We start from the raw sequence: 1,153,433 nt of genomic DNA on the forward strand, positions 1-1,153,433 counted from the left end.
TAGGGAGATCTCCGCCCTGGTGGTGAAGATGTCTGTATGGTATATTATAGGTAAAATGTAAAAAGTGTATTAAACTTAGTGGTTTAAAATTCCAACATTTTATGCTAAATATTAAAGTAATGAATTCAGAATAATTATTTTAAATATAGAACAAAATAAAATTCCTACAGCCCTAACTTGATTTTGAATTAGAAATTAATTATATTAAATTAAAGGTCCGTTACTTTTGATAAATTTGCATAAAAAGCTACCTCAAGTTAAGAAAACCGCATGTATTTGTTGTATAGAATTAGATTAAAATAATACAATTATATTTTCACTAAAATTATTCTTACATTATTGTTTAATGCCAGCATGATTATTAATATATGTTAAAATAAGATAAAAACAAGCTTTATGTTTAGATATTTTATAACGTTTAAATATTATTTTAAAATATTTTAATCAAATTTAAACAAAAAAAATCTTATGAAAGTTTATCTTAAGTCTCTAACACCTTTATTTTCTATGGGAGGCTGTTGCAGCATCAATGGTGAGCCATATGGTGTGCGCAACTTACTTGTAAATTACTCTGTGTATGCAATTTATGTGAATATCCCCCCAAGTGTTCAACCGTATCCTACTTTTTCCAATATTACACTTCTTTCAATCTAGTAAACAAGCACAGGAATTCAAGATGAGCCAAAAAATCAGAGTGCAACAAATATGGTTAGCAAAAGGTCAAGGAGTCACTTTGGAGCTATTCACCAAGGTAACATACTCTTGTGAGCAGTATCGGCCCGGGGTGGGAGTGCTGCTGGGCGCTGATGTGGGGTGGGGGAGGGGCTGGGTGGGGGATAGTAAACTAGGGATTACTGCCGATTAGAGGTAATTAAACATATAAATAAACTAAACAAATTTCATTCCTTGCGCTGCATCGCATTTGGTAGTGACACAGGGGACCCACGGGGGACGCGTGCAGTGTCTAGACACAGCCGCGAATCACCATTAACTTCTAGGGGGAAAGTCGCCGTTTGAATTTGAAAGATTAAGGATACTTAGAAGAGAACTTAGAACTAGGAGGTTCTAGAGGCAACACCCATGGGAGCACCGGAGTGCTTGAGTTACCTCACCCAGGGAAGCCGGGTGCATAGGTGTCTTCGTGTCGGGGTTCGTCGACGATTTCAATGGCGAGCTGCTGAAAAGTGCAGCAGGCAAATAAGTGCGAAGTGTCAGGGTGGATTCAAGGGTGGATCGGAGATGTGAAGAACATGAAAGCAGAGGGGACAGAGTCTGGGTCACTTGCCAGTGACCAGGAAGATGATAAGAAGAGATGCCTACCGATGTCGGGTGGTTTCAGGTGCAGGAGGTGAAGCTTGACTCTTCAGCCACGAGGACCAGGAGGCATCAATGACAACCAGGGGGACAAAAGGATGTTGAGTGCTGCGGTGTCGGTATCCGGATTGGACCCAACAAGCTTTGGCAACACCAACCCACGCAGAAAGCAAAGATTTGCTTCGGTGCAGACCAGCAAGGTCTGAGGGACGCACCCTTTGAAGGGGAGTCAGGGCACGTCTGGAGCAACCAGAAAAGCCCAAGAAACAGAAGTGTTACGTTTGTGGGGACCCATCAGGCGACAGACCAGGGATCGCGAAGGAGCCTTGAGTGGAAATGCTAGAAGCGGGCCCACGGAACACTCGTGGAGTGTAGGCCCACAATCTTCAGTACAAATGATACTCGGGGCTTGGACTACAAGTATCCCAAAGCACAATTTCAGAAAAGCTCGGGAAGTTAATGCACTTAGCAAATGTGCACGCTGTCAGGAGTTCCAGTTCCATGTCATTTGTTCAGGCTGCGGGTCTCAGCTTTTCTGGAGACTCATGTCAGCCTTAGAGAAGTCTGGAAATCCTCTTCCTGGACTGCAGGTGCTTCAGGGTCTGGCAGGAGCGTCAAAGATGCAGACTGGCAATTGCTTTGTTGGTGCCTGTTTGAACAGGGGAGTCACGAATTTCCAGGCTATATGTTGCAGAGTTTTGTTCAGGTGTAATCTAAAGTCCTAAGGACTGGGGTCCCATACTTATACTAAGTTAGGGGGTTGGACATACTCTGAGGACCTACCTATGGGTGGATCCATTGAGGGGGGTGGTTACACCCCTTTCCCTTTGTCCAGTTTTGCACCAGAGCAGGGGCTGAGTGCCCCTCCAACCGGTTTGAACTGGGGTATGCACAGGGACACCAAGTGTGGCCCCAGCACTGTCTGAAAAGCATTCTATGAATGCACCCACCCAGCCCCAATGCACTGAAGCCTGTCTGGGAGGTGGTTACACCTTCCTGTGACAGGAAACCTATTGTCCAGGCCTCCCCTGCCGGAGTTTCATCCAGCAGCAGGAGGTCAGACCTATGTCTGTGGCATCCATTTTGTGATGCCAGGGCTATTTTAAACTATTACCGGGGTAAGTGTGTACATGTCTTCGACCACTAGAAGGGTAGAGTTCTATCCCCGCTGCCAGAACTGGCTGGGGGGTAGGATTCCAAAGTGTTTGACACCAAACACAACAAGTTTCCATGCAGCCATTCCAAAGTTAGCATGTACCGCAAGGTAATAACACACTTAAGAGTATATGGTCTAGCTGCATCACAGAACAGCCTCAGAGAATATATTCCAAAAGCTACAGAGGGGTCCTGCTCATGCATGGGCACCCTCTCACACAAAACCAAGCACTCTGCATTCAGGATTGATAAGGCCTGCCATAGGAGTGACTTATAGGTTTATATGTGTCAGTGATTAAAGGTAGATATAGGTAACCTATTTCTAGGTAAAGGGTGCATGCACCACCTTACCCAGGCTGCAGTAGCAGACCTGTGGTGCCATTTTGGAAGGCTTCCCAGGGGTGGCATAATACATGCTTCAGCCCCTGGTAGGCCTCTGGGGTACCTTTGCCCTTAATACCTAAGGTACCATATACTAGGGACTCACAAGGGTAACCAGGTAACCAATCTGGAGTGTACCTAAAGTACATGCAATCAATTTAGAGATTAAGCTGTGAGGCTGGGGTCCTGAATAGCAGTGGCTGTGTATTGGGGTATGACTGATGAGGTAGGTGGGGTGTTAGTTATGTAGTGCCTTGAATGTGTGTGAGTAATTTGAAGTGAGCCCTTTTGTGTATCAGGAGCTAGTGGAGCTCCCTTAGTTGTGGTGTGATGTGAATTCTATGTAGGAGGTTAAGGATGAGTCTCAGTGACAACTTCTGGATGACTTTTAGTCTTCAAGTGAGTTGTTTGGTGATACCAGCTCAGAGGTTGTTCTTTTAGGCCAACATGGTAGTGACTAAGGTGTGAGTGATGGTTTTGAGTTTAGCATTACCCTTCCTGTAGTAAATCAGATGTGCCATCCTTTTTTATGAGACCAAGACTCTGATGGTGTTCACATATATTCTGACTCTGGAGAGAAGTCAAATGTATAAAGTAGTGGCAAAGCCATTATCAACAGATATAAAATGTCCAGCCCAAAATGTTGAGTCATGCACCCTTAAGACAGTAACCCTAGCAACCCCCTACCTGTTTAGGTCAAGGTGGGTCACATCTGTGAGGTGTAGCTTGAGTGCAGTGGCATAGTGAGTGCACATACTCATCCCACGTCGGACTTTACAATGAAATGTACTAGTGATGGGTGGACTGCCTGAAAAGTCTCAGCCTTTGGCAATTGCTTGTACCCACATTACAGTCCATCATTTTTTAACCATCATTACTCTGCAAATCAGACTTGGTCCTAGTCTAGTAGGAACAGTCTGACTTTAAGTGCCAGATTGTTTTCTCTTTAGATGAAACACAAGCAACAGCAGACCAATATCAGTCTCACTGGTACTCATTAATGAGGTGGAGCTTGAGGTTTGCATGCAGTGAGCATTGCAATAACACCTAGTCATTCCCATGCTTCTTAGGTTTTCACACTGAAGCATAAAGGTGATGGGTGGAATACTTATAAAAATTTCAGAAGCTTCCAATTGCTTTGGTAACATTCTGGTTGCTTTTTTTTTACCCACTGTGTCACTCCAGTCTGGGACCACTCGTAAGACTTTGTGCTTAATTTTGTGGACTGCTGCTGCTGCTTTTGTGTAAATCTGTTCATTGGGACTCTACTAACAAAGCCCAAATGCATGTGCTCTGACCCCTAAAACATGTTGAAATCGGCTATAGTCCTAATTGGCATAATTAGCCTACCTCTTAGAACCTAGTGGCTTATTTACAAGCCACTTGCGCCACCTGTACATCACTTTTACAATGTTACAAATTACGCAAAAGTAGCACATGCGGCTTGTAAATAAGCCCCCTAGTATATAGTAAAGAGTGTACCCAGGTCCTATATGTTAAATGTAAGCCTGGGCGTAGTGGGGCTCCGCGGAGCTACGCGGAGAGGGCGAGAAGCTACGCCCACTCCCGCACTCCGCGTAGCCCCACTATGCACCTCCCTCCCGCTCTCCCCTACATACTTTATTTAAGCAATTACACTGATTAAAACAATTTTAAAGCACTTACCTTGTCCGGGGCTCGTCCGGGGCTCCCTCTTTGAATAGCGTCCTTTTCCTGGATACCAATGCGCATGCGCGGGCGGACGCGCATGCGCATTTCTCCCGAGAAATGCGCATGCGCGGCCGCCCGCGCATGCGCATTTGTTTCCAGGAAAAGGACGCTATTCAAAGAGGGAGCCCCGGACGAGCCCCGGACAAGGTAAGTGCTTTAAAATTGTTTTAATCAGTGTAATTGCTTAAATAAAGTATCTAGTGGAGGGCGGGAGGGAGGCGGGTGGTGGCCGACTCGGCTACGCTCACGGAGTGGGCGTAGTGTTGCCGGCTACGCTGCCTACGCAAAATGCGTAGAAGGCAACACTACGCCTACTCCGTGGGCGTAGCCGATTCCTCCGCCCAGGGTTAGTTAAATGTCACTAGTAGACTACAGTACACATTGCTACAACACTAAAATGATAGTTCAAAACACGACTGCAGACGTACTACTGTAACCTGTCTTTGCAGTTTTAAAATTGCAGTTTTGAGCTACCAACAACTCCTCTTTTTGACAGGCCTAACCCCTCCTTTTGATTATTAGTCAGTCACCCCTTGGTAGTCCTTATTGCCCAATATGGGAAGATGCCTGATATTAAAAAATAGAGCTTGCAAAGGTTTAATGTAAAACCTGTCCTTACAGTGTCCTGGCCCCAAAAGCTATTTTCACAGTAGCAGGGTTAGCTGCTGGTCTCAGCTTTGCTGGGGACTAACCATTTCGCAAAGTTACTATTGGAGAATTGACTAGGAACAAATTGAAATCTACGTTGTACTTGTACTTGTCCCTGTTTCAGGGAAACAGATGGACGAGGGTTGCTGTGGTCGCATCGACAACATCTACAGGGTCTTATCACAACACCCTGAATACTGCGAGTTACTTTTCCCCAGATCAAGCTAAAGGGAAATAGACACTATACTTTGAATGGTCACACTTTGGCACCCTAGCGATCTGGAATTCTAACTGTCAGATGACAAGTACAATGTAGATTTCAATTTGTTCCTAGTGAATTCTCCAATAGTAACTTTGCGAAATGGTTAAAATTTGAGTTTTACTAACAGTATTACCTAATGAAAGACCTGTTAAGGAGATCATTATTTGACAGTTTTTCAAGTTTTTTCTGCCTATCAAACATTTGGAAATCAAATCTCAGTGCTTAAGACACGACAAGAGAAGAAAGGATCTGGGTAGTGGGGTATCTTACCCCGATTGACACCTACTAGACTTTTGGTGTTCAGTACACCCATGTGACAAGCTATCTAACTATACAGTGTCTGACAATACCTTGTTGAAGTGCGACAGCATATCCACCCCTACCCTGTGTGGCCATCTAACATACAAACTGGTCTGGCGAATCACAAGAACGGAAGTGGCAATTATTATTATTAGGGAGTTTTCCAAAGCGCCTGGTTACACTCAGATGGCGTGTCCCCGCGCTATGGCAAGTGGAAAAGGCAATGCTGGGCCGCATAGTCAGGTGAATTACCGTGTATATAGGTAGGTTTTAAGCTTCTTCCCGAAGCCGAGTTCAGACGGCTCCAGTCGAAGTTCCAAAGGCAGGGCATACCAGCTTTTTGCCGCCAGATAACGAAAAGATCTGCCTACCATGCGAGCCTTTCTTATCCTGGGGACCTTTAGTAGGCCACCATGGGAGGAGCGCAGGGCGCGAGTAGGTGCGTATCGAGTAACCAGACTCAGAAGTGGTACTGGAGCCTTCCCAGTGAGGATGCGGTGGCAAGTGCAGAGGGCCTTAAATTCGACCCTACTCCTCACTGGGAGCCAGTGAAGAGTCTGAAGAGCTACTTTGGAAGCAGATCTCTTGGGGAATTTGAGAATCAGGCGGGCTGCCGCATTCTGCAGCACCTGGAGGCGGTTTATTGCCTTACTGGTGGCTCCCAGGTACAGCAGATTGCCGTAGTCCAGGCGCGATGTAACGAGAGCATGCACCAGTGTCCTACGGGCCGACGTAGGAAGGAGATCTAAAAGCACAAAGGATGGGACCCCCTCAAAAAATTAGTTTTGGCCAAGGAACTTCTGTTGAGGACAGCGGACAGACGAGACTGACGTTTTACGGCCTGAGGACCAAATTTATGAAAAATTTCCGGATAGAGGCATCTATCTCTACCAACGCGCATTCGTCTGACTGCGGCAACGAATAGATAGATTTATACCGCTTCTACTATAGTCTAAGATGTACACCTTACACAGTCCGTCATGCTGACCATTTAGCCTGTCCCTCACGAATTTCCCCACTTGGAAGAAGATTTTTGAGCCGTGTTTTTCATAACTATGGTTCCTTGTATTCGAAATATTATAATCACAAGGCCACGTGATCTGTTTTTTGGCATCTAATGAATCAGGATCCATGAGTTGTCATCTGTTCTATTTGTCCCCTGGTCAAATGGATTGTATCGTCTGTTAGAGGTCCTGAAGAAGGTGGCCTTGAGCCGCCGAAACGCGCGTTGACCCAGTGCGGGGTCTCATGGTTGAGACCGTTCATTTGGCACGACTACTCTGCCATTTTGATTTCAGTTTACCTTTTTCCGTCAATCTTGTAGTGGATGCAGTATGTGTATGATAGTGTGAGTTAGTGTATGATTGAGTGTGTTTTTCCCAGGGGTTTATTTAATGTATTTTGTGCTATCTGTGTGCATTGACACCATTATATAGAATGTTTCCCATTTTTTTTTGTAATTGTACATATCTTTATAATTGTAATTGTAATTATGTAGAAATGATTTTCCATAAAAAATGAAATTATACTGAAAACTATAAAAGTGTTTACAAGATGAAAATAATACAAAATAAAAAAAAAAAATTCTTTGAAGAATAATTAAACAGCCCTTATTTGTGTATCTGTCACCTTTTTCTTTAATTAAATTTGTGATATATACGTGAGTTAAAAGTATATGGCCCATGTGGAACACCCTTTTCTAGGAAGGAGATCTAAAACCTTCCGCAGACTTTTTAGGACACTGAAGCAGATACCCACCACACGGCCTATCTGAGGGCCAAAGGACAGGTCCCTATCGAACCAAACTCCAAGGTTCCTTGCTTCCTGACAGGGAGTTGGAACTTCGCCTAAGCATGAGGGCCACCACGCCGACGACCAAACAGATGGACTCCCCCCCACCACGAGCACCTCGGTCTTGCTGCCGTTTACCTTGAGACAGTTTGTGGACATCCAGGCTGCAAGTTCTTGCATGCAAGCTCTGAAACTGTTCACCGCAGGACCGGGCGCGCGTGAAAGGGAGATAACCAACTGCGTGTCGTCAGCATAGGACACTATGCGTAGACCATGGCTTTCGACAATAGGTGCCACCGGGGAGACATAAAGATTAAATAGGGTGGGGCTCAGGGACGAGCCCTGGGGCACGCCCTGTCCCAACCCGATTTCCCTGGAATAGCATTCTCCCTGGCGAACCTGAAAGCCTCTCCCTGTCAGGAAGGATTGAATCCATTCGAGTGCAGCGCCAGATATCCCGCCACTGTTCAGACACTGTAGCAAGGTGGTATGAGCTACAGTGTCGAACGCTGCACTCAGGTCCAATAGGATGAGGGCCATGGTCTGGCCCTCATCCACCCCCTGGCGTAAGGTCTCCACAGCCAACAGAAGTGCTGATTCGGTTGAGTGGCGGGGCCGGAAACAAAACTGGGTGTCGTTCAGGAGGGCCGCCTCCTCCACGAAGTCCATCAGTTGCATGTTTACCGTTTTTTCCGCCACTTTGGCCAGGTATGGCAGAAGGGAAATGGGTCAAAGGTTCTCCAACTTTTCGAAGCTGATGTTGGGCTTCTTCCTAAGAGGTAGAACCACCGCCTGTTTCCAATCTCTGGGCACTGTCCTAGTAGGAAATGACACGTCCAGCAAGTGTTTGATATAAGGTTCTAGCACTATCAGGCTTTCCGCTAGCCGTTTCGGCGTGGTTGGGTCCCGGGGGGAGCCGGACTTAACGGACCTACAGATCTTTAAAAGGGCCTCCGGGGCCGGGGTGGCAAAGTTAGCCAGTGTGTGTCTATCCCCCCAATCCCTCAGGACTTCCACAAACTCCAATGAATGCTTCCTCTTCAATATGTGCCAAAGACAAGTGTTGACAGCCTTTCGACCAGACTAATTTGTTATGGAGATCATCAGGACAGACAACACAAATATCTGAGAATACAATAGAGAGAATTCATAAAAAATTGAAGGGTACCCTAACCAAGGGGTCTAATTCAATAGTATCCACATAGCACAAGACACGGAACCCAGTGTCATGCATTTATAGCTGATAAACGATGTGCTAGTCAAAGAAAAAACATATTAATCAAGGGGAAACTCAAAATATGAATAAGGAACAAAGAATGATAATAAATCAAACGAATGTGCTCACAGTGTCATGCTTGTTATAAAAACTGTTAGTGGAAAAGAGGATGAAATCTACCAGCTTCTTTAAGCACATCTAGCATACCAAAATTTTCAGAAAGCATTGGCCTTTAATTAAATCCATAAGTATTTCTGAAGGTCTACCGCTTCTTTCCTTTAAAAGGGGTCGCAATATGGATAAACGTTTGGTATGAGCCTCCGTGCCAAAGGTCAATTCCCCTGATTTGGTTTTACTGTGAGGCCTTAGAAAGTGGGCGATTATCGATGCGGTAATTGTATAACGTGTGAGTCTACAGCTAACACTAAACAATTTTTACATGATTGCATAGTGTATAATCTAATGGACGACCTACATTGCAATCCTGAAAAGGTATTTTATTCCCTATGGTGGCCGTGCAAGTTCATCAATGTGGGTGAAACCACTCAAAAAGTAAAAACTCGCCTCTCACAACACAGAAGTCGCATCAGATGCAGCAATGAACATGCCCCTTTAGTATCTCATTTCCTTGAGCTAAATAAAATGGCAGGTGATTAAATTAATATGGAAAGATCTACGTGGTGGCGATATCCAAATGATGCTTAATAAAGCTGAATGCAGCTGGATTTTGAGATGCAATACCATCAATATGGGGCTAAATACTCTGTAGATATTTAGCTCTACAATTTTACACTGATTACATGTTTGTATACAGATTTATAAAGGCTTTTTAAATACTCTTGTCTTTCTACTACATGAACTACATTGCTCTGTCTTTGTATTCTTTTTCACTTCAATGAATTGCATTGCCCTGTATATTTTGTGATGTCTTATGATTATTTTTGTTTCAATTTAAGCAGTCAGATTGCTTTGTAACTGTATTAATTATGAGATGATGCAACTGTGTAATATGTATTGCATTTGATATGCCTATTTCCTTTCTAAGCCATCCACGCATGTATATGCCATCGCTTTAACTTTTCCTGTTAAGCATAGCACGATGCAGTCAGTCAAACACTCAATGGTAATTAAATATTTTTCCTTTGCACTTGGGTTTTCTTTAAGCATATCTTTTATGTTATTTCATCTGATTTTTAATTGGTTTAGGCCTGTGGTACGTTTGAGATTTTTAAAACGAATCCGCTTATATCCAACACTCAGCAGGATCGATTTGGTTGATCTCGGCTGCCCCATGTTGATGAGGTTTAGCTAATGACAGCTCCGTGTTTTTTTCAATGCATTGATCACTATTTGGGATTAGCATTATTATTATCGCACATGCGTGCGTTGTCCATTAGTGGCCTCCCGAGTTATTATAAACTAATTGTTTCTGATTGATCTTTTTTATTATTTTAAGCCAGGAAGTTGCATTCCTACTGTTTCAAACACAGTATGTTATATTTTGTCCATACTTCCAGATACATAGAGAATTGAGTTACTGATTATACAAAGTATTTTTTTGATCTCTAGTTAGGTGAGCAGTGCTTAACCAGATGGTACTCCCATCCCACTTTCATTGCACGGATGGGTTGCGAAGCATATGCATGCTCAATATACCAGGCAGGTAAGACACGGTGATCCCTATAATTAATTTTATTTTTTAAGTCTTTTAAGTTTTGCTTAGGTAACTAAATTGGTTTACGTTATCTTTCCAGATAGTGCTATTAAAAGATTATTTTGAATTTCCATTGGGCCGGTCTCCAAGGTCTCATCGGATCCCATAGGGGGGGCTTGATTTACCCATACGGTCCCTCATTGCTTGATTTACCCATACGGTCCCTCATTACTCTTAAGGCTGGTGAGTTTATTAACTGTCCTATGAGCACTCTGATTGAATCAGTTGTTACTCTGTTGCGGGAATTATTGTTTTTTTATTTATTGGTCAACAGTACCACTGATTTTTGCATTAAATTATCGATCCGGTCTCCTTACTTTGGCCACAGCTGAATACATTCTTCGTTTAGAACGTTTTTGATTCAGAACGTACAAGTAGTATTTCACATGAGTTTGGTGATTCGTTGAACCAGATTTTGTGTATGCTAGATGTGCTGGGGGAGCTGGTGGATTTCACTCACAGTTTTTTATAACATGCATGAAACTGTGATCAGATTCATTTGATTTCTTCTCATTCGTTGTTCGTTATTCGTAATTTGAGTTCCCCCCCTTCGCAGCTGGATCAAGGCCACCAAAGAACTTCTCGTCTACTGTCTCAGTACCACCACTCTGCCAGCGCTTACAGACGCCAATACCGCAGCGCTCAACCTCCACCGATGGATCTCCAACTGCACTGACACCCTGGCACCCCTCAAGAAAAGACCAGGCGGCAAACAACACTCCAAGAAGGCCAACTGGTTCACTCCTGCCGTCCACTAGTCCAGATGCACCTGCAGATGTCTTGAGAAGAGATGGAGCCACAACAATACCCCTGAAACTCAGACAACTATCAAATTGACCGACAACGCACACCACACAGAGGAAAAGGAAATACCCTGGATGTATAGGTTTTGTGCAGGTAGGTGTCCCTTCCAGTACAGCATCAATCAACTCCGCAACACCATGGCGCAAGGGTGCCTGCGTTAGTTAATATCACCTTGTTAGGTCGAGAATATAGGGCTCTGTTATAATTATTGCCGGGGAGAAGCCATTTATCCATGGCATAGCCAGGATCATCCACCCTTCCATAAGTGCAATGGTTGATTGCCGCCAGATGGGAGCCCAATATTATCTTTTGATATCAGGGAGGGAAATGGCCCCGTCGTACCAAGAAAAAGTACGTTTTTGTAGCGCGATACGAGGCCTGCCCTCCCACAACAGGCTCAGCTGCAGATTCTCAATTTCGCGGAAATAACTGGATGGAACTTCCTCCAAGGTGTTTTGCAGCGCATAGAGAAATCTTGGGAGAGTCATCATTTTAAACAGGGCCGCTCTTCTCAACAAGGAAAGAGGAAGTATCTTCCATCTCAATACACTGCTTCTGAGTCGATCAAGAGGAGGAAGAAGGTTTCGAGAATATCTGACCGTGGGCTCTAGGGACACAAAAATCCCAAGGTATTTAAACCCCTCAGCGCTACATTGTATAGGACAGCCTCTAGGCGGCACCGGGGGGTCACCTTTCAGTACAAACAAGACGGACTTCTTCCAATTGATCAAGAGTCCTGAGTTCCTTCCAAAGAAAGCCAGGACGTCAAACACCACAATGAGAGATTTGCGGGGAGAGGCCAAATAGAGCAAAATGTCATCAGCATACAGTGAAATGCGGTCCTCCCAGTCAGGGGACCATCGCAGGCCCCTAATAGATGGTTCGCAACGTATACAAGCTGCAAGGGGCTCTATAGCCAGAGAGAATAGAAGGGGGGATAGCGGGCAACCCTGTCTGGTACCCTGCCCCAATAAAAAGGAAGATGAGACTCTGTTATTTACTACCACTTGAGCGAGCGGCTCCTAATACAGCAGACATATCCAGCCAATAAATCCGGGCCCAAACCCAAACTTAGTCAATACCGCCCATAGGTAAGACCATTCGATCGTGTCAAATGCCATTGTTGCATCTAGTGACCGATTATAGCCGTTTCTTGCAACGTATGAGCCCTAGCCAACACTCCGTGCAGCCTGCGTAAATTTAAGGCTGTATTTCTGTGAGGTATAAAACCCGACTGATCGGGGTGTATAAGGTCACTAATAACTTGAATAAGTCTATTTCCCAATAGTTTGGCCAAGATTTTGGGCTCAGCATTGAGCAAAGAGATAGGTCTGTACGAAGCACAGTCTGCTTTGATCTCACCCTCCTTATGTATGACAACTATTGATGCTACCCTCTGATCTCTTGGGAGGGCCCCCCTATCTCTGGACTCCAGAAACATCTTTTTCAAATAAGGCGCAAGACGGTCTGGCTTAAACTTGTAGAGTTCAATAGGGAGCCCGTTGGGCCCCAATGCCTTGCTGGAATTTAAGGATCGAATAGCGAGAGCAATCTCGTCAGCAGTAATATCACTGTCCATGAACTTCGTATCTTCAAGGGAGAGGCACGGGAGCTGTATGTCACGAAGCCAGAGATGGGAGTCAGCCTCTGAACGAGTAGAAACTGAAGCGTAAACAGTCTGGAAATGTTTAGCAAATGCGTCAACAATATTTTGCGGGTCAGTGTGTCTTTCCCCCTCCACCGTCAGAAGCTCGGGGACCAGACGGCAAACCCAATCCTTTTTATCTAACCATGCTATAAGCTTCCCTGCCTTATCACCCAAATCGTAAAGCATACCCTGCTGTTCCCTACCAAGAGTTTTGGCCCGTTCCGTAACTATCGCTTTGTAGTCATGTTGTTTCAGATGCAATTGGTGAAGTTTACATTGGGTCACCCCTCGCTCCAGCTCTCTCTCCAACTCCTCGATCTCGGTTTCCAACTCTGTCACCTCCTTATGCCTCTTTTTCTTCGAGCCCGCTATCAGCGATAGGGCATACCCCCTGATGACGGTTTTGAAAGCCTCCCATAGGGACCCAGAGGATGAGACATACCATACATTAGTTACAAAATATTCTTCCAACCTGGCAATAAGGTCCCTAAGGATTTTGGGATTGGCAGCTACCATGGGTTTATCGGGGCTACCCTCCCTGCCAAGCCACGGTGCATAACTATATGAATCAACAGAGGAGAGTGATCAGAGATGCCTCTTGCTAAATGATAGACCTCTGCCACATACGCAGCCTGTACTGCCGGGACCAAACAGTAGTCAAGTCGCGATAGACTGTTGTGCGCTTCGGAATGGAAAGTAAATTGCTTACGGTCAGGGTGGAACAGTCTCCAGCAGTCAACAAGGCCCATTCCTTCTATAAAGTCGGTAAGCCATTTCGCCGTCGGTCCCAATTCTCTAGGGGGATGTCTGTCCATTGTCCCGGAAACGACTGCATTGAAGTCTCCTCCCAAGAATAAAAGACCCCCAAGGAGCGAGAGGAGGACCGTTCCCAAGTCAGCAAAAGTTGTGCCCTGCATTCTGGGAGGGACATAAATGGATAGGAAGGTTATGTGGTGACCCTCCCATGTGCCCGTGACTCCAGTATATCTGCCTCTCCCATCTTCCCAAGTAGAAGTAAATGCTAGTGGAAATGTCTTACGAATCAGCACTCCCACTCCCCTGGACACCGAGGTAAACCCTGAGTGTGCGATTAATTTATATCCCATTCTATGTAACGCGTTGCAAGAGTTACCAATTAGATGAGTCTCTTGCAACAGGACAACATCTGGTGCCTGTCTCTTGAGAAACTGAAGAACTACACTCCTTTTGATCTTGTCCCCCAGTCCGTTGACGTTCCAACTCAACACCTTTATTTCACTACCCCCCTTTATATACCCGGTACAGCCAGATTAACCCTACATGTCATCTATAAAACCAATGTATAGTGCTGATGAAACCAACAAAATTATAAACATGAAGAACAAACATTTCGCCCCAGTTCCCCTGCTCCCTGCTGCCCTGCCCATCGGGCTCAAAACTGCCCATTGGAAACTGCAGAGTGCCTGTCGCCCCAAACACTTCAAAGAAAGAAAAACTGGAGGAGGATTCCACTCCACCACCCCCGCCACAGACCCTAAGCACTACAAACTTGCCCCCCGAACCCCCAACCACCTCAACCCCAGAATATCAAAAAGTCTTGCAGTAGCACAGAATACCATGGTCCCCCGTACCAACAAACACCAGACCACTCAAAATTCAAGACAGTTTCATTCACGATCAGGAGCTGCCTTCTCCTGAATCCGGTCCGGCGGCTCCGCTCCTTGGTCAGAAAGAGTGTCAAGCCAATCTGCCACCACTTCTGGATTATCAAAGAACCAGGCCTTCCCACGCACCTCCACCCCCAAACATGCAGGAAACATCACAGCATATTTCAACCCTCGGTCTCTCAATTTCTTCTTCTTTACTGCCAAAAAGTGCCGCCGCTGCTTCTTTACTGCCTGTGTAAAATCCGGAAAAAAGGAAAGGGTGGTGTTCTCAAACTGGATAGGACCTCCTACTCGTGCAGCTTGCAGGATGATGTCTCTGTCCCAAAAGTTTAGGACTCTGGCTATCATAGGGCGGGGCGGGGCCCCGGGCCTCGGCTTCCCCCCGGGGACCCTATGAGCGCGTTCAACAGTAAAAAGTTTGCTGAGGCCTTTAGGCTGGAGTCGTTTGAGGATAAGGTCCTCCACAAATAAGTCAGGGGCGGGACCTTCTGATTTCTCCGGTACACCTAGAATGTGAACGTTGTTTCGCCGGGCCCTGCTTTCAAAGTCATCCAGCTTGCATTCCACCAGCTCCTGCAAGGCCTTGAGCACGCGTACATCTTGCTGAAGTTGAGTCACGTCATCCATCAGGCTAGACGTTTTGATGTCTAGCGACTTGATCTTCTCATTTACTTTTGGTAAGGTCCGCTCGTATGAGGTTTACTTCAATAGACACCATGTCCAATTTGGTATCCAGAGTCGCCATCTGTTGCCCCAGGGAGGTTTTAATGCCCTCTATATTCCCCATGACGTCATGCAGCTTAATGTCCCCTCCCCGATCCGGAGGTGCACTAGAGCTCACAGCAGAGATCCTGCTCCCGCCGGCGAACCGTTAGGCAGGGTATAGCGGTCCAGCTTGTTGGTCTGTACTGGCCTCAGAGCCCTCTGCCCCCTGGAGGACTGCCGCTCTGGGCAAGGGGGCCTCCTTAACAGTAATGTCAGGGCCAGCCCCTGCATTCCTGCCGATCCCCAGATCCAGTAATACCTGCCCCACTGTGAGGACTTGAGAAAAGACGGGGAGGGGATCCCTAGCAATGAAGCCCCCGCCTACACCCACCTCCGATCTTGTTTGAAGCTGCAATCAGGCCACTCCATCGATGCGAAGTGACCCGCGGGATGAAGCACCCTCCAGCACTTCGGCAGGTCGAGGATGATGTAGCAGGGGGGTACAGGTTGCCGAAGGCGGTAATTCCGCCTTTTCGCTCCGCCACCGCCCCAGAAAGTTTGCACGCTCAGCAGATCCAACCGATCACTTCCGGGTTGGACCGCCGTTGTTGATCATCTGGACACCGGAGGCGTGGGTACTCGAGTCCCCGGTTCCGCCGCTTCGTAGGCTCAAATCCGAGATGGGCACAGCTGCGGTCCCAGGCGGTCCCAGGCGGCCCCCGGACCGCGGAATTCGCCGTACGTGCAACGCTTGACCTCTGCCACAAGTTGCCGGGCTCGGGGGTCAGGATAGTAGCCAGGATTGTCGGGCCAGTGGACAGACCCGGCGGAGCCGAGAGTCTACGCGCCATATTGGGTCACCGCGTAGCTCCTCTAGGAGAGACATTCTTACAAAGACTTCAAAAGGAAAAATGGGTATAGGAATTAGAACTAAAACCCCAGACTTTTAGATTATTTCTGGACTAAAAGGACCCTGCCAAGAAGAGGAGCTAAATAGCTGCCTGGAGGACTCCTGCCCCTTTGCTGTGTGTTGCTTTGCTGGGTTGGCCTGCAGTTGCTGCTTCGGTCTGTGGGTAGTGGAAAGGAATGGACCTTTGCCTTGCTGTGGTATCCTGCTTAAGAAGATTCTCCAAGGGCTTAAGTAGAGCTTGCATACTGTTTAGGAGTCTCAGGGACACAAAGACTTTACCTGCAGCATATTTGAACTCCACTGCTGGGAGTTCTGACCTTCCCTGTGGTATCAAATCTAGTTCCTGCTGCAAAGATCTACAAAGAACTGGAGAAACCTACAACGTAGACACTTCACCCTTCTTGCAGCTCCATTTTCCGATGCAGTACTGCTATGCAGGAAAACATCCCAATTCACAGCCCCGTGAGGTCAAAGGAATCGACCCAGCGCCTGCCAGTGGCCCAAGGAATAGAAAGACGCAGAGTTCAGCACACCAGTCTCCGAAGTCCGAGACCACCGCACCAACTCTGATGCAGGACCTGATGTGCGGCTAAAAAAAACAACGCATAGTGGGATCTCGGCGGAAGAAATTGACACAAAGCCACGCATCGATATCCAACGTGGCCGGAATTTCCACGCATCACACCTGTGCACCAAGTTTTCAGAAATAGCACCTGCAGACCAGAACCATCTTGGAATCAATGCATCACTTCCCTCTACAGTCTGGATTCGACGCATCACTTCTTTTGCATGCAGCAGAACTGTTGCATCGCCTCCCCAAGGACTCAACAACTGATGCATTGCTGTGTTTTCTGATGCTTCCCTCCTCTGCAGCTGCTTTGCCGTGTGAATTTTGATGCATTCAAGGTACTTTTGTTGTATGTTGATTTAGATTCCGTATGCATTTCCCGATTAATGCCCTTATATAGGTACATTTCACATTGCCCTTATAAAGGCATAGAAAGCCAGTCCTTATTTAGGCATAGTCCATGCTACCCAAATAGAGGCATGGCTCCTTACATCCATTCATCTACGTCTCGAGTTCTTGGAAAACCAAACTCTTAAGCCCCTTGCTTGAATATTGATTTCTACAAGAAACTCATTATTATGCCTGAACATCTATTTCTTAGGGGTTCATTCATGAAGTTCATCTGCCCGACTCTTACGTCAATACTGGCATTCCTAAACATCTTCAAGGTATAAATATACCTTCACTTGCTCTGGCAAAGCACGGTGTGGTTCGGTGCAGTTTGACTACCTACTTGCACAACGTAGCTTGCCACAGCAAGTCCCGAAGTAAGCCAACTCTCCAGCTGATGCACTGACCAGAAGTTGTCCTTCTCCTGCCGAGAAATCCAGCTCAAGTGTTTCTCACTCCCCTTGCGGGTTGTTGGGAAATCGAGTCCCGAGAAAGAGATACCAACCTCTCTCATTCTAAGGTATGGAACTGATTAGAACCTAGAGAAATCTTTGGTAATTCTTGGCAAAACTAAACTATAGCTAAGACAACATTTACTTCTACCCTCGTACTAGACCTAGGTTAGGTACACTGGGGTAGGCGTATTTTAGAAGCATCAGTTGAGTATTTTAGCCTTTGTTATTTCTGAATGTATTTTTATATATGTCATAGAAACAGACAAAGCTATTACAGTATTATTTCATTATTGCTCCTGAGGCGTGAGCCGGGAGCTAGGGAGGTATCAGTGAATTTTATCCTGTCTTTTAGTTTTATCACGTGTTTTTGTGCAATATTAGGTCCGGTGCGCTGCTCCTAAATAACTGAGGTATTCGTATCATTACCCCGTTTTTAAAAAGTACAGTTTTTATCAATTTACCCCCTTGTTGTAAATACCGATTTCCTGGCAGGAGGGGCAGGCCGATTCACGAGCCCCTAGTCCCTAGCCTAGCTCAAGGGTGGAGACAGGGAGGGGAACTGCGACCGGACGCTCGCCGGACGGCCGCCATCTTGTGGTGGGCCAAGGTCGAGCAGTCTAGTCTTTCTCCTACCCTGTTCCCCTGGTGCCTAAAGGTCGCGATGACGTGACCGCGCGACCTGTATTGCTCCTGAGGCGTGAACCGAGAGCTAGGGAGGTATCAGTGAATTTTATCCTGTCTTTTAGTTTTATCACGTGTTTTTGTGCAATATTAGGTCCGGTGCGCTGCTCCTAAATAACGGAGGTATTCGTATCAACTTACCCCGTTTTTAAAAAGTACTGTTTTTATCAATTTACCCCCTTGTTGTAAATACCAATTTCCTGGCAGGAGGGGCAGGCTGATTCACGAGCCCCTAGTCCCTAGCCTAGCTCAAGGGTGGATACAGGGAGGGGAACTGCGACCGGACGCTCGCTGGACGGCCGCCATCTTGTGGTGGGCCAAGGTCGAGCAGTCTAGTCTTTCTCCTACCCTGTTCCCCTGGTGCATAAAAGTCGCAATGACGCGACCACGCAGCGGACGCGCGCAGCGGGCTCGCCAAAGGCAAGCCCGTCTGCGCCCGTCCGAGCCTGGCCCGGGCCTAGGGCCACGCACTCTGCCGGTTGCACTAGGAGAGATCCACAGAGGGTGACATATAGCCCAGAAACATTGCGAGACTTGATGGGACCAGGGAGAAATCCTAGCTGTGTTGTCCTAAATCTGAATAAGGACCAACCATCAAGCCCACGTGCCTGCTTAGGCTGCACAAGAGCGATCCCTGCGATATTAATGTCCCCCATTAAGGTCTCATCCAGAGTAGATCGAGGAAATCATAGAGCGATGGAATGTACCTTTGAGTGCCTCCTGGTGAATGCTAGATCGTTGGTAAAGCACAGCTTGGAGTGTGCGCTGTTAATACAGGAAGAAAATATTAAAATCGCTTTTGTGACTGAATCGTGGACGGACGCTGCTTCCGGCCCGGACTTAGTCAAAACCACTCCCCCTGGTTACCTTACTTACACGAGGGACCGGCCACTGAGGAAAGGTGGAGGTTTGGCAGTTATCTATCATGACTCTCTTAACGCTCTCTTTCACCCGTTAACTGTGGACGGTTGTGAAGCGGTAGCTTTTAATTTTACCTTAGGCAACCATCAGTCATTTAAGGGATGTTTAGTTTATAGACCCCTTGGTTCTAAAACCATCTTCCTGAGCTCTGTGGGAAGTATTCTGGAGGAGGGACTATGCTCCAAGGACTTTACGGTCATGGGAGATTTCAACTTCCATTTAGAAAACCCCATGGATGCAGACACCTACGCACCTATTGACCTGATGGATGGGGCTGAGCTTAAACAATTGGTTAGTGGTCCCACGCATAACGACGGCCATACCCTAGACGGGATTTTCTCGAACCACCCCACTCTGGGCTTTACTAAATCTCTACCACTCACCTGGTCCGATCACAGGGCGCTGCTATTTGCCATCTCTGTGCCTAAATCCCAAGGTCGGGGGTGTTCATCTAAAACAGCCAGGGTATGCAGGGCCAGGACTAAAATTGAGGGTAGTGCATTGGAAGATTATTTGCTCTCCTCAAAGGAGCCCCTTCCATTAGAGGTGGAAGCGGCGGCGCTTGCCCACACTAGGTGGATTGATAAAGCGTGCAATTTCCTTGCCCCACCCAAATTACGCCTCCTGGCTCGAGCATGGCCTTCAGCACCGTGGTTCTCGGAGGAACTAAGAAATCACAAGCTGGAATGTAAAAAATTGGAAAGGGTCTGGCGGAAGGAATATAGGGAAAGTGACAGAAGTCGTCTGAAACAAAGTCTCCTAACATATAAAAAAAACGTGGGGAAGGCTAAACAAGAATTCTATACCAACCGTATAAACTTGGCCAAGAACTCGGCGAAGGAATTGTTTACGACGGTGGCAGCTTTGGCTGACCCGGCTCCCGAGGCCATTCCCGCAAGTTCTGAATTATGTGAAGATCTTGCCAGATTCTTTCAAAGTAAGGTGGAGATGATTTTCAAAGCCTTCTCTAGTCAGGAGAGGTTGAATAGCCAGGTGGCCTCCTCAGAAATTGTTATGCAGTCATCCTTAGGACATAACCTTGATAGCTTTTTGCCAGTAAATGGCGAAGAAATTAGGCGGCTACTGTTAGCAGCAAAATCAGGTGCTCCGTCAGACCCGTGTCCGGTGGCTGTGATGAAAATGGCCCCAGATCTGATAGTTTCATCGCTGGTGACCGTTTTCAACATAATGCTTGGGACAGGAGGTTTTCCAGCTTGTTGGAAACAGGCATCAATTTGGCCTTACTAAAGCAACCTAACCTGGATATTAGGGACCCAAATAGCTATCGCCCAATAGCAAGGCTCCCATTACCAGCTAAATTAATAGAAAAGGCGCTGAACACCCAACTAAGCTCCTTCCTGGCTGCCACTCAATCCTTGGACCCCTCTCAACATGGTTTTAGACCTTACCATAGCACGGAATCCGCCCTCATTAAAACAACTGAGGAGATCAGAGCGGTGACCGATGCGGGAGGGAGGGCAGCCCTGGTGCTGCTGGACCTCTCCGCGGCCTTCGACACGGTCCATCATGGGATTCTACTTGACCGTTTGAAGGCCCGCGGAGTTCAGGGGAAAGCGCTTGACACACTTAAAGCCTTCCTGTCCGGCAGAGTCCAGAAGGTGGCCTTGGGAGACTATGAGTCAAAACCCTTCATCCTGCCCTGCGGAGTTCCTCAGGGTTCGTCCTTGAGCCCTACGTTGTTCAACGTTTACGTTAGCTCATTGGCACCAGTAATCCGGGCACAAGGGTTTGATCTCACATCTTATGCTGACGACACCCAGATTGTGGTGTCGGTATTACCAGGGAGGGAAGAAGAAGTAGCTAGGAATTTCCAGGAGTGTATGCTGGCGGTTGGGAACTGGATGGCAGTTAACTGCCTTAAATTGAACTCGGCTAAAACCAAAGTTATAGTGTTTGGTTCAAACACCAACTTCTGGAGCCCAAGCCGGTGGCCAGACCAGATGGGCAAGGCCCCCACCCCAGTAGCGAAGGTGAAAAATCTGGGGGTGTTGATCGATGATCAACTTACCTTCTGTCCCCAGGTCAGTGCTCTATCTTCTTCGGCGGCTTACCTGCTTAAATCCATCCGCAAGATCCTTCCATTCATCCCTGACAGTGACAGGAAAACAGTGGTCACAACGCTGGTCATGGCAAAGTTGGATTATTGCAATGGTTTATTTCTTGGTGCCCAAAAGGGGGTACTTAACAAATTGCAGGTACTTCAAAATGCGGCGGCGAGGCTCATTTTGGGGATCCCCAAATTTGTTTCCGTGTCTCAGGAGCTGGTCAGGTTGCACTGGCTTCCAATGCGAAAGAGAATTCTTTTTGAAGCCCTATGCCTAGTATTCAAGTCCTTACAAGGCAAGGGACCTTTGTTCTTTCGGCGGCACTTTTATTGGTACCGTCCGATGAGAAATCTTAGATCAACTGACATGGGGTTGATCGTGATGCCTCGTTTTAAGAGGGCACGGTGGGAAGGCAGAAGCTTTGTGCTGGGCGCAGCCAAAGCTTGGAATGCCTTGCCCCACGCCCTCAGAAAACTGACGGACCTCATGGCCTTTAGAAAAGCATTAAAGACATGGTTGTTTACCATCTGATTCCCTAACTTGTCTCTATCTCAGGAGTAACACTAAGCGCCAGGACACCTACGGGTAACAGAGGGCTGTACAAATGCCAAAAATAAAATAAATAAATAAATATTACTGTTTATCCTGTACGCATTATACTTTGCATCCTGTCTAACGATTGTAGCAGTTCATATCTCTTGCAAGAGAAATAAGACTGTTCAATAAACCCTTTTATTGAAACGTCCTGAGTCTGCTTTGATTGAGCGTTCGAGTCCTTCCCAGACCGCTAGAGAGCACGAGAGAGCACCAGAGAGCTGACCGAGACGCCGGCCAGAACGCCATTCGGTCCGGACACTGGAATAGGTAGCAGCTGAAGCTGCGAGCAAGATGCCATCGCCATCACCATTTCAGCGGTCCCTGCTAAGCTGATCTCTGCTGGAAGAAAACGGCATCCCCTGGTGCGAGCTTCGGCGCTAAGCGGCGCTAAGCCGGGGGGGCCGCGCGGGATCAGCATCGGACAGCTGCGACATTCGGCGGCGAGGTGAGGTTCATAGCATTAGCGTTTTTGGGACGCTCTGCCCTCAGCTCTGCCTCCTGTCTCTTGTGGCTCCTGTGTACGGCCACAACTGGACATAATCCCCTCGCCCGCAAGTGAATGAGGAAGGGGGGGTGAGGGAGCTTCTGAGCGGACGGCGGGCAGTTACCACACCCTGTGCATTATGGACATCCGCAAGCCGACGGGGGCTTGAGTTAACTCTCACCCTACATTGCCCAAAATAATCCCCCGCTGGCGCTTGGCGCTTGGACTTTTGGCTGGACTTCTGACCATTTCACTGAATTCACCAAAACTATCGATCCTTCAAAATTGATGTGTGTTGCTGCCAGTGGCCACTAGAGCGCAGCAGAGAGCAACAAACTGTGAAAACAGTAACAGAGTCTGCAGCAGAGAAAAAAGCCATCAGTAAAAACGAAAAGTCTTGGCAGACCAGACCTGCTTCACTGCCTCACTGCCTCACTACCTCACAGCCTTGCTGCCTGACACGCTCTGCACGCCCCACATCTCCTGCTCACCCGCTTGGTAGAAAAGGAGGCAAGGCGAGGCCGAGACCAAGGCAAGGCAATTGACCGAGCAACACGCTCATACAGCACGCAGTAATCTGGAGGTGGGGGAGAGACGCGAGTGCGGCAGCCGATAGAGGCGGTCGCGAAGTAAGACTGGCTGACAGGTAGTCTGACTAGGTCCGACCGACCAGGGGCCCTCCCGGTGCGCTCCGCTCGCAAGCGAGCCAGGAACCCCCCCAGTGACATCTCCGCAATCTGCAGCCCTCCAACTGATCCACCCGACCCCCCTTTGATCCCATGGAAGCCCCTCCCTTGCACGAACAATAGCTCGAGGGGGCGCAGATAACAGGGGCGTAGAAATAGGGGCAAGGTCCCCGTTCTCGAATTGTTCCATTATTGTCCAATCACCTAACCATCACCAATCATCACCGATCATTCCATCACTTAAGCAAGTGCGGGGAGCCGCGGTGAGAGTCTAAGAGAGTAGAGCGGAATGAGGTCTGGAAAGATCAGGGGCTTACCGGAGTCAATTCCAAGCAAAAAAGCAAAGACGAAAAAGGGGGACAAGAAAACAGACACCGACGGCACAACATCCCCCAGAATGGAGCAGAATCTTCTCTCCTTAACTGAGCCACCATCGGGTCTGGTCAACACTACAGCAAAACAAGGGCACCCAACGGTCCTGCTCCAAGTGTCACCGGCTACTGAGCTACTTACTAGGAAAAAGTTTCATCAACCCAAAATTTACACAAAGTTTGAGTTCCTAAAGGACGCAGGCTCAGCCTTTTTCTCGAGCAACAAGCATCTCCAGGGATTGCAATCCCCGCTGTCACCTTTACTGCTGTTGGGAAAATGTGCACCACTGCGCGACACTATCACAAGCACCACAAGCACCTTGGTCCAGGGAACATCCGCGGCCATGGTAGATCCTCATCAAAGTGGCACACCAAAGCACAGGTCCACAAGTGCAAGTACATCACTCGAGCCCCTAGTGTACTCATCCGTACTAGGAAAGTCCCCTGACTCCATCTGCAAACAGCAGCCACTACCTGCTCACTTAGCCAGCTGCACTCCAAGACCGCCACCGGAGGAGACCATAATTAGCCCAAAGCCCACTTCGGAGACGAAAGAAGTAGACAAACTCAACAACCCGGACCCCCAAGACAGTTGTTCAAGTATGGGGGAAGCAGGGGCTGGTCTACAGCCTCCAACAACGACTAAGATACAAACCACGGCCACTCCCAAGGATACCCAACCAGACCAGGGCGGACACATTAGGAGCCCCAACCATAGCACTCCCATCAAAGCCCACTCGGCTGGCACAGGTGCCTCATCACTCATAGAACTGGGCAACCATGCCTCAGCACCAAGTTTTTGGAACAGCGCCGCATTCTGCGCGGCATTCAGCCAACACAATTCCAGTCAACACAATTCTAGCCGGGAAGCTGAATGTAGAGCTACACCGCTTCACCCGAATGCTCAAGGGCGAGAGGACAGGCTAACAACCAACAATCTAGACCACAAAGACCCGTTTTTCCTAACTCACCTTTGCCTGACAACAACATCACCAAAACTGTCCCAATTGCAAATTCCCAATCTGCAAATGAGAGAGAGCAGGGAAAAGATCACAACACCGGAGCCTGGATCTCCTTTTTAAACACAATTCAGCTAGCCGTAGAAGCCCTACAATATCAATCGGACAAAATGGATCTTCAACTCAACCTCCTTGACACACTGGCAGTCTTCACTGCGGGGATTGACGACAAGCTAGGTAACTTGAACACTCTGATACAAAGAGCACAAACAAATACCTACTTAAGCTGCAATTGCAATCAGGCAGTAGACAAACTAGCTACACTGCCTTCAATGGTAACCGACCTAATAGGGAACATAAAGTCGCTGCACAGAGGCAAAGCCCACAAAGAAATGGGCCCACTAACTTTGCAGAAGGTAAAATCAGCAGCAAACCATCTGACACAAGCTCAACTGGCCAGGAATCCCCTGCAAATGAGGAAACCACCCAGAAGAGATCGGAGTCCCCCAAAAAACTTAACGCAAAACAATGACGACAACAAAAAAGAAAAGGGCGCAAGCAAAATCTGTTGACAACTACAACAAAACTCTTTCCTATATTCTCTGGCACTACAGGAAAACGCATGGAGACCACAAACATGACTAACCCCTCAGAAGGGGAAACTCCAGCAGTTACCAGCCCAACCTAGCCACAAAATACAATCAGTAGCCCGCTGCATCAGGAAGGTCAAGGGCCCCAAGCTCAACCGGCTGCTAACTCTTTTGGACTTTTAGACACACATATAACTACGGCGACAAGTACTAGCCAGGACACACAGTCTGCTGAGTCCTTCGCAAAGCAGGAGCTGGTTACTGAACGCCAAGTGGCATCCCTGATATCATCAAACAGGGAAGCCTCTTATCGAACGGCCACTCCCGCCGAGCGCACTAACCAGGCCCATCTAACCTCAGCAGCAATCAAAAAACCCATCCCACTGATCAGCAAGGAGGGGGCAATTGAAACACCCACAGGCCACACGTCAAGTCAATCGCAAGACGATCAAACTAGGGCCACACTTATGACAACTGTGACTATTCACTCTGCCCACAGCCAATCTGAGCACTCAAAGACAATCTGGCCACGAGAGACGCAAACAACATTTAAGCAACCAACGCCAACCAAAGCACCAACCCACAGTTCCAACACGCCAGGTGAAGGCAGAAATCCAGCAATGCACAAAGCTCCGCCCGATCTTGGCGCAGCAGCCTACGTCCATGCCGCAAATGCAAAACGGAAGGCAGACGGTTGTAAAACACATCTAACTGAGATTCTTGTCTTCCACCCGGAATACACATCGAAAGGGCAGCAGGGCGTGCTGAATAGAGGCAACATTCTCAAACTGACGAAATGCGTCCCTACATTGTGGGGCATAAACTCCAATGATCTACTTTTGGTTGAATTTCTGCCCTCTCCGAACTCAAACAGTCAGGAGGCGACTAGGACAATTTGGTCTTCTAGTGACGTTGTTGACCTAATTATGTCAGAAGCAGCTCAATTCAAGAACTGGGGTATTGAGCTCGTTCCTCTACAAAGACCAGCCTACCCCTCGCCACTCCGCAGAAGAAACAGTTCTGAACCAGCGAGGCAACAGGCTAACCCCAGCAGTGTCCTAAGGGGTGCCCTGGGAAGATCACTGACAAAAAGGGAGAACAGCATCTGGCAGCAACCATTGGATAGGATGTCAATGACAACTGGCTTGGAACCAGTGTTCACAACAGGGAGGCGCAACTCAGCCCCATGGAACCAGCAGCCTCGCACACTTACCACTGCCATCTCCCAGCGAGACAGCCCGCTAAACAAGTACTTACGCACCACGGGAGAATGGGTAGAAGTAAGCACAAGGAAGGCATCTCATTCAAATCACGCACTAGTAAGAGGAACAATATCCAGAACGATTTTCACATGCCCCGAAGAGGTATGACACCTTCCCCGAACGGAAGAACACACCAGAGGAAGGATGCAGGCTTTTGGCATCTGTGCCTGGAACATAAATGGCCTAACCTCCAAAATGGATGACCCGGATTTCATAAAGTATATCTCCCAAATCGATATTGTAATGCTGCAGGAAACCTGGCTCTCAAGCACAAAACACATCCCGGGTTTCACCTGCTTCTCAACAGCGGCGGCCAGAACCAACAAATTTAGTCATCAGTCAGGAGGCTTGGCGACATATGTTTCCACCACTTCAATATCCTCGGCGGTCCAACTGGTCCCACTAACATCCTCAACCCTATCCGTAAAGATTAAGCTACAGCTGGGCACCAAAGAGGAAGAAGTCTGCTTTGTAAACGCATATGTTCAACCCAAAAACAGAGCCAAAGACTCAAGGAACATCTTGAACCAACTGGCGGAGCACGTCACCCAACTGGAGAACCCACTCCTCTTCTTGTCGGGGGACTTCAACCAAAACTTACTTGGCTCGTCATTAGAAGACAAAGCTCTGGCTCTTAATAAAATCTACAGCATACCAGCACAAAGTACTCCTCCAAACTGCAGAAAGCGCCAAAATAACGCTTTTCTCCAAGACTTAGAACACCAAAAAATTCGGGCACTAAACGGCAGATTTCTGACTGTCTCCCCTCCAGTAGCTTCTTTCTACTCTCATAGAGCCAGCTCCATCTTGGATTACACTTTCGCCAGCCTGGCATTATTTCCATACATTCGGGAATTCAGAATGGGGGACCAGGGGGAAAGTGACCATCGCCCTCAGGAAACCCAGCTGACAGCAAAAACGCCAATGGTAATCAGGCCAGACAATACACTGGGGGAGATTTATACAATCAATCAAAGGAAAATCAAATGCTCGCCAACCAACACAACCACCTTGGCTGAAACTGCCCTCCAACTGTACAACATACACACATCAGATGCAGCTGGGCTCATTTCCCACTGGGAGCAATACACAGATTCACTGGTAAACAAACTGGCAAGAAAGACTGCTCCTAAAGGCAACCATAATACTGAGCATAGCAGAATCAGCCTAAAGAAAGGACAAAGAACACTACTACGCTCACAAAAAAGAGCTGCAAACCTATCCCTACGGAGGCTAAGAGCAGCGACCCAAAACGAACAATTACGAGCCACACTGAAAAAACAAAGGGCTGAGCTCAAACACACAAAATGGGTAATAAAAAAAGACGCAGAAAATGAAGGCTGGGCAAAACTTTTATATGACTCCAAAAGCAAAGGATGCCTGGTTTCACCATGGGGTGCCCAGGAGTGGACACTTCACAGGGAAAATAAGGAAGGGTTCCCTTGCGGTATTCGTACAAGCGCCGGGAAACCCATTCAGGGTAGCTGTGCACTATACAAGTACAAAAATCATTTACATTCCAAAGTCTGCACGACAAAAGGGCTAAAACAAGGGTGCGTGCTGGCCCCGACTCTGTTTAACCTGTTTATGGCAGACTTATCAGGCCGACTCGACACATGCAACTCCCACTCTCCGAGGCTGGGAGGAAAAACCCTAAGCAATCTATTATACGCGGATGACGTGGTACTTTTCAGTCACACACATATCGGCCTCCAGAATTTGCTGATCGAAATGCACAGCTACGCAATGGAAAACAACTTAAAAATCAATCTAAGTAAAACGCGTACGATGTCGATCAATACCAGGAACAAACACCAGAAGTCCTGGACTCTGGTCGGCCAAAAAATAGAGTCTTCACGTGAATATAAATACTTGGGACTTATCTTTGACACCGGTGGTTCATTTGTTAGGCAGATGGAGGAAACCAAAAGAAAAGGGGCCTTGATCGCCATCACACTGAAAAATCTAGCAAACCAACTTTCGGGGCCAACCCTGACACCATACCTAAAAGTCATTCAGGCTAAATGGCTCCCCTCAATTTCCTACGGCAGCGAGGCACTACGACAAAGAGACTCCAGGAACCTAGATGGATCACTGACATATTATCGAAAGACACATTATCGAGATACAAAAATATCGACACAAAAATATCGAAATCAAAAATATCGAAGTTATATCTACATAATGGTAAGTACAAAAATATCGAAAAAATAATATTGTTGTACAAAAATATCGAAATAAAAAATATCATTTTTTTAAAATGTATTAATAATAATGTAAACATAATTTAAAAATACATATAATTTTACAAATATTAACGCATGTTTTTACAACGCAGATACTTTTACAACGCATACCATTACAACATAAGTATTGGTAAGTATATAATAATTTTTTATGTAAATTAATTAAAATAAATATAATATAATTTAATTTAATTTAATTTAATTTAATTAATTTAATTTAAATTTAATTTAACTTTAATTTTTACACTGTACCCCTGTACCCCAAAAACCCAAAACTGACCCTGAACCCTAAAAATACCCCTTTACCCAAAAACTAAAAACTGACCCTGAACCCTAAAAATACCCCTTTACCCAAAAACTAAAAACTGACCCTGAACCCTAAAAATACCCCTTTACCCAAAAACTAAAAACTGACCCTGAACCCTAAAAATACCCCTTTACCCAAAAACTAAAAACTGACCCTGAACCCTAAAAATACCCCTTTACCCAAAAACTAAAAACTGACCCTGAGCCCTAAAAATACCCCTTTACCCAAAAACTAAAAACTGACCCTGTGCCCTAAAAATACCCCTTTACCCAAAAACTAAAAACTGACCCTGAACCCTAAAAATACCCCTTTACCCAAAAACTAAAAACTGACCTTGAACCCTAAAAATATCCCTTTACCCAAAAACCCAAAACTGACCCTGAACCCTAAAAATAACCCTTTACCCAAAAACTAAAAACTGACCCTAAAAATACCCCTTTACCCAAAAACTAAAAACTGACCCTGAACCCTAAAAATACCCCTTTACCCAAAAATAAATCTAATTAATGTAATTAACTAATTAACATTAATTAATTACCAATTAATTTTTAATTAACAATAACAATAAATTATATATCTTAGCACATTAAATCTAATTAATTTAATTAACTAATTAATATTAATTAATTACCAATTAATTATTAATTAACAATAACACTAAATTAAATATATTACCACATTAAATCTAATTAATGTAATTAACTAATTAGTTTCAATTAATTACAAATTAATTATTAATTAAAAATTTTTTTTAAATATATATTAATTATTATTAAATTACTTCCCACCCTATTCCCCTATAAACCCACAACCCGCTCTAATACTAAAACGCAAAATGTTAACATAATTACTAATTTTCAAACATACATTTCTAAACATATTTAGCAAACATATAAACAACATAATAAAATACATAACACTAAACAACAAAATGTCGATATTACTAACATACATACCTTAATCTCGATATTCTGTCTGTCGATATTATGGCACATCGATATACTATACCATCGATATTAAAACATCGATATTATTGTATATCGATATTTTGTTTTCGATATTTTGTCTGACTACCAACCTAGATAACATCCAGGTAAAAGCATATAGAACTCTGTTTTCACTCCCGTCTTACACCTCGCCTGCCCAAATAAGGCTGGAGTTCGGCCTAAAAAAATAAGACCTCGGAGCGACTGCACCGGTACGGCCTTCTGCAATCCCCCGAGTGTGAGCGCTGCCACGCACCGGTTGCTGATTTCCTTCACTTGGCGTGGGGTTGTCACAGGATACATGAGTTCTGGGTGGCGGTGATAACGGAGCTAGGTGAGATACTGAACTACGAACTTCCCATTGACCCGGCCTTAGCACTGCTGGGATATTCAAAGGCACTGCCTGTGGCATACAGACGGTTGACAGATGGGCCTATTGTTGGCAAGACGTACAGTAGCACAGTGCTGGATCAGGGGCCCAACACCAACTAAGAAAAGGTGGGCCAGAGATATGGTATACTGCTGCACCCAAACGGAATGCTACAGCGAGCTTCTTCCTCCCACCAGCCGCCCGAAAAACTTCTGGGGCCTATACAACACCTTTAGGAATACTAGAGATGACACAGCGGATACACAGCAGGAGGAGGTGGAGGAAACGCAGTAATTTACGCGTTGGTTAAGGATCCTCTAAGCACACACTGGGGGAGGCGTTGGATGGTGACCTGTGGGGATCAGCTGTGGTCATGTGAAACACAGATACATGGACACACTGCCGTATGATGACAACTGTGGCATCCCTGGGTCGTCTGATTGGGGGTGGTATGGGGACACTCAGGACATTCTGGGGAGTTCACACGCGGGTCAGGGGGACACGGGCACGAAGGCGTAGCGTAGCGAGGCACTTTGCAGCGTGATGGTTAGCGAACCAGTTACCCAGTTGGGGAGGGGAGGGCTTCAGTAGTTTTAGCAGGTAGAGGGTGAGGGGGAGTTTGTCTTGGGGGAGATCTTTTTTCTGCTTATTCTCTTTCCTTTTAGATTCTTTTCTTTCTCCTTAACTTGAAACAAACTTTGGTAAAAAGCACCTTCACTGCTTGCTCCTGAAGAGAAGGCTAACTCAGTACTATAGTACCACTGGCGTGGGTTCCCGCACACTGCTCGGACATGGTTCCAACTGCTCACTGTGGTTATAATATCTTCTGGTAGGAACCCTGGGGCCGCCGTACCCCAGGGTTTTCGGCAAATGGCTGTGTATCAATGTCTGAATAACTGCTGGAACTGTATGAACCGTTGCTTTGCCAGCCCTGGGGGGTTGTAGGCAGCAAGCCGTGTATGTACCTGAATATACAATAAAGGTGTTGAAAAAAAAAAAAAAAAACCAAGACCTTGCAAGACAAGGAGCCTACATAATCTGCTGCCACAAACTCCGCTCTGCCTCGAATGACACCTTAAACGCGACGCTGTGGCAAGATATACAAAGCAGGGATGTATCTCAGGCACGCTCCTACTTGAAGGCAGCATTGGGGGCTGTCAAGGCATCCGCACTTAGGGACACGCAACTGGGGCACAACCTGTTTAAAAAAGTGATTTGGAAGAACGTAAAAACTCTTTCCCTAACAGAGGACAAGGCCGCTTTTGCTAAAAGAAACCATGCGTGGATGACATTAAATACGTATAAATCCCTGACACCACAACTTTATTTCAGCCAGGGCTACCCAAAAATCACTAAACTGAAGTTTTTGAAATATAGATTAGGGATCCTGCCCAGCAGAGAGCATCAACCACCATGGCTCAGGAGCAATGGCCATGAAGCATGTCAGCTCTGCAACCTAGCAACAGGAGACATACTCCACCTGACCTGTCTCTGCGAAGAGCTCCGACAAGCCTGCCGACAGCTACTAAGGGACTAGCTCAAGCAGATAGGGTCCAGCACGCGAAGGCAGGCTGTGCTTGCATGCTTGAATCCTGCGAACACAAAACTTGTAGATATGTCAAGTTTCTGACTACTATAGAGCAAAGACTACCAAATCTACAACTTGCAGCAACCACTGGTTCTGGAACCTAACGGACGAACTTTGGGCTACAAATGCCAAGCCCGCCCCGGCTCAGAGAACACTGCTAGATAACTACCCTCGGTCTCTCACCGTATGGTCTTCGATAAGGACGATCACACAGACTAACCTTTTACCACATTTTAAGAAATTGTTTTAAATGTAACGATTGTACTGGTTTTAATTAACTATAATAATCAAATTTACTTACTTACTTATTTCTATGCAACTTTGTAGAAATGAAGCATGCACAATTGACTGAGTGAAATAGTAACTATTGTTTCCATGACTCTAAAGATATTGTTCCCGTTCTAGGGGAAACAAAGTTGTCATGTTTATCCGGTTGTCAGAGATTAATCCCTTCTTGTTTATTCGAGAAAGTTTCTAGTGACCTCTGAGTTAGCTGGCACACACAATTAAGTATAATATACTCGATAGAGACATACTGACCTCAGTCCTATCTCAAATCTATAGTGTATAATATTTCAATGCGCAGAGCCTATTGGAAATATAGGAACTACACCACACTTTGCTCACAATCACTGCATCCATAGTTTTCTATGGACAGAATTGCGTAAACCTTTATAAAAACTCATATTTTGAGTTGCGTATGTTGGACTTTTGTTGTTTTGGTCTTATTTGGTTTAGATAAAGATACAAAGTAACTGTGGCAACCAGGGAATGGGCATTCATCTGTGCCCTGAGGGCCGCGAGGTGATCAGAGGTGGGAGTACGTCCTCCCGTGTTATATACGGTTCCACAAAAAGTATTCCATGACCTTGTGAACGTTGTTCACAAGTGCCTATAACTAACAATGGAAAGTTAGATAAGGGAAGGTCCTGCATAGAGCAATTCAGTTGTTACCCACTAGGGAGTGGGGAAGGAATTACCTCCTATTGTTTATGTTACACTCACACACCCTAGTGGTGTCATGCTTCATCACCGGGTCACGATGACCCCTATAAGTAAGGGTGGGCTCAACCGTATTCCAGGGAGCTCTTGTTGAAAAATTGCCAGGGGAATTATAGATAAAAAATCTACAAACAGATCCCAGTATCCCTTTATTCGTGGATCTGTAAGGGATATTAAAATACTAAACAGGGGGGTCAATGGGAATTTTATGGTCCTGTGACTCTAGTGCCAACGTGTTTCAGTCGTTGATTGGCCCAAAGGGTCCTGGACTTTCATCAGGGCAAACAAGGGTTGTCCTCCCTGGTTGAAGTAATATGGGATGTCCCTTTTCTTCTTTTCGTGTTTAACCACTTGGCTGCTAAGGGGTGTGCATGTAGGTCCATTGACTTTCCATTGAAATCAATGGGCCCTACATGACGAGTTACCCTTGTCATTAGCACTGAAGGGGTTAAGGGCAGAAGGCTGCTCCTTAAATGGAAACATCAACTATTTTGTCTTTCGTAGTTTATTTACTCCATCTGTAAGTAAAAGAAAGAAGGAGATCATAGTATATCTCCCGAGTATGAAATCAACTCTTCCCATATGTGATGTGCTTATGGTTACACCCATGCTGTCTAAACGGTAGTGTATACGGGTGACATCACTCTACATACCTGAATGGTATGTGTCTCCAGTACCATGTGTCATTGCCACACACAACTCTGTGATTTATATGGTGATGTGGCGAAAACAATTGCATTCTGTCAATATTCACACTTCCGTGGGTGCGTAGTCTCATAAGAAAATCAATCTAATGTCACTCCATTCAAACTACACCATGCTACAATCAATCGCTGTGGTTATTCATTCATGCATTTCATGTAACACATTTTCCCTTACCCCTCTTTAGGACAGTACATCAGTGAGGATTCCAGAATCTGAGGGGTAGCCCTTTAGTCAAACTCTGTTGGTGTTCAAAATTATGCTGCATAGGAGAAAGTGAGTAGCCGGGGGAAAGAGACAAACAAACAAAGGGGCATATAGAATGCCATCACTATATAGCATCATAATGTGGATCAGTTAAGCCATACCTGCAGTTGTAGGTTTGTTCTTGCCTGTTCTCTAGTACTTAAACCATCAAGGGTTTACTGTGAGGCTGGTACTCCTCCACAGATCTACGATACTGGTCGAGCTAGCCTCTCTAGCTCGTAAATCTCCCCTCTAAGGGTTTCAAACGCTCATAATTCTAACCCCTCTAGCACATCTCCCGGCCTGGCCAAAAGAATCGCCCCCAGACTGTTGGTCCCCTCCCCGTTAGCTCCCCACTCTGACCATGAGACTGATATGCCTCCAAAGTCCTAAATCACAGGTTGAGGTAGTCCACCTACCCTATCTCCTTTGTATGCTGACAAAATTGCTCCTGAACCATTTCCCCCCTGCCCTTTGGTGCCCACCTCCTCTCTGTATTTTGAACCTCTGCACTCCAGAGTGGCCAAACTAACTCAGAGCATCCATACCTCCATTCTGGATCTTATGAACCTCCTTCACCTCGCAGAAGTCTCCTTCGCTAACCTGAAGCCCCTCCTGAACTCCACCTTCTGCATATCACCGAGTTCTCCAAACACCCACTGCTGCTTCCTGTGAGACACCTTCTCCCCCGCAAGCATCCATGCCACCTCTCAGAGGAAGAAACCTTAGCTCTCGTTCTCTTCTACAACACTACCCATGTCACCCCTTGTCCGCTTGACATCATTGAAATGGAAATCCTTGCCATCCTCCGGGACTACAATTGTGACACAGCTACCCCCTTCTACCTGACATGAGTACCGAACAAGCCATTGGCACGGTCTCTATCAACCCCAACAGATCACTGACTCCCCGAAACAGAAGTGTGGTCAAAAGCAAACTAGCGACTATTCACTTGTCTTCCCCGACTCCCAACACTCCCTCAGACACCTCTCTGTCTGGTCTCTAAATAAACTGCTGATCGGCAGCGAAGCACGCCTCCAAAATTACCGATCTCATCCTGAACAAAAATCTTGACTTAGCAATCCTAACAGAACCATGGCTCAACGGATCCTCATCTCCATGCCTGGACCTCATAGTCCCTCACAATTATAACATCGCATGGCTGGACAGGCAATCTAGCAAGAAAGTTTGCCCTGATAAAAGTCCAGGACCCTTTGGGCCAATCAAGGACTGAAACATGTTGGCACTAGGGTCATAGGACCATAAAATTCCCATTGACCCACCTTGTTTAGTATTTTAATATCCCTTACAGATCTACGAATAAAGGGATACCGAGATCTGTGTGCAGATATTTCATCTTTAATTCCCCCTGTCAATTTTTCAACAAGAGCTCTCTGGAATATATAGGGTTCAGGGTGACCCAATGATGAAGCATGACACCACTAGGGTGTGTGAGGGTAATATAAACAAAAGGAGGTTATTCCTTCCCCACTCCCTAGTGGGTAACAACTAAATTGCTTTGTGCAGGACCTTCCCTTATCTATCTTTCCAGAGTTGGTTATAGGCACTTGTGAACAACGTTCAGAAGGTCGTGGGATACTTTTGTGGAACATTAGATAAAGATACTTCATTTTTCTAAACTGGTCTAGTGCCCATTTGTAGTGTTTTCACTGTGTTTATGTATGTCTTAGGTACAAATGCTTTACACATTCCTCTGAGATAAGCCTGTCTACTCATGCCAAGCTACCAAGAGGGTGAGCAGGGTTTATCTAGGTGTTTAACTCTCTTATCCTGATTAGAAGGAAGGGTCCCTACTTGGACACGGTGCATACCTCTGCCAACTAGTGACCCCCTTTTCTAACATGAAGTTTCGTCAGGAAGACCACAGAGACCCTCATCATTTGACTCCTCATACATACCTTATGTTTAATCCATGACCACATCTTCAGGATTAAGAAAGGCAATGATTTCGGAAGAAAGATAGCTACACCACACTCCAGGGGGAGTTTGTGAGGTGGCTGGAAGAGTACTGAGGATCAGGGCCTCGAAGTGGAAAAGGGGCCAGGTCAGCACACATCCCAACCATCTGCTGCAGGCAATAGTCCCTAGGAAGGGAGGGTTTCCCTGCCCTGTGTTTTTTTAGAGCCTGGCTCCTACTCTAAATACAGCACAGATAGGGATTAGAGTGACCACTCTATTGCCACAAAATACCAAAGGCTTTGCAGTTAGTCTGAGTATGGAGCTGTACAAGCTTCTCCTTGAATAATATTGGCACACTAATTCAAAACTGCCTTCAGAGCATCCAATGAAGAGATGGGGTTAATAATGTAATTGATCTCCAATTTAAGTTTAGAGGTAAGAGGGTAACGAAGGGACATTAAACATTAAGAATGCTAAAGATAGACCATGTAAAAAAAAATCTTCTTTCATTAGGTCTGCAATATTTTTTTTTTTTATTAGAACCCCTAGTCGTACTTTTTGGATAACAAACGAGGAGCAGTTACCCATTGATGCTTAATATTTCTAAGGGACTTCAAGGCATCTACAAATTTAACTGAGCAGTTTTTCTCCCTACTGAACCTAGTGTGAGTTTTTTCATCACCATAAGAAATTGTAGTTATTCTATGAGATGACCAGATGGTTAATCTAGTAATTAGATATGTTGTCATGTTTCTAAGAAATCTGATCCAACAACAGAAACACAGTCTATACCATGCATGAACATAAACATAGATATGTGAACTTTCAGTTACCAATGCTTGTTAAAACTCAATTACACCTTTGAGTAAATGTCAAAATTGGTGTGTATTTCAATATGTCAGAGAATAAGATACAGTCTCTCCTTGTTTTTAATACCTTTTTGAACTGGTCATAACTGGTCATTTTGACCTGGTCATACAACTCTAAACAAGTCATTTAGAATTTGGCATAAATGTGCATCCTCCATAAAATGTCAGGTAACCACTCTGCCAAACAGCCCCATTAGAGGTGGGGAACCACAGGGTTTTCAACCACGGAACTTCAGCTGGCTCCGAAATCAGAAACCTTTGACTTGATTGCCCATCCGTCACAAGGCTGTCAGATCACAGTGATAGTTATCCACCACATTTTAGGGCAATCAAACCAACACTCTGGTTGAGATAATTAACTTGTCTCTTTCTTAAAGCATATTTCCTAATGCATGGAAAAGAGGAGTGGTAAAACCACCACTAAAAAATAACCTAGATAGAAACAATATTGTGAATTATTGACCTAATATACGGCCACCAACTATAAACTTACAGAGGAGACCTTTCCTTCTTGCATGGGCTCAACAATGGGCCATGTTTTAGAAGAACTAAGGATAATGGTTGGAAAGTGGGATTCTGCTACTCGCTTCCTACTAACTGTGCTGTTTGACATTGTGAATCATGAGATCTTCATATCACATTTGGCTGAGGCAGATATGGCAGATAACATGATTGTTTAGTTTGATTTGTTCTTGTATAACATGGGGCAGGTGATTGCTCTCTATGATTCATCCACAAGATCAAGGATTTGCATGTGGTGCATCCCAGTGCTCATCCTTATCTCCCATGCTTTTCAATATTTGCATTTGGTCGCTGGCTGTTCTCTTATTTCATGGGCAAATAATACCTAGATCATATTTCGCCTAGCTCTGCAACACATTTCTCTAAATATCTTCTTGCCGTTCAAAGCTGGATGGTTCAAAATTTCATACAACCAAATGATAATCAGACCAAACTCTTCTTAGTTGATAGCAAGATGAGAGATGGGACAGGCACACTTCCAGTTGGTCTGCATCCATTAGTACATCTTCCCCCATACTAAAAGCATTTTCCTTGATTGCCATCTTTCCTTTGCATTTCAGTCAAAAATCAGAGGTCTTGACTCGTCTTTTCCACCCAAACTCCTTAAGAATGTGCTTCCTTTCCTTCATCAATAGTCTTGTTGTCATAATTGTGTGGCCTGTATCCTCTCAAGAATTGAAACTGTCAATCTCCCTTTCACAACTTGCTGTTTACCGGCCCAGAGGCCCTTACATCCAACACTCCCCAACGGTCACCCACTCCATGTGACTCAAAGAAGGCCAATTTATAAAGATCCTCATTTAATCCCTACCCCAATTATGGCCAAACCAGTGTGGAAACATGTAGTAGCTCATAAACTGCCCTCCCCAGCCTAAGCCCCTCTTATCCAGAATGCCATGCACAAGATAAATCTCACCCACATTCCCTTCTCACTTTACTCACATAACTCTGCACCCATGACTAATCTAAGGAAATGAATAACTCACATTGAAAATCAACGCAGGACATTAACAATACCTTGATGATCCTCAAATTGTTCCCTGAACTGGACAACTCCCACTTCCTTCTTCTACACTTTTAGACAACCCATTTGACTAAATCCAACCTCTCAGCTGCAGCACAACTCCTCTTGATAGCGGAGCGCACAGACTGAAAAAAGTGACTCCCAAGATGTCTCTAAGAAAAGCAACAGCCTTAGCCAAAACCTTAAACAAAACTTCAACCCAAAACAACCTCACCTCCAAGATACAGTTGATTACTGGAATCGGGACAAACTTTAACCTTCCAAAACATGCCAGAATACCAACCCACTGCATCAAGATCCCTCGGGCCCCACTCTCTCAGATGCCCAACAGTAACAGCAACATCAACTGCGTGCTCATAAACTGCAGATCAACAACTAAACATGCAACAGACCTGGCTGAAGCCATCCTTAACCATGACATTGACATCACATTCATCATAGAAACTTAGCTAAAAGACTTCTCCTATCTGATCCTTGACCTATTAGTCCCTCCTGTCTTCTCCATCATCAAAAAAGACAGGGAGAATCAAGCTGGGAGTGGCATAGCCATTATCCACAAGAACACCGGCCTCATAGCAGAAACAGATACCTTCACCTGTCCAGCATTGGAACACATCAGCATGAACTTAACAATGAAAAATAATAAAACAATGAAATATCATCTCCTTTACCACTGGCCCTGCAATGCACTTACTTTCGTAGAATACCTATAGGAACTGAGAAGTCACTGCTCTCGCTCCAATGACAACAACTTATTCCTAGGTGACTTCATTCTACACTGGAAGGATGAGAAAGACACACATACCCAATTCTTAAATCGGCTTCTACTCAGCAAAAATCATATCCTGCACTGCCAATGTCAAACCCATACCAAAGGAGCAACACTGGATGCCATTATAGCACACAAAGAAGCAGTAAATATTGATAACATCCTTCCGGTCGATTGGTCGAACCACCACATCAATCTTTTCCATATCAACCAAATTGAACTATTTCCTATTCGCATGCAAAAAACAAGCAATGGTACTGCAACATAAGTCAGATTCTCCTGGATGATTTGTAAGACAGAATGATGTCCCTACTTCCAACCCCAGCAGACAACCTCTCAACAGGTGATCTTACGTCCCACTACAACTCAACAATGTATCCATCCTAGACCAAATAGATCCCCGGAAACTTAAAGTAATTAGAGACACTCCCTCAAGAGCCTGGTTCACCAAAGCCTTCACTACAGAAAGAAGAAAACTGACAGCGGCAGAAATACTATGGAGAACAAAACCCTCCTATTCCCACCTTCAACAGCTCAGAATGGAACACAAAAAATATAAAAAACACATTTTAAAAGAAAAAGCCACATTCCTCTGCAAACACGAAAAAGAACGCTCCTCTCAGAATGGAGAGAAGCAACTCAACATCGCATTCGCTGAACTGCCAAAGAAGGACCACCCACTCTGAGCCCTCCGGATCCAATTTAGATCCAGGATCCCCCTCAACTCACAGGAGCTGGAGGATGTTCAACTCACTTACAGAGGTGAACCTCTCAAAGATGATCGTGAATTCCAAACTTGCTACCCACCTAGCAGATCCTTAGCCGGCCTCCCTGGCAAAGAACCTCAACTACACCCTATCACCTCTCTGGATGAAGCCCTGAGCAGTGGGGTGATGCCCAATTGACTCAAACTAGGACAAGTCACTTTGCTGCTAGAGAAACAGACACAGACCCAGATGACCTCAACAATTTCAGGCCCGTCTCCAACTGTCCCTTCCTAGCTAAAATACTTGAGAAATTAATTCTTTCCCAACTCAACCAACACATTGACTACAACAATCCTCTCAGCCCTCTTCAATCAGGCTTTAGAAAAGGTTGTAACACTGAAACAGCCCAGCTGAACATAGCAGACAACATACACAAGCTACTAAAAACTGCTACCCAAGTGATGGTACTGTGTATTGGACTACAGTAACACCACCCTCACCGGCACCACAAAATCACACCTAACTCCCTTAAGAGCAACACTAATTGCAGCAGCATGGATGATCACTGGAGTAACAAGGCACAATCGCATCTCCCACTCCCTGAAGAATCTTAAGTGGCTCCCGATCGAAGGATGCTGCCACTTCAAAATGGCCTGCCTCACTCATAAAGTCATTTGTAAAAAAAAATGATTTATTTTTTTCTTTTAATCTATTTGAGTTTTATATAGCGCTGGCTAGACCCGGAGGTATCAGTGCGCTTTACATAAGGATCCACAAAATTACATCAGTTACAAGTTACATCAGTCCCAAGAACACATTTCAAGAGTGCCGGTAGACAAAGTAAATGGAGCTTAGAAGGGTCAGGGGATGGGATAAAGGAATAGGATGGAGAAAGGATGGATGGAGAGACGAAGGAGAGCCTGCCCAAAGTCCAGCTGGGTAGGTGACAGCCAAGGGGGAAGTCCACAGCCCATCTCCTCTATAGCTATCAGGTAGTTCCACCGGGCATTAGTCAAGCGGCTCGGTCTCAATGAGAAAACAGAGAGCAAGAGGAGGTATAAATGGAGCGTAAAGGAGAAAGTGGGTGGAGTAAAGGGGTAGGAGGGAGAGTATGATGGAGAGATGGAGTAAGGTGTGCCCAATGTCCGGCTGGGTAGGTGACGGCCGAAGGGGTGGTCCACAGCCTATCTCCTCTTTAGCTAACAAGTAGCTCCACCAGGCATCTGCCAAAAAGCTAGGTCTACACGGTCAGAGGTAGGTTCACAGATTCAGTATCCTGAAGGGTAGGACGGATGGGGGATGAGTTTGAGGTCTGGTCGAAGTCCGGTTTTTCTCAGAGGAGTAGCCCGACGTGGTAGAGAACACAGTGGCAGCCATCTTGGGGTCAGGCAGAGGATCAACAGGAAGTAACAGGGAGGGCTCAAAAAGTGTTTGCCAAAAATTCATGGTGACCCCCATACCCCTCACCACAGACCTGGCCTTGGGGAGCATCCACAGAAAAACCAATAGTATGCAGCAGCAGCTCAGCATGTGAAACAGGGACACACTAGAAACATGCAAATTAGATGGGAGTCATCGCTAACCCAAGATCGAATGTGGAAGGTGGGTATGAAGCCCTCCGGGCCCCCTCTGGGCAAAGTCCGATGATCAGGCACGATTAGAATGGTGGTCCCCTTGAGGCAATCTAAAGGTCAGGCAGTGGCTATATGCTCCCGTGTTACAGTGATCCTGTGCTTTCTTCACATCTGCCTACATTACAGGGAGCCTTACTTCAGTCTTCCTTAACTCCAAGGGACTACAGGGAAGCCTCCTGCACTCCTCCTGTGTGAGGGATGGTTGGGGTCAGGTGGGCCAAGATATGTGCTATTCCCTCTTTACTGTGGCCGTGTTATTGTACCCCCTGCACTCAGGAGGAATATGCCCTGTGCTGGTGAGTCCCAGGGCCCTAGAAACCAACTCACCCCACCAGGGTCACTTTTATTCACGGCAGCCGGGCCCTCGCAATGTTCGAGGCTCCGACAGCTCTTCTCCGGTTACCCGCTCCCCTCATGGGCACACCTGGTACCTCTATCCGGGCATGGCTCAAGGCAAGATCCCAAAGCGGCAGTCCTTTAGCGCCGCCGGCTCAGCAAGTCCTTCACATCGGGAAACCAGCTTACCTTGCAAGCAAACTCTCAATGCAGGCCAAACAAGAAATTTAAGAAGCACCAACACTCTTTTTCTCATCTCATCAAAAAGGCACAAACAAAAATCCCTTGCAGGCTCCTTTTCGGGTAATGCCCCCAAAATCTGGAACTCCCTCCCTGTTCATATCAGGGCGAACCCTTCCTTCAAGAGTTTTAAAAGACTTTCTCCTCGTTCGATACCTTAAAGCTCCCGACTCTAATCACATAGCTCACAAGTGAACTCTTTTTCCCCATATTATCTATTTCACTGTGACACGACCCTCAATGTATGCCTCTTTTACACTGCTTCGATTATGTCTGTAAAGCGCTCTGATATACCCGGTTCTTGCTAGCTCAATATATAAAATGTCTAAATAAAGAAATTGAAGAAAAAACAGTATTTTTTGTTCTCTTGTTCTCCCACAATCAGCACTGCCCCAGTTGCAGGCAGTACAGAATTTTACAATCCAACCTGTCTGTGGGCTAAGTCTGAAGTATAAGGTTGTTTTCTATGGTGAGAGAGTCTGCCAAAGACTCTTGCTTCTAGTTCTATAAACCCATTAAAAAGCTATGCTCCAGTGACTCACTTTTGCTGACTTCAAGTGGAATAAAATAACTTTGAGCTGATAATGTCTTATGTCTAGGAGCAAATGATCCAGGCCACACAGTGACAGCTGATATAAGGATTTACATAATAAAAATCAACTGACACATGGATTTCAATTCTACACATTCCATAGATCAATTAAACATTTTGTACTACATATCACTATATCTATACACAAGAGACCTCACACAAAGACACAACATAATGCATGCTACTTGCATCAACTATTACATATTGGTAAAGAGCTGGATGCACAGGAATATGGAGTACATATAATTCAAAACAAATACTATTACATGTATTTGGAAATTGCATGTTCCCCCCTTGGGACATCACAGTGCTAAATAACAGGTGTTTTTGTTACCCAACTCAATAGCACTGACTTTATCGACCTCTGAAGGAGGAAAGAATGAGTGGCCACACCTGAATTTTAACCTGTGTCATGAAGTCTAAAACATGTTTCTGGAGTGGATGAATAAGTCCACTGAGCCACCAAACCCGGCCAGGCGCACCTTATGAAGTGCCACCATCTTGAAATGTATTGTTCCCACATATCTGCTCATGATTCTCAAATCTAGGATGAGCCATAATATACTCCTCTTCATACATTTGGCCAACAAAACCTCCACTTCTTCCAGAAGAAGAAGGCAATGGTATGTGCTGGTTTGGCCTCTCTTAAGTGGTTGGTTTAGCATCAACCTTCTGTGACTTTTAGGAAAATCTACAGTTCTGAGTTTATTTCCACCACTTGTGAGAAACATTCTCATTAATCCCCTTAAAATGTGTTAACTGAGATATCCATAGCCTTATGATTTGATTGTAAAACAGATGCTACCAAATGTCTCTCCCTCTCTATCCTGTACTGAGTCAAAGTCCGCCTGGTGCTCTGCTAATAGTGCTGAAGCGACTACAGTTTTGTAGGCTTGATGTGATTGAAAAGGTTGTTTTTCTTCTTTTGCAGGATGCATGACTGCTTATATTAATAAGGAGGACAACATTGTTGCAGAGAACTCAGACATATATCATGCTCAGTATCCTTGTTAGTCTTTTCTTGTATCGGAGAGCATTAAAGGCCCAAAGAGACTGTCTCCATCAAATGATATACTCAAATAGCATTGTTTGCCTCTGCCCTAAACCCTGAAAAGCATACCCAAGTGTGGCATTAAGGTCGAAGACTAGTATTAATGAGTTGATAAGCTGTATCTGCTGCATATAGTACAAACCAATGCCTGTATTGAACAACACCTTCCCTCCAGTTCTAGCAGCAGTGCTTAATTTCTGTGGTTCTTTGGGATGTGGTTCAGATGTTCATCTATTTCTTTCCTTTGGTGGTAGCCTTATGTGCTGAGTTAAGTTTCTAAATTAGTAATTCAGCAGTGCATAGCTGCTCCTAGATATCTCCTTGTGTCCTGCTACATCCCATCTCTAATCTCATCCGGTGAGGGTCAGCTTCCTGCCTTTTTACCTAGAGCTCTTTCCATGGCAATGAGCCAGGTTAATAAACAGAAAATCACAGCATTTTTTTAGTTCTAAGTTGTGAATTTTAAAAAAGTTGGTAAATTCTGATTAGCTTTTTTGGTTCTAGTGAGTTTTTCAGAAGTAAGGGCTTTTCATTCTCACCCACCTGGACAGCTTCTTCATTGAGAACTGCCATTTGACTAATGATGTGATAAGTTGGAGTTTCATGAGGATGCATTCAAACCCTCATCATCTGTTGACCCGTCATTATATTTAATTCTGGAATCATTCTGTTCTACTTTTACCTGGTTTTCATTCCATTCAGAATTAGCTTGGACTGGTGGCATTGAAGCCGGGGGCTAAAAGCTGGTGTTAGCACCGCCATTGCTATTTGTGTTCATTTCTAAACAATAGGAAAGCTCTGAAATTGCATTCTTTAAATGTGTTTTTCATTTTTTATGCTAGCTGCATAAAAGGTACCTTTTTTTTAGGGTCTGATTATTATGCCACTACTACGGTAGTATTTTGGCCACCATATATCTTACAATGTCTAATATCTACAATTCCTTTATAAGAAGCACCATATCAATATTCTTCTACTCTGATTGTGATCCTCCTCTTGGGTTTGATCAGAGTATGGCGTTGAAGCCTCTTATTGAATACGTTCTTCGAGAGCATGACGCTCCCTCTCAGTGTAAGACAAGTCTTAAATTCAATTGTGCCTTAAGGGTATGTATTTATCTAGAAGTCATAGTTTTTTTTGACGTAAGCTTACACAGTGAAGTTGAAGCTTATTTCAAGGTTGATAATCCTACAAAAGGCAAAACTTGTTTTGAAATTCATTGCCTTTTGCGAATTAGTCCTCATTTCTAGCCCACATTTCTGTGCCTCTATTTGGGCGCTTTGCAGAAGTAAAAGTAATTACGTTCGACATTTGAACCCTCTTGTGTTTGAATAGGACAACGTCTATAATCAAAGATTCCTAGTTCTTCCCCACAGAGTCAACCTTATTTGGTTTGTCCACATCTACTATCATGGATGGCTTACCTCTTGGTGCACCCTATGGTGCCTCCCACCTTCTCTTAAAAGGCTCCTGGGCGCACAGCACTAGAGTCATGTTAACCCATTATCCATTAAAGTGTCTGATGGACATTACCCTAGAGTCATATAATTTTCTTACAGCAAAAGGTTTTACAAACCTTGTAGTTAATCTCAGTCTGCCCCCTTGATAAGCATTGGTTATGCAACTCACGGTTGTCTTCCCAAGGATAGCAGTTGTTATAGAAAGACAATAATTAAAATGTTTTATTATGTTTTACTGATCTCCCACTCTTCCCATCGAGTTATTCTTATATGACTTGGCAACATAGCCTGGAAAGATGATGAGTTATTAAAAAAAATATTTTGTCTGGCAACCATTCACTATAATTAGGCTTATCAACCAGGGCCGTCTTAACAGCATTAGAGGCCCCGGGCAAAGCAGTGTCCTAGACCATGCCAACACAAGCAATCACAACAATAAAAATGTTTAACGGAAAATGTGGTAAGTTTTGGTCTGCCTGGGGCCCAATGCTCGTGGGGCCCCCGGCAACTGCCTAGCGTGCCCATGTGTTAAGATACCACTGTTCTCAACCACTGAATTTGGCTCTGCAGCTACTCTATCCTTCCCAATATTCAGTTTCAAATCTTTACCCTCAGTGTAAAGTATTTTTATGAGTACTGGTAAATAACTGCAAAACCGGTGGTTAAAAAATAAAACCTGAGAAGGAGTCTGTGTTACCATGCAATGGTTACATTTGGGAATGCAATTATGTGTCTTTCATGCACAACAGAAATGAAAACACAGCAAAGAAGGTTGCAGTATTTTGAGCCCAATATTCTATGGCAGGAAAGAGTACAATATCAACATACATATTTCAGATACTCTATTTTTCAAATTATTGATGTCTGACAGTTTAATTCCAATCTTTATAAATTTAGCCTGAAACTGTTTAGGCTAAAAATGGTAGCAGTAGTAATAAACAAAGATACTGTATTAATCACACAGATTACAATAAACACATTATGTCTAAAACAATCATGCAAATGTGTTAAAACAACCTCGATTGTTATGTATATTTCAAAATATTACACAGACTAATCACCTTTTTCCAGCTTGCAATAAGGCAAATGTCCTTAAATTATCAGAAAAAATATGAGATTTTGTTCTACAACAGTAGCTAAAAGCATCCGAGCTTGTTCTAATGGTAATTTCTTTGAAACATGTCCGTAATTTAAATTGTCTTAATGTTATCAGTTTTGGACAGATGCAAACGATATGACTGAGTTTTTCTACGTCATAATCAAAGAAATTGCAAGTGCTCCTCTCTTTAAATTAAGGATTCCATGTTCCCTCAAATTTTATGAAAGCCTCATTACCGATTGTGTTATATTAGTGGATATCTTTCCTGGTGATAATGTGGTTGATCCAGTATAGATTGTTGTCCATTAGCATTCTAGGTTGTCATACTGATTGACAATTTCAATTGATGCATTACCTAATTGCCATGATATTAGTTTGCTATTCCTTCCAAAAGTCAATATTTTATATTTTTATTAGAGTACTGAGATCCTGTTTGCTAGATTTAACTTGTTTAGTTAAGGTAGTTGACATTGTAAGCTTTTTAGAGCTTGTGACAGAATTAACAGATGATCGGTGTAGGTCAGGGGTGTAATCCCTCGACATCCTAGCTTAGCTGGGAGTCATTGTGCGTGATGTCAGTGTTCATGTGAGCAACAGAAGTAACGAGCAACAGTACTTACATATTTATGGCTTTCAGAACATTTCCTCAATTAGCAAACTTTTTGTGCTGCATTTGTGAGACACACAAGTTGCTTGCATATATGGGAGGTTAGCCTATTCTGTGACTTGAGACTCGTGACTGGATTGAAGTGGAACTATTAGGCCTCATTTAGATCTTATGTCACTTTAATGTCTTAAACCACTTCAAATCAGAACTTAGGAAACATAATATTAAACAGATTGTTACATGTTAAATATGATAATCGTTAATAAAGAGAGAAAAGTGATTGGAGTGGAATGTGAAGGTAGCATTAAATACCACAGTAATGGTCACATTGAAAATATAATTCATCAATGTTAAATATTATTAAATCCTTACAGATGGCTAATGTAAGGCATGAAAAGAAAAACAACGTACTGTAAAGGTTCAGAGATAATGGAGAATGCTTCTTGACAAGTAAGGAAGTCTTTAAGTAGTCACCTGAAACAGTGAATATCACCAGTAATACAGAGTAATATTTGTACTGCAACATCACATAATGATTCACTCTTGTACTGTTTTCGTCAACTGTGTACCTCTGAATAATCATTACTGAAAAGCATTGTCATATTTTGAAGAAATATTTATTTAACAACTGAATACATGCCAAAAGTAATAATTTACAGCAGCAAGTTTTATTACATTTTCTCCAGTTTTCTATTTGCCTTGTGAAATGCACTGATAAATAGAGAAATGGAACACATTTGCTCATAGGCTTGTTGATTTGCATACACTTTCTGCATTGATGATGTAAAAACACCACTCTTAACCACATGACTGTGATTACAGTATTTTGTAAAGCTTCATGTCTTAATGTTATCTGGAAAACTCTACAACAGGAGTACCTGCAGACTGCAGTACTTTACATGGTACCTCCTTTGAATTTCAAAAATATTTACATCTATTTTGGCTAATGTTTAGGTAGCAAAATTGAACTATTAAACACATACATTGAAAGTCACTAAATAATGCATAAAAGGGATCTTTATATGTGCATTCACATGCATGTTTTTGTTCTATTTTTTCTACATATGCATTTTCTTTGGACCACAATTATAAATTTCTTTCCAAGCTGTTAGTCATCTATAGGGTCTATAACAGCAGGCTCGTGAGCCAATCCTGATGACTCCGATAGTCCATGCAAATCGAATGGAAGTCTAGCAAAGAAAGTAAAAGTGTTTAAATAACTATTAATAGCTCTATTTCATTTTAAGTAATTAAGTATTCAAATTGCAAAACTTTAGAACAGTAAGTGAAGCAATTCCACCTGGAGTTACCACAGCCGCAATACCGCCACTCGTAATGATGGTAAAAGAGTTGTGCATAAAGCAGAATCATTTATAGGAGTGATTTGTTCAATATTTTATGTTAGCAGAAAACCAGTGCCTCCGCAGTCCACTTTTATATGTTACTTTTTCATAAAAACAGTAAGAACATGATCTATTCTTGAAAGTATTTATCGCACATTGACCTGTAAAAACAAAACATTCACTTATCCATGCAAAAAGTGGGAAGCATGAATGAGATAGCCCAAAGGTGGCCAAAGTGAGTCTCCAATACTCTTCTGCAAAGTCACCGCATGAAGTTTGAAAACACACAGCTCCCAGGAATTTGAATATTGTTACATTTTGTCATGTAAGCTACAGAATAGCAACTTTAATGGCATATGTCATTAAAAGATCAATGTTACTTTCATTTCATTTCATATCTGCAGCTCTTTCTATTTGGCAATTGCAAAATATATGCCCAGAAAATAAATTAGAGCATGTTCTTGCAACCCATATCAATTCTCTAAATATTTAGAAATGAGAACGTGACCACTGTATGGACAGTTTATACCAGTTTCATTCCTGGCAGCAATGGGGATAAATGAAAATGTTAGCCTTCACAGCGGTAATCCTATCTACCCAAATAACTGCAATTAATAGCAATCTACCCTAGCACTGAAATAGAATATCAATGACTAACTCAATTAACTGGAATGCACTTCACAGATGCTCTTTGTAAACTACCAGTGTATCTCAACTGCGTCGTTCAATGCTATACATTTTATTCAACTAGCAATAGTTTCATTGCTTAAAGTATCACAACCCACATTATGAGGGGAAATTATTTTTCCTGCTCCTAGAATTGCAAATACTGTGGGTTTTGATAATTCTGAAATCTGGGAATAACACAGTATTGCGAGTTGGGCAACTAGGTATACTCACAAATGCAATATTTGTATGAGTTTGGGCTTTCAGCACCCGATTCCAGCTGTAACTCATCCATGTATGGACAATTTCCCATTCTGAAATGTCATGCTAGGAGAGTAGTAGTCCCACATCTCTTGTAATTCCTGAATCAGCCTGTAATTACAGCACTCAAAGTACTGTCCAAATGACTGATAATCAAATTTTTTTTTCTCTTCTTTCTGACCTATTTTTTGTTCACAGAAATTAAGGTATTGTTGGTGTATGTGCACTACTCATTATCTATGTAATTGTGGTGTGCAAATTCCCTGAAGCAAGTGCCGTCATGTACACAAAAAAAACCCAAAGTTATTCCCATGAATGTGGCATATTCGAAATACATGCATTTGATAATCCGATTTCATGCACAGGGCGTCTTTAGTTTAGGTTGGGTTACATTGAACACCTTTGACAGTGGGTGTGTATGTTATTATAGGTACAATTACTAACTTGTAGCTGCATGTTCTTTGGAGCTATGGTCATAATCACACAATACCCAATTTGAAACTTTTTACACAGATGTGGGCACAGTATATGCTGTAATAATAATACACAATTCATATGTAAAAGAGCATTAGGGGCCTTCCTCGACTACCCTGTAGCAGGTAATTCCTTTGAAAATAGATGACTGCTTCAAAGAAAACAAAAGAGATCAAAAACAAAGTTATGTAGAAAATGCATAGGTAAGAACCATGTGTTCTTTTATGCATTTATGAGGCAAGAATGAGAAGCCGCCAACATCCACATGGCGTATGTTTCAGTTAAACCACCCCCTTCCTGTGATAAATGTATTTGATATGGGTTAGATGACATAGTACACATAGCAACTGCACTCAATACTAACTAACCTATTGACATTCCTTTTTGTTTGGACTTTCTTAGCATTGGGATATTGAAGCTATTTATGTAAGAATCACTCTGATTTCATAGAGCTCCTTAGGAAGCACCCTGAGCATTTAAATATCAGATCAATTAGTGTTAAACTATTTTCTAAAAATTCTACCAAAGCAATTCTAGATTTACTAAATGTTTCTATGATATTATCAGCTGCTCAAATGTTACCTCTTAGATTTAATAGATGCTCAGGGCATACTCAGATTTTCTGGAGTGGAACTCTTTTCAAATAAGGGCTAACAGACATGCACAATCTTTTACTGACAAATATACTCTGCCCTCTGAGATGATAAGCATCTTTACCAGATTTATTACTAGCCAATGGAAGGATTTTGGAGTCAGGTAGGAAATACAGACTATACTGTTGATTACAAAAAGTAGCTGGACTTATAAGTTTTGACAACAGTAGCACCGCTAATAGCAGTTGTGGCATGCTGGAAACTGCTTTACATGGCTTATGAGGCCCAGAGACAATGCAAACAGCAACTCTAAATTATGTGAACAGGTGAGGCAAACCAGCTTACAATAAATAAATGTCCTGGACCCGCATGAACATTGCATAAGATGGGACACCAGCGTGCAAAAAGAGATAAAGACTAGATGTGTGCTTCTTACATGTGTGTGTGTTACAGGAAATGCTGTGCCGTGTTTATCACAAGATTGTGTGCAATATAAGTATTGGATTTTGGGTGTGTCCAAGACCCACAATGGGTCCACTTCTGCACTGTATTAAACTGCACTAGTTTATATCAGCAATGTATCCACTTGAACAATATTGACTGGTACTGTTTAAAAAAGCAGCAAATGTTAATAGACAGCACCCAATTAACTACTAAGATGATAATCTTAGTAAATCAGGTGTTTTCATTACCTCATCTCCTGTGCTTTTGACGCACACCACAATTTTAATACATACTGTCTAAATAGAGGAGCACACATAACTCTGATGATGGGTGCCTTGGTGTAACTCAACTCATATGTCATTTGGACTCATAAGAATATCAACACCCCTTCATTCATAAGTTGGAAGTGAAAATATATTATGAGAGTCCAGTAGCTGATTGTACCCGCTCACCTAGAAACCAATAAATCTCCACTGCTCCAGACAAGACTCATAATCTCACTGGCTAACATACAAATTTACAACCACCTTTAGTTTGGTTTTAATGTTTGTATGAGTTTTATGCTCTAAGATGAAAGCACACATCATGTGATCCAGAGATTATGTTAAAAGGACAGCTTTGTGCATCAGGCTGAAATTATATTCCTATTAATACAATATGATATTAATATCTTCAACAGGGAAATGCAATGTATGATACCCTGTTTGGAAAACCAAGAACGTACCTCATTCTAAAGTCTACTCACATTTTGTGTTTTGTAAAAGGGATTGTGAAAGAAAATAGATGAAAGTTCTAATAGTTCTGTGTACCCTTGTCCACTTCCCTCATTCTCACTATTCTGCCATAGAATTTAGAAGATGAAATGTTCCAGAGCTTAAAACGTGAGTCAAATGCTCATTGAGTGAGAACTGTGTGCGTGTCATGTGTTTATTAGAATGGGTCTATCCGCACATTTGGACAGATCATGTTTCCGAAATAGGTGCTACCGGTTTATTCACATTACCGAAATATTCTTTTAATTGCCAGAGTCGATGTGGAGGTTAGTGGATATTGTCAGCCTAGATAGAATAATTATACGTTCTACAGTTTCATATTACCAAATAATATGAGATGCTCCGCCTGATTCTGAGCATAGTTTAATATGTAGTTTGTTGTTTTTGCATCTTTCTTACGGCATGTACCTGTAGTGCAGTGATAGATTTTAGGCCAGTCTTTACTGATGACACCACAATTATAAACTTCCACAGCAATGGCTGTGCAACAGCGCAGTAAAGAAGTCTACAATTACAATGCCACCAGGAACACAAGACACGCTATAAGTTGGATGCACATACAAACACCAAAATACATTTATAGTATCTTTCAATTCTCACAATCAGTTACAGTACTGCACAACATATATATATATATTCTATCTAGAGTTTCAGTTTTTAATAATACATCAATAGTTTGCCTGTCAATCCATAAAGTAGAAATTATATTCATGTTTTTTCCGTATTTTTACAGGAAAGATGAAAGTGGAAATGAAATGTTGACCCATTTACAATTGTGCCTTTACTTGTGTGTGCAACAATAACAAAATATACTGCTTAATTCTTTTTGCTAATTTGTTAAGTGAATTATTTACCCTACGCGTGTAAGATGAAATGCAGTGGCACATAAGATATTAGACAACAAAAATATTGGCACACAGTGAGATTCTCTGATATAAGATACAACTAACTTTAAATAAAATATATTGTAATGATTATAATCATTGCATTTCAGTAAGAGTTTCACTCATTTATCTTTGAAGGTGGAAGTGGGAATATGTTTTGAAACCTTCATCAGTCAGCAAAGGTCTAAAAATATTAATTGAAACCAAATTGCCCACTAATTTACTAATGTACGCAAATACTTAAACCTTCGATTGGGGACTGAACATATATCCATCTGTATGCCTCAAAATGGGTCACTCCATGGCTGTTGAAATGCATGGACATCAAAGAGAAGGTATACTGAAATAGAATTTTAAAGAGTTGACAGTTCTGCTTAGAGCACTGTTGAATTAGCTGAACTGTTTGAAAGCTGCAAGAATAGCAAGAGTTGGTTCTACCATGTGTGCAGACCAGTTAAAATCATGGTAGAAGCCAATGTAGGTTGTTTTCAACGTGAATGGAATTCAAAGAAACCCAGAGAATATTCTGAGGGAAGGAGCAAAGAAAACCTTAATTTGCATTTTGTGAGATTTTGTGCAAAAACTAAGTTTATAATTAAATGCATTTTTTTTCATTCTATTGTGCACCTGAATACCCTCTACTTGATATTAAAAGTGGAGGAGATGGTCATGCTCAATGCACCATGTGAAGTCATAGAAAGAAATCTGATGATTAGATCTCATTTCTTTAACCTTCTGGAAAGTTCAACTATACACTATTACACAAAGTAGTTCACCATTGTGCTATGTGATAGAAGATCTTGCTCTTCATTCTTACACAGCTATTTTGTGTTTTCTAAAAAAACAATAATATTCAGGGATAGATTTTCTAAACAATATATGGTAAGCTTCAGTTCACTCTTCCTCGCTGTCTCAAAATATTAAACATGCTATGTTTTTCACAAAAATAGAAATAGAAGCCAATATAGTTACATGTTTCAGGTTAGTGTTACGTGTTTAGCAGACATGGTGTATAATTTTACTTTCAGATAAAGAAAGCATATTAACCTATCCTACCTCAGAAAGAAGATAAGCAGGGCCACTGTAATGCTGCCTTCAAAGAATTCCTCAAAGTGACAAAAAGCAGCATACTACACTTAGAATTTGAAACCAGTAATTGAACTGCACAATATTTGAGAAAAAAAATGTTCAACTTTTAAAGAGGTTAGAGCTTACATTTACTGCATATATTTCTTGGTACTTATAAATTATAGTTTAATAAAATACATCTTTAAATGAATGCTGGAAGATGTCGTCAGTAGTAGATCAGTGAAATCAGCTTGTTTTTTGAAGGACAGATGGATTTCTTCCCTTGTTTGTAGTTTATCTTTCTATGGACCATTCCATCTCCTTCCAGCATTTATACACAAAGAGTTGCTAGACAAAATATATCCATTTATCCAACCAAGTGGCATGGTGTTCCTCAACTTTACAAACACAGTTTTTATATTAGTTCTGAAAAAAGTGGCATTTACTGCAAAGTTTTCTTTGAATGATGTCATGGCAAAAAGGATTCAAAGATGTATCCAACACAATCCAATAAAATATGAACTACAATTCCAAGTTGCACTGTGTCGTCCATCTTTGAGAATAGACTATGTAGCTGTAAGTCTAGTTGGAGATTCGGTTAGGATATTCTTTAGTCAATCCAGGTGGAACCTAATTGAGTACATCACCTTTGTAAACATCCACATAATGCCATGGAAAACGCTCATGAATATTGCATTGTTTCCAGTTTACTGTCTATACAAGTTTCTACTTGAAAGAGGTTTCTAGATGTAATGCAGATCAGACACTTCGTGGTGCCCTCTCAGTTTCATGGGTCCGCCTGTTTCTGCCTTTCTTGTTTTCTTGTATATGTTTCCACTTGTTGGAGTTCACCTGGGAATTGCCAGATTTTTGTCTGCGTTGTTTGCGGTCGCGTTTCCAAACTTGTTCACAGAATTCATCCATTGTGTTCAGGTTAGGGTGGTTGATAAGCTGCATAAAATCTCTGTACCATATCTTTTGATTAGGGGTCATGCTGATAGATGGCTCCTTAGTCTTAGCATTTTCCCCATCTTCTTCCTTGTGTAGAAGTTCTTCGAGGTGCTCGGTGTCAATGACTTGCAAGGTCACTTTGAGCAATGCCTGCATAAACCCATGTTCCACTGCATGACAGTAGTAGATACCGGAGTCTTTCCGCTTCAGAGTTCGGAGAAGAAGCCCCTGTTCTGTCTTTATAAGTCGATCACCCAGTTTTATCTGTCAGGAGATAGGAAATATTTTGTGATTTGATGTTTCACAATGGTTCAAAATAGGATTATCAATTCTGAAATATTAGTGAGATATTAGATTGTTCAACCCAACCGAAAAATGCTTCCTTAATAACTATTCATTTGTACCTATGTTGTGCACATTAGTGATATGATTATAAATGTTTCCTAATCACTTGAATAGTCATCAGTGACATCACTTAATAACTCTAAATACCAAACGCACATAAAAAAGCGGACAAATACTACGAGTACATTTTGATTAGAAAGTCATTATGTCATAAAAATCATAAAGTTATATCATAAGTGAGGAAATTAATCTCTAAACGAAAATTCCAATTTATAAATGCATGCATGACTGGGTATCCACTTTACAATGGGATTGCTTAACCTAAATCGTTGGTGATTTTATGTGAGCGTTTCTAAAGCATGGAAATTACAAAACACCTCAAGCAGAATCAAAAGCAACGCTCAAACTTGTTTATTCCTTGTACTAAAAAAAGACAAAAACATTACAGGACGCATGCTGAAAATAATAAATGTGGTTATTCTTTTGAAACTACATGTTACATAATATGTGTCTTATTATAAAGTACTGTTTTCTACTTCTTTGAAGGCTCTAATAACATATAAAAGAGAGAGCACCAACATTCCCTACTTCCACTTCTACAGCAAATCCAAAGCATTGTTCTTTCGATCTAAATGTTATTTCATTCTCCTTGAGTTCCTGTGGTTGTCGATTCCTATCTCGTTTTTCTCTTTGACTAATAACTAACCACTCACATACATGTGTGCCAGTGTGCCATGGCCTCTTAGTATGATTTACCTTCTGCATCATGTTCAAAGCGTGTTCCTTTCACCCTCTGTGTTAGCAATACATTTCCAAAAATGACAATACTAGCAGAATGTGGTGGGAAAAGTGGATGAACCAAATATCTGTGCCATGCACTTAGAGTAGTAGCTGAATGTAACTTTAGGTATATTACAATTGTGAGGCTAAAGTAGGATGAAAGTGCATGCTAGGCAAACATGTCAAGTAAATTATTGCTTTGGTATGCTATGTGCATGTTTCTATGCTTAGGGAATCGTGTCCTTTTTAACTGAAATAATCAAAATTCATTCACTGACGCCATGGTTCAAAGCTAACCATAAAGACAATATAAACTCTGAAAGAGCCATGGAAGTCTACCTCTCCTAATGCACTAATCATCATTTTTTTTAAACACCAGTCATCTCATGTTACATCATCCCGACAGACAAATATTAGTACTACACACGTATAATCCGACATTAACTACTTCACTAATGACATCACATGCGACAAGACCTCTCCATTATGACAACAATATGGGGATCACATAGATGTTGTTACACATGTGTACCATACTATGAGAAATGGCAAGGAATTTACCCTAATCAAAGTAAAAAAAATTATTTTCATTTGTATTTATATTTTTTTGAGTTTAAAGAGGGAGAAAGTTCATGTTTTCGTTGAATTAAAAGGAAAGCAATGCCCTGTAGCACATAAATGTTTTAATTAGTGGATAGAGCTTTGTTATAATTGTTCATGATATTCTCTTTGCGTACTACCTTATTAAGACAATTGTAGATTTTCAGTAAGATTGATGTTATGTATTATTCAGTGTGATCCATTTAAATATCAGGGTGTATTAAGTTGCAAATGTTTTTCCCCTATAAGCTTTGTTTTATTTAAATTTCACAATCGTCCTAAACCTAATGAAAATTGACAGGTTGTTGTTAAAAACGAAATAACTGAATATAAAAAAGGCCACTAGTGGCATAATTTGAGGTGAAAATACATGCAAAGCTCTACATTTAACAGGACATTTCTCATGCAAAGAATGTTTTTACCACAACCGTTTCTTAATAAAAAGGGTGTGATTATCACTACTGTCTTGCAGCTGAAGTTGGGAAAAGTTAGTCTATATTGGAAAAGTTGATAATTGTTTGCCGTTTCCCATGTTAGCCCAACAAATGAGGATGAATATTGAAACTTTCTTGTATTTGCTGATGTTTTAAAAGATCGACTTCATGATAAGACTGACCCGGAAACCCTGCAAATACCAATCCTAAATGGGATGTGAAGGATTAAAATTTAAAACATTAAATAGAAGGGAACAAATCTAAGCTTCTAACTGTAACTCCGATCAGCTAATATGCATATACGTGTGTGCTACTTTTCTAGGCGAAGGAAAGAATAACTTACCTTTCATACCTCACCGATGGTGCCAACCTTTAAGAATTATACATCCTTTCTCGATATTGAAATGAAATCCTTATGAAAGGCTGTACTTTCAAAAGGCTTCTACACTATCAAAGAATACCATAGAATCATCCCTGTTACATAAAGAAACATGTATAGCAGTCAAAACGGACCAGTGTGCAACCTTAATTCTAACTAATTCTTTTTAAAAAAACAATTACTATGACAGTTTGAGGAAAAAAGGAACTAGTCAAATACTTCAGTGAAATTGTTACATTTGCTACACATGGATTCTGCAGTGCAACTGTGAGAGCCGTCAGGTTCAGTGCGCACTGAGCTATGGTAAATAGGGCAATTTGTGAAGATTTTGCCTCCATGTTTAAATCGCCTGTTTTGTAACATAAATTGCTCTAGATTTAATGGCCCAGTGAATCATTTCAAAGTAAAGGTGACAATGTGCACCTATTTGAACTCTTGCCTTAATTGCCTTGCTTCAATACAGATTTGTCAATTTGACACAGCTATTTTGTTTCTATCCTTTTGACTTTTTAAACATTATTTTAGGATAAACGTTTAGCTTCAGGGTGCTGGGGCCAGCGGTGGGGGGTTAAAGGTCATGTTCTCAAAGAGATGTGGCTGAGTAGACAGCACTGGTGAAATCTCCCTAGTAATCCCTTTACAGCCAAAGGCAAAGGAATGCGGAATAGCATTCTACATGAAGAGGTTTGAAAATACAACAGGCCTATATCACTCACTGAGGACTACCAAGCAATAGGGGAGGTCAGGAATGTTACTGTTCAGTGCACATGACTTTGAAAATCAAAAGCAGTGTGGTGTTTGATGTATGTATGTTGATGTGTATATTTACATTGAGAACCCCTATTATGCCTGCTTAACACCCACACAACATTGTCTTTTGTGCTTCACTGGGTATTTACATAACACCCTTTAACATAATTTAGCACATTACCCGATAAGGCGTTTGTATTTTAGTCGTGTTGAATTTAAAACCGCAATTTATTTACAAACTTTTCACAACATATATTTTGAATCTGCATGACATTCTGACATTGCAGCTGAGCTATACATAGTATTCGGGAAAAAACAATGTTATAAATCAGCTTTTATGGTGTAATGAGATCGCAAAATAATTCCTATAAGATCCTAATATGCATGCATGCTTTCAAACTATTATAAATCTTGGACAAATTGTTTTTTAACATGTTGTCGTCCGTATGATAAACAGGTGAATGTTCTCTTCATTTTAGGATTCACTGCCCATGAAAAAGGGGAGAGCCGAAATGTGTACTGAATGATAAACATGTATGTGCAATTAGCAGCTTATTTGCATGGTGATGCAAAACCTTGCTTTAATGTGAAATCCACACTAAAGGTATTTTTGAGTGTTAGGTGTGCCCTGAAAGGAATTTTGGGCTCTTAATTAATTCAGAAATCGACTGATAGAAGTCTAGTCTCCAAATATATGTTGTTTTTTTGTGTGTAACTTTGCTCAAAATCAACAAACATTTGGTTTCTATGTATACGGAAACCTGAGAATATTAATATATTTTTGAAGGAGTCAGAGTGGCACCTTGCTTATTGTTTATATTAATGTTGGTGCTTCTCCTGAATTAGGGCCGGCTAAGACAATGATCCTAACCCCTGGTCTGAATTGGATGCTGATTTGGAAAAGTATGTCATAGAGTGAAATTCCCCCACCCCCATTTAGGTACATGTATGGAGAATCACATCTTTCCCTTACTGTCATGCCTTGGTGAGGGATGGGAAGAAATAAATGATTAGTAGGGCATTGTGTTAGGTGCAAAGGTTTGACATATGTGTCCAGATGCTAAATTGGCATATTATTCCTGCTAAACAATTTTGCAACACATAAATACCTAAACAATAACATTATGTTCCAGATGGCAAATATACACATTTGAAATAGGTAGGGTGACCAGACGTCCCAGTTTTCCCTAGACAATCCCTGTTTTTCGTGAAGTGTCCCGGTGTCCCGACACTTTCCTCCAAACTGAATAAATGTCCCGGTTTTTGGATAGTGGCTGGGATGAGCACAGAAATGTCACGGTTTTTGAGTAGTGACTAAAAATACACTGGTGTTAAAAAGATGTGTGCATGCTCACTTCTCACTACTGGAGATGTGCTTGTGTGAAGCCACTCCAGATGATGTTGATGTGGGAAGGGAAATCCTTTAAAGAGAGACATTTTCTTTCTGGATTTCCTTTCTTTTTCTACAACGCAGCAAGAATGTCCTTATACCAGACATCGGGGTAACAGCATATCCGAACCGCCAGCATGACCCTGCTCACTGGAGCCAGAGGTCACTTCCTAGCCAACCACCGGTGTAAACTGTATTCCTACTTCTATGTTTATGACCTTTCCCGGTTTTTAGGTCTCGCATGAGCCAGCGCATGCCCTTCTCTCGCGAAACTTTTAGTAAGGGGGCTTGAAAAAGCTGACCACATGCTTTTTGTGTGGCCTAAAGCTTGCGGTTACGTGCACGGTTACACGCACAGGCGCCATCTGGCTTTCCTCTCTCGTCATGGCTCATTAAGCGCATCGCTCACGGGCACTCTTACAGCGCGTTTAGGACGGCAGTGCTTTCGGTCTCGTTTGTGCAGCACGCCCAAATCAACTTATTTAAAAAATATATAATTTTTGGCAGCACACAATGCTGCGCTTTAACTTTATTATCGCCACGCACCTTGCTTTTGTTCTGTGCGGCTTGGTTTACGAGATGCCCCTTATAACACAGCTTTAACTTTAATAATGCTGGCAGTGCACCTTTCTTCAGTTCTGCCTAGCTCGTGTCAGCAGCAGCCACAAATGTGGAGCCAACATTCCCGCTGAGCACCATCCAGAAATCCTATCTGCTCCCACAAAACACCAACAGTTGGCATCTCAGCAAAAGCAGCGTACAGTGGGAATACCACTCCTGTCTCAGTTCTCTCCATTACCCTACTCATCACTTTCTCACACCCACCTCATCTCATTTAATCAAACAAAACAAAAATGTTAAAGGCAAAACAGCAGCAGATTGCTGCTGGACCACTCTTCTGTACTAAAAAACACTACAGATCACTTACCAAGGTTCTTTATTTACTGTTCAAAAATGGCATCTAGCATATTACTACAGTGAATAAAAGTTTAATACTAAATAGCCAATGGGTAATAATGCATGCCTCGGTATCATGTACGCTCATGCGTGTGACATAGGAGTTGCTCAGAATCATAATGCCATTTTCTGCCCACAATTTCATGCCCCAATTCCTCCTGTCCCCACCAATTCCTGTATTTTTGTGCTTAAACCTCAATTTCACTTACTTAGCATCCAACGATGACTTTGATTTCACCCCTATCAAAAACTTTCACTACGTATGGCTTTGCACTCTTATGTATTAGTGGGACCTCAAACACCCATCTCCTCTGCTGTAAGTAAATTGCCATCTAATTTAACAAGCATTGGCATATCCAATAGGTCTCGCCTTTGGGGCCTTAAGTATTTAGTTATGCAGCACAATATCCTTGGTGCAACAACATCAACTGTTGCATGGCTAAACACTTAAAAGGTCTCAAAGGCGAGACCTATTGTCTATGCCAATGCTTGCTTCTTTTGGGAATATGGTCACCCTAGAATTAAGGATACTAAGCTGCTTACTCTTACTTGCAAATTTTTACTATTTGTTTACTGCCTTTCTTCTTTTTCCTCGTATGGTTTGAGGAGCTTGGCCGAACATGCCCTGATGTTTTATGTTATTTTTTCCCATTATAGTGCTGGTATACTATGCTGTTATTTTAGCATGTTTTCTTACGTTTGTTCCTATATTTTCCCACTAGTTGGTAGTCCAGCATAGAATGCATTGGGTCCTCCTAATTGCCCTTCTATAGTTGTGATGCAATTGATGGTCCAGATCCTTCCAGCTTGCTTCTGCGTTCGGTTTATGTGGGCGACCAGCTTTGCCCCTTCCTTCTGGCTGACATGTGTGTCTGGGGGCTAGAAAAGCCCATTGCCAGCTGCCCAAGAAGTCCACTCACTGGGCATGTGGATTGATTCTCATTTCTTAACGTTATCACAAATTAAACACTTATCGGCTAAAGCCATTTCCAGTATTTATACACATAGCTGCTGAAACCATTTAAGCTTAACTATAGGGACTTTATCTTGGTGGCCACTCAAGATTCTCTTTAGCCCTGTTCAAGCTGCTTTTCATTTGGATGCAAAGCTTGATCTGGCACGAGAAAATGTCCATTAATCACCATATGGTTGGCAGACTGGCTTTGAACCACCTGTGATTCTGGGCAAAGCACTTAATCTCTCTGTGCCTAACTAAATTTTGATCCTACCACTAATTGTTTTTCAGGACCAGTCTGTTGCAGATAATTAGTGAAATGACAATTCTGGATATCATTAGGCCACTTCTGAAGAGCCTCTTTTAAACGACATATCCAGTGCAATGATGTTCATCTGTGCTTTATTACCTCTTCTTTTTTATCATCATTTTGCTTCTGAAATTGCCAAAACACAAGCGCACGCTGTGATTTAGGACTGCACTCCAAGAAAGTGCTGCTGTTCTCAACACCATAGATTATCTTCTCCTCCAGCACTTGTCGGTGTGGGTCATCTGCAAGAAGGAGAAAGAAAACAGGTTTAGGCAAAGCATCATTATCAACTGGCCGCCAAATAATTATCATCAGCTGGTGTAGCCATTGAGGATAAAAAGATGAATAACAATGTTAAAGTTGCTGCTTGGATTTGTTTCTGGGATGATACATTTTCCTGACTGTGCCTCATTTCAGTGGGGCAATACCAGACATAAGGTAGAAATTGCCACAGGGGACCCAGGTACGTCAGTAATAAGCTTACAAAAAGCTAGGGGTATGCCACACTCTATTACTCTCCTCGCACATCAGTGGCACGTACCTCAATTCAAGAATTACTTTTGTCTAACTTTTGCCACCACTGCATGAGGGTGTTGTATGTACAAGATAGAACCACAGAGCAGTGTAAGGGCCTGCCCCCAGGCTCATCAGCTGAAACAAAACTCTGGCTGTATTTAAAGTATCTACAGCTATAAGTGCAATTACACAATTACTCACCAAGTATTTAGCATATAAGATCAACTGAGTTTTGTAGATTAATAGTAGGCATTCAGTTAAATCCTGCAACATTTCAAAGATAAACTGTACAAGTTATAAGCAGATGTTTGCAGGACGCATACATTAGATCACAAGAATCTGTGCAAAAATGCATTAACCCATCCAGCTATCTTAATAGCGTATGAAACTATGAACTTAAATTAAATGCCACATTCTTTAGCAGACATATAAATGTTATAAGCTAATTTGTAACGATTCAAAACTGTGACTAGAGGTTACACACAGATCACTGAATGGACTGTCTTAAGCATCTTGACTATCTAGCAGCCTTGGGAGACAGCGTTTACAACGCAGTCATTACATCGCAGTTCCTTTACAATGCGGTTGTTGCAACGACCGTGTTGTGAATGTGATGCCTTTACAACACAAGCCATTAGATCGACTTGCTTTAGGGGGTGCTCTAATAGTATAATTTACTATTCCAACACCTTCCCTACTGTTGCACAGGCTGGAGTTGGAATAGTACATTATACTATTCCTTAGTCCAGCGCGCCCCCTACAGCAAGGTGAACTAATGACTTGATTGTAAAGGTATCACGTTCTAACAACACGGTCATTGTAACGACCGCGTTGTAAAGGAACGCGATGTAATAGCATGCGATGTAACATGCTATATTCGCAGCCTTTAGCCTCAGACTTGCACGATATGTATACATGTTTACAAGAGGTGCCTAAACCTTTTAAAATATTGTTTTTGTGACTAATATAGAAAGTCAGAGAAGCCTACTATCTAATTGCCAACTTCTTTCTAGTAGACTAGAGACCGGCAGACCTAACTGTGCTCCTAATATCTCAACCCTCATGACTATGCCCACCTTCTGCTCCTACCCTCCTTAACCACAGACTACTGGAGTAACTATTTTCCATTGTCAGCACTGCCCACATCCTGTAACGTAATCAAACAGGCAGCCCAGTCATTGTAGCAGATTCTGTGATTTCACTGGTCGTGTTATAACATGGAAACATCCCACAATGCTGTGTGACCTTATCCGAGTCCACTGTTGCAGCCATGGTCGCCCACTCACAAATGATCTGTTTAACACTAAAACATCCATGTCGTTGGAAAAACGTTTTAAACCAACACTCGTCATTTTGAGTAAATTTACCCAAGTGAAGAGACTTCTTTATCTTCATTCTCCAAAAAGATTTTTTCATTTGCTGAATGCGCAATGAGGAAGTTAAACCCCGTCCCATGGCACTCTCGTACAGCTCAAAGCAGCTCATTGGATGTGCTTCTGTCAGTCACTTTGATACAGCGATGCGCGTTAGTAAAGCTCCTGTGTGCCCTGCACAACCTGACATGCTCGTCTTTTGTTAAACATCATTATCAGCTCAAGCTGCAACAGCATGAAAGTACTTAGATGCAAAATACATGAGAGACTCCATTTAGCTTTGCTTTATTTTCCCAGGGATGCTCGTCTCCATTTCTTCAGCTCGTGAAATGTTCAGTTTAACTTGTGAGATGTTTTGTATTCACAATTTCAGAATGCATAATTAAAATCCTCTACATATGGAAATGCTGAGAAAGGTATACTTATTGTTTGTTAAAACAATATGTTTGGCCATTTTGGCTAAAAAGGTTTAACAAACATGGGGGCGTATTAGCAAGGAATAGCGATATTTATCGCAAAATGCGCTTAGCACATTTTGTTTTATCGCTGCCTATCGCTGGATATGTTAGCGAAGAAAACATGCTATTAGCAAAGTTTTTCTCCATTGTGCTACAATATCCAGCGATAGTGGCGAAATGCGTGAATATCGCTGGAAATCCAGCGATGTTCACACATTAACGCCAATGGGGACTTAACCTGAAAATCCACCTCCCATTGGAAAAACATGTAAGTCGTGTTTTTAGCAGGCGTTAGATTATAGCGATAATTGCGCTTTGCACGATTTTTGTTATCGCTATGCCTGCCTTGCTAATAGGTGATAGCTGTGTTAGCGAATGCTTTTAGTCGCTAACAGTTTGGGTACGCCCACTTTGCATGTCATTAGCAATAAATATTGCTGACATGCAAATCGGGCCCCAAACAGGTCGCTATCAAATAAAAAATGTCACTAACTGCTGTTAGCGACAGCTTGCTAATAGGGCGATAAAAATATCACCGCTTTAGCGGCAAAAAGTGCCGCTAAAGCGGTGATATGGCCCTTGCTAATATGCCCCATAGTTTGTTTGCCCACACAAACAATATTTAAAAGCAAAAAGTTCTGTCATGCTCGTCAATCAGTGCTGGAACTGGAAAAAGTTTATGCTGGGATCACATTCATGGGGGGGGGGGTGAGTCAAGGGTTGGCAGTAGAATGGGTGGAGTAAGGAGGGCAGAATCTTAAGGGCCGAACTTGAACTGGTAATTTTCACATTTATTAATTTTTTTTAAATCTCTGCTCAAAACAAATTGACAAAAAATCTACTTTAGTAAATTTGTTCCAGTTTACTTACTTGGTCACAACCAGAATTTATTTTAACATAGCATGTGGATTAAGGCACCCACTGCAGAGATCATAACGCACCCAGCAATTTACAAGTCATTTATTTGCCTTATTTTGTTATTCTAAGGTCTAAAATTATTTCCTTTGGGCATTAATAAAGACGTATTAGTGAGTGCTAAGTATGTGTTTATTATTAGTGTAAGGGCTATCAATTTTCTCTTACTCTTTCTCTGGGCAGTACTCTCGGCATAGTGGTGCCTTGGCAGCAGTGGAAGAAAACTACTGCAGCGGTATAAAAAGAGGATGCTTTCCATACCCTGACTTCTGCAAAACACTTCTCTGCATTAGGCATTGCTATATGCAAGGCAAATCGATCATTCTTTTTACAAATAGACTTTTCCTGGAAGAAGTCTGCTGAGATTGTAGGACAAGCTGCCAGAACTGTTATATTATTTTCTATTTGAATCCCCAGCAAGCAGGGCCAGACTGGGAACCAAAACCGGCCCTGGCAAACATCTCCCATCTCACTGCTGCCACTTTTGTTATGCTTCAAATCCCGGCCCCCCTGGGGTCCAAAACTGGCCCCCACCCTCGCGCCCCACTGGGGAAAGGCCCGGTGCCCACTACGGCCAGTCCGACACTGCCAGCAAGAGAATCTAACATTGAGGACCTCGTCCTTTGTCATTGACTCCCCAGCCTCACCCCTTTTCTACATTGCATTTCCACAATAACACAGCCGAGACACTATGCTCATATCCTTCTTGTGCTCTCTCTTATTATTGTGAAAGCTGACTCAGGAAGAGCACACAACCAGTTAGTATGTTAGGATCTCCCTTGCAACGGTGTTGTTTTGCTCTAATAACCGAAACACTCTCAGGGACTGAGCCACTTGATGGGTCAGTTACGCTGATAGGAACAAGTCGGTGTCTACTTCCTCTCACTTGCAGGGAACTGGATTACTGGTTGAGGGGGGGAAACCCAACTTAAGCAGCATCCACAAATCATGTCAAGGTGAAGTCACAAGTAAACACCAAATTAACCTGTGCTTAACCCTCTGGTAGCTTGCAAAAAAGCATTCAGGCTTTACTTAGAGGTAATGTGTAAAGTACGTATGCAGTACTTCAAACAGTAATAAAGTGAAAACATAAGACAAGAAAAATGCCACTCTAATTTAGAAAAATAGAATAACATTTAATACATTATTTGGCATGACAAAAGTCCAATCATTAGAACAAGCGACATGCAATTTTATAGATATAGGTGAAAACAGTGCTTAGACGCACAAAGCCCCAACTTTGGTTATCTGGTCGAATTGAACCGGGAAAAAGTCATAAGCTCAGGCCGATTGTGATGAGTGCATGCCAGATACAGGGACCAAGTTAGGCCTATTGGGCAAAGTAGTTTAAATCTGGATTGTGCAGTGTTGTGGCTGTGGGTATGTGTTGTGAGGTCCTACGCCCAGATGTGTCATGCAGTGGTGGTTCTGATGTGGAATAAAGTGTGATGTGAGGTCCTGTTTCGAGATGTGTCACGCAACGATGGTTCCAAAGAGCTGCGGAGCTGAGATGTGAGGTGCTGTATCGAAATGCGTCGTGCAGCGGTAGTTCCAAGGAACTGTGGGGCAATGTGTTGCATTGTGTTGAATCTGCGAGGATAACAGCTGGGCTGGCAGAGATCCTTCCGGGCCACTTCAAAGGGTCCAAGATTGGGATGGCACTCTAGGAGGGCAAGCCTCACAGCAGGTAGAGTCCATGTGCTGGGCTCAAGGTGGTTGAAAACTGTTCTGCCCCTGAGACTCTGATCAGGAGGCAAGCCAAATAGCCCTTGCAGTCACTCTGGTGATTCTGGGTTGAAGATGCAGGGCCAGCCCTCACTCAGACAGCAGGGCTGCAGAGTAGAAGTCCTTTGTGTAGGGGATGTTTCTAGTGAATCCTACCCCAGAGGTTCTTGGGATTTCCTGTCTCCTTTCTCTGTCACAAAAGACTAGTGTCAAACTCTTTGTGAGTGTGCTCAGGCAGAAGCTTTGCGATGGTCAATTGTGGAAGGCAACTGCTCCGTCCCCCCATCAAGTCAAAAATGCCCATCCTCCCAACACCTATTCTCCCTTAGTCTAACTGGGAGCAATACACAAAGACCAGCTGCCAGCTACACCTAGTCATGTGACCTAGGGTACTGGCTTCATGCACCACATAGTTAAGACAAAAAAATACCAACTTTCTAAAATTGACATTTTCAGAATTGTGACTTAACATCTAACTTTACCATTAAAGAGTGTTTTAAAGGAGGAATTCTTTCAAAAGCAAATTCGGCATTCCTATTGGCTCACAATTGAAAATTACCACTTATTAAATGTAATAAGGGAACCCAATGTTATCCTATGGGAGAGGTAGGCCTCACAGTAGTGAAAAACGAATTTAGGAGGTTTTCACCATCAGTACATGTAAAACTTAAAAGCACATGTTAACTTTTTGAATACACTGCAACTTGCCCTCGGGGCTGTGTATTGCCTACACTAGAGGTGACCGATATGTATTAAAATGGGAGGTTTGGGCCTGCAAAGACGTCGAAATGGGTGCAATGGGAGGTCTGAGACATGTTTAATAGGCTACAGAAGTGGGAGGTGGCAAAATGAGTGCTGCAGGCCAACTCATAGCATTTGATCTACAGGCTCTGGGTACATGTGGTACCACTTTACTAGGGTATTACAAGTAATTTAAATGTGCCAATTTGGTGTAAGTCAATTTCACCATGTTGAAAGGACAAAGCACAAGCACTTTAGCACTGGCTGGCGGTGGTAAAATGCACAGCGTTCTAATGCCAACAGAAACAAATCCAGTAAAAACAGGAGGAGTAAGGCAAAATATGTAGGTGAAGACTACACTAAGTCTGACAGGTCTAACATCTCTCATCCATATCTCAAAGACCACCAACCCAAGAGGTCATGCTCTGGGCCAGAATAGGTAGTTATCTGTGCCTTCTAGTCCGATGAAAGAAGTGATATGACCAAAGGACACTCAATCATCGTTGTGAGTGCTCAAGTGGAAGAAACGACATCCCATTTCAAATAATTTTTTCCCCATTGCCCATCAGAACATCAGGAATGACTTTTCCTAACATGAATAGTCACTGAAGCAGTCTCTCTTTATTTGTGAGCTTCACAAAGTTGCAACTTACTCAAGTTTGTGAATAGCACACCTCTAATTAAGAGTAGATGTGTGAGACATTCACATAATTTGCCTTTGTGCCAGTAGGTGAAATTTTGGGAAAAATAAACATAAGTATGTGAAATGCAAAGCTGGCATGTAGTGCTATATGCTAGCGTGAAAGGTTTCCTTATGATTATTTTGGGCACAAGGACACATTTCTCTAAAAATAATAGTGCTAAAAACACAAGTGCCATGAACAGCAGCCGCTTTCATTAGTTCTCAAGAAACTTGAGTTATAATTTACACAACGTGGCTTAAATCCGTGATCTGTCATAATTTCGTGGATTTTGTATAGCAAGCGTAATGTGAAACTCCTGAAATGACACAAATTACATTTGTGTCATTCAAATTTTGCCAAGGCCTGGTGAGGACAGATATCGTTGACCTATACAGCTGCCACCATTTGTTTGCCTTGTACACAGAGTTATAAACCCTGAGAAACGATGGCCAACACTTCTTTGATTCACATATCTGCTGCTGGCAAGCACTGGAAGGCAATACCGAGAAGTACAGCACTATGCTTCCTATGCCTTCGCTTTATGGCCTGGTATCGCCGAGCTCTAGCCCTTCCCATGGAGTAACCCGGGATACCCCACCTGCCCTCCAGCATCCCCTGCTGCCACAGACATCACAGAACATCACTTTGGATCTTTTGGGTTAAGGGGTCATAAACCCCTGGCTGTAATTATTATGTTAACAAAACACAAACATTAAAATTGTAATCAAATAATTTCACAGAAATATACACAGAAACACCATAAAGCAGTGACGATTATTTACATTTTAATTCATGGCTAACCTTAACATAGACTCTAGTACATAGCCATTCCTAATCATATGTAACATTGTCCCTGCGTATCCAACGTTAAACCTACTAGTGAGATCATGACTAGTCCACTTCCGAGGCCCGTCCCTAAGGGGAGAGGCCCACCCCCGAGGACTACAGTGAGCAGAAAAATAGATCACTCACCCACTCTGTCCCCCTTTTATGCAGGGAATCCAGTTCAGACTGGATCGGTCCGGACCCGAAGTATTAAACCACTTCCTGGTTGTCTCCCCACCCCCCCCCCCCCCCCTTCACCTCCCGGGGCCTGATCGCTGAGGCAGATATTGCTTGGTCGTGGCATAGCTGCCAAGGTTTCACATTGCCATTGTGATATTTTCGTAATTTCAGTGTAATTATGAGTGACATTTCAAAGACTATGAGTGACACTTTCTCACAAGCAAAATCAAGCAGTGAAGACGAGGGAAACAGTTGCAGAGCACTCTGCTCCCCGTATCTACTTCTACGGGTAACCTCACCAATTCTAAGCCTTCTCAGTCTCACTGTAGTCTGTAGTAAGTTAGAATGGACACAAGCATATCAACCTTCTAGAATTCTCTGCCATGATACGTTACACTCATGCAGATCTCTTTCACAGGTCATATGTCCCACATGGACCGATTCCTAACAGGTTAACTCTAACTCCATGCTGCTCTCTCTGCCCCAGGATATGTTATGTATGTGTGCATATACCAGAGCTTCAACGAGCACAGAAGCAACTACATACCGGAAGCGGATAACAAGGGATGGACAAATCCATTTTATTTTTTAAAGAAAAAAGTTTTCAGTTTTTTATGAACAGCTGTAAGGGAGGATTTATCGCATCCCTCTGACACTTACTTATGAGTGGCGACCCGACTGTGGTCAGTACTGCACTGCTGCTGCCCCCAGCCACGATGTGCACTTTGCCTGTCTTCATCCGGACAAGCCAGGCAGCTGCTGGCCACTTGAGTCGATGACACTCGGGATTCTCCTCGCCCCCGGCAGCACGGCCGCCTGCATTCCAGGTGGGCCTAGCAGAGCTGACTGTCGCCGGCACAGCTGCCACTAGTCAAGGTGCAGCTTGGTGTTTTGCGGGGTGCAGCCGGCCGCCCGCTCCCCGCAATTGATTATTTTCATGCCCCTTCTTGCCGCGCCGCGTCAGGCGGCCATGGGGGCATGAGAGAGAGTTGAGTCTCCTGCCTGAGTGCTGTGCACTCAGATTCCCCCCGCAGCTTCTGCCTACTTCCTCCGAGTCCAGACATGACGGCACTCTACCGCCGGCACATCCAAATTATTATCCCGGTCCCCATGGTGCCACGTCGGTGATTGACAGCAGTATTCGTCTGCTGAGAGGGCAGCCCCTTCCACCCCGCAGTGTGTGATGAGTCTAAGTAAACCCGAACCCAGAGCCACGCCGGCGCCGCGTTTATTGTTTCCAGGGCAACACAGCAGGCAGGGATAGATTGTAGCGCTCTCAGCCACTCCACAGAAGCTGAGAGCAGATCGGTTAACTATTTAGGAACTCGGGTTCAGCAAGCAGCACGTCTCAAGAAGCAGAGAGCTCGGGCACAGGCGCCGCTGGTGGTGCGCCTGGCAGGTGTGGCAAAATGCGTGACAATGCATTTCAGTGCGGTGATGCGGATTACCGCACTGAAATGCGTGAGTGTCACACCTGTTGCGTGACGCTTGGCAGGACTGTGCGGCACCGACATATGCCGCCACCTACAAAACAATGGGCTTGCTCCAGCGTGACCGCCATAGGTGCGGCACACCCAATTTGAGCTCACCTTGCATTCAGGCTTTGAAAATCTGATCATTAACTCTGTAACCATCATGCAAAATATGTGGTTGTGCATTATGTTTCTACAATTTGAGAACACATTATGGTGTTTTGGTGGTTATATTTTTGGAAATACTATGCACAAGAAAGCAGAGCAGAGGTAGACAATAAACTAATGTAATTCTGGTGTGGGTTTTACATTTCATAAACCATGCTTTGCAGTGTTGTATATTATAATGCAATGCACACTAATAAACCGAATCAAATCTTCTTTAAATCTAAAATGTGATCTAACAAATTATTATGCAAAAATCTCAGAAATCAATCCTTTATTTTAGAAATGTATTTGAAAACCTACATTTGAAATATTTAAATCAGTTTTTAAGACTCCTAAAAACTTAACTCATGTAGACAGTTAAAACATTATCTCTATGCATATATGACAACTGCTTTTAATAGTTACTCAGAATTGTATTATCCTAAAAATTGGGTTAACAAAAATGCCCCATGTTTTGCATCTTTGTGAACTCTTTTAACAAAGCACGACTTAAATGATACATCGTTGCAGACAAGACAAAATCGACTTTACCCCTTTTGTCCAGCAGAGGGAACTATAGGCCAACTGTTCAAATTATACGAAGCCCAATTTTTACCTGTGTAGCAGAAGAACATTTTAGCTCGTATTTTAAGGATATCACTGACAAATACACTTGCAAAAACATTATATTAGTGGGGATCACACTCCATAGCTTTACCATGCGTTAAAATGATATGTCACGCTTCGTAAGGCACTTTCTCAACCCTACATGCTCAGTTCCAGGGATTTTTTAAATGGATCGCCCACGCTGAGGTTTTCTGCAGTTGAAATGTTGAAATTGGCAAGACCAGGTTACGAGTTGGGTCCCAGTAAGCTTGACTCACTCATCCTTCCAAGGATGGTACCATGGAACTGAGCAATAGTAAAACCTGTTATGTGCTGCGCCTAGTAACGTGAGAAGTGATTTTCTTGTTAGATGAGATATTTTTGCTTCATTTTGTTCAACCTGAATTACAGGCCTATACATTATTCACCTTCAGAGCCATCTTGCCCAGCACGTTCCTTGATTATGCAGCTGATTATTCATCCATTAAAGATTGTGTTCCACCATTTTACAGGGTCCCCAGTTGTACTGCTGCCCTTGAATTTGAACTTAATTATCCTCACTTTTCTTAGGGACTGTGGAAAAAGTCCGCTATTTAAAGTGGGTTTGGAATTCCACATACCAATCTCTGCTCTGAGTTCGGAAATTGATGGACCTACATACGAGCAACTAACGCAGCGCCACAAGTCATTTTGCTGTGCCGCGTTAGTTTGGCACCAAATTTACAATATGTCGCATTGCTGTGCTTTTCCCTGTGCTGGCACACAAACTGCTGCCATGCGCCGGCGCAGACACCCTTGCACAATGGTGCAAGGATGCCTGCGTAGTGGGGAGATTGTTTTTGTGCAGGAAGGTGCGCGCCTCCTGCACAAAACAATCAATTGAGGTGATTTATTCTTCCAATGTGTGCTGTAGAATGTAGAACGCATTGAAAGAGTAAAAAAAGGAGGAGAAATGAAAACATTTCACACCTGGGGTGGGGTAGCATTCTGACGCATTTCCAGGTTTACCATTGCTCATAAATCTGGAAATGCATCAATTGCCATGGGTGTTGCGTAGGAACACCCACAGCAACACACATGTCACGCCCCTAACACGCAAAGTGTTGCGTGAAAAGGGGTGATATTTACAAGCACATGTAAAGCGCAGGGTGCCTTTACGTGTGCTTGTACATACCATGCACCAGGTTGCGTTGCAGGTGCGTCGCGCAGCGTGGCACACCGGTGGCTCTAGTGGCTTTTAAATAAGCCCCTAAGTTTTTAAGAAAAACATAATTGAGGGTACATAAAGACTTATTCTAAACCTTGTTTGGGTTTTAAGGGGGTTACAGTTTCTATTCACATGCCTAAATATGAAAATTAGCAGACCGGATTGAAAACTGATTTTTGTGCTAGTTTTCCAAAACTTGAATTGGTTAAACTTAATTGGACAGGAATTTATTCGTATGATTCAATCACCCTACCACTACTACAACTATCACCATATAATAATAATAATAGTAATACTAATATTAATAGCAATATTATTTATACTCTAATTGTTCCGATTTTTACTCTTTTTATTATTAGATGAAAAACGATAAAACTAACATAAACAAAGTTGTTGAAGGAAACATAAAAATAAAATATCTTCTCTCAACGTAAACAAAAGCTGCATGTTTGTAGGCATTTGGCTCATGGAACCGGCAGTAATTTCAATAAGCCTGCAACACACGGGTTCTACTGTGTCCACTCGCAGCCTTTTTATCATAGGACTGAATTGGTCCAGCAGAAAAAAAAACAATTCTACAGTATAACTACAATTTACCAACTTACACCCAAAACTCGGGCCATAACACTCAGGGGTCGATTCTGATTTGGGAAAAAAAACGTCCGTACGATTTGTATCCGGAGCCCTCTCCTTACGAATCGTACCCGTCCATCCGAGTCGCGTAGTACGATCCGTATTCCGTGAATCCGTCCGAATCGTCGCGATCCGTACGTATTGCAAGGCTGAAACCGTGAACCGTACGACTTGTACACATGCCGTACAACTTGTACACATGCCGTACGACCCGATGAGTACGATCCAGACCGGGGTATGAGGACGCGATTCGTACGGTCCACGTCAGGTAAGGGCGAGTCGTGCGGAAAAGCACACAAACACATACACACCGTACGGTCCGTACACCCCATGATAGCAGGGGTATGGTGCGTACCCCTGTGATCATGGAGTGTACGAGCCGTACCCCATGTACGATGGGTATACGAGCCGTACCCCATGTACGATGGGTGTACGAGCCATACCCCATGTACGATGGGTGTACGAGCCATACCCCATGTACGATGGGTGTACGAGCCGTACCCCATGTACGATGGGTGTACGATCCGTACCCCATGTACGATGGGTGTACGATCCGTACCCCATGTACGATGGGTGTATGAGCCGTACACCATGTACGATGGGTGTACGAGTCGTACACCATGTACGATGGGTGTACGGCTCACCGTACCCCATGTACGATGGGTGTCCAGCTGCTCAGCCTTGTCATCGCCTTTCCTTTATTGCAAAAGTCCAAGGGTGCAACTTTCAAGAACAAGGATAGGAGATATTGTGGATCAACAGATGAGGTATGTTCCTCAGTGATCACCCGAGAAACACCTGGGTAACAAAATGGCAACCACTTGGTTAGGTCTTCGCCTGGCCCAGCTACTCAGCGTCCTCCTTCAGGTCTTCTGGAAACCGTGCACTGGTGAAGGAGTGTGGCACCTCTAGAAAATATGGGAAAAACTGAAGCTGTCTGTCCTGAATTCTCAGGAGAAGGTTCTTCCTGCAGTTCAGGGCCGCCTTTTTCCTAAATAATAAAATATCACGTTTCTAAATAACCAAGGATAATGTTTAAACATATGCCAAGTGTGCCCACTTTTACCATGCTCTAAAGAGAAAATGAACTGAACAATTTGTGCACAAACAAAAAAGGCCGTAAGAAAGTGGCAAGACACGATACATTACAGAACTGTTAGAGGTTTGCATTAACACCCCCTCTGGGAGCTTTCCTTGTTTGCCTACATTGCTCCTTCCTCCAGAAAAACAACTCTGCATGCATGCAACGGAGGCACCCTTGCATCATAGTGCAAGGATGCTGAAATTAGCGCTAGGCTGCAGAAAGAATAGAAATGCACCATATTACTTAAGTGCTGTGCATTTCTGCCCTTTCTGCGCTTTTCTGCGCAGAAGGTGCTTTGCTGTGCTGCCCTACACCAAAATGCCATAAATGAGGCCACAAGTGAGTTTATAATGAAGTGGGACTCTGGGGGCTGTTGTCTTAGCCGAATAATGCATAGTTTAGCGTTATGTTAGCATGTATAATTCATAAACATTTAGGCACAGACATGCTGGGGCAGCAGAAGTGCCTTGAGAGAGCCCCATCACACATAAGAACATGCAGTGGTGCTGAGCATGACCTCTGATACATGAGAGCCAGCAGTGCCACCATGCTTTTTTCTACCCGACCCCAATATGGCCCGATGTGTGGTCTTTCTTTAACACCTTCCATGCTCAGGACGGCTCCCGGCCATCATGAGCACATGCCTACTGTGACTCATGACGGCCGGGAGCCGGCCTGAGTGCCCGAGCTCCACGCCCAGCCCCGCCCCGCCCCCCCTCGCACCGCGGCGGAATTTGCCACGCACCGAAGGGGCTAAACATTTCCCTGCTTGCATAATATCGCCCATGCCGTCGTAGTGTAAGGTGACCCTGTGCCATGACGTCTCTCCTGAATTGTAAAACTTATTCCAAGCAAGTTGTGACTACGTTTTATTTCTTTTTATTACAGGTTCTCCCTAACAGCAATGGGCTGTAATAAGAAACATAATCCACTACTTGTAACACAAATATCGATATCACTTGGTATTATAGATGCACATAGGCACGAGGGAATAGTTCGACTAATCATTTCAGACTCCATAGGTCTAGATAATGTGTTGGTCAGAGTGAAGCTTACCATGGTGTTGTAAATCTGAACAGTGGGTAAGAGGATCGCCATTACGGATGTCTTGTCTTCTTGTACGTCTGAAAACATCACAACAATAAGGAAAAAAGTTAGACTTTGACATATTTGCGGCCTCTATTCGGCATCTAATATATTTTATGAAACTGTTGTATCATAATAGTGTATTTCATTGGGATCAATATACACAGCTGTTTCATCGATTAAAAATAAGTTCTTTTCACATTCTCATATTCCATTAGAATGGTGAAACTATTGACGATCCGTAAATTAATAACTTGCTCTCATGGCCTAATGATCAATATTAGGTCCTTCATTCGTGTGAATGTATCTGTTTGGTTCAAGCTTTACAGCTATGAGCAGCCATTAAAAAAGGGTTCCAGTCAATCATGCTTTTCTACAAAGCGACCTGGTTAATATCAACGTTAGGGATTTATGGTAAATCATATTCAAATATACTAATTCTGTTGTCACTTTTCATAACACATATTTAAATGTTAATGTAATATGATTTAGTTTTCAATTTTCAGAAAAGCTTTTCACCAAATAAAACATCTATTTTATTTCTCGTAGCTCTCCCATTTTGTGTCATTTCCCTTTTGATTTGTTTTCGTTGATGCTTCTGCTTTGTCAGTTTCCTCTGTGTCAGAGGGCTTACATGAGCCACTGCAGGGACGGGAAGCAAATCCATACTAACGTTGAACAAACACAGATCAAGCTACACGGCAAAGGCACCACTGCGGAAAACTGCTCAGGGTTTAGAGTCAGGATACAGCAGAGAGGATTAAAGCCCCAGAAAAGAGCTGTAAATCCATTTCTAATCGTCTCACTCAGCTTGCTGAGCACAAAAGTCAAGTTATGTTATGTTATGTTATGTTAAAATGGTTCTTGTAGAGCGCGCGGCTACTCAAAAAGAGTGTCCCGGCGCTTTTAATTGAAGAAGGCTGCAGTAAACTAACATAACACATTAAAAGAGAAAAAGACACAGAAAAAAAAGAAACAGCAACCAAAGAGGCCTACTGGATAAACAGCCAGGTTTTAAGGTCCTTTCTAAAAGCTAATAGGCCAGTGGCTCCCCGGAGGGAAAGGGGCAAAGAATTCCATAATTGGGGCGCCAGTAATCCAAAGGAGCGACCTCCCAAGCGCGCTCTCTTCACTCGTGGAACAGTAGCCAGAAATAAAGATTCTGACCTCAGAGAGCGAGCTGGTTGGTAAAAAGTAAGTCTCCTCTGGAGGTACTTAGCTCCCGACGCATGGAGGGCCTTGTATGTCAGAGTCAGAGCCTTAAAGGCGATCCGCTTACGGATTGGGAGCCAGTGCAAAGTCTGGAGCAAGCCCGCAGCACTGGTACGTCTGTTCACTCCGTAGATCGCTCTTGCCGCAGCATTCTGCACAACTTGTAGCCGCTGTAACAGGTACTCTGGCAGGCCCAGGTATAGAACGTTAGAATAATCCAACCTGGAGCCTATCAGGGCCTGTACAGTCAGCTTCCTGTGCTCCTCCGATAACAGGGGAAGAAACCTCCGTAGCATCCTGAGGATGCCGAAACACATGCCCGACACCCCCAGAATCTGGGCCTTCATTGTCAGCCCCGTGTCCATCTTAACACCCAAGTTCTTAGCCATTTGGGATGAACACGTTGGGGGGAACATGTCGATAGGCCACCAAGCCTGCCAGTCTGGCTCCGTATCGCACCCAAAGAAGAGTATCTCGGACTTGTCGGAATTGCACTTGAGGCTGTGCAGTTGGAACCATTGAAACACAGCCCCAAGGCAATCCCGGATACTCTCCCCCTCAAAATCTCCTCCTCTCTTACACGAGAAGATGAGCTGGGTATCGTCGGCATAGGATACGATCTGGGCCCCAAACGACTCCGCCAACGCCGCCAAAGGGGTCATAAAGATATTAAAGAGGGTCGGGCTCAAAATAGAGCCCTGCGGGACCCCGACTCCCAGAGGAGGCATCACGGCGGAATCTGGTGAGGCCCAGACCGTTTGCCGGCGGCCAGCTAGAAAGGAGGAAAACCAGCTGAACACCGTTCCCCGAAGTCCTATCTCATAGAGTCTAGTGAGAAGACCATCATGGGGGACGGTGTCGAAGGCCGCCGACAGATCCAACATCACCAGCATGGCTTTGCCCCCTGAATCCAGGATCTCCTTGATTGTTTCGGAGACCTCGTCTCTGTTGAGCGGGTACTACGTGGCATCAAAGGTGTCTGCTGGCGTTTCAATACAAGGAAAAAAAAACATATGAATCTGATTTTTCAAATGAATTATTAAATAGTTAAGAACATTACAAAAGACAGCAATATCTTACCACAGGGAAATATAACCAGGTGAAATTGTTCAAGTGTACCCAGCACAATAACTACTTCAATGTAGTGGCAGCTGACACAATAAAGAGGTTGTGGGGTGGGGGAGGGCAGGGGGGTAAAAATTAATTTAAGAAAAACCACTTACCTGAAGTTCCTTGTGCCTCTGTGTTCTGCTGTGCTGCTTCCTGGTCAGAAACAGCACGAGGGCAGCATCAGACTCCTTGTGCAATCCCTACACTTCTCTCATTCTATGAGAGCAGAACAGAGATAGGCCAGAGCGGGCTGAAAAGACACCCCGCTCAGGATAGGGAGTCTGTGCTGCTTCTGTAGCCCGGTTGTTCAATACATCCAGGTTGGAGAAACCTAAGTGCTCATATGTGTTTGGCCCGCCTAAGTCGGACGGACAAATATATCCGAGCACTTAGAAGTACACATAGCACCCATCCTCCTCACCCCTCCCTGCACAAGCTGGTTGAGAGCTGGCAAATAAAAATAAAATGATTATGGTATATTGTTGTATTTTTCCCTTGCTGACTCTGAGCCAGTGGGGTGATGTTCCTCCACCATTGCGGAGGAGCCGCCCCTGCTTCAACGTCCAGTGATGGTGCTAGTTGTATTGCCACACAAGACAAAGTGACCTTCCAAGAATGCCCAACCTCTTCTGGTCATCCGCGGTCCGTGCAGGTAACAGTGGTGGGGCGGTGGGGCTGGGTTGGGGTCGATGGATTTTGAGGGACGAGGCCAAGGGAAAATTAAATAAATACATAATTTTCCCTCAGCATTGTCCATCGGAATACACCCCCTCCCGGCCCCACCGCTGTTCCCTGCATAGACAACAGCTACTTCTGGCCATCATGGTCCAGTGATTGGTAGCATTTGCTTTTTGGAGAGGTAGAGAGGTGGACTAATGTCTCCTACCTATGCCTTACAGTATAATACAAACAATTGCAGCATAAATTAACCTACTGTAGAGTAGCATCTTTCAATACCTCACACAAATTCCCCTAAAGTGACCTCAGAAACACCTACAGAATACCTTCCACAGCTCTGTGTTGTGGCACTTGTGTATTAACCAATCTGGCTACAAATATTTTGAAGAGTGTCTAGTTGTAGCTCATAGATGTTTTGCCTGTAGTCAGTCATAGTTTACAAGTACATTACAAACTCAAGTTAGAAAGGGAAAATAACAGAAGTACCCTCAATCAGAAGTCAAGGTCACATGATATCTCATCTTAGAATACAACCAAGGCCAAAGAGAGTGTTGAAATTGGCATTGTATATACACATAAGCGGCGTTCATTTGTGTTCACTGTACCCCTTGTTGTAAGCAGACCGGATATCGCTAAAGCACTGACTGTGTTATCCCGCTAGCATAGACCCATGCACACACGTACACAACAGCCATTTTAGGTATCATGGTCTCCCAGTTTGCGATCGATCACCAGCGCCCCTTCCCTGACCCTGCAAGCTTCCCCCATGTACCCTGACTGCCCCCGCTCTCACACGCACAAGTCATGAGCCCTCCCCTCCCGCATGACTCTGTCTCTGAGAAATCACACCCCGCGCCTGACCAAACCCCTCCTGTCCCTCCATGAATACCCCTCCTTTGATGACCTCTTCCTCTGAACCTAATTGTCTACATGGACCGCAGGTCATCCCTTAGCCTGAGGATACAGTTCATTGCCCACTACTGTATGCACTCGCCTCTCTTGAAAGGAGCCACTATTCATCATGACCACCCCACCCCCTGAGATTCGATCAGGAGCACACATTCCAACGGAATCAACAGCACACTCAGCTGCATGACAGCCCCCTCCTATTGTATGGAGGATAAGGGCCCCTACTGTAGCCACGTGTTGGAATATCTTCGTACTTTACAATGTCTTGATTGTAATGAAGGATGTGTGTGTGTCATAAACCTGTGTATAAAAGACGAAGCCTCAGAGAAACTTGTTAGAGCACCTCCCGAAGACACTATGCGAGTGTCCCAAATGACATGCTCTCCTCATGAGTAATAAACCTTTTTCCTTGTCTTCCTGCTTCCAGTGCCCGTCTCTTTATTTGGTAATTATTCAAGATGGAAACGAAGAGTCGCCCTGCACCAGCAGCCTGGGCATCGGGTGCGATATGGGCTAACTTTTCTACAATTGGCGCCCAACGCGGGGCCCATCAGCGACATAAGGTCCGGTAAGAGAGGTCCAGACGATGAGGTGAACATCTAAATGATTGGAGTATACCTGCCTTGAGAGGGCCCTCGTCCGGCTGCCGATTGAATGAACTTCGCCGATTCCGAACGGACCTCTCTCAAATGACCTATTGTCCTGACTGGAATCCCACAGGACTGCTGCGGTAAAAACATGGAGAAAAGAGAACGATCGGGCGCTGGAAAAAGGAAGGCGAAGAACTGTCCACATGGTCCGGTCCGGGTAAGGTCGTGACACACGACAAATTGCGAAATTGATTGATTGATTGTTTGAAAATACTAGTATTACTTATTGATTGTTTTTGAGAGATTCTCTATTTGCAAACAAGCACAGAGTCGCCATACTCTGTTTAGTCTTTGCAGATAGTGAAGGATAGGTAATGCAGGCTTTTGTCCCCATTGTAATCCGTCATACCTATTTTTCTCCCCATTGATTGATTGATTGAATCGAGCATTGAATTGTTCGAAGTTGGTTCTCTTAAGGATCTTCTCTGTCTGCAAACGGGGAAGAATAGGAATATTCTCTCTCCCTTTGCAGATAGTGAAGGGTAGGTAACGCAAACCTTTAACACGTCGTACCTATTTCATTCCTCATTGATTGATTGTTTGCCCGAACATTGACTGTTTGGAATTGGTTCTTTTTGGAGGTATTCTCTATTTACAAACAAGCACAGAGTCGCCATACTCTGTCTAGTCTTTGCAAGTAGTGAAGGGTAGGTAATGCGGACCTTTGTCCCCCATTGTAATATGTCATGCCTATCTACTCCCCACTGATTGATGCACCAGTCTCACCCGGACCATTTACTAGAGAAAGGTCACCTGGCCCGACCAGAGAGCACCCCTAGTGAAAAGGACATATGCAATAATAACGAAGTGATCACTGTATCCTGTTAACAGAAACTTTAGCATGAAACAACCTGGAAAGAAAGGAATAGGAAAACGAAAATCAGTAGGCCACTGATGAACTTTTTATTAAATAACGAACGAGGAAACGATAACAATACTTAATGATAAAACCTATTAGTGTCCTAGAAACAAGAAACGTTAGAAATAAGCCCGTAATAAGAAACCGGAAAACAGTAAGAGAAACCAAGCGTGGCATTGCAACGGCCACAAGGCAACGATGCTCATCGCCCCTCACTGCCCCAAACGTGTCTGTCCCACCGCCTGCCACGCCCAAATAACGGCAAACTGGGAAAGATACAAGTCAGCAGACATCCGCCCCCATTCTGGAAATTTCCAAAGTGCAACAGGTTTGCGGCTACGCCCAGCCGGAAGCAACACATATAGGGCGGGTCCTGCTGCCAACAGTCGGCCGGAGATCATCACGTAGGGTGTAGCCGGAGGAGAGGCCGAGGCCGAAGGGACCCGGCCAAGGGGACTGCTACGACAACCCTGGAGAGTTGCAAGGGGGGGGAATGTCTATGTCCTCGACCCTCCCCTCTCTCTCCCAGTCATGGCAAGGAGCGTCCGGCCGCCATCAACCAGAGGCCCGGCCCAAAGACGGACGGGGCATTTCTTTTTTCTTCCATAATGGCTGCAACAACACTGGGGGGGGGGGATGTCTTGCACATGCCTCCGACCCCCCCCCCTCGTCCTCATCGCCTGGTCCGGCCATAACAAATGTCAAGCGAGACGCCGTGGAGTGCACTGGGAGGGAGAGGCGGTGCGAACAAGCCTCTCCCGCCCAGCTGCACCCTCAGCGCTCCAGGCGCCCGGAAAAGGGTTCTTCCACTGTGGCGATGCTGCAACGCCTCGCCCGGCAGGGTGGAGCCCGTCCGCTCATTTGACCCCGCGATCGCCGGTAGCTGCCGAACTTTCAAAATGGCGATCGACCTGGCAAGAGCGGGCCCAGCATGAAGGAATGGCCCGGTCACTTGTTGACTCCACCACCATAGTTCTCCACAACCTTGAAGATTCTAGAGGAGCCGCGGGAGTCCCCGACCCCCCGCAGATACCCCCGATAGGGAATGACTGCCATGATTGCCCACGGAACAATGGAAATGTAGCCGCAGGACGTCGGCGCTTCCATGCTGTCGCCAGCCTCAGTTTGAATGACTAAAATCCTGCAGACTACAGTTCGGATCAGTTCCGGTGAAAGCACAGTATGACCCGGTAGGAACATTGTTGCCTCCCTCCCCTTTTTGATTGATGGTTCAGACCACCGATCCTTTCTTTTACCCTTTTACGGAACTTTTGGACTGCCAAAAGAAGCCCTGGGCCAACCACGAGTTAGTAGACATTTAGACTATGCCTGGTCTGCCTGACTGCACCCAAAATGGCGCCGATGCAAATGAAACTTTCAACTCCTTGTTGTACCCGGATTGTTCAGCCCTAGTGTCATGAGATATGTATGAAGGGTTTTTTAACCACATGAATTGATATAGGATGTGTACTGATTACATGTTCGGACAATTAATGGATTCAGGATGTGTACTGTCAGTTCGGGAAATGAATTGATATGGGATGGGTACTGGTTATAGGTTCGGACAATGAATTGATATTGGATGGGTACTGATTATGTGTTCAGGCGGTAAATTGACATCAGATGGGTATTAATTGAACATTCGGACAATGAATTGTTGTTTAAGTTTTGCACATCATGATTATTGAAAGTTGGAAGCCCAACACTTATGACACTCGCTCATACTGAAGTCTCGACATGATTTTATTGCGCTTTTCGCACTTTTATTATGAAATAAACGACCACTGACTCCGCTAAAGTTTTTACTAATAAAGTATCCCCGCATCTACAGTTCCAGCCTGCTCCGTGGCCGGCCCACGGGTTTGTAGGCCCATATTTATGCACCGACATTCTTATTAAAGATTTTTGGAAAAAGCAACGTAGTTGTCACGTGTGAATTGGTAATTTTCGAATAAATGACCACTGTTTAAAGGATTAAAAAGTATAGTACGTAGAAATATTGCAAAAATGAAGGGTCCAAGTTTTCGTTGTGTGCGTTTTTCCTTTTTGGACAGCCAAAAAGCCACCGCTAAAGATCCTGGTGTTTAGCCTATACTTTATGTGCTACCTGTATAAAAGAGTCACACTAACGGTCCACCCGGGCTTGAACGCCCAGTTGGCAGGGACTGCATCCCGTGGAGATAAGCCGAGTATGCAGTAAGTAAAAGCCTTTCTGGGTTTATGCACGCTAATGTATCTATCAATGTAGCCCCTGCCCCCTTCTTTTTCCCTCTCTCTGCAGGTCACATCGGAATATCGATCAATGTATGAAAACGATGATCTAACGACGAAGAGACGGGAAAAAGGGTTTGATTATGGTACCTACCCGCAACTAGCAAACTATGACTATTTTCTCTCCCTGAACTTAGCGCCTGGGAGGGCAGCCTGAAGGGAAAACCACAAAATATAACTTCGCTTGGCACCCCGAATAGTACAACTAAAATGACGTGCGCTAATGAATAAGCATCCTACAATTAATTAAATAGGGAAAGTTTAAGGAATATTTTGAGGTGAGGTACATTTAAAATCTACTGCATCCTTCTTCGCACCCTCCTAGACATGTAACTTCAAGCTGCCCCATTGTTCTACAACTGACACCAACCGTTGTCTCAGCCTGGAAACGCATTTGCTAAAAATGACTCGAATAAACCACCGTGAGCATTAGCCCGACCAGGTTAGTTCATGACCAATTGCCAAAGGCGTAAGTGTGTACAATCAAAACCACCAGTAAGGGCAGCCGATGGTTAAAAGAGAAGAAAAAGGTAAAAAGAGCTTAGGATGCTAAGAATGCACAGCATACAGAAAAAGATAATTTTTTGGCCAATAACTGTTCTATGTTTTGTCTTGGATTTTTGTATATAATACATGTATTGTCTCCCCCGTCTGAGTTTGTGTGTACGTGATGCATGAATCTACGTCATCCCTCTGCTTGTGTTTCCGTGTTACTTAACCCCTGTTGTTCTGTGTTGTGCGCGCACTAAATGGTCCATTATTGTACACGTCTCTCTCTCTCTCTCTCTCTTTCTCTCCCCATGTCATACGTGTACCGAGTGGACCATTTAGGGTGCGGGCTCTCTCTCTCTCTCTCTCTCTCTCTCTCTCTCTCTCTCTCTCTCTCTCTCTCTCTCTCTCTCTCTCTCTCTCTCTCTCTCTCTCTCTCTCTTTCTCTTTCTTTCTCTCTCTCTCTCTCTCTCTTTCTCTTTCCAAAAGCCCCGTTTCCTCTTTTCGTGTGTGATGACGTTGTGCTCTACGGCACAAAACATTATTGGATTTTCCTCGAACGCAAAGGTGTTCAGCAAAATTGACCAAAACCAAAACAATTGTGACTTGCCATATTACTACCTCTCCTTTCTGCAAAACGATAGAACCCGAGTTGGTAATGAAGGAAAGGACAGGTAAGACGATGGATGTCCCCTAATCTGGCTTTTCCTAAGGGAACTATAACGTCAATGGTCTTCTGTTTCTCAGCTCGTTAGAAATACGATCCCCAATGCCCCGATTGTCCCACCCCCCCTGCACTTAAATGTGGATGTCCAGAATACCCCACTGCTCCTGATCGACCCCAGCTCCCTGTCCAAAACGTCCAGTTTCCCCCGATTAACCCCAGCTTCATGTCATCTACCCTCGAAAGCGAAATTGATGACTTTGATTAAATGTTCACTCCCCAAGAAGAGCATGTTTTACGTCCACCCCCTCCCCCTTCTTCATGACGATAACGCCCCACTTACAAGAGTTAGCCGATCCCGAAGGGAGATGTAAGATTGTCGATGCTTGGGTTAAAGGGAAGGGCGAGTCTCTACTTAAGGACTCGACTTTGAGTTTGATATAATACACTGTGTATAAAAGTCCAATTTCTCTCCACGTACGTCACGAATGAGCACCGAACAGAGTTATGAATTCCATAGCAATGCACTCCTACAGACTCCATAAATGACAACTTCTGACTGTGACCGATGAACTTATTCCTCACCTACATAGGATTGGGGACGGAATTGAGAGGTATAAATGTCTTCTCCTGCCAGTTTTTCTAAAACTTGTTTTCTACCCATTCAAAGATCCAATTACCGGAGGAGAGGAGCTGGACGTGATGCACAGCCTGGCCACAGATCATGGAACACGTGTGACCGCAACCAAAGGTGGAGCCGCAGAGCAACGAGACGCGGGACGAGGCATAACTTTCAAACTCAGCAGATGGAGGAATGAAGGGCTGCCTTGAAGCCCTCGACTCGCTGACCCACTTGTGCCTGAAGTCCCCCGTCCCCTTTTGAGTCCGACTGTTGGGCTCGCCTGCTCGTTGTCCTTTGCTCCCTTGGTCCCTTGGTATGTTCAAAGATCTGGCCCCACTCCGCCCTCTCTTCCCTCGATTATTCAACAAACTTTTTCATATAAACTTTGACTATGGACTGGGATTTTGCCACGGAAAAAGAAAGACACGCAGGTGCCCAGCATGAGGCACCCCTAAGAAAATGGGTTAGGAAACAGGACTGTGATCTAACAGCAGAGGACTGATCGCACCCTGCAACGCGTAAGGATGATTCCGAGCTGGACTTATAGCTCCACCGCCGGTGCTCAAAAGCGCCAACGAAAAGAAGAACGGACTAACAGTGTGGTGGCTCGTCGTTGAAAAAGACATTCTCACTAAGACCCCCTTCCTGAACTTTCTCCCTCAATTCTTGTTGCTTTCCAAAATGTTTTTGGTCACTTAAGTCCAAAAGTCTCATATAGCACTTTTTACTATATGTTGATGTCATTGAAAAGAAAGTCAGAACCTGAGTCTACAATATGTCGGAACGTTTTTCCTGATTGCCCTCGACTACGTGTTATGCCGATCTATGAATAACGCAGCGAATGTAAATTCATATGTACCGTATTCCGCCAATTGTATCGACTGCATATGGCTACACGCAATTTGCTAGCATTCGACGAACGTTATTTCATTGGCCACACATGACTATATGTACACTCCATCAGTTGGGGTAAACACAAATGTACTAGCTATGTTTAAAAGCGGCGACTGTTGAAATTGGCATTGTATATACACATAAGCGGCGTTCATTTGTGTTCACTGTACCCCTTGTTGTAAGCAGAACGGATATCGCTAAAGCACTGACTGTGTTATCCCGCTAGCATAGACCCATGCACACACGTACACAACAGCCATTTTAGGTATCATGGTCTCCCAGTTTGCGATCGATCACCAGCGCCCCTTCCCTGACCCTGCAAGCTTCCCCCATGTACCCTGACTGCCCCCGCTCTCAGACGCACAAGTCATGAGCCCTCCCCTCCCTCATGACTCTGTCTCTGAGAAATCGCACCCCGCGCCTGACCAAACCCCTCCTGTCCCTCCATGAATACCCCTCCTTGGATGACCTCTTCCTCTGAACCTAATTGTCTACATGGACCGCTGGTCATCCCTTAGCCTGAGGATACAGTTCATTGCCCACTACTGTATGCACTCGCCTCTCTTGAAAGGAGCCACTATTGATCATGACCACCCCACCCCCTGAGATTCGATCAGGAGCACACATTCCAACGGAATCAACAGCACACTCAGCTGCATGACAGCCCCCTCCTATTGTATGGAGGATAAGGGCCCCTACTGTAGCCACGTGTTGGAATATCTTCGTACTTTACAATGTCTTGATTGTAATGAAGGATGTGTGTGTGTCATAAACCTGTGTATAAAAGACGAAGCCTCAGAGAAACTTGTTAGAGCACCTCCCGAAGACACTATGCGAGTGTCCCAAATGACATGCTCTCCTCATGAGTAATAAACCTTTTTCCTTGTCTTCCTGCTTCCAGTGCCCGTCTCTTTATTTGGTAATTATTCAAGATGGAAACGAAGAGTCGCCCTGCACCAGCAGCCTGGGCATCGGGTGCGATATGGGCTGACTTTCCAACAAGAGTTTCATGACGCTACCATTACACCAGCGATGCTAGCCACACTGTGGGGCATATTATCAAGACAGGCGATAAAATTATCGCCGTTTTAGCGACAAAAAACTGCCACTAAAACAGCGATAATGGGCTTGATAATATGCTCTATGGAATTCCAATTGAAGCCCATGGTAAATGGGAAAGACATCTAACATGGGCTTCAATTGGAATTCCATAGAGCATATTACCAAGCCCATTATTGCCATTTTAGGGGCAGTTTTCTGCCGCTAAAACGGCGATAATTTTATCGCTGGTCTTGATAATATGCCATTGTGTTACGTAGCCACTTGAATACATCCGAATAAGCTGGCATGATTATTTGGAAAACCATCTTAACATCTGTATTGAATGGAACAGTGAACCACCCAATGACGATATCATAAGTAATGCTTCCCACTTGTGATCTAAAAAACCAATGAGTCTAGGAAACGCCTTCACTGTGAACCTCATTCAATCAGTTCAATCTGGTGGCACAAAGCTTGGAAACAAGAGTCAGGAAAATCAGCTAAGCCACCATTAGTAACCTAACAAAGCTTTTTGATAACTTTCCACAACACCTTCTCAAAATACTGTCTGCGGGGCTGGAAATGAAAGGGTTGTCCACCTAAACTGCAGATAAAAGTGTGGTTCAGGCCGGTGCATACTGCGTTCTTCTGCAGCTGTTTAAACCATGAATAATTTTTACGTCAAGTCAAAAAGGCTTTATTTCGATAAAATATTATCATAAAAGCAGGGCAAAAATACACAATGCAACAATTAAAACAATTAAAAACAATTTAAAATTTAAAAGGAAGCATGAGCATTCGATAAGAAAATGAGCTCGTTAGTGGTTTATCAAAACAATACAATAGGTAATCAATATGTTAGAAAGTTTAAACAAACAATAATGGCAATTTTTAGACCATTTTGGTGTTTTGATTTTTCCAATTTACAGGTGGTGGATATTAAAATCGATCAGTCAGTAGGTTAAAAATAGAATTAAACAGACAATTTTAGCCTTTTAGCTCGAATGGACCAAGCCCATGATAAAACTATGGCTATAGCACAAACATAGGATGCACGGCTATCAGAGATTAGTATCCTGATTGCGGCCGCGTGACTCCTGGTGCCCAGCTGCCGGCATAGGTTTTTAAGCCAGATCCTCCTGGGTCTCGCGTATTCGCTGCACTCGAACATAAGATGTGCCAGTGACTCAGGTTTGTCTAGGCATGCAGGGCAAAGCTCTGTAATTTGTGCACGAGATTTCCAGCGTGAAGTAAAAGAATAGAGGGGGAGAGTGCCTGTTCTGAATTTAAAATACAAAGCCCTATCGAAGGGTTTTTCAATGATGTCAAGGTACACTTCCCGTTTAGGTTGATCTTTAAACTTCAAGAAGTCCTCCGTGAGTCTGCCCATAGTGGATCTGGTATTCCTCTGAGATAGGACCCAGTCCCAATAGAGTTTCTTGAGAGCTAGCTTCGGGGGTGAAGTTCTATTTACCCATGCTTCGTTCAAACCCAGATTTACTAGCAGCTGCTTCATGTCTCTAAGCCATTTTATTTTGTGCCACCCTGGTAGTGCCATGATTTCTGCTAGGCCTTGCGCATATCTACTGAGTTCCTCCACACGCCACAGGCGTGCCCAAAGCAGCAGTGGACGAAATTTAGCAAGGTCATCAATTTGGCGACAACCTAGATCCAACATTAAAGGAACTGTGGGGGTGCCTTGCGGGAGAGACATGATCGCTCTACAAAATTTCCTCTCTGATGTAGGCAAGGCGTCGGTGACAGATGACCCCCAAAGTTCAGCCCCATAAAGGGCAGAGCTGACCCCTTTAGCCGAGTAGATCTCAAGAACAGTAGCTATTGGTCTTATAGCACAGGAGCGTTGTTCTTTCAGGAGAGCTCCTGTAACCCTTTTGTGTGATAGCAACATTTTGTCCAGGTGGGGGGTCCAATCCATTTTGTGAGAGAGGCGTATCCCAAGGTAGTCGAACACTTCTACCCTCTCCAAGAGTTCAGCATTTAGGATAGGAGGACGGGCTTGTTTTTTTGGAGGGTTCAACACAAGGTATTTGGTCTTGCTGGTGTTGATTACCAGGCCACGTTTGGTGCAAAAGGATTGGAAGTTGTCAAGGAGCCTTTGGAGTCCTGTGGGGTTTTTAGAAATTAAAAGGGTGTCATCCGCGAAGAGGAGGGTTGGTATGCGCTCACCAGCCAGGGATGGTTCGTCTGAAGGATGTTTCCGAAGATGCTCAACCACCCCGTTGATGTAGAGGGAAAACAGGGTGGGAGCTAAAACGCATCCCTGGCGGACGCCTCTCTCAACCGGGATGCTACTTGTTTTTTCCCCCCCGGGGCCCCACCTAACCTGGGCAAAGTTATCTTGATGCAGCCTCACAAGTAGGGATAGCAAGTAGTGGGGGAACCCCATATCAGCCAGTACGGTCCAAAGGGTCTCCCTGGGTACAAGGTCAAAGGCAGTCTTTAAGTCGATGAACGCGAGATAGAGACTGCCCTTGCCTATGACCACAACTTTCCAGTACACCATCATGAGCCTAAAAGCTTGTTCTACTGTCCCGGTACCCACTCTAAAGCCCGCCTGATGGTCAGAGAGGATTTTGTTTTCCTCAATCCAGTTTAAGATTCTAACCAGCAAGACTTTACCCACTACTTTTTGGGTAGTATCTAACAAACTGATAGGCCTATAATTAGATGGGTCATCTCTGGGGCCTTTTTTATAAATAGGGACCACCTCAGCCCCTTTCCATGAGGAGGGTATGGGGGCGCCCCTACAGATGGCAACAAGCAGGGAGTGGATCAGTTTCCCCCATTTCGTGGTGTCAGATTTCAAAAGGTCACCGGGGATGCCATCCAGGCCAGCCGCCTTTTGGGGGATGATGGTACTTATTGCATAGTCCACTTCCTTAATTGAGAAGTCGATGTCATTAGGCTGGATGGCCCAGGTTAGGGTGGACAACGGTGGAGCCTCCAGCCCTCCATCAGGATCACAAGAGACAGTAGAAGTAATATGGTCATCTTGACGGGTATATAGCTTTGAGAAGTGTTGGACCCACGCTTGACTAGGGATACTGCAAGTTATCAGGTCGCTGTCAGGCCTGTTGCGAGCTCTTATAGTATCCCAGAACCATCTAGAGTCTTTCTTAATGCTGGCTTCTTTGAGAGTAGACCAGTAGGCCTCTTCCCACTCCTTTTTTGCTAGCCCCAGTGTTCTCTTGTGTGCTTTCCTGGCTGTCTGTATAAGGGTTTGGGACTTGCCCTTAACGGCCTCAATTAATCTAGTCTTGGCTTTCCTGCATACTGCAGTGTACCAGTCGTGAGTCCCTTTGGGTTTGTTCTGGGGCATATTCTTCCCCTTGGTGCTCCTTACCCAAAAGACTTCTCCTATAACCTTGACAGCTTCCTCGAAAATGGGTGTAGCCCTATCAGCTACCGTGGCTAAATCAATAGTATTGATCTCTGCTTGTGAAGCTATAAGGACCTCTTCTATAGTAGAAAGTTTGTCAGCGTTGCTGGCAACTTTGCTCCACTTTAGGCGTCTCCCACAAGAGGAGACACTGTCCCTTTGGCTGCATTTAGATGGGACTAAGGGTAATCCGTTAGGCCAAGGGTTCATGATGGTTAAGGAGAGCGAATTGTGGTCACTCTCCACAGTTGGTGTGATTACCATATCATCGACCGATCTCCAGAGCCCCAAGCTTAACAGGATGTAGTCAATCCTCGAGGTATGGCCAACCCTGTTGAACGTTGGGGCACCCATCCGATCAGAAGATGTACGGCCATTGGTGGCTCTTAGCCCAAACTCCAGGGTCAGTGCATTTAACTGGACTGCACTACGGGTCCATCGTTTAATCGGTGGGATGGAGAGTGCAGGGATACCCCATCTGCTGTCTTCCTCGCCTAGGTCAGGAATTCCATCCAGGGGTAGTGGCTCATATGTGCAATTAAAATCGCCTGCTACAATGGTGTGGTCAGCTTCTTTGTAATCCCTAAGTTGCGCTTCGAGGTCAGAAATTACAGACGAAGTGCACCCATTCTTAGTGCCTCTAGCATAAACATTGTAGAGATCTAGGGTCAAACCTCTGCGGTGATTAGACAGAGAAATACCCAAGAGATCTGGGTTATTTGACTGCTTAGGGGTAATCCGGCAATTAAGGGAGACACTTACCCAAATAATCAGCCCCCCCCGAGGGACGCCCCTTCCCTTGCCTGGGTTTTTCTGCTGGAACAAAGTGGGTGACAAACCCAACTCGATAGAGTGGTTCAATGCTCCAGGTCTCCTGGAACACACATATCTTGTGAGCTTCAACCAGATCGCTCCACTCAGGCAGACCTAATTTCCTGTGGATCCCCGCGAGGTTCCAACTAAGAATTTTTATTGTATCCTTAAAGGTCTCTCCTCCAGTACCATGGGTGTCTCTAGGGTTACAGGGAGCTTTACTAACTGCATCTAGAGCTAAGGGCGTTAATATGGTCATACTGGTAGCCATCACAGTTGGAAGGTTGGGGCGTAGGGGGTAGGATGTGACCAAAGGGGCCTCCCCCTCTCCCCTATTAATATCAAGGTGGGTGGAGGGAGCTTCATCGGGATTAAGTCAATCGACTTCATCCAGTGCGCAGAATCTATTCCAGTGGGCAAACTGGGAAACAAAAGGGTCGAACAGAGGAGCTGGACCGTGCCATGGTTGCTGCCACTGGTGAGTAATATGATGCGGGGCGTGCATGTACCCTCTGTTAGATGGGAAGCTAAATCTAGATGGGTTCTGTCTTGGGGGCATAGGTAAAAAGTAGGACAGGGGAAGAGGATTAATTTAGGTAGCAGGTCCACAAGAGGGTGCACTACATATATAGTTCACCGCCCCTGTGTCCCTGAATTTAACAGTAATTACATCCCCTGCTATGGTCTTAGTATTTCTACCCACCCACTCGCCTCTGCGCACCGTGAGAATTTCACCACTCATATGAATGGGTAAAGGTTTGTGCAACTGGAGCCACTGGGCACACTTGTTTCTCAATTCAGTGTAGGTTTCTCTTCTTCCCTCCTTCAGTGGGGGTACGCCCGTCAAGACAACCACAAAGGGGGAGACTTCCGGTGGTAAATTGATTGTTTTAAAACGGGCCGGCCTTGCCCCTGAATCCTGAGACTTATTTGAGGGAGAAGTTGAAGTTGGGTTTGCATTTAGGCCAGTGGGACCCTTTGTTGGCTGATTGCTCACTTTTTTTGGACCGGTTGATGTCTGCGTCTCCGGGGAGGGACCAGTCACACTAAGGGTTGGGGGAGATACCACAGATTTACCCCCTGGTTGGATCGAATGCTGTATTATTCCTCGGTTATCTGATGGAATTTTGGCCTTGGTGGAAGAATCTCTCAGAGGCTTGCTGCCAGATGTGTTAGCCAGAGGCACTTCTTTGGTCTTCCCGTGCGTCTGGATAAGCACATTCCCGCTTGCCATGTTAGCCCATTTTGTGTTAATTAGCGACGTCAGTCTATCAATTTTAGATATAAGAGGCTTGATTTGAGCCGCTATCGTTGCTTCGAGGTCCGATTTCAGATCAATTACCATGTTTTCGACCCAACAAGGTACCCCTATTGCAGAATTAGGGGTAGGTGAAACAAGGTTGTGGTTCCTGGTGTTAGTTTTATTCTTTCCCTTGGTTTTAGAGGCCTTATTGGCAGAGCCAGAATTCCCTGGTTCTAAGGATACAGGAATAGCACCTGGCCTTGATACTTGGGGAAGTTCATCTGCGATTGGCTCTGGCTTTTCAGATGATTGGCAGGCTTCTAGGTCGGGAGTGGCCTCAAGGTAGACATATGACGGGTCAGAATCTGAGTGGGTGACCGATAGGTCGACTGCGTTAGGGACAGTATGCGAGCCCACAGCAGGCGAAGGTAAGGGGAGGGAGAGATTAAATAGGGGCTGCTGAGAAGGTGAGCTTACAGTTGCTAAATGACCCAGAGACGAGCGTTTAGCATTCATAAGGTCCAAAGATACCCGTTTCTCCAATAGAATAATACTGTGGTCAATAGTCTCATTGACCCGGGAGATGAACTGGTCTATAGGCCCAATGACCTGTGCTGCAGCCATTGCTTTTTTGGTGTTACTTCTAGTTCTGCCAGGCATGGTGGACATATTTTAGAAGGCCTGGGTTCTAGAAGTTGACAGTAGCAGCAATTGGAAGAGTTGTGGGTTGAAAATGAAGACCAAGGGGGGTGGCCCGGTCCGGTCACTCCCGGGCACTAACGGGCAACAACGGGCCCGCCCTTTGCCCGCGATGCGCGTTAAAGGCCTTGCTTAAGTTTGTAAAGAGGGAAAGGGGGCGTGGCACTGGGAGGGGGCGCGGCTCACGCGGGAAGAGGAAACAGCTGGTGGTATTGGACGCTGTACCTCGCAGTCCCGGGGCCGCGCCTCTCGCCTCCTCTGCGGCCTCGCAGGTGACTTTCTCCTCCCTTGCAGGCACAAAGAGCTGGGAAACAGTAAGGCTACTCCTGTAGCGCTAGGCAAAGTTCAAACGCTGGAAAACCTCAAGACGAGCGGCTCCCGCGAAGCGGGGGCCGCGAGAGGTTATGAAGACCTTGATGGGGGCGGGCACTGGGAGGGGGCGCGGCTCACGCGGGAAGAGGAAACAGCTGGTGGTATTGGACGCTGTACCTCGCAGTCCCGGGGCCGCGCCTCTCGCCTCCTCTGCGGCCTCGCAGGTGACTTTCTCCTCCCTTGCAGGCACAAAGAGCTGGGAAACAGTAAGGCTACTCCTGTAGCGCTAGGCAAAGTTCAAACGCTGGAAAACCTCAAGACGAGCGGCTCCCGCGAAGCGGGGGCCGCGAGAGGTTATGAAGACCTTGATGGGGGCGGGCACTGGGAGGGGGCGCGGCTCACGCGGGAAGAGGAAACAGCTGGTGGTATTGGACGCTGTAACTCGCAGTCCCGGGGCCGCGCCTCTCGCCTCCTCTGCGGCCTCGCAGGTGACTTTCTCCTCCCTTGCAGGCACAAAGAGCTGGGAAACAGTAAGGCTACTCCTGTAGCGCTAGGCAAAGTTCAAACGCTGGAAAACCTCAAGACGAGCGGCTCCCGCGAAGCGGGGGCCACGAGAGGTTATGAAGACCTTGATGGGGGCGGGCACTGGGAGGGGGCGCGGCTCACGCGGGAAGAGGAAACAGCTGGTGGTATTGGACGCTGTACCTCGCAGTCCCGGGGCCGCGCCTCTCGCCTCCTCTGCGGCCTCGCAGGTGACTTTCTCCTCCCTTGCAGGCACAAAGAGCTGGGAAACAGTAAGGCTACTCCTGTAGCGCTAGGCAAAGTTCAAACGCTGGAAAACCTCAAGACGAGCGGCACCCAGAGGACCTTAAGACGTAGTAAAACGCGACCCGGCCCCGAACCGTCTGACTCCCGACTCCACACCACCACCAATTTTTACGGCAATGCCTTTCTCTGCATTGTCTCACTATCAAGTTTCTGCATTCTGTCCATCAACTGTTGTTTTTGCATGTATATGACTATCAGTACGAGTGATTCGATGAGTCGCAGCTACCATCAGTGTAGCAAGTGCAGTGCACCAGGACCCAGAGTCCTACGGGGTCATCTGAATCCTGATGAATGTAGTATGTTACTGCCCTAACAGCAGTCAAAGGGGCCATTGTGCTTGCTTGCACTAGGGTGCCTGGCATCCAAGCTGCGCTAATGGATTGCTTGTGAGATGGAGTGTTTTATGAGAGTGATTAACGGGAGAGTGAAAGCATATGAGAGTGAGTGCTTGTGGGCAAGAGACAGTGGAAACAAGTGCCTGGGGTGGGTGTCTGAAAACTAAGCTACAGTGAGTGAGCACCTGTGGGTGAGCGGTGGGCTGTGAAGAGCTACCTTGGAGCGTGTGCGCCTATGAGGGTGAGCGCGTGTGGAAGTGACAGGTAATAAGAGGGACCATCTTGAAATCAGTTCATTAAAAATCTATGTTGGACAGCGTGTAAGTGACTGCCTGATATTGTGAGCCTGTGACTGCCCAGTGTCTTTGACAGTTTCTGATTCAGTGCACCCCATATATGCTGATTGTCTGTGAGCACATGCTCACCAGTATAAAGCTTTTCTCTCTTCCCTCGTCTCCTCTCCTGTGCATACTTTGTCTCTCACTTGTATTTTTCAGTTTCCCTCATGTGTGTCCATCATTATTCATTAGAGCAAAACGAAGCAAATGAAGGTATCGCTGTGTGACGGAGAAAAATAAACTCTAAAATGACTAAAAGGACCGGTGGAAATCTGTACAGCTCTCTGTTAGCCTCAATAGGCTGAGTGCAGTCCTCAGGAGCATGTGGGGACAGCTTCTCTCCATCTCGCCAAGTTCACTCTGGTTTTATGGACGGCTGAGGACGTGCCTTCCAACGCTCATCGGTAGCTTTATAATTTCCAAGCTCAAATTTCTTTGCACTGGATAATAGAATTTAGAACATTAAAGGCCAAAGTCCTTTTGATGCGTGTTTCTTATTCTAACTGTATGACACCTTTTGGGAACTATATCCCTCTGGCAGCGGTACAACTTTATAACAAAGGGTGAGGTGTTTCTGACCCGCAGGTAATTATTGGGTAGGATTGCAATATCTACAGGATATATTGTCATGCTTCCTTTATTACCTCGAGTGGAATTTTGATACAACAAAAGCTGTAAGGCACTTATTGTAGCAGCCTGTTCTAGAACATTCCTTTATGGCAGGTGGGGGTTTTCATTCTTTCTAATTGAACATTGTTGGAACCGCCCGCTCTGTGCAAGTGGTTGATCATGTGGTACGGGAGAAAAGCACCTTTTTTCAGTAAACACTTGCTTTTTGCAAAATCACTTGCTTTTATATAGCACTTCACATCAAACCTCTGACCAGGCCCGGTTCTAGCGGGTGGGCCGGGTGGGCCCGGCCCACCCAAAGATGAGCCTGGCCCACCCAAACAGGAGCCTTGGCCCTCGCAGTGAGGGCTTGAAGGCAGGCGTGCAACGCGCACAGGTCGTGTGTGTCAGCCCGGAGAGACAGCTTCCCGGGCGCACACACACACACACAGACACACAGACAGTTTAAGATTATCGCAGCCGCACCAAAGTACTTAACAGGTCTTTAAAAGACCGTTAACATGTTAATTAGGCTTTGTTTACTTTTTTCACCCCTTCATCTCTGCATGGTGAAAGGGGACAAATCCTTTCTTTGACAACGGTAACCTTTGGTAACCTTTGCCTACTGTCCTGCTGCATTGATATTTCTTTTTCTATGCAGCGCAGCGGAAAGTGGTCTGTTTATTCCTAGTCACCCCCTGACCCCTGCAGCTGCTTATCACATAAGGCTGTGACACAAAATATGACTAATGGAGTAGGTAAGAATGTGTTACAAAAAAAAATTCTTTTTAAAATCTGCACAGGCCCAGCAGGACGCATACTTCGTATGTGCTTCATTTAAACAGTTTTTATCATTTCATCATAGCCGATGCTGGTCAACAATAAAACAATACAAAATGGCAATATCCAGATAAAGTTGGTGATTAATGATCCTGCTTTAGAGCAATCGTTTGTCTGTTAGTATTTTTTAGATGCAGACGCACTGTATTTTATGTGGATAGCTCAGTGGGTTACTGCCTTTGTCACAGAGATCCTTGTGTTACTTCAGAAGTTACAATCCTAACAAAAGGCAGTGAACAACGAACTGCCACCAAAGAGCTGCAAACAAACATGAATGGTATAATTAGAACTTCGCTTTTTTTGTTTTGTGATATAGTTAGAACTTCCCTAGTCTTTTCATTATTCTAATGTTGCTAAAATGAGTATGTTTGGGCAGATATACATTTTTATCAGTAAAGCTGACCCCCATGGAATACTCTTTAAATCCTAAGGTTGTGTTTCCCCAGACCAAACCCTCTTAAAATATACTACACCAGAATGGATGACCTATGATTCCTACACCTTGTAATCCTCATTGGCTTATGTGACATTACCTGTAGACTGATTTACATACTTGCATGATTCATTGTCTCTGTAAGTGTGTGCGTGGTGTAAAGTACTGACACACACTACATTGATATGAGCAGCGTTATACAACAAATTAAATGCATATGAGAGAGGGGATACGTAAACATGAGGGGCGCTGGTGGAGGGTGCCAGTGAGGGAATCCGAGGAGGAGGTAGTGGGAGGGGCTATGGAGCGATGAGGGGCACTGTTGGAGGATGACAGTGAGGGAATCCGAGGAAGAGGTCATGGGGTGGAGGGGGAAGCTAGGGAGAGATGAGGGGCACTGGTAGAGGGTGGTAGTGAGGGAGTCTAAGGAGGAGGTCATGAGGGGGATGGGCTACAGAGAGATGAGGGGCGCTGGTGGAGGGTGGCAGTGAGGGAATCCGAAGAGGAGGTCATGGGGTGGAGGAAACTAGGGAGAGATGAGGGGCACCGGTGGATGGTGGTATTGAGGGAGTCTGATGAGGAGGTCATGAAGGGGAGGGGCTACAGAGAGACGAGGGGCACTGGGGGAGGGTGGCAGTGAGGGAATCCGAGGAGGAGGTCATAAAGGGGAGGGGCTATGGGGAATGGGGGGCACTTGTGGCGTGTGGCAGTGAGGGAATCCGAGGAAGAGGTCAATAGGGGGGCATGGACGGATGAGGTAGACTGTTGGAAGGTGGTAGTAAAGGTATTTATGGAGAAAGAGATTTTTGGTGCAGCGCCAAAAAAGACTTTTGCATCAGCGCTGAAGCCGGCCCTGTCATGGCCTTTCTGTTTTTGTTTATTTAATTAGCAGTCGGGCCATAAGGGCCACTGTGGAACATACTTTAAAGTGTGTGCTAATTATATTTATTGCTCTATTCAATGTTTTAAGTATGAAGGTGATTTTACTAATGTTTTTACCGGGAGATGGTGCCTGACATGGGGCGGGGCCCAAGGTCATCTTTGAGATAAGGTGCACTGGAGAGGAATAGTGGCTAATCAAGCTTGTAAGGGAGTGCGTTGCAGAGTCCGGGGTCAGGTGGAGGTAGTAATGAAGAGGGATTCTCCCTGAAGGCTCACACAGAGGGAGCCAGAGAAGTGTCACTTGCCTGATACTCCCACCTCAGAAACCTCCTCATCCCATCAAAGGAACATTACATAGAAAAAACACTTTTTGTGAGTGATAACATTAAAAAGAGAATTGGAAAAGAGTGAGTTTTACTGGGCCTTGTAAGACTAAGAAGAGGTAAAGGAGGGCCCTGAAGCAGGCCTGCCTAGACATATATGCGACAAATCGAGCCCGCAGTGGCCCACCCAAATGCGTCCATGGCCCACCCAATTAAAAATTCCTGGAGCCGGGCCTGCCTCTGACGCTTCCGATAGGCGCAATGAACAGGCGTTTTTTGTACACGTACAGTAGTGCTCAATTATACTGAATACCCCTCAAAAGGACTTCAGTATTTGAACCCCAGCACAATGCATCTGCCAGCAAAGAACGCTCAGCTCACTGAGACACCCTACCTTTTTAACATAACGTATTTAAATCTTCTACGAAAAGCCTGGTTTTGAAAGCAATTTGATCACTCCCCGGCAGCCCTAATGCGCAATTCTTTCTCAATAATATTTCTGATGAAACATGAAACGGTAACTTTAGGCGTGCTCTGCTCAGATCTGCTTATGCTGCGCCTTGTTACAGCATTAGTAAATTCCTCAGACGACTGCGTCGTATTTGAACTGATCTTTTTTTAGAACAAGTGAGGTTATCCAACAAATGTCACATTTTAAAATCATGCCAACACACGGGCTTATGAAACATGACCTACAAAGCGTCCGCATGCGGCTGGGTAAGTGGTAACATTGCAGGCTCTCTCGCCTGTCGCCCGGACTCTTTCAGAAAGATGCGAGCGTGACGAAAGCGAGGGGCGGGGGGCCGCCTTCGGAAATCCCTTTCACAGACACTGGGTTAGCGACGCAGGAAATGAATTTGGGAAAACATCTCTACTATGCATCCCGAAGTGCCGTTCTCAACACTCCTGGAATCTGTGAAAACAAGGCGGCATTACTGGGAAACGCGCACTGATCCGAGTTGTCAGCCATATCACTTTTCGACAAGTGCGTTCGCTTCCTCACCTTTGTCTTCCTGCAGGAAGATTGCTGAATTGCATTACCCTATATTAGCATTTGGTTTAACAGACGCATAATTTCACAAGGCCAACCACTTAGCAGCTAAACAGAATTGCACACATTCCTTCTTCAACTACACATCTTATGGCTCCATTGTCTACTTCCTCATGCAAGTCCAACCCAGGAAAACAAAAGCCAAGTGCCCCTGCAAGGTAAGACATGATACTTGATTGGTTAAAGTGAGAAGCTGAAACAAGGTGGAACCACTGGCAAAACATGTCAGATGTCTGCTGCAATGTGTATTTACACCATTCAAATGTATGCCGAGAGGCCTGTTGTGCTTTTTCTAGACTGCTGTTTAAAAGAACTGCAGTGACATATAGCTTCTGCCCTCAGGAAAGGGCTAGAAAAATGCTTCAAAGTTATTTCCTGTTTAGTTTTTTAAATCTTATTTTTAAATCTTACTTATCGGTGAAGTGAAATGTTTGATAACTTAAGGAGCAAAATATCGTTGTAGAAATGTACTTTGTGCAGAAATGGCTTAAAACTACTTCTGCCACTCATCACACGCTCAGAACTTGAATAGACAACCATGAATGGGAGAGTTCACAACTCTGACTCAGAGGGCAATTGTAAGAAAGTACACACTTTTTGCATGGTTGCCCCATGCAAAATGCTGATGTACTTTGACTGAGCGTGCCTTGGGTTCCAGCCAAACAGGTACCCAGGGCCTATGTTCTTTCCCTAAAACTGCTCTAAAAACGCAGAGTATTGTGCCCGTGGTGTGTCCGACCACTCCCCATTAATGCTAGAGGTGGGTAGGAAGAGGAGGGAGGGGCCCAAGACGCTCAGATTATCGGCATGGGACTTGCAAAACATGACGACCCTGAAGGGACTGAGAGCGGACTTGAAGGTATACCTGGCTGAAAACATAGGCTCGGTGGACTCGCTGGTAGTCCTATGGGAGGCTCTTAAAGTGGTACTCTGAGACAGGGCACAGTGTAGACTGGCGGAAGATAGGAAAAAAGTCCAGGCTGAGATCCAGGATCTGGAAGCACAGATACTGGCGATGGAACGTGAACACCTACTCAACAGGGACCCTGGGAAACTTAGATGCCTCTCTGATCTGCAAGTCCAGTATAAGCAATTAGTGACGGGGGAGGCAAAGTCGCAGGCACTGGCGACGCTGCACCGTATCTATGATGTAGGATACAAATCTGGGAGACTCTTGGCATGGCTCAGCAGGAAAGAGAGAGATGATCGATGGGTGGGGAGGGTACAAGATGGACGCGGTGGGTGGGCCCGCACGGATGACAGGATAGCAGATGCATTCGCTGAATGCTATGAGATCTTCTATGCCGCACGAGACCACGGGTAAAAAGAGGAGGCGCTGCAATATATGGCAAATATTAATCTCCCGAAACTTGAAGAGGCGGATCGAAAAGACCTGGAGACCGATATAACTGAAGAGGAAGTTAGGGTGGCACTGACCAAGCTCTGTGCAGGTAAGGCCGCGGGTCCCAATGGCTTCCCCGCGGAATTCTTTAAAAAAACAGCGGATCTACTGACTCGCCATTTATTAGGCCTCTTCCTGGACGCAGAGGCTGAAGGGCAGTTCCCGCTAGACCTCAGACAAGCCACAATTGTCCCAATCTATAAGCAGGGAAAGCCAGCAGATGACTGCACGTCCTACTGCCCCATTTCCCTCCTAAATGTAGAGGTGAAGCTGTATGCAACAATTCTAGCTCTTCCCCTGAGAAGGGTCATCCCAGGGTTAGTCCACCTAGATCAAATGGGGTTCATCCCAGAAAGGGCTACAAGATATAATTTAAGACGGACTCATAACTGGCTCCAGGAAGTAGGAGGTAGGACAGAACCGCACTGGTTCCTGTCCCTAGACGCAGAAAAGGCGTTTGATGCTGTCCACTGGCCTTTTCTGGAGGAAGTCTTGGAACGCATGGGATTTGGACCCAAGTACAGGCATAAAATTAACCTTCTATACGCCCGCCCTAGTGCTAGGGTTAGGGTTAATGGGGCACTGTCGAGAGCCTTCCCCATACAACGGGGAACCAGCCAGGGATGTCCACTGTCCCCCCTGTTGTTTGCCCTCGCTATCGAAGTGATGGCCTGCGCGGTGAGACAGAACGTAGGGATTTCTGGGTTCCGGATAGGGAGAGCGGAGGACCACGAGGAAAAATTGTCCCTATACGCGGACGATGTCCTGCTCTATATCACGCAACCGGAAACCACCATACCAACACTGTTTACCGAATTGGACCAATATGGAGCCAAATCTGGGTATCAGATAAACTGGCACAAGTCGACACTCTATGACCCCCGGGGAAGGGGCGATTGGCCCATGCTGCCAGAAAGATTGCAGACAACTGGGGAGGGATTTATGTACCTGGGGATCTTTATCACGACGGACGGTAGCCTTTCCTATGAACGAAATATTAACCGCATCCTACGCAACTTTACGGATGATGCCCACAGATGGCAATCGCTCCCTCTGACGATTCTCGGAAGGGCAGCTATGTTTAAGATGATCTCGCTCCCTAGATTCTTATATGCATTTCAAAACGAATATTTCCCCATGAAATGCAAGGTCTTCAGAGACGTCCATGCAGAGTTGCGGTCCTATTTATGGCTGGGTAAGCAACCGAGAGTGGCATTGTCGACCCTACAAAGACACCAATATGACGGGGGGATTTCGCTGCCGGATCTAGAGGCCTACTACTGGGCGGAACACCTGGCCCCCATTAATGAATGGATACACGCACCCGCCACACACCCCACATATGCACTGGAGTGGTACACTATGGGCACCCACACGTGTATACACTACATATATGAAGGAAAAGGGCAGGTCAGGCTACTGAGGGCGACTAGAATAACGCTGGGGGCCTGGAAAAGGGCAACAAAGGCAATTAACTGGGCACACAAACCAACGAAGCAAACACCGCTGTGGGACTGCACAGGGCTAAAGGAGCTTAGCAAGCTGAGAGGGTTCCAGGGATGGGATGCTATAGGTATCTCTACTCTAGGAGATGTAGTTAAAAGTGGGACGCTGAAGTCCTTTTCAACCCTGCAAACAGAATTTGGGCTCCACCACACACAATTTTATAAATATATGCAACTGCGGCATGCATGGAGGGCGGAGAGGACATTGACAGAGCCACTCCCTGAATACGCCCCACTGGAAGGCCGCCTTTAATAGGAACGGATCCCCGAGAAGGCAGTCTCACTAACATATAAAACCGTCATGAACAATAGACCAAACAAACTAGAAGGCCTTAGAGCGAAGTGGGAGCAGGAGGTGGGAGACATGGATGACGTGGACTGGGGCGTAGTACTGATACACCCCAGGGAGGTGGCGATTAAATCGCGTCTCCATTTGATTCAGTTTAAGGTTCTACATAGGTCCTATTTTGACAGAGTGAGGCTATATAAGATGGGGAGGACATCTGACCCCAGTTGTCTATGTTGCGGCCGCGATAGCACACACTTTGGACCTGCCCTTGTATTTAAACTTACTGGGGAGCGATACTGACCGAACTAGGAGAGGTATTAGGGGCGGACATCCCATCGGACCCGAAGTTGATGCTACTGGGGATGACCAATGATGTAGACTTGGCCCGACCATTGCTGATTTTCCTGGTACTAGCCCTGGTAGTGGCCAAAAGGGACGTAGCCAGGAAGTGGGGAGCACCAGAGACACCGCAGATAGAGGAGTGGAGGAGGGGTATGGACCTCTATATGGCAGCCGAAAGGGTCACATACAAATCCAGAGGGTGCCCCAAGAAGTTCCGAAAAGTGTGGGGGAAATGGCGACAGTACCATGGGCTAGATGGAGGGCTCTAAGGGGTCGAAAACATTTGCATATATGATTGCCATAGGAGGTATGGGCCTCGGGGACCAGGAGAAATTCCTGCAGTGGACTTGGAGGACAGTAATGGCTGGACACTTGGGAGAAGGTAGCTGGGATCTGAATCATGAGGGGGTGGGGAGGGTGGGGAGGGAGGAAAGTGGGAGTGTGACTCGATATTGACATGCTTGTTGTATGTTCTTTCTTGCTGTAAACCAATAAAAATGTTTTTAAAAAAAAAGAATTAAAAAAAAACTGCACTGAAAACAAAACCCAATTGGCACTCTTTGGACACAGGTCAATCCCTTGTAAATGGTATCACAGGTACAAAGGGCACTGTGGCCGGGGAAGGCCTCTAAGGGCTGCAGCACTTATTGTAGTACCCTTAGAGGCCCTGTACCTTTACACACACACACACTGCCTTTGCAGGCTGCATTTTTTGGTGCAGAACAAAGAGTTGACACAGCACATATCCTTGTGTGCCATACCTACAACCCACTGCCCTGGCATAGGTCAGCCACCCCTCTAGCTGGGAGCACTATACCAATGGTGAGGGTACAGGTGCATGAGCCCTGTACCCCTACAGTGTCTAAGTCGAATCTAAGACATTGTAAGGGTAATAATGATATTAAGAGAATATGGTGCTGGGAGTTTGTCATTATGAACTCCACAGCCCCATAATGACTTTAACAAAAACTGGTAATTTTTGTTAAAGTTTAATATCAAACCTCTGAGCACATTAAACCTTTAAAGTAGATGTGTGGCTCAATGGTTAGAGTGGCAGACCCTGATGCAGAGGTCTAGCCCAGGACCAGGGTTCAATTCCCCGCCTCGGCAGGTCTTGGGCTCAAAAATTCCACGCACCTGATAATTCTCGCCTCGGTGCCTATTCCAATCATGGAGTCCCACTCTGCACTCCGCAACTCTGGGCAATAGCTTGCTTAATCTCCACAACGGCCCCCACAACGCTAAGGAGGCCTGGCCTCCACCTTGGGGGTGCCCAGGAGTGGACACCTCACAGGGAAAGCCAGGATGGGTTCCACAGCGGTATTCGTACAAGCGCCTTGAGACCCTTGCGGGTGAGTAGTGCGCTATACAAGTATCAATTTACATTAAACCCACACTGATGCCAGTATGGGATTTCATGAAAAATGCACTCAAAGGGCATCTTAGAGATGCCCCCGGAAAAACCGCAACCAGCTGCCACCACCAGACATGTTTCTGGATCCATGGATAGAGAGCCTGCTGCTCCCACCGGTTCTGACCCCCACTTTGGGTGGGAAAATTGACGAGAAAATCAAGTGAGGAAGGGAGGTGTGCCCACCTTTGCCAACCTCACCCCTCTGGTTGGGGAAGCGAGGTGAAGCACAACTCCCAGTCACCGCCATCTTGCAGATGGGGGGACACAGCCAACCAGAGTGAGGCATGTGCCCCCTCCCACTGGAGAGTGGCATAATAGGAGGTGTCCCAACCCCAAGGAAGGCACCTATTGGTCCCAACCTTTACTTACCAATAATGTCTCTAAATTTACAATTTAGGGGCAACCCTGAACCTTGCCTCCTCAGACAAGAACCCACCAGAAGAAAAGAAGAAGAAGGACCAAAGAAGCTGTACTAGAACTAAGAGGAGGAGGGCTCCCATTGACTTGGCCCCAGCCCTACCAGCCTGTCTGCACCTTGAATCTGCTTCAGCAAAATCCCTGTGTGCCTGCGGCTAACAGCCTCAAGAACACGAAGGACCTCCTCTGCCTTCCAAACCAAAGACTTTTTCTCCCATGAGCACCGGATTTGCTTACCAACAGACTCAGACTCCAGCCAAAACCATGAGTTTGCACCACTCTGCACCTGACACCCATGGTCTGAGTTTGAGTGACCCAACACCACGAGGAGGTCTCCTCAGCGATCCTGACCTGGGATCTGGTGATCTCTGACCTGCCTCAAATCTCCAAGCGAAGCCTACAGCCTGTTTCTGGAGGAACCCTCCGACCGCGACCAGAGCTGCACTCGACGTCCAATGGCCTTGGAGATCCCCAGCCATGGTGTCCGAGCATCCCCAGGCATCCCAATGTACCTCTCCAACTGGTAGCCAACTCCAGAAGATCTTCGTCCCAGAGCCTGCAGTCTTTGTTGCAACCGGAGAATGCCATTGAAATCAACAGGGCACCAGATATCAAAACAGCACCCTGCACCCAGCCACCCCTGCACCGCTACGGGTGTCCTTTGGGTGCTAACCTGGATCCCCCTTTGCCCAGAGCCTAACACCAGGAGCTTTGCTCCCACAACCCCGAGGCCTGCTAGTGAGCAGCTACCAACCAGACAGCCTCTATCCCTCATTGGTTAAATTGGGCCTCAGCACTCTGCACCCGGCCACCCTTGTGGTGCCACTGAGAGTGGTTCAATAGTGCATCCTTGGCCCTGGGGGAACCCCGGTTCTAACCCTAGAATATCAACTCCCACAACCAAGTACTTACCTGTTAACCGATAACCACATTTCTCCATAGGAATACATTGACTGTTTTTCCTTGAAAAATTGTTATTTGGAGTTGGTTTTGTATGAGAACTTGAAAACCTACAAATAACTAAAAACTGCTTTACTCACCTTTTCTCTAGGAAATATCCCAGTGTGATATCTAGGCATATCACACTGGGTAGAAAAAGTAATCCCTAAAGTAATCTGTAAAGTAATCAAAAGTAATCTGGCAGTAATTTCCACTGTATTGAAAAGATTTACAAACCTGTAACAAATACATTTTCATTCAGCTTACTTGTATGGTTCAACCTGCATTGAAAACTACAATTTACACTTACCTATGCCAGGCTTGCTTGGTTCTAGAAAATAAATATAGCTAAATCATATTTTGTATGCAAACAAATTAGTTTGAGTTCAGCCTTTGAGTGTGTGACATAATTTGCTGTCTGAGTTTGTACAACAAATGCTTAACAGTACCTTCTGATAAAGCCTTAGTGCTTACCCACGCCACCACAAATAGAGAGTAAGGTGCTATCTACTTTTACCTCTGCTTACTTTGGGGTTCCACTGGACTCTGTGCACACTATACCTCATTTTGGTATAGTATATAGAGAGCCAGCTTCCTACAGCAATGGCTTGCCTCTGTGTCCCAGAAGGAAAAATTGGTGTTCACTGCTGACTACTCAGCAGAGATAGCTATATTAAAGTGGGCAGGAACAGTTGACAGAACAAAGAACAGCTTTACCACTACCTCAATTGACTTGTATATGCAAGGAGGGCTTCTTCTATTCACCCCCAGGACTCTCCTAATAAGTTAAGCTTATGCCACAGTAAGAGGAAACCCATTTTTGACCATGTCAATAAAGGCAAGTATCAAGAAGCTGAAGTCAGGGTTTCCTGGTTGCAACTGGGTCCTGCCACCATGAAAGTGGGGATAATCAGTAATTTTACATTAAGGCAAAGAGGGAGTGCTGCAAAAGAAGATAGGGGGATTGGAATAAAATTGTTCGGATCGAATGGTAGAAATTCTCCAGTTACTTGCTAGCGCACAGCATAAATATGGCACCCCCATCATTATCTCCTTAGAACATTTCTGGACCTGGCAAGACTCCATCTGAAGAAGAAGGCCCTGCTGAAAGATGAATTCTGACTTCTGACATCTGGCCCCTGCTGGAAGAATGTGAGTCACACAACCCATGAATCCTGCGGTCGCTCAGGGACCGGGATTGCTCTTAAGTGTCAAGTGATTGACCTCCTGTTTACATGCTTCACGGACCCAAAAAGCAGAAGGACTTCTGAATCCAAGAGGCTCAACTATCTAAAGAGGATAAGACCATGCAGAAGACTGTACTGCAGAGGCACCTTGGACCCAGAAGCCTGCCCTATGAAGCTAGGGGTTGTAGGAGTTACAAAAAGAAGATTTCTCAGAAGTTGGAAACTAGGGGCTCAATTTATTTCCTGGCGGATGGCCCATTGTCCCACCAGGGCAAAAGAGTACATTACCCCATCACCCTGGTAGAGGTACTTCCCACTAGATTTAAAAATGACTTCTAAAATGGTGCTCATTTATAAAGGCAGGTACCACAGTCATCCTGGTTCTTGTCAATGCATTTTACTGTTTGGTGCAGGGCTCTGTAAAAATGATCTATGGCACACCTGAATCTAAATCAGATGAGTGTGCCATTATCTTGGTGCTAGAGATACTCAGTTTCAATGTCTATACCTCCAAGATATAAATCAGCCTCAAATTCTGAAGCTCAAACTTTTGACCAAAATGAACTGCTTAGTGTATTCGACCGCCACTCGATCCTAGACAGCATGAATTTGTGCCTTTGTCCTGGTCCACCACAATTTATTATTTTTCCATAGTGGTGGAGTTTTTTAGGCACATTTTGCCTTACAAATTTGATCAAACAGATCTCTAACTCCCCTTGATCTATTCTGATGATATTTGTGTCTTTCTGCTCATTATGTGTGTCTCTATTTCAAAATCGGTTTGGGAATGTTATTCAGTTTTGTTCTTTGTTTTAACATTGTTGCTACTGCTTTAACTTAGCAAACTTCTCTGGGGATTGCTTGCTGCTTGTGTCATAGCTACTACGGGTCAAGTAGATATTCTCTTAGAACTATGTTTCTATCTAACCAGAGTGGATTTATTGAGCTGGCAGGGGCAATGTCCTTCCAAAACAATAACCCCCTTCTGACAGCTAGATTTTATGCATTTTGAGGGTAGATCGGTCTTCCTGCCCACTTAAAATCTTTTTGTATAATTACAGCCTCAATAAACCAGCAAAGGCAAAGTCATGGGCCTCATTTATGAGGTTTTGCCGTAGGTAAGCGCAGCAGGCCTTCCTGCTGCACTTCCCTACGGCAAAAGAAAAGGGCAGGAATGCGCCGTATCTATCAGATAAGGCGCATTCCTGTCCTTTTTCCCTGCGCTGGCGCACAATGGCTGCCTGCGCCAATGCAGGCACCTTTGCACCATGGTGCAAGGGTGCCTGCGTTGCAGGGATGATTATTTTTGTACAGGAAGGGAAACTTTTCAGTACAAAAATAATCACAGGAGGCTTTTCCTCATGGAAAAAGGAAAAACAAGGGGAAATACAGATATTTCTCCCCATTGCGCCTCCCTTACGCCTCCCCTGGGGAGACGTAAGATTATGGCACTGCCTCAGATTTACGATTTCTCGTAAATCTAGGGCAGTGTCAAAATGTAATGGATGTTGCTGGGCATTGCACACCCCTTTAACGCAGAACACTGCGTTAAAGGGACTGATATTTATCGGGCAGCATTAAGCCCAAAAAAGTGGCTTAGTGCTGCCTGATAAATATCACGCAGGCTTCTGCGCCACGGAACGTCACAAAAAGTGACGATCCGAAGGCGCAAGGGGCCTCATAAATAAGGCCCAATGAGTCTTGATTTGCCAATGATTTGTAGAGACCACAAATTGCTTTGCTATTGCTGAATGCATTTAACATGCACTCACAAGGATAAATGCCTTTCATACTTTTATGATTGCTGCCACACTGTGTGACAAAATGTGATGTGACATAATGTGGCAGCCAACTGGAAATATGAAACATTATTTTCTATGCTTACAATTTGGCTATTGGCTACCACATGGCATCATGTCACTTTACATTACGTCATTTGCACAACGTGGCTTCCATTTTGAACGATTGAAAACATCTTCTGCATTATCATGATGGGCACTGTAATGCGTCCTTCTACTTTGCATCATGTAACACAGTAGCCATCTTCCAAGTTTAAAAATTCATCTTTTAATGTGGCTGGTCTCCAGTATTGGCTTTGCCAATTCTATTACATTTTAAAAGCAAATGGTACTCGCAAAGCCAATAGTGTAGCCAGCGTTTAGCTGGATAGGGGTAGTAACAGATGAGCAGTGGGAGAAGGATGGTAAAATTAGAGACAGCCAGGGCGAGGGAGAGAGAGAGCTGGATGACCCGAGAAAGGGTAGAGAGTGAGTGCAGCACAAAGATACAGCAGTGCTGCATGTCAAACAATCTGAGGGAAGGTGATAGGAGGGAGTCAGGTTGGTTGAGCGGGAGAGGTAGGGATAGCAAATTTAAGAGTGGCAGTGCACTCCAAACACAAAGACAGCAGCAAAGAGCAAAACATGTGCTCCCATTGAATAATAAATGGGGTGTTGTCAAATATATATATATATTTGAAATGTTCCATAATATTAGCTATGGAAGGATACAATTCAGCTAATCAAAAGCAAGAGTAAATAAAAAATCCTCCATGGGTAGGACAAATATAAGTATGGGCATCCAATAAATAGCATCCAATAAAGAACAAGGACATTTTGTATACATGAAAGCCATTAACCCAACTCTATGGAGTGCTCTTGTGATAACCAGCTATTCAGATTAGGTAGGTCTTGAATTCTTGAACTGCCGTGCATTTTGCCCAAATAGACTTTCTCCAAAACAAATTAAGCTATCAATAGTCACTGATGGGTTGGTATCATCACCTCAACCAAAATAGCAGACATTTGGGCTTAAGGGATAAAAAGACTCGATGTAGAGCATATTATGAGTATTTCATTTGGTATCTTTCAAAGAACATAAAGTATAGCAAGTGTATTACATTAAAATTCACTTCATTCAAAATACAGAAAATATAAATGATCACAAAGTGTTTAGGGTTAAGGTTTAGGTTTAGTTTTCAGGGTAGGATTAGATATTACGGTTAGTGAGTAGGTTTTGGGTTGGATTTAGTTATATTTATGTTGAGGACTGGGGTTAGGCTATAAGAGATAGAATTACCTAGCTCAAATCAATCTGGTGCTTTAAAAATAAATGTTCAAATGATGCTTTTAAAAGTGTATTGCTCTAAAACCATTTTTATAAAACTCACTAACTTCTGATTGTCTGCAGTTAGGGAAGTTTATTTCATTTGTAAAATGGAATTTCTTTCGTAAATCCTGCATAATCAATCTGGGTCTGTGAAACATTTAGATTAGATTCTGCCCTAGCCACAAACGAAAAAGCATGATTTACAAAAAAGAAAAGAAATACTCTTGTGTATTTCGTTCTGGTTGAAGTAAATGTAATTGTTATGAAATTGCTAAAAAAAACCTCTTGTATTGTTCACATTCTTTATGCTCCCACGACATTTTCCCTGGTTAAAGTCATTAACAAACACTTCACGCTGATAACGGTCTCCTGGCGAGGCTGTTCTACTCCACAGCATCTACACCCACATGCCTGTTTTTTGTTGGAATATTATTCCCTGTAACAAATGCCAGTACTATGAGATATGTGGCCAATGCTGGTGGGTGCAAATCAGAAGTTAAGACATCTGCAGCTGAAATGGAACTGATCCATGTTTTCTTGGTTTGTTATGATAGGATTTCTCCATGACCCTTGTCCTTAGTCTTTTTTAATTTTCTTGTTCTACATTGGCTTCTTCTTTACCTCAGCCCTTTGTTGAAGCATGTATTATTAGTATATTTTTCTTTTTTTATCACAGAGAAAATATTTTTTTTCACATTATAAACCTCATCTTCTACATCCCTGTCAATTATATGGGTTGTTTCCTCCCTAAACCCAACTAGGAGATAGACCTACTTACTAGTCTGTTGTTGCTTGCCAACATTCAGAGATACCCCTGCTTGGAACACCCCCTGCCCGCCCCTATGTGCAGATTCACTCACATGTAAAATTAAACCAAAGTGGTATGTAATCATATGTGAGTAAAATCTTTCACAATACTAAATTCTTTTTGCAATTACACAACAAAATGTGGATGTGCAAAATAATACAATTGCACTCCTTGGGCACGGAACAGGCCTTTAAAGTGACGTCATGACCTTAGTCCATATATGATGCAAAATAAATACTAGAATTTAACTAGGTGAATAGACAAAGATGAAGTTTCAGACACGCTCTCTAAATCTCCTATAAGCAAATTCAGGTCTAACCTTTTCTGGCCTCAAGTCAACCAGCTCATGTTGCCCATGGACCTTTGGCCATATTCAAGCACATTGATGAGATGATGTCACAATAATTATGAGTCGTCTTTAGATGCAAAAATTAGATTAAACATTTAAGGATTGACTGGTGATATGCAAGTCTAAATGAACATGCAAATATTTGCTTTTCTGTTTTTGGTGAGTAACTCCCTTATCTAAGCTCTTATCTAAAAGTGGTGACCCAAAATGGGACAATAAATAATATTGTCATTACCATTCAATGTCATCATTTTGATAGGTAGAAACAATGCCCTACTTATAGATGGCATGAGAAAGAGACCTGTTTTAAATAGATAATAACCATAAACGTAATGGCAATGTTGGGCATGGAAACACAAATCTTTAAAACGTGGAGGTGCATGGATTTGAATATCAAAATAGCTACAGGGTCTGTGATAAGCTATGGCCTAGGTCAGACATAATGGCAGTACGTTGCAATGGCTTTTAAGTCTTGGTCACAACTTATTTTTTCTTCCACAAGCAGAACACATTGGAAAGGAACTCCAAGGGGGAGATTGTTGCAACATTCAAGTTTTAGTGTTGCAAATTTACGATGAGGGTTTTACACATTGAAAAGAATATTGAGAAGTACTCTCTGGACACTTAAAATTTAGTGTTGGCAGGAACTGGCTGCAGGGGATTATGAAAGTACAAACCTTAGTTCGTACTACAGGGACAATAAAATTGTATTCACCACATGTCTTAGGTAGGATTTCTAGGTGAAAATATGTCAGAGATGCACTAGCTCTCGGGTCAGTAAATTAGTGAAAATGATAATCTCACTCTTGGCTAGTTTGGGAAAAGGCAGCAGATTGCAGAAACACAGTAATTTATGAAAGTAGAGAGTGAGCCAGAGGTGATGTTAGGAACCCGCTTTGTACAGTAGACAGCAGGGCTCTGAAAAGACATAGGGTTACTGGCCATTTTAGTCAGTAGAGGGCAATAATACGGCATGATCGGCACAGCAAGCACTGGGTGAATGGAGAAGGTGTGTGGCTTGCTTGTCAAGATTGGTAAGGCAGAGCAGTAGAAGGGACTTCCTGTCAGAAGAAGGTGTAAATCCAATAACTAGAAGGAGCTGAGTGGGTGCTTCTGAGGTGACTTAAGAAGTGACAGCAGAGACAAGAAGTTGCCACACAACATCATTGGTTGAAGGTCTCTCTGTAACCATTAGTTCACTCACTGTTGATATTTGACCACACATTTGTTGTACTGCTCTTGCTTCTCTCTGTCACCCCACCCCCAATTAGGACTTTGTTTAATCTCAACTCATTCTCTTGTTGCTGTTTCTTGTTTTTCCTGTATGGCATTTTGCATGTCTGTGGCTACTGCTGTTCCTGAATCTTGGAAGGGTCCTGGACTCTCCGTAGTCATCATTTACCTGTTCACAAGAGCACCAGATACTCTGATAACTGGGCAATGCGATGATATATCTTTAGAAGCATGCGAAGAGAAATGAGTCATTAATATATTTCATATGTTATGCTCTAATAGGTCATATAACACATGACTCCCGTGTCCAATCCAAACCATGAGAGAAGTTTTGGAAGATGTAGTGATATTTGTGTTAAGACTGAGCAAGTAAGACAATATGCAGCCAATGGAGAAGAGGACAAAGAGAAGGAATCTAAGAGCATGAGTGTGTTAGCGTGGAGCTGAATGAGTAATAGGAGATAATGACTGGTCAATTGGCAACAAAGGAGGATTAGCAGAAAAATACTATGTTAGCTAAGCAGAAGGTAACAATTTTGGTTCAATATGTAATGTGATCGTTAGTGGTAAAAGTGACTGTGGGTCCATATTGATATGGATGGAGAAAAAGTGATATGGTAAGTCAACAGAACAAAATCACATACATCAGTGATCACAGATCAAGATCAGTGGATGGCATGGGTAGAGACAACCCATTTGAGAGATTTCAAGAAGAAGGGGAGATGGGAATCAGGCTCATACTTAGAGAAAAGGATGGATTGGTAGGATTTGGACGCTATGGAAATCTATTGGGTCACAGATAAAGATTGTATAGGTAGATGAATGTCAGTGGCTAGATGGTTTGATGATGTACTGACTGAATGTGTCCATCTGCTCTGAAATGGAAATTAGTTTTGTGAAGCTGAAGATGAGGATAGATAATGTGATTATATAAGTGCAGTGAACAAAATTTGGGAACATGACTATATTAGTAATCAGTGTCTTCATGAAGAAATTAGCCCAGTCATCTCCTACAAGGAATGAAGCGCTAATAAGTGGGTGCAAAGGGGACGATAAGTAATAGCTGATGGAAATTGATTTATAGAACACAGACATGTGAAATTCAAAGCACTGTTTGTTAAAATTGAGTTTGAAGTCTCAAATGACAGGTGGTGAGTAGTTGTAGGGAAGTGTCATGGAGAAGGTATAATTACTTATTCAATCTGTTAAATGGTTCTGGTAAGCAATTGAATAAATGCGGATTTGTAGGTTTGTCTTTCTAACCAATAGCAAAAGATGCCAGTAAAGACTTAAACAATATATTTGGAGGCATTATTTAAAATGTAAGAGCCGCATTAAACAGTAGTTTACCTTTTTGCAGTTGGAAAATAGCGAGAGCAGGAAGATCCATCCCAAGCGCAGTAGGGGTCTCTGGCAAGGCAGCACTCAGCACACGCTTTTCCATAGATGTCACAGCGGTACAGTGGAAGCTGTGAAACCCCGATAGGAGAACCAATATACAGTTGTTGCTGTAAAACATATTCATATATATGAAAGTGACAATTTCTGTAGGGCGTTGCTTGTATTTATCAAAAGAGCAGCATACAATTCAACATTTTAGAGCTGCTGGCATTCTAAATGTTCTAGCTTTCAAGCTATATACATGTTGATGCCCAGTAACGACCTTGTGACCCTGTCCTTTAGCATTTTATTATATATTTTGTCATGGCCACTCCAACTACAAAGTGAACCCAACAAGTACCATTGGTTTTATGAAGAACCGCATTATGTCTCCCAAAGACCCCTATGTCAGTCTGAATTTGTTATCCTTTTAAAGACTTCTACTACAGCTGGCAGTAACTGAATTCTATTACACAAAAACACATACTAATGAACTATTCTTTGTTTAAAGATGATGGCTTTAAACTCTCTGCAACTGGGGTGAGGTTAAATGTTCTGATCTACTGTGAGTGGCCTTTCTTCACCCAGGACTTACCAGATATGCCTGTTTCCCGTACTTTAAGCACACTCTTATTACCTACGCATGAAATAGAACAAGGAGACCAGACATAACCAACAACCTTTAGAAAGCCCCGTTTAGTATTCTTAGATGTAATGATCCCCATACCTTATTAATAGTGCCGTGTGAAAGAAATGACTATATTTACTGTGTGACTCAATGACAAAGTTATGCCCAGGCACAAATGAGACTCACATCTGCTTAAAAGAGTACAGTTAAGCTTTAAATCAAATACCTCCACGTTCTTATCCACACACAGATAATTTATATATTGCTTACATTCAATACATGTAAGAGCTGGCAAATGTCTGCAAGCCCCCATTATTGAATACAGGTACATTATACCATGCATACCAAACACATAAGTCACTTGTTTTGCTGTTTTATGCCGATTTAATATTGCACTGTCAACAAACATGTTGATTAAGACAGCCAATTTGTGTGACTATGTTGTACCTATCTAACTTTTGAGATCTACTCAGTTTCGACGTGCCCGAGTGACGTTTTCTTCCTTGGTACACCACACCCAAAATATAGAACATAGTTCGATCAGCAGGCAAGCTTCCTCCTAAGCTTCTTAGTATCAGGACATGTGGCACATTACTCATAAGAAAGCTGAGCACCTGCTTACTGCCACTGTCTAAGTTTCAGTTTCTGTCACATGAATCTTCCTCCTGTTGCTTTTGTGAAGAAAATATATAAAAGGGAAGAAATTTGGAGAGGATCTAGCAATAGATGCTCAAATGTTTGGGGAAGAGAAGCCCTGTCTCCCTGTGCCATGATATCATTATTTTTTCTCATTTTGTGCAATAAATATGTTTAGACTTCAATTAGTTTTGGAGCTACTGCTTTCTTTCACAAAGGTAATGTATGTAACTTATTGATTATGTATTTTACTATTTAATTCCTTCCCCTTGTGAATGAACCGGACAAAATATCTTGATTTTTTACACTAGTCTGTTTCATTCATTTTCATAATGTTCTTCGCATTTCAACTTCTCCGATAATGGTGTAAATAAACGTGAATCTCTTGATGTTACAAATGTTTGAACTCCTGACTTCTCAAAACGTACACTTCTAAAACAATTTACCATAATTAAAGAAAAGTCTAGGTTGAACTCAAAACCTTACTAATTAGGTACCGTAATATATTTTATGTGTACTATGAGTAGGTATGTCAATTGATATACTTTAGGTATATTTTTGTGATACATTAAGACGTTGTTGTTTTCTTTCATGAAGGATCACTTCTTGACTCACTGGAGACACCAATACCAATTGTCTTTGTGCATCTTCTTACCCAAAACATTTTTAATAACAATGGAACTAGACATAAACAAGAGCTCTGATTTCATTAGTCTATAAATTTCTTCTCTTCTTCAGTCAATCCGCTCACCTTCCTGGTGCCAATTCAGAAAGCAGGTCGGGAATCCCAACAGATGAGTTATCATGCATGACTGCCAACTGTTTGCCTTTATTCATAATGAGCCAACTTTCCTAGCTTTCAGAGGTTCCTACATTTCGCTAAACCTACAAGAGGCTGATTGTTTACATACACACAATCCACCCGTTTCGGTTTATGGTTACACTACTCTTTGCAGTTTTATAAAATCTATTTTTTTTCAAACAACAGGTTGTATCACTTTGCTTCAGGCACACCACTGTTAAATATGGGGCTATTCAATGTCTCATCCTACGCTGATAAAACACACTTTCTACATTCTTTTGTAGGCTTTTGGTTGATATATGTTCAGAGTGGGAAAACAGCAGTTGGAAAGGGACCTTTCAGCAGGGTCACTTACAAACCTTTTGCCTTTCTCCTCCCCTTTTTGCAGAATTTGTTTATGCTGGCTTTAGGAGTATAGCCACTTTGCGACTGCATGTGCTCTCTGCTTAAAACATGGTAATATTGGCTCATCCTAAATTGGCATACTTAATTCACTTATAACTCCCTAGTGAAGTGCACTACATGTGCTGAGGGCCTATAATTTGAACGCAACTAGTGGGCCTGCAGCACTGAATGTGCCACACAGTTCAGTAGCCCTTTAAACATGTCTCAGGCCTGCCATTGCAGAGCCTATGTGGGTAGTCTTAAACTGCCATGTCGACCTGGCAAGCTAACCCTCCTTCCAGGCCCAAACCTTCCTTTTTAATACATTTAAGTTACCCTCAGGTAGGCCTTGGACAGCCCAAAGACAGGGTGCAGCGTATTTAAAAACCAGAACATATATATTTATGTTTTACATGTCCTGGTAGTGAAAACATCTTACATTTTATTTCCATAGGATAACATTGGGATTACCTTATTTAATTTTATAAGTATAATTTCCAATTCAGAAGAGATGGGACTCCAAAGTTTGGTGTCTCTGGAATCATAATTTAAAGCCTCAACTTGTGGTGAACTTGGAATTTAAATTGTTATTCTGAAAATGCCTTTTTTTTATAAAGTTGTCATTTTCTTGCTTTAGGCATTTGATGTCTTCTGCCTGTCTCTGAATACAAGTGTGGGGTAGGTGAGAGCTGGGATTTGTGTATTCCCTCCAGACAGCCACAGACAAAGGGATCTTGGGTGTGACTGATGGGCAATCCACAACTTGATGGGCCATCCTGGGCAGGAAGGGAGGGAGGAGCTAACACACCTAAACAGGCGGTGTCGTCTCCCCACTCAAAGGGCTGCATACCCCCCTATAGTTTGTCTGGAGCCAGGGCAGGAAGGGCAGGGACTTTTTGCTCTTCACAGTCATCTCTTTGAAGTCTCCCCCACGTCAATGACACAACTGGGTATCATTACTGAACATCAGACACCATCAACTCAGTACACTTCTGGACCTGTGGATACTCTGACAAGAAGAAGGACTACTGTGCTGCTGAAAGGACTTCCACTCTGCTGGACAGCTACTCTGCTGGACTCCTGCTCTGCTGTGCTGACATGCTGCCTGCTGACCTCCTTGACTGGGAATGAGAAGGACTGGAAGTGCATCTCTCCAACCCAGAACCATAATGACTCCAAGGGCTTGCCTCCTGTTTTGAAGTCTCAGAAATATCACAGACTTCCAACTCACCTGCTATAGCAGCTGGACTCTACCATCTGAGAGTCTTGCCCTGTCAAGTGGTGCCAATCCAGTCCTGGGCCATTGGCGTGGGTATAAATTGCTGCTCCAGAGATAATCCAACCATCATTGCCTTTGCGCCGCACGGTACCAGTGAATCTCCATTAACGCGACACATCACTGCTGCTGCAAGACTTGCGTCCATCTCATCACTGACTGTGTGGCTCATCACCTCCATTCCTGATGCATCTTTGACTTTGCACGGCTTGGAGCAAGCGCATCACCTTCATCCTGCTGTTTGATGATAATGCATCGCCTCTTTGCTTCTTGCATTTTGGCTCAGACTACGACGCATCACCTCTTTGCTTCGCGCATCTAGACATCAACGCAAAGTACTTTGAAGCAGGCCAATGCTAGTCCCTGTATCTGACCCATGCGCTATCTCGGTCAAACTGACTTTTGGATTTCGCCTGGTCTAGCATGACCATATAGCCCTCACAGCACTTCAATTCAGTTTATTCTTTTTAATAAATTCATAACTCCGGTTATACTTATCAGACTTAGTTGTTTTGGTCTTGTTTTTTTCATTAAATTAAGCTTTACTTTCTAACCTGGTGTCGAGCCTTTTGTGGTGTTTTCACTGTGTTACTCTTTGAAGTGTTGCACAAATACTTTACACATTGCCTCTTAAGTTAAGCCTGACTGCTCTGTGCCAAGCTACCAGAGGGTGAGCACAGGATAACAAAGGGTGTGTTGTGAGTTACCCTGACTAGGATTGGGGTTCCTGCATGGACCGGGTGCATACATTTGCCAACCAGAAACCTAATTTCTAACAACAGGAAACCTTTGGTGACTACATGTGAACCTCTGATTTGTTGTTAGTGTTTCAAGCATTTTCCATCAAATACTGTATTCCCTTTACACCTACTTATTCATGCTGAGAAGTTAACATTGAGAAGTGAAAATTGCAGCCAGTTTGGGTGAATTTTACAGCATAGCCCAATATGCATTCTGTGAATCAAGATATCAGTTTAGAGTTTGGACATTACAGTTTTCAAGATTGCATGTGGCACTTACATCTACAAAAATCAATGTGAATCTGGGACAGTTATCTCTGTTGAAATTGCCAACTGGTGCAAATCACTAAAAAGGGAGGAGGGCACCCATCTCCACACAAATAGCATCTGATGAAACACAAGATTAGCACTCATTTCCAGTGCATCCATCAGGGCAAGAAAGACAGTGGCCTTGCAGTGGCACCTAGTGAAGTTGCCAAATTATAACCAAAGGCACGGATAAGAGTTTTTAGATTTATCAGTGTATAAGAGTGCGCCAGCAGGACAAGTACTATTTTACCTAGAATTCTGGAAATCCTTATAGCTGTCCCACTCACCCAGAAGTAAACAAGAAGCACACAACTATGAATTTCTTCAGCTCAATCAAAATGAAATTTGAGTTGCTGAGTAGGACTTCAGGAACACTGAAATTGGTGTTTATGAATTTTAATTTGTCAAAAACTTTACTGCAGCTTTTGTGATTTCATGAATCATTTCTAGGTTGTTGAACCTATTGGAGGAGGAAAATATTTGCAATAGCATTTTTGTGATTTTTTTGTGTTGGTATCAGGCAGTAGCAGCTTCTGGAGGGAGTGCTGCTGGGTGGTGACGCAGGGCAGGGGCAGGGTGGGGGGGGTAGTAAACTCCGGATTATTGCCAACGCAGGTAAGTATACAAAGAAATAAATAAAATGAATTTCGTTTATTTATTTATTTAGATACTTGCCTCCGTTCGGCCATAATCCGGAGTTTACTACCCCCCACCCTGCCCCTCCCGCGCCCTGCGTCACCGCCCAGGAGCAGCTACTGGTATCAGAAGGGTAAACTGATTAAATTACATCCAAATAGTACGTTGTCATGGGAGTGCACAAAATAAATATGTTCTGTCTCTTGCGCGCCCCTATTTATGCCGTCTTACTTCCACCCTATCAATGAATATTACATCCTAGATGTGTGACTGGGTCTTGTAACATGGGGCCAGCTGTGCATGACGAGCACGGCTGAGTACTTTGGATTTGTGCACCTCTAGGCAAATCTGCAATATCCTGTCATTCAACTGCAGACTCGGCTAAGCTTTCTAAAATACATTTCATAATTTTTAATTCTGATTTTTGGGCGTATAACATGCTGCACTATTTTGAAAGTAATCTAAAATATCACGTATTTTTAGATAATATATTTGTTTTAAAAAAAGAAGTAAGTATGTCATATCTAACCCTTTGTTGTTTGTGTATAGTGATATTAACTTCCGTACTAAGTATATTTCCTTATGAAATGTTTGGGAATTGTAAACAAAATTATGTAAATGTAGTATTTACTGACAAAAATGTAAAAAAAGGATGTAGCTACCCATGTGTCTAAAAGGATTATTTTCTTTTAAAATTAGTATTGAGACTACATAATAAGAGCTTCTCTAAACATGTGCTGCATTCCTTAGGAAAGGTGCATTGCTGTATGCTTAGCTGCAATCAATGGGCTTAATAACATTGACTTGTACAAATAATCAAATGGAACGCAATTATTACCATGTGCCAGCATGAATAACGTGCCTCCCCTTTTTAAATATTTAAAACCACAAAAATGAATTCCTCTACAATTGGAAATGTGTGGTACATTGAGTAATACATTCAGCAATTTTGTATCATTTATAAATAATTTTAAACTAGCAATCATAAATATGTATAACGTAGATCACTAATGTCAAGGCAAGAGCTCTGTGTAACAGAAGTACATCTTCATGTATCACTAGGTAGAATGCAGCTGGTTTAATATTTAATCACGTTCAGTTTTCAAGATATTATTGAAATCGCATTTACACTAAATAAAGTAGTTCTTTCAGATAAAGTGCTCACAATTGTGAACACATGTGGTATTTTACATCAACATATGCACAGGGCAAATTTCACGCATATCATCATTCTCCCGCCCTTGTGTGAGTGGAGTGCAGAAGATGCATGTAAGCGAGGAACATTATGCAACAGAGTGTAACACCGACATATTGACGGACAGAATGCATTTATGATATTTATGCCACACACTGGCTGCTGAGAAATGTGTTTAGTCGCACGTTCAACCAACCACAAGAATCAATGCTGACACCTGTTGAGAGTGTAATTGCGGCCTATAATTTAAAAGTAGAAGTTGACCAAACAGCAGAAGTGACAATTTAAGATGGAAATTTTTTGTAAAGTGCACCATTTCGTTATTCTTTTTGATGTTTAAGTATACTATCTATTAAAGAGCACCTGTGTGTATAATAATCATTTCTTATGCAATGCAGTAATTTCAGGCTAATAATCATTTAAAACTCAAAGCAAACTGAGTCGCTCATTTAAGTGAAAGACATAAATTTCAATATTTTTTGATGATCGCTGTTTTTACCTGGAAGACCGTTTCTGATTTACTAATATATGCACTATATACATCAAGTTAACCCCCCCTTCACACCCGCCTGCTCAACCGCAGTTTTCAAGTATGCCTAATGTTCATATTTTTTAAATATTAAGGTAAATTATAAATAACACCAAGTCTACGAGATGGTAGCTATGAAAGAAACACGTGATATATGTTCCCATATAAGAGAGAGACATGTCTAAGTCTATGTCATTAAAAAGGATTCCATTACTAATATGACATTCTACTTGCCTTAAAAGTAAGCCAACATGTTTGTTTTATTTATTAGTAGAGGGACATGTCTTAATAGCAGGAGGAAGGTCAACACAGTTCCTAATCTGTCTTGACAGTTTATACATTTAATTTGAATGAGTTTCTGTGAATATATTTTGGAAGGGAGTAGTCTCAACACATTTCAGAAGCATTTCTCATGGAAACTTCAGCAGGCTAACATGCAAAGCAGTTAAGGTGTCATTTGTTAGGAAACCAATCAGCTATTTCAGTAATTTAACAGTTGTCACTTTCTGCACTGAGACCTGTTGTATACAGTTTACCTTTCCCTTTACCAGTGAGGTAAGTTTTTCCATGTTTCATGATGTCATACAATGAGTTCCCTTAAAAAGTCAAACGTTTTCACTTGTTCCACAAACTGACCCAGAATATTTTTCTCTGACAACCACCTAGACTATGCTGCATCAAACAAACAAACAATAGTAATGAGTCTTACGTACTTGCTTTGTGGATATCTCCATCGCTGAAATTGCTGTTGGTTCCTAGAAAAAAGCAGAACGAATGAGAATTTGAGACATCCCTGATGAAAATATCTGTAAACCTAGTTTGCTTTTTTTCAAACTAAGATTGCTTCAATTTATAATATCTGTTAATTTATGTTGCCATCACTATTAATATGAGCCGCAATATACATTTTCTGTGTGGTTTGAACCAATTCAACAACAGGTGGTTTGCTTCACACTTCTGTCATTACTACTTCCCATCCTTCCGAGTGAGCAATGCCTAAAGATAACTGTAGCTCACACTTCAAGGAAAGCAAACACAATTCTACTATATGATAAGAAATACAGCAAACGCAAAAGACATTATAGGTTCCTACAGATAGAAAATGAAAATGGGAAACTAAAAATATTAACCACATTGTACGTTCAAGACAATAAGGACCTCATTTGGATTTCAGTTGTAAAGTCTCCAACCACAAGTCGGAGTCTTTCCGACCGACATCCAAGATTTCAAATCCAACCACTGTATCACAATGATGGCGTTCAGATTTGAAACCGGCCGGTCAAGAAGCCAATCAGCCATTTGGATACCCATCATAATCCCTTACGAACTATGTTTCAGTCATCGGGATTATGATGTTGGTTTCTGAAAGGCTTTCAATGTCAGACTATCCAACATGGTAAGCCTGTAGAAAGAGACTTTGTGGGCCCCTAGCAGGGCCCCCTTTTCCCTGTGGCCTCCAGTTGGGGACCGAGGGGGCACCTAAAGTACCCCCCTGTAAATCCCTGCACCATGTGGCAGGCACCTTGTAGTGCCTGCCACACGGTGCAGGAATATACCCAAACTTCCATTTTTCTGCTGGAGCTGGTGCTGCGGGTGTTTTTTACCCACGAATATGACACATTAGTTCGCATGCGTTTACAACACATGCAATTATAACGGGGTCATTACAACGACTGTGTAGTTACATCACATACTTTTACAACGCAAGTCGGACCAAACACTTGCTGTAGGGGGGGGCTGGATGCTGGATTGTATAATTTACTATTAAAACTCCAGTCTGTGCAACAGTACCGAAGGTGTTGGATTTTAAATCCAACACCTTCTGCCCCCTACAGCAAGTTGTTGTTCCAACTTGCATTGTAATGGTATGTGATGTAACAACATGGTCGTTGTAACGACCGCATTATAATGGCATGCGATGTATCGCATGCGTGGTAAACAATGTTTACCTTCACCCGTCACATAAGCTTCCATATAGAAATGGGAATTTGCACATCGAAATACAGTGTTCAGAAACATTAACCTATGATTGGTCGCTTCCCACACCAAGATGGTGTCAGTCGGAGGCAACTACAACCGACATCATAATAGGTGCCTATGTCCTTTATGCATCTGTCTTTCTATATCTAACTTCTCACTTAGAAATCTTCAGAAACTTTTTTGTTGAATCACACATTACCTGATCATGTTACCAGTATCATTAATTAAAAGATAGTATAATTGCTGTTGGGATTAATTGCCATCAATGTTAAATAAAACATTGACAAATAGTGGAAATGACCAACTGTTGGGAGCGCAATCAATAAATGCAGTCTTCTGTCCTGTCACTTTTACAACACAGCACAACTCTCACGACTCCTCATTGCAGACAAATACATGAGCCACAAATGATGGTACTGACCATAAGAAAAAAGATAAACCACCTGATGGCCTTGAGAAGAGCCATAAAGATAAGTATGGTGCACTAACTGATTTAAATATTTTGTGTGATCATTAAACACTTGGGTATGAACAAAGACATTTTTTATATAAAAACAATTTCATGCATAATTTGTCAACAGTATTTCCTTACTGGTGAAGTGAGTAATGTTTTGAGAAAGTGGTAATTTTACTAAGTGAAGTATCAGCAGCTGCATTCATAGCTATGGATAATGCCATTTGGGCAGTGTTACTTTTCATTTGAAATTAATCATTTACAATGGACAGTCTTCCCTCTGTAATGAGGACTGCACTGATCTATCATAATGTTTAACGACTTTAACTGATAGCTGAAGAGAGAGTAAAACTGACTTACTTCTTTTTGCTAATACTCATTAGCACATTCAATGAAAAACTGAGATTAGCTCAGCCAATCTGGATGCTTAAAATGCAGGTATTAACTACCGCTTTATGTCTACTTTCTAAACTCAATGAAAGTGGGGTACAGAGACATAAAGATAACTGGGACAGTTGGTACGTGGGACAGATTGTAGAGGGGAAAGTTAAGCTGGTGCATTTTAAAAGCTGTAATACCAACATGCTGTCGGGCAGTAATGAATGTTAATTGTCCTTCAACCTCATTGTGCACCATTGCCTGTAGCTCCCACACATAACTGAGGGTTGGGCAATTAAAAAAGCAAAATGATGATTGCAATAAATTAATCTGCAAATTATTAAACCAAGTATCAACAATATCCAGTAAAGAACAATATGTTCCTCATGATACACATTGTATGCCCTCCAGAAAAAACAAAGTGCTAGAGTATAATTTTGGACAAAAGAGAATAGTGTTTAAATCTGACTTTCCCACTGGAACACGTTTTGTGATCCTGGGTAAATCACTTTCTCTCTCTGTACCTCATTTCCTATTCCTGAGAATTATTGGGAGCAGCTGGAAGCAAGCTGTTATTCAGTATTTTGAACTGCATATAAAACACTGAACAGTTATAATTTTTATGCATGGTCACTACATAAAATATAAGATTACTAGGTGATGATGTTGTACAGGGAAAATATTGAATGTACTTCTATGTCATATTGTTTCAACAATTTTCCAACTTCCATGGCTTAGAAATATATGTAACATAGGGGCAGATGTATCAAAATACCTATTTGCAATTCTCAAATAGTGATTTTTTGAGAATCGCTATTTGAGAATTGCAAAATGGTATGCAAATAAAAAATCGAAATATTTTAGCGATTTCTTAAAATTCCTAATCGCAATTAAGGAATAATTTCCCATTCATTTCTATGGGCCAGGAGGCCCATAGGAATGAATGTGAAGTTATTCTCAATTTGCGATTCGCAATTTGAGAATCGCAAATTGAGAATAATTTCAAGGGTGCAAGGGTGTCATAAGGACACCCTGATGCACCCCTGAAATTTACATGTGAGCGCATATGGCGCACATACATGCCCTAAGGGCATGTATGTGCACCATATGGCATCATCACAAATGCCAAAAAGAGCATTTGTGAAAGAAATCGCAAATTACCACCAACTTGAAGTTGGTGGTAATTTACGATTTCTTAAGGAGAAATCGCAATAATTTAATGCTTGATGCATAGCATTTAAGGAATCGCAATTTGCGATTCCTTAAATGCTTACGCAAAATTAAGGAATCGCAAATTTTGTGATTCCTTAATTTTTCTATGCAAATTCCTTCATATATACCGTTTAGCTAATTTTTAGTCGCAAACGCTGCTTTTTTGTGAATCACAGCGTTTGTGACTAAAAATTGCTTTGATACATCTGCCCCATAGTTACATAACACGCTGATATATTTGGAACAACATTATTGTAAAACTTGTCTTTGTGGATATACATTTAGGGTACTCATTACGTCTCCAATATAATGTCTATCTTGTTACCTTGAATAGGACATGATTTAGCAGGCAGTTCACAGAGACATTTAGTCCACAGGACATTTTATACAAAACATGGTATCAGAATGTGATTTATGTCCTCTTTATATCCTTGTTTATGTTCTCTATACACAACATCTATACAATATTCAGAATATGCTATTTTGTTGATCCAGTCTGACAATCCATATAGCTGGTTCAATTGTCAGAACTTGAACATATATTCTAGTTTGTAAAGTCTATGATGCTCACCAATTTAAACAATGATTGCATAAAAATTGAAGCATCATTTACTTTATGATTGTTTGGGGTATAAAGCATGAAACAAATAGGTACACCTAAATACACCCAAATATGTTAGTAATCAAACTTAAGGTAAAAAAGAAAACAGTGCACACAATGTTGCAAGTATGTTAGTTGTCAGAAAGGAACAACTCATTTTCCTACCCTTAATCAATTAACAAACATATATCACCTGTCAGTTGTCATGCAACATCCAACAAATATACTGCTGCACACAACATCTTCCATGAGTAGACTCTGTTGTAACTTTACCTAGCAGCCTTATTGTATTGGAAGCAGGGAGAGACATGGGAGATATTAAAGAGCAGTTCCTCACTAATGTACGTATTTTAGCCACATGGGGAGAGATTACCTAAACTGAGCATCCATTTCTGTGAATCATTCTACCCTGTTTTGTGGTACTAAACCTTTAATTTGTATTAAGAACAGAACCAGAATCTCTACAAGGCCGAAGCTTAACACATTTCCTTTTTGCTGTGACTGGTTGAACTAGAACTTATTTGCTAGGTAACAATTCATTGACTTTTTCCTTCAGCAGCAAATTAAAGTCTATTCAGAAGCTTATTCTGAGGATGATATATGTCTTCAGGAATTGGTATATAAGTACATATGCTCCTATGTGTACTATTTGCCACATGTGGTTTAAAATTGTACTATTTTTCTAAGTATTACATATAGTTCAAGCACTGCAGAACAGTTTTGTATCAAGGCCTGTCCTTACCCAATTGGCAAGTAATATATGTACCCACTAAGCTGACGGCCAAAAGGACTCTTAATCCAGTCATTAGACCACTGCAAGGCCTTTAAATTATGGTGTGATATTTCTAAGATCAACTAAAGGTTTTTCAGGAAGAATATCAAGAAGATGATAACATGCACTCTACTGAATACTGAAAGACTAACTTAAAAAATCATGGAGGTCTAAATAAACACCACTTCTAAAACCAGAGTATGTTAAGTGTGTTTGTTGCACCTGCCATTCATGCATATTTGATCTCAAAGCATGCTGCAAGTTTGAAATGACCAGGATAGAGCACTCTCTTTTAAGAAGAGTACATTTTAATGCCTCACAATGCATAATGCAGACAGCATTAGTTGTCTGTTGCAGATTTTTTGCTCACAAATTATAATATATACTAGGAATGGAATTTGGGTCAGTCACTTGCTTGTTACTGGTTTGCTTTGTTGTCAGTCTAATGTCCTTGGCCTCGATTCGAAGTCTTTCCTTTCTATTCTTGTGTTTGTCCTACCTAAGAGCTCACAGTGCATATCTTTCCTTGCTCTCTTTTCCAATTGTCCCTTTTAACATCTACATGCCCCAGCGCACTCTCTTTACTCTCCACACCCTAGCCCACTACTCAATGTTCTCCTATCCAATCCCTGTTTTCAATGTATTTAAATTTAAATGTTTTCCCATCCCAGCGCACCCTGTGATCTCTGTTTACTCTCCTCTCACTCACCATTTTCACTTCCTAATGTCCTGTCCGGCTCTCCATCCCCTCTTAGTATTCTTTTTTATATTTGTTATGAATTGTTTTTTTACGAGTGTCCAGCAGCTGCAAAGTGCTACTGGGACCCTTGGCTTCTATTATTATGACAGCCTCTCACTTTTTAAATTGTATTTTACTGCATATATTTACTAAAATGGAACTCAGCCATGCTCGAACCATGACTGAAGGAAATGTCAAAATTGCCTATGTTGCTTGCACGTACATCACCAAACATCTTGGAAGGCATCATACATGTGAAGGCATCCGGATGTGCATGCACACCCACATACATGCATTACAATGTGTACATACGTATTAGTGGCCATCTTGGACTGGCTTTCCTTTAATACATAGAACCCATTCCAAGATGGTCACATATACATCCACATGCATGCCTTTCAATTGTAATGCATTTTCATGCATGCATTATGATGCACAGGTGCCTATTTTAGCATTTGTTGGCGCCAATAAAAAAACAATATTGGTAAAGGAAATAGTCTGGGCTTTTAAACCTGAGATTTGTTTGCGTTGCCAGTGCTTGTTTCTTTTCTCTCAGCACAATTCATTAAGAGGCAACATTTTGCAAGATGTTCCTTAATACCTCTAGTCATTTTGTCAGATTTTGAGTCTTCTTTATCATTTGCATATATGATTCGGCCAATGAGCTTTTGATCTCTTTAATAAATGTTTACTAAATCCCCTAATACTTCCATAAAAAAACAAAAGCATTGCATATATATTTTAAGTCCTTGTAAAGGTTTTAAGAAGGACCTGGCAATACATGTTTGTTAATATATTTTGTTACATTATTTTACTCTTAGCAATAAATATGATTAATGAAATTTAAAAGTAATAACTACTGATCTTATCATAGTTCTTTCGAAACAATTATGGGTAAAGTAGGATAGTATTTGGTTTAGGAGAGCCTCTCAGTCCAGCACTGCTTGGGCTAAGGACTTGATGGGCTGATCCTTCCCCTTCCCTATCTGATGCCTGTTTACACCACTAGACACTGACTAAATTGACCCCTGATGACCTTGGTAAGTTGTTTTTCTGCAGTGTTTGCAGTACCCTCTGATTGTGTCACAAGTAATAGTCCCTGAAGCAATTGTAGAGAGCTTTTTTGTCCAAATATCTTCCAGTCCAGTCAGAGTCTGGTATACCTACTGTTCAAATGTTGCAGGGGCATTTTCTAATCCAGTGTGTCCTGTACAGGGGCCATCCAGTGAAGACAAAAAAAATCCTTTTATCTTGATTGAGGCTTACTGTAGTATTGAGCACCAAAGAAAGAAATGCTAAATAAAGTGCTGGACAGTGCTCAACAGAATGTTATATTTTCAGCAGTAAAGCAAAGTAGCCACAGTAAAGACATGAGCCTATCGATACCTGGAACATATCCCAGAGTGCAGTATTTGAGTTCCCATTAGTAGGGAAGGATTAACATTCTCATCAGGAGGAATTTCCTATGTCCGAAATAACCACCTAAATTTGATATGCATTTGCAAAATGGTATTAGCTTGCATCTAGATAAAAGAAAACCTTTGATGTGCTATACAAAAACACTGAACTAAATTCAGTAAACTTGCCTAATTAAGAGGTTTTCTTTCAGGATTATGGTTACTTTCTGTCATCTAAAAGCTGTTATTAACATTCCAATTATTGTGGCAAAAACTATTCTGTAAGTGAAGCATTGAGGCAAAATTGCTCAGTTACCGTACATTCATCGCTTGGCACCTTATATTATTCTGCAGTTGATAACATGAATGAAACATTCTGACACACAACATGATGAAGCTTGCTGTCTCATGTGTTCCCATTTTCAAAGAGCTTTCAGAATTGGTTTTGAAACATGTCCGGAATCCAACTTTCTCGTTGATCCATATTGCCAAAGTTACTGTGTGAACTTCCTAATATCCCCGAGCTTAACTTTGCACAAATCCTTGTTGATTTCTCTTTATTTAGATGTTGTTTAAATGTTGCCCAGAGATGCTAAAATACTAGCTATTAATCACTCCATCCAAACTGTCAGTGATTTACTTTTAATTCCAGGGGCACAAATCAGATATGTGCTGGGAGTTTGTAAATTCAACAACTTTCCACTTACTTTCAGAATTGGGACCCGATGTTCCTAAATATTGGTCCCAAAAAATTGGCCAAAATTTGTGACAAGTATAGAATTTGTACAAACCAACCTATGCACTAATAGGTCAGTTTGCAAAAAAACACTTATGGGTGGGTCAGAACCTGGCCTACTTCATGAATATTAATGACATAGTTCACAAATTGCGACTCATTCCAATTGTGGAGATCACCAAGATCATGGATGGCTAGGGTCAGCAGGTCACCATGTCTGTGATAGCAGTTAAATAAAGTTTTTTTCTTTTTTATACAACCTGTTTTTATTAATTGGAAGGACGCTGCATTTAAAAATAAAAGATTAACTGGGTTTGAAAAATGTGTTTTAAATTTGCCAGTAGTCATTGGATCACTGGCTACTCCCCCACTAACTTTCTTTTTACAATGACAAAGGTGAAGGGGTGCCTGGGCCTCTCCCTTTTTTGCGAACGGATTGCCACCCCAACTCAAAAATCAGTATGTTTTTAAAGATATGCAACCAGATTTGGGTTCTAAAACATTGATACATTTCATACTGAATCGCTATTTGGAAGGGACATCTACAATACGCCTTTCCAAATAGAGATTCTGTATGGACTCAAAAAGGTTTTTTAGGATACTGTAAAAAACTACTGACACCTAAAATGTTTTTAGTACATCATTAAAAATGATTTTGCAGAACCAAGATGGCGGTGCCTCACTGAAGCTCCGGCGGACACAGGAAGCTTCTTGCACACTGAGACCACTACGAGGCTGGAGGAGACAATGCTGAATCTCTTCCAGAATGCCTGGTGAGTCATCAGTGCTCTTTCATGCTCCATTTCCTCTCATTTTTGCTCTCTGTCAACCCCAGTTCAGTTTGCCTCACAACGTGAGGTTGCGCCCACCATTTTGATCTTTTGCAAGATCCATTTTGATTTCCTCGTCAAATGCTGCTCCATAATTAATTATATCATCAAACTTTGGAAAAAGGAATGTGCTTTTCTTCTACACTCCCATTTTCCTCACAGACGCTTTTTCTTTTTAATTGAAAGTAACCAGTGAACACAATGCAATCTTTCTTATACAATCCAAAAATGTATTTCTCCTCAGACTTTCACTTTCATCTGTTCCACTGGCCTCTGAAACCTTTTCAATGCCAATAATCCTTAGTGTGTGACAATATCAAATGCTCCCATGCTTTCAACATACTTTTCTGAGTTTTTCCATATGTTTCTCAGCCTTTTGGAACACTGACCATGAATAATTCCACCTCATTGTGTGTGTGTGGGGTCCTCACATTCCTTTTGTGCCTACAGTGTGATCTACTTAATGTTCTGCCTCACATGCTTGCAAGAAATAAATCACTGGCTGGAATTGTCCCCTTTTGGTCCACTTTCTCTTATAAGAGGAAAACAAGGAACCTTAAACTCTCTGATACATTATATTCTCAAACTCTGACTAAACCTATAACAACATGGATAAAGCTACTTCATAGAAACCTGAATCCCACTCAGGTACCATTACGAAAACATATTTGTTAGATAGGGTGCAGTGGGGGTCAATTATAAGACCAAATAAAGACCCTCCCCTTATCCAGTAAAATCCTCGCTGGCTTCTATGCATGTGAGTCTTGAGGAAATTTGCACACAACTTCAATAATCACACCTTTCTGAACTAGAGGTTGTCAACTTAAAAAGGTGCTGGATAGGTAATGTGTTTGCTTCCCCTGCTCTGGGGAAGAAGAATGACGTATTGATTCTTTGCCACAAACAGTTACATGTTACAGTTGTTAAACAAGGGTCTGATTCCAAAGGTCAGTGGATCATTCTTAAACCTCTTGTTGATAACAAACCTTTAACAATTTTCTGTTGATAAAACTTTTTGGACCAAAATGTCTGAATAAAATTGCTCTTGTGTGATGATGACTATTATATTTGGTAGTGACTGCAAATAAATTCATGATCCTATGCTAGAGAGAAATTCAACAGTCAAGTTTGTCCTCACTAAAATGTACTCACAATTCAAATCCACCATCCAGCATTAGTCCTTTGTTGATATATGTAGGTTATGCCACCCGGATCTCTGGGAAAGTACTTTTAGTTTGACACTGAATCTTTCACAATCCCGCCTATACTATCGTTTTCTCAGTAAATCACTGGCCAAGTATATCAGTTCATGCATCAGTACACACCAACCTTGACCGTATACCATTTTCACCACATGCAGGTAGATGGTGCTGTAACAATTCATTACTTTTAGATACTAAATTCACATCCCAATTTGAAACCTTTGCCTCTGAATTTGTTGTTAACAAAACACCTCATTCTTTCGCAATGATTTGGGATTCCTTTAAATCTGCAGCAAGAGGTTTTTATAATACATTTTGTCTCCGAAAGAAATAATCAATAGAAGCCCAATCAAACAAATCGAAAACGAAATATCCCTCCAACATCTAATTGCCACCAAACTCACCGCTAACAGATTAACTATGAATGCTGTATTTTCTTCCCTATTGAAGAGCAGTGCATGTTACTATGGGGGTAAATAGAATGGAAAAATTACCTGCAAACAATTAAAAAATCAGAAGAGACAGAACCAGAAAAGAATCCTTCCGGAATAGTATACGGCCTACTCTTTTTAAGGATAAGGATATGTTAAATGAATTTGTTAACTTTTATACAAATTTGTATTCTCCAGAACCATTACAATCAGATGTAACCCAGTACTTTCAATCCATTGCTTCCCCTCCCTCTCATCATATTTATTTCGATCCAGTAGGGGCAGATATTTCGCTCTCAGAAATCACCCATACTACACAGAGGGAAAGCCCCTGGATCTGATGGCTTTACTATTGAATTCTATAGCCATTTTGCAAAGTGTCTCCTTCCCAACCTTTGAGGCTCTCAAAGCACCTTCCAAAATGCCATGATTTGCTTATTTCAAAAGATAATAAAGATCTCTCACAACGTAAGAATTACCATCCCAATTCTTTAGTTAATCGGATTACAAAATGTTCTCAAAAATGTTGACATTACTAGTTGACCCTATTTGGCCCTGAGCAAACCGGTTTCATTAAGGGTCAATTGGCCTCTGGCAATGTTGAGTCTTTTTCAATGTCCTAAGCAAGCCCTTTAATCTAAATAATCCTAATTATGCTATTGATTTTGATGCAGAAAAAGCTTTCAATTGGATCAGTTGGGATTTTAGGTTTTAGGCATAAAAATGATTGGTTTTCCACCCAAATTAATTATTTTAATGTCTGTGTTGTATACTGGCCATACAACTGCAATTCATGTTAAGGGTATGCTCTCAGACCACTTTCCTTTGTTTAGACAGGGTACGCCAAGGTTCTCCACTATCACCTCTTCTCGAAAATCCAACAAGATGCACGCTTTTCAGGTTTGTACATTGGATCTCAAGAGAATAAGATGTCAGTTTATGCTGATGACATTCCTCTATATTGCTCTAGCCCTACAGCTTCCCTTCCTTGAGCAAGTTGCCACTTTTTCCCACTTGTCATGCTATTGGCGTAACAATGATAAATGTGAGGTCTTACCATCAAATGCTCTGTATAATAAGTAACTTTTTCCTTCACAGGATTATGAATAAAGTTTCTGGGACTGCGGTTGTTGCAAACTATTAAAGAACCTTTAAAATTGAACTTTGATTACATTACCCAGACACTAAATGATAATATTGCCCGATGGAACACACTTTTTCTTTCTTGATGAGACAGGATTGACTCTATTAAAAGGATGCTCACTCCTGTCATTTTTAATGTTATTGACATGACTCCAGTTCACATTCCTGGTTACTATTTTAAGAAAATAGTCTCCCTTTTATCAAATTTTATGAGGAAAGGCAAATCACCTCATATAGCTTTATCCTCTTTAAAAAAGGATAAATGTAACGCAGGCCTAAAATTCCTAGATTTAAAAAGTATCATTACATTCACTCTTTAAAACAAGTTGCCCGATCACTTCCTTCAGATCTCTTCTAACACCCTCCATTGTGGCTACAGTTAAAGAAATCTCTTATCACCCCTCTTGATCTTAGAGAAATTCTTGCTTTTGAAACAAATATTTCTCAGGCACGCTCTCCAGCTATTTTCCATTCCTGAAAACTGTTGACTCATCTTCTACCTTCAACATACTTCTCAGTTGTGACCTTTCAACAACAATCCATTTGACATAATAGATCACTATGAATTAGGAATCATTGTACATATTGGAAAAATTGGCGAATCAAGGGTTTGTGTTGGTTATCTCAACCTTTTACCGATGGTCAACTTTTATCCTTTTCTGATCTCCAAATAAAATTCTCTCTATCATCTTCATCGAGGTCACAGTATGAACTTTTATTTACCTCCCTCAACCAATACACTTCCACATTGCCATCTACATCTTCTCTTCCCTCCATATCTGCTACACCTTTTCCATTATTAAGCACTGACCAATGCACATCTTCTATTTATAAATCATTGCATGTGACTTTGGATAGAAGTAAGTCAAAGACTCAGTTAGCTTGGGAAAATAAACTAATGGAGTGTTGGCCTACTGCCTTATGAGATAATTTGTGTCTTAAGCTTCATAAAACTATGTGGGCTACAAAAACTAGGCAAACCGTTTACTTTGTTTATCACCGTTTGTTATTTACTCCCATGACCCTAAAATCCTTATCTTTAACTGCAACCTCATCCTGCTGGTCCTGCTCATGCTCAACTGCTGATATACAACATATATCATTTGTTCATCAGTTTTGGAAAATGGCCTGGCTTCAAATCAACAAACTTTTTAAAGTGGATATTCCTTTCTCCTTAACTCAAATCTTCTTGGGTAGTCAGATGCCCCACGCAACCCCAAGTTATAATTTGATAGACTTATTGTTGGCTGTTGCTTTTAATTCAATAACATTAATAGGAAACAAGCTCAGAATATCACTTGCAGGTCCTTGTGGAATGCCATTTGCTTTCATCATAGACTAGACACCAAGTATGTCTCTCCTATATTTTTAGCCATAAAGGGGGATCTTTTATGGCTTTCACTAACTACCTATTTATTCAAGTCAAGTCAAATGGCTTTATTTCGACAAAAAAATGTCTTAAAAAGCAATACATATGCATACCTATTTATCTCATTCACTTCACCTGTTAATAAAATTATTACCATGTCAGATTAAGTAAGGAAGCCACCTTGAACTTCACTTAACTACTTCTTTAAATTAATAGAAGATTTTTTTTTTCAAGATGGCCGTCGAACAGGAGCTTTGTTATGAAGCTCCCGGTTTGGGGATTACCAATCGGTAGATATCCCTTTTTTACTCCACCATCCACCATCCTAACTCGTACCTTCTCGCTAGCAGGAATCGCCGGTGTCCTCTATTTGAAGGATCGAGGCTGGTTCCTCCCAAGAAGTGCTCAGATTTGTTCCTCCTCTGCTGGCTGCAAGATTCTGTGGCGGGTGAAATGGTGGAACATGGAACAAGTAAGAACTGGAGGAGCGATCATGTGGCATTGCACAGCCAGGAAAGAGCACAAAGTCCTGAATATGAGTGGGTGGCTCTTGGGCTCGGCAAAGCGAGGAACAACCTGACTACCCGCAGTCAGTCGAAGAGAGGCTTGCACTCTGATCTCTATTGGGTGTGGCAGCAGGGCGGTCTGTGCTCTCTCTCTGTGCTTGCGCAGAGCCTCGATCTCTCCAAGAGGATTGCGGACTGAGCTACACCTGACCCATAGCCATAATCTGTTGTGCAAGGCTCACGGACTCACCCAGGGGCCTCCCTTCCTGAGCTCTCAAGTAGCTTCGCTGTCACTACACCTCAGCTTCAGCGGACAAGGGGTCATCTTCTAGACCGCTGCCAGGTTTCCGACACGGGCGGGGAGCGCGGAAGCGCTTGTGTACACCCCTGCATCCTCCCCTCCATGGCACGAGAGGCAATTGAGACCAGGCTATAAATTTGGTTGCTGGGCAGTGAAGGACGTGGAAAAATCTCCCCATGCCGAGTAAGAGTACCGGATCTTCTGTGCCTGCTGCAAAGCAAGATAGTCCCCTTACAGAGCTGACTGGAGACCCTGGCCCCAGGCCCCAGGTTAGATATAAATTCATGAAAATAGTTTGCCACAGGGTCAAAATGGCCAGCTGATAAATGGTCCTAAGCCCTCTAACAAGGAAAGAGAGCATTTAAAATAGAAAGAGGACCAATCCTCCTCGGATACCACAAAGAAAAATAGGCCTTGAATCGACTAGTGCAAAAGAAGCGGCCATATTGGAACATCCTCTAGCAAAGAAAAGAGGGCACTGATAATGGAAAGAGGGCCAACACACCTCAGATAACAGAATTAAAAATAGGACTTGAGTGATTACTTCCCTATAAAGAAGAGCCCATCTTGAAATATCCTTCAACACAGGGTATGGAATGTATTAGAGGCGCAGCTACACTAGCCATAGTAATTATCTCTGATTAATGCAAGCCTTTTCTAACATCATTTCTTTTGAAAATCTGAAATTGCACTCCTGCCAGTCATGGCAGAAATGTGTTTGAATGCAGCAGCATGTAATTCCTCCTTTATACCGTTACTAAAACCTTTAAACACAACCTTCTGAGTAGGTACCCAGAGACTGTCCCCTACTTTAACATGAAAAAGGGCATCATTGTAAATGATCTAATTTTCTTCACAAGGGAAATAGCAACATGGCGAGCCACATAATTAAATTATTGAACATTCTTGAAACAAGAAACATTCAGTATGGCACTAAATTACTTATCGCCCTTTCACAAAGTCAAAGAGCTGATTTAAACATAACAACTTATAAGAATGGCACTGTTCTGATCCAAGCAACCAACGAGGATATAAAAAAATGTATTTCTTCTTTACCATCCTAAAATAGCAGTTCAATGGCAATACTCCCTCAAATCACCCTCATGCACAAACTAACACATGTCGGAACAGTATCCATACCAGATTAGGGTCAGTTCCATTGGGTAGAAGTCCCATGCTTACTGTGGTCAAGTCAGCAGGTACCACCTCATGTTACGTAACTCCTTCCTTCGAAGAAAGGTCTGTCCCTAATCTCCCCATCTCGATGTCCATCCTGCACGGTGATCAAGGCAGCATACCCCCAAGTACAATAGAGCTCTGCTCAGCCCGCCTTCTCTACATCACAACATCTCAGCGCCTGTAACATCATCAGCTGCACAATGCCCCCCCTCCACACCCCTTACGTCAAGCACACAGGACAGTAGAGGTCATCGCTAAAAACCCCAAAAGGTCATTCGGTCACCCCTTTGAGTAGAAAAGGTCCCATGGTCACCCCTTCATTTAAAATATCACATACGAAGAGGTCGAAATCTAGCCTCTCCTCCATCGTCACTGAGCTTAATAGCAATTCTAGCTCATGTCCCTGGGACGCCTCACTGCCTTCTCAGTCAACATTAACGGACCTATACTCACTGAATCACCAAACAGTCAGAATATCTCAGAACATCCATAACATGATTCTCAAAATGAAGAGCATCTTGCACCTCACTGAAAACGTTCTCTCTAAAATCAAGCAAATTCAAAACTCAGTACTCAACCTCCAATGCAAACCTAACCGTCAGCCCATGTCATAGGCAAAAAGGCAATTTCGCCCTCGTAAACAGAATAACTATTTATCAGAGGACGAAACTCTAGCTCTTCTACTATCCTACGAGGCTACTCTCGATCCTGCCAGTCTCCCCAACAAGGAAAATGAAAACAAAACTAGAACTGTCACAATTAACGCAAATAGAATGTCCACAATCAGAAACAGAATGGTAAACATCAATAACCTGAAGACAGTATCTTTAACCACCTCTAGTCACAACACAATTCCAGGGAACTTCTATTAAACTGCCGATTGGCAGTGAAGCATGCCTCTGACATCGCTGAACTCATCCTGAACCAAGAAGCAGATGTGGCGATCTTAACGGAATTGTGGCCCAGCCAAGCTTCAACGCCGTGCATGGATATACTGGTCCCTCCAAACTAGAACATTGTGAGACTAGACAGATAATTGAAAAAAGGGGGAGGTATCACTTGCATTCACTGCTCCGACCTCTCCGTTACTCAACTTCACTAAGATCCTCTTGTTTCCTGCCAATACCTCACACTTACCATGAAGAACGAATCTAACCAACTCCTGGTAAGAATGACCCTTTCATCGACCACCTCTTGGAAGTCATCACTGCATAGGTTTCCCCCCACTCCAACGATATTGTCCTGGGGGATTTGAATCTACATTGGAGCGACCTTAAAGATAATCAGGTTAACATTTTTAAATATTTCCTAGCAGACCAAACACTTTCTAAAGCCTGCACTCTGCCAACTCACACGAAATGCTTTACATTGGATTGGATTATCTCAAATGAAAATGCTATCAGGTTATCTTTGATTGCTCCTTGCGACTGGTCAGACCACCACGTTATTACCTTCTGTATACAGGGCATAATACAGGCTCCCATGTTTTCAGTTTTTACAGATAAATACATGGAGAAATCAATGTGTTTTCTGTCTGCATTTATTTTTTAAGGTGGCTAAATACAGAAAATGGAGCTTCTTTAAGTAAACCTCCATACTGTTTTTCATGAATTAGAGCCCAACTGTTGAACAGCTGGAAAGCATGGGAAATGAAAAAACAGGACACAATTTATTTAAATTATGGCATATGTCAACATACATTTGTGGTATAATGCTAATATTTACCAGTGTATATATTTGTATGTAATATTAGGCACTGTAAATAGCTAAAACATAACAGATATCAAAGTATGAGTGTGCTTTGATCAGTTAAATACAGTTTTGCAACTTTATTTTTTATGCAAACACAAAATAAATATGGATAAATGCAGACAAAATGGGCAAAAAATAAATATGGATAAATACAGATGGAAATGTTAAAGTAATAAATACAATGAAACTGAGAGTACTAGGCATAATCAAGAAATGGCCATTGCAATCAGTGAAACCAAAATATAGGGTCAGGGATACAGAAAGTACATGAGAAACTGGAAGCACAATGCGAAATTGATTTTTCCCCTCCCGCTAAGCTTTCAAATGTCAGCGAACTTACAGAACACTACAACTCAAGAATGTCAGACACAATTCACTCTGTAGCTCTGTTAAAGGTTAAAGACAAGAATCCTTGGTTTAATGGGTCCCTAAACATGGAAAGGAGAAATCTGAGACTAACAGAATGGAAATGGATACAACACCCTTAATCTTCCCAGCTAACACTTCTTAGAAAAACTAGAAAGGAGTACAACAAAAGCATTCTCAATTCAAAAAAATAATTATTTATATTGGAGCTAGAGAACACTAAAAATAGACCTCGCAAGCTCTTTGAAAAGGTAAAACAGCAATCAAACAAAGTGGCCAAATCCTCTAAAGAAACAATATAACCCTAATAAATTATGATGAGTTCTCAGCCAAAATCAATGCTTTGGAAATTGATCTGAAAACTGCCATTATCTACTTGTCTCATACGTCGGTGGCGCAAATCACTGCACCTAAACTTCCTCATCCGAAAGTACCCAAAAATGAACGCACTGGTTTACCTTCAATCCTTATAATGAACAAAACATCTCCAAAATACTGTCATCCATAAACCCGAATAACCACATCAATGACCAGTTCCCCTCTAACTGTCTGTCTTTACCAACCAAGTTATAATACCCATCTGGATCATAATAATTAAAGCATCCTTAATACAAGGTTCCATACCTCTAAAACCTGGTCAAGTGGTCATCCCCATTCTAAAAAAACAACATTGAACCCTTCTGTGCCGGACAATTTCAGACTAGAATCCAATATTCCACTTCTAGCAAAAGTGCTCAAATGCGTGCAACAACAAATTAGCCAACGCATCACGATCTTTAATTGGCTAGATGAATGCCAATAGGGCTTCAGGCCAGATAACAGTACTTAAGCCACAATCCTCCATATACAGGATGATGCTATAAAAGCACTAGACCAAGACAAAACATGTCTCTTAATTATTCTGGACCTATCATCGGTGTTCGACACAGTTAGCCATGAGAAATTACTAGACCGACTGGATTTAGGAGGAACAGTTCTCAAATGGTTTGAATCTTTTTACTGAACCACTCTCAAAGAGTCTTAGTTAATCAAAATCTATCTTCTCCCTCCCCGATTACGATCGGAGTTACGCAAGGCTCAACTCTTTCCCCACCCTTTTTAACCTATATCTGAAACCACTATCTGTAATACTGCGTAGTCCCAACATCTCTTTCCATGTGTATGCAGATGACACACAGATGTACATCAAAATCTCATCTCTCGAGGAGATCAATTCAATGAATGATGCACTAAAGCTGACTGTGCGATGGTTAGCTAGTAATCAGCTTAAACTTGAAGTGCAAAAAAACAAACTCGTACTAATATTCTCTTCTAAAACTTCCATTGACATTTTGGAATGGACCAAGTTAATCACCACGCTGAACTGTACCCCGATCATGGTAGACTCAGCCAAATCACTAGGGATTTATTTATTTATTTTTTAAGCTTATAAAGCGCTCGGCTACCCCCGAAGGGGTGTCCCGGCGCTACAGACTAAAGAGCAACATGGATGTCTAGCATGGCTAGAGGTTGGAAAACAGCCAGGTCTTTAAGTTGCGCCGGAACAAGGATTCAGATTTGGTCAGCTGCAAACATAATGGTAGGCTATTCCAGAGTTTGGCGGTCACAACCACAAATGCTCTGCCCCCCATTCTGGAATGGCGGAAACAGGGAGAGAAAAGACGGAGGTGATTGGATCTGAGAGCTCGGGCAGACTGAACAGGCTTTAGCCTACGTCTCAGATATTCTAGCCCCTGGCCATTTAGAGCCCTGAAAGCCAGGACCAAGGCTTTAAACTGGATACGATAGGGCACAGGCAACCAGTGAAGTTTCATCAGATAAGAGGTTATTGAGTGTCGGTAAGGGATGTTGCATATCAGCCTTGCTGTGGCAAGGCTGGGGATCATGCTGGACAAGAACCTGAACATGCAGTCCCACATCAACCCTCTGGCCAAAAACGTCATGTTTCACCTGAGCTACCTCAGAAAACCTAAACCATTCCTAGATACGTTGGACCTTAAAATGGCAGTGCAGGCACTAGTCATTTCTAGGATAAAATACGGATGTACTACTCTTTCAGGTCTGCCAAAAATCACCCCTGCTCCCCTAAAAGCATGTCTCAACGCAGCCGCAATACTCTTACCAGGTTCTAGAAAATTCACTCACACTTCTACGCACCTGAAGGCACTGAATTGGCTTCCTTACTAAGCCAGAATCCAACTCAAACTGGCCTGTATCACACACAAAGCATTACACACCAAGTCACCTTTGTATCTAGCTGAGAAAATTGTGTTATCCAGAGGAGGCAGGCACTCATGTAGTGCTAGTGATCTTGTGCTGAAACCACCTTCCTTCCGGAAGAAGAAAACCTACACCAGAGCGTTCTGTGGGGCCACACCTAGAGTCTTGAACTCGCTGCCACAAAACATTAGAAGAATCCCAAACACGTCAAGATTTAAGAAGGAAGCTAAGACTTTTCTAATGGGTAAATTCCTTCCATAACACTCTTTCAGAGCAAACACCAAACAGCTGCTTTTCTTACTCAACAGTTCTCCAGGGGGGCATAACCCGCAAGTCTTCATATACGTAACTTAAAGGACTATGTACCCCCTCTCTCCGAGATGCTGACCACAGATCTACCTTGGCTGTTGCTCAATTGTAATTGTAATTTATACTATCGTTTGTGGTGTTTAAGATGTTGCAAAACTTGTACTTCAGTGTAAGGCATTGGTTGAGGTAGGCACATTTTCTTTGCCCCTGCTTTGTCTGATACCATAATAGGTCATCTTCATGCTCTATAAAACACTAAATAAATAAACAAATAAAAATACGATATCAAAAACTTGTATAAATGTTGTACTTTTTCTTTCTTTTTATAATATCTACAGTTTTTACCATTATTATTTTTCTAATTCATACAGTAGTTACATATTGTTTTCCTTTCCCCAGCCACCCTATATTCTTTATGTATTTATTCTGTTTTTTACAGCATAGAATCTACATCTTCTTATATTTGTATATATTTGAGCAATTTTTCCTCCATGAATGGCATTGTATGCTCACTACTTCTGTTCAATTTGCTGTTCTCATTACTATTATTTGAATTGCAGTTTTTTGTTGTTCCTAATAAACTTTTTGCAGTCGCCAACAGCATTTCCCACTGTTACCACCCATTCACATATTTAGTACATCTAGCCCTTTGTGAGTTGAATATGCATTTGTGTGGAAATTGGATGTGACTGGTGAGACCCCAGTACCTCATTTAGACATGTATTGTATTGTATTGAAATTGCATTTATATAGCGCTTCCTACCGCTGATGAGGCGTCAAAGCGCTTTTTTTTGGCAAGTAGCACGTTACTCTGGGACCCATAGAGGATTAGTGTTGAATTAGTACAGTGAAACATGCAAGTGAATTTTAAGTGGTAGATAGGTTAGTCAGTTATTTGGTTTCGAAAGGATAGTAGAAGGATAGAAGAGGAAAAAAAGGTTTGTATTAATATAGCGGTTGTTACCCCTGATGGGGTGTTGAAGCATGCTACTCCGGAAACCCATAAATGATTAGTGGTGAATTAGTATGTTGAAATATGAAAGTAATTTGAGTGGTGGATATTAGTCAGTTATTTGGAGTGAGAAGGATAACGGAAGGATAGAAGGGGAAGAAAGGTTTGCATTCATACAACACCTGTTAACCCTAATGGGTGATGAAGCGCTTTTCTGGCGAGTAGCACACTACTCCGGAACTCTTGAAGGATTAGTGTTGAAAATTAGTATAGTGAAATATGAAGTAATTTGAGTGGTGGATATGTTAGTCAGTTATTCGAATTGAGAAGGGTTGGGGAGGAATAGAAAAAGGAAAAAGGTTTGCATTTATATAGGGCTTGTAACCCTGATGGGGTGTTGAAACGCTTTATTGGCGAGTATCACGCTACTCTGGAACCCATAAAGGATTAGTGGTGAATTAGTGTAGGGGAATATGGGATTTGAGAAGTGAACCTGTTAGTCTGTTAATTTGGTTGAAAAGGATAGTGGAGGGATAGAAGAGTGAAAGATTAGGATTTTGTATTTTTTTATTTTTTGGAGGTCATAGCAGTAGGAGGAGGGTTTTGGATGCGTAAAAAGGGGTTTTGGAGGGGAAGAGTCAGAGGGAAGAGTTTAGAAAGGTTTGTTTTGGGGATCGATATAGTAAAAGAGGTGTCAGATGATGCAAGGAGGGTTAGAGTAGGAGAGAGTCTAGAAAGGGTTATTTTGGGGATCATAGTAGTGGTATGGGGTTTGAGATAAATGAGAGAGTGGGTGTAGAGGTTATATTGATAGATGTATAGGGTGAGAGATAGGATAGTACATTGGAAAGAGTAGTAAAAAGAAGTTTGAGATGAGTCAGAAAGTTGGGCTAGAAGATATATTGAGACAAGTATAGGCTGAGAAATAGGGTAGTGCATTGAAAATGCTAAATTAGAAGAAAGTGATAAATATATAGATTCATAAGTACATTGAAAGTATATAGATGCATAAAGGAGGTAAGTATATGTAGATTTAAGATATTGATAGAGGTACAGGATGAGAAATAGGGTAATGCATGGATATGCTTTTTCAGGAGAAAAGTAAAAGACACACATATCCAAGTACAAGGAAGGTACATAGATGCACAATGGAAGCAAGTACATGTAGACCAAAGTAGATTTTTGTTACTTAACAACAACATTGTGCACCTGGTTTGTAATAGGAGTCTCAAAATGTCCTACTTGAGAGCTGGATGTGGTGCCGCAATTCAGTGGATGTAAAACATGGCAAGATTTGCTTGCTAAGGAGCCAATACATTTATACAGAAAAGCATCAATTACATGTTGAACCTGAAGAAATAATTGCTAATTTATGTGTATTTAGCTGTTGAAAAAATTAGCAAATGTGGGCTTGGGTGTCTGGTCATCTATGGAAGGTGTTCAAGATGTAAGCATTAATGGTGAGTTTTTTTGGACACACGAAAAGAGCTGACAAGGACCAGTGCATTGTGTCTATAAGGTGTATAGTGACCATGTTTCCTCAAGGAGCATTTGTGAAATAAAAATGCGAGCTAAAATGTCAATGTGGAAGGCCTGTGCAATGATTAGGAATTTGAAAAGAAATAGGAAGGGTGGTGCTGATGCGAATTTAATTTTATGACAAATGCTTTCTAGAAAATACAAAATGTTCAGAATTTACATAAATATGAAATATATTTAATGCAAAAAATTGTAGTAGGCAACCATACCTAGAACCTAAAGGCCTGTGATATACTAACAATGCTTGGATTTTATTTTAAGTTGACATGTATAATCACTCCATGTTTTAACGCGAAAGCCTATTAATACTGAAATGTTTTGTCTTCACTTTAACTGTCAATTGTGCAAGTTATTTCTATTCTCTCTGCTGCAGACATTGCATTTCCAGAAGCTACTGGACAGATATTTAGGTGCACACTACAGAACATGTAGGTGACAGGGAGGATGATTCTTGGGAAGACAATATTGCAAACAAGAAAGGATGCGCCTGCTACATTCAAGGACACATAGTTGAAAGACTATTGTGATGAGAAGATGGGGAGGAGACCTGTTCCGAGGAGCGTTTGTATGGTTTGAAAATTCCCCTCCCCGTTGTGAATTTATACATGTTATGTAGTTTGCATATGTGGCTAAATAGACGCCACTTGTATTTGCATTGTGAAACCCGCTGAGTTATCCTAGCAACATGTATGCTCCATTGGCCTATGTGGTTCCATTTTGTGCTTCACAATCACTAGCAGACAGCCTGGATTGAACGTGCACTAGGCCTCATTTTTCCTTTCTTGCTTCAGGTAAATTGTACATCATTATTATTTCTTCTCTTGTTCAAGGTTGGAACTTGACTCGCTAATGAATTGATGCTTTTTCCTTGCATTCCTTTCTGTGTATGTATCTCACTTCCCCCGTTAGGAGACGATGAGACCCGGCACAGTGGCCTTGGAGGTCTGATAGTGCACCCATTTGACAGGTGTTAGCTCATCTCTCTGTACCTCCTTTGTTCATGCCCGGCTCAGGTCAATACTTTTCCATAAGAGACGTGGCTGAGGTCTCCAGAAAGATTTGTCATGTATTAGCGCACCTTAGGGAGGCAGTCCCCTCAGCGTCCATCTTAGGGTGCAGGTCTGACCGGGGCTCTCTCTGTAGAGAACTACTAATAAAGTAAGTGTATATTCTCTACTGAGTGACCGACTCTTCATTTAGGAAGGCATAACAGGTGGTTGTGGAAATAACCCGTGGGACCTTAGAGGGCCACGTCCTTCACGTGCTAAAATCTTATTGGGCATCATGAAGAAGAAACCACATTGATGTTGTAATATATAAAACGTGTTTATATTGATGCGTCTTCCTAGACTAGTTAGGCAGTCTTTTTCTGTAGGGCTCACAACTTGACGGAGTTGGTGTATGACTTTTTCCTGATTCTCTGGGAAGAGATTCTGTACTGAGTTTCTTGGACATATCTTTATGAGAAGATTTAGATTATTTACTGATTTGCTATTATTTGAGCCGAGAATACTTTCCAGCCTACTCTGCTTGAAGCTTTATGATTATGCTCTGTTCTCTCATCAGAACTCTCTATAGGTTTCTGAACTGACACCTACAAACTTTTTCGCATTTATCTCAACACTAGCTTAGAATAGGGACATTTGTTTATGGACCATGCTTTTTACACTCACTTTATTAATGCTTATTTTAGATTACTAAATCAAGTAATCTATTTACTAAACATGGATTATTGGTTGTTAACCATTACTTATGTATCTTGGAGAATAACACTTCAATAAATGAATGAATAGCTAAAATATTTAGCTAAAACAATTTAACTCAACTAAACTCTGAACTGGCACTGAATATTTTTATTGCACAGTTACTTAAAACCATTTGCAGTATAACTTACATCGATAAAATGTTTAAAACAAAAACTAGGATCGCTTAAAAATCCTAACATTAAAAAGAGCTCACCTGCGACTTTAACCAATTTCAATTCTAAAACTATACTATTTACGTTAAAAGGAAAAAGGTTACATATACAGCATTATGACAACATTTGAAGTATCATTTTTAAATGTGCCTTTATTCAAATCAGCAGCAAGTCTGTTTTCTAGAGGCTGACTTGTTGCAGATCGAGACTCCTTCAGTGTTGCCGGGACCATCTTCTTCAATAAGTCTAAAGTGCAACTCGTCCATGTATCTCCCAAATCTAGCCAAGTCTGACTGTAGGTTGCAAGAAAATATAAACAAAGCTGCTTCTTTCACTGTCCGAACTCCTTTGCATAGCCATATCGGTTTTAAAAGCTTCTGACGAGACTGTAAAAGGCCGAGGCAACAGCACACCAAATGTAGCAATGATTCTGTTTTAAAATTGCAGATTCTACATTTGTTTTAAGCTCAAGGGATTTCCACCCAGGATTTAATTCTTTGAATGGGAGGGGCACTAGTCTGGCCCTCTGAATGATTTTTAGGGCATTCCTCCCCAATGCTTGACTAAGGTAAGGCTGGGTTTTATTTAAGGGTGGGCGTAGTGGGCGTAGTGGGGCTTCGTGAAGCTACGCAAAGTGGGCAAAACACTACGCCCACCCACGCACTTCGCGTAGCCCCTCTACGCGCCACCCGCCTCCCTCCCGCCCTCCCTAAATGCTTACAATAATTTATGAAATAATTATAAAACCACTTACCTTGTCCTGCCGCGTCCCCGGGGCTCCCGCTCGTCATTGCGCCGCAGGCGCGCGCGTCCTGGATGCTAGGGCGGCCGCGCATGCGCATTTCTCACGAGAAATGCGCATGCGCGGCCGCCCGGGCATGCGCATTAGCATCCAGGACGCGCGCGCCGGCGGCGCAATGACGAGCGGGAGCCCCGAGGACGCGGCAGGACAAGGTAAGTGGTTTTATAGTTATTTCATAAATTATTGTAAGCATTTAGGGAGGGCGGGAGGGAGGCGGGTGGCGGGCAACTTCGCTACGCCCACAAAGTGGGCGTAGTGTTGCCTGCTTCGCCTACTTTGCAAAGGGCGAAGTAGGCAACACTACGCCCACTTCGTGGGCGTAGCAAAGTTGCCCGCCCACCCTTAGTTTTATTCTCCATGTACGTTGCAATCAGCCAGGATGACCTCCTCCCATTTCATAATCTGCTAAGTCAATTTTACGCGACAGTTGATAGCATTGTTTGTTGATTGCATTTTCGATGGCCAGGTAGTTTATGTCCTCTTGACCCCAATTTTGTATTTCCAGGTCCAGTGTTTGCACTGCTTCCTGCATGCAGAGTTGCCATGGGTTGGTTGTCCCTCTGTAGATCGGTTTTAGCATGCTCTTCAATGACAGAACTAAAGTAAAGCTAATTGGTATGATTTATGTTGAGTTTTAACTTTGACGTTTCAGATGACAAAAAAGATCCATGGACCTGAAATGTATGTGGGGTTCTTAGAGGGAAATGAAGATCAGATCCAGTGCTTCAGCAACATAAACTCCACAAAAGTAAAAGTAATTAATGGATTTACGTCACTTTGTTTATATCTCATATGACCGTAAGTTCATATCCTTGAATTGTTTGTAGGGGTTCCTCTTTACTGAATGTTAACTCCCCCTTCTTATCAGGAAAATGGTATTGCGGCTTTTCATAGAGTGTCTGTAATTCAATGTTGAGTCACAATTTGACACACACATATGTCCCAGGCTTCTCTTGTTTGGAAGATTTTGCAGAACAGCTTTGTATGCAATATTGCCTTCCATTTAAATTAAAAGTTCTGACAATACATTAAGTCTAACATGGCCTTTTTGATGAAGTATCCCTGAATATTGGAAAACTCTTATTTCTTCTCTAATTGAAATTTCAGGTTGCCTTTAATACTACTAATCATATACAGTACCTAGAGTGAAAGTAACCATTGCCTTAACAGCATCATCAATCTTCCTTGGAAATCTGGCACAAAATATTTCATTAGAAAAACTAATATCTGTCACTGAGTCAGTGCTAACCTTGCTAAGCTTGGCAGTCAGCTCAAAGAGATAACAACAGCTTCTTCAAGCAACACTTGCTTGTTTTAAGGAGATAGACAAATGCTAATGCTGCAACTTGAAAGTGATTGTGATTGTGATTCGTTGGGTGAAAAAGAAGCAACACAATTCAACCTAAGAAACAAGAATCACTATTCTGAAAGAAAAATACAAGCAAAAACATTTACTAAAGCTGAGTCATTCAAAAGCAATACTACTCTAGCTGGATATAGAATTAACCTCAGAGACTCTAGAAAAAAGAAGTCAGAAACAGTTCTGTTAAAAATATAGACAAGATAAAAGTAGTCAATGCAAGGTCCAATTTTTGCAGCAAAGAATATTGACTGGATTTGGCCCAAGCAATAGCTTAGTTAGCTTACCATGATGGTTTCACCATATTGAATGTTGGGAGTCCCACACTGAACTGTTTTGCCTTTGCTCATGGTAAATATCATAAACAATAGTCTCTGCTGGGGATCAAGTCTGTTTTGGGTTGGTGAGCTTTTTCTCTGAAATACTTTGAAGATTAATTGTTTTGATGAAATGGACCCACGGGCACTCAATCTTGCAGTTAATTTGCCATTATAATAATGGTTTAATATATACAAATGGGGTGAAGGGAGCTGGCATGTTTTTCCTTTAGTGGAGAGCAGAGATCAATGGACTTACTCTACCAGATTAATTGAATGCCGCTTAATCAGCTCATAATTTCTTTTCACTTTTCTTCCAGATCTTGTCTAAGTTCCGATGTGTATTGGCATTTGAACCACAAACATCTTTGATATTTATCAGGAGAAGGTACCGACCCCTATCCATCTGGCCTGTTGGGGCATCACTCAGTTAAGGAGAGAGCATGCCGACCTCCTGGAAATCACAGTCGTAGCTTCTATGAGTTAGATGTCATGACACACAATTTAACTAAGGGGAAATCATAATTTTGGGCACTGTCTTAAAGACAGCAGTCATAGATTTATCTTTATCAGACACATCATTCTGCCTAACATCAAATAAGTGTCTTTGCAAAGGAGCAAGACAAACTAAATTATAATTTTTCAAGCTTTTTAAATGAACTCTAGTCCTTATAAGAATATCATCAACATAATATTATGATACTTATTGTCAGTAAGAACTGGCATGTGTTCATTTTAAATTGTAAAATGATGTACTTATTATTGTTAGAGAACTGTTTAAAATATTCAGGCAGTGTAAGCAAGCCTTCAGGTGGCAGCAAATACAACGCCCTTAAAGAAGTGTGTATGCAGGAAAGTATTAATCACATTGAAGCAGCACAACACTTAGCTGTGTACTCAGAAGACACAGACAATTAACAACTTACAGACTAGATTAATATATTACTAACAAGTAAAATGCTCAGCACCTTTTAAAAATTAATAAGATGGACTGATTCAGATTTGAAAATGGAGTTTCTTGTTAAGGTCTTGTGACAATAGCAACATTATTCATTGGCTAATTAAAATGCACAGCATACTAGTGAAGACAGCAGAATCCAAGAACACCTGTGTATCTTCCTATGTAAATCAATTTTCCATGATTTCACTAGGGAATTCTATCCAGTTACAAGTCAATATTGATCCACTGTGCATACCTTGTGTAGACTTAAGATACAAATCACTAGTTGAAGGCAAACTAATGCTGTGCAAAACTTTCTGCAAAGATGTGCACCTCACTATTCTAACACATTGGCTGTAAGTTTATTTCTCATTATAGACTCCTCCTTCTTCTTTAAGGGGTTCACACTTAGGTCCTACTATATCCCTGTAAAGCATTCATCACCCATACACTACAGACTTTGATTGTTCTTTTTCTTTGACTCCATCTACTCTGTCTACTCACTTCTCAAAGGGTGCTCTTCACAATGAAGCTAGAAACAATGAATGGGATTGCTATAGTTGTAAGACCTGTCAGTCTTAGGGTGGTCTTCCCCCAAAATCTTTGCTTTCCTCCCCTTATTTTAATGATCTTATGTTTGCATACCTTAGGACTCTGCACACTTTCCCTTTGCTAAGCAGTGCTAAGGTGCACATGCTCGTTGTTAAAACATAGTAACATTGGCTTATCCCCAATTTGCATATTTAATTTACTTTTAAGTTCCTGGCATAGTGGTACTCCATTGTACCCAGGGCCTGTAAATGAAATTCTACTTGTGGGCCTGTAGCACTGATTATGCCACCCATTTAAGTAGCACTGTTGACATGTGTCAGATCTACTATTATAGCTTGTGTGATCAGTTTTAAACTGCCATATCGAATTGGCGAAATAAACCTTTTCCCAGGCCCAAATCTTCCATTTTAATCCATATAATACACCCCGAATGGTAGGCCCTGGGCAGTGTAAGGGCAGGGTGCAGTGTATTTATAATTTGGAATATATACTTGTAAGTTTTACATGTCCTAGTAGTGAAAACCCCTTCAATGCATGTTGTACGACTGCAAGGCCTAATTCTCCCATAAGCTAACTTTGGAGTTTCCTTATTACATTTAATAGGCAAAAATGTCCAAATGGGAGCAGATAACCAGTTCATGCTTGGTGCCTGTGGAATTATATTGTAAATCCTCTCTCATGGCAAATTCCAATATTAAATTACAGTTTTAGAGAGTGTGTACTCAGCAAAATGGGTTTCCCCAACAATTTTAGAGAACCGGGGGTTATAAACCGTATTATAAAAGACAATGGGTGACTATAGATATTGATTCAAGTAAACAAGGAAGGATCTAGTAAAGGCTTCTGCAACCAGATAGTTACTATACCAAGGCAAATGTTTAAGTAGGCACATAAAACAATGTTTTAACTGCATTTAGTTTATTCATTGCATACTCATATGGCAGGATGTTTGAAGTCTAAAAATCAGATAGTATCAAAAAAGATCCAGTAATCACAATTAAGTGAAAAAAAGAATGCATCAATTAACAAAAAATACACAACGCCTGCCTCCTTGGGTTATTATTATACAGTAAAAAAGGAGTCAGTACATAATAGTCGACTTTGTTTCGCCCTCTAAGGATGTGAGATCATCATCGGGACAAAGTGTGTGAGCACCTAATATCTATCTATCTATTAAATAAATCTGAAAAACATTGGGGTCATTGTTTGAATTAGCAATGGCCTACACACATTGTTTATAAGAACGGTGCTGGGATGAGAAGCAGTGTGCTCACACTTCCCTTGTAAATGAAGACTTGCCTGGTGACTAGGTTGGGAATGAATCTAATCGTAACTCATGAAATGTAATTTATTGCCTACGTTGACCCTGTAACCTAGCCTATGTAGGCCAAACTGCATAGAAGATAAAGAGCATGATATCACAACACAAAACAAGATCCGATGCAAAGTCATCACTGCACCTAAGTGATGTCCATGTTGAAATATCCAATGTTCCCGCATCTCATGGGTCACACTGGCTTTCCCCATTATCCACATAATTCTCTCTCTTTAGAGAAGTGTGACTCACCGATTAGAGCGGCAGACCCTGAGGGAGAGGTCTGGCCCGGGACCAGGGTTCAATCCCCATCGCGGCAGGGTCTTGGGCTCAATGTCCTCGGACCCGATAATTTTTGCCTTGGTGCCTACTCTAAATGTAAATGTCAAGGTATTTGTAGAGCGCACTGTCACCAAGCGGTTTCCTGGCGCTATTACTCATACCGCTGTGGAACCCTTCCTGGCTTTCCCTGTGAAGTGTCCACTCCTGGGCACCCCCAGGGTGAAGCCAGGCATCCTAGCGCTGTTGGGGCCGGTGTGGAGGTTAAGCAAGCTATTGCCCAGAGTTGCAGCGTGGGGCCCATGATTAGAATAAGCACCGAGGCAAGAATTGTCATGTCCGAGGAAATTGAGCCCAAGACCCGCCGAGGCGGGAATTGAACCCTGGTCCCGGGCCAGAACTCTGCATCAGGGTCTGCCGCTCTAACCATTGAACCACACTCCTCCACTCTAATCATGGGTTCCACTCTGCAACTCTGGGCAATAGCTTGCTTAATCTCCACACCGGCCCTAACAACGCTAGGATGCCTGGCTTCACCTTGGGGTTGCCCAGGAGTGGACACCTCAAAGGAACAGGCTAGGAAGGGTTCCACAGTGGTATTCGTACAGCGCTTAGACACCCCTGGGTGATAGGCGCTATACAAGTGCAAATTACATTTACATTTACATTTACAGAAACATGTATCTGAATAGTTTCCTTAGCATTTATACAGAAAACAGCAGACTTCAAACTAAGTTCCAAATTCTTCAAGAAAAGTCCAATATTGGAATTCACTGTTTCCGTTTTACTTCCCTCTCTACTCTAAAATCCCCTTAACGTAATGTGACAGGTATACTGCTCTCCTTTGGGGCACAGAATGCTGACAATCAATATTGTATTACTAAATCCTGCAACTAATGTTGTGTCAACATATATTTTGGTGGTGTAGTTATAACAACACAGCAGGGGTTTCGATAGATTACAGGAATCTGGTATACATGAGCCTGGTGAAGAAAACATCAAACGTGTTCAAGCAACTGGCTGAAGTAATGTAGGCACAGAGATCTGTATGCTCTTATTCTTCCACAGCTGAACATGTCTATTTTAAGAAGAAGAGAGATATTAGAACATAATAAGGAATTTTACGTAGGCAGTGTTGAAAGCAGTAAATATGTTAATGTCTTTTTTAAATCCACATTGAAATGTAAAGCGGCCGATATCCTTAACCATAAATGTACAATCGCCTCTTGTAAGAACGCGAAGTCCTACTCTCAAGGGACACGAATTTCTCAATTTCACTTTTGAGTAGGTACCCTTTCACTCTCAATCTTGTCCTTCCCGAAGTATTTTGACATCAAACAAAGCGGTAACCAGGGAAGGCTGGAGAAAGGTTGCCCTCGGTGACTCCTGAGAGCCACAGAAAGCTGTCTCTTGTCCAGGATATAAAGAGCACCGTCGCCTGTGTGACGCTCCCAGACCCGGCCACCCCGCCGAGCAGGAATCCTGAACTTGCTCCGCAGCCCAGGTCTCTCGAGCAATATCCTATTGCACGAGCAGTGAGTTGAGTTATTCCACTGACAGAGAACCAATCAGCCCGAACACTCTTCCAGATGTAGTACCAAATTCCTTTGTTAGCAATTAAAACGAAAGTGTGCATGAAGAGAAAAGCACAATGAGGCCTGTGTAACACTGGTTTATCGTGCCAAAAGGAGAAACATTTTAAATGTACCATCACTGCAGTACTGCGATTTAACTCATCGTGCCCTACTCTCCCCTTGAAAAGTAGTCCACAGCGAGCGATGTCATAAATATGCTGCTGGTTCGTGATTATTTGCTTGATGTTCTTTAACTTCAACCTCTTATAAACATACATATAAAACTTTCAGGACAGTCTTCGGTGACTAACGTGCTATCCTAACTTCACAAGGGGCAGGCTTTACAATGATTATGAGCTATGCTATAAAATGTCAAATTGAATATCTAATCATGCTCGAGGAAGGTTGATGTTTTAGGGGTGTTCGAAGTTTCCATTATTATGCACGGTTTGAGGAAAATTAAGCACAATGACTCGATTATGTGAAATGCAAATCCATCAGTTGGTGATATTTTAGCACAAAATACGTCCTTCCGTCAAATTTATGATGGAAGGGCGTATTTCACACTTAAATAGTGCAAATAGCACACTTGCCACCAACAACAGCCATTTGCGTTCTGGATGCTGACGTTATTGCCATGCTGTAATTTCGTTGCCAAGGGCAGAGTTGTGTGATGCCGTGTTGTATAATTGCATAATTTCCGAACTTTTGTGGTAAAAACATAAGACAAAAATCCCCAAATTATCCAAATTACACCAGCATAATTAAAAATTCACTCAGTCCTAGTTTTCACACGTAAATGAAATGATCAAGAACTGACAGGACGAAAATAAGTTAGCCCTTTCTTTACCTCTCGTTCAGCTTTCATCTGCTCTTTGACATGATGACAAGGGTGTGGAAACAGGATCCAGCACTCAAGGACTGGCTAGTGGTGGTGGCAGACAGATACATTCACTTGTCACTTATTTCACCACGTCAGGCAGTTGTGGGGTCAAAAGCTGAGCAGTCTTTGTAGTGAGCAGTAGCTCAACTCTATATCCACAGGCAATGGTGCCTGATTCATGTTGCGCTTAACTGAAACTGCACCTGTTCAGGCGAATTAGCACATGGCAATCAACATTTGATAGAGGTATTGTGTCATTTAGTAATCGGACCAATAATTACAGATTTAAACGTATTTAGGATGGTGCTTTCAACTTTAGCTACAAAAATTATTAATGGAAGTTTTATATGAAGCACATTACATCTGAATGTTTTTGTTAGAAATATAGACAATCCTTTCGAACTTAAGATGGCTGTTTATGAAAAGACTGTCCAATCCTCTTCTTCTGCAACTGCTCAGCATCTTTTATGAATACAATTTCCTTACGCCAAGAGAGGAACTCTGGTTCCATGTATGCTTATGTTCTGAGTCCTACAGATGAGAATTTTCATTGAATATACTATTGCTGCTGGAAACTTCGATCATATTTTAAGGTGTTTTCCATCCTATGTGATTTTGCCACATTTAGAAGAGCTCTCGTGCTCACTGGCAGAGTGACATATTGAAAAATATTGAAACTGAAATGTATGCAATACATTTTTTAATTAATGTAAGCAGTGCCAGGGGTCCCTGAAACTGGTGGTCATCACTATAGCGTGAGCTAGGTTACAGAGCAGTGGAGGCGCTGAATGAAGATGTGCCCGTGGCGACAGTTCCTAAGGTCAGGAGTTAAATACCATGGAATTCATCCCTGTGTTGTAGAAGAGTCTGCTCTAGTTACATGATCCTGTCAGAGCTGGTGCCTGAGGCACAGAATTGCAGAGAGGAGGTCCTCAAAATGAATTTGTGCTTTGTCTAGGGAGGAAGAATTTTCAAGTGTGTGTGAAACACTGCCACCTTGGTGATCCTGTATGGTGTTGACATTCATCGGTGAGCAAGATCCAGTGAGCGCAATTGTGAGGTGCTTCCACATACATGTGCACATGAGAGATCTTCACAAGTGAGAAGGTTAGTAAGTTATTTTGACATGTCATGGACCAAGAAGAAAAAACTTATGTGCATGTGTTGTTTGGAGCTACTGAATTGTTTGACACTCCTCCATTTCGTTGGTAACTTTGAAAATTAACATTTACTAGGGTAAAAGGGTGTACTGTTGTAAGTTTATACTTTCTTGTAACGTTTACAATTATCTATCATAAAAGCAACATTTTGTTCAGTCCTTTCCTTATCCACAACCCTAAAAGAATTCCTTACTACCCTCTATCCTATCAAGCTCTTACACCTAAAAAATTACTACTGTCTTGTACCATATCTATCCCTTGCACCGAAAACATTTTACTGCTTTCCTTCACCCCTATCTATTTCTCAATGCTAAAAACCTCTTACCATCCCTTTCTCCTACCCATTCACTAAACCTAAAAAGCCCTTAGTACCCTTTGACCCTGCCAACCCCTGAACTATAACACATTTTTAACACAATTTACTCTTACCAATTCCAGACCAACCTACTGTTATCTTCTATAATGAAAGAATGCCAGCAGGTTCTGGAAATATAATATAAAATGAATATAGAAAGTAGTCCGAATGGAAATATTGACTGACATATTTATCACAGCATGTGATTTTGATGAATTATTATAACATTTCTCAGTCTGTCAACAATGTAATTATTTCCTTATCTCACTAGATGACAGCAACCCTTGCCTTGTATGAAACTAAACAATATTTCTTGTAGGTTAGAGTTATAATGTAATATGTGGTGCTTTACACTGTGATTTAACTACATGTAATGTTGGTATCATTTTAATTAATTACCAATAATCACTAATAAATGCTTAATCAATCAATTGATCAATCAATCAATAATGTGTAGTTACTTTTACTTTCTACGAAAAATAGCAGTATCTAGTGTTTTTGATATGATGAGTCAACAATAAAATAAGTAAATGGAGAGATGACTGGTCTGTTCCCTTCAAGATTGGGCTGAGGCAGGGCCTCATCCCATTCCTGACAAGTTTTAATATGTTTATCAATGGTCTGAATGATTATTGAAGAAAAAATGTGGAGATGTTTGTAGTTTGGGGGACATATGCATCTTGGTCCAGTTGATGTAAATGAAGCAGTGTTGCTGGCCCACATAAACATCTCTCTTGGTCCTTCTGCGCGACTTTGCTCAACATTGTAAGAACAGACTAACAAGCAATATGTTGATATCTAAAATAATGGTCTATGAAAAGCTACCATGTGCTCTCAATTTGATTAAGAAAATGTCTGGTACATGGAGAAGATACTAAAACACCTCTGAATGTATTGACTTCAGAATAAGAAAAGACAAATGAAGTTTAAAGTTTGGTTAGCGCTGCATATTAACAAACACAAACATTGATGTTTGTATATGCATTAGCACTTACCCTAAAATGTCAGACTATATTTGGAGATACAAAGTGGTGTCTGCTGTATGGGACTGTAAGGAAAAATCCTTTTCAGCAGCATTCTACAGGGGTGCAAGGGGTCACAACAAAGAAGAAACATCTCATGAGGATATTGATGAGTGGCCCAAAACTACTCCTCTGGAGTCATTAAGACTTGAATCAGGTATTCATACAAATGAAGATTTGTTAAATCATTTTACTTTGATAATATGACATTTGTACAAAGTGGAACAAGCAACTCTGAGAAATCAAATGTGTGAACTGCTGTCACTAAGAAATGCTTGCTTAAGACTCTCAGTCGGTGTGAAATCTGTGGCGAGTACCTTGTTTAATCATAAAACATTTAATTATCAAACAACATCTTTGGACATTTATATACAAAGCACTTAATCTTGATGGCAGAGCTGCTGATTGGGAAGCCCAATAGTATGATTTCTTCTACCTTTGAAATAGACGTGGTTGAGGGTAGAAAACATATGTTGATAAAAACACAGCATGAGCTGTACTAAACAGTGATTTGGGATGTCTCACATTTTGTAAGTGAACATATGACTTGTACTTCATGATTGTTAGCAATACTAAGTGCCTATCTCATTTTAGTTCTGTTGAACAACTAGAGAATTTTAAAAGAGAAAACAATAACAGAACCCTCACTTCGGAGTGAGAAACATGTATACAGCATGTGCTCATTGCCATAAAAACTGGAAATTATTACATCTGATGATGTGTAATATATTAGTATTGTATAGGGGCTAGACGCAAAATACTTTATACACTGAGCTATATTTATATTTTGGTTATTTTAAAGAAACGGAATGTAGTGTTTGGCCTGTAGATATAATGGTGAAAGAAAGGAAAAAAGGAAGATATCATACAACTCCAATTGCCTAATACAAGCCCACAGACAGTGAGAACCAAAGGTTTTCTGGATTAACTGAAAGAGGTATGCTTTGAGAGATATAGCAAGCTGAGAAAAATGACATTATAGCAATTCTACTCACTGTGCTGAAAAGGTCACATCTAGAACATTGGTTCAAGTTATCACATCTCTATAAGTTATCATATAGATCCCGGGTACTAATAGTACTGCCCGCGGGCCGGCAGCGGCCCGGCAAGCCTTCCGTGGTGGCCCGCGGACCATGAGACATCGTACCCGTGTTTTCAAAGAGTGTCTGCAAGCACTCTGCTGCTCTGTGGGGGCCGGGTGATTAATTCCAGCGAGGCCAGAGTGGAGCTGCAGGGGTGCTAAGAGGAGGTGAAATACACCAAAGCCCCATTCTCATGCAAATGGTCTTTTTAAAGACCTGTTTAGTGCTCGTGTGGGGCTGTGGGGCTGTGTGTCTGTTGCGCTGGGGAAGCACGCTGGGGAAGCTGTCTCAGCCCAGGTGACACACAGGCAGGGTGAGATGACAGAGGGTAACAGAGGGAGGTAGAGGGAGGGAAAGGGGGACCGAGAAATGGAGACAGAGAAAGGGAGACAGACAGAGAGAGGAGGGCGACAGAGGGAGGAGGGCGACAAGGGGAGGGAGACGGAGTGAGGGAGACGGAGTGAGGGAAGGGAGTGAGGGAAGGGAGTGAGGGGAGGGAGTGAGGGGAGGGAGTGAGGGGAGGGAGTGATGGAGGGAGTGAGGGAGTGGGGGAAGCGGTATGAGGGGAGGGAGTGAGGGAAGGGGAGTGAGGGGAGGGAGTGAGGGAAGGGAAATGAGGGAAGGGAGTGAGGGAAGGTGAGTGAGGGAAGGGGAGTGAGGAAGGGAGTGAAGAAAGGGGAGTGAGAGAAGGGGAGTGAGGGAAGGGAGTGAGGGAAGGGGAGGGAGTGAGGGAGGGGGTGAGGGAGGGAGTGAGGGAGGGAATGAGGGAGGGAGAGAGGGAAGGGGAGTGAGGGAGGGGGTGAGGGAAGGGAGTGAGGGAGTGAGGGAAGGGGAGTGAGGAAAGGGTAGTGAGGAAAGGAGGGGAGTGAGGGAAGGGTAAGTGAGGGAAGGGGAGTGAGGGAGTGAGGGAAGGGGAGGGAGGTAAGGGAGTGAGGGAAGGGGAGGGAGAGGCAAGGGAGTGAGGGAAGGGGAGGGAGTGAGGAAGGGAGTGAGGGAAGGGAGTGAGGGAGGGGGTGAGGGAGGGGGTGAGGGGAGGGAGTGAGGGAGGGAGTGAGGGAAGGGGAGTGAGGGAGGGAGTGAGGGAAGGGGAGTGAGGGAGTGAGGGAAGGAGAGTGAGAGAAGGGAGTGAGGGAGGGGAGGGAGTGAGGGAGGGGTGAGAGAGGGGTGAGGGAAGTGGAGTGAGGGAGGGAGGGAGTGAGGGAGGGAGTGAGGGATGGGGAGTGAGGGAGGGAGTGAGGGAAGGGGAGTGAGGGAGGGGGTGAGGGAGGGAGTGAGGGAACGGGAGTGAGGGAGGGAGTGAGGGAAGGGGAGTGAGGGAGGGGGTGAGGGAAGGGGAGTGAGGCAGTAACAGAAGGGGAGTGAGGGAAGGGGAGTGAGGGAAGGGGAGGGAGGGAAAGAGGGGAGTGAGGGAGTGAAGGAAGGAAGTGAGGGAGTGGGGGAAGGGGAGTGTGGGAGGGTGAGAGGGAAGGGGAGTGAGGTAGGGAGAGAGGGAATAGGGGGAAGGGAAGGAGAGTGAGGGTGAGGGTGAGGGAGGAAAGGAAGGAGAGGAAAGGAGAGGGAAGGGAGAGGGAATGAGAGGGAGAGGGAGTGAGACAGTCAGAATGAGGGAGAGATAGGGAAATAGAGGGAGTGAGAGGGAGTGAGGCAGTCAGAGTGAGTGAGACAGAGAGAGACCGGGGAGGGAGAGAGGTAGAGAGAGTAATGGAGGGAGGGAGGCAGAGAGAGAGAGATAGAGGGAGGGAGACAGAGAGAGGGAGAGAGAGAGGTGTATGCCGGGTCTGGCAGCTCAGTGGACGAAGGCGTCTGCTGCAGGGACCTGTGTTCAACCTCATGGTCACAGTTTTTTTTGTTGCTCTAACCCCGCCACCTCCCCCACTGACCCCGCCCCCACCGGTGCAGCCCTCGGACATAAACCACACTGTAAATTTGGCCCCCAAGAGAAAGTTTGTGAGTACCCATGATATAGATTGTAGACAGTGTAGAGAGGGGTTACTTCTTAAAACACCATCAGGACATTGTGAAATCCACTTTTTCTATTCTCGTACTACAATTTTGAAGTGTTCAGTAGTCTGAGACATGCTATAAATGGCTTTAGTCGCACATGCACTATGAGCTGGGGTATAAAACTTATCTTACTGACATCCTATTACTGTGAAACTGGCTGCATGTTAGAGACTAAGATTGATAGTGGAGAGTAATAAAATATTAATGACTAGCTGTTAAATCGGGGCCCCTTTGGAGTGGTTTCCCCTGACTTGTTGCCTTCTGACCTCCTGTTTTAGACTGTGTGTTAAACTTTGTATTTGCTGGATTTAGGACTCTGTGCACTTTTTCACTGCTGACCAGTGCTAAACTACATGTGCCCTGTGTCTAAAAAGTAATGGCATTATGTTTCTCCATGATAGGCATATTTGGTTTACTGATGAGTCCTTGGTACAGTGCAGTACATCTGCCCATGGCCTGCAAACCAAATGCTACTATTGGGCCTGTGGTATTGATTGTGCCACCCACATACATAGCCCTTTAAAACCTGTCTCAGGCCTCCCACTGCAGAGCCAATGTGTGCAGTTCTAAACCACCATTTCCACCTAGGAAGTTCACCTACTTGCCAGGCCCACACCTTCCCTTCTATTACATATATGTCACCCCTACGGTAGGCCCTAAGTAGCCCCATGGTCAGGGTGAAGTGTATGTACAAGGATAGCCATGTACTCTTGAGTTTTACATGACCTGGTAGCGAAAAGCTCCTAAATTCGTTTTCACTACATCAAGGCCTATCTCTCCCGTAGGTTAGTAGTGGAGCTGCCTGGTAACACTTTACAAGTGTAACAGGCAATTGGATAAATATAGGAAGAGTACTTTTGATGTCTATGGATTCACATTTTAAAAACACATCATTTAGTGAAGTTGGTGTTTAAATTGCAGGTCTGAAAATGCCACTTTTAGAAAGCTGGCATTTTAATACTTTAACCACTATGTACCTCTGCCTGTCACCCAATCAGTTGGGTGACAGCTGGAATTTGTGTATTCCCTCTAGAAAATCACACACAGATGAAGCTGAGGTGGCCCATTACCAGCCTGATGGGCATCCCTGAGCTAGAGTACGAGGGAGGAGCTGAAACTTGCACCTGAATAGAGCTGTGCCTGTCCTCACACTGAGTTGCCTACCTTTTTAAATTATAGACAAACGGTTCTTTCGGGTGCACTATATTTTTTCACTTATCTCACATTTTACACAATATATTAATTCATTGCAAGATGAGTAAATCAAAACAAAATTACAAAATTACGAATAGAAAGAGGAATCCAAAAACTGACTACCGTGGTATACAGAATACTCTTAATGACTGTGTAATATTGGTCATGCTCCCCCTTTCCTTTTCCTTAGCCCTCCTTGCCACCGGAAATTGACATTGTATATATTGTATATTACACTGGAACAAAATTCCACTGAGCACCAATTGTCACAAATGTTCACCTTGTGCACCACTATATAAATTTGACAGCCTTTTATACCTTCAAAATGAAAGTACTTATAAATGAATACACTTTATAAAGTATCTTGCAAACATCGCAGATGGTTTGGATTACCTCTTTCTATTTGTAATTTTATAATTTTGTTTTGATTTACTCATCTTGCAATGAATGAATATATTGTGTAAAATGTGAGAGAAGTGAAGAAATATAGTGCACCCGAAAGAACCGTTTGTCTATAATTTGCCTTACTGCCCAGGTTCTTAGGGATACTGGGTCACCCCATAGATACTTAACTACCTTTTGTAGTGTGTCTTGAGCCAAGGCAAGGATGGGCATGGTCTTGTGCACTACAAATACCTTTCTTTGAAGTCTCCCTACTTCAAAGGCTAACATAGGTATAAGTCCTGGACCTCCGACACCCTCTACTCAGAAAATATCAGCAACTGAGGACAATCTACCAGAAATAAGAGCTGTAGTGCTGCCAGGAGGGACTTCACTTTGCTGTGTTAACCTGTTGCCTGCTGATTCTTGTCTGGGATTGAGACGACAGGACTTAACTCTCTAACAGCCTGATTCATGGACGGGCCGTTTTGCGTGTCCCTAATAGCGATTAATAGCGACTCGCTATTGAGGAAACGCAAAACGGCATTCATGTACTTTTCGGGAAAAAAATAGCGACTCGCACGCGGGCGCTAAAGCCGTTAGCGACCTACAAAAAACGCAGAAAAATCGCTATTTCCGGCCACCTGCGATCGGGATTGCGACTCGCAATCCCGATCGCACGTGATTGCGACTCGCAATCCCGATCGCACGTGATTGCGACTCGCAATCCCGATCGCACGTGATTGCGACTCGCAATCCCGATCGCACGTGATTGCGACTCGCAATCCCGTGCGATCGGGATTGCGAGTCGCATTCTCGCGGGATCTGGAAAACGGGAAGACGCATTCCGAGCACCGTGATGACATCACAACCAGGAAGCAGCCAAATCCCACCCCCAAACACCACAGTGACGCTATCATTGGAGTGTTGACGACGGAAAGCTGCCGCTAAACCTCCCTTAGCGACTCCCGATTCTGCCGAAATTGCGACCGCCATGTCCGACGAACCTCTCCCTGGCCCCAGCACCAGCGCTGGCCGCAAGCGCAAACTAAAGTTCTCCGAGCAGGAGCTGGAGAACCTAATAGAAGGGGTGGTGGCCAACCACGACCAGCTGTTTGGTGCCAACTCAAGGAGGGTCCCAGAGCAGGAGAAGCGGAGGATCTGGGTGGGGATTGCCTCCAGCGTCAACTCTGTGGGCGTTGCGGACAGGTCGTTGGAGGAGCTGAAAAAGCGGTGGTACGACCTCCGGGGGCGTGCCAAGGAGAGGGTGGCGGAGCGCCTTGGTGAGGCATCAGGCACCGGAGGTGGTGGACCGACTGTCCCACCCAACACCCCCCTGGAGGACCAGGTAGAGGACACCTTGGAGAGGGAGGCGTGTGTTGGCGTGACCCCTCTGGACTCCTCCCGCCCCACCCAAGACACCCAAGGTAAGTGGCATGCGACTGCGACCCTGTCCCCTATGACCGCCCCTGACCAAATAGGCTCACTCATTGGCCCTTAGTCATGCCTATGTTGTGCATCAGGAAATGCCCTGAAGCATTGTGGGAGACGTAGTATGTCCACAATGTAGTAGTACCACAATGCGGCCAGAAAGGTTCCAAAGTGCGCAAATCCACAGCCATCCAGGGAATGACACCCAGCATGCATGTAACATCTGCACGTCTGACAGTCACATGCACCTAATGAGTATCCACTTACCCTCACAGGTGCGGATGATAGCAGTGACAGCGAGAGGCTGCTGATCGATGAGGAGGCCCAGGAGGAGGAATCCCTACCCGATACCCAGCCACCAGCCCCTGCCGCTGCGCAAACACCAGCAGCCAGGCCCCCCACCGTACCTGCTGCAACATCTGCAGGCCCACCGGCTGCCAAGACCAGAGCCCCCACCTTACCTGCTGCAACATCTGCAGGCCCACCGGCTGCCAAGACCAGAGCCCCCACCTTACCTGCTGCAACATCTGCAGGCCCACCGGCTGCCAAGACCAGGCCCCCCACCGTACATGCTGCAACATCTGCAGGCCCACCGGCTGCCAAGACCAGGCCCCCCACCGTACCTGCTGCAACATCTGCAGGCCCACCGGCTGCCAACACCAGAGCCCCCACCAATGTACCTCCAGTGCCTGCCGCACCTGCAACACCAGCTGCTACAACACCTGCAGCACGTCCAACAAGATCTGGGCCAGCCACATCCGCTACACAGCGGCACAACAGCAGGAGGGGCAATGGGCATCTCCATGCCTGCATGAGCGTGGAGCGGCGCATGCTCCGAATACACCAGCGCCAGTCGCAGCAGCAAGGAGCCATCCAGCTCCAGCTGCATAAGATTGGCCGCAATGTGGCGGGAGTCGGCGAGCGGATGGACCGCATGACGGCGGCCATGAACCGCATGACGGCGGCTATGGAGGACAATACTGCAGCGCTGGTGAAGCACCGCAGTGTTGCAAGCAGGCGCCACCACCAGCTGCTGAGCCGCCTGTCCACCTATAGTCGCTCCAATTATGTGTCAGCAAATGCCACCACCCAGCTGGCGCGGCGCTCGTTGACCCAGCAGCACCAACTGGTCCAGTGCTGCGAAGACATTACCCGGGTGCTGGAGCACTTGACCACCGCCGTCACCGCACTGCATGCACCTGTGCTACCGGCCATTGTGGGGGGAGACGATGCGAGTGAGGGTGCCTCGAGTGTCAGCAGCCACTCTGCCACGCAGGCCCCCCCACCTAGGCGCAGCACCAGGGCTACGCCTGGTACAGCTGCCCAGGATGAGGAAGAGCCTCACAGACGCCTGGGAATTGTGCGCCGGAGGCGCCAATGACATTGTGTCAGGGACACAGGCGCAGGCTGAAGCTAAGCCTGCCATGAACCGTCTCATGCAGTATGCAGGAATACTGCATTTTGTAAATAGTTGTTACCATGACCCTTTTTTCTTGTGAATCTAACAAATACATTTATTTTGCTGCACACATTCGCCTTGTGTAATCATTACATTTTGCATGCAATTGTGATATGTGGGGTGGGGGAAGGGGGTGGGCTTGAAATTGTTAGCTGTGATGTGGTTGCGACGTCTGTGGCCTTCAGCTGGGTTCTCCCCGCGTGCATGGTGCGCATGAGCTGGTGGCCGGTCGTCCCCCTCAGATTCACTGCCTGATATGTCAACTGGTATCCGGCGCTTGGTTGCAATGTTATGAAGCATTGCACAGACAGCCACAATGCGGCAGCACGCTGCAGGACTGTAATACATGGCCCCACCTGTCTTGTGCAGTATACGGAACCTGCTCTTGAGCAGGCCAAATGTCCTTTCAATACAGTTCCTTGTCCGGATGTGCGCAACATTGTAGCGGCGTTGCTGAGGTGTGGCAGGGTTGAGGTAAGGGGTCAGGAGGTATTCCCGTAGGGCGTAGCCACTGTCACCTGAATGAGAGGAGCAGATGTTGATTGCCTGTGCAGCGCAGTTACTTCATAGCAATGTGACATTGTCGACAAAGTGTACTTACCAAGTAGGTGTCCTTCCCCAAACTCTCCCCTGATCAGTCGTGTGTGGAGTCCGCTGTGCCTGAAGATGAAGGAGTCATGGGTACTCCCTGGGTACTGGGCCACAATGTCAGTGATGATGGTCTTGGCATTGCAGACCATCTGTATGTTGAGGGAGTGGTAGGACTTCCTGTTGCGGTACATATACTCCGTGCCAGCTGGTGGGCAGATGGCGACGTGGGTACAGTCTATGCAGCCGAGGACATGGGGAAAATGGGCAACATTATAAAATTGTAGTTTTGTCAGGTCCAATTCTTGTTGGCTCGTGGGAAATGTGATGTGCCGGTGGAGCTGGCTGAGCATGGCGTCAACAAAAGTGTGGAGGCAGCGTGACATGGTGGGCTGGGATATCCCCCCAGCAGCGGCTACTATGCCCTGGAAACTGCCGGAGGCCAGGAGGTGCAGGCTGCACAATACCTGCACATGTGTGGGCACAGAATTGTTTCGCCTTGTTGGGTGCTGCATGATGGGGTCGAGTTCTTGTATCAGCCAGGTGATCATTTCCCCATTCAGCCTGTATTTTGCATAAATCTGTTCTCTGGTTTGGCCCAGCAAGGTGACCCGCTGCCGGTAAATCCTTGCCTGCCTCATGCGTCTCCTCCGTGCTGCTCGCTGTAGCCTTCGCCGCCTCACCACCATGTACATCCCAGGCATTGTGGAACGCCTAATGCTGCTGCTGAATGTCCTTATGTGTGATTGGTCAGGCCTGGACCTGTTGGTGATTGGCTAACAGTTTTTCAAATTTTGGTTAATCATGGCTTTTATGGTTACCACCTGCTTTGAGTTGTCCTTAAATTGCGCCGCGCAAACGTGCGATTTTGCGCTTTTTCGCTAATGTATTTCTTTCATGAATGCCGATTGAGACAATATTGCGTTTCGCTATTGATTTCGCAGATTCCGTGGTTGGTCGCTATTTCCGTTTCGCTATTGCTCGACTTCCCGGAGTCTGCGACTATTACAGCGTAATCGCTATTCCGATCGCTATTATTTTTTAGCGATTTCGCTATTTCGTACTTGAATGCCGATTCCGTGTTTTGCACCCGCAATTGCGTTTTCGCAGCCATTGCGGGCGCTATTTCGCTTCATGAATCAGGCTGTATATTCCGCATCTCTAAAGGTTCTCCAAGGGTTGTTTGGGCTTCCCTCCTGTTTCTGAAGTCTCAGGGATATCAAATACTTCACCTGCATCTTGCTACCAGCACCTGGGCACCTCTGCTGTGAGTCCTGCTCTGCCAAGTTACACCAATTTCAGTCCTACATGAATACCTATCAGTAAAGCTGAGGATTCTGGAAAGGATTCTCCTACAATGCTACAACCTTTGTGAAGCAGGATGTGATTTTAAGATGCGAGATAGCCAGTATCCTGATCGGCCCCACACATTATTCTTTTTTAGAGACTTACGTCAAGGCATTTGAAGATTGGCCAATACCATAGTTTGTTACTGACTAATTCACAGGACTGGAGTGAACCTAAATGATTCTGGGGAGATAGTAGAAGTTGTGCATGAGTGTTGGGAGGCAACTACAGCTGATATCAAGGGCACTAGTGTTCCTACATTTGCAGAAAAAATTATCTAAACAAACAACAACTATATTTTGCTATATAAAATTGTTTTGTGATAAATTTGCTTAAAATTTCAACATTTCAAGAAGACTATGGTGAAGCACGAGCATCTATCTAGTCACGGCATGGCTGCATCATCTCACCCCAGTCTTAGTTTTCTTTCTATTTAAACTGTTATGGGTCTTTCTTCATGTTTAGACTGTCCTTAGGAGCCCCTGTTGAGTACAACCTCTCTTTCAGCTTACTGTAATTCCCTGAGCTTCAAACAGCTGACTAATCTCAAATGTGAAAATGTTCCCCAAGACACTTCATTATATCTGGCCAACCCTGCTTGCTTGTTGAACACACCTAGAACCTGTATCCTACTTCTAGAATTTTCAATTAAAGGGCAAGCAATCAATGAGCACTCCCACTTCATCTATCAATCATACTTGGAGCCCTGCTTGAATACAGGTTTTTGGTTAGGCCTACTTGACTTTTCCTTTCTGCAAAAACATTCTCATAGGGAAACGCAGAAATTTGCCTCTGGCCAACTACTAATTTCAATCCTACTGTGAGTATGCAGCTAACCCCTTGTGGACATCTGTCCTGTTTGAACTTTCTGAGAATATCTGAACATCTTTAGTTACTCTTTCACTTTCCATTGACTTGCTACACTTTTCACTTCATTTCTTTGTCTTCAAATGCAACGTTTTTTTCATTTGATTTCAATGGGACATATTTCCTACTTTGAAACGAAGACTACTTATAAAAACAGAGGTCAGATTATGACAGTGAAAATGTGAGACTCTCACAGATATTATCAAAAACATTTGAATGGAAAAGAGAGTAGATGTTTAGTATAACAACCACAATTGGAGGCAGTCAGAGCAAATAATTTAACATTTCCTAGGTGTGAACATACAATATTTGTGAATATGCAATGGTTAACCTCCAAGGCCTGCAAGTAAAATCCAATTGCAGGCCTTTTAGTCAAAGTGGTACCTTCTTGGTGTCATGTTATATTTTTGTATGTGAACTCTACCTTATGCTAAAGATATATAATATAAGTTTAGGTGTTGACTGAATTTTTTGGGTAACTAGATCTATCACATCAGATTCACAAGACTTTAAGAAAAATCGGTCTCAGATAAATGTCAAGTTTTTCCTAATGCTCATTCCTTCTTCACTTTGGCTTTAGGCTTTCTTCCTCTTTAGGTGCCCTATTTGAGTCTCTCTTGTTACTTAATGCAATCTACACATGTATTTCGAAAACACAATAAAAAAATAACATGTTATTTGAGAAACTGAAGGAGGTTGCCTTGATATCTTGATTTGAAACCAAACTTACACTCCAAGCTTCTCATAAACTACAGTTTTGTTATTCAGTTGCATGCATCTCTGTGAGTAACGTCTTTACTCAAAGTCCTTTTGTATACTATCATTTGCTACAGTACTTTTGTGCTTGAAGATCATAAACTCAGTCATCTGCAAGAGTCATGGTATCCACTTCAATAATCTGTTTTATGCCTGACGGTCAAACATTTAATTTCATTGATATAGTGTGGACACTTTCTGTGTCTTTTGTTTCCACATGGATATCCCCTTCATTGCCCTCCTGCCTAGAGTTGTTCTGTTTCTTTAAGATGTTCTCTCCTCGACATCATTCATGCTCGAGTTGCTTATATTTCCTTGCCCATGATTGAGTATGGAGATCTACCAGTAGTCAAAAGTGTATTTTAAATGCAGTAGCGGCAGGTTACAGGAGTTCCGTGGGGTGTAAAGGCGGGGTGGTGAGGGGCAGTAAACACCGGAATATAGATGATCGGAGGTAAGTAAACAATTAAATAAATAAAATGAATTTCGTTGCGCGCTCTGCATCGCAAAATGCGATTCAGTGTGCGGTGCTTACTACCGCCACCCTGCCCCTCTCCCGCTTCGCCTTTCCGCCCCACAGAACTCCTGTAATGGGCCGCTACTGTTCAAATGTTGTTATTCGTGAAAACAGTGGAATTAACAATGTGCTTTGATGCAAATATCTGTAAGAGCTGTAAGTAAAAATGTAGCTATATTTATTTGTCACTGTGGGGGTTAATTTTCAGAAATGGGTTCTCATTGCAAACACTTTTTGAATGCTTGAGAGTAAAGATGCCTCATTCAATAAAGAAGCCATACAAAGTAAACCTCTTCCACATGCAGCATGTTTACTGACATCTATAGAGACGGACAAAAAGTGACATGGTCCCCGATGTGACAATACACTTCATTCACTCACATGCACAAAGGCTTACATTTGTGTGGACCAGGATGTCATTATTAGGTTAAGGGTGTATTTGTCTCTTAGGTTAAGAACACATGTTGATTCTGTACCCAGAATATTACTTATTCTTCAAATAGATCACTTAACACTGCTCATTACATGTGCCCTTCATTAGTTAATTATGCTAGATAATAAGACTAACAATCATTTTCTATTTCATTACTGTGTTCAGAGGATGTAGATAGATTCACTTATGTAATAGTAATGCACGCCTATTCAAATCAAGCATTTACAAAATTCCTCAGTTTGTGCTTGGTGTAAGGGATTGGCATTATCATTATCTGGGCCTTTGTGATTGGTTACTGGTTAAAAGTAAATGGGTTTAGAGCTTGTTTAAAAAAAAATAACCGAATGCAGACTGCCATTAATCAATGGCAGCGCTCAGTGTCTCTCGTTTATCATTATACTGTCAAAAAAAAACTCTTATATCTTTTTCTAACAATATCCCCGTCTCCCTGAATTCAATAGCACAAAAAAAGCATGGTTTATTTTGACTAGTGTCTGGGTCCCCAAATGACAAGTTGATTATAAGTGTATGCAAGACCCATTGTCCACTGTTAGAATGAGTTCAGTCTACGTCCTTCTCAGGAAACACTGCAACTTGCTCCCACACGAAAAGCAATAAAACTCACCCGAAACACTGTCATTTCTTCCAACAAGACTTCCTCCAAATCATGCCACGTCTCCTTGGGAATTGAAACGACTTTCAACACTTTTCCAGCATCTTCATTCATGGAAAAGGGAAAAGAAAGAGATCTGAAAACATGCCACACTTGCCTGCTTATCTTGCCCATAATTAAGCAATGGCAACTACGATTTCCTTTGTGATGAATTAAGTGGTACAGCTAAGACGAATCAAAGATGTCGGCACATTTCACAGCAAAATTCTGGTGGGAAGAGATGGTCAGCTTTTGAAAGAACACTATAGACAAAAGAGTCTACTGTGCACATGCAGATTTATACAGCTGAAAAAAGAGCCATTAGTACAAACTGGCGATGACAAGAAGAATCTACTGACAGCTTTTTAGAGAGGCTTCTGGGACAGTTTGAAGGTGAGATTTAAATGACCCAGTCGGGGTTAAAAGTGCATAGTTACAGAGGCATATGGTGCAATTCACAATGTACATACTGTAGATGTTGTCGGCAGTAGTACCTTTTTAAGCTCGAAATTATACAACAGCTTTTATATATTGTACAAGCAAAGATAGCAAAGGGTGCAAGTTACGAAGGATTTCCACATTAGTAAGTGTGTCTCACTCCTGGAAATTAAAGAGTAAGGGGCATATTATCAAGGGGGTTTATCTCCGCTTTTTTGGCTTTAAAAGCCAAGAAAGCGGAGATAAAATTATCTCCCTATTACCAAGCTGTCGCTAACACCAGTTAGTGACAGCTAATAGGAGATAGCGACCATCTTGGGCCCCGCTTTGCATGTCAGTGATATTTATCACTAATGACATGCAAAGTGGGCGTGCCAAGATGTTAGCGACTGGAAACAGTCGCTAACATCGCTATCTCCTATTACCAACTTTTGGAGATATTCGCGCTAAGCGCGAATATCTCCAAAAGCTAACACCTGCCCTGAGCAGTTCTTCACCATGTTATCCAATGGGAGGTGGATAACAGGGCTAAGAGCATTTGCTCGATAATGCATGAATATCGCTGACTTTTCAGCGATATTCATGCATTGCGGCCGTTTTTTATCGCATTTGCGATAAACCTTGCTAATAGCAAGGTTTATCTGCGATAAAAATCGCCGATGTGCGGCGATAATTTTTGTCTCTAAACAAGTTAGAGACAAAAATTATCGCTAGTTGTTGGTAATATGCCCCTAAGTCACCACTATGTCAGAAAGAAGTACGGTTACTAACAGAAATATGTTTGTGTATACCTTACAAACCGTGAATCACAGAAGACTTCTTTGCGGCTTAGCAGTATGGGCACACAGAATCACAAACACAAATAGGAACAGAAACTGTAGATTAAGAGAGCAGAAACCTCTAAAATAGACTGTATACTTTTTAACAGCATGAGCCACAGGGACATAAATGAGGACAGAGTTTAGGATTGTTTTTAAGGTTAACAAAAATAATTTTAATGCTGTTTTTAACTAAATGTACATGTAATGTAATGTAATATGCCCGTGTATGAAGTATACAATGGACTTTTAATGTATTTTATAAATTATGTCTTTTTTATGAATTTGTTTATAATTTCGAATAAAGATTTACTTGACTTCACTTGAATACAAATCAGTAGAAATGTAGACCACCCTTCTATTGAACTCATTAAATATAAGAATAAGGTTCTATGGAACTTATAAAGCTAATATGTGCATTTATTTAAGACTTTCTTAATGCATAGAGAATGTAAAGTCATTGTAGGCAATATGTAATTTAAGATAGCAGCCAAATGTAGAACACATTATATTTACCTCTCAGTTCAACCCCAATCTGTAGCTTGATTCTAGAGGCAGAATTGTACTGTGTTACAATTATAAATGTTCCGTTTAATATCAGCGATTGGCTACTTTTAAAGCCAATTGGTCTAGCTTTAATGTGCTAATTCGTTTACAAACAGGTTCACAAAATGCTAGATATGCACTGCATGCTCAAATAATGTTCAGCACATTGAAGTCAGACCTACAGTCTTTGCCATTGCTGTGGAAAAAGGAGCAAAAAGGGTTGATTTCTGTATAAAATGTAAAGAGGGTAAAGCAGAATTAAATGTGCCAAACAATGTGACTTGATTACACGTTTTATATATAGACTAGTCCTACATGGACTCCAAAGAAACCACTTCCTAGAATGATACACAAACCAGACAAAAGCTTGATGTGGGGAAGACAAATTCCACTAAGTGTGGGTTTAAGACAACTGTATCTTTTTTTAAAGAATCAGTAACACATTTTTGCAGACAGATGCACGGTTATGCAAGGCTCAAACATAATTATGCATGCTGATTTCAATCGGATAGAAAGCTAGATAGGAACAGATATTCTATCTTCTAACAGCAATTCTGATGTAGAGTCTTTTAAATGGATTTAAATATTTTGTCTCGCCTTTATGCAAATACATTGTCTGCAACAAATGTGTGTGGGGGACAGTAGGGCAGGAGGCGCAGGATACCTGGAAGTTGGCTATTTAAACAATAAGTGAAGCAATACAATGTGTTATTCTGGTAATAAATTAATTGAAAGGAAAGTATCACCATTGTAAGGTAATGGGCAAATATTTGCTTAATAGGTAAATGACAAGTATATTGCTGGGCAAGATAAGACTGGAAAAATAAATATGATACGAGAATTGTAACTTCAATGTAAATATTGTGTTAGATGACCAGTAACATGCCTCGCAGAAATTTAAGTGTGTGCATTCAGAAACATGTTTTTCTAAATGATTCTGCAGCTGAATATCTGCTTGTAGACAAGCATCCAAGACACTGTTCTATAATTAAAAAATATTTTTCTGTATCTCATTGGCTTATTTTAGGTTTTTCAACATCTCTTTACATCAAAAGCCATCACCTCTACAAACTAATTCAAACTGTCTGTTTTGGATTATTTACATTGCGTTTCTTGATTATATGTAATGAATCCGTAATTCCGAGTCTCCAGCTAGTACAAAATGATGTGGGAAACAGACTCACTTAGCATTGGGAAAGTAAAGTGATTCGAATACATGTGACTCATGCGATGATTACAGATAAAATCACTAATTGCCATCTGAGAACCATAAGAGATTTCAGGAACTGGATTTATAGATCAGACCTAAAGAATTTGCTTCCAGCAATGGTTGTATATGAATTTTCTAAGCAGTGCTTTATTCTTAAACCTCGGTTACAAAAGACTTGTACTAAGAACTAAAAGTGAATAACATGCTGTATCTGAACCTCCCCAGGTGTACGAAGACCTCAACAATGAAGTGAGCATAGTAGAGCATTGCCTTAAAAGTCTGGAACTCATCCCAACTATGGTACACATGGTTCCCTCCTTCATTCTGTTCTAATTAGACTAAAGAAACACATAAAAGCTGCCTGCTGATTGAAAGCTCTATCTAATCTCTGGGGTGTCTGCCACAGATTCTACACATGTCTAATCTTCTGATAGCTATGATACTTCTAGAGGGCCTTGCAACCTTTGTGCGTATCTTTCTACGAATATGCCACCATCATGGGTCTGTCCAACGTATGCCTTCAATGTACAGGTCTGGACATAATCATCCTATAAAATGCTTTATTTTCTGGATTTGTTAAAATGGTTTTGACCATTTGTGAATTGCTTTGCCACCCTTTATTTGGGTTTGAGAATGCGTTATACAAAAGTTAAATAAAAATAAAATGAAAGCATGCCCTGTGCTGCTTTGGTGAGGGGGTACATGTAAATGTTAGGAGTGCTGTTCTTTGAGTATCACTGGTCTAAGACGTTAACTAGCTACCCCTATATAATAATTATGCCATATCATAGTTAATCAGTTGCATACTACCACAGAGAAAGCATTCTCCTAGCACTAGAAACTGCAGTAGTTACCCGCCTACTTCTTGCCACAATCTGCCAAACCACACTAAAGTCCGTCTCAAAATCTGGGAGAAAAATTAGAAGCAGCTTAAATAACAGGCAGTGAGATGGCCTTTCCTTTGAGTCTGATAAATTGAGTACCATTATTTCTGGTATTAGTAAAATCTGTTACTTGCAGCACTTACAGATGGTGGAAGTGTGATATGAAGAACCATATTCAACATTAAGGTTTAGTACTGAGGATTGTTACCTTGCAAACCTCATGTGTTTATAGCCAAATTATGGATCCAAGACAGGTTGCTTTGCACCCACACTGATTCAGTATCCAACATGGCAGTCCTTGCTTGCATGCAACTACCTCCTAACTGTCCCGGCGGTAGTGCTCACCATGGCCGTTGGCCGACGGGCGCAATGAAGGGGTTAATTGTCAACACTGGCTCTGCTAACAGTCCACCACATGGTGGCACTGTCTGAAAGATTTTGAGATGAGCGCAGGAACAGTGTTTAATAAGTCAATTTACATTAAAATGTATAATACCTGCCGCTCACACCATTATTATAGCTTTGGTTGCAAAGGACCATTCTGAATTGTCACATGTGTACGAGTTCAAGGGTTAGTAGTTGTGTTAGTACTGGCAGTGCTGGCAGGGTCAATGGGTAGTGCAGGCTGCAGAGGCACCCAAGAAAGGCCCTGTCACTAAGGGCCTCATTTATAATATGTTGCCATAGGGCAGCGCCGCAAGTCTTCCTGCAGTGCTGCCCTATGGGGAAAAAAAATTTATTGAATTGAACTGAAATTAAATTAATAAAGCGCAACTTATGCCCAAAAGCGTCTTGGCGTTAAAAAAGGGCAGGAATATGCTGTATCTATCAGATATGACAAATTCCTGTCCTCTTTCCCTGCGCTGGTGCTCAATTGGTTACCTTGCCCCAATGTGGCACCCTTGCATCATGGGCCAAGTGTGTCTGCTTTGTAGGGCGATTGTTTTTGTTCAGGAAAGAACACCACCATGCACAAAAACAATCAATGTAGGTGATTTCCTCTTCTTATGTGTGTTAGAATGCAGAACACATAGAAAGAGGAAAAACAAGGAGAAATAACGTTATTTCTCCTTGTTGCGCCGTCCCTACGCCACCCCTGGGGAGGCGTAGGCTTTTGACACACTCCCACGTTTACGGCTTGTTTCAAATCTAAGAATGTGTCAAATACCGTGGGTGTTACATGGGAACACCAATCATAAAGCCCAAGGCACACTTCCACAACATAGTGTGTGGCAATGCTGTGCCGTATGTCTACAAGGCCATGAAAAACCACGCAGGGTGGCTTGTAAATGCGTCCCTTATTTTTGTTTTTTTACAAATTAAGCGCTGAGGCATGTCACCCACATGAAACAAACAGCAGTCGAAATGTGGTTCAAAATCATCTGGCTTCAGATATGCAAGGGAGAAGTGACATTATTGAAGCTCCCAAGCGGCTGCCAAAACGATCTAGTCATGAAAAGTGTCATTATGCAGAGACAACTGACTTGGCAGAAAAACAGCCATGTTCATTTTGCACAGTTGTGCAACTGCATTCACTCCCTGATCTGGAGCCTGAGGCACAAACAATCTCAAGTTCTGGTTCTGGATGCATAGGTGATGTGTTCCTTGCACAGTGTAGCTCTACGTTCTATGCGTTGTCCTGCAGAAGGCAAAACATTATTTTCAATGTTTTCAGATCTCAGCTAGCCCCAGGCACACTTCATGTACACGACCCTTTTTATGTGATTATTTTTTCAGGTTTCCCTTTTTTCTGTCTGGCTGAAAACAAGTAAATGCAGATGCTTTTTATTTGCTTTGGCTATGTGAGTGTAGCACATTCCTAATCACATATCTGTGAATTATGTAGTGTAATTTACAAGCTGGCATATCAATTCAACTAGTGTCGCGGCATGTATGACTCGTGAGTGGGGGGGGTTGCAAGGGGGTTTGCACGCGGGGGGAGCTGTTAAAAAAAACGTACCTTTACGGGTCCTGCGGTGCTTTTCAGCAGTAAAAGGATGTATGCATCCTCCCTCCCCTCCCCTAAGCATGCAGCCTACATAGAGAAAATGTAGAGTGCGCATGACTTGTTTGGTTGGCCCCAAAGGGCTGACCAAACAGTCAGGGCCCACAACTGTGGGCAAGCCACTCATCCCTGACCCATCCACCTGCCAGCCCCAACCAGTGCAGCACGAGAAGCAGAAACCTAAAATTTTAAATACCATTTTATGTTATCACTTCTCGCTCAGTGTGAGAAAGCAGTGGGGCGACTCTACTCCACCAAAATGGAGGAGCCGCCCCTGAATTCAACATCACCGCCAATTCATAGTTATGCCCGGGTTACTAATTGATAGTTGCGTGCCTCTTCTGAAACTGCGCAAAATCACCCTGTCATCTTGAGACAGGACAATTTCTGAATGTTTTAACTTCAACTTGGACCTGGAAATGAAATGCAGGACAATTTTCCCAAAAAAGTCATGCATGTCAGTGCAGCAACCAAAGTTTCTGTGCAGTGAAGTGTTAAAAAGAGGTAACAGGATAGTACCATATCTACTAAGATACAGTGCTGAAGCACCCTATGCTGCCTTGCATCCGCACATGCCCTTGCACCACAGTGTAAGGGTGTCTGCATAATGAGTAGCATAGGTTGTTTCTGTATGCTTTAACATCGTTTTCAACTCTTTGCATGTGTGCCCTAGAAAATGAAGCACACTTCCAAAGTTTAAAAAGTTTGGAGAAATTTAAGCAATGCTCCAACATTATACCTTTCTTGTGAAGGCGTAATTTTTGGCACTACTCGCCATGACTGGACAGGCCTTTGTTTCTATCGGGTATTTCCTGGGTCTGTTTTAAAAGGCCAGGGCTGCTGCTGGTGTCTCTGTCACTTTCTCCAGCTCCCCCAGGTTAATTGCAGCAGGCATAGGAGGCGTCAAGAGTGAGCCAGGGAGGAGAGAGGGAGCTAGAGGTAAAGTGATCAGAGAGAGAGAAGAGCATGAGGGGAGAAAGTAGCTCGGTGGAAATAGATTGATTGCTTGAGGAGGCGAAAGGGGGCATGGTGGTTTGGAGCCTTTTTGCCAGAGTTGCTTTAGGTTTACTAGTCCAGCCCTGCAAATCACTGTCTATAAATGTTAGTAGATAGAGATTTGTATTGAAACCAGAGGGTGGTTGTACGGGAACACCCATGGACCACCCATGGGATGCCCCATTTAATATAATGGCTGATATGGGGTGATACCCCAAAAATGGTCCAAGGATGATGGATTCTGGTCCAGGGAGGACCTAGCTTGGCAGTTCGGGCTGAACTGTTTCCATGAGGAGCAGGGTCAAGACTGATTTGCATATGGCTGGGTCTAAACTGAGGTGGCAGGATGAGCAAAAGAATGATGGATGTAACCCAGATCTCTTGATTGGGGTGAATGTTTGAATTGTTCGGCATTTGGTCCCTCATTTGTGTGTTATTTGCTTTCTAGCCCTAAGTGCACTGGGTGTGCCTAGTCATGGGTACCGCGCTCACTGTGCCACTGGATTCATGTAGGAGTGGGCAGTGAACTCCGCTCCCCCGGCGGAGTTCACAGAGCTTTTGCTACTCTGCACTCTGCTTGGAGTTTGCCAAACTCCGCAAACCGCCAGTGGAGCGGAGTTTGCCGGCATGCTCCTCACTAAATAACAAAGAGACGTTTAGGCTAGCACAAGGCGCAATTACACAAACTCATCCCCACTCACCTGTCCCACTGAATCTTGTGGCTAAAACCCTCTCTGTGCAGCCAGCAGATCTGAGCACTCACCATGGGGATGCGCTCACCTCTCATTAGCTGTAGAACCAGCTGCCTTTGGGCTTTTTTCCATTTTGCTCTTCTACTCCTGAGTCAGGGCTCCTCTCTTCTTCCTCCACCCTGGACTGCCTTCAGCTTCTCTCAGCAGTTCCAACAGGCCGCGAATGTAGCCCACTGTGGCCCTTAGTGTCTGTACTTTACGTAGTCTTTGGGGCAACCCTGTCTTGCAGCAATGCGGCATGTGCTGCTGTAGCGCCCGGAAACTCAGGTCTTCTGCACAAGCCACTCACCTTCATTATGTTGAAAGTAGACAAGAGGACCCGAGGGGCCATGGCGACAGCAGAGCAAAGACTGAGAAGTCTGTGGGGTACAACCGGGCATGATTGGCTAATAGTGACAGAAAACGTTGCTGAAAGAAAATGTTGCAATTCACCTATGGCCAACTTAATAATTACCACCTGCTGAAGCTGTTAACGCACCACCGGCCAATCCTAGCGCAGTATTGCCCGTGGCACACTAAACCCCCTTCAGTCATAGTCCAATGTGGTCTCTGTGTATTCACCACACCTGCATGCTGCTCCCATGACATATTCACCATGTAACTCCTGACAGGTGGCAGGAGAGCCCCAAAATGCACAGCACAGCTCAGTCTCTCAGGACTATACTACCTTAGTAAGAGGTACTCTTCGAGGAACAAGAAAGTGCATTGGTAGGATCTAGAAGACTCCCTATGTTTTACAAAGAAATTATAGAGGCACGTGTTTTCAGTCCATGTGTAACCGGGGTAGGTTGTTAGATTTTTATGCTATTTAGTTTTGTATGTTTATCATACAGCGCTTTCCATACCTGTTGCTAGGCCTATCACACATTCTGATTATTGTGTAAGTAGCTACTCGGTATATTACATTTCCATTGCATGATGTGAGTGGCCAGGCTATACTCACGGAACTCTTCGGAATATGGTGGAGTTTTTTGGTCAGTCTGCTGAGTGAAACTCTGCGAGCTCTGCCTGGGCCTGCATTCAAGCTATATTGGACCCCAAAATTGTCCCAGGATGCTAGTTTCTGTTCTAGAGAAGACCTGGCTGGGCAGTCCGGATTGGACTGTTCCCGTGAGGAGCAGAGTCAAGACTGGTTTGCATATGGATAGGTCTAAACTGGGGTGGTATGGTGAGCAAAAGAAAGGTGGATTTACTGGGAGTGAATGTTTGAATTGTTTCACCCTTCCATCATTTATGTGTCTTTTCCTTTTAACACAAGGCGGCACAAAGCAGCACAAAGCACTAATTTACATTACTTAATGGCTACTTTCCACAGCAAACAAGTTTTGTGCCAAAACATAAATCCCAAAAAATAGTTTGTGCCAGTATGCACTTTTTCTTTTAACTTTATAAGCGCAAACTCGACCCGAAGGTTTCAGAATGCTTTATATGAGCGCCAGATGCTTTACAGATGTATACATCTATTTAGTTAGTCACAGGGAAATTAAGTGATTTGCCCACAATCACAAGATGTTGAGCATCCCTGCAGAGACTCGAACCTAGCTGCCCAGTTTTGAGGCCGACCGCTCCAGCCGTTAGGCCACATCCTCTCCCGCTATCCTACATCACTTTGGGTGACAGAGCACCGGCTGAAAAAGTACATATATTAATGCCTTCTTTTCTGTATGAATTTGAACCCAAAATATCAAGATTTTATCAGCCCTTTCCCCACTGAGAGCACCATGGAGCCCTGAAAATGTAGGTAAATGTACAGGATGAAAGAAAGCCACAGACACCATTTCATAGTCTAAACCTCAAAATGTTCTGATATAGGGTCATTTCATATTTACAAAGATATGGTACAGCCAAATGTTATGAAGAAATAACTGATCATCCTTCCACAGGAAGAGGTCAGTTTGGTTGGAGTGGTGGAGGAACATACAATTTCCAGTGATAAAAAGTGTAGATATAGCAAATTCTGAAGACCATTCTTCGGTAACCTTTAAGGTGTATAGTGATACTCAAAGGGTCCAACATAGTAGCCACTGAGTTAGTCTGCCATTGAGGAAGGGCACTAAATGCTTGGTACACCTTTAGCATGGCCTAAAATTCCTCCTACAGATATGTAGCATCTAGAGACATTAAGTTAGAGAAGGAGGAATGCAGTTTATATTGTAGATGTGCTGTACCATGCAAGAGAGTTAGGGAGAAATGTCCAGGCCATTCCCACTTCCACAGTTAAACCTATTTGAGAGAATGCTTTAGGTGATCATATGTTTGGAAAGGATCCAAGGAGGAAAGGTTTGCAGAATAGGAACAGGTTTGGAGGACATGTGAGTGAGCATTGATTATTTCTGAAATGTAACCCCAAGTTTCTGACCATGGGATCTGCAAAAAGATGTGTTCTGGTGTGTGAGTAGGGATAGTGAAGAGAAAGATATCAATCCCTCAATCTCCAAACAATATGATCTCTATTTTGTTTTAGCTTAGTTTAAGAATATTTGATTGTATCCACTCATTGATAGAACTGAAAGAGTGTCTTAGGTCATCTACTGTGTGTAGGAGAGAAGGATCTACTTCCTATGGTTACCCCCACTTTTTGCTGTGTTTCACTGGTTTCTCGACTTCAGTCTGGCTGTGGCCCTGCTAATCAGGACCACAGCCTAGCTGTACTCTCTATAAATTGATTGCATGTACTTTAGGTACATATCAGATTGGTTACTGGGTCACCCTTAAGAGTCCCTAGTATATGGTACCTTAGGTACCAAGGGCATAGGTACCCCAGAGGCCTCCCAGGGGCTGAAGCATTTTTTATGCCACTCCTGGGAAGCCTTACAAAATTACACCAAAGGTCTGCACTTGCAGCCTGGGTAAGGTGGTGTAAGCACCCCTTACTTAGATATAGTATACCTATATCTACCTATATATATAGACACATATTAACCTATAAGTTACTCCTATGGCAGGCCTTGACAATCCTGAAGGCAGAGTGCTTGGTTTTGTGTGAGAGGGTGCCCTAGCATGAGCTGAGCCCCTCTGAAGCTTTCTGAATCGCTTCCTTATGGCTGTTCAATGGTACAGCCATACCATATACTCTTAAGTGCATTATCCTCGCGGTTAATGCTAACTTTGGTTTGGCTTCATCAAAACATGCTGTGTTTGGTGTCAAACACTTTGGAATACTATCCACCCCCCACGCCAGTTCTGGCGGCGGGGGTAGCTTTACATCCTTCTAGAAGGTGAAGACATGTACACACTTAAAAGAGCCTCAGCATCACAAAATGGATGTTGCTGCCACAGACACGAGTCTGACCTCCTGCTGCTGGACGAAACTCCGGCATGGGAGGCCTGGACAATAGGTTTCCTGTCCAGTTAGGTGCCAGCTTTAGTGTATTGGGGCAGGGTGGGTTGCATTCAGTGAATTCTTTTCAGACACTGCCTAGGGCACACAAGGTGCTCCATACATTTCCCAGTTCAAACCGGTTGCTGGGAAACTCAGCCCCAGCTCTGGCATGAAACTGGACAAAGGGGAAGGGATATAACCACCCCCTCCCCAGGTCGTCCCATAGGTGGGACCCTAGTGTTAGTCCAACCTCCAACCTTACAATAAGTATAGGAACCCAGTCACTATGACTTTAGATTACCTTTGACGAAACTCTGAAGAAGAAATCTTGGACCTTCGACATTCCAAATAGACTGAAAAACGTAGGAAATCACCCTTGGGGTCAAGGAATGACTCCCCTGTTCAAACAGGCACCAAAGAAGCATCTTACCGTTCTGCATTTTCTAGGCTCCCGCAGGATCCCGAAGGATCTGCGACACAGGACACAGACTTCCGGACATCTCCAAGGCTGACACGAGTCCCCAACAAAGCTGAGCCCTTTAGTTATCACAAGAGACGTGGGACCGGAACTCCTGGACATCCTGTAAGTTTGCAAGTGCACCTACTTCCTGAAGTTACCCAAAGTTGTGCATTGAGCTATTTGTTGCCCTCGCCCAAGCACCTTTTGCACTGAAGCTTAGAGGCCTACACTCCATGAGTGTTCCGTGGGCCCACTTTCTTCACCGCAGCTTAAGGCTCCTTTGCGATCTCTAGTCCGTTGGCTAGTGGGTCCCCACGAAGGACAATCCTTTGTTTCTTGAGTTTTTCTGGTTGCTTCAGATGTGCCCTGACTCCCCTACAAAGGGTCTGCACCAAAGCCAATCTTTTTTTTTGGGTTTAAATTTTTATTGTCGCATTTGAAGGATCGCAAGGCAAAGAATCTGCATACGGCAGAGCGTCAACATTCCGCTCTGGCCGTCAAATAAGCAACATTTTTGGTATCATGAGACATAGTACCCCTCAATAGAACTCTTGCTTTTAAACCAGCAACACAGAAAAAAAAGGAAAACATTGAAACGCCCCCACCCCCCTCCATAGGTCCATGAAGCAGCAGGCCTCTACCCCTTCCCCTCCAACACCCACCTCCTGGTCTCCCCCTTCCCCTCCCCAGTGGCCCCACCGTCCCCTGAGCGGGAACCGGGCAGTAGAGTACTTATTTACACAATTTACAGTCAGGGCATCTCCACATTCAGACTATCACACATCAGATCCCACCGGCCTCGCGGCACGCCTTCTCACTCTAATCCGTGGTAGTGCCTCCATTTAGTCCACACCCTCCGAAATTTTTTGGGACAGCCCCTGGCTTTGTAGGTCACCCTCTCCGCCGCCATGTACAAGTCCAGCCCTCTTCTCCACTCCTCCAAGTCTGGTTTTTCAGGCACCCCCCATCGTCGTGCGATGTCTCGTTTCGCCACCACCAGTGCTAACACCAAAAAGATACACAGGGGACGGGGTAGGTCTATATCTGTGGTCATACCCAGCAGCGTCAATCTAGGGTCTCGTGGTAGGTGCACCCCCAGTACCTCCCCCAGTTCCAGGAGCACATCCCCCCAGTATTCCTGAATGACTGCACAGCCCCAAATTATATGAAAGAAATCTGCAGTCTGGTGGCGGCATCTAAGGCATGTTGTATCTGGTATTCTGCCCATCCTAAACAGTCTCACCCTGTCGAAATATGACCTGTGTAACACTTTAAATTGAATAAGACGTAATCTCGACTTGATGGCCACCTCCCGTGGGTGCATGAGGGCCAGCTCCCAGTCCAGCTCCTCCATGGAACCCACATCCGCCTCCCATTTAACTCGCAAGCTCCGTAGATCCCCTAGCATATTGTTGGTCAGGGTTTTGTACGTGAGGGACACCGCTCCCCTCCCTATCTGTTCCTGTAGCAGTCTACCCTCAAGCGGTGCATATTCTGGAATATCTGAGAGTGTAATGTGTTGTGCCCTCCATGCGTGTTGCAGTTGGATGTATTTGAAGTATTGGGTGTTGAGGAGGCCAAAATCGTCTTGGAGAGCCTGGAAAGTCTTTAGTTCCCCCCTCGCTATCACGTCTCCCACTGTGGAGATTCCGATGTCGTCCCATCTTCTGAAGCCTTTCAGCTTATGGAGCTCCTCCAGCCATCTACAGCACCACAGTGGCGTCTGTTTAGTAGGCCTTTTGTCCCACCCCGTCCTCCTGGATGCTCTATTCCAAGCTGTGATCGTAATCTTGGTGGCCGGGAGGAAGTGTCGTCCCATCTTCTCCCCGTAGAGATAGTGCAAGATGGTTTTGCCTGACCACTTAGACCTTTCCAAGGCGTACGTGGGGTGATCAGCTGCAGCGTGCAGCAATTCATTGATCGGGGCGAGGTGTTCCGCCCAGTAGTACGCCTCGAGGTTGGGGAGCGATATCCCCCCACTATACTGATGGCGCTGTAGGGTGTCAAGCGCCACTCTAGGCTGCTTCCCCAGCCACAAGAAGGCTCGTAGGTCGGCGTGGATTCTATTCAGGGTGCCATTCGGTAAAGGATAGTATGTATTCTGGAGCGCATAAAGAAACTTAGGGAGGACGACCATTTTATAGAGCGCCGCACGACCCAGCAGTGTGAGCGGGAGCTGTCTCCAGCCATCCATCTCCGCTGTGGCTTCCAGCATTATGAGGGTTAAGTTAGTAGTGAAGGAGCGCGTCCGGTCTAACGTTATAAAGATTCCTAGATATTTGAAACCTTCCGTGGTGTGTATCAATAGCTCTGGTAGGCAGGCTCCCCGTTCCTTGCCCTGCGGATCATATAGGATCGACTTGTGCCAGTTTATCGTGTGCCCTGCTCGCGCCCCAAAGTCGTCGAGTTCCCCAAACAGTGCTGGGATAGTCGTGTCTGGGTCGGTCACGAACAGCAGCACGTCGTCAGCATAGAGTGATATTTTTTCCTGCGTGTCTGCCGAGTCACCCCAGGTAAATCCTCGGATTGCCTGATTTCGTCTGATCCTGATCGCTAGGATCTCGATGGTGAGGGTGAATAGGAGGGGGGACAGCGGGCAGCCCTGTCGTGTGCCACGTCCAATGCGGAATTCGCGGGACAGCCTCCCATTAACCCGCACCCTCGCTCTCGGGCCCGAGTAGAGTAATTGTACCCACTGTAGGTATTTAGGTCCAAATCCAAAACGTTTGAGGGTCTCCATCAGGAAGGGCCAGTGCACAGCGTCGAACGCCTTCTCCGCGTCCAGGGAGAGGAACCAATGGGGTTCACTTCTCTCAGAGACCTCTTGCAGCCAGTTGTGGGTGCGACGGAGATTGAGCTTGGTCGCCCTATCAGGGAGGAAGCCGGACTGGTCCAAGTGGACCAACTCAGCGATGACCTGTCGCAGGCGCCTAGCCAGAACTGTGGCCAGGATTTTCGTCTCTACATTTAACAGGGAAATTGGGCGGTAGGAGGCGCAGTCATCCCTAGGCTTCCCCTCTTTGTAGATAGGCACAATAACGGCCAGTGTCAGGTCGGGAGGGAGGCTCCCCGCCTGGAGGGACCCTGTAAAGAGGGCTCTCATGCGACGTTGCAATAAATCGGCCGTTCGTTTAAAAAACTCAGCCGGGAAGCCGTTGGGACCCGGCGTTTTCCCAGGTTTCAGGGCCGCTATGGCTTCCGAGAGCTCCTCCAGCGTTAAGTCCGCCTCTAAGGCTGCATTAGCTTCGGTGGACAGGTTAGGAACCTCCATGGCCCCCAAATAGTGTTGGGCATCCTCACTGTCGCCCAGTTCCCTGGCCCTGTAGAAGTCCTCGTAGTACGTCGCGAAAGCCTCCGCTATGTCATCCTCCGTGGTCGCCCTCCTGTCCCCCTCCCACTTGATCTGTTCTACCCATCTCGAGGCGCGCTCCTTCCTGCTCAGCCAAGCTAAAAGTTTACCGGACTTGTCGCCCACATCATACAGCCTATGCAGCGTCGCCAATGCCTGAGTGCGTGCCTCGTCTGTGGCCAATTCCCGATATAGTCTCTGTGCGTCAAGCAGTCGTCGAAGGCTCGCCTCCTCCTTCTGTTGGAGGTGATTCGCTTCTAAGGTGAGGACATTCGCCTCAGTGTTCGCTATCGTGCCCTGCAGTGCCCGCCTGGCCTCTCCTAGCCTACTCTGGATGCGGTCCCGGAGGACCGGTTTCATCGCCTCCCACAGAGTGACTCCGGAGTCCACTGATCCCTCATTTTCGGCCAGGTACACCCGTATGTCTGCCCGTATGCCCCCAAGAACTTCCGGCTTTTGGATGTCCCATGCTGACAATCTCCACTGCGCCCGTCTCACTACCTTCTCCCGCCCCAGGTGTACATACAGCGGGGAGTGATCCGAAATCCCTCTCGCCTTGTATTCCGCTAGGTCGCCCACCGTTATCTCTTGCCGGGCCACAAAGACATAGTCGAGCCTGGAGAAGACCTTATGGGCCCCTGAGTAGAATGAATACGTCTCTTGTGTAGGATGAAGCCATCTCCAGATGTCAGTGAGGCCCATGGTCTTCATGAGTCGTGCCAGCGCCGTTGTGTGGTCCCCCATGTGTGACGACCCAGATCTATCGTGGTCGATGGACATCACATCGTTGAAATCCCCACCTACCACTTGTGTTGTGTCCGCCGTGTCTAGCAGGATGGCGGTGATCGCCTTAAGTGTACGTGTTTGTAGCTTGGGGGGAGCGTATACAGACAGAATTGTGTAGCTGCGTCTATTCCACATCCCCTGAACACCCACATATGTGCCCTGTGTATCCAACCAGGTGCGCGTAACCATAAAAGGCAGCGCCTTTTTTATAAGGATCGCGACCCCCCTGGAGTCTGAAGTGTATCCTGCATGCGCCAGTACAGTGTATCTCCCTCTCGCTATGAAGGCGCAGTTATTTCCTCTTAGGTGAGTTTCCTGTAGGAGGATAATGTCAGGTGACAGTCTCTTGAGGTAGGCGCTGACCAGACCCCTCTTAACCCTGGATCCCAGGCCATTTACATTCCAAGTGAGCACGGTGATCCCTGTATCATGTCTGCGTGGAGTATCTAGTGGGCTAGCCATGGGTCAAAACAACGCCTTTTCCGAGCAGGAGCTCGGTATGGGAAAGACCCCCGGTGTGGGTTAGTAGGGCTCTGCTGCTGTGTGACGAACTTCCCCCCCCTCTCCCCAACTCTCTCAACAACCCCAACGTGGGGTAACACTGTAACCAAACCCCATCCCGCACCCCCCTCCCCACCTCCCTCCCCTTCCAGTTGCATCCCAATCCGGGCCTCAACTATCCGCGGGAGAAGGCCTGTCGCCCTCCCACACATCCCACCCTCAATAAACAGTAACCAGTGTTAAGAGCACAAAAAACAGTAGTAGGGACGTGCCGACTTGCTTGCTCCGCATCGCCGAGCCGCCATCTTTTCCCGTTCCCAGTGTACCTTAGTTCACGAGTGTGAGTCTTGTGTGTCCACAAGTCCCTCATGGCCTGTAGAGTCCTGTTCCAATTGCCGGATTTCTTTAGCCAGAGGGTGCAACGAATCATTCCTTGGATCTTCCTCCTCTCCTCCGGACGCGCGGCCTTCCGATTCCTCCACATCTTCTTCCTCAGAGCGGATTCCATTTCTCAGGTTACCAACTCTCGATCCCGCCACTGAGTCGGCACCCGGTGACTCCGATCTGCCCCGTCTCCTGTCCTGCAAGTTCCTTGTCCCGTATGGAGTCACCGGCGTCTTGTTCTGTGTCCTCCTCAGTCTTCGACGCTGCGGCTTCGGCCTCTCCCACGCCGGCTGTTTTCGCAGTGACCGGTCGAGCACTGCCCGGCCCGCCGCCTCCCTACTATTCAGGATAGGGCGCTCCTCGAGCCACTGCCATGCGTCATCTGGGTGTGAAAAGAAGATGGTCTTGCCCTGATAGATGACCTTGAGCTTGGCCGGGAAGAGGAGCATATATTGGATATTGAGGGATCTCAGTTTCGCTTTTACAGCGTCGAAGGAGCGGCGTTGTTTTGAGACCTCCTGACTGTAGTCCGGGAAAATCATTATGGTGGTATTTTCAAAGCGGATCTCGCCCATGCCCCTGGCTTCCCGTAGGATCAGATCTCGATCGGCAAAGTTCAGAAATCGCGCTATGACCGGTCGTGGTCTCGCACCCTCCGGTGGCTTGGCCAGAAGCGCCCTGTGCGCCCTCTCAATGATAAAGCACGAGGAGAATCGCGCCGTCGGGAAGGTCCTTTGGAGCCAGCCGAGGAGGAAGGCGGTCATGCTCCCTTCTTCAATCCCTTCTCTAAAGCCCACAAAGCGTAGGTTGTTCCGCCTTGACCTATTTTCGGCGTCGTCCACCTTCCACAGGAGTTGGCGGTGGGAGGCCTGGAGCTCTGCCATGTCCTTCCTAAGTTCAGAGACCGACTTCTCATTGTCCGTCAACTTTGACTCGGCTACCGTGACTCTGTCTGTCAAGTTTCGAAAGTCCTGGCGTAACAGCGTCACTTCGGACCCAACCTCCCCAATTTTGGTTTCCAGGGCCGCTCGTGAAGCTTGGATGTCCGTCCTAGACGCCTGTATGGCCTCCAGTAACATGTCCGTATCCTTGCGTGTGCCAGAGTGCACGGGTTGTGTTTCAACCATAGGTCGCGGAGCAGCGAAATTGTCCATTGGGCCCTTGCTTCGCGTCTTAGGTATCGTGTCTCCCTTGCCCATGCCTGGGTCGTCCAGATGCCAGGAGCCTCTACGACGGAGCTCCGCTCCTCCGCTCTATCGCTCTACTCGTTCGTGTATCAGGCCTCGCCCTCGCGATGTGGGGCCCACCGTCTCTCCATCCCCGGGGCCGGGCTCTGGTCGTAGATTCACCCCGGCGGTGAAATAGGAGGGGGACGTGGGGTCCAGGGGGTGCTCCTCAGGGGGTGCTCCTCGGCCTGCGCTTCGCGCGTGTCTCCCCGAGATTCTCACCGCCCAGTGCAGTCTTATTGCACACCGGACACCCCCAAGTTCCGCGCTCACTGTTCAGTTGCAGATACGACTCCAGATCAAAGCATTGTAGATGGCGACAGTCATGCCCCCGAGCGGTAAGCTGTAGTCTTCGGAATGCGACTGGACACTTTAGGGACACCCTGGCGGCCGTCTGCTCCACCCCCTCCCCACCACTTGGTCCTGGAGTTCCTGGAATAATCCCGTTGGTGGAATTGCGTGTTATGTTGGTGATGCAATGCTCGGCAGGCAGAAGTCGGTACTTAATCAACCCTTGGAGGACTGAGCGCACAAATGGTCCGTGAACCAACTATAGCAGGCGGGAGCAGCAGCAGGCCGTGACAGTTATTTGGACGGAGTCCCTGCCCGGCTGGCAGACGCGTTTCAGATCAGTGCCGGATCACAAGGCGCAGGCATAAGCAGTGCGGTTCCGGCGGCGGGGGGCTTGCGGTGACATCCAGCCGCTCCCGAACCGGCGCGGGTCACAGGGATTCCAAGGCAGTGGGAGCAAGCCCTCCCCCTCCAGGCAGGCCTCCGTGGTCCTCCGCTGCTCGAGAGCCGTCTCTCCGCGACTCCTCAGTGCGCGGCCGCCATATTGGTAAAGGCGGGCTCCGCCGCCGAGGTCAACCCCAGTGTCAGGTACTGGACAGGTGCGGCCCTCCTCACCTCGGTGTAAGGCTCACCGACGCTCCGTCTCTGCTCCCAGGCCCAGAATCTGCACGGCGGTGGGGCCAATGCGAGGATCTCGCCGTCACTATCACTCCACCACCATGACGGTCGCCATCTTGAGTAGGTGGTCGTCGGTCACCTCCGTCCTGCTCCTGTTGTCCGGCGGAGACGGCGTGTGACCGTCCGCCCGGCGGCCGCGTACCCGGCCAAGCCTCTATCAGCCCGCAACAGCGATTTACGGGAAGTCCGGCTCTCGACGTGCGCCTCTTTCTCCGGACTCGTAGGCCGCCAGGAAGATCTCCGGGGCATAGAGGAGACACCGTCACATACGACGGCCAGGCGGGGTCGTCTCCGTTTCGGGACGGCAGCAGCTCGTGGCAGGTGGGCAGGCGTCAGTTCCTTACTTTTTTGGTGGCGGTTCTGTGTCTTGGGGGATAGTAAATGCCGGATAATTAGCTGGCTCGGCCGGAGCTCTGTCCAGGCACGTCTAGTCGGCCATGTTGCTGGCCACGCCCCCACCAAAGCCAATCTTGTCATCTTGCATGGGTTGCTGTTGCCAAGACTTGTTGGGTCCAATCCGGATACCAACGCTGCAGCACTCGACATCCAATGTGGGACAGCTTGAATCCAGCTCCTGGCTGTCGTCGACACCTCCTGGACCTCGTGGCTGAAGAGTCAAGCTTCACCTACTTCACCTTAAAGCACCCGACATCGGCTGGCATCTTCCTGTCGCCATCCTGGTCACTGGCTAGTGACCCAGACTCTGTCCCCCCTGCTTACAGGTTCTTCTGATCTCCAATCCACCCTTGGATCCATCCGGACACTTTGCTCCTGGTCGCCTGCAGCACTTCTTTGCAGCTCCACATAGGAATCGACGACGAAACCTGACACGAAAAGACACCTATGCACCCCGCTTCCCTGGGTGAGGTAACACGAGTACTTTGGTGCTCCCATGGGTCTTGATTCTTGAAGTGTCCAGTACTGAAGGGGTTCCCTCTTATTCCACTCCTAAGTGTCCTAAATCTTTAACTTTGTAACTTTAACTTTCGCCATAAAAGTCAATGGTGATTCGAGGCTGTGTTTAGACACTACACGTGTCCCCCGTGGGTCTCCTGCATCCCTACTTTGGGTGGTTCCTGGTTGCCCGAGCAGTTCTACAGGCCCTAGGCCTCACCTCTAACTCTCACGTAGTTCTCATACCACTTTCTTAGTATATGGTTTTGAGGCCCCTAGGGCAAAATGTATACTGTGCTAGTTTACTGTGTGCTATTTAAGTTCGTGTATTGCACTTTTGCCTCTAGCCTCATAAATAGACTAGAGGGGTTGTGTTTAGAATACATACATATATTTTTTATATATACCTGGTGTGGTGCTCTTTCATTTGATCATTTATGGACTGGTAAAAACAAGCTGCTTTACATTCCTTCAAGACTTAGCCTGAAGGCTGCTCTCCACATCTACCACTAGGATAGCTTTATATAAAGGTTATCTTGAACCTACCATCAATAAGGGTCCTTTGGACTGGTGTAAGGTGCCCACTAGAATAGTGGACATCATATGCCAGACCAACTTCTCACACTGTGGATTTATGATTATCTCTCATTATTAGTGGAAACTGAATATCATCAACACTGTAATCAGAGAGGAAGACAATTGATATGATTAGTGCTGCTAGAATGTGTATTCATACAATGAACATGAATATTCTTGGAAACATTTCTCAAAGTTCATTCTGTGTACTTCAGAGTCGAAATTCATGAATCAGGAAATTAGACTGATGGGAAATCTCATTTTTAATGAGTTTGTTATTTTATTGAAATCTACCTATCCATACAATGAGACATAGGGGCCGATTCCGATTCGGGAAAAACCACTCCAAATAGCCGTTCGGAGTGTTTTTCCCGTACTAATCGTACCCTGCAACGTCCCCCCTACGTACGACGAAGTACAATTCGTACCAGGAGCCGTACTCCCTATGAGTCGTACAGAGACTGTACGACTCTAATCTCCGTACGATTTTCCCTCGAAACCCGCTGTACGCAACATCTGTACGGTTCGTGGCTGGTTTTTACGACCCAGCAAGTACGATACGTGTCGGGTACGCACCGTACGACCCTTTTTCTACGGGAGCTGAAAACAGCCGTAAAAGCAGAGTTTGTGCCGAAACAGGCACGGAACGGCCCCCCTGGGTACAGTGCGTATCCCCATGATCGCAGGGGTACGCACCGTACCCCTGCGATCATGGGGTGTACGAGCTGTACCCCATGTACGATGGGTGTACAAGCCGTACCCCATGTACGGCTCGTACACCCATCGTACATAGGGTACGGCTCGTACACCCATCGTACATGGGGTATGGCTCGTACACCCATCGTATATGGGGTACGGCTCGTACACCCCATGATCACAGGGGTACGGTGCGTACCCCTGCGATCATGGGGGGTACGGACCGTACGGTGTGTATGTGTTTGTGTGCTTTTCCGTACGACTCGCCCTTACCTGACGTGGACCGTACGAATCGCGTCCTCATACCCCGCTCCAGATCGTACTCGTCGGGTCGTACGGCATGTGTACGAGTCGTACGGCATGTGTACGAGTCGTACGGTTCACGGTTTCAGCCTTGCAATACGTACGGATCGCGACGATTCGGACGGATTCACAGAATACGGATCGTACTACGCGACTCGGACGGACGGGTACGATTCGTACGGAGAGGGCTCCGGATACAAATCGTAAGGATGGTTTTTATCCCGAATCGGAATCGACCCCCAATACGTGTTTTGTAATGCGTACATTCAAGTAAGTTGCTTCTTCAGGGCCAGGGCCATTTCTCACAGGGAGAAATCCATTCTAATGGTAATCGCAGGAGGTGAACCATTACCATGCAGGTTGTTGATGTAACTTGGTTGTTTGATTGAGACATTCCATTTGCAGAAACACAATTATAAAATCAGGAGAAAAAGATTACGCTGATATGTGCCTGTGATCTATGCTGACCCAGCATATGGATATTAGCAGTTAGCATATTGTCCTGATGAAGCTACTTACTTGAACGTACAAGTCACAAAACATGTGTTGTTCTCATTGTATAGTTAGGTAGATTTCAATAAAATAACAAACTTGATAAAAACATTTACAATCAGTCTAATTTGATGATTAATTAATTTCATCTTTGAAACACACTGACTATAGCTCAAACCCAAAGTATTTTCATGAAATATAGCGCTAGGGAACTTAAGCACCATATCTGTTTCGAGAGGTCCGATAGTCTTCTAAGCAGAGCCCCTATCTCCTCCTTTTTTTGTTTGATAAAGAATGAACATGTCATGTAAAAAAGGATAAGTCCTCAGACTTCACTTGTGTAGGCTGAATAACAAAGCAATCAAGCTCACCCTCTGAAGATGCACTAACAGGAAGGAGGGGGAAATGAAAACACTGTTCTCAGTAATCAGTCATTGTGCCATAGGTCCGGTCAATGTTGTGTCTGGCAGTCTTGAAAGAAACAGAGAGGTCCTTTAGATGTCTCCTGTTGGATCCCCATATGAGCAACATAAGTGAACCCATAGACCGTGTTGAGATCTGGGTGAAGTAGAGTATATGAACAACAATATTTGAACTGGTATTATTTACGAGACTAGTAGCTAAGCATGCCCAAAACATTGTAAGAAAGGAAGGTAGGGAGACTAACTGTTAAGTTAAATATGCGAAAGGCATCATATATTGGAATCTTGCATGTGGGGGGCATTTACCATTTTCCCCAAGGAAAATGAGTGAAGGTAACCACAATACGGTGGTATGATCATCGCTGTGACCCAGGTTCCTGTGGTGGACATATTGCTGAGTCATACGTACCACCGACAATAACCCAGTTCTTTCCTGACTCTTAATATAACAGAGAAGAACACGTTTTGTGTTTTGTTGGGTGACAATAAGCCAATTTACTGCATCCCTCTCACTTAGCCTAATCATGTGTGCATCATCAGACACTATTTCTCCATTAATAAATAATGTAGATTAATTTCGTTTATAATAGCATGCTAAACTCTTTTGTAAAACAACATTATACTGGCATTTCAGAATTAATGAAATTTTCCACACAAGAAGAGCTCACAAAGAGACTGCTAGCAAACAAAAAACAGGTTTATGACACTAAGCAGCCATCATGTTTCCCAATAAATACCCCTCAGAAAGCTTGCTGTGTAATTTAAACATAATTACACCATCCTTAAAGTATTCTATAAGCATTATGCCCGATATCTAGTGCAGGAATGTGCACTGCACACCAATCCTTCTTTCAATCAATTCCCGCTCACTTTTGCAAACGCACATGAACAATCAAAATGCTCAGTACCGTTCACATCCATTTACACACAAACAAGACGAAGTATCATTTACTCAGACTCAGTTGTCTGATCTGCTCCCCATGCTGTTCCTAGCCCTAATGAAAGTGTGTCTGCCTTCTTATCTCACTATATCTTTCCGCCTATGTTGGTTTGTCTACATTTATAATCAATGATTCAGAGACTCTGCCAAATGTAACTCTGGAAAAAAATCTTTTTTTATATTTCAAAGATTAAGAAATATTGAGTGCACTTGTATCCACCTTTAGGTAGGACACACAGTACAGGCTTGTGTTTGTTGACAAGCATTTGTGTTTTAATTTTGGCATCTGAGAGCTTTTTCAAAGATGGACAATCAGTATTTTGTTTACATCATTCCTTTGAACACTTTGTTTTAGTTGTTGATCCCTCAGTTTAAAATTACAGCTATTGATTGTGACAATGCCCTGCCATAGGGCACTAGACTCATTCAACTGAATCCTACCCTCCCTGCAGCAGCTCAACTGATTATGGGTGAACACAAATACCACCCTATCACCTCCACTCTCAGAATCCCACACTAGTTTATCCTCCCAGCATGCATCAAATTGTAGTATTCATGGTTCATCTACAAATACACGTGTACAAACCAAACACACTTTGTACACTCTCAGCCACAATCATATAATGGAATTACCCAAAGGGGAAAAAAACAAGAACGATAAGAAGAAAACAATCCTTTGTTTAACCTTCAAGAAATAATTCAAGACCCTTCACTTCTCAGTACAACTCCTATCCATCCCATCGCCTCAGGAAGCAAACATACACTTTTACAGTTCAGTACATCTTGTGATGCCCTGTAACACAAACACCACCCTATTGATTACTTGAGTGTCTATCTGAGCTAATTCCTAAATCTATATAAAGAAATGTCCTGCCTACTTTCCCACCACAAGAGCTGGGATTGCATTCTAAAACTATCACAGAATATATTACAAAAGTAAATAAAGATGATGAAGATTACATAGTGTGGCCAATATCTCACTGACACCTGGGAATGGATCAAGGAACTAATTTCACACGTTGCATGCACTTTGTGTCAACAGCTAGTGACCTTCAATCACTTACAGCCAGCGGCAGCTCCTCCTTTATGGCTGAGAATTGCCCAACTGCATGAAAACATAAAATAAAATGATAATATCATTTTATTTTACAATACGGAGCCTGAGCCGAGTCTTGAGGGTGTGGCCATGCTTTGACAGAAGCAGGAGGAGTGGTGGCACTGCAACTGAGCATGACAGTTTGGCCGGATGTCTTAGCACAGCCAACCCAACATGCACACCAAGCTATCTGCATGCTGTTGCATGGAGAGTAGCAGGCACAGGCTCCCAGTCCTTGCTGGAGCATTATCCAGCCCTCTCCTCCCAATCCCAGTGCTTTTCTCATGCTGGGTTATACAGCATGAGAGCAGCATCTTGATTGGTGCAAGGCAGTCGGAGAGCCTGTGTACTAGGAGTTGAGCACTAAGGTGGCAGGTACGTTTCTTTTCTTTTTCTTACTTTTGTCCCCAGCACTGCCTCACCACTTTTCCCTGCTAGCAGCAACCACTGCTTCCAGCCTGAATTGTAACCGGTGACCTAGGGAAGGAAGGCATTTCCAAACCATTGAGCCATCCATTCCTGACAATGTCTAAAGATGAATGATGCTGGCACACTAAGAGCTCCCAGCAGCCTTAGGAATGTTGATGGAGGTTATTAGTGTGTTGACCCTCAGGCTGCAGGGGACGCCTGCACTGCAGACATTCCTCGATTAACTAGACTGTAAAGTGGAAAACATTTTAGCAGTGAAAGGGTTAAGAGTGTGGCATGAGGAGGCAGATCAGGTGACAGGAATCGGAGCTTACATCTGCCTCCTTTGCGCCCCAGCTATCGGCACTCGGAGAGCGGAATGACTGTGAATGTACTTTAGAATATATGTGTATCGTTATTTATGTTTTGATAACGGTAAACAGCAACGTTTCATAGCACTAGCTCTGTGTGCTCATCAGGAAAGGTGTGCTTAAAAAATCGGCCACGTCAGAACCCCTTCAGCGAATAAATGAGCTGCATGACACTTGTCGTGAAAATGGCTCAGAACATTGATATTTTTAAATTAGTTTTTTTAACGTTACAGAGTTGCCACATTAGGACAACTTTTGGCAGTTTTGACTAAAATGTCTTTCTTCCATTGCTGCGATAGTGTTAACTCTTGCACGAAGTTGTGCGTTACGCATCTGCGAGGGCCTTAGTGCAAGCTGTCTGACGCAGATAAAGCCAGGAGGCGAGGCAGACGCAGAATCTGTAACTGCAAACCGCTTCAGTGCCGAGACTAAATTCACATCCTACAAATCATGCACCTTTAGTGCGACCCTCAACTCCACGCAGCCACAGAGTTACTGAAGGTCAGAGGTGGAACGTGTGAAAACTATTTCAGCTTCTGTTTGGTCTCTGATACCAGGTTAAACTTTTTCAAAGTTTTCGTTCAAGTAGGGCAGAGTCCTATTTCAAACAATTTCACACAAATTGAATTAACGCACTCTTGCAAGATCAATAGGCTCTGGTTCAAACCAAAGCTAAGAGATAAGATGACTGGTATTAATTCACTTTACTGACAGATGTACTTCAACTGCGCCCAGCGACACCTCAGGTGATGCATTCAAGATATGCTTAGAATGGATCTTTGACACAATGTTTTTCCTCAGGAAACCTTTCCAGTATAACAAGCCTATCAGGTTTCTACCTGCAAGCCCATGCGCCAGACGCCCTCAGACAGCTCTATGAAAAACTGGAACATAAACAAAATAAAATATCATCAAGGAAAATTACAGGGGCTGTCTCTGCATAACATTTTGAAAAGACCTATTTATGTAACGCAATTAGTGACGCTTATTACAATTTAATGAATCAAAGATGTACAAACAGTTGGTATCTTATCTCCTATTGCTTGGTAAAGCTGTAAGCATTTCTTTTGTGGGCCATGTGTTGTTGTGCATTTATGGTTTAACTATCAGATTTAGGAAACGTTTCACTTGATTGCAAATTAGTGTTCAGCATCCATGTCTCAGGTTTGCATCCCAGTAAAGGCAGCTCGACCGTTTCATGTCCATATAAATGGAATTATTCAAATGGCAAAAATTGCACTTGGTATTTGTAGCAATACACAGAGTCTGACTACTGTCAATAAGCATAACATTAAACTAATCACCAGTGGGAAACAGCCTTTATTTACAACGCATTATTACCACGTATGGCTTTAGAATGAAAATGTAAGTATATATCACATAAGGAAACATATATATATATATATATATATATATATTACCTACTGGCGGTCGCCAGTAGGTATATATAGTTAGGATTTTTTTGAATAGGGATTTCTGAAAATTCTATGTTGAATAACCATGGCGTTGATGGACGGAATTGGCTGAAATGTTCAGGAAAATGGCACATTTTGTTTCTGAGCGTCCCCTGAAAGTTTGGGGGGGTTTCGTCAAGCGGGGGCCGAGAAAAAAGGGGGGTCCCAAAACGTGTTTTTAACATTGAGTTTTCCATAGGGCGGTTGGACTCACTTTTAGCTCGAACGGCTGAATGGATTTCCACAAAACTCGGCAAAATTGTAGGGACTGGTAGCCTGATGTGCCTTTGCTATGTCTCAAGATATATGCTCCATTGGTTTTTACGAAAATTAACTTTGAAAAATATATATTGGGCTACATTGGGCTATATATATGTTAGAGCCCAAATGTAGCCCAATGTAGCCCAATGTAGCCCAATGTAGCCCAAAGATGGCCACCAGAGACAAAAAAAACAAATGTAGCCCAAATATCAGCCAGATGTAGCCCAACTATAGCCCAGTGACAGAATGTCCCAGAGTGTTCTAAAGAACAACTAGAGCGCTAACAGTCTTACTTATCACAAAAGTATGGCACACCTGAAGTCATCTTGATTGGAATAAAGTGTTAACACTTAAAACATTTAATTTGCAAAGGAACAAAATGAGGGGGTTCATTTTGCCATAGAAATTATGATTAGTGCTGAAGAAAGAAAAATTAGGGCACATTTTGAGTGACATCTCAAATCCTCTTATATTTCATTAAAAAAATCTGATATGCAGTCTCCCAAGATGGCCACCAGAGACAAAAGAGCCCAAATGTAGCCCAAATGTCAGCCAGATGTAGCCCAACTATAGCCCAATGACAGAATGTCCCAGAGTGTTCTAAAGAACAACTAGAACGGTAACAGTCTTGCGTATGACAAAAGTATGGCACACCTGAAGTTATCTTGATTGGAATAAAGTGGTAACACTTAATACATTTAATTTGAAAAGGAACAAAATGAGGGGTTTCATTTTGCCATAGAAATGTTATATATATATATATTACCTACTGGCAGTCGCCAGTAGGTATATATAGTTAGGATTTTTTTGAATAGGGATTTCTGAAAATTCTATGTTGAATAACTTTGGCGTTGATGGATGGAATTGGCTGAAATTTTCAGGAAAATGGCACATTTTGTTTCTGAGCGTCCCCTGAAAGTTTGGGGGGGGGTTTCGTCAAGCGGGGGCCGAGAAAAAAGGGGGGTCCCAAAACGTGTTTTTAACACTGAGTTTTCCATAGGGCGGTTGGACTCACTTTAGCTCGAACGGCTGAATGGATTTCCACAAAACTTGGCAAAATTGTAGGGACTGGTAGCCCGATGTGCCTTTGCTATGTCTCAAGATATATGCTCCAGTGGTTTTTATGAAAATTAACTTTGAAAAATATATATTGGGCTACATTGGGCTATATATATGTTAGAGCCCAAATGTAGCCCAATGTAGCCCAATGTAGCCCAATGTAGCCCAATGTAGCCTAAAGATGGCCACCAGAGACAAAAAAAAACCAAATGTAGCCCAAATATCAGCCAGATGTAGCCCAACTATAGCCCAGTGACAGAATGTCCCAGAGTGTTCTAAAGAACAACTAGAGCGCTAACAGTCTTACTTATCACAAAAGTATGGCACACCTGAAGTCATTTTGATTGGAATAAAGTGTTAACACTTAAAACATTTAATTTGCAAAGGAACAAAATGAGGGGGTTCATTTTACCATAGAAATTATGATTAGTGCTGAAGAAAGAAAAATTAGGGCACATTTTGAGTGACTTCTCAAATCCTCTTATATTTCATTAAAAAAATTCTGATATGCAGTCTCCCAAGATGGCCACCAGAGACAAAAGAGCCCAAATGTAGCCCAAATATCAGTCAGATGTAGCCCAACTATAGCCCAATGACAGAATGTCCCAGAGTGTTCTAAAGAACAACTAGAACGCTAACATTCTTACTTATGACAAAAGTATGGCACACCTGAAGTCATCTTGATTGGAATAAAGTGGTAACACTTAATACATTTAATTTGAAAAGGAACAAAATGAGGGGTTTCATTTTGCCATAGAAATGTTATATATATATATATATTACCTACTGGCAGTCGCCAGTAGGTATATATAGTTAGGATTTTTTTGAATAGGGATTTCTGAAAATTCTATGTTGAATAACTTTGGCGTTGATGGATGGAATTGGCGGAAATTTTCAGGAAAATGGCACATTTTGTTTCTGAGCGTCCCCTGAAAGCTTGATTGGAATAAAGTGGTAACACTTAATACATTTAATTTGAAAAGGAACAAAATGAGGGGTTTCATTTTGCCATAGAAATGTTATATATATATATATATATATATATATGTATATATATAAATATATTTATATATATATATATATATTTATATATATATATATATATATATATATATATATATATATATATATATATATATATATATATATATATATATATATATATATATATATATATTACCTACTGGCAGTCGCCAGTAGGTATATATAGTTAGGATTTTTTTTAATAGGGATTTCTGAAAATTCTATGTTGAATAACTTTGGCGTTGATGGACGGAATTGGCTGAAATTCTCAGGAAAATGGCACATTTCGTTTCTGAGCGTCCCCTGAAAGTTTGGGGGGGTTTCGTCAAGCGGGGGCCGAGAAAAAAAGGGGGTTCCAAAACATGTTTTTAACATTGAGTTTTCCATAGGGCGGTTGGACTCACTTTTAGCTCGAACGGCTGAATGGATTTCTATGAAACTTGGCAAAATTGTAGAGACTGTTTGCCCGATGTGCCTTTGCTAGGTCTCAAGATATGTGCTCCAGTGGATTTTGAGAAATTAACGTTAAAAAAAATATATATATCTGTGACAGCGTCCCGGTTAGCGCCCCGGTTCGCGTACCAGACGCGTAACGGAACTTCGCGAGGAGAAGCGGATTGGCTCTCCGGTGACTGTCAACATTCTAAACAGTCCGGAGCGGCCGCCATCTTGTCTCTCGGTAGGGTCGAGAGACAAGAGGTGGAAATAAACGAAGGGGGAAATGAATGAAAGGGGGCAAGGTAGACCCCTCCTGACCCCCTAGGATTGATGTGGGGGCTATTAAAGGGCCTCGCGGTGGAAGCGCTACCCGGTACGCGAACCGGGTAGCTCACCGGTACGCGAACCGGGTAGCTCACCGGTAGCGTAACGGGAGTCCGCCATCTTGTGTTTCGGACGAATTTAGTCACAAGATGGAGGATAAACAATGTTGGGAATGGCTATAAGGGGGCACGGGAGACATATCCTGACCCCCTAGGTTTTCTGAGGGTGGCTGAGGAGGAACCTTTTTTTTCAAATTTTCGCACAGTTAGCGCCCGGTCCGCGCACCGGGTAGCGTTCCGGAAAGCGTAACAAGGGGAAAACCAAGGGAAATATTAAAATATTATTTTAGAGTGCTTTGAGGTAGGGTAGCTTTGAATAGAGCTGTTGTGTTGTGTGGGTGATGTAAGTACCAACATGTAGGTACCAATGAAGAGTCTAAAATTCAATGTACACCGTCTCCTCTGTAGATATTTTGTATGTTCTAATATGGGTTATTTAAATGTAAATGTGTGGAAAAGCACTTCATGCTTTAAAGCAATTGTATTTTTGAACTGATTGTTCTTTCCTTTTAGTCCTCCTCTTTGGTTTTTTTTCCTCACACTCTTCTTCAGCATGATAGTTGATAAATTCGTTCCCTCAAAAAATGGATATACATAAAAAAATTATATTAAATACATATAAAATATATTTTTCCTTTAAAAGAAGAATACATTTTACAGCTTTTGATATTTGCTATTAAAAAACCATTGAAATTCACTGAAAAAACCATAGGTTATAGACCATATATAGTTAGGAATTAGCATTTACAAAACCTTGAAAATTCACTGAAAAAAACATAGGTTATAGACCATATATAGTTAGGAATTAGCATTTACAAAACCTTATTTTACTCACACAAAACCATTGAAATTCGCATATATAGTTAGTTGCACTAACTATATATCGCGCACCCGCAATCCACTGCTGATCATGTCACATATTACATCATGCATGACATGGTCAGTGACATCACTGATGACATCACTGATGACATCTCAAATGACATCACTGATGACATCACTGATGACAACATCCAGTGACTGTATGTTTCTGTAAAGTTAAAATATGTCTTACATATTGAAGAATGAGTGGATGTATAAGTGTCTGGTTGAAGGATTTAGTAGGTGCATGACTGACTGTATGAGTGAGTGATTAAATGTGTCTCACTGAGTGCATGGGTTAGTGACTAAACTGTCTTAATTTGTGCATCGTTATGTCTGTTGTTCTGTAAACTGCTGCATGTGTTGATCAGTAGCTATATGAGTAACTATATGGGTTATTGATTGGTTGCCCAAGTATTTGTATGGGAGACTGAGTGTGTGTGTGGGTGGCTGGGAGGTGTATGACTCTGTGCATAGATGTGTGAGCAGTTGATTCACTAGATGTATGGGTTCAAAAGTGCATGTGGAAACAGCTGTATGGGCGGTTGACTGTGTGCATGAGTGTATTGGTGAGTGAATGGATATCTCAGTGCTACATGTCAAAGTAAGTACATATGTAAAACACAGTACATGTGAGAGTTGACATATATAAATAACTGTGCATAAGAGCCAGTGAATGTGTGAGTGGCTGTATGGATCATTGTGAACTTGTATCAGGGATTGTATAAGAGAGTAAATATGTGTTAGTATATGTTTGAATAAGTAAGGTGTGTATAACTGTATAGTTGAGGAAATGGAGGTGTGATTGATTCTTTGCATGACTGACTAGGTGTGTGAGTAACTCCACGGATGAGTGACAGTCTGTGAGTGTCTGTTTATACTGAGTGTATCTAAGGTTATATTAGAGTCTGAAGAGGTTCATCGTATTATCACATGAATGATGTCATCAGTGATGTGATCAGTAATGTCAAATGAGATGTCATCAGTGATATCATTAGTGATGTCATTTGAGATGTCATCAGTGATGTCATCAGTGATGTCGTTTGAGATGTCATCAGTGATGTCATCAGTGATGTCGTTTGAGATGTCATCAGTGATGTCATCAGTGATGTCATTTGAGATGTCATCAGTGATGTCATCAGTGATGTCATTTGAGATGTCATCAGTGATGTCATCAGTGATGTCATCAGTGATGTCGTTTGAGATGTCATCAGTGATGTCATCAGTGATGTCATTTGAGATGTCATCAGTGATGTCATCAGTGATGTCATCAGTGATGTCACTGACCATGTCATGAATGATGTAATATGTGACATGATCAGCAGTGGATTGCGGGTGCGCGATATATAGTTAGTGCAACTAACTATATATGCGAATTTCAATGGTTTTGTGTGAGTAAACTAAGGTTTTGTAAATGCTAATTCCTAACTATATATGGTCTATAACCTATGGTTTTTTCAGTGAATATATATATATATATATATACACACACACACACACACACATATGTATGACCTACTGGCGGTTGCTAGTAGGTAGTTATAGTTAGGTCCATGTTTCCACAGGAAAAAAGTTTTTGACTTGCCAACATCTTTGGCGCCAGTTGATGAATCTTCACAAAATGTTTGCAAAAAAGTGCCCCAGTGATTCTTGTGCATGGAAAGTTTTGGGGTGATCTGTCAGGTAATGGCCGATAAAAAGCAGGGGGGTCAGGAAAGTGTGTTTCCCTTGTTAATTTTCATAGGAATTTTAGACACAACTACAGCCCGAACCGCTGGACAGAATTACACCAAATTTAGCAGAAAGGTAGCGGTTGGTCCAGAAAGTGAATTAGTGCAAATCCGTTCAGTCCTTTGGGAGATGTTAAAGAAAAAACTAATTTGGATATTTAGGAATGTGAAGGTTCCACGAACCCTCCCAATCTATCGCTGAGACCTTCAACCAGGAAGTGTTGGCAGCCATCTTGGGGCTCCCAGAATTTTTTTTTTTTAAAGACAAGGGGGCAGGGTAGCAATGCCTTGACCCCTTAGCTCTGGTCATGGGTCCTAGTGGGACATTGACAGGGTTAAAAAGTACTTTAAAAAAAAATTCCTGCACAATCAAGTTACATATCCGCTGCAACATTTTTTAAATAAACAAGCAAGGGCTCCCATGCTTGTTTTGAATACAGCCCCCAGGTGGGCCAGGTTCCGGGGCCAATTTTGTTTAAAAAGGACGCATGGGGCCTCCCTCGTGAGGCTCATTGGAAGAGGAAATCACCTCTTGTGATTGTTTTTGTGCGGGAAGGTGTCTCTTCCTGCTCAAAAACAATTATCCCCATGACGCAAGGGTGCCTGCTTCTGTGCATGGCAGTTAATTGTGCACCAGCGCAGGGGAGAGCGAAGGGATCTGTCATATCATTGTAAATATGACACATCCCTTTGCTTTGGAATTAACGCAGCATGGCGCAGCCAAATGGCTTGCAGCAACGTGCTGAGTTAATTCTTTGTAAATAAGGTCCTCAGTTTCAATTTGTGTGATTATAAATTACTGTTGTGCGGTTTCATTTTGTTACACATTCCGTTCTAGAAACTATTAAAACATGTATATTTTTAAGCAGTGTTTTCAAACGAGGCCAGAAAAAAAACACAATTCAAAGAATCCTACATCATACAATCAAATTTAAATTCGAGTGATGATACATAAATGTATGTGCAATTCTATCACCATATGGAATAATTCGTTCAAATTCTTATTCTTAATTTTCTCATGCCCTCGTTTTGAACTAATGCAGGACTTTGCCACACATGTAAAATATTAGTGTACGAGGCTTCAACACAGTGATCATTTTCCTGGTGATTTATGTCAGACATCAGCGTGAGCGGAGCCCAGGGATTTATCGCTGTGGAATCTGAAAACTGACCCTCAGCACCACATGGCAGATTTGTAGTTGGTGCCATTCAGAAATAGTATCACCCTCGGAGAGCAAGAGACATACACAGTCCTCCGCCGTCCGAGCTTGTCAGTACGATTGTGAAGCAGAATAAATCCTCCCTAGCTGGGTGATGTGCACGTGACTAAATGTGGTTGTAAGTCCCATGGCGTATTTACACTCACGTATTACCCCCGATCCTATATCAGCCTCAATCTTGGCTGACGAGCACAATCCCGTTGATGCTCAGATTTAACCCAGGCACAAATTGTGCTCCCGGTGACATTTGCCCCTATATTTCTTGCCATGTAAAACCTGGCGCAAATCATGCAGGCAAATAGCGCACTGTCTGAGCCTGCGCGCCTCGAAAATCTCAATAGCCCATGCTGCAGCACGGTATCCCTCATTCTGAGGAGGGTAAATCGAAACTGAGGGGCAGATTTACAAGCCCCTTGCACCACTTTTGCGTCACTTTTAACATGAGAAAAGTGACGCAAAAGTGGTGCAAGAGGCTTGTAAATCTGCCCCTGAGTGCATACTGGACACCTGGTAACTACTGGAAGCTGCGGTATGGGTATTTAGTGCACTGCGCCATTGGTACCCATAATTGTGTTCAATGTTGAAATAGGGACATTGTGTCCCCTTGAGAAAAGCTGATAGTTTGCAATACGACCTCACCTGTGCCAATAAACATGACGTCATACTGGCCATCTTCAGCGTCCACTCGATCCACAACCAGCTGTGTGAACTGATAGTCCACATCCGTTTTGATGATGATTGGGCGGTTGTTGATGGGGTACACAGCATTGTACATTGCAGGGTGACTCCTGGCAAACATTATAACCTCATCAGGAAGGTCCTTCGTGGAGTCAAAGACTCCGAATGTTTTACTTGGACACTGTAGAAATAAAAGATAATGAAGGTATGATATATTAGACACTTGGTAACTACCTTTCAAAGAAGAGTCTTCCTTATGACCTAGTGCAGTTGTGTATAGCATAGCTCTAGAGCGGCCAGTTCCATGCCCAATTTAATGACAGCCACATAAATTACATTTACATGCAATGAAACTGAAATTATCTGCAGATCCTGAATGAAAATGGACACTCCTTTCCCAACAGATGTTAACACATACAGTGTAGTCTCAAAGGGTGGAAATGACGCACTAGTTAATTATATATATATATATATATATATATATATATATATATATATATATATATATATATATATATATATATATATATATATATATATATATATATATATGTGTCAGAACATTTTGGTTTGGAGTCATATTTCATTGCTGGTAATCATACTGTTTAAAGCAGGGTTAAAAGCCAGCAAAGCCCACCACTTCAGAAAAAAGTATATTTTGTCAAACTAAAAATCCCCCACTCTTTACTGACGAGCCCCAATTCTATAAATGATCTTGGATCCTATAGTTGACATCTGGTCCTAAACACCACTTCATTATGCTACACATATATCCACATTCATAGACTATAAGAGTTGCATACCAGTTGATATTTCTGCCCATTTCATTTTGTTATTTATAACCCTTGTAGAGAGTCATTATCGTGAATAATTCGATTCGAAACTCAGTAAGTCACTTCTGTGACATAGGGACCGTGGGTAATAATCTTATTACCCATTTTTGCTGCATCCCAGGCAGCTACCACTGCACACTCGGAGAGCCTGTTGGAGCAGCACTGGCAAACAAGATTCTCGAGGGAGAGGAGAGGATGGAAGGGAAGGCAGAAAGGGTGTCAGAGGCCTGCTTTTATTTTACTTATCAGATAAGGAGAAGAGGCCATGTCATGTATAACCCCATGAATCTCCTGTGCCTGGGTAGCAACTGAAAGCAGGCACAGAGGAATTTTTGGGGGACCGTACTTCATCTAAAATTATGAATGGATAAAAAGTGAATGATGGATGTTTTTCACCTGAGGGTTCTGACTGACATTATAGACGACTTGAGCTTTTCTCTTGTTGGCCATTTAATGTCACTAAGAACACCTCATTGATAAATATTCCATATATTTTTTGACACCCATCTACAATTATATATGATGTGATAGCTGAAAATAAGCCTGGGAACAAAGACTGCGCTGCAAAATTAAAACGTATCTCAGGGATGTTTGAAGTATTTATGAAACACTCAAAGAGTAATAATGTGAACATACAACACAAGAAAGATCCCAAACCAATTTAGTAAATAGAGCACAGTGTAATAAATTAAATGATACCATAACTAATTGAATCCAAACAGTAGAACCAATGATATTGAATATGAAAGTTTTAGGTACATACGCTCTTAAAAGCACAAAGTGTCACTCACAGTCCTCTGGTCATGCTAGACTGGGGGAAAGTCAATAGTACAGGTCAATCATGATGGAGTATGGGCCAGATGCAGGGACCGGGTTAAATATGCTGAAAAAGTTATGTTCTCAAAGTCTGGCATGAAGAGCTCCATTTGCCGTGGAGGAATCCACGAGGAGTATGGAGAGAGTCATGCATGGTTATTGCTGTATCACGACGAGCAGGCTGGGTGGCATAGTCTGTAGTAATTGTAGCACAAGGAGCTGGAGCCAGTTGCGCATCATAGATGGTTGTTACTGGAGCTTTCTGTTGATGATCATTGGGGGCTGTCGTTGCTGTGGCAGGAAGTTCAGGCCTCAAATTGACGGCCATCGCTGGCAGTCACTGTAGTACAAACAGGTTCATTGGAGTTTAGCACAGGCAGCAGAAAGGACCTATTTGCGGTTGGGAAGAGCCCAAAACTTCAGGATTTCACCTTTCTTCGCAGGAAAAGCTCAACTGATGCCAGCCAAGGGTCCAGGACATACCTCTTGGGAATCAGGAACTCACTCTAGCAGAGGTCAGCAAGACTTAGGCAGGTCCTGTTGTCGGTTCAGGCAGGTACAGTGCAGCAAGCCAACTTAAGCAGTTGCAGGGAGACCTCTGGAGCTTGCTGTTTCCCTGTAATTAAGATAGAAGATGAACCAACTGACCCTTGGAGCCACTCCTGTTAGCCTAGGATGAAGGGTCGAATCTTCCTTCTCAGAGAGCAGGGCTGTACTCCAGCAGCAGACCAGGCCTCTGGTGGGTCAAGGTAGTCCTCAAGCAATAGGGCAGTCCTCTGGCAGCAGCAGGGCAGTCCCCTGGGCATCAAGACAGCCTCTCTTCTTCAATGTCTACAGGCCCAGGCATGTAATGATGAGTGGCTCTGAAGGTCCAATATGTATTCCTAGTGCCAGCCTTTGTGTTTGGGGGACACCCTGTCCTACACCACACCAGTTTCTGGAAAGTTCTTCGCTTCCCCTGTAAAGATTCCAAGAAGTCTGGGATGACAATAGGCTAGTGTCAGGGTCTTTTGTGTGTGCTGGAGGCAAGCCCTTTGAAGAGTAAGTGGGGCAGGAAAAATCTCCCGCCCCCATCCATCCTGCCATTAAGGCTCATTGTGTCCACATTTAGTTCCTTTTGTGTCACTGTCTGGTAGGAATACGCAACCCCCAACAGCAGAGCCATTCACAGTCATGTGAACCAGGCTACTGACAGAAGGCACAAATGGTTAGGATAAGAAAAATGCCAACTTTCTAAAATTGGCGTTTTCAGATTTGTAACTAAAAACCTGACTTTACCATTGAAGAAGGCTTTAAATTACAATGTATGTGAGTGTAAACACCATATCTCTGCTTTCCCCAATCCAAAGTTATCACTTGTTAAATGTAATAAGGTAAATATTGTTACTCAGTGGGACAGATAGGCCTTCTTGTGGTGAAGAATTACTTTAGGAATTTTTCACTACCAGTGCATGTAAAATGTACACACATATGTCCAACTTGTTAAGTAATGCACTTTACCTTATGAGCCATTAGGCCCTACCATAGTGGTGACTTATAAGTATTAAAAGGAAGGTTTAGGTGGAATGGTATTTATCAGGTCAAAATGGCAGTTTAAAAGTGCACTACAGGCTGCAGTTGCAGGTCTGAGACATGTTTTAAAGTGCTACTTGAGTGGGTGAATGCTGCAGACTCACTAGTAGCATTTAATTTACAGGCCATAGATACATGTAGGACCATATACTAGGGACTTATCTAGCTATAGTCATTTCCAAAATAGAATATTGTAATGCTTTATAGATCCCAAACATGTCTCTCTTAGCAAACTATACACACATAGAAATGCCGCAGCTAGAGTACTGTTGAATCTTCCTCTCGTACCTTATGGCCTATCACCGCTAAAAAAGTACTTGTTCCCAGAATAAAAAATCTCACTGAGGAGGAAGAAGTTTTTCCTTTTCCATCTCTAAATGGTGGAATTCTTTACTACATCATCTACGATTCTAACCTAATCTCCTGAAATTCAGATAGGAATTAAAAACATGACTTCTTAACTCTGTAGATTAATCTTATTTCTGCTTTCCATGTTTCTTCTTGTTATTATACTCCATGTCCATTTTCGTCTTCCACTGTGTTTCATTTTCTGGTTCTAATGACACTAGCGCCAAGACGTCATAAGGCATTAGCGTGCTTTACAAACCCATTAACATTAACAACATAACTTCTATGCAAATTAATTGTGCCAATCAGGTTTAGGCCAATGTTAGCATGTGTTGAGGTGAAAGCAGAAGCAATTTAGCACTAGTTAGCAGTAGTGAAGTGCAAAGGGGAGAAGGCAAAATATTTGGGTTAACCCTGCGCAGAGGGTCAAATCTAACAGGTGCTTACTATGGGATTGTTTAATAAATAAATACAAAAATAAAATAAATGAACACATTAACACACAAAATGCTCCTCTGTTAGAATCTTCTGAAGAAAATGTAATATTAAAAATGTTTTGCTAAAAAAATATCGGCTGGGGAGTAGATGAAGATTTTTAAATAAGTTATTAAACTTATGGTACTTTTAAGGTCACAATGAAAATAAATTTAGACACAAACTCATAGTATCTTAGTGTACAAATTTAGGATATCTTGAAATTTTACTGAAAACTCATTGTGGAATGTGGGATTCAGCAAACATTGTTACATTGACTCCTTAGCTCTAATCTCCAAATGAGGAATCAGTGAGTGAGTTTGAATGAACCATCTTTAATGATGGACACATGTACAAAGCCTTCTGAAGGTATCCAGTGATATAAGAAAGTGGTTTATTAGTTGCTGTGGATTGGTGTTCATCACAGGTAATAATATTACTGTCTTGCTAGATACAGTCAAAGGTTTCAGTAATTTAAACCTGAGCACAACCCCTGGTAGCTATGGCACAGAGAAGACAGGTTTAGCGTAGTAAAAGTATGTTATCATTTAGACATGCCAAAACAGGTAAAAACAGAATAAAAAATACATTCCAATTTATTAACATACCAAAAAATGCATTAAGGAAACGGAAGCTAAAAGGACAAAAATCTAATGAGTAAAACTAGAGATATCATTTTTTTAACATATAAGTGAAAATAGCATGAAAAAGCACAAAGCACCATTGATTGCCAATGGTCGTGGTAGAACAGTTTGAGGCTGACCACAATGGAGCATGGCTCAGGCACAAGTTGATTCTAGGGCCTGGATATAGAGAAGTTTGCAAAAGGTTATAAATCTCAATCTGAATAGGGACTTTGCCATTTTCTGAGGAAAAATGATTCTCCATCAAGACAAACCTGAAATTCAAATCATTGCCATGGAACTGCCAGTCGAATACTTTTTGCAAACAGTCCCCGTAAAGCTCTGGAGTAAACATTTGTAAACCAATTCCAATCTTATTTTAGTGTTTTAGTGCCCAAATACCCACATGAGTACACTAAAAAAGACCCCCAAGACCTCAATGGGAGCACTTATAGACTCTCATGGTGCCAGGCATAAGGCAACAGCAAATTCTTCACTGAAATGTCATCTTCTGCCTTTTTATGTAACCTGTAGATTTTTTTGAATTATTTATCAAACAATGACGGTGGGGGCAAGACCAGGTATGCACAAGGGTATATTAAAAAATTATCCACTTGAAAAAAGTATAACTGCCGTGGCACTCTACTTCCTGTGGTCCGCCGTCCAAGACACAAAATTGTCCACAAGTAAATCAAAAGAGAAGGAATGCCCAAATATTGAAAGAAGGTTTTTCCAGTCCAATACTGTAGTCCGTGAATACTTTATTTTCAATATCCAATATTGTCCAACAAATCAAGATGTATCAGATTCAATGTAGAAAGTTCATGATCACAAATCCAATATTTCAAAAAGTTCGAAATGATACAGCCACAGGCAGTGTCATTGGTAAACTGAACACATGAAATCATCCGGACAGTGCCCACAGTGAAAAGGCATCTCTGCTATTCCCACAAAAGTGCCAAAAGTTCAGACCAGCTGTCTCACATAAACGCTGAATTCCAAATCCTGGTTAGATTACAATTCTTTAACTCATACGTGAGTGAAGACAGGCGAAATATTAAATGCAGTTTAATCAAAAATAATGAAAACTCTTTTTTTCACAGGAAGAGACTGTTATGTTTAGCAGCAGGTCGTTTCAGGTTTTAGTAGTGATGTAGGAGAAGGCCCGTCCGCTGGATCTGGATTTCTGTATATGTGGGTTGTGTGCAAGTAGGAGTCCGGACAAGCAGAGGTGTCTGGAAGGTTTGGGAAAGCAGATGTGATTTTTGAGATATGCAGAGGGATGCTTGAGCAGCGTTATGTAGTGCCTTGAAAGTATGGGTAAGGAGTTTGAAATGTGATCTTTTGTGTATGAGAAACCAGTTGAGCTCCTTTTGGTGTGATGTGATGCCCTGCATGGATGTATGACGTTACAACGCAGGCTATTACAACGCCTGCCTTTACAACGCAGTTTTTACATCGCAAACCTTTACATTGCATAGTGCTTTTAGGCGCTGGATAGTGATTTATTTAATTTACTATTCCAACTCCAGTCCCCGTGGATAGTAGGGAAGGTGTTGGATAGTAAATTAAATATATTCCCTATCCTAGAGCGCCCCCCAGCGCAATGCGTTGTAATGGTTTGCGTTGTAATGGTAGTGCGTTGTAAACGTTTCGTTGTAAGTGATGTTTACCGCCCTGCATGTATATTTCAATAATTGTTTAGATATTTAATAAATGCTGAAGGCATTTAGATTTGAAGAAAGGCCAAGTATACAGTATTGGAGAGAGGGGTTTACTTCAATCAACAGTATGGCACGATTTATACCAGCAATGACATAAAACAGAGTGAACTTTCTCACATTCTCCTATATATATAACAAGAAATGTAGATCTATTAAAAATGAATATGTCAGTGCATCAGATGTTGGGCTTCATAAAGCCAGGTTATGAGTAGCTGTTATTTGGTGCTTTGCGCTAATTATGGATAACAGAAGCTACTAACACCAAAATGGGGAATAACATGCAGATCTGAAAATGCTAAGGGTCTTCTGCATGTCAGTGCTCAGTTACATACCCTTTATAGTTACTACACTATTTGCCATCTTTTATAAGCAAGAGGTAAATGGTCAGAAGGGGTGCTGAAGGTCTGGGTCCCGGCAACGCAAGAGGAGCCATATCTTCTCCCATGGTGCTGTAGGAGAGAGCTGAGTAGGGGATGGGCTGCACCTCCACCTGCAGCTTTTGTCACAGAGTCATCTGCAGTTTCACCAGGGGAAGATTTATGCTGTTAGACGAAAACACCACGACACAGCAGTGTCCACCCAGGAGGTAGTGCTGCAGACAGCTCCACGTGAGGTAATTCATATTTGTGATATTGTGCTAGATTTGCCTCTATAAATAATCTACTGCAGCCTCTAGTAGCACTACTTGCATTTTAACTCCTAGTGTAATAAAGTATTTTATGGGCAAATATAATATGTTTCATGATATACCTAGGCTATTAACGATGTAACGTGTCATCTGTCACAAGTGTCTAAGAATTAATATAGCTGTAACCTATCATCCTTTATCACAAAAGGGATCTGGTCAATCTGTTGTTTTTTTAACAGGACTGAAATTACTCACGTCAAACTTTAGGAAAATATAACGAACACCTCAAAAAATATATATCTGAGGTTGATCTTTTCATAGGATGCTTACCAGTGTTTTTTTTCACATGTAACATGCCCCCAGGGAATCAAATCAGTATTTTGTATCTAAAATGCACAACACACTATTTTCAAATACACACACGCATACACGCACACAAGACAACACACACTCACCACACACACACTTTCATATACAAAGCGATTCGTTACATAACGCTAATTTAATCAAGAGATTTTCGTGGATATCTAACAATATTTTTCCATATTCTCAAAGGTTTCATCTGCCTTTTTGCTTTCTAAGCAGGCACAGCATAACTTCAGCCGCAGGAGTCCGACCTAGCAAGTCATGAAACGGAACCAGTTACCATCAATATTCACGAAGTCGATCTTTACCAATGATCACCACAAGGATAAATGCAAAATAGCATCAAATGATAAAACACAGACAACAAAAGCTTTCAAAGTACATCTGAGCCTTTTATAAACACAACATACCTCCAGTTAATATGTCCCCAGGACAAACCTATAAACAGAATCTCAGAACGCAGTACAGAAAACCATCCTCACACACATCAGCACCTATCTGGCCAACAGCACACCATGAAATGGAAAACAGTCCAGATGGAACGAATGCAAAAGAAAGTGCACGCACCAGCAGATGAACACGATGCTCCCTGAAAGCAATTTGACATTTTTTCCAAGAAACCCACAATTCCTTGTTAGGTCAGAGAAGCAATGGGGACTGTACGAAGCTCACTCCTTCCTTCTTATCCACCATTATCACGAGCCAACAAACGGGGGTACCTGCATGAACAACTGAAGAAACTTGCCAACTCTTTATTGGCAAGTTTGTGCTCAAGCACGTATCACAGACAGTATGCTGCATGCATTACATGGTCAAGTATATTGAGGCTTTTCTAATATGCTGCTTTGCGATTGGCCATGGGTAGTTGTCACTGCAATCTCATTAATTCTGCATGCGTGATCATTGGGCGTACAAGAGCTGCATGATTGGCAATGGGTGAGGTTTCACAGTGACTTGTTAAAGAGCAGAGTACCACAGTGCCAGTCTGAGCTCAGTACATTACCATGTATAGAATATAGAGTTTTAAATATCGTACTACAAAAATATTATAGCAAAAATATAAATGATCAAAATATCGACAATGTAAGTATATATTGGTAAGTATACGTTTCATTATTTTTAACTCCATATAAATGTACCTTAAAAAATATATATCTATTATTTTTAACTCCATATAAATGTACCTTAAAAAATATAGATCTACAAAGTACTTTAACGTGGAGTTAACAATAGTAAATCTTAACTAGGGACAGTGGAATTATGCAATTGTGCAGACATGGCAATTTTTGCTTATTTATAGATTTGCATATTTTGTCACATAATCTGATTTTAACAGTTGCCGCGTAGTGTAAGGACCTCTGCAAAGCTGGACTGGTCCCCTTTTTTGTTGCTTATTGATATATTTGAGTGTTAAAATGCAAATAAGGCCCAGACAGTGTTACCAAGTTTAAAAATATTAAATAAGAAAGAAAAAATACTATTACAAAATGTGACACATAATTTGCCTTTTCTTGCCGCATAATTAACTCAACCCTGCTGCATATTTTGGCCCTCTATTGCCATATAACTCCAGTGGCCCTCATCTTACCTCACCGAAATATACTTAGCTGCACAATATTTTAGTTGTAGATATTTTTGTGCTACAATATTCGTGCAGCATGATAATATTGTAGTCGACATTCTGAAATACAACCAGAAAGACTGGATCTGATGGGTGAAGCTAAGCCCCGCCTCCCCAATGATGACCTATCAGTAAGTAATGAGATTCAAAACTGCATTGTTCCTCAGCGTCTACTGCAACAAACAATGAAATGCACCAGTTTCGTAAAGTAATTACAAATTGCTGAATGTAGCATCAACCGTATATGCAAAGTGAAAAGTTCTCATTATTAGTATTCATTTTATGAATAATAATCATGATAATTTTGATAATTATTATTGTTTTGACTACTACTAATAATAACAATACTGCTACTACCATTAGTAATAGTCATCATAGAGTACATGTACAATTTTACAAAATGCACATAATCTACAACAGAACAAAGATAAATATGAGGATTTATGCGTATGCATAGTCTCTGTAGATGATTTAGTACACATTTATACACATTTACCGTTCCAGGCCGAGGATATGGAACTCTTCCTTGGTAGGGTACCCACTGGTAGTTAGGGCCATCTCGGTGTGCATATGGGCCCAGGAACACTCTCCGCACATCGGCCAAGCTATAAATACAGACTGCTGACCCCTTGAAGATATTACTGAATAGGAAGTGAAAGAAACATGCGTGACTTCGAGTGCTAAGACAAATGGGCATTTTTTTTTTTTTTTTTTTAATTCACAGTCTATTATAATTTTAATAGGCACATTCCAGTGGTGAAGTTTTCATATGCACATGGTCTTGTAAAACAGCTGTGAGTCTTCATTCAGACCAATTCCTTCCTACCTTATGAATAAATTACATGTTTCAGTGTACACATGTTGATGCATCACATGCAGCTACATTACAGACTCACACATATTTTTTCTATTTCTATGTATTTCTTTTAGCTGTAAATGTTCTCATTGCACGTGATAGTCCTTTTTCCAGGTCCCTTTTAATATCGAGCAGATTGGTGCACTTTCCAACACTTAATTCACCTTATATTCGTCAACTTTTTAAGTTGTTATGTGTACGGACAAGAGAGACATTCACGGGGTAGAACGCTAATGTATTATACCGGCCACTTCCTTTGTCAGTCAAATAATAGGTACAACTCCGTACAATGTATGGAGAAACAAAATAACCCCTGTTGCTTCCTAGTTTTGTGGAAGGCTGTCCCTTCATTTAGTGATTTTATTAAGCGTTCTAATAGCGTCGAGGCCACTTCAGTGCACTGGATGAAAAATGAAGGCGAAAAAAAATTGCTGAGTGAATTTAAAACAGAAATTAACGTCTAATCCTATTCATAGGAAGAACCTAGAGCAAACACCTTTCGATTTTTACCGTGTACAGTATAGGCATTTGTTCTAATGCTAAGCTGAAAGGTTGTTTTTGTTAGATGGGTTCTAAATTAGAGGCAATGAGACTTCGGGTATTGCAAAGTCTTGGGCCATTATTTAGTTTCTTGAAGAGGCGTTCCTGCATCAACTAAATACATATTCACAAGTACGTTTCTGTAGAGAAATTATAGAAACCCAAAGGAAAGTGGTCAGGAGTTGTATGCAAATTAGGCAACTACTAGGTCAAGTGGTGTTGATGCACAATTTCCAGGAGGGACAGTGAAAGCATATCACCAAACTGTGATCTACATTCTCGAGCACTTAAAGCCTTAGGAGGACCACAACAAAGGTCTCACAGGTACTCTACAAGGGGTTCTCACAAGAGAAGTGAATTCTAGTCTAACATGGTCCCTTTCTAAACTGAAGGCATATAGACTTTAGCTCTGATCCATGTAGTGAAAACAAGGCCCTACTAACTGGATCTGCAATAGTGCTTACCAATCCAGTGTTTTGGGCTGGGGGTTGGTTTTGACGGTCGCATTGAGGAGTATTCAGGGGTGCACCAAATCTTCTTTATTGACACACTCAAAAGAGAGGAGAGGACAAAAGACACATCCAAGGAGACTACTGAGTGAGATTTTTCATCTTTAAATGTGCACCTTGATCTCATGGGAACAGGCACTGTAATGTGACAACTGTTGGACATCTTAATTGGGCACAGAGGACTTCCCCTAAACATGGCCCACATTTCTAGTGGGCATATACAAAGGCTCCCCATATGTAAAAACGCAATTTAAGCAATGACTATTGAAGTATGGAAAAATAGCATTTAATCTGTTGTAGCTAAATAAAACAGTCCGGTACATTAGATCAAACATGGCTGATGTTTACTGTAAATAATACTTTATGAGGGTTGTATGGACTTCCCTTTACATGCTTTACGCAGATAATGTGCCCAAAACGAGCACAAAGCAGAAAAGAACTTCTTTATTTTATAAAACGTGAAAACAACTTTTACAAATCTCATTTTTTCCAAGAAAACAATTATGCTGCAAGCACCAACCAGAAATAGGGTAGTAATCTTACAGCTATCATACCTAGAAGTTGTAAACACTCCATAAATGACTGGATTTTTGGGGTCTTTTGAGTTCATAAGAAAGACATCCTCTGTAACAAAAAATAAATGTAAGCAAACAGTTTGGAATAATAACCATTCATTACATAAGAGTATATTGTGTACTTACGCAGTTCGTCAAAGTGAGTATCAATGCCATTTGGTCCCGGGACAGAGCAAATCAGGCGGGCCTTAAGAAATGTTGTCCATTTGTTAACAAGGCTTCTGTGTCCACCAAAGTCATTCTATGAAGAAATACATGATGTTTAAGGATTACCAATTTTTAAAATGCTTAAATGTCATACTCGTCAGACAAGACCATCATTGGCACAACACCACAAGAACAATGATTTCTATTTGTTACCACTGTATTCGGAAGCTTTCCTACCGAGACATCATCTTATAAGTACTAAGATGCGATCTGTGTCCCGCTCTCATGCCTGCTTTACAAATGACTGTAAATGGACTATGCATCTTACTCACTTATTGTGCCCCCCAGATATCGCCCGTGTACCGTGTTCTGAACATTAGCTTCTCCTGTGACCTGTTTCGTGGGGAATACTTGAAGTTTGGAATTCTTTTTTGAGCAGCAAGAATTTCAGGGCCATATCCTTCATTTCTAGGTGTGCTGCATGTTTACGACACAAGCCTTCCCTTAGACACTCTAGTGGCTTATCATAGATAATTTACATTTGCTTTTATGTATACTTACAAGAATTAAATTTCTTTTCAATATGATTTTACATTTATTGCAAGATTTAAACCCTAGTAGAACCTTCAAAGAGGGTTTAGTATAGGTGCTCAGATAAAGTAGTCTTGTATCAAAAAGTCAATTATTAATTTAAATATGTTTAGGTTAAATCAGCACATATATTCACGAATATTTAGAACTACATTTGCTAAAAGTATGCTTGCACTATCACAAGTGAAAAAATGTCCATTCTTTGAAGTAATATTATATATTTAAAGGAAATTATATTAACAAGATTTAGTGTACATGTTGTCCTAATTCTCAATCTTATGAGGCAGGATACCATCAGGTTTCATGAGGCTCGGAACTGACAGAGTTTAGTCTAGCGAGGGCTGGCATGGAAGGATGACCAACCAGCATAGTTCAGTGTAACATTGGGAGGTGAAAGGTTTGACCGAAATTAAGAAATATTGCTAAATTTGAACCATTGCTTGAGTCCATGTACAGCACCGTCTCAATTTCTAAATTAGACACCCTCTGTGCCACAAGTTTAATGCTTTCGGCCAAAAACCTTTGGTAGTATATCCTTTGTACAATATGAGGGGCACAAATAGTACAAAACGAGTTCAAATCTAACACTGATTTTCATTAACTATCATCATCAAACACGTGGCAATGTTCTGGCACGGTCCTGAGAGATTCTGTGTTTGTGTCTTTCAGCAAAACAATGGCATTTAGCCACTCTAGCACTGGCTTTCAACTAAGTGAAAGCAAGCCAGACTTCAAAGGGCCTGATAGAGAGTGATAACAAAAGCTATGGATATACTTAAAAAGCCACAGAGAAAATTGTAAATGGGTAGGTATCATCAACACCTGGTATGTTTCCACTTAGGGGCTTAAAGTGACATCTTAGAAGAAGCTCATGATTTCTAGGATTTCACTTGGTGGCCAGAGGTCAGAGCATCACAATGATGATCAGTACATATCGAGAGGTTTAAGTTCTGCATTATGCCGGTCTGAGACAGCTCCTCATTGAGCATCGGTGTAAATGGAATAGAGATGAGCAATGGAAGATAAATACAAAACAATACCCCACCAAAAATGACAACGCCACAAGCATTTTTTAATCTCACACCCCTCCCTATACACCTTTAAGTGAGCCAAAGTTAGTGCGCTGTCATATCTAAGTTGAACAGAGATAAAACAAGAAATACCTCAATGTGGGGAACGTTATTGAAAAGCAAACTTTAAGGCAATGTATCCCGGAAAAAAATATGGATATTATACAATGCTAATGATAAAAATATAGAACAGCATATGTCTAGGTATCCATAGTGAGTATGATTTATAAGGAGTTGAAATTAATGCTATACACAAGAAGAGCGAAACTCAAGTTCCCTGCTAATTCAGATAGGATCTTGATTTGGAAAGTACTCCTTTGTGGGTATCCCTTCTATAACCTTATTATGTGTACGTACTCAATATGTATCGTTCTCCTTCCTTGCCTGCAGCTAAAGAATCACACATACTGAATAAAAAAGAGTGAATGAATATGTGACCCACATGCAAACCCAGTCTGATACCATTGCTATCCATCTTTGCACACACATACAAAAGATATGTCACCCAGTGCCGCACTTTCAAGTAAGAATCACAGCAAGGTGACACTATTTCTTTACTGTAGGCTTTGGTTATTAGGGCAAATTAAGATTGTCAAGAGACTATACTGACTTAAGAAACCAACTGGTCAGAGGGTTCTGTAGTATGCCCAGTAAACAACAGGAAGTTCCATTAAGAAACATAAGGTGTTTCCAGTCCACAATGGAAGAAAGGCTTTCCAGGTTTACCACTACCATGGTCCACAATTGTGTCTAAGTCTTGGTATCCTTTTCAATTTTACATGACAATAAGTCTGAGCATCATTGCAGTTTCTGCACCTCTACAGCCCAGTGCTAGTTTACCTCCAATCACATCGGATTCCTGTCTTCCAGAATGTTGCTTGTTAATGTTACATTTTCTTTGTATGCACTTTTCCATTTTGTGATTCTGGTTGGAATGTCTTATGTGTTTAAATCACAAGTGTTTTCTATGCACTTCGACTCTTATATCGTACTAGGGTGCAAGTATACCTTTAATATTTTTTCACTGTTACGCCAGTGGTGTAACAAAACTTGAGGGGGGCACCCTGCAAAGAACATTGAGGGGTCCCCTCCAGAACCACTCAGGAGCTCTTGGACCAGGGTCCTGTGTTGAGGGGGCCCCCTGGAGATCGGGTGTTCCCCTGCACTGCAGGGGCTGCGGGGACCTTTGTTACACCACTGAAAAAGGCCTATTTTATTGGTCCCTTAGCTTAAGCTCCATCTCCGAATTGACTGTCCTAGAATATTGGAGGATTATGGTATGATAGCTGGGGAGAGTAAAAATGATCACTCTTACCCTAACAAGAAGGAAAAAGTAAGGGGACTATGGCTCTCTATTGAAACTAAAGCCTGCTTATGGCAAGGAAAGTGATCTCCCATTCATGGAAAGGATTTTTTTTTTTTTACTATAGAGGGTACTGCCTTATATGGATGAAATAATTGATGAAGGTGGGGAAAAGGTGCTATTGATGACTGTAAGATTGGTTCAAGATCTCCTGCTATGATAGATGGTGACATTATGCTACCCTCTCCCATGGAAGGGGCAATAGTTGTTGCTAGTTGGCTGCCTGGTCTGTTCTTCAACTAGAATGTTTTTTTCTGGCTAGCTTGAGAAATCTTGCTACAAAGAATGTTCAAAGTGTTGTTCTCTCTGAATGTGGGTTATTTGCATAGAAGCAAGATGAAAAGATGAAAAACATTACAGAGCAAAACCAGGCCTTGAGAAAATTGAAAAATCCATGGTATGATCGTCTGCATGTTTCTTAGTTATGATCTACTGTTGCAAGCTTGAGTTTTCAACAGCTCAAAGCATAGAGCCAACTCGTTAGATGAAGGAATCGATGTGAACCCTAAAGCCAACAAGTTACATCTCAAAAAGCCATCGTCTAAATGCTGTCTCACTTCCTGGCCTACATGCCTAGAGTGTTGTTGAGGCGTTTCCCCCATTAGCATTGAGGATTTAGAAAAGGGTACACCTAGGTAAGTCACATTTAGAATCAAGTTTCGCCTAGAGTTAGACTACCTAATAATGTATGGTGGACAGGGCAACTCATGTTGGCGAATTTGCTTCTTTTCACCATACAGCATCATACAGTTTTTAATATTGTACACGTTTTTATCGCCTCATTGATTGATCTATGATGCTTCTGGTTCTGCTTATCAGTGTTTTGATGCTGCGCTTTCAGCACTGAAAATGAGATTTTAAACATTATCCTTTCTGTTTATGAAGTTAATGTGTGATGCTGATTTTTTTAATCACATAAGAAATCGAAATAAAACAATGTAATTAAATTATAAGTAAGGAGGTACAATGACATACACTTCTTTTACAGAGAAAGATGTGGAAAGCGAGCTAAATCAATAAATACTTCTTTGTCCAAGGGAAGACATGTCTTGTGGCAGATATTTTTGTCCTGAATAATTGTGGAGAGTGTATGAATCACAATGTTTGCAAGTGTTATTAAAACATGCTGTGCAACAAACAGAGATTAGCGTGCACTGCCAAAGAGGAATACTATTTCAAAGTATTTGTTTGGGCTTTTTCACATACGGATCAAGTAAAGAATGTGTAGTCATGTTTATGTAACTTGCCAAGAATGTGTAAGCGTTGCAATAAATATCGCATTGCTGAACATGAACAAATATCTGTGGGTTGGCAAATGGAGGCTAAAAACAGTGCAGCAATGCAATTGTTATCTAAAATAAAACAAGTGTAATATCTGAATTAAAATTAAAGAGAATACTTAATTTGAAGTCAGTCTGTTTTTTTCAGGTAGATGTTAGATGAAATCACTAGACTGAGTGGAGAATGTCACATGTGAAGAATGTGGCACCTTTTAGAAAAACATCATGAATGTTACACTACATATATCTGCAGCCACACACGGCCTGTGAAAAAAGAAAAGAAAACACGGGCGGTTCTATTACAAACAAGCTAGCCAAACATTTCCTTTAATGTCCTTGCTGTCCTATATTTCTCTGATGCACTTGCCAACTTTGATGCAATTGTTGTTGCAAGGTTTAGAGGTGTGGATAACTGCCAACTGAACTGATGTTGGAGGCACGGCCTCCGGAAAGAGAGGAGGACCGAATCAGAAAATGCCTCAAACAAATATCAAGAAAAAGCATCACACAGTGTACACTGATCTCTATGTTAGTAAATTTTAATGTGTTTTAAAGATAATGAAGACACATGTGGAATGACTGGCACATATGTCTGCCAATATTTTATTCGCTTTCTCAGAGAGAATGGATAAGACAGACTAATATCGTCATATTAGTTGTCCTCTAAACTAGAGCTCGGATAGAGACAGCATAAGCTTTCTGTTGACCCGATCATTCATTTTCATTTTACGTAAAGTGGGCTTTAGGTCAGCTATTTGTTCATGGTTGGATGTCTTTCTTGTTCATTTTGCTTCCTTGCTCCTGTTCGCTGGTTCCCCAGCATATTCTTATGCTGGCCACACCCAGGAGCATGTCGCCTCACTTTGTTCTGATTGGACGAGCTGTATCCTTCGAAGTGCATACCATTTTTTGTTACCGTGGTCCAAAGGCTATAAATAACTGTCAGGAATTGGAGCATAACCAGTGTTAAACCAATAGTTTGGCATTCCAGGCCGAGACCCACTGGCTTTACCAATGTTTCTTTGTACCATTCTGCCTATGTGGTCTCTAGAGAAATGCTCCATACTCTATGGTAAATCTCACCAATGATTTTTACAATGGAGAGCCAATCCCCTATGCCTTTTCACCTGCCTTCTCTCTCCTTTTGCTCCACAGTGTGTCCTTCCCTTTAGTCTCTACATTGCCTTTTCACTTTATTTCGAAAGTTCAAGATAACTGGAACAGACAACTACACCTGCTGGCCCCTGAATGACAATCTACTGTAACCCCCTACCCCTACACTGCTTCCCATGGCTACCATGCCTTTGATACTTGACCTTGCAAATGGCTGCATTTGAATTGATTTGCCAAGTATTTCACCACTCTTCTGGATCCTTTTAATTTACCTCATTTTTCACTCCTCCCCAGGTATCTATCACAATAAAGATATGAAAGTCACCTGTATTCCCATTACTATCTTCTCACTGTACTTGCAATGCTTCTGATAAAGGGTTTAAAATTGAATACTGCATCTATAACATAGTAAAGAAGTGTGTGAGTAAGAGCTTCATAAAAAAGAAATTAGTATTGTATTGTTTGACTAGTAGAAATTCTATTATTTGTTATTATCAAATTATTGCTACTGTTGCTATCATTACTTATAATTTAAGCAATAATAAAAGCAATGATGATAACATGCATCACACTAATAATAGTAACAAAAGAATAAACACACAATATTGTGTTATACCAATCTGCTGGGAAAATAGTAAGTTTATGTTAATAGCTGGGATACCAAATATGTTATGTTTTCCCAGAAACACATGTATCTCTCTAAATTAGAATAAATGCAACTTCAGCATGGGATCCGCATGTCAGTATTATAGGTGACAGAGAATATCATTCTTGCCATTAATAATGATTTCTTTTTCCAGGCAAAACTTACCTTGCACATTTGTCCTATTCTGGCATGCGTGGCTTTTCCCGTGTGCTCGCCATCAATTGCGTTTTCACGGAAGAAGAAATATATTTTATCATCTTCTGGGTTGTCACTCTCTGGAATCAAATGAGCACTAACAAACCTCGGATCTGTGGAGAAAATTGAAAAATACAATTTTCTACATACATAATAATTTTCCGAACTAAAATTTCTAAGCTCACATTCATTGGACATGCACAGTCTTTGAGTTAGGGAGTGTATATTTTATAGTAACTATAATGAAGCTACTATATTTTTTGTGAACAATGACAAATGCTTTATATTCAGCATTCCTGAAAAAGTGTTGATTAGCTTGATATGCAAAGGAACATTTATTGGCATAGCTAATTTCAGTTGTGGCTCCTGTAGGTAAGCTCCATGACATAGGGACTGGGAGGTAAGACTACAGACGACGGAATAGGGAAAATAAAATGAATAAATAAATCCTATTCCATCATCTGTTGACTTCCCCCCTGCCCCACCAGGCCCCACCGTGCTTACCTGCAGGAGCAGCGACTGCCCAATTTACATACGCAAATGTCTTAATTTAGCGAGCACATATTCACAGTTGTATATTCACAAATTCCATGGGAAAAAGTTTTCTAAAAAGGTCTGGTTCTGAGTGCTATTAGGTTGAGATGCCCTGTATCGATCATGCACACCAACAAACCTGTGAGTCCTTCTCAGTCATTTACCATCCTGGAATCTGTCAGATTTACTCCTCTCGAAGGCATTGTAAATTCATCTTCTTGGGTCAAAATAAACAGGCAACACACCCAAATTGGAGAGGGAACAGCACATAGGTTAAAACAATGGGGACAATATTTTGCTGTGTATACAAAAACAAAAATGGTTTGCATGAACAATAATACAGGTGTAGGAATGTTCAAGTGGAAATGGATTTGTCAAAGAAAATCCAGGATTACTTCTTGGAAAACTGCAGTTGTCACAGAATCCAGGATACCTTTGTGAATTCCCAAAAAAGTTATACATTTAGTCCACATAGAGGAAGCATTAAGGAGTACATTTCTGAAGCTATAGTTGTGTGCTTGAACTTAGGCTTATGAAGGGCAGTGATGGCCCACCAGTGTGGACATTTGAGGTTGTATCTATCCACATGTGGACAAGGGAGGAGAAGGAGACTGACAGGCTGGTCTGCTGCAGATCACCTACTGATACACACTGGAAATATAAGGGTGGGTGACTTCTATTTTTACCCACTTTTGCATTGATGGTGTCCATCTGAGAGGCAGCGATAACATCAGAAAAGACCTTTCAACAGTGCCAGAATTTACAGGGATACTGGTGAGCTATCGAGCAGAGCACATCACTAGCTGTCTAATTCTTTAATTGGCTCCCCTGCGCATGGCCATCCACTGAGAGAAGATGCAGCTGGGCAGGCACATTAAGGGTGATATAGCCACATATCCATGTATGTGTCTCTGCTCTTCATACCCCAATCTGACTCCTCCTTCCCTTTGTGCCTGGACTGATCTTGGATTTTCTAATCTCCTAAAGCATGTAATTTCCTCACTTGTCCCCTGAGACCACTTTAGGGCTCAGTATGCAGAAAGTGAATCTAACACATTTTCAAAGCTCTGAGGAGTTCTCGTGCCACGTGGAATATAAGTCACAGGGCCAATTGCCAAACTGGGTGGAAATTATATTGGCGACATTGAGACAGGATCATCACGTCTACCCACCAGGAAAGTTGGGAGGGGCTGACATGCGGTAATACTGAATGTTTGGGTTCACATGTTCACATCTTAGATTCTGAATGTCTGTGTATCTGTGTCTGTGTGTGTGTATGAGTATGAAGATGAGCTTAGATATGTTTCTTTCTCAATTGTAATGACTTTGCAGATAAGCTAGTGGCATTGAGGATTTGTAATATTTTAACTTTCCACTAGCTTCAAAGAGTGGGGCATTCTTTTCACCATTCTGGCTATGCCTTCTATAAGGTATCACAACTGTGAATTGGTGGGTATTCTTGATAATATTCTGGTTGTCCCTTTAATCATGAGCAACCTAGGGATGGTGTTGAACATAATAAGCTACCACAGCACAGATATAATGATGGCTCATACTTGACATAGTGGATAACATTTTGTCTACACCTGTGATAATGTCACAATAATGGCATATATATATATATATGGCATTCTCTGTAATATTCTGGATACCTCATGCATGGAGGTGGCACACCATTGACACAGAATGAAACAGTCTGACTAACCATGCTTTAATGATAGAAGATCCTTGATATAGCCGAGATTCTTGACTACAGAATATATCACCATTATGTGAGGGCTCCCCCTCATATAATGGTAGTACATCCTTGACATAGTGAATTAATTAATGAAACTTGCAAAGCGTGCTGCTTTCCAAATGGTCATCCTGGCAGAATAAGTCATCTTGAGAATCAATCAAGACAGATTAGAAGTGCTAGAAAAGCCAAACCTTACACTTTTTTCTGAAGGCAGAGAGAACAAATGCTTCATGAATGGTGAGAGCTAAAAAGTTTCATAAATTCCCATCCAGAAAGGAAAAAGAATGGCCATCGTGGGGAATTTTTCTAATCAAATGAGTGTGCAGAGGCAGGGCAGAGGCTGTCCATTAGCTGCAGAAATGAGTGGTGGGCTTAAATCTCCAACTAAGGAAGCGAGGTCAAGTTTCATGATAAGCTTTATAAGAGAGTTATAATGCTTTGAAGAACATGTATATTTTAATAGGAAGACAAAGATCTTTAAAAAAAGTGGTGATCAATTGACAAGTTGGAAGAATAAAAAATAAGCAGACTGTAGCATTCCAAATTAACTGGAACCAGAGCAGCAAGTAAACTTATAGGTCCAGGTAGAGATAATTACCATAGTCCAGTCTCGTTAAATGATTTACCAGTTGAGACTGGTACAAATAAATGGGCTAATTCTTTTGAGTATTCTCAGAATAAGAAAGCAAAAAGAGGCAATGTGTTTAACACGAATCCGTAAAGAGCAGCCAGGATCAAAGTAGATGTCTAAATTTGTTCCTTAATTATATTATATTCTTGTCAGAGTGGGTTATATTGGAGTTGCCCTTGGCATAATAATGGCATACATTTAGCATAATGGGGAACATTTTAACTACCCTTTGGCACATACCTGTCACAATGGGCATCTTGACATCATTATGGAGATCTCTGGAAAAATGCTGTCACATCTTTGGCTAAGTGGTCATTTTTGCCAATATTCTGGCTATTCCTAGTATCATAATGATAGAAATCACAGGTTTCAGTGGAATAACTCTTGTATGTGATAATGATGTTAAATGGGTATAAAAAGGAAAATCGGTCCAGGTGCGACAGCAGCACATATGAGTGCTTGATGAAGTATGCTAAAGTAATTTTCAGTGGCTGGGATTATTTCAAACATTCCTTCTATCACTTTTTTGTATAGCTTAGTATGTCACCTTAAGTTGGACAAGTATGCCCAGTCATGGTTCCTGTGTACACTCTGTCACTAGAACGAGGAAACACTTGGCAAGTGAGCCTAAACTAGGAAGAAACTAGTTGTTGTTTGCTTGTTTTCTGATTCAGGAAGTTCCTGGCCTGGCAGTTCAAGCTGGACTATTCCCACTGCAGCAGGAACAAGACTGAATCACACATGGATGCTAAGCTATTGTCTGATTGTTTGGCTGAGATTAATTCAAGCATTCCATCCATCACTTTTTTGTATACTTTGGTGAAAATGCTACGCTATTGTTTGAGAATCAAACATGTTTAAAAATCTAGCATTAAGGTGAAAATAGAGTATGGTTTTTTTTTTGGTGGGGCATTATTGTGGCAGTTTATCCAAAATGCAACTCTTGTATTTCATGATGAAAGATCTGTATTTTCCAAACTTGGCAATATAATGTATTTTCAGATTTATATTTGAAACCGATATTAAAATGATCATTTATACAGTGATTTGGAGGATTGGTGCTGATATTTGTTATTTGGTATCACAGGAAAACTATTGCTGTTGTGTTTGTTTCATGACTTGGTTGAAGGAATTTCATCATCTTTGCTGGAAAACCTTTCTGACATATCACAGTTGCTGTCTGGGGTGTGTGCATGTAAGATTGACAAACTATTCTGCTGTCTAATTCTATTATTTCAGTCTAATTGTTAAGTAACATTACTGTATGAACCTGTAGAATTAGGCTAGTACTTTAGTCTGTGGCATGTGAGTTTTAGATTTGTATAACTTTCAATTTTAAAACACTGCCCCTTCCATGTACATTCTCAACCGTAACATACAATTAAAAATCAACCCAGACAGGACCGGATGTAAAAATAACGGAAAATAAAGGAAAGACATTGTACATTTTAATAAAATAAATGGCTTGTGAAATTACATAACCTGATCTTTTTATATGCCTGTAATACACATATCATTTTACCCGTTTTCTAGAGAAGCTGTTTGGAAATAAATCTATTATTATCCTATCTTTTTCCAAAGAGTTCTTAGGTTGGTAATTCCAAAACCAGTGGGGAGGATAAGTCTTGCCTGGATTACCAATCATTTCTTGACTATTTCATAACTGTCCCTTCAGAACAGAGTTTAGTCAATTCATGTGAACATTGTGAAATGTAAAATTCATCATGCATTGTGTCCAGATTTGGAGGCCACATCTGGGGTATTTTATCAATATTGGAGACCATCTCTGCGGTATTATGCTCAGTTCAGAAGGAGTTATAAGAAGTGGCTTGCTTAGCTCCAGAGGTTACCACTGTACTGTTGTGTCAAATTCCAACAATTTCCACTCTGAATATTGTGTCATGTTCTGGATGACATTAGTGGCACATTGCTTTGCCTACAGCAGGTAAAACCTTTTTACTCTCAAACTTTATTGAGGAATTCTTTCTACAGAATTAAATTGCATCGTGCATATTTGTTACAATACTTACAAATTGTCTATTATAGCATGGATGTAGCATTTTGTAATACAGGCTAACAGATTTTTCCAACTTATTTTACTAAGACTGCAGGTGGAAAGCTTTTTGATTATTTTCTTTTTCATAGATTATAAATATTATATGTTATTACAGAGTATCATGTTCAATTGCTCCGCTGTTGAAGCCTTCAGATAATGATGTGGACCTTATATAGGTTTAAAAAAGGAAAAGGGCCTAACTATTGTAAACTGTATTAATGTTGTATTTTACAAGAGCAGTCAATTTCTCCTTTGCATACATCAACCAAACTTTGGACCAACATGTTCATGGGGAAGTGGTAGGTTGCATCCATGAATGTGCAAAAGTGGGTTGTAGCTCTAAAAGAATGTAGGTGAGTACATGTTAGTGGTAATATTCTGCATCATCCCGTGTCACTGAATAGTAATGTCAAGGGGTTGAGTTTAACTCACTAACCATTATGGGTATGATTTGTTCTATAATCTCTTTCCAAAATATTTCGACAGATCTACAAGACCAGCAAACATTATTCACTGTTTCCCTTTCATCACATTCTCTCACACATGTGTCTGCAGATCCAAACATGGCATGTAAGTAGGCTCGGGTCAAGTATCATCATAAGATAATGTTTCTGTTCTCTTTGTTGTATTGTGTGCATTTTGAGGACTTTGAAGCTTCTGTCCATATGTTCAACCAAGATACCTCTCAGATCCATATATGTAGTTTTGCATTCTATATGATTCCTTATGATGGTCTAGGAGTTAGTTGCAGGCCCTTTAGCAATTTGTATAGGACTGATATACCTTTTTCTGTGGTATTCTATTAGCAGGAATTGCAGTGCAGTGAAATATTTGATGTCAAAATAACGGTGAGTAACCTGAATAACTAAAATAAATCTCTACGTTCTAATTAGTAACTCGTTATTTTTAGCAGATCTGAACCGTAATAACACTATGCCTATTAAATATATTAAAACTAGGATGTACTGTCATTTTATTTCGTTGCTCCTCTTTATAATGTAACTACAGTATGCTATAATTGCTATGGCAACGGTGCCTAATTATTATCATTGCAAGTTTCAACATCAACATGACCTCCCAGCAGCACTTCATTAATTCTAACATTACCAGTCTGACAATGTTCACAGGATTCTGTTTGTTGAACATTCCTCGCATCTCATAAAGGGTAAAAAAAAGTTTTAATTGTAATATAATTATCAGTTTCCAAGTTCTTTGTTCTTCAAAAAGACAACAATAGTTATGGTTTCTGAGAACGTCTAATTATACACTGATGTACAAGTACCAGAAAAACCAAGATAAATTATAGCATGAACCAGAGAAGAAATTAAAATTGTCACAAAACAATCCTTAGTATCTCTACCTCATCAAATGAGGACAAGGTTATTTTCTCTGTGAAGTACATCAAGACAAAGGTCATTTATTCTGAAGTCTTTATATGTTGCTTACCTGACTACTTTTCATCCTCAAACATGAAAGCTAGCATAGATGAATTCATGTTTTACAACTTCTTCAGCTGCTACTCTATGTTACTAGTGGGAGTGAGAAGCTTTAGACCTGTCTCATTGTGTAAGGAATAGGCTCTAGCCGTCAAGTGGTAAGCAGCACTCAGTGCTTTCGAAGCAAATCTGCCACTCCCTAATGGGAAACATCCATCACAACACAACGTTTATGACGCACTACCATTACAACGCAGGATTTACAATGCAAGTCATTAAAACGACTTGCGCTGGAGGGCGCTGGAGGATAGGGAATAGTTTCATTTACTATCCAAAACCTTCCCTACTATCCACGGGGACTGGAGTTGGAATAGTAAATTAAACTATTCCACTATCCAGCGCCCCCAACGCAAGTCGTTATATGTTGCTTACCTGACTACTTTTCATCCTCAAACATGAAAGCTAGCATAGAAGAATTCATGTTTTACAACTTCTTCAGCAGCTACTCTATGTTACTAGTGGGGAGTGAGAAGCTTTAGACCTGTCTCATTGTGTAAGGAATAGGCTCTAGCTGTCAAGTGGTAAGCAGCACTCAGTGCTTTCGAAGCAAATCTGCCACTCCCTAATGGGAAACATCCATCACAACGCAACTTTTACGGCGCACTACCATTACAACGCAGGATGTACAACACAAGTCATTACAACGACTTGCGCTGGAGGGCACTGGAGGATAGGGAATAGTTTAATTTACTATCCAAAACCTTCCCTACTATCCACGGGGACTGGAGTTGGAATAGTAAATTAAACTATTCCACTATCCAGCTCCCCCAACGCAAGTCGTTTTAACGACTTGCGTTGTAAAACCTGCGTTGTAAAGGCATGCGTAGTAAAAGCATGCTTTGTGATGACATACATCCCTCTCTAATATCATGATAGTATACCGTTCTAGCTACAACTTTTGCAGTTACACTTTTCAACTATGAGGGTGAGTGAATTCATGATGCACTCTTCATTATAATTTATTCAAATAATTCAAAAGGGATGGAACAGGTAAAGTGTGAGGATCATTGTGTGGCAGTGTTACAGAGAGTGTAAACAATTGCCATTACTCTTCATCCCCATGTGGCATATTTGTCCCATGCTTCCACAGGTAATGCCTGAATGCTGGTTTGAGGATAATCAAACACTTGTTTGATTGTCCACAAATGGTAGCTAAGCATTTTTTTTTAAATAAAAAGATAGTTCCTCATCCTCATGCTTGGACTTGCACTATGCCCGAAGAAAAAACAAGAAAGAAACACATCTAGTGCAGAAACCTGGATGAAGCCCTATATGAAGAAGAAAATAACTAGAACACAGTCAGATAATCTTAGGGATGCAGAGATATAGGAAGGAGATGCTTAGAAATATATAAATGAACCGATAACTGTATAAATGAACATATAAATGGGCCTAGGCAAGATAATGATATGTACCATTATTTCTGTTTAGTTCTCTCTTCTTGTGGTTTCACAGCCATTAATGCGACGCGTGCGCAGTTGGGACAGTCCCCGGCCATCCGACGCCCATACCCACCGTGATGTCAAATGGTCAGGGTTCGTCCGACGCATCGGAAAGGCTAAACTAGGCCGGTAGCACCTCCTGATGGGAGTGCTGCGGGCGGTGAGGCGGGCTGGGGAGGTGCAGGGTGGGGTAGTAAACTACGGCATATGGCCGAACAGAGTTAAGTAACTAAATAAATAAATAAATCTAATTACATTGCACGCTCTGCATCGCCATTTGTGATGTTGCGCGCACGCAATTCCTAGCAACAGACATTCTTTGAGGTTATTGAATGCATGTTCTACCTCCTTTGGATGTTCTAGGAAGTGGAGGAGGGAAAGAGAGAAAAAACCTCACTCTTGCTCGACCTCATTTTATTAACCCTGTGGCAGCGCAGGGTCAATAACAGGAGTGGTCAACCAGGTCTTTGTTTTAGATTTTACTGGGGCTTTTGAAAAATGTGCAGGGTTTTCACAAAATACCAATATCGTAATATATTTGAAAATCACACAATTGCAATTTTGTGAGGGTCTGTGTGATAATAATTATTGCTCAGTCTTATATTCCTATGTGTAGTGCAAGTTCTGATGTGAACGCCTTTTTTATCCTATTAAGTCTGCTCTTCGCATATTTGACAAGTATAAACAGTATGTCACATATTGTCACAGTTAATGGCCTTTGCCTTTCTTTACTAAAGTGTTACCAAGCTTAGCTACAACACACAGAACAAGAGGTGCAGAACAACAGTTCTAGCTTCCATCACAGACACTATAAAGCGTGTATATCAGGAACAGTGAATTGAAGCACACACCACAGTTACAATATGGAGAGTGGACAAACACTGCAAGTGGAAATCCGATGAAGATTGTGCCAGTGTTTTATTTTATACTACCTTGCGAGCTGTAATGGATTTAATATCTTTAAACCTTGTTTGCAAACTTAATAGGTATGATCATGCTACACCTAATGACCACTGTAGCCGAGACATCTGAGGCTATCAAAATGCTGTCTTTTGATTGGCTCCCAGCTGTTTGACAGCTACCTAGGAGATTCACAGCCTGTAACTGAGACCAGCTTCATTACAGTATCATACCACACAGCACCATGTCACCATGCCTTTTTTCCATACCAGCTGCTTCTCAAGAGCACAGAGTTCTACGACCCATATAGAGTAGACACCTATGCCACATAATATATCTACAACGGGAGTCAGGCTTCTGGGGGACACAGTTTTAGGAATTGTTAATGCTTATTTACTTAATTTTGCTCCGCTGGAAAGATTTAAGTTTGGTAGGATATATTCCGGTAGCATGGCATCAAGGAGTGCCTCAAAATGCTAGTTTTCTAGTTGTTCATTGGAACTCTGGTGATACTGAAGTAGAACACTGAGAAATAAGCTGAGCACTGCAGCTGTTTGAGTGCATTTTACTCAGCTGCCAGGTTGAGAAAGATATCTGTGAATTCATAGAAATTACGTCCTTAATTTATCTTTCTGGAATACTACCCATAATTCCAATTAGAAAATTGAACTTCTTAGTATGCTCTTTCTCTGCAGTCTCCTTGAAAGAACGTCCTTTCAGTTCTACCACTCCTAGTCCAGAAACCAATCTTCAAGGAATACCTCACTCTTGTTACGAATACAGAATATTAGCATCATAGTTGATTAGAATTCTGTGGTGGAGGTGTAACACAACAGTAGGAAATCAAATAACAGACGGCAACTACTTTGGAGTGCAAAGTTAACTTGGCATGCCTGGATTTATTCTCACAGGCATGATGATTACATTCGAGTATTTAAAGAAATGTATTTTAATTTTAGGATTTTAGAGCACTATCCATAACTTCCATGGCACAACTAGGCTCATTGTTTTGTTCATATACTGCCGTTGCCTTCAAATGAAGTGGTTTAATTTTTAAAGCTCATATTCTAGCAACATGAAATGGTTATTAGAACAATGTGGTGAAGCTGCAGTAGGATACTGGGGAATCACCTTACTGCATGTTGCTGTTGTTGGAAGTATATATTTTACTCAGTATATCAGACCTTTTTATCATGTGGTTGGAAAATATATTTGTGGATTTATAGAACATGTCTCCCTAGTTTATCTTCTGGACGCCTAACCATAATTTCCATGTGAAAAGCATGAAAGAATTCTATTTTCTATCCTACATGGTTCATCAAATCTTAGCAGAGGAGCAGCACTTTCCAGGCGGTAAAATGCCCTTAAACCTCACCACAATCCATAAAATGAATATGGCACCACCAATAAATGATATGCAGTGTGATTAAATAGTCTAGATGTTCCTTTTTGTGACCTCCAAAACGAGGCTTTCACTCCAGTATATTTCAGTCGAACAAAAATGTAATCTTACACCTACCCAGTACTAAGAAAAACACATTTATGAAAACAATTATGTGAAGTTCACCACAATCTCTAAGGGTTATATTTATAATAGAAATGTTAGTCTCAGGTGAGAAGTTTCCCAAGTAGGTATTGACCCCTATCAAAAGCTATCTGGGAGTGCCCTCCTCCTTGGATAACATTACTTCAGTATTTACGCTCTAAACTAAATTAAAGCTAGCCTTGTGCAGGGATCTGCACTATTATGTGAAGAGAAGAGTTTATTAGGTAGCTGAGAATTGATGCTGAATAATTTCCTGCTGATTACATTTATACGTGATGAAGACATTCTTGTGGTTGGAGTAGAGATCACTGGAGTGGTAAATCCTTTGAGGGATAGCTGATTATTTAATTCAGGAGGTTTTCTGGAAAATTTAATTATCTAGGAAAGTTTTTTTTTAATCATTAAGACATTTTGGACACTTAATGCCAATGAGTAGGGCTTTAGGGGGGACTGATTGGTCTATTGTGATATTAATTTTGTTGCTGATTTGGAATTTGCACCATAGTGAGTTAGTTAGTGGTAGATTTGCTGAAACAGTGTGGTACCATGTTGGGTTTGATAGTCAGTGGATAGAGAAGGATGACTCTGTTCTCAACTTTTATAAAAAAGTAAATTAAGCAGGCATACGCATTGCCACCGTAGATAATGATGAGGTGCGTTCCTAGACTATGGTTTTGTAATCGCCTAAATAGAGTGCGTTCTTGCATCTGAAGTTTATTTGCAAATTTGGTCTGTGGTAATTGATGGAAATAAAGAACAGTTACAAGACACAATAATGTTAATGTGACGTTTAGTGGTGGCATCACACAAGGCCACCCTTTAGTGGGTGTCCTTCTTTTTGAGAAATCTGAGTGCTTTTAACTCTGATATGGATGTGCATAACGATGCCATATAGGTACTCCTGATTCAAGTGTGGATGAAGGCAATCACTGATTGCACAACTGAGATGACAGCTTCAGAAGGCAAAATAATCGCTGTCTGGATTGACAGATTGGCCAACCGCACTCTTTTGGGAGAGTGGTCTCTTCAATGATTCAAAATAATTAAATCCAAATTTTTGGCAAATAAACGTCCTTCGAAGGAGTGACCCACCGAGCCACGGAGAAATGTATTTCCCCTGATGAAGTGCTTCCCAGCACGAAATGCATTAGGCATGTGGATGAACTATTTGTTGTGTACATTTTCAAAAGGAGAATCTATGAACTCTTATAAAGTTGTGAGATAACAACGTTGCTTTACAAACTGAACCACAGTAAATAAACATCAATGAATTAATTGAACCACCTTGGAATACTGAGTATACATTTATTTGCCAAAAATGTGGATTTAATTATTTTGAATCATTGAAGAGACCACTCTCCCAAAAGAGTGCGGTTGGCCAATCTGTCAATCCAGACAGCGATTATTTTGCATTTCACTAACTCCCTACAGGGCAGAGGGAGCAGACCGGCCAGCACCTAAAAGACAGACATTTTGAACTTTGAATACCTCACTGAGTGCCACGCCACCCCCTATCTAGCTTCAGAAGGCAAACCTATCCTTTCATGGCCACTGTGACTTCAATCCCACTAAGCAGCATTTGTCTGCACTGTACTTGATGAATGAAAATGTTCAAACAACTCGAGCACCCACAGGAGTTATTTTGTGCAGCAAAGCACTGCCCTGCTGCTGGCAAACTGAAGCAGGACAATATCATTTAGGGTCACCTGTCTAATTTAGATATTTAGTTCTTAGCTTTATGCTGTAGAAAAACGCCCTTTTATGAGTCACGAAATATTTATAAATGCACAAGCAAGCACGACAATTCTCATTCACAAAGAATGAGAGCACTACTTTGATTCTGTTTTGTTAACTGATTGACACTGTCCAGCGTGATTTGGGGCAAAACGGGCAATCTGTTTCAACTTTCCCAGACTTTTGATGGGACCAGTAGATGATCAGCATCATTTTCTTTAAAAGACTGACGATGGCCTTCTTCTTTAAATGTAAAATATTTGATTTCTTTTCCATTAAAAAACAAAAAAGAAAAAAATAACATGTTGTTTTCTCCTACATAATAACAAAATACTTTTTCAAGCCTTCAACAATCTACTCAAGTTGTTCTAAATGTTTATTTTCTATGATAAATCTTGAATTTATTCTCATGTGCCCATAATGAATACAGTTATTTAATTATTTTTTTCATATTAAATGGAAGTTCATGACAATTTCTCATCGTGCATTAAACATTTGTGCAGTTATTCAGAAATATATGTGTACAAGTATTACATTGTTTTGTTTATTTCAAATCTTTGACATGTGGGTTCTTTTTCTGATTAGACAGCCAATCAACATTATCTCTGGGAAGAAATTCGAGCCTGACTCGTCTGCTGGCGAATTACCCAAGCAGAAGTGCCCATCTTCACTATATCAAATTAATTGAGCAGCAGAACGAACACAAAGGCACATTTCGCATGGCACAGTCAAAAGTCCCTGCTTGAGGACAGACGTGGTAGCCTTACATAGCAAGCAACACAATATTTTATTTTCAAATTGGAAGAGGTTAATTCCATTTGAACTACAAACAGTTAGAAATATGAAGTGTAATTCCCAGGGCCTTCTCTGAGCACCATATAATTAAAATTATTTTGCACACTAAACTGGAAAGGCAGCAATGGCCCCTATGGGCATGAAAAACTCTCTAGTCACTGATTTGCCTCACACGCCTGGTTCAGCATTCAGATCACAGTAAATGTGATGTCTTTCTTTCATGCAGAAGCCTTGTCGTCTGCTTAGATGTGCAATTAGACATATTTAAAGTACAAAATGAATTACTTAGGCTTCCATGCGATCTGATTAGAATTCATGAAAATTCATGAGACGACAAAACAGCAAGGGGAATAAGAGAACAACGAGAGACGTGGAATATTCCCAAATACATTATTAACCGTTTTTGTATCATAAGGTTATCAGAATTAGCTTATTTTGCAGTGCATGCATAGCAGGAAATCGTGTAATATGGCTCACAATGCAACCGTAGTTTAAATATGTTTTATATATATATATAAAACTCAATTATTTTTCAGTGTAATTTGAGTAAAAGGATTTTTATAACAATACGTTCAGTTTTGCCAGTCTTCAAATGGAAGGCAGAAGCAAAAGTGTAAGAGAAAATCTTAAAGCGGTGTAGAGTATTCGTCAATTTGACAGAAATGAAACATTAAGAAGCTTGTAAAACTGGTAAATTTACAGATTCACCATGGCATGTGCGGTGTATTTTAAATTTGCTTACAGTAACAGTTTGATGATGTTGCAATGCACATAGAATTAAACTAATTAGCGACACAAGTTGGATCCAAAACATGATCTGCTAAATCCACCGGATTAGGCAGCATTAACAGAAGCTACTGCACTTGAAAGAAGAGAACCCTTGAGCACAGGATTTAGTGAATGGCAGTGTGACTTTACATACAGATCACACTAACCATCACTCTTCCCTTGGCTGCATGCACGCGCTCACATCACTTCCAGGGCAGGGGATCAGTGTTTGGATTCTGCACTGGTGTAAGCACTGTGCTCTATAAATGACAATGAGCATTCTGTTCCAGTGGCGGCTCCTCAGCTAGGGCGGGTTAGCACCACCCCACTGCTCAAAAGGAAGAAAAAAAAATTATAATAACATATCCTTATTGTCATTTTATATTCCCTATTGCAGTCAGTGGTGGGGCGGAGCTGGCCAGAGGAGTGGTGTGCACTCCCTAAGTGTGCATGAACTGTTTGGCCAACCCTCTTGGGCCGACCAAACAATTCATGCGCACTTTGAATGTTCTTACCAGTCTGCATTACACAGCCTCGTCTGGAACATGCACAGGCTCCCTGTTCAAATCTGAGTGCAGATCCATGGTGCTCAGACTAATCACAATGTTGCAATGCAGCGTTGTGATTGGCTATGGGGAACCTGCCTGCCTGGGTGCCTCCTGCTGCCGCTGCTGGGACAGGAAAGTGAGGTGGACGAGGACGAAGGAGAAGCAGCGGCCGGGCATTAAAGGTAAGCCCTTTTTTTTAAATTACATTCCCCTCAACCACTCCTGCCCCACCACCCCTTGCCGGCAGCAGCCACTACTGTCCTATTCTGTGGCAGAGAGGGCATGTTTTATTGGAAGAACGCAGCCAATTTAACAATGTTCCAGATAGATATAAATGCTTTCAGATCCTCATAGATCCCATTCTCTCTGTTTCTGAGAACTTTCTCTACAGTTTCTGGATTTCGTCAGCGAGGTAGTACAATGAAAATGTTTGCATTCACGAAAATAAATAGTACAAGTAAATAATAGACAATTGAATTCTATTAGCCATACTGAAACAAAATCAAAGCTGAGAATCGAAGAACCTCAGTCATTTTACAAGCGCTATTAGTAAATTATTTTATATTTATATTTTTGCAGTTTTATATAGCACAGTCCAAAATAAGATGACTACTGAACAGTGCACTTTTTAAACAAAATAAAAAACTCCAAGCAAACAATATTTTGAGACAACATTGTGTGAAACAGTACACAGTCAATGAACAACATGCAACACGTTTGGAGATAATAGAAATATTTTCCTGTGTACATCGGGTTTTAGCGCTTTCTCATCATATGATTTTTAACATATTTAAATTCAGGACATTGTAGGGCAAATGAGCTGTAATTAAAGAAAGAAAACATCAATTCAACCAAGTATGAGTCCTTCGTGTACACAAAGACTCCTTCCAAACACTGTATTACCACACGAAGCTGGCTGTAGGTGCCCAAACATCAGTCACAATTGCAGGTATCAATAAAACAGCATGCTGGTCTTTCTAAGAAGTTGAACTTCCTTAGTTGATGTTATGCTGACACCAAGACAAAATAGGAGCCGCTCTCTAATCACTCACACATGACACTAACATAGTTCTCTCATAGGCTCACAGCACGTATAGCTCTCTGCCAGCAGGCACTCCCCACAGTGTAGCCTGCTGCCCATTTCCAAAATAAACCTTGGGTCCATCAGTGGCTTAAGAAGCGCTATATAAACACTACTGCTCCTACCATTAATGGAATGGACCAGAAACGTCAAGCTGATATATATTCCGCTCACGGTGTGACGAGAGGGGTGCAAAGAACTAGGGCCATGTTGTAGCATTTCAATGTTTTTCCCTCATTCATATTTGATGTGAGCTCACACCGAGACCGCTTTACAATAGCTGATGTTGAATCGAGAGTATTGTGTCAGTTGTGATTTTGGAGCTCTGGAAGGTGAGGCCAGGCCATTGTCTAGGTATGTATTACTTTTTTGGGGCCCAAATAAAACATTAAAGAAATGACTGAGATATACAGCTCGGACATCTCATCTGTTTGATGTTTCAACCTACTCACATAGTTGTGAATGTAAGCATTACATTTTAAAAACAGAAGGAATCAAGCTAATTGTAGGTCAATCTATAAGCAGGAAAAGTTGGTGCTTCGTTTGTTTGAAACAACATTTTCTTTCATTACAAAATCAGAGTTTAATAAAGCATTGGTGCATTGAGAGACATGGAGCACACAGCCATTGTGTGAGCTGGAATGTCACCAGAAAGGAGTACTTCACTTTATGAAGTGTTCATACTTTTTCTGTCTTCGTTAGTTTGAAATGTGCTCAAAGTTTTAAGACAAAGGGGCAGGAACAAAGGATTCAAATTTCATGACTCTTGCTGACTTTCTCTTAAAACATGCTTAACCTTCTGGAAATTGCATATGAATTTGATAGCATGAATCTTGAACATATTACAGGATTCAGGAACAATATAGTCACAATATTATTGTAGGCTAGCTGTCCAAAAGCAGTGAATGAATGCCAGAGGAGGTATTTCACTGAGGCAAACACGTGCTTGAGATGATGTGGGATTGGCCAGTGGCCTCGACCAACAATGGGATTGTTGGCTAGGAACTCACTCCATCTATTAGAATTTTTTTCCTTTTTATGAACCACATTTTATGGCTTTTGCATTCAGTGTGGCTTTGGTCGTGGCTCCTAAAATGTGCTTAGTCTGGAGAAGAATATTTTATATACGCGCTACTCATTCAGCAAAATAGCTCCCACAAGAACTTTAAACACACGTTCTGTACAGTTAGGCAGCCCACATAGGAAGTGCAAGGACTCCATTACAAGGCCACGCCCACCAGGAACGTGCACACGGGCCTAGAATAACCCTTCTCCCGGTGTGAATGTCAGCCTGTCTTGGCAGTTTGCACCTACTCAAGCAAGTTCACATCGAGGGGCACCAGATCGTAGTGCGACATCAAAATAAACCAACACACCGTAAAGATATTTTTAGAAGTACTGGGATTTGAGAAATAACAGAAGAACATGATTTATTAAGTTAGAAATCAAGTTTATCACTCTCAAAATGTACCCGGCAAAAGTAGAACGGTAAAAATATTAATGTTTAGTTTAAAGTTTCCTTGTAAAAACAGCTGCTTCTATGACACAGAGAACAATATATTATAAGCAGATTTGTGGGGACACTGCAGGAATGTGTTGGCTGTTGGTGGTAGAGGTAAGGTGACCAACTGGCATTTGTAAAAATTCAGGACAAAGGGTCAACATTCAGGACACAAATTCAGGACAGGAGGTCAAAATTCAGGACAAAACTTCAGGGCAATTGGATAAGCTTTACAGACACATCAGAGGTCGAGCAATAGTATATAAGTAAGCCCAGCCATATCCAAACACATTCAACCATTTGCAAACCTATCCATCATGTATCCTTCCATCTATCATTTCACTCATCCATCCCTTCATTCATCCTTTCACTCATCCATCCATTATCCATACATCCACCCTTTCACCCTATCCATCTGTACACTCATCCATCCACTCTTCTACCCATCCATCCATTCACTCATACATCCAGCCATTTACCCTTTCACCCATCCAGCCATCCTTTCACTTACTCATCCATCCACCCAGTCACCCATCCTTCCACCCATCCACCCTTTCAGTCATCCATCCATCCTCCCTTTCTCTCTGATTCAACCCTTTCACCTAGCAATCCTTCCTTCCATTCACCCACCCATCCATTTACTCATCCACTCATGAATCCATCCATTGACCCTATCACTCATCCATCCTTTCTCTCATCCATTTATCCTTTCACTCCTACACTCATCTACTCATCCTTTTGGCCATTAACCCTCCCTTTCACTCACTCATCCATCCTTACATCCACCCTTTCATTCCCTTTCATTCATCCGTCCACCCATTCACCCTTGCACTTATCAATTCATCAATGCATCCATCATTTCACTCATCCATCCACCCACTCACTCACTCATCATCCACCTTTTCACTCATCCATCCTTTCACTCATCCATCCACCCTTTTACCCATCTAGCTACCCTTCCACCCATACATCCAGCTATTTACCTTTTCTCTCTTCCTTCCTTCCACTCACTCATCTATCCATCCATCCTTTCATTATCCATCTATTCAATCTTTCATTCATCCATTCACCCTTTCACTAATTCATCCAGCCATCCACCCATCCCTTCACTTACTCACTCACCCACCATTTGATATTAATTTTGAGCTGAGCTTTTTTGAGAAGAGTCTCATCAAGAACTTCATCCTCGCTGCAGGAGCCATTCCAGGACTGGGACAGAAGCCACCCTGGGCGGAGACATGATCCACCACAGTGGGCGACAGAAGCCATCACAGGCGGGCGGGGGAGGAACAGGAGCCATCACTGGGGGGAAGCAGGAGCCATCACAGGAGGGGGAACAGGATCCACCAGCGTGTGCACAGGGTGGGCATGCAGTATTCTAGTATCATCTGGTCTCTTCCAGTGTGGGGTAGGGCTCCTCACTCCGTCCTGGACAAGACAACGTGAAGACAGGCTCTCTTTCCAAAATGTTAGTTTTGTCATCCCCCACTCTGAGGTACAGTACTTAAAGGAGATACTCCAAGAGTACTGATTTAACTGATTGTCCTCCATACTTTGTTAATCAGTGTGGGTGCCATTGTGCCATTTCTTTATTTTATTACATTATAGACTGCATGTTTGAAGAACCGAGGTTTGTTTACAATTTAGTGACAGTAATTAAGCTCTGTGAAGAGAACCACGTGCTGCCTCGGTGTAATCAGGGCCGGTTCTAGGATGTTTGGGGCCCTGGGCAGAAAGAGAATGTGTGAGGCCCCTCTAAATCGCAGAGACATGACTCATTCAGGGCTGGTTGCATCTAAATAGAGGCCCCTGCTCCTGAAGCTGCAACCCCTCCCGCTCAGTCACCTTCAAGAACCTCTTAACAGGTCATCAAGGGCTTGAGATGAGAGGGTTGCTATCCCGCTGTGCCTCTCCAATGCTGCTGGGTATCTGAGCTTTGGTACTGCATCAGGGTCTGTTACACCGACCTCAACAGCATCGGAGTCAAGAAGGGAGGTGGGTTGAAGCTGTGCCAGCTTTAGGGTGGTGCGACCGGTGCCAGGTTAAAATTACAGACAAATGGCGTCCGTTAAAGAATCCTTCACGGACAACGGACAGACGACCGAAATTACGGACTCTCCGTAAAATTTACGGACGGTTGGTCACTCTAGGTAGAGGCCGCAACTCGTAAACAAACAGTTTTATGTTTAACCCCTTAAGTGCTGCCGTCTGCCGCTGAATGTCGCAAGCACTACCTTCGTAGTGCTGCGCACGTACAACGGCCGACGCAGCACCGCCCGTTTTGCGGAAGTGCCGCACTGCCGCAGAATCGCGGCCGCAGCAAACGGGTTAAATGGTATTGGAACATGCCAGTGGTAGAAGCTGCTGATCACATTTTAATTTATCGGTAGCAAATTGCACTGTTCTTGGTGTTAGCAGCACAAATTAAGCAACAAAATTACTTCTTTATATAATGCGTCACTAGCAATTTATGCAAATTCAAAGCGGTTTAAATTAGAATTGTTACTATTATTCAATTGAATTGCACTCCTTTAAATGACCTCAGATGGATGGAAGGCTGGGCTGACCTTGCTAGGATTCGTGATAAAGAGATCACTGCGCAGCTCAGCTTAAACCTGTTTACTCACTTGGCCATCCTAGCGCCATTTAATGCACATTTCGTTGTTTTCTCTCAGATTTTTGTCATTAACATTTAACACAACATATTAAATTACTGTAGTTTTTCAGCAAGAAAATGCAAATACCGGTGACACAAATCGTGTTCTTCATTGTGAGCAATACCCTGACAAATGTAATTACCACAACACAAATATATTCACATGATAGGTCTCAGGGAAACGTTTTTTCAGCAGGCTCGGTCAGCTTTCCCATGTATGACAAAAAGGTAAAGTCACAAAGCTTTTCTAAATGAGAATTTGATCTGTAAGAGGAAAAGGCCATGAGGTGCACATGCATGAGGCACAAAGCTTGAAGACAAGCGTAAAGCACAAGTACCCAGGATGGAAATTTGCATAGCTAGGCAACACTTTTATGCATTAAGCGCCCCCATAGTGGTAGTAAGCGCTACATAAATACCACAATACGGTACAATATAATACTAAACTGGAACTGTCCAAATCATTTTTTAGCTGTGCTCCAAGCTCACGCAATCACAAAAGTAAAACCGAAAGCAGGATAAAGAGGGGGGTGTTGCCTATGCCTCTTCGTTGAACTGTCTCTCTATGGAAGCTCAATTTTGATTTGTCAGTAGTTGTGTAACGATGTGCAGGGAGGGGTGCACACTTTCTGGTTCGCTTTTGTTTTTCAAGCATTTGTGCCAGGCTTCATCATGAAAAGAGACTATCTAGGGGTTAGGAGACACCATAGAGGGCAAGAAAGACAATGTTGGGACTGCTCTGGGCACTAACAAGTGAGGACATAGAGTTGCTTGTAGTTGTATGAGATGCTAAAGGACAGATGGACAATGCATTGGGGGTGCTACCTTCATCCAATATGCCTTCCACTGTATATAGTGTAATGATACAGTGGAGTAAGAGGGAAGATTTGCGAAAGAGCTACCCCTTTTAGTATAAGTAGATATCTAATAAGCCACAAACATGATTTCCGAGTGGCAATCCATGAGGGGGGGTTCCATAGCAATACAATAGTGTTTGATGATTGGGCCATTACAGATTGTGCACTCCCATCTTGCAGCTAGCCGAGACAAAAGCATGTCGTTTCATAGAACAACAAATAATAATATTGCCCACAACCTGTGGAATATGCTCTGAAATTCCACATTTTATAATCTGAAACACTTATTTGTGTAGTATTTCTCCTTCAGTCTTGGATTGGTGGGAGTATCCTACCATCCAGTACAACTAAACATGTCAGAAATCTATCCATTTCATTATGTTAACTTTCTGCCATTTACTGCAGCAATGAGGCCTTTCCTTGCACTCTAAGCTGTTGAATGACTGCCTCACAGTAGACATTAGTGGTGCACTCTTCAGGTAATAAATGGCTAAATTTCGAGCTCCATTGCATCTGTTCATATTGCCAACAGCAGTCCTGAATCTGGTGAAAAAGGACACCCATGCATGCCGTAAGTACCTTCCATCATCTCTTCAATAGAGGCCCAGCAGAAAAGGACTCATATTTACTAAAACCTTGCACTGGATTTGTGTTACTTTTTAATGCAAACACAGCACAAAGTGTTGTGGTAGCATTTACTTGCCAATGCAAATCAGGATTTGCTTTGGATAGTTGGCCAAAGTAATGAAATACAGGCTATGCACAATTATTTTCTACTTTCCATTAAGTAGGCATTCCATGGGTGGTTCATGGGCATTCCCATGCAGCCATCTGGGGTTTAGATGCAAATCCCTATCTTCTAACGATATGAGAAAGGAAGAGAAATATTTTAATTTCACCACACGTTCCACAGTTTGCATGTATCCTTACTCTGCCTTGGAGAAGCCTAAGGGCCTTACAGCGCAAAAGCATATGTGTCAGCCTGCTGCTTGGCCACACCTGTGCAATGGCTGCGTATGATCGCTAAGAAACGTGCTGCTTCTGGCACAATACTGCCTACTGGCATCCCAATTGGAGATGATCAAATTTTTTGCCAACCTGATCTTTTTCTGTGGATTGACCTATTTCTGCATGGCCAATGTGATCAGATTGCGAACAAATTAATATCATTGGTAGACTTGGAGCTTCATGTACAATTTGTTTGAGTGCTTGATTCAGGTATGAGAGAGAAAAACATAGTTACGGATGTTTGCCCACTCCAGAAGAAAGCAGAGTTCTAGCTAAGAGGTCGAGACACAGAAGAACAAAACATCTGCACTTGATGTTCTTTTCACAAGATGCATTTCATAGTGGCTGCTAATATGGTACGCAACCATATCTACACCCTCTCTGAAAAGAAGCACTGATACAGATAATAATTATTTATTTTGCATAATGAGCTGTTCCAACCCAAACCTGACACACACCACAGGCACCATTTAACTTATCTGTCATGGCCATCTCAAGGATCTCAGTGGTGCAGCAGTACAAACTCCTGTCTCACATAGACTGGGTACTCCATGGGCTTCAGTTTAGGAATACTGCACGTACAGGCACCTGTAGGCATTGGTCTAATCATCAACCTTGCAAGGTCTACCAATACTCACCCCCATGCAATCTACTAATGTTCCCTTTGTTATTTCGTCTGTATTCCTGGGTGGTTTGGCCCCAGTTTGGAATGTCCCACTCCATACTCGTAAGTTTATTGATCTTTGCATTGCTATCGCTTTTCAAATTATAACAACTAATTGGAAAGACACTACAAACGTGGTTTATAATGCTTGGTGGAATTTGCTCTGCCATCATCATAGACTAGATCGTGCATGGGCTTCTTCTATTCCATTGTTGATAAAACGTGATTTACTTTGGTCCCCTTTAACAGACTTTATATCTAAAAGTGCCTCTTGATCACATGTTATTGTTATATTTAGTATTACTGTTATTATTATTACTGTGAACTTCTCCGTATTTCATACCTCTTTACTTCTCTTATCATAACTTTTTCTATTGCTGTTCCCCTTCTATTCCCTCCTTTTTCCCTTTCTTCCCTCTTTCTTTCTCTCCTTCCTCCCCACAAAATGAAAAATTATAAAAGCATTTTTTCCTTTGTATAGCGCTTTCCCCTTTTGGGGGTCTTCCTTGTTTCTTGGCACATTATTCTCCACAATTATTTTATTCCTACTTGCTCTTAATATGTGCTATTGTACTGATGTTTTACATTGTTTTTTCAACTTAATAAAGCTTTTCAAACTTAAAAAAAAAACGGATTCAGGGGAGAGACACACACTCAAGTATGAAGAATAGCAATGCATTCTGCCCATGTCCTTCAGCAACTTGACATTTTATTACTAATCACCAGAAAGTGAGTAAACTATGATAAATCACTGGGTATTGTTTTCTGAATGCTGGATTGCAATGGGCGAGATCCAACAAACAGAATGGGGAGTTCATTACCACTATAATGTATCAATATCACCCTTAAGGATTTGCTTGTACACTGGGTTTATTTGCTGAGAGTCACATCTAGAGTGCTGCCCAATTCTGGAATGGAGTGCTCATCTGAACCTTTTAAATCCACTGCATTGGTTATATGTGTAGTGCATAGATCACACACACAGTAATTAACCAGTATAGATACATACCATACTTACATCAAAATTCACTGCAGGTTGTGCAATATATGCATAAATTAGAGGACAATCTACATGATTATCCCAAATTTTCAGAAATCAGACTCCTGCATAACCATACATTGCATATGAGTCATGACTTCCATATGTACATCTGGGTCTTTGTCAATCTGCCCGAATTGTTAGTTAACTAAATACATTACATGAAACATTTAAAAGAGGTCACTAGCCCAAACCACTCCTTTCACAAAAGGTGAAGCCAGAGCACTTACTGGCCTGACAAAGTGAAAAGTACATTAACTACACCCTTTCCTCCTTTTTAGTATTGACAATGGAGATCCACGTTATAATTATTCGCTTCTTAATACCTGATTTAATTAAGCGTCCAAACCTACTACTTAGCTCCACACTTGCTAACTTTGCGGCTGCAGTCAATCCGCATTGGTTCCTGTGCTACTGACGGGGAACCAGAGTTTCCTTTGTCCTATTCTTTCCTGCCATGGGTTTGTTTGACTTTACTGAAGTGTAGTGCATGGCCTTTCTGCTGAGCAAACTAATCTGCTTGTTTTACCGTTTAACAAACTGTAGGTCAACATTCGAGCCGCTGCCAGAAAGGAATTAATTTGCAACAGGCCTGATCCTCACCAGAGTAGAACTGTTAAGTGTTGTGCTAGAAGAGACAGTCACACTGAGGTGACAAGCATTGTCATTGTATTTACTGTGGATGAGTGTACTGCCATTCAATACACATGAACTCCAGTTCAACAGAAAATACCTAATAAAGACCAGAATGACCTTCTTTGGATGAGAGGATTGGGCAAAAGGAAACTGCAGGTGACCAGACCAACGTAAATTAAATCTATGGCAAACAAGCAAACACAAGAAAGGCTTAGAGATTTATGCGAACCTGAGAAACACGCCAGAGCAACTAACTTCTGTTGGGAGCTCCTATTGTCATATGAGTCAAGGCTATTTGTTCTAAGTTTATACATTTTTTCAGTGTTGAATAAACATAGCAAATTAGTGCAAGAAATTACAAACGCATCACCATATGTCATCTTGTATAGCAGATAAATGTAGTTATAATTCTTTAAAAGGTGTACAATTGGCTAGTTTTTTGTTTTGCCAATAACTTTGGCGCCTAATGATGAAGTTTCAAAAATGTTCTAGACTAACTTGACAGTCACTTCAGCTGCTTTTTCGAACGTTTTAGGGTCCATTAAGCAGGGGCCAAGAAAAATGGGGCCCCCAAAAAGTGTTTTCCCCAAGTTAATTCCCATAGGGATTTTGAATACCACTGCATTCCAAACTACTGGACGGAATTACACCACATTTGAAACAAAGCTAGCTCTTGGTACAGAAAAAGGCCTTTTTATTATTCAGTGTATATCCATTCAGTAGTTTAGAGATACTAACCAAAATCCAAATGTGTATATCTTGGGGTGCGTACCCTCTTCAGATCCACGTTTGAGTACTAGTTTGCCACTAGAGCCTGGGAGGACATGCACAGAATGCAACATGCACCACAAGAAGAGTTTCAAGAGAACTACTTCAACACTCTTGGAGATGGTACAGGATGTACTGTGTTCTCTCAAAGCCAGTCCCCTGAGGACCTCAAAGACAGACAGGGTGAGTGGGACCTGTGGTCACAGAGGGGCCAGCCCAGGAGAAAAATGTGAGGTTAAAAGAACCTTTGAGTATAAAAAGGGTCTTGCTGGCTGGAGTGTTAAGGAGGTGCAATTGACGGCCAAATAGCTCTTAGAGTCTAGCAAAAAAGGTGTGAGCATCACTAGTGTTCAGTGCAGAAGCGTTCATATATTCAGAGACTTGGTGCCTAACTTAAAAGATGAGTTTTATATAGACAGGCTATTTCTAGCATAACAAGTAGCTATAGTGGCACAGAGGTCTCCTAGGAGGCTGGTAGAGGCTCCTTTGCAGTTATATTTGTGATAATGGGAGGGAGAACATATTGGCTTCTAGAGAAGGTGAAGTGGCATATGTCAATAAGTATGAATTAAGTATTAAGTCCAGTGGAGTTCAGGTTGAAATTCAGTTAGGTCAGAAACTGTGTTACCAATGCTATGAGGATTTTGTGGGGAATTGTTTGTTAAAAGTACAGTTGTTTTTCAAGAAGAGGTTTTTAACTGTTTTATACTTTTTCTCTTTTTTCAAATAGGATTGAGAAAAAGCAACTTGAGGAACCTTTTCTTCAGACAATTATCGGAGTACTTTTAGCTTCTTTATTTGATACAGTTCAAAGGCATCCCCACAATCTCTTTTGAACGTGGTAGATAGATAATGTAATGCTCATGTATTTGTTCAGATCTACTTATATCCAAGTTTTCATTGTCCATCTTCCATGTTAGACAATAATTACATCTTTATAGTAAACATTATTGTGTTTAAGATATAATGTAGCTTCACATGACCTTATTTACATCCACTAATTTTTTCCAGATTTTGTTGTTTTTTGTGGGTGCACCATTCACTAGAAGAACAAGTGGTTCTTCCACATCTGACTCTATACCCATAGTTTCAAAATAGTGTTTCACATCTAAGGGAAAATACACAACTATACCTTCAAGCCCTTTCAAAAGCTCAGTGGATGATCCATTTAATGTTAAAGTTTGCTTCTCTAAGGAAGTAATGTAAATGAACCCATCGATATTCTGCACAACTCAGGGGTAGAAACCAAGCTAGTGTTCCTAAATTTCACAACATGTACTTAAGCTCAACAAGATAAACAATACCAGTAGTCATTCATCCCAATATTTACAGAGGTAAAGTAAATAGACCCCAGCACTGCAACTGCATGGGTTGGGTCCTACTGAATCAATTTATTATTGACAATTTATACAAATACTACTGTACTTCTATTCATACACAGGAGCATGTCTACACCTCCCTTGTACCTTTTCACCCATTTCTTTGTCTACATTTCTAGGAACCATCTCTTTTTTGGCAATTGTAATTTCTGTCTTTTGCTTCATAACATTGGCGAGTTGTTAAAGCTGCATACACTAATTCAACCACTTCTCGACTTTCTGTCCCTCGTTTATCATATTAAATACTGTATTAGTCCATTTCTAAACATTCTTATTCATATCTCTTTAAATTATTTCCACCTTTATGTCAAAATATGTTTTTGATAAAAATGTTTACTTTTAACGCTACTTACTCCAACTTTGTTTATCTTTACCCAACTCAGTGAAACTCATTTGAATAACCTTGTAAGTATGAAAAAGATGAGTGAGTGCATTATAACTTGAAGCTGCGACCACAAGGCCAAACATAAGTCCTGTACAAGATGCATTAGTCACCGAGTCACTAGCCCCACAGAGATCCACAAGCAATCCGAGCTACTTGATAAAAATACAGATTTCCATAATAACTTTATAACAACCTACCTGTGCCTAGAAGAGTTCAGTGAGCAGCTAGACTCTTGAAAATCTGAAAACATTTAGGGCCCTTTTACGATGTCGGGCATGTATTCCAGGCGAAATGCATGCTCCCATTGTAAAATAGGAGGCGTAGTTCATCCCTGCACCCGTGTTGGGCACCTCAAGGTGCTTGCCACAGGTGCATGGATCAACAGGCCTCCAACCAGAGGCACCCAAGGGGGCCCTGCTGGGGGCTCCCAAAATTGATTTCCGACAGCCATTTTGTGCCGGAAAGACCGGCACGGAAAGGCTGCCAAAACCCAACATCATGATCCACGGGCGGAAAGAGCTGCCCTTGAAATCAGTAGCCGCATTCAGACTGGTGGTTGGGCTCTCCGAGCCTGTCAAAAGCCAGTCTAAATGACCGTTTGGATTCTTATCTGACTGCCTCCATCGTAATGGGGTGGTCGGAAAGGAGTGTAACCGACAGATCACGATGCGGCTGGATGTGGCTCTGACCGATGGTCGGAGCCATTTCCGACTGCATTATAGTGAGGTCTTTAGTCTCACCGTTGATATGTGGAACTCCAGTGCAGTCTCAGATTACACACCTGAACAAAATGCATATGTGCTCCAAACTTTTTATTCTTTCACCCCATAAAAGACTCACTAAAGGGCCAAAATCAATCATTCATCATGGTCAGAAACATCAATACCACCCAGTTAAAGGTTAACCTTTGAAGCACCGAATGGTCTTAGATTCAAACCTGACCACCCAAAAATAAAAATTTAGTTAATGTTTGCCATCAAACAAGTCAAATCACTGCAGAAATAATCACCAGCTCTTTAACGAAACACTCACCAATTCACTTTGTCTTTAGAGACTTCAATAGCAGGACACTACTACTTAAGAAATGTGTTGTGAAGTCAGAGCCAGAAAAAGACTGTGGCCCTCTACCACCAACCATCAGGAAACAAAGACTCACAACAGCCTGTGGGTGCTCATGAGAAATCCCAAATTTATTACTGCATAAGCCTTCATTAAAAGTGCAGACTGGTCTAATGCACCATTAAACCTCATGGCTGCTACATGCTCACCTATATAAACAACAACGTATTGCATAAGCACCAATTAAGTCTGTAGTCATACGGGTTGCTTCTTAATGTCATGTACAAGGTTAGATAAAGGACGGTACATCTTCTGTACAAGAAATGTAGTTGCGCACATACTGAAAAAATCTGTGGAGGATTGCCACATATATATATAAGGGATTCTGGATATGTTTGCTTTCTTTTTACAGATAAATAGGTTTTGGTTTAGAACATTACTGCACTCCTATCCGGGAGATCTTGAAGGCAATGCACAACTGTGTGTGAAACTCTATAGGACACTTAATACTGAAGCAACGTGTTAGGTTGCCTGTATTTTAGAAAATTAGAGGCTTACTGCAATTATATTGTTGATGTTGCAAGGGGGGGTTTGAGCATATGAGCAGGCAAAATCTGGAGTATTTTCAATGTTCTTGACCATTTTAATTTGGAATGGTATACATAAAACATGTACTCCTACTGTGCAAGTAACAGTTAAAGAACATGTTTACAGCACACAAAAAATATTGAAACTGTGAATGTGATGATTCAGAAACTGGCAGGCCTTTGGCTCACCTATGAAACAAGCATTGGCTAAGCCAATAGGTCTCACCTATATGAGAGCTATTGGCTTTGGCAATGTGCTTCAGCCACGTTGTACACCAGTGGCTGCTGCTCAGCATGGTTAAAACTTTGTGTGGAGTGGGGTGGAGCAGATTGGCATGGGGTAGATTGTGGTACAGTGGAATAGGTAGAGTGTGGTGGGATGGATTGTCGTAGAGTGGAGCATGGGTAGAGTTGAGTTGAGTGCAATTGGCTTGATTGGAATGGATTCGAGACTGTTTGGAGAAGAGTAGCGTGGGGTGGATTAGGTGGTTTAGAAGGGTATATTGAAAGAGTGGGGTAGATTGTGGTGGGGTGGAATGCAATGAAGAGGGGTAGAATAGACTGGAGCTGAGGAGATTGGAGTGGGGTACATTGGGGTGGGGTACTTTGGGGTAGATTGGAGTGTGGTAGATTTGAGTTAGGTGGAGTGGGGTAAATTTGGGTGGAATGTGGTAGAGGGAAGTGGGGTCGAATGGGGTAGATTGCAGTTGAGGGGTAGATTGGAGTAGTCTGGGGTGGGTTATATTGAGGTGGAGTAGACTGGGGTAGATCAGGCAGAGTGGAGTGGAATAAATTGGGATGAAGTGGGATAGGCTGGAATGAAGTGGATAAGGGCAGAGTGGAGTGGATTGGGCTATATTTGAGTGGATTGTGTTAGACTGAAGTGGGGTAGAGTGTGCTAGACTGAGTGGGTCAAATGGAGTGAGGTAGATTGGGGTGGAGTAGAGTGGGGTGGAGTGGGAAATATTAGAGTGGAGAGGAGTTGGTTAGATTGGAGTGGAGTGTGGAAAATTGGACTGGTTCTTATTGAAGTAGAGTGGGGTAGATTTGAGTTGAGTGGGTTGGACTGGAGTAGAGTGGGGTGCATTTCAGTGGAGTGGGGTAGACTGGAGATTGGTACAGTGGGGTGGGTTGATTGGGTAGATTGAATTGTAGTAGGTGAATTAGGATAGATTGGAGTAGTGTGGGGTAGACTGAGTGGGGTATTTCTTTGCAAACTGGGCTGGGGTACATTGGTGTGCGTTGGAGTAGGGTAGATCATGTAGGGGGCCAAAATATTCCAATACTGCTTTTTACGCATTTCGTCATCAACATATATATTTTTATATGATGGCAGACATTGGCATTTAAAAAGCTTGATAGAGTTGGGGAGATCAAAACAGCTGTGTGGTTAACTGCAAAATGGGGCGCAGGGGGCTGCAGGAACACCTGGGACTATATAATTGGCACAACTGTGCCCCTTATCGGATAAACACGTTTTAATAAATGTGAGTGGAAGAACATTACATGCCTCACCTTTATTGGACAATAAGGTAATTTTATTTATTATTCAGTTATTGCAAACACTAAAATACACGCATTCATAATTTGTTTTGCATGAGTCTAAATTAAAAGAAGAAAAAAACAGGGTTTAAATAAGTTACAGATATCAGGCCATAGTATACTACCAGGTACAGTGACAAGTTCCCTCTTACGGGAGCCAAAATGGAGATGAGAGAGCTGTCAGCCGAGTTTGTGAACAAAGGATTCTTGCATTTCAGCTTGGATTGTTGGAAAGGATTGTTGGTTATAGCTGAACACTTTCTCAGACTTTATAGCACTCATCTGTTTATATAACTGTACAGTAAAGATTATAAAGAGCCATGTCTCTAGGAAACTATGTGCGTGCCATTATCCCTGTGCTCTTTACAATGCAAAACACGATTTTAGGTTAGCCTTCAGTTTATAAATTGGCAAAAAGTATACAGCATTTACATTTCTTCCATGCAATGTTATCATTAGGTACATTTTAAGTAGGAAAGAACTGTAACTTTCCACCCAGTCATAAATTGCTAATGGAGAAAAAACATTTCTTAAACTCATCCAAGAGAAAATATAACTTAGAAAACCGAGGGGAATGGAAAACAATACACTGGCAAGAGCGTAAAACCATAGAATGGTAGCAAATTTTAAATAAATATAAACATTTGCGAAGGCAATGGGTCAGCTCTTGGCAATCTAGTGTGACTGCTATTTTTTGCTTGAAGCACATGCTGCACAAATAAAAAGAAGAAAGCTTGCTGCCACCTAAACGTGGCAGCCATACTGCTAACAGTACAAATTTGCAATTGAACTTTATTTTTTATTTAATTTTTATGGTATGAGGCTGGTGACAAAAAAACTTGTTTCAAGGCCAGACCTAAATTGTGGAGACAAAGAGACTGAATTAGTGACAGAGACAGTTAAAAGAATAGAAGGTAAAGGAGACAGACTAGGGTAAGTGTTGGACTTGGCCCAATCTGTAGGGTCATCACTAAACCTTTTGCTTTCTCTCTCCTTTTTTCTGAACCTGTTTTTGTTGGCTTTTAGGATCTGTACACTTTACCACTGCTAAGCCATGCTAAAGTGCTTGGGATATCTTATTTAAACACAGTAAAATTGGCTCACACCCAATTGGCACATTTAATTTACTTGTAATTCCCTGGTAGTGTGGTACTGTAGTGTAGTTCCTATATTCCCAATAGGCTCTGCGCATTGGAATAATATATCCTATAGATTAGACGTAGGAATGAGGTCAACTAGGTCTCTATCGAATATACTAAACTTAATAGTGAGTGCCAGCTAGCTCAAAGGTCACTAGAATCTTTCTCGAATAACAAGAAGGGATTAGTTTCTGACAACCGCATAAACATGACAACTTTGTTTCCCAAGAATACGAAATATATCTCTAGAGTCTCAGAAACAATAGATAAGTATTTCACTCAGTCAATCGTGCATGCTTCGTTTCAACAGAGTTGTAGAGAAATAGAGAGACGGGCGTTTTCAATAAAGAAGGTTTATTGAACTGTCTTTTTTCTCATACAAGAGAAGTGAACTGCTACAATCGTTAAGCAGACGGCAAAGTATAATGTGTACAGCGAGAATAGTGTTATAAAATAATACTGTAACAGCATTGTATGGTTTCTAAGCCATTTAAAATTACATAGATAAACAAAATTGACTAAAATACTCAACTGGTGCTTCTAAATACGCCTACCCCAATTTACCTAACCTAAGTCTAGTACGCGGGAAGAAGTAAGTATTATGTAGCATAGGTTTAGTTGTTTTTGCCAAGAATCTACCAAAGGTTTCTCTAGGTTCTAATCAGCTCCATACCTTGGTTTAGAATGAAGGAGGTCTAGAATCTCTGTCTCAAGACTTGATTTCCCAACACCCAGCAAGGGGAGCTTGGAAACACTGGAGCTGGATTCTCAGCGAGAGAAGGGCAGCCTCTTGATCAGTGCATCAGCTGGAGGGTCGGCTTCCTTCGGCATTTGCTGTAGTGAGCTGCGTCGGGCAAGTAGATAGTCGAACTGCTCCGAACCACCGTAGTTTGCCATAGCAAATGAAGGTATATTTATACCTTGAAGGTGTTTAGGAAAACCATAGATTGACGTAAAGTCGGGCATAAGTCGGGGAAGCTAGCTGCCACCTAAACGTGGCAGCCATATTGCTAATAGTACAAATTTGAAATTGAACTTTACTTTTTATTTAATTTTTATGGTATGAGGCTGGTGACAAAAAAAATTGTTTCAAGGCCAGACCTAACGTGTGGAGACAAAGAGACTGAATTAGTGAAAGAGAAAGCTAAAAGAATGGAGGGCAAGGGAGACAGACCAGGGTAAGTGTTGGACTTGGCCCATTCTGTAGGGTCATCACTAAACCTTTTGCCTTCGCCCTCCTGTTTGGGTTTCTGAACCTGTTTTTGTACGCTTTTAGGATCTGTACACTTTACCACTGCTAAGCCATGAAAAGTGATTGGGATATTTTCTGTAAATACAGTAAAATTGCTACTAGAGGGCCTGTGAACAACAAAGTTGCCAATACTGATAGTTTGTTTTTAACAACAAATGCCCTTGGATGCACAGATTTGAATCAAAGGTACCCTTGCCGATTCTAATCACAAAAGCCTTTATTTTATTTGCATAAAAGCAAACACATCTTTTTTTCTTTTTTTTCACTTAAATATGCATCTCATTTAGAAAAAACACACACAAGGGACATTAATTGAACATCACAAACAACAATTGATAAACCAAACTATTGACAATAACTCAAAATGCAAATTTCTTTAACAGCATTTAGACAAAGACTGAGACAACATACAACAAATAACAATAGACAGTGATTTACAAAGCATCGATACTAAATCATCAAACAGTGTGAATGTTTGAAAATGCCATGTTTCTGCACAGAATAGATCAACTAAATGTTAATCATTTAATATCAGCAGAAACCATAACATAGATGTATAAACACACTTGTTAGATAAAAAAAGAGAGACTGGTCGACGCGTTTCGAACCTCACATAAATCAAATTGGAGGTTCTCTTCAGGACCGAACACTAGTACTAAAGATGAGCCGATCTCGAATATCACTTGGAAAAAGTTGTTTTATTTTTATGTCAAGCAGTCAACATCTCGCTTGTCATGAAGGAAGACTTTATTATTTAAGAAAATCTTTGTATGTGCGTGTGTGAGTGTAACCAAGATGCTCACGACAATTCCCAAAAGTTGTGGAATCTTAATTCAAGATTTAGCGTGTCTGTGACATCTCTCTCCGACTCGTTCGCGATCTGCAGCGGTCTAGAGGGCCTAGAGCACTGATTGTGTGACTCACTAAAGCAGCCATGTAAATGTGACCCAGGTCTGCCTTTGCTGCTTGTTTGTGCAGTTTTATCATAAAAGATAAACTTTTTGCCAGGCCATAAACCTCCTTTTTAATGCACCTGTCACTCCTAAGGCACCATGGTGCAGAGTATTTAAAACATTTGGACATGTACTTTTAGGTTTTACATGTCCTAGTAGTGACAACTCTTAAATAATATTGTGGCTTCTGCAAGTCCTACCTCTCCCACAGAATAACATTGGTTGCCTTACTACATTACATTTAATAAGTGGTACATTTCAATTGGGGGCATCCTCACAAAGGGTTTGACACTGGTCTTTTGTGACCCCAGGCAAGCTGGGAACAGGGCATGGAGATAGAAAATTCCAAGCACTTCTGGGGGGGTCGAAACTTCTAGAAGCTTCTCCTATTTCAAAGTGGCAAACAGGAATAAGTACTGGACATCAGACCCCAAATCTTCAATACACTTCTGGACTTGTGGACTCTGTCCTGCTGCTGAAGAGACTGCCAATCTGCTGAACTGCTGCTCTGAGGGACTGCTGCCCAGCTTTACTGACCTGGTGCCCTGCTGCCCTCTCGCCTGGGTAAGAAGGACTGGACAAGCACCTCTGTACCCAGGGCCCCTTAATAAATCGAAAGGCTGATTGTCTGGCCTCTGGCTCAGTAGCCTGACGGACATAACAGGCATCCAACAACCTGGCACCCAGCACTTGGACTCTGCCATCTGTGAGTCCTGGCCTCCCAAGTGTTACCATCCCAGTCTTGGACCCTTGGAAGTGTTACTGAACATGCTCTGCCAGCCCATCTGTGCATCCAGCAGAACCGCTGCATCGCCTCAGTGGCTCGGTGCATCTCCCACATAATTGCTACATACAACCCCTCTGCAACCAGATGCATCACCTTTGCTGTTCAATGCATCGCCCTTAAAACTGAATCATCGCCTGCTGCACAGACTTCCTCCAAGCAAGGACTTTGCATCACCCATGGCACCCCACCAGAGCTGATGCGTCTCCACCCAAGGACATTGCCTCCTCCATCGGACCGGCCACTGTGTGATATATCTCCATGCAATGTTGTCACCTCGCATTTTGCAGCCCACTGGAACCAGCACTGAGCAACACATCCTCTTGTCCAGACCTTGCATCACCCCTACTGCACAGACCCGGGACTAAGCAACCCTTTGCAATCAGGATTTAAGATACTCTTGTTCAACGGTCCTAACTGGGTCTATGTAGCCGACCTACGTACCATTGTGGTTGGCCTGAACTTGTAACTTTGTCCCGGTCTAGCTTGAACAAATATCCACAGTTGGTGCTTTGCGATATTTGGTACTATTTTCACTTGAATCTTTAAAATTGCATGTCTCTGGTTCTACTCAGAGGATTTTTGTTGCTTTGATCATGATTTAGCTAATAAAGTGTACTTTATTTCTCAAAATTGGCGTGGGAGTTTTCTTGTGTTGTATTGTCACTTTAATAGTATTTGAAGTGCTGCATAAATACTTTACATATTGCCTCTAAGCTTAGCCTGACTGCTCTGAACCAAGCTACTATAGGCTTGAGCACAGGTTCATTTGGGATTTGCTTGTGCATCACCCTGACCAGGATTGTGGTTCCTGTTTGAGTAGGGTTACCCCTCCATCAGTAATCCAATTTCCTTCAGTAAGTGATAGCAACAGTGATAGCAACAGTGTGAAAGACAATGAGCTTTAGATGGCCACAGAGTCATTGACATTTAGAAAGAAATTAGCAAAAGAAAGAGAGTAGTCTTCCACTAATGAAAGAAAACAGAAACTTTAAGAATATATTATGCAAGATTGTAATTGTGCATCTATTCCGGCATAAAATGACAGTTAATTCCCTGTATGATATACACCCTGAAAGAGTAAAACACATCATATTGTGTGCTCTCTTAATCAAAATAACATGTTCAAGTAGGTTTCATGGATTGAAATAATCTATCTCATATACATAAAGTTAGTTATCGTATATCACATACAATTTTTTTTTTGGCAGCATTTCCCTTGCAAATATCAAAACTGTGCTCACGAACAAAAATGTATTATTATTTTTAACCACTTAAAAACTGAAAATGTGTTTCATTCCATGGATTAGTATAGAATGAGTAGTAAAGGCAGATAACTGAACATACATAATTTGTCACACAACAGTTTTCCTTTTATTTAAGAGAGTTTCGAAAAAAAATAACTAACATTGTGAGTGTGTTTCCCTGTGCTTGCGATCAAGTAGGGGCAGCCATGCTCTTATTGGTGAGGGGTGACTGTCAATGGGCAAAGGTACAAAATGGCTTCCAAATAATATCTTTGTAGTGTTTACAATATGCTGCCACAGACCATCAGGAAACACTGAAAATGGCCACTTCCTTATGGCTTATGGGAATTTTTCTTTGTCAAAGCAACCTGCTCCTAACAGTGTCATAATTACATGTGGCTCTTGTCAGGAGGGCTGACAGAAGATGGACATCTTTCTCCACAAGTATGGGCTCTACTTGCAAGTGAAAAGCAGATCCTAGAGGACTTGAAGCACTATCTGTCATCTCAGATATTCAAGTTAGACACGTCATGGAAATGTTGTCCTCTTTCTTGGAGAACTATAACAGTAGAGTGATATCCAATCTTGTGTACCCCCTAGGAGAGCTTGAAAGCTCTCAGGAGGGCACACTTCCTTTCTCGAAGCTCAAAAATAAGGAATTAGTGTGGATAAGCACATCTGGACATGGTGAGGGAATGTTTCAGCATAGATGGATTCGTGCTCCCTGCACTACAAAAATAGAATCTGGAATTAAGGGAAAGAAGGTGATCACTGCCTACACAGCCCATCACTTACAGAGACAACATCTAATCTATTAATATATCCTATCTAACCCAGCTTAAGGGAAAAGAAGCACAGCTGGCAGAAGGGTGAGTTTGAAGAAAGAAAGAGGATCTCTTACTATTTGATGTATGACTTCTGACTACTGTGTATATGTATTCACTCGTAAACCTGTGTGAGCAAATAGGAATACAAATTCATAATTTACAGCTGCTAATGACTTCGATTCAGAAGTCATCTTGATAAAGGCTTCTCTGAAAACTCATCCATTTAGACCCATACACCTGCTCTTCTGTATTAGTTACACATTACCTATTTACAGTAAGGCAGGCACTCACAGAGTACATTTTAAAGGCAATAAGGCTTATGATATACTGGGTAATGACACAAAGGTGGATTTCGTCAAACATAAACTACCAATACTCGATTAACTTGCTCTTTTATTATCAGATAAATGCAGGAAAATGCCTTAAATATTACTTGAAATGCATTATACTGTATTTGTAGGTTAATTTATTAGTATTTTGGTCTGCGTTTTATTTTATTGGTTTAATGGCAATCATCTCTGAAATAACCTTGATTCGACTTGAGATGATTTTCCAAAAAAAGTACATTTAAAAAAAACATAAAAATCAACCAGCTCTATAACATGCAAGAAACCCCCTGCACCACGAGTAAAAAAGGCCGAATTTTGACTTGTGTATGAACTAAAGGCACATAAATATATTTTATTTCAACATTTATATTTTGTTTTATACAAGAACACATTAGCAAATCTGTTACAGGGTTAGCATAGGTTGTCCCAGACGCAGTTTATATATCAGTGTCCTAAGACAGTGTGTCACGTTTGTATATATTTAAATAATCAGGAAGAGGTAGTTTAAGATCTTGAATTACTCCACATGAAAACCTTCTTTTATTCTCAAAATATAATGAATTTTGAAGACTAAACATAATATCTGTCATTTACCTCTGCAGCTGGCTGAGAGACCCACTTTTTACTAATTAAGGTAAAACAATTATAGCTTGTACTTGGTCATTTTAATTCTGATCATGAAATACTTAAATAGATTTATTTAATATCATGTCTTGATCTGGTACCCTTGATGACCATGTCTGTAGAGGTACATGCTATGTTTATAAGATTCATTTGAAGCACCACAATTTAGGCTACATCCATTGGTAGGAATTGTTTTCCATTTCAAAAGACCACACTAGGTGATAAGAGAACACTGACAACACCTGCTGAACCATTTCCACATAGTGACTTGCTGACATTTACATTTAAAGCGTTATTTTAAAAATGGAAACACTTACCATTTAGCCATCTAGAATCATGTTGTTCAGTTCGGATAGGGTGATGATGACCCAGAGTGCGGAAAATTGCAAAATCTCTTCCCATAAAATCTGCTGCTGTTCCAGAATATAATTCGCCGTCTATAGAATAAAGAAAGACCTTGAGTCGCAAAGGTATAGATGTGAAGACATCTAACATTGGCTTCGATTGGAATTCATAGACCATATTATCAAGCCCATTATCGCCGCTTTATCTGCAGTTTCCTGCCGATAAAAGCGGCGATAGTGTAACGCCCTTACTTGATAATATGCCCCAAAATACTTTAATATTTGGTGAATGTTTACTAATGTAGTGATCTCTCTAATTGGGCTATATGACAATATGGCCACTAAGTCAATATTAGGATAATCTCCATTTCTCTTAACGAATATAGTGGAGAGGGAACAGAAGAATGTGGGACACTATATAGACTGGCACCAATACGTAAAAGATAAAAATGTCTGCTTTCATAATTTTATAGTTAAATAGTCAAATGCAGTTGCAGGTTGAATCATTCCACCCAACAGACTTTACCAAAAATTACTTTGAAAAATATAGGATTAGCATGCAGGTTAAATATTCTTCTCTTTCTTTGCATCTATCTAGTTCAATTCGACGAGTACTCCATGCAGTATTGTTTTTATCTAGGCACTTTCAACAATAAGTTAAATGGATTTTTTGGGAGGTACAGTGAAAAAGTATACACATACAGTCATACATACATATCATGAATAAATAAATGAAACAATATTTCATACAAAGAGATACCTCAAATATATTTAAGATGCCGTGTAAAAGCCAGAGAGAGAAGCATAGAAAAATAAACCTCTGACAGGTCTGATTGCCCTAGACACTGTCCTCAATTCCCCTCAGAGCCTCCTTTCCTCACCAAGATTTTCAAATAATATTAAATGCCTTTATATTACCAAATCTCTTTGAAACAGCTTCTTTTGTTCCAAGCCCTTGTTCATTTTCTCGTACCAATCAGCATAACAGGGAACAAGGTCAGACCTCCATCTCTGGAGGACCAATTACCTAGCTACCAACATAACAATATGCAAGAGCTTCTGTGATCTTATTGGTATACCTGGCATTGGGCATAAGACCACCAAACTCATTGCTGGATTTTGCAGTAGATGGATCCCCAAAAATACATCCAAGCACCTATAAAACCTTTCCCAAAAGATTGCAAAAGCAGGCTAGGGGCCAGATGTATGACAGTTTATTGCATTTTTGCTGTCGCAAAGGGTATTTTGGCCCCTTTGAGACCGCAAAATAGGCGAGCCCAATTTACGAACCCTATTTTTTTGATTCGCTATTCAATTAGCGACTCACAAAAGAGGGTTAGCGATTCACTATTAGGAAGGGGCGTGCCAAGGGGGTCCCTTCCTAATAGCAAGTCCATAACCAATGTATGAATGTTTTGCAACCGCAATTGTGGTCGCAAAACACTTACAGTTTATCACCCTTCACAGAAGGGTGGTAAGGCACTCGCAAATGGGAAGGAGTCCCCAGGGGAGCCCTTCCCATTTGGGAATGCATGCACAAATATTTTTTAGCAGGTAGTGGTCCCAGGGATCACTCCCTGCCCTTATAAAATGAAACTGAAAAGTTTAATTTTTATTATTTAAATGCCTCCCATTTTCTTTTAAGGAAAACGGGATGAATTAAAAAAGAAAACTGCTTTATTGACAAAGCAGTCCCAGACATGGTGGTCGCTAACCCCAGCAGGCCACCATCCCTGAGAGTCCCAGCCATTCTTAATGGTGTAGCAAATTGTGCATGCAATTTGCGACCCCGTTGGGAATCACAAACAGTGTCTGAGACACTGTTGTACATTGGATTTGCAAACATTTCTTGCAATTTGCGAGTTGCAAAATCCAGTATTTGTACATCTGGCACTAGGTGAGCCCACCCTACTTCACTCACCCTTCCACATCTAAAACATTGATAAGGGCATCTCTGGTTCAATGTATGCAAAAGTTGGGGAGTCTGATATACCAACCATTTGGCAAAATACTGCATCTTGCAAAAATTGCCCACTCGTCCTTTCAAGGTTAAAAAATTAAGCAGATTCATTTTTAACCAATCAACCTTGGATATTCGCACATTCTCTTCCCTGAGTCACTTCGAGGAAATCTGTGCCTACAAGTCTACTTTCTCACAAGATAGCAAGCATTGTGTCCACAGCCTGATCTTCCTATGGTTTGAATTAACCATCAGGTTCACAACTTTTGGACACCAGGTCTTTAGGATCAATGTTCTGCAATACCCTGAGTAGAGAAATGTAACACCACTGCAGCCAATTTTTGTCATCTGTCATCATCGACTCTACTTCATCCTAAGATTTCCACCTGCAAGAAATCACCCACTTTCACAGATTCATTTCAGCTCCATCTAGCTACAGTAAATGGATCGATCAATAAGGGTACCTCCCTCTTATTTTAAGTAGCTCCAAGGGCTTTCAGAATTCACCTTAGTTATCTCAAACACCTTATAAAACTTTGCTCTTTACTTAAAGAGCCCTTGCAAAGTTTTTGGGGAAACAAGTTTTGGCAAATCTCTAATTTGATATTCTTGCAGCAAGTTATCCACAAATTAATTCGAAAGGTGGGTACATATAGGGATTGCCTTATTGAATGTAAACATATACTGCGCAGAATGTGTAAAATAATCCATATTGAAACAAGGGAGGGCCAAAAGTCCTTATTCCTTCCTCCTTAATCCGTGAACTAGCTTTATTCCGGTAACTTATCTTTGTGAATACTGAAAAGTAGTAAAGTGAGTATTTTGTTCTAAGTTTACCTATGTGAATACCGAAAAGTATTACAGTTGGACTTTTGGTATAGATTTACATTAGTGAATACCAAAAAGTAGTAAACTTACACAAAATTGTAAGTTTACCTTTGTAAACTGGGCCGTTAGTGTAGCATTAAGAAAAATACAATTGACAACATCTTAGAAGATTACAATATTAAAAATGATTCTCTGCAAAGTAACACAAATCCTCCACCCTAGTGGGTGACTCACCATTCGAACACGTTGCAAACCCTCTCCACTCTGGTGAGTGACAGCGTACCTGAATATTCCCAAAGTAGACTGAATGTAGGCCCAGACGTACACAGTACTGGCATAAAACGAATAAGAAAATCCTTTCACCGTTTTTTTCTCTGAATGTTTTTTTTACTTGGTGCCGCAAGATGCAATTATCAGTGAGGCACAATCCATTGAGTTAGGTGAAGGATTAGAGAATCCATTCCAATGTAAGACTCTTTTGTCGAGGATGCTTTAAAATTAGCTCTGTTTAATTACCCAGACCCAAAATTCTCCATCAGCATGCCAATTGACACATGTGCCAATTCAACTACATCATTACGGTGTACCCATCTCGTATTTATGCCGACGTTCTCACTTTCCAACACGCGTTAAGTTCCACTTCCTGATTTCCTTCAGTCGATGCCATGAGTATTCCAGCCTTTGAGCTGTGATATCAATGAGTCACCTGCAATGCGTACATCACACACGCCTGGAATGTACTGACTGCATGTTCTTCAGCAGCCACTTGACCACACACAACACGGCTCCAAGTCACATCAGACCAACAATACATATTCCAGCTCTTTGGCAGTGACATCACAAAGTCAGCCACACACGCATACCATACACATGCCTGAAATCCTTGAAAACAGTGCAAAGATGCTCACAAGTGTGTACCTGACACGTGTCTGGAATTCTTAGGAGCAGAGCATGGCAGCCTTGCAGGCCTTTTCAAAATCTGACACTCCCAAAGGCATGTAATGTCTGGTAAGAGCTAAATGATTCACTCACCTCCTGTAATTAAGACAGTGCTGAAAATAAGACCAAACACAATTTCAATGCTGTGAGTACACTCCCCACCAAGACTGTTGCACAATGCTTCATAAGCCACCAGTTACACATTCATCAGTAAAGATTCAACAGTTCAAAGTTAAGCATGGTCTGCAATTCCTGCCAGTTCACATACCACTGGTAGCCCTTCAGTAATGTCAGTCAGTGTCAATCTGCATACATCAGCAGGTCCAACGCCCTTACACTTCCGTTGACCATAGGCTCGCTGTTCATCCATGTGTAATTAAGTAGACCACCCTCTCAGCTGCGTCTGTCTGGTGAAAAAGACACTGGTGGGTCTTTCAGCTTCTCTCTTTTCTCCTTAAGGCTTCAATCTCTCTTCTCTTTGTTTCTTACGGTATGTTCACTTTATCTTCAATTTCCTTTCATGCATTGCTCTTTTCCAGTTCATCACAAGTATTGTAATTAAGGTAGCCAGCTCATGTAAGTTACAAAATGTAGATTTATTGAAGAAGATATCTCTTAGATTACAGGTTATATATAAATGCCCCACCAGGAGCAGCATCCTCACTGCTCATCCCACTCTCTCCAACTGACACTCTTACAGGCACAGGCACTTATCATCATTCTATTACATCACACACACTGGCTGATCAGCAGGGAGCAGTAGGGAGCTGAGAACCTATGGAGAGGATGTGTTATAACAATATCAGGTTACAACACTGTCCCATCCGAATTAACTTGTCATTCAGATGATCAGCTTAAATAACATTACGTGGTTATGACTGCAATTACACTAGTGGTCAATGACGTGTTATGTAAATTCATAAAGTCATAGCAAAGTTTCAAACTTTAGCTCAGTTTCTTCAATTCTGAAGTATAATGTGCCTGAACCTATTCTATTGCACTGCAGATGTATACGAGGTTGGTAGTAGCTTCAATCTCTAGTGTGGAACTTTCCTGTAGCAGTGTGCCAGCATTACAGATTTGGCACCCTTCCCCTGGAGTGAAAAGACAGATATCAGCTGAGCCACAATGGTAGAGACTTTGAACCATGTAGTCATCATGAAAGTCAGGAAGGGAGTCAGCATGACAGGAAGGCAGGCATGGGCTTGAGAGAATTACAGAGGAGATTGGAAGGCAATGGTCATCTAATACTCAGCAGTTTGAAACCTGGCTGATGGCTCTCTCATTCTTTCAAGAATCTTATTTTGAACCTAGTGACTTTAAGGATGCAATGATGCTAGGTAAATCAAGCTGAAACATGGCAATAAATGGAAGCTGCTTTGTTCATTACTGGATTCAATGAAGGAGAAGGTCACAAGGAGAATTGTTCATAAAAATTATTATAATAAGACATAGATGTTCAAAATAAAAAAAATCTGATCTACTGTTGAAGCCTATTTTATTTCCAAGAGTGGAAGCCTTTATATACATTAAGTAAGTGCTTTTCCTCAGACGACCTCCCATCAGAAAGAATAGACTTCTCATGTGCTGGTACGTGTAGATGAGTTTGATTAAAGACCACCATGGAAGAGGACAAGACAATAAGTATACTTTGCTGAAACACAGAATAATTCAGCATCATTTTGTAATTGCTAAATTGGTCAAACATAAGTGGCTATCACATGATGTCAGTAAAGTCTATGCTTTTAGACATTTTAATGCGTGTATGATCATAGCAAAGTAGACTGCCTGGGGCCATTTCAACTTTCAGGTAGTAGTTACCTTTTTCTCAATTGCAGGTCTCAGGTACTATGATCCAGCATCGCTTAGCTGCAGCGCCATGCATCCATACTTAAAATAGCATACTTGGTCCAACTTGTGCCAGAAAACTCCAAATATTGTTTATGAAAAACCACTTTCATGTATTTGTTTAACCCTTGGTATGGAGAATGTGAGTTAGAAAGCGAAATACACTTTGTTTTAAAAATTATATGGTTTTCAAATTGTATTTTCGAAATGTACCCATAAATAAGCCACCAAAGCACAACATTAAATATATTAATTATGAATGCACTAGAACTCCATAATTGGTTTCACATTACCATATGTTCACCTATGAACTGGTATGTGCCATACCATTGTGTAGCATAGATACAGTTATGTTTGAAGGTGATAATTGTTTATCAAAGTGCACTGGCAGCAAGCACATGGAAAGAAATGATGTTCCTAAGAGAAGTTTTTGCTTCAGTCAGAAAGGTGAGTAATTTCTTGGAGTAAGGTATAATCATTAGGTGCATACTGGGCAGAGATATTGTAAAAATCTCACAAAGCTTTCTACTGTGAATATATCAGTGAACATCAATCCAATCCATAATGTGTGTGCCAGATTTAGCAGATAAAATCATTTTATGCAAGTCTCAAAAAATTCTATTTCATCATTCTTTAGCTCATATTCCATTCCTTCATTCTCGGCAGTCAATGCTCCTCCTTTCTGTAATCCAGCATAGTTTTTTTGGTCTTCACGAGGACACCACTTAGACAGCAGCGAACAACTACAACATACATGTTCTCATAAAACCTTTATTTTGTCTTTTCTCCCCTGCTGAGGAAGAGACAGAAGGTGGTTTAGTGCAATTTCTCACTCACAAATGTTGCGCCTTAACTCCCAACTACTCTCTCACACCCATTAATTCCTCATTCAGACCTCCTTCACTTATTCTCTCAGCTTCTCAGCTCACATTCTCACTGTTTGCCCACTCTTTCCCTATCACCTCTCACTCAATCACACCATCCTAACTCACCATTCCTCACCCAGTTCCTCATTTAGCCACTAAAATAACCCTCACTCCCACTCCTCACCTCCTCTACACCACCAAATCACCTGTAAACACCTCAACAATCTCCTCACTTAGTAGATTTCAGCTTGTACCTTTTTTTGCACTTGAACACCCATCTTTTGAATATCTTAAATCTGTGATAATGGATGCTTGATGACTTTTGACAGATGGGGACAAATGCAAAGGGTGCACTGAGAATGCCCCGGTTACTTACCGGTAATCTTCATTACTCCGAGTATAGTCTTCCTCGCCACATGACTAACAAAGTGAGCTTCAGCTCCACACCAGAATCCTCCAAAGCAAAAAGTCTCCCATGCCTCCCATCCCTTCCCAAGATGGCTGACCCATTACCACCTGACCTCTAAAGAGGCGGGCCGGCCCAACCCAGCAGCCTGAAACTACCAAGCACAAACATGAAGCCGATAGCCATACAGGGAGGGAGGGATGGGAAATCATGTGGCGAGGAAGACTATACTCAGAGTAATGAAGATTACCGGTAAGTAACCGGGGCATTACCTCCTCGTTAGTCTTCCTCACCACATGCCTTACAAAGTGAGCACATACCAAAGCCAAGCGGCTTCATGGAACCACACAAGGAACCAACGGGACAGAAGGGGGATGCCCAGGACGGGGGCAAACCCAGAGAACAGATGAGCGGAAGGACCACCCAAGAGAGAGGCAACCACGAGCAGAAAAAACCAGCCCCCTACTCTGGCAGAACACCACAACGGACCCAACCGCAAGTGACGATCCAGAGACAGAATGCTACGGGCGGAATGACCCTGGACAACCCACGGGAGGGCAGAACACAGGGACGCGTAGGCCAGGAGGAGACCCGCCGCAGCCAGTGACAGAAGAGAACAGACACACTGAAAAAAGGAAGCGCGGGAGCAACACCCCGACCGCACCTCGGACATCCCGGAAGGAGAGGGAGAGACCCACCGCCAGGGAAAAAGAAGGCAAGGGCACCTGAGGAGAGCCAGGGAGGCAATCCGAGGCAGAAAACGGGAACCATGGCGCAGGACCCGCCGACCCACAAGACCGGAGAAGGCAGGCGACCGGAGGAAGGACCCCAGCTCGTCCATGTGGAGGGGGGACCCAGAGGAACCTGCAGGCCCAAGGAGGAGCCAGGGACACAGCCGGAGGCCTCCACAGACAACGGCACTGCAGCAAGCGAGCCACCAAGGAAAACAGCCGGGCCAAAATAGGACAGCCGGGAGACCGCAGAGCAGCTCACCGATCCCCCAGAGCAGAGGGAAGGGACCGCCCTAAAGGGGTGCCGCAACAGGCAAGCCAGCAGAAGGAGCCGGCGCAACACCGCCCCGAGGAGAGGAAACCCCCAACCGGGAACCAACATGAACAGGAGACCCCCAAGCGAAAGACGGAGCCTCCACCCTCCAGCTGAAGTAAGGAAAGCAAGCATCCACATCCACCCAGGCACAAGGGCCAAACCCAACAAACAGAAGGATCACACCCAGACAAGAACACCCGGGGGACTATCCAAAACTAATGGGACAGCCATCTACAGGAGGAGCCAGTGGCAGGAATCATCGACAAGGCAAACATAAACCACCATTGAAGCCAACCCCAACGGAAGACCACTGAAACGCAAGAAAGTGAAACACTCAAACCAGAAGAGGAGAGGAACCTCCTGGCCGCAGCCTCCACCGACCCTCACATGGGGAGACAAAAGCAAAATCAACCAAGGACAGCAAGCAGAACAACGATCCGCAGTCACCCCAGTATAGAGAGCCGGGTCCAAAACCACTGGCAACATACGCACACCAGGGAAGCCAGAGCGGACCCAGAAAAAACACCCCACCAGGAAGCAACTGGCACCTCACCAGAAAAGGAGCGAGGGGGGCTCACGATCAGAAGGATAAAACAGGTCAGAGACCACAGAAGGAGGCGGCAGAAGTTACCACGCACCACAAGCATCCGCGGAGAAATGGCGGCAAGGAGGAGGGCGCAAGGGACGCCTGACGAGCTAAGGGGCAGGAGGAGGACGGGACACCACCGCCGCGGCCCCAGATACCAGGAACAGGAGCCAAAGCCAAAGAGAACACAGAGACCCCCGAAGCAGCCAGAGAGCAAGGACCGCCCCCATCAGCCATGCAGGGGACCATAGGGACGCCACCCCCAAAACCCGGGAGTGAAGCCCGGGAAGGGGAGACATACAACCCCCAGGGCCGATGGCCCAAGAATGCGCGAATAACCAGCACATACATGGCAAAACACATCTCGTCATAAAACGGAACGCTCACAAAGGAGCACGCCAACCCTGAACAGGGGTCATGCAAAACCTGCCTGCAAAGCATCACACAACAGGCATCTATATAAAGCGCTTGGCCACCCGCGGGTGTCCTGGCACCGAACAACAGATGCTCAGTGGAACCCAACCCAGAGATACACAGAGCATCGACCACAGATGGAGGAAGAGCCGAGTGGACCCGCAGGGATCTGAAACTGTGACCATGAGGACCAACACAGGACCTTGCAGTGGCTGCCTCAGACTACTGAGCCACCAGACCCGGCAAGTTGACAGCACTGGCAGACCCCGGACCCGAGATAGGCTGTGGAACCAGAGGCCCAGAACTTACCACTGAGCAACAGACCCCCGGTTGAACATGAAGCACCCTAGGACACTTAGAAAGAAAAAGAATAGAAATGGCAGGACTGAACCCCAGTCCTGTGGAAGCCAGTGTCAACAGAGGTACAAAACACACCACAGAGCCATAGCTCCTCGGCCCGAAGGGCCCAACCCCCGCCAAGCAGCGCACGGCTAAGTGGCCGCAACCCCGGGAACCTGATGAGCATGGACACCCAAAAGGGAAAACGAAAAGAAAAAAACTGAGTGGCGCCAATAGCAGAGCCAGGGAATCCACAGTACCAAAGCCGTCGCCCAACCGGGCACAAACAAGAGCCGACCACGCACAAACACCAGAGAGCAGACGAGAACAGGATTCCACAGGGCGGTAAGGACGCAGGACGAACACAGGCCCCCACCAGTGGAAAGTGGAGAGACGGAAGAGACCCGAAAACAAATCCAATAACAGGGTCGCCTACCCCATCCCATGAGGAAAGAGGAGACAGGGAACCAGGAACTGGGCACACAAACCCCCGAGGGCAGGAGATAAAGACCGTAACATACAGGCCCACGGGCGCCCCGTAGTCGCAAACAAACCCGCGATGCCACGGTGCTGCAAACGCGCCCAGACAGTCAAGAGCGACACATAGCGTGAACCTGACCCGAAGGAGCCAGGGAGCATCACACGAGCAGAGCCCGAAAAACACATGCACGGTGCCCCAGCACAGAGGCCGACTGTCCCAGCCGGAAGGACAAAGTGCCCCCGAGAGCCACAAGAGGCAGAGAACAGGACAAAAAGCACAGCACGAATAGGGCAACCTAAAGACACCCCGAAAGAAGTGGGTTCAGAACCCCGGCCCTGGAGAAGCCCGAGGCAGTAGGATCATAGCAACTTGGCAGACGTTGCGGCCAAGGAAAGGACGGAAGACCAAGTGGACTGCCAATACAGGAGTGTTGCCTACACCAAAATACCAGGAACCAAAAACACTGAAACACCAGGAAATGAACCGCTGGAAAAGAACCTGTGACTTTGAGTGACGGCAAAAATAAATCCGTCAGCGGCCCCGCCTCCAAATAACAGAAGGTGCCCAGAAATACTGACGTCAGGGTCAAATCCAAAAGCCGAGCCTATTTTAGTAAGGTGCACATATACCCTTCGAGGTCTCTAGATACTGAATAACAGATGCTCATTGCTACCCAACGGCACTAGATGAAAGAGTAAGTTGACCCACCGGGAATCGAACCTGTGATCAAGAGGTCAAACACAGGCTACCGCAGTGGACGCATTAGACCACTGTGCCACCAGGACAGACTCAAACTCGTAACTGGCCGAACACCGCAATGACAGCGGCGAGCGTGAAACCGCTACAGCAGACCGAATACTGACAGCCCCAGAGAGTATAAATCTCGAGAGCAAGAGGCCAAGACAATAACCATCAGGCCAAATAAATACCCAAACTACAATTGCCAACTGACACACACAAGGAATTGTACTGGCTGCCCCCCGGCCCAAAATGAAACAGGCAGCCACCCCTACAGAAAGGCTGCCAAATGGCAGCGCCCAAACCCGCAGCCACTCCCACGATGGAAGAACGCTACAGCGGGACCGGGAGCGGGGGGGTTGGCGCGAGGGCCGGAAGGCAGGGCAAACAGGAATGAGCCCGCTAGAGCAGGGCCTCACCCCGGTATCATACAGACTGCGCCCCCTGCCCGTCGAGGCAAGAGAAGCCGCGAAAACCGCAAAGGACAGCAGCCGCCCGCCAGTGCAGTCAAGGGAATGTGGGCGGCGCGAAGGCTCCACGCAGCCTTCACCTGCCTCACTGAGCCTGTGTAACCAAAGCAGGGCCAGGCAGGAACGGAATGTTCTTCGCCAGCCCCTCAGAGCCCGTGAAGCAGGGCGAGGCAGGGACAGAAGTGCCGCCGTGGAAAATGGAGACCGTGAGTAGCACAGGTCTCCTACCGCCTTTACCCCAGCGTGAGCAGGTCACAGTGCACCACCCGCCTGACCCTCGGGACTCAGGGGCGGGCGGCGGCTCGGAAACGTCTTGTCCGCAGGCCTGGATGGGACTTACATCAGCGTTAGCTAAATGCCACTAGGATACCAGGGTGGTTGTCGCTACTCTGACTCGCCGCCCGCCTGCACTGAAAAGAGAAAAGCGGGAGGCGCGAGATACAAAAAAGCCGTCTTAGACAATAGCGCAGTGCCTAGCAGCATGTCCATGCCACCACCCCTGTCCTTCTGAGCCCGTGTTCTTGCAGGGGAAAACGCGAACGCAGTCTCCTACTACCCAAACCGGGACACGCCGTAAAACACCAGCGAAGGGAAAAAATAAACTCGATCGCCACAGTTTCGCAACCTGCGGGAAAACAGCAGGCGGCAGCGACAAGGCACAAAACAGAGGAGGGAAGGCAGCGTCGCCCCCACTGAACACCCCCCCTGGAAATCCCCGGCCCGCTAGAGCAGAGACCAACTGGCTCAACATGGGACCAGGGGAAAGGGGGGGTTGGAAAGTCCAAGACCCTAGGGTCCGCTAGAGCAGGACCTCCAATCCAAGACCCATGTACCTGCTACATCAGGCACCACTTACCTGACGCATCTGAAGAGACTTGCGCAGAACTAAAAAAACAGGCTGCTGGGTTGGGCCGGCCCGCCTCTTATAGAGGTCAGGTGGTAATGGGAAGTGATGGGAGGCATGGGAGGCTGACTTTTTGCTTTGGAGGGTTCTGGTGTGGAGCTGAAGCTCTCTTTGTAAGTCATGTGGAGAGGAAGACTAACGAGGAGGTAATCACAAACTTACTTCAAACTATCTCTTCTTTCATCTATACCATCTGACCTCCTTATATCAAGGAAACTATATCTATTTCAAGTCACTGTACATTTTCTGCTTGCCAAACGAATAGAAGTATTGTGGAATGCTGATGTCTCACATGAGACAGACAACAATATTTATTTTAATGGATCACATTGACTCCGAGGCTTCCTCCATTACAACATCACTTAGTAACAATTGAATCTGAACTTATTTTACCATCTCATTGCAAAGAGTCCTCCAAGGTTAAAGGAGCTGTAATAGTTGCCATATTTACCACAAAGAAAATATGGGTGTGAGATAATGTTAGATTGCTGCCATTTATTACTATTGGTCATGATATGTGACTTACCTACTAGAAGAGAAGCAGTGAGCAGCTTGGGATCATACGGACTCTTCCCTCTACCATTCTCAAAATGTGAATCTTGTAATTTAAAAATGTTTTCCTGCTGAATAAAAAAGAGAAAAATAATTTACCATTTGGGTAATGTTTAGCAAATAATGATCGTGTAAGCTAGTCTCTGATAGAGAATGTTAGCAAAGGCTAACACCTTGCAATTCATTTGTCTATTCAATTTTCATCTGCAATGTTGCTTTTTACATACTTTGTAGCAAAACATTGTAAGAAACAATGTGTGTGTTTGTGTGTGGGGACATGTTTAATCTACACTGTAAGGACTGAGACAGTCCTCACAGTGTTGACAAAACCAGTTAAACACCACCTGTTTGAGGACCAAGGTGCTACGGGGAGTTTTGAGATTCTCTTGAGTGAGTGCATCAAAAAACGAAGAGCACAGTTATATTTGCTTTGGTCTGCTGTACATCCTACACGAGTATCAAGGCAAGCATTGAATTAGAATAGTAAATACATACTTCATTAAGGTCAATGACTGGTCTATATTATATATATATATATATATATGCACAAACCTCTCTCCCGAAAAAAAGAGACAGATTCCCAGGAGGAACAGGTAGGAGACGCTTGTTTATTTGGTATAATTGCGAATGCATTTCGGCAGCTTAACTGCCTTCCTCAGCGTCCAAAGCGTCCCGTGACATAATATTTATATATATATATATATATATATATATATATAACGATATGCCATGCTGTGATATGCCATGCTGAGTGTGTCTTAGTAAAAAAACTGACTTTGTGCATGGCTAGTTCCCAAATTGTGCATATGCAAATTATAGTCCACATACACAGTTATGATGCAAACAGGCAAACTGACCATGTGTAGAGTTGTCCATGAAGGAATGGTGAGGGGTGTTGTGGGTTCAGACATTGATGTATTATTTATTCACAATGGGATGCACATTTAAACCCTCTATCTAATTTAGGGGCAGACAAGAAAACAATCTCAAAGCTGAGGGCAGGCCCTTACAGTCCATCTAGGAAAATGTATCTTCACATCTGCATGAGTGGGAGTCCTGAGGAGCGCTGTTTTCAGCAGGTCTAGGTCCCGGACCTTCTCTCACTTCAATAATGAAAGTAAAATTATACCGTAATAGTGGGTGGACAAATCAAGCTTTAGCATGCAAGGGAATCTGACATACTCAAGGCTATGCCGCACATAATCAGGTAGTGCCATACACATACCAGCATTTTGAGGATCTTTTTAGAAACAGAAATAGGCATATAAGTAATGGCTTTCTCCATTCTAATGTCACCCTTTTTTAGGTTTCGCTTGCACAGCTCTGGCCTTGTGCTTGTGAAATATATTGTATTTAATATACGTCTTAAGGGGCTTACATTGTGCCCTTACTTTTCATCGGTATGTGTGCTTGCCACTTAATTTTCCTCCATTTCTAGTATTGTGCTTCTTTGTCCTCTGCCCTTTACTAATCTCCTCGTGGCTGGGCATATGAAGTATGTTTGTTTTTTTACGTCTCGCCTAGCGACACAGCGCAAGCGCTGCTCATTTGGCGAAGTCTGTTGTTGTCGATTTTCTGCCGAAGGGGGACATGAGATGTGCACGCGCCCGGAGGACAGACGATGTGCATATGTACAGCTAGCATAGTTTGAGCGGACAGGAAATGTGTACCCACCCGGAGGACAGGCGATGTGCATTTGTACGGCTCACGTCATTTGAGCACAACGCACTCATACTGACAACTACATCTGCGCGTCATTTGTGTCATAAGTCGGTGAAATGGGGCAACCCCTTGGATTCAGGGCTTGCCGGAGGCTGTGTTCTACGCTGCTGAGTCTGGGGTATGCTGTGTGTGAGTCAAAAGCTGCTGCCCTCGATTTCTATGTCCTTTCTCGAGTTCTGTAGGCCTGCGTCTTTCTTTACCAGGTGAGTGTGCTTTTTGGCCAGGTTCTGCAGCCGTCTGTACTCGCGGGCCTTCAGCCGCGTTTCTCTTGTGTCGATTCCGGCAGCCAGTGGCTGTGTAAGTCCGCAGAGCCGTGACTCAGTGCTCCTTCCTGGTCCACAGCAACTGTCGTTTTGCGGCTTCGGTCCGTGGTCATTTTGTGTATCAGCCCCCCTCACTAGCTGCTGTTCACCCACCCTGGAGAAGCTCTGCCTCCTACTCTGTGTCCTGCACATGGTATCCCGTTCTTTCCAGGCCCCATTTAAACGTATTCTCTGAGCAGTTTATATGTTCTTCGTGTTGCCTATTTTGTGATACGTTTTTTTTCTGCTTCATAAAACTATGTCCAAACCAGCTTGCCTTCCCAAACTCATATTTTTTACCAGACGCATTGCTAGAGAATGACAGATTGTACTCCTTTGGATACACCCTCACCCAAGACCAGGGCACAAGTCCAATAACAAGCATTTGCAATGCAATAGGTCTCGCATTTACGTGACTTTGAGCTATTGACATTGTAAATGACAACGCCTTTTATTTTTGTTTTCATTATAAAAACATAAATAAAAGGCATTATCATTTACAATGCCAATAGCTTAAACTCGCCTAACTGCAAGACCTATGGCATTGTAACTGCTTGTTCTCTCTCTCCTGACTTCTGGGGATGCTGCCAGTGTTGCAACACATATGAATCTCATTTGGGGATGTGTTCCTACATTTTTGGGTCCGACGATGACTGGATCTAGGTTTGTTCGCTCTTGTCAGTCGATCACCAGGTTGTTGAAAACAGGGAGTTGGCTAATCGTGAAGGCTACCAGGTTAATTAAGTTAAGTGAAGCTTTTGTCGGTAGGTGTGCCGGCTTACTCCACACTGCACTTTAGAGACAGCCCATGCAGCCTGTCCTCTAAAGTACTTCCTGCTACCTGGCTCTTGGGGCAAAACTTCCCTCTTTCCTCCATGAAACTCATGTTGATGAGCAGCCTCATTTTCTTTTATTATGACAGCGCCTTGACGTCTACCACTGAGAACAGCAATTGGTGTGTGTGGGACACTCCAGGCATCTCCTCACCGAAATGCTATTCGCTGCAGACAGTGTGCGCACTTCAACCTTTCCTTTCATTTATCTGCCATAATTTCACGATTTTCACATACTTTTTGGTTATTGTAGGAACCCTTTTACTCTACAGACTGTATTAGTTTCAAACCAAAGTACTTACTGATACTATTTCTTTCTGGTGTTTGCCTTGGTTCATCCCGGTCACTTAATTGCGTGCCTCACTAATGACCGCAATCATTAATATCGCCACATAACTCGGTCAATACATTCTAGTTATTTGGGCTCAGATCACATCATGTGACTGCATACTTTTCTGTTACAAAAAGGCAGCATAATGATTATTCGTTGTCTACATGTTCCCTGAGAACTCAGTGCCTTTGGTTATCATGCTGGCAAATCTGATATTATTTTGATTACATATGCACCTTCTTATTATAATGACCGCTAGTCACTTGAGGGTTAATTTTTTTGTGCGTGGTGATTTTTTTAAGACACATGGCATGCCGATGTCCTGTACACCCAGTCATGCAATTCAATCCCTTGATATCAGCTTCAATATTGTACAGTGCTCCTTGCCCTTTATTTAAGGCATGCGCTTATACTGCGGTTTCATTACCTATTTTTTACCCATTATAGATCTTAACATTGTCGCATACTATACCTCAACAATGCATTTCACACTGCCCTTTACTAAGGCCAGCATGTTGTTAAACCGACATCAGCTTAACTTCATCTGACATGACTTGTATACCCAGCCGTCTAATTGAAGATATTAGATATAATCCCCAGCATCGCTCAGTGCTCCTACCCCTCTTTAAAAGCATGCGTCTGCATCCCAGCGTTCTCATTTAATATCATCCCATGGTAATTGAAGCGCTATGAATAAAACACTGCCTAGTACGCACATTACTGATGTCATTATGCTGTTTGTTTAAGCCGACTTCGGCTTCTCGTCATCTGCATCATTTGTACTATTTATCAGTGGCTGTGACATTCTCGTACTAACACTGCCAGCCTTGAAGACTAGTACCTTTACCCTTGGCAGTCTCAGCTTTGCGTGAACATAGTCTCTTTTCTATTACTAAAATCACTAGACTTCCTAGTACAGCTCAATTCACCACCTTATCTTGAAACGGATCCAATCTCGGATCGCACTTGTATATCACCCGTTTTTCTACCGTGCACATTCACGATGCCTTGTGTGTCATAATCACACCCACTCCCTTGTTTTAAGTGTGCACTCTCAGCACAGCGGCTTGGTGACTTCAGCAACAGGTGCCTGGGTCGGAAATCTTGCCTTTCTGTCGGCACCAAATTATGTGATACTGGGCAGATCATGCTGTTTCCCTGAGCCTTTGCTGTCTGTGACCGCCTCATAGTGATTTAGTTTGCAATGAGCACTTTTAACGAAGATTCATAAAAGTGAACACTCAACTAACAGGAGACACATAGCATAAGAGCAGTTCCAGAAGCACACTGCTGTTAGGTCGCTTTAGTGAATTAATTGCACTGAATTATTTTCGCATTACATTAGAGTAATAAAATGAAGCTGAAGAATGTACTTACATACTTCCTACATTTAAGCTTTATTTGAATATGTTTCTATGGTAGTAAAAGAATCTGCTGTCCTACGGTGTTCTCATTTCTCATGGTGGCATTAAAATTGTGTAGGAGATGCAATTTTATCACAGTTTGAATGTTGGGAATATGGCGATTCCATGAAGACAGTTTGCAAGAAAGCATTTATTTTTATATATCCATCTCTCATCACCTCTATTGCTTCTCCTCTCTCTCCCTTATAACTCTTCCATTACTTAATGTTCTATTTACCCTCCATTCCCCTTGCCTTTCCCCCTCTTCATTCACTCCCTCCCTTCCTCATCCCCCCAGTGCCTCCACTCCATTCTTCTACCCCTTTTTATCTCTGGTTCATCCCCCACCCTTTTCAATGCCATTTTCTTCCTTCCCTTCCTTTGATCTCTCTGTCCTTCATGTCTCCTCCCAGCCCCCATCTAATCCTTTGCGCTCTATTCCCTCTCTTCAATTTCACTCATTTTTTATTCTTCTTCACAATTCCCCCATACAGTGTCCCCTGATGTTCCTGTTCACTGCCCCTCTCGCTCCTTCCTTCCATTGGCTGCCTGCACCTCTCATCTCTCTTCCCATCCCCCTATGGCATATCCCTTCTACTCTCTACTCTCAGCTCACCCTCTCTTCTCATCCCTTACCATCTCACCTTCTCTCCTAGACTCACCGCTTTCATGGTCAGGCTGTGTCTGGTCTCACATCATCGTCTCCTCTAAGAATGCGCATTTCTGCCCATTTCAAAGTTCCTACCATGCCATGTGCCAATCCTTTTCCTGAAGGTTCTCTCCATGCTGCGTAGACGGTGTCTGGAGGTGAACTTCATTCTCTTAATTCAGTCCGGATTGCTCATCACACTAAACATGTTTCAGTGCAAGATGAGCCAAAGATGGATCTTATCTGGGCAGCAGCAGCTAGGTGGCATGACCACTGCGCCTCACTCCCCAGATGTACCTCCCTCACCCTCCCAACTGGCTCCCAGCTCTGACCTTGTGTCTCTCCCAGAGAACATGCAGACATGATGCAATTCTACTCCCTCCCCGTTTTTCCATATAATTGTGTCTTGCCAAATAATGTGCCAACTTTGACATCATTTTCAGATTTTAAACAAACATTTGCAATGCAATAGGTCACTCATTTATGTGAGTTTAAGCTATTAGCATTGTAAATAACGTCTTTTATTTATGTTTTGAAAACGAAAACAAAAATAAAAGGCATTGTCATTTACAATGTCAATAGGTCAAACTCACGTAAATGTGAGATCTGTTGCATTGCAAATGCTAGTTTAAGTGCTTGCCTTACACCACAACAGAACCAAGTATTGCATGAGGTGCTTGCCTCAAGCCCTGCCTGTGACTCTCATCTGAACTTTCTGAGGCTGCGGGGGTCGGGCCGTGGAAGCTGCCAAGGCGGAGCTTGTGCTGTGTTGCTGTTCAGAACACAGAGTGAACTTAATTTGGGGGCAGAGGGAGGCACAAGCGCACATGTGGGGGGCTGCAATTAATTACAAGAGGAAGCGCTGCCGCTAAAGTGAAAGTGGACCGTGTTGCAAATTAATTATATAAACAAGCATGGCCACTAAAGTGAAAGCAGACCGCACTGCAAATTAATAAAAAAATAAACAAGCAAGGCCGCTAAACTGAAAGCGGACCACACTGCATGCAAATTAATTAAGCAAAGAAGCACAGCCGCTAGTGAAAGCAGACCGCACTGCAAATAAAATAAACAAAATAGTGCTCTCAGCCAAATTAAAGCAGACTGTAACATGAAGAGTTAAAGGTCCAGTCCTTATGGGGGTTAACAAATGGAGACAAGGCGCTACCAATGAAGGACCAACAAGCCTATTTACCAATCAGAAGCCAGTATTTAAGAAGGACAGTGACACGAAGCCAATACAAATGTGGATGGAAAGTGGGCGGGGCTTCTAGTGTATTCCCTAATACAGCATGACTTGCAGAGGGAGCAGCGCATGCGCGCTGCCACTAGGCTCGACCTACAAATGGTTTAACATTCGAAAGGATCAAAAGTTACTTAAACAAGCAATGGTAAAGCCAATAGGTTTTGCCTCTTTTTAAGACATGTTGCGCGACATAGCTTAAAGTTTTTACAAAAGCGCTATGATATGGCGAGCTTTGATCAGCAAAGCAGCACGCATGGCTGTCTAAAATATCTAAAAAAAAATCACAAAAGAAATAGATTTTGTAGAGGCGAAACATATTGGCTTTGCCAATGCTTGTTTTACATTTTGTTTACTTATATGAAAGTGGACCCTCATCTGCTTCTGCCATGCATGTCTCTCATGCAATGAGATTCTTTCTTAAGCACTTCCTCGCAACCCCAGTTATGCATTTATTTCTTCAAAAGCCACAAATATCTTACCCCTCCCACCACCGGATGTTAATGAAATTGTACCTAAAAGCAACCTCCCACCTCTGATATGAAAAGTTTTATTATCAAACGGACAGTGGAAAATGGAAAGCTTGTATAAACTCCTATAGGTCATACTCATCAGATTTGCCTAAAAGAGTTAAAAGATGGAATATATGCAATTGAATCTCTCTAAAGTCAAAGGTTTATTATGGTAGCTTTCTCAAATAAAAGTTTAGTGTGTTAATGCTACGACCTGAAAGAGGGAGTGTGCAGCCATACTCTGGAGGAAGCTTATGTGCATCCCAAATTCAAATATCTCTCTTTAGGATTCAGTTCAAGATTACTTTATTTGGTGTCTTGACCATCAAAGTTATGAAACATCCTTATGACACAATACAAACATATAGCATCAATCCACATCCTTCAAACATAAATATGTTAAACACTTTAAAATTCATGAAACTTGTTTGCTACAGGCTTCATGATTAAAAGGAAACTTCTGTTTTCTTTTAATTGTTAAGGGCCACTGAATATACAGGTACTCCCACAAGTCAATAGCATTCAACACAGAACTCAACCATTATTTACCAGCGCAGTGCAAGCAATGTAAAAAAAAACATCTATGCACGGTTCCTAAATTAGATTATTAGGACAATCCCAAGATGCAAAATGTGTAAAACCAGAGCAATTCTTACATGGCCAGGTTGCTGCGTGATCATCTGTACCATATCATAAAATTGCTCAGAGTGCAAAAATGCTATCATAAAAATTGGTCTGATAGTTATTTAAGTTATATACATACACTTCTCTCAGCAAAACAATATCAATTATGATTGTATCCCTTAGTAATAGATAGAGGTAGATAAAACAAAATTCATAGGGCAATGGCGCTTGTAATTTATGGCAATACAAGAGAAGTGTACTCTATATCATACGGGTGCCGATAAAGATTGTTTCAGAATCTTCTCTTGTTTTATCCAGACATTAAACAAAAAACCAACTCAAAGAAAATACAACAGGGCTAGTTGTGTCCGTCATCTAAATTCGCTTCGCCTCCTTGTGGCCAAGGAATTAACAAAGTGTGTTAATGACTCTCTCATCCTGAATGCGGGTTGAAGCAATTATACTTCTGTTTGCATATATATAGGTAAATTATACTTACCTAAAAGCACTTACTTTCTCAAAGTTTTGGGAGCAGGTATATTGGTACACTATATTTGTATATTTGTAGCACCAAACATTGGATGTGATATCCTGAAAGAATACTTTTGGCATACACCAATGGTACATTGTATTACCCTAATGACGCATTATTCGAAAAAGGTATTCCTTCACACCACGAGCATGGAAGAAATACATCTGCTTGAAAAAAAAAAAACATTGTGCTAAAGAAATCCTACTGGAACTCAAGGAGCTGTGCAGTATACTGATGTGCAGTTTGCCTAAACATACACTACCCCAGAACAACATTGTTTTCCCCAATAAAAAATGTTGAGCACTTTTTGTCATCCAGATGAGAGGTGATGGCGCTGTAGATGTGCTCGAACTCCACTCAACCATCCATAATAGTGGGAATATCAAAGGTTTACATTTTAGACATTGAAATTAAAAATAGTTTAATACTCAAATAAAGGTCAATATAATTATCACTCCCACTTGGCAGAAAGAAATATTCTGCAGCGATGAGCTCAGTCTATATGCCTACTCCTGTTTATTTTTGCTTTTTGTGCTGTATCCTCAGGGAAGCACTTGCTGTCATCGCAAAATGCATCTTTAAAATAGTGGGGACTTTTTAACTTCCTACAAAATAGTATTTAATGGGGATCACAAGTTATCCTCCCTGGCATGGGGAATATCCTATCAGCTCACTAATTACTCATGCATTTATTTTATTTACCACCTACCAGGAGACGATGGCAACTATCTGTCAGGAGCCAGTGGGTATTGGAGAGTTGGACAGGGCGGCGAGGAGGGAATCCTAGAGGAGAGTCTGTGTCTTCATTTGAGGAAGCTTTGTCTTCTCCCTTAGTCATGCTGGAGGGACCATGCTCATGAAGGTGCCTCTACCCCTCTCTCCCAGCGATTCTACAAGGTGCAGATTTGCATCTAGTGAATTATAGTCCTATCTGGATACCTGGTATTTAAGGGTCCAGCAAACACAAGGCAATATTTATTTATTTATTTATTTAAAAAGTTTTATATAGCGCTGCTGGACCCGAGAGTATCAGAGCGCTTTACATAGTGATGGCACATGAACATAGCAGGTACATATTAATTAAAATATATAGTTAGAATGGACAAGATACAGTGAGAGAAATGGTCATTAGAGCAGATTAGAGGTGGTGCAGGGGGAGTTGAGGATAACGCTCAGGGAGAGGGTGAGGAAGGGGGAGGGTGAAATGAGAGGGGGAGAATGTAGGGTGACAGAGAGAGAGAGAGATGGGAGATGCGGAAGTTCAAGGTCAGTGAGAATTATGAACCCCAGTATTTATTGAGGAGAAGAGCTTTGAGTCTCTTTTTGAAGAGAGGATAGGAGGGGTTGCATCGAAGGTCTTTGGGTAGTGCATTCCAGATAGTGGGGGCATTACCAGAGAATGAACGAGATTGGGTCTTTTTGCATTTAAGTTTGGGAGGGATAAGGGCTAGGGAGTTAGAACTTCTCAGCGATCTAGAGCTCCCTGCTTTTTGTAGTTTACTTGACAGGTAAGATGGGGTGTCTTGGTGAAGCGCTTTATGGGTGATGCAAGCAATCTTGTAGGTGGAGCGACCTTCGATTGGGAGCCAGTTCAGGTTTTTGAGGACAGGGGAGATGTGGTCGAATTTTCGACAGTCAGAAATGAGTCTGGCGGCTATGTTGAGGACAGATTTAATTGGTGCCAGGTGGACCTTGGGGGTGCCTGCCAGAGTGGCGTTTCCATAGTCGATCTTGGATAGGACAAGAGATTGTACGACAATTTTGAAATCATCAGCTGGAATGAAAGGTTTAACTTTTTTGAGGTGGTGTAGGGTGGAGAGAGCACTTCTTACGGTATTTTTGATGTGGGGGATGAGGGTAAGGTTCTGGTCAATACTGATACCCAGGGATTTTACCGAATTAGAGGTGGAGAGGGAGCAGTTAAGGGCAGTAATGTCTTTAGTCCAGAGTTGAATGGGTATGGAGTTAAGTTTCGGAGAGAAGAGGATAATTTCGGTTTTTTTAGGATTCAGTTTAAGATGATTAAGGTGGAACCAAGCTTGGACTTTTAGCAGAGTGTCATTGAGGTGAAGGATGTCATTGTGGGTTTTGATCTTGTAGTATAATTGGGTGTCATCGGCATATAGGTGGTAACTGATTTTGGCTTGTTTGAGAATGAGAGTGAGGGGTTCCATAAAGAGGTTGAAAAGGGTAGGAGAGAGAATAGAGCCTTGAGGGACTCCCAGAGCGACAGGTTGGGGTTTGGAAAGGCAATGACTGAGTTTAATTTGTTGGTATCAGTTCTGGAGGAAGGAAGTGAACCATTGGAGAACTGTGCCTTTAAGACCGAAGCGAACTTTTAGGGTGTTCAGCAGCGTGGGATGGTGTACGGTATCAAATGCCGCTGAGAGATCCAGGAGGATTAGTAGGGAGGATTCGCCCTTGTCAAGAGAGCGATGAATGTCATCAGTAATATTGAGCATGGCTGTTTCTGTGCTGCATCCTTTTCTAAACCCCGATTGGAAGGTGTCAAGAAGGTTGAAGGAGGAGATATGGTTGTCAAGCTGTGACAGAACACATTTTTCAAGGGCTTTAGATAGGAAGGGAAGGTTGGAGATAGGGCGTAGATTGTTAAGATCATTAGTATCGGCAGTAGGGTTTTTTAGAATAGGGGAGATTTGACCTAGCTGTAGGGAGGCTGGAACGTAGCCAGAAGAAAGTGAGGAGTTGATGATAGTGGTCCAAATTGGGGCAATTATGTATTTGAGTTGTTGGACTAAGTGGGAGGGGAGGGGGTCGTTAGAATGTGAGGATGGCTTGAGTTTGGCAATTATGTTGATGATCGTGGTTTCCGAGGTAGGAATAAATACATTCCATGAAGCGTTATTTTTAGGGATGGAAAATGTGGAGGAAGAGTCAGGCGGGGTGATAGAAGGGAGGGGTAGGGTGGAGTCGGGGTGAATGAGGGAGGAGGAGGTAGGTGATTTGGGAGAGTTGGGGAATGAGATTTTGATGGGGGGAGGTTGATAGGTGAGAGGAGAGAGGGAGGGGGAGGGAGGTAAGTTTGGCCAGTTTGGTAAGGTGGGTTGGATGGAGGGAGGTTGGAGCGAGAGAGGAGGGGAAGAGAAGGATTGTTCAATGGAGTTGACTTTGTTTGAAAAGAAACTGGCAATATCTTCACATCTTTTGACAGAGGCAGCAAGTTTTGGAGGGTCAGAGGAAGTTTGTTTTTTAATAATGTTAAACAGTTCCCGGGGACGGTTTCTGGCCTGGTCAAGTTGAGACCGGATGAAGGTGGCTTTTTCGTTAAAGATATGTTTTTTGTAATGAGCTCTGTTGGATCTCAGTAGGGCCAGGTTTTCAGAAGAGGGATGATTCCTCCAAGAGCGTTCGGATTGTCTGAGGGTCCGTCTTTCGTTATTGAGTTCAACGTTGAACCAGGATTTTGGAGGGATGTTTTTTTGTTTTTTTAACTTAATGGGGGCAATTAAGTCAAGGGCATCAAGGATGGATTTGTTATAGTGATCGGTGAGATCATTGGTGCCAAGAGAGGGGGGGAGGAGTAAGCAAGTTTTAATAGCGGATTCCAGTTTTTCAGGTGGGATGAGGTGAAGGTTACGAGTGGGTTTACTGGGGAAAGTGTTGATAGGGGCGGGATGAGTGGAGGGGCTGTTAAGGGTGAAGAGGATGAGGTGATGATCCGACCAATCAACAGGTGTTATGTTCGAGAGAGAGGCCGAATCCTTGTTCGTCAGGATAGCATCATGGGTGGCGCCTTTGATGTGAGTGGGGGCAAGGCAGAGTTGGGTCAGGTCAGTGATGTCAAGGGTTTCATTAAAAAGGGAGACCGCAGGGTCATCTTTCTTATTCCAGTGGATGTTGTAGTCACCCAGGAAGACATTTTTGGGGTGAGAGATTGAGGCTTGGATAATAAGATCAGTCATCTCTTCTGTGAAGGGGAGGCAATTTCCTGGGGGGTGGTAGATGGTGTGTAGCCGGGTGGTGGGGAAGCCAGGGAAAGAGAGGTCGGCGCAGAGGTATTCAAAAGACAAAGGCTCTTGGGGTAGGACGGGTGAAATGTCGAGATTGTCCTTAAAGATGAGGGCAAGGCCTCCACCTAGTTGTTTGATTCTGTCCTTCCTGATAATAGAGAAGCCAGGAGGGATAAGCAGGTCGAGGATAGGGGTGGAGTGGGTTGTGAGCCAGGTTTCAGTAAGGAAAGCGATGTCAATGTTTTCACTGAGAATGGTTTCAGAAATCTCAGTTGCATGGCGGGAGGCGGATCTGCAGTTTATCAACATGCAGCGAAGGGGAGAGGGGATAGGAGGAGGGGTGGGAGTACAGGGGGGGAGATATCTAAGTAGTTGGGGGCGTCTGGGAGATGTCGTTTGAGGGGGGAGTCTGTTCGAGTTAACAAGAACAGGTATTGTGGATGGGCAGGAGATGGTAGGCGGGGATGGAGAGGGGGAGTCAGGGGAGTAAAGAGAGTTAGTTCCCATGATTAAGTAGCTAGTAACAGGATGTGGAGGAGAGAAAGAGTTACAGTTGCTGGGTGGAGTGCTAAAGGGGTAATCGTTCAGCTTAATTCGGGTAGTGAGTTTACAGGGGAGGAGAGGGGGGTCGGTGATGGTCGATATAAAAGGGGATTTGCTAGGGGGTGGTATGAGGAGAGTGTCAGCTTGCAGCGGGACGGTGCACTCTGATGTCATAGAGGTGTGGTCGGAAGTAGACGGGTGAGTTTTAAGGAGGAGAGAGATATCAGTTCTGAGTGCGGAGAGTTCTGATACGAGGGACGAAAGTAAAAGTTCAACTTTAAGGAGTGATTGGGATGGAATTGAGGCGTAACGTGTATCGGATAAAGAAAAGGGATTGGTGGGGTACAGGTTATTGAGGTGGGGGGAAGCATGGGGCGGAAGGGGGGGAAAGCCAGGAGGGGGAGGGGAATGTAGTGAGGTGGTCGAGTATTAATAGAGGTAAGGGATATATTAGAAGTAGGTGTGCGTGGGGAATTCAATTTGCTATGGTTGTTGATAGAGGAGATGGGTATGTCAGAGGTAGGCAAAGGATGACCAGCTTTTGGAGGACCAATAGGTGGGGGAGGTGGAGAGTCAGTAAGGGATGGTGAGTAAGGAGACACGTGGGAAGAAGGAGGGGACAGAGGAGGGAGCATGGAGGGCGTCGCTGGGGGAGGAGGTAGAGAGGTGAGGGGGGGCTTTGGGGGGATAGGAAATGAGGCGGATCAAAGGGTGAGGGAGAGTGGGAGTATGTTGGAGGGAGGGCATTAAGGGAGAGCGAAATATTAGAAAAGGGGGGATGAAAGAGGGTAGTTAGGTGAGACTGGAGGGGTAGGTGCGGGGTTGGATGGTCTAGAGGATATGGGGGGAATGGTTGAGAGGAGATCGTCAGGCATGGGGGTATTAGGGGATATAGTTAAGCATGGGGGAACAAGGGGTGAGTCGGAGGGAGGGGGTAGGGTAGAGGAGAAATCATTGCTAGCGAAGGGGGGTGAGAAGGGGTCGGTAGTCGACGCTGGGGGTGTGGTAGAGGTGGTGGAGAGAGCGGAGGTAGAGGGTGGAATAATCGGGGAGGGATCGACAGGCGGAGAGTGTATGGTCATGAAATGGCGATTAGTGTGTAGGGAATAGGCCTGAGAGGGTGTGGGGAAATCAGGAGGTAATGGCGATTTAGGGGAGTTCAAGGGTATGGAGGGGGGGTAGAGTTATGGGAGAGGAAGGGATGACAAGAACATTGGAGGGCTGGGAGGCATTCGAAGATAAGGAGAAAGTTGGGTATTGTGCGGTATTTGGGGATTGGGAGATGTTAAGGGATATGGGGACAGGATTGCCGTAGTAGGTAGGTGGTGGTTGAGGGAGGTCGACATGTTTGGGGGCGGGGGAGAGTGTGAAGGAGGGAGGGGATTGAGGCATGAGGGGAGGAGTGGTGTCATTAATTGAGGTATAGAAAGGGGCGCGGGAGGTCAGGAGTTGTTGGGAGGGGTCGATGGGGTAGGGTGTGGGTGAGGGGGATGGCGTATCAAGGGGAGGAGAGAGTGGGGTGGGAGTGAAGATGGGAGAGGAAGGTGTTGAAGGTGGGGTGGGGAGGGGAGATGGGGGGGCCGGAACAGATTGTGAGAGGGATTGTGATAGGGAGTTGAAGTGGAGCTCAAAGATGAGTAGGTGGTTATCAGAGGCTTGGATAAGAATTTTTCCAGAATTAAAGATAGAGATATCGATATCACCCGGAAAGGAGGGAGAGGGAGACGTGGAGAGTATTAAACCATATGGGATATTGCGGGAATTAGTGATAGGAAGGTGGCGGAGAAAAAGGCTTTTCCATTTAGAAGTGTGTTTAGTGTAGAAGATGTAGTTGGTGATGATGGAGGAGTTTAGGGTATTATGATGGTCTGCAAATAGGGTTTCAGGGTGAAGACAGAGAAGTTTGTGCTTGAGGGATTTTTTACCGTGTTTGGAGAGATGAGAAGGGTAGAGGATCGACCAAGAGAACAGGCCGGATTTAGAAATAGGTGAGGGTGAGACAGCAGGGGGGGTGCGCGGGGGCATGATTAAAAGTTTAGGTGTAGGAAGTAGGAGCAGAAAGCATCAGTAATCTGGATTAATCAAATAGAGTTGAGATAAACATGATGATATGAGGAATAACGAGCTAGTCAGATTGAGATAAACGAAGTAGTGTGTAAAATAATCAACAGGGGGAATGCAGTATGATTACAAAAGTCGTACATAATCGACATGTAAATGACATGAGGTGCAAATAACAATTCTAGCAGCAATCGTCAGGTAGATAAAACTGAGATTAAGGAGAAAAATGAGGAATAGAGAGTTAAACAGAAAAATGTAAAGGACAGAGTGTACAAAAATACGAAGTTCAGAATAACATCATGGCTAAGGTCATGGTGAGCTAAATGTCCTGAGGTGCAAATAACCATTAAAGCAGCAGTAATCTGGATTAATCAAATAGAGTTGAGGTAAACTTGATGATATGAGGAATAACGAGCTAGTCAGATTGAGATAAACGAAATAGTGTGTAAAATAATCAACAGGGGGAGTGCAGTATGATTACAAAAGTCATACACAATCGATAGTTAAGGTTTAAAAGGAGCACTCCTATTGCATGAATAGTAACTTGGATAAAGTAAAGGACATGTAAATGACATGAGGTGCAAGTAACAATTCTAGCAGCAATCGTCAGGTAGATAAAACTGAGATTAAGGAGAAAAATGAGGAATAGAGAGTTAATCAGAAAGATATAAAGGACAGAGTGTACAAAATGATCAAAAGAGGAATACAATGTGAATGCAAGAGTCATATGCAATATATAGCGAAAGTTTCGAAAGGAGCACTCCTTTCGTAATGATTGGGGAAGTACACTGAGGGTCACAATTCAAAGATGGGTGCCAGATTAGAGAAGTAGGTCCTATCTCTATGTCAAATCCTCAGCATGGTCGGGGAAAAGTCCTATCTCAATGTCAATTACACAGTGAGGAATAAGGAAGCAACCAAAATACAAAGGAGAAACAACAAAATGGAGGTTCTGAAAGTAGACCTCTTGATTAACGAGGTGAGGGGGGGTTATAGTCATCGGTGGGTGCCATTTTGGGGTCGGGCACCGGAGAGTTTGCGAAGTAGCTTAGTTTTTCTGTGACGAGGTTTCAGCCCACATGTATAGGGATAAATGAATGAGTGGCCAAAGAAAGTCACCCTGGCAAACCCAGCACAGGGGGGGGGGGGCTGCAGCAAGAAGCGCGGAAGTAAATCACCAATTCAGGATACCTAGCAACTCGCAGATCCGGACACTCAAGTCGAGATCTGCGCCTCAGGTATCACTCCGGCTCCGCCCGCGGACGGTACAATAGACAAGTAAAATAAACCTGGCAGGTCCCGCGCTGAGGGGGGGTGGGCGGCGATAGGCTCAGGAATGGGCTACATCTCGGGACTCCCAGTAGTTTCCAGTCCCGGATACTCACGCTGAGCACCGCGCCCCAGGCAATTCCGACGGCCTCGCTCCCAGGCAGATCACGTCACAACAGGCGCCAGCAATATGTTACTGTCCTGAGCGGTGTTCCCCTGTTGGTTTACTGCTCCAGGCAACTGGTAATGGGCGTATGATGCTTGCTCTTTTCTCACAGGTAATTTATACATTCCCTTAATAAGGCACTATTTTACCCATAAAAATAATTATGTTTCAAACCACTGCTACAAAATTCAGGAACAGAGTTAAGTTTGTAAATGTAAAAAAATATCCCATACTCACTTTTGGCCATATTGGCTCAGAGTACTTTTGAGGTTGGGAATTTATGATAATCTTATATTGAAAGAATAATTGCAAAACATTTCTTTATAAATATTTTCCGCTTTGTTTTTCAGTCCAATAATGCCTCACTTACGTTAAGCTTATTTTGCTATGTCTATTATTTTAATTGCTGCACTCCGAAAAGCGCGAGACTGTCTTCCTTTTGAAAAAAACAAGTAACTTGTCACGTAGTGTCATCCTTTGTTGTTTTAATTTCAATTTCTACTTTGATTTAAATGTTATAAGCCTTTGTTTGATATTAATCAAACATTTTCCATTTAGTTCGGAGAAAATAACATATATTCAATTTAGTTCAGTGTAGTTTTACAAAATGTGGGTGATGCCTAGCCATCGGTAATAGGCTTACTTGGGAATCAAACCACAAAAAAGCTTTTTGAGCTGAACACTATTTAAGTTGGATACTAACCAAACCTTTGCATGACATGTCATAGTGTCACATCGATATGACAGTTTTAGTGGGCGGAAAACAAAATATTACTTAATTCAGACTTCCTTCATATGGTGTGTACAAAATGAATCATCAAACATTAATCTGCCACCAGGGTAAACAGAGAAGAGTGAGAGATGTGCATCATGATTCAACACATCACTTCCATTCCAGTCTTGTGCACAAACTTTCCAATAGCATTTTCCAGAATGAAATAAAATCTTAGGTGATTTCTAAAAGTGTACATAATACCTCTTTTCCACAATACTTGGGTCAGTTCTTTATGCACAGTTAATGCGCCTGGTTAAGAATCAGAAAGATGCTATTTTATCTACATCTTAGCACAAACCACTCCTGCAGGTTTCTCTTAGAGTTTTATATATATATATATATATATATATATATATATATCAATCACACAGTTCTTGGCGTGCTCAAGCCGCTTTAGCAGCGGGCTCCCGGCGGGGTCGCCGTCCCCTCAAAATTTCTCACACTCCTGGTGCAGATGGTCAATATTAAATTCGAAAGACCAGAACCGGAGCCCAAATATCGTTCAGTGCTGTATTTATTGGCACACGGATAAACAAACCCTACGCGTTTCGAAGCGTTAAGCTTCTTGCTCACGGGTACATTTGTTAAAGCGGCCATTCTATTTAAAGTGACAGATTTCAAAACATTAGGTGCACGTGATTACACAGACATAGAAGAGTTACTCTGTAGCGACTGCAATTCAAATCATTTTAGCAATGTTGCTTTTCAGAGAATGATATCTGTCTTCCCAGTTGTCACTTTCAAAACAAAAATAAGGCTGACAGCCTTCATTTTGCACAGCTAATGTGACATTTTAGTGATATTACGCCCTAGTGGGCAAACAATACATCAGTTGTCAAAAAGCATAACTAAACAGTTTACATGTCCTGTAATTATTTAACCAATAGTGGTGGTTACATATCCAAATGAATTAGCTGTTTCAGCAAAAAGTTCGATTTTAGTGTTGTTGAACCCAAGTGGGTTATTATAATTCAACTGTAGATTTTCTCTCCATCTGAAAAAATAAAAAACAGAGTACACAATATTTAACTATGTCAATGAAGTTGCTGTGAGTGTAAAAACATTAAAATATATACAGAATGGAAATATTTTAGAAAATTAGGCAGTTAATTAACCATTACATTACATTTACAAATGAACTGAAAGTTCTTCCCCCATGTTGTGTCCCTCGGGCTGCATTGTGTTGTATCTGATGATGTAACGGGATTCCAATTTGCGGAGTTCCAATAGCCTATTACCCCCCCGTTCTTTCTGTTCTACACAGTCAATTACGTAAAATTTCAAAAGATTGGGGTTCTGTTGGTGTTCAGCTAAAAAATGCCTGGCTACAGGATATTGCGGATTAGCATTTTTGATGGCCCTCAAATGTTCCAATGCCCTTAGTCTGGCTTTCTTGGTGGTCATGCCAATATAAAATTTGTCACAAGGACACTGTAATGCATACACTGCAAATTCAGTGTTACAACCTACCCTTTTGTTGATTTTGTGATCTGCTTGGTCTTTACATAGTTTTACAGTTTTACACTTGTGGCTATTTTTACAGGCCTTGCATTTAGTACAAGGGAAAAATCCCGTGATGCTATCAGATTTGCACGGTTCCTTGATTAAGGCATTGCTCAAGTTGTCTTTAAGTGATTTTGCTTTTTTGAAGGTGATGGATGGTTTTTCATTAAGTACCTCTTTGAGGTCGTCATCCAAACGGAGAATATCCCAATGTTTGTTCAGACTCCTCCTTAGTTGCCACGATTGGTTATCAAAGCCTGTAATGAATCTGATTTGTTCAGAATTCTCACGTTTTTTAGGTACTAACAGATCTTTTCGTTGCATTTGATCAACTTTAGCTTTGGCTTGATCAATTACAGACTTGCTATAACCTCTTTCCTCAAATCTGTGACACATAATGTTTTTCTCTTTGTCATAACGTTTTTGTCAAAGAGAAAAACATTATGTTAAAGTTGATCAAATGCAACGAAAAGATCTGTTAGTACCTAAAAAACGTGAGAATTCTGAACCAATCAGATTCATTACAGGCTTTGATAACCAATCGTGGCAACTAAGGAGGAGTCTGAACAAACATTGGGATATTCTCCGTTTGGATGACGACCTCAAAGAGGTACTTAATGAAAAACCATCCATCACCTTCAAAAAAGCAAAATCACTTAAAGACAACTTGAGCAATGCCTTAATCAAGGAACCGTGCAAATCTGATAGCATCACGGGATTTTTCCCTTGTACTAAATGCAAGGCCTGTAAAAATAGCCACAAGTGTAAAACTGTAAAACTATGTAAAGACCAAGCAGATCACAAAATCAACAAAAGGGTAGGTTGTAACACTGAATTTGCAGTGTATGCATTACAGTGTCCTTGTGACAAATTTTATATTGGCATGACCACCAAGAAAGCCAGACTAAGGGCATTGGAACATTTGAGGGCCATCAAAAATGCTAATCCGCAATATCCTGTAGCCAGGCATTTTTTAGCTGAACACCAACAGAACCCCAATCTTTTGAAATTTTACGTAATTGACTGTGTAGAACAGAAAGAACGGGGGGGTAATAGGCTATTGGAACTCCGCAAATTGGAATCCCGTTACATCATCAGATACAACACAATGCAGCCCGAGGGACACAACATGGGGGAAGAACTTTCAGTTCATTTGTAAATGTAATGTAATGGTTAATTAACTGCCTAATTTTCTAAAATATTTCCATTCTGTATATATTTTAATGTTTTTACACTCACAGCAACTTCATTGACATAGTTAAATATTGTGTACTCTGTTTTTTATTTTTTCAGATGGAGAGAAAATCTACAGTTGAATTATAATAACCCACTTGGGTTCAACAACACTAAAATCGAACTTTTTGCTGAAACAGCTAATTCATTTGGATATGTAACCACCACTATTGGTTAAATAATTACAGGACATGTAAACTGTTTAGTTATGCTTTTTGACAACTGATGTATTGTTTGCCCACTAGGGCGTAATATCACTAAAATGTCACATTAGCTGTGCAAAATGAAGGCTGTCAGCCTTATTTTTGTTTTGAAAGTGACAACTGGGAAGACAGATATCATTCTCTGAAAAGCAACATTGCTAAAATGATTTGAATTGCAGTCGCTACAGAGTAACTCTTCTATGTCTGTGTAATCACGTGCACCTAATGTTTTGAAATCTGTCACTTTAAATAGAATGGCCGCTTTAACAAATGTACCCGTGAGCAAGAAGCTTAACGCTTCGAAACGCGTAGGGTTTGTTTATCCGTGTGCCAATAAACACAGCACTGAACGATATTTGGGCTCCGGTTCTGGTCTTTCAAATTTAATATTGACCATCTGCACCAGGAGTGTGAGAAATATATATACATATATATATATATATATATTACCTACTGGCGGTCGCCAGTAGGTAGTTATAGTTAGGATTGTTTTCCATAGGAAATTCGCAACATTCTATTGGGAATAACTTTGGCGCCGAATGAGGGATCTGCCTGTAATTTTCGTTAACTTTGCCTCGCTGCGCTCCGCTCCTTCCCTTAAAGTTTCGGGGGGATCCGTCAAGCGGGGGCCGAAATAAAAGGGGGGTCCCAAAACGTGTTTTCCCCATGTTAATTTCCATAGGGCGGTTGGACTAATTTTTAGCCCGAACGGCTGAATGGATTTCCACCAAACTTGGCAAAATTGTAGGGACTGGTACCCCGATGTGCCTTTACTATGTCTCAAGATATATGCTCCAGTGGTTTTTACGAAAATTAACTTTGAAAAAATATATATTGGGCTACTTTGGGCTATATATATGTTAGAGCCCAAATGTAGCCCAGCTTAGCCCAATGTAGCCCAAAGATGGCCACCAGAGACAAAAAAAACAAATGTCGCCCAAATATCAGCCAGATGTAGCCCAACTATCGCCCAATGACAGAATGTCCCAGAGTGTTCTAAAGAACAACTAGAGCACTAACAGTCTTACTTATGACAAAAGTATGGCACACCTGAAGTCATCTTGATTGGAATAAAGTGTTAACACTTAAAACATTTAATTTGCAAAGGAACAAAATGAGGGGGTTCATTTTGCCATAGAAATTATTATTAGTGCTGAAGAAAGAAAAATTAGGGCACATTTTGAGTGACTTCTCAAATCCTCTTATATTTCATTAAAAACATTCTGATATGCAGTCTCCCAAGATGGCCACCAGAGACAAAAGAGCCCAAATGTAGCCCAAATATCAGCCAGATGCAGCCCAACTATAGCCCAATGACAGAATGTCCCAGAGTGTTCTAAAGAACAACTAGAACACTAACAGTCTTGCTTATGACAAAAGTATGGCACACCTGAAGTCATCTTGATTGGAATAAAGTGGTAACACTTAATACATTTAATTTGAAAAGGAACAAAATGAGGGGTTTCATTTTGGCATAGAAATTTTATATATATATTCACTTAAATATTTAAACATTACTCGCTAATAAATGTATTCACTAAGATACATTTAATAAGTCAGTTAACCAATCAATTTTACACAAAAAAACATCCATTTAGACATTTATTTACCCATTTATTCTTCCATCAACCTTTAGATATACATATATAAAAAATATTTATTTTTCAGAAAGATACACATTCACTGGATGATGTCATCAGTGATGTCATTTGAGATGTCATCAGTGATGTCATGAGTGATGTCACTGACCATGTCATGAGTGATGTAATATGGGACGTCATCATCAGTGCATTGCACGCGCAAGTTATAGTGAGTCCAACTAACTATAACGTGGGAATTTCAATGGTTTTATGCGAGTAAAATTTCCACCTAACTATAACTGGTGTGAAACCTATGGTTTTTTCAGTGAATATATATATATATATATATATATAAATATATATAAATATATACATATATATATATATATATATATATATGTATATATATATATATATATATATATATATATATAAAAAAATATATATATATATATATATGTCCACATCTCGATTCCGCGAAGAAACCAGAGCCCCTTGCAACGGTGGGCCTTCGCGAGGTCGCTAACCCCAAATCTCCACAACGATCGTTTTCACCATTCACAACAAAACGATGCCAGTGCCACAGAAATCCTTTTACAGCGTGTTTATTTCTTTTTTAAGCCAAGTCACTCGACGCTTTTCGGTGAAAGCCTCCTTGTTCACGAGTACGAGTGCATAGTAAACCAACAGTGTTTATACATTATTAAGTGACACACCTCCTCATCGTGGAAAGTGAAAACGGATTCAAGGGTATTCGTCAGTTTCTCGGAGCTAGAAAACAAAATTGGTTGTCCATTAGGATGGCGGACGGACAAAGTCCGCCCGCCATCCTGTCGGGGGCCGGTACCGTCCGCCACAAGGGTGGAGGAACCGTGCCCCCAATTAGGATGCGTCCGCCACAGTGGCGGGTGCATCCCGCATTTTTTATATTGTGGCGGACGGTGCTTGAAGCACCGGCCACTGCAATGCAAAAAATGCACGTTGTACATTTCAAGCGCAACATGACAGGCACCGCGCGGTGCCTGTCATGGTGTACATTGAAATGCTGGGGGGTACCATAGGTACCCCCCATGTGCACCCCCCACCCCCCCTTCACCCTGGGGGCCCGGGATGGGCCCCCAAAGCAAACACCATATGCCATTGCAAGGCAGCATTGCCGCCACGGAAAGGCATTCCTCACCGGCCATTCTAATATGGCTGGCGGTGTCTGATAGACACCGCCACCATATCAGGCCTTTTCCGCCGCGGTCGCAAGCCGACCGTGGTGGAAAAGCAGAGGACGGTCTTCCCCAGGGTCCCCCCCGCCAGCGTAATATGGCGGGGGGAAGAAAGGTGGCGGACGGGCAGGGATGGCGGACAGATCGCCACCACCTGCATGGCGGTGGCGATCCGTCCGCCATCCTAATAGACCCCTTGATTTGTTACCGTGGTTATTTTATATACATAGCTGTGCTGTCAGATGTACTACATTATTGCATTTACAACATCATGAGATTTATCAAAATAATTCTATTTGGTTGCAATTGCAGACCTGTAAATAAATTAAAACGCGATATTGCAGCATACCATTCTTGTGCTTAGTATGTACTCTGAGCATGTGTTAGCGAGAGTTACAAGACCTCCGCTACTGTTGTGTTTACGCGCTTGCTATTTGCCAAATAACATTTCAGGTGCTCATGCTTAGAGAAGGTGCAGCCCAACTGGGCTTTGTTGCGTATATAAAAAAAACAATATCATTCTAATGACCCGAAAGTACTGCTTATGCGGGGTACGCGTGAGATCTGATTGGCTGTCAGCACTTCATCCAAGAAGTGTTGGCAGCCATCTTGGGACCAATATACATGATAGCACCTCATTAAAAAGCATTGTAGTTAATAGAGGGTTTCAGGACTACTCATTTTAGGAATTGTGCTGTGTTCTAAGGTGATTTTACCATGTGAAAAAGCCTTCTGCTGGGATATCATGAATCATGTTTGAAAGAAAACTATTTTCTCATGCTTTTCCCACAGTGGTTTGGAAGGGGATCTATAAGCTAAACTGAAAGCATATTTTCTGTAAATTCAAATTATCTTTCTCAGTCATGTGAGAATGAAGTCTGACATTCTCAGTAAAACATGTACATCCAACAAAGACAGAGACTGTCAGTTGATTCCTTTGTGTTCTACTGCAGCTTCCCAGAGTGTTCTAAAGAACAACTAGAGCGCTAACAGTCCTACTTATTACAAAGGTATGGCACACCTGAAGCCATCTTGATTGGAATAAAGTGGTAACTCTAAAAACATTTAATTTAAAAGGGAACAAAATGAGGGGGTATATTTTGCCAAAGAAAGTATGATTAGTGCTGCAGAAAGAAAAATTAGGGCACATTTTGAGTGACTTCTCAAATCCTCTTCTATTTCATAAAAAAATTATGACATGCAGTCTCCCAAGATGGCCACCAGAGACAAAAGAGCCCAAATGTAGCCCAAATATCACCCAGATGTAGCCCAAATATAGCCCAATGACAGAATGTCCCAAAGTGTTCTAAAGAACAACTAGAGCGCTAACAGTCTTACTTATGACAAAAATATGGCACACCAGAAGCCATCTTGATTGGAATGAAGTGGTAAGTCTGAAAACATTTAATTTAAAAAGGAACAAAATTAGGGGGATCATTTTGCCATAGACAGTATGATTAGTGCTTCAGAAAGAAAAATTAGGGCACATTTTGAGTGACTTCTCAAATCCTCTTCTATTTCATTAAAAAAATTCTGACATGCAGACTAAAACATGCACTTTGAATACCAGCAGCAGACTTCCCTGGTGAGCAGTAGCTTTACTACAGTGATCTAATGAGCAACTAGAGTGCTAACATTCAGAATTTATGGCAAATGTGTGACACATCTGAATGCCTTCATGATGGAACCAAAGTAAACAAGCATTGAAAATGCAATAGATCTCGCCCTCGTTTAAGTTAAAGCCATTCTGTTTGTAATGAGGTGGCTTTTTAGCTTTGCTTTTATTAGTGTTTTTAAAACTTACATGTAATAACATGCATATGTATGCATATATGTATATGTATGCATGCATTTATATTTGTGTTTATATAGATATGCAGATTATATATGTTTATATATGTATGTGTATATATTACCTACTGGCGGTCGCCAGTAGGTATATATAGTTAGGATTTTTTCTCTATGGGATTTTTGAAAATTCTATGTCTAATAACTTTGGCGTTTGTGGACGGAATTGGCTGGAATTTTCAGGAAAATGGCACATTTTGTTTCTGAGCAGCCCTTGAAAATTTGGGGGGTGTTCGTCAAGGGGGGGCCGAGAAAAAAGGGGGGTCCCAAAACGTGTTTTTAACATTGAGTTTTCCATAGGGCGGTTGGCCTCACTTTTAGCCCGAACGGCTGAATGGATTTGCACGAAACTTGGCAAAATTGTAGGGACTGGTAGCCCGATGTGCCTTTGCTAGGTCTCAATATATGTGCTCCAGTGGATTTTGAGAAATTAACGTTCAAAAAAAGATATATATCTGTAACAGCGGACCGGGCAGCGCTCCGGTTCGCGGACTTTTCGCGGTACGGAGCTTTGTGAAGCGAAGCTGATTGGTTCTCCGGCGTCTGTGAACATTCCAAACAGTCCGTAGCGGCCGCCATCTTGTCTCTCGGTAGGATCGAGAGACAAGAGGAGGCCAAAGCGAAGGGGCAAATGATCATAAGGGGGCATAGTAGATCCTCGCTGACCCCCTAGGTTTGATGTGGAGGTTTTAAAAGGGTCCCGCGGGGCAAAAAAAAAATAATAATAATAATAATCGAACGGCTGAATGGATTTGCACGAAACTTGGTAAAATATTAGGGACTGGTAGCTCGATGTGCCTTTGCTAGGTCTCAATATATGTGCTTCAGTGGATTTTGAGAAATTAACGTTCAAAAAAAGATATATATCTGTAACAGCGCTCCGCTTCGCGTAACGGAGGTTTGCGAAGCTGATTGGTTCCCCGGCGTCTGTAAACATTGCAAACAGTCCGTAGCGGCCGCCATCTTGTCTCTCGATAGGATCGAGAGACAAGAGGAGGCCAAAGCGAAGGGGCAAATGACCATAAGGGGGCATAGTAGATCCTCCTTGACCTCTTAGGTTTGATGTGGAGGTTTTAAAAGGGCCCGCGGGGCAAAAAAAAATAAAAATAATAATAATCGAACGGCTGAATGGATTTGCACGAAACTTGGCAAAATTGTAGGGACTGGTAGCTCGATGTGCCTTTGCTAGGTCTCAATATATGTGCTTCAGTGGATTTTGAGAAATTAACGTTCAAAAACAAGATATATATCTGTAACAGCGCTCCGCTTCGCGGAGATAAAATTATATCTGTATTACCTAGCTGTTGCTAACACCAGTTAGCGACGGCTAGTAGGAGATAGCGACCATCTTGGGCCCCACTTTGCATGTGAGTGATATTTATCACTAATGACATGCAAAGTGGGCATGCCAAGATGTTAGCGACTGGAAACAGTCGCTAACATCGCTATCTCCTATTATCAACTTTTGGAAATATTCGCGATAAGCGCGAATATCTCCAAAAGCTAGCACCTGCCCTGAGCAGTTCTTAGCCATGTTATCCAATGGGAGGTGGATAACATGGCTAAGAGCATTAGCTCGGTAATGCATGAATATCGCTGAGTTTTCAGCGATATTAATGCATTGCGGTCGTTTTTTATCGTATTTGCGATAAACCTTGATAATAGCAAGGTTTATCTGCGATAATTTCTGACGATGCTTAGCGGTAAAAAAATCGTTGCTAAGCATCGTTAGGGATAAATATCGCTTAACTTTGGTAATATGCCCCAACGTCTGTTAACGTTCGATTCGAAGGAAATCAGGAAGTGTTGAAAAACATTGTCTGCGCCATCTTGTCTTTTTTCAAATGCCACACTTTTGTCGTGCACGGCAGTCATTTTAGATGCCTTGACCAGACCCACTCTGTGCACGCTGTCGATCCTTAGCATGGCTCCCCACCCTCGCAAGCATCTCCCCCAGGCAGTGGTCACCCCCGCTCTCTGTCTTATGCATGGGTAATAAACCTCCCCCCATCTGCGCTGCTCTTCCTGAGAATCACACCCTGTGCCCGCCCGACACCTCCCTTTCGCCCTATTCACTACCGCACCCTCTGACACTCCTTTTCCTCTGTGTCCGATTGTCCAGGCCGGTCCTAGGGTATCAGCTAGCCCTGCAGATGTAGTTTATGGCCCCAGCTGTAAAGAATCACCCCTCTTCAAAGGAGTTATAGTAGATCAAGGCCCACACTCGATGAGATCCGTCACAGCAGACGCGTTCCTATTATCTGAAAACCATCCTGTATTGTGATTGGGGAGGGGACCGAGCCTGAAGCGGAAGATTCCAGGGATGACTCTTTGTACATCAAAGTTTTTACAATTATGTGTCACATTAAAAATATATAGCACTCCGACAAAGTAGTAAGATTATAAAACTTTAATAACTTATAAATATATACAAGAAAACAAAAACAGTAATAACATATAAACATTTTTAGGGAAAAACAACGAAGTAGCGGTCGGCTGTGCGAATAGTCCCAACGCAGCACAACGTCCAGATTTCTGGCGTGGGGCGTCGCGGGGGGTGGGTCATCAGTAGCAAACTGTTGTGCGAATAGTTCCAAGGCAGCAGAACGATGGCACCAAGGTGATGTCCAGTAAGTTGCCGCACTGGTTTTGGTATCCTACAATGCTGCTCCGAATAACGGCGTGGGGCGCCCCGGGGGAGGCGGCGTGAACGGGCCTCTCCAGGTGGAGTCTCATCTGTTGTAGTGGGGCGCCCCTTTACCGTTTCAGTTGCCATTCCGTCCATTTTTGGTCCACTGTGTCAAAAGCCGCAATTCAGCTGAGTTGCGCCCACTCTTGCGGTGCAGCGATAGGCGGCTGTCACAGGACTCTCAAAATGGCGGCAGGCTGTTTCCTTTTTGGGCCTGGTCCACTGAAATGGCCCTGGGACACCTTGGAAATCGGACGCTTGTCTGCTAGGTCTTGGACCCCATTCTCGAAAGCGTCCCCTCCGCCTTGAGGATTCATCAAAAGTTTTGGGGGCCCCCGACTCCTGTAGGCTTCTGGTGGGGAGCGGCTGCCATGATTGCTCGCGGAATGACCACGACGGAGCTACGAGATGGTGGTGCTCTCATGCTGACGCCAGCTTCAGTCTGAAACATCCAGAAACAAGGTGGGGCTTTCATCGTTTGGGAAAAAAAAAAGTTTTCATCCAATGAAAAGTGTTGTTTTTAGGTCATATGATCAAGCCTTCCATCATTAGGAAACCAAAAGTAAAATGAACCAATGAAAAGTTTTATAAACAAGTCACATGACCTGTTATGCGGCATAGGGTATAAAATGCGGAGAAAATACGTTGGCACGTGAGGCGGCGTCAGTAGCGGACCGATGTGCGAATAGGCCGAAGGCAACACAACGCGCCAAGATCCGGATGGCACCGAGGTGGTGTCCAGCAAGTTGCAGCACTGGTGTGGCCATCCTACAATGCTGAAAGTCGGCGTGGGGCGCCCCGTTGGCCTGTGAGTTTGCATCAGTAGCGGACCGATGTGCGAATAGGCCGAAGGCAGCACAACGCGCCAAGATCCGGATGGCACCGAGGTGGTGTCTAGTAAGTTGCCGCACTGGTGTGGCCATCCTACAATGTTGAAAGTCGGCGTGGGGCGCCCCGTTGGCCTGTGAGATGGCGTCAGTAGCGGACCGATGTGCGAATGGGGCCAAAGGCAGCGCAACAATATTTTCGGAATAGAAGACACCACAAGGCGCTGGGATGCCAAGATCCGGATGGCACCGAGGTGGTGTCTAGCAAGTTGTGGCACTGGTGTGGCCATCCTACAATGATAAAAGTCGGCGTGGGGCGCCCTGTTGGCCTGTGAGATGGTATCAGTAGCGGACTGATGTGCGAATGGGGCCAAAGGCAGCGCAACAATATTTTCTGACTGACACCACAAGGCGCTGAGATGCCAAGATCCGGATGGCACCGAGGTGATGTCTAGCAAGTTGCTGTACTGGTGTGGCCATCCTACAATGGTAAAAGTCGGCGTGGGGCGCCCTGTTGGCCTGTGAGATGGTGTCAGTTGCGGACCGATGTGCGAATGGGGCCAAAGGCAGCGCAACAATATTTTCTGTATGGAAGATACCACTAGGCGTTGAGATGCCAAGATCCGGATGGCACCGAGGTGATGTCTAGCAAGTTGCTGTACTGGTGTGGTCATCCTACAATGCTGAAACTCGGCGTGGGGCGCCCCATTAGCCTGTGAGATGGCGTCAGTAGCGGACCGATGTGTGAATAGGCCGGAACCAGCACAAGGCGCCAAGATCCGGATGTCACCGTGGTGGTTTCATAGTTGAGAGGCACTTCATCTGCAGTGGGGCGCCGAGATCCGGATGGCACCGAGGTGATGTCTAGCAAGTTGCTGTACTGGTGTGGTCATCCTACAATGCTGAAACTCGGCGTGGGGCGCCCCATTAGCCTGTGAGATGGCGTCAGTAGCGGACCGATGTGCGAATAGGCCGAAGGCAGCACAACGCGCCAAGATCCGGATGTCACCGTGGTGGTTTCATAGTTGAGAGGCACTTCATCTGCAGTGGGGTGCCGAGATCCGGATGGCACCGAGGTGATGTCTAGCAAGTTGCTGTACTGGTGTGGTCATCCTACAATGCTGAAACTCGGCGTGGGGCGCCCCATTAGCCTGTGAGATGGCGTCAGTAGCGGACCGATGTGCGAATGGGGCCAAAGGCAGCGCAACAATGTTTTCTGAATAGAAGACACCACAAGGCGCTGAGATTCGGTTACCACCGAGGCGATGTCTAGCAAGTTGCCGCACTGGTGTGGCCATCCTACAATACTGCTCCGAATAACGGCGTGGGGTGCCCGAAGGGGGGGGGGGGCGGCGTGAACGGGCCTTCCTAGGTGGAGGCTCGTCTGCTGTAGTGGGGCGCCCCTTTACCGTTTCAGTTGCCATTCAGCTGAGTTTCGGCTGCTCTTGATGCTACAGCGACAGGCGGCTGCAACAGGACTCTCAAAATGGCGGCCTGTTCTTTGGATTTGGGCCTGGTCCACTAAAATGGCCCTGGGACACCTTAGAACTCGGACGCTCGATTTTTTTTTCCTTTCCTGTACATGCAAAAAAAGGTAAATGCCCGGTACGTTACACGCTTCATCTGCCACGATGAACTCTCCAGAGGAACCGAAAAAAAATATAGTTATGGTAACTATACCATGCATCGTCATATGGAGAGGTGGCACCAATTAATTATAGTGCTGCATAAAAGAGAGATTTGGAGGAGAACCCCTGACCTGCTAGTACATTCATCAAAGAAGTGGCACTGACAGCATCAGAGGCAAGGGAAACGGTCCCAAATATTTAGAAGAACTTTGGAAAGATTAAAATGACATGTTTAGATTGTGGCAAATTAATTTCATGTGGACAGATGAGTGTTATTCTAATAAATACAGCATATGAACATCATCATAGTCGATGGTTGGTAGAGACATTTTGACTATATCCTGGACCTGCCCGTCCTCGCCCAAAATGGCGCCGGAATAAATGGGACTCGTAACTCCTTGTTGTGTACTGGTTGCAGAACCTTGAAATCACGAGATACGAATGCAGTTTTGAAGCACATGGCGGGCGGGGACGAGAATTGATTGAATATTTCGACATCCCTATTGATATTAAGTTCTGATGTGTTATTGATTACTGTACTATTGAAAGTTCGAATTAACGTCACCCATGGTACTTGCCCGCAAATGTATATCTAGATAATTTTATTGTAACTGGCCCTGTCGTATTTTAATTATAAAATGTACGTCCACCGATTCCGTAACTGTTAGACACCTTAGTTCTTGCAACCTAATGGCCCGCCCGTTACGTTCCTCTACAGTGTAAATGTCTACTCATCATATACGATTACAGTTTGCTCCGTGGCCGGCCCACGTGGTTATAGGCTCGTATTTGTATAATGAAATTTTCACAATAAAGGTTTTTTAAAAGAAAACATGGTAGTAGTATATACATTGGTAAAGTTTTTAATAATAGTCACTGTTTTAGAATCATTAAAAGGCAAGTGAAATAAAGCAGACCAATTACATGAAGGGTAAAAGGTATAATACGAAGGAACGCAGTAAAGATAAATGGTCAAGGGCTGTTGTGTTTTCTATTCCTGCAACATAAAGTGATCGATAAGAATCTCATATTCAGGCGTATCGGCGACTAAGACAGCAGGTCGACCCTCTTTTGCTCAACGGCTCCGTCATGGGACGAAGAAACGCTCTTTTTCTCGAAAAAAGAATATATTTTACTTGCAGGACAGTTGTAAATTTTCCGGGAAAGTACATTAGCCTGGAACATTATAACATATATTTAAGAAAAAATAATGTTCGGAAGTAATAAAAAGCGTAATTTTTAGGTCATATGACCAAGCCTTTCATCATTAGAATAAGAAAAGTAAAATGAACCAATGAAAAGTTTTATTAACAAGTCACATGACTTGTTATGCTTACGTTACGCGCTGCGCGCCCCGGATGACTTCCGGATGCGCTAACGCGGCGCGTCATATGACGCATTACGCGACAACGCAGGTCCAGAATATAGTCAAAATGTCTCCACCAACCAGCGGTCGGAACACAACCCCTTTCAGCAGGCTAAATAGTTCTGTTAAATGACAACAGAGGGGACAGGCAACAAGAACCATTAGTCAAAGAGGGGAGGGCTAGTTCTTCTCTACCGGGTTACATTGGGGCGCTACCGGAACTGATCGAATTGGTAGTCTACAGTGTTTCTGGATGTTTCAGACTGAAGCTGGGGTTAGCATGAGAGCAGCACCATTTCGTAGCTCCGTTGTGGCCATTCCGCAACCAATCATGGCAGCCGCTCTTTATCGTTATTTTGGGCGGGGTGGGTGGCGGAGCCGAGCTGTTTTGCAGCCATCATTGTGTGGAGTTCAGTTCATTTCACTAGTTTTGTATTTGTCATGAGGGGTTGTTCCTAATGTTTCTATTTTAGCGAGGTCAAAAAGAGATCCCATTAGTGGCCTACTGATTTTGCTCGATTCCTTTTCTTTTTTTTTTACACGATTTTTCGTTATCTGCAAAGACTAAACAGAGTATTGCGACTCTGTGTTTGTTTGTAAATAGAGAATGAACCAAAGAGAACCAATTCTAAAACAGTAAATACTTGGATAACAATCAATCAAATGGAGAGAGAAGCAGGCACGACGTATTACAACGGGGGCAAAGGCCTGCGTTAACTACCCTTCACTATGTGCAAAGAGAGAGTACTCCTAATAGAAATGAGGGGAGAAATGAAAATGTTTTCACTTACCACGTACTTGACATTCGACAGCTTATGATATTTGCTATTAAAAAACCATTGAAATTCACTGAAAAAACCATAGGTTATAGACCATATATAGTTAGGAATTAGCATTTACAAAACCTTGAAAATTCACTGAAAAAACCATAGGTTATAGACCATATATAGTTAGGAATTAGCATTTAAAAAACCTTATTTTACTCACACAAAACCATTGAAATTCCATATATAGTTAGTTGCACTAACTATATATCGCGCACCCGCAATCCACTGCTGATGATGTCACATATTACATCATTCATGACATGGTCAGTGACATCACTGATGACATCACTGATGACATCTCAAATGACATCACTGATGACATCAATGATGACATCTCATTTGACATCAATGACCACATCACTGATGATATCATTCATGTGACAATACAATGCATCTCCTCACATTTTAATATAACCTCTGTTTCACCCAGTGTTAAATACAGAGTATAATTTTTGAAACCATTGACACACCAATACTAGTTACTACATACGTACTCACTGATTCCTACGTCTACACACACATTCACTCATTCACCCATACAATCATTCATACATACAATCACTCATCTTTACAGCACTATCATATGCACTCATACACCTATACAGACACTCACACTCTGCCACTCATCCATGGAGTTACTCACACACATAGTCAGTCCTGTAAAGAATCAATCACACTTCCATTTTCTTGTCTATACAGTTAAACATAGAGCACCTTACATTTTCAAACATATACTAACACATACTTACCTTGTTATACAATCATTGATATAAGTACACATTGATCTGCACAGAGTCACACACCTCCCAGCCAGCCACACACACACTCAGTCTCCCATACAAATACTTGGACAATCAATCAGTAACCCATATAGTTAATCATATAGCTACTGATCAACACATGCAGCAGTTTACAGAACAACAGACATAATGATGCACAAATTAAGACACTTTAGTCACTAACCCATGCACTCAGTGAGACACATTTAATCACTCACTCATACATTCAGTCATGCACCTACTAAATCCTTTGTCCAGACACTTATACTTCCACTCATTCTTCAATATGTAAGACACATTTTAACTTTACAGAAACATACAGTCACTGGATGTTGTCATCAGTGATGTCATCAGTGATGTCATTTGAGATGTCATCAGTGATGTCATCAGTGATGTCACTGACCATGTCATGAATGATGTAATATGTGACATCATCAGCAGTGGATTGCGGGTGCGCGATATATAGTTAGTGCAACTAACTATATATGGAATTTCAATGGTTTTGTGTGAGTAAAATAAGGTTTTTTAAATGCTAATTCCTAACTATATATGGTCTATAACCTATGGTTTTTTCAGTGAATATATATATATATATATATATATATACACATACATATATATAAATGCATATGCATATATATGCATATATATATATATATATGTGTATATGTGTGCGTGTAGAGAGAGGTAGAGCGGTAGAGGTGTAGAGGTAGAGAGGTAGAGGTATAGAGGTAGAGGTAGAGAGGTAGAGACTAGTAGAGAGAGAAGTAGATAGAGGTAGAGAGGTAGAGAGTAGAGAGTGAGTAATAGAGAGTAGAGAGTGAGTAGTAGAGAGTAGTAGACAGCAGTAGAGAGAGTAGCAGAGAGTGAGTAGTAGAGAGTAGTAGAGTGAATAGTAGAGTGAGTAGTAGAGAGTAGTAGAGAGTGAGTAGTAGAGAGTGAGTAGTAGAGATTAGTAGAGAGTAAGTAGTAGAGTGAGTAGTAGAGAGCAGTAGAGAGTGAGTAGTAGAGAGTAGTAAAGAGTGAGTAGGAGAGAGTGAGAATAGTAGAGAGTAGTAGAGAGTCCGTAGTAGAGTGAGTAGTAGAGAGTAGTAGAGAGAGAGTAATAGAGAGTTAGTAGTAGAGAGTAGTAGAGAGTGTGTAGTAGAGTGAGTAGTAGAGAGTGAGTAGTAGAGAGTAGTAGAGAAAGAGTAGTAGAGAGTGAGTAGTAGAGAGTAGTAGAGAGTGAGTACTAGAGAGTGAGTAGTAGAGAGTAGTAGAGAGTGATTAGTAAAGAGTGAGTAGTAGAGAGAGAGTAGTAGAGAGTGAGTAGTAGAGAGTAGTAGAGAGTGAGTAGTAGAGAGTAGTAGATAGTGAGTAGTAGGGAGTGAGTAGTAGAGAGAGAGTAGTAGAGAGTAGTAGAGTAGTAGAGAATGAGAAGTAGAGAGTGAGTATTAGAGAGTAATGGAGTAGTAGAGAGTAAGTAGTAGAGAGTAGTGGAGAATATTCCAAAGTTTGGCAGAGCACCACTTGCACAATAAGTCCAATCAAATCATATCACCTAGAGTCTTAATTGAAGCGCTGAATCTTGGTGTATATTCAAATGCTTTTATTTTCCTTAAGTTTATGTACCACAGCCAGCCGACGCGTTTCGTTCTGTACAACAGAACTTCTTCAGGACGTTCTTATTTCCTCCAAGTTATGTCGGTATCCTGTTGTCATATAACTAGATATTTCTTCCAAATGTTAGACGAGACGTAAGTACATTCTTATTCAAAGTGACTAGGTATCGATTTTACCCACACAATTCGGGCAGACTTGAGTAATTTATAGCATCCTCAAAGTCAGTCTTTCAAAAATTCCAAAGTATAGGACATGATAATCCAAATCCAAATGTTTCTCAAGAAAAGTAATTTTCAATCGTTCGGAATATCGGCGTTTGGGCAGATATGACCCAGGGACCTCCAGTATGCAAGGGGAATTAGTCCCCCCTCTGCAAACGCGCCAGTGGCCTGCGTTGCAGAGAGGGGTAAAAAGGGGCATAGCCTCATTACACCTCTATGCAATGCAGCCCCCTGGTGCATACTGGAGGTTCCAGGTGGGCTAGTTGGCCCCCAGGGACCCCCAGTATGCAAGGGGAATTAGTTCCCCCTCTTCAAACATGCACGTGGGCTGCGTTGCAGAGAGGTGTAAAAAAGGGTGTGGCCTCATTGCACCTCTCTGCAATGCAGCCCCCTGACGCATACTGGAGGCTCCTGGTGGGCTAGTTGGCCCACAGGGACCCCCAGTATGCAAAGGGAATTAGTTCCCCCTCTGCAAACGCGCCAGGGGGCTGCGTTGCAGAGAGGTGTAACAAGGGGCATAGCCTCATTACACCTCTGCAATGCAGCCCCCTGGCGCATACTGGAGGTTCCAGGTGGGTTAGCTGGCCCCCAGGGGCCCCCAGTATGCAAGGGGAATTAGTTCCCCCTCTTCAAACATGCACAGGGGCTGCGTTGCAGAGAGGTGTAAAAAGGGGCGTGGCTTCATTACACCTCTCTGCAATGCAGTCCCCTGGCGCATACTGGAGATTCCTGGTGGGCTTTCAGGTCTTATATAGTTAGGAATTAGCATTAAAAAAAAACTTTGAAATTCACTGAAAAAAACATAGGTTTCAGGCCTTATATAGTTAGGAATTAGCATTTACAAAACCTTGCAAATTCACTGAAAAAACCATAGGTTTCAGGCCTTATATAGTTAGGAATTAGCATTTAATAAACCTTTGAAATTCACTGAAAAAACCATAGGTTTCAGGCCTTATATAGTTAGGAATTAGCATTTAAAAAAACCTTTAAAATTCACTCAAAAAACTATAAGTTTTAGGGGTGTTATAGTTAGCTGGACATTTCACTCATACAAAACCATTGAAATTGCTCCTATATAGTTAGTTGTACTAACTATATTTCGCGCACCCGCAATCCACTGCTGATGATGTCACATATTACATCATTCATGACATGGTCAGTGACATCACAGATGACATCTTAAATGACATCACTAATGACATCACTGATGACATCATCCACGTGACAATCACATACACCTTTTCATACACTAGTAAAATCTTTCATCACTCTTTGTAAAATACAGAGTATCATATTTGAATCCATTGTTACAGCAATACAAGTATCTAAAAACCCACTCAGTGATGCATAGATGTATACACACATCTAATCACTTACCTGTAGATTCACTCATACATGCTGTCAATGAACAATAGAACACTATCAAAAATACTTATACACCTAAATCGACATTACACACCAGCACACATCCTATTCACATATGAAGTCATCCTACTCACTAATGCAAACAATGGATCATACTTACATATTTACTTAGCTACACACTTATACAAACACAACTTCATCTATTCATTTAGATAGTAAGTCATACTTAGTGAATTATAAAATCATTATTACAAGTATAAAGTTATCCATACAATCACTCACACAATCATTGAGTCTTATGTATACGTATTTATATACAACAATTGACACATACACTGCCTTTTATTTTTCTAGTTTGTTGGACATGTACCATTGAGAAATATATTTGCTCATCACCACACCCATAAAGATATTCACTCACCCAAACAACTGTTAGAACATGTAGTTTTAACTTCATATATCTAGTGAATCACCTATTCACACATCTTTGGGCAGTCACATCCCCCCTCACCGAACCACACACACATTCGCTATCCCATACAAATACTCAGTTAACTAATCAATAACTAATATAGACTTTCACATAACTAGTAACCAACTGGAGAACCAGTTTACACAACAACTGACAAAGTGATACAGATATTCAAACAGTTTAGTCACTATCCACTATATTTAGTGAGACACTATAAATTGGTCAAGTAAACAGTCCATTACACTGCTACTAAATCCTCCATCCAAATATTTATTTTTATATATCCACTCATTATTCAATGCAAATTGCTATATATATAATGCATATTTAAATAACGAAGCAAACCACATTCACTGGATGATGTAATCAGTGATGTCATCAGTGATGTCATTTGAGATGTCATCAGTGATGTCACTGACCATGTCATGAATGATGTAATATGTGACATCATCAGCAGTGGATTGCGGGTGCGCAAAATATAGTTAGTACAACTAACTATATAGGAGCAATTTCAGTGGTTTTGTATGAGTGAAATGTCCAGCTAACTATAACACCCCTAAAACTTATAGTTTTTTGAGTGAATTTTTAAGGTTTTTTAAATGCTAATTCCTAACTATATAAGGCCTGAAACCTATGGTTTTTTCAGTGAATATATATATATATATAATTCACCAGTAGATAGCTATAGTAAGGACCTGGACCTAGTTTGCATAGCAAGAGCGTTTTTCATTTGCCAATAACTTTGACATCGTTTGACAAAGTCTCGCAGAATTTACAAAAGTAATACAACACTCACTTCAACTGCTGTCTTGAAAGTCTCATATAACAATATGCAATCCCTAAAAATCTTCAGCGAACATCTGTCCCTTATAAACATTCTTGTTACGTAGAATTTGTTTGCAGCACTGTATTACAAATATTTAGCATCAGAATGTGCCCAGATACCAACTGATGGCTAGTCTACTGTCAATAGAAGCTTTGGCCTTTCTAATAGACTGTTGAAACCGGTTTTGACTTTTAAGCCTAAAGCTACTTTCAAACATTCTTCTGCAACCCACTTGAGAAACACTCAACCTTTGCCTTGTTTGACAGGGATTTATACTTACACCCCAAAATGTACTGATTTGTAAACAATGCACCATATAACTTTCAATGTGCATAATCACACTTGCCTCCAGTGCTTGCTCAATTTCCATGTGATGGACCCACAAATGCACACTTAGTAACTCTATGCTGTATATGACTATGGTGTTATCAGTGATGCCATCAATTTAAAAAAAAATAGATTTGAGATGCCATCCATGATGTCATGAATAATCTCATCTAACATGGCATGAGTGATGTAAAACCAAAGGTTAAAGTAATGTTATATTTGGGTGGTGGAACTCTCCAGTTATAACTTAGACAACTAACAACAACTTATACCCATGTCATGCACTGCTTATGACCTCACATATTTTATCACTCATGATGTCTCAAATTTTATGAAGGGGCTTATTTTATGAGTACTGTGCAATGACTGGCCAATTCTTTTATTTTTTTGGGGTGTCCCACACTCCCCATAGAGCCAATGGTGGAGTGAGTATCACGCCTGTGAATCTTAACTTCTTATTCTAAGTCCTGCTGTATTACTGAGGGGCCAAGAAGTACAAAACACATTTAATTTACATGGAAGAGGTAATGTCTTTCACGTTACGGCTGGGGTTTTGCTGTCAGGCCTAAATAACAAACATTTTGCATTACAATTTCTGTGTTTTTTGGGGCCATGATCCAGCGGTACCTAAAAATAGTACTGTGGTCACCGTGGCATGAAGTAAAACCACATTAAAGGGCTGTTGTGACTCTATTTAGGCAATTTGAAGTAGTTCCAGCCCAATTTCCTGCATTAGGGATTTGAATGTTTCTTGGCTCGCAGCTTGGAAATCTGTCTTTGTCTGGACATGAGGATTAGATAAAAAATGACTTAGAGAAAAGAATCAGGAGAAGAGCACCTGAAGACGAATGGACCTCTCCCGAGTCAATTGTATGGGAGTTCTTAAATATACCTCTCAGCAGAAAGCAAAACTGGTCACATGCAAATTGTGCCAGGACGAGTGTGGCAGAAGTACTTTAAAAAAGTACTAATTTGTATTTTCTCATATTTTAAACCATTTAAATGCATGGCATACACAGCAGTTGAATGCTACATAGTGGAAATTACAAGGAAACAAGGGGCTATCTATCAGCCACGGCCTGTGGAGGGAGTTACGGTGGGGCAGGGATGCGAGGAGGGGGAGGGGCGGGGTGGAGGGTGCTAAAAACAGGCATATGGATCATTGCAGGTAAGTACACAATTTAATTAATAAAACGAAATTAGTAGCGCGCACTGCATGGCAAAATGCGATGCTGTGTGCGCTACAAATTTCGTTTTATTAATTAAATTGTGTACTTACCTGCAATTATCCATATGCCGGTTTTTAGCACCCTACACCCTGCCCCTCCCCCTCCCCGCCTCCCTGCCCCACCATAACTCCCTCCACGGGCCGCGGCTGCTATCTATTTCTTCTGTTGTTTTCAGAGTTCACAACAGTTCTTCCACCTTACATTCAACCATAGGCTTGTATTTTATGTGGTGTTCCAAAATATTACACGTGGGAAAACGGAGTGCCAGAGTTCATAACAACCAGGTCGCCTCTCAAGGAACCACCTGCAAAAAAACATTTTTTGTACCCTAGTTTTGATGCCCTGTTTTGTTGCTATTCTTATTCAATCACAAAAAATAAAATAATTCCATCATTTTGTTTTTTAATGTTACTAAAAGAAGAGTATATTATTATGGAACCTTATCCTTAATGTTAGATTGCAATATTTGCACCAATTATTTACAAATCCAGTGATGTTTCGTGAACAGGCACATTTATTAATAGGCTGGTTCATAAAATACTGAATTGTAGTCACTAGCAATCCTACATCCCTCGTGAATATTCATGAGATAGATTACAAATTGTAATATACTACGATTTTCTGTCATTAGAGATGGTGACCTGCTGGGGTCAGGAGACCACCATTTTTATGATCACTTGGCTAAGTTGCATAGTGGGGTTTATCCACAAGGCTGGGTTTTTATCCAGGCCATGCATCTAACTCCCTGGGATGACCACCAGGCCGGGCATCAGGATAGGCTCTGCACTTGGCTCACCATTGTGCTGCCATCATCTTTTAAAATACTAATGGCTTGAAAATAGCTGAACAGATTTACACCAAATAACAAAAACCATACTTTGTTAGTAAAGTTTTTACTTTGTGCAAAATATGGGGTGAATCCATGCAGCTGTGTTATTTTTGTACCTAAAAACAATCTTTCCTATGGGAATTAAAATGTGAAATTACAGTTTTGGGACAACTCCTTTTTCTCTACCCCCATACACCTTTTCTTCGCCCCTCCTTGATGAATCCATGAAGAACCAAAGTGGACGCGTTTTAAAAAAAAAAAAAAGATCTGTACAGATTTCTTAAATGAGACAAAGTTATCAAAAAAAGTATTTCCTATATGCCTAACTGCCCTAACTATAACTACACAGTGGCACCTACAGCGGAGAGGTGTGGTGCAGCGGCCAGGGCAGCTGACTTTGGAGCACAGGGTTCATAGTTGGATCCCCCCGGCTCCAGCGGCAGCTCAGCTCAGCACCATGTGACTCTGGGCAATAGCTCACTTAATTTCCAAAATGGCCCCTAGCCCCTTGAAACTCTTAAGGGTGAGTAGTTTGTGCTTTACAAATACGGATTTACCAATGTGTAATATTGATGTCATATTGTCACATGTAGGTCAGGTTCTGCTCTGTTGTGATTACTGTCTTGGTTGTGTATGTGCAGCATCTATTGAGGTATTCATTCAGGTCTCTCACATACCTGTGTTCCAAGCTGCATGGCTGTTACAGATGTTTAACTCACAATTCTCACTTTGCCTGAGACTGAACTGACATGTTGCAAAAAACATTCACCCTCTACACTCCGTCAAGCTTACTTAGACAACAGATCAATGAAGAAAAGTTTCTGGTAATTTCTACATCAGAGCCAAAGAAAATGTGGACAGCCTCATAAAGTTCAGTGTGAGCGTTAGTCCCATCAACATGAGATAATACCCCCATGTTGAATAACTGATGTAGTTAAAAAATAATGTACACACATATGGGCCCTGGTGCCCTAATTTATGGGGATTTGGCGTAGGGCAGAGCAGCAAGTCAGTTAGCTGCACTGCCCTACGCCAAAGTGAAAGTGCAGGAATGCACAGAATTTATAAAATACAATGCATTCCTGTCACTTTCCCCTGCACTTGTGCTGTTTCGGCAGTCTAGTGCCAATGCAGGTACCCATGCACCATGGTGCAAGGGTGCCTGTGTTGTCAGCAGGCTTGTTTTTGAGCAGGGAGGGGCACTTTCCTGCACAGAACCAATCCAAAGAGGTTTTTTCTATGTATCCTGCACCATGGTAAGAGGTGTAAGATTGTGGTGCTTTTCCAGGTTTACATTGGTGTTGCATTTGAAAACCGGTTTGCGCTGCCTTCCCTTACTCCATATCTATGAGGCCATTTAAAGCCACGCATAGTGGCTTTCAATGGCCTCATAGATATGATTATGGGATTTGCAGCTCCAGAGCATCACAAAAGTGACACTGCGGCAGCGCAGTGTCATTTTTTGTGATGCCCTGGTGCTGAAACATACCTCGTTTTTTAATGCTCTCAACTAATTTATGAAGCAATAGTTTGGATTATGTAAAACTAAGTAAGCATTTTTCTTTTTTCAGATTTGTTTAAGAAACATTTTTGCAGATTGCAAACTTTGCCTGGGTTTTTATTTTTTATGTTGGTTTGCTCTGGATAGATTTGGCTCATCAAATACTACCCTATGCAGAAGCCCCACTGTGCTGTTTTACTATGTCGTGCTCGCAGAGGTGTAAACTCGCCCATATCACCTTGATTTTTATTGGAATGTAGGTCAAGTGTTGGCCTCCGTGTGTGCCTTCATGTTTTTTTTAACCATGCTTGTCATCAAATTGAAACGGGCTTCAAAGGCTTGTTTTCAAATGAACACAAACACAGCTGTGTTTTCGTGGAAAAAAATGTGTTGTTTTAGCTTCTATTTTGTTCTTATCACCTCGTCAATCACACCTCAGTTTGATGCTGGTTTGGGGTTTTTGTGAGATTCCTGGCTAGACATCAATACCAATAAAAAGTCCACATTTGTAAAGCGCACAATTACCCGTAAGGGTCTCTAGGCGCTGGGGGCCGTCGGGAAGATTAAGCGAGCTATTGCCCAGAGTCACATGGTGCTGGGCTAACCTGCCGCCGGAGCCGGGGATCGAACCGTGGTCCCCAGATTCCAGCGTCAGTCGCCCTGGCCGCGGCGCCACACCTCTTCCCTTAATACAAAACCAAAGAAACAGAAACTGTTGACAAACCTTTGATGTCCATTCTAGTTTATTTAGAAAGACACAGGTAATAACAATTGTTGGTTCTACTATCACGTTTAGAAAATATCAACTATGTTTTATTGCTTTTTGAGTAACCGTTTCGTGTTGGTTATTCCTTTCCCAATTGTTCTTTTTTAATTTCAAAATCACTTTCGAAGAACATTTCTGTATGAGCAAATGTAGGCTTACTACTTTGGTTATGATACGATCAGCCCCACCTTCCCCAAAGCCACTGAAAATGACTAACATCCCAAGACCCTAAAGCCATTTCTAGATGCTAAGATGAATTTTAGTGGAAGCAGTAAATAACACGCCTATTGTTTGATTTCTTAAGATAGATCACACAGCATAGCTGTTTTGTTAAGAAAATAGCAACTTAGATATTCTCTCTCACAGCTTTACCCAGGAATGAAAAACAGTGCTAAGCTGAAGGTCACTTTGGCGTACTACTCCCTGCATCACCTCTCACTGAGGCTGGTTGCCACAGCAAACCTGCGCGACCTCTTGCTTAATAGTTATAGTGCAAAGTCCCTCTAACCTATTGTAGCATCTGATTTGTCTGATTTATCTTATGCTTATGAAATGAAACAGCACTTGCAGCCACTACAATCTTAGGGAAACATAGTGATGAATGCATCATCTCGAGCCTCAAATTGTTTATCTGCTCCTATAGCTAAAAATATGTCAGGTAATGTTGTGGGTGCCCTTTATGTTATGGCAGCTTCTATAACTGAAAGGAACAGAATATGTCAGTCTAGATAGTAAGCAGAAATGATGCCTAAAAAATCCACAAAGAGACTCTGAAAGCAAGCATAAGATAAAAACAATAAAGGATTAATTGGTAACTGTTATAGGGTCCGATTCCGATACAGTGTGGAAGGCCTCCTAACAGCATTTGCTTAGTCCAAATTGAATTGGGAACCTGTCTTTCCGACAGAATCTGAAAGGTTTCCGACCAACCAATTACGATGCGAGTTAGGCATTTGGAATATCCTAATCCGAACCCAATAGCATTCGGAAAGACTCATACGTGTCTACAGGCCGCGTTTCCGAGCGAGCGATTACGATGCTGGATTCAGACAGCCTTTCCAATTTGTGCTGTCCGACAGGAATTGGCAGTCGGAATCAGACTTTTGGGGCCTGTAGCGGGCCCCCCAGCACCAGGAGCCTTTCCAATTAGGCCCGTAGGGTACCTATGGGTCCCCCCTTACCAGCGATGCACATTGTGGCAGGTACCAGGGGGTGCCCGCCATATGGTGCCCGATTTTCCCCAGCCACCCCTTTCTTCAATGGGAGCCTATGCATTCGGTCAGAGCATAGGCTCTCATTGAAGTCAATGAGAGTCCGACCCAATCGTATCTGGAAGTATCCGGATGCATCGTATTCGATCGGACGGACTCTCCCGATCCGAGTCAGTCGGAAACCATACCCAAACCAATTTGGTCTGAATGATTTCAAAACCGCATCAGAATCTGGCCCATAGATTTCATAACTGAGACTGAGGCAGGGAGATCCATCTCTTTAGAGAATGAATAGTCAGTATTTTTAGCCTTAAAGAATAGAAGGCCCTATTTTCCAAATCTGTTAAGGGAAAAGTTTGTAATGTTTTTAATGGATGACAGCAAAGGCAAAGCTGTTATAATATTCATTGTTATACAGAGGTACTGAAAGGGGTTAATAGTGTATGATTGGATTATGATGGCATGTACCATTCAGATGCAGCTGTGCTTAATGATTTGATTGACTTCCTAAAGGCATGATGGACACAGGGTGATTTGAACTGGATTTCCTTGCCTGCCGGATAAGAGTGGAGAGAAGGCTGGCAAAAACGTATCTCAAGAGATATATGGAATCAGTGGAACTACAGTGCACAACCTTCCAATTTACACAAGACTGTATAGCTGATAAAATATTTTAGTATGCAGATTTAAAGGAAAAGGCTAACAATAATGGTCTGCTATTCCATAAATATGCTTGTCAGCCCTGAATATTTCTTCAGGAAGCAAAATGCATGTCATAAATTTTCAGACCCGAATTAACCTGGGGCCCATTCATCACTGATTCTACAAAACACAAGTCAGCTTATGAATTGTAATTGTGACAGCAACCGTTCTACATGTTTCACCACAACTGATGTTTAATCAAAATACAGCTAGATACTGTGCTGATGCCAAAAATTCAGGTAAAGTAGAGTTGACAGAAATACATGTCTTCAACACCTTGCCATATTCACTATACATAATATCTAATCAATGGAGCGATACAGCGCTCTAAACAGAATTTGTTTTATTGATTTACTTGTCTACTTACCGTGTCTACTACCCACCACTCTGCCCCTCCCCGCCCCACATCACTGCCCGGTAGCACTCCCACCAGGAGCCGCTACTGAGCATAAGTATGAAGCTAAAAATGATGGAGCTGTTATATTTGACTCAATGCAGTGCAGGAACCAAAGTTGATGTGCTGCGTTGATTTAAAGGGAGAGAGCAAATCAGCATTCCTTTTTTTTTACAGAGTTTTATGTGGTGCGAACTTGACCCAAAGGTATCGGGTATCCGAGAACTTTACACGAGCACCAATTACATTGCATAAGGACACATTCATTTTTGTTAAGCATGGGGAAATTATGTGATTTGCCCAGAATCACAGGAACATAGAGCGCCATTGCCGAAACTCGAACCCGGTTCCCCAAATTTGAGATCGACAGCCCTTGCCCGTTCTGCCACATCCTCCCCCCAAGTAGTCTTCTCTACTACATTTCTCTATCCCCTTTTGCTAACTCACTATATGTAGTCTTGTGCCATGCTCATACCCTTACAAGGGTGTTTGCATGATGTCTAGCATAGATTTTATACTTGAAGGATACCCTTGAAGCATAAAATCCTATGCCGAGACATAGTTTAAACTTTTTCAAGTTTGTGTGTATACAGTACAATTTCAAGCACAGAGCAGTATTTTCCCAACTAAAGTCTTTACAGCAGTTTATGTCACTTTTTGTGACATTACAGCAGCACAAAGGCTTCATAAATCTTGCCCAGAGTATCATCCTAGTCGAGGTAAAAGTATAATGTCTATACTACGTTCAATCTTAAGTAATGTTCTCTTGGGAAGCTGTGCTAAATCTAGGAACATATACTGCAGCTCAAGAACTTATCCAGTTCTAATTACAGCCTCATTAGAACATGTTTTATGAGCGTTTTAGGGAAAAGACAGGCACATTTCAAGTTTAAAAAAAAACCCATACCGATCTGTTCCCCTCATTCCTTTCGAAGCCAGAGCAATCCGAACTGGAGGCACAAAAAATGCAGTGCATCTCTGCACAAAATCTAAAACCCAAGCCAACGAAGCTCTTTGTTTTCTGTTTCTTCTCATCATGAAATAAAATGTCATGACACGGTGGACAAAAGCACGTTCTGTTCATCATTGATGGGAAATCATGTTGTTTTAAACTTTTAGATTGAAATGTGAGCTCGGTTTGAATTCAGATAGTGTGCTTTTAGTTGGTGGGCTGGGGTTGACAGCTGATTCCCCTGGCATTGTTACAACAATGTATGCACAGTTTAACTTGAAAGATGCCAGATCTTAGTCAAATAACCTCTGAAACTTAGGTCTGGCTTTCACTCTGTAACATACATGATATTTTTCCAAACAATAATTGCACTAAAGCAGCGTGTAAGGGGAGGGCAACACGCCAGGTGTTTGAAAGAGCAGTAGTGCTCTGACCTTTGGTGTGGTTTGTCTCCATTCATAGACTCCTTTCAAAGTTCAATACATTTATCCTAGCAACTTTTATAAACAGGGTGAATGAAAAAGCATTCTGCAGGTGCATGTTATTTTTAGAATGACTGCACAATAAGTATTGTATCGAAGAGAGAGGGATTTTCAGACTGCACTAGACATGGACTTTTTGAAACTCGCAGCTTTGAACTCCCCCTTAAGATGAGTATTCGGTCATCTCTACATCCACTCTTCATTCCCGGTTCTTAGCCCCCAAAACGCAGAACAGATTCTCACTGAAAAAGAAATCTCCATTTCTTGTACCTTCTCTCCGCTTCCTTTGGCCATGTGTTTGTTATATATTCAGAATAAAGCTAGTTTATGAGGGTTTTCACATTCCTACTCCCTTTGATTTTTCTTTTCTCAAAACCTTCCACATGACATCACTCATGACATGTTAAATGACTTCATTGATTTATCTCAGCTTAGCCAATCTTTGCTGTTTAATTGACAGTCTATTTGAGAGCTTAACACACATTCAAGTTTGTGATTGCGTCTATGACTTATTGCTAATTTACATTACAGGACTGGCTTAAAAATCTCTCAGGCTAATCTCTGTTTATTTTTTAATCAACATCCTATCCATGAAACTAAATATTCTAAGTACACATATTGATCATTGTAAGGTCTGACTTGCTGCCAGTAGCTTCAACAATCTTTAATTTTTATAGTCAGGATGTATGGGTGTTTCAATAAAAGCAGCCCAGTTTTGTCTTAACCCATGTATTCCTAACTATATAATAATGTTTCTTCGCTTTGCTGCAGACATTGAAACAGTATCGCTCAGTAGTCAGTCAGACAACATAATGTTTATTTAGACCATTGTTCTTTAAACAGCACAAAACACATCAATGTATATACAACTCTAATATCATAAATAATTTCTTAATCCATTATATATATAAAAGAGAAATCCTTATAAATAAGAGCAGGTTTTTCACAATGCTTCATTGCGCATACACCATATGAGATAAAAGTTATAAACACACCACTTCTTTACACCTACTTAATAAAAGTATAAATACTTTTGGAATTACTGTAAAAAGTTACTAAATTCTTCTGCCAGAATCGAGCTAAGATCCTACCCTTTCACATAATTCCTTATTTCCATCATGGCTTTTCATTGTATGTCTCATGTCTCTCATTTTTACTGCAGCAATGTACCTTCCAATAGCTCTTGCAATATCAAGATTACACATATCAACAATAAATTCTACAGCTTGGGTGCAGCACATGATTCCATATTTTACAAAGATGGGATGTAGGAACAATTTCACACCTGACCCAACAATTAGGTAATATAGCCAAATATGGGAACCAGGTTTCCTTCTGCCATCTATTTAACACCACCAACACAGCCGCCACTTCTGTCAGGGGTGACTTCAAGCCCCACAAGCCCAAGCGACAGGAGGTGCTGACACCATCTTTCCAGCGACAGGTGGCGCTTAAAGGCACTTCGCTGCTCCCGCAGCACGGGAGCCACCACCAACACAGATGCCACTTCTGCCAGGGGGGACTTCAAGCCCCACAACCCCAAGCGCCAGAACGCGCCGATGCCGTCTTTCCTGCACCCGGAGGCACTTAAAGGCACTTTGTGGCTCCCACAGCGCAGGACGATCACTGGCATGCCCGGGCAAAGAGCAGGCCCGTGTGCGCCCGTCAGTGACAGGAAGAGGCAGGGCAGGGCCACCTCCCTTTCAAGTTAGAGGTTACATGCACTAAGATTCATGAGGTGTGTGTTTGCTAGACCCAGTCCTTTGGGGTCATCTAAGTGCCTATAACTGCTAAGAATTGACTTTGACTTTACACCATGGGAAAGCGCATTGGTACATCATCTCCACGCCTTATTACTACCAGCATTAATAGCATGCTTGAAAGGAGAGTGGTTAACATTGTATAAGGCGAGATTGAACTGACGGAGCGCCGCCTGTCTCTGGATAGTGAGGGCCATGTTGACTAAGGTCTTAGTCAACTCAGATGGAAGAAGATGAAAGTACCATGTGAGACCCGTGTTCTTGGGAAGCATAGTGTTATTTGGGCCACGCCTTTTAGTTTTGCACATGGGAAAGTTAATCAGTGTATAGGAAAATACAGTTATTTGATACCTCTTTCCTTAAAAAGCTGAAAGACATAACTAATGATCAGATTTGTAACACTCAATTAGATTTGTGTAAGCTTCATATTTTTCATGAGCAGAAGTTTGGTTTTTGTCAAAACTAAGAGAATGCCATATTAGATTCCTATACGTACTCTATTTGAGTGGTCACTGAAGAGCAAATATATATCATACGGATTTGTAACTGTCATACTTACACTTATATAATCATCATAAAAGAATATTAGGAATAGAATGATATACAGTGGCACTTGGGTCCTGGAGTCTGAGATGCCATCTCCACTATGATTATGAATGTATTTTCCTATCCTGCCAACCACCATTAGGGCTTATGACACCCTTGCTACTCCTTAGAAGCAGCCCGACGTTATCACAGAATAATACTAAGGGTTCCGGGTGACATTCAAGCAAGGTTGTGACCCAGGATATTAAAAAGGGAAGTTCTCTCAAATGTTTTGATGTTTATTCTGCATTGGGTAATCCCTATAAGAATACACATTGCATTACTTGACTAGATAGCCACTGACAAATCAGGGTCAATTATTAAGTTTAGAAAGCAGATGCTGTGGAAATGGGAACTTTCCAACGCAGCACTTGTTTTTATAGAAAAATATCATTTTGTTGATATATAAGTCAGCTCTGGGTAAAGGTCTCGTTGAAGAGCAGGCTATGCAAGCCATCGAGATCAAAGGGTGTGATGACAGGACGAAGCTGCAGGCTGTGTGGAAGAAAATGATGTGGTCATGAATCTACGGGTTAAGAAGGTTTTCGTTCCCACTCGCTGCTCATGACAACATAACTATCAGTCACTCATGAGATTCGAGTAGGATAAAGCAAGAGAGAGTGAACAGGTGCATCACTGGTCAACATGAATCTGAGAGAGGTCTACAAATCCCCACATACGCATTAAGGACAAGTTGTCTTCGTGCAGCAAATTAGGGTCTGTGCCCCTACTAAGCGATACATGCTTCCTGGATTGTAGTTTTAATTTTGGGTGCCATTTCAAGCTACATCTGCACCAGTTCCTTTTCTTTTTTTTAAGAACCACATGGACTTTAACAATGTGTAATTCAGACACATATATGTTTGCATTGTGGTAAGTTTAACATTAGTATTATTTAAACTGTGGGGATTGGCTTTCCATCTTTAAAAGACACGGCGCAAGAGATGGTACATAGTATATGGTGAACACTCATGCAGATTTTCAGTGACTTTATGGTGAGTCTCGGAAAAAAAACAGTATTTTAGGAAACTATAGTTAAAACATACGCGAAAAGCAGAATCCAATAAAAGTCATCATGTGTTTTGGGCCCTAGTTCAAGCAAGACACCCCTTTGTTCTTGTGCAATAAGCACATTGTCAGGAAAGGCACCCGCTGTTTGAGGTTCTGCAGGTCTGCCTGCATGCGGAGATTTTGCACATGCGTTCCTTTACAATTCGATGGGTCACTGCAGACAGACTTGCAGGGCCTTGTAGTGGCAGGTTGTTTTTTGAGTACTGGAAGTAACAAGCATGGTTAAAATTGCAAACAGATGACATACACAAGCGCACAGTTTTTGTGTATACATTTCATGTGCCCACGGGGACCAGCTGATTCACAACATTCCTCTCTTATGGTTACCTTTCTGGGCTGGCGACCAAAAGCAAAGTGCTGCAGAGCAGAGTTTTTATTCAGCACCCTTATGACCCCAAATAGCCAAATCAACTTTGTAATGGGAAAATGTACCACTTTACAGAATATACTCTCTGAGACACAGCCTACATTGCCTTTTATCTCCAGGCACAAAGCTCATGTAATGGCGTCTTCTATTAGTTTATGGATTTTCCAATTTTGCACTGTAAAGGGTAAGCTAAATTATCACAAATCTAACATAAGGAAGTACGTGAGTTCTAGAAATCTTTAGTTGAGACAAATAAAGAAACTCCATCCAGCCACCCTTCACACATTATACTGGTTCTACTCAGGGCAAGGCCCAATAAAATGCACTGACCTTTACCCTGATATTCCAACTGAGCCTTGTCCTGCCTCTATCAAAATATCCACATTCTCATCAAGTGTGGAAAACAGTAGAGCACCTGCTATCAGCCTCAATGAATTTCAAATCTAGAGAGAAGGTGGAATTTGTATTTTAGGAACTATTTTTCAAATTGTCTTTACTGTCCACTGGCAAACACAAAACGTAGAGTATTAAGTTGTTAAAACATATTTGACTTATGTGTGGCATTGGAAATAACCAATGACTTGCACCAAGGATGACGTTTTGTATTTATAGAATTGTGTTGCTTAAATAATCGGTTACCCTTTCACTATGGGATGTGTTTTAAATTGTAATCTGAAATTCACCTGTTCTTAATATTATGACATCAATGCACTTTACCCGCCAAAGTCAGACATCCCTTTACAATCAACATTCACAGACATAGGTTGTTTGTTTGAGGCTCGAATATCTAACTAACAATTTACATATTTTACAATTTTTACAGTTTTACATATTTGATATTTTGATGACATGGCTCCAAGGAGCAGTTGAGTTCATTAAAAAATAGTTATCAGAAGTAGCTCAGCATAAGATGCTGTGGACAGAACAGGATTTTGCACCTGGGTTTTGATTGAGACTGAATTGCAGACAACAGGATGTGGTAGACAGGGAGGCAATGTAAATGGGCTAGTAAAAGACAATACTATATGTATAACACTGGGAAATACAATCACTCATAAACGTACACGCAGTTTTTTAATCAGGTGGCAAAGGTTTCAACCGAGCTCAGAACTCTAGGTTCAAAAGTCAGCAGGAAAGTTCGTAAAATGCTTTGCCGCTCACAGTCTTGCCAAGTATCACGCATCACGCATTAGACTAACGCATTTCAGTGTGGTGCTCCGCATTACCGCACTGAAATGCATTATCACGCATATTCTGTGTGTCGGCTGTCACAGAAAGCACTGAATAAAACATAGAGTCTGTGGCTTGCCTGTGACTTGCGTGCGCTGCTCCAGCAGGCTTGAGGCTCTCAGCTGAGCTAAGGCTGCTGGCAGCCTCACTCAACTGTTAATGTGTATCATGTTAGTGATTCCAATACTGTGGTGTGGCTCTCACTGTCAGCCTGATGTCATCTCGGGGGACGTCACATACTGCTACTGGAGCTCGGGGAGTTTGTTAAGACACCTAAAAAAGGTGGCAGGCTAGTTTATCATGGCCGGAGGGAGGGCTGCCTATAATTATGGCCAGAGGGAGAGCAGCATGTAACCATGGCCGGAGCGCTACAAATCACTGTGGCCGGAGCGCGGCTACAAATAATCACGGCCGGAGCGCTACAGATAATCATGGCACCCAGCCGTGACGCTCGCAGCCCTGCCTGCAGCAGCTTGCACCGGCCCAGCTGCTGTTATTGTACCCTCAACCAGCAGCCGAGGGACATGAAGACTGGACGGCCCCACCCGGGACTCACAGGTGTCAGGACAGTACAGCGGCCTGGACTGCTTTCACTGGAGGCGGGCCTGAGGGCCAACTTGAATTGCCACAGCCCGCGGTGACTCAGGCCTGAGCCTGCCTCCAGCCAGCTGTAGACCAGAGACAGTAGCATGGACTGCTTTCACTGGAGGGGGCCTTGGGGCCAACTTCAATTGCCACGGCTCGTGGTGGGTCAGGCCTGATCCTGTCTTAAGCCACCTGTGGACCAGAGTCTACCTGAAATTATAGAGCGCGCAAGGCCCGAATTGGTTTAAGAAGTTATAGGAGCCCGGAACCAATCTGCTGCTTCTGAAGGTGTCCAGGGGACTCTTGAGCAGGCATTTGACATGGATGATGGTAAGATCATTTTTTCTTTAGTTGATATTTTGACGTGGATAGTGAGTGAGATGTGCTAACCTCGAGCTTTGCAAGAGAAAGGTTGGTGTTTTTCCTGAATAGAGGTTCCAAGTACAGTGACTGTTTCTTAAATATGTTTAAGCCAAGATCCGTATTATATTTTATTAGCTCTTCTGCTTTTGCATTCACAGTCCTGAAACACTGTAGCACTGAAAATCGTAACCTGCATTAGAGTAATTTAGCAATATAATTTGAAAGGTAATTCTTGCTAAATACATGCACAAGAAACTATTTAAAACAGTGCACATTATATTTTATTGCCCAGCATCAGTCCACAGACCTGCAGGTACCTGAACTCACTGTTTCTCGAGTGCTGGTCTCTTTGATTTTCTCTCTCTGATTGACGGTCTGGCTGACAGCTTTTACCTGTTTATGTGCTATAGTACATACATGATGAGAGAAATGGGCAACCGAAACTACCTTTGAGGGCTCGCACAAAGTAAGAGGGATGGGTAAATGTGCCTTCAAGGGAGTTATTCAATTGAATGATTAATTTATTTTAAGATAACATTTGGGAGCAAGATGGAAGATATGCTTGCTAATTGATTTCTTTCAGCTCGTCAATTCTTTTAGACAATTTCTTGTAAACGGGTACAACTCCGTTCAAGAGCGAACAGTATATGATATGTTTCCCTCATCTTCATCGTGTGATTTTGCTTGTGAGAAAGTGTCACTCATAGTCATTGAAAAGTCAATCATAATTACACTGAAATTATGAAAATGTCACACATGCCAATCTGGAACCTTGGCAGCTATGCCCGCATCGTGCAGAGAAATTGTTTACATCATAAAGAATACTATAGCACATTTTTATTATGACATCCTAAAAAATGGGTTTGCTTAGAGAATGGATGTATAAAGTAATGGTATACATGTGCCTCTCCTTCTATGCTGTCTGAACTCGTCGAAAAGAAACTTCAACATGGGTACAAATAACTCATCTCTATCATGGTTGAAAATATAAATACATCATTAATCAGTGCTTCTGAAAAAACATTTGAACTGTAATGCAGGTTTCAAAAGGTGTAATATGTTCTCTACTGTTCTGCTTTTGTCAGCTGTGCCAAGTGGTATACGTGCTCCCCTAAAATAGAACACTTAGGCCTCATTTCGAGTTAGCCAAAATTTAGACTGGTGACACCAGGGGCAGCACTGAATTCTGTTCGGTATACATTTTTCAAGTCCGGAGTTTTTTGACTCTATACTTCAGGGTCCAGAGACTCATAATGGCTACTTGCGGTATTTCATCCAGAATTATCACTTTGAGTGAAATACCCCAAATTGCAATGAGGGCCTTTTTTAAAGTTTTTCAGAGGAGGACATCTGGCAATACGTGGTGGATGTCCCCCCTGCTGGACTGATAGTACCAATGACATCAACATTTTCTTAATACAGCAGACAAGACATCTGCCTTTTGTTTGCAGATATCTCTCATCTGCAAAACTCTAAATAAGACCTCCAATTAACATAGTCTGCCACATGATGTATTATATTTTTAATTCAGTCAGATGTAGTCAATTTAATGCATTTTTGTAAAAGTTAAGTGCTTCCTGCACACTTTGGGGCTCATTAGGATGACGGGCGGACTTAGTCCGCCCGCCATCCTATCGGAAATCGGGACTGCCTGCCATAAAGGCGGGGGTCCCTTGGGGGGTATTAGGATGTGCCCGCCACAGTGGTGGGCACATCCTGCATTTTTAGCATTGTGGCGGGCGGTGCTCTCAGCACCGCCCGCCACAATGCTAAAAATACATTACAGCATTTGCATAAACAAAGCGGCAGGCAACCCCCCCTCCTTCACTCTGGGGGCCTACAGGGGGCCCCCAGAGTGAAGACCGCATGCCGAAAGGCATGTCTGAAAACCCATGCTAATATGGCTGGCAGTGTCTAATGGACACCGCAACCATATTAAACATCTTCTGCCCCGGCCGCAAGACGACCGGGGCAGAAAAGCGGCAGACGGTCTTTCCGTCCGCCGCGGTCCCCCCCGCCATTCTAATATGGCGGGGGGGAATTCTGGAGAGGATGTCGGGTGGATTGCCCCCGCCAGGCCGGCGGTGGCTACCGTCAGCCTGGCGGGGGCAATCCGCCCGACATCATAATGGGCCCCTATGACTCCGCCACACTGCCAGTACAGGTTAGCAAATTTGGGGAGCGCCTACTGTATTTCGAACTGGAGAATTCAGTCATTTCACAAAGGTCTTCAAATTCCAAAATTATGCTCACTTTAAATTGTGAAATCAGCAAAAATGTAGAATTAATTGTGGACTAACATGCAGAAACACTGGGGCATATTTACATGGGCATTTCTCCACCCTAGCATCACTTTTTATGAAGCTCAGGTGGCTCAACGCACTGCTCCATATATACAATGTGATGCTAAGCCACTTTGCATGTGTTAACGCCGCGTTGTAAATATCAGACCCTTTAATGCAGGTATCTACATGAAAGGGGCATGCAATGGGTGTTGCTAGGGCTTTCCACAGCAACACCCATTGCTTTCTGATGCTGCCCTAGATTTACAAGGATGTGTAAATGTGAGGCAGGGCCAAAAACAAACACCATTGAAAAGCAGGCATTAGAGTGGCGCAACGAGGAGAAATACTTTTATTTCTTCTTGTTTTTTTGTTCTTTCTTTGTGTGCTGCATTCTGTAGTATACCTAGAAGGAGCAAAATGCCATTAATGTTTATGTGCAGGAATTTGTCCCTTCCCTCACATAAACAATGATCTCTACAATGCAGGCACCCTTGCACCATGGTGCTAGGAAGCTTTTTTACCGTCAGCGCAAGGGGAAACACAGGGGTGCACCATATTCTTGTGAATACGATGCATCCCTGCACTTTTTAAATGACGCTGTACGGTGCTGCTACATTGCGTGTAGTGCTGCGTAATTTCTTTGCTAATATGCTCCGCTATTTCTGCCCGTTTTCCACATTTTCCATAGCACCAGTGTTTGCCGATTGCATGGATTTCCTATTTAAGGAAACTGTACTACTTCATTTATTTATGTAAAAAAAATGATACATACATAGAAATCCAATTTCCTAACATTTAGTATCCATTTTCATACTTCCTACAATCTCTAAATGAGGGCCTAAATTGCTGCTTAATGTGCAAAAGAAGCATTTGCCGTAAAAATGTGCACTCTTTTTATTCAGGACACCCCAGACTTCGATGGATATCAAGCAGGATATGGCACTGCAAATACCTTGTCCATGATGCTCGCAGTCCAGGATGATGCCATGTGCTTTCTTCCCACAGACGTGTGCAAGGGGCGCTCCTATTCCTTCCCCTTTTATATCTGAAGGGCAGTGTTAGCACTTGGAGGTACTGTTTGCTCGCCCTGTTATGGCCTGGTTGCAATGTAGTACAAAAGGAAGCTATTGAAGGCTCTGTGGGAATCTTTGTGAGCGTGTCATCATTCACGTCTAGCCCTTTAGCAGCATGTGGGGGCGAGGTGTGAAAAGGTTAGAATGAGGGTTAACGCGCTCTCCAAACTGAGCAATGCTTTACAATCTATGCCCTTCACTAGCACAACAGGGAGCCTCCCGGTGTGTCTGATCGCTATTGCTTTGATGACGGGTTCTCACAAAATATGCTGAAACAGAATAACTTGTGAAAATCGTCATTCTGACGATTGAAGTACAGGCCACTGTTAGAAATAGCAATTCGAGATCGTAGTATAATCCATAAAATTTCCAAAGTATCGAAAATTGCATGATCTGATAAACCCCACTTCAACTTACATTTCACCAGCTAAAACATGTCTCAGACTTGGATCAAGAAAACATCCTTGAAAGATGCACATTTCGCGGTCAAAGGCCAAATACTACAGAATACGCTATAAAATCACCATCAACTCGTCAATTTGCAATGCAAATTCAGAAAAATCTATGCAAACATGGCATTGTGCAGATAAGTAAGATCTAAAAGACAAACACGAGCCACTCGCTGCCAACAACATGAAAAAACCCAAATGGACCTCCCATTTCATCCAGGCTGAAAACGCTATGGCAGTTTCTGATATCACAATATGGACGTGGAAATACCTTTTATTGTACGAAAAGCATGAGCTACTTTTATGCTTGGTACAAGTAATACGACAAAATATTATCAAGCACATGTAAAACCAGAGGAAACTCGTTTTTGGAACTCAAGTTTGCTAAATCAATCAATCTAAATCATTATTTGTTCTGCCAAACATAGAAGAGCTTTCAACAGTATGCCAACAAAACCATTATCTTTTTTTTATTATTCTCTTTTTATTGAGCAGAATTAATAAAATGGTACAAAATGGATTAAGAAATACAAATTTTGATTCATTGAGCAACACAAGCAAAAAAAAAATACAAAAAAAAACAAGGGACAATATATACAATCAAGTACATAACAATTCAACAGTCAATAAAATATTTCCAAATCCGAACAAATTTCGTAATTGCCCCCTCTCGTTTCGCATAAACTTCTTCAAAAAGCTTCGTATGTTTCATTTTCATATGCCATTTTTCAAACAAAGCTATTTTGAGTGATCTCCAGTTCTGTAGAATTAATGAGCGAGCTACCATCATTGAAATTGCAAGGAAATGACTCTCAGTTTTCGTGAGAATTACCTCCCTACTAGTTATCCCAAACAGAGCAGCTTCTACTATAGGTTTAAATGTTTTTTTTAATTGCACTACTGAAATATACAAATATTTTCTCCCAAAATGTTGTCAACTTAGGACAAAAAAAGAAAATATGGCGCCATCCCCCTTCTAATAAGGTACCACAACGAAAACAGCTATTTTCAACCTCTGGGTAGATTTTATTCAACGCTTCTGGGTTATAATATACCATCCAATGAGCAAGAAATGCCATTCTTTTAAAATTAGCAGCTCTCAGTACCTTATTTACTGTAATTGATATATTTTGCCATTCTTGATAGGAGAAGACACATTGAGTTTGCATTGTAACTTTCTCCAACATTTTTAAAACCAAAGGAGACTCATCTTGGAAGTCTAATAAACGATACCAATTACCGACTCCGGTCAATTTTAAAATAAATAATGCAGTTGCAATTTGACCGGGGGGAGTATTAATAATCAGATTATATCTCTTCAACCAATGAATAATTTTAATAAATTCAAAAAAAGAGGGTTTATTCTTACAAGAACATCTAGCCTGCACTTCTTCCCAGGTAATCATCCTGCCTTGTATGGTAAACTGATTCACCATCCCCAAACTATATGCATTCCATCTTCTCAGCTGGATGGGATGGATATATAAACCTAAATCACTACACTCTTTTAGTTTTAAGGAAAATAAACCCGAAAAATCCTTTTGCTTAAAAACAGTACACAGTCGATATGCGAAATCAACTAGCGCCTTATATCTAGTTTTCTTTGGGAGTTTGGAGGTCTTCAAAAAAGTAGGAACTTGCGTTGCAGCTTCATGAATCATTTTATTAATAAAAAAATTATCGACCTGTTTCTGTTTAGAAAATAAACAAGCTACGTAATCAAAAAATTATGCTTCACAATATAAACGCATATTTGGAAGAGGTAAACCACCTAGATTAATATCTAGTTGTAAAATCAATAACTTAACTCTTGCAGACTTTTTATTCCAAATAAATGACCTGATCATCGGATCGATCCCTTTAAAAAAACTAACGTTCACCTTAATCGGGATGTTAGAAAAAAGAAAAATCAAAAGAGGTAAAATAGACATTTTAATAAGTGCCACTCGGCCTATCAAAGCTAAAGGAAGGCTCGTCCATTTATCAAGTAATTTCTGGATCTTCATGTTGGTGGCATCATAATTCAGTTTAGCTAGCTGACCATATTGGTCCGAGTCATAAATCCCCAGATACCGTATGGGGTCGGATCTTAATGCTTGTGATTTCAAATCAATCCCAGTATTTAATATTAAAATTTCAGTTTTGCTTGGATTTATTTTATAGCCCCCTATTGATTCAAATTAAAAAAATTGTGACAGTGTAGTCTGTAGGTTCGACATTTCTGGAGACAAATACAGAATGGCATCATCAGCAAAAAGTTTTCATTTCGACATTCCATCTATCGGGGCTATAATATTTCTATTGGCACGAAGTTTAATTGCAAGTGGTTCAATAAAAAATTTGAATAATAAGGGTGATAAAGGGCAACCTTGCCTAGTTCCACGATTTATATCAAATAATCCTCTCTGACCCCCATTGACTATTATCTGGGCCTGCGCCTCGTGATAAATATTTCCCAGCATGGCAACCAAAGAAGACGGAATCCCAAACCTAGAAAGTGCAAAAAATAAAGTATCCCAGTTAACTAAATCAAAAGTTTTTTCAGCATCTACCATCATGATGCAAGCTGGTGTTTTATTAATGTTGACGTAATCTAAAGCTTGGACCAATATACGGGTGTTTTTTGACATCATACGACCCGCTTTAAAGCCTGTTTGATCAATATGAATAACTTCCTTTGCTGCAAAGACAAAACGTTGTGCCCAGATCTTCATCAAGATTTATAATCAGCATTCAATAAGCTTATTGGTCGAAATGAATTAAGATTAAAGGGAGGTCTGACTTTTTTTATGAAGCTAATTACAATCGCACTCTTAAATTCTGGAGATACCATCCCCCCGTTTTGATATAATCAAATAGTTTTTTCAAGAAAGGAGTTGACACATTCACAAACGTTTTATAGAATTCCATAGGAATTCCATCCTCACCACAGGCTTTTGCTCCCACCATGGTCTTAATTACTTCTGATATCTCTGTCTCAGTAATCTCCTTTTGAGACTGCATGGCTACACTCTGAGATATAGCTGGTAATTGAAGTAAATCGAAATATTCCTGAATCATATCCAGATTAACGGATTTTTTCACAGAATATACTTGACGAAAATGGGCAACAAAAAATTGTGCAACATCCGTTTTATCATTAACTATAATGTTAGTTTCAGGATCGATTATTTCTATAATAGAAGAGGATTCTTGATGAGCCCTGGTAGACCAAGCTAGCATTTTGCCAACCATTTGGCTTTCTTCATAGACCTTCTGCGTATAAGTCTGGGAGCTATTTATTTCTTCTAAGACAAAAAAGTCTCTAAAAGCCTTCTTAGCCTGTATCAGCTGTCTGCGAGATAGAGAGTCATCAAATTTAGAGGCGTTATCCAATAGCGACTGAAGCTGGGTAATATTATCTAGCCGTATCCTAGTCTTCCTAGCCGAAGCAGCAATCATCTGGCCACGGGCCGCAGCCTTATAAGTGCCCCAAACAGAAAAAATATCGGCTGACCCTTCATTAATATTTAAAAAATCAGTTAACCAAAGCATAAACTGTTCAATCCATAATGGATCTTGAAGAAGCAAACTATCCATCTGCCACTTGGCACTACTCTTTTTTGAACCATCAATTTCTAGTACAATCTGAACACATGAATGATCTGAAAAGCATTTACACCAATGCTAGCAGCCCTGAGAGTTAACGATCGTGAAATCAATAAAAAGACGATTCGGGATGCGGTCTGATATTGACGTGAGGAACAAGTAAATTCCCGATTAAGTAATCGGCATGCATCTATTAACTGTAGGTCTTCTAGAAGAGCATCGAAGACCTTCTTAATCTTGGGTTTCGGTTGTTTTTTTCACCTATTTGAGGTGCCCATTTTTAAATCCTGAATGTAATTAAAATCACCCCCAAACACTATTTTCCCGGAGACGCCAATCTATAGTCTATGAAGAGATTGTAAAGCGAAAACATCATCAGTTATTGGGCCATAATAATTAATAACATTCAGAAGCTGTTCATTTACTTTAACCTGAATCCAGATCCACCTCCCCAGAGGGTCCCGTTGTTCATGAAGAGATACCCAATCAATTTCCCGAGAAAAATATATTGCAACTCCCCTTACAGCAGCACCGGCTGAAGCAAAAAATAACTCTAGAAACATACCAGGTATATAACATTTTGGGGTATTTGTCTTCAAATGGGTTTCCTGGATAAAAAGAATTAGGGGTTTTAAAGTAACTACCCACCAAATGAATCCTCCGTATTTATGTCAATTCAACATTCCATTCACATTAACAAATAGGATCTGGCACCTACTGGATTCATTCATTCTATCAATAACAAAAGAAGGATAGAAATAAAAAAACTAATGACCTTCAATATTGTATGCAATAAATATCCACACATTTTAACATAACCCTGATAACACCTTGTCTTTTCTACTGTTACCCCAAACTGCCCACCCCCTTCCCCACCTATCAAGCCACCCTTGGAAAATGCGGCATACCCTGCTAACTGCATTTTACCCCCCATTCCCCCTCCCCGACAACTAATATTGGTCCCCTGGAAGTGCACCAGAGATGACCTACCTCCCCCCACATAAACAAAAAAAAAAGATGGACATAAAACCAGAGAAACATAATCCACAAGACAAATAAAGAAACAGATGAGGATTTGCAAGCTAAATATTGGTCAATCGGATCAAATTCTTTTCCATTTGAAATAACCTTAAGAAGCTCCTGCGCATCTTCGATGCGTGAAGACAGATGAAACTTGCCCCGCACTAGAACTTTTAGTTTAGATTGTTGCTTAATAGAAGCCTGCGCACCTTGGGCTTTGAAAAGATACAATAATTTTACAAAATCTTTGCGGCGTCTTGCAGCCGTAGCAGTCATATCAGAGAAGATTCTACATTTAGCCCCATTCTCAATCTCAAACTGTCTAAACTGGATTGCCTTGGAGTATATCCTTTCCTTTATGCGATAGTCTACAAAATTTACAAGTAAAGTGCGGGGAAACTTCAAATTGGGAGAAGATGGGTCGGAACCCGATGAGCTCTTGTTACAGTTAAATCACCTGCAAATTCAGGCATCACTACCTTCTTCAAAAAGGACTCAACCCAGTTAAGTGCATCTGTTCCTTCAAGTCGCTCCGGAACCCCTACTATGCGAAGATTGGACCTACGTGAGCATTTTTCGAGTTCTTCAATTTTATTTTCTCACTGGAGATCTGATCTACCTGCTCTACAATCCCATTCATTTGATCCTCAACCACAGAGATTCTTGCCTCTGCCTCCTAAATGCGAATTGGAAGGCTAGTGACTGCTTCCTTTATCTTCCCTAAACGCTGGTGAATGGCAGCAATTTCGGATTGTTGAGATTTCTTCATGTCCCGAATTTCTCCTAGAATCATTGTTTTGATATCCATCTGATATAAAATGGCTTGCTCTTCTTTAAACGCGGAATCACCTTCTTTGGCTCCCTGCTGTGGCTGGTTATTAACTTCGAGCAGCCCCAAATCTAATGAATTAGTCTTCCTGAGGCCCGAAGGTGCCGGTTGCCCTTGAGGATCTGGCTGGCCTTGTCGAGCTTGTGAATCCTGTTGGGCCGACGTAGTGTTTGTTAATTGATTTAGAATATCCTTTCCCAAGGCAGAGAGAGGCATAGGAGGAGATTGTGGAAGTGGAGTCGCAATAGCCAGTGCCACCGTTTCCACAATCGGAGCAGTGTTCTTAGACTGGACTGCATCAGAGTCTGGAAAGATCGTCAACTGATCTTCTATTAATGGTGATGGGCCCTGAAGCGCTGAAGGAGAAGAGGACACAGGCCCTTGAGCACAATCTAACTCAAGCTCAGGCTGTGATACCAATAATGCTGCGGGGGTTGGCTTATCTCCCATTAAGGCTGTGGTGTTCAAGACAGCAGAGTCCTGGCTAAGCTTCTCAGTCTGGGGCGAACTAATGGGAGGTATCACCTTTTTTGCAAAAAGCGGAAAGTCTCTAGAGTTATTCTGTACTTGATTTTTTCGAACTTGAGCATTTCCAGGCGAAAAAGATATATTATTATCCCTTGACAAAGGTCCCTGAGCCTCAATTACATTTAAATCATCAGTTTCTGAGCTGTGAGAGCTAAAGGAAGACTCTCCATGATGCATTATACTACCAGATTTTGTTATGGACTGGCTCAATTTAGCTTTGGCTAATCGCGTTTTAGTTTTTGCTAAAATTGTAGCATCCGCTTTCGCCGCAGCTGCAGCAAGCCTTAATTGTTTCCTCATCATATGCCAGTCAATTCAATGCACAGGAGTAAAAATAAAAAACAGCCCAAGTCTCTGAAAGTTTCTGAAAATCTTACTTTTCAATCAGTAATAGACTCACTAATGTTCCGCCTTACTGCCTCTCTCCTGCCATAGTCCACGCACGAATCTCTTGGTTTCTGTCTTTGAAAGTTTTTCTTATAGCACTTGATTTCTGTCTTTGATAGCTTTTCCTATAGCACACTCTGCTAGTTTTGCAGCCCAGCTTTCATATTTGTGTTGCCCTTCTCATTCTGCCTGTGAAGTACAGTCGCCGGTCCTTCACTCTACAGCTGCCGCTGTCGTCAATCCCCAAAAAAAGAAAGGAGCAGCTCGGCTGCGAAAGACATCAAACACCGGAGCCAACCTCCAAGCCCTGCGCCTTCTTCACGGACCTAGCAAAAATCACCCCCGTGAAGGACCGCACGGGTGCCGGAGAACAGCTGGAACCGTGTGCGGTAAAATTACCAGCCTGTTTTTAGCCAGTTGCAGCCCGCAGCTCCTTGGCGTCTTCTCGTGCAGCAGCGCGCCAAACCAGAAAAGCTGCCATCAAACGAGGGGGAGGAACATCACAGGAACCTATGCGCTAGTGGGAGGCGCCATCGGTGACAAAGCCAGATTCAACAAAACCATTGACAAAAATGTTTTTTTTTAGGTTTTACTTGCCTGGTGCTCCTACCATTCACAGAGAATGTATTGCATTCTATACTTACTTTAAGGGGTTTGGAGTCATCCTCCTTCAGCCGTTTGCTTATTTTGCAATGGAACTTCAAGCTATTGGTTTGAGACATTGTCAAGCACATTTTGGATGAGGCCACGGGAATATTTTAGTCTCACAGTCTTTCTATTGACTGTTTGTATGTGTGTCATTCCAACTCCACAGGAACACATTAGAACTATTTTAAATTTACGATCATTCGGCAAGCAGCCTGGTAGCACTGAGGAGCAAGTACTGACAAACGGATCAGGAAAAACAGATTGTACAGAAACCTTACTTCTGTAACAGGATTATTTTCAGAAACTTTTGTCTGTGCATTCTCCCCAGTATTATTGGACAAATAAGAGATGCCAAAGCCAGTAAGTTTGACATTTTATGATGTGTGCATGCCCAATTAGCAGCCCAAACATAAATCAAAATTATGAATCTTGCCCGTGCTTGTTTTTTAATAGTGTTCTGTTCTCCTCATGAGGCTTCCAGACACCAACTGCCTTCTTGTTATTAGAAGTTTCAATGGCTGACTGTTAGACTCTTTCCTATTATGACACTCATTACTTTAAACAAGAGCTTTTGTAGTTTTGCCAAAACTCATAAAAAAAATAGACAAAGAAATACAGAGAAAATCTATTTATTCAGAAATCAATCTGCTCTAATGTTTTTAACTTTGGTGTAATTTGATTAGCCAGCTCATGAATGAATTCCTCACTTGTAAGCCACCATATACACAGAGCTATTGTTTACTATGTACTATTCGTGTTGCCATTTTAACCTAATATCATCCCAATATTTAAGCAGTGTGTCTAAAACAGCAATCTTATGCCTTACTCTCTCGAAGGGTCACACCCTTGAACTACTGCTTAACAACAGCATTAATGTTATTGCTTCTCAAGTCCTGTTTCACTTCCCTGTATGCCACAAATGGCACCCATGTATGTGACTTACATCCACATCAGAGATAGGAAAACAGTTATCAATCACATATATCCTTTCCACACAGGCTTTACCCCAGCCTACTGGCAGACCCACATCTCAGCAAAGTCTGTTCGCAACATCAACTCTCCATTGTATCCACCCTAGAGAATACTGATACAAAAATCTCCTGGAGAAATTGACTGTGACAGTGTATCACCACTGGTATCCTATAATCACAGCTACACCTTCACTGTGTTAAATAGGCTTGGCATTGGACGTAAAGTCACTCAGAGAACGTATCTGAATAGTTTAAGGTCTTGGAGAGTATGTACTATTGTCAGCCAAGGCGTTAGCATGCATTTGACTGTGTACAAGGTCCATTAATTTGTAAGATATCTACCAAAATGTACTTCATTGACTTTAGTATACAAAAACAGGCCTATGCATGAGAACAACTTAAGAACTTGAAACGCCATATCCATGAAGTAGAAAACTGTCACTGCTTGTGTCAACTACACTAATTTTGTAAATTAGCATCACAGCTTTTCTAGTACTTGTAGAATTAAAAAGATGGTTTTCATGCAAGCTTTTTCAATTATTGTATACTAGCCCGATCTATGTCTTGATATCTGTGCATAATTTCATTAATTATATAGAAGAATCTACAATTTTTTAAGGGGTTAAATTCTGATCCTTGGTGGAAGGGTAGATTGCACAGGGATCAAAAGTTTGCGTTGAGAGATATTTTCTGTCTGGGTTTTACTCCACGCAGTAATTACCAATACCCCCTCATAGTTCTCCGAGATAAATGTCTTCAGAAAAAACAAACAGACGTTATTGAGAGAAAAGGTTGGGAAAAATTAAATACATGCAATGGCTGGTGCAGTTTACATTCTTTTGGTTTGTAATTCCTCAATATTGCCCAGTAAAAATAAGAACAGAGGTATTGCAGATGAAAAAAACACACTCGAAATACTGGAAAGGGAACATTCACTATCAATGTCTTGATGTAGGAAACTGTGACAGTGATTGAATGCAAATTAGTTTTGCCACCACCTAGGTCAGGAGTCCACAACAGAACAGCTTTCAACCCAGGAACAAAAGAGTCAGCTTCCAGAAGCAAAATAACATGAAGATAAAACTGAAGAGTACCTTACCACCTTACCTTCATAGGAGTCCACCACCCCATACATCCCTAAGGACAACGTGCTTTACCACCATAGCATTGTTCTGCAACCACAAAAAAAATTAATGGTCATGACCACTATGGGTATGCAGCAGAATTCCCAATGGCAAACCAAAGACTGTGAAAAGCAGATTATAGGTCACGAAGATAGTTACAGCCAGAGGTAGAAAGCTGGGATTAGGGAAGCAGGCCTCGTTGTAAACAGTGTAATCTCTGCTTTTGAACTTTGGGGACAAGTCTTTGCATTACAATATCCCTTCAGCCATTCGATGGTCAGCAAGCTCCTCAAAAAACTCCTCCTCTTCCATAGTTTCTTTTTGGGGTGTATCTAATACTGCCAGGATACTGCCAGGATGACCCCCTTTTAAGATTCCACAATCTGCAACACAATATTGAGTAATGGTTATATTCCATCCCTAAATGTTTCATATGATGATGGGTGGTCCCACTAATATGGCTTGATATGATCCCAGAAGTCTTCAAGCCCTGCATTTTCCAGTGTGGAAAACAAGATGGGGACAGAAAAAAACAAGGGCACGTAGTTAAGGTATATCTTCAACCTACGTCCACTTTGGTTACAGTGCTGCTCACCTTTGGCAATGTCATCCTTATTGAGGGGTGTGGTACTTATGAGAGCAAAATGCCGCTGCCACATGTTAGTTAATAGAATTAGCCATGCAATTTTCACACACTCTCATCTGGGACACAGATAAACGTCTAAATCTCGAAAACAATATATCTCTAATTTACTTCAGTTCTCTATGTATCTAAGTATACATTGGTTCATTCTGTAGCTGTCCCATGTGAAAGGTTAACATCAACTGTTTTCTCTGTGCCGCCATTGACATTGAGCTATCTTAACACAGATGCTGAATTCAACAGTTCTCAGCAGTCAGTGATAACATCTATTTGGGTAGACAAAAGCAGTCTAAATTGTCCTGATGTAGCCTGACATGTTTGCATAGGCACGAAAGACAAGTTCCAGGGAGCAGGAAATGCACACCGCTTTACTGAGGCATTTCTGAGCTTGCCATCAGAAGTAAATATGGGCCGATTAACCAAGCTGGGTAAAAGCAATGGCTTTTGATTTTCTGACGTTACTGCAGATGATGTATCTGTTGATGCAGGGTGTGTTGTAAACAGCCAGATAATGGCTGTCTTGGTGTACATGTGATGCCTGGTATCGGTCATGCCCATTCAAGCAAGTAACTCAAAACCAGGCCCAGCCTGAATATAGTGTTCCAAGAATGCATCTGAGATTCAGACACAACAGAGCTAAATAATAGGGATATGTTTTAAGACACTGCACAAATGATCGACTTCGCTTGTATTCACAACATTTTGAGACAGAGTTCATGGACCTTGCTCTGCAGAAAAGGAATAAACTCAAAATAATACTACCTCTCTATGGTAACTCACCACAACAACTCCTACACCCAACACCCTCCCCAACAAAATATGACTCAAAAATTCAAGAGACAAGTCCACACCTTGTCATAGGTAACTCATTAATTGTTTTTTTGGGGCTTGTGTCCTGTTCGTGTTGATTAATAATTACAAAGAGGATGCATTTCATAATGAATACTTCTGCATCTATCGTCGGGTCATGCTTTCATATGCTTGGTCTCCTAAGGAAGGTAGTCCCCCTTTTTGCCACTAAACACGCGGAAAACACTTATCCAGGCACTAGTGATAAGCCACCTAGACTATTGCAAGTCCTTGCTGATTTCAGCAAATTAAACATCTTTGAACAGACTGCAAGTAGTTCAGAACACTGTTGCTCGCATGGTGGCTAACCTCCCCTCGAGCTGCCTCTCTTCCTCTTCTGCAACAGCTACATTGGCTGCCAGTGCGATGCGGATTAGGTTTAAGGTCTGTTGCACCGTGCACAAATGTCTGAATGGCAAAGGTCCCAGTTATTTAGCAAAGAAATTTACTAACTACCTGCCGCCCCGGTTTCTCCGATCAGGGTCCACATTTCTACTTGTTGCTCCTCGCTATAAAAAAGAGCACTTGGGGGGGAAAAGCTTTTTCCCTACTTGGCTCCTACCTTCTGGAACACACCCCATGTATACCTGCGTCACTGCTCGGATCATTTACAGTTTAGAAAAATCCTTAAACCCCTACTATTCTAATCCATTTTTATTTATGGCTGGCAGTAGCAACCCAACAGAGCGGAAATACCCCTGGGGGGGGGGGGGGGGGTGGTTCAGGCACTTTACACATAAATAAATAAAATAAAATCCTTAAACTCGTATTTGTCGCCTTAATTTGCCCTAAATGAAGCCATGACATTGCAGCTGTCAATCATTTGTCTTTCAAAATAATATTTTTCTCAGTGCTTCATGGGGGTTATTTACAGCCTACGAGAAGCATTTATATTAAAACAAAATATCACGTGTTAGGTTTACCAAAGGATCTTATGTTTAAAAAGATGGCTACATTGAAAGATAACATTTATTTCTAAGGAAAGCAATGTCATATTTTGGTACTTTGAAGGAGTGTAGTTTAAGAATGGGGGATTTTTATGCATACCTATGAAGCTGCTTATTTATTTTTTGTTGAAGAGGCCTCATTGAGTTGAAAAAAGCCTGTCCTTCCTACTATATGACCACCAGTACAAAAGCAGGAATATCACTTTATTTATAACACTCATAAACCCATACTGTTCACTTTCTCCACAGTCTCTGGAATCCACTTCATTAAATCACAATGAATCAATATTAGACACTGAACACTTACACAAAACACTCCTCAGTTGAGATGTATGAGTCTATGGGTTTATTTCTAACATTTTCCCTTGGGGGTGTATGTTTGGTATCTCTAAGGCTCCGTTCATCACTGCTGCAAAAATTCTACTTCCTCCATGTGCAAATTAGCACTTGGCAAATACTGATTGTGTGTGGTTCATTAGTTATTGTTTGTGCAACGTATGACCCTTTCTGACTTATGCTTGTCGAAATGGGGAATAGAATGCTAATAGTACATGTAATTCCCAATTGAGCAGGTCACAAGCAGTGCATGTTTGTTCTCTGCGACTGATTTGCACCCAGTTCAACATGGCAAAATTGGAAGAACAAAATCTCATATTGTGAACAATTTGCACATGCATTCATTGTAATACTGTGTTTGGTGGAAAAATGCGTGTGCACTTGATGCAGTGTTTGCCAAGCATTTGGAATCAGGGCGTAAATTAGTTTACGACAGAAATGTATATTATTCTTCACTCAATAGAGGTGTTTGAATAATGTTTTGCATTGCTGTCCTGGCCAATTAACTAAACTTGGCTATAATAATACCCGATTTGTGTTAACCATATCCAGTTTTGAGAGTTTACAGTGTTACTTTGACAAGTAGCGTTATTCGGTGTGCTTGTTCTAATTTTGAAAAAAGCATGTTGCAGCAAGGACGATTCCCACTTAAAAATAATATATTCAATGCTCTCATTGGCTCTATTTGCATCTCTTTTTATACCAGTATCCCCTCTCTCTCTCTCTCTCTCTCTCTCTCTCTCTCTCTCTCTCTCTCTCTCTCTCTCTTCGCTTGACAAAATCAGTGGTGAGCAGCACTCAAGATATTATCTGTGAAGACAGCTTTTTTTAAAATATCCCTTTGGAAAAAGGCTTTTTGTAATGATAAAGCAAAGCCTTTCTATGATGTTCTAAGCAAATGAATGGAAGATCCAGCAGCTGTGAAACGCTTCTGGATTGGTGGGCTATGATGCACAATTTGAGATCCAGACATTATTGCAGGTCATAAAAACAATGATATTCACTAAGAATATCAAGGAATCATTTTCTAAGAAGCTGATCCAGCTGATGTTATTGCAAATGTGATCTACCTAGATTATCTAACATCCATCCCTCACTGTCTTACGGAAATATTACATTAAGGCATGATCTGAAAATGAGTAGAAAAGAACTTCCTTATCATTTAAATAGTGTCAAATATTTGGAATCACAAAATCTGCTCTGGTTTTAACAGTTGAGGGAAAGGTGGCCAAGTTTGCTATGGACAGTTTAAACTCCAGCTCCCTAACTGTATCATGTGTACCAGGAAAATAGAACAACCCAGAAACAGTAGTTTGTCCTAATATGGTTCATTTATGTTGAATTTCACATGATTCACAGTTCTAAAATATGCAATCACCCAGTTTTTTAATAGCACCAAAGAGCTTTGATATTTAAATTGAAGATCACATCTCTTTCTCACACACACACACACACACACACACACACACACACACACACACACACGCACACGCAAAAACACAAGGCAACATGGAAAATGTCGGCCTGCAGGTATGTAATGGAACATCGTTTGTTATCATTGCTCTAGGTCTGTCAGTCTCTACAATGAGCTGTAAGCGAGCCTCGCTGACATAGCTATTTCAAATGATTTTTTTTCTTGCTTTTCCAGTGTGATTTTTCTGCACTCAGAACTCGTATTTTCCTTCTGCATGTTAAAGGTTACAGCAATTTGTCGACTTCTTCTATATAAAGCTTAGACTTAGTGGTGTCCTATAGATCAAAGTTGCTTCTGAAACAGATGTTAAATTTTCTTTCAAGAGCTGTAGGTAATGCAAGGGTTCAGTTAATCTTATGATTTTGACAGCATTCAAGAAGAACAGATGAACTCTTGCACACATCAATAAGATCGTGTTGCTGTTTTCATTTTTTTCATAACTAAAGACAAATGTGTATAATCAAAACAATATGAAGAAGACAAGCATGAGGGATGAGGTATCAGTTATGTTGAATATATAGGTAGAGCAAAGGTATGCTTTTGAACTTGAGAAAAGGCATAATAATTGTTAGAAATGGGGGTCTTTAGTTGGCATGGCTTGCACTCTGTCCAAGTAGGGATCCTTCCTTCTAGTCAGGGTAAGGGGATTGCACACCCAAAATAACCCCTGCTCACCCCCTTGGTAGCTTGGCTTGAGCAGTCAGGCTTATCTCAGAGGCAATGTGTAAAGCATTTGTACAAACTCATAGAGTAACACAGTGAAAACAGTAAATGCTTACATAAGTTAAAAAATAACCAATGTTTATCTAAGTAAAACGAGACCAAAATGACAAAAATCCAACATACACAATCAAATATATTACTTTTAAAAGGTTTAAAATAGTTAGTCCATAGAAAGCTGAGGATGCGTCACTTTTAGTGCAAAGTACCTGGGATGCGTTTAAATCAAGGAAGAAAAACAGGCGCCGGGGAGGTGAGGTGTTGAAAAACAAAGCGATGCGTCAGTTCCTTACTCCAGAGGAGGTGATCTGTTGGTTCCTTACTGCCAGTGGAGGTGATGCGTTTGTTCCTTACTGCAGCACAGGGAAATGTGATGGTTTTGTTCCTTACTGTCAGGGGAGGTAATGTGTCTGCTCTTACTCTGAGGGGAAGTGATGTGTCGATTTCTGGAGAAGCGGCCTCAGTTCCTTACTGCTGGTCTGCATTGATGAAGAGCCAGCACAGGACGTGGTGGCAGCGAAACAGCCATTGCGTTGATTTTCCAGCCACGTGGCAGGTGATGCATCGATTTAGGAAGCTGCACAGCAGGTCTTGCGTCAAAGTCAGAGCTGGTGCCAGAGACGTTTGTGACAAGACTCAAGTCTCAGGCTGTGGCGATCTTTTAGCTGCACGGCAGGCGCTGCATTGATTCTTCAGCCAATCTGCAGTGAAGCACTGATTTTTCAGATGCACTGCAGGGCTCCTTTGGCAAAACAGGCATTGAAGAGCGGTGTGTGGAATTCCAGGCTTCGTTGCAGCAAAACCACCTCCAAGGGCCCAAATCTGGAATTGGCACCAGTTGGCAGGGCAGAACTCCCTGCAGAGAAGTTCAGGGGCTGCAGGTGAAGTCTTTGATGGCTCTGGGACTTCTTAACACGAGGCAAGCACAGACAAATCCTTGAGGAGCTTTGGCATTCAGGATATAAAAGTGAAGTCCAGCCCTTCTACTGCCCAAGACAGAAGCAGCAAGCAGCAGGCTCAGCACAGCAAAGTAACAAGCAGAGTGGCAGTTACCCTGCTACAGCTTCTCCAGCTCTTCTCTTGGCAGAATTTCCTCTCGGTCCAGAAGTGTTCTAAATATGTGGGGTCACTGCTCCAGTACTTATACCAGTTTCTGCCTTTGAAGTAGGCAAACTTCAAAGGATAGTCTTTGTAATGCACAAGACCCTGCCTTGCCCTGACCTGGCACCAGACACACTAGAGGGGGATGGAGACAGCATTTTGTGAGGACAGGCACAGCCCTACTCAGGTGTCAGTGACAACTTCTCCCACCACTCTAGCTATGGAATAACCCATCAGCCTGGTGATGGCCATCAGGATATGTGGGAAACACCTCAGCTCCCTTTGTGTGATAATCTAGAGTGAATGCTCAAACCGCCCAACTGTCAGCCTAAACCACACATTTATTCCTCAGGCAAGCAGAGACACTGAATAGTAAAGCAAGAAAATGCCCACTTTCTAAAAGTAAACACAAGGAGATGATGGACAGAGCACTGACACTTTTCAGACACTCATCCCCAGTCACAGATCTTAGTTGAATTCATCATCATTCTTTAGCTCTCTTCGCCACCCCAGTTCAGACACAGCTTTATGCAAATCAGTCTTGACCCTCTAAACTGGAATGGCATTGTGAGCAAAAAAACAATGGATTTAGGCTCAGATCACTGTGCTGGGGTGAATGTATGACATTGTTCTGCATTCTGTCCATCAATTGTTCTTTTTGCATTTGTCACCCCGAGTGGGATGGGTATGCCCAGAAGTGAGTCCAGTGCTCTCCATGCCACTGGAGTCAAGCTATCCTGGCTGATATGGGGTGAAACCCCAAAACCTTTCCTAGGATGCTTGTTTCCAGTCCAGGGAGGACCTGGCCTGGCAGTTCTGGCTGGACTGTTCCCATTGGGCGCTGGGCCAAAACTGATTTGCATATGGCTGGGTCCAAAATGAAATGGCATAGTGAGCAAAAAAACGACGGATTAGGCCCAGATTTCTGCACTGAGGTGAATGTATGACATTGTTCTGCATTCTGTTCATCAATTGTTCTTTTTGCACTCTCTAAAAGTGGTATTTTTAAACACACAAACATCTACACTAAGAGATGTATTTTTAAATTCTCAGTTCAGGTAACTCAAACTCCAAATCTCTATCTTTTTCCAATTGAAAGTTTCACTTGTAAGTTGTTCGAAGCTAGCTCCAATGATAACCTATGGTAGAGATAGTCCTTGCAATAGTGAAAAATGAAACTGCCAGTATTTCACTATCAGGACATGTAAAAACACATGTGCATGTCCTTCCTTTCAAATACACTACACCCTGCCCATGGGGGTACATGTAGAAAAGGGAAGGTTTGCAATTTAAAACTGCATACACAGTCACTGCAGTGGCAGGTCTGAGACTTGGTTACAGGGCACTCGTGTTGGTGGCACAATCAGCTACCATTAGTAGCATTTGAATTAGAGGCACTAGGCACACACAGTTCTCTTTCCTAGGGACTTACCAGTAAATCAAATATGGCAATCATGCATAAAAAATCACAATAAAAATGTAAACAGTGAGTACTTGCACCTTTGCACTTATCAGCAATGGTGAAGTGCCCAGAAATCTAAAGCCAGCAATAAATGAAGCACACAGTCAAAAACAGGAGGTCAGAAGCAAAAAAAAAAACAGGGGAAGAACATGCCAAATAGGCCAGGTCTATTAATAATAATAATAATAATAATAATAATAATAATAATAATAATCATAATAACGATGATAATAATAATAGTTGTAGTTGTTGTTAGGCTTTTTTAAGGTCTAAAGTATGTCCATGTTTTACCTATGATAATAATACTAAGAATGATGATAACAAAAGGTAGTATTTACATCATCAGTAATATTACCTAAACTTATTTTGAACATTTTTATGGAGTTTCTTGAGAAAGTAGTGAAAATGACTAATAGTTCACGTTTTGAGGTCTTGACTGAGTCTCCAGTACACTACAATCAATATCAACCACACTGAACACCTCATCAAGATATTGAGATAATCTAATGCCAATAACTATACCATCACTGTAACTGTATCTTCAAATTGCATCTACATCCTAGCTCCTCACTTGAATGATACCATCAGCCCTCATTATCCATCACCATAGTCTCTCTAATACTCCGTCTGTGGGCCCTCACTTGCCTCTTTAACCCCTGCGATGCTGGCCGTTTTCCGACGCTGTGCGGTAAACAAATGAACAGGGTGGGGCCGTGACAAACCCCAGCCGTCATCCGCACACGAGCACCGCGGAGCGTGACGGCTGGGGTTCGTCACCAGCATGCAAGGGGTTAAAAAATATTACTTTACACAATCATATAAAGCTTCTACTACTCCACTGCAAAGTTTCCCTGGGCATCCAGGTTCTTTGGAAAGACAGAGGTGGTCCCACTGTATTGTTCCTGTAAATCAATGCTTTTCTCAAACCATGTCAGTTTAGGCTCTACCCCAAGCATAATACCAAAACATCCTTTGTAACCATGATGCCCAAATCTGACATCTGACCACATGCATGGCTGTCCTCCTTGACCTATCAGCAGTCTTAAGCATCATCACACAAGACTCTCTTGGACAAGTTCAAAGTGGCCAATGGGGAACCCTGACCCTTTCTTTAGCCAGTGCTCACAACAGGTGAACTATGCCCTTTCAGCTTCAATACAATAAATCTCCAGAGTACATCAAATGTTCCCTTATCTCACCCAACCATTTATTATGCTAATTCCACCAGATTTTCACACTCTAAAGAAAGACAAATCCTCACTTTTCACACGTTTGGCTAGTAAACCTAAATTCATGTTAGAGTGGGGGTCCAAAGAACATCTCTGAAAGAGTGACCAAAGTTCTTAACATTCTTTAAGACACAATACATTTTAGAGATCTGTAACTAAATAGCTCTAAAGTCAAGAGTCTTCCCCGAGGCCCATTTAGCATTTTAAAGCACCACCCACAATTCCCTCTTTCATTAACTAGCTAGTCACATTTTCTCTTCTCACAATGAAAGGAAGGGGTCTCAATTGAAAGTAGTCCCACCCAAGCAGCACCTAAGTGAGCACTGCTATCAGAGTACCAAATGAAACTGCACTAAGGGCCATATGTACCATACATTTTACCGTGTGCAGAATTGGGCCATGTGCGACTTATAAAATGCATTTTGGTATGTATGAATTCCAATTTGCGATTTGGCAACATTATTTGGATTTACGAATAATACTGCATCGCAGCAGTATGCAAGAATATTTGGCAACCAAAATGCGGGCGCCAAAGTTTTGCATTTTACCACTCGCTCTACACCTACAAGGAACCCCATCCCCTTTGGGAATGGTAGCAAAAACGTTTTTATTTTCAGAGCAGGCAGTGGTCCCACAGACCACTGACTGCTCAAAGAAAATGAAAAGTTAAGTTTTCATTTTTCTTTTTTAACGCTACCTGTTTTCTTTTAAGGAAGACGGGCCTCATTGAACAAAAAAATGATTGCTTTATTTAAAAACAATCACGGACATGGTGGTCCACAATATAGGTGTCTGTGACCTGACTTTCTAAATGCTTGTGCCATGCATTTAACCGGTAAGTCTATTCAGGTGAGAACTATTGCTGTGTGTTTCAGCAGGTTGAGAGCAGCACCGCATTGAAAGGTGGTCTTTAGCAGCTCATTGATTCCACTCCCTGAATTCACAAGCTATGAGGAATTCATTAATATTTACTTTATTGTTTCTAATGTATGTGGAATGTTACCACAATCACCCTGCATTACACGAATGCTAAGGTAGAATAGTGCTCATAGCAAGCATTGCAGTCATACCACTATTAAACATATGCTTCTAAAATCTGGGAGCAATTAGAAACTGCTAATTACTATATGAAATAAGAACGTTAAATTGATTCAATCTCAGTTGCTAAATTACACACAAAATATAACTGTTATACTCTTAAAATTCTCTCAACGGCTCACACACATGCATATTACAGCCAGTACCGACACAATTGTCCCAGCTTCCTTTGCCTTTCTGCTACGAAATTGTCCTCGCCTTTACACAAACCTGGTTTGCATCAAGATGGTAAATAAAGGTTTTCTCGCAGCATTGTAGCGTGCTTCTATTAGTCATGTGTCTTTATTTTGTATTCATGAATATCAGCCTGTCCTGACATACGGTGTGCATTGTCTTGGTTTTCACCAACAAGGATTTCTTTATGAACTAAGAACGCAGGTAATTCAAGACTTAATGAACAGTTTAATTTTCCACGGAAGAATGAAAGCACACTTGAACACAGACTAAACATAAAAATGTTATGAATTCTTTTCATGCAGTTTTTGGAAACCAGAGACAGGCAGACAGCATGTCTTCATTGAACAATATCAAACTCCTCTTTTAAAGGAGTAAAATTAAGCTAGTACTTGGAAGCTTGTTTGTGCAGTTTTAGCACAAGGCATGCAAGTCACCACCATCTACCACGGAAAAGAGAAAAAATGAAATGAAATACAATAGTATGAAATATAACTTGTGCCCTCAATTTTTAGACAAAGAACCAATCAATTCTACATTGTAAAGCCTAGGTATAGACACATTATTATTTCGTTTCATTATTTCTCACTTATTATTCAATCAAACTTTGGTCCCTTTGGATTAATTTCTTTATTAGTAACAACTTTGAAGCTTTAAATTAGACCTCACTGTTGCAAAATTCATTTGAGTTATTCAACTAGTACATCAAATGCAAAAACGCACATTGGATGACAAAGAGAAATAATGCTACAGCCAAAAAAGTAAATTTTTGAATGATAAGCAATCGTAAATTATTTGTCAGAAAAGGCTACTAAAATAATAAAATGTGGCATGGTGCAGACTTTTCTCTTTTTTCTTATTTATAATCCCTATTAGAATTTTTTACTCACAAACATTTTATTGACATTTTGAATACTCATATGTTGGATTTTCTTGCATGTTTCTTCTATTAAACTGTATACTACACTTAAATAAATTAAGCTAGTTTCACATTTTTGTTCAGTGCTCCATGTAATACATTTTGCAATTACAGAATACATTGTAACTATTAAATTGCAGGTTTATGAGTACCTTTACCAACATAACTATTCATGGATATGTCTTCAGCTATCTTACCAATATTCAAGGGTTAATCAGTAATCAAGCATTCTCTTTAGAACAACAGAACGTAGAATAAAATTAATGTCATTCACATGATGTTGATAATTACACCATGAAGCAGGCTTTAAATAATATACATATTCCAATCTTTGGCTGCAAGTTTTTACAATTTGCTTGTATTATACTTTTTGGGTCATGGTGGTGCAATATTGTGAGGCAGCTTTCTAACCAATTATTTGTTTTTAAGGGACAACTGGAAGAGATGGTAAATAGAAATTTTAACTCCAGAAGACACAGATAGAATTCCGGTGTTATGACTAATTTCTTGACAAAGGCTGGGGTAAACATTAACACAGGGTATATTGGAAAGGAACTTAGAGTGATGCAAATCTTCTGTAAGTATATTTTAATAGAAATGTTGTTGTTTTTTCTTTAAACTGCATCATCTGACATATTAGTGTTATAATAAATGTCATTGCAAGCAATGCATAAGTAACAATTTTAAAATGACTTTGTAGAAAAATATACAACAGAATACTCATTAAATCTCACAGTACAGCAGTTTTAAGTTACAATGAGAGCAGATTTACAAAACTTGAACCATTTTGTTGAGAATTTCACATCAAATTCATCAAAATCTCTCTGTTTCGTAGTATAAAGACAAATCATATTTTGTATGAGTAATATGGTGTTCCTGATTGAAAATTAGTTGTGAGTCTTATGCTTTTTCATAATCTTTCTTCTTCTTGCCCTTGAAAGTTTGCTCAACATGTGTGATATATATTTACTGAATAGTATGAAACATTTGTGAAATCTAATGGCCAGTCTTCTGGTGGCAATGACAGAGGACCAACGAGGCACACGATAATACAAACAACAAAAGAACTCAAAATAACATCTTCCTGAAAAGAGGCTCAATTTTAGCCTCTTCGTCCTCACTTCAATCTAGAAGAAGAGAGTAGGAGGTTCCTTTAAAATTTGTGACTTGAAAAACATGATGGCAAGATTGCAAGAAAAAATTGAGAATCAATAACGAGCTGCAGGAATTGTTTTCGTTATATTATGCAGGCTAGCATATATTTGTATACATTTGTTGTTACTGAATTGTATCCAAAAGTGTCTGGACTTTGTCTGCTATACTGTTAACTTTTGTGATATGTGATCGAACCGATTCACAAATCTAGGCCCACACATATGTACGATTCAAACTGTATCCTACAATTCTGCCGTTCTTCACCCTCAGGCTCAGATTCACATGCAGCCACGGCCCGTGGAGGGAGTTTCGGTGGGGCGGAGAGGCGGAGCGGGGGAAGGGCAGGGTGGGTGGTGCTAAAGACCGGAGTATGGATAATTGAAGGTAAGTAAACAATTTAATTAATAAAACGAATTTGGTAGCGCATCCTGCATCACATTTTGCGATGCAGGGCGCGCTACGAAATTCGTTTTATTTATTAAATTGTTTACTTACCTTCAAGAATCCATACTCCGGTTTTTGGCACCCCCCACCCTGCCCCTCCCCCACCCCCCCTCTCTGCCCCACCGAAACACCCTCCACGGGCCACGGCTGTTCACATGGCCTTATAAAGTGGGACAGCTGGTCACCAAGCACAGGTACCATGCTTTCATTTGGAGGCGGTGGTCGCAGCGTAAGAAAGCATCAGGGTGTACTCACTCTTCTATTAAACAATGGCTTGCATAAGCTCCATAAGCTTGGTGATGGGGTCTGCAGATGTCACGAGGCTCCCACCTCTGCACTCATGTGCCCCATGGGAGCAGCATTGACACTTGAAGGCCTGGAAGGATTCATACAAGCCAAAGCAAAGATTTACATTTCAAGTTTGATATAGACGTGGGGAGGCAAATCTGTACTTCACCATTCATGAAGTTCGTGAATGTTGGAGAAAGGGACCTCATTGCAGATAGAGGACATTTTGGTCCCCTGTCTGCATTGCACCTTCCCTTTGTGCATTACAGCTCCAGGCCAGAAGTTCCATATCTAAACAAGCATTTACAATGCAATGGTTTCGCCTTTGGAAAAGTTAGAGCAGCGCAGCTATGCAGTTTAAATTCCCTTTATTGGTATGTCCGTGTGCTACATACAGCACCTGGTTACACTAGTGTGCTAGGTCCTTTAACGGTAAAATACACTCAATCTAATCACCCTACAAATGGGGTGCCAAATAGCACAGCTGAACGCCTTGCGCCAATATACTGGGTGATTCTTGACAAAAAAATCACATAATCTCCCTGGGCCTAAAAAACATGCCTCCTCCCCTCTATTATATAATCCAAGGGCTCCAACTGCCGTGGCCAAGTTTGTGCTTCTTAAAACTGCACAAAAGTGCCTTTAGTGTTCAGAGAGGGGCAGTGCGCAGGGGCAGTGGGCAGATTTTAGGCCTCATGCGTGGGCAGTGTGCGGGGAGTGGGGAGTTTTAAGGGTCACTCATAGGAAGTGTTTAGGGGCAGTAAGGCGTTTTTAGGGTCGGCTCAGGGTGGCAGCTAGCTACAGTAAGGTGTTATTAGGGCCCAGGGATGGATAGGGTATGGCTTACCAATGTGTATTTTAGTGTAATTAAACCACAATCATTAAATAACATTTTATTTAGAAAAAAAACGTGCAGACTATGGCTGTCAAATGACAAGCGTTTCCACCGCCTGTTGAAACGCTCTACCGTCACAAAAAACAAACTGTAACTTATTAGATGAGCAAGTGTCATTCCCCTCGCAACAATCGCGTGTCAAAGAAAGGGAAAGCACAAAGTTAGGCAAAATTCTGGAGCTCAATTAAGCTTCCCGTTTCGTAGGGGTGGCAAGTCCTCTTCTGCCTCCCCCGTCCCCCTCGATTCTATTAATTTCATCTAGGACTGAGACAACAGAAGTCTGCAGTGATTTGTCGTGCGGGCAGCATTGGGCTTCCCCCTGCTCGCCAGACTGACTCTCCGCCCCCTCCGTGCATGCTCTGATCACAGCTCAGCCACGACTCTCACTTCGCACATGCCACCCTGTGTGTTTGCTGGAGGCAATGGTCGCGCGCGCATGCCGTCCAGAGAAATCGACGACTTGTCACCAGGGCGAGGAGGGGCAGGCGTAACCCGCAGTTCTCACTTGTACTTGGAGACCCCACGCAGCCTATAAGTCAACAGGAAGGCTTGGTGCATGGGTACCTTGTACTCGAAGACACAGACCAAGACAGAATGGATCAAAAATCACTCAGCATCTGGAGTGGCACTAAGGTACACGAGCAGTATCCTATAACTAGTACTACGCGCCTACCGACCATTACCATCGCCACCAGGCCAACAAAGAATCCGAAAAACCACTCCGTCAACCACTCCACGATGTTATGTCACACATCACTTACCACTACCCTGTCAACTCCTGGCGCTGAACACATATAGTATTCATCCTAACTATAGCGTCACACCAATCATAACCCCAGAAGCACACCTGATCCCCTCCATACTGACTGAACAAACTGTCCAGGAACCATCTACCCAACCTCAATATAATAGCTAATTAATAGACTATCGCGATTTATCGCCACGTTCACCCCGTTATATCGCGATCAATTTTGCATTACAAAAAGCTCAGGGACTCACCCTGGGTGCTGGGCGGATCCGACGCTGCTCGGGCGCCCTGCGGTTGTTGGGCCGGCGGGGAGGGCAGAGGCTGCTGAGGCCCAGCCGGCACGCTGACGTACCGCTCCGGTGGGGGCAGGCAGCGGCGACAGAAGGAGTGTAAACAGGGTAGCAAGCAGGGTCCGCGTGATGTTATATTCTGTTTGCATACTGCGCAGGTATCCAGAAGGTTCAGTGCGGCCCGCTCCAGATTTATGCTGCACCGGCAAAGGCTTCCCCCAGGCAGGGGGAAGCGGCAAACAGCAAGGCTTCCCTTTCCCTCCCCCGGGCTGCGGGTGCGGGACTTCCGGCCGGCCGCGAAGGGATTGGCCGGCCGGCCAGGTACTTCCGGGTCGCCGCGAGCAGCGCGGCGGCCCTCGCTAGGCAGGCAGGCGGGCAGAAATCGCGAGGTGGGCACTCGCTGGGGGCGTGAGAGGACACGGACGGCGGGAGGGGGCGGGAGGGGGCGGGAGAGGACACGAACGGCGGGAGGGGGGCGGGAGAGGACACGGACGGCGGGAGGGGGCGGGAGAGGACACGGACGGCGGGAAACGTGCACAGGACAGCAAGGGGGGCGGAAAGGCACACGGAGGGGGCGGGAATGGACAGCGCATCTGAATTCACTTTCAGTGAAAGGGGAGGGAACGGAAAAAACGTAACTCCGCCCTGGGAAAAAATCTCCGGAACGCCCCCGAATCTGGTCCAGCCTTGATGGACAGATCCGGCACTCAATGGCTAGCCTCCATTTATGGAGCTAACCAATGAGAGCCGGGGGACGTTCCAGGAGTCCTTATTGACGACATAGGATTTCACCTGCGCTGAAGAGCTGCGCAGAGCGCAGCCTTCGGCAGGCGAAACCCAAAAAGAAGGGTACCAGGAGAGCATTTCAGGACATCTGCCTTTGAACGAAAGTCCCTGTGGATTCTGTGCCTGCCACACAACTCATGGAATGCCCTCGAGGCAACACTTGCAAGGTGCAACATGCTTGTACACAAGCATCTTATTTTGCACACACGCAGATTGTATTTGTGAATTTGCCCGTACACAGACCGATTTTCTTCGGCATCACAGATCAGAGAAAAGTTGTGAATCAGTCAGACTTCTCTGTTTTATGTAAATTATCGAGGGGTCAATGTGCTCTACCACAGAATTCAGAATTTCATAAACCAAATATATTCTCTTAGGTAGGAATTATAAACCTTTTGGTCTCTCAGCTCATATTAACTGTCTTAAATGTGGCAGATCATCGAGGAAACTGAAGGCCAGTTTACTATGCCTTCTAATTACCTTCAACTGGAAGCCACCTCATCTGTGGCTGTCTGCTAAAAAACACAAATTATACACTACATAAAATAACTGAATAAACCGAGGAAGGGAAGTAGCCAAATAGACTTATTAATTTCTGACAGCGCCGCACTTTTTAATTTTCTGCATATAAATGCCTGAATTGTGCCTTTCAAAGCTCTGCTCCGACATAATTACTGACTTGTATTTCTGTCACTTAGACATAAATAGATTGCAAATTACTAATGTATAATTATGAAATATGCTAGGGCACAATTAAGTGTGCTTAATGACAGCTGAGCGGCAATGCTGTTCCACTTGCCAGGGAGTGATTAAAACATGACCTTGGCATAAACATTTTTTAGAAAGATGCTTGCCTAATGTGTGATTTCCAAGACTACGTCTGTCGTTGGAAACTACTGCAGGGTGTCAAATGTGTCAATTTCTTTACAGCTTCCTTACAAAGCAGCGATTTAATAACTAGTTTCTTTATGCAAACGCATCTTTTTACTGTAACACATTGTTATTAGGCTCGCAGATTATATTTTAAAGGCAACGCCCCAGTGTGCAGATCTATACGAAATGGTGATTACACATATCATAACAGTGAAATGTAAAGGTCCAAAACTGTAAAATAAGGAAAACGTAAATAATAAGTATTGACATTAACCAATGGTGAGACCCTCGCGATTGAGTAGCCGCTCTTTTTTGACCCTGATTGATAGATTGAATGTATGAGTATGTGCAATTAGTGTATCTATGTTGAAATGATTTAGTGCTGGGATGAACTCACCAGACATGAGCTGCATGCAGATCAGTGGCCAGGTCAAACAAAGGGCATCAACCTTAGGCAATGTTACATAATCCTTGAACAATTTTCAGCAAATGGTTTTGCACTAGTGCAAATGGAGTTTTATCACCTGTCGTAAATGTAAAAATCATAATAAAATAGCACACCACAGGTGAAATATTGCCCACCACGGGTTCCACTTCTTTGTCTTGGCCTCTGTCAGGAAGGGGAACTACATTTGTGGAGGCATCTAGTTGTCTAGGAATGATCGTGCTAATTTGCTACTAGACGTATAAGCAAAAAGTGAAGATAGCAATGAGAGAAGACTGCTATAGATTTCTACTGAAATACTGCTATAAAATATGTTTACAATATATTTTTTATTCATATGTTTGCATTAAACTATTTTATAGGACAAAGCATTTTCAGATTTTAAAAGATCTCTTAATGTATGATTTTTCGCTGGATACATTATAGCTATATAGTAGTCTTATATTACAATCAATTGAAACAAATGAATGGGGAACCGTTCCTCTCAAATGTATTGTGCCTTTTGACCAGAACCTTGGACATGTTCCTCACCACCTATTAATTGCATAATTCTCCACAGGAATACCAGGAGGGTAGGTGAATGTCTCTACAAAGGGAACTTCCGGAGATCTTCTAAAGCCCTGACAAAATCAACCACATTAAAGCAACCAAACAGCAAGTGTTGTAGGAGATTTGTACCAGCACTCGTTCCATAACAACGGATTGATATAGGGCACTGGCGCTGTGAAATGGCCAGACCCCATTAGTCCATGGAATTCTTCATTGCTAATAAGACCCCAGCCACTACCAGTGACAGATGGCGCTTTTCGCACCAGGAGTCTAAACATAGTGACACTTGGGCCTAACATATTAGGGAGAATCCCATCTATCAGAGTTGGGAGACTTCCACAATGGACAAACAGTGTGATGGTATGGTGTTTCTTCAAGTTTGGCTAAGTAGCAAAGGCACAGAATTTTGGATCAAATGGGACTAGTAAACAAAACCTTTTGCAATACCCCACAGGGGACACAACACTCAGCATGTCTTTTATTTCTTGTCAATACTCCGTGTTAGTGTCAGGACACCCCTGAGGGTATTTTTAGTGCTGTATACATATTGTAACATAACACCGTTTATTTTACATACCTTTTGTAAAATATAAAGTAAAGGGCAGACTTTCATGAGTGCTTGTAAAAAGACGAATAATTCTTGAGAATGAATTAATCTGAAGTACTAGTGACAAAGAAATCCATACTCTCTACAACAGTCATAGGGTCGAAACAAGCATCCAAATCCTAGGGCGATAAAGGACAATTCCCAAATCTTTCTGTCAAATTTGATAACAACTGTTCTATTTATAGTTTCACTTTCATCATGTAGTTGATATATTCATTAGCCATTATATTGCCTGAACTTCTCATTTATTTCACTATGGCCCAGATGTAGGTAAAAAATATTTACCGATTCTTAATTACCGAATTTTACCGATTCGGTAATTAAGAATCGGTAAATATGAAGGGTGGACATGTAGGTCCATCCAGATGTGTATTTTACCGATTCGGTAAAAATCGGTATTTACCGAATCTGTAAATACCGACCGGTAATGCTCCATTCATTCCTATGGGCTTTGAAGCCCATAGAAATGAATGGGGCATTACCGGTCGGTATTTACCGAATCGGTAAATACCGATTTTGACAAGGGTGCAGGGGGTGTCACTTTGACACCCTCTAGCACCCCCAAAAAAGGGTCGGGGGCCATATGGCAGGCAGACCTGCCCTAAGGGCAGGTCTGCCTGCCATATGGCACAGGTGTGCATGCACACATGTGCATGCACACCTGAATCGGTATTTCACCATCAAATTGAATTTGATGGTAAAATACCGATTTCTTAGGCCTTGTGGGACTCATAAGAGTCCCACCTACATATCAATTTTACCGATTCTGTAAAAATACCGGTCGGTAAATTTACCGACCGGTATATTTACAGAATCGGTAAAATTACCGATCGGTAAATTTACCGAACGGTAAATTGACCGATTCTTCCCCCTACATGTCAAAATCCTTTTACCGGTCGGTAATGGCCGAATTCGGCCGTTACCGACCGGTAAAACCCTACCTACATCTGGCCCTATGACTGAGTTCCATTGGATTCATCAATAGTGGAAAGTCTTAAGGAATGGGAGCCATTGCATGAATTAATGTAGCTTAAACACATTTACTGGTATCCCCATATGTTCCTACGGCATCCTTACGTAACCTCCCAATCTCTCTCTAATCCTTCACCTACTATCAGCACTAGCGACAAACTCTGTTATAATTTTAATCTACAAAAGAGCAATCATTAATATAAATTTCTATCTGTAACTGCATATCGTAACCTGTGTTTCCTTGAGCTGTTATTTTTATTAGTCGAGGACTAAAAGACACCACATCTGTCTGGTTTTGCAACAACATCTCAGGAATATTCGGAAAGCTGGGGATGCATACACCCATTACTTACCATTGGCTTTGTGGTTTGTAACTCTCATTTGTTTGCTTTCTATTTGCTGGCACTATTAGTTTTAGATTGTCTAGTTTGAGTTTATCGCTGACACAGCCCAAAGCCTATTTAGTGCATTTCTCCACCCGCACTGGATTTCTGTAAACAGGCCTTTCAAATCTTGTTCTTATGTTGTTCCATTTGCTGTGCATTTAAAGACAGAGGTCAAATGTCATGATCTATCTTCAAGGGAGCTTGGTGTTTACATTTCTTTCTCTGACTTCAAGGTGAGAGGATTTCTTTGACCATCATGCTGGCTAATGGGGGCATTGGGGTGCTTGAGGAAGGCTGTACAATGTTTTTTTTTCTATCATACAAGAAAAGTTAAACGTTTGTAAATGAATTGCGCAGATATTTTAGACTATATAAGAATTAAATACAATTTTTTTGGTAAATCTGGAGTGTGGTGAAAACAAATATTTCAATACGATCAAAACAAATCAATACACCAGGTGATGACACTTTGACACATTATCGTTTGTGTGCTATATACATTTATAGGTAAAATTGTATATCTGGGCAAATGTAATGGTCATTTTATTTGAAGATGTGTTGCCTGTAATGACAGTGTGATACCAGACCATGTACACTTTGCTTTACCCTACTCCACACAACTCTGCACCAATCCACATGACTGCACTCTACCCTGCACCACTCCACTCTACACCACTTCATTCTATGCCTCTCTCCTCTACACCACTCTACTCTATGCCAATGCACTCTACAGCACACTACTCTAATATGCACTACTCCACTCTGCGCCACTCCACTCTATGCCACTCTCGTCAACACTGCACTCTTTGCTACTGCACTTTATGGCAATGCACTCTATGCCAATCCACTCTATGTTACTGCACTCTACTCAACGCCATTCAAATCTACTCTGCACTCTATGGCACACTACGCCAAACAATCTACACCACTTTACTTAAAACCAATGCACTCTACACATATCTACTCTGCTCTACACCACTACACTTTATGCCACTGCACTCTACGCAGCATCACTCTACTCTATGCCACTCTATGAAATACACTGTATGCCATTACACTCTACGCCACTATACTCTGCATCACTCCACTCCATGCCACTGCACTCTACCCTGCAAAACTCCACACTACTCTGCACAACTCCACTCTACGGCACTTCACTCTATGCCACTCAACTCTGCAACACTGCACTCTCTGCCCCTGAACTCTATGCTACTATTCTCTGTACTACTGCACTTTATGCCATTGCACTCTACTCTGCACCACTCTTATCTACACCATTCTACTGCATTCTATTTCAATACATTGTATGCCACTACACCGCTCTACTCTGCATCGCTTCACTCTATGCCACTGCACTCTAATCTGAAACAATCTACTCTATTGCCACTCTATTCTTCACCACTGTACTGAACCACACTCAGCACCAATGCACTCTATACCACTTTACTCAAAACCGATACCTCTACGCCACTGCACTTAGCCATTCTACTTTGCACCATTGCACTGTACACCACTATAATCTCCTCTGCAACACTCTAATCTAGCCCACTGCACTCTACCAAATTTTACTCTACACCATTGCACTCTACATCACTTTACTCTGCACCACTTTACACCACTGCAGCCTACACCAATGCACTCTACACCACTCTACCCTCCACCACTGCACTTTCCAACACTCTTATCTGCCAAACTGCACTCTCTGCCACTGAACTCTACATTTATCTACTCTATGACACTGCACTCTATGTCACTGCACTCTACTCTGTGCCACTCTACTGCATTGTGTGCCAAAACACTCCATGACAATGCAATCCATGCCACTCTAATCTACTAATCGACTCTACCCCACTCTACTATGCACTACAGCAACCTTCACCACTGCAATCCACAACCCTTCAGTCTAGGCCACTCAACTCTATGCTGCACTACTCCTCTCTACACCAGCCATCTATATGCCACTCTCATCTTTAACACTGCACTCTATGCCACTGCACTCTATAACATTGAACTCTACTCCATTACTCTATGCTACTGCACTCCACTCTACACCACTGCACTCTATGACACTCTAATCTGCTCTCTGCACCACTCTACTCTATGCCACTGTACTCTACACCACTACTCTATGTCACTGCACTCTACCCTGCACCACTCCACTCGACCCTGCACCACTCAACTCCACGGCACTTCATGTTACTCTGAAACAGAAACAATCTATTCAATGCTACTTCACTCTGTGGCACTGCACTCTACACCACTCTATGACACTACTCCACTCTATGCCACTGCACTTTATGCTGTGCCACTGAGCTCTCCGACACTCTACTCTAAACCACCACACTTTATGCCAAAGTACTCAACACCTCTTTACTTATAACCAACGCACTCTACACCACTGCACACTACTACAGCTATGCTGCAACACTGCACTCTTCACCAGTACGCTCTATCCTGTAGCACTCTCTGCTACTTCCTTCTACTCCACTGCATATTACCCCACTACATGCTATGCAACTTAACACTCGGTGCCACTGCATTTTACCCCACTGCACTCTATGCTACTGCACTCTACGCTAATGCACTCTACACCACTACACTCCATATCACTCCATTCCACTCTACTCTATTCTGCACAACTGCTCTTTACACCACTCTACGTATCTGTATGCCACACCACTCTTATCCACACCACTCTACTCTAACCTGCACCAATCCACTTTACCCTGCATCACTCAACTCTATGCCACAAACTCTACGCCACTCCACTCTATGTCACTTCACTCTGCACCACTGCTCGTTATGCCACTGCAATCTACTCTGCACCACTCAACTGTACACTGCTGTAATCTATGCCACTCTAATCTACATCACTGCTTTCAACGCCAAAGCATTTAATGCCACTTTACTCAAAACCAATACACTCTAAGCCACTGCACTCTACATCAATCTATTCTGCACCACAGTACATTAGTCCACTTCACTTTAGGCCAGTCTACTCCACTCTATGTCACTCCATTCTATGACACTCAACTGTACAATACTGCACTCTATGATACTCCATTCTATGATTCTCTACTCCATTAAACTCTAATCCACTCTATGCAACTCCATTCTACAACACTCTATTCCATTCTACAACACTCTATTCCACTCTAGAACACTACTCCACTTTACGACTCTTTACGCAACTCCCTCTATGCCACTCCATGGCATTCTACTGTACCCCACTCATCTCCAGTACTCCTCTCTATTCGACTCCACTCTATGCAACTCCAATCTACGCCACTACACTCTACAACACTCTACTTCACTTTATGCCATTCCACTCTATGCCACTCCACTCTATGACCATCTACTCCACTCTACTCTACAGCATTCTACTCAATTCTTCTCAACACCCTTTACGCCAAGCCACTCTGCTCTACAACACTCCACTCTATGCCACTTCACTCTACTATACTCTACTCTGACCCCCTTCTACTCAGCTCTACTCCTCTCTACACCCTTCCAGTTTATGACACTCTACTCCTTCCACGACACTCCACAACTCTCTAAACTTCACACCACTCCATGAAACTCCACTTCACTCCACTCCATTCTACATCACTCTATTCCACTCCATGCCACTCCATACCTCTCAACTGTACTCCATTGTACAACACTTCACTCCACACCACTCTCCTTTATCCACTAACTTTTAGCCATGCTGAACAGCAGCCAGGCTGGTGTACAACATGGCTCAAACATATTGGATAAGCTAAAGGCTCTTGCAGAGGTGGCACCTATTGGTGTTGCCAATCCTTGTTTGTTGTTAATTCTGCATGTTTGCATGAAAATGTGCAGAACTTATTAGTTCATGGATGACGTATAATGAAAATTATTCTAGCTCCTCTCCTCATAAGCATAAATTGTGGAGTCCTAAAACTGGTTATACAACATATGATCATAGAAACACCTCTTCCTGCATTGAGAAACAGCTGAAGGGATGTTTTTAACGTGGTATGAACCAGGTATTGTTAATATTTATGTTGTTATTGATTTTATAATTAGGAATTGTAGTATTATCTATAATAATCATTGTCATAATACTTGTTTTATATAGCACTTCATATAGCATAGATACAAATAATAATAATATTAATACTATTACTACTACGCCTACTGCTACTGCTACTAATAATAATAATATTAAGTATAAAAATTGATTAACAGGTATAGTGTCTGAATCACATTCGTTATTTTTTTTTTACAGGAAAGCCTTTAAGATAGTAAACAAAAAAGACACAGTAGTTCAAAACATGGACTCGAAAAAAAGGAAATCAAACTTTTGGATTTCTAAGCACCATTAAATTGCAACTATGTCTGAAGCTGATTAGTGACAGATGGGAGTGAGAGTGTCGTCTAACATTAATCATCACTTCTTTGACTTCATGGCTGATAGTGGCAGCAGAAGCAATTAACATCTGTAAATCTACAAGATGAGATGTTCTTCATCTTCACTAGAAAAATTACGGTTGCAGTGTGAACTAGCACATATATTAGCAGAAAACGTGAAAGTTAACAATCTGTCTCTCACTTATTATTTCGTTATCCATGCTATCAAAACCAAATAACATATAATCATAAAATGCTGCTATCCAGAACGTCGTTTGTGATTCAATCTATCCAAACCACTATATGTTTTGCAAGTTATTAACATTTTACACATTTTTATTTTACAATTGGGCAATGATATTACCATTTAGTTTCATTAAAAGAGGAAAGACATATCTGTACATGCTTTGCTTCCAAGCCAGTATTGACCGTTCTGTGAATTTTGAGGTCCTCCAATCTGCCAACACCTGTGGTGCATTCAACAACTGCAAGGGAAATATCCGCCTTCCTTCTGGTTGAGGAGGCTGGACGTTATTTCTAATTTTCCTTACAGAACCACATCCCCAGTGCAAAGACTCTCACATTGCTGTCGTGGTCCAGGCAAGTCCTGAAGCTCTATGATGACATGTGTGATGGATCGGGAGCTAAGGGCAGCCCTGGAGAATATGTTTGTACAAGTCCCATTCTGTGCAGACTGAGAATATTGAGTCAGTTCAGTTGTCTCCAGAGGAATTGGGAGGTATTTTATGTATGATATGTAACTACGAGAAATTGTGAGCACATCCTCAGGGATGCCCCGGTTACTTACCGGTAATCTTCATTACTCCGAGTTAGTCTCCCTTGCCACATGACTAACGAAGTGAGCCTCAGCTCCACACCAGAGCCCTCCAAAGCAAAAGTTAGCCTCCCATGCCTCCCATCCCTTCCCAATATGGCCGACCCATACACCCCATGACAACTAGACGAGGCGGTCCGGCTCAACCCCAAAGCCTGAAACTACCAAGCCACAACATGAAGCCAATAGCCAGACAGGAAGGGAGGGACGGGAACTCATGTGGCGAGGAAGACTAACGCGGAGTAATGAAGATTACCGGTAAGTAACCGGGGCATTACCTCCTCGTTAGTCTTCCTCGCCACATAACTAACGAAGTGAGCACATACCCAAGCCACATGGCTTCATGGTACACAAGAAACCACCACCAAGGCGGAAACAGGTAACCAAAACAACATTTAATCCATTGTGAAAAGAAACAACAGAATCACAACATAGTCCAAACAAGGGACAAATCAAGGGATGGCAGAACCAGCACTCAGAACAGCTCCCGCAAAATCTCCAGGAGGAGAGCCCCCCAGGACCACCCAATAGTGTTCCATAAACATGTGGGCAGACGACCACGTTGCAGCCCGGCAGATTTCCTCAGTGGACACACCCTTATAAGAGGCTCAAGACACAGAGACGCTCCGGGTGGAAGGACCCTGGACGACCCCACGGAGATCAGAACCCTGGGAATCGTACGCCAGCAGGATAGCTGAGTCGACAAAGAAGGCTTGTGACCAGAACGCACCGGACCAAAGGTCACAAACAAACTGTCACACTGACAAAAAGAGGACGTGCGGGCCAAGTAAATCTCCACCACATGACGGACATCCAGCAAGGACAGGGAGACATCCACCGCCGGGGAGAAGGAAGGCAAGGACACCTCTCGAGAGCAGTTAGCCAGGGAGGGAATCTTAGGCAGAAAACGGGGATCATGGAGCAGGACCAGCCGGTCCGGCAAAACCCTCAAGAAGGGAGGAGACCGAAGGAAGGATCCCAGCTCGCCCATGCGGCCAGCCGAGACAAAGGCAACCAAGAAAACCACCTTGAAGGTGAGGAATTTCGGATCCACCGACTGAAGTGGCTCAAAGGGAAGAACCTGCAGAGCCCGCAGGACCAAGGGAAGATCCCAAGGAGGCGCCATGCACACAGCCCGAGGCCGCCGCAGAGAACAGCTCTGTAGCAAGCGAGCCACCAAGGAATCCAGCCGATCCAGATCCGGACTGCGGAAGACACGCAGGGCAGCCCACTGAGCCCTCAGAGTGGAGGTAGCCAACCCCAGAGAAAAACCCTCCACCAGGAAATCCAGAACCCTTATGGGGTCCACTGACAATGGATCAGAACCCAGCAGGCCGCACCAACGGGAAAAGGAGGCCCAGTGACGGGAATAGGACATCAAGGTTGAAGACCTCCGGGAACCCTGCAACAAAGCAACCACCCCCGGGGAACACCCCTGAGCCAACAAGGTCACCCGCTCAACAGCCAAGCCTGCCGATGGAGCCCCTGGGAGAGGAGGACCCCGCAAGGGGAATGGGTGATCCGGAATAGGGCAACATTCCCAAACCGCCAGCTCGCACAGGATAATCTCACCTACATCGAACATCTCATGGATATTTTATCTACAAATTCTGGACAGCAAAACACCCAAATATTCCTTGGAGACCTCAATCTCCACTGGAATTACCTTAAAAGCCCAGCGGTCAATATCCTCAAAATTTCCCTCTCGGACCTAGACCTCACCCAAATCTGTAACAGCCCCACACGTGACAAAGGCTCAATGCTAGATTTAGTCCTTTCCAGGGCTGATTTTGGTTGGACCACCACATCATCACATTCTTTATCAATGAATCAGTTAAACTATATTCTGCTCAACTCTCAATACCTAAAATATGGAAGAGAAACCTAAAAACTTCGTTGACACTCAGTCACAAATTCCTGCCCCAACTTAATGCTTCCCCCTGAAGGTCTATCCGATGTTCAAGACCTGACTAACCACTACTTTCATTCCATAAACATGGTTTTAGACCAAGTCACTCCCTTACAATTAAAGAGAACCTCCACAAAAGATTCTAAACCATGGCACGACAGGAGACTCAATGAGGACAGAAGATCATGAAGATTAATTTAACGACGATGGAGATCAGCTCCCTCTGCTGACCACCTCAACTCCTAAGATCCTCGAGAAACTTCTATTACAGAAAGATCAGACACTCAAAAGCAGACTTTTTCAGTAATCAATTAGATCAAGCAAAGAACCGTCCAAAAAAACTATTTGAAGTAATCAAAACACAAACTAAGGCTATACCTCACCACCGTCTCAGGCCCACTACTCAATTGCAAAGAATTTGTCTCCTTCCTCATTACAAAGACAGAAAATATAAAGACGGAGCTGCTCAACGACCTAATAACCCATACTGAGACTCTCATGGACACTGCATCTCCCCCTTCACGAGCCTTACCTATATCTGCACCAAAGTTCTACCTCAAAAAATGATGCTCCTGGACTTCCTTCAATACATAGAGTGAAGAAGCTATATTAAAAACTCTCATGTCATTTAATCCCTCAAACCACTTCACAGACTCCCTTCCTGCAACCTACATGAAAATATTTATTCCACTGCTACTTCCTCTATGGACCAAGATTATAAATACCTCTCTCCTGTAAGGAATCATCCCAGAAATCCTTAAATCGTGGCAGGTATCCCCTATCTTAAAGAAGCAAATGCTTGACCCTTCGGACTTAAAGAATTACTGCCCAATATCCAATAGTCCTTCTCTAGCCAAACTCTTGGAAAATGTGTTCACACACAGCTTTGCAACCACATAGACGATTTCAACCTGCTTAACCAATACCAAGCCGGCTTCTGCGTAGGACATCGTACGGAAACAGCCATGACCCACATAATTGATGTTGCACTAAAAATCCTTGACCAAAACTAAGCCTGCTTGCTAATCTTTCTTGAACTTTCCTTGGCCTTTGACAGCGTCAAACTTGACAACCTGCTTGAGCTCCTGAAACACAGAATGGGATTATCAGGATCAACTCTAAACTGGTTCGCCTCTTTCCTTCAAAATAGATCTCAAAGAGTCAAGGTTAATCATTCATTGTCCAAGCCCGTCCCATTCACCTTAGGATGTCCCACAAGTATCATCCCTCTCTCCTACACTTTTCAACCTATTCATGGAACCGCTCATCGAAATCCTTAACTCCTCCAGTATCCTCTATCACATGTACGCAGATGATACTCGACTATATTTAAAAATCCACTCACTAGAGGACATCAAATCCCTTAACATTACGCTACAAAAAACTCAGACCTGGCTAGCTGACAATCACCTGAAACTAAACACCCTCAAAACTGAATTCTACCTAATCACTCCTCCCAACCAATCGACCATCATTCAGGATTGCCTGACACACCTAACAGCACTCAACTGTCAACCTCGTATTATGGACTTGACGAAATAGCTTGGAGTTGCTTTGGATAAAAATCTAAACATGCAAAAACACGTTAGTACCATAACAAAAGGAGCACATTTTCAGATGAACACCTTGAAAGAACTCAAACCCTTACTTCCTGCAAACGACTTCAAAATGGCTGTTGAAGCATTAGTAATCGCAAGAGTGGAATATGGGTATGCCCCTCTCTGCTGTCTCCCCAAATCAACGACATCCGCCCTAAGAGCTTCAATCAACACAGCAGCTAGACTCATCACAGGCTCCAAAAGAAACTGTCACATCTCCCCTGACCTTCAAGTCCTCAACTGGCTACCTTTCGAAGCCAGAATTCATCTAAAAATCTCATGTATGACGCACAAGGCAATACATCACAGCACTCCAAGTTATCTGTCACAGAAATTGGTGCTCTCTTGTGGTAACAGATTCTCCAGGAGCGCCAGTAACCTTCTCCTGAAACCACAACATTTTGCCGAGAAGAAAACTTACAACGGGACCTTCTCGGGTATGGCGCCCAGGATCTGGAATGCTCTGCCCACAGAAACCAGACTGAATCCTTCTACTGTATCTTTCAAAAAAGAAGTGAAATCTATTCTCTTGTCGAAATTCACATGAACTATGTATATTACTTTAAAAAAGTGTAAAATGTAAATCCAGTATTTGTAAAGCGCACAGCTACCCGGAGGCATCCCGGCACTGGGGGCCGTTGGGAATATTAAGCGAGCTATTGCCCAGAGTCACATGGTGCTGGGCTGACCTGCCACTGGTGCTGGGGAGCGAACCGTGAGCCCCAGCGTCCGATGTCAGTCGCCGTGGCCGCAGCACCACACCTCTTTAATACCATTGTTGGTTTGCACTGAACTGTCTTGTTTGTTATATATTACCTTGTAAAGCGCTCTGATACCCGCAAGGGCCTTGTCCTCTATATAAGACCTTCAAAATAAAATAAATTGACGTACATAGGCAAACCTTGTTTCGGTTAGTCCAGTTGATTTGTCCATTTGGCCCAGACCATGTTATATTTGGCTGGAAACCCCCGTGCCTCAAATAGGGGGTTTTCCCCTGCAGCACACCAGTCTACTCCCCATCGCCATCCAGCTATGCTCGGGGGTTTAGCTTGTGACCATGTGGCAGCAATATCCCGCTTGGCTACCGTAATGGCTGCCCCAAGGAATAGCCTATCAGGTCGAGAACCGTCAGGCCGTCCATTACCCCCAGGATGAGACATATGGGATCATGGGGAACCTGCCAGCCCAGGATCTGTGTGAGTTCGGACTCTATTGCTGCCCAGTATCGAGAAAGGTTAGGGCATGTCCAAATCATGTGGTAGAAATTGGCCGGTCAAGGACCGGCCGATCATTTCTAATGAACAACTAGAGAGCTAAAGTTTGATCATTTAATCCAAATTCATTTGATCATCTATCATTTGATCATTTCTAATGAACAACTAGAGAACTAGAGAGCTAAAGTTTTTTTTTATTAAAGAAAAAAGTGAGGCATTCCTGAATATCATTTTGTTGAAATATGAGCTGTTAAATTTAGAGCCTTTCCTGACATGCAGGCTGAAGTAAATAAGATTTGGAATATTAATGCAGGCAGGGGGCTGTACTACTTATACATCCATAAGGATTCATACTTTATCATCTACGAAAATAAAAATCTACCCAGGAGGTTTTGGTGCAGCACAATGGCTTTGAATAAATTTCCTACAGTTATTTAATAACATTATTTTAAATACTGTCCTTCCATAATGGTTTGGGTGAATTGCCATATTTTACTGGATGTAAAGCAGCATAATGCAAGAATGTATGTAGCTGATAACTAAAATTTACAAATGTGCCCATTAGTGGTATCAGAGGGAGTTTCCAGAACTGTTCAATACTATTTTTCTTAGAGGTGCAAAAACACTCCAATTTCCACTATTCATTGAAAGATATGTACAGGCCTATTCTTTGCACATTCTTTTTAGTAGACATGTCTCAATTATATCATATTTTACTTCCTTAATAGAAAATCACAATTTGAATATGTTGTAGCATCTTGCAGAGACTATTGACAGAAAATAGGGTTCTCCAAGGGTTTTACACATGCACTTCAGTACAGTTTAAAAACTTACCTCTGGGTAGTTGCCTACGTCAACATAAGTGCACACAGGATGAAACGCCCCTGTTCCACAGGCATACAAGTGCGTATGATTGTAAACCTTCAAAACCTTGATGAAATTCGCGCATTCTCTCTGTAAAATAAGGAAAGCCATAACTAATTAGTCAAGTAATATTGCAGAATTGCGATAAAAAGATTTTGCAGCAGAATATTAAACTGAAGGTTGCACTCAAATTAGTGTGCTTTAGTCAGCCTAGAACAGGAGGGCAGTTTGATTAGGTTTATTGTTGCTTAGTCTATATATATTGTGGAACAGCTCATCCAACTTTGCAGATTTGCAAGATGTTCTGACCTTTCAATATGTGACTGAAAGGGCCAGCCCCTTATGACACAGTCTTGCTCTTGACCACAATTTGCAAACTTCTGATTATAATCCCCATTGACTGTTTGCCTTATGATGGCTGACTCCTAGACCAATACATAGCGAACAAGGAATCTCAAAAATAATACTAAATAGTTACGCGTTTTAGATTTAAAAAAGAATACAAAATAGTGACAAGGTACCGAACATAAGACATAACTCATTAAAAGGCAAGCATGAATGAGTTGAACTGGAAAGACTGAGAATAAAGTGTGTGGTATGAAAGTACTGCTTACTTTGAGAACAAGAGCCACCTAGGGTTGTTGTTGCTTGCGCAATGATTTGTATGCTGTCAGACTAAAAAGGGGGAACACTTTAAGCTAATCCGTCATACTGTTTTAAATAACACGTAGACGTCGCTCATGCCCGAATTAGCGTCCGAGCAATTTGGCTCAGTTGTATCACAATTCATGGCAAACTATAATGTTTATTTTGGTGAACTGCCCTCCGCTCCTCATGCACATAGGGCTGGCTAAGTAGTTACATTGAGAATTAAGTAGCAAGTGTGTGTCTTGGAAACCCTTCTGGTTGCCTGCCCATTGTGAACACCGGATACGGAGTCTGACTAGCATTTATTGCTCCTTTGGAACAGATGTCAGAGTAGAAACAGAGATTTCTTGCAAGAATATGATATAAAATATGAGTCATAGAAGACAAGAAAAAGAACACTGGAGTTAAGGAATTACACGTGCACTGAACCATAAAGTACAGGTTAACTTCAATGCATGTGACTGTTACCCTTTATGAAAGACTGATGGTTTAATCGAAGCTTTGTTTAGGTTTTATTTAATGGACTCAACCCCACTTTGAGTACTAGTTAGCACCATGGTGGCTTATTGTGCACAAGTAGGATGACCAGATGCCCGGATTTCCCTGGGAGTCCTGGTTTTTATATTCAGTCCCAACAGTTTTAATTACAACTAATTAATGGCCCGGTTTCGGGGAGATGGGGAGAGGGTTTGTGATCGTGCACATTAGATTTAAAATAGACAGCAGGCTCACATTGTCTAGGGCTCTCTCCAGTTACATTACCAAGGGGATAAACGTGAATTGTAATAAAGCTGTTTTAAAGACTCTCCAGGGGGGCATGGCCAAGATGGGGACCTGGTAGGTCGCACTTTCGTGGCTCTCCTCTCCAACCCGGCATATCCCTATAAACCAGAAGAGGAGGAGGGCTTGTGGCGTCCACCGAGCCATACCTGGGGGCTGTGCCGGGGTTAGAGCTGACCTGAGCTGCTGTAGTCCCGGAGCAGAGAGATGCCAAAAAGGTAACGCAAGGCGGCCTGAGGAGCAGAGAGGGCCAGTCAGAAGAGGCCGGAGAAAGCTGGGAGTGGCATTGCGTGCAGCAAACATCTGCGACTCCTCAGCTATACGGCGAGACCGCAGGAGGTCCTGGATCGGTAGGTGGTATCAGCCGCTCGCACCCACCGAGAGGCTGAGCGGTCCGGCTGAGCCAAGGAAGTTGGGCTGTGTGATCCTGCGCGAGGCCCCGGCTGCACAGACACGGGCAGGACCCCGCACACCCGTTGGTGATTCCATTGCCAGCCTGGCTTGCAGGCGACGCTGATCCAGCTGAGGGGGCAAGAAATAGACCCTAGGAGCTTGAAGTAAGACTACCGGGAAGCAAACGCACTGCTCAGCAGATCGGCTGCACTTAAGGCCGGGTCTGCCAGACGCGTCCTAGGGTACAGCGAGGCCTCGGTTCTGAGGACCCGGCTGCAAAGGCCTAGCTAGGCCCGCCTCGTGTATTACAGCCCTGTTGGACGCTTTACTGTTGGAGTGTGCTCTGGTGGCTCTTTGGCCTGAGCCGGGGTCTTCAGTGAAGCAAAGTGGCTGGACACAGAGGCAAGAAAAGACAGCAGCAGAGCACCTTGCGAACTGACCACCCAACGAGTTCACCCTCCCCGTGCTTCATTTAGAGTGCTAGGAAGTGACTGTGGGTACAACAGGCATTGCCCCCACTTCCCATCTGTCCCCTGTCTGGGCTCCGGATGTGGAACGGAGGAGCTACCGAGCTGAGGCCCTGAGGTCAGGATTGACTGCTAGCCGGCCCTGATGGAGGGGCTATCCCCTGCATAGGGACGTGTTGGCATATGTGGTCTGTCGAGGCCTGATTGGATAAGTGGACCATGTGCTAAACTGCCCTAGGTGACAAGAGCTGCACCTGGGCCACAGGACAGCGATGGTCCAGGCCGAGCCCTAAGGGGTGTGAGTACATAGAGTGCAGCGAAGTACAGGTGGGAAGTTGCACCTCAGCTGATGAGGGTGTACGGACTGGGCTGAGAGGCACCCTGGGAGGTGCCCCCCACTTGCAGGATATCCAATTTAGGGTTGAGCCCACCACAGACGATAGCAGCACTGCAGAGTCACGGCTTCCCCCACATGCGGAGAGCCTACCTACAGCGAAGGGTATGGAGGAGGCCGAAGGGGCAGAGGGACCGGAAGCCCCAGTAATCTGATCTTTCCTTGAATCGCTGTTCTCCTCCCTATGGGAAGAACTGTCCGTCATGAAGCGCGATCTCTCGGTGGACTTGCGGGAAGTTCGATGAGATGTAGACTCCCTGGGAGAGAGGGTCAACCCCCTAGAGGTGAATGAAATGGGACGTGAAGAAGAACTCGAGAGCCTCCAGCAAGAAATTCTCAAGTTATTGGAACAGAAGCTCGACATCCAGACCCACACTGAGAACCTGGAGAACAGGTCCCGGAGGAACAACATCCGCATGCGAGGTATGGCTCAGGGAGAGGGGGAAAGAGACATTGAACTCGACCGCACCCATGGGGTGGGCCCCAAAAGACCTGGCCCAGGTCTTCCAGAGGACATTTTGACCTGTGTACACGACTACCAACTCAAAGAACAAATCCTTCATGAAGCCAGAAACAACTTGGATTTCCTCTACAAGGGTCAGAAACCTACATTGTAGCAGGACCTGGCAGCCTCCACTTTAGTCAAACACGAGCTGTTCCACCCAATCTGAACCTTCCTCAGAGACTCTGGCATTAAATATTTCTGGAGACAGCCCTTCCGATAGATCTTCCACTATAAGGGAGAGCCCAGGAAGATCCGCTCTCTCTCCACAGCCTATGAGCTTCTGAACCTTGAGGAACCCACAGAGGAAGAGCCTAAGCGGAACATCTAAAGCCCCAGATGTCGTAGTGGTCATGGCTGGACCTCCATTAAACCACCCAGCCTGTCGACAAGCCCTGACTCAAACACTATCGCTAAAGAGAGACAGGTTGTTCCGGCATCCCTGGCTAGAGCCCCATCCGAATGAACACTGAGGAGTCAAACGAGAGCTAATGGTCAGTTATTTGCGCCTCTGCCCATTGTTGGACATGCTTCAAACACGTGTCTTGGCTGTGCCGGGGGGAGCAGAGAGACCCTGGTCATTGGTACCCTATGCTCTCACTCCAAGGAGCCGTACGCTCTTGACATTGTTGAGCGATGACTCATCATGATACTTTTGTAGTTATGTTGGGGTTTTGTTATTTTCTTTCGAAGTGCTATCTCCCCCCTCACACCTCCTCTGTTCCACACAAACATAGGCGGACTCTGTTAGGCCTGCTTCGGCACATAAGGCCCTATCTACCTTTAGGCACTACAGTTACATATACATGGCCAGCTCCCACAGTTCATCAAATCCCCAGTCAACATACTGATGAGTGTTAAAATCCTGGCCTTAAATGTCAAGGGGCTTAACAACCCTACCAAGTGGTGAGCTATCCTGTCTTACTTAAAGAATTCAGAAGCGCATATATCTTTACCTCCAGAGACCGACCTCCTGCGGTACTAATTTGCAAGGTCTTCCCACAGCAATATTTCTCCTCTCTTCCCACCAAGAAGGCTGGGGTAGCCATCCTCATATCCCGCAAATTTAAAGGGGTGGTGGGAGCACAGGTGTCCGAGATCAGGGGAAGACTCCTGGCCCTCTCCATGACTATTGGGCTGCACACACTCACGCTGGCTACGATTTATGATCCGAATAAGGGCAAGGAGATATTCCTTTGCAGGGCAGCCGCAGATTTAACATCCTCCCTAGACCGACATGTCCTCATAGGAGGAGACCTGAACCTAGTGTTCGACAGTCATTTAGACCGTTCAGCTCAGAGGCATGGTCAGTCTGGGGCCCTGTCCATGGATGGACAACAGTGGCTACACGACCTGAGGCTAGTAGATATCTGGCATCCCTTCCACCCTGGCACAGCTGATTACAGCTTCTACTCCCACGCTCACAAGACATATTACAGGTTGGTCTACTTCCTTGAGTCTCAGTCCTTTCTCTCTTCTGCGCAAGACTTATCCATAAAGCCAAGGGCGTTGCCTGACCATGCAGCAATAACTATATCATTGTCACTTCACCTCACACCTCAGCCATCACACTATTGGAGGCTTAGGGACACTCTCCTACACTGCCCTGAGGTTGTCACACGCTTAACCAAGGCACGCGACGACTTTTTATCTATCAACAACACCCAAGATACCTCTATAGTGTCCTTATGGGAAAAACCTATACTAATGGTAAGGGGAGATCTGATTGCTACATCCCCAGCAGATAACAGGGTGTGCAGGGAGAAGAGAGAAGAGCTGGAACAAGAAGGGATATACAAACGGACTGGAGCTGTGCAATACCAACTAGCTAGAGATTAGACTTGGATAGAGAGGAGTATGCTGCCCTGTGCCTGAAACACCTGTTCTATTTGGGGGGATAAATGCAGCCACCTGCTGGCCCACAAACTGTGTGCCCAATGCCAATCAGCAACACTTCAACAGTTGCGAATGGACGCAAGCAGCAGGTATATCCTGCCCGTTTCAGAGATTTCTATGCAGAACTATACTCAGCGCAGCAAATCCTAGAGCAGAACTCCCAAGCAGGGGATAAAATACTCCCACTTAACAATGGACCAGGCTTCCTCTCTTGAAAGGCCTATCTCGGTCAAAGAGGTCACATAACGGCCATAGCACGGCTAAAGCTCCTTAAATATCCTGGCTCAGACAGGTTCACTGCTATTTTTTTTAAACCATTCGGCTCCACCTTGGCTCCGGTACTGACCCGACTCTTTAATGCTATTGGTGATACCTCTGTGATGCCGCCCACAATGCTCCTAGCATCAGTCATTGTTATCTCCAAGCCCGGTAAGGATAGCCGCTATTGGGCCTCCTACAAGGCTATATTCCTGCTGAACACTGATCTTAAGATATTCACTGGGATCTTGGTGGCCATATTAGGACCGCTAATGCTTGGATTAATCGACCCAGATCAGGCCGATTTTGTGGCATCTAGGCAATGTAGTGACAAACACTAGGAGGCTGCTCCACCTCCTGGACAAGGCACATCACCAATCAGTGGAGCAGGCAGTGCTATCTGTTGATGCTGAAAAGGCATTTGACAGTGTGCACTGGCTCTTCCTGGAGGCCACGCTAGAGCGCTTTGGGGTGGGGAGGTGATCCCGGAGATGGGTATACCAGCAGCTATAGCCTTTCCTCAGCCACAGTCCAGGTCAATGGCTACGCATCTGAGTCTTTCTCGATGAGAGGCACGAGACAGCGCTGTCCTCTCTCCCCATTGCTGTTCGCCCTGTACATGGAGTCATTGGCACAAAAGGTGAGTGACAATCAGCAGATTACGGGGGTTCACTTTGGGGGAGAACGTCACACCATTAGCATGTACGCGGACGATGTAATCGCCATGCTGGAAACACCCACGACATTGGTACTGGCTTTTCTTGCTGAGATGGAGTCATTTGCAGCTGCATCAGGCTTTTGAGTTAATGTGATCAAATCGCAAGCCCTGGGATTATCACTGAGTCCACAATCTGTTACCATTCATAACCAGGCCTGCCCTGTCCGATGGGATCAGAAGTCCGTACCCTATCACAGCATCAAACTGACATTATCCACCTCCAAAATGTTGAACAACACTCACTTGCTGGCTCAAGTTTGTCAAAATCTACATCGCTGGCAGCCGTTTAGCATTTCCTGGTTGGGTCGGGTGGCAGACCTCAAGATGTGCGTACTCCCTAAAATGCTATCTTTATTCCAAACCCTGCCTGTGGAACCTTCCCCCCCCCCCGCCCCCCACCCCCAGGTACATTGAAGCAGCTTCAGAATTAGTTCCTCTCCTTTTTTTGGGTGGACCAAAACCTAGGATGAGCAGGGATTTGAGTTTTCGGCCACCTGGGGAGGGAAGGTTTGGGGATCCCTGATCTGGTTCGCTACTATAGGGTTACCTAGCTGGGTCCACTGTTAGATTGGGCCCAGCACATTTCTTACTTGTTCCAAGGTGATGGGGCCTCTTTTGCTGACTGGTGGCATCCCTTTATAGCCCTGCTATGCTCGGGAATTTCACGAGATAACCTGCCCCAAATACCTGCAACTGCTTCGACTCCCTGCGCTGCAACAAGCCCAGTCCCAACTCTCCACACATTGTTGCATCCCAAGTCATAGGAGTTTCTTATTTTTTTTTCTTTTGAGGCTGACTTGATGGGTGAGGGGGATTTTGGGAGGGGGGAGGTGGGGGAGTGGGTGGTTGGTTGACTGCAAATATATTTGGCCCACTACTAGGCGTAATGTTGCCTTGCATATTGTTCTGTCTTATAAACAATAAAAAGATTTAAACCTAAAGACTCTCCAGCTGTGCTTTAGTATCTCAGTGAAGCACAGCAGGATGTACAGAGAAGCAAATCAGCATTTCACAGGGCCCTCAGTTGACGCCCAATCTTTCCATTTAGCTTCACCACAACTTGCAGGAGAGGGCTTATTTGTACCGTTTTAATTTGAAAGTAAAAGTTTGCAAACTTTATTGCTATATCATGTTTCAAAAAAGTTTCATTATGTTTTCCTATATGTTCCAGATTGTATCAAACACAAATATTATTATGGATCTTGGTGCAGCTCCACCCTTTCTCCAGTCAATGCAATATGATAGTCCTGCTTCTATTTTTGTGGATTGTCCCAGTCCCAGTGTTTTGGTTTTCTGAATCTGGCCAAGTGTTCAATAAAGCTCAATAAATTACACATATAAAAATAAAGGACATATATTCAGTTAGGCACCTCAATTGACTTACTATACTAGATCACTCGCATACTTTGAAGTTGTAATCAGTGCATTCTCAACACAGAGCCATGAAACATTCTAAGGATCTTTATTTTAACAGGTTCCTGCATAAATGTATGTGCAAGGGTCTGCTAAAATCCTCAACTGAATAAATATAGCTGAGACTTATGCCCCTATACATTTAAACCTGTAAAGAGATAGTGTACGTCTATAATATAAGTAATGTGTAACTTTGTGGTGTTTTTCCGTTGTAGAATATTCCTTGTGCTATGCTTCTCCTAAAGAATTTCAAAAGTAATTTTGATGAGAAATTAAGTCTCTTACCTTTAACAGTAATCTTTGCAAAATCTATTCATTAAATGTTCGTGTCTTAGGATCATAATACGAGTTATTTTGTCACATCACCAGTATAAAAATGGCCAATCTCAAATCTGGGGAACCGGGTTTGAGTCTCTGCAATGACGCTCAACATCCTGTGATCCTGGACAAATAACTTAATCTCCCCGTGCCTAATGAAAATGAAAGTGTCCTTGTGTGACATAACTGGTGCTCATGTAAAGCACCCTGATACCTTCGGGTCAAGTTTGTGCTATATACAATTCTGGAGGAAAAAAAATGTGTTCTTGGTTTTCCTTTTATATTGATGGTTTCCTAGTTGAACTAACAAAATCAAATTTCCAATGAATAGTTTGGCTTTAATTTATGCCCAGGTTAATGGATTTTTTAGACCAAAGCCTTGCTTAAGGTCATATGTGGTCTTGCTGTTGAAGATGGTTCTAGTTGTATAATAATAAAGCCAGAAAATGTGGCAAGAAATTACGTTTCAAATGTAATCTAGCATTCTACAGCACGTTTCGCATTTCCACTTGGTCATGGAATTCATTATTTTTTACACTTTAGTAATTTGACTTTCTCAGAATTATATATGTTCAGTTTGGAACTTTTATTCTTATGATTCCTGTGAGAATCGCCAGTTGCACTGTACCCTAACACCATTCCGAACATTGCTGCGGAGCCATTTTCTTATGATTTGTTGATTACATTTTCTATGCGGTTTTTATATAGTATTTCAGTTAGATATTTTTTATCTTCATTGAAAATCATTCCACTATATATCTTATATATTGTAAATTCATTAACAAAACATGACAAACGCTATGCAAGCCTTTCATCGGAAGCATTTAATTTCAGACGCATTTTCAGGGCTGTATATATTTTGTGAATGCACTTGGTTTGGTACATTTTTCCAAACGAGCCAATGTATTCAGTACAAAAGCATTATAAAAGCGTTTTAAGGGCATGAAATGTACAGGGGCTTGCGATGGATGTTGTCTACTAAATATACAGGTTCAGTGACGCACATGACCATTCTTGTACTGATTTTGTAAAATGTACATAACATATGTGAGTTTAACACAGATTTTGTCAGCATGTGTATTGACTAGCGCCTATAAATACATAATTAACTAGATGCATTTTTTTTAGATCTAATGAGGGAAAACATTGCGATATTGAGCGCTGTGTTATTGTTAATGAAATCCAAGGCTGCATCACATAAAGTGGGCAGTCGAAGTGCTAACAACACAGGTCTCTAATACAGGTTTGGACTGACTGATGTTTTGAAGAGTTAAAAATACGGAACAGCAGTATATTTCTGATTCAGACAGTTGTAAACGGTTGTTTGTGTATGGTACTTTAAAGGAATGTGTTACATTTGGCTGTAAATGAAGCAGAATTTCTTGACATTGTAATAACAGAAATTACGGAATACAACAGAATGACATTACAGAAAGCAAAATAACAACACAACAAAAATACAATAGAGTCCACAACTAAAAGCAGTCAACACCAGAGACACCACAATCACAGTACAATAACATATTGCAATAAGCCAGCACAAAAACACACAGAACAAAAAAAGAACATATATGCACAAATAGGGGAAGAGGTGTGGAGCAGTGGCCAAGGCGCCTCCCTCCAGAAAAAAAGGCTCATGGTTTGATCCCGGCACCAGAGGCAGGTTAGCCCAGCACTATGTGACTCTGGGCAATAGTTCGCTTAATCTTCCCAGCACCTTGACACCCTCGGGTAACTGTTCGCGCTTTACAAATGCTGGATTTATTTAATTTCAGATATTCTTGTCCTTATCACTGCCTACTCAAATCTGCTTTCATAATATGGTGGTGAATGGTATTTGCATCAAACATGAACAACATGCAGTACTGCCAGACAAAACAATTTTGTGATCTGGTCTCAGTTTCCAAATTAAGTTGTTTTTTGTGCTCTTTTGCAGTCTGAGAATGAGTGCTTGAGTGAAGTGAGATTGTTGACATGTATGTAGCATGGCCTATAATGGTAGGTTATTGAGTAAACCTTATAGATGTGTAAAGCTGCAAATTGTTACACCACACAACTTGAGAATTTTTTAAAACGTATTTGCCATTTGGTAGCACATTTTAAAAACATGGTAGAAAACAAGGATCCTGTATTGACATGTAAACATTTGTGCTACTGGGCCTGGCTATGACAGTACTGCTTGGAAGTCACTTACTGTTGCTTTCAGAGGTGATGCAAAACTTTCATTTCCCCATAGATAGAATTCCCAGGTTGTGACATCAGACAGTGGAAACTGAAATTATCCATCTGCTGAGTGGCAGCTGTTATACTCTCCTGCTGCCACTCACTGCTAGGCCACCCCTGACAGACAGAGGGCAAACAGTGCTCATCCAGCATGATGTCCAGTCAATGCTGGGTGTGACATCCGGATGCAGGGAACGAGGCAGTTAACGTGAAACTTTGTCACAGGCCAAGGAAGGGAACGTCATTCTTTCTCATAAAGTGTCAACTTATCCAACTTTGCAGGTGTAGTCTTTCATTTCACCCACTCTTTGTTAGCTTGGATATTAAGTGCCATAGACAGTGCTTGCCTTTCCACCCTAAAACACTCAAAATGAGACCTTGATGTACTTCTTTTTTGAAGTTGTATTTAATAATATCAACGCATCCGGTCAGATATGACATTTGGAACAAGTATAGTAATGAAAGGACAGTCACCCAATTATTGTGACATTCCAAAAGTCATATTCCATATTACTACCGCAGTGCAGTTGAATTCATACGAAAAAGCACGGCATGCTGGCTCATAGTTCGCAGGTTACATTGCACGAAAGAAAACAACTGTGCTATTAGTCACAAGTTCTATTCACTCTGAATTTTTCCTGACTATACTGATGTAACCAGTTGTGCTCTGACTTTGGATAAATGCTAAAGCTTACCATTTCTGCAAAAAAAGCACAGAAAAAGAGCATTGTTTAAACTACATATGCAAATATATGGAGTGTAGTATGCCATTTATTACAATTGTTCACCGAGGGAGTGGCACGGTGGCCTACTGAATGTGTTACCTCTCTGAAGGCATCACCGTTCTCCACACTCATCAATGGTAACAGGTAGCATCTGACGCTCCATATCTGAACAATATAATACACGTACACTTGTTGTGTTGCCGCATATTATTTTCCATTCAAAGGCAGAAAGTTATACACCTTTAGTTTTAGATAATGGTGAGTATTGTGTGTTAGTTACCGATTTCATAACTGACTTTGCACAAAATTACTAAAATGAAATCTATTTTAAAATAATTCAACTAGATGCATCCAGAAACGAGCGCAACAGAGGTCAGATATATGCTGTAAAACATATGGCCTGGTCATTTAAACTAATACTGAATTCAACTTTATTTACATTACTTCCTTGGTATCAAAATCTGTTTTTTCAGGTCATATATGATGTTGCTTGCTCAATGACAAACTTAGTTAAGCCTTCACTTTTTCTTAGATGGATTTCCACTGACCTTCAAATCTCCGCAGAGATGCATAAAGCTCTTGAAGACTGTATGAAATCTTCAGGAAAACATTCCAAGTCTCAAGCAAATGAGTTAAACAACTTTGCCAAGACTTTACACAGCTCATTTCCAATAACGACCTTCATGTCTTAGAATGCTGATTCACAGCCTCTCTGGATGCCCAGATGTATTTATTGAGGCAGGACACCAGCTGTGTTCAGGGGGGCAGACTTGCACATTCTGTACCCCTAGTATTAACGGACACCTTACCTAGGTTGATCTGCAATACTCGTTAATGGCAATCAATAACAAGCATGAACATTTTCAAAGTAGGTTCCACACCAGAAGTTAGTGAGAATCCCATTATTTTCATTGTCTGACATTTCTTATAGTAGCTAGAAAACAAGAATATTTATTGTTAAATGTCCTTCTCTATTTGTGTTTCTAACCTTGAGAAGTGGGCTTTGGTGGAGAGGGGTGGAAAGGTGAGCATAGAAAAACAGACCGGAGTGTGGAGTTCTGCAAACTAGATGTTGTATGGGTGCAGGCTTCAGAACGTTTAAAAACAAACACTACTGATGGAACACTGACTGGGCCATTCCGCACTGAATTTTCTTGGACAGTAAGGTAAATAAATTCTATCCATCTGTTCAAACAGCGCTTTCACAGAACACAATTCAAACTCAATTTAGAAGTGATTTGCAAGCTCCCAGCCATTATTTCCACAAGAGACGGCTCAGTGTTTTCATGTTGGATTGGCCTTTGAAGCACTATGAATTGTCTTCATTCTTTTAATTGAAAGAGGACAGCATCAAGGCTAATATTTCAATCGAAGCTATTTATATCCGGAAAACTTGGCTTTTTCAAAAGATAAAATCTTCTACAAAGTTACCAAAGATGAATAGTTCAGAGGTGTGTTTATTTGAAAGGAAGGAGGCGATTCATTAAAGCACTTACAAGTACGGGAAGTAGTACCAGATAATGCTTTTCTTTACTTAGTCATAAACAGGGGTGCAACTAGGCCCACATTTCAGGGGGCCATGGCTAACAATTCCAGCAATGGGGCAGAGCAAGCATTTCCAGAAGTGGGATCAGATCTAACTTCATTGCCAATTTAAGAAAACCACATGGCAATTTAAACTTATTGGACAAACCTGTTATTATAACGAGCATGTTTTGTAAATTTGACATTGTTTCTAGGCTACTCATAGTGATCTTTAAAAAACTGCTCCTTAAGATTTTAATACAAAGCACATGAGACAGGTTTTTGCAAAGTTATTTCAAGACAACATCCTTTTTGTCAATTCACTGATCCTTTCTGTGGCAGGATAATTTGCTTGTGAATTATTTATAATTACAAGTCCAGAAAAATGGTTCCGTCCATTAATGAATGAAGGTACAATTTAATTTATCCAATTGTGAAAATCAGTGCTTCTTTTGTGCCACCAGAATCCGTTTTGGTCATCTAAGAGAAGGTTATGTTCTGCGATGAAAGTAGTCATTTGTTTTGGCACTGATCCTTTAATCTTTTTGTCTGGATATAGTTGGTTTTTGTCCGGAAGTTAGAAAGAGCCCTTGTTTGAAGCCTTCTTTGTTTTAGGGAGTACTTTGGAGAAAACACCTTTATACAAAGAGTTGTTGATACTGCTGGATTAGATGCATCGATATTAATGAGAATATTCTTGCATATATGAGCAGGACATGGGCCTGCCAGTGATCATGCTGGCCTACAAGCTTTTGCAGCCTTGATGAAGTAATTTGTGTTCACGAGGCTAAAGGTGATTAACTCGTTGTTTTCATTATGTGTTTTCTAGTAAACTGCACAGCACTTCTGGAATGGTGATTGTGCAATGATTGAGCAATAAATAGGGAAGCAGGGGCTCTAAATTCGTATGTATTCATTTGCTATTTGATTTTTAAACTTATTTTACGGCGGGATTTTTGATCTATTGCTATGGATCTAGATCCCAACTCAGGTCGACTGAACCGTTGATACCTGTCATAGAGTAAAAGGCAATCCACTACTAGGTCAATCAGTTAAGGACTTACACCACTCTAAAGAACCACTTACTACGAATAAGTTTTAAAAGTTTATTATAAAGCCAAAGTTAACTGGAGATACAAACATCTCAAAATAAGGTTCAAAAGATATACTGGTATCAATACAAACATAAATTTTCTAAATGCTCTTAGTCGGCAGAAGAATATCACCAAAACCAATTCAAAAATCATCAGAGTTGCAAGAATAGACACAAGCTGTAACTTGTGAGTCATTTACAGAAAGGAAGAAAATCCAGATTAGACTGTCCCTACACTAGACTAAGTGACATCCCTACTTAGTAAAATCTTAACCTAAAAAGGTGTCAGCCGTGGTGACTTCCAAAGAAGATCACTCACTTCCCTTAGTCTTCGTTGTGAATCAGTGTCTCGCAGTTATTCTATCTGCCTACCCATCCGCTCTCTTAGGTTCCTCAGACCATCTGCCTTAACTCCACCCAGGGGTGCTGTCCCTAATACAAAAATCACATTTACTAATAGAAACGCCCTTTAGAGACGCCCCTCACGTGGTGTCGGTTCTGGCATTTTCCATGCTGATACTCCTCTGGGCCCATCGTTAGCGTTGACCTTGCTTCTCAGGCTCTTCTACGGCAGGACGGTAACCCCCAGGAAATTCCTGAAGCCTCCTCCAGGCCTGTGCCTGACTCCCTGAACAAAACTCTATTCATCACTCTCTTGATTGGAACCTCCTCGCACCTGCAAACAGACACTTGCACAGTGGGCCCCAAATTCCGGCCTCCACCGTATCTTCTAAGTCGTAAACCTTCGAGCAGGCTCCGCAATTTATGCTTAACATGACCTTCCTCTAACTAACACATGCAGATCAAAAGAAATGACCTTATCTATTCAGGCCTATTAGAATTACATGAAACGGTCCTGTGCACTCTGTAAACCTTTAATTTCTTAGTCTAAACAGTATTCTAACTTATTACACACAATGGTTATAGTGAAACACTTTCTATAAAACATATATTTCAGTTCTATGATCAATAATACTTTGAATTATAACAACATTAAAAATCCATATCATGTGAGAGTGTACCAGCACCTTTCATTCTCTGTGAACTGCCATGTGGCCTACACACTTCTACGTTTAGCAGCATTACATTCTCCTCTACAACAGCCACATAACATGGGATTTCAACATCATTCTAACATCTCTACACACTTCTACATTAGCTTTTCACACTGATATATGCATTCTATTTTAATTAAACACTCTTATGTAATTTCACTCTATAAATTCGACACTCTTATGTAACCTTTACTAAACTGATGCAACGTGCTTGTAAATATGGTGCACTTCTATTTTTTTCTCGATTTGCGCTCTCTCAGTTCCCCCCTTTGATGACTTTTAGTATGTTATGTTATGTTATGGATTATTTGTATAGCGCCTATCACCGCCGGTCTCTAAGCGCTTAACAGAGAAAACATAACACGCTGGTAACCAAGAACCCTCAGTTGTTTCGCCGCCTAAACTGTTATGAAGGCCTTTTTAAATAGATGGGTCTTCAGTTTTTTTCTGAAGGGTAGTAGCTGGAGTTCCTCCTTCAGGGTAGACGGGAGCTCATTCCAGAGTTGCGGGAGAAGCACAGACAGGGCCCTGCCTCCTCTGGTTTTTAGTTTGAACCTAGGTTGAGTCAGATTGGAGGTTGTTCCTGAGCGCAAGGATCTTCCAGGAATGTACCTCTTCAGACGTTGCTTAATGTACTCTGGGGCTTTCCCAAAGAGTGCCTTATGGGCCACACAGAGACATTTAAATTGGACTCGAAGTTTCACTGGAAGCCAGTGCAGCTTTTGAAGCAGGGGGGTTACATGCGAGTTTCTGGGCATGGAGTGGATCAGCCTAGCTGCGTCATTTTGAACCACCTGCAGCTTCCTCAACAGCTTACATGGCAAGCCAAGATATAAGACATTGCCATAGTCGAGTCGCGAGATAACTGTGGCAGATACGATCGATTGCAGGGTGGAGGCAGATAAGATGGGAACTAGCTTTCGCAGTTGCCTCAACACACCTATGCAAGATCCAACGACTGCTGAGACTTGGGGGGCCATTGAGAGATCCGCATCGATCCTTAAACCCAGGCTTTTTACCACAGTACCAGGAGAAGGAGTGGTTCTTAGCTCAGGAGGCCAATACAGGTCATTCCAGGGATCCTCTCTATTGCTGATTACCAGCACCTCCGTTTTATCAGCATTCACTTTCAACAGATTGTTAGTCATCCAGTTGACCGTGAAGCTGAGCAAACTCCTTACTGATTCCTGGGCCTCTCTAGTGTCATCCAGCTGGACCAATAGCTGGGTATCGTCAGCGTAATTGAAAACTTCACAGTTCATACGCATGAGCTCCTCTACCAACGGTTGTAGATAGATATTAAAAAGCAGGGGGGATAGAGCCGACCCCTGGGGCACTCCCCAGGCTACCTCACTGATCCCGGACAGCTGGTTTCCTAGCTGCACTCTCTGGGTGCGACCCGTCAGGAAAGATTCTAGCCACATTAGCAGTCATCACCATCCCAACACCATCCCTGAGGTTTGAACTGAATCAAACAGAACTCGTTGCAGTACTCTCTCGTTTCATCATCTCTAGAGCCCTCAGACTCCTGTACTGATTATCCTGCATCGCAGCTAATCTCCTCTCCTGCTCTCTCATGGATCTCTGCAACCTATTTGATCTATACCATTGGTACAGCCGCACCAATCCCCACAAGGTGAGTATACAAATCACTATTATGATGATAGGTTTCAGTATGTACCAAATGAAACCCTTTCCTAGGTTGGCAAACCAACCTCCAACTTTACCTATTCCATGACCTACTTTTTCCCACACATTTACCTGTGTCAAATCCTCAATCTCATGATGAATTTCAGTGATGTTCCGTATATACTTTTCTAGAGGTTTTGAATTGTCTGGAATGTAAGTACAACATTCCTGGACCTTCAAAGCCTTACAGACTCCTCCCTCTTTGGCTAACAGAACGTCTAGAGCAAGTCGGTTCTGAAGAACCATTGCCCTTATCGATTGCATCTCTCCCTCCACCAGCATTAATGATCTAGCAGTACTTGCGGACAACCTATCTACAACTGTTGCCAATCTTCTAATCTTGACATCATTCAGTACTATCCCTAAAAGAGGAAACATAGCACCAAATACGTCTCCAACTACCTCCTCATAGTTTACATCCCTTCTTCCTCTAGCTTGAGTTCCTCCCTCTATAATTTCTAGATCCTTAGCATGGTATATTTTGTGGAAGACAATTGCTAAATATCATGATCCATACCAATTATCCGGTAGTTTCACGTATGCATTTCTTCCACAAACAAAATATACATTCGGGATCACCTGCATTCCCTTCAAGAAATCCTTTGTATAATATTCTAATTGGAAAGCATGTTCACAATTTACTTCTCCCACAAACACATTCTCATAATAGGTTTTACCCCTATATATACACAGTTTCCCTTTTTGCTCTCGATCTAAAGCTATTGGACCATTACTACCCTTTCTTTTGTGTGACCTTTCTTCCTCGGTCCAATCTGTTTTCCATTAGCCTGAAGCCTTTAAGATCTTCTGTCTCTTATACCGATCATCCACCTGTCCTATAAACCTTTTCTCAATTTCTGACACTTTACAAGTCAAATTATTTCTTCGGGCATGTGAAGTATCCAACGTTTTCCAAGGAATGAAAAATTTCTTTAATCTATCTTCACTCTTGTAATAATCCCACTTGTTCATGTGCTTGTAGTTTGGAACTTCTGGTAAAACAGCATCAAAATTTGAAAAATAATACTCAAAACCATCACGTTCATAAAATATACTAAGCAACAAACTACATGTGATTCCATAAGTCAATGGAAGATGATGATATCTAATACCTTCGTCTAGAGAGGCTGGCAATTGCATGCACACATAGCAATCCTTTGCCTCCATAGCATCAATATATTCATAAAGCAATTTAGCATATGCATTTGATTTGAAATTTCCCTGTGATTCATCCACATGCAACCTACGAGTCTCTGCTGCTAGTAATGCTTTATCTTTCTCTATATTGTCCCCCCTTTGACCAGCAGTAGTAGGTTTCTGTATCGATACAATTTTTGCTTCCTTTGTTGCCTTCTCTTCATTTTCATGTCCCACTACATATGATATAGTAACTACTAAAACTATAAGAAAAATTACTCCCACTAAAAGTGTGCCTACTATGCATTTTGTCTTGCGGTTTGGGTTTCCGGCCTCCATGATCTCAAGACAGTGTAGTTCTGATTTTCTTTCACAACACAAAGTCTCTTTTCTTTGCTTATTCAGCCTTTCCGAACCACACCTGGAAGCTGATAATCCCTTCTGCAAGATCAGTCTTTGAGTTCTATAGCAACAGACAACCCTAGCCCTTCTCCGTCCACTAAATGGGAAGTCCCTAAATTACTTCTTCTTCCACTTGGCGCTAGGTTATCTTTCAATCTGTTTATTTACAAAGTCTTTAGCAATCTGGAATCATACGTGTTCCAGCGGCTCTAATCACGTATTCTAATATTTCTAAACGAAGAATGATCTCCTCGAGTGTTGGCATCGTTGAACAAAAAGTCGGAAATTCTATTCTGTTTAAAACCAGTTCTCTTATCCTGCTCAGATAAGGAGGATTGGGGATAGTGAGTGTCAGCAACCCTTCGACCTCCACTCCTGGTACCAACAACACTACTTCCAATGTTATGATTGGGTCAGTACTGGTCACTGTCACTTCCCTTACCCTCCCGGATCTCTGTGCACTGGACATCTGCTGCTAGGTAGGTCCACTCAGGAGTAGCGTATCTTCTGCAGGGCACTCGCACCCTCCTCGATCTTCTCGGACCTTCCTGTTCCTGTCTTTGTGCACCTTCGTCCAAATCCGAGTCTTCAGATATAGGAGCAAGAGTTCTCTCTGGAGTTGGCTTCAAGCTCGGCCTCTTCTTTCTTTCAGGCCAACTAGCTTCTCCACGCCTTGTTCTCCTATTTCTTGTCCTCACACTCGGTTCTTGATCACTCTTGTCTTGATCTCTGTCTGAGCCGTATTCACAGCAACTTTCTCCTTCGGTGGCAACTTCAGTTTCACTGTCGTCCTGTCTTTCTTCTGCTTGATCTGTAGCACTCCCAGCTTCTTTCGACACCCCCACAGCTTGACTGATCCCCTCTAGTGGTTCGCCATCCACAGCTGGATTTTCATCTGTGAGAGGAGCTGTTTCTTCTAAGGGTGCTGGAACTCTTCGAGTATGGGAAGCATGAATCCAGTTTGGCAGCCCTCCACACTTTACAGCAGTATTCGTTGTCAGGATTATTTGGTAGGGCCCCTTCCAGCGCACGTCTAGGCAGTTCTTCCGGATGTGTTTTTTCACAAGCACCCAATCACCAGGGCACAAGTCGTGACATAGATCTCTTGAAGATGGAACTTCAGCAGCCTGCACCTGAAGAGACACAGAATGAATGACATCAGAAAGTCCCTTGCAGTAATCCAGGATCAGTTCATCTGTAATATTCAACAAAGCTGTAGTTGGAACAGACGGAAGTCTCATTGCCCTCCCCATTAAAACCTCATGTGGAGAGAGACCTGTCCTCCTGTCTGGTGTGCTACGCATACTCATGAGTACCAAGGGCAGAGCATCAGGCCAGCTTAAGGACGTCGATGAACATACTTTGGCTATTCGGGACTTTAGAGTTCCGTTTATCTGCTCCACGATACCTGAAGCCTCTGGTCGATAGCTACAGTGCAACTTCTGATCAATGTTTAATGCAGAGCAAAGCATCTTCACAACTTCACTGTTGAAATGCGTTCCTCTATCTGATTCCAAGGAGGTCGGCACCCCAAAGCGCGGGATCAACTCTCTAAGCAACAACTTTGCTACTGTGAGTGTATCGCACCTGCGTGTAGGGTATGCTTCGACCCATCTGGAAAATATGCATACAACCACCAGAACATACCTGAGGCGGTTGATTTTTGGCATCTCAATAAAATCTAATTGCATTCGGTTGAAAGGCCCCCCAGACCTCCCAATGTGACTCATTGTAACTGGTGTTCTTTTCCCTACGTTCAATTGCTGACATGTGACACATCTTTGACACACTGCTTCTGCTGCAATCCTAAACTTTGGATTATACCAAGTCTGCCTAAATAACCTCAGCATGGCATCTCTTCCTAAGTGTACTGGACCATGTATCTGTCGTGCCATTGGACTCACTAATTCATCAGGTAATACTGCCCTTTCATCTGCTGAAACCCACAAATCCATTTCACTTTTCACACAACCTGCTGTTTCCCATGCCTTTTTCTCAGAATCAGGTGCGTTCTCTTGCATGTCTTTTAAATCCTCCCAAGTATCAACTGTTTCTAGCATCATGTTTAACTCTGTCTTTTCCTGAGTCCCACCTACTTTCTCTTCCGTGAAAGAATATCCTTGCTCCGCACAATATCGAGCAACTTCGTCTGCATATCGATTACCTTGCGAGACAAAATCTGTATTTTTGGTGTGGGCTACACACTTAACGATCGCAATTGCTGCTGGACCTTGTAATGCTTCTAACAACAGTCGCACAAATTCCCCATTTCGAATAGGCGAACCAGAGGAGGTCATGTAACCTCTCTGAGACCACAATTGCCCAAAATCATGAACTACACCGAAACCATATTGGCTATCGGTATAAATGGTGACTCTAATTTTGCTACCTGCTAAACAGGCACGTGTCAATGCAATGATTTCGGCTACCTGAGCGGAGTGTACTCCTTCCAGGCAAGCGGCTTCCACAACTCCAGTAATGGTGCAAACAGCATAAGCTGCTCTCAACCGACCAGTATCGTCTCTTAAACATGAGCCATCAACAAAGAAAATTTCATCAGGGTCAGTCAACGGCTCATCCACAATATCTGGTCTTGGCTTGGTGCATAGTTCAGTCACATCAAGGCAATCGTGATCTTCACATTCTTCGCCTTCTATGTCATTAGGAAGTGGCATCAATGTAGCAGGATTCAAAACAGAGCACCTCTTAAGGGTCACGTTCTCCGCAGCAAGAATAACTTGCTCGTAGCGCGTGAGCCTATTATTGGTTAAGTGCTGTGTCTTGGTCCTGGTCATTAACAGTTCTACAGAATGAGGTACATACACCACTAATTGGTGTCCCATTACTATATTTTCACACCTTTCAATGCTGACACCTGTTGCAGCAACGGATTTGAGACATCCGGGCAACGCTGCGGCTACCGGATCTAAAGTAGCCGAAAAGTATGCAACTGGTCTACGGGCATTTCCATGAGTTTGTACTAAAACTGACAATGCACAACCCTCTCTTTCGCAGCAGTAAAGTGAAAATGGTTTTTCGTAATCAGGCATCCCCAAAGCTGGAGCACGGCACAAGTCCTCTCTCAGTTCTGGAACGACATCAAACAATCCTTGTCCCATGGTACCGGATCACTCACCTCCTTGTGCGTCAGTTTTTGTAAGGGTTTTGCTTTCATGGAAAAGTTAGCTATCCACTGTCGGCAATAACCAACCATTCCTAGGAACATCCTGACTTCTCTCTGTGTCGTAGGCGAGTTCATCTTCATTATCGCCTCTATCCTATCTGGTGACACCTTGCGCTTTCCTTTTTCTATCCGGTGACCCAAGTACTGTACTTCTGTCAGACAGTACTGCAATTTGCTCGGAGATACCTTATGCCCATTTTCAGCTAAATGGTTCAGCAAGGCGATGGTATCTATCTTACAAGCTTCTTCCGTTCCTGACGCAACAAGTAGGTCGTCTATGTACTGGACCAGAACCGAGTTCTGTGGCAGTACTAGACTTTCAAGATTTTTCTTCAATAACTGGTTGAAAATTGATGGGCTTTCTGTATACCCCTGTGGGATATGACACCATGTTAGGACACGATTTTCCAGCTTAAAAGCGAAAAGAAACTGGCTCTCCTTATCTAATGGAATTGAAAAGAAAGCCTGACAAAGATCTATCACTGTGAACCACTCAGCTTGGAATGGTATCTGAAACAATATCACTGATGGATTCGGTACCACTGGACAACATGAAAACACTATGTTATTAATCCTTCGAAGATCTTGTACTATTCTAAATTTCCCACTAGGTTTCTGCAAACCCATAATCGGGGAGTTGCATGGACTACCCACGATTTCCTTCAGTATTCCCTGTTGAATCATAGAGTCAATTACGGGTTTTATTCCTGCAATCGTCTCCGGGGTCAATTTGTATTGAGGCGTTCTTGGATATTCAACATTTGGTTTTACCATGATCTTCACTGGTTCTACTCCTTTGATCAATCCTATCTCTTCTCCAGTATAATCCCATACCTCTGATGACACTGTATCTCGTAAGTCCCAAGGAAGCTCCTCCACAGTCAGGGTAGGATACAGTTCTACGCATACTCTCGAATTTGCAACTTTAAAGGTAGCCTCCTCGTCTGTAGTCTGTACCTCCACTCCCTGAGGTGTGCAGTATATTGTGCAGTTCAGTTTGCCCAATAAGTCTCTTCCTAACAGACACACAGGACTAGAATCACATACTACAAACTGATGTTCATCGGTGTAGTTTCCTATTCTCACTAGCACTGGTTCCGTCAAAGGGTTAGTCATTCTCCTATTTGCGACTCCTACCACTTGAATTGTTTCCCCCGACATTAGTAGATCTGGAACCACTGCCGATCTCAAAGTTGATCGAGTAGCTCCGGTATCCACTAAGAATGTTGTAGGACACCCTGCCACTTCAGTCTCAACAAACGGTCCTCTTTGACCCACCTCTAGAACTGCCCCGAGGGTACAGTCCTCCTCTCTACTTACACGTCGTCCCGTCAATGGATCAACGTAGTAACACTCTTCTTCGTCTATAAAAAGAGGCATTTGTCTATAGATCTTTCCCCCTGTCGTAATCTTTGGTGGCTGCGGGAACTGAGCTCGTGGAGCCGAAGTCCCCCCTTTGGCCACCTTACTCTTTGGCACTGTCACCCCTTGAACTGGAACTTCTTGAACTTCCTCCTCCTCTACTTCTAGGTCTCCGTTTTCAGGGTTATAGGGACACTCGCGTTTCCAATGTCCCACCTGGTGACACTGGTGACACTTTGTCGTTTTTTTCAATGTAGCAACGTCTATTCTAGGTCTCTGGTTTTCCTCTTTGTCCTTATTCTGACTATTTGATTTCCTTCCCATCGTCCCTGTTCCCTGTTGCTGCTGTCCACCCTTTCCAGCCGACTGCATCTGCACCATCATCAGTTTCTCCTTTAGTTTCTTTGCTTTGGAATCTATTTCATCACTGCAATACCTTGCGTATCTCAAAATTTCATCCAATGGTTTGTTTTGCCAACAAATTAAATGTTGCTGAATCATCAAACAAATATCAGGTCTCAACCCCAAAACGAACTTCGATACAAACTGTCCTATATCTTTGGGATCCATTACATCTAATCCACTGTATTGTTTGAACGTTTTCAGCAATCGCTCATAAAATTCATGAACTGTCTCCTTGGGTTCCTGTCTTGTTCGGTCTATTTTTACCCAATCTATATCTTGTGGTGGCACCTTCTCCTTCAGCCATGTCATCACCTTTTCATATTTTAACATTACTCTTTCTGACGGTCCATTAGTACGAGCATCCCTTTCTGGTTCTGCAGTTGGCCATTCGACACTAACCTTGCATGCTATCCACAAGTCTCCTGGGACCACAATGTCGAATAAGGTGTTCAAATCAATCCACAATACTTTTGAAATCTTGACAAACCTCTCTACCTGCTTGTACCTCTCTACGGGACTTTCCCTTAACTTCAGAAATGAGTTGGTAAATGCAGCCAAATCTCCCCTACTCCAGGGCACGTGTACATAACTCCAATTCGCTATTTCTCGCAAAGGGAATGCCTCCATCTGCAGTAGCCTTCCCTCCGGAGACATCACATTGGCGCTCCGCCTAACAGTTCCCTTCTTGGACCACCTCTCTTCCCATTTGTCCAGATCTCCATGCTCTTATTCCTGTGATCAGTTCCCTTATGTGTGTTTTTAATCCAGTTGTCCTCCTCTCTTCTAAGTCCTGATCTGAATAATGCAACCTATGGTTACCCTGCAATGCCTTTGTTCTGGACAAATCTACCATATACTTGTCTGCCAGTTCAGACAGTTTCTCATGAGTTGCTCTTGCCTTTCGAGTAATATCCTTTGCTATAAACAGCAGCTCATCTTGTTCGTACATGTCAATCCTTTCTAAAGGCAACGCACCATCTATTATCTCGTCCAGGTCAGATTTTAAACTGGTCACATCGAGTCTTTTGGCTTTTATCACAGCTTTCAGTATGCTATCTCTAGAGAGTCCATTTACATCTCTCCCATCACAGCTCTGAGTCCTACGTCTGGGCTCAGGCGTGTTATGGGGAGTCCTCCCATGCTCCCATCTCTCCAGGTCCCATGCAGTTCCATCCTCTCTGGGTGTATAGTGAAACACTTCTCTATTTCCCATAGTCCCACATTTCCCATTCTGCCTGGTTTCTCTAGGTGCATGGTAAGACATTCCATTATTCCCCATGCCTTCGCAATTTGCCTGTGATCTCTGATCACTCGACGTATGGCAAAATCCTTCGCGGTTCCCCATGTTCCCACGATTCCAGTGCTGTACGTTATCATCAGGTGCGTGGATAGTGCACTTAAACCTATCCCTGTACTCTTGTGTCCTTTGGTCTCCCTCACTTTGAATGAGACGAGACGTCTCTCCACACTCCGTACTTCTACCTTTTCGCTCCTGCCCATTTCCACCGTCAATATGACGTGTAACTCCTCTACTCTCCTGACTTTTACCGTCCCACTCCTGACTGCTTTAGCTAGCCCCGCAGTGAGATAATGTCCCGTTGCCTCGACTTCCCCATCCAGCTTCTGCTCTTGACCTGTTGCTCGGTGCTTCTGTGGACCTATCCCATTCCTTCAAGTCAGCCCTCAACTCTTTATAGGATTTCGGCCGTGGTCCCCTCAGGTCCATCGGTCCTCTCTGACCCCCCTGTTCTGTTACGGGATCCACTATTGAATCCAATGGGGTGCTCCACGTTATCGGTCCTGGCAATTGCCTCCAGGCATTTGTCGTGTTATTCCTTCTTTCCATCTCAACTCTTTCTCTGTCTAGCCGTACCTGTTCTTCCTCTCTCCCTTTCTCTGGGTGATAAACCGACACTATAGGACCTATGGTAACGGGTACTTGAAGAGCATCTGGCAATCCATAAGACTCAACCCTCTCTGTTGCTGGCATCTTCTGCACCACAACCCTTCCGACTACTCTCTGTACAGGACTATGTTGAGGTGTCTCCTCACCTTTTGTAGGTACCCAATTTGTTATAGGGAGTGGCCTATTCCCTTCTATGTCAACCCTATCTTCCCTTGGGAGCTCAGTACCTTCTATCTCCCTATTGTCCGGAGGCGGTCTATCTATCAACAACCTATTTATTAGGCCATCCTCCGACTCGCTCTCGTCATCCTCTTCTATGGGTCTCTTTTCTCCTGTAACCTCTCTCACTGGGTACAACTTATCCACTTCAATCGTCTGTACCCTCCATTTCTTGGCTTCCACATGCCATTTGGCATCTTGCACTGCCCTTACTGATCACCTTACCCTTTCTTGGCGTCTGTTCTGATTCCTGTTGTGCGCCGCCCTAATCCACGCATTAAGGGCCTCAAACTGTGTTGGTCTAGGCAAAGGTCTCAATGAGGACATAACTGCTTTCAGCTGATGCAACACTTCTAGTCTAAACGTTCCGTATTTCGGAAAAGTCAGTTCCTCATTCCCTTCTGTAATCTTACTCCAAGTATCAAGCCACAGTATAGTATGAAACCCAACATTCGTTGCCATATAGTGAGCTGGTGTACCCTCTGGCGGTGCCTCTTCCCCGTAATAAGACTCTCTTCTTTTTCTCTTAAAAATCGCTCTCAAACATTTAAAACACTTCGGGCCATATGTAGGTGGCCAAATACCGGTCGGTAACGGCCGATTTCGGCCGTTACCAACCGGTATTTTGATTTTCTGATGTAGGTGGCCAAAATATTACCGATTCTGTATATTTACCGAATCGGTAAATTTACCTAATCTGTAAATTACCGATTCGGTAAATGTACAGAATCGGTAATATGGGATGTAGGTAGCACTGGAAACAGTGCCACAGGCCCTTAGGAATTCGTTATTTACCATGAAATATTATGGCATGGTAAATAACGAATTCCTGTGTACATGCACATCTGTGCATGTACACCTGTGCCATGTGGCACACAGACATGCCCTAAGGGCATGTCTGTGTGTCACATGGCATACAAGCCAGAAACAGGGGTGCAACAGGGTGTCAAAGTGACACCCTGTCCCCCTTGTAAAATCGGTAATTTTACCGATTCGGTAATTACCGAATCGGTATTTGCTATTGATTCCTATGGGCTATTTGCTATTGATTCCTATGGGCTTCAAGGCCCATAGGAATCAATGGCAAATACCGAATCGGTAATTACCGATTCGGTAATTACCGATTCTTACCGATTCGGTAATTGTTAAGGAATAATTACCTACATTGCATTTACCGAATTGTAAATACCGAATCGGTAAAATTCGGTATTTACGATTCTGTAAATGCAATTTACCTACATATGGCCCTTCATGTTCAAAATCTACAAAATTTCATTTTTCTCCGCGTTCGTTTACTTCCTGATGACAATCCACCAATCCCAGCGCGGTTCTCGCTAACCGGCCTATCACAGCATGGCTTCACACCAACCGGCCTATCACAGCGCGGCTTCACACCAACCGGCCTATCACAGCGGGGCTTCACACCAACCGGCCTATCACAGCGCGGCTTCACACCAACCGGCCTATCACAGCGCGGCTCTCGCTGACGTCACTCGTCTCCCCTTCGCAGCAGTTCCCCTCCTTTCTCAGCTCGTCTCCCAGTCATGCATGCGTCCCATTTATACTCTGAAAAATGATTACTTCCGACCAAGCGATCACTTTCCTTGACTGTACGCCCACAGTCTAACTGTAATTGTCACCTTAACTGACGAAATGTCTTTCCGTGTACGTCCAGACAATCGCCTTAACTGATAGGTTACTTACACACGGTAACTTTCGACCTGCGTCCGTTACCCACACACTCACTCTTGCGTTCCCCCTATCTCGGTCCTGCGGGCGATCAATGGTACCTCATGACCCCCTTTACTCTGGTCGACAACTACTCTGGATGTTCGATACACCCGAACCACTTAAGCTCTTCTCCGAACTTAAGATTTTCACCAGTTCACCAGTTCACCAGTTCGCCAGGTTGCCAGGTTGCCAGGTTGCGCGCGCTCACAACCCTCTCTCAATCACACTACAGGCATTCAACTCCGCATGACATTACAATACAGATACAACACAAAGCACCGCAATCTGTCAACGCATGACCCGCTGCTCATCTCTCGATCTCTAGGGACCTTGGGGTAATCTTAACCTAGTCTAGATCACCTTCCTCTAGAAGGTAACCATCCTTCTCTGCTACCAACTGTTACGGCGGGATTTTTGATCTATTGCTATGGATCTAGATCCCAACTCAGGTCGACTGAACCGTTGATACCTGTCATAGAGTAAAAGGCAATCCACTACTAGGTCAATCAGTTAAGGACTTACACCACTCTAAAGAACCACTTACTACGAATAAGTTTTAAAAGTTTATTATAAAGCCAAAGTTAACTGGAGATACAAACATCTCAAAATAAGGTTCAAAAGATATACTGGTATCAATACAAACATAAATTTTCTAAATGCTCTTAGTCGGCAGAAGAATATCACCAAAACCAATTCAAAAATCATCAGAGTTGCAAGAATAGACACAAGCTGTAACTTGTGAGTCATTTACAGAAAGGAAGAAAATCCAGATTAGACTGTCCCTACACTAGACTAAGTGACATCCCTACTTAGTAAAATCTTAACCTAAAAAGGTGTCAGCCGTGGTGACTTCCAAAGAAGATCACTCACTTCCCTTAGTCTTCGTTGTGAATCAGTGTCTCGCAGTTATTCTATCTGCCTACCCATCCGCTCTCTTAGGTTCCTCAGACCATCTGCCTTAACTCCACCCAGGGGTGCTGTCCCTAATACAAAAATCACATTTACAAATAGAAACGCCCTTTAGAGACGCCCCTCACGTGGTGTCAGTTCTGGCATTTTCCATGCTGATACTCCTCTGGGCCCATCGTTAGCGTTGACCTTGCTTCTCAGGCTCTTCTCCGGCAGGACGGTACCCCCCAGGAAATTCCTGAAGCCTCCTCCAGGCCTGTGCCTGACTCCCTGAACAAAACTCTATTCATCACTCTCTTGATTGGAACCTCCTCGCACCTGCAAACAGACACTTGCACAGTGGGCCCCAAATTCCGGCCTCCACCGTATCTTCTAAGTCGTAAACCTTCGAGCAGGCTCCGCAATTTATGCTTAACATGACCTTCCTCTAACTAACACATGCAGATCAAAAGAAATTACCTTATCTATTCAGGCCTATTAGAATTACATGAAACGGGCCTGTGCACTCTGTAAACCTTTAATTTCTTAGTCTAAACAGTATTCTAACTTATTACACACAATGGTTATAGTGAAACACTTTCTATAAAACATATATTTCAGTTCTATGATCAATAATACTTTGAATTATAACAACATTAAAAATCCATATCATGTGAGAGTGTACCAGCACCTTTCATTCTCTGTGAACTGCCATGTGGCCTACACATTTCTACGTTTAGCAGCATTACATTCTCCACTACAACAGCCACATAACATGGGATTTCAACATCATTCTAACATCTCTACACACTTCTACATTAGCTTTTCACACTGATATATGCATTCTATTTTAATTAAACACTCTTATGTAATTTCACTCTATAAATTCGACACTCTTATGTAACCTTTACTAAACTGATGCAACGTGCTTGTAAATATGGTGCACTTCTATTTTTTTCTCGATTTGCGCTCTCTCACTTATAAAGCACGCAATTGCCCGAAGGAGTCTTGACGCTGCTGTTTGATGCGCTTCAGGTTATTGCAGAGTTGATATTCTGGCTTAGCTGGGATACAACAACATATTTGAGGCCACTTTCTGCCCCTAAGCGGGGATACAGCCAGGTTTTTACTGCCTTTCTGAAGCCCAGAAGCGACTGGCTACTTTTTATTGTGATAGGAATAAGGTTCCATGAGTTAGCTGTCCTCCACAGAAAGCTTCTCCCTCTCCACCTGGCCTGCTTGAACTTGGGTACATGTAGAAGTTTTGCATGAGTAGATTTTAAACTTCTTGCTGGTACATACCATTTGAGGTGTGTTCTCACAAACTGAGGCCCTGAGCAATGAAGTGCCTTGTATTCCAGACACAAAGACTTAAACACTATCCCTTTGTCCACCGGTAACCAGTGGAGGGCCCTTAGTCTGTGGGAGACTGGTTCAGACCTGGGAATGTCCGGCACTAGCCTTGCTGCTGCGTTCTGGAGGTGCTGAAGTTTAGATAGGTATTGGGCCTGAATCCTGCATATAAAGCATTGCCGTAGTCCAGTCTGGACAGGGCCAGCGCTGTAACCACTGTTTTATGTGAATCATGGGGAATAAAAGTCCATATTCTTCTGATCATCTTTAATAAATATCAAATGGTTGAGGACAGATTATTGATCTGGGCGTTAAAGGTCAATTTCTCATCGAATATGACTCCCAGATTTTTGATTTTGCATACTGGGATTGGGCAGTCACCTATACTGGCAGGCCACCAATTGGGCGACCAGAAATCCGCGTTGGTGCTCAGAAGCATAACCTCTGTTTTATTACCATTCAGCTTTAAACAATTAAGCTGCATCCATTGATTCACCTGCATCATGCAGTCCTTGAGGCAGTCTGTCATTTTGTCGAAGTTGCTAGTTACTGACACCACTATTTGGGTGTTATCGACGTACCAAACAGGCAAGAACCTACATTGTCTGATGATCGAGGCAAGGGGAGCAACATAAATGTTAAAAAGAGTGGGATTTGTAAGATGATTTTCCTACCCATGATTAATTATTAGTATAGGATCATCAACGCAGCTCTATTATACATTTAAAATTGCTTTCCATTTATATTAGCTGCTTTAAGTATGTACAGATAAGTGCTAAAAATACATGCTTTAGGATGGTGATTTTGCTTAGTTTTGACTGGCGGAGATATCAAATTACCAGTTGCCATCAGAAAACCGGTCTGGTGACAACCATATATGCCTAATGTTACTTTTTAGGAAATGCATTCTCCCACTGTAGCCGCAAGATTATTTAACAAATGAAAGGAATAGGCAGAGTGGGGAGGCAGGGGGTACTGAAACCAGTGAAAATACAGAAAGCCTTGTTAGAATGCAAATGGTTTCAGAGTCCTGTGAAATGCTCAGATGAGACTGAGATTAGGTGCCAGCCACTGCCCATACAGCCTACAGTGGGTCAAGCTCTGTGTGTGTGCCCTAAAGCTGCATCAGCCCCAGGCTTACTCACAATGGGAGGGGGCTAAAGCCCTTTTAGCCCCATGGGAGTCATGCACCTGCTCTTAAATGCCTTTATTAATATGCCTCAAAGTCCACCTCCCCATTATTGAAAGTGCATTTGTACAAATTGTATATGAATATACCCAGAATATTCCCATTTTTGATGCCTTGTGACCAGTTGAGAAAGCATTTAAGATTAGGTATAAAAGTATGTGAAAGAGTAGAACAGGTGTACTAATTTACGTACTCCAAAATGTCGTTGTGACTAGGGCCCCCTCACTTTATGCTATGAATGACTATGCCAAATAGCAAACACAAGTGTTGTATAGATTTTTGTGGCTGTTCCTAGTACCCAGAAATGGCAGAAACAATGACAATTCTATGGAATTAGCACAAAATATTTATGTATTTGTAGAAAATAGTTCACGAAATTGTCATCCAATTTTGAAAAATTATTGATCAAGTTGCATTCGATAAAGACAATGAAGTACTTATGAAAGCAAATGAGACAGGTTTAGATTAAAGAATACATTGGATATGATTTGTTTCCTTGATGCATTACACTTATTTTGTCAGTTGGTTTATTTTAAATGTGTGGATGTCCCCAGATTACTTTGTTTTTCGAATAATTACTGTGATACCCTTCATTCACTGAATTTCATGGAAATGTGACACTTAGTTTAGAGCAGCTACAGGAGCTGTCTACATCCCTGGAAATGCCATGGAACATTTGTGAATCATGACTGATAAGCTTAACAATAATTGCCATATGGTACATTGCATAAACACAGACTGTCAGAGTAACATACAACATACACGTGAGAGCCAATGAATATTTACTGATGTTCCAAGCAATCCACAGAATGCCTCCAGTTGCTTCTATTTATTTCTCTATCTATCTATCTATCTATCTATCTATCTATCTATCTATCTATCTATCTATCTATCTATCTATCTATATACATGTATATATATTAACTGAAAAAAACCAAAGGTCACAAGGACGTTATTGATAGAGTGAGAAATTTACATTAAAATGAATTAATTTAAATTATAGATTGCTTTAGGTATTGACATGACACCACACTCTAAAATGTAATGTAGTCGAAATGTGCAAAATGCACCAGACATCAATATATTCACTGGTAGACCACTGATAGATTTTCCCTTTAACAAACAGAAGATATAGAAATTGCTAAACCATGCACAAATGCATTTGATAGCTTGACCTTAATGTGACTTGCTTAGATTTTGTCATCGCTCCAGAATGTTATGAGTTTATGAAAAAGGCATACCTTTCTTAAACTACATATTCTTGATGTACCAAGATTGAAATTCCTAATTATCTCATGTTCATATAATACTGAATAGGGAATCACATATTTTAAAAATAACACATACATGAAAAACTAAACTCATTACTTAACTACAAATCTGCAAGCAAATGTTTTTGTCCTTAGTGTGGTTCATTGTTACTCAATGAAACATTGAATACTTGATAACTGCAATAAACTACTTCACAAACCAAAGTTAGACATTTCTATCTATGCAAATGTTTAGTGATGTCTATTACATATTTAATAATAGACTGTGGACTCCATGTGTTTTCCGTGGGAAAGGAAAAATAAAGCTGCTCACCATTGAAATATGTATTTTCTTTGGATGATGTGATCTAATCTGCAACATTGCTGTCAGCATTTTTCTTGTTTTTTGTATGTTTCTAGTTAGTTTGGGAGACTCACGCTCACTTTCCAATTTACCCAGAGCTTTCTAGGATCTGCGATTTGCTGTAAGCTAATGCTGATGGCAATTATTGTTGCCTGCTACCTTAGATGTAGCGCTACCACTATTCTGATGGGTGTAGCTATGGCTGCATCTGTCTCCCCTGTTTTACTATTAAGGCTTATTTTGTACAGTTTGCTACTGCAACTGTATGCTGAATGCCGATGCTTTTTGGAGATTGAAACTCGGCTGAGTTTCATGAACTGCTCTTTATAGGGAGTTCGACTACTAAATGTGATTTCGAATTTGATGCTCGTTTGATCTCACTCTTTTCCAGTACTCTTTATGGGTTCTATTAGTTTTGATTCCATTAAACATCAACTCTGTCTTTTGTTTTCTCGCCCTAAGTACACCAGGTACGCCCAGACGTGGGTCCCAGGCTCTGGATTCAAGCTATCCTGGCTGCTATGGGGTAACACACCAAAAACCGGTCCTAGGATGCTTGTTTCTGGTCCAGGGAGGACTTGGCAGTTTTGGCTGGACTGTTCCCATGAGGCACAGGGTCAAGACTGATTTGCATATGGCCAGATCTAAACTGGGTGGCATGGTGAGCAAAAGAATGATGGATTTGACACAGATCTCTTGACTTGTTCTGCCATCCGCCCATCAACTACATCAAATACTATTAATAGGCTCAGACACTAAACTACTAAAACTAGCATACACAAAGCTGTGACACATTGGTGACCACAACCTGGAATGGCATCCATAGATCATTGTTGGGCTGTTACAGAGAGACACGTGAAAAACAAAGGTAGCACTGATTAATAAGGACAATACTGAAGGGCAGGAAATCCATGTGTATTTGTCTCAGACTGTCTCCTGTTTCTCATCATATACCTTTATGTACTTTTGTAGCTACCTAATTTTCTTCTCTTAACATCTTCCTATTATCCGTCTTTTGATTTCCCTACCTTATTCTTAAGCTTATTTTCTCAATTTCCAACAATATGTTTTCATTAACTCTCCTGTTTCCCAACCTCACATTCTTAAGCTATTATTCCTGTCTCCCTTTCATCTTCCAGACATCCCCTTGTATACGTATTTGTAGGTCCCAGGCAAATTTCGTTCCAATGAGTCTAATCTATCTCCATAAAAACATGATTATTGGGTTTTTATTTTTTTCCAAATTTCTGGTTTTCTAATGCTTATTCTCTTTGTGTAATTTTTACATGGAGAAGACTTAATTAGAGCAGAAATTGTCTTCCGTAAACTGTTAAGCTAGTTGTCTGCTGATCTCCAATGTGCTGCACTAGCAACATGTAGCACATGATTTAAAAAAATGCATGTGCAATATACTGAGCTGGTATGTTGCGTCCCTTTCGCATGCAAGTACAGTTTTTACATGAATGACTCCACATGTTGTATACGTAAATCTGGAATATTTTGAGTGATGTTCACATATAACTAATTGGAAAAATGAATGTTCTCCCAGGCCTATCTATCTCACACTTCACTCCACTTGTCTGCCTCTTTCTTTCCATTCCAGTACCCAAACCCATCTCCTCCTGCTATTCCCTAAGCATCTTTCATGGTCTCCTCTCCCCAAGTCAAGTAATTTCTCCTTCTCTAATTTGCTAGTCACATTTCCTACCTCTTCTCTCATATATAAGTCCATGGTGTGTCACTTTCTTGGCCCCTGTTCTTCTCCTTTGACCCATTTCCTATACTCTAATCGCCTTTTGGCTCTTTCTAACTTTCTTTCTATGTTGCTCTCCTATAATCCCAGGCCCCATGTAGACGCCCATTCTCACATTACAATGTCCACTCAGACTCATGAGATCCATTTTCCCCTCGCTGAAGAAAACTCTTTTGTTACCATCACCTGATCAAGTCAGTCCCTATTTTGTCACTTACATCTTTACCTTAATGCTGTACTGTTATGCACTTTTTTGGATTGTTCTTACTATTACATACTTGACTGTGCATCCTTCAGATATCCTTGCCGTGTTTTACCTTTTTCACTAAACCCTCCTGTACAGACAATCTTGTTTGATCATGGTGAAAATAAATGGGCTAAAGCAATGAAGAATACCTTATAGGTTCTGCTAGGCACTTTATGAATATGAGCATGTTTAAATATAAGTATAAAAGCATCTCACCATTACATATACAGTCCATCCAAACCAACTTTTATCATGTATAAAACTTGTTATATGTTTTGATAAGATTTCTTATATTTAGAAAATAGATTTGTTCATTAAAACGCCTCATTGCATTTTTTGTGATTTTTCTGAAAAAGTGAATTTGTTCAAGTTAATAAATGTTGATGTTCTAATGTGTCAGAATTCCCCTAGAGGACGTATATTTATTAACACAGACTGAGGATGATTGAAGTGTACAGATCAGGGGTAACTGGAATCCTTTCTGATGCTCAACTCCCTCAGCCAAAAAGAATAGGACTCTCGGTGGAACCAGCGATAGTTAATCTACTCCACCTTGGCATTTGGTCTTTGGCATTTGAGTATCAAGCCATTTGATTTGGCCATCAGTAAGGGGGTAGAGAGCCTGCGAGTGAGAGAGAGAGAGAAAGAAAACATTTATCCTCCAAAGTCCTTCTTTATAGACATTTTATAGAAGGAAATGGATGAGGTTGGGTTTATTTTGGAGCAGTACATTTCTATAGCAGGAGTATTGCTGCAGTGAATTGCAATCTTTCAGGATCAAAGCCTAAGCTATAAGTTATTGCTTGAGCTTCTTCTATGCTACATTCAGGATTTATCAGCAAAATAAGGTAGGAGAGGACACCTCCTACATACAGTAATGGAGTAGCAGATTTAACACTACTGTAGCATATCCCTGTGTCATGAGCCAGATACCTTGTGAAAAGCGTCTGGTGTGTTGTAGATGCCCTTTTAGTGAACAATTGCTAATTTTGTTTTTCACTATTGCTAGAACTAGCTCTCGCATAGGGGAACAAGGGGAATGATTTGAAATAAAGTTTTTTTTTTAAATTGGGTGTTTAAAATAAGACAAACTACATATATGGACTCCAAATGGAGATAGAATTCCTTATTTTCATTAAACATAAGTTAAACCTAAAAAACAAAATACAAACAATGGAGTGGGCAAAGACCATGGAAATCAGCAGATTTCCAGGAATCAGGCATTATTCATTAGGGTGACTTCCAACATAATACATATTGTAAATTACAATGCATAAAAGTATCTCTGCATATTATGAATATATTCACAACTCATGAATGAGAGGAGAAATCCTAAGTATAAGTATTGGACCTCTGACACCCCAAAATCAGAACAAACAGAATGACATTTTTAAAACACTTATGGGCCAAGAGGAGATGCTTCCAGGAAGAAATGCTGAATGTTGTAAGAGGGACTGACACTCTGCTGGTTGTTTCGGTGTGCTTGCCTGATACTTGTTGCTTCTGCCCTGGGAGTGAAAGGACTGGACTTTGCTTTCTATATGTGGCTTCCAGGGTTCTTCAAGGGCTTGTGCGTGCTTGCCTCCTCTTAAGAAGTCTCAGGGCCATCAAACTATTCGCCTACCAATGCCTGGGCTCTTCTGTTGAGAGTTCTGACTTGCCAAGGGGGCTAAATCCAGTTCCTGGGCCCCTAGAAGTAGAATCTGGTGATCTGAAGAAGAAAATCCACACATCTACTCTTAGCGCCTTGTCTTTCTCAATACAACACTGCAGTGCAGCTCAGAAATTGATGCATCCCCACTGTGCAACTGAGAATCTATGCAGAAACTGCAGTGCAGGTAAAAAATCACAGCAGCTAGAGCCCCAACCACTGTGCCACTGACGTCCATGGCACCCGCTCCAACTCCGAAGCAGTCGCTGTTTCGCAGCTGAGGAATCCATGCATTACCTGCTTTGCAGCTGTGAAATCGACGCAACACCTCCTTCACTACCGCCACATCGACACAGCGCGTCTGGATTTTTGATGCATTGTACTTCGACATTACCCATCAGTAAGGAACCGAGGCCGTGTGTCTGGAGATCAACGCATCACCTCCCCTTCCAGTAAGGAACCAACTCATCACCACTCCTGAAAGTAAGGAACCGACATATCACCTCCCTTGGCAGTAAGGCATCGACTCCCCTTGGGAGTAAGGAACAGATGAATCACTTTGTTTTTCCTCTGCCTCACTTCCCCCTGCTCCTGTTTTTGTCTTTGGTTTTGATGCATCCCAGGTACTTTGTGCTAAAAGTAGCGCATCCATAGATTTCTATGGACTGAATAAACCTTTGAAAAGTGATATCTTTACTTGTGTATGTTGGATTTTTGTTGTTTCGGTCTCGTTTTATTCAAATAAATATTGGCTATTTTTCTAAACTGGTATGGGCTAATTTTGTAGTGTTTTGATTGTGCTACTGAGTGTGTATGTACAAATGCTTCCCACATTGCCTCAGAGATAAGCCTGACTGCTCATGACAAGATACAAAGGGGGTGAGCAGGGGTTATCTTATTATTAACTGTGTTACTCCCTTACCCTGTTTAACATCTTCTTATTTTCATGCAGCTGTAATGTATATTAGTGGCATGCTTGTGTTACCTTTTGAGTAGCACCATGGTAATAGAATCCTCAGTACTTGACCTGACTCAAGATAGCTGATGGATGGAACTTTACTTTCTCTGGATTAAACTTATTTATTCTACATCATCCTGTTCAGTGTTTTCTTTATTCAATTTTACACCGTGACTAGAATGAGGGTCCTGCTTTGGACAGGGTACAAACAACTGCCAACTAGAGACCCCATTTATAACATAAAGGGCCTGCGCAGGTGGAGCCTTCCAGAATTAGCCCAGGATGGAGGAAAAAGCCAGAAGGCAAAAAACCTCCTAGGTGACAGCAAAGCTTCTGTAACAGAAGAAACCCAGGGACAGGAGGCTGGACTCCAAGAAGCAGGAGACTTCAGAATATACTGGCTTGGCAGGAGCTGGAACTAAATAACTGAAGCACCAGGTAATCCTGAAACTGATGAGGAGTGAGGAAACACACCAACAGAGAGCAAGAAGTGATGTGACGCAAGGAGAATCAGATCTGTTGGCATTTATCCCCTAAAGACAGGAAATACCTCACAAGAAGAGAGCTCAGTCATATTGGGAATCTTGGAAAGGGCAAAGGGCAGACTATATTCCAGAAATCTTTATTAACCCATTCGGTGCTGATGACGGCTCCCGGCCGTCATGAGTTACGGTGGGCATGTGCTGATGACGAGCGGGAGTCGTCATGACCACGCCCGCGACCGGAATATCCCGCACATGTGCGGAATTCCGGCCGCAGCCGGGGGTTTAAAGAATTCTGGGAAAGAGAAAGTAAAGCAGTATGGAGACACAGAAGGCATCTTCCACAAAAAGCCCACCTTGGGAGAGGAGCAAGACCACTGGTAATCGTACCGGTGGGTCAGCCACAGTGAGGTAAGACTAACAGCCATGAGTGGCATCCCACCGGCAGCAATCTTATACAAAATGGTCTCTGTAAGTCATGTGTTCCACTCATCTGTGATCAAATTGAGAGCTGCCATTGAGCGAACCGCCCTGAGATTCTCATCATTGGTGAAAGTCACCTCAGTGTGTGTTGGGATCTCCCTCCCACTTAGTCTTACCTCTTGCACTGCCTGTTGCAGTGTCAATTGTGTGTCACCTTATATAAATAAAGCTGTCTACTATTGTCCCTGTCAGAGTGAAGTGTGTATGGTCTAAATTGAACTAAAAATGTGTAAGAAACAAGGAAAGGGTAGTTTTGGGGCTAGGAAGGACTGAGACCAGGATATACCAATCTTCAGAATCATCAGATTGGAATATTTTCCCCTGGCTTTACTACCCGCCTGCTGATATCTTCTCAAACTGGTGAGTTAGAAGTCTGCACAGACAGAATTGTTAATCCCTCTTTTTATGAACCAAAGAACAACTAAAAACATTTCTGTTTGTGAAGAAACTCTGAGGAGTTTAAGTCTGTGTTCCTCTGTCGGTGCTTGGATGCCTTCGGGTCGCCATGAGCTATACATATTTCATTAACGTAACAACCTCTCAGCATTTTTGTTCTGGATTTAACCTTTTCAAAGTAAGTGCTTGAAATCATATCACAATATTGCAGGTGCTCCATAAAAGATTGTGCCACCAGAAGTTGGCAGCCAGAAAAAAAGCACCGCATCACCAGCACAATAGCTGCCTGTCTCAAATACTCCTATGCAAATCAATGGCTTTGATCTACCCCATCGAGTGTCTAAGGTATGTGATTGTGAAGATAAATATATTAAATGTATACTTCCTTTCATACTTTTAAAATATTTTAGTAGTAGTAGTGGATATTTATGCAGCAATATTTCTGCACATCAATATGTTTGCTGACGATATTCTGTTGTATATTCTATCAATGATTGATCATTTTCTTTATCATTATGTAGAGCTACACATGTGACAACTTTGCTAATGTATTGTCTGTAAGTCTTTGTGCTAATGTAACAGTGATGATTCGTCACAGTATCTAAATGCAACATAATGACAGTTTGTGAACTTAAATAAAAAAAAGATTAAAAGGCATGGTCTTTCGGTAGACCACTTCAGAAGGAAGAAAAATGCTGAACCAGGCATCCATATGGACGTTTTGATGAATAAATATTTACTTTACAACTTTTTTTACATGTTTTGGAAGAGGTTCAGAGCTATGAGATTCATTGTGAAAGAATACTCTTTCAAGGCTTGGCTTCCATCGACTAAAGTCATAAAAACAGCACAGAGTTGTTTGGCATGACATCTTTAATTACTTTTGGCACACAGTGCCTTCTTGAGTTGAAAGATGTTCATACTTTTGCATAGAGGTGATATTTCTCCCACTGTTGCTTTCAGCTGGTAAACTTTCCATCTCAGATCCGTTTTAACAGGCTCTGTGTCTCTTTCCAAGTGCCTAAGGTACTTTAACAAAAGCCTATTACATCTGTAACAGACAACGAATTTGTCTCAGTTCCAATTTTAAGCAAAAGTTTGGGAATTCCCCAGTTTTACACTGTGCATTTAAGGAAAGCACAATAGGTGCATTAAATTAATGTTCTTGCAGAATTTCTTCATTCCATCTAGGCATATCTCTACCAAGAGTAACTATTTTTTTTAAATGCAATTCTTTCAGTATTGCACAACAGAAATCACTTATGGTAACCATTCCGATTATTGTTATAAGTAAATGTATTTTCTAAAATAATCATAAACCTGCATAGATTTAAGCAGCATGGAATACTCAGGTAACGTTAATACCATAGTCAAATTTTAAATAAGATGTATGAGGTTTGTTGTGCTGTGAGATCTATGAGTAGTTTAAGGATCATGGCTGCAAATCAGAATTAGCCTTTCATCCTACTAGGGACGATAAATGTGGTAACCTTTTTCGTTTACATTGCCTAAAAAAATAGCAAGATTGTTGTTGCAACACTTATAGGAAACGTCAGTATTAGCATCATTTGACTCAAGCAGGCTCAAATTGAAATCACATGAATGCGATCATTCAAAGTAGATGGTGAGTTCATGGTCGAAGAAAGAGCTCATCTTTAGGATGCATCACGAGTCAAAGGATTAATTGCATAGGCTGCAAATAGCATGACATACTACTCCCTCCAAAGAGCAAATAAGCAAGCCATGGATGCTCTATCCTGGATAAATCACTGACTAAAGTGTTGAAGGAAAATTGCAGTCTTTGTGTAAAAAAAAAGGAAGCACAAACGTGTACTCAGAAACAATGTCACTTTCTACGACAGATATAATGCATTATATGTAAACAATTCTATCTGAAGACTCACAGTACCCCTATGTATCTGGCTCTGATGGCCACAAAGCAGAAAAAAGCACCAATTTACGGCTTACTGCAGTTCTGTAGCCCATGAGGTGGAGATAAGCAGTTGCTAAACCATGACAAATGCACAAAATCATCGACATGCACCATAGCGATTCATAATTAACAAAAAACACAATTCCAGCCCCGGTCAGTACAAAAATGCTGTTTTCAGAACATTGACTCAGGCTTGAAATGCTTTTGGATCATGTTCTTGTCATTACAGTTCACCTATATCCTTGATGAGACTGAACACTCTGTAAAGCGAAGAAAATGAGTGCCTGCCAACTTTTTGGATGTGGCAGATATGTGCAAGCAGATGGCCAACCGAGCAGTGGTTTCTGGTCCGGTTGTGTAAACTGATCTGGTTGTTAATGTATGTGGGGCCTAGATTATGTAGTGCTTTGTATGTGTGTGTGTGAGGAGCTTGAAAGGTGCACGATTGTGGACGTAGAGCTAGTGGAGGTCTTTGAGATGTGATTTGAGATTTGTATGTGGGGTACAATTTTGAGTGTGAGTCTGGCTGATTCAAATGGATGACCTGGATTCTCTTGGTAAACTAAGCAGTGATATTCACGGAGTGTATTACCGTCACCGAGTGATGGTTCGGTGTAGAGCAGGAGCCGGTTGAATATTTTTGGTCGGATCTTGAAGGAGTGGGAGCAGAAGGAGGCAACCATGGTAATTGGGCTGGTCATCAAGAGTTTAATGTCCACCACTATCCCTCGTTTCCTACCTTGATTTCAAGGATGTCATTTGGGAGTAGCCAGGGCTCACAGCTATGACCTCTAGCTTGCTCCCTGGTACTCCTGACACTTCCTTTGTGACTCTTGGTCTCAGAGGAGGCAAATGTTTTGCCCCCTCTGAGGCCAAGGGTTGCAAAGGAAGTGCAAGGAGTAGCATGGAGCTTTGAGGTCACAGCTGCAACCCCTGACTACTCACAAATGATGTCCATGCTTGATTGACTGGAATGGCTACTGATCCAAGTTCTGCTGGAAAGAAGTTTGAGAGCCACATTTAGATGTATTTTCTGAAGAGTACCACCGCCGTCTTGTCTGAATTGAGCTTCAGACAGTTAGTTTTCATCCAGCTGCCAACTTTGGATACGTAGGTGGTGAATTTTGTCCTGGTGTTGGGAGTGTCGTCTAAGAGGGAGAGGATGAACTGTGTGTCATTGGCGTACAAGATGATGATGATTCCATGGGTTTGGATGAAGTTGGTGTATGTTGCCATGTAGGCTCACCCAACTGGGTGCATCGGCTGAGAAAGGGGATGATCCACTGGAGAATGGGTCAGCGAATGACAGATTCATGGAGGCATTAGTTGAGTAGTGGGTGGTAGAAGATGTCTAATAGGGCTTAGAGAGGGAGCAGAATAAAAGCTGTGATGTGTCCTCTGTCCATATTCAGGCACATGATGTTGGTGGCAGAGATACGGTTGGTCTCTGTCCTGTGAGTGGGCCTGAAATGGGATTGAGAGGGGTTGGGAAAGTGGTTGTTATTGAGATGGTCAGCCAGTCATTTGTTAATGAATTTTTCCAGGATGTTAGTTCTGTAGGGAAGTAAGGAGATCAGTCGATAGTTTGCCAGAATCATATGATCTGCCATGGGTTTCTCCAGAAGGGGTAGCACAGTGGCATGTTTCCAAGCATCTGTGTAGGTAGATGTGGTGAGGAAGTGCGGGTGTGGTCAAGTTTTCTAGAGAAGATGAAGTGTGACAGCGATTCAACAGGTTCCTGAGTTAATAGAGCGCATGGTCAGTGCAGTTTCCATCGTGGTTGTGGTGGGCCAGCAGGTCATTACGGTTTCCGGGGTGCTCACCTAGTCATGTTGGAAGGCAACGAGGCTGGATGGGTCCTGTTGAGGAGTAAAGTTGTTGTAGATGTTGTTGCTTTTGTCTCTGGTACAGTTGAGGGCATAGGTCCTGTAATGGGGTGCCAGTAATAGAGCTGGCAGAGGTGGAGGAGAAGTCCTTCACTGTGCAAAAAATGCTTCAGCGTTGTTGGAGCTCTCGATGCACACAAAGGCTAAAATCTTTCTGGGGTTGCTTCTGTTTCTGTTCAGAAGAGACAGAGCCTTGTAGTCCGCGTTTAACTATTCCCTTTTGTACAGGACCAAGGCTAACTTGCATAAAGTCATTCTCTGTCGAGAGTGACGGAGTAAGCAAGTAAATAATGAACTGGTTTAGAGCCCAAGGCAGTTTTCAAGACCTTTGCAACCATTCTTCCAATCAACTGTTGCTGCTTTAATATTACTTCCTAACTGTGATAGGCATGTCCAAACATGGGTCAAATGCTTGCTGTACAATAAGATACAAGAACCAGTTCACTCATGAGGCACAAGATGCCTAAAACAGTTTTCTGGTTGTTGTACTTTCATTCAGAGATGACATGGCCTGGAAGTTCTGACTGGATTATTTAAATTGGAGCAGGACAATCACTGATTAATTTTCTTATAGCTGATCCCCATCTGATGAGGTGCAGTAGGAAACAAATCAGTAGACTAGAATGAAAGCCATGCAATTACCAATGGCTGAGAATTTTGCAAGCATTCCTCTCATCTACTTTTTTTGTTCTACTTTACATTCACTACAAACCATGGCTCAGTGATTCTCAGATTGTGCTTGTAGATTCTGGTGTAAAATTAAAAATATAACAGACTAGCAGCACGTCCCGACGTTGTCCGGGTATGAAATAGAATGTGTGGAATGTGTGTATTTGGCAAGGGCAATTTATTTTAAAATCTCGCGGTAGACAACATTTTTTGTTTCATTAGAATAGGGACGGAGAAGGCCAAGCTGCAGCCCTGGTTGATGTTAGCAGGCGCGTGTAATTGGTGTAGTGATCCGCCGCCTGAGCCCGGCTACAGCCCTCGTTGATGTTAGCAGGCGCGTGCAATGTTGTTGAATGAGAGAGTTATCAGCCGCGGGTAAATCCGTTTAATGAGAGAGTTGAGTGACAGCGAGTAGGAGAGGCTGCAGTAATTGTCCCCGCAGACACGCTCATTTGTGTGTTCCCCCGCTTGAGGCCCAGATGCAGGCCTGTTTGATGTTAGCAGGCGCGTGTTCACCCGCTTGAGGCCCAGCTGCAGGCCTGGTTGATGTTATCAGGCGCGTGTAATTAGTGTACTGATCCGCCGCCTGAGCCCGGCTAGAGCCCTGGTTGATGGTAGCAGGCGCGTGTAATTTCGTTGAATGAGAGAGTTCAGTAACAGCGCGCAGGAGAGGCTGCAGTAACGTTACTTACCAGGCCTCCAGGGGAACGCATTTGTCACGCCCCCAGCACACGGCCACAGCAGACGATCTTCTGATTAATGTACGACCCACATGGCATGAAGGGCGGAACGTAGCACACGCCCCCAGCGTGCCCCTCGATGTGGCGCAAATGCGTTTACATGGCATGAAGGCCGGACACACGCCCTCAGCGTTTCTCACGCCCCCAGCGTGTCACACCCCCAGCGTGCCCCTTGATGCTGCACAGCAACATAATTGGCGCTTGTATGTACGACTCACATGGCATGAAGGGCGGACACACGCCCCCAGTGTTTGTCACGACACCAACACACGCCACAGCCCACGATGTGATGGCCGTACCACACGCCCCCAGCGTTAGTCACACCCCCAGCCCATGCCCACAGCACAACACATACACGCCCACAAGGGACTACTTTGCTGGCACGGTTCTTTTACCTTTTAAATGTATAGAGGAGTTGGCCTAACGGCTAAGGCACTCGACCTCGGACCTGGGGTTCTGGGTTCGAGTCTTGGTAACGACGCCAAACATCCTGTGATTCTCGGCAAATCACTTAATCTGCCCGTGCCTAACAAAAATGAATGTGTGTCCTCATGTAACGTAACTGGTGCTATGTAAAGCGCTCTGATACCTGATTCAGTTTGGGTCAAGTTCGCGCTATATAAAACTCTGCAAAAAAAATAAATATATATATATATATATATATATATATATATATATATAAACATATATATATATATGGTGGCCGTCTGCATAGCCTATGTCCTTCTGCTGCAACTGCCCTTTCCAACACTGTATTGGGTATTGTGATTGGTGCTGTGGTTGCTGAGATTACGCGCCTCAAAGGTTTGGGCTTTCTCTTTATAATATTAGTATGGATATAGATACGCTTTTTGTAAATTGACTGTTGACTGTTGTAAATAATTCTAACAGTCCATTTCCATATAACTCATAATAGTGATGTCTTCAGTGAGATTTTCATCTTGAACTTTAATAATTTTATCTTCTTGTTGAATTCCTCGATGTTCAATAACAGACAAATCCTCCTGTGACTTTCTTGACCTCTGGTGTTACAGCAATCCTAACAATCATTCTTCCACTGTTATCTTTAATATCAATGCTGTAGCTATGCACAAAATAATTATTGAGAAATTTGATTCGTAGGATAAGAATTATTCTATTCCTGTAGCATAGATCTATTTAGAGCATTCTGAGCTTTTAGGGAATCTCAACTAGATAACGTTTATTTTATTCAACTGGTCTCCTGGGTGCATGCATCCTCCAGTCATTTTACTGAATAGACGGATAGATCCTGCTACAATGATTGAAAATGCTATACTTAAACATTTAGATTTGGATATAGGTGATTCAGTAAAAACTGTTAATCACAGACGGGCAAATTTAGATCTCTTGCATTTTCCAGTACTGTCTGGGTACTGCATTAGTAAAGTACTAAAATATGATGTGGTTCCTCAATTGCTTTAAAAGTAATCTTAATGCTAACATTTTGTCCAATTTTACAATGACATACCTTCTTCTCAAAGTTGCTAAATAATTTTGTTGACTGTGCTGGAAAAATCAAACACTCCATGTGAAGAATCGGAGTGAGTGAGCTAGTCTGTCTTAACTATTCACAGTGAGGCGATTTTACTTCGATTTGCAGTTCTGACATTAACCAAAGCTTTTTGATTTCACTAAAATTATATGTATAATATAATTATGTGGGCTTTCAGCCAACCATCTTCATCTATCCAAACAGCATGGGACTGTTGGTTAGTCCACTTCAGCAATTGCATAACTGCATTCTGCATTCTGATCTTTAGAAGGAGTACATTCACAACAAAGCTCCTTTGAATTTCAATTTGCAAGAAGTCAGGATCGGTATTGACAATGTAACTACAGTTCAGTACCATTACGGCGATAATGAATTTTCTTTCACTTCGGTTATGGTCTACTCTTTGGACGTGAATGGATATTAATTAACTTTAATAGAGTGAATGGTTGATACACATGTCCGGACAGATCTACTTCAATACCTCCAACTTTCTGGTTTTCTGAAAGTTTCCTAAAACCTGTCTTTTCACTCTCCTTCTGTAGACTTTTTCTTTGACCCTTCTTAGCATTCCAGGCAGCGCCAAGACCCCTAAGGCAAACGTCTCACTTAAAAAAATTAAAATCAAATCAGTAAGTTTAATGATTTGCTTGAGCAGGAGACACTACCCTTGCCTTCTTTCACGATGGTTGAATACCTCATTTGGACAGTGTTTATAACACGTGAATACTTTATATCTGGGCTATTGCCTAATATGAACCTATTTTGGAGTCCTTATATTTTAAGCATTTGTTTAGATTAGTTAATGCTGAAACTGACTTCAAACCAAGAGTGTCTTTATACTTAATTGCACGGTACTAACATGATGTCGATTGCTTGATTCTCAGGTATATCATACCGATGTATTCAGGATTTAATGATTAATTCTAATACTTTAGGTATAATCTGAGTGCATTACAACATGAATTCTATGAGTATTCTGCAACACTGATTGTGGACTCTCGTCTGATCACTTGTTCTTTTTGTTTAACCACCGTTTATTGGTTATTACTTAATTTTGTTCTGCTTTGTGCGTGTCAACATATGGTGTGTCACATAAGGAAATTAATCTCGGGTCGTCACACTTTGAGATTGGACTCTGTATTTCTCAGAGCTTGTCACTATAATAGTGTGTACTTACAGCATGTACTCATCAATTACTTTGTTATAGGGCACTAGCAGTTGCTCTTCTCTGCATACACAGTCTCAGTGTTCTGAGCTTTGGTACATGGTGAAGGTTATTTTATAATACCTCAATATTGATTGCTTAGTAAAGTCTGATGTTTGTTACTGTTTACAGCCCTGAGGAAGTTGATTGGACAATATTTCCAGTGACGAAACACGTGTTGGCTAGCTTGTGGGGGTTTTTCATCAGGAATGTGATAGTTAAATTTGGACATAAAGTATATTGATTAGATTGGAACCTTTGGTGGAGTGCTCAGGGACATCTCTCGAATGAAATTCTCTCTTTGATCTTTAATAATTTATTTCGAGTTTAATATAGCATAAAGGACCCTTCCAGGAGCCAGATCTCTTTACAAGAATAGCAATAGAAGGTATTTTAAAAAACGATGGACAGTATACATAAAATGTACAATTTTAGACACATAAGCAAATGGTACAAAAGCAAACAAATACACATACGGGCATGGATAGAGTCCTCCCGGTGATAGATTTGTGTGTAGATTTGCAGAAAAGAGCCGGAGAAATGACTCGGATCACTGTTGTATATGCAAGGGTGTGGCAAAAAGCAGCCACACACAAGCATGAAAAAGTCATTCATGGGGAGAGGGAGGATTGTCCTCAGTGAGGGAAGAATTTCTTCACAAATAGAGTTTTTACTTCTTTCCTGGAGATGGATGTGGAAGGGTTGCAACTGGTCTCGTGTGGGAGATAGTTCCAGAACTTTATTTGAAGAAGGGTTAAACAGAAGACCACATTTAAATTATTAGAAACATACTTGACAGCTAAGAACCACACTAAAGTCTCCAGCAAATGTCTTTAAAAGCCACTTAGCATCTCAATAAAGTTCATGGTGTTGTTTAAGGATAAGGAAGCCAGATGTTCCATTGGGTCTCTCCTCACAACTGAATAATGAAAATTAACCACCAGCGAGGACAGGATGTTCTTAAAAACCAGCTCAACTGACAATAGGTTATGAGAACCTATATCCACCCGGGCAGAGGTACAAGAGATTTTGAGGGAGACTAAAGTAAGTAAGCCACCCTTTTCTCTACCCGAGGGTGAATGTGAGGTTACTTTATGATAAGAATAAAAGCTGTCTAAGTAAAAAGAGTTTACTGTGTCCCATGTTTCTTGCATAGCCACCATGTGGTTTCCAACTACAGCATTCAGCCACCAAGTATCAACTATTTTAGATCGCAGTTCAGCAATATTCCAGCTCGTAGCTTTTAGAAAGAGCTTCTACCTACCTGCTGGCTGAATTTGGAGATGGGACTTACTCTGTCTCCTCTGGGTGCTGGAGTGGGGGGTAGATCTTACTTGGGGTGAGCCGAGTCAATTGTTTTTATCCAGCCCACATAGAGCTGCGAACTTGTTCTCTAATGGGATTTCCCTATTCTGGTCAACACCCCCAGTCCTGGAATGCAAACTTGATGTTCATATTCTTTTCTCATAATGGTGAGAGGTGGGTGAATATTGCAAAGGAAAGACTCTAATCTCTGAGGATATTTTGTGTGTGTACTATCCTGCCTTGAATCAGGTCTTAAGTAGGCATGGGAGGAATTTGCGTAATCGCGTTACGTAAATCTCTGCAAAATGGTATAAAATCTCCACGAACACACAGAAATTCTGCGAACACGCGGAATTGCTTGTTCGTGATGCTTTTTTACTGTTCGCAATTGCTGTTTGCGTGCTCAAGGGGAAATATCTCACTAACACACATTTGAAAACACGAACAAGCAAACAATTTTGCAAAGTCGCGGAACGCAGAATTTAGGGCAATTTCGCGTTCTCTACGGAACGCGAAATTACTCAAATTCCGCAAGCGGAATGGAATTTACTGCCCAGGCCTAGTCTTAAGTAAATCTAGGGTGCCTTAGGTTCACTACCACACAGCAACCACCAATGCTTTTCTCCTTGCACCCCACCCAATCCACTCTTCCTGCCATAATTATATGAGGGAACATAAGGGAACTATTCACTACTGTGTTATCACACCAATGTTTCACCATGAATATTGAACAAGTTTAGATTCCCTCATGCCAGCTTTATTGGGGGTACACCCATTTAAACCCCTACTAGTAGCGCTGAGTCAGGTGGACGGTGTAGTATGGTGGAATTGCCCACATGTTTTGCCCCATTTCTTGGAATTTGATAAGTGCAGCTCCATGGCCCTACTCTGTGGCTCTGCCCTTTGAGTGGGCAGTATGTTAACGTTTGACACACCAAGTTCCGCCTCCCTGCTCCCCTGCAATGTTGAAAAAGTGTGATTGGACCCTTCTGTCGTCTCCTTTTGACCTACATGAAATTCCCCGCTCCTTGCACCTGTTTCCCACGTCTTCCCTCCTTGCTGAAACTAGATACTTTGTGCAAAATAGGCAGATTCTCTATTATGGCAACACCCCTTGAGTCACTCCTACTTGGTCTTGGGCAATAAGAAAGCTTTGCCTCAATCCCATCCAAATAGGTTAATAGCAGAGTTAGCTACTCTTTTAACAGGTTCTAAAACTTTATGAGGAGCGTGTCCAAAGCCATTCCGATTGAGGGGCATCACCAACCTCCAAATTCTCAACTGCCACCTTACATCTTGTAGCCACCTTTTTACCCCCTCTTCTGTTTTTTTCACCGGAGGTTCAGCGAGCAGAGGAGTTCACATGGGCATAAGCCTCAATGGCTTTAGTCTGTGAGCCAGTTGGTGAGTGAATTGACCCTGGTGATTGCATTTCAGTCGTATTTATATCACCATAAGTAGGAACAACCAAGTCCCCTTTAGTTATTTCAAGTGACAATTTCCTTTCAGTTAATAAAAATATTTTATTTAGATGACCCCTGCCACCCGAATGAGAAAGTGGTATTTGTGTTCACTCTGAGGGCACCCGCCCCAATCTTTTGTTTCCCCATCAGACTCAAACAAGTACTAACCAGGAACAGTTAGCTTACAGGCTAAGAGGGCTGGCTCAGCCTCTTACAGTCGCTGACGGTCAACTGGTGTGGACGGGCCCGCTCTTGGCCCAGTCTTCGCCCTGGCATCCACCCGGGCGCTTCCAGCACAGCTGGAGTGGTGTGCTGGTTTTAAATGCAGCACCTCTGTTCACAGCAGCACAGTGGGCGGTCTCACTGGCCAAGGGCCGCTGGTGATTGTAGTGCCCCCACTGACGCCCGTAAACACCTCACGACTCCTTAACACTCCCGCACTGCGACAGCGGCTTGCTAGTTTTAAATGTAGAGCCTTCGTTCACAGCTGCACAGTGGACGGTCTCACTGGCCATGGGCTGCTGGTGATTTTTGTGCCCCCACTGACGCCCGTAAAAAGACCTTATGGCTCCATAACACTCCTGCACAGTGGGAGCGGCTTGCTGGTTTAAAATGCAGCACCTTTGCTCACAGCTGCAGAGTGGGAGGTCTCGCTGGCCGAAGCCAGCTAGTGATTGAAGTGCACCCACTGACGCCTGTAAACACCTCACAGCTCCTTCATACTGGAGAGAGGGAGGATTGTCTTCAGTGAGAGAGGAATTTGGTCACAAATAGAGTTCATACTTCTATCCTGAAGATGGTTGTGAAAGGGTTGCATCTTATCTCGGGCGGGAGAGTGTTCCAGAACTTTATTTTGTGGAAAGGTTAATCAGAAGACCACATTTAATTTATTGAAACCATACTTGACAATTTAGAACCACACTAGTCTCCAGCAAACTTCTTTAAAAGCTATTTGACAGCTCAGTCAAGTTCTTGTTATTGTTTAAGGATAAAGCTTACAGTTGGCATCCGCCTCTAACAGAAGCATTTTCAATGACAGCTGAAAAAAGAAAACATTTAAAATGCTATAGAAGTGTGTGGCAAAAATGCGTTTTGGAAAAACAATAAAGGTAAATACATAATAAATGGGTTTGTAATGTTTTCTAAAATATTCATAAAGCAATTAAACTATGTTTGTGGTGTTCATCAACACAAGCATTATGTTTTACTTTTTACCATCACAAACCCTCAACATATTTGAAGAGCCTAAAAAGAGACAGAATGTTGGTCCAAAATTAAAGAAAAAGAAAACACTAGGGTAATAGCCAGGAAGGCAAGGAAGCTGGCATGGCTTATTTTTTGGCAGTATTGGGTGAATGTCATGCAGAGCACCTGCTAATATGCCAAGACGATGTCACACGAAGTGAACCGTGAATCATTTGAAAAGTGACTCATGTGGTTGCCTACATACTTGTGGGATGATAGAGTGTATTGTACCGGAGGTGTCTCAACGTAGTCACGGAAAATGCCACTTCAAAGGAGAGACTTGGAATAACATTTTCCTCTCTTTGCACCTGCCTCTCATATAGGCAACACTCCTTGCCACAAATCAATAAAAGGAGGCTGAAAATAGATGTAATAATTTAGCACCAGCAACATAAGTTGCTTTGAATCAATGTTGGTTTAGGCAGGGGCTACATTCTGAGACGGGTATGTGTTGATTCATAGAATGTGCCTCATCGCTCACTCTCATGGGAAGTGCCATATGAACAACTTGTACATTAATCTGTTTTAAAATCTGCTAATGTTTAAATGTAGTCTGTTCTCAAATCTGCTAAATTGAGGTGGCTGGTTTCAACCTGTTTTAGTTCGGTTTTTTTGTTAGGTCTCGCAGACCTAACACTGGAGCACGCATTATTGATTAAGATTTCAGGAGTGGTGTTTAAGCCCTGCCCCTGCATTTCATTGGCTTGTGTCATCATCCATGGTCAATGCTGGTTTTGGATTGTACAGAAGGCTTCTTAGTTCCTCCTAGTTACCGCCCTGTCTAATTTTAGCCCTGCTCATCCGGACTGCACGGTGTAATTGCGCGGTACACTATGGACTTTTTTAGTTGGTGTAGGCACTTTTTAGGTTTTGCCTGGCGAAAAGATGCGCTCTGCGCATCTTTTTCGCGCAGGCGAAATCCTGATGAGAACTGTAGTGTGGCTTTGGGTCGGCCCTCGTCATTCATTGGCTGGCTCCATAAATGGAGCCTAGCCATTGGACGAGGGGCCTGTCCGTCAATGCCGGACCAGATTCGGGGGCGTTCCCGAGATTCTTTGGCTTTTGCCGACGTCACGCGACGTCAGCCGAAAGCCGGGAACGCCCCCGAATCTGGTCCGGCCGGGCCGCAGGCAAGCGGGAAGTCGGCGCCGGTCTTTCTATGCCAGGAGAAAGGAGTGCAGCTGCCAGCGAGGCCCCGGTGCAGGAGAGCCCCGCCCGCGGCACCCGAGAAGAGAGCCCAGGCCCCGGCAGAGGAAGGACACCGCAAGCGCGCCCGCCATCTTGCTCGCCCCTCCTCCTAGCTGCCCGGCTGCCGGTGACCCAGCATCCCCGTGCCTGACCAGCAGCAGGAGAGAGCCCGGGAGCGGAACCCGAGGCACGGCAACATGCAGCTGCCGCCGCCCGGCCACCAGTGATGGACCTGCTCTGCTGTGCCGCCCCGTCGCGCCTGAACATCTCCCCCAGCCGGACCTCGGCTCTTTCCCTGTGCCCCGGCCGCCCGCAGCCTACTGCGGCCTCTTAGTGCAGGGGCGACCCGCCCTCTCCGGGACACAATGCAGCAGCAGCCCGAGGCCCCACCTGAGGTGAGGAAGATGGCGCAGCCGGCGCCCGCAGTGCCCAGGAGGGGCAGCGCCGCGGGAGCCGCCTCGGGTGGCCAGCTGAGCTTGGACGAGCCGCTGCTGGGCCCGCAACCCCCGCAGAGCCTGGGCCTGCAGCCCCCACTTCAGACCACTGGGCCCAAAAAGAAGAGTGGCTTCCAGATCACCAGTGTGACCCCGGCTCAGGCCTCGGCCAGCCTGAGCTCTAACAACAGCATCGCCGAGGACACGGAAAGCTTCAGGCCTTTTTTGATGCATCTGAGTGGAACACAGTGGATCATATGCACATTATCAATGGCTGAGGGTTTGGGCAGCTCATTGGTGAGCAAGGCATGTGGTGAGAAGCTTTTATGTTCTGTGCACCCATCAGAAGAACTGAAAACAAAGGCCACTGATGAAGGCATCAGCCCATTTTTGGTATATCTAAGTGACTCAGCAGTTGGGCATGTTTTTTTCCCCACACAAATGCATCAAATATGGCCCAAAGATGAAAGGGTACGAGGTGCGCTCGATATATCAGAAAGCCACAGTCAAATGTGCATAATTATTATTTGTCAGTTCAGAACCCATGAAATTGCTGAGAAAGTTCATTCGTGTGAGTGTCCACCCATAAACGTTCCATACCTAGGAGAGCTACCAAACTACACTTGTGAAAACCCTATTAAGGGTGGTCCGTTTATTTTTCTAAAGTCTCTGGCTTTGCCTAAGGATCAGAGACGGTCACTGAGGTCCACCATCCACGTGCCTAAGGCAGCGGCAAAATCCTCATTTGACAAAGGCTCCATCGCACAGGTGGCGCAGGCGGTGGCGGCCGCCGCGCTGGGCTCGGCCGTGGGGCAGCAGCCGCAGACTCAGCCCCCTCCCCCCGCAGCTGCCGCCACGGCGGCGGCCACATCACGGTTCCGGGTGGTGAAGCTGGACTCTAGCTCTGAGCCCTTCCGCAAGGGCCGCTGGACTTGCACCGAGTACTACGAGCGGGAGCAGCCTGTGGAGGCCCCTCACAGGGTGGTGGAGAGTGTGAGGCAGGCGGCCGAGGAGAGGGACAGCACCAGCGAGAGCTCGGCCAGCAGCACTCTGAGCCACTATACGGAGAGCGCTGGCAGTGGTGAAGGCACCGGCCTGCAGCAGGGGTACTCGGAGCCCGGGGCTCAGTGTGCCAACTTGCCAGCACAATCGCACCCGCCTGAAGGCGGCTATGGACAGCAAAAGCAGAGCTACCAACCTCCATTGAACCCTTCGGCTGGTCATAGTATGGGGGCCGTGTCTAGCGGGTCCTGGTCAGCTTCTTCCATTGAAGTCGTTACCTCTGGTCGATGGCGAGGATGACAGGTAAGGTCATGTGATGGCCTCTGGTGTACCCCTTCCCTTTCATAATTTGTTTGACTCGGTGATGGAGTGTCCTGTGACTTCGAAAACACTCTCCAGTACTCTCCTTTTGTACCTGCTGTTCTGTGCTTACAGTATTGGGTGGAATTGTGCATCTTGCTATGCATCAGGGTTTAATTTTGTAGATCTGAACCCTAATGTAATACTACTATGTTATAAAAGAATTATACACCGGTGAACTTTGGACAGCACTTTTTGGATGGCCTTAACTCCACTTAAACTGCATTTAGAAACTGTGTGTCTTAAAGCACACGTTTCCGTAACAGCAAAGTACTGCTGTGTGTTTGTGATGCGACACAAACTTTCAGAAGTAAAGTGCAATTTGGAGTTCATGTGTTAGATTGCAGCTCACATTTATTTAATGTATTTCTGTAGCGCAAACTTCAGCACATGGGCACCAGAACACTTTTGAACAATAAAAAAAGGAATGTGTTCACAACTGCAGTAGACGGAGAAAGTAATTTTGATATTCTCGAAGAAAGGTGAAGGCAAAGAAGAGTGGAGACCTGTCATAATTCTTGGTGGTGAATATTCCATGCTCACAAAACAGCTGAAGATGTGGTTTGATTTGATGTTAGTGTGTGTGGGGGCTTGCAGTGTGTTGGGGGCTTGCAGTGTGTTGGGGGGGGCTCGCAGTGTGTGGGGGGGGCTTGCAGTGTGTGGTGGGGGCTTGCAGTGTGTGGGGGGGCTTGCAGTGTGTTGGGGGGCTCGCAGTGTGTGGGGGGGCTCGCAGTGTGTGAGGGCTTGCAGTGTGTTGGGGGGCTTGCAGTGTGTTGGGGGCTTGCAGTGTGTGGGTGTGTGTGTGGGGGGCTCTGTGTGGGTGTGTGTGGGGAGGCCTCTGAGTGTGTATTGGGGGGGCTCTCTGTGGGTGTTTGTGTGTGTCATTTGCGAGAGATCAAGCTAGTGGCATTGTAAATGACAATGCTATTTATTTATGTTAAAAAAACATAAATAAAAATATTTTCAAGAGCAATGCCAATAGCTCAAACTTTAACAAAGGCAAAACCGTTGCATTGTAAATGCTTGTTTCATTAAAGTGACTTTGCTTTCAAGTTCATGCATAGCATACATTTTTGCGACGTTACACTGTTTTCTTTATTATTATTATTGGTTGTAGGCATTTATCATTTAAGTGAAGCTGCTTTCACGTGTTCGTGTTGTGTTGATGCGTGGCGAAGGAAGCACCAAATGTCCTCTGATTGTCTAATATTAAGCCACGGAGAGGTTAGTATGTTCGAGGCAATACGCTGCGTGTTCAATTGTTGCTCTTCTGCTTTCACAGGAGAGGTTAGTGCATTCGGGGCCATACGCTGTGTGTTCAATTGTTGGTCTTCTGCTTTCACGTAAGAGGTTAGTACGTTCAGGGCAATACGCTGTGTGTTCAATTGTTGATTTTCTGATTTCACTGGAGAGGTAAGTACGTTTGGGGCAATACGCTGCGTGCTCAATTTTTGCTTTCCTGCTTTCATGTCATTGTGCATGTTTGTGTTGTGTTGATTTGTGGAGAAGGAAGCGCAAACTGTCCACCAGTTGTTTAATACTAAGAAACAGACAAGTTAGTACTTTCGGGGCAATACGCGGCGTGCTAACTAGAATGGGGCAAGCCATGAGACAAAGAGGGAGGTAGAGGCTCATGGGGAGACAGTGCGAGAGAGACACAGAGTCAGTAAGAGCTTTCACCTGTTCGTGTTTGTGTTGTGTTGATGCGTGGCAAAGGAAGTGCAGAATGTCCACCGAATGTCTAATAATAAGCCACGGAGAGGTTATTACATTTGGGGCAATACGCTGCGTATTCAATTGTTGCTCTTCTGCTTTCACAGGAGAGTTTAGTATGTTCAGGGCAATACGCTGTGTGTTCAATTTTTGCTTTTCTGCTTTCATGTTGCTGTGCATGTTTGTGTTGTGTTGATTTGTGGGGAAGGAAACGCAGACTGACCGCAGCAAAAACAGGCTCGCCCCTGGCCATAGAATCTTCTTCAGAGAGGGACAGGCAGTGAGCGATGACATCGTGCCCCTAGTGTGAGGAGGGGGTCGGAGTACTTGCAGTGTATTCGTCTCGTTTCTCGGGGTGTCAAGTTAAATAAATAATGTAATTCCTTCGACGGCTTGTGTTTGCTTCAGATGGATAATCAACAGATTGCGCGTTTCTGTATCCCATAACAAAGTAAAATGATCACGTCCCCTTCTATTAAGGCAAAGAATACAAGTTCCAAAACAAAACAAAGTAGGATTTTGTTTAGTTTGAAAGCTATGTGACTCTGCGGTCCAGATGTGTGAACAATACAAGCTAGAACAAGCATTTGCAATGCAATAGGGTTCGCATGTATGCGAGTTTGAGCTATTGACATTGCAAATGACATTGCCTTTTATTTTTGTTTTCGTTTTTAAAACAGAACTAAAAGGCAATGTAATTTACAATGCCAATAGCTTAAACTTGTGTAAATGCGAGACCAATTGCATTGCAAATGCTTGTTATGTGTTTTCATCTTTTGCTTTGGCTGTGTCTTTTAATCACACCCTTAGTAATTAAAAGCCGCTACAGTGGGCATGCACATGTGTAAAAGTGATTAGGCCATAAAAGCATTTAGGAAATCAATTTATACCATCCAGTCAGCGGGGGTATTGCCACATTTTCAATAAGTAGTCTCATTAAAGCTGATTCTTATAGTAGATCAGGTGTAGGGTTGCAAAGACCACGACATGACTGTGCTGTCTATAGTGCTTGAGACTGTCACAAGACAACGCCCATAGACAAAAGAGGAGGCTAACTCCATTTTGTTGACTTGCATGCTCGAGACCCGTCTCTGTAATTCCATAGTCCATGATTAAAGATCAGAGGCCCATGCTTCTGTTTTTCCTTCCTTTTTTCAAACACAGGTTTTGCATGGACTTGTGTACGATGCATCAATTACTTGATTAAACAATTGCAATTTAAATTCTTATTATTCAATGTGATATCGGTTGTCTTGCTCAATATGCAGTTTCAGAAAGTCACTGTAAACATTTTTGACAGTTATCGCATTAAATCCGATGCTTAGGACCAAAATATTACCTCGTGAAATAAAAAAAATTAAAAAACAGCACGTGATTCAGCAGCTAAGAAAGACATTTGAGATTTAAGTATTACAATGCCTTATTGAAAATGACTATGGAATATCACAGGATATGATGTTACTTATGTTTTACGGTTCCTAAGATGGTTGTACTGTTTGTGTGTACTTATGATTTGGCTATCAGGTGTCTTGTACAACGGTATGTTCATGAACACTTTACTAGCAATTGCACCAAGGGGCCAATTATGAGATGAATGATTAGAGCGGTATCATCTAGTGGGGATTATGGGGCCTATTAGCAAGAAATAGTGATATTTATCGCTAAACTTGGTTAGCGATTTTTTTTTATCGCTGGATATTTTAGCGGAGAAAACATGCTATTAGCAACGTTTTTCTCCATTGTGATAAAATATCCAGCGATAGCAGCGAAATGCGAGAATATGGCTGGAAATCCAGCGATATTCTCGCATTAACGCCAATGGGGGCTTAATCTGATAATCCATCCCCATTGACTATACAGGTAAGTCAACTTTGTAGCAGGCTAGTTTACAGCGATAATCGCGCAAGGCAATTCTTTTTTTTATTCCCTATCGGGGAGTTGTAAAATAGAAGGGTGTAGTCGGCAAACATTAATGCCACTACCTAACGCTTTGCCTGCCTTGTTAATAGGTGATAGCTGTGTTTGCGACTTTTTTCAGTCGCTAACAGTTTGGGTACACCCACTTTGCATGTCATTAGCTATAAATATCGCTGACATGCAAAGCGGGCCCCAAACCTGTAGCTATGGCCTAAAAGCTGTCGCTAACTGCTGTTAGCGACAGCTTGCTAATAGGGCGATAAAAATATCGCCCCTTTAGCGGGAAAAAGTCCCGCTAATGTGGCGATATTGTCCTTGCTAATATTCCTATGTTTCCATGCACATGGATTTTATGGGTGCCTTTATTGCAGACCCAATTTTACAGGTGAGAAAATCTGGCCAGTATAATTACTTACGACTTGGGCAGCAAGTAGAGTTTAGCTGCGTGCCCCGTCCATGCCCGGTCCCCTCTTACGTGAAGGGTGAACCATGTAAAGCTCATTCCTATCAGCCACTTCGTCTCTCCTACCATTCCTCTCCACCACCCTATACCACTCAATGCCCTCTCCTTGCACCCATTTAACAGCTGCTGAGAAAAAGTGGTAAGTGAGATTTGTAATCAGTATTTGAAATTCTGTGTGGAATTTCACCTATAGCGTCTGCACAGTTATTCCCCATTTCATCTGGATTAACTCACAAACTGGAGGGGTGCTACCATTATGAATTAGTGTTTATGGGTACGGAGTTTCCATCCTTCCTGTACCTTACAACTCATAATCAGGGCATAAAACTTCAAATGTTTCTTGACCATTCATTGATTAAAGCAGTGTAGTGGAAATATAGCTTATTCTTCCTATGAATTCAAATAAAAAAATGGTAGCCCATAAGCAAGAATGCTATATGGGTCAGCACGTTTAATCGAGTTCTTACTTTCTTACGTGGTGTAATCTTATTTTGCATAGAGCATAAATGTACAAATATTAAAATGGCACAATTGAATACAATTTATTTTCTGAAATATTTCCAGTGATGAAACTAACGAAAAAAAACACTAATATGACTTTTGTCAATCACTCTTTATGTTTGTCTCTTCGATGATTTAATTACACAGTCAGTTATTAAACCTGCAAGCTCCAGTCTATCAGAAGGGATCAACTACCTCTGCGAAATTATTAATTCTGCTAGAATAATATGAAACATTTGTTTATTAAACTAGGAAGAAAGAAATATTGCTTAGTCATTGTTCATCATTTTCTGGGAGTTCTTCTTAGGGGGAAAATCCAATATTAATTTAACATTGAAGACATTTCAAAAGCCAAAGGAAAATATCTAAAAAGCTCATAATTGCATGCGAACACAGTGAAGGCAAAAAGGAACGTCAGACCCATTTAGTTGCCAACAGCAACACGCGCAGATTGTAGTTTTTTGACTATCCGTATTTATATAAAGAGCAAAACCGGCATCAAGAAGCAACATATAATTGAGTAGTGAGGGGGTTTATCTCATAGGCAATAAAACAAAAAAATAAAATAAAACAAAGTCGAGCAGTGATATAAAAGTTCCTTTTCGGACTAGTCAAAGGGAAGGTAGTGTAGCAAGTCAGGATTATAGGGACATGCAGCACTGGTCAGTTTAAAATGAGAGAAAATTAATGTCTTCTTTAAAGTTCACTGCATATTTTACAATTTGGTGTAAATTCGTTTTTGTCATTTGTAGTGAAGGAGGGTTTAATTGAAGATGTGGGTTTTCATATGGTTTCTGAAGTCAATGAGGCTAGAAACGATTCTGATTTGCAGGGGCATATCATTCAATATTATGGGGACTGTAATAGGGAATCGCATGTTTCTAGTGATAGATTAACGACATGCCAGTTAAGAATTGTGGAAAGTGAAAGCTTATGTTCCTGGTAAGTGCGAGTTTGTCAACAGCAGTTTCTGTGGCACATCAGATTTTGAACACAATGACTAAATGTAGGTGCAGGCATCGAGTTGATCTTTCATAGGACATTGTGGCTGAGTTTATAGTGTTCCTTTCCTCCCAAAAGTGGATCCTGAAGCTAGATTCATAGCCTATTGTCTAAAAGCAAAACAAGCCCTGGACAACACACTAAAGAAAAACATCTGGTCAATGATAAACACCCTTGGGTCCACATGGTGTGAATTTCTAGCTCATTGCGTTGAGGTACTGGAAACAAAGGAAATATGGTCAGCACTCATACCTATACCAGCGGAAGCAAGACTTTTAACAAAACAGGCGAAGTTGCTGTCGGCCGACAGTGATATGCAAGATATGAAAAACTTAAGTCATGGAAGCTGGGCATCAAAACTTTATAATAGTGGGTCTTTGCCACACTACTTGTCAACCCCCTTAAAACCATTATTGAAAGGCCAATTAATAAAATTGCGGTTCAGTTTGATTCCATTGTTGGCTTACAAATATGAGCGAAGGTACGAAGAAACAGTTGCCACTCAGTGCCGAGCATGCGGAGCAGTAGAGGAATCATTAATCCACTTAGTGTGCATGTGGGAGAATCTCCCCACACTGAGAATATACTGTCTTTGCCCGATTTGGCGCTCTTTAAATATACGGACATGTCAAGCTGCCCTGGCTGAGTGCATGAAAGGCAAATCAGTACAGTTGGTGGCACACGTTGTGAAATACCGGACGGCAGGTAAAGGCAGTTTTGTTTTCAGACTATCATACAAAACTATAACTAATAATGCTGTGCCTAGCTTTTTAAGGTTTTCATGTCTATAGTTGCTTAACTAGTTCCTAAACCCTTTTTCATATTTAAAACAACAAACTGAAATAATTCTTTTTATATGCTCTTTTTTATAATATTTTCAACATGTGTGCATTGTTTTTAGTCGGCCTCATTGCAATGATTTTAATTAATTGTGCAATAAAATATACCTTATCTTTATCTTTAGGATTACAACTGCACAATGAATGGCAGCTTTCAAGGATGTGAAAAAGTATTTGATGAGGTCCAAGAAAAGTAAATTTAATAAGGCATCATATCTCATAGAAGAGGAACTAGAGGAAAACAGACATGCCATTTGGGCTAAGGCTGAGTGAGAACAACTAACATTTTACAGCAAAATTTGAATTCAATGATTCTTTCAATAGCATTTCAAGTGGCACTACATTGGGATTCCTCCATACAACGACTCAGAAGGGGACCTTTGTGTTTTCCGAGCTGTTGCGGGAGGCCTTCACAAAACGTTTTGGTTAAATCAGATAATGTTGCTGTCTTTCTGTGGAAGCTGGCCTGATGGAGGTTACTCTTGACACTGGCAGCTGGTGAATAGCAAACAGATCCTCATATTGTTGATGAAGTGGCAAGCCTCAAATGGACACGTTAAAAGAGGACCATGACCTGAACACTGCCAAGACCCCCAGACGGGCAAATCATGGAAATTTTACAACAGCAACCAACTTCAGCCTTACATCAGCATGCTATGTCCTCAATATAGCTAAAGTTTCATGTTCAGCAGCATCTCTGTATGTAACATTAAGGGATTTAGTAAGTGTCTGGCACTTGCAGGTGAATGAGTGGTCTGAATGTAACAGGTCACACTTTGTTCCACCAACTTGATAGAATGGCCTCTTCACACTGAACACAATGTCTTATAAAATGACCAGCATACACAGCTCAACCAGTCATTTGTATACTCTGGCCAGTATTCAGTGTTTCTCTGTGATATTAGGGTCTGAAAAGATAACACACTGGCTCCTTTTGAAACGCAAGTGGTGCAAATTTCAAATAATCAGATCCCTTAACAATCAGCTAACAACATTGTAGTAGAAGACACACCCTAACATGAAATATGCTCGGCTCTCCAGCTTCAGCGGTCATCGTAAAAACAGCTAAACCAGGCACCCAAGGAGGAAGTAGCTCAGTCATCCAACTTCCTACCTTTGGCAGCCATCTGCAACAAATCAGCAACTGCACAATATAAACCTAGTATGAATGCAGTGATCAGGAAATGAGACAAAACAGCAAAAGTAACAATCTCAATGAATAAGCAATCTTGCAACCACTATATTTGTTTTAGTATTACCTGATGCCACTCTATGTGCTTCCCTTAGTTGCTAAACCTTCCACAAATGACCATCAACTCATATAGAAGGAATAATATCCTACTCCAGGAGTCATTCGATTTTAAACCTCATTCAATTTAACATTTCATTAAAGCTACCTCTGAAAATGATTATTAGTATTTAATGCTACTTTAGCAGGTGTCACTTCACATACGGTCATCCCATCATTCCCTCTTGCTGCTCTAGTAACTCAACAACATTTCTTTGTTTTTAAATTCCAGTTTTCTTTAAGTAACGTTCTTTCATCAGCCTTAAAATAGTAACCCCAGCTCCTATGTAGCAGGCCACTAGACACCTTACAGCTTTTAGTCCAGGCTGCTCCTTTTATTTACAAGCCCTACACCACAAAGTTCCAATACTTACAGCAGATGACATTGAAATGTAATCAAACCTAGAAAATGTATCTCTCATAGTCCCCTCGCAGTTGCACTTGCACGCAATCACACGACTGGGTGCCCCCTCAAAGAATCACTGCAACAGAAGAAACTTGCTGATTCGTAAAGCGCAGTATACAAACCATAGAGAACAAATGGGTTTAGTAGCTCCCTTACTAAAAAAGGTCAGTAAAATGGAAATAAAATCTCACTCTTTCCTAGTGATAATGTTCCCAAAGTATTTTAGAGCACTGAGAGCTGCTGCATTTCAGTGCTTACATTTTCTCTACAACCCGTCAAAATCAAAAGTGTTTTTGCAGTTGCTCCACGTTACAATCGCTAATCTCTTAAATTGAACAAAAATTCACCTAGCAAGTTTTCTTCCACAAGCAACAGCTCCCACTCCCAGTATTATCTCATCCCAGATCTTCTCTTATACCATTCACGGGTAGGCAGAACCATACATGCACTAACGTCTCTACTGCAATGCAACCTGTTCTATCCCATCAATCACAAGTAAATTAGGCCAAGGTGTAATTTAATGTTTGCAGCGTAATTTTCAGTATTTCAGGAATTTCATGTTATGAGAAATTTCCCAAATCACTCCATCAATCCACTTTACATAATAATGTGCCATTTGCGGTAAAACTTTCCTGGAAATGTACAGAGCAACAGAACGCAAGCAGCTGTTGTTTGCGGTGCTTTTCTTTGGCACTATTTTGATAACATGACATGCTGCCACACATCAAAAATTGATGCAATGACAAATAACAGATTTGCTAGTCACCTAATTACTCATTAATTTGCATAGTTTTGCTGAAATTTCATGTAATTATGCAAAAGCAAATTACGCAAATTCTGCACAATCCTAAATAAAATGTGCATTACATACACGCCAGCCTACAAACATCTATCATTCTAACATTTGAGATACTAGTGATGATTCTAATATATAATCGCTTTCCTTACTGAATGTCACTAAACAACAAGCCATGGATGATCTTTGATACGTTAGTACTTCAAGGGTATTCTATGGGAAAAATTCCTTTACAACACGGTGTTTACACCGCGCGACCTTTACGACGCAGCCATCACAACGCAAGTCATTACTACGACTTGCGCTGGAGGTCGCTCTTGCCTAAGGAATAGTTCGATTTTCTATTCCAACACCTTCCCTACTGTTACGTGGGCTGGAGTTGGAATAGAAAATTAAATTATTCCACAATCCAGCGCCCTCCAACGCAAGTCGTTGTAACGACTTGCATTGTAATGGCTGCGTCGTAAAGTACCGCGATCAAAATGATCGCGTTGTACTGACGTACATCCGTATTCTATCATCAGAACATACAGAGGCAAAGGGCTTTGATGAGCTAGATTGATTGATTGATTGAATAAAATTTATAACGCGCAGACAGTAACCCGAAGGCATCAAGGCGCCTAACAATACATATCTTGAATCTATAGACCTGACACCATTACAAGTATGCCTGCACAATAAGATGTGTCTTCAAAGCACTTCTAAATGCCTGGAGGGTTGATAGGGATCTTAGTTCCAATGGGAGGGCATTCCACCACTTGGGCGCCAAGGAGGAAAAAGCCCTGCCACCCCATTTTGCTCTTCTAGAGCGAGGGACGAACAGAAGAGATTTACTAGAGGAACGTAAGTCCCTAGAAGGAAGGTAGCGGGACAGGATAGATCCTATGCCAGTGGAACTGTTTTTTGAAAGAGCCCTGTAGGTCATACATAGGATCTTGAAACGAATACGATCCTCAACAGGGAGCCAGTGTAATAGCTTTCTGGCCGCGGAAACTGAGGCGCGTTTAGGGAGATCCAGCACAAACCTGGCGGCAGCGTTCTGGACTACCTGCAAGCGCCGTAGTAGACTTTTACTCAGTCCAGCATACAGCGCATTGCAGTAGTCCAGACGAGAACCAATGAGGGCAACTGCAAGCTGTTTTCTTGCCTGTAGAGATAGATAATGCCTTATCCTCTTCAGGATATGGATAATGCCCCAGCAGGTAGAGATGGTTCTATTAACCTGTTTACCTAGATTGAGGGCAGGATCAATCATGACCCCAAGATTTTTCGCGGAAGAGGAAGCTAATGTTGTAATCCATCACAGCTCATTTACTTACAATAAAGCCAACACCAATCTCAGCTTTGGAATCTTACAATCAAGTACCATAAACGTATTTGTCATCCTGCAAGCTTAACAAAAATGTCATGGACGAAGTGAATGGCTATATTACCTCCTCCACAAAGCTCTACATAAGGGCTTTAACATTAACTATAGGTATAACAATAACCCATCTGTAGGATAATTTCAGAGAGTGCTAGACTAGATTGAATTTAAGCAGCTCTCAAAATGTCCCACATACATTAAAAGCATAATATACTCAAACATATTGAATGACTAAACTATCAAAGTGGAATATTCTTATTGCTTCGTCTTTCCGTCCAACATTCAACTGACACAATTTCAAACGTTACTCCTCACCACACAAAACCTATCCTGAAATCAGTTCTGACCCAAATACTAGTTGCCAGCCTAGCCCATACTGTACATGTATCATTTACTAATATTAAACAATCTCTAAAGTGAACTACAACATTTGAAAAATATTACACAATGTATTTGAACCTCTGTTTAAAAGATAGCCCCTTTAAAACCAAAGAAAGAATTACAAAGCTTGAAAACCCTTTGATTCACTGATAATAATAATAATAATAATCCACATTTGTATAGCGCACAATCACCCGTTAGGGTCTCTAGGCGCTGGGGGCCGTCGGGAAGATTAAGCAAGCTATTGCCCAGAGTCGCATGGTGCTGGACTAACCTGCCGCCGGAGCCGGGGATCGAACCCTGATCCCCAGATTCCAGCGTCAGTCGCCCTGGCCGCAGCGCCACACCTCTCCCCTTATTGACCAAAACTAAATTTCTCATCAAAATAGAAAGAATAATACATTAAAGTTTGTAGCTGACTTGCTAACGTTATTATTACCTTAAGCAATGCAAATAACTCTATTCTATTTTCTAAGGCTATGTATATTGACAAGGAATTTTCTCCGTGCCTTTAACATGCCTAAAGAAAATTCTAATATCCTAAAGTTTAAAATAAAGTCACTATTGGCACAAATTCCTTCACAAAAATGCCAAGAGTTCTAATTGGGTCTCACTAAAATGTATTTCACGAAGGAAGAGGTAATTTCAACAACTCAGTCCAAACACATGCAAATTCCCCTTTCTGCCCCTCAACAGGAAAGGTATTGAACTAATTAGAGAATAACAAATAAGAAAAATAGTCAAAGAGCGGAAATCATCATTCTATTATGGATATGTTATCTCTGCAGCAATAGTCAAGATCTTTAAAGTATTCTGCAAAGCATGGAGTAAGACTGATGGAAACTTCCCCAAATCTCAAAAGGTGGGCTTAAATTTCCCTTTACTAAAAGTAATACCAGTAAGATTGAAATCAGCTCAACAATTATCAACCTGTTATACATCTATTTGGTAGGGAAATATGATTTAAAATGTGTCTCTGAACACCTTCCTTCCTTCTTTGATAACAATAAACATCAAGTTCCTTACCTATCTTATTTCCCTAAAGGGCAAAGTACTAAAACTGCAATGCAATAACATTTGATGACATACACTGCTTACTTGAGAAAGGGGACACTTGTCTTTTCATCCTTCTAAACCTCTCTGCAGCAATGGATACATTTGATCCCATGCATTCTGGAATTACACATGGGTATCAGGGGTAGTATTGTAGGTCCATTCTTCTAATTCCTAATCAATCATAAGTAATTTGTTAGAGAGAATGATGTTGTTTATTATTCAACCCTGATAACATACGCATTCTCTCATTGGTTAATCCTAGTGTCCACTCTTGTAAATGAAGGCCATGAGAGTCTTAATGTATTATAATAAAACTCAATGTGAAAATGACCTACATTAATGATATTCAGTGTGTTGGACCTGGCCCCTTTTGCAGGGTTATCTCCAAACCTTTAAGACTCTGGGTACTTTATCACTGGTAATCAGTGATAAAGTGCATGTGCTCTCCCCTTTAAACAAGGTATGATTTGTTTTCACCTGGTTGGCATATTTAATTTACTTGTAAGTCCCTTGTAAAGTGGTATCCCATATACCCAGGGTCTTTGAATTAAATTCTACTAGTGTTATGTTATGTTATGTTAAGGCCGTACTTTTAGAGCGCACGGCTACCCAAAGGGGTGTCCCGGCGCTTTGGCAAAGAGACCTGAAACCTAAAAATACAAAGGCAGCAGCGCCGCAGTCACAGTGATTACACGGAGAAGAGCATGGTCTTCAGCTCTTTCCTAAAAGCCAAAAGACTCTTGGCTTTGCGGAGGGAGAGAGGGAGCTCGTTCCAGAAGCGAGCTGCCACAGATTGAAAAGACCGTCCTCCCATCCGGACTCGTTTGGCAGTAGGCACCTCCACTTTGGCCAAATCGGCTGACCGCAACAACCTCCGCGGCACATAGAAAGCAATCCGCTTTCTAATATAGTTAGGACCGACAGAGTGCAGGGCTTTGAAGGCCAGCGTGAGGATTTTAAACCTGATTCTCTTGGAAATAGGCAACCAATGCAACCTATTCAGAAGCAGTTGAGCGCTGGCTCTCCTAGGCAGGCCGAAAATAGCTCTGGCCGCCGAATTTTGGACAATTTTCAGTCTGGCTGCTTGCGCCACCCACAGAAATAGCCTTTCAATCCTGTCTTAGGCCTGCCAATAGAGGACCTGCTTGCGCTATTTATTGCCACATTGACTTTGCATCTAAAGTTACTTGCCAACCCTGAAACCCATCTTTACTACATATAGGTCACCCCTAAGGTAGGCCCTAGGTAGCCGTATGGGCAGGGTGCGGTGTAGGTAAAAGGTATGACATGTGCCTTTATTGTGTGGCATTTCCTAGTAGTGACAAATAGCCTATTTGGTTTCTCACTGCTGTGGGGCTTACTCCTCTCATAGGCTAACATTGGGAATTCCCTTAAAGGTGCTTAAGTTGCACTTCCTGTTCTGACAGGAGTAGCGCTGCCGTGATTGGTATGTTTCGAATTGTGGTGATAAATCCTGGTTATATGTATAAGTGGATTTTCCATTATTATTATAGAAATGGCACACTGTTGAGATTTGTTCCTTTGTTGAAAATTAATATATGTTTATGAAATGTATTTATCATGCTACAGTAGAGCATCCTAAGTATCAATAAATCTAAAATTGTTTGTGAACAAAATACCTTGTAGGTACCTTGACCTGATAACTTTTAGAAAATGGGTATTTCTCTATGCTTATGATCTATGTGGATCGCATCCTGACTCCAATCCACGTCGAGAGCAGAGGGACAGTTAGACTTTGTGTATACTTTCTAGGCAACCGTCACACAGCGAGGTTGGGGTGTAACAGGGTTCCATCTGCATTTTGAATGGACTTCCTGGGATGGACGAGAGCGAAGCAGGATGCACTTACATTGGCATAGGCTATATCGTGCCCTCACACAAAGGGCAGGTTTACCCCCTACTGATGTCTGGAGCTAGGGCTGTGGTTGAAAAGGGGTGCTGTGCACTTATAAAGTTCTTTTGAAGTTACCTCCACATCAAAGCCATTTTGAGTATAAGTATGGGGGCTCTGACACTATGATTTTAGACACTGCGTGGGACTTGTAACCAGAGGTTGCTGGCTCTACATGCTGCACCTAGCCAGGAGTAACCAACACTGGACCTGATTGCTTGTAGTGCTGACCTTCTGAATGCTTTGCTGAAAGAAAGACTTTAATTTGTGCTACAGAGATCCTTATGCTGACACCCTGTGCTCTCCTGGGCCTTGTGGGCATGTCTCCCCTCCCCTTGTACTTGTGTGGGGTTCAGGGGCCCAGGAAGACTCCTGTAACCTTGTCAGCGCTCTGTGTGAATCGTGGAATTCAGCATGCCTTTTTACTTATTCTTTTGCTTCGAAACATTGTGCACTGTATGGTGCCCCTGCACTAGAGGAGAGATCGGGTGAGTTGTACCCTGATTGCTAGGTTCCCACGGGCAACCCTCTACAAAGTGCTGCCTGCTTCACAGCACTGCAGCCTCTCGGACCCGCATGGTTTCAACACTGTCCTGCACCCCCACAAGCAGCTGGTTCTTGGCCTTCCCTTCACGATCTGACCCAAGCGGTCTGGAGAATAGGGCTGCACAACACAGCTGTTTGTTTTTGTTTTGAATGCAGAGTGCACAATTCACTCATTGTATTTGGAGTGTGCCTCAGTTTCCAGTACAGTGAGCAGGGCTTCCCGCTTAGGGAAACCTGACCATTTGGGGCACTTCTACTCCATTATCATGTGCTCCCTGAGGGGATACCCCACAACTTTATCAGCACTGCTGTCCCCCTCACAAATTGCAGTATGTACAAAGGCATATCCCTTGAAAATACAGATGGTATATATCATTCTGCTCAGTATCTGTGCAGAATAATGATGGCTATCTCTAGATTGTTTCACATGGTTTTAATCATTGTGAATTCATTTTGTACAAGATAACCAGGGTTATCCTGGAGTATGTATATGGTCACAGTGTAAATAATACTAGCAGGATTTGTGTACAACAATGATGTTTCGTGATTCGTGTTTCCTCCCCCTAACCTAACTGCTCTCTACCATGCCCTGATATTATGATAGGTGTTGCTTTGCCTTGCATTGTCAGGATAACAGTGATGAGGTTTTCATGATGTGCAACTTATAAGTCTTTATCTGAATGCTCGATGCCAAGCTACTAGAGGGTGAGCACAAATTATCTTTGGTGTGTAACTTACTTGCCTTGCCCTACCTAGCTTAGGTGCATACCCTAGCCAACTAGAACCCCCATTTCTAACAAAGGCGATAATTGAAATCATCATGAAAATGACTTCCATTAAAGATATTCATGTGCTGCGCACTTGCCTTCAAATCCTTTGGAATTGAATGGCAGCTAATGTTCTTAATCTTAACTAGAAAATACTACATTTATTCTCTTGCCCAATAAACCAAATGTAACTTTGACTTAGAATGTCTCACTGCTTCACACCAAATCTCATCACAAATGTAAAATCTCTGGAATTTTGGATTGACCACCATTTCGCTCTGTAAGCTCATATTGATAATTTGCTACCAGAGCTGTAATACAAACCATTCCTAAAATCCAAAGTTATTTCACTATAAGTGCCCTCTCTCTAGTGGTTTTACAACTAGAATATTTAACACAGAACTTATAGGGGTCCCAAAAATGTATTAACACCAGTGAATTCTGTGTTGGCCTCTGTGGTGATACTTTCGTCCACAAAGGAAAAGTTCAAGTACATCAAACCTGTGCTGAAATATCTACACAGGCTTTTGATTGAAACTTGTATGAAATTTAATTTTACATGCATCACCTTCAAGGTAATTCACCTGAAACATCCAAAATACCATATCTCATCCCTGAAGATCTTGGGTAGTATTCCTGTGACATATCTGATTGATTAGAGCCATGACAGTCTGAATACTTATTAATTGTTATGAGCTTCTTAGGACACATAGATCATGACAGGGATTCTTTAGTATGGGCATTCTTTGGGTGGAATATGTAGTTCCCTTGCAAATTAGATTGATTTATTTATTGTGATTTCTTTGAGACAAACATACCATAACATGCTTTCAGTTTAGCCTTAGGGTTATTTGGAAATTTTGTCCTTTATTTGGAAATTTAGTTGGATTCCAAGTAGACTCAGTCTTTGAAGTATAGACAAGCATGGGTAAAATAAATTGGATTGTCTGGTGGTTCCATGCCACTTAATTTTATGATTCTACGAGTCTGAAGTAGGCCATCATCAATTTGACTGAGCAGCAAGCATATCATGATGTAAAGAATGTACCATTATTAAATGGACATATTTGCATTGCACAATGCCAAACACTGAAATATTGAACATCAGTGAAAGTAGAAGAATAAAGAGTCAGGATCAAATATAAAGAATAAACCATTTTAAGGTGACTCTGCAGAAGTATGATACATTTTTAAAAAACTTCAGTTTTAGAGGTAGAACGTTGATAAACAAAATATAGTTGATTATATCTTCTTATTTAACATCCTCTCTTTAATTTATGTTAACAATACTTTAGCAGGCGTTCCAGAGGTTCCTTTAACAAATATAAAATACAAATATAAAATGCACTTTATGAACAATGAATGACAATTGACAGTTACATTTCTACAGAAAAGCTTACATTATTCTATGGAGATTGTACCTAAGTCAACAGTAATTAAGGTGTGACTTTATTACTGTACAAAGAGATAACATATTACAGAAGATGGAAAATGGGCTGGTAAATAATTAAAATCGTACATTACTAAACAAGCAGAGTGTTGGACCTTTCCTCCTTAGGGTGGTCTACCCCAAACGTTCTGCCTGATTACCTCTTCTTTTTGCTGATTCCCTTCGTTGGCCTTAGGACTCTGAGCACTTTACCATAGCTGACCAGTGCTAAAGTGCATGTGCTTCTCCCCTAGACATGGTAACACTGGTGTATACACAATTGACAAATATATTTTACTTGTAAGTCCCTTGTAAAGTGGCATACCATACACACAGGACCTGTAACATAAATGCTACTATTGGGCCTGCAGCACTGATTGTGCCCCCAGCACAAGTAGCCTTTCAAACCTGTCACAGACCTGCCATAGCAGGGCCTGTGTGTGCATTTTACTTGCACTTAGACTTGGCATTTAAACTACTTGCCAAGTCTTAAACTCCCATGTCATTACACATAAGTAACCCCTAAGGTAGGCCCTAGGTAGCCCATAGGGCAGGGTGCTGTGTAAGTAAAAGGTTGGGTATGTACTTTTAGGTTTTGCATGTCCTGGTAGTTACAAACACCCAGATTTGCTTTTTACTACTGCAAGGCCTACTGCTCTCATAGGTAAACATTGGGAGTTCCTTAATACAAAATTAAGCTGTAACTATAGATCAGAAAGTCATAGTGATAGTCATAGGATTTTATTAAGGGCACATATCAAGGTCTCAAAGAGCTAGGCAAAACCCAAGAAGGGATGGAAAGACTACAGCAGGAAAAAAGAATGATCAGAAAAGCCAGGTTTTTAGTTTCTCCAAAACGGACTATGATCAGTAACGATACATAGCTACAGTGGAAGCGAGTTCCACAAAGTTGGGGTGTAATATGGAAAAGATCTATTCCCATTCCTGGTGATGCGAATCTTGTGAGGAGTGAGAAAATATTTGGTTCCTGATCTAAGGGTTCTACCAGGTAGGTAGCAGATGAGTTTTTGGACAAGATAACTTGGCCTGTTCCTGTGAAAGGTTTATGTACAAGACAGATGATCTTGAAACAGATTGGTTTCCTGATGGGGAGCCATTGGAGAGCTCACAGGCTTGGTGCCAATGGGTTCTGTAATTCGGTAGATATAATACCAGTCTGGCTGTAGTGTTCTGAAGCACTTGGAGTTTGGTAATGAGGTTCTGTAATTCGGTAGATATAATACCAGTCTGGCGGTAGTGTTCTGAAGCACTTGGAGTTTGGTAATGAGGTTCTGTAATTCTTGAGTCTGACTCCATTTTGTTCTGTGCCACCATTTTGTGTTGCCCTCACTTAGGCCTGTAAAGGTAACCTGGCGAACAAAGTGGCCTGGCCTTCTTAGTTCATGTATACATTAACTAGGTTTCTTTTTGACTCTGAAATGAACTATAAGAAACTGACCTCTTCACCTGAAACTGACCTCGCAAAGCCAATTTCCCTGATCGATCTTTATCTGAGATTGCCAATTAATGTTCAGGACATTGTTAACTTTTTAGTTTCCTTGCACGTGCTTTTCTTGTTCAGCATCTGTTACTGGTTTTTTTTATGTTTCTTCATTACATGAGTTATGCTTTCAATTATAGGTTTGTCCGGCTTGTGGAGATTGAATTTGGGACATTCCTAATAATTAACGTTTGGGTTGGGATACTGTAAATTGAGTTTTTGCTATGTGATACTTTGTTTGAAAATGTATCTTATTGGCTAGAATTTTGTGCAGTGGGTGTACATTTATAATGTGAATATTGGGTATAAAAGGAGACGTCTCGCCTTAGTAAAATGAGCAGTCTCCTGAGAATTTACAACGTGATGTATTTCTAGGATCACTGTTACTAGCTGCAGCTAATAAACTTGGTCTCTGACGCCATCCAGAAGTATTCCGTGTCTTTGAATAGCAAGACAGGTGAACTCGAAGATCTTAGGCGTGTCCCTGACGCCGCTGGGTTAAACCCCGGTTCTTCAACTGGCGCCTAACGTGGGGCGACTTCAGTGATACTGGTCCAAGCCCGAAGATTGTGAGGACCCCCAAGAGGAAAATCTGGAGGACGGCCGCCACTTCATTGACCCCTGCATGTCGACGTGGACCGAAGGTTTTTCCTGCGAGGCTTCCCCTTTCCGATGGCTGCGAAGGACTGCTGCCCTGACTGTCGCCCTGTCTTGGACCCTCTTGTGATGATTTGTAAGGCGAGACGTTAGACGGTCTTCTGGTGGCGTGACAGATATTTTGGTTAAGTATAAGTGGGTCGCTCCCACGACTTTGTTTTGTTTCTTGGTTTTGATTCGGCCATTGCAATAGTCGAAGCCGAGCGGTTCGTATATTTACGAGTGTATCATTTTTTGATAACCCCTTGAAGTTTGAAGCAAGACTAGCGAGCTAAAGATGCCTGGTTTTGGCAAAATTAGGAAATGGTTTTGTTGTAGTTGTAATAAGGATTCTCGATTGGAGGACTCGTGTCCGATACCTCCGGTTGGAACTCCAACCTATGAGCTCTATTCAAAGCATGGTATGGGTCCCATTACCTTTAATGAAGTATGGGTCCGTTATACAAGGAAAGATGGTGTTTTACGATGGCCCCAACATGGTAGTTTTGAATCAGATGTTTTAGATAACCTAGAAGTCGCGCTATTTAAGAAGAAAGAGCAGCCGGCGATGTTTGACTCTTTCCGCCTTTGGCGTAAGGAAGCCAAACAGCAAGAAATTAAGCAAGCTAAGAGAGATAGGAAGGAAAGGAATATGTCGGTAATGCAAGCTGCTAGGCAGTTTAAGGAAAATGAAGAAGATCATGCGATTGAAGTGTTAGATAGACAACATTGAATGGCTATTGACAAATGTTACCCGGCTTTGCCACCTCCCCTTTCAAATGTGACTGAAGACCCTGAAAAGGATCCTTTGATGTCACATTTACTGAGATTACCACCCCCTTATGTGCAGGGTGCTACTGCACCTCCGTTACCTCCAGTTGTTGCACCCCTTGTTGTCGTTCAACCCCCTGTTGTTGTTCCGCCACCTGTTGCTTCACCTGTGGTTCTTCCTTCCGCGGTTCAGCCCCCTCCAGGGCCGCCAGCTTTGTCACCAGCCTTGCCTCAAACTCCTTTGCCTTACACTCCTTTATCTTCGACTTCTCTTATTTCTGTCCCTACGTCTCTCTTGCCTCAAAACACTTTGTCTCCTGTCCTCATGTCAACTTCTTCTCCTTCAGCTTGGCAACGAATGACTGAGACTGTCACTAGTCTTTTGTCTCCTTTCTTTGGGTCACTAAATATGACCCCTGTTTCTGAACGTAAGCAGAGACGTAGTCAGCTTCCTGGTCCCGAAGAGCGGGCAGTGTTAGATCTCCTTGCTCGTAGATGGGTTTCGAATGCCTCCAAGTATTGTTTGTTTGTATGTTTGTATAGGCATTTATATAGCGCACTACTTACCCGTAGGGTCCCAAGGCGCTTCGACCGCTGCGAAACCCTTCCTGGTTTCCCTGAGAGATGGTCCCTTAATGGGTATCTCCAGGGTGAGACCAGGCATCCCCGGCGGTCTGGTGGGGCCGTTAGTGAAGATGAGGCAAGCTAATGCCCAGAGTTGCCGAGTGTGAACGCTGATCAGAGTGGGCACCGAGGCGAGAGAATTATCGAGTCTGCTGACCCTGGTCCAGAAACCTGCCGCGCCGGGAATCGAACCCTGGTCCCGGGCCGTCCTCTGCTCTCGGGTCTGCCGCCTCTAACCAGTGAGCCACACTACTTCACTTGCCTCAAGTACGGTCCACAAGTGGGTATGGATATCTTCCTACAGTGGGAGGCACCAAAACAAAGGTATGTTTTTGATGTCATGTGTACCTTCCTTCGTCAGGAGTGGAAAGATAATGAGTTGGGTTCAATTCCATTGGAACTGATTAATGTTCAGTCTGAATTTGCCAAAGGAACGATAGTGGGTTCCGATGTTGAGGAAGCGGTAGAGACACTACTCACTTTTAGGTCTAGACTTCCACCCCAGTCATTGTTCGAACCTGACCCTTCTGTTAGGAGAAAAGTGAAGCAGTATCCTATGAGAGAGGTTCCCCCTGTATGGAGAGAAGACGTTTTGGCTGATCCCGCTCATGGTATTGCGGCTGCACCAGCTCATTTTCAGCGGGTGTGGGTGCATGTCCCTTGGAAGAGAGCTGAGGTCCTGGCTCTTAAGCAGACCTTGCCTGACCCCCGTAAAAATCCTGCTGGTTATTACAAGGAGTTGTCTCAGACAGTTGATGCATGTGTTATGAATTTAGCTGACATAGATATGTTGATGGGTAATGTAGTTCCTCAACCCTTGTGGGCGAAGATCCGTCAAGAGGATCATGCGCCAGAGTTAGGAGATACATGGGTTAATATTACTGCTGCAGATGGTCGGCAGGTAGGAGGTGCCAAACCTGAACCCTTAGTTGCAGAACTACCTGGTAGGATTATTAATTTAATGAAAACTATGATGCCTCCTTTGCGGGTGAATTGGGACAAGTTAGCAGCATGCAAACAAAAGAAAGATGAGAGTGTTTCTGATTTCTTCACTAGGTTCGAGGAAACATTCATTGATCTTAGTGGTCAGGACATAAGTACAGAGGGTGGTCAGAGGTTGTTTGTAGATAAGTTTCTTTTTAATTTACTTCCTGAACTTTCTACTAAGTTAAAAGATTCTGAGAGTTCATGGGCTGTTTCTTCTTCAGCCCAGATATTAGCTACTGCACAATACTATGAGAATAGAGATAAAGATGAGAAGTATAAACTAGAGAAGAAGACAAGAGAATTAAAAACGAAAGTTCTTCTGCAGCAGGCTTATCCGCCTCGCCCTAATCAGCGTCAATTTCAGCAACCCCCACAGTTTCAGAAACTGTTGCAGAAGCCTGAGTCTTTTGCTTCGCGACTCCCGCTATGCCCTAATCAGTGTGCTTATTGTAAAGAGGAAGGTCACTTCAAGAATAGTTGCCCGATCTTGCTACAGCGTGCGAATGGTATGTTTGGTCTGAGAGGTCGTGGTGGTTACCAACAAGTACCATGGGGTAGGGGGCGTGGTACGTTTCCCCAGAATGAACGTTCCTTTTCCCCTCAGAATTCTATAAATTATTTTGACAAACAGAATGTTCCGACCATCCAGTCCGCTCAGTACTACACTGATGATTATTATGTTGGAAGTGAGAGTGCTGGTTTTAATGATAGTTAGGACAGCTGTGGACAAAGGGAGGGAGTAGTGTCAGTTCCAGTAGACCAGAGTGGACCTTATGTTGAAGTGATTACATCAGGTGTGGCAGAACCTTTTTCTTTTGGATACTGGTGCAGCAAAGAGTTCTATCATGCACTCTAAACTCCCTGGCGCACCCTTGTCTGGCTTGACTAATGTTTCGGTAGGATTTTCTGGCGCCCCAGTTCGTAACCCGGTTTCTTGTCCTTTGCCCCTTTCTATTGGTCCTTGTGAATTGGAGGCTCCCCTTATTCTAACGACTGGCTGTGGCGAGAATTTGTTGGGTTTGGACTTATTGAAAAGATTGCATGCGACATTACATTGTTCTCCTTTGGGAGTACATCTTACAGTGGGTAAGAAAGTGATTTCCCCGATGTATCTGTCTAAGGTTCACCATCCACTGGAACTTGGTTCTCTCCCTGATACACTTTGGGCTACAGGTCCTAATGATGTTGGTCTCTTGCAGATTCCACCTTACGTTGTTACCCTTAAGTTGAATGCTAAATTACCTCGCATTCCTCAGTACAACATTTCCAGTGATGGCGAAAGAGCTCTTTTAGCGATTATCTATGATTTGGTTGAGAAAGGTGTGGTTGAAGAAACGAGAGGCAATGTGTGTAATAGTCCTGTTCTGCCTGTCCTTAAGCGTATTGACTCTTCTCAGTCACCTGTGTATCGGTTTTTGATTGACCTTCGAGAGGTCAATAAGATTGTTGTGCCACAGTTTCCTGTTGTCCCAAACATTACTGCTTTATTGACTATGATCCCTGCCTCAGCTGCTTGGTTTTCTGTTATTGATCTGAAGAACGCTTTCTTCAGTATTCCGATTGCTGAGGAAAGTAGGGATATTTTTGGCTTCTCTTTAGGAGGCCGCAGTTTCCGGTTTAAACACGCTCCTCAAGGTTATTGTGAGAGTCCCTCCATTTATAGTCAGGCTTTGAAAAACTCAGCTTGATAATTTTTCATTGCCTTCTGGTGCTACTCTTATCCAGTATGTTGATGATCTGTTGGTTGCTGCTGATGATGAAGAGATTTGTAAAGAGGTTACTCTTTCTTTGTTGCGACACCTGTCACCTTCGAAGTTGCAGTATTGCTGACAAGAAGTGACCTACTTAGGTCATCTCTTGTCGAAGGAGGGAAGACGATTGACCCCAGAGCGTATTCAAGCGATTGCCCAAAGGACTGTGCCATGCACACAGAGAGAGGTGCGTGCCTTCTTAGGTATCACCTCGTATTGTAGACAGTGGATTCCAAATTTTTCTTTGCTAGCAAAACCTTTGTTGGCACTTACTCTTAAGGACACACCACACCCTCTTCCTTGGTCTGACGAATGTCAGAAGAGTTTTTCTGAATTGCGTGATGCATTGTGTTCTGCTCCGGTGTTGGGTACCCCCGACTATAGTAAACATTTTACACTTTATGTACATGAGAGAGAAAGTTGTGCGTTGTCAGTGTTGACGCAACAATTTGGAGACAAGCAGCGCCCGTGTGCGCATTTTTCAGTCACTTTAGATCCGGTAGCTAGGGCATTGCCTAGTTGTCTAAGAGCTACAGCGGCAGCGGCTGTTTCTATTCGACAGTCTGCTGGTTTGGTATTGGATAATACATTGAGTGTGATGGTTCCACATGCAGTGGATACCCTATTGAACAGAACAAAGACTCAACATCTTACCAGTGCACGTTTGTCAGGTTATGAGTTGACGCTTTTGGCTAGTCATGTGCACATCAAGCGGTGCAACACATTGAATCCAGCTACATTGTTGCCAATTTTTGTAGAGACAGATGTTCAGGAACAGCATGATTGTTTTCTCCGGAAGGAGGAGGAAACAAAGGGTAGAGTTGATCTGAAAGATACTCCTCTTTCGAATCCTGATGGTACCCTATGGGTGGATGGTTCGTGCTTTAAGCTTCCGAATGGAGAGACGACTGCAGCATATGCTGTCACAACTTTGCACACGATTGTTGAAACAGCACGTATTGCACAGAATTCAGCACAGGCAGCGGAATTGATAGCATAGCATTGACTAGAGCATGTGTGTTGTCAAAAGGAAAGACAGTGAATGTTTTTACTGATAGCCAATATGTATTTGGCGTGGCTCACAGTTTTGGTCGTTTGTGGAAAGAGAGAGGATTTCTTACTTCCCATGGTATGAAAATTCAGCATGGACAATTAGTGAGTGAACTTCTTGAATCACTTACTTTGCCGACCCAAATTGCGATAGTAAAGTGTAGTGCGCATAAGAAGGTTATGGATGATGTGGGTCGAGGGAATGCGATTGCAGATGAAGTAGCGAGAGAAACAGAGAAAGATGTGACGAGTCGGATGTATGTTGCAGGTCCTGCCAGATGGGTTGTGGAAGGAGGAATGTGTGAAGATACAACAGAAAGTGTGAAGATGATTCAGGCGGAAGCTACTGAGAAAGAATTGAGTATGTGGAGAGAGAGTACGGGAATGTTGGATTCAACAGGCTGTTGGGTTGAGTTGTCAGAGCACCGGCGATGGTTGTTGCCGGATGCATATGTGCTCCCGGTGGTTACTATGGCTCATGGGCTGGCTCATATTAGTTCAAAAGGGATATGTAAGTTGTTGGCTCCGGTATGGCAGACTGGTGGAATTCCTATGTGTGCTAAGAATTTGGTTAAACACTGCATGATTTGCTTGATGCATAATCCTGGAAAGGGAACCCCAACTCCAGCGGGTCATTTTGCTCCTCCAACGTATCCGTTCGAGGTGCTGCAGATAGACTACATTCATATGGAAAGATGCAATAACTTGAAGTATGTCCTTGTGGTTGTTTGTGCCTTTTCCTGATGGATAGAGGCCTACCCCCTAAAGGATAATAGTGCCTTGTCTACAGCCAAGGTTTTACTCAAAGAATTTTTTCCCAGATATGGCTTGCCGAGGATGGTATGGAGTGATAATGGAAGTGAATTTGTGGGTCAGATTATGAAGAAAATATGTGCGGGTCTGGATATTAAACAGAAATTTCACGCTGCAAATCACCCCCAGTCAGCAAGCCTGGTCGAGTGCTATAATGGCACTCTGAAGCTGAAGTTGGCCAAGGTGCAAGCGAGCTCTGGTCTTACATGGCCCAATGCCTTACCATTCGCACTTTTGTCCACGAGAACGACAGTACATTCTTGCGTGGGACTTAGCCCATACGAGATTGTTTTTGGATGCCCGGCGAATGTCTGGGGTGTGCTGAGGCCTAAGAAGTACAGTGATATCGAGTACCCTATGTTGGTTAACTACTTACATGATTTGACTGCTAAATTGCGTGTTCTTCACCAACAGGTCCATGACACTTTGCCTTCAGTTTCTGTAGACGCAGGCCAAACGATTCAACCTGGTGACTGGATTCTAACCAGGAATTTCCAGAGGTCAAAGAACTTGGAACCAAGATGGACCGGTCCATACCAAGTGCTGTTATCAACTCGGACTGCTATTAAGGTGTTCGGCAAGAAAAACTGGGTACATGGTACCCATTGCAAGAAGATACCTTTGCCCTTACCGTACGATAAGTGGGTCCAGGAAGGTGTTGCCGATTCCGGGAGTGAAAGGGTTCCGAGATTTGTACCTTTTAGCGATGCACATCTGGAATGGACTCAGTCAGAACGTGCGGATAATGAAGTCTTGCAAGAAGCTGTGCCGCCGTGTTTGAGATTGGATACTACGCATCCAGAGACACTCTTTCAGGATCAAACTGTGCCTGGTAAAGAACGATACAACTTAAGGTCTAAAAAGGACAAATAAAATGTTAATTTTTTTATGAATTACACTCTTTCAGACAAGAGACTACTTTTCTTTTTCTTTTTTGAGCCACCATCCGGGTTCAGCTGCAGGGTTGCGGTATAAGACTTAAGGGGTGGCCCGCGTATTGACGAAAGATCTACGGTTCTAGGTACGTCTAGTATGCCTGGACGCACACTTGAGTGAAGAAGGAAAATTGCCGCGAGCAGCACGTTAGAGGATGGAGTCTGTTGTAACTGAAAGAGATGTTGAGAGAATAGATCTTAAGACAAGATTTTGTACATTGATATGTAGCAAATGTTTTATATTATTGTGCTTTTTGATGTTTTTAAGTATCACATTAGCTTGTGTGGGTTGGATTGTCTATGTTACACAACAGACCTCTGCACCCACCTCTCAACCTATGCTTTCTTTCACTACTGTTTCTTTGCATCAGTTTTATACGTTGCCTGAACATGAACAAACAAGGAGATCAGAATTTGTCAACAACTCGTTCATCCAGTTGTTGCATCAGCATCAGTTAGTAGTAAATACCACTAATTGTTGGGTTTTTGGTCTTATGCCTCATACGACAGATAAAGGTATGCCATATTTGGTTATGCCTTTTTCTTTTAATGGGTCTGTGTGGGCTTTTCAGACCATGTTTATCTATGCAAATGAGGTACGCCCCTTACGTTCCCTTAAAGATAACTCCAGCAATAATGCCTTGATAAGGGGAATAGTAGCTATGATCCGAGATATTGATGCATATAATACTATCCCTAAGGATGAGGTGCAGGCTTATGTTGGATGGAACGTGACTGGATATAGTACCAGCTTGACAGAGAAGGAGAGATGAAAAAGGTCTCCCCCTATTTGGATTGTACCCCACCGAGGCCATTTTTGTCTGCAAGGTACTGGTCGGAATCCGAAAGCTCAGCTAGGTAAGAGTGTGTGTGCTCAAACCTATGTCTGTTCGTCCCGGACTTCTCCACCATTTGTGCCAGCTGAAGGCACATATTTTGTTTGTCATGACAGAGCCTACACATGGTTGCCACCTGATTTTTCAGGAACATGTTATGTGGCGTTTTTGCTTCCCCCTACATACACTACTGCTTCAGAATATCATAGAACGAGATATGGTAGAGGTGTCTTCAATCAGGAAGATACTGCAGCACATGAAGTAGGAGATTTCTTAAAGGGCTTCCTGCCCTTTTGGGGTCCTATGATCAATAGTAGGCATATTCGACAGCTTGTCCGCTTTGTTGAAGCTACTATTAATGAGACAGCAGGTGCTCTTAGTAATGTTACAGCTGAGCTTCAAGCGGACCGCCTTATGACTTTGCAGAACCGTATGGTATTAGACATCATACTTGCAGATCGAGGAGGAGTATGTAAATTGATTGGATCCAGTTGCTGTGTTTACATACCAGATAATGCCCCTACAGTATACCAAGCCATCTCTAGGTTGCATAAGATCTCTGAGTCTATCCATGTAGACGAAGGAGACTGGTCATTGACGGGATGGTTTTGGGGACTGCTGTCTAAGTGGGGATGGAAGATTCTGACATTCCTTGGTATGGTTTTAGCCATCCTTTTCTCTTGTTGTCTTTGCATCCAGTGTGGTCCCGCCATTTGTAGTCTTTGTGCTACTATGTGTGTTCGGAGATCTGTCCCGAGAGAAGTAGAGAATAATAAAATGATGCTACAGCAACACTTTGATGACCTAATGAATATTGATATAGACCTAGATTCAGATTAACATGAGTCTTAGGTTATTGCCTACGTAATGGCAAAAGGAGGGTCTGAGGTTCTGTAATTCTCAAGTCTGACTCCATTTTGTTCTGTGCCACCATTTTGTGTTGCCCTCACGTAGGCCTGTAAAGGTAACCTGGCGAACGAAGTGGCCTGGCCTTCTTAGTTCATGTATACATTAACTAGGTTTCTTTTTGACTCTGAAATGAACTGTAAGAAACTGACCTCTTCACCTGAAACTGATCTTGCAAAGCCAATTTCCCTGATCGCTCTTTATCTGAGATTGCCAATTAATGTTCAGGACATCGTTAACTTTTTAGTTTCCTTGCATGTGCTTATCTTGTTCAGCATCTGTTACTGTTTCTTTTTTATGTTTCTTCATTACATGGGTTATGCTTTCAATTATAGGTTTGTCCGGCTTGTGGAGATTGAATTTGGGACATTCCTAATAATTAACTTTTGGGTTGGGATACTGTAAATTGAGTTTTTGCTATGTGATACTTTGTTTGAAAATGTATCTTATTGGCTAGAATTTTGTGCAGTGGGTGTACATTTATAATGTGAATATTGGGTATTAAAGGAGACGTCTCGCCTTAGTAAAACCAGCAGTCTCCTGAGAATTTACACCATGATGTATTTCTAGGATCACTGTTACTAGCTGCAGCTAATAAACTTGGTCTCTGAAGCCTTTCAGAAGTATTCCGTGTCTTTGAATACCAAGACAGGTGAACTCGAAGATCTTAGGCGTGTCCCTGACGCTGCTGGGTTGAACCCCGGTTCTTCAGTAAGAAGCTCTTCATTGATGAAAGCCATTAGGGTGTTTCCATAATGGAGCAGACTGATGACTAGACCCTGGACCAGTGGCTTCCTTGATTCAACTGGGATCCATTGGAAGATCTTATGTAGGCTTCACATTAGTCCATAGCAGATGCTCGTCACCTAGTTAACATGATCTTTCATGGACAATTTGTTATTGATCTTCACTCCAAGGTTACGGACCACCAGTTTAGACGAAGGATAAGGGACACGATTGGGGGGCTACCAGTCACTGGCTATAGTTGACGAGAAAGGAGTAGGTGCATTGTGTTTTATATCTTTGGAATAGTAATGATAAATCCTTTTTACTGGTAAAGTTGGAATTGACATCACTAATTCAGAAATGCCACTTTTAGAAAGAGGACATTTCCCCAGCTCTTACTGATTGTGTGCCTGCAGCCTGTCTCCAATGCACGTCGTGGGTGGGTGACAGCTACACTTTGTGAATTCCCACTAGAAAGCCACAAACACAGGAGAGTTAGGTGTGTCTGAGTGCTCATCTGCATTCATCTGCATTCTAGTGGCTCATCCTGAGCAGGAAGGGGGGGAGAGCTGACACACCTGAATAGGCAGTGTCCTGTTTCCCACACAAAGGCTGATTACTCTCTACTGATAGTCTGGCACCAGGGCTGGGAAGAAAGAAACTGTGTACACTTCAATGACCTTCCTTTGAAATGACCCCCACTTCAAAGGCGCAACTGGGTATAAGTACTGGGTCTCTGACCCTTCCAAGACAGAACACTACCGGACCTGTGAACAACCCTGTCAGGAAGATGGACAAGGGTGCAGCTACAAGGACTGTCACTCTGCTGGACTGCTGATCTGGAAGAACTTTTTTGCTCTGATGTGCTGCCTATTGGTAGCTGCTTGCTACCCTCTGCCCTGCTGAAGGAAAGGACTGGACCAATCTCACTTGAACCCAGAGTGACTCCAAGGGCTTGCCCCGTTTTCTGAAGTTGCAGGTACATCAAAGACATCCTACAACCCTGCAACACTACCTGGACTCTGTCATCTATGAGTCCAGCCTTGCCAAGTGGTGATCATCCAATCCTGGACAATTTGAAGTGCTTTCTCTGTGCTGACCCAGCAGAACCCACGCTTCGACGACTTTGCGCCAAGTGCAACCGATCCATAGCCCTTCGACACCAGCACAGCTGCTGCCCGACAAAATTGTTTCAACAGACTGAAGGGCTCAACAATGATGGAATGCGCTGCTTGACGACGACTCATCAACTTCATTGCCACGGGGTTCGGTGACGAAGTATTGCTGACAGCACAGATCAGAGCTCATGCATCACCTCCATCCACGGGATCAATAACAACGCTTTGTCTCAACTGTTCCTTGCATCGAGTCTTCAATGCTTGCTCCATCCAAGGTACTTTTTCAGTGGGTCCTGTATGAGTTCTGTAACCAGCCTGCCCTTCATAGCGGTTGGCCTGATTTTTGGATTTACTCTGGTTTAGTGCAACCAGATGTCCCCGGTTAGCACTATATTTTGATATAATCATTAAAAATTCATAATTCCAGTTCTACCTATTGGATTGTTGTCATTTTAGTCTTGTTGTACTCATAACAGTATGATCTATTGTTCTATCAGGTGTGGAGTATGTTTGTGGTGTATTCATTGTGTTACTGTGAGGGTTGCCCAAATACTTCATACATTGCCTCTTTATATAAGCCTGACTGCTTTGTGCTAAGCTACAAAAGGTTGTGCACATGTTATCTTTCAGTGTGTATCTGGCTTACCCTGAGTAGAGTGTTGGTTTTTGCTTGGACAGGGTGCATACCTCTGCCAGCCAAAACCCCATTTCTAACACAGGTGTTTTTTCCCGGAGTTTTATATAGCACACAATTTACCCAATGTTATCAGAGTGCTTTACATGAGCACCAGTTGCATAACAGATGGACACATTCATTTCTTGTTAGGCGCGGTGAGAATAAGTGATTTGCCCAGAATCGCAGGATGTTGAGCATCCCTACTGAGACTTGAATGCGGTTCCCCAGCGTCGAGGTCGACCGCTCTAGTTATAAGACCACATCATCTCCCCAAGGGTTACTCAAAGTTTGTCAAAGGTTAATGAACGATGTACCACAGAAATCTGACAGCATAAGCCTATTGAATTTTCCAAGCAAGTTCTATGGACTTTTGAGTGTGAAGAGAAAGTTGTGAACAGAAAGCAGAATAATATACAGCAGAATAAAAATATGGGTTGTGGTTAAACAGGGACAGCTTTTCAATGGTACCATTGGAGGACAAAAATACAAATCCTAAATAATTAGATTAAAGAACAGAACAACCTACAGTGCTTTCCCAGGTAAAACTTTACAATCCCTCTAGGGTGAGTGGATTACTTAATTGCTTCATGACAACCATGTTTTTTTTTAATTCTCAACAAGGACGTTCTAAGCAATAACAACATAAGAAGTCTTGATAGCCTTACTTGAAGAGATCAACTGTATGATGTAAGTGCAATCCAGATGAAAAATCTTATCTGATTGTCAAAGGTTTAAAACGCAGTGTTGAAATTATTTTGGCAAGTGTTGAGAAAGCACCTAATTAATTGATGAAAATAAGGTTATGGGAAAATGCTAGGAATGTGGTGCTAGCACTGTCTCTGCAATTCCTATTTCTTTCATACGCAGCTAATATTTATTATCAGAACACAGCACATACAACTACTGTCATTTGCAGGTGTTACAAAATCTTTAATTTAAATAGAAAAAGAAAATTGCTAGTTGTTTTGTCTAAACAAAACCCGCAATAAAATATAACTCAATAACAGTTTTTTCTGATAAGTTTCGCAGAGTTCTAAATCGTGAAAATGAATGCGGCTAACTATTATTGACATGGACTTACAGAGATTGCAAGTTAGCTAAATTGATTGAGACTTGCTGCAAAGGTCAGTCGTAACATGCAAGTCGCAAAATTAAATCCTTAACAGGCAAATTCAGTCAGGTTAATCAAGTGTCATTAAAATGAATGACAATAGCACCGGGAGTTTACAGTGGTTAAAAACTACCCACGGGTTGTATTAACCACTCCATATCTAGTTAAAAAGCAGAATACTAGAACACAAAACTCATCAATCAACTATTTAATTGATATTAGACAATGGAGTGCCTCAGGGCAAATAGTGGCTGGAGTAAACCTTCTGAACCCATATTCCACTGTTAGTCTTTCTGTTTCTCACTGTTTATTTGCGAATATTCTACTTTCAGTGGGTGGAATGTTCGAATAGCCTTATAACATTTTGCCTCAGGCTATTCTAGTTCTCCAAGGCTCTTTCACTCACATGCAGCTCAGGTCTATATTTGTGATTCAGGGCCTTTTAACAACTGGTATAGCCCATGGGAGGGGTATACGGCTAATTCGTACTGTGTTGCATGTCACAAATAGAGTTTTTTAACTGCTTGTATTGTTGATAAGAATCTAAAACAAAATACCTAGTGCCCAAAGCTAAATCAGAACACATTTTAAACACAGACGAGGTATGACATTTTGCTTCCTAAACATGAATTGTAGTTCATCTTTGTTTGCCAGTATGTCATAACATTTTTTGTTTTTATTTTTCAGTATGCCATAAAATCAAATGTACATTTGTCTAATTTATAAACAATTACTTTTAAGCACACATCCATGAATAATTCCTTGCTTCTTATTGCAATGTTCTCTTTCTTCCCTTTATATAAAATTCCTTCACCACCTTTTCTTTATTAACCTCATACATTCTCTTCTATGGACTGCTTTCCATCAGCTTCACCTTCTCTAATCTCAGCTACTTAAGCAAATTGGTCTATTTGTCAATAGTCAATATGTGTTTTGCTCCCAAAGATGAAGGTTCAACATGAACTCTTTTGGTTCGCGATAGACGCTGTTGACTTGTGATGTTGGTGTTGGGGTTAATGAAGTGAATGCAGGTTCAGAACGTTGAGTTCTTGCTTACATGTTGAAGAATACAAGGTGTATGCCTCCTCTCCCTGTGTGATGCTGTCTCTGGCAAGTGCCCGGGCTGGGTAGAACTCTACAACTGGTGACAGGAATGAGAGAAGTAGCCCATAGACCGACCTGGCTGTCCCAGAGTGTTTGCCATGGTCCAGCAAACTGCATGTGTGTGCCACATGTGCTGCAATTGAAGAGCAAAATCGCGCTGGCACTGTAGTGATATCCCTTATGGGCCCACTTTGTTTATCCCTTAGTTTTGCGAATTAGATGTTCCGGGTGCTTTGCTTTGCACAGTCACAAATAACACATTTGATTTGCGCTGTTATTTTTGAAATACGCTGTACATCTTGTTTAATTATAGAGTGATTCTTCTTGGGGGTCATTGTACATATTTTGTACAAGGTTGCTTGGAAAATATAACAACATAATGTACTGTTTCCTTTTGCCCTGTCCGCAACAGCTCCTAACATTTTAGACATAAAACGGTAGCCCAGCTGCAGCTTTCCAACACAGTTGTTTTATCATATAAACTGTGTCTTGTCCACTCGGGGGCAGGGAGGAGAATATCCGGCAGAGAGACATGTCCTCAAACTAATGCACGCAGTGCCTGACATGCAGCCTTGCATAAACTGAGTTTACACTCATGATGCGGACCACCTAACCATGTACACCAGGTATGGAGTCCGTCATTAATCTCAGAGATCCATAATAAATCCCTTTTTTACACAGTAAAGATAGGCATAGCCAGATAGATAAATTGTCATGGTGGAGTGGTTCATTGTATACATCCTGCTAGAAATTATGATTAAGTTGTTTAGTTATATTTGCCTACTGCTCGCAGCGCACATGGTTCATAATAGACTATGATAGTTTCAATATATGCATTGTAAACTTTCACTGTGCCTTACCTTTGTTTACTCAGGGCATGCATGAGAGAGAGACAAAAGGTTATGATCTGTTTCCATGGTTCCCATGGAGATTAGAGGGCCATGTTCTAGGTTTCCCAACATCACTTGATACTCTGGGAAGGTTAGGAGTTCAGGTGAGGCACAGTGAGCTAGCCAGGATTTGGGCTGACAGATACTGGTATTGTAAAGAGACTCAGTCCCTACATTCTGACATCCTGTCATTCCAAGGCACAGTTCTGTTTTCCCCGCAGAATCCCTGCAACAGCACCTGTGTAGTCTCAGTGCAATGCCAGCCTGTGCAAAGCTTTCAAGGATAAAGAAAGCCTCATTGAAGATCTACACATCAGGGACCAAGAATCTAATGTAAAGCCCATGTACTGAGGTACTGCAGTACTACGCAAATTAATGATACATGTCATAATGGAGTAATAACGCTGAAAGCGGATGCAACTAGGTTTTGAAAGGCAGCGTATGGTGATGATCCAGTGCAAATTAAGCTGTATAGGCTGATGTGTTATGAAGCAGAGATCAACCAGGTGGTTACTAAGAGACGTTTAAGAGCAAAGTCAATTCAATATCATAACGTTATGTGCTAATCAAACCATTAGAATACAAAAAGTCTTTTCTACTTACCAAAATGACTAAAGAGAGCCATCACACCATGACGTGCTGGGAAGCAGCCCTAGAGAGAGAGAGGGTTGGGTGTTGTTTTTGACAGGTAAGCAACAATCACTAAAGTGATCCAACGGAGAGCAAGGGCGAGGTCCAAGTTCCTCAATCTGTCAATGTTGACCTTGAAGCCAGTATGTCGCAAGGCATTGGAGATGGTTCACATGAACCAGCTCACCAAGTAGCATAAGAAAGATTACTGGTGTTCACCAATGGTCATACTGCTGCTGCAATTTTAAAATCACCATCATCATTTGATATTGCCAAAAAACACAATATTGGTAATAGATGGACTGCTTAGATAGAGACTTTTGAGGATTTCATAAATACAATAGATGAAACGGATGACAAAAAATGATTAAGTATTTGAAGAATACGGCTATTGAAGGTGTAAAAGAAGCCATAAACAAGATCCCACAAGATGGTGAAGTGCCGTACAGTCAAAGCAGAGCAGCCCTGATTGTCAAGTTCAATCAAGTGCCAAATGTAGATTATGAATGATACATCTTGAAACAAGAACACCTGAGATTAACTCATTCAGTAAAGAGCTCATTGGTTAGTTGATTGAGAGACTGGATCATCTCATAAAGCACTGAAAATTCAATGAATGTAAGATGATAAAGCCTCAGAGAGATATATGTATGTCTGTCAGATTTCTTTAGACAATGAATGCTGAAGGAAACTCTGACCTTGGAGCAAGTCCTCACAGTTGCCTGAACTGAGGAGCATGCTTATCGACAAGCGGCTGACATGGAGAATGGAGGTGCCCAGAAAGCATCAATCATGAACATGAAAGGAAGCCAAAGCCTATAACTGGGGGACACAAAACCATGCCTTCACTGAAAAACAAAATGTGTTTCAGATGTGGTATGTCATTTCCACACGATGGTAGATGTCCCGCCATTAGACAGATGGGCAACGACTGTGGCAAAGCAAACCATTTTGTGATGGTTTGCAAGACGAAGGGAAAGGTTAGTGCGTCAATGCATGAAGACAAAATGGCCGACCGGATGCTGCATCAATGATGTTCAAAGCTCTCCCACAAGGCCAAGAGGTCACATCAACTGAGGCAAATCGACACCAAACAATGTCGATCATAATCTAAATCGTCGTCAAAGAGTTCTTCAGTGTCGGTTTCCAGTGAAAGTGACAATTATAAATGTGCAAAGTCAATGTTTACCTTAGAGATTAGTGAGCATGTGGGACTAGTCGAATGTAATTAAAACCAGAGACTGAAGAAAAATCGACACAAAAAAGCACCAAAGACTTACACAACTGTCCAAAGATTACCCTGAAGATAAATAGGTGTTCAATACCTTTTATTATTGATAGCGGTGCATCAATAAACATCATGCCTAAGGAGAAATATTGTTAATTTTCTCCATTACCACAACTCATGCAGTCAATATCAAAAGTGTATACATGGGTTCATCAACAACTATAAAAATTAAGGTTCCTTTGTAGTCATGATGAAGTACGAGAAAACCATGGTACGAGCCCCTATTCATGTACTTCCCAGCACATGTTCAAGTACCTGTTTGCTCAGTTTTAACACCGCTGCTGAAATGGGACTGACATCAGTGGCTACAGTATGAGTGGTCATTATGAAATAGTAAGTCAATTTCCTTCATTATTTCATGGGTTAGGAAAGTTCAAGACTATGAAAGCACAGTTAATTATACATGAGGGTGTTTGTCCTGTTGCCCAAAGACACAGGTGGACTGAGTTTTGGTGTATCTTCTAGTGCAAAACTTTTCCAAGAAATCATAAGATGTATCATACAGTTGTTAATGCCTTCAACTATAGTAATGACATATTGGTTTTCAGAGCTACTCAGAAAAAGCATGACAAAGCTCTCATTCAAGCATGTAATTTGCTAAATGATGCTGGATTGACTTTGAATGCTAACAAATGGGAATTCCAAAAGACAAGTTTGAAATTTCTTGACCATATTGTTTCTGATGGAGGTATGACACCTAATCCAGCTAAACTGCAAACTCTCTCTACTGCCAGTCCCCTACAGGCCATTTCCATGTTATGTTCATTACGTGGGATGACCAGTTACTGTTCTAAATACATACAGGACTTTGCTGTGGTCAGTGCACTGTTACAAGAAATGACGAAAAACAATGTTTTGTTTCATTGGTCACGTGAGTATGAAGAGAGTTTCAAGAGAATCAAGCTTGCCATTGAGCATGCCCCTGAAATGGCCTACTTTGGTTTCAAGCTTTATACCGAGGTTATAGTTGATGCTTGCCCTGTTGGGATAGTGGGATAGGTGCAATACTTGCATAGTACAATGGATAGCCATTGCATATTGTAGCCCACACCAGTAAAAGTTTGTCATAAACTGAACATGCTTATGCACAACCTGAGAAAGAAAGCTTGGCGGTTGTGTGGGCTTGTGAAAATTTCCATGTGTTCTTATAGGGCAAACCTTTCACAGTAGTGACTGATCATGAAGCACTATTGACAATATTTGGCAATCCAAAAGCCAAATTGCCTCCTCAGATTGAATGTTGGGGTCAGAGATTACAGGAAAACAACGACATCATCATTCACTGTCCAAGGAAGGTTCGAAATCCTGCTGAATATTTTTCAAGGGTACCCACACAATGGCCTGGTACCCCATTGAAGACAGCTGAAGCCTACATAAATGTAATCATAAAACTGAGCACACTAGCTTCCATGTCATTAGAGAAAATTGTAACTGCCATGAGTCATGACAAGGACATGTTGAAATTGAAAGACACTATTGCTCACCAATTGTGGAACCTGCCCTCTCAACCTCTCACCAGTAACAGATGAGCTGTCTGTAACCCAGGAAGGACTCATTTTGTGAGGTACACATTTTTTCATTCTGGAGAGTCCACGGCAACAAATAATTGAAGTGGCCCAGGAGAGACACCGAAAAACAGTTGCCACCTAGATAGCTCTACAAGACAGCGTCTGGTTTCCTCATCTTGATGAAAAGGTTGAAGGAAGTTAAAGACCTATCATTTATGCAACTGTCACTCATCCCACATTACTCAGGACCCTTTAACTTAGTCTGAATTGCCTAACCATACTTGGGAGAGAATTGCTGTTGATTTCTTTGGTCCTGTTGAGAACTTACATCACCTAATGGTCATTGTTGAAACCAATCTTAGATCAAAGACTGAGAAAGACATTTGCATAGAGGATTCTGATTACAAATGGAAAATGAAAATCTATGCTGACAAATGACATCACGTGAAAGATATCACTTTCAAGAGAGGAGATCTAGTACTAGTTCAACAATCTAAAAAAGCGAAAATCCGATGTTGCTTTTGAGGCTGAGCCCTTTACTCTTACAACAACCAAAGGACACATGGTGACTGCCCAATGTCCTGGGAAGTCACTTACAAGAGATTCCTCTCAAGTATATCTAGGTAATAGGTTCTGGAGAAATATGGGAGTACTTTAAAAACAAAATTACAAAAATGTTTCGTTTTCAATTAGGCACACTTGGCAACTTAAAGTCAGAGGAGAGTCAAGCCTCTGAGACCCTGGTTTACTTCCACAGACTGTGAACCATCCTCATCCCCATGCTGAACTTCTGGCATTAGCATAATCCAATTTAGAATTGATAACTGTATTGATCATGAGATTTATGTGAGATGGAACAAAACAATGACATTTCTTACGTTTTCTCAATTGGAAGAAACAAACACAGTGATAGCTCCAACAAGCTGTGCTTTATGGAGGACACTTGAATTGTAGTAGAATAATTCTGTGCATTAAATATTATTTGTTAGTCTTAATTGTGCTTCTGCCCTGGGTTTAGCACCAAAATTAAATTACTTGGGGCAGTAGAGCATTTGCGATGGCAGCTGGATCGGGAAGGCATGACTGCCCTAATCTTTCTAGACATTATCGCAGCCTGTGATACTGTGTCTCATCCAGAGATCAATCTTTCTAGGTGTTCTATATGTCTGAGGCCTCTGAAGTTCTGCAATTACCATGAGGGGAACCTCAGGGCTCTTCTCTGAGCCCTACTTTGTCCGATATTTTACGTTTGGCCTCTCTTCGAGATCATAAACTGACATGGCTTAGATCTTTTCTCATGCTGATGGCACACAAATCATAGTGTCTTTACATGAAACTGATGGGTATCGGCATTCCAGTCTTAGCCTCTGTCTCCTGGAAGTAGCCAGATGGATGAACAACAACGTTCTTAAACTGAACAGTAATAGAACAGGGGTTCTGCTGGTGGGAAATCAACCTCACTCATTGGGTACGAGCTGGTGACCTGCTGACTTAGGGTCGATGCCCTTCGCTAGTCAAGTTGTCTGAAATTTAGACTTTTGGCTTGAAGTCAGGCTTACTATGGACTGTCATTGCAACAAAACACTGGTGAGCTGCTTTGGTCTTCTCAAATGCATCAGAACAATTCTCAGGCTCCTTCCTGTTTCTGCACAATGCACTATTGTACTGGCAGTGATTATTTCAATGCTAGGCAATGGTAATGTTTTCTACCATGGAGCCAATAAAAACATTGCTGAATAGGCTTAAGATTGTGCAGAATGCGGCCGCTGGTTTAGACTGTTGCATTTCAAAATCGACTTCAATCTTCAATCCCCTACGTTTTCATCATTAGTTGCCGATTGCCAAGCATATTCAGTTTACACCACTTTGATTTATGCACAAGCCACAACATGGGCTAGGCAAAGTTACTTGAGCTCTTTGGTATATCCTTATGTACCCAACACAGTCTTCACTATAGTAGTCTGCACCTTGCCATGACACCATAGTTCCTTTGATCTAGGCATGGTGGCAGGAATGTTTCCCTTTATTTATGGACCATTTCCCAACACAAAGTTCATCAGTGTACTTCCTTCTCGTTGTTTAATAAGCTTCTTAAAATGTGTCTGTACTAATGCTGTTTTAATGCTGTTTTTACCACCCTGTTCCCTACTTGGTGCTGGGACACCCCAGCCATGCACTCTATAATTGCTCAGATTGAACTGTGTTGTGAGAGGAGCATGGAGAATTATCTGATTTTCAGTTAGGGGCAGTAGCCACGATTCACGTTTGTTTGTCCCAAGATGAGGAACTTTACTACTACAACTTTTATACTCATGGTACATTCTAAGCATATCAGAAAAACATTTCATGGTACCGTGCACATAAACAGACAGTGGACTAGTGGAAGTGATAGCTATTCGATATTAACTGTGACTACATTTAAATTCATTATTGAGTATCAAGTTCATTGAATGCTCAGAGACGTCATTTGAGTGATAGATCCTGTGTGAAAATCCATATATATATAAATTAGTTTACCCAGCTCTGGAAGTCTCCCTTCAAGATAGGAAAACAATGTAGTTCTAGATGTGTTCCCAAACTCATCTTTGCGAAAATGCTTGTAATATCCACCAACTACTCTTATACCTTAACACTTACCCATTGGCCCATGAAGTCAAAATTAGCAATTTGTGTATCCTAAAGACTTGCAAAGTGCAAATATAAGTATATATGTTTTTTTAAAGGATAATTTTAGTGGCCCATTTCAGCAGTAGGAAACCACGGTCCAGGTGCTGCAAAGGGCCATGGAGGATAGCATGTGGTCTGCCATCTCTTGCTGCTGGTCCACACCCACAGATGATGTATGCTCTCTCCAGATGTCCCTATGGGCCAAACCTTTACTACACATCCTCTAGGCTGCCCGCTGCCAGCCTGATACGCACTACTGACTTTACTCCCTCCTGTTCGCTTCCTTCTGCCTGCACCTCAACTTGCTCTGTGATGGATCGCAGCAGCTATCGTCTTGATTTTCTGGTGTAAGATTTCCCTTCCAAAATGCATCATGCTCCAGGAAATATAAAGTGCACTAGAGTAGAGCAGGATTTAGATGGACATGAAAAAGTCTAACGCAATCAGGAAACTTGTGGTCACTTCTGTAAACCAAAGACTTCCAAATATGCTTGATTTTTGAAAGCCCAAGAGGGAATGTTGGGTCATGAATGGACAACAGGGATAGAGGAGAATCCCAATAGAAAGTTAGCATTTTCCTGCCTAAACCAAATGTGCCTTTCTGGCAGTGTCCAGGGTCACATGACTATGAATTGCTTTTCTGAGGTGTGTTGTGTATTCCTTCCAGACATAGGGACAAATGGAGCCTGGGTGTACAGGTAGTGGGGCCCTGCCAGCAGAAAACACAAAGGAACGTGACACCAGGCCTGCTCTTGCCTTTGTCAACCAAGACAGTTTGGAGCCAAATCCAGGGAAAGTGGAAGAACTGACCAGACCCAGTTTGGGTGTAGACCAGGGAGTGCCTCGCATGCAAAGATTGTCACTATGTATGTATAAATGTGCCACTTTCAGAACATTCATCAGAATTCTCCTTGGCCTGTGGAAGATTCAGAAGAAGTATTATGCTGCTGACTGATGAAGGAAGACTACACTGCTTGCCTTAAACCCAGGCTCCCCAAAAATTTATCAAAGGGTCAGTTGGCAGATCTCTTGCTTAAGCTACACTGACACAACAAGTTGTCAAGAGCCTTTCTGAAATATCCCAGCTGACTAGCACCAACTGGAACTGCCAAGGCCTGCGCGAGTCCTTCTGGAGCGAGTCAAGTTCCTCAAAAGGGGTCCTCCCAGGTACTGGAACCGTTGGTGGCATCAAACTATAATCCTCCTGAGCTCCAGGTGAAAATCCTGAAGTTTTGGGCACCTCTGGATCGTGAGCAAACTTTTCTCCATGACGCCTATCAATGTGAAGATCCAGCGAAGACCTGCTCTCTGCATCAACAACGACCATTCGTGATAGGAACAACCACCTACACATTTCATCTAAGTTGATCCAGACTGCTTTTGTGCCAAGGTACCAGAGGGTTAAGCACAGTTTTATTCTGTGACTTCGGTGGTTCACCCTGACGAAGTTTGTGTTTATTATTTGAGTAGTTTTTCCACCCCTCTCAACTAATAACACCATTTTTGTCACAGGGTAGATTATTTTGTGAAATGTCTCTATAATTGGGTAATATCACAAAGTGGTAAAATGCACACCCTGCCAAGATTGGCACAGTGTATTCTGTGATAGGGTACTGTGAACTCAAGAAAATATTTTTTTCCGGAGTTGTTCAAGCATGAAAGTTCAAATAAGAAACGGAAATGAGCAATTATAGCCTCAAAAATAATGAAAATCTTGTTGGTTCTTACTGATTCATGTAGAGATCATCTGGTTATCAGTTTTTAAGTTATCCCACACCCCAGTATTCTTGTTCCCATGACAGGATAACGGAAATTCTGATAGAAATGAATGTGGACGTGGAGTGTCTAAATTGTAATGTAATGACCTAATCTAAGGTATATATAAATAAATACAAATGCAGGCAAATGTATCACCTTTCAGGCCACTAAAAGGCCTCCCTAAATTTCCTTCACCAAAACGTGAAAGTTTTAGCTGTCTATAACCATAGAATACAGACATTGCAGACCAAATCTGAGACGTTTGTGATATTCTCAGCTTTTAGGGTACAAAAACCCCAAATTGACCACACATTGAACAGGACAATCATGCTGACCCAAATTGTACATGGTAATAATGTGTTAAAGCCCATATGTTTTGGAATGTGTAGTATGACACCCAAGAGAGACTTTCTACCTAAAATGATTGTACCGCTCTGAAATATCAGACCTTTGGGGACCATTCACTGTGTATCTTGGCAAATTTTATGAATTCTCTCCATCTCGTCCGGTAACATCCTCACATTCGAAACAATCCTGCCGATCTCCCTTCCACTAAACAGCATGCTATTCATTTATCTAGGGTGAGAAAATCATCCGAGAATAGACACCATATCTTCGCTGTCATTAACATTGGCCCACGTCTCCTATGAAGAATATTTTTCATCCTTTGTCACGCTGTCTTTCAATATAAGTTAATTTGCAGCTGCATTTCATGCACGTTGCTTACGCCACATCTTCAAGCCTCATGCATCTCACATAAAGTCACATAAAGTGTCACATACAGAGCTTACTTTGAACCAGTGGTTGCAAGTGGGAGGCACATGAACTTATTTTTGGGGACTGGCACTTATTTTTCAGCAACAGATATTTACGAAGCGCTAGAGAGGGAAAACACACAGATCAGAAAGAAGGAGGAAGAGAAAGATGACAAAATCGTCACAAAGGGGGAAGGCAGGAACCAACAAGAGCAAGAGAAAGGGGCAGGGAGTCTTTCATAGTGATTATAGAGGCATAAGGTGGATTTAAGGCAACCAGCTTTGGTGTTTGGCATGCCGACATTTCATTGCATCAGTCGTGGGCTTGTTAAAATCTGGTTTGCGATGTCAACATTATCGGCGCCATCTTGTCCCCTTTCAGACTCACGCACACTTACAGCAGCAGCCATTTTTTTGAAAACCATAGTCTCTCTGCCCACTGCCAATAGCCAGCGCGTCTCTCCCCCTCACCCCCCGGCCTCGCAAGCATCCCCCGTGCCCCGACAGCCCCCGGTCTCTCCTGCCTGGGCCACAAACGCACCTCCAGCACGACCCTGCCTCCGAGCCACATCCCGTGCTGCACCCCCTCACTCTTTCATCTCATTCATAGAACAGGCCCTTTTGATAACCTCTTCCTCCCTGCCCGCTTGTCCGGCCTGATCCCAGGCCATCACCTAGCCCAACAGATGCAGTTTATTGCCCCCTACAGTAGGACTTCGCCTCACATCAAAGGAGCGGGGATTAATCAATGCCTTCACACCCCTAGATCCGACCGATCGCCCGCATTCCTGTTCCCAGCGGAATGTCCAGCTGCGCGATAGCCATCATGCTGAGATTTGGGTGGGGACCCCTACTGTAGATATGTGTGAGAACGGGCCTGAACCGGGGATTCCAAAGATGCCTTTTTCATACTTCAAAGCAATATCACGGATGTCATAAATGTAATAAAGCCATAAACTTGTCTATAAGAGGCGAGGCCTCAGAGATGCGGTTAGAGCACCTCGAGAAGATACCCTGTTGTCTGATTTGACGTGTTCTGCTCCGTCGGAATAAACTCCTGTTTCCTGCCTTCCAGTCTCCAGCGCCTGCCTCTTCATTTGGTAACTTTGAGTTGGGTGAGAGGCGGCTATCGCCGGGCAAACCTTGAAAAGGGGTAATCGATCTGACCTGCTTGCCCTTTTTCCACAATTGGCGCCCAACGTAGGGCCAATCAGCGACACGTGGATCCAGTGGGAGAGGTCCCAACGACAGTGTGAACGACTGCAACGATCGGGAAAGAGCTCCTGCCTGATAGACCCTCGTCTGGCAGCCGATCATCCGAACTTCACCGGTTCCGAGCAGACCTCTCTCTCGAGTGATCTACGGTCCTGACTGGGAACCATCAGGAATGCCACAGCAATTACGGAGAATAGAGGACGATCAGGCGCTGGAAGCGGAAGACGAGAAACTGTCCATGCGGTCCGGGTAAGGTCGTGTAACACGACGAATTGCGAATTGATTGTTTGATTGTCTTGGAAAATACTAGTATTACGCATTTGATTGTTTGGTTCTGAGAGATTCTCTGTCTACAAACGGGGAAGGATAGGAGTATTCTCCCTTTGCAGATAGTGAAGGGTAGGTAGCGCAGGCTTTTGCCCCCGTTGTAACCCGTCGCGCCTACTTCCCTCTCCATTGATTGATTGTTTGTTCGAGCATTAACTGTTCGAAATTCGTTCTCTGAAAGGATCTTCTCTGCCTACAAACGGGGAGGAACAGGAATTTCCCTCTCTCTTTGCAGATAGTGAAGGGTAGGTAGCGCAGGCTTTTGCCCCCGTTGTAACCCGTCGCGCCTATTTTATTCCTCATTTGATTGATTGATTGTTTGTCCGAACATTGACTGTTTGGAATTAGTTCTCTCTTTGGGTATTCCCTATTTGCGAATACTGTAGAATAGAAATATTCTGCCTAGTCTTCGCAAAGTAGTGAAGGATAGGTAGTGCAGACTTTTGTCCCCATTGTAACCCGTCATGCCTATCTTCTCCCCATTGTTCAGTAGTTGGTTCAGCCCGGACCGCTTATTAGAGGTGGATCATCCAGCTCCTCTGGAGGGCACCCCTTATAAGGATATGTTTTTAAAGTATGGACTAGTCGCCGTAGCTTATAGTAAGTTATGGCATAAATATACTAAAAAGGATCAGGAAAGTCAGTGGCCACTGATAGGATCCTTTGATGATACTAAAATAAGCGTGCTGGAAACTGCCCTTCATAACCATGAAACAACGCCCACTATGCTTGATAGCTTTGGCATGTGGCGCAAAGAAACAGAACAGCGAAAGAAAAGAAATGAAGTCAGACTAGAAAAAGAATTACGAAAAGCAGCTCATTTAGCCGCGAACAAGTTGAAAGAAGAAATAAAAGAAAGAGAGGAAGCTAAACTAAAACAAGAATCTGAAACATCAAGCCAATGTCCCGTTAGAACGCCCGCCACGCTTTACCCTGAGCTACCTTCGAAGCAGCGAGCGAACGATGATCTACTGCTAGGTCCCCCGATCATCTACATGCCCCCTCCATATGCCCCTTCCCAACCCCTAGTGCAACGCACGCAACCCCTGAGCACAGATGAGAGCGGTACCAGAGCCTCGGTCCTCACGGCCTCCGCGCCGGCAGAGCCCCTTGTACTCAGCACAGCGCAAGCAGCAACAGTAGATGACCCCGACACTGAGAAGAAAGACTCCGCTGGATTAATTCGATTGAGTAAGAATGAACGAGCAGGGATTGATAAAATTGTAAAGACATTAGTGGAACGGAAAGAAAGCGAAGATTACGTAACAGATATATGCAATTCGTATGCCAATAACCACAAACGACACTTTGTTACACGTTTCTGTTACCACACCCTTAATGCTTATGAGGATCGGTACCAAGCCAAAGGTCCTGAAAGCCTAACGACTCTGTATAGAAAAGTCGACATTGGAGACGGAGGTGAGTGTGATGTGACGGACCTCTTCATGCGCACGCTTGAAGTCTCCCGCCACCTCACTGAACAAAGATTAGAAGCTAGCACCACGACCCCTGTAGCGACTGTACCTCAAACCGAGGGAACTAACACCATGATGCCGATAAGAGAAGCAGCTCCTTATTGGGTCCCCTCACGAGGACAGGGAACACACGACGATATTAACCACCAAGATGCGAGGGGGAGGGTAATGTACAACTGGGTCTACCAACCCTGGGATCGGCAAGACATCCTGACTTTTCGAAAGCCCTTGCCTGATCTACGAAAGAACCCCACTGCCTTCTACACAGAATTAGGTACCGCCTTGGGGTCGACGATTATGACCCCAGCGGACATCGACTTGTTTTTCGGGCTATGTCTACCAGCTGATGTGTGGAAGCTAATCCGGAAAGTCGACCACCTTGAGCTGTTCGGACATACCTGGTTACAACTCGATGGCATAGACAAGCAACGAGAGCCTGGACAGAAACCTTTGAAATCAATTCTAGACCTGCCAGACAAAATCGTACAAAAACTCAAAACCATAGTCCCAGAAAAGAAGGTGGACTGGTCGATAGTAACGGCCTGCTGCCAGAAACCCCAGGAAGACGTATCAGAATACTTTTCCAGGTTCGAAACAGTGTTCTCCGATTACAGCGGCCAGGACATGACCTCTGCAACTGGACATCACTTATTCGTCCAGAATTACGTAAAGGGCCTGACTCCAGAAGTCTCGCAGAAACTGCAGACTAGTGAAAGTAGTTGGGCTGCCTCCAAACCCGCGGCTATCCTTCAGATGGCTCAATACTACGAACGACAAAAGAATGAGAACGACAAAGCGACTGAGAGAAAGAAAAAGGACTTGAAAGAACGAGTAATGATCGCTCAACTGCAAGGAGCGACGATAGGTAGGGAACCGTACAAAGGACACTACCAGTCGACTGCCCCTAGAAATCCACCCCCTAAAGACCGTACCCCCGCGCCCTATGCTGGACGGACAGACATTGACGACAAACAGTGTGCATTTTGCAAGGGATTTGGGCATCGGAAGTCCCAGTGTCCGGTCCTGTTAGAAATGTACAAAAATAGAGACACAAAAGACGTAGCGGATGGGCCGAAAATTAGGGGACAGGGACGAGGGCACACAAACGACGCTAGCAATGACAGACCAGGCAGACCGAACACCTTTGACCGCCCCCGACAGGACCAATGCCAGCAGGCTGACTGTGACGATGCCCGCGACTTCGCATAGGACTGCCAAGGGCAAGGGAGGGATCCAGTCGAGCTCTATGTTGACCAACAAGGTCCTTATGTCACCGCTAAGGTCCTAGGTACGAAGTCTCCATTTCTGGTAGACACTGGCGCGACACGTAGTGCGTTATCTAAACGACTGATTCCAAGGGCACCCTTGACTGGCTCACACATAACATCAATAGGTTTTGATGGAACGCCCTCCAGTAATCCCTTGTCCGCACCGATCTCCTTCGACTTGGACAGTAACCCCACTGACACGACGTTTCTGCTTTCCTCCAACACCCCCGATGCCATTATGGGACTTGACTTACTGAAGCATTTCCGAGCTACTATTAGGTGTTCACAGGACGGAGTTCGAGTCATTCTGTACGATAACCCGACTCTGCTCAGACCTTATCCCTTACAACACATGTTCTCCATCTCTGACGCTGACTCATCCTTACTCGACTCTCTACCTCTGTATCTGTGGGCTAAATCTGACGCTGACGTAGGACGCATGATGATCGACCCTGTGCACATAACTGTTCGCCAAGATGCGATACTCCCAAAACTCCCACAGTATCGGATATCGCCCGAAGGTGAGAAGGCATTGGTAAAGATAATTCAGTCCTTGGTAGAGGCAGGAGTGGTGGAGGAAGTAGTCAGCAATGCAACAGCCCTATCCTACCCATTGTAAAAAAGCAGGGTGAGGGAGATGAGAAAGCGTACCGCTTCATCATCGACCTTCGAGAGGTCAACAAAGTGGTTGTACCTCAGTACCCCTTAGTCTCGGATATCACCACCATTCTGATCCTGATTCCTTCCACAGCCACCACCTTTACAAGAATGCATTCTTCTCCATCCCCATCCACCCAGACAGCCGCTACCTTTTCGGCTTCACGTTAAAATCCCGCTCATATAGATTTTGTAGAGCTCCCCAGGGTTACACAGAAAGTCCCAGCATCTATAGCCAGGCCCTCAAGAGACAGCTGGACGCCGTTCAGCTGCCGGATGGAGTGGTGTTGATACAATACGTCGATGATATCCTTTTGGCGGCCGACACCACTCCACTTGCAGTCACTACCACTTTCCAACTCCTGCACTTCCTTGCGGAAAATGGCCACAAGGTCTCCAAGAAGAAGTTGCAATTCTGCCAACCCCAGGTCACCTACCTAGGCCACCTCTTGTCCAAAGACGGGAGAAAGCTTACACCCGATCTAATTCAGGCCATTCTAGAAACCCCTGTCCCAAAGACCCAGAAACAAGTCCGCTCCCTGGTAGGCCTCACCTCCTTCTGCCAGGAGTGGTTGCCAAACTTCAGCCTCATTGTAAAGCCACTGCTTTCTCTACTAGCTAAAGATGTCCCCTTCCCGCTCCCTTGGACCCCCGAATGCCAATCCTCCTTCAAAGAACTTCGAGACGCCCTTTGTTCTGCACCAGTCCTAGGAACCCCCGATTATACCAAACCCTTCTCTCTCTACACTCACGAAAGGGAGGGATGCGCTTTGTCTGTCCTGACTCAAACCATCGGCCCCAAGCAACGACCATGTATTTCTCTGCCACTCTTGACCCCGTAGCGAGAGCCTTGCCTGCCTGCCTTCGAGCCGTAGCTGCCGCTGCTGTCTCTATCCGACAAAGTGAGGGGATCGTACTCTAGAATTCCCTCACGGTATTAGTGCCCCATGCTGTTGACACCCTCCTGAACCAGACTAAGACGCAACACCTGACTAGCGCACGACTGACTGGATACGAACTGACTCTGCTTGCACCCCACATCACGCTGAAAAGACGCACCACGCTGAACCCAGCCACCTTGTTGCCGCTGCCCGAAAATGACCCAAATATCCCCCCTATACATGACTGTGTGACCCTCACGGACGAACAGACTAGGAGTAGAGTTGACCTCCGAGACACTGCCTTCCCAAACCCTGACGGAGAGCTATGGGTAGACGGCTCTTGCATTAAACTCCCCGACGGCACCACCTCAGCTGCCTATGCAGTTACCACAGCCCGAACTGTAGTTGAAACCGCCCGCATCACGCAACGATCCGCACAGGCGGCAGAACTGATTGCCCTCACACGAGCATGTATCCTAGCAAAGGGGACGACAGCAAACATTTACACGGACAGCCAGTATGCCTTCGGGGTGGTTCATCATTTTGGGCTCTTATGGAAGGAGAGGGGATTTCTGACATCTCATGGCACACCCATCCTGCACGGAGATCTAGTCTCCGCTCTGACTGAAGCGGTTCTCCTCCCCAAACGACTTGCCGTAATCAAATGCCAAGCACACAAAAAGGTGACAGACATCATTGGACAGGGAAATGCACTGGCCGACATCACTGCCCGAACCACAGCTGAGAATAGGACAACGACTCACATGTACGTGACTAGGTCACAAGCAGAAAAATGGACGGACGCTAGGGAAACTATTAGGGACATCCAAATGGCCAGCTCGCCACACGAATTGACTGAATGGGCACGGGTGGGATTAAAAGACGATGAAGGCTGCTGGTGGACAAAAGACACAAACAAATGGTTGCTACCCAACTCGTATCTGATCCCCATACTGACTATGGCTCATTCCCCTGCACACATAGGATCTGCCCCTATGACCGAACTTGTCTCCCGAGTTTGGCATAACGATAGAATTGCAGACTCAGCCAAACGATTAGTCCAGCAATGTCTAGTCTGCCTGCAACACAACCCTGGGAAAGGAACTGTCGTACCCCGGGGAGGGTTTGGGGTCCCCAACCATCCATTTGAAGTCCTACAGATGGACTATATCCAGTTAGAGAGATGTCAAGGACTGAAGTATGTACTTGTTGTTTGTATGCGCTTTTAGCAAATGGGTGGAAGCCTACCCGACGCGTGACAACACTGCCATTGTCACTGCAAAAGTACTACTGTAAGAGTTCTTCCCTCGCTACGGCCTTTGTCGTATTTTATGGAGTGACAATGGCCCCCATTTCGTAGCTGAGGTTATCCAGCTTATCCTGAAAGGGCTGGGGGTACGACAGAAATTCCACGCAGTTTTTCACCCCCAATCTGCTGGACTAGTCGAACGACACAACGCCACATTGAAACTAAAACTGGCAAAAATAGTGGCTACCACAGGACTAAAATGGCCAGACGCTCTTCCCCTGGCATTGCTGTCAATGCGTTCCACCCCCACCAAACACCACTTGACCCCTTACGAGGTCGTTTTTGGCCGACCCATGAGTATCTGGTCTGCACCCAAACCGACATCTATTCACGACGTCCCGGACGTCCTAATGTCTGACTATCTGTATAACCTAACTAAAACGCTGTCTGTTATTCATCATCAGGTGCTGCAGGCCATCCCCGATGCTTCCAGGGGCCCCGGGCATACCATCCAGCCTGGAGATTTCGTCCTAATTCGGAACTTCCAGCGGGAGAAGAGTCTGGAACCCCGCTGGACGGGCCCCTGGCAAGTTTTGATCACCACCCGAACAGCTCTTCGAGTGGAGGGAAAGCCCAATTGGCTGCACGCACACCACTGCAAGAAGATCTCGTCGAATCTGACAACAACCGAAGGCGTGACCACGCAAGAAGAGCTCCTGAACAAAGATCGACCATCCCTGAGCTGCTACCCGGAAACAGACGCGCTTGAACTGGCAACATATCCCGACCCCACTGTGCCATCCAGAGAAGGGTACAACCTGCGACGAAAGGAGGGAGCTTCGGCTAAATAGACCACTGACTAAGTTTATATTCTCAGAGCGGTGGCCTAACGCTACTAAGGTCGCCAGGAGAGAAGCCAAACGAAGTTTGTGGTTCTGCCCATTACCGAGCCCCCTTGAAGATGATGGAAGCGCCCGATACGAAGACGATGGAAGCACCCGACTTGAAGATGGTGGAAGCGACCGGATATCCAAAGACCCACTACAGAAACCCAAAGACTGACAAAATGCACAGCTCAAAGACTATTGCCTTCTTTGTTACCCTTCTCTTCTGCCTCCTCCTCATGACCACCCTTTGGATCTTGGAAGAAAGCTCACCAGCACATGAGACACTTCTAGCCACTGTACTACCTGTCACCGTGAAGGAACACCACCTGATCTCTCTCTCGCCTCAACTCCGAGAAAGACGTAAGGAGTACTGGAATAACTCCTTCGTACAACTTTTGCACCAGCACAACCTTGCCGCCAATGCCACCAACTACTGGATCTGCGGGTTGCTTCCGCATGCCACTGGACATTCCATCCCTTTCATCCCCTCACCATTCTCTGTTCATGGCTCCTGCCTCGCCTGGTTGATTCTCCTGCAAGAGAGCTACAGAGATAAGACAATCTCCAGCGAAACCATGTCACACTTTTATCAAGGGGTCTGGCTGAACGAAACAAAAAAATGGCCGCACCCTTTTGCCCACTGACGTCCCACACCTCTGTTCACTTGGACATCCCAGCCAAAGAGCGTGTCGAAATGCAGGTGTTCAACAACCCGGCCAGACCTACCTTCTCCTACCTCCCGAAACGAACAGCAGCCACCCTGACTGTGGCCCTATCTGTTGTCAATGTCTCTGGTCTTGTATGCATCGAAGGCCTCGGGACACAATTTGTAGGTCACAGTGCCTGCAACATCACCAGAACCTTGGACACAACTGACCCACCCTCTTTTGTCACTTCTCCAAACATGTACTTTGTCTGCGGTACGAAAGCCTACACCTGGCTCCCAAAAGGCTGGGGAGGTACCTGCTACATTGCCTTCATCCTTCCTCCGACCTATGTGGCATCTGCAAACCACCACCGACAAAAACGAGAGAGAGACATAGAACAAGCCGACTCTGCCGGAGCACAGTTCCTGGACGCAATGAAGGGACTTGTTCCACTCTGGGGTCCAATGGCAAACAGCCGTGCCATCCGACACTTGACCCAGGCAGTTGAAACAACCATGAACATTACAGCTGGCATCCTCACAAATAACACGGCCGAGCTTCAAGCGGTCCGCTTGGTGGCCCTTCAGAATCGCCTTGTTCTAGATGTGGTTCTAGCAGATCGTGGAGGGGCATGCCGCATCATTGGGTCTAGCTGCTGCACCTATATACCGGACAATTCACCCTCAGTGTACAAAGCCATTGAACATCTCCACAGACTTTCCTCAGAAGTCCACCAGGAACAAGAAGAATGGTCGCTTGGCGGATGGTTCTGGAGTACTGTAAAGAACTGGGGGTGGAGGTTGTTTACAATTATACTGATACCCATTGTTGTGTTATGTGGGTTCTGCCTAGGAATTCAATGCCTGCCGCCTTTGTGCTCACTATGTGCAAACTGTATCTGCCCAAAGACTCTGGACTTTGACAAGGAACGCATGAGAGCATTGTACGACGTCGAGGTTAAGGATTTAATGAAGATCGGCATCGACTAGACAAAATGGCTAGATATGTTGAAAAGGGAGGACTGTTAAAATCTGGTTTGCGATGTCAACATTATCGGCGCCATCTTGTCCCCTTTCAGACTCACGCACACTTACAGCAGCAGCCATTTTTTTGAAAACCATAGTCTCTCTGCCCACTGCCAATAGCCAGCGCGTCTCTCCCCCTCACCCCCCGGCCTCGCAAGCATCCCCCGTGCCCCGACAGCCCCCGGTCTCTCCTGCCTGGGCCACAAATGCACCTCCAGCGCGACCCTGCCTCCGAGCCACATCCCGTGCTGCACCCCCTCACTCTTTCATCTCATTCATAGAACAGGCCCTTTTGATAACCTCTTCCTCCCTGCCCGCTTGTCCGGCCTGATCCCAGGCCATCACCTAGCCCAACAGATGCAGTTTATTGCCCCCTACAGTAGGACTTCGCCTCACATCAAAGGAGCGGGGATTAATCAATGCCTTCACACCCCTAGATCCGACCGATCGCCCGCATTCCTGTTCCCAGCGGAATGTCCAGCTGCGCGATAGCCATCATGCTGAGATTTGGGTGGGGACCCCTACTGTAGATATGTGTGAGAACGGGCCTGAACCGGGGATTCCAAAGATGCCTTTTTCATACTTCAGAGCAATATCACGGATGTCATAAATGTAATAAAGCCATAAACTTGTGTATAAGAGGCCAGGCCTCAGAGATGCGGTTAGAGCACCTCGAGAAGATACCCTGTTGTCTGATTTGGCGTGTTCTGCTCCGTCGGAATAAACTCCTGTTTCCTGCCTTCCAGTCTCCAGCGCCTGCCTCTTCATTTGGTAACTTTGAGTTGGGTGAGAGGCGGCTATCGCCGGGCAAACCTTGAAAAGGGGTAATCGATCTGACCTGCTTGCCCTTTTTCCACAGGCTTCTGAGCAGAACTTTGGTCCCTGGAACTCTTGCAGAAATTAAGCAGTAGTCACACACATATAGGCAACAAGATGCAAACTGAAACACTCCACATCCTTGCTAGGGGCATGAAGTTCTATGTAAACAAAACAAACATACTAAAAGGAAAGGCACTTTGGACATCGTAACAGATAAGAAAATGCTACACAAATACCAATATAATACAATTTCTGCTGGATCACTATGGAGATTTTATCATAGAGAATGAGGCTGACTTATTTTCATTGCAACTTAGACAGCCCTTACTTAGAGTAAATGCAGCTTAATACACAGCTACGCACTTGTACCCAGGTGTGACAGGAGAAACTTTTTCTGTTACTAGACAAAAGTGCTAGCAGCATGCGTCTGATGGGACAACTACTGTGACAAAGGGAGGCACAGAATTATCATACTCAACCATTCACTAAGAAAGCACCAAGATCTATATCCACAGGAGAAATATCCATTAGGATAGGCCACCCTCCTGGTCTAGGAACCCCCAAGCATTCTTAGGGCAAAATTACTACAGTCGCCTGGGAAGGGAAGAAAGCAATGAAGGGTGCATCAGCAGGGACTGAAGTACCGCTATACAAGGCCAACTCTGTCTCACTGTTACATTCAACCATGCATCATCAATTCTGCAAATAAAAACAAGGACTTTTTGTATGATTATCTATAGCACAATTCCAGCTATCAAAAAACAGAGCATTGTACATTGCATGAGGAAATGGGTGGCGGCCTACATTGTTTTGTATATCAAGTGGAAATTACCCAAATACATTTTAAACCCATGACATTTCAATTTCTTTTGGTACAGAGGGAATAAAAGATTTGCACAGAAATACACAATGTAAGAGGACTGCGTTCTAACTTAGATCCTCAGGTTCCAAAGGCAGCAATTATAGCCGCTAGGCCACATATCCACCACTGTCCTATATCTTGGCGGCAGATGTGGTTAAGCAATTGAATATTAGAAGAAAAAGGTTTTGCTTAGATTTATTCAGCTTATAGTTTGCTTAACCATGATTTGGCAGAACATTCCATTTTCAAATAGGAAACTGGCAAATGTGCACCGGAAGACACCTGCTCAAATTAAGCACTCCATGTACATGATAAAATGGACAGCAAGAGCACATAGTAGGCATAGCTTATTTAATTTGGGAAATTACTGTTTCTACGTGCATGTTTATGCTGTTTATTTAGAGTCCGATATGTAAAATCATAGAAACATTGAGAATTAGGACTCAATATTATCATTGGTGACTGCTTCGCTAAATACATTTCTGAAACTTTGAGACTTTCAAAACCTTATAGAGGAATTCAACAGTCATAAAAATAAGCAAAAGATTTTCAGAAAGTGTTCAACATATGCAGCATCTGCAAGAAAAAGAGAGAAGGGCATACACATTTGCTGTGCTCCAGAGATATTTCCGTTCCAGTAAAGGCTGCTGACTTTTCACATTTATAATATCTGTGTGTAATTAATTTGTTTGGTTTTATCCACCACTTCTTGTAAACTGTTATCAATTTCATGAAAGCGCCATGCCTAATTTGGCCAGGCTTGTCATGACTGGTACCCTTTGTTTAGGAATCCAGCAGACTCGAGAAGCATGGAAAGTGCATTTCTCCCACCCTGAGAGAGGTAGCATTTCAGGTCAGGGATGGGGTTAGTGTTGGGGCACGGCTGGTGTCAGAAGCCCATCACAGCTGTTACATTGCACCTGGTATGCGACAAATGGACCCCTGTATTAACGGAACTGACAGTTATTAATGATGCAAAGATGCAAACCTGGCAAGGAACTAGGAAGAAAGGAACAAATTAATGAAACTAAATCTTAGTGAGTTATGTTTGGACCAGTTTTTGTGGGATTCCATTATTGTCACAAGCACAAACAATATTAGTATATTGCTATGAGAATTACATAAAACTTCAAGCTATGTGAGCTAGGCGTTTTTGCTTGTGAATTCATGATATTGTTAGCTTGGATGACATATAATGGATAAAGTCCCCACGGGAGTACATTATAAAGATACTGCAAGTCACTGGGGAGTTCTGTGACGCACAGAGGAACAGGGTTGAAGGCTGAGTTCCTTTATGAGGTAATGGAACTGTGAGTGACTTGCAATATCCTTTTAATGTACAGCCATGGATACCGTATTCCTTACAATACATGGACTTATCACCCTCTTTCATATGTAAGTGATAGGATGTTTGTAGACATGAAGAGTAAAATGTTATTTTCTAGTGCTCAATGAAACACACAATCAGATATTTGTTGCAAAAGTATATTAGCTTTGTTTTAATAGAGCATGTGCAGAAATATGCAGAGATTCGATCTTTCCCTAACATGTGAAAAAAATAAACATGTTACCATAAATACCTACTTTTGCTTATCACTGTCCATGTAGAAAAATAGAGCAGAAGAAGGAAAAGCCCAGTTTCGTTTTTTAAAGTGCAGATTTAATTGTGCTCTTTGATCTGACTTTTCCCATAGCTGCTGGCTCATGTAGTAGACAATGTGAGTTGAAATGAAATAAGTTATTACAGCTAAATGGATGTGTCATTTCTTTTTTTACCGGCGACTATGAATGTCTCAAGCCACACTTAATAAGGAAATTAAAGATGGGCATTTATATAGGGATTCAGGCTCCCATGTATTATACTCCTGTTAACAGAAGAGGCAGAGAAAAGATCACTGTCATTGTATATGTAGCATGATCAAAGCATATTTACCTCTGCACAGAGCTACTCTATTGCATTTTATTATATATTTTAAATAGTTCTTTATAGCCCTGATGAGGCTGAAAAGTGATAGCTATGTAGAGAAATATTGCTCATAGGACCAAGTGGATATTATGACACTAATCAGTAACACACAACATAATATGTGGTGATCACTCTAACTAAAAGAACAGTAACAAATTGTATTGCATTCTGCAACAATGTTTTCTTCAACCTTAGTAGTAAGTAACGTCCTATGTTTATAGTCAGATAAATATGTCAATATAATCTATACTTGTATTGTTTAGGCATATGTCTATGCCGTATAGTTCTGAACAAAATTATTATTCACTTGAAATCAATATTTAGTTGCATGCTGTACAATAGAATAACAACGTAGAATATTTCAATCTTGCATAAGGTTGCCTACTTTTTTAGGAAAAAAACTCCATATTTCCAAGGCTCTGAAGTTCACTATAACAATAAACAAAGTTGTCAACTAAGTCCTTTCTTCACTGATAACATCATATATACTATCAAGCATGACGTCAAAGAATAAAACGATACTCAAATAAGGATTGCTTACTTAGTTGTACGCTTACATTTGATATTTTTATGTATTTTATGTTTCTTCTAGTGCTTAGTTATAATGTGATTTCCGAAGGTAAAACCTTTTGCATAGCCAGTGGTTTTAAAAACATAAGCATAAATCCACTAGTCGTAAGTGTTCTAAATTACTGTGCCATGACGTTGATATGGTACTATGAGATTGTTAGCTTACAATAAAAGTATTAACATTCTTCAAACAATCCCATTACACTTTTATAAAGTATTCATGTTGTATTGGAACAGTAAGATTTTAACTACATTCTAAAGAGAGGGTATTGTGGGAAGAAGGGGTACTTTATGTTGTTTAGATATACAGGGTCACGGAACGTCTTCTCTACAAAACCCTCCACAGGTGCCTGTCATGATACCGCAGTCGAGCATTATGATGGCAAACTCCTGACGGTCCAGCAGCGATCATATCTTGACCTATTTTATGTTCTATTTTAAATGCATTTGGTATATTTAATGGAGAATGGAAACCATACATACAACTTTTAGATAAATAATAGAATGTCATAGGCACAAACACTGTTGAGAATACAGATGTTGTAAAAATCTTTTAAAATATTTATATGATGAGACAATATAAAATATTAATTTCTTTCATGCAGAGAACCTAAGATTTATACTTACAAGGAGGTCTTTTCCAGCCCACTTGCACTCGTCCCTTCGGGTATGAGACACTGGCCAAACAATCTAAAGATAAAACACAAAAGTCAATTTCTACAAGGATGTATTAGAAACTGTATTAGAAACTGCTACTTTATATGTTTCCTTTTTCTTGAAAAATGCACCCCTCTTGTCTGCCATTTACAGCATGCATTTTCATCATTAAATTTCGGTTTGTATTAAAGAGTTTTCCCTCACTCACTAGTCAGAGCTACTTACATTATATACAGAATGTAGAATTTGCCACATTTTCTCCACTGGATTTTACATTCTCAAAAAGTCTGATACATTATCACTAAAAAGTTCATTTCAAAACCATGTAAAAAAATTAAACAAAACACTATTTGTGCCGCCAGATTAACTTGAAACCAGAACAACTCCCTTCTCGTAGACAGAATATTTCAGTTTCAGTAGGGCAACATGGGCTTAAAATAAAGTATCTTTACAAAGTGCTTGAATATTTTTATTGAGGGAGGGGCTGCACATCCCCTTTAAGCAATATTGAGTGGTGAGTTGGACTTTTAATCCACCAGTATACTCACAAAAGAGACTTTTTTCATTTGTTAGTAGTAGTCCCACAAATACATGACCTGTTGCGGCAGATGCATACCCCATAATAAAACAAGGGCTGCTGGCTGCCATCCTCTCTGTGGGAGCAGGAATTATTGGATCAAACCAGTGTGTTCTTCAAGATGTGCTCTGTGTGGGGCTGACAGTAGTGGCAAAGAAAAGTGCCATGGAACCCCCATTGGATCCACTCAGAGGGCTCTACCAAAAGCAGGTAACTAATGGTACTAACGAGTGATTATTCATGTATGATTGCAAAATATGGATAGTGATGTTTAAAATATTTGACTCTATTCTCTTATTTGAATTGGGAAATCGCTGTTATCATTTACTCTGAGTAGTCCACTGAGGGATACTCTAATGAGCAAAGAACAATACCTAGAGATCTGCTTAGTTCCTAAAGTAAAGATATAAGGGAAAATGTGCACCTGTCTTGGCCTAGGCAGAGTTTGCGGAGTTTTACTCCACGAAGTGCAGGAAAAACTCTGCCGCCGTCTGCAGAATTCATCCAGCAGCAGATTCTGTTAAGTGCACTACTCACACTGATTTTTAGCATCGGGGGTTTGTCCTGCACTATAAAATCAGTGCAAACTACACTTCTCATTGAACCAGAGGGTGCTGCTGCTTTCTGCCTAACGAGTAGACAGCGCGAGCAGCATATTTTTCAACGTGTGCGGACTAGGGCGCGTCATGGCGAAGAGGAGCGGCGGTTAAGTGAACATCGCGGGAACGAGCGGCAGCACAGGTAAAGTAAAGGCTTAGGGCGGGAGGGAGTCGGGGTGGGAGGGGGCGGGAGGGAGTCGGGAGGGAGTCGGGGAGGGAGCCGGGGTGGGAGGGGGGAGGGAGCGGGTGTGCACAGAGGGACAGGCTAGGAGGAGTCGGGGCGGGAGGTGGTCGGACCGGGAGTGGGTGTACTGGCCCCAGCCCCTTTCTGCCCCAGGCAACGCTGGGTCGGGCTGCTAGTATTATATAAACGATTTCCCTTGTCTTAATGAGGCACACAGCTTATTTGCAATATAAAGCAGCACATGCATGCATGATTTTGAAAATAAATATTTGTTTCTGATTGATATTCAGCACTTGCCATATTTGCTTAAATGTGGCTTATTTGCTAATATACCCTCAAATAACATATGTGCACTCTGCAGTGCTTAATTTGTGCCAGTGCTTTCCGGTGCCTAGCACCGGCATTATTTGTCAGGGCCGGGTCTATACACGATATAAGCTGCTGCCTGTTCAGAGTTCACTCAGGTCTCCCCGGTGGCAGCGGAGAGCTGATATCGCTCGCGTTACTTTGCTTGACATATTTCAAATTGGGTGTTGTGGACACCCATACTATTATGCAACACACACTGCCAGAAACTGCCTCAGTCCCTGCCTCAGCTTACACCAATACATCACAGTAGTGCTAAAAATGACCGATTGGAAAATGTTAGTACCCAGGCCCCGGCAAATCCTGAAGTATGGGTCCCGACATGGACCAGTGATCACTATTTACGCCCGTGGCCCGCCCCAGCAGCATACTGTGCAGCCTCAGCACTAATCGGGCGCTGAAAGCAGAAGAAGCAAGCTGCCTGTTGCGCAGCAGGCCTTAGGTAATTTAAAACTCCACCCGCGGCGGTAAATTTAAATTAATGATGATCCCCGGCCCGGGCCCCCGGACTGCGGGGACCGCAGCAGCCCACTGCCCAGCTCCGCTCTGAGCTGTGCCTGCTGTGAGTCTGAGTGAGTGGGGAGGGTGGGGGCACGTTTGCCGTTTGAGTGAGAGAAGTTGTGGCCAGACTCTGGGGAGGCGGGCAGTCGGCCCGTAAACCGGAATTCCATGCTCTACTCACAAGTAAGTGTGAGTCCATTGGAGAGTCAGATTTCTTTTAAACCTTGCCTGGGAAAATATGTGAATGTAGCGTATTAAACTGTGCTTCCTCTGCATTTGCGTCTTGACAGTATAGATGCAAGAAACTAATTGCTGAAGTTTCTGGAGCACATTTTAACTGCCTGCACTGAAAGAGAGCTGTTATTATTTGTTTAAATTATGTGGCTGAATGGGGTCAGTCCGCTGCTCCATGTATGCAGCTGCTGGTTTCCCAATTGCTGCACTTTGCAATGGCTAATACTTCACGCTGGTTTTCGTCTTCCGGCTTAAGGTTTTATACTATATTTCATGCTGCCTACACTGTCTATTCAATATTGATACGATGTCAGCATCGTTCCCTAGCTATTCTATGGGTAAATGCTTATTTTCTTATCAAGAAATTCTAGCAAAAGGCGCCTTTTCTCTTTCATTTTACCCTCCCCACAGTCCGAACCAATAGGAGGTCTCACCATTCTCTTTTTTCCTCCTTTCATCCATTATTCATTTATTTCCTCACTCCAGACGAGTACTCCCCTTCCTGTCTGCATTTATTGTTGCCTTCCTTAATGTATTTTTTCCTTCATCCCTTCCTTTCTTTCTTTCAAGCAGCACAGTACAAGCACATTGTCTTTAAGTTGGGAAGCTTCCTCACGTCGTTATAATACCTTTTCTAAAGCTGCATTTTGACCTTTACTCACATTCTGTAATTCAAGTTGACTTATAAGTTGTTGTTATAGACTTTCCGTATTTTATATTATATTATATTGATTTGCATAGCGCACTAATCACCCAAGAGGGTATCCAGGTGCTTGGGCAATGGGCAGGTGTGTAGGTTTGAGGTACTCGAGGTGCTTATGTAAAGAGCCAGGTCTACAGCTTCTTGCTGAACTCTAGAAGTGCGGTGGTGGCTCTGATGTGAGGCTTGTGGATGTGGATGGAGCCAATAAAGGAAGTAGGTGGAGCCATTTGAGGAAGTGGGTGGAGCCAGGAAATTGGGCGTGGCCTCCTAAAAAATGGGAGCACCTGCACTTCATATTTTGCAAATTAAGCACTGGCACTCTGTTCTTTATGTGGCGTACCTGACACAATGTTACATTAAAATGCTCATATTGTCAAGACACAACTTCTTGTCCGTTATACACAATGATCTAAATGATGATATCTGTCGACAAAAATAGATTCCTTAGTGTGTCATTCCACTCACAGTCAATGTTGCCTGTATTCTAAAAGAAATAGGCACCTTTCAGAGACCAACAAACAACAATAAATACATTTAAAAATAATGGCAGATTATCAAGAATGTTTGGGTACAAATAAATAATGTTTTTAGAAAAAAACTATTGTTTTTAGTAAACATAAGTAGTCAGCCAGGAATGTAAACAAGCAGAAAATAATCCCAATACACACAATAAGAAAAAGAAGCATTGTCATAGCCAATAGGTCTTGCCTTTTAGTTCTTTTGGCTTTGCTTTTTTGCTGATGCTGCAGAGCAGCATAGTAAAAAAAATAAGCATGATGACACGACTGCTGTTGCCCGTAGAATAATTTTGTAAGCACGAGTGTGCATCTGCACACAAGGACTATCTTACTTTTTTATTTACCTATCCAAGATGGCTGGCTCCACTTGGATTGGAATTTTTACATTTTTTATATTATAGCACAAAAGCTAAAAATCAAAGAATGTAGGGGGCCGCAGATGAGCAGGCAGTGGGAGAGGGTAGGGTAGGGAAGGAAAAGCACCACTCACACATGGAGGGGAAACACACAATATAGAGACAGGGCCGGCTCTAGGCTCACGGAGGCCCTGAGCAGGGAGTGTAGGTAGGGGGCCCGAGGCCGCCAAATACCTGCCAGGGGCCGCCACGCAAATATGTATCTAAGGATATATATTGGCGTGGCGGCCCCTGGGGTTTGGCGGCCCTGTGCAGGTGCACAGCTTGCACATGCCTTAGGCCGGCCCTGATAGAGAACAACAAGTAGCACAACTGTGTTGGGGAGTTTGGCCGGGGAGAAACAGGCAAGAGAGTGTGAGCTGCACATGTGGGAGTGAGGAACATGGAATGGGGCAGATATTTTGCAGCGAGAAGCACGCTGGAAAACATATGTATTCTCAAGGAGTGTTTAACAAAACAAATAGTTCTCTAAAAGTGAGCAATAAAAGTCAGTCAAACAAGAGTATAGTAAAGAGGCTATGCCCTAGGGGAGAGGCAAAGACAAGAAGAGGAAGGCAGGCCATTGAATAAGAAGCCTGCAAATTGTAGTGGCAATGAAGCCAACCAACTACAAGCAATGGGCAGGTCGTAAGCCCACTGTAAGTTCACAGTAGGTCATTTGCTTTCCATGCTTGTTAGGCAAGACCACAAAATATAGCTATTCATATTGTGCACAGACATGGGAGTGGGAAAACCTGACAAAGGAATGTGTTTCTCAAAAGAACATGAAATCAATTATAAGCATAATATATATTTGTACAGTATAACTTCTCAACAAAATACATGATGTAGGGATTGCAGTAACAGGTTTAGGGTTGTCGCTGGAAAAAATCTATTTAAGACTTGCTTTGCTAACGTATGACCAGACCGTAAATTGTACGCAATTAGCCATATCTGGAAACCTCAGTACAACATTCCTGGAAAACATGCACCCTCAGATAGAGGTTAGCTGGCAAGACAAAATGGAAAGTCAGATCTCTGCTGTTATTCTTGACGTGACAGGCAGATTCTGCCACAACCAGGAGTGCTGATATTCTGGTAGAATTAATAACGTGCGGACTATGGGTTCTTGTGCAGGAGCAAGATAAGTACACTCATATATTGTGATATTTCTTTGGGTTTAGGCTTATTTCCATTGCATTTCGGGCGTGCATCTCATATTTTAGAATACATATGACCCTCTCATAGTCAATTATTCACGCTTGTTGAAAAGCTTTTGGGAATTAGATATAGAATAAAACATGATCCTCAAAAAATTTCAAGCTCTCACTCAAATGGCAGCCTCTGATAATGAACTATGAATGGCAGAAGGCAGGGTTTCAGCCTTGATATTCAATACGTGCTATTTATTTATGGAACTAGAAAAAACATGTTCATAAACACTTGTATGTGTTTAGAAACGTTTACAAAAATGTACGTCCAGAAAGGTGTAGTGACAAAACGTCTTCACATGACACTGTAAGTAATGTACATTTCTTTTGAGAGCATTACCCACGCTCTTTATGTTCCTGCTTGTTGAATTGTACCCCTCACAGCTGTCACAGTTGATTTGTACCATATCCTGTGGACGTTGCCTTCCATTTAAATGGTGTTCCCTTCATATTTACTGAGGAAAGACGAAAAGTAATAGCCTGCCTTCCGTCAAAACGAAGGAGACAGGCTATTTACTTCAGACCCCTTAGGACACATATATAAAATAAATGTCAGAGTTCAGGACCTAGTAAAAGAAATATTGAAACCCAGAAGCAATGCATCTTTCATAAAAAGTTAGTGTCTAGTGAGTGAAAACACACAGGAAAAAGAGAGTGGTTTTAATAGTTTAAAAGCATCATGGAATTTCTTTAAAAAGTGTTGGAGGCTTGTGGAAAGCCATGATGCTGTTAAACTTTACACAGAAAACCTGGTCGGTGTTTAGAGATGAAATAAACATTATTTCCCATGCAAGTCGGTGCTTTCTACCCTTGTTTCAAAACGCTGCTCTTTGCCACATGCCAGAGCGTGCAGCACTGCTTTCTTGCTGAGAGAAATGTGTAGTTGAGACGATAACAAGAGAAAATCTGTCTCTGGATCTACAATTCCAAGCAGTCCAAAACGGATACATTTTTAACCGACTAGATATTAAGACCATGGGGCATATTACCAAGGGCCTTATCGTCGCTTTAGCAGGAATCTTTCCCGCTAAAGCGGCGATAATTTAATCGCCCTTTTACCTAGCTGTCGCTAACACCAGATAGCGACAGCTAGTAGGAGATAGCGAGTTTCTGGGGGCCCACTTTGCATGTCAGCGATATATATCGCTAATGACATGCAAAGTGGGCGTGTCAAGATGTTAGCGACTGGAAACAGTCGCTAACATCGCTAACTCCTATTGCCAACTTTTGGAAATAATCGCGCTAAGCGCGATTATCTCCAAAAGCTAATGCCTGCACAGAGCAGTTCTTAGCCATGTTATCCAATGGTAGGTGGATAACATGGCTAAGAGCACTTGCTCGGTAATGCATGAATATCGCTGACTTTTCAGCGATATTCATGCATTTCGGCCGATTTATATCGCTTAGGAGATAAACCTTGATAATAGCAAGGCTCCTAAGAGATAAAAATAGGCGAAGCACGGCGATATAAATATAGCCGCTAACCAAGCTTAGCGATATTTTTCGCTTAAGCTTGGTAATATGCCCCCATGTTTTTATATATTTTAAGTGAGGTCTAATGTTAACAAACTCTTCACCGCACATGGCTTGAAACCAAGACATAGGCATGTGCACAGCCTGTTTACCCCACACGCACATCACCCATTTGCCAAATGGGTAGCTTGTGGACCGTTTTTTATCTTACACTAGGTTAAAAAAACTTAGAAAATCGGAATTTACTGACAATGTTCTACATATTGGCAGGGAGTTTAAAAAAAATGTCATTTTGATGTTTGGTTAAATACAAAATACTGTGAATTTAATTGAAGGTTTCCAGTTTGTTGCATGGCGGTGTTCGGTTCCGAATTGCTAGATAAAAATATGTGATTATCCCCAAACTAATATTTTAACCTTACAGGTGGGTTGCTTGCTTTGCAATATAATGCCTGTTTGAATTTTGCTAGAAGTTGTATAGTAACCAAACTGGTGAAGTTTCTTTTGCGGGGAAAGTTCACTAATTACATGAAAGTTATTAAAATGTTAGTTGTACCTTAACATACTTTTAGAGTTCATTACATACATCTGAATGTTATTTTTTTCCCCATGGCTCTTTTTTTGGTCCATGGGCAAACTGCGTAGGGACAATTTACTCAGTATTATCGGTAGTTGGTCACAAAATTAAAGATCCACAATATCGACTGTCACTATATGCTCAAAGTAAGCATAGATAGGAAAGTTTAGATTTACTATTTAAACTCCTCATCTACTTACTGCAACAAGATAGCTGTAGCCAATATTGTGAAGGAAATTTAAGTTCAAGCCAATATTAAAACATGGACATAGTGACTCTCCATCTTGTGATAAGTGTTCGTACTTGCTTTCTAGGGGGTGTTTGGAAGTTACTGGTAGATTAGAAGAGAAAATAGACTCTGATCTTTAACTACATCCAAGTACCAAATTTCACTGAACTTGGTTCTCCTTTTGATACATGGAGAGAGTTGAAGGTCTACACTTTTTTATGCTGAGGTGTGTAGCAAACACACATGCTCAATTCACAATTGTTAAGTGATACAGAATGCATCTTCCAAACTAAGACATACTTAAGTATAATAAAACAGCATCATCAAAAACACTAAAAGATTAATAGAGCACTAGAACTATTTGGGATACAAATGGTGATTAGATTTGGGTTCATAAGACAGGGTTGATATATGGATCCATTAACATGTTATGAAGTTACCATGCTCAAAGTTTAGCGTTTTCATTAAAACATTTTAGAAGAGTAGAAATTATGGCACAGATCAGACTGAGAATCAACCTGGGTAGGATACAAATAGAAAAATTACTATTGGACTAGTGTGCAAAATTTATGTAAATGGAGGCTGGGTATAGGCAGTGATGACATTGTGTTATGGTGCCATTGTAGTGGCCCAAACTGGAGCTCTGATTGAAGCATTCTTATTATTATTTTTTTATTTTATTGAAGCCAAGGTTTGTCAACATAAACATATACATAAAATACTATTAAAACAACACAATTAATCTATTCAGAGTACTAAAGTCACCAAAAGTCACAGTCTCTGTTTACATCCTCTACACTTCATAAAAATAGCAGTTCAAGTATAAAAGCATCATATTCCCATAGAAAAAGCCCCCTGCAAACATTTACCCAATAAATAGATACATAGATAAATAAGTAACCAATTGACGAAGTCTTAAATCACATTTCTGCCCGCCACCAAACAAACTAACCACTGCGTCCTTTCCTTCTGTTTTAATCAAATCTCGTACCCCATATTTTATTAAATTTAATAAGTCCCCCATTTCTTGCAGCGAAGGTGTATTCACTTTTCTTAACCCTTCTCATCTTGTGCCCCCATTCCAAAACTGACGGAATTGAGTCGTAGCGCCAATTTTGGAGAGTCAGTGATCTCGCAATCGCCATAGTAAAGAAATCTAACCACTGAATCAACAAACTGGAGGTCCGGATCAAAGCCAAATAGAATTAACCTGTCATTTACTTCCAACTGTAAGTTACATTCTTTTTCGAGATACACAAAAACCTCTGCCCAGAATACATTATTCTTTGGACAGCGGAGCATGATATGTGGCCAATTTGCAGCAGGAAAATTCAGGCATCTAAAACATTGGGAAGACTGATTGGGGTACATTTTGGCCAGGGCAGCTGGGGTTCGATACAGCAACCATTTACTAAAAAATAGCATCATGCACCAGTTTGCCCCTCTTAAGGAGCTAAAATTCAACCTGTTAATAGAGGTCCAGATATGGGTAGACATTTCACAGTTTTCCTGCTCTGACCATTTCCTTAAAGCTTTAGATTCAACATCCACCCCCTTTACCAAAGTCAAATATTTTTTCCAGGCACCAAGTTTACTGTCTGAAACCTTGACTAACAGATCCTCCACCAGCTGATTCTGAGCCAAAAAAGAACTAGTACTGATTTCAGCTAGATATTTAAATAGAGTACTATAGGAATTCATTAAAATAAAATCACTGGTTAATAATTGACACATATCTGCTATAGACAGCCAGTTACCATCCCGTATAAAGTCAGAAATTTTAGCAAATCCTGCTTCCGCCCATTTTACGGCCAGATATCTGGATTGTCTAACACCTATAAGGGGGAGAATCTCTTCTAACAAGGAAGCAGAGTTGATTGCAGGTATAGAATATTTTTGCAAAAAAGCCTGCCTCCTTTTAAAATGCCATTGCAAGCTCTTATAGCTGACCAACTTTGGCTATCTATACATTAACAGAGGAGAATGAATTTGGCTATCCTGACACATAAGAATAATAAAAAAGTTGATAAAAAATTAACTTGTGGTGCGGGCTTAAACCTCGATAAATATTGTGCAAAATACGCATCATAATAGGCTTTAAGATTGGGAAGTGCTAATCCGCCCTGATCGAAGTCTTCATATAAAGTGCTAAGTGCAAGGCGTGGGACTTTCTTTGCCCATATAAAAGTTGTAAACATTGACTCCACCTGAAAAAAGAAGGAATTTGATAAAGTGCACCGAATTGAGGCGAACAAAAAGTTAAATAATCGTAAAACAGACATCTTTAACAGTGCCACTCGTCCCATGATAGATAAGCGAAGTAAATTCCATCGGGAGAACAGCCCTTTAACTTTCTTTATGAGGGGAACAAAATTTAATTATAAAGATCATCAATTAGGTTTGAGAAAAATATTCCTAAATATCTCTTTGGATTAGAGTTAGCAGAGCCTCGAAGATCAGGGTGTAAATTTAGGGCAACACTCCCACACTGAATAATTTCCGTCTTGCCCTTATTAATACGGTACCCCCCTAGAGCTTCAAAGTCTGCAAACAACTCAAAGACCTTGGATTGAACCTCGACTGTGGGCTTAATTAGAAGCATGATGTCATCGGCATACAGCTTTATTTTGGGCATTGCTGTAATTGGAGGGCAGATATCAACACAATTACGAATAGCTGTTGCTAAGGGTTCAATAAAAAACGCGAATAGCACCGGAGACAAAGGGCAACCTTGCCTCGTACCTTGCTTAATTTTAATAGATCCTGCCACTTCCGAATTAATAATTATATTGGCCGTCGCATTCTCATATAGGCTCTGAATTAAAAATATCAATGACCTTGGGATATTAAAAGAATGTAAAATTAAGAATAACGTCTCCCAGACCACAAGGTCAAAGGCCTTTTCGGCATCTAATAATAAGATGAGAGCTGGCATCTTCCGACCCTCAAAATAATCCAGGGCTTCTGCAAGAAAGTGGGTGTTAGTGGCCATTTGTCTTCCGGCTAAAAACCCATTCTGGTCGGGGTGGATTAAATGTGCTGCGAATGTATTGAACCGACAAGATAAAAGTTTTGTTACGATTTTATAGTCCGAGTTCAGCAGCATAATTGGACGATAGGAGCTAGGATCCATCGTATCCTTGCCTTTCCTCGGGAAACTTACAATATTCCCTTGCCTAAAAGATTCCGGGACAGGCCCTCCTTCCAATAAAGAATTAATCAAGACTAAAAGAAAATCTGACAGTGCTCCCAAAAAACGTTAAAAATTCTGCAGGCAATCCGTCTGGGCCGCAGGCCTTGCCATTCGCCAAATTCCTTACAACTTCCTCCAGTTCAGTAAAGAAAAAGGGCTCGCCATAGATTGGTTATCTATTTCAGAGAGGGTTGAAGATGGATTTTCTTGAAGGAATTTGGCAAGCAGTTGGTCATCGACCCTTTGTAGATTGAAGCATTCTTGAAGTGATCAAAAGGAAGAGAGAATACACTACCTGAAGTCAAAGCACTGGTACAGTGAATTGAGTTTCTCTCTGCAATACCTCTCACATTTCTCACAGGTGGAGTTAGAACAACTTTCAGGCCTGTGTATAGTACAGAGGACCGCAGCCTCTCACTAACCAAACTGATGCATGCAGTGAAGAACTTTTAAGAGAAGGATAGTTCTTAAACATAAAAAAGTTATGCTGGAGAACAGAGCCCTTGGACCAGCATAGTGGATTTTCGGGATAGATGATTTTATGAGGAATGATGTCCGTGATTGATCTCACAGAGTTGCACTAATGTTTTGCCACAATATCAGCCTTCTTTATTTAAAAATTGTGGCACTAAGTGGAAAAACTCTGCAAAATACTCATTGTATTGTTAATATGGGAATATGGTTGCCACCACTTTCTGCCCCCTACTGAGTCTCAGTGGCGGTATTCAGCAGTAACTCCTCCTTGCATCTGGAAACATAGCTACAAGAAATTCCAAAGGCTGGTCTTCACAACTTCTATGTCCTTGACTCCCAGTAAGCAAGCAAGACAGACCTCTGTATTGAAGAATAAGATACAAGCATTCCACAACTACAAGAGATAGGTTTGGAGGTGTGGCCAGCAACATGGCTGGGTAGCTGCGTTCCTTGCGGGCTCTGCCGGCCCTGATTTGATCCTGTGTAGTATCCTGACCCTCAACGCCTTCTAATACCACCAGCGAGGATAGAAAGGTGTGTTGCGGAGAAGGTGAGCAGCCACACCAAAGAGCAGATGGAATACGGCGTTTTTCCAACCTTTGTTGTATCATCGCTAAACTGTTGTGCGCCAAGATTGTGTCTTCCCTGACCAGTCCGTGGCGACTCTGTGGGTCTCTGGAGTTAGGTGCGGGAGTGTCTGCCACTGACTCTGGTGCTGGAGACCAGTGGAGCCCTTCTGGATTGCAGCAAAGAAGACTGGAAGTGGTGTGCACACGCTCGGCGAGGGAAGAGACCTGCAGGCCCAAAGGTGAGCCGAGTGCTGGTGCAGTACTGCACGGAGGGTGGAGAGACTCTCCCGCTTCGCCCAGACTGCGGTAGTGCAAAGTGGACCTGCCACTGGAGCCGAACGAGGCGCCCTGGGGTCTGGAGTGGGCCGCTCATGAGTCTGTCTTTCCTGAGGCGGATGCCGGTGATCCATGCGGCGCTCACGTGAGCAGTCCCGTTTGCTGCTGGGCGGACCCAGAGTCTTTTGATACTGCTGCATAGCCCGACAGCCAGAGACTGGGCTACAGGTACAGCGATGTCGCTGCGGGGGTGCTGGCGGGACTGCCGATTAATTCCCTCTCCCTCCCCCCATGCCTGCTGAGTCCAGCAAGGCTGCCGTAGTGGAATGAAACATGTTTGAACTGGAGTGTTCAGTCAGCTGGCCCCAGTGTGTGCCTTCGGTTCTACTCTCTGTTGGGGACAGTATATCGTTATTATGCTACTGTGTGTTGGGCCTCCCACTCCCTGGCACCACCAGCCTCCACATTCCAAGGCCGTCTGACTTCTGCTTCCAGATACTACTCAAAGGGGCCATGGTGGAGCGTGGGGTGGGGCAAAAGGCAGGACAATTCAACTTGTAGGAGTGGGGGAGCCTCGGTGGAGAGGGGAGCCGCGAAGACATCTACCACATGGACCGGTGGCCTGGGCCTAAACTCTGCCCCTTTCCCTACTGACCCCAAGAATATATTGGGACAAGCGAGGAGGAAGTGGCTGGAAGCGGTAGTTGTGTCCCCTCTATGGAACTTGCCTATAAAAGGGGGAAGCTTTTGGGCATATCGTTGGCCCTTGCAGAAAGACAGACATTACTACAGCTGACCTAAGAACTATGAGACACCAAAGCGGGTGAGTCGGTGGGAATCCACCAGTGGTGCTGCGAGGGCCGTGACAGGGGGAGGTAGTGTCCAGTGACATTCCCGCACCAGACGGCCTGCAATGGCGAAAGATAAGGAGCCTAAGACGTTGTGGCAGGAACAATTAGATCACTTTGCTAAAGTGCTCCCTGTGCCCGCGGGATATGATGAAGGTCCAGACAATGCGGCCATACTACAGGCAATCCATGACTCAAAAGACAGCCTGGAAGGGAAGATGGTGGAGATGCGTTCAGAGGTTACATTGATAAGCCACGACCTGCGAAAAGTCTCCAAGCGTATTACTGAAGCAGAATCTCAGAGCTCGAAGGTACCTCCCACTCTAAGCAAAAGGATGTGTCGGGGCTTCTAGCCTCACTGAAAGACGTGGCCGAGAGGGCCGACCATGCTGACAGTAGGGCCCGCAGAAATAACCTTCGATTTATTGGTTTTCCGGAGAATGCGGAACAAACTGACCCGGACCAGTTTCTCCTGCAGTTTCTAAAAGACACCCTTCCCAATACCCATTTATCGTCCTGCTTTGTCATAAAATGAGCACACAGGATGCGTGGTGCGCCTGCCCCTGGGAGCCCCCCTCGACCCTTGATAGCCTACTTTCTGAACTTCCAGGATAGAGACATAATCCTACGCGAGCTGAGGAAGATGGGGGGATCAAATATGAAAATATGCGAGTGATGGTTTTCCTAGACTACTCGCGAGATGTTCAGAAGCAGCGACAAACCTTTGATCCGCTTTGAGCACTCAAGATCCAGTACATGCAACGGTTCCCAGCCAAGCTTAAAGTTATCTTCCAAGGCAACACATTGTTTTTTCAGACTCCGGAAGAGGCATGGTCATGGTCATGGATTGAGGAATGGCTCAGGCATGGATCACCCCAAACATCTGTTTGGCCCACGGAATAGAGACTGGGCTCAGGGCAGGAACAACGCAAAGACAAGCACAGGAGACGAGTGCTGAGTATCCGAGGGGCGGCTGGAGGAACACCAGAGAGATCCTTGCAGCCGAGAGAAAGTAGGTCACAGATATCGGACTCTGAGGACGATGTCCCTCAGGAACGCACCACACACAACTTGCGGAGATTGAGTGACACCATCCACTCCGACTCAGCAGATGCAGCTAGCAAACACCCATTACTGGATAGCATTAAGCGGTTGGAAGCCACGGACCCGATCCTTCTCGCCACAAGCAAACAGCAACAGCATCTGCCCAACAATGGTGAAGAGGACTGAGATGGAGCAGGACAGCTGCCAACAAACAGTAAGATAGCCCTAAGGCCTGGCAGACATTGCAGGACTTTGGCCTGAGATAGGGAAGTGCACTGAATGCTGTTAACGTATTATTGTGCAGTTAATTGAAGTAGAGGGGGAGGGGGGGCTACAGACCTCTTAGGAAACAAAATCAAGCAGGGTCTTGTATCACAATATCTTAAACAAGTTAAACGAGACATAATATTTTTTGCAGGAGACACACCTGATGGGTTCTAATTGTTCTTTCCTGAGAAGAGGGCATTATACTACACTGGCACATGCAGGTTTTACCAAGGGTTCGAGAGGAGTGGCAATCCTCATTAAAATGTTACCACCTTTTCGTGTTACTCAACAGTGGGTGGAATCTGACGGCACCTATGCTACTGTGCAGGGAATTTGGAACCGTAAGACGTTCTTAATTATCAGTGCCTATGCGCCCCTGCAATTTCACCAACGTACGCTGGATAGGCTGACAGAGATCCTACTCCACTCTGGGCCCGCTATACACATCATAGGAGGGGACTTTCATGACGTGATCAAACCCTCCCTCGATCTAACCTGACTAAGACCTGGGTCCCATGGTCCCATAATATTTGCAAAATTCCAGGACGCCCTTGGACTGAATGACGTGTGTAGACAACATCGCCCGACTATGCGTGCCCATTCCTACTTTTCGGGGGCTCATAGAGTATTTTCGAGACTAATACAAATCAACAAAAGAGTGACTGAAAAGGTCAAAAATAGAAAAAGGAACAGGAAAAAGGTAGTGGAATCATAAATTGCAAAGATTACTACCAGCTAGGCCCGAGTAACAGACCCAAAGGGATAGTACTGAAGTGGGTTATACATGCAAAATGTAGAAAAAAGAACCCTCAGGCACCAACTGAAAGTCGGTTGCCAGTTGTCTTCATTGGGTTCTTATTTGGAAAAGTATCTCCAACAGTGGTAAGAAAATGAATTAAAAGGAGTATGGGCTACTCCCCAAACTATTTTAATGAAGGGGTAGCTCTGACTCTGTTAAAAACAGTGATGAAAGGCGGACATGGAAGAGGTTAGTTTGAACCAAAATGTCCTATACAAATAAATATACAAAAAAAGGTCGACATGTTTCTGCTATCTAGAGCCAAAGGTCAGCTCAGCATTCATCAGGACCAAGAAAGACCTCACCTTATCGGTGACGCACGCTAAGGCGTCACTAACAAGAGAAGGCGGGATAATTATAACAATTACAAACTTGTATGTAATCGGTGCATAGGGACTTCTTCATGTATTCCCTGCACTTTGTGAATGACACAGAATCTACAATACACAAAACACAAAGAAAAACTATGAAACATTCCCCAATTAGAGTAAAAAAAATATATATATATATTTTCGAGACTAGACTATCTCTTTGCCCCGGCGGGGAGATCGGACCAGTGGTGATAGAGGGGAATGAAATGCCCTTCTGGTGTGGTCACCGTGGTCACAAGCCACCAAAGCACCTCTTTACTGAGAATAAGGAAGACAGTTATGAGAGATGACAAAAATAACGTTGAAGTGGCACTTTATTCGTTAAGTCATAATCACATCCGAAAATGCATTTATTAAGCCATTAACTGGAACTAGAATCATTTAAAAGGCTGACCTCAATCCATCAGCACTATAATATAAGTACACTTTTATAATGCGCAAGGGCCTAGAAGACAGTCTGGAGTAAAGATCTTTTAAAAGGCACAATTGAAATCAGTTAGAGAATTAAAAATACAGAACACATTCTATAAAATTCTAGTGCTAGAGGCAACCCTTACTAGCGAGAACTAGCCATGCAAGATTTATCATTTTAAGAGACCTTAAATGCAATGAATTGTGTGTGGATGAAATACACCGAGAATAATTAGAGAGATTTAAAAAAGGCAAAAAGTTTATCTAGATTGGGATGTACCACCTGAGAATAGGCCTTGAAGTCCCAAATCAGATAAACGGCCGACCGGAGAACCCAAGCTTATGTAAGACACAGCAGGAGAGCTCTGCCCTATAAGTGGGGTGTTGGACCTATTATACCTGTTCAATGCAGAACTGTTAGACCGCATTGACGTAGGATCTGGTCCAGGTGGTTGACCGCACTTCCTAGGAGACAGAAGTGGTCAGGTGCCTGGGTGGGTGGTTGGCCATGCTTGACCGCAAAATATAAAGAAAGAACATTTGTAGCGTAGATCTCTCTAAAATGCATATGAGAGCGGAACTGATAAAACAGGTGTTACCAACGCAAGACGCTGTCGTGGTTTCATTTGAGCAAGCTTGGACCATTTCAAAATAACAATGAAGCAAACGGTCGAAGATGTGCCAACTGGTCTTGTGTGTGTATGTGTGTGTGCTGGTCTTGCAATTGTGGAAAGTTTCTGTTCTGTGGTTGCCCAAGTTACCTCGTCGTGTTAAGCACAACAGAAATGCACGTTTAAGAACATCGGGGCCTAGTAGATTTTATTATCAAAAAGATGGTAGCATGGAGCAGTGGGCTTTCTGGCTTGTGCCTATTCAGGGGTGACAATAAGGATATGTGGCCTACCACTTATTGATTGTGTATGATAAAAATTGTCAAAATAGCACATTTCCAGATTTTCATCTGGCAGGACCTCTATGGGACCTTCATTCTATATGGTCGAGCAAAATGCTATGTTGGGAAATCATATGGTAAAACGTGAACCTGCATCATTTCCCTCCTCTTGTTAATTTTTTAACACACTTTTTACAGAGTATCTTGGTGACCCTTCCGCTAGTGCGGGGATCAAGGGTGTGTCGTTAACATAGTACTTTAAGCTGCCCTGGGGTTGTTCTCTTTGGTTGGCAAGGATGGAATACGTAGCTAGAGGCATCTCAGACCATTCACCGGTTTTACTGACGGTGTACGGGATGGGCGACCATCAGGCTATGAACTGGAGGCTGAGCCCCTGGTCTTTGAAAGACAAACAGGTAGCTAAAGAGCTTGGGGGAGATTCAGAGCTCTATTTTAAGGAGAATGTAGGTTCAGTACAGTCGGCAGTCACTTTATGGGAAGCATTCAAGACAGTACTAAGAGACAGAGCACAAAATATAATTGCCCATAAAAAGAATCGTGAAACCCAGGAGATAGAGGCCTTAGAATGCAAGCTATTGAGCCTGGAGGGCAGTGGTGCCTCTACAGATACAGATCATACCCTTCGTCAAATTGAAATAATCAAACGGGAATACCAGGCGCTGGCGACCAGAGAGGTGAGGGCTCGGCAACTGGCAGTTCAACATCGACTCAACGAGACAGACGACAGGACAGGGACTCTCCTAGTGTGGCTGGGCAGGAAGGAAATGGAGTTGAGATGCGTAATGTCCATTAGAGACCAAGGTGCCACATATGTAACATCTGCAGATATTGCAGGGACCTTTGCTCGGTTCTACACGTACTTGTATGCAGCTACATCTCAGGTGGATGGGGCGCAAATAACACACTACTTAGATGCAATTGAACTACCCTTGCTCTGTCGGGAAGAGAGGGACAGGCTAGAGGAAGATCTCACTCTCAAGCCTATTAGCCGCCAAAAGTCAGGAAAAACTCCGGGCCCAAATGGACTCCCGGGAGAATGTCAAATAGTAGCTTGCTGGCACCACATTTATTGAAGATGTTCCTGAAGGAGAAAGAACAAGGGATTCTCCCACAAGATCATCGAATGGCCACTGAAGCGGTAATTTATAAGGCAGGGAAACCTCCGGAAGTCTGTGGATCATATTGACCCAAATCTCTGCTCAACATTGAGACCAAAATTCTGGCCACTATCCTCGCGACGAGGCTCCTGACCGTTATTACCCCCTTGATACATCGAAACCAATCTGGTTTTATGCCTAAGCGAGCCACATGCTTCAACCTACTAACTTAGGTAACTGGATGGCCATAGCTCAGAGTCAGAAAAAACCCCATCTGCTCTTTTCGTTAGACCCGAGAAGGGGTTTGATACCATTCACTGGCCCTTCATGAGATTCGCCATGGAAAAGTTTGGCTTTGGCCCAATCTTTAGCGACTGGTTGGCACTCCTGTACAATGCCACTGAGGCCAAAGTCCGAGTTAACATAGCTGTCTCGACAAGTTGGTCGATTCAACGAGGTACCAGGTAGGGTTGTCCCTTATTGTTTTCGCTCATACTAGAACCTTTGACCTGTGTACTTCAAACTCATCACGGACTGGGGGATTTCATAGACGAGTCTCGATTTTTGGTAGAGCGCATTTCGCTGTATGAGGAGGATATTTTACTGTATGTCACTGAACCAGCTGAGACACTTCCCAAACTGTTACGAATCTTTGAGGAATATGGCCGGCATGCCGGATACAGAATTAACTGGGGTAAATCTACCCTGTACCCCATAACTGGAACGGTGGAGCCCCAGAAGTACCTGAGCTGCCTACGATTATCCATGGAGGGGTTTGTTTACTTGGGACTATATATTACCACTGAGGTAGCAACTAACTTGGAGCGTAATATTAGTTGAATTCTCTTGAACTTCTAAGAAGATGCCAACAGGTGGCGGAACCCCCACCCCAATGATCATGGGGAGGGTGGCTATGTACAAGATTATCCCACTCACAATGAATGAATCCATGCTCCAGGAGATTACCCCACCCACAGATTGGATAGGTTACAATTTAGGGAATGTACACAATTACATTTTATCTTCGGAGGGAAAGGATGTACTCGACTCCCACCAGCTATGCAACGCATGCTGGAGGCATGGAAAAGTGCTGAAAAGCTAATGTAATGGGACTGGAGGCCAACAAGGGAGACCCCGCTATGGGAAGGGACCAGATTGACGGAAATGTGAAAATTAAGTGGCTTTTGGCAGTGAGATTTAATAGGGCTCTCAAAAGTAGGGGATGTATTACAGGCAGGCACACTGGCCCCCTTCACTGCACTTCAAGCCACATATCAGCTACACGACACTCAAGCCTATGCCTATCTCAGACTAAAGCATGCCTGGCAGGCGGAGGGACTGGGCGCTGAGACACTGCGGGAATTTGCCCCATTAGAAGTCAGACTTTTACAGTAAGAGATCCCGACTCAGGCCATCTCGCTGACCTACAAAACACTGATTAATAATATGCCTGCCAACCTAGGCCCTCTTCGGACTAAATGGGAGCTTACCACTGGCCCGCTAGAGGATATTGACTGGGAAGCTGCCTTGATGCACCCACGAGAAGTAGAAATTAAACTACGGCTACGGCTCATTCAATATAAAATTCTACATAGGATCTACTTTGACTGAGCACAACTTCATTCTATGGGGAGAGCAGATAACCCAGATTGCCTTAGATGTCACACGCAACGCACTACATTCATACACATCCTGGGGGAGTGCAGTAGGGTTCAAACATATTGGGGCAAGATATTTCAGGAACTAAATAACCTACTTATGAAAGCTCTTCAGTTAGCAAGGTTTTAGTTGTGGGACTCACTCCTGAGGCGGAAAGTCGGGAGTTTAGTAATCTTTTAAGCATTCTGTGTAATACTGTGTTTTTAACTTTGGAAATCACTTAATTTACTCACGGCCATCACCTCTCGTGCTAACTCACCGCCCAGCTGAGTGAAGGCTGAGGCGATCGCGCTGATTGGTTAAAACGCCGCCAAACCCAGCAGCGGACACGCCCACCGCGCTGGCCACGCCCCCTGCCACACCATAAGAGACGCGCTGACTGCGAGCGCGGTGTCTTTAGTTGTGGGACTCACTCCTGAGGCGGAAAGCCGGGAGTTTAGTAATCTTTTAAGCATTCTGTGTAATACTGTGTTTTTAACTTTGGAAATCACTTAATTTACTCACGGCCATCACCTCTCGTGCTAACTCACCGCCCAGCTGAGTGAAGGCTGAGGCGATCGCGCTGATTGGTTAAAACGCCGCCAAACCCAGCAGCGGACACGCCCACCGTGCTGGCCACGCCCCCTGCCACACCATAAGAGACGCGCTGACTACGAGCGCGGTGTCTTTAGTTGTGGGACTCACTCCTGAGGCGGAAAGCCGGGAGTTTAGTAATCTTTTAAGCATTCTGTGTAATACTGTGTTTTTAACTTTGGAAATCACTTAATTTACTCACGGCCATCACCTCTCGTGCTAACTCACCGCCCAGCTGAGTGAAGGCTGAGGCGATCGCGCTGATTGGTTAAAACGCCGCCAAACCCAGCAGCGGACACGCCCACCGCGCTGGCCACGCCCCCTGCCACACCATAAGAGACGCGCTGACTGCGAGCGCGGTGTCTTTAGTTGTGGGACTCACTCCTGAGGCGGAAAGCTGGGAGTTTAGTAATCTTTTAAGCATTCTGTGTAATACTGTCTTTTTAACTTTGGAAATCACTTAATTTACTCACGGCCATCACCTCTCGTGCTAACTCACCGCCCAGCTGAGTGAAGGCTGAGGCGATCGCGCTGATTGGTTAAAACGCCGCCAAACCCAGCAGCGGACACACCCACCGCGCTGGCCACGCCCCCTGTCACGTGTCCCCCAGCCGCCACAAATTATGCTAAGGTACAGGAAGCGCAGCGGACGAGCGCAGCGGGCGCGATGATTGCGCGCCGAAGGCACGCATAAGGCAAGCTCGTCTGCGCTCGTCCGCGCCGAGGCCGGGCCTAGGGCCACCCCCCCCTGCCACAGCGGGCCCCGGCCTCAGCCTCAACACCGCTATACGTACCTACACTTCATCCCAACTCCGCACCCTCAGACATTGGGCAAATGCCCCCCATGCCCTACCTCGTCTTGACTACACCAACCCCAGTATAGGTCCGTACGAATGCCCTCACTGCACAGAGGATACACCCATTACCCCCCCGAACCCCACCCAGCAAGTCCGTGCAGCATTAATAAATGTGAGATCACTCCCCAAACATAAACTGGAAATATCCGAGTTTATTGAACAACACAAACTGGACCTGCTATTCATCACTGAGACGTGGAGCGATGAATCCTCAGGGCCAGATTTCAGTGCTGCTACCCCCACTAATTACTGTGCATGCAGACTCAACAGACCAAAAAAAAAAGGTGGAGGGTTAGCAATCATATACAAGGATCATTTTAAAATTACAACGGTAGAGGCAAAACAACCTGAGTGTGAGGCGCTTTGGTTCACCATTGGTATCTCAGGAAAAACCTCTTTTAAGGGCATCCTCATCTATCGCCCCCCCGGTTCCAGACCAAAGTTTCTCAAGAATCTGGGGAATTTAATCGAGGCCTCGACGGGATCCCCCTACTTCACAATACTGGGCGACTTCAATTATCATCTTGAAGCCCTAAATGATCCTGATACATCACCTCTAATAAATGATTTAGAAGCAGCTGGCCTTATTCAAATGGTAAAAGAACCCACCCATCAAGCGGGTCATACCTTAGATGGAATATTCACCAACAGTCCCTATATCTCTGTCACCCAGGTAATCCCCCTAATCTGGACCGATCATGCAGCGGTGTGCTTCTCAATAAATACTACCTCAAATTTATTGCCAACTATCTCCTCTAGCTCAGTCCAGTATAGGGACTGGAAACATATTAACATCAATTCTCTAGAGGAAATTTTGCTTGGTAGCACCCTGCCAGACACACTAGACACGGAGCTGGCCTCTGCCAATTTCCTCAGCCTGCTAAATACAGCCTGTAACAAACTAGCCCCAGTTAAAATCTCTCATGGAAAGAGAACACACCCTTCAGCACAATGGTTCACGGAACCGCTACGTCTACAGAGGCAATACTGCAGGAATTTGGAGAGGCTATGGCGCCGCAGTTACAGTCCTAACGATAAGACAATTTACAAAAATGCCCTTTCCTACTATAAAAGGCTTATTATATCAGAAAAGAGCTCTTATTACTCATCACAAATAAACCAGGCAAAAAACTCGGTAGGACAACTATTTCAAGTTGTCACCCTCTTGTCTAATCCACCGGCCCCGCGCGTGGAAGGCTCACAGGCTCTCTCAGACACTTTGGCCAACTTTTTTGAGACGAAAGTCAGTTCCATCTTCTCAACCTTCTCTCACAACTCTCCTGCCTCCCCACCCAAAGCACTCCCCACCCCCAAAGTACCAACTTTTACAGCCTTTGAACCAACCACCCAGGAACACATCCAACAACTTGTGGCCTGCACGAAATCGGGCTCCCCTCTGGACCCATGTCCGCCCACGATCCTGAACCGCATCCCGGAAGCCATCTCACCTGCCCTAACTTCAATCTGCAATACAACGTTCCTAACAGGTACCTATCCATCTGTTTGGAAGGAGGCTATTATTAAACCCCTTCTAAAAAAAACATCCTTGGACCCTCTACTCCCTGCCAGCTATAGACCCATTGCCTGCCTCCCTTTCCCGGCCAAGATATTTGAGAAAGTTATGAACACTCAACTTTCTTCATTTATTGAGGACAACAACCTATTGGATGAAACCCAATTTGGGTTCAGGAAAGGCCACGGAACAGAGACAGCGCTGCTTAAAGCTGCGGACGAGATAAGGGCCACAATGGACAAGGGAGGATCAGCAGTTCTAATACTCTTGGATCTCTCCGCGGCCTTTGACACAGTCGATCATGTCACTCTGATCGACCGTGTCTCGGCACTAGGAATTGAAAACAAAGCCAAAGAGCTCCTAACCTCGTTCCTGATAAACCGGCCTCAGACGGTTAAAATGGGCAACTACACTTCCCAAACCTTTTTCCTCCCCTGCGGAGTACCACAGGGCTCCTCGCTAAGTCCAACGCTTTTTAATATCTATGTCGCGGACTTAGCGAGGGTTATAAAAACATATGGAATCGCCCTGACAACCTATGCCGACGATACACAATTGGTGTTATCAGTACATAACAACGGTACTGCGGTGGCAGCTAATTTTCAAGAGGGTATGCTGGCAATAAGCTCCTGGATGTCATCCAACTGTTTGAAATTAAACTCTGACAAAAAACAGAGGTGATGACATTCGGGAACTTATATCCCATCTGGTCCCCGCAGTGGTGGCCAACACAAATGGGTACCCCCCCGTGCCGGTGACTAAGGTACGCAACTTGGGAGTAATCTTCGACAACAAGCTGACTTTCCACCATCACGCCAATTCAGTGGTATCATCAGCCTTCTTTATCCTAAAACGAATAAAGAAACTGCTCCCATACCTACCCCCAACTACGGGGAAAACACTAATGAGTACACTAGTGTTCTCTCGAACAGACTACTGTAACTCACTCCTTCTGAACTCCCAAGAAAAAATACTCAACAGACTACAAACCGTGCAGAACGCCGCAGCCAGAATCCTTTTAAAAGTTCCTAGATTTACCTCGACATCTCAGTATATCAAACAGCTGCACTGGCTACCTATCAGGAGCCGTATCAAGTTTAAAGCTCTATGCATAGCTTATAAAGCCACCAATAAGCAAGGACCACTATACCTACAAAAAGCTTTTTCCCCTCCTGAGTATTCAAGAACTCTACGCTCGGCATCGGCCCATTTGCTGAAAGTCCCACGGACAAGAAGGTCTAACTGGGGCGACAGATGCTTCACTACCTCAACAGCTAGGCTTTGGAACACGTTACCACTCCATATAAAAACTGCCCCTACACTTCTGCAGTTTAGAAAGAAACTTAAAACATGGTTGTTCTCACTATAAGCACCATCTGTCCACCTTTCTGAGAGAGTCCTGCAACACTAGCGCCGAGACACCCGCAAGGGTATTTGTGCGCTCTAAAAATCGAGTAAATAAATAAATAAATAAATAAGGTTGATAGACATCATAAAACGCGTACTTAAGTTACAAAAATGTTAAATTATATTGGACATCCCTAACATTGATAAGTAACTGTTGAAGCTACTAAAATAACCAATATAGTTGCCCTACTCGAATCTTAAGATGATGAAAATGTGAAAATCGGATTGCATCTCAGCAAGAGCTATGCTGTCAGTCATTTCTGTTTTTAGGTAAAATTAATCGAGTGAAATTTGGAATAGTATGTCTTAGAAGTAATTGCATTAATATTTATCACTACTTCTACCGAATCAATTTCTGCATTACTGCCTGTCTGCTTTACCTTGCCCCACAGATGGTTGTGTATATTGTATGTAGGAAAGACATCATGTGTAGTCCTTCCTGCACTAATTAAATGAGATGTATTAATGTAAACATTAATAAATCATGTTTAATTTTTCGCTTTAAATTGAGAATTGTTCATAATCATTATTACTGTGAATTCTATAAACAGTGAAAAGACAAAATAATTCATCCTAAACCATCATAAATATTCCCAGATGGTTTATTTCACACGGATGTTTACTAGGTAAAACATTACCATTATTGGCAGAATGGAAATTAGACTAAAGAGATTGTTGGCATGCCTTCATAACAATACATCTAGAAAAAAACTTGTAATGCTTGGTCCGTAGGCCTGGGTAATTTAGGTATGCTATGTTATTTAAACTGCTTCAGGGAAGTTCTTCCCCTAAAATGATCACAAGTTTAGTTACATGAAGCAGACATCAATTTAAGCACCTGGAAACATATGGAGTGCCTGACAGGTTAACGGTTCTCTCCTTGCATTTTCGGAAATATTAAGGGTGTGCTAGAAACGCATGGGTGGATGTGAAGGTGGAAACCACTTGGCACAAAACTCTAAAGCAGTGGTGTCACTAGGGGGTGCGGGGGTGCGGACCGCACTGGGTGACACCATGACATGGGGTGACACCAAAATGCAAAGTAATGGGACCTCAGCCCCGCCCACGGCCCAGCCTGCACAGGGGAGCCCCGCTCCCGGAGCAGAGGCAGGGACAGCATGGCAGAACTCTGCTGATGCGGCACTCCGCACTGCCCATTTAAGGAACCCCACCTGTGGCTGTGTGCACCCCTAGCATGTTCTCCATCGATGGAATGAGCGTTGTCTACTTCGGAAGAAAGTGCAGGAGGCCGGATGGGGGGTAAGCTGCTCCACCTTTGCTCCCGTCCCCTCCCTTCTCCCACGCTCCTCTGCTGCTGGTGCAGGCTCCGCGCAATGCTGTTTCGTTTATAAGGCGATTATCCAGTTTTCTATGCGACACCAAGTACTTTGCCCAAGGTCATTTAGGGGCCCATGCAACAATGGAAATTGCATTCGCAAATGGTGCGAATCGCAAAATTCGGCCGTTTGCGAATCCAATTCCCATTTTTGGGATGCATTATCATTTTTGTAACTTTCGCAATTTAAGAAATCGCAAAATTGCGATATCTTAAATTGTGATTGCATTTAAGGAATCTCAAATTGAGATTCCTTAAATGCAATGCATCAAACTTTAAAAATGTGCGAATTCGCGATTAAGGGGAGCAAATTACCATGAAGTTGACCTTCATGGTAATTTGCGAAAACTTTGAAAAATGCACTAAAGTGCATTTTTCAAAGTTCCATTGGGGCATGTGAGTGTGCAAAATGTACTTCTAAGCAGATTTCAGGGGTACAACAGGGTGTCCTTTGGACACCCCTGCACCCTTGAAATTGCATTCTTAATTTGCGAATTTCTAATGGTGAATTGCAAATTAAGAATGTCTTTCCATTCATTCCTAGGCCCATAGGAATGGATGGGGAGGTATTCCTTAATTGCGATTCTCAATTAGGATTTTTTTTAGCAATTTCTTGATGCTTCTTACTGCTCCATATTGTTCCATATACTTCATGTCTCATTATATTTTTGTATTTAGTAACTGTACATTTTATATTGCTGGGTTCAAGTTTCTGAATGGATTTCTAAGTATACTTTTTTTCATATTTTTCAGTCATGCTTAAAGTTTACTGCATATCTCCTAAGCTATCTTTAAAAGGAACAAAATACTGGTGATTCAAAAGACATCGTATTTCCAGCTCAATCAATTATCAAACCATATTATAGGAATCCAAATATACATGCCCAGCAACCTGGGTCCAGACGTTGCTGCTGTATTGCACTTGCATTCTATTTCTACTGTTCAACAGATGGACATCAATGGGTAGCCTTGTTTACTGTATGTTATCCCATGCACTGCCCAGCTGTAGGAGAATGATGAGGGGCTAAGTAGGTGACAATAATTCAAATTGTGATGTAATTCGGATGTTTTAAGGGCAACTGACATCGGTTGGTGAATCATCTGCTACTAACTACTGCTAGTACATGCATGTGGATTCTAATACCAAAAATTAATGTTCTATGGTATTATATATACTGTAGTCTGTGCATGCACAGCTGTTATAAAAATATGTATTATTGTTATAATTCATTTTAACTCCATTTAGACAGTGCTTAATTTGTATAGGAATAAGTTTTGAGGCCCAGGTTTTAAACGTCTGTCAATGCTGCTTCTAAGTCTTAGGGTTTGCAAAATACCAAGGCTGTGTAGTCCTGCTTTCATCTCATACTTCGTTTATCTACCAACATACTCTTCCTGCTCCTTTATCTCACTCCTATAGGTTAATTTTCATTGCTGCTTTCTTGCTTTGTCACTGTCTTTCATCTTTCTCTTCCTCCTTCTTTCCCAATTTGCTGTGTTTCTCTCTCTGGTACTGATGATAAATATAGGACCCCTAAAAAAGAGTGCTGATGGGCCCCACCTGTAATCCCCAGCTCAAATTAAGCACCACATTTAGGACCTCGTTCATAATGTATACAAATAGAACAACAACAAACAAATTAATGAAGAATGCTTTCGGCCCGTTTACAAGAAGGGTTAAAAGTGACCAGACTGCTGGGTGAACTTAGCTAACTCGAAGACAAAGAGCCTGCAAAATCTGTCTTTGATAAGAATGGTGATCTGCATAAATGTGCGCAAACATCCGCATACTTGCATTCCAAACATTTCCCCAGAAACCATTATAGAAGTGTGAAGAGGACCGTTCAAGGATGCAACATCCACAACACTTCAGGAAATAAAAAATGCATTCGCACATAAAGATTACCAACATAGGGTAATAAATATTCCCAGGAGTTTCCCATTCAATAATAGCTGAAATATAATGGCGATGCTCGATATTTTATAGATATGTTCTGATTATCCTCATTGATCTAAGTAACCTGGCATCTCTGATCAATGTTACCCCTTGCTGTTTAGCAGCGAAGTGCCAGGGGTAAAGATTGGTGTTCCAAAGAGGGCATTCGATTGGCACCGTCAATAACGAAGAGCTGCAACCTGTTCAAGGCAGTTGCACTTTTGTATTAATACTGCATAAGAGGTCTCTAAGAAATGAAAAGTATATACCCCCCTACAATTCAAACATGTTAAACGACTAAACACTATATTGTTGCGCCTGATGTAAAAGATGTTTAAGAATGGGTGGAGACTGTTGTATTTACTTTATTTGAATGGGCGGGGGCAGAGTGACTTTGTGACTTTGTCGCATTTTTTCTACAGATGTGAATATATAACAATTATAGTACTAAAATGTTGAACACGAATCTTTAATGTATGCAGTATTCCCAGATTACCGATCGCCAAGATAATTTAGCGGCTAGCCATTTTCTCATAAAGTATTTGTTCTTGAAAAAGTATTTCATGAATCTCGCAAACCCCGCTTGCTGGAAAAACTCCCTTAGGTTAAGAAACCACAAGTACAGTAAAATTATCTAATTGGGCTAATATATTTTGGATTCCTGTGGCATGACTAAGTGTGGCATTCTGTGTGTCTTTGTCTCCATGCCTAAGGTGAGGAAGCATTAATCCTTCAGACAGGTGGAAAGTCATACAGTCAGAGATGGCTGCAAATCATCTTTACTGCTGAAGTGCTGTCAGCATCATAAACTGCATGCTTAGCCACTGTGAAACTTTTAAAGCATTCTTCATCTGGGAACACGCTAACACTACACGTGTTGAATCAAAGAAGGTATGTGTTGGTCTATGTCCATAGTGCAAGACCAAAGGAGCAACCAACATGAGATATCATGTGATTATAATTTTTAACTAGATAAATATTAACATTTGCTTCCTCACTAACTATCATTCCTCTCTGAAAAGTCGCTACTAAAGAAAGGTTTAAACTTTTGTCCGAGTTTAAATATGGATATAGCACAAACCAGAATATATTTGTATAAATATGTCCGAAAGATCAAATTGAAACAAATCTTCATTGAAAAAGAAGAGGAAATAAAACACCATAAGAACAAAAAACCACAATCTGAAAGAACCCTGGGTGCATCTTTAATGGCCAAAGACTCAGAAAGCTTTTTGACACCGCTGAATTTGGATGTAGAGACTGAGTCAGAACACATAACCCTAGATGAGGCAAGCACCCAGAAAGGAGCTGGTTTAAGCAAAAAAAGACCGAGATCAAGATTTTATCCGCAAATACCGCCGGGTAATAAAATCAATATATTTCACGATGCAGTGATACAAGATATTTACAAATTGAGAAAACAACATTATGTGGATAATCTAAAACCAGAAGAAAGAAAAGCCCTAACATCTTTGTGCCAAGATGAAACTATTGAAATAAAAATGGCCGATAAGGGTGCAAATGTGGTGATTTGGGACAAAATAGAATATGAAAAAGTGGAGCTTGAACAACTAGAAGACACAGAGTACTACAAAAAATTATCATTGGATCCAACGTTGACAATAAAAGTGGAACTAGACAAAAAACTGAATGAATGGCTTCATTTAGGGCTGATTGACCATGATGAGTTAAAATATCTGACGGTAGAACAACTGGTAACAGCAACAATGTACTTTTTGCCGAAAGTGCACAAAAATTGAACAAGACCCCCGGGACGCCCAATCGTCTCCGCAAAAGGATATTTATTTGAACTCATAGCAAATTACTTGGATTTTTTCCTTCTACCATATGTTTCAAAACTGACTTCATTTATCAAAGATACAACGGACTTGCTGAAACATCTAAATGGCATTCCAAGGATGCCCACGTACAAATTAATAACAATGGATGTCATCTCCTTGTATACAAACATCGACCATGAAATAGGCATTTCAGCTTGAAAATATTTTTTAGAAGAACGTAATCTACAGTACGCAAGACACAATCAAGTGCTAGAAGAAATGATGAGGATGTGCTTGAACCAAAATGTTTTCTATTTTGGAGAATAAATCTTTGCCCAAACAAAAGGTACAGCAATGGGCTTTTCTTTTAGCCCCTGTTTTGCCTGTCTCACCATGGGCTGGTGGGAGCAGAAGATGGCTTGGCAAGCAGAAAATGATGTCCATGTGAACAAAACGATTCTTTGGTTGCGTTTCATCGACGACCTCCTCTTGATATGGGATGGAACAGAAAACGATTTCAAGAATTATTATAAAACAGCACACCAACCAATTTGAAATTCACATATGAAATCAGCAATACCAAAGTAGTATTTCTGGACACTGAGATCTATATAGAAGAAAACCAGATTCACACTACTGTACACAGAAAGACAACAGCTAAAAATTCAACGTTACACGCCAGCAGTTTTTATCAAAAATGCTTATTTGAAAATATCCCCTATGGGGAATTCCTACGAGTCAGAAGAATATGCTCGGAAGAATCACAATGGGAACAACAAAGTGCAATCATGGCAAATAGATTTGTGAGGAGAGGGTATGCAAAAAACCATATAAAAAAAGGATGGGAAAAGGCGCAACAAAAAAACAGGATGGATCTATTGCAATCCAGTAAAAATGAAATCTTGAAAAGCGAACAAGAACCAATCAGATTCATAACAACCCTGTCAAAAGAATCACAACAAATCAAAAACATCCTAAAGAAAACTGGAAGATTCTCAAACTGGACACCACTATAGGACCAATAGTGGGTAATTCTCCAGAGATAACATATCGAAGAGCACCAAATTTTAAAGATCGGCTGACTCATAGTCATTTTAAGAAGGAGAAAAGGAAATCATGGTTGCAAAGCACCGGCTTCAAAAAATGTTATAACTGCAAGGTGTTGTCAAATAGCTAAAAATGTGCAGAGTGTAATCATGGCAAATGGAAAAACATGGGAAATACAAGAACTCATCACTTGCAAAACTCAGTATGCAATATATGTCATCGAGTGTCCATGTCATCTTAAATACGTGGGCAGCACAAAATGTGAATTAAAGAAAAGGATTTTAGAACACGTAAGAGCCACAATCCATCAAGATAGCAGTAATGCTGTGGCCAAACACATGGAAAGTCATCATGACAGCAACTAGAAAAGTTTATCATTCTATGGGATTGATACAGTGAAAAAATCAACCAGAGGACGGGACAGAGTGAAATCTTTACGAAGGAAAGAATCAAGACACATCCTGAACATACGTACAATGAATCCTTATGGGTTGAATCAAAGTGAGGAGATGTACATTCATTTATAAACAGTGTGAACTCATATTAAATTGCAAAGGACAACAGTGGAAACATCGGTTCAAGTCTTGATAAACATCACAATTTTCATATAGGTTCAACTATATTCAATTTATTTTAATTTAATTTAGTGCACAATCGAAATCCTCAAATAACTGTGAAAATAGAGGGGAGTAAAAGGATTTGGTAGTAACAAATTAATGTGGCAAGGACACTGGAACTGAATAAAATGATGCCTAAGAGGACATTACTCAATTACGCCACTGGAGGCGATAATGTTTGAGAACAAAGACCCCTCAGTTAATTTAAAACATAATTTAAAACTGAAGTGTATTAGGGATAACGGTTCATGTTTTGATTTGCAATGCTTATACTTTAGGAGAACATTAATATATGCAGAATGATTTGTTTACACTACATGAACCATAATGCCCCTGTAGCATGTAGTCACATGACATCGTGAATGGTTAAAAACAGGTAGTTCCAAAGGGGCGATACCGTGAACAAGTTCTAAGGTAGAATGAAACACGTTGGTGTTTGTTTGTTTTGGGAATAAAACTTTTGGATATTTACAAAGACTTTGTTGGAGTGCGATCCTTGGCTTTTTTGGAAAAAGAAGTGTGGTGAAATATATATATATATATATACATGTATATATATATATATATATATTCACTGAAAAAACCATAGGTTATAGACCATATATAGTTAGGAATTAGCATTTACAAAACCTTGAAAATTCACTGAAAAAACCATAGGTTATAGACCATATATAGTTAGGAATTAGCATTTAAAAAACCTTATTTTACTCACACAAAACCATTGAAATTCCATATATAGTTAGTTGCACTAACTATATATCGCGCACCCGCAATCCACTGCTGATCATGTCACATATTACATCATTCATGACATGGTCAGTGACATCACTGATGACATCACTGATGACATCTCAAATGACATCACTGATGACATCTCAAATGACATCACTGATGACATCATCTAGTGTCTGTGTGTTTTTGTAAAGTTTAAATATGTTTTACATATTGAAGAATGAGTGGATGTATAAGTGTCTGGATGAAGGATTTAGTAGGTGCGTGACTGACTGTATGAGTGAGTGATTAAATGTGTCTCACTGAATGCATGGGTTAGTGACTAAACTGTCTTAATTTGTGCATCATTATGTCTGTTGTTCTGTAAACTGCTGCATGTGTTGATCATTAGCTATACGAGAGGCTATATGTGTTATTAATTGGTTGCCCAAGTATTTCTATGGGAGATTGAGTTTGTGTAGGGGTGGCTGGAAGGTGTGTGACTCTATGCATAGATGTGTGAGCAGTTTATTCACTAGGTGTATGAGTTCAAGAGTGCATGTGGAAACAGCTACATGGGCAGTTGACTGTGTGCATGAGTGTATTGATGAGTGAATGGATATCTCAATGCTACATGTCATAGTAAGTACATATGTAAAACACAGTACATGTGAGAGTTGGCATATATAAATAACTGTGCATGAGAGCCACTGAATGAGTGAGTAGTTGTATCGATCATTGTGAACTTGTATCAGGGATTGTATAAGAGAGTAAATATGTGTTAGTATATGTTTCAATAAGTAAGGTGTGTTTAACTGTATAGTTAAAGAAATGGAGGTGAGATTGTTTCTTTGCATGACTGACTGGGTGTGTGAGTAACTCCATGGATGAGTGGCAGTGTGTGAGTGTCTGTATACACTGAGTGTATCTAAGGTTATATTAGAGTCTGAAGAGGTTTATCGTATTAGCACAAGAATGATGTCAAATGAGATGTCATCAGTGATGTCATCAGTGATGTCATTTGAGATGTCATCAGTGATGTCATCAGTGATGTCACTGACCATGTCATGAATGATGTAATATGTGACATGATCAGCAGTGGATTGCGGGTGCGCGATATATAGTTAGTGCAACTAACTATATATGGAATTTCAATGGTTTTGTGTGAGTAAAATAAGGTTTTTTAAATGCTAATTCCTAACTATATATGGTCTATAACCTATGGTTTTTTCAGTGAATTTTCAAGGTTTTGTAAATGCTAATTCCTAACTATATATGGTCTATAACCTATGGTTTTTTCAGTGAATTTCAATGGTTTTTTAATAGCAAATATCATAAGCTGTCGAATGTCAAGTACGTGGTAAATGAAAACATTTTCGTGTTTATGCACACTGATCTGCTTTGAATGGTGCCCCCCCCCCTCATTTCTATTAGGAGTACTCTCTCTTTGCAGATAGTGAAGGGTAGTTAACGCAGGCCTTTGCCCCCATAGTAATCATATATATAATTGTGCCTTCAAATGTTAATTAATAATGCTTTTATTTTTTAAATATGATTGTTAAATGTAATAATGAAATAAAATGTACATAAAAAAGGAAAGATGAAGAAGTGAGGTAGTGATGGTCGTAGCACTTCTATTCTACTTTATCTGAAAGTAAAAAAAGCCCAATCATTTAAATAAAGATGACGGGGCAACATTTACATAATGTAAACATAAGGAATGAGTGCTTATGATAAAATTAAAAAAATGTGGTCCAACGCGTAATACCAATGAATGAAAAAAAGATTTTACAACTCACCCATGTAATGATTTAAAAAGACTCAATAAAAATATTTGGAAAACTTGTGCATTTTTCTTTCAAGGATGGTTTGAAGAATTATACATTTAATGAAAGGACACAGTACTCTACGCTAAAGGAGAACAGTCGGCACAATTATGTTAGAATAGAAATTAGAAAAATATTTCTAAATACCTTCACAGTCAACAAACTCGTAAGCAGAGTAGACAGTATAAGTTAAAAACACCCTACCACAACTTGTTTTTTTAAACGCATTGTAAAATAAAGTGCGTTACAAAGTGGCTTTGTACATGGTGAGGGTATCATAAGGTCACATATAAAAAGCAAGCCAATCAACATTAGGCTCAGGAAGCTACAGTTAAGCACACAGCAGTCAATTAAATGTTTTTGAAAATCTGCGCAAGGGAAGGGATTGGTCGGTGGTTTGGGCCTAAATGAGGTGTCCGAACCACTAGGACGGGCCATCACACCACTTGCAATGGGAGCAACTCTAAAATGGCGTAGAGCACGTGCGCCCTGTCTTTTTTGTTTGTAGGGTCACGTGTGTAGTGACGCATGTGCTGGATGGGTGTGGTGTGGGTGTATACTAGGCATGAGGGAGTGTGTGTGTGCCGTTCTGACAACTAGACCTGGAACTATCAGTACAATGGAAACTGGGCAATTTTGCATTTTAGTTTTTTCCTGGAAGCGTAAGCGGAGTGGGCTGGCCTGACGTATGCCAGTGCTGCGCAAGGCTCTGATGATTCTAGAGCTATGGGCGTGGTTCCGTCGTGAGCTATATGAGAAATCAAGTGATTCGGGTGTCCGTCTTGTAGTGCTGATGTCACCCGGGTCTTAAACGCAAATGCGTCATTATATCTATAAAGTTCCACAACATGGCCAACATGGAAGGTACGGGGTATCTATATTCATTCATATGCATACATAAAAGATGGTGGACATGACGCATTTCTGTGATTATGAATGTTTGTTGTACATTCAGTGTAGTGTTGTAGCTGTAGTAATACAGGGCTGTGAAAGGTTTAAGTTGCAGTTTTTGGCACATGAAAGGCAGATAATATATATACGTGTGTGGTCATTCAGATATACTGTTGAACTTGGTGCTGAAAATCAGTGTTCGAGGCTCGGAGTTGCATCTACATCCTGTTATTGTAGAGTAATGACATAATCTATGCATGCCTGAAAATGTACTGTAAATGCGGAGCTCATATAAATTGCTGATATAGTTTTGGGTTGATTTTGCACCATATATATATGGTAAAAACAAATATTTTAAAAAGGAGGAATAGCCCACACTTAGGGGCCTATTATGATTGCGATTTTTCTGCATCCTCCGGGCCGGCGGAAGCCACCGCCGGCCCGGAGGATGCGGAAAAACCGCAGCGGACCCACCAAAGACCCACCGCCACATTAGGATGGCTGGTGGGTCCTGGTTTCCGTCCGCAGCTTTTCCGCCGCGGTTGGCTTACAACCGCGGCGGAAAAGCTCTAATATGGTGGCGGTGTCTCTCAGACACCGTCTGCCATATTAGGAAGGGCTTTAAAAAATGCTTTTCTGTGGCGGGTTTTCCGCCGTGGAAAAGCATGTGTAACTTTACTGTGGGGGCCCTTTGCGGGTCCCCTAGGTGAAGGGGGGTGGGGGTGCACATGGGGGGTACCTATGGTACCCCCTGCATTTGTATGCAGAAATCGGCAGGCACCGCAGGGTGCCTGCCGTTTTCTGCATACAAATGCAATGTGTGCATTTTTACCATTGCGGCGGATGCAGCTTGAAGCCGCACCCGCCGCAATGGTAAAAATAGAGGATGTGACCGCCAGGGTGGCGGTCACATCCTAATTGCACAGGAGGGAACTCCACAGGCAATGCGGAGGTTCCCTCCTGCTCTATGGTGGCGGACAGACTCAGGTCCGTCCGCCATTATAATCGGCCCCTAACTGTCATAGGTAAGATGGTTGTATACACTATTTATATCACAATATAATGTGGTAGGGCGTAGGAGCAGCATTTTACAAACATAATAAATACACAGACACAAATAGATAGTTGAAGTGTGTATGGGCACGTGTTCTCGACTCCATTTTATTACTTTGCTGTTGATAACAAGTAGAATAGTAATCATGATATCATATACAGATATTCAATCGTAAATGGTTTATGCCTTCTGCTGTACAAAGATAGGAGCACTACATGTGAAATAATACACAGAAGATTCTATTGTAAAGGGTTCATGAGTTGTGCTGCACTAAGGTAGGCTCGGTTTGTGTGGAACCTGCGATGATGTGTGTTTCAGGCAGACTGCACTGCTAAGAATGTCTTTTGGCTACTGAATTTTGCCTTAATAAGGCCATGTGGTGATTATTTATGGTGCACTGAGTTAGTGGTACGTCCGGTAGTCAGCATGTTGCCAACTGGACTGCATAATCTGTAATCACAATTGAAATAAAAGATGAAACATGTATAGAATACATTGTCGAAATGTGTATGCTTCAGGGACATTATAGTTCAAGTTGTGACCTCTGCTGTCAACAGTGTAGACTGCCATGGAGGGTGCCTTTGCACTTGCAGCATGAATTTTGTTTTTCAACTAAACCTAGAACTGATATAAAATAAGTTTTTGAAGGAAGGCTACTAAAGGGATATTGTATAGGGTTTGATAGACTTTTTATTTAGTTTGGTACTGCACTCTGCAAATAATGAATGAAGAGTCAGTTGAATTCTGCCTGCATACGGCCAAGTGCCAATGAATTATGGTGCACTGAGTTAGTAGTACCTTTGGGACTGAACGTGTACGTAACCTGCGATGATGCGTGGTCCGGACAGGCCGCACTGGGGGTAATGTTTTTTTACTACTGAATTTTCCCTTAATAAAGCCTTGGGCAATTATTTATGGTGTACTGAGTTAGTGGTACGTCTGGTGTTTAGCGTGTACTCACCCTGTGATGATGCGTAGTCTGAACGGGTTGCACTCAAAGCATTGAATGTTGCATACTGGATTGCATGTACTTTGAGGGGGAAAAAAACTACCATCAATCGTTATCAATTGTTCTGCAAACTAGGTCTACTAATTGCTCCCCAAAACAAATTAAATGGTTGCACTTCACGCAGTGCATTCTAACATTCTCAAAATGGGGACGTATGTTTGGTGGCGATGTTGCAGATTGGGAGCATTTGGTTACCTTAACCGATTACAGTCTCTTACACAATTAGCATCGGTATTAATCTTGAATTGTGAGCCCTACTGTTCGCAGTATAGACTGGAGGCAGTCATCAGGAAGGGCCCACAGCCATGTGACATTGACTTGAGCTGTATAGAGTTAGTGGTAGCTGTGGCTCTCAGCGTCTACGTAGCCAGCGATGATGCGTGGTGTGGGCCAGTTGAACTAGGAGAAATGTTTTTTGCCTAGTGAATTCTGTCTTAATAAGGCCACAGGGAGATGACATGTGATGCAGTGAGTTAGTGGTACCTGAAGAACTCAGCGTGTGCGCACCGTGCGATGATTCATGGTTCGGGCTGGTCGCACTGGTACAATGTCTCTTGCCTACTGGAATGCATTTAAATTAATAAAACGAATTCCGTAGCGTGCCCTGCAGGGCACGGAACAAAATTCATTTTATTAATTTAATTGTTTACTTACCTGCAATCATCGAGATTCCGGTGTTTATCACCCCCCACCCTGCCCCTCCTCCGCCCCTCCTGGCTGCCCCACCGCAACTCCCTCCACGGGCCACGGCTGCCTACGACCACCACAGCCGGATAGCACCAACCAATTGCCATCAGTAGACTAATGCACTCCTTTTTTCATCATATTTTTCTGTATAATAACCCCCCTCTGAGACTTTATAATTTTGGTTACAGAGTAAGATCCAACAGTCATATATCAAACTATCTGTGGAGGTAAGAGCCAAAAATACTGCCCTGTTTCCTTGTAGAAGCAGAGAAGCCTAAGTAAATTATTAAGTTGAACCATCCAAAGCAACGCATGCCGGCATCCAAGAAAATAAGAGCATAATTTGGATAAAGGATCTAATTTTGAGAAATCATTACAATAAAATTGTGACTTTAAAGTTTAAAGAGCACCTCTTCTGATCCCAACTAAACAATAGATAGCTTGCTATAAGATCAAACTTTAGTTTTTATTTCACTAGACAGCATTCCAACTCATCTCAACATAGACATGTGTTTCACTAAACATTCCATGAGAACCTTTAGTAATGTTTCATTATATTTCTCCATAATAGTTATTTGTTGCTGAGAAAAACTTCAATGTTAATGGGTCATTTAGAGAGAGATAGAAGGAGTGCCACAGTCTAAAAGATACCATGGCTAAATGAGATGCCTGCGACTCCCGTAACACCACTGCAAGTTTGCAAAGTGGGGCCATATTTAAAGTTCCCATTCGACAAACATTTTTGTTTAGTGAAAACAAACTCCCAAGTGGAGTTTGCTTTCTCTAAACAAAAAACAAATGGCAATGACGCTTAGTGATTGTTTTCCCTGCATGTGTGGGCAATTTTACATATTCTATGGCCAGTGTATGCAATTCAACGGATGGTGGACACAGTCAGAGAAGGTTATTGATGGTCACCCCATCAAAAATAGGGCAGGATGACAACGCTATGACCTGGTGGCCCTTTGGCAGACAGACCATGAGGAAAAAGATGTATGTCTTTGGAGCCAAAGCACATGTAAGTTACAAACTGGCATTTGAGGTTTGTTTATTTGCAGGAAGGGACACCTTCCTGTACATAAAGAAGCCTCCCTGCTTGCAGACACCCTTGCACTCTGGTGTAAGGGTGCCTGCATTGGCGCTAAGATGTGAAACTTAGCGTCATCGCCATCGCAGGGGGAAATGCAAGGCCCTTTGGCAGACAGACCATGAGGAAAAAGGTTTATATCTTTGGAGCCAAAGGAGGATCTGCAGTGTAAACACAGCACTTTACCCAACTCTGAAAAGATTGCGAGGACTGCAAGTTTGGCAGGTCGGGATCATTGAAGTACTTGCACTCCACCAAACACTAAATGAGGATCTAAGGTTTTATTATTTCGTTTCCATTGGCTGGTTGTTTGTTTGTGATTCTGCTTAATATAGTCTGGCTTTATTATTTTTTTCCCCGGAGATTTACAAAGCACAAACTTGCCCCGAAGGCATCAGGTATCAGAGTGCTTAACATGAGCACCAGTTGCCTTACACTTATTTCTTTTTTTTGTTAGGCACGGGGAGATTAAGTGATTTGCCCAGAATCACAGGATGTTGGGCGTCATTGCTAAGACTCAAACCCGTTTCCCCAGATTTGAGGCTGATCCGTCTTAGCCGTTAGGCCACATCCACTCCTTTTGTCTTAAGTTGCTTTATTATTATTATTATTATTATTATTATTATTATTATTATTATTATTATTATTATTATTATTATTAAAGCAATACAATAATACCATTTTAATAATTTCCCTTGCTGGACTTTCGGCTCTTTCTCTGCTGTGTAAAATACTGTGCGAATTTTTCATTTAGCATCACTTTCAGCATTGTACAATCTTTGAGCTCAGCCACCTAATCAAAATAGTGAACCAGGGATACATTAGGGCGACTTTGTTTATTTTGCCTGCCAGGGAGAAGATCCTGTATAGTGCAATACTCTCACTTACCAACTAAGAAGTCAGTAAATTCCCTACAGCCTTGCCTAAAGTAGAGCAGAGAGTGCCCTTGGTGATTTGGCATGTGGTCTGGAAGATTCTGAACAAATATTTGGAACAAGAAATTGAGGGGCATATTCACAAGCCCCTATCGCCACCATAATGTCACTTTCAGTGACGTTGTGGTGGCGATAGGGGCTTGTGGTGACTGAATTGTTTTTTTTTGCAGAGTTTTATATAGCGCGAACTAGACCCGAACCGAGCGCTTTACATAGCACCAGTTACGTTACATGAGGACGGATACACTTCATTTTAGGCACAGGGAGATTAAGTGATTTGCCCAGAATCACAGGAGGTTTTCGGCGTCGTTACCGAGACTCAAACCCAGATCCCCAGGTCCGAGGTTGAGCGCCCTAGCCGTTAGGCCAACTCCTCTTCCGCATTGATTATGCCTCTCCTCTCCCGAATTGATTTTGTTATTGTTTTTTACATGTTTCACAGCAGTGTAGCTGCTGTGCAGCATGTTTTAATGTTAAAAAAAGGACGGTGACGTGGTCAATACTGTCCGCGTGATAGCTCTTTTTTTTTTTAAACGCTTCAAGCCATATTGTACAGCAGCCACCATCGCTGTGCAACATGTCATAAACAAATATTGTGAAAAACAATAGATTTTGCACAGGCAAAACCTATTGGCTTTGTCAATGCTTGTTGTGATTAGGCATGGCACAATTGGGTGATTTGCCCATGGTCACAAGATGTTGAACTGAGGTCGAGCCTAGGGAGAGGATGTGGTGCCCTCTGGAAAGAGAATGTGGTGTAAGGGCCGGAGTGCCGATTATGGAGCCCTTAACCTGTGTTCTAGTCTCGCATTGGCTCAATAGCCTGTGATTCTGGGCAAATCACTTCATCTCCTTGTACCTACAAAATGAATGTGTTCCCTTTGTAAAGTAACTGGTGGTGATGTAAAGCACTGAAATACCTTTGGGTGGGGTTCGTGCTATATAAAAATGCAATTAAAATAAATAAAATGCTAAAAGCAGGGTCGTGAGGAGGAGATGGTGGGGGGCAAACAACAACAAATGCCGGCAGGCACAGGGAGATTTAGTGATTTGCGCATACTGTTAAGATGTTGAGTTTCCAACTGGAGAGATCCATTAAGTAAGATGTCATTTAATTATAAAAAAGTGCCTCTGCAGGCACGCGGGCTGTAAGGGAGAAGGGTGACAACAAGCTGGGAGGAGAGAAGACTGGCTGCAAATGCACTTGTTTGGAGTGCTCGATAAGAAATGAATTAAAAAGTACCTTTTGTGTGCATAGCCAGTGGAAGGACACTGGCCAGCAGCTGTAATTGGGCCAAGCTCCATGCCACGGCTTCAACAGGCAAGCAAAGCAGGAAGTGAGAAGTGATGACGTGCGGACCAATTAGAAGCATGGAAATTATAGCAATGTTGAAATGAACGAATTGTAAGTTCAGGTATATATTGGGCAGGTTCCAAGCCCATTTTAATATTTGTTTATTTTAATACAAAAGTATTTTGCAATCACAGTGCCAGTGCTGTGCAGGCAAAACCTAAAAATGAGAGACATGGTGACGCAATTTGATAATCATTAGCTGTATTTGAAAGTGAACAAATTGATGAGATAGTGGACATAATGTACAGCTCATGTGGTAATTGTAAAGCTGATATTTATAGATTTTATGATCTGATTATGGACAATGATTCCTTTTCGGGGAACCAAATGAGCAAATACATGCCTATCGAAACGATTATGTAAGTATTGCCCAGGTGGTTATACAATAAAAGTACAGTGTGTTAAAATGCCAATAGCACAGACACATTTACAACATTTTTAGGTTTGACATTATCTCCTTCAAATATATATATCAATACCTTCTGAAACTCTTTGATGTTAGCCATGTTGAAAGAAAATATGTGATCCTTTGCTCCAACGTACAGTCGACTCCTTTCTTCATCCAAGACAAATGTGTGGTAATTGGAGCTGTTTGCCAGGCCACTGAATGTGATCACATTGTTGGATTCCAACATCTCTATGAAATAAAAAAAAGTTTTTTCATATTAACATATTAACACTAAACAAATGTTTACATAAACACCATCCATGAAAATATAATTCATCACATTTCAGATCAAACATCATCACTTCAAAAGGTAATTAAATATTCAGTTTCACACTCGTTTGTGCACATGGCTAGAATGCCTGGATAGCTAGGTGTCGACCTAAAACAGTGCAGAAATTACAGTTCAGTCAATGTAATGCAGAAATTGGACATTAGTGGATACAGTTGTGAAATCACAGTAAAAAGAGGGATGGAATTTGTTTGAGGTTCTCATCCAAAGTCTAGTATCACTTAAGGTTACAACTGAAATATGCTAATAGGCCAGTTTTTTATTCTACATTGTCATTTTCACAAGGCGTGCAATTTCTCATTGACTATTGTTGTTATGTGAAATATAATATGTATACATTCAACTATGTAATATCTAGTAATGTTCCAAGATGGCTGACAGCCCCCCTAGGGCTGGTACGGCTCCTCGGCGGGTGGTCAAACCCGCCGTTCTACAGCGTCCGTCCCAGCCACGAAAACCATTTCTGCCGATCGGAACCTGAGGGGCATCCGATGGTGCTGCACAGCTGCAGCGCTGGAGCCGGTTCCAGGGTGTGACGGAGCCGAGACGACACTCCGGGCGCGGAGACAAGATGGAGGCCGCCATCACCTCCACATGAAGCCCAGGGCCGAGACGCGCCGAGACGGAGGCGCGACCCGTGGCGGCATAGGTGAGACGGGGACCACCACACAGCGAAAGACAGCAACGGCTCCGCACCCGACGGCGGCACTGGGTGGGTGTAACACCGCCGGGGGCCCTGATTGACAGGCGGGCCCCCTGGACTCCTCACCACGCGAACAAGGAAAAGCAGAGACGGGAGGGAGTACTGGACCGCACACGGCCTGGCAGAGGAGGGAGCAGTGCAGTGAGGTGGCTGCGCTACGCCACGGCTCCGACCTTTGCTGTGTAATGGACTGCCGGAGCACCATCAACGCCGAGGCTGCCTGACTTCATCATGGTGCCCGGTACAGACGCAGATTGAGGCCCCCTGAGGAGTGGGACCGGGGTTGAGCAGAGAGCTACGCCAGTGACCACTGGGGCTACTGTGTGGGGACCTTGGCTCTAAATCTGCTTGGCGCCACCAGAGGTAAGGCCCGGGCTCATCGTGAATCGCTGGGGTGCACACGCTGACACCTCCTGGATAACAATCCATGCCGTTTCAACTCACTGCTCGCCTGCCTGACTTTAAAATGATGGCCACCATGTAAAATCGGCGCCCCCTTCTGTTTCACTTGGACTCGAGGCCCCACGCCTACCTCTTACCAGGTGCTGCTCTAGCGAGGATAATAAATTGCTGCTCTCTCTTAATCCTGGTGCGGGTTCACAAAAGTGCCACGATCGTCTTTACCACCATCGTTGCGACCCATGTGTAAGCCCCCTGGCCACAAAATGGCACCCATTCCGCTTCATCACGGATAACTTATGCATGTCCCGGACACCGGCAACACCCCGCACGCAAAGAACCACTCCAACCTGCAAAATGGGGAAATCAAAAATCATGCAGAACCTGACTGTACCTGAGACGGCACCGGAGAATCAGCTGAGTACCCGCACATTGGCTAAGCTGGCAACTATAGCCCACCAGATCCATGAGAACTTTTCACCGGACTACCCTCCCCATACCCCTCCTCGCTCTACTCCTCTCTGCTTTCCTGCTACTGACCTCTGCCTTCACCTGTCCTGGCCCCAGTCCAACCATGCTTATCTCCTCGCTCTACTCCTCTCCACTTTCCTGATAACAACCTCTGCCTTCACCTGTCCTGGAACTTAGCCCCCACCCTGTTTACCTGAGAATTTTCCCTCACCGTCTGAGATCTAGCTATTTTGCCTGAAGTCCGATAGAGCTACCTGGTTTAGCTATAGGGTTAGCTTAGACAGGTCGGGGATCCCCTCCTTGGACGTCACCTACCCAGTCGGTCTTTAGCCAGACTTCCTTTCGTCTCTCCTGTCGCCCCTTACCGCACCCTCCCCCTATTTTTGTCTCTCCTTCTCTCCTCTCTCAATTGGACTGAGACTGAACTATTTTGTCTAATGCCCGATGGAGCTACCTGGTTTAGCTATAGGGGAGATGGGCCGTGGAATCCCTCCTTGGTCGTCACCTACCCAGCCGGCCCTTAGACAGACTTCATTCTGTCTCTCCTTGTTGTCTCTTCCCCTATCCCCCCTTTCTCTACTTCCATTCCCCCTCCCCTCTACCCTCCATCTATTTTGCCCTCCACGTCTCTTTAAATATTTTTCCCACTGAGACCGAGCTATTTGGCCAATGCCCGGTGGAGCTACCAGATAGCTATAGAGGAGATGGGTTTTGGGACTTTCCCTCGACCGTCACCTACCCAGCCGGACCTTGGGCAGACTTTCCTTTCATCTCTCTGCCGCTTCTCCCTCCCACCCCTTTACCCTTACCACTTCCCCTCTACACCTCAATTATCTCGTCTCCTATGCTCTTGTTTTTGTTTGTCTAGCAACTGATGTAAATTGGAACTGATTTAATCTTGTAATGTAATTTTTGTGGAACCTCATGTAAAGCGCTCTGATACCTCCGGGTCTAGCCAGTGCTATATAAAACTCTTGAATAAATAAATAGTATACCTAAAATGAGAATTAAGAGTTGAGTTCTCTTTTTTTGTATTCTCTCTTAAATAGTTTCAGAAATCGCACATTGATTATGTGGCAGGGTAGACTTAAGGCCATCTTTCACACTCTTATAGCACCTCCCAGTCTTGCAGGTATGACTACTATCAGCTGGAAGCAGAAATGAGCACCGTTTTTAAAGCCAGATTGTATTAAACTGGGCCATCTAAGAACAAATATTTTCCCCACCAAAGTATGAGAAAGTGGGGTGGATGGGAATCCACCAAAGTAATAATGGTACTATTTTTGTTAGGTCCTATAAAGGGTTCAGTAATTTAAACCAGACTCAATCCCTAATAGCTTAACTTAAGAAAATTTGTAAAGCATTTAGAAGTAGTAAAATAGTTAAATAGTTTAAAACATAAAATAATAATAATCGAACTCTGATTTATAAAAACATAGAATATTTTAGTGTACAAAATGACACAAATCCCATAAGGGGAAACAGGGATGCATATTTTTAACATTTTTAATAAAAATAGCACCAAAAAGTGCAAAGAACCAACTGTAGACAACTGGTTATGCTAGACTAGGACAAGGGTAAGGATTGAGCCACATCATGATGTAGCACTGGTCAAATACGAGGACCAGGTTAGTCCCGGTCAGAAAGTTACCTCTCACTTAGAAAACTTTCAAGAGGGCAGAGTCCTCAGTGAGGCAAGACTGGATCTGAAGACAGGCTTGGCAAGGATGGGTTGACAAAGGACGAGGTCTCAGTGAAGCTCTTGATGGAGGCAAAAAAAGCTCTGAGTGGGAAGTGCCTGAAGTTCACATCCAAGAAGCTGTAGACATCAATCAGATTCGATGTTATACCGGGTAGAGACTTCTACTTGTGCACTTGAATGGTTTCTAGAAGTTGTATTTCCTCAGCTGTGCAAGGCTATGAGCCAAGAAGATGGTTTGATACAATTGGATGACAATAGGTGCTGAGCCTGCTGAGGCAGATTTCTGTTATGGAGAAAAACATAGCAGGAGCTGCAGTGAAGTCTGGCCCACCGGTAATGCACCCTCAGCAGATCAGCTGGTAGATTGGTCCCGTTCCTAGATTGATTCTACAGGAAAAAGGGTAGAAAACAGTTTCTAAATCACAGGTTTTTCAGTTCAGGCAGGAGGAGTACACCCAGACACCAGCCAAGAGTTCCAGGACCTAAGGTACAGGACTTGGGGGTCTGGAGGCATTCCAACAGAAGCCACCAACAGGGATTGTGGTAGTTCCGGTTGATACTGGTTATCGGTGCTCTTCCAGGAAAGTTGGCGTCTTGCTGTTCTTGTGTCCCTGTTGCTTAATTCAAGGGCAGCTGACTGGCACTTGGAGTCTACGTCTTTGTCCTGGTTACAAATGGGAGCAGGTCCAGCCCCTGGGTTCTCCTCATATGTTTCATCAGAGGGTACAATCCTTCTTCTGTCTTCCACAGGTCCAGTAGTGTTCTTAAGAGAGTGCCAAATGATGCCAAATTTATGACTGGAATTGGCCTGTTGGTGGGGGTGACTCGTGGCCCCTCTCTAATCAATAAGGAAAAAGTGTCTAGGGGTAAAAATACTCACTTTTTCAGCAGTTACTCTCTGCACTAAAACAAACATGGCAGAACCTCTACTCACCGTGCAGAGCTCCTGTGCCCACCGTAGTGGTGTGGTCAAGAAAATGAGCAACCCCCCATCTGCGGTCATTCAAAACTGGTTTTGGGGCAACTCCTCTCCCACCAGGAATGGTACCTAGATGAGTTGTGGCGCAAAATAAGGGGGCAGACCCAAGTGTTAGCTACATCTACCTAGGATATGGTAGCCCTCTCTGAAGTTATTTAAGTTCCTGGGCACAGATTCCCCACACCCAAGGCCTTTGTCTCAACTCTGGGAGCAATTTCACACCTCATCTCTTATGTGATAGTTGGAAGCTCATGCACATGGGCTTCTATAGGTGTTATGCAGGTTGAAGGTGATTTTTTTAAGTACCTTTCATTAAATATTTATTACAAATCCAACTTTCCCAATGAACAATTCCTGTGATGAATATTGTAAAAAGTAATATTGTAAAAAGTACAGCAACGAAGATTTTAGCTGGTTCCTCCTAGGTAGACATACATTATTTAATTATAACATTGCATCATGATGCTTTTCAATGAAACAGCTCACCCTGTGAAAGAGAAAATAGCTTCTGGGCCTTTGTAAATGTGTTTTACATTAGAACTGTATGTGTCCTGTTTTAAAATATCATGAACCCTGCCTCATTGGGCATTAAGGCCTACTTATGAGTGAGTCATGACTATTTTAATAAGGAATCAGGCCTATCAAAATGGGTTATTTTGACAGGTCAAATTTGCAGGGCCACATTACTGGTGAGAGGCCTGAAGTTATGTTATGCAATGTCACTTTAGGCGTGGCACAATATGTGTTGCAATACACTAGTAACATTAAACATAAAGGGCCCGATGTAGGTGGCTCATTACCGGTCGGTAAACCCGAAATTCTGTAAATTTCAGGCTTACTGACCGGTATTGAGCCATTTCCAATGTAGGTGATGATTCGGTAAATACAGAATCGGTATTTACCGAATCATTATTTACCGAATCGGGTATGTAGGAAGCACATTTAAGAGTGCTTATGTGCATTAAGGATTCGTTATTTACCACCAACTACAAGTTGGTGGTAAATAACGAAAACCTCTGAAAAAGCAATTTTGTGCTTTTTCAACAGTGCCATGTGGCAGACATACATGCCTTTAGGGCATTTATGTGTGCCACATGTGCACACATTCACGATTCAGGGGTGCAACAGGGTGTCAATGTGACACCCTGCCACCCTTGAATGTGAACCCCCTATGACTGATTTAGTATTTACCGAATCAGTAATAGTGAATGGCTTCCCATTCATTCCTATGGGCCTCCAGGCCCATAGGAATGAATGGGAATTACCAAATCGGTAAATACCGATTCGGTAATACCGAATATTACCGAATCGGTAATATTTACCGAATTTTTAGCTACATACCATTTAATGATTCTGACATACCGAATCGGTAAAATTCGGTATTTTAGAATCGGTAAATAGTATTTACCTACATATGGCCCAAAGTCACTGGGTACATTTTGTACCATATACTAGGGATTTATAGGTAAGTTAAATCTGCCAATTAGGAGTATAGCCAAGTTCAACATGCTTTAGGGGTCTGAACATATGCACTGGGGCCTGGTTAGCAGAGTCCCAGTGAACAAGGTAAAGAAACAGCATGAGTCCAAAAAATGAGGTGACCAAGCAAAAAAAGACTTTTTCTTACAATACGCTACTTTAGTCCAGACAGACCTGTATGGAAATTATAAATATTTTATTAAAATAAATAAAAAAAATCTTGTGAAATAGAAGTTATGTGCAATTATTCATGCTTATATAATAACATAGTAACAACTTTATCACTCCACCAGCACGCACTCAAACAAATGTAAATTGGGCAAAGCTAGATGTAAATCAATTGATTCATGCTAAAAAGACAGGACAATAAGGTTACCGATCTTTTTAAGAAGTGTTGAGAAGGTGTACTTTATTTGCTGTTTTACAATAAACTCTGTTTCGTGGCACACCTCTAGAGAAGTAAAATACACAATGCTCATCTCAATTACTAGTTTTTCGAGTATATTCAGCCCACCATTATTACGCCTGAGGCTCACAGAGAGCTTTGCTTTTCACCGCCTCTGTCTTGTAACTGGTGTCATTATGGTAATCAGACTATCATCACAAGTATGATTTAAGCACAGTTGCTAAAATTACAGCAATGCCTTGAAGCTCATTTCAAACACAGGCGAGATAAATGTAAACATTTGCCTTGTACAGGCTTTTGAAGCAGTCTATTCTTCACAAAAATGTGCACTAGGGCAACATTCGCAAGCCCTACTGTAGCACAATCTACAGCTACAATGGGCCAATATTTGAGGAGGTTATAAAAAGGAGAATGGATATGCTGACAAGTAGTATTTATTTATGCATTTAGAAGCGGCGCGATGCATGTTATGCTAAGCAAAAATGTTTCAGCATGTAAAGCATTTCCATGAAATTACAAAGTGTGCCGGCATAAAAAGCCTGCACATGTCAGCCCGAATTCCACTTTCCCGTCTTGATGAAAGAGTGGGACACCCCCGCGCCGCACGGCCACCAGCTGATGCGTGTGCCCCTCCGCTGTGCGCTGCCTCGCTGCCTGTTTTGCCTGCATTGTGCTTGATTTCTCTTGTCTTTTCCCTTGTTTTGCGCCACCTGTAATTTGTGCTTGTTTTTTTATCCCCCAGTCTTTTTTGGCCCGTGTTTAGCGTGTTTTGTGAAGAATTTGTGCCTGTTTCGCCGTCCCCTGTCCTGTTTCCCGCCTCCCTCGCCGCCCCCGCTTCCCGCCACCACTTGCGACCCCGCCCCTTTTTTCCTTGTGTTCCCTCCCCGCTCCCGCCTCCCAGCTGACCCGCCCACCCGCGCACTTGGCCTTAAAAGGCGACCGTGCGGTACAGGTAAGTGTGACCCACTTGTGGGACACCCCCGCGCCGCACGGCCACCAGCTGATGCGTGTGCCCCTCCGCTGTGCGCTGCCTCGCTGCCTGTTTTGCCTGCATTGTGCTTGATTTCTCTTGTCTTTTCCCTTGTTTTGCGCCACCTGTAATTTGTGCTTGTTTTTTTATCCCCCAGTCTTTTTTGGCCCGTGTTTAGCGTGTTTTGTGAAGAATTTGTGCCTGTTTCGCCGTCCCCTGTCCTGTTTCCCGCCTCCCTCGCCGCCCCCGCTTCCCGCCACCACTTGCGACCCCGCCCCTTTTTTCCTTGTGTTCCCTCCCCGCTCCCGCCTCCCAGCTGACCCGCCCACCCGCGCACTTGGCCTTAAAAGGCGACCGTGCGGTACAGGTAAGTGTGACCCACTTGTGGGACACCCCCGCGCCGCACGGCCACCAGCTGATGCGTGTGCCCCTCCGCTGTGCGCTGCCTCGCTGCCTGTTTTGCCTGCATTGTGCTTGATTTCTCTTGTCTTTTCCCTTGTTTTGCGCCACCTGTAATTTGTGCTTGTTTTTTTATCCCCCAGTCTTTTTTGGCCCGTGTTTAGCGTGTTTTGTGAAGAATTTGTGCCTGTTTCGCCGTCCCCTGTCCTGTTTCCCGCCTCCCTCGCCGCCCCCGCTTCCCGCCACCACTTGCGACCCCGCCCCTTTTTTCCTTGTGTTCCCTCCCCGCTCCCGCCTCCCAGCTGACCCGCCCACCCGCGCACTTGGCCTTAAAAGGCGACCGTGCGGTACAGGTAAGTGTGACCCACTTGTGGGACACCCCCGCGCCGCACGGCCACCAGCTGATGCGTGTGCCCCTCCGCTGTGCGCTGCCTCGCTGCCTGTTTTGCCTGCATTGTGCTTGATTTCTCTTGTCTTTTCCCTTGTTTTGCGCCACCTGTAATTTGTGCTTGTTTTTTTATCCCCCAGTCTTTTTTGGCCCGTGTTTAGCGTGTTTTGTGAAGAATTTGTGCCTGTTTCGCCGTCCCCTGTCCTGTTTCCCGCCTCCCTCGCCGCCCCCGCTTCCCGCCACCACTTGCGACCCCGCCCCTTTTTTCCTTGTGTTCCCTCCCCGCTCCCGCCTCCCAGCTGACCCGCCCACCCGCGCACTTCGCCTTAAATGGCGACCGTGCGAACGCGCAGCGGTCACGCGCAGCGGGCGCGCCGATTGTGCGCCGAAGGCGCGCCAAAGGTAAGCCCGTCTGCGCCCGTCCGCGACCGGATCGCGACCAGCGCCAGGACCCCTGGCCCCCACCGACGGAAGCCGACCCGACGAACCTACAGCGCCGCCGACCTCATCGCACTCAACACCGGCCGAATCCCAGGATGTCACCGAGCCGCCCCAAAGCACACCCACGGACCCTTCAGCTGCCACGCCTGCAAGTTCACCTGCATCCGGACCTTCCCTGAACCCGCCAAGCCGAACTCCAGCAGCACCCACCTCAAGTGTATCCTGCTCAACACCCGCTCCGTCCACAGACACGCCGTAGAACTCTGGAACCTGCTCGACACCACCACCCCCGACGTTGCCTTCATCACCGAGACCTGGATGAACGCCTCCTCAGCCCCAGACATCGCCATCGCCATCCCAGAGGGCTACAAGATCACCCGGAGGGACCGAAACGCCAACCAGACGGGAGGAGGCATCGCCATCATCCACAGAGACACCATCCGCATCACTACCAACACCGATGACACCCTCACCACCGCTGAACACCTGCACTTCCAGATCCACACCAACCCGAAGACCACCCTCAGAGGCACCCTGATCTACCGACCCCCGGGACCACGCACACGATTCAGCGAGGACATCGCCGACTTCATCAGCCCGCACGCTCTCCCCTCCGCCGACTACATCCTCCTGGGGGACCTCAACTTCCACCTGGAGAACAACAACGACCGCAACACCATCAGCCTGCTCGACAACCTCGACAACCTCGGACTCAAGCAACTGGTGACCACCCCCACCCACCTCGCCGGACACACACTCGACGCCGTCTTCTCATCCAGCAAAGACGTCACCTTCAGCCACGCAACAGGACTCCACTGGACGGACCACAGCTGCGTCCACTTCACCTTCAGAAGAACGACGATCCACCACCACCAGCAACAGGTTGCTCGAAGAAGCTGGAACAAGATCACAGCCGACCAGCTCACTGCTTCCCTGAGCCAGCACCCTCCCGCCAACTCAGCGAACCCCAGCCAGGCCGCCGACAACCTCACGAAATGGATCAACGACTGCGCGGACGAACTCGCCCCTCTGAGAACCCCACCCAGCCGATCCTGCAGCAGAAAAACACCATGGTTCACCGACGAACTCAAGAGCTCCAAGAAGAACTGTCGAGCCCTCGAGAAAGCCTGGAGAAGGGAACCAACGACGGACAACATGAACACCCTCAAGCTCGCCACCCGGAAACACCACCAACTGATCCGCGCCACCAAGAAAAATGCATACAAGGACCGGCTGGACAACAACGCACACAACTGCAAGGAACTCTTCAACATCGTGAAAGAGCTATCCAACCCCAACGCCGGAAACAACGACATCACCCCGTCGCAAGAACTCTGCAACTCCCTCGCGTCCTACTTCCACAACAAGATCACGGACATACACAACAGCTTCAACAACCAACCAACGCAAGCCACAACCGCAACGACGCCACCCACCACCACCCTCCGCACCTGGACCCCGATCAGCACCGAAGACACCATCCGCACCATGAACTCCATCCATTCCGGATCTCCGACTGACCCCTGCCCTCACCACGTCTTCAACAAAGCCGACGCTGTCCTCGCACCCCACCTGCGGGACATCATCAACACCTCCTTCGACTCCGCCACCTTCCCTGAGAGCTGGAAGCACGCCGAACTCAGCGCTCTCCTCAAGAAACCCACAGCAGACCCCACCGACCTCAAGAACTACCGTCCCATCTCGCTCCTCCCGTTCCCGGCCAAAGTCATCGAGAAGACCGTCAACAAACAGCTGGCCGCCTTCCTCGAGTCGAATGGATCCCTCGACCCCTCACAGTCCGGCTTCCGAGCAAACCACAGCACCGAGACCGCCCTCATCGCCGCCACCGACGACCTTCGAACCCTGATGGACAACGGAGAAACAGCGGCCCTCATCCTCCTGGACCTCTCCGCGGCTTTCGACACTGTCTGCCACCGCACCCTAATACAGCGCCTCAGCAACATCGGAATCCAGGAGAAGGCACTGGAATGGATCACCTCCTTCCTCGACGGAAGAACACAAAGAGTCCGCCTACCACCGTACAAATCAGAGGCCACCGAAGTCATCTGCGGCGTCCCTCAAGGATCCTCACTGAGCCCCACCCTCTTCAACGTCTACATGAGCCCCCTCGCGGCCATCGCACGCCAACACAACCTCAACATAATCTCCTACGCCGACGACACCCAGCTGATCCTCTCCCTGACCAACGACCCCGCCACCGCCAGAGCCAACCTGCACGAAGGGATGAGAGACGTGGCCGAATGGATGACGACCAGCCGCCTGAAACTGAACTCAGACAAGACGGAGGTCCTCATCCTGGGCTCCACGCCCTCCGCCTGGGACGACTCCTGGTGGCCCCCCGCCCTGGGCACCGCACCCAAACCGACAGACCACGCACGCAACCTGGGCTTCATCCTGGACTCCTCCCTCTCCATGACCAGACAAGTCAACGCCGTCTCCTCGTCATGCTTCAACATCCTGCGCATGCTACGTAAGATCTTCCAGTGGATCCCCACCGAGACGAGGAAGACGGTCACCCAAGCCCTCGTCACCAGCCGTCTGGACTACGGCAACGCCCTCTACGCCGGAACCACTGCAAAACTCCAGAAGAGACTCCAGCGGATCCAGAACGCCTCGGCGAGACTCATCCTCGACATCCCCCGACGCAGCCACATCTCCGGACACCTGAGAGACCTGCACTGGCTCCCGGTCAACAAGAGAATCACCTTCCGACTCCTCACCCACGCACACAAAGCCCTACACGACCAAGGCCCGAGCTACCTCAACAACCGGATCAACTTCTACACTCCCAAGCGCCTCCTCAGATCAACCAACCACGCCCTCGCCGCCGTCCCCCGCATCCGAAGAGCGACAGCAGGAGGAAGATCCTTCTCCCACCTGGCCGCCAAGACCTGGAACTCACTTCCGACCAACCTGCGCCTGACCCAAGACCACCTCTCCTTCAGGAAGAAGCTCAAGACCTGGCTGTTCGAGCAGTAGCGGCACCCCCCCCCCCCAAGCGCCTTGAGACCCTACGGGTGAGTAGTGCGCTCTACAAATGTCCTGATTGATTGATTGATTGAAAACGTGACTGAATTATACAGAGAGAGCAAGCTCTTTAAAAAGTAGTCAACTGATGTTTTCGTAATTTCAGTGTACAAGGTATTTTTCTAGAACTGTTTGACAAACATAAATGGTTGGGCGCAGAACAATACTGCTTCTAAACAGATCCCCATTGTTTTGTGAGTAAACTGAAGAGATTTTCAGATGTAATTTCAGCTTCATCGTCATTACAACGTTATGCAACATTCTGTACGCCATTTCAGAATGGTCCATAGCAGGGGAAAATGTGCATGTTACAGATGGAATTGTTCAAACAAGTGCAATTTATGCCTGGTCTAAATTTTGGAGTAGCAGGATTCATGAAACTGATTGCTGCATCACACTTGAGCCTCCTTGCATAAAGAAAGAGTGATACGCCTTTATGCCATCACGCACCAGACATGCTGAGTGCAGCTAAGTATTGTTATTCCTCAATCGGACCTCCACACCTGGAGCAGGACACTACTGAACTTTACTTCGGGGTGTTTACAAACATTGTTGGTGAGGAGTGTGCCCTCAGAAATATGTATTTGACATCCCCAATAACAATTCAGAATTGCAAGGCCAATGGTATAATGACCTACACTGCCTACAAATAGTTTGGGGTTATGGGTGAGTGAGTGAGGGAATTTCCGTGAAGGTGGTCTAAAGGGATTCATTCTGCTTAAGGTTGGAGTCACCAAGACTTAAAAGCAGTACTTAACATCTTTACTCTGTTGAAACAAAATAAATAAATCTGTTCCTTATGTTTAGTATATTTGAGGGCAGATCCAAAGGCTATGACGTACAGCTTTGTCAGAGCGTCAGGAGGACGAGCAATTTCCTTACAGAATTAAAAACTATTTAAGTACAATAAGGACAAGAATACATGTGTACTCATATGATTAGAAACATTATTGCGTTTCCTGAATTGCCGGATACCATACCATGAAGAGAGTACAATGGGTGCCAATTTAGAAATTACTATTGAAACTTGACATTTGTATAGCACATTGCTGATACTTGTACAGCCCCGTAGTGCTCAATATTCTCCAGGTTTTATGCGAGTTTGGAAATGTGTGTGTGTGTAGATGTAGTGTGGTTTCAGAGGAAACACTTTGGTTATATATCAGGCCATCCATACTGAAATACTGTCTGACATAAATAATGTATTGTAAACATCATTTGAAAGAATACCATCCAGTGGATGTAAACATTCTATTCGTAACTCAAACAGAGCTTTATTTTTGTAAACTATATTTCAGGCACAATCATTTTTGTCAAACGATATCCTGGCTATCTTAGTTTGGTACCACCGCAGTAGATCAGGGGGTTGTGTGAGACTCAGGGGCAGATTTATGATGGGAATGCGCCACGTTTGGGTCACGCAACTGCGGTGTAAACGTGGCGCATCCCTACGACCCATATACAACATGACGCATCTAGGCAGATGCGTCACGTTGTAAAGCCCTGCGCCACTTGTGGGCGTTCCGGCGCAGGGTGGGCGTTTCGGGGAAGGTGCGCCTCGCAAAACTGGCTGAGTGAAATCTATAAGATTTCACTCAGTCACTTTCAGGCCAATGCTGCGTCAAAAGCCTGCGCCTGCTTGAAGCAGGCGTAGGTCTTGACGCAGCATTGTATAGATGGGGCACCCCGAGCCTTGCTGGAGCTGCGTCGCGCTTGCGACGCAACTCCAGCAATGTGCCACCTTTACGGCACAGATGCGTCACGCATCTGTACCGTTTTTGCCCCATGGTGCGCCGCATTGTAAATGCGGCGCATCATGGGTGGCGGAGCAGCGGCGCAAAATAACTGGCGCATCCCTGGGGATGCGCCAGTTATCATAAATCTGCCCCTCAGTGTGATGCTTTGAATCTTGTGCACAGATGTGATGCATAGGCATTTAGAACATTCCTAAGTACTTTAATCTGGAGCATCAATTTGTTCCTTAATTTACTAGAAACTTCTGCTTCAGAATACTGCCATCAACGCCTTACATATGTGACACTGTTTGAACACAGTTAAGCTTCTGCGAAACTTAAATTAGACAAGCGTAGTTCGAGTAATTTCCGGAACATCATGTTACACTTGTGCGAAATTCACCAAATTGCGCCATGTTTGCCATATCGCATAATTACACCACAGTTCATGGCAAAATTATAGCATGTAGGGGAGCAGGAACAAAATGAACAACCAGAAAGCAAGTTGCTTTTATTCATAGTAGTTCCATTGTACTCAGTTTTTTAGTCTCAAAAATTGGCACAAGGACACATTTTGTGCTAAAATACAGCACTAAATGAATTTACATTTCGCCTAATCACATTGAATTTGCTATCATTTTCCTTTTGTAACTAGCAAATAATCTGAATTTCTCACACCTCTTCAGCTGTCTTCTTAAAGAATGGGATTAATTACAGGAACGATTCGTCAAGCAAATAGGAGAAAATTAATCATGGCAAAAATACAATAATTGCTGAACTGGAGTTGAAAAGTAGAAATTCGACTTTCCTCATTGACAGTCTGGTGTGATTACTAAACAGTATCTATGAGCCTTCCATCCGATGCTCGTCTCAGAGTCGAGATTCAAACATGGCGGCACCTGGCACATCAAACACAATTAAAATGTTATTTGGTTCAAAAGTGTTGATACAACCGCGGTAACAGTCTCAGAACCGTTGGTCTGAGGTTTAAATACTTGTACAACCAAAGCATTGCATTTCACAGGCTTGTGTTGCAATAATGGACACATGCAGTGGGGCACACGGTGCACACGCACATTTCCTTTTCTTTGGTATTGTGCAGTTGTCTGAGCTGGAGATGTGTCTGCGGGTGAGTCTGTCAGCAGTCAGCGCTTCTTTTCTTATTGTAATGCATGTAGTTGGCCGTGAAGTCACACATTGTTGTTCATTGACTCACATCACAATGAGGCAAGACTGTCTGAATTCGAACCAGTTGAACATGACAGGGTCCATTGGCGGCTCCTCCAGGATGTTCGAGTGCGTTGACTTTAACAGATGTGAGAAGATAACATTGACTGGCAACTGCCCACAGGGAATGTGTGATTGTTTTGCAAATCGAATAGCAGCTAAACAGCAATCATCGGGTGGCCGTGTGATTAACAAAGCGCTCCTGGTCTGAGGGCACACAGGCCAGAAACGCACACAAGGCCTCTGGTGACTTGAAATGGGATTAGCAGGCATATTTTACTGAGCAGCTGAAAAAAACCATGGCTGAAACAGAAAGCCTTTTCAGCTCTAAAAGCATGAACAAATGGGCGCTAAAAGTCTTTAACAGGGTGAAGGGGCTGGGACAGGGCAATTACCTCTGTAAACAACTATTTAGTGCTTTGGTGGCCAAGAGGAAGGCATCTTTCACAATATCAACACATCTGTGTGGGCTGTATTTCATTTGCAAGTTCAGCACACACACAGCTGATGGTTTCTGGAGGACAATGTTTAAATTGTTCGAATGTGATACAGATGCTTTCCAAGTGAAAGACCATTTCCGCCTTTAGTTTGAGTGTTCCACTCTGCTCTGTTCCATTCACCATCACAGTGATTAATTGTGGAAGGTTATCTTATCACTTTCCTAAATGCAAACACACTGCTGTGCTTTTCACAGCAGCTTCAGGGGCCTTTGCTCTCATATCGCCAACTGGCTTATCATGATAGATGTCAATCACGGTATGTCACCTTAAACGAAAACAAACCAAAATGTGTTTATTCTTTCAGGGAGAGCAACTATTTTGTTCCAAACGGTCGCATGTTTTAGTTGATGAATATACACAAGCTTATAACTTGTTTTTCTTCCTATATTTCAACATTTAGGTGTACTCGAAGAATGCTCATGTTGAAATACTTACCCAGCTCTTGCTTCCTGTCCTCCCCCCACCATCTCTCCAAGTACACACAGATACACGTACTAAACAGGCCCATGCCCGCTGCTACTGAACCTTTTCCAAAACTGAAAGCCTTCCACTATTCGAAATACTTGAAAGCACGAATGCCATGCTAAGGCTCTACTGCAACCAGAACTCTGGCATAGCAAGCACCCTACTAGGCTCTGCATATGACTTAAAACGGAAGGGGAAAAGATCACACTGGGGGAGAGATATTCAAATGCCCACTTTTTACAACTCTGGAATTGTACATATGGGTATTTGACTACATAACTAATTTAAAAAGTCCTCTGATGAGTACCCTTTCAAAATGTATGTAAACAAACACTACATTCCAAACGTTCTGTATATACAATTGACACAATTGTATTAGGAATATTAAAACATTGGAATGTTGAGAGCTCCATTGATGACAAACCTTTTAAATGTTAAATTTGCATCGTTATTTTAGGGATTCTATCTAGAACATTGGAATGTTGGGAGCTCTATGGAAGACAAACTCCAAACTCAGGCTCAGGGATAATAGTGGCATGTATCTGCCTTCTGATCCAACATTCCAAAGTTTGTCTTTCTACTTTTTTCTTTTTAATTTAGAAGATACTGCCCTCAGTGAGTGGAATGTTCCAATAGCCGTATAGCCCTTTTGCCTCATTCTATACCGGTTGTTAAAGGCCCGCTGCCTTGCTATAGGTCCAAGCCACAATCAGGCCCTTTAACAACTGGTAATGCCAACGCGAGCATTGTGAAGCGCGCACTTAGGGACTGGCCCCCCGGCCCCCGCACCTACCTCGTCTAGTCTTGTGGCGGCCGGTCAGCCCCACAGGGCGACCGGCTGCATAGCACTGCAGAGGCAAGAGGTGACGCACTTCCAGTGGGCAGAGGGCAGGGACTGGGGGACCTATTTAAGTTCCTGGGTCAGGGACCCCGGTCTCTTTTTCCCTCTGCGCCACCGGACCGGTTGGCTCCCAGAAGCGTCTCCCTCTGTCCTGCCTTATTAAGCTTTAACTTGGTTTTTGGCTTAACTACTGTGTTCTGGTCCGGAGCTTTGCGGTCGCTCTGCCTTCACAGCTGCGTGCTGTTCGGCGGTTCCGGTCATCCTGCCTCATCTCCTTGACGTCGCGTTTCCGGGTCGGAGTGATGTCTTTCGCGGTGAGTTTGGGGATGGCCCCTCGGGCCTTTTATTGTGATCGGCACCTTGTTCTTAATGGGGCATGCAGGGCAGAGTTGACTGAGGTGTTTATCGTGTGCAGCATGGTGTCTGTTTGGGTCCCGGGATTGTGGATATTGCGGACCGGCAGCTTCAGGGGACTTTGCTCTCATATCGCCAACTGGCTTATCATGATAGATGTCAATCACGGTATGTCACCTTAAACGAAAACAAACCAAAATGTGTTTATTCTTTCAGGGAGAGCAACTATTTTGTTCCAAACGGTCGCATGTTTTAGTTGATGAATATACACAAGCTTATAACTTGTTTTTCTTCCTATATTTCAACATTTAGGTGTACTCGAAGAATGCTCATGTTCAAATACTTACCCAGCTCCTGCTTCCTGTCCTCCCCCCACCATCTCTCCAAGTACACACAGCCACACGTACTAAACAGGCCCATGCCCGCTGCTACTGAACCTTTTCTAAAACTGAAAGTCTTCCACTATTCGAAATACTTGAAAGCACGAATGCCATGCTAAGGCTCTACTGCAACCAGAACTGTGGCATAGCAAGCACCCTACTAGGCTCTGCATATGACTTAAAACGGAAGGGGAAAAGATCGCACTGTGGGAGAGATATTCAAATGCCCACATTTTACAACTCTGGAATTGTACATATGGGTATTTGACTACATAACTAATTTTAAAAAGTCCTCTGATGAGTACCCTTTCAAAATGTATTTAAACAAACACTACATTCCAAACGTTCTGTATATACAATTCACACAATTGTATTAGGAATATTAAAACATTGGAATGTTGAGAGCTCCATTGATGACAAACCTTTTAAATGTTACATTTGCATCGTTATTTTAGGGATTCTATCTAGAACATTGGAATGTTGGGAGCTCTATGGAAGACAAACTCCAAACTCAGGCTCAGGGATAATAGTGGCTTGTATCTGCCTTCTGATCCAACATTCCAAAGTTTGTCTTTCTACTTTTTTCTTTTTAATTTAGAAGATACTGCCCTCAGTGGGTGGAATGTTCCAATAGCCCTATAGCCCTTTTGCCTCATTCTATACCGGTTGTTAAAGGCCCGCTGCCTTGCTATAGGTCCAAGCCACAATCAGGCCCTTTAACAACTGGTAAAGCCCTTGAGAGCAGACTATAATGTTATAACAACCATCTGAGTGCATTAAACATGTCACCCTGAACACATGTGGGAGAACCTTTAATGTTGAACAAGCACTAATAATGCAGGGACGTTTAAAAACATTACAGTATACTTTCTTGTATTTTCTGTGATTTGTACATGTTGTCAAGATTTGTCATATTGTGACAACTTTCAAGCTACTCTGTACTTCTTCCTGAGTTGTTTTTCTTTCACAGATGGGTACAATTTCTCTCAATCAACTAATTTGTTATAAATGAATTTCTATCATGGCCAATGCTATGATTTATACATAAAATGATAACTAGATGCTACTGTATTCCTTAAAGAAATAACACCTAAAGGTTGATTAGCACCACTTTGTAGGACGGAGCACTCCCCACAAATAGAGAGGTGCAGCAATAATGATCTGGGACCATGATGGTCCTTCCCTGATCCAGTGACATGCTTGCCAATGAAGACTCCCTGTCACCTCACTGCATGAGATGTGGGGTGACAGGAAGTGGTAGTGTCGCCTGAGATGTGCATCACATCAATCTGCCACAATCACTGGGGGGGGGGAGGGGTTTAAATGTTACTTTTCCCTGGCTTCTGACTCTTAAAAGAAGAGCATCACAGAAAGCAGATCTGTGGCAATTTAGAAAGTAGAATTTCTTTGTGCCCCGAGTGCATGATGCTCTGTGTCTTTCGGCCACAACTTTACTCCCGGGCTGAACTCCTTGCTGAGCGCACAACTTTCTTTATCTATCAGCTCACCTCAGTGGGAGCAGAGTCACACAGCGTTTACTGTCGGCGACCTTCGTGCTCTTTTCGTCTACCCCATCACCATTGATCTTGCCGTCCACCAAGGAGGAGCCGACCCCTACGTCCCAAAGGCAACTAACAGGCTACCAGAATGCCACAGGGCAAGCATTGTTTTTGGTGGCCTAATTGCTTTCCAATTTGGATGCCCCTGCAGACAAGTAGCCCCCCCCCCAACTACTCATTGGGCCCTATCCAATGACATTATGGTAGCCGTTGCTGACCTTAAATTACAGACAGACGTCATCAGGAAGACACACCCTGGGCACGATGAGAGCACCCAGCATCAGGGGTCAGGTGACTCCCAACCATCAGTAGAAAAGGAGTTTCCTGGTGCAGAATAAGGTAGAAAAACTAGCCAGGGTGGGGAGAAAGTGGGTTCTGCTTCTACTGCTGTTCATGAGGGACAAGCCATGTTGTTATCAGACCAAGAAAGTTGGACTAACAAGTCCTGGTAGATGTGAAAGAAAAAATCTGGAAAGAGGAATTTGTTGATATATTTTCTTTGATAAGATCCAAAAGAAGGGAGTGTGAACAAAAAGATAAAGAAGGTAAAGATGATATATTTAGAGACAAGAGACCTAGGGTTGAGGAGTCAATAATAAATTGGTTATTTGGATTTAATGTATACATACATCTGTTATGCTAGAGAAGAAGCCAGCCGTCACAACTTCAATGATATTTTATTACAGTAAGATATTGAAAGCACACCATGTGTATGGGTCCACTGCTTGGTTAGTTTATGACTGGGATTTTAGGTGGGCAGAAGTAAAGGATCCAGATATTGGGTGAGACCAGGCGAAAGTCAATGTATGGCTGGAGAGTGTGAATAGCAAGACCCCATTGTACCAGCTTTTTCGTCAGCCACATGCTGGGGATAAGAAGGGTTTGTGTTGGTCCTTCAGTAGGAAGGTATGTACGCGCCCTGCAGGATCCTGTCCATATAAACACTTCTCTTCCAATCGCTGCCTTCCGTCCCATCCAGGGTTCAAATGAGGCAAAAAGTTAATGGATCATGGGAAAGAGGGAGTTAAACCTTCCAGCTCCTTGTGAGTTTCCCATCCCGGTCCAAACTACCAGGCTCATTCCATGGCTGAAATTGTACCCAAGCGAAGACACAGCAAAATTGTAGTATTTAGGCTTTTACTCAGGTTTTAGGATTCCCTCATTTGGCGTTGCTTCAATCCCTCACTGTAACAATTTATTGTCAGCACGTATGCATCAAGATGTGGTGTTCAAGGAAATAAAGAAGGAGGCACTTTGCATAGGATAGACAGCCCCATTTCATTCCCAACCCTTCAGGACTTTGTGTGTTCTCCTCTGGGTGTGATCCCTAAGAAAGAACTGGTTCATTATCTAGATGATTTTCTGGTATTGTGGCCATCAGATTAAGGGGTGTGCTCCTGGGCAATGAATGCATTGAGTTCCCTTTTCATGGAGCTGGGGGTACCAATAGTGCTAGACAATACAGCAGGTCCATCTACATGTATTACCTTCCCTGGTATTCAAATTGACACTGTGGATGAGAAGTGCACTCTTCTTTTTGAGACAATTCAATCCTTCAGGCAGTTGGATGACATGGTGCTGGCCTTCAAGAAGGTAACTATTTCTAGTTGGCCAGTTGAACTTTGCATTACAGCTCAGTCCCATGGCTCACCCCTATTCAGGGTCCATTGCAGGGGAAATGACCGGCCCCACAGAAATACATCACCATACCGGCTGTCAAGCAAGGAAAAGGAAGACTTAAGGATATGGCCCACTTTTTTGCAACAATGTACTGGCTCTGTTATATGACCTTCACGCCCAGTTTCTAATCGCGACTTAGACCTATTCACAGATGCAGCCGTCAGCCCTGTGTTTGGAGCTATATTAGGCACTGAATGGTGTAGAGGGGACTGGCCAGTGGACTGGCATAACAGCAGCATCACTAGGAATGTTTCCTTCTTAGATCTGTTCCCCATTGTGGTAGCAGTGACTACATGGGCGGAGATTCTCAGATATAGGAGTATGGATTTCTGGTCTGACAACATGGCATTAGTAGAATCTATCAACCGGCAGAAACCTCTTGCAAGTTTGTCTTGAGATTGCTGAAACATTTGGTTTTACTTTGCTTGAAGTTTAACATTTTGTTTAGGACTAAGCGTGTGCCTGGTATTGATAATATTGCTGCTGGTGCCTTATCTGGAATGTGTTAAGGTTCCCCCAGAAGTTGTAGGATCTACCAAAGCCAGTTCTGAAGGCTAAAGTGTCATCTTTAAAACCAAGCTATGCTTCAGTGCTCAGATCAATGCAGTGACCTCCGCGGGCTACTATTTGCTTCGGGTTCTGAAAAAAATACTTCTGTTTATTATGACTGAACTTCAGAAGTCCGTAATGTTGGCCCTAGTTGGGTCGAAGTTAGATTATTGTAATACACTCTATCTAGGCATTCCAAAATATTCGATAAAAAAACTGCTGTCTCTCCAAATGCGGTGGCAAGAACGCTCTTGAACATTCCTAAGTTCAAACCTGTGGCGCATCTACTACATGGCCTGCACTGGCTCCCTGTAGAGAGGAGAATTTCATTCAAAGCCTTGTGCCTAATGCATAAGGCACTTCATGGTACTGGGCCCCTTTACATTCAGGAGCTATTTACATGGTACACTCCCAGTACAAGGTTGCGATCCAGCACAGAACACAAGGTTCACACCCCGAGAATTAAGCAAGTAAAATGGGGCAGGAGGACTTTGACTTTTCAGGAGGGAAAGTTATGGAATTCCCTCCTTCTGGCCCTCCGCTCCCAACAAAGCCTGCAGCTGTCCAGGAAGCAGCTGAAGACCTGGCTGTTCCCGCCGACTTAGCCCTAACGCCTGATGACTCACTGTGGCTTTTTACAGCGCCTTTAGGGTGATCAAACTGGTGGTGTCTTCTCGAACTGACTTTGCGGGTGGCCTACAGTAAGGGGATGTTCGGTTAAGCGATGAATGAGTACTGATCTGGTTGAGAAAGTTCAAAACTGAGCAAGAGAGAAAGGAGGTAGCGATCAAACTCAGGGCACCTCAGGGCTCCTATCTGCGTCCATTGGCTCGATTGGAGTCCTACCTAACTTTTCTACCCGACACTGTGACATCCACTCGATTCATTCACCCGAATGGAGATTCCCTTTTATGTTATCAATTTACTATAGTTTTTACTGCTGTCCTTATGTCAGTGGGTGTTAATCCCAAATTTTACTCTTTTCACTCCTTTAGAATAGGAGCAGCCACTGTAGAGGCAGGGGTGGGCATTTCTTCCAGAAATGTACAAAAGATAGGTCGCTGGTCTTCAAAGTCATACTACATTCATGAGGCTGCTCTGGTACACGGTTGTTTACTCTCTCTGTCTATGCTCACACTTATTTTTTTCTGGTTTTTAGTAGGATGCTATCCAAGGTCATGTGGGTTGTTGGTCATTCATTCATCCAGTGGGAAGCCTACAGGTTGCAATTACTATGTAAGCCCAAGCTGGCAGCCTTGTGTGATGTTTCCTTCTGGTAGAGCAGGATCGGAGACCTCCACATTACTCAATTGCAATGGCTGATCAGTTGAACCAGGGGTTGTGAGGGACTCAAGTCCCCAGACCTCATTGTTGTCCAACTTGGAGGTAATGACTTGGTAAAAATGGGTGGCAAGGGCCTCAGGGAGGCAATCCAGAAGGAATGTGCCCAACTGGCTAAGGTATTCTCAGAGGTGGTGATTGCGGGATCCCACATGGTGCCATGCCGGAATTGGGATACAGGCATCCAGTCTAGGCCTATCAACATTTCTATGAGGCATCTGAACTCCAAGATGTCCAAACTGTGCCCCGGCCTGTGTCACCTTTGGTGCATCCACATAAACTGCTGAGGTCTGAAGACATGCTTCATGAGGATGGTACCTCTCGGATGCAGGGACTGATTTGTTCTTCAAGGGCATTTGGGTGTTTGCCCAAGGACTGTTTTATGGCGGGGAGGGTGAAAGACATTGCTTCCCTGGTTCCCCTTGAGGCATGATCTCAAATCCTAAACTCAACCGTAGTTAGCAGATTCCTTAGGATAGCACCAATGGTAGGGTCCAGGAGACCTGAAGCAATCATAGGATGTACACACCCACTTGGGGGGTAAGGTGCATAGATCATGGGGGAGGTCACAGTGGGGCTATAGCTCCTCGCAACCCCTCAGCAGTTTGGTGTTTGGGGGACAGTGCTCGGAAATGAGGACAAGAATACAGTGAGGTGGGACCACCCTTACGAATGCAGGTGGTTACAGCTGTGTGGCCCTATGGTGTTTAGGGCTGCAGAAGGGCAATGGTGTTGTAGATATGCAGGGAACACATGATTCACTGCTTAATCGTGTGATGTTTTTATTTCTCACATGTGCCCAATACTTTGCACATGAGTGTGATTTTGACTTAAGATTGATATTTACACTTGACTGAAATACCATCTGTTCGACCAATGCCACAAATATCTAAGTTCTGGTGGAGCCTCGTTTGGGTCATATTGGGGTGCATGCCAGACTGGGAGTATCCGGGTCCTAACAGCTGAAGATCTGCAGTTGATTTAAAAAGCAAAATTTTTACAAAATAGAAACCTAGAAAAACATGGGAAAAGCAAGTACATGGAATCATTACTGAAGGAAAATGAAAATGAATTTTGAAATAGGGAGGATCGGATGAAGCAAAGTTCCATGACTAAGGCCATCATTATGAGTGACCGGTGATATGGGCACGTATTTTCCTACCCCCAGAGGTATCTATAGTGATGGCGGGAAAAGGAATAACTCTGGGAACCAGGAAAATCTGGGTCCTTATGAGCTGGCCCCTGAAGCCCAACTGAGAAATTAGGAAATAGCTAGGGCATCAGTAAATCCAGGTTTCAGTCTCCGAGTAATTCTCATTTTGTTAAAGACTTTCACCCAGAAATTATGGCTGCTTTCAGAAACTGAAATCTATGGATGACATTAAAAAGATCTGCTATCATACTGTAAATCTCCAAATTCCTAGGGGATTGATCTCATCAAAATTAAGCGGACATTTATAACGAGGGCCTACGTCTATGTCCAAAGCTACAATCTATGTGAAAAATGCATTCTAAGGTTTTGAATCAGGAAGACTGATTTAGGTTTTAATCTAATAACACAAAATGTGCATTTGTAAAGTGGATATTTCCCCCTTTGTGGCATATGGGTGCTGAGTGACAACTGAGTAAAGTATGGGTAAGCCATATTTTGTGGAGTAAAAAGATAAAGTAAAATCTATGTAAATAATACCAAATAAAAACATATTAATACTATTATTAATAATGTAGATGGGATAGAATGACCTAATTGAACAGGGATGGAAAGATGATTGAGGAAGGAATGGATGGTGATTGCAAGTTTATGGGAAGATGATGGAGAAGTAAGCACTAGCAATTAACATCTAGAAAGATATGAAACTCAGCACATATCCTTTATGTTGTAGGCCTGAACAACATTTCAAACATACAGTATGAGTAGAGGAGGGTCAGCCACTGAAAGCTCGAGCTAGGCTTGAGCCTAAAGACTGGCTCTAGCTCAACTCTAGGTCCTGTTGGAACCTCAAGCTAATATTAACGATGTGGTGGTTGACTTTGCTCTATAAGCAAATGTAGAAAAATGCAAAAAAGTATAAACAAGGCCCTAGCATAAGGAAAGACAAATAGATAACAATTTACTGTCTAAATTGTGCAAAGTGACACCAGAAAATCTGGATAAATCGTGGCTTCCCTGCCTAAATTGTGTGATCTCATGCAAATGATCTATTTCACCTAAACTCTTTTCCTTCATTATCACGTATGAAAGTACTTTCAACCATGTGAGTTCAGAATACCAGTTGTATAAAAACATATTATGTTTAATTTAATAGACTATAATGTTGCTGTATAATAATCTGGGCCACTACAGGGTTTACATGACAATTGTCTTGCCTGTTAATGCATTTATGGTTCATGTACAGGCTTATAATGCAACCTTTTGATTCCAAAGCATCTATATGCTAAAGAAATACATTTTTTTATTAAATTTGAAGGACATTATCATATTTTATGTGTTGTTTGTTTTAATTACATAGCAAACATTTTCGGGGATCGGATCGTTCACGAGCTCCAAGACCGAAGCAGATCCTTTGCTCGGTTCTCCCTGTTAATTTGTTGGGTTGCCCATCTCTAAATATGAGGTACTATGACCCAGTTCAGTGATACTCTGTAAAGACACAAGAAATATCTTAAACTCTGAATTCAATTCTACAATGAACATCTCAGCATCATCAGGACTCACCACTCCACTAGCATGTGGAGTGGTGTGGCTCACTGGATAGAGGCGGCAGACCCGGGAGCAGAAATCGGCCCGGGACCAGGGTTCAATTCCCGAAGCGGCAGGGTCGTGGACCTGGGTCAGCGGTTTTGATAATTCTCGCTTCAGTCTCTAATCAGGGGTTCCACTCTGCAACTCTGGGCATTAGCTTGCCTAATCTCCACAACGGCCCCATCAATGCCGGGGATGCCTGGCTCCACCTTGGGGACTCCCAGCAGGGACCATCCCACAGGGAAAGCCAGGACGGGTTCCCCAGCGTTATACAGCGCCAAAAAACCTACGGGTAGCAGTGCGCTATACAAGCTCAAATACATATTCATTTAATTCAAATGGCATAATCGCTGTTCCTCATCAAAAACGCCTTGTGATCGTACAAGCTACCTCACTGTTTGAAATATACCCAAATGACCAAGCTTGTTATATGAGCTGTCACCGCTGAAGTACAAAATATTAATGAAAGTCATGGTCTGCATCTCCACTTCCAAGATGCACCATGTCCAATAAAAGTAAGTAATTCTATCTTCTACAATTCAGAACAGAGGTAATGCCCCATCACTTCTTATTCATCAAGAGTAGGGGACATAGCTCTTCAAAGAACAATTCATTCAACTTCAATATGGGCCTCCCAGTGTAGTCCATTCACTGAGGCTTTATTCAGATGAGATCCCCCACGTTATTTAGACCTTTGGGTACAGCTTCCTTATTGAATTGTACAATACTCTGCCCCCATTTAGCTAGGTTTGCCCTCTGTTAAAACCTACATATATACACACATAGACCAAGTATTTTAGTCTACTTGCCTCATGACTTGATAGTGACCATAGATGTTACAAGAACAGCTAATGTATTATTCCTACTTGGTTTGCTAGACTCGCGTCATTGTTAAGCAGGACACTCACTTATCCCGCCTGTCAGATCTTGCTTCTAGATTCACTGTCGAGGTTAGAAAAAAATATTCGTATCAGTTCAAACTCAGTTGCTCTCTTTCTATTTATAGTCCCATATTCATACAAGAGGGGTCGTGCAATAATCTACAGTTCCTACGTTTTGCAATCCCAGTCCTCACCCCAAGCTTTACTAACCAGAGTTTTTTGTCTTCTGTTTTAAACTTGTGCTGATGATGCCATAGTTCCACAGACATCAAACTGATAATTCCTGTTGTTTGTAGATGCATTGTGACATGCTTTTCATGCATGGACGCAGGACTGCTTGGTATGTGAGCCACAAGGAAAACCTAAATTAGCATCATAAGAGAACAATGCTACATCAAGTCTCTGGTGCTCTGGACTAATATCATGGGTGTTTACCCACCTGCTGATATAGCTGTTGCAGATGTCAGCACAGCAAAATGTCAACAGTACAAAATCCCTTTGCTGAGTTCTCCTCATCTCAGTATTCCCGACTGCCCAGTATACTTTCCCGCAATGTTAATTCTCAATGCAAATCAACTTTTTAGCCACCAGTGGAGAACTCAACTGATTCCTGTCCCTCTTGTCCAGTTCATTGCATGACTAATGCTGGGGGCAACCGATAGATGATCGTGGACTAGAGGCCTTTTTACCTGCACCCAGCGTTGGCTAGGCTGACTATAGGTACTCTATGGAAAATCTCTGTAGTCTTTCAAGATTCCTTTGGATGAGATGTGCACCTGTAGCTTGTTGAGGAGTTCATGGTGCTCTGTGGTACCTCATATTAGTGGCCACCCACTATATGTGTAGCCCAAAGAAGATGGACTGCCATGTTAGAGAGTACCGATTTTGAGATAACTTTCACCCTGCATGCCACTGTACTAGTCTCTCCTTTTCCCCATCCTCGCAAATGCATTTGTAGCCAGGATGTTATGTGATCACTTTGGATAAGCAAATTCCAGTTTAAATAGGAACCATCTTGTGTATTCAGCAAAATAGAAAAAAATAGATTTGGGCGAGTTGCCTGCAGGCCTGCAAAGAAATGCCACCTTGACAAAGGCATGACAATGCTATCATCTCAACAGAGGTGATATGTGGTCTATTTCCACCCATGCTGATAGGATTCCATGGGAAAATAGATGGGATGTATACCATTCAGCATCAAATCAGACATTGAACGTGATTACAGAAACAACAGGATGAAGTCAGGTCAGACCTAGTTTTATGCTGGTCCTCAGCCCACCAATTTTTTGCCTCACGATAGCCCTGAACACAAGAGGTCAGCGCTCCATTCAATCCACTTGCTGTCGCTGTCCTGCCCATTTCCAGTCACTCATAAGGAAGTGCGCAGAGCGGACGCGCAGCGATTACAGAAACAACAGGACGAAGTCAGTTCAGACCTAATTTTAAGCTGGTCTTCAAGCCAGAATTTTAATTTGAATTGCTTTTAGCACGCTGCTCAGCTGATCCACATTGTGCAACCCTGTTTCGCCGCGTCTTCTGCTGTTTGAGCGGAGGGTCAAAGCACCACCATTTTTAGCCTCATGATAGCCCTGAACACAAGAGGTCAGCCCTTTGCTCGATCCACTCGCTGTCGCTGTCCCACCCACTTCTAGTCACTCTTAAGGAAGTGCTCAGAGCGAATGCGTAGCGATTACAGAAACAACAGGATGAAGTCAGGTCAGACCTAGTTTTAAGCTGGTCTTCAAGCCAGAATTTTAATTTGAGTTGCTTTTAGCGCGCAGCTCACCTGATCCATATTGTGCTGCCCTATTCCGCTGTGGCATGTGCCGTTTCAGCAGAGGGTCAAAGCACCACCATTTTTAGCCTCACGATAGCCCTGAACATAGGAAGTCAGCGCTCCACGTGATCCACTCGCTGTCACTGTCCTGCCCTCTACCAGTTACTCATAAGGAAGTGCGCAGAGCGGACACGCAGCGGACTCACGCAGCGGCACGCCAAAAGCAAGCCTGTCTGCGCCCGTCCACGCCTAACCGCCGCCAGCCGCCAACCACTCTGTCTGTTTTACCCGTGACCACCCTCTTCCCGGGCATACCGCCTGCAAAGACCCAGCCTCTCTATGGAGATATTATAGTACACCAGTCAAGAGCTCCACACGCTCAATAAAAGGTCTCCCCCTGTGAAAGGCTTTATCCCCTCTCAAACGACTGAGGGTCTCACAACTCATACAAACCCGTCATATAGTGGCCAACCCTCCGCAACAGTAAGTCTAAGCCTTAGTAATTCCACAAATAGTACCGTAACATCTAACCACAACAACTTAACGGGCTTATACTGCAACGCCTGCTCTCTCCCAAAACACGCCCTGGAAATGTGGTCTCTACTGGACTCAGAGAAACCAGACCTCTGTTTCATTATTGAGACTTAGCTCCATGAGCTTTGCAACCTGCTATCTCCTTAGCCCTCCTCTATGACTATCAGCTGACCAGATTGGACAGAAAGGACAAAAGGGGTGGAGGCATAGCGATATCTTTTAAGACCAATACCAAACTACACACTAACGACACCCTTCAAACAGATTGGGGTGAAATCAGCATTTTTTAAAATAAATAATTCTACCAAGGGGTCCTGGAGAGGCGCACTACTTTATCGACCCCCAGGCAATAAAGCCCACTTTTCCAGCCACCTTAAGGAGGCAATCGCACCACATGTCCTGGCCGCCGATAACTTTCTCCTATTGGGGCACTTTAACTACCATGCAGAACTCCTATATGACCCACATTCAAACGATCTTATTTCCAGCTTAAATACTTTAGGTCTCAATCAACTGGTGACTGATCCCACCCACACATCTGGTCATACCATAGAGCTCTTATTCACCAACTCTCACCAGGTGATGGTCGATCGACCAATCCCTGTCCTATGGTCCGACCACACACACTAAAGACCCCTTGAAGGAACCTATGCTAAGCAGGTCCTGGAATAAAATTAACTTAGACTCTTTTTCTACACATTTTGTTCCCCTTTCCCCATCAGAATTGGATCTCCCTATTGAGGCAGCCAAATCCCTCGAACTAGCTTTTTGCCTGACCGTCGATAAAAATGCCCCAAGAAAAAAAGTCAAACGCCCTCAAAAACTTTCCCCCTAGTTTACTCCAGACCTAAAGATAGACAAACTAGCCATCGAAAAGGCAGAACGTAAGTGGAGACACACAAAAATTACTGTACACAGACAGGACTAAAAAACAACACACCGGCGCTTTATGGACCACATAGCAGCCGCCCAAAAGACCTATTTTAGGTGACTGAATCAGCCAGGCCTCTAACTCCCACAAAGAACTGTACACGATCCTGAAAGAATTCACCAACCCCCCCTCCTGTCAGCCAACTCAGATCACTTTGCAGGAGTGTGTCCACTCCATTTCATCCTTCTTTGTGAACAAAATCAATAATATTCATAGGCTCTTCCCTCAAACAACCGGTAAACCACTAACAGAGAGAAACGCCGATAATAACCTTCCACATTCCAACTTTCTCCGTGAATTTCACGCAGTCACCAAGGAAGAAGTTTCATCCACCCTCATGAGGATTGAATCCAGCTCCCCCACGGACCCTGCCTCCTCCCAGATTATGTCCAAAATTGGACCAGCCTTTCTCCCTAGTTTGACCAAACTCTTCAATCTTTCATTATCCCAATCGACTGTGCCTTTAATCTGGAAAAAGGTCATAGTCAGACCCATCCTAAAGAAGTCCACCGCTGACCCGAAGCAGCACAACAACTACTGACCTATCTCTCTCCTTCCTCTCTTTGGGAAAGTCCTGGAATTGCCGGTCAACAACCAACTATCCCAACACCTAGAAAGCAATAACAAGCTGGACCCTTCTCAATCTGGATTTCGGGCTTTTCACAGCTCTGAAATGGCCCTACTGGAGATAGTTGATAAGGCTTTCTCTTGATGCCAATCTGCCATCTTGGTCCTACTTGACCTGTTGGTGGCTTTCGACACCATCTCCCACCGCATTCTTCTGGAGCACTTATGGGAACTTGGTGTTGAGGGTCCCGCACTGAGCTGGCTCAAGAGTTACTTGACTGACCGTACGTCTAAGGTCCAAATAGACGCCTCTATCTCCTTTAGCCAAGGTTATTAAAGCCTATGGCTTTGAAACTGTGTAGTACGCGGACAACACACAATTGCTAAAAATTACCCTTGGACCAGATCCTACTGATTCTAAACACAGATTCAAGCAATGAATGACGGACATTAATGATTGGATGACAAACAATCATCTTCAACTTAACGCTAGTAAAACAGAAACCATACTCTTTGGAAATATACAAAAGCTGTGGACCAATGACTGGTGGCCTTCCACCCTAGGTACCTGCCATTCACCTAAGATGGAAGCCCGCAATTTTGGAGTGATAATAGACAACAAACTCTCTATGTCCGACCACGTCAATCATGTTGTTCGCATATGCTATGGACTAATGAGCAGCCTCAGAAAAATCTTTAAAGGGATCCCACTGTCCTCTCACATGCTAGTGCAGGGACTAATTATAAGCCACCTGGACTACGGCAATGCCCTACTAGCATCCATAAACTAAGAACATTTAACAAAGCTCCAGGTCCTGCAGAACACAGCTGCTAGACTGGTTCTTAACTTCCCCCCCCTTGTTTGCCCTCATCACCCAGCCTAAAGACCCTTCACTGGCTTGCTATCAGGGAGGGGATCAACTTTAAAATATGTTGTCTGGTACACAAAACCCATAACAGGAAAGGGCCCTATTAACCAGCAAAGAAACTGATAAGACATCAGCCAGCCAGAACCCTTCGATCTGCAAGTAAACGACTTCTAACTGTACCGAAGACCCGCACCATTAAGAACGGCGGCAGATAATTTTCCAAAATTGCCTCTATCATATGGAACACCCTGCCTCTACACCTTCATATGGAAACCGAACTTTAAAAATTCTGCAGATTCCTCAAAACCTGGCTATTCTGAACCTTTCCACCCCAGACGGTTTCCCCCTCTCTTCATTCTCTTGGTTTCTGAGTACAAGTTAGCGCTATGACACCTTAGGGTGATATATGCGCTTAACAAATACCAATACATAACAATACATTACTGTTGGAGTTTTGCTACCAAGAGAATTAACTGTAAATTGAGAAAGTTGTAAATTCGCCTAAAGCTAACTGGAGCCCCACAAACAAATCATTTATGAGTGCTTGGTTTGCTGGCCTTTAGTGTCAATATTTGTGTATATAAGCTGTCCCTTAATGGCGAGACATTGATGTTAATTTTTGACATAGAAAAACCTAATCTGCACACCAGACAGATAAAGTATTTAATCAGGGTCAGAAGGTTTGTCTCAGTTGTATAGAATCAAAACTACAGTGGCATTACTGATGAAAATGATCGGTGTTGCTTTGATTAGCAGGAGAAAGACAAGGACAGCATGGTGTGAAACAGCATTTAATCACGTAAAAAAAAATAAGATCCATCTACTATTGTGGATGATTGGTTCAATTCTTGCCGGAGGAGTTGAAAGAGACTTCCTGACACTGTACATTCCAAACTTCAGGATGACATAGTTGACAACAACTTTCTCCACTTAAAAAGAAATAATAATAATAATGCTAAACCATGTGGTCGCTGCCAAGAGTTCAAGTGCCTCTGGTCCATATCTCTGCTGCTGTGTGGGTTACTCAAAGTGGTCTGCCTACATGAGATCTGCTTCCCCTTTGTATTTGTGCAGCAACATTGAGAGTTTTGGCATCCTGTGATGCTGATCTACTCGACCACAAAGATTCATCATCACCCAGAGACTGCACAACCCCTCCAATTACTATTCTGAATTGTATTGCATCCTAACAACTGGGTACCATATCCATGTGTGTGCTAAGTGTCTGAAACACTTAACTGTGAGCTGTGATTTGCTTTGACATATCTGTCCATGACCAGTGGGGTAGGGAGTGGGATCACCTAGGCCCTAGACTCACAGGTGCACTGGGAACATGAATAAAGAAGCATATTCATCAAAGAGCAGTAAAATGTACAGACATTAATAACTATGGGTTATAGAGATAACATTATTGAAACATTTCATGTCAATAACAGACTTAAACACTTCCTTGACCATTGCCATTATATTTAATGTGTACCACTGCGGTGCTACACATATCTCAGGGCCTACCCTAAATCAGCCTTCAAGAGTAAATATTGACTAATCATCTGCATCTCGCCCTGAGTGTTAATTAGAATGTGCCTTGGTTTTCAGTGAGCGAACTGCATCACCTTATTCTGGAGGTTGAAGAACCAGCTCAAACAATTGCTTACTGCCGAGTTCTCTAGGTCCTAGACAACTTGCTTGACAACTTAGGGTTGCTCATCAGTACTTCTTAACTACCAGCACAACAAATCTCATCTATTGTCTGAATCCACTTCTCTCATATAAGACCACTCCATTGCATCTTTCACCAACTACCAATGCAACAGGGCAGTCACAATGGTGATGCACTCTTGACTCAACAATTAACATAACCTATTAGTTTGCATCATAAGAATTCAGCCGTATATGCATTGTTCTGAAATTCTTGCAAAGATCTGAATAGCCAACTCTGTCAAGTCCAGGCCATTTTCAATTGTCCACAAGAGCATTAACCCTGTCATTCAAACCTCTGATTTTGTCCATTTCTGCAGCTACCTTTCTCTGGCATTTGATGCTGCTGGACACTTCAATATCCCACGATGCCCAAGGACCAGAATGTAGAAAGATGCTGTCCTTAAAGGCTCAAACACTAGAACTGCATCCTAGCCCCTCCAAGTGTAACTCAACATCACCACACACAAATGCCATTAGACCATGGCTGTTTGTCTTATCACCCTCCAACCCAGGAACCTAACCTATGTAATTACAGAACAACAGTGGACCCATCATTGTGACATGTATGCCATATATAATTGCAAAATCCTATACTGCCAGATGTACAAAATATGTGATCCCAAGCACTATTGAAATATAACTGTCTGAATATATCCACTTAAAGTAGGAAATACATTAAAAATATGCACAGAAGTATTAATGAAAGTGAAACGGTATATAGTATGCATGCCCACTTTGTCTCTGATGGCATACACTATTTTGAGCTAAAGGTCACATTTGTGAATCACAATATGCAACCTCAAATGTAAAACTCTTTCTAGCTCTGTGATTTATGTGAATATGAAGAAATGAAGCCAGGAGGACTTCGCTTTTATAATGTGTGGTTGCTTTGATCATTATCTGAGATGCAAATAATTACTGGTGTAAATGAGAAAAGGCTATGAATGGCAATACATTAAAAATTGCAATTTATGTTTGTAGACAACGTATTCCAATGTTCATTTAAAATGATGGCTTGATGCTGCCAAACAAATAGTATATAACAACACGTTTGTATATCACAACAGCCTGTACCCACGTCATTGTGGAACCATCTGACACCTCGCCAATTCAAACAGGTTAATGCCCACATGGCAGATGCTGAGGGACCAAAGCAGTTGGTCTAATGAGCACCACAATGGGCAAGTCACAGAGATAGTAGTCACATTTGTAAAGGAGGGCTTAAACCATATGGGCTGAAATTAAGCTCTGTCATGTGCTGATGGCATGTCTAGACAATCCCCACTGAATACAAGAATGGGTATTTTTTACTTGGGCACTGAAGCATGTGGGGCACAGCCCACGGTTCCTATTAAGCAGGAAAAGGGTACAATGTTTTGGCTAAAATCATATCCTTTTGTCATTCAGGTATGAAAATGGTCAGCAGGACTCTCCCCTTTTATTTGATGCAAAGCACAAATTAGCACTGTACCATTTCCCAAACTGTATTCTAGGCACTTCGAATACGGGTGTCGGCAAATACATTAGTGTATTTTGAGTACTGCTCAGTGATAACTGTTGAATTTGTTGTGTGTACGTGTTTTGGCCCATCGGCGTTCCCATACTGTTACTGCTTTGTTTTCCTGTTAGTGAGCACATGTCAATAAGAACAAACATGTTTGTTCCCTGCTACCAGTGTGAGACTGGTTAGGAGTCACGCCTAAAGAGACTCCAATCGTACTGAGCAGTGCGAGTCAGACCATTGGCGTTTACTAAGTATCTTCCTTCCCTAAATTATTTAGCACTGACAGCTTGGGTTGTGAATATTCATAAGCTGGGAAAGCCATTCTGGCCTCTTCTGTTCTAGGTTTTACTACCAGAGCATCAGAGCACCCACAGCCAGAGCATGTCAAGGCTTCATAACAGTTACCACAAACAAAATACAGTGATTGCAATACCATTCAAGCTTTGGTCACACAGAGGCTGCCTGTCTGGTCCTAAGTGACACTCGAGCAGAAGTAAAATGACTCTGTGGACCAGTTTCGAAAAGGAGATGCTGCCCATTCGCTTCAAGCAGTCGGTAACAAACGAGTGGCTTTTGTCACGCAAACAGTAGCAAGCACACTGCATTTCGTGGTACCGCATTAACCATAAGTGACAGGCCATCCCTCAGAAGGGGTATGTTATTGGGAAACCAATGCTTGTGAAACACAAATGTAAACAGTGATCGGTGATTTGAGGTTGCTGCAGAACTCATCTGGGAACTTTATCATGCCCTCACCTTGCACCAGCGCCAGGATTTAATGTCAGGCATTAAAACATGTTGCAGTATTTTGTCAAATCATAAAACCGTGAAAGTCTATGGTGTTCTGTCACTCTGTTAGGTTAAAAACCACATGCACATAAACCACTAGCTGAGTCTCCCATAACCTCTCTAGAGAATGGAAACTAAGGGGTTGTAAATGAGTTTGAAATAGGATTATTTTTGGAAAGTGCTCTCAAATCAACAGTTGAACGTCTATATGAATCCCCTCAGTGTTTTGGGAAGTAGGCATCTGTAATTATCAATGTATTCATTATTAGTTAAGGATGTTTTTTACAGCACCACATTTGGGTTTTTTTCAATTTCAAGTCTCTAGCGGTATTCTTGTTGCCGTCTTGCATGTGAGTACTATTCCCAGGGTTGGGCTGGCCTTTAGGGCAATCTGGCACTGCCGAAAGGGCCAGTCTGACAGGTTAGTGTGTGGAACGGTGTCGTGGCTGTGCACATTGCTCACACCAAGCAGAAATACCTCCGGTTCTCCACCTCTCAGAGACCACCCAGACAGCATGTCTTAAAATGTCCAGGGCTGCTCGATTTACAAATGTGAGCCAATTTCTTTTTTAACTACCTAGTTATTAAATGTGGGTCACTTTTATTTTAGTGCCTTGGCCTATTTTCCGACTCAACTACTACTCTTTTCCCCATAAATTCATACCTTATGCAAGTTTCATCCATCGGTTACCACCGCTAAATGCAGAGTGGAGACGTTGCTAAGCCTGTTTCACCAACTGGCTCTCTTCACTTTGAGTGTCTGCACAAAGCCTAAGCTTCATCTGCTAAAAAGTCCTTTCTATTCAGTTGTACTTTCTTAAATGTTATTTATTTTTTATATATACTTTAAATATAGGTAACTTATTTTTCATGCACTCATTTTATACGTTTATGTTAGAGGGTATTTAAATGACATTGTAACATAATAACATTATATCTGTCTGCGATTTGAATGCTTTGTTAGTTGGTGATTTATTTGTATCTCCTTTACAAATAATAATAATAAATACTCATAGCCCAACTGAAATGACAGACTTCCTTTTGAAATACACATCACTGGCAAAAGATCTGCATCAGTGAATGTTTTAAATTTATTGCAAGCACAAGATGGACATGTTTGTGTGACAGCATATTTTCATCTTTTTGTTTTATTTTCATAGCATTAATTAATGTTTGTAAAAAAAAATGAATATTTGAACCGCCATGACAAAGTTAGACCTACAGGTATTGCCAACGCTCGCAGGTATTAGAGATTAATAATGCACTTAACATGTAGCCTTTTGGAGATTGTCTGGACCCTGAGGCCCTTGGCGTCCTGTGGGTAGTTCCCCTGAATATTCTCTATTCTTAGAACAGCAAGCTCTGGTTATGCAGTCCCCTCCTGGATCAAAATCAGCACCTCCTTGGTAACTGACTGGAAACTGAGTAGGCTCCAGAATAGGCTAGCTTAGTCTCATGGAAGTCCGTTTTCTTGCTTGTTTGTGGTGCCTATTTAATAGAAGGGATACTGTTTAATCAGAATTTGTAACGGCATGTTTTTATCAAGAGAGCAATTTTTAGGTCTCAGGTACGGTGACTGGGTTTCTTTAATGTGTCCTTATATTCTCTGTGTGCTTTTGTGTTTGAATAATTTCGAGTGTCTGTTTCATGACTAGTTCTGATTGGCTGGACCTTGCTAGGACAGTCTCAGAAGCTATTTGAGGGGTCATTACAACAAAGGACCCATGAATGTTTCATAAGACATTATGATGTAATTTCTCTGCTATACTGCAAGCCTATGTGCTGTTTTCCGTGGACCTTTTTTATTATCTCTTTCTCCTTTAAAGCATAACTTTGAATGCTCTGAAGGTTCATGGTCCCATTCGTGTGTACTGCTTGTTGCAGTATTCGAATCATGGGGGATCAGGACCCCAACTAGACCATAGTGGTGCTCTGAAAGAAGTAACATGATCTTCTTTCTGAGAATGTTTAGCGTTTGTTTACACCTTTCACCACTTCATTGACAAGTGGAATGAAGAGATGCTTGGAGTGGGAAGGAAGACCTTCAGGTTCTTTGTGTTTGAAAGAGCAGTGAGGAAATTCCCAAAGTAATGGCGATCAGCTGAAAGACACTGGGACACTTTGAACAAAATGACCACCATTTTGGAGTCAGTCAGTGAAAAAGACAACCCCGTGTGTTTTTTTATTTAATTGTCAAAAAATGTCATGGTTTTCTGAAGAGTCTTATTTTTGTACCTGCTCACCATAAACACATCAACCATGGAGCTTTTGTATGCCAAGTCGAGAACAACATTTATGTAAGCTAACCAAATGAATTTTAGCTGATGTTTCTCCAAGAACACAATATGTTGGTTAGCTAATTACTTCCATCTTTCCAGAAAAAAAATGTTTTTACTAGAGAGTGATAAATTCGATCTGACTTAGCACGGAAAAACAAAGCATTTTCTAGCTTGATTGCTGGATATAAAGTGGGATGGAGGACACATCTCTGAAGAATTGGCTGGCGATTTTTAGTGGAAATTCACTAAAAACAGAAGCAGGCTGTACTCTTTTGATATTTATTGGAACAATGGCATCTCATATTATCTTGCAGGTGACTTTAATGGAAAATGAGTTATCCTTCAGACAGATCAAAGGAAACAGCAAACGTACTGAGCAAACCACGAATGATGGAGGTCCAACCTTGTAAATTCGATGCAGGTGTTCCACCTGTGTTCTTGAAGACTGAAACAGTTGTGCACATGTGGTACTTCTGAATACTCCTATTTTTGATATCTTAACTGTTAACTGTGTGTTTATTGAAAGCTTGTATAAGATTTTGTGAAAAACAAAATTCGAGTTTTGATTACGAAAAAACGTATGTAGAATTAAAGATCTAAAAAGGACTTAGACATACATAAATTTAACTAATACTATGCACAATACACTGTAACCAAACATGTTAACAATGATTAAAGGGAGGAGGAGCTTCGCGCGCACCCAAGATGGTCGCGTGAGCACAGGGCTCCCGGACCCTCGCCACCTCCATCGACTATCCTGTACTTTATCCTGGTTCAGACGACGGGTGTTTATTGGCACGGTTCTACTGCTCACTTATTTGTTTCAGCGAACTTTTTTGGACTTCGGGGTCCAGAGCTACAGACTGTCGCAGTTTTCTGGCCTGCTCCATGGTGACGCCCCGCGCTATCTTGTCTCGCTTGCCGTCCAGTAAGTGAACAACAACGGACTGCCAGACTTGCGTGGGCTGGCGACCGGTTTCGGTTTCGATTCCTGTCCGGAGCTCAACCTGACTTTGTCGGCTCAGTGGACGGCCGGACGCTCCCACACCCTTGGTCTCTCCGCTCCTACTGCCGATCTGTAGCGGCTTCCAGGTCTGAGACTGGCACCACCTTCGCCCTTTTGATCCTACATTTGCCACCGCAGTCACCATTTTTACCCGTCAACAGGCGACCCGTACGGGTCCAGGATCCAAGATGGCCACCAAGCCTGAGGGTGGGAAACGCGGGCCTAAACCGGGCGTTCGAGGGAGTGCCCTGCAAACGAACATTATGGACCGGTACACTCTAGCTAAGGGATCGCCGGGAGCCGCAGCTAAACCCTCGACGACAATGCCGGAGGACTCATCGATTGAGGAAGAGCCCTCGCTGCGAGATCTCATGGGCGCCATCACCGGTATGAAGGCCTCATTGGGGCAACAATATGAGGCCTTGACTCTCAAGCTGGATACGGTGTCGATTGATGTCAATTTGATCAGGGCGGACTTGGCGAAGACGAATGAAAAGGTCAAATCCCTGGATCTTACGACCTCTAGCCTGGTCACCGACGTCTCTGACTTGCAAGCTGAAGTCGGGAATCTGAGGAAGGCCAATGATTATTACTCTGGTCGCCTAGAGGACTATGAAAGTCGTGCCAGGCGCAATAACATCCGCCTGATTGGGGTCCCGGAATCATCGACTGTTGCCTCGACGGACCTATTGGTGGAAGACCTGGTGCTGAATCACCTGGCGCCCAAGGGTCTCAGCAAGTTTTTCGCTGTTGAACGTGCACATAGGATCCCCGGCGGCACACCTAAATCGGGTGCTAACCCTCGACCCATCATTGCGAGGATCTTTCATTTCCGGGACAGAGACGCTATCCTGCAGGCCTCGTGGCAGTCTGGTCCCATTGCCTTTGAGAACTCTACTGTCAGCTTCTATCCGGACTTTACACAACAGGTCCAGAAACAGAGGCTGGGGTTTCAAGGGGTCAAGAAGAGACTCCGGGAAAGGTCTATGAAGTATGCCATGCTCTTTCCGGCCCGTTTGCGAGTGGTACATAGAGATCGTACTTTTTTCTTCGACCATCCTGGGGTTGTGAGTGACTGGCTCGACACGCTGCCTACGGATCCTGAACCTTTCGAGGACTCTGGCAAGTCGGATCGGGCGGGGGGTGGCCCGACGGAGCACGAGTAACTGTTGACTTTGATCCCGTACCCTTCCCGTTGGCTTTGAACTGTGCTATGCTGTGTTCTTAATGTTTGCAAGTCACAGTCTTTTTGGGGGTGGGTGGGGGGTGAACGGGTCCTTTCTCCTCCTGGGTTTTCTTTTCGTAGATTAGTTGGGTGGTTGGGCGACAGGCACACTGCGAGTTTATGGGGCTCTTTGGTCTTCAGCAGGGGTGCGGGGTGGGGGGTATAGTTGTTTTGATTTTGTTGGGGGAACTGGGTTATTTGTTTGAATTTTATTGTTACTTGCAAGGCGAGGGAAAGGCGCGCTCCTGTTTTTTGCAGTTGCTCTGGGTGTGGGGCGGGGGAGGGGCTGAACATGGGGATGGGGGTAGGGGACTTCGGTTATTGTGTTGGAACGTGAACGGGTTGGGGGATGGGATTAAGAGGAGGGTGGTGTTGCAATTGCTGCAACGTTTGACTCCAGATGTTGTTTTACTGCAGGAGACTCATTTGCTCGGCAACAAGTGCCACGCTTTGAATAGGCGGGGTTATCGCCTTGTGGCGCACTCGGGTTTCACCTCGGGCTCTAGGGGGGCGGGCATTCTGGTTCGGACCTCCCTCCCCTTGGCCATTGATGATGTCATATTGGATGATAAGGGACGATACGCCGCCATTGTGGGGCGCTGGGAGGGGAAGGTTCTTATTCTGATTTCCATGTACGTGCCCCGGGCCTCCAGGCCACCACATTTGCTGATCTGAGTGGACTTATCCTGGGTCTCCCCGAGGATCTGCTTTTGGTGGGGGGTGACCTTAATGCGGTGGTCTCGGGGATGCATGATCGTCACCCTCCCAGGGAACTGCCGAAGGCCCAGACTTGGTTGAGTGACTTCCTGGAGACGCTGGGGCTCACTGATTGCTGGCGGTTGCTTCACCCGGGACAGTTGCAATATACCTATCATTCTGGTGCTCATGGTAGTCTCTCGAGGTTAGATCACGTATTACTGCCCTCGGCCCATGCATCCCTCATACGGGAAGTTAAACATCTGGCACGGGGTATCTCGGACCATTCTCCGCTTTGGCTGGTGGTTGATGCACGGCAGAGTTCGGCGGGCCGAGTGGCTCCGATCAACCCCTGGTATTTGAAGGACCCCAGGGTCAGGGATGGGCTGGTTAAAGCACATGATTGTTACTTTGAGGAAAATGTGGGCTCTGTGTCCTCCCCTAGTTTACTTTGGGAAGCTTACAAGACGGTCATTCGTGGCCAGGCCCTCTCATTGATTGGTAGCGTGAAGTTGGCCAACCGTGCTGAGATGGTTCGACTTGAGGGGGAGGTCACGGCCCTGGAGGAGAGCTTGGAATCTGGGGTTACCGCTGAGGGGTTACATCTACTGGAGTTGAAACAACATGAATACAGGGCTCTAGTCACTGAAGCTGCCAAGGAAATGGGGAGGGAACAGCAGGGACGCCTGTATGATGTGGGTGATAAGGCTGGGAAACTGCTTGCTTGGTTGGACAAGAGGGAGAATGCAAGTCGTGTCGTCCCTGTGATTGTTGCGGAGAATGGTGAGTGTTGTACAGACCCTGTTGATATTGTTGCATGCTTTGCCGAATATTTCCGCGAGGTGTACACCCAGGTGTCTGATCGATCGGAGCAGGACTCCCGCCTGTTATTGCGTGATATTGCACTTCCCCGATTGTCTGACATTGATAGAGATGCTTTGGATGCTCCGCCTACTGTGGACGAGATTGCAGCTGCTGTCCGTTCGGTCCGATCCGGCAAGGCCTCGGGCCCTAATGGGCTCCCCATTGAGCTATATAAACTGCGCCCGGATTCGCTAGCTCCTCATCTGCGCTCTATGTTTCTTGAGTCTTTGGAGGTGGGGTCTCTCCCGCCTGACCAGAGACTGGCCACTATTGTTGTCATCCACAAGGATGGTAAGCCTCGGGATCGCTGCGCCTCTTTTAGACCCATTTCATTGATTAATGCGGAACCTAAAATCTTGGCCAAGCTGCTGGCAACACGTTTGGCGACCGTTATTGGGGACCTGGTTCACCCGGATCAATCCGGCTTTATACCGCATCGTAATACGGCGCTTAACCTCCGACGGTTGCATGGCGTCCTGGCACGGGCCGAGACGCTGCGTGAGCCCGCCGTCTTGGCGTCCTTGGACGCTACGATGGCGTTTGATACAATAGAATGGCCGTATTTGTGGGCGGTTCTTGCTAAGTTTGGGTTCGGTTCGGAATTCGTTCGGTGGGTCAAATTGCTTTACGCCGATCCCGTGGCTCAGGTGGTGGTCAATGGTCGGGTCTCTGCGCCCTTTGCACTGAGCAGAGGGACGCGACAGGGCTGTCCCCTGTCCCCCTTGTTGTTTGCTCTTGCCTTGGAACCGCTGGCGGCCTGGTTGCGGTGGGAACCGTCCCTGAAGGGCATTAGATGGAGTTCGGAGTTTGAGGACCGAGTATCTCTCTACGCTGATGATATTCTGCTTTATCTTACATCACCCGGTAAATCCCTCATTGTGTTGTTTGATGTCTTAACATCCTTCCGCAAAAACTCGGGTCTTGGCATCAACTGGTCGAAGTCCTGTGTATACGTCCTGTCGGGTGCCGCCCCCCTTCTGCCCAGTGGTTGTCCTATCGCGATTGTGGAAGACGGATTTAAATATCTAGGCATCTTTATCACGCTGAGCCCTGCACTCCGGTTCGACCGTAATTTACTGCGCCCTCTTCAGCGCCTTCGGGCAGATGTGGTCGCCTGGGAGAAACTTCCTCTTTCTCCCCTGGGTAGAGCGGCATTGTTTAAGATGATGTCACTGCCCCGCTTCCTCTACGCATTGCAAAACACACTTGACGTTGTCCCGGCTACATATTTCCGTGAGGTTGAGAATTTACAGAGACGACTGGTGTGGGGGGGTAGGCCCCGGATCGCCATTGCTAAATTGTCGCTCCCGTGGTACGACGGTGGAATTGCCTTGCCTGATATCCGTCGCTATTATTGGGCGTCTCAACTGGGGGCAATAAATCATTGCATGTATGGCCCTTTGCCAAATCCGGCCTTTGAGATGGACAAGTGGTTGTTACCGGGGGGCGACTACAATAGAGCCCTCTACTCGAAACTCACCCCTCGCAACGTGACGGGCCCCACCAGGGCGGCCGTCCAGGTGTGGCGACATGCTTCCATGGCGCTTGGGTGGACTAATAAATTGACTCGCGCCACCCCCCTGTATGCGTCTGATAGACTTGGCTCACTTTGGCAGTCCCGGGGGTTTGATAGGTGGGACTTGATTGGTATCAGCAGGATTGATGATGTTTGGACCAAGGGGAGAATGAAGACGTTTGAGGAATTGAAAACCGAGTACGCCTTGGACGATCGCGAAATTTTTCGTTATGTACAGGTCCGACACGCGGTGCTCTCGGTCTTCCCTTCGGGTGAGGAGATTCCGGAGTCGTCCCCGCTTGAGGACAGGGTATTGGACGGACATGTTCCTGACAGTACGATTTCGCTTATCTATAAAAAATTAATCAACTCCAGGTCTGATCTCCTGTTTCGCCTTAGAGAGGTCTGGACTGGTGATGGGCTGGAGTTGGACGATGAGGACTGGCAGGCGGCGATCTCTTCCCCTAAAGAGGTAGCCATCCAGGCGCGCCTTAGATTTGTGCAACTTAAAATCCTGCATAGAGTGTATGTAACTGGTCCCCGTTTGGTACACATGGGCTTTTCTGTGGCTGGTTTGTGTCGGCGTGGCTGCGGTCTTTTGGGCACCTTTTTGCATATCATCTGGGAGTGCCCTGAGATAGTGCGATTCTGGACCCGTGTGCATGAGGTGATGAGTGAGGTTACCGGGGTGCAATTGATGCCGGAAGCAAGGAGATGCCTGCTGAACATATGGGAACCGAATGATTACTCCGTGTCGCAGCTTCGGTGGGTGACCTTGGGCAACATGATTGCCAAAAGAGACATTGCGCAATTGTGGGGCGCTCAGGGCCCGCCCGGAATTCGGAAATGGAAACAAAACATGGACTGGTGCATGTTTAGAGAAAAAACTGTATATGTTTCTCGAGGTACCCCCCGAAAATGGGGGAAGATATGGACTCAGTGGAACACTTACCGTGGCGATATATGTGCCCCTCCTCTTCCTGACCCAGATGTTGCACCTACGTCCCCGTAGCCCGAGGGTTCCTCCACATACTATTGTAAACTGTTTGCAATTTGTTTCTTCTGCCCCCCCCCCTGTGCGACTCTTTCTTGATAGAACAAACGCTCATTGGATTGTCCTTCCCGCTCCAACACCATGTACTGCAATGTTGTGTATACTGATGTCTCTTTTTCTTCACTCCTTGCAAGTTGTTTGTGTTTGTGTTATAAAATCAATAAAAAGTTTTCACAAAAAAAAAACCAATGATTAAAGGGATATTTTGGATCATTACGCAAAACAATACCTATACTTCCCCTAATCGCAACACATGCACAAATATTTCTGTCTGCTTGCAGAGTCTCCTATCAGTGAGAGAGAAGTCCAATACTAGCTATCATCACTTAATCTTAATGAGGTTTGTGTAAAGTATAGTACCTACCATTTAATATAAGCTACTGTCTTATAATATATAATGAGGTCTGTAATGGGGTGTGAGGTATTGAAATAGAAACAGTGATTAATAATATATAAAATGTCATAAGCCAATTAGTTTGTACATTACAGAGAGACAACGATTTATCAATCTACCATCACCCAACTCGCCAAACACAATCACAGTAAACATATGTCTAAAATGCATTTTGAGAAGGAGAACCGAATATATTAAGTTGCATAGCATTTTCTGTAGAGCCTGCAAATCTAGGCACAAGAAAAGTGAAGTATGCGGCAACATGTGCTTCCACTAGTGGGGCTTACAGTCACGCTCAGGCTGAAAAAAATCAGAAGACATTCATTTAAGCACTCACCTAGACCTCAATGGTGGCACCACCACCACCTCTACACAAACAGCACCATCACCCGCCATCCCCAGAGAACTGCCATCTGACATTGCTTCCTAGTAATTACAGGAATTATTAGGTTATGACTGGTGGACAGCAGGGCAGTGGTGGACATCAGCATGGTGGTACAAGAACCATTTTACTTATGTTCTTGTTTTTCTCAGCAGCCCTGGAATAAATGGCACCATTAAGAGGAACAGGGGTTCTGTTGGTTCTGTTGAATCTGTAAGGATTTCTGTGTCAATAGGGCATGGGTGCTCTTTACTAGTCAAGGATTCCCCATGAGTTCTCAGAGCCTGGTGATTCCAGCTAAATCTGGTAATTCCAAGGACTACCCTGCCTGCTTCCAGGCAGTAGGCAGACTATGCAGATGGAGAGCGTCACACCCTAAAAATATATGGGGATCCTCTGTTCACCTGTCCAAATCATTTGCGTTGGCCCTTCCTCAGTGAATTATAGTGAGCCAAGAGATTATGAAAGGGGTACGATGGCAATAAGCAGAGCCAGTCAGGGGGTTGTGAGTGCTCAGGGTGAGAAGGAATTGCCATGAAATAGAAAAGCAGTACAACAAGACGTAGCACTCCTCTGCTTCTTGTCCAAGGGCCGGAGGTGGGTAGCCCTGTCCAGGCTGTGGGATGGGGATAACTGTCCACAATTGGGGGCAGTCAGATGTATTTTCAGTGTGCAAGCCGGCAATGTTGGGTCTGTATTGGGGGCCTCGATGAACATACATAATGGGGGATTTGTCTGTGTCCCAATGTTAGTTCTCACCACCTATACACTGTTACTTTAATAACATATGTATGGCCCACGAAGCCATTTCAAAATTAGGTAACGAGTGCTGCACCTTATCTTGGCATGGCAGGGAGCTGGCACACCATTGGCTGTGGTGGCGGGACCACAAAAGACTGGCTGTTAAGATCCTTGCTTCTGTCTTGATGGACTGAAGACATTGTCTTCCTCTGCTATTGACTCAATCAGGGTAGTATGAGTGATATGCAGCATGGAAAGTTTCTGTTAATACATTGTAACCACTTATAGGCTTTGATCAAGATTTGGATAAAACAAGGACGAAATTGATATCAAAAATACTTTCTTTTCAAAGATTTTCAAAAAAAGAAAATCAGAAGCTGGTGGTGATATTTCTGTAGAAAAAAAGACATACCACAGTCATATCATCATCATCATCATCTTTATTTCGGCAACATGTGCCATAAAAGGTACAAATGACATAAAATCTAATACAGTAAGTGTTAAAATATGTACAACCATTAAAACATATAAAATCAGTGCACAAACACTAGCCACTAGGACTAGCCATTCTATAGGTAAAAATGTCTACATCACAGTTTATCATTTAACAAATTATCATAATTCCCCATCTAAAAAATATCTCCTCTTGTGCCAAACTATCCTCAAATATTTGGCTACGGCGAAGACTATATGCCCTGATAAATCGTTCTTAAGAACCCTATATGCTTGCAGGCAGCGGGAGAAACCCAGGTTTTTGCATAGTGGGACGATCCATTTCTTCCGCGCCTGCACATAAGCACTACAAAAGAACAATATGTGCAGATCAGTTTCCTGTTCAGATTTGCACCCTGGGCAATGAGACGGGGAAAGATCTGCCCATTTACTGGTGTAGGCCCGTAGTGGTAAACTGCCATACCTCCATTGGAGATACAGTTTCCTGATTAATGTTGGGGATATGGTATCTAAAACAGTTTCGAACCTATAGCTGTCCTTTATTATTAAAAATGATGACGTTAGGGTACCAAGGCCGCTTCTTTGCAGGTGAATAGCCATTTTACTTTCCTGGTACTGGGTAATGAGCTGCCTTCGTGTAACCCCGGGACATGATGAAAGCGGGTCAGACCATAAGATGGATAGCCCTAACTTCCCTAGTTCTTTCTTAATATAATTTAGCCAGGGAATTTTCCCGAAGTTTGGGAGGGTAAGAATTTCCTGCAATTCTAGCCTATAGTTCACTAGCTCTGGTACAGACCAAATCCTGCGCCAGAATAATAGGGGCCGCAGGCCCATGTCTTCATCAAGGGGTCTCAAGGCCAGGTCGAGTCTAATGGGCAGCAGCGGGGTGGTTGGAGGAAGTGATGGGAGCGTTCTGATAAATTTATTCTCAGTTACTACCAGATCACGAATACACGTGTGGCCCCAAAGTTCGCTTCCATACGTAATAGCTCCCCTGGCTTGCGCTCTTTAGATCTCTAGAGAGGGACCCACCGGCTTAAAAGAAGACTTGTTCTTAGAGACTAATTTGATGATCCCGCCTGCTATTTGGGCCAACTTTATTTGTGATTTCTCCCCTAGGTGCGCCCATGACATTTTTTCATTTAGGGTGATTCCTAGGTACTCAAAGGTTTGAACCCTCTCTAGTACGTTAGGTCCAATGTACGGATTAGGGCGGGTTCTGGCTGGGGGGTTAAAGACCATGTATTTGGTCTTCAAAGCGTTGATCTCAAGGACATGATCTTTACAAAATGCCTCGAAACCATTGAGAACTCGCTGAATCCCCATGGGGACTTGGAGAGCAGCAGGGTGTCATCCGCAAACATAATTGCGGGCACCCTGCTGCCTCCAAGTTTGGGAGCATCAGTATTCTCAACCCCATTCAGGTGCGCAATTACCCCGTTGACATAAAGGCAGAACAGGGTCGGTGCAAGTACACAGCCCTGCCTAACCTCCCTGTCAACGGGGAACTTGTTGGACAATATCCCCTCCCTACCACATCTGACCTGGGCATAGTTACCAGTGTGTCATCTGATAATCATAGTTAAAAGATGTTGTGGAACCCCTAAGCCAGAGAGGACGGACCAAAGTTTCTTGCGAGGTACCAGGTCGAAAGCTGCTCGTAGGTCAACGAATACAGTATAGAGGCTGCCACCCTCCAACTGTACCATTTTCCAGAATATAATAGCAAGTCGAAAGACTTGGTCTATGGTGGACACTTTGTTCCTGAAACCCGCTTGGTATGGGCTCAAGACTGAAAGGTCTTGCATCCATTCCAATAAACGATCCAGAATCAACCTGGCAAAAATCTTTTGGGGGACGTCTATTAGACTAATAGGCCTGTAGTTGGCTGGGAGCAGAGAAGAACCCTTCTTGAAGATAGGGACAATCTCTGCCCCCAGCCAAGTAGCAGGCACCGGCATCCCCCCCAGAATTTCGTTGAATAAAGCCTGTAGGTATGGAGCCCAAATCATGGGTTCGTTTTTAAATAAGTCACCAGGGAGTTTGTCCAACCCAGGTGCCTTTTCTGAGGCAAGTCTAGCAATAGCTGCCCCTACTTCTGGCAGGGTAAATCTGTCCATATCCGAAGGTGGCGTATGGATCATGCCTGCCATCAAATCATCTTGGACCCGGGTGAAATCTATGTTAGCTGCAGTGTACAGGGATCTAAAATGGCTCACAGTTATATTGTAATAAGCATTTTTTTTTAACTCAGAATGGGACACATACTATGTCATCACTAGCCTACGTGTAATAATTACCGCTAGTCAGTCAGCCACATGATGAAGAAATAGGGTTTACCTAGTTTCATTCATTCAGTCTGTAGGTGGCTGGTCATATTCCAGTTTTGGAAATACAATATCCTTTTTAGAAAAAAAAATCTTATTTTAATTTGTTAGAAAATTCTCACTCAAATCACGGTATGGTAGAAATGTAAAGATATATCTAAGTTCAAGCTGCCAATCTTTCTTAGAGTGGGACAATTCACCAACATTTTCACCAGGTACCATTTATTATGGTGCTTTGTCTACATTCCTTGTTTTCTTTCTAAACTGCAATGGGGTTTGTTCACAATCTACTATTCTTTTCCTGTAAGATGGTGTTGTGTCATTTCCCCAATTATACATTATTTTCTTTTTATGACATGGTACCATTACCTAATTTGATAAACACATCATGAAGGTTTTAAAACAGATCAAGTGTGTGTGTGTAATGATAGAATTATTATGTGTCCAATTTTTATGTTGAACAGGCAATGACTGTTAACGATTGCATCTGGAAAATGCTGCTGCTAAAATGCAGTTCTTCACACTATTTTCGATATAACTGTGTATAAATAAATTGTTATTCACTTTGCACATAATACACTTCATTCCGGAGATGTGCAATTTAACACCGGAATATTTATAATCTTTAAAAAAACTAGAACAGGTTATTTATACATTTATTTGTTTATTTATGTATGGTACTGAAACTGCACCAAATACCATCAAAGCTACAGAGTTAGCAATTCGTGTTTATGTCTGTTGAAATAAATATCAAGGGTGTGTAGAATGTCATAAGGATGTGTTGTCCAACACTCCCTGCTGACTAGAAAATAATCCTTCTGTTCTGAAGAGGTTCATTTCAAAGTCTTCTAATTAAAATTACTTAACCTCTAGGAAATAAAATATCTTTTAAAAACTGTTAAGCGAAAAGAAAAAAAACCAAGATGAATTTGTTCCATATTATCTTAAGCAGATCTTATGTAAATTGTACACAATGTAAACACACATGCCATGCTGAAGCTTTTAGGGTATTTACGAGTGCATACATAATTCGTCTTTTGTGCTTTTCCTGCCTTTTCAAATGTATGTGTTTTCAATTTTCCCCTGCATACTAAGTAAACTAAAGCCCGCCATCTGGATAACACAATGAGGCCGTATTGTTTGTGAAAGTTTGTCATGCCTTTTGCCTTATAAAAAAGAAAGCCACCCTGTCATTGGCTGGGGTATGCAAATGCTGCATACATTTTACACGCATGGCCACAGTTGCTTAAAAAAGGGCAATTTCATAAAAAGTATTAATAAAAAGTACTATGGTTAATAATTTACGAATTACACATTGTCATAGCTTTACTTTTAAACTACCTCATGAACACCTGGCAAAAATGCCCCTCATCTCTCCAAAGAGACTCTCTCACATATTTAACTTGTTTTAAAGCACTGGCTAATAAGAAAGTTTACCTACCCAAACAAACATATTCAGAAACTTTAGGAACAGACACTGAAAGACTGGAGGGGAAAACATAACATCCTAACCTGTTTTATGCAGTTTGCATGCAGCTCTTTGATGACAGTTCATAACAGTCACTGTTCTATATTAGGGTTGTATTTTATGAACTGCAGCGACAAAAGGATTTCTGTGGCACTCAGCTATCCAAATACAGATCTGTGACTTGCACGGTATGAGTTCTTTGCAGCAGGCATATCAAAGCTCTGTGCTACTTTGTGATGCTGCCTTAACCCCCTGGCTGTGGCCGGAATTCCCCGTCTATACGGGACATTCCGATCGCGGGTGTGGTCATGACGGCTCCCGGCCGTCATCAGCACACGCCCACAGTAACTGATGACAACCGGGAGCTGTCATCAGCACCGAAGGGGTTAAAAATGGATGCACAAGTAACTCTGCAGCAGGTGCTCTTAAGTCATAATTTATTGGTAAACACAGTGCCCCCCTGAGTTTAGCGCTCAGGTCAGACCCCAGTGCAGCTGCACCATTCGCATTGCCCTACAGGTGCCCTGAAGGTTGACAACAAAGGGCAATTCTTATTCAAGAAGTTTCACTAATATTTTAGGGTTAAATGGGACATGTGCACCTGTTCTTTGGTTCTGCATCCCCTCCAACACATTATGCAGCTATTCTGCATCTCCCAGGCTCCTGCTCTACCTCGTACAAACTGCGCTGCAGCATGGAGCACCTACGGGGGCCACACACTCATACTTTCTTATTGTAAAAGGCAGGTTCAACTTCTCTATTCAAGCTACATTAATTGTCTTCCTGACAATGAAAATTTCTTTGCCGACTCACGAACCTTCAAATGTCTGCTCAAGGCATATATACTCTAAATGCACTAATTAACTATCACCGCCTGGAGACCCATCCGGGTTCATAGTGCACTATGTCAATGTTCAAAGTCACTCACTCAGGGCATGGAAATATCTCAAACTCGTCCCCTGGAAAAGCCTGTCATCCACCCATATCACAAGTACCACAAATACCCATCTCCACGGGATATCTCTTTTAAAGGGTCCATGTTTCCATGCTGTGTCATGATTAAAAGCAGTCAAAAACTCATCAAATTAGTGAACTTGTTGCCCTAATTCCCAGGTATACAAAGCTACCCAGGATGTCCTGCTTCCTTAAGCTGGACTTGTGTTACACATTTGTGAGAGAAGCATGCATTAACCTGTTTTAGCCACCATAACCAGTCACCATGAAGTCCTAAAAGCAGAGGCCCATATTTATCAAGGTTTTGCGTCTCCCTTGCACCATTAAAGGGGCCACAATGATGATGCAAAACCTAAGTGAGATTTATCAAGTCATGCAAGGTCACCTTGTTTAGCCCTGCATGGCTTGATAAATGTAAATTAAATGCAAGGCAGTGGAATGCTACACCGCCCCAGGGGAGGCGCAAGGAAGGGAAATATCTTTATTTTCTTCCTGTTTTTCCTCTTTCTATGTATAAAAAGAAAAATGTCTCAGGATTTGTTTGTGCAGGAAGATATCCCTTCCTGCTGTTTTTGTGCAGGAAAGTGTCCTGCACCAAACCATTCCTGCCTCCAACGTAGGCACCCTTGTAACATGACACAAGGGTGCCTGTGTTGGTGCTAGGCAGCCAAAAATGCTCCAGCTCTAGGAAAGGACAGGAATAAGCTGTATAATGGTAATTGTGGCACAATCCTTTAATGCAGTGCAGCAAGGTGGCCCTTAATGTGATGGGAAGCCATCCACTCTGCACATGCCCTGGAGATTTATTTTAGTGACGCACAACATTGTGACTGCAGTTATTAGTTGGTTCCCTATTTCTATTGCTCAAGTGAAACTATCCTCCATCAATTTCAGTATATATTTCTTATAAAGCACTATTAAATAAATTAGACATAATATCAGTAACTCACTATTTACGTCTTTGCTTTAGAACACATACTTAGGACAGTCATGTCCATTCATAGGAACTCCCTCAAAACATTTTCAGAGTATGGGCATTTTCCTAAGTTGAATCTAATATTAGGTGAAGCAGCAGACCTACGTGCTGAAAGTCAGGCAAATGATAGAACACTGTTGCTATATAATCGGTCAGGCTGGAGATATTCCTCCTAAATAGGATTCAAAAGTATTGTGTGACTATTGTGGTAAAAATATGGTGAATTTTTTTCTCGAAATGAAGCATGTAATAATGTGTAAGTTTAAAAAGAAGTTTGGCATATATATATTTTTTTAATTCGGTTTTTATTATTTTAAATTATTTTTAAATAAATGGATATTAATATAGAATTCCACTTGTTGGGCTAATCAGGTGGTGGCAGCTCCTGTACCTCACTGGGGGCACTGTGATAGCGAGGGGCAGCATTGACTATAATTGTATTTTTAGCGGATGACATTCGGTGCTCCTGCATGACTTAGATGCAGGCGCTGAACATTTTTTAAATCACTGTTATTTTGCTCATTGAAGCTTCGTTTTAAAACGTATTATTATCCGTGCATTCTTACCTTCCTGTGTGGCCTCCCCTGCCCCGGTCCACCGCGGCTGTTCGTGCCGATTGTGTGGAGGGCGGGCGCCATTTTGGGTGTAGCCTGAAGGACGGTTAGACCGAAGTTAGCGGTCCAGCTGCTCGGGGGTGCACGCCATGAAGCGGCAGTATTCACAGGGCTCGCTGTGGACTAATCAGGTGGTGGCAGCTCCTGTACCTCACTGGGGCACTGTGATAGCGAGGGGCAGCATTGACTATAATTGTATTTTTAGCTGATGACATTCAGTGCTCCTGCATGACTTAGATGCAGGCGCTGAACATTTTTTAAATCACTGTTATTTTGCTCATTGAAGCTTCATTTTAAAACGTATTATTATCTGTGCATTCTTACCTTCCTGTGTGGCCTCCCCTGCCCCGGTCGACCGCGGCTGTTCGTGCCGATTGTGTGGAGGGCGGGCGCCATTTTGGGTGTAGCCTTAAGGACGGTTAGACCGAAGTTAGCGGTCCAGCTGCTCGGGGGTGCACGCCATAAAGCGGCAGTATTCACAGGGCTTGCTGTGGACTAATCAGGTGGTGGCAGCTCCTGTACCTCACTGGGGCACTGTGATAGCGAGGGGCAGCATTGACTATATTAGTATTTTTAGCGGATGACATTCGGTGCTCCTGCATGACTTAGATGCAAGCGCTGAACATTTTTTAAATCACTGTTATTTTGCTCATTGAAGCTTTGTTTTAAAACGTATTATTATCTGTGCATTCTTACCTTCCTGTGTGGCTTCCCCTGCCCCGGTACACCGCGGCTGTTTGTGCCGATTGTGTGGAGGGCGGGTGCCATTTTGGGTGTAGCCTGAAGGACGGTTAGACCGAAATTAGTGGTCCAGCTGCTCGGGGGTGCACGCCATAAAATGCGCATGTGTCCTCGTGTGCGCAGCGGACGAGCGCAGCGGGCGTGCAGCGGACGAGCGCAGCGGGCGCGCCGTTTGCGCACCGAAGGTGCGCCTAAGGTAAGCCCGTCTGCGCCCGTCCGCACCTCAGCAGCGCACAGGGCCAGGCACGCTGGCCGTGACACGGCCAAGGATGTGACAGTAAGGATCTCCTATGACTGGGAGACATTGCTAAAATTAGGTAATGCTTCCTGCTCTGCTAAAGATTGGGAGGTCCTTAATGGTAAGATGAGGATTTGCCCTTCTTGTCACTTCCACTTCCTCATGAACAAGCCTGACCCCCCTTCACAGCCCAGAAATCCAATGTTCGTGCGGCACTCATTAATGCACGGTCTATGGCGAAACACGCTGCGGACGTTCACGAACTGATTGCTGACGAACAATTGGATCTTCTATTTGTCACCGAGACCTGGCTGAACGATTCCTGCTCCCCAGTGGTTGAATTAGCCATCCCTAGGCGGTATAAGATAGTTAGGGTGGACCGTCAGTCTGGCATAGGGGGTGGTGTTGCAATAGTGTTCAGAGAAATATGGACGCTCACTAAGGAATGCACTGGGGTGATCTTGGAGGGTGAAGCGTTGGAATTTTCACTGAACATATCTCCCCAATTCACTTTGGGCGGGGTATTGGTCTATCGATCACCGGGCATGCCAGGTACCTTTCTTAAATCCCTCGATGAGGTTATTGCCTCACGGGCACTCAGGTTCTCCAAGTTTCTACTATTGGGTGACTTGAATATCCATTTGGAGAACCAGCAGGCCCCAGGGACAAGGGACCTGTTAGATCTATGTAACCTCACCCATATGACCCAGCGGGTCCGGGCTGCCACTCACAAATGCGGGCATCTTTTAGATCCAGTCTGCTCCAACTTCGAGCTTAAGATATCAGCTCCTAGGCCTGTCACTTGGTCGGATCACTTTCTGGTCTGTTTCTCATGGAACATCAGCAATTCTATTCTGCTGGCTGGCAAGGCCCCTGGACAGTATCCTAAGAAGATTAACATCCCAGCTCTCTCTAGAGCTTTGGCCCTTACACCTCCAGATAAAGTAGCTGACCTTGATGGAGCAGTGGAAATGTTTTTGAACTGGATCAGCCAGGCCGTCAACTCTCTCCCTCAGGCCTTCACAAAGGGCCTCCCCCGCAGCTCTCCCTCTCAGCCTTGGTTCACCGACTCCCTCAAATCTCTGAAACTAGGATGTAAAAAATTAGAGCGGGGTTGGCGCCTGAAGTATTGCCCCCGTGCGAAGGTGGCACTCCGCGCCGCTCAGAGGGAGTACTACGCTGCTATCAAAGAAGCCAAAGGCAACTTCTTTGCAGATAGAATTTCTAAAGCTAACAACAACAGCAAAGAAATTTTCGCCATTGTTCGCAGCTTTCTATCACCCGCTGCGGAACTCCCCTCCCTTCCTAGTTCATTCCAATGGTGTGATGATTTATCCAACTTTTTCACCGCCAAGATTCAAAAGATACAAGACAGTCTACGGACTACCCCACTAGTGATATCCTCTCTTTTTATACCGCCTGCCCCATGCACCACCATACCCAACCAACTTTTTTCGCATTTTATCTCAGCAGAGGAGAAAGACGTCTTAGCTATCCTTAAATCATTAAAATCTGGTTCGCCTGCAGACCGCTGCCCTGCTAGGGTCTTGAGTGGGGTGGCAGATATAGTCGCTTCAGAGGTTGCGAAGTTGGTCAATAACTCACTTCCATCTGGAAGGGTGCCCATGCAATGGAAACACGCAAAACTCCTCCCTCTCCTTAAAAAACCTTCTGCCAATGCCACACTTCTCTCTAACTACCGCCCCATTTCCCTTCTTCCAGCCTTAGCTAAGGTGTGTGAGAAGGTGGCCTTTAAACAACTGGAGAGATTTGTGGAATCCACGGGAGCTCTCCACCCGGCACAATCCGGATTTAGGACAGCATTTAGTACAGAGACGGCACTAGTGGAAATTGCGGAGGCTATGAGGGAGTGCCTGGATGCAGGCGGCAGGGCGGCTCTGATTTTACTCGACCTCTCTGCCGCCTTCGATACGGTACCCCACCTCCAGCTCCTTTCCTGCCTGTCTGACATCGGTATCACTGGCACGGCCTGGGAATGGGTTAGATCCTTTTTGGACAACCGCTCCCAATAGGTGTGGATGCCCCCCTTATCTTCATCGGACAGTATGGTAGCCACCGGCGTTCCTCAAGGGTCTACATTGAGCCGCCTTTTGTTCAATGTCTACCTTACCCCCCTGATCTATCTGGCGGAGAAGCTGGGTGCCAAAATTAGGGCCTACGCCGATGACACCCAGCTTCTCTTCACATGGAAGGGTGATGATCTTCAGACGGAGGTGGCCCATCAATGCCTTTCATCGGTATTTTCGTGGCTAGCCCAGGCTAGCCTGAAATGTAATGAAGAGAAATCGGAGGTGCTCCTCTATGGTCATTTCCCCCGTGCTTTTAGAGAGTCTCTCTTGCCCCCTGGATTTCCGTGTCCCTCAGGAGATTGCGGTGTGGCTAAAAACCTGGGAATTTGGTTTGGGGGCGACTTAGGCTTCCATGAACAAATCATGCGTCTGTCAGGGGTGTGCTTTGGCACACATAAAGCCCTGAGGAGATTCTTTCCCCAGCTTCCCCGTTCTGCTAGGGAGACGGTGGCCAGGGCGCTTATATTGGCACGCCTGGATTACACCAACGCTCTTTACCTCGGCATTCCAGGGTACCGTCTGGGAAAATTACAGGTTATCCAGAATGCGACAGTCAGGCTTTTATTTAACATCCCAAGATGCCTTAGCGTTCGCAAGCAGCTGAGCAACCTGCATTGGCTACCCGTTGCCCAGCGTGTGCTTTTAAAGCACTAACCATGACACAAAAGGCTCTTCAGGGTTTGGGCCCTGCCTATATCAGTTCCAGGCTCTCCTTCTACACTCCCAGTCGTCCCCTTCGGTCAGCTATGCAATGACGGCTGGTGATCCCCAGATTTCGGAGAGCTCATCTTGGGGGGCAGTCCTTTACGGTCAAGGCTGCCACTCTATGGAATGCGCTCCCAGACGACCTTCGGCATATCAAGGAACTGTCTACTTTCAAAAAGAGGCTAAAAACTCATCTGTTTAAACAATCTACTTAGCCCTTACTGCCTCCCATGTTACTGTTGTTCTCCACGCGCCAGGACACTCTTGAGTAGCAGTGCGCGATACAAATACCTTTATAACATAACATAACTTGTTGGTGATAATAAACATTTTAAAGTTCACCCCGTTCTTTAGTGCTGTTTTGAGTGTGATGTTCAGTTGCAAAAGAAGAGTTGAAGTTCCACTGTGTCCCTGAATTAATCTAGTGGGAGTGATTGTGACCAGAAAGCACTTACACATCTACAACTCAGTGGGTTGTGTACGGGTCACAGTCCAACTGTATTGAATGCCTAATTTGTATGATTGCATTAAAACTCCTATACCAGAGGCACTAGGGTTGAGACAGAAGAGCCAGTGCCACTGTAGTCTGGGGTTACTTTTACACCTGCTTCAATTCAGGCAACAGAGGCAATTGTAGATCATATTTGAAGTTGTCTGAGGCAGTTTTTTGGGAGGGAAGGGGGTTGACTGGATGACATGGGGATCCATAGAAATCCTTCTGATGGTGTAAAGGGTTTCAGGCTGTAGCCACACAGCCAGGTCTGACAGGGTCTGTGATCTTTACAGTTCAGCTGTGTATGTTTTTATTTATACATGTACAATAGTGACTTTCCTCCGAAGTCTTTTTTTTTATAGTTTCAGAAAATAGGAGTTACTGTAAACTGATCTCCATTAGTTACTTTTCATTTTGCCAATAATATTGCTTGCTTCTAGATGTAACTCATATAGGCCCACATGCATCAAGCATTTTTGGAGTCGCAAACGGTGCGATTCCTTTAAATCGGCCGTTTGCGATTCCAAAAGTGCTGTTTGGTATGCATCATGCTATTTTAGAAATTGCAACTATTTTTCCGATTTCTAAAATTGCGATAGCATATAAGAAATCGCAATTTTGCGATTTCTTAAATGCTATGCATCATTTCAAAAATTTTTGCAATTTTTCAAATTGGAAGTGCAAATTACCACGAAGTTCAACCTCGTGGTAATTTGCGAAATTGTTTAAAAATGCACAAAAATGCATTTTTTAAACTGTTAAGTTACAGACACACATGTCCTTAGGACATGTGTGTAGTAACTTATACTGAAAAGTACATTTCATGGGTGCAGGGGGGGGGTCATTTGGACCCCCCTCTCCACCCTTGAAATGCATTGATGAATTGCGATTTCAAAATGCGAATTCGCAATTCCCATTCATTCCTATGGGCTTTTTGGCCCATAGGAATGAATGGGAATTGCGAATTCGCAATTGAAAATTCGCATTTTTAATGCGATTCGGTAAAAATAGCGATTTTTACCGATTTGCAAAAAAAAAGCGAAAATATTCATGCATAGGCTTTTGCGATTTCTAAATTGCGAATCGCTATTTTTCGCAATTTAGAAATCGCAAAAGCCGATATTGATGCATGTGGGCCATAGTTTTAACCCAGCCAAATGTTGATTCCCTAAGAGAAAGTAACTGATTGAAGTGCATTTGCACATTTCTTTCATCACATGTAGTTTATGAGTTGAAAGAAAATAACACTGCTATGGAAGGGTTTGTAGCTCTGTGGCATTAATCTGAACATTTCCGAGTTTGATTTTACTTTGCAATCCATTCTGTACATGTCATGAATATAGTTTGGAAGTTCCAAAGAAAACGGACTCATATTTATCTAAATTAGCAACAATGAATGTGTATTTCCCCCAAATCAAATAAACTCTGCTTGATCTGGGCAGTGTTCAAATTAACTACAGTGAGTGGCCCTCCATACTGAGTCCAACTCCTCAAAGGGATCATTTCAACAGGGTTTTTTGTTTCAAATGAAGCTCACCACACTGCCTTTTATGGGAATCACAATGAATACTTTGCAGAAGGAGATCTTGCTATAATTGACTTTTTTTACTAGGACTGCAGTGAAATGAAAGGCACTTCAACATGTGCATTGTGTCTTGCCTTTATCACTTTGCAAAAGAAATGTAAACATTTAGAGATGAAAGCAATAAACTGCCATTGTGCTCTACCTAGCAGATTTAAAAACATGAAAAAGAGACCCATTTTAACCCAATTGAAAAATTTCCAGGCATCTCTTTGTGGCTTCTAAGCATTTATCTGTACACTTGACGTGCATTCCATTGTGATATATAGAAGAGGTTTGTTTGCCATAGATTGTTAACTTGTAGCGACGTCACAGCACTGAGGAGTGCAGCTAATTTGGAAGTGAAATAGTCTGTGGCTAGTCTGCCTGCTAGATCAGTAAACGAGAGCCAAAATGAATGCAAGGAAGGAGGTTTCGAAGCCTTCAATGAAAAGTTTCATTTTCAAAAGTCTCCCGAGGTGCAAGTGGTTGCATTATTTCTGGCCTCATGTTGACGGAGCTAAATAATTTGAAGTTCTGAAGCCCCATGAATCTACTTACTTCATGACTGTGCCTCTTAAAACTTGGTCAGTTCTTCTGATATGCAATCTCTGAATTTTCTTGTAGTCGACTTTTTGCCTCCTTTGGGTGGGTAGGATAAGATGGGATCTGAAAGTAATTCATGAGTTAACTCTAGCACTTACCACTTGCATATGGCCATATGCTACTGAATGCTGTTCAATTGAGGTCCGCGTAGGGAAGAATAGTTCATGCAGTGGCCTGGACCAATATGTTTTACGCAATACAAAGGTGATTTTCATTTGGATACAAATTCCAGGTCAAGTCAATAAAGAGTGTAGAGGGCTGGTTTCAGGAAATTGTTTTTAATTAAGTCCTGAATCATTCCTTATTCTGCTGTCCGTGCACACTGCCACAAACATCTTTGATGAGCCATGGGTAAGTTACATCACAGGAGTCTGGCGTCGCGTACACGAGCGGCCTTGCCAGCTTCACTCTGTGATCTATTTTAAGAAACACATAATGGAAATTCTCAACACAGGATTAATGTCGGGTGTTGTATCTAATTCAAAAAAGGAAATACTTCAAAGTTTGTTCCCCTCGTAGTATCGGAATCCTAAATTGGATTACAGGCCTGTAAAAACTCCCTGCAGTGATTTTAACCTAGTTTCCTGAGTTCCTTTCTAGTTAAATATACATTTGGATGGTGTTTTGCCTACATTTGTAAGTGCACTCAATGTTCATTCAGCATCCGCGTTAGGGGTTACAAGTAAAAGTTTATTAGCATGGATGATAGGAAGACTTTCACTAGACTAGATAGTAAACATTGCGTCAGGATGATTCCATTGACCCAATAACACAACCCAACCTTTCTTGCTTCAGTTGAGAAGAATCATCTTAGTTTACACAGCAATATTATAAGGTTCACTGTTTTACAGTCCTCTTAGGACTGCCAGGAAAATTAGAGCAAGGTAGTTTTATATCTTTCATAGCCTTGTTGCACAGCTAGTAACCTGAAGGAAATGGCTCGTCACTGAATTTACTTATAGCTGAATTATTACCTCATTTGGTTAGGGCAAAATGGTGATTGGGTCGTAATTTGTAAGTTAACTCTAGCACTTGCTGTTGGGAACCACTGAAAAATATGCATGTACCAAACTTCTAAGCACAAAAATAATAAAATACAGCCCACACCTGCCTAGACATATTGTTATGTCATGTCGTCATGTTTTGTCATGTTGTGCTATGTTAATAGATTTGTTATTGAGAACATTCTTCACTGTTAAGGCTTCTTGATGATGAAGGAAAAAAGAGAGAAATCTAATTGTGCTAGCTTACTTCATTTGCATGCCAAGGTACATAGTCAGGTTTTCATCAGTTTGCAACATGTCAGCACATCTGGCATGGAGAGAGAATTCCACAAGGGGTCAAGAATATAGAAGCTTCTGCCACCTTGTTTTGTTCCATTAACATAGTAGATTTTTCGAAGTTTATGAGCAGAAGATCTCGGAGTCCTGCTGTAGTGAAGAAGGCATCTTCAAATAACCCTAGGTGCTTCAACATGTTATTGTGCTTCATGCAACAATTTGAAAACATCTTGCTCCTATATAAGTAGATTCTGAATCACTTTCCAGGTGGGGGAGAGATTATTTAGGCATACCCAGGTAGAAAACATTGCTGAAATCATCCTGAGAGCCAATAATGGTAAAAATGGCAAAGCACTTAGGGGCTAGATGTAGGTAATTTGGATTTACCGATTCATAAATACCGAATTTTACCGATTCTGTATTAATGAAGCGGTAAATCCAATGTAGGTAAAAATTCGGTAAAAAATACAGAATCTGTAGGATTCGGTATTTACCGAATCGGTAATTACCGATTCGGTAAATACCGAAAAATTCAAGGGTGGCAGGGTGTCACTTTGACACCCTGTTGCACCCCTGATTAGGGCTTCTGTGTCCTACGGGCATGTATGTGTGCCACATGGCACAGGTGTAAAAGCACATATTTGCATTTGCATAGGAATCCGTTATTTACCACCAATTAATATTTTGTGGTAAATAACGAATCCTGAAAGCACTGTAGCACTGTTTACAGTGCTACCTACATATCAAAATGCAGATTCGGTAATGTTACCGATTTGGTAAAATTACAGAATCTGCATTTTTTTATGCCCCTACATTTTAGTATCCAAATACTGGTCGGTAATGGCCGAAAATCGGTATTTTCGGCCGTTACCCACCGGTATTTAGATACCTACATTGGGCCCTTAATCCCCTTGGATATAAAAGGAGGGATTGTCTTGTTCAGAGAAGATGCAACAAAAAGTACAATAAAGATATACAGAGAGCCAAACTAAGATTCCTGTCGAATTTGAAACCTTCATTAATTAGAGACAGGAATGGGTCAATATTGCTCAGACAATCTCACAATCGGCACCTCAGTTTTATCAAATTTGAACTTGGCCCAATGGCCACTCTGCATACACTGATCTCTTCCATGCATAGTGCTAACACCTTTGGTAGACAGTTCAAATGAGAAGCGAGCAGATTTATTTGTGTGATGCCACACCACATTTTGCAGAGATATAAAACCAACACTAGGCTCTATTGTGTATGAAAGCATTCCCTTCACATACAGAATAAATAGAATTCACCTTTTGTAACATGATGTATGGGCATATAAAATAGTGCACAGATCAGTGCAACGATACGTATGATTAAATTCTTTTGTAATGATATTTGGAATGCGTGATTTATTCATGCTATAAAAAGGGATCTTTTTCCAAGAATTGGGATCCATTTTGAAATGATAGACAAATGTAGTAAGCTTAAATACTACATATATAAACTGCCACACAAACTGATTTATTTGAATACTGTTTTGCCCTCCATGCCATGGAATTCAGCCAACACTAAAAGTATGTGAACATAATCCGGAGTGCAACCAAAGGCTCAAAGATTTGAACTTCTGTAAGTGCTATATAGAAGCACAAGTTATTAATGTTGTCACTTAACAAATGCATACAAGCCTAATCCACAATGCACATGAAAACAGGGGTCCATAAATATTTACTTATCTCTTATCTTTGCCTTTTTGTTGCATTGTATGGTCAAAAAAGATTACATTGGGCATAAAGAAGCAAGTATGATATTTCTACCATCATTTATGAAACTGTCTGTCTCTGACACACCTTCCTCCATCCCGAATACAGAATAGAGCTTTATCCCCATGTAACGCCGGCACTGCCTGCTTCCTTTCAAGGAAACCCACCCCCATTATAAACGGGAGCATTCTCTTCAGGGGAAGCGGAAGCCTGTGTTTAAACAGTACCTGTGCACTCAGTCTTATAGAAGGGCAGCTGCAGCTCCTCTCCAGTGTCTAGCCGTAGCAAAAACACCAAAGCATGATTTCACACGAAGAGCCACATTCCTCGTTTTACCAGGCTCACACTATATCCGTAAAAACAGCACTCATTATATCTTCCCAGAAATCAGTGGCCTGACAAGATCAGGATGTGGATAAAGGACTTCAAAGCAAGAAAGTAAACAATGGTGATGGCCTATTAGCTGAAGGAGTGGCACACCGTGTCAACATAAATCACAGCCCTGACCCGATAAATGAGCCAGGAGCTGGCAAGCCTGGTATTCTCTAATGCTTTTCTTTTTCAGTAATTTGGGCTTGAATTCTAAACTTGAGAAGAAATTAAATGATCTAATTGAACAGTCAAGGGCATTGTTAACATATTTTCAGTGTTCCTGAAAATTAACCAACAGTTGTAGAAGTAGGAATACTGATTTGTATTTGAATGTTGAAAATTTTCGAAAATGTGTCCCTATTTTATAATTATAAGGCACGTGCACTGTGCCTAGTGATGGAAAAGTCCATGTGCTCACTTCCATACTGCTGAAAGTCTGCCTGTGAAACAGGGTCCATATTGCACATTGTGGCCCAGTATAAACAAGCAGTTGCAATCCAATAGGTCTCGCATTTACGCAAGTATAAGCTATTTACATTGTAAATGACAATGCCTTTTATGTATGTTTTAAAAACAAAAACAAAAAAAAGGCATTGTTATTTGCAATGTCAATAGCTCAAACTTCCGTAAATGCGAGACCTACTACATTGCAAATGCTAGTGATAGAGAGAGATGGGAGATATGGGGTGTGCGTACAACAGCGACTCTTTGCTTCTTTCCTTTTAAAGGTGTTATGTGGGTTTGCTTTTTCGCTATTAAGAATGTTTGATTTTTGCATTCACCGACTGGGGAAACGCAAAGGCTTGGATGTTTGCTTCTGTTCCTGTGTTGGGTTTTCCTATACAATAATGCCATATCCATGTCCCCGAGGCCTCTGTCATTGTACTTGCCTCACCTTGCCTTTGAAGTGAAAATAAAAGTGAAGATGTTAAAAAGGGGGGTGGTTGCAACGCGTCCATTCAAGATGTTGAACCCTAACCCGACCCCGTAGTAGATGTGATCATCAGGCGTGCTGTTGAGGTCTAAAAAGCTTCTTTTCAAGAGGGAAGGGTGCCTCTTGTCATATATAAGCGCTGAACATACACTTTGAACGCACACACTTCAAACTGCTTATACCCGGTTTATAAGGGATGGACTTTTGTCACTTTTCTCAAACGCGTAATAGTAATCCACCGTTTTTACACTAAAGTGTGACTGGATTTTGGAATAAGACGTGATGTACTTCAGCACTCTTTCCACATTGAGCGCTAAGTAATTTGAGAGCTAGATTTTGAGATATGCATGAGATCTCCAGATTAGTGTAATGGTAGGCTATCCTGGATGTCGATAAAAGGAGTTGAACCAGTGATGCACAATTGTATGCAAATGTTTTATGTGAAGCACTGTGGTAAATTCGATCTACAAATAAGAATTGTGTATTGCCCTCTCTCTCCTTGTGTGCTCTCTGGCGCACTGTGGCCAACGGCAGAAGGTTCCAGATTATTTTCGAGTCCCCGTGCTTGTTTGATGGGAGGAAACCGGGAATGTGCTTCGTGGGTGTCTTGTTATGAAATGGCACGAGACACACAGGTGGTATGATAGCATTGTCTCTTCCACTGCCTTATCTGTGGAGTCCCCTCATCTTGTGCAAGCCCAGGTATAGTTTGCATAAATGCAAACTGCAGCTTGGTTCAAAGACTTAATAAGCCGTGTTCTGAGGCCCTGTATATTTATATTGGCAGCAGCACGACGTCCTTGCCCCGCCCTGGCATTTTTCCTTTTTAGACGGTACCACTTCACCTGTGATCATGTTGGTGACTTGACACGCCCGGGCATGTGCCCTGACCCCCTGGCTCCAAAGTCTCAGCTTGCATCGCACGTTGGGCAGCAAGGGAGCAATTCTGTGACCCTTTTTGTCGGGTTTGGGAGGGGGGAGTTGTCGGCTCGTAAGTGCCAGTATTCACAACTCGCTGTGAAGAGTACGCAAAAACACAGCCTCTCTACCTCAAGTGTGGCATGCTGCTGGTGTGCGGCCACGTATGCCATGAAAGCCAGACCTGCAAAGCGCACTGTACTGACTGCCCGCTACGCCACCAAGCAGTTGTGGGGGCCCTGGCACTAGTCGCTCTTGACGCCCGCGGGAGCGGACAGAGGAGACAAGATGGCTACACACCTAGGACATGTGCGGCCTGGACCAGACAGGAGAAACTGCAGGAGCGTGGCTGGGACAGTGGACGCCACTGGACACCAGTGCAGAAGATCGTGCTCACCTAATTGCCCTCTCCGCATGACTGACACTGCAAGGGGCCTGTGGCGCTGTTGGGAGAGCATCTGGATATTAGGCCCACCACCGGCCGCGCTGACATCTATCTGTAGCCGGGTAAGATTGCTGCGGATGCTAGATCGAGCTGGAGAGGAGAGCGTTTGAGTGCCTATCACTGCGCCCAGCCTCCTACCTATACGGGCATACATTGGTCCTGAGCCCCCCCCTCGCGATCACTGAGGCCCCATCAATATTTATATGCCTGCTTTGTTGGGTCTTAGCTGAGGCTACATTCGAAGTGCTGCGCAGTATAAATTACACTGTAAGAAAGAGGTAACCACCTTTACTCGCTGACTTCCACGCAGCCCTCCATTCTTGGGATAATGAAATGGTAGGGGTCTCAGGCTCTGGCTCGTGATTAGATGGATTGGTGGGTAGATATGTGTCCAGCCCTACGCAGGGACAGGAGATGTGAATGTGTACGGAGTGGACTATACTGCCCCCCCATTTGGCACAGAAAGTGAAAGCGCGCCATGCCCGTGCTGTGTTAAAATGCCAGCCCTACGTGGGGACAGGAGATGTGCACATGCACAGAGTGCACATCTCCTGCCCGTACGCTTGCACATCTCCTGTCCCCCTTCGGCCGAGAAACCGATGACTATAGGCCTCGCCAAGGTGAGCAGTGCATGTCCTGCATCGCTAGGCGAGACCTAAAAAAGGGGTGCTTGCAATCACTATTTGCAGCCCTGCACACTATCGTATTATAGAAAGGGCACGAAGTGATTATGTGGCATCATCTGCTATATGGATCACACTACGCCAATCATCTGCAGGTGCGATCCTTTGGGAGGCACACATATTCAGTTGTCTATACTCAGTGCTCTCCAAAGGCACCCTTTGTGTGAGGGATAGTAAAACCCAGGAACCCCCGGGCATCAACCCACAGGAGGGTGCAGTCAAACGCTGCACCCAATAATGGGGGGATATGTACCCCCACTTGAAAATAATGTCAGGCAGGGGAGGTTCCTCTGCTAAGTCGGAGGAGCTTCACCCTACTGCTCTTTGAGCAGGAAAAATACAATTATTATAACATGGTTATTATCATTTTATTTTTCACAGGTTCGTAGCTCGGTTAGGGTGGAGTGGGCTGGTGGCTCAGGGGGAGGAGTGCTTTGCAGACTCCAAGTGCGCATGACTGCTTGACCAACCATCTCAGGCCGGCCCGTCATGCAGACTTTTCAAATTCCCCACCAGGCTACATTACAACGCCTTGTGGGGAGCATGCCCATGCCATGTGTGCGAACATATCCATATGGACGCATGCCTGTAATTGGGCACTCTCGTTTGGTTCGTCAAAACAAACAACAGACTCCACTGTTTAATGATATTGCTTTCTTAGTCTTTTTATTGTACTCTTGAATATTGTCCTTGCATATTCAATTCAATTGATCGGATCATCATTTGTCTTTTACCGTGTTCATAAGCTTAATAAGCTGCTCCAATGCATTTCGGGCAAAAATTCCCTTTTTCAAGGAGCCCTGAAATGATTGGATAAAGAGCACACATTTGCAAACATAGCCCATCATAATTAAAATAAATAACAATTTATGTTTTCTCATGCAGTGTTATATATCCCAATATGGAAGCCCAGTGTGCTGGGAAAAGGTGTGAGGGACTGTGAAAATCGAGTTCGAAGGGATGGTGGAAAAATGCTATAAAAAATGCTCACATGTCCGACGAAGTCCAGACATTGGGAATTAAGTAACTGAGAACGAAAATGTGACAACATTAAAGGTCTGATCGCAATGAGCTAGGTAAACTCAGTGCGCAAGTTCTCAGCGAGACGTGTCTCGACTTACTTAGAATTGATGACTGCCCCAGGTCTCACGAAGTCGGTTGTTCTGCATCTGACGGTGCGCGTCTAGCAGTGGATTCTAATGTTTACTGGAAGTCTCATATAGACCAACCCTAAGGGTGGAAGCGGATAAGGCGGAGACGTCACGGAGATAAAAAAATAAAAATGAAAGACGGACTGGTGTGGGGTGGTTTGTGAAAAGTGTGTCGGCCATGTTGGGAGTACATGATGGTTCATACATAACATAAAAAAACGTTTTATCCTTGTTGATGAAAACAGCAGCACAATGGGTGCGTATGTCAAAAGAGCCACGAATTGTAATTAAAGGAAACAACTTAATTCAATTCGATCATTCAGTCTAAATGGTTTCTGTGACTGCATGCGATAAATCCATGCAGTTTCACGTTGTAAGAGGGTTTTATTATTGTCCCTGCCCTCCTTCTTTTCGACAATTTCCAAAATCATGAATTTTAGTTGTGCCACATTATGTTTTTGTTCAGCGAAATGTATCGCTATGCTAGACTTCTCATTTTTTGTTCGGATGTTTGATTTATGTTCGTTGAGACAAACTTTTATTTTCCTTTCTGTCTTCCCTATGTAGATTTTCCCACAGGGACATTTGAGTAGGTAAATCAGATTGCTGGAATCACAAGTGGCGTTAACGTTCACTTTAATGTTGTTGCCTTTCATTGGATGATTTATTACGTTGCCTTTGATTATGTTGTTGCAACTGTTGCAGTTAAAGCAAGGTCTTGTGCCCTTATATGTCATTTGTTCAATTGGTTCCTTGGATAGAATTTCTCTGAGATTTTTGGCTTGGGTATAGGCAAAAATGGGAGGGCGTTTGAATAAGTCTTTGAAGTCTGGTTCTGATGATAATATTCGCCAATGGTTTAGTATGATTTTCTTGTATCTCCCACTGAGCGTTGAGTGTTTTGAAACTACCACCATACGTGTGTCTTCTGTTTTTTCAGCTCTGCTGAGTGCCTTTTCCCTTGTGATGTTAGAAGCTCTATTGGTTGCTTCAGTGATTTTGTCTTGTGGATATCCTCTTTCCAAGAACCTAATACTCATTTCTTGCATACGTTTGGTGCATGTCTCTGGATTTGAGGTGATATGTTTAATCCGTAACATCTGACTGTAAGGCAAATGGCGTTTTATTGAGGACAGCCCACCAACATCAAATCCTTTTTCAGAGGAAGGCCGAAACATAACAGAAAACCCAGGAGGGGCAAAGGGAAAAGAAAAAGATGTTCCTTCAACGAGAAGCACAAAGAAGGACAACAAAAAGAAAGTGAATCGTTAGTTATAAATATCTCAGACACACGGTTATCCCCATATGAAATTAAACTTTTACAGAAGGGCACATCCTTCGTTCCTACAACACCAACAAATCTCTTGGAACTAGAGACCAGTACATTCAAACTCACCCAAAAACTTCGTTTACGACACTTTTTTGAAAACGTACTCCCACCTCCAACGGAGGAGAAACAGGATCTACTACTTGGGCTTCGCCCATCTAGTTCTTACATGCCACCTAGCAGTCATAAGAGCATCGATACTTTTGAGACTCTAGTTAAGCAAGATTTGCAAAAAATCAACTATCGGAAAAACAAATCCAACAACATCACTCAAAAAGATAAAGACACTTTGAGGAAAATAGCAGCGAACCAAGCGATAAAATGCATTAACTCCTTCGACGCTCATGACGAGCTCAGCTCGTCATGGAGTTTCCATTGACTTCAATGGAAATTACATTAATATTCACGAGGTGCCTTAGCATCCAAGTGGTTAAAGCAGATATGGATGGCGCACTGGTGATTGTCAACACCAGCATGTACCATACCAAAACAATTGAACACATCTCAGACCTCAATACCTACAGGTTACTTGAAAAAAAAACACAAATGAATACAAAACAGTTTTAATGGACATCATCTCAAAAGCTTTTGATTTAAAAACTATAGATGACCGGACCAGGAAATACCTATTGGTGGAATACCCCAAAAGTCCGACAATAACAATGTTACCCAAAATTCACAAGAATTTAATGGATCCCCCATTTCGGCCGATAGTTTCAACCAGGGGTTCTCTTCATGAACCCGTGGGAAAATTCTTGGACCGATATTTACAGCCTCTGGTCAAAAAACTTAGGAGTTACGTTAAAGATACCACGGAATTTCTCATAAAACTATCAGAAATTACCATCACAGAAGGGGAAAATTTAATCTTATGCACCGCTGATGTTAAGAGTTTGTACACATCAATCCCACATGGCGGAGGGATTGATGCCATTGAGAAGGCAATTTTGAACAGCGACATTCCTGAACCAATGCAAGTGTTCCTCATGGAACTAATGATATTTACACTATATCACAGCTACTTTGTGCATGACAATCAATGGTACCAACAGCTGTCCGGCATGTCCATGGGCAATTGCGCAGCGCCAACGTATGCAAACATGTACATGGCAGAATTTGAGGCCAATAACATCTATGACGACCCAAACTGGATGAACAATTTGAGGATGTATGTAAGATATATCGACGATTTATTTTTCATTTGGAGTGACACGAAAGAAAGCCTGGTTTTGGCCTTGAATGAACTGAACAAAAAAGACAACAGAATTCAACTCACATGGCAATTAAGCGATGAAATGATAACTTATTTGGATGTATGTATAAAATATACCAACACAGGATTGGAAACTGATCTCTTCAGAAAAGAAACTGACCGAAACAACACACTCCACCACTCAAGTTTCCACCAAAATTCATTAAAACGCCATTTGCCCTACAGTCAGATGTTACGGATTAAACGTATCACCTCAAATCCAGAGACATGCACCAAACGTATGCAAGAAATGAGTATTAGGTTCTTGGAAAGAGGATATCCACAAGACACAATCACTGAAGCAACCAATAGAGCTTCTAACATCACAAGGGAAAAGGCACTCAGCAGAGCTGAAAAAACAGAAGACACACGTATGGTGGTAGTTTCAAAACACTCAACGCTCAGTGGGAGATACAAGAAAATCATACTAAACCATTGGCGAATATTATCATCAGAACCAGACTTCAAAGACTTATTCAAACGCCCTCCCATTTTTGCCTATACCTGAGCCAAAAATCTCAGAGAAATTCTATCCAAGGAACCAATTGAACAAATGACATATAAGGGCACAAGACCTTGCTTTAACTGCAACAGTTGCAACAACATAATCAAAGGCAACGTAATAAATCATCCAATGAAAGGCAACAACATTAAAGTGAACGTTAACACCACTTGTGATTCCAGCAATCTGATTTACCTACTCAAATGTCCCTGTGGGAAAATCTACATAGGGAAGACAGATAGGAAAATAAAAGTTCGTCTCAACGAACATAAATCAAACATCCGAACAAAAAATGAGAAATCTAGCATAGCGATACATTTCGCTGAACAAAAACATAATGTGACACAACTAAAATTCATGATTTTGGAAATTGTTGAAAAGAAGGAGGGCAGGGGCAATAATAAAACCCTCTTACAACGTGAAACTGCATGGATTTATCGCATGCAGTCACAGAAACCATTTGGACTGAATGATCGAATTGAATTAAGTTGGTTCCTTTAATTACAATTCGTGGCTCTATTGACATACGCACCCATTCTGCTGCTGTTTTCATCAACAAGGATAAAACGTTTTTTTGTTTTGTATGAACCATCATGTACTCCCAACATGGCCGACACACTTTTCACAAACCACCCCACACCAGTCCGTCTTTCATTTTTATTTTTTTATCTCCGTGACGTCTCCGCCTTATCCGCTTCCACCCTTAGGGTTGGTCTATATGAGACTTCCAGTAAACATTAGAATCCACTGCTAGACGCGCACCGTCAGATGCAGAACAACCGACTTCGTGAGACCTGGGGCAGTCATCAATTCTAAGTAAGTCAAGACAAGTCTCGCTGAGAACTTGCGCACTGAGTTTACCTAGCTCATTGCGATCAGACCTTTAATGTTGTCACATTTTCGTTCTCAGTTACTTAATTCCCAATGTCTGGACTTCGTCGGACATGTGAGCATTTTTTATAGCATTTTTCCACCATCCCTTCGAACTCGATTTTCACAGTCCCTCACACCTTTTCCCAGCACACTGGGCTTCCATATTGGGATATATAACACTGCATAAGAAAACATAAATTGTTATTTATTTTGATTATGATGGGCTATGTTTGCAAATGTGTGCTCTTTATCTAATCATTTCAGGGCTCCTTGAAAAAGAGCATTTTTGCTCGAAATGCATCGGAGCAGCATATTAAGCTTATGAACACGATAAAAGACAAATGATGATCCGATCAATTGAATTGAATATGCAAGGACAATATTCAAGAGTACAATAAAAAGACTTAGAAAGCAATATCATTAAACAGTGGAGTCTGTCGTTTCTTTTGACGAACCAAACGAGAGTGCCCAATTACAGGGATGCGTCCATATGGATATGTTCGCACACATGGTTCATTCAAGTCGGCGTAAATGGTCGGTTACGCCCCCTATTGGAGCACCCAATACCTATTAAAACTAATTAATGAATTAAATTCATATTAAGTTCAAGTTCAATCGTGCTGTGCACCGCACCTACCTTTTCAGTAAGCATGCCCATGCCTCCAGTCCCCATTGCAGCATTGTGATTGGCTATGGGGAGCCTGGGTGCATCCTGGTTCCGGAGCTTGCTGGAGAAGCGGAGGAGAAACATGACCCCACCACACCTCCTCCCTCTGCCCCTCCACCCTCATTCTCTGCCAGCTGCTACTGATGTCTGGTCTGATGGCAATGAAAGAAGGGACCGCGGTTTCAGTTTCAAACTGCTGCACCTTCTTTCACTAATGTGCTGTACAAGGCACAGACTGTCAGAGTTTGCCCCATAACTGGTAACAGCAGATTTCTTTCCATAATAAGGTGCCCTGTCCTGGTCTGTTCTTGGTGCACCCAACTGAGAAGGAATTGTGGTACAAACCCGAACAGGGCACCCGATGCATATTTTTGGAAACAGGCTTCTAATATGCCTCACTTGTATTGATAGAGAACGTAATTCAGCCAGAATGTACTAACCAGTCAGCATTAAATATTCAACTATTGCTAATTTTTGTTGATTTGTTACTAATGCATATAAATCACACAGTAATTAAGGATTTAGCAAGGGCAGTGAGTAGTCTGTTGCTTGAACAAGCAGAGTGCATCATGTGTAGAAACTTTAATTCAACTGTGCTGTTTCTTCTTGTAATGATTACACTTAGCAGCAAGTAAAATTGCACAAAATAACAGGGCAATTTATTTGTAAAATAATAAGTGGTTCGCCGTAGTTTTATAGCTTCAGAATTTTCCTTTACAGCACTGGGACTCAATTCTTTCTGTCAGACATAGCTTCTGAGAAGTGTGCACAACAACGCACAAGTATCTTGTTGAACTAAGCAATTAACTGCACATGTTAGACCTGTTGTTATTTAAACTTGAGCTGTGTGTGGCAGGGTATGTGTTCTAAATTATTAAAGGTGTGCAGGGCCTTGCAAGAACAATGGGACTGGCTTGAAAAACTCCCTTGCAAAGCTTTGAGAATCCACCCAGTCGCGAGCCACATTTGTAACCTGCATTGTAAATCCTCTTGACCACAAATATTAGCAGAATGCTCTTTTGATGAGTGTGTAGAGTGAACTAGATTAATGAATTTCAAGTTCATGGGTTAGTGATGCTGATTCATGCAAGGAGAAGTACTGCATAATACTCTTTCCCTGAGAGCATATCATGAATGATTTCATATTTGTTTCACGCTGGGTGGCAAAGATGGCAAAATATAGAAAATGATTGAATATATTTCTAAGAGTACCCCGTGGATACATCAGTCCTTCTACAGTAATGTGTTAAATTTAGAGCATGTTTAATGATCTCGGCGCACTACAATTCTTTGCAATGCATTTGCTGCCAAGTAGTGTGTCAGATGATGAATGGGGCAAACTCACATATCCTGGAGTTGTGCCTGCCTTCATATTTGACTGCTGCTTCCACAGTGAATGATGGGAGCCCTGAGGCCTCTGTGTCACCAATATATCCACGGTTAAAAATCAGTGGCATGGCTAGATGTACTACCACCCGGGGCGGCCCCTAAGTTTGCCGCCTGGGTTCAGGTAAGAGGGGGGACTGGCAGCCGACGGAAAACTTGTTCAGGAAGAGTAGGTGGTGTCCGACAGACGACTTGTTCTCGGGCCGACACAACACTAGCCGCCCCCAAACACAGTGCTGCCCTGGGCAGACCAACCCTCTTCCCCCCAGCTACGCCACTGCTAAAAGGTCTCTTTTTCAAAGGAATGTGCTGCCGTAAATGCATACAACAGCTATCCAGGTTGCTGCTCTGTGCATCCTTCTGGACCCAGCTGTAAATAAACAATTGCCCTGGTCTGAGTGGTAGAGCGTTTCGAGTCTCCTGCAATTCCGGCTGCTGATTTAATGAGCAGTCCGATGGGCAAAACTAAAGGGCCTGCCATGGGAGTAATGCCTAGGCAATATTGACATATTGGGATACCGCCATTAGAGTGCCCCCCACCTACAAGGGCGAAGGTTGGAAATTCTTTAGTTGACAGATTCAGCTTCGATTGATCGGCTGGCTAATAAGAATTTGTACGCTCTGAATATTTCTTGTCCTAAAGATGACCGCAAAGTTTTCATGCGATTGAAACGCCATTGACACATTTTGTGGCCGCAATTTATAAAGGACACATCATTTTCTGTCCATGTTGTTCCTTTTCTGTATTGATGTTTGTCTGTTAGCCACTAGTTTGGCATGTAAATCATATGTTTTTGTCTTGCCAACTTTTTCTTGAGCGTTACTGTTCTTTTTGTATATTTTTTATGACAGATGTGTATATAATAAATTATAACTGTTTTTTGAGAAATTTGTTAATGTGCACATAGGCTTTTTCTTTTCTTTTCTTTCTTTTCATTTAGTGTCTATTCCTAATGTTTAGTGTTTAATTGTCAAGTGTGATCCCTTCTTCACCTGAACCTTTTGTTAGGTATAATAGTAAATAAAAACCTCGCAGTGGTGTGCCCACAGAGTTCATAAGATCTTCTTTGCTGACCAAGAAAGTACACCATTGAGAATCACAACTGTAGACCACCCTAAAGGTGATCTTCAATGCCGTAGCATGGACTGCAATTGTTAATTCATCATTTGTCATAATACGTAAACCAGAGACTGCAGACCTCTCCCTAGGCAACTCACATTTAGTGGTGCCCAGGAATAGCATGCATATCACTACATTCAGTAATAGAGAAGGCATGAAACCTTCTGTCCTATGTATTCGTGCTGTCCCGCACTGAAGCAGAGAAAAAAGAGCCCCTTGCTAGATACATTTCAATGACAGGGTATTGTGACACAGATCTCTGTGCATTATGTGTCATGTCTCGGTTTCAAACGTATGCTAGCAGGTGCAGTGGTTTCAAGGATGCAGTTTTTTGACAATGTTGCTCATCTAATTTAGTTGAATATACTGAGCGTACTAATGCAGTTATGTGCCAATAGTGACAAGTTCATGTGATTCTAAAAAGCAATAACTATTCAAAGTAAATCTATTCATTCACTCGTGCACCTAAGACTATAACATCTATTGTTTGAAAATACCAGAAGAATCATAAACGTGTACATTCTCAAAAAAGGAAGAATCATAAACGTGTACATTCTCAAAAAGGAATCATTCTGAAAGCAATTTCAGATGATATACCTGGTGGAATATATCAAATCTGAAGTTCAGAAAGTCGAATTTTAAATCCAGCACAACTATCAAGTGTGAACTGTGCATATTTAATCGAGCAAATTATTAGATTGAACACCATTTCATAACACCCCTGTTGCAAACACAATGATTTCTAATCTAAAACATGCACATAATGCTCTCCTGTCTTCATGGCTCATGATAGTCAAATGCTCCTATGCCCCCATTGTTAATAAATGAATGCTCACAGTTTATTGAAGAGCCATTCCCAGGGAAAAGCAACATGGATTGCTAAATTGGGCAGCATTCATAATAGGCAAAATTATATGGTGTAGCTACAGGAGTGCACATCAACATTTGTTTGTAGCATAGAGGCCTGTGAATTGTTGTGTCTCTGGTTTAGGTTTGGCTGCGTCCCTGGCCCCCTGCTCTTCCATCTCCAAAAACAACCTCTATCTCATGTCCTGTCCCACACTGAAAAACATGTTATGCCCAGCGTCCTACCCCACGCCCAAAGCATACCAAATACCTGCTGTCTTGTCACTTGGCATTGTGTCCCAAAAAATATCCTTCCACCTCTTTCTTCAAAATATACCCTAAACCTAGTGGGATTTTGATCCCTCAAAAACAAACATTTATCCCGGTGCCCAGCCCCTTCCCACTCAAAGCAAATCCATGCTACACTCTTCAATTATCTAGTAGATCTGTCTATTTCAGAGAGAAAAAATCAGTCCCTGCTAAATTTGGTTGGCACCAGGAACCTTTAATGCCCAGAGGAGTCTGTTAAACAATTTAGCAGCCGAGCAGCAAGTGGGCCAGAGGCCAACTACGGAAAGCCTTTCTTCTTGGGAACCATTTTTAATCCTGCTCATTTAAAGATATTCTGGTATTCTTCTAATCAGATTAGCATGAATGGTGATGATTTTCAGATCTGAAACTTATATGATTGTATGCCCTCTTGCAATATTTGCACATATCACATTGTATGTCAAACACAGAGAAACTGTTAGAACATATTATTGGTCCTCGTCTTCCAACAATCCACAAAACATGACTGAACTGACCAAAATGTAATTATATTCTATTATTGTCACTGTATATTAATCGCCTTTCATTACATTTTTCCACTGAAACATGTTCTCCTCAACTTAAACAAATCCCAATAAACTGACGTCCCAAGATGCTATCAAAACCCCACCATCAACTCATATTGAAATGGTACAGGTCAGTTGCCCTTGCAGAAATATTAGTCTTGCTGATATTTTCTGGAAGCTACAAATGTATATAAAATAATACAAAACACTGATTTTACAATAACATTGTTCTCCTGTAACTTTGGGGTCCACAACTGAATTCTCAGAAGAATGTTGCTCTTCTTTCACTGATCTTGTTCCCAACAGCATCTGCCCCTGACAGCTAAACAATTGTGCGTCCTTGAATTTATTTGCAAGACATTGCATTTGCCACCTGTCTGGTTCACCCCACGATTGTTGATCTAAACTTAACAGGTTGTTGTACCATTAATTGGGAGACATTTGGCGCACAAATTGCCCATTGTTAAACGTCAGTTTAGACATTGGCGGCCTCAATGCTTACAATTGAAGAGGTCCTCCTTAGATACATGATATCTAGCAATTTCTTGCACTTTCTTTCTGTGTCTTTTTCCCTCTAATCTCAAGACGAAAGTAATATTAGACCAGAGCATGTCTTTATTGAAAGCAAGAGCATGTGGCAGTGTCCACCCTGGGAGTACTATTGAACCTGATGTGGTAGCCTACAGAGGTTGTTGATGGAATCAGTATTAGCACGGTGATTCTGCTTGACCTATTGTTAACCTTCAACACTGTTGACTATCTGACAGGTTATAGTTAGCTGATAGCTATCAATCCCAATGAGTGTTCTAAAATAGCCTTTCTTTGTTGAGTACCTCCCTACATACTCCATGGTCCACTGCTTCATACCATATTTATGTCCTTTTTGGTGAACTATTCCAGCTCCCTTTTGATACCTACACCGGAAGACTATGGAAGATGGAAGGTACTAGGTGAAACCAGGGGCAATTAAAAAACATGCCTTGCTGCAGTTGATGCTTGGCATCGATCCCAAGTAATTAAAGATTAATGATTAACGGCAAAAAAATGAGTGCGTTGTTTCACATCAAAGTGGACAATATTTTCTAGTCTGTCCAGCAAGGGACAGCACCCACACCGATTAAAACTGAAAGTATTGCAGCAGAAAGAAATAACCAATTTTATCACAAATTTGTTTTCAATTCGAACATAAAAATAGATGTAGTGTGGCACAGTGGCAATACCCAGCATTCAGAAAAACAAATAGTGTCTGCCTAATGTTTAAGTGCCAAACATCAGCGCAAGATGTGCACTATCCACAAGACATGATAACGTGCAGCATTTTATTTTAGAAACATTTAAGTGTTCAAAGAAAATATGCCCAATTTTCCATCTTTTTAAGACATAAGTCTGGGTACATGAAAAAACGAAAGCAATTTTGCCCATGTACGCTTGGTTTTGTCTGGAAAATACAATGACCATTGTATGTATTTCTGCTGTACTGAGGAAATGCATATATATAATGCATATACACATTCACATGAATGTGGATGTGGAAAAGTGTGAGAGTGAAAAGAGTGTGCAAGAATGTGCCATGACAATGAGGTAAAAACTCAAAAGAAGCAATTTTAGTGGTACAGAATAGGTTAAATCGCATGCTCCTATCTGTGTAATTTAGTAACATCTAAATAATATATATCAAACTAGTTCAAACATGTGTAAGTGGTGCAGAAACAAAGGGAACGTGCACTCATTTCTACATTTATTATGTTATAGGAAGGGGTCTTGCAGGCAGAATAAATATTTACAGTACAAGAAAACAGTATTATAGGAACATTTAATACATGCTAAATTATGTGCAAGCAGTATTTGGAAAATACAAAATACACACAATATATACGCACGAAATGGAAGGAAATTAATGTGAATACACGAATTGTCGAAGTAAGCACAGTGATGTAATTTATGCACAACGTTGTTAATCATACAAAGTTAGGTCTTATTACGGCAATCTTTCAGCTAATCCTTTATGGAGTCGCCAAAGCAACAGCCCTCTTTCCATGGCTATTTAAGGCATGCTTGCACCTACTGGCTAATGTGATTGGCTTTTACAAGATTCTCCTCCAGAAATGCATGGCCAACCATTTTATCATGCTAAATCTTGGGAATGGATAGCAATACCACCAAAACATTGTTACCTGCCGCCACAATTTTTAGGAGGGACTAACGAAAGTAGCTTATGCCTCAATGAATAATAAGAATGAAGTGCTGAGTTACCATATCAATCCAGTGGCCAACAGTGCTTGGCAATACCCCACATATTTGCAAACAAATCAATACATTTTGAGCCTATTTTCAACCCAACTCCATTCTTCACTGCACAAGTGAATGTGTCAGTCAAAAAAATTCCCACCACCTTCACAAGCTCAGCCAAAGCATAGTCATGCTCAGGCCCTCCATAAGCTGGGTTTGAATGTAGCCTTGAAGGCCTACTGCATCATTGATTACATCAGTAAAATCACACACTATGATTAAGCAAATGGTTGAAGGAGTCAGGGAACATAACAACTACACTCATGTGATTGTAATGACATATAATGGAACAAAGATGTACACTCAAAAGGCTGACCATGACACAAGTACTGAACAAAGTGAATTTCCTTTGCAAACACAATAACAACCTTAGATGTGTTATCTACTACAGGATCAACATTTAGCAAAAAAAAGGCCCTGTAGGTAGAATCCTAGTGGTCTTGGGACTTTAAACATGAAACCTTTTAGTCACATAATTGATAAAGCAGTATAAATATTACAGGTTCAGGAGAGACCTGTAGCGCAATGATTGGTACAACAATATGACTATTACTGGTTCACAAGAGACCCGAAAAACAACCTCTTGTGCCTTTCCTGCTTTACATAATAAACAAAGGCCGGCCAGAGAACTATGGCTGATATAAATATAGGGCCATGTAGAATACTTGTACAATCAAGTTTCCTGCAGAAGAGATGCAAGACAACCCCCCCAGCATGTCCACACCTGATAAACACGAGTTGGATTTCAACGTAAAAAGCAGCTGAAGAACTAAATTAATGTTTCCCCCTTCTCATAGAGGAGATCCATTATTCCCATCTATGCTATTTGTGTCCAATGGGATGGATGGAAATCAGATTGGACTTCATCAAAGATATTGTTGTTCCCAAGAAAATGTGCAAGTTATTTATTAAAAACTTTCTCCATGATCTTATTAGGGAAGCAGAGTAAAGACATTGTCCAGAACGTACTTGAAACAGACAGATAAGCTCACAGTTCTATAACAAACAGACTTAGCGATTTTCCACTCAGCTGGAACAGTTCTCCAAAAAATTTAGATATTTCTAATGTGCTCCAAAGTGCAAAAAATGTAGAAGCAGCAGTCTTCCAGGTTGCAGGATGCAGATGGTCAATGGAGGAGCTTAAGTTAGCATAAGTTGCCATTATGTGAAAATGTTCTGTGGAGGTCGTCAGTTCAAAGCAAGACAATATAAAATAAGTAGATTATATGAGCTTCAGATTACGAACCAATTGAAGAGCTCAAATGCATAGAGGGATCAGTAAATCTTGCCGAGAACTTATGATTTTTTTTCTTGAAAGAAATCGGACAATTTGCTACAAATAGCCTGAGCATGAACAAAGGACTGAGCAACACCCGGGAGGGACAGTAGCGATATAAATCTAGCAAAGGCCTCTTTTGATGAGGTTCGTTTCTTAATAATTTGATCATTTGCTTATAATCACTAAGCCTGAATTTAACAGACATGATATTAATTTCTTGATTATTTTTTCCAAACTCATTTATTCAGTAATTACTATCTACATGTTTTTTATGGGAAACGACCTTTACATTGCGGTCATTACACCACGATGCCATTACAACGCGGTTGTTACAACAACAGCGATGTTTCCACGCAATACCAGTCCTACGCAAGTCATTACATCGACTTGCAGTAGATGGTACGCTAACATAAGGAATAGTAATGTTTACTATTCCAACACCTTCCCTACTGTTGTGTAGGCTGGAGTTGGAATAGTACATTATACATTTCTAATGTGAGTGTGCCATCTACTGCAAGTCAATGTAAGGACTTGCGTGGTAATGCCATTGCATAGTAACAATGCGGTAGTGACCGCGTTGTGAAGGCACGCGATGTAATGACTCGCGTAGTAGTGAGTCTCATTCGGTTTTTTTCCACGTAGGGCTTTGCTAATGCACTGGACTTTATTTCTTCATTTTTCCTTCTTAGGGATTTTAATCACCTTTTCCTTTCAATTCATAATTTTTTTGCAACTATTTTGCATGACAAGGAGCTCTCTCCTTTATGGTTTTGGGCAATGCGCATACTTATTTTTTTGTTATCATTATACCATATATCCCTTATTTCAGAAATTACATACTGGATACTCTGAACTATGCCTTTTTTGTCCTGATGATGACCACACTAACTAATTTTGGTTGAAACGCCATTGACTCTCATCTTTGGCACACATTGAAGAGCTAGCATCTATTGTCAATCCAGTTTTTGCAATTGTCTGCATCAGTTGTCTTTTTGTATATTTTCCTCGGCCACCGTTTTATTATTTACGCTGTCAATTTTTCTTTTTATATTGCCAGTTGGGAACCTGTATGAACACCTGTTTGTTCATTGTTATATTGTAATTTTTCAAACTTTTTGTGTCAAGTAAAAAGAAGCTTTTTTGATAATTTTCTGTTTATGGGTATCATTTGCTATAATAATACTCCATAACATTTTTTCTTTGCATTTTTTCCTTGTATTGCACTTTTTATTTCTGTTTTCTTGTGTAATTTTGCCTTGAACCATTGTTGTTATTATATATATAATCATTAACAGCCCTCCAGCTTAAGCTATTTAATGACTCATAACGCTACTGCCATTTACACTCTGAGTGTTTGCACATGAACCTTGCTTACTTCAGTGAGAATTCGTACTAAGCGACAGATGGAGTTTCCTGTCTGGCGGAGCAAGTAGACCAAGACAGGTAAGACTTAAGAGTATTATTGATCCACTGAACATAGTGTGTGTAGTCTTCCTCTACTACATCAAGAGTAATATTCAGGTTGTCCAAAGACAAAGCCCTGGGTAACATCTCTAGAAGATGCATAGACTTGAGTGGGTGTGTAAATCACTTCCACTAACTTGTCCTATATGTTTTAAAGCAAACACAAAATCAATTAGCATGTACTCAGACCAAACCATCAGAAATGACAGAGAAAAGAGGCATGATTGGGAATTGAAAAAATAAGCTCTAAGGTGTGGCCAGCACGATGAGTAGGACCAGCTGTAAAACTCCTTATACATTAGTAAGTGTCTGGGCTGCAGAGGAAAGTTCTGCATTCCCCCTGAGGTTAAAATCACCCAGTACAATTACTGAGGGATAATTCACCAAAGATGTGTAAAACAGTAGACGAAACCTAAATATGGTCAATGTGGCCTGTTACAAAGAACGCCAGAAAAAGAGCGAACAGGCGAGGTTAAGCTCAAGAACCCCATTCATTCTGTCCCAGAGAGAGGGCCTAGTTTGCCTTGTTTTAGAACTGCACACTTATAGCTCGGCCATCTCCAGCCCCAACTGGGGTGAACTGAGTGCTGGGATGTGATGCAGTGTACTGCCACCTTTTTATTAATGATGTGCAACTTTATAACTTGCTGGAGAGGTAAAGTAAAGTCAGGGCCAAAAGGGTTTTTGACCAAGACTCTGTTAGAAATAACACCTTACATTGCTGGGCCACAAGCAACTCATGGTTTCAGTAGCATGTTTGGCCAATGAACGAGCATTAACGAGTGTACATTTAAATAGAGAACTGGTTTTAAGTTTCATTCGTGACCTGTTATTGGGCTGGTGCTGACTAAAATGTTGATCATTAATAGCAGATTGATGATTCCAAAATGCCAAAATGGAACTTACAGATAGACACATTGTGTCTCCAATCTCCTTTAGCATAGCCACAGAATACACAAAGTACGTAGATGTTTTTGCTGTTAACTCCACAAACATTTTGCATGTAAAACTGGTAGCAAGACCAGAGTTATGTATGACTGCTTAGCAGATGGACGCAGACTGGCTATGATAGCTTGACTTTGGGGCACTGCCGGCTTGCCCACTGCGCATGCCTACTGCACGGATTTGCAGTGGGCCAACCTATGTACCCACATTCCCTCTACACATTCCCAAACACAAGAGTGCTGAACAAAAATGGCTGAGGGTCACGTCTCAGTGGAAAGGGAGAAAAAGGGCAGTTTGGCTGTCCTATAGTCCATGCTTCACCAAAGCAGCAATAGCCCTAAACGTAATTGCTGTGCAAGAGTTGGCCACCCAGGTGAAAGCAAATAAACTTTCCAAACTTCTCTCAGGCGTTTCAGAGCAGTAACTGAATGTGCAAATATGTGATGTGCAGATATGCAAAGTTAAAATGTGCAGCTCTTTATTCACAATAAAGAACTGACAGATAGAAACAGCTTGAGAAACCATTTTAAATAGTCAAATAAGCTGCCACATGCAACAGGTTTGCAATATCTTCAATTATGAGATCTGGCGATCTCCTTCTCGGTAGATGAGTTAATTCTCTGCCCTAAAATGTATGTATTTTCTTAATGCAGTAGAATAAATAGGCACTGACTGATGTGTTTGTCCTTGCACTATTATTAAAAGACACAAAAGGAATTCTTGATTATTGTGTTTGCAGCCTGGAAGGTAAACTGGGGCACACCCTAAACGCATTTGAGACTCAGTTGAGAGGAACTACCCATGTACAGGAATTTGTACAGGAATTTATATAGTGCAAATCACCAAGCGGTTTCTAAGCGCTTGCTTAGGGAACCCGTCCTGGTATTCCCCTGTGAGATAACCCCGGCAGGGTATCCGCAAGTTGAAAGCCAGGCATCCCGCCGCGAGGGGCCGTTGTGGAGATTAAGCAAGCTATTGCCCAGAGTCGCAGAGTGTGAACCCGTGAATCAAGTAGGCACCGGAACGAGAATTGTCGAGTCCATGGACATTTTAGGACTAGTCAAGACCCCGCCGAGCCGGGAATTGAACCTTGGTCCCGGGCTGACCTCTGCTTCCAGGTCTGCCTCCTCTAACCAGTGAGCCACACTTCTCCACATGAATTACCATTCACAAATCATAGCGATAGAATGCACCATCCGGTCCTTTCACAGACAAAATGCACGAGCCCAGGAAACCCGACACCCTGATCACAGTGCATTGGGTTCCAAAGCATATAAAGAGGGACACTACCCTGAATATACCCACAGTGTAGAAAGTACAATGAAAATACTACTTTATAGGCCCCATAAGCTTTCGGAAATAGAACAAACTTATCCATCATAAAGAGTCACCTTCTTTACTATCAATTAAAACTCAAACGTTGTTTACATGATTGGGATGTATGTACATATCAAGTGAAATGTGGGAGTGTGCTTGTAAATGCATAGTGTCAGGCATGACAACACTTTCTTGCTACTAAACTACATTTTACAAACATAACCATCTTTTTACTTTTCTACTTTTTATTCACAGTCTGTACAATGGAATAATTTTCACTTTGTTAATGCTGTTGTTACTTAATCATGAACGATGCATTCAGTTGCTTATATTTTTTTAATTGATCACACAAGGAAAGGCAAGCAGTCGAATAGAGAAGCATGTGATTAAACGGTGCCTCTGCAAACCTTGGTACTCACAACGTTCAGGTTGGAACTTTATCTACCTCTTCCCCTATTCTTTTTTTCAACCTACCTAGTGTCCACCATAACTCTTCGCTGCCCATCAATTACTCGAGTCAACAAAGGTTGTGGAGTGTGCTATATACATGTTCTATTGCTTCCTTATAACCATACAGGCTTAATAACCCTCCCCCTTGCATTTATGCTGGCACCTAATACTGATGGTAATATTAACTATGACCACATATCATACCATGGTACTAAAACCGAATTATGTCTTTTTCAAAGGCAATAATATTGACCCAAATTTCACCTTGTAGCCCTAATTCAAGAAATGTGTCTTTTTCAGTTCTTTTATTAATTATTTTTCAATCACATTTTCCCTTGAAATGTAGAATATCGGATACAATGACAAACTGTTGTCTCAATTCAGTTAATGCAGGGTCAATTGACATTTGCATGTTTTGTTTCAGTAGCACAAATAGCTTCACAAACAAGTGTATACACAAATTTGTTACTGAGAAAATATCAATTTTCACTTGAATATACATGTACTCAAAGTTAATATAAGACCAGTATGGTGTGATTTTATGTATCTGCAAACCTGTTGACAATTTTGGGTTGTGGATAGTATCATGGCTGCTTAAATTGAGAAACACCCACAAATTTGGGAGTTGGTTTCCTTTCCCAAACAATTGACTGACACATTTCTTCCCTGGTTGAGGTCAGAGATTTATTCCGGTCAAGGGCAGGAGAACGTCAATGTTGTGGGTGAGTAGAGAATCTCCCATGATTGGTGGGGGTTTAGACGATTCTTCAAAGGAAATGAATTACATGTGGAGAAAAAAAAAGTTCGCATCTGCTTCTTTAATTATGGTTTATAAGTAAACAAGTGGAATGTGCATCTCTTACTTTTGGATATGTTTAAATACTTATGCCTGTGAGTGTTCCTGGAAAGCTGCAAAAATCACAACTGGACCCTTTGAGAATTTCCGTCTTTTTTATGAGGTAGTTTAACATGGCTGTGTGTAGATTTGTTACTGTAATCTAGGCTGTACATAAAGACAGACATTTACACAATTGTTTGCTGATGTTTTATTTTTATAGTGAATAAAGCAAGGTTATAAAGGTGCTCCATATAAACTACTATTAGAAATGACAAGTAGAATACATTTTTAATTTTTAACTACTTTATAGGGAAAATATAACTGTAAGTGTGAATAGAATCTGCCGAATGGTGTTACATGAGAGATGGCAAACAGGCCCATACGTGAGAGTGATAAATCACAAGTGAATAGAGTGGAAAGCTGAATGTGTCAATGCAAAAGTCAACAGTAGGGCCAGAACAGAAAATGATCGTTCATGTCTGCTAATTCTCTTTCCACAAAGCCAATGACAATTAGACAAACATATTTATCACGCGCATATTTTCAAAGTTGATGTGAACGAGGAACACACTGCATGACTAACTGGGGGCTCGAACAGAGAAAAAACGATTCCGCAAAATTCAGAACATAGCAGGCCGGGTTTGTAATCACTCATGTTTAAAGATACTGAACGTTTGAATGTTGAAAGCGACCATTTCCCAGACATTTGCACAAGATTAATGGTAGAAAGGCAAGACATGTTCTTCCATTAAAATTTAGGTTCCTAAAAATTCACGAGGCGTTTTTGTGTGAAAATTCGACGATTTCTCAAAGCTTGTTGTTAATCTGTGTGTAAATATACTTTTTATTAGCTAAAAGCTTCAACATTGTTCAAAGATTTTCCTTGGGATACTGCGGGCACTCTTCCCATACAACTAATATCCGATGACCTGGTGTTCGTGTTGCAGTTCATCTATGTAAATGTATAGATGGTCAAGAGAAATATATACTTTTTAGAGGCACCTTGCAAACAATGGCTAGCCTTCCTCAGCTGTCACACAGTTTGTGCAGGTGTACAATTCTCTTACTCGCTTTTCAAAGCTGCTGGCAAGGGTGTATGTCTTAAAGTTACTCGTAAATCTTTGTGAGATAAACAAGAGTAATGTTACTCGTATATTCTCTCTATAAACACAAATGAAGGTTTTAGGAGCTAAACACAGTTACAGAAGTTCTACATGGGCGATCGTGACAGACAATAAAACTATTGGGGCATATTATCAAGACAGGCGATACAATTATCGCAGTTTTAGCGGCAGAAAACTGCCGCTGAAACGGCGATAATGGGCTTGATAATATGCTCTATGGAACTCCAATTGAAGCCCATGTTAGATGTCCTTCACATCTAACATGGGCTTCAATTGGAATTCCATAGAGCATATTATGAAGCTCATTATCGCCGTTTTAGCGGCAGTTTTCTGCCGCAGAAACGGCGATAATTGTATCGCCTTTCTTGATAATATGCCCCTGGGTTAGAAATAACTAAAAAGCCGCAGTTCTCCAGCATCACCACTTACACCAAACACCTTTAGAGGGGGTGGGGATAGTAAACGTATCACAGAAATGCATGTTCCCACATACTTTAGTAACAAAAATAGTATGCATAGGTCCATTGAGAAAACATGCTTTACGGGGAAAACCTTTCACCAGTTGAAACTAAAGTTCTTCACAAAAGCCTGTTTTCTCTCTTTCTGAGTTTATGTTAAAGACAAATATAGACTTCTTTTAGACTGTAGTGAGCAGAATGAGGTGAGCTCTGCCTGTACAGGAAAGGAGCATTTTGCAATATGCACCATTTTTTATATTCTCGAATAAACATATAAGTGCCCTATTTAGTGATGTTAAAGCAGACACAAATGGCAGACATATATTGGTACTTGCTTATTTATGTAGGCATTTCCTTAAAGTCGCATGGGAACAATGTCCTGGCAATGGTCATGGTTGCATGTGCCATCTGAAAAAGTAAACTGCCTGACAGCTCCTTGCTTAGAGGCGAACACAGTTTAGCCTACCCAAGCTCTTAAAACTGCAGTTTCACTTCTATTTGTTTTGGTCAGAAAAAATGTGAGCATCCAAGGAAGGGATCCACTTAATGGAGGCGTTTACCCTGAAACAAAACTCAAACAAAACAAAATCTCGCCATACATCTTTCCTACTCGCTGCAAAGAGGCACAAGTACATAGTGAAAAAAACATTGTCAAAGCCAATAATTATGGCATTCATAATCGAGTACAATAAAAAAAACTTGCTGCTGTGTCAAACAATTAAATAAAATACTGATTTGTGAATAACAATCATGGATAAGGTAAAGAATTAAATATGTGATTATAGAACGTATAGTCCAAAAAAGGTGGAAGGATAGAACCATACAACCTATAAAAAGAAGGTGAGAATAAAATACTCCTCTGAACTGATCCAACATGTGCTGAAATTTTCACAAACCAGTGACTGAAGGCCTTGACTGAAGGCCCCTAAGCAAATACATTCTATGTCGGATGGAGGCAAAATGTAATCCAGAGCATGTTCATGATTCAATATGTATGCCATGAATGGGACCAGTGCCATTACATGTCAAACCCAAAAATTTGCATTGGTACTGTTTTAGCAAGAAAGAAAATATGCAGTATCGTGTCAAACATAACATCAGATTTGAGGTGTGGGCAACATTGTACTGCAATATATTATTGCATGGATGTTTTTTGTAATTGTAGCTATGATTGTAGCTGTGTAAATATACGTAGATTTTCGGTGTTATGTACCTTTGAGTATGTGGATGACTGTATGGATGTTAGTCTGTGTCCTTGGCTATATTCAAAGTTATATATGGCTTATGTAATTTTGTGTAGGTATAACTACTAGTCTGTTTATTATTGTCTCCATGGAAATTGGCCTTTCTGCACTGGTGTCGTTATATCTTTTACCTTGTGAACATATGTGCCTGTTCATCTGTTGCTGTATGCATGCATGATTGACGATCTCTGTGTATGACTCACTCTCTGCCTATTGGTCTACTACCGGGTTTAATAATGTGCAGTTCTTAATATATTCCTGAAAAAAATATCAAGAGCCACAAATCTATCAGTGCATTCAGATGTATTACAGGTCTAATTTGTTTACAAATGAAACACTTTCAATTACATAAGCCAGAAACTCCTATTGCCCATCACCATCAGACTTCTGCCGCACTCTTGTTGTAAACAGCTCTCAAGCTTTTTACATATTTTGATACATACAGCCTGTCTCCGTCATGCATGTCTGATGGTAAAACATTGGAATGTTGAGCACTCCATTGAAGACAATGTAGCAGTAGCGGCATATATTAACTGGTATAGGCACGCTGCACTCAACATTTCAAAGTTCTAATAACCAATCTCTGACTTTCTCTTTCCCTGTCTCTCCAAAATAAATGGAGTGGGCAGGGAAAAGCGAAAAGCAGAGGGTGTGGTGCAGGGCACAACAAGTCTCCCCCTCGATCTTCCCTAGCTCAGAGTCATTTGAGCATTGGAAGAGGGAGGGGGTATGCTGCTCAGTTCTTGGATCTCCCTGGCTTGGCCATACTTCATTTCAGTCATGCTGGAGAGAACCGGGGCCTAACTTCACTCCCTTTTCACAGTTCTTGCTCTGAATGTTTAAAATAGTGGTGCTTTGGTGTTCCTGAAACCTATGTTCTCCCAAAGACAAGGGTAATGTCTATGAGATATGTACACACTGCCCCCAAAAAAGACCCACATATAGAACACTATCAAAGGTTACAATATCACCTGTCATGGGCAACTACCAATCCGGGTATGCAGTGTCTGCCATTTAACTAAGGTTACATAAGCAGTTTCCTTCAATAAAAACATGACATGGCAACTGAGAAAATTCACAAATTGTAACACACAACTGGTGGTATACTTAATAACTTGCCCCTGCAATTTGCACTATGTAAGGATGGTGACCCGTAAGATAAAATCAATGATCTACAAACATCGCAGCAACCTGAGATGGGGCCATGCAACTGCAAAAATGTCGACACAGTACATCGAAAAAAGACACACAGCATAGGATTACTGATGGGTGGTTCTGGAACATTTAAATGACCCAGTCCAAACTGTTTGAAAAAGAGCAACGTTGGGTGTTTAGACTCAAAACCCATATAGAGGTCCTAAATGACAATATTCCATGGGGCCAATTTACAACTTCATCTGTCTTCCTTGACAACAAGCCAGACAGACACAGTAGAGAGACTGGCAATGGTTCTAACTCCAGAGGCAATGTAAAACATTAATAACAGTTTGTTTGTTTACTTACTTTATTCGGTTTCAATTTATAGAAAACCATAAAATTTGACCCTTTTTTGTAAATTTTATTTAGAACCGAGAAGAGATATCTTGTTCCAATATTTAAAAGTTTCGGACTATGCCAATGTCGTCCCGCTTTCCTGGTTCTTCAATTTCTTGAGTCTGATTTTGTAGCTCTAAACATAGCCAGGTTTTTAAAATTTTGTATTCGCCACAGAATGAACCTATAACGGAAGTGTGGCGCTTTTAATTTCTTGCTGTGTATTTTAATTCAATTGAATTTTAAGAAATAATTCATTGTTATCTTTTTATTGATAAATGTATTAATATGCTATGTATGCACTTTTATGGTTTTCTATAAATTGAAACAAAATAAAGTAAGTAAACATTAATAACAGAACATTGTTTAGCTTTTTACCGAACTCCCCTCTTCTGGGTGTGCACAGCTTAGAAACATATTTTACCCCTCTCATTTCATCCAAGGGACATCATGTGAAAATATTAATTTTTTTCTCCTCCACCTGTTTTCAGACTGGCTACAATGGAATTAATTATATACCCTTATTTTCCACTTGATAGGCAATATAAAAACATAACTAGTTCTTATTTTTAAATCCTAGCCCTATTGTAAATGTAAATGTAAATGTAAATGTACAGGAATTTATATAGCGCAAATCACCGAGTGGTTTCTAAGCGCTTGATTAGGGAACCCGTCCTGGTATTCCCCTGTGAGATAACCCCGGCAGGGTATCCGCAAGGTGAAAGCCAGGCATCCCGCCGCGAGGGGCCGTTGTGGAGATTAAGCAAGCTATTGCCCAGAGTCGCAGAGTGTGAACCCGTGAATCGAGTAGGCACCGGAGTGAGATTTGTCGAGTCCATGGACATTTACACGATTATGTCACGTTCTTATGAGTGAATATTTTTCTTTTAGTACTTCACTTTTGTAATCCGCACCAATTTTACATGAAAATATTTAAGGAGTTTTCTTATTTAAATACTGGCTTAATTTCATAAGTTGGCCATCTTTTCACGAGTAAACATTGTGTTTTAGTGTGCGGACAGCCCATAATTTTCAAAAGTCGGCACATCGGCTAGTAGCCCATGCACATTTAGGGAACCCGGATGCCATTCTATTATCGGGCACCATTTTAGACTGCAGGTTAAAGTCTGATCTCTCCGAGTAGCGAGGAGGCTACGTCGGCTTGTTTCGCATCTCTGGCATAAAATAACGCTTGGTCACTAACGACGGTAAGATGTGGGCCCCGGGTAGAAATCCTAGGTCATTTTACAAAGGATTAGCCTTGCATAGTAAGTATGGCATAGCTTCTCTGAACTTTGATTGAAAGTTGCATATTCAACAACTTTTTTGACATATTGGGATGTCCCACCTTATTGTTTTCACTTTATAGACTGTGACAACAGCCTTAACTCTCAACCGGAGGACCCATGATAGAAGATTTTGCCCAATATTTATGTACGTGGTGTGTTTTTATATGTATGCTATGCCCTATGTTTGTTTCATCACAAGGCTCACTTGGTGTCACTATTAGTGCTCACCTAAAAGTATGAACTTATTTCTTTTCACTAATTTGGTCATAAGGTGGTATTAACAATGAGATAAGGATATGACGTGCTCACTGTTAAATGGCATATGTAGTGTTTTAAAATGTACACTGCCACATTTCTTGGCAGACTAAGTCTCCCATTATGTAATTACAGATTTACAAGCAGTAATAATACGTTGGTACTGTATATTTGTATATCCTTAGCATGCAGAGTGTGTGCAGCTAACATAGTACAAGAGGAGTGGTATCAGGGAATTAGATCCTTGGTCCTGCAGAAAAACCTTGGGGTACAGTTCGAAACATGTTGACCTTCTAGAAAGGCAGGCACATCATTACCTGTACTTTCTACCTGCCCCCCCTTTTTAACCATGCCGACTAGAGGCCTGAATGCATTTTACCTACTAGGCAGGTATTTTTATTCTCACTTTCCACATAAGACTCCCCCTCGCTTCTATGTTTTCATTATTTGTTTCATCATTTCACATCTGTTAATATAAAGCAATAAGTGCTCCCACATAACACGTAGGTTGCAGCATGCCATGTTGGCCAGCAGAACGGGATGGACCCAATGATGAAGCATGCCACTAAGGGGTAACCCTGGTGGGTGAGAGTTCCATAACAAAACCTAGTGTTTTCTTTTTTCTTGTGGATGGTTAGTCCATACTAACAGTTGGACTCTTTTTGGTTTGATACATTTGTATGAGGACGAGCCCCCCTGATTTGATCTTCTATTTTTCCCCTTTTTGTTTGAAAGGTAGATGGTTTTTGAACTAGCTTCCTTCACCTAAGTTTTCCAAGCTCTCTTTTTAGTTCTGAACCTTGGTATTTTGTGGGATTTTCCAAAAATGACCATGTCTTTTACATCTTTTGTTGTCAGTGCCCATTCTTATGCCAATACTTTTTGCAGGTTTTTGTGGTCAGCGAGCTGGCTGGACTGCATTCATTCCCTCTTGCTGATGCTTAGTGCCCATAGTAGTGGTATATGATAAGTTTCTTTTCAGCACCTACAATCTTTGACTGCATCTGTTTTGACTGACAAGGCATCAATCAGAAGTCATGATTGATTTCATTTAATAAAATCAAGAAAGATGAGCAATCAGAAATGTTATAATGTCCATTGTGCCTGATACTTACTTATAAGAAAAGAAAAAAATAAGTTCTTGTTTAAAAAATAGCAAAAACTTCACATTTACAGTACGATTTGCAAATATTATCAGAAAGAAAAGTACATGTTCTTTTCTTGTAATAGGCAGAGGCATAAACTAACCAGTTTCAGTCACTGTCTAGCTTTATTAGTGCAGCCACATCTCCACTTTTATTGTTGCAACTTTACAATACTCAATCCTTGGTACTTGTGACCACATTTCTTTCCAATCAGAGCCTCTTTTCAATCCACAATTAGGTGGGTCATAACTAACATTTTTATTTAGTATATCACCATATCAAAAGAGGGATTCAAATTAATATTTGCTTTGTCTCAGCCATTCTTTTTCCATCACAATTCTTAAGGCCTTCGGTGCATGTATCATATAGGGGCTGAGTCAGCAAAATGTATGCTTTATTTGCTATGTTACTCCTGTACTTCAGCTGCTCTGGGATCTCTTCATTGGCACCCAGTAGCCAAGATAATTCAGTTCAAATTGCTGTGCATAGTACACAAAGTTTTACATCCCATCAGGCCGCACCCACTTCAACATAAACTATAATGTTGCACTCCACCTAGATCTTTATACTCATCTAATGCTAATCTTCTGAAGGTTCCTAAGTTTAACAAAGTCTGCATTAGTAGAAGAGCTCGTTCTGTACAGGTGGTCAGTCTCTGCAACAGGCTACCAGTCTCTTTCCATTCCATCTGCACCTTTATGCCTTTAGAAAAACCTGGCTTAATAATATCTACGTCTCTGCATGTGTCTGGATCTGGTCTCTGATCGCTACCGCCAGGATGCCTTTTTTGGTAAAATTTCTCACTTTATAAGTATTTTAAGATTAAATATTTTTTAAATAAAAATTCAGTTGATGTATTTTGCCATCAGTTCTTTTTGATTTTTTAGACTGAGTCAACTGCCCACTCATGCCATTTGTTTCAAAGTATTGCAAATATATTCTTTTTAGACCACACTGCTTAGGGCAGCCACAAACAAACTCTGACAGTGGCATACTTAACTTTGTAGGAGAGAGATTTTGAAAAAGAAATTGGAGAGCTAACTTTCCTGATTGTCTTACATTAAGGAGGAGAAGTTTTTAGATAGGAGACACCCAAAATAAAGCCATTTGGGGCTTATAAATAGTGCATCTCCAGCCTAAATCAGGTGTGTTAACACATATGCAGTGGGCTTAAAAATGGTCTCATAATATCCTTTCAACCTGTCCATTAGGCAACTTGTGCAAAACATTCACAAAATACATTGCTTTTTAAATGTTGCTGTCCTCAATCACATATCAAAAACAGCCAAATCTGTCAAATCGGGTAGCACAGTGATATTGTAACATTAGTGGGGCTGGATTTTTAAAACATTTGGAGTATAATTATTACCTTGGGGAAATAACTTGGCTGTAGCTCTTTCTATGAGAAGAGAGCATTTGCTACTGTACTCTCTATGCTACTCTGGCTGGCTATTATCCTTGCAATTCCTGAGCGAGACTATCCTGATTATCTTGCACTTCATCAGCTGGTGACTATGCTCAAGCTGTATCTTTTTGGCTTAAGGGTTAGCTATTTCTGACTTTTGCATGCTGTGAATTAGTATTCTCTGATCTAGGTTTGTTTGAAATTCTAAATTGCAAATCAATATTGAAAAGAAATCTATTTCTTTTGTCTCTCTCTCTCTCCCTCTAACATCTGTTATTGACTTTATGATATATTTGTCATCGACTATGTTTTCCTTATTGTGAATTTACCTATAATGACAAAATAATGAAAATGTGTATTTCTTATGTATTTGTGTATTGATCAATCATATTTGAAATATTTAGAATAAAGTAACTTGATAAGTATTCAGATTTTGTCTTAATTGGTGAGTTATTTGACATATTTCCAATATTGTCACTATAGTTGTTAGTTAGGCTTTTTCTTCATTATAGGTCCTCAAATAGGAAATTGCATCCATCTCTTATTATCGAGTCTCTATTAACTCTACCAAAGATATATCGGAGGACCTGATATATGTAAGTGGTTATTGAGTTTTTAAGGGCCCAAAACTCTTAGTTATCGAAAAGTTCCTGATCATAACAAATTAGAGATAAAGGGAATGATTATCAATTTTACACCATTTCCGCTGGATCACCACACTTGTGTCATATCTTGTTGGTAAATATTGGCAAAGAGGCAGTACAAATAAGTACTCAAACTATGCCCAGTCAAGTAGTCCCAGCAGCACATTGGCTCCCTTTGCCACCCAATAGTGTGATTCCTCCCAGTTTTCCACTGGATCAGAGCAGAAAGCTCGGCAAAGGGTAGAAGGCCTTGCAGGACTTTTATGTGAACATTGGTTGGAACCCAAGATAGAGCCACTTTCATTGCTGGCTCTCAGAGAGACCTATTTATGCCATGTTAGAACATTGCCTAAGATTAGACGAATCACAAACTGACCAATGCCAGTGAGGTTTACTGGCACTGCAGAAATTAAGAGAATGACCTTTCTGGTGGGGATTATTTGCATGGTACTGCCCTAATTGTAAATAGACATCCCTGCCTCGGTGGCATGGATTTCTAGCAACATTTTTCTAGCAGAACACCCTTAATGCAACTGTCAATCATTGTGTAAAGTGTGGCAACTTACAGCTGATGGTACTGTAACACTGTATACAAAGTGAGGGCTAGGTGACAGCAGGAGGATGTTTGGGTCTGCGTCTGTGCATGTTCAAGGTAAGTCTGTACTAGGAAGAAAGAAGGGGTAAAATCTATCAACAATATATTGATGAACATATTTTCTATTATCCTCTAGACATCTCCAAATAAATAATTGTAGAGTCAAGTGACAGGCTACATGTGTCAGCTACTGCCATTCCTTTAGAAGCTTCAAACAGTTCTCTACCACAGACTGCCACGTTCAATCATTGACTGCTTATTGCAGCGTCACAATCATAATCTTAGTTGCGGCTGCTGCCAATGAAAAGTGGTGTCGCACCAAAGGCGTTGGTGGTAGCGGGGTGTAATTACTCATAAGCAAGACTTACCTGATGCTCCTGGCCACCTTACACCTCTGTGCTCCTCTACTCTCATCCCAGCAGTCCCTGGGACACCATCACAGACTCCACATCCAATCCCCAAGCTGCTCTCATGTGATTACGAAGCATGAGAGCAGCGCTGGGACTGGCTTGAGCTGGTTGGTTTAACACTCGCTCAGGCACCGGGAGTCTGTGCCCTACCTCCACCCGGCTGTGGAACACAGCTGTATTGGAGAAACATAACTGTGCATGTATGTTTAGCCGGGCTATGACAGCCGACCAAACTGACCTAAATCCTTAAAAGTTCACTCCACTCCTCCTCCCTGCCATGGTCCAGCCCCCCGCCGCTCCCTGCACACACTTGGATCAGGCAGTTACCAAAAAACATAATGAAAATAAAATATAATTTTATTTTTCAGCTGCTGGTTCTGAGCCAGTGGGGCGATGCTCCTCTGCCATTACAAAGGAGCTGCTGCTGCATAATCTTCTGCGTAACGCTATTGTAGTCCTTCACTATGTTTTCTTCTAAGGACATGGAGTGTCATGCATTTGTCACATGCATTAGAATAAAATGGTTGCTTTCAATTGTTATTTGTCTAAATGTATTTCATTACTGCATACACATAAGATACGCTCCTGGTCACTGTGTTTTTTATTTGAAAGAGTTAAGGAGAAAAATGCAAAAGCATTATGCTAGAACCTACTGCTATTTAACTCTGTGTATGCAGATGAAAGGAAGTTTTCCACAAATTTCACCTGTAATGGTGTAATAGATTATTCCCTGAGAGACAGAACCCCACAGGTGACAGCTTGAATACATATGTTAGGAGATGTGTTTGCATTTTAATCAATCATTTAACCAACACTGCATTGCATTTGTTGAAATTGATGATAATTCAAAAGTAATATTCAAAGCACAGTGCCGAGAGATGCCTTATAGGGTAGATGGGAGCGCTCTATAAATGAACTATGACAAGAGACACGATGCGACCTAATACCACTATCTCAAAGTATTAGTTTTGCCTTAACATCATTATTTAAAAGTCATACAAGTAATGAAAAGGACTTGTAACAGCAATGAGCTGTCAAATGCACACTCCAGCAGATACAGAAAACAAGACTGCTCCCAAATGTATCTCACAGCCTTCAACCCTATCTACTTTATTGTTGGATCCCTGATTCTAGGCAGGAAACGAGAATGCGGTTTCCTGTCAAGATGCTCAAATAATATAGTGAAATGTTACAATGTAATTTAATAATGTATTTCAGAGAGCTTAACTTTGCGGCCAGCAAACAGCCAAATGCTCAGATCAGTGTATTAACTGGAAAGAAGTGGGCTTTACGTCTACACCCATATTTTCTATAAGTCTGTGATCCTTTATTTTGTAAGTTAATGTTGGTACAGAACTTTTAATAAAATAAAAAGGAATTCACTATTCATTACACTGGAAGTGGGTGCTCGTTCAATGGCGTACTTTGACTACCACCTAAAGCTACAAAATACAATTAATTTTTCATGTCAGGCAATCATTGTCATCAAGTGTGACAAACTCGTCCTTTCATCTTTCCAAGGTCAGCAAGTTATGTAACATTTATTTTGATAATAGCAATTATTTTGGTTCACATGGCTTATAAAGAACATAACAAGTGGTAAAAGGTGTTATATGGAAACCGGTTGTGGTTATTATTATTATTATTATTATTATTAATAATAATAATAATAAGAAGAAGAAGAATGTGTTTCACACTAATGCAAAAGCAGGTGATGTAGGTTAGTAGTACGATCTGGGGGGAGTAGTCTAGTGTTTACTTCAACATGTTACCCAAGTGTGTGTCCCATACACTTTGTCCCAGGGGAGGAACAGGGTGAATAACTGGAGGAATACGAGTACAGCAATGATGCATGACTTCAACAGCAACAATTCGTGATCAGACACAGAACTCAGCAATGGTGCCATAAGTTCGGCACACTCGAGGGTTGTGTAGTGGAGATGTGCAACGGCGGGCCTGTACTCACACCAGGCTGCTCCAGGCTGCCCTTCTGCCTCATGGGCATGCCCTCGACTTCTGTAAAGCTTCGAATTCACACCACTGTAAGGAATTGAGATACCTGATGTCCCAGGTGGTTGCCAATGCCTCCAGCCTGCTCCTTGGAACAGGATTTCACTTTAACAAAACACAGGCAGGGAGAGGCATAAAAGGGTTACAAGGATACTGGAACAAATACATTAATTCAAAACGTACACAGCGTGCCTAAAGAACAAGTACCTTGGTTTTGCAAGGAATGTTGCACCTGAACTGGGCCCGGGGAGCAGGAGGTATGTCGAAACATTTCCGCCATAAATCATTTGGCTCAGGTGTGCACTACAGGAACTGCTGCAGTCAGCCAAACTCTTCGGTCACATTTGGGTAATGCTAAAATGTCTGCCCACCAATCAGGCGCTGCTAAAGTCTGCCCGTTTTGAAGGAAGTGCACAAATTCGGAAGAAAGAATGGGGGTGAGATCTCAGGCGAAGCTCTGCTTTTATGTGAAGCCAAGGTGGTGTTCCGTTTAATGAATTGCTTGTCTTCATGCTGTTACAGCTGCCATTCTGTAACATCTACTTAACTCACAGCTGGAAACACAGCTAACAAAGCGATCACCAGGAAGGCGCTATTTACCTAACTCACAATGCAGCGAAAATAAAAGGGACACGTACTCACATCGATAACCCGGCAAGCATTTCCTGTCATTATTAATCACTTTCGGCACTGTTAGCACCTCGCATGTGCTCTTTAAAAAGTGTCAGCCCTCTTTTGTTTTCATGACGAACCTTGATGAATCGCATCCTTGATGTCACCGGGGAGGAAGGAAGGAGGAATTATTGAAAGGGATGTCAACGCGCACATCGGAGGGGGACCATCGCTGCTCAATACTGTCACGATTTGAAGGTTCGCTAAAGCAGCCTTGCAAACCATTCCTGAATTCAGCAGGACCCGGGGAAGCTATTCTAATCAACTGTTTAAAGTGACCAGCGCTGAGAAATGGGTGTCTCTTTGGGCGGGAGAGCGCTTCCCAAGCTTCCTGGACCTTGTTGCAACTCATGGGTAGGAAACTTATCCTTCAGCACACGTTTAAATATAAAGATGAGCCAGGATGTGAAAAATGCAAGTGAGGGTGCCAAATGTTGCAAAACCTAGTCTAACAACACAACAAAACAAACACGAACGGAAGCCCGAAGCATTGCGAAATAGTAAAGGTAAGAAAGCTGGCCCTATATTTGTAAATCAAGAGGCATGCTATAGTCAGACACTGCACTCGAGATTTAAGTGCACATGTTGGTCATTTAAATTAAATGGATTATTTTTAATCACGTATTAATTAACCATGCATTAACCGTCGCGCCTGGAAGCCTGCAACGCTCACGGTTTCAATAGACTTGCCCAGGGAATGGCTGCTCGTGAGCTGCTGGTTCATGTTTTCATGTCTGCTGTGAAGAACGTTTGCACAAGCAGAAGGCTGGGTGCTTCACTCAGATGGCCACAAAAGCACCCGCAAACGGTTAACTTCTAACCCGGGTCAGCAATGAACTAATGGAGTAGCAACCAGCATTATTTTGCACAAAGAGTAGGGTCTTAGGTGGGAGCTTTAAGAGACAGAAGATGCTAAATTGGTGGGAACATTTTGAGTAGAAAACTTACAAACCTGACTGCTTAGTGGGTCTTTCGCAAAAGAAGCATTGCCAAAAATTGATGCAAACTTGATTAAATAATGAAAGGCTATTTCGACAGAATTTCTTAAAATGGAGGTGGTGACGCGTATGGATGCCATTTTTAAGGACATTACTGACATTGGAGCAACAGCACCCTTTAAGGGTTATAGTTTAAATAAGCACTGACACTATGAACTTAAGGGACAAAATGGGATGCCACTGTGGAGTTTATGAAAGATTTAAAGTGGTCCAGTTATCATAATCACTGAAAAAAAGGTTTTATTGCTGTGAATTCGAGGGTGTTTGCTTGCATTGCCAACAAGCTAATTGCACTATCTGGATGATATTGGAGATGTCCTACTGGAAGCCAGGTTTGTTTTCTGTTTTAAAATGTCTGCTGTTTCTCAAGCAGACATACAGTTTTGCCTTATAAACAAAGTCTTGAGAAAATAAGATGGTTACTTACAATGGGAAAATGTGAATTTCATTAGACATGAGGTACACGAGGTTAAATGTAAATGTATACATTTTAACTGATTTACATTGTTGTCAACTCTAATGAAGCGGTGGCTGCATATGAATCTGCAATCATTGACTGAAAGAGTTAACGCTGGCTTGTGCATATTCCGCTTAAACTGTTTTAATGGAAATTTGATGCCATTGAGGCACAGAAACTAATAAGCTCACAAGATGAGCTTGCCTAAAACGGATAGCTAAACATTTTGCAAACTAAAAAGTGGCAAGTCATCTAGGACAAAATCAATAATTTAAATATTTAGCAGGATATGAATAGAATGCAAACTAACATTTGGGGTTGAGTGGGTCAGTGAAAGGCCCTTCTCACAGTGTCTGCACTGATGAAGCTCGTTTTAGAACCTAAGCCTTTCGAAGCCAGCCATTTCATTTCAACCATAGTCCTTTAGCCTTTTGTATCTATGGCTTTGTTCATCTGAGAGTATTCTGCAGCCTTCTTTCCCTATTTATAGATTTAATTTATAGAATATGAGACCATCAATGAATGTGTCCACATTGCATATTATTATGTCTTTCAAGTCTGTGTCCCATTTATTACCCCCAGGTCCCTCCTGACCTCGTCCCTTTCCTTAAAATATGGAGATGACCATCTCCACGACAGAAAAAAAGAAAGGAGCATGCTGGGATACCCTACCTGCTCCCTCCCACTGGGAGTACATAAGCGGTACCAGCCCAGCATGCAGCCTGTTCTTTTTTTCTGTCTCCGACAGAATGGATGTTCGAGTGTGCAGTGTTCTACTTACTGCACCTGCGCCTGCTCCTGCTGGGCTGGGGCGGCGTGCTGGTCCTTCTCTGCTTCCCTTGCCCGGCTGCCTGGCTTCGCGGGCAGGGGTGCTGTTTCCTGGTGATTCATTTGTCTGCCTCCCGGCCTGCCTGGTTTGCTGGGTCGCGGGGCTTCTTCCTGGCTGCTTTCCGGTTTGCCGGCGCTTTGCGGCTGGTGCGCCGCCATCCCGCTGTTCTTCCGGGTCGGAAGGGCGCGTCTCCCCGAGCTTGGCCGGGTGGGAGACGCGCTGCTCCTGTGGCTTGCTGGCATGGTGCTGGTTGGATTCTGGTGCCGGCTGGGTGTGTGGGGGCCTCGTTTCCTGGTGCTGCGGCCCCCACTACGGGTGAGTCCCGCTTTGCGGTGTTTGACTCTTTTCTTGTAGCGTGCTCGCTTTTGCCCTGTTCAGGCTGTGGACCCGGGAACGTGACAGTTTGTTTCCACGAAGGGGAGCCTCATTTCCCTTGCTGGCTGGGCGCAGACTGGTTGCTTCTGCTGGTGTCTGTGTTGAGTGTCTGCTGGGGCCCCTCCTAGTGGTCTGGCCTGCGCCCTCCCGATGGTTGCAGTTGATGTGTCTTCACTGAATGTGCGGTTGGCAGCCACATGCGCTGGCGCCATGTCTCCGTTCCTGGTTCAACCTCGCTATGCCTCTTGTTGGCGGGTCTTTTCCGGGGTGTCCTCACTTGGGGCTGCTGTTTGTCTTCCCTAGATGTGCGTGTGGTGTGGCCTACTCTGCCTGGCACTGATGTCCTGGTGGGCGCCTGGGCAGGTTTCTTGGGGGGCGATGAGCTGTTGGAGCGCTCCTCCTGCCCTCCTGGTGAGTACCGCGTAGCGGTCCCTGTTTCTTTCTTTGTTGTTGTCCGTCTTTCCTGCTGTCTTTCTTTTGCAGGTTCCTCCTGGGCCGGGTCCTTGGCTCCCTGACTGTGGCCGATGTGGCTCTTGCCTTGGCCTCGGCAGGGCGGACTTTTCTGCCCGGCGCTGGTGTTCTGGTGGGCGCCGGGCCAGTCTCTTGAGGGTGGGGGGGAGGGGGAGCTGTTGTCGCCCTCTTCCTGCCTCCCGGGTGGGTGCCGTGTGTCGGCGGTCCCTGTTTCTTTCCTGTTTCTCTGTTTGGTCACATGTCGCTTGGTCTCCTGTGCTGCCTTGGCTCTTCTGTTGCTGCCTTGGTTTGCCTTCCCCATGCCTCCTCGGCTGCTTGTGTTCTGTTGCTTGGGGCGGTGGGCTGGTGGTGCGTTTTTTCTGCCACCTTGGAGTCCTTTTCTCCTCCTCTTGGGTTTCATCTTTGGTGGGGTTCTGGGGTGTTTCTCCTGTGGTTGGGGCCTCCTGCTTCGTGTGTGTTGGCCCCCTCCTTTTGGCTCTCTCAGGCGTTCTCCTGCCTGACTTTTTTGCTGCGGGGGGTCCCCTGTTGCTCGGGCTCCCCTGCTCTGCCCTTGTTGCGCCCCTGGTGGGTGCGCTTGTGCCCTTGGGAGGGTGTGCGTTCCCTCTCGCTTCCTGCCTACGCCCTAGTAACCTGTGTTTCTTTTTTGTGTTCTGGGGACGCATCTGTTTTCCCCTGTGTGCCTTGGGCGTGCCTCTTTGGTTGGCTTGCCCTTGTGCCTTGGTTTGGGCTTTTTCTTCCTGTTCCCCATGCCTGTGTCCTGTTTGGGGGTTCCGGTTGGGCCTTGACGGGTTCCTGTTCTGTCCTTCTCCGGCTGCTGCGGCTCCCTGTGCTTTCTGGTTCCGGGGTTCTTGCTGGCTTTCTTTTCTGTTTCCGTCCGGCCTCTCCCTCTGGTGCTTGCCGCTTGGGGTGGGACGTTTGCCGCTTGTGTTGTGCTCTGCGGCTGTGTTGCCCTGTGGCTGTGGCTTCTGGTCCTCCTGCTGCCTGGCCGTCCCTGGTGGGGTGTCTTCCTGCTGGGCCGTGGCTCGCTTTCTGCGGCCTTCTGCCCTTTGGTTCCTGGCGTTCCTGTGGGTTTGGTCCTGGTGCACGCCTGTCGGGTTCCTGCGGTATCCGCTGCTGGTCGCATCTTGCTTCCTCTCGGGTGCTTTGCTTGAGCCGTGCTCGGGGCTTCTGGTTTTCGGCGGGTTCCTGTGTCCTCCCCTTGTTTTCTTGTTGGGGGAGGGGCGGTTGGGCCCTTCCTCTGTCCTGGTGGTGCCTTCTCCTTGTTCGGCTGTTGGCTCCGGGCCGGGCTGGTTGTGCTCCTCCTTCTTGCCTTCTGCCTGGTGGGGTTTGGTTTCCTGTTGTGGTTTCCTTCCCCCTCTTGTTTCTCTGGATGGTGGGTTGTGTTTTGGGGCTTTGCTTCGCTGGCCGCTGTTGCCTCCGGTGGTGGCTGGGTCGTTGGCTCTGCCTTGGGTGGGCACTTGTTCTTCGGGTGCCTGGCTCCTCTGCCCCTCCCTGTCTGCCGGTCCTGGCTGTGCTGTGCCCTTTCCCTGCTGGTGGGTTTTGGGTGTCGGTCTCCCCGGGTGTGTGGCCTCTCTGCACCTTCCTTTCGCCCCTTGGTTCCTGCCCTTCTGTTGGTTTGTGAGGGGTGGGTGCCTGTCTGGGTGCCGGCCTGCCTGCCTGCGGTTTTCCCTGATGGGCGCTTCTTGCTACCGTCGGGTGCTTTTGCTTGTTCTGTGCATGGAGTGTCTACCTTCTGGTGGTGTCTCCCCCTGGTTTCCAGGGGGGGTGGGTTTGTTGTGCCCTTCCTCATTGCTGGTGAGCCTTGGCCTTTTTGGTGGTGTTGGCTCGGGTTTATTCTCGCCTGCCGCCCTCTTTCCCTCCGGTGGTGGCTGGGTTTTCTTGGTCTTCCTTGGCTTTTGCTTTTGGTGGCCTCTTGTTCTTTGGTTGTTCGGCTCTTGTGCCCTTCCCTGTTGGCCGTGCCTTTTCCCTCCTTGTGGGGTTTGGGTGTCTGCCTCCCCTGGTGTGTGGCCGGGTTTCTGCTTTCTGCCCCTCTCGCTCTGCCTTGGGTTGTGGTTGGCTTTGCATCGGGTCTGGGGCTTTGGGGGCCTGGCGTTGGCCCTGTGCTCCCGAGCTGGCTGTTTTTCGGCCTGTGCCCTTTGCTCTCTCGTTGGTGCTGGGGTGTTCCTTCCCGCTCCCTTGTTGAGTGGTGCGCCTTGGGCTTCTTCGAGCTCCTCTCCTTTGCTTTCGGTGCCAGGATTTTTCCCGTGTGCTCTGGGGGCCGTGGCTCTGCCTCTGTTGGTTTTGCCTTTCTGGTCCCTGTTTTGGCTTCCCCGTTCGCTTTGCGATTGGGTCGCTGGTGCGCCTCTTGGCTTGCTTGTGTTGGGCTTTGTGCTGTGGGGCCGTTCTTTGCTTCGGGTCCTTTTTTTGGTCCCTGCTGGGGTCCTTTCCTGCCTGCTCCTTCTCTTGGGCTTTGTCGCGGTCCTGGATTGGTCTTCGGTCCTTTCTGGGTCGCTCCCTTCGGTTGGCTGTGGAGCTGGGTCCGTTGTGTGGGCTCTGGGCTTCCTCCCTCTGGTTCTCCTTTCTCGGGGGAGTCTGGCTGTGGTTGGCTGTTGTGCCTTTCCTGTGCCCCTTCCTGGTTGGAGGTTCCGTTTTTCCTCTCCTTCGGGGTCCTGGTGGTGCGGTGTTGTGTGCCTCCCGGCTGGCCTGCCTCTTCTGCGGCTGGTTTCGTGGGGTTGGGCTGTGGGCCTTGTTGTTGGCCTTCTGCCTTTGGGGTTTCGCCTTCGGTGGTTCCCTTTTTTCCTCCTGGGGGTCGGTTCCTCCTTTCCGGGTCTGGGGTTTTGGTTTCCCTGGTTCCGTGTGGGCCTTTGTTGTCTTTCTTGGCTTCGCCCTCGTTTTTGCCCCGTTCTTGGTTGTTTTCTGGGGCGCCGGGTTCTTCTCCCGGTTGGTTGGCTTTTTTGGTGCTGCTGCTTCGGGGTCTCTGCGGGGGTTGGCCTTTGTTTGATCCTGCCCTGTGGCCTGGTTCCTCTGTGGATCCCTGTTGCTGCCCTCTTTTCGGTTCTGCTGGGGGCTTCCCCTGCTGTGTTGGGGTCGTCCCTCTGCTTTGTTCCTTCCTGTTCGCCTTCCTGCTTCGCCCTTGGGGGTTTCTCGCTGGTTGTTTGCCCTTTCCTGGCTCCGTTCTCTGTTGAGGCGTGTGCGCTTCTCCTGGGCTTCCTTTGGTCGTGGGGGGAGGGGCCTTGGGTTTTTGACCCTCTGCTTGCTCCCTCGGGGGCTTGGCTCTGCTTCTGTGCCTCCCTTCTGCGTGGCGGTCCCCTTCTGTCCTTGTGGTCTTGGTTCGGGCCTCTGGGGTTCTGTTTTTTGGTCTGGTGCCCTTGTTGTTGGTGGGGTTCCGGAAGGCCGGGTTCTCTGCTTTGGTATTCTCCATATTTTAAGGAATGGGACGAGGTCAGGAGGGACCTGGGGGTAATGTTCTATTACTTACCGGTAATCTTCATTACTCCTGGTCCCGTTGACCTCGTCCCATTCCTTACTTCCCTCCCTCCCTCCCTCCCTTGCGGCCGGCCTTCCTGTTGTTGGCTTGGTATTTCAGGCTGCATGCTGGGCTGGTACCGCTTATGTACTCCCAGTGGGAGGGAGCAGGTAGGGTATCCCAGCATGCTCCTTTCTTTTTTTCTGTCGTGGAGATGGTCATCTCCATATTTTAAGGAATGGGACGAGGTCAACGGGACCAGGAGTAATGAAGATTACCGGTAAGTAATAGGACAATATCCTTTATGCATTACCATATCTTTCTGTTAGGTATCTGGGTATTTTTGCAATGCATGTAGAGTTACCTGTCAATAGCTCTACATGCCAGGTTTTCTGAAGGTTGTGAATTATCAACTGTTTATCAATCTGCATGAGGGTGAGCTGGTGAGAAAGACTGGGGTGACGTATGAGTGGAATGCTTAAAGTTGTGTGAAATGATTGAATGTTGTATGGATGATATTGTCTCAACGAATCAAATAATATCATGTCTGAAGTGCTCATAGAGAAGACCATATATAATTCATCTATATACATATCTTATTCAGTGTCAGTAAGCTACTCATTGCATTTCATATTATATCGCTTGCATAAGGCAAATCCTAGGAACATTTTCCTAAAAGCTGCATGAAACATTGCTATAGCCACAAAACATGAATTAGTGGCATCAGAAGAAAAATAACATGCAGTTTCTTATGCCCAGAGAAGAAAACTAGGGACAACATTTTCAACAATTGCAAATAATTTCTATATCTCTAAAGAGAGACTGAAAATACAATTAGTTATTTATAGGTGTCAAGTATGAAGCAAAGCATGCTGACAATTGAGAAGTACAATAATTTCTGATTTTTAGTCCAGACTGTTTTACTTTCAATGTGCCATCAACCGTAGATTTTTTTTTACGTCTTCATGGATTTTTTTTTGTTTACTAATTTTCAGCCATATTGGAAAGCCAAAGGAGTTCATGGAAACCTAGAGTCATTATAAATAACAACATTACTTCTCTCTGTCTTTTAAATTCAGATGATAGTATAGAATGTATGGAATGTTGTCTCTGGAGAGAATAATAGCTGCTAATTAGTCACTCCTACCTACCTTTTAAGGAACAAATGATTCTGAATCAAATAACTCTACTTCCTGTCTAAGAAGTCAAGTTACTCAAATAAACAAGAACTGGCAGTGCCAATAGTTATGGCTTATGAATGCAGTGTCGTGGCAGACCTAAAAATCAATCTAGGTTAATGACTGCCCTCCTCCCATCTGCGCTGCTTCCAGAGAAAATCACTATAAATTATCTAGTTCTCTAAGACAGTTTAAAAGAATTGAAGTGGCATGTGTGTGTCCCTGGAAGTTCAACCCTAGGCTGCTGGACAAATAAACAAAAATACAACAGCTGTGTGGAGGACAAGCAATGTTTTGGAAATACACAACCTATGCCCAATAGAAACATGTACTCCTGGCTCCCACCATGTGGGCGGAGCTAAAGCTCCTTTCTTGTGATGCTCACATAATTGTATGGGGACGGTTGCGCTGTCAAATCACAATAATAATACTAGAAGGCAAAGGCATATTACTCCAAATTAGTGCAACTAACATTGGCTACCAGTTAAGGAGAACCCAAATGAAAGTGTTGCCTTTTGCCCTAAAAACATAGTTTATGGTTGACTATAATTATAATGTCTACTATCACACCATCCTTGTGTCATCCTGGCAAAAACTTTTTGATCTCAAGTTTGCAGCAACCATAAAACGTTCATGTTTGCTCAGATTTTAAGTAGGTTAATTTGCAGTGAATATATACTGTCATTAGACAAACGAGGGGGATTCTGAAGTTGCCTCTTCTAGCCACTGTGTCTTACCGTAGTCTCTACAATTGGTAGGAATACGGAGTATGGATTATAGTATTGCACAAAATAAATAATATGGATACCCTGCTGAAATTAAAATGGATCATTTGACGATAATAGTAAAAATAATTGACCTGCAGTTAACTTTAAATAAACTTGCATGTAAATAGTCGCAATTTCTTTATTAACTACCTTTTCATATTCTTCATACAATGGAAGGCATCCTGTGTGTGAATTATAATTGTGGGTAATTTTTCATGCCCACTGATGACTAATTTCACCAAGTGATGCCAAATGTTTACATTCACTAGTTTTTAACACATTCATCAACATGAGGAAGAACGGAAAAGGTGGCCTATATACAAGCAGGACCTAGGCGTTGACTGTTTAGCTCTTTGGGCAAGTCACTATTCCCTTTTCCCCTTCTACTTGAGCTTTTGACGGTAGGCATTCTCTTTTACCTCATCTGTTTTTGGAACTCATATACACATTATAGAGTACTATTTAACCAGTGAAGCATGGTCACCCCATAGCCATAATTCTGTCCTCAATTTAAGTATTTAACCTTGCTTTGTTAAGTTTGTCTATCAATTCTAATACATTCATTTTGCAGACACACCACCTCATGAATTAGAGAAGAAGTAGTTGTCAAATATGCAAAAGGTCATAACCTCTCAAATCATCTAACTTCTAATTGATGAATGATCTTGAGATTTGTATCACAGAATACATTGCATTATTTGCCATTACACAGATTTGTGTTTCCTTTTAGCCAAGTTACTTAGGGATGATGATAAAAGGGGAAGCAAGAAAGCACCATGCACATTAGATGAAGGTGTAGGTCAAGACCTGACATTCTTACAGTGAGAGGCAGGAAGAGAAGCCATTGTACAATACTGTGCTATCGCAGTAGTGTCTAATAAACGGTTCTGTTCACAGTTATGATGTCACAGCATTCCACAACATGGACGCTCCGTGTTGCCAACCATTGTTCAAAGTCAGTTCCATTAAAATGTAGAAGTTGTGAAGGAAATTTGTGTATTTAGGTTCTGGTAACGCAATCAGTTATTTTACTATATTGAGTGTGCAATGTTCAAGGACTTTCTTTTAAGCTACCCATGAACTGCTTTTGGAATTTTTCGGCAATAAATAACCTGTATTTTTTTTAACAGGTTGAACCTGATTCCTAACATTCTGCACTATTACCCTTGTCATGAAGATTGAACTCTGAATGGCACGGGTGGACTGACTGCTGCTTTTACTGTTTTGTTGCTGTCCGGTTTGGGAATCCTGCGGGGGTCTCTGTTACCAACGTAGGAGAGGAACACCTCATTACCTCCCTCTCATCCACGGCCCCCTGACTCACACATGTAGATCAGGCGCTGCAGATGGCCAGTCTCACAACACACTTCATTTTTATGACTTCTTTCCAGAGGAGTTCAGCCCACAGAACCAGCACAGCTAGCATGGTTTGGCAAATGTCCACCGAGGGGCAGCAACCTTGATCTTTCAAACCCCTTTCAGGGAGGGGAAACATTTCATTCGAGCAATGCTATAAATATGCAGCTTCTCAGCTGAAGAAAGCCTCCAAGCCGAAGGAGGTCATTTCAAATCTAACAGGAAACCAAAAATGAAAGGATTTGACTTTCAGCGTTTGCACATCTGTCTATAAAATTCAGCATTTAAAAATGAACCAGACCTGAAATTATTTTTAAATAAAACGTTGTTGGTTATAGCTCCAAAGATTCAAAACCAAACACATTGTTTTCATTTCGGATTATGAATGTCCTATTGCTGGATGAAGATTGTACAACTGTAACATGCAAGTACGGCTGTCTTTATCAATTGGTACCTTACTGTGTGCCTCTGTACCACCTAGTCTATATAATACTACATATGAATGTCTCTTACAAACCACTTTAAAAGAGAAGTAGTATTTTCCTTTGTTTAAAATATAGAGCCATTAATAGCACAATGTATTTCTTGTCTTTTTTTAAATATAAATTAGATTTCCACCAAACTTGCTGTCAAGGGATATAAATAACTTTAAACGTTGCCAGTTAGAGTTAATAGAACGGTGTGTGTCATGTTTTTGTCTCAGATCGTTGATGCACTATTGACCACATAGCAGTATTAAAAGGAGAGACTGTCTATGTTATCTACTGACAACGATGCTGGATTCTTTTTCAGAGATGGGATGGAGAGCTGGGTCTCCAAATTCTTCTTCACCCTTTGGGGTTAGCTAGGTAGAGTAATCCAGAAGTACCTCATGGGAGGTTGTGGAGAGGCTGACACTGGGTACGGTATGGCACAGTTACCACAATCACATCACAATAAGGGCAGCAGATCCATCCATGAATGGTAATTTGAAAAGTAACAATATCTTATTAACACCCCATAATTCTAACAGTTTCATACGTATAAAAAGAAGAATCAATTATTCTTTGCAATCACTGTGCTGTTCAAAATCACTGCACTGAAAAGATTCGTTTGCAAAAGCACAGGATCATGATCATCTTATAGTAAAAAATGGACAGTAATATTCATGAGATCAATTCTGTTGCTCATCTACTGAAAGTTATTACTGATCATTAAGTGGGTGTCCACTCTCACTCCCACCATTTGTCTGTCAATTAACAGATGGCATGGCTCTCATTTCATTAAAAATCCCAAAAACGTTGAGGCAGCCCATCTCAGTTAATTTGCACAGATTTAACAAAACAGAACAATTGTAAATTTGTATGAGAGTGTGGCACCATTTAGAAACAGCAGATTTGACCAAAGCAGAAAAATAAACCTAAAGGGTGCATGCCAGGGAGGCATCAGATAATAAATAGGAATAGTGAAGTAATTGTATATGTCACTAAGTTCGACTTAGTGCTGTCTCATAATGGAACTAAATGACAAAAATGCCATACCGCACTAAGTAGCTTAGTATTAAGCATGCACAGTATTTGATATATGAGAATTCATACAAGATTGTAGGATTTTTAATGATGATGTACACTCATGATGCACACTCATTGATGAGAGTCTATATCCCATGCATGACAGATGCAGATGTAAATTAGAGAGGAGAAGAAGGACACAAAGGATTACATAGGTGGAGCCAACATGCTCCGGAATGTGTCACACACCTGTGCAAGTTAAATCACCACATCATCCTTTATGAAATAATAGTCATAGAAAACAATTGTGGACTAAAAGCAACATTAGCATGAAGATACCCCACAGGAGAATTCAGTGTCTAACCTCCATTTGTATTTACTATACTCATGCCATGGGGCAATGAAAATGCCAGGGACTATGTTCCAGCCTGCCATGTTAGGTCGTAGCTACAGATAGCTTTAGCTGTCAGTAGACAGCCTGATAGAAATGTGGTTTCTGGTTAGCTAGGGCATGCACAAAAGCCAGGCAGAACCCACCACTCTAGTCAGGGTAAGGGAGTTACACACAAAAGATAACCCCTTCTCACCCCCTTGGTAGCTTGGCAGAGCAGTCAAGGTTATCCCAGATAAAAAGTGTGAAGCATTTGCACAACGCACACACACACACACACACACACACACACACACACACTTGCACACCAGTGACAGACTAGGCACACCACAAAAAGACACAAGGTTCTATAAAAATATCCTTCGTTTTATACATAGGACCAATAAACACATAAATCACTCTGCCACTAAGCACTTGTCATCAAAATGCATCTAAAACACATAGATAATTTTGCCATAAGGCAATTTTCTTAAAAATAACAGTTAGTGCACTGGTGAAATACTTATAAGCGGCACATGTAATAAAAATAGTGAAAACACCACAGTTAGTGCACCCTCACTATACACATGGTGCAGTTTCTGAGAGGGGTGCTCACCCCCTATCATGGCCAGGTGTAACTGGCATAACCCACAACATTAGGCCATCCAGCTCTTGGTGTTATATATAATGCACATGTGACCCCAAATCACATAACCCAATATTCATCTTCCCATGAGGAAACAACATCACAGTGCACCAAAGTACATACTTCTAGGCAGCACCTGTCCACAACAAGTGCAACCATTATCATGGTGCACATCAGATCACCCAAACATCGTTGAGCACAAATCACCAGGTTGTGCCTTCCAATACGCAGCACCAGCACTTCGACGCTCCTTGTATAAGCTGTATGTGTGACTCATGAGTAATTAGCCCAGGAGCAGGATCGGGACCTCCATCGAGGGTTGCCACCCCGACCTGCTAGCTAAGCCCATCTAGCAAGGGCCCACAGGTATGCCATAAGCAGCTGCCTGCGATTGCACTGATGTGCTGCAGTGTAAGCACCACAAGTCAGAGACCTCTCTCAGTCTTGTGCAGTCCACTGGGGACTGGTCGCACCTAGAATCACCCTACCCCAAGAATGCCCCGACTGTGTAATCACATGGGTAGTCCTCATAGAGCTCCCGGGCTTACCACACTGCTGGCAGACTCCCTTTCTTCTCAGCAGGGATTCTCTTTTGTCAGTGCCTTCCCAGCCCTTCAGCGCCTTCCTTCCGAGACGGGCAGCGCTGGGATTGGAATATCTGCTGGGGCTGAGTCCTGCCCTCGGTAGGAGTCGGCAGAGTCCTCTGCTTTCTTATTCAAGTACTGACCGGGGCTGCACTGGAATCAATTCCTCCACTGCCACGCTACCTCAGGAAGAATTCCACGTGCTGCGGTGCCTACAGAGTGAGTTTCCCCTTAATTCCTATTCCCGCCCGGGAAGGGTGGGCACAGACTTCCTGGCTGACACCGGTTCTACCCTGTACTGGGCAGATTTCCCTCACGGCTTCCTCGTTGCTACTGCACCCTTTAATTACCAACCCTCTGATCACTGGAGAGGACAGCGGCGGGAAGGGCTCAGCTCAAAGATGACTGGAGAGCCTACTGCTCAGGGAAAGCCTGGTTTGGGAAGCTCAGTACACAGGGGCTCTCTGCAATTTAAAGCCCCCTGTACTGTCCAGCAGCGGGAAGTTAACCACAAAATCTCCAGCATAATAAAGTACCAGGAAGTTCAAGTAACCCCTAAAGAATTTCCAGTAAAGAAATTTCCTAAAACAAAAACATTTCAACTAAGTAAGGCACCAAGACGTTTCTATATAATACAGCACCCAGAAGACATTGATGTCCCTGAGTCTCCCAAAACAGGAGGCCATCACACACAAGCCCTTGGAGATTGCTTCCCAAGCAGGATACCACAGCAGGGTATAAAGAGACAGTTCTTTTCGTCCACTACAGACAGAAGCAGCAACTGCAGGCCAACCCACCCCTCACTCAGAAAAGGCAGCTCTCCTTAAACAGTCTTTTCGCTCTTCTCCTTCGCAGGGTCCTCTTGTTCCTGGAAGTAATCAGTTCAATACTTATACCCCATTTTGTCATTGTTATCTTTGGTGTAAAGGTCTCTGAACCCAGTCCAAAACAGTCCTGTCCTCCCTGGTGCAGCATGACCATAGGGGGGGAGACAGCATTGTGAAAAAAGGAGACAACAGCCTATTCAAGTGCAAGTGAAACTCCTCCCACCACTCTAAATGCAGACAAGGTCTAATCAGACCTGCGATGAGTCACCCAGGCAAGGCAGGACATACCTCAACCCCCCTCAGTGACTGTCTAGAGTAAATGCACATCCCCAGCTCCTTTCACTCCAACACCAGACGCTGAATACACAAACAGCCAGAGGCACACAGAATGGTAAAGTAAGAAAATGGCCACTTACTAAAAATGGCATTTTCAAACACAGAATTTAACAACCACCTTTACCAAAAGGTGTATTAATAAATTCTGAGTGCAGAGAGCCTAAACTACATTTTCTATGTTGTCCCTATGGAAAGCTACACATTTAAAAATGTTACAGTGCAACCTCTATGATAAGCCTATGGGACAGATAGCCTTTCAACAATGAAAACCAAAATACACAGTATTTCGCTATCAGGATATGTCACACACACCAGTACATGTCCTACCTTTCACATATACTGCACCCTGCCCATGGGGGTTCCTTGGGCCTACTCTAGGGGGGCCTTACATGGAAGGAAAGGGCAGATTTGGGTGATAACAGGGCAGTTTACAACTGCATGTGCAGACACTACAGTGGTAGGTCTGGGACACATTTGCAGGGCTATTCATGTGGGTGGTACAACGAGTGCTGCAAGCCCACTAGTAGAATTTGATTTACAGGTCTTGACACACACCGTGCACTTCACCAGGGACTTAGCAGTATATCAACTATGCCAATCATGGATAACCAATCATATCACAATTTAGACAGAGAGAATATGCACTTTAGCACTGATCAGCCGTGGTAAAGTGCACAGAATCCATAGCCAACAAAAACAGGGTCAGAAAAATAGGAGGCAAAAGGCAAAAAGTTTGGTTATAAACCTGTCAAAAGGGCCAGGTTTAACACAGACCTATTGCATTCAATGAGCTACATGTAATTAGAGAGGTTTTTAGGTCATCCTCTTGCTAATGATTTGATCTCTTTGTTGTTTATTTCAATTGTCTGCTCTTGAATTAATTACTTTCCGCCCTATTCTTTTTTGTTTGTCCTACTCAGAAGCATTTCAGACTCACAGTGCTCTTATTGGCCACCCATTCCTTACCATTGTTTGGCTTCATTGTCACTCTCATTTGCTTGCTTCTTATTGGTTATCTGCTGTAGGCTCCCTTATTCTTTGAGTGTTTGGTCCTCCCCTCAAGCATAGATGCATTACTAATGTACTTTCACTACTCATTTATTTGTAAGCACTTTACCAGATTACCTAGTGTAACTCTCACCCGTCACCTGCCCTCTCTCCCTCAGTCCTGTTGCTTGTCCCCACTCACTCGCCCTTGCTCTTCTGTGTTGCTTGCCCCATCAGTCCTTCTTCCCATCTTCCATGTTGATACTTGCCTCCCCACCTTGCCTTTTCTGTGGTGTTGTGCTTACCCCCATATGCCCTCCCCCCTCTGAGGTGATGCTGGTTTCGCCTACCAGACCTCCCTCCCTATGTGGTGCTGCTGCTTGTCCCCACTGGCCTGTCCTCTCTCTCTACCTCTGTGGTGTTTCTGACTGCAACCCTTCCTTCCGTGGTGTTGCTGCGTGCCCCCACCCACCCTCTTTCCTTACCTTCTGCCCTACTGCTGCTTGTGGCATCTACCCACCTGCCCTCCTTCAATGCTCTAGCTATTTATCCCCACTCACTCTCCTGGTGTCTGTGCTGTTGCTTGCTACTGTTGTCCCTGCTGCTTCTAATCCATTTGCCCATATTTTTACTTCTTCCCTTTAATTCACCCCCTCTTTTTTGTTACTTCTTCCCACCAACCTGACCTTTTTGAAACTTCCCTCTCACAAGCCCTCTCATTGTTTGTTGCTGTGCCCTCGTCCTTCCTGCCCACCTTCCTCTTGTCTCTCCATCTCTCCCTTCCCATCCTTCCATGGTCTGTATTGTTGCTTCTTCTCTCATCCCGCCTTCCTCCCATTGTCAATGTTTCCCCCCTTATCTTTCATAATACAAAAAAGTGTTAATACCCTGACACCTCTGACCATGTAATAGCACTCCCCCCCATATCCTTCATTGTATGTGTTGAATCCTAGTTGCATCCTCCCTCCGGCTAGCAATAGAAAAACAAGCATAATGACGTGGCCTGCGCTAGCAACGTCATAGTGGTTTTTTTTTTGCCAAGCCGCAGCTACTAGGACTCCTTTTATGATTTTATGGCTAGCTCTCTTAGCAAAATACACATATTCATTAGCAAATGTATTACAGAATGCCCAAAAAGTTATAGTAACACATCTGTATAGCTATTCAGAAATACAAAGATGTACCAATACTTTCATTATTCACCCACCGTTAAGTTCACCACACTCAACCAATGATACTACATTCTACCACATTGACAGTTATATTATTCATTTTCTCTTAAAACAAAAAAGACATCTTGAAGTACTCCTCTTTAACCGTTCTAAACCTTCCTGATAAATTTGAGAACTCTGTTTGGCCAACAAGTCACTGATGGGCGATAAGTTGCTCCATGCAAATGTTCAACACAAACGTTCACCACTTTGTAAGAAAATCTGTAAATAAGGTTTCTTGATCATGCAACATGATAAATACTCACAAATATAACATTAGTAAGATTGCACTGAAGACAACAGTTATGTGGCAAACTCCCTCTAGGGGATACATAAATGGATATCACACAACTGAGTATGCAAAAGTCCAAACCAATTTCCTGATAATATTTCATGATAATATGCAGTGCATCAAGTCTGTCAAAACTCAACCTGTCACACACTGAATGCACACTCCTCTACAGAAAACGATGACAAGTATGCTTTAACTTGACTATTTACCCATGGAGCAAGTGAACCAGGCAACAATTGTCAGCCTCCACAGCACTCATTTTTTTTAATTCCTTAAAATATTCAGTTTAATGAAGCCAGATGCAAGCTACCTATTAAAAATCCATGTCAGTCATGTCCTCCTGTATAAGCGCACATTGGTCTGTGACTGGGCATACAAGTTGATAGCATCTGGCACTTCCTTAATATTGAGCCATTATACATTTTATTCCATAAAACCATTTCCACTTACAATTCCAATTGTTTTATATTTGGATATTTGTGCTGAATCCTATAATAATGACCATTCCTCGTTTTTATAGGCAGTCTCCTCCACTCCTTTTAAGTGTTCTGTTACTGTTTTATGATGAATTCAGCATGCTGCATATGGAAGTGATTCTCTTTCCACCTCTGTCTTGAATATCAAAGAGTCTCCCTTCAAGCTGCACATATATTACCTTTACATTTCACAATTTCTCACAGAGAAGAATGTATCACTTTGCTTTAGGCAACAAACACCAGATAATTATTTATGCAATACATGCTGTACACTTCAACTACTTGAGTTATCTTATATGCCCATCATACAGACTCAACAAAGTAAGATTGTCACAATATTCAATTTATAGTGAAAAAGAAAGTATTTGGCGCAATAAATATTTGTAACATTAATGAACTTGAAAAATAACAATTATTTGTATGACTTCGAACAGAAAAGATAGGAAAGGTGACAGTCTCCAGCCTTATGTTTGTGAACTGTATTTTGTAATATGTTAGGAGTGATACTGTAGTATTACTTTTCAGGAACCAAAATGCAGTTTGCGAATTGGGCTTCTTATGTTTAAGTGATTTACAAAGGATTAACTGTGCAATTACTACACTTTTCAGGTACCTAACCTATACCTGAGTGGAACTGGAGTAGGTATTGGGTAAAGAGTTGAAAAGTTACCTAACACTGTAGTAGGAAGGGCAGACATGCATATGAAAATATTGCTTTAAAAAGAAAAATGCCAAAAGGTTGATTGCATTTAACATTTTTATAAATGGGCAGTGTAATCATGTGTTGAGGTGTAGAAATTGGTATTAGCGTGTATTGTATATAAAACCACATACATTTATGCAGATTACACAATGAATATATTATGAAGATTTGGATACAAACAGGTATAAATCAGTAGAAAAGCTAAAGTTCTGCCCATCCATATGTATTAACTTATACTTCATACAAATTAGATACTTTCACTAAACCTTTAGAAATACCCCTCCATTTTAAACACCTTTTTACAGTATGTAAGTGCTACCAATGTTCATTTCGAAAAAGGCAGACCAAGATAAAGTTGTTAAAAGGAAAAATTATTAAAGACCACGTGTACATTAGAGACCACATACAATCTACATTGTGCTAAAGATGGTGCAGCTAACGATTGTATACCCAGAGATACGTTTTCTGAAGTCAGTGATTGTAGAACTAAGAATTGTATGCCAAGGTAACTTGTATGTGGCGATAATGACCATAACACAATGCCTTGAGCTTGGATCTTTCTTTTCCACCTGTACACAAAATAGGGGTACACGCTCACCCTCACTTATAAAGAGGATCATATATTAATTTGGTGCAACACATATCGAGTTGCATGTAAAATTTCTGATTTAACAACGGAATTAATCACTAAAAACAAAATGAAGCACACAGCACATTATGATGGATTTGAAAGGGCGAGATTTTGATCGATACCTTATATCTATTGATCCAAACCTCGATCTGGTCGACTGAACCTTTATTGCCTGTCTTGGAAGGAAACAGTACACCTATCTGCAAGTTAGTTCACCCAATAAAGGACTCTACTCTTAAAGATCACGGACAACTTCTAGGTTTCAAAAGTTTATTGTAAAGATATAATGAGCTGCAAATACAAGCATCTCAGAATGAGATTCACGAGATACACAGGTCCAATTACATACATGTGCTCTCGAAAAGCCCTCAGACGAGCAACAGAAATCACTAACACAAGTTCTAAAAATAGCAAAGCTATCAGCATAGACGCATATCTCTCCTTCATTTAGGTTGGAGGAAAACAAACACAGGTTAGGCGTCCCTACCCTGTTCTAGATGGTATCCCTACTTAACCAAATCCCAACCTAACAAAGGTGTCAGCAATGAATGACCCCCAAGGGAAGTCACCCACTCTAAGTCTCTTGGTGAAAACCTAAAGTTCTCCAGTCATGACCCCTCACTGCCTACCCATCCGCTCTCTAAAGGGTCCTCAGGTCTCTGCTCTAACTCCACCCAGGGGTGCTGTCCCTAATACAAAACAGTCAACAACATTTGAGACGCCCCTTGCGAAACGCCTCTCACGTGGTGCAACTTCAGGCTTTTTCCATGATGCTTTGTATTGGGCCTCAGACGTTAGAGTTGACCTTGCTTCTCAGTCTCTTCTCCGGCCCGCTGATACCCCTTAAACATTCCAGAACCCTCCTCCATGTCTGGGCCGTCTACTGAACAGACCTCTATTCATTCACTTATAATTGGATCCCCCCTTTCCTGTTGCAGACAGATATCTGCCGCCAAGAACCCAACTCTCATAGACTTCTAAAAAGGCTTGCAACATTTCTCAGCCCAGACATGTACGTGTAAATCACTGCTAAAACATTTCAGGCCTACAATATTTCACATTATGATTATAGCATTCAAATTCTTCATTTAATTAAAGCATGTTAAAACTCTTATTCTATTATTTAGAAAACATTACTCTAAATCATGGCCCATTAATGCAATGACCAAAAACGTTAAACAATCTGTGTCGTGAAAAGAAACACCTTCCCTTTTAGCTCCAGCTCTGGCCCTGAGGCCTACCACGTTCTGCGTTTTACCACAGACCATCTTATATGTTAACAGCTACACGACATAGATTCAAAATAATCACGTCTAATAAAATCATATAATGTCACACATTTCTGTATTAGTTCTACTTCTACTTAAATCTCTATATTAGCTATACATTTAGAATATAATTTCAGATACTATTAGCACTCATGGCATTTCTCATCATGACTTGTGCTTACTATAGGTAAGTGTGATGTACTCATACATTTATATCAGTTTGCGCTCTCTCAGTTCCCCCCTTTGATGACCTCTCGGGGTCATCACTAACATTTAAACTGCAGTTATTGCTGGCATTCTCTGCGCTTCCAGAGCTCTCAGGCTCCTGTACTGATTATCTTGTATGGCAGCCAATCTCTGCAACTGTTCTCTTTGGGCCCTTTCTGACCTTCTTGCTCTGTACCATTTGAATACCCTCACCAATCCCCACAATATTATCCCACAGATCAATATTATGATGATAGGCTTTAGGATATACCAAATAAAGCTTTTGCCTAAGGTGGAAAACCACCCTCCAACTGTACTCATTCCGTGGCCCACCTTTTCCCAGACATTTTCTCTACTCAAGTCTTCGATCTCTTTGTGTATATTAGTTATGTTCTTAATAACTTTCTCAAGGGGTTTTGAAAGGTCTGGAATGTAAGTGCAACATTCCTGAACCTTCAAAGCCTTACAGACTCCGCCCTCTTTTGCTAATAAGACATCTAATGCAAGCCGATTTTGAAGAACCATAGCCCTTATCGATTGCATCTCTCCTTCTACCAGCATTAAGGACTGAGCAGTGCTGGCAGACAACCTGTCGACAACTGTTGCCAGTCGTCTAATTTTAACATCATTAAGGATTATTCCCAAAAGAGGGAACATAGCTCCAAAGACATCTCCAACCATTTCTGCATCGCCTAAATCTCTCCTTCCCCTCGATGATGTCTGGCCCTCAATGATCAATAAGTCTTGTGCATGATATATTTTGGGGAAGACAATTGCCAAGTAACATGATCCATACCAGTTGTCAGGTAGTCTCACGTAAGCATTTCTTCCACATACAAAATACACATTTGGAATTACTTGCATTCCCTTCAGGAAATCCTTAGTGTAGTACTCTAAATTAAAAGCATGTTCACAGTCAACTTCACCCACGTATACATTTTCATAATACGTTTTGGCTCGGTGAAGACATAACTTTCCTCTCTGCGCTTTATCTAAAGCTATTGGACCACTACTACCCTTTCTCTTGTGTGACTTCTCTTCCTCGGTCCAATCTAATTTCCCTTGTCCTGATTTTTTCAAAATCTTTTGTCTCCTGTAACGATCATCCACCTGCCCTATGAACTTTTTCTCGACTTCTGACACCTTGCATGTCAGATTATTTCTACGGGCATGTGAAGTATCTAAGGTAATCCAAGGAATGAAGAACTTGGCCAATCTGTCTTCACTCTTCCAGTAATCCCATTTATTCATCTGCTTATAATTTGGGACTTCTGGCAACACAGAATCATAATTGGAGAAATAGTATTCAAAACTATCTCTCTCATAAAATATACTAAGCAATAAGCTACATGTAATGCCATATGTCAGAGGGAGGTGATGATATCGAATTCCTTCATCTACAGACGCAGGCAACTGCATGCAGACGTAGCAATCCTTAACCTCCATGGCATCCACGTATTCATACAAAAGTTTAGCATAAGCATTTGACCTAAAGTCTCCTTGGGACTCGTCTACATGTAACCTGCGGGCTTCTGCAGCCAATAACGCTTTCTCTTGAGTGTTTTCCCTTTTCTCACCTGCAACAGTGGGTGTAAGTGTTACTACAGAATTCGCATCAGTTACCTTTACCTCTTCCTCATGTCCCTTTACATAAGAAATTGTTACCACTAAAGCTATTAATATTATCACTCCTACTATTAGTGTACCTATTATACATTTAGCTCTGCGGTTCGGGGTGCCGGCCTCCATTTCGTCAGACAATCTAGCTTTCCCTTTCTCTTTGCAAAAAGTTCTTTTCCTCTCGTTCCTTTACAGTCTCTTTCAATCCTTTTTTTGTCTTTAGAATCCACACAGCTGGAGGCTGACAGCCTTTTTCGCAAAAAGTCCTTTCACAGTTCAAAAAGACAACCCTAGCCCTTCTCCATCCACTCAAGGGGTTCCCTAAAATTCTCTGCTTCCTGGGCGCTAGGTAATCTTCTTTTCTTCTGCTTGCTTTATTTACAAAGTCCTTTAACAATCGACTATTAGATTTGTGGTTGCAGCTTCAATAGCATAGTTCAATATTTCCATGCGAAGAGTATGCTCTTCATGTGCTGTTATCGTGGTACCAAAGTCGGGGAATTTCAATTCTGTAAGAAACATGTGTTTTAACTTGCTGAGGCGGGGAGGTCTGGGGAGCACGAATGTTAGTGACCCTTCTTGTTCGACACCGGGTACCAACAGTTGTATTTCCACGGTGATAATGGGCTCAGAACTGGACACCACCACCGCTCGGATCCTCCCTGTCTCCGGTTTCACAGACATTTGTCGCCAGATATGTCCACTCAGGTGTGGAGTATCTTCTGTTAGGCACACGCACTCTTCTTGACCTTCTTCGGTCTGGTGCTTCAGCGCCCTGAGCACCTTCTTCTGGGTCTGAGTCTTCTGATATCGGAGGAAGGGTTGCTTCTGGAGTTGACCTCAGGCTAGAACTTCTTCTTTGCGGCCAATTTGCTTCTCCACGTGCCCTTCTACTCCTTCTCCTTCTGGTCTGTTCTCGCTCTCTTTCAGACCTGTCAGGGTCAGACTCGTACTCCCAGCTGTCTTCTCCTTCTGTAGCGTCTTCTGTTTCGCTGTTGTACTGACCGTCCTCAGCTTGGTCAGACTCGTTCCCTGCTTCCACTGGCACCTCTACAGCTTGGCTAGCCCCCTCTATGGCTTCTTGGTCCTCAGCTGGACGTCCATCCGAGAGAGGAGCTGTTTCCAGAGGTGCTGGAACCCTTTTCGTATGCGACGCGTGTATCCAGTTGGGCAGGCCTCCCACCTTTACAGCTGTACTTGTGATCAGGATAACCTGGTAGGGCCCACGCCAACGAATATCCAAGCAGCTTCTTCTCACATGTTTCTTCACCAGGACCCAGTCCCCAGGATACAGGTCATGGCAAGGGCCCTGGCACGCTGGAACCTCTGCAGCCTGCACCTGAAGGGACACAGAACGCATGGCGTCAGACAGCCCCTTACAATAGTCCAGGATCATATCATCTGTGATATTTAACAGTGCAGTAGCTGGAATAGATGGCAGTCTCATTGCTCTCCCCATTAACACCTCATGTGGTGACAACCCTGTTCTTCTGTCTGGGGTACTACGAAGGCTCATGAGTACCAATGGCAGGGCGTCAGGCCAATTCAGGGTCGTTGAGGAGCAAACTTTCGCTATTCTGGACTTGATCGTGCCATTAATTTGTTCCACAATTCCTGAGGCTTCTGGTCGGTAACTGCAATGGAGCTTTTGGTCGATATTCAGTGCAACACAAATCATCTTCACAAGCTCGCTGTTAAAATGTGTTCCCCTATCTGATTCCAAAAAGGCCGGCACCCCGAACCGAGGGATAAGTTCTCTAAGCAGTAACTTAGCCACTGTGAGGGTGTCGCACCTACGTGTAGGGTATGCCTCAACCCATCTGGAGAACACACAAACAACCACCAGGACATAGCGGAGGCGGTTGCATCTTGGCATTTCAATGAAATCTATCTGCATTCTGTTGAATGGACCTCCAGACCTTCCTATGTGACTTAGTGCAACTGGTGTTCTTTTCCCTACATTCAGCTGCTGGCAGGTCACACAACGCTGGCACACTGCTTCTGCTGCTATTCTAAACTTAGGATTGTACCAAGTCTGTCTAAACACTCTCAGCATAGCATCTCTCCCTAAGTGTACGGGACCATGTATGAGTCTAGCCATTGGACTCACCATCTCATTGGGCAACACTGCTCTGCCGTCTGCTGAGACCCAAAAATGAGTCTCACCCATTACACATCCTGCCTTTTCCCATGTTTCCTTTTCTGAATCAGGAGCATTTTCTTGCATGGTTGACAGTTCATCCCAAGTATCAACAGTTTCCAGTATCATGGCTAATTCAGTTCTTACATTTATTCCACCCACATCCACCTCTGTGAAAGAGTAACCTTGTTCTGCGCAATACCGCGCAACTTCATCAGCATATCTATTGCCTTTCGAAACAAAGTCCTCATTTTTGGTATGTGCGATGCACTTTACAACTGCGATACTTGCTGGACATTGCAATGCTTCTAACAACAAGCGCACAAACTCTCCATTGCGAATGGGAGAGCCTGAAGAAGTCATGAACCCTCTTTGAGACCATAACTGCCCGTAATCATGAACTACCCCAAACCCGTATTGGCTGTCGGTGTAGATGGTGACTCGAATTTGATTGCCTGCTAAGCAAGCACGTGTTAGGGCAATAATCTCGGCTACCTGAGCGGAGTGTACTCCTTCCAGGCACCCAGCTTCCACAACTCCTTCAATTGTACAAACAGCATAAGCTGCTCTCAACTGCCCAACTTCGTCTCTTACACATGAGCCATCGACAAAGAAAACTTCATCTGGGTCCGTCAGTGGCTCATCCACGATGTCGGGTCTGGGTTTGGTGCATAGTTCAGTCACATCGAGACAGTCATGGTCTGTATATTCATCATCATCATCAATATCATTTGGAAGTGGCATTAAGGTAGCAGGGTTCAAAACAGAGCATCTCTTGAGGGTCACGTTCTCTGCAGCAAGAATAACTTGCTCATAGCGCGTGAGCCTGCTATTGGTCAGATGCTGTGTTTTGGTCCTGGTCATCAACAGTTCAACAGAATGTGGCACGCACACCTCTAACGGGTGCCCCATAACGATATTTTCACATCTCTCAATGCTGACACCCGTTGCAGCAACGGATTTGAGACATCCGGGCAACGCTGCGGCTACTGGGTCTAAAGTAGCTGAAAAATAAGCAACTGGTCTACGGGCATTCCCATGGATTTGGACCAACACAGACAACGCACAACCTTCTCTCTCACAACAGTAAAGAAAGAATTGTTTATTGTAATCAGGCATTCCCAATGCCGGAGCACGACACAGGTCCTCTCGCAACTGTAGGAACGCCATCAAACAGTCTTTGTCCCATGGTACCGGATCACTCACCTCTTTGTGCGTCAGTTTTTGCAAGGGCTTTGCTTTCAGTGAAAAGTTCACGATCCACTGTCGGCAATAACCCACCATCCCTAGGAACATCCTGACCTCTCTCTGTGTCTGAGGCGCGTTCATTTTCATGATCGCCTCTATCCTGTCTGGTGACACCTTTCGTTTGCCTTTCTCAATTCTGTGTCCTAAGTACTGTACTTCTGTCAGGCAGTACTGCAATTTTCCCGGGGACACCTTGTGCCCATTGGCAGCTAGGTGATTTAACAAAGCAATGGAATCTTCCCTGCAAGCTTCTTCTGTTTCTGACGCCACAAGGAGGTCGTCTATGTACTGGACCAGAACTGACTTCTGGGGCAGCACTAGACTTTCAAGATTTTTCTTCAGAAGCTGGTTAAAGATCGATGGACTCTCTGTATACCCCTGAGGGATACGACACCATGTTAGGACGCGATTTTCCAGCTTAAATGCGAAAAGAAAATGGCTATCTTCGTCCAAAGGGATCGAAAAGAAAGCCTGACAAAGATCTATCACAGTGAACCACTCTGCTTGGAATGGAATCTGAAACAGTATCACTGATGGATTCGGTACCACTGGACAACATGAAACGACTATGTTATTAATCTTTCGAAGGTCCTGCACTATCCGAAATTTCCCATTTGGTTTCTGCAGACCCATAATCGGGGAGTTACATGGACTACCCACGATTTCTTTCAGTATTCCCTGTTTAATCATGGACTCGATCACGGGTTTTATGCCTGCAATCGTTTCTGGAGTCAATTTATACTGGGGTGTTCTTGGGAACTCAGCATGCGGTTTCACTACAATTTTCACTGGGTCCACCCCTTTGACTAATCCAATCTCTTCCCCAGTGAAATCCCATACCTCTGATGCCACTGTCTCCCTCAAATCCCAGGGAAGCTCGTCTACTGTCAAAGTAGGGTACAGCTCCACACATATTCTTGAGTTTGCAACTTTGAAATCTGCATCATCATCATTAGTCAATACCTCCACTCCCTGGGGTGTACAATATATAGTACAATTCAATTTGCACAACAGGTCTCTTCCTAGCAGACACACAGGGCTTGAATCGCAAACCACAAATTGGTGCTCATCGCTGTACTTCCCTATTTTCACCTGTACCGGTTCTGTCAATTGGCTGGTTATTCTCCTGTTTGCGACCCCTACCACCTGTATGGTCTCTCCAGACATGGGCAGGTCTGGAACTGCAGCTGATCTGATCGTGGATCTAGTGGCTCCTGTGTCCACCAGAAATGTCGTAGGGCACCCTGCTACTTCTGCTTCCACATAGGGTCCCCTCTGATCTACCTCTAAGGCTGCCCCAAGGGTGCAGTCTTCTCTTTCCACTCTCTGTCCGGTTAATGGGTCCACATAATAGCATTCTTCACCTTCCACAAACAGAGGCATTTGTCTATAGGTCTTACCCATACTCCCTACTCGAGGAGGTTGCGGGAACTGGGCTCGGGGAGGAGCCCCCCCCCCTTTGAGCACCTTTCCTTGGTATGGCGTCGCCCCTCTCATAGGTGCGCTCTGGACCTCTTCCTCCTCTATCTCTTGCTCTCCGATCTCTACATTGTAAGGGCACTCGCGTTTCCAATGCCCCAACTCGTTGCACTGGTGGCACCTAGTCGTTTTCTTCAAGGTAGCTATGTCTACTCTGGGTCTGAAGGTAGTACTCTCCTCATTACCCTTGTTCTGACTGTACTGCTTCTTACCTCCTGTACCTGTCCCTTGCTGCTGTTGTTGCTGTCCCCCCTTCCCTGCTGCCTGCAATTGTACCACCATCAGCTTCTCTTTTAGTTTCTTAGCCTTGGAGTCTACCTCATCACAGCAGTACCTGGCATATCTCAGTATTTCATCTAGGGGTCTACTTTGCCAACAAATCGAGTGTTGCTGAATCATTAAACTAATATCCGGTCTCAGTCCCAGGACGAACTTGGACACAAATTGCCCTATGTCCTTTGGATCCATTACATCCAAGCCGCTATACTGTTTAAACGCCTTCAGCAATCTCTCGTAATATTCATGGACTGTCTCTTTGGGTTCCTGTCTCGTTCTGTCTATTCTGACCCAATCTATGTCTTGCATTGGCACTTTTTCTTTCAGCCAAGTCATCACTCTCTCGAATTTTGCCATCACGATCTCGGACGGCCCATTAGTCCTAGCATCTCTCTCTGGCTCCGTTGTGGGCCACTCAGCGCTAACCTTGCATGCTGTCCACAGATCTCCTGGTACTACAATGTCAAACAGCGTGTTCAGATCTATCCATAGGACTTTTGAGATCTTTACAAACCTCTCGACCTGCTTGTACCACTCCACGGGGCTCTCTCGTAACTTGGGGAAAGATGTGGTAAAAGCAGCTAAATCTCCCCTACTCCAAGGGACATGTACATAGCTCCCATTGGCAACTTCACGCAAAGGGTAAGCTTCTATTCCCTGCTGTCCTGGTGTTATACCAATCATGCTTCTTCTGCCGGTCCCTTTCTTGGACCACCTCTCTTCCCATTTATCTAGTGCCCTCCATGTCCTTATTCCAGTAATCAGTTCCCTTATGTGTGTTTTCAGCCCAATCGTTCTCCTCTCATCTAGATCTCGATCTGAGTAATGTAGCCTGTGGTTACCCTGTAATGCTTTGGTTCTTGACAAGTCCACCATATATTTGCCTGCTAGTTCGACTAACTTCTCATGGACTGCTCTCGCCTTTCGTGTGATGTCCTTTGCCATATACAGTATTTCATCCTGTTCATACATTTCCATTCTTTCTAAAGGCAGGGTACCATCTACCATGTCATCCAGATCTGACCTTAAGCTGGAGACATCAAGTCTCTTGGCTTTTATCTCAGCTCGCAATATGTCTTTTGAAGGGGGCTCACTGGTCTCCCTCCCATCCCAACTTCGAGCTCTGCGTTTGGGCTCAGGAGAATTAATGGGTGGCCTCCCTTGCTCCCATCTCTCCAGGTCCCATGCTCGGCCATCCAATCTTGGAAGGTGATGGAACACGGGCCTTTTATCCCTACTCTCTCTCTGCCCACTCTCGTCTTCTTCTCTCCTCTCACCGCACATCTCTCTGTTATTTTCCCTCTGGTCGCTACACTCCCTTTGCCTCGTATCGCTCAGTATCCGATACGATCCTTCCTGGTTCCCCATATTCCCTGGGCTGCGCTCATTTCTGTCATCACAGGGACTATGGTGCGACCTCTCACAACTCCCATTCTGTTCTCTGGTGCCAGGCACACAGTGTGGACACTTAAAGCTGTTCCTGTACTCTTGCGCTCTCCTCTCCCCTTCACTGAGTATTGGGCACGCCACCCCTTCACTCCCGGGGCCCCCGTTTTCCAGGTCTGTTCTACCTCCATTCCGGGCCCAATGGGTGACTCCCCTACTCCCTCTACAGTCCCACTCCGGGCTACTCTCCCCAGCCCCGCAGTGAGTTCGTGCTCTGCTGTCCTGACTTTCCCTTTCTGCTTCTGCAGCATTGATGCACTTTTGAGCCTTCACTGCCTCATCCCACTGCTTCATGTACTCATTTAGCTCTTGAAAGGATTTTCGTCCAGATCCCCTCAGATCCATTGGCCATCTAGGGCCCCCAGGATCTCCTCCTGGGTCCCCTGCTGTGTGCATCGGGGTGCTCCACTCTCTGGGTATCGGTATCTGACTTGGGGAATTAGTGGTATCGTTCCTCCTTGCCTGCTCTGCTCTTTCTCTGTCTTTCCGTTTCCGTTCTTCCCCTTTTGCTCTCTCTTGGTCATATATCGATATTATAGGACCTATGGTAACAGGTACCTGTAGTGCATCTGGTAATGGGTAGGATGTGGCGCTTTCCGTTTCCGGCGCTCTTTGTACCACAAACCTACCGACCACCTGTTGCACCTGACTAGGCTGGAGCAACTCTTTCTTTGGCTCAGGATCCCACTCTGAACTGGGAAGCGGTCTATGCTCTCCTGCATTGCCCCCCTTTTCTCCTTCTGTATTCTCGACCTCTCCCCCTGCTCTATTATACGGGGGTGGCCTGTCTGTCAGTAATCTGTTTATCAGGCTGTCCTCTGTTTCGCTCTCATCATCTTCTTCTAGGGGGCTTTTATTTACTGGCGCCTCTAACACTGGGTACAGTTTATTTATTTCCAAATTATGCACTCTCCATCTTTTAGCATCCGCATCCCACCTGGCATCCTGTACTGCCCTTACCGAGCGTTTCACCCTTTCTTGCCGTCTGTTCATATTCCTTTCATGCGCTGCCCTAAGCCATGCTTCAAGGGCTTCAAACTGGGTTGGTCTAGGCAAGGGTCTCTTTGAGGTCATGACTGATTTCAATCGATGTAACACCTCTAATCTGAACGTCCCGTACTTCGGGAACGTCAGTTCCTCGTTTCCTTCAGTAATCTTACTCCACTCTGATATCCAAAGGATCGTATGCAACCCAACATTTACTGCCATATAACGAGCTGGCGTACCCTCCGGCGGGGCTTCTTCCCCTTCATACGATCCTCGCCTCTCTTTCTTAAACAGCGCTTTCAACCATTTAAAACACTTCATAATTATGCGCACAAAATCCAGCCTCGCTACTCTGTTTACTTCCTGATGACAATCCACCAATCCTGTCGCGGCTTTGCTAGCTTGGCCTATCACAGCGCGGTCTTTCTCCTGTTGGCCAATCACGTCGCGATCCTGTGTGACGTGTTCGCTAGCTGGCCTATCACAGCGCGGTCTTTCTCCGGTCAGCCAATCACTGCGCGACACCACCTGACGTCTCTTTTCTCCGCTTCGCAGCAGCACCCCTCCTTTCTCAACTCGTCTCCCGGTTATGCATGCGTCCCATTCATACACTGAAAAATGACTACTTCCGACCAAGCGGTCACTTCTCTCGACTGTACGTCCACAGTCTATCTGTAATTGTCAACACAACTGACGAGATGTCTATCGTCTTTCTGATAGGTTACTTACACACACAGTAACTTCCGACCAGCGTCCGTTACTCACGCACTCACTCTTACGTTCCCCCTATCTCGGTCTCTCGGGTGATCAATGGTACCTCATGACCCCCTTCACTCTAGTTGACAATTACTCTGGGTGTCCGATACACCCGAACCACTTAAGCTCTCCTTGAACTTAAGATTTCCACCGGTTGCGCGCGCTCACAACCTGTTCCACAGTCACTCTACAGACATTCAACTCCGCCAAACATTACAACATAGATACAATACAAAACACCGCAATCTAACACGCATAACCCTTTATACTCACTCTCTCTGATACTGCTGCTTTTTCTGTCTCACGTCATCCGGATCTTCATCTGCGGGCTGTTCTTCCGATCATCGATTTCTAGGGGCCTTGGGGTAAGCTAACCTGGCCTAGGTCACCGTCCTCAAGAAGGCAACCATCCTCTATAGCTACCAACTGAAAGGGCGAGATTTTGATCGATACCTTATATCTATTGATCCAAACCTCGATCTGGTCGACTGAACCTTTATTGCCTGTCTTGGAAGGAAACAGTACACCTATCTGCAAGTTAGTTCACCCAATAAAGGACTCTACTCTTAAAGATCACGGACAACTTCTAGGTTTCAAAAGTTTATTGTAAAGATATAATGAGCTGCAAATACAAGCATCTCAGAATGAGATTCACGAGATACACAGGTCCAATTACATACATGTGCTCTCGAAAAGCCCTCAGACGAGCAACAGAAATCACTAACACAAGTTCTAAAAATAGCAAAGCTATCAGCATAGACGCATATCTCTCCTTCATTTAGGTTGGAGGAAAACAAACACAGGTTAGGCGTCCCTACCCTGTTCTAGATGGTATCCCTACTTAACCAAATCCCAACCTAACAAAGGTGTCAGCAATGAATGACCCCCAAGGGAAGTCACCCACTCTAAGTCTCTTGGTGAAAACCTAAAGTTCTCCAGTCATGACCCCTCACTGCCTACCCATCCGCTCTCTAAAGGGTCCTCAGGTCTCTGCTCTAACTCCACCCAGGGGTGCTGTCCCTAATACAAAACAGTCAACAACATTTGAGACGCCCCTTGCGAAACGCCTCTCACGTGGTGCAACTTCAGGCTTTTTCCATGATGCTTTGTATTGGGCCTCAGACGTTAGAGTTGACCTTGCTTCTCAGTCTCTTCTCCGGCCCGCTGATACCCCTTAAACATTCCAGAACCCTCCTCCATGTCTGGGCCGTCTACTGAACAGACCTCTATTCATTCACTTATAATTGGATCCCCCCTTTCCTGTTGCAGACAGATATCTGCCGCCAAGAACCCAACTCTCATAGACTTCTAAAAAGGCTTGCAACATTTCTCAGCCCAGACATGTACGTGTAAATCACTGCTAAAACATTTCAGGCCTACAATATTTCACATTATGATTATAGCATTCAAATTCTTCATTTAATTAAAGCATGTTAAAACTCTTATTCTATTATTTAGAAAACATTACTCTAAATCATGGCCCATTAATGCAATGACCAAAAACGTTAAACAATCTGTGTCGTGAAAAGAAACACCTTCCCTTTTAGCTCCAGCTCTGGCCCTGAGGCCTACCACGTTCTGCGTTTTACCACAGACCATCTTATATGTTAACAGCTACACGACATAGATTCAAAATAATCACGTCTAATAAAATCATATAATGTCACACATTTCTGTATTAGTTCTACTTCTACTTAAATCTCTATATTAGCTATACATTTAGAATATAATTTCAGATACTATTAGCACTCATGGCATTTCTCATCATGACTTGTGCTTACTATAGGTAAGTGTGATGTACTCATACATTTATATCAGTTTGCGCTCTCTCAGATTCAACTTGGAACTGTGGTAACACTCCTTTAGCACTCAACAGAACCTGTTCTACTTAGAAATGCCACGTTGCTGCTATATTCTGGAGCGATGCGCTGCATCTCTTGAAGAAAAAATCCCATTCAGCATTTGGCCATGTGAATGAGATGCTGCTATTTAAAGAATCTCTGCATTATGTGGAGTGGTTTCGATGTCACCCTATACCCACGTCATGTGTTCCTGAGCTAAGCGCTATACTTCACCTTGCGATATCATTTACATATGCTGACTGCTCCCACATGTTTGGCAGAATATAAAGTAGGCTGAGCCTGAATTAATGAGGGTCACGCGGACTGAGAAATAATTCAGCTTTTGTCAGCCCAGCCTCCGACATTTGTTCATGCTGTTAGGGCCGCGTTTCAAAGGAGTTTCATCTTCCAGCAGTTTCCTCCAAGCGTCTGTTGTGGTCATTATCACCTCTGAAACCTTTCTTTCCCAGCTCGGACTGTGTCTTTTTACAGTGCTTCACTTGAAAAACATCGAGTCCTGGTGGTTTCCACAATCGAGGGTTTTCATACACATGACACAGATGGCAAGTCTCTGGATTAATGAGGCAGTTTTACTTACACAATGCGAGATTGGCCTAAGAGGCGAGCATTGAGAAAAACATGAAAATCACATCTCTCAGGTCTATTTTGGTTGCTGTTTTTCAGTATTTCTTGGTGTTCTGCTTTTAGGGAAGATCAGGCAACATCAGTTTGCAGGAGTATTCCTAAAACATTCTCGATGGTCGTCCACCTTCAGAATATGACAAAGTAAATGTCGTAAAACAGATTTAAAAGAAAAACTAGCGCCATGTACAATTAATGTGTTAGTAATTCCAAGGATAGAAAACTTTACGGTACACCCAGTAAGCTAAAGCCATGTATGTAGGATCCATGTGCAGGTATGAGCAATAATCAGCCAGGACCCCAATAAGACTTCAGGAAAGGAAGTTAAGGACAAAAGATGCAGCTCGTCTTTATTTGTGAAGGACCCACGACCGCTCTGACCACCAGACAGGCCCTGAGATGACCAGTTAACTGACTGTTTTTTTTCTTCGAGTTTTATATTGTACAAACTCAAACCGAAGTAATCAGAGAGCTTTACATGAGCATCAGTTGCGTTTCAGATGGACACATTATTATTTCTTTTGTTAGGCACAGGGAGATTGAGTGATTTGCCCAGAATCACAGAATGCTGAGCATCCCTGCCAAGACTCAAACCCAGTTCTCCAGCTTTGAGGTCGACCGCTCTAGCCTTAAGGATACATCCTCTCCCCAGCTCAGACTTCAGGCTGAACATTCCAGAACCAGCCGAGCACTCAAACCATTAGGATTCCAGACAAGTCAAATAACAACACAATATCAAGGCACGCAGAACGTAATGTAAACAACCACAGTATTCACAAATATGAACACTACAATACAAAGGGCGAGGCTAGAGGAGCCCGCCTTTAGGGCCCGGCCCCCCGGCCCACGCCACGCCATTGGCCCAAGTGTCTGGCGGGCTGCCCTATGGGCAGCCAGCCTGGGAAGTGCTTCCGGGTCGGGGAGGGGTGACGCACGTCCGGTGGGGGCGTGGGGGCAGAGGCCATGACCTATTTAGGTCTGGATCACGGACAACTCGGCCTCTTTCCCCTCCAGCACCGGACCTGCTCGCCCACTCCCCTCGCCAATTTTAACATTGGTTTAATCTTTGTTTAAATCTCACGGCCCAGTAGCTTCCCCACCCCCGTAGTTTTGTCCCTTCATCGCGCCGGGAATTACAGAGGAGGAACGGAGTGCGGGCGATCAGTGGCGAGCTGAGGCGGAGAGAGCGCCGACCAATTCTCCAGGTGAGGTGCCGGGTGTTTACTGAGGCTGCGGGCGGGCGCGGGTGTCCTGAAACGAGGCTTTTGCTCCCTCTTTTACCGGTGCACGGAGCGGAGGGCGTCGTGGGGGCCCGCGTGCGCTCACAGCTGCCTTGAGCGAGGGTAGTGGGGCTCCGGCACCGTCGCCTGGCGACGTGGTAGGTGGGGGGAGGGGGAGATAGCGCAGACGGCGCGGCAAGTAGGCTTGTCGGAAGCGGCTTTAGCCTTCACCATGCCGGCCAGAGGGCAGAGTCACAAGCGCAAGGACAAGGATCCTGAAATTGCGCAGTTGCTATCCCTTTTGTTGAAAAAATTCAGTAGGGACGATGAGAGCAGCGAGGGGGAGGCCGAGGAGCTTCCTTCAGAGCCTGAGGAAGAGGCTCCGATTATTGTAGAGCGCCCGCGCAGGCAGGGGTTCCCGCCGAAAGCAGCATTCCCACCTTTGCCAAAAAAGCCTAGAGCGCAGAAACCAAGTAAAAAACGCACGCAGAAAAGGAAGGTGGGCAGTGGGGGCGCTGGAGCGAACCATCCACCTAGGGTTCCCTTGGAGCCGGTAATCACAATTGCCCCCCCCCCTTCACCACAGCTGCCTGTAGTACCGCATTGCACACCGTGTACCCCGGTAGTGCCTCCTGCTGCAGATGCGCCTGGGGGGATTTTAGACGAAATTCGGGGGGCCATAGCAGCGCTGGGATCTGCCCCGGTGGCGCCTGGGATGGCGAATGTGACTCCTCCTTTAGTGGTGAGCGCCCCCCCTCCGTTACAACCAGAGGGCGCTTGGTCTGGGGGCGCCTTGAGTGAAATATTAAATGCATTAAAGGCCCTGACGCAGGGGCAGCCCCCTCATGGGGGAGCAGGAGCATTACCGTGTGTAGCGGCCCCCCCGCCCCCCTTAACAGCAGTAGCAACTGCGACAGCGGCAGTCGCGCCATGGGCCCCGGGGAGAGCAGATGAGGGCCCCCTTGGCGAGATTAGGGAGCAACTAGCTTTGTTGGTTAAAGCGCAGTCCTTGAATATTCCGGCTGCGCATCCGGTGGTCGCAGCCCCTGCAAATGCTCCCAGTTCTTCAGGAGGTAAGCCTGAGGGTGTGAATCCGGAGCCCGGAGGGGGGGCGAAGGCTGGAGGGGGCCAGGGATATGTTTTATCTAAACCAGGCCGTCTGGCCACTCACGTATCTCCTGAAATGAGAGAGAAGATTTGGAAGGGCGAATACGTTGATATATTCGCTTTGATCAGACCCAAAAGAGTAGAGGTGGAGAGCAAAGACAAGGAGGGAAAGGACAGCTCCTTTAGGGATAAGAGACCAAGGGTTGAAGAATCTATTACGAATTGGCTCTTTGGCTTCCAGGTGTTTATGACAGTAGTCATTGAGAAAAAGCCAGAGTTAGCAGGGCCTTTGATATACTACATGCATAGGATTTTGAAGGCGCACACGACGCATGGTGGCACAGCTTGGCTGGATTACGATAGGGATTTCAGGTGGGAGAAGGTGCAGGACCCAGACATGGGTTGGGACCAGGTGGAGGTCAATGTGTGGCTTGAAAGTGTGAATGGCAAGTCAGGCGGATCTCAGAACAACAGGCAGCCCTTTTGGACTTCCCAGGGAGGGCCTGGGGAGAAGCGAGGGGCATGCTGGGCATTTAATAAGAAAGTATGCACCTGGTCCACCGAGAAGTGCAGATTCAAGCACGCGTGTTCCTTTTGCGGGCACCCTTCCCATCCCGAATTCAAATGCATCCAAGGAGGGGGCAAAGAGGCCAAGCCCTCTCAGCCATAAGCTGCCCACTCCTGTAGACATCGGGAAACTGATTTTCTGGCTGAATCAGTACCCAGACCGGCCAGCAGCCAAATTGTTGTACTTTGGGTTCTCGGAAGGGTTCCGCATTCCAGCACAGGGTGTCCCCCCGGTCGAGTATTGCAATAACCTATTGTCTGCAAGGACTCAGCCTGCAGTAGTGGAGTTGAAAGTGGAAAAAGAGCGCGGGCTAGGGCGCGTGGCGGATCCTTTTTTGGCCCCTCCACTCCCCGGTTTTGTGTGCTCTCCACTGGGAGTGGTACCTAAGAAGGAGCCGGGGCAATTTAGAATGATTCACAATCTATCATCTCCAAAAGGAGAGTCTGTGAATGACGCTATCGACCCAGCCCTTTGTTCGGTGACTTACTCTTCTTTCGACGTGGCTTTGAATAAAGTGAGGACCCTGGGGCCCAACGCCATCATGGCCAAGACTGACATAGAATCAGCTTTTCGCCTGTTGCCTGTACACCCTGAGGATTATCACTTGTTAGGGTTCCAGCTGAACCAGCAATTTTACTATGATAAGTGTATGCCTATGGGGTGCGCTATTTCTTGCAAGTATTTTGAGACCTTTAGTTGCATGCTCCAATGGTTGTTCTCGCATAGGACAGGGTGCAAGGAGGTTGTCCATTACTTGGACGACTTCATGGTGATGGGACCAGCCGCTTCAACAGCATGTAATCAGGCGTTGGACCAACTGGTGGCCTTGTTCAAAGAGTTTAATATACCATTGGCCCCGGGCAAGACAGTAGGCCCTGCGACATGTATGACTTTCCTTGGAATTGAGATTGACACAGTGGTTGGGGAGTGCAGGTTGCCATCTGACAAGGTGCAGGCCTTTTCCCAGGCCATAGATACGGCCTTGGCCGGACCAAAGGTTACACTGCATCAGTTGCAGGTCTTGGTAGGGCAGTTGAACTTCGCTCTCAGAATCATCCCAATGGGTCGCCCCTTCTCCAGATCAATTGCCAGGGCTATGGTAGGCCTAACTCAGAAGCATCACAGGGTGCGTCTCCGGGCAGAGGTGAGAGAGGACTTGAGGGTTTGGCGCGACTTCTTGGCAAACTTTAATGGCGCTGTTGTTTGGCCTTCCGCCCCGGTGTCTAACTCAGAGTTGGGACTATACACGGACGCAGCTGGCAGCATTGGTTTTGGGGCTATCCTCGGTCCGCAGTGGTGTGGGGCGGAATGGCCAGCAGAGTGGCACAAGAATGGATTGACAAAAAACATAGCCTTTTTGGAGTTGTTTCCTATTCTAGTAGCGGTGTCCGTGTGGGCGGAGCGCTTCAGGAACAGATCAGTGATATTTTGGTCAGACAACATGTCTGTGGTTGAGGCCATTAATCGGCAGGGGGCTACTTGTAAGAATGTGTTGAGATTATTGAAACATCTGGTGTTGGCATGTTTGAAATTGAATTTGATGTTCAAGGCAACACACATACCGGGTGTTGACAATCATGCTGCTGATGCTTTGTCTCGTTCCAAGCTACAGCATTTTCGGAGGTTCCATCCCGGAGCAGAGGACCGGATGACAGTGTTCCCACCATCACTGTGGAAGATTGGAGCGGGGCTGGTAGGTGCCTCATTGAGTGACCGCACTCGGAAAGCATATCAACACAGTTTTTTGTATTACAGGACATTGGTACAAGAGGCTGGTTTCTCATGTTGGCACACTGATCATGCAATGTTTCACTTTCTTCAGCGAATTAGTGATCAGGGCAGGTCACTCTCGTATGCTAGGACCCATGTAACTTCCGTGGGGTTTTTCGCCAGATTAGCAGGCTTGCATGATCCTGGGACGTCTTATGTAGTCAAAAGAGCCTTAATGGGGTGGGCCAGGAGGGAAGGCCCCAAGCGAGATAGTAGACGGCCTTTAGATGTTAGGACCTTAATAGACATGCTAGGCGCCCTCCCTAGATTATGCACCTCTACTTTTGAGGGCACGTTATTTTCGGCAATTTTCTCCCTAGCCTTTTATGGGGCATTCCGCCTGGGGGAGATTGTGGGAACATCTCGCAGCGACCACGGTGGGGGACTGCAGTTTGGGGATACCAAGGTTAGAGCGGGGTCTTTAGAAGTAATCCTGAGAAAATCTAAGACTGATCAGTTGGGGAAAGGGGCAGTGATTCAGTTGTGCCCTGCGCCGGAGGCACCTTTTTGCCCGGTCGCTTGTATGCAGTCATACTTAGCCATCCGCCCTGGGGGGAAGAGTCAAGCCTTGTTCATTCATGAGGGGGGGGACTGTGTCTCGCAGTACCAATTCAAGGCAGTGCTGCGGATGGTCTTGGTAGATCTGGACCTGGGGGACTCTGGTTATTCATCCCATTCATTCAGGATAGGGGCTGCCACTTTAGCAGCAGGAGCGGGTTTGTCATCCAATGCAGTGAAGAAAGTGGGCCGCTGGTCGTCCGACTGCTTTAGGCGATACGTAAGGCCTGAATTACTTTGACTTCATGCAATGCCATGCCCATGCCTGACTTTTCTATTTCTTCTCCGATTACTAGTATGCCAGGGTAGGTGGTGTGGGTATTGGGACACTCGTTCGTTCGGCGAGCAGCGGTGCGATTGCGGCAGCGGCGAGTGCGGAAACCACCTGGGCTGGAAGGGACGGAACTCTTGTGGCACGGTGTGGGAGGAATGCGTATCCGGCACCTGCGGCGGCTTGTGGAGGAAATCAGAGGACGAGAGGGGCAGAAGTCCCCCGCATTGATCATCATCCACTTGGGCGGCAATGATATGGTAGACAGGGGCCGCCTGGCAGTCAAAGAAGCACTGCTCACAGAATTTGCTTGGCTTGGGCAGACCTTCCCCCAGGCCAGGATAACATGGTCTTGCATGTTCCCACGACGATGGTGGGGCGACGGAATCTGGGCAAGGCCGTTAAATGTGTCAGTGAGACGTCTCAACGGGGAACTGGCAAAGTTGTGCTCCGGAAAGGGCCGCTTGCTACATCTCTCACACAAGATGATCTCGGGACCAAATATGTTTCACCATGATGGAGTACATTTATCTGACATTGGTATGGACACATGGATTAAAGGGATTTGGTCATTTGTGCTGAACTTGGCTGCAGGGGGGAAGGGTGACGGACCTTTGGGCCCTAGTCTCCCTTGTGGCGGAAAAGAGACATTTGACCACTGAAAGACTTACCAAATGGATGGGAGTCCGCCTTGCGCACTCCCTATGCCAGCACTGAGGGGAGAGAGGGTAAGCTCTCCGCAGGGGGATGGAGACCACCGGCTGGGGAGGCGAGGGCGACAGGTACGAGCCTCCTAGGCAGCCTGGTGGACGAGAGGTGGGGCCCTGGAAATGGGGGACAAGGACCCGAGGGCTGGGGCCCATCGCTCAGGGGCGCAGGTGGGTTGCACCTTGCGTGGGCATCTCTACCTGGGGGATGCGAACCTGAGGGCCCCTTGGTGCTGGGGGAATCAAGAAGTTATGAGCAAATACAAGATGAATAATGCATAATAAAAGTTGAGAAGATGAGTTAATAATGAATGAGAAATGTTGCTCATAATTTGATAAATGTTTTAATAATCTATATGTCATGTTTATGAATTTGTGATTAAACATGGCCTTTTTTACACCCACCATTTTCTCCAAGTTGGTTGATTGGTGGGTAGGCGGGTGTGGAGCATGCTGGGGGATCCGGGTCCTATACAATACTCATACTTATTTAAATTTCTCAGAGATGTAACTGCTGCCTATAAAATCTCCAGCTGATTTGGTTTTCCTCTGACACAATTTAAAAAAAACACCAGGTTAATCATATTTCAATTGAGCAAATGTAAATATCTATAACTTCCTAGAATGCCCTCCACCTGATTCAGTTGGTCCACCATTCTCTTGCCTGCTGGATCATAAAATTAGTGAGAAGACTGCTCGTGTCATCAACAATAAGGCAGCTTATCAAGTGTTACTATTTGACGGGAATGTCCCCTACATGATAAAAGGCATGTATCCCTGCCCTGCGTGCTGACTGCTTTTGAAACTGCTATCCTGAATTTTTATTTTTGCCCTGGAGTCACATTAATTCTGCCTGTACACAGAGGACTAGGCCTGTCTCTGATAATGTGAACACCATAACTGGTTCTGTGACTTGGAAGGGTGCACTAAGCATTCCCTCAAACCAGTCTTTATCCACCCCCAAGTGCATCACAAAAAGCAGGGGTGGCAGTTTACCAGGTTTTGTGAATCTTTAGTGTAACCTGAACTCCTTCTCTATGCCAAGGAGAGGCAAGCTTGCTCTCTTCTCTCATGTAACAATCCACTGGTGTGTAAAACCCAGACCCTTGTGCTGGCCTTCCATGAACATGTCAAGTGCATGTATGTGCAGTGAGTCTATAGCATATATATGGTAAAATACCTTTTTATTTTGTGTGAGTCTGAGTACTGAAGTTTGTGAGATCTATTCTTGATGTCCCTGGTTTAGCATGGCACAAGATGGAACATGAGGACAGCTTCCCCAAATAGTGGAAATTAGCCACATTTCTGTGGCTGGAGGGTGGAGAACAAGACAATGGAGTGAGAGAGGATGGAGACAGTGATTCAGTTAGAAATTCAATGAGGACCTTGAAAGCAAAGAGCTGCATGTTAGTTTTTAATGAAGACTGCCATTTAGTATTTGGTAGTGTTAGGATGCAGGGTTGGGCTGCAGCTTCTGTTATTCAAGGTACAGAAGTTTCTGGCCAGGGCCTGAACTTTTGTCTGTCCCTGCTTTAGGATGGATGGTGATAGCTTGGTCAGGGATTTTGTGCTTCATTGAACCCATGTTTTGCATACTCCTTCTTGGAGCCAGCATCTGAAGAATAATCAAACAAGCATTGGCAACGCCCATATGTCTCACTTTTCCGAGAGTTAGAGCTATTAGCTTTGTAAATGACAGTCTTTTACCCATGTGCTTATAGAGTGGAGTGGATGTATGTGGAGTGGAATGTAATTATGTGGGTTGGATTAGAATTGCTAGTTGTGGAATTGTCTGGCATGGAACTGTGCGGATTGGAGTTGATTTGTGTAGTGCAATTATTTGACATGGTGTGGAGTAGAATTATGTGGATAGTAATTATGTGGAGTGGGATTGTGTGCCATAGGGCGTAATTATGTGGAAGGGCATTTTCTTTTCTGAAGTGGTATGCGGTGGAGTTTAATTATGTGGAGTGCTGTTGCATTTTGTGGCATGATGTGGAATTCCGTGGTGTGGATTGGATATATGTGTTGTGTTATGTAATTGTGATGTTAAGTTGAATTATGTGGTTTGCTGTTAAATTATGTGGTGTGGAGTGGAAATGTGTGTAGTTGAATTGTGTGGCATGGAACTGTTTGGCGCTGAGTCAAATGATGCTTTTTGGCTGGCTCTGCAGTGCCCTGACACCAACAAATGACAAGGATTAAGTAATGCAATGAAAAGATGGCAATACAAATTCAAACTTTGATTATCACTTTCTGTACTCTTCCTATGTTTCATAAGAATGGATCTAGAGCAACACGTCCTTCATTAATACCGTTTAGTTCTAGGAGTAATGGACATGTTTTTCACCTGTTGATCTGAGTAAGTGTGTGATCGATATTCTGTAATCACTCTTTAACGGAACTATGGCAGAGGCCCTAAAACACAGTGCCAGTTGAGACAGACTCGGTTTTACTAATAACGTAGGTTTCCATAAATGAGAAACTGATGCCATTTTTATTCAAGATACAAGATGCAGTGAACTCGTGGACTTGTGTGAGCCATGCTCAGAAGTTTAAAGTTCAAATGATTTCAAATTAAAACTGCATCCTATCAAAATGCATCGTCAGCCAGGAAGGACAATTGCCAAAGCAGTAAAGCACAAATTATGTTAACAAATGCCCTTGTTCCTTCTGCAATTCAATGCACAACTCAAAAACACCTTTGGTAATTGTCTGCCATCAACAATGGATGTACATCAATAGCAGCCTTTGGTGTTTTTGTAGCAGTGGGCTTCAGTCTTGTGGCAGATCCAGTTCAAGGTTTTATGAAAACTGGTTCATGAGAGGATACCTTCTTTGGGGGCAGCTCCGTTAAAACTAGAGGCTCATATAACCTTGCAGTCTTGATATGTTAAATACTTGTGGAGTGGGCGGGGCTTAAGTGTCAGTGCTTTGCCTAGCATACAAGGCAGATAAATCTACCAACAGCAAACAATTACGCATTTTGCGGGGAGGGTAGTAATAGTGGGGCATAGAGCAGAAGAATGTGCTAATGCAGAACCTCTAGCTAAGGAGCAGAACTTACTGTGAGAACGTACAAGGTGGCAGGCACTGTGCCCACACCTGGTCACCCTCTAAATATCATATTTGGACGACCTTAATTCCAGAGTTCTAACTTTTGTGGCATCCATATTCCCCCTATTCCAAATGTACTCAACACATGAAACAAATATTTTCAGCCTACAGTGTTGAAGACTTTCTCCGTATCTAATGTGCTAACAGATTTTGGATAGTTTGCTGCACTCTCCATTATACAATAAGTTGGTGCATATTCACAGAGCATTACAATTGGCTATAAAAGTGTTTTGGTCTGTGTGTAGGAATTCAGAGCAGGTTGACCAGTGTTTTACATAGTTTACATTTTACATAGTTTATAGTCAGTATTCAAGCAAGTAAGTTGGTGATACAATGGAAACGTAAGCGAGTCTCATCTAAATTTAATTCAAGAGACCACCAGGGCTTCACTCATAGTGGTAGTCAAGACATTTTGTTCAAAATCTTCAGGTTCCCAGTCACTAGAATATTGACAGTATTATTCAGCTGGAAGGCTTTTGGTCTGATGCATTTTGACTTCAGTGAGACTTCGAAGAGCTTCTACGACCTTCTTCTCTAATATAGATAGATCTAATGTCTTCCTACCATCAGAAAATCCAATCTGAGTAAAGTAATCCCTGCAAAAAATTCAAGCACAGCCTCCTCAGTGCATTTATCTATCAAGGTTTGTGTACTAGTCTACATAATACTCTTTATGGTGTTCTCAAGCAAACTGTTGTTTGACTTCTAGAACTTGGAGCTCATGTGGAAGAGGGGAGGGCTGACAGCTGGGAGGAGGTGGAGGAGTCACATCTGTGAGGGGAAGCTTCTGTTGTGTGATCCATAACTAATAAACTTTCTTTGGAGGTTGCCTTCCAGCTTCTTCGTGCATGCAGCATGCCCACTCTTCAGTCAAAGACGATACTCTTGGAATATTTGATAAAAATCTGTTTCGTTTATCATTCTGAGATAGAGTCACCCATGTTTAGACAAAAAAAACAAGTCCTAGTCTTTCCTTCACCAATTCATTGTTTTCAGATTCCTAAGTTCAATTGAAGTGTATACTGAAGCCTAAAGACAGCAAATCCCAGAAGGCAATACCAAGGCATTACAAGTTATGCCTCATTTAGAAACTTCACCTTCCCCCTGTAAAGCTGCCAGTCATGCACTTGCTGCTGGATAAACGGCCACGTTAAATAATAAGCATGGAGAAGCCAATAAGTTTGACTATGAAAAATGTATACATTGCACCTCAGAGGCTCCAGCAGAAAAAAGCAAAGGTGAGCCAGACCCGTGGCTGTGCAAGAAGCCGCCCTGAAGCAACTTGGTGGCTGGCTCCAATGGTTTGTGTGGGAAAACACTACCTGTAATAATTTAAAGAAGTGGTGTGGACAATAAATACCTGACAATGACTTTACATTCTTTTAAAAGGTACATGTGTGAAGCTGGAAATCATGTAACTTGTGATGCACGCTGCAAAAATCTGTCCATGGATTTGGAACCCAAGTCTTCAATCAAACTTTTTTCAGCCATCTGCAACTTCTCTGCGCTCTGGGTTCGTGTCGGTGCCAAGCCCTGGGAGTTTTGTAAAATCCTGGCCCAAATGAGCCGGAGACCCTATGCCTTCTGGAGCAGGGAGTGAAACTGCCCAAACCTCTAGCAGACCGGGACAGCTTGAATAAATCAGCTCACTGGGTTAAAGCACCTGACGCGGTGACCTGTATGTATGGAGTCAAAGGTTCCAATTAGTGGAAAATAAACAGCCTTGCTGCTGAAGTGTGTGTGACTGATAATCTATGTGTTGATATTGCAAGGCACAGGTTACTAATCCGGTCAATTTACTGTGGGACAGTGCCTTCACTAGATCGACATCACTGACACCACAACCTGTAATACAGTGTGGTTGGCTAATATCCCTGCTACAGAAGTATGTGTACAATCAGCTGATTTAAACTCAGCCGATTAGTGTACCCATTTACTAGTTCTGTATATAATAATCAGAAGGTCATGCACTTGTACTCTAATGAGATAACTCCGTTGGCTAATGTTCCTGCAGCAGGAACTGTGTGTGTATGCACACACAAGTAACAAATAGAGACCACCCGCTGACAATTTGCAACCTTGTCTTTTTAAAATAGTGAAATTATTAGAATTCTGCAGGGCTCTAGTATAACCTTGAGTCAATAGGTCTCAAGAAAAGAAGCAGACTAAAATAAATTGCACAGTGCATTAACGTAGAAGCTTTGCAGATGTGGTTGTATTCTCCAGTTGTAAGTTCCAGTCCCAATAAGAGAGCCCAGTGGGGTAATTTGGATGCTATAGAGATGTCCAGCTGGCAAGGCTGCCCCACTGTTCTCTGCACACCTCACATGCCTGCTGCCTAGGTGGGAGTGAACTCTTATATAGCACTCTATAGAGCTGCCATAAATTGTTCAAGAGAACTAAAGCTGCCTATTTTGCTAACGAAAAAAGGCTAGCAATAATCCCTCTAAAGTAATCTTCTCCCTCCTTAACAGTTAAACTAAACCGATTCTTGCCATGGGGCATATGGAAGCCTCCAATGACCATTGCGAGAAGTTGGCAAGGCACTTCATCAGCAAAGTAGAAATCATCTACTCCACTTTCACCCCCAATCCTCCTGACTCTGGCCCAGCCAGTCCAACTGGCATCACCATGCCATGGCCACACTCACTAATTCTGATGAAGCTGTCACAGCTGCATATCCTATGGAAGAAGGTCAAATCTGGCTCTCCTACTGACCCTCTCCGGCCAGACTTGTTAAGGAAACTACAGGACTGCCACTCCACTCCCTGTCTTGAATTGATAAATCTGTCATTGACATCGGCATCTGTACCTAGTCCCTGGAAGCATGCCAAAGACACAACCCTCTTGAAAAAACCTAAGTTGGACGCTTCAAACCCGGAAAATGTCCATCCGATCTCTCTTTTGCCATTTCTTGCAAAAGCATCAGAAACTCATGTCAATGCCATTCTAACTAACTTCCTAGAGGAAAATCACATTCTGGACATTTACCAGAAAGGTTTCCGGTCACAACACAGAACTGAGTCTGCTCTTCTTGCAGTCACTGAACACCTTTGACCCCCAATGATCCAGTGAGTCCATGCGTGCCCCATAAGAGGCCATGACACTAAAAGCAACAAATACCAAAAGGAGAAACAAAAAGAAAAGGTATGCAAATCTGCAACCAGAAGAACACCAGTTCCCTATTCATAACAAGCATTTACAATGCAATGGTCTCGGCAGCATTAAGGTAGAGCTATTGGCATTGCTCTTTTTAAAAAAATCATAAATAAATTGCATTGTCATTCACATTGCCAATAGCTTCAAGTGCATATGCGAGACCTATGGCATTAGCAACCACACACAGTAAGTAGTAGAGTGAGAAGTCGATAGTGAGTAGGAGAGTTATTAGTAAAGAGTATTAGAGCACGCAACAGAGCTGTGTGAATAACAGCTGTGAGCCTGTGCCTGAGGTGCATCATCAGAGCTGTATGAATAACTGCGTCAGCCCCGTGCCCGAGGTGCATCATCAGAGCTGTGTGAATAACTGCGTCAGCCCCGTGCCCGAGGTGCATCATCAGATCTGTGTGAATAACTGAGTCAGCCCCGTGCCGCATCAGAGCTGTGTGAATAACTACGTCAGCCCCGTGCCCGAGGTGCATCATCAGAGCTGTGTGAATAACTGCGTCAGCCCGAGCCGCATCATCAGACCTGTGTGAATAACTAAGTCAGCCCCGTGCCCGAGGTGCATCATCAGAGCTGTGTGAACAACTACATCAGCCCTGTGCTCGAGGTGCATCATCAGCGCTGTGTGAATAACTGGTCAGCCCCCGTGCCCGAGGTGCATCCTCAGAGCTGTGTGAATAACTGCGTCAGCCCCGTGCCCGAGGTGCATCATCAGAGCTGTGTGAATAACTGCATCAGCCCCGTGCCCGAGGTGCATTCTCAGAGCTGTGTGAATAATTGCATCAGCCCTGTGACCTAGGTGCATCAGGGCTGTGTGAATAACTGCGTCTGCCCCATGCCGAGCGACTGCAGCCGAAACTTACACCCAGAAACGTAACTGTGCACCTACCCACACCAAATTATTAACCAACAGTGAAGCCCTGCACTCACACCCCACAAAACAGCATTGCTCATTTAGAAGACAGACACATTGAATTTCGAGCTTCTTCTGCGTTGATGGTAATTTCTATAAATTACTATTGACCTTGTTTTCTACTCCCAGTTTGATAGACCACCATCAATCACGTTGACCAGATCGCTGTCCCCGGATATCACATGTCGTCGCGTCAAGTCCCTATAACTGTGTGTAATTGTATGCTGGAGTAAAATCAAAAAGATCTTGCTAACGCACATCACTAAATCCCTGACACAAGGGATCTAGGGAAGCTACAATCCGGGGAGTTAAATCCGAGAGTAAGGAAAGTCCAATATCGCAGGTGTTAACAATTAACTGGACGTCAAGAGCAGGAGAACCGAGTCCAAGTCAATGGATAAGCGGGAGTTGGGCTATGAAATCAAGCTCATTAACAAGAAGTAAATGTTCCACGGGAGACTTGTTATAAAGCGCATTCTGGTTTTCAGTTTCCTAGGTGTATGGGCGGGGGTGACAAAAAAAAAATGTCTGTTAAAGACGTGTGTTAAGAGAACCTAGAGTGAAACTCACAGGTAGACAACAGTTGAATAAGAAGCACGTCTTTAAATGTTAACACCGGAGTAGGAAGTTAGAGTTTGCGCAAACGCCTACATCGGATCGCCCGGGGCAAGGCAGGACAAATTAAAAAAAAAAAAAACAGGATAGGCTTGTTAATTACCGTGTGCGCACACAGTACATAAGGTCAGTTGAATTGGGCGCTACCCAGTTTGGTAAGCACGCTTCTTCATACTCGTTTGGGGTGATGTGCTTGACCACAACATGGATTTCTCCAGAAGTGATCAGGAACGGGGAGATCACCTGGGGGGTGTCCCTTTACCTCGATGCCAATACAATGTATGAAAACGGGGCATGTTTCCAAAACTGGACTTTTAAACCGCGGGCAGCACTTTGAGCTGAACAAAAGATCTACAGTCATGGGACAATAAACCGGTACAGGCAATTAGACAATGCTCCAGGGAAAAGACTCGTTGCTTCTTTCCGGCTACCAGACTACATGCGGCGCAGAGAATCCTTTGAAAAAATAAAACGCTGCGATGTGGGCACTCGTGTGTCTGTGTGCGTGCGCGTGTGTATGTGTGTGGGGGGGCCTGTATGTGCGTGCATGGGCGCTTGTGTGTGTGTGAGAGAATGCAGCATGGGGGGGCCTGTATGTGCGTGCGTGCGTGCATGGGCGCTTGTGTGTGATTCTGAAAGAATGCAGCTAGCGCGTTCACGTGCGCGTGCTCATTTCGAATCGCCTCCAAGGCGATGCGCGCAGCCAGGAATGTCTCCTGGAAAGGAGATACGGCCACAATAAGTTCTCGGCGGAGACGCGCTTCCGCGCGTTTCAGCCGAGCCCTAAAAATGGGAGAGGCGAGCCACATTGAACCCCACAAAGGCTAATCTGCATTCTTTATCCTGATGGTGGCCCCAAGAAGTGCAGTGTCACCACCAACATGTGTGACCTTGTGATCAGGACCTCAGTAGAGGTTTCTCAGGATTGTAAGCACTCCCAGAGCTGGAGATTTGGCTCTTGGGCTCTGGAATGCAGCTACCCTTGGGGTTTCTCCTATGGCTGCATTTTGTGGCCTGTAGAGTGTAAAGAAAGGCTATGACCCACGTCTTCAATTTAAAAATGCTTTGTTAACAATATCGGTGACAAGTAGTGCAATGTTTACACTTATAAAGAATGCTCTTGAATACTAATATTGTTCCCAATATTTCTAATGGTGTTACATTGACAAAGTGTAACATGTGGCTATTGTTATTAATGTGGTGACACCCTGACGAAGCCAATAGGCTTGCCTTATATATACTAGAGCCTTTTATATTGTGATGTTGCAGCTGGTATAGGTCAGTGATATTGTGATTATAAGGTCAGGACCCACTGGGATGTTATGTGATATAAGGGTGTCACTAAATATTTTCATCTACCTAAATGTATATAATAATAATTTAATGCATAGTATTTAGTAGTGTGTGTGCAATACAATGATTTTCCTTTTTAAAAGAAAAAGCACTAACTGAACAATTATTTATTGAGTATTGTGACATGCCAGCAAATTGGGTTTGCTAGCCCACAAATCCTCCCTTGAGTAGGCCTAAGACTGTGCTGCATTGCTGCGCTGAGAAAGCATCAAGGTTTGAATTCAGATCTGATGTGAGTAATCTGTATTACATTAGACCTCCATCTGTTGTCACCGAGCAAGGCCATCCTGAGTTGGAAGTAGAGGTGTTCCTAGATTATTTTATGAGGAGGGGAACTCTACAGTATCGTTTTGCATGCAAGCGGTATTATGCATCTGAGAGGTCCTGGGAACCTGCATCCTTTTTACATGGCCCCTATCTTGCACCTTGTACAATGACTTCATCAAGGACCTACCTCATGACATCAGAGACTCCTCCTCATATCTTGAGTTCCGCAAGAAGCTGGAGACCTGGTTCTTCACATACACACCTGCCCAAACACCTGAATACCCTCTCAGGTGATTATTGCACTATGCAAATCAACAACCATAACATAACATAATATGTTTAGTCAAAGAGTTACTGGAAAGTCCTCACACTGGGGAGGTGGGACAGGATACTGTCAGAATCTGTCCAAGGATCAGGAGAACAGGGAAACAGAGATAAGTAGATTGGAATATAGCAGGGACCCATTTATGGTGGCTGTGACTATGTAGAAGAGTTGGACCTTTTTACACAGATAGAAAGGGTCCCCAGTGACTGGATAAGTAACAGTCAACCAGAAGGCAGGTTTCTATTTTGCAGCCTGTTTAGGTAGAGGCAGCTGAAAGAGACAGATGCAGCACAACCTTCACTGCTCATAATGACTGGAACCTTTTGGTTTTCCCCTTCCTCCTAGTCCCTGTTTCCTGGCCTGTTCTGTGATTCTTCTGCCTCCTGTCAAATTTGCTTCTCTATGAGCTGCTTCCAACCTTGTTGGCCCGACGCTGCCAGTTAATAGTGATTCTCCCCAAAGTTGGATTCCTGGTACTTTCTAAGTTTCATCATAGGCTAGTACAGTGGAGTATTGGGTGAGAGTGTTTCTAAAAAAGGATTCTGATCTTTCCATAGACTCTCCACTCTTCTCATGTTTCTATAGTTGTTTATTTTGTTGTTTATGTGCATTACAATTAACATTGTGCAGACTGCACTTACTTTTACCAACAACTGTGCATGCATCAGCATTCACAGAGCTAGAACATATGACCCTAAGGATAGGATATCCCAAAAGAAATCAGCATCACTTGAGAAAGCTTATGTGAGATTATATCTACTGAAGTCCCCGAAGGTGGATATGACTCCTGTATTTGTCTCTCTGTTTCATACCCTCTTCCACATTTGACCCTGGGGACATTGCACAGGCCAGAGTAGAACATTCGTGGTCAGTGCCAATCCTGCAGTATGGGGGATTAGCAGACTGGCGTCTTGGTCCATTCTTCAACTCCCACATATTCCAAAACTTGACATGATGTCACCACGAAGCAGGAGCTGATCCCAAAATAGAGGTCACAACTACCTGAAGAAGCACAACTCCTTTGTGAACCTTGCCTCGCTGCTGCAACTACCGAAAGAAGAACAACCACTGTGTGAACCATAGCCAGAGACAACAACTACACAACGAGGACCCACTGGATCTTGGCCAAGAAGCTACATAAGCCTGTATGGGTGCCTCCTGAGCAGTCCTGCCAGGCTGCTCCCTCAATGCAGCCCCAGTCCAAGTTAAACCACCACAGAGGTCATGTGTCAGCCGACACACTGCTGAGAGTACTAGCTAGAAAAGTGCCTGCCAGTGCCGGCTGACTGCGACAACTTCAACAAGTAACAGGACCTCACACAAAACTAAAGCTCTTGCACCCACACTACCTTCCTGAGAAGCCTTTGACAGCTCACTGTTTCTGTCTTGTATTTCAAGTATAGAAGGGTTGTACTTGGTCCAATTTGCAGATCTATAGTACGATGGACCCCAGGCCAATACATCTGGGGTCTCAAAGCTCTAATATTATCTGTGGTTCTCCATTCGGGGTCTGACTGTTACGCGACCAAGTCACAGGCAAGGGCTCATAATGAGGAGGAGTGATTAAAAGCGGTTAATGCCATGCAGGTGTGGAAATAAGACTATTAGCATCCACTAGCAGGAGACCCATGCCACAGGTATGAATCTACCTCGTTGTTCTAGGCTTACAAAACCAGTTAGGCCATTGTGTAGCTCTCATTAGCTAGTTGAAGAAAGCAACTATTTCTAGTCACAAACAGGCGTGAGAGCTCCATCACATCATGCATAAAGACTAAATAAAGTCCAAGGGACTCAGAGCACTACAAAAAAAGATAACCAACTAAGCAGTTTGGTAATTTTACTCTAGTTCTCTCCAGCAGTTGGGCTCCTATTCTTCCAGCTCCCAAGGACAGAAGCCTCAACATTATGGCTATGAGAAGGGACAGTGGTGTTTTCTTACCAGGACGGTAGAAACCCATTGTTGTGTGTGTCAGAGAAGTTGCATTTGTAATTCAACCCAAGTGAGCTGAATTCACCCCTCTTGCCTACCATAATAGCTGGTGAGAGGGGGGAGTGAAACAATGAAGTATGGCCACACTGACAGAACAAAGCAGAGCCCACACAGGAGAGGCAGTGTGCTAGAAGTCCTCAAAAGCCGTCCCCAGGGCAGGTCTGTTGTAGTTCATAGTCTTATCATAAAGGACGTTTTTTGATAGGCTGTTCAGCTCCTAATTTTCTACTAGGGCACTAATATGTATCAACTTCTAGTCCACGCCAGCTCACCAGGATCTCAAGTCCCACAGGGGCACCACATGTTAGGAGGGTTTCACCGAACCTCTTCATCTGCTGAAAGTAGTGAAATATTTGGGCGAAATAGGGAATAACCAAAGGAAGAATCTAGTGAAGTATTTCCCTGGCAACCCACCTTTTCAAAGGGGACTTCGGGGTCTAACACATTCCCCCCCAGAGTTACTAGTGTCTCCAGTATCTATAACTCTGGAGGTGAAGGGGATATCAGGCTGTGTTCTGGCTCTGGAGATGAAGGGAATTTCAAATGTGTTTTGGAAGAGGTGTGGCGCAGTGGCCAGGGAGCCTGACTCAGGACTACAGGATTCACGGTTCGATCCCCGGTGCCGGCGGCAGGTTAGCCCAGCACCATGTGACTCTGGGCAATTGCTTGCTTAATCTTCCCGAGGGCCCCCAGCGCCGGACACCACTTCGGAGGTAGCTGTGCGCTCTACAAATACTGGCATTTAATTTAATTTCCATTCATATTGGCCAACTTGTCATAGGACCTTTGTAATTTTTTCCATTATATTTCCAGGATTATACATGCGAGAATCTAATTTACAGATTGAAGGACATTCTCAACAGACATGGAGAGCTTCAGAATAGGGGTGGGTGGAACTAGCAGACTTTCTCTCCATAGAATTACATGGAGTTACATAATAAATTGGAAAGATTCAGCGGAGTTCCACCAAATGGCAGAAAATGTATATATTGTGCTACTCACGGTGCAGTTTAGCACAAGTAGCATGAACAGCACTGAAAAATCAGCGTGAATGGCACCATGCACTGCACAAGAGCACACGGATATTCAAGCTGATTTTGCTGCCACTTGAGAAATCTACTCGAGCTGCAGCAAATCTACTTGAGAAGCAGCCCTTCGAACATGACTGCTAGCGACTTCCCATGACCATTTATGTTAGAAAATGCAATGGAGGACAACACATCTCGCTCGCATTTTGGAGCCTCGCTGAAAATTCACCACATGGCAGAATTTGGCCAGAACTCTGTGTTACAAGAGTAATGCAGAGTCACCAAAATCCTCTAATTCCACGGGTGGAATGAAACGTTCAACCCACCCGGACTTGAAACTTGGCCACTGATTTGAGTTGTTTTCTGTTTCACAAAAGTAATCCCAACGTGACTGCCCCTTGCATACTTTAATAATACACAGTAAAGTGTCCCATCAATCACATACATACATACATACATACTGTATTTCTACTCATGACTCACACTTTTCAATACTAACTTATTTTTTATTCTTCAGAGGTTGATGAAATCAATGGTATTAAATTGATATAATGGAACTTGTTATTTATGGCTAAAAAACATCAAATCTATGATAGCAACTGCTGTTTAAGGATCAAGTTATTATTATTCTGTTTGTGATACCCACTGACAGAGTATTCAGCTCTCAGGCCCCGATTATGGCTTTTGGCAGTGTGGGTATGGGCGGCCCGCCACCGCTGCACCACACACTGCCAAAAGTCCCTGCTGCCTGCCCTTTGCCAGATTATAAGTAATTTTGTGGTCTGGTTTGCGAGTGGTGTGGCGGTTCCACAGCCAGCGGTGCCTTTAAAAAAGGCACTACGAAGGGAACGTCACACAGGTTCTTGCTAGGGCAAAGTCCATGCTGTGCAGGAACTATGACGCATGCACACAGGGGTTATGCATCCCCAGGCTGAGGGGCCACAGGGTGCCCAATAGGACCCTCTTTGTTTCAGCACAGCCAGCCTTTTCATAGAGGAAAGACTTCTATTAAAATGCTGGCGGACCTGAAACTTGTTATATGCATGGCAGTGCCGCAGCGGAACCGACTGCATCTTACATTGACCCTGACCACCGCACCACCAGCAAGGAACGGTGAAGTCAGCAGTCCAATTACAGTCCAACTGCCCAACTCATAATAGAGTGGTTGGATCACTGGTGCGGCAGTGGCTGGACTGCCACCACTGTGCCACCACGAGTCTGGCAGTCCTCGGACCGCCAGGCACATAATTAGGCTCTTAGTCAATACAGTCACAGATAATAGAGCCCACATTGTGAAAAACTAAATTACACTTTAGTTGCATCCAGAATACTTGAAATGTGAGCGGTATGTGAGACATCTCTGAGTTTAACAAGATTTACTCCATATTTAAGTAGCATTAAACTAGATGCTAAAATCATACAGGAACGCTTTCCACTTTTGCAAAGTATCCCCCTCCTTTCGAGGGTCTTCTTCAAAATTGTCATCATAGTCTCAAGCCTTACATTGGGTTGGCTAGCTTAAGCTGCACTTTAAGAGTTGGGGTATTTTTAAAATGATGTTCCTGTGCTACATTAACTTGCCCCAAAAACCCCTTAGAGGGTATTTTGTCACACTTGTCTTCTGGATCATAATCGTAGCTCCTTACTGCCAAGTAGCAACTAATCCAACTCGAGCAGAGTTTCGCACCTTTTCCTGGCCTCAGGGAGTCAGACCATGCTCAATAAGTTTTTTAAACTGTAACTTCCTCTACTGTTATTTATTCAGATTTGTCTTAAACCAAGTTACATTTGGTTTTGTATCGTTGAGCTTTTGGTATATCCTTGCCGGTTCTCTATGTAACTGTGAAATATTTTTTTCTATGTTTTTGTATAATTCGGAGCGTTCCAGAGCAGAATTATGTAATTTACGGCCTGGTTCCATAGCCTCTGATGTAGAGTGACGCCAATGCAGAGAAAGCAGTCTAACTGTATTAGAGAAGTATCAAAGGAGCAGTGTCACCTGCAGTTTTATTTCTGCTCTTTAGTTGAGTTTCTCTCAAACTCTGTCAAAACTGCAATGAACTGTGGCTCATAGAGTTGAACTCTGTCTCTTCATACACAGGATAAACTCTCTGGGTAAACTTCAAGCATCACCTCTGTAAACTGTGCCTGTCACTCCAGCATAAGTATTACAGTGGAGAGGTAGGGGTTGGATAACGTTTAAAATGAGAAGAGCTCTATCCACTGACCCATCCGAGAAGTCAACTGTTTCACAGTATTCTTCACATTCCTAAACGGTTAGCATTTTACATTCTTTGTTGTCATCACGGACTTTTTATGCCATCAGAGACTGAATTTTTAACAGCATCAATCAGACAGGAACATTTCCTCCATTGAGTCAATATGCAGTAATCCCAAAGAATTCAACATGTTTTTCCGAACAGATATCTGCAGAGAAATAATGCAAGTATTTCATAATTATAGGCTCTCATTTAATTATGGATGTTAAATCAGAGGTGATAATGCTACACGTTAATTATTCCTCACAATCAGGAGATTATGTTTTAATCAGTAAAATGTGATGCATGTCTGATTACCATCCATTTATTACATTTCCGAGTCACAATGGGATAACCATAGTGTGCAAAGAGTCAGAGCTAACTGCAAGTTTTGCCAGACTTAGCCTGTGTACAGTTGCATAGCAGGGAGGGATGGGCTATATTGCAAGCAAGGAAATGTTCCCCCGCTAACTCAGCTGGGTAATAATACACAGCTATGGGTGAGATGCAGAGGGGCATTCACACCACTGGGCCCGAGTGGCATTGCACCTGCTTTACTACTGATAGCTATAGGCCTGGTTTTACTATGCCATGAAGGTAGATCTATTACTTTTAACATATTAATACGCTTTCAATCAAGTCACAGCACAACGGCTATAAATATGCAACTATTTATTTTTTATTTATTTAACAAGTTTACTATAGCGCTTGCCAGACCCGGAGGTATCGGAGCTCTTTACAGCAGGAGGGAGAGAAATCATATACAGGGTAGGAATAGAATAAACGTAATCATAAATGTTCTGAGGAACGTTTGTTAACATTAGGTTTCGAAAGAACACTGCACTCAAATTGTTATGCTGAATAAAATAATGTAAAAAATAGGTGATTGTCATATTACAATACTCCTCTGATTAATCATCAAGGTATTGTCATATTACAATACTCCTCTGATTAATCATCAAGGTATAGTAAGTAATATTGTATCTCACAAATGTCCTTCTAAAATAAATGGAATTTTTTGTAATCTTTGCTGATACAGCTAACAGAAATGCTTGGACTATTCACCTGTATTATTGTTTCCTTTGTGTCTGTCTTCCAAATTCTTTAAACCATGCAACTAAAGAAATATAGTTTGTGGATTATTTTCGGGGGATGGTACATCGTGTATTTAAATAAATAAACCAATTTGGAATTTATAACCAAAAGACTGAGTTATTATAATTATAGTCTACCTTTATCAACTCAATTAGAGCTTTCTAATTGTCTTTCCAATAGCTACCAAAGTAACGTGTTCTGGCTCAGAGCTGGAGTTAGAGTTAATCTTTAGCAACTAGGATTGAATGTCTTTAATTCTTAAATTCTTTTTACTGTGTATACAGAATTTACGACTCTTGCTCAAAATGTGAAATCAGCTTCTAATGTACATTTAAAATACATATGCAGAGAAATACCCAGAGATTACTTGAGGCCTTCAATAGCAACAAAGATTTTAGATGGTTGAAATTGTTTTAGGATTTTACTTTCACAACTCATTTGTTACGCTATATTTTATTTTACACATCTCAATAAAGTTATATATCTTGTGTGTGATTTTGTTTTCCTTTGGATGGCACCTCAAGGAATACCAAAATGATTTCGGAGAGTTGGAGCACTTTACTTATCTTCCTGAGAGCAAAATCAGTCTCAGAAAGGTATTAAAGAAGGAGAAAGGATGTATTGGGAAATGTAGTGGATAGTCCAGGTGAGAGTGAAGAGTATATAAGCAGAGCTTCCCCTCATACTGGAGTCTAAAGCTCGGCAGTTTCTTCAGAACCCAGACTCTCTAAGGGTCTAATAGCCTGTAGCCTGTAATCCAAAGTGCCTTTTGAGACATTCACCAAAGATTCAGCAACATCTAAAGTATATAGGATAGAGAACTGTTTCCTTGCCGCCTTCTTGCCAACTTGAGGTGGTGCAGTGGATAGCATGTCACTGACCTGCTCCAATGTTAGGTGATCCCTGCCTCTAAGATCAAGGCTCACCTATGGCCAGGTAAGGCAAGCATGTTACCCTTGGCAAGAATGGTTTACATACAGTCTCATCCTTTTTACAGAGAGAAATATATTCATGGTAAGCAAAGTCAGAAAAATAACTTTTTGTGAAGAAAAGAAAAATAAAGAGCAGACATCTACTGCTTGTGTTATACCCATAAGGTAAGAACTGGACCGTTCTAGTAATTATAAGAAACCCCACAGCAAGTCCAATTAAATATTAATTTAGGTTACATGTTTACCATTAGAACTATTGTTTGGAAGGTCTAAAGGTAGTTCAGATTGGACGTAAGGAGGACTGCAAATGCTTACATATCAAGTCCGGTGCGAAAGTTGCCAGCAGAGCAGTAGTTGCTATGAGGAGGCCAATAGCAAACGTCCTCTATGGGTCTTGAGAGAACATGCCATAGTCATGGCATTCGAGAAATCCCTCCAGTGCTTCACAGGTCTGACTATGCCAGCTTTTTACAGTAGTGTGGAGGGGACACCTTTTCTGCCAGCATCGATTCTGTTCTGTGAGATTAACAAAATCCACTGCATAAGAGGTCTGGGGTAGATTTTGACTATTCCATTCAAAGTGTGTGACTATCATTCCATGCTGCGAAATTGAGCAACAGCCATAGAGCTCATCCTCTTTCCTCTGTTCTGACTTAGAGGCTCACTGACAGTTTACATCTTTCTCTTAACAAAATGTATTTCTGTGCTTTTTTGTGCCCTGCTACGTGTTCCTATTGGACGTCAGCTAAACAATATACAACCTGCTCTTTTTCACACGAATTTGACCAAAATGCTTTGTTTTTATTGGCTGGCAGTTGCCAATGACCACATGGAAAAAGAGACGAATATGTTTTTTAAGCAGACATTCTGCAGGTGCACGTGAATTTGTGAATTAATTTAAAGTAATTACCGAACTGGTCATTAGATAACGTTTTCTTTGCATGTCATTTGGCTTCATAAAAATTTGGCATCATGACATAGTCAAGCTCTCTTTTAATAATTTGTCTGCATATGTAACGGCAGTCACTAGATATGTATTACCAGTTCTTCCTTGCTTCGTTTTTTTCTGTATGGAAGAGAATTCTAACTGGTATCAGCAGTTTGCAATTGTTATAAAATCAGAAATTGATCAACGTTGTCTACAATCCGTAAAATGCTGATACATGTATGCAGTTATTTCACACATCCTTGGCTACTAGTTAGTACTGAATTGTATTTTTAGGTCCATTTAGTTGGTTTGCTATTAGAGGAGAGCATGGGGTAAGACATGATAGTTGTTGTTATTGCGACAATTTTCCCAATGTCTTAGATGATTGCTGTTTAAATGTAGTGTGAGCTTGCAAGAAGCCTGTTGCTATGACCCAACACATTTCTAATAATAAAGTGAGGGTAAACGTTTGTTCTTCGCTATCATGTTAGGTGTGTATTTTTATGTTAACATAGTGTTATCCAGAATTGTCCTGGCTGTGTATTCCTGGATGTAGGGAAGAGATGGAGTGCCACTACTTAACACTTGTGCAGACTATGACTGACAGTAACAAAGAAAGGGTTTTGTTTTCAGCCTCTGCTTCTATGACACTCATGAAACAATATTAGATATGCTTAATGCAGTGACCGATTCGGATTATTAATTTACCTTTAAATTCAATGCACCAAATGTAGAAGTGCCTTCCCATCACTAGCACAGTAACTTTTTCAAATTGCAAGGAATGCAAATGTAAATTAAAGCTGTCTTAAATCCATACTGAAAAAATAGGCTGACAAATATATCTAAAACACTTCCACATTTCCCAGCTCAGGGTGACTTGACACTTTAATTAACTCCTTTACAACTTGTTACCTTTGAGAACCAGCTTAGGTTGACCTTAACCTGCCCTCGGCGCCATTCAACCGTCAAGAACATCCTCAAACACTGGCGCTGGTCATCTGTATCCAAAAGGTTGAGGCTTAATGCTGAGATCAAAACCGTGTCACAACTCGGGGGCTCATCCTGAATTCAAGATATAATTAATGCTTGAAAAGAGAGCTTCTGGGCCCAAATCCCTACCACCCTCACTGTTGATGCTTCGGAGCATTACTTCAGTAAACTATGATATCCTTAAGAAGGCAGTGACAAGAGGTACGTTTCAGCATCACAGAAGAGAAACTCTGTTCTTTCCTAAAGAAATGAAAAGCCCCCCATTCGATCTGATGGGTTAGTACAAATGTTGGCTTAAGTTTAGCTCTGAATCAGCATTCCCAGGCACTCGTTTAAAGTGGTCTAGTGCACACCGCAAACAAACAGCGCACGGTTTACTTGTCATGCTTTGAGAAACCCAGATCTTATCCAGCTGAAAAACATTATAATTAGTACAATGCTTCTGAAAGCAAAGAGTGCCTTTTTTCTGGGAGGTCAAAGCTTTTGGAAAGTATATTGAAACAAATTTGTTTTAAAAGTTTGTTATATGAATCGCAGCACTCGGAGAAAAAGGCTATTTTTGTTGTTCCTGTCTGAAAGCAACTCACTGTACCTAGGAAACGGGGCATTTTAGAAGAGCATAGACTGATATACTTTTCAAGGAACTAATCAATGAAGTTTCAATTTTAAAGTCAGATAACCCCCCTAGATGCCCACTGCTCAATCATCATGCATTTACATGCCATAAAACTCAACTTTTTGTACTTACTCATAGTTCTGAGATAAAAATTTAGTGGTACTTTGAATATGTCTATGAGACTTGCTTGGTGGATATGCACCACTATCATGCCACATGTTTGACTACTGCTGAGATTACTAATCCTTTCTGTATCTTTATGACATGCTGCAGTGCTTCACAAAACTCCTAAATAAAAAAATAAAACATTGTTCATTTAATACTGTTTTCATGCTTGATCCCCCTGTATGACCATCATGCATTTCCTCCATGTCAGTTCTTAAGGCTTAATTGCTTGGGGCCACCCATGAACATTCCAAAATCTGCATCAATACCACTGTGCTGTATGTTTTAATTCAAGCTCATAGCTGTTCTCCCAGGCATGCTCCTTGAACTGCTCCGGTTGTCTCTTCCATAATTGGTTGAACGTGGTATTGAACACCTGCTGAAGCGCACTCTCCAACACAGCACTTATCCCCGAATGTGCCAAACCCAGCAGAAGCGGAATGACACAAGCAGATTAGTACCATTCACATTTTCTTCTGAAAATGCAGTCTTCTTTGAGGGTCTCATAAAGAATATTTCTTACACAGTCAACTGAGAATTGGGGCAGCATTTACCTTTGTCTCAGTAGTGAGTGTTCCCATGTCCACTGCAGTGTTTTTGGGATGTGGTATGAAAGCAGACAGTTATTATGTGTCACCCTTTCCTAGTCTTGCATGTTCAGGCATTAGTAGCAGTGTAGCAGTGCTTGGTTGATTCTGAGGGCTGGCATGTAGATAATGGGGTGACCAAGTGATATTAACTAAATAGAGCTGTGCTGGAAGACTTTTCTAATAAAAGGAAGCAGAGGAACAAAGTACTTGAACAAATTGAGTAGGGAACATCATTTCCTGTAATTTTCACCCAAATCACCAAAGGAATAATTGATATACATCCAACAATATGATAATGACTTACACATTTACCTTAAAACATTGACAATCAAGAACAAGTCCACTCTACCCACCCCTGAAATACTTTCCACAATTGGATGTCCTCACAATAAAGTAGAGGCTCGATTTACAATTGACTTGCTCTCGTAAATAGGTGTCGTTTTTTCTTAGATAAGTTCCAATATATATTCACAAACTGGTGTAAGTCAGTTAGTTATGTGTGGTTATCTTTCTTAAATCTGGGTAACTTAAGCATTCTTAGATTTCCTCTTAAGTTGAACATGTGCACATCCCGGGGGGAGTGTTAGGAGCATGAGTAGTGAAATACCATACAAATGCCATACAAATGTGGTACGCAGGCAAACAATGAATCTTTGTTCATATCCACAAACTTTTAAAGTGCATTCCTAAAATTATCTGCAAACCTAAATTACAACTGAAGGATCAAGATGTATTTGTTGAAGAAAATGCTGCATTACCCCAATTTTCACATGGGTCAAGAAAGAAGGATGGACATATTAGGAAAAAGTACTTTAAGTGAGAGATGAAAATATTTTTTTAATTAGTTTAAGAATGTTTACATTTCCTAATCCTAAACTGATGTATTTCACATGTATTCATGAAATATACAAATGTACATATATTAAAATAATCATGTGTCTTGTCTCGAGAATCCCATACACTTAGGTATGTTTCTTATGGCAGTCACAAGATACATCTATGTGGTAAAGGAAAATAGAGAATAATCCCAATAGATGTAATTTAAGAAGGGATTATGGGCCTTAGATGTTCAAAATGTATCAGATGCAATAATGTTTGCAATAATTATCACATATTGGAGTTTTAGGGGAATAATGTGGATTTATGTGATTAAGGCACCCAAATCTGCATTCCTGGTAAATACTGAACCTTTTCCCCTTGTTTTATTCCATCAGGTTTGACCTGCTAAAATGTAACAGGCTGCAATCTGAATTGTACTTGGTAATCACTAGCGTGCAACAAAAATGGCACTACTTGTATTTAAAATTCCAGGGCAAAAAAGTGTTTGAAGAGGAATTGCATTTTTTCAGGCCACTTGTAATGAGGCCCTTAGTCTGTAACATAAGAGCGTGATAAGTTACAATTCTTTTAGTGAAGTGGGCACAGAGTTAAAACTCTGCAGCTTAATACGAGTGTAACCTTGACCTTAAAATAATTGACTCACTGAAACTCTGGGGATACTCAGTCACTTTCTTCCATTCTAAAATCCATTGGCTTCACCCCAGACGCACCCCAACTTTTATACCACATATTATCAAGCTGTCAAAATGCAAATGTCTATCCTTACCATGTCAAATAAGTGAAACATCTTACATTTAAAGAGCACCTTAAAAGACAGGGGCATTTTAGCAAGAACCTCATTAAAATTATCGCTGTTTTAGCGGCAGGAAACTGCCGCTAAAATGGCGATAATGGGCTTGCTAATATGCGTTATAGAACTCCAATAGTAGCCCAGGTTAGATGTGCAGGACATCTAACCTGGGCTTCTATTAGAATTCTATAACGCATATTAGCAAGCCCATTCACGCCGTTTTAGCGGCAGTTCCCTGCCGCTAAAACGGCGATAATTTTAACGAGATTCTTGCTAATATGCCCCTCAGTTCAAGCTCATGTTGTCTCCACCTTGACTTGGGGAATGCAATCCTAGCAGTTGACCCTGAAATATAGCTCACTCAGCTCAAGCAGTACTTGAGTCAGAGGCCAAACTGTTAACTACTGCAAGGACATTTTGGCACATCACACCAATAGTTCATGAGCTCTTTGGACTAGAGTGACCACGTGTCTCCAATTTGCCTGGAGAGTCCCAGTTTTTCGCCAGCTGGCCTCGTAGATTTCAACAAATTTGGTTCATAACCCAGTTTTTAGAGAGGGTCGACTGAAAACAGTGGGGGGCACACTTATTCGTTTCAAAGAATGACTAGTTACCAGCTGTTATAGAAAACAATTACATTAACAGGTATTATTCTGTTTAAAATTAGCATTTTACTTTTTCCCTGATTCTTTGTTTTTTGTGTTTCTATTGTGATGAGCACTATCATTATGTGCCCATTGGTTGATGTAAAATTGGAGTCCTTTTTCTTTTTTTGTGAAATGTCATTTTTTCCCTCAAAATCTGGTCACTTTACTCTGGACTACCATTAAACACAGGCAAGAAATTGTAAACAGTGCTTTGTTGCTTACTGTGTTGTTCCAAAAACCAAACACCACTCATCTATCCGAGCTTCTCTCCATCTCTGGCAGACTAAGAAGCCTCGAATGCCAAATCTCCTTAAAACTTGAGGCCACAAGATTCAGACCATCTCTCAGCCAGCAGCTGAGTGCTACACATAATGATGATGTTGGATGACAAGAAATACTTTGAAAAGATACACAGTCTGCTCATTCGAGTAAAAAGAACTATGGAAGGGGATCGGAGGGTCTATTATGTGGAGAGCATGAGAGTTCAACAGGTAAAATAGAAAGACCACTTACGGCTAAAACAGAATGCTAATAGTATGGAGAAAGATGATCTATTCAATATTTTATTTTCATATAGAAAGGAATTACATGAAACAGATCTACCATTCATTCATAAAAGGCTCCTCTTATCACACTTTTAAGACATTTATCATACCTTTTTCTGAAGCTGTTGCTACGATAAATATATGAGACGTGCGGTTAAGGCAAGAAAACTCAAGAAAGGGATAAAAAGGTGGTTCAAAAGGTGCTGGCAAAAAAAGGAAATTCCTTCAGTGTATGCTAACAATGAGCTAATAGGGGCATTTGATCACCAAATACAAGGGGAGAACATTTTCTTTTAAAACACGAAGGAGTGAAATTTTTAATGAACTCTCGCATGCGGGTGGAAAACGCCCCCAGAAAAAGAAAACGGGTCTCTGTTCTAATCTTAAGTGTCCCGTGAGTTTCAAACATTCTGTCATTTACGTTTATAACTACAACACTAAAGTAGTGGGACACATTCTCTCTCATTGGCTGCTTCTACCGAATGAGTGGCCTTTCTTCTCTTGCCAATCATCAACAAACTGACTCCCCTGCTGTTCCTCCAGCTCGTCGCACATCACACAAAATGCTTCTTAACATCACTGGTCACTCAAATTCTACTGAAAAAGACACAAGCTTCTCAGTGCTTCATTTGAGCGGATGGTTGACGGTGGGGGCCACCAGTGCTCAGGTGTTCATTTTTGGGGACCAGCACGTATTTTTCGGACTCAAACAATTACTGAGAGTATGAGAGAGAAAAACAAACAAAGCGAAAAGATGAAGGAAAAGGAAGACGGAAAAAAAGCATTAATGGAGAAAGTAGGAAGAGCTAAGAGTGAGTTAAAGGGGCAGTGAGTGCCTGTTAGTGGATTAAAGAGGCTCAGGTGGATTTAAGACTAGCAGCCTTGGTATTTGGTGCATTGGAAGTTAATGGCTCTGGCCACTGGCTTCTGAACAGAGCTTTAGGTACCAGTACTCAGTCATATACATTAAGCACTGAAGCGTCTTAAATACGTGTTCTCCATACTAAGATGTTGTCGGGGAAATATGACTAAATAATGCACCCACAGGACATTCATGAAGTCATATAATCCATTGTGTGCCATTGTGCCCAAGCACACTATTACTCTGAAGAAGGAAAACAAACATATGCACGTTTTAGAAACTCGCATTCTAAGAAGAAACAGACAAAACGTATTTGTACCCTAGCACAAACAGTACCTATCTGACACATAGGTTCATTCTCAAGTTATATTACGTGCATTTTAAAGTACACTATCACACACGATGTCCCTGATCAGGGGAAGTTCAAAGCATAAACTTAATGGTGCACATTATAAAGCATATATATTTCTAATCCTACTGGGCATAGTGATATATACAGAGCAAAAGAGATGTTGCATGGATTTTGCCTTACGAATTTCTTACAACAGCCCATGTTATGCCGTGGGACATTTATTCACTTTTTCTGTAGCACAAACTACACCTGCCTTCTTTTAAATTAAATAGTAACATGGGATGTATAGACGCAAAAGAAGACACAAGTTCAATCAAGTTTCTTTTTCATATAACACCCTGAATGTAGGTTGCTTTTTGAAACCTTGGCCAACACTGTTCCTCCTATGGCGCAGAAATATGTGTGTGTCCCCTAATGTTGTGAATAAAATCATCTTGGAGATAAATTGTAATACATTTTACATCAAACATTTAGCATTCACCACAATCCAAATTCTATAATGCCAAGATTTTTAACTCTCACACTTAAACAAATTAGTCATTTGCTCCAACCCAAAGACAAAGTTGTGGCATATCAACCACTGATGGACTCCTCTGATTGAGTTTTGAAATTCACTCCTATTTGTCTAGCACTATCACTGCTGACATCAGCACGTCACTCTCCATTCACTGTTTGGGCTACCTACTGTTCTTTTCCCCCCAACTTTGCAAATTCTTTCACGGACAGGAGTGGTCTGGCAGCAACAAAGCATGTTATAATTTCATTGCAATATATGTACAACCTGTTTTTTGTATTCAGAAAGGCACATAAAATGAGGCTGTTTAATTTATAGAGGTCCTCAACACAAATTTAAATTGAAGTTGACAAGTATCATAAATGATAGTGAGATAAATTACTTTGACTTTAAGCTTACCGTTACCAATAATACCATGCTGTATAGGAATGAATTAGCTGATAATGATAGCCCACATTCTAAAAACGTTCACTGTTTAAAGAAAAACATCATCCCGTATGGGAAAATGCTACAAGCAAAGTGCAACATGAACATAATAGGATCATTTGTGTAAGCATGCAAGACCATTGAAGTAAGATTCAAAGCTCAAGGGTGAAGTAATACGATAATGGGGCTCGCTAAAAATAAAGTGATTTTGAAATCCATGGAAGATACCTTATTTGGCATTGAAACTAAAATGATGACTGCACTGGCTAATTGAATTAATTTAGAAAACATTATTTTATCTGTAAGTTTTTAAGCGGATATTGAAATGTCCTCAAGTTAGACCTAGTGACCAAAGGTTAGGAACGGTAGACCTTTGATTACATACCCAAAGGCACTCAGTGATCAATTAGGTTCTTCTTTTATTCTGCTGCAAAAAATATTTTTTTTGATGTGGCTAACACAACCTTTGGGCTTTAGTAGATGCCACAAATGTAAGGACTACTAATTAGGCATCTTGTGTTTGACATAAAACAGTCTTTTAACATCAGGGACTAGGAAAATTACAAACTGTTTGAATTGCAGGACTGGCCTTGCAGTTTGTGTACTGAGTATTTTCACTAGAGGGAACAACGGGGGCTAAAAGATCAGATAGCACAAACCCCCGTATGTATAAAAAAAACACAAGAAGTGCAAGTGGTCTAAGTAATGAAAGGAGGCATAGGCTAAGGCAAGGACAATTATTTTATTTGTGTGCCTGTGAACAGACTGTTCAGTTTAAAGGATGAAGCCCCTGACCCACCCTAAGATGGCTTACTTCATCATAGGGTCCCTCGTCTTGTCACTACCCGCAGAGTATTGATGTGGACTACAGCCCTCCATGGTATGGCCAGGGAGCACCTGGGGTGATGGTTTCATCATTAGGAGACCATATGAGGTTGTCGGTATGGTTTGTGTGTAAAAAGATAAAAAGTCATGAAAAGCAATGTATCATTCAATCGACAATTCATAACATTAACATCAGCTCCATGAATCAGTAAGGAAAACCAAAGTCATAAGTGAATCCTGGTATCCTTGGGTGTAAAAAATGGCTGTGGAGTTGATGCTTTATATCTAAAGTTTTGTTCTATTACCTATCCCCATGAATTTACTTTGTGATTTATACCAATACAATTGATTTCAAACATAACCTTCCCTGCTGTGTGCTTCCTCTCTTCATATTACATTTAAATGTTCTGCTTTGTAAAGAAATCTTTTGATTAATATCTTGAGTAATCCTACGGATACACAGGGTTCGATTGCCTAATGAACCTATGAACAACAGATGCTATATGAAAACCAAATAACTTATGAACGAAATCCCTTGTAGCCACTCTTTACATTAACTATTCACTGCCCAAGCCTACAAGGGTTGATTGGGTTTTCCCACGTTTTTGATATTAAAGAAGTCCAGCATGTTTCTGCTTATCTCGAACCCTATAAGAAGCTATCTGGGCATTCTTCAGGACCATGAAAAAAATCATTCTGCAAACATGATTCATCAAAGAAAAAGAGTATAGGAAAATACAATTACTGGTAACATGAGTGGGGTTCATTCACTGGCAACTGGACCTGTTTTAGATCAAGAGATGAGAAAAGCAGACACACAATGAAGAACATAGTAAACCATGTAGATAGCATCCCTTAGGGGCAGGACAAAACAAAAGTAGGTTCTACATCCTTAAATCGGTATGTGTGGCTGAGACACACACAATACAAAGGCCAAAATATGCCATGGAAATTTAAGATTGGTAGTTTCGCAAATTATGTGACATATGGTGCAAAGTGGAAAGTGACCAAATGTATGTTTAATCCCAGGACCTCATGGGAGGTCAGTAAGCCCATGATGCGGGTGCTGCTCATAGTCCCTTTTGGAGATTATATTGCAGGCAGTGGCCACGGAATATAAATTAGCGTGATTTTATAGCCTGTCTCGGAATATGAAGATAAATTTGAAAACAACACTCCTGGGTAGAGTATCCCCGCAGTGTGTAGGACATAACTTGATCCGTTGCAACCATTCTGTTTTGGTGCCATTCCAGGAACCTGGACACAAAGGGTTTTGCCTGGTGAAACACCCTTAAACAGGGGCACATGGTACTGACATCACTCTGTCGTCACAGCAGTTAGAAATCATGGGAATTGTAGTGTGACTGGTAGGTAGCTTCACACCTGGCACAATCCGTTGTGAGGAAAAAAACCCTGTCGAAATTATGGAAGATTACTAAAGAGAGTTTGATATTCATAGAAAATAAGGTCATATAGTTCCCACCGAGTTGAAAGATAGTGAAATATAATTTGAAGGAGCAACATTTGTTGCAGACGGATATTATTCAGCTTGGCACAATGATGATGAACTTTGCCATAGAAAAGGGTGATATTGCAGAAGTTGAGCATACCTGTGCAGCTCAACATGTTCTGTCTGGTTTAAAATATGTAACAGTAATAAGGAGTGTACATTAGTTTAAGTTATAATTCGGGTATTTGTAAATGTTGTATATACTGTGTATATGCATTGCATTATACATGTGATTATGGTCTATATGTGATAATTATGTATTTGTTTATGTCTTGTATATATTATGTTTAATGTATGAGTATTTGATTTTTTGTACCCAGTCTCGTTACACGACACGTGGTTCCAATAGAATCATACATATTTAGATGTACAAAATATTGTAAGTATCAGGGTAACTGATGATGCCTTGAATCAAAATAAAAAATTGATTGATCCCACCGTACTCTTTACTGTTACAAATCGTAGATGTTCTATGCCCAGGCATAGGAGGGTCATTTGGGCATACCCCTTTAATTACAGTCTGTCTGGTTTAAAAGACAATTTGTGGAATGGGCATATGTAAAGCATTCTCAATGAGATCCCAGGCAAAGTTCCACGAAGGAGGGAGAAAAGAGATTGGTTAGAGTCATGACAATATTACAGCGGTATCACCAGATGAGGTTTATGTATTACGTATGTACATCATCGTCAATACACGTGTGAACTGAATGGACTCAATATGAGAGAAAAACGGTCACTACACCTTGGAGATCCAAGGTGAGTGCAACAATGGTCACTGCTTATCAGTAGTTCTATGTACCTGCAAAGACATAGCAGCACATACTGTAGATTATTATTCACTAAAATTTGACAATTCTTGCTTCCTCTTTAGTTTGTTTTCATTTATGTACTCACGCAACTTTAACGTACATTTTTTATACAGTACTTTCAGGGGTGTTTGTGGATAATTCACTATAAACTGGATATTTCCATTACAATTGATTAATGATGTGATTGAAATAGGATTTTGATTATTTGAGTCACGCTATTTGAGGTATGCGCTAGTGAAGGTAAGATTGTGTTATTTGTGACATGAAGTTACGTGACTTTTGCCCACTGGAACATGACCCTTTCCGCAAACATTGAGATGTTCATTGTATTTCATTTATTAAGATTATGAGTGATTATCTACATTATGGCTTTGCAATAATATCTCTTCGGTGTTCACAATTTTGCTCTTGCACATGATCTATTTAATCAGTATGTATTTTGATTTTTAAGATTGTGTTTGCAAATGAAGTGATTAAGTATTGCTCAAGGCGGTTTAGCAGATATGTGTAGACCTTTCTTGCTGCTGCCAAAGATGGAGAAGTAAACTGCACACTCATATAAATAAGGAGTACTGCATCTTCATTTACTCAGCTGAGGAAGTTCATTATGGAAAATTAATATATATGTATCTGTACTATAACACATTAGCTTTCTAGTACATTAAAATTCAGTCGCAATATAAAGAAACGGGTATTCGTCTACTTGCAGAATTGTATTACTATGGTGCACTAATGAAATAGAAATTTACATGGTTTGCTTAACGGCAATTATCATTTGCGTTAAGGGGAAACTCTTTCAAATTTTGCATAGCCAGACACATGTATCTTAATTTCATACAATTACATTATTTGCTCTTCAGATAGGAAATGTACATTATCGTTACATTAATTTCGATATTACGTAATTTGCACACGGAAGGCTAAACAGCCACTATTTGTATGTCAGCATATGGGGTAGAGGACAGTCAAGCCTATGGAGTGAACTGGTTCCATGAACAGGTTGCACTTCAGAACTTTATTGAGGAGCAGAAGGTTGGGAGACTTCTTATATTGGTGGACCTCTATCTCCATGTCAATTACTTTCCCACTGCCCAAAGCCCAAATAAAAAAGCACAGGCTGCTGTGAGTGGGGGGAGGAATGGGAATGGATGGGGGCAGAAGAAAGAGACATGAGGTTGTGTGGAGACACAGAAGCAGTTAGTGTGGGTGAGTAAGAGCCTTCTCTTTGGGCTTTGGATGTTTAATGCACTTTTTTGTTGATAGAGAGCAGTGGTCGAAGTGCATGAAAAAAAGTATGGGAACCATGATCCTGAGTATAATGGGGGTGGGATCAGTGATTGTGGGGAGGAGAATAGGTGGTACATTTAGTTCAGATATCAGACTTCTTGGAGATGGCACTCATGGAGATACTGACACATCACCTTTTGGCTATTTAAAGCAATGGCCACATTCAAAAGGCAAACATTGTCTTGTCATAAACCTTTTATTAGCTCCAACACAGATTATATTGGATGACGCAGGCTACTGTTAATACCATTGATGTCAGTGGATGGCAAGTTTGGGACACAAGCTCTCAAACCAATCACCACATAACTAAGATCTGATGCAGCTCCCAAAAGCCACTGAAGAGCAGCATTCTTGCCCACACTTCTCTCTGCGCATCCCCAGTAACTTCAACCATTTCAAAAGAAAATTCTCATCAAAGTTTCAACAATTACTTTTACTTAAGGCTGTTCCACACCAACCTTTATACTGATTACTCATCAAAGATGTGAAATGGACCTAAGGTTCTAAACATGTTAGCGGTGACGGGTGACTGGCTTGCTGGGGCTTGTAGCTCACTCCACATTTTGGGACCTTTGAGCTGATTACGTAAGGCTCACTGGAGTGAAACACAGTGTTAAAGAATCACACTAAAAGCGCTAAAAGCCAAAAAAATTAACTATTCAACACCACTTATGGGTGAACTCACAAAAGGTGAAAGTGAACGAGGAATATCAAACCAGAAGCAGCCAGCGGGAGGGGACGGGGAGACAGGGCTTTGGCAGACATGAATTCCACGACTAGGCTTTTGGCATGCCTGTCAATTTCCATTCAGTTTTTTGTGTGCCGTTCTGAAATGTGGACTTATTTTTGTTGCATTGGTTGCATGTGTCCCGCCTTTATTTTGATAGGTGTGCAAAATCCCCCAAAGGAGATACAGCATGTCGAGAAACAGCACATGTGCTCTCCCTAGGCTCGACCTAAGAAACAAGTATAGTGAGTTGTATAGGTTATGCAGCCACTCCAAATTTGTCATTTTTGGTGTGACAAACAATCTTAAAATGTATTTTGGCTTTCACATTTGGACAATGTAGACTTTCCAGAACGATTTTGATGCCTGTGACGAGATTGCCAACATACTTCAAACTATATAGATCCTTTAAAACGTATGTTAAAGAGGCTCCAGTGAAGAACAAATAAAAATGATGGAGGATTCATGCAATCTATCTGAGGTTGAACAGAACCCTATATCCGGTATCCCACTCGCCATATGTTCATTAAGACTCTGTGATGTGCCTGTGACTCTCCTTTTAGGTAACTGGCTTAATCACGCCAGATGTGTTGGGACATAATTCACACAACAAACAGAATTCAACACAGTGAAGAGATGAAAAACATTAGATAAAAAAGAAATAATTAAATTGAAAACATGGATTGGCTAATAAAACAAAAGCAACCCGAATAAAGCTCGTCTAAACCACTTCCACTACTTTTACCGGTTTAGTTCATGGCATTGTATTTAGCAAATATACAGGAACATATTCTCTCCCACTATCAGGCCATTTGATCTATCAGTCTTACTTGAGCTTCCTTCCTGATTTTTCTTGTTAATACCATAAGACATGTAGATACAAAATTGCATGTTTAATTGTTTTCTTCAAAAAATGAATAGAGCACACAGTGTACAGGTTTAGTAAATCACTCCAACAGAATCTGTGTAAGGAAGTTTGGAGAAAATCGTTGAGGCTTGCCCAGTAGTATCAATTGGACTCAGTTCCCAGCTCGTATTTACATCTTTCTTTCCAGGCATTTTACTTTTGGGCAAAGGCCAGCCAGATTCTCAGAAATGATTGCTGAATCTTTGGGAAAGGATTTTGCATCGAATACTGTAACAAATCACTTGATTTTCCAGACACCAAGAATCTTCATTGCAGATTTAGTTTTGATCATTTCACAGTCCATTGCTCAGGTTACAACATTATAGGTGTATTAAGATGTTTATTAATTGAAGCATTTTAGCTTAAAATTAAAAACTCCCAATTAACGAGAGGTCATTTGTTCCAACCATTGATGTTGCATGCACTTTCGTTGTCTTTATTTACAGCCTCTTACTTAGGGCAGAAACAGGATTTTCTAACTAAATCGATTTTTACAAGGTGCATAATAACATCACAAGAAGCAGTACTGCATGTGGTTTTTCCAGGGACAAATTCTCTACTTCAAACCTAGAGTATGTTTTCAGAAAATAACAGCAGAATACACTTTAATCAAATTATTTGCCATTCTAAAAGTAGTCTATTGTGGATAATTTATGTTTCCTGGTTGTTCTGAATTCCAAGTATTACTGACACCACTGATATCATAATATGGACGCATCATATGGCCAAAGTGTCTACCAAACATTAAATGTGTTGTTTTTCCAGCTGGTCCCCATTGGTTGGGTATGCATACAGTGTTTGGTCTTGGCTCTCTTGTTTGATCCTTCAATGTAGTATTGTACGCAGTAACTGCAACACAAACTCATCTTGTTTTGTTTTTTTTAAAGAGTTTGTTTGTCATGTGAGTCATGTGTGTGCCTGTTGAAAATCTATTCTCTTTCCAAGTTCAAAGGCAAAAGGCTAGCAGAATGCACTGAACACTGGCCAACAAATCCTGTGTATTTTAATACAGAAAAAAACACACGTCTGAGCCCAAGACAGCTTTTTTCGTTAAAATATGTTTGGCTAAGCGGGCTTTGTGTTGCTAATTAATGGCTATAAATATGTCCGTAAAAAGAAGAAAACGCTGTTTAATCTGCTCTGGTCTGAAGCCAAGAGGCTGGTGCCCTTGAATGTGCAACAGATCTGATTTCCAATACTGCTGAGTGGAGCAACAACACTCATTCATCCTCGCTTGGGATTTAACAGAACAGGCACTGCCGACTCAAAGGAAACCGTGGCTTGAGATGAGACGCCTTCGTTTTGGAAACCTCACCCTATAAAGTGTATCAGTGCTTGAGCAGAGAGTGTGCAACATTGGTAACAAGGTTTTATAAATTATTAAGGCATAGAGTTCCAATTACAACAGAAAACATGCCTGGGCTCAATTTATGTACCACTTCATCATATCCGTTCTTCTAATTACTTAGAAAGGTCGAATGGACCCACAAACGCCATTTGCAGAAACATCTACAGTGTCTTTGGACTACAAGCCCGCCGTGATCAGCTCCCGGGCTCACCTCAAAGACCCCGGGATTTGTGTGGCATTCTGAAGCAAACCTGAGGCTTGGCAGCATGCTGGAGCATGTCCCCGATGACAACAACAGGGGCCGAATAATCGACTCTGCTATGTGTCTGAGAACCGCAAGAGTGCACAGTTTGAAGGCAAATGTGAAAAGTTGGGAACAATATGAAAATAGAAGAGCTGGCAGAAGCCAGGTGCTGTGATCCCTGCAGATCTAAAGAGCTCAGATTTTTATCCTGGGGTTTATGTATCCTTTCATCCTTAAAAAGGAGGCAATGACGAGCAGCTTGTGTAATTATTAAATAATTATGTGTAATTTGTTCGTGAAACTGTCTGACAAGCTGCAAAGTTAAGTGCCAAGTTATTGCTGTAATTATATTTACAGCACAATGCATAGAGCTCACTGGATCAAAAAGCGTCAGTGCAGTAACAGAGATAAGACATCCTTATGGATGCATTGAACAGATACTGACGGGATGTAGAGCCACCAGCCATCCTGGCTGCTATTGCCCTGCCTGTTGCTTCATTATGCACCCTCCTTACTAGTCCCCTCCTCCATCTTTGCTCCCACACTTTGTTTCACACGCAGTTGCCATCTACGCCTTTTCTGAATTTTGTAAATGTTGTTGAAAGCTAACCCCTTTTTGAGAGGTTGGTGGTTGCTAGTGTGTGAAATAGTCAGTCGGTTGCATGTATTGTGTGGCAGAGAAGATACAATGTCGGCCATGTTGCTGTGGAATGCTCAGTTTTAGTCCTTCCATGGTATGCTTGCTTTTGCACTCTTTCCTCCTGAATGCCCTATTCTAGTCCTCATCCTCTTGGCCTTTTGTTTTTCAAGCATGTTAGAGAAATGCAACATCAAAGTTCTAATTGCTTATGGCCCACGCTGTCTCCTGTGGCTGTCCATATATACCCAGCCCACACCAGTGGTACTTCGAACTCCGTCCTCTCCTCTGGGCCCAATTACCTTTCCTCAGCAGGAACTCGGATGATTTTCACCTTGCATGCGTTGCAGACATGTGCTCTCTATTTATCATTCACAGACACGAGCAGACATGGTGGATGTGGGTGTAACCTGTCACACTTTAAGCACCTCTACCAGTTCTTGTCAGAGAAGTAGCAGTAGTGTTTGTAAGATCATTTCTCAGAAGGAGCAGGTAACCTGGAGTAATGGGTTCCTTCATTCTCCTTCACCCTTGTAGCAGTGACCATTATGATAGCTTTTCTTGGCCCAACAAAAGGGATGTTCAATAGAGACTGTTTCACAAACAAGATGTCTACTTGATGAGGACGAATAGCTGAATAAACCGTGCAAAGCAAAGATATGATAGTACAGAAACAATCAAGACCATAAATGCCCAGAGATGATGTCTTAAATTAGAGTGTCATACTAAACAGAAATAGAGCCTAGAATACACAGAAGTCTTGACTACATTGAATTCCTCTGATAAAACTTTTCAATGAGTTTTCTAGCTGTATGCTTGTCCGAGTCGCCGCAAAATGTATTACTCAACAAAAACTTTGAATCTAAGTACGCTACACAACAGGATAGTACATATTTCTTGTTAGTGAGCATTAAGACAGGTGATGCGTAAGCAAGTCCATCTGGGTGCATTTTTTGGCTCAAATTGTGCACATGTGTTTTGGAGATTTGTCGTGCTCGTGGGTGGTGGTCCACAGTGGATGCCCCTGCCAGAGTCACCCTCGTTTGTCATCTTACTTGCAGGAACTGGAATGTGGTGCTCTAACATGCTTTGTGCAGACTGTGCCTTTAGCGGTGGTGAAGACCTTGGAAACACAATGGTTAAACACTCCCGCCATTACCTGTTCCCCACATCCATGGAAACAACAATCCGCAGACAGGATTCATGGAGCAGACTGAACAGGTATTGTGTGCGAAAGCTCAGCTTCCCGGCGCTGGCTCGCGTCCATGCTCACTGCTCGGAACAATGAGCCTCTCTAACCGTGGGGACCCAGGTTGGGCATTTTTGCATCATGCTATTTTACGAGAGGCACAAAGAAGGCCTGTGTGCGCGGGCTCCACTACAGGGTGACGCTAGTAAAAGCAGAGACGTGCAAACATGTGCCCCCTGCCCCTCTACCCTAAGTCAGCCCAGGGGCTGGCTGATACTCGCAGGCAGAGTGACAGGAGGCCGAGGTAAGGCAAGCATGCCTATTAACTTTCACCAGCCATACCTCCCGCCTGGCAGCCTGAGAAATGGCAGGGCTGGGAGCGAGCCTTTGAAAGCAAGTGACCAGAGGAAATTAGGGCTGGCAGGGATTTAACCCTTCATGAATCACGCGAGAAATTATGTAAGACCTCTTTTCCAACCATGTTTGACATTCAATTAGTAAGGGGGTGGACTGGAAATGCCGATTTTACTTGAGAGTGAAACTGTTGACAACTGGGCCAGCTCTCTGTTCATTGGTTGGAAAGTGTAACAGCTGAATTTTCAGGGCCTGTGCGACTTATGCAATGAAACAGAGTCCATGATTTTTTTCTACTTGTTTCCCCTTTACTTTGCTCATCTTTGTCCACCCTTGCAGTTTATTTTAGCTACTAATCTTGAACTCTGCAGATATAGATCTTTAGGGTGCTGCGGGCTAAAGGAGTCTCTGTGGCCTTAGTGTGTACATTGCTGCCTGTTATTCTTACTGAAAGAGAGACCCATCCTACAGTAGTTCACGTGTGCCTACAGATATGTCCCCCAAGGAACATTTTTTCACATTCCTTTTTTAATCACGTTTATGTTTTGGGTGCTATTTAGATGTTTGCAAATCAGCCTGCTAAGTTATGTATGGCGCGGAGATACTCCTTCGGGAGTCTGATTCTAGCGCGGTATAAACTCATAAATAAATAAATAAATATGTGTCCAAACAACATTACAATGACTTCACTGGCTCCCAGTGGAATGGAAGGTCAAATGCATCCTGCCTGAAGAGCTTTGACAAAACAGGCCAGACTATCCCGGGAGAAAGATCCCCCAAGTGCGCCCATAGAACCTCCCACATGACTGGCTCTACGTTAATTCACTAACACGGCTCCAGGTTCTGTGGTGAACTCATTGCGTCACTGGTGCCACAATCAACCTATCACCTCTTCTGAGTACAGATAAAAATTGAGCTTTCCTTGGAAGGCATGCATGAGCTGGGCCGCAGCAGTGAGAGGCCCCAACCGTCGAACTCTTTCTTACTGAAGGCAAGTCACAGAAAAGGTCTACTGGCCACACTCACGAATATAAGCACACTCCTGACTAACTACCATCTACCGCAGAAGATCTAGGAGCGTTTAACTTTATCCATAACTGTATACATAACCCATAATCAAGAATATTCACTAACTGTACCACAACTTGTATGCACAACAATTCGATAGTGACTACTAGGTAACATAGTAGCAGTAAGAAAATCTAAGAAAAATAACCATAGATGGAATAAAACAAAGAAAAGACAACGACAAGGGAGGGGAGGGGAGAGGAGAGGAGAGGAGAGGAGAGGAGAGGAGAGGAGAGGAGAGGAGAGGAGAGGAGAGGAACTCCACTTTAACAGATCACTAAGATGCTGTGGGGTGTGTTTTTCCTCATTGTTTCCCATCCAAAAAGCTGCCTCCGTGTGCCAAGCACTGTGAAACAGTGTACTATTGAATGCTGGTGCTACAGGAGCAACACATAAAAGCAATTTGCACACTAACTGGAATATTGAGGGTGGGGGTAGCTGATCATGTTCCTCAGACTGTAGTCAGTGGAAGTCAGTCATGGCTCTAGGCCCCATCTGCCACAATAGACAAGTGCCTTTTTAGAAGGAATAACTATATTTTCAATAAAATGTTAAGTATTAACCTATACCCAGGGCCACTGCAATTATGTGACTATGCAGCTGCTGCGTCTTTCACATAATTGTGGATTTGCCACATTTGCCTCAAAATCCATCATCTGCTGCATAATTTGCAGATTTTAACAAAGAAAAGATTCTAGTACAAACAGGCCAAAAGTTACTAAAAGTGTGGCAACAAGCTTCCGACATAGTGGTAAGTCTTTGCAGACTGGTCATTTGTCAACTTCTTATTTCTGTGTTTCTGGGTTAAATTGTTAGTAACCGGGTTAAATCTTTGCCCAGACAGTGTTACCATGAGCAAAAATTACAAACGAAGTAATACTATCACAAAAAGTGTTACATTATTCTGCATAATTTGCCTTTTTTCCCACATAATTTAACCAACCTTGCCACCTAATTTGGCCCTACAGAGCCGCATAATTCCAATGTCCCTGCCTATACCTCCTTAGGAGCGCCCTGAGGTGCGAAGGTAAATAATTGGCTTCATTGACTGACTTTGTGTTTAGTAATTTTAAATTATATGGCTTGCCAAATTTTCCAATCTGAGACACTACAACCCACATTATTGACTAGTTTTCAGCAATATTTCTTCCACTTCTCCTTACTGAATTTTCCCTTGTTTTGGATGCCTCCAGAATTTCCCGTAAAGGGGTGAACGTACGAAAACAACATTTTTTTCCGAAAAGAAGCCCATTTAGCTTTGCTAAAAATGGAATAAACTACAAAACATATTTTTTCGTAAAACTTCCCAAAAGCCAGCAACGCGCGTGTCTTGCACATGAGTGCTTCGCTGTAGCAGTTACTGCATGAATTGCCACAGATATGTAAATGAAAAACAGACCAGGATTAATGCAGAACGCTTTCCCTCTCGGGAAAAGTGTTTGTCAAGAAGATGAGCGCGGAGTGTAAAGCGAAGCCACAACTCGCACGCTTTTCATTTGTGTGCGGTTCGTTCTCTGCACCGAGTGTGAAAATAAAAAAAAAATCATTCTGTCAGCGCAGATGTGTTTTTGACACTTGCGCCATCACCTTTTCTGCAAATATGATAATTTCGAAGCAGGGAAGCAAGTTGAAGAGCGAGCGCCTGAAGGCGGGCGAGCTTGAGGCAAGCAAAGCAGGCTGCCCGTGGAATCCGTGCTGGCGCCGATTCTTACGTGGGAGAAGACTGTAGATTCACGGGCTCCTGCTCTCTTTTCACCTCAAGAGGTAATTCTACTTCATGGGGCCCCTCCTACAGGGGTCCTTTCAACAGCGGCTCCGCTCTATATGGGGCCCCTGCACTGTTCCGGATGGACCCCTTCTATCGGGACTCCTTCAAGGGTCCTTTCCTTAAGGATCCCTTTATTATGGATCACTTCTTAGAAGATCCCTTAAAGAGGGGTACCTTGAATACCCCCCCCCCCCCCCAAATATGCAGAGGTTGCATTGGCCAAACCCAAAACATTGATGGCTTCCTAAGTGTTAATTACGTTCAAGTATTCACACAGACCCTCCAGCTGACCATTCACTAGAGGACTTCCACAGGCCAGATATTTTCACTTCTATTCGTTAAGTGGACGAGCAGGGGGTCCAGCCGTCAATGTCATTTGCCTAATAACAGCTGTCTGTGGGTGCTTAGAAGCGACTGAGCTGCGGTATGTACCGCTAGATAAAGCCTTCACTATATATTATAGGAATGATTCGCTCTACACCATTTAACGTCAAATAAAAAAAAAACACAGGGGCATATTAGCAAGAAGCTCGTTCAAATTATCGCCGTTTTAGCGGCAGGAAACTGCCGCTAAAACTGCGATGATTTCAACGAGCTTCTTGCTAATATGCCCCAAAGTATGTGAGTGGTGCTGAACCATTCCCAGACACTTGAAACACCAACCCGCTGCCGTCAATCACAGAGCCCGGGTGCCCCGCGTCTGTGGACGCCTCTTCCCAGCGCCATTAGTACCTCTGCGCCCCTTTAGTTGACACCGGGCCTGGCATCCCTGTGGGGTTCTCCCAGATCTTCCTCTGTAGTGTGAAGTTTCAATTGTGTTCATACACCGTGCCTCCAGTGACACGGCATGTGTCTGCGAGAATGCTGACCCCGCCCGCCCGCCTCGCGCTCTATTCCCCAGGCGCTATAGCTCGAAGCACTCTGTCGCCTCAGACTAAATACAATATCCCCGTCTGCCCGGGACCTGTTTAGGTTACACGGAGGAGCTAAGAGGGGATTCCTTCCTCGCAGCCTCGGGCTCCTCAGCTGCAAGAGGGGGTGGAGGCAGGGGGCTCCCGTTTACATTACCAGGCTCAAACACACGAAAGGTTCTAGTTTTAAAAAAAAGTCCCTCGTGTGATTAATCCCGCGAGCCGAGGGCTGCTCCCTCCAAACGCCTGGTGGTCAGACTCGTGTCATCCTCTTGGTGGTTGTCATAGTTATGTCAGTACGTTTGGTCGCCCCTCGTTTACAATCGTGTGCGACACCACTGCCTTGTAAAGAGATGCACAGCTGCAAATCACCGGGATGCAGGGATTTCTTTGGGTTTTTGGTGTGGCATTCGTTCTACCCTGTCTCGTATTCGGAGCATTCCTTTGCAGTTGGCACTGTCTACGGGTGGCATCTTACCCAAAAAGACGGCTTCTAAGCCCATAGGGAGGCAAGGGACACACACGTGGACCACCTTCCCAGAAGTGAGCACTCAGCTCCTACCACGCTAGGAGGCAAACCTGTGGTAAACTGAATGTACACGTAAAGTCAATAACCGTACAGTACACAATAGTAAAAGGATTACAACACCAGAAAGGAGAAGACCAAAGGTTAGTAGGGTGCCTTAACTTATCTCAACGTTAGTGCTGCTCTCATTCAGAGGATCACACGTGAGGTCAGTAACACTTAGGACAACTAAAGTGAAGTGTGAAGGAGGCTGCCCCGCAGCAGTCCCAGCATCTCTGCAGCGCTTTAGAAAGAAGTAGGGAAGCGAGGCTCACCTTTGTAGGACAGCTTCAGCCGTGGGACGTTGTTCTTCGCACCCTGACAGCTCCCGTGCCCCGGCAGCAGCGCTCCGAGTCCCAGGACGGCGAGTGCCAGGCTCCGGAGCCAGTCCATCCTGGAGAGGGGTCCGCGGATCTCGGGGCCACGTCGGGTCCTCACAAGTCCAAACCTCTGCAGAGCTGCAGGTAACAGGTGAATCGGGTCAGTCCATGCAGAACACTCAGGCCATTAAGAGCTCAGTGAAACAACAGCATGTCCAAGAGAGTAAGAACGAAATGACAAAAGAAAGGCACCCCAGCCCTTTCGTGCGCTACAAAAGGAGGGGACACGGCCACAGCGCCGGGCCCTGACAGCGCACGTGCGGCAATGGCTGCGGACGGCGCCTAGAGCAGAGCTTCTGGCCGCGCTGCGCTGTGACACTCGCTGGAGGCAAGCACTGATCCTGCGCCCTGACTGCTGCCGGCTGAAAGCACAGCACAGCGCGGGGAGCCGGGGGAGGGGGCGGAGAGGAGAGGAGCAGCAGCGCCGACGCTTCCCTCCACGCAGCAGCACGCTGAGAGATAACAGAGGACAACAGCAGGCAGCAGCAGGTCTCTCCACACTCCCGGCGCTGCCTGACAATGGGGAGCAGGCAGCCACACTGCGCGGCGCCCCCTCCTGCCTCACCCAACACACGCAGCACATGCAGGAAGCGTTTACGGGAGGAGAGGAGGGGACGCTCGCCCGGGGCCATAAATCCACCTTTACAGACACACACTGGGCTGTTTTATAGACATCTTTCAAACGCAGCACATGCTTCTCGGAGCTCGAGCCCTGCTCCCCACATATAAAGATCTCACGTCCTCGCGCAGTCCTGCCAGACGCACCCCTGCTCATAGGAAGGCATGGCTTCATTTGCTTCAAGGCAGCGAGCACCCAAGTTATTATTTTCAAACCTTGCACGAGGTTCCCCCGGTGTGGCACGAGAGTGCACCACCAGTGAACTTCGGCAAAAGGTCCACAGGAGAGTGGGCTCTCAGGGGACTTCAAACATCATTCAAAGGCTTCCATGGGGTTTGCAAACGCACTCAAAAGGTTATTATTATGCACTGTGCTATGCCCGACTCGTGCAGCCTGGCATGCCCACCTAAGCATCTTAGAAAACAGAACCCATAACTTCCAGCAAGGTTGGACTGGGACAGAAAATAAACCCCTGCACCAACATAAAACGGACCCCACGAGCCAATCCTTTTGCAAATAAGGCAGATTTGAACTTGTACGGACACGTTATATAGATGTGTTGCAAAGTACAGCGGACTGCATGCATTTGCGCCTGCTATAGGCAATGTTTATGGTAATCGGTAAATTAACAGTAAAAACGCCCCCAGACAATAAAACAGGCCCACAAACCTCCAATAAACGGCCAACGCACTGACCTAACACACCGGCCCCTCCGGCGCTGTCTGATTTCCTCATAGAGCAGTTCGAGTGGGACAGTAATACTGCTCAGCAAGGCCTCGCACTGAATGTGCCGTTTATAGCAGGCCTGTGAGGGAACAGCAGTTTCTTACCCAGCACATGTAATACATATATTATGTACGTGACTACGTTAGCTTCGCAAATAGAAGTTGATTCAAATCTCATAATTCAGTTACGTGAATTTCAGTTGTTTTCATAAAGCCTAAAACTGGTCTTATTCATTATGACTGTGATATTTCTCCCACTGGGAAGCTTAGAAATTAGTGTAGTATATAATGGCACATAACATCATTCTACAGCACTAACAGTATTCCATTTCCTTTGTAAAAGAATATGTAATTAAAATGCAAACAAAGTTTAACGGGTGTACTAGGATATAACAGGGCCTAAAATAAGACGACCCAGGCTTCTAGTGACATTTACACATACTTCGGCCTTCTATTGTGTTTTATCATTCTGTCGGATTCCCTTCCTAGCCCTTGAGGGGGACAAAACAAACGACTGCCACAAGGTATGTGTTGTTATCTTGTATCATTCTGTTGTGCATTTTAGGGCGATCATATGACTAAAAAAACAAGAGCCGTTCAGTTTGTTTGAAAAAACAAGCGTAAACACGGAGTTGAAGCCACTCTGCAGCGTGTCAGAGATCTGTGCAACAGCGGTTTCTCGAGTTGAAAGGCGGTGGGTTCTAGTTCCAGGCATCGATGCAAATGTGCTGTGGTAAACATAGGAAATCTGCCTCCCTAAACAGGCTGCTCGTCCAGGCAGGAGCGGTGCGTCCCCTCGCAGCCTCTGAAGAGCCCAGGCAGCGCGATGAAAGGGAATCAGGCTTTATCTTCATCACAACGGGCGGTTTTGTTCCACATCCCAGATCTGAACCGACAGACGGATTTGGGGAGCGGCGGAAACTTCTCAATTTATGATAATGCGCACTTCACTGAAGAGGGTCGAGTGCCGTGAAAGCGCGGGCTGCCGCTGCGCCACCGCCGCTTTCAGGGCTTAACCCGAAGGCCCCGCTGGAAGGTGCTGGTTTTGTCCCTCATCAAACTGTTCCGAGCCCGGCGCTTGACCCAGCATTGTGCCGCTGGGTCTGAGGATATTAAACTCGGCATTTGTTCTCACATAAAACCCACCAATAACAAGGATGCCGCACTTCCGAGGCCGGCTGCCCCGGACGCGCGGTGGCTGTGGCGCACCAGGGTCTGGAGGCCTCTCTGCCCGGAGCAGAGGCCGGGGCCGCACCAGCCGGAGACACTTCTCTGCCACCCCGAGGGTGACACGTCCGGGAGGGACTATGTGACATCTGACCGGGAGCCACAGACCCCGGCCGGAAACGCATGGTGGCGGTTTACAGCGCATTAGTCTTAAGCTGCACTCAGTGCGCCAGTTACGTTAACGTTATCTTTTCTAGGGGAGGATGTTGCGGAGTTCTGTAGAAACCGCCTTAAAGTATAATCCGGAGATTTACTGGTAGGTAACGGCTAGCTGTGAATTAGAGGTCCATGCACTTTGAGGGTGAAGAGTGTCGACAGTATGATAAAGTGGCCTACTGCACCTGCTGCACAAATGTTTGTGTCGGCAACAGGTGGTCGGCCACAGGTAAGAATGCCACCAAGACCCTGTCAGAGGCGACATCTCCATGTGTCGAGGACAAGGAGCTCCGAAATACAATCCAGGCATTCTTATTATTCACAGCCTTCCAAACATGAGGCAAACGCAATTCATCTGGAAAAGTATTCAGATGAAGATTTAAATAAGGGGTCTACAACAGTTTAGTCTTACCTACATTTACTGAACACTACACAGGCAGTTGGGCTCGGCGGTGCTTTGAGAAAACAAGCTCAAAATGAGAAAGTGGAAGAATTTGCTGGAGGGAAGTTGTCAGGCGGGTTATGTCAATGCACTACTTTTCGCGTGTGGTCTTCAATATTCAATTATCGACCGTGGTCTTGCTCATAGATTCGTTTCTATTTAAATTGCGCAGCAGCAATTTCCCCTTAAATTGGAAGTATTTCTGTCCTCCAGTTTCTCACCTCGCCTATTGGCCTGTGCATCACTGTCGCTGCAGTAATAGGTATATCGACAATGCACGAACGCGCACAGAACCCAACTTATTTCCTTCTCACGAATGCGATAAAACACCTCAAATAGGTTAGTCTGCTTCTCCAAGGCACAGGCCCATCTCTAGTGTTTTACGACTTAGGTGTGCTGCAGCTGCGTCACGCGCCCTCGCAGATTGACCCAGGCTTGTAACATCTGCCGAGACCACCGCCATTTCCTGTCGGCTTTCACTCAGGGTCACCCACGCGCTTTATGGCAGCGGAGTGAAGTCACCATAACAATGAAAAGTGGATTTCAGAGTCACACCTCTGCACGGCTCAGAGGAGGAGCTTCTTTGCAACTTCAGGCGTTTGAAATTCCGCCTTCCACAAAGTAGGCGCTGCTCTTCTTTACTCCCCCAAACAAATTAAAAGCAATTAAATGTATAACAATGGGAGACGTAGCCGTGTGAGAAAAACAATAGCCACGGCGAGTTAAGACATTACATTGTTAAGTACAGTCTAATTGTAGCAATTAAAACAGTGTTTTTGTCAGTATGTAAGCAGTTCACTTGCAGTTGTTTTGTTTGAGAACTAAAGACAGTATGCAAACACCCCCCATTGTGTCACTTGAGCCGAGTGTCTCAGTGCTCACAGTCTTGTGAACTTATAGCCAATTAACTTTCGAGTGAAAACCCGAAGGGCCAGTGTAATGAACTGTACTGTGAAAACCGCAAGGACCAGGGAAGACCCTTGCGAGCACAATGTTAGCCACAGACAAATTTGAGTTTAAATGCCAAATGCATCTGCACCTTTAAGTCCTCCCCCCCTTTCATAACTTATCAGTGCTTTTTATTGATAAATGTGGCAACATTTAAATCGTGACAAGAGTCATTTCCGCAAAATATCATGGTACTAAAATGTTTTTAGTTAAAAAAAATTAATTTCAGCTGTGGCGTTGGAAAAAAGTTTACCATGGGATGCCATAAATTGGGTGTGGCAGAAGGGGAGGAGGTATAGGGGATGGAGATGAAAGGTGGCATCAGGAGCCAGTGGCTGTCAGCATCGTCTTTATTTTTTAGAAACGCTACCCATAACGAAGTGGGCAACAAGGAAAAATATGATAGTAAACCTTCTTCTGGTTTACTTCATTGGACCCAAAACAGATTGTATTTTAAGATAGCTTAGAGAATTCAGCACGCATCTAAGGTGGCTAAAAATGAGGTTCCTAAAGGGATGGTGATCTACAAAAAGTAACTATGAGTCATTGGTAGGAGGCGTGGCCTCTCTGAATAAGTATGTCTCCTTGTACTTATGGTCCACAGTGGCCTCCTCCTGCTCCTCCATCTGGTCTTCTGCCTTCTACCTTATCTGTCCCATCAGCTACTAGGATTCTTTTGCTACTTCTCAGCAGCGGTTGAGTGCATAACAAAGTATTGGCACTGTGATCCTAAGTGCAATGAGGGTGAGGTCAGTGAGCATGGGGGAAAGCCAGAGACATGGTTCAGAAGAGCAACTTATTCTAAAAATATTTTGTTGGACTTTCACGTTCAGGTAAATGCTCATGACAACTAACACACACCTTAAATGAAAAATAAATGCTAATTAAAATATTCAGTGGGGACTGCACTCCTTTACCTTATGAAAGCTCAATTAATACAATCACTGCAGATTGTCTGTGTGTGTAACCAGTCACAGAACTGAATCTTGATCGGTCCAGTGGGAAATATTGAGTGTATTTATAGCACTACAAGGTCCCAGAATGCAACTGAAAGCACTGTGAATAGGCAAGTCATGCAAGTCATTATTTTACAATTAGTAGTACCCTTACATTACACCTCAAACGTTCTTCTTGTTTATCTCTATGAAAGACCAAACAACTCCACCAATTAAAACTATTGACTGGCTGCCAAGCAACCTTTAGATTTGCTGGTTAACCAGTTGCACAAATGTACATTTATTTAACAAGGTCTGTTTCTTTTTTCACTGTCTACAATTCCACAATAGAGGAGAACCCTGTGGTTGCAGAACCCTGATCCCCAAATCTTAAGACACCCCAACATTTACCTCAGGTGGTTCCGTTTCAACACTCTTGCTCTTGCAATAAGAGTCACCTACCCTGCTCAACGTCTGGCTCAACATAAATGTATCTAGTGACAGCTACTCCGCTATGGAGGAGGAGCATCACTCACCCAAAAATGGCAGGAAGAGAAGAATAAAATGATAATAAACACATTTTAAATTTACTTGCATATTTCACTATACTAATTCAACACTAATCCTCTATGGGTCCCGGAGTAGCATGCTACTCGCCGAAAAAGCGCTTCAACGCCTCATCAGGGGTTGTAAGCGCTATATAAATGCAATTGCAATACAATACAATGTTTAATTTTTCCTTTCCAGCCGAATCTTGGGGGTAAGTGCTGGGGGGTGGGGGTGGGAAAGGCACTGAGGGGAGTGGTAGGTGCAGGTCAGCCAAACCATTATGTGCAGTGAAAGCTCTCTCCAACCCAGGAACGCAGCTCGGTTGAAGAGAGCAGGCACAGGCTCCCAGTCAGTAGTAGAGCGCAAATCAAGGGCACTCAGACCAATCCTCAAGCTGTTTTCATGTGTGAGAGCAGCTTCACGATTAGCTGCAGGGCATTCTGGAAGACTGTGCCACCTGGAGAAGAGGAGCAAAGAGTGCGATGCGGCCTGCAGCAGGTAAGTTTACATATTTTTTTTTCCCACCCACAACCCCTAAGCCCCCCCTTCTCCCAACTCCCGCCCCACCGCTCATCCAGCAAATTTTTTACATAGAGTCTTTGGAGAAAAAAATTAAAGTCTTTAATAAATCGGACAGAGTCCTGGGAAGAACTCAAAAAGTCTCTAAGTTCTAATGTTCAGTATCGCAAAGGAAGCTGACGACATCTCTGGTGGAAAAAATAAAGTTTCAAGTACACGTTCAAGATAGCACAACATTAACCAATTACGAATTAATAAATCAAGAATTCTAAAGCAAAATTACTAACCAGTTTTGTATGCAAGAATCCAACGTTTTAAAACAATTGATGTAAACCGTCACTGTTTTCATCTACCAAACAAGTGTTTTTCAAAGTAGGCATTACTGGAGCTCGGAATCAACAAAATCTTCAATTGTATTTGATTTAGGGCCATATGTATGAAGGCAATTTTGCGATTGCAAACGCCGAAATTCGCCGAATTTCTGCATTTGCGATCGCAAAATTGCTAAGTGGTATCTATGTAAGCAAAACAGCTTCGCAAAATTCGAAATCGCAAATTCGCAATTCCCTATTTTGCGATTGCATTTAAGGAATCACAAACTGCGATTCCTTAAATGCAATGCATGAGGCCCAGAAAAAGTGCAATTTGGCCATGAGGAATCGCAAATTACCACCAACTTCAAGTTGGTGGTAATTTGCGATTTCTTTGAAAAATGCACTTTTTTTCATTTATCAAGGTGCCATGTGGCACATGGAATGAATGGGGGGGGTATTCCTTAATTGCGAATTGCAATTTGCGATTCGCAATTAAGGAATGTGAAGGATTCGCAAAATTATTTGCAAAACCTACATACATAGCTTTTTACGAATCTTAATTAGCGATTCCCTAAAAATCGCTACTTGTGAATCGCAAAATGTAACTTTCATACATATGGTCCTTAATCCCTGAGGTCAGTATGTACACTATTAGGCTTGGGCACTTTTAATAAGCAGAACCTGGGCTTGAGAAATATTTGCATCTAATTGTGTTATGGTTTTTTGTATGTTTTACTTGTACATATTTTCATATTGGTGTTTATTTATTCACCCACACACCCCAAAAACTGTTGTTTATGTTTGTGGATTGTTTGCTGTATAATGTAAAATATTTTTAAATAAGCGAATGTCATTCCCAAAAATGTTTTTTGATAAAAATGAGTAAATAAACAGTGATCTTAGGAATTGATTCACAGATTTGAATGAATGTTAGACGCCGACGAATACACGTGCCAGATGAGGGGTACATCGCACTGTTGCCGGTTTGAGCTCGAGAAATATCTTTGAGCCCTCCGACCGACTTGATCATTATCACGTTATGAAATATAAGTGCGCTTCTTAGAGGTTTGAGAATATATTTGGTCCTATGATCTTATGGAACTGCGTTTTACTTATTGATACCAGCTCTCAAATATTAGTTGGATTGCCCTGACGAAGTCATTGGCCGAAGTGCCAGACGAAACACGTGTTGGCAAAAACTTGTTTTGATCTTTGTTAATACAGAAGAAATTCTTCTAAAGGTTTGTACCCTGTGATTGGACCAAGTGATGAGATGATACAACTGAAATTTATGAAATTGAAAAAATAAAGAGGAGACGGAAACTACAAAGCTGAGAAGGAGTGTTATTGATATGGACATTATGATTTATTAGCGTTGCTCAGGTTGAAGAATCTGTGTTTTTGAATGTTTGAAGTGATATCAGTTTTAGCATTTGTGATGTTTTATGAACTTTCTAAAAGTGGCATTTTCAAACTTGTAACTTAACATCCGACTTACCATTAAAGAGGATATTTAATTAAAACTTCTCAGACACCAAACACGCAAAGTCTACCTTTTCCCAATCAAAAGTTAGCACATATTAAATGTAATAAGACAACCAAATTCATCCTAAGGGAGAGGTAAGCCTCACAGTTGAGGAAAACTATTTTTGGAGTTTTTCACTACCAGGACATGCAAAATTTAAAAGTACACGTCCAATATTTTAATTGCAATATATTCTGCCCTATGGGTACTTAGGACTTACCTTATGGGTGGCTTGTTTGCAATAAAATTGGAGTTCAAGGCTTGGCAATGGAGTTATATTGCCAAATTGAATTACCAGCTTAAAGCTGCATTCAGGCTGCAATGGTAGACTTGGGACATTTTTAAAGTGCTACTTAAGTGGGTGGCACAATGAGTACTGCAGGCCCATAAGTAGCATTTACTTCACAGGCCGAGGGTATATGTAATGCCACTGTACAGGAACTTACAAGTTAATTAAATGTGAAAATAGGATGAAAGCAAATTTTGCCATGTTTAAAGGAGAGAGCACACACACTTTAGCACTGGTTAGCTTTGGTAAAGACGGCAGAGTCTTAAAAGCCAACAAAACGGGTTTGGAAAACAGGAGGGTAAACGGCAAACAATATGGGTATGAACTCGGAGAAAGGGCCAAGTCAAACAATTGATAAACACCTTAATATGCACACATCTAAATCTCTGATTTAAAAAGTTTTAATTCATCATAAACTCATTAATATTCAAAATTAATTATCACCTAAACTTGCACATTAAAAAAAATAACTGTAACAGTCTCCGCCCTTGATAATCTTTATAATGACTAAACCTCACTTAATAATCATTATTCATTTCAAAATCAGTTAGTTCATCAATATTGTCTTAGTCGCTTTTGAGAATTTTGTTTCTGCCATCTTCATCTGTGGGTAAGCATTCTCTTTTAAACATCCCAGTTTCATTTCTATTGATCCATTTCCCCTCTTTAAATTATACACTTCAATTCAATTCAAATCTTTATTCAATCTTAAAAAAGCATAAAATCATAAAAGTACATCAAATTTCATTGGTTAAAATTTGTTCAATAAAAGAAATGATCACAAACAATATATCGTACCGGCTATTACATCCATATATACATCCTTTTTGGCACCAAGTTAAAACAATTGATAAAGATAAAATTAAGTAGGCAATCCCATCAGCTAATTACAGGTCCACTTGTCTCCTTTTTTTCATATATGCCCATAAGAGAGATGCCAAAGCAAAGCATACCAAAGTTTGGAAGTGATTTAAAAAAGTACAATGCTACACGACAAGACCTAAAATGATGTGCTTTACAAATCGGAACAATAAAATTCTGCCTTTCCTGACAATAGAACCCGCCGCAAAATAGAACATGAAGATCACTTTGGGGTGAATGGCTATCACATGGACACGCAGAAAGTTCTGAGGTTTTACATTTCTTGCCAGGGTAACCTAACATCAATGGGATCAAGTTAAGATAGAATCTCAATAAAATTAATTTATGGTGTGGGATAGGAACCTCTGCCAGATAGAGATAACCTCCCTCGTGTACAGATGGAATTAATTCATACACAAGAGCTGACCTTGTTTGCTAATTCCTTTCCCTCCTCTGATAGCGAGCCCGTGAATATAGGTGTCGATCAGTCTATGTCTCAATATGGTCATACAGGTAGGTGGGTCCTTAAAAAGTTAGTTCAAGCCAATATCTGTCAATTCCTTCTCTACATAGTGCAGCCATCTAATCCTGGTATAGTTCCCTGAATTTATGATGTTACTTATAATATTCTGGGTAAGTGGGACAGGGTCTGTCAGCCAGAAAGAGAACCAGAGCAGGAGTGGCACTCGTTTGATAGCATCCAATATGTAGGGTAAGGCAAGTTCTAAGTGTAGGAAGTAGTTGGAGTAGGACTGAGGGAGAGAGGTGAAAGCTTTCAAAAATCTATTTACAATGGACTGGTGGCAGTCACTAGGTGTCAGCCCCCATACCCACACCCCATATGGGGCTACAGCCCTAGTTTTGGTGTGGCAAATCTTTTTAATAGGAATTAGGGGTTTTGCTACCACTCTTTTTGAGAAATATTTTAACACCATTAGGCTACTCTCCATGCCCATTGCTCTTCATTCCACCATACTAGCCAAAAATTGTTTTTTGTTAGAGTACACCCAGATAGGGAAAATACTCCACTACTACAATTTTCGCTGATTTCATAAAGAAAGGTGTTTTTTCCCCCATTTCCCCGCCCTAATTACAATTATGAATGCTTTAGACTGGTTGACCCGTAGGTCCAGTGAGTGCATAAAGGATAAATAAGCCAATATTAAACGCTTGAGCCCCATCCCTGTTTGGGCCATCAAAACAGCGTCATCCGCGGAAGCTAAGATTGGTAATCATACACTTTAAATTAATAAAAAGAAACAGAATTATTACACTAAACATAATTATTGTTAAAGGTGTTAAAATACTAGCCATAGTACCTCCCAGGTCATCTAACCCACCACTAACCCTTACAAAACCTTTTCCTAGACTACTAAACCAGGAACCAACACTTCACATAATCTGGGTTCTCCAAATGAATTAAAGATGTTAGAAATATTAGTTAAATTAGCAGTAGGAGACTTTATAACTCCTCTTTTTTCACGCACATAGGTGCAACAACTGTTTGCCTTAATTACTTTGCAAACTCCTCCTACCTTTACAAAAATGAAGTCTAATGCTAGCCTATTCTGGAAAACCGTAGCCCTATATGCAAGCATATCTTCACTAACCTTTCTAAAAGATTCTGACACATCATCTGCCATTCTATCTGCTAAAGTTGAAAAACATCTAATCTTGACATCATTCATTGCAACACATACTAAAGGAATAGTTCTTGTAAAAAAAGTTCAATCGGGTCGGGGACAATCGATATTTGCCCGGCGGTATTGCCTCTGTGACCCTCTAGTTATTTAAATCAATGAAGAGGCAGGCGCTGGAGACTGGAAAGCAGGAAACAAGGTTTTTTATTCTCTCCGGAGGAGAACACAACGAAACGGACAGAAGGTATCGTTCTGAGGTGCTCTAACTGTATTTCTGAGGCCTGGCCTCTTATACCCACATTTATGACTTTATTGGAGATTACACATACATGTAAAAGCTTTGATGTACGGAAAAGACATTCTCGGAACTCCCCTTTGGGCCCGTTCCCACACACATTTACAGTTGAAGTCCCCACCCTAGTCACAACAGGTGATGAGCATCGCGCAGCTGGATAATCCGCCGATTCACGGAATGTGGGGAGTTTGATCGGATCTCATGGGGTGGGGGCTTTGATCAACCCGGGGATTCTTTGATGGGGGGGAGCTTTCTATTGTACGGGGAGGGGCAAGGATGGTATCGGCAGAGCTGGGTGCCGGCTTGGGAACGGGGAGGACAAAACGGGCACACGGGGAAAAAGGGGGTTTGCATCTAAGGGCCGGAGATCATGAAAGGAAAGCAGGGAGGTGTCGCGCTGGGAACAGGATGAGGGCCTGGGGCAGAGCAGCGCCGAAGAGGGGTTTATGACTCAAGGCAGGTGCAAGCAGGGGGTGGTCAGCGTGCGGGCTTAGCGAAGGCAAAGGGCTATGTCAGGGGCCAGCGGCATGCAAAAGGGTTTGTTCTGGTCGGGGCATCTTAAAATGGCGGGCGCGCACGACAAAAGTGTGGCATCAGGGAAGAGGCAAGATGGCGCAGATAATGTTCACCAAAACGCACTAATTTTCCACAGTCCTCCCTTTAACATATTCAAGACATCTTGCTGGTTCATTTTCTATTCGGTTCTACTGTGGTGAGCATGAGAAAGAAAACGGTAGGAACCCTAGATGAAAAAAGAGTTGTAAACAATACATTTTGAGGTTTCTAGTTTTTTTTTAGGAGGTGCACCTATTTGATAAACTTTGATAAATTTGTTCAGCAGGAAAGTCATAGGAATGAAATACAAAAACGGCGAGCAGCAAGTACATATCATAACGTGAACTGGCAGGTTAATACATATTTCAGATTCGGATTGGAGCAGGATCAATACAATGGCGGCTGGGAGAGAAATGAGGCGTTGCAAAACGGTGGTTGAGGATGTCGAATGTTCGAAGTTTTATGAGTTCTCATTGTTCTTTGTGGTCTTTCATTGGCGCTGTTGAGCACCGGCGGTGGAGCTACAAGTCCAGCTCTGTTCTAAGTTCTGCGTTGCAGGGCACGACCCTTTCCTCGCGTTTCTGGTCGGAAAGGTCCTTTTCGCCCTGTGTCCTTTGAGGTGATTGTCAGAAAGTTCCGATGGAAGAAGAGCGTTCAAAACAGTCCATAGGGTAGGTCAGAGGAAAAAGGGGGATGGAGCAAGGCCAAATTGGGAACAAACTAGGGGAACGAGAGACTTCAAATGGGCGGGCGTGCGACGGAATTCAGAGAGCGGGGACTTGTCGAAAGGCACTGGACGTCGAGCAGGGGCATCAGGTCGCCCCTTTCTTTTCATGCTGTCGAAAACAGTGCCTCGTCCTGCAGCTCCTTTCAGTCGTGGTCTCGCCTTGGCTAATGTCGCAGGTGTCCCTTAGTCTGCAGTCGGGCCTCGTGCTCCCACATCCGGTCCTTCTCTCCTCCAACAGCAGTACCCTTAAACAAGTTTGAAAAGACAGTTTTTAGAAAATTTGCAGATGAAGATAATCAAAAAAGTCTATTTCTCTCCCAGCTCCAGGCAAAGAATGAAAATGTCCGTTATATTTAACGTTCACAACTGGCATATGAATGACCGGTGGCGGACCTGTTGGATTTACTATGACTTTCCTTCATAATCATTTATTACAGGCATGACAGTTCATCTGATGGTAACCCACCTTCGGGAGACAAATCTGGCAAAGATATGCCGTTCTCTAGAGTTTCACATTTACAAAAGGGTACAGTGAGTCGTCACCATGGTACTACACAGGTATTTTGCTGAGAGACGAACATGGCTAAACATTTCCTTTCTATCGGTGCATCCTGTTTTTCAACTACTGCGGGGTTCATTTTGATGATTTCTTTACCTTGGTCTAGTCTGTTAACCTTGTAAAACATCATTCTGGGTCCTACGTAACCTTTTACAGCCCGGTTACTTAACTAGGAAGGACAGGGGTTTTATGGGAAACAACCAGGGACATAGACAGGGGAGGTAACGGGGGTGATCGTTTTTCTGGTTTGGGTATTGCGACGATTCGGGGAGGGGAGGGTCGCGTATTCTGAGGTCCTTGTTTTATACTATAGGAGCCGTTGACATGTAGTTCCCTTATTTCGGGCCAGATTAGGGAACCTCTGTCGTCTTACCTGTCCTTTCCCTTACGGCCCAACCTGGGTTCATTGACTTCTAGCGGAAAAGGAGAGGTAATGACGCGGCCTCAGGGTGATTGTATTAAAGACAAGCGTTTGTGCAAATACTGACGGTATTTGAAGCCAATTAGGTGGTGTGCTAGGGGTGGCAATCTGCCAATTTCGGGGCTAACCACTCGGAAGAGTGGTAGTGCAAAAATAGAGAGAGAGAGAGAGAGAGAGAGAGTGAGAGAGAGAGAGAGAGAGAGAGAGAGAGAGAGAGGGAGAGAGAGAGAGAGAGAGAGAGAGAGAGAGAGAGAGAGTGCAACGGCAGGCTAAATAGTACACGTGCAACAGAGAGGGCGGCAGTGCATTCAGAAAAGGCTATTTAGTGCATTACACAGTAAAGGGTATTCACGAGTCCGCGTTAGAATCTTGTAATCATGTAGTTTGAGCATTAGACAGGGTAGAGGGGACGTGCTTTGAGAAAAGGAAAGAAGAAAAAAGGAGGTACCACTTTGTCGCACTTTCTCGCATTCTCGGTCCTTTGACCAGTTGGGTCAACGCCTCAGTCACACACACACACATTCCCTCACAGTTTCGCATCATACGTGACATGGGTACACCACCCTGCGGCGCTAGTCCGTTTCGTGTATTTAGACATGGCAAGGTCTCAGATCTTCGCCACACCTTGGCTGTAATCTCTGATGTAACCTGCAGAGGGAGGAAAAAAAGGGGGGGGGGGGGTGGGGGAGACAGCATTCGCGCGCATTCAAATACATGGATTCATAAGTCCTTTACTTACCTCTTACTCGTCTTTCCTCCTTGGGGCAGGGTCCCCGGGGATATAGTTTTCGGAGTCGAGGGGGGGGTAGTGTGTTCATGTAGGGCGTGTGCGGGGAAACATAAAAAGGAAACCAGAGGTGCCTAGTGCGAGGTATCTAGTCAAAGGATATATCTCACTATCGGGATCCTTAAACCTCTTTCAACGCCGTGGCGTTCTAAAGTTCTTCGGTTCTTGGGTCCCTGCTACTTTGGAACGTTGTACTTTACAATATTTACATTATTTCATTTCACCCTCCTTTTACATTCCCTCATTTACACCATTCGTTTTACCCATCCTTGGAAGTCACGGTCTTCCTCTACGCGAGAGTTCATGAGTCAGTCGCGTACTTTTAAGACGGAGTGTCGTGTTGTCGATCCGATCCGTCCTCCAGGGCTGGGCAACCATCTTCCTTTAACCTTAAAGAGAGAGCAGAGTAGGGTGCACAGAAAAAGAACTTTCCTACCCATCCCATATTGTTTTAAAATAAAGCATGCAATACCCGTCCATAGTTTCAAAGACTTTATCTTGCAAATTCATTTCAGCATATGGATTAGGAGGGTGTGGTCGTATTTGGTCGGTCGTGGCAATGGCTAAAGTGCGTACAGTGGGGGGTGTCGTTTGCAACAATAAAAACATCGGAAAGTTTTACTCATTCATTTGTAAGAGACTAAAACGTCTATTAATTGGCTGGGGGTTCGGGGGCATATATTTTCATAATTTAGAAACATAATCATAACAGTTGTAATCAGATTTCCTATATGCATACCGTACGTGTGCATCGTAAATGAGGTTTACATCAGTTATAAAAATATAATACATTGTACATTCGTAATCAACATTTGTAACGGGGATCTTTTCACACTATTCGTCGAGTGAGTTCTCTTCGTCTTTTCTAGCCAAGTGTACAAAGGATCATATAAAATCTCAGAACATCAAGTTTATATTAGTGCGAAGGAACACCACGAGGTGTTCGTAAGTTCCGATCGATACCAGCGCCATTTTGGGCGGGGCCGGCACAGTCCGGAAGCAGCATCAGGGGGAAATGTTTCCACTACTGGCAGTTTGGACCAGAGTCCTTTTCGGCAGTTCTAGAATTCACGCTAACAGAAGGTGTGGCAATGTCATGTTTGTTTCGTTGGCGATCAAGGCAGCCGTCCCTTACCGGAAACCTGCAAAGGCCGAAGGTTCCGCCGGGGACCTTTGTATGATCTTCAAGGCTGCGGAGATGCTGTCGGAGATGGGGGCTCGTGCTCCATGGGACAAATGTTCGAGTTGTATGGCTGGCCAAAGTTACTCTAGTGGCCGGGGCCCGCCTTCCAGCGGATCCAGACGCCATTTTGAGGCCCTACAGGGGCCACTCTCGTCGAGTTTGCAAGAATGGAAGAGACCCTTCGGAGTGAAAGGAAGAGGTCCCTGTTTTGTGAGAGCGGGACGTTCAGCTGGGGTGCAGCTGTGATGCCCCCACCTGGGGGGCGAGGGAGACTCGTTCACATCGTCTCCTTCTCCCGGTGCACTCCATGCCGCTCCTTTTCATCGCCCCGCATGAAGGCCTCTCCACATCCGGTGTTCCCCAAGTGCCACCATTGTACGTTCGGTGCTGCGCAAATACTGGGGTGCCACCATTGTACGTTCGGTGCTGCGCAAGTACTGGGGTGCCACCATGGTGTGTCCGGTGCTGTGGAAGTATGGGCACCATCGCCTGACTGGGGGTGTTCGGCGTCGGGCTGGGGGCTGGGAAACCTCCTACCGGTGGAGGTGGGAGAGGCTCGTCCGCGTCGCCTCTCCCTCCCAGCCCAACTTGGACAAATTGTTGTGGAGGTACGTGCAGGACATCCCGCCGTCCAGGACTGCTGCGGCTGTGACGGAAGAGAAAAGGAAGAGGTGCCTCGTTCTCCTCTTGACATGTGGCGGGACTACCTTAGTCTTTCCAGGCCCGTTGCGGCCGGCCAAGGAGACATGTGGCGGGACTACCTGCAAATGCCCAGGCTGCGGGCTCCTGCCTCTCCTCCGGCTCCCCCATACGTTAAGATTTCCTGACCAAGAGTTGGCGGCGGGGCTCGCCTTATATGGGTTGCCGTTGGTTGGGCGTAGCCGTAACCCTGCCCTACTTTGGAAGGTTCCAGAATGGGGGGGGGCGAATGTTCTGTTTGACTTTCATTTTCTACAGTTTATCGTTATTATTCCTTGTTTGTTGTGTTAAATTAAAAGTTCAAGTTTATTAATGGTCTACGGGTTTTGTTTTATCATTTCTTTCTTTCCAGGTTGCTTTTATGCTAAGTTTCTGCTAACAGGGGTCGAGTAATACGGAAACACGTGTAGAGGGATGACGCAGATTTGTACATTACATACACACGAACTCAGACGGGGGACAGTACAAGTACGACATACAAAGACCCAAGACAAATATAAAAACAGTTATTGGTCATAATTATCTCTTTCCGTCTGTGAATTTTAAACGAGGCTGGGTTCCCGTCTTGACATTGCCCGACCTAGGAGAACTTGAGCATGCCGCTGAGATTTTCCTGGCGAAATCTGTGCCATCGGGCATAATCAAACGTGGTGGTTCTGTCTGGTCTGTCTATGTAAGTCGGGTTCTTCTCTGTCTCGCGCCTTTTCTCGTACTGTCGGTCTGTCGTTCTTGTCGGCCCTTTGCCTTTACTCACGCTCAGTAGAGTCGGGCATTGGGCTTTCCAGTGTCCGACATACCTACAAAAAGCGCATTGGTCTGACCCTAAGTCTGGTCGTCCTTTGCATAGTGTCGGGGGATAAGTTGTGGGTAGCGGTGTCCTGGGGTTGTCCTGTCGGTATATTTCCCTACTTGGTTTATCCCCGTCTTTTCTCTGTCGTTTCGTAGCCTCTCTGCGCCACATACCGAGACTGTCGAGCATAATTGGCGTCGTCTTATTATTTCGAAGGGCTATTTCTAACGTTTCTATTTTATCAAGGTCAAAGGATCCTGCCAGTGGCCACTGTTTGTCTTGGCTATCTTCGGTATACCTGTGCCATAATTTATTATAAGCTATGGTGACTAACCCATAGTTTATGAACATGTCCTTATTACGGGTGCCTTCTAGTGGAGCCATATGGTCCACCTCTAACACCCGGTCCGGGCTAAACAGGCTATTTATCAGTGGGGAGAAGACAGACATGACGGCTCGTTACGAGGGACTAAAAAGTCAGCACTGCCTATCTTATCACTAGGTGCAAAGACTAGACAGAATATTTCTATTCTACGTTGTTTGCAGGTAGTGAATACCTCATGGATCAAAAAAAAAAAATATATAAAACCAAACGACCAATAAATAACAATGGGGAGAATGAGTAGGACCGCAAAGATCTGCGTTACCTACCCTTTTCACTATCTGCAAAAAGGGTGGTCTCTTCCCTGCTTGCAGACAGGGAATCTCCAGGAAACAATAGTTTGTGAACAACAGTTCAGTTTCAAGCAATTATTGAGTGGGGGAGAAAAAGAACAAGCACGGCTGCTACCCTACCTATCCTCCACTGCTTGCAAAGGGAGAGGGAGCCTGTTGTTTCTCCGTTTGCAGACAGTGAATCTCTAAATAAAAAAAAACAGAGCAATACTAGTATTTTGAACAATCAAGCAATCAAAACAAATTTCGCAACTTGTCGTGGCAACACGACCTTACCCGGACCATGTGGACAGTTTCTTGTCTTCCGAATCCAGCGCCCGATCGTCCTCTTTTTCTCGTATTTCTCACGGCACTCCTGATGGTTCCCAGTCAGGACCGTAGATCACTCGAGAGAGGTCTGTTCGGAACTAGTGAAGTTCGGATGATCGGCTGCCAGACGAGGGTCTATTGGGCAAGAGCTCTCCCGATCGTTGCAGTCGTTCACTCTGTCGTCGGGACCTCTCCCACTGGATCCACGAGTCGCTGATGGGCCCCACGCTTGGGACGCCAATTGTAAAAAAAGTTCAATCGGGTCGGGGACAATCGATATTTGCCCGGCGGTATTGCCTCTGTGACCCTCTAGTTATTTAAATCAATGAAGAGGCAGGCGCTGGAGACTGGAAAGCAGGAAACAAGGTTTTTTATTCTCTCCGGAGGAGAACACAACGAAACGGACAGAAGGTATCGTTCTGAGGTGCTCTAACTGTATTTCTGAGGCCTGGCCTCTTATACCCACATTTATGACTTTATTGGAGATTACACATACATGTAAAAGCTTTGATGTACGGAAAAGACATTCTCGGAACTCCCCTTTGGGCCCGTTCCCACACACATTTACAGTTGAAGTCCCCACCCTAGTCACAACAGGTGATGAGCATCGCGCAGCTGGATAATCCGCCGATTCACGGAATGTGGGGAGTTTGATCGGATCTCATGGGGTGGGGGCTTTGATCAACCCGGGGATTCTTTGATGGGGGGGAGCTTTCTATTGTACGGGGAGGGGCAAGGATGGTATCGGCAGAGCTGGGTGCCGGCTTGGGAACGGGGAGGACAAAACGGGCACACGGGGAAAAAGGGGGTTTGCATCTAAGGGCCGGAGATCATGAAAGGAAAGCAGGGAGGTGTCGCGCTGGGAACAGGATGAGGGCCTGGGGCAGAGCAGCGCCGAAGAGGGGTTTATGACTCAAGGCAGGTGCAAGCAGGGGGTGGTCAGCGTGCGGGCTTAGCGAAGGCAAAGGGCTATGTCAGGGGCCAGCGGCATGCAAAAGGGTTTGTTCTGGTCGGGGCATCTTAAAATGGCGGGCGCGCACGACAAAAGTGTGGCATCAGGGAAGAGGCAAGATGGCGCAGATAATGTTCACCAAAACGCACTAATTTTCCACAGTCTCTATATATGTAAAACTATGAACAAACATTTCTTTTAGCTCTTCTTTATTCCCATTGTATCAACAATCTCATTCATGTCTTTCTCAATTAATAGGGAGCTACTCAAACTAAACATTAAAATTAACCAAGTAGGATAAAAGTGCATCATACTCATTAAAATAGTTATAAACACATTCCAGGACAGTGCATATTACAACAGAAGTTGCAAGTAGGTTACACTGTTTCCAACAGAAGTATGAAGTAAAGTGCAAGTCGAAAAGATTTCAATCATGGTTATGTCTATATACTCCTTTATCATTGTAGTTTAACTATTCTCTTGAAAACTACTACTACTAAATTCTTTATGTTTAAAACTATTATGTCTCATTCTACCTTGGTTATCTGCCTATTTATTTGTATTTGAAACCTATTCCAGTGAGAAATAGTAAGCATAACAACAGTTCAACTAAAATGAACAATGTTTTCAGCATCATAATCCCTACAATTTCATAACAATTGCTGTACTCCATCTTGTAACTGAAGCAGAAAATTCGAACATAGTACTGAAATTAAAAAAATTGCAATTTTTTATTTAAAACAATAATATTTTGTTCTTTTTCTTCTTATTTTGTTAAAATAATAATCAAATCAAAAGTCAAAAATTAATATTCTTCCAGCTCCAAGATTAAAGCAACATTTCTCAAAAAGTTCATAAGTCTTTGTTCAGTACATTTCTTAATTTACTTAAATTCAGTTTTTGTCTTTTCATCTATTTTCTCAGTTTATTCAAAAGTTTATTTTTCTCATTCGAGGTGGTTCTTCTTCTGACTTTATCTCACTCTCAGACTCCGTTCTGTAATTGTACATCACAGGGTCTGCATTGACTACTTGTGCATCTTTTTGTAAGATTTATGGTGGCTAGATATACCTATTCAGCTGAAGCATAATTTTTATTTGGCACTCTTCTTCTCATTGATCTTTTGGCCAGTGGCCATTCACTACCACTAATCTCTGCCTTGATTTCTCTCTCAAATCTCTCAACGAGTTCTCCGTGTTTTCTCCTGCGGGTTCTCTATCTCAAAATATCTTCCTCAGCATTTGTCTCTTTAGCAACAGTCTTTGCTAGGGTTCCATTATTTTCAAAGCTTTGATTAGTCTGGTCGTTGTCTGTTTAGTTCACTGCAAATCTCTTTCTTCCTCTGGGGTCGTTGTAACTTTGATATTCAACTGCAACTTCTCTTTGATTGGACATCTTCTTGACATCACTAATTCTTTTGACATTTGCAATGCAACAGCTCTTCACTTTGATCCCTGTTTTGAAACTGGACTTCAGAATTTCTAGGGTTTCCATCAGAACGTTTGTTAACATGAAATTCAAGCTTTCTCACTTTACCGCTTTTATTACCTACATATACGTTTACCAGTTTCAACATTGTCACCAACTCTGAACCCACTTTTTTATCTACTGCTTCAGCTGCTTTCACTTTCTATGTGTGAGCAGCGTTGATCCAGTGCGGTACTCCTGTACATCTAACCATAGTGTTAATTTTCAGGATTACCTGGTAGGGTCTTTTCAGGTGTTCTTCCAGGCAACTATTCCTGATGTGTCTTTGGATTACTACCCAATCTCCAGGACTGAGATCATAACACTGGATATCCTTTGGGTCTTCTGTTGCCACGTTCACTTGATGAGTGACAGATCTTATTACATCAGCCACATTCTTACAATAATTCAAAATTATGTAATCTGTTATAGAAGCTAATAAAGATGATAGCACATGTGCAGTTCTCGTAACCCTTACCATCACCATCTCATGAAGGCATAATCCAGTCTGTTTATCTGGAGTACTTAACATGTTCATCAAAACAAGAGCAAAGGCATCAGGCCATTTAAGACCAGTTAAAGAATTGACGGTTTATGTTTAAGATTTCTTTTTGTTCTTTCTACAAGGTACAAGGATGATAACTGCAATGACATTTCTGGTTAATTTTAGGAGCTTCACAAATGATTTGCAAAACATTGTTTTTAAAATGAATTCCATGATATGTTTCAAAAGAAGTTGGAATGATAAAACATTGAATTAACTCCCTCAACAACAACTCAGCATCTCTAAGGCTATCTGATCTCCAAATGGGATATGCTTTCACCCATTTAGAGAGCAAGGATACTATTACCAAGAAATATTTTAATTCGCTGTATTAAGAAATCTCAACAAAATCTGCTTAAAGTCTCATAAATGGGCCTTCTGACTTTCCAATATGACTCGCTGTGGCTGTGGTACCTTTACCCTGAGCCTTCAGTTGAAATGCTAAGCATCTAGAGCAAATGTCTGCCGCAACTCTCCTGATTTTTGCACTTTTCCAGTACTTTATAAACATCTGTGTCAAACTATCCGTAGCTGCATGTGAATTTCGGTGCAAGTAACTAGAGATGGAGAGCAACATACAGTCAGGCAGAATATGTTTGTTTTCAGCATACAAATCCTCATAATTTCTTTTATAACCTAATCGCTCTAATCTTTCTTCTTCATCATCTGGAGCATCATGGCAAGAAGACCCGCAAGCGGAGGCTACAAGACTCCCTCTATGCATTAGACGGGTGAAAACGTCAAAGCATCCCCCCCAGAAAGGGCCTGTACCACCAGTTGTCCCCCACAATCGGATGTTGAATTTATGCACTCACAAATAATGTTAATAGATGCTGAATAAATGTCGTGGACAGGCTTGATAATACTGGTTCTTGCATAGACCAGTGTCCTTCTGAAATAGGGAACAGTGTGTAACTTCAAACCTTTTGATCTTCACTCCTTTCTCTTTAGCACGAGCACCACTTCCCCTTTCCTTTGTGCAACGTTTCATTAATTCTGTGTGGTAATATCGTTACCTGTTAATTCATGTATGTACTTAACTATGAGAAATATATGTAAACAATGAACTTACTCAACTAAAATACGTGGGGGTGCAGTTTATATACATTTATTTATTTATTTATTTATTTATTTATTTTAACGACTTGTAGAGCGCCTGGTGACCCGAAGGCATCCCCGCGCTATAGTGATTATAAAATCCAGATGAGATGGAGGAGAAAGAAGACGAAGGGGGGGGACGTTATTTCGGGAATAGAAGTGTTTTCAGTTTTTTTCTGAAAGTGAGATAGCTGGGTTCCAGTCTGAGGGTACGGGGGAGTGAGTTCCATCCGGTGGAAGCTTTCACTGAGAAGCGTCGGCCTCCAGTGCGTGTCTTTTTAAATTTGGGGATGTTGGCTAGGTGTTCATTCTCGGACCGCAGGGATCTGGGAGCTATATAAGGGGTTACCAGGTCGCTGAGAATAGGAGGGCCAGCTCCATTAATCAGTTTGTAGGCCGTGCACATGGCTTTGAATTCCACCCTTTGGCGGACCGGGAGCCAGTGCAGGGCTTTGATAGCGGGTTTAGCTGACACTCTGGAGGGAAGGTTCATGAGTAGTCGGGCTGCAGCGTTCTGTGTTCGTTGCATTTTAGCCAAGGTGGCCTCTGGGGCTCCCAGGTAAACCATGTTACTGTAGTCCAACCGTGACAGTATTAGCCCTTGGACCAAGAGTTTCCTGGAGGCGGGCGGGAGTAGGGGAAGAATCTTGCGGGTGGTGCGCATAAGCCCAAAACAGGTTCCTGCAGTTTTGGCCGCTTGTGTTTTCATTGAGAGCTCGGGTTCTAGCCAGACTCCTAGGGTTTTAATTTCTTTTTTCGGGGTGGGAATTTCCCCAAACACGTCTGGCCAGGCTGATGGGGGGATGGTCACCCATTGCTTTCCCATGAGCATCACCTTGGTCTTCGACCCGTTTAATTTGAGTGATGATTCACACATCCATCGATAGATTTCCGTAAGGCAGTTTGCCAAGTTGTCTGGGTGGTCGTCTAGTTGGGATAGGGAGACGACCAGCTGTGTGTCATCCGCGTAACTCACTATTTTGATGCCGAAGGGTGTCACCACGTCTTCAAGGGGGGCCATATAAGCATTAAAAAGCGTAGGGCTCAGAGAAGATCCCTGGGGGACCCCGTTCGTGAGGGGGAGGAAGGAGGAGTGGTGATTGCTGTCCCATACCTGGAACGTGCGTCCGGCAAGGAAGGACTCTATCCACCTGAGCGCCATCCCGGTGAGCCCTGCTGCCGCCAGCCGTTGGAGGAGGACACGATGGTTGACTGTGTCGAAGGCTGCACTAAGGTCCAGGAGGATCACCGCCACTGACCCTCCTGAATCCAAAATGCGCCTTGCCTCCTCGATAACGGCCAGAAGGACGGTATCAGTGCCATGACCCGGGCGAAACCCAGTTTGGGATTGCCGTAAGATGTTATTTACCTCGAGAAACTGAGACAATTGTCCGTTGACCAATTTCTCGGCTACCTTGCTAATGCCAGGGAGGAGTGAGATTGGCCGGTAGTTTGCCATGTCTGCTGGGTCTAGCTGGGTTTTTTTTAGGAGTGCTTTCACCACTGCGCTCTTCCAGCTATCGGGGACAGATCCTTGGGCAAGCGAGCTGTTAATAAGCTCTGTGATCGTGGGAACGATGACAGGGGCTACGGTTTTGAGGAACCTAATTGGTGCGGGATCGAGAGGTGATCCGCTTTTCATGTTAGCCAAGGTTGCATCTACCTCGTTGCAGGTTACTGCCCTAAATGTAGCTAGTTGGGGGCGCATGCTGCTCCCTGCTTGGCTGGGGGGTGATTCAATGTCCGTGTGACTAGGGGGACAGGGGGGGGGAAGGGATGCTAAGATTCGGGAAATTTTGTTATTAAAATAGGTGGCAAATTCGTTGCTTCGGTCCACAGGGGGGACGTTGGAGGACGGAGTGGTTGGTACTTTCAGTAGCTCTTTTACGATTAGGAAGGATTCCCTAGCTAAGTTGGTAGATTCTCTTATCCGAGTGTCGTAATGGGAGGCTTTAGAGCGCTTAATGGTGGCTTTGTATACTCTAACTGAGTTCTGATAGGCTTCCTTGCTGGCGTGCTGCCAGTCTTTCCTCCATAGTCGTTCGGATTTCTTGCAATTTTTACGTAGTAATCGAAGTTCTGGGGTATACCACGGGGCGGATCCTGGTTTCCCGTTTTTGTCCTCCCGGGTTCTAAATGGGAGTACGGAGTCCAGGGAGGTAGTAATCCACTCTCTGAATTTACTGTCGGCGATAGCTGGGTCTTCTGCATGGGCAGGGGTAGTTGATTCTAGGGTCCTGGCCCAGTCTTCGGTGGGGAGCTTGGACCAGGCCCTGTCCCTGGTGTAAGTGGGAGGTTTTTGAGATTTCCTAAAAGGTCCTAATAGTTGGAAGGCGACTAAAAAGTGGTCCGCCCAGGGGAGGGGGAGGGACTCGCTGAATTGCATGGTGGGGGTGCTTGTAAACACCGGGTCCAGCAAGTGGCCTTTGTTGTGTGTAGCTCCGGAGTTTAGGAGGTGGAGGTCGAGGGCCGCCAGATCGGTGATCAAGTCTGCTGCCCCAGTATCTAAAGGGTCATCGAAATGAATGTTCAGGTCTCCTAGTATCATGAAGTTGGTGAAGGAGTGAGCCTGTGATGCTACCGTGTCCAGGAGAGCACTAGAGAAAGGACCTGAGTGGCCGGGGGGCCGGTACAGCAGGATGCCTGTGAGGGAGTTAGTAGGGTCTAACTTAATTGTGAACTGTAGGCTTTCAGAGTCAGGAACCTGCGCGTCGTTGTATTTGCAGGGAAGATAGTCCCGGTGAATAATGGCGACCCCCCCACCTCTGCCTGAAGGGCGAGGTAGGGACTGAATGAGGAAGCCCGGAGGGGTGGCTAAAGCCATGTCTGACGCCGAGTGTGGGGAGAGCCACGTTTCTGTCAAAAATAGAACGTCGATCTCATGGTCTTCTATGAGATGGTTAATAAGCGTCGCATGTTTAGGGAGGGAACGACAGTTCAGAGAGGCAAGTTTGAGGGCTGAGGGTTTGTGGGATTGAATAGGGAGTTTGAGTGGGGCTGGGTGACAGTTAGGACAGCTGATAAATGGTCCCTCTAGATCGTGAACATACTCACAGGAGGAGGCGATGGCGGATCTGAGACTTAGGAGGTCCCGACGTGAGTAGGTTACCTTAGGGGCAATTTTATCCGACAGGGGATCTGGCCCTGGGCCCGGTCGTGCGCGGACGGGCGCAGACGGGCTTGCCTTAGGCGCGCCTGTTGGCGCGCAAACGGCGCTCCCTCTGCGCTCGTCCGCTGCGCTGGTATGGCCGGCACATTTGTAGTGAGTGATTGTGGGCGTGGCCTCGCAGTGGGCGTGGCTCCGCCTTGGGCCGGCGCTGGCAGGTGTGGGCGTTTTCCCCTGTATCAGTCGCTGTGTCAGGGGGGGTCTGGGAGGGCTGCTAGCGCGTGAAAGTCGGCGCTTCAGTGCAGGTAGGCTCAATGCTTTTTAGATCAAACACAGAGAAGTGACAGTTTTTTAAAATCAATTGGCTGTTTTAGCGCGTGAGAGTCAGCGCTTCAGTGCAAGAGTGCTCAATGCTTTTAAAATCAAACACAAGAAAATGACAATTTTTCAATTCAATTAGTAAAATGCAGTCCTCCGGCTTCCGCCTCAGAGGATAATCAAAACAATAGTGCGATGCGCTTTCAGTCAGCGTTTTGTAATAGTCCTAGTGGGCGTGGCCTCCAGTGGGCGTGGCTCCGCCTTGGGCCGGCGCTGGCAGGTGTGGGCGTTTTCCCCTGTATCAGCGCTGGAAGTCGCTGTGTCAGGGGGGGTCTGGGAGGGCTGCTAGCGCGTGAAAGTCGGCGCCTCAGTGCAGGTAGGCTCAATGCTTTTTAGATCAAACACAGAGAAGTGACAGTTTTTTAAAATCAATTGGCTGTTTTAGCGCGTGAGAGTCAGCGCTTCAGTGCAAGAGTATATATACATATTTTGCATGGTCTGAGGAATCTATTTCAGGGTGTACATTTATAGCTGTACTTATTAATTCCAATGGTTGACCCTTCTGGCAACCCCAAGATCTATAATTTTTCTAAATCCATTGCTCTTTTCAAGCCAGTCAAGGACCAACCTTTTCATATTATAATTCACTTCATGAATTCGTTCAGAAGCGTTAAGAAGCAGGTATGAGGGAAAGTCCTGTACACTTGAGAGATTGTAAGTAATGGGTTGGCATGCTCCACCAATAACCCTACACCACTGAGTGACCATATCAAATAAAATTAAACCGTGGGAACAACCAAGAGTTTAGTGAGTAGAAGCTACATAGTTTTCAGATGAGTTCTAGACCCAATTAATCATAAATTTAGGGAGTGAGAATGATAGCTTGTGCTAACATACCACCCACTAAGATTCAAGCTTCTGTGACTGTATGAAACCCATATTAAAACATAATGGGAAAAAATGTGTACACCAGAAAAAACAATATCAAGCAGTGGTATTTTTAGGTGATACAATTTACTAACTTGCATAGAACTTATTTAACATTAGGTAGAATATGGGCCTGATTTGGATCTCAGAGGATGTGCCGTAATATAGATTCCATAGGACATAATGGGATTTGTGTTTTTGGCTGAGGGGATGTCCATCACCATTGTGACAGAGTGGCCCGTCCACTAAGACCTAAACCAGCCCTATATAAAACATATGCAGAAAAGTCTGTGATATGCCCTAGATTCAGAGCACCAGTTGCAAATTTCTGGTATCTGGAATGGAAATGTGATCATAGTCAGACATTCTTATCAGAAATAGTGGCAAAACTAAAGGAGATCACAGAGAGTCAAGTGGATCTTACTCCCAAACTATACCTGTTTGGAATAATAGTAAAGAAATATAAGGATATAAGTGGAAACTGAGACATAAAGCAATGCTAGGAACAGTATTAGCACAAAGAAGGATCGCAATGTATTAGTTGCAATCCTACAGTATACCAAGTGGGTTAGGTACATTGAAGAATGGGCTTTGGTAGAGGAGACACAAATTAAACATGCTAGATGGAATGACAGGTCAAACGAAGATCTAATAGACTGGGCTGAATTATTACAAAAGCGGACAGAGCCCCCAATGCTAGACCTTCTTGAAAATAAGCTAAAACACAGAGGAGTAGAACAGAGGATATAGACTTCCGATTTAAAATATAACAGCAAAGAAAAGTTAGGAGAAAGAATTTAGAATAGAAGGTTAGGAGGGGGAAAGATAAGAGGCCCAATCACAAAGGAAATTATAGCAAACAATCAGACTAAGGTAAAATATAAAGAAGGAAAAGAAATGTAAAAAGAAATGAAAGATTTGCAATGTGCTTGGTTATTTTGGGTGTTGATGTCTGTGTAACTGCCACAAATACATCTAGCCTCTTATTTCTTAACTCTTGAATTCTCCTCAGGCACCAATCTGGATCCAGACATTTTTCAGTATTACCACTGCGCCGGGCGACTTCGTCGTTCGGCTCCGTGATGACATTGTCTCTTGATATGACGTCAATTTAGCCATATAAGTCTCTTCCAGCGCGCAGACTTCAGTTTCTTCTTTTTCTGCGCTGCAACATGGATCCTGAGAAGTGAATCTCTGCCCGTTTTTCAGCATGCTGTGACAAACTTATTTAATCTGAAACAGTGTGATCTATACCCTCTGGGTTTAAGTTTTGTGGGTCCTGTGCTCGCAAAAAGTTGGGTACGGACCCACATTCTATCCGTTTGTGGTGCCTGGGTGAGCACCACAATGCTGACGAGTGTGATGCCTTTCAGTGGTTGTAGCTGAAGGCACTGCAGGAGCAGAGCATTAAGATTCTGATGACGCAGTTGTCGTGGACTTCCAACTCACGTTGTCGATCTTCCTCCTAGGCCAGAGGTCATTTCCGGGAGTGCCGCTCTTCACCCCGTGGTCAACGGCAAAGTTCCCAGTCTCTGCCAACATCACAAGGTAAGCGGTACCGCAAGAGGTCGAAGGTCTGGCCATGTATGGTGTCTTTGACTCACGATGTGGATCGCAAAGGTGTCTCTCGCCCTAGTGCTGAGAATCTGACTTGTGCATCACTCCTTGCCTCCCGGTTTTCCCTGGAGCCGGGGGGACCTGGAAGCAGATGCAGGAGTACTACAAAGCTCTCCTTCTGGTCTGTGGGGCCTTGTCTCCCTCTGGAGTGCCTGCAGGCCCCAAGGAGGTGATAGGAACTGTAACTGCGTCATCGCTGGCAGGTTCGCCCTCACAGCAGTTCCAGCCTAGGACTCTGAGGTGCCGGTGCATGGTCCTTCAGGGCTACCAATGGCACAGGTCAACTCTGGCATGGCATCAGTCGCTGTTATGGTGCCTTTTGCTGCGGCGCTGGTAGACTACAAGCTGGAGTTGGTGTGCACTGTAGAGCCAGCTTCGCCGCGACTCCATTTGCAAATGCTGACTGACGTCTCTCCTACTTTCCAGGTGGACGTTGGCACAACGTCACCTTGACGCCTCTTGTTAGAACTGAGGGTGTCTAGTTGGCAGAGGTAGGTACCACTGTCCAAATAGGGACCCTTGCTTCTAGTCAGGGTAAGGAGGGAACCCTCTTACATAACCTCTGCTCACCCTCTGGGTAGCTTGGCACGAGCAGTCAAGGCTTATCGAAGGCAATGTGTAAAGTATTTGTACCAACACTCACAGTAACACAGTGAAAACACCACAAACTGACTCCACAACAGTAAAAAAAAATAAAGGTATTTAATCTAAACTACACAAGACCAAAATGACAAAAATTCAACATACACAGTTCAAGAATATGGTTGCGAAAGAGTTCTTAAAGTTGTGATAAAAATAATCCACAGTTGCGTGAAAAGTTCACAGTTGCATCACGTTTTGACAACAGTACCTTTCAAAATGCGACAAAGTTCCAAAGCAGAAGCTGGTGCAGTGGAAAACAGGCGATGCGTTGCTCCTGAGACCGTGGGGAGGTGTTGGCGACAGCCCCGCTGCAGCAGCGGGTGTGTTGCGACGAATCCGATCTGTATGGGGAGGAAGGCAATGACTTGTATGGATTCCGGTGCGTAGGTTCCGTAGGAAGTTTGTTCTCGCAAAGGCACGATGCAATAATCTGTAGGGGCTGCGACGATCTCCGGGTCGACGATGCGCGATCCAGCGGCGATCTTCCTCTCGCAACTCCTCGATGCGATGGCTCTGCGACGATGTCCGCAGCGACGTGATGCGGTCCGCAAGCAAACGATGCGGCGATCTCACCCAGTGATGACAGGTTCTGCGACGATGCTCGCAGCGATGGTAATCTTCCCGCAAACAAAGGATGCAGCGTCTCCAGCAGCGGCAACAGGCGCTGCGATGATCTCGGCATTCGTAGCGGCGGGAATTTCCTCGCACTGTCGGGGACGCGCTCCGCAAGCGAGCGATGCAATAACATTTCTGTAGCAAAGTCTCTCAAATCTTGGTTTCCAACTTCCCAACATAGGTACAACTTCCAGAGGCACCACAACTGGCCCAAGCACTCTAGGAAGGACAGAGCCCTCTCAGCAGAGCTCAGGGAAGCTGGGGGTGAAGTCCTTTTGTTCCTGGGATTTCAAAACAGGGAGCCAGCTCACAGCAGGCCCTTGGAGATTCCTTCAAGTAAGGGGACAAAGCAACAACAAAGTCCTTCCCCTCTCCTAGGCAGCAAAGCAACTGCAGGTCAGTCCAGCATCACACAGCAGGGCAGTCCTTCTTCTACAGTCTTCCAGCTTTCTCCTTGGCAGGGGTTCCTTCTTGTTTCCAGGATGATCTAATTTTCTGTAGTCAGGGGTCCTGTACTTATACCCCTAAAAGTCTTTGATCCCTTTGTGCAGGAGGGCTCTGAGCCCGGTCTGAACCAGTTCTGGGTGGTCCTTGAGCACTTTGTTTTCCTGGCCTCTCCTTCCCTTTCAGAGAGAGGGGAAGGGTAGTCAGCTGCCCTGCAGGAGGTGGAGCCAGCATTGTGGAAAGCAGGCACAGCTCTATTCAGGCCCAGGTGCTACCCCCTCACACCACTCTAGATGCAGATGGAGATATTCAGCCCAGGGATGGCCCACTCAGATTCAGGGAGCCACCCAGATCCTGTCACTCACAAACCAGACAGTCAATTCACAAACAGGTCAAGGCACACAGAAAGGTCACACAAGAGAACAGCAACTTTCTAAAAGTGCTGTTCTCAAACACAGGATTTAAAAACAATCTTTCCTAAAAGATGTGTTATTAAATTCTGAGTTCAGGGATACCAGACTTTTATGTCCTATCTTGCTCCTATGGGAAGATATGCTGGTCGCCGCACCCAGGACTGGCATCCCTCCCTCCATGTCCCTCAACTACTCGCCCGGAAAGGGCTCCCTCTACAACTCGCCCTGCAGCCAGAACAGCAGCTCCAGTGCAGGGAGCTACCACTGCAACATGCAGGCCATGAGCCTGAACTCGGGAGAGCGCTTCCTGACTTTGATTTCTGAACTATGTACCCCCCGGACTTCTCCTGGCACTCTAATCCATACTCACAGGGCCACCCTCATGGACTTCTTTACGTTTTTTCTTTTGTCCTGGCCGCCATTTTGTAGCTGTCCATGGCCGTTCCCTCGTCCTTTCCCCTTTTCCCTCATTTCCCCCTTGACGATCTTTAAATGTTTCTCCCTTTTTCTGATTTGCCTTTTCTCCATACCCTTATATCCCTCCCACCCTCCCTTGGTGTTGTGACAGCGTCGCCCCTCCGACCCCACTTAATGGAACTCTGCTCTCCTGGTTTTTTGGGTCTTGACCTGAGAAAATCTACTATTTGTATATCTTTGTATATAGAGATAACTCCAATCACTAGAATATGCAGTAGACCTTTGTACTCTCTACCATTCCTATGTGACTCTTAGACTATATCAATTCGTATCCCTTCCCTATGTATATAGAGATAACTCTAATCACTAGTATATGCAGTAGACCTGTGTACTATCTACCATTCCTATGTGACTCTTAGAGTATATCCATTCGTATCCCTTCCCTATGTATATAGAGATAACTCTAATCACTTGTATATGCAGTAGACCTTTGTACTCTCTACCATTCCTATATGCATTCGTATCCCTTCCCTATGTATGTAGAGATAACTCTAATCACTAGTATATGCAGTAGACCTTTGTACTCTCTACCATTCCTATGTGACTCTTAGAGTATATCCATTCGTATCCCTTCCCAATGTATATAGAGATAACTCTAATCACTAGTATATGCAGTAGACCTTTGTACTATTTACCATTCCTATGTGACTCTTAGAGTATATCCATACGTATCCCTTCCTTGAGTGCTCCTTCTTGTGTGACTATAACTTGTACATTTGCAATTTTTTTTCTGTTTGTATCTTTTATGCAACGCACGTAATCCTGAGTCCTTATGTATCGCAACTGGTTCTTATGTAAATCGCTCTGACACCTTCGGGTAATGTTTGCGCTATATAAAATCGCATAAAATAAAATAAAATAAATAAATAGCCAGCATTCCCCATGGGATCACTAAAACAATATCGATGACACAAATATAGAACTACCAAAATATCGAGTAAAAACATATAGAATGCAAAAATATCGACTTCCTATCTCCAAACAGGTAAGTACAAAAATATTGAATCAAAAATATTGTTGATAAAAATATAGTTAGTCAAATTATCGAATTTTTAAAAATGCTTTAAAGTAATTAAAAATTAATGAAATAATAAATATAATTAACTTAAACATACTTAAAATACTTAAATAACCTTAAAATTAATACATAATTAATGTAATAAAAAAACACAAATTCATTTGTTAATACATATATATATATATGAACGTAATATGAATAAAAAATATACAATATATTTACCGTAGGACAGCGGAGAGGGTAAAATGTACTTTTACCACTCCAGTGAGTGCAACAGTAGAGAAAGCGTTGGATCGTGTGGGGGTAAAAATTATTATTCCCACTCCAGTGAGTGCAGCAGTAGGGAAAGGGTTGGATAGCAGGAGGGTAAAAATTACTATTCCCACTCCAGAGAGTGCAACAGTAGGGAAAGCGTTGGATAGCGTAGGGATAAAAATTACTATTCCCACTCCAGATTGTGCAACAGTAGGGAAAGCGTTGTATAGCGTAGGGGTAAAAATTACTATTCCCACTCCAGAGAGTGCAACAGTAGGGAAAGCGTTGGATAGCGGGAGGTTAAAAATTACTATTCCCACTCCAGAGAGTGCAACAGTAGGGAACGCGTTGGATAGCGTAGGGGTAAAAATTACTATTCCCACTCCAGAGAGTGCAACAGTAGGGAAAGCGTTGGATAGCTTAGGGGTAAAAATTACTATTCCCACTCCAGAGAGTACAACAGTAGGAAAAGCATTGGATAGCGGGAGGGTAAAAATTACTATTCCCACTCCAGTGAGTGCAACAGTTGGGAAAGTAAATACTTCATATATTAATTATTTTTTTTTAAATATTAATACCAATTGCAAATTATTTAAAAATAATTACCAATTCAATATAATATAATAATGAATCAATTAAAAACACAAATAAAAATTATTTATTAAAAATCTTTACCTATTAATACAAATTAATTACCATTTACAATTAATTAATTAGTAATTGAAAAATAATTAACAATTAATTAAAAATAAATACCAATAAATAAATTACAAAACTTTAATTAATTGCATTTAAATTACTTCCCACCCTATTCCCCTATAAACCCACAACCCGCTACAGAAAATAAGTTAATAAAATTAACCTAATTATCAATTAATCAATTAATAAAAATTTATTACCAATTATAACTTAATTAATTACCAATTAAAAATTAATGGACAATGAATTCAAGATGAATACCAATAAATAAATTAAAACATTTAATCAATTGTAATTAAATTACCTCCCACCCTATTCCCCTATAAACCCACAACCCGCTACAGAATTAAATTACGCAAAAATGAAATACCATAAAATTCATTACTTAAAATAAATTATGAAATAAATATACACTTTTCACACATATACTAACATAAAACACTTTAAAAAATTCGATATTATTAAAAAATCGATATATTTAACATCTATATTATATACTTCGATATTTTGACTTTATATATTTATGTAAATCGATATTAACTTACTTACCTCAAATTCGATATTTTCGTTGTCTATATTCTGTCCATTCAATATTTTGTCCATTCTATATTTTTAATTCGATATTAATGCAATTCTATATTTTTTACTCGATATTTTGACTGTATACCTTCCCCATGATAGCCTATGGGGCAAGATAGCCTTACAATAGGGAAAAACGAAAATGGCTGTAATTCACTACCAGAGCATGTCACCTGCACAAGTACATGCTCTACCTTTCAAATACACTGCACCTTGCCCAAGGGGGTACCTTGGGCCTTCCATAGGGGTGATCAATGTATACAGAAAAGGAAGGGTTAGGCCTGGTCAGTGGGGACACTGACCAGGAGGACATGGCAGTTCACTGACAGCACACAGGCACTGCGGTGGCAGGCCTGAGACACCGTTTTAGGGCTACTCATGTGGGTGGCACAATCAGTGCTGCAGGCCTACTAGTAGCATTTGTTATCACCAGCCCTGGCACACTCAGTGCACTTTACTAGGGACTTCTTGGTAATACAAATATGCCAATCATGGATAACCAATTACAATAACAATTTACAGAGAGCATAGGCACTTTAGCACTGACCTTCTACAACAGTCAGGGCACCTGTGGCAGGTGTCCTGCACCATTTACCCACCAGTTCAGGGGTTCTATGCTGCAACTGGTATTCCAGGTCAGGGGGACACCCCGGACCTGGCCCTCAAACATAGGCTCCAAAGCTGGCAGGCCAGACAACACCTGAACCTGGCTTCCCCACCCAGGGACCAACCTCTGCGGTGGAACACTTGCCCGGCGCACCAGGACTTCACTCACAGATGTGCCCACACTGGTAGACAGTACCCACTTGGCCAGCACAACGGTGTGACCCAGTCAACCCCCAGGGTGAGACTCCTGGCCCCCTCCCAGGGGAAACCCTGTCCACCAGGACAACCAACCACAGGGGTCACTGACAACTGTCAGTGATGAGAGCCAGGCCTCCTGCCTGCCAGGCTTCTCCAACCTCTGTGGCATCAGAGAGTGGGGGGCAGTAGCCCCAGGCGCCTGGCACCTTCCTTCCACTCTCCCTTTTGCCAAGTCAGGTAGGGCATCCTGACACTGGCCCGCCAGCCCAGGGTCTGTACCCTCAGGCTGACTAGGGGTCACGGGCGAGACTCTCCTCTCCCTACCCTGCTATATGGGTTTCCGCACTCTCCTCCCAGGAGAGGCACCCTCAGACCACAACTCTCCTACCAGTTCACAACCTCCCTCCAGCAACTGGTTTCTCAACACAGGGTTTAACCAATCAGGTTGCACTGGGGTCAGAGGCGAGGGCTCCCTCCCTCTGTACCCCCTTCCAGAGCGCTGCACCCTCCCTAATGGAGGGGTACCTCGGGAAACCAAATTGGTCAGGACACTGGTTACAGATGTCCTTCCCTTCAGGTCAGGCAGATCCTGAACCTGGTCTATCAACCCAGGGACCAATACCTGTGGTTGGGCACTTGCCTGGCATGCCAGGATTTCTGGGGACTCACACAGTACCCCCCTTAGGGTGACACATGACTCATGTGTCCGGTGACAGTCTGCCTGGTGCAGATCTCCCGACCCCTGTCCACCTGACAGTGCGCGAAGATTCCCCAGGACAGAAGTGGTGTCACCATGGTCACTCCTGGGAGACTCAGCCCTTCTGGCTGGCCCCTGACCCACTGGAGTGGCACTGCCAGACACCAGAACTGATGGAGGCCTGGTTACAGGCACACCCCAATCAATAGACACTAGGAGATCCTCCTCAAATGGCCTATTAGCACCTTCTAGGCCCCCAACCTGGTGTTCCATTAAGGACCCCTCCAGGCCCTGAGACTGGGTTTCGGGCACCGTGAGACACACCGTCCCACACTCACTCCCTCTCCACTGAGACCGGACTTGAGCCCCTAAACCCCTCCCACTACACTGGGACCTAACTGGGCTACACTGAACCTCTTCCACCTCACAGGTCTGGAAGATATCTGTGCCAATCCTTTTGGGATCACTCCCCAATGCCTCATCAGACCCTCTGGAATCCACCAATGGGTCTGCCTCCAATGCATGCTCCATGGAATCAGTGAACTCACAATCCACCGGGTGTTGGCATAGCTCTGGAAAACATTCTCTCCAACAAATGAATCACACAGCCCCCACAGTTGTTAACCAAGTGCCTCACCAGTGCCTCACACAAGTACCCCACACCACTCTCCTGAGACTGGCAAGACAGTGGACTACTGTCTCTGTCACACAACCCACACTCTTCTGGCTGGTCTTCACGCTCACACACCAAGGTTTCTACCATGGGGTAACCCCTCTCCCTTCACCTCTCATCTAGAGTCAGTAGAGTGTCCCTCCCACCTCTAAGAATATAGTCCCCTGTTCCAGTCCCCCAATATACTTCGGGGACACTGCACTCCGACCGGAACTACATCATAAACCTGAACCCCTTGGTGTATGTCGACCCCCTCCCTCAAGTCAGGCGCCACATCTCTGGGTGTTTGTACCTTTCTCTCAGCATAATCATGCTGCCACCATCTGAGCTGGATTCCACCTCCAACTCAGCAAAGCTCACTTCCTGAGCTACATGTTTTTCTGCTTTCTGGGCTAAGGCCCACCGGATATCACCCTCCTTGCTTTCCCGGTCTAATTCTCTGCACCTTCGCACAGCAGCAAGGAGCCACTCATCCGTCTCTCCCTCACTGTCAGAGAAGTCTTCCTCCTCAGAATTGTCTGTTAGTGTTGCTTCCCAAATTCTGACCTCATGGGAATACAGGCATGCCTCCAGATCCCCCCTTGTGGAACCTCCCTCCACGGGCAGCCCCCTCTCTTTGCAAAAGGCCTTTATCTACTCCATTGTGTAGATATCCAGGTGGAAAAAGTTGACTTCCATTTTGGCAGGACTTTACAGGTGCAACACTAGTCAGAGTCTCAGTATCCCCAAAAAATACTTCCAGGAGGACACCAGGAAAAACAAACAGTATGTGGTTGCCTAATGGTCTGCACTCACTAGTGATGTACACCAATCACTGTGGGTCTAGTAAAAATACAAGTTCAAATCCCACCGCTGAACAACAATGTCAGAACTGGGGGTCTCTAGTTGGCAGAGGTAGGTACCACTGTCCAAACAGGGACCTTGCTTCTAGTCAGGGTAAGGAGGGAACCCTCTTAGATAACCTCTGCTCACCCTCCTGGTAGCTTGGCATGAGCACCACAACTGACTCCACAATAGTTAAAAAAATAAAGGTATTTAATCTAAACTACACAAGACCAAAATGACAAAAATTCAACATACACAGTTCAAGAATATGGTTGCGAAAGAGTTCTTAAAGTTGCGATAAAAATAATCCACAGTTGCGTGAAAAGTTCACAGTTGCGTCACGTTTTGCCAACAGTACCTTTTAAATGCGACAAAGTTCCAAAGCAGAAGCTGGTGCAGTGGAAAACAAGCGATGCGTTGCTCCTGAGACCATGGGGAGGTGTTGGCGACAGCCCCGCTACAGCAGCGGGTGTGTTGCGACGAATCCGATCTGTATGGGGAGGAAGGCAATGACTTGTATGGATTCCGGTGCGTAGGTTCCGTAGGAAGTTTGTTCTCGCAAAGGCACAATGCGATGATCTGTAGGGGCTGCGATAATCTCCGGGGCGACGACGCGCGATCCATCGGCGATGTCCGCAGCGAAGTGATGCGGTCCGCAAGCAAGCGGTGCGGCGATCTCACGAAGCGATGGCAGGCTCTGCGACGATGGTAATCTTCCCGCAAACTAAGGATGCGACGTCTCCGGCAGCGGCAAGAGGTGCTGCGATGATCTCAGCCTTTGTAGCAGCGGGAATTTCCTCGCACTGTCGGGGATGCGCTCCGCAAGCGAGCGATGCTATAACTTTTCTGTAGCAAAGTCTCTCAAATCTTGGTTTCCAGCTTCCCAACACAGGTACAACTTCCAGAGGCCCCACAACTGGACCAAGCACTTTAGGAAGGACAGAGCTCAGGGAAGCTGGGGGTGAAGTCCTTTAGTTCCTGGGACTTCAAAACAGGGAGCCAGCTCACAACAGGCCCTTGGAGATTCCTTCAAGTAAGGGGACAAAGCAACAACAAAGTCCCTCCCCTCTCCTAGGTAGCAAAGCAACTGCAGGTCAGTCCAGCATCACACAGCAGGGCAGTCCTTCTTCTTCAGTCTTCCAGCTTTCTCCTTGGCAGAGGTTCCTTCTTGTTTCCAGGATGATCTAATTTTCTGTAGTCAGGGGTCCTGTACTTAAACCCCTAAAAGTCTTTGATCCCTTAGTGCAGGAGGGTTCTGAGCCCGGTCTGAACCAGTACTGGGTGTTCCTTGAGCACTTTGTTTTCCTGGCCTCTCCTTTCCTTTCAGAGAGAGGAGCAGGGTCGTCAGCTGCCCCGCAGGAGATGGAGCCAGCATTGTGGAAAGCAGGCACAACCCTATCAGGCCCAGGTGCTACCCCCTCCCGCCACTCTAGATTCAGATGGGGCTATTCAGCCCAGGGATGGCATACTCAGACTCTGGGAGCCACCCAGCCCCTGTCACTCACAAACCAGACAGTCAATTCACAAACAGGCCAAGGCACACAGAAAGGTCAGACAAGAGAACAACAACTTTCTAAAAGTGCTGTTCTCAAACACAGGATTTAAAAACAATCTTTCCTAAAAGATGTGTTATTAAATTCTGAGTTCAGGGATACCATTATGTCCTATCTTGCTCCTATGGGATGATATGCTGGTAGCCACTGTAGCCAGCATTCCCCATGATAGCCTATGGGGCAAGATAGCCTTACAATAGGGAAAAACGAAAATGGCTGTAATTCACTACCAGAGCATGTCACCTGCACAAGTACATGCTCTACCTTTCAAATACACTGCACCCTGCCCAAGGGGGTACCATGGGCCTTCCATAGGGGTGACCAATGTGTACAGAAGTAGAAAGGTTAGGCCTGGCCAGTGGGGACACTGACCAGGAGGACATGGCAGTTCACTGACTGCACACATGCACTGCGGTGGCAGGCCTGAGACACCATTTTAGGGATACTCATGTGGATGGCACAATCAGTGCTGCAGGCCCACTAGTAGCATTTGTTATCATTAGCCCTGGCACACTCAGTGAACTTTACTAGGGACTTCTTGGTAATACAAATATGCCAATCATGGATAACCAATTACAATAACAATGTACACAGAGAGCATAGGCACTTTACCACTGATCAGCAGTGGTTAAGTGCCCAGAGTTCTATTGCCAACAGCCATGGGTCAGGAAAAATAGGGGAGGAAGAAGCAAAAAGTTTGGGGATAACCCTGCAAAAAGGGCCATTTCCAACACCACTCAACATCATTTATTGAGCCGTTTGGGGCACCAGTCATTTCTGTGGTGGATCCACAAGACCTGTTGGGGAAGCTCATGAGGAAATGACACCATTGGAGCAGCCAGTGGCCCCTTCTGGGCTGCACACCCGGATTGCGGAGCTGGCTATTTCAGGAGATTTGCAGATGTCTTGCATCACCTTTTGTCTACCGTTGAAAAGGCTACAGACCCACTTATTGAGGTCCTTCATCCCTGTCATTCGAGGGTTGACCTGTGCTCCCTTTTTGTAAGGCCCTCACTGACATTTTATTGGGGGCATGGGCAAAACCTGAGCCAGGTTTCCCAGAGAACCGCAGTACTGCTCACACATTCCGCCCTGCCCCTGGTGACCCGCTTGCTTTGTTCGACAGCAGACCCATCCACAACTACGTGGTCTAGGCCATTAGGGTGTCCCCTGAGATGGAAACATCCCTCATTCCCCGCTTGATGAATACTCCAGGGAACAGGATTTTTGTGGGAAGTGGATTTTTTCCTCAGCTAGTGAGGTTTTACTCTCCATTAATACGGTTTGCATCCTCAGGTGTTTTCTCTATACCTTGTGGGAGTCTTTGGGCCAACTTTTACCTTTGTTCCCCAAGGCTAACAGAGGTGAGTTGCATCAGTTGATTTCAAATGGCAGTCAAGCAGCCAGACTGCTCATCAAGTGTGGAATGGATTACACTGACTTCATTGGGCAGAACATGGCATCTGCTGTGGTATTGCACCGACATGCATGGCTCCGGGCATCTGGATTTGCGGAAGCTGTCCAATCTGTCTTGATTGACATACCATTTGATGGGGCTCATCTTTTTGGAGTCCAAGCAGATGTGGCCCAATGCAGGTTTCGGGCTAGCCAGGGAGGGTCAGACCTTTAGCCTGTCACCTCCTTCCCTTTTCAATTTGCGTGGATGGAGTTATCCTGTTCTGTGGGCTTCCCTCCTTTGTGCCTGGGTTGACTCAGTCTGTATGATTTTTACACCACCGAATCTATTGGTGGAGCCATGGCCCATTCTGCTGCTCTTTGCAGACATGCTTTGTTGCGGGAGTCGAGGCTCCTCATAAGTAAGTAAGTATTTATTATGCATGATTAATAAAAACTGTTGCATTCATAACATTACAGGCTGATATAAAAAAAAATAGCATTAGATAAAACTGTTAAAAAATAGATACAAGATTAAAAACCTTTGTTTTAGACTATAGAGATGTAACATTAATCCTATTGTGCTAGCACTGCTGGCTCAGGTTTGCAGGCCTGTTTAAAGTTATTAATTAAGCTGTATAATTTGTAACCAATACGAGTGGTCCAGTTCAGTGTCTACTGTAGTCTTTAGTATGTCTCTACTGTGAAGAGAAAGAGTTTTTCAGACTCAGTGCTATCAGATCAAAAAAAATTGTTAGGCGACAGTTTAGCTGCACTAGGGAGAGATTAAAACACAGCATCACTGCCTGCCAGCAGGACCTTACTCCATGCAACTTAAATAGTGCTTTTAACAGCCTTTTCCATATAACATTTAGCTTCTTGCATATGAATATAATATGAATCAAAGTCTCAGTGTCATTCGCACACAAACGGCAAGAGTGACCGGCCCCTCTTCTTTCCCAAGGTGGCATAAACGGGTTGATCGGGCCGACACCCAACCGTAGCCTTAAATATTTTTCTTTGGTCGCCAGCTTGGTTCCAACCTTGAGGTAGGGCTGAGGTTTTAGAATTTCATAGTTGTTAAGCACGATCCAGCCATGAGCTCTCTTGGATACCGATTTCTTGTCCTCAATAGCCGATATGATCTTAGTTGATTTTGTTACTATTTTTTTGAAGACCGGATCGCTTATTGAAGTATTCCAAGCGCCTGCCAGACCGAGGGCCTGCAGGGAGTTCTGAAGGTAGATGTTAGCTGGCAATTTTCCTGTGCGGGACAGCTCTAGCCAAAGTTGATTGTTCAAGACCCTGTCTCACCAGCTCTAATTTTGTGCCAACTCTTTAAGAAAGCTCCCTGTCTTTCTATTTCCTGTTTCTGGATTCCAAATTCCAGCCTTATTTGAGCAGGTGAGACGTATTTTGGGAACTGGAATATCGACCGGTAGGAGGTAGCGATTATGCTCTCAAGAGTGGCAGCATCTCTTCCTGTCATGGATTCGCTCCCGGAGGTGATGACTGGCTATAGTTTTGCTCGTAGGACTTTTAAAAGGGGGTCTAAAGTTAAATCCGGCAGCAGTTTCTTCAGGGGCTTTAATGCCAAGCAGGTCATTTCTCCCTTCCTTCGTAAGGCTTCAAGATGTGGTATAAAAGAACTGTTTTTATCTAAAAGTATGCCCAAATATTTGTAGGAAGTTACTTGGTCCATGCGTTTGCCTTCCATGTACCAGCTCGGATTTGACTTCTTATGGTGGTTTACACTCATAACTTTTGATTTTTTTTAATTTATTTTTAATGCGTTCCGATGAGAGAAATTATGGGTGGCATCTAAAAGGTGCTGAAGTCCTATCGGTGTTCTGCTAATCAGCACTAGTTCGTCAGCGTAAAGTAAGTTTGTCATTACCATGGTGCCTAGCTTCGGGGAGTGTAAGGAGCAGGCATCCAGTTCTGCTGGCAAGTCCGCCAGGAAGATCCTAAAGAGTATAGGGGCCAGGACACATCCTTGCTTTAAGCCCTTTCTTGTGGTAATTTATTTTGAGAGATGTCTTCCAGCGCCTAGTTTGATTCTGACCCATGAGTCCGTTTGGGTCAGTATGACCCTTGATGGTGTTTGTATGACAGCTGTGCAGATTCAGAGTTACAACGCCTCATGGCTGGTTGCTTGTAGAATGGCCTTTCAGGTCTTTTGCTTCCCTTTTATACAGCCTCCGCCGTGGATCTTTAAGTTGGGTAACTGTTTATTTCCTGCCTCTGATGTTGTTGTGCTTTGTGGTGTTGAAGTTTTAAGCACTACTTCTTTCTTACTGAGAGTGTGTTTGCCTCTTGATTTGACTGTTTTCTTTTATTCTACTCTGATGAGGAGCTTAGTCTCAAGAGTTCATACCTTTTATGATATATGTCATACTCTATGTGAAGTATTGTTTTGCTAATGTATAGCTTGTATGTGTACTATTTACGAAGTCTATTTGTTTGCTATTAGATCAGTCCTTCCTGGACTATATTATATGCCCTTTAGGGTCCTTTCTGGTGGGCTCAGAGCCATTATTTTTCTTCGCTGCGACCTTTCATTCTCGTCTGGTTTTTCTTAACCAGGGTATTTGGTGCAGCTTGTTTTTCCTTCGTGAGCAACTGCATATTTGTTTCGTGACTGGGATTTTTGGGGACCCCTGGTCTTGTGTGTGACCCTAGCGCTAATGCTGTAGGGAGGTTCAGCAAACAGCAAGGAAGAAGGTGGTCCAGTGTTTGCAGAAGTCTTTGTTATCATCTGGTTTGGAACAATTCCCATAACGTTAAACTGATCACTACTACGAGGCACCATGTAATTATCAAAGACATTGGTGGGACTGTACAGGTCTGCTATTCTCTGTAATTGTTACATTAATGTAGCTGTGAATACAATTCAGCACCTGTTTGTTAAATTGGGCATTTTATTAAGGCATTCTCTTTTCTGAAGTAAGTGGTTTCCCTTCAATAAACGATAAACGAGTTGTTATTCTACTCTCGTCACTGATGCTTGATAAAATCTGTACATACAGTGGCAGTCACAGGTGGAATCAAGAGCCAAATGTACTCAAAACTCAAACTCCATAATCACATTGTTGAGTCTGAGAAGTGGGTACCAGGTAGCCATGGGTAAGCAGATATTGCCACAGATAGAGGCAGCATACTGCAATCAGGGAGTAATGACGGCGGAACTGACGCTTGTGTGCTGAAATCACCCAGTGTCTCTACTTATCTTAGGCTAAATCAGGTGTATGTTGTAATTAAGGAAATTATATGTGAGGAGCTGAAGTAGTAACTAGTGCAACTTAACACCATTTTGATTACAGAGGAGATTTTACAGAGTATTATCCAAATGTGTTTTTAAAGAAGAGAGACAATTTGACGACTTCCAGAAAATCTGTCTACATCATCAGCATACTTTTATTAATCAACAAGAAACACAATAGTATCTCTGATAAACCGCAATATTCTTAGACATTACTCGTTTGCCAGATAAAATTATTGTTGGTGATGCCGAAAGCTTTTGCTGTTTTGTCTCATTTGATCATTTGTTGCTCGCCACATTCTGTACTAGAGAAACTTTTCCGAAAGAGGCCTTTGGGTCTCCAACAGTTTCCTTAGTCGGATATCAGGTCAGTAACATGCCATGCATGCCCCAGTTCTACAAGAACTCAAATGTTGGACAAATGGAACACTATTGTGACTGACTACCCAATGACAATTTCCTATACCAAGCAGTTTGCGACTAGTGGGGCTGTGTACTAGAAGATGCAATAGAACCTGGTACTTTACTCTTGGGTTGGAAATGAATATGGGAACAGGCATTTCTGGTCCTCTATCATCACCAGCATTTCTAAGCACAGGATCAAGACTTTTGGATTAAACAAAGTTTATCATAGACCAAGTGATTTCTGATTGCTGGTCACTGGAAAAAGTGTATCACCTAAGCAGTGTACTTGTATGGTTTGTCCTGCATTCCCACTTTAGCAATTCAGTAAGATCTCAATGCAGAGTCAGCCATCTTCATAGATACTACAAAATGATTACATTCTGCCACACTAGAAGTCTCTTGTGAGACACCATTTGTATTTATTTTTTCTATATCTTTACAATTACTACAAAAATCACAAATTTTTATGACATAAAATATAAACATCATGACCATACAATTATTTATCAAACCTAGATTCACATCGAAGTATCTATGATTGATGTAGGTACAAAGCTCTATAGGTGCTTTACTGATGTCTTTGTTGGATCCACATGACATCTGCATGTGGTGTTTGGACTTGAGACATGGCACTGCAGAGACCCTCTTTGTTTTCAGGTACGTCTCCTGACAGGAAATTATCTCCAAAATGTTCTTATCACAAAAAAACTCTGAAAAACATTAAGAAAGTGAAATCCTCTTATTTTTCGAACTGTTCTGAGATGTTCGGAGTGTTGACACCAGCCTCTTCCTTGTTGTTGGACTTAATCTTGATGCTGAAAAAGATAAGAGCAAAGCTCCCACTTTTATTTTCTGACCCTTCCAATAGTCTAGGTCTTCAGGTGGGCGATGACAGATTTATTCAGATCAACTGTTATACCCTCAAGGCTACCTCGCATGGGTGAGCTTGGTTCTGTGTACATGGTGATTTAAGAGGCTCTGACATGACTTCTTACAAGACTGTGCCTCCACAGGCATGAGCTCTGGAGCCTAAGAAGTAGTCAAATTTTGCCAAGGCTTCGTATCCCTTACTTTTGGTGTCTTCCTTGGTTCCAACATAGACGCTGACCTCAGAGCAGACTATGGTTCGCTGAGGATATTTGAAGGATGAAAGGGAAAGGTGACAGACTTGTGGCAGAACAACTTGCTATGGCACAGTGAATCGCCAGGATGGAGTAATGTTTAAGTTTTGCATTCATTGCCATTGAAGTGCCAAAAGAGTATTATAGCAACACAGGATGATAAGGCTTATACCCCTGTCCCAATATTATTGATGATGTCTTAAGTCTTGATTTACAAAGTGTAAGTGCCCTGGATATTTCAGCCTAGGGGACATCACTTACGCCCTGTTCTCCATCTGAGTAAATCTCTTCACTACCTCTGTACAAAAAGGAATAGCACCTTTGGAATCAGTGATGGAACCGTTGCTCCCGTTTAATGAAGACCTTTTATAACCTGTAATGACTACATGATAGAAACTCTTTTTGAGCCTGCAGCCCAGGGGCAAATGGCCAGATTACATAGACCTGTGCAAGTGTCCCACAATTCTTGTTATCTAACCCTTTGATGGAAAGTTTGGTAGTCCAAGCTTCTTCATCAAAACTTAACCCAAATGCCTTTTCCATGGCACTACCATATTGAGAGGTGACAAAACTGGACTATCGGGGGAGTAAAGTGTTAATTGCTGGCAGTCTTGCCACTAAACAGTGAACACCATATTGATACGTTCACATCGTGTGGGAAATGGCAAAACTATAGAGTCCTCAACCTACCACACCATATGAAAAATGACGGCTTGAATGTCTGAATTATGTGGATACCGTTGCTCGATCCATGTGTATGGCTGTCCCACTGTTCTGGCATGCCTTGATGTGTTCCACTGGCTTCTCAGGAGATGTCTCAGCAGCCTTCATGTAAATTCTTTTTCTAGGGTGAGCAACTGTTTGGAGAGAAGACCAACTCCTTCCAGGAACTCTGAAAAAACTGTTGACCTACAGTACGCTCTCTGGACCGATCGTCCCCAGCAAGATAATTACACCAGCAGTACAGGAAATGTAAAGGCTATTCCAAGGCATTGCCGTTGCAAAGAGAGAACCTTCCCAGCCTTTCCAGTCACCTTAAACAAAGGTACTGGTCTTTTTGGGACAGCAGTGTGTCTAGTTGACATCCTCATCCGCTGAAATAGCGGAAGATCCATTCTCCGTCATCCTTTGCTTTTTCTGCTGCCATAAGACCTGCTTGACAACCCCTATTCCATCATCTTCTGATGGCAAGAGGGTCTCCCATTTTTACACCAGTTGGCAGATGATCACAGCTGATAGTTAGTCTTACAGGAAATCTACAAAGGCTGTGTCCTACCCTTCTGGTCCCATAAGGCATTTGTCCACCCACCAGGAGATGCTCTCCAACATATGTCTCAATTTTGGAGGATTAAGTACTAGTCCTGCTGACCAAAGGGCTATGAAGTGGGTTCCACTAGAGGAAAGGGCACATGATATTACTTTGATTTTGGTCTCATGATAGACAAAGAGACATTGTGAATCTCTGCCTTTTAAGCTTGCTTACTCTGAAAGACAAGTTCCAGATGCAGTACCTGACCTAAGACTTGCTAGCCCTGAAAGCAGTTGATTGGCGTCCCTGTATTTACAGGATGCCTGATTTCAACTTACAATTCTCCCTGCTTACACATGAAATGAACATTTCAAAAGTGGAGTTACCCAATAATGGTCGTGGACCTGGGTAAAATTTGGTATTAAAGACATTGGTCCTAGACCTGGTTCTGACAGGATTCGAATCAAAAGTTCCTATTTGGCATATCAATACATTTCTGAGTCTCAGAGAACTGATTTATAGGCTCACAGTACTCAATACATTTATTCACAAAATATAGGAAAAAAGTGCAACACAATATAACCTCATCCAACATGCATTTATTTTCATGTCAATTGGCGAGCAGACGTGAAACAATTCTGACAAAATAAGAGCCTCAGTTAAAAAGAGAGGTTGCTCCAGAGGGAACATGCATCGAGGAAGGAAGGATGCTCAAGTGTAAAGGGTGGTGAAAGGAATTCAATTAGGTGACATGGCTTTGTACATTCAGTATTGTGGACTGGTTGTAAATCACCGTTCTACCAGGCCGGGCCACAGTCACAGTAAGTATATTCCGTTTTATAAACAATTCACAGTTACATAAAGTATTATTCTCATGTGGCACGATAGAGGTGTATCTGGGGTCCAAGCCTATTTGTGGTGCATCGACGTTTTGACCCGTCTTATGGCCGTGGGTGTAATTTTAATCCTCGGCCTTGCGGGTCTTCTTCAGGACTGGGGTGGATGAGGGCTGGCAACCTGGGTGGGTGTGTGGTCTGGTCACAACCTATAGGGTAAATGTGGAGGTCAGATAGTTGCACTACTGAAGGGCCACTATTCAAGGTGAGTGATGCCTGTGCATCTAATTATGCTTACCCGCCACGCTGTGTGGGGTGTAGCAGCCTGTATATGGCGATATACTTGAGTCTTCAAAGGGGTTCAGCCTGTTAATGCACCTGAACACGAACTGGAATAAATGTGAGGAAGGGTGGGGTCAGTAATCTAAAATTGGACAGCCGTCCCATGGTGCCACACACGATGTTAACAGGCTTAGTTAATGCTAAATCTACCTTAATCGTGCTCATATGATTTCATTTCCAAGGAGTCAGTAGAGGGAGCGGCCCGCCGTGCTTTCAATCAATTACGGGATGAAATGAGATAAGGAGAGGGGCCCATCAGCTTCCTGAATCAACCGGTGATCAGTGCAAAACATCCTCTAGTGGGTAAGGAATGTTACCTTGAGTCGCGCTGCAACGGCAAACGTCCGTATGCCACCTCTGTGATGGAAGACAGGGAAGTGTGGTGAACACGAGGACGTTAAATAACTTGTTATCGCGTCCGCGTGCGCTGACGTATGTATGGCGTATAGGGTTGCCATGGTTGAAAGACCGGGGAATGTGAATATTCAGAGTAGAGATGTACGGGTGTGGTACTTGAAAACATGAGTATGTCCGGTTGCGCAACAATAAATTGATACATACAATAATACCAACAGTAAACAATACATTTATTTACATACAATAATACCACCAGTAAAAGCGAAATTGTATATTTCCAGCCATGTCTACAGATTTCCAGAACTATAGTAAAGATAAGCTGGTGTGTTAAAACCTGTTATATTTAGGGTGAAGTTAAGAACCAAGGCCTGAATTTGTGACAAGGCCTCCTTCAGGGTGGGCGTATAGATTCACAACGGCCATTATAATTACAGTTGTCACTACATATTGATACGATATAACAAAATACAAACACTTAAAATTAGACAGATACACAGATGTGTAGGCATTAGTTGCGATTAGAGGGAGAACCCAGGGTGTGGCACAGGTGCCCTCACTAAAGATGAATATAGTGGGCCTCGGGTGCTAAAGTATAACATAAGTGTGCTATTATAGTCTAGTCAAGTGGAATATCACTGGAGCCCCAGCCTCCAAGGTGATGTGTACAGGGTTCACTTAGTGGCAATAGCTCACTGAAATGAGACTCACTGTGTGATCCCAGAACTGGTCACAATTTTAATGGTCAACCTGACAACTGTATCACAAGTCTGTACAAAACTGCTTGCGGTTGTAGCTACTTCACTGTGTCATTCAAGAGTTGATGTGTTTCCATTCCTTGCAAAATCGGAGTCCTTAACACATTCAGTGACTCTCCCCAACAATTTTGGCTTTACAATTAGAGCACAAGTGTCTTAACTCATTCCAAAGCAGAGGTTAACCTTCATAGGCGTGGTTCTTGATGTGGTTCTTCTCCTCAGAGGGGTACAGATATTTTGGAGCTGATTTAGAGGTTCCTGACTTAGACACAACTACCATATATGCATCTGTTAAATCTGCTTGGTCTCATGTATCCTGTAGGTACATGGGTACTTGCAATCAAAAGTTTGGTCTGTGATATGGCCGAGAGCCACATTGATGCCAGCACATTGATGCCAGCAGGGTGGCGGTTGGGAGATAAGGGATTTTGAGTGGACGGGGGAAGGTGTTACGGTAGGTGTAGAGTAAGTGAAGAGTAAATATCAAGGGGCTGAATTGCACAATGTGAAACCAGAAAACCTGGGATTAATCCTGGATTCCCGACTTCCAAATTGTGTACAGACCTCCACCTATCAATGCAACATTCCCAGACACACTTCTAGACACGGTTTCAAACCTGATAACGCTACACTCCAACCTATGCATTCTGGGTGACCTCAACATTTGGTTTGACAAACCCAATACGCCCCATTCCAAAACAATCATTGCTGGCCTAGATGCACTAAACCTGCATAAGATTGTCCCACATACATCGTTGAACACGTCCTAGATGTTATTTTGGAAAACACACAACTAGTTAGCTTTCAAATAATGACTCTGGTCTCATGGTCAGACCACTATTTGCTTGCTTTCCAACATAAAATAACACCAAATCACGCACCTAAAACCACCTTACGTGCATCCACCTATTGACCGTGGAACAAACTCAATTTATTTGGAACACTTAGAAACCCAACTAACAACCAGTAAAGATGTAGACACATTAAATTATGTTAAAAAACCAACTATATGAGTGGCTACAGGAAGTTTTTGATATCCTGATACCACTAACAATCACACAGCAGTACGAAAGAAAACAAGCACCTTGGAGAAATACAGAGATAAAACATCAAATTAGAAAGGTGCAAGGTGTCTGGATAAAAACAAACACCAATTAAGGCAAACTTTGCCTACAGAACATTTAACAGATTAAACAAGTCAGCTATCAAAAAAGCTAAGAAAAGATACTATTCAGAAAGAATTCAAAATGTTAAATGTGTAAATAAAGAATTCTATAAAATTCTCAATGAATTTCGTAAACCAAATTGACTAGAAGGAGTTAATCTCATTACTCAAGATTCCACAGACAAACTGGCAAATCATTACACAGCCAAAGCAGACTTGTTGTACTCATACTTAAAACAAACACAAAGCACTACCGCTGACCCTATTCCAAAACAACAATCCAAGAATACTCTAATCCTTCGAACATATTTCATATGATGAATTTACGGACCAGGTCAAAGCAAGCAGGCCTGTCAGCAGCCCTTCTGACCCCTGTCCACCACAAACCTTCAAGGCAATTCTTCTAACAACATCGTCTGCCACTCCAGTAAGAAGAATCATCAACAATTCCTTAACTACCAAAATATTTCCTGAATAACTAAAAAAGTCCTACATATGCCCATTGCTGAAGAAAACAAACTTGGGTCTGCTGAACCCTGACAATTACTGACTGATTACAAATGGACCTTTCCTGGGCAAACTGATAGAAAGAGCAGCGTTCGCCCAATTGTCACAATTCATTAAAGATAATGCCATACTTTCAGACTCCCAAATGGGACTGAATCCAGGAAGAGGCACATAATATGCCCTCCTTGCCATCTGGCATGATCTGAAGCACAAAGTAGACTGCAACGAGTTTGCTGCACTACTTCTCTTGGACCTCTCGGCTACCTATGACACGGTTAACAATGACACATTGACATAAAGACGCTATAAAGTCGGCATAGAGGGGACTGCTCTAGACTGGATCACATCCTATTTTTGCAACAGAACTAATGTTATCCACCCCCCCTTCTTGTCCAAACCATACTTCACAAAAGCAGGGGTCCCTCAAGGCTATATCATTCTGCCCATGCTTTTCAAAACCTACATGAAGTAATTACCGACACTGATCCATCAATCTCACCTCACATGCTATAACTATGCAAATGAAATGCATATACTCCTTTAACTGCAATGTCCCAAAGACATTGGAAACTCCCCAATTTTCAATGAAACGCGTGGAGCCAAGTCAAATTGAATGCTTCCAAAACGGAAATACTCATGTGTGGCGATTGAAAACATTATGACTCACTCGCCGCGTGGCCTGATCTGTGAACACCACCTAAAGTATTTAAGGAAGTAAGAAACCTTGGAATTACCATGGACTCCAAGCTATCGTTGAATGTCCAAGTGAGCAAACTAGCAAGATCAAGCTTTGTTACTATAAAAACTGTGACAAATCTTCCCCCATTTGGGATTTCCACACAAGGTCCAGGCTACCATCTCCCTTGTACTGTCCAAACTTGATTACACCAATAGCCCTTACCAGAGATCATCTTTAACGACCATGAAAAGACTACTACAGATTCAGATCTTGGCTGCCAGACTACCCTTACATATAAAACCGCAAGGCCATATCTCACCCCTGCCCTTCCCTGCCCTCCATTGGTTACCAGTTACCACAAGATCCACGTTCAAGCTGCTTTGTATCACCCACAAAGCGATACATGGAACAGGACAGCTCTTCAACAGGAGTAAAATCACCAAATACATTCAACAAATGAATATCTGCTCTAGAGTGGCACCTCACATCAAAATCCTAACGTACAAGAAAAAAACCATGCGTGGCACATCCTTCTCTTTTCAAGCAGCTGAACTAAGGTACTCTCTACCCCCAACATAAGATCCATGGATAACCACCTTATCTTCAGAAAACTAGTCAAAAATTGGTTCTTCCCTGCATAACCACCATATGTAAACAGAAATATACAGCATATCCCTCTGTATATCAGCATTTATTTGTGCTATAGATGTATACGTATATATTGCTTTGTATAAATGTGTAGGTTAATTATGTTTTAAACAAATATAGATATTCATTAGTTCTACTGAACAAATATACATATTACTGATAGTTACATTATTCTATGTTTTTATCATGTATATAAGTGACTGCATAAATAAGTCAATCTTTTATTGTAACTATTTATCTACAATTGCTTCAGTATTGAATTAGAAAAAATATATATAAATATATAAATAAAATGAATTTAAAGCACAACAACACTTGAAGACGGAGTTTATTTAATGCATCTTTAATCTATATATACTACCTTCCTTTATGCATCTATATACCTTCCATTTACTCATGGATCTATATATTTATTACTTTTCTTCTAATTCAGCATATCCAATGCACTACCCTATTTATAACCCTATACCGCTCTTAATATATCCTATACCTCAACTCTCTGACTCAGCTAAAACATGTTTCTAGTATTCTTTCCAATGCACTACCCTGATTCTCACCCTATACCTCTGTCAATATATCCTCTACCTCCATTCTCTCATTCATCTCAAACCAATACCCCTACTATGATCCCCCAAATAATCACTTTCTGGACTCTTCCCTACTCTACCCCTCCTTACAAGCCTTTCAAAACCCTTCCCTCTGAATCTCACCCTCCCTTTTACTCATCCCAAGCCTCCTCCTTCTGCTATGAGCTCCAAAATATCCAGCCACTATCCTTTTCAATCCAAAAACCAGACTAACATGTCCACCACTCAAATTAATTTCATATTTCACTATACCAATTCACTACTAATCTTTTATGGGTCCCGGAGTAGCATGCTACTTTCCACAAAAGCACTTCAACACCTCACAGGGGTAGCAAGTACAATATAAATGCAAATATTTTTCCCTCCGCTATCCCTCCTCTATCCTTCTCAATCCAAATAACTAACACACCCACCACTCAAATTACTTTCATATTTCACTATATTATTTCACCACTAATCCTTTATGGGTTCCAGAGTAGTGTGCTACTCACCGAAAGAACGCTTTAACACACCATCAGGGGTAGCAAGCGCTATATAAATGCAAACCTTTTTCCCTCGTCTATCCCTCAGCTATCTTTCTCAATCCAAATAACTGACTAACATATCCACCACTCAAATTACTTTCATATTTCACTAAAAATTTTTAAAGTTTTATATAGCCCGAACAAGATCCCGAAGGATATCAGAGCACTTTATAAAAGGATGGAAGGAAGGTAATGAATGCAAAATTGACTTCAAAAAAGCATAATAAACATGAATAATAACAGTACAAAGGGTCAAAGAAGAAAAATACAACAACTAATACATATCGGGCTAAAAAGAGGGCAAATGGTGAGGTAAAGAAGAGTGGCATCAAATAAAGGTATAATGGTTGTAGGATCAGAGACTTTGAGCGGATGATCATAACCCCTTTAAGGTAAGAACTTGTTCAATAGGGATCTATACTAAATCACCACTAACAAAAGCACTATATGCCTCACCACCTCCAGCGAAACCTTCTCTGCTGAACACCTGCACTTCTAGATCCAGACCACCCCCAAAGCGACACTCCGAGAAACCCTCATCTACAGACACCCGGCCCCCGAACACCCTTCGCCACCACCATCACCGCACCCCATGCCATCTCCTCAAGAACTGAAGAAACACCAAGACAACCGAAAACCACACCACCTACAAGGACGGAAGGAATACAAGACGTCGCAGTCTGGATGATCAACAGCTGCCTGAAGCTCAATGCCTAGAAGACAGAAATCCTCGTTCTCGGTACCACCCTTTCTGCATGGGACAGCACCTGGTGGCTGACTCCCCCCGGAAGCCCACCTAGCCCCTCAGACCATGCCAAGAACCTCTGCATCGTACTCGACTCATCACTCACCATGAACCAACAGGTCAAAGCCTTCACCTCCAGCTGCTTCAACACCCTCCGCGTCCTCTGCAAGACCTTCAACTGGAGCGCCCCTGAGTCAAGGAAGATAGTCACCCACTCACTCATAACCAGCAGACTGGACTATGGAAACACACTCTATGCCGGCATCAACAAGTCCCTACTCTGTAAACTCTAGACAATACAGAACACCGCCGCCAGATTAGTCCTCAACATCCCCCGACATGAACACATCAGTCAACACCTACGAAGTCTCCACTGGCTCCCTGTGGAGATAAGAGTCACTTTCAAGTTCCTCGCTCACACCTACAAATGCCTACACAACAACGGACCCAAATACCTCAACAACAGAATCAACTTCCACATACCCAAAAGAAAAATTAGATCCTCCAACCTTCCACTGGCCAAAACTCCAAGCATCCACAGAGCCAGAGCAGGCGGATGATCCTTCTCTCACATTACAGCCAAGACCTGGAACAAGCTACAGGCAGGCAAACATCAGACGCGCCTCCTCCCTGAACACTTTCAGGAAGACCCTCAAGACCTGGCTCTTCAGCTAAACAGATCTGTGGATTCGTCCACCCCCCACCTCCCCCCCTCCGGTGCCTTGAGACCCTCACAGGTGAGTAGAGTACTCACAATTCCCTGATTGATCCTTTATGGGTTCTGGAGTAGCATGCTCAAGCAAGCCCGGCTGAAGACGGCTGTAATGCCAGAAACCGGTCCTGGGAAGCTTGATTCCGGTCCAGGGAAGACATGGCTTGGCAGTTCGGGCTGGACTGTTCCCATGAGGCACAGGGTCAGACTGATTTGCATATGGCCATGTCTGAACTGGGGTGGCGGAGTGAGCTAAAGAACGGTGATGGATTAAACCCAGATCAGTTGACTGGGGGTGAGTGTTTGTATTGTCAACGCTCCGTCCATCATCACCTTTGGTTTTTCTTTGTTCGCCCTAAGTTGGCAGGGTATGCTCAGACGTGAGTCCCTTGCTCACTTTGCCACTGGAGTTAAGCAAGCCCGGCTGAAGACGGCTGTAATGCCAGAAACCGGTAGTGGGAAGCTTGATTCCGGTCCAGGGAAGACATGGCTTGGCAGTTCGGGCTGGACTGTTCCCATGAGGCACAGGGTCAGACTGATATGCATATGGCCATGTCTGAACTGGGGTGGCGGAGTGAGCTAAAGAACGGTGATGGATTAAACCCAGATCAGTTGACTGGGGGTGAGTGTTTGTATTGTCAACGCTCCGTCCATCATCACCTTTGGTTTTTCTTTGTTCGCCCTAAGGTGGCAGGGTATGCTCAGACGTGAGTCCCTTGCTCTCTTTGCCACTGGAGTCAAGCAAGCCCGGCTGAAGACGGCTGTAATGCCAGAAACCGGTCCTGGGAAGCTTGATTCCGGTCCAGGGAAGACATGGCTTGGCAGTTCGGGCTGGACTGTTCCCATGAGGCACAGGGTCAGACTGATTTGCATATGGCCATGTCTGAACTGGGGTGGCGGAGTGAGCTAAAGAACGGTGATGGATTAAACCCAGATCAGTTGACTGGGGTGAGTGTTTGTATTCTCAACGCTCCGTCCATCATCACCTTTGGTTTTTCTTTGTTCGCCCTAAGTTGGCAGGGTATGCTCAGACGTGAGTCCCTTGCTCACTTTGCCACTGGAGTCAAGCAAGCCCGGCTGAAGACGGCTGTAATGCCAGAAACCGGTCCTGGGAAGCTGGATTCCGGTCCAGGGAAGACATGGCTTGGCAGTTCGGGCTGGACTGTTCCCATGAGGCACAGGGTCAGACTGATTTGCATATGGCCATGTCTGAACTGGGGTGGCGGAGTGAGCTAAAGAACGGTGATGGATTAAACCCAGATCAGTTGACTGGGGGTGAGTGTTTGTATTGTCAACGCTCCGTCCATCATCACCTTTGGTTTTTCGTAGCATGCTACTCACCAAAAGAGCGCTTCAACACCCCATATGGGGTAGCGAGCGCTATATAAATGCAAACTTTTTTCCCTCTTCTATCCCTCCACTATCCTTCTCAATCCAAATATCTGACTAACATATACACTACTCAAATAACTTTCATTTTTCTCTATACTAGTTCACACTCATCCTTTATGGGATCTGGTGTAGCGTGCTGCTTGCCAAAAAATGCTTTGATGCCTCAACAGGGGAAGTAAGCGCCATATAAATGCAATTATCACACAATACAATAGAATCTTCCAGAAGATCTCTAAACTCACTCAATGAAGTCTGAATAGAAGTCATAAAGAAAAGGTTATATGTTCATCTGCATTCTGAACTGAATTTATACTTAGATGTTCATCATTCTAATTTTCTCAAACAACTGTCTCATTTTGCCATGCACAACATTTTGACATTTGTTCAGTGTATTTATTGCCAAGTGTGACTACGTCCTTTCCAGTTTGATGGGCAACACACTTGACTGCTGCAATTTATTTTGGTTTTAATATTGCATTCAATAAAACCATAATGTAATAAGCACTGTTGTTTATCGGTGCCCCTGAAGATGTCATGGAATGTTTTTGTGACCTAAATTCATGCACAACCCCAAATCCATATTGGTTGCCTACATAAATTGACACATCCAAATTTTCTGACAAATAACAAGCTCTTGTCAAGGCAACTAATTCTGCAACTTGTACTGAAGTTACTATTGGCAGAGAAGCTACTTCCAATGTTTCAGAGCGGTGCATATTGCGTAGGCAGACTTTATTGCACCATATGTATCCCTCAGAAAAAGAACCATCAACAAATAAAGTCAGATCAGCCACTTCAAAGGGTGCCTCTTTAATGCCTGGTCTTGATTTTGTGCATATTTCTGTCACCTCTGTACAGTTATGTTCAGGCCTCTGAAATTCATCATCATTTTCCTTGCCTTCTCGGTCTAAAATAGGAAGCAGTGATGCAGGATTTAATACATTACAACTCTCAAAAGAGATGTTCTCAGCAGCAAGTATTATCTGCACATAACGAGTCAACCTGCTGCTCGTCACATGCTGTGCTTGTTCTTGTCAAAAGAATTTCAACAGTGTGGAACATAAACAAGTAAATTATGTCCCATCACAATTCCTTCACATTACAATGCCAACACACATGCTGCAACCATTTTCAGAAGACCTGGAAGACTTGCAGCTAATACATCCAACATAACTGGCAAGTAGACCACTGGGCGCATGAGATTTCCATGTTTGTGTGTGAGAAATGACAGGGAACAACTAAATTTATCACGTCAGAAGAGATAAGAAATTAAACTGTAATCTGCTATCCCAACTGTGATTGCACAACACAGAATCCCTCTCAGTTTGCCAACTGCATCATGGCATTGTTCGTCAAATGGTGTCGGATATTGAACATCACTGCAGGTCAACCTTACTAAAGGTTTTGTATCAAGGAAAAGGTTGGTATCCACTGACAACAGTAACCAACAATTCCAAGAAACATACCAACCTCCCTCTGGGTTGTCAGGGGACTCATTTTCAGAATTGCAAAAAATGCATTCTTGAGAGACTTTACTTGCACTTCTTTTTTACATTACCGCTTTTTAAGTCTCGCCTACGCAGCGCGCATGCGCTGCATAGGAGGAGACCTAATGCCACTGATCCCCTTTTTAAGCCAAAACAGTGCACACGTTCCATTGCCTTCAATGGCAACGCGTACACGTCTGGCTATTCCTTTGCGGGCTCGAGCGCTGGCACCATATGTTTGTAATTAAATTGCAAACATATGGTGTCAGCGCTCGTTCCCATAAGGGAAGCAGGCGCAGACCCCCTCCTCTACCCCTCCCCCCTGCTGCCATCACGAGGCACAGCACGCTTGTTTTTTTTTTATGTCAGTTCCCCCGGGGCACCAGCAGGCATCCACTTCTGTCTTTTTGCTGCGATCAGCCGTAATGACAGAAGTGGATGCCTGCTTGTGCCCCGGGGGAACTGCAGGACTTCATACATTATAAAAGGCTATATAATAAATAAGGTAGTGAAACTGATGGAATGCCAGATACCAAGGAGGCCAAACTAGGAATGTGACACTGTGGCTGTGATGAAAAGTTATACCCTTCAAATTCAAATTCCACAGAACTCACTGATCTTCTGGTGCATTTTGTAATCTCTGTGATATATTGCCAACAAAAGTCCCGTCATCTTTCTTTCGTCCAACAACAGCGGCCTCTGCCTAACTAATAAATCACTTACATGTGGAGAGGTGTCGCCCCCATTGAGCTCGTTTCCACCTTCAAAGACAAGCAAAATGCCATCCATTTACATGCCCGGATCACATCCCCTGTAAACATACTTTTCACAAAGATTTTAATAGGACCACCCTCCAAAGGTATGCCTAGGTCGCAACCCTTCACCCAGTCCGCTCACAAAATGTGCTTTTTACTACATATGCACCAAGTAGAATGGAAAGAACTGAATCAGCAGTGCTTGTGTATGTATAGCTTTGCACAATGATTTCATACTATACCGATGGAAGCGGAGACACAACTTAAGTTGCGTTCACATGCTCAGGAGTATCAAATAAGAGAGAGAAGCACAAACACGCACTTGAGGCGATTGTACTGGGCCTGTTATTTGCTTGTGAAACAAGATATGGGAAATTTGCCAGTTTAGGTGTTAATCACACTGTTCCATTGCACAACAGAGTTGAGGACACTGAAGCCGCTGTGTAGCTCATTCAAAGCCCGTCCCTGCCCCCTCCTTCTTCCCGCCAATATATCTGTCAATTTACCAACAAACGTGCATTCATAGGTCGGGTCTGGACAGCATCGCTGCCTGAGCGCGGGTGAGTCACGTTATTAATATTAGCAGAGGCAGCTGAAACATTAAAGAGGAACAACGTAGAAGTGGGAGGAGTTTAAAATTAATGCGTAGCTTGACTGCCCTTGGTCAGTGAACTCCCGCAGATTGCTCTCCACTCCCTCTCTTGATAATTCCCCGTCTCGCCTGCAGTCAGGCTGCTCGCACTCAATTATTGAAATGTGGAGGTTTTATAAAAATGCAACATAGTGCTTAATTTGTGGCAGTAGGAATCACCTGCACTCATTCTTTGGGACCGGCACTTATCAGACATTTACCAAGAGCAAGAGAGTGGAAAACACATAAATGAAGAAAAAGGCGGAAGAGAAAGATGGAAAAAATGTAGCAAAGGGAGAAGTCAGGACCCCCAAGAGTGAGACAAAGAGGCAGGAGTGTCTGGTGGATCATTAGAGAGGCATGGGGTGGATTCAAGACTAGGCATTCAGCAATAACATTTAATAGCCGCAGTGTTCATAGCGCCAGCTCTCATTATTTTACAAAGAAGACACGGGTGCTACTTGTCGCCTTTCTTTTGGGTTCGAGTGCATTTTCAGGACCAAGGTCAAGGACGTACACTCGGCGCTCAATTTGTGCCAACCCTTATTTTTCTTTTTCGCACTTTGACACAAAGCAAGGAAAAGGGAGAAAAAGAGGAAGACAAAGGGAGAAGTCGGATATTAAAAGGACCTGCAAGAATGAGTCCAGTTAAAGAAACCTCCTAGGGTCTAATGTCCTGCTGGCTTTTGCCTGAGATTTAACTGTGGTGGGAGGGTGGGAGGGAGCATAGAAGTGGGCTGGGCATTAAGGACCACCAGGCAAAAGGCAGCAGATGCCCAGAAAAGGATCCGAAAGCAGTAGCCAAAGGACTTCCAGAATCTCCTGTTTCTTTAGCCTTAAAAGGACCCTCGCCATTTTGAGAACAAATAAAAAATACTGCTCATGAAGTTCTCTATCTGCTGAGTACACTTGATCTTGCCAAGATTCTATATTGGCGCCGAGGTCATTTCCTGCCAGCACGTGCTGCAGCTGCTTGCTGCTGTGTTGGTTTACTGACACTGAAATTCGCTTCTCGCCACCATGTCGTCCTCAGATGAAGAAAACCTCAGCTTCAAGAGTGAGGCAATCACTAAGGCTACACTATAAGCACCTTCATCAGCCCTAGCAGCCTCTCCCCTCTTGGGGAATCGCTGCCTCAGCCTGCTCAAAACCAACAAAGTGGGTCTGAGATGGTGCTGATGGACTTTGATAAATGTAATCGCGAAGAAGATATCACTGTTAGATAATTGCCAGCCAGGTGTGATTCAGTCACGTTGGGCAGACTTGCATGGACAAGTCCAGCAAACTTGAAGATATCTTGATCATAGCTAGAGCAATGAGAACTTCTGAAAATAAGGCAGAGGTCATGGATTTTTACAAACTCCAAAACAAGCTGTGAGAAAGTCTACATTTTTATGGAACTTCAGCTCAGTGAAGGTGCCCCCTAGGACCAAGTGCTGGTGCAGTGTTTTTCGCTCTCCGAATTCTAAAATTAGAATAAAAATAGTCTAAAAGTGAAAGTGTGACTATGCGTAATGACGCGCCCACTCTTTCTTCCTTCATATGTGATGGTTAAGAAGGAGTAATTCTAAAAGCAAAGTCCTATCGGATTAAAAGGGCTATCACTCCCGTTGATCGCCCAAATTACTGACATTAACCAATACACTCTCCATAATTGTAACATACTATTACGTAAAAATGTATCAGATAAATCTGTTGTGAAAAAAAAAATGTATCAGATAGAAGCCACGGTCAGGAATTTCTCCACTTTGTAATTTAATTGCGGGTCGTTTGGCTTGAGGCTTGCTATTATTGCTTCTTTTCATAATCGGATGCCTCTGTGATTAAAAGTATTTTTTAAGAACATTGTGCAAGTTAGGGCAGATACAAACTAGATGGTAAGTCCTCATTCTTTGCTATGCAAAATCTGCATTTTGTGGGTCAACTGTAGTGCAAGGTTAGCCAATTAGCCAATGCTGGTATTCTGGTAGATGTTATAAGGCCATAGGTCATTATTATAGTAGAAATTCCCCATCCTCAATCTGCAATCTGTCTCCTGCCATACTCCCTATTGCCCCCAGTCTATAACTGGAATAAAGTCTGGATAACCTTTGAACAAAGTAACTGGGAATGGGCAAATTGCTAGACTTTTATTGATCATCACTGTGTTCCAATGAAGATAGCGTGGCCCTTGTAACAGGAGAGGAACATAAACCGCTATAAACTGTGTTTTTTATGCAGGTATGCTGCTTTCCATATGTGATTACCAGCAATTAGTTAGTCTATAAAAACCCAACACTTCTCATTTTCTGGCTTGCTCCATTAAACCATATATCACAGCTGTGCTGCGTGATAATAGTTCAATATGTGGAGAATTCCGAGTCTTTCCTCCCCTAATAGTCATAATACTGTTTGTGCGGCAAGTTTAGGTGTCTTCCCTCCACAAGTATTGGATTTCCCCAGAGAGCCCCTGGGTGGCTGTAGAATTTGCAAAATGTAGAAAAATCAGAGGAAGGAATCATTTTGGCAGCAGTAATTTTCTCTAGCCAAGACAAACCTACCATATTGCACCTCTGGAGGTCTAACTTTAGAAAGTGCATAATTTCACCATCGTTTTTATATTCTATGTTCTCCAGCGAGGGAAATATTTTAACTCCTTGATAAGGCATATGCTCATCAGTCTATTTTAAAAGAACCTCAATTGTATGAGGACTTTCTGATCTGGAGGGGCAGACAGATTTAGGATCTGAGCCTTCTGCAGATTAATTTTGAACTTCTGAGGCTAGGCCAAACCTCCCTAACTCTTCTAAGAGGGTCAGCAGTGAGAAGGTCTGGTCCACTAAGACAAGCTGCACATAGCCTGCGTACATGAACAATTTGTGTATGTCCTTTTCCACCCATACACCCTTGATTGCTTTCTGAGCTCTCACTCTATTTGCTAGTGGCCACCATGTGTAAAGCAAAGAGATGGGGAGATATAGAGTTACCCTGCCTAGTGCTCCTCCCAATTTGAATAAGGGCAGAGACCACTACTTTGACAGAGAGAGACTCTTGCCAGTAGATCCCTATACCCACTGAGTATCTAGATATGGAACATATCCAAACGCTTCCATAGACTTCATGAGAAATGGCCAATGCACTCTATTGAAGGCTTTCTCAGTATTGACTGATACAACTACCGTAATTGTCCTTCAAACATTGTCTACTACATGGAGAATTTGTTCACTATTCTCTGAGGAGCTCCCCCTGGAATAAATACCACCTGACTCAGACTCAATAAGGCTTTGCATGTGGGGGACTAAACTACTAGCCAGAATTCCAGTGAAGAGCTTCACATCTGTATTTAATAGGGATATTGACCTGAAAGAGGAAAACAAAGTAAAATCTTTTGTTGTTGTTAGGTTATGACCATTGACACCTTCCTCATACAGTCAGCTATTGGGCCTGAATACTGAAATAATCTTTACAGGCAGGTGAAGACTGGAGCTATAAGTGTCAGAAAGTTTTATCAAATATTCTTGTAAATCCATAGGGACCGGGAGCATTATGATGTTGAAATTTGGAAAAGCCAGTTTACACTTTATAGTGATGGGTTTGTCTAATGAGGCAACGTCGACCTTTGGTAAGATGCATTAACACAACGCTTCAGACTCCTCTGCAATCTCTGCATTCCCCTGCTACACTGTGTACAACTCTTTGTGAAAGTCCCTTAAATGCCTGTTTTATTTCTGTATCCTTGTTGGTCAATACTTCTGGCCTAGTTGTAATGCACTCTTTCCCTTGTTAATCCGGTCCTCAGCTTACAGCCAAGCAGCCTCCATGCTTTAGTCCCCCTTTTACAAAAGAATTGTTTTAGTATGAGGAGAGTGTACACAGCTCTGTCAGAGTCTAAGGTTTTTAGCTGGGCACGGGTTCCTTCTAATTGGTGCCAGATTTGTTGTGCTCTGGCCCACTTATGAACTTCCTCTAGTTCACTGACTGGTTCTTTAAGCTCCTCCCATGTTTTCCTATCTCTATTGGACACAACCGACAGGGATATAAACAGCCCTCGAACAAACTCCTTCAAAGCGTTCTAGAGTGTATGTATCTTTGTCCTCTCTGTACCATTCTCTTTAAGGAACTTCGTCAATGCCTCCATGTTTTGGAATGTATTCACATCTCAACATTAGAGGCTATCTCTAAGTCTCTACCTCCCCAGTATTGACCGAGCACTGGACACTTGAACAACCACATAAATCCGAACTTGGTCTGAGATTGTCCTGAGCCAGATTTCCACCATTTCTATAATATCCATTAGGTGGGAGTGAAATCCCAGAAAGTTATCCAGTCCAGCGTATGATTTATGCACCGCTGAGAAGAAGGAAATATCTCTCCTCTCCATATGCACAAATCTCCATATATCCATCAGGCCAATGTCCCCGAGCCCTAGGAAAGCTCATCAACATGTCCTCCTCTCTTGACTGTATGGTCCAGTTTACTGTCCATGACCAGACTGAGGTAACTACCTTTTATTAGATCTTTCTCTAGGGATTGTATGATCTTGGGCAACACTGACCACAGGAACTTTTTGTTGACCCTCTTTATGTTTGTATATGGACGCCACAGTAAGGGGCCCATTATGATCGCGGACGGACTTGAGTCTGTCCGCGACCATAGAGGAGGAGGGAACCTCCACATGGCCTGCGGAGTTCCCTCCTGTCCAATTAGGATGTGACCGCCACCCTGGCGGTCACATCCTCTATTTTTACCATTGCGGCAGGTGCGGCTTCAAGCTGCACCCGCCGCAATCGTAAAAATGCATACATTGCATTTGTATGCAGAAAAAGGCAGGCACCGTGCGGTGCCTGCCGATTTCTGCATACAAATGCAGGGGGGTACCATAGGTACCCCCCATGTGCACCCCCACCCCCCCTTCACCCAGGGGGCCTGCAACGGGCCCCCGCAGTGAAGTTCCACATGCTTTTCCACGGCAGAAAACCTGCCGCGGAAAAGCATTTTTTAAAGCCCATCCTAATATGGCTGGCGGTGTCTGAGAGACACCGCCAGTCATATTAGAGCTTTTCCGCCACGGTTGTAAGCCAACCGCGGCGGAAAAGCTGCGGACGTAAACCAGGACCCACCAGCCATCCTAATGTGGTGGTGGGTCTTTGGTGGGTCCGCTGCGTTTTTTCCGCATCCTCCGGTGGCTTCCGCCGGCCCGGAGGATGTGGAAAAACCGCAATCGTAATAGGCCCCTAAATGCTTAGTGCTCCCAGTTAATTTTAATGGTGAGAGACCTCTCACTAGATTAGGTAACAGTTCTATAACGTCTCCTCTGAAAGCATTAGCTAGCAAGGTGGCCATTCTTCTCTTTTCTTCCAGTAGGAGGATAGGTCTTGTCTTGGGAACCATCTTAAGGGTAAGCGGGCCAGTCCTTAATTAAAAGGGTCTCCTGCAAAAGACAATTGTCACTTTGGAGTCTCTCAAGAATGAGAGAACCACAAGCCTTTTTACTGGCGCATTAAGGACTGCTACATTTAGACTTATTATTTTAAGCAGATACCATTTTTTATAGTCATAAGGATGCAGGATTGTATCAGGTGGGTTACACAAGTGGCCTTAGATATTTACTAAGGTGCTCAAAAAGATGCACTTGGGTATTAATACTAACCTTGGTAATAGATGTCTCCACCCTGCTCCAGATGGAGAGGCAACCCTCCCTCCCTTCCCATCCATTTTTGCAATTGAAAAACAGAAGTAAAATGTAAACTTCTCTTCCTGACCCACCTATCGGGATGAAGTGGGCAGCAGAGGCAACCACTGCCTGATAAAGACAGAAGAAATAACCACAAACCATCCAAATTCCATATGCCATTGTGGTCCCCTTCCCCGGCAAGGTCTAGTGCCTCAGTCCTGCATCATCCCCTGGCTTGACTTGACCTAAGTAAGATACTGAAACTCCTCCCCAAACCTCCTGAGTAAACCCAATGGCCAGTTACCCAGTCTCATGTCCGTCAGACGTCTTAATTTTTCTTGGGATGGCAGCAAGGAACATACCTTTTGAAGCTGCGAAAATACCGTCCTCCTCCGAGATGCCATCAAGTTCGCCGAAGGTGTCTATTTGCTCATATTATGTTGAACTGTATTCCATCTGTGCAGTATAATTCACTGTATTTGGGTAGTGGGGTCGCTGGCAACGGAGAATGAGGCCCATGTATGCAGAATGCTTCGCATCTGTTTGGGGGATCTCACCTGGTGTCAGTTCCTCTCCCAGGTGAATAAAATTCACCAATTTTTGTCCCCCTTATCCTGCAGGTACAGGTGTGAATTTTCGCTGCTTCTGGGGAGTAATTGTTGACATGTCCTGGTAAATACTGATCACATGTCCTTCAAATGTAATGGGACCCATTACTCTTGCCGTCACCATAATGGATTCTATTTGAAGGAAGTGATGAACACATTTCAAAATGTCTTAGTTATTTACATGCAAGACTGGGATCCCACTATGTGTCCTGTCCAAAATGATGCTCCCCTCTGGAAGATCTGGTTGAACAAATGACCTCTATGTCTCCAGCCTTCGCATTCTATTCCGCTTCTCTGTGTCAGATACTTTGTCATCTCAAGTGATTTTTGTGGTCCTCTAAGCGTGATGATTTCCTGTCCTAGGGCTTTTAGCTCATCCTCTTTTGCGTTGAGAGTGACTCTTCTAGGGATTCTACTTTATGATCTTGTGCCATCACGCCTTGCGAGATGTCAAGTAGGTCCTTTGAGACGTCATCCCTCAATCACGCTATGTCCTCTCGAATGCCTTGGCATGGCTTCTCCATAAAGGAGCACATTACAAAGGCCTCAGCTTCCAGGGACCTCCCAGCATGTTCAGTTTCCTCCATGTGGCCAGGTGCACCAGTCTTCGTATACAATTCAGATTTTTGGGGGTCAACCAGAGTGAGCCTCTCTTTCAAAGAGGACTCCTTGCTTTTTTTCCATGCCATAATTGTCGGTGCTACACCCATTTGTCGAGCAACTACTTTGCTAAAGGGTCCCTTTTGTCATCGGATGCCATCCCCGCCTTCCCACCATCTGGTCTGCCTATAGACCTGTTGTCCACCTACAAAAAGGCTTGGACTCAGGCAGGAGGGTGAGTGAAACCCTCACAGCAACTCTCCTGGAGCTTTCAAATGGTACCACCTGTGGTCAGCAGACCAGTTCTAATTTTGCAAAGTGGTTTAACACAGTGCAAAGTGGTGTGTCGCTGGTATGATGCTACCTTGTGCACATTAGAGGCCTCCTTGCTGTTCACCTTCAGCATCCACCAAATCCTTTAAAGTAAGGCACAGAATAAATCCGCTGCTCAGCTGCCCCCCTTACGAAGCACAAGTCAGTCTTCTCTATTCATGGACGTACTACTGCCAATCCCTTAATGACTGTGCTCCTCAAGTGCAAAGAAGGGTCTTGTTTCAAAATGTTTATGGTTCTATATGCACCTCTAGGTACCTGTTCCTCAGCAGCTTGGGCTTGTGTAGTCATCTCTACAGGGCCTTTAAAGGGGCAGCCACTATTTCACCGTCCTGGCCTCATTTAGCCAGCCATGTTCCAGGCCTCCTCTGCTTTTTAAAGGTCCATCTCATGCCCATCACTCCAAAGCAGACCAGACGGTAGGTCTCTCTTAAAGTCGTGGTCCTCTCTCATGGAATTTCCCCATGGGTGAACCACAAGCTCCCGGCACCAATAGATAGGGCCCACACCACATTGTCACATAATTATATGCTACATAATTACACTGCACTCAACGCAACATACACTCTAAATACCACTCAGTGCCACATAATTATTTGCTACATAATTTCACTGCACTCAACGCAACATACACTCCAAATACCACTCAGTGCCATATAATTACATGCCACATAATTACTCTACTGAATACAACATGCACTCCCCATATTAACACTCAGTGCCACATAATTACACGCCTCATAATTACACACTTCTCAATGCAACGTATTTACACTCCACCCAATACCACTCAGTGCCATATAATTACACACATCATACTTACACTCTACTCAATGCAACATAAATACACTCCACATAATACCACACAGTGTCACATGCTTATATGCTACATAATTACACACCACATAATAACACCCTACTGAATGCAACATACACTTAATACAATACCACTCAGTGCCACATAATTATATGCTACATAATTACACTGCACTCAATGCAACATACACTCCACACAATACCACTCAGTGCCACATAATTATATGCTACACAATTACATTGCACATAATGCAAAACACACCCCACACCATGACACATTTTCCCTAAGCATAATTTCACAATAGACCATAGTTCCAGGCCACACAATTCAACTCCACACATTTCCAATACACACCGCAAAATTACACACCAAACAACATATTTCAACTCCAAAACTCCACAATCCACAACGTACCTCCAATCCACACCATATAGTGTCACCACCTGAGCACCAAACATCATTCATCACCACCATTTTGCATCAGTGCACCACCTAATCATCACATCAGTCTGCCCTTGGAATCTGGCATCAGTTGATTCTCCCCTAGTGTCTCTCCGCTGCTCGTGTTCTAATTAAATTACTGTTTTCAAACATCCACTCCCCCGTTTTTATGTCCCGATCCCCCATAACAAAAAAATTATAAGAAACAAGCATGAGATCAGGTAGGAATAAGTTGCCAGCAGTGCAAGCACAAAAGAAGTAGAAGACCATTTTTATGTTAAAATCTTTTTTTAATCAGGTTTTTCAGTTTTATTTATTATTGTCTTTGTTTGTATAAAGGTAACAAAAATGCTTAACACTTTTTATTATAAGTTTTCAATATAATGCACAGCAGCCACAATGCTCTACAACATAGCCAAAAGTTCTGGCTAAACACATAAGGTACCAAAGGCAAGACCTATTGGCTATGCCGATGCTTGTTTGTTTGGTAATCCACTCTCAGTTGAATAGTTAAATAGATCAGTTGTATCTTGTTTACAATCTTGTTTTGTTTTCAATGCAATCAGCAGGTCATCAATATATTGGACCAACAATGAATTGCAAAAAATCTTTCCTCAAGATTTGAGAGAAAAATGAAGGACTTTCAGTATACCCTTGTGGGATTCTACAACACAGAAAAACTTTATTCAAAAATTGAAATGTGAAGAGGAACTGTGGTTCTTATGATGAGGAATAGAGAAGAGTGCTTGGTATAAGTCAATGACTATATACCATTCTGCGTCTGACAGAATCTGGAACAAAATCACTGCTGGATTCAGTACCACTGGACAACATAGAATAGCTATCTTGTTAATCTTGCAGAGATCTTGCATTTTTCTCCACTGCCTGCACATAAACAATCAAAGTCCTTTTGCTGCTTCCATGTGTGCTGCACAACGCAGCACACGTGGAAAGAGCAAACATTAGGAGAAGTTATTTTTTTTTAATTGAGCCTGTTTAAAAGAGCAGGTTTTCACTGGCCTGAATTTTGGCGCTGCCCCGCATTTACGGCGCCCTTGTAAATATGTGGCAGCGTCAAAATCAATGTTTTTTTTTATGGTGGAATACCCACAATAACACCTATTGCTCACTCCTTTTAAACTAAGAATAGCATGAAAGAGGGCCTTATATACAAGGCAGTGTTGGGTGGCTTAGCATTGCCTTGTAAATACGGCAAAGCACATATTGCCACAGGAACGTTACTAAAAGTAATGGTCCTGTGGCGATAGGGGCTTGTCAATATGCCCCTAGTGTCTTGTGGATTAATCTTAATCACAAAATTCTCATCCTGTGTGTCAATTGTAACACTATCCGTTGTGCAATAAATCACAAAATTCATTTTGCACAGCAACTCCCTTCTCAATAAGTTCACAGGATTTAAATCACACAAAATAATTTGTTCTTTGTTCTCCAACTGACGAATTTGAACTAGAACATCTTCTGTAACCTTGTCCACAATTTGCTTATTACTGATCTCTACAAATTGGACTTCTCTTGCCAAGAGGGGTAGGTTTGGGACTTCTACAGAACAAATTGTAGATCCGATAGCCCCATATGAATCAATCAAAAACTAACCAAGATTGCCATTGACTTTTCAGTCAACTTATAAGACTCTTTGGTCTACCATTAGGACCGCTCCATTCATGCAATCCTCAGCCCCCTTAGGCACTGTCATTGTGAACTACTCTCTGGCAATTTATCAATCAGAATTAATGGATCCTGCAGATATCATGCACTGTATGGCATCTTGTTTCTCATGATTTACTGTGGCTGAAGGCATCAGTACTCAAAATGATTTGGAATTCTGTCAATTGTGCTCCAAATTGTGTACATTAGGGATCATCACATTCCTCTGCATTTGTGGAACATCTTCTCCTTAACTTATGTTAGGATTCTGTTAGAACTGGGGGTCTCTAGTTGGCAGAGGTAGGTACCACTGTCCAAATAGGGATCCTTGCTCCTAGTCAGGGTAAGGAGGAAACCCTCTGAGATAACCCCTGCTCACCCCCTTGGTAGCTTGGCACGAGCAGTCAAGGCTATCAAAGGCAATGTGTAAAGTATTTGTACCAAAACTCACAGTAACCCAGTGAAAACACCACAAACTGACTCCATAACAGTTTAGAAAATAAAGGTATTTAATCTAAACTACACAGGACCAAAACGACAAAAATCCAACATACACAGTTCAAGAATATGTTAGCGTTAAAATAATCCACAGTTGTGTGTAAAGTTCACAGTAGTGTCACCTTTAGCCAACAGTACCTTTAAATACGACATAGTTCCAAAACAGAAGCTGTTGCGGTGGAAAACAAGCGATGCGTTACTCCTGAGACCCTGGGGAGGCGTTAGCGACAATTCCACTGGATGTAGCGGCGTGTAGCGACGAATCCGATCTGTATGGGGAGGAACGTGATGACTTGTATGGATTCCGGTGCAGAGGTTCCATAGGAAAATGCTCGCAAAGGCACGATGTGATGATTCTCGGGGCTCTGCGACAATTCCCGCAGCAACGTGATGCGGTGATCTCACCATTGATGACAGGCTCTGCGACGATGTTTGCAGTGGCGGAAATCTTCCCGTTAACGAAGGGTGCGACGTCTTCAGGCAGCGGCGACAGGCGCTGCGATGATCTCGGTCTTTGTAGCGGCGGGAATTTTCTCGCTCGGCCGGGATTGTGCTAAATTTTCTGTAGCAAAGTCTTTAAAAGCTTGGTTTCCAGCTCCTCAACACAGGTACAACTTCCAGAGGCACCACACATGGGCCACGTACTCCAGGAAGGACAGAATTCTCTCAGTAGAGTTCAGGGAAGCTGGGGGTGAAGTCACTTTGTTCCTGGGACTTCATAACAGGGAGCCAGCTCTCTGTCAGGCCCTTGGAGATTCCTTCAAGCAAGGGGCCACAGCACAAAGCAAAGTCCTTCCCCTCTCCTTGGCAGCAAAGCAAAAGCAGGTCAGTTCAGCAAGCAACAGCAGGACAGTCTTCCTTCTTCAGTTTCAGCTTTCTCCTTGGCAGAGGTTCCGTCTTGATTCCAGTATGATCTAATTTTCTGTTGTCAGGGGTCCTGTACTTATACCCCTAAAAGTCTTTGTTCTCTTTCTGCAAGTGTGCCCTGAGCCCGGTCTGAACCAGTTCTGGGTGTTCCTTGAGCACTTTGTTTTCCTGGCTTCTCCTTTCCTTTCAGAGTGAGGGGCAGGGTCATCAGCCGCCCAGCAGGAGGTGGAGCCAGCATTGTGGAAGGCAGGCACAGCCCTATTCAGGCCCAGGTGCTATCTCCTCCTACCACTCAAGTTGCAAATGCAGTCATTCAGCCTAGGGCTGACCTGTCACTCTCAAACCAGACAGTCAATTCACAAACATCCAAGGCACACAGAAAGGTCAGACAAGAGAACAGCTACTTTCTAAAATTGCTGTTCTCAAACACAGGATTTAAAAACAACCTTTCCTAAAAGATGTGTTATTAAATTCTGGGTTCAGGGATACCAGACTTTTATGTCCAATCTTGTTCCTATGGGAAGATATGCTGGTAGCCACTGTGGCCAGAATCCCCCATGATAGCCTATGGAGCAAGATAGCCTTATAGCAGTGAAACATGAAAATGGCTGTAATTCACTACCAGAGCATGTCACCTGCACAAGTACATGCCCTACCTTTCACATACACTGCACCCTGCCCAAGGGGGTACCTTGGGCCTTCCATAGGGGTGACCAATGTGCACAGAAATGGAAGGGTTAGGCCCGGTCAGTGGGGACACTGACCAGGAGGACATGGCAGTTCACAGACTGCACACACGCACTGCGGTGGCAGGCCCGGGACACCATTTTAGGGCTACTCATGTGGGTGGCACAATCAGTGCTGCAGGCCCACTAGTAGCATTTGACATCACCACCCTGGCACACTCAGTGCACTTTACTATGGACGTCTGGGTGATACAAATATGCCAATCAGGTATATCCAATTACAATAACAATTTACACAGGGAGCACTTACACTCTGGCACTGATCAGCAGTGGCAGAGTGTGCAAAGCATCTAAACCAGCAAAAACGAAATCCAGCAGAGCATCAAAAATACAGGAGGTAGAGGCAAACAGATAGGGGAAAACCACGCCAAGGATGCCAGGTCTAACAGATTCTATTGACCTACCCTCTTCCAAAGCCCGAATATTTTGCAGATGTGACAATCTGTGTTCTTTTTCATCATATCATCACTAATATTCATACCAACATTATTAATCATTCCTCCCCCACCACTTTTCTGCATCACTCATCCTCACTGCTTGAGTTTGATTTGTCCCACATTTTACAAAACACGTATTTTTACCCATTTGATTTTGGGACTCTTTCTCAAATTGTTTCGTCTGAGCAATCTTCAACTTTTATTTAAGCTTTTCCTGTTTTGCTTAAAAATAATCACTACTATACTTTGCCACCTACAAGGTCTCATCTATCCTTTTTTACTGCAACACAATTCACTCTGTTGAATGTGATTACTAATATCTGACCTCAATTGCACAATGGCATCTACAAATCCACTGACCTGATCTTTCTTGGGATTTTCCACTACGCTGTGGTTTTTTAAGACTTGCCTGAGTCTCTCATAATAGACATTCACTGACTCCTTTGGCTCTTGTGAGGTTCCTCAAACATTTAATACGTTTATGTCCTTTTATGGAACTTGTTTTTTTAAATATTCAATTGTAGCCTTATACTTGTCCATTACCTCTGCACCGGGAACATTTTGTGGACTAATTCTAGCTAGTTCTTGTGTTTGCCATCCAACTTTGGATTTACACTCTGCCAATAAATCACTGGGAACCACAGTCTCAAACAATGAATTCAAATGAGTCCATAATCCAGGAGAAACATGTGTTAATTTTCCCTGCTCATCTTGCAATTTCGGAAAGTTATCATAAAAGCATACAAATCAGTTCTTGACCACAGCACATGCACTAAATTCCCACCTTGAACTTCTTCTAATGGAAGCTCCAAAATCATTCCTGTCACAGCTTTTGAATCACTAACTACATTCCTTATTTTACTTTCTGTCCCTTTTGATTTCTTTCTAGTTGTCATTCCCTTTTTGCATCTGTCTTGTGTGTTCCTGTATATCACTCCAATCCCTGGTTTTCTCATTCACATTTTTAATTTGGGCTCTCAGTGTTAACAGGTAAGTAAACATAAAAATAAATAAAACAAATTTTGTTGCGCACACTGCATCACCAAATGCGATGCAGTGCGCGCAACGAAATTCGTTTTATTTATTTTTATGGTTCTTACCTGTTAAGGTCCGCATTCCATACATTACTACCCCCCCAATCTGCCCCTCCCCATCCCCACGTCTCCACCCGGCCGGTACTCCCACTACCGGCCGCGGCTGTAGAGCGGGTCTTTAATGGCCGGTATAGCCGATACGGCGGACTATAAAGCTATATCAGAATCACAAAAGAAACAGACAGCATCTCTGGTGGAAACAGGAAAGTCTCTGGCTCACCCCCAAACCAGGGGTTTTATACACATTTGAAGGACACAAAATAATGAAAAATGACTGTCTCAGCACCGGTGCTCCCATGGGCAGTGTGGGATTTTTCTGGACTGTTACAGAGTGTTTACCATGTGAATTCATACTGATATTGAAACAAATACAATGGACTTCTACTGAGGATGCAACCAAAGAAGAGCTGCCGATAGACGCTATTCATTAGAACTTATTGTTTGCCTTGAACGAAAGACACACAGCTCAGAGACTCGCAGACAAGCAGAGAGAGTCAGATGACTTTGGAATTTCTTGCAGACTGTATGCTGGTCTTTCCTACTTGAGCCTCTTTCTGCATGTCCTCTAAAGTGGACCTTTAGATACTTTTTCCCATGTCCTGTCACCTTCCGTAAAGTTTGGCTTAAATCAACACTTTTCCCTTGTCCTATTGAAGACTCTTGACTGACTTTCTGCAATGTTATTGCTATTACTGCTTGTACTCTTTTGCCGGATTCCTATTGTTTCTTGTTAATTTGCACTAGGAGCATTTGTGTGCGTTAAATCTTTATCTGAGAGATTAGATTGCTAATGCCTAGAAAAGACCAAGCTAAATTGTATTTAACGTATCAAATGCTTATGTTTTGTTTTGTATTGCGGCTACAGAGCTGCTGTCATGTCTTATTCTTGTACACCTACGTTTCTTTAGGAGGCTAGGCCTCCCAGCTGCCAAACTGTACCTATATAGTCTGATCTTAGCAGTGATATACCTGAATCTGATTACTAATTTGTAATAAACACCCTTGAATTTGGGTACTGATTCCTAGACCTTATTGTGTAGCCATTTTGGTTGCAGTTTTAATTGATATCGATTGGACAACGATATGTTAGCTCTCTTTCCCCTCGGTGTGCTGGAAAAGGTCCATCGGAGGACCAAGATGGCAAGTAAGTAAGTCGATTTAAATGATCCAGTACAGAAGGTACATCCTCTGGACCAGTTGGGCCCAGATACACAAAGATCAAAACACTGACTCAACCTCAAGTGTCTAACCCTCACTGGTCCTGATCCTCATAGCCCTGGAACTTCGTGGTTCTCCTGGCCCTTTGCATAATGAGCCTGCACCATAAACTGACCCATTGGTCCTGGTGCTCCAGTTGGTTAGTTCTCTTGGTGATCGTAATCTTGGCCTTAGTTTTCCTCCAAAAACTGATCTTGCTCTACATCCTTCAGGGCCTGCTGTTGCCCCTCCCAGTCCTGATTCTCCTATTGCTGATTCCAGAGGGTGGAGTCGTCCTGACAGGATGCTCCTGGCCCTGTTTGCCCTGTTTCCCTTGTCATGGATGTAGTCCGCCTGGCTCTGGATGCCCCTTAGTCTCTCTAGTCCGGGTTATCCTAGTCCTGGCTCTCCTTGTCTCTCCTCTCCTCTTGGTCATGGTCCTCCTTCAGGTGATTGTCCTATTCTCATTCATCTTGTCCTTGGCTCAAAAAATCAGATTTTTTGGTTCGGATCCACCCACTCTTGAAAGCTACTTCAGTGAAGTATAGTATCTGATGTTTACATTCCACGGAAGGATCAGTGAAGCGAAATGCATCGAAAAAACTGCAGATAACTACAAATGGCCTCAATGATAATGATGAGTTATGGGGATTAATAAAAAAGTATTCTGCATCCGGACATAGTGAACTGCTGCACCACTTTGCTATCTATAGCACTGCCTTTGTGCTGTACAGCAGTGGATGTAATTGAATCATTATGAGCCATTGTTTATTGTAAATGTGGCACAATGAGGAATTTCATGACCTGATGATCAATGTATACGAATGTCCTGCTATGCTGTATGTCACAGTGGTTAGAACCTCCGATACACAAATGAGTATATTGTTTTCTCCTTTATTTTGCTACAGAGAATACATTGTAACAAATGATAAGGAATCAGCACCCATCCAAGAAGTGTTTTCTTAGTAATTTCAAATGTCCACATTACATATAAGAGTACACGGTCTTGTAACAAATAAGTCTGGACTTTTGTAAGATTTTCTTTTCAAGATTCTTTATTGTAGTGATGCAAGACAGGAAAAAAATCCAAGAACACATATGGATTTCCTTCTTAGCCGACGCGTTTCGTCTCAAACATTGAGACTTCTTCAGGGCTCAAATATTGAGTAATAGTCAACAGTCAGTACATCTCGGTAAGGTTTCTTGAAAGCAGCAAAATAAACTAATTTCTCTTTAACTTGATGAAATGAGTTCACAGAAAAGTAACTTGTGCAGGTTCAGGAGTCCCTGTCTATTGCCTGCTTGGGCTTGTGCTGCTGTTCTTGCCGTACTCAATCTTGTTATGCAGGAAGAGGCATGGTGGCCAGCAAAAGTAACACATCACAGGTAGGGCAGCATCTCTGCCTTACCTGTGATGTGTTACTTTTGCTGATGCAAAAGGTGTCGTGCGGTCAGGTGTGGAAGACATGGCAGACGCAGACAGTAGCACGGCGCTTAAGAAATTATCTATCAGGTGGCTAAACGATTAGCCCCCCCTCTATGAGTGTGCATCACTAACAACTATAAATCCTTATTTTGAACCATTCCCTTTACTTTGTAGTTTTTGTCCAATGACAGCCGCCAGATCTCCCTTGACTATTCAGCATGACGGACCATCCCGCAATATACATTTCACAGAAGTAATTTGATCAATTATGAATCAGTCATGCAAAGTCTACTTACCACAGTTTAATAGCTTCAAGGTTTAATTAATTGTTGCAAGTCTTTTAATCACTTTGCTATTTATTATTGGTTAATAATTTTAAGTTTCTGATGAACTATATATTCCAAATAGTATGTTGTGTTGTGCCTTTGTAGGCCGTTAGTACGGTGTGTAATAGACAGGGCCACTGGAATTATGTGGCAGGAGAGGACCAATTAAGCAGCAGGGTTCAGTAAATTATGCGACAAGAAAAGGCAAATTATGCAACATAATGCAGTATATTTCGTAATTGTATTTATCATTTTCAAACTTGATTAAACTGTCTGAGCATTGGTTGCACCTCATTATTACCGGTTTAAAACCCAAATAAAGCAATAAGAAACAGTAAGGGGACCGGTCCCAGTTTGTAAAGGAAAGGGCATTCCACTGAACGGCAACTAACTTTTGATCTGTTTAAGCGTGAAACAAAATAGGTTTTTGTTCAGATCTGCATATTCTGGCATATGAATTATGTGGCAAATGCAGCAGATCTATATTATGTAAAAATCACTGCGGCCGCCCAACTGCGTAATTATAGTGGCCCTGATAATGGAGCGTCACCCACAGGTCATAAACCCCATTGTTGTGTAGTGGAATTAAGTATAATGGATAATATTCCCAGTTTTTCGTTTTTACAGATAAATACAGAGAGAAAATTATTTTCTTGTCCGTGTTTACTTTTAATTATTGAGAAAGACAGAAATTCAGTTGCTTTTTGAGTGAGTCAAAATTATGTCAGTCATGATTGTAAGGCCAATAGCTTTGGATATTGACAGGTAAAGCTGTCAAAAAAGCAATAACGTTTCTTACTGAGGCTTAAACAGCTGTAGACATATACATGTTTTCATACCAGTATACTCATTTATCATTTTAAAAAAAAATGTTTTTATTCATGGTTTTACATTTATTCCCCCCCCCCCGATCCACCGTATGATGGACAGTAAGTATACGCACATTAACATCATGAGCATTACATTGTTTTTTCCTTTTTGTTTAACCCATCGATACATAAACCAAGCTTAAAAATAAATAAATCCTATATACATTACAGCCTTGTAGGTACATTAGATTAAATTATGTTTGTGAATCCCGCCATTGTGTAAGAGGGGTCCAGACTTTCATACCCCTTTTGCGCCGCTGATTACCTTTCCGTTGATAAATGGCTGTCTCAATATTATGTACCGCCAGTAGCCTAGCTAGCCACTGCTGGAAAGAGGGTGCTAACGGGTCGAGCCAAGCGGAGGCTAGGCATAACCGTAGGACAGCCATCGCTACAAATATGAACTCTTGGTCACTTTCAATGCTATCTGGTTCATCTGCCCCAAGTACCATTGCCTCTTTTGACAAAGTCACCTCTCTATGAGGAACGGCAGATAAGAACCTCTCTATGTCTTGCTTTAAAGGGATTAATCCGGGGCAAGAAGCAAAAATATGTCTGGAATCGGCTATAGGTAAGTTGCATCTCGGGCAACAGGTCCCTTTGCCGGTTCCCCATTTTGCAATCTTGTCAGGTGTATAATAAAGAAAAAAGCAGGTTTTGTAGAATTGTGCCTGAAGTTTGGTGGAGATCAGAATAGTTTGAGCTAGCTGATAGGTGTGTAGAAAGCCTTTGTTTGAAATCTCAAGTTTGCCTTGCCACTTCAATGATGTTTTCTCTAAGTCGTCCGGGAGTATGGTCAACAGCAGCGCATAAACTCCACCTATAGTATGATTTTTAGAGTGTATGATCATCTCTACTAGAGTAGATTCTTCCCCCAATGCCCTGGCTCCAGGTTTGCGAGTTAAAAAATCCCTAATTTGGAGGTATTTAAAGAAATCCCGCCAGTCTAAGCTGTATTCTTTTTTCAAAGCTTCAAAAGATTTAATCCCCTGTGTTGTAAACATGTCCCCTAATTGTGTAATTCCTATTCTATGCCATTTGGGGACAGTCATGTTGTAAATTATGGTTCCAAACTTAAGGAAGTTGAAAAGGTAGTTTATTCACAAAAAGCACAGGAGCAAGGTAGGGCAAGCCTACAGAGGACTTCTTCCCTCAGTAACTGTCCAGCTAGAATACACAGAAAGGAATCCTCCTAGCCAGGACTCAACAGAAGGTAAACCAATAACAATTCCAGAATGTAAATAACAACATGACACATATATCCCTCTAAAGGAAACAAAAAAAACAAAAATTAAAAAAAATAAAACATAAAATACATAGCAAGGAGAAAAATATTAACAAACAAAATCTTCCAACCATTTAGGTTTACCACAAATACGTTTCTTACGTTGAAGAGCATCTTCTTTAAAAACAGTTTCATTACATGTAACGGCATTGCTGCTTGACTCGGTTTCATTACATGTAACAGCATTGCTGCTAGATTCAATACCATCAGAAAAAACATTACCGTGATTACTTACAGTTACATCATTATCATTGCTAACAGAAGAAGAATTATTAGTTAAATCCAAATCATGAGAAATGACATTTTCTGAAACCACTAAGCCACCATGATCCTCTTTGTGAAAAGGAACAATTTCAGGAATATTTCCAGGTATTTTACAAAATGACTGAGAAGAATTATTCTTTCCCTTATAGATAGCAACCCTTCTCAAGTTCCACACTTTGCCATCACTTAAGAGTACAGCATTTCGTAAAACTTTTTTGATCAGTAAAGGTTCTGAAAATTGAGACTCACCCTTCCTAACTCTGCAAGGCTTTTTAACCTTGACCCACATACCAGCCTTAACATCTACAGAACCAGCACCAAATTTGTTATCAAAACTACGTTTATACTGAAGATGTTTTTCTAAAATATCATTTTTTACCTTATTCATACAAATGTCTAAACATGCATTTTAATGCAACCAATCAGGATTACACTTTGTTCTAGCAACACGACTCCTCATTATTTCAAAAGGTGACATTTTCAAGGCATCATGAATATTAGTTCTATAAGACCAGACAGCCTTATATACATGAGTCTCCCAATCCTCATTTTTCATGCTAGCAATTTGAATGGCATTCTTAAGTACTTTGTTAAACCTTTCACACAAACAATTCCCGCTAGGGTTGTATAAGGATGTGGTTTTGTGAATAATTCCAGTTCTATCAAAATAAGATTTAGCTAATTTTGACATAAACTGAACACCATTATCTCTAATGATTCGATTAGGAAGACCTTCTTCAATGACAACTTTGTCCACAAATTCTAACACATTAGCTGAATCTACTTTATCAACAACAGTAATGCATGGCCATCTTAAAAAAATATCGATTATGGAAATTATGTATTTCTGATTGTCTCCTATAGGTCCCATAATGTCAATAGCAACCGTTTTCCATGGACCCTCCGGAATGATTGGTTCACACATATCAAGCCTCAAAGTGTTAAGTACTTTATCTGAATTTGAACAAATAACACATTCACTAACTAACCTTTCTGCTAAGACATCAATACCTGCCCACCAATACCATTGTTTTACATTTTGTTTAGTTTTAACAATACCACAATGGTCCTTGTGACAAAGTTGTAAATTAGATTTTCTCAAAGACAAAGGAGGAATGGCTTTATCTCCCCGGAAGATAAAATTATCCAAGACAGTCAGCTCGTTCCTTACTTCCCAAAAGGGCTTAAGATCAGAAGAAATTTTACTTTTATCTGGCCAACCCTGATGAAGGAAAGAAATTGCAGAATTTAAGGTGTTATCTTTCAAATACTCCTCCAACCACTTCTTCTTTTCAATACAGAAAGGATTTTCATCATGGATAAGAACAATTTGTAATGAATCCCAATCACTTACATCACACTCTTGCAAATCAGATGGCATGCGAGAAAGAAAGTCAGCAATTACATTGCTTTTGCCAGGAAAATAAACAATTTTAACTAAGAAATCTTGCAAACGCATCGACATTCTTGCTATCCTAGCAGAAGCATTATAGAGTCCTTCCGTAGAACGGAGTTTGGTGAGAGGTTTATGATCAGACCTTACCACACATTCTTTACGCCAACCAAAACTATGAAAATGTTCCAAAGCCCAAACCACAGCCAAAGTTTCTTTCTCAATAACAGAAAATTTGCTCTCAGGATTAGAAAGAGCTCTGGAAGCGTACGCGATAATATGTTCCTTTCGAAAGTCATCAATTTGAGAAAGTACTCCACCTAATCCTTTGTTGATCACATCTACAGTAATGATTGAGCTAGAATCCAAATTAAAAGGACTTAAAATAGGAGTATGAATAATGTCCAATTTAATGCTATTAAATTCATCTTCACATAAGGCACACCACTTGACTTTACTTTTAAGGAGTTGTCTGATGTTGAAAACTTTACTAGAAAACCCTTTAATGAATTTAGCATAAAATTTGACCATTCCTAAAAATGACTGAACATCATCTTTGCTTGAAGGAGGAGGTGCTTCTTTTATAGCATCCACTAATTTTGGTTTAGTAGACACTCCATCAGAACACAATACATGACCTAAATAAGTCACGGACTTAACACCAAAATTACATTTAGAATATTCGATAGTCAAACCTTTGCTTTCCAGAATACTCAAAACTTCCTCCAGAACAGAATTATGCTCAAGTTTATCCTTACCAAAAATGAGAATGTCGTCCTGAAAAAACTTAACTTTAGAGTGCTTACCAAACAGTTGATACATAATACGCTGGAAGATAGCAGCGGCCGAAGCCAAACCAAAAGGCATTCTTTTAAACTGAAAACACCCCATGGGGGTGATGAATGCAGTAAGATGTCTACTATCTTTATCCAGCAAAATCTGTTGGTACGCTGAAGATAAATCAACTGTCAAAAAAATAGCAGCACCATTAACAGACAACAACATTTCAGTATTCTTCGGCAGGGGAAATTTATCCACTACAATATTTTCATTAAGATGACGAAGATCAATACATAAACTGATTTTCCCATTGGCATGCCTAGCAACTACGACAGGCGAAATCCATTCTGAGGATTCTACAGGTTCAATTATGTCCTCCTTAACTAATCTTTCCAATTCTTTTTCAACCTCACTCGTAATCAAAATGGGAATATTTCTAGCCTTAAATGTTTTGGGAACAGCATTACTCTTTAAAACTATATGATGTGAAAATCCTTCAAAACTGCCAATATTACCACTAAAAACCTTAGGAAATTTTTTAAGCATTAAATTACCTATTTCCACACCATCGTTAATAACTAAAACAGGCTCGGGACTGTTAGGGTTCAAAATTATATCCAAGTTGCCTTGGTCTCTCCAACCGAGAACAGACGGCCCATGTTTTGCAATGTATAATTTCCCAAAAGATTCTCTCCCCTTGAATCTGAACTTTAGTGGTCTAAAGCCAGTCATATCAATTTTTCCACTAGAATACCCTACCGGAGAAATATCCGGTGTGTAAAGATCATTCCCTAGAAAACAAACGAAATCCGAGTTCCAGACCTTTTCATGGACGATAGTGTATGGAGAACCTGAATCAGCAGAAATACTGATTGGAACTCCACCTATAAGCATATCACAAATAGGATTTTTAATGATATCCTTGTAATAAGAATCATTGATATTAAAAATATACACTTTCTCCAAAGGTCTTTGTTCACAGACATCCTCAACAGAGCAGTGCATAATTTTCTTTACAACACACTCATCCTCACTGGAAGAAGAGTCACAAATAACCTTCACTTTCTTGCTTTTCTTCCTAATACACGCTCTGGAATAATGTCCAATTAAACCACAATTGGAACACTTTTCCTTTATGGCTGGGCACGATTTATTGTTAGCCAAATGTGAATCACTTCCACAACGAAAACATTTAAGATTGTCAGGATTTTTCGATTCTATAGGTTTAGTTTTAGTTAAAAAAATTGTTTATAGTTGGATTTACTTTGCACTTTAGAAACAGTTGCTCAGTAACTATTTACTCATCCACCTTAATAGCTTTAGCACTACGACCAGAAAGCTCTGCCTTCCTAACAATAGCTAATACATCCCTGAGATCAGAATCACCATTGATCCAAAGTCTATCTTGGATGGCAGGATCTGAAGCATGCATTACTACCTGATCCCTAATAAATTGTTCTTGAAGGTGATCAAATTTGCAATCTTCTGCCATTTTTTTAAGTTCCACGACATAAACATCAATAGTCTCACCTGGAAGCTGTTTCCTGCGAAAAAATGTATATCTTGTTATGCCTATACAAACCTTAGGAGAGAAATGGCTATCAAAATCTTTCAAAATATTGTCAAAAACATTTGAATCACCACCCCCTGATGTTTTAGACATTTCATCGTACATTTTCAAACTACAGGCACCAATAGAATGCAAAAATAACTTTTTTTTCTATCAGGTTTCATCTTTCCTTCCTCATCAACAGTTTCAATAAAGTAAAAAAAATAATCCTTCCATTGTGACCATTTCATACATGGTTCAACACCAGTAGGCCAGAAGGCTTGAGGAGATTGAATGGTGAAGTTTTGAGTAGCCATAGTAATGCAAGATAAAGATTTGTAATAGAAATGTTAGAATGCAATTGTCAGTAAAACAGTATAAAAAAAAACTTTTCCAGATAACACTGAGAAAGAAAAAAACCCCTCTCAAAGTCAAAGTAATTTTGCTGCTAACTACAACTTTCAGTGTAGTTGGTCAATAAATCAAAACTCAAACGAATAAATCCTTCAAAACTGATTGAGAAAGCAAGGAAATCCTTCGAGAGAGTCTCAGTGTGAGATCGATGTTAGGTTGTCATGGAAACGCTGAAAAAATGGCTTCCAGCGTATTACGTCACCACGCAAGTACGTGCGTAGCGTCAAAACGTGCGCAGCGTTTAATGTCACTAAATAAAGAATCCACCAAATGCAGCGTCGAGCGTCGTCATTCACCGAAGAGAGGAATCAGCATCCGGCGTTCCAAACAACCAGTATTCTCTTCACGCTCAGCGGCACCCGCAAAACGGTAAGGACATTCACTTCAAAAAATGCAAATGCTTCAAATAACGTAGGAATCAATGTAAACGCTGCAATTTCCACCCCAAGGTTTCCAATTAAAATGCGAACATCAAACGAACAGTAGGATCTTTTAAAACAGCAACGCATTCAGTTAAAAACAAAAACAAATTACTCACAGTATAAATAGTTATTTTTCATATAAAAAGAATTCTTCCATTCAAAGTAAAATCCATTAAGAGTCCAGAAAAGACCTTCTTTTCCTTTTTAAAGTATAGTTCTTTCAAAAAAAATCCAAAGATCCTTGCGAGGTCTGAAGGTTAAGTAATCTTTTAAAATAAAAAATCTTCTTGAACGGGTTAAGGGGTCCTATTGCTTCAAAGCCATCGTCGCCAATTGTAAAGTATGGTTCCAAACTTAAGGAAGTTGAAAAGGTAGTTTATTCACAAAAAGCACAGGAGCAAGGTCGGGCAAGCCTACACAGGACTTCTTCCCTCAGTAACTGTCCAGCTAGAATACACAGAATGGAGTCCTCCTAGCGAGGACTCAATAGAAGGTTAAACAATATCAATTCCAGAATGTAAATAACAACATGACACATGTCAGTGACCTAGTATGGGTGTATATTTATTGAGTAAATAAGTGTGGCAATACAATCATTTCTTCTTAATTTGTTCACAGTTTCCAAAATAAATATGGATAAATACAGATAAAATGATCTAAGAGTAAATACGGATAGAAACAGATGGAAAAGTCAAAAACATAAATCCCATAAAACCGGGAGCCCTAATTATAGAATATCGGCCCAAATTGCAATTTGAAGATGACCTGCTTTATCAGTGTTATGTATTAAAGCAGTTACTTCACCTCCCCCTCTATTTAAATTCATAGGGAGTCAAATTTGTTGGCTGTATATCATTATATATATTACTTTATCGACCTGGAATGATTGGTATTTGATATGATATACTGTAGAAATATAGTTGATTACACATCATACAATCTATTTATGTTTTTCACTTCTGTAAAAGTATATACACTACCTTGTACTGTCCTGAATAGGCCTACATCTCTTAGCCCGTAGCACATTAACCATCTATCAAATAAGTTCACCCCATGAATTATTTCATAAAATAACAAAAAAATGCAAAGGAAGCTAATAAATTCCAAGATAATATTAAGGTTTAAAGTAAAGCTAAGCAAATGAACAAGTTCAATGTGTTTGCAGCCTCCTTAAAATATGCACTAGGATTGTATGTTTCCCTCAATTACTATGAAAGAAATATCGTTACATATTTTTAATTCACATTATAAGTAAAATAAATGTTTAATGACTTTGATTATTAGATTTGTAATTTTGTTGTTTCAACTATATTCCAGAGAAAAAGTAATATGGACAGTATATTGGAGAGATTGTTTAGAAAATATTTTAACTAAGTACAGTGTGCTAACTTTGTAAGATGCATTTCTGATAACAAGATTTCCATTACTGTAGCTATGAATACTTTTAGGCCTAAATTTTCCATTCAGACAACCATATTTCTTTTTAAAACAGTTGAAAGCAAAGCAAAGCAAACCTCTCAAAATAACTCTTTTTGACAAGCAGGAAACCATTTTTTAAATAATAATAGGTCACCCCTTAGTACACCTTGTTACCCACAAGGTACGGTGACTCATATTTAAAAGTGGAACATGTGGAAATAAAAATTGGCATGCTCCTCCAGTGTCTATCCTCTAAAAGTAATTTTGACCCAAAGGGTAGTCACTGAATCCTTCAAAATGTCAAAGTAAAGATTATAAACGTATTTGAAACAGCTACAAAAGTCATTCAAAGAATATTTTTACATTTATTAAAACTTGAATTGAACGGTAAAGTGAGATTTCTAATAATTGTAGAGCAATTAACTTTTTGCTAGTGTGTCAATGATTGGTCTTAATGACACATTAAAACTACTCCTAGAGCAGAGACAATAGCCTGGGTGTGGAGAGGTGATTTTCTTCCAATTGCAGCAAAACCAGCTAGGGCAGAACCAGGAACTTCAATAACGTATAAAGAGCCATTTTTTCACAAGTAAATGCAAGGTGGGACCTGGGGAAGGCAAACCTGTATCCCCCAAGTTGCTCCGTACCCAGTGGGTGGTAAGATACCACCAGAACCAATTCTGAGTGACCACAAAGGAGAAGGCAACTCATTTCTCGAAGCACATCCCTGGGAGGCAACATAGACTCTGCTTGAGGGTGACAGGGTATACCCATCTTAGATTTTTGGAGGATGGTGCAGTTTGGGATCGTTTGCAGTATCCCAAATAGAAAATTCTCATTTATGGTTACACTAGTTAGACACATTGGAGGAAGCCGTTGTTTGGCTCACATGAGGAGGACCTACTTAGGCAACTTCCAAGTAAGACATTCATCTGCCTCCTGCCTTGCCGAAATACACTTTGGGGTCGAAATATGACACCTTGCTGCACTGCATTGGATGACATAGAGAAGGCAGGCATTCACCATTTTTAACAATATATGCCACATTCTTGTTCTTTTCTTGCACTGGTGCAAAATGTGCTGCCTATCACTCAATGCAGGCACCCTGGCACCATGGTTTTTGTAGTTGAAGGGGAACCTTATTGCCTGAAAACAAACTTATGAAGCTCTTTCCTCTATAGGAACAGAAAAAACAAAATAAAGACATTTCTCCGTGTTACACCACCCCTGGTTAGATGTAGCATTTTGATGCATTCCCATGTCTACCACTCATAGTAAATCTGGAAATGCACAAAAACCTATTTGTGAATACATGGGAACACCCACGCAGCACCCATGGAATGCCTCCCTGTGGCAGAGTAACGCAAGGCAGCGACTTGAGCTGTCTTTAGCTATTCCAGATTTACCAAGCCATGCAGGTACGCACCTACGTGGATTGGTAAATCTCATCTAGGTTTGTGTCACCCTGCGTTACATTGCGTGGCGCAAGGGCAACACATAATGTTGATGAATATGACCCTATGTGCTTTTAATGCCTTGTTTTTCTGATCATTTCATTTCCAGAGTTTTGGCTAATTTTTGGTGGCTCACCATTAAAATGCAAAGTGCGTTGCAACAAGCAGCCACTATCATAGAGAAACGCAATGTACTTTTTAACAGTCAATTTAATGTACATTTTCATGTCAATGGTAAGAAACAAATGTGTGATGTTCCACAAGACTCAAACAACGTTACATTAGTAACAGGATGTGCTACAAAGAGACAGCTATGCCTACCGGAAACAAAATAGAGGTCTATTTAGGAGCATTCTGGTTGTCAATCCAGTGATGTGCACTCCTTTAATATGTCTCATCCCTTCAAATTTCGTCCACAATTTCTTTGTGCAGAGTCACATTCTCTATAGACATGTGCTAGCCTGCTTCAGTCGTCAGAGCTAAAAGGTGGATTTTTTTTGTGTTTGTGTGGGGATAAAATTATCTCTGAAAACAACCTTCTGTTCATTAAAATGTGTCTCCATTGTCATATCTTTAAACGAGATGCTACTCGTCCTTTTAGAATCAAGTATTGCTTTTATGCATTGGACTTAGCTACAGGCACTAAAGAAAGAACAAGAAAATTATATGATACTGCGGCTCAGTAGCATTTTTTATTTTATATGCTCTCAGCCATTACTAATGTTCTCATGTTCCATGTTCATTGTTGGACTGAGGCAAGTAGGCTCAAGATTTAGTAAGCCAAACTTTCTTTATCCATCAAGAGTTCGCAATCTTGATCGTCTCATTATGCAGTCAGTTAGCTCTCCACTAGCATTATTGAGTGCCCAGAAGAACTGTCCATCCAGTGGAAAAATTGGGTTGACTCATTTGAGACATACCTTCATGTCATTTGTGCACTGTCATTCAGGGCTGAAAGGGAAAAACATCTCTTGTTGCTATTGTTGAAATTTGAATAGAGCGTAATCTTCAAACATTTTCGTGTGCTCCCTTTGGATCCTCAAGAACCGCTTGATGAATATCAAGAAGCAGTTAAGAAACTCCAAGGGCATTTTGATGCATTACCCGACATTGTAGTCTGAGACACAAATTTTGCACTTGTATATTTCAGCTCCTCACCTAATTGCGAAGTGCCTGTTTGGTGAGTTTATTGATCAACAGGTTCACAACCTGTTTGAATGTAATTTTTGTACCAAAATTAAGGAGCAAAAACTGCTGTCTGTGAAAAATCCATTCCTGTAAGAAACTATTCACACAGCCAAAATTCAGCCATTTATGGCTGGGATCACAGGGCCAACACAAATTTCCTACCACCCAGCGTTGCCCCTTGATCTCCCAATAAAAATAATACCTCACAATCCAATGCAGAATTGCCTAAAAACATATATAAAAAAAATAGAGCGCTTAGAGCTCGCTGTGCAATCCCCTCAATATCTATGTTTTTGGCCATTCCCAGTCGCAGGCCCTCAACCCACCCACACAAGTGAGGTATCATTTTACTTCGGAGACAAAGGGTAAGGTTGGGTGGTAGGAAATGTGTGCTGGCGTGGTGATCCCAAACATAAGTGGAAGGAAAATGTGATTTTAAATTAGCTATATTTGTGGTTTGCAGAAAATTCTGAGTAAGAAAATATCGAATAAAGCTTGTGACATCCCATTTGTATTGAGAGACCTGGGGGGAATGCTGGGTGGTAGGAAATTTGTTTCGGCCTGGTGATCTCACAATTTTACCATACAAAAATGTGAGGAAAATTAGATTTTTTAAGCTATATTTGAGGTTTGCAGGGGATTCTGAGTAACAAAACATTAGGTGATCCATGCAATCGACACCTCCCTGGACTCCCCCGGTGTCTAGTTTTCAGAAATGTCTGAGTTTGGTAGGTTTCCTTAGATAGCCGTCTAGCCCGGGACTAAAAATGCAGGTGCCCTCTTTCGTAAAAGCAGGTTGCTTTGTCATAGATAGGGGGCACCTGCGTTTTTGGGCCAGGGCTCTGTGCCTATCTAGGGAAACCTACCAAACCCAGACATTTCTGAAGATGAGACAACCAGAGGAGTCTAGTGATGTGTGGCTTGTGTGGATCCCCCAACGTTTTCTTATCCCAAACTTCTGCAAATCTCAAATTTAGATTAAAAAAAAAATGTTCCTCACATTTCTATGGGAAGGTTGCGTTCCCCTTAGTCTTTTGTTAAAAATGATACTTCACTCGTGTGGGTGCCCAAAGCAGTGTCAGCCTAAATACGTGTTAAAATAAAACTGCCCTTCTGGACCCACATTGGTTCCCACTCAATTTTTAATTTGATAAGTTTTTAGTTTCTCTGCTTTGGCCACCCACACAAGTGTGGTATAATTTTTTTCAGGAGACTGAGGGAAACACTAGGTCGTGAGAAATTTGTGCTGGTTCAGTGATCTGACAAATGTTGCACACCAAAACGTGAGGAAAGTGTGAATTGTTAGCTAAATTTGAAGTTTGCAGGAGATTCAGGGTAATAAAACGTTGAAGGATCCACGCAAGCCACACCACCAGGCAAGCGCCATCCATGCATAGCACCAGCCAAGTGACATCCATGCATAACACCAGTCAAGCACAATCCATGCACACCCTCAGCCAAGCACCACCCAAGCACATCGCCAGCCAAGCAACAGTCCCTGCACACCACCAGACATATAACATACATGTAGACCGTTAGCCACAGTCCAGGCACACTGCCAGCCAAGCACTAGTCCACACACACTGCCAGCTAAGCACAAGTCCAAACACACTGCCAGCAAAATGCAGGTTCACACACATCCAGCTAAAAGCCAGTAAACAGAGACCGTCAACGTACTCCAGTTCTGACACACACCCAGAACTTTTCAATAGTGTCTAGTGGTTATCTGCCCTCCTTGGGAGCAGGTGTGCCTAAAAATATTACTGATCTGCCCCAGGGGGGTAGGAGCAGCAAAAATGTGTTCACAAAAAAAGGGGAGCAATCCTTGCCTGTGGGACTGCTCCCTGACATGTCCATAAATATATCTCTGGTGCTTGGTGGGCTTTATGCAGCCCCGGTAGCAGACCAGGGGCTATTGCTATCATCTGCCCTTTCAGGGGGGACAAAAAGACTGTGCACATTTTTGGCAAGGGGTGGGGCATTCTAATGCCCATTTAGGGCAGCCCACCCATCGCTACATTTTCACAAAAACGAATCCCTGGGGTCCAGTGGGCTTTCCGCCCCTGGTGGGCAGATTGGGGGTGAAAACGCCCATCTGACTCCCGGGGGGCAGAATGACTGTCCCTTTTGTGTTGGGGCTGGAGGAATTGGCATGCCCATTGTGGTCAGCACCACCCCTCGTTTATGAAAAAAAATCATCCTTGGGGCTAGTTGTTTTTCTCCCCCCGGGGGGGGGTAAAGGAGAAGATCGGGGGCTATTGTCCTCATATTCACCTCCAGGGGGAGCTGAAAGACTGTGCCACATTAAGGGGTGGGGGCATTATAATGGCCATTTAGGGCTGATCCCCTAAGATAAAATAATAAGAATTCCTAGGGACTAGTGTGCTTTGTGGGGCAGATCAGGGGTGATAACCCACATCTGCCTCCTGGGAGATAGAAAGACCATCCCTTTTGTGTTGTGGTTGGGGGCATTGGCATGCCCATTGTGGGCAGCCCCACCCCTCTTTTATAAAAAAAAAGACCATCCCTGGAGATTAGTGGGCTTTCTGCCCCCTGTGGGGCAGATCGGAGGCTATTTACCCCATCTGCAACCCTATGGGGCAGAAAGACCGTGGCACATTTTTGGGAGGGGTGGAGGCATTATAGTGCCCTTTTAGGGTAGCTCCCACCCCTAAGTATAAAAAAATTCCTGGTGTCCAGTGGGCGATCTGCCCCACTTGGGGGCAGATCAGGGGTATTAACCCCCATCTTCCTCCAGAGAGTGCAAAAAGATTGTCCCTTTTGTATTGGGGTGGGGGCATTGGTAAGCCTATTTTGGGCAGCCCCACTCTGTCATGTGGTCGTAGGGGCATTGTCAACATCTTTAAGTTAGCGTGAGCCTGGTAGCCATGTTGCTGCTTTTGCGCATGTTAGTACATGTCTTCATTTTTGCTCTCTGTTTATGCCTTTCACATGAGACCATCTCGCGGTGCTCATTCTCTGCCCGTTCCTGGAGTTTAGTCTGAACATTGTGAGCAAGATCGATACACATGTCACATGTTATTCTGTTCTGGTCAGGCCCTAGCACCTAGACAAAACGTGCCAGGGCAGCTGTTTTTGCTGGAGACTTGTACTTTGATATTATGGGGATGTATGCTTGGGAGAAACACACTTGGAGAGGGTCCTTTCCAGGGAATAGAGCAACATGCAATGTGATGTAGAAATACGATTTATGGCCTGAGGTATGGGGTCTGCTGACAAAGCCCAGAGATCTTCTATTATATAAGAATACTTATTCTTACCAAGGGTATGGTGCATAGGCACAGTAGTCCTTTCTCCATAGACTTGGTACAATGACGTCTCCTTTCATGACATATGGCTTTACTGCAATCCTAAAGATATTGGTGTATGCATATTTATGGTTGTTGTGGCACGTATACTGCATTTTAGAGCACGTTAGATAAAATAAATATTTTAAACTATCTTTGTGTCTCTGTCAGATCTTATTGTGGACAAGTACGAGAGTGTGAGTGAAAAGGTGTGTCTTGTTGCTGCGATTACTGAGAGATCCGGGATTGTTGTGTTCTGGGGTGTCTAATCGTTGGTTTCTTCACTTATGAGTAGGAGAGCGAGTGAGACAATATAGCTAGTTAGTCCTGGGCTTGTGGACACTAAGGAAGTAGGAAGACATAGCCCCTATACACTGAGGTCCCATAATCCTGCGCATAGTTCTGTGTATGTGCAGAATCCCTGCAACAGGGAGCCCAACGTTTGGTCTGGTACTTATTCGCGAGACCCCTGAGTAGCGCTTGTCCACAATACCCTCTCACCAATTACGGGAGATGTCCGTAGTGCGAGGGATTTACCTCCTATATTTGAGATTATAGGTTTTTCAAGCTTAGATTTTAAAAGGTTTAGGTTTCCATCTCTGATATACAGTGTTGAGCTACCCTTTTCCTTGTTTCCACTCTCTTTAGACAATGGCTATTGATATTGCTGCTCATAATCGTGCAGCACTAACTGCTCATTTGGCTCAACATGGTGTCCCGGTTGCGGGAGCAAATATAATCTTTGTGGTTGAAGAGAAAGCTGCTTTTCGCTTCAAAGTTTTTCACTCCTGGGTAAAGTTTCCGGCAGTGGATGGGAATGATCATTTCTTTCATGAATATGAACTTGCCACTGTTCCCCAGGAATAATAACCTTATCGGTTACTTGATGTTCCGTTGGCTGCTTGGGAGCACAGCATCTGGTTTAATGGCGCCCTACCTCACCCTATTACAATGGTCAGTTTAGGCCATTTATCGGTCGCCGAAGCCACATGGCCCGTTTTGGCGGGATTTACACCAAATTATTGTGGTGTTGCACACACAGAGCTGCGCCCATTGTCTGAATCTCTAGTCCATATTCACAGAAGCGTGATACAATATATGTCTTGCACTGTTCAAGCGGCTCCATCTGGAACCCCTCCACAGCAGCCAGGAGGCTTGGTAATCAGCCCTATCATGATTAATTCAGTGATGGGCAAGCATCCTCAAAATAGTGATTGTATACCGTTCTTGTTGGCAGAGAAATTTGAGCAACTTGAAGCTGTATTTCCCAATACTACTCCCGTGGATAAACACAAGATACTTACAATGAGCTTACCAAAAGGTCTTATTCCCAATTTAACAGACTGCACCGCTTGGAGAAAGGTGTTGGCGGCGGTGTATTCACTATGCTTTAGCACTCCCTCCATGACTGTGCTTTCGACAGTTCTTAAGAAAGTTGAGGATGAACACGGGGCGGAGGTTGCCCTGGAGCTGGGAATGAGATTGGTTGGGGTATTCCCTATTCGTCTCTGGTATCATATTGGCTAACGTCAAGGGAGAAGCAGTTAGTTTGCAGGTGAGTCAGTGCCTTGAGGCAGTAGCTGAGGTAGATAAACAGCACAAACTGCCTACGATTATAGCTAAAGTGTATACATCATTAGGGCGTAATAATTTGGGGGTTAAACCTTTTACTCAACCACAGAATAAACCCCCTTCTGAAAAGGAGGGGTGTCCATTGGTTCCTAAAATGAATTGGAACAAGAATAAACAACAACAACAGCAACAGCAGAAGCTGTTTCACCGACACCTGATGCTTCCAAGCGTAGGAATGATTTAAGTGACCTCTCTAAAATTAAGACACCAGAGAGGTTTCAGGTTCCTGATCATCGCTCTCCTCGTTCCTTACAGGACTTGTCAGTTCAACAATTCGGTGGAGGGGAGAGACACGATTGTAGACAAGGCAAGACCACGCAACAACAACGTGATCTGCCATGCCAGCTTGACATAAAAGCCAAACCGGAGGAACAACTTCCCTATTGTGCACCGTTTCAAAAGAAAAAAGTTCCCGCTTTGACAGCGAAGTATGCCTCAGATGGTGCGCACCCTACTCCTCAATTGGAGATGGGCTGTGACACTCCTCGACAGCATGGTGGAAGTTACCATAGTATAGGAGGTACTCCGTCCTTGTCTGGAGGTGAGAGCAACTGACATTACAGTGGAAACAGCTGATAAAAAAGTTGCACCCCTTGATAAACTTTGTGAGATAGTCCTCCAAATCTAAGGTGATATACAACATACAATCTTTTGGGATAACCTTACATCGTCATACAACATTTTGTTGGTGGAGGCGGATTGGTCTCCTCCATTTGTTTTGGCATCTTTCTGAGGTAAGGACGTGATACTTCCGAGTTTTTTGTGTTACGTATCTGAAGAGGCTAAACAGGTTTTCGCATTGGAATGTACTTTAGCTCTTGCACTGGCTCTATATCCTAATCAGGTGGGCTGGGATAGAGATTCACCGGCACATGAGATCCCTTTGCGATCAATGCCACAGCCACAGGCACAATATCCGATCAAATGGAAGGCGTTAGTGACATTTTGGCCCATTTGTAATATCAGGGTGTATTTGAACCCTGTGTTTCATCCATGAATAATCCTCCTTTTCCGATATCGAAACCGGATGGTTCATATCGCATAGTTTTGGATTACAGAAATTTGAACAGTCATGTTCGTATGTTTGCCATACAGAACACTCACAGCTCTGCATTAATAAATAACATTGTCTGAAAAAAAGTATCAAACCACTTTGGATATTTCCAATGGATTTTACAGTCACAATTTGGCTCTTGAGAGCCATGACTGGACTGCATTTACTGCAGTCGGCAATCAGAAAAGATTTACAGGTTTGCCCATGGCCTATAAGAATAGCCCTGGTGTGTTTGCTGCGTGTGTTGTATCACTTTTACATGACATTGATCCTGATGCTTTCTCTTATGTCAATGACATTTATTTGACGAATGATGAATTGATACCGCATCTGGTGCATGTTGACCACATCATAAAATCATTTGCAGACTTAGGGTACAAATTTAATTTTGTCAAGTCTCAATCAATCAATCAATCAACAAAATATTAAAGCGCACTGCTCACCCGGAAGTGTCTCTTGGCACTGAGGGGGGGGGGAGGGTGCGGGGGATGTGATGAGTTACTGTTCAAAAAGGCATGTCTTGAGGAGTTTTCTGAAGGTCAGGAGGTCCTGGGTCTTGCGTAGTTTGGTGGGGACGGAGTTCCAGGTCTTGGAGGCAAGGTAGGAGAAGGATCTCCCTCTGGAGGTGGTGCGACGGATGCGGGGGACTGTGGTGAGGGCGAGGTCAGCCGAATGGAGGAGATGAATGGATGTGTGGAAGTTCACTCTTTCGTTGAGGTAGACTGGTCCAGTGTTGTGGAGGGATTTTTGAGCATGGATGAGGATTTTGAAGGAGATCCTTTTGCTGATGGGTAGCCAGTGAAGGAGTCTGAGGTGGGTGGAGATATGTTCATGGTGTGGGAGGTTGAGGATGAGCCGGGCCGCTGCGTTCTGGATCCGCTGGAGTTTCTGTTAGAGTTTGACTGTGGTGCCAGTGTATAGGGCGTTTCCGTAGCCTAGTCTGCTGCTGATGAGTGCGCGTGTGACGGTTTTCCTGGCTTCTATGGGGATCCATTTGAAGGTCTTACGCAGCATGTGGAGGGTGTTGAAACATGAGGAAGTTATAGAGTAGATTTGCTGGGTCATGGAGAGAGAAGAGTCTAGGATGATGCAGAGGTTGCGTGCATGGGTGGATGGTGATGGGGTGTTCCTAGGGCGATGGGCTGCCAGGAGTCATCCCATACTGTCCTGTTAGGTCCGAAGATGATGATTTCGGTTTTGTTGGAGTTGAGTTTGAGGTGGCTTGCTGTCATCCAGTTGGCGGTGGCGAGGAGTCTGGGGTGGAGGTTTGTCTTGGCGGTGGTGGGGTTCCTGCTAAGGGAAATGACGAGCTTGGTGTCGTCTGCGTAGGATATGATGGTGATTCCGTGTGGGTGGAGGATGTTGGCGAGTGGGGTCATGTAAATGTTGAAGAGGGTGGGGCAGAGGGAGGATCCTTGGGGGACCCCGCAGATGAGCTTGGTTGCTGGGGACAGGAAAAGGGGAGGTGAACTTTCTGGGTTCTTTCAGCAAGGAAGGTGGTGAGCCAGTCAAGGGCTTTGTGTCGGATACCTGCGTTGAAGAGGCGTGTTCGGAGGATTTGGTGGCAGACAGTGTTGAAGGCTGTGGAGAGGACCAAGAGGATGAGTGCGACGTTCTCGCCCTTGTCAACTCTGGTTCTGATGTTGTCAGTGCAGGCGATAAGGGAGGTCTCAGTGCTGTGGTCCTTGCAGAATCCAGACTGGGAGGTGTCGAGTGCATTGTTTTCCTCGAGGAAGTGAGATAGGTGGGCGTTCACTAGCTTCTCAGCTACCTTTGAGGGGAAAGGGAGTAGAGAAATGGGGCGGTAGTTTGTGATGTCATCCGGGTCTGCTTTGGGTTTTTGAGGAGTGCGGTTACTTCGGCGTGTTTCCAGGAGTCCGGGCAGGTGGCGGTGTCGAAGTAGCTGTTGATAATGGAGCGAAGCTGGGGAGCGATGATTTGACTGGCCCTGTTGAAAACGTGATGGGGCTCGGGTCCGAGGGGGTTCTAGAGTGGATGGAGTTCATGGTTGTTTCAGATTCTTCGTTGTTGGTAGGGGCCCAGGTGTGCAGATGGTTGGAGTGGGGGGGGTGTTGTGTCATAGATCGTGTCGGTGGGGGTGAGAGTGGGTGCCGGTGGTGTGAAGCTGTTGTGTATGTCTAGGATTTTGTGGTGGAAGTGGTTGGAGAGTAAGAGCACCCAGGTCCAAGTGAAGTTCCCTACAATGCTGAAAATAATGTGGCACAACAAAATGCACAACATCAATAACCCAGAGGAGGTGGATACTTTTTTGGCTCAGATAGAGGGATCAGATCAGTAGAGGCTTGCAGGGTTTTGTCTCAGCCCTGTTAAGATGAAATTGCAAAGATGCAGCAAAATAACCTTAATACTTAGTTATGCTTTCGTTTCTCTTTCTTTTTGATTATAATTCAGATTTCCTCTCTTCGCCTGGGGTGTTGTGAAGGGCAGATACTATCTCCCAGGGATAGGAAAGGGGGTTCCTCGAGGTGGGTTGGAGGTGGGGTGCACAGGGTGGTGGGAGCATGGGGAAAAAAAGAAAAATATGTCCTAGTTTTGCCATATGCTTGTTTGGTTATTGTCTTAGTTATTTCAGGATGGCATCAGGCTAGGAGTCTCCATTACTATAGGATGCTGAAGTGTATGGAAGTATAGGGTGGAAATTTGAAGATGAGTAAATCACATCTTGTCCATCTGATTTCTTGGAATGTTAATGGTTTGAGGTGCAGGAAGAAGCTGGCTCGGGTGATTGGATTTCTTAAGAATAGCGAGGCAAATATTATCTTGCTTCAGGAGACTCACTTGGAATGGGAGGAGTGCAGGTCATCCTTTAATAAATTGGGTCTGGTTCAGGAAGTAGTCTGCTCGGACCAGAGAGGCTGCACTAGAGGTGTTGCCTTAACCATTAGAAATAATTCTGGTAGAAAGCTGGCAAAATTGGAATTGAACCTCACAGGAGATGGTTGGTGGCTAACCTGACGATACAGTGGACGTCAGTAGTATATGCTATCTATTAAGGTCCAAACAATGATTCTCCAGAACCCTTAATGAAGTTGGAATTGTGTCTTCTGGAAGCCACCGCCCAGTAATACCTGGTGGGGATTTTAACATAGTCCAAAAATAAGGATGTAGATAGAACCTCAAAAGTTAAAAATGTTAGCCCCCCAAGAACTTCTGCAATTCTGAAAAATAGGATGCTCAAGCTCAATTTGGTTGACATTTGGTGTAGCAAGATTGGGGGGTAAGGGACTTTACTTTCTATAGTAAAAAGTATGGTCACCATTCCTGCATCAACTCTTTTTTGGTAAACCAGAAATTATTAGATGATGTGGAAGAGGTTAAACATGTTCCTGCCATTCTCTCAGATCCTTCAGCAATTCTCCTGTCCCTAAGACACCACCACAAATTTGGTGTGAAAAGGTGGACCCTGGATAGGACCATCCTACTAGATGAGAGGGTGGTATCAAACACAGTGGATAAGGCAGTTGTCTTTTTCATGCTAACAAGGGTTCAGCTAAAGTACAAACTGTGTGGTATGCATTCAAAGCATATCTAAGGACAATAGTCAGTTTGATAATGGTGGGTAAGGGGATTGCCCTGAAGCAGGAGGATGAGGATCGACTCAAAGAGATTAAGGCTAAGGAATGGGATCTTCAGAAGGCATCATTGGAGGGCTCCTGTAGAGTTCCTGCCCTTAGCAAAGAACTAGAGCATTTACAAGCAGATTATCAAGGGCAATTGGATAAAAGACTATTAGACAGGAGGAAAGTAAGTAAGCTGCAAAATATCTCACATGGAGAGTGGTGCAGCTCGCTTTTGGCCTGGAAAGCAAAAATAGATAAGGCCAGGAATTCAATTCGAAACCTAAGAGATTCAGAATCGGGAGCTGTGTTGAACACAAGTATGGAAATATATGCTGAGGCCCGGATATATATGAGTAGTTAATATAGAGAATATATATCTCCCAGGAAAGAGAGCATAGAAGCCTGGTTAGATAAGACAGAGCTACCTCAATTAGCTAACGAGCAAAAAAGGCTCCTAGAGGCAGAGATTACGGAGGAAGAGGTCAAGGCACAAATTAGGAAGATAGCAGGGGGTAAGGCAGCTGGGCCAGATGGCCTTCCAGTCGAGATTTCTTCTCAACTGCATGATAATATAGCCCCAGTCATAAAAGTGCTATTTAATGTAATTTATATAGATGGCGAAATTGTCCCACGGTCGTGGGCTGTGGCCACTGTAATATTAATTTTGAAAATAAATAAAGATCCGTTGAAAGTAGTCTCATATAGGCCAATTTCACTTTTGAATTCTGACTACAAGATATTTTCAGGGATAGTAGCCTCTAGGGTAGTCCAGGTCATTAAGGGAGTTATCCATCAGTACCAAAGAAGTTTTATTACAGGTAGGCAGCTAAATGAGCTTACATTTTGATGCTGGGGGTTATAGATTTGGCGGAAGCCCAGAATTTACCTGTGACAGCAGTAGCTGTAGATGCTGCAAAGGCTTTTGACCAAGTATACTGGGCCTATCTTTGGGATGCTTTAAAGAACTTTGGGTTTCCGCAGAATACTGTGGGGGCTGTCCAACATCTGTACCACCTGCCTAGAGCTAGGATGTTGGTGAATGGGGTGCTGTCAGAGAGGTTTGGCATCACTACAGGCACGAGACAAGGGTGTCCCCTGTCCCGGCTCTTGTTTAATTTGTATATAAAGCTGTTTGCATCCCGGATTAGGGCAGATCCTTCTATCCTTCACTTTAAAACCGCTGGTCTGGTAGCAGTGGCTCTGTATGCTGACTATCGCATCCTCCACTCCACTAACCCAGAGGTGGCAATTCCTAGCTTAGTGGTTGAGGCACAACGCTTTGGGTGATTTCGGGTTAAAAGGTGAATAGTGGAAAAACCGAAACCATGGAATGGAAGCAGGCCAGGCATAGTTTGGGGGCAAAGGCACAAATGGACTATTTGGGTATTCTAATAACGCAGAAGCTGGAAGACGTGCCCAGAACCAACTGGAAAAATGTCAGTCAAGAGGTAGGGTGTCTTTGGTCAGGTGGGCCAATTTAGCCTTAAATATTTATGGCCACGTCAATCTTATTAAGATGATTGTTCTCCCAAAAATCTATTTTCTCTTTAATTCAATCCCTTTAGCTTTTTATAATGAAGATATATAACTAAGCTTCAGGGGAAGAGTGGCAATTTTATTTGGTCTTCGAAGGGGCCCAGGATATCCTGGAAAAAGTTGAGGAGGCTGGATCAGGGGGTGTTGGCTCTTCAGGATCTCCTTGCATATTGTCATGCACTTCATTTCAAGAATTTTCGTATGCTCATCAATGAAGTTGATCGGTCTCCCCTGGGACTACTTTATGGGGCAGTGTTAAGAGAAGTGAGTCAAGGGCAGAGCCATTTCCTTTTCAAATATGGAGACCCAAAATACTTTAAAAAGGTGATACTGAAGATTTTAAAGGGGGTCCAAAGAACTTGGATGTACTTTCGGAAAAAACTAGGATTACCTTACTATTCGTCTTGGGACCCGATCTGGGGTTTGCCAGGCACCCCCGAATGTTTGAGAGATCAGCTTAGTCAGCTACTAAAATTTGCAGGGTTACTGTATTGGGGAGATCTCAAAATGGCATCAAGCTTAGTGGGTTGGGAAGTGCTGAGTAACTGTACTAGGGGGCAATTAACAAGGTTTAATATTATCAAGTCTGCTCTTGGTGGGCTACACAGGCATGGGTAGAGGAGGAAGAGGCCTCCTGGCTGGATCAGGCAATGTGAGCAGGTTCCCTGAATAAGGAAGTCTCCTTGTGGTATTGGACCTTGGTGGAGGCTGATGATAACTCTATTTCGGATATTTCTAAGCTTTGGGTAGAAATATTGAGCAGGTCTGGCTTGACTCTTTCTATATTTTACGGGCTGTGTTGAAAACTGCTGCACTTAAGCGTAACCATCTTTTCACTACTTATAGAGTCTATTGGTCTCTAGCCAAGTTGTCAAGAGCTACAGGAAACCCGTATGAATGCCCAAGTTGTATGCCTACTTCGGCAGACGATATTCATATATTTATGACGTGTCCCAAGATAGTGTGTTACTGGACTGAGATATGTAATTTCCTTGCGGAGGTAACGGGTCGACAAATCAAGGTAAACCCTATACTTATGTTTTTTGGGCTGTATCAAGATGGTCCAGCTCGAATAAATACTTTTAGCTCCAAATGTATCTACTATGCAACTCTCCTTGCGAGATGGGAGACATGTAGACTTTGGCAATCCGGATGTCCACCCTGCTTTTCTGATTGTCTTAAAAGTATAATCTCTACAGGTCACTTGGATATGGCCTGCAACCCTAGTAGTCGGGTGAAAGTATGGATATTGTTGATGGAGTGGAGCCAGCACCACAGTAGATCCGATGATTAAGCCAAAATTGATGTCGGTCCTGGCTCCCTCTGGTTCAGGCCTATTTGAGAAGGGATGGAAGTGGAAACAGCAGTATCCTGGTGTGGTAAAGCTCATCTCCATGTCTTGCAATTGCGATAAGAGTAATTCCAGCAAGAGAGTTGGCAGAATGAGGACAAAAAAAAAGTCTCACATCGATTATTTGGCAGTTCTCATTTTGGGTTACAAACTCAATAATGAAGGGAGGGGCTGAGCCCCGCACTTTCTGGAGAAGTGTGCTCAATTACAGCCTCCTTCTACTCTTAAGAAGTTACAATCTTTGCTGTTTTTTTTTTAAATTTCCGGAGCACTTACATTCCTGATTATGATCAGTATACCCTCTTTGTCGTCTTCCAGCTGGCTTCCGGAACATAGAGAAATTTTCCGGTCTTTGCAGTCTGATCTGCTTGTGACCAACTTCTTAACTTGTGTCAACACGACTAACTTAGTCATATAGATTGTACCTGGTACAGTGGGTTTCACGTACCTGACATTCAATGACGGAGTTTTTCACCCATTGAGGAAATTCCTACAGCAGTACAGATGGCGATCCTGAAGGAACGCTCTCAGGCTCAGGGTAAACAGATTCTTATGGTTTCACCTGTGCCTATTCTAGAAGCGGTCACAAAGGTGAGTGTACCAAATTCCAAGGCTTTACACCCACATTGGATTCAGTGGGCAGGTTCTTTGGCATTGGCTGATGCCACTTTTAACTTTGACCCGTCCTTGCAGACGCAGGAATTTTTACAGTATGAACAAGTTCATCCTGTGCTACAGTTTTTACTTCCTCTTGACCAGTACAAGTGTATTGTTTATACCGACGGATCTGCGCAGCCGGCCGTTGGTGCCAAACATGCTTACTCGGCTGCCTGTGCTATTGTGGCAGGTTCTATGGTTGACGGTGAGTTTAAGTCTTCCTTAGTCCACACACAGTCTCTTGGTGACTGCACAACTCAGTTGGCTGAGCTGCGGGGATTAGTATTAGCTCTGGAATTCACTGATCCAGATGTACCTACTCTTATAGTGTTTGATTCTTTCTATTGTGTACAATCCTTTAATGACAACCCATTCTTCTCGTCCCAAAATGAATATTGGGACTGTAAAGGTAGCGCAATCAGGCATAAGATTCTTTTGGTTCGAGCGGCGGCTCTTAAAGAAAGCTTGCCGCTCATACATGTTATACATGTTGGCCATCAACCTGCTGTTGGTAATTCTTTGGCTAATGAGGCAGCAAACGTGTTCAGTAGCAGTAGTTACAAGGTCCATGACTAAAATTGATAATGAAATTCTGGTAGCTATAGCAGATACGAGGGATGGGACTGCGATCCCACTAGGTTTCCCTTTAGAGTATTCTTATCATTTATCACTGGAGCAAGTTCCCTTGGCTTCCATTCCGTCCGTTGGAGGTCGGCTGAGTCCCAATGAGGACCGCAGGCTTCCTTTGATCATTGCCATGCATGAAGGCATGGCTTCTGCACATGCTGGAGTTTCAGCGACAGTGTCTCTTTTGCAGCAGCATTACTGGTGGCATGGTCTGTATAGACAGACTCGTAATTATGTTCTTTCTTGTGACATTTCTCAACAGTTAAACCATCAACGGTTGTGAATCCACCTCACTCTCAGGTATACATCTCAAATCAACCATTTGGATGTATTTATCTTGATCACTGCTGTCCTTTGACGTCAGACACTCCCTATAAATATATTTTGTTGCAGTGGATTCCTGCACTAGTTTCCTTTCGGTTTGGCCGTAACATAGTGCTGACACTCGAAATGTCATTAGAGATTTACGTGTCTTTATTGGAACATGAAATGAATGAAATGAAATGAAAAAAATGAAATGAAAAAAGATTTATAAAGCGCGGTGGTTACCCTAAGGCGACCCAGCGCTAAAGACAAATGCAAGCTGATGGAAAGAGAAGATTAGTCAGGGTGAGAGAACACCAGAGTTTTTAACTGTTTGCGAAAACAGAGTAGATTAGATTCTGAACGTAAATTGAGGGGGAGGGAATTCCAGAGTTTGGCAGCATTATAAGTAAAAGTGCGGCCTCCACTTCTGTATTTTTTGATCCTGGGGACAGTGACAAGTGAAGAGCAAGATGATCTGAGATGTCTTACAGGGTTGTGAGGGGTAATCAAAGGATGATTTATGAGAGGACCAGTTTTCCAGTAGGCTTGGTGGGAGATGCAGAGGGTCTTAAACTCGATTCTACGCCTTACTGGTAGCCAGTGTAAGGTCCTCAAGCCGGCCTTTATTGAGAGACGCCGGGGGATTTGAAGGAGAGTCCGGGCCGCAGCGTTCTGCACCACCTCAAGAATGTTAAGAGTGAGTTGGGGGGCACCTAGGTACAGGGCAATTCCGAAGTCAAGTCTGGAAAGAATTAAACCCTGAACCATTATTTTTCTTGCGTTGAAAGGTAGTAAGGGAAGGATCTTCCGAATTAGCCTAAGAAGGCCAAAGCAGGTTGCCGAGAGTTTGGTCGTTTGGGCGTTAAAGCTGAGGTTTTTATCGAGCCATATACCCAGACTCTTAATTTTTTCCCTGGGTAAGGGAGGCGTACCCAAAGAGGAGGGCCAGAGTGATTTAAGAGCTAGTGGAGAGGGATTGCCTAAAAACATTAGCTCGGTTTTGTCACCGTTCAATTTCAGGTATGATTGGGTCATCCAGTTTGAAACTTCTTCCAAGCAGGTCCTAGGGTTGTCCGGGTTTGTGTCAAGTTGGTTGAGGGAGACCACCAGCTGGGTGTCGTCCGCGTATGTTATGATTTTAATACAAAATGGACGAATTACCTCAGCTAGTGGCCCCATGTAGACATTAAACAATGTGGGGCTCAAGGATGAGCCCTGAGGGACACCGCAAGGAAGAGATTTGCTTGGAGAGATGGAAGAACCCTCGAACACCTGAAAGGAACGGTCAGTGAGGAACGATTCAAGCCAACATTACCTTGTGGTACCTTCCATTCTGACGAAGGTCCTGTGTTCGCCTCTAAGGCTTACAAGGATGCGATGAGGTCACTGAGGGTGCTATTGCAATTTTCGTCTCCATACAGGCCTGAGGGCAATTCGATAGTGGAGCGAATAAACTGTGACTTAAAGCAATCTTTGACAGCTAGAGTCTTAGGTACTGGCAGAGATTGGCTGACTCATTTATATGGGGTTCAACGTGCACTAAATATTCTCCCAAGAAGGTCTCTGAGTGGGCAGACCCCGTACGAAATGCTCATTGGCATCAAAATGTTTGTCCCAGTCCTTGATGGTCTAGACTTTGTGGCGGCAGCCACAACATTTGACGTAGATAACCATTGTGCTATGTTACAGGATCTACAAAAGACTCAAGACACTCTTGCTAAAGCTGATTTGCACTTGTCTGAAGACACAGCAGTGCTGAACCCTTTCACAGATATAACTGATCCGGGAGAAGATAGAGAACAAAAAAGAGTTTGGTCCCTCCTACCATGCATTAGTCCCAGTTCTTGGATTAAAGGGCACTCAAACTGTGATTTGGCTTCCACTGTCTGGGCGCAAGGAGAATCTCCACATTTCCATTGAACATGTCAAATAGCGCCATTCGGCCGATACTGAATAGTTTGCCTAAAACCGTCCCGCGGATGGATGTTTCACTTCCTATCGCTTGGAGAGGGACCTCTCCAGGGAGAAGAGCAGCACGCACCTGTGACCAAGCTGTCTTGGTGCTTTGCCTGCCCCAAAGAAACAAATTTGGAGCTTGGGCGTTTGGTTGGATTGCAATCTGAACTTCTCTGCCCAAGCATGTGAAGTGGCAGGGACATGTTATGGTCTTCTTAGATGGATACTTAAGGTCCTTCCTCTGCTCCCATTTGATGCAAGGCGGAGGTTGGTCCAGGACCCCGTCCTGTCTCGGTTACATTATGCGAATGCAGTCTACTTGGGGGCGCCACAGGGAACCATTAAGAGATTACAGATTGCCCAGAACTGTGCGGCCCGTCTCCTGCTGAACATCCCTAAACGGAAGTCTGTCAAGTTGGCGCTTGGTCTGTTGCACTGGCTCCCTGTTCAAGAAAGAATTTGGTTTGAAGCCATTTGCATTGTTCATAAGTCCATCTCTGGTAAGGGACCCTCTTTGATTCAGCCCATGGTGCAACTTTATTTCGCCGGGCGACAATTAAGATCTAATGATAAGCGACTGCTTGTAGTCCAGAGGATCAAACAGGTGCGGTCTGGAGGTCAGCTGTTTTCCTAAAATGCAGCTAAGTTTTGAAATCAGCTTCCAGATTTCATTAGTCTTGAACTCGATCATTTTAGATTCAGAAAGCAGTTGAAGACTTTCCTCTTTCCGTAATTAGTGGGGACAGAATGGTGTCACATGAAGCGCTGGGATGCCCTTGGGTAGCCATGCTCTATATAAGTGCGTATTCTATTCTATTCTTCTGATGAAGAAATATGATCTATGGCCTGAGGTATGGAGTCTGCTGACAAAGCCCAGAAATCTTCTGTTATATAATATTGCTTCTTCTTACTAAGGGGAGGGAGCATAGGCACTGTAGTACTTTCTCTATAGTCTTTGTATAATGAGGTCTCCCTTCATGATTTATCGCCTTACTGTGATGCTAACGATATTGGTGTTATGCATCTTTCTGCTTGTTGTGGCACGTATACTGCATTTTAGAGCACATTACTTAAAATACATATTTTAAACTATCTTTTTGTCCCTGTCAGATCTTATTGTGGACAAGTACGAGAGTGTGAGCAAAACGCTGTATCTTGTTACAGCAATTCCTGAGAGATCCTGGAGTGTTGTGTTCTGGAGTGTCTAATCATTGGTTTTCCCATTTGTTTGTAGGAGAGCGAGTGAGGCACTATAGCTAGCCAGTCCTGGGCACATGGGCACTAAGGTGGTAGTAAGGCTTAGCCCCTATACACCGAGGTCCCATAGTCCTGCGCATAGTTCTGTGTATGTGCAGAATGCCTGCAACAACCCTTTTATCATTAAAAACCATCCCTGGTCGCTAGCTGGCTTTCCGCCCGAGGGGCAGATCGGGGCTTTTGTCCCCATCTGCAGAAAGACTTTGGCAAGTAATTTTGGGAGGGGTGGGGGCATTATTGTGCACATTTAGGGCAGCACCTACCCCTAAGTATAAAAATAAAATATTTCCTGGTGTCTAGTGGGTTTTCTGCTCTCACCTTCACGAACAAGGGTACCAGGGTATAAAAGAAGGAACCCTGTAACCAACTCACAGTGCACTTCTGGCCTGTGGGTACTCTGCCAGGATGAAAGACTGCTGTGCTGCTCCAAGGCCTGTAACTCTGCTGGACTGCTGCTCTGGAAGAATTACTACCCTGCTGTGCTGACTTGCTGCCTACTGCCCTCTTGCCTAGGGAAGAAGAACTGGGCCAGCAACTCCATCTTGAGCCCAGGACCCCAGAGTGACTCAAAGGGCTAGTCTTCTGCACGCCTGATATGGCCTCAGGGACATAACAGGCTCCCCAACAGCTCTAGGATCTGTCTTCAGCGAGTTTCTGAGTCCCAAGCAGTGCCTCTCAGGTTCTGGACCCTCGGTGTGGCTGTTGAGCTCCTAAATTTAAGCTTTTGGGCTCTTCACGACCTCAAGCAGGCTTGTTTGCACTGGAGATGAGCCTCTTGCATGGACAATCAGCGCCAGCGGAAAGCCCATCTCTGCGCACAGCAGCCCGCCCATCTAAGATGCCTGGCCTGCTCTTCACACCCCGTCGACTGCCGCCCATGATGCTTTCCTTGGTCCCAGCGATCTCCTACAATGCGAACTGGAATCTTGGCACAAAACTTAAGAAGGTAAGCCTTTAATGGGAGTAATCTGGGACTGTATCTGACCTGTGCTCCATTGCGGTCAGCTCGAGCTTTTATCTTTGAACCGATCCAGCATAATATCCTCAGTCAGCGCTTTATGTTTTATGGCACTTTTTTACTTTGAAAATTCAAATCTCCGGTTAAACTGATTAGATTTTTGTCATTTTGGTGTCAAATAATTTACAAAAATTCCCTTTATTTTTCTGGTGTTGTATTTTAACTTCATTGCTGTTTGTGTGCTGTATAAATACGTTACACATTGCCTCTTGGTTAAGCCTGGCTGGTTTTTGTGACAAGCTACCAAGAGTTAAACATAGGTTAATTTGACTTTTTGTGGTTCACCCTTCAAAGGACTGTGGCTGTTGCTTGAGCAGGATTCACACCCCAGTCAAACTCCAATCCAATTTCTCACGAATAGGAAAACGAATTGACGTGCTAACTATCTTTTCAAGAATGGGACGTGTCCCCAAGAGCAGTCCTAAAGGCAGTGAGACAGAAGTATTGTTGGACACATTTTGTGGTAGTGCACTGAGAGTGAAAAAGGGGACATTGGTGGAATCTTTCAGTCTTGAAAGGGCCCAATTTTCCCTCCATCTCCGAAACCTAAAATGTATTTAGAACGGTGTGTAAGAACGAGATGAAAGATTTAATGTCATGGGTAAATATATTATGCAGAAGTGGACATATTTCCAAAATTCCTATACACTATAGATAGTGTTCATTGTGTTCCTTGTACGTTTTGTTGATTTTACTGCTTGTGCCATAATATAGTATAGGTATGTATATTGTTGGTTTATATTATTTTTGTCAGTCTCTAATCTAGTTGTGTGTCTTCATTTAGCTCTTAAAGGTGTTTCATGCTGTTTTATGTAAATGATTTAGCCTAAGAGAAAAGCTAAATGTAAAAATCTTACACATACTGAGAGCAATGTTTTCTTATTATAGGTAACGCAACATATTCAACCAAAAAGACAGGCATAAGTAAGCATGGTACAAAATGACTCCTACAGATATATTTGACAGGTTCCTCTGGTATATTTATCTTGCCAAATAATTTGCAATTCATCTAATGCTCCAACAATAATTCCAAGCTTCCACACAGTTTGATTTTCTTCAGAAGGATGTCTTTCTGCTTCTTCCAAAAGATAAAGTTGCTTGCGGGACTCAACAAGGTTCGGTTGTTTCCCAACTACTATTGGTATTGGTCGGGGTCCAGCTGGAATCTGTCAGGAAGTTATTAATCTCTTAATCATGATTTATTTTCATTTTATATTTAGTATAGCAGTTTTGTTCATAGTTGGCAAGGTTTTGAGTGTCAAATCGTCTAAATGGAAGCATATTGTCCCAACTGGCCTCTACAATTTTCTCTATGCTCTTTTCCAATCCCTCTGGCCAGAATCCCCTGAAATGCACTCCTGTTATGCTTACTAGTTCCAGAAGCCCTTTCTCAAAGATTGTAGCTTCAGTTTCCTATTACTTTTATGTTTTTCTGTACTAAGGTGTCTTTGTTAACACCGTCTGTTCACACTAACGAGAAAGCAAAGATGATGTTTTATATTGTCATGAACCTCTTCGAACACACATCTGTTTCTACTATTTAACCATCCGGGGGTATGTGTGGCCTTTCCGAATTTCTTCATAAGACAATTGTAGAAATGTGCTTTCACTTGAGACTCCTGGAGTACTTCCTCTATGCTCCGATCTAACTATTCCGAAAGTATTTCTATTTATATCATGCCCTCCTACTACTACTTGAAACACTTTCGAAAATTCTGTGTAATTACATCTAGCTTCAACTACCCTCTCCATCCCTGCCTCAAATGTATTACTACCCTGGCATTTGAAACTGTACCATAGAGAGTAGCTGCGTCCTTGCCTCTTTTGCTTTAGAAGGGATAAGGGCGTTTTCATTATTTGACTTCCATAAGGCTACTTTTACATTGTTCAATGCCTTTGCTGCTCTTGGATTTAATGAATTTCTATAGCGACAGAGCCAAATAGAATTTCCATGAGAACAATCCTTCAGCAAAGGTCTCATGTACACTGTCCACTGCCCATCATGTGCCTGAATTTTTCTAAGGTTTGCAGCATCAGAGAGTAAAATATGCAAAAGAGAAGAGTCTTTGTAAACACGACTAAAGACAACACAATTAGATCCTCAACCTCTCTTATATGTCATTTTATGTGGTTCAAGGGGTTGTTTGTTTGACCCCAGTGTGGTGCCTACATGTTCAGAATGCCAACAGCATACGTTTGTAAATACTTGCTCCTGCAGGAATATCTCCAATAGAACTTGTGAATCCCTACTCAGTTCTTCTCCTTTTGATGAGTCCAAGATGTAGTGACTCTTGAAGTCTTCAGTTTTGGAGAAACATTGGGCCATATTATCAAGAAAGGGCGATACATTATCGCCGCTTTTATTGGCTGGAAACTGCCGCTAAAGCGACGATAATGGGTTTGATAATATGCCCTTGTGAATTCCAATAGAAGCCCAGGTTAACACCAGAACCAAATCAGTCTTGACCCTGCACCTTATGGGAACAGTCCAGCCCAAACTGCCAGGTCAGGTCTTCCCTCGACTGGAAACAAGCATCCTGGGACTAGTTTCGGGGTTACACCCCTCATTAGACAGGCTAGCTTGAATCAAGTGTCAAAGTGAGCAAGGGACCCACGCCTGGGCATACCCTGCCAACTTAGGGCAAACAAAGCAAACACAAGGAGATGATGAACAGAGCGCTGAAACTTTTCAAACACTCACTCCCAGTCACAGATCTGGGTTTGATCCATCATCGTTCTTTAGCTCACTTTGTCACCCCAGTTCAGACCCAGCTATATGCAAATCAGTCTTAACCCTATGCCTCATGGGAACAGCCCAGCCCGAACTGCCAAGCCAGGTCTACCCTGGACCGGAAATAAGCATCCTGGGACCAGTTTTGGGGTAACACCCCTCATCAGCCAGGCTACCTTGAATCCAGTGGCAATGTGAGCAAGGGACCAATGTGTGGTCATACCCTGCCACCGTAGGCCAAACACAAGTAGATGATGGACGAAGCACTAAAACCTTTCAGACACTCACCCCGTCACAGATCTGGATTGAATCCATCATTGTTCTTTAGCTCACTTTGCCACCCTAGTTCAGACCAAGCTATATGCAAATCAGTCTTGACCCTGTGCCTCATGGGAACAGCCCAGCCCAAACTGCCAAGCCAGATCTACCCTGGATCGGAAACAATCATCCTGGGACCATTTTTTGGGTAACAGCCCTCATCATCCAGGCTAGGTTGAATCCTGTGGCAAGGTGAACAAGGGACCCACGTCTGGACATGCCCTGCTAACGTAGAGCAAACAAAGCAAACACAAGGAGATGACGGATGGAGCAGTCACTCATCCCCAGTCAAAGATCTGGGTTGAATCCATCATTGTTCTTTAGCTCTCTCCCCCACCCCAGTTCAGACCCAGCTATATGCAAATCAGTCTTGACCATGTGCCTCATGGGTGTCCAGCCTGTACTGCCAAGTTAGGTCTTCCCTGGACCGGAAACATGCATCCTGGGACCGGTTTCAGGGTAACAGCCCTCATCAGTCAGGCTAGCTTGAATCTAGTGGCAATGTGAGCAAGGGACCAAGGTCTGTGCATACTCTCCCATCTTAGGGGGAACAAAGAAAACACAAGGAGATGATGGATGGAGCACTGGATCTTTTCAGACACTCACCCCCAGTCACAGTTCTGGTTTGAATACATCACCGTTCTTTAGCTCACTACACCATCCCCATTTCAGACCCAGCTATATCCAACTCAGTCTTGAACCCTGTGTCTCATGGGGGTAGTCCAGGCAGAACTGCCAAGGCAGGTCTTACCTGGAACAGAAATAAGCATCCTGGGACTGGTTTCGGGGTAGCACCCCTCATCAGCCAGGCCCAGGCTAGCTTGAATCCAGGGACACACTTCTAAGCATACCCTGCCAACTTAGTTCAAACTGGAATGGCATGGGGAGCAAGAAAACAATGGATTTAGGACCAGATCTCTGTATTGGTGTGAATGTATGGCATTATTCTGCATTCTGTCCATGAATCGTTATTTTTGCATTTGTCACCCCAAGTGGGACGGGTATGCCCAGACGTGGGTCCTGTGTTCTCCATGCCACTGGAGTCAAGCTCTCCTGGGATTACAGTACAGAAGTGACGGTTGTGATGCACTTCCAAAGTCAACGGCCAGTTTGGAGGCAAGTGGAACTGCTGCAAGGAGATGCAGAGTTGCTGTGGCTCAGGGGGGGAGCTCAGGCCCATGCCCCTACCTGAGCCGCCTAGCCGCCCAGCCACCGACCACGATTGCAGCTGCAGCTACACGCTCTTTGCATCACAATGTAGAACGCAGACAGTGCGGGAAGTCGACGCCGCAGCGGGAGTGCAGGTGCATGGAACGATGATGGCTGACGGTGAGGTGGGGGCCGAGCGAGGGAGAGCTTCAGGGACGCTGTAGCTCTCATCTGGACAGACCTGTCCCACAAACTGGACAGTCGGTCCCTCAGGAAGAATTTCCCACTGGATAGGCTGCACATCGTAATTGCTGACACCACGCCTGCCTTGCTAAACACTGCCATTGGCAGTTGGGGCAGCTGTGGCAGGCAGGTCGGCAGTTTTCAGAGGGCCTCAAGAGGAGTGGAAATAGGGGTTGGAAGTAGGGGTTGTTTAGCAGGCAAGGTAACTGTCCCTTTAGTATTTGCAGAACAGATAGAGCTCTGCTCCACGGAGGCAGCCCAGCCAGGTCTGGTGCAGCTTGTGAAGTCGGGAGAGCTCCCAGCCTTGGCCGTCTCGACCCCCCCACACAGCCCTGCAGTCCAATAGCAAGTAACATACTTTTAAGCCATAGTCAACCTATCCTCAGTGGTGCAAAAGAGGAAAGCAAGGAATAAGGCTCCAGCTGCTGCCATGGGGTCCAGTGTTTTAAGGCCCAGCAGGGAAGTAGACATTGATTAGATCTGCATTCTCGTGCCCCTCTTCTTTACCTGCAGTCTGAAGAAGTGTAGCAGTCTATTGGCAAAAATAATTTGATAACTGACCGCCCCCACGTGCAACCCCAGAAAATCCCCGAAACATTAAGGAAAGCAAAAGAGATATTCCCAGTAAGAGGTGCGTAATCTTTGGTGGATTAATAGGATGCCCTCCAGGTGCTTATGCTCTGGTTGTTTAATTGCTCCCTGAGGGGCCCTCACAGAATCGCAAGGATCTCTCCCTAGCTCATCAGCAGTAACCACTAACCACTCCAGTTCTCCAACACTAATAAAAACCATCAGGCGGAAGAAGCCTGGAGCCTGCCTGTTCCACCTGAAATCTCATCCCTCAGTGTTGTCCATGTTCACAAAGGATTTGAGGAATTCAAGGATAAGGAATAAGGAATCAGGGATCAGGGATGGCTCGAGGTGTTGCTGATGTGGACATAGTAAGCATATGTACCGCTCTCCCGGATTCGACAGTTTTGCATCACCTGGAACTGTCCTGTACCAAATCCTCTAATTCAGGCCACTGATGCTTGTATTTTCCCATCAGAAGCTGGAACAACCAGAATTAAAATGGAAATGGATGAATGTGTCTTATTTACAGAAGTCGGTAAGACCGAAATGGAAATGGATATGGACTTGGACAATGACAAGGTACATCATGAGGCAAATGTTGCTGCTGATGTAAAACCATCAACTGAATCTGTGGTTACTATGGAACATACGATCTTGGCTGCTATAATTAGCCCCTTGAAAGTCATAGAGCCACCATTAGGTCCCTGACCAGTTAAAGGGGGCACACGAATGACCCAGATTGATAACTGAAGTTTTGACCATGAGGATTTGGAGGACTTTACATTCCCGGACATTGCTATAAATATGGAAAAAAATAAAGAAATAAAGGCAAAACTAAATATGCAGTGCATGCCAGGTGCTCCAGAGTTGGCTCTGAGACTGTTGCCCGACTATCTTGGTAGCTGCCCTCGCATGACAGACGTGTATAGTAGCACTCCTTTGAGCGTTTCACTGGTACGATCTTTTCGATTATCGAATTTGGAAGCAACCTCAAATGAAAGGGCACAAGATCTCTGGCACACACTGAATGAGGGTGCTAATGAAGATAGGGAAGGGAGGGCAAATTTGGATGTATTTCATGCATTAGAGAGGATTCTTCCATCAATTTTAACCTTGCTTGAGAAATCCACTGCCCATTCTGATCATGTGCTGGGCGTACTATCGCTGATTTTAAAGGCGGCACAGCTGCTTCATTCTGCCAGTTCTTGTCTAGGAAAAGCAGGAAAATGTAATGATGTGAAATCTCAGACTAATACAAAGGGGATTGACATGGGGATCCAGTTGGGGAATTGGGAAGGTTTGGGGGCTACTTCCTCAGTGCAGCCCAGAGATAGCCTTGTGCTTGTTATTTTGTCTTGTAGCAACCCAGAAGATCATGAATCACCGGTTCGACTGCATGTCATCATAGAAGAAAATGTAAATGCATTGGTATCTAAGAATACTCCACCGGTTTAGTCTGTTTTAAAAAAAGGGAACCCCAGGATGTTGTCCCATACAGTTTGAACAACAAATGATCCACAACCCATGGTTGAGCTAGAAGTTGTTCCCCTGGGGAGGGTGTCCCTCAGGCAGATGCTAATGGTCCAAAAACACCAAGGGAGAAGAAGAACAGGACCGGGCGTCTAATAAAACGTAAGCCAAAATTAACTGCGGTTTCCGACTCTATTTGAGGAGCCCATTTATTCCCCCTTGCTGCAGAAAGGTAATGATTCCAAGCCCCACCGGGTTCACGGTTGGTCAGAATCCTTTCCCTTCACCTACTATTATGAAAGATGAACTTGTAGGGAGGGGTTTAGGAACAGAAGAAGGGCATAAGGTGTTGGGGGCAAGGAACAATAGTGGGGGAGATTGTGTTCTAAATGGGAGAATCATAAAATAATGACAGATCAGGATTCTGAGCTTCATAAAATAAAGATATACCCAGACTCGCAGAATAAAGTAGTAAAAGCAAACTGTGCTCTGTCAGAGGTAGGGCAGGTAGGGGATAGCTTCCACTCAAACCCTACTGGTGGGCATACTCTCCCTGTATGGTTAGAGCCCAACAATGGTAGGTTTTGTGAGGGAGCGCCTACCTTTACTTCTCCTTTAGGACCAAATTCAGAGCCAGTGTCTGAGTCAAGGCTGAGAGTTAGGGTATGTGTTGTACAAAGCGATACAAAAGGGGATGATGGACGGAGCGTTTGAACAAATCAAACACTCACCCCCAGTCAACTGATCTAGGTTTAATCCATCACCATTCTTTAGTTCACTCAGCCACCCCAGTTCAGACATGGCTATATGCAAATCAGTCTGACCCTGTGCCTTATGGGAACAGTCCAGCCCGAACTGCCAAGCCATGTCTTCCCTGGACCGGAAACAAGCATCCTGGGACCGGTTTCGGATTCATAATCCTCATCAGCCACGCTATCTTGAATCCAGTGGCCAAGTGAACAAGGGACTCACGTCTGAGTCTACCCTGCCACACTAAGGGCGAACAAAAGGGGATGATGGACGGAGCGTTTGAACAAATCAAACACTCACCCCCAGTCAACTGATCTGGGTTTAATCCATCACCATTCTTTAGTTCACTCAGCCACCCCAGTTCGGTCCCAGGATGCTTGTTTCCGGTCCAGGGAAGACATGGCTTGGCAGTTCGGGCTGGACTGTTCCCATAAGGCACAGGGTCAGACTGATTTACATATAGCCATGTCTGAACTGGGGTGGCTGAGTGAACTAAAGAATGGTGATGGATTAACCCCAGATCAGTTGACTGGGGGTGAGTGTTTGATTTGTTCAAGCGCTCCGTCCATCATCCCCTTTTGTATCGATGTGTTGTACAAAGGCTAGGAAATGTAGTGAACACCTTGGTCTTTGCGTCATTATTTGATAGAGAACTAGGCCCCCTTAATAGAAGTTTTATTTTGCAGCTATTATGTAAAATCGAAGATTTGAGATTGGTAATAAGTAAAGATACTGAGCGGGTATTTTTAGAACTAAGAAGTGAACTCCCACTTGCCTGTGTACCTTTCAATTCTAGAATAATTGCAATGTTAGTATTGGCTACTGAAGATCTTTTTTAGAAAAAATGGGATTGGTGTTTTTCAATTTAAGGAGCCAGTTTTTGTCCCATGTGAGTCCCATTGGAAGGATTTCCAGGACATTGTTGGAGCGTGGGGCTGTGAATCTGAAAGATATTAAAATCTCTGTTGGTAGTACTTCCGGGAAAAGAGTGATTAACATGGAGTGGCATGTGGTTCAATGTATCACGGACCATAGAGGAGGGGAGGAGATGACCAGTGGAGTTGAGTAGCTGGCTCTTTGAATGCTTCTAAAGAAGGAAAAAAATCCCTATGCTGCGGAGATAGGCCTCAGAAAAAGTTTACTCCTGGAACATGGCTGGGTTAGGAAATTCCAGCTCTACGCTAGTTACCCTAATGCAACATGATCCAATGATGATCTGTCTACAGGAAACAAGGTGCGGCGCAGATTTTAATTTTGATTTTATTTTTGTATTCAGCTGTGCAGCAAAAAACTCAGTAAAGGGTCATGCAAGTAGTGGTTTAGCTAATTTAGCTAATTTACTTAGTTGCAGGATAAATTTGAACCCCTGTTTTTTCCCAGCCGTTTAATCTTTCATGGCCATGAAACATAAGCTGTGTAATGGGAGGCTTGGCCAGCAACCGTTCCTTTTACTGGTAATCGTTACATTCCTCCTGAGGGGGTGTCTGAATCTCTGGTTGAATCTATTTTCTCTTATTAGACATAAATTAGTATCTTAGAAGAATGCACAATGATATTGGTAGTGGGAGATTTTAATGCAAAAATCTTGAACTGTTCCTCCCTGGTTTACCGTAACCAGGAGCTGGAGGATGTATGGACCATCCCTGAGCCAATGTTGCCTGACAAAATTAGATCTTGTTGTTTTAAATTTGATATTCCCAGAATGTTCTCCAGCCACCCTTACTTTCCACGCCTCCCGGGGCAGTCACTTATTGAATGTATGGCAATATCTTTCCTGCTTTTTGGTGCCTCCATCCAATTTAAGGTAATGGGGACAAACTTGAGTGACCATAATATTTAATTAGTGGAAGTCAGCTTGGAGCTCAATTCTTTGGAGCCCTGGAATTCTAGAGACTATAGTATTACGTATAATGAAACAAATGGTCCTATAAAAGCATTATATGCTTAGGGAGGATGGTGGAAAATGTGAGCTGTCGTCCTATGTAGGACAATCTTATTTCCTGGTTTGAAAAATACTTTTTCTTATTTAGATCTTACGGAAGGATAAAACGGGCCAGAGGCACTAAGCTACCTGCGATTAGTTTGGGCGGTACAAAAGTTAAATCAGGAGATGAATGCCCTAGTAAGGGAACAATATAAGCAATCTTCTTTGATTAGGCAAGGGGAAATTAGTAGATTAAAGCAGACAAGAAAGATAATGCAGGTGTCCGAACGCAGAAAGGTGGAGGACTCAAACTAAGAGAGGTTGCTCAGTCTGGTGACTTGCGTAAATATTGGGCTCAAGTACCCAAATATTGTGACAGTAGAGTTAAGGCAAAAGCCATTTAATGCTTGATGCAGATTGGACCAAATACCTCTTACATTTATGTATATGCTCTAAATATAATCACTAGGTCCAAGTTAGAGGTATTTAAGGAGATTCACGTGGGGAGTGACTACGGCCCTCCCTTCTTCTTAAAAAATAGAAAGCTGCATTAAAGGGGCACGGTATTCAGGTACGGTGGGCCCTGATGATCTTCCAATAGCTGTAATCAAACAAGATTGCTCTGCAGGGATCAATTCCTGTGACAGGTATTCTCTTATTGCTATAAAAATGGGATTATTCCATCTTCGTGGACAGGAAGTATTGTGGTTCCATTATACAAAAAGGGTCCCAGAACGTCACCTGCCAGTTTTAGGCAAATCGCACTGTTAGATGCGACAGAAAAATTGTTTGCTAATCGCATCCTTCTCCATCCTCAGGATGGGGCTTTTGGAAATAATTTTGTCCCGGCCGAGCAAGCAGGGTTTGGAAAGCATAGCGGCACATTAGATAATATTACCTCCTTGCAAACCCTGACTGAAAAATACCCAATGGGTAAGGAACTGGCCCTGTATACTACCTTTATAGATTTCTCCACAGCTTTCGACCTGGTAGACCGGGGAATGCTGTGGAGGAAATTGGATGCAATGGGGATCCCTAGGCATTTGCTGAGACTCATTATAGCATTGCACTCCTCAACTTGGACCCAGGTTTTGATACGAGTAATCAGGGTCTGCCAAATAAAGTAGAGACTCATAATAGGTTGAAGCAAGGGTGCCAGCTAGCCCTTTGCCTCTTCTCTCTTTATATCAATGACTTGCCAAGTAGGGTGGGGCTGTGTAAAGGGGACCCCCCAAAATTAGGAACAATGAAACTGAGTTGTCTGCTTCATGTGGATGACGGTATCCTGATGGATCTAACCCCGGTAGGACTTCAAAGGCATCTTAATGAGTTGGCACGCTATGTGATGATCATTTAAAAAAAATAAACATAGCAATCATGATTTTTAGATATCGGGGTGTAGAGTTAAGAAAAATATGCACTGGTCCGTGGGGAAAGGCAAAATTGATGCAGTGAAATTGTACCTGTTCCTGGAAGAATTTTTACAAGCAGATGTTTGAGGAGTGATCATATTGACCAATGCCGAAGTAAGGCAATATCTCTGGCCTGCGCATTTGGTAGCTTCTACAAATGTTGCAGACTAAGACACTTTGCACATGTTTTATCAGTACACAAAATTAAAGTCCCACCAGCTTGTGAACTAGAGGACAAATAGCAGTGTTGTTATTTTTTAAGGTTGGGGCGTATTTGGCACCAGATTTGTAATTTGAATAGAGTAGCGCCTATAGCGGCGATCAGGTTTGAATTCAGGCTCCTCTCGTTGTATGTGTCCGCAATGACTGCATGTTTCAGATGGAGTAATGTCTTACAGAAAAGTGCTGAAGACACTTTACGGGTAGCACTAAGGCAGGAAATATTTGCAAGCCTGAAGGGGAAGAGCGTTGCTTTTAAGAATCATGTGAAAGTTGCACTTTTATGTGGCATTGGGGTGAGGAGCGTAGGCTCTTTACCAAAACAAGCTTTGAAAATGCAAATTAAAAAGACCATTAATGAAGTCAGTCCTAAAAGAAATACTGCCTGGTACTTAGGTCATTCTGGTAATGATACAATAGCTGGGAGTAGTATTCATACAATTCAAAAAGCTTTTATTCGATTTGTACATACAAATCATACAAGCAAAAAGATACATAATTAGAATATTTAAAATCACCATATGAACACTTATAAGAAAGGGGGTAGGAAGATGTGCAAAGGCTGGAGTGCAACAATTAAAACTAATCTTGCCATTTTAGGTCAACATACTGTTACAAAAATGCAAGACATTCATAAATAAGCAGACAGGAAATCAGTAGGGTTTACTTAGTAGGCCTTTCCTGGCAGCTGTACATAACAATTTAAATAATCATAATATACTGTGGACATAAACAGATAAAAATAATACCTTAGTTACAAAAATTGATATAAAACTTGGAAACATATATATACAGACAGGAATGTAAAAGGTAATAGCAGCATAATACAATTCCTGGCAGCTGTATAACATAGGTACAGACAGGTAAGTATAAGAAATGTTATAATACAATACTTTTCCTGGCAGCTGTACACTTCAAAATAAAAGTAGCCAGAAAAAAGCAAATCTCCTCATTCTCTAATGAGGATAAAAATATCAGTGCAGTTTCTGTAGTACAAATATTGTACTTAATAAAAATCGGTTTAAGGTATTTTAGCCTAAGAGAATGAAAACATTTACAGAAAAGTAAAAAGTGGCAACTACTCTGGCGAGAAACACTGTCACACGGGCAGGATGTCTCTGAACTGGTTCTTGTGTTTGGAAATGCAACCAGATGGTGGACAATACCCAATCTGACACGTGTTAAAACATACTGATGAGAGGGACGGGTCACGAACACAAGATAGGGTTGGAACCCCGAAGATAAATTCAAATCTTTATAAAATTTCACGGTAATAAGATTACCAGAAATTTTATCTCGCTCTGCCTTTCGAAAATTTAAAAACGTTGTCTTAATTTCTTTTTTTGAGATAGAAACAACCTCTTCAGGCTCACGGAACACATCGATATTAAAAAGGAGGAGATACCAACGGTGAATGTATCTCAACCACTGTATGCGTAAAGAGTGGTCCAAGCCTATACAGTCAAGAATAATATCCTGAGTAAATCGAGTCTCTGGCTTAGCCCAAATAGAACGCCACAATAAGAGTGGCCGGACTGCTGCTAAGTCAGAAATGGACTCGACCCCAACCTCTTCATGGATCAGTTGAACGGAGGCAGAAGGGGGGACGCATAACAACCTCCTTAGAAACTTATTTTCCTCCTTCTGCAGGGATATACCCTCGCTGTGGCCCCATACACCTGCCCCATACAGTGCAGAGGGGACACAACAAACATTGTATATGTTCATCATGTCTAAAATGCTTCGTGAGCCAAGTTTAGAGGCAAAGCGAAAAATACTGCTAGTAGACCGCAGCATTTTTAGTCTGATAGAATCAAATTCCGAGGTCCAGGACCCGCTATTGTTGTACGTAATTCCTAGATAACAAAAGGACTTAACATGAGTCAACTTTTCCTTATCCAGGAAAAAAGTATGCTTTGACTGTTTAGCTGCCCGACCGCATGACATAACATACGTCTTGGTTTTGTTCACGCGGAGTCGCCTAACTTGAATAAACTGCATAAAATTATCAATTAGGCGCTGGAGGCCAATCTGTGTTCGGGATAAAAGAACAGCGTCATCCGCGTAAAGTAACAGCGGGACAGGTTTACCACCAATCAGGGGGGCGTCTGCTGGGATGTCAACCAAGGAACGGTCGACATCATTAATAAAAAGGGAAAATAAAAGCGGGGCCAAAACACATCCCTGGCGTATGCCCCGAGACACTTTGAAAAACGGGGTGCATTCGCCAAGGGTGCCATAGCGGACCTTACAGGAGAGTTTTTCATAAAGTCTAGCTAAGAAATGAACAATTTCCCTCGGAGCCCCTGCATCAAGCAAAACCTCCCAAAGAATGGCATGGTTGACCAAATCAAAAGCGCTGCTCAAATCAGCAAAACATAAAAAGAGGTTGCCATTTTTGGCCACAGTATATTTATTAATTAAAAGGTCCAAATTTACACATTGATCCAATGTGCCCAAACCTTTCCGAAAGCCATATTGGACTCTGGTTAAAATATTAAAATCAGTTGCCCAATCTTCCAGCCTTTTGAGCAAAATCCTACTCATTACCTTTACAGAGGCGTCCAATAATGAAATTGGCCGGTAGTTAGAGGCCTCTGATTTGTTACCTTTCTTATGTAAAGGGATAATAACCGATTGACCCCAGGTAGACGGGAAATTAGTTTCTGCCGCGCAATTAAATATCCTCGCCAGGATGGGAGCCCACAGAACTGGTTCATCTTTGTATAAATCCAGCGGGACCCCATCAGGGCCAGGTGCCTTGCCTCCTTTGCTAATAGAAATTGCTTCATGGCTTTCTTCTAATGTTATTCCCAGCGGGAGGGGTAGCCAAGGGGTAGACTCAGATGACAATGACTCAGGGGATAAACCTTCTGGATTAAAAATTTTTGAAAAGTGACTGACCCAATCACTGCATGCCACATAAGATGTTAGTTCTGGAACATCTTCTTTATTGAGAAAAGGGCTGTTAATTGTTTCCCAATAAAGTTTGCAGTTTTGGTCTCGGCTGCTTCCTTCAACTTATCCCACGCCTCAGACTGTAATACCCTTTTCCTAGTATTAAGTGCTATTTTATATCTAGCCCTGAAATATTGTATATCCTTCTTATCACGTGGTTTGGTACCCAAAGCTTTCTTTAGTTCTCGGAGGGCGACTATACAGGTCTTATCAAACCACCCCTGCTTCGGACCACTATTGGATGACGGGGCCTTAGTAAAAATACCGTCAATAATACTGTTCATGGAGACAAAGTGAGCTAATAAGCAGCCTGAATCACAGTCATTATCTAGACAGGAACTAATTTGGTTCCTACAGCTAGTAAGAACCTCCTTCTGCTTAACCTTAGAATTAAATCCAGTCCATTTAATCCTAAAACCCTTCGGTCTTATAGGTACTAGGTCAGTTGAGCATTTTTCGCCTGAAACTGTCGAGGTACCATGCCCTAGGAGGGTAACACGAATGCTGTTATGGTCACTGAGACTTTCTTCGTTTACATACAAATCAGTAAAGTCTCCACTGCTAGACAGAAGAATATGATCTATAAATGATCCTGCATCTCTGCCTGTAAATGTGGGACATGTTATTGTCTGATTGTTTATGTTACAGTTTAACAGGGTCATATCTAGTGTGACTAGCATGTTGTTTAGTGTAGAACCGTAACTGCAATGTTGGAAGTGAGGAGAATCCTCCCTCACTCCCAAACCCCCCCATTGACTACTCATAGCTGCTCCAAAGCCACAGATGTTCCCGTTAGACAAATGGCAGGGCTGCAAGTTAAAATCCCCTGCCCAGACAACCTCGGCCTTTCTTTTCGAAATACCCAAGGCCTTGGCAATTTCCCTTTCTAGAGGCGGTAGAATATCTCCTCTGGTGGCATCAAAGATATTGTTGTAGAAATTTACTACAACTAAATCAATACTCTTCCTGCACTCCACCCTTATGACTTGACTATGGGTCCCAACTGTCGTGCTGCTTTTGACCATACAATCACACAACTTAGTGGATAAAAGCATCAAAAGGCCCCCCTTAGCCCTGCCCGAGCTAGATTTGGTGGCTTTAAGACAGTAGGATGCGTACCCTTCGATGTTAATGGGGTCCAGACACCACGTTTCCTGCAACAGGATCAGGTCCAATCCCTCCCCCATAAAACTGGTCCAGAAGGGTGTACCTAGTTTGCTGGCAAGGCCAGCAATGTTCCAGGAAACAAGAGAGAGCCCTGCTGGTTTACCCGAATCGCCAACAATAGTCGACTCTGGCTGAATTACACGTGATAGAATGGGACCATCTTCCCGGAGATTGATATCTGGGCTTAATCTGGGAGTAACAGAAGGTGTACATGCATCAAGGCTATCCCTATTTTCTATATGCGAGAGGGGTATTAGCGATGACACCATTGGGAATTCAGGAGGTGCGGGTAAAAGTGTGACTGGAGGAACACTTTCCATATCTAAATAGGACGTAAAGATGTTTAAATCCAAAGCTTCAGCAGAGCTGAGTCAATCTACCTCGTCTAACGCAGCATATCTGTTAGGATGGGCAAATTGTGAGTACAAGGGATCTTGGGAAAGGGGCAAGTCCTGCCAAGTTTGTTGCCACTGGGATTTAGCTGGTTGTAGGGGCTGAAAAGGTTGCTGCCACTGATGGGCATGCTGAAATAAAGGTGGTGGAAAATGGGGAGGTTGTTGCCATTGAGGATTAACATGATGCGGGGGAAAAGATAGAGCATGTAATGGCTGCTGCTGAAAATTAGCATAATGTGAAAAAAAAGAAGAGGGGTGTGGTGGTTGCTGCCAGGGTTTGGTAGCATGATGCGGGGGATACACAGATCCTCTGTTACTTTGAAAAGTGGGACAAGGAGGATTTGGTCTTGATGGCATCGGAAAAAAATAAGACAAGGGAAGTGGATTGATTTGAGTCGCAGGACCACTGTTGGGTGCATTACATATATAACTAGCTGCCCCTATATCCCTAAAATTAACTGGAATTACATCCCCTACTATTGTTTTCTTACTTCTGCCCACCCAGTCCCCTCTACGCACAGTAAGAATTTCACCGTTCATATTGTTAGGTAGAGGTTTATGTAAGTGAAGCCATTGGGCACATTTATTTCTTAGCTCAACAAACGATTCTTTTGCTCCCTCCTTCAACGGGGGAACTGCTGTCAACACGACCACAAAAGGGGAGACTTCTGGTGGTAGATTAATTGACTTAAAACGTGCCTGCTTTGGCTTAGGACCTTCAGTCTTGTTTGTAGGAAGAGGTACTAAAGGGGTATTAGATTTTCCTACAACATCTTTTACTTGAGGAGTAGTGGTTTTGATACCAACAACAGGGTGTTGGTGAGTCGGAATAGAACCCACCACCTCCGGAGTGGATAAAGCTGTGGATTGAACAGAATTATTCCCTGTTTGCGACAGATGAGATAAAACTGGATTCCCGGGGGCTATAGTTACTTGAGCGTTATTTAATACATCTTTAGGGGGCTGGACACAAGATGAGCATTTAGGGGCTACTTCTGTGATCCCTTGTGGCTGATCAGGCCTTTGCCCGTTCGTTTTATGTGGCCATTTCGAGTGTATTAAAGACGTAAGCCTGTCAAGTTTAGAAATTAAAGGCTTAATTTGTGCCGCTATTGTGGCTTCAAGGTCCAATTTTAAATCTGTTACCATGTTTTGCACCCAGCAGGGAATACCTGATGCCAGTTGCGGGGTAGGTGAAATCAGATTATGGTTCCTAACTGCAACTTTTACTTTGTTTTTACTCTTGGATGTAACTTTTGGGGGATTGGTAACCCTTCCCCCAGAGTCTGTAGGTGCAGGAGCTGTTTCCACATCATTAAACCCACTCAGACTCAGCGCCGCTATGCCAGGTGACTGACAGGCTTCTAGATCTGGTGTGACCTCCAGATCGACAAAAGACGGATCTGAGTCTGATAGGGCAACCGATAAATCAACAGCATTCGGTACAGTCAGAGCTCTAGTGGTAGGCATGGTTAAGGGTAGAGAACAATTGTTCAATGACTGCAGGGCGGGTGATTTAGCATTTGCAAGAGAACCCAAGGATGAGCGCTTGGCATTCGCAAGATCCATGGAGACTCTTTTTTCCAATAAAACAATGCTTTGATCAATAGTCTCGTTCACCCGTGAAATGAAAAGGTCTATGGGTCCAGTTACCTGTGCTACCACCGTAGCTTTTTTTGTACAACTTCTAGTTCTATTGCGCATGGCCGACATCTGTAGCGCAGGGACAATAGAAAATGTTGATATAGCAGGAAGGCGGCCGCTGGTGTTGCAATACGCAAATATAGGACTCAATTCCGCCTACCTTAGCAGTTATATGATTGAGGGCCAAAAGGCAGGGGTTCAGGGCCAGGGCCGTCCTCTGCCGTCCTTGAACGGCCTTAAACGGCCCGCTCTTTGCCCGGTCTTCGCCCCGGCCTTTGTCCCGCGCGCGTCCCGCGTGCGCGTTACTGTGGCTGCTTTTCAAGGAGTGAGGGAAGAGGAGGAGGGGGGCGGGAAGAGGACCAGCTGCGGCCGATCAGCGCCGCTGAGCACGCTGGTCCTCGCAGTCCCGCCTCTGTTCCTGGGGTCAGCTGTAGAGTCCCTCGGTGCGCGTTGGTGCCGTGGGGCACGGGTAGAAGCCCAGGAGTTAACACTGGCAAAGTCTCAAGCCTGCGAGCGGCTCCCGCGAAGCGGGGGCCGCGAGGCGTGGCGCAGTGGCCGGACAGGCAAACAGGAAAGCGGGTGATGCAGGAAGGCTGGCGATACACCCTCAGCAGGGTCAGTGGTGAGTCCCAGGAAAGGCTCTCTCCGGGCTGTTTTTGACTGGAGGAGGGGGCGGGAAGAGGACCAGCTGCGGCCGATCAGCGCCGCTGAGCACGCTGGTCCTCGCAGTCCCGCCTCTGTTCCTGGGGTCAGCTGTAGAGTCCCTCGGTGCGCGTTGGTGCCGTGGGGCACGGGTAGAAGCCCAGGAGTTAACACTGGCAAAGTCTCAAGCCTGCGAGCGGCACCCGCGAAGCGGGGGCCGCGAGGCGTGGCGCAGTGGCCGGACAGGCAAACAGGAAAGCGGGTGATGCAGGAAGGCTGGCGATACACCCTCAGCAGGGTCAGTGGTGAGTCTTCATAAACAACCTCAACCATTTGTTGTATGGAATCTCGCTCATGGAGTGCGCAGACCTATCCTGTTGTTAAGGATGAATCTGCTGCCCCTGCGAATTATAACAGGGACATGGGAGGGATTAGCCAGGCAGGACAGACTTTGTCACCTATGTGGAAGCTTGGTACAGGATTTAAACCATGTCTTATTATTTCTGCCCCCTATTTCACTCATTACAACATAGTTTATTTAGGCCATTGTATTTAAAATATAACATCGCCACAGCCGAGGAGGCCTGAGATTATATTTTTTTAAAACACTTTTTAAATATATTTTTGATAAGATTTAATGTGAAGAAGTAGGCTCTGGTATGCTGAAGAGGATCCTTGTTGGCAAATATTCACTGAATATTATAATTTGAATGACAGGGTCCTCGTATTAAATATAGAATCTAATGGTACAATCTGAATTACAACTCCCTAGTTAGTTGGCTCCCTAAGGGATCAAAGGATTAATGGAATTGGTGTATCACTGACGCACCTGTACTTTTGTTATCATGTATGCTGCTGCGTAAACTGCATTGCATAATGAATGCATTTGGCATCTTTTAGGCTACTGCTTGTATTTTTTCCCCTGGGGTCCATCTGTGCTCAATACACTATTTATTTTAAAAGACATTGCTGCAGGATGTTTTTGCGTTTGCACTCTCAATTATCTTGTGAGCACATATAAATCTAGTATGTATAACGAAAACTGTTACCGTTAGGTCTCTGTGTATACCTTGTACTTATATTATATATTGAATTTTAAGATGCTGTATGAAGTTAAAGTTTTTAGATTATTTAAGGGTACAGTTGGACCAAACTGTTTTATCAGTATTCCATTACAATGGTGAAATTGATAAATATCTGCATATTTAGTTGAAGCAAGCTGCTTATATCACATTTTAAATTGCTCGACAAAATTGATGAAATTATGGTTTTGCATGCATTTTAATTTGTTATTGTAATTATAGCTCTGGAAGATTTGTTAAATCAGAGGCTTTTTACATAAGGGGATCGATGATGAAGCGGGTCCCTACTGCAAGGCTTGACTTTGACAGACTGCATGAATCAGAACTGATGCATCAAGCCGTCAATGCTCACTCTACCCAAGGTACTTTTCTTGTTGGTCCTACAGCCGGCCTGCCCTCCAATGCATTCACCCTAAACTTTCAATCTACCCGAGTCTAGTGTGACCTCAGAAAACATTTTACCGCTTTTGACTTCTAAGCACTATTTTTGGATTTCATCTTAAAAATTCATATAACGAGCTCTCTGTATTGGATAATTTTTTTCTTGGTCTTGTCTTACTCAGATAAATATTGTCTAATTTTCTAAACTGGTGAGGAGTATTTTTGTGGTATTTTCGCTATGTTACTGTAATTTAAGTGCTGCACAAATACTTGAAACATTGTGAGCCGACTTTGAGATACCACTAATCATGTGCAGCAGTAATTATTTTAGGAGACTGCAGGCTCCTTCCCAGCATGCGGAATGGCTTATACCTCACTGCCTTTGCTCACTGGCTAATCAATGAAGCTCTGTGGCTAGTGAACACTTGCCATGAGCCACAGCAAATTAGGTATATATTGTTTCAGTGATAATAACCTTTAAATGCATACTTTACTTATTTTGAATATAAAAATTAGAACTTAAAATGAACTGCCGAATAGGTGGCAGTTCCTTTGCCCTGGCTGTAGCATGTGTGGCAGCTATATTTTTGGAGCCACTGTTCACTGGTGGGTGACCATTTCAGATACTCATAACTGGAAATGCCTATGACCCAATGTCAGTTTTGAGACAAAGATAGTGGAAATGACTTGGTGGCGGTTAATAATGGTATCTATGCAGATTTAACTGAAGAGACAAATCATATAATACAGGATCACTAAGGAGTAGGTGGTGCATTGCCACTTTAAGGTCTTTACAAACCAAGGGGAGTGGGCATTTGGTTCTGCACAATGCATTGAGACACATACAAGCCAAAGGGAATGTGAATGATATATTATGCAGATGCCGTGAAGTGCTTGCATACCAAGGGAAGCTGGCCTGAAATGAGTTAAGGCCATTATTTGGCGTCCACAGGCCAAGGGGGGCATAACTGGACACCACCAGTTTGAGTTGTTTTGGTTTTAAGAAGTACTTACAAATGAGGAAGAGATTGTGAGGGTTGCTGTAGTGTCACAGTGAGTGCTATGGGGAGTAAAAATGAGGTAAGAGTTGTGAAGCATTAACCGAAGCCATGCATTGCAGATGGTTGGCTCCTATCTAATACCATGATCACGTGAATGCAGTGGCAGGCGTTCGCCAACCTGGAGGTAGCAGACTTGTGCTATCTAGAAGGAAGGATACGTCTCCAGAGAAGGCAAACAGGGAAACATGCTCAGTGGGATTTCGGTGTGATGTCACACTCCAGCACACTGCAAATATGTAAACGGTAATTATTTTGATCAAAAGACTTGTTTTTGGCGGTAGCAAAAATAAACAAATATGATTTGACATTATGCTGACTATGGAACTGCCAATCTAACAGTGTATAAGAAGTATGAATAGCAAGGACCAGTACTGTATTGACTCCATACTTCCTTTAACCTGGCACACGGGATGATTTGCTATTCTCTAAAGTCTTCAGGTTATTGACCTCTCTAGCACAAAACATTTTTTTTAAAGCAGAGTTCCTCTTTCAGCAACAGTATTTCTTTTTTTCTATCTCCACATATCTCTACCTTCCATCTGTTTTATTGTCCTCTGAACCATCTTTACATTTTCTAACATAGCCGCCCATTTAATTGGAATCATCTGCTCCTCTACTGTAGTCCTGTTTTTAAACTTTGGTCTGCGATTTGCCTTCATCGTTCTCGTTAGTTGGCATTTATGTGACTTGTTCCGAGCTTTTGTCCTATAATTGGAAACATATTGGTCCAAGTGCCTCACTTCAGATCTTGCCCACTTTATCATTTCCAGCTTCTAATTATCCTGATGCTTTACCAGGAAACCTCAAGTATACGATACCCAGGCTCACTGAATCTCTAGCATGGCCTGACCAAAGTGAATTATTAACCGATGACAAGTTACGTCAAGTGGCTTGGTGGTCTTAGTGCTTGTGCATCTTGGCAGCTTTGCAAATTACCAAAAGTCAACATAACAATTTGCGCTAATTAACACAATTGCTTTCTCAAGAGTTCAGAATTGACAAATTCACATCCTATGGCCATACAAGTGCATAAACACAGGCCAGATTACCTGAAGTGCTATACACAATTTTATCAAATCACCTACCGTTTCTAAACCATGAAAAATTAGATATTCAGTGATGGCATGAAAAGTACTGCTGTCTGCCTGGGAGCATATATTACGTATTTGCATTTAAGCGCAATAATAATTTATAGATGCAGGACAACATGGCACAGCTAGGATGAGAATCTAAGGGTTACTTGCTTTACACAAACCAATATTCTTTGTCTTATGGGAAACTCACAAAGCATTAAGCTGGGCGACAGTTGTATGATATTGAGTCATGTTAGCCAAGTAGAACTAATCTAAACTCCCTTGTGCCATCCTTAATACACCTCCATTTTCCTATAAGAGTTTGACGAGTTGCATTTTCTTCTCATTCTCACTGAAATAATAATGAATTATTGAACTAACCCACAGAAGCTTCAACACTTCAGCAAATGTGTCCTTAAAAAAATAGGAATCCTCGACTTGTTTAAGCAATTGGATTAAAACATTGTAAGTGGATTTGTGGTACATGAGTGAACTTTTTGCTGAAAGCTTCAACAAACTTATTTGATGGTGCGAGGTGGTGGAAGTGATGTATTTTTTATAATTGTCTCACAATGCCTCATATCGTTTGACTCTATGGAATTGGCTTGTTGGAACAATATGTTCACAAGCCTCCTAATTTAAGTGTTGTATTCACAGACAAATACAACACATATTATATACAACGCAGGGGAGAATGTATTAAACATTTAGCCATATATTACAGGCAGATTACAGAGAACCTGTACCAGGACTGCTGTGGACTGACTGAAACTGTCCACCATAGTTGGTTGTTTTCAGTCCAAAGAGGTGGATAGCTCTCCTTTCACTCCAGGGGGTTAAATCGACCCCCCACCATGACCACCTATATCCGGTGCATACCAATGACTTACTCCTCTCTCGCTGACAGGTAGTTTCTATTGTGGCCTGCTTTATCAGACAGACAAACAATAAATTGCTGAGATGTAATATCATTCTCTTAAGCTACAGACTAATCAGAGTGCAGAGCTACTGTTACCTACAATCTGTGAAGTCTGAAGGTGGGAAGCATAGCATCGTGCACATTACAGTAGCTATGAATAGATGTAATGGTACAAAAAAATGCCAATGTTCTTTGTACTTAAAACAAGAGGGACGGAAGTGGTCCACTCACGACATACCAAATCGATAACAAGTATTAAGTGTTTATTACTGTTGGAAAGAAAGAGATTGGTCAAAGGAGATGATGATTTTCACAAAGCTCTTTCATTGTCTTAGACAAAGATATGTTCTGTTTATTCCCTTAGATTTCAGTCAGCCAGATTGCATCAAAATGTCTACTTGATCAACACGACGAGTAAGAGAACCAAAGGTTTTTAATGCATGATCTAAATGTGCATGCCATGAGAATGTGCCAGATCACAAATGCAATTGTGCCAGCAATGAAGGTAATCATGGGGAACCCAAAGGAACATCGCATCTTAAAGTGCACTTTTTCTAAAAGACATGGACATAACCTTAGTCTTTGGGAACGTTTTCCAAGAAACTATCAATATCATACCACATAGCACATAGCAGCAGGACCCACTACATCAGTCTAGCTAGAGAGGATCCAATACTTAGGAGAGTTCCCACAAGGACCTACATGACAGTGAGAAATCTATACCCTACATTTTTAAAGTGGAAAGTTTGTTTCACAAAGTTGTGAGAACTACACTTGTAGCAATCTGAGAAAAGATAGGAACGTAGAAATATTTGTATTCGATTTAGCTTCACATTGTCCATATTGTTAGATACATGGAGGAGGCCTCCTGTATTAGACATAGTAAATTTCATTTCATTACATAATATCTGTTAACTTTATTTTGGCTTTTTACCATGGCCGTCAAGTATCTCATTGGGAGACAATCACATTTCTTAATAGTCAACTTGAAAAAAGTCCTAGTAACATAATCACATCTCCAGGTAAATGAATATTTATCATGATTTTAAACTCCTATTTTATCATTTGTCTAATTAATGCTTCGTGGTGGATTCAAATCAATGTGATACACTTACATCATCAGTCTGCTTACTCAAAAAAACATAAAACAAATAATAAAAAAAAATAGAAACAGATATTGATAAAAATTACTAATTCATTACTAGAATCTGACTATATCAAAATGCACTGATTAAACACTAATGACTGTTGTAATACATTTTAAAACACGCAAAGTATAGATAATTAAAATATTTTTAAGTAAGGAGCCATCCGTACAGCATCCTTATTAGCATGGTAACAGTTTTCCTTGATTACGTGCTAAACATACATCCAGCTCTCACAGGTGCAATTTCAACTGTATAACACATAAAAAGATGGGCCATACACATGAATCACAGAGAAAGAACCTGTAGTAATACACACCAATGCTGTCTATGGTTTGGCTCCATTCCTGAGTAAGATGGCTCATTTTCATGCCCTAGATTGAGCCATAGTTTTGACCCTGATGTACTTTGGGTAATGGACATAGGTTCTCTTCATTGCTTAAAATCAGCTTTAGGGTGTTATATTACAGTAACCCTATATTTGTATTCATTTCTCACATGATCAGATGAGGACCTCTGTTAAAAAACATTGAATGTAAAAAATAATTATCAACATTGCCAACTCCTCAAGAAGTTTTCTCTCACATTTTTATCCTACAATTCCAACTCAACTTTTTTAATGACAGCTCTGAACTCAGTAACAATACACATTTGAGTGGAAGCCGTTAGGTGTGTAAGCAATATTAACAAATGTATGTCACATTTATTGTGATGGTACAAATGTTGTTGGTAGTCCAAGCAGGAAGAGGAAATAACTATGGTGGTATATTGAGAAAGCAATTTCCGATCATACGCCATAGTATATTTAAAAGAAAGCTGCTTAGGAAGACTCAGAGATTGACATATAAAATTTAACATCCCTAGTTCAGGACAGATCTTCAGAGACTTTCTACAGTATATCACAACATTTTCTATGGATTGATTGAAGTTCACTTAACTTTTTAATTACTGCACATCATTCCAGTACAGTCATTATACATAGTTGCCAGAGTTATATGAGAAATCTTTAAGACATTTTTTAATACTTTAGCTGTGATCACATTTCTGTTTTAAGTACTATCCTTTGAGGAACCAGTCACAGGGATCAATAAGGCCCAGTCGAAAGCTTACCTTGCAAATAAAATAGTCACCAGTCCAGTGCCATGGTCGATGGGCAAACCGCCATAGGAATCAATGGAGTGGTCCTGATGCAGGATGCTGACAATGCTCAAGGATGGTGAGGATGTTAAACTGGTGTCGGGGTCTTCTTGTGGCCAGGACACTCCTTGGTCCACGAACAGGGAGGGGCAATTTTGACCTCAATGGTCAATGTGCCACAAAGTCCGGGTGAAGTCCAGCACAAAAGGAGTTGTCTCTGGTCCCTGGTTACAGCAAAATCAGTGGCTGTATTTAATTTGCAGTAACTTTAATGCTGGGTGACCAACATGTACTCCGATGACTCTGATGTCTCTTCAGGATTCATCAAACTTGAGTGCTACTTTTGAGGGTCAGAACTCGGTCTGCCATGCCACACCTGGGCATCCAGAGGCGATCAGGCTTCTTGGTTCTGGGCTTTCAAGGGAGGAGGCTTTTTAGCTTCTATGGCCCTGTGGCTGTAACAGGGAGTCAGCTAACTGGCTCTTGAAGTCACATTCTCTGTCTCTAGCTAGATACCACAGGCACAGTCCATTCTTTGAGAGCCTACGATGCAGCAAGCTCAGTCCTGATTTTGGTGCAGTGTCTCGTCTCTTTGTTGGGTCTAGTAAATAGCAGGGCAGACCTTCTTCGGTCCTCTATACAGTACAGACGTGACACATTTTAAGTCCTTGTGAGTGTGGCAACTACTAGCCAATGGTTTATCAGGCCATCTTCCGCCTGATCACAACTTCCTGCATAGTGCGGCATCTGGCTAGCCAATAATGCACTATTCTGCTCAATGCCAAGACCGCAGAACCCTTTTCTTGGTATGTAGAGCTCCATAGCCAATCTCAGAGGTGTGGCTAACTGGATGATTCATGTCCATGGAAAAACAGTTTGACAACAGCTTCTCCCTCTGACCATGATGCAAGCCTGTCTGCTAAAAAAAAAATGCAGTCCCTCTTGTGTGTCTATCATATCCCCATCAAAGGCAGCTTTCCCGTTGATAGATGGCTTTTGGGCTCAAACCTTGTTAGGTCTTTTTCCCGGGACAAGGTCACATCTCTTTCCTCAGAAGGCCATTTGTATTTTACCCTGAAAGTCGTTCACACCTCTACCCAGGAGTGCAGAAGGCTATCTCAAGGACAGCTTCTTGTGTGCAACCATAAACAGTCAATGGAAACTTTGGGCAACAAAGTAGTAACTTTCTAAAGTGCCATTTGTGCAAAAGGTACATTAAATTCAACTTGGGAATAAAGTCAGGTTTACTGGAATGATTTTCTTGATATGTTGAAGTATTATATTTAGAAGTTCCATTAAGAAGTTAACACTACTGAGTAGTCAGCATGTAACTCGGTGGTCGCCTATAGGGGTTAACAGCATTTCTATAATAAAAATGACAATTCAGCATTTTACTATAACCAATTTACCCACCATGATGCTTTCTGAGAAAATGCTCTCTCAGACTTGTGTCTTTTTGGCTGGACAAGAAGAAATGTTATAGAATCACAAAACACGTTTTGGTATTTGTGTAATGACGCACCCATTTTGCCATTCCGATTTAATAAGAGATGGATTCCACTACTCTCTTATTTTATTGAGCAAAAATAATGCATTACATTTGTAACTACACAAATACAACTTGAGTGAACATAGGACCAATCTGTGACCTGTATTATTGGATAACTGAAGCTGTCAGAAAGAAAATTGGAATGCACCTTTATAGTCTCCTACTAGAGCAAACAGTGAGACAAGGGTAACTAAAGCCTGTGTGGAGGTCCACTAGTTAAGCAATCCATGCAGTCATCATGTAGGCTTAAAATATAGTCTCTCCAAAGTATACTAGTCTAGTATCTATGATCTAGCCAGTAGTAATCCCAAGATGATGTACCCTACAATATTTGTTAGGACAAATACAATGTTTAAACAAGCTTGTAATTGGTTGAGTAATGCCTTCCTCTAGTGACCCAAGGGCATGATAAATACAATCTCCATGCAATATAGTATTTGTACTCCATCTGCACAACAGAAAGTTACTAGTAGGCTCTGATTGCTGCTGTTTCTTCAGAGTCAGAAATAGGCTTGAATTATTATGAAGTAGTACTTCGCTACTCTTACATAGCCTTTAAAAATAAAAGCTGGGTGGCCTGGTGTGAGGAGAGGAGCAGTAACCTTATTGTGAAAAGGAAGAGCACGGCTCTTATTGATGCAGCCTGTGTTTAGGCTATCTCGAGGGACAAAAGCACTGTATCTTGGAGCCCAGCTGTTTAAATCCGACCAATGAGTAGCGTCACAACCATTAGTTCCACTACGTGCAGAGAATCCTTTCAGGATGGAAAGGGCAACACGCAGGCATTGTCTCTGATGAACCAACAACATTATTGCTTTTGTGGGAGTGATTACCTTCCACTTTCAAGACACACAGCAACACATAGGCTGTAGGTCAATATCCTGTTGGCTGTGGTTAGACACAATGGGGCATATTATCAAGCACGGGCGAGAAAATTATCGCGGCTTTAGCGGCAGAAAACGACCGCTAAAGCGGCGATAAGCCCTTTATCGCCACTTTAGTGGCAGTTTTCTGCCGCTAAAGTAGCAATAATTTTATCGCCCGTGCTTGATAATATGCCCCAATGTTTTTGGAGCCATCAGTCCTAATGTTCCAGAGATGACATTCTCAGAATTTATTTTTGGACTAGCTCTGACCTCAGTTTTAAATTTTTTGTTTTAATAACTTTGACATTAGTGAGACCCAGTTCCCATTTTGGTGATAGTTTTTTGGGTTACCTTGGTTTTAAGACTTAAAACCACGAGGGGTCAATCCATCAAGGTGTTCAGCCTTGCATCAAGAGTTACGAGAATCTATGGTAGGGGGCACAGTTTTCATAGCCAGCTTTATACCTTGTAGCATCCTGAATGTCACAAACTTGATATTGCTTACAATCTTTCTGACAAACATGGCAAGGTCAATGCAAAGCCACTACAGAACTTAAGAAGCCCGTGAGTATTCCCTGCTCAAAATGTTATCAGCTAACTCTGACAATTGACCAGTTACTGGCTGATTTCACTTCTTTCTGTTAGGGTTAAAATCATTGAAAAGGCTATCAACTATGAGTTGATTGTTTCAGAAAAGGCTCAAGTCTCTTTGACCTGGATCAGTCGACATCCACGGCACACACAGTACAGAATTAATTCAATGTGGGCATTGGATGATCTTGCCAATATGTAAAAATGTCAAAATATTACCAGTTTTCCCTATGTACAATCATTAGATTAAGCAGAGTTTACAATAAAGAAATCATATTGGCACGTCTCTTTGCGTGCATTATAAGTTTTGTTTACAACATGCAATTGCCAATGAAACACAGTATATATCAATTGAGACTGAACACATGCACTAATCACCATTTACAATTTCCACACAAGGCACAGCTTACAATTATGAGTGCTAAATAGTTCCAGGTTAAGTGTAACACTTTGAGCCAGTTTTGAATTTTCGTTTTTAGGTCCATTATTGTAAAAGAACACTGGGTCATCTTTTAGATATGTCCAAAATAAGTCACAATTGATACATTACTATTGAGGTACTGCTTAAATAACTGTGTGTGTGATGAAGTGTATTATTAGTTGAAAAGACTGAGTGGCCTCACTACGTAATATTCTCACCATTATTTATCAGGGCCAGTCAAGTTTCTTTAAATCAAACTTTAGATCAGTCCTGGGTAGCTATGGCACATAGCAGTCATGCATATCCCAGAGGAAAACAAGTGTAAAGCATTTATCAGTACCAAAGCAGTAAAAAGTCAGAAACACGACACACTAAAAATCCTACTCCTATTCATACAAATAGTATAAATTGTTATCTTTAAATAGGCACTAACATGACAAAACCCAGACAAAGGGAACTCGATTAATGATTTCAGCAAGATTTTTATAAATCACTCCAAAACGTTTTAACAAGTTTGTAAATCACTGCTTTTCACTCTTAGCAGTCGTCTATGAGCTTCAAATGTGAGGGCCTGGGGTAAAGTCAAAGCTTCAGGCCTACTGTAATGAAAATCAGTGTACCACGCTTCCTCTGGTTTGGTACTGGTCAAAATGTTACCTTTGCTCTTTCAAACATTTCTGCCTTTTTTAGGTCTCGCCTGTCGATGCGCATGCGCATCGAGCTTGCGAGACTATTGGGGCTTAAACAGTCTTTAACCAACTTGCAAGGAATCGTGGCGATTCCTTGCAGTGCCCGTGAAATTCAAGCTTAATGCGCATGTGCATTGAGCTTAAAAGCGCGTGCACATGCCCCCAGCCGCCTGCTTGCATGTATTTTCCCTCAGCCGCACTCCTCCCACACCCCCGCTCCGCCCCCTCCCCTGCCTGCCGTGTCGCGTTTCTTCAGTTCCCTTAGCCGCACTCCAGGCCCCTGCTGCTTTCACACCCTCATGCCGCTCTCCCCGCTCCGCCCCCTCCCCTGCCCGCCGTGTCGCATTTCTCCTCCCCCCTCCCCACAGCAATGCCCTCCGTCTTGTTTTACCCGTTTCTTCTTTTCTCTATCTGTCCCGCGTCCCTTTCTCTCTTTGCCTCGCAGCGTCTTTTTTTTTGCTTCTGATGCCCGTATGTTTCTTTACAGTATCTCAAGCATGCCAAAAGTTCTTTTGATTTAAACATAAGAAACGACCATGTCTAGAACTTAAAGAGCAAGAGATTAGTGCCTTTCGTTTTTAAACTCTGATTTCCTCAAACAAACATGAGCCCGCGTCCCTTTCTCTCTTTGCCTCGCAGCGTCTTTTTTTTGCTTCTGATGCCCGTATTTTTGTGCAGGCAACCGAGGGGTTCATTCATGGCTGGCCGGTGGCCGGCCGTACTTTCAGTTTCCTGCTTCTCCAGCTCCTTCCTCTCTGCTGGAAACAGACAAAAGGCGCCAGTGGTGCACAACATAGACGGAGCCATCCGGCTTAATGATTGCTTTGGAATTCCATGTGTTAACAGTAAACAGACCAGAGGCGCCAGGAGAGCACAAGCCACACAGAGTTGCACCCCCACCTCCCCCTCTCGCCTTAGTCAAACGAGGTGTTTGTAACCAAGGCTGCGTCTTCTTTGGTGCGTTTATAATGTACATGGGATGTTTGGGTTCATGCTGGGTAGCGCTGCAGCCATTGACTCTCCCCCAGCCCTACCCTCCTTTGGCTTCTATAACGCACTGTTGTAGTACTGTTAAGGTGGGCTAAAATACAGGCACTTTCTTCTAAACTAAACATATGTTTGTCGTAATCTCTTTGTTTTAAAGTGCAAACAATGTTTTAAAATGCTGCCGCTGTTAGTTACACGAGGTGTTTGTAACCGAGGACGCTTCTCCACATGATCGCCTGCCTCTCGCACACATGTGAGTGCGTTTCAACTATGTTTTATTAGTACCGTGCTGTGTGTTGGCTTTTTCATATGTTGTCATGGGTCTATATTTTTATAATAATGGCAGCGCTTTAGGCAACGCCACCTGCAGATAATTACCCGGACGTCTGCTGAGGCAATCAGCAGCGCTGCTCTCGAAGAATAACACGGGGGTCCATAGCAGTGCCACGCAACCGGTCCGGCGCGCTCTCCTCCCTGCTACCGGGGGCCAAGACAGGCAGGGATATCCTTAAATTGCACAGCCACCGAAACTCCAGGGCAAATGTGGTAAGGGGATAAACAAGGGCACGGCGAAAACATGGCAACAGTCACCGCATGCAAAACTCGATTGCTGTTTAATTTCCTACCCCACCACCATACACGCATACAACCACTCACACATACAACCACTCACACATACAACCACTCACACATACAACCACTCACACATACAACCACTCACACATACAACCACTCACACATACAACCACCCACACATACAACCACCCACACATACAACCACCCATACAACCACCCACACAACAACCACTCACACATACAACCACTCAAACAACTACACACACAACCGCACACACAAACACACACATCTGTCGCACACACATCTCACACACGCAACGCCACTCACACACGCAACGCCACTCACACATGCAACGCCACTCACACACGCAACGCCACTCACACACGCAACGCCACTCACACACGCAACGCCACTCACACACGCCACTCATCCACGCAACGCCACTCATCCACGCAATGCCACTCATCCACGCAACGCCACTCATCCACGCAACGCCACTCATCCACGCAACGCCACTCATCCACGCAACGCCACTCATCCACGCAACGCCACTCATCCATTTGAAAAACGAAAAATGTCAAACTCTTCTATTGCGAGACCTATTGCATTTTCAATGCTTGTTTCTCATTGACAGTGAACTTGGTTGAGTCCTCCTCCTCTTGAGGTTGGTGTTGTGCTTGACAATGATGAACAGGCAAAGTGCAGTGGTCTGGTGAAGTCTTGTTTCTCGACTGTGTTCAAACCTACCCACATAGAATCAAGTAGTGGTATTCTACGAGCCTCAGATTCTGTGCCCCAAAATCATAGTCTTTTGTCTGGTAGAGAGACAAAATATCGAAATTAAAATATTGATATACATTAATATCGATGATTTAATTTCGATGGTATAGAATATCGATGTGCAATAATATCGATAGACAGAATATCGATATTAAGGTATGTATGTTACTAATATCGAAATTTTGTTTAGTGTTATGTATTTTATGTTGTTTATATGTTTGTTAAACATGTTTTTAATGTATGTTTAGAAATTAGTAATTTTGTTTACATTTTGCGTTTTAGTATCAGAGCGGGTTGTGGGTTTATAGGGGAATAGGGTGGGAAGTAATTTCATTATAATTAATTATTTACTATATATTTTTAAATATTTTGGATTAATAAATAAGTATTAAATAATAATTAATTGGTAATTAATTATTAGTAATTAGTTAATTAAATTAATTAGAGTTAATGTCGTAATATTCATTACTTTTTGTTATTGTTAATTAATAATTATTTGGTAATTAATTATTATTAAGTGATTAAATGACAATTACATTTTTTATGTGATTTATTTATGTGTAGTGGGTTGTGTGTTTATAGGGGAATAGGGTGTGACATAATTAAATTAAATTAATTAAAGAGATTGTATTTATTTATTGGTATTTATTGTTAATTAATTGTTAATTAATTAATTGGTAAGTAGTTTTTTAATTATTTCATAATATTAATTATTTCATAATTTATTAATAAATGTTGTTTATTCTTATAAATATCTGGTTAATTAATTATTAATTGGTAATTAATATGTGTTAATTAGTTAATTTATAATTACATCAATGTAATAATAATAATTGTTATTAATTGATTAATTGATATTTATATTAATTGTGTTTATTTGTATGTGTAGTGTGTTGTGTGTTAAAGGGGGAGTAGTGTGCGAAGTAATGTTTACCCCCATGCTATACAACGCTTTGCCTACTGTTGCACTCTCTGGAGTGGGAATAGTGATTTTTACCCCTACGCTATCCAACGCTTTCCCTACTGTTGCACTCACTGGAGTGGGAATAGTAATTTGTACCCCTACGCTATTCAACGCTTTTCTTACTGTTGCACACTCTGGAGTGGGAATAGTAAATGTTACTCCTACGCTATCCAACGCTTTCCCTACTGTTGCACCCTTTGGAGTGGGAATAGTAATTTTTACCCCTACGCTATCCAAGTCTTTCCCTACCGTTGCACCCTCTGGAGTGGGAATAGTAATTTTTACCCCTACGGTATCCAACGCTTTCCCTACTGTTGCACTCTTTGGGGTGGAAATAGTAATTTTTAGCCCTACGCTATCCAACGCTTTCACTACTGTTGCACCCTTTGGAGTGGGAATAGTAATTTTTACCCCTACTCTATCCAACACTTTCCCTACTGTTGCACTCACTGGAGTGGGAATAGTAATTTTTCCCCTCCCGCTATCCAATGCCTTCCCTACTGTTGCACCCTCTGGAGTGGGAATAGTAATTTTTACCCCTACGCTATCCAACGCTTTCCCTACTGTTGCACTCTCTCGAGTGGGAATAGTAATTTTTTACCCCTACCCTATCCAACCCTTTCCCTACTGTTGCACTCTCTGGAGTGGGCATAGTAATTTTTACCCTCCCGCTATCCAACGCTTTCCCTACTGTTACACTCTTTGGAGTGGGAATAGTCATTTTTACCCCTACGCTATCCAACGCTTTCCCTTCTGTTGCACTCTCTGGAGTGGGAATAGTAATTTGTACCCCTACGCTATCCAACGGTTTCCCTACTGTTGCACTCTCTTGAGTGGGAATAATAATTTTTACCCCTATGCTATCGAACGCTTTCTCTACTGTTGCCCTCCCTGGAGTGGGAATAGTAATTTTTACCCCTACACTATCCAACGCTTTCCCTACTGTTGCACTCACTGGAGTGGGAATAGTAATTTTTACCCCTACGCTATCCAACGCTTTCCCTACTGTTGCACTCACTGGAGTGGGAATAGTAATTTTTACCCCTACGCTCTCCAACGCTATCTCTACTGTTGCACTCACTGGAGTGGTAATAGTAAATTTTACCCTTTCCGCTATCCTACGGTAAAAATATTGTATAATTTTTATTAATATTACGTTCATATATATATATATGTATTAACAAATCAATTTGTATGTGTTTTATTTTAACTTATAATAATTATTTATTAATTTTAAGGTTATTTAAGTATTTGAAGTATGTTTAAGTTAATTATATTTATTATTTCATTAATTTTTAATTACTTTAAAGCAAAAAAAGAAATTCGATATTTTGGCTAACTATATTTTTTACAACGATATTTTTGATTCAATATTTTTGTACTTACCTGTTTGGAGATAGGAATTCGATATTTTGGCATTCTATAAGTTTTTTACTCGATATTATGGCAGTTCTATATTTTTGTCATCGATATTGTTTCAATGATCCGATTGGGGGGAGGGAATTATCCTCCTCCTCAGACACCTCTCCCCCTTCTGTCTGGTCTTCACCGTGTTCAGAGGGGTGGTCTTTAGCATACTCAGCCAGGAGCTCCTGGAGCCCTAGGGCCTCATTAGGATGACTGGCGGACTTTGTCCGCCCGCCACCCTATCGGTATTCGGGACCGCCCCCCATGCGGGCGGGGGTCCCTTTTAGCATTGTGGTGGGCGGTGTACTCTGCACCGCCCGCCACAATGCTAAAAATGCATTTACGCATTTGCATATACAAAGCGGCAGGCACGGCGCGGTGCCTGCTGCTTTGTATATGCAAATGAAGGGGGGTACCATAGGTACCCCCCCTGTGCACCCCCACCTCGGCCTTCACCAGGGGGGCCCACAGGGCCCCCCAAAGCAAAGACCGCCTGCCTTTCCGTTGTGGCATTGCTGCCGCGGAAAGACACCTATTTGCACGCATCATGATATGGCTGGCGGTGTCCATTGGACACCGCCACCATATTATGCCCTTTCCGCCGCGGTCGCAAGGCAACCGGTGCGGAAAAGCGGTGGACGGTCTTTCCGTCCGCCGCGGGCCCCCCGCCATACTAATATGGCGGGGGGAATTAGGGAAACGGTGTCGGGTGGATTGCCTACGCCAGGCAGGCGGTGGCTACCGCCAGCCTGGCGGAGGCAATCCGCCCGACATTGTTATGGACCCCCTAGCGTGGTTGGATGCAGGCCTAATGGTATATTTTTAAGATTGCATAAGGACCTCAATTCCTTGAAATGCAAGTGTAAGTAAGGTGTGAGGTTGAGCTCCTCAACCACCAGGTCCATGGTGTTATCATCATAATAGCTGGGTTCTGTTGAGGCATTCTAACCTGACATTCTAACCCTCTACCCTGACTATAGTGACTTTTATTTTTCTAAAATTCTAATGGGGCTTAAGCAGGGCCCTACAAGACTTTTAGTATTTTGGAAAAACCAATTTCAGAATTTTTAAAGGCAATTTATGAGTTATGTCGTGTGATCAGATGGTAACCACGTAGTCCAACAAATGCAAGTTTGTATCCCACTGCTGATCCACCAATGTGAGAAAGTGGCTCTATATATACTGGACAATAAGGTAGTACAGTGGGTATAGAGTCCACAAACCCCAAAGGTATGACAGAGGTTAAAGTCAGAACTGACCTTACTCTCCAAAGTGGTAGCTTGGTCGAGCAGTAAGGCAGTACCAGAGGACAGTGTAAAGCATTTGTTGTACACACTCAGTCAGCAAAAGGTTTCACACACTCAAGGACTGAACTCCAGGTCAGTTATTTGTCTATCCACAGATATAGTTGTTTTATTTTTAGAACCAACAGTTATAAAAATATACTTTGCTCGTTATGAGTACTCTCATGTAATTACTTTGCAAAGGAGCAATAAAGTTTGTGCACACCATTAATACAGTATTGACAGTAAGCAACACAATACTAAAACACACTATAGCATTGAGCTCAGTGAGTTTTCCACATGTAAGTACAGTTGATTACTATACAGATTACTTTAGTAGTCCCAGGACCAGATCCTAGATTCAATCCTGGGGTCTAAGCTGAAACCAGATTAGCAAAAACGTTTTAGTTACTGTAGTGAATTTTCATGAATATAAAGCTGTTCTAAAAGTTCACACTTAGAAACTTTTCAATGTAAATCTGACAATGTTATTCAATGGGAGAAAATTCAGGTTGCAGGTAAAGTACGATCGCGTTACTTTTGTAATCCAGCACTGGTCTCCTGTGGCCAGCACTGGGGTCTTAACGTAAAACAGGTAGGTAATTGTGTTTCAGTATTTCGTATGATTTTTAAAGAATATTTCAAGTTTTCAAAAGTAGACAGAAGAAATTTCCTAGAAGAGCAGACAATGGGTTCCTATGGATAAAATACAGATTACTAGTAAACCTGGTACGGATTACTTTTACGGTTCAGTATTGGGCTGAAAGGTACAGTACTGACTTCTCCCCTGAACACAGGTGAGTATTTCGAAATTCGGAATTCAGCGGATTTTATATGAATATTTTAAAGTTTCAAAACTTCACACTTAGAAGATTTTTCGAGTCAAACCAGTCAAGGTTATCCAATGGCAGGAAATTGAGTCATCGGTTTTCAGGTGAGTACTCGACTGGTGAAGTTAAGGTTCTGGGCTTAGACTCAGGGGTCCCCCAGGGTCAGGTAGGTACAGTTAGTACACCCTCAGCGGCACAGGGGCGGACGGGTGCAGAGGTAGTTAGGCCCAAACGTTATCCAATGAGAGGCAGGGGCCCTTCGGTTGGTGGCTGCTGGATAGCAGGCCACGCGGCTGTGGGAGCTAGGCTCCTGGTCACTTGCTCAGGGCAAATGGGGAAGTAGAATAGGATACAGGCTGCACTGCCAGGGGCACTCGGGCGGCTGGGTGCAGGGTGCTTTTGAGCCGTCGGGCGCTCAATGTTATCCAATGAGGATCTTGAAAAGGGAACGAAGGCTGCAGGCTCGGGGATGGTGGATCTTCAGGAGCGACTAACACTTCGAGGGGTAAGTTGGGATCTTGGAGGATAGGTAGGCACCCAGGAGTTGGGCACAGGAGGCTGTGGGGCGCCGGGTGCAGGGGTGTCTTTTGAGGACGGGAAATCTTACACCCTGCTGGTCGCGGTCGGAGGGGTCCTTTGTCCTGAGTCTGCAGGCATCGTCGGGGTCATCGAGGAGGGTCCTTGGGCACTGGATTCAGAGTCAGAATCGCCGGGATGATGTCCTCAGGGTCTTGGTTCACTCCAGCACAGGCCAGGCTTGGCGGGTGCAGAGTGTGAAGGGTTCTGATGCCAGGGCTTGTTACTTGCTTTGAGCAGTACCACTGCTCGTGGGAGACCCAGGTAGTCGGAGTCACAAGGCAGTCAGGTCCTCCGGGGTTTTTGAGGTTGCTGACCACTGGAAACACTAGGGTTTAGCAGGAGCAGGTTCAAGGGTCGACAGGCCGGTAGGGCTGGGGCCAAATCAGTTGGTGTCTTCCTCTTCTGAGCAGCTGCACGGCAGGTCTTCTTGTTTCTTGTTCTTCACTCTTGTTTTGGTATCTGGATCTGAGGAAGGAAGGTTCAGGGAGCCCCTAAATATTAAATTCAGGGGTGTTACAGGTAGTGCAAGGGCAGGGACCAATGGGCCCCTGTCCAGAGGTGAGTACACCCCCTAGCCTGCTCCTCTCCTGTGGGAGGGGGCAGGAGCCTAGCTGGGATTGGGCAGGGCTCCCCATCTACAAGATGGCCGGAGCCCGGGGTCGTGCTTCACCTCGCCTCTTCCACCTGAGGGGTGAAGTTGCCAAAGGATGGCGCACCCCCTTCCTGACGTAGTTTTTCCCACCAGTCTTCCCACCAGAGTGGGGGTAGAACGGGTGGGGGCCAGTTGCTGGGTACAGCAAATGGTCTGGAGAAGCTCTCAGAGGCGGCATGCCTTTGAAGCTTCCCCCTGTCCATCCTGGGGGAGGAGATATAGCACCTCGCCCAGGGTGTGCATTGTTGCAGGCCCAGGAGAGCGGGGGGGTTCTCCACCCAGGGGTCCAGCAACATGTCTGCTGTGTGGCAGCCTCTGCAGCCACTCAGCCCAGACGTGGATTGTAGGTTAGGTTTCAGGGGCCATCTCTAAGATGCCCTATGTAGTGCATTTTATATTAAATCCCACACTGGCATCAGTGTGGGTTTAATGTGCTGAGAAGTTTGATATCAAACTTGTCAGTGTTCAGTGTAGACATTATGGTGCGGTGGAGTTCGTAATGACAACCTCCCAGCACCATATACTGTTAATGGCATTACTGTATTTACAATGCCCAGGAATGGCCCTGGGTACTGTAGGAGCACAGGGCTCATGCACCCGTGCCCACACCACTGGCATAGGGCACCCAGCTAGAGGGGTGGCTGATGTATGCCAGGGTAGTGGGGTTGTGGGCATGGCACATAGGGATGTGTGCCATGTCGACTCTTTGTTTAGTTCTGCACCTAGACACTCAGCCTGCAAAGGCAGTGTGTGGGTCTCAAGGTACAGGGCCCCTAAGGGTGGCACAATAAGTGCTGCAGCCCTTAGGGGTCTTCTCTGGTCACAATGCCCTGGGTACCTAGAGTACCATTTACTAGGGGCTGATATGTGGCCACAGATGACAATTGGGTTTAGGCTTTAGTATAGTTTTTAGGGAAGAAACACAGGCCCTGGGTACCTGATTGGCAGGGACCCAGGGCACACCTAGGAAAAGTGCATCAAGTATAAGGCAAAAAGTGGGGGGTACTGCAACAGGAACTCACTTTCTCACACCCATACTTACAAGAGTAGCGTAAATATGGGGCAGTGCAAAATTAAGACCAGGGAAAATCTGGTCTTAACAGGTCGCAACGATGAGAAATGCTTTATTTCTCCCCATTTTTGTGCATTTATGAGTGCTGCATTGTGCAGCACACTTAAAAACAGCGAAAAGCCATGCCTGATTGTTTATGTACAGGAAGGTGTCCCTTCCTGCACATAAATAATCATTTTAAAAATGATGAGTTGCAACTTCTATGTATGCTGCACAAAGCAGCACACATAGAAGTTACAAATCGCCATTTAAGATTGTTTATGTACAGGAAGGGACACCTTCTTGAAGATAAACAATCATTCCTCAAAATGCAGGCGCCCTTGCACTATGGAGCAAGGGTACGTGCTTTGGCGCTCGGCACCTGTAATTAACGCAAATGCAGGGGAAATGCAGGGCTGCATCATATTGTTGAATATGGTGCTGCCCTGCGTTTCAGAAGTGGCGGAGCGTGGCCATAAGCCAAAAAGGCTATCGCTGTCCTCCATCACTTCTTTGGGAATATGCCCCTATTTTATAAGATGCTAACTACACAGAAATGTTAAGCATATTTACAAAATATAAACACTTCAAAAATATGCCACACATTTTTCAAAAGTCAAACTACTGTTGAGTTCTGCGCTAAAACTCTACAAGCATACTTTTTGACCTCAAAAATATGATGAAGATGTAGAAGCGTAAATCGCTCTTCTGCAATATGCAGCATACATTATTAACACCCCCTGCAGAATGTTAAAGGGATACATTATTTTGCAATTTACCTCCCAATAAATGTTACTTTTCCATGTTCGTTCTTATTTGTCCAACCTCTGAGGTTGCTTGGCAAAAGGCCTTAACTGGTCGTCATTAACTTCAAAGCAGGTTAGTTGAATCGCACTGTCTAGTCACAGTTGAGAAGAGATGTGCCTGTGGTTGTTAAACATTCCTGAGAGACACCCCCTTTGGCTGACAAACCAATGTTCCAAGTAACACTGACTTTAGACAAAGGCATTATCTCGGACATTAGCCCGGGTTCCCCAAAGAAGCCAACACTTTCACATTCAGAACAGTTAGATGTGCTTGATGTCAAATCATATATCACTTGATGAATTCAGAAAGTCATCATTCAGAATTCTTATAGAGGATTTTCACCTCATTACCCATAGTTTGTGTGAATCTTCCAATAAAGGGCAATGCGACCATTTATATACTAGCCAAGCCAATATACAAAGTACGAACTAACAATTACGAACTGAAGTCCTAGAAACAGCATTAACCCGTACAAAACTACTCAAGGTCTCTTTTTCTGAAAAATGAATAAAATGTATGACAATTAACCTTTAATTGAGGAGAAAAGCCATCATTCTTTCTTATTTTCTCCCTTTCTACTCTTTGGAGTGCTAACGAAATTCTGCAGTTAATATAGAGACAGTCTCCTGGTTATCTGGATAACCAATTTACCATATGTCACGATGGACTTTCAAGTATTTGGGGATGTTAGCGAGTGTTTCAAATCCAAGTTGAGCATAGCCAGACGCGTCCCAGGACAAGTCATCTGTGGAGCAGTAAATCTGAGGTGGTGTCAGAATATTTCACCCAGGCATCCTTCGGAATCACATGGAGACCGCATGCAGAGAGGGACAATGAAAGCGGGACTGATATTGCAGATTTAGTTTAAGGAACAGTAGGTGTACTGAACGTACAACAAATAGGTATTAACTTGCATAGCTTCTAAAAATGTACTGATTTAATTAGATTCATAAGTTATCTAGGCAATTTCAATTCCGTTTGAATTTATGGGCTTGTTTTATTTAAATAGGCTCGGGGTTTTTAGAAACCACGTCTGATCTCAAGCCTTCCTTTGAGCAGTCAAAAAAAAGTCAGTGAAGCAATTGTTTTTTTTGGGCCGAAGACACCAACCTTTCAAGGAGACAATTGCTGGTCTTAGTACACACACAAGTTCTGACTTGGAAGGAGTTGAATTGCTTAAGGCACAAATGACTGGGAACTTCATTACTCATTCGCGTGAAATACACCTTCTGTCTGCGTTTGCATGTAACAGAATCCTCTCTTTTTATTCTCACTGGCCAGTCTGATTATTAAACAGTAGCAGAAGAATCTGAGTCCCTTCCAGTCTGTTGCATTTTTACAAAAAGTAAGCTGTACATGAACGTAGAACATAAAGGCAGTCTTGGTAAAGATCCAACACACTAGCGGGCTTCTTCTAAAATGCAGAGTGCTCTTTTTCTTACATAAAGTCGCTTGTGCATATGTCACTGGAAGTATCAGAAATTAAGTAAACAAATAACAAATGGGGAGGCTAAAGATGAGTGAGAAAGAGGTTGAGATGTTACTGTAAAATGTATCTTTGTTCCATATTAGACAGGTCCTCACACTAAATACCCTGACACAACTGATATACATAAATAGCTGAATGTGATTCACTTACTAATTCATGGTGTTTTCATTGTGTTTTAGTTACAGCTCTTTCATTCAATGGTGGTCTTAATTATTTAGTATGCTTTAAATTTTACATGCATTTGATGCACTGCAGAGCACATTGTGCAGGTACTACATTTTAGAGATGTTTGCTAGGAATCTCACAGTACAATGCAGATGGGCTTTAATGGAATTTTAAAATAATAATACCATAAGGATAGCACAAATATTCATGCAAGATGTCAAATTACTGTCCTTTACAATTAAAAGTATTTAATCTGACACAACCTTTGCATCCTGTCAAGAGTGTATATCAACACATAAGGTCTACATACCAGAAATGACCATTGAAAAGTGCCGCATCAGTACATTAATTTAATGATCTTGCCCTGTGCTTGTACTCAAATTATGGCCCATATTTAAAGGGAACTAACACAAGGCATTGCAGCAAGTAAGCTTTATGTGCTGCATTGTGTGAATGGGAGAGAGCAAAACATAGCAATATTTCTTAAGATGGGGCACTGTGAGAAAGCAGTGCAACACCATATCTACAAAAATGTGGTGCTTTCTGCTCTCTTACTGCGTTGACGCACGTTTAGCTGCATCTGCCAATGCAGACACTCTTGCACTAGTGTAAGGGGTCTGCATTGTTGAAATATTGGTTTTGTGCTGGATGGGGTCCCTTCTAGTAGAAAAACTATTCTTTAAGAAGTTCCCTACTTTGTATGTGTGCTGTACAATGTAGCAGGAATACAAAGTGAGAAAAACGCATGCCTTGAGGAGACAGAAAAGGTGTGTGCAAATCCCCGTCTACAATTCCTTAAAGATATGGATTTGAGTCAAAACAATAGATGGTTGCATTGATACATCCACGGACTACACTTGGAACTCTCTCGATAAATAACATAAGGCAACACATTGCACAGCTTTGTTTTACTTTGGGTTATAAGCCGAAACAAATTCCAATTTGTGTTGGATTGTAAATCCCACCACAACTCTTTGCAATGGGTTTGCACAAAAAAGTAATATAAACATGATGCAAAGTGTTTGTAAATCAAGGCCTATATCCATAAACGACTTCAAACACCTCTTCTCCAAAGGCAATATATATTCTTTCTAGCTATTCCTTTTGGCAATTGTTCATTCTTCATACCATATATATATATAATCGCAAAATATTAATATATAATTGCTTTCATATTCCTCCTTTCTCTTCTTCTTCAAATGAAGCTTAAGACAAAAATTATATCAATAGTTTGCGAAACTTGAATTCCAATTCTATGTCTAATGTCACTGCCTATTTAAGAATGACTATGTATTTAATCTCCCTTTTCCATTGCTAGATACTGAATCCTAATTGTTGGTTTATTTTCAGCTAATGTCCTCCATCATTTTATTAGTTTATTTAAGAGTGCCCACTGCACTTCATCAGCCTATTCATTCCTGAACATATTGGCATGGATGGGAATTTATTTAATTGCTGACACAAAGAGCACTTGGGGCCATATTATCAAAAATGGCAATAACATTATCGTCGATTTAGCGGCAGGAAACTGCTGCTAAAGCGACGATAAGGGGCTTGATAATATGTCCAAATATTCCAATAGAAGCCAAGGTTTGATGTCCTTCACATCCAAACCTGGGCTACTATTTGAATTCTCAAAGGCATATTATCAAGCTCCTTATCGCCGCTTTATCAGCAGTTTCCTGCCGCTAAATCGACGATAATGTTATCGTCGTTCTTTATAATATGGCCCTTGAATCTTTACAGATGGGCTCCCCTTACCTATGTAGCATTTTAAAATTACATAACAGATTCACACCTTTGAGTCATATGAGTAAAAGAGCATTACGTTTTTTAAATTAAACCAGAGATCGAAGGTTCCCATTTATATTTGGACGGTAGGCCTGTCATTTGCCAGGGCAATGGAGTAAATAATTCTGTCACTTAGCCGAGGTGCCAACTGTTAAATTGTGAAATGTCTGTTGGCCCAGTGGACATTTCAAGCATTGACAGTAATCACTGCCAAGACTGTTCCTCCCAATGTACAGTAACTTTACTAGACGGCTCCGTCATACATGATAGAGCCATATCGCAAAGTTACAAATTTCTTTAATTTTCAAAAAGAAAATCCCAAAGCAGGATTTTCTTTTTGAAAATAAAAAAAACAATGCACCCCGCCCCCCCACAAACCCCCACATTTATGTTTTCCTCTGTTATGAGGTGAGCATTGAGCACTTTTGAGTGCCCCTTATTGCCAGGTTTTTCTTGGTGGTGAATGGCATTGCAAAACAGCTATATGTCCGCCCATCTAAATTAAGTGGGTGGGCATATAGGCTAATCTCAGATGGACCTACTCCATCAGGCTGTAGGAGAAGTTTGACTATGGTGGAGCTGGGGTAGTTTCCACCATTGTCAAACTATGGTCTGCGTTATTCAAAATCTAGCGGGAGGACCATAATGTTGGTGAGGAAGAAACTCCATGGCTGTTACGACAGAGTTCCCTCTCCACCAATATTTAAATCTGGCCCTATATCTTGTCTGCAAACCTAACCAAGAAAGGATGTTTTGCTTAAATGAGAGCAAATAATTCCACTGGATGTAGAACATCATTTAATTTCACGGATTGCTTTCAAAGGGGGGTCTCCGACAATTCAAAGAACTGTGCTAAACTTTTCGGGATCACTTTTTGTCTCACTCCAATAAACATTTGATGGAAGTTTAAATCCTTTGTCAGTGCTGCATCCACACATGCATCATCTTCATTGAAGAATCAGAAAGTGACTATTCATCCATCATACTCTTCTCTCAAGTAAGTTATATGTTTCTGATCATTTTAAAGCTTTACAATGTACTTTCAGTAGTGAGAAATACCTTTATTGTTGTAACAAGTGCACCACACCTTTAATGATTTACTACTGGAAAAGGAAGCACTAGCATCTAGGGCCTAAATGTATCTGACCATTTTAAAATAAAACTCTTCATATTCACACACTCAATTTTCATATCGAAAAGTAAAAGTGAGTATAATTTGCTAAACAGAATTAAAAAAAAGGAAGTACCATGCCCAATACCTCGAAAAGATGAGGGGAAGAAAATGTTCCTCTCTTCTGTAGTTTAAAAAATCTGCAGTTGAAATTTCATAATTTTTCTGCCTTCAGGTCATACGCTTCCCTTTGTGTGCTTTAATTCTTTTTCATACATTTGTCATTCTCCATGCACAAATTGATGCATATCTGCTGTGTATAATTATAGTTCCATTGTCCTAAATATCAAAAGTAATAATGAATTTAACATTCAAGCATTTTCTTTAACAAATATTCAACGCTATGATGGTGTTAAAGATCAAGTGTGTCATGGGTAAAAAAGTAAAGCTGAATTTCATCTTCACATTGGTGGATTTCCAGTAACTCAATCAAAGGCTTGTGACAGATTTGATAACTGGGATGCAAAACAACAAACTTACAAATATAAATTGACTTTGAGGTTCCAGTCTGAATTAAATGACATGTTTACCATAAGATTGGGATAAACCAACCCAGCATATTAACTTTGCTTCCCATTTGAGTGGAAAGTAGAGTCCCAAAACCTACCACATTAACTGCTGGTCAGGTGTCCCCAGTAATTATGTGTCACGGTTGTCAGTGATAGTCTATACCATATGGGGAAGGTAAACAGTCGTCATCTCAGTTCTGTGGTTTGAATCATGATTTACCTGAGAATAATAGATAATGTAAAAAAATAAAAAAAAATAACGAGGAAGTGAGAAACCACCTCAAATAATGATCAAATTCCTTGTCAGTGTGAACCACTAAAATTACTAAATAACCCTATGCTTAACCCTCTGGGGAAGTGGCACAAAACAGTCAAGATTAACCTAGTGTGTAAAGTATTTATGCTGTACTCAAATAGTAATGGCCTCATTATGGCTGACCGCTTTGGAGAAGGAAGTAGGTACAGAGGACCATATATCTCCTTGACAAGCTTTTGATTGCTGGGGTTTCTACTCTCCAACCAGACCATTCAGTCATAGAATATCAAAGTTAGGGTTCCTGAATTGAACTCTTGTAAAGGTATGAAAATTCCTTTCACTACGTGTGACTGAACAAGCAAGGTATCCTCTTTATGCCCTGACAAATGCCCCTGACCAGCTCTAGTGCACCTGTGCAGAAAGAAACATATCACCTTTCTAGAGGATGAAAGGGCTATTGTACCCAAAGTCATGTAATTTTAACCACACTTGGGGTACTTACAAATACATGTATTTCCTTTAGTTTTACCTCAAAGTAGTCTTACAATCATCTGGATCCCAACTTTATCCAGTATAAACTTAATGAAGAACTCCCTCTCAGTGAGGATGAGGTTGCAGAGTGAGGCATGCTGCAAAATTTGGGTGAGGCTTCCTCATCCAAAAACATTAGCTCACCAGCAGTTCCTAGGGTTTAGGCAAGGACCCAAATTGGACTTTTCTTCTACAAGCATCATACCTTTAGTAGTTTCTTATTTTTCTCTAAAGTCACTTCTGTGATTTTTATAGAGACTGTTGCTTCTTCAAAAAAAGTTACTGTTTGGAAATATATCAAGAAGAGCAGGCAGCTGTTGTCTGGGCTGCCTCCTTCTCTCTCTCCAATGTCGCTCAACAGGAGACACAAAGTATCCTATTATTTTCTGACTCAGTTACCTCCTCCATTGTGGAGTTGGCAACTGAGCAATAGCTTGTGACCACAATTGCAGTCACACACCGTTGATACATACCATTGCAAAACTGAGTGAGGAGAGGCCATCCCTTTCATGCATTTTGGAATGGAACAAAAAACCATTTTGCATTTGCAAACTCTGTAATTTTGAGAATTCAATGTTTCGTATATCATACCCTTAGTTTCCAAATAAATACATAGATAAGAAGTTAAGCAAAATTATGATCATTGAGAAACTTATTATGAGATGCTCGAAAATGAACCTGACAATTCTTCCTCCCAGAGATACTGTTTATTTATTTATTTTATTTATTTGCAGAGTATTATATTGCGCTGGCTAGATCCGGAGGTATCAGAGCGCTTATTATGAGGATCCGTGAGATACAAGTTACAAAAGTTAAATCAGTTACAGGAGCCAAGTATAACATAGGGGAAAACTGTGATTACACAATAACATGAGTTATAAGCGCATAACATAGTTAAGACACACGCCCAATGGGGCATGAAAGGTAGAGGGGAAAGGTAAAAAGGGGGTAAGGAATGTAGATCGGGTAAGGCAGACCGTAAGGGGGAAAGTACTTCAGGGGACAAAACAACCCAACTGGGGGCCAACAATCCAAACATTCAATGTATCGGTGAAAGAATAATATGGGAGGGGTGTAGGAGACCTAAGGGGGGGGGGGTTACCGGTCAGAATGGTACCTCGTGGCACTGAAAAATACAGCTCACTCTGATTTGTACCCTGCGGGTTCATTTAGGAATCATTAAAAATGCACAGAATTAAATGTAACACATTTGATCCCCAGATTATTCTCGATAATCTGTTGCATTTTGGTGCAGAGCATTTGGCTGCTCTGAGCAACTTGAAAGAGTTTGCTGTTTTTTTGCATTATTTGTATCTACATAGGCCACATAACTCCTGAGATTATATATTACTCACAATAAGAACATTAGGCCCAGACTACGACTGTGCTGGAAAACTCTATACCATACGCAAACTGATGTTTGCATAGGGGTTAGAATTATGAGTTGTGCAAACTTTATCGTACCCTGTATTTCATGGGTGCAATAAATCTATCATGGGAAAAATGCATAACATTTACCAGGACATGCAGCTTTTGATACGGTAAACTCCAAACCTCACAGGTTATTGCCATGATTAGGGAAAAATCAGGATCGGTGCTATTTATCACTCCGCATTAATTCTGAATTCTGGTTTTGATCAAGTGCAACAAGTATTCATTTCCTCCCCAGGACACTAATAATCAGAGACTAAAAGTTCTTTTGGGGTGGATAAATTGTATTTAATATCCAGAAAGTGATTTTGTATGCATTTAAAACATTTTTTCTAAAGTGGTAATACCACATCAATATGTTTATTAATACCACCTCAATGCACGTAAAATCCATGATCATTAGCATTGTCAACTTGCTGCTGCTAACTGTGCAACAGTTAATGGGGAAGCCCAAATAGAAGACTTTATTCATCGTGTTTTCTAAATTTACAGTAATGTCATAATGATCTGTTACTGTAATGCAATTACCAAAGTCTTGGCATTATTGCAAGTCACCCGGCATAGTCTAAATGCAGTGTTTAATGTGCTATAAGCCAAACTTCAGAATCAGTTTTTAGGTCTCGACTAGCGTAGGCTGTGCACATGCGCAGTCTCGCTGGCGAGATTTAATGACTCTGAGTAGCGAGGTTAAGCCCTGCCCCTCTTCTCTATTGGCTGGCCTCCTAAACGGCGGCCAGCCATTGGAGAAGAGGTCCCAGTGTCGACATTCTTTTGACCTAAGCCTCGTTCTTTTCGGATTGGGGGGCGTTTTTTTTTTACATTCTTTCTAGGCTGTACACAACAGTCAAAAACACGCCCCCCAGTCTGAAAAGGACGAGGCTTAGAGACAAATGGCGAGAGCTTGTTTGATAGTATGCAGTCTTGTTTTTGGGAGGTCAAAAGTCTTGGTGGATTATTGCCTCCTGTGTGATTGAGGTTTCCGAGTTTGCCCGTGCCAAGGTGCACTTTTGTGTCCCGATTCCAGTGTTGAGTAGTTCAGTTTACTTGGTACCAATAAAGAGCTCTTTGTGGGGGCATGTCCAAGATGGTGCACCGGAAAGTAAATCAGCGGCTCCCAGGGGAGCGGCAACTGCAAATCAGCAGCCTCAGGTACGGAATGTGTGTGGCTCTGCCCTGAGGCATCTGCTGAATTCTATGGCGCCTGCCGCGGCAGTGTCGACTGCTTGTGGACGGAGGGCGGCCGGCCGGCCGGCAGCTGTACTAAATTGCGCCGGAGTGAAGGCTACAGTGCTGTGCCGAAATAAGAAGCTGCATTGGGGAACGGGTACCCCAGGTTGCCGGCACTGCTCTCAGAAGGAATGTGGAGCTGCCCAGACGCGCCCTTACAATTTGGTGGCGCCTCCCGCTGCTGCACCGAGTGCTCGTGATCAGGGCGCACCCGGCTGCCTGAGAAAGAAGCAGCCCAGGTGTACTTAAAGTTCCCCACACTGACTACCGCAGCTGCGCCGAGTGTTGCAGATGGAATGAGGCCGGCTGGCAGTGAGGCAAGATGGCAACAGAGAGGAAATAGCGGCGCTATGTTGCAGGGAGCAACTGCTTCAGTGGAGAATGCTGGCGGCAGTGCAATAAAGCGGCCCTCGTCCCACCACATCAGCTACGTCCAAAACTTGCACGACAGGAAATGGGACGTGCCTCAGGTGCAAAGTCCGGCGTGCGAGTCCTATACTTTCCTCTTCCCACTTTTCATAAAATAAATTCCTATTTCAGTTTTGTTTCTTAATATTAATAGTTTAATTAAGGGTCCTCGCTACACAAAGCGCTTTGAGTGGAAGCGCTATACAAACAGTCAATGAATAGCTCAGCGAGCCGCAGTGTCTTTATCCATTAAGAATGTGCCCGAAGAATAGGACTAATGTCTGTTCCACACGGAAGCAGTTTAGGTGCAAGTGAGCTCCTTTTTCATTTTATCTCCTCGAAAGAATGAAAGTCGGAGTCGCCATTGTCGGAATTCGGTACGGCGGCTTCGAATTGCCCATAAGTCTCTGACATAACCAATCAATTGGAAACTACAAAGAAAGAAAATATGTTTTTTAAACTGCAGGTCAATTGTCTCAACTCGATTCATGATTAATTGCCAATTTGATCCCCGTTGTGGCCTTCTACTACTACGACTACGACAGAGGTGCTTTTATTTTGACAATATTACTTGAATTACCTTGCCCCCATTTTTCTTCTGCTCTTATGGGGTAGTGCCTGCCCTGCAGGTCTGCTTCTAGGCACACATTAAGTATAGAGGAGTCTCTCTCTATCTCGGTCAGTTCGAGCATGAAAACACAGACGACTTTCCGATGCAGCTCGGTGGGCTAATGCGCGTTTAGCAGGATCACATCTCTGTCTTAACTTTTTACTTTTCTTAGGTCGATAAAAACGGTATATTTGGGTGGTTAGTATCAACTTACGTCTAAGTCAGATAGCCTCATTTTGTGGCTGTGCTCTATACACGCAGACTAATCAATATATCTGCATATATTACACAAGGACACATTCATATTTATTTTTGGGTAGGCACGGGGAGATTAAGTGATTTTTCCAGAATCACAGGATGTTGAGCCAACTCGGAGGCTCGAACCTTGTTCCCCACCTCCAAGGCCAGCAGTTATGGCTAATAGGCCACATGCTTGCCTTACCCGAGCACATCTTCTAGGCATTTGTTTTCTCAAGAGGCATTCACTGTGGTGTGGAATTGTTGATGTGGGAGGTTTTTTTAGGAGCATATTTTCGTGCCCCTTGTTATGAGCGACGTCGAATGATTACCTCTTCCAAGCAAGTATCCCCGCTTGCCATGAAGGCAGCGAGCGTGTCCACAGCATTATACCACTGCTTAATTTGTAGGGGTGGGTGCAGATGGCAGCCACCGGCACTTGTTGGTTACACATCTGTTTTTTATTATCTGACTTTAAACCCAGTGCAATTGAGCGAAAAGTTAAAGGGGGTGGGAGATGAACAAGAGATCGCTAGGAAAACAGTGATAAAAAGAGAAGGCAAGGAGGATCGAACTCACAATAAAGAATACGATAATGGAATGGTAAAGAAATGGGGTGAAAGAAATGTGTATAGTTAGGACAAGGCAGCCTTGGCATTCGTGAATCCGGCGTCCGTCAGCCCCTGGAGGCAGGCTTCTAAGAACAATTTTGGGACCGCACACTTGTTTTTTCTGCTTCTTTCCCCACAACAGTCCTGCATGTTTATTTGCTGTCACAACTCCACAACTCCAACGATGGAATATTTTAGTGTTCAAAATCTCATTGCCGCGGGATGCGGGATGAGAGTATCACAGGTGACAAAACAAATTACAGGAATACAAATTATAATTTACCACTAAATTTTTACTGCTTCCATGAGCCATTTACCTCGTGTCTAAACACTTACATAGACAGTCGATGACTTGACTGATTTATTGGCAGTGCTGCACATGACTGTGAGGAATGCGCTGGCCCAGTATGTTTTGGGCTCTGCTTACAGCATTATGGCTTGTCAGAAACATTTGTGGGGGGCAAATATGTGTGAGAGGGCCTCTCACGTTTTCTCGTAGCACAAGCACCTCAAAACAGAAGCAATGTCTGACGAAACATTTGGAGCATACGGCGCAACCTAGTGGCAGTTGCCTTTACTTCTCTCATGAAAATATCGCTAAAATTGGCAGCTGTCTTAACTTGTCTAATACTATACCACAAAAACACGTGAAGCCCACATTTGGATTAAATACCTAGATTTGACAGTAGCAGTCTGTGGCTGTGTAAAGTGCTGTGCCTGGGGCAAACAGCCCTGGCAGTCCCCTACCTCTCTTTGTAACAGCCCTGATATATATGGTAGAGATTTAAAAAAACGTGGCCCACCTACAACTACTACAACATTTAACAGCAAGACTTCTGTCTGGGTTGGATCATGTTTCAAACACTCTCAGTACACTACACTTGTTGCCAAAAAACACAAACATTAGTAAAGTCAATAAGTCTGGTATTGTTGGCTGCTAACTTTTGGCTTTGCCAATGTTTGTGATTTTTTGTTGTAAATTTGTTTAAATTAAATACTACCTCTCACCCCCTAACAACCCCTCACCCTCACACACCCTCAAACCCTCACCCTCACCCTCACACCCCCTCAACATCACACACAACTCACCCCTCACACTCCCTCACCCTCACACCCTCACCATCACCCCCTTCACCCTCACATCCCCTCACCCTCACACCATCACACCCCCTCACCCTCACACATCTTCACTAACCCTCAGACCTTCACCCTCACACCCCCTCACCCTCACCCTCACACACCCTCACCCTCACATCCCCTCACCATCACACCCACTGCTCTGTGTGTGTGGCGCTGTGTGTGTGGCACTGTGTGTGTGTGTGGCGCTCTATGTGTGTGTGTGGCGCTCTGTGTGTGGCTCTGTGTGTGTGTGGCTCTGTGTGTGTGTGTGGCTGTGTGTGTGTGGCTGTGTGTGTGTGGCTGTGTGTGTGGCTGTGTGTGTGGCTCTGTGTGTGTCTGTGTGTGTGTGTGTGTGTCTCTGTGTGTGTGGGGCTGTGTGTGTGTGTGTGGGGCCCTGTGTGTGTGTGGGGGTGTAAATGCAATAGGTCTCGCATCTGCAAGAGATTAAGCTGTTTGCATTGTAAATGACAATGCCATTTATTTATCTGTTTTCAAAACCAACTCATAAATAACAATTTTGTCATTTACAATGCCAATAGCTCTAACTTTTGCAAAGGCGAGACCGTTGCATTGTAAATGCTTGTTTCACTTAGAGTTAGCTTATTGTTAAATGTTTAGTTTTGTTTAATTTTCTTTCATTTTGCTTACAGACTAGTATGTTGATAATATTTTGTATCCTGATTTCAAACTAGATATGAACATCAAAAGGATAAACTTCACTGAGAAGTCCTTACTTATTAGCAAACGCTTAATTGTTCTTTGAAAAATATTTTTAGAGGAATACATCAATCTGGTTTTAGGATATTCACTTATACATGACATGTTCAGCGCCAGGACACCCTCCGGGGAATAGTGCGCTTTACAAATACACATAACATAACAAGCGAAATCAGAGCAGCTCAATTTGGAGGACAACACGATAAAGGGCAGCTTTGGTGCTAACTCGCATATTGCTAGGCGCACCTTAACATCTGTGTGGTGTTTACAATTCTCTTGTGCTTATCTTTCTTTTCCCAGCTCTCATTTTTTTGAACAACCCGAGCTTTTCGGTGCCCACCCCTGAACAAACAAAGGTTTATTTTTCTCAGCTTTAACCATAGCTAGCGTGTTTGAAGCAGAAATACATTAGTAGATTCTACGTTAAATTTTCAGGTTTTCTCTTTTCGATGCTTTCCTGAATCAGAGGACAACCCGATTCTGTGAGCCAGTGTTGTGGTAATGCAAGTTCTCTGGCAAAGCGGTAACACCGTCAATAATCCGAGCTTCCTAAACTGCTAAGGCACATTTTTCTGATGAGAGAAGTGCCTCGTGTAAGGGGGCACACGAGGATGTGAGAGGAGCCTCACATGAACCTTCCTTGCCCCCTGCTGCCCGAGTCTGTACGCCTGTCACCACCTGGTTACCAGATGGCCATATATCACCCGCAGAATTCACCACAGAGATGGAGTGATAATGGGTCTGGGGATCAAGGGCAGAACTCAGAAATGAACCATACAAGTGATAATGTTCAGAAGCATAGCAAGGGAGCAAGCAGAAGAAGAATGTGCATGTGTTACCACGAGAGAAGCCTACCGAACCTCAGGAAAGAGATAGAGCTTTGAATTGTCAGATTCACGAAAACCCATATATCTTTACTAGACATATTACCCATAATAGTAACTAGAGCAGAATTATTTTTCTCCTTCTTCCTAAAGCCACCTTTACTGCTACTGCTAATAATGAATACACATGCTTTTAAATAGGGCAGCATGCCATATGAAAAGTTTATCCGGTACATCCCTGCCATATTTACCTTTATGCTTGTTGTTTACCAGCTACATTACCTTTTTTGCTCAGTTTAAGGGATAACTGCAATTGCTAATCTAGTTCAGTGAACTATAAAACAGAGGCAATATTAGATATTTTCCCCATTGTGTAGTCTTGAGGAAGTAGAGCATCCCTCCTTATTATTACTGGAGGATCCTTGTGAGTGGAAGAATGCCATTCACCACACTTACAACGTTTCTAAGCAGTACTAATGGCAGGTATTACTGTAAGTCATTTTTAGATATATGATCTGTTAGATCTTTAGGGTCCAAACAATACAGGGGCTGTGAGCAAATATTTTCCACATCAGCCCATGTGAACATCTAACTAGAATCATATGGATAGTGTCAACTGGAAGAAACGTATGAAGTGCAAAACCAACAAGGTAACCATCAATATGTTTCAGTTTGAGCTTGTTGCTCCAGTATAACTAAAGCAAATTGTGTTGACCTAACCCAAGCACAGTTGATACGTTCACAAATGACATGTAATGGATTCAGGTTCCCTTTTAGAAAAATGGGGGCCATATTATCAAGAAAGGGCGATATATTATCGCCGCTTTTAACGGCAGGAAACTGCCGCTAAAGCGGCGATAATGGGCTTGATAATATGCCCTTGTGAATTCCTATAGAAGCCCAGGTTCTGGGGTTAACCTGGGCGAGTAGTGCGCTATACAAATGATTTGATTGATTGAGATGTTCAATTTTAAAGATTTAGGTAAAAAAGTGTGCTTAAACAAAGCACCAACTGTGGTTATATGGGTTGCCGGTCAGGGACAAAGTCACAAGTACAGCTGAGATGTAGTGCAGGCTGGATACAGTGACCAACTTAGGTCTGCTGAAAAAAGTACAATACATTCAGAGCATTGTTAGGTCCTGTGTCGAGGATGCAACGCACACAGGTAATTCTGAGGAGCTGCGGGCTGCAAAGCGAGGTTCTGTGTCAAGGATATGTCATGCAGTGGTGGTTCCAAGGAGCTGCATTGCTGCAATGTGAGGTCCTGTATTGAGGATGCATTGCGCAGCAGCAGTTCTGAGGAGCTGTGGGGCTGCGATGCAAGGCCCTGTGTTGAGGATGCATTGCGCAGTGGCAGTTCTGAGAAGCTGGATGGTACACATCAGCGGTTCCAATGGAGAGCTGCAAGATGGTGTGACACACTGTGTAGGCTTTGTTTGGGCCACAGCTGGGCTGGCTGAGCACCTTCACACCCAATTCCAAGGGTCCAGGACTAAGGTGGCACAATTTTGGGGGTAGAATTTACAGAAGGCAGAGTCCAGGTGCAGAGGTAAACGTAGTTGGAGCCTTTTCTGTCCCTGGAGCTCTGATCAGGAGGCCAGCCAATTAGCCCTTGGAGTCACTCTGGTGTTCCTGATTTCAAAATGCAGGTCCAGGCCTTCTCTCTCAGGTAGCAGGGCAGTAGATTATCAGTGTGGCAGAGTATCAGTCTAGCCCTTCTTCTAAGCCTATTATATGTCCCGATGTATACTAAAGAGTTAGGTCTAAGGGTCCAATATTTATACTTGGTGCCCACTTTGAAGTTTAGGAATGTTCTTGAGCCCTATCCCCACAGATGTATCTGGAATTCCCATCCTGGGCCCAGCTTGTCTGGGGGGCACGAAAGGCTTGTGTGAAACACTTTGTGAGTGTGCTGAAGAAGAGTCTTTGTGATATGCAATTGTGGTAGGTGACAACTCCATCACCATCAAGTCAGAGATCATCCATCCTACGAACATCCATTCCCCCTTTCTTTCACTGTCTGAGAGCAATACACAAAGACTAACTGCCACCTATGCCTAGTCAGGTGACCCGGGCTACAGGCTGCAGGTACCAAATGGCTGGGACAAGAAAATGCCAACTTTCTAATAGTAGCATTTTCAGGATTGTGACTCAAAATACAACAACCATTAAAGAAGGTTTTAAATTACAATTCTGTAGCGACCAAACTTGACATTCACCCTTGCTCTGAATTGAAAGATATCACTTATTAAAGATAAAAAGGTAGCCCCATGTTCATGTTATGTTCTGGGAGAGGTAAGCCTTACAGCAGTGAAAAACAAATTTAGGAGTTGTAAAACATAAAAGTACATGTCCACCTTTTTAAATACACTGCACCCTGCCCTATGGGCTGTTTAAGGACTACTATATGAGTGTATTTGTATGTATAGAAAAGGAAGGTTTAGGCCTGGAAAAAAAGGTTTATTTTGCAAGGTTGTCCCCAGCCACCCCTTACTTCAATGGGAGCCTGTGTTCTCCTTTGGGGCACCAGCTCCCATTGAAGTCAATGGGAGTCTGACCGAATCGTATCCGGAAGCATCCAGATACATCCAAATTGCTCGTTCAGACTCACAAGATCCAAGTCGTCTTGAAAGCATTCTGGGAACGATTCAGTAAGATCGTAGTAGTGATCGTAATCAGCCCCTACGTGTCAATGTACTCTTGTACTGGCCTTAAGTCATTAGACAGTGCTATAGGCCTAATCTTTCTGAGGTGACATAGTCAGAAGAAGGCTTTCTTAGGTAGAATGGCAATTTGAAATTCAGAATGTTGTCATAAAGCTGTAGCAAATCCAGAAGATGCTGTCTTGGTAAACAATGTTGGGATGAATGCAGGTAGTAAAGTTTAGCATTTCTTTGACATTTGTTTTAGGTTTGCTAGAGATAAAAGTAAACTCTTTGATCTGATTGGGTATAAACATAGGTGACAAAAGGCTCAACCAGTATTCAAGCATCATGATATTCAGATTTTGAAATTAATAACGAGACAATATGCTGGGGTAAGACGTATTTATACTGCATAATTGAAAATAGCTATTCCAGTCTTTGGTAAACAGTTCTGAGTGTCTCCACAGGGAGTGGGCAGGTGATAGAAGTGATCTACACCTTAAATCACACATAATGCCTTGGGACCTGGTGGTTTTAATTTGAGGAGAAACAACTCAGTATATTCATGCTTATTCACAAACAAGTGGCAAGAATGTGACTTCTAAAACACCCAGATTACAGTCTGTTGGTTTGCCATAACACCATTAGCCAGAAACTTCACCGTTAACATCCATATTACTGCTACATGATACTGAAGTCCTCATTCAAACTTCAAACTTGCTGTTTTACAGACAATATTTTCCTGAAGATAGTCAGGTGATGGTCCTCCAAGCCAATTATAGTAGCTGAATTCTCAGATTTCTGTACTGTATCAATGTTTTCTTTATGTGAATGGTTTGACAGATTGATCGGGAAGCGTCATCTATCATTTCTCTGCGTTGGTTATTGTGACTTAGTCTTTATGGTGTAGTTTTAGCGAGGTCTGCAGCATGGCAAAATCTGATTATAGATATTCTCACTTCTCTATCATTAGCTGCATTAGCCTAAGTAGGTGCTACATACCAAAATGAGATGACAATGTTACTCTTTCTTAACAAGACAGCGAGAGTGGTGTAGCAAGATCAGTGTTTGCATTCAACCACATTGCTAATTCTCAAATTACATGAATTGGAGACTTCTGCTACGCACTTCAAATATTATGGATGCAGTTTGCTATCGTTTTATTGTTGCTATTTCACATTTGTGCTTTCAATAGGGCGTGCCTTATATTTGGTTATACACTGAAAGACAGATGGCAGTGGCTATGAACATATTGTATTAAGACTTCCAAAACTATCTAATGCACAAATCATAATGACGCTCCATCGCTGGAGCAGCTGTGCGCCTAATAAAAAATGCATAACATAACATAACATAACATAACATAATTATTTGATGAATTCTGCAATTGTCGTGACCCTGGTGGTACGTGTTCTAAAGTCATTGTTATTATATTCAGAAGAAGGTGGCATGGCCATGATAGAATGTCCCTTTGAAGGCTTTGATCGCCAACCATCTCCCTACATGTACTGGAAAATCAATACCAAATGAGAAATCTGCATAAAGTATCACTTGTACAGTGGCACACTTGTTTACATCAGCAATTTATTATAAAGAAGGCACCCCCCAAATAAAATATTGCATAACCTATATATTCTAATTAGAGCTGGGTACAGATAGTGTTAGCTGTCTGGAAGACATCAGTTCATCAATTCTGCAAAGAAGAACACGAAGTTCAGAAAGGGATAGTGGGTTTTGTTTCAGCTGCCTTCAGCGCTTGGAATGTATGTGCTTCTCAATATCATAAAATCACTGGTGGATTACCAGCCAATGAAAACCAATGAAATGACGATACAAAAATTGAACAATCATCGACAAAGTACAAACCTGGACAAACTAACATGGTACACGGAGGAGTTAAAAACCCAATGAAAACAAAATAAACAAACTGTTAAAACAGTGTTATAAGTGTGAGCAAATGGTAAATAGTTTAACCTTAAAACATTTAGCACATAAATATAAAGTAAACTGTTGGGAAGCTAAATCCGCATTTGAGGCCGAGACAGGTTACAATATCAACAAATAGGCCCATACCAGGGACAATAAGGCATTCAGAATGCTAATCCGTAAACTAGAATCATCCCAAACCTCAATAAACAATGTAGACGTAATGTCAAGGTAGAAACGCCTATTACATCTTTGCTATGTTCAATCTTCACCCAAGGACTCAGAAACCCCTTTCAGCAGCTCGATTTTTACTGTGATCTATGAGCAAACCTCATGAGTTATCGAAATAAAAGGCACTGGCTGAAGGAGGAGCAGACATTGAAAACTGATTCACCTCTAGTGATCTCAAATTCCGACATATCCAAAACAGTATTAGCCCTAAGAAGCGTCGGCACTCCCGGTCAGAACTAGATACCTATGTCAGTTTCTAAACAAGATCTGAACACCTGGAAAATCCATTTGTTAACTCTTTGGAAAGGCATCTTAGCCATGACCACCATAGCAGACAATTGGTGGGGCTCCATACTGAACCCCATCCAAAAGAAATGGGCAAAACATAATCATCAAAACTACAGAACAGTAGCTCTTTTGGATGTTGAAGAAAAGGATTTATGTTAGAATTCTGTTGGCTGAACTGAAAGACCGGGCAGCTAGTTGGAACATTACTCCAACCTTTCATTTAGGCTTCATAAAAGGTTGTGAAACTCTGGACAATATTACAGCCATTCATTTGTTAGACAACAAGGTACTAACCGAATTCCACAACGGACATATACTTCCTAGATTACAGCATAGCATCCGATAAAGTCAATCGGAATACCATGTGGAGACAGTTGAAGGGCTTGGAAGTACTGGAGCCACTTTTAAGGCGATCCGACTTCTAAATACCAAAAGATGAGTCCAAATAAAATTGGCCAATGGGACATCAGTTTCTAGGAAAATCCAAACTATGAAATAATGTTGCTTGTTGGAGCTAGCACTTTTCAATGTATACACTACTGATTTCTTACCACCATTGGCCAACCTACAAATCCTTCCTCCAAAAACAAGTGGCGCACCATGTGCCCTATTACAGTTTACAGATGATACAGCATTGCTAGCCCAAACCGCAATCGGCCTCCAAAGGACGCTAAATGGCTTCTAGCAATATACCCAAATAAACAAACTAAGATGAAATATTGAAATTTGGTAATTCAAAATGCAAGGTCTAATGGTGGATAGTAGACCAAAGACTATTAATACATATCTAAATCTTGGAATATAGATAGATTCCAAAATTCTGTACAAAAATCAGTTAAAAACAATTTCCACTCGAGCCAGCTACCTGCAAAATCAATTAAGGAACATACATAAAGATGTAAATAGCCCCAAACTATCTCCCTCCAAGAAGTTTGCAGAGCTAAATTAGTACCAGCTCTTCTGTCTGGGTCTCCGACCTGGTGCGCAAAGCTTCCTAATGAATTCGAGAAAATAATATATTCAGGTGCAATCAGGTCTATGTTTGGTCTACCAAAAAGTACGCCAGTTTGTCAACTATAGCAAGAGTTTGGCATAGACGATTTAACAACCCTTGCTGACTTACAATTGCTTAATTTGTGCTTAAGACTGAGGAAAACACTTGTGCTGTCACTAAAAATTCTGATTTGGAAAGAACTTGTCGAATCCTTCAATATCCAATATCCTCCAATCTACATCAGACAACATTCTAAAAGAGTTACAGCTAGAGGAGCACGGGCAGAACAAGAATGATTATAATTATTTTAAAGTGGTACGTTGTCAAGAGCACAGCTACTTTTAAAATCATACTCCTCACTGTCCCTACAACCATATCTTCTTTTAAACATGAAACAAACAACAAGACTGAGGTTCATGTTGGTGCCTCTCAAAACATTAGAATCATGGAACAGTAGAGCAGCGTGTGCTTGCTGCAGAGGGCGAGGACACCTCTTGGAATCAATAGCACAGGTCATCCATGCTGATGTCCGCTCCTATTGCCTCTCAGAAGGAAGCTCCTACGACCATGCTACTTTTGACTTGGTGTAAGGTCAATTACGGCTGCAATCAAAGAGTGCCTGCAAGGGGCAAGTCTACAGCTCATGAGCTGATTACTGAAGTTTCTGGATTGAGCTACATCTGAGGTGCAGAAAGCAAAAGTGGCCCTCCACGCCGTGTCATGCCCTCAGCATTAATGGATCCGCTGACTCTGGGTTGTGCCTATCCTGTCCAACTGGCACTACATTGGTGACATGCATAATGTTTTAGCCTGAGGCAAATGGGGAAGTACCAAATTGAACCTGCCCATAGCACGTTATGTTAATTCATATATCAGGTGGCCAGTTCAGGGTCTCAAGACTTTTCTTATTCATGCTATAGAGACTTTAAAACTCAATGATTTACATGTCACTCTTCTTTATTGGTATGCTTCCCCTTCCCCAGTGAAACTAAATGGTCCATAAAAGGCCATGGACTTAAATCTACAGCCAATTGCAATTGTTTGCTTTGTATATCAGTAAAATTGCAAATTGCCTGCTGGAGGTTATTGTTGAATAGGCAAAGAGGACATTGTAATCCTGCATTACTTATGTTAAAGACAGAAAGACAACGGCTGCGCCAGGGTTCCACCTGGGTAGCACGATTGTGCATTTTCCTCTCTTTTTCTCTGTTCGATGTTAGGATTTTTAATGAATGCATGTTTTAAGTTTTGTATCCATATATTTTTTTTATTTATTGTAACAGTTTTTATTAACCCAACAATTAGTGGATTGGATTGATTGGTAATAAAAATAAAAATTATATATCCTAAACCATTTTCATTTTGAAACTGGTTGGGCACAAAACCATTTTCACCAGAATTATCCTTTTTGTTAATTAAGGACATCCATGTAAATACGAGTTATTGTTTCGTTTACATAAAAATATGCAATTAAATTAAAAATATTTATAAAGTACGAAAACTATAGCTTAGTAACATACATTTGAAACTCTGAACAAACTCTCATGATATCAATTACATTTCCATTGCACACCTGCAATTGTAACATAAATCATAATTTTTACACTCACATAGATTAAATCTCCAAAAACGAATCATATTGAAACATATCATATTGATCAACAATAGTAACAAATAAACATTGGCTCTAGTTCAAGACATATTTAGGAGCATTGCGAAGTGGGTTATTTATTTGGGAAGAGATAGCCCTTACCAATTTAATAAACACACCCTGGTTGGGTTTTGGGTCAGTTAAACTATACTCAATCTCTGGTAACTATAGCACAAATAGCACGCAATTTTGGGAGAGATGATAATTAGGTTTGAGCAGGTTGAACCATTTTAAAGTCAGTACATGAACACAATAAATGAAGAAAAGGTTTAAGGCAAATGTAATTAGCAAAACCACAAAGATATTTATAATTGGAAAAAGGGAACATAAGATATGATTTTAGTTAAAATAAAAACTAGAAAATTTAGCTAAAGCTTAAAATCTATATCTTTATGGTTTACAGGAATCCAGGCATGATTTCAAACCAATGGTGATTTGGCAGAGGTCATCCTGGTTACAGTTTATACCTTCTGACTTAATCTACTTTTTAGAAGTCAGAATCCTTCGGCTTTCAAGATTTAAGGCTCAAAACTGGTCAGGAGACCTTAAAGTCAGACATGTCATCACTGAGCTCCTGCTGCAGCCTTTGATTATGGGGCAAAAAGCACAGAGCATGACAAAGTTGGATTTCCTAACCTTCTAGACGACTTTGCTGCTGGGATAGATTTGCCAATTTCCCCTGTCAAAGAAGTTAACTTCACACTTAGATCTCAAAATCTTCCGCAAGGGCAATTAGGGGCATTACAGCCAAACAATGACCCCAGATACATTAACTATGAGGTCACACTGAACCCATTTTTAGAACAGCAAAAAGCTCTAAATATGGCTTTCATATCTGCCTACGGTATGATCTCCCTGGCTGTAAAAAATACCTAAGATCCACTGTTCTCCAACTGTTGGATAAGGTCGTCTTGGTCAGTCCTGAAGCCCCCACCAGGCACTCAGCGAAGGTTTCTAAGCCTCAGGCATCTCTCCCACCGGGGCACCTTCAGAGTCAGTCCTCTGTGGTCATCTGGCCCCTCTTGGAGTCAGGAGATCTTCACATTTTTCTGTTCCTGAAGAAGGCAAACAAGATGTCCTTTACCTAACACTTGGAGAGCAGTTCTGTGCCTTGAGTGGTAACAGGATTCACAGTCCTTACATCTTCTTTTTCTTCTTTTTAGAGTTTTGTATAGCGCAAACTAGACCCGAAGATATCAGGTATCAGAGCGCTGTACATGAGCACCAGTTGCGTTACAGACGGACACATGCATTTTTGTTGGGCACAGGGAGATTAACTGATTTGCCCAGAATCACAGGATGATGAGAGTCATTGCCGAGACTTGAACCCGGTTCCTCAGCTTCAAAGTTAACCACTCTAGCAGTAAGGCTACATCCTCTCCTTGCTTCCAGCACAGCCTTTGCCTTTAGATGTAGTTTTCCCAAGTCCTATACTATTCTCAGCAGGTGGAAGTGAGGTGATAGTCTCATTTTGTGCACTAGTCAGTGACGGATATTCTATTCCATCCCATCTTCTCTATTACCTCAACTTATGTGCATCTTCTGTTGCAGCACTTCCTTTTCAATTTACAGTAAAACTTCTTAGAGGTTCTACATCAAAAATTACTATCAGCAGGGCCTTTGGTTCTTCCTAAATGACTCACCTATATAGTTAAGGATCATCTACATATGCCAGAGCCAAGAACTATCTTTTTCCCCTGCTGGTACTGGAACTAGAGACTGTAAGAGAATACTGGGAATGACTGGAGCAGAGCTTGTCAGTGCCTTTTGGCATCTCCAAGTCAAAGAGGTAGCACAATGGTTGTCCATTGTTCTGCCGACTGTTCCTGTCCACCAACAAATCTATTTAAAATTCCTCCTAAAAGCAGCATTAATTAAATGGCTTAAGCAGGTAAGTGATAAACCTGTATATCTTTCAAGTTTATGTGAGGAAGCCCATCCAGACCTTTTGTTACTTATAGAGATTAAAATACCTGAAATCCTGTTTGATCTCTGTTCATCAGTCTAGGCAATATTGAATCGAGTCATGCATCCTGTCTTCCAACTCTAGAAAGAAGTGTGGGCAATATGAGGAAGGAGTCGAATCCTTAATCTCTTTCTGAACTCAGAGATCAAAGCTATGTTTAATTGCCCCATTGCACCGATCAAAACAACATGAAAACCTTTAGCAAGAAGATGAAAAAGGTTTAGTTGTATTCTTATAAAAAATAAACTCCGAACCAATTGTGATGCACAATTAAAAGTTTACATATGAATTATGGGAAAAGCTTATACAAACAACATGAAAATTGGTATTAGGTGAAGGGTAATCTCAAAGGTTTTGAACAATGACTTTGAGATATTTTTTTCTGTATTTAGAATAGTAGTTACCCAAACTACAGGTTTTTTATTTCTGTGATGTCTCCAGAAATAAACAACACCAACCACAACCCTGATTAAGAGGAATTGCAATTTCTTGTGATTGTATGAATGATGTATGGTGGAATCACTTGTACACTGTGGAAACTTTAACAGAAAACGAGTGCTAAGGAGTATTTATCTATTCTGTAGCTTTGCCGAACTAGAAGAGGAAAGTGGTTCTCTTCTCCTTGTAGCACCGTAACCTATCATAAAAGACCTGTCAAGAAATTCTAGTAAGGTGAACTTTCCCTTGTGGCGCCGGAACCTAGTCTAATACCACTAGCCAAATTGATAAAAGGTTGGGAGTTCCATAGTTTAGCTGCTGCTACCGAAAGGAGCGACCATTCCATCTAGTCCTACGAAATCTTGGGGTCCTAAGTTTTTTTACAAGAGGAAGATGTCAGTTTACTCCCTGGAATGTACCATTGAACAAGCAAATTCAAATGGAAGGGGCCCTTATGATGCAGGTACTTAAAGATCATGCACAAAACTTTGAAGATAATGCATTTTCTAACAGGAAGCAAATGCAGGGAACATTCAGAATTAGACGAGCCGCCGCTTCTGTACCACCTGCAATTTGTTATGGGAGGTACAGTTAATGTTCATGTACAAAGCGTTGCAGTAATCCAGATGAGATGTGCCAGGGCAATGATGACTGGCTGGTGCAGCTCAGATTGAATATAAAGAATGACCTTTTTCAGAATCCTCAAGACGTAAATGCATGTGCTGGCGGTGCAACTGACCTGAGCATCAAAGCTCAAAGAGTCATCAAAGATGACCACCAGGTTTTTAGCTGACCTAATGGGGGAGGGGAGGGGTCCACAGGCTTCTGGCCACCACGTGCTTGATCAGATGGAGTTTTGAGAACCAACCACAACCACTTCAGTCTGCATTAATCTTCAGTAAGTTGTAATTCATCTAGCAAATAATGCTGGACATACACTGATTGAACCTCCCTGCTACCCACTGCATGATAATTTGCATATCGTCAGCTTATGACAACACTTGCAAACCAAATAAATGCACCTGGTCTGCCAAAGGGGCAACATAGAAATTGAAAGGGGTTGGACTCAGAGATGAGCCCTGTGGCATGACACAGGGAAGACTAACGGCCTTAGCCTTGAAACCTCCTCAACTGGCAAATTTGAGCCCTGTACAACAAAAAAGAGTGGAGAAGCTGCAAGGCTGTCCCAGTGAACCCCTCTTGCTGCACTCTCTGAACCATACTTGTCGGGAGCTGTATTAAATTTAGGACTGATGAGGGTTTTTAAGGTCAAAGTCTAGGAAAATCAGACTTGACCCAGCACCCTTTTAGAACAGTGAAGTCGGAACTGCCAGGCCAGGTCCTCCCTGGATTGGAAGCAAGCAGCCTGGACTGGTTTCAGGGTTTCACCCCTCTTCAGCCAGGCTAGCTCGACTCTAGTGGCATGGGGAGCACGGGGCCCATTTCTGGGCATACCCGTCTCACTTGGGGTGACAAATACAAAAAGAACAATTGATGGACAGAATGTTGAACAATGTCACCCATTCACCCAGTACAGAGATCTGGGCCTAAATCCATCATTATTTTGCCCCCCATGCCACTGCAGTTTGAACCCAGGCATATGCAAATCAATCTTGACCCTGCTCCTTATGGGCACAATCCAGTTGAAACTGCCAGGCCATGTCCTCCCTGGATTGGAAACAAGCATCCAGGAACTGGTTTCGGGGTTTCACCCCTCATCAGCCTGGCTAGCTTGACTCTAGTGGCATGGAGAGCACAGGGTCCATGTCTGGGCACACCCGTCCTACTTGGGGTGACAAATGCAAAAAGAACAATTGATGGACAGAATGTTGAACAATGTCATAATTCACCCCAGGAGAGAGATCTGGAAATCCATCATTTTATTTTGCTCCCCATGCCACTCCAGTTTAAACCCAGTTATATGCAAATCAGTCTTGACAGTCCAGGCCAGGTCCTCCCTAAACTGGAAACAAGCATCCTGGAACAGGCTTCAGGGTTTCACACCTCATCAGCCAGGCGAGCTTGACTGCAGTGGCATGGAGAGCACGGTGCCCACATGTGGGCATGCCAGTCCCACTTGGGGTGATAAATGCAAAAAGAACAATTGATTGACAGAATGTTGAACAATGTCAAACATTCACCCTCCCTTTCTAGCCCATTACTTTCAGACCATGGTGGGCGTCAGGAGGGTGGGAGCGGGCAGGGGCCTCGCATGGGGATAATTCTCACCTAAGGCACCCAAAAGCAGCAGCTGCCCTGTGTTTCTCTTGAACCCACATCTGCCAGGCCATTGCACTGAGGATATTGTGAGCTGGGGAGGGGGCGAGTAAGAGAAGTGGCCTCGCTGGGGGCCAGGTGTTGGTTGTCACCTCAGTCGTAGTGTCTTTTAAACCTTGGTGGAGGGGTGTATGAGTGTTCACATAGGCCAGGCTGTGAGGCCACCTTTTTTAGACAAAAAAAAAATAGGATGTAAGCTGTAGCATTATGGTCAGAGCTGCCAAAGTTGAAACTTTACACGTTACGGCGTAAGCCAACATCCTGTGATTCTGGGCAAATCACTTAATCTCCCTACCTAAAATAACAAGCAGTCGCATTACTGAAAGTTTGAGCTTTTGGTGTTGTTAATAATAATGCAACGCCAATATCTCAAACTTTCTGCAATGTAAGACATTTCAAATTCTTTTTTCTATTTATTTATTTTTTAAGCAATCGCTGCACCCAAGCTTTAGTTTCGATGTTTAAAGCTAAAGCACGGGCACAACAATCGTGTCAAAAGTAAAGCCATAGAAAAAAAGGGCGTGCTGCTACATTTTTCTATTTATTTACTTTTTTTACAATGGCGGCACCTGCAATTTTGCTTCAAACACCTTAAGCTAAAGCGCGGGTGCCGCAATTGCTTCAATAAGTAAAGAAATAAAAAAAGGTGTGGGGACGCATTTCTTTCTATTTCTGTACTTTTGATGCAATCGCATCACCTGCGCTTTAGCTTAAGATGTTTAAAGCTAAAGCCCTTGTGCAGCCATTGCTACAAAAGTAAACAACTGTAAAAGAAATGGCGGTTTCACAATTCTTTTTCTATTTATTTGCTTTTGTTACAATGGCGGCATCAGCTTTAGCTTTAAACACCTTAAGCTAAAGCGTGGGTGCTGAGATTCCGTAAATAGTAAAGAAATAGGAAAAACAGGTATGGGGACGCAATATTTTTCGATTTATTTACTTTTGAAGCATTCACGGCACCCGTGCTTTAGCTTAAGATGTTTAAAGCTAAAGCGGGGCGTGTCACCATTGAAAGAAGGGTAAAGAAATAGAAAAAAAGCATGCAGGCAAGTTCGGTGAACTCCAAAAACAAAAGAAAGACGTGACCGCCATTATTTTGGCTAAGTCATGTCGCAGTGTATAAATAAAATAAAAAAATCATTGGGGGAGAGCGTGTCGAGAAAGTGATTTAATAAAATTGTGCTTTGAGGCTGTAATTAAAACATCTAGAGAAACAACACACATAACAGAGGTAGTCCTAATGGGAGGTTACAACAAGAGAAAAGGTAGTACTAAGGGGGGACATACAAAGCCTATTGACCAATGAAAAGCTACCATTTGCATAGGACAGTAACAGGACCTAATTAAAAAGATGGTCGGAAAGTGGGCAGAGCTTAATGGCCTGATTACAGCATCTCTCAAAGAGACCACACAAGCGCTGCCTAGGCGAGACCTAAAAATGTATTTGATCTTGTGCAATGTATCTGGTCCTCAGGTTAATTTCCAAAACTTCTTTTGGGCCGATATAAGGATTTGGGAATGTGGGCCACTTCATTTGGGAGTGCCCGGGCCTAATTCTGATCCCAATCTGACCCTGGCAGAAAGAGTTCTAGGCTCAGGAATGAGTGAAGTTTAGGGTGGTGAAGGATTTTTAGGGTTAATGAATAGGTGGGGTTTAGAGCTGCTGAAGGGTTTATAGAGATCAGGGATGAGTGGTGTTTAGCATGAGTGAGGGTGTTTTTAGGGAGCATGTATGGATATCATTTAGGCATGGTGAGAGCTTTCAGGGGTTCAGAGATGTCAGGGGTTTAGGCATAAAACCTTTTTAGGGTTTTGGAATTGGTGGAGTTTAGAGGTATGGATCAGTGCACTTTAGGCATGGTCAGAGGCTATAAGGATTCAGGGATCGGTGTAGTTTACGAGTAGAAAGGCTTTTAGGTTCAGGAATTCTGGAGTTTAGAGGTCAATATGGACTGTGTTTAGGGGTGGTGAGGGATCTGCAAATTAAAAGCAGCAAAGTAGTTGATTGACATTGCAAAAGGTATTAGTCCAAACGCAACGCCCTCTAAGGAAAGCAAAGAAATAAATACGTCCAACAAAAATGTTTCTGAAAGTAAGACTTGCAACCAATGTGTTTACACTTTAATAGTAAACAAGGGCAGAGCCAAGTGCCTGTTCAAGATGGCAGCACTCTAGGAGAGCTTGGAGCTTATGGGCCTGCTTTCATCTCCATCAGGGGCCCTGACTCCATGATCTGGCCCCAGGGGCGCCTTCAATTTTACCTATAGGCTTCGACCAGCTCCTATGGTCAGGTGGCCTGCTTCAGCAGGGCCTCAGGAGCACCCCCCTCTATTTTTTCTCCCTCCTTGACCTTTCTGGGATGAAGGTGCCAGCCTGGCTCCTCTCCCCCTGAGTGTGCTTGATTTTGAGATGCAAAGATCCCCATTGGCTTTGAGGTAGATTTCTTGTGCTTCCATGCAGGGATCTGGGGGCTTGACCCCCGTTCTGCCAGCTGGACTGCCACCTCATTGTTGCTCCACCCTACTGCTCTAGGACTTGCAATTCCACCCATTCGCCCTTGTCCAGTGCTGCTCTCAGGGGACATTTTGCCAGCCAGCCCTGCTCTGATTCGCGCTGCATTACCACACTCCTGTTCATTCTGGTTCCTGCCTTGCTTGGGAAAGGCTTCTCTTGGTTTACTTGGGCTCACACTGGCAACCCCCTCATCATGTCAAAAATCACTAGACAATTGCTCTTCACAGAGGCGGTGGCGGCATAGAAGTCAAAGACTGGGGTGGGCTCAGACCCTCTCTCCTCCGACTGCATCCTGGACGTTATGCTGTGGGTTGTCAGAACTCTGAAGTCTACACTCTTGGAAGTCGTGGACAATAACTCCAAGACCTTGGCGGATATGTAGAGCAATTGCCAGGACATTGCCTCTTTCAACACCAGGCTCACTGCAGCTGAATCCCACCTGGACTAGAGCGAGGACAAGATATCAGCCTCCATTGATTGGGAGCAGGATCATTGGCACCTTCAGTGTAAAATTCTGTAGTTGGAGGACTGCCCTAGTAGAAAAAGTATTCTTATCTCTAAGGGTTACACAACTGTAGGCTTCTTAGCTAGGTTCCTCCCTGCTCTGATACACTTATCCTTTAGGCCTTCCTTGGAGTTTCAGAGGGCCCACAGTGTGCTTCAATGCAGTCCCCCAGCCCAAAAACATTCCAAGGCAGATCATCACCTGCTTCTTGCGACACCAGCAAGCCTGTCAGGTGATACAGATGCCAAAAAAACATGCCGGGTATAAGATCTTCCTGTCTCAGGACTTCTTCCTGGAGACGAAGGCCAGTCGCAGGTGCTTCCTCTAGTTCTTCCCTCATCTTCATCAGCTTGGGATCCGCTATGGCCTCTTGGACCCTGAAGTCATGCTGATTACTCAAGACCACAAAACATCAGAATTCCTTGACCCTGGTCAACTGGAGGGCTACCTGGAGTCAGTTGTGTTGACTGACATGGACCAAGACCTCACTGTGGCCTCCTCTGGTATCACTTCTCCCTCCCTCATGGGGGCCCCAAGGAACACCAATGAGAAGTCGCATGCCCGTGGTCGAGTGGCCAGAAGTTATGCCTCCGTCGCAAAGATATGCACCACAGGAACAAATCCTGGTATTGTTTGAAGTCTGAAGTTCCTCCTGATAAGACTACATTATCCTGAGTCAGCATGGGCCAAGTTAGTTGATGTTGCTCCACACTACACCCCATCACCTACACTTCACTAGCCGTGATTCCCTAAAGTCTGCTGACTGCTGTCCATTGCACGCTGCTCCCTCTCTTAGGCACACCATCACATATATCTATCAATTCAGTAGTTCCCTCTCTTTGTTTTCCTTTTTCTCTCTTTTCCTTCCATATCTTTCATTAGGTCCACCAGACACAAGGGAGGCCCTGACAGCTTAGTTCTGGCCCCCCGGCCAGTCTCTCCACCCTGTTCAAAGTAGATTTTCTGCTTCTCAAAGGCCGGTCTCTTTGCATTGACCAGTAGTGCCTAATTTTTCTTTCCTACCCCCCCATTTCCCTTCCTGTTCCCTCAGGACTTTGGCATGCACCTCCACGCCTTCCCGTCTGGCACTCACCCAAGAAATGTATGTTCCCACCTAGACACCTGCTGGTCAAGACCCTCCAGATTGCGCATGACCCACACTGTCTCTTTGTCCTCTTTAATGTCTCCCTTTATGAACAGATCCTCCTCATTGGTTCAGTGGATGCCCAACACATTCTAAGAAATCTATTTACACTTCCTGGACTAAGGTTCTCAAGATCCCATAACAAAGCTTCTCTTGGGAGGGCTGAAACATGGTTCTCAACCTCATCCTGGACAAATCTGATCAGCCCTTACACCACAACGCCAAGGAGAGAGGCCTCGTCTGCAAACTTGTTTGCTGATTTTTTCTTGACTTTGTCCCCTCTGGGAAGTGCAAGAAATCACTTAGAAAGCTGCAATTGGAATCCACCCTCACCTCTCTCATGGCCCTGTACTCTCAGTCCCCCACTCCTCGGCAACAAGGTAGGTTCTGCTGCAGGCTAAACATGACCACAATGCCCTTTACAACTCCAAAGCAAAAGCAACAGTTTTGGCTTAAGCAGTGCAATTATGGGGAGAAGGCTTACCATCTCTTGGCATTACAATTCGTCAGGCAAATGGACAACTCCTTACCTACCTTCTGTATATCTTGGAGTCCTTTCAGTCGTACTTTGAGACCCTGTACTCTATTCACACTATTGGCCACCTGAACAGGATTGAGGCCTTTCTGTCCTGAACACATCCCTCGCCTCATGGCCAACCAGAGCCAGGCCTTAGGGGCGGATACCACCACCAAAGAAATATTGGAGGCAATTGATGACTACCTGTCTTAGGGCAGCGTCTTGGGCTCAATGTCAATCCATCAGAATACTATAAAATCAACAAGGAAGTGTTGGCTCTCCTGCGATGCGAAATAAATTCTGAGGATGTCCTGTTCTGTATCCTCCTTTCGGAAGCTTCTAGAGCAGCAATTACCCTCATCCTCAAGCCTGTCAAGAACCTGGTGGCCGGCTCCAGTTACTTCCTGATATCTGTGCTGTACGTTGTACGTTGACAGAAAGGTGTTCGCCAAGGTGTTGGCCAATAGACCTAAAGGGTGATTGCTTCCTAAGGTCCATAGGGACCAGGTTGGGTTTGTCTCCCACTGCACCTCGTCATCCCACCATCAACTCCTCTCACACATATTCTCTGGACGGTTAGTTTGGAAGAGGACAAGATGCAGGTGGTATCCCTTGATCCAGAGAAGGCTTTTGACAGGGTTGAGTGGGACTACTTTTTCCGGCTACTGCAGCACCGTGGGCTGGGTCCGATGTTTCCAACTCCACTCAGAAGGCTGTACGATTGCCCCTCAGCCATTGTCACCTGCATTGGTCACACCTCCGCCGCCTTTGACATCTGTAGGGGCACTAAACCGGGCGGCCCACTGTCCCCCCTCCATTTCATCTTAGCCCTAGAACCACAGGCTATTGCTATCAACACCTTCCCTGACATTCATGGCATACCCCTCCCTAGTTAGGAACACAAATTAATCTTGACACCTTAACCTTGAGTGAGCCTGACATCCTGGTCAGACTCACTCACCCTAGCACATCTTTGAAGGCTCTTATCACTTTGATCTCACATTTCTTTTCCATTTTGGGCTTCAATATCAACTGGATCAAGAGTGAAGCCCCACCATCATACATGCTTCCGACAGTTCTGGCCAACCTACCTTTCAAATGTTTTACCTCCTCTATACGCTACCTTGGTATAGATGTCATGTCAGACACTTGGTGGACTGCAACCTTGATCCACTTTAAGCGAGCATTCCAGTGGACATGATTTGATGGTCACAAATGGGCCTCTCCCTTAGGGGGGGGTTCTCAAGTCATGAAAATAAATGTGGTACCCTGACTGAACTATGTGTTTCATATGCTCCCACTTCACTTCCTGGCTTGTCTGATGGACGCTCTGGAAGAAACTTTTCTATGGGATAGTTGGAAATCATGGCTGAAATTGGACAAAATATGCGCTGCCACTGACCACGGTGGCCATCTCCTGACAAACCTTCCATGTTACTAGTTGGCATCTCAACTGCCCACACTCCACTGGATACCCCATCCGACTTCGCCTTGAATCTGCTCTTTTGGATCATCTCCGGGGGCTGCACCACCTCCACTCAGGGGCCATCCCCAGACTGCTTGCATCCCACCCTGTTTTGGGAACTACACTCCAGGCCTAACAAAAGGCACTCCAGCTGCTGGGGATTCACCCTACTGTCTATACACAGACCCTCCCTGTGCTGCAATGCCTCCCTTCAGAGGCATTTCAACATTTACATGGCCCCGCTTGCACACGTAGCCCGACAGCACGACCTCAACCTAATCTCCTACGCCGACGACACTCAGCTGATCCTCTCCCTCACCAAGGACCCCATCACTGCCAAAGCCAACCTCCACAAAGGAATGAAGGCCGGCGCCGACTCGATGAAGACCAGCCGTCTGAAGATGAACTCAGACAAGATGGAGGTCCTCATCCACGGCTCCAACCCTTCTGCCTGGGATGACTCCTGGTGGCCGACGGCACTGGGGGCAGCCCCGACACCCACCGACCACGCACGCAACCTGGGAATCATCCTCGACTCAACGCTCTCAATCACCAAGCAAGTCAACGCCGTCTCCTCCTCCTGCTTCAACACCCTCTGCAGGATGTATGACGTTACAACGCATGCTTTTACATCGCATGCCTTTACAACGCGGTTTTTACATCGCATACCATTACAACGCATAGCGCTTTTGGGTGTTGGATAGTGAATAGTTTAATTTACTATTCCAACTCCAGTCCCCGTGGACACTAGGGAAGGTTATTGGATAGTAAATTAACCTATTCCCTATCCTAGAGCGCCCCCCAGCGCAATGCATTGTAATGGTTTGCGTTGTAATGACCGCGTTGTAATGGTAGTGCGTTGTAAAAGTTTCGTTGTAAGTGATGTTTCCCCCCTCTGCATGCTCCGCAAGATCTACAGATGGATCCAGACAGATACAAGAAAGACAGTCACCCAGGGCCTCGTCAGCAGCAGACTCGACTACGGAAACGCCCTCTACGTGGGAGCCCCGACCAAGCTCATCAAACGACTACAATGCATCCAAAACGCCTCAGCTCAACTGATCCTCGATGTACCACGCCATGACCACATCACCCCCCACCTGAGAAACCTGCACTGGCTCCCCGTCAACAAGAGGATGTTCTTCAAGCTCCTCACCCACGCACACAAGGCACTCTACAAGACCGGCCCAGCCTACCTCAACAGACGGCTCTCCTTCTAAATCCCCAACTGCCAGCTCCGCTCTGCCGACCTCTCCCTCACCACCGTCCCGCACATCCGAAGATCCTTCTCCCACCTCGCCGGCAAGACATGGAACACCATCCCACTGAGCCTACGACAGACCCAAGAACTGCTGACCTTCAGGAGGATACTCAAGACCTGGCTGTTCGATCAGTAGCGCCCCCCCCCCCCCAGCACCTTGAGACCCTCGCGGGTATGTAGTGTGCTTTACAAATGATTGATTGATTGATTGGGGTTTTGAACCCCAATGTCCAGGGGGCCGCACCAGCTTTCCAACCTGGTTGCAAATGGAGCCTACAAGTCGTTTGCAAAATCCTTGGAACAATATGGTCTCCTGGTGGGACATTTTTGGAATTACCAACGCCTCCAGCACTGCCTTCATCTCCCTTCTGTGGACCTGTCCTCCTCACCCCTGATGGACTACTTGTAGAATTGGGGCACCTACAGTGGGGCTATATCCGGGTTATACTTGATTCTGGTGGACTGTCTTTACTCTGCTCTGCTGTCCCACTCCCTCTGGAGTAGTAAATGTCCACACTGCAGCACCAATACTCAGATACAGATTGAGGTGACATGCTTGTAAGCCATGATTGATACCTTAAGGAGTCCCGCCTCAAATTCAGTGACTCCAAACTCCTGCATCGTTTGCAATGGTCACCACACTGACTCTGTAGGCCTTCTCTTCTTCCATCTGCATTGTGCTAGAGGTGTGGCTCCACAGCAATAGACATTGTTTACCTTCTTTGGGACTGCCCTTCTCTTGCAACCAATTGGTCCTCCATCACTGACATTATCCAGGCAGTTGGGGTTGCTGCTCGTTGGGGCACTGAAACATGACTTTGCCCAATGCCCAGCCATCATGAACCAACAATCTAGGTGACTAGCCTCTGCCCTGGCCACCACCAATATGTGCATCCTGAGGCTTTGGAGGATAGCCACCTGCCCTATGCCGCAGGACTGGTTATGTGAGTTGTTCCAGGTGGCCATTTCTGTGTGGATTATTCCCAGATTTTCTGACCATTATGAAAATGTATTGGACACTTGGGAGTCCTTTCTTGAAGGTCCTTGGCTATCACCCCCTCCCTGTCTAGCCCAGCTTCCCTCTTAGGTTTGCTGTGCTTTGTTTGTTGCTGGCCTCGGCATCCTTGAGCTGCCACACCCTCTCCCCTCGCAACTGCCTTGGCCTGCTTCCTTACCCCATACATTCACCACTTGCTTCTTTTCAGTCCCTCATTATGCCGTCAAGCTTTGTCCCGCTGAGATTTACTTGTGTCACCACCAATGTTCCCCTTTAATATTTTCCCTGGGTGCCACAGTGAATGGTCTCTGTGCACTGCTGCCAAGGCCAAGTGAGTCATAAACGTGAAAACTCACTAAGCAAACAAGTGAGCTACCAGAGTCATTGATATTTGCCAGAAGTGATATCAATCACCCTTAAACCCAAGATTACACCACAGGGATGGCCCCTTGCCTGACTCTAAGCCATCCAGAAGCCATCTATTGAAGACTAAGTAGGGGAAGAAAGGGCCAGAGGCAAACACTACATAAAGTTAATAGCTTGCTTTGTAAGTATTGTATTGCAATTAAATTTACATAGTGCTCACTAGCCCTAAAAAGGTGCTGAAGTGCTTTACACCAAGCAGCACACAGCTCTGAAACTGAAGGTAAGTGGCTAATCCAGTGGTTATCGGGTATTGTTGCTACAGAGTTTAGTCTTGTTCTCCATTCTCAATCTTCATGTCCACTCCAATGTGTTTGAGGTGGATTCATATTAGTATCGAGTAGGTACGATGATTAGTAGGGACTATGTTGGATGGTCTGACTTTCCGAGAAAGGCAAAATGTGATCTTTGAGATGAGGTGTGGGCAATTTGCATGGATACAATAATTGAAATTAAGATAAATATGCACATGACTTAGAGTAGGCTGTACTCAGAGAGGGGGCATGCAGAGATGAAAAGCAAAGAGAAGGTCATTCATAGGGATAAAAAGGGAGATGACAATTAGAAGTTTTAAATGAAGGTCGAAATGTTCATGCAGAGTTTTAGGCACAAAGAGTTGACTTTTGAAATACATGCACTCCATGGAACTAAAACAGAAGAAAGAAACATCATTATTTGCATGTGAGATAATGCTATATTTAGTCATTTTGATAGGCCGTTGAATCAGGCGAACAGTTAGCCTGCTGATAGTCTAATCCTAGACCGTTGCTTGAACAGGAAACAGCTGATCAGCTCTGGGATTTGAATCATAAAGTAAAGGCTGTAAAGGAGTTTTATAGCACCTCAGGTTATGCTAGAATTATGCTGTACCCTCATGACAAAAGCAATGTGAGAGAATATACAGGTTAACATCGAAAGGAGATTCTGCAAATGCTGGAGCTAGGTGTATTGAAGTGTACCCTTAACATTAGCTTCAGAAATGTTTTATGTATGAAGCTAAATTATTTTGATGCCCCTGGTTTAGAGTGGCACAGAATGGAGGTGAGAATAGCTTCCCAGACAGTGGAGGTACATTTCATTGTAACTGAAGGGACGAGACCAGTACACTGAAGTAAAGAGGGATGTACCAGGCTACCTTAAAACATTCAATAACACTGAGATTCATATTAGCCTACTTGAGCGCTGACATTCAGAGGATGTCAGAAGGAAGGGACGCAGTTTAATGTGAGGAAGTTTCTAGTTTGTCTGTCCCGGATTGCTGCCAGGTTCCGGATTACAACAGCCAGGTGCTGAGATCTTACACTTCTTTGCCCCCTCGGTGCTCCAGCTTGGAGCCAGTCCCAGTGCTTCCTGCTGTGAGAAACATTGCTTTAGAGAAAGGATATTTCTCAAGGGCAGCCTGAGAAAGACAGCAGAAGTCCCAACCTAGTACAAGGCTCATGTGGGGAAAGGAGTATTGCATTCCGAGGACAAAGCATGAGGTTTGGCGTGACGGATTTAATTTCTACTCCTAGGAGCGAAATCATTAACATGGACCTGTGCAGTAAATGTGGTACCTGTGCACTGCAAGTGGAGATTGAAAGATGTTCTGCATTACCAACTGTCCTGTGAAAAGCTTCCCTATGTTACTTCTGAACAGTAGCTGACCCCTCCTCACCTTTTTATTGGTTACGGGGAGAACACTTACACTAGTTGAACATCAGAGCCAATAGAGTGGGGCTGCTGGCATGGTGTATTTGCACTTCTGTAAACTCTGCTTGGGTATTCACGACCTCACGTGGTGTAAGTATTCAAGTTCCTTAAAATACAAGCCCCTGGGAAACACGGATCATGGAACAGGAAGAGTGAAACCTAGGACTTGGCCTGGCAGGTGAAAGGTGGCTGCACACTTGCACTTCCAGGATGAAGTGGGCTTAGTACTGTTACCTCAGAAGATAACCCCACAATGAAAAATACCTCCTGCTGAGATATGCACATAAACACTAACCCCAAAGTTTTAAAGTATAAGGATGACTCAGCATTTTGTCCTAATGGAGTTAAAATGCGTGCCCTGAGTTTGGTGATGGTAACATCACATTGTTTGCACCAAACACATTCCAATTTATAGCATGCGCTGCTTAGTCTGTATTACTATCAACATGGCAGCTGCAGCAGAAACCATATGAAGCCTTTGTAATCCACTCACTTCAGCACAAATGCTTATATCACATTTAATGAGTCAGCTAGCTCTAGTGTTTTTGTTATCTCCAGGTACTTGTTGTGTGCTTACCTTGTAGTAAATGCATGTTACACAACATTACTAGGCAAAGTACTCACAACTGGTACAAACACACACAATTGCATTCTTGGGAACATACTGTTGTGACTTGTACATGAGTAGAGTATTGCCAAGGATTCACAACACACTTTCACATGGAGAAACAAACTTCAACACCTTCACAGATTACAACATTTTAGGAATGCCACAAGCCAGACATTTATTTCAGCATAATATATGTACCTGCAAGTCCACCATTAAATGTCTAAACATTCCTACCAGCATCTGCTTGTTCTTCAATTATTAATAAAAAACATAACCATAAAGATCTATTTGCAGACTAGTGGTAATAAAGTTCCCTTTTGAAACACAACAATGGTGTGTCTTTATGTTCTTAAGGAATGAACAGTCTAACATTATATAAAAATGCGAAGAGAACTCATATTTGTAAATTATAGTGTCAGGAACTCGAACACAAACGGACACTTTCTCCTTTGCACCATTTAATGTACACACACATCTGTTTTCAAGCCTGTCCGAAAGGATGGAAAACAAATTAATCAAATAGCAAAGAAATTATATATGTGTATATTGCAGATTAGAAGTCACTCATCTTTCCATGGAGGAAAGACGGTTGTTTCCTAGTGAGAGCCACAACCATAGGGTGAAAACGAAGAAGAATAGGTGGCTCTAGCACCTGCAACACTTTTTACTAAACAAGACTAAAATGTTGCATGAAAATAAAACGCAACAGCTGAAAAAAAGGAAAACTATTACAGTAAAAACGATGACGTAAAACATGCAAGATGTATAACAGACTGTATCGCTGACATGGATAATTTTCAGGGTTTTAAAGGGTTTCTAAAGCTGTTAAGTGCATCTACATAACAAAGTGCTTCAAACAAACATATCAGTAGGTGTTACTACAAACAGCCGCCTGCTCCCGACGTCACACTTTCCCATTCCACTGGCCCCCATCTAAGTTGTTGGGGTGGAGAAAGAGTGCTGCTCCTAGAACAGCAGGATTCTCTGTTGCACACGTAAAGAAAAAGCTTCATTTAGAGCTAATAATTTAAAAAGCTCAGGAAGTTTTTCTCTTCATGCGCACTCCAGAAGAGGCCCTGAGAGGTTACACAGAGTAGGGTGTGCACGTTCATGTGCTCATCCTACAGAGTACACAGATCACCACTACCTCCCCTTATAGATACACTACGGAACTTTGGACTGATACTCCATTCTAGTCTACGCCACCTTCCCCTTCACCTTTTTCCCCCTTCACCATGTATCCCTTTGTGTTCACTCCCATGGGCGACTGATATCCTTCTTCCCTCACTTCCCCTCCCCACCGCCCCACCCCCTGTCCCTTCGCTTCCCAAGCTGACCTCAGCTCTTCCCTGGTATTTCTCTGGTATGGCGGGTCTCTCCTGGGTTTTACCAGATCTTGTATCTCCCCTGGCTGCCCCTCAACTCTACCAGTGACTTTCACATTGTTCTACAATGACTCATGGTTTACTTTGTTTTGGTCATGCTTGATTTCCTGGCGCAGAGATTATCTGTGCTTAAATCATGTATAATTCAAGATTCCCTCAATAAAGAGTGTTTGCAATTTGCAAAAGTAAGAAATGTAAATGTAAATGACATTCATCCTGCAATTTTCACCTAAACTGTTGAGAACTGGTTTCTCGGTAATGGTATTCCAGTAAACCATTTTTCAATGAATTTACATATAACCCTTCTCTAGTGGTGAATGGTCGATAATCCCCTGGCCTCCATTGAGTCATAATACTCAGCATGGCTGCCTCCTGCCTCCTTTTTTAGGTCTCGACTATGCAGCGCGCATGCGCTGCTTAGGAGACATTTAGTGATCGATTCTTTCAATGGCAACGCATGCACGTTTGGCGATTCCCTTGCGGAAGCGAGCTTTAAGACCATCTGTTTGTAATTAACAGATGGTTTCAAAGCTTGCTCCCGCAAGGGAAACAGGTGCCGGCCCCCTTCTCTCTCCCCTCCCCCTGCTGCCTTCTCCTCTCCTTGTGCGAGGTGCGCACGCTTGTTTTTTTTTTATCCATTTCACAGGTTTCTTCAAGTCACGGTTTTCAGTAAGTGAGGAGCAAGACAGAAAGAGAGGGAATAATAGGAAGACGGGGCAGCTGCCAGCACGGAAAAGAAAAAGACATTGTCCGTGTCTTCGCTGGGCATTAAGGAAGAGGCCTTTTCCTTCTCTGCCCCCGATGTTCCCGAACATCCACGAAAGCAGAGCCTTTTCTGAATGCCTTTGCAATTTCTGCCACCTTCGGACATAGTTTTGAAATGAAAAAGTAGGGGAATGGAATCTTTTTAACACAAGAAGTGGGGGCACACCGTTCCCTTCCGATCCCGACCACTTCCACCACTGTTCAAGACTTACCCAGACGAATGGTCAGACTGGCTCATTGCCTCTACTGACACCTGCCCTTGAAATGCAAGCACGAGCCGCCTCCTGTCCTAGAAGGAGTAATCCAGGGTCAGCCTCTAGCTAGCGCCTTGAGTCGTTTGATTTTGAAGCCAAGCGCTGTGCCTGAATCCTTTCATGACGTCAGGAGGCTTCTGCTGAGGAGCAGCATCCAATCCAATACATGAACCTGGGCTCATGTCCAACTGTGACCCCTGGGGCAAGATGCTGACCTTGTCACTGACCCTCCATTGATTGAAAGAAGACCAGGGAGTCTGCTTCGTTGTTTTAATTAAACCGCTTTCGGTGGAGTGGACTGAAGGTTGGGCTGGGGTCCCAAAACTCCTAAGATCCACCAAGACCTTTTTAAAGGTACTGGTGTAAGGATTAGGAGTCAGGACATTTTTCATCTCTAGAGGGAATTTACCCCAATCAAGGGTGGAACGAGGGGTGCGAAGTGGCACCCCTGTTGGCACCCCTGCCGTTCCATCTTGAGACAACTTCCATCGGGTCCAACTCAGTGGAAACCATGGTATTTTCTCCCAAGCAATGAATCCGATGATTAAATGAAGCCTGGAGGGTTTGCGGCCTCTTACTATTACTGAGGGGTCGAGTCTGGCAAAGACTGAGCTGCAAACATCACAGCACAAGCCAAGAAAGGTGCAGGCTCCTGTGTCTCACCTCCTCGGGAGTCTCATGGTTGGTGCCATGCCATGTTGGGGTTAGGCAGTCACGTATACGGTCCTCTTCAGCTTCTGTGGGCGGCTACAGTCCCCCCTCCCCAGCACCTCGACTGCGGCGATCATCGGCAGGTCACAGATATCGTCCAAGTCTCCTCTTTGTTGAGACCGCTGTTAATTCAGACGGTTAGTCCCAGTCGTAGGAGCCGCCCTAAATGCCCCCACCGTTTGTCCTCTCGGTTTTGACACATTTTGGGTCTCCTACATGCCTGCATGTGACAGATAAGTGCAGTAGAGAGCGGAGCCTGAGAGGATTGCGTCTACATGCCCATGACGGTGGGCCACGGCACAAGCCTGGTTTTTCATGCTCTCAGAACTGGTGCATAATGTTCAGCAACAGCACAAAATTCCTTGTATGTGTGTGAATTGAGCATTAGCAAAAGTAAGCAAACAGCTTTTAATGCACAACACGACAATTCCTGAATATCCTTTTTACGTATTTGTACATATTTATTTTATTCAGTTTAGATGTATGTCTGTACATTTTCAAGGGTATCGCATTACAGGTTACAATAAAAACATACTTAACGATGAACCCAGTGCTTCAGTTATAACAATGTCAACATACATAAGCCCATATATGTTGCTCCCTTCTCCCTTAAGCATTTAAATAAGGTTTTCCATGTACATAGCAAAAGTTAGACCTCTTGGCTTTATCGCTGTTTGCTTGTTAGGCTCAGAGCGGAAATAATAATCATTTACCTTTTATTTCAACAGAGAAAGTTCCTAGGTAAGGCATTTATCTACCTTTGACACACAGCTCGCCAAAACAATGTACCTGCAGGAGTGGGTTTCAAATAATTCTATAAATTGAATATAGCCTGGGATTTCCTCTAATCTATAGGGAAGGCTCCCCTTGACAGTCTATGAAGGACTCTCACCATAGGTTTTAGGTAATTTTATTGCAAAACAAATGCAAACTATGTGTTTGCAGTATATGATTTTGCTGTCTGTAATCATAATCTTAAACAATCCTATGTAACTCCCAGTCTCCCACATATAAACTTTGATCCCTGGTTTTCAAGCTGCCTTTGTTGAGGACTGAAGGCTCCAGATTGAAATCGCTCTAAATTGAATGATGTTGTTTCCTATATTAAATATAGGAATGACTCAAAATTCTGATGTCGTTTTTGGACCGCAGTTCTTTTGAGGACACATTCGTTTTCTATGTGTAAATTGATGCAAGAAAGCGCATCATCTTAGCGTAGTATTTTGGCAAATTAACTAGAAATGCTCAATCCATTTCGAAGTTGCAGCCACTGAACTTCAGCAGTGCATTCCTTGCATTCTGTACTATATTATTAAAGACATAAAGATGGATATTTGTTAACACAAGACAGACTTTGTAGCTTTTATAATAGAAATATTTGGTCAGTACTAGCATTTCATAATGTGTAGGTATTTCTTTGGACAGTTGTGAAGGTTAAGTAATTGGTTGTGCAAATGATTTTCTCCACTCTCCATTGTCTAATAACAGTTGTATGCAGAAATGTTAGTCACACACCCTGGTATCCGCAATTTGCTGGAAAAGACAAGCGCCCCAGAAGGCCGATGCATTTGATTGGAAAATCCAGAGCATACTTGATTCTGTGATTCATTTGACATATTACTATATGCTCTATGGGTCTTGAATAGTGTTCCTTCTCTTTCCCGAAATTCCCCAAACAACATTGGTCCCCTTGCAGGTGCCCTAGTGCAGTGGCGGCTGAAGATCTTTGAAAGGGGTGAGGTGCAATGCTTGTACTGCACCGAGATGCAGTGAGTAAGTGAAGTGAAGAACATGGGATAAATAGTGCATTTAAAGCTAAAAGCTCACATACATTTGCTAAACAAGCATTAGCATAGCCAATAGGTCTCGCTTTTGGGACCTTATAAGTACTTTAGTTATGCAGCACAATATCCTTGGTGCAACAACACCAACCGTTGCATGGCTAAACACTTATAAGGTCCCAAAGGCGAGACCTATTGGCTATGCCAATGCTTTTTTAACCTTGTAATGGAATAAGGATGAAGCTGAATATTAAAAGCAATGATGTAAATCTGTTCACACATATGATTGCCTATTATTTATACTTGGAAGCAAGCACCCTGTCCCACCCAAAATCAGCCTCGTCTGTAGAAAGATGGTTACTCACTTGCATAGTGACATTTAGCAGGTGATGATAACTACATTTGGGAGGCTCTTGCTGGAAGGACACCTTCCAACAATTCAATATAATTATCAAGTTACATAAATAAAAGATTAAGTTGTATATTTTTCGGTTTCATAAGAAAGTCATATAAGCTTGGGCTGCAGTATATGCTGAAAGACCTCAACATATTTATGCAGGGTGATTTTTTTGGTGGCCCTAATTGTGGGGAAGAAGATAAAAGAGAATCCATGATATCGATGAAATCAGATAGTGTACAATCACGTCCAACCTCATTTGTTATTGTCTTTCATCAAACACAATGGAATTCAGTGCAGAAACCTTACTTGAGCTCACAAAGTAACTGAACCAATGATTCACTTGCAGAACACTGAAAATTTGGAGTGGTAAAAAACTATCATGCTGTATCAATTGGTAAACAGGTGCACCAGAGAGGGAACCAGAACTGTTCCAAATATATTGGATGGATAGCAGCCTGTCAAGAAAATAAATAACCTCCGAAGAGGTTATCTTTTGGTTCTACTTTGTTTATAGTAAATATGTGATCATGCCAATAGGTCTTGTCGTATAGTGGAGTTTAGTGTGTAAATAGTAGTAAAGAGCAGTGTTAGTATAGAATTAGGTAATATAGAGTATAGTGGTGCGCAGTATAATAATAGACAAGACTATGGGGTCGATTACGATGGCGGACGGACCTGCGTCCGTCCGCCACTCCGAGGTGGAGGGACCGTCCGCAGGGGCAGCAGCGGTCCCTCCATTGGAATTAGGATGTGACCGCCACCCTGGCGGTCACATCCCGTATATTTAACATTGCGGCAGGTGCTGCTTTAAGCAGCACCCGCCGCAAAGTTAAAAATGCACGCTATGCATGCACAAAGCAGCAGGCACCACACGGTGCATGCCGCATTGTGCATGCAACTGCAGGGGGGGTACCATAGGTACCCCCCATGTGCACCTCCCACCCCCTTCAACCTGGGGGCCCGCAACGGGCCCACAAAGCAGGAACCGTATGCCTTTTCGTGGTGACATTCCTGCCACGGAAAGGCATATCCCCCAGCACATCCTAATATGGCTGGCGGTGTCTGATTGACACCGGCACCATATTAGAGCTTTTCCGCAGAAAAGAGGCGGACGGTCTTCCCCTCCGCTATGGTCCCCCCCGCCATCGTAATATGGCGGGGGGAAGAAAGGTGGCGGACGGGCAGGGATGGCGGACGGATCGCCACCACCTGCATGGCGGTGGCGATCCATTCGCCATCCTAATTGACCCCATAATTTTATGGATTTTTTTGCACACATAATTATGATACTTTTTCTAATACTTCTTTATTACTTTGTGTTCTGCAACAGTAAATGTATAAGAAAGATGCATAAATATACAGTAAATACCGACTGCAGTTAGTGTGTATGTCACAGCAACAACGAAAGTAACGCCACCCTGTTCTTCTGTGTAAATGTGTATGATTGACTGCTGTTTTATAAACTGCTCACTGCTAATCTGGTTTTAATAGCAACATGATACAGAGGCACTAGCAGCAGGCACTTTTAAAATAACTTTATTATTGCAGGTGCAAAGACAGCAAATTAGTCTTTAGTTTAAATATTTACTTTTGTTGGTACTTAAAATTAACCACTGTATAAGTACTTTGAATGTCCAATGCACAATGGAGCACTACTTAAGAGGAAAATATGCAGGCCTTTGCTACAGTTTGATGTTATCATTATTAAAAGTGTTCAAATTAAACATAATCCCCTACGAGCATTACGTAAACAGCCTCAAGATAACTAACTAACTGTTCCAGATGTATGTATATTGGTACTAATATGTTTTGTCCGTTAATATCAGGCTGAATTTCAGGGCACACTTAGTGTTACAGCAGCCCAGATTTTAAGTTTCTGTTGAGAACAGGCGGCACACAGCCGGATGCAAAAATAAAATACCTATGCCGTTTTTGTCAATAGTGAGGTTAGGTAGACAACAGCGCCATTTTGAAGCTAATGTGAAGAGTTTATTGAAAGCTCTTCAAAATGTGCACACACCTTGTTGCTGAAAGAAAGACCAAAGCGTGTGCCAAGAAGTCTGTAGTGTTAGAGCAGTTCCTATTGTTGTCTGTAATGTTGTTAAAAGATTGTATAGGTACTTGCTAAAAGAGAGAAGATTGGCGGAAACAACAAGTCTAGAGTGGTGTGAACAAGTTGAATTGTGTCTTTATATGTTTAACAAGCGCGAAAGCCAAGATAATGATCAGGGAGGAATGCAGCTGGCACAATATGCGCCGCTGCTCACTCTCGAGACCCGTAGGCCTTGGGAGTGAAAGTTTTGTGGAAAGGCGGGACAAGCACCCATCTTTGGCCATTTGCATGCCTTCATTATTGAAAGCCACAGGCAAAGGCCAATGGGATGTGTGGGAGGAGGCAGACCCACAGGGAGAAGTCTCTTGGAAGTCTGAAGTGATTCCACAGAGGCCCTCTCCTAGGTCAGCGCATGTACGCTGCGCTAGGCGCGACCTAAAAACGTCCAAGTGAATAGTCTCCTCCTCACCCCTCAATTGGAAAAACATGATCAGGGCAATATTTTCTCAGCACCCTTGCCCAAATTATGGAATACTTTTCTGCCAGAGATCAGAATTCTGAACAACAATCCCTCTTTCAGAAAGATATTTAAAACATGTTTTTTCTTCCTATTAACATAGAATGACTTTTAGTACCAAACGGGATCAAGAATTATGACGTACTCACAAGCTGTAAGTTTAAATCAAATCAAAAAACCAATGTAAATGCTATTTCTTTCCATTTCTTGAAGCATGCGTGAAATATGAGCAGAAACAGCACAGTCATACCCAGTCCGTGAACAACAGCAGGGCTAATGTGAGTAATCAGTGGCCTTCCTGAACACAGGACGTCATCATGAGCGGAAGGGAATCCCAGAGGGAAAGGAATTAACCAAATCACATCTATTGTGAGAGAAAAAGATCTGACACTGCTTTGCCCCTCAGCTTGTTTAAAAAGACTACACTTTTGTAAGGTTTATGCTTCACATGGATACTTGAGCTCTCATTACAAGTGGCCATCTAATTCGAATTGGCCCACCATGCCAAAAGCCTCCCCTCTTTCTGTTCCAGATATGACACTATGCATCAATGAGAACGTGATGGCGCGTGGCCTATCACTGTTGACTTAGCTCGAGCTACAATAATACTTCTACTGTTGACTTCCACATGATCCAAGAAATTTACAGTCCTTTTTGTTGTGCATCTTTTGCTGCATTACTGTTGCTTTAAAATAATGATAATTAACTTTCAAGAAAAGAAGTCTATTATCAATTAGTCAGATGTATCCTGCATAATTGTCAAAAAATATGCGATGCACCTAATTACTTGATTCTTCTTCACAATCTCTGCCTGTAAAAGGTCTTGGGTGTCAGTTTCCTAAAGTGTTTAATAAGTCATGCCCAATCAATATTAAATAGTTATTTTCACTCTTTAACAGGGTATGAGATTAAATTAAAATAGTTGGCTAAAGCGAGTCCAGTCATAAAACAAGAATTAATCTGAGTAGGGTTCCGTAATTAAAATATCAAGCACAGAACAAGTCACAAACCTAGGCAAGTAAAAAAAATTAAATACTGTTGTTTTTTTCTTCCTAATCATCGGAAAAGAAAAAAATTGGATAGAAAAACGACAAGCCAGGGCAAAACCAATAATAGATCAAAAGTATCATTGCAAACTAAAGGTTCACGGAAAATGGCAAATACTAAAATCCTTGGAAATAAATAAAGTAACCAGCAACGGTTACATCCAGTCACCAACATCCTGTAACTCTTGGAAAGGCACTCCTGTCAAACACATAAAGTGCATGCTCGAGTCAGCCCAATATATACTTTGGCCAAGAATTTCCAGATGTGCGTGTGCCAGTCAGTGCAATGTATATTTTTGTCCCAGGATTTCCAGATGGGCACGTGCCAGTCAGTGCAATGAATACTTTTGACTTGGCATGCTTCGTGTTGTAGAACAAGAAAACATTTCTTAATAACATTCTCTCTGACAAAGCGCCCATTGTGTTAGAGTTCCCTATATCCAAATTGAAATATATAGAATTATAGATGGGTGATGGAGGACAAAGGGGTTCTTTTTCTCTAATTGGTACCGAGTGACATCAGTTAGACAAAAAGAGTGAATCTCAAGACATGTATGGTGTCATTCATATCCCTCAGAAACTAGACACTTTATTCACATCTTCCCAGCTATAATTTTTAACTATATGTGGGTGCAACATCAATAACATGGATATTTTTTCATTGAGGGATTTTGACTGACGTCGAATAGACAACAAGAGTAAGTCTCAAGGTGTATGTGATTTGTGACTCAGAATCCTGAGGTGAAAAGCAGCCCTGTTATTCATTAACACGCATTGGCAACTTTATTTTCTGTATGCCCAGTGGCGTAGCTAGGGGAGGTCTGGTGGTCCGTACCGGGGGGCACGGGTTTTGGGGGCGGTGGCCTCCTCCCGCTCCTACCTGCCATCGCCACCCCTCTACATTTCGGCCGTGGAGGGGCAGCAATCGAAGCCGAATCTCACCAGCACCCCCTGCTCTTCAATGGAGTCACCGCGGGGTGGCAAAAGCATGGACCGCCACAGGCAGCCATAAGACTAGCTACGCCACTGTGTGTGCCCCACATAAATCATTTGCTCCCCAGTTCAATAGCTACTCAGGTATAGATTAGTCAAACTGGAGCCATGCACAACATTTCCTCTGCCTCAGCACCAAGTCCACATTATACCTCATGTGCTGCCTCCCACCTCACACACCCTAAAATATAAAGAATATCTCCCTCGCCACCATCAATATTAATATTGTACTCCTGAAATATTTTAAAACAAATGCATGTACTGTCCGACTACCCACACACACCACCACCTATTCAATCTGCCTCATCCCCTTCCAAATATATGAACATAATAACTGGTCTCCTGCCTCCCATCTCCACCTCTCTCTCTCTGCCTTCCTTTCCTTTCCCTGCCTGAAGCTCTGCTCTCTGTTCTCCATCAGGAGACTGAACAAGCACTGCAATGCTGGGTTCTGAGAGAGATCTGTCAGCCTCACCTGAAATTGCTTTATGAGGCAGTGTTAGAATTGGGGGTCTCTGGTTGGCACAGGTAGGTACTTGTGACAAGCAGGGACCCTCTCCTGTATTCAGGGCAAGGGAATTACCCTCTTAAAAAAAAACGAACTCACCCTCTAGGCGGCGTGGCGCAAGCAGTCAAGGCTTATTTCAGAGGCGATGTAAGTTAAGCATTTGTGGCCACATACAGTAACCCAGTAACAACACTACAAATGGACACAACATAAGGTTTTATACAAAAAATAAGTATACTTTATATAGAGTTATCACAAGACCAATAAACGACAAAAAGAATCCACAGTACTATTAAATTTCAAGAGTTCTGGTTAAAAAGGTGTAAATCAAAGTTCTGTGCGAGTTGGTAGCCTTGTCCGGCTACAGCATGCTGAAAGAACACAGAGTCTAACAAATCCAGCGAACCGCGGCGGTCCGGGCCCACTCAAATGTCAACAGACTCAAACACAGGTCAAACAACCGCACAGGTGCACCACAAGAAACAAGAAATAGGTTCAAATGATATTGACGAAAAAAGTTTTTTTTAAAAGAATTTTTTTTCAAAGAGATGTTGGTAATCTTCTAGAAATCTTTATTTTCAATTTTTCAATGCAACGTACAGCCGACGCGTTTCGTCCCAAGCTGGGACTTCTTCAGGGCTGTCGGTAAAAACATACAGGCAATCAATTTTTCTATTACAAACATAGATTTACAAACACTAAGATAACGCGACCAATTACAAATGGTTTAAAATTGTTAAAAAGGGATGTATGACGTTACAACGCATACTTTTACAACGCCTACCTTTACAACGCGGTTTTTACCACGCATACCATTACAACGCATAATGTTTTTAGGCGCTGGATAGTGAATAGTTTAATTTACTATTCCAACTCCAGTCCCCGTGGATAGTAGGGAAGGTTATTGGATAGTAAATTAACCTATTCCCTATCCTAGAGCGCCCCCCAGAGCAATGCGTTGTAATAGTTTGCGTTGTAAAAGTTGCGTTGTAATGGTAGTTCGTTGTAAAAGTTTCGTTGTAAAGGCTGTTTCCCGTTAAAAAGATAGACATTTTGAGCTTTGTACAAAACAAACAAAATAGGCCCAAAGAACATATAAAGGTTCAGGGCCTATATGTACATGGGGGAATATATACAGATATTTATATATACAATATTTACATTAGATACTGAACATTTTATACAAAAAGAAGACACCAAGTGGATACTAAGTATATCGCTAGCAATTCATTAACAATGCGCTAACATAACCTAAGCTATATCTGCTTAGACCAGTTATTTGTGTGTGAGGGATTCACAAGGCGAAGATGTGAGGACATAACAAGAAACCGACCAGGAGTAAGACATCTTATGTTATGGGCGGTTAGCCTGATGGTGTTTCCAAAGTGTACTAATGTTGGGAACTGCTCTAAGATTGGATTTAACTGTTTTGAAGGTGGGAGGGACAATGCAACTGGCTGCGCCCCTGGATAAAGGGGAGGCAATATTCGAAACCCTACATTCCATAAAAAAACAGTAGCTATCATAATTACCTTTTATTAACGTGGTCTGTCACTTTTTAAGCAAATGTACAGAAAGCAAAGAGTCCGGAAAGCGTCTTCCCAGATTCAATAGCCCTTAGTGCAAGCTGGTATTTATATTATTTCATCCAATTTGGTACAGTCATGGTTGAACCTCCAGAAACAAAAGAGAAGGAGAAACGAAATCAGTCTCTATAACTTTACAAGGTGAAGAAGAGGCTAGGGTGCCCTGACGCTAAAAAGTGCGGCCAATGAATAATAATAACTTACTATAAACTTATGACTCAATGAGGACAAGGATTTGTAGGATTCCTAAATATTAGAAAGGGTTGGATTCACAACTTTAATGTGTATATGGCTCATTAACATGTTCTGAAAGACATAAGAAATATAAAAGCATTTACATTAGTAGGTGAAGTAGTTTAGACAAGGAATAGGAAAGGGAATAGCCTTTTCAACAAAAATGTTTACCTGTGATATTACACGGAATTCCTAGGGACAAGAAGTCCTGTAAGTCCCTGGGAGGAGGATGTGGGCACTGTATTCCAGTAGGCCTGCCAAATGAAGAATAAACAGATAGGGTACGAGCTGTTAGTATAGCGCAATCTGCAGGAACCATGAATCCATATTCTATGCCCCTTAGTGTGTCTAAACCCATAGCTTGTTTAACCAAACCTTGCTGAAATGAGCAAAAAGTTTGTTTGCTATATGGGAAATTTGAAGACATTATCTGTGGTTCCATACTAGAGACAGCTGTGACTCTTAGTTGGAATGTAGGCGCACAATTGGGATGGCTACCCCATTTCTGACTTCTAAAATATAATCCAGACTAACAGTGAAATCCATAAAGAAAAACATAAAGAAAAACTAAAGACTAAGGGCCAATATAGTTTTAAGAGAAGATGAGCATAAAACGGATCCAACAGCGAGTGCAGGTTTTAACCAACAGTCTTACCGTTCGTATTAAAACAACCGGCGCCCATCCACAAAGCCTTTGTCCCGCCGAAACACCCGCAAAGTCGCTGTGTTCGAGCATACTGAAATAAGCGTGTTCTTTTATACAGGTGTTAATTGCGTTTGAGCAATTGCACCTGAGATTGTTGCGCCAAAATTCGAAGCGATGGGTGCAGGCATCGCGCTGTTGGCTCTCGTGAAGGAAGCGGCGGCCATCTTGTAGTGTGTATAGAGAAGCCTGGCACCCCTGTACTTTGTGATCCCCTAGTCCATGGGTTCGAGAAACCACCACTCATGGTATTCGATAATCTTTTATTCCAACAGCACATGAGATGTATGGAATTATAGATATCCGATTGAGATGACACAATATTCATCATATTTTGAACACCAAATATGTGGTTTACATATTGGGGTGTGATTGCAACAAGATTTATGTTGGCAGTACCAAGAGAGCCCTTAAGATCCGTATTCAGGAACACGTGCGTGCAAGACGAAATGGGGATATGAGACACCCTATGACCTTCCATATGCAGGAATGCCATGAAGACACTGACAACATGTGGTTTATAGGCATTGATCATCAACCCATCCATCCAAGAGGAGGAGATAGGGAACTTGCACTGAGACAACGAGAGGCGGGTTGGATATGTAGACTACGATGTATAGAACTCGGTCACAACACCGAGGATGAGCTACATCATTTCCTTAATTAGTCGAACCATCTCTGTATCAGAATCCTTTTCTCGAGATCCCTTAAACTGTTTACTGGTAATTGATTCTCCATTCTGAAGTCAAACAATATAGGACCATTCCATGGGGAGCTACCCCACATAGTTTCTTGAACACATAGCTATAAGGGTACAAGTAGATACTAGCCTATTTAGAAAATCTGTGAATAGCACAGCTTAATAATGAGATGGTCACGCTATTTCTTATTCGTAATAGACATTAAGTGACCAAGATTAATCCCAACAGATAGGAATACTCATGTTGGCAATTGCTTGTGTGTCAATGTGGACAATCTTATCAGGATTTCTTTCTACACCTCTGCCCTGTTACTTTGGGGGCAATCATGGCTCTGGGCAGATCACGTTTATCTTTGTGACTGCCCCATACAGATTAAGTAATCACCTCCGTTTGGCACCCTTTAATTCAAATATTTCGACTCAATAACCTGTGATCACGCCTCCAGAAAGCTCTGCCTGATGAAGTGGACCTAGACAGGCATTCATTTTCCCCACACTTCTCTACGTTCTTATATATATCTTTTAAAAATTAATTACTTTTTTTTATTTTTTTCTCTATGTATCTTCGGTTATTCTGACAATTTTTTTGGATGGTTCTTACTTAAAATGCTCATCCTATCTAAGAACCATGGTATCCCAATTCATGGCCTTCCACACAGACTTCTTATGAAGCAATAGATATAGGGACATAGGCTAAGATGGCCGCTGTCTTCCCCTTTACTTGCCCTAGACCACATGCGATAATCGCCGGCCTGTTCCCATATGATTCTTCAATATATAAACTCTGTTCGTGTTCGCTTCATGCTCCTTTCATTATGCTAACAGACAACACTAAATAATACTCATGAGCAGGAGATGGCCTCGCTCGCGATGTGCTTTATACGATTATATCCGTCCGAATTATGATGAAAATCAGTAGACACATGGACATAGGCTAACATGGCCGCCGTTTTCTCCTTTACTTGCCCTAGACCACATGCGGTAATCGCCGGCTAGTTTTCATATGATTCTTCAAAACATAAACTTTGCTCGTGATCTCTTCATGCTCTTTTTTTTATGCTAACAGACAATATTAAATTTTACTTAAGAGCAGGAGATGGTCCCGCTTGTTATATGCTTTATATCATTATATCCGTTCAAAATATGATGAATATTGTGTCATCTCAATCGGATATCTATAATTCCATACATCTCATGTGCTGTTGGAATAAAAGATTATCGAATACCATGAGTGGTGGTTTCTCGAACCCATGGACTAGGGGATCACAAAGTACAGGGGTGCCAGGCTTCTCTATACACACTACAAGATGGCCGCCGCTTCCTTCACGAGAGCCAACAGCGCGATGCCTGCACCCATCGCTTCGAATTTTGGCGCAACAATCTCAGGTGCAATTGCTCAAACGCAATTAACACCTGTATAAAAGAACACGCTTATTTCAGTATGCTCGAACACAGCGACTTTGCGGGTGTTTCGGCGGGACAAAGGCTTTGTGGATGGGCGCCGGTTGTTTTAATACGAACGGTAAGACTGTTGGTTAAAACCTGCACTCGCTGTTGGATCCGTTTTATGCTCATCTTCTCTTACAACTATATTGGCCCTTAGTCTTTAGTTTTTCTTTATGTTTTTCTTTATGGATTTCACTGTTAGTCTGGATTATATTTTAGAAGTCAGAAATGGGGTAGCCATCCCAATTGTGCGCCTACATTCCAACTAAGAGTCACAGCTGTCTCTAGTATGGAACCACAGATAATGTCTTCAAATTTCCCATATAGCAAACAAACTTTTTGCTCATTTCAGCAAGGTTTGGTTAAACAAGCTATGGGTTTAGACACACTAAGGGGCATAGAATATGGATTCATGGTTCCTGCAGATTGCGCTATACTAACAGCTAGTACCCTATCTGTTTATTCTTCATTTGGCAGGCCTACTGGAATACAGTGCCCACATCCTCCTCCCAGGGACTTACAGGACTTCTTGTCCCTAGGAATTCCGTGTAATATCACAGGTAAACATTTTTGTTGAAAAGGCTATTCCCTTTCCTATTCCTTGTCTAAACTACTTCACCTACTAATGTAAATGCTTTTATATTTCTTATGTCTTTCAGAACATGTTAATGAGCCATATACACATTAAAGTTGTGAATCCAACCCTTTCTAATATTTAGGAATCCTACAAATCCTTGTCCTCATTGAGTCATAAGTTTATAGTAAGTTATTATTATTCATTGGCCGCACTTTTTAGCGTCAGGGCACCCTAGCCTCTTCTTCACCTTGTAAAGTTATAGAGACTGATTTCGTTTCTCCTTCTCTTTTGTTTCTGGAGGTTCAACCATGACTGTACCAAATTGGATGAAATAATATAAATACCAGCTTGCACTAAGGGCTATTGAATCTGGGAAGACGCTTTCCGGACTCTTTGCTTTCTGTACATTTGCTTAAAAAGTGACAGACCACGTTAATAAAAGGTAATTATGGTAGCTACTGGTTTTTTATGGAATGTAGGGTTTCGAATATTGCCTCCCCTTTATCCAGGGGCGCAGCCAGTTGCATTGTCCCTCCCACCTTCAAAACAGTTAAATCCAATCTTAGAGCAGTTCCCAACATTAGTACACTTTGGAAACACCATCAGGCTAACCGCCCATAACATAAGATGTCTTACTCCTGGTCGGTTTCTTGTTATGTCCTCACATCTTCGCCTTGTGAATCCCTCACACACAAATAACTGGTCTAAGCAGATATAGCTTAGGTTATGTTAGCGCATTGTTAATGAATTGCTAGCGATATACTTAGTATCCACTTGGTGTCTTCTTTTTGTATAAAATGTTCAGTATCTAATGTAAATATTGTATATATAAATATCTGTATATATTCCCCCATGTACATATAGGCCCTGAACCTTTATATGTTCTTTGGGCCTATTTTGTTTGTTTTGTACAAAGCTCAAAATGTCTATCTTTTTAACAATTTTAAACCGTTTGTAATTGGTCGCGTTATCTTAGTGTTTGTAAATCTATGTTTGTAATAGAAAAATTGATTGCCTGTATGTTTTTACCGACAGCCCTGAAGAAGTCCCAGCTTGGGACGAAACGCGTCGGCTGTACGTTGCATTGAAAAATTGAAAATAAAGATTTCTAGAAGATTACCAACATCTCTTTGAAAAAAAATTCTTTTTAAAAAAACTTTTTTCGTCAATATCATTTGAACCTATTTCTTGTTTCTTGTGGTGCACCTGTGCGGTTGTTTGACTTGTATTTGGATTCCCTATGGAATAGGCACAGTAACGATGGGTGCTAGTCAGTGTGCACACAATTCTCCTTAGTTACTTAAGGGCCAATCAATATTTTGGGGAGAAAGGTAGTCAGGTGCTGACACTAAGAAGGGTCCATCGTCATACCTCTGTTGTAGACTCAAACACAGTACCTTTTCCTTGGGGCGGCCAGCACGGATGTGCGAGCCAGTTCTGTTGATCGTCGAGGTGCAGAAAGGAAGCGTTGCAGGTCGCTTTGTCCCTCGATGCGGTGCAGGCAGCAGCCCATTGACAAAGTCTGTAGATCCAAGGGTTGCGTTACAGGGCGAGACGGTGCTTCGATGTGGTGCTTGCAGCTTGCGGTGCGGTGAACGAGCCGGAGTTTCGGTGCTGGCGTCGATCAGTCCAGACAGCGGTGTGAGTCGGGCGTTGCGTCGCGAAGCATGCGAGGCGGTGCCCAACTTCGGTGCGGTCACAGGACTCGAAGTCAGCAGCAGTGACCGCGTCAGTCAGACCAGTTCGATTCAGTGTAGTGAGACGTTGCACGTCGCGGTGTCCTTCCAGTCGCGGTGCAGGCTAAGGCTCGTTGACGGCGTCAGGACGGAGTCGGTGAGCGCAGAGCTTGTGTATTTCGAGGCGGACGTTGCTTGTTGCGCTGCCTACAGGACATCGGGCCGGTCGTGGGGGTCGGTCACAGCTCCCTGCATCTGTAGCCACTTGTTTCCAGCAGCAATTCACAAAGGCTGGTGAAGTCCACTGGTCCTGGGACTTCGGTCAGGGGGAAAGCTCTCTTGCAAGCCCTTGGAGATCTTTGCACAAGTTGAAAAGAAAAGTCCACAAAGTCTTTCCCCTCCCTTTGGCCGCAAGGCAAGCACTTCAGCTTGGGAATAGTCTCTCCTCAGCTTCTTCAGGAGAATTTTTGTATTGTCAGTTCCAGGAGTGATCTAATTTCATGGGATCAGGGTCCCAATACTTATAACCCAAAATCCTTTGTTCTCTGAGGGGAGAAGGGCCTGTGCCCAGTTCAAGCCAGTTCTGAAGCACTCTCTTTACCTGACTTCTCCTTCCCTTTCACAGCACAGGGCAGGCACATCAGACACCCCACAGGAGGTGGAGCCAGCATTGTGGAAGGCAAGTACAGTCCAGGAGCACTTTGTTGACAGTCTTCCTTCTCTTCCTTCAGTGTGCAAGGCCGAGACATCAGACACACCACAGGGGGTGGAGTCAGCATTGTAGAGGGAAGGCCCAGCCCTATTCAGTTCCCAGGTGCAACTCCTCCCTCCCATCTGGTTACAGATCTCCCTATTCACCACAGGGCTGCCCCAGCCTGTCTCCTGGAATTCCCCAGTTCTGTCACACACAAATCCAGACAAGGAATACACAACCTAGCAGAGGCGGGCTAAAATGGTTAGGCACGCAAATACCTACTTTCTAAAAGTGGTATTTGCAAACACAGAATATTAAAATAAACTTTACTAAAAATGTATTTTATTATTCTGAGTCCAGGCATACTAAACTCGAATTTCTACCATGTTCTCTGAGTCTGCTAGGATTATATACATGTAACAATCCTGCAGCCCATTCTAGCCTATGGAGAACAGGTAGCCTTGCAATAGTAAAAAACGAAAATGGCTGTTATTCACTATTAGGACATGCCACACACATCAGGGCTTATCCTACCTTATACTTACAATGCACCCTGCCATTGGGCCCACCATAGGGGTAACTAATATGAAGTCAAGGGAATGTTCAGGGACTGGCAAGTGGGTGCACTTGCCCAGTCAGCACAACAGTACCAGACTGCACGCAGGCTCTGCAACGGCAGACCTTAGACACATTTTACAAGGCCACTTCTGAGGGTGGCACAAATAGTGCTGCAAGCCCACTAGCTTAGAAAAAACAAAATGCCAACTGCACACTTACTTTGGGTCCTCTATTTTGAGGAAAAAACCAAGTGAAACTCCTAGGTTTATTTGGGTATACTGCTATTACCCTCTTCTGTTTATTATTTTCAGTTTTTTTGCTATTTCATATATGAAAAGGACACTTTACGTATTGCTTTTTTCACACATAAAAACAATTATTTACAACACAAAACATTTTCATAACATAAATACGCCAAATTATATATACACAGTTATTTGTTTTACTATATACACAAAAAACAAGCGTTCATTTTCTTGCAAAGACAAGAGTCACCGTGGTTTTTTCCTCAAAATAGAGGACCCAAAGTAAGTGTGCAGTTGGCATTTTGTTTTTTCTAAGTATAACTTATGGTCCAGCCGATCGCACGTCCCAGGACCTGACTCCCCCTTTTCTCAAGCAAGCCCACTAGCAGCATTTGGATTTACACGCCCTGGGCACACTCAGTGCACTGTACTAGGGTCTGACAGTAAACCAAACATCCAATCAGGGAACCACTAATCAATACATCAATTTACAGTAGGGAGCACTTGCACTGTGGCACTGGACAGTCGTGGCACAGTGCCCAAGGCATCTATTACCAGAAAAACACATGAGGCAACAACAAAAAATGGAAGGGAGACCCACGCCAGTGGTGCCAGGTCTAACAGGCAGTGACACAGTTTTGTATTAATTAGAAAATAATGCTTATCTACATGTGCTAGCATAAGGAGGCTGTAAAATTAATTTACTGGGTTTGGCCTGTGTGCATGGACAGATGAAGAAAACGTGACTTTTAAAGAATTCCTATGTGTTCATTCTTTCTCTTCAGTGTTTTCCCTTTTCATAAAATAGTTGAATAGGATTCATTTCATGATGTTGTTTTCTTGTATTCTATCAATCAATGTGCCTTAGGGGGGAGCCATGATGAGATATTATCATATGTTGTAATAATAAAGGCTGCTGCTGCCTTGTGCCACAAATGTGTTTCTATTAATTTTCCATTGGTTGTGGTTTAGTTTGCTTTAATAGTGCAATGTCATTTTCATTGTTTGTAGAGTAAAGGGGATTATTATTTCTTAAAAATGTAGGTTTCCACTAAAGTAACCTTTTTTATGTAGCACAATTTTAGCAATGTTATTGGTTTATGTCATGTATCTTTTGTAGTGCTGCCCTATGATACCTCTTGCAAAATCCCCTCAGTAGATAAACCTGGACCACTATCCTTTTCAATACCAAGATCAGCTAAAGGCCGATCCCCTGGAAGAGCTACCCGCCCTGAAACATGGGAGCTCAAAACCACAGCGATTGACTGGGCATGGCTGCCACTGGCCCTGGACGGGCTAAATCACAATTGAACTGGTATTCTACCCGGTCTCTCAGTATGTTTGTGGAATATCAATGGCCTTACCCCGAAACTTCAATCTCCAGACATGCTAAAGTTTTTAAAACACCACGAGGTTATATTATTGCAGGAAACATGGTCCCTGGTTAGTTTTCCAATAGAAGGATATTTGGAATATAGAACCCTCGCTCAGAGGCTGCACAAGTCTGGCCGACCCAGCAGCGTCTCTCAATCTGCATTTCAGCCATGTTAAATGTTAATACAGTTCAACTGACATTCGAGGAAGACTGGATTTCCAGCATAAAGATTGATAATCCCAAACAGACTGAACAACTGATTCTGATCAATGTCTCTATTTCACCAAGCGTTAGGGAGAAAAAACCCAAGTTCAATCACCTAATTCGGATCTTGTGTTTACTACAAAGTAATCACAGAATAACAGCCTGCTTAGTATCTGGCGACTTTAATACAAACCTCTTTCAAGAACTTCCTGAAGAGTATGACGCTCCGTGGACAGATATTTTGGAACAAACAAAACCCACCGGTAACAAACATAGCAAAGTCGGTGAATATATCGTGCTACAACTCAGTGTTCTGGGCTACACAATTCTGAACGGTCGCTTCCCTATGGATAATCCACCAAACTGGACAATATCTAATGGTCGTACTCATTCCTTTCTAGACTACACTATCTGCAACAATGAAATTCTCCCTTTGATCAATAATTATACCATAGAGGAGATAGCGATCATCGTCCTCAAGTGATTACCATGTCATTCCACATAGCACGTCATGCCATGAGAAGCCTGACTTCAGGAGGAAATTACATTGAAAACCTCAAAAGGTTGAAATGGTCAGATCCAATTATACCAACAATAATGACCAAATGCAGAGCCCTGCAAGACTCAAGGAGCATCGATGTATTCCCGCCTACTACAGCATGGGAACTTGTCTCCCGGTAGCTGCTTAAAAACTTCCCACGTACCACACGAAAAACCAAAAAAGGTAATTCAACAATGATAACAGCTGAAATAAGGAAATTAAAATCAATACGCAATAGTGCGCTAAGACAAGTACGTAGGCACCCGGGGGAAGATCGACAAGCAATATTTCTTGAGAAAAACGAGCGCTCTGAGCAGTTCTAGTTAAAATTGATACATGCAAGTAAAAATCACAACCCAAAGTCTTTCTGGTCACTTGTTAATTCAAAAACAGATAATCTAGGAGGACAAAGTAGCGCCAACATCTCTGAAGCCAAAAGGGTTTCCTATCTAACAACCCATTTTGAAGAACCAGGAAAGGAAGAAGGTCCACTGTCCAAACCTCCAGCTATAGCCCGCAACTCAATTTACGCCAACTGCTAGGCACAACATATGTTGGGACACCCGAGAAACCTGCTGAATCAAACATAAGGACGCCATCGGCACCTGATACCAAATCGCTGCTCCAGCATGAACAACCGCCTCAATGGGCACCCACAACACTAGAAATTCTTATGAAAAGAACAGCAAAAATTATAACTGAGGGTCACTCAGATGGAGCTCCTGGGCCAAATGGTCTATCTTGGGCTCTGTATAAACAGGACACACAATTCTGGGCCAATCAACTGGCACCCCTTTTTTAGGTCTCGGCCTGATCCAGCGCATGCGCTGTTCTCGGCCGAGACATTTAGGAGGGCTCTGAAAAATGCTACTTTGCCAGCGATCAGCTTGCTAGAACGCGCACAAGAGCGCGCATAGCATGCTGATCGCCGGCAAGGTAGCACTTGCAGTGATGCACGCGCGTCATACTCACGTATTTGTTTATGCGCGTGTGCGTGACACTCGTGTTTTTTTTTTCTTCATTTCGCGGCCGCCAATGCTTGGTACGGAAATCACTATCTGAATACCCATAACAGAACAATAGGGTGGAAATGGTTAAAATGATTTTTAAGAATGTTCAAAACGTAAAACGGATAAAATACCAGCAACATCTGTAAAACTGGCAAATTACATGCGCAATCCAGATTAAATGTGGAAAATATGACATCCTATCCCAGTCAAGCAGAACTTCTGTATGTGCAGAATAGCTTTCCCCTTTGTTATACGGGCTGATGAGGCCACCCAATGGTGAAGGAGCTTTATGCTGCCAGATAATACCTTGGACACAGCAGAGCTTCAGGTAGTGCTAGAATAGGGAGGTCACGCTTCAGCACTCGTCAACAGGTGAGTCGATTTCTCAAACTCACTTCAAATAAAGCGCTCTGACACCTTTGGGTAAAGTCCGCGCTATATAACACTGCATTAAATAAATAAATACATATCACCAGACGTCTGGCTTCAAAGCATCATCGCCTTACCATATATGTGGCAGCAGAACACATTCTTCCTATTAGGTACAGTCACAGTAAGCATGCGTTGATTGGCAAAGGGCGACGTGCAGCGCACAGCTGAACCACTTTCCTCCCTTTGGAAGGAATTATGTAGCCCGCTCATTACAGTTCCCTTTAGGGCTGTCCTACAGCGTCACCTACGTTCAAGCACCATAAAGAATACATGAAATACCACATTGAAAGACAGGTTTCATACCACGGACAAGAGGATGAATACACAGCGGCTATCTTTGATCCCGCCTTCAATGCAGAAATAGTACTATCCATGTAAAATAATTTTTCTAATTACATGCCACTATCGATTTTATTTATAACTAGCAGCCCGTCCCGACATTGTCCGGGTATGAAATAGAATGTGTGTAAAGTGTGTATTTGAAAAGGGCAATTTATTTTAAAATGTCGCGGTAGACAACATTTTTTGTTTCATTAGAATAGGGACGGAGAAGGCACAGCTGCAGCCCTGGTTGATGTTAGCAGGCGCGTGTAATTGGTGTAGTGATCCGCCGCCTGAGTCCGGCTACAGCCCTGGTTGATGTTAGCAGGCGCGTGTAATGTCGTTGAATGATAGAGTTATCAGCCGCGGGTAAATACGTTTAATGAGAGAGTTGAGTGACAGCGAGTAGGAGAGGCTGCAGGTATTGTCCCCGCAGGCACGCTCATTTGCGTGTTCCCCCGCTTGAGGCCCAGATGCAGGCCTGTTTGATGTTAGCAGGCGCGTGTTCCCCCGCTTGCGGCCCAGCTGCAGCCCTGGTTGATGTTATCAGGCGCGTGTAATTAGTGTACTGATTCGCCACCTTAGCCCGGCTAGAGCCCTGGTTGATGGTAGCAGGCGCGTGTAATTTCGTTAAATGAGAGAGTTCAGTAACAGCGGGCAGGAGAGGCTGCAGTAACGTTACATACCAGGCCTTCAGGTGAACGCGTTTGTCACGCCCCCAGCACACGGCCACAGCAGACTATCTTCTGATTAATGTACGACCCACATGGCATGAAGGGAGGAATGTAGCACACGCCCCCAGCGTTTCTCACACCCCCAGCGTTCCCCTTGATGCGGCGCAATTGCGTTCACGTGGCATGAAGGCTGGACACACGCCCCCAGCATTTCTCCTGCCCCCAGCGTGTCACGCCCCCAGCATGCCCCTTGATGCTTCGCAGCAACGTAATTGGCGCTTGTATGTACGACTCACATGGCATGAAGGGCGGACACACGCCCCCAGCGTTTGTAACGCCCCCAGTGTTTGTCACGCCCCCAGCACACGCCCACAGCCCACGATGTGATGGCCATACCACACGCCCCTAGCGTAAGTCACGCCCCCAGCCCACGCCCACAGCACAACGCAGACATGCCCACAAGGGACTACTTTGCTGGCACGGTTCTTTTACATTTTAAATGTATAGAGGAGTTGGCCTAACAGCTAAGGCGCTCGACCTCGGACCTGGGGATCTGGGTTTGAGTCTTGGTAACGACGCCAAACCTCCTGTGATTCTGGGCAAATCACTTAATCTCCCCGTGCCTAACAAAAATGAATGTGTGTCCTCATGTTACCTAACTGGTGCTATGTAACGTGCTCTGATACCTGATTCAGTTCGGGTCAAGTTCGCGCTATATAAAACTCTGCAAAAAAAAAAAACATGGTGGCCGTCTGCATAGCCTATGTCCTTCTGCTGCAACTGCCCCTTCCAACGCTGTATTGGGAGTTGTGATTGGTGCTGTGGTTACTGAGATTACCCGCTTCAAAGGTTTGGGCTCTCTCTTTATAATATTAGTATGGACATGCACTTCGGGTTTTCACATTTTTGTAAAAGTGGTGCGTGTACAAAATATAGCACCGGATTCATAGCACAAATATGGTGATTAAAATTTTTATTGGAGTAGCCTGAGCAGTGTATGTATATTTTAGGGAGAAGATGGTAAACGGTGGAATACATACTTTCCAATGAAAGGACGAGATGCCAGTTGTTCTATTGTCAGTCAGATGGGTGCGAAAGGAATGGTAAGATGCTGAAGAATCAGACAGCGTGACCCTTCAATAATTGTCATTACCATATATATGGGGTAAAAATGACTACGTTTGAAACAACTGGATCAAAACGCGAATCATGTTTTTTTCTTTCTTAGATATAATAAGATGATTTGGAAATATTTCACTGTAGACATAAATCTTTGACCACTCGGGATCCCCAATGTCATAGCTGCTAAATTACACAGGTCCATGCATGACCAGTCAGACCAGTGCTGTTTTTTACTTAGAATTATGGGACTTGTATTCTTACTTAAACCAGTATAAAACCAGAACTACAAGTCCCAGAATTTTAAGAAAAAACGGAACTGGACTAGTCACACATCTACACGGAAAACTTGGCAACATTGTACTGCTGAGTCCCTTTTAGATCTTACCTACCAGGCAAAGCAAGCTTTTGGTTGTGTAAGATCTTTTGTGTTCTTACAGTGAACTTAGAGCCTTCCCATTGCTTATCATTGGTTGGATTTATTGTTGCGTTCAATACCTTGCTTTTTTATTTTTGCTTTGTTTGGTCTAAGTGCCCCTGCAATTGAGTGGATTTTATTGGCAGTCTGATGTTCATTATTGATACAGATTACAGAGGCACAGTTAAATGCACAAATGCTACAATTAAACAGCCTGGCGCATGCAGTCCCCCACCCCTCCCACTTGTTTGCAGCTGCCAGCTTTCAGCGTAATTACATTAACTAAATAGTGAGTACCGGCACTTCGAAAAGCCCGCCCCCAACGCCCAATATCTCTGACCATCCCCACCCCCTAACCCCACCCCAAAGAGTACTGGGACTTTCACTTGGCATGGGCGAGTACTGCTACTTTGGAGCAGCGGGCACGCCTCGGGTTAGAACCGCTGCAGTGGTGCAGAGAAGGAGATGGACAGGTTGTGAGAATGGGCGAGCAAACACGAGAGAACACGGAGTCCTTGGTCCTCCAGACAATATGATGCCCAATGTGTTTACTGTAAGATATTATCATGGGATCCTTGCTGCCAATAGAATTGTAATGGTGTCTTATACTGGCCGAAGGTTCGTCCTCGCTGCCTTACTTGGCGCTTGGCTTTTATGGTACTGTAGTTTTTCAACATCTTAAAAATAATAAACACATGTGCTGGAAAAAATTCGAACTAAATCAATCAGTAGGTGTTACTTCACATAAAACCACAACCATGTATTAAACATGTGGTATATATGAACAATATTTTGATTCTTATACCCAGTGACTAACAATTGCACAATCAAATCACAATTTTCAAACGTACCTGAGTTTCCTTCCTAAAATGCGCCTACCTCGAGACTCAGTTGGCCATTGTTTGTGTCTACATATCAGCCTACCAACAGATGTCAGTGCACGCTTTTCCACCAGGCACACACACCATCAGCCTTCAGTGCACGCTTCCAGACGCACACACCACCAGCCATCAGTGCAAGATTTCAACAAGCACACACACACCACCAGCCGTCGGTGCACGCTTTCACCAGGCATACACACCTCTGACCGTCAGTGCACACTTTCATCAGGCACAGACACCATCAGTCGTCAGTGCACGCTTTCACCGGGCACTAACACCACCAGCCATCAGTGCATGATTTCACCGGGCACAAACACCACCAGCCATCACTGCACGCTTCCACCAGGCACACACCACCAGACGTCAGTGCACGCTTTCACCAGGCACACACACACCACCAGCCGTCAGTGCACGCTTTCACCAGGCACACACCACTAGCCGTCAGTGCACGCTTCCACCAGGCACACACCACCAGATGCCAGTGCACGCTTTCACCAGGCACACACACACCACCAGCCGTCAGTGCATGCTTTCACCAGGCACACACCACCAGTCGTCAGTGCACGCTTTAACCAGGCACACACACCACCAGCCGTCAGTGCACGCTTCCACCGGGCACACACACCACCAGCTGGCAGTGCACCCTTTCACCAGGCACACCAGCCATCAGTGCACAATTTGCACAGGCACACACACCACCAGACATCAGTGCACGCATCAATTGTTAACGCATCCACAATTAACTATTGTAGCAATCGCAGTATGGCGCACTTTACTTTTAAACATATTCATCTAAAGCGCAGCATGCCACCATTGCTACAAAAAAAATACACATTTTTTTAGCCTACAATTTACAGACTTTTGTTGCAATTGGTGTTGCAATATTTAGCAATGCCAATAGCTCAAACGTAATTAATGCGAGACCTATTGCCTTGCAAATGCTTGTTCTTATTGCTGGACTAACCAGGTATTACTGGAATCTTGGCAACCCAATTTACAAAGGTGGCAAGAGATCAGACCTGAAAAACTACAGGATGATTACTCTATTGGATGTGGAATCAAAATACTTCGCCAAACTGCTCCTTCAAGATCTGGAGTCTTGGGCTACAAAAAGACATCTAATACCTTTTAACCAGACAGGATTGGTGCAAAAATTGGGAACCATAACCAACCTGCTTGCAATATATGTCCTGTTAGACAAAGTGGCAGCTTCAGGAATGCTAATGCATGGCTGTTTCATTAACTTCATGGCCGCTTTTGACCGCGTACCCCGAAGCCGATTATGGCTCAAACTGCAGAAATGGGGGATTCCACCAGTGCTCCTACAAGCCATAATTGCGCTACACACTAACACATGGATCCACATAAAACTTGGGGACGGATCGTACATCTCAAGGAAAATACATACATCTCATGGAGTAAAACAAGGTTGTGTGCTGGCGCCCCTTCTTTTCAATCTCTTCATTTACAATCTGTCGTAGTCACTCCATGAAGTCAACTCTCATCCTCCAAAACTCGCCGGGGTAAGAGTCAGTAATTTATTGTATGCGGATGACCTTGTCCTGCTCAGCCACACCAGTGTCAGCTTGCAAAGACTACTCGATTGGTTGTCTCTTTACACCACCAAAAACAAACTGGAACTGAATCTATCAAAGACAAGGTCAATTACTTTTGGGTTAAGGAAATACCAAGGTGGCGGTTGGCTGTACAAGGGTAAAAGCATTGATAGGGCCGCTTCATATAAGTATCTGGGGGTCTACATGGATAGAAGGGTTTCATTCTCCAAACATAGAGAAGAGGTAGAAACCAAATCTTTGACAATCCAGGTGGCATTTTAAGACCCTTGCAAGGCAATTGTCCGGCCCAAGCCTGACCCCACTTATAAGTGTCATGAAGGCAAAAATCATCAACTTCCTCACCTACAGCAGAGAGATCATGCAAGGGAAAGACAACAGCCATGTGAACAAAACAATAACAAGAATCTTCAAACAAGGGCTGAGCCTTCCAAAAACTTCATCCCCCGCTCAAATACATCTGAGTTTGGTCTCCAAGATCACCAAGCGGTAGGGGCTGGAGCATTCATCAGGCTGTGCAACAAGTTGCGTACCTCCAGAGAAGGAAGCCTGGAGTCCCTTTTGTGACAGGAAATCTCTGCCGGTCAGCTTGGTAGATCATACCGGTGTTATTTACGAAACTTTAAAACTCCTGGACACAGAAGAAATCCGGTGCTCTAATCCACTGCAGCAGGCACTTAAAATCCACATCAAAAGATACGTCTGCCTCTGGTCTTTCCACTCGGACAGAGCCCAACTGGCACAACGTAAGCACGCCTGACAATTGTATCAGAGTTTAAGCCAGGGACCATGGCATCCCATTTATCATGCACCTTTTCAGTGCATGGATAAAAAGATTTTTGGCCCTGAGAATGGGTGGTTGGCCATTCCTGTATCACTTGCCAAGTTGAGCTGCATGAATACCAACATAATGTGCAGGGGGTGTGGGAGTAGCAAGGAAATGATCGAGCATGTGGTATGTCTTTGTCCTGCACTCCTTGACGATCGAAAGATCTTGCTAAAGAGTGGATGGAACAAATTTGGCATCCGCACTTGTCGACAAGCTATCCTTGCATCAATGAATCCGGATAACCCACTGCTTAACATCCGGTTTACCAAGTTCGTCACAAGAACAGTAAAAAGACTTATAAACAGTGAGAGCCAGCAAGCCAATGATTGTTAATGATAATAGGGAGGAATAATTCCGATGTTGTTTTGTTGATTTACTCACTTCACCGTACCACCCATAGCAGTGGATTACGGCTTTTTGCACATGGACTATTTGCTTTCTTGCGTGTGCCTGGAACCTTTAAATTATTGTATGTAGGGAGTTTACCTCATTAATGGAATTGCACTATTAGTGGCATCAGTCATCAACTTTTAATGACTAATTTCTGGTGCTGTGGCCTCAGCAGGCGCCAATTTAGAACGAACAACCACGTCTCTTAATTGTTTCTCAATGGTTTCTTAAAAAGTCTTATTGTTTAGATGAAGTTAATATTTTACTATCATGAACAAATATAAACTACCAGGTCTTTTAATTATTCATTGATGAACTTTACATTTTCCAATTTGATGTGACGGTACAAATGCACTAAATGGACGCATTTGGGTGGATTCTATAAAACCAATAGCAAATAATGTAAGCAAAAACAAAGGAGTTAGATAACGCCTGTCTTCTGTTCGACGTGTAAATATATTAGCAAATATTTGACATGCGGCTTTTTATCAGTGATGCATATTCACCATTGTAATGATTTTTATTAATCATACCATAAAGTATTCTTCCATGCAAGTCCAACTGAGATTTATGCTAGTGCACTACTGAACTATATTTTGATTATGATGAATTCCCTTATGTGAAAACCACTCTCAGTTGTTGTTATTTTTTGGTGTTAATTTAAATATGATGAATTAACTACGTTTTGCCTTTTGTAACGATTCTTAATTTTGACTAAACCTTTATGGTTTTGACTTTGAATATTGTCCTTAAAAGATTTTCTTTATTTTCAATAGAGATTCTATTCTGGTACTCCCACAGCCCTGATCCTGCAAATCATCCCTTTGAATTTATTGGTGCAGAGCACCAACAGTAGCAATATTTGGAAGCACATTTGTTTTCTACTGTTGCTACATCAAAAGAGTGACTAACCAGATTTAGCATATGGTGCTCCTGATAGCAGATCTCAGGAATAGCCCTACATAACTATAGGATTGTACATGGGTGAGATGTGAAAGAGGATGCTTTTCATCAAGGGGTTCTGAATTACATCAAATAGACAGCATGAGCAAAGTTTGAGTTATCTATGTTGTCACTCTGAACCCTGAGGTGATATACATCTGAGGTGTTTACTTTTTACCAATCTATAGTTTACCGTTACGCATGGTTCGCATATTACCTGTCCATAATTTAAAGGGCTATGCTGAGGTAGAGGAGTAATGAGGGCAGAAATAAAAACATGCCTCTCCTACCTGTCCCATTTGTAAAAAATAATACTTGACTTCCTGCCTCGTACCCCACCACCCTGCATGCCTTCCCTGTCCCAAAGCAGTGCTCCCTGCTCTCCATCAGAGCAGAGAGTCAGCACTGACATTCTGTGCGAGAATACTGTCAGAGCAGCATAGAAATATTTTATGACATGAGTGAAAAACATATGTTGCTTCCCGTTGTTGTTACACAGGATGTCAAAAACAGCGTCACTGGGTAGTACATAGCAGTCACTAAATGAGACATAATACAGAATGAAAAGCTGGTGTAATTTGCAGATGAAAGGGTAGCAACAAGGATTTAGCCAGGACTGTTTCCTAACTAGACTAATGCATCCTACAGGAACCTGTGTTTGACCTTGTGGTCATATATCCATATCCCTATGGGTCCACTCATCTCTTTCAGTCTTCTATGGTCGATAAAATGAGTACCATTGAGATGAACAACAATAAACATTTGTTATTCAGGGGCAATATATTATTCTAGTGGAGAAGAGTGGTGCAGCAGCCAGGGCAGCTGACTTTGGAGCACAAGGTTCACGATTCGATCCCTGCCTCTGATGGCAGTACAGTTCAGCACCATGTGACTCTGTGCAATAGCTTGCTTAATATCCACAATGACCCCCAGCTCCTTGAGACCCATAAGGGTGAGTAGTTCGCGCTTATCAAATACAGATTTACTTTTTTTTTATGTTTAGTTGAGCCTGTGCTTTACAGGTACAGGGTATTTAACACAAAGCACATCTCTAGGAGCTGTACTAAATGGGGCTAACATTTAATGGTACGTAATGTACCCACCTTGGAAGGATGGACGTCTGACGTTATGTTATGTTAAAGGGTTCTTGATATAGCACAAAGGACTCCCCCCTGAGGGGCATCTCGGTGCTGAGGTGGACAGAACACGTTTAGTAGCAGCAAATCAGAACAATTGGGTCTTGAGATGCTTTTTGAAGCCAGAGAAATCAGTACATGCATGAATGAACAAATGGAGCATGTTCCAATGGTAGATAGCAGGATAAGAACACTCATGGCAAGCGAATGTTGATGTTTGGATGTGTCGAGAGCATAAGAAAACCTGATTTTGGGTCTTAGGTTTCTGTCAGGGTGATGAGGATAAGTCTATCTGGCAGATATTTAGGGCCTTTGCCTGACAATGATGTGTATGTCAGACAGAGTAGTTTAAACAGTGCTCATTTCCTAATGGGGAGTGAGTGTAGGCCTCTAAGTATAGGGACTGAAGGCATACATGGGGCCAGTTTATTGACCAGGCGAGCTTCAGTGTTTTGGATACCCTGCATTTTGGATAGAAGGGATTTGTTGGATGCTACAATGAGAGCATTACCATAGTCAAGATGACTGATTATCAGCGCCTGGGTGAGAGCCTTTTGAGAGCTCACCGGAAGCCACTGATAGACTCTTGTGAGGAAGTGCATTGTTCCAGAACAAGTGCCACAAGTGGACATAATCTGCTCTTTCATAGATAGCTTGTGATCCAAAAGTATACCCAGGTTCCTGGCTGTTTTTCTGGGAGATCAGAGCCAAGCTCAGCTGGCCACCAGTCCACTGTCCAATGGAGCTGAGCTTTGCCAAATAAAATAATCTCTGTTTCATCTCTATTTAACTGAAGACAGTTTTGAGTTATCCAAGTGGCAATTTTTGTTATGCAGGCGGCTAATCACTATTTGACTTTCTCAATGTCCTACCCAAAGGAGAGGACTAATTGCATGTCATTTGCATAAATAAGTATCTCAAATCACAGGACTTGACAAATCGGGCAATTGGAGCTACATAGATGTAAAGGAGTGTGGGACTCAAGGAAGATCCCTGAGGAACCCCCTTGCCCAAGGAAAGAGTTTTAGATCGAAAAGTGCCATTGGGAACCATTTGGACCCTACCTTTGAGCAAGCCTCTAAACCAGTCAAATGATTTTTCCTTGCTGTGATTTGAAAGTCTCTGTATGTGTGCAACTCACTGAGCTGTCATGCCAGTTTCGCACGCAGTGTATTCCAGTGACCGGGCAAAAACACAACCAATTACCAATCAATCAATCAATCAATCAATCATAACATTAGTATAGCGCTCTACTGACCCGTGAGGGTCTCAAGGTTCTGGGGGGAGGGGTGCTGCTACTGCTCGAATAGCCAGTTCTTGAGGAGCTTCCTGAAGGTGAGTAGGTCCTGGGTCTTCCATAGGAGGAAGTGAGGGTGTTCCAGGTTTTGGTGGCGAGCTGGTAGGACGATCTGCCGCCGGTGGTCGTTCTTCAGATGTGGGGGACGGTGGCGAGGGCGAGGTCGGCGGAGCGGAGCTGCGGTTCGGAGTGTAGAAGGTGAGTCGTCTGTTGAGGTATGTTGGTCCGGTGTTGTGGAGTCCTTTGTGTACGTGGGTGAGGAGCTTGAAGGTGATTCTCTTGTTGATGGGAAGCCAGTGCAGGTCTTTTAGGAGGGGTGTGATGTGGCTGTGGTGAGGGATGTCGAGGATCAAGCGTGCAGAGGCATTTGTATGCATTGTAGTTGTTTCAGGAGTTTGGCAAAGGCTCCTGCATAGAGGGCATTACTGTGGTCCAGCCTGCTGCTGACGAGGGCCTTGGTGACCGTTCTTCTTGTTTCAGTGGGGATCCACCTGGAGATCTTGCAGAGCATGCGGAGGGTGTTGAAGCAGGAGGACGAGACAGCGTTGACATGCTTGGTCATGGAGAGTGTTGAGTCGATGATGAACCCTAGGTTGTGTGCGTGGTTGGTGGGTGTTGGTGCTGTTCCCAGTGCGGTCGGCCACCAGGAGTCGTCCCATGCCAAGGGAGTGGAGCCGAGAATGAGGACTTCCGTCTTGTCTGAGTTCAGCTTCAGGCAGCTTATCCTTCATCCACTCGGCGACGGCTTTCATTCCTTCATGGAGGTTGGTTTTGGTAGTGAGGGGGTCCTTGGTGAGGGAGAGGATCAGCTGGGTGTCGTCGGCGTAGGAGATGATGTTGAGGTTGTGCAGTCGGGTGACGTGAGCCAGTGGTGCCATGTAGATGTTGAACAATGTCTGGCTGAGGGATGATCCTTGGGGTGCGCCGCAGATGATCTCATTGGCTTTGGATCGGATAGGGGGAGCCAGACGCTCTGGGTAGTGCCGGAGAGGAAGGAGGTTGTCCAGTCCAGTGCTTTGTCTCGGATCCCAGGGTTGTGGAGGCGTGTGCGTAGGGTGCGGTGCCAGACCATGTTGAAGGCCGCTGACAGGTCCAGGAGGATGGGGGCCGCTGTTTCGCCACTGTCCAGTAGGATCCTGATGTCAACAGTGGCAGCGATGAGGGCAGTTTCGATGCTGTGGTAGCTGCGGAACCCGGACTGGGACGGATCCAGGATGCTGTTCTCCTCGAGGTAGCGGGTCAGTTGTCTGTTGATGTCCTCCCAATGACCTTCGCTGGGAACGGAAGCAGGGAGGTGGGTCGGAAGTTCTTGAGGTCCTTGGGATCCGCCTTGTTTTTTTTTAGTAAGGCGTTGATCTCGGCATGCTTTCAGCTTTCTGGGAAGGTCGCGGTCTCGAAGGAGATGTAGATGGCTTTGCAGAGATGGGGGTGCAATGGTGGAGCTGGCTTTGTTGAAGATGTTGTGTGGGCATGGGTCTGAAGGAGAGCCTGAGTGGATGGTGTCCATGATTTTGATGGTGTAGTCGTCGTTTATGTTGGTCCTCGTGAGCAGGGGATTGGTGAGGATGGTGTCCATGAGGTCGGAGGTCTCGGTGACTGTTGGGGCGGTCAGGGTGTTAAAATCTGGATTGTGGCGTAAACATTATCGGCGCCATCTTGTCCTTTTCAGATCCATACGTGCGCGTAAGCAGCAACCATTCTGATTGCCATGGCCTCTCTGCCCACTCCCGATAGCCAGCGTCTCTCTCTCCCCCTCACTTCCCAGCCTCGCAAGCATCCCCGACAACCCCCGGTCTCTCCTGCTTGGGTCATAAACGCACCTCCAGCGCGACCCTGCCTCCGAGCCACATCCCGTGCTGAACCCCCTCGCTCTTTCATCTAATTCATAGAACAGGCCCTTTTGATAACCTCTTCCTCCCTGCCCGACTGTCCGGCCTGACCCCAGGCCATCACTTAGCTCAGCAGATGCAGTTTATTGCCCCCTACAGTAGGACCTCGCCCCACATCAAAGGAGCGGGGATTAATCAATGCCTTCACCCCCCCCAGATCCGACCGATCACCCACATTCCTGTTCCCAGCGGAATGTCCAGCTGTGCGATAGCCATCATGCTGTGATTTGGGTGGGGACCTCTACTGTAGATATGTGTGAGAACGGGCCTGAACCGGGGATTCCAAAGATGCCTTTGTGAACTTCAAAGCAATACCACGGATGTCATAAATGTAATAAAGCCATAAACCTGTGTATAAGAGGCCAGGCCTCAGAGATGCGGTTAGAGCACCTCGAGAAGATACCCTGTTGTCTGATTTGACGTGTTCTGTTTCCGTCGGAAATAAACTCCTGTTTCCCGCTTTCCAGTCTCCAGCGCCTGCCTCTTTATTTGGTAATCGTGAGTTGGGTGAGAAGCGGCTAACGCCGGGCAAACATAGAAAAGGGGTAAAACGACCTGATCTGCCTGAACCCTTTTTCATCAATTGGCGTCCCAAACGTGGGGCCCATCAGCGACACGTGGATCCAGTGGGAGAGGTCCCGACGACGGGGTGAACGACTGCAACGATCGGGAAGTGCACCTGCCCGATAGACCCTCGTCTGGCAGCCGATCATCCGAACTTCACTGGTTCCGAGCAGACCTCTCTCGAGTGATCTACGGTCCTGACTGGGAACCATCAGGAGTGCCACAGCAATTACGGAGAATAGAGGACGATCGGGCGCTGGAAGCGGAAGACGAGAAACTGTCCATACGGTCCGGGTAAGGTCGTGTAACACGACAAACTGGGAAATATTTGATTGTTTGATTGGAAAATACTAGTATTACTCTCCGAATTGTTGGTTCTCTTGGAGATTCTCTGTCTGCAAACTGAGAGGGATAAAAGTATTCTCTCTTCCTTTGCAGGTAGTGAAGGGTAGGTAACGCAGGCCTTTGCCCCCGTTGTAATCCGTCGTGCCTATCTTTCTCCCCCACTGATTGATTGTTTGCCCGAACATTGTTTGTTCGAGGATTGTTTTCTCAAGAATTTTCTGTCTACAAACGGGGAAGGATAAAAGTATTCTGTCCTCCTTTGCAGATAGTGAAGAATAGGTAATGCAGGCTTTTGCCCCCATTGTAACCCGTCGTGCCTATTTCTTTCTCGCCACTGATTGTTTGATTGAACGGACATTAATTGTTCGATATTGGTTCTCTCTTTGGGTATTCCCTATTTGCGAATACTGCAGAATAGAAATATTCTGTCCAGTCTTCACAAAGTAGTGAAGGATAGGTAGTGCAGACTTTTGTCCCCGTTGTAACCCGTCATGCCTATCTTCTCCCCATTGGTCAGTAGTTGGTTCAGCCCGGACCGCTTATTAGAGGTGGATCATCCGGCTCCTCTGGAGGGCACCCCTAATAAGGATATGTTTTTAAAATATGGACTAGTCGCCGTAGCTTGTAGTAAGTTATGGAATAAATATACTAAAAAGGATCAGGAAAGTCAGTGGCCACTGATAGGATCCTTCGATGACACAAAAATAAGCGTGCTGGAAACAGCCCTTTGTAACAATAAAACCACGCCCACTATGCTTGATAGTTTCGGCATGTGGCGCAAAGAAGCAGAGCAACGAAAGAAAAGAGAAGAAGCGAGAATAGGAAAAGAGTTACGAAAGGCAGCCCACCTGGCCGCTAAGAGACTAGAAGAAGAGATAAAAGAAAGGGAGGAAGCCAGACAAAAACAGGAATCTGAGTCGACAGGCCAGTGTCCTGTTAGGACCCCCTCTACGCTCTACCCTGAGCTGACCTCCAAACAACGGGCGAACGATGAGCTGCTGCTAGGTCCTCCGATCATCTATATGCCCCCCCATATGCCCCCTCCCAACCCCTAGTACAGCACTTGCCAGCTCCGAGTGCAAATGAGAATAACCTTGAAGCTAGTGCCCCAGCCCTCACGGCCTCCGCTCCGGCCGCATTAGTAACAACATCAGATGAACCCGAGACTAACAAGCAGCCACCGGCTAGACCGAATAGATTGAGCAAAGATGAACGGGAGGGAATTGACAACTTAGTAAAGGCACTGGTAGACCGGAAGGAGAGCGAAGAATACATGATGGATATGCACAATTCACATGCCGGTAGCCACAGACGGCATTTCATTTTACGGTTTAGTTACCACACTCTGAACGCATATGAGGATAAGTATCAGAATCGGGGTCCTGCTAAACTGACAGCGTTATATAGAAAAGTCGATATTGGAGACGAGGCCGAGCGTGACGCTGCGGACCTCTTCATGCAAACGTTTGAGGTTTTCCGCCACCTCACGGAACAGAAACCAGAAGTTAAGAGTACAGTTCCTGAGACGACGGGGTCCCCATCAGAAGTAGGCAACACTATGATGCCTATCAGAGAAGCCGCCGCCTACTGGGTTCCCCCACGAGGTCAGGGAACGAACGACGATATCAAACATGCAGATGCAAAGGGGAGGGTTGTGTACAACTGGTTTTATCAACCATGGGATTGGCAAGATATTTTAACTTTTAGGCAAACCCTACCCGATTTAAGAAAGAACCCGACAGCATTTTATACCGAACTAGGTACAGCCTTGGGCTCAACCATAATGACTCTAGCGGACATTGACTTGTTTTTCGGGTTATGTCTGCCGGCTGACGTGTGGAAGCAAATCCGGAAAACCGACCACACAGATCTGTTCGGACATACCTGGAATCAACTCAGTGAACTAGATAGGCAACGGGAGCCCGGAAAGAAACCTGTAAAAGACATACTGGAACTCCCGGACAAAATAGTTCAGAAGCTAAAGACATGGATCCCAGAGAAGAAGGTAGACTGGTCGGTAGTCACGGCTTGCTGTCAGAAACCCCAGGAAGACGTATCAGAATACTTCTCCCGATTTGAGATGGTGTTCTCCGACTACAGTGGCCAAGACATGACCACTGCAACCGGACAACACCTATTCGTGCAAAACTACGTAAAGGGTCTATCGCAAGAGGTCTCCCAAAAGTTACAGACGAGCGAGAGTAGTTGGGGGGCCTCCAAACCTGCAGCTATCCTTCAGATGGCTCAGTATTACGAACACCAAAAGAACGAGAACGAGAGGGCGACTGAGAAAAAGAAAAAGGACTTGAAAGAACGAGTGATGATTGCTCAATTGCAGGGAGTGACGACAGGAAGGGAACGGTATAGAGGAAACTACCAACCAAATGCACCCCCTAGAGACCGCACACCCACACCCGGCGCTCCACGAACAGACCTCGATGAGAACCAGTGTGCGTTTTGCAAAGGATTTGGCCATTGGAAGTCTCAATGCCCGGTCCTCCTGGAAATGATTAAAAATAAAGAGACAAGGGACATGGCAAATGGCCCCAAGACTAGAGGGCAGGGACGAGGGCACACCCACGACACCAACAATGACAGACCTGGCAGACCGAACACATTTGACCGCCCCCGACAGAATCAGTGCCAACAGTCTGACTGCGACAACACTCACGACTTTGCATAGGACTGCCAAGGGCAAGGAAGGGATCCAGTCGAGCTCTATGTTGACCAGCAAGGTCCTTACGTCACCGCTAAGGTCCTAGGTACGAAGTCTCCATTTCTGGTAGACACTGGCGCGACACGTAGTGCGTTATCTAAACGACTGATTCCAAGGGCACCCTTGTCTGGCTCACTCATTACATCAATAGGCTTTGATGGAACGCCCTCCACTAACCCTTTATCCGCACCGGTTTCCTTCGACTTGGACAGTAACCCCACTGACACGACGTTTCTGCTTTCCTCCAACACCCCCGATGCCATTATGGGACTTGATTTACTAAAGCATTTCCGAGCTACTATCAGGTGTTCACAGGACGGGGTTCGAGTCATTCTGTACGATAACCCGACTCTGCTCAGACATCATCATGCACGACACATGCTCTCCATCTCTGACACAGACGCATCCTTACTTGACTCTCTACCTCTGTATCTATGGGCTAAAACTGACGCTGATGTAGGACGAATGATGATCGACCCCGTGCGCATAACTGTCCGCCAAGATGCGATGCTCCCAAAACTCCCACAATATCGGATATCGCCCGAAGGTGAGAAGGCATTGGTGATGATAGTCCAGTCCCTGGTAGAGGCAGGAGTGGTAGAGGAAGTAGTCAGCAATATTTGCAACAGCCCTATCCTACCCATTGTGAAGAAACAGAGCGAAGGAGATGAGAAAGCGTACCGCTTCATCATCGACCTTCGAGAGGTCAACAAGGTAGTTGTACCTCAGTACCCCGTAGTCTCAGATATCGCCACCATTCTGACCCTGATTCCTTCCACAGCCACCACCTTCACTGTAATAGACCTAAAAAACGCTTTCTTCTCCATCCCCATCCACCCGGACAGCCGCTACCTTTTCGGCTTCACGTTAAAATCCCGCTCATATAGATTTTGTAGAGCTCCCCAAGATTACACAGAAAGCCCCAGCACCTATAGTCAGGCCCTCAAGAGGCAGCTGGACGCCGTTCAGCTACCGGAAGGAGTGGTGTTGGTACAGTACGTCGATGACATCCTTTTGGCGGCCGACACCACTCCACTTGCGGTCACAGCCACCATCCAACTCTTGCACTTCCTTGCGGAAAATGGCCACAAGGTCTCCAAGAAGAAGTTGCAATTCTGCCAACCCCAGGTCACCTACCTAGGCCACCTCTTGTCCAAAGACGGGAGAAAGCTTACACCCGATCGAATTCAGGCCATTCTAGAAACCCCTGTCCCAAAGACCCAGAAACAAGTCCGCTCCCTGGTAGGCCTCACCTCCTTCTGCCGGCAGTGGTTGCCAAATTTCAGCCTCATTGTAAAGCCACTACTTTCCCTACTAGCCAAAGATGTCCCCTTCCCACTCCCTTGGACCCCCGAATGCCAATCCTCCTTCAAAGTGCTTCGAGACGCCCTTTGTTCTGCGCCAGTCCTAGGAACCCCCGATTACACCAAACCCTTCTCTCTCTACACTCACGAAAGGGAGGGGTGCGTTTTGTCTGTCCTGACGCAAACTATTGGCCCCAAGCAACGACCATGTGCCTATTTCTCTGCCACCCTTGACCCCGTAGCGAGAGCCTTGCCTGCCTGCCTTCGAGCCGTAGCCGCCGCTGCTGTCTCTATCCGACAAAGTGAGGGGATCGTACTCTCGAATTCCCTCACGGTAATAGTGTCCCATGCTGTTGACACCCTCCTAAACCAGACTAAGACGCAACACCTGACCAGCGCACGACTGACCGGGTACGAACTAACCCTGCTTGCACCCCACATTACGCTGAAAAGATGCACCACACTGAACCCAGCCACCTTGTTGCCCCTGCCCGAAAACGACCCGAACGTCCCCCCTATACATGACTGTGTGACCCTCACAGACGAACAGACTAGGAGTAGAGTTGACCTCCGGGACACCGCCTTCACAGACCCTGACGGAGAGCTATGGGTAGACGGTTCTTGCATAAAACTCCCCAACGTCACCACCTCAGCTGCCTATGCAGTTACCACAACCCAAACCGTAGTTGAAACTGCCCGCATCGCGCAGCGATCCGCACAGGCGGCAGAACTGATTGCCCTCACACGAGCATGTATTATAGCGACAGGGACTACTGCAAACATTTACACGGACAGCCAGTACGCCTTCGGAGTGGTTCACCATTTTGGACTCTTATGGAGGGAAAGGGGATTCTTGACGTCCCACGGCACGCCCATCCTCCACGGAGATTTAGTCTCCGCCCTGATTGAAGCAGTTCTCCTTCCCAAACGATTAGCGGTAATCAAATGTCAGGCACACAAGAAGGTGACAGACTTAGTCGGACAGGGAAACGCACTGGCCGACATCACTGCCCGAACCACAGCTGAGAATAGGACGACGACCCGCATGTATGTGACCAGGTCACAAGCAGAAAAATGGACTGACGCTAGGGAAACGATTAGGGACATCCAGATGGCCAGCTCACCACACGAATTGACTGAATGGGCACGGGTGGGATTGAAAGACGAGGAAGGCTGCTGGCGGACAAAGGACACAAACAAATGGTTGCTACCCAATTCATACCTGATCCCCATACTGACTATGGCTCACTCCCCTGCACACATAGGATCAGCCCCCATGATCGAACTCATCTCCAAGGTCTGGCACAACGACAAAATCCCCGACTCAGCCAGACACCTGGTCCAGCAATGCCTTATCTGTTTGCAACACAACCCTGGGAAAGGAACTGTGGTACCCCGGGGAGGGTTTGGGGTCCCCGACCATCCTTTTGAGGTCCTCCAGATGGACTACATCCAACTAGAAAGATGCCAAAGCCTGAAATATGTATTAGTCATTGTGTGTGCTTTCAGCAAATGGGTAGAAGCCTATCCAACCCGTGATAACACTGCCATGACCACTGCCAAGGTACTGCTGAAAGAGTTTTCCCCTCGCTACGGTCTTTGTTGAATTCTATGGAGCGACAACGGCCCCCACTTCATAGCTGAAGTTATCCAACTAATCTTGAAAGGGTTGGGTGTAAAACAGAGGTTTCACGCAGTTTTTCACCCCCAATCTGCTGGCTTAGTCGAGCGTCACAACGCCACACTGAAACTAAAACTGTCAAAGATAGTGGCCACCACAGGACTTAAATGGCCAGATGCCCTCCCACTGGCATTGCTATCGATGCGCTCCACTCCCACTAAGCACCATTTGACCCCCTACGAGGTTGTGTTTGGGCGACCGATGAACCTCTGGACTGCCCCTAAACCGACCTCCATTCACGACGTCCCGGACGTCCTACTGTCTGATTACTTGTGCAAATTGACTAAAACGTTGTCTGTCATTCATCAGCAGGTGCATCAGGCCTTCCCTGATGCTTCCAGGGGTCCGGGTCACGATATCCAACCGGGAGATTATGTGCTGATCCGGAATTTCCAACGGACAAAGAGTCTGGAACCCCGGTGGACGGGCCCCTGGCAAGTACTTATTACCACCCGAACGGCTCTTCGAGTGGAGGGGAAGCGACACTGGCTGCACGCACACCACTGTAAGAAGGTCTCCTCGACCCTGACCACGACAGAAAACGTCAGCACCCAAGAAGAACTGCTGAACAAAGACCGGCCATCATTGAACTGTTATCCTGATACCGAGGCACTCGAACTTGCAAAATTCTCTGATCCCACTGTGCCATCCAGGGAAGGGTATTTCCTGCGTCGAAAGGAGGGAGCTTTGGCTAAGTAGACCACAGACTAAGTTGAATCTCAGAACGGTAGCCTAAACACAACCAAGGGTTACCCGAAGAGAGGCTAAACGAAGTCAGCGGTTCTGCCCACTACCGAGCACCTTGAAGATGATGGAAGCGCCAGATAAGAAGATGATGGAAGCGCCAGATAAGAAGCCCACGGAAGCAACAGGAAATACCCGTTATCGAAACCCAAAGACTGACAGTATACACAAATCAAAGACAATTGCTCTTTTCATTGTCCTCCTCTTTTGCCTCCTCCTCATGACTTCCTTCTGGATCATGGAAGAGAGCGCACCCGCTCATCAGATATTGCTGACCACTGCACAGCCAACCACTATGAAAGAACATCACCTGATCTCCCTTTCGCCTCAGCTCCGAGAAAGTCGTAAGGAGTTCTGGAACAATTCCTTCGTACAACTGTTGCACCAGCACAACCTTGCCGCCAATGCCACAAACTGCTGGATCTGCGGGTTGCTCCCACATGCCACTGGTCACTCCATCCCTTTCATCCCTTCCCCTTTCTCAGTTCATGGCTCCTGCCTTGCCTGGTTGACCCTCTTGCAAGAGAGCTACAAGGACAATGCCACTTCTGGTCAAACAGTGTCGCACTTCTACCACGGGTTCTGGCTGAACAAAACCGGAAGAACTTCTGCTCCCTTTTGTCCTCTGACCTCTGGCTCCTCTTTCCAGATGGATATCCCTGCCAAGGAGCGAGTCGAAATGCAGGTGTTCCATAATCCAGCCAGACCCACCTTCTCCTACTTACAGAAACAAACTGCTGCCACTCTGACGGTGGCTCTGTCTGTTATCAATGTCACGGGCCTCGTGTGCCTCGAAGGCTTGGGAACGCAGCCGGTGGGTCACAGTTCCTGCCACATCACCAGAACATTGGACTCCATCGACCCCCCTCCTTTGTTGCTTCTCCGAATATGTACTTTGTTTGTGGCACCAAAGCTTACACTTGGCTTCCAAAAAGTTGGGAGGGTACCTGCTACGTCGCCTTCGTTCTCCCTCCAACGTACGTGGCTCCAGCAAACCATCACCGGCAGAAGCGCGCAAGAGACATTGAGCAAGCCGACTCCACCGGAGCACAGTTCCTGGATGCAGTGAAGGGACTTGTTCCTCTGTGGGGGCCCAATGGCAAACAGCCGCGCCATCCGACACCTGACCCAGGCAGTAGAAACGACCATGAACATCACGGCTGGCATCCTCACTAACAATACAGCCGAGCTTCAGGCAGTCCGCCTGGTGGCTCTTCAGAACCGCCTTGTTCTAGATGTGGTTCTAGCTGACCGTGGAGGAGCATGCCGCATCATCGGATCCAGCTGTTGCACCTACGTGCCAGATAACTCGCCCTCAGTCTACAAAGCAATCGAGCACCTCCACAGACTTTCCTCAGAGGTTCACCAGGAGCAAGAAGGATGGTCGCTTGGGAGCTGGTTTTGGGGTACTTTGAAGGACTGGGGATGGAGGTTGTTTACATTTATATTGATACCGGTCGTGGTACTGTGTGGGTGTTGCCTAGGTATTCAATGCTTGCCACCTTTGTGCTCACTCATCGCTAACTGCATGTGCCCTAAGACTCCGAATCTCGACACTGAACGTATGAACGCTTTGTATGATATCGAAATACGTAATATAATGGGGATAGACATAAATTGACAAGCTGGCTAGATATGTTGAAAAGGGAGGACTGTTAAAATCTGGATTGTGGCGTAAACATTATTGGCGCCATCTTTTCCTTTTCAGATCCATACGTGCGCGTAAGCAGCAACCATTTTGATTGCCATGGCCTCTCTGCCCACTCCCGATAGCCAGCGTCTCTCTCTCCCCCTCACTTCCCAGCCTCGCAAGCATCCCCGACAACCCCCGGTCTCTCCTGCTTGGGTCATAAACGCACCTCCAGCGCGACCCTGCCTCCGAGCCACATCCCGCGCTGAACCCCCTCGCTCTTTCATCTCATTCATAGAACAGGCCCTTTTGATAACCTCTTCCTCCCTGCCCGACTGTCCGGCCTGACCCCAGGCCATCACTTAGCTCAGCAGATGCAGTTTATTGCCCCCTACAGTAGGACCTCGCCCCACATCAAAGGAGCGGGGATTAATCAATGCCTTCACCCCCCCCCTAGATCCGACCGATCACCCACATTCCTGTTCCCAGCGGAATGTCCAGCTGCGCGATAGCCATCATGCTGTGATTTGGGTGGGGACCTCTACTGTAGATATGTGTGAGAACGGGCCTGAACCGGGGGTTCCAAAGATGCCTTTGTGAACTTCAAAGCAATACCACGGATGTCATAAATGTAATAAAGCCATAAACCTGTGTATAAGAGGCCAGGCCTCAGAGATGCGGTTAGAGCACCTCGAGAAGATACCCTGTTGTCTGATTTGACGTGTTCTGTTTCCGTCGGAAATAAACTCCTGTTTCCCGCTTTCCAGTCTCCAGCGCCTGCCTCTTTATTTGGTAATCGTGAGTTGGGTGAGAAGCGGCTAACGCCGGGCAAACATAGAAAAGGGGTAAAACGACCTGATCTGCCTGAACCCTTTTTCATCAAGGGTGTTGAAGCTGTTGTGGATGTCTGCGGTCATGCGGTGGAAGAAGGTGGCGAGGGTGTGGCACAGGTCTTGCGAAGGTGGGATGTAGCTGGGGTTGGAGAGCTCCTTCACGATGTTGCAGAGCTTGTTGCTGTTGTGTGCGTTATAGTGTAGGCAGTCTTTGAAGGAGGCCCTTTTGGCAGATCTAACGAGGTGATGGTGTCTGTGGATGGCGTTCTTGTGGGCTGCGTGGCTGTCCGGTGTCTGTTCGCAGTGTCCTTTCTTCTCTAGTTTTCAGAAGGTTTGCTTGAATGCCTGGAGGTCTGTGGTGAACCAGCTGGCTTTCTTGTTGGTGTGTCTGCTGGAGGGTTTCTTGAGCGGGGCGAGGGTGTTGGCGCAGTTGTGGATCCACTGTCTTAGGTCGCGGGCGGCGTTGTCGGGGTCAGTGGGGTTGACGGGTGGGTTTCGGGTGAGGGTGGTGTTTAGCTGGTCTTCTGTGTCTTTGCTCCAGAATCAGCGAGGGATCTGTTGAGTGCGGTGGTGTGTGTTAGGTTTCCAGACGCTGAAGTGGATGCAGCGATCTTCGGTCCAGTGGAATTCGGTGGTGTGGCTGGAGGAGACGTGGGAGCTTACAGAGAAGATGGGGTCAAGCGTGTGGCTGGCAGAGTGGGTGGGTGTTGTGACGAGCTGTCTGAGTCCGAGGTTGGTGAGGTTGTCAATCAAGGTGGTGGAGTTGGTGTCGTTGTTGTTCTCGAGGTGAAAGTTCAGGTCCCCAAGGAGGATGTAGTCTGTGGAGGCGAGGGCGTGCATACTGACAAAGTCGGTGATTGCATCGCTGAAATGTGGCCGTGGACCCGGGGGTCTGTAGATCAGGGTACCTCTGAGGGTGGTGTTGTAATCAGTGTGGATCTGGAAGTGCAGGTGTTCAGCGGTGCTGAGGGTGTCGTCGGTGCTGGTTGAGACTCTGAGGGTGTTCCTGTGGACGATGGCGATTCCTCCTCCTGTTCCGTTGGTGCGGTCCATGCGGGTGCTCTTGTAGTCATTAGGGATGGCTATGGCGATGTCGGGTGCTGAGGCGGGGTTCAACCAGGTCTCCGTCACGAAGGCGACGTCTGGGGAGGTGGAGTCGAGTAGGTCCCAGAGTTCAATGGAGTGTTTCCTGGCGGCGGGTGTTGAGTAGGAAACATCTGAGGTGGTTGTGTCCTTTCTCGGTGGGTGGTTTGGGGGCTAGGAGGCTCGTGAAGCTGCAGCTCCGGCAGGAGAAGGGTCCTTGGGTTCGCTTCCAGGCGACCAGGAAGCAGGTGTTTGATTGTCGGGTGTTGAGTGCGTGGAGGGTGCTGGCATCGTAGCGGAGATGGGTGTTGTGGCGTTCACGGGGGCCAGGGGTTTTGGCAATGGGTGCGGTCCAGGCACGGACAGGCGCAAATGTGCTTGCCTTAGGCGCCTTCGGCGCACCAGGGGCACGCCCGCTGCTACACAGTTGTGCAGCGGCCCCCATATAAGGGGATGTGGGAGGGAGGAGCAGCTGGGAGGCAGGAGCAGGGCAGCGAATGGGCAAGCAGGGGGGCGGGCCGCTGGTGACGCAGCGGCGGGAAAACGGTAGAGCGTGATACAGAAATCAAAAAGGGAGAAAAGCAATATAACTGTGCAAAACAGAAATAAAGGCAAACAAATCGACTAACTCAATACAGGATCAGAGGCACAATTACAATAAGGCTGACAGAAGAAAAGGGGGCAGAACGAGCGCAGAGAGCTTACGGCCTACCACTGGCCACCAGGGATGAGGCGCACATGGTAGGCTGCGGGTGGAGGCGGGCCTCGAACGTCCTGCAGCAGCTACAGCGGGCTAGAGGACACAGGCCCACAGGTGGTGCAGTGCGGCATGGGGAGCGGCCTACCTGAAAAAAAGGGTCAAGGCAATTATTTTCACATTGAAAGGAATTATTTTTACTCACATATATTGATAACCTTTCTGTGAATTGCATACATATTTTAAAAACAATAGCAATAACATTTAGTGGACAAATTAAAAACAAGAATGTGTCCCTAGTCATATCTTGCATAAGTGTATGAATAGGTGCAATAAAACAATACATAATCAATAAAGCCAGAAATTGATTGCAGCATATGATGGCCAGATTTAGACTCTTGTTTTGTTCTCCAGTATGTAAGTGAACTAACTTTAAGGGCATTTGTGCTAGGGGGCCAGAAGAATGTTGTTTATTTCTTTAAACATACTTTAAATATACTATGACTTGCTCAAGAAAGCACCAACGCTGACTAAAGAAAATAATCGTAAGCTACCTCATTCAGGCATCTGAGAACTATTATAGAATCTTGCTCGCAGCGCACTTACAGCTGTCATTCCTGTTTGCCTCACATTTTCCAATAGTGGTAAACCATTCAAGTTTATTAGGAACAATTATGACTCTTGGTATGAATCAATCATTTAAAGCCGGTAGTGTGTCTGCTGTTTCCATCATTGACAAAGTCTAACAATGTCCAGCTCTTTGTGATACGTTTAACCCAGAAAGAGGATTTACTGCATTTATACAGTTTAATATAATAAAATCATGGATGTAGAATTATATGTTTAACGAGAGAGCTTAAATGTGTACATCTAGTCCGGCTAACAACATAAACGGGAGAATCTCCCCATCTTTAATGTGAACACACATCTCAGGGTCAGAAATAAGGGAGCCATGACCAAGACATTTGTCTAAAAAAGAATCTCACCCAATAAAAAAAATTCATAGGTGAATACATGAAAAGAATGACTTGTGGAGATAGCTGAGACTCAGAGCTGGACTTTGCTCAGACATCATCTTGTGCAAAATCAAATTTGGCACCCGTCCCAACTCGTACTTTTATTAAGGAACATTTGGAAGACGTAGGAGAAGATGTGAGGGGGAAGATTACGGAGGCCATAAGAAGAAAAATAAACAAAAATCAGAAAAAAAAGTGGCAGCAGCCTTCAGTAAAAGTATTAAAAGACCCTTTTCTTTGGACCTTTGGGCAGTATTGAGACTGATGCAGGCAGTTCCAGCTCCCTCCCCTCTGGAGTTCTGCACTTTGCCCTTGGGCCCAGCTCGCACGTGCTAAAGGCCGTCTCCTCTAAAGTGCCACCTCGTTGTTGGTCTATTCAAAGACGTGTGGAGCTTCTGGGGTCCTATCATGAAGCCGATGTGTATGCTGCGGCAGCGCAGACATGGTTTATGACCTTACCTTAACGCAAAATATCTCCGAGTTGATAGATGTTTTTATATTAGCAGTTCAAAGAAACACAGAGGAAATTACTGTCCTGTGTCAACGAACTTCATAGTCAGCAAAATATGCACTATATTAAAATATTGTAAGTTACTGTATGTTTTCAGGAAGCCAAAAAGCAGAGCACAGACACCTACTGCACTGTCACAGCGCAGATAATGACATGATAAGATCATACGACCCCAGATGTGCATGCGATCACAACCGGCACTTCTGTACAAAAGCGACCTGAATAAAACTGGATGTAAGCTCCAAGCCTATCCTCTTCGAAAACGATTACCGTGCCTTCACTCACCTGTGTGTGGGGGTGGGGCAAAAGCAGGTGAGGATCCAAGCCATACATTCCACTCATTAGTCAAATTATTGCTGCTGGACGCCCAATTTCATGGATGAACGCGCACTACTTCCTGCCGGCAACTGATGGAAGAAATTGTGACGTTAAATAAGATACAATGGACCGTCATTATTTTCACATCTCCAGGTCCATATTTAATATAAAGTAATGGGGAGTTTCTTTGTTCTTTCTGCAGTTTATATTTTCTTCCAAGGTGATAAAAGTTGGACGGATCTGGTCTGTCTGTGTGGCTTTCTGGAAGGGCTGGCTGAGTTGAGGATTACATGATTCCGCCATAATTAATAAGCTCGATTAAAGAGCCGGTATTTATGTGCCTGCCTGGAAAGTAAACAGTCCTGTTAGTTTTAACACCACCATGCTGCTTTTCTTCAGGGCGTTATGTGATGGCAAGTATTAAAATTTAAATACCGACGCTGCAACCTTATAAAATATCCCATGGCAGTGGGAGGATAGAATACTTCAAAGCAGCAGTTTATGAAACGCGCTGGTACCTTTCCTCACATGGTCATGTTTATTTTATTTATTTATTTTTAGAGTTTTGTATAGCGCTAGCTAGACACGTAGGTATAAGAGCGCTTCACATACATGTTGTGCAAAGCCGAAGGGCCTTACATTACCTAGAAGGCTGACAGTAAGTAAGCAAACCACGGATAAAGAATACAGTATGAACAATAAGTAACTGTGCAGCGGAGGGGGAGGGGAAGAAAAAAAGAAAAACAGGGAGATTAGCATAGTCCGTTCACCAACAATCCTTGAATGGGAGTCAACTCGAGGTATTGAGGTCTAGGTTAGTTGACGTTGTTCAGGAAAGTATTTGTTAAGGAGATGGAGTTTGAGGTCTCTTTTGAAACAAGAGAAGGAGGGTTTGCATCTGAGGACTCCCGGTAGAGCGTTCCATATCCTGGGAGCGTTGCCAGAAAACGATCAGTATTGGGTGGTTTTCTTTTTCATTTTTGGCGGAATGAGAAGGAGTGAGTTGGAGCTTCTCAGTGTTCTGGTTTGACTTGCTCTTACCAGTTTGTTGTTCAGATAGTTGGGAGCCGGAGAGTGGAGGGTTTTGTGTGTGATGCAGGCCAGCTTGTAAATACATCTCCCTTCCATGGGAAGCCATTTGAGGGAGTTGAGAGCTGGAGTGATGTGATCAAATCTTTTTACTCCAGATACAAGTCGAGCGGCCATGTTCAGCACTGCCCTTAGAGGGGCTAGGTGAGCTTTTGGAGTCCCTGTAAGGATGGCATTCCCGTAGTCGATTTTAGAGAGAACCAGGGATTGAACTACTGTCGTGAGGTCACCATGGGGAAGAAAAGGTTTCAATTTCTTGAGGTGTTTTAGAGAGAAAAGAGCACTTTTAGCAGAGTTTTTGATGTGGGCCTCCATTGACAGGTTCTTGTCCAGGGTGTTGCCTAGAGACTTAACTGAGTCGGATAGAACGAGGGGGCAGTTTAGGGCAACCAGATTCTTGAGCCACTCTTGGATAGGACGATGGTTACTTTTTGGAGAGAATAGGATCAGTTCCGTTTTATCTGGGTTGAGCTTTAAGTGATTGACGTTGAACCAAGTTTGGATCTCAGTTAGAGTGGTATTGAGGTGTTGGATGTCATCGGGGGACTTTATTTTGAAATAGAATTGGGTGTCGTCCGCATAAAGGTGGTAACTCACTCCAGCTTTTTTCAAGATGATTGTGAGGGGCTCCATGAAGAGATTGAAGAGGGACGGGGAGAGGATTGAGCCTTGTGGCACCCCAAATGTGACTTTTGTCGGCTTCGATAGACAGGATTTGATTTTAATTTGTTGCGAGCGATGCTGGAGGAAAGAGGTGAACCATTTGAGTACAGTACCATTTATGCCGGAGCGCTTCGACAAGGTCTCTAGAAGAGCTGGATGATTAACTGTGTCGAATGCCGCACATAGGTCAATAAGGATGAGTAGGCAGGCATCACCATCATCTAAGGCTTTGCGAATGTCGTCCGAGACGTTGAGTATGGCTGTTTCAGTGCTACAGCCTTTCCTGAATCCCGATTGAAAGGTGTCAAGGAGGTTGAACTCATCAATGTGTTTATTGAGTTGGTGGAGAACACATGACTCCAATGTTTTGCAAGGCATGGGAGGTTTGAGATAGGTCTGAGGTTGTTCAGATCATTAGGGTCGGCCCCTGATTTCTTGAGAATGGGTGTGATTTGTCCTAGCTGAAGGGAGTCTGGGACACAGCCTGAGGTGAGAGAGGCATTGATGATTTTTTTCCAGAAAGGGGAAATGGTGTGGTTGAGTTCTTTTATGATTGTGGAAGGGAGGGGGTCCATGGTGTGGGAGGAAGGTTTTAGATTAGAAATTATCTTGAAGACCTCGTTTTCCGCCATTTGCTCAAAGTCGGACCAGTGTGCATTGTTTTTTAGCTGGAGGCCAGTCTGATTGTCCTTGTACAGAACTCTTTCTGTGTTGTCGGGGGAAGTGGAAGGGGGGCAGGTAATGAGGGAAGGAGTGTTTGCGGTTTGAATGAAGGATTGATCAATTTTCGAGACTTTATTGGTGAAGAAGGTGGCAATTTTTTCACATCGCTCATTTGTGGCTTCGATATCTTGAGAGGGGGTGCCGTTAGTTTGGCTTTTGACAATGCTGAAGAGTTCTCTAGGTCTGTTTTTCGCCAGATCTAGTTGGCTGCGGAAAAAGGACGCCTTTTCCCTGAAAATGTGTTTTTTGTATGCCTGCTGAGCAGATCTAAGTTCTGTTAGGTGTAAGGTCGAGGGGTTAAGCCTCCAAGACCTTACTGTTTGTCTGAGTTGGCGCGGTTCATCGTTTAGCTCCACATTGAACCAGGGTTTCGATTTGTTTTGCCTCTGTTGTTTGAGTTTGAGTGGAGCGACTTGGTCTAAAACCTCTGTTATTTTTGAGTTGAAGTGTGTAGTGAGGTCATCAGCCGTCCATGATGAGGGGTGGAGTTGGAGATGAGGATGAATCATGGATTCAAGTTCGGATAAAGGGATTTTTTTGATGTTTCTGGTCAAGAGTTTAGGTTTGACGTCACAAATAGGTTGGTGGCTGACAGGTGTGTTAATCCTGAACATAATGAGGTGGTGGTCAGACCAGTCAATGGGAGAAATCCCTCTCAGAGAGACCAGTTCGTTGTTGGTAATGATCACATCGAGTGTTGCACCTTTGATGTGAGTTGGCTTATTGCAGAGTTGTTTGAGGTTATGTATTTCCAAAGGTTTGATAGGTTCAGGACAGTGGAGTCTTTTGGGTCGTTCCAGTGGATATTGAGGTCACCCAGAAAAACGTCTTTGTTATCTGCCAAGGAGAACCGTGTTATTAGGTCTGTTAGTTCTTCGGGAAAAAGAGTACGTTCTCCAGGCAGATGGTAGATGGTGTGGAATTTGATGGATGAGGTGCCCTTAATTGTGAGTTCGACACCCAGGTATTCAAACGATAGGTATTCTGCAGGTTTGAGATTAGTAACCTGTATTCCAGCTTTGTGGATGATGGCTAGTCCCCCCCCCGTTTTGATCGGCCTGTCTTGTCTGATTATGTTGTACCCTGGGGGGGTGAGGATGTCAAGGATGGGGGTAGAGTGGACATTGAGCCAGGATTCCGTGAGGAAAGCGATGTCAATATCTTCAGCGAGCAGAGCTTCAGCAATGTCAGTGGCGTGTTGTAATGCTGATCTGCAGTTAAGGAGCATACAAGAGAGAGGGCGGGGAGCCTCAATGATGGGGGAGTTAGGTGGATACAGGTGTATTGAGCAGGGGGTCTGGGCGAGTGGACAGTATTAGGGATTCTGTTTGTGCCAATAATAACAGGGATGTGGAAAGGGGAAGACTTCTGTTTGGAAGCGAGGTAAGAGTCATTGATCTCATCTGGTTTTGGTACCGAGAAGGGCTGGCTATCCCAGTTGGGACTAAGTGTCTGACTCGCTGCTGGACTGGGGGGTCGAGGGGTGCTTTGGGGGGGGCCATGAGAGGTGTATCGAAAGGGGCAGAGGGAGGTGTATTGAGTGGGGTACGGGCAGGAATACCCAGGGGGAGGGAGCACGGTGGCTTGTCTCTGTTGAGGAGGTTTTGCTGTAAGTGAAGGAAATCAGCAGTAAGGGGGTTAATTTTCCTCTCCATTCTGTTCAGTTGCTGTGTTATTGCACTGAAAAATTTTAGGCAGGGGTCGAGACAGACTTGGGTCTATGGAGGTAGATTTAACAGGGGTCAGGGATAGGATGGAGTCCCTGGGATGAGGAGAGGGGAGAGGTTTTACACAGGGAGCTGGATTAGTCATGTTCCCATTCGAGGAGTTCAGGGGAGGAGAAGTGGGACTAGTGTCCAGGAGAGGAGGGCGAGAAATTCTAGGCAGGGCGTCCGAGTTCTGGACCATGTCAGAGAGATTAGTGGTGGTGGTAGGTTGTGTACATGGGAGTGCAGCAGCGGAAGGGGAGTGTGCAGAGGAGGGAGGGGGGAGAGAGACCATAGTATTGGGAGTGGCGTTCGACCCGGGGGAGTCCGGGTCGGGGGAACAGGGACTGTGTAGGGGGTCGGGGAAGAAAGTGAGGAAGGGTACAGATTATCAGGGGTGGGGAGGGGAGTGTCTGAGGGGATTTCAGTCACAGGAGGGCTAAGGTCAAAGACCAAACTGTCTGGATCGGCCATGTGGGGATTGTTAGTTGTGAGTTTGTCCCTCCTGGTGTGCTCAGTTGATGTGATCGTGGTGGGTATTTGGCGACGGAGAGTAATGATAGGGGTGGTGTGATTGTAGTGAGTGATGGAGGATGTCCATAAGTTAAAGAGAGGGTCTTCGGGGCAGGGAGATTGGATCAGTTCCACGTTATTAGTGAGGGTGGTGAGGGGTGGGGGAGATAGGGTTTGATGGCTCAGTTGAGTTAACGAGGAGAGAAGAGTAGGGAAGTGGTGGTCAAAAGTGGTGAGGTGCGGGTCGGTGGCTTGTATGAGTATGCTTCCAGTTCTGTAGATGGAAATGGTGAGGTCCCCTTTGAAGGTCGGGGAAATGGAAGTGGAGATTTTTTCACCATAGGAAATGACTACTGACTTGGCGACTTGGAGGTGAAGAGAGAAGGTGTTTTTCCATTTAGCCGGGTGATTGGTGTAGAAAATGAAGTTAGTTTTCGTGCAGCCATTGGACGCTGAGTGGTAGTTATCTACAAAGAGTGTTTCCGGGTGTTGTTTTAGAGTACTGTGTTTGAAGTTCATTTTAGCGTTACTGGTCTTTTTGTTAGGGTAGTTAATGGACCAGGAGTTGGGTCCGTAACGCACGAGCGTAGAGTTTCGGGTGGGGTTTGGCGGACGCATGATTGGAAGGTAGAAAAGTCGAGACGTAGTAGGTGAAACCTAATAAGCATACAAGCACATCTAAAAGTATGAATCAAGGTGCATAAAACATAATACAAACATTACATTTCCTAGCACCTACAAAAAGCAAAAGTAATAGTCCCCTGGGCCAACTGGCCATCTCTAATTGGCTCCAATGCCCTCTGTCCAAAGTCAGGGTGACAAACCTAAACGTGGCAGCTGCCCACAACTTGCTGGGCTGCTGGGCATCTTCAATGATCGGCCTAAACGTTGCAGCTGGCATTACGTGCTGCGCAGTTGTGCAGGCCAAGGTAGGGGCAAAGGAGTACATCTCACTCCTGTATAAAGCCCATGTCCCCTAAAAGTGAAGAACCTAAACGGTGCACTGCCCACTACCAGTGGTGAGGGTTCCAATCTGTTGTTTGATTGCCTTACGGGAGTGTCTGCCTTCCTGTAAAATCAAATCAAGTTTGTCAGGGGGAGCCTTGAGAGACCATGAAGAAGAGGATCCGGGAGAAGGGGGTCTATCCACAGTGGCTGGGAAATCTGTTGGGTTCAATGTAACAGGATTATTGTCTAAAGTCTTCCCCTTAAGTCTCCCAATGGCGCCTACAGGTTTACGCTGGGTGTATACTGTGTAAGCAAAGCAGCAAGCTGATGGGCACCCCACAGTGAGTTCTGAACACGATGATAGCGTTCCAGGGAGTAACTGTGTTAGTGGGTGTGTGATCTATCCCCTAAGAGGGCCAATGACATAGGTAAACAGGCTGGTGTATGCCAGTGTCAGACGCAGGGTGCCGCCGCTCAGGCATAATACATTACCGGACAATCTGCCAGTCGCACCTCGCCTCCCATCTCTGCCCCAACTGTAGTGGCCGCAAATCATGCCCAGCAATTAGTGCCGGTCCCCCATATTCTCCAGGGGCCCAAAGAGTGCAGTTCTGTAGGTTGTGCAGCGACCCCTGTGGGCAGCACAGTTGCTGGTTGCTTGCAGACCCACATTACGTGTCTCACTGCAGAGAACTTTTAGGGTGCATACCTTTGTTTTTAAGGGACAATGATTGTTAAGTAACAGACTATACAATTCTACACGAAGAGCACGCAATGTTTTCTTATTAAGTGCAGAAATAGTTTTCTCATTGGCAATTCATTTGCGGAGTGGTGGCTCGGAGGAGGGCAAAGCAGGGTGCAGTGGTGTAAGAAATGTGAGAGGGACCGACCACCTACAAGATATGCTGAAGGGGCCTCTGACACTCATATCAGTAGGGACTGAGGGGGACCCCTCAGGTATAGCTAAGTGTGGTGATGCCAGTGGAATGCTTCTTAATGTGATGTCACCTGTGTGCCGGCACAAGCGCTCTGCGTGTCGCGCGGGGACGATGACAGTTGCTGCCTGTGCCTCGGGTCGGTCGGACGGCTCTCTTTACTGCCTGAATAAATACTCTAGTCGGATCACCTGGCTCTTAGTGTTACTTCCTTCGGAACCCCTTATCTCTACACTAATCCTGCCCGCATCACCCCCGCACCGCAGGGGATGCGGGTGCCTTTGTTACGCCGGCCCTTGACAGGGTGTGATTCTGGCAGGGCACAGTCCAGGGGGCAGGACGAAGTCCATTGCAGGGTATCATTTGAAGAGGAGGGGTGAAAGCAGAAGCAGGACTTTATGGGGGCCTCAAAGAGCAGATAGCAGGAAGCAGCAGACTACCTATCTGCTGCTGTAAGCACAACTGAGTTTCTCACTTTGGAAATGTTACTAATGCACATGAAGTAGCGAGTCGGCCTACTTCGCATCTTTACACGCATCTACTAAGAATGGAACCTCTATGGGTTATGCCTTGGCGGGAGTTACACTGTTCAAGATATCTTTGAGAATAAGCAATTGAAAATGTATTGATTTGAATTTTATTATGGTTAAATGTATGAAGTTTTGGTCTTAGGCAATTATGTGGAAAGATCTAAATTTTGTAGCCCAACTAAATATTTTTTTTTACAGCTGAGGCAGATTATGTCACAGAAATATTATATGTGGTGAGCTACAAGGAGCCTGGCAGGTAACTGAATTTCGATGTTACATTTGAAAAACACCATATCATGCCTCAATACACAGGATAGCTGGCTGCTGTGGCTATGGATACTGTGACAGCTTAACCTGGCACAAAAGATCATTTACAAGGAACAAATAACACAGAACACCTTTCCCATGATGACTCTCAAGCAATGCTCATAAAACTATCTCTTGAACACAACACCTGCAGTAAGTATGTATCTGTATATATTACTTATATATTTTATCAAGACAATACCTTTCAGGCTTAGAGTCCAGTGAACACCATGAGGGGAACGGCTTACCTTCTTCCCACTTGCTGCTGCCAGACGCTGTGAGGAGAACGGCAAGGCACACCAGGAACACGCTGTGATGGGAACGGCTCCGCCTGTTTTTTTCTGACTACATATCCCAGCAGCTCTTCGAGCCTGTGACATGGTACCGGCGGCGCCATTTAAACCTCAGGCGCCCCCCGCAACGCGGGACGTGCACGAGCCACGCCCGGGCAAAGTGCGGGCCAACGGCGGGCCCATCCTGCACCCGTCATCGCCAGGAAGAGGCAGGGCAGGGCCACCCCCCCTTCATGTACTATTGCGGTACTATTGTTACTGTTCTGTGCTATTTGATTTTTATTGCCGGGCAGTACAGGTGCTATTTGGAGTGCTGTAAATCTAGACCGTTCCTCGCCATGCTATGTGATTTGTGAACTGCCTACTCCATACTAAACTCGCCCTTGTAAACTTTATTGGGCAATAGACTTTGTCCTGAGTGCCTGGACTTCGCACTGTGCACTTTAAGGTTATTCCTCCAATTAACTACTTTTTATTAGATGCTGTTGTCTATTTTACATATACACTTTGCACTTTTGAGGATTGCATCACTAACTCTGAGGAGTTCTTGTTCGAAGTCAATTTAGTATATTGTGTTTTAGCCTTAAATTGTATATTTGCACATTGTTGGTTGCACTGTGCACGGTGAACGTTACATTAAGCAATTTTTTCAGATCTGTATTTCTTGAGGGATTGGTGTATCTATAACAGGGTGCCCAAAGATCAACAGTAATGAGTAAGCGGAAAGTAGGGGAATAGTGTGGTCGGCACGTTAGATGCCTTCATTCTGAGGGCAGAATCTGCCCTCATTCATGAAATATAACTGACAGAACGGAGGTTATCTCTTGACCTACAATCCCCGTTAGGTAGACTTTCCCTAACCCCTGTCTTTTCTGACTCTTCGTTGGCATTAAACCACAATGTTCTCACAGTCAGGCGTAGTCCATCTCCACCTGCTCACTCAGCAACATTGATAAATTCTGATTCTTGTCCCTCTAAGGAGCATGAACCCACTCCTGTGAAAATTAAGGTGACTACCAGAGGGCAGATGGCCAAGCTTAAATCAGTCTGTAATAACGATTCTGCCACTACAAAAAGAAAGGGCCGAGGGGGTACAAAATTACAATCTGCTCAGGGAACTCTTGGGGGGGTCTGTTTCATCTGTTCTCCCCCCAAGTGATGATAATGAGCGTAACTTAACTGCTATGAATTAGACCATGGCAGGGCAACCAATTGATAGTTCTGAGGAGGGGTATGTTTGGACAAGATTAGAAACCATGTTATCCACCCTATTAGACCCCATGTTCAAAAAAATAAGTATGATAGAAGCCAGGTTAGCTCAATTAGAGGGGACCACTCGCTGTAACCCTTCAGTCATCCCGGTAGTGAGTCCATCCATTAACCCAGTTGACACAGTCATGAGGGGTAAAAGAGATGTGCGGGAGGGGATGGAGGGTGGGTCTACGGTAAGGCCTGTAGTTAACGGCGAGGCAAAAGGCAAGAGTAGTCTTGTTAGCACTAGGCCTAGAGGCCCAGATACCAGGGCTATCCCCTGCCAGCTCCTCAGTAGAGCAGGATCACCTGGGTCCCATAGGGAAAGGGGCCTGGAGGGTAGGGACCACCAATCATTGAGCCTTCCGACCATAGACCTTGGTTCTCACATAATACCCCATTCGGCCATCGTGTATCCAAAAACATCTTAATGGCACGTAGGGTTAGCTGGATAGGGAACTCACACAAATCGGAGAGTGGAGACTGTGTTATTGTTAATTTTGACAACCCCTTTACTGCCGGGCACATTTTATCTAGGGATATCAGTCTCATCCCACTAACTGGTTCTGCTATTAAGGCATTACCCCTGGGTTATTTTTACAAGCAAGTTCCCCTTAGTATGGTCATAGGGCATACCAACTAGGTGGATGGTTAAATAAACAAGCTCCCCGGCAACTGCCTCCTGTCCCAGCCCATTATGCTCCTGTATCAGATGGACAGCTAGATAGCACCCAACCATTGGTGCTAGACAACAGATTTGCTGCCCTATCTGGGTTGGAGGATTGTGATTGACTGCAGACTTCTGTACAACTCGACCTAAACAAGCTAGATCACCCCAGATTTTGAGTGTTAAGGCCGTGAAGCTTGTAGATGTGAGGCCGAACAATTTTTTATCTTGGAATATAGCAGGGCTGGCAAACAAATTCGAAGACCCACGGTGGGTACGCTATGTGAAGCAATACACCGTAATTAGTCTACAAGAAACATGGTAGGTGGACTGCAATCTTTTCCTAGAAGGCTATAAGGCATTTTTTTGTCCCGGCCACCCCATCGGTGAGTGGAAGACCAAGGGGTGGTTTAGTTACTTATATTTCCGTAGCCGTTGACTGCAAGATGCAGGTGATCCCATCTCCATATCGGGGAATTTTGGCATTGTCTGCAACCAGGGGGGATTCTAGATGGGGTATTCTCAATTTTTATAATTCGGCGGCTTGCTCGTAACAGGAGTGTAATATCACTAAATTGGGAGGCTTTATAAAAAACTCCATGGGATTTGGATCCTATAACCTTCTGGTGATTTTAATATAAACCCCTGTGGCAATCCTTCAACATCCTGAATTTCAGAGTTGGGATGCCCTCGGGTGTCGGGTTTTCACTTTGAACACCACCCTCAAGGGGAACTGCTGAATAATATGCTGATTGAATTAGATATGGTGGTTATGATGTCCTTAACTGACCCATTCACCAAGTTCCCTGTACCAACATTTAAAGGAAACAGAAGAGGATCATTCATTAATTTTATTCTAATTTCTGCGTTGTTGCAATCCTTTTTTAATGGTTTTAACATTTTAGAAAGCTAATTCAGTGACCATAACCCTGTCGGGCCCTTTAGCGATAAAAATAGGTAAGGCCCCCAATAGCGGTACTTTGAAACCAACGGATGTAAAGTGCAGATTGAAGTGGTCCCAAGTATCCCCTGATAGTTTTTATATCAACGTGAAATTATCTTGTGCCCTCGAACTGGAATCATGTACATTTGTGTGGTCTACTTCTAACGAGATTCTTGGGTCGTATAAAGTATTAGCTCAAAAAGTAGGGGAACTGTTAAGTGTCCGGGCTAGTGGCACAGCTGCACAGGGCCCTAGATGGTTTGACTCCCACTGCTCCAAATCAGCTAAGCGGCTGAGGGTAGCACTGTCAGCCAAACCAAGAAATCAACTTGAGGTCCAAGCATGTCGCTCAGAATGTAAGTTAGTCCTGGCCAAACGTAAGGAAGCCCTGAAGGAAGATGCATGGAATGAGTTGATTGACTCCAGCACCTTGATGAACAGCTCAAGGTTCTGGAGCGTTGTGAATGGGCCATGACAAAGAAGGGGGGGCATGGTGGCTCACATAACAAAGGAGGAGTGGGTACTCCACTTCAAAACCATGTTTGATTGCCCGCTTGATCTTAACTGTAGTGAACCCTGGAACAGGAAGGATGCTGTGATCAGCTTTGATAGGAGCAAGATCTTGGAAAGGATTTCTGGGCTAACTATCAATAAAGCCTCGGGCCCCGACGGGATCCCCCCTGATCTATTTAAGTCAGACCCCTTGTTCTGGGCCCCAATTTTAGAGTCTCTATTTAATGCTGTGGCTAAGATTGGGTGTCCTCAGTCCTGGGCTTCTTCCACTATTGTACCTGTTTTTAAAAGGGCAATAGAAATAGCACTCACTGCTATAGACCCATTTCACTTATCGACTCAGTGGTCAAAGTGGTGGGTAGGGTCCTTTGACAAAGATTAACCACATGGGTAGATGAGAATAGGTTTATGTCGGACACCCGGGGGGTTCCACTATTGCCCAGTGTCTCAATCTGTACATGATATTAAGTAAATACACTGTTGCATATCCCGGATCCATCCACCTTGCCTGCATGGATCTATCATCTGCTTTTGACTGTGTCAACAGGGCAAAGCTGTGGCAGTCTATGGAGGCAATGGGGGTGGAAGATAGCATTGTTAACTTTCTTGAGGACCTGCACTCATCGACAAAAGCCAATGTCAGGTTCTCACAGGATATTCGGGGTCACTAAGGATATTGATATTAAGAACGGCGTCCGGCAAGGCAGTATTCTGGCGCTGTTTTTATTTAATTTTTACATTAATGAATTAGAAAGAGTGCTGCTGGCAACCGGAGCTGATTTCCCTTATGTAGGACAGCGAGGCATTCCCGTGTTGCTTTACGCATATGACGCCGTCCTTATTTCCAGAACTGAATTGGGTTTACAAACCCTTTTAACTGCTTTCCCCGGATTTATGACAGATAGGGACCTAACTATTAATAATTCGAAGTCCTATGTCATGAAAGTAGGGAAACACACGAAAATATGTGTTCAGTTTAGATCCGGTAATGATAAAATACCTCGCACAAGTTTGTCTTATTTATTTTATTTATTTATTTATTTATTTATTTTAAAGGTTTTATATAGCGCTGGCTAGACCCGGAGGTATCAGAGCGCTTTACATGAGTATCAGACCAAAGATTGCAGGTTACATCATTACAAAGGTTACACAGTTATTAAAGCATGGCAACATAGTTACATGAAAGCTCGAGACAAACAAGAAGGACATATACGTAAGGGAAAAAGCAGGCAAGGGGAGAGATTCAGGGGAGGGGGTAGGAGCAGGGGAAGTAGACAGAGAATGGAGGAGGGAAAGAGGAGAGGAGGGGGAGGGAAGGTTGACGGGACACAAACCAGAAGACAAGCCAATCTCTAAAGTGGTGCAGTATGCGTTGAAATACAGAGGCCGCAGAGACTGCTGCATCTGGCAATATTGGAATGGTCCACTGGAGACAAGCATTGAAAATGTAATAGGTCCCGCCCTTGATCAAGTTAAAGCCATTTGCTATGCTAATGGTATTGTTAAGCAAATGGCTTTAACTTAACCAAAAGTGAGGCTTATTGCATTTTCAATGCTTGTTTAATTAAGCATCCTACAGGGGCATCCCTACACGCGACAGGAAGCAGGTCTCAACCTGAGCCTGATAAATATGATCACATCACCCCCATCCAAATGAACCTCAATTAGCTCCCTTTGCCAGCCCTCAACATCTTCAAAACCAGCTGCATCATGTACAAAGCCATAATAACCAACAGCACCGGCTTATCTTACAGACAAGCTCACTAGCTTTGCTGGTTCTCAGCACACCCGTTGTCGCAGCAAAAGTGTAAAAAAGAAAAAAACACAACATGCCTTTCCATCTATGCACCCAGTATATGGAACAACATCCCGTAGCAATCAGGACCGCCCCAACGCTGCTCCAACTTAGTAAGACTTTTCTCTTTAAAATCTAATCAGGGTGGCCAAGATGGCGGAGCGAGAGGACACTTCCTACTGACCCACTGCTCCGACCTCAGCATAAGCAGCAGAAGCGCCTCATATCCAGCCAGCAAGTGAACCCTCCAGAGGTCTGCTACCTTCAGGGACTCCTGAGGTGAGGGCCTGAGCAGTCGGTGCTGAGAGAGCGAACGGAGCGGCCCACAATCGGGCTGGCTTCCTGTCAGTGCAAGTTACAGGAAAGTGGGCCCGGCCAGGGGCAACACAGACGGCGGAGAAACAAAGATGATGAGCAGCCAAAGCAAGGACACCCTGTGTGCCCCTATTGCCCGGGGGTGGGGGGGCACAAGCCAGAGCGGCTGGGGACAGAGCGGCACAGAGGACAGTAGTCCAGTGGGATAACCACTCCCTGGCTAGGGGGGAAGAAAGCCCCCTTGAATACACCTACACCTACACCCCCCTCCCTGTGGACGTGTGCGGCCCCCCTTCCCCCTCTGTAAATAAGCCAGAAAATCAACCGCGACCCCAGGTAAAAATGGCCACCATCGAACTTTTATAACCTGCCAGGCGGGCAGCGGGGCCTGAGCACGGGCAGGAGGCGGCCACTAGGCACGGTCTGGGCCAGGTCTATAACCCCCCAAAGTGTGAAACACGAGCAGCCAGCTGGAAGGTTATAGGCTTGCACGACGGCATCGAAAAGAGGCCGGGTGCTCCTATGTTTCCCAGGGTCGACAGATCTCCGCGAGACCCAGTTGCCGCACCCAACAACATACATTCCAAGATCCTAATAAAGCCAGAGGCTCCGGCCTAACAGGCCAAGGTCCCCTGGGAGTGAGTGAGAGGCCCAGACATATCCATAGCCAAGTGATCTACGCCTGTAAGCACAGAAAAGACATCCCCCAGGGTTAAAAAAAGACCGCTCTGTCAAAGACATGCTCACTAAGCAGTCTGTACCCACCTCGACGGACAACCATGGATCCTTCCGCAGCCCCCTGCTCCAGAGTGACGAGGAGGGAGGGAATGCACCAGTCACCAGGTCCTATATGGAGGCCCTGTTCACATCTTTGAGAGAAAACCTGAAATCGTTCAAGAATGACCTGGTGTAGCATATACAAGGGGTGCGGAAAGAAATGTCCGAAATGGGAGACATAATAGACACCTTAGAGAATCACGAGATTACCAGGGATGAAGAATTGGAGCAGCTCAGGCAGGAACTCAGACGACTCACAGAACAGCAGATACATATGTCGTCTCACGCTGAAGTTCTTGAAAATAGATCAAGAAGTAATATTCGAATCCGGAACGCACCAACGGCTGCAGAGGCAGGCAACATGGAGGAGTATGTGACGGAGCTCTTTACGCAGCTCCTGAGGAATTGGATATCAAGCTGGACAGAGTCCACCGGGTGGACCCATTCAGGGCTGCAACTCTGCCTCGACCTGACATTTAAGCAAGCGTCCATAGCTTCCCCCCTGAAGGAGCACATTCTGCGAAAGGTGAGAGATACCAACCCAATTCTCTTCCACAGGGCGTAAGGCAGAAGTGATAGCGATCTTCTCTGCCCGTATCTTATCTTGGGGTCTTATTTGACGATCAACTAAAATGGGATTCAGAGGAAAAAAGGGGATCTGGCCCGGGTTAATACAGCAATTTTTAATTTTGCCTCTAAAGTGGGGAAGAAACTGACAGGAGCCATTTTACAAGTTTACCAAGCTAAAAGTTTAGCCATAGCCAATATGGTAGTGAGATATGGGGGCATTCGGTTACAGAACCCCTTCAGGTCGTGGAAAATGGGTTTTTAAAAAGATACCTCCCTCTAAAAACAACGCCTTTGTCAGAGCCGTATTTTATGGGTTCCTTTACGACACACAAGAAATTTCTTTTGACAAGGTTCCGGATGAATCTTTTCCATTTCTTGTTGGCAAGGCCCAAAGAGGCTTCAAGAGGCCAAGTGATAGCTTCCTGTGGCTGTGACGGAAAGTCTCCACAGGACTTGCTGCACTTCATGTTATTTTTCAGCCTGTATGCAGCCCTCAGGAGGCATTTTTTAGTTCCTATTTTAAAGAAATTTAGGGGCATATTACCAAGCAATAGTGATAATTATCGCTATTGCTTGGTTAGAGACAAAATTTTACCGCTGAGCTGCGGTGATTTTTATCGCAGATAAACCTTGGTATTACCAAGGTTTATCGCAAATGCGATAAAAAACGGCCGCAATGCATGAATATCGCTAAAAAGTCAGCGATATTCATGCATTACCGATCTAATGCTCTTAGCCATGTTATCCACCTACCATTGGATAACATGGCTAAGAACTGCTATGGGGCAGGTGTTAGCTTTTGGAGATATTCGCGCTTAGCGCGAATATCTCCAAAAGTTGGTAATAGGAGATAGCGATGTTAGCGACTGTTTCCAGTCGCTAACATCTTGGCACGCCCACTTTGCATGTCATTAGTGATAAATATCAATGACATGCAAAGTGGGGCCCAAGATGGTCGCTATCTCCTACTAGCTGTCGCTAACTGGTGTTAGCGACAGCTAGGTAATAGGGAGATAATTTTATCTCCGCTTTCTTGGCTTTTAAAGCCAAAAAAGCGGAAATAAACCCCTTTGATAATATGCCCCTTAATTTTAACCAAGTCAGACCAGCACTCATGTATCTTCAATTGTTGTCGGAGGACTGTATCTTTTTTATTGTAGGGGTTTTAAAAGCATCTTTGAGATCTAGGCACTTTATGGATATATAGCCCATTTTCTAAGATATGTTTACAGTTGCTATACCGTGTTGAAATGGAGCTAGTTTCTCTTTTTATTATGTCAATAATTAATTGTTTTTATGTATGTATTTGTGTCACTTTTATGGTTTTGTAAAAACAAACCAAACAAAGTTTATTGACTGAGTGCCACATATATTGTGCAAAAATGGAAGCAGGGAACTCTATGTAGTTCCCTAGTTTAGTTGGAGAACATCTCCTATATTTTGATCACACTACACCACCAACATGCTGAATCAGCCCACCTCAAAGATCTTTTTCTCTAGCAGAGTTATTAAACCTATGCTGGTGTTGTACGGTGATATCACTAATTCTTTGTTTAACATAATTTTTATTATTGCATTTTATGGGCTGAAAAATGTTTAAGGAAAGAATCAAAGACATTTTTTTTAAACACAACCAACAGTCTTTCTTTTAAACATTTTTAGCCCACAAAATACAAACATAAGAACAACCCTAAGAAGGCCTTACAGTCCAGCTAAAGAGCACCAAGCTCCAGCTTTTAGTAGTGAAAAAAATATGAAACGTTCTACTTTGACCTATGATTTAATGATTCAGGAGATTTGATTTTTTTTGTAATGTTGCAGGGGGCTGCTAAACTCATTGCAATCCCCCACAAAATAAAAATATATTGGTGGTGCCACTGCCCTTTGTGAGGACACCACCAATTTAAAACAAAATGTAAATAGCCCTGGCAGGGCATTATGGGAGTCTCATTCACGGAGTAGTGAATAATAAATGAGCAGCTCCTATTGAGGATGAAAAAGATACGCCACCTTCCAGAAAGGAATGTGATGGAAGCACTTTCCTATAACTTCTGTGGAAAAGAAGGTATCAGCAAAATATGTCAAGTGCACAATTTGTGGCCAGCAGTGATCCAGAGGCACTGCAAAGAAATAGTCACATGGGACAAGTTCTATGTGGAAGTACCTAAAACAATTCATGAGAGGGTGTACAACCAGATTATATGAGAGAAAGAATGCATAACAGGACAAACAAACTCTACAGCAAACTTGGGAAAGCCATCTTCAGTTGCAGTCTTACAATACCAGCTGCCTGTGAGGAACTAACTGACATGGTTACTCACTGCACAAAAAGCAATATTCCTGTCACTGTAAAAATGTCTTCTGTGTGTGCATTCTTGGATACAGTGAAGAAGCATCACTGTTATTTTTTTTTTGCATTCAAAGACTACAAAATGTTTGATGAAGAGTGAAGCTAGTTGCTTCTTTGTATTTCCCCATCCTTACTGTTTTCATTGCCTTCTTTACTTAAAAAAAAACTATAACACCGTTACAGAAACAATTTAAGAAAAAACTGTACTTGTTAGAACCACCATCTCCACATAGATGCTACCTCTGTGTCAGCGACTCTATTGCTGTGCCAGTGGGAGTATCAGTGTGTGCATGAGTGTATGCCTAACTATGTTAGTGTGTGTGGGAGTGTATGCATTAGTGAGTGCGTGGGTGGGTTAGCATATGCATCAGAATGTGCCTTGATGTGTTAGCATATGCCTCAGTGTGAGCCTGAGTGTGTTTTTGGGTGCATTACTGTTCGGCTGGGTCTGCCAGCGTCTGCATTGCTGTATGCCTGGGTTTGTCAGTGTCTACATAGGTATGTCCCTGGGTGTGTCAATGTAGGCATTCATGTATGAATTGGTATGTTATTGGATGCATTAATGCTTGTCTGGCTGTGTCAGTGTCTGAATTGCTCTATGCCTGGGTGTGTCAATGTCTGTAATACTGTTCCCCTTGGTGCAGCAGTGGATGCTTCAGTGTATGTCTGGGTGTGTTATTGGATGCATTAATGTTTGACTGACTGTGTCAGTGTCTGCACCACTGTATGCCTGGGTATGTTATTGTGTGCATTGAAAAGTCACTTGGTGTGTCAGTTTCTGCATCAGTGAGTGCCTTGGTGTGTTAGTACTGGGCTTCTCAGTGTTTGCTTTTGTATGTCCATGGATGCCTCAGTGTATGCCTGCATGCATTATTGGGTTATTTAATGATAGGCTGGCTGTGTCTGCATTGCTGTATGGTTCAGTGTCTTAGTGTCTGTATTGTTTTTATTCAATGTATTTATGTAATCCTGCCTGTCTTAGTGTCCACATTGTTGTATGCCTGGGTGAGTCAGTGTCTGCATTGTTATGTCCCCGACTGTGTCAGTGTATATATATATTTCACTCTATGCCTGAGTGTGTTGTAGGATGCATTGGTGTTTGGCTGGATATGTCAGTGCCTGTATTGTTGTGTGTAGTTGGGTGTGTCAGTGTCTGTAACCATGTGTGTCTAGGTATGTCAGTGGCTGTATCAGTGTGAGCCTGTGTGTGTGAGTACCTCTAACTGTGTGCAGCTGGGTTGTGAGCTGATGTACTGATTTGTGCGTAGGCGTGTTAGCTATCTGTCCTTGGGTGCACATCCTCAAAATGTAAAGTTATGGAACAACACTGCAAGAACTAATTAGTAAAGTAAATTAACGCAATATCTGGTGCCCAAGCGGCTTAAGGGACTTTTTCAACTTAAAATAACATCCTAATTCACCTTCCTGAAGGATGCCTGACGGGCCTTATTCTCGAGCAACTCTAACATCAAAGAGCTTCCTGTTCACTTAAGCCCCACTGTGCTGGTTTATAAATTTCCTAGAGGATCGGCTTCCCCCCCGGCCGGTAGAGGGGTTTATGACCTGCAATGGGTCTAAAACCATTAATGATGTCCTGGAGTCCTCGGACACAAATTATCTCTCAATAGAAAGGACGAGGAGCCAGTAGCTGGGTTAGTTCAAGCATCAGATCCAGCTCTCTGTACCTGGAACAGCAAGAGCTGATAGAAGGAAAAGTGATGAAAACAGATTCCCCTGTCAGCGAGAGACACTCTACAATGAATATATAATGTTACAACACAAACAATTACAACACATGTTTTTCCAACACAGTTTTTACATCACAACTACCATTACATCGCATGATTTTACAACGCATGCAATTACAACACATTTTTTAAAACTACCATTACAGCGCATTCCATTATAATGCATATCATTACAATGCATACCATTACAATGCATTATACCTTTAAGGCAACAGTAGGGTAAGTGTTGGATAGTGTTGGGGTAAAAATTACTATTCCCATGTACCTCCAAACCCATACCCACCCTAAAGCTAAAAAATCTCCATTACTTACCGTATAATGCTTTGTAATGGCATGTGTTGTAATGGTATGCATTGTAATGGCATGCATTGTATTGACATGCGTTGTAATGGCATGTGTTGTAATGGCATGTAATGTAAAGGCAGTTGCGTAGTAACAGCTCAGTTGTAAAGGTAGCGCGTTGCAATTACTGCGTTGCAATGGATGTTTCCCCTCTACAACACTCTCTTTTCTGGGAGATGGGGTGGGTAGAGGAGCTCCATTTAATAAATCAATTCAAGGAGGAAGAAAAGAAGTGCTAAATATTGGTGACTGCAACATTCCTGCAACAGGAATAAGAACCCTCAATAACAGTCTAATTTTACCGGGCCGTGTTGTAGTCGTGACAACACCTTCCAAAGGGATGTGCCAGCAGGGTCACAACTCGCCTCAGGAAAAATCTGAAGATCTCGCAGATCCAAAGTATGAAGACTCACAAGATGCCGATAATGATGTCTCATAACGTTACTCAAAGGAGTGGGAAAGGATGCTTGCTTCATATGGGAATGAGGCCCCAACAATCTAGAGCCCCTATCCAAAAGGAAGCCAGAAACCACAAGAGGAACTTTGGTCATCAATGTTAAGAATCCTGCAGAGTTCAGTAGAGGTGTTAAACTATCAGGCAAACAAAATGGATATACACATCAGCCTCCTGAACACTATTGCAATGTATGTTGCAGACATCAATGAGAGAATTGCAAACTTAAATAACTTGATAAAGAGAGCACAGGCAGATACAAAGGGATTAAGGAACTGATGTGGCTGTTCCCCTGTCCTAGATAAACTACATAAACTGTCTACACTCCCAGAGATTATGTCAAATCTGTTCATCGACCTAAAGGATATGATTAAAGATGGGCCCCAAATGAGAACAAAGTGGTACAAAAGGGGGTGGTGATGGACTGAGCATCTGAAACAATCAAACACTCACACCCAGTCAACAGATCTGCGCGGGTGTTGACTGGGTGTGAGTGTTTGATTGGTGCAGATGCTCCGTCCATCACCACCCCCTTTTGTACCAAATGAGAACAAGGCATTGGTTGGGGGGGGGGGAGGTAGCAACAGTGGCCTCCCCTAAGGATATTTGCCCAGTAAGCAAACCTCATAGCGTAACAGAGCACACCCAGGCATCTGTTCTGGCCGTTTCAGCTACGATAAATCACTTGGTGGCACAAGAAATAGAAGCACACGACATCAGCTCAAATCAGCCAACAACCACAGAGGACAGCACCACCACGTGGTCCTTACTAAACATTAGGGCCGGATCTAACAATGCTGAAGGGGAAACAGGGGTTGCCTCTTATCATTGGCACCGGCTGCCCCATTCACTGGAGAGGGACTCCAAGACCACAAGTGAAAACAGCATCCACCCCTGGCTGGGAGAACAGATGACAATTAACAAAGGTGCCACAAGTAATACCTAAGAAAGCTTTGAGAGACATAAAAAAATCTCCCTGCACATTGCTTCACCCAGAATACATCTCTAGGGGTCCCGAAACAGAGGCAACATTCTTAAGCTTGTTCGGACACTGGATAGGATGGGTGAGGTTGCCTCATAGGATATTCAGTCAATAGAATTTATTAATCCTGGACGTGGTCAGCTAAACAAGTCAACTAAAGTCGACTAGGGCTCTACTGAGATGGCTAAGATGATTCTTAATGAGGCAGAGACATTTAAAAGCTGGGGAATAACCATTACATCTTTTAATGGAATAGGATACTCTCACATCCTGGAGTCGCAAGTAAAGGGTGGATCAGTACAGGCAAGACCAAGAGCGGGTTACTCCGTAATATGGAATGAACAGAGCAAATTCTTTGGGCCCCAAATGTCTAGGGAGGTCTTGTGGCAGGCACCTTGGACAGATTTGGAGTTGGCTGCAGAGTGGCAGAAACCTTGAATACAACTAGACTCTTACAGTGACATGATACCTTTCTGAACCTCTCCTTTGACCAAATACTTAGGGTCTGCACCTGGAATATTAATGGTTTGGGCCACAAGCGGAAAGACCGATAAACTGTTTGAATTCTCTGCTCTTTTCAGGTAGTCCTCCTGGTCACAGACACCTGGTCACAGGAGACACTGAACCTGGAGGAATTTATAAACCTTCATACTCCGGCAGTCAAAGCACACAAATATCGGTGCAGCAAGAATGGCCTGGCAATATCTGTCTCCGCTGCCAGCGGAATTGAATGCATTGAGCAAGACTGCAAGGAGGTTGGCCTACAGGTAGTGGAACTGTCCCTCAAAACAGCAAAAGGGCAGCCTAAGAAACTATTAATGGTAAATATTTATATCCATCCCTACGATGCATCCAGGGCGAAGTTAACAGACAAGTTGGTCAAACTGTCATTGGAGCAAAGACTAAATGGGCAGGAAAAGGAATTAATAATCAAAGCCAAATTTAATTTGTGGCTAATGAGCAAATCAACCAAGAATGAGGTAATAGCGGTGCAAGTTGCTCTCTGGCTGACTTTACCTCAAGAGCCTCAACAATGGCAAAAAGAAGACACGAGAGGACACAAGCTGCATGGTAATCTATAACATCTAGGTCTCAGAGTGCTAAATAGCTGGTACACCCTGACAGACTACGCAGGCACTCATATCTAACTAGCTCTGGAGCCTCCCTCATCAACCAAGCATTTGTGAAACTTCCACTATTGCAGGTCATCACATCGTAAGGATTCGGCAAGAAATTGAAATCGACCATCGGCCAACAGAAATAATCCTAGCTATAGGCATGAATCTTCCATCACTCGCAATGGACCAGGGAATTAAATGCCACACTGTAAATCTCACACGTATCAAGTACACTTTCGCCTCCCTACCAGTAGTGGCACAATCTGGCAAATAGTTGAAGGAGAACCTAAAAATCACAGGTGATAACCAATTGACCTACCGGGAAATTTAAATAAAAAAAAATTGGAGATCAAAATGCAAAACCAGTTAAGCCGGTTACTTCTAACAGGGAAAGGTGTGAGGGGTGAGGTGCCCCCTATGATTAGGATTATCATAAGGAAAGCAAATTGCCTCTGATGGGCACTGAAAAGATCCCCATCGGATCATGCTATCCGGAGTGTCCTCAGGGCCACGAGGACGCAACTAAAAAGAGCACAATAGCAGCTCTACAGGGCCAAGTACAGACTCCAGGAGCGATTCAGATGGTGCCGGTTCATCATTTATAGGCAGAGGACAAGGAAGGTCTAACTGTTCCCAATACTTTAGAGGGCAACGACATCAACAGCCCCAGCCATGGTGACCGCCCACTCCATGGGGACCACCTGGTCCTTTTCAATATCCAATGCAACCTCCTATGGGTCCGTTCCCTGGTTATCAAACCTTTACTGGCCAACCTTTTTTTAGGGTTTGGCCCACGTCGATCCAGGGGCAAAAGGAGAAACAAACAACAACACACAAACACAAGTGCATTGGGAGGACCAAACAGGACCACAAACAGGACCCCATACAGGGACACGCAGTCAGACGAGGTGGGCTCCCCGATAACAAGTAGTTACCCAGAACAAAGTCTGGTGGTTAATCTCAGCACTAAAACCTTATCCACGATTGAAGAAACGGTTTTGAACAAAGGTCTTGGGTTTGTTATTACAGACAATGGTGACCCCTTTAGACTACAGATTGAGCTGGCCCAATTTTTTCGCAAACTGCGTTTGCATTACTTTTTTAAAGACAAAACTAGTCAAGATAAAGAACCCTCCGATGAGAACACAGGGCTGAGACCAAAATCATCCTTTCTACCCCGGTCCACTCGGTACCACCCCAAGTGGCAACCTTTGAGCGGGCCGTAAAAGATGAAGTAGAAAAACTCTGGCAAACTACTACAGGCACTTTCAAGAATCTCTCGAAGTTGGAAGAACAGGCTTTACAATCTCTAGCACGAGACCACCTCATTACTATCAAGCCCGCTGACAAAGGGGGCGCAATCGTGATACAAGATACTTCCACGAACAGAGCAGAATGTTTACGCCAGCTAAGTGATACTAGGTCATATACTCCCCCTTAGCAATGACCCTACTCCTAGACTCACTCACGAAATTAAGACATTGGTTGAGGAGGCCCTGAGTGAAGGTTGGATCACTCCCCGGGAGGCTCAATTTTTACAGGCCCCTAGTCCATCTATGCCTTATTTTTATACTTTGCCGAAAATCCACAAAGAGCAAAGACCTCCTCCAGGCAGACCAATCATATCTGGTCAAGGGTCCTTATTGGAACCCCTTTCAGCTTTTGTGGATTTCTTTCTTAGACCCCTGGTAAAGACGATGCCGGCATACCTGAAAGACACTAAAGATGTTCTTAAATCAATTCCAGAGATCATCTTCAATACTGAGACAGACCATCTGGTCTCACTAGATGTAGAGTCTCTTTATACATCCATCCCCAGGATGAGACTTTAGAAACCACCACGTCCATCCTGGAGGGCACTGATTTAGACTCCATCACTCCAGTTCCATTCATCATGGCTCTAGCGAAGATTGCCATGAAAGAAAATTACTTCAAATTTGAGAACACCATATACCTACAAGTCTCAGGGACTAGCATGGGGAGCATTTTTGCCCCTAGTCTGGCTAACCTATATGTTCATATTTTTGAACAGGAACAAGTTCTGAACGCCAACAACCCCTTCTATCCACATATCCATTGGTGGAAGCGCTACATAGACGATATCCTCGTAGTGTGGCGAGGAGATGCGGAGTCTATTGCCTCCTTCCATCAATGGTTGAATACTCAGAATGAATTTCTGAGATTCACCGTGGATAGCAGCAAAGAAAGGATGTCCTTTCTAGACCTATCAATCTATGTTACCCCTACAGGTCTAGAAAGTGAGCTTTATAAGAAACCCATGGCCAGGAACTCGTTGCTACTGTATGAAAGCCAACATCCCAAAGCCCTTAAGGACAATCTGCCTTACGGGCAATTTTTACGAGTCCGCCGCAACTGCTCGACTCAAGGTAGTTTTGATAAACATGCTGAGAATCTTTCGAGCCAGTTACAGGCTAGACACTATCCCAAGAAGTTGATCAAACGGTCATGGAAGAGGGCGGCAAACAACCATCGGGAGGCTCTTCTCGATGATCCTTCAGAGAAACCACCTCTGGACCGGTTAACACTGGTGACCACCTTCAATGCGAAATCTAATCAATTTCAACGGATTGTGAAACATCATTGGAAAATTTTGAATAGTAGTAATGACAAAATAGCACTACCCCTTTTTTCCTTTAAACGATCGAGCAGCCTGAGGGATAGATTAATACATACTAGCCCCAGAGAAACCCTGAGAACACCAGTAGACACCATTTGGGATTCTACAGCGGTAATAGGGCGCCATCCATGTGGTAACTGCTCCGTTTGCCCACAGACCATGAAAGTGAATCAAATTGACATAGGCACCTGGCCCCTGGATCCTGAAAACTTTTTCGAATTGCAACAGTTCACATGTGATTTACCTAATCACCTGTTGTCGTGATAAATACATAAGCATGACAACAAGAAAAGTGCGCACCAGGATGTTAGAGCACAAAAGCTCGTTCAGATGTAAGAAAAGCATCTCTAAGTTGACAAAACATTTTTTAGAACACAATCACAAAGAGACTGATTTCACGTGGACTGTGCTGGAGAAACCGTTCATACCTTCATACATTGCGGATGTGTCTAAATACCTGTTCACTAAAGAGCAAAAGTGGATTTATAGATTATCCACAGAAGTCCACGGGCTCAACGATGAAATTCCGTGGACTACTCTATAACTGTCCTTCTTTGTTATTCGACCTGTAGACAAGGTAAATTTTACCCAATGCCATCTAGGTATCATAAGAAAGTGTATACCATGAACTATTTGAGAGGAAGAATGAAACCAATAAACCTTCCCAACCAACATGACAGAATAGTATGAAACGAAAAGTCTGCACCCTGACCTATAATCCTGCACATGCAACACTTATCTCTACGGACTCAGGCAGATATAGGTCAATATTAAGAAACACTGAAGTTTATTAACACGTTTATCTATGAAGCCATTTACACACTGTTTCGACTTTGCACCTTGGCACAGTATGTCTTCATTGTTCCCCTTTTGTTGGTTTATGATAAAAATGATGATAAAATAATAATAATGTGTATGGTTCACTAGGCATATTTTATAACGACCTGCTTAAAACCGAGACTTTGACTTGTGTTACTTTTATGATCAGCTTTACTGGGGCCTCGAACATGGGTCCATTGAGCTGACATAAAAACTACAATTCCCAATGAGGCTACGGGATTTTGTAGTCCTCTTGCGATCTTTTCAATAAGAAGGATCCACACCCTAAATGATCATTATTAGCAATGTTTGAAAACTTATGATTCCTAGACAACGGCATTATGTTTAATATTAATCCTAGAGATCTCTTAACAGCGGCAGTTCGACAGGGAAGGTCGCGCACATTAGTGAACTACAACTCCCAGCAACACCTTGTTGTTGAGTAGTTCTCTCGCGATCGGTCGGCACCGAGGGCACGCGAGTATCGTGTGTAAACATTCGGAACATCAATGAAGTTATGATCATCTCATGAGCAAGTGAGTAACTTAATTTTCATGGCTATTTGGCAAATTAATGTAGCGCGAGAAATCGTAGTCACCATACGCTGGCAATTGCTAATGTTAAATACGCCAATAACAACCAGCCTGATAGGCTGAAGCTTTAGAACACATTAGCCATAAATATCTCCCTGACTCTACCAAGCGTTGCCTCCCCTAATCTCAGGCACAGTCTGAGGCAACGACGGAGACGTAAGGGCAGGCTATGACTAATATCCAGATTGAGAAACCTAATAAAGGGCATTATCAATCTATTAATCTGTTTCATAGATTGGGTGTCTAAATCAGTTGATAGGTGGATGAGCCTATAGGGGGTTTGAATGGAAGGACTACTATGAAGTTAAGAAGCAATGAGGATCTTGATGTTCTGATAAGTGCTACTTTACGCTTTTTTCGCTCATAATAAGAAATCCCTCTTTTTACTTACCTTCATAGAGCGTGGCCTCCCTAATCCTGAGCTTGGTCCAGGCGAGGTGAGGTATTATCCCCTGTCACTAAGGGTGAGTAAGGGACCACTGTAGTCCTTGTTAGATTGGTACATTTTTCATTTCAATACTGCCCGATATGTTTATACTTTCCCTGCTTTATGTTATAGGTGAGAATTACACCATCTGACATGGAGGAATAGAGATGAATATATATCCTTTATGATTTAATTTGATCACTTTATTGATGGTTGGTATTGTTTGTAGCACGCACATGCAGTGACAAAAATATTTTCTAAGAACAGAGGCCCTGATGAAGCCATAGGAGGTGTTTTGTTCCCCACTTTTGGCAGAAACATGTCGGCCCACTTGCAGCTATTTGTTTAAACTGCATCGTTTTGCACTGTTCTGGTTTTTAAAACGAAAGAAACATACAGTTATTAAAGATTTTCACTATATGTTCTCTATTCTAATTTTAATCTCACACCTTTTTCACTGTGTTTCACTGCACTTTAATCCCATTGAGTGATCCCACGCATAGTCTACCGAGTGATAGTGGGCTCTGTTCCCTGTCCTTGAAGGTGGGGTGTAAAGTATCTCAATGATCTAGAGATGCCCCATCCCAACCTTTTGGATGACCAAATGATAAGACTATAAGATCACTTACAAGACATTGATGGGAATCCATCTCTGGACTTTGGGTCTCACCCACTTTTGCTGGGAAGAAAATTCGTTGGGCAGTATATTATATTTGATGTAGGACTCTGTAAGTTTTTCAACGAGCACCTGTAGGGCTTAGAGCCTTAAGAGATGAGAGTATTTATCTAACTCTCTTATCAGACCCCCAAGTTTTATTTGTTGAACAGTATGTTTATTAGGGGATGATAGCTTGGGCAGGTCTTAAAAATTCCCTCAGACCCTCCACTACCTGTTTTGTGATTATTGCTCTACAGGGAGTGCCAGGATTTATTCTGGGCCAACTGTTGCCTATTATAAGGAAGCACAATTCCATCTCTGTCTGGTGAACTGTAAATGGAATCATAAGAGCCCACCCGTAGGGGGCTGTCCCCAACATACCCATGGCCTCCTGGAGTCAATTTCAGTTCAATCATTACAATCCAAGGAGGCAAGAGAATAACCTTGGAGCCAATCAGAAGATTGGTTTATAGTAAGGACACTGGGGGCGTGGCTTGGCAGCCGATGGAGGAAGACGGGTGAGCGCTGAGCTCCGCGACGGCCTCCCCCATTAATCCTGACCGTGACCATCCTGGGGGCATTGAAGCCCTGATCTTGCCCGCATCTCCTCCCGCACACCTGGGAGCCTGAACGGAAGCGGTGGGCGCGAGTCCGCAGCCGCGTAGAGCCCGCGCCGCGCCTGAGACTTGGTGGGCGGCGCCGGGCAAATTGCGGCCTATTCGTTTGCCTGCATCCCGGGCCTCGCGTGGTCGAGAGGCCGACCCGCGGAGGTACCTGGCCGGCCGCCAGCTGCCGCGAAGACCGGAGCACCGGATTTCTGGGCTCGCCGCGGCGGCGGAGCCTGGGCTGCTTGCCACGGTGTGTCTGCAGGAACTCAGCGGAGGCGCCTGCGGGTGAGGTGACCATTCGCAGCCCTCGGCCCTGGGGCCTACTACACGCCGAGAGAGCGGAGCGCGGGCCTGGGGTGGGACCTTTCCCTGCCCGACCTACCGGAATCGGCCCTACCCGGCGCTGACCCCTGGTCGCTTGACATTGGGGGACCCCGCTGTGTGCCACCTGCGGAGCGCGGGCTTTGGGTGAGGCCTGGCCCTGTGCAGCCTGACGGAGGGAGGACGAGCCGGCACTGGCCCCTGGCCACTTGTCATCGGGGGGCCCTGCTGGGCTCCGGCCACGGATCCTGGGATTGGAGTAAGACCAGGCCCGGTGTAATCTGCCAGAGTAGAGGCGGACCGGCGCTGGGCTCTGTCCGCTTGCCACCGAGGGGGCCTGTTGACGCCGGAGGGCCCGGTGACCTGGCGCCGGGGTCTTGTTCCCTGGACTCCTGTTGGCGCCAGCAACGGGGCCGGGTGTGCTGCTATCTGGCCTCCACGTGGTCGGGACCTTGATGGGCCGCCCCTGACGCCATCTTGGGCTAGCTGTTTTGGACATCGCTTCAGTACTCAGAGGAACGACGCATTCAGGGGGGCTCCTTGTGTTTGCTAGACAGTGGAGTGGAGAGTGCTGACCAGGTGCCACTAGGGAGTTGCTGGTTTTGGGGACCGGCGGAACAGCGGACGTGCGGCGCGGGGAGTGACCCCGGGGCTCGCGGCCTGGAGAGTTGGACTTGGAGGCGGACGCCGACCCTGTTGCTGCGGAGGAGAGACACGACCACCCCCATGGGGAAACACCCGAAACCTCCCCTGGAAGCTGCTGGGGGGGCGACGGATGACCGGAGCTCCACTCTGGACGTTGACCCGGCGGCAGGTCTGCCGCAAAGCCAGTTGGAGCAGATCCTGAAGGCCATCGCCGACACCAGGGAGGCCCTGCATCATGACATTGGGCAGGTATCCACGAACCTGGGCCTGTTGCGTGCGGACCACGGCAAGTTGACGGATCGGGTCAAGCAGGCCGAGATGCGGATAGATGCACTGGAACCCACGACGAAGGCGGCGGATGCCCTGATGGGGGAGCTACAGCAAAGGGTGCAAGTACTGGAGCAAAGAGCGGAGGATGCCGAAGGGCGCAACCGCCGCAATAACATTCGCGTGGTGGGCCTGCCGGAGAAGATTGAGGGGACGAATATGCTGGGCTATCTGGAGGTCTGGCTGCGAGATGTGGTTGTTCCGGAGGGGCTCTCGCCGTTCTACACTCTGGAGCGTGCTCACCGCGTGCCGGCTCGTCCTCCGGCCGAGGGCCGGCCTCCCCGCCCGGTGGTGGCACGGTTGCTACACTATAGAGATCGGGACCTCATCCTACAAAAGGCGCGAGCTCTGGGGCCCTATAAGGTGGACAACGCACAGGTCTCCATATACCCGGACTACTCCTTGGAAGTCCAGAGGCAGCGGTCGACTTTTCTGGCGGTCAAGAAGGCGCTTAGGGAGGAGGGCGTCCGCTACTCTCTCCTGTTCCCGGCCCGCCTGCGGATCATGCTGGATGGCAAGTCTTCCTTCTACGACACTCCGGACGAGGTTTGGGACTGGCTGGAGTTATACAAGACCGGCGCGGGTGCACTTCATACGCCCGGGGAACGACGGAGGGCACCGCCGAGACCCAGGCGGATTAGGAGACACAAGAAAAGGCCGCCGAACGCTCGGACACCGTCGGTCTCACAGACTGAGCTGGAGCGCCGGGATGCTCTCCGGGCGGTCTCCACCATCTCCCAATCACTGGGTGGCACATCGGCGGTGGAATCGGGCTCCAGAAGGGGCACCGACGTGGGGACTTCTGAGGAGTCGGCAGCTGGAAGCCCCGTGCCACCCCATGTCACCCCTGGAACTGCTGATGATTTGCTGGACGAATGAGGCTAATGCTCCCCTGCGGTGGTATTGTATAAACTGATGTGTTCCTGATCTGGGATTGGGGTGATGGCAGCATTGTCTAGTTGGGCCTGGAGCGGGTGTTGGACGGCCGACTTCTGTGATGATGGCTGTCTTGATTGGGGAGGAGAGGCGGAGCGAGTGGAGCACATTGGGGAGGACCGTTTGGGAGGAGTGTGCTGTTCACGGTCTGCTGGTAGAGGCGACAGGCCACCCCCTCTTATCTCACACCTATTGTGGGACTCTGGTAGTTGCCAGAGATTGTTCCTTTTGGGAGTTAATCATTTGGATGGGTTTCTGCTGTTTGGGACCTATTCCGGGGAGGGGTGGGGCATGGGGTTGTTGGGGAATGTCGGGGTTTTGGTCTTGGGGAGTAGCCAGTGCACATACGATACTTGTTTTCATTGGGACTGTATTTATTGTCGGGAATGGGGACCCTCCTTGAACTGAATGTGTGACCTGGAATGTGAGGGGTCTGAATTCCATGCTGAAGCGTCACAGGGTTCATGCTCATCTTGTCCGCAGGGGGGTACAGGTTGCCTTCTTACAGGAAAATCACATTGATCAAACGGAGGGGCGGGCTCTGCTGCGCAGATGGGGGGGGGGGCAGATGTTTTACACTACCTACTCAACCTTTGCTAGGGGGGCTTTGATTTGGGTGCGGGCGGGGATTCCCTTCCAGCCTTTAGTGACGACGGTTGACCCCGAGGGGAGATTTGTAGCTGTGCAGGGCCGCCTGGATGGGAGGGACGTGACGCTGTGCAGCGTCTATGCCCCGAACGTGGACCAACCTGCCTTCTTTGCGCGCCTGTCTGGGAAACTGGCGACTGTCCTGGCTGGTTCGGTCCTGCTTGGGGGGGATTTTAACTCTGTACTGGATGTAGAACTAGATCGATCTCACCCACCATTAGCGCAGGCGGCAGCTCACAAACTGGCGAAGAGTAGGAGAGAGTGGCAAAGTAGCTGGGGCCTGGTCGATGCATGGCGGACCCAACACCCTGCGGAAAGGGACTTCTCCTTTTACTCTCCCCCACATGATCTGCATGTTCGCCTAGACAGCATTCTGTGCTCGTTGGACGTCCAGAGCCTGGTCCGCCACAGTGAGTACTTGACCAGGACAATATCAGACCATAACCCTTGCCTAGTGACGATACAATGGCTGAGGCGACGCCAAGCTATCCCGACGTGGCGGTTGAACCCACTGACGCTGGAGGACCCGGTGTTTAAGGCCGACGTGCGCAATGGGGTGGAAGGGTACTTCGAGGCTAATGCGGGCACGGCTTCTAGCAGGGCGCTGGAGTGGGACGCCTTTAAGGCGGTGATTCGGGGCGTCTGTATCTCGGCTACTGCGGGAGTGCGTAAGACCCTCCTGCAGGATGTAGAGCGCTGCGAGGACCGATTGCGCAATGAGGAACGACGCAGCCACACGGACCCTGAAGCTCACAGAGCGGTTTCGGCGGCACGGGAGGTGGTGGCGGCGGCGATGGAAAAGCTGCGCTGCTTTGACTATAAGGAGTTTCTGGTCCGGGCTCACGCCGAGCGTGATAAGGTAGGCTCACTACTGGCGTGGTTGGCCAGCCCTGGGACACGAGGCTCCCCGATAGTGGCGCTATCCACCCCAGAAGGGCACATGGTTTATACGCAATCGGACATTAACGACCAGTTCCTTCAATATTATACGTCCCTCTATAGGAGCAGGATGCCGGATCCCCCGGTGGAGCTGGAGGAGTTCCTGGTAGCGGCGCAACTGCCCAGGCTCGACCCGGAGCACGCGAAACACCTGGGCGGTAACATCTCCGAGGGAGAGATCAGGGTGGCCATCAAACACATGGCCCGCCGCAAGACTCCTGGCACGGATGGGCTGCCGATCGAATTTTATGCGGCCTATGCGGATGTACTGGTTCCGCGATTGCAGGCGGTTTATCGAGAGGCCTGGGACTCGGGGTGCTTACCGGCGTCTACTCGCGAAGCTTTAGTGATACCCTTACTGAAGCGGGAAGGAGACGCGAGCTGCCGTTCGGCGTACCGCCCGCTCTCCATGCTCACCACGGATTACAAGATCCTGAGCAGGGTCCTCGCGACGCGGCTACTGACCCACATGCGCTCCTTGGTACATCCCGACCAGGCGGGCTTTATTCCTCAGCGCACCACTGCCACCTGTGTGCGCCGGTTGCTCCGGATCATGGGGGGAGAAGCCGCTGCCTGTCCGAATGCTGCAGTCCTCTCGATTGACATCGAGAAGGCGTTCAACAGCGTCGAGTGGCCATACCTGCTCCGTGTACTAGAGGCCTTTGGACTGGGCGAACGCTTCGTGAAATGGACCGCCTTGCTCTATGCTGCGGCCGCGGCCCGTGTCAAAACTGGGGCCACCATTTCGGCCCCTTACGCGGTGGGTCGGGGGACCCGACAGGGGTGCTCTCTGTCCCCCCTGTTATTTGCACTTGCTATTGAGCCACTGGCCGCGCATGCCCGGTTGGGTCGAGCGTATGTGGGTCTTCCGTTGAGAGCCGACACCCACTACATCTCTCTTTATGCGGATGACTGTTTACTGTTCCTGGCGGACGCGGTCGATTCCCTGCGTGGGGCTGAGCAGCTCCTGTCGGACTTTGGTCATCTCTCGGGACTGAGAGTCAACTGGGGGAAGTCTTGCCTCTTCCCGCTGACCCCGGGGGCCGACGACACCCAACTGGCGGGCGCCCTGCGATGGGAGCACCATTGCCTCCCCTATCTGGGCACTCTCATCTACCACTCGCCAGTGGCCCTCTTAGATGGCAACATCAACAGGGCAATTCGGAGTCTACAGGGTTGCATGGGTTTCTGGCGGACGCTACCGCTTTCGGTCGCGGGACGAGTCGCATTGCTGAAAATGGTGGCACTCCCCCGACTGTTATATCTGTTTCGCACCCTGCCGATCTGGATCCCGGCGTCAGTTTTCAATAGACTCCGCTCCCTAACTTCTGGGTTCATCTGGGGATCGGGTAGACGACGGGTTGCGCTAGCCACGTTGATACGCTCCAGAGCGGACGGGGGTCTTGCGGCCCCGGATTTTGAGTGGTACTACTTGGCGGCGCAGCTGCAATGGCTCACTCAGGCGGTGGCTTTGGAGTTCCGTGGCCCGGAGGATGTAGCGGGCAAACTGTTCCCGAGACACATCATCTCCTTCATAATTTTGGGCCAGAAGCTCGATCTAGCTCAGCTCACATTGGAGGAACGAACGATCCGCAGCTGTTGGCTTTGGTGCCACAGGCGCTCTGGTGCCGTTCGCCCCTACGCCCCGGAAATCCCGCTAGGGATGTGCACGGCCTTTCCCCATGGTGGCGACTGGTCAGCATTAGCGATCTGGGAGGAGCTTGGCCTGCAGATGGTCGGCGATCTCTACAGGGATGGCTCGCTGCTCACGTTTCAGGAGCTGCGGGACTCTTACGATCTGCCGAGGGGTGGATACCTCCTGCACGCTTCATTAGTGGCTGGTATTCGCCGTCACTGGAAGAGTGGGCTCTCCGAACCACCGACCTCGGAGTGCTGTCAATACGTGGTAATGGCCGCTGGCACTTATAAGGCCGTCACTTGTCTTTACCGACGATTATCGACTGAGACCCTGCGACCCCTGGATGAGCTGCGAACCAAATGGGAGGGGGACATTGGACGGTCTATTCCTGAAACGACGTGGCCACTGCTGCTGCGCCGAGCATGGAAGGGCACCAGGAACGCCAGGTTCCAATTGTTCCAGTTTTTTACCTTGCACCGCGCATATCTAACGCCGATTAAAATCTCGCAATATTTCGAGGGCACATCCTCGCTCTGCCCTAGATGTGGGACTGCGGACGCGGACTTCGCCCACATGTTTTGGACCTGCAACAAGTTGGCGGGCTATTGGGAGGCGGTGTTGTCCTGCCTGAATGCTGTCACGGACCGGCAGATCGATCTTGACATGGGTGCCTGCTTGTTATTGTGGTTCCCTCACACCCCTCATACTCGAATTACCAGTAAATTTTGCGACTTGGGTTTGATATTGGCCAAACGAGAAATCTCCATGCACTGGAAATCTACCCAAGGTCCCAGCTACTTGCGTTGGAAGACCACTCTAGAGCGCTGGGCGAAAGCGGAGAGTACTTTGCGGCTGCGACAGGCCAAGAGCCTGGATAATGACAAAGCACTGGAGGTGGCTAGGGCGTGGGAGGCCCTAGTTGTGGCGCTCCAGCAACCAGAGGGTGACCAGAGCGAGGATGAGGGAGGGACACCAGGATAAGGACACTGAATTAGGGGACACCTCACACCCACCAAGGCGCACACACTGCTTATACCTATTGATGGCAGGTTTGGGGGTCCCGATGCCCCACGGTAGGATGTTACTTGCCCTTTCCCGAGGTTCCTGTCCAGGACAGAGACGGGGTCGCATGAAAATGATTAAGAGAGTGGAGTGTGACACACTGGCTACGGGGGTGGGTATAAGGGTGGGATGGACCAGTTGGGGAATGTTCTATATAAAAGGTGTCTTGTTGGAACTGTACTGATAAACTGAACTATCGGCTGATGGCTTGATTACGATTTTCTTGTACTGCACCTTTTCCATTTGATTGCCAATAAAAATTATTTTTGCAAAAAAATTATAGTAAGGACACTTTAATCCACACACAGTGAGAGAGATTAAAGATTGCCTTGGTGCACTATCAGGGAATGCTCCGTCCTGAGGCAAATAGCAAGGGGGCGCAGGGAAGTGGTTCCTGGTCCTAATGACATTCCCCCAGCTATCTACAAAGAGGATCCATCCTGCTAGACAGCAGAACTTGCCCTGGTCTTTAACACAGTTATTCAGCTACATAGTATCCCATCCTCTTGGAGGGGCTTGATTCTCTCCCCAATTTATAAGCGAGGGGAAAAGGGTAACCCTTGAAATTACAGACTAGTAGCTCTGATTAACATTGATGCAAACATGTTTTCTAGTGTTCTCTTGGAGGAATTATAGCATTGGACAAAGGAGCATTCCATTATCCCATCTAATCAACTAGTTTTATAAAACAAACAAAGTCCACTTTAAATATCATGGCACTTTCTCTGATGGTTGATTTCACTCACACAAACAAGCATGCATTCTACTTTGGGTTCATCAACTATAAATCAGCCTTTGACAGTAGGGACAGGGGTAAGCTTTGGAGGAAACTGGCTAACTTAAACATCCCGACGGGGCTGTTAAGGGCCTTGGAGCTATTACACTCTGAAACCTGGGTTAGAATAAATATAGAGTATGGCTACTAAGAGAAATCAAAAGAGTGCAAGGACTGAAGCAGGAATATGTCCTGGCCCAACCTTATTTAATTTGTTTCTTTCTGACCTCACGCCCTTCCTAAACAGAGTAAATTTTCATTCTCCCAATTTGGGGGCATCCACCTATTGAACTTATTGTATGCAGATAAGCTAGTTCTCTTTAGCAGAACAAAGTTTGGCCTATGGTGCCGGTTTGATGCGACTAGTGCTTATTCCACAAGGAACGGTCTGGCAATTAATAGGAAAAAAAACGAAAGTATTAATAGTACAAGTAAATATTCCAACATTTTCCATACCCCAACTAGGTAAAAAATAGCACATTTTTGAAATTCGTAAAAATGGCGCCAAAGTTATTAGCAAAACAAAAACGGGCATCTTCTATGTTAATGCTGACCTAACTATAACTACCCAGTTACCCATATATCACCCAGCTCGAAATCAGGGCAAAAAATTATTTTAAAATTATATGACATATTTGTGGTAGATTCAAGCGGCCTCCCATCCTTAGTATCCTTGAGGCTGCGGAGATCCCATCTCTTGAGGCCGATATATAACATTGCCCGGCTCCCCCTTACTGAGCCTTTGTGGTCCCAGTGCTGGGGTTCAAGTTCAAATTAAGGGGAGGGAGTTATGTTGCCCCCTCCCCCAGAGCTGGATGAATGGTTGTGTCCCCGGGAGCCCACCCCTGGGACACTGTTTCTTTTGATCTCGCCGACAGGGAAGACCAGTGTGCTCCCTCCTAACAGAAGCTTAAGAAATGCTACTGCCAGTTGAGAGCACAAATGTTTTCATTGTCTGCTCTCTTGCATACAGGGAAACAGAGATTTTTCCAGCTTGGCAGCAGTAGAGAACAAAACCTGCTCTCCCCAGGTGGGAGCAAAGCCTGCTCTGTCTCTACCCAGGATGGGTAAATGCTGGGGAGGCAGCAGGGCCACGGGGCCTTGAACATCCCTCTGCAGCCACCAATGTTCAAATACTTGTGGGTGCCCTGGGTGGGACAGGGGTCCCACGTTAGGCCCACTCCACATGAAATAAAATGATTTGCCCCAGGGGATGGGATTTTCAGGGCAAGCAATTGCTCTGGAGGGGGAAGCCAATTGTTTCTGGAAGGAAAGTTGATGGGGCAGCGGAGATTCCGGTGGTCCCCAACAGAAAAAAGTTGGTGGGTGTCTGAGTGAGACCAGGACACCCACAATAATAATAAAAAAAAATGAAAGGGGAACAATAATTGATAAATGAGCAGCAAGAGCCTCTCATTAATTATTCACGACTCCTCACTAGGTGTGCCCCATAATGCCTTTTTTCAAGTACATATTGTCTTGCTGGTGGTGCCCCTAAAAGAGGCAGGCACCAAAAAACATTTATTAATGTTGTGGGGAGTCTGCAGGAAGTACAGCAGCCACCCAGCAACATTAAAAACAGTAAGTCTCCCAGGTCAATACATTCATGTGTCCAGGAGAGCTTACTAGATTTTTTAAAAGTACTCCGAGCTGGAGCATTATGCTCTTCAGCTGGAGTTCACTATCTCTAGTGGTTGATTCTATGGTGGCACTTTGTGTCTTGAAAATTGTGAAAAATGTTTAAAAAAAAGACTCAAAGACATGTTAATGTTTTTTGTAAAGGCTTTAATACATTTTTTTTCTGAAAATCACTTTATTAATCATTGCAATGTATGAATTTATAATATACACATTTGATTAAAGTTATTGATGATTTTTTGACAAAGCCAGTATGTTTTCCTTACTTAAAACAACACCCTTTATATTGCGCACAAAGTCAGATCTGTAGGCTAGAAGGGGTTGGGTGCAGGGCCTTGCCCCAGGCAAGGTCCACCATCAAACCCCACACTGGCCACAGCGATAAACATCTTACTTTGCATTAAAAAAACATAGAAGTTCACTAGCATGCAATAACAAAGGACATCCTATTAGAATACCATCCAGGTGCGGCTCCTCCACTTAAGCAGCAGAGCATCGCCCTACAAGCCCCTAAGCTGAAAAAAAAAACCAGTAATAAAGTTGATTTATTACCATTTTATTTTTCAGCAACCTGTCCCGAACTAAGTCTTAAACAGCCGGGTTAGAGAAAGCTCAGCCTTCCAGTGCTTCCAGTAGCAGGAGAGCCTACTTATCCAATCCTGGCACTGCTTTCAGGATGTGAAAGCAGCACCATGTTTGGGTAGTGCAGTTTCCTTCTTGTAAGATACACAAGGGAGGAGGACGTCACGTAAATCCCAGCCTTCAGGGTATGCAACACGGATACTAAAGCTTAGCCATATTGGAAATAATTTTAGACCTAACACGCCAGATACATTCCAGGTATTTTGTAATGAGAAAACAATAGAGAAGCAGTATCCAACTTACATGTTCTAAGTGCTATCTTATATTGCTGGATACCCAGATTTTGACAGAAGGGCACTACTGATCATATGTGTTGGCTGGTATAAAAGGGGCAGAAAAACAGGAGGTGGGCATGAGTCTCCTCAGTGCTTCTACAGACCTCACAAACTTTGTTACCTGCATTAGAGCCCCTCCAGTTGCAGGTGACCAAAGCCAGTGGTAGAGTTCCGAGCCTGAATCTTATGTATAAGGACATTGTGAATGGAGGGTCTATTTCATCAAGGAAGGACTCAAACCTTGGAGCTGGCTTAAACTGTCAAAATCTATTTGACTTTGCACCCAGGTTTGACGGCTGTGTAAGTTTCTATTGTTCTTCCAACCAAAAAGCGTTCTTGACCAAATTGGTCGAGGAAGAAGTAATAAGAGATGTTTGGCTCAATAGGCTAATCAAAATCCAATCCAGTTAGTGTCTCTTTTATATATTTTAGTCACTCCTCTAGTGGTGCCCAGAATTTCCCTTAGTTCAGCCCTATACGGTTCCAGTTCTTCTGTTGACCAGAGCCTTACCCAGTAAAGAATTGGCTTAAGTTTGGCTAGGGCGACTATCAAATGCATTTCCAAATCCATCTTAAAGATAAGTGAGGTGAAGGAGTTTGAGTATTGCCACCAAGAAATTTATTTTCTGCAACCCCCTGATGGAGCAAGGTTTCACACGTACAGAAATCTGCTTGTATTCAACCCTCTTGAAATAACCTATAATATATTAATCAACATGTTTTGTTTACTAATATTTGCATTACACAACATTTCTAGTATCTAGGGGAAGCTTGTCTATGTGCTTTTACTAACATTAACCTGAGTGTCTTAATATGGCTGCTGAAAACGCGGGAACTTTACTGTGCATGCGTCCGCCACATCTACTTGGTGTGACGTACTTCTGCTTTTGATGGGAACTTCTCGCTTCTGCGCATTAGAGCCAGAAATGGCCGCTTCAAACCTCACATGCTAATGCTTATGCTGCTGCTTGTACTAAGCTTGTTCGTTCTGCTTCACTATTAATGCAAAAGTTAAAATAAAGTAATGGGGTTAGAGTAGAGATAGGTGGTATACATTGCATTTATTTATTTTTGTATTTTAATATTTCTCTATTTGACTTTGCTGATAGCTCGTACTTGGTCCTGAATACTGATGCAAATTCCATCTTGGACAAAGCTGCACGTGTGCACTCTAGGTCCGAAGTTGATGAAGCATTGGCATTGAACCACAGCCAAGAATCATCTTACCCACGATGTCTATGAGAAAATGCCCTTCTGACCTCAGGAGGAACTGAAGCTATATAAAATGTATCAAATTTGTTGAACAGTATTGCTGGATGGAATAAAAGTGCATGGTAAAATAAATTATAGGCGGTAACCGGAACCAACTGAAAGCAATAATGAATTTACCTCATCTTAGTATGGTGTGATGACCTCTCCTCGTCTTTCTGACCAATCACTGAAGGGGAACACATAGATTTGCAACATTTAGGGGTGATACATTGCCCTCGAAATGGTATAACTAAGGTAGGTTGAGATAAAGAAATTATTCGACTTGTCCGAGTAGCTGACCTGTCACTGACCCAGCGCATGCTATGGGCGATCGAGACCAGAGGTGCTACCAAAGCACCCTGTCAGAAGAATCGAGGTGTTGGGGGAAATTATCGATAACCCAGTTGGGGTACTAATTGGCTTATTGAGAGAGAGGGGTGCGACGCTGGTGTAGCACTTAGCTGAGGTCACCTGTCCTGATCTGCACCTGTCTTGCCCTGTGAGCACCTGATTAGTCGGAAGCCTGGTCCTTATTTGTCCCAGCCCGTGACCAGGATTGGTCATTGCACCATTCTAGGTAAACATAATCCATGTGGTATGTCCTTGTGCTATTTCCCTTTCTCACCCTTCCCAGGAACCGATGTTTAAAGGTGTTGCTGTGATTTCTTACAAACTTTATGTCCTATTGATTATTCTTGCTTGTAAAATGTATGGTCACGGTATTGTGGCCTCTTTCTTTTTGACTCAGAAAATCTTGCATAGATAAAACTTTTAAAACATTCCCTGAGTCTGTGGTTATTACAGGAAAAGTAAATGTGTTTAAACATTGCCTGTTTATGCTAACTCCCTTTTCAATCCCTAGGACCTATAGCAAAGGTGACAAGGATTGGTAAGTCATGGTTTACAGGTATAAGCCCTAAAAGGACTTAAAGTACTGATAGGTGATTAGTTAGAAAATCACAGGCAGGACTGCTAGTTCAAGGTGTGAATGTTTTATGGGCCCAGGTGAGTATGGTAAATTCAGCTAGTGGTCCCGTGCGCTCTATCAGTATACTTTTCTGGTAGCAGATTGATGGTTAGGGATTAGTTAAAAGTAGGTAGTTAGTTATTTATTGATATTGTATATTGATTTTATGTACTAACCAAAATCCGCTTGTGTTGTTATTTGTTGTTTTGGAATATCCCGGGCTAAGAAAAGCCATTGGTAAATACAAGCCACACTGCTGTGAGGCTGCTTGCCTTGAGGAAAGGTGCGTAAAAGTTAGGTAAAACATGAAGCACTAGTTAGGGTTTATTTTTTTCAGTATAAAAGTGAGAGTGATTGGTAGCAAGGAGTTTGCTGGTGAAACTTTGGTCTTATAGCACCTGGAAAGGGTAATTCTGAAGGAGTAGCAGGTTCTTTTTTGCTTAAGTGAAGGGTAAACAGAAGGTTGTTTTACTCTCAGTGCATGAAGAGTAGGCGGAATTAGGTTTACTCCTTGTGAAAGAAATTCTCTTTTCTTTGAATCTAGTCAATCAGGCACAGTAGCGAATGTTTTCATGTTGTTAATTAATGAAATGTATAATTGAATTTTGAAAGAAACTGAATTATCGTATTACCTTGCAAAGGAGGGAGTCAGTTGCGGGTGCTGCACTGACGTCACCGAGAGCAGCTCTGGGATTGGTAGAAACAGCGGGTGTGTAGTCGTGAGAAAATTGTAAAGGAGGGGTGAGTGTAGAGTGAGATTCACGTCACAGAAAAGCCGCATAGTAATAGGTTAACGCTGCTTGTAAGGTTAAACCTCATTTGTCATTCAAAATAAGAGACGCGCTGGTATTGGAAAAATATATCTGAAAAATAAACTAACTGAATTAATTGAATTTACTGAAAAATTAAATAGCGGTATATGTGGCATTTAGATCCTGATAGAAAATACTTAGGATTTGCTAATGAACAACAGATTAGAGGAAGACCTTGTCTCATGTACGGAGGAAAGATAAAAATGTCGCTTTTCAAGAAAATAAAGAATTACTTTAAGAAGGACAAAGCTATTAAAACAAGAGAAGGGATTATTATTCCACCACCTGATACGCCCCCATCATACCTGATGGTAAAAAGGGGCTACCACACATGGGTGTGGTTAGAGAATTGGATAGAATATACTAAAAATGATGGCATATTAGCATTTCTAGAACATGGTACATTTAATGGTAGAGTATTGCACAATTTGCGAACCAGCAGGAATGAATTAGAGCCAAGACCAAGATTAACGCAGTTGCAGCGCTAGAAGAATGGGAGACAGAGGTTTTGAGCGAGATAGATCTCGAGGTGACAAAAGTTTGGGCAGATTTTACTCCAGATTTCCAAAGGATACTCAAGATAAGCAAATGAAAAGATGGAGACAGTCCATGTTAGTATAAGGATTATATCCTGTTTTTACTACAGAAGAACAATCAGGAAGTAAAAGTACAGAGAAAACGAGACATTTAATGGCTAGTGGTGATTCGGATAATGATTATTTAGATGATTTATTAATGAAAAATCCGCCACCCTACCAAGAAGAAACTCATAGTTACTCCTAATGCTCTGTTTTTGCAACCACCTTTAATTCCGCAGATTATACATGAAACCTCATTAGAAAAGGTACTTCAAGAAAGAGAAAGGAAGCTTTAAACAAACAGCGTAGTGAATTAATTCAGAAAATCTACCAATTAAATACAAGTCCTGAAGCCCTTACAATAACCATAACAATAAGTCCGGTAGTTCTTTTATATGGAGATAAGCAAGCTAATCCTAAAGCTCCCATTCTAACTACACCCATAGTACAGCCAAGAAAAGAAACCATAATAGTTGATGATCAAGCAAGTGAATGTGAGTCGGTAATTTCCTTCATGGATTTACCTATACGAGAACCAGTAAGTGACTCAGTCAGAAAAATTACTCCCCGATTTTTAAAGGAAATACAGATTGAGACATCCTCAGGAACAAAAAATGCAACGGTAGTAAGCCCAGCAGAATTAGATCGGTGGACCCGAAACATAGAGAAGCCAAAATTACAGTCAATAGTATTGGACATATTCAAATTGAGGGTGGAACTGGAAGAAATGGTAGCAGGAAATGTTTGATTAGACAGACTAAACTCATTTGATGAGGATGAATTATTGTTTATGTGCAGAAGTATTACTCGAAATACAAAAATATACCTTGAAAAGTTCATGAATTTGGCTTTGGAAATGGGAATTGACATTGGTAAATCAAAGGTATTACAGAAACCCTATAGAGCTGAATTTTCTGATAAAATTTGGAGAATATGAATGTGTCAGGACGAAAGTTGCAGATAAAGGAATTGTTTTCGTTGTTGCAAAAATGGGGAGATTTAGATAAATGGAAGGCTAGATGGACAAAGAAGAAGGAAGAGGCACATGCAAATAAAACTACTTCTGAATATTTACTAAAAGAAACTGAAAAATTTGAAAGGTTGTGTCCGATGAGAGAAGAGCCAGGAGGAGGTTATGTACATGTCCCATGGTCCCGACAGGATATTTTATCATTTACTAATGACTTTCCAAAGCTCAGAGAAAAACCTGTAGAATGGTACGGACAAGTTGAAAGGTTTGTGAAAGTGTCGAAAGTGCTGTTAACTGATTTAGATGGGTTATTTGACATTGTTGTTCCAGCTGATTTGTGGACTGAGTGTAAAATTACAGTAGATTGGCCAAATGATGAATACCCTAGAGATCCAAACACAGGAGCCCCATCAGAAGATGTGATGAAAAAATACAATCAGGTGATAACTTACTTAAAGGGAAAGATTCCTCCAAAAGAAACTGATTGGACTAAAGTAGACAGAACTATCCACAATAAAGATGAACATGCACATTATGAACGCCTCTTGCAGGTATTTTAACAGTACAGTGGTTTAGAAAACATTGATAATAAGGACATGACACATTTTATTTATTGTTTTGTGTCTGGAGTAAAACCTGAAATCTCCCAAACAATTAAAGAGCATAAATTGTGTTGGCAAGCGAAGCCTGATGACGAAATTCTCAAGTATGCAAAATATTGTGAGTATGAAATTGATAAGAAACGAAAGAAATTAGAAGAAAATGTAATGTGAGCTCAAGTAAAAATGGCAGAACAACTGGAACTTCAATTAAGTCAGTAAGCAAATAATCAGAAAAGAGGGGAAGGCCAAGGTGAAGGAAGTGTGGGCAAATCCAGAGGGAAAATGAGTAAAGAAGAGGCAAAGAAAAAGTTTGCTTGTCATGATTGCGGAAAATTGGGGCATTGGAGAAATGAGTGTAGATTAATACAGAATAATAATGTCAAAAATTAAAATTTAAATCCACAGACGCAGAATGGAGGTGTCAATGTGACAGCCGCAATAGGTAATACAGAATCAGTTGCCTCAAGCCCCTATGCTAGATTTTGTGAGTCAACCCATATACAGTGTGGACAGCGGATTTCGGAATGGAAGTGGTAAGAAAAACACAGTAACACCACAGTTTCTTTTACAGGACACATTTTTTGAAGGCTACTGACGGTGCTTGAGAACTTGGTGCATCCTTATCGGTATATCAGTCAGGTCCTTACATTGAAGGGAAAGTGGAGGGAATTGATGTTACCTTTTTTTTGGACACTGGTGCTACCTGTTCTACTGTAAGAATAGCAGGCATCCCAAACCTACCCCTCTCTGGAGAAGCGATCCAAGTAGTGGGCGTTTCTAATAAACAAATTAGGACCCCTGTCACAGAACCTTATGGAAGTCTGTATTGGCAACTTCCGAGAAATGCACAAATTCGTAGTGTGCGATTCTAGCCCTGTAAACTTGCTAGGAAGGGATCTACTGAGCAAAATGAACTGCACAATATTTTGTACACCAAATGTTGTTGAAATACTGACTCCAGATGAAGACGGAGTGTATACAATTATGCTAGCCAGACAAGAAACAGAAGTTAAAAAGATGTCCCTAGAAGATTTACCAGGAGAACAAAAAAAATGTGTAAATCCTGATGTGTGGGATTGTTCAGGAAAAGAAGTAGGCCTAATGGCAGATGTCGATCCCATAAAAGTGACCGTAATGAAGGTGCAGTTTACCCAAATATTGAACAGTACAAAATGAGTACCGAAATAAAAGAAGGAGTTACACCAGAAATAGGTCATTTAGTTGAACAAGGCATTCTAGAAGAAATAATGAGCAGTCCTTGTAATTCACCTATAATTGGCATAAAGAAACCAAACACAAAGTACAGGGTGGTCCAAGACCTCCGTAAAATTAATAAAATTGTCGTCCCATGTTGCCCAGTAGTACCAAATCCAGCTGTGATTCTATATCAGATACCATGGGGAGCAGGATGGTTCACTGTAATTGATTTATGCCATGCCTTCTTTTCCATTCCGCTGCATCCAAATAGCAAATTTTTATTTTCATTCAAATTTTAGGAGCATATTTACGTTTGGAATCGTGTTCCACAAGGGTACACCGAAAGTCCATCCATCTTTAATCAGATTCTGAAAAAGTGCCTTGAATCACTGGTGCTGCGCAGACAATCTGACCTGGTGCAGTATATCGATGACCTATTATTGGCTTCAAGAACAAGAAATGACTGTGTGATTCATTCCATTGCATTATTGAACCATTCCGCAAAATGTGGACATAAAGTGTCCCCAGAGAAATTACAATACTGTACAACCTCAGTCAAGTATCTGGGACACCAGATAGAAAGAGGGATCATGAGAGTGACATCCGAAAGAATCAAAATAATTCAGAACATGAAATTACCACAAACTCAGAAAGAAATCAGAATGTTTCTCGGAGTTGTAGGTTACTGCAGGCAGTGGATTGTGGGATTTGCAGTGCTTGCAAAGCTATTGATTCAAATGACAAAGAAGGGAGCAAAAGATTCAGTCGAATTGGATGATGAAAGCATGACTGCCTTCTTAAAATTGCATAACAGTTTATGTGAAGCTCAGCATTAGGGATGCCAGATTATTCAAAAGAGTTTGAACTATTTTGTGACACAAGAGACAATTGTGCTCTTTCAGTCGTAACCCAGACCCATGGGTTAATGCGACGACCTGTGGCATATTTCTCTGCAACGTTGGACCCAGTGGAATCAGCACTGCCAGGTTGTTTGAAAGCAATAGCTGCAACGTGCGAATATGTGACGTTTTCCCGCAAACAATTACCCCATATACCATCACTCTGCAATTATTATACCGCAAGTACAATCACCCCGCAAATTATCACAACGCAAACTTTTACAACGACTATGCCTTTACCACGCATGCCTTTACAACGCAAAGGCATGCATGTTAAAGGTATATTCATTGTAAAAGTTTTAAAGGTAAGTGAGAGTACAATACCCTACCCTACACCCTAATGTAGAACCCCTGCACAACCCACCCTCGACACCCAGTCCTTTCCCTACATTTACACTACCCAGAGTGACCCCCAAAACTACCATAAACCACTTTTCTTCCCTACACAAACACTACAACACTACCTTAATACACTACCCCTGCACGACCCTACATTACACAAACACCACATCACTACCCTACACTATAGAAACACTACCCTAAACCCTAAAACACTACCTTACACTACACAAACACTACAACACTACCCTGAACCCTAAAATACTACCACAGCATGACCCTACACTACACAAACACCACAACACTACCCTAAACCCTAAAACACTACCCCAGCATGACCATACACTACACAAACACAACTACCCTAAACCCTAAAACACTACCATACACTACACAAACACTACAACACTACCCTAAACCCTAAAACACTACCCCAGCATGACCCTGCACTACACAAACACCACAACACATCGCTAAACCCTACAACACTACCCCAGCATGACCCTACACTACACAAACACCACAACACTACCGAAAACCCGAACACACTACCCCCAACACAACTCTACACTATACAGTCACTACAACAATTCCCTTAACCCTAAAACACTACCCTGCGTGACTCCCAACACTACCTTAAACCCTAAAACACTACCCTACACTGCAAAAACACCACAACACTACCCTAAACCCTAAAACACTACCCCAGTAAAACCCCACACTACACAAACACCACAACACTACCCAAAACCCTAACACACTACCCCAACACAACCCTACACTACACAATCACTACAACAATTCCCTTAACCCTAAACACTACCCTGCATGACCCCTGACACTACCTTAAACCCTAAAACACTACCCTACACTATCCTACACCCTACACTACACAATTACCTCAACAATACCCTAAACCCTACACTACACAATCACTACAACAATTCCCTTAACCCTAAAACACTACCCTGCGTGACCCCCGACACTACCTTAAACCCTATAACACTACCCTATACTACCCTAATCTACCCTACACCCTATACTACACAATCACCACAACACTTCCGTAAACCCTATAACACTACCCCCAGCACGACCCTAGACTACACAACCACCACAACACTACACTACACAAACACTAGCCTATACCACACAATCACTACCCCAGCACGACCCCCACCCCTAAAAAATTAACCCAAACCCCCTTACCTCTCTCTCGTTGTGGTTCCTCTCTCCTCCTGGTTCCTTCTTCATGAAGTCTGTTTTTTTTTCACAATGCGTGTGCATTTACCATACATGCCTTTACAACGCAATTTGTTGTAAAGGCATGCGTGGTAAATGCACATGCGTTGTGAAAAAATGCGGAGTGATGGTATGCGGGGTCAATGACCTCGCGGAGTAATGGTATGCAGAGTCAAAGTATGCGTAAAAAAAGATTCGTAGTAAACGTGGATTACCGCAACGTGCATGTGTCTTGAGTAAAGTGAATCCATTATTATGGGACATCCTATAACAGTGTATGTTCCACATTCAGTCGTGATTCTGTTAACTAGAACACGTACTCAGCATTTAACTCCTAGTCGGGTGACTAAATATGAAAGAATCATCATTGGTTGCAGAAAACTTGACAATAGTAAGGTGCACTGTTCTAAATCCAGCAACCTTATTGCCAGATTCTCACTTTGAGGAAGTGAGAGAGGAAGTCGAACATGACTGTATCGACTTAAATGAATTCAGTACTAAACCTCGCGCAGACATACTCAGCATTTAACTCCTAGAATATTCGAAGAATCAGCAGGCACAGTGCCAGCTAAAAGACTCAGAAAAGGCGATAAATGGCCTGGTTTTGTTAAAAGACTGAAATATCGCCTAGTGACAATAGATAAAGAACCTGAACAGGTGGACGAAGTAACTAGTCCAACTGAACCGTCTACAAGCAATCTAAGAAGGAGAAGTCCACGCCTGAAAAAGCTGAACAATAAATTCAAAGGCCTTGAATGGACTTACATCATCCTTGAAGATTTTGAGAATCTGGAAATCAGTGATGAAAGTGATGAAGAATTGATTACTGATCAATCTATTGAAGAAGTGAGGTCAACTTGAGATAAAATCACAGGTTTATTCTGTGTAAAATTCTCAAAGAGGCGTTAAGCTTTCTTAGTCAAAATGGCTGAAAAGAGAGTTACTGGAAATCATAATTGGGGGTTGGGGACTAAAAGGGGGAACTGATCCAGGATTACCTGGAGTCTATTATATTTGTGGGAACAAAGCTTACTTTAAGCTGCCAGATCATTGGCGTGAGAGTTGCTATTTCGGAATAGTATTCCCAAAGGTATACCATGTAAAAAGAATCACTGTAAGCAATAAACACAAAAATTAACTAACACGATATAAAAGAGCTAGTTTTGCAGAAATTGTAGGTGATATTTTTAGTGCATTGATACCTTCAGTGGGAGTAGTTCTGAATACTCAAAGAATCTGTAAATTGTCTAAAGTGGTAGATCGCTTATTGACTGACACTGCTGGAGGATTCTTATTGATCAATACCGAATTGGTTGCGATCAGATCAATGGTTTTACAAAATCGACTTGCTCTTGACATATTAGCAAAAGAGGGCGGAGTCTGTAGAATGTTAAAAGCACAACATTGTTGCACTTACCTACCTGATAAAAGGATATGTAAGACACATTACTCATTTGGAAAAAGAACTGAAACCACTGGAGGTTGATTTTGCATGGAAGAGACTAACTGATAGTCGCTCTTCTGTTGGTAATTGGATTTCTAATGTATGTAGAAGTATTGTAGGTAAAGTACTGATGCCAATAATGGGAATATCACTAATATTATTGGTGATAATGATTTGGTGCAAATACTGCAGAAATAGAAAAAGATAGACAGTAAATGAGAAAAAGAAGAAAAGAAAATTAGATGAAATTTAAATGGAAGAACTGAAAGGGGACATATTTAAAAGAACAAAAGTTTTCAAGAATGAAAGTGGAAAAAGAACTCCCAAAGTAAAGGAAGAAATTGAACTGGGAGAATGTTAAATTTGGCATCTGGTTCCTTAATTTGTGATGATATAAAATATCATCAAAGAGCAGATTGATGGAGCAAGGTTTCACACGTACATAAATTTGCTTGTATTCAATCCTCTCGAAATAACGTATAATATATTAATCAACATGTTTTGTTTACTAATATTTGCATTACACAACATTTCTCGTATCTAGGCGAAGCTTGTCTATGTGCTTTTACTAACATTAACCAGAGTGTCTTAATAGGGCCGCCGACAACGCAGGAACTTTACTGCGCATGCGTCCGCCACATCTACATGGTGTGACGTACTTCTGCTTTTGGTGGGAACTTCTTGCTTCTGTGCATTAGTGCCAGAAATGGCCGCTTCAAACCTCACATGCTAATGCTTATGCTGCTGCTTGTACTAAGCTTGTTCGTTCTGCTTTACTATTAATGCAAAAGTTAAAATAAAGTAATGGGGTTAGAGTAGAGATAGGTGGTATACAGTGCATTCATTTGTTTTTGTATTCTAATATTGTTCTATTTGACTTTGCTGATAGCTCGCATTTGGGCCTGAATACTGATGCAAACTCCATCTTGGACAAAGCTGTGCGTGCGCACTCTAGCTCCGAAGTTGCTGAAGCATTGCCATTGAACCACAGCCAAGAATCATCTTAACAACAATGTCTATGAGAAAATGCCCTTCTGACCTCAGGAGGAACTGAAGCTATATAAAATGTATCAAATTTGTTGAACAGTATTTCTGGGTGGAATAAAAGTGCATGGGAAAATAAATTATGGTCGGTAACCGGAACCAACTGAAACCAATAATGAAATTACCTCATCTTAGTATGGTGTAATGACCTCTCCTCATCTTTCTGACCAATCACTGAATGGGGACACATAGATTTGCAACATTTAGGGGTGGTACATTGCCCTCGGAATGGTATAACTTAGGTAGGTTTAGATAGAGAAATTGTCCGACTTGTCAGAGTAGCTGACCTGTCACTGACCCAACGCATGCTATAGTAGATCGAGAGCAGAGGTGCTGGCAAAGCACTCTGTCAGAAGGATGGAGGTGTTGGGGGAAATTATCAATTACCCAGTCGGGGTACTAATTGGCTTGCTGAGAGAGAGGGGTGCAACGCTGGCGTTGCACTTAGCTGAGGTCATCTATCCTGATCTGCACATGTCTTGTCCCATGTGTACCCGATTAGTCGGGAGCCTGGTTCTTATTTGCCCCAGCCCGTGACCAGGATTGGTCATTGCACCATTCTAGGTAAATATAATCCATGTGGTTTGTCCTTAAGCTATTTCCCTTTCCCACCCTTCCCAGGTACCGATGTTTAAAGGTGGTGCTGTGATTTCTTACAAACTTGATGTCCTATTGATTATATTCTTGCTTGTAAAATTTATGGGCACGGTATTGTGGCCTCTTTCTTTTTGACACAGAAAATCTTGCATAGATAAAGCTTTTAAAACTTTCCCCGAGTCTGTGGTTATTACAGGAAAAGTAAACGTGTTTACATTTTGCCTGTTTATGCTCACTCCCTTTTCGATCCCTAGGACTTTTAGCCAAGGTGACAAGGATTGGTAAGTCATAGTTTACAGGTATAATTCCTAAAAGGACTCAAAGTACTGATAGGTGATTAGTTAGAAGATCACAGGCAGGACTGCTAGTTCAAGGTGTGAATGTTTTATGGGCCCAGGTGAGTATGGTAAATTGAGCTCGTGGTCCAGCACGCTCGATCACCCCAATGGATTGACATTGCTATCGGCCCAAAGATCGGCATCAGAGATTGCGGCAGCTAATGCTTGGGCTCTCCATATTTCGAGTAATGAGAATACAGGATGGAAGGATGTCTTTTTAGCAAAGCCCATGATTGATGTTGCCATTTAAATGAGGGTAAGGGAACTTTTCGCTATCTGATTGGCCCATGAGGTTGTACTAGATAGACGTATTCACAAATAATCAAAATTCTATCACTCTTTCAAGATTTACTCCTTTAAGACTAACCCCCTCCTCTAAAGTGCCTGTGCGGATGGATGGCCAAGTATTTGATCTTGTTAGCATTACTTTCCAGGCCATGGGTAGTGCACAAAAGCACGGAGGGTAGCAATGCCCTTGGGGGTTTTCAATACCAACAAAGTATAACCAGCAAATAATAGAGCCAGAATTGTTGTGCTCCGCAACACTGGTGAATCCTTCTCACAGTCCATAAGAAAATCCACACAGCCATTGATAAACAGCAAGAATAGTGTTGGGGCAAGGACACAGCCTTGCCTCACCCCTTTGCCTACCTTTATTGGGTATGTAGGTTCCCCATTTACTCCCCATTTGATCTGTGCATAATTATTAGTGTGGAAACATAAAATGATATCCAATTAGGAAAGTGGTATCCTCATATTTTTCAAGGAAACCCAAAGTTTGTTTCTGGGTACCTTGTCAAAGGCTGCCTTCAGTTCGACAAATGCGACATAAAGACTTCCTTTATTGATATCTACCCTTTTCCACCTTAGTAAATTTAATCTACAAAACCTGATCTAGAGCACTTGTCTTCGATCAGAACCCTTCTTGCAACTGAGCACGATTTTTGTTTTCCTCAGTCCACGACAGTAGGTGGTTCAGTATTTGGCTACAGAATATTCTTTCATATATGTCAATTAAACTAATCCAATCATACGGGAGAATATTATTTCCTGCTCTCATCTTGTTAAATTTGCCGCCTTAACTTATCAAATGCCAAAAGGCAGCTTGGCTCCCGTCTTTGACAGTATCCATTAGTTCACCTAAAGGATTGTGTCCCAAGAGACTTGAGCCTCCCTCTGGGCTTTCTTATATTTGTTTCTAGCTGTCTTAACATCACTTACGATGTTGCTTTTAATGGTTTCATTAAGTTAGACTTAGCTGTTCTACAGGCTCTTTTGGATATCACATATTGAAATCTGCCTAGTGGCAGGTTTATTGAAAAAAGAGTTTCAAAGACCTTAAGACACTTATTGTGTAACTTCATAATGGACTGAGGGGAATGATTGTGGTCAGCCATTTCTAACACAATTACACTCAGATTCTGATAGATTTGAGCATTGGTCGCCTCACTAGAGGCTATTGCTGCTCATTTTACGCTCCTCCTGTTGTTGGTAACAGTAACATCCCCTAATTGTACTTTAGAGTGCCGGCCTGGGGGGTCAGGCTTGTCTTGGAGAGTCAGTAATAGTGGAAGATGTCACTTTTGAATCATTCTAATACTTCCTTGTCAATGAGATTGAGTATAAATCCAATAGAGCTTCATCTACATTACTTGATCAATTTCCCTTTTTGAAATTAGGTTTCAATGATAGATGTGAAGGTGATCAACCATTAAAATCTCAAATTGTGGCAACACAATGAAATGTATATGAGCTGCAAGACAGTCTTCGACATTGACTTTAAACAAGGGCCTTGGATTCAGGGGATGGCTTCAGCTTGATCTTCTTCATACGAAATACATTGCATATGATCTGACGGCTCAAATTTGACATTAATGTCTAAACTAAACACAGTTAATAGTTAAACGAAGATTGTGCTTGAGAGCTTGAACTGATGCATCCTTCTACAAGATGATCAATAATTAAATTCAAATAAAATATCATTATGCTTAAAATTAAAGCCCTCTTCTAGTGATGCAGAAAAGCTGGCAAAACTACATTTTATAAATACAAGTTCATAATATTTATGTCATTTATTTATTATTTGTAAAGTTTTATGCTATACACTAAAGATCTGAATTGCTTCTAGGTGCTACAAAGGGGGAAGAGAGGCACAGCAGAGAGACGGGGTTCACAGATTAGGATGGGTAGGTTTTCGACTCATTTCAGAATGCCAGGAGGTCGTTTGAGTTTCATAAGTGTTGTGGAGGGTTGTTCCAAAGGCAAGGTCTAGCCACTGAGATTCATAACATGCCTCCTCCAATTTTATATTTAATTTAAAGGCATTGAAAAGGTTATGTTGTTGGAATGGAGGTACGTGGAATGGATACATTTTATTACTGTGTAATGTAGATAGCTGTTCCTGAGCCATCAATGCATTTGAAGGTATGGGTTTTGGAAATTGATTATCTATTCCAATGACAGCAACTAGAGAATTCTCAGGTGATGTGTGAGGTTTTCTCAGTCCACTAGAGGAGGTGTTCAGCAGTGTTTTGAGCTTTCTGAACTCTGCTGACTGGAGAGGACGATATGCAGAAGCATAGGGAGTTGCAGTAGTCTACGCAAGAGTTGAACAGAGCTCTGACTACAAAGGAATGGTGAGTTGTGGGAATGAAAGGTAACATTTTGGTGAACTGTGTTTCACAAAAATAGGAACAGCCAACATTGAAGGATCAAAAGCGACACACTATGAATGCTTTGCCGCCACAAGCCAGCTATCCCTGTGGCAACGTTTCTGGCACCTCCTGCTTGAAACCCAAACATTCAGAAGGGACATGAGGCCCTGCTTTAACGGTCTGTATTTCATTTCCTGGCTATGGTCATGGAAAATGAGCAGTTATTATTCATCACTTGGATAATCTTACAGTCAAGTGGGTTCTTTATCCCTTCATCTTTTTCCCATGGCTAATGAGTAAAACATAATTTAGATATACATTGTGAAAGCTACATTTAAGACATGAAATATTGAATATTATGTTATGTATAATGATGCTTGTTTAGTTTTTTGAGCAGTTTACGTGGTGGCAAGATGATTTTGCTATTGTAACTCGAGCGTTGAGGCAGTGATAAGTCTACCAACCTTAGTTTTAATTTGAGGTCTGTCGCGGAAAATAAAAAATTCTGCGTAGAGAATTTCTGTATAAGATTTTTGTTTAGGATCATTGAAAGACAGTTATGAGTGCTTTTGTTCGTAGTTTAAGAGTGTTCCCTCAGATTCAAAACCAAAGCTGTCATAGCTCCCTTATCAACAATAAAACATGTTCCATTCAAGACGACAAGCATATCAATCAATCAATCAATCAATCAAGGCATTTATATAGCGCGCTACTCATCCAGAGGGTCTCAAGGCGCATGGGGGGGGGTCCGCTACTGCTCGAACAGCCAGGTCTTGAGCTGCTTCCTGAAGGCAAAGTGGTCTTGGGTGAGGCGGAGGTGGGTGGGGAGGGAGTTCCATGTCTTGGCGGCCAGGTAGGAGAAGGACCTTCCTCCTGTGGTGGCTCTTCGGATGCGGGGGACGGCGGCGAGGGCGTGGTTGGTCGATCGAAGCTGGCGGGTGGGAGTGTAGAAGTTGAGGCGGTTGTTGAGGTATCTTGGGCCTTGGTTGTGCAGGGCTTTGTGTGCGTGGGTGAGGAGTCGGAACATGATTCTCTTGTTGATCGGGAGCCAGTGCAGGTCTCTCAGGTGTCCGGAGATGTGGCTGTGTCGGGGGATGTCCAGGATGAGTCTTGCTGAGGCGTTCTGCATCCGCTGGAGTCTCTTCTGGATTTTGGCCGTGGTTCCGGCGTAGAGGGAGTTGCCGTAGTCCAGTCGGATATTCTATAAAGGAAGTCAACTCTTACACTCCATTTCCCATTCTCCTTCTCAAATGGCTTTGTTTGTTTGAGCAAGATAGTTGTTGGGCTGCGGTAAAGTAATTATTTCAGCAAACCTCAAACAACCTGTGTATTTTTGACCCCAAAGAATACCTGTCAAAACCCAAAGAACCTGGAGTATTAGTTGAGGGGGCTGATTACCCCCTCAAAACTCTGAATCAAAAATAGCACCAAAAGGCACAAAGCGCCATCCATGGTTATTTGTTCATGCTAGGCTGACTGCGATGGATTGCCTGTTGGGTACAGGGTACCAAGTTCATCCCGTTGGAAAGTTTAGTTTCTTACTTAGAAATGTTTACGGATAAAAAATGGTTGTCGCCGAGTTGGTGGGGAAAGCTGCACACTGGATCTGATCTGCTCAACGATGGTGGGGTCCCGGTGTGTTCCTCAATGAATGCTGGAAAGTTCTGAGCATCAAAGTCCAGAGTCCATGCTCAGGAAGGCTTCAACATCGATCAGCTTCAGCTTGGCGTCAGTCCCAGGGAAGCCCTCTATGTTTAGACTTAGAAACTTTTCTGGAAGTTTCTAAATATCTCCTTCAGTGGGGCAAACCAGCAAGTTGAGGCTGACCTTCAAATCCGTGTGGCGGCCCCAACGGGGGCAGTCTCCATCAGTTCACCAGGAAGAAAGCTGGCAAAAAGTTTCTAAGTCCCACCACTTCTTGTAGTTTATGGACAGGAGAAGTACACTCAAACACTAGCCATAGGTCTAGGACTTATGGCAAACACTTGGGGTTTGGACTTACTCCAACAGAGGCAAGCAGCAGGGTCCAGGGCAAGTACAGTTGGAACTGGTCAGATGGGCAGTTGCACAGAGAGAAGCCTCTGACAGATGGTTGTGTCCCTGTAGTTCAAACAGGAGGACAGCCAGCTGGCACTTGGAGACACGTCTTGAGTTCTGGGTTCAAGGCAAGCTGGCCCAGTCTTCCTTCGGGTTTCAGACAACAGGACAGACCTTCTCCTGATCTTCACAGGTCCAGGAATGTTTTGAGGAGAGGTCTATGTGGTCCACATTTAAGCCCAGAACCAGCCTGTGCTTAAAGGGCAATACTTTGTCCACCTCCTAAACCAGTTCTGGTCAGTTCCTCCCCTCGCCCTGGGTTTGGATCCAGTCTGACTAGAGAGACAAAAGATAGGCAGGCCTAGGTGTGAGCTTCATCTGCCTCCTGAAGTTCAAGAAGGTGCTGGACACAACCCCAACCATCCTGAGAAGGAAGCACACCCCCCATGCATCCAGAACTCTTTTTCCACTTTCTGAAAGCAATGCACATCTCACCACAGGGGATACATCAGGGGCCAAGTGACAGCCGACACTGGCTGGAAAGATATTTGGTTTTAGGCTGGAAAATAGGATCTTTCTGGAAGTATCCTTTATTAAAATGGTAATCTAAAATCTAAATGGAATATTAGGTTGGATTTTACATTTTTCTAGCAATTTCCAAACTGAAATTAGTGCTTAATAAATGTATTTGTGTAAATCAGTGGTGACCTACGGGAGAGAAAGCCACAGTGAAAAATTACTTTGGAGGGTTTTCACTGCCAGCACATGTAAAATATTATATATACGTGATATACTTTCAAATATCCTGTTCTCTGAGTTATGGGTGTTTAAGACCTACTTTAGTGATAACTTATACGTATTAAAAGGGAAGATTTAGACCTGACAACAGGGTTATTTTCCAAGGTCTAAATGGCAGGTTTAAAGCTACTAAGCCAGGCTGCATTAGCAAGCCCTGGGACATGTTTTGAAGTGTGGCTCTAGAGGGTAGCATAATGAGTGCTGGAGCTGATGGGTAGCATTGACTTTACAGGCCCTGGGAACACGTAGAACAATATGCCAGGGATGTACAAGTAAACTAAATGTGGCAATCAGGCGTATATCAATTTTAATATGCTTAAAGTGGAGAGCACATACACTTTACCACTGGTCAAGAGGGGTCAAGTGCACAGAATTCTGCAGTCAACAAATATAGGGTTCAGTAAAAAGACAATACAATTCTCGGTTCCCCTACAGGAAGGGTGACACCAACCTTAAGACGTTCTACACTGACTAATACCTAAAGACCACTATGCCTGTATAACCTCACTACCCATCCTCGTCTGTCAGGATAAACCTCTATCATGCCCAACAAACTAGAGCATCTTTTTTTAAGGCAGCTTTCACCTTAAAGCCTAGCCAAAAAGGGCTATAAGTATTAAAAAATGTTACATTTAGTTTAAAGATAAAATCTTTATAATCAAAATTGGGAGCTGTTTTACAGTACTTCATTCGTTCTATGCAATTCTAGCAGATGCCTTCAAAACAATATTAAGTCCCAGCATGATACACCAGTAAATGAATCATTGCCACTCCGGTTTTTGACCCTACCATATGACTTAATTAACATGCTATAACATAAAGGAAAGGCTTCATGCTTGGCCACACATGCAGCCATGAAAAACCGTATCTTTTTTTGTTTTTATTAAAGAATTGGGTGTCAGGTTGATACATAAGTTTTCTTTTATCTTAGCCAACTGCACCCATATCACCACACGCATCATGTAACACTACAGTCTCCCTCTCTTACATTACCCGCATCACCCAACTGGTAATTACTGTGCCGCATCCCAATCCATCGTTAATCAGCACACCGTGCCTCTTCAGTTTGGGCCCAGGCATATGCAAATCAGTCTTGTCCCATCTCAAGTTGGAACATCCAACCCAAACTGCCAGGCCAGTTTCTCCCTGAACTGGAACACAAGCAACCTAGGACAGTTTTTGCTCTAGTAAGAGGTATAGGTTAGTTCTAGTGTCAGTGTGCACGGGTTCCATGTCTGGGCATACTTTCCTCACTATGAGCTTTCATACTCTTCCTCACTTTGAGCTTTTCCCCTGGAAGAGCCTGTTTTGCTGGGAAAACTTCCTACATAATAATCTCTGTAATTTTAAATACATTATTTTAAGAGTTGTTGTATCATATGATGATCAAAATAATGATTCAGTAACATTCGAAAAGGCCAGAGACTATTAAAGTAGGGAGCAAAGTATCACCATCAGTGAAGAAAGGTGCTACAGTGGCATAAAACGAAACCAGAACCTATTAAAATATTCTTAGATGTTCCAATAATTATCTCAGACTTTGTAGTTCCTGTTATCCACGCCTCCAATATGATCAATTTCTCTGTAATTAAACACTTTGCCCCTCACAAGATACGTTCAAGATCCTTGGTGGTGGGTCAGAAAGAAGGTCATAAGTATAAATTACATTATTCTCTTCATAGAGCTGTTGATTGCTTAAACATAAGCCCTAGAGCCTGATCCGCAATAAGGACATAGCAATGCCAGTCCAAATTTTTTCCTACTTTATTCACTTCTTCAAAAAGTATTTGCCTCCAAGTTCTATAGTTATGATTTTTCAAGCTCTTCAGGGTGTTTATAATAGTATCTTTGTTACAGCAAATGGAGTTTTATGTACTTATTCTACCTATAACACAGAGGATCAAGATGGGTATTTCTATCTTGCTTAGGGGATATTTACTCGTAGAATAACAGACCTCATAGCCTTGCATGTTTCCAAAGCCACATACATCATGATGTTGAAGAAAGTATGGCACTCTGCTTGCAACTGGGCTTTAACAAGTTGAAAATGTAATAACCAACATCACTTGCGCCAACTTCACATTTAACAACACAGGGAGATTTGGAATCTAGACTAGGACCAGAGACTTCCGAACAATTAATATCAGTCTGAAATCGCTCAATCACTTCATAACCAGACAAAAACTACCAATGACTAGGGACCATTCGCACCATTTACAGGTCAGAATGATCCTTAGTGATGTTTAATGGATTCTCTCCAAGTGAAACGTGTGATGTGTGTGACCTTTCATGATGGGATTGAATTGAGACACCTCCTCTCTTGTTTACTGAATCCCAAGTCTTTACTTTGCTGAAAGAGAATTCCAAAATCTTCCTGCAAGAACATAGAAAGGTTGCAACAACATGTTTCTTTGTTTATGGTGCGACGATCAGCCTTACTGTAGACCGCCCTGTGGGCAATACAAAGTGCATTGAAGGGTAGTTGTCTGGCTATTGGTAGCTAGGTAATAACTTGCAGGCAGGTGTTATGTGGTTTTGTTGATTATGAGATAGTGATAGTCTTTTTTATTGAATTATTATGGACAGAAAATTACAAAATTAATAATGCAATTTTGCCAGCATCATGTTTGATCACTTACGTCATTAGCTTTGGAGCAATTTAGATGGGAGCGATTGCAGCAGGAGAAATGGAAGAGAAAAGGTCGGAAAAATTGTGATGCAAAGAAGAGAAAAAAAGAATAGTTAAAGTTTGTAACCATTAAGCGGCAAGTGCTTCATTAGGAAAAACACATTGCTAGGTAGGGGGAAATATCCGATGTTCCTATTATTAGTGGTGCAATTAACATTAACTGGCTTAGAAATGCCAGATCCTAGGAGGATGCAGGTGTGTGAATGTTGTGAGGGCCCGCAAACAGGACTTAAGTCTGCCTGTGGCTCTTGGTTGTAGGTAGGGAAAGAAGTGCAGGCAGTTTTGGGTGGACTGCGTGACTCTGTTGAGCTTAGGAGAACAGTAAGCAGCAATTGGCGTGGTGTGTGGGGGCTTCAGGGTTAGGGAGGTTGTGATACATTCTTCAATACACGTCAGACGCCTTGCGAGAGCAAACGGACGATTAAGATTGAGAGAGAGGAGTTCTGCTTTCAAATAAGCTGAGATGGAAATAACACAGCCCGTCGAGTAAGAACGTTCAGCGCCGAGAATCGGCCAGCGCTTTATCAATTTTCCTCTCTATTGTGTCAACACTTGAAGAATTTCCATATATTACCTGACAACTTCCTACCATAAGTGGCTGTACAAGCTGAGAACAGTGAAAGCCACCCCCAGTCCGTGTCCTGAGGAGAACCCTTAAATGATATAGTGGTTCGAAACGCGTTGATCCTGAGCCCGAGCGAAAAAGAAGGGACGCTACTAGGGCATTAAAAATATTCTACCATACTTTCTTCCCCTAGTAGTGTGACTCCAATTAGAAGCTTAGTCTTGGGCTTAGTTAGATAAGCAGGCACCTCTAACGAGTTTTTATCCGCTTGTCTGTTTATATGTAATGTGAAGGACTGGTGCCTTGTAATGGAGTAATTGGAGGCATTGTATAGTTGTGTATTTGGTGTGCATTGTAATTTTCAATATTGATTTTGTGTATCACGTTTAAATGTTTGTATGTGCTGATTATTGTTTGACAATTGATTCTTTTCTATGACATACAGAATGTACTTGAGAACAAACTTTTTATGAAATACAAAAGACTAAAATACCCAGAATTTGTTGACTGGATGTGTCAAAACTAAAAATAAAACCTGTCAGGCTTCTGTGAAAGCAGCAGTATACCACCCAAACTAGTGTGGGAGTGGAAGGAGGGGCTTTGAACTGTAAGGGTTAGACTTACTCCAGGAGGGGCGCTCAGAAGCAGTGTGAGTGTCCTCTAGTTAATGATCAGACAACCAGTGACTCACCCACTGTAGCTGTGCTGCCAGATAATAATGTTTGAAACTTGGGGATCTAAGCCTTCCTCTGTCCGTGAGCAGCTTCATCTTTGTAAATGCAGCTTAGCTGTGGCAGCTCCACCAAATGAGTTCACTCAGTAGGACATCTAGCAAACAAAGCAGTTTTGCATCTAACAAAAGTGGGAGATGGGGGAGGCGCATGGCGACGGTGACAAGATGGCCGCGACCTGAGAGGCTCCGCAGCGCCGAGCTACGTTTTCTGCTGAAGGGACCCTTTTACCGCAACGCTGATGTTCTAGAAGGGGCGCCAGCACGTCGGAAACTGCCAGGAGCACTTGGGCAAGTTTCCAATCGAATATATCAGCATTTAAATCCTTTTTCTTGGTGATTCCTGTTGCCTCTCTTCAATGCCTTCAGCAATGGCAGCTGCCATTTTGCGCACTCCAGTTTTAGTGCTTAATTAATCTTCATGTTGCTCCCTTTTGCACTTGAATACCGAGCTCCCTGGCACGTCTTCTACATTATCGTTTATTATGTCTATGTAGGAAGACATTTTTTCAGCATTTTAAAGAGCTGTTTTACTTCTCAACATTTGGAATTATCTCTCCTCAGCACAATGGCAGCATTGCTTCTCTCCCTGCATCATTTCCTGTCAGTTGGTGCATTTTCATCTTGTCATAGTAACATCGCTTAACGCAATCCTTGTCTGCCTGGATTCTTCACAGCAATTTAGTGCGTTCACAGCCTAGGCCTACCATATATTGGTCATCACTACTCATTTTCTACTGCATTAGTATTTCAAATCATTTATAAGTCTGCTGGCTGCTCCGTCTCTTACTACCTTTCATACAGTGGCGTTTTTATTTCTGCGACAAGAGGATTTTTTGCAATATTTGTTTTGATTGCTGGCTCCGTGCTCTCTTGCCTTCACTCTCCATTAAATATATCTAAGGTGACTCTGCTGTCTTTTCCTGGGGTATCATAAGTCCAGTTTCAAATTGGCCTCACTTGTCTGAATACCATGGATCATCCGCAGTCTTCTAAGCCTCATGGTGCCGCAGGGGTTTCTTCTGGTGGTTGTAAAGACTCAACAGTTAACACCAGCAAGAGACTTAAGAAGGACCCCTGTTCTTCGCCTAAATCACCTCTGCCCCTCACGCTGGAGGATCTTATGGATGAATTAAGCCTTATTCGCCCCTTTGTGTCTGATACCACCACTACTCTTCAAAGAATTGAGGAGAAATGGTCCAGTCTTGACTTAAGACTTTCTGATGCCGAGCAGAAGATAAGTGACGCACAAGATATCGTTGCTAGAGTCGACAGCCTCACCAAAGAAGTCACCCAACTTAAGAAGACGACAGAGGATTTAGAAAATCGCAACCGGCGTAATAACCTACGCATTTATGGAATTCCGGAAGGTTCCAAAGGTTCTGACATGATCTCTTTCCTGAAATCTCAAGTCCTGCAGATTGTTGGCCTTCCAAAATCAACGGATTTTAATATCCAAAGAGCACACAGAATGGGGCCCAACAATGTTTCCTCTTATACCAAACCATATGGCATCATCAATTATTTCCTGCTGTATTCTGACCTTATGGCGATCCTCAATGCTGCCAAAAATCATAAACAGATGCTATGGTCCGGTCATAAAATTTTCTTTAGTCAAGATGTTTCTAAACCAACAGCCAGCAGACACAAGGAATTTCTTAATCCCAGACCAGCCTTGAAATCCATGAACGCTCGTTATGGCCTTATACACCCCTGCTTCTTCAAAGTGACATAAAAAGACAGAACATTCTCCTTTGAGGATCCAGCAGACCTTCGGAAGTTCATCCATACTCATCGAGGAGAACTCATGGAACTTTGCAATCATTGACTGTTTTGTTATTTGTCATCTATGTTCACTTTTCTCCCTTAGGTTCAATGTACGTTCGTAGGATATGTTATTCACCTTGATTATGTCTTACTTATATCTTTTAGGTTCCCCCTGTGCCGACCTGCTGTTGAAGATTCATCCCCGCATTACCGGTTTGTCTATCACGTCTGATTCATCCTGTTGCTTTGTCCCCTAATGTTTGGTAAGTTCCCTTATTTCGTGTTTCATTCCTCTATAATTTTTTAATTTCGGTGTTTCTCTCCCTTCTCTCTGTATTGTCTTGGTATACTAGTTTTATCTCCTCTCGGTGTTTCTTCTCAGTGGAGTGGCCGTCCTGGTTTCTGCCGCCCCCCTCCCCCCATTAATGTTCTTTGTTTTTTGGATTGCCGTGGCTAAAGCCACTCGGCGTTCTGTCATCTCTTCTTTTTTATCTCCTTCCAGGAGACTTTTTTCCCCTCCTCTATCGTTTTTCTGGCAACATTCTCCTTTTCTATTTCCTTTTAAATCACCTTCTCTTCCATTTCAACTTATGGTTCTTTATTGCTCTCTTATCCTGCTCCTGTGGGGGCTATTTGGCACAATTTCTTCTCCTTCTGATTTCCTTTGCTATCTTCATCTTTTCATCCTCTTTTCACTTTCTTATTCGCTACTCTTTCCCTTCACTGACTTCTCTTTAATTTCAAGCCTACCTTTACTCAAACCCTATGCATGAATGGTCTTCGAGTTATATCTTTAAATGTTAAAGGTATTCGCAATCCTGTTAAAAAACAGCATGTGTTATCTCATTTAGTGCGATTGAAATGTCAAGTTGCATTGTTGCAGGAAACGCACCTCAAATTGCAAGATTTGTCTTTACTGCGTAAACAATTGGTAGGAGAAGTCTTTTGCTCCCAGCAGTGAATAACAAAAATGGCGTTGTTATCTTGTTTCATAAGTCGTTAAATGTCCAGTTACAAAATGAGTTTCACGATAACAATGGTCGATGGTTGTTTTTAAATACTATTGTTAATAATACACAACTTTCCTTTTGCAATGTTTATGGCCCAAATGGCAGTGATTTAGCTTTTTGGAATGAATTTTCCACTCTTCTCTCTTCGCATGCGGTTGATGACTGAATTGTGGGTGGTGACTGTAACCAACTCATGGACCGGAAATCACAAACCAGATATGTTCCAAATACGATGCAGAAAACCTTTTATAAAGTCTTTTCTTCTAGAGGTCTAATAGACACTTGGAGAATCTCTCATCCCGACACATTATAATTTTCCTTCTTTTCCCCTGTTCATAGATCCCACTCACAAATTGATTACATTTTTCTTACTCAACACGCCTTACAATTCATGACCAATTCAGAAATAGGCTCTATCCTTATTTCAGATCACACCCCAATCATTTTAGACTTGGACTACCCTTCTCCCACCTCTCGTCGCTGGCACTTTAACAACTCTCTCCTCTTAGACTCCCAGTTTGTTGAGCAATTTACGCCTTTTATAGAAGAATTTTTTCTTAAAAATCTTCACTCCACTTCCCAATTTCACTTTGTCTGGGATGCTTCACGGCTTCTGCTAGAGGCTTTATTATTGACTTTGTATCTCGGAAGAAGAAAAAAGCTCATTCGCAGTCTTCTCTTATCCTTAAACAAATTAAAGATCTTGAACATCAATATTTCACCACAAACTCCACTGATACACTATCTTCTCTTATTAAAGCGAAAATACAATATAACAAACACTCATGGGACTCCAGAAATAATATTTTTTTCAAATTCAATGCAAAAATGTTTGGTGGATGGAACAAGGCAGGCAACTCCCTTCCAAATTATCTTAAAATTAAGAAGCAAAAATCCAAAATTATAGCTATTACTGATAGTCATGGGATTCGTCAATCCACAGACGATAAAATTCTTGATTGTTTTGTCCAATATTACACTTCTCTATATACTTCAGAGTGCAGTCCTTCTTCCGCAAAAATTGATTCCTTCTTTCAAACTATTCCCAAACCTCCTGATGATTCTACAGATCTTTCATCCCTAGATATTCCTATCTCAGAAAAAGAACTAATTACTGACATTACTTTACTACCCACAGATAAAACACCTGGTCCGGATGGCTTCACTGTTCAATGTTATCTCCACTTTGAAAGAAATTTAATACCCCATTTACTCTCATTTATCAATTATTTTCTTATTACAGGAAAGTCCAGTGGATCTTTTACCCAGGCAATGCTGTGCTTAATTCCTAAAAAGGACAAGATCCCTCCCTTTGTAAACATTATAGGCCTATCTCCTTAATCAATACAGATTGTAAAATGTATGCCAAAATTCTAGCCATTCGCATTAATAAAGTTATCCCTGACCTCATCAACATCTATCAATCTGGGGGGCATATTATCAAGGGGGTTTATCTCCGCTTTTTTGGCTTTAAAAGCCAACAAAGCGGAGATAAGATTATCTCCCTATTACCTAGCTGCCGCTAACACCAGTTAGCGACAGCTAGTAGGAGATAGCGACCATCTTGGGCCCCACTTTGCATGTCAGTGATATTTATCACTAATGACATGCAAAGTGGGCGTGCCAAGATGTTAGCGACTGGAAACAGCCGCTAACATCGCTATCTCCTATTACCAACTTATGGAGATATTCGCGCTAAGCGCGAATATCTCCAAAAGCTAACACCTGCCCTGAGCAGTTCTTAGCCATGTTATCCAATGGGAGGTGGATAACATGGCTAAGACCATTAGCTCGGTAATGCATGAATATTGCTGACTTTTCAGCGATATTCATGCATTGCGGCCAATTTTTATCGCATTTGCGATAAACCTTGGTAATACCAAGGTTTATTTGCGATAAACATCGCCGCAGCTCAGCGGTAAATTTTTGTCTCTAACCAAGCAATAGCGATAATTATCGCTATTGCTTGGTAATATGCCCCTGGGTTTCTTAAGGGTAGATAAATTACTGACAACTCGAGAACTCTTCTCAACATCATCCACCTTGCTTCAAAGATGGATTCACCAATCGCAGCTATCACATTAGATGCTGAGAAAGCGTTTGATAGGGTAAGCTTGGACTTTATGTTTGGAGCATTGAGATGGCATGTTTTTACTCCCCATATTATTCAACATATTCAATAGTTATATTCTGCCCCCTCTACTTCAATTTGGGTTAATGGTTCTCAATCTAAATACTTTTCTCTCCGTAGAGGCACCAGACAAGGTTGTCCCCTTTCCCCTCTTCTTTTTATTCTCGCTTTAGAACCTTTCCTAGAAAAAAGTAGGTGTTCACCATCCTATACAGGCTTCAAATTTCAGAATATTGATATTAAATTTACCGCTTATACTGATGATATCCAACTCTACATCTCTAACCCATCCACCTCTTTACCTTCACTTGTCTCTTCATTACAAGAATATTCCTTAGTCTCTGGCTACAAATTAAATATTGATAAAGCAGAAGTTTTACCTCTAAACAAATGTTGCCTCTCACAAATGTTTTGTGGTTCCGGCTCTGAATGGAATACCAGGAATATCAAGTATTTAGGTGTCTTTTATGCGAACACTATTAGAGAAACTATTAAAATCAACCATGCGACATAATGAAAAATGTTCCACACTCATTGAAGGTTGGTCCCCTCGTTTCCTATCCTGGTTGGGAAGACTAGCAACTATTAAAATGATGCTCCTCTCCATCGTCAACTTTTACCTCTTGATGCTCCCCATCTCTCTCCCGCTCTCTTTCTTCAGAACTATTAATCGCATCCTAACAAAATTGTTATGGAACAATCGCAAAATTAGGATTTCTCTTTCCTAACCTCAACCGATATCACTCCGCTTTTACGTTAAAACAAATTTGGCCTTTTTTATCAGACTTTTCTTATCCTCCTTTAACAGCTTGGAGTTCAATTGAGCTCATGCAACTCTCACCCTTCTCATTTCTTACAGCTACTCACTTTCCCAGCCTCTGAAGCGTTTTACCACCCCCAAAAATTCCGAAACATTTGCTCTTTCATTGTCTCATTCCTTTCTCTTACATATTGATTCTCACTCCCAAACTCCGCTTTGGTATAATACATTCTTAAATATTAATAATAGAGCACTATTCTGGAAGGAATGGATTGATAAAGGTATCATCACTTATGATCATTTACTTAAAGACAACTCCCCGAGGGATTTCTCAGACATTTCTGACTCATTTGATATCTCAAATACATATTTTTCCCTATACCCCTTGCTGAAAAATGCCCAAGCCTCTATTCTCTCTCAAAACAACCCTTTTCCCATCACTGCTTCGATTCTCTCCCCTTCACCAGACTTTTCTATTCCTCTCAAAGCTGCTGCCATCTACAAATTACTTTCCCATTCGTCTGACGATAGGTCCAAGTCTAAACTAGAACTCTTATGGGAATTTTCCTTTCAGGTTTGGGATTCTATTTGGTCAAAAATACACACTGCTTCCCATTCTGCAAGCACCACACAGACTTTATACTTTTTTTTATAACAGACTCTTTTTCACAACCTCCGATCTCCATAAATTCAGATTACTTTAATCCAAGAAATGTTGTTCCTGCTCATACGTTGATAGTTATTTCCTTCACATGTTTTTTCACTGCCCATTGGTCATATCCGTTTGGTCTCACATCTGGTCAAACTAAATGATATTTTAGCCACAGACTTTCCTTTCGAGATTGTTCATATTTTTTTGGGTGGCTCCTCACCTCTATGGAATGTTCAATGTAATGTACGTAAGTTTATAGATTTGTATATAGCTATTTCTTTTCAGATCATCACAATCAATTGGAAGGATACTTCAACAATTTCATACAATGCCTGGTGGAATCTGTTATGTCATCACCTTAGACTTGACCGTGCTTTTGCCACCTCAGTACCTCTATTAATCAATAAAGACTTGTTTTGGTTACCTTCAACCGATTTTCTTTCTAGACATGTTCCTTGAATTTTATCCTTTCTCCTTTCAATATCCCATTGTTAGTACCAATTATCTTTTTTACTTTTAATAGTTTGTAAATATTCATTATTGAATCTATATTGTATGTTGCCCTTTCTTTCTCCCCCCCCTCTCTCTCTTTCTCTCTCCCCTTCTTCCCCCCAAAAATTCTTAAACGCTTTTTATAATTGGTAAGTTTCTATATCCCTTTTTGGGATTGAATTGTGTACATGTTTATAATCATATCATTCCAACTTCCTTTCAATGCCATATTTTACTGTACTGATGTTTTACTATGCTTATCATATTCAATAAAGCTTTCTAAAGTAAACAAAAAAGTGGGGGATGAGCACAATAATAAAGAAGATGCAATAGTAAGACCATTTTGGTCAGAGCTATTTGAGTTGCCACCAAGAGCGGGAGTGCCTGTCAAATTCCACTCAACTCTAGATAAATGAGGCTTCTCTGGTGATTCCACCATAATGTAGGGCGGCAGCGTCATTGTAGAGCTGAATTCTCAGGTACATGAATGTCCGGTGTTGGCAGATGAGTGCCCCACCCTAATATCTAATCTAACCTCTGAAGCACCAGGATAAAGGAGAAACAAGCATCATTTTCTCCAGTTGATCCAAAGGCCAGACGCAAGGTGAAGAAGCTGAGACCCAATGCAATTTCAGCATAATCACCAGTTGCATTTTTGAAGTATAGCAACATGTTCTCGTAAAGTGATGTGGAATATGTCCGGTCCCCGATAGGGATTCCCAACCTAGCCCCCTCAAGCAGCCTAACAGTCACCGGCTCCAGAGCAAAAAGGAGTGGGAACAGTGGACAACCCTACTCAGTGCCTTTGTGACTAGCTATGGCGTTCGAAACAAGGCTCCAAGTGTGAACCCTCACCATTGGGGCAATGTAGAAGAGTTTGATCATATTATTCATATGTCTGCCAAATCCGAGCAGCCAAGCAGACAGAAAATGTACATTCAGTTCAAAGAATCAAACACCTTCTCCAATACCAGAACCATTCAGTGATATAGTAATTATCTTGATGCTGTGTTTGGAATTATTTGCAGCTTTCAGAGTATTAAAAGTGGGGACCCAGATACAGTCTACCTGCATTGTCAAACAGGATTACAAGGACAGGACACTATGAAGAAAAAACTAAGAAAGGGAAGCTTTATCAGAAAGTTTACATTGGGTTGAAGGAGGATTTCAGTTCTCTTGAACAAGTGTCTACCACTGCAACTCAGTCCATGGAAAATTGCAATAACATTTCCTCTTTTTCTATCCTGAAACTTTGCCAAGATTTATTATACTGTTCCTATTGCAGCCCAAAAAGCAGGTTTTCCTTCAGCCTTGGACCACCCTGGTGGTATGGTTGGTCTTGACATCCCTTATCTTGATGAATTCCATGCTCTCTTCCTGACAATTAAGTAAGTATCTCCTCTTGATCCTGTCCCGCCTAAAATCCTGTGCTTTGTTCTCTACAGCCATCCTTCCCCATTTCATGAAACTGATCACCATGTTTATTATCTTAAGCTCAGTTTCCAAGAAATGGAAACATGCCATGATGCTCCCAATCTGTGAAAACCTCACACTGTATCCCTCCTTCTTTCAGAATCTCAGGGCTATATGTCTTCTGCCTTTTTGTGTGAAAATTCTAGAGAAACATGTGAATAATTTGCTGATTCCATTCATTGAATCTAAAGAACTGCTTCACTGCTCTCAATCTGGCTTTAGGGTAAACCACACTACAAAGTCTGATCTAATGCTTTCTGGGGAAATCCTCAGGCAAAATGCTGACAAAGGTCAGATCTCTGCCCTCATACTACTGGACCTAAGTGCAGCCTTCAACACCGTAGCCCATGGCTTCTTAATTCAAAGGCTGCAGGAGTGCAGGATTGCTGGGAAGGCACTCAAATGGTTTAAGTCTTTTCTCCAGGATTGAACCTTACAGGTCACTCAAAAACGCTGCATCTTCAAGGTTTTTACCTTGTCTCAAGGAGTTTCACAAGGCTCCATCTTGAGCTTGACCCTGTTCAATATTTGCATTCACCCAATAGCTTAAATTATTGCCAGACATAAGGTTCAATTGGTGTTGTATACTGACGACACCCAACTAATTGTCACCCTCCTGGAATGCAACTATATCTTATCAAATCAATTCAGATCCTGTCTGGCAGAGGTCGCCACTTGGATGGCTGACAGCTGTCTAAAACTGAACTCTAATGAAACTAAACTTCTGATAGTAGGCAGAGCTCCCTCAACGGGGACCTCAGCCTGGTGGCCCGGCCCCCTTGGCCAGCCCACTGAACCTAAACATAGAGTCAAAAATCTGGGAGTTTGGTTTGACTCCAAACTCACTTTCGAGGATCAGATCAGAAGCACCGTGTGCAAGTGCATTGGTACCTTAAAGGAAAATATTAGATTTAATCCTGATGAAGTCTTGTTGCTTTCCAGCTGGACTAATGCAATGTCCTGTATCTGGGGCTACTAAGGGTAGACTGAACCTGCTTCAAAGAGTACAAAATGCCACAGCTCGGTTAGTACTCAATCTTCCTAGAAGATCTTCCACCTTGGAAGCTCTTAATCAATTTAACTGGCTCCCAGTGACTAAAAGAATCAAGTTCAAAGCCATGTGCTTTTGTAATCCATTCTTCACCAGCAAGGTGTAAAATATCTATGCTCCATGATCCAACTGTACATCCCCTGTCACGATCTCAGTTAATCTTCACTGCAGACCAGCTCGCTACTTCCCTGAGCAAGAACCCTCCCACCAGCACAACGAACCCCAGCCAAGCGGCCACCAACCTCACGAAATGGATCAGCGACTGCGCAGACGACCTCGCCCCTCTGAAGACCCCGCCGAGCAGACCCGGCAGCAAGAAAGCCCCATGGTTTAACGACGAACTCAAGAGCTCCAAGAAGAACTGCAGAGCACTCGAGAAAACCTGGCGCAGAGACCCAACACCGGACAACATGACTGCCCTCAAGCTCGCCACTCGAAAACACCACCAACTGATCCACGCCACCAAGAAAACCGCATTCAAGGAACGACTACACAACAACGCACACAACAGCAAGGAACTCTTCAACATCGTGAAAGAGCTCTCCAACCCCAACGCCGGAAGCAACGACATCACCCCTTCGCAAGACCTCTGCAACTCCCTCGCCTCCTACTTCCACAACAAGATCGCGGACATACACAACAGCTTCAGCACTCAACCGACGCACGCCACGACCGAAACACCGCCCCCCACCACCACCCTCCGCGCCTGGACCCCGATCAGCACCGAAGACACTATCCGCACGATGAACTCCATCCACTCCGGATCTCCGACAGACCCCTGCCCTCACCACGTCTTCAACAAGGCCGACGCTGTCATCGCACCCCACCTGCGGGACATCATCAACACCTCCTTCGACACCGCTACCTTCCCGGAGAGCTGGAAGCACGCCGAACTCAGCGCTCTACTTAAGAAACCATCAGCCGACCCCACCGACCTCAAGAACTACCGCCCCATCTCGCTGCTCCCGTTTCCGGCTAAAGTCATCGAGAAGACCGTCAACAAGCAGCTGGCCGCCTTCCTCGAGACGAACGGTTCCCTCGACCTCTCGCAGTCTGGCTTCCGGGCCAACCACAGCACCGAGACCGCCCTGATCGCAGCTACCGATGACATCCGAGCCCTGCTCGACAACGGAGAAACAGCGGCCCTCATCCTCCTGGACCTCTCCGCAGCCTTTGACACTGTCTGCCACCGTACCCTAGTACAGCGCCTCAGCAACGTCGGAATCCAGGAGAAGGCACTGGAGTGGATCATCTCCTTCCCGCCGGAAGGACACAGAGAGTCCGCCTCCCCCCGTTCAGATCGGAGGCCACCGAAGTCATCTGCGGCGTTCCTCAAGGCTCCTCGCTCAGCCCAACACTCTTCAACGTCTACATGAGCCCCCTCGCAGCCATCGCACGCCAGCACAACCTCAACATCATCTCCTACGCCGACGACACCCAGCTGATCGTCTCCCTCACCAACGACCCCGCCACCGCCAGAGCCAACCTGCACGAAGGGATGACAGACGTAGCCAAATGGATGTCGAACAGCCGCCTGAAACTGAACTCGGACAAGACGGAAGTCCTCATCCTGGGATCCTCACCCTCCGCCTGGGACGACTCCTGGTGGCCCCCCGCCCTGGGCAGCGCACCCAAACCAACCGACCACGCACGCAACCTGGGCTTCATCCTGGACTCATCCCTCTCCATGACCAGACAAGTCAACGCCGTCTCCTCGTCGTGCTTCAACAACCTGCGCATGCTACGTAAGATCTTCCGATGGATCCCCACCGAGACCAGGAAGACGGTCACCCAGGCCCTCGTCACCAGCCGTCTGGACTACGGCAACTCCCTCTACGCCGGAACCACCGCCAAACTCCAGAAGAGACTCCAGCGGATCCAGAACACCTCAGCATGACTCATCCTGGACATCCCCCGCCGCAGCCACATCTCCGGACACCTGAGAGATCTGCACTGGCTCCCGGTCAACAAGAGAATCACCTTCCGGCTCCTCACCCACGCACACAAAGCCCTACATAACCAAGGCCCAGTACACCTCAACAGCCGCCTCAACTTCTACGCTCCCAAACGCCAGCTTCGATCGACCAGCCACGCCCTCGCCGCCGTCCCCCGCATCCGAAGAGCCACCACAGGAGGAAGGTCCTTCTCCTACCTGGCCGCCAAGACTTGGAACTCCCTCCCGGCCCACCTCCGCCTGACCCAAGACCACCTCGCCTTCAGGAAGCAGCTCAAGACCTGGCTGTTCGAGCGGTAGCGGACCCCCTCCCCCCCAGCGCCTTGAGACCCTCCGGGTGAGTAGTGCGCTATATAAATGCTTTGATTGATTGATTGAGCTAAACTAGCCAGGATGCCAAGGGCACTTAATGCCAGATTTAGGGCTCATTCCGTCTCCTTTCTGCCTTTAAAAATGTGGAACTCTCTCCCCCAGGATTGAGAGCTGCATTATTAGAGAAACTCTTCAGAAGCAAACTGAAAATTGGGATCTTCTTGATTACTACCCTGGTGTCAATCAGTCAGTCATCAAACTGTATTCGGTCATATGACCATAAAAGTCCGATGTGCAATTCTACAGGTTGGAAGGGATTATAATGAAATTGTGGAAATACAATGTACAATTCATTCCATACATCAAAAGTTGAAAGAGAATAAAATAAAAAAATCATATCCTTATCATCAAGCCAAAGGTAAGAGATTGGGGGCATATTAGCAAGGGCTGGCGATCAAATTATCGCCACTTTAGAGTCAGTTTTCGAGTGAAAAGGGGCGATAATTTTATCAATTTATCAACAAGGACACGCTAGCGCATGCCTTGCTGACTGAGCACCCGTTTCCAGCACGCCTAACTTCGCATCGCTAATGAGATGCAAAGTAGGCATGCCTGGCTAAACTGCACGTGTCAACTTCGCTAAGCCAGCTTTGCGATATTTACAACATGCCCCAGACCCGCAAAGCAATGTTCAAATTTCGCTCTAGGCACCCTTTAACGCTGGATTCTAACGTCTGGTATTTTATTGGCTACACTATGTTTACTATGGGAGGTGGATTCTAGGGTTGAGGCCACAGGGCCCTATCATCAAGCTTATCTCCGTTTTTGCTGGATTATCACTGGTTTTCCAGCGATGTTGCCCCATATTGCTGGCTATCGCTGGAAATATTATCGCCAAAGCGCTAAGCATTGTTGAAACAGCGCTAAGTGTTGTTAATACAGCGCTAGCCTGGCGATAATTTCCAGCAATAGCAGGCGATAGTAAAAAACGCGCTAAGCGCGTTCAGCAATAATTATCGCTGCAGCTTGCTAATATGCCCCTTGGTTTGTTGTTCACATGCTGGACAGCCCTCTAACAGATACAGCCAAAGCAACAAAAACCTCTGAGATGCAAAGTCTTCTGACGCGGTCCGCTATGTTGCCAAAAGACTTTTGGGATACAACCAACTCAAACCTGAATAAGTTCATCATAAAATACTATACAGCTGATGCTTTGAATTGATATTAACAGATAAAGTGCATGGTTATCAATCCCCTCCTATATGTAACAACTTCCTCCTTATACACCACATATGGCCCAAGAACTTTGCTACTGCATAGGCTATCACTTGTCTAGGATTAGGGGCCAGATGTAGGTGAGGGACATTTACCGTCTCATAAATACCGAATTTTACCGATTCGGTATTTATGAATCGGTAAATATGAAGGAGGGAGATGTAGGTAATTTTTATATTTGAATTACCGAATCGGTAACATTCGGTATTTACCGATTCGGTAAATACCGAATCGGTATTTCCCATTGATTCCTATGGGTTGTGAAGCCCTTAGGAATCAATGGGAAATACCGATTCGGTATTTACCGAATCGGTAAATACCGAATGTTGCAAGGGTGCAGGGGGTGTCACTTTGACACCCTCTAGTACACCAAGTAAAGGCATGTTTGACATGTGGCACACATACATGCCCTAAGGGCATGTCTGTGTGTCACATTGCACAGTGTGCATGCACACCTGGATTCGGTATTTTACCACACAATAGGATTGTGTAGTAAAATACCGACTCTTAAGGGCCTGTGGCACTCTCAGGAGTGTCACCTACATTTGGATTTACCGAATCTGTAAAAATACCGATTCGGTATTTTACAGATTCGGAAAATTTACCGATTCGGTAAATTTACCGATTCTGTAAAATAATGGCCCCTACATCTGAAATCCCAAATACCGGTCGGTAACGGCCGAGTTCGGCCATTACGACCGGTATTTGCTCTCCTACATCTGGGCCTAGATCTTCTATGCGCAAAACTTCAGCATAGTCATGCATCCCCAGCTGTTTACATAAAGGTGTGTGCCACTTTGCTCTAGGGCAAGAATAAGCAGGGCAGGTAAGTAAGACGTGCGCTGGTGTTTCTGATGTAGCAGTGCAAAGAGGGCAGAACCGTGAAGTCACTGGGAAATTGTGCCCTGAACTAGTATATACATGAAGGGGAAGCATGCTTAACCAGTACTGCATATATAGTTTCCCGTCCAATGATGTCTGGATTATGTCTAAGTTGGGTTCTAGGAAAGCAACATATTTAAAATCGGTAAATTCCGAACTTAGTCGGCCCTCGTTAGACTAGTAGCTGCTAACTGGGTGACCCAACCCCAATGCGGCATTTTATTTGGTCTTTAGTGGGAAATGAGCCGGGATCCCTATTTTTCCAGCGCTCCTCTAGCCCTATATTGGCTAATAGATGCTTTATATTGTTTAGCCACCCTAACTTGTTCTGCTTGTCTAGGGGGAAAACTTCATCTAGGGCCTTTACATAAGAGGTTAACTCTGGGGTGGATCAATTCCTCACCCAAAACAACAGAGGTCATTGCACAGGCTTATCAACAATTGTTTTCCTGACCAAGTCAAGCCTTAAGGGATGGAGAGAGGTATTCTGGAGAAGTTTTACTATACTCCTCAGAAGTTTCTTCTCAGCTCTCGAGAGATTGTCCAATCTTTAAAAGCCCCACAGCTCTGCACCATAAAGGGCTGCGCGCCCCACTTTAGATTTGTATATCTGTAGAGGTGAACTCTAATCATTTGAAACTCAACCCTGACAAGACCGAGCTGGTCCTGACTGGTGGCAAACTCAACCCTTGGTCCTCTGTTTTTTGGCCCCCCTTACTCGGTTCTGCTCCTCTCCCTTCTTCCTCTGTTAAAACCCTGGGGATCACTTTAAAACAGCACCTCACTCTTCATTCACATGTGAGCACGGTGGTTTCAGCTTGTTTCTTTATTTTGTGCACCATTCGCAAAATTTCACGTTTTTTCACACTCCCAGCCCTCAAACTTATTCTTATGGCGATGATGCTCTCACGCTTAGACTATGGCAATGCATTATTTAATGGCATTCCCATCTATGCCCTGCGCCGACTCCAGCTGGTGCAGAACCAAGCTGCCCGCTTGGTTTTTAGCTTACCCAGATCTCAGCACATCACCCCTGTCCTCTCCTCACTTCATTGGCTCCCCATTAAAGAGCGTGCATTGTTTAAACTTGGTTGCCTTACCTTTCAGGCTCTTGCTGGGACAGCTCCGGCTTTTATTAAATCCCATATCCACCCGTACATTCCTAGCAGACACTTGCGTTCTTCCACCCTCTCTCTTCTGGTTGTCCCTCGCTTTAGGAAGAAGAGGACGGGAGGATGTAAGTTTGCTGTTCTCGCCCCGTCCTTTTGGAACTCTCTACCTCTTCCTATTCGCTCCTCGGTATCCTACACGGAGTTCCGAGGGAAGCTGAAAACTTTTCTATTTCAACAAGCCTTTTCAACCTAAGTTATTTCTGAGCTCGTAACTTGAAATTGAATCGACCCCACAGCGCCATGAAACCGTATGGTATACGCGCGCTCTACAAATACTTTAAATTCAAATTCAGAGGTGCCGCCACTGGTTTTCTGTAAGAAGATCTATGTTCTTTACTCAGTGCCCCAGCTATTTGAGAGAGCTTCAGAGCAGATTTAGCCACTTGGGACTTCCACAACATACTTTCAGCTAGAGTAATTCCCAGGTATTCAAAGGTGTCGACTCTCTCAAGTGGGGTATCACCCAGAGTAGGTCTACCCTTATAGGACTTGTGGGGATTGATCACCGGGAATTTCATTTTGAAAGTGTTGATCTCAAGACCACGCAGGTTACAGACATCTTGAAAATGAATACACGATTTCTGTAACCCTTGGAAAAGTTCGCATCATGGAGGCGAATTACTAGGGACAGAATCTCCGGATGTATCCCCATATCTGATAGGCATTGCCACAGTTTTTGTCTGGGGACAAGGTCAAATGTGGTCTTAAGATCAATAAAAGCCACATGTAATCTCCTCAGCCAATGACCATAGACTTCCAAAAAAGTAAAAGGAGAGAGAACACCTGGTCTATTGTTCCCATATTGGATCTAAAGTCTGCTTGGAGTGGAGTTAGAATATTAATCTCACTGATCCAATTCAGTATTTTAGTCAGGAGCGTCGGCTTACCACTTTTTTGTTTGACTCACTAAGGCTAATTGGTCTATAGTTGCTGGGAGAGGATCTTTCGCCTTTTTTTTAAAGATAGGGATCACCTCTGCGCCCTTCCATGAGTGGGGTACTGGGGCACTCTCTGCGATAGCCTTAGACAAGGCCAACCAGTTTTCATTATCATGTAGGAACAAATTACCAAGAATACCATTGGGGCCAGGGGCCTTAGCTTGGGGAATTGAGTTAATGGATGACTGTATTTCACAGCTGGTGAAGTGCTCCTTGTAATACATCAGGGAAAGATCTGTCTGAGATGTTTCCTGATATTTCTCCCTGATGTCTTCCTGTCTGATTCATCTTAATCTTTTTTTCTGTTTCTGGCAGTCTTGACCTTAGCGCTGGCATGGAAAGAAACAAAGTGCTCTACTTCTGAGATGTCTAGGTTCCTCAGTTTCCCTTTTTAAGATGTTACTAGTATTAGCTTAATAGTCGGCTCCTGATGTCTGGTAGGTTGAAGGTCACGATGAGGTGCAGCAGAAACAGAGGTAAGTAATGAAGAGGAGAACGAGTTAATCAATCCTACAGAAATGCCAAAACAAGTAACTGTTCAAAGTAGATGACATTAACTGTGACGTATCAATCTATGACTTTATAAAATGTATCCAGGAATGTTCACATTTCTGCAGTGCAAGTCACGTTACATATTTATAAGGCTCGAGATCACCCTCTATTATATTTTGTACAACACAACTACATCCGACTGTTCATGTCACTGTTCTAGACTGCTTTAGAGAATAGGAAACCAACAAGCAATATATTATTTTTGATAAAAGCAACATACAACGGGATGTGATGCACCTGTTAAAGCTAGATTTTAGTGCTCAGTTGGAAGGTGATGTTGATGGCAAAGAAGACCAAAGTTCACAATTGCAGAGCAAACTACTTCACCCAGTTATTCCCCTTGTCATTTTGAATTTCCAGTTAAACCCAAACTGTCAGTAATGAGAGTTACCAGCCTCATCAGGATTACAGGTAATATGGAAACACCGTATATTCGGAGTTTTTCATTGTGATGCTTCTACTGCTGAAAGCAGGCAAAATGTAAATGAAAATCTGCATGCAAATGGGGAAAAATGGAGGACTCAATGCAGAAACATTGAAATTAAATACCAGTATTTGTAAAGCGCACAGCTACCTCCAAAGTGGTGCCCCAGCGCTGGGGACCCTCGATGATTAAGCAAGCTATTGCCCAGAGTCACATGGTGCTGGGCTAACCTGCCGCCAGCACCAGGGATCCAACCCTGACCCCCATAGTCAGGCACCTTGGCCGCTGCGCCACACATCTTCCACAATTGATTCCTGCATATTAGTCCCCAATGGTATCTAATCATAAGTGCTTTCAACCTGAATTACTGACCAATGTCTACGGTATTGGTAGTTTAGGAAGGGTGGATTCTGGGACACAAATTCCCATCTAGGTGTGCACTATACATTTGCCTTAAACTGCCTAGTTTTACTAAGATATAGAGCTTAAAACTACAGTGTGTACCCCTGAGCAGCATGGAGCTATCATTAAATTACAATCTCTCTGTATATGCACGGTTGTGAGGCATGGCAAATGCAAGTGGTGTGATGTTTATTGCATAGATATGATGAAGATTGCAACCGATAAATGTTGGCAGGCAAAACCTGCAGAAATCTGAATTTTGACTTAGAAAGAAACAAATTCTACATATTATGGCTCTTTTAAAGGATTCTACTTGTAATTGGTGTCCTTTTTCGTACCCGTTGAATTCCGCCCCCATGATATCAGTTTTTAGCTGGTATAATTAATACCACCTACACCTTTGTTGCACTCGAGGCCAGAGTGTTTAAAGTAACATGGGCTTATTTACAAGCCCCTTGTGCCACTTTTGCGTCACTTTTACTTGTTAAAAATGACGCAAAAAGTGGCGCAATGGGACTTGTAAATAAGCCCAGCTTTGTTTTACAAACAGCTCCTACTCCCCAAAAACTGATTTTCCAGTTGTCAGCAATGCAGACCGTAAACTGTGGCAGATCTCTCTCTCACATTGTGCACTCTGAGACCCTACAGTGGCTTTTTATTGGACCGGATAAATATCAATAATCTGGGTCAAAGTGTGAGGCATGCAGTAAAGCCAATATAGCAGTTGATGAGTGTTCTACTGAAACTGCCTACTTACGATTTGTGCTGGTCTTCTGCACGAAGTCCCTGTAAAAGTATCGGTGAAATCTGTCCCAGCCCATTGTACCATCTCTTCCTTTGTTACATTTCCATCCACTGGTGACAGCAAGGGGAGCATTAGTATACTGACTTCCGCATTGTACACGGGGTTCTACTGAGTGCTATCTACTCTTAAGCAAGAGTTATGTGTGCTCACCCGACAAATGAGTAAGAGCTGCAAGTAAAGGAATATGTACAGAAAGAAACAGTTTAGGAATGCCACTGAGTTTCATTTCAAAATACAAAAAAAATCGAAATGGGAGGGGTATAGGCGAGATTGCAGCATGCTCAAATTGGTTCTGATGTCTTTCTAAAAAGGGAGGAATCCATGGAGAACTTCTCCCCATCTCACGCCCTATGCTCTGATGGCTCAGACTCACCAATTAAACTTCGTTGCTGCTTCATTTCTCTACACTCAGTGGCTCGTCGTGGAGCCCCTTCGTATGAAAAAAAACAAATGTGCATACCAAAATAGGTACAAAAAGAAACAGCACTTCACGTTTAAAAAATCAGCTTTTTAAAATTAATTCTGGTTAGTTGTTGCTGGCAAATACTTTTCTAACTTATTTATAGTCTTCAACCTGACCTCACAACACTGACGTTTTTGCCAAACCAGATATTCTACTTAGAAGCACGCATTCAAGCAGCTTCACTCACATGTGTCTTTTGAATTTCACCTTTAAATGTAGAAGAAGTGAAAAGGATAAGGATCAAGCCTATCGTTTTCTACTCAAAAGGAAAACAATTGTGTTATTAAACAAATGTTTCTTTTAGATTTACAAATGGGGTGAGGTCAGATCAGGAAATCTAGGCGGAAAAAGGGAATGTTTCATCTGTACCTAATGAGTTGCAGAAGTGTAAAGCTTTTGATCAGATTATGCAAAGCATGTCACAGAGTTGACCCTTGCCTCAGATCTACTAGGAGAGAAAAAAACACAATTTCCAAGCAGAGAAGTTAGACAAAAGGCCTTACTCATTCTGGATCTGATTTCCAAACAGCACTGTGGCGTTTATACAACCTAGCACACACAGTTCAGGAGTCTGTTTTTGATCACTAGAAATACATATGTTTTGCTCTTGGTGCTGATTGGAATATTGTTCCATTTAGAAAATAACAAGTAAACAATGAGACCTTACATTCGGCTGTATGCTTACAAGTAGGAAAAAAATAACTTATTAAACAAAATTGAGAAATGTTTATTGTTCTGTCTAATTAAGGAAAGCACATTGCGTGAAAGTAATGCTTTATTTTAGCATACAAAATTCAAACGCCAAGAAACTGAACTGTTTGGAAATGTCTGTCCTTCTTGAGGAAGTTAACATTCAATGGCACCCCATTCACAAAGGTAAATATAAATGTGAATACTTACTAACTTGTAGTATCCATTCCTACAATTAGGTGTAATTTTCCACGCATATGCTATTCACCATTTCTGAGTGGAGAGTTATACCTAGGTCAGTGACAGCTGGTAGAGAACAGTGGCGGCAGGGCAGGAGGATTGTGAGAATAAAAAAAAGAGATAAGAAAAAAGAAACGTACCTGCTGGTCACACCGGTCACCAGCCGCTGCCTCTCCTCAACCCAAGAACCAGGAAGTATGCACCCAAGCTCCCAGCCAATCACAACGCTGCAATGCCCCGTTGTGGTACAAAAGAAAGGGGGTGGTGATGGACGGAGCATTTGAACCAATCAAACACTCACACCCAGTCAACAGATCTGGGTTTAATCCATCACCGTTCTTTAGCCCACTCTGCCACCCCAGTTCAGACATGGCCATATGCAAATCAGTCTGACCCTGTGCCTCATGGGAACAATCCAGCCCGAACTGCCAAGCCATGCCTTCCCTGGACCGGAAACAAGCTTCCGAGGACCGGTTTCTGGCATTTCAGCCGTCTTCAGCCCGGCTTGCGTGAATCCAGTGGCAAAGTGAGCAAGCCCCATTGTGACTGGTCTGAGCGCATTGGTTCTGCGCTCAGACGGGGAATGGGAGCCTGGGCGTGTTCTCCACCCAGGCTGTAATTCAGCCTGGGTGGAGAACATGCAAAGTGCATTTGGTGGTTTGGCCAGCCCAAAAGGGCCGGCCAAACTGTCAGGGGAACTTATGGGGCATCCACCACTCCTGCTCCCTGTGATGCGGCGAGCCCATCCCAGCCACACAGCTTCGACTGGAAGCTCAATACAAAAAATAAAATGATTACAATGGAGGGTTATTATCATTTTATTTTTCAGATTGAGCTTGAAGTTCAAGCAGTAGGGTGACACTCCTCTCCCTTAGCAGAGGAACCGCTACTGACCGAGATATTGTATCCACTCTCTTAAATAAAGGGAAAAATTATGAGATAGTATTAAAAGCAGGTAGGAGGGAATGGTCCTTCCACCTTAGGTGCCTTGCAGGTGACCGAAAGTAATATGTGGGCACATGACTGCAATATGACTGCGCAATGTGCAGAATGAGTGTACAAAAACATTTCATCCCCTTTTTGTTGTACAAGAGCAGAGGCAATGAGCCCTCATTTTAGAAAATAGAGTTATAATAGACTTTGGGAATATCGTTGTGCATTAGTTTGCAACATTGTGCAATAGAGAAAATGGTAAGAGTATCCGTACCTTTAGGAGTGAATAAGTCAGATATATAGTCATTGTATTGTCCAAAAAAGAGAAATTGTGCAGGTTATGTCATAGGATCTAGAAGCAAGGTTCATGTAAAATATATAAGTAAGACTAAGGAAAATATTTTGGGAGTCCCTAGGGACATAAGGGTGTAAGTTACATATGGTATGTCTGTTGGGGAGAGGAGTTGGCCTAACGGCTGGGGTGGTCGACTTCGAATCTGCGGAACTGGGCTCGAGTCTCAGTAATGATGCTGAACATCCTGTGATTCTGGGCAAATCACTTAATCTTTCTGAGCCTAACAAAAATATGATTGTGTCCTCAAGTAATGTAGATGGTGCTATGTAAAGCACTCTGATACCCAATTCGGGTCAAGTTTGCTCTATATAAATCTCTGTAAAATAAAAAAAAGTATGTGGCTTATACTTATAATCACTTTTAAATTAAAGGTTTAGAAGTTGATTAGTAGAAGCAGTCTCCTTTGGGTATACAAAGTCATTGATTATGAGAGTTAGTGAGTATCAGCAGTGTCAATCTGATGCTGTCAAGAGCTGTGGATTGGGAAGACGTAAAGCAAAATTGCAGCTTGAAATTAGTATATATACATTGTTTATATATTAACTGCAAAGAGATGTAAACTTATGCTTTTACTATCTCTGTCCCACTCTAGACACAAGATAATGGGACAGCAAAATAACAATTAAAAAAAAACATTTAGTGAGTCAATGCATAGCTGCCACCATTTCAAATTGTTATGTGTGACATTTTCATAATTTCAGTGTAACTATGAGTGACATTTCAACGACAATGAGTGACACTTTTTCATGAGCAAAATCAAGCAATGAAGACGAGGTAACCATATGAATAACATGGGACCTGGTCCAAACGTGATGTGTGAGGCCCCAACTGAGGCACAGAAACATCATGGACCTACCTGGTCATCTGTGTTGCTGGGCAGGCCGGGAGACACCTTCTTTCTAGTCTTTGGTGACTGGGACTGGGCACTCTGGCTCCTCCCGCGTAATTAAAGATGCTGCTTAGAGCATCACTCCATCCAGGTTCTCTCCGCCTCGTGGTAGACGGCGCAAACAGGATGTGTGAGGTCCCAACAATACACTCCTCTGGTACCTACTGTTGCCAGGCGGGCAGGCCTGCAGAAATACAAAACACAGATTGCCAGCCTTTGTGATGGGACCCTCCTCCTTGCTGGCAAAATTAGGAGAGCATCAAGATACGGGCCTCTGACATCATGTGAGGAACCCGGTCTAACAGGGCACTGGTACAGCCGATGTCAGAGAGGCCCCAACAACTGCATGAACTGGCTCCATTACTCGGATGGGACTGTCAGTTACAGAGAAAAGTAACACCATTTTCCACAACATTCTTCATAGTAGTTCCACCTAGTCGTAACTTTTTCCTGAAACCAATCACGCCGGTCGATCGGATCCATCCACCTGTGTCACCCTCCTAGAGTAACAACTTTAACACCGGCAGGCACTGGCTGCAGCTGCCTGATGTGATCGCACGCTGGCATTGGCATCATTACTCTCTTACAAACAAACACATATGAGACTTACAATGGCTGGCACTTCTGGTCTTCGGCCGCGCCCAGCCTCAGATGAGTCTGTGTCAGTCTGGACTGTGGTGCAGGTGGGTGGTGCCCTGGCCTGCAAGGGTTGGTGGCAGGCAGGATGAATTCGAACAGGCAAGGCCTCGAGACACCATGGGAGGGGGCAATTATGGTTTGCGGCCCAGCACTGATCCAGAACCTCCACAATTATCGAGCTGTCCTGGCTGACTCCAGTTCCCGAGCGGGGCGTCCAGTTAGACTCTATTGGCGACAGCTTGGCCCTGCAACTCGGGTCACTGACTTTGTTAGTCTCCCTCCCTCCCAGTATACCAGTTAACATGACATACCGGCCCGCTGGGTCTGTGTGGATGGTGAGGAGTTAGAAAGGTATGCTCTTATGTATAAGGATATAAACCCCCCTGGAATAGGAGTTGCAACTAGAGAAATATCTGTGTGTACCCCAGGAGGATGCAAAAGTCTGAATATTCCGAGGCAGGAGATGGGTCTCCTGGAGGAAAGCTATTGTCGCCCATGCCTGGAAAGATTGGAAAAGACCCGCTCACCCTTACGTGGGTTATTAATTCAGATAATATTCCATGTGAGGAAGGGTACATCTGCCACCCTTTTACTGTAATCACAATTCTGCATTGAAAACAAGAATATAGGAGAAAGTGCAATGTGTCGCTAAACAAAAACAAAGAATATGCAATGTACAATGTAAAGTCCACAAAAAACACAATAAATCCAGAACCCCGCCTCCTCCCACTGTGTATGATAAATCATCCAGCGAATCCCTAACATGAGGAAACAACCCAGTATAATAATTTGGTGTACATAATGTAGATTCCTAGGGCAACTTCAGCAAGAACAATATACAAAAACAGCAGGTAAATACCAGGAGAGACAAGTGTAGTGAAAAAGTAAAAAAAATATTGTTTATTAATAATAATATATTCTTTTTTCCATTATTAAAATATAAGCAACCCACATACACGCCACATCCATCTAATCATACACACGCAACAATCAGAATATATACATGTACAGGTGTATTCAATATTTGAGAGCTCGTCTATCAAAATATTCTGTACATGTTCTGAAACATTTGATCTTAGTAACAACAAATGAATATTTTTAACATTTTTCAAAGATGGGTCTTGTCTTTAGGCTTTTAATAAAAAGAATGTATCTGTGTTGTGAAGCAATTGCAGTTCCAGGGTGGTTTCTACGCAAGTTTCGGCATAGGAATGCCTTCTTCAGGAAAAGCCACCTCATATACAGGTACACAGGTAAACATAAACATACCAATGGTATATTCTGTCTCTCCTACTTGATATTGATTTTCACAATGTCCCAAAGTACTAAGGCTAAGTAGTACAATTTAAAAGAAATTGGATATTAAAAGTTTCGTATTTAAAACCGAACACCCTTAAAAAAATTGTTCAAACAGAATGAACAGAAAAAGATTAGAGGAAAGAGATGAAGAAAAAAACAGAACAATTTTTTTTTAACTTTTCCATTATCAATCAATCAAGTCACTTGTAAAGCGCACTACCTACCCGAGAGGACTCAAGGCGCTGGGGGAGAGAGGTGCTGCTACTGTTCGAAGAGCCAGGTCTTGAGGAGTCTTCTGAAGGCCAGTAGGTCTTGGGTCTGCCGTAGGAGGGTGGGGAGGGTGTTGCAGGTCCTGGCGGTGAGGTGGGAGAAAGATCTGTTGCCGGCGGTCATTCTTCGGATGCGGGGGACTGTGGCGAGGGCAAGGCCGGCGGAGCGGAGCTGGCGGGAGGGGGTGAAGAAGCTGAGTTGTCTGTTGAGGTATGCTGGTCCGGTGGAGTGCTTTGTGTGTGTGGATGATGAGCTTGAAGGTTATCCTCTTGTTGACGGGGAGCCAGTGCAGGTCTCTCAGGTGGGGTGTGATGTGGCTGCGGCGGGGGATGTCAAGGATCAGACATGCAGAGGCGTTCTGGATGCATTGCAGCCAACTCAGGAGTTTGGCCGAAGTTCCTGCGTAGAGGACGTTTCCGTAGTCCAACCTAATGGTGACATGGGCCTGGGTGACTGTACTTCTCGTTATGGTGGGGATCCACTTGAAGATCATGCAGGGCATTCGGAGGGTGTTGAAGCAGGATGAGGAGACGGAGTTGACCTGCTTAGTCATGGAGAGGGTGAAGTCGAGGATGACCGCTAGGTTGTGTGCGTGGCCGTTGGGTGTCGGGGCTGTTCCCAGTGTTGTTGGCCACGAGGAGTCGTCCCAGGCTGAAAGGGTGGAACGAGGATGGGGACCTCCGTCTTGTCCGAGTTCAGCTTCAGACGATCTTTCCTCATCTTTCGGCGACGGCCTTCATTCCTTCGTGGAGGTTGGTTTTGGCAGTGTGAGGGTCTTTGGTGAGGGAGAGGATCAGCTGGGTGTCGTCGGAGTAGGAGATGTGTTGAGGTCGTACTGTTGGGCAACGCGGGCGAGGGGTGCCATGTAGATGTTGAACAGTGTCGGGCTGAGGGATGAGCCCTGGGGTACGCCGCAGATGATCTCAGTGGCATTGAAGCGGAAGGGGGAGGCGGACTCTCTGAGTTATGCCAGAGAGGAAGGATGTGGTCCAGTCCAGGGCCTTCTCTTGGATCCTGGCGTCATGTAGGCGTGATCGTAGTGTGCGGTGGCAGACCGTGTCGAAGGTGGCTGTCAGGTCCAGGAGGATGAGGGCCGCTGTTTCTCCGTTGTCTAGCAGGGTCCTGATGTCATTGGTGGCGGCGATGAGGGTAGTTTTGGTGTTATGGTTGCTGCGGAACCCGGACTGGGACGGGTCCAGGATGCTGTTCTCCTCAAGGTAGCAGGTCAGTTGTTTGTTGAGGGTTTTCTCAATGACCTTCGCCGGGAACGGGAGCAGGGAGATGGGTCGGAAGTCCTTGAGGTCCTTAGGGTCCGCCTTGGGTTTCTTGAGCAAGGCATTGATCTTGGCGTGCTTCCAGCTTTCTGGGAAGGTTACGGTCTCGAAGGAGATGTTAATTACTTTCCGAGGATTGGGGTGCGATGGTTGTGCTGGCTTTGTTGAAGATGTGGTGAGGGCATGGGTCTAGCGGTGATCCGGATTGGATGGTGTTCATGATCTTGCGGATGTCCTCGTCGTTGATGCTGGTCCAGGAGAGCAGGTGGTTGGTGCAGGTGTTGGTCGTGGAGGCAGGGTTATTGGTGGTTGTTTGAGTGGTCGAGGCGTTGAAGCTGTCATGGATGTCGGTGATTTTGCGGTGTAAAAAGGTGGCCAGTGAGTCGCACAGGTCTTACGATGGTGGGATGTTGTTGGTGTTGGAGCTGGGTTTGGAGAGTTCCTTCACAATGTTGAAGAGCTCTTTGCTGTTGTGTGTGTTGTTTGAATGAGGCCCTTTTTGCGGATCTGATGAGGTGATGGTGTCTGCGGGTGGCATTCTTGTGGGCTGGCGGAGCCAGTTCTTCTCCAGTTTTCGGCATGTTCGTTTGGAGGCCTGGAGGTCTTTGGTGAACCAGGTGGCTTTCTTGCTAATGAGGCTGTTGGAGGGTTTCTTGAGAGGGCCGAGGGTGTTGGCGGAGTCGTCGATCCACTGTCTGAGGTTACGGGCAGCGGTGTTGGGGTCGGTGTGGTTGGCGGTTGGACTCTGGGTGAGGGCGGTGGTTAGCTGGTCTTCGGTGCCTTTGCGCCAGCAGCAGCGGGGGATCTGTTGAGTGCGGTGGTGCGTGGTGGGTTTCCAGAAGGTGAAGCGGATGCAGCGATGGTCGGTCTAATGGAGTTCAGTGGTGTGGTTGAAGGAGACGTGGGGGCTTGCGGAGAAGATGGGGTCAAGCGTGTGGCCAGAGTTTGTGGGTGTTGTCGTGAGCTCTCTGAGTCAGAGGTTGGCGAGGTTGTAGTCCGTGGAGGCGAGGGCGTGCATGCTGACGAAGTCGGCGATGGAGTTGCTTAACTGTGGTCGGGGTCCGGGGGGTATGTAAACAAGGATTCCTCTGAGGGTGGTGTTGGGATTGGTGTGGATCTGGAAGTGCATGTGTTTGGCGGTGCTGAGGGTGTTGTCCATGTTGGTTGAGACTCTGAGGGTGTTCTTGTGGACAATGGTGATTCCTCCTCCTACTCAGTCGGTACGGGTGATCTTGTAGCTTTCTGGAATGGCTATGGCGATGTCAGGTGCTGAGGCGGGGTTCAGCCAGGTCTCTGTCAGGAAGGCGACGTCTGGGGAGGATGAGTCAAGAAGGTCCCAGAGTTCAACGGCATGTTTGCGGACAGAGCGGGTTTGAGGAGAATGCAACTGAGGTGGTTGGGTTCTTTCCTGGGTCGAGGTGTGGCGGGGCAGATGCTGGTGAAGCTGAAGTTCTGGCAGGCAAAGGGGCCTTGGGTGCGCTTTAGGGTGGCCCGGTAGTAGGTGTGTTCTCGTCCAGGGTTGAGTGCATGGAGTGTGCTGGCATTGTAGCGGAGTTGGGCGTCATGGTGTTTGCGGGTGCCAGGGATTCTGTCACTGGGCACGGTCCAGGCACGGACGGGCACAGACGGGCTTACCTTAGGTGCGCCTTTGGTGCGCCTAAGGCGTGCCCGCAGCGAAGCGGGCGTCATAAGAAAGGGAGGTGGGAGGGAGGAGCAGCTGGGAGGGGGGAGCGGACGAATGGGAGCCAGGGGGAGGGGCCGCAGTGGACGCAGCCACGGGAAGCGGGGCCGGCGAGAGAGACAGAAGGCAAACGGGCACAAGGGACCACAAGGCAGCAGGTCAAATACAACAATACAATATTAAGGAAACAAGCACAAAAAAGCGGGCAAAGACAAATACAACAATACATTATTAAGAAATTAAGCACAATAGCAAGTATAGAAGCGGACAAAAAGCAAACCTAAGGCCTACCACTGGCCACCAAGGATGAGGCGCAGGTTGTGACCTGCGGGTGGTGGTGGGCCTCGAACTGGTCAGCAGCTGGTCTGGGGCACGGGCGCAGTCCGGTGGAGCTACGCGGCGTGAATAGCAACCTGCCTGGAAGCAGGGTCAAGGGTTGCTCCCTTCACCGCGCAGTGGCTACCATAAGAAGAGGAGGTAGGAGGGAGGAGCAGCTGGGAGGTGGGAGGAGATGAATGGGAGCTGGGGGCGGGGCCGAAGGGGACGCAGCAGCAGGAAACGGGACCGGCGAGGGAGACAGAAGGCAAATGGGCACAAGGGACAACGAGGCAGCAGGACAGATACAATAATACAATATTCAGGCAACAAGAGGGCACAGAACCAAGAGCAGGGCACAGAAACAAGCACAATAAAATCGGCAAGGGGGACAGAAGGCAAACAGGCACAAGGGACCACGAGGCCGTAGGTCAAATACAAGATTACAATATTAAGGAAACAAGTACAATAAAGCGGGTAAGCAAGTATAGAAGTGGACAAAAAGCAAACCTAAGGCCTACCACTGGCCACCAGGGATGAGGTGCAGGTGGAAACACCTGCCTGGAAGCAGGGTCAAGGGTCATTACACTTGTCTCTCCTGGTATTTACCTACTATTTTTTAATATTGTTGTTGCTGAAGTTGCCCTAGGAATCTACATTATGTATTATTTCCCTGCCTAGAGGAACTTCCTATTAGTAGCAAGGGGCCCTTTATCTTAACACTTAATTCAGTGTACACCATGGGGAGGAGGCAACGCCTTGGTCGGTGCAGACTGCATAGTCCGAGTTTCCTGCAAAAATATACGGATAACAATGAAAACAATAGCAATGCCATTGATCATAGGCATCAAGGATATAGATAGGATGTCGAAGGTGAGACTTTCTCATGGCAGCAGCAGCAGAAAAGGTGGCCATCTGTGGGGCGTCAAGCCCAAAGAAGAGGCAATGTGAGAAGCAGTGTCAGTCAGTGGGGGGTCTCACCCTGCAGAAGGCAAAGGGCCGATCTGGAGTTGTGCATCAGATTGTGGACCCTGATGCGGTAAGTTGTTTGCAAAAGTCTATCACCTTTGCCAGTGTATCAGAGAAGAGATCTTTACCATTGACCTCAGCCCGCAGTCTTACCAGGCAAAGCATTGCATATTTAAGGCCCAATTTACGTAGGATGTTCTTGACGTCTGCTTACCTCCTGGACAGTGATGGTCAATTCTGAGAAGAACGAAATAGAGGAGCCTTGGCATTGTAAGGTGCCATGGTCACTTGCCAATCAAAGAACAGCGTCCCTATCCCAATAGTTGAGAAGGCATGCGAGAAGGGGCCGCGGAGGAACTCCCACTGGAGGAGGCAGGCCAAGGGTGTTGTGCGCATGCTCCACCGCAAATGTTGATGTGAAGCTACTGCAGTTGAAAATATCTGAGGAACTGTTCTACATAAGCATTGGGCAGCCCAAAGTTCTTTCTCCCAGCAATTCCCAGTATGCAAATGCCACCGTTTTTAGAAGACATTCCAGCTTTTCCAGATGCTTCCGCCCAGATGTAGCACCCTCTTCTAGGCTTGAGATTCGTTCCTCCGCCACATCGAGCCTTGGTGTTTGGTGGTCTAGGGGTTCACCCATGTGATCAATGCAACTGGTGAGGCTATTGAAACGGGTGTTGATTGAACGGCACCTAGCCCTAAGCTCTGCCATTATGGCAACAGCCTCACATGCAATATTGGTGTTTGCCTCTCTGTCCATCGGCTCATCATTGTCAGAGTAGCTTCCCTGACAATGAGTTTTTTGATTGCTCAAAGAGCTAATTATGTGGTTTCAGGTCTCCTTGGCCAATCATTAACAGTAGAGATGGGGAGGAAAGAAGGTGTAAGGAGAGTAGGTTAAAAGGCATGTTAATGCCCTCTCGTTTGATTGTGAGGCCCCTGCAGGCTAAACCAGGATTCTAAGAAACTCTGACGTGGCACCATGGGTAAGGAAAGCCAGTGAGTTCATGTAAGGATCTGTAGATATGGGCTATTAAGCACTAGGTCGCATAGGTGCAGTAGCGACCAATAGGCAAGTTAAAGTGCATAAAGCCCAGCAAGTGCAGCCACCTACTAAGAGCCAGGAGGTCTGGGACCAAGCAGTAATATCTCGGGCACTGCCAACACCAAGAGGCAGAACACACTGGGCCTCAGAAGTAGGTAACTGTCATTGTATGTCTCCCAACACAGTATCAACCCTTAGGGCATGGGGGCTGTGGAGGCCCAGTGGGGGTAGGTGTGGAAATGGCTGCAGGTGCAGATGCAGCAAGGAGGGTCTGGAGCCTGCATTCCGGGTCCGTGGCAGCAATTGAGGAAGTAGATCAGCGCACACCTTGCTGGGAGCAGTTGAGCACAGCTAGGCAACAGATGCAGGCCTCAATCAGGTTGTCATGAGGGCGCTGGGGGAGCAGCAGCGAGGCAGCTGGGTACAAGAGACGCGGAATATGACCCTGTTGGAGATACGCTGAGAGGAGGCCCAAACCCGGAAGGAGCACTGCGTACTCACCGGGCACTGTAGGCAGAGAGCCGTGGGCTCAAGCCGGTGAAGTGCTGCACCGGCCAGGAGGTTGATGCGGGAGGTCTCGGGTGAACCTCCTCAGGGTCTGCAGGCATTAAGGACATATGCAGGGAACCACGCCTGCCCAGAGCTAATAGATGCAGGGGATCCGAGGCACTGGCGGGACTTGGTAGTCCCAGCCTCAGACTCGCCCATGGCCCCTGTTGCTGTGGGGCCTCTGTGGCCGTGCCTGTCGGCATGATGCCCTCTAAAGGATATTGAGCATGCAAATGCAGCTAGGAATGCAGCTCTCAGAGCCCTACTACCGTCAATGACACAATCCCATTCTGTGGGTGCATTTATATGCCATTAAGAGACAACCCATACATAATTAGTGGGCCACGACCACCGGAGCTTCACATGCAAGAGGCCATCTTGGTCACAGCCATGGCCACACCCTCACCTTACCCCTTGTTTAATGTTGGGATCACTCTGTTTAACATCCAATACTCATGTCCCCTGCTGTAATAATGAGTTCAATAGGAGCCCGTAGAGCAATCGGCACCTTTCGTCCATATTTTGCAAAGTGTGCCATCGTTGTGAAGACCTAAATGAGGGGCATATTACCAATGATTAGCGATATTTATTGCTAACTAGGCTTAGCAACGGATTTTTTATCGCTAAGCATCGCCGTAAATTATCGCTGAGATAGCGTGCTATTAGCAACGTTTATCTCCAAAGCGATACATTTTCCGGCGATAGCTGTATTCTCAGCGATATTCACGCATTAATGACAAAATGCTCTTAGCCATGTTATCCACCTCCCATTGGATAACATGGCTAAGAACTGGTCAGCGCAGGCGTTAGTTTTTGGCGATAGTGGGAATATTTCCATCGCTAAGCCTGCCTTGCTAACAGGCGATAGCGACGTTAGAGACTGCTTTCAGTTGCTAACAGGTTGGGTACGCCCACTTTGCATGTCATTAGCGATAAATATCGCTGACATGCAAAGCGGGTCCCAAACCGCTCGCTATCGCCTAAAGCTGTCGCTAACTTCTGTTAGTGACAGCTTGCTAATAGAGCGATAGAATTATCGCCGCTTAGAGGCCGAAAACGGTCGCTAAAGCGGTGATAATTGCCTATCGCCCTGCTTGGTAATATGCCCTGAGTTTCTATGGTTACAAGCAGATTTAGTTTATATCGTGACAAAATGGCCACTGTTTTGTTGACTAGAACCGCTGTTTAGTTTCATTCTTTATTTTGGTCACTCTATTGAATACCCTATCCACAAGGTTTCTAACATAGGGATGACATTGAGAGCACTAATATATTTCGGGGATTTACGGAAGGAGGCCAATTACAACTGCATTGATAGTCAGAATGTATAGATAACCTCTTTTGAAGGTGGAAGTTTTTGTTTAGTCACGAACCTACCGTATACTATATTAAGTTGGCTGACACTTTGCAGCCCAGATTAATGTGCAACCTCTCAGGAAATCATTGTATTTCCGGTATTTAAAAAAAGGCTCAAGGGGCTAGTCCTTTCCAGCTTCACAATTTATGAAATTACGACCACAAACTTTCAGATGAAACAAGGTAAGAGGAGCCGTTGTCTTGCGGAGATAGTGAGTGCCTTTTAGGGACCCCTCCACACATTCCGCTACCGAGTAGGATTTTCGTGCTATACCAACTGTACTCAAGACATACAAGATAGCGCCATAAGAAAATTACTAGTCCGTGGGAGCACTGTGAGGTTACACCGTACTTCACTGTCCAGAGGCCGTAACAGCAATTTAGCATTCTTTTCAACATTATTTTTATCTCACATTTATGGGATAGTGTCATTACAGGATTATTAGTCCAGTAAATCATTGCGTTGTTATGTTGTAGAGAGCATTTCAGCCCTTTTCATTCATTGTGGACCATAAACCTATGGATACATGGTATGTATTGCACACTGTGCAGTCTGTATAATTTTAAAGGGGGTACATTTGCAGATTAAGGGGTCGATTTGGAACGCGGACGGAAACGTGTACCGTCCGCCGCGGAAGGTGGCAAGATACTCCGGACCTGTCCGCGGAAAATCCGCTACAGCAATTAGGATAAAACATGCTAAAAACGCCGATCGCGGCGTACGGAGCACACCAATCCCCGTCCGCGGCGGTCGGAGTACAGCTGAGTCCACGGCAGGCGGACGGAACAGAAAGAACACCGACCGCCGCGTACGCACATGACCGCGAATACATCCACTTCCCCCGCGATACCTGCGCAGTGTCCGTGTCCGCAATTAGGATAACTCCGCAAGTACCCCGGTAGTCACCGCCATCCACGTCCGCAGCGGTACCAATGCACCGAGAATCGGTGCTCCACAGCGGAACGCCAACACAAACAACATCCCTACTGTCAAACCAATGCCATACATTGCGACGGAAGTTATCACCAAACACACGAAAATGAACGACCACCCACCGAAAACATCCAAACCAATCACAACACACAATGATCCACCGCCAAGCACCACACAATGCACACCTGGCAACACACCCACCTAGCACCTGACTGCCAATAACCATTCAGACACGGCCAAGACACACACCATAAAATAACTCCCACCCACTCCACAAATCCTCTGCATCACTGCTTAGCTGCTAGCAGGATACACGACTTAACTGACAGCAAAGACATATATCATTCACATAACCCACACCCAAACACACCCACCACACAAAGACCCACCACACCATTCCTACACACCACACACCTGCACCTCCCCATTCACACAAACCCACACCCCGAGCACCACACACCATGGCACCAAAAAAAAAACCAAAATTCACTGACACCGAGTTAAAGGTTATGGTAGATGATGTGGTTCTGAAAAATATGGATCCGTAATAGTCCCGGACTCGAGAATAAAAACTTCGTCGAAATAGGACGAATTTGGTATCAAAAGACCGGAAATGACGAGTACATCAAGCACATGTATTTTCAGTATATTCGAGTGACAATTGCACCTCGAAATCGTCATTTCCCTTCTGAACCCTTAGTTGCATGTTGCCCTCTACATAGGCCTTAATCCAGTCGAATTTGATTCCACAAGGACACGTACTCCTTAATCGACTTCTTCCTGACCCCAGTACAAGTTAGAACCATTCCCCCAGGCCGAGCTCGTTAGGTCAGTTCCCTCCCAGTGGCCAAGCAAGATAGTATCTAGGCCCAACCTGCCATAAAGCCATTTCAGCACGCACACCTGCCATATCTCGCTCACATCTTTCTCCACTCCTTTTCCTCACTTACTTTATGGTGGGGAGGTGACCATTTTTATTAGGGGTCCAGCGATATCTGATGAAATGTTGGGCCTTGCCGGATGATTTGTTATGGGCAGCACGACGTGCAATATGTACATGTCATCATGACTCTGCTTTCTTTTTGTAATCAGTAACCATAAATGAAATACCGCGCACCCAAGGAATGTTTCGCCAAAGGGTGAATATTAGGTATAAGAAGAGAAGCCTGACTTCATGAAAGTGTGCAGTCTCCTGAATATACTTGTATCATACTTCTAGGACCCTGTCACCTTGGTTGCAGCCAATAAACTAATCTTTGACTTCACCTAGAAGACTCTGAAGTTTCTGTGGGTCTGACTCAGGAGAACCCGAGGTCTTTGGTGTGTTGATCCCCTGGCACCGCTGGGTTACCGGTTCGGTACCGGTTCCTAAAAACCCAGTACCTCATTTGGCGCCCAGCGTTGGGGCGATTCCAGTGGTACCAATCAGCCTGAAGATCGTGAGGAGCTTCGTGTGAAAATTCCGGAGGAGGGCCGACCACCTCATCGACCCCTGCATGTCGACGTGGTCCGAAGGTCTTTACTACGAGGTTCCCCGCTTCTCGACGGCTACAAGGACTGCTGCCCTGGCTATCGCCCTGATGTTGGACCCTTGACATTTTCGGTAGAGCGAAACGCTGAGACGAGTCTTCTGGTGAAGCCATCGATAATTTTCAGTTAAGTATAAGTGGAGCGTCTCCTAGTCCTTAGTTGGACTTACTTTGTGATATCTTAGAGATACATAAAGGTTTTTATTGGTTCTTGCAAGTACCATAACCGAAGGACTCGTGTTTTCACGAGCAATATCGTAATCGATAACTCCTTTGAAGTTTTGGAACTAGACTAGAGAGAAAGGATGCCTAGTCTTAGACTCGGAAATTTGTTTTGTCTTGGTAGTAATAATAGGGACTCCCGATTGGAGGACTCATGTCCGGTTCCTCCAGTTGGAACTCCGACTTACGAGCTATACGTTAAACATGGGGTAGGCCCCATCGTTTACAACGAGGTATGGATTAAATACACTAGGAAAGACGGTGTTTTAAAATGGCCCCAATATGGTAGCTTTGATTCTGAAATCTTAGACAACCTTGAAGTTAAACTCTTCAAAAAGAAAGCCCGGCCGGCGATGTTTGACTCTTTCCGCATATGGCGCAAAGAAGCCAAACAAAAAGAAATTAAATTAGCTAAGAAAAATTAGAGAGAAGAAGGACTTTCAGTAATGCAAGCTGCCGTACAGTTTAAAGATAATGAGGAAGAGCAGATAAATGAACAATTGCACAGGCAACGTAAAATGGCAATAGATAAGTGCTATCCAGTTTTGCCGTCTCTTCAGCAAGGGACAGCAAAAGAGCGTGAAAAAGACCAATTAATGTCGCAATTGTTAACTTCGCCACCGCCCTATGCGCAGAATGCTACAGCACCCCCGCAACCTTTAGTTGCACAAGCTGCGCCTCTGGCTTTTCCACAGCACCCACCAGCTGTTCTTCAGCTGGCTCCTACTTCTTCGGTGCAGCCTCCTCCAGGCCCACCGACCACTTCTATTGCTCCTGTGTTTTCTACGATCTTGCCTACTGTACTTTCTACAAATGCCCCTTCTATGATTTTGCCTAGTACCACATCTATTATTCCTCATACCTCTTCTGCCATCTCTGCATCCGCTTTACCTCACCCTGTTCTTTCATCTGTTTGTTCTTCCGTTTCACCTTCCCTTCGGCAGAAAATGGCCAGTACTGTTACTAATCTTCTTTTACCACTTTTCGGGTCGCCTGCTACGACCCCTAACATAGGAAGAAGACAGTTGCGAAGTCAACTGCCCGATTATCAAGAGAGAGATTCCCTGAATAATTTAGCTCGGAAATGGGTCATGGACACTGCAAAATATGATTTACAGTCTGTCATGGAAGTTTTCCATCAATGGGAAACAGCGACACAGAGATATGTGTTCGAACAGATGTGTGTTTTTCTTTGCGAAGATTTAGAAGACAATGATCAGGAGTGCCTCCCACAAGAGATGTGTCGTATAAGGTTTAAGTTTAGTCTGGGTATGATTGTAGGTCCCGATGTAGAAGAAGCAATTGAAATGCTATTATCACATCGAAGTAAGGGAAGTAGTTCTGGGTCACCATCAGAATCTAGTGCATCTAGTAGGAAAAAGACACGACAATACCCTATGAGAGAAGTTCCCCCACAATGGAGAGAGGGTGACGCGACAGCTGTCCCACCTGTCCTACCCCACTTTCACCGAGTATGGGTACATGTTCCATGGAAACGAGCTGAAGTTTTAGCACTCAAACAAACACTACCAGATCCGCGTAAAAATCCTGCAGGGTACTATAAAGAATTATCGCAAACTGCTGGGTCATGTATTATGAATTTAGCCGATATCGATATGTTATTCGGGAACGTCGTTCCACAGCCTTTATGGGGAAAAATTCCTCATGAAGATCATGACCAGGAATTAGGTGACACGTGGGCTAATATTACTGTTGCAGATGCACGACAAGTTGGTGGTGCGAAGCCTGAACCCCTGATAGCGGAACTACCTGGTAGGATAGTAGATTACATGAAGACAATAATGCCTGCGATACGTGTAAATTGGGATAAGTTATCTGCATGCAAGCAAAAGAAAGAAGAAACGGTGTCTGATTTCTTCACCAGATTTGAAGAAACATTCATTGACCACAGCGGTCAAGATATGACCACAGAAGGTGGCCAGAGATTGTTTGTCGATAAATTTGTGCACAATCTGCTTCCAGACTTGTGTAGAAAATTGAAAGATTCAGAAAGCTCTTGGGCAGTCTCATCTTCAGCCCAGATATTAGCTACCGCACAGTACTACGAGAATAGAGACAAGGATGAGAAAGATAAAGTAGAAAAGAAAACTAGAGAACTCAAAACGAAGGTTTTGCTACAGCAAGCTTATCCTCCACGTGGTGGTGGTAATAGAAATAATAATGGTCCGAATCACTACCGGAACACTTTTCAGCAGCCGCAGAAAAACTTGCAGAGATTCGATTACAATCAAAACCGCATAGGTCCCAATCAGTGTTTATACTGCAAACAAGAAGGTCATTACAAATACGACTGTCCTGCCCTGCCGCAACGAACAAACAAATTTTCTGGTGTACGAGGTCGTGGTAGTCAGCAAGCGCCCAGAGGTAGAGGGCGTGGAAACACCCCTCAGGACGCACGTCCCCTTCCACCACAAAACTCTATGAACAGGTTTGACCAGCAAAATAACGTATCTGACAGGACAGCGCAATACTACGTCGATGAGTATTACCCAGAAAATGAGCAGTGGGAGAATAACGATTGCTAGGACAGCCTTAGACGAAGAGAGGGAGTTGTTTCAGTTCCAGTAGATCAGAGTGGACCTTACATTGAGGTGATTACATCGGGTGTGTCAGAACCTTTTCTGTTGGATACTGGTGCTACAAAGAGTTCCATTATGCACTCCAAACTCCCTGGCGCACCTTTGTCTGGCGAAATGAACGTTTCCGTAGGTTTTTCTGGCGCCCCGGTTAGAAATCCGATTTCTGACCCTTTATCTCTTTCTGTTGGTCCTTGTGAATTCGAAGCACCCCTTATTTTGACAACAGGTTGTGGTGAAAATTTGCTAGGATTAGATTTGCTAAAAAGATTGTATGCGACTTTGTACTGTTCTCCCTCAGGAGTACAACTTATTTTAGGTAAGAAAGTGGTTTCTCCCATGTATTTGTCGAGAAATACGCTTCCAACAGAATTGACACTTCTTCCGGATATTCTTTGGGCTACTGGTCCGAATGATGTAGGTCTTTTAGAAATTCCACCGTATGTTGTAACATTGAAGTCGAATGTCAAAATGCCACGAATTCCCCAATACAGGATATCCAATGAGGGCGAAAAAGCTTTGCTAGCGATTGTTTACGAGTTGATTGAGAAAGACGTAATTGAGGAAACACGAGGAAATGTTTGCAATAGTCCTGTTCTGCCTGTTTTAAAGCGAACTGACCCTTCTCAGCCACCTGTGTATAGATTTGTGATTGATCTTAGGGAAGTAAATAAGATAGTGGTGCCACAATTCCCAGTTGTCCCCGACATTACAACATTATTGACTATGATTCCAGCATCTGCATCCTGGTTTTCGGTGATTGACCTGAAGAATGCTTTCTTCAGTATCCCGATTGCTGAGGAAAGCAGAGATATTTTTTCCTTTAGCTTAGGTGGTCGCAGTTTCCGCTTTAAACGCGCTCCTCAAGGCTACTGTGAAAGCCCCTCAATATACAGTCAAGCTCTGAAAAGTCAGCTGGACGCAATGGTTTTGCCCGAAGATTCCACTCTAGTACAGTACGTGGACGATTTGCTCATAGCCGCGGATACTGAGAAAATATCTAAAATGGCCACATTGGCACTACTGCGTCATCTATGTGATCTACATCACAAGGTGTCACTTTCCAAGCTCCAATATTGCCGACAAGAAGTGACCTACTTAGGTCATCTCTTATCGAAGGAGGGAAGGAAACTGACCCCAGAAAGAATTCAGGCAATAGCAAAATTAAATGTGCCAAGAACGCAGAGAGAAGTACGCGCTTTCTTGGGCATTACATCGTACTGTAGACAGTGGATTCCAAATTTTTCGTTATTAGCCAAACCCTTATTGGCACTAACGTGTACAAATACACCCAATCCCATTCCTTGGTCTAATGAGTGTCAGAACAGTTTTCTCGAATTACGCACAGCATTATGTTCGGCCCCTGTGTTAGGTAACCCCAACTACAGTAAACCTTTCACATTATACGTCCACGAGAAGGAGGGCTGTGCATTGTCTGTGCTGACTCAGTTATACGGAGATAGACAACGGCCATGCGCCTATTTTTCGTCAACTTTGGATCCGGTAGCGCGAGCATTGCCAAGTTGTCTAAGGGCCACAGCAGCAGCAGCTGTTTCTATTCGACAGTCTGCAGGTCTAGTAATGAATAATACATTAATCGTGATGGTTCCGCATGCAGTAGATACATTGTTAAATAGGACCAAGACACAGCACTTAACTAGTGCTCGACTGTCCAGTTATGAATTGACGCTACTAGCAAGCCATGTGCACATCAAAAGGTGCAGTACTCTGAACATAGCCACATTGTTACCAATTACTGAGGAATCGGATGCTTCAGAACAGCACGATTGTTTCCTCAGAACGGAGGAGGAAACCAAAGGGAGAGTTGATCTATTCGATACTCCTCTCGCCGAATGTGATGGTACATTATGGGTGGATGGTTCATGCTTTAAACTCCCAAATGGTAACGTGACTACAGCATATGCTGTCACAACTCTGCACACAATTGTTGAAACTGCGCGAATACCACATGGTTCGGCTCAAGCCGCCGAACTCGTGGCGTTAACGAGAGCATGTGTGTTATCAAAAGGAATGAAAGTGACTGTCTATACCGACAGTCAGTATGCTTTTGGAGTGGCTCACAGTTTTGGACGACTGTGGAGAGAACGTGGGTTCCTGACTTCGCATGGAGCTAAGATTCAGCATGGTCAGTTGGTGAATGAGCTTCTTGAATCACTGACGTTGCCCCTGAAAGTAGCAGTTGTAAAATGTAGTGCACACAAGAAAGTGATCGATGATGTTGGTCGTGGAAATGCATTTGCTGATGAAACTGCTAAAGAAACGGCAAAGAAGGTGATGAGCCGAATGTATGTTGCAAACCCAGAAAGATGGACTGGTGATGTTGGAATATGTGAAAACACAATAGAAAGTGTGAAGTCCATCCAAGCTGAGGCCACGGAGAAAGAGTTAAGCATGTGGAAAGAAAGTACAGGGAGAATGGATGTAAATGGTTGTTGGATTGAATCGACAGAGCAACAAAGATGGATGTTACCCGATGCATACGTGCCTGCAGTAGTTACAATGGCTCATGGGATGGCCCATATCAGCGCGAAAGGGATTTGTGACTTGTTGGCCCCAGTGTGGAAGAATTCAGGGATTCCCAAGTATGCAGAGAATGTTGTCAAGAATTGCATGGTATGTCTGAAGCACAATCCTGGTAGGGGAACCCCAACTCCAGCTGGTCATTTTGCACCTCCTACGTATCCGTTCGAGGTTTTGCAGCTAGATTTCATACACATGGAGAGGTGCAACAACTTAAAATATGTGCTCGTGGTTGTTTGCGCCTTCTCAAGGTGGGTAGAAGCCTATCCCCTAAGGGACAATACTGCCTTGTCCACAGCGAAAGCCCTTGTGAAAGAGTTCTTCCCCAGGTTCGGAATGCCTAGAATGGTCTGGTCGGACAACGGAAATGAATTTGTGGGTTGTGTGATGAAACGAGTGTGTGAAGGGCTAGGCATTAGTCAGAAGTTCCACGCTGCAAATCACCCCCAATCAGCTGGATTAGTGGAATGTTACAATGGCACGCTTAAACTTAAATTGGCCAAAATCCAAGCGAGCACGGGTCTTAAATGGCCCGACGCTCTACCCTTAGCACTCCTGTCCACCAGAATGACTGTGCATTCGCGAATGAAACTCAGCCCCTATGAAATAGTCTTTGGTCGGCCAGCCAACATATGGGGAGTGCCTAGGCCCACGAAGTTTAGCGAGCTGCAACACCCCATTTTGCTCGACTATCTGTATGAATTGACGGCTAAATTGCGTGTTTTATATCAACAGGTCCACAACACCTTGCCTCCGGTTTCCGAGACACCGGGTCACTCCATTGACCCTGGCTCCTGGGTTCTGGTCAAGAATTTCCAGAGGACAAGAAACGACCAGCCCAGATGGACCGGACCTCACCTCGTCCTCCTGTCTACAAGGTCGACTGTTAAAGTGGAGGGGAAGGCCAATTGGGTCCACGGGATCCACTGTAAGAGAATACCTTTCCCTCTGCCACATGACCAATGGGTCCGAACAGGAGGCACTGACTCAAAGCGCACAACTGATGAACGCGTAAAAGAAGCTAAACGCGATTGTGACATTTTTCAAGAAACTACGCCGCCATCAGAACAATTGAACTCTGTGGAACCTGAGCTACTATTTCCGGACCAGACAGCACCCGGGAAAAGACGCTATAATCTACGACCGAGAAAAACAGACTAAAGTAAAAGTGATTTATTCTTTGATCCGAGAGAAAAACCTGTGGACTAATAAAATAATAAGTTTTTCCTTCCAAAGTGCTATTTTGAAAATGCAGATTCTCCCATCTAGGTAACTTGCTTATTTTTGTTTTTTTCGAACCGCCATCCGGGTTCCGCTGCTAGGGTCACGGTTGATTAAAGACTTTTGGGTGCAGCTGACAACAATAGGTTGCTGGTTCCAGTTGGTCGAAGGGAGCCACCCTAGACTGACGGAAGCATCCTTTAGCAGAAACAACCTACCGCCGCGGGCAGCACCTTAGAGAGGATGGAGTTTCCTGATGTGGAGAGAGCTGCCAAACAAATGAACTTTAAGCAGAGACTTTTGAAAACAATGAGAAAGAAAATTTTTATAATAATGTGTATTTTTATGATATTTAGCGTAATGGTGTTTTTGATAAGCTATGTTTTATTCTCTTCTCATATGACATTCACGCCTACTACATCGCCCATACCTCCCCCTACTGTTTCCTCTCATTCTTTCCACTCTCTGCCTGACCACGAATCAAATAGGAGATTAGAGTTCATTAATAACTCCTTCGTTCAGCTATTACACCAACACCAACTTGTAATGAACACAACCAACTGTTGGGTGTGTGGTCTCATGCCCCACACCACGGATAGAGGTATCCCCTATTTGGTCCTGCCATTTAGTCACAATGGGTCAGTATGGGCATATAGGACAATGTTCATATATGCACGAGAAATCCAACCCCTACGTTCTGTGAAAGACAACCTCAAGACTAGCGCCCTAGTGAAGGGTATAGTTGACATGATCAAGGAAGTGACTTCTTACGAAGATACCCCAGACGATGAGATACTTGCATATGTAGGTTGGAATGTGACCGGATATGGCACTACATTGAGTGAGAAACAGCAAGCCAAGAGATCGTCCCCTATCTGGATCGTACCCCATCAAGGTCACCTGTGTCTGCAAGGTATTGGTAGGAATCCCAGAGCTCAGCTAGGGAAGAGTGTCTGCACAGAAACGTACGTTTTTGGATCTCAGACTTCCCCTGCCTTTTTAGCCGCAAAAGGTACTTATTTCATCTGCCACGATAGAGCCTATACATGGTTGCCCCCTGACTTCTCGGGCTCATGTTTTGTTTCATTCCTGTTACCCCCCACCTACACAGCAGCGGCGGACTACCATCGGACAAGGGTAGTTAGAGGTGTTCTGAGTAAAGAAGACACTGCGGGTCAAGGATTTGGTGACTTCGCAATGGGTATTCTGCCGTTCTGGGGAGCCATGGTTAACAGCAGAAACATAAGGCAATTGACGAGGGTAGTTGAATCCACCGTGATTGAGACTGCCGGTGCCCTTAGTAACCTGACTGCTGAGCTCCAGTCGGATCGACTGATGACCCTTCAGAACCGGGTCGCTTTGGATGTAATACTTGCGGACCGGGGTGGAGTATGCAAATTGATGCAGTCCAGTTGTTGCATCTTTATTCCAGATAATGCTCCAACAGTATACAGGGCCATCTCCAAACTACATAAGATTTCCGAATCTATTCATGTGGATAAAGGAGATTGGTTATTAATGGGATGGTTCTGGGGGCTGATATCTGCCTGGGGATGGAAAATTCTGATGGTCATTGGGATGGTCTTAGCCATTCTTTTCCTGTTCTGTCTATGCATACAGTGTGCTCCTGCAATATGTGGCCTCTGTGTTACATCATGTGTAAGGAAGCCTGAGTCAAGACATGAGCTCAGCACTAGAATGATGTTGCAGCAACATCTCAATGACTTTAGGAATATAGATCTGGACTCAGATTAACATGAGGATAGATTAATTGCCTATGTAAGGGCAAAAGGAGGGTCTGTGGTTCTGAAAAATATGGATCCGTAATAGTCCCGGACTCGAGAATAAAAACTTCGTCGAAATAGGACGAATTTGGTATCAAAAGACCGGAAATGACGAGTACATCAAGCACATGTATTTTCAGTATATTCGAGTGACAATTGCACCTCGAAATCGTCATTTCCCTTCTGAACCCTTAGTTGCATGTTGCCCTCTACATAGGCCTTAATCCAGTCAAATTTGATTCCACAAGGACACGTACTCCTTAATCGACTTCTTCCTGACCCCAGTACAAGTTAGAACCATTGCCCCAGGCCGAGCTCGTTAGGTCAGTTCCCTCCCAGTGGCCAAGCAAGATAGTATCTAGGCCCAACCTGCCATAAAGCCATTTCAGCACGCACACCTGCTGTTGCGTAGCCCTGTGAGCACTCCTGACGTTTCTTCCAAAGCTGCAAACTCCCAACTCCCTCCGGATTAAATCAAAGCAGTCAGGAAGCCAACACTGACCGATTTAACTTTCCCCGAAGGGAAAGGGGAAGTGGACCGAGAAAACAAACATACAACAAATAAAGAAATGTTGTCTTCGGTAATTGTTTTCTCTTGGTTGTGCTCCAGGCCGTCTACTGTCTACTTGGTACGAGCTACTAGTTTTGCATAGTTCCTGGAGTTAAAAGATTAACCATCAAAACATCAATAACTTGCTAAATTACCTCCTTAATGCAGAGATGATCTTAAAAGCTCTATTACTGACCATAGACTCTTGCGGCCTTTGCTCACACACTTTTATAACTGTATTGCTCAGCGTCACTCTCTTGACCCTTGAAAATAAGATTTATGTCAAAATGTGACCTCTCTTAAAAAACAATGCGTTAGTTATTTAACTGGTTAGTGAACTTAACAGAAAATCTTCATGCAAACACTTGTACCTGAAGTCTTCTGCAATCTCTTCTACATATGGATATCTGCAGTAGGATGATAAGAAGGAAAGAAAACCCCTCCACCACTACTTTACAAGTTGCTCAAGGTTAAAACCAGCAATCAGTGATAAACAGTTTGTTAATTGTTCATACATTAAAACTCTCTCTCTTAATTTACACTGAAGCTTCTGGTACCACCTATTGAACAATTGTCTTCTTAGCTTTGCCAAGGTTTGTTTTCTACTCAGGTAAGAGTCTCAAGTCTCTTGGCTTTCTACTAACTCCCAGGCGCATACCTTATATTCGCAAATGTCTTGTCTTGGCTTTACCAAGGTTTGATGTCTAGCCAAAAAACTGTGCGCCTTTTTAAAACTCTAACTTGTGACTTCTGCTTTTGTTTTAAAACGTTTTGTTTGCTGAGTAATTGTTTAATTAAAACAAAACATAAATATCAAGAATTGTTAAGGAATAGAAAAATCTTACTGTCCCTTTTTAAAATGTCTGAGGAGACAGGAGTCTCGAACTGCCTTCCGACATCAACGAAGGAAAATGCTCTTTCCCGACTTCTAGCCGGTGAAGATACGGAGCTTCGTTCTTCAAAAGCTTCCGCGCTGAAAATACTAGGACTGGAGTCCTGAACTGCCCCCTGGCATCAGGGAAGAAACAACGCCACCCCAGCTGGCCTGCCGGTGAAGACACGGAGCTTCGCTTTTTACCCAAAAAGCCTCCGCGCAGATACACGTCGTCTGAAGGCTAGAAGCGCCCGCAGGCGCACGGAAGGAAATGCGGTGACAATTACCGCCGGGTCTGCTGAGGGGAAAACAGAGCCTCAATGCTGGGAACAGGAAGGCAACACTTAGGGATGGAGGGCGGGAGAAAACAAGAGCCGAAGGCTCAAAGGTTTGAAGAATCACCCGATCACAGGCTGAACACCCAAAAGGACTTTCTCAGCTGAGCGCGATCAGAAGCGCTCATCAGGGGAAACAACATGAGACGAAGCAGTGACAGTTGGGAAAGGCATCTATTTATAGATGCTCTCCTGTCACGAGAGCCAGCCACGAGGAGTTGCGCGAGCCCTGCCCTCAAGGGGCTTACAATCTAAACCTCTCAGCAATGAAGTCTGTTAAATACTTAATTACACAACAAACATTGTCAAAATCAATTTTAACACTCTATTTTCACATCAACAAGATTTACTGGATTAAACTGGAGTTATTAACCCTTTGTTTTGAAATTAAATATTTAATAATTTTTCTCCATGCTAAGACTGCCATAACTACCTGAATTAAGTAAGACGAACTGTAACACCCCTAACAGTTCCTCCCCCCAAAGGTCGTCTTACAGGGCGAGGTTTATCAGGATGTAAAGCATGAAAAGACCTGACAATTCTAGGAGCATGAACATTCCTTTCAGGCTCCCAAGATCGTTCCGAAGGATCATACCCCTTCCAATCAACCAAGTAAAATAAGGTACCCCGAATTCTCTTTGAATCCAAAATAGCTTTTACCTCATACTCAACATGATCACCTATAACCACAGGCGGGGGTGGATTATCAGGTCGAGTAGATGGTTCAAAAGGTTTCAAAAGAGATACATGAAATACAGGATGAATAGTATATTCATCAGGCAAAATTAACCTTAAAGACACAGGATTCAGAATTTTCTCAATTTGAAAAGGCCCAATAAATCTAGGTTTCAACTTTCTGGGACCCTCCAACTGAATATTCCTTGTAGACAGCCAAACCCACTGACCTTCCACGTAAATAGGTGAAGATCTACGATGAGAATCAGCAGTTCTTTTCATAGTTATTTTGCTTTTAATCCATTGTTTTCTAGCCTTTTCCTGAATATTCAACAATTCTGTCAATCTATCAGACACAGCAGGCATGAATTGCTGGTCTTCTGGTAAAAGAATAGGAAGAGATCTGGGATGTTGACCAGTGAGAAAATAAAAAGGGGAACAACCCAAAGCAGAATGGGTGGTGTTATTATAGGAAAATTCAGCCCAGGGCAAAACTTCATCCCAATGACCAGAGGAATTAGCTAATAAACATCGTAACCCCTGTTCAACATGCTGATTAACTCTTTCAGTTTGACCATCAGTTTGTGGGTGAAAAGAAGAAGACAAGGCCAACTCAATTCCCAGTTGTTTGCATAATTGCGACCAAAATTTTGATATAAATTGAGGGCCTCTGTCAGAAATAATCTTAGAAGGAAGACCATGAAGCTTAACGATGTTTGATAAAAACACAGTACTAAATTCAACAGCTGTGGGAATTTTATGTAATGGAATAAAATGTCCCATTTTTGACAACAAATCAACTACCACCAAAACAGTAGTAAAACCATTAGATTTAGGAAGATCAGTAATAAAATCTAAACTGATGGTATGCCAAGGCTGAGGAGGAATCGTCATTGGACGAAGTAAACCCATAGGAACTGCATGTGAAGATTTTTGTCTTGAACAAACTGGACAAGATTTTACAAATAGCTGAATTGCAAGAATCATTTTTTCCCACCAAAAATGACGCTGACATAGATCTAACGTTTTATTAATGCCAGGATGCGCAGCAATAGCCAAGTCATGATTCCAATGCATAACTTCATCTTGCAATTTTTTAGTGGGAACAAATAATTTATTATCATGAAAAAACAAACCTTCTCTGACCGAATTTCCTTTTTGAGATAACCATTCTTGAGTGTTAAATTTTTTCAATTCTACTTTAACAGACTCTAAAAAACTTTCAGAATGAATTTCAGCAGCTATTTTTTCCTCAGGTAAAATACTTGGTGGTTCATTTACAAAATTAGAATCTTTCTGACAAACTAACCGTGACAGAGTATCAGACAGCAACTGCTTATTCCCTGGCCGATAGGTTATCAGGAAATCAAATTCACTAAAAAACTGTAACCACCTCATCTGTCTAGGAGTGAAAGCCTTCACAGTGGAGTAAAACTGTAAGTTTTTGTGATCAGAAAATACTGTGATAGTATGTTTAGCACCTAAAAGATGATGTCGCCATTCCTGAAATACATCTTTAATAGCTAAAAGTTCTCGTTCAGCGATAGTATAATTCTGTTCCGCTACTAAAAGTTTCCTAGAAAAGAAAGCAACCGGGTGTAAATGACCAGAATTTGAATCCTTTTGAAGCAACACACCACCAATAGCAGTCTGAGAAGCATCAGCCTCAACGAAAAAAGGCCTATCTGGATCCGGATGAACTAAAATTGGTGCTGAAGTAAAAGCCTTTTTTAACAAGGAAAAGGCTTGATCTGCTTCTTCAGTCCAAGAAAATTTTCTCCCTTTTTTCAATAACTGAGTAATAGGAGTAACGATTTCAGAAAATTTTGAAATAAATCGTCTATAAAAATTAGCAAAACCCAAAATTCTCTGTGTATCCTTAATAGTAACTGGAATTGGCCAGGTTATAATCGCCTCTACCTTTTTAGGATCCATATGGATACCTTCTGGAGATAAGCAATAACCCAGGAATTCCACCTTGGAAGCATTAAATACACATTTTTCGAATTTAACAAACAGGGAATGATCTCTTAACCTCTGTAAAACAGCTTGAACATGTTGCACATGTTCCTCAGAATTTTTTGAATAAATTAAGATGTCATCAATATAAACAATACAACAGACATCCAATAAATCATGTAGAACCTCATTAATAAAATACTGAAAGGCAGCAGGGGCGTTGCAGAGACCAAATGGCATGACAGTATACTCAAAAAGACCAAATTTCGTACGAAAGGCGGTCTTCCACTCATCACCTTCTTTAACTCTAATCAGGTGATAAGCACCTCTCAGATCGAGTTTGGTGTAAATGCTGGAACCCTTGATTTGGTTAAGAAGTACAGGAATTAATGGTAATGGGTATCTGTTTTTAATTGTTGCTTTGTTAACAGCTCTGTAATCGATACAAGCTCTCAAATCTCCAGACTTCTTAGCTACAAAGAAGAGCGGAGACGAGACGGGAGAAGTGGAGTGCCGAATAAAACCTAACTCCAAAAGCTCATCTAAATATTTTCTCAAATAATCATTTTCAGGCTCCGTTAAAGCATATATCCTGCTACAAGGTAGAACAGCTCCTGGAACCAGATCTATTCTACAATCATAGACTCTATGAGATGGGAGCTTAGTTGCTTCAACTGGATCAGAAACCTTAGCAAAATTCTTATACTCAATAGGGAGACTACTAATTTCCGCATTAAGAGTAGCACAAAAAAGCGGCATTACTGGATCTTTAGTTTCTTGATAGCAATGTAACTTGCAAAATGAAGACTCTAGGGTAACAGTTCTTTTAATCCAGTCTATCCTGGGATTATGTAATTCCAACCAAGGAATGCCCAAAATGACTCCAAAAGTCGGTGCATCAATTAAATCAAAGACTACCTTTTCCGTATGACCATTGTCTGCCACTAAAGTCAATGGTTCTGTGTTAAATCTAATCATTCCAGAAGATAAAACTGAACCATCAACAGCCCTCACAGGCTCTGGTTCTTTCTTGGCAATGAATTTTAAATTCAATTTCTCAGCAAAACCAATATCAAAAAAATTTCCAGTGGCCCCAGAATCCAATAGAACAGGAATACTATGTCTCTGAAGAGTAGTTAAAATAAACACCATCCGAATAGTGAAATGTTTAGGAATATGTGTAGCAATATTAGTAACAAACTGAGAGATCTTAGACGAAGAATTTCTCAAGGAAACGACCTCGGCTTTCCTCGAGAACTTTAGTTTTCCGACGGATTTACCACAGAAGTTTCGATTGCTAAGATTTTTTTCTTAGTAGGTTTGACAGTACAATCTTTAGCAAAATGCCCGGACTTGCCACAATACAAACACAAATTACCCTTTCGCCTACGTTCCTTTTCTTCAGGAGTTAATGGCCCCTTAAACCCACCCGATAGAACAGGTTCAGCTAACGTACCCTTAACTTCTGACTCTTTTTTCTCCACTCTAAAAGAACTTCTTGTCTTTTCGTTCTTACGTTCACCCAATCTGTGATCGAGCTTCACCACCAGATCCTGAAACTCTTTAAAATCCTCAGGTAGATTAACTATGTGTGCCAAAGAATCCTTTAATTCGTCTCTTAAACCTCTATAAAATAAAGAAATTCTTTATTCTTCAGGCCAATGAGTTTCAGTCAGAAGTCTATTAAAAGTAGTTATATAGGAGATGAGCTCCTTTGACCCTTGACGCAGACTCAACAACTCATTATCAGATGCCTGAACCAAGGTATGTTTTGCAAACAAATTGGACATGGCTAGCTTAAAATTTTGCAAATTATGAAGTAGCGGATCATTATTATCAACCAAGGGCATTGCCCAATTGGCAGCTACCCCTCCAAGATAAGAAATTATAAATGCTACCTTAGAAGAATCTGAAGAAAAAATTTGGGGTTTACACATGAAATGCAATTGACATTGACTAAAGAAGGTTGCAAACCTACTGTTATCCCCAGAAAACCTTTCTGGATTTGCCAACGGAACAGGTGTAGGAGTAACTACAGTGACCTGAACAGGTTGCCCTTCTAACTGATCTCCCAAGGGATGCGACTGACGAGCATCAACTCCAAATCTTGTAGGCGCTAGAACTGGTCTTTTCTCCTTAGAAGGATCTCTCCAGACTGAAAAATCCGCTTTAGTTTTTTCCAATTCCTGGCGGAGCGAAAGATTTTCCAATCGCAAATTCTCCATTTCCCCAGTCATCTTTTGCACTAACTGCGACAACTGTGAAACATCCATGAGGGTGAGTTTGCAGGCTCTGAGAGAAACGTTTTTTTTTAAAATTTATTTTAAATTTTGAGGCTTCGTCTTCTGTTGCGTAGCCCTGTGAGCACTCCTGACGTTTCTTCCAAAGCTGCAAACTCCCAACTGCCTCCGGATTAAATCAAAGCAGTCAGGAAGCCAACACTGACCGATTTAACTTTCCCCGAAGGGAAAGGGGAAGTGGACCGAGAAAACAAACATACAACAAATAAAGAAATGTTGTCTTCGGTAATTGTTTTCTCTTGGTTGTGCTCCAGGCCGTCTACTGTCTACTTGGTACGAGCTACTAGTTTTGCATAGTTCCTGGAGTTAAAAGATTAACCATCAAAACATCAATAACTTGCTAAATTACCTCCTTAATGCAGAGATGATCTTAAAAGCTCTATTACTGACCATAGACTCTTGCGGCCTTTGCTCACACACTTTTATAACTGTATTGCTCAGCGTCACTCTCTTGACCCTTGAAAATAAGATTTATGTCAAAATGTGACCTCTCTTAAAAAACAATGCGTTAGTTATTTAACTGGTTAGTGAACTTAACAGAAAATCTTCATGCAAACACTTGTACCTGAAGTCTTCTGCAATCTCTTCTACATATGGATATCTGCAGTAGGATGATAAGAAGGAAAGAAAACCCCTCCACCACTACTTTACAAGTTGCTCAAGGTTAAAACCAGCAATCAGTGATAAACAGTTTGTTAATTGTTCATACATTAAAACTCTCTCTCTTAATTTACACTGAAGCTTCTGGTACCACCTATTGAACAATTGTCTTCTTAGCTTTGCCAAGGTTTGTTTTCTACTCAGGTAAGAGTCTCAAGTCTCTTGGCTTTCTACTAACTCCCAGGCGCATACCTTATATTCGCAAATGTCTTGTCTTGGCTTTACCAAGGTTTGATGTCTAGCCAAAAAACTGTGCGCCTTTTTAAAACTCTAACTTGTGACTTCTGCTTTTGTTTTAAAACGTTTTGTTTGCTGAGTAATTGTTTAATTAAAACAAAACATAAATATCAAGAATTGTTAAGGAATAGAAAAATCTTACTGTCCCTTTTTAAAATGTCTGAGGAGACAGGAGTCTCGAACTGCCTTCCGACATCAACGAAGGAAAATGCTCTTTCCCGACTTCTAGCCGGTGAAGATACGGAGCTTCGTTCTTCAAAAGCTTCCGCGCTGAAAATACTAGGACTGGAGTCCTGAACTGCCCCCTGGCATCAGGGAAGAAACAACGCCACCCCAGCTGGCCTGCCGGTGAAGACACGGAGCTTCGCTTTTTACCCAAAAAGCCTCCGCGCAGATACACGTCGTCTGAAGGCTAGAAGCGCCCGCAGGCGCACGGAAGGAAATGCGGTGACAATTACCGCCGGGTCTGCTGAGGGGAAAACAGAGCCTCAATGCTGGGAACAGGAAGGCAACACTTAGGGATGGAGGGCGGGAGAAAACAAGAGCCGAAGGCTCAAAGGTTTGAAGAATCACCCGATCACAGGCTGAACACCCAAAAGGACTTTCTCAGCTGAGCGCGATCAGAAGCGCTCATCAGGGGAAACAACATGAGACGAAGCAGTGACAGTTGGGAAAGGCATCTATTTATAGATGCTCTCCTGTCACGAGAGCCAGCCACGAGGAGTTGCGCAAGCCCTGCCCTCAAGGGGCTTACAATCTAAACCTCTCAGCAATGAAGTCTGTTAAATACTTAATTACACAACAAACATTGTCAAAATCAATTTTAACACTCTATTTTCACATCAACAAGATTTACTGGATTAAACTGGAGTTATTAACCCTTTGTTTTGAAATTAAATATTTAATAATTTTTCTCCATGCTAATACTGCCATAACTACCTGAATTAAGTAAGACGAACTGTAACACCCCTAACACCTGCCATATCTCGCTCACATCTTTCTCCACTCCTTTTCCTCACTTACTTTATGGTGGGGAGGTGACCATTTTTATTAGGGGTCCAGCGATATCTGATGAAATGTTGGGCCTTGCCGGATGATTTGTTATGGGCAGCACGACGTGAAATATGTACATGTCATCATGACTCTGCTTTCTTTTTGTAATCAGTAACCATAAATGAAATACCGCGCACCCAAGGAATGTTTCGCCAAAGGGTGAATATTAGGTATAAGAAGAGAAGCCTGACTTCATGAAAGTGTGCAGTCTCCTGAATATACTTGTATCGTACTTCTAGGACCCTGTCACCTTGGTTGCAGCCAATAAACTAATCTTTGACTTCACCTAGAAGACTCTGAAGTTTCTGTGGGTCTGACTCAGGAGAACCCGAGGTCTTTGGTGTGTTGATCCCCTGGCACCGCTGGGTTACCGGTTCGGTACCGGTTCCTAAAAACCCAGTACCTCAATGAGATAATCCGTGTCGAACCCCACTTATTCGGGGCCCTAGTGCAGCAGACCAGCATAGCCAGGAAAAACAGCATGTGGGACCGGATAGTCACCAGGGTGAGTGCCTCCGGGAGCGTCCCGAGGACGAAGCAGGATATACAGAGGCGGTGGCATGATCTCAAGACCCGAGTGAAATCCATTCGAGCCAAGAACTATCTCCGGGCAAATCACACAGGCGGTGGACCCCCCCCGGAGCCCTTACCCTACACCGAGTGGGAGGACAAGGTGATGACCATCATCCACCCTGAGACCCTTGATGGACTTGCTGAGGGAGAAGAGGCTGGTAAGTACAAACCAAGCACCACGAGCACAACTACATGGTGTGCCTCACACAACTGTGAAGACACATCTCCCAGACCCCAACCCATGCATGCAGTCCACATACTCACCAACGTCGAAATCACTCCAACAGGCCCCCATGTCCATAGGGATGGCGGTGGTGGTGGTGGGTGGTGGGTGTGAGGGGACGGAACTACAACTCCCAACAGGCCCCCATGTCCATAGGGATGGCGGTGGTGGTGGTGGGTGGTGGGTGTGAGGGGACGGAACTACAACTCCCAACAGGCCCCCATGTCCATAGGGATGGCGGTGGTAGTGGTGGGTGGTGGGTGTGAGGGGACGGAACTACAACTCCCAACAGGCCCCCATGTCCATAGGGATGGCGGTGGTGGTGGTGGGTGGTGGGTGTGAGGGGACGGAACTACAACTCCCAACAGGCCCCCATGTCCATAGGGATGGCGGTGGTGGGTGGTGGGTGTGAGGGGACGGAACTACAACTCCCAACAGGCCCCCATGTCCATAGGGATGGCGGTGGTGGTGGTGGGTGGGGTGAGTACCAGTGCAGACAGAATCTGCAACAACATGAAAACAACCTGTCAAGTCCACATTACTCATCCTCACATTATCGTTTTGCAGGTCATCCTAATCTGACAGCTGGAACCAACACCCGCCCTCCAGACTCGCCACACACAGAAGTCTCAGGGGACGATTGGGCAGCCACCTCCGGGGCAGAAGATGATCCCGGCACAAGCAGGCAGCCAGGGCCATCTGGCTCCCAGGTCACACCTGCACCAACGACTACGGCCTCTGCCATTGTCACAACACCGGCCACTGTGACCTGCACAGCCACCACCAGCACCACCTCCACCACCACCACTACTACCACCACTCCTGCCCCTGCCACCCTGCCCAACCCACCGGCCAACGCCGTGCCAGCGCCATCCCAGCCACGCAGGGAGAGTGTGAGGCAAGGCAGAGATGCAAGGCCAGATCCGGCAGGCAGGAGCATAGGCCAAAGACGACATGAGGATACCAACACACACAATGCTGTGCAACAGTCATTGGAAGCACTGGCCAGGGTGGAGGAAAGCTATCAAAGTGGTCAGGCACAGGCAGACCGGGCCCACCAGGACTTTGTTGACAACACTGCTATGTTGGGGGCCATTGAGAGGCGGCTTGGCCAACTATTGGACATTTTTACCATGACAACCAACATGCGGATGCCATGTACATCCGCCAACACCACCCTCCCCACAACCCCACAAACAACGCCACCGCCACCGCCACCTGCGGCGGATGTGGTACCTGATGCGCCAGCGCACCCAGCTGACTCCGTACCGTCACAAAGACGGAGGGGCCGTCCGAGGCTGGAAGTGGGCGAGAGCAGTGTGGAAGCAGCTGGCACACGCTCCAAGAGGAACCGAAAATGACTATAACAGTACCTGAGCATGCCATTCACCCTGCCAACTATCCGGTCCCACCTGCCACAGGCCTGCTGCACTAGGCAGACACCACCCTATGTGGTGTCAGCACGGACATTTCATCTGCCATAACCTTCTACTCTCACTCCCCCACCCCTTCACTCATTTGTAAATATGCACCTACACCCATGCACAATTTGTAAATAAATGCCACTTACTCACTCAATCATGTGTTGCCTCCATGTTTATTCACATGAATGCATCAGAAACAGATGTTACTAGGTACAGGTATCCAACTGGTACAGAATCATGGTGCTGCGGGAGTGACCTAGGGAAAATAGAAACCGCAAAGACACGTCAGGAAACATGATCACACTCATCAGAACACACTGCAGTGCAACATTGAACAACCCACACGCATCACAACAGTAATGGATGAGACGACACACATCATGGAGACGTGCATTGACCAAAAATTAACACACACACACATGCATGCATCACATTGCAGAACACAGAGATGAAGCACACCACAATGCCACAACACCAGCACACATTCACAGGGCATACCCAAGCAGCACAAGAGGAGCACACTCACAATCAAGGGAAGTAGCGATCAATGATCTGGCGCCTCTGGTCCACACCTTCCTCCTCACCACTATCCTCATCAGTTGATATGGGTGGGTCGGGAGGGCGAGGAACTTGCAGTTCATCAGGGTCCAAGAGCAGTTCAATGTTATTGCGCACAGCCAGGTTGTGGAGCATGCAGCACGCTATCACGATCTTGCATACTTTGCCTGGTGAGTAAGGCAGGGCCCCTCCAGTCTTATCCAGGCACCGAAACCTAGACTTGAGCAGGCCAAATGTTCGTTCTACCACTCGACGTGTCCTACCATGGGCATCATTGTATCTCATTTCTCCAGCTGTAGTGGGATTGCGTATGGGACTGAGCAGCCAAGGCCTGTTTGGGTAAGCCGAGTCGCCTGTGTTGGTGGAAGAGAGAGAGAGAGAAACATCACAACCTGCATTGTGGGGCGCACCATGCCACACAGATATCACTCCTGTCACCACAGCATACTCACCAACAAGCCACGCTTGTGCCGGACGCAGATTAGCCATCAGTTGGGGGACAATGCTGCTCCGCATGATGTGGGCGTCATGTGCAGAGCCAGGGAATCTTGCACACACATGTGAGATGATGTTGTCGGCCTGGCACACCACCTGCACGTTGAGGGAATGGAAGTGTTTCCGATTCCTATACACCTGCTCACGTGCCCGTGGTGCAATGATAGAGATATGCGTGCCATCAATGGAACCCACAACGTGTGGTATTCGACCCAGTGCATAGAAGTCAGCTTTGACCGCTGCCAACTCCGCCGCCTGAGGGAAATGTATATAGTCATGCTTGTACAGCATCATGACTGTCAGTACATCCCGGAGTACCGTGCTGAACATGGCCTGTGACATTCCCCCGGCATGTCCAACTGTGTACTGGAATGTGCCTGTTGCAAAGAAATGGAGTGCCGACATCACCTTTTGCGTGGGTGTCATGGAACCTGGATAGGTTCTTCGCGGCAGCAGGTGAGGAGACAATAGGGTCACAAGGTCCAACAATCGACGGCGATCCAGCCTGAATTTCCGGATCACCTACTCGTCCACCATATCCTCCAGCACAGTGTATGGGCGATGGACATTTGGAGCCCTCCTGTGTGGGAGTAGATGGAATGGAAGTCAATTCACATACAACGCATGTGTGTGCAACTCACTCACATGTCAACGCCCTCTACCAACATGTAGTATCCAGTGTATGATTGTCATATGTGTGACTTCTCTGATTGTCAGGACAACATGGATTGACGTAGCAACAATGTGCATCCACTAGCAACATGATGTTTAGCAACATGTGCAATGCACAGTGTCTCACCTCAACATTACTGCCAACCAGACATGTCACATGACCCACATGTGTAGGCCCAACATCACATGCACACATGCAAGTACATGCACACATACTAAAATAAACACCCCCCCCCCATTTCATGATGCACCAATGGCAACACCAATAATGGTGGCCATACGGACATCACATGCATGGGGACACAATAGGCAACACACATGTACAGTACACAACAGAACCCCCACCATAGTCATCATCTGACACATACCACTCACTGACAATTGATTCACAGGTGCCCATACATACGGGATCTACTGTGTAGATGTGTGGTACGACAAACTTGTGTAGGGTACTACCCGATGTGGACATGCAGACGTGATGGACACTTGTGGCTCACCGATGGCCATGGTATGGACACACATGGGATAGAGCATGACATGTGTAGCCACGCAATCACGCACACAACCGTCAGCAGGCAGCTGCAGACAATGGTACAAGGTGCATCATCAGCGAAGATTCAAACATTGACCCCGCCATGGCGGTGCACTGCTTCCGCTGTTTACGTCTGGGCATACGCGGCCCGCCTTCGACATTCACATTGTCTGCACGTGCGCAGACCGTCACGCTCACACACCGGCAAGTGCATGTGCAAGGTTCCGGGACGGATGGTCGATTTGCAACAATGTTGTATCACTGGTGCCAACATGGCGGGGCACGTGTTCGGCGGGGGACGTGCAGGCCAACACATCCATTAGCTGATGTCAATGCACATGGCAGGTCATGCCCCCCCTTACAGTGACATTGCATCATCCAGCCTTCACCGGCCGGCCGGCCGGCCCTGCCCTGCCCAGGCCCGCCGTGCCGGCCATGCCAACCACCGCCGTTGCACGGCCCTTCCACTACCGCCGTGCCAGGCCCTGCCCAGGACCGCCGTGCCGGCCATGCCAACCACCGCCGTTGCACGGCCCGCCAGGGAACGCCGGTAGTGGAAGGGCCGTGCAACGGCGGTGGTTGGCATGGCCGGCACGGCGGTCCTGGGCAGGGCAGGGCCGGCCGGCCGGCCGGTGAAGGCTGGATGATGCAATGTCACTGTAAAGGGGGGCATGACCTGCCATGTGCATTGACATCAGCTAATGGATGTGTTGGCCTGCACGTCCCCCGCCGAACACGTGCCCCGCCATGTTGGCGCCAGTGATACAACATTGTTGCAAATCGACCATCCGTCCCGGAACCTTGCACATGCACTTGCCGGTGTGTGAGCGTGACGGTCTGTGCATGTGCAGAAATGGGAGGTGCGAACAAGGGCGGCGTGTGCTCAATAGAATGTGCCGTATGCTGTGCAGCGCAACACCAGGGCCAGTCATTGGCCCATTTCCAAACACGCTTCTAGGGCTGACCAATGGCTGTCGCCGTATGCCACTGACATGGCCACAGGGCCCTATAAATGTGTCATGTGCAATACCACACATTCCACGATGACCACCGACTGCTGCCTGTGACCATCACCTCCAACTGCTGCTGCGGAGCTGACCACCGACTGCTGCCTGTGACCATCACCTCCAACTGCTGCTGCGGAGCTGACCACCAACTGCTGCCTGTGACCATCACCTCCAACTGCTGCTGCGGAGCTGACCACCGACTGCTGCCTGTGACCATCACCTCCAGCTGCTGCTGCGGAGCTGACCACCGACTGCCGCTCTAGTGCCCTACTCCGTGATCTTGCCATGTCGAGAGTCAAAGAGATCCGGTCTCGTCCCTTCACCGCCGCGGAGCTGGATGTCCTCGTGGACGGTGTGCTCCGCAACTACGAACGCCTGTACGGCGCACCCGGACAGATGGTAAGTGCAGTGGGGGACAAGTTGGTGTGCATGAGGTGTACCATGACACCTGGGCTCTGGGATCTTGGCGGTGTGATGTGGGACCAACACATGATTCGCAATGTGCATGGCTGCTGAGAGTAACGTGTTGCCCCAATCTGTGTGACTGGCCAACTGTCCACTAACTTGCACCCTTTTGTCTCCCATCATGGTAGGTCAAGCTGCACCTTCGCAAGGACGTGTGGAGGAGCATTGCACGTGATGTACGAGCAGTGGGGGTGTCCAATAGACGACATACACACTGCCACAAACGCTGGGACGACATTTCCAGGCTGAGCAGGAAGGTAGCGGAAGTGACACTAGGGATGATTCCAAGAACGGCACGACTGGCCCGACGCTCAATGACTCCTCTCCTGCACCGTATCATAGCTGTGACGCATCCTGCCCTCTCCGAGCGGTTGCGTGTGGATGACCAGCAACGTGGCGGTAAGCATACTGTCAGTGAATGTTGCTTGTGAGTGCAATGCATTTTATGTTGGCCAGACACATTAGTGACTTCCGTGAATCGTGCGTCTCGTTGCAATGCCATGTTGGTGACATTGGCACAGTTAAAAGTGACTTTCCGATGCGGCATGTTGAGACGGCACTCGCTAAGCAGTTGAGTGTTGATGCACATGCTGTAGTGCTCCGTCACCCCATGGCAAGACTGGTGTGCAGATGTAGTTGCTCATGCCCTGTCCGCATGCTGTACATGTCGCACGGACAACGCCACTTATTTCGTGTGAGGATGACTGGTAGGGGTGGCCCGTGTGCAGGTTGGGGGATCGAAGTACATCGTCAGCAATGGCAATAGGGATTCCGTACCAGTACTGTACGTGAGTGTGGCCGTGACTTACACCTCTTTTCTGTGAATTTCAGCTTTGGCAGAGGACACTCAGCCACAGACCGAGGAGATGTTTGAAGCCAATGCATCCGGATCAGACGTCGGGCACACGCAGACTGACACAGAAGGGGGCAGCGCCGGAGAGGGGGACAGGACCGTCCCGGAGGACTCGCATGTGGAGACAACATCGTCAACATCTTCCGACAGTGTTGGTGAGTCAGCACTGTTGTCACAGACTGGGAGTGGGCAATCAACACCTTTGGTCGGACACAGCACACAGGGCCCACCCTGCCGCCAACTGCACCATGTACTGTTCGTGCACGCAGGAGTAGGGGGAGCAGAGTAGCGTTCGGTGCCGGAACCGCTGCCCCGGCCTCCGTGAGCCAAAATGCTCTTTGTGCTGAGGCTGTTGATCTGCTGCGACAGCTGTGTGTGGGGCAGACCAATATGATTAATGCTTTCCAAGACCACGATAGGAAGTTGGGGCAGGTGGTAGCTTTCATGGAAGGTATGCATGGCGATCTGGCTGCTCTACACAGGACAGTGCAGTCATTGGGGAACAGTGTGTCGTCTGCCATTGTACAGTCGCAGGGACTGGGTGCAACTTCTGTTCCACCATCTACAACACTGGATGTCTCAGGGGGGAGTCAATTGTCTGACCAGGACTCGAACACAGGTCATTGCACTAGAAGCAGCGTCAGCCAGCACGTCAAGTCTCGGAGGGCTCAGACACCATCCCCTAGGTCAGCTAAATCTGTTCACAGAGACACCGTCAGAGACAGTGGAGTACAGACACGTGATCCAATAGAGGGTTTGGGTTCAATGGCTACACATGCTGCACAGGCATCCCACACACAAGGTACTCCCAAGGCAAACCTTACTCCCAGTTCCATTGACACTACCTTGGACATGGACAGTGAGAAGAGGAAGGCACCTCATGAGAGCAGGGACACTCCCAGGGGCAGGGAGACTAGGAAGGAAGGAGCCACTCCCAAGGGCAGGGAGACTAGGAAGGAAGGAGCCACTCCCAAGGGCAGGGAGACTAGGAAGGAAGGAGCCACTCCCAAGGGCAGGGAGACTGGGAAGGAAGGAGCCACTCCCAAGGGCAGGGAGACTAGGAAGGAAGGAGCCACTCCCAAGGGCAGGGAGACTGGGAAGGAAGGAGCCACTCCCAAGGGCAGGGAGACTAGGAAGGAAGGAGCCACTCCCAAGGGCAGGGAGACTGGGAAGGAAGGAGCCACTCCCAAGGGCAGGGAGACTAGGAAGGAAGGAGCCACTCCCAAGGGCAGGGAGACTAGGAAGGAAGGAGCCACTCCCAAGGGCAGGGAGACTGGGAAGGAAGGAGCCACTCCCAAGGGCAGGGAGACTAGGAAGGAAGGAGACACTCCCAAGGGCAGAGACAAGGACAGTCACAAGACATACGCACCTAAGAAGAGCACGGACACTCCCAGGGGCAGGGACACACACAGGGAGAAGGTGTGTCCTGGGGATGTGTACACCAAAGACAAGTCTGCTGCCTGGGACAGGGCACCATCCAGGGAACAGGGAAGATCCACAGACATCATTCCTCCTACGGAAATAGGACATCCAAGGGCAAAGGCATCTCCCATGGACAGTGGTGCTGTCAAGGACAGGCATACATCACCCCTTGATGCACTGCGGTTGCTGTTTTCTGGGAAACGGAATACAGATGTCTCCGCAGTGGAGTCACCCCTTACCTCCACTCCCATCAGGGCCCGTCAGGAGCGGATGGAGGTTGACCCTGTAGTAGCATCCCCCATGCCACATGTTGCAGAGGCCAGAAGGCAGCCACACAGCAAACGACAAGCTGGCTCAAGCACGTCCCCAGAGAGCATTCCCCCGCCAGCAGATGCACCTCCCATGGTGGGTGATATTTCTACCCAGTCAGGCCCACTTGCCAGTCCTGTCCTGTCCAGGGTGCAGTCACATGTCACCAAGAAACGGAAACACACACCATTGACACATGCCCAACCCGATGTCGGCCAATTGCAACTATCCCCCGCTCCCAGAGCCACCCTGCCTCCTGGCCCATACAGCCCTGTGGCTCATCATATCAGTGGTCCGAGTGGCGCCGCTGCAATTGACTCGCATGTGTCAGGTAGTGGCACTGTGTCTGTTGTTTGCTGTCATGCATCATGTAGTGGCACTGTATCAGTTGTGCCTCATCCTGTATCAGGTGCTGGCAGTGTGTCTGGGTCTGTGGCCCATGTGTCGGTCACTCGGGCTGTGGCTGTGTCTCACACTCCTGTTTCAGGTGCTGGCAGTGTGTCTGGGTGTGTGGCGCATGTGTCGGTCACTCGGGCTGTGGCTGTGTCTCACACTCCTGTTTCAGGTGCTGGCAGTGTGTCTGGGTCTGTGGCGCATGTGTCGGTCACTCGGGCTGTGGCTGTGTCTCACACTCCTGTTTCAGGTGCTGGCAGTGTGTCTGGGTGTGTGGCGCATGTGTCGGTCACTCGGGCTGTGGCTGTGTCTCACACTCCTGTTTCAGGTGCTGGCAGTGTGTCTGGGTCTGTGGCGCATGTGTCGGTCACTCGGGCTGTGGCTGTGTCTCACACTCCTGTTTCAGGTGCTGGCAGTGTGTCTGGGTCTGTGGCGCATGTGTCGGTCACTCGGGCTGTGGCTGTGTCTCACACTCCTGTTTCAGGTGCTGGCAGTCTGTCTGGGTCTGTGGCCCATGTGTCGGTCACTCGGGCTGTGGCTGTGTCTCACACTTCTGTTTCAGGTGCTGGCAGTCTGTCTGGGTCTGTGGCTCACGTGTCAGTCACTACATCTGTGGCTGTGTGTCACACTACGGTTTCTGGTGCTGCCAGTCTGTCCGATGCGGGAACTTCACGCAATCCACCTGATAGTGTGATGTAAGGTGCTGTTGTCTTCACTCACATGTAATTGGACATGGTGTGTGAATTGTCCATTGTACACAGTCTTCCACTGCTGTGGACCTTGTTACGGGTTGTTGGTGATTCGTACTTGTGGTGCCTCAGATACTGCTGTATGCCCTGTGATGTACCTGCTCTGGTGTCCACACTGCCCTGTTGGTGTTCTCATGCTGCTCTATGCCCTGTGATGTACTGCCTCTGATGTACCTGCTCTGGTGTCCACACTGCCCTGTTGCTGTTCTCATACTGCTGTATGCCCTGTGATGTACTGCCTCTGATGTACCTGCTCTGGTGTCCACACTGCCCTGTTGCTGTTCTCATACTGCTGTATGCCCTGTGATGTACTGCCTCTGATGTACCTGCTCTGGTGTCCACACTGCCCTGTTGGTGTTCTCATGCTGCTGTATGCCCTGTGATGTACTGCCTCTGATGTACCTGCTCTGGTGTCCACACTGCCCTGTTGCTGTTCTCATGCTGCTCTATGCCCTGTGATGTACTGCCTCTGATGTACCTGCTCTGGTGTCCACACTGCCCTGTTGCTGTTCTCATACTGCTGTATGCCCTGTGATGTACTGCCTCTGATGTACCTGCTCTGGTGTCCACACTGCCCTGTTGGTGTTCTCATGCTGCTCTATGCCCTGTGATGTACTGCCTCTGATGGACCTGTGCCTTGCCAAGGACTGTTGGTGCACTTAGCCCCTCTCATGTGCTGCCTCTGATGGACCTGTGCCTTGCCAAGGACTGTTGGTGCACTTAGCCCCTCTCATGCGCTGCCTCTGATGGACCTGTGCCTTGCCAAGGACTGTTGGTGCACTTAGCCCCTCTCATGTGCTGCCTCTGATCGACCTGTGCCTTGCCAAGGACTGTTGGTGCACTTAGCCCCTCTCATGTGCTGCCTCTGATGGACCTGTGCCTTGCCAAGGACTGTTGGTGCACTTAGCCCCTCTCATGTGCTGCCTCTGATGGACCTGTGCCTTGCCAAGGACTGTTGGTGCACTTAGCCCCTCTCATGTGCTGCCTTCATGGACCTGTGCCTTGCCAAGGACTGTTGGTGCACTTAGCCCCTCTCATGTGCTGCCTCTGATGGACCTGCTCTGGTGTCCACACTGCCCTGTTGGTGTTCTCATGCTGCTCTATGCCCTGTGATGTACTGCCTCTGATGTACCTGCTCTGGTGTCCACACTGCCGATGCTCGAGCCTACACTGTGATGTTACCCCGATTATGTGTAAATAAAGTTGTCATTCATGTGTCGTGGGTTGTCGGAGTCATTCTTGCGTGTGTGATGCTGGTGTGTATTTGTTTTTCCTTCAAGGCAGTGTGTTCGGATAAATGTCTCTCCCCCCTACCTAGGTCACGACTCTTGCAGGTGCTGCCGTCCACACGACTCAGTGGTTTCCGGTACATGTGACTCCCCCCTACCTGGGTGACGACCCTTGCAGGTGGTGCCCTCCACAAGAATCAGTCGTTTCCGCTACATGCCACTCCCCCCTACCTGGGTGACGAGCCTTGCAGGTGGTGCCCTCCACACGTATCAGTCGTTTCCGCTACATGTCACTCCCCCCTCTCTACGTCACGTCCCTTGCAGGTACTCCTCACCAGGCAGCGAAATGTTTGTAGCCTACCTGCGTCGTCCTCGATGGTGGGCCAAGACTAGGATGTGGTGGATCGCGTAGAGTATCGGGTATGCGTGTAGTGCAGGGTCCATGTCGGCAAGCGGCTCGTGGTGGGTATGGTCGCTGTGGTGAATCCGCTGTGTTCAGGCAGGTTGTTTTTCCGCGGCGCTTTTATGTGTATTTTCCGCTATCTTGATTTGGTGGACGGGCGTAGACGTCAGTCCGTACGGCGGCGTATCTGGATTGGTTACGTCCGCTGCGTGGTTGGGTGAGGTTGTGCGGCGGACCGTCATCTACCGCAGCGGACGGATTTTGACCTCTATTTGCTATCCTGATCTGGCGGACGGAGTGTCCGCGACGGGCGGACGGAGAATAGGCATGTTCCGCATACTCCGGTGCTGCGGAGGCACTTCCGTCCGCCATCCTAATGACCCCCTTAGTCTGATTAGAATCTTCACACGGGCTCTGTGCCCAGCAGATAGAGGTATATGTATACTAGTTTGAGTGAGTTTTTTTGTCATCTACTTTCTGTCCTCATTTGTATACTTGCAATACATTGCGAATTTGTATAAAATCTAGTCAAGAACTGTCAGTATGGTATGGCTGGAATCATTTTCCTTTACCTGTATATCTTTGTGCTTAAGCATTATGTATTAGAAATAGGGTGAAGATAGAATGCCCGTAAAGTGTTGTTTTATATATTAGCTATATGGGTGCCCATTCTTGTACGGGAGTCATCCTCCCTCAAGGATATACTAGAAACAGTCACCCCTAATATCACTGTTTTCGAGGGTATAGATTGGCTGCACTATTACAGTAATACGTTATTTCTCACTGTTCATTGTAGAATTCTACATTGAAGCCCCTAAAGTTGAGGCTTTCTATTCAATAACGTTAGCAACTATCTGAGTTCTCTCACAGGCATTTGACAGGAAAACAGGTAGAATCTTCCAGCAGAAGCGTTTTATTATTTTTTTAGATTGAGTGTTCTTCTGATTGAGCTACATTTGAGAGAATATGCTTCCTTTCTTTTGGTATGTTCTGCAGTTCACAGTTGACCCCTGGCACACCTGGAACCTGTTTGAAAATCCTATCATTGACCGAATAGTGGTTTGAACAATTGAACAATGGAGACTTTGCTCTACAGCTTCCATTTCTCTTTGGTAGGCTTGCACAGGAATTTTTCCCTACCATTATTCTCTTCTCCGGTGTTAGGTTCAGTACACACAAGTCACTACATGAGATATGCCCACTGTTTTAGGTCACTGTGGAGTTCCTATATTTATTTGTACTCTATGCATGGGATATGGTGTCACCCTTTTTTGTGGAGGATCTTTCCAGGTGGCGTTTGCCTTTTTAATTTCATAGGTAATATGAAATTCAATTGTATTGGTGTGGCTCAGCAGGACTTTGAATTGTCTTTTTGCAGGTCACTTGGATTTAAAGTAGGGTCTGAGAATATGGTGGTTCTGCTGAAGGCGTTTCACACTGAAACACACCTTGACTGCATTATGTAAAGCCACAATAAACAAAAATAAAAATTGAACGGACGAACTGCATTGTTTCCAAAAAATAGAATGTCTAATGGATGCAACTACTTAAGGAAAAAAACACATTTTGTGACTACTGAATTGATGACGATATTATAAATTAGTGAAATATGAGATTCCTATGTAGTTGCCAAAGTTTAAAATATATGAATGTATTAAGTTACAGCGATACTAATGCGGTATAAAGATCCTTCAAACATGGATAGGAAGCTTTGAATGTATATGTGGATGAGTGATTGTACAGAAGAATGTGTGGCATGCGTGTGCAAGAATGAGTAGTATGTTTTTTAGCAAAAAATATTTGTGTTACCAAGAGACTGGTACTCACAGTATTTGTGATTGCATGAGATATATTTCTAGTCATTACAATGTTCATTATAAATCAAGTACTGAACAAATAAAGGATTTAAATTAAGACAGAGTTCTTCTAAGCCATGTGCACACGTATATAGTTTGTTAGATGTACTGACAGTAATATATTTGAAGGTTAGATGGGGTTTGGACTTTGTATTAGACTTGTGCATTTATGTCCCTACACCTCCCAACATATTTTACTTAGTCTTCCAGGAACTGTAAGATTTACAGGAACCTTGCTCCTTTGTTTCTATGGCACTGGTTGACCAATTCTCTTTTTGTGGACTATACAATGATTGTTTATCTGACTTATTAACTGAAGTAGCTTTGGATACTCCTACTATTTTCTATATTGCATAATGTCTCATACTGATGAATAATGGTATTCCCAATGTCTATTATAACTCTAGTTTCTAAACCTAGGACTTATGCCCTATGCCCTTCTATTTCATCCACTTCTCCCAACACATTCATTCTGCACATTGGGGAGTCATATGCCCACAAATGCCTTCTTCAAAACACAAACACAAAGGGGGGGGGGGGGTTTGCCCATATCATCCCGCATAAAGAGGAACATATACATGCTCATATGTGTTATGTGTTTTGACCAACAGGTGCATGCTCACTTGTTTCCTCTTGTCCTGGAGATCAGAAATGTTCGTTGACTTTCATAGTGGAGGAGTGTGTTCAAATGGACTTTTTCGCCGATTTAGTGACCTGACAAGGAGCTGGTAAATATGGAAATATTTCCCTAAATGACTCCTTGACTTAATGACTACCTCCGAGTTGGATTAAGGAATGAAATCACTATATAAACACCTTTCATGATATATGCCTTGGGAGACAGGAAACAGAATAGCATTGTGTATATATTGTTGTACCTAATGTCTACATTAATTTGTGTACATTTTTTGTTTATGAAATAATGTGTGTATTCGTACATAATCAAAGACTCTGATGAAGTATAGACATATTTAGAGTGGCATTTTCACTAAATGACATAAATGAGCTAATGATGCTTGATTAAATCAAGTGTCCAATGAGTACTGATTGTTTCATTGTGGACCATTGATATAGTTGATAGTCTAGACCCGTGGTACTCATAGTACAGCCTGTGGGTCGCCAGCGGCCCGGCAGGCCTTCATTGGTGGCCCGCAGACCTTACCTTGCCATTTTGACGTTTCCATTGAGGCCGACAGTGAACACAAAAGATGACCGCAGGAGCATACTTAGTGAATACTTCCTGCGGCCATCTTCTGTGTTGACTGCCGGCCTCTGTGACGTCAGGACACTGTCAGAAAGCTTTCCAAAAGGCCCTTAAAAGGTCAGCTGTAAGCTTTCAAAGCTGACTTTTTAAGGGCATTGTGGAAAGCTTCCTGTTTCATGTTGCCCACGTAAGCACATTCAGAATTTGGACAATTGCGCCTGGAGAGACAGAGAGACAGAGACACAGATAGAGACAGATAGAGATTGATAGATAGAGACTGATAGAAAGATAGATAGAGATAGATATGCCTTTAGGAGAAGAAGAGTATGGAAAGGTGCCCAGAGTATGTGTGACACCCTGGACAGAAGGTATGAATCTTAGACAGATGCACTGCACTAAACTGCTGAGTAAAAGCAAAAGAGGTCCAATACATCTTTGCTAGGCGAACATGATACACAGTTGATGTAGCTGGATTTCCTATTGAGCAGGTTGGAACCCTCAAAATATTTTAGTTTGAGAAGTCTAAAAAAGATTCCTTTGGGGTCACAGAAGTATTCCTGCACCACATTGTTTAAGGGTATAGACTTGCACTTGTTATTTATGAAGGAGTCATCCATTAGCAGTACACATTTTGTGCTTTGTTAGTTTTCACAATGAGTCTTCCATTATGAATGTTAATACATTGTACACTTCATGAAGAATTGCAATAGAGTAAATAATGGAAATAAATTGTGAATACAAATTGTTTATTTCAGTAAAGAAAACTTTCAAACACATTATAGCATTACACAAACACAAAAAGATAAAAGGTATATACAATATTAAAAAACTACAAATGTTATTCAACATTGCATGGAAATTATTAATACATTTCCAAGCAAGTTCCTTTAATGGCCAAGTTCTCCAGCAATGCTACACAATTTCATGGCAAAACAATAGCAACAAGAGACATAATTCATAAAGAAAACAAGCAATGAACCCAGGAAACATCAATACGAAAAACAATTGAAATTAACATAATACAATCATATTTAATCTTTGAATTGTACACCATCTCCCATTAATGTTCTTATCCTAAAAAATATTAAGATAAACCTGGGGACTCCCAACTCCAGGTGTGCTTGATAAGTGTGAAAACGCCTCCCCAGCTCACTCGTTTTACAAGCTGGGAATCGTATGGTGCCATTTAGTATTTTCTCGATTGGTTTCACTGAGTCTTAATGGAGCCCACAACTGCTTTGGAGTGGCCCTCTGGCCACAGTGGTTAAACGATGCACAGTGGGCCCCTGCTCTGCTGGACACTGCATGTTATGTGTGTAAACTAGGCAACACCAGTGGGGTGCAGTTTTTTCCTTAGGTGATGTTGGTGAGCATGCGATGCAACAAAATGCTTTTATTAGTTTTTTTCTTTATTCTCATAGCCCTAAAATCCTGTATTCATCGGCCCCATTGAGAAAGTAGCATTTTGCTGATGGTAGCACACTCTTTTTAGGCTTTCTTTTTTTTTAAAACAGATTTTATTTGTCTGTACACACATATTATGCAGAGCTCCGAGTCCCGGAGTCATCAGCAACAATAGGAAAACAATAATAGTATCAGCAGACTTTTACTGAGAACACAAACACCCCCCCTCTCCCCCCAAGTGCGCCACTGCCAATGTACATATACAGGAAAGAATCTATGTATAACATGCCAAGCTCAGTAAGACACTTCTCAAATTGACCAACGTTCCAGTTGTCAAAGCGTCGGAAGGGCAACCCTCTCGGGCGGAGGATCCAAGTCCAGCCCTCGGTAATCAGCCCATTTCTTCCAAATTTTAAAGTGTTTGTGAGGGCACCCCCTGGCCAAAAACACAGGCTGCTCCAATCCCATGCAGAAGTCTATTCCGTTCCTCCAGGCAGCCAGCGACGGGGCGCAGGGCGCCTTCCAAGCCCTGGCAATGTCTCGCTTGGCCAAGGTAAGTCCCAGGAGTAATAGGTGATGTTTGTAGGTATTGCCCCCAATCCCCTCCATAACATGCAGCAAAGCCAATTTGGGGTCACGGGGAAGCTCCCAGGCCAGCACCTCAGATAAACAGCTAAACACCCCAGTCCAGAATCTAGATAGCGCAGTGCACCCCCATACAGTGTGTAGTAACGTACCCACTTCTGATCCACAGCGGAGACAGTCAGGGGAAGGAACCATTCCCGTGCTCCACAAACGCAGTTGGGTGAAGTAAGTGCGACGGAGGTACTTAAACTAGATAAGTCGCAGGCGTGTAGAGATTGCTGCCCCCCTCGGGCTTGCCAGGGCCTCCGCCCAATCCTCTTCCTCCAAGTCCCCCACGTCCCCCTCCCACGCGGACTTAAGTCTCTGAAAGTCAGAAGAGCAGTGATGTACTAGTGTCTGATGAATACGGGAGAGCTTCTTATACGGCAGTTCCCCCATGAACAGCTTGGCCTCCAGGGGACTAAATTCGGGAAGGCTCTCCAGATCAGCCAAGTGAGGCGTCAAAGCATGTCGGAACTGGAGGTATTTAAAAAACTGTGAGCGGGGCATCCCAAATTCGTCCTGGAAATTCTGAACTGACTTCAGGGAAAGGCCTGACATCACGTCCCCTAGTGTAGAAATACCAATCGCATCCCACCCTCCAAAGCCCAGTAGGGCGTCCAGGTGGGGCAATCGACCATTGCGCCAAAGGGGGGTCTCCTGAGTAAGCACATTCCACCATCCCATCCTGTGAAGCGCAGCCCTCCAAACGTGAAACACCACCCAAGTGGCCGCAGGAAGGCGCCCTCTCAGCGGCGCCGAGTACAGCAGTGCATGCACAGACGCAGAGCCCATGAAAAACCGTTCAACCACATAGGTCGGGTCATTCCTATCGCCATACCACCAATCATTGAGGACCATCAGGTGCGCCGCTTGGTAGTAGGAAAGCACGTCAAATGTAGCCAACCCCCCAGTATAGGAGGATAGAAAACACGTTCGCAGCGCCACGTGCACCGCTCCCCCAGCCCACAGAAACCCCCCCCAGCGCCGAATTGACCTGCTGAAACCAGCGGGGCGGAATCCGATGCAGATGATTTTGGAGTTGATAGACCAGACGAGGGAGCGCCACCATTTTAAAGATTGCGGTCTTTTTAGGCTTTCTGACCTCTAAATTCTGCTGTTCTTGGGAAGTCTGATTGTTCCTTTCTTTGGTCTTCTTCAGCAGCACCACAGAGCGCCAGGGCAGAGTGCCCTCCCTGATTGCAAACTCCAGATACCATGGCCTCCTCTGGCCTCTTGCAGGGCACCTTTGTCAGTGGGAGTCATGGGCCACCCTCCTTTTAGACTTTACACTATTACAAGACCAGCATAGAATATATTCAGGGGGATCATCCAGGGTCCCTATTAGCAGGCCTATCCCTACCTACTGTCTCGAAGAGGGTATAGGTGGCAAGCACCACTGGACATAGAAAAACAAATCATAAGTCCTGGAATTCATCTCTTTAGGAGTCAGGGATTCTTTAGCTGCTTCTCCCAGGTCTAGACCGTTCCCAAAGTCTCTCCTGTGCAGTAGTTTTTAAATAGGCTGGAATATTCAAGAAGCTTGGCACCTCTGTCCAATCCTAGGGTGAAACGTCATCCCTCCACCCCTGCCCCAACTCTTCTGCACACATTTATGGAATTTCCAAGGTGGCACCTTCAAGTGATCTGACCTTCTTTGAAAGCCTATGCCACACACCTCTCTGCCATGTTTGCCTGGTCCATTAACTCAAAACTTTCAATGGGCAGCCTCATATGTGACTGGCTCCAGTGGTCTTGCTATCCTCCTAGGTTCCTGTAGAGTTTATTCTTCCCAAGCCAAGTGCAGTGTGAAAAATACTTATCAGATGCAGATTCACTGTCTACTTTTTCCTCTTCCGGAGGCAGGCCTAAATACTAGCCCTGTTGTATGTGGAGACCTCTGATCTTCCAACCAGCTAGGAAATAAATTAACTTGGGCACATAAGGGTGATTCTAAGGCCCAAAGTTAATTAGGAACTGAGTACGAGGAAAATAACAAATCTTGAAGAGCAGGAAGGAGTGTAGACATGTGGAAATGAATGTCAGTCATACATTTGGGATACTGATTTACTATAATATTGTTGTGTCAACCTAGTTTATAGGCCTAACTGTGGAAAAACTGTAGTTTGGTACAGATTTCGCCCACAGTGTCCAATACAATGAAGCACTCACATACTTTAGTAAATCGCAACTATGAGAAAGTGAAAGGGGAAGTGTTGTAGTAGGAGATCTGGGTCTTCATACAAAAGTCTAGAGCTATGCAAGTAGGAGGTACGTTCTTTTTTACCCTTAGGTTACACCGGATCACTGACAGAATATCGACAATATCGACCTTCAGAAATATCGGGACATAAATATCGTTGTCAAAAATATCGGCCTCCTATCTTCATAATGGTAAGTACAAAAATATCGAAAAAAAATATTGTTGTAAAAAATATCGATGTATAATTTTTTTATTATTATATTTATACAAAATAATGTAAAATAAATGAAATATTAAATGTAACTTAAAAAATGAAAATGAATTTAGATTTATCTCTAAATGTTAACAATTAAAGGTAATACATTTAATGCAAAAAGAAAATTCAAACATTCATATATAAAATGTAATATATATATTTACTTTAAAACAATTACTAAATAATAAGTGCAATTAATTTTAAAATGTTATAAATACATTAAAAACATATAAATACATATATATACATACACCTGTAACATAAACATTTTAAAATATATATATCTTATAAATTAAAATATTAAAATATTATATATTTTTTAAACCTACACTTTGCACTATATTAAGGCCAACAGTAGAAAAAGTGTTGGGGAGAGGAGGTGTAAAAATGACAATTCCCACTCCTGCGAATGCAGCAGTAGGGAAAGTGATGGATAGCGAAGGATTAAAATAAACTTTTCCAACTCCAGCGAGTGCAACAGTAGGGAAAGTATTGGACAGCGGAGAGGTAAAAATGACGATTCCCACTCCAACGAGTGCAACAGTAGGGAATCTGTTGGATAGCGGAGGAGTAAAAATTACTATTCCAACTCCAGCGAGTGAAACAGTAGGGAAAGTGTTGGATAGCGAAGGAGAAACAATTACTATTCTCACTTCAGTGAGTGCAACAGTATGGAAAGTGTTGGATAGGGGAAGGGTATAAATTAGTATTTCCACTACTGCGAATGCAGCAGTAGGGAAAGTGTTGGATAGCAGAGAGAAAAAAAATCACTATTCCCACTCCAGTGAGTGCAACAGTAGAGAAAGTGTTGGATAGTAGAGGAATAAAAAGTACTTTTCCTACTCCAGCAAGTGCAACAGTAGGGAAAGTGTTGGATAGCGGCGGGGATAAATTTACTATTCCCACCACAGAGAGTGCAACAGTAGGAAAATTGGTGGATAGTGGAGGGGTAAAAATTACTATTCCCACTCCAGCGAGTGCAACAGTAGGGAAAGTGTTCGATAGCGGAGGGGTATAAATTACTATTCCCTCTTCTGTGAATGCAGCAGTAGGGAAAGTGTTGCATAGCGAAGGGGAAAAAATTACTATTCCCACTGAAGAAAACTCAAATTTAAAAACAAACAAAATATAAATTACAATAAAAACATTATAAAAACAAAACATATAAAAAAATTACAAAACATACAAACATGTTATAATGTAAAATATCTAATTTTTTTTGCAACAAATAATATTTTATAATAGAAATTATTTATAATAAAAAACATTAACTATTACATAAAAATAATATTTTTTTATACCTGCCCTATAACACCACACGATTTAAAATACACATCTAAATTAAAAAAATGTACCTTCATAATTAACACAAATAATGATCAATTAAACAAATATATCAATTATAAACACATTAAAAACGTAAAAATTAATGTACTAACCAAACGTTACCCCTATAGAACCAAAATCCACAAACAAAATAAAAATAAACAATTACCAAAAATATTTATCAAGTAATAACTGAATCTTACAGATCAAGTAAGGATAAATTCATTTAAACTCAATTAGTTTCCACCCTATACCCCAATAAACACCACAACACGCACCTAAAAATAATTGCACAATTTCCATACCTAATTGGACATTATTAAAAATTAACTACAAATCATTAATTAATTTAGGAGATATACCACTATAAACTCCACAACTCACACATCAAATTGATTACACAATTGCCATGTTTAAATGTTAGCATTAATTAACAAATAATTAATTATTTATAAATGAATTACCTCCCACTTTATTCCCCTATAAACCCCACCACACATTTCTAAAAACATGATACAATTAATTAATAAACTATTAATTAATGAATAACAATTAACAAACAAATTATACATACTTATTAATAAATTAATTCCCACAAATAACACTATAAAATAAATTAAAATAAATATTTATAAAATATATTAATACAAATATTAAAATTAAATTACTTCCCACCCTACTCCCCTTTCATTTCAGTGCATAAAACTCTATTTCGGCACACATGGCCATAAAAGCATCGTTAAAATAACAGTTTAAAATACAGTAGATTATGTACAATTTAATAGAGATGAAAAAAAGGTCAATATTCCTATTTCTGAGGCAGCTTTTCCACACATCAACCATGATAATAAACAGTGCATAAAGTGTTGATGCACCTAGAGTAATAATTGAAGAACACAAGGACAATGCCTATGCAAGACATTAGTCAAGATAGTCCTCCTGTTTGATTCTTCAAGCTTCGAGCTATTTAAAATTGCTTTTAGAAGAAAATGTAAATCCCCTCAAGGAAAACAACATTTTCTCATCCATCATATTTGCCCCCACTTAACAGGATAAAAATTACCTAGTGCTGTAACCTTGAATGGCCACAATATATATAACTTTTTATGTGGACGAGAATGATTTGGTAAAAGGTGTTCAATTATTTTGATATAGCCAAAAGAAAAACAATATATATAAAATAATAATAAGGAGATTAACTCAGGAGGTGGTCAGAAGTTATTGCCATTCCTATTAGCAAGTTTTTTTTATAAATGGCTCTGCGGTGCACCACATAATAAATAAAAAGCGTGATATAGAAAACACAATGGGCATATGTGTAGCAGATTTTAACAAACTGTATACTTCACTATAGTGTCTAGACCCCAGTTTCCTACAAAGTTGAAGTAGCCAACAAGAGCTTGCCCTGCTATTGACCTGGCAAAAGAATAGCACATGAAGCTCCGTCTCGTCTGCATTATTGCACGCTGGACACTCCCCATTGTTAGAGCCCTCCCATTTGTTTGTACATGATCGCAGCGGTAGGTCTCCTTGTCTGAATTGTAGATAGAGCTTCTAGGCGAGGAGTGGCTGAATGTCGCCAACACCGATTCCAGACTATGGTATAGATGCATTAAAGGAAAAAATGGTCGCAAAGGGGCAGATTCTCAGAATCTGCCCCTTTGCGACCTGTATTTTAGCATTTGGAATTCATCATCCCAAATGCAAAAATCGCAATTTAAGAAATCACAAAATTGCGATTACTTATATAGCGATTGCATTTAAGGAATCTCAAATTGAGATTCCTTAAATGCAATGCATCAAAGTAAAAAAAATAGTGATTTTGCTAATAGGGAGAGCAAATTACCATGAAGTTGAACTTCATGGTAATTTGCAAAAACTTTACAAAATGCACTAAAGTGCATTTTTCAAAGTTCCATTTTACACACACATGCCCTTAGGGCATGTGTGTGTGCAAGATGAACTCATATGCAGAATTCAGGGGTGCAACAGGGTGTCCTTTTGACACCCATGCACCCTTGAAATTGCATTCTCAATTTGCGATTCTCTAATTGAGAATCGCAAATTGAAAATGTGTTCCTATTCATTCCTATGGGCCTCTAGGCCCATAGGAATGAATGGGGAGGTATTCCTTAATTGCGACTCGCAATTTGCGAGTCGCAATTACGGAATGTTTAGAAATCGCTATTTTTTTGCGATTTCTACATGCATAGCCTTTTGCTATTCCTTATTAGCGAATCCTTATTTTTCGCTAATAAGGAATCGCAAATGGCATTGTTGATGCATCTATACCTATATCTATTTTTTACTTACAGAAACTCAGCAGTCAGTCGACCCGCTGTGTCCTCCTCTCAAACTGGGTGAGTTTGTGGTCTCTTAATCTCTTTCTGGAAGTCATTTGGGAGATTTCTTCTGTTTTGCTCCACAGACTACCCCTGCCCAGGTCCTCACATGTGTTCTTAATGTACACCAACCATGGTAACTTCCCTGCACCTCGCAGCCCCATAACTTCAATCAGATCTTCTCTGTATGTGGCTAGTTCCAGAGTGCTCCACAGGTGGTGCCACTATAATAAGGGTCTAAGGGCAACTTAACCCGCAATGGGCCTAATCCCGAGGTCATTACGAAGAGGTGTTAGAGGTTTACTAGAAGGGAGACCCATAAGATGTCTATAGAATGAATTCTTAGTGTGTGCTAACGTGCCAGATGCACAATGTCCCCATAATTCTGTTCCATATAGGGCAGCGCTCCTGGCCTGAACTTTATGAATTTCCACGACTGGACTAACCAATTTTTCAGTCAGCTCCTGTAACATTTTAAGATACCCCCATGCTCTGAGTTAATTTCAGACTAGCTTTAATAATTTGAGCACCCCAGTCCATTCTCTCTGTCAGCGTAATTCCCAAATACTCGAAGATAGTTACCCTCTCCAGGGGTCTTCCATCCAGGCAGGGATTAGAGCGAGTGGTGTTACCTACATTGAAGGCCATATACTTTGTTTTTTGGTGATTAATCTCCAGCCCCCAGTGTTTGCAGAAGGCACTATAGTTATCAGGGTCATTTGAATTCCTATAGGGGATTTTGCAAGCAGGAGCGTGTCGTCTGCGAACATCAGGACTGGTATTCTGCACTTCACCAGCCTGGTGGCATCGAAGTTCTTCCCGGCATTCAATGAGTCTATTAGACCATTGATGAAAAGGCAGAAGAGGGTCGGTGTCAGGACGCAGCCTTCACGGACACCTCTCTCTACAGGCAGAGGGGATGAAAGTTCGCCATTTTTGCCATATCTAATTTGGGCAAAATGACCTTTGTGTAAGCATTTGAACTAATTAAAAAGGTACTCTGGGACTCCCATGTCTAATAAAAATTGCCCAAAGTTTGTCCCTCGCTACCAGATCGAAAGCAGATTTAAGGTCTGAAAATATAAGGTAGAGGCTGCCACACTCTATGCATATGGTTTTCCAATGTATCAGTTGTAGGCTAAAGATTTGCTCAATTGTTGACGTCCTTGCTCTGAACCCGGCTTGAAGGGAGATAAGGATGTTATATTCCTCCTGCCAATTCTGGAGTCGGCCCAATAAGACAAGGGCAAATATTTTCTGTCTTACATCTAATAGGGCGCTAATTGACAGGCAAAAGCGGGGAGCCCTTAATGTAAATTGGTATTATTTCGGCCCCTGCCCAGGAGGTAGGAATCGCCATGCCTTGCAAAATAGCATTAAACAGAGTGGACAAACAAGGAGCCCAAATAGTGGGCTCAGAGCGAAAGAGGTCACCAGGAATCTTGTCCAGCCCTGCGGCTTTAGCTGGTGTTATCTTGCCCAGGGGGTCGGTGACCTCTCTCAGAGAAATTGGGAGGATATCAGCGGATACTGTGCCAGGGGACAATATTCATCTGGTCACTTTCCATTCCCCATCCTCAGCCCTTGTGTAAAGAGATTCAAAGAGGGCCTTCCATACTTCTTCTCCTATATTGGGTTCTATGGCCGATTTACCATCCTGGGAACCTGAGTTGATGATGTTCCAGAAGGTCCTCAAGTTGTGATTATTCAGAGCGCTTCTAAGGTCCTAACATTTTTGGGATTCTCAGCTTCTTTTGGCATTAACTATAGCATTCTTTTATTTTGCCCTCGCTGCTTTGATCACTGTCCTGACATTGCTTTTAATGGCAGAGATAAGGTCAGATTTAGCTGCTTGGCAGCTTGCATTAAACCATTGGTGCTTGGGTTTATTAGTCGCCCTAGGCTTTTTATTTTGGTAAAAGAAGACGGCAATAGAAGCAACCAGGTCCTCGTGATTTTTTTAAATTCTCAAAAGGAGGTTGGGGGTATCTCTACAGCTTGGTTTGCGACCATGAGGTATGGAAAAATTTGGTGGTAAAGCATTGCATGTTTTTCTTGTAATTGAGAGAATTCACCCCAGCGGACTCTCTTCCCCCCATTGGACTGAATCAGGCACGGGGTTTGTACTGGTGAATTATCAGATATATTCCTGACACATGGCGTTGTTATTTCTAGAGTGAGAGCATTGTGGTCGCTATCATAGTGAGGGCTGATTTTAAAGTCTATCACTCTATGCCATGATTTAGTATCTACCATAATGTAGTCAATAATGGAAGTATGCCCCGGTCTATTGAAGGTGTCTTTCCCTGGGGTATCAGATGTAGTTCTCTCAGTAAACGTTTAATGTAAGGGTACATATCTGTAACCCACAACCCGATCCTAAAATAATGACACAATTAACATAATAACCAAATAATTAAAAATAATTAACAACCAATTAATAAATTATTCATAATAAATTAATTCTCACAGTTAACAGCATAAAATATTAAATACATAAATATTAATTAATACATTTTTTTTATTATAATTACATTTCATCCTACCCTATTCCCCTGTAAACCCACAACCCGCTCCTAAAAAAATTGCACAATTAACATATTTACCAATTAATTAATTAATAAAAATTAATAGCCAATTATTAATTCATCAATAATAAATTAATTCCCACAGTTAACCATATAACACCTAAATTAAATAAATACTCATAAATAAAAATGTATATTTAATTTATTATAATTGAATTACTTCCCACCTTATTCCCCTATACACCCACAACCTGCTACGGAACCAAAATGTAATTAAAATAAAATTAATAACAACTATAAAATTAACACATATATTTAAAAACAAAAGCAATATTTAGACAAAAAACAGAGCACATACATTTAAAAATACACACTAAAATACATAACACTAACTAAAAAAACTATATTTTTAACAACAATATTTATGCAAATGATATTAATGACTTCGATATTTCAAAAAACAATATTTCTTACCTTAAACTCGATATTCTGGACCACGATATTCTTGCTGTTGATATTTCTGTTCCTCGATATTTCAAAGTCGATATTAGTGCAAGTCGACATTTCCAACTCAATATTCTGACTCTATACCGGTTACCCCAACAGCAGGAAGCCTGGCCACACTTCTCTGTACAGGACTGACAGACTGGGCCATGTTAGCCAGATATATCAACGATAGCAATGTGGGTTGAACTTCCAACCCACAATAATTTGTCCAACTTTGATTAGCATCCTTGGTGTGCCAGACTCTTTTAGCTTTCCATGGTCCATAAATGGTTCATATGGACAGAGGAAGTTCAAATGACTCTTTGTCATATGTGAAATACTTAACAAGATGCAGGTCACAATGTCTGAATTTTTCATGATGACTGAAATAACTTTCCATTTTTGCAAAGATATTGCCTGCTGTAAACGATGGTACACTGGAAATTCAAACTATGACTTGCACTAAAATTCAAAGGAACTATTGAATAAAACGTCATCGATAGAGCACATAGTTTGACCCTAGCTGTATAATGCAGTTCACTATGAAATGTTAAGTAATGAACAATAATTTAGATTAAGATTGTTGAATGTATGTAATTTAGTTTATATTACTACTTGCATTTCCTGTGGTTTTCAAATATTACTTTGGTTTGCAACTAAAAGCCCTTTGCCTCCTTACAGAAAAGTATTTTCTCTTGTTTCAATTGATTAAATTAATTTGCAAAGCAGTGACTGTTTATTCAAGGGCTGTGAAATACGGTGGCCTCAGTCCCTGTATTTCCTGCTCTGTCTTGCCTTTTACCCAAGAAGGGTATTTCAAAGGCCCAAATCTAATTAGGAGCTAAGTATGTGGAAATTGACAAATCTTGAATTGCCAGAAAGAGTGTAGAAATATGAAAATTAATGTCAGACATGCATTCAGGATACTGATTTACTATATAATATTGGTGTGTCAACCTAGCCTCTAGGCTTAACTATGGTGGAAGTGTAAATTGATGCAGAATTCACCCAAAATGTACACTACAGTGAAGCATGCACTTTTGTTTAGCAAATCAATGCTCTGATAAAGTAGATTATTACTCAGGCTGAATGGTAGTCCACCTCATATAATGTCACTATTCCTGTTATTCTTGGTAGGTAGAGTTTCAGTAACTTAAACCAGAGCTCTAGTTCTGGTAGGTATGGCACTGTGCAGACAGGGTTAACTTAACTGAACTTACGAAAATGTACAAAGCATTTAGAAGTACCAGAACAGTAAAAAAAAATTACAACACAATAAAATGAAATATAAATGTCACACCAATATATAGAAATAGAGAATATTTTAATGAAAAAAAATGGTGCCAAAAATGACAAAATTCAAATAAGGTGAATCAGAGATATGAATTTAAAGTATTTTAAATATAAAAATAATGGCAAAAGGCGTAAGGAAACAACCACAAGTAGATGGTTGTACTAGGCCAGTAGAGAGGCATATTTTAAGACCAATCGCGATGGAGTGTGATTTGGATACACAGGTCGGATTGGCCCCAATTGGTAACTAATCTTCACACTTTGGAAATTTCCAAGAAGGTAGAGTCCTCAGCATACAAAGCTGCAGGTGTGATCCGGAAATGTGCTTATTGATGATGGGTTCACAAAGGATGCAGATACATTGAAGCCCCTCAATGGAGGTGGAAAAACCTCCAAGCAGGAAAAGTCCAGACTTCGCCCCTAGGAGGTTGTTGATGATGATAGGATGCTACTTGGCATTGGGCATGGTGAAGATTCTACCGTGGGACTTAGATTTGTATCTGAAAGTTAGTTTTTCCTAGCAGGGCACGGTTGCTGTATGTAGCTGATGAGAGTTTGACATTGTTGGATTCTGGTTTGCATCAAGCCCACTTTATTGGATTTGCTACTGAGTAGAAGAACATAGCAAAAGCTGCAGTGAAGTCAGGTTCATTGCTGATGCGCCCTTGGTAGAGCAGTCAGGAGGCTGTTCCTGGTCTCTCAATGTTCCATCTGGGCATCATTTAAGCAAAAGTTTCTAATTCACAGCTTTGAGGGATAGGCATGGGGAGTACCCTCTGATACTAGCTAAGGGTTCAAAGACATCAGGAACAGTACTTGCGGAATCAAAGCCACCATAAGAGTCCAGGTGGGGTCCAGATGACACTGGTCTTGGAAAGTGGGCTACTTGCTGCATTTGTGTTGGCCTATAGGTTAACAGGAAGTCAACTAACTGCTGCCACTTTTGGGTGCAGGTCCAGTACATAGGGTTCTCGAAAGAGTTCTCAACAGCAAGTGCAGTCATTATTCTGCCTTTAACAGGTCTAGTAGTGCTCTGAAGAGGTTGCCCAAAGGTTCACGTTTATGCCTATCAAAAGCCTGTGGTGGGGGTAAATCCAGGACCCTCTCTAACCAAATGGAAAGATTTCCCTGGTGTAACACTACCCACTTTTGCTGCAATTCCTGTTTGCCCTACTTCAAACAATCCCACAGTGCTCCTCTAAAACAAAGGTGGCAGAATCGTTCTACTCTTGTGCAGAACTTCTGTGCCCACCCTAGAGGTGGGGTCAGCAAAATGAGCACGGCCTCCTTTTTGGTCACTCAAAACCAGTTCTAGTGCCAGTTTTGGCCTGCCGACAAACCCCGCTGCACAGGGACGAAGCCCATGAGCAATTTACTAGGGTATACTATCGCAGATGGTTGATGTAGAATATGATTAAAACAAACTCAAATTCAACAGAAAAACAAGGCTACAATTAAGTTATTAACAAAGAAGCTTGTTACAGCACACCCGTATTAGTTGCAATACATCCAAAATTAAGTGTATTGGATATTTGTATTTCATAACATATAGTAATCACTCCCTAGAGTCATGCGGCGAGTGTAATATATTCCAATCTTGTAGATGTTTTCAAAGATAATCCATGAACATCTTCCATTGAAAAGTTCTTTTTATTGTATTGTAAGAATTTCCCAGCAGTTATTGAGGCCAACGCGTGTTTCGTCTGTACAAATCTGTATTCAGACTTTTTCAAGGTGTAATGGCAAGATCTTAGGTAGCATATCGGGTACTTCAAACGGGTGGTGATCTGTTGTGAACTCAAAACAATCCTGAGTTCAGATCATAAATCATTAATCATATGTAGTAGCGAATGTAAAGCTATTGTATGTCTTCAAATATCAATATCAGGCCATACTCCGTTAATCATGGCCAACTGCAAGGCAGTCCTCTAATATGTCCACTCCAATGTTAATAGCACCATTGGATAGTAGGTGCTGTAGCTATATTAGCAGTCCAATATTTCTACAATTGATTACTATTCACGCTTGTACTTGTTATTTGCTACATTTTGTTAATTTGATGTGCGGTTTTTCCCTGATGGAGACACTACTACCTATTGTTTGTCTACAGTAAAGGTATGGTTAGCTTTGGTTAGAGCACTCTTACATTTGTTTAAATAAATCTCAGATGTTCACTTAAAAACACGGTTAAAGTACAGATATGTTTGAAAAATATTAATAAAAAACACTGAAATACCTAAGTTATGGTTAGCTTCTTAATCCATAACTCACACAACAGCCAAGTGAGGCATAACTCACACAGAAAATGCAATGTGCATGACCCCACAATATTTATATAAATAAATAACAAGACCTTAAAGCACAACATAATTAGGTAACATCACATAATCAACCCATAAATAACCCTGCATTTATAGTCATCTCTATCATAGTGTTAAGGTAATATGATATGAAATCTTATCTGTGATATTATTCACAACAGTGCCATTGGATCTATTACATTAAGAGTAATGTAAGCATTTGGTGTGCGAGTTATGGTTTGCAAGACTGTTGTGTGAGTTATGGGCTGCGTATATTACCATAAATTGTGTATTTGATTATTTTCTTTCCATTTAACTTGCAACTATAACTGTAAATTAACTGGTTTTTTTTAAGTGAAGAAAGATATATATTTTAGAACACCTTCTCTTTCTAGTATTACATCATGACAGTAATCATTTTCATCCATGTGCAATATAGAAGATATCTTCACTCTTAATTCCATTTAAATGTGTTATTTCTTTTTGGATGTTATTTGAAGTTACTTGTTATTATGATCAGCAGTGTTATTCCACTTAATAATCTATGTATTAGTCATTTTGTATGCTTCACCCAAATTTTTAATATAATCGATGATGCACTAAGATTCTTCTTTCACTCTGTCATAAGATCTATGTCATCTTCATAAAATAAAGGAAATATATCACATATACTGCTCTTGGAAAACTGACGTATACAACAACCTTGGACAAGCAATTAACATATGCAGTGATTTAGAACTAGCCAAACTGAAAAGGTCTGACTGAACCTTAGAGTGTGTTTGGTGATCATAAAAGGTACACAGGAGAGTGTACTGCAAAGAAGTCTACAGTCCAAAAAGGGAGTATTATACAGACTGAATCAAAGTTTTAGAAAACAAATTCAGGAAAAGCAACATTTTCTATAAAATAAAAATGACAAAATCTCTGAAAAGTGTTTCAAGGAGATTTCAATGTCTTTGCAAGGCACTATTGAAATTTTCTATTACTAAAAATGTAATCCAAAAATACATAACAAATATCCCAAATCTCCCCTTAGTTTTGTATGATACATTTAAGTACTGCTAATGAATTTCAATCCAAAGTAAGCAAGAAAGATTTTTAAGTTATCAAAGAATACCAAAACAACTGAGTTACTGATAGAGTCATGACCAGCTGCTACTTAAAACTTCCCTAAGATTGTGCAATTCATGAATGCATAGATCCGTACAGAACCAGCAATCCATCTTTGAAGCAAGTCATTCTTACCCCAGTCAAATCAACTTAAAAAATGGTTTGTGGATCACAGTGTAACTTAGATCCATGTTGCATTACATTAACGTTTAGTTCTAAGCCTCGTTCACAAAATCAGGACTGGTGTATTTTTATGCTCAGTGAGTGCAATTATAAATGTGGCACTTCAAACAAAATGGCAGATTAAAAACTTAGGGGCCGATTATGATTGCGGTTTTTCCGCATCCTCCGGGCTGGCGGAAGCCACTGCCGGCCCGGAGGATGCGGAAAAACCGCTGCGGAGCCTCCAAAGACCCACCGCCATATTAGGATGGCAGGTGGGTCTGGAATTCCATCCGCAGCTTTTCCGCCGTGGTCGCCTTCCGACCGCGGCGGAAAAGCTCTAACATGACTGGCGGTGTCTATCAGACACCGCCAGCCATATTAGGATGGCGTGAAAGACATGCTTTTCTGCAGCGTCGTGGAAAAGCATACGGACTTTCCCTTTGGGGGCCCGTTGCGGGCCCCCTGGGTGAAGAGGGGGTGGGGAGTGCACATGTACCCCCCTGCATTTGGGTGCACAAAGCAGCAGGCATTGCGCGGTGCCTGCCGCTTTGTGCATGCGATGCATGCATTTTTAACCTTGCGGCGGGTGCAGATTGAAGCTGCACCCGCCGCAATGTTAAAGATAGAGGATGTGACCGCCACCCTGGCGGTCACATCCTAACCTGCTCGGAGGGAACGCCACAGCCCTTGCGGACGTTCCCTCCTCCTCAGGGGTCGCGGACGGACTCAAGTCCGTCTGCGATCATAATCGGCCCCTTAATGTTTTGTGGTATTCACATACCTCTTGTAGGGAATATACCTATTTAGAAACAAATATGTTCCTTTTAAAATAGTAGGAATATAGTACATGGTGTGGTAATGGAACTCACAAATTTGCTAGAGAGGGGTTTATTCACATGAAAAAGAAGTTATATGTGAAGAAACATATGTGAATCATAATTACATATGGAACACTATCTACTTGATGGACATACATTTCCTGCTATACTTCTGAGGTTGTTTCTGAATCCTTAAAACATCAGATATCATCACCAAATGTAGACGAATCAGGTCCCCTCACATATATGTTATCACATGTTACATGACTGTTGGACCTTGCCCTTTGTGCAGGGTCACCCCAGAATTTTGCCTTCCGCTGCTGAACTAATATTTGTAGGCTTTTAGGATGTGTTGCACTTTTTCCCTGCTAAACAGTGGTAAAATATGTGTGCTCTCCGATGAAAATATGGTCGATTGGCCTACACCCAATTGGTGAAATTAACCTACTTGTATCTGGTACTACATGTCCCCCGGGGCCTGCAAATTAAATTCTACTAATGGGTGTAGTACTCATGCCACCCACTAATGAAGCCTTTCAAAACCAGTCTGCAATGCAGTTTTAAACTGACATTTCCACTTGAAAAAGCAAACATTTAACCTAGCCTAAACTCTTCTTTTTAATACCTAGAAGTCAGCCATTAGTTAGGCCCAAGAGACTCATAGAACAGGGTGCACAGTATTTTAAAAAAATGGGCATGTGAATTTAGGTTTTACATGTCCCAGCAGAAAAACTCTTAAAGACATGTTTCACTGCTGTAAGGCTTATTCTCCCATAAATTAAAACTCGGCTAGCTTATTACACTTAATAAGTGTTAATCTCAGGTTTTGACCAAATAAAGGAATGGTGTTTACACTCAAATTGATTAATTGGAATTTAAAATCCTCTTTAAGTGTAATATTGGATTTTAAGTTACTATTGCCACTTTTCGATGGTTGACATTGTTCTGACTAAAATAAATGTGCCTCTCCACCAGTGTCTAGGGTAACATGATTCTGAATGGTTCTCCTGTGGTGTTCTGAGTATTCCTTCCAGATATGGAGACAAAAGGGGCTTGGGTGTGGGACAGGGTGTTGTTTTCCTGAGCAGGATGTCCTGGGGTTATACTCAACCTTCCTGAGCTTCAAAGGGCTAGTCTCATTACTTGCCCACCTCTTACCTGACTACTAAGGGCTGACTGTCCGTCCACTGAGAATTGCACCTCACACCTAGGTCTGCCTGCCCTTTATTACTGAGTCAGTTTGGAATCAGTTTGGAAGCAGATAGAAAATGGAAGGTGCACTCCAATGAAGTCAATTGCGCAGAAGGATATTTTGAAAGTTTCTTCTCTTTATTTATATTCTTTCATTTTCTTGTAGATACAATTTATTTATATTAAGGCATTATATCTACGAATCCAGCTGTTCGTATTTCAATTTTGAACACATATTGAGGTGAGATGGGACATTGTCTGGGTGCCTAAATGCCTGACTATTCTTTCTTCTATTATTGATACTTATTCTATTTATGGTATGTCATAGGATTGTGCCACTCTTCATTTTTAAATTCTCTCAACAGTTCGAACTAGAATTTCGATCCTTTTTTGGGGTCTTGAAAATTATTGGTATGATTGTTACAAATTTTTTTTTTTTTCACCTGAATGTGAACTAGGTGGGATTCTACAGGGATCAGATGTAATTGTAACTTTTTGCATCATTTAGTCTGTTGGCACTACTTAATAACCGGGCTTTCTGCTGCCTTGTATGATGATACCCTGTTTGTAAAACATGTTTTTCTCATGAACTGTACTAGGTTTACACATAAGAAGGACAGACCCTGTGAATTTTTGGGTTTGGTAAAAAACGTATGAGTGATTATGTAATTGTTTTTTGAAACATAGGAGGACCCCCCAGACAGGAAGATAGTATTTATCGATCTATGAATAGGACTACTTCCTTTGAAAATCGTCAATGGTGTCAACTTTGTGACTGGTTCAAGGTACATACATATTTTTCGACTCTATCTGATCTGCACCCATTGATTGTTCTTCTTATGCCTATCTCATGGTTCACCATACCAATTACTTTTGTATTTCGTATTGTTGTTTGTGAATGGTAGTATTGACAATTCTCTATAATTTTCAGGATGCATGACCTTTGTTGATATTAATTTTTGGACATTTTCCAGATATTAGAACTTGAATACCTGGGAGGATACTACCTTGATGAGGCCTTTTTGTGAGGACTCTTGTTCAACTGACATAGATCACTATATTTAGGTGCTCTTTACGTAAGGTGAGTTGATATTGGATAATACTTTCCAATTGTCTTTTTACTTTAAATCTAAAATCTAGATCTAATTATATATTACGACTCGGTTCTTTTCTATCACTAATTTTTCCATTTACATTTTTTTTCTTTTTTTCTCCTTTCCTTTCTTCATTTCCTTTGGCTCTACCCTCAACTTGATCCATATGTCTGGGAAGAGCAACTGCACTTTTGTAACAATATATGCTCTTTAGTTAAAATATTTGAATGTGTACTATGCAACTTCAAAGAACCAATGTGTCTTTTTTGATCTTTGCTATCCAAAAAAAGTTTTCCTTTTCACACAGTTTTATAATAATTCTAAAAGTATTTTTTATATGTATGTTTTATGTATATGTGATTTTTTTTTCTTTGGGTCTATATATATATATATATATATATATATATATATATATATATATATATATATATATATATATATATGTTGTGTTAGTTTTAGTATGTAAAAGTATATAATTTTGTGTATTGTATATTTATGTTTTATATATGTATATTTATGTTTGTGTATACTACGACATTTTGCAACCCTGACGAAGTTCCCGTGGCACTAGGGGAACGAAACACGTTGGCTGTGCCCTTTTTTTAAGAAAATGAAAGAATATAAATAAAGAGAAGAAACTTTCAAAACATCCTTCTGCGCAATTGACTTCATTGGAGTGCACCTTCCATTTTCTATGTACATTTTGTTATCTACACATCCTTTGGCAGCGGATGTTGGGGAGCAGTTGCACCAACAGATATTTGAAACAGACGGAATTAATTTGCTTGACCTTGGTCTGCTGCTGTGTTTTTTGGTACTTTTCAGTTTGGAAGCAGGTTGGAGCCAAACTCAGGAAAGGGAGAAGGATCAACAAAGGGCGAATCCACCACCCAGGCACCATGAATAAAAGTGTGAGACCTGCACTGTGCACTGATAGTGACAGCTCAAGACAACCGCCAGTGTGAAGCTGCAGCGACATCTGGTTCTCTGCACTACAACAATGACTGTCCACAAGGCACAACCTGCTCCTCACGCCCACAATGACCAATGCTAACAACAGCTCTTGGCGCATACTGGAGAAAGTAACTCTTTAGCAGGATGAATCTGGTCCCTGTATTTAACCCGTGCTCCATTGCAAGGCACCCTAAAGAGCACTCAATGGCATTAACAAAAAGAACATCTTGTGTGTACTAAAAGCAGGTTGACACGACAGTCAGGGCACTTTGATTGATGCAATACAAAGCTCTTGATATGAAATTAAAAAATACCAACTGCAAGCAACGGAAATATTAAAAAAATACAGATTATTTTTCCCACATATTTCACTGCAACAGGAAAGATTTCTGTGCTTATACCACCAAAATAGATATTCTTCATCCTGGTGGAACAATTATCAACAGGGTCACATTTGATTAGCCTCCATATCCGGAAAGAGCCACAAACACATGCTATAATGTTATAAAGGAGGATGTAAGTTCTGATATGGCCTCGGACGGATGAGAGCAATGTGCGGGCCTGTAAAAGAAACTAATCAACTAGTTGCAAAGTGTGCAAATTAATCAGCAAGGCTAGCCATTTAAAGGTAAATTCAGAACTACAGCAGTCCTGCTGTAAGGCCCTCCATTGGCTCCTAGTAGAAACCAATATCAGTGCAGTGTCCCAAGCACAGAATCCTTTACCAAGGACTCGCATTTACCAGCTTGTACCAAGCTCACCACTGATTACTCATACCCCCAAAACCGCGTACTAACATCCTTATGATGTTGCAGTGCTCAGACCACACAAGTTAGGCATAGCACAGGGGCCTCACCCTCCACAGTGTACGGCCAACATCATCTGGCCTGTAATGCAGGGAGTCGGCAGCCACCATTGGTACTGCCCTCCATGCACCCTGGTGTAGTGGTGGATTGTATTATGCAATGCGGCACTCACTACCTTGGTGCGCATGAGCGCCTCTCACACAGCTCAGCAACGTGTCTCCATGCGATCTGCCAGTCTTCACCACCAGGTACGGGTGATCATCGCGCATCAATGTCTCTCGCCACGGCTCATCGACTCCATGGCTCCTCCACATCCCACTCCAGGCTCCAAACGCAAACTGTCTAGTCACATGTTTATTTGAAAATTGTTAAATAGTTGAGGTAGCCCGTGTTATATGTAGTTGCTAGAGAGCAAACTGCAGTGCTAAAGGCACACTCCAATGGTCGTCAGAGGTGAGAAAGCAAGGGCTGTGCACAGTAAGAGAAAAATATTCACTGTTTGGGTACATTACCTCAGAATGGCAGGGAATACTGTAGAATGTCATTAGGCTGCTTTCATATTATCAGGTACTTTCTTTGGGTTCAGTTTTTTAAAATTGTTTTTCACCTTTGATGATGCTCCAATAATTGTTGAAAAAAATGTCTGCAATTGTTATACAGAAGGTTAGCAGACAGTATGGAAGTGTAGATACACCATTATTGTGTTTTGTAGTGACGTTTCAGAGCTAGTTGAGACAACCACCTATATTAACTCTGCTGGCACAGCCTCCTGACTGTCCAATGCCCATATAATAGTAACTGATGAGGTGGTGAGACCCTGTCTGTTTTCTCAGCTCTGTGAGCCCACAGGATGTCTTTATGTGACCTATCTTTTGGGTACGTCAAATCCTTAGCATGCATCCTGGAGACAGTGAGACGACTACGGGGTGTTGGTTACCAATAAACTGAATGGTACTTGAAGAAGAATGCACTTGAATCTTATTGGAAAATACTTGCTATTGTTGTACCCTGAAGGAGAAGGAAATTTAGTGCAAGAAGTAAAGGCCTGGCTGCTTCAGGTGCTAACGTCATGATAACTACCTGAGCAAGAACTTGCCCGAGAGAGGAGACCTCTAATTACTGTAAGTGTAAAGCCCTTTGGTTGGCCTTTGTCATGTGGCCCTGACCGTCAAAAATACAGAAGCTGCAGGTAGGAAAGTGTGTGCCACTTTCAGAAATGCCTCTACCTGCCAGTTACATACTACATTAGCCTCACAAACCAATGCCCCCACTGTGCCTTTTTATGTAAATTCAGAATCCTTTACCAAGGACTCGCATTTACCAGCTTGTACCAAGCTCACCACTGATTACTCATACCCCCAAAACCGCGTACTAACATCCTTACCCACTACTATAATGTATGCTTGTCCTCAGAAGTTGACAGGATCCTAATTAACAATTCTTTATAGAACTCCTAAAATTGTAAACATCATGTTGCTCTGTTTGTTTGTATTTTAATTTTGTGTGTATGTTATTCATTTTGTTTTAGTAGCTCCCATGTTATTAGGCCTAATTTTGTACCCGAGGAGTAACACTGCTATGGTATGTGTTGTTTTAACATTGCTTACTCAATTGGCAAAGTTCTCTAATGATTTGTCATTTGTCGTTGTATTTATGATTGATGTTGCTATACCAGATTTTCATTTATATACGTTTGTTTTATAGGAGAGACATGTTAAAAACTGCAGAATATGCATGGAAAGATTTTAGTACATTTAAACACTACAATACAGTTGTTCTTCTCAAGGTTGAAATGCGGTCATCACTAGGTATCACCCGCTAATGCCTAAATGACTATCTCCATTGGTGAGAAGTTAGCAGGAGTTTTCACCGCCTTTCGCTGGAACTAACACCTGTTATCGACGTGTTGGTAATATGTCGCTAACAAGGCGATACATTTCAGGGATAGTCAACGATAGCAAAACTCCCGCTGACTGGCGTTAGCGATAGTTATCGCCAGGCCTTGATAACATGCCCCAAATGTAGCTGTCTTTGGAAATCATGCACTTATCGAAGCTTGGGAAGTTTAAAGAAAATGGTAAACTTGCAAATCAATCAATTGCCCACATCTCCACCTAACACCACACTCCTACTTAACAGTTGTCCTTCATCTGGTTTCTGTACTTAGTGGGTAGCAAATGGCTCTTTGGGGACGAAGTGCGAGGGGGGGAAGTTCAGCTTTGTTGCATTTGCATCTTGGAGCAAGTTGTTGTTGCCCCACGACGTCTACTGATTTGAATTATCATATTTTGTCTGTTCAACTTATTTTATTTGATTCATCTGGAAAATAATCCAATCTACAGAAATAAACGTGCTTCAGTTAGGGGCAGTAGTGACATTTAGAAGTTATAAACTAGATTTTAAGCCAGTGTTTTGGCAGGGCGCACTGATATTTTTTGCCTTTGAACAAAGACAAAGAGCAAAATCGCAAGGGGGATGTAGACTCTCAGGTTGTTTCCGTCAAAATAAATGTGCCCATTAATTTTATCTTCCAATCCCTCCTCACATTTTCCCAGTAATAAACGCAGCATTAGCTAATTTATCTATAACGTTCTCATGGAACACTACAAAGCTGAACTGTTTCACAATAACTGTCTAATTCACAAGAAAAGAAAAAAATGAATAAAATAGTTTGTGGTTTCATGAACCTTTGAAGTGTGTCCAATTATCTAGGAAAATTCTTTTGCTACACGAGCGACGTTTTATGTCCACAGACACTGTCGTTTTAATAAGCCTAATAAGAATTGCTGAAAAAGTTAAGCCTAACTTTACCACTGCAACAAAAGCCGATGTAGACTTGAAACTTTGGAATTGGAGGCTTCATAGTTTCAAGCCGTGTAATTGCAGAAGTTCCAATTAAATGAATGTCTCAATAAATGGATAGCAGTAAAACAGCCATCACAAGCCTAGTGAAACATATGTGTTTTAAAAGGCGCATCTAATGTTTTCTAATGCAAATTTTGCAACATGTAATGAATTATCTATCAAGCGTACTCAAAGTCCTTATTTTAAGTGTCCCTAATCTACGAGCGTGTAATGGTTTTGAGGGTAACAACAAAATTACAGTTTTTTGACGAAGTGTAGCCTTTCTTAAGTTTCCTTTCTCCATACCATACAAAAACACAACCCCAGCGCATACTTTTATATTCTTTTTAGGGAAACTATTGAGAGTTGTTTATCAAGCTGTGTTACTTCATATCCAGTTTTCTCCACCATTGTCAATCTAAATGAAACTGCAATTTATTATTCAGTTGGTCCTGCTATTTGTGTAACCTTCCTGTGAAGAATTACCGATCTCTTTATGCAGTACATTTAGCTCACTGACATGTCATACACGTATCCATATTACAAAAACAAACACCTTTGGCGTCTCAGACAGTGGCATGTTTTTCCCATTACACCTGGTCATCAAACAATGTAATTAATTGCAAATTATTACAGATCTCTGAAGATTTAGGCTTGAACAAGACTGAATTTGGGTAAACAAAAATAATAATATTTCTGCATTATGCATATGACTAATTGAGCATCAAATCCTCAATTCATGGTTTCCAAAATATAATTTTAGTTTGTTCCTTTATACAATGACTAACCAATAAATGTGTTGCTTTCTTCCAGATCAAATTAGCATTCTTCATCCTGGCATTTAATGTGACATCTAGTTTAGCAGTTTTAATTGCATCAATAAAGCCTGCTAAAGCTTTTTGAATAAAATGACATCTGTAATGGAAAGTCCCCAAAAGAAGCCTGGTCTTCTTTAGATCTTCTAATACCATCATCTAATACCATTGTTCATCATATACAATATGGGGCGAAGGCTAGTCGGTATAAGATTAGAGACACTTGTCACAAGTTATATTTGTAAAACAAAGGAAAAGATTTTACCCTCGACTATTGGTGAGGACCCTTATCCTAATGATGTCACGAGGGTGGGGATTAGTGTAGAACAGAGCTCGGACCAGGGACTCTTAAAAGAACAAGGGGATGCGCAAGGTCTAGAAAAGGCAATGGAAGGAAGTATAAAAATCCTTTCATGGAACGTAGCCGGGATAAAGAGTAAGTCACTTGTACCGGAGTGGTCTTCTTTCATGGCCACACACGACATTTGTTTGATGCAAGAAACTTGGTCCCTGGAGGAGAGTGCCAGTCCCGGCTTCGCAACCTACGATATTCCCGCAGTTTCTGGGGTGAAGGGCCGCCCTTCGGGTGGTCTTTCCATATGGGTAGGTATACACTTAGGTGTACAGGCTACCCATATGGAAACAAATTCCCCAGATATCCAATGTGTCTTACTAATGCCCGTTGATAAATCTCGAGTGGTTATTATAAACATCTACTCTAGGCCCACCATGAATGGAAAGGAATCAAGTACTATTAAAGCGCTTGACCTTTTTATTCAGACACTTGACCCCACAACTTCGATAATTCTTGGCGGAGATTTTAATTGCAGTTCGAGCCCTTGGGTGGATCCGAGTTGTGCGACGAGGATGAGGTTGATTCGCTTCGGCACATCCCGGCCCCAATGATTGCCCCGGTAAGGGCCTGGACTTCGTTAGTATTACAAATTAAATCCTTTACCCTTGCAATGTCTCTGCGGGCATGCAATGGAAGGGCCAATAACGATAGTTCCGGCCTACCTACATATAACAGGATCAATCGCACTTCCATCATTGACTATCTCATGTTGGAAGCTAAACATTGGGACAGGTTCAAAGACTTCAGGATTGTTCCAAGGCACGACAGTGACCACAACGCGTTGGTCCTGACGCTTAAGCCTGGTGCATTTGGTTTAACTAACCCTGACTCCAGCCCTAAAATGGCAGTGCCACCCTATATTATATCTAATAACAGGAGAAGGGTCAAATGGCCTTCTTGTGTGGACTCTCCCACCCGACTTGCAGAAATTTACCAGATTGCTACCCCGCTCATAAGTGACATGGGGGGTTCTACCTCTCATGAGCAGGTTATAGAGATCCACAGAAAGGTAGTTGTGAGTCTAGGGGATGTATTCTATCCAGTTAGCGGGACCAAGTTGCCTAGGATTAAAACACATCCCTGGCATGACCATGCCTGTAAAAAAGCAAAGAGAGATCTTCTTGCAGCAATCAAATCTAAAGACACCCTAAAAATTCGAGCATCTAGACTGCTGTACAAGAAGGAACTCGTCAGGGGCAAGAGTGAGTGGGAAAAATCTAGATGGGATGAGCTGAGACATGCACTCCTCTTAAAGGATGCTAAGACCTTCTGGGCCATCGCCAATTCCACGGCGGGAGGTGAGAGAGAGGCTGGGGTCTCGAACATCGCTCCCTTAGTGTGGGAGGCGCATTTTAAGTCACTCTACACAAGTCCTGAGTTCGGGACATTTGTGTGCCAAGGTCCGGTCAAGTTGCCTAAAGTGGCTTCGGTCCTTCGGACCTGTATGGCCCATGACCTCCCGCACGAGCATCGACTGCCGGGGGTCCTTGGGTCCGGGCTCTTCCCCGTCAAAACCTGGATACCATGCCAGTCTCTGGGATTTCCACGGCCCCAGACCCCCCGCATGAGCATAGACTGCCGGGGGCCTTGGGCCCTGGATACCAGATAGAGCAGCCGGATGCCCATGAGAGGATTGCCACTAATAACCAAGACTCCATCTCCCTTAAGGAAGTTGAATCCGCAATTGAGAGACTGCTCCCGAATAAAGCTCCAGGCCTTGACAAGCTCCCGGGAGACCTTTTTCGTTCCCAACCAAAAATCTGGGCTCCATACCTGGCGGTCTTGTTTAATGCGGTCCTACAGGGTTCCGCATTACCAGAGACCTGGCTAGGAGCCGAGATTGTTCCAATTTTTAAAAAGGGCTGCCCGCTTGTCCCATCTAACTACAGACCAATCAGTCTACTGGACACTACTCAGAAACTGATGGGCCGAATTTTACTCGACAGATTACTGGGCTGGATGGAGGAGAACAAAACATTGACTACCCTCCAAGCCGGATTTAGATCAGGTGTCTCGACCATGGACCAGATCTTCCAGCTCCAGGTCCTATACTGGAAAACCGCAAGAGTAGAGGGTGGCAGCCTCTACCTTGTTTTTGTGGACCTGCGGGCCGCGTTCCATCTGGTACCTAGGGAGAGGCTCTGGACGGTGCTGGAGGAATTAGGTCTCCCCCCCTATTTACTGGATGCCCTAATTAGATTTCACACAGGGAATTATGCACAGGTGAGGTGTGGGCGGAACGGGGAATTATCAGCTCGTTTCCCTGTAACCCGGGGCGTACGTCAGGGCTGCGTACTGGCCCCCACTCTTTTCAGCCTGTATGTTAATGGTCTGATAGATGAACTCAATGGTGTTAGGGACAGTGATGCTCCGCGCCTGGCCACTGGTAGGGTGCCCGCTCTGATGTTCGTGGACGACCCTTTGTTGTTGTCGCGGACATAATCGGGCATCCAGCGGGTCCTGGACGGGTTTGTGACCTTTTGTGCCTCGCGGGGATTGGAGGTTAACTTGGAGAAAACCAAGTTTATAATTTTCAATCCCCCGAGGCATACCCGTCCAAATCCCGCACTGAATGGAACTCCCCTAGAATGAGTCAAGGCTTTTATCTACCTGGGGGTCACGTTGACCGAGCAGTTCGTATGGGACCATCAAGTTTGCAAATCTTTCCTGAGACTGGCGCAGATTACGGGAGGCATAGGCAGGTTTCATAGAGCCTCAATCTTCAAACCAGTTACTCCTGTCCTCGAGATTTATAAAACACAGGTCAGGTCTGCAGCCTTGTATGCTGCAGAACTTTGGGGACACACGAACATATGTAATTTATTGAAGGTAGAACAGGCCTTCATGCGTCATTTGGTTGGCCTTCCCCAAAGCACGCCTCTCATACCACTACGGTTGGATTTGGGCTTGGAACCCATTAACGAACTGGCAGCTGCACGACCTCTGCTCTACTGGAGAAGGCTCTGGTCTGTGCCGGAGCTTGTATCCTTTAGAACAGAATTCATTGCAATTTGGGGGCAGCTAAAGAACAAGAACATACCTTGGTTGGTTCATGTAAAGGCTCTCCTCTATCAAATTGGTTTGCCCCAACTGTGGGGCACACCAGAGGACAGCTGCGTGAGGACGCAAAGGTCTGTATTAGTGGCGGCTACAAGGTCTTATAACCTCAAAATACTGTATTGCTCGACTTCCCTGCGTAGGCTGTCTACTGAGTTCCTACTGATGAAAGTTGAACCCAAGACGGAAGTATTCTTGGATTTAGTGCAGCCCCCACTTGCAAGAAAACTATACACCCAACTGAGGCATGGCTCTATACCGATTGGGGCATTGACATCCAAATGGGCAAAGTCGATGGAGGCCAAATGTCCTGCTTGTTATTATTGTAGGGAAGACATTGTACATATTTTCTTTTTTTGCCCGGCATATAGTGAAATTCGGAAATGCTGGATTATCCCATTGTGTAAAAACTTGGGTCTTAGACAATGTGCACAAGCTTGCAGAGTTCTAACATACAATACTGCCCCTCCCATTGTCTTTGCTGTCTCCTGATTTTTACATGGCATGTGGCGGAGAAGAACTGTTTTTATTAACAAAAAAAAAACGTCCCCTTGCTTTTTCTTTTATTTCATCTTTGATAACCCAATGTTTAATAATTTTTTTAATTGTCAGTTATTGCACTTTTATGGTCATTGACCAAAATAAAGTTATCAAATAAAAATATTTGTAAAAATGTATTCCATGTCCCACTCTTTATCAAATTCCACTTCTTAAACTATTTTCTTTGAGCTCTTCTTGACAGTGTCACAAACTGAGATTTAGATTAATTGTTTATATATATCCAGCTCATTGATTCTGCTTCTTCGCAAAAACCACAGCACTCCAGAGGGGTAAATCAGATCCACTCGTTTATTTTCGCTCAGGGACCACACAAACACGTTTCGGCGCTCTGCCTTCGTCAGTGTCATTGACACTTTGCTGTTGACATGTTAATAAAGTTTCTTAACATACATGGACATAAACAAAGGACTCAACCCTCCAAAACAACATAGGCGCCATCTTAGAATGTATATTCTTTCATTGTATTGCCTATATGCTGTTATCTTTCACCTTCCAAATAGGTTACTTTTTTGTAGCTAGAGGGTATATAATGTTGTAATATTAAAGTTGTCACTAATATAGCCGTGGATCGGCTAATGTCCCTCATTACTCTGCCCACTTCATTAATGACCTATTCATTCAGACCAGAGCCAGGAAATGTGTAAGATTTAAAAACGATCCAATGATCAAAAAGGGTCACATAGCATTATCATATGAAATATAACGGAACACCCAAATTAGATTTACACACAGTGTTCTGTTCCCGTTACTTTCAATAAACTCCATCAAACGGCACTCAAATGATAATCATACTGAGAATTCATTCCCTGATCTAGAGGTTCATCCCACCCCAATCTCTTATTGCTTTTTCACATTTAGATCAGATTCCCAATAGTCTTTATATACATACCACACCATAATTGCAGCAAACGAATGAATTTATCCAATAGTACTCATATTTTCAAATTTTCAAATCATTTCCCCAGATGAACCGCCATCTCTTCCCCGCTATTTAAGCCCCTGGGATGTTTGGTAGACAGGTCAATGATGTATCCTGACTCTAATCTACGGAGCCGTCTCTGCCGGTCCCCACCTCTGACATTCACTGGAACAGAATCCAGCCCAAAATATTGCAGCTTGGTTCTGTCCCTATCATGCAGTTCTGCGAAATGGCGAGCCACCGGGTAGGCCGGATCTGACTTCTCAATGGCTCTAAGATGTTCTAATACTCTCATTTTTTATTGATTGATCATGCTGCCAATGTAGCGTAGGCCGCACGGACAGATCAAACAATAAACTGCATATGGGGTACTGCAGGTGATACATTTCTTTATCTGCATTGTTCTCCCTGTGTCAGGTACATCATATGTAAGGACTCTCTTGCGGCCTGCACAGGCCTTGCAGCTGCCACAGGGATAATAGTCCTTCATTTCCCGTAAGGTATTAGTTCTCGGGGTCGGTTTCTCCAAATGGCTAGTCACAAGCATATCCCTTAGCGACCTAGCTCTGCTAAAGGTCACCAAAGGGTACGCTGGTAGATCCTCCTTAAGCACACTATCCGTCCGGAGAATGTGCCAATTTCTTCTTAGCAAAGCTCTTAAATCATTTGCCCCTGAAGAAAATGGAGTTATCATTCTAAATTTCCATTCCTTCTTTCCATCCTTGTTCTCACAGGATTCTCTAGAAGATTCTTTGGAGGATTTTTTACACAAAATTTCCCTTCTAGGGATTCTTCTCACCTTCTTCAAAGCGTCTTGCAATAGCCTCTCATCATACACTCTCAATACGAAGCGCGCCAGGCATTCCGTGGCAGCCGCCTCGAAATCCTGGTCCCTCGAGCTGTTCCTCCTGAGTCTTAATAATTCTCCGTAGGGTATGCTCTTGACTAACTCGGGTGGCTGACTGCTGCTGGCAAAGAGTATTGAATTGCCAGCAGTCTCTTTCCAATATAGAGCAGTGTGTATGTGGCCTTCCTCTATGAACACCTTCAGATCCAAATACTCCGCAGCCACCAGACTAATTGAACCTGAAAAGTGCAGATTATAATCGTTGTTATTCAATACCTCGATATATTTCTCGGCCGTATTGATTGCCCCATGTCACACAATGAATAGGTCGTCTATGTACCTGTGCCAGCACACAACTTCGCCCCTTCCTGCCCTACTGTACAGCTCCTGGGCACCTGCTCCTCCCACCAGCCAACGAACAAGTTCGCATAGCTGGGGGCGAAACAGGTGTCCATCGCCGTCCCAGACTTCTGTCTGTACAATTGATCTTCAAACAGAAAGATGTTGTTTTTGAGGCAAAATTCTGTAAATTCTAGAATCATTATGTTATGTTTTGCAAAACGCATTTGTCGCTGCTCCAGAAAATGTCGGACTGCCTCCAGACCGTGTCTATGTTCTATACATGTATATAGGCTGGTAATATCCAGCAGCATCAACAAGTAATCAGGGTCCCAGACCATATCCTGGATCTTGTTCAGGAAGTCCTTGGTGTCTTGTACATTGGACCGTAACGAAACCACGAAAGGAAACAAAAAGTTATCCACAAATCTGGATATATTTTCTGAAAGACTATTTATTGAGGAAACAATTGGACATCCTGGAGGACATATGTTGTTCTTGTGGAGTTTGGGAAGGTGGTAAAAAGTGGGGGTCATTGGATGGTTACTGCGCAGAAAAAGATGTTCATTTCTGCCCAGCATCGATTCGTCGTACCATTTACGAATCAGGACATCATACTCCTCGATGCTTCGTTGATATACTTCGTTGTTACACATAGTATAGTATTTCTCATCCGATAGTTGTCTCATTGCTTCATTTTTATAGTATTCCCTACTAAGAAGAACAACATTCCCTCCTTTATCCGAGGGTTTCACCACCACGGTGTTATCACTCATCAAATTCTGTAGTGCAATCTTCTGTGGGTCTGTGATGTTCTTGTTGCTCGGGTGTATCGACTTTCTATACCTCAGCAGGTCATTATTCATCGCCTCCGTGAAAACATCCACAGCATCCCACGGTGTTTGTGGGACAAAAACAGCGACTGGTTTGAAATTGCTCTTATCCCTTTTTTGTTCTACTCCAAGTATTTCTGCCCGTTGGGCCATATTCAGAGCCCCCAGGTTAGATTCTTGTTCCGTTCTTAAATCCTGAAGGGCCTCTACAGCCGGTATATCTCTGCTGCTAAGCAAGTCCGTAGCTGTTACTCTCAAGCCTTTCTTCGTTTGAACTTTCATATGTGGGCGTAACTTTAAATATTTGTGGAGTTTCAATTTTCTTGTAAATCGGAAGAGATCGATGCGTGTCTGGGTATACTCTAGATTACTATTGGGGCAGAATGTAAGCATTAGGCTCAAGACTTCAATTTCTGTATTTGTCAATGTTCTTTCTGTGAGATTGACCACAGTTAGATTGGTCACCTCCACTTCTGCCGCTTCAGTTATTTCTTCCTGTTGTGGCTGGCCCAGCATGTGGCTCTTGCTCTTCCTCTGCCGCTTCTTGCCGCCCCCTGCCCTCCTGGTCCTCCTGGTCCTTCTGTTGTTACTTTGGGTGGTTTGTTCTTTCCCCACGTAACCATGATTTTCTGATTACCTTGAACTCCTCGTGAAAAGGAGTAGCCCCAGCCTTATTCCTTTGTTATTTACCCCTGGAGTCTTGTTGGTCATCACTAGACTCGTTTTCAGTAACCTCTGATTCCGAGGTTACTGCATCCGGTTCCATTGTGGCTTGTGTGCCTTCATGGAGTGCTTTTCGTGGAACATCAAACTTCTTGACACATGTTAATACGCGACCCTGTAGGTAATCATTCTCATCGCGCTCATATTTTTCTTGCTTCCTAAATCTTATCTTTTGCTCGTATTTGATAAGACGCGCTTTCATGAGCTCCTTAAGTTGTGATACTTTCTCTAAGTCTGGCTCCTTCTCAAGCTCTTCTTCAGCCAGTTTAATCTCCGCCAATGCCTTCTCCCTGTCACTCGAGGCATATTTCTTGAGTATCTTAAGAGTTCCTTCACAGTACATGGCCGGGTGTTCTGCCCAATCCGTAAGTAATTGTGGGTAAGGGTGTTCATATGATGGCACAGTATGAACTCTCAAGCCTCTTGGAACCCTATGTTCTTCAATGTAGCTTGTTAAGCTTGTCACCTCCCACCACTTCCGTACTTCACGTTTGTGAAGTCTTTCCAATTTGAACATGCTGTCCTTCAATTTGCTGCATTGAGGTTCTGCCGACTTTGATGTAGCTTTGGACGGCTTCTCTCGCCGTTTAAATATATCTTTAGCCGCTGTGCGGCGCTCCGTGCCTGAAAACATGTCAAGAGTTACAGACCAGCAAGCACAAATCTAGCTGCAGTCTGTTTGTCTATTGTGGTCCCCGCTTAGTGGATACTGAGCCCCCCTCTGAGACGCCCTGCCACTTCTTTGCTGTCAGTCCCGTAAATACAGAAATGGGCTCAACGAAGGACGTCTTCATCAGCAGGTTTCCCGGAAACACCAGGTACACTCAACCGCTTCGGACCTCAGACTTTGGCTTTGATCCACGTCCAAAACAGCAGCAGTGGTGCACGTTACAATTTAGAAACCGCTCGTTCTCCACGTTGCTCTCTCGCGCACTCAACGGCGGGTGCTGTCAGCGGCTCGTGGAACGCCGCGAAATATCCAGCTCATTGATTCTGCTTCTTCGCAAAAACCACAGCACTCCAGAGGGGTAAATCAGATCCACTCGTTTATTTTCGCTCAGGGACCACACAAACGCGTTTCGGCGCTCTGCCTTCGTCAGTGTCATTGACACTTTGCTGTTGACATGTTAATAAAGTTTCTTAACATACATGGACATAAACAAAGGACTCAACCCTCCAAAACAACATAGGCGCCATCTTAGAATGTATATTCTTTTATTGTATTGCCTATATGCTGTTATCTTTCACCTTCCAAAAAGGTTACTTTTTTGTAGCTAAAGGGTATATAATGTTGTAATATTAAAGTTGTCACTAATACTTACATATTTTCACTGAAAAAACATAGATTTCATGGACATGAAAGTTAGAAATTAGCATTTAAAAAAACATACAAATTCACTTAAAAACATAGGTTTCATGGACGTTCTAGTTAGTTAGACATTTCACTCGTACAAAACCAGCGAAATTCAGCTATTATAGTTAGTTGAGCCAACTATAACTCGTGCCCCCTTAATGCACTGCTGATGACATCACATATTACATCACTCATGACATCACTGATGATATTAGGTGTATACACTAAATACTACATACTTTCTATTCACATATTTTCACTGCACAACATATCACTTAATTCTACTACACACAGCGTACATCCACTCTACACCAAAAAACATTAGTAAAAAACTTTAACATTTACAGCGCCAATAGCTCTAACTCTCCTAAATGTGAAAACTATTACATTACAAATGCTTCTTTAACTAGCAGTCACGTTTGCAGTGTGATGGAGAAAGGGTGCTGGCCCTCCAACCAGTGCTCAGGAATTCCGCTGCGTAAGTCTTACAGGAGGTACCAAGAGGGCTTCTTGGCCCCCAAAGTCCCTCAGGAGTCAAGTCAAGTCAAGTCAGAGGAACGTATTAAATCACCATGGGATCTCATGGCGCTGTCGAAGACTCCGTGAGGACTGATGATAGGGAATGCAGGCATTATAGATGGTCAAATAACCAGGTTTTTAGTTCCTTAAGGAAAAGCTTATGGTCGGTGATGGGAAGGAGATGTGATGGTAACTTATTCCAGAAAGCAGGTGCGAGAAAGAAGAAGGATCGACCACCATTGCTGGCGGTGAAGATTCTGCGAGGGGTGTGGAGACATTTAGTACTTGGCCCAGTTCCATACATGGTCTTATTGGAGAGACAGATGATTTTGAAATGGCATCGCCTCTTAATAGGGAGCCAGTGAAGAGTCTTTAGACTAGGCACTGATGGGGCTCTTGATAGAAGGTTTAATACTAATCTAGCAGCGGTGTTTTGCAAAACTTGAAGCTTGAGTAGAGCTTCACATTTATGGAGGCCAACAGGGCATAACCACTGTCAATACAACTCATTGTAAGTCCCTGGAAAAGCGGTTTCCTGGATTCGATGGGAATACATTGAAAAATGTTGCATAGTTTGCGCAAAATGCCATAACAGATGGCGATTACATGATTTAAATGGCTTTTCATTGACAGCTGATTGTCATTGATCACTCCGAGGTTTTGCACCACAGGTTTAGGAGATGGACACTGGCCCAGATTATGAGGCTACCAGTCACTAGATCAGTATTCATCCACCTTACCAAAAAGAATGCCCTCTGTCTTACTTCCATTAAGTTTTAAGTGATTGGTGTGCATCAAGTTATCAATATAGGTCATGCAGCTTTTAAAATGGATCTTTGTGTCAGTGGGACCAGGGCCAAGGGTAATCAATAGCTGAGTGTCATCAGCATATGACGCCACATCAAAACCGTAGGACCTGATCACCCTGACCAGGAGTGTTACGTACAGGTTGAAAAGCATGGTACTTAAGATGGAGCCTAGAGGGGCTCCAATGCTTACAGACCGACTACAAGAGGCCAGGGTGCCTATTTGCACTTTAGAGGTTCAATTTGTTAGATATTTCCTAAACCAGTCCAAGGCCATGGCCCTGACACCCACCTCCCAAAGCTGCTGTTCTAAAATTCTTTGGGAGATGGTGTTGAAGGAGGCCGACAGATTCAACAGGACATGCATGGCTGACTACCCGTTGTCCAAGGCCAGTCTAATTTTGTCTATGACCTCCACCAACAAGGTTTCGGTGCAGTGTGCCGCCATAAACCCCGACTGTGATGGATCCAAGAGTCCATGACTATCCAGATGAGTGGTAAGCTGGTTATTGACCAAGGACTCAAGAACCGTTCCAAAATACGGAAGCAGAGAGATTGGACGGTAGTTGCTAGGCACCTTAGGTCAGCTGAGTTTTTTTTAGAATTGGCTTAACTTGCGCTGCTTTCCATCCAGCGGGGACCATTGCTTGTTCTAATGACATGTTGAATAAGTCTGTGAGTTTATCCGTGAGCAAAGGAGCAATAGTTGAAAAGAAGCGGGCGAAAGCGGGTCTGCTGGGGAGCCCAATTTAACCTTAGCCAGAGCGGTTGACACCACATCTGAAGAAAATACAGTGAACTCCAGCAAAAGTGGAAAGTTAGACTCAAGGTTAATGACTGTATCATTGTCAGGATTTTTGATATCGTGATGTGGAAAGGACGTAATAATTGATTTAATCTTTTCATCAAAACAACTTGACAGTGTACAACCCATTCTTGCGAGGATGTATTACCTGGCTGATCAGAAAGAGGAGTAGTAAACTTCTTTAATATTTTGTGAAGCTTCTTGTTAGAATTGGCAGCTTTGTTAATCCTATTAGTAAGATACAACTTTTTGGCATGTCTGATGTTATCTAAGTAGCCGCGATGGATCTGTTTATATTTTTGACGATCTTCACTGGTCTGAGTTTTTCTCCATTTACGCTCGGCATTCCTACTAGACAGTTTTCCAGCTGTCACTGCTTCCGTAAACCAGAGTGATGCCCTAGGCTTGACCTTGACCCTTGACAGAGGTGCCCCGGTGTTCAGGGCCAATTTGATTGCGTCCTCAAAAGCTGTTACTGCATGATCAATATTCTCGGCGTGGGCTAGAGACTGGGGGTTAAAGTGAGCTGAAAACGAAACATTGCTGAAGTGACTTTATGCCATGGCCTTCTCCAGGTGGGTTCACTACTGGGACAGTTTTTTGTAGTGCCTATTGGTAAGGAGAATTTTACCAAGTTATGATCAGACCAGAGCAGAAAGAGGGGGAACTAAACTCTAACATTAGTTAACATGAGTAAAGTGGACTCGATCCCCCATCCCGTAGTCTCCCAGGAAGCACGTTTGCAGAGGGGTGCAGAAAGGGGGTGAGGCCTCCAAAGACATTTTAGCAATCCCACTGTGTGGGATGTACTAGAGGTAACAAGAGGGGTAGTTGGCCCCCAAGGACATCCTTGGGGGCCACCTACCCCTTCTATTACCTCCAGTAAGTCCCAGACAGCAGGATGCTCAGTTCTCATAGCAAGCCATGACCCTTTACCCACCACTCTGCAAACGTGCTCCCTGGGACGCTCTTAGATGGGGATTGAAGTCCCCTTCACTGCTAGGGGTCCTTTATGGGCCAACTAGCCTACCTCTTACCTCCAGTAAGCTCCAAACAGTGGGATTGCTGAGAGGTGGACACAGGCCACGCCCCCTTTCTCCACCACTCTGCAAAGGCGCCCCCTGGCATGTTCTAAGTTGGGAGATTAAGTCCCCTTGAATACTGAGTGTCTCTGGGGGACCACTAACCCACCAGGTACCTCCAGTAAACACCACAGAGCTAGATTGCAGAGAAGTGGTCCAAGGCCATGCCCCTTTTTACAACACTCTGCAAACGCGCCTCTTGGTGCACTGCTGCTCGAGGGATGAAGTCTACTTGTGTCCTGAGGTCCTCAGGACATAAGAGAACCTCAACACCCCACCAGTAGTGTGGATTACTGAGTCACAGGATGGCATTTTGGTTTGGAGTGTTGGCAGGCAATTAGAATAAAGCTCATGCTCGGGAGGAGTTGTGACTCCTCCTTGGTGCTCAGATATATAAAATTTTATTTTTTTAAATTTCTCAATAACTATTAAACGGATTTACACCATTTAAAAAAAATCGCTTTCTGAACCAAGAGCTTTTTTGCAAAATGTGGTGTAATTACATTCAGCAGTTCGGGCTGGAGCCTGTTCCAAGATTTTCCATGGAAATTAACATGGAGAAAATGTGCTTTGGGAGCCCTTTTTTCTCGGCCCCTGCTTGACGAATCACCCCGAAACTTTCAAGACAGGAGCTGACCGGAGCTCCCCATTAGTTTTGAAAATTTTACGAAGATTGGTCAAACGGCACGAAAGATATTGGCAATAAAAAAAGCGTTTCTTGAATAGAAATGAGGTCTGATTTCACATAAACCATACAATTCCCAAGTGGGATATGAGATATTTTCAATACTCAGATAACTACAAAATTCATATCATGTTATTCCTATGCATGCTTCTAAGCTGTATAGGACATTTCAATAAAGTTTTCATCAACAGATGATAATACCGAGAAAAATTCATCTTATAGCACCATTTTTTCATAATTCCAAAGACCAAATAAAATATACATAATGTTCGATTTTCTGATAGCTAAAGGCTCCCATATAACATTCTTCATAAGTGGGCTTCTAAGCTCTATTAATCACTGATTTCAACGAAATTGCATGCAATTTATACAGTAGATCCAAAGTGGGTATATTCCAATTTCATAAATGCTAATACATCTGTTTTTAGACATCAGTGTTCATACTTGCTGCCCACTCGCTGATTTGGACAACACCTACAAGAGGAAACAAATTCAATATTTGGCTCAGACAGACTGCTGTAACTTATTCTCTCAGTAAATATAGTGACAGTGAATTAAAAATGTTAAAATCAGCAGAAACAGTACATTTTTAGAGGCTAAGAGAAATCATCAATTCTTACAATTATGTCATCAGGAGAGTCGAAGCTTTAAGCCTAAAGCAAAGGATTCATTCCCCTAGGAACCAGGCCAGTTCCTCTTCGGAATTAAGTCCACCAGGGATTTTTGTATCTAGTTCTAAGATATATTTAGATTCCAGCTGGCACAGTTTACGGATTCTATCGCCGCCCCAGTTAGATAGTGGTACATGGTCAATTACAAAGAAGCGTAATAGATTTTGATTACTTTTGTGCACTTCTTCGAAATGTCTTGCTATAGAGGACAGCTTATCCTTGTTTTGTATCGTTTTTCGGATGCGTTTTTGGCAGCAAACATAGTGCTGCCCACATACTTCCTAGCACATGGGCATACTAAAACATAAACGCAATGATCAGAAAGGCACCTTAAATGTTTCTCAATACATCTTTCAGAATCAGTTAAGGGATTCTACACAGTTTTAACATTCTAACTATATTTACATGCTTTACATGACCTGCAAACATAAAAACGCTGGATATCCCTCAGATTAGACTTCAGTTGTACAACTTCATTTTAACATAGCCTGTCTTTCAAAGAATTGGCTTTTCTGCATGTTATGTTTGGGGAATCATTGATCACCTCCATCAATGTTGCTTCAGTACATAAGATGTTCCAATGCTTTCTCAGACATTTGCGTACATTTATAGATTTTGAATTAAAAGTAGTGATCAATGGTACTCTGTAGTTTACAGTGAGTGATGAAAGGTTATACTAGTGTATGATGAGGGGGTTGTATCGGATTGTCACATGGATGATGTCATCAGTGATGTAATCAGTGATATCATTTGAGATGTCATCAGTGATGTCATTAGTGATGTCACTGACCATGTCATGAATGATGTAATATGTGTCATCATCACCAGTGGATTGTGGGCGCGAGAGTTACAGTTAGTACAACTAACTATAACAGAGGAATTTCAATGGTTTAGTATGAGTGAAATGTCCAGCTAACTATAACACCCCTGAAACCTATGTTTTTTTCAATTAATTTCTAAGGTTTTTTAAATGATAATTCCTAACTATAACCTGCTTGAAACCTATGGTTTTTTCAATGAATTTCTAAGGTTTTTTAAATGATAATTCCTAGCTATAACCTGCCTGAATCATATGGTTTATTCAGTGAATTTAAAAGTTTTTTCAAATGATAATTTCTAATTGTAATGTTCATTAAACATATCTGTTTATTTCTATCTTTTTTAATTATCATCACGATCTCAACGTCGTAAAAACTGCAAATATTACCATTCTTCAATTTATTCCTTCCTCCAAGAAAATCTCCTCAAACCAGAACCACTACTAACATTAATGATATACAAACTAGGTGTTCCCGTAGAAACCCCCCCCAAAAAACACCACTTCGCCATATTATCAACAAGCCAAATCTGAAATGCTACCTAAAAAACAAGTGATAGTTTCACTTACCACTAACAAATAAATATCAACATTTAACTAGTGTAAGGACGTGGATTATGTACTGTGTGAATTACATCTAACTCACACCCACATCAAATATGTAATAGAGGTACTGTTAGACCTGGCAGCATTGTCGTGGGTCTCCCTTCCGTGTTTCGCTGTTGTCTCCTTTGTTTTTGCTGGTATTAGATGCCCTGGGCGCTGTGCCACTGCCATTCAGGGCCACAGCGCGAATGCTCCCTGTGTAAATGTAACTGTGAATTGGTATATCTCTGATTGGCTTGTTTGGTTTACCTGTTTGTCCCTAGTATTGTGGCCTGTGTGTGCCCATGGCTGGTAACCCAAATGCTGCTGGTGGGCCTGCAGCACTGGTTTGTGCCACCCACAGAAGCAGCTTGTAAAGTGTACCTCAGACCTGCCATTGCAGTGTCTGTGTGCAGTCTACAACTGCCATCTTGGCTGTAAAATGCCCACACTTTCTAGCCCCTGAACCTTCCCTTGGCATCGTATCAGTCGCCCCTATGGTAGGGTGTATTGTATGTGTAAGGTAGGACATGGCTTGATATGTGTAGCATGTCCTGGTAGTGAATTACACCCCATTTTGTTTTTCACTGCTGCAAACTACCTGTTCTCCATAGGCTAGAAAGGGCAGTCTGACTATTACATCTTATAGTCCTAACTGACTCAGGGAACATGGTAGAAATTCGAGTTTAGTATGCCTGAACTCAGAATGACAAAATGCATCTTTTAGCGAAGTTGGTTTTAATATTCTGTGTTTGAAAATGCCACTTTGAGAAAGTAGGTATTTTCTTGTCTAAGCCTTCCAGTGTGCTCAGCTGTTATGTGTATTGACTGTCTGGGTTTAGAAGGGCAAGGCAGGCTGAGTCAGACCTGGGTTGAATAGAGGAATCTGCATTGAGTACTGGGGAGGGGTAGCTCCTTGACCTGAACAGGGCTGTGCCTGGCAAGGTGAATGATGGCTCCTCCTCCTACTGTGCATCTGATGGCAGACCCCCTCTTTCTGAAAGGAAGGATGCAGCCTGGTGTACAAAGTGCTATTACTTGGATTTCCCTGCAGTAGTTCCCCCTGGACTGGGAAGAAGAGGGAAAATGACTTTGAGAGAACTTGTATTTTGCTAAAGCAATCACCCAAGGGCTAGAAGAGAGCTAGCCTCCTGCTGGAGTCACACGCCCATCTGACTCCCCCACCAGCCTCCTGATTCCTCCCAGCGAGGATTTCTATCAGAAGGTGAGGCCCCTGTGAGTTCCACGGACTAGTTCTACTCCAGAGAAGAGAGTGCTGAAATTGTTGCTAACGCGGTTTGCCAGCCGCCGCAGCTGAAGAGCGTAAGAAAAATCACTGCGCTGCTGCGCGCTTGCTAACCAAGAAGCATTGCACGCTTTTGGGCCCCAAATTGCTTGCTAACCCCCCAAAGATCATTGCAGTGCACGTTTGTGGGCCACTGAGTGCTCGCTTACCCCGGATAATCGCATCGAGATCGTCGCATCACGACATTGCAGTGCGGGCGCCGTGCATCTGCCATTTTCACACCCAGATCGTCGCTCCCTAGCGAGGCGCCATTACTTCACATCGCAACAGGGCTGCACACGCTACAGGCCCAGCGCATCATCCCCTCTTGCGGCAAGGATTCAACGCATCGCTGACCTATCGTGAAGAAGTTTGTCGCTTTGTCCCGCACGCATCCACAGACTGGCTTATCATCCTCCCTTGCAGTAAGGATTCAACGCATCGCCGGCCTCGCATGAATAAAATCATTGCTACAGCTCTTTTGAGACATTTTGTTGGATTTGCTACGAAATCCAGGTACTTTGTAAGTAAAAGGGTCGCAGAGACCACTGCATTGAACTGAAATCCTATTTGCACATTCTATTTTTACAGCATTTCAAGAATAACCCTATTCTACAGTATTGTGGCTTTTTACCGTTATTGGTCTTGTGTTAAGTCTATATATAAAGATACTTCTTTTTTATAACTACTTGTGTGGTGTCCCTTTGTAGTGTTCCTCACTGTGTTACTGTGTATGATCATAATGCTTTACACACTGCCTCGGAGATAAGCCTAGCTGCTTGTGCTACGTTACCACAGGGTTGAGCAGTGGTTATCAAAGGGTGTAGCCCACTTACTCTGACTTAGGAAGAAGGGTCCCTACTTGGGCAGTGGCCAGCCACTTCCAACCAGAGACCCCCATTTCTATCAGGTACTAATTATGCACTTCCAACAGCCAACAAAATCACAACACCTAATGCCACCACCACTACAACCACCCCTCCTGACCCTTTCCCCTCTACTACCTCAGAGGCAGCGCAAAACAGGACAACGGACCTTCCCAAAATAGTATATCCCCTCAACAGCACACTAGCTCAATGTTCAGAGATGTGGCAGACAACTATGTATAAGGGAAGGAACTCGCAGATCAACAATAATGTACAAAATGCTAACACTACCGGTGATATGGTATACAGAACTCACTATACAAACCAAAAACTTTTCTGTGTGTAGATATAGTATTGATGTGTAGTGTACTGCACAGTGGACGCAACCATATTATCTCAGACACTGGGGAATATTTCGGTCATGTAGCTGTCTTGTCTCCCCACCCCCCCTTGAAGCAGAAGTGGAGTGGGCTGGTCCAACGTACGCAACTTCAGCATTAATGTATAAATAATTAGCCTACGCCTTTGGCGTGGTTCACTTCTGCAAAGAGAAAAGACTCTGCCACAGCTAAGGTCCTCACCCTGCCACGTGGCTGCCGCCATGACCACGTGCCTCCTCGATACAGGCCCATTGCGAACTCAGCACCACAGCACCGCCGACTTATATCTGTATTGACTACTGGCATCAATCACGATATACACTGCGGACAGCAGGGTGCACAACTTGAATTCAGGGGAAACATCCTTTACCACGCAACTTTTACCACGCAGTCCTTTTACAACGCAGGTTTTACAACGAAAACCATTACAACGCATTGCACTGGGGGGCGCTCTAGGATAGGGAATAGTTTTAATTTACTATCCAACACCTTCCCTACTATCCACGGGGACTGGAGTTGGAATAGTAAATTAAACTATTCACTATCCAGCACCCCCCAAAGCGATACGTTGCAAAGGCTTGCGTTGTAAAACTTGCGTTGTAACAGCATGCGTGGTAAAAGCATGCGTTGTAACAACGTACATCCTGAATTCAGCTTTGGATCTCCACAACGGACAGCATTGAAGTTAGCCTTGATTGATGTAAGGCAGAGACAATTGTACTCTATGTCCTCAGACTTTGTTAAAATAAGTGACAAAAATTATTCGTCAACATCTGTGCTGACTCCTGCCTACGATCTATAGTGCGGTGAGTAGAGTTTACAACTTGATACCAGTTTCGCATCAGCACTACAGACAACATTGAATTCAGTCTCGATTTATTTAAGGCAGAGACAATGGTACTCAGTCCTCAGATTTTGTTAAAGGATGCAACAAAAAACATTCCTCAATGTCTGTACTGACTACTGCCTTCGATCTACACTGCGGACAGCTGGGTTCACAACTTGAATTCAGCTTTGCATCTTCACTACAGACAGCATTGAAGTTAGCCTTGATTTATGTAAGGCAGATACAATTTTGTTAAAAGATGCGACAAAAAACATTCCTCTATGTCTGTACTGAGTACTGCCTTCAAATGTACACTGCGATCAACAGAGTTCACCACTTGATAACAGGAGCTCATCAGCTCTACAGACAACATTGAATTCAGTCTTGATTTATTTAAGGGGGAGACAATTGTACTGTGTCCTCAGATTTTGTTAAAGTATGTGACAAAAAAACATTCCTCGATGTTTGTGTCGACTACTGCCTTCGATCTACACTGCGGACAGCAGGGTTCACAACTTGAATTCAGCTTTGCATCTACACTACGGACAGTAAGGAATTCAGCCTTGATTTATTTAATGCACAGACAATTGCACTGTATGTGTTCAGAATTTGTTCAAATAAGTGACAAAAATCATTCGTCCATATCTCTGCTGACTACTGCTTTCGATCTACAGTGCGGACAGCAGGGTTTACAACTTGAATTCAGCTATGGATCTACACTACAGACAGCATGAAATTGAGCCTTGATTTAGTTAAGGCACAGATAATTGTACTCTATGTCCTCAGATTTTGTAAAAGGATACGACAAAAATAATTTCTTGATGTCTGTGCTAACTACTGCCTTCGATCAACAGTGAGGACAGCAGGGTTCACAACTTGAATTCTGCTTTGGATCTATACTACGGACAGCATTGAATTTAGCCTTGATTTATTTAAGGCAAAGACAATTGTACTCTATGTCCTCAGATTTTGTTAAACGATGCGACAAAAAAACATACCTCAATATTTGTGTTGACTACTGCCTTCTTCGATCCATATTGTGAGGGCTCACGATTCAGGCGGAATGGCGATTGCACATGACGCATTCCAGTAGGCAAGAGACATTGTACCAGTGCGACCCGCCAAACCACGAATAATGGCAGGATGTGCAAACGCTGAGTTCTTCAAGTACCACTAACTCACTGCACCACAAGTCATCTCCCCGTGGCCTTATTAAGACAGAATTTACTAGGCAAAAACATTGCTCCCAGTGCGGCTGGCCCACACCACGCATCATCGCTGGCTGCGTAGACACTGAGAGCCACACCCACCACTAACTCTATACAGCTCAAGTCAATGCCACATGGCTGAGGGCCCTTCCTGACCCCTGCCTCCGGTCTATACTGCAAACAGTAGGGCTCACAATGCAAGATTAGTACCAATGCAAATTGGTATAATCGGTTAAGAAAACCAAATGCTCCCAATCTGCAACATCGCCACCAGACATACGTACCCATTTTGAGAAAGTTAGAATGCACTGCGTGAAGTGCAATCGTTTAATTTGTTATGGGGAGCAATCAGTAGACCTAGTTTGCAGAACAATTGATAACCATTGATGGTAGTTTTTTTTTCCCCTCAAAGTACATGCAATCCAGTTTGCAACATTCAATACTTTGAGTGCAGCCCGTTCAGACCAAGCATCATCGCAGGGTGAGCACACGCTAAACACCAGACGTACCACTAACTCAGTACACCATAAATAATCGCCACGTCGCTTTATTAAGGCAGAATTCCATAGTCAAAAAACATTACCCCAGTGCGGCCTGCCCGGACCACGCATCATCGCAGGTTACGTACACGCTCAGTCCCAAAGGTACTATTAACTCTGTGCACCATAATTCATTGCCATGTGCCCGTATTCAGGCAGAATTCAACGGACTCTTCATTCATTATTTGCAGAGTGCAGTACCAAACAAAGTATAACGTCCCTCTAACCTACACAATTTCCCTTTAGTAGCCTTCCTTCAAAATCTTCTTTTATATCAGTTCTAGGTTTAGTTGAAAAACAAAATTCACACTGGAAGTGCAAAGGCACACTCAATGGCAGTCTACACTGCGGAGAGCATAGGTCACAACTTGAACTATAATGTCCCTGAAACATACACATTTCGACAATGTATTCCATACATGTTTCATCTTTTATTTCAATCGTGATTACAGATAATGTAGTCCACCCTAAGATCTACACTGCGGACACCAGGGTTTACAACTTAAGTTCAGCTTTGGATCTACACTACAGACAGTAGGGAATTCAGCCTTGATTTATTTAAGGCAGAGACACAAAAAACTCCTGTGGCACTGCTAATATGCACAAGTATCTTTAATCCCAGCACCCTGTGAACTATGCTCACAAAGAATGTAGAACACTACGCCAAAATGTACCTCCGCCACCGGCAAAACCAAGAACTTCTGGGGCATCACCTTTAACATCGCCACCAGACATACGTCCCCATTTTGAGAAAGTTAGAATGCACTGCGTGAAATGCAATTGTTTACTTTGTTATGGTGAGCAATCAGTAGACCTAGTTTGTAGAGCAATTGATAACCATCAATGGTATTTTTTTCCCCTCAAAGTTCGTGCAGTCTAGTATGCAACAGTCAATGCTTTGAGTACAGACCGCTCAAACCACGCATCATTGCAGGGTGAGCACATGCTGAGCACCAGACGTATCACTAACTTAGTGCACAATAAATAATTGCCACGTGGTCAATAAAGGCAAAATTCAGTAGCCAAAAGACATTCTTAGCAGGGCGCTCTGCCTGAACCACGCATCATCGCAGGCTCCACACAAACCGACCCTACCTTAGTGCACCACAACTCATGAACGCTTTATGATAGAATCTTCTGTGTGTTGTTTCACATATAGTGCTCCTACCTTTGTACAGCGGAAGTCATAAACCGTTTATGTTTGAATATCTGTGTATGATATCATGATTACTATTCTACTTGTTACCAACAGCAACGTAATAAAATGGAGTCGAGCACACGTACCTGTACCCACTTCAACTATCTATCTGTGTCTATGTACTTATTATGTTTGTAAAATGCTGCTCCTGCGACCTACAACATTATATTGTGCTGTAAACAGCGTATGCAACCATCTTACCTCTGGCAGTAACAAAAACTTCGGTTATATAACTGTCTCTCAGTCATTCTACAAATAAGACGTACAAAGTGGATCATTACAATACTGCAAAGAAAGTGTATAGTCAATTTATAAGTGTGTGCTATTTCTTTTTTTTTTTTTAGCATATTTATATAGCGCGAAGTCGACCCAAAACTATATCAGCAATTTACATGAGCACCGTATTTACAGTAAATTTTCAGGCACACGTAGATTACGTAATTTCTCTACAATAACAGGATGTGGACGCGCCTCGAACACTGATTTCCAGCACCAAGTTCGACAGTATACCTGAATGACCACATACGTATATATATTAACTGCCATTCATGTGCCAAAAACTGCAACCTAAAGCTTTCACAGCCCTGTATTACTACAGCTGCTACACTCCACTGAATGTACAACAAACATTCATATTCGCAGAAATGCGTCATGTCCACCATCTTTTATGTGTGCAACTATGGATGAATATAAGGTCAGTGATACCCCGTACCTTCCATGTTGCCATATTGTGGGACTTTACAGAAATAATGACACATTTGCGTTAAAGACCCGGGTGACGGCAGCACTGCAACACGGACACCCAAATCAGTTGATTTCTCATATAGCTCACTACAGAATCATGCCCATAGCTCCGGAGTCATCGTTCACAGCCTCGCGCAGCACTGGCATACGTCAATCCAGCCCACTCCACTTACAGTACCAGGAAAACACAACAACGCTACATGGCCCAGATTTCCATTGTAGTGATTTTTTACTTGCAGGTCTAGTTGTCAGAACTGTATAACAATAAAGGGTATGGCTCGCAATCAGTATGGCTGAGCACTTTAGACAAAATAACAAGATAAATGCCAATACTGATTCACAATTTAAATATTATTGAAAAAGGCGCACAAACTGTGAAGCAATGACACCATAAGCTCATAAATAGCTTTTATTTCAATAGCACAAATTATTTGGAAATTTGTTTATCTCAAAGGAAACACATAAATACATGTAATAGACCTAAATATTCAATTGTGAATAATAAACAACCTCAAGCAAAAAAATAATAATATTTAATCCACCTGCAATCAAACACTTCCATACATACCCATTTACTCTCCACAAGCACCATCCACACTAATCATCCTTGGGGCCCAATGTGATACACATACATCACCTATAATACACCTCTCCTGCCAAACAAGACAATGGTTGTCGTCCTAATTCAGTATGCACCCTGTATACTATTCACAAACATTTATAATAGATGAAATATTTTTCATTAAATGGGCACAGTACAACCAAAACCAATTTAAGAAGACCAATGTTTGGCACAAAAATAACACCAGGGTCCACGTGTTTCAAATCCCCTTGTTCATGGGGTTCTCATCAGGATCAAACACCCCTGTAGTAAAGAAAGGAAAAAACTAAATGTGACTGTTGCTTATTTGAGTTCCTAAGCGTTCACACCTCCTACCCCCTTCAGCTACCTCTTACCTATTTCTGAAGTTGCCAAGAAATCAATTACATCAATAACGCTGGGCTATAAGAAGTGACTCTGATTAAAGAAAAAAGAAAAGCAAATAAAGATTTGTCATGTCATTCAATTATGTGTATAATTGGTAAATAAGGACATATAACAGCCTACTTTGAACTTACTTGGTGTATATCAAATCAGGCGATGCTGAAGGGGCTCCAGAACACAGTGATGAGCTGGAAGCCAGCGGCGTCCTATATGTAAACATGACAAACTGAAACTTTATTGTATTCAATTTGTAAGGCGGACACCCTTCACCTTATCAGACCACTAGTCTCATAGGCATACCTCCTGCGCCACTCGGCGCTAGAAAGGACCGGTTCCTGTCGTAGTTGGCTGTTTGATCTATATGGCAACAACTGTTCCGCAGTCACTGTACAGAGATAAATGAAGAGGCCTTCCATTACCATGCTGCTGATCATAGATCGTAACTCATCAATTCTTCCAAGGCTCAACACCGTCTACCGTTTCTCGGGCAGCGTTCCCTAGGTGAGTATGTGCACCGTCTCCTGCCAGGCTGAGTCGTTTTACCGTGTCACCACAATCGCTCCGCAATATCTATTAAACTAAACAATGGCACCATAAATATCCGCATTGCTATTTCCAAGACAATATGATAGCCCCCACTCCTTTCAAGGCAACCCGCCATCTTACCGTTTGCGTGTGGCGTTCCCTTCCGCTCGAACTCGTAACGCTGAATTCACAAGTGTGACGGACCGACGGTGTCAGAGTTCGTAAACTATGCTCGTATGTACCAGGCATTCTGGGAGATGTAGTTCTTCTCTATTTTACTTCCGGACCTATACGCTGACTAAGCTGCATTCATGTGGTGAACTACACATTAACACAAGGGGGGGGGGGCAAGTATATGAAGCAATTGGTGCGAGCCCTACAGGGTGCATATGTATTGAAACACAAGTTTATGATACCATAAAAGGGCGATTTCTTAATCAATTAAGCCCTTATGATTACCACAAGAAGAACCAGTGATCGTGCTAATAGTGCATGTTGGAGCATTCTAGGGAATGAAGTGCACCTATATTGCAACACATTTTTTGGCCATATTTAAGGGCGTCTTGAGCACTTTGTAGAGCCCTTATGTTTAGTACAAGAGAAATGATCTCTTGCCTATGGTGGTGACCCCAACCTCAAAAATGAGTGCATTTGGTGCGGGTAATGTGCCAAGTTTGAGTCTACTATTATATGTTATACCCACAAGGTGACCAATTCAGGAAGGTAAAGGTGTGGTCTCCTGTATCAGGTGGTGGTACATCACTCGGGTACAATCTAGTGCGGCATGTATACCATGATAAAATCTGCTCTAGAAGTTCCAAAGGTAATTCGTGATGTGATGGGCAAATGGCAATAAGGTGGTGAATGCATGGCCCCTAATGAGGGCTGAACGGACATGTAAATGACCAAACCATGACGGGGACCTCAGTATAATATACCTTGGCATCTCTGAAAGTAAGGAAGGAATCTATTCATAATTTGTATACATTCCGATGTCCTTTTGCCCCAGAGCTAGCCGTGCTGTTCATGGCAATGACATATCCGTTCTGCCCTCATTAGAGGCCATGCATTCACCACCTTATTGCCATTTGCCCATCACGCCACAAATTACCTTTAGAACTTCTAGAGCAGACTTGATCATGGTGTACATGCCGCACTAGATTGCACCCGAGTGATGTACCCCCACCTAATACAAGAGACCACACCTTTACCTTCCTGAATTGGTCACCTTGTGGGTATAACATATAATAGTAGACTCGGACTTGGCACATTACCCGCACCAGAATGCACTCATTTTTTAGGTTGGGGTCACTACCGTAGGCAAGAGATCATTTCTCTTGTATTAAACATAAGGGCTCTACTAAGTGCTCAAGACGCCCTTAAATATGTGTTTCAATATAGGTGCACTTCATTCCCTAGAATACTCCGCCATGCACTATTAGAATGATCACCGGTTCTTCTTGTGGTAATCATAAGGGCTTAATTGATTGGGAAAGCACCTTTTTATGGTATCATAAACTTGTGTTTCAATATATATGCACCCCGTAGGGATCGCGCCAATTGCTTCATATACTTGGCCCCCCCGTTGTGTTAATCTGTAGTTTACCACGTGGGCATTGAATGTTGCTTAGTCAGCGTATAGGTCCGGAAGTAAAATAAAGAAGAACCACATCTTCCAGAATGCCCGGTACATACAGGCATACTTTACGAACTCCGACGCCTTCGGGCGTCACCCTTGTGAATTCAGCGTTATGAGTTAGTGCGGAAGGGAACGCCGCCCGCAAAGGGTAAGATGGCGGGTTGCCTTGCAAGGAGTGGGGGCTATCATATTGTCTTGGAAATAGCAATATGGATATTTATGGTGCCATTGTTTGGTTTAATAGATATTGCGGAGCGATTGTGGTGACACAGCAAAAACGACTCAGCCCGGCAGGAGACGGTGCACATACGCGCCTAAGGAACGCTGCCAGAGAAACAATAGGCGGTGTTGAGCTTTGGAGGAATTGATGTGTTACGATCTGTGATCAGCAGCATGGTAATGGAAGGACTCTCAATTTATCTCTGTACAGTGACTGCGGAACAGTTGTTGTTATATAGATCACACAGCCAACTACGACAGGAACCAGTCCTTACTAGCACCGAGTGGCGCAGGAGTTATGCCTATGAGACTAGTGATCCGAGAAGGTGAAGGGTGTCCACCATACAAATTGAGTACAATTAAGTTTCCGTTTGTCATGTTTACATCACTGTGTGCTGGAGCCCCTTCAGCATCGCCTGATTCGATATCCAATAAGTAAGTTCAAAGAAGGCTGGTATATGTCCTCATTGGCCAATCATACACACGATTGAATGACATGACAGATCTTTATTTGCTTTTCTTTTTCTTTTTTCTTTAATCAGAGTCATTTCTTTTAGCCCAGCGTTATTGATGTAATTGATTGCTTGGCAACTACAGAAATAGGTAACAGGTAGCTGAAGTGTGGTAGGAGGTGTGAACGCTTAGGAACTCAAATAGGCAACAGTCAAATTTTGTTTTTTCCTTACTTTTCTACAGGGGTGTTTGGTCCTGATGAGAACCCCATGAACAAGGGGGTTTGAAACGTGTAGACCCTGGTGTTATTTTTGTGCCAAACATTGGTCTTCTTACATTGGTTTTGGTTGCATTGTGCCAATTTAATGAAAATATTTCATCTATTATAAATGTTTGCGAATAGTATATAGGGTGCATACTGAATTAGGAGGTCAGCCATTGTCTTGTTTGGCAGGAGGGGTGTATTATAGGTGATGTATGTGTATCACATTGGGCCCCAAGGATGATTAGTGTGGATGGTGCTTGTGGAGAGTGAATTGGTATGTATGGAAGTGTTAGATTGCAGGTGGATTAAATATTATTATTTTTTTGCTTGAGGTTGTTTATTATTCACAATTGTATTTTTAGGTCTATTACATGTATTTATCTGTTTCCTTTGAGATAAAAAAAATCCAAAATAATTTGTGGTATTGAAATAAAAGCTATTTATGAGCGTATGGTGGCATTGCTTCACAGTTTGTGCACCTTTTTCAATAAGATTTACATTTTGAATCAGTATTGGCATTTATTTAGTTGTCAGAACAGCACACACATACTCCTTCATGGCTGGTATACACCCACACCACATCCATCAAGCGCATGCGTCACTACACACGTCACCCTACCAATAAAAAATACGGGGCTCACATGCTCTACGCCATTTTAGAGTTGCTCCCATCGCAAGCGCTGTGATGGCCCGTCCTAGTCGTTCAGACGCCTCATGTAGGCCTGAACTACCGTACAGGAGCAGGTGGTCCCAATACCATGTGCATGAGCTCTTTAGTCACTGAGTTAGTGGTACCACAAGGACTGAGCGGGTAAGGAACATGCGATGAAGATAGGTGCATGAGTATGTCCTTTGGGGTGTGGCTGGACAAGAGCCTTTCTTTTAACACCCAGGCTACAAAGCTCTCGGCTACCTGCTTTGGCCTTCTTAGGATGGTAAAGAAAGTCCTCCCTCTCTTACCTGGGGAGGCAAAGCAGGTAGCCATTCAGGGCCTGATACAGTCCCGTTTAGATTTCAATAATGTCCTCTACCTTGGGTCCCGGAGTACACCCTACGTAGACTGCAGATAGTGCAGAACTGTGCGGCCCGCACACTGCTACGGCTTCCACGTAGACTATCAGTCAAAGCTGGACTGATTAGCCTGCATTGGTTGCCAGTGCGTCAGAGAGTCACCTTCAAGGCCATGTGCATTGCCCATCAGGCTTTTTGGGACACAGGGCCTTTGATCATCCGCGGCCCAGTAAACCAAATACCAACCAAGCAGAAACCTTCGATCTAGCCAGGCCTTTATGGCTATAGCTCCGAGAATAAAAAAGGCAAGGTCCGGCGGAAGGACGTTCACCTATAATGCAGCCAAAACCTGGAATTCACTTCCTCCTCATCTCAGATCCAATCCAACCTTTCTTCATTCCGAAAACAACTAAAGACATTTCTGTTTAACTCCCCTCAGTAAAACTTAGCCAGCTACTCTAGCACGCTGTTCCCATTCTGGTTCCTAGCGCTTGGACGCCCCCGGGCAGCAACCGCGCTGTTATAAATCTACTTTTCATTTCATTTCATTTCATTTCATTTCTTTGCCATAGTGATATCAAAACTCAGCACCAAATCTGAGACTTCATGGTGGCAGAGCGGGACTGCATGATGTAGAACATACCCTGTACGCGAAAACGTGAGCAATAAGGCCAGGGTATGCATGATGATTAAAACCCCATGTATTACTGCGCACCACTTGTTTTCACAACCAGATGGAAAACATTACTACTCTACTAATGCTTCATAACTCGAAGCCCATTAAACAAGTTGGAACTGTACAATTAGTTGTACTTTTTAAAACGGGAGGGAAGGTGTGTGAAAGGGTGATGTTATTCTACTCCACATTAAGATAGTGACAATTACCAATCATAACATCTTTCTTTTACTATCCTTTAGATATAGAGCTTCAGGGTGCACTATGTCCTGGCACGTGGTGGAAGATACACCAGTGACAGAGAGGTGAGCTGCAAATATTCTTTTCAGTCACTCTCTTACTTCCTCTCTCCTTTGATAAACAAATTTCCATTTCCATTTTATTGCATTTGTATTGCACATAAATCACCCAAAGGTCTCAGAGCGCTAGCAGGCAAAAGGAACCTCATGTCCCTCGGATCTAGGAGAGTGGAGTAAGCTCATCTCGCTAAAAGAGCCAAGTTTTTAGCTGTCTTCGGAACTTCAGGTGATCAGGCTCTAGCTCCAGGCTTCTGGGGCAGTTTTGCTGAAGGTTCTGTCACCATTTCTGACTGTCCGCACTCTGGGTACAGAGAGAAAGGCCTTGCTGGAAGAGCGTAGCATTCGGACTGGGGCATGGGCCTTAAGCTTGTGTTCCAGATAAACAGGTCCATGACCATTTACAGATTTATGGACTAGGCAGCATAATTTAAACTTTATACGCTGTTGTATAGGTAGCCAGTGCAGAGTCTGGAGGCAGGGGGCTGAGGGGGTACGAGGGGGTAAATCAAGTACTAGCCTAGCGGCAGTGTTTTGGAGGACCTGCAGTCGATTCAGTATTGTTGAATTGATGGCTGAAAAAAGAGCATTTCCGTAGTCAATCCTGTTAACAATAAGTCCTTGGACTAAGGGCATACGTGCTGAAAGTGGAATCCATTTCCTCAAAATGCACATCAGGCCGTAGCTATGACCCACGGTTTTCCTGATGTGTTCGGACATGGTTAGCTTTTCATCAATGATTACACCAAGATTCCTGACAGAAGGCTTGGGAGTTGGGCAGGGACCGAGGGAGGCTGGCCACCAATCTGGCGACCAGATTTTGTCGGCTTTACCGAACAGCATAACCTCAGTCTTTCCTGCGTTCATCATAAGGTAATTCCTGGTCATCCAGTCTTGAATGCTGACCATACATTTTTTTTTTTTTTTTTTTTTAAAAACCTTTATTTGAGCAAGCAGAAATGTACAAGGATGGGCCTACAACCACACGGGCCAGCCGCTAAAAAGGAGGAGAGACATATCACATAAGCCCGCAGAGGTAACCGTCAATCAACAATGCAATACTCCACATTATATACAGGACCAAAACAGGTTTTATATAAATGAAAGAACAAACATACAAAAAGGCGAGAGTGTATCACTGAAGGTCAGCCCAAGGGACGCAAGGGGGGGACAGCAACGGAGGTGTAATAATAATATCCTAAGCACTAAGGAGTATGGAGCGGGGGGGGGAGGGGGGAGGGGGGCAGAGACCAGGAAGAAGAAGGGGGGAAGAGCCGGTGACACCAGCTCAGTCCCTATATGAAGATTCCGGGAACGCCAGCCTAGGGAGATAGAGTAATCTCGACAGTGTCCACAAGGGGAGGAGTACAAATGTCGCCACGGTATTCGTTCCATTGACCCCACACCTTCACCCATGCCCTGGGTCTACCCCTGGCCACATAAACAGTTTTCTCACGGAACATGGACCAATCCATATTATCCTCCCATTGCGAGAGGGCAGGGGGCCTGGAGGCCCCCCAGAGTTGCGCAATATCTCGCTTCGCGATCATATAGCCCAGGGTGGCCCATCTAGTCCGTGCCACCGAATAGTCCGTGGGCTCCCAAACATTCAAAAGACAGCGACGAGGTTCCGGTCGCAAGGATATCCCCGTCACCACAGTCATCAGATCAAGCACGGCCACCCAATAAGCAGCCACCATCGGGCACTCCCAAAGAATATGCAGGAAAGTGGCACGCAAACCACATCCACGCTTACACAGTCCATCGGAGGAAAAGCCCATCACCATCAGTCGCGGTCCCGTCACGTACACCCGATGAAGGATCTTCAATTGGACCAAACGGAGTCGAGCCGGTATAGCCACCTCCTTCGGAGAGGAGAGGGCCGATTGCCAATCCTCATCATCAAGTTCCAACCCATCTCCCATCCACTGTTCCCGAAGCCGGGCCAATAAGTCAGTCCGATTGTTAATCAACTTTTTATAAATCAGGGAGATAGTGCTATCAGGAAGATGTTCGTCAAGGATACGGTCTTCAAGTGGGGAAGAGTCAGGCGGAATCTCACCAGGAGCAAACACCGAAACCAAAGCGTGCCTGATCTGTAAATAACGAAAGAATTCCCGACTACTCAGGCCGTAGTCAGCCTGGAGGGCCTGAAACGGGCGCACCGAACCCTTTGAATATACATCCCCCACTTTAGAGATCCCAATCAAGTCCCAACGGTCGAAACCCTTGGAAGACCAAAGACCGCCCAGACGTTCTGAAGCATAAAGCGGCGTCGCCAACGTCAAGCGATCTTCCCAGCCCAGGCTCACATTCGCAGCACGCCACACAGTCAAAGCAGTCAAAGTAGGTCCCACAAGATGGCGCCCAGCGGAGCGAGAATAGAGCACTCTATTAAAGTCACCTCCCGGAAGCTGAAGTTTATCCATCTCAAACGCCGGATTACGACCCGGAGAGAACATAGCGTGATTAATAGCGGACAGATGGGAAGCCCAGTAGTATCTCTTAATGTCGGGGAGCGCCATGCCCCCATCGTACCACGGGATGGAAAGTTTAGCGAGAGCAATGCGCGGTCGCCCATCCCAAATAAGTTGCCTCTGAAGGCTCTCAATCTCCCGAAAATAGGTCTTGGGGATAGGATCATAATAATTCTGGAGAGCGTAGAGAAACCGCGGTAGTGACATCATCTTAAACAGGGCCGCCCGACCCAGTGGAGACAGGGGAAGTTTGCGCCAGCGGGCAACGTCCAAACGGAGCCTAAGCAACGGGGGAAGGAGATTACGATCAAAACAAAGGGACGGATCCAAGGTAACGAACACCGCCAAGTATTTGAAACCATCCCGGACCACCTGAAGAGGAAGTCTACTCGGCAACGGAGGCAAGATACCAGACAAAACGTATACACAGGATTTAGACCAGTTGATGACGAGGCCTGAGTTAGCGCCAAAGGACGCAAGAACGTCAAATAAAACAGATAGAGACTTGCGAGGGGAAGTAAGATACAAGAGGATGTCGTCCGCATAAAGCGAGACGCGGTCTTCGAAGTCCGGGGCCCAACGAATACCTTTAAGGGACGGTTCCCAACGGAGCCAGGCCGCCAACGGTTCAAGAGCGAGCGCGAACAACAGAGGGGACAAGGGGCAGCCCTGACGGGTACCCCTGCCCAAAGAAAAGGGGGCCGACACTCTACCGTTCACTACAACTTGCGCCAGAGGTTCCGCGTACAACAGCCTAATCCAGCTAATAAACTCGCACCCGAATCCGAATTTCTCAAGTGTCGCCCATAAATAGGGCCACTCCACAGTATCAAAGGCCATGGAGGCATCTAGGGACGCCAAAATGGCCGGTTCAGTCAAAAGCCCCGCCCTCGCCAGCGCGCCGTGAAGGCGACGTAAATTCAGAGCAGTGTTGCGATGCGGGATAAAGCCAGACTGATCCGGATGGACCAACTCTCCAAGAACCGAAAGGAGACGGGTCGCCAAAAGTTTAGCCAACACCTTAGGTTCAACGTTTAATAGGGATATGGGCCTATACGAGGAACAGAGGTCACGTGGTCTACCCTCTTTGGGAATGACGACGATTGTCGCCAGACGCTGATCATAGGGAAGCATGTTCCGCTCACGAGATTCTAGAAACATGGCGCGGAGATACGGCGCCACCTTATCGGGGCATAATTTGTACAACTCAATAGGCAAACCGTTCGGGCCCAGTGCTTTGCCCGAACGGAGCGATCGAACTGCATTGGCTATCTCATCATTCGTAAAAGGGGAGTCCAAAGCAATACGGTCCAAGTCGGTGACACAGGGCAAAGCGATATCACGCAGAAGAAGGCGGGAGTCGTCAACATCCCTCACAGACACGGGAGCATATACCACACGGAAATAGTCCGCAAAACGATCAACAATGGCGGTCGGATCTATCACTTTCTCACCACTCGCAGACTGAATCACGGGCACCACACGATTAACCCTTTCTTTCTTGTCCAACCACGCTAGGAGTTTTCCCGCTTTGTCACCCACATCATACAATCTGCCCTGCTGCTCACGAAACATCACCTTTGCAGCGTCAGTGACCAGAGATTTATACGCAAACTGTTTGAGACCCAGGGCATGGAGTTTGTCAGGCGTGACACCAGATTCCAACTCGTCCTCCAAAGCAGAGATCTCCCCCTCAAGTTCCACCACCTCCTTCCTCCCTGCCCTCTTAGCTTCAACAATCAAGGAAAGGGCCTGTCCACGAATCACGGTTTTAAAAGCCTCCCACAGGGACACAGCCGAAGAGACCGACCCCTCATTTTCCAGGAAATATGAATCCATGGACTTGAGCAAGAGGGTACGAGTCTCAGGGGAGGAAAGATACCAAGGGTTAATGGGAGCCACTCGGCCCGCCGCCTCTACCCCAACCTCAAAACGAAGCCAGAGCGGCGAGTGATCAGAAATACCCCTCGGCAAATGTAAAATCTCACGAACCGCCGATGATTGGGCTGCGGGCATCAGGAAATAATCCAGCCGGGACAGACTGCCATGGGCCCCAGAATGGAAGGTGTATTGGAGTTGAGTAGGATGCAACAGTCGCCAGCAGTCTACAAGGCCAAAGGTATCTAAAAACCCACCCAACCACTGCTGAGCCTGCGGGGTATCTCTAGGGGGATGGCGATCGTGAAGGCCGGAAAGCACCGAATTAAAATCACCGGCAAGAAAGAGAGTGCTATCAGGGAGATCCAACAGAACACGGCCCAAGTCAGTAAAAGTAGAGGCCTGCAAACCCGGGGGAACATAAACATTGAAGAGAGATAGGGTGCGGCCTTCATATCTACCCACCAGGACAGTATATCTCCCACGGTCATCATGAATCACCTCATCAATAGCCAAGGGGAGGGAGGTTCGAACAAGAATACCCACACCCCTAGATCCGGAGGTAAACCCTGAGTGCGCCACAAGGCGGTAGCCCCATCTATTCATCGCATAACAAACATTACCAATCAAATGGGTTTCTTGCATGAAAACAATGTCCGGTGACAAACGTCGAATACATTTTAAGACCACACTGCGCTTAATACGATCACCCAGGCCATTAACGTTCCAGGAAAGAAATTTCAACCCTCTACCCCCCATCCCAACCACCCGAGCCAAGACCCCTCGTCCATGAGCTAGACATCAGAAACAGCAGCAAACACAGGAGCAAATCGCCTTGAAAACAACACACAGAAAAGAAAAAACTTCCCAACCCCCCTCCCCCAAACTGAAGAGAAACACCCCCCACCCTGCACCCCTGCAAAAAGCTAAAGAGCCACCCCAACCTGCAGTGTGCCTGTCGCCCAAGAACCCCTATTCTACACAAAGACCCCGGAGGAGGAAAGGTCTCCGTTCCATCCACCCCCCGACCTCAGCAAGAACAAAAATAACAAACGAAAAGACAGAATGATCGCAATGTAGAGGGACGCCGGCCAACACCCCTGAGAATGTATTCAAAATAAGACATAAGAGCCGAACAGTTAGATCTCCACACCACCTTCGGCACCGCCAGGGTGAGCGGCGGAGTCTGTCTCAGGAGGACGGTCAGGCAATGAGTCCAGCCAGTCATTAACAGCATCTGGCCGATCAAAGAAAAGGGTACGTTCATTGTATTCAACCCGGAGTCTAGTGGGAAAGAGCATGGCGTAACGTAGGCCCCGATCCCGGAGACGTTTCTTGGCACCACGAAACTCCATACGTTGTCTCTGAACCTGTTGGGAAAAGTCCGGGTAAAAGTTCACCGTAGCGTTCTCAAAGGCCACCGGGCCCTTCACCCGCGAGGCCTGCAGGATAGCGTCCCGGTCTCTATAATGAAAAAGCTTCGCTACAATGGGTCTCGGCGGGGCTCCCGGCTTGACTTTGCCCCCTGGAACACGATGTGCACGTTCCACCGTGAAAAATTTTGTGAGACCAGAAGGGGCCAAATGGTTCAAGACCAGATCCTCAACCAGGAGATCCACCGAGTGGGGTTCAGGGTTTTCCGGTACACCAACCAGGCGAACATTGCAGCGACGCGCCCTATTTTCAAAGTCCTCCAGGCGACGGGTCATGAAGTCATTCCCCCGACGGAGATTTCCAATCTCAGTTTGGAGCTCCGAGACGTCATTCGTAAGGCTAGAGGATTTAATATCCAGTGATTGTACCCTCTCATTCGTCTTGCCGAGATCAGCACGAATCAGATTCACCTCAATAGCCACGGTGTCAAGTTTGTGGGCCAAGGCCTCGTACTGTAGGCCGATGGATTCTCTCACACCCGAGATGGCGCCCATGATATCCTGTAAGGAGGGCTCCGCCGATTCTTCCAAAATTCGTTCGGACGCAATACTAGAACCAGGCAGGGCAGCTCCGGGGGACCCCTTAGAATGGGTATAACGGTCCATGACATTCGATTGAACTGGAGCTCCGCGCAGAGGTGTTTTCGTCTTGCGCGTCTCTCTGTCCCCTCTGCCCGCCATTTTGAAGATGCGTCACAGGACGAGCCACCAGGTTCGACGGGCCCGACACCCAAAGTACAGGATCAAAAGTACATAAAAAGGGGGCACAACTCGGGTGGAGGTCGCCAAACCAGCAAATAGGTCACATGAAAGCCCAACAGCCGATCCGCCTCCAAGTCTCAGTCGCAACACGACATCCACAGCCGTGGCCCAAGTCGGAACAGAATCGAAACCGAAACCTAGGAAGGGGGGACCCACAAGGCCAGATCTCCTGCCGTTGTTGTTCAATTGCAGGACGGCTACAGTACCGCACCCCGTCCCGGGCGCACCTCAAGGGCGGAGCCCAAAAGTTCAGAGCACCATAACTCAGGAATACGAGATCCAAATCGATTCCTGAAAAGTGCCAGGGTAATCAGCCAAGCGTCCCCTACACGAATTCTTGCAAGAAATCAGGATTCAGCCAGGATAAAATGTCGGGAGCGGCGAGGGTCCGGAGAGCGCTGTGCTCAAGCGGCCATCTCGGATGCCCGCCAAGCTCCTCCCCGACCATACAGTTTTTAAACCTCATTTTTACATCACCCGGGTTTTGATTGATGTGCTGCTTTATATGATACCCTGTCTTGCACACTTTTTGTGTGCCGCCATTTCCTTTCTGCCATCCTGGTGGAGTATTTTATTTCCTTCAGCTCTGGCGTAAACCAAGGTGAATTATTTTTCGGAAGATTGGATTCTCGTAAGGGTGCTATTTCATCTAATGCGAGAGTGATTGCCGATTCAAGTTCTATGGCAGCTAGGCTCGGGTTGGTGCTCTTGGAGATGGTGGGAGGAGAGAAATTGGCGGCAAAAGCAGCCAGGGTGATCTTATTCCATGGCCTGCTCTTTTTCAGTTTGGTAGGGTGGGACGCCAAGGCCTTTGGGCAGCTTATAGCGAATTTTATGATGAAATGATCCAACCAAAAAACGGGATCGGTCTGTATGATCGCTACCTTTGAAGAGTTGGTGCATACAAGGTCAAGGGTATGGCCAGCTGCGTGGGTTGAACCAGTTGGAAGCAGGCGAAGCTGTAAGGTATCCAGATTGGTAGTTAGGTCTATGGTATGGGGATCGAGAGTTTGTTCGAGATGGTAATTAACATCTCCTAGCAGGAGAAAGTAATCTGTGGCAAGAGCATAGGGCGCTATTGCTTCCACTAATTTCTCCGGAAAATGAGTCTTAGAGCCAGGGGGCCTATAGATAAGGGCTATCTTCCATGTTTCTCTATTACCCACAGTCATAGTGGCAATGAGCATCTCGCCCCAACATTCAAGGTAAGAGTCATTTATATGGATTTTTATAGATGACTTGTGGATTATGGCTGATCCACCCCCTCTTTTACTGCCTGGGCGGTTGAGCCTATGTATTGTGTATGCTGGGGGCAGGGCTACTGCAATGTCTGGCGCGGATGATTCCTGCAGCCAGGTCTCTGGTTTAACGGAATCTAGGAGCGCCCAAATTTGTAAAGAGTGCTTAGCCATTGATCTGGCATTGCAGTATAGACAGACTAGACTGGACTGAGGTTTAGGGGTGTGGTCTGTATGACGTGATTTTAGTACTGGTACTTTAGCTTTAGTTGAATTTGGTTGGGGGCTGGGAAGCTGAGCTGTAAGAATCGGTTGTTTGAGAGGATTGAGACTGTGTAGTTCTGAGCTTGTATACCTGAGGTTGCCCATTTCGCTGTACTGTCGATGAAGGAGGAAGGTAGAGGCGATGGACAGCCGGGCAGGGTCCCTGGTGTCTGGAGTCGGCCGGGAGCGGACGGGCGCAGACGGGCTTGCCTTTGGCGCGCACTGGGCTTTGTAGGGCCAGTGGGTGGGACCTGCAAGCGTGGGGCTGAGTCTAGGACGCTAACCCTGTTTGTCCCAGGGCAAGCGACACCTCCAAAGATGGTGTAATCCCCTCTGCACAAACGGCACAGGCCGCGACGGAACAGGGGGCACCGTAACCAGGTGAGTAGCTAATATTCTGGGCATGGTATTACAAAGATGCGTTAGTAATCAACGTTCAGTAATGTGCAAAAACAGCAATTTTAAAGGCTACAGTAGTGCAAATAGCAGTTTCAAGGCTACATACAGTTCGGGCTATACATCCATAAAAGCAATTAAAAGATTGATATTTTTAAAAGAACAGCAGCGTGAGCAGCCTCGATCCTCAGAAAGTCGGATCAGAGGGTTTCTTGCCTGCACGCGTCCGCTCGGCGCACTGGGCTTTGTAGGGCCAGTGGGCGGGACCTGCAAGCGTGGGGCTGAGTCTAGGACGCTAACCCTGTTTGTCCCAGGGCAAGCGACACCTTCAAAGATGGTGTAATCCCCTCCGCACAAACGGCACAGTCCGTGACGGAACAGGGGGCACCGTAACCTGGTGAGTAGCTAATATTGCGGGCGTGGTATTACAAAGATGCGTTAGTAATCAACGTTCAGTAATGTGCAAAAACAGCAATTTTAAAGGCTACAGTAGTGCAAATAGCAGTTTCGAGGCTACATACAGTTCGGGCTATACATCCATAAAAACAATTAAAAGATTGATATTTTTAAAAGAACAGCAGCGTGAGCAGCCTCGATCCTCAGAAAGTCGGATCAGAGGGTTTTTTCCCTGCGCGCATCCGCTCAGCGCACTGGGCTTTGTAGGGCCAGTGGGTGGGACATGCAAGTGTGGGGCTGAGTCTAGGACGCTAGCCCTGTTTGTCCCAGGGCAAGCGACACCTCCAAAGATGGTGTAATCCCCTCCGCACAAATGGCATAGGCCGTGACGGAACAGGGGTACCGTAACCAGGTGAGTAGCTAATATTGCGGGCGTGGTATTACAAAGATGCGTTAGTAATCAAAGTTCAGTAATGTGCTAAAACAGCAATTTTAAAGGCTACAGTAGTGCAAATAGCAGTTTCGAGGCTACATACAGTTCGGGCTATACATCCATAGAAAAAATTAAAAGATTGATATTTTTAAAAGAACAGCAGTGTGAGCAGCCTCAATCCTCAGAAAGTCGGATCAGAGGGTTTCTTGCCTGCGCGCGTCCGCTCGGCGCACTGGGCTTTGTAGGGCCAGTGGGCGGGACCTGCAAGCGTGGGGCTGAGTCTAGGACGCTAACCCTGTTTGTCCCAGGGCAAGCGACACTTCCAAAGATGGTGTAATCCCCTCCGCACAAACGGCACAGGCCGCGATGGAACAGGGGGCACCGTAACCAGGTGAGTAGCTAATATTCCGGGCGTGGTATTACCACGATGCTTTAGTAATCAACGTTCAGTAATGTGTAAAAACAGCAATTTTAAAGGCTACAGTAGTGCAAATAGCAGTTTCAAGGCTACATACAGTTCGGGCTATACATCCATAAAAACAATTAAAAGATTGATATTTTTAAAAGAACAGCAGCGTGAGCAGCCTCGTTCCTCAGAAAGTCGGATCAGAGGGTTTCTTGCCTGCGCGCGTCCGCTCGGCGCACTGGGCTTTGTAGGGCCAGTGGGCGGGACCTGCAAGCGTGGGGCTGAGTCTAGGACGCTAACCCTGTTTGTCCCAGGGCAAGCGACAACTCCAAAGATGGTGTAATCCCCTCCGCACAAACGGCACAGGCCACGACGGAACAGGGGGCACCGTAACCAGGTGAGTAGCTAATATTCCGGGCGTGGTATTACAAAGATGCGTTAGTAATCAACGTTCAGTAATGTGCAAAAACAGCAATTTTAAAGGCTACAGTAGTGCAAATAGCAGTTTCGAGGCTACATACAGTTCGGACTATACATCCATAAAAACAATTAAAAGATTGATATTTTTAAAAGAACAGCAGCGTGAGCAGCCTCGATCCTCAGAAAGTCGTATCAGAGGGTTTCTTGCCTGCCGCACAATGACGCACAATCTTATCTTCCTTTTTATCTAACAGGTTGTGTTTCACAAATTGGCGTTCCCCCCACCACCTCCAAAGCTCAACTATGGAGGATTCTGCGATGATGCGGGGCCATCGTAACAACGCCTGAGAAGGCTGCTTCGACACGTGGTGGACCCTCTTTTGAATCACGCCAATGGCACATGGTGAGCAAAGAAGTTTTTTTCCGAAGCAACGAGAAGTCACCTGCGGTCGGAGAAAGTGGATAGTGTACAGCAGCTTGACTGCGTAGGAATGTACAATTACCTCCGGGCAGTGAGAATGGATAGGTCATTCTGGGTGCGCAGGAAAAGGCACTCACCTCTGAGTGTGCAACAGTCTGGGTATGCAGTAATGAGAACTCACCGCTATGCAGTGGGAGTGCATGGGGTATAGTACTCTGGGAGATAAAGAGCGCAGTGGAAGTTGATGTAATACAGTATCCTGAGTGTCCAAAGGCATAAAGCAGAAATATACAGTTGTATGTACTCTGCTATTACTAACTCTATACTATCTTTCAGATCACTAAACTTGAGAGTGCACTATGAACCGGCACATGCTTGAACACACAACGGAGGCAAAAAGGTGAGCTACGAAGATTTTCTCCAGTATTAACACTACCTCTCCTACTCATCTATTACTTTCTCTCTCTCACACTTTCAATGTTGTTTTTTCTCTCTTTCTCTCTCTCCCTCTCTCTCACATTGTTTCTCTTTCTCTTTTCAAGTTATGAACGCTGCTGTCCACTCTGCAGATAAATAAATCAAGGCTGAATTTAATACAGTCTACAGTGTAGAAACAAAGCAGACTTCAAGTTGTGAACTCTGTTCAGCACAGTGTTTACAAAAGTTAAGCAGAACGGCCTAGATACACAATGCCTCCAATTAAATGTGTTGCAAATAAACAAAATTGTCCTGCATAATAATGTGATCTCTCACCTAATTCTGTCTCATTTCTGAATAATTTTAAAGATCTGCTGGACCATACTGTAGATCTGACGCAGTAGGCACTTCCCTACAGACACCTCTTCAACGCGGGCCTATGACAGGGGTGGGATGTATCAGGCACACTGCAGACGTGCAAATAACCAAATATTGCGAAGTGTTATGTTAATTTGTGATCTTTGAGCTCATTCAGTCACATTGATCTAATTTTAAACACTTATTTTCATTTTTGTTTTGCAGGTTACGTACCCTCCTACCCTTGGAGTCCATCTCCCATTTTGATTATTATATTGTTATGTTAAAGTTAAGTTTCTAGTTATTTATTTATTATGTTATTTTTGTTGTAATGAAATTTAATTTAGCGAAAGTGTATACGTCTTCCTTTTCTGACAACATTTCACTATTATTTAGTATGATAATCATATGCTTAGAAAACATTAAACAATACAAAGTACAAATGATGTTTAAAACTAGAAGTATTATACTGAGGCTAACTCTTTACCAGCTCTTTACCAGTGTCTGTAGCTGTGATTAACTGTTCCTATACAAAATTTTAAAAACTCCAGTACAGTTACTGTTTGGATTAGCAACATTGTGTGGTGAACTTGTGACCTCTGTGCTCACTTAAGTGTTCCATAAACTGTTACTATGGTAACAGGCAGTAAGCAGTTTGGGGGTAGGGTTGAAAGGTAATGGCTGTACAGAAACCGTTATATTTACCCAGGATCCTCTACATGACCGAGGGAAAGCAAACTGAGATGACAGAACACTGTGGAGCAGATTTACAAGCCCCTTGTGCCACTTTTGCGTCACTTTTCCCATGTGAAAAGTCCCGCAATAGTGGCGCAACGGACTTGTAAATCTGCTCCCTATGTACATTACGAGCAAAAGAAGTACACACCTCTTCGAATTCATTATCGATCACAATTAGACAGTGTTGCTTCACGATTCACAGTGCACTTCACTAAATACTTTGTGCCAATTTAAATGGGAGACGGGATTGTTGACATTACAAAATTTAGGAGCATATTTACAAGGACGGCATTAAAATTATCGCAGCTTTAACGGCAGCAAACTACAACTAAAATGGCGAGAATGGACTTCAAAATCCTTTGATATCTTACCGGAAAAATTTTTCAACACTGCTGTTTGCTATGGAAAGTACACGAAAACCTACTCACTCTTTATTGGGGTCTCTTCCATGTTATATTGTTATAGGAACACCTACCTTGCCACTGGGAACGCCTACATTGCAACTCATTGGAGATACGAGTCGAGCCGTTAGCAAACCAGCTGCTAACATGCGTTAATGCGTCTTAGCGTCGCCTAGTAAATAGGACGATATAATTTTCACCGCATTTTTGGCTTCTTTTAAAAAATTGCGGCGAAATGGCACTTGTTAATGTGCCCTCAAGTTTGCTATGACACAGCGGGTACCTCGACTCCTGCCCTGCCATAGCAAACAGCAGTGTCCCGGGGATAGACACCCCGAGACACAGCAGGAGCCGCTCCTGGGGGTTGTTTCCCCAAGGCTTTCGACTGCTCCAGAATGGAGACCACGTGGCCCCCCCCCAAAATATAAAAAGACCTGGAGGGTGGTAATCCCTGAGGCTTAGACGGACCTTTGAGCTCCCTCACGCATTTATTTTGTAGCACCGAGGAATGGCGGTCCCCGGGCTACAGGGCCCCTCAGAACCCCCATCAAATGTAATATTTTAGACCCCGTGATTTGGTCCTACCAGGTGGCTAATTTTTAAAAAAGCACCGGAACCCGCGCTTCGTTTTTATTTTTATTACGGCGGATCCATGGACCCAGCGCACATTTCTCAGCAGGTCTAATGGGTCAAAATATTTCTTACCTGCCCCTTTATACGTTTTGAACACTTGTCCCACTAATTTCTAGATCCTCGCTTCTACCAAAAATGGTTGCCAACACTTCCTGGTTTTGAATGTTGACAACCACTTGACAGTGAATTAGTGCATGATCGGGATGATGCGCTTAGAGTGCACGCAAGATGCGCGGATCCACTGAGCCCGTAGATATATATGTATTTTTATTGTAATTTTCTCAGAAACTACTGAACGAATTTTCACCATTTAAGCATTAGGCACGAGTCTGAACAGAGGACTACCTCTTTGCCAAATTTGGTATAATTCCGTTCAGCCGTTCGGGCTGTAGCCGCAATGAATTGTTCCTATGGAAAATTGCATGGGGAAAACAGGTTTTGGGACCCCCCTTTTTTCTCGCCCCCCCGCTTCAAATGCAATGTTTTAGACCCCGGGATTTGTCCTTCCCAGTTAGCTAATTTTTAAACAAGCACAGGAGCGTGCGTTACGTTTTTATTTTTTTTTAACGGCAGATGCATGCATCTAGCGCACACTTCTCCATTTTTTCAACCAAAAAAATACATTTTTGGGACCCCTTGAACAGGTCTAGAGGGTCAAAATATTTCTTATCTGCCCCCTTTATATGTTTTGAACACTTGTTCCACTAATTTCTAGATCCTCGCTTCTACCGAGGCACAAAATGGCTGCCAACACTTCCTGGTTTCGAATATTTACAACCACTTGACAGTCAATTAGCGCATGATCAGGTCGGTGCGCTTAGAGTGCGCGCAAGATGCACGGATCCACCGAGGCCATAGATATATATGTACTTTTAATTGTCATTTTCTCAGAAACTACTGAACGGATTTACACCATTTAAGCAAAAGGCACGAGTCTGAACAGAGGACTACCTCTTTGCCCAATTTGGTATAATTCCGTTCAGCCATTCAGGCTGTAGCCGCAATCAATTGTTCCTATGGAAAATTGCATGGGGAAAACAGGTTTTGGGACCCCCCTTTATTCTCGCCCCCACTTTAAATGCAATATTTTAGACCCCGGGACTTGTCCTTCCCAGGAAGCTAATTTTTAAACAAGCACCAGAGCGCGTGCGACGTTTTTATTTTTTTTACGGCAAATCCATGCACCCAGCACACATTTCTCCATTAAAAAAAAACAAAAAAATCTTTTTGGGACACCCTGAGCAGGTCTAGAGGGTCAAAATATTTCTTACCTGCCCCCTTTATATGTTTTGAACATAATTTCTAGATCGTCGCTACTACCGAGGCACAAAATGGTTGCCAACACTTCCTGGTTTTGAATGTTGACAATCACTTGACAGCCTATTAGCATTCAGCACTTAATCAGGACGGTGCGCTTATAGTGCACGCAAGATGCGTGGATCCACCGAGACCATAGATATATATGTACTTTTAATTGTAATTTTCTCAGGAACTACTGAACGGATTTACACCATATTAGCAAAAGGCACAAGTCTGTACCAAGGACTACCTCTTTGCCAAATTTGTTGTAATTCCGTTCAGCTGTTCGGGCTGTAGCCGCGATGAATTGTTCCTATGGAAAACTGCATGGGGAAAACACATTTTGGGACCCCATTTTTTCTCAGCCCCTGCTTCCCAAATCACCCCAAGACTTTCAGCCCCACCAGTTTTGACAATTTTGCAAAGATTCGTCAACCGGCGCCAAAGTTATTCCAAATAGAATGTTGCGGATTTCCTATGGAAAATATGCCCTAACTATAACTACCTACTGGCGACTGCAAGTCGGTAATATATATATATATGTTTGTGTGTGCGTGTATATATATATATATATATATATATATATATATATATATATATATATATATATATATATATATTTATATAAATATATATATATATATATACATCAACATCCGATCACACAGGTCCTCACCTGCAAAACAGAATTTGCAGTATACGTTTTACAATGTCCCTGTCAACTCAGGTATGTGGGCAGCACTAAACATGCTGTCCACAAACGTATCCTCCAGCACCTACGTGCAATCACAAATGGCGACAATACCTATCCAGTGGCGCCACTTTAGGGATTGCCACCACAGTGATAACACCAGCCTTAAATATTGGGTGATTGACGCAGTCATGAATAGTAGAAGAGGAGGGGACAGGGACGCTAAACTAAGAAGGCTCGAAACTAAGTATATCCTCTTGCTCAATACAAAGACCCCTGTAGGCCTTAATGTAACAGAGGATTTGTATACATGCTTGCCATAAAATCTTATTATATTTAGAATCCATTTTGTTATTAGTCTCCTCCCTGTGGTTTACACATGTAGGAACAACCCGGCTGGGTGAGACCACATGTGCACCATGGGAAGGCTGCGACTTAACTTACATCTAACAATAGTAACTGAACTTTGCTGCTACTTATACTGAAATGAAACTTAATTTTTAAATTCATCACTGATGGGCACTTTACACAGATTGGGACTGTGTGGAACCTTATTTCTAAGCAGTCCTCTGTGATTTAATTTTAGGGATTTGATTAATGTTATCACGATGTATGGACTATTTAGCATGTTTTTTACCTATATTAGCTATGGCAAGATTGTGAATTATGTGGGTTGTTTAAAGGTACAAACAAACTAGAAATAACAGGTTATATATGTGATCCAAATTTAACAGATCTCTTGGGAAAAAAATTATTTTTGAATATATAAGGCATATATTTTACCTCAGATATACTGATTAAGTAACCAACATTTAGTATAAATTTGAACTTGGGTTTAGGATTGGAGAGAGTAGCGTATTTTGCACATGAAGATGGGGGATATTATGCCCAACTTGCTATATTTTGCACATTTTGCGATATTTTGCACTAAAAGTATGCACTGAAAGCAACATTTGCACACCTTCAGTAAAGCATTTGCACTTTAAATTAATCCCTTACCAGGAGTTCATTGTTATACATCTAACCATTTTATATAATGTTTTGAGGCAAAAGACAGAAACGGTTTTGTTTTTAAATGCATGTAATATAACCTGACTAGTCAACCCATCACGCAAAAAATGTATTTTACTTTGAAATTTCCTTTTTGTTTAATCCACATTAATTTACACCTTGATATGTCATATCAGCAAACGTATTTAATTACGGTATTGTACTGAAATTGAAACGTAACAACTTAACAAGGTTGCTGTATTTCAACTAAGAAACTGATAGAGTATTTCTTTTATGTCCATACTTAAAACTCACAGGTGGTGTTAATCTTGTTATACACGTGCACTTTAAAAGGGCTGTCCGTTCAAAGAAACGTTGTCATGTGAACAAGGCTCCGTTGAGCCGAAACGTCTTTGACTTTTTTCTGCAATTAAACTTCAGCACCTAACTGGTCCGTGTCCGTGTCCGTGTACTTCTTGCCGGCTGGTGAGATTCCGAAGTGCATCAGGAAGCGGAGTGAGTGATATATAATATATATGTATATATATATATATATATATATATATATATATATATATATATATATATATATATATATATATATATATATATATATATTCGGCATAAATCCTTCCCAAGAATGAAAAGGCGGAGGCCCAGCAGATACAGGTAGGAGGCTTTAATGTGTCAATGTCTCATTACGGGCGAATGCATTTCAGCATAATAGGCTTCATCAGCGCCATGAGAAAACAAGGGGAAGAGAAAATGAGCACATTTGAATGTCCTGCCGCTGCTGGATTGGCGACGGCTGCTCCACCCCCAAAGGGCTCCGCCTATTGTAGTCCTTACTGTAGGTAATTGAACTACTGGACCCAGAATGCAGCAGTCCGATTCTTGGTCCAGCGGCGATGATCAATAACTGGATGAGTCACATCACAGGACGATGTGCCCCGTAGTCCCACATGTCCTCCTGTTGTACACAATCAGAGCCGCCTTCCGTCCCTGACCGCACAACCACTGAGTCCAGGCGTCTTTTCAGAGGGGGCATGTGACGGTGCAGCTAGCCCAGCGTGAGGATCGATGCCCTCCACACCGCGTCTCTTCGACCTGGATGCGGTGGTGGGTTTACCGGGTCCTTACCATGACGAACAAAGAAGCCGGAGCCTTTTCCAGAAATCGGGTCTCCACTTAAATGTGCAGGGGCCTCCCAACACGCCTCTGGCCGGCGTGAATATTGTCGGCATAAATCCTTCCAAAGAATGAAAAGGCGGAGGCCCAGCAGGTGCAGGTAGGAGGCTTTAATGTGTCAATGTCTCATTACGGGTGAATGCATTTCAGCATAATAGCCTTCATCAGCGCCATGAGAAAACAAGGGGAAGGGAAAATGAGCACACCTTTGAATGTCCTGCCGCTGCTGGATTGGCGACGGCTGCTCCACCCCCAAAGGGCTCCGCCTATTGTAGTCCTTACTGTAGGTAATTGGACTACTGGACCCAGAATGCAGCAGACCGATTCTTGGTCCAGCGGCGATGATCAATAACTGGATGAGCCACATCACAGGACGATGTGCCCCGTAGTCCCACATGTCCTCCTGTTGTACACAATCAGAGCCGCCTTCCGTCCCTGACTGCACAACCACTGAGTCCAGGCGTCTTTTCAGCGGGGGCATGTGACGGTGCAGCTAGACCAGCGCGAGGATCGATGCCCTCCACACCGCGTCTCTTCGACCTGGATGCGGTGGTCGGTTTACCGGGTCATTACCATGACGAACAAAGAAGCCGGAGCGTTTGCTATATATATATATATATATATATATATATATATATATATATATATATATATATATATATATATATGTATATATATATATATATACATATATATACTTCCATTGATTTGTTGTTGTGCCATTCACACTTTTCTTCCACTCATTGCAGTACACAGCATTTAGCCATGGGTTAGCCCACTGCCGTCACTGGCTGACTTCACTGTGAGAGATGTCATTTTAACCTTTTACAAGGAGCATGGCTGCACAAAAGGAGTTTCCTTTAGTGCCAGGAACAATGAGTACTTTTTGAGACCAAAATATATATTTACTTATAGTCTTTTTTGTATATTTTTGAGGGTTGGCAGTCTTAGTTCTAGTTCTAAAATATGCAAAACAAACATTCATAAAGCCAAAAGTAGGCATGTTGGCATTGCCAATGCTTGTTAGTGAAGATTAGTGGTTTAAAGGAAAGATAAAAAGTAAAGGGGAGAGTGGGCATTCTGTCTGTTTACTTTTGCACTGTTTTATCAGATTCAAATGAATTACTTTAGTAAGAATTTGCTCTTTTGTTCCCCTATAGTGAGATGTTAATGCCATAGAAAATGTACTAACAGAGTTCCTTTTCTTCAAAACATCAAGCAGAAAAAACAGTACTCATTATCAAACACATTGTGTTATAGGGGTGCAGGATCTCGTAACTATCCTTTGGTTGTAATTAAGTGAATTGCATCAAGAAGCATTAAGCAGGATGAGTATTATGATATCCATGTCTTGATTTTTTAAGCCAATAATGATCCTTTAATGATAATGATATATTCAATATACTTTTAAAAACAAGACCATAAAGAGGAAGATAACGTTTCTTTCCCACACTTACTAATAACTACTATATGTGCATGCTTCAACCAAGAATTGTTTTTAACCCAATTTTTGTTTTTATCAAAATTTGCACTCAACAGTTTGGGTCTAGGAGCTTCCTGAGATGTGAAGGTAAAACAAGCAATGACATCAAAGCTTGAGAACGGCTCCATAGAGCAGTTTCAGGGGCATTGGAAGTGCAAGGTGCTTTGGTTTCTATTGGTGACCTTCATGACATTTTTCTGTGGTCTACAAATGTGACATTTGTGTAGTTTTTTGGGAGTACATTAAGCCCTCATCCCAACATCCCTGGTCATATATATCACTGCAAAGAGGATGGAGCAAATTCTGTTCTTGGCAATGTGATTGCCCAGACTTCAAATAGCATCATTCAGTGTCTCACTAGAAAAGGTATGCATTCAGTATCGCCTTATAGCTCAAGTACGTTTTAATACATTGGACCCTCAGTTTAATATCCCTAGGCCACTTAAATCATTGGAAATTGGTTGAGCAAATTTACTCTAGCGAATGTGCATGCTTGGATATCTCAACATCATCTGTAGCCCATTTGCAACAGGTGTGTTTCCATGTAGTTATGTTGTTTTACGGATATTGCGAAGGGAAAAAATTCCAATAGTGGAGGACTGAGAAGTATCTGTTTTACATTACTTTAGCAGTGGGACCAGTGAGAGTTTGGAATAGACAGATCAGTGGGAGCATGCTATAATCTTATGGAGGTGCCTGAAAGCTTTGCCTTCTAACCTTTTTACAAGAAAGACACATATTTCTGATGTAATTATAACCTGTAAAGAGAGGCACTGAAAGTTTCAGAGTTGTTTTATGACATACTGTCAATTTGATAGACAGAAGATGAGTCGTACTACAGCATTATGTACTTTTTGAAGCATTTTTATTTGATATGTGGGAAGCTCCAATATTCAATGCATTCTTGTAGTTGTCACGCAAAAGACCGTAACTTGAATTCCCAGGACTTCTACAGAAATGAAGATCCTCCACCACTTCCCCTTAAGGCTAATCATTAGTTTCAGAAGCCCGAAGGACCATGCTGTATCTTTCGCAAGTCTAACTACAACTTTAGACAAACATCCAATCTTTACATAATTCACGGCTATTCCCATAAGAGGAATAATTGTCCCCAATATGTCCAAAACCACTTAACCAAAACATCTCTTCATTCTCCGTAAATTGTGTTCATCGGTCAATTCCTCCACATGATAGATTTTAGGAAAAACTAAAGCTGTACAGCACAAACCTACCCAATTCCTTGGCGAATTTAAATAAGCAGCCTTTTCTCAGAAATAATTAATTCCTCTCATGATATTTTCTTTCCCTGTTAGAAAAACTCCACTAAATTTATACCTTTGTCACATGCTCTCACCAACAAATTCTGTCTTACCTACTTCCATAGGACTCCAACTTACCATACACATTTCATCTTTTCTTTCTTACTCCATTCTCAATCTTGGCTATAAACTTAAATTCTTCTTATTCGCTGTTCATTTCTAGAGCAGTCTTATGCTCTTCTAAAGACCCTATCAATCGTATGCCTCTCTCATTAAATTCCATAATAAAACCACACTCTTCCTTACTTAATAAACATGAATAAGCATCAACATCCATATTAGGTTCAGCTCTGATTTTTTCAATACCTATCAAATATTTACCATATTTTGTCTCTTTATCATATTCAGTAATGAATACATTCTCCAGTGTCACATTAAAATTAGTCAGGAATGGAGGAAGAAACTCCTCATAATTAAAGATAACAGCAAACACTTTGCAAGAGAGTGAGTAGTAATGCTCAAGTTGTTCATAAGTGGTCCCTTCCCCAGCCAATGTAGGAAGAAAAGTGCACACAAAACAGTCATAAAACTACATAATTTCAAGGTATTCTGAGTACACATTATCTCTAAAGCCATTGACTAAATACTTTTCATGTATTGATATCTTGTCTCCTAATCCCTTATGGTGAATTCTAAATGCAGCATTTCTAGTTATATGTTTTGACACATTTCACACAGGAGTCAGTAAGTACACCAACAGGCAAACTAGTATCATTAATAATAAAGTTATGACTGTCATCGCTAAAATTTTACAGCAAGGGCTATGTCCCATCTTCAAGCTAGAGACCAAAAAAGGAAAAACAAAAGCAAAACAAATTCAAATATCAAATTATTTTTTCATCTTCTTTTATAGCACAGGCAGTAAATAATTAAAGCAAAAATAGCGAGTTCAATTCTCAATTATGTTTAGCTTCAAGTCTCAGTTCTCATTAATGTGAAAAATACAATTTGAAAATCTGATTCTGCTCCATCAAATCAGCTATTGGAATTGTCTCTGCATGTAAATAAGATTTTCTCAAACTTTAAAACGCATTTCCCCCGTCTTTGATTATTGTCAAAACACAATATTTCAAAATCTTTATTTCACTAGCAAGGTGGTGTCCGTCTGTCAGACTCTAGATATTTGTAATTTTCAGAATAAACATGTCACCTGTTCAGTGGGGAAATAATGATCTTCATCTGTATAATCCTCTTGTATTGTAGCCATATATACACAAACTGGTGATAAATATTTTTATTTAGGAATGTCCTTCTTTTGGATATTTTACCTGATGATATTTTACTCTCATCAGTCTTCAAGGCTGACAGCTTTCTCTTCTCTGACTCACCGTGTTTCTCCTTCTAAGTTCATTTTCCGGGAATGTCTTCCCCTTTTTCTTTATAGAGTTTTTTAGAGCGCAAACTAGACCCGAAGATATCAGGTATCACAGTGCTTCGCATGAGCACCAGTTTCATTTCAGATGGACACATTCATTTTTGTGAGGCCCTGTACTCTCACATTGACAGTCTTTGTGTCTTGGTTTCTCTCAGAACTTTGGCTTTCACTTGATCTTGAATTTTGTTCAAGTTCTCTTTTGTCTGCTCTTTCTTTAGTGAATTTTCTTCTTCCAAAAGGAGTCTTTCCAGTCTAAATGTAGTTGCAACTTGTCAATCTTATCATTTGTCAATCTTATCATTTTGATCAACGTCTACTTCTTCCTGCTGCCACCCATGCTTTTCTCTTTGTGTGGCAATAGCCATTCTCTCTGATCATTTTATAAAAGGACTTTTGAAATTTCAAGCTTCACTGAACTCTCACTTACTGGAATGGTTGATTTAGATTTCTCTTTAAATTGGATTTTCAACTTGAGCTTCACCAGATACAAAAGAAATTTCCTCACCATGGTTTTCTTCACCCCTCTTTGGAGACACACTATGAACTTCCCCTGGACTATCACTTATCTGCCTCTTCTGTGGTCTCAACTACTCTTACTCTCTTCATGTGGGCAGCATGGATGCATTGAGGTAAACCTGCACGCTTGAATGTACTATTGGTGGTCAGAATATCTTGGAAAGGGCCACCCCACTGTTGACCTTAACACCCCTTGTGGACATGTTCACCAACAAGATTCCAGCCCCCTTCATTTATATTGTGGCAGGGAGTATATCTGCAGTCTTCTGTGACTACATTCACCTCATTAGAGACTTCAGTCATACTTTTGCAATAATCCAGAACAATATCATCAGTTATTGAAACTAATGCATTTGAAGCTACATGTGTAAGGCTCATTGTTCTACCCATGATAATTTCATGGGGGGATAATCCTGCCTCTCTGTTTGGAGTACTTCACATATTCATAAACACAAGGGGAAGTGCAACAGAACAAAGTGATGATCCAGAATGTATCACGTTCTGAGCAGAGTGTACAGAGTCAGAAGTCATTGCGAATGTCAAAGCCTTCAGCCCTAGAAATACAGCAAAACATGAAAGACAAGATGCCCTGTAGTGCAGGGTCCCAGTAGATTTCATTGACTTTGCATGATGATTTGTCAGGGAGAAGTTCACAATAACGGTGCCTGGAGGAGGTTGGGGGGAGTAGGATTGTCTACTTGGAGCATTCCTAGAGGTACACCAAAGTGGCCCATGTATTGAGGGTGAAGCCAATGGCCATCCTGTGATATGGTTCCTACCGATCTAGTATGACTGTGCATTTAGAACAACGCTACTTCATAATACTGAGCTTGAGTCTTATTATATCATCAGTAAATGTTAGTCTGTTTGGCTAGCTCACACTACTGCCCCTTAGCTGGGGCAGCTGCGCGCTTAATAAACGGTTACATAACATAACATATAAACTCGTAAACCCACCAAGTTATAGATGTAGTCAGTAACCTAGAGCATGGCTCTAACATTGACAAGGAATATGCAGAAACAGATCTACCCTTTCATGTGTCACTTATGCATGCCCAAAGAGTCACAAAAAAAGATACAGTATTGCATTATCAAATGTTTATTGAAAAGCTGTAATCTTTGTTAATAAAATATGAACTGCAATTATTAAAAAGATAACACATCATTGTAATTAACATTATTATAATGGTGAAGACACAAACAATTTCATGTCAACCATGTTTATTGTTCATAATGTTACCAACATTACTCTATTACTAATGCTAAAGAGAGCATCCATCTGCAAGGCTGTCGAAATGACCCAACCACATACCTTGGGACTGTCGGGAAGCCGGCATTAGTGAATTACGGAATGCACTCTGTTTCAAGTGCTTATGTCTGCACACTTCTTGCACAGCTATCTTCCTTCTTAGGATGAAATTCGAGGACAGGTTATCTGCATCTCAGTCACAACTCACTATCAGCGTTCAATGGTGATTCTGACCGGAAGTGCACCTCTCACCGTCATCAGTATGGATGCTGTTTTTAAAATAAATTGAAAAGCTTATCACACTGTGCCAGAGGTTCAGAACAATATTTTTATTTGAATGAATCAGCAGACACGTCTCCTCCTAGCCTGAGAAATAAAACAATGCAGTGTTTTCTGAGTTGTGCGACCCTGGAACTGAGGGCCTGATTTAGATATTGGTGCAGGGGTTACTCCATTACAAAAGGCCAACAAAATCTAAATCCCATAATGTCCCATGGGGTTTAAACTTCGGAAGATGAGATAACCCTTCCCATTGTGATGGAGTAACCACTCTGTCAATATCTAAATCAGGCCCTAAATGTTCCAAGGTCACAATTACTATTGTAATTATCTCATTTTCTGTTTTGAATGATGCAGGGGTTAGCCATACTACAGTTTGGTCCATGGAAGTCCCAAACTTACACCTTTTGGGAAGAGAAGTACAAATTGTAGGAATTGATAATAAACACTTTGTTAACCAGGTTACAGCAGATGTCCCAGTTAAGATTGGCCAGATTGAGAACAAGCACCACTTCATTTTTTTGTGATTCAAGTCCTGTGAACTTACTGGGAAGGGATTTACTTTGCAAAATGATTTGTTTGATTTACTGTGCACCGGATAGTGTTGAGAAAATTAGGACTCAATGTTTAAAATCAATTCACCAGATTGAAGGGTTCAGTTGTTCCCAGTTTTTACTAAAGAAGACCTGTCTCAACCTGGATTTGTGATGTACTGTCATAAATGAGGTATGGGACTTTACTAAAAAGGAGATTGGATTGATGAAAAGTGCAAAGTCAGTCACAATAAAGGGAAAGCCAGATGCAGTATTCCCTAGAAATAGGTAATACTGACTCACCAAAGAAACAGAGGAGGGAATGTAAGCAGTGATTGAAAGATTAATTGAGCAGGGAATCCTCCAAGAGGTACTTGGTAGTCCTTGTAACTTTTCCCTGACTGGAAAACATTTAGTAAGACTGATATACAGGGAAATACAAGATATGATACCATTTGACAAATATTGCTCTGATGCATTTAAGCAATTATAAGCTTGTTTGTGTCATGCACCCGCACTCAGGATGCCTGATTACAGTTTGATGTTTTTACTATTTTATCATGAGAGAAGTGGATATGCACTTTTCATCCTCACAAAGAAGCATGGGGTCTCATGCACCCAGTGGTTTTCTTGTCAGCTGTATTGGATCTAGTAGCCGTAAGACTTCCAAGTTGTTTGAAATTGGTTGCAGCTGTTTGCATTGCCATTTAACAAAGTGAAGGAATGACTCATCATACTTAAATTGCATATGTCCAACACTCAGTGGAAATTCTTTTGACCAGACCAAATGCACAGTATATAATAAACAGCAGGCTGGCTTGTTATGAGCAAGTTCTACTTGCAGTAGAAAACATATATATTAGAAGTTGTAGTTCCTTAAAAGCAGCAACTATGCTTCCAATTCCAGAAAGGATCTGTAAAGACAGGGTCCATGATGAGTGTGATGATGAACCTGACCACAGCTAAATTGAAATACAGAATTATGTAGAACACCATGACCAGACTTAAATTGACAGCTTTGGAAATGGCTGATCTGACATTGTTTGCTGATGGTTTTTGTTTGAGAGACCAATGTGGAGTATCAAAAGCTTCCTATGCAGTATGTTCCATATCTGAGACCTGGGAAGCATCTTCTCTGTCAAACATAACTTCAGCACAAATGACAGAATTAGTGACATTGACAGGGGCTTGCTGCTTGTCAGATAATTTGAATGTGACACTTTATACAAACAGCCAGTATGGTTATGTGGTTGTGTATGACTTCGTCAACTGTAGTGCCTACATATTGGATTGTTGATAGCAATAGAGAAGCCAAAGTAAATTGCTGTGGTTAAGTGGTTTGTCCATTAGCCTGGAAAGGACTTGGTCACACTTGGAAATAGATTTGCAGACCCAATATCATTAGAGGATAAGACAGTTGTGCATGAGGGTGAAAATGATAAACAAGAACAAATACAGCACAACATGCAGAACATGTAAGTTATTTCTTTATTAGTTCAATCCACACTTCTTTAAGTGAATTGAGAGATCCCCAAGAGGCAGCCCTAGATGAAGAGAAAAGGAAATGGGAAAATGGTATCACAGAAGAAATTATTAGGATGTGTATGTGAATACTGAGAGTAAATCTGACCTTCCAGATTTAATGTTGCACCCAATGAGTGCACAGAGAGATAGAAAGCTGAGTGCAAATATTCAAAAAGCAATGGGAGAATACAGGATTCAGAAATGTTTCTGAGGATGTTTGTGGAAGTTGCATGGTGTACCATGAAAATAATCAGAGAAAGACGACTTTAACAATCAGGAACCATATTGGCAAATCAGAGGGCCCATTTACAAGACTCCAGGCAGACTTTATTGAGATGTCAAATGTCAGAGGTTTAAAGTCATACTGGTAGTTGTCTGCTTGTTTTCTAAATGCGTTAAGGCCTAACTAACTTGAAGATCAGATAGCCTTACAGTTGCCAATTGTTGTTTGAAGAGTTGGTGCTACCGTTTGGCCTTCCTACTTCTATTGAAACAGATTGTGTTACTCATTTCAAGGCTGAGATATTGCAAATAATCTGCACAGTGTTTGAGTACAACCAGAGGTTTTGTCCACAATCTTCAGGAGTTGTAGAAAGGACAAATGGAACTCCCAAGAATAAACTGGTGAAAGGTTGTGCTTCTATTGGTTCTACTGGTCAATACTAATGTATTAGGTTTATTTGTGGAGTCAATACCTTGGATAGTATGTGCTCTTCCAACGATGTAAGCGTCGGAAGAGCACATACTATCCAAGTTTTGAGGGGATTCCCCCTGATGAAGTGCTATGCACGAAATGCATAGGAGATAGTGCTCACTTCTGTGAATTTTTGAAAAGCTTGGATTATGAACGATTGTTGTGTATATTCAATCAAATCAAGGACATCTAATTATATGCTGGAATATGATGATTTCAAATGATAATATTGAGAATTAAAAAGATAACATTACGACCTACGAACTTTTCAGTTTACTATTTTCTCCAAAAAACCTATGCACCAGGGCGCTATTGGAGTGCACAAGGTTTGACCTTACACGGTTCAAATAGATATTCACATCGCCTCTAGCCCCCATGCCCACATGTTAAACGCACCTACGGTTATAATAAAACTACCTTATTTAACATGATCACTAATGTAAACACTAACCCATCAAAACAAAAACACACTAACATAAAAATAAACTGACTAGCAAACAAAAAAACATACAAACACTTTCACACAGTCACACATGCCCTGCAAAAATAGAGGGCCCAATTCATAACGTGGCAAAGTGGGCGCTCTATTGCAAGCACAGCGGAGTTCCCTCCCTGCTGAGACTATGTTCCACCTGCGGAATTTAAGTGTGGGGGCACGATAGTTTGATAATGGCAGAGTCTATTCCATCTCCACTGTGGTCAAATGTCTCCAAGGTCATGACAGAGTAAGGGACATTGGATATGTGGCTGTATGTCCACTCACCAAATTTAAATGGGTGGATATATAGGCATTTTTCAGACCCCGTCTCTGCCAGGAACCCTTGGCAGTAAGAGGCATGAAAAAGTTCTCAATGCCTCTCATGCCATGGGAGGAAACGTCTTTGGCAAGGGTGGTATTATTTTTTTATTTTCAAAACAAAAATCCAATTTTGACAATTTCTTTTGGAAAAAAAAAGAATAACTGCAACTTTTACTTACAGCTCCGTCATTTTTGATAGAGCCGTCCTGCAAAGTTACAATGCATTGGCAGGAACCACATTGACGGTGGCTCCTTTCAATGTTTGAAATGTCTGCTGGGTTGACAGATATTTCAAAATTTGGTGGTAGGCAACTCTGTCAGGATGATAGGGTAATTAATCTTCTCTGTCACCCTGCAGGAGAATGGCGGACCACCAAAATGTAAATGAAACCTACAAACTCACAAACGTATACAAGCTCAAACTCACAACTCATGAAGCATTCTCACATTCCCTAGTACTATCACACACTTACAATCTCAAACACACATTAGCATATATCATACACTCAACAAATACACTCTTAAAAAAAAATCACAGACATCTATACTTTCATGCATATATCTATAAACATACCCGGCACACACACAAGATACCGACCCTTACATTTACAAAACATGCATAGAACAAACACTGGCACATAACGTTATATTAAGACTTTCTCATACACTCTGATGGCAAATATAGACCTCACCCATGCAAAAAACACACAGAAGCACAAAATAAACAGATTTGCAAACACCACCACAAATAAAAGCATATAAGCACAATCTCATAATAAACATTAGTTCACCAGCACTCATTCACCCAATCATACACAATCTGCATCGACTCAAACTCACAAACCTACAAATGCTAAAACACTCATAAATCATTCTCACATTCACTAGTATTATCTCGCTCACACTAACACATATCATGCACTCAAAAAATACATTCTTAAACAAAATATCAATGACAACTATGCTTTCATACATACATCCATAAATATACCTTGCACATGCACAACATACCGACCCTTAAACCTACATCACATGCATTGAATAAACATTGACAGAAAACGGTATAATAAGACTTCCTCATACACTATGATGACAATGTAGGCCTCACCCATCCAAACAACACACACGAGCACAAAATAAACAGACTTGCAAACATCACACCAAATAAAAACATACTGTTAGACCTGTCAACCGTGTAGTGGTCTTCCCCCCATACTTTTTGCCTTCCTCCTCCATTTTTTCCTATCTCGATTTTGCTAGCATTATGACTCTGCACGCCTTATCACTCCTAATTAGTGTTAAAGTGCATGCGCTCCCTACATAAAACATGGTAATATTGGCTTATCCCTAATTGGCATATTTAGTTTACTTATACCTCCCTAGTAAAGTGGTATGATATGCACTCAGGCTACTAGTGTGAATGCAGCACTGATTGTGCCTCCCACTTAAGTTGTTCTTTAACCGCATGCGCGCTAGCGGTTTTCCCGCTGTGCGCGGAGGTTTTTTAAAACCCGCGTTACATGACGAGCTGAGCTCGTCATGAGCATACGAGAGGCGTAACTCATGATGAGCTCAGCTCGTCATGAGCGTCGAAGGGGTTAAACATGTCTCAGGCCTGTGTGTGCAGTTTAAAACTGCTATTTCGACCAGGCAAAATAAAAATAAAATGTTTGCCAGGCCCAAACGTTCCGTTATAATTCATATAAGTCACACCTAGGGTAGGCCCTGGATAGCCCAAAGGGCAGAGTGCAATGTATTTAAAATGTAGTATATGTACCTTTAAGTTTTACATCTCCTGGTAGGGAAAAATTCTTACATTGGTTTCACTTCTGCAACGCCTATCTCTCCCATGGAGATGCCTTATTACATTTCATATTACTAATACTTTTGTTTATTGGCATTTCAAAGATTACAACAGTATAGATTAATATTAACACTAGGTCAGTTTCTTGGGCTTACAAATATCAGTCCATGGCGTACAAGGAGGTGCAAGCGAACACCCACATGCGATGGGGATATGGTCGCGCCTTCAGAAGCATTAGATACCATAAGATAATAGTAATACACATTTAAAAAACAAACTATAACCGTGTCCATGCACTTCTTAGGCTTATCAGAAGATGCAAGAGCAGCATCAGTTTTAGAGAAGTGAGGGGGGAAAAAGTGGCCAGAGGAAGACAATTCACTCTGCCTACCGCAGCTCTGGGACCTGTACACCCCAAGTCCGATCTGGTTTTGGCTCTTTGAACCACCCTTTCCTCAGCCCTTGCCCAACTTGAGAAATCAGACACCTATGTTTCCAGATTAGACCCACTGGTCAATTTCCAGGCCATGGCCACTCTTCACTTGGCCAGAGCCACTGCCTAGTCTAGAAATCTGTTCCTCATTTTCATGGGACCCGACCTGCAAAAGATGCTAAGAAAACAAACAGCAGGTGTATTAGAGAGTGACCTAGACAGGGTCTTAATTAGACACAGAATTACCTCCCCCCAGAACCCTGCAAGCCCAGGACAATCCCAAATCATGTGACCAAAGTCAGCATTCAAGATCGCACAGCGAGGGCAACCTCTGTGCTCCCCACCATAGATAGTATGTATCCTATGAGGAGTAAGGTACGGCTTAAGAGTGTAAATAAGTTGTATGTATTTAAGGCATGTATTGCGGGAGACTAGGAATGAATGGGAAATTGCATGTGCAATTTGCGAGAACCCAATAGATACTTGCAAATTGCGCATGCAATTTCAAGGGTGCAAGGGTGGCAAAAGGACACCCTGTTGCACCCCTGAAATTGATCAGTGCACACATGTTGCGCACACACATGCCCCAAGGGCATGTGTGTGTGTAACCTACAACTTTGAAAAATGCACTTTAGTGCATTTGTCAAACTTTTTGCAAATTACCATCAAGTTCAAATTGGTGGTAATTTGCGGCCCCTATTGGCAAAATCGCTATTTACGATTTAATCATGCATTGAATTTAAGGAATCACAATTTGCGATTCCTTCAATGCAATCGCAATTTAAGAAATCTCAATAAATTGCGATTTCTTAAATTGGGAGAGCCTGACTGTTTGATGCATCGCAGAAGCCATTTCTGCGAGCGCAAATGGATGATTTTTGTGAATTGCACCGTTTGCGCTCGCAAAAAAGGTTGATGCATGTGCCTGCATGAGACTAGGAGAGGCCCTCCAGAGGTCCTGTAAGGCGTGAATACATTATTTGTAGGTAAGACGTTGTCCCTCTGGGACACCTGCCTGCTCCATCAGTTGTCTAAAGGGAATTAAGATATTTGTCTGGAAGCAGTCTCCCAGAATCATCAACACCGCCTCAGTCCAGGAGTTAATTTACGTTGCACTAAAGAAAGTCAGCAGGTCGCTGTGGGGAGGCCCACCAACCGGAGATCAGGGGCATAGGGGTTCACCACACCTGTACACCTCAGCCCATGCCTCCCGCAGCTCGGGGCAGTAATAAAAAGGATACCCAGATGGGGAATCCGAAGTGCCAGGCAAAACAGCTTCATCAGAAGGAGCCCCTGGTTGGGTTCAGTTCCCAATCAACAGAGTTTATAAATTCATTCCATGAAGCCATTTTGTGGTCCACTGAAACTGGGATGCAAGAAAGTACAATTAAAATATTATGGTACTCCCAGGCCATTACCAGGTGGAGGTTGGTAGAGGGTAGCTAATGCAACTCTGTGGAGCTCGCCATCCCAAATCAGTTCCCGCAGGAGTGCGTCAAGCCTTCAAAATCCGGACACCGGGATTTTCACAGGGAGCTTGAGAAATAAGTAAAGAAGCCATCGTTTGTAGTTTGAGGGTGCGACAAAAGGAGACACAGGACTTCAGAGGCCGGATGCCCCCCCACCCAAGTTCCCATCACTGAGATCATATGTGTGATGGTAAACCTGGATGCCAAAATATTTAAAGGTTAAAGGAGCCCAAATTATGTCAGTTGGACTAGGAAACAGACGATCCAGTCCAACAACCGTTGGAAACAAACATCTTTTATTCCAGTTTACCTGGAAGCCAGAGCACATTCAAAATTCCTAAAGGAGCCTCAAAGCCTGGGGAATATCATTTATGGCATCTCACAGGTAAATAAGCAGGTCATCTGTAAATAATGAAATAACATGAACCAAGTCATCAAGTTTAATGCCCCTCTGTTCGAAAACTTTCTGCCAGTGGCCCTACAGCCAGGGCGAACAAGAGTGATGACACGGGCAAACCCTATTCCCCTAAATGTTTTGTAGGCTTTCGAAACCGTGCACCCAGTTTTAGCCTTAGCCATTGAGTGAGTGTAGAGCAATCTAACCTACCCCACTTGATTAGAACAGAGTCTCATATGATACATAGTGGCCTCCAATAAGTCCTAACATACTGTGTCAAAGACCTTCACTAGATCCACTGACAGCACTGCAGCAGGGTCAGGTGGCTGGACATGGGCATACAATATTGAGTAAAGTCTACGGAAATTGTGAGATGTGTTATGGGTAGGTATAAAAACATTTTGACCTTCATGGATCAGGGCCTGCATGTGAGGTAATAGCCAGGATGCTAATATCTTACTGAAAATCTTGAAATCAAAGTTCAACATAGACAAAAGGTGAACGTCCAGGTGCCCCACATCCTGCGATTTAGATTTGGGCAGGGGCACCACCAGTGCTTCCCTCATCATTGCAGGGACAATAGCCGTCCCATAAGCCTCTGCATATATCTTTGCCAACTTTGGCACCAGTTCACATGCGAACAACTTGTAAAACTCCAAGGGGAGCCCAACTGTGCCAGGCGTCTTACCTATCAGCATAAATTTAGTGGCATTTCTCATCTACACGTCAGACACTAAGGCACCTGGTAGTTCTTGTTCCACCTGTGGGACAGACTAAAGTGCCAGACGATAGAGGCACACATAGTGAGACCTGAATGTATAATTTATTTAATTTTGGCAGGAAGATGACAGTTCCCCCTGTTGAAACCAGGTGAGGAATTTGGGCACCCCTGCTCTCGTCACAAACCAACCAGGCACGGAGCCGTCCTGACTTCCCCTCCACATCATGTACCCAATTTAAATAGTTCTTATAATCATGGATTCATAGCCATTCCAGATGCACATTATACTGTTCTCATTTCTCCAGCATCTGCGGAAGTGCTCCTGAATTACCACCCAGCTAACTATCCCTCAAATGGAGCTCAACCTCCAACCTCTGGAGGTCTCTCTCCAGGTCACGTCAGATACCCAATGATTGCCCCACGTAGTTTCCCCTCATCATGACCTCAAAAGACTTGCATTCAAGACCACAACTTGATGCTGAGCCAGGTGTAGCAAAGTATTCTGTGGTCTTGGATTCTAAGGAGTCACCAAAAACAACATCTTTCACGGAATCTTCATCTGAATGTAGTTGCCATGAAGGTATGAGTGGGCATTTATTCACTGGATGCAGTGTGAAAAGGAGAGGACTGTGGTCTGAAAGGTTCTGATCCAATTTTCTGTGTATATATACAACTATTAATGGACTTGGAGCATGCAAAGTGACCAGTTCTTTAATGGACCTGATATAGACTTGAGGAAAAGGAGTAATCCCTGTCAAACAGATGCAGTGTACACCAGGGGTCTTGCATATCACAGTGAGTAATTCAAGAGCCTAAATCAGCATGCATTTTATGGGCTCTGGTGCCCAGGAGTGGAGGAGTGGATAGGTCCAAGGATGTGTCTAAAAAACAAATAAAATCACCACCAAAGAGATATAGCACCTCCCCCATCAGATGAGCTAATCATGCCAACAGGGTGTGAAGAAATGAGGTCTGGGATCTGGTCATGATTTAGCACGTAAATACTCCTCAGCAACAGGGGTCTCTCACAAAGTCGTCCCTCCACCAATACATATTGGCCCTGTGTAACATATAGGCCCTGGTAACAAAAAAATAAATTCCCCAGAAGACATGTAGAAATGAAATGGTTTATTTGATAGATGTATCAGCTCAGCATCTACCGTCCAGCTGGATCAGCAGTCTCAGTCCATGATGTCATGAATTCTACAATAGTATTCTAAATCAAGCATCAGTAAATTACAACACATCTCCCTTATTTAAAATTTAATACAGATAAATCAAACGGAATGAAATAAGGGATGGAAAATATAGTGATCAACTTAAATCATAATCTCTAAATTTCATTGGCAAATTACGAGATCTTTGAGGGAATCTCTTTGGACTCTCAGTGGTATTAGTTTCAGCTGGTATGGTTTCTTTCATGGTACTTTTGCTGTTGTTGCTTGGTTGCTTCAAACACTTTACCAACCTTGACATGCTCCACGTGCACCCTGTATTGACTTTTACTACATTCTTCCTGATAGACACTATCGTAAAAGGACCAATAAAAGTATTCATACCCTTCAAAGTATGTTTAGGATTTTTCACTAAAACCCTATCTCCAACATATTCCACTTCTTATTTTTCACATGCATCCTAGATTCATATCTAACTTTGTACTTGCGTTGATAATCTGCTATCCTGGAACTCCTCTCCTCTTGAGACATCTCAGAAATAGAGCATTCAGGCAACCAACTAGGATTCAATTTTGAAACAGCCTTTCTACCCCTTAGAACTTCAAAAGTAGATCTTTCAGTAATGGCATTCGGTGTGGTACGGTGTGCCCACCATGTATCTCTCAGAATGTTGCTAAAAGAGGATCTTGAGTTAATAGCACGCTGGGCAAAATCTTTGACAAGTCTTTTCATTCTCACAGTTAAACCATTGGCTTGTGGTGAATACAACGCAGTCTTCTGATGAATAATATTATTGCCCTTAAGGAAATCACCCATTTCATGCGATGCAAATTGTACACCATTATCAGTGACTAGAAGCTCTTCTGAAGCAAACACCTCTCTGAGAAAATCTATGAAAATTCTCGTGTTTACAGAAGAAACACACTTCGTAACTACCCAATTTGAAGTATAATCAACTAGTAGGATAACAAAACGCTCATAAGAAGGCAGCAAATCAAAGGGTCCCATGATGTCTAATCCCAATTTAGACCAAAGAAGATCCAGCACTTCAACCGGAGACAAAGGCGCATGACTAACAATATGGGATTTGTCACTTTCAGCACAAGTTATACAGTCCTTCACCACTTCCTCAATCATGTGATCCATGCCAGGCCACCAATATCTTTCTCTCACGTGGGCCTTAGTGAGGCTCCTTCCAAGATGACCTTCATGGGCAGTATTGATAATCTTGTTCCTAAATTTTGTTGGCGGAATCACCATTTCACCACTCATAAGGTTCCCACAAATAAATGAGGGTTCATCTCTCACAGTCCAATATGCTTCCATGTCCTGATCAAAGATCTCGTACTCTGGCCAACCTTGACTGATCCATGATTTTAACGACATCAAATCATCTTTGTTCACAGCATCAGACCATTCATCCTTTGACAACGTTGACTCAGCCATTCAGTACATACTGGACTCACCTATCCAGTACACACTCTCAATCTCACTCACCATTGATGCTTCTTACACAGGTAATCAAGAGAGACAATCAGCAGACTTGTTATTGGAGCCAGATATATATTGTACTCTGAAATTGTACTCTTGCAAAACTTCACTCCATTGCTTTATCCTCAGTGTAATATGATCACTGTGTCTACAAGAAAACATTTGGACTAAAGGACGATGGTCTGACCTTACCAGAAAAGGAATTCCCCAAAGATAAAATTTGAAATGTTGTATAGCCCAAAACACACCCAAGGCTTCTCTCTCCACACAGGAATAATTCTTTTCAGCATCACTGAGTGCTCTCGACGGAAACGCAAACGCAACTGTTCTCTCTTCACCGTCTACTATCTGAGAGAGCACAGCAACCAGTCCTTTAAGACAAGCGTTAGTAGTCAACACCTTTTCTTTTTTAACATCAAAATGTGCTAAGGTAGGCATCTTACCAACTTCACTTTTGATAGTATCAAAAGCGCCCTGACAATCTTTCGACCAAGAGAAATGTGAACCTTTCTTTAATAAAGCCCTAATAGGTTCAGTCACGCCGGCAAATCCACGCACAAACTTTGAATACAATTCTGCAAGTCCAAGGAATGACCTTACTTGTTCTTAGTCAGTTGGTCTGGGGGCATTTATCACACTCTGTGCAAGCTCCTGCTTCGGTTGAATCCCTTCACCAGAAATCACATGACCCAAATATGACACAGTTTCCTCACCAATACGACATTTTTATTTTTTTACAGTTACATTTTTGTCTCTCAATTTTCCCAAAACTTTTATTAAAGTATTACTGTGTTTCTCCTTGTCCTCACAATAGATCAAAATGTCGTCCTGCAAAAACATGATGTTATTTGTGCCTTCCAAAACCTTCTTCATGACCCTCTAAAAGCATGCTGCTTCTGACGCTAATCCAAATGGCATCCTCAAAAAACAGTATGCTCCCAGAGGTGTCACAAAAGAGGTAAGATGCCTTGACTCTTTATGTAGGGGAATCTGGTGGTACACAGACAACAAGTCTAAACACGCTAAACACACAGGCACCCTTGAGAGTACTAAGTGACTCTGAAATATTGGGTAAGGGTTGGGGGTCAACCCAAATCCATTCATTCAAACTCCTCAAGTCAATACATATCCTAACATTGGTACCACCATCCTTGGGGGCCAAAACAATCAGGGCCAACCATTCTGATGCTTCTATTTCTTTAATGATTCCCAACTTCAATAGCTTCTCCAATTCAACTTTAAGTGGCTCCATCATCATGTTGGGTACCTTCCTTACCTTGTGCACACAGAGTACAGCATTTTTCTTAAGAATTGTACGGTGCTCAAATCCCTTAAGACAACCCACGTTATCAGTAAAAACTTCTGGAAATGTTTTGAAGTACTGGCTACTTTCATCACCTAGTTCATTCTTGTCACTATCACAATCCACCAGCATAACTTGATCCTTGGAATCCTTGGCACCAAGGTTTAACATGATCCCAAGATCACGTTGATGTCTTCATCCTAACAGATTGTCACCTCTTTCCGTCACATATATATTGCCAACAGTTTTCCTGTCTTTAAACTGGATACAACCTTCAATGTAGCCCAGCACATTAATTTTTGCACCCCCATAGCTGACTGGATTTATGTCAGGAGGAATCAAAGCTGTACTATCTAGACCTACTATCTCATCCCACTGCTTGTTACATATCATGGTGAATGGAGACCCAGAGTCAGCCAGTACGACATAATTAAAGTCATTGACAAGAATGTCACACTCAGGCATAGACACTTTATCTGCATCAATCTCCCCATTACCATCACATATACTCATAATCACAGTGCGCACAACGTCCGTGTTTTTACCAGAATTTTGAGTTGACTTGCACACATGAGCATAATGCCCTTTGACTCCACACTTCATACAAATGGATTCTCTGGCATATCATTGGGGGTAATTTGAAAAATGAGAAAAACTCCCACATCTAAAGCATTTAGGCTTAGAAGAGTCTTTGAAGTTCTTCTCATTCCCATTATTCCCAGAGAAGGTGGAACTGTAACGAGATTCACGATCAGGTTTGACAGGTGGAGCCTTGGAGATACGCATGCGTGGGTCTTTATCTATTTTTTTTAATTTCTCCATAGGAGAAATTTTAGCTATACCTTCTTCACAACTCTCACTTTCAGTGAGAGCATGCACATTACTTGAAGCTTCTTTCTTATCCTCGTGACTTTTCTTCATCTCTTTAACTCAGGAAGAGGTATTCTCCATTCCTTCAACAATTGCAACTGCTTCAACTAATGTAGGATTTTTCGACAATAATTTTTCTTGCACTCGGGTACTATTAGTGCATCGCACTAACTGATCTCAAACTAACGAATCAGAAAGATCCCCAAACTCACATGTCCTTGCCAGAGTTTTAAGAGAGGCAACATAACTCTTCACCGATTCATTTATCCCTTGAGTTCTAGTAATGAATTTAGGCCTCTCCAAGACTACATTGATGCGAGGACCAAAATACCTTTCTAGCATCAGCATGGACATCTCATATACATCATTAGGTTCACCATCTCCATTACCAACTGTAATAAGATCCATGCTGTCATAAACATTCCGTCCCTCAACCCCCAGGTTATGCAAAAGGATAGCTTGTTTTCTACAAGCTGAGAACTTTTCTCCACCAATAGCTATTATGTATGAATCGAACAGATTCCTCCACCTCTTCCATGGAAGGATTGGCTCTCCTTTTTCTGAAAGAGAGACTGGAGGTTGCGACATGCTTGTTGAAGAAGCCACACTGAATCAAAATGTGAAGTAAATCCCCCAAAAACAAAATACAACGACAGACGCAGTTAATTTACAACATGACAAAATAATAATAAATTAAAATAAGGAATGTAGTCACCGTTGTCTACTATCAAAGTAATTAAAAGTCTCTCATCAGTGTAGTCTCCTATCAGTCACTGCAGTTCAGCTAACATCAAGATCTTGGCCCAGATGTAGGTAAAATAGATTTACCGATTTTTAATTACCGAATCATACCGATTCGGTAATTAAAAATCGGTAAATCTAAGGGGTTGAGATGTAGGAACATCCAGATGTTCCTGCTACCGAATCGGTAAAAATCGGTATTTACCGATTCGGTAAATACCGACCGGTAATGGCCCATTCATTCCTATGGGCTTTGAAGCCCATAGGAATGAATGGGGCATTACCGGTCGGTATTTACCGAATCGGTAAATACCGATTTTGACAAGGGTGCAGGGGGTGGCACTTTGACACCCTCTAGCACCCCCAAAAAAGAATCGGGGGCCATGTGGCAGGCATACCTGCCCTAAGGGCAGGTCTGCCTGTAATATGGCACAGGTGTGCATGCACACATGTGCATGCACACCGGAATCGTTTTTTTACCATGAAGTTGGATTTCATGGTAAAATACCGATTCTGTAATGCTTGTGGGACTCAGAAGAGTCCCACCTACATATCAAAAATACCGAATAGGTATAAATACCGATTCGGTATTTTACAGATTCGGTAAATTTTCCGATCGGTAAATTTACCGAATCTGTAAAATTCTGGGCCCTACATACCATTTACTAAATACCGGTCGGTAACGGCCGAAAATACCGATTTTCGGCCGTTACCGACCGACCTACATCGGGCCCTTAGTGTATTAAAATATAACAACTATAGGTCAGTTGCAGTGTAATGTAGTCAGATGCGAAATCTCAAAATATGTAGTGTGAAATAGTATTGAAACTAACAACGAGTCATTTGCAGTCTAACGTAGTCAGATGTGAATATCCAATACTTATCACTTAAAGTCATGTGAAACTGTTGTGTATTCACGGAGAAAACGAGACTTCAGTATTATACTCGCGATGTAGTCTGTCATTTAAACCAAGTCATTTGAGACTCACCATCTGTTGTGCAAACACAAAGAAAGAAAAAAACAAGACTTCAAAATTATATTATCTATGAGGTCTCCGTATGAGATGATGTTGAAGAGAAATAAACAAACGAAAAAAAGGGCTGACATGCAAGGTCACGTTGCATGACCTCGCGTAATGACGTGCTGCGGTGGTTCCAATGACGCGCCTTGCAAGAACTCGCAATCTTTGAAGGAATGCTTAGTACATCAAGTTCAGCGATGACGCCTTCACTCTGCCCAATGGAGCTAGATCGCGTGTAAATAACACTCCGGTAAGCTAAACGATGCTCATTCAAAAGACGCCACCTACACCGGCAATGCAACGGTCATCCACTTAATCAATGCACAGTAGTATGATTACCTCACCAAACAAAGAATTCCAAATGTGCCGAAAGTGGTTCTGTAGCAAATTGTATGTTTCCTCCAAGATGAGCCAAGGCAAGACTGTTTCCTCCAAGACGAGCCAAGGCAAAACAGCATCCAAATAAATTAAGATCGAGAGTCGAGCATTGGGTCCCAAATTTGAAAGAAAAATTTAAAAAAATAGTAACAGGATCCACAGTCCGAAATGGACCCCAGTTCTTTAAGGGGAATTCCGAGTATTGAGAGCTTTGCAATGCTCAAAGGACAGTCCATAAAAAAAAATAGTAGGGGAGTTGATGCTGGGAATGCTTGTCCCCAATCAAGCAGGGTCCCTTGTCGCCAGTGTAACAAAGATAAATTCCCCAGAAGACATGTAGAAATGAAATGGTTTATTTGATAGATGTATCAGCTCAGCATCAACGGTCCAGATCGATCAGCAGTCTCAGTCCAAATACCAAGCAAAGCTTTAACATTCTGTGATGTCATGAATTCTACAATAGTATTCTAAATCAAGCATAACTAAATTACTACACCCTCCTTATGTATTTCAAATATGGTTGTCTCAGAAGGAACTCCCACTAACACCCAGAGCTGCAGCCCCCTTACAAAGGCCGAGAATGTAGTAGCCTGAAGCTGACCATGCAATCGCTGGCATAGGCGATCAGCTTCAGCCATTGTGAGATGCGAATTCTGAAGGAGAATGATATGCACACCACGTCTTTTAAGCTACACCAGTATTTTATGATGTTTGGTTGCAGAACCCCTGTCACGTAGGTTCCATGTCATTAGAATAAAAATGGCCATCTGTGTTAGCTTTAGAGCCAGCTATACAGCAATCCCACAAAAGACCCCTCCCCAATAACCCCCACATCAACAATCCCCGCACACAATGCAACGACAACATAGGACAATAACAAAAAAACAGTCTTACCAACTCCCCACCGCCAGAGAAGACCAGCAAGGGTAGACTACGCAAACTATACAGGTCAATAAGTAAGTAAAACATTGCATCACCGCTCTAATAACCATAAATCAGCAATAAGCGGTAAAGGCAAAGATAGGTTTCCTATGCGCATCTGCCCGAGTAGTACTTATAATGAAATCCACTTGTGAAAAAAGAACATTAATCAAATAATTTTGTCTCCAATTTGTGTGATCTCATCTGGAAGCCCGACATTTTATATTTATAGGGAACCTGAGTTGGAGGTATCTTCATGGTGGTCTGAGTCACTGGTAATCTATATGTCGGATGACAATAATTCAATCAGTGATGCTGCTGCCTGCAACGTTGGCCCTCATTCAATTTCTGATTGATACTGGGTAGGTTCCATTAAAGGACCTCTTGCTCACAAGTGTCCCCTTGAACTGCTGCTTTTTCTGCAGTGTAGGGGCAACCTTCCTTCAGGTGCACTTGTTTTGAGAGATCCTGAGCAGTGCACCTCCAACCAGGCCCAACCCTGATCTGTATTCTGGCAGAGGTGGGAGCAACCACTCAGCATTATTTTCAGTCTAGCAGGGCTTATGAGAGAGTACTGAATCCCTTCTTTGCAGATGCATTATACTTCTAGGAAAGAGGCTTGTTTAACTTGCACTGCTGCAGTGAAAGCTTGTCACAATGTGACCTGTCCATACCCCACCCAGAAAGGGCCCACCTCCTGCACTTGCTGCAGCTGCACATCTCTGTCTTTGCAGTGTAATAATTTAGCAATTATGGGGCTGTGCTGGTGACCCAGGGCTGGCAGTCAAGCTGGCACTTGTGCTTTTTCCAGGGCAAAAAAGGGTGTGAGCCAAGTCAGGGCCCCCATTGATTTCAACCAGGGCTCCCAATAGGTCACCATGTCTGACCCTTCAGTTCCCTCAAGAAGGCATATTATTCGCACATTGTTCCAAATGCTGCACTCCTCACATCTTCTGCCCGATATTCCAGTCGCTGTACTAGATCCATAATGTGAGTGATTTGGGCTTTCGTGGCTTGGTTTGAGGGGTGCAGGTCTACTAAGGCAAAATCATTGCCTTTCACCATAGCAGTCAACTTGTGACGGTCAGCATGAAGTAGGCCTATTTTGACTGATACCTTCCCGATTTACCATTGAAGGGTGGACTTCAATTCTTCAATGGCCCCTAGAACCTTGTCCATGGTGCAATGCAGGCTGGATGGAGTAGGGTCAGGAGGCAACTCTGAGCCAGACAACTCCTGAAGTGAATCTTTTGGGATTAAATGGGATCCCTGTGATTTAGCCTTTGCCTTCCGTATGGCGGCCATAATTCCCATTTACAGTAGGGTGTCAGAAAATGTTCAATCCCGAGGAGGACAGAACCCACTCCAGTTGATATATAGAGACTTACAATACAGCACGTAGGCAGCGTAGGCTATGCATATGGGAAGGTTATCCAAAGCAAGTTCACAGAACAGGAGATAGGCAGCATGCAGTAAGTTTACACTTTTTCACTTTATGGCAGTAAATTAAGTAATGTGCAGAATGGTTATGCTGCATCAGTAAAATGAGATTGATTAATGTTCACTTCAGCATGCACTTAGCACACCCATCCATACACAGCCTAGCTTTGCTGACTCCTAGTGGCAAGAGGTGAGTGGTCATAAAGCATTGCAGGGAGTACAAGCCGGCTGCTCACGCCGCAATATTGGCACAAGTGTTTACTTGTAGCATCTATGTAAGGGGGTTAATTGTCACAGTAAAAGGTGTGCTATGAGTAGCCAGCAGTGAGCAACAGCTGCTAAATAATTGTCACAGTAAAACCACCACTGGCTGTTGAATAGTTATCACAGTAAAATAACCATAAGGTGCAGCAGAAACAGTGAATAGATAGTGAAGCAGGCAACCGCTAGATAGCATGCAAGATTATAATGGTTCACTAAGTAATTATTTGTAATAGCATATGACTGTGAACACCTCACTTTTTACTCGGAAATGACATAGTTAGACAGGGGTACAGGCAGGTTACATATTGGAGTGCAGAACTATTGCTTTTAGCAGCTATGTAGGTGCGGCAGAAAGAAATAGCCATACAAAACACAACAGCTGTGCAGATGTCACAGTAAAAGCAGCCCATGCCTAAAAGCAGCAGGCTACGGCAAAAAATATAATTGTTGCGGCAGATACAGGTAGTTCTTCAGGAGTACAGACAGGTTGTCATAATACTTGCACCATCACAGATGCACAGATAATGCAGTAAAAGCTCCATACTTTCTCCAAGAATGAACTTAGTGCATCCATTTGGTGATGGAGAAGCATCAAGTTGTGAGCAAAGCAGGTGGCTGCAAGTCAGCAAGCAGGATCATAACAGTTTTAAGCAATGGCAGCTGTTAAAGAGTGTACTTTGTGTGTGTACTTGGTGTGGGAGAAGAGAGCAATAAGCAAAGGAGACGGCTGCCAAGCAACAAGCAGAATCATAATGATCTTAAGCAAAGGCAGCCACTGCACAGTACTGCCACTCTAATAGTCTTAAGTAACAGCAGTTTAGCTGTTCTACAATTCAGGGCAGTACATTCTCACTTGTACAAATGGTGTGGCAGGAGCGACGAGCGAAGCAGGCGTCTGCATCTGGCACGCTGCAGGATCATTGCATTACTTAAAAACGGCTGCTGTGGTGAAGTTCAGTTGCAATACAAATCAGGACCATACAGTAAAACACCTCACTTTTACAAATGGTGTGGAAGAAGCAAAGGGCTCCACAGTTCAGTCACTCTACAGTTCAGGGCAGTACAGCTAAACATCTCATGGTACGGCAGAAGCGACAAGAGTAGTGGATGGCCGCCAGGCAGCAAGGATTGTCACGTCATTTATTAACGGTTGCAGCTGCGCAGTTCAGCCATACAGTAAAACACCTCACTTGCACAAATGATGCCACAAAAGCAATGGTTGCCGCTGTGTGGTTCAATCACTGTACAAATCAGGACAGGTCACATATATCGTAGCTCAGTGCAGCTCTTACCATCCACTTTATCCGGATTGCCTTGGTTCAACCACCATCTTCTTCATGTACACAGCCCACAGAGCAATCATAAAGTCTGACAGATACTCAGTTTCGCCTAACCATAGAGGAACCCTCAAAGGGCTGCCTGGTGAACTTCAACTGCTGTCCTCAGGGCTAATTATACTCAGTGGGGGTGAGACTGCAGGATTATTTCAGGCTGGTGCGGAGTCACCAAGTTATGCGACTGCCATCTTGCACTAACCATGCCCCCCTCCACTTTATTACATTTCAGAAGTGTAATTTCCAAATCGGAAGTGATAATCAGTTCATGTTTGCTATCTCCTGAAGCACAATTTAGAATCCTAACTTCTGGTGACTTTTAAAAATATTGCCTTTTTTTTTTATTTCAGCTATTTAATGCCTAAAGTCTGTCTCTGTTTACATAACTGGGTGTAGTTGACAGCTGGGCTTTGTTTTTCCTCCCTAGACAGCCAGTCACAATATGTAGCGTAGGTATGCCTGGATGGGCCATCACTGGCAGGATGGGAGAGAGGAGCTCAACACAGTCCCACTTGCACCTGAACAGGCTGTGTTCTGCCTTACAAAGGGCTGCGTATCCCCTGTGGTTCGTCCGGAGCCATGAAAGGGAAGGCAGGATGCCTGGGAACTTCAAAGGGAAACCTTCAGAAGCTTCTACCCCACTTCAGAGACACAACTGAGTAAGAATACTGGACTTCACACACCAACTCTTCAGTACACTTCCAGACCTGTGGATATTCTGCCAGGAAGAAGGACTGCTGTGCTACTACAAGGACTGCCATTCCTCTGGTCTGCTGCTCCATAGAAACTGTTGCACTCCTGTGCTGACCTCCTGCCTGCTGTCCTTTTGCCTGGGGAAGAAGAACTGGACCTGCAACTTCATCTTGAACCCAGGACCCCTGAGTGACTCAGAGGGCTAGTCTTCTGGCCTCGTGATCTGAGTCTCAGGTACATAAAAGGCTCCACAACCAGCTCCTGGACCCAGCTGCAGCAAGCTCTTGGCCCCCAAGTGGTGCCTCTCACAGCTTTTATGGCCAATAAATCTAGCAAACGAAGAAATCAAATAGTCAGCCTCCAACAGGCAGTCTATATAGCCCTAATGCAGAAGAATGCCTCTTTACGGGGTGAGGGGCTAGCTGTAAGTCAGCTTAAAAAAGCTAAAAAAGAACTAAGAGATTTTCTTTTGCTGGAAGAATTTAATAGCTCCAGGACATTCTTACAGCAAACATATAAAGAAAGCCAAATGGTTGGCAAACTGTTAGCTTGGTCAACTACGGCTAAACAAGAAGCTTCCTTAATTACCGAAGTTATAGATCCCAGGACGAGTGCAACAGTGATGGATAAGGAGAGGATTGCCCAAGTATTTGTGGAGCATTATGACCAGCTATATGCTACTAAGTATGGGTTAGGCAAGAGGCAATACAGCACTATTTTGAGGGTGTAAATCTTTCACTCATGTCAACTATCCAGGTCGAGAAACATCAACATGATATATCAGGAATAAAAAATCATGGCAGTCCTGGATACAATAGCGGGAGCAAAAGCTTTCGGGAATGATGGGATACCAACTGAATTTTTACAAGGTTTCTGTTAAGGAATTAACACCCTTTTTGATCAAGCTTTTTAATTATGTAAAGGGAAGTGGATGTATTCCCCCCACCTTTAAAGAATCCATTATAGTGAGCTTAGTGAAAAAAGGAAATAATAGAGATATTAATGCCTATAGCCAATTAGTCTACTTAACACAGACTATAAAATTTTAATGAACGTCAGGGCAGAGCATTTTATCCCTTTAGCACAAGAAGTGATCCATAGAGACCAGACAGGGTTTATTGTAGGGGTGGGCGGACATTTCCGTTCCGCCCACGGAATGTGCGATAATTTGCACTTTCCACCTTCCGCAAAGAAGGCGGAAAAACGGTGCAAATTTCTGCACAATACTGGGCGGAACGGAAGTTGGCCGCCCGTCCGCCTCCCGCTTCCCACCCGCCTTATTAATTATATTTAAAGCTGGAAATAAAGTTAAATAAAACTTACCTTATTATTGAACTGCAAACTTCCCGATCGCGGCTTCTTCTTCGAAACTGCGCATGCGCTGGAGCCTGCGCATGCGCATTCCTGGCAAGGAATGCGCATGCACAGGCTCCAGATCCCGATTTTTTTTAAAACAGCAAACCTCCCTAAAAAAACTAGGTACAAGACTCTCCATGAATTTTCTTATAGATTACAGATTTTTTATAAGCCAGCAGGTGCTACACTATTTACTGTTAGGTGAATGTAAAAGTTTGGGTCTTCAAATTAGGACTAGCCTACTAAACGGTAAACAACGTTTACCACGAATCTTTTACAACGTGGTACCTTTACCACGCGGCCGTTACAACGCAAGTCGTTACCACGACTTGCGCTGGAGGGCGCTGTGGGATAAGGAATTTTATAAATTTATATTCCAACACCTTCCCTAGTATCCACGGGGACTGGTGTTGGAATATAAAATTATAAAAATCCTAAATCCGCGCCCTCCAACGCAAGTCGTGGTAACGACTTGCGTTGTAGCGGCCGCGTGGTAAAGGTATGCGTTGTTACAACCTGCGTTGTAACAACGTACATCCCTACTAAACTGTAGATATAATTGTGGTCTTAAAGAGTTGGGACAGTTTATAACAGGAAATACAGTGATTACTTGGGAAGAGTTTCTAAAGTGAAGTGGTGATGGGTGTGAACCACGTTTTTTTAATATATAAAGATTGTATATTTTTTAAATAGATTCAATCTCTCTTCAAGTATTGGTCACACTAAGTATGTGACTGCCCTACTGGGAGCAAAGTTAAGAGGGTGAGAAATTGGTACTGTCTCTTATGCTCCCAGGAAGAATCAATGCTGGTCAAAACATTTCTTGAAAACGTCACTCAGGAGAGACAATGTACGCTTTCAGATCGAGATTGGCAGGCCATTTCGTAGTTCGGTAGCAAGGCATTAAGAGCTACTAATTTTAAAAGAATGACCTTATTTTCTCAATTGATGGCTTATTATACACCCAAAGCACTCAATAAACTCTATCCAGAAGTAGAGAATAGATGCTTCCGTTGCCAGGCAGAAGGAAGGGGAGATTGGCAGCATATTGTTTTATGTGTCCAAGGCTAGTACAATTTTGGGAAAGGATCTTCTTAGCCGTCAACCAAGGGATCCAGAAGAGGATGATCTCGAAGCCGATGTAGCCTTCTTTGGAATTACTATACAAAGGGGGACTTTAGCAACAACAAGAGGTGAGAAGACTTTTATAGCAATCAATTCCCTTGTAGCACGCTCCCTGATATTGCTAAATTGGAGATCCGCAAAAATACCTACTTATGTGGGGTGGCTAAATAAGATGAAACGCTTAAGGAAATTCGAAGAAGCATTTGCAAACAGAGTAGGAGCTATAAAAAGTTCACTGCTGTATGGAAACATATGGCGAACACAGAAAATACGGTGGAAGAAGAACCCTATATTTAACCACAGAGTCTTGTTTAAAGTTCAAGGGGGTTATAACACAATAAAACATTTTTTTTTTAATTTGGGGACAAAATGCACTTTTATATAGCACATTAGGATGATAGTTAAGGTTGATGAAGGAAATTTACACTGGATGCACTTAAGCACTTTAGCACTTCAAAATTTGCCTTTAATCAGGTGTTTGCTGGAGTATGCTATTATGCACTTTCTAGTATCCATTTTATTCAATTATTTTGGAATATTGGTCAAACTGTGTCTTAAAATGCCCTGTTTTTATCGATTGTTGTTTCTCTCCTTATGCTTCTGCTTAATACAAAAATAAAAAAAGAAGTTTCTAGTTTAGCTTTAGCCTGACTCTGTTAGTATGGTGAACAGCCATTAGTGTGCGGCTGTTTCTACTCATGTCGTTACTTCGCAAGCATTTCTACGCATGCGATGTAACAACACATTGCTTTTAGTACGCTGCTGTTACATCGCATGCGCAGTAACGCCTCATGCCTAGGGGGCGGGCGCCGCACATGGAGCTCGTCACGGCGGCCATTTGCTCCTGTGAGGGGTCTGCTGCTGCTTTTCTGGGTGCCACTCTCTGCGCCTGCCATCCTGCCTGCCCACAACGGAGGAAGACGGAAGGAGGAGAAGATTTGAACAACGCATGGTAAGAGGTAAGTGGGGCTGTGTAGGGGCTGTGTAGGGTCGTGCAAGGTTGTGTATTGTGTTAGTGTAGTGTAGAGATGTGGGTTGTGTACCTGTATTAGTGTAGTGTAGAGTAGTGTCTGGGTTGTGCAGGGTAGTGTTTGGGAGTAGGGACAGGGCAGGGGATAGAGGCAGGGTTGTGCTGGGGGTAGTGTTTTAGGATTTAGGGTAGTGTTGTGGGGTTAGTGTAGTGTAGGGTGTTACGGTTTAGGGTAGTGTTGTGGGGTTAGTGTAGTCTAGGGTTTTAGGGTTTAGGGTAGTGTTGTGGGGTTAGTGTAGTGTAGGGTTTAGGGTAGTGTCGGGGTTTGTGCAGGGAGTGTTTGGGGTTAGGGACAGGACTGGGGCTAGGGGCAGGGTGGTGCTCGGGGTAGGGTTTTAGGGATTAGTGTAGTGTTATTGTAGTGTAGTTTACTGTTTAGTGTAGTGTCGGGGGGTTGTGATGGGCAGTGAATGAGTGTAGGGAGCGGAGTAGGAGAATGTGTATGTTAGTGTAGGGGGTAGTGATTTAGGGTTTAGGGTAGTGTAGTGGTGTTTCAGTAGTGTAGTGTAGGGTAGTGTAGTGTTTTAGATGTGTAGGGTAGTGTATTTTCTATGACATGTTATTCCGCATACTATTTTTATTACTAGGAAAGTTTTTACTTAGCATACATTAACACTTTCAAAGTAATGGTATGCTAAGTAAAAACGTGCGTGGTAACGGTTATTGCTAAGTAATAACCGTGTAGTAATGGCATGCGAAGTAATGGCATGTGAAATAACATGTCATTTTCGATAGTATACTAGTCATAGAATATTCATACTCTGGCATACTGATTCAAAAGCTCACACTGAAGTGCGCCTATTTAAACATGTAGAACTCGTAGTTTCAAATTAAACGTTTTTTAGTGGTAAATCTGTAAAAACAGTTGCAGTTTAGCATGAATATGATTCTTTGTGGGTCAAAATAAGACAATTTTTACAACTGTATAGATTTGTGTTCACAAGGGCTTTCAATCACTAAAACATTTTGTAAGCTATTTAACTATTGGGCCATATAGTGAAGGTGTGAATGTTCCTTCTTGTAATCGTCCCTAAAATTTGGAACTGTTTCTCCTGAGACCAGATCCTACGCCTCAACTGCCCTCTTCAAATGAAAGGTAAAGCAACGACTAATGAACAGAGGGGCTTATTTACAAGCTCCTTGCGCCGCCGGTGAGTCACTTTTTCACATAGAAAATGTGGCGCTCCAACGGCGCAAGTGGCTTGTAAATAGCCCCAGAGTCCTTCCCCCAAGAAGACTGATCCATCCCAGACTCTACTCTCAATGCTCTGCCCTTCCACAAGACGTTCTTGTCCTAATACATACCCATTGTTCTTATATTGACTTTGCTGTTTGCTCACAACTGTATACTTCTATTTGTTTTCGTTTTTGCTTTCCTGATGTACAGTGGTCTGATACCCGAAAGGGTCATGTTAGCACTATATAAAACTCAAAAAATAAAATAAATAAACAAAAAATACAGTGTCGACAGCACTGCTTAGAAACAGTGGGCAGTAATGGTGGAACTCTTCTGTTTGCAGCACGTGTTACATAAGACAAAGCACTGTACAAAGTGTAACATCACAAACACTAAAACACAACTGTTTCCCGCACAAACACACATCTTCGTGATACTGTCCATGTGTTTCAAGCATTAACAAAGACATTAGGTCTCACCTAAGCATGCTACTGGCTGTGCCACTGCTTTTTACGAACTGCAATCATGCACATGGCTGACTATCTTGACAATCTTGAAATGGGAATTCATTAAACAAAACCCAATCCAAGTCGGCCACTGATGCACATGCATGCAGCGCGACACATGCCTATATCATAATGTGTGTGTCATCATGCTGGCGCATTTTTTATTTTGAGTTCTAAAACGGTAGATGGCCAGGTAGAACAGTAAATTAAAGTGTAACAAACAAACATTAAAACAAGTGCGTGCCACACCCGAAAATGAATGTATGTAGCACAATAGAACTTTGCTGCTTCTGGGTCAGCATATACAATAAATGTAATTTGACATTAAGCACGGGGACCAGAAGAGAAATGTGGCAGGGAACTTTGGAACAGGGGAGGGGAGAAGGAGTGTGTATGGGAGATGCAGGAAATTGAGTAGCAAGAGCAAACAAAGACATGCACTCCAATGGGGAACGTACAAAAGAAGAGTCCACTTAATTTAGCAGTGGAAGGATACCACCAATCCAATCAGAACATATTGAGACCGAAATGCTAATTGTTGATACAGAGAGGACAGTAAATTTGACCAAAAATTGTCCTCAGGATAAAACTTCAAACAAACTCAAAAATGTAAATCTTGTCACCCATCCAACATTCATTCAAAGCCACTTACTCACTATAAAGGGTACCACAAATAGTGTGAAAAATACACATGAGTTAATAATACATATATAAACAATAAAAAAATACACATCTTTTCTGTGTGTTCAACATTCAAATTTAATATATAGTTTTAAAACATATGTCCCACAGCGAAGGTAATGAGACAATACTCAAAATGATAAACCACCTCTTTTAAAAAAAATAAACAAAAACACAAGGGAGAACAATTAAACTTCTGCAGGTCTACTTTTAGTACCAACAGGGGCCCATGAGTTTCTCAATTCCTCATGTAGGGTTTCCCAGTGTACAGCAGATTCTGCATATATATATATATAGAATATATATATAGAATATATATATAGAAATATTGGTTAAATACCACCTTCTACAGGACAATGCAAATGGTACTATCTCCCACTGTTTGCAAAAATCATGTGCGGAAAAGGACAATGTATCATATTTAATACCAACCATGTAAAACAACAAAAATAATATGAAACAGTCATCGCCTTAAAACCTCATGCATCATTCAACCTCCATGGTACTCGTATAAAATTACCAACACACCAAGCATCTCGGCCAAAGAATGCATGCCATACATTCATCATACTATAATTAAATGTCCAAAAGGGGAAAAAAAAAAATCAGCTAAGCAAAAGATGATAGATTTCTCCTCAATATGGCTCACAGTAAAATGGTCTACACAGGCAAAGTGTTGGCTACATATGCGTACCGAATACCATCAATTTCTAACACCTGTGGAGGCTCACCCTAGATCTTTAACATGTGACTAATAAGATACCCAACAAGGATCCTTCTACCTACAAATATAGGAACCATTTTGAAGCTGCTCACCCTAGTAGTTAATCTTATGCACAGAGTGTAATTTATATACTTAACCATGGTCCTACCAAGGAAATTGTCATGCACAACCAGAAATTATCGCTGATTTCTAAAAATGTAGTGACTTAGACTATATGCCCCCCAGACGCAAACATTTAACATATAGAGATATTCACATCAATCCTGGAATACATGATTAGGCAAGTACACATCAAAGAGCCTCATAACTCCCAACATCAGTGCCATCTTAAGACGGCTCGTCCCGGTCCTAAATTACACATCGCTCTACCTTCCTACAAAGGACCACAATCTTGCAGGTCTAAGCGCCCTCACAAATAGCTGTACACCAATTTGCTAGAATTTACTACTGCACTCTAAAAATCCACTATTCAAAAAATATCTGATACCTAAATAATCAAATTGGGCACCACATCGTCCATCAGAGTAATTTTGCCAGAATGCTGAAAATGGGCCAAAAGGGAGGACAACCATCGAATCAGATGCACACAACTGCAATGGACAGCAAAACCATCCAGTCATGAGGAAGAGGCTGAGCCACAGCCCATTCTAACTATATTCAAAGCAGAGACCAAAAAAGAGCTGGAGATATAGTTGCATTTTTTGACAATGCTTTTGTACACAGCGTGTAATCCATCTCAAGAGGTTAACTGACTACAACTGACAACTGACAACTTTTTCTGAGCTTTGATGGGCACTCTTGGTAAAACTCTTGCAAATACCATTTATGACTAACTTCTTTTACTACTTGCACTAGCTAAAATGTGGAAATGAATTCATAAGGAAATCTGTCACGTCTCACCATCAAATGGAAAAGCATGCTGCTGTGTCTGAAAAGACCAGAGCATCCTGCTATTTTTTAAAAATATACTTAAGAGGAGTGCCATCACGTAAATTACTTTAATTATCCAAGTTGACAGCTCACTTTATAAAACTACATAAAGTAAAGCTAGCAACTTTTCCTTAATTTAAAAAATGATTTATACCAAGAGCTCAGCATGTAAATTGTAAAGTGTCTGTAGTAAAAAAATCTACCTCTTTCATATTAAACTTCATTGGTAACGAAGATAATAGATTTTTACCCTACATTCTTAGAGATCATCATAAATTAGCATGAAATAATATAAATAGCTATTTAGCCTTTTTATATCCAAGAAGTAATCAAATGCAATTGTCATCGTATATTCAAACACTTTTTGTTCATATTTGATTGAAAGAATAATTTAGAAGTGTTGTACAATACTAAATAATGATCAAACATTTGTTCGTATTATTTCAACCATTTCTATTGGAGGTATATGAAAAAATCAATGGACTCACCAAATGAATCCTGTCAACTGCTTATTAAATCTCTCTGTCTGATTATACCATACTTTTTACAAAATTTAGTTTTGTTCTTGCTTTGGAAAGTGAAGTATAAGTGTAGTGCACTGCGGCAGCATTTTAAACTTATCATTTTCATTGTTACAACCAAAGCAAACCTGTTCTTTCAGAGCAAGATCATTAGGTTAATCGGTTAGGGTCACATGCATCATTAAAATTACTAATATACACAAATAATTTGTCACCCAAAACTGCACACCAGAAAAACCTTCAGCAGCTTCCCTCCCTGATTATTTTTTAATATATGAATCGCCATTAGTTTGTTGAAATCCTCATCTTCTTAGACAATCTTGCATTCTCCTCAAATTGCTTACATTGTTGATACGTTTGATGCTTGAAGTCTTCTATTTCAACACCCATCAACCTTTTTCTTTTTCTTGATTTATTGTAGCTCTTAGTACTAATATTATATCTACTGATTACACACTAACAATTTTACTAAGAGCAATATAGTAATTGCACAAATCATCCTTATTATTATTATTATGAACACACCACTAATATTACGTAACCATTTGCCTATTTTACCAAAGCTACTCTTACCCAAGATTGTACTCTCTCTCATACTCGTGGTTCTGTCAATGTTCTCATCTTATGAGTCAAATTAGTTATGTTAGTAATAAAAGAATCAATCGCTCCACTATAATAAGGAATGTAAGTACTACACCTTGCCTTACACAAACTCTGCCTTCTTTTGCCAAAAGAAATTCCAAGGCATGATGGTGCGGTATGACCATTGCTATAATTGCAACAATATACCATTCACTAAGTTAAAAGTTCCTGCTGTAGCTATAGCAAGTCTATCTGATAATGTAGACAATTGTCTAATTATCACATCATTTTTAACAACACATATTGAAGGAACTATTGCTCAAAAATTCTGAAAATCACTTGTCCAAAACTATGTTTTACTCTTGTCATGCCATTATCTTCATATAACTGATTTATATGATACATTCTAGAGAAAACTAAAGCAAGAGTACATGAACCAACCCAATTTATTGGAAGGTTAAAATAAGCAGTCTATCCACAAACATACTAGACTCCCCTTATAATAGGTTCTCCAGAAAGAAAGATCTCCACTAACCTCATATCACACATGCTTTCACCTGCAAATTCAACTTTCTGTTCTTCTCTAGGATTATGCCTTACTATTCACATTTTTTACCTGTTCTCCTCTGTACTTATATTCTCTAATAAAATCTGGTTCTTCATTGCTCAATAAACATAAAAATTCTTTATTCAAATAAGTATTATGTTTGTTTTGTGCAACCACCCTCAAATACTCGCCATATTTTATCAGTCTCATCAGTAAACAAATGCTCCAAAGACATATTAAAATCAGTTAGATAAGGAGTAAGAAATTTGGGGGGGGTGGCTTCGACGTCGAGACAAGATGGCGGCAATAATGGGAGCTCCGTCTGGATGCGGAGCCTTTCCTTTATTTAAGTCTACAGCCTTGAATTTATAAAGAGGCGGTGAGTGTTTATGACACTTTGTTTTTACTTCAACACTAGTCTGGAGCCCAGGACCTGCGGCGGTGATTTTCTCCACATTGAATCGCGTGCGTCCTCCATTTTGAATCGCGGTGCTCGAGTTCCGTTTCTTTTTCTTTTTATTTCCTGTGAGCTGTGCCTTTTCCATTGAATAGATAGCAGGGGCAGCGTGTAATAGGGAAGTCCGGCCCATCAATGACCCAGCAGGAAGTAGGGTGATGCATGTACCTCAGATGGGGCATTTAAAACCCTTTCCATCAGAGCCTTTTCAGAAAGTTTGAGCCCTCAGCGTGCCAGCAGAAAGTAATGCTACACATTCTCGTTTGAGGTGCCTCTGAAGGGGGCATGAGGAGAAACATGATCGGGAGGCTTCTTCGGAGCAAGTGGAAGGGAATACAGTTATGACGGGATATCAACATCATAAGGAGAAAACAGTTGATGAGGTACTTTTTAGCAGTATACCAGAGAAGGGTCACTAAATATTCAAGGAAGAGGCCTTCCATGTGACCACATCGTAGAGGTAAGTATAGACTGTACACATGAGTAACTATTGTTTTACATCCGTCCAACTTCTAAGGTGCACATAGCTGCAACACACAGGCGGGGAGTGCCTCAACACTCTAAAGTGAGAGCTCCACCTCTAATTTTGTTAGCGCATCAACGCTCACTTCCCTCATTTTAAACTCTCATTATTTTCATAATCTCTGTTCATGTGAGCTGCAAGTTATGATGATGCCTCCTATTCAATACCTCAATCCTGTTTGCTACTTGAATTATTGAGGAATACACATACTGCGGAGTGCTTCAACCTTACTGTTGCACGCTGAACACACATTTTCCTCTCTATAACCTGGATGGTGAATTTCATTACACTTTTTGCAGGCATTTATTCATTCTCTGTGGTGGCATCTCCTATACACACCAAGGGGACAGTTCCTGCCCTTTTCTCTTTTGATGTATGGGCCAGATTTGCCCTTATCTTATTACTACACACAGCTCTCTTCAACAATTCAAGATGGCATGTGATCTACACACCTCTTCTAAACCATCATCTTCAGGTGCCAAGTCAAAAAGACACAAGAATGATCCACCTTCTCCCATTCTCACCTCACAAAATCCTGTTCTTGACTCTATTCTTGAGGAAGTAAGCGGTCTTCAGAATTTTATGTCCGCTACCAATGAAAAATTAAAGCAAATTGAAGACCGCTGGATTGTCATGGAGAGAAAACTGTTGGAGCTTGAGAACCGTGTTGGAAACCTTCACGATATTTCTACAAAAAATCCTCTACTAGAGCAAGAGATCTACAAGCTTAGACTTCACACCGAAGTTGCTCTCTGTTCTCTTAGACCTTCAATCCTCTTCACCACTCAACATACAACGAGCGCATCGCTTGGGTCCTCTCCACCCTAACTCAAATAAGCCACGTGGCATTATAATGCTCTTCCTGGAATTAACTGAACTTATGCATGTTCTGAAGGTTGTTTAACTCAAACAACGTCTCGCTTGGTCAGAACATAATACTTTCATTTCACAGGATGTCTCCAATGCAACAAATGCTCATTGTAAAGAATTCCTGGCTCTTCGCCCCCAAATGAGAAATTAACATTCAATCTGGCATTCTTCATCCTTGTCCTTGCAAAATTACTCATGAAGGAAGGTCATGCTCTTTTGATGATACTGAGAAACTGAGACTCTTTCTGAACAGTATTTCTTCTCGTAACATGGAAACTAACGCTTAATTTTTTCTCAGTTAATTGGTTGATATTGCTCTTCTAAATATACATTGATCTTGTTTCTCTATTACTCACTCTTTTCTTCTTTTTTTCTATTCCTCTAGTGCTCATTTATACTTTTTATGTCTTATATTACTTAAATTATTCTTATTTCTTCGCTCGTCTTCTTCATTCCTTATTTTCTCATTTCTGTTATTTTCTTTACTTTTTAAGATGCTTTTTATTGCCTATTCATTCCTACCGCTGTCCTTGTTTTTGGCGTTACCATACTCCTCTCATACCAGTTGCTTATCTCGCTTCAGATCTGGATTATTTTCCTTGATCTGTTTACTTATTCTGTTTCTCTATCTTTCCCTCCTTCTCCTCCCTCTCTCTTCACCTCTCTTTTTATATCTGGGCTATTTCTCATTATGGTTTTTTCTTATTATTATCTTTCTACCTATATGAGTGTTTATCTTGACTTCTTTTTTTTCTCCAATTTCGATATTTTTTGTTTGTATTGTTTAACAAGTGTTGTTTCTCTTTCTTTTGTATTGGTCCTGCAGCTTACTGTTCCTGTTTCCATATGTTCCCCCTCACCCTTCAACATGTTTAATGTTGTCTTGTGGAATGTACGTGGTCTAGGTCATCCTGTCAAACGTCAAAAGGTATTGTCTCATTTATCCAAACTTAACACTCATGTTGCCTTTCTACATAAGACTCATTGTAATGATGTGGAATCTCTTGAGCTCAAATGTCAAGGGGTTAACCAAATTGTGTTCTCCCCTGGACTGCCATTGTGGCGTTGCCATTTTATTTCATAAATCAATTAATGCACAAATACTTTCAACTGAATGTGACTTCAATAGACGATGGGCTTTGGATGATGCTATTACTTTTAAAAAACAAGTCACTTTCTTCAACATTTTTGGCCCTGTCAAACCCGATCCACAATTTTAGCAATGTAGGATGTTGTGGTCTACCCCGTCGAATGCTACGGTGTAATAAATGAAACAAGCAAAAAGTGGCGGGGTGCCGTGAGCCACTGCTTGGTGTACTAGGTATGATAGGGCAATGATGTTATCTATGCTAGAGCCTCTTTTTCGGAACCCCATCTGGTAGAAGGGGAGGAGATTTTCTTTGCTGACCCAATCCGCTTGTTCTGCCAAAAACTTGCTTGCATAAACCTTGCCCTCAATGTCCAGTGATGTAATTATACAATAATTCCTGGGGTCAATACTTGGCCCTTTTTTGTATATTGGATTCAGCAGTGACCCCCTCCAGGAGTCTGGGACGTCCTCCAAAAACCTGATTCGGCATACAGGTGACCCAAATTGTCAGCCCAAAAGTCGATGCCCTCCATAAAGGGGCAGCCAGGCAGGCTGTTAGGGCCAGGTGCTCCATTATGGCGTATTTTTGTCCCAAGGGTTCGAATTGCTTGTTTGTCCGGAGAGGTAAAATCGACCAGACATTCCATAAATTTTGTTGTGATGTTGCCAGATTTCTCCCCAAGTATTATGGTTCTGCATGATGGATTTACGTTCGGGACATCGGTGTACAGGATTTTAACATGGGCTATCCAGGTGCTTGCATCTAGTGAGTTCTCTCTATTAGAGGAATCATGAATTAGCTTATTTAGATATTGCCAAAATTTTTGGGATTTGCTTGGTGCCAGCAACTCGAATATCTTTAGCCATTTCACCTCTGTAAGTTCACGTTTTGCCTGCTAAACCAGTAGTGAGTGTCTCTTGGCCGCTAATGTAAGTTCCGTTTTGGCAGACTCGGACCCGGTAGCCTGATAGGCCCTATGTTTGGAGTTTAGTTTTTTGGTGCATTCCTTAATTGCTGGTTGAAATCCCATTGTGTGTGCGGGGTTTACTTTAGTTCTGTGTGTAATGCACCCCCGAAGCAGAGATGCTAAATCATAGGCATGTGTGCCCCATTCCCCTATGAGGCCCTTGTTATTGAGACCGGTCTGCTAGCCTTTCCCTGTTGATTTCCATAAAACCAATTGATGACTTCGGACCTGCCCCCATTTGATTCTTCTAAGGACTCTGTAAATTTCTTCCCCCTTTGTCTCCCCAACACATCGAAGAGTGTGGCTGGTTTTCGCTGCAATGGATAATTGTAGGGTTAAAGCGGCGTGATCACTTTCATTCCGTGGTTGAACTGCGTAATTTGACATATGTTTTTGTTGTCTCTCACTCAGTAAGATGTAGTCTATTGTGGTCCGATTATTATAAGTGGGTGCTATGAGCGCCCCTGAGTTGAGTTTTGTGATTAGAGAGTGGGACATTGCCAGGTTATTGGCCTGCATGAGGGCTTTAAAACTTCCGTTACTCCCATTGGGTTGTCTGTCTGGAATGTTATGCCCTATGTCATGTGGGTTAAAGTCCCCAAGGATGATGGAGTCCATGCCTGCAAACTGCAATAGCAGGGTTTCAATCTCGTTTATTAACCAAATAAGTTTGTCCTTCGAACCCGGCCCGTGGGGGTTATAATAAACATTGATTAAAAGTATTGATAATGGGTCATCATAGGTATTCAAACTTTTTAGAGTGCCGGCCAAAAACGTGTCTGAGGTGTTCTTTATCACTGTGAAGAGTACTTTTAGAGCATGCTTGATGTATATAGAGATATCCCGAGGGTCTTCCAGAAATATTGCGTTTTAATGCAGGTTTGAAGTATTCCGCATAGCCCCGTATCGGTGTGGATGAAGGTTCCTGTGTTTCTTGGCACAGATTAAATCTGCGCCTGCAAGGAATGTAGGTGCAGATGGACTTTGCAGAACCTTGTTAATCCCTGTGACATTTCAAGTCATGATGTTGATCGTTTGGTTGTTCTTTGAGGGGCTTTTGTGCTGGATGAGGCAGTTGTTGATAGCAGATCTAACCTTTAGTGGCATTGACTGATTACTTGATAAGGGCCTGGTATTAGGAGCTAGAATTTGAGGCCAGTAGGAGCCAGGACTAATCTCTAATACTGTTCCCTTTAATCGAACAGGAGCGGATGCCCCCTCCTACAAATTCATTTTTGGGCAGCCTATGGAGCCGTGTAATATTGTTCCAGTGGCTGGTTGGGCTGGTTGGGCTGACTGCTTGCTGTTTGATCTTTTCTGGCCAATCAGTTCTTGTGCTCCCTGCTGTGCACTTGACACAATCCACAATTTTGGCTATGTATTAAATTGAAATTATCCTCTATCTCTAACCCCAATATAATCATTGGTGGCGATTTTAATAATTGGTAAGATCCTTTCTCTGATAGAGAATCTAAATGCAAATATAACGACCATGAAACTCTTCAAAAGATTAAAACCCTAGAACACACTTACTTTTTCTCTAAATCCTCTTCCACTTTGCATGAATTGATTAAGGCCAAATCTAACTTTAATAAAATTGCCACTGTTGATGCCTGTGTCATTCTCCTAAATATTAAATCTAAATATCATGGAGGCCGAAATAAGGCGGGTAAAATGCTAGCCAACTATTTAATAATCAAATCAGAAAGTGAAAATATTGGACCTATACATTCAGAAACAACCAACAAACTTCTTTCCTCTGACTCAGACATTGTAGATACATTTCAATCCTCTGAAAAAGATTTTGAGACTTTTTCCCAAAGTAATTCTAAACCCCCTCCCTTTCTGATACTTTTTTACCTCTTGAAAATGATATCTCACTTCAAGAGATAATCAATGTTCTTAAATCTTTAAAAAAGGCCAAGGACCCGGGACCTGATGGTTTCTCTGTTGAACTACACTCAACTTTTACAAAAATGTTTGCCCCAAAACTATTGGACCTTTTTAACTGATACCTTTCCAATTCCAAAGCATGCAGTTCTTTTTTAGAAGGCCGGATTGTAGTTATTCCCAAACCAGGCAAACACTCTTCTTTCTGTAAATTTTTTTGACCCATCTCACTGATTAATTATGATTGTAAAATGTTTGCAAAGATTTTAGCTTCCCGCTTCGAGAACATTACAGATCAAGCTGGCTTTATTAAATGCCAACTAGCCTCTAATAATGGTAGAATGTTTTCAAATATTATTGCCCTTGGAAAGAAGTGCTCTTCCCCTTTAGCTGCTCTCTCACTTGATGCTGAAAAAGCTTTTGACCGCATTAATTGGCAATATATACTGTTACTGTTACTGTTAGTTTTATAGAGCGCTCAGCTGCTCAGAAGAGCGTCCCGGCGCTAAAGATCATCACACCAAATACCAGCAACTAACACACCTCCGTGACGGCACCAAAAATAACCATAATGGCATTACAGGACATAAAGATGGGTCTTAAGTCCCTTTCTAAAGACCGACAGAGCAGCGCCAGGGGCAGCGTGTTCCAGAGACGGGGTGCGAGGTAACTGAAGGAACGACCTCCACAGCGAGCACGCTTCACTGTTGGAACAATGGCGTTTGCCTGGGCAGCAGACCTCAGAGGTCTCGAAGGAAGATAGAAGTTGACCCTTCTCTGCAAATATCCAGCGCCGACATTGTGAAGCGCCTTAAAAGCAGTAGTTAAAGTCTTGAAGAAGATGCGCTTACGAATCGGCAGCCAATGCAGGGATACAAGGAGGTTACTAGCCCTGGCTCTTCTAGTTAAACCAAAGATTGCCCTGGCTGCTGAATTTTGAACTATCTGCAGACGGGTCAGCAGATATTCAGGAAGACCTAAGTAAAGGATGTTAGCGTAATCTAGGCAAAAGCCTATTAGTGCTTGCACCGTGATCTTCTTGTGCTCCAAAGATAGATATGGCAAAAACGTACTCAACATCCTTAAGATGGCAAAGCACTTCCCAGTCAGGCCAGCCACCTGGGCTTCGAAGGAAAGAGTGTTATCAACCATCATACCCAGATTCTTTGCTGTAACCGAATCGCTAGCAGGAGGGAACATAGCCGAAGGCCACCATTGCTTCCATCTCAGGTCTGCAGGACAACCAAAGAACAATATCTCGGATTTGTCGGAGTTGCATTTGAGGCCACTTTTCCCGAACCAATCAAACACAAACTCCAGACACTTCCGGATAGCTGCTCCGTCAAAGTCACAGCCCCTGTCACAGGTGAACAGGAGCTGTGTATCATCCGCATAGGATATGATCTGGGCCCTTAGCTCCTCCACCCGTGCCGCCAAAGGAGTGAGGAGGATATTAAAAAGGGAGGGACTGAGGATGGAGCCCTGCGGGACCCCAACATCAAGCTGCGGCATCAGGGTGGAAAAAGGGGGGGCCCAGATCGTTTGTCTCCGGTCTCCCAGAGTCTTGTTAGGAGGAGGTCGTGGGGAACGGTGTCGAAGGCCGCTGACAGATCAAGCATGATAAGCAGGGCCTTTCCACCCCTGTCGAGAGTCTCCTTCACAGCCTCGGTTACCTCAAGTAGAGCGGTTTCAGTGCTCAGGTTAGATCTAAACCCGGACTGTGACTGATGTAATAAGCAGTTTCCCTCTAAAAAGTTGGTCAGGGTCGTATAAACATGCTTTTCCGTAATCTTGGCCAGGGCCGGAAGCAACGAGATTGGCCTGTAGTTGGAATGCAGTTTAGCATCTGCATTCGGTTTTTTAATGAGGGGAAGAACTAGAGCCTGTTTCCACGACGAGGGGACTTTGCCCGAATTCAGAGAAGCATTAATGATAGGATTGATAATCGGGTTAAGGGCAGGTGCCAGGGTCGCAAGACACTTGGCGGGACAAGGGTCCAGTGGAGAGCCAGATTTCAGGCTGGACAAAAGGTCGAGCGAGGCTTGAAGCTCTATGGAGGGGAAACAGTGCAGGGTAGGACCCAAAGAGTCCATATGCGAGGCCAATGGATGTAACCAAGGGAAAGAAGAGCCGTTGACCATAGAGCCCGCGATCGAGATGTTATGGGTTCCTTGCAAGGCTGCCTGGATGGTACGTATTTTATTAGTAAAAAATACTGCAAGCTCCTTAATCCATGGTTCCGAGAAAGCAGACGTAGGAGTGCAACAGATGAATTCTTTAACAATCTTAAAGATCTCTTTGCAGGAGCTATCTGCTTCCTCAATCCTTTTAGCTAAGAAGGATTTTTTCTCTGCAGTGATCTCCCTGTGATATTCTTTCACTGCTTCTCTGTAGGACTGCTTAGCAGATGTATCGTACTGCCTCCTCCAAATTCTCTCCAGCCACTTACAGTGCCTTCTCTTAGGGGCCAGGGTAGCAGAAAACCACAGGGCTGATGCTCTTGCCAGTTCTGATCTAGCTAGGCGAGGTGGTGCCAAAGCTTCCAAGCGTGCAGTGAGCCAGTACTGAAAACACCTAACATCGTCCTCCAGTCTACCCGTGAGAGCACAAGGGTAGGTCTCTAAAGCCTGAGTGAGCATGGCCGGAGTGACTTTGTGGAAGGCTCTGGAGTTACGAGCTGTTTGCCGCTGCGAAATGCGAGCGGCTACTGGCTGATGTACTATCGTGAAATCCGCTAGGAAATGATCTGACCAAAGAACTGGGGCAAGGGAGGAGAGGGCCACCGGAACGGTCAAGAAAATTTGGTCTAGAATATGCCCTTTCTCATGTGTAGGAGACTGCAGGTACATATGAAGTCCCACCGAGGATGTCATGTCCAAAAATGTTTGCACTTCAGGATCCTCACCCTTGTCCATGTGGATGTTAAAGTCCCCAAGGATCAGGCAGTGATTTGTCCTAAGACTTAGGGTGGAGATGATCGATAGCAAATCCTCAATAAAGGAGCCAAGAGGGCCAGGCGGTCTATAAAGCAAGAGCCCCAAACAAGATTGATGGGGAGAAAGGGCCAGGGAGAAGGCAAGGGTCTCACACCCTGGTAAATCATCCATCGACAAGATGGTACAGGGAATGTGCCTCTTGATGATAAGTGCCACTTCGCCTCCCCTTCCCTTGCATCTATCTCGACGGAAAATAGCAAAAGAAGGAGGGATGGCAATAGCCAGATCAGGTTCCGATCCCTCACCAAGCCATGTTTCCGTGAGAAAGAGACAGTCCATATCATCGTGTGTTAAAAGATTATGAATGTCAAGAGCGTGCTGAGGAAGGGACCTGGTGTTTAACAAAGCACATTTACTACCTAATAGGGGAAGCTTGCCCAGAAAGGAATTGATAGGGACAGGTAACCACCCACACGTGGGGCACTTGGTAATAACCCCTGCAGAGTAGGGGATAGCTCGCTGACATGGAGCAGTGTGTACATTATAAGACAATAGTTCCTCTCTTGTGTACATCTGGCCGAGTGCTCAGTGGAACCCACCAGGCTCGCGTCCGAGCGCTTCCGAGACGCTGACGGGCGCAGACGGGCTGACTCAGGCGAGACTCCGGCGCTAGGGACGGTGCTCCCGCAAACGTGACCGCTAGCGCGGTAGAGCATCCGTTTCCTTTTATGTGATCCACTAGAGCGCTCTCACCGCTCTGGGCCACACTCAAGATGGCCGCTGTGGAATGATTTCAATAACCCCAAATAAAGCCCAAAACGGCCACTAGAGCCGTGGAATGATGGCGAAAATGCATGCAGGAGGCCTAGGGGTGTGCTGTCTGCATCACAGGGTGAAAAACACAATTTTTTAAAAATGACGATTTTTATGATTAAAAAGCCTCAAACAGCTAACAGAAACAGCAATATTTGGTAGCCCTTAGCAGGTAGCGCTTCCAGATAGTATTTGGCAAAGAATCTCGCGAGTGCTGACACAGGGCTCCTTTTATGTGATCCACTAGAGCGCTCTCACCGCTCTGGGCCACACTCAAGATGGCCGCCGTGGAATGATTTCAATAACCCCAAATAAAGCCCAAAAACAGCCGCTAGAGCCGTGGAATGATGGCGAAAATGCGTGCAGGAGGCCTAGGGGTGTGCTGTCTGCATCACAGGGTGAAAAACACAATTTTTTAAAAATGACGATTTTTATGATTAAAAAGCCTCAAACAGCTAACAGAAACAGCAATATTTGGTAGCCCTTAGCAGGTAGCGCTTCCAGATAGTATTTGGCAAAGAATCTCGCGAGTGCTGACACAGGGCTCCTTTTATGTGATCCACTAGAGCGCTCTCACCGCTCTGGGCCACACTCAAGATGGCCGCCGTGGAATGATTTCAATAACCCCAAATAAAGCCCAAAAACGGCCGCTAGAGCCGTGGAATGATGGCGAAAATGCATGCAGGAGGCCTAGGGGTGTGCTGTCTGCATCACAGGGTGAAAAACAATTTTTTTTAAAAATGACGATTTTTATGATTAAAAAGCCTCAAACAGCTAACAGAAACAGCAATATTTGGTAGCCCTTAGCAGGTAGCGCTTCCAGATAGTATTTGGCAAAGAATCTCTGATTTATATTCTTAAATGGTTTGGTTTTGGTCAAAAGTTTATTTCTTATATCAAATTATTATATACTGCCCCGCATGCTTGTGTGTTGGCCAATGGTCTTTTTTCTGCATATTACCAATTACAAAGAGGCACCCGTCAAGGTTGCCCCCTTTTCTATTACTTTTTCGCCTCAGTTTAGAACCCTTTCTTGAACGTATCAGACACAACCCTGACATTACTGGTTTTAACCTTAACTCGCATGAAATTAAAATTTCTGCTTATGTAGATGATATCCTTATTTACATGTCCAATCCCTGCAACTCCCTTCCCCATTTTCTACAAGAAATTGCTTTCTTTTCAACTGTTTCTGGTTATAAACTTAATTTTTCCAAAACTGAAATGTTACCTTTAAATTCATCATGTTATCGTTATATGTTTGATTCAACCAACTTCACTTGGTTTCCCCCGAAAAAGTTTAGGAACATGGGGCCTCATTTATGAGAAATGACGCATCGCTGCGTGAAAGCAGCGATGAGTCACTTCTCAGTGCGCCCTCCTTGCGACATACCTGATGCGTCATATTTAATGTATGACGTATCATGTCGCAAGGAGTGACAGATACGTCAGTATTTCGGACGTATCTGTAAGTGCAAAAGTGACGCATTGCTGGAGTGTGTCACAAAAGTGACGCAACTCCAGCAATGCGTCCTTTCACATGGGGAAAGCCCCTTGTGAAAGGGTCTGCGTCAGTCTTACGCCTGCTGTGAGGCAGGCGCAAGATTTTGACGCAACGGCGTCCTAGAAGTGACGCAGTGAAATGTCATAGATTTCACTGAGTCACTTCTACGAGGCTTTTTGCGGGGGAATACCCCCCCTGCATACATTATACCTGACGCTGATATAATGTAGCACAGGGGTTTACAAAGTGACGCATCTGCTTAGATGCGTCACTTTGTAAATAGTGCGCAACAGGGGGCATGTTTTACGCCGCCGAGGCGTCACAAAAAGTGACTCATCGGAAACGCAAAACTGACGCAAGGCCTCATAAATGAGGCCCACAGGGCCTCATTTATGAGAAATTACGCATCGCTGCGTGAAAGCAGCGATGCGTCACTTCTCAGTGCGCACTCCTTGCGACATTCCTGATGTGTCATATATAATGTATGACGCATCATGTCGCAAGGAGTTACAGATATGTCAGTATTTCTGACGTATCTGTAAGCGCAAAAGTGACGCATTGCTGGAGTGTGTCACAAAAGTGATGCAACCTCTAAAGCTGCCAATATTACACAATCCCTATATTTTATTTATAACAGAGTTGTAATTACTCCCCTCTTTCTACACAACATTGACCATTCTATTTCTCCCTTATGTTGGTCCTGTCTTTCTTCTGAAGGTTTGTTAATGCATTTACTTTACTTTTGTCCAAAGGTATATGACTTTTGGACAGCTACATGGTCGAAATGTCAATTGATTTTTTCTTGTGATGATCCATTTGCTATTGACAATATTTTTCTCAGTACCATCTCTGCTGATTTCCACCACCTCCCCTCCAAAACCATTTTATTTTAGCTTTTTATTGCTAGCGCCTTTAAAGTTATATTAACATGCTGTAAAGATAACTTTAAACTATCCTTTTGGCTCTGGTATAATTTGATTTGTGATGAGCACAGAATTGCCTCTGTCTCCCATTCCGCTATTTCTCTAAAGATTAAATCTGATTTATTATGGTTACCTTTTACTACATTTCTATCCTCACACTCATTCCTCTTATAACACCCATATTTACTCTATTCATTTATCCCCTCTCTCTTTTTCCTCTCTTCCCCTCTTTCTTCCTTTCTTCTGCTCCTTTCTTTCTACTGTCTCTGTATATAACAAAACATTTTTTATTCTTATGGAACTCATTCTTTTATTATGTTGATATAACTCTTTACCCCGGTTATTCTTCTCCCCTCAAAATATCTCTTTTTCTGATACATTTGCCAATGTTATTATGTAATATTCTGTTCCAAATGATTTTATTAATCTGTGTTGCCTTTGTTATTTCTTACATCTCTTTCCTGTTTATGTACTGCTTAAATTTGTGTTTATTCTCTCAATAAAAATTATTTTAAAAAAAGAGGAGAAAGAAATTCCTCATGATTAGAAATAACTGCAAAGATTGTACAGGACAATAAGTATAAAATCTCAAAAGTATGTTGAACCCTCTCTAGCTGAGGTGGGAAGGTAAGAGCATATGTAGCACCTGGTAATCTTCATGATAGCTACATTCTCTTTTAGTATTTACATTATCCTTAAAACCATTAGCTAAATATTATTCATGTATTGGAATCAATTTTTTTTACTTTGTATGATTAGTTTGTTCTTCTACATTGCTGTTCATATGACTTGAAATACTGAATCAACAACCTCACCAACAGGTCACATAATACTAATAAGTTTATAATTAGAACCATCATCCCTACAATTTTACACCTGCTGTTTTCCATATTCTCATTTGAGACCCAAAGAAAAAAAACGATTTTGGCAAGAAAAATCAAAATTTAGGCAACATTTGCTTTAAACCAATAATACAAGTCTTATTGTCAATAACACAATATACAACAAGGAAGAAAACAATAATCAGCATTTCTGTCTTATTTATAAATGTTCATATTTCAAAAATTCAAAACAAATCTGTCATAAAGTTGCTATACCAGTTTCTGACAAAAGTATTTTTTTTAGATTCTTTAATGGATCTTCTTAACTAGTACTCGATAATTAAAGTCTATATTTTCACTTTTCAGGGTGGCTCTTCTTCAGGTTTAGTCTCTGTGTCTGAACCACTCTCAAAACGATATTGACTTTTACTTATTCTAAAATAACCCTCCTCTATTTTGTCTGCTTCTTCTGATATTGTAGCTAAATACACCCACTCAAGCAAGGCATATTTTCGAGTTGGAACTC

General features: G+C 43.5%; 1 protein-coding gene across 2 annotated transcripts; it reads right to left on the reverse strand.

Annotated features, from left to right (window-relative positions):
• Positions 1-52,553: 52,553 nt before the first annotated feature.
• SEMA3A (semaphorin 3A) lies at positions 52,554-685,996 on the reverse strand. Of its 2 annotated transcripts, none has more exons than XM_078674184.1 (17): positions 685,571-685,996; positions 511,633-511,790; positions 471,015-471,077; positions 362,689-362,808; positions 268,131-268,227; positions 255,752-255,871; positions 218,900-219,042; positions 212,651-212,765; positions 212,504-212,573; positions 210,541-210,685; positions 201,001-201,220; positions 167,062-167,153; positions 120,246-120,287; positions 112,368-112,525; positions 74,490-74,557; positions 60,968-61,110; positions 52,554-54,232 (listed from the first exon to the last, which is right to left on the reverse strand). In XM_078674184.1, the coding sequence occupies exons 1-17, from the start codon at positions 685,686-685,688 to the stop codon at positions 53,777-53,779; spliced, it is 2,328 nt and encodes a 775-aa protein (XP_078530310.1). In that variant the 5' UTR covers positions 685,689-685,996; the 3' UTR covers positions 52,554-53,776. The 2 variants fall into 2 exon arrangements, with proteins under 2 accessions (XP_078530310.1, XP_078530311.1); XM_078674185.1 differs by having other exon boundaries at positions 53,652-54,232; positions 268,131-268,224; positions 685,571-685,819.
• Positions 685,997-1,153,433: the final 467,437 nt, after the last annotated feature.

The sequence above is a fragment of the Lissotriton helveticus genome, chromosome 1_1 (genome assembly GCF_964261635.1).
Source record: "Lissotriton helveticus chromosome 1_1, aLisHel1.1, whole genome shotgun sequence".
NCBI lineage: Eukaryota > Metazoa > Chordata > Amphibia > Caudata > Salamandridae > Lissotriton > Lissotriton helveticus.

Excerpts from the sequence above, each read along its gene's own strand:
- SEMA3A (XM_078674184.1), bottom strand. The coding sequence starts at position 685,688 with ATGGACTGGCTCCGGAGCCTGGCACTCGCCGTCCTGGGACTCGGAGCG. Across the intron at positions 268,228-362,688 it reads ACGTAGGCAACTACCCAGAG|CAGGAAAACATTTTTAAATT; the intron begins GTAAGTTTTTAA and ends TTTTTTATTCAG. Across the intron at positions 120,288-167,061 it reads AAGAAATGACAGTGTTTCGG|GAACCAACAGCAATTTCAGC; the intron begins GTGAGTTTTATT and ends GCTTTTTTCTAG.